At 39.6% G+C, this 1,153,433-nt stretch overlaps 2 protein-coding genes and 1 long non-coding RNA gene across 9 annotated transcripts; 1 reads left to right on the forward strand and 2 right to left on the reverse strand.

Annotated features, from left to right (window-relative positions):
- Positions 1-16,871: 16,871 nt before the first annotated feature.
- Positions 16,872-73,692, reverse strand: LOC115353071 (death associated protein). The gene is made up of 4 exons (XM_030042034.1): positions 73,478-73,692; positions 66,948-67,044; positions 22,913-22,955; positions 16,872-19,734 (listed from the first exon to the last, which is right to left on the reverse strand). The coding sequence occupies exons 1-4, from the start codon at positions 73,530-73,532 to the stop codon at positions 19,615-19,617; spliced, it is 315 nt and encodes a 104-aa protein (XP_029897894.1). The 5' UTR covers positions 73,533-73,692; the 3' UTR covers positions 16,872-19,614.
- A 79,490-nt stretch (positions 73,693-153,182) lies between these two features.
- LOC121232424 lies at positions 153,183-200,995 on the forward strand. The gene is made up of 3 exons (XR_005930816.1): positions 153,183-153,201; positions 154,923-154,929; positions 200,979-200,995. It is a non-coding gene; the product is annotated as an uncharacterized LOC121232424 (long non-coding RNA).
- CTNND2 (catenin delta 2) lies at positions 159,839-847,947 on the reverse strand. Of its 7 annotated transcripts, XM_030041721.1 has the most exons (24): positions 847,887-847,947; positions 847,481-847,534; positions 720,725-720,858; positions 584,334-584,446; positions 487,888-487,922; positions 487,286-487,402; positions 465,482-465,654; positions 456,301-456,919; positions 434,677-434,871; positions 415,563-415,881; positions 341,656-341,788; positions 316,697-316,910; positions 300,416-300,599; positions 266,863-266,980; positions 263,168-263,353; positions 252,589-252,762; positions 239,798-239,948; positions 204,300-204,510; positions 200,844-200,928; positions 194,289-194,414; positions 180,373-180,499; positions 173,700-173,831; positions 166,384-166,457; positions 159,839-163,425 (listed from the first exon to the last, which is right to left on the reverse strand). In XM_030041721.1, the coding sequence occupies exons 2-24, from the start codon at positions 847,497-847,499 to the stop codon at positions 163,165-163,167; spliced, it is 3,900 nt and encodes a 1,299-aa protein (XP_029897581.1). In that variant the 5' UTR covers positions 847,500-847,534; positions 847,887-847,947; the 3' UTR covers positions 159,839-163,164. The 7 variants fall into 7 exon arrangements, with proteins under 7 accessions (XP_029897581.1, XP_029897586.1, XP_029897582.1 ...); XM_030041726.1 differs by lacking the exons at positions 847,481-847,534; positions 847,887-847,947 and adding an exon at positions 846,441-846,942 and having other exon boundaries at positions 456,301-456,433; XM_030041722.1 differs by lacking the exons at positions 847,481-847,534; positions 847,887-847,947 and adding an exon at positions 846,441-846,942 and having other exon boundaries at positions 415,563-415,815.
- Between the last annotated feature and the right edge of the window lie 305,486 nt (positions 847,948-1,153,433).

Raw genomic sequence — 1,153,433 nt, forward strand, 5'->3', positions numbered from 1 at the left:
AGGGAAGGGGCGAGACGTCGTCGCGCGGAGCCAGCGCTCGCCCCAGGCTGTGCCCGAAGCGGCGAGGAAGATCTCCCCGCCGCAGGCTGGGCCGCTCCAGAAAACATCCCGCTGTGTGACACGCAGAGGGGACACGCTCTTCGTTCGTTATCTCTTCCGAGCCCCGAGGAAAGGGGCTTGGACTGGTTTGCAGATGGTGAGGAAAATTACAGCTTATAAGTAGGGCAGAAAGATTTGTAGGAAATGGGAATTATCCTCCCATTTTTCTTCCCTTTAAATTATCACAGGTAGAATTACAAACCCGTATGGCCATTTGGTTCATTTAAAGAGCCGCTTCATTACTTAGATAATTACTCACCCAGGGAGTGTATTCAGCAGAGAGAGCAGCTGAGCGGCCAGGCCACCATCTTCTCGAGGCAGGCGAAAACTGGACTGACAGTTCCGCACACTCTCCATATACAGTAAATTTTGCAACTAAATCTTTGAATTCCAAGTCACTGAAAACTGCTAAACTAGCGTTATCAGAGATAACAGCGGGCAGAGATAATCCCTGGAAGAGTGGACAAGAGGTAATGGAGGTAGTGAGGGGGAAAGAAAATATGTCAATGTCTACAGTGTGACTCTGATTTAAAACAAGATTGGCTTTTTGACCTAATTTGTTCTGACTGTTGTGTAGACAAGAGTTAAAAGCAGCCACAAAAGCTGCTCTGGTCTGCTAAGGAATATATTATTTAAAAAGAAAGTGATTCAATGTGAGCCTCCTTCAGCATCTCCTCCGTTTTTGGTGAGTTACCTTGCACTCAGGAAGTGCAAAGGTGTTGAAAACGGGTGCTTAAAGCGACGAGGAAAGCCAGTTTCCCAGCATTCTCTTTTGACGCTTTTTACTCAGCAATGACTTTGGACAGAGTTGTAAAGGACTTGCTCTGAGGTTGGGGAAAATGCCTCCAACAGCATCTTGAAAATACAAAAGTCAGACAAACCTGTCACCCAGCAGGCTGGCCACCCGGGACCCTCTCTAGCCAGTAGAGTAACCCGTCTACCAACACGTTATGAGTCAAGGTGAGTACAAAAATCAAAATAATAACCAATAACGGGGAACATCATTTAGGTCCTTCCCTGCGTACCTGTGCTAAATATGTTCCAGGTGCCCAGGCCTGCCCTTCGGAGAAGCAACGCTGGCCGGGGGAGCTGAAGACCAGAGGCAGAGCGGTGGCAGGCTGTCTGTAGGATACACACAGATCAAACAGCGAAAACCCGAAATCCGCTCGTTCAGAGTAGGAAACGTCGAGCAATCGTTCTCATTATGGACATATTCCCTAAGTGAGTCCCAAGATTGCTCCTCTCTGTTAATAGGGAGGCCAAGAGGTCATTTCTAGGGTGGTAAACACAAACCAGGGCTTCAAATATGCTGTGAGGCAAAGGCTTCCTCAGGAATAAACCTCAGAAATAAAACTCCTCAGCTGCATAACTAACTCACACAGGGATAGTCCTGTATCAGCTCAGTTTGACTGGATCCCCCCCAGGAGCTGTAAAGGTTGTCTACCTGATGGTCCTGGAGAAACCCTTTCTTGAGGATCTCCCCCCAGCCCAAATGAAAAAAAAAAAAAAAAAAGCAAAAGTGCTCCTCATGCCCAGGTCCCGTGTCTCTCACACCACCTCTGCTTGTGGAAGGTCAAGGCGGGGTTATTTCCAGGGAAAGCCAGTTTGGAAAGTCCACCAAGGAACACGACAGGGAAATTGTAGTCATAGTGTTTGAAGTGTTTCTGACCACAGCTCTCAAGTCATCTAAGTAAACAAAAAATATAATGTATTCATAGATACCTCCAAAGGTATTACAGGCTGTCACAGTATTACAAAGGAGGCCTGGCGAATGCCACGTGGCAAACGAGAAGGGCCAACTCCTCTTGCTTTGGAGAACAGGAATTTTCTTCTGCCTGGAGAATTCTGATGTACAGCTAAATACAGCATTAAGGAAAAAACCTCATAAACTCTGGACCCTTTTTACTTTGGCTGTGGAGCTGCTGACCACTGAGAAGCATAAATGATGTCAGTCAGCGCTATGCTTAGACCAAGATGTGTTTTATAGTGCTAAATACACTAAATAAGAACATCCCAAACTGGGCAAACTGAATGCCCCAAATCAGTTCCCTACCTATAAAATACCTATATAATTAAGTTATATTAATTATACATGATACTAAATTAAACGACACCCACAAAACCACCTATTGGTAACATACATATATGTCATTCATAGATAAAGTAATAGATACTATATGTATATAACATCTATATATATTCATATATGTTTAGAAATTTTAAAAATATATACATATAAAAAGCCTCTCACCTCCCAGTGATAATGTGAAGCACTCAAATACGTTAACGATGGCCGTCTCTAAGAAAGCTAGCGTTAAATAATTGTTCTGTAAGAGGAACAAATCATTCAGGGTATAACATGGAGGCTACAAAGAGAAAACAGACCAGCTGCCTTTTCACTGAACACTATGGAGCGCTTTCATAGGAAGAGGCAGGGGATTCTGTGAAAAATTGTACTTCATTGGGTAATTAAAGTTATTATGCATATTAATTTTGCCTAGTCAGGTTTAAATCTGGCACTTCTCTCGGCACATTTGAATTTACAATGTTCGTAGCATTCTTTTATGGCTGTAATACTGTGCAGAGGTTTGTGGATAATTAGTGGGTCAAATGCTGCTGTTTCTGTCCACTCCTGGGAAAACAGAAGAGGCTGGGAAAATGGGTTCAGGTGGTTCCTTTTCCCCTTTCCGTCATAGCGGCTTCCCACATGAATGATAGTCTGCTACTTTGCCCAAGCCCTTCCTCCCAAACAAATGAAAAAATAAACAGGAAACCCTCAAGAGGCAGATGTGAAAAATCCTGGATGCATTCAGTGATTTCTCATAAGGCACTGATCAAACAGCGAGCTCTTGTAAATGTGGATCAAGAAAGGGGCACAGGAACTGCTGGAACGTCTCTGCTCCATGTGCGTGCCTATGGCATTCTTACTTTTGGTGCCACAGCAACCGAAATCTGCTCAGGGCAGCGTTCACCACCAAAGGTGCTTTCTGAATCTCGCTACGCAGCCTTCTACTGACAGAGCTGATAAAATATTTACTTTCCGACTGCATCCGGCAACGGGAGCTAAGTTTTCCTCGTGCTTGCTGCCATCAAACTGGAGGCAGCTTCTTGCGGGAGCTGGTAGCGTGGGGATGCTCTGCATTCTTGTGTGACTGTTAATGGGACACAATCAATAAACGATGCTGTGAAGTAAAGGCCCCACTAAAAGTTCTGTTCCAAAACAAGGTGAAACAGCATTTCAAAAGAATACACAAACGTAGCTGTATTGAAAGCAGGCGTGCTGTATTATCAGCTTGGCTGCTTTCCCAGGGAAGCGTAGCAGAATAGTTGTCACTCAGGATTCACCCAGTTTCCGTGCAAGGGATATGTGGTCTTTGACCACCCGGTATCCTTCTCCAAAAGCTGCAGTCACAGCCTCCTGAAGTGTATCACTGTAAGTGAAATAAACCAATATTTGTTTGGTAAGCAATAGAATGGAACAGACCAGGCATGTTAAACCAAATTTTGCTTTGTTTTGCTCTCGAAAATTTGTTTAGCAAACTCAAATCTGACTAACGTGCTCAGTTAAAAAAATACTTTGTGGATGTTTTACACAGTCACTTTTTCACCTGCGGTTTGTGAAAACCATGGGTTTTATTCTTCATATGATTGACTGTATTAGCCTTTTTTTTACGTTCGTGGGCACAATGAGCAGTGTTTGCCTGTGGTTTCCCAGCCACCACTTGCAGAAGCAAGAGCCTTTTTAGGCTTATGTAGGGTTTTCTGCACCAGCACTCCTGAGAGTCTGCATCTGCTCTTTGCTAGAAGAAACTGCGTCAGCTGGCGAGCCACCAGAACCAGACTTTGTCGTGGGACAGCGGTCGTCTCAGTCACGGTGACTGATGGGCACTAGTTTTTCTTGTACGCTCAAACTGCGTTCTCCACGTTCTTGGGTAATCACTTGCCCAACAACTTGCCCATTTATGAACCTTAAATACCCTGAACTGCCTTAGGGTTTCCGTGACTGATAAGCTATTGTGCTCGAGAAAGCCAAGGATAAAGCGCTGGACTTAAACTGCATGTCAGCTGTCCAAAGAAGAAATAGCCACGTATCATGGCGAGGTCTTGTCAAAAACAGTTGAACTGGTCTAACTGAAAAGTTAAGCTGAACAAATGTGCGCAGGCTCTCTTGGGTTGGCTTTAATCAGGCCAGTATTCACTTGACTTGATCAGTCAGAACCAGCTTGAGGTTAAAGCGATGTAAATCATCCATCCTGAAATCGGAGTTTCCACCCAGAGCGCTGTGGCAGTTTAACTAACCAGTTTTCAGCGGGGAGTGCTGCCCTGCCGCTGGGCCCTATCCTGCACCCGGGGGAAGGCTCTGCCCTGAGCTCTCTGCCGACCCATTCTGGTTTCCTTGCACCTTTCATTTTCCCAACAGGACAGTTTGGTACTTCTTTCTCTTCTCCAGCTCGTCGTTAACGAGCTCTCGCATACACAGCAGAGCCAATGGCACCTCCTGGGGCAGTTCAGTGCCTCTTGCTCACCTTCGGCTAATTACCAGTCTCACTTTCATTAACGTGGCTCACAACCGCCGGAGACCCTTCCCCTCGCACGGTCCCAGCACCACGCTGCAGCTTCGCTCCACCGTTCAGATTTGGGAAACTTTAAAGCCCTGCACGCGGTGCTGGGTGAGAACCGCATCGTCACCGACCTCCGCAGAGAACTGCTCTCTTCCCGTCAAGTAAAACACTGGCTTAATCTTTAATTCAGGGCTGTCTTTTGAGGATCACAGCCCCAGCTCAGGAACAAAGTGAGCCTGACAACCGTCGGAGGCAGAAGATGAAATATTAATCCATGCTTTCGTGACATCCAGGCTGGATTATAGTAATTCCCTGTCTGCAGGTCTTCCCAAGGCCGCCTCCTACAAAACACAGCTTGTACAGAAGCCAGCCATGAGATTTAACATGTACTGCAGCAAACAGCCCACCTCCCAGACACCAAGCTTGGGGCTTGCTTAGAGACCTCTGTTCCTTCTTTATCTCCAGGTGTGCTCTTCAACTGCCAGGTGTAGAGCACATCCATCATAACTGTAGCTATTTTTAGTCGCTAAAAAAAGTCTCAGCTTCAGGATGTGTCTACCTGCTCAAGAAAGAAAAAAAAACCCGCAGAAAATCTATAAACATGGTAAGCAAAATCTACAAACATGGTAGGCAAGCTCTGGCTCTTTCCCTCCTAAGCCCATCATCCCAGGATACAGGACATGTGCTATACTGGTCGCCCTTCTTCTTTCAGGGGATTGAGTGGTATTTCCTCAGGGCAAAAATTAGTTAAATTGAAAAAGCAACAAAATCAGGCTGTTGTGAAGAGCTGTGCTGTACACCAGTCAGCTAGGATATGACCAAAGTAAAGAGAATGTGAGGTTGGATGAGAGAAAGGAAACCAACACCACAGGGGGAGACGGCTGAAGAAAACACTGAGGGAAGAAAACAGATTAAAGGCAACATCACCATCCGGGTATTTCCTGACGCATCAAAGCTGTGGCTGTTCTGTGCTGGCACATGCTGGATCGAGGGCAGGGCTTGTTCCAGCCAGACTTGCTTGTCTCTCTGTGCCTCAGTTTCCCCATCAATTAAACAGAAATATTTTCCTAAATCCCAAGTTAACTCATAAGGTCAGCTCTTGGTAATCAGGTAATGAGGGAAAAGGACAGGGGGGAAACCCCACAGAAACAAAACCACATAATGAAGACTATGTCAAGCGAATGGAGCACGTCATCTATTGGCTTTGGCAAACCACGTGAAGTTCTTTACAGACGGTAGAGGCAGTTTGGACGGCAGGGGCCGGAGAGGAGCCTGGGACGATCCCGATGGTAGTCTGCAGATGTCAAATGATGGCGAGGCCGGACACATCCAGAACGTAGATCATCTGCTGCTCACGGCTGGAGCTGAACCCGTACAGCTTCTGAAGGCAAAGAAATGCGAGCGTGCTCACGCATTCCCCACGGTATAGATATATACCACTAAAGGTATCACCCTTCAAAACCCATGGAAAAAAGTAAGTACTTCCCTCGGAGTAACAGGAAGCCGACAGTCTCTTTGGCCTGTTTTTCCCACCAAGTGCTTTCCTTATGTAAAGGAGTATTTGCTGTATGGCAAAAAGTGGACTGAAAGCTTTGCCTAGAAATGCAAGAGTAAAAAAGTTTTGCGTCATATACCACCATCACGCCCTACTTTTCTGAAGACTTCCAGCTTTTGGAGATTCCAGTGGGCTACTTAACAGATTTATGAAGTTATGAAGGAGAAAGCCAGGTCCATGCAGTCTAAACGCCATTAAATCCCTGTGTTGCCATTTCCCATTAGCTGGGCTTTTCTGAAAGCCTCATGCCAGCCGAGCAGACACATCAGGGAATGACACTTAGAAGGAATTTAAATGAACCCAGGGCAGGAGAGGAGAGGAGGCAGAGGCAGCAGCAGCAACCCGGCAGCAGCAGCAAGCCAAACAAAGCCAGTTTCTAATTTAACAGTGATAATCCCCCACCAGAGTTATTTAAAAATCACATTAATGTATGGACATGAATCTTCTCATACAGTTGTGGGTTTGCACCCACCCGAAATAGCCTTTGGATTTCTAGGCTCAGGGAAGAGCAGAAGAAAGCAGAATTTCCTTCGCTCATGGCCTGAAGGTCTCTCCCCCGTGCCAGAGCAGGCATGCCAGTCACGTCAGTTATCAAACCCAACCGAACCATGTGATAATAAAGCTTATGAAATGAGTATGAGATGCTCTGAGCACGCATTGATAAATGCTTTTGGAGAATAGCAGCTATTTCACTACTTCTAGTCTGGGCAAGATTGCTTTTCAAACAGGCTGTGCAGTATTCAAGCATCAGCTTGTCTCAGTTCCTTTGAACTTGTCCTTAAACGTAGCTGAGGCAGCTGATGTTTGGATGGGATTGTAAAAACTTCCCCGGCACCGAGAGAGAGTCACAAGTGAGCGTGAAGCAGAAGGTGGTAAACCAGGTACTGGGGACACCACAGCCGGCTGAGCCCAAACCCTGTCCCAGGCTGGAGGAAACGCAGCGCTTTCTCATCCGATTCATACCAAGTTATTGGACTAAATATAAAAATAAATACTATGGTCAGTACAGTAGTCAGACATCTTATTTTGATATGAACTCGATTGTGTTTTACCCTGCTTTCAGCTTCAGTTTTAATGATACTGCTAATTGCCAACTTTGGGTTTCGGAGCCAGCAATCCCATTAAGACGCACGAAGAGTCCTTTTTTCTTAGAGAGAGTTTCAGGCAGCCTGCAAACCTGTGTATTGATGCACTGGTTACACTGCTCACATTTTCAAGATAGCATCAAGAAAACGGTAGCGGTGGGAAGGAGCAGAAGTGGGAATTCTTGAGCACCCAGACCCCCGCAGCAAGGTCTACACCTGTGAAATACTTTGGGAGCCGCTCATACCTTTCCTAGGATTCCTTGCAAATGGTTTCTGCTAATTTCAATTATATCGGCATCTTTCCTTCCAGATAATATCTGCCGAGTTAGGCGGTGAATGCTGGGATGCTGGCAGGGCATGTAGCTATTTAAAGGCTTTTTCACATCTGTTTTCACAGGCAAGCCCTATTAAATTGTAACAATAACCGCATGCATTTTACTGATAAGCAATCAATTTCCATGAAAGATAACAAAAGCTTCCACTGAAATGGGCTAGAAATCCAGGTCCCTTCGAATCTGAGTCCATATTCTAAACACCACGCTCTTGGCATCGCTGTAAACTCTGCTTATCGAGGGACCCAACGTGTCCCGTCGCTGGGTTCCCCGTAAGCATCCGCGTGTGGTGTGTCACCCCACCTGTCTTCTGTCTGCTGCAAACTGGAAACACCCGCCGTGGTCCAGAACCAAACGCTCTTGTTCCCCCCTCTCCCGCCAGCTCCTCGCCAGCAACAAGCCCCCGGACTGCCCCGCAGAACGGTGCCCGATGGCTGGATGCCGCGGCTCGCCAGCACCGCCCCGCGTGGGGGGCTCCCCGAGCTGCCCGACCCCCCCAAGACCACGCACGGCAATGGCTCTCCGAACTCCTGCATCAGTAACACTCGGGTGTAAACCTCGGAGACCCCCACCGAGGAAGGGCGCGGAGATCAGAGTCTGGTCTTCCGTGCCGGTCTCTGGCCAAGAGCCGGGGCTGCCCACCGCATCATCCGTACCGCGGGCTGGGACGGAACAACACAGGGAGACTCACCTCCGACACGAAAGGCCGTCGAGAGCACTCAAAAACGCTTTCTGATACTTCACGGCCTCTTCTAGGCTTTGTCGGTGCTCAAAGGCAGCCTTGAAAACTTTGAGTAACTCTGGTTTTTAACCTGATGTACAGATCTCTGTCGTGCCCAGACTCTCCCAACTCAGCCGACGCCAGGGGAAATTTCTGAGCAAGCCAAAGGCACCTTGTCGGCGTTACTGTTTCTCCCCTTGCCGAGAGGCTGTCTGTCCGGGATGTCGGCAGCAGCGATGCGCAGCCAGGAGCGTGCCCAGCTCCCTCCAGGAGCGCAGCTCCAGCCGTCAGAAGTTTCAGGGAAGCGGGACGGGGGAGTTTGAGAGAGCGGTCACCAGAAGACTGTGCAAGACAGCGTGGTGACCTCTTCTGAGAGACCTTAAGGGAAGGGCGAAGATGGGACCTGTGCTTACGGAAAGGATGAGGCCAGGCAAGCGAAAGCCGCTAGGCACTCACGCGTGTATTTCTCCCTGTCGCAGCCGTTGCAGCCACAAAAATACATGCTCGTGATTTGCTTACTCCCAGCACCTTAGACAACGTCGTCTTGCATAATTACGTGAGCTGTATTCACTTCTGAATGGCACCTTCCTTAAGAGGTTTCATTTCTGCTCCTTCCAGCCCCAACTTCAACCTTCCCAGGGTGCGTTTCCAAGAAGGCTGTAGCACTTCCCTCCCAAAATATCAAGGTTAGATCCGCCCAGCCGCTACCATGATCTTTTGCTACTATCTTCCCCAAATTCTGTTCGCCTGCCAAACCAGCCCTCAGCGAACCCACAGAAAACGCCTGCGTGACCCTCCGCATTCAGTGGCGGTTTTAGGGAGCGAAAAGCCGCACGTCCAGCTTGAGGGCTCTCCCCTGGGCGCTTCTGGTCACCTCCCCACACCCGGACAAGCTCTCACCTCTAAGAAGCCTAGCCCACCACAAAACAGCACCAGTCGCTCCACCAAATTTCACCCGTGAGCTTGCAAGGCACGCGCAGGAGCCCGGCCACGGCGCGGCGTGACGGCCTGTCCTCGCGAGTGGCGGCACTGGCAGCGAGGTGCCCCCAGGTGGGACAGACCCCCGCGTTACACGCGGCTGCCCCTCAGCGACTCCGGGTCCCGCAGGTTTTTCTTACAAGTCCGGTCCCTCCTCCTACCCCTCAGCTGATGTTCTTGCAGAACCTTTCCGTCCCTCTTTCTTTTCTCCCTTGTTGCTGCTGATGGGAAGGGCTGTGGAGCCAGAAGAAGTCCCACCCAAATCTGCACGGACCACCTGAAGCGATGCCCCGGCCAACGCCAGCAGACGCTGTCAGCAAGCTGCGCTGGGATCAAAGATTTGTTCGTAAGAAGCATTTCTGTTAAGTTTGCAGAGCGAAAACAAGTTCACCTCTCCTTTTACACTTGAAGAGCTTTTGCTGCACGGGTGATGGAAAGCAAAGTCTTCAGCTGTATTGTTATTAATGCCAGCAAACATGGCTGAAAATACACAGGGCTGATATTTATTGCTTGTAGCTTATATTACCCATTAGAACTATAATGCCATCAAAGTAATATTCTCCATTTACATCAGCTCTAGCATTTTACCTTGAGTACATATTATAAGCTATCAAAATGCAGTGGCCCATAATGAACACAGAGGTGCCATCTTTATTTAGACACCTTTCAGGGTAGTAGTGCTAGGTCACTAATGCTATTTAGAATTGCTTCTCAGGGTAATTGGTACATCTCTTCTTCCTGAAGTGCTGCGCTTTAATCTTTTCACACTATAATCTCAGCTCCTTACAAACAGCCACAGAGATATTTGTATTTTCAGAACATAAAGGACAATAAATCAAGAGTGAAGTTCCTGCTTGATTCTGACTATTAAAAGCATTTCACTAGTACCTCCAGGCTGAGCAGATATCTTGCCAATTGCTTTGCAGTCTTGCTTGATTATAGGCAAAGCACCACGTAAGTAAAGGACAAACTGCAGAGCAGTAACCCTGGGACTGCTTTTGTAAATTAACATGGGGTTTACATCATTCCTCAAAGAATGGCTGTGGTAGGGCTTATGTTTGTTTCTGCTGAAACGTACTGTACACTCGTTTATCAGGAATTGCAAAATTAGGATATTTTCCCCTAGTTATTAAAATCAGGTAATACTGAATTATACAACATATATGTGTAAAGATGTACGTGTACACCTGTTACAATAGTGATTTTTTTTCCCCTTCCTATCTAGGAAGCTAATTGACTCTGAAGCATTTTGCTCAATTGTTTTCAAAATAACTCAGGTTTTCACTCATACCATCTTTTCTTCTAAACTTGCTATTCCAGCAAGGAACACTGCACAGACAGGTGCTCCCTCTTCTGAGGAGCAATGTTGAATTCCAGTCCCCTACTTTTGAAACCACGGGGCCTACACAACGACAGGCTGGGCTCGTATTTTGCATGATAAATTTCATTTCACTCCCTGAAGCCAAGGCTTTACAACACATTTGTGAGTAAGCAAAAAGCCCAGAAATCAACGTTAAAAAAGCCGCAGAACTGAAGATGGGACACAGTCATCTAACAAACACACATTCCTCTGCAGAGCTCCACAAACACAACTTGCATAATGAAAAGCAAAGTCTTTTCCTCCACCATCTTTCCGGCTGGTACGCCTTGCAGTGTTTGAGAAGAGAGACATTTGGAGGTCCCTACCTTATGTAAAATATCTAGTTTGACACTCCAGTCTTGCAAAATAAATCTGAAGTTACCTTAATTTCTTGGAGACTATCACTGAATTTAACGGGACTCCGTAAACACAAAGGAGGAGAAATCCTCTCTGAGAGATTGGTGGCCTGCATGGGATGGGAAAATAACCTGCCTTGAAGGAACCTACATCTGTAGGAATCCTAAATCTCCCAGGAGAGGTCTGCTTAGATGCCATTGGTAGCATTTTCTATACCTTTTAAGGTATAGATTCTGCCTTTTAACCTGCTCCCTCTGAACAAAGTCATACCTGTTGCAAAGGACTGTGCACGCAAACAGCCAGGAAAAAAAACTGTCTGTAAACAAACTGAACAGACGAACCTAGGAGAGAGGAATATTATGAATCATGATAAATAATCGGATCACGCTCTATACTCTCTATAAATATTTATCTGAGCAACAACTGGCTAACAGTGAACCAGCTATTAGCATGCAAAGTAGAGCGCTCATACTATGAAGTATAGGTTTCCAGCGTGTAGATTGTAGGAGCTATTTGGCATGGTGAAAAGCGAGGCCGTGTGTTTAACGAACGTCCTCATAATAAGCTCAGTTGAAAGGCTTATTTAAGGCTTCAGCCTTTCATTCCAGACCCCTCCAGCTGTCACAATTTTCACATCGGCAGCGGGCTAATGTTTATTCTGTTCTGGGTGATAAATCAGGCCCTAAAAGAGAATTCTTGCATTTGCTATTCATTATCTTTTATCCAGAGAGTAGGAATTAGGTAAGGAATCAGCTTCTAATGTAGGGGTTTTTATTAGCAACTCAGATTTAACACAGTGAAGAGGTGTTCACCCAAACTGTGTGTTCCAAGGAATCTGATCTCACGTTGCTTAATGCCTCTGGGATGAATAAAATATTACATCTTAGTTTCTAAAATTGACTGTTCTCTCTCTTTGTAGGTACACACACACCAGAATATTAATTAGGTCTCAGTTCAGTTAGAATACGTCTCAATTCCACATCCTACATGCGCATACACCCAGTGCTGGCTTTCGCAGAGAAGAGAGATAATACATATTTCTTTATGCTAAACCTTGTAGGTTAAAAGAACCAGAAGTTTGTTAAAATGTTTGCATTTGCAGATTTTCCTCATCCCAAGGTCTCTCCCATGCAAAAAGATTCAAGGACATGTAGATTTACAAATCAATGAATTGTACTTTCAGTATATAATTAGGCAGTGGAAATTGAGGTCACTGAGCAGCATAAGAAATGGTCAGTACCCAGTTCTGAAACGAGACGATAGCTCAGTTTCTTTTCTCTCATCGTCTTCTAACAACAGTTTCACAGAACACAACTGAATCCAGTTCTGTGCTGATCCACTTACTATTCTAGTTTTAATACTTGAGGGTTTACCGCTTTAGTCACAGCTCCTGTTCACTGCAGATTTAAACACATCAAGAAAAGATAAACGAACCGCGCAACATTCCACCAAGCACGTGCCCCAGCCCGCTGGTCTTCAAGAGACAAAGCTACGAGACCTTTCGCTTCCTCCGAGTTCCCCACCGCGCCGTTACAAACCCAGCCGACCACCCTGCCCCGCGGACAGACCGGCTCGGAGCTGCCCCTCGGAGCGGAGAACCGGAGCTCCGCTCAGCCCGTGCGTCTGCCGTGCTTGGGTAACGCGTGCCAGGACAACAGTGGGAGGCGAGGACCACCAGCTCCCTACGTCTGCCCTGTCCTGCTGCCTCAGGGCTTCTGTCCCCGTGTCGTGGTTTAACCCCAGCCGGCAACTCAGCACCACGCAGCCGCTCACTCGCTCCCCCCCACCCAGTGGGACGGGGGAGAGAATCGGGGAAAAAAGCCCCCAAACTCCTGGGTTAAGATAAGAACGGTTTAATAGAACAGAAAAGAAGAAACTAACAATGATGATAACACTAATAAAATGACAATAGTAATAATAAAAGCATTGGAATATACAAGTGATGCACGATGCAATTGCTCACCACTCGCCAACCAATGCCCAGTTAGTTCCCGAGCAGCGATCCCCGCAGGCCAACTCCCCCCAGTTTATATACTGGGCATGACGTCACACGGTATGGAATACCCCTCTGGCCAGTTTGGGTCAGCTGTCCTGGCTGTGTCCCCTCCCAACTCCTTGTGCCCCTCCAGCCTTCTCGCTGGCTGGGCACGAGAAACTGAAAAACCCTTGACTTGGTATAAACACCACTTGGTGACAACTGAAAACATCAGTGTGTTATCAACATTCTTCTCATACTGAACCCAAAACATAACACTATACCAGCTACTAGGAAGAAAATTAACTCTATCCCAGCCCAAACCAGGACACCCTACCCCTGTCCCCCACCTTCTGGGTCCTCCCTGGCAGCTGAAGGCTCGTCTCCCTCCCTCCTGAACCGCTTCTGCAGGCTCTGCCTTCACGCCTTGACCTCCATCAGCATTAGGAGTCCCTCAGCAGGAGCCCGCTGTCCATGGCTCCCGTTTGTGACAATCGGCTCTGAATTCACAGAAACAATCATGGATTAAAGCAGCTTTTTAAAGAAATGAACCACGAGGTCACAGCAGAACTCAAACAAGTGGAAGGTTAATCCTCACTGCAGTGACACATCACTTGAAAAATGAAATGAAGCCTAAGATTAGGTGTACATGACTTTAGAAATAAAGCTTTTTTTTTTAAATACTAAGCAGAGTTTTCAGATTTACAGTTTCAGTTTACAGTAAGCGTAAAACAGGGCGTAAACTGATGCCTCTTCCTTCAGACCCAAACCCTGGCACGCTGGCACAGTTTTACTCAGAAAGGCATCGAACGTATCTGTGGTTTCAGTCACGTCTGAAATGTGACGAGACTGTAGTTATTTCAGCTGCTGGCAGCATGCAGAGATTAGCAGTTAACTTTTGCTTTTCATTTGAACTAAATCCGCTGTTCTGCATTTAAGAGATGCTTCTGGTTTAAGAGGGAAGCCAGGTTAGTCGCTGTGCTCTCCAGTGCACTTGCTCCGTGCATACCATACGGAGGTATGTAAGAAAGTGATGTCATTATCCTTCTCAACACGGTATCAGACACCCGTTACACCCAAGACAGCCTACCAAAAATGGCTTGTAAGATGTTATTTTACATACCATCATAACCTGCCACTTGTTTGCCAGCCAGAAAGAAGATAAAAAACATTTTGTTGAACCTGCTTTAGTTACAACAATGTGAGAATATACCAAAGGTAATACGTGTCCTTACCGTTGGCTATAGAGAGCTTGCAGCTCATTAACAGCTAAACAATTTTTATAATCCTTAAAATCACTGTGGATTACAAATGCTTTTCTTTTTCTAAAGCTGTGAGTGACCTACAGAATGCCAGCCACTCGAGTTTTCTAAAAATACCTCCAATGCAAGCTGGGCAGCACAGATTATATTACAGAGCTTCTTTCAAGGTCACTTGCAAGATCTATGTTTGCAATAGCTTTACTATCTGTGTTTCAGTTTTGTCCCTGGCAGCGTTGGGAGTGTTTTGCAAAAAATCAGCAGCAACCATGCATGCCCGTCAGCTCCAAGCAGCAATAAATTACATTTTCAGAAAAAGGCATTGTATTCTTTTTCTCACCTCCGATCAGCATCCTGAAGGGAAGGGAAACAGTCTTTGCAGCAGAACTGACTGTTCGTGGAGTGCTTTGTCAAACACAACCCATTCCACCTCTCCTCTCAGGCTTCCTATCTAAATACTAGTGCTACCATTTTATGAAAAGACTCAAAAAATAGTATACACTAGATGCAGTCTCTTCTCTGATGGGGGATGAGGAAAACCAATAAATACACGTTCTTGAAGGAGACCCAAGAACACAGCGACAAGCAAAATACAAACCTCCACCTTCCTCAGAAAAAAGTATGCATGCCAGAGGCATGATAGAGAAATTTTGAGGAAAAAAAGAATTCTTTAGGAAAGACAATCAGGTACTTAGTAATTACCTTTACTAATTTTACATAATACAATCATGCATAGCATTTACCAAAGGCTATAACTACAATGCAGATCTATTTCACCCATCTGCTGAAAAAATCTGATGACTTACCGCTGTAGACTTGACTCGGTTTCTTCTCATTGAGGCTCCTCCACTCACTATGATCTGCATTCCTCTTACTAACAGAGCAGATAATGGTAGCTGTAACCAGTTATATTCAAGTGTCTTTATCTTGTGAGGAAGATGTTTGTGTGCAAAGAAGTTCAACTAAAACAGAGTTTTGTCTTCTTAATTCTTTACATCATTGCAACATCTGACCAGCAACATCTCTTCCTGCTGCAAAAGTAACCCTTATTGTACCCTTATTGTACCCTGTACCCTTATTGACACCCTCACATTTTCTAAAATGCAATTAACATAACTTAACCCTATAACTAAAGGCATTGGCCTAAACTTAAATCTCATTTTAAACTTGATATACCCAAATCTGAAGGGGACATGAGACGTGGTTTATAAACATCCCCCCCCCCCCCCGCCATGAAGATGGCAAGTATTCAGAAAAACGTTATTCCAAAGGCACAAAAACATATGTCCAATCTATCCCCTTCACCTTTGTATGAAACAGATTGCTGTGAGTATTTTCATTTAACAGCCAGGAGCATGTGATGATCATACCACCACGGATAAAAGTACAAGACTTATGTTTCAAGACATCCAATTACAAAAAGGGTAAACCATACTGTTGAAACTAGAAGTAAAAAATTTCTAATTACTAATAACATTTGCAATACTGCTGACTGCTATCATGGAACTTGGAATTATTATGGACAACTCAATCAACAGCATGCCAGACACAGTGCACATGTATTTTCCCCAAAAAGACAACATTTTTTTGAATAATTTAGCACGTAAAGGAGGCTGATGTGAGACCTTATCGCTCTCTGCAACTACCTGAAAGGAGGTTGTAGTGAGGTGGGGTTGGTCTCTTCTATCGAGTAATAAGCAACAGGACAAGAGGAAACGGCCTCAAGTTGCACCAGGGGAGGTTTAGGTTGGATATTAGGAAAAATTTCTTCACCGAAAGGGTTATCAGGCACTGGAACAGGCTGCCCAGGGAAGTGGTTGAGTCACCATCCCTGGAGGGATTTAAAAGATGTGTAGATGTGGCGTTTAGGGACATGGTTTAGTGGTGGACTTGGCAGTGTTAGGTTCACGGTTGGACTTGATGATCTTAAGGGTCTTTTCCAACCTAAATGACTCTATGATTCTGTGAGTGCACAGTCTAAGGATGTAACATTGCAATAGTCCCAGGGCACTAAATCTATCATATCTGCACCATACCACACGTATTTGTTGTATTATTTACACACTACACATGTGCTAAATATAGGATGCCCAAAGTATCAGAAAGCTTCCAGAAATGCGGCAGTCATTTCTCCAAACTCTTTTGTGAATCACTTGTGTTATGGCATGCCCTATGTAATGTTAACTGCAGTTTGAGAAGCTTGCCACCTCTTCTGATTACAATACTTCCTTTTTCTGAAAGAAGATTAGAACCTGAAAAGCAATGGAAAATGTTAAATTTCATTTCCTTTACCGTACTGATTTATTACCAGGCTCAGATTCTATAGCTTCGCAAAGATAGAGTGAGGATCTTCAATTTCATAGTGGAAAACAGCAACTCCCTTTCTAGCTGGTAGCATCTATTTTTTATTTTAAATGAGACTGGACTATCCAAAACAGCTCATCCACTGCGTCATAAAACTTCCTAATAAATTTCACTATCTATAAAATGTTGATTAGTCATGCAGCATACTGTAATAAGATCCCATAAACCCAACAAAACCGCACCCTGCTGATTTACTTTGTGCTTACAGAAAAAAGAGGCCAATATACAACTTCATGCTTTATTGTTGCATTATTGCCACATTGACAATTACAGAAAATTTCTTTTGCAATCATTTCAAGGTAACATCTGAAGAGCTCCTGTGCTTGTATGTTATCGTAACATATTTTAAAAGCATCAATAACCATCAGTAGGCAATCCAGATCACCAGTTATGATTCTTTATTTTGGGCAAGGTAATGCTTTGGTAAGGACACCTATGTATAAACATGGATACCTCCCAACAATATACAATATGCTTTCATACAGAGACGTTTTCTAACCGTATAGGAATTCCTGCGCTCTAAAAGCCACTAAAGCTATCTTGAGAGTCATACTCCATTGTATAAAGTTACATATCCATCTAACTAATCAAAGACAAAATTCAGGTATTGTCTATATGTGCTGTATATATTGCATTAACAACCAGGAGCAGTAGTTCGTAATTCAAAAGCATCCATGTTCCTAACTTTTAGTATTAGAATGGAAACGTGGTGTTGCTTTCAGAAGCATTTCTACCAGCTACTACTAGAGACAGCGTAGAGGTACCCAGCCCCACCAAATTGTGTGCTTCTACACTGATGTATGTTTAGTTTTCCAATGTAGTCAATGGAGTCGAGAGTTGTCCAGCTCATCTTGAAAGACACTTCCATTTGGTCAAAGACGCCGTACCTAAACTCTGCCAACTGTCTTGACTACATCACCATTGACTACAGCTGGAGTCTAGACACTACTTCAGACGGAGGCACAAGACCAGGAGAGCTCAGCCCCATCCAGCTCACGCTCCAGCCAGCAGCTACCAGTACCAAGGGACTGTGATGATCTGCTTCACTGCTGACGCAGCACACTGACAGCTACTGGCTGCACCGTCAAGGAGATGCCACCGCTTTCTGTCCTGAATCTGCAAACGTTCCTGCCAACAAATTACCTCATGCAGATGTTCCACGAGGCTCAACGATGCTACCCTTATGAATGAGTTACTCATGTGTGAATCACTTGTACGCTCATGAGCGGCTACAAACAAGGCCTCAGACGTACCGACATCAGAAACAGAAAGCCTATTTTAAAAATTATGCATATTCTAATACAGAATAATTCTTATAAACAATGCTTATTCCTTAAGGCAAGTACGGTTATCTAATTAAACTGACAATAAGGACTGCATACAAAGGTTGTACATCCTTCCTTGGGTGTAGAATAAATATCTCCATGCATATCTTTTGCAAAACATCATTTCCATTTCAAGCCTATGAAGAGATGGAAATGCCAGGACCCTCTCACCCCCATGAAGTGAGTTCTTCCATTTGTGAAATGGGCCATATTTCACATGAGTTTGTTGTTTTAAATCAGCTACTCAGGAAATGATTATTTCATCTGCAGAAATTTAAAAAAATACTATTTTTAAAACTCTCCTCACTGGTTTTCTATACTATTTGATTTCAAACATAAATGAACTAGTAAAGCCCCAAGTAACCCTGAACTTTCACTGATTTGCCAGGGGAATGTTTGCAGCACTAGCTCCGGTACCCACTTTTTTGACGTTATTAGAAGTTTTATAAACCTAGAGAGTACTCAAGGCCATACCGTATTTATAGTCAGTTAAAAACAGAAGTACCCTCGGAAAATGTAGGTGGAATGTTTCAAAAATTATTTTCCTGGGTTTTACAGAGATGAGTTGCAGGAGGAAAATGGTAGAGCTAAGTGACTTTGAACTGTGCAATCAAAAGATTTAATTATGTGGCCAAAACTAATCCAATTGCTCTATTTGAAAAGTTACTTTTTTATTCACTCATATCACTACTGTCCTTATTCACAGTAAGGCCACTAGGAAAAAATATGGTGTGCAACAGAGGTTGGGTCATAAAGTTAAACACATTTATTAATGGTATTTCTTAGTTTCAAACAGTGATCTCAAACTGTAAGTTAAAAAAGAAAACAGATTTTTCGCCAGTTTATTTTAAGTTCAATTCTGGAGGGTCCTGAGCTCCTTCAGCTTGTTATTGGAATTGAGAGATCATCACCTCATAAAAATACAGCCCACAGTGAGACCCATGAGATCACAAACCAGCTGCCTAAAGCAGCAGTGTTCTTGTAACCCCGATTTCTTTCCCCTCTCCATACCCACAGATCTCCAAATGGAAGAACATCAACAAGACTGTGTGAGTGCAAAAGGGTGTAAAGAAGATTTAGTTGGATCTCTGCCCACTTGAGAATGTTTTTGGGCCCTTTTATGATCTCACTAGTTGAAATCAGAGGGCACGGTCACTGGGGTGTAACACTGTAGCATACTGAAGGCTGCAAGGGTTCTACATAATCAGGACAACCACTGACTTCTGCCTCAACACACACAACAAACTCCCTCCAGATAGTAAAGGTACCAGTACAAAAGGGCTAGTCTTCCTTACCGGCTTAGCATAAAAACTACATTAACTATCTGCTATTGCGATGCCACAACTTAAAGTACAAGTTTTAAGCTCATTAATCATATCATTCATACTAAAGTTTTATCTTGGCAATAAGAAAATCTTATAAAAACCCACTCCTGATCAGCAAATACTTAATAGAGAATTTTCCATCTGGGGTAACAACTGAACAATGTCTTCGTTCTTATTAACCTTTGAGAATTGAAGGAACAGCATATTATTTTAGAGGTCAACTTTACTGATTCGACAGTGTGAATCCTAAAGGGTTTTCACCTTCTCTTGAAAACTTATTCACTGATGGCAGTTTGGCTGAGATTTTGATGGAGAGCTCACTTGCGAGGCTGGTGGATGTGCTGTTTGACGTGTTGCGGGTGAGGAAGCTTTTCCACGGAAGGATGTGGTTTCTGATGAGCCACCTGAGCTGCAGCTGGAGGGAAGTCCTTATCACCCTGTTCAAAGAACACACCAGGAAAAATTTAAGAGATCTTAAAAGTGTACTTTCCCATCCAAGTGGATGTAAGTTTTTAGAAATGTGAAAAGCAGATGGAAAACAGTGTTGCACGTTACTCTGGTACGCATCCTATCTCGCCATTCTTTTAGCCAACTTCAAAATTTCTCATACACAAGTTTCACTTCTTCCAAATTACACGCACCATCCGAGAACACAGTATCTTAAAGGGATCCAAGGGGAAAAAAAAACCCCAAACATTCCTATCTTCAGTGCTTAAAAGCTCCTCGTGCTAAGCCACTTTCACTGGCTCTGTATGGTCAGATCTCCTTGACCTGTTTGGTTTTCACAAAGCAACCAGAAAGAGGAGACTATTTTACAAATAAGGTAAGGCAGTGTGAAAAACTACCTGCACAAAAAACTCTACTGTAGGAATGCCAGTTCTGTAGGAAGAAAGGCAGGATCTAAAACTACTTTGGACTGAAATCTTAAGGGTGGCTGGCTTTTAAGTTTAACATGCTCTTTTAACCAGGTCTGCTAGTGTTAGTTCTCACGTGCTGCTGTTGGGCAGGCTCAGTTCAGGTGTAACCCTTAGGCCACCAATTTACAACTGTCGTTTCTAGGGTCAGTCCCATGAGGTTTTCAAAAAGCAATGGGGAACAACTACTGCCAGTGCTCAGTGACAGAGGGGAGAACAGCACCACAACTTCCCTCTTTAGAAACTGGGACAAACATATCATAAGCCAGAAACTCCCTGCATTCCATCGGCTCATGGGGCGACAACCTTACACAGAGGTATTTTGTACAAAGCTGACGTCTCAGATGGCCTGTTCCACACCTGACCCCATTTCGATCTACTCCAAATTCTTCCTTTTCTGTTCTAACTTTTTTTTTTTTAATCTTGATCACTAGGTTAACTTTTTATGTTTTTTCACTTTTTCCTCTATTCCAAGTTGCTTCCAATTTTCAAAGATCTCCTCTTCTCAGACTTGACATTTCCTACTTTCTTTGGCCCTGATGCTGCTGTTTGTGTTTTCCATACTTCTCTGACCCTCACATCTCGTTGTCCCAATCGGGTGACGTGAATGCAGCTCTTCTATGACTTGTGAGTACTGTAATGGTTGAGCAGATGACAGAGTCAGTCTGTAAACGTTAGCAGGAAATGCCGATCTTTGAATCGACGTATCGTAGAATAATTCAGGTTGGAAAGGACCTCAGGATGTCTCTAGCCCAACCTCCTGCTCAAAGCAGAGCTAGCTGTGAGATCAGACCAACTTACTCAAGGTTTATTATCCAGTCTGGTCTTGAAAACCTCTAAGGACAGAGACTGAATAGCCCCTCCAGGCAACCTGCTCCACTGCCTGAATGTCCTCACAGTGAAAAAGTTTATTTTTTTATGTCTAGTTAGGCCCTTCCATTTCAATTTGTGTTTGTTTCTTGTCTGCCTGCCATGCACCACTCCAAACAGCCTGGCTCCATCTTCTTGATAACTTCCTTGTAGATGTGGGAAGGCTGCTGTTAGGTCCTCCCAAAACCATCTCTCCTCCATGGTAAACAAGACCTGTTCCCTCAGCCCCTCCTCCAGCTCCCTGAGCATCTTAGTGGCCCTCCAGTGAACTCGCTCTGGTTTATCGACACCTTTCATACACCGAGGTGTCCAAAACTGGACGAACTATTCCTTATGTGGTCTAAAGCCTGCTGAGCAGAGGGGGAGAATCCCTTCCTTCGATCTACCAGCTACTTCCCAGTTAATGTTGGCTTTCTTGCTGTCTTCCATGCAGCTGGCTCGTGTCCAACTGCTGCCTGCCATTCTTCCAGCCCGTCCAGGTCCCTCCAAGCAGCAGCCCTGCCCTCAAATTTATTACCTGTTCCTCTCAGTTTGGTGCCACCCACACACCTGATGAGGAGCCTTCTGTCTGATAAAGACATTAAACAGGATAGGTCACAGTATATAAAGCTCTGCCTGACACTGATGAGAACTATTAAATACCAGGAATCTTGAAAATATAATTGAAAAATTATTCTGGGTTCAGAAAGGCATTGCTAGGTGTTGTTTATTACGTAGAGAAGAAATTTTGATACATGTTTGGGAGCTATAAAGTCTCAGAAAATCATAGAACGATTTTGCTCTTCACAGGTTAATAAACAAACCTGTAGCTGACAGCTTACTGAAGATAAGTATAGTACCCTATCAAGTAATTGATTAGCTAAAGAAGAGCTGAGTTACAAAATTAAGACAATAGTTTATATCCATTTTGAATCTTTTGCACGCCTACTGAACTGGGGGCCTGTGTTTTTTATGTCTGAGATTTCCTAAGTCACTCATAAAAAAAATATCACTACTCTACAACTGTTAAAGTGCTATCAACATTACTAAACATTAACGCAGTAATTCGTCAGAAGTAATCAGGCATCTAAATGCCTAAATAGGTATCCACCCCGGTGCAGACGGAGGTCCAGGAAATACAGCAGTGCCTGTCTACTACCCTTACGGGCTAGGGAAAATGGCATCAGCTCGCTCTTCCCACCTACGTGACCTGACACAACCACAGCATCTTAGAGTAAACCACATTACACACCCCAATGATCTAAGGCCATCAAGGTAAAGGTACCCATCATGTAAAGCCACGATAAAAACCCTGTCACAACGCAGAAGGTATGAATTACTGATCATACGATTAATGGCTAGTTAATGCTAATGATTTAGGTTATGGATTTGCAGGTCCTGCCTGCTGTTAAAATCCAGGAAGTAACACCTTGAATCCCAAGTACCTCAAGGCACATACAGCAGCTGAAACACGTATCTTCAAACATGTCTCCTTACAGGCAGGAGTGTCGCTCCTCCTCACAGATCAAGCTATAGCAGCAGACTTAACATGCAACCGCTTTCAAAGGAAATGAATGCTGTAATATCTAGCTTAGATATGAAAAGAAGATCCAATAAACTTAAAGTGCTAAAATTCAAAGTAAAACGATGGAAGTAATTTCAATAAATAATTTCAATTTCACACAAAACCAAAAAGAATGCTCAAAGGGACTTAACACAAATATACAAAACACAAAGCCTCTTCTCATAAAAGAGGAAGGGGAATGAAAAAGATTAATTTTGCTCTGATCAGTGATAATTCTGAAAAGCCATAATTTTTCTATGATTGAAAGAAATTTAATGATAATCTTACCCTAGCAATGACACCAGAGATGAACACCGTTGGTTTAGGTGGGCTGAAAAAAATAAGAGGGATTATTTGTACAAATTATTTAGAAGGTAAAAATGAAAAAATACATCACACATACAATGCAAAAAAAAGTGGCATTTCTGGCAATTAATGAATATTTCAAATAGACAAGACAAATTTCCTCTTCAAATGACTATTGCCTTACTAGTACTTACTGCAGCCAAAAACAGACCTGTAGGTTTTGGCTGCTATTACTTCACATTAATTGTGACAGCAGTAAAAGGCTAGTCCAACAACACTCTGTTCCTTACTTAAGGCTGAGAGTCTTTGTTTGTTTGCATTGGTTTCTTAATCCTCAAATTTTATATATAAGCTGCCAGCAGTACTTTAGGCTTAGTATATTTGTATTGCAACAATGAAAACTGTAGTTGGACTAAACTTACTGCTGTGATGGAGAATAAAATAAAATTCAAGTTTATATCTGTCAATCAAATGGATTAAGATTCTGAGCCTCAGAAAAAACAACACCCAGTACTTTAAATCATAGATTTTCAAGCAGATACTTATCCACTCTATTACATAGGAGAATCATGTCTGCAATAAAACAAATGTTAAAAAACATAAAGCAAAGCCTGCCTTGCTTTTTCACTTGCAGCCCTCCCTCCATGCCAACAGGAACAGAGTCTCCACAGGTAGAATTTGACTCTGAAGCTTGGTCAGCACGAGCAACCAGTTTCCCTGGGCCACCCATCTACTGAGCTGACCACCTCTACACGGAGACCAAAGCGCAGCCACGGCTAACAGCTCATCCCTGGTGGTGGGCATTGCCACAGTGTCTAAATTATGAATAGTCAGCCACTTCAGTGGTCTCCTGGGCAAGGAAAACCACAAATCTGCACAGAGTCTGCAGAAGGATGGAGACCAGGAGCTGCAGAAAATCTCCACAACAGAGATAATACTTCTGTGAGAAAACCATGTAATCTGGGGCATTGCAAAGGGAAGGAGAGCGCGGAGGTGAAGTTGTGCCTCCCTCTGAGCGTGTCCATAACCAAGGACTGGGAGCAGCTGGGTCATCACCTTGGACCACAAGAAGGGTCCCTACCCTGTGAGATTATGGCTGATGAGGTTGGAACAACACAAAGCAAACACAAATCAAGTAATTTATTAGAGGAATGATACTGATTATTATGATGCATTTTACAACTACACAGCTTGTAAAGATTTATTAATATGATTATATGAAGTTAAGGTAACAAGCATCACAGTATTACAACTTGATATAATGGTCTAATAAATATTGCCTAAGCCCTGTTTAAGTCACGGTATTGCTACAGAGTCTCTGAACACCCTAGTTATTTAACAAGCCTTATCATCCCTTCTAGAAATTTTTAAAAAGTCAGAAAGAGAAAGACAGGATTAGAAAAAAGGGAGAAAGGAAGGAAGTTCTGCTCTAAAATACCTCCATTTAAGAGTACCAGTGATATTTCCTGCAGTAAGAAAGAATATTTTGATAACTATATTAGACTTCTTCAATCTAATTTTCTGTTAGTATAAACTAGTAGCAAGCAAAGATCAATAGCAAAACACTTTCATTTTATCCTAATTGTACTAAGCCAATTAGTATGTTACAACCTCCACGAGATTTCCTGGATGCCGAGTAACAAAGAAGTAAGTCTGACACAACACAGATGTACTGCAGTGGCTCAAGGTACCATTCATAAACTAACACCATGACATTATAAAGGAAATAAACAGTAAATGGAAAAAAAATGTGTGGCAAGTTACTCTTCAACTATACATGGAATCTGGCTTTAGTCACACTCAGAGAAACAATTATTTGTTTGACATTGTATTATTAACAATATTGGAGAGTGAGAAATTCAAATCAGATGGATTTTTTTCCTTATATTCTTACCATGACCTTTCAGTGTTCACTATTCTTGGATGATGCATGAAATTCAGATCAACATTTCCCAAAAAGAGCATGTATTTACCGAACATGCTATGGCTTGTCTGCCCACCCCTACGCTGTATTATCTGCTGTGTGTTTCATACTTCTTGCTTTAAAAACAAGTGAAATGCTCCATCGTTTTGGCCAAAAATGACAACCGGAAGGAATCTCTTGCATAACGGTTGTTTCAAACACAGCTTTTTCTGCTGCAAATTGCAAAATCTTCTCAGAAACCCTGGTCTCTTGTTTGAAATGTCATGCTATTAATATTCAAAGGACCCAAACTTGCAAGTGCTAAGTTCCCCAGGTACACAATAGAGCTGGACAGAGTTAGAATATTTGGTACATTTCTGTACTTATTTTTACTTAGTTGTATGTTCTTTTGTCTAAGGAATTAGGCTGAAGATCCTATAAAGATCATTTTCATATTCAGTTGAGCTAAAATCCAGCCTGAGGTTTATGTTTCAGGTAGTACCGCAGAAGCAGCTAGCATATCTTTATAAAGAAGACACAAATCAGCAATACCACCTTCCTGGTAAAAACTATATCCTTCAGATATAAAGCATTTACCTTGAACTCTGTCATGAAATAACATATTTACCCTTGTTTATATGCAATCGTTCTGTGACTGTCTTCTTTAGCTGCACTGTCTTAGAAACAGGACACGAATTAGGACTATCCCACGGGTACGTGGTAGGCACCAAAACACCTCACACTAACTGGCCTAGGGTTCACGTGGAACATTGGAGGATAGCACAGGGCAATTCACTGACACATACGGAGCAACCTAATGGGAAATCAGAGTTGCAAGAATATATCTACACCCAGATGCAGCTGGAACAGATTTGTCCTTGACTTCCACCCTTCTTTGTCATTTCCGTGGATTTTTGACCGGACTCTTCTCACTTTACTCTAGATTTCCAACTTTTAAAACGGAAGAACTGATGGGAATGCTGACCTGGCTTCCAGCTCAAGCACCTCTACCTTCCAGACACAAAGATCTTTTACAGAAATCCTGGCATTCATTTCTGGCTGACCAGAGTTCCCACACTCAGCTGTGGGCACACACTGTAATGAGGCTTCACCTCTCTACTTAACTGATTACAAAGGCAAAATGCTTCACTCCTACGGAAGACACACCAGCCTATTAGGAAGCTCATTTTCATGCATTAATTATTCCCCAGCAGGGAAAAAGACAGAAAAAGCTGGCCAGAAATGCGAATGATTGAGTGTGTCTATATTTATGTTCTATGTTAAAGCCACTGGCTTTCCCCCCATTTTTACCAGATTACATTGTCCCAGAAAATATCTTTAAAAATTTAATATTATCAGTTATCTTTGATGATCTATAGAACCAGAATCAGGCCAGAGCATATATAATCACACATCTATACTAATGAAGAATTCAACAGATCAGAGAAAGGCCTGGATAATCAGTCACTGATTCACGCTTTAATTTCATTCTTAATGAGAGATGTCTTTCTACAGATGAATTTCTTCACAATAAATTCAGTCTCTACTGCCAGACTCCCAAACCATTGGCTTTTGTGGACCCAGATTAGCTGCCAGGACCATAACTCCGTAATTGCGCTCTGGGACATCTACTGGGACTGCAGTGTTGCAACATCACTCATTATCTTTCCCAAGAACCTACCGAAAATAGAAACAAAAATGGGAGAATATGCGCAGGCTATCATCACTACATTTGTAAAACACTTTCAAGTGCTTTAAATTCTATTGGTGTTTCACGCAAAGCACAACCTACATTTCCAGTATTTTGTAAGCTGTGATGGTTGCTTTGAGGATATACTTAATCTGATAGAAATCAGCTTGACAGATGTTGTTTTGAAGATGCAGCATTCCTTTGTCTAGCCGTTGGTAAACAAGAAAGCAAAAAAATTACTTTCTGACAAAAACTGATTTGTTTATACATGTATGTGCTTTACCGCTACTTAATGCACACATTTATTTAAAGTTAAATGATAGCCACAGCCAATATTGTGTAAGGAATACAATGGCATGCTTGCCAAGACTGCCTAGTGTGTGTGTCAGTACTTCCACAGCAAATCCTTATTTTATTATAACATATGGAGAAAAAGAACACATCTGTTAAGGTCTGAGTGTTCAAAGAACTTACCCTGATTTCACACGTGCAATGCTGCTAAGAACTGCACCTGTTTAACATCAGAGTCTCTACTGGATTCATTTATCCCAATTGTAATCAAATAAAATAAAGATTTCTATTATTTCCTAATACTTAGCTTAAATAAGATCTTTATCTGACATTGCAAGTAAATCACAAAGAAGATGGAATACTTGAAAAGATTGTTAACTAGATGAAATGAGGCATTAATAATACTAAAATCTTATGCCTTCACCTTAGAGGGATTGGTTGAACTGAAGTCTGACAGACATACTGTAAAGACCAACACAGTGACACTGGAATTACTGTGAAATTTCCTACAGGCCACAGAACATACATATGGCAGATGAGTATTTATCCAACCACATTTAAAACAGAGAAACTGAATAAATTAGTTTTCTAAGTTAACACGGAATTTTATAGCTATTAACTATCTATATATGCAGTCTACGTGCACACACACGTGCAGAGGCTATGCATGTATACATATATAGATTACACAGATTCACAGCTGTTTAAGAGCGGTCCCAAATGCAGGAAAGAGTGCAGCACGTTCCTGCAGGCGTGCGGGGGATGAACGCCTGCAGCCACTCTCCTGTTTGCAGCATCTGAATTGCCTACCGCACCATTACCTGGTGGGATGGATCTGAATCCGATGCCGATGTCCAATGGCAGGTTGAATGGCAGATCCAATCTGGAGGAAGGACTATGAGCATCACTCACCGTGCGATCCAAAACAAAAGCTTACGTTTAGAGTTGACAAACCAGGAAATAGAACGACGCATATGCATCATTCCTTTCCACGTGAACTATAAAAGCTCCTGAAAAGGGAAATGGGTCTTCCTGCAGCCAGCCAGTATAGAAGGCTAGTGCTCCATGTTCACTGGTGGTCAGAAAAATCAAAACAACACGCTAAGACAAATAAAGAATGAGAAAAAGCAATGGTAAAAATAGTACCTCACTGTATACCTCATTTAAAATACTGTATTCAGTCCAGGAACACCATAAGTAAAGAATTAGAGCAGAAACAAAGGTAGAAAAAATAGCCGAGAGAGCATGAAGAACCTTCTGTATGAGGCAAGAGCTAAGAACTATTTGCATGCAGTATACAAAAGAGGGGAGAATACTGTTCCCATTTACTTTCTCTATAGTGTAAGTAGAAAGTGACACTTGAAGAAAGCAGAAGACATACATTTAAAACTAATAATAGCAGATACCTATAAAATACCAGAGAATTAAATGCAGAACCTCCTGAAAATAAGGCAACATCAAGATCAAGACTTTAGTGAGATTCAGAACCAGAATTAGACATTTATATGACACAAACCCATTCACATCAGTTAGGATAGAAATGTGTAAAAGTTATATGAATGCTGATGTTCCAGGGCTCCAGTTATCCTTGAACTGATCAGGACCACAAAGAAATCTCTTCTGTGCAGAGGTTAAACTTTGATATGTCATTACCCTTTCTGCCTTCAATTAGATATCATACGGGATTATTTTCCCGATACATCTGATTCATTCAAAATTCATCTACATACTATAAATCAGGGTATGAGCACAGTCTCAAGATTCCCATTATGCCAACATTTAAAACGGGTTAGCCTACTTTAGAAAGGAAAGAACTGCACAGATGCAAGGCTTTTGTTAGGCTAGAAGATTTTTTTGTCAAAATAGGTAAAAAAAGTTAACATTATGGGAATGATTCATATTTGTCTTTTCCTACTCGTGGGAATTAACGATGTATCTTAGTGCTGGTGATCACCTCTTGCTGTTTAAGTGGGTCTGGCAAACAGACACATGAAATATATAAATAACAGCATGACGTGTTTTTCAAAGACTTAGGAACCACAAATCATGTCATAATTTTTAACTACCAAAGGGTAACAGTGGAGTTTGTAATTCAGTGTTTCCTTCCTTTAATCGAATAATGCAGTGGCGTGTACTGCAACTCTTAGTTGGCCTCTAGCTGTGGAAAGCAAAGGAGAAATATCCACAACAGGCTGTGAACCAAAGAGGTGCCTACACAGAACGTGGAGCTGCGCCCAACTCCCCGAACCACCAGGCAAAGGCAGCGTGCAGACAGCACGCCCCACGCCCCTCCAGCACCCCGAAACAGCAGGGACTTGAAAAATGAGCAGAACCTTCTACTGAGCAGCTTTCCCTTTATTTCCTTGCTCATTTCCAATAAACATATCATTTAGTCTCATTAACAAGTTGCTTAGGCAAGCAAAATGAAAAATATATATGAAATAGTATGATCTGCAGTTACCCATTGATCCCCAACCTGTTCCCTAATTAGAGCAAGTTTTGCTATTTTCTGCCTTGTCCTGGAATGATATTCACTCCATGAACAGAAAGTTCTCCAAATATTCTGAGCAGAATTTCATCTTCAGTCAACAAAACATCAGACTTTAATCCTACCCTTATCTTTCTGGAATTAAAAGCATTTTGGCCAGTTGTTCAAACCATCCAGCTTAATCTTCAAGGTTGCTTGGGAATTCATGTTTTCTGGTTATGAAACATGAAAGCTAGCTAGTCTTGGTTTCAGTCTAATGCCTCCTTAAAGATGTCCAGATACTTCTTTATAGGGGTGCTTATCTGCATTTACATAGTTGCCTTTGATTTTGGCATTGTCTGTGAAAATACATTCCAAGATGATTAGAAACACACCGAGATGATTAAAACCACATTTCTCAGCAACAGAGTAAATAAAACTAACAAGCACACCGCTCATCAGCTTGCCTGAAATACTTTCCCATTGGTTATAGTACTTCTGGTTATTAATTTTCTGGACAGAAAAGTAATAATTAGTCTGACTGACTACCAGAGGGAAATAGTCTAGCCGATTGCATGGGGACATACAGTATCTGACATTCTATGATAATTTATCCTGTTGAGGTCATTTATTTATCTGCCATAGCTTTCCAACCTTTAAGATCACCCACAGGATGGCACTGTTGAACCTGTATCGTGTACAGTAAGTAGGGAACAACCTCAAAGAAATCCAGGTGCTGCAGCAAATACTAAAACAAGTAAAAAGCAATACTTCCCCTTGATGCCAAATCTTGACAAAATGCAGTATGTATATACACACACGCACACAAATTCATACACAAACCTACAGACATTACTTTTGGAAAACAATTTTTATGTCACCATGTATTAGTCTGTGCCCCGATATACCCATGAGATAGCTTCCACTCTGCTAAATTGTTTCTCTTCCTATGAAGGCAAAATTAATGCAAGTTTGAAGGAAGAACTCAATGCCCTATCAGGAAATTTTAATGACTATTTGTTTTGCTATTCACATACAAGCAAATTGGGCGTCCTGATCTTTTAATGAGGTGGTAAATCACTGGCCATTATATTTAATAGCAACTGATTGACATTCATTGTTCTTACACTCACTGTCAAGGTATTGCAGCATATGGCCTGATTAATCTCACCGGCCTCTCATTCATCTTTGTTTTTAGTACATGTGTTAGCCATAAAAGAAAATTATTTAAGAAAGATATCCACCATCTCTTATCTATATTGTTGTACATGACACTGCTATCGGAGAATAAATTTCTCTTTCATGCCTTCTTCTGATCACAAAATGAAGATTTATGTATTTCACCTTTTCTGTAGACTCAGAGGATTTAGAAATAGTCTGCAATTCTCCAACTGCTGGTTCATTTATTAGGGTTCAACCCTGTTATTGCAGTATCTACATTAGCTCTTAGTGAACATCAATGACAAACTTCTCACAGGCAGTGACTGCAGCGTTAGCCCACTTAATATCCGTAGCAACTTAACTGTGGAAAAATGAGAGCTACGAAAACCGACATAAAGCAAGCAGTACTTAAATGGTGACACAACTCAAAGGAAACTCTAAAATATGGAATGAAGTAGGACAGACTTTAAGCATTTGCAAAACGGCCAGCAAAGACCATGGCGCAAAGGGGGGAGAGTCCAAGTGCTGAAGTATATCCCTGTGCCTGTTCCCGTGACAGTAACACACTTCCATACTGAGACTATCATGACCATGGGCCTGCACTGCAGTGTCTCAGCTACAGAGACACATCAGCCAGTTGCAGCACTGCTGTAGCTCCTCCATCTCCCAGCAGATGAAAGATGGAGTGGAACTGGAAAACCAGTACAACACTGTACTAGGAATACATGATGTCAGTGCAATGAAGGAGACACAGAAGGTAGAAGCTAATGAGAAGCTGAAAATCTTTTTACTCATGCCCGGGTGAATCTGTGTTTGTCTCGCAGACACACAGCAGTGGCCCAGAATTTCCCAACCTTTCCTGTTAGAGTTCGTACCTGGATCTTGCTTTCTGATGTCTCAAGCCATTAATCATTCAGTAGATGCGCACCTTTCACTCTCCTACTGCTTTGAACAATTGCGATATTGTTTCTTGTTACCCCAAACTACACTGCAGACACAAAGTCAAATGTGCACGCATGTGTCTGCACGTGCACAAATACCACATCATCTTCCACAGCCACAACACTATTGTGAGGAGTCTTCTCAACCCAATTTTAAATCATGCATTCTGCATGGTTTCCATTCTGCAGTCACACCCTACTGTTACGTGACACTCTCCAAAGCAAATGCAGGCTGAAATCAGCCTTTTTTCCACTTCTGTGGCTGTTCACAGCTCCACCCACAGCAGAACAGACCATGATGAAGTTCTTGCCCATTTCAACAGGCCATTCCTGGGAAGGCTCTGAGGACGATAAAGGGTGTTCTGGAAGGTCATGAAGACACTCTGATAGTATCAGATCCTATGCTGAAGATTGTGTGAACTGGCTGCATTGGCCAGGAACTTGCTTTAGTTCAAACCCTGCCAAAGTTACCAACAATTCTCCCTGTTCTCTGGTGGCAAGTGGCATTTCTAGAGGCATAAATCTTGTCATAGGAGTAAGAGATGAGTAAATCCTGGAACCTGGAATTCTTCTTAATTCAGACATAGAAAACAAAGAAAACATTCTTTCAGTATGCAATCTTGTTATTTAGAAGTCATAAAGGAGGACCAGAAGACAGAATTAAAACATGTTTTCAACTTAACAGTTTACTTCTAATAGTAAGAAACCCCTTAATCCCTAATAAATTCAGCCCAGCTAGGTTTTTAATGTGACAAAAGACAAGGAACAAAGTTCTCTAAAAGGGATTCAGACACAGGTGTGTCTGTTTAAATGAACTTGGAGAAATTTAATTTCTCCACAGAGAAACTGACCTCCGTTGACCTGAGAGGAAGCAACCACTTCATTCCTCTACTACCATTACTACACCTGCTGCTGAGCTGTGGCGGTCAGAAAGGCAGCATCTTCATTTTCCATCTAGAAACATCCAGTCACCTGAACAGTCAGAAGAGGCTGTTTCTTCCTTCCAGATTTACCTTAAGGGTTTCATCTAGAAGGTCAACATCAGGTATTACGACAATCAGCTGCAAAACTTCCACTGTCAATGGGACTGGCACTTGGTACCAAGAAAATACACAGAAAATGTCCTTGAAGAAATCAATAGCAATGGGATTGAAAGCATTACAATCTGAAGGAGTTCAAGAAGAGTTCTTAGATGGTAAGCTTTCACTCCGTGTGAAATAAACGTCTAGCTTTTTAAAGTGATAATAAATGCCATGACAATGCAAATGGGTAACAGATCGATGTGCTGTTAAATCTGAATATAGTTCTATAGTAGTACCCGTTCAACTACAAACTCCTGAATGTCAATACCACTAGTGATTTTTCTGTTAATCTAACAAAAAGACTGCTAATTTCCTAGTTCAGTCTGTTAGATCTCTCACATCCTGGTGCTCCATTTGTTTGAACGGCTTTTAATTGCTTTAATAACAGCTAAAGCAGTTCATTTCCTTAAAGTACTATAGCACCTGCAAGATGGCAGCTAACCGCTTGGCAACATTACCTTCTACCATACAGAACAGGGTTAGATTACATTTTTTCTGTTTGTGATGCACATGTAGCTTTGCTTCTTCACTTTGCTTCTACAGGAAAACTAGATCAGTCTCTCTGAAGAATGAAAACAAAACAAGCATGCACAGTCTCAGCTGAGTTTACATTTCTTAAACAGCAGCAATGCTGTTGGTACTTTATACTGGTAGTTTGTACTAGTATTTTATGCTGGTCATTTCCATACTGAGCAAAACAGAGAAGAAAAAGACACTAAAAATGACTCATTTTACTTTATCCACTACCTGGTGGCACACTTGAGGCTAGAGTGCTGTCTAAAGTTATGTTTCTGTAGTTCTAGCTGAAGGGTGTCCTCAGCAAGAACACAGTTTTTCCAAACAACTGTCGAGTGGTAGTACCTCTGGCCACTGTCTGGATGTTATAACAAGTGACAATATAATAATAGGAGTTGACTTAAGAAATCATTAGCCTACTCACCTCTGAAATCAGGGACAATGGGCGTAAGTAAAATGTACTACTTATTTCAAAAATAAAGTGTACCTATCTAAGTATCAATTTAGGTTGGATTAACAAAAAAGAATTTTTTTCTAAAGATTCCTTGATTCCTCTGTATGCTTCAAAAAGCCATTTCTGTCATCCTGTGTGTACTTCGAGATATAAACATTTTAATTAATAGCTTTTTATTTGCTAATGAACCAGGATATATCTTTTGTAGAAGTCTATTAACATGCAAATGCAGAGATCTCTTCTGATTAAGAAGGTCATTTTTACTCTATGTAGTTCAACAGAGTAATGGAGTCCCAGAACGTCAGTGTGAAAATTAATGAAAATGTAAGACACCGCAATCAGTTTTTCAAACAACTAAAAAGTGGAAATACTAATAAGTGCACCTTCTACCATAAACACAACCAAGTGTGCACATTTGTAAATGCTATACTGCATATCTTTTCATAATGTGGTATGACTTACTGAGAGTTTATTCTTTTCAAATTTCCACATTTTGAAGAAACATTTTGTAAATATGAGACACTTCCACTACAAAAATGTATTTCCCATTATTTATCTCTTGGTTCCATTATATTTTCTTATTTCCCTTCCCACCATTAAGACTCCCCGATCTGCTGGGACGTACAGCTAAATATCTGTGTAACACTGACTCTTTATTTTAAGAATTCAGTATAAAACACATCCCCATTTAGCTTTCATTACAAAAGCAAGCAGTTAGAGGGAGCTCAAGACCTGCAGGAGCAGGAACCAGAGGAAATTTTATAATGGTACTTTTTGGCAGAGGATACAGGGGAGGTAATGATCCTGTCCTCCTCTCCATCCTCTCCACCTCTAGCTACCTCTAACAGCCTCTAAGCCCCCAGGGGCTAATTCCCAAACCAAGTTTTTTCATTTGTTTTTAATAACAACACGTTAACTGTGCACAATGGCAAGTTCATCACCAAATTGTTTATTTTCTAAGGAGTGATGACTTTGGATAACATATCTCCAAAGCCGTGCTTTCCGGAGAAAACATCTCTGTCATTTACAGCATAATCACTTCACATGTAAATAGAGAAGATCAGGAATTTGGAACCTGTAGCAACCAAATTTTGCTGCAGGCTGGAGTGTAAGATAATGCACTGCCTGATTCAGCTGAACTCTTCTGAATTCACATGATCTTAGAAGCAGCTGAAAACCTCTGCAACAAGAAGTCTCATAAATACTTTAGAGGAACTGCACCATTTGGGATCTTAACTTTCTCCTTTTTTATCAAAGACTTCGGGAGACAATTAAAGATGTACTGGCCTGAGATTGCTAAGTCAAAGAACACCAAGAAAGGATTCAAATGGTTAACCTGTTCACATCAGGAAAACATACCATGAAAGGGTGTGAACAGTGAGAGACAGAGACAGTAGAAATCATACTGATAGAAATACATGTATCGGAGAAAGGTCCCACACTCCATTAAGGCTCTAAATTCTGGTTTGATAACTTACAATACAGATAAATCTTAAAAATTGGGCACCGAAAAAAAATCCAAGTTTTGATTTAACTGAAAATTAGAGATATTTGAATTTTTTATTCAGATGAGACAAAATTCTTAAAGATAAAATAGCAAAGGTCAACGGAAAGCAACAAAGCTAGATGTAACGATAATGTATTTTGGGAAATGGTGTCTATCTGTGGTTACTTCTCCTCAGTCTCACGGTGATTCCCAGAGCACATACCACATGGTAGGTGCTAATCAAGCGGTGAGGCCGGACTATAATTCAGGCTGCTCCCAGACACATAAAGCTATGGTCCAATGAATAGCTAGTCTCTGATAGGGGCTCAAAAAAACAATCACATGGATTACTACCGGGTTTTGCTCACAACCAGATAGTTATGCTTAAGAACTTAAAATAAGAACACAAGAAGCCAAATTAATGCCTGATACATTTACCGCTTGTACTTGTTTTCACTTACAATCCTCCTTATGTCCCGAGATCAAATTTTATAAACTGATATGTGTGAACTTTTGACCAGCAAGCAAGTTTACACACTCTTTTCATGTCAAATACCTACCCATTCATTCTGAGTTTATCACCATGAAAAAAGCAAAAAGAGCAGGTGTAAAGAGAACGTCCTTAATTTATCAAAAGGCCAAACCATTTTCTAATTTTCATCCTCTATATTTATGGCAAAACTTTGTATTAACCAATATGGCATTCCTATTATTAACCCGCACTTTCAAGAGAGAAGACAGACCTCTTGTGTATACTTGCTCTGAATACTTGTTGCTATGACATTAAAATTGACAGAAGGGTATTGGGCTCCTGTCATATTTATTTAAAATCTTTATACAGAAGAAGTCCATGGAGACATACCCTAGGCACCCAGATGACAGCAATGCTATTGCTGCAACATAATGGCCAGCTGCAAACTGAAATTTAATTTCATTTTTGCCTATCAGAGGGATCTCTTCGAGCTACTTTCCGTTGCAAAGACAGACAAATTTCCACAAATTTTACAGCAGCAATCCTCATTCATAACTAACACATCAAGAGGAGTAGAAAGTAAAAAAGTATACAGGAGCTTTAAACAAGAAAAGCAAGCTTTGTTGTGAAGCTCTGCTGTGAAGAATGGTAGCGTTTCCTGATGCAACATGGAGAGGATAATAGCACAATCCACAGTTCAGAAAAAACACGGTGCAATCATGATACTTGATCTGCGAGTGGAAGTAAGAATAGAAGGGCCCATTCTTTCCAAGGACAGATAGTTCAAGAATTTTGTGAGTACTGGGCAGAAGTACAGTAGGAGAGGAAACTGTAGAGGAAAGGGGAGGGAACGGATGGGGAAAGGGGAGGGAAAAAAAAGGAAGAAAAAATGGGGATCCTCTCCTTTGGCAGTACTGCTGAACAAGTATGAGGAAAAATTTCCCAAAACACAGTGGAGGTGTAAGCTCCTGTGACAGGCAGAACAGACATCCAGGGACACACTTCATGTTACAAGAACTAGGTATCTTGTTTTGTAGACAATAGTAATACTAGAGAAAGCACATGAAAAGACAATGCAAAAATGCCATTGATTTGCCCATGAAGTGCTTTGATGTAGATACCGCAGGGTATCAGTAACAGGCACGATGCCATGGGCTTACCGCCTCACGCAGACAAAGAGCTCAGCTATGACCTTGTTAAGTGTACAAAGGGAGACAACACTGGTGCACAGATATTCTCTCTCCTCCCCCCTTTCTCTGTGGGTGGGATAACTACAGTCGCATGTATGCAATTCCCCCCGACTCATTTTATTGATGTCACATGGAGAAATGATCCAAGAGTCTTGTAGCCTATGCAGAGACAAAGGAGTACTCTCATTCTCTTGAAAGAGCACCAAAAGACAGATTTGCAACTCCTACGAAAAGCACTGATAAGACATCAGCAGTAATGAACCACCAGGCATCTACATACGAGTTCTGGTACCTCTGCTATTTCCAGAACCCTAGCTTCCATATAGACCGGTGGAGATCCTCAATCTTGTATGAATCAAAAGGTTATGACTTAAGCATTTTAAATAGGAAGCCCACAGTTGTCCACAGCAGAAGAAAAACACATGGGAAATTGCCCACTGACTGTATCTGCTCTGTGCTGGCATGGTACAACCATGATGTGCGATAGAAATGATATACCCAGCATTGTGTCAAAGGGGGAGCTACGATGCTCCATGGAAGTAACAGAAGTCATGCTGATTTTAGTCTGCATTCGCTCTGCAGAGCTTCAAGCAACAGTAGGGTGTTAATGCAGAATGGAAATGCTACAGAAAACATGAGCTAAGCCAATTCACCATTAAAAAAGTCCACCCTGAAGTAATTCCTGGCTGTCTTCCTATAGGTCTCACAGACTGGCAAGCAGCCTCTCGGAACTTTCTCATCAACCAATCACTGTTCAGAAAGTCTCATTTTGATTTCACTTAGCGTTATCTCTGTCACTCTGGGCATACGAAGCAATTTGATCAGCTGTTACCCTTTCTTTTAGGTATGGTAATTTGAGGAACAAATTAATTAAAAACTTAAACCAGGCTGACAGGTGTGACTATTCAGTGGTGGTTTTTTAATGGAAATGCATATTTAGAACTTCAGGAAGGCTTGTAATTATTTCAGGTAGGTCAGGTTTTGGATCAGATCAAAATATTAACATAGCAATGTGAAGGTATAATTTGGTGGTGGTTTTGTCCTTGGAAAACCTAAGGAAAACCTATTCAGTATCTCAGCTATTGTGCACATAATGCAACAGTTTCAAAAGCAGTTTGTAAACTTGAAGTCTGGGTATTTTCATTAATATACAGTGCTGCAATTTCCAAAGGGATTAGGCATTCACAATTTCACTTGATTTAAACAGGAACACTGTACCTCTGAACACTGAGTGAAGAGTATCAAGTGAGAAACCACTTCTGAATTTTCAGTAGAATGTGTCACTTAGCCTGCATAACCACTGTCAAAGCAGCACGACAAAAGGCAAACATCTGATATAATCCTTGGGGAAAATGTGAAAAGAATTTGAGCATGAATGCACAAATTAAACAGGACAGAGCAGAAAAGCTGGTTGTCCACCACCTCACATGTGATCTTGGTTTTTAGTCTATATAGTCTAGTTTTCAATAGCTAACCGGTATTTTTCTATAAACAATTTGGTTGTAATGATAAGGAAATACAATATTGTGCAAAATGCGGACTTGGCAGCCCAGAAGATCATAGTCCTTTTAAGTACAGAACAGGCGATGCAAGCAGAGGCCAACTCAAACACCACTGACAACGTGACCTTGTCCCTGGACCTGCACTTCAGTATCTTCCCTCGTAGTTTATCTGACCGCAGCTTAGGCTCTGTTAGCAGTGCCCGTAAACAGATGCCAGGCCACACGTAACACACTCATCACTACAGTGATGCACTGGTTCAGTGCTTAGGGCAGGCTATCTCTGGAGGTTCAAATGCCCATGGCAGTTGTTTCACTCTGAAGATCACTGGCTTTTTCTTCCTTTGTGGAGCATGTCACTGCGTATATATATTTTTTGCACACCAAACGCACTCATCTAACACTGGCAGTCTGTTGATCAGAACTCAGATCAGACAGTTTGGACCAGTAAAGTTGTAGAGATAACCAAGAGGTGGTTCCCCATTGTCCCATCAACCCAATTTGTAACATCTGGGGATGCCTGCATAAGGCGTCACTCTGAAAAGGCGAGGTGGCTCTCCTGGATCATCCAGTCTCCAGCACATGCTGCTTGGGTGCCTTCTCCCGGGCAGTGGCGCGAAGGACAAGTGCTTCCTCTAAGACCACTCTTACTAAAGGTCTGCCACTACACTTTAGATCGATTTAAAATTGCTGTCTGGGATTATATCACTCCTTTAATCTAAGACTCTTAAGTCTGCTCAGAGCATTGGAAACACTCATTCCTAACCTATTCCCTGAACATACTATTTACAGAGTTCATAAAACAAAACTCTCTTCAATGATTGTGTGCATTTTGAGAACTAGAAGAGCCAAGCCTAAAAGACAAACAACACTGAAAGAACTAATAAAACAAAGAACTGTAATTACAGAGCAGTCCACAACAGAACCACAGAAGGGTTGAGGTTGGCAGGAACCTCTAGAGATCATCTGGTCCTGCCCCCCTGCTCAAGCTGGGCCACCCAGAGCCAGTTGCCCACGACCATGTCCAAGCAGCTTTTGAGTACCTCCAAGGATCGAGACTCCACAACCTCCCCAGGCAACCTGTGCCAGTGCTCCGTCACTCTCACAGTAAAAAAAAAAAAGTGTTTCTTGACAGGGAACCTCCTGTGGTTCAGTTTGTGCTCATTGCCTCTGGTCCTGTCACTGGGCACCACTGAAAAGAGCCTGGCTCCCTCTTCTTTGCACCCTCCTTTCAGCTATTTATACACATTGATAAGCTCTCCCTGAGCCTTCTCTTCTCCAGGCCAAACAGTCCCAGCTCTTTCAACCTCTCTTCATAGGAGAGATGCTCCAGTCTCTGAATCATCTTTGTGGCCCTTCGCTGACTGGATTCTATCCAGTAGTTCCAACTCTCTCCTGTACTGAGGAGCCCAGAACTGGACACCATCCTCTGGCGTACCAGCCACTCCTCCCAGTTTGGTGTCATCTGCAACCTTGCTTTGGGTACGCTCTGCCCCACCACCCAGACCGTTAATGAAGATGTTGAACAGGACTGGACCAGACCCAGTACTGACCCCAGGGGAACACGGTAATTACTGGCCTCCAACTAGATTTCATGCCATCGATCACCACTCTTTGGGCCCGGCCATTCAGCCAGTTTTCAACTGACCTCGCTTCTGCTCATCCAGCCCATACTTCCATCATATCCTCTCTGTGAAGATCTTATGGTAGACAGCATTGAAAGCCTTACCAAAGTCTAGGCAGACAATATCCAAGGCTCTCCACTCATCTACCAATCCGCTATTTTCATCACAGAATTTTATCAAGTTTGTCAAGCATGACTTCCCTTTAGTGAATCCATGCTGACTATTCCTATCACCTTTTTGTCCTTAGTGCCTGGAAATGGTTTCCAGGATTAGCTGCCCTATCACCTTCCCAGGGACTGAGGTGAGGCTGACTAGCCTGTAGCTCCCTGGCTCCTCCTGACTGCCTTTGCTGAAGTGCTTATAAACACTGGGAATTTTCTTCTTTCCTTTGTTGAAAGAAATACAATTCTTACTCTAGTAGTTTCTCTTAAGTGCCTCAAGAAAACAAAAAAGCTACTGTAAGGGTGGGACTGAAATGTAAAAATTATGAATAAGGTATGTTCTTCTTCAAAAGATTTTATTTTCATTTATCTTTTAACTAACCTGAATCTTTTTAAGTGTCAAATACAGTTCTATATAGAGCAATCAAAACTTTTTAAGTTGAGACGTATACATTGGATTATGCAGTGATTATTCTGCAATAAATACCAAAGATAATTACAGAACTATGAACTCATGAAGTGATCATGATATCCACATTTACTCTTTTATGGTTTAGAATTAACTATGTGCATGTACATTCCTTTATGAAAAGCAGCAGAACAGTGAATTTCAGCAGTATTACATTTGCCCCTCTAAAGAAACTTTTGATGTAGATAATAACTTTTAAGACCTTATCTATAAAAATAGTTTTTATGTAGTGTTATTTGCACAATAGAATTCGATTTCCTCCTTCCTTGCATTTATGAACTCAACTTCTGTGTAAAACAACTGAATGATTCTAATATCCTCATCTAACAGATGAGAGACTTCTGGGGTATGGAAACTTCAGGGATTATTATATGGAGACATATTTGAAGTAAGGGGTACATGTAACACTAAAAAAGTACTGTATCGCTGATATAAGGTCTAGATAAACCTTGAGCTCCTTAAACGTCCTGGGGAAGATTTGTGTAAAATTCCTGGAAGGTAAACAAATTGGGAAACATGGGCATCTACAGTCAACACTGTTCATCTTCACAGAAACTGTGTGGATTAAGAGACATTAAACACTTAACAGAAGACTGGTAAACTTGTGACTCAGCAGCATCTTGGTCAAGTCCTGTGAAAATTAACCTGTAAGCTGATTATTTTTTTTTCATTAGCATTTTCACCCCAAAATAAGGTACAAAGCTGCCCAAGGGTTGGCTGATTGCTGTTTAACTCCACTCCGTGGGAGACCAGAGTCATGACAGGAAGCGAAGTCTCTCTCAGAGTTACCACAGTAAATTACAAATACGAAGACTTCAAAAATTCAGTTCTGAGAGCAGAGAATAGGGCACCACTGATAAAAGTGACACCATAAAAATAATTCTAAAACTGCAATAAATACACATAGCCAAACAAATTAAATTAGTGCCTAGGAACTGCCTTTTATTTTAGTGGGCCTGAGATGCTTCACCCTGTTTCTAGCTTGGACACAGGAACATGCAACATCCCCTTAAAAAGGTATACATAATACCCTTCACATCAAAGCTTACTCCGGCTGAGATGATTTCCATAGCCAGGAAAAAAAATGCACATTTCCTAAGTTAGACCAATATCAACACTTCAAATAACAAGTTTCTCTTACTATAAGACACAGGGCCAACTTTTTCCTGTTGAAAACAAAGCTTTGAATCAAAATTTCCATCCATGACAAGTTATGCTCATGTTTACAGAAATCCCAGATCTTTAGACCTTACTATCTGATGAAAAAACACACTAAGGTAACTGCAGGCCTTCTATTTTTCTGTGTACTCAGGTCTATTAATCCAATGCAAAAAAAAAAAAAAAAAAAAAAAAAAAAAATCCAATGCATAGCTGGACGGCTATGCCTGTGCTGTACTTTGGCAACATTAGTTCATGCACTGCAAATAACCTTCTTGAACTATGAGAGCTTCATCCAAGATAATGTCAGACTTGGTGAGAATGAATCCCTTATCCATGGCAAGAAGTGCTCTCTGAGATGCTGAACTGTTTGGTTGCAACAGACGGATGATAATCTCATGTTCTATATTACTATCGTCTGAATTCCAAAAAACCCAAGAAAAATTACCTCTCTTTCTCCCAGATACCTTAAGATCAGTGGACTGATTAGCTAGGATTTGTTTTCTGGGATCAACTGGTTCTTGGAGTTCATCAGCTAAGGGAAGATAAATGCAAAAAAGATAAAGACTTTGAAGAGATGTACAACAGAAGTCATGGGGTGGGACTTAAATGACATTACTCACTGGAACACCTCTAGCTATACAGAAGTCAGAGTATATTACCTCTTAACTTTTTAAAAATTCATCCTGATACTTCTTGAAATATTCATGCATGACTGACAGCAGAGCCGAGACAGTTCCCAGCAGGACTTGACTTCCTCCACAGCAACAAGGTTGCCTACCCTCTGCAGGTCAAAGAAATCTCTACCACAAAAAGTGATGATCCTCTGGAAAACAGGGATGTAGCCCAGTGGTTTGAATAACTAGTTTCAAAGGAAGGTAAGTTCTTCTGCCATACTGAGAGTGGAAGCAACTTTAAGAAGCAGTAGCATTGCCACAGCTTATAGGAGAGTCTCAACTGCCACTTCTTTGTCAAGAACATTCCCTCCGGCATTTTGTATGTGGCAAAAAAACGTGAGGTCTCGAGGTGACAGCATTGTTCCCATGCTGGCCTAAGGACACGGGCAAGGCGAGATGTGTAGGCATCTTCAGGTGTGAAACAGAAGTCTGAATATTTCAAATACATAAAGGTACACAAGACCAAAACTCGTCTAAATTTCCAGCTATGTTAGAAGGCCTAATGAGATACACCATCTGTGCTTGTAGATAAAGCATTTCTGCTTGCACGTATCTGCTACACACGTGCTAAGGCAGAGCAAATACTGCTCACCCTGTACAAGATTCCTCAAAGCTTCATGGGCCAAATAGGACTGTCCTACAATTTTGGCAGACAGCAATATCCCAAAAAACAACACATAAAATGCCAGCTATGCTCTATCATCATTGCTTCTATGTGTTGTCCCTATTTTACACTGTTACAGAGGAAAATCCCAGGAGATCTGAGTGCAGAAAATACAAGCTTCACAGGCAAGGCAGGAACAGATGAAGACAAAAAAGACAAAAGATTGGGATTTGTGAAAGATAGGTAAAGACACCTGAAGCTAAAGCAGAGAGAAACCTAACACAGAGTGCTGAGTGATAAAATACAGGCTACAGATGATGAGGCTGAAGAAGAGATCAGACTAAGTTTTACAACAATACACCTCATTTCTCTCCTGGAGCCCTGGTGAACAGCAAGCTGAACATGAGCCAGCAGTCTTCCCTGGCAGCATTTAAAGCCGGCAGTATTTTGTGCTGGAGATTATCCCCCTCTGCTAAGCACTCACTAGACCACAGCTGGATTACTGCATCCAGTTCTGGATCCCCAACATAAGACATCAATAAAGCGGAGTGAGCTCAGTGAGGGCCAGCAGGATGCTCGGGGTGTTGGACCACTTACCCTGTGAGGAAAGGCTCAGGGAACTGGGTTTGTTCAGCCTGCAGGAATGAAGGCTTTGGGGAAATCTAACAGCAGCCTGCCAACGTCTATAAGGAGGTTATCAAGAAGACAGAGCCAGGCTCTGAACAGTGGTGCGTGGTTGCAGGATGAGAGACAAGGAGGGTAAGCTGAAAAAAGGGAGGTTCAGATTGACTGTAAGGAGAAACTTACCATGAGGACAGTCAAGTAGTAGAACAGGTTGCTCATAGGGATTGTGTAGCCTCTATCTTTGAAGGTTTTCAAGACCTGGCTGAATAAAGCCTTGAGTATTCATTCCGGTCTGACTTCATAGTTAACCCTGCTATGAGCCTAGACTAGAGATCTCTTGAGGTCCTCTCCAACCTGAATTATCCTACGATCCAGAGCCCGGACTGTGTTCATAAGATGCTGTGGTTTATAAGAAGCTTGGAAGTATACTACTTTAAACCAAGCAATCTGCACCTGGCAATTTGTTTCTAACAGTGACCATTAGCAAACCTTTAGCGAAAGTGCTAATGACTAAAGAAAGGATACAGCGATTGTTTCCCTGCTGTTCATCTCAACAACAGCTCTATGTCTTTGTCTATTCCCATCCAGCCTGGCAATCAGTTGAGAGATTTCTGAAGTCTCACCATTGCCTTTGCTGTCAGCATACATTGGAAATCATCTCCAAAATTAACTTACGCTCCCATCCAGCTTGCATCCAGGTAGAAAACAAAATTCTGCTAATGGTATGGACATTTTTTAAAATGAAAGAGGCTGTGAAACTGAGAGAAGAGTAGGATGAAGGTGTGTATGAACTGGATGTCAGTTAATGGAATTTAGGTGATTCTACTCAGTTTGTCTACTAATAAACAGCTAATAAACAGAATTCACAAACTCCATTGAATGCTCAACACATTTCTTTTATACTTTACCCTCATATAACCCTGTCTTGCTTCAGCGAACAGAACAGACCTCTGGTGATGAATGAGGATTATGCAGAAGGAGATCCCCTTGCTGTAACAGTTGGAAAGGGTTTAGCAAATAAGCTAGGGAATGCTCAAGAGAGAAAACATATAGGGCTGAGTCCAGTGATGTCCCAGAGGATGTGCCAAAGCTATACTTAGCCAATCACACAACCAAACTTTTCACAGACTATACTTTTTTTTTTTTTTTATGGCATCCAACTTGACATCCTCGATTCAAAGAAGGGGTGGCCAACACAAATAAAGGCAAGAGGAGCTATGGTTGGAAGATACAAAAAGTTACATGCACGCTCAGTATTCTAATATGACAGGGTCTTAGGGTCAAGCTGGCCAGTCAATTAATTGCACTGTCTGCACTTCAACATTAAACTCAGCCTCTTCATACCTTAAGAATGTTTTAAAAATAAACTGATGCTGGAAGCACCACTTATAAGCACCATGAAAAAGCCCATAAGGAAATTATTCAGAGACTGCTGTGAAAAAAGATTTTTAAAGTGTAATAAATAGGAACTAGAGCCACAGGAAATTCAATAGGGATTATAAAAGGTTGAGTGAGTAGCTGCTTAATGGCATAAATTCTGTGAAATAAAGCAAGTTCCGAAGAAAACTTGGAGAGCTGATCATGCAACTGAAGTCTGTCAGTGAATATATAGATGGAAACAGATTTAACCCTAATTCTTAGGTTTGGATTTTTTTGTAGGTTTTTTGTTTGTTTGAAGTCTTACTGTTACTTTAAGACAACTTTTGCACATATGAAGCTTCTGACTGGTATCATTTAAGTGTGATGGTCTAATAATTAAGAGAGAGTTAAGTCTGAAACACTTGTTATTAAATTCACAAACGTGTCTGAAAGAACAGACAGGTTTTCCACAGCTCCTGCTGCTATTAGAAGCACCAAACCAAAGCTCAATGAAGGTTAAGTAGATTTTTTTTTAAGCTTAGTTGCATCTAGTAATATTACTCAGGCTATCTGAAATCTTTCTTGCACCAGGGTAAAGAAAAGGAAGATAGCTTTTTTTTGTTCTTCTGAAGATCACCTTCACAAGGGGTGCATGGTTGCACGTAGCTCATTGGACGGTAAGCCTGCATGGGATGAAATCTTCTGCAAGTTTGCTTTTAGAAGGCAAAGTGGGAAAACAGATTTCATCACACAGCATCATACTGACCATCACACTGATGAAGATTTGTAGATTGTTATATTCACTGAGAATATTAGTTACTTAAGCCAGAAGGGTAAGTGACAGCAGTAATGAGCTGTCATCCTCTGCACTGGCCAGCACTGCATGAGGTAAGGACACTCTGCTAATATTTTGTGTTTAGTTCCTGGCCACAAAGGAGCAGCAGAATTAGAAGCAAATATGCTTTTCTGCACTCCATTCTGCTTCTCAAGTTTAATCCCTTCTGCCGTTCCACTTTGAATCTTGATTTTGATCTCCTCCTTCCTCTCCCCCTTTCTACCTATCTCCCTATTAATTTCAGCAGGCCTCTCACTCAGTTTTCTGCCCTACCTAGTGCAGTCCAGGTGTCTCTCTCACACTTAGATAACTCCACCTTCCCATTATATTTTCAGACAATTACAATCTTTTCTTCCAAGAGCCGCCTCCTACTCCCTGAACCTCCCTTCTTTGTCCTAGAAAGATATTCATCCCCTCAGGATCTTTAATTCTTCCCCTTATTATCTAGCTCTGATAAATTACTGCTTGGAGATGTTAGTCCCTGGATATTTCTACAGTCAGGATCCTCTGCTGATTTACTTCTTGTTGCAGGGTCAAAAAGGAACTTCAGGAAGCTGCCCTGCTGCTGCTAACCAGTACCACTCCGGAGCTGACAGCAGATTGCAAAAAGAGAGAGAAAAAAGCAATTCTTCAGGAAAGAAAAAAAATGCCAAGATGTATTTAAGTGTCAACTTAACTTGAAAGTTCTGCTAAAAATCTTTCTGGTACTGTTGTGCAGTTTTGGCCACTGTCACAAGGCAAGAGCTGACAAATGTTATGTCACTTCTTCAGAAAATCTAAACAACTGCTAGAACAAAGCAAAGATAAGAAACTGGTGGCAGCAGTAAAGACAGCTGCCTACAAAGACAGCACTTAATCCAGATTGGTGCCTGAAGTCTTACCTTCCTGAGAAACCATTGTCTTTTCTATTTCAAAGCCAGTCTCACAGCAGTGTTTGGCAAGCTTAATTTTGGAGAGAACTGACTGCATTCTGTGACTGCCTAAAAGGTAATGTCTAATTACACTAGTTTGAAGCGATAACAATAAAACTTTGATGATTCATACAATTGGTTCCAAGTTTATTTATGCCAGTTGCCAAGCAGTTCTTTTCAGTCTTCGCTTTGATCAGAGAAAGTGACCTTTCTGTCCTTTTAATACCAACTGTAACATAAGCTTGCAATTAGTTCTTTAAAGTTCAAGTGATTCTAATGAAATCTCTTATGACCAAAAATGCAAATTAATGCTTTAGTTCTACATCTTGATAGTTTAGGGAATTCGGATTGCTCTCTGTCCCAGATACACTAGAGTAGGGAAGAAAATACTAACAGGACCAAAAGCATCAGGATAAACATACTAACATGTCACCAGAACTAGCAATATTTTTATGCCTATGTTAATTAGCAAAGATTATGAAACAGGAGTACAACAGTTTTTTAAAGCATTTGCTGAAAAGAGCACAAAAACTTGCATTATTTCTACATAAGCAAAATTTATAGGCAGTTGTTCCTAAAAACATGCATGTTGCAGCTCTTCCTTTCTCATTAAGTCAAACAACAGTTAGGTAATAGAGCTGAAAACAATTTTGGTACCAACGTATTTATCGCGTTTCCCAGCACATCAAGCTGTCAGACTAACAATTAGTTTCATTTTGAATTAAAACTGACAGACAGTCCCTTGGTGAAAGAACATGTGTTAATTTAACTAAAACACATACCTTTTCTCTTTCAAAACACCTACTCCATCAAGCATACAGCTTTTGCTAGGTGGTACTGCTCTTCCTGTCATTCCACAAATTCTTACTGTGAACACAGCAAACCTCTAACTTACCCTCAGGTGGTACACAAAACAAAGATTTTCTCCCGTCCCTAAAAAAGCAGACATGAAATCTGGACTTAGGTGTTCCTGTCATTCACTAGCATAGCTGCTAATACTGTATAAAAACAGAATGGGAGAGAGAACTTCTCCTATGTTAGCCTGTTAATTGAGGATGACAACATCCTCTGAGGAACTGACAGTTAATCCTCAGACAGATTATTCATCTATCCGTGCCCTTACCCTTTTGCAACTGAGGTCTACAAAGTGGCTCCAGGATTGAGTAACAAAAACCCAAGTAACACGGTAAAGATGCTTGATGCTTAGCTACCAGAAACCAAGGACACTTGGATAGCTGAAGGACAGCTATCTTCCCATACCCAAGCAAAAAGAAACACTCAAAGAAATGCCAGCAAAATTAGCCTTGAAGACTTGGTATTTTTAATTCAGTATCAGCCAGTGTTCCTTCCCATTCACAGGCTCATCTTGCCTTAGGAAGGGGTGTCAGATACACAACAGTAAGCAAACCACACAAGAATCTGATTATAAGGAAACTTCTTCCTGCTGTATCACAGGGAGGCTGGCATTTTTTGAGGAAGATAGTTTATACATAAATGAGTCTATTAACATGGCTACTGTAAGTTTTTCTTTTTAAACCCTCCAAAGCTCTTGTTTGCAATGACATCAAGTTTTTAGGTCAAATGTGCTTCAGCTAAACATTCTTTTTTTGGTTGGACTTCTAAAAACACAGTTATAAGCTATCCAATGGTCTGAAATTTCACCCTACAAAATAGAAAACAACATCAGTAAAGTATTACCTGTAGACATAGAATCACAGAATGGTTTGGGTTGGAAGGGACCTTTAAAGCTTATGTAGGCCAACCTCCCCCACCGTGGGCAGGGACATCTTTAAGGTTGCTTTGATCAGGTCGCTCAGAGCCCCGTCCAACCTGATTCTGAACACTTCCAACGATGAGGCATCCACAGCTTCTCTGGGCAACCTGTTCCAGTGCCTCACCACCCTCATTGTAAAAAAATTCTTCCTTGTATCTAATCTAAAGCTACCCTCTTTCAGCTTAAAACCATGCCCCTTGTCCTGTCACTACAGGCCCTATTAAAAAGTCTGTCCCCATCTTTCTTATAAGCCCCCTTTAAGTACTGAAAGGCCGCAATAAGGTCTCCCCGGAGCCTTCTCTTCTCCAGGCTGAACAACCCCAACTCTCTCAGCCTTTCCTCTTAGGAGAGGCGTTCCAGCCCTCAGATCATCTTCGTGGCCCTCCTCTGGACCCGCTCCAACAGGTCCATGTCTCTCCTGTGCTGAGGACCCCAGAGCTGGACGCAGGAAAAGAAGTGTTCAAAGCTAGCACCTCCAAACCTCTGCTTACCCTAAGAGTGTAACAGCAACCCAACTGCCTTGCAGGGCTCCTCAATAATACCTCATCTCACCTGTGCTGAGTCGAGGCCAGCTTGCTGTCCTTAAAACATGCCCGAGTCCCTGAAGAATTTGTTCATGTATTACCCAGAGCAGGAGACACTGCAGATACCCGTGGATAAAATCTAAACTGGCCCCTGGGTCAAAAGAACAATTGCCTGCAATTCCTCTTGGATGATCACAGACAGATGGGAACACAATCCGACAGTATTTCTCAACCCATTTTTTTCAGAGGCTGCTTATAGAAGTAAACATTTATGCTGCTTTTAATTTATGATCTCGTCATAGTAAACAACACAGTTGTAGTTTCTAACTCACAATTGGGCTCGTATAAACAGAATTATTCACCTCTGCAGAAACATGATGGGAGTGTCAGCTTTGTCCCCCCACGTGGCTCTTAATTCTTTTCTCCTCGAGAAGGTATCTCAAGTTGGAGTTAGAGGGTTAGCAGTATAGTCTGCAAGTCCAAAAGCACTACAAGCTGGTTCCTGGCTGGCCTGGAGAGTAAACACAGGGCTCAAACTCTGTCTGTCAATAACCTCAGGCCACAAATTCCTCCTAGCTGGTGGAAGTGAGGGAAGGAGGTTAATTCACATTCTGGCTGCAGCCTAGACTTCTGTCATTTGATCTGTTAACCAGCCAGGGCTCCACGGTGAAGCTTGCAACAGAGGCAGAGCTACCGCTACAGGAGAGAGATTTAACTGTTTTACCAGTTGTCTGACTCCACTGACAGCACACTGTCTCTACCTCCACCTTTCCTTCTCTCCTCACTGCCATGCCAGAGACAGGAATCTAGATGGCAAGGTACCACATGAATATTTCAGACAGTAACCAGACTGCCAGCCGCTCAGAAGCGTTTCAGTGTGCAAGGCGAGGCAGAGACTACAGTGCAACTGAAGGTTTCTTCATCGGTTTCTCATGTTGCTGTGTTATTCGATCATAAAAAAAACCTCTCCACATACACACGAACCAGTCAGTTTGCTGGAAGATCTACCAACAAAACTTCAGTGATATCTTTGTAGTTCAACTGAGAAAGGCCACATGATAAATATTTCCTTTTATTACCTTCTATTTTCACTGGATGTTCCAGTCTTGGGTTATGGAAGAGGGTAAATAGAAGCATCCCACACTACCTCTCTACATGATTTACTGATAATTCTATTAGATCCTTCTTATTTCATAGTACTACGGAATAATCTAAATTGGAAGGACTTTGTAAGTGACCAGTCCAACCTCCTGCTCAAAGTGGGGCAACCTTGCTGTCCCTTGACCTGTCAACTTTTGAGTACCTCCAAGGATGAGGATTCCAAAACTCTCCAGGCACCTTTTTCAGTGGGTGACCACCATCATCACTATGGTGGGTTTTTTCCTCCTTGTGTCAAGTCAGAATTTCCCTTGCTGCCATTTGCAGCTGTTGACTTTTACCCTTTCATTGTGGACTTCGGGGAAAAGTCCACTTCCATCTTCTCTGTAACTGCTACATTAAGTAGTTTATTTACCAGATAATGTGGTGATCAGGTTCCCTAAAACGGCTTACTTCTCCTTGCCTGTTTCAAATGCATTTTGAACACACTGGTACAAGACACCAGTTCCTTTGACCAACTTCTGTTTCGCTGAAGTGCTAAGGTACGCTAGTAGGCAAGAATAGCTTGACTTTCGCTTTCTTAAACTACTCTTTTATGTCATTTTATCGCTGGTGTACCTGTGCCCAGCCTTGCCACCCGCTGTCCCAGCTCAGTGACCCCTCTCCCCAGGCAGGCTCTAGCCCTGTCTCGCTGCCTTGCCTGCTTCGGCGATGGCAGCTGCCCCGGGGACCAGCCATCCCTGCCGGGGGGCTGTGGGGCTGCGCGTTTTCTCCAGCAGCCGCTCCTGCCACAACTGCTACTTCACTTGCAGTATCTTTCACGTGAAGAGAGTACGACTAGCATAAAGGTGCCACTAGTATTTTTCGACTAAAGAAGTTGTTGGATTCCCTGCAAAGGCTTTTATTACCATAGCTGGTTTCCAGTTTACGGCCAGTCCAAAAGATCTCTTGCTTTTGACACATGCTATCCTCCTAAAGAGGCTTTGATTTAAGAGAATAATCAAGAGTAATTTTCCCGCCTGAAAACCTACCCAGTGTCATGTAACAAAAAGCGAACTCCCACATGGATTAACAGAAATACGGCTCACTACTCGTCAGGCTTACCTTTATGTTGCAATAGTAGCCACCAGTTTTGCCTCTCCCTCCCCTAGCCATCAACTCCTCCCTTGGTTAAGACTGGGGAAGATTAGGAAAACCAAAATAATGGAGGTTCTCTCTTATCGTGCATCCTTACAGGGGAGAGCTCCGAACCGTGGTGGTGTGAGGACTGAAGTGAGCAGCCAGGTCCTTCTGAGGTCAGCTTCGGGTCGGGTTTGCACTTTGAGCCCGGTGGTCCTGATGGTGTTCCCAGAACGCAGTACCACCCACAGCCCAAGCACCAGTCCACAGCGCTCACCAGCCTTGCTGACACCCCCTCAGTTAAATGCCCTACCAATGGCGAGGAACTCCAGAAGGACATCACTAAACTCTGCAAAAAGAAGTTCTGGACTACAAAAGCCCCTGGAAAATTCATGGAAAATAGTTTGTTGAGGGCTACTAAACACAAGGACACAAGAGGCCACATGTTTTCACAAGACTCTTCTTGCCTCAGGAAATGCTGCTATTGCTCTAGCTTAAAGAGATTTACTTTTTAACACTGTTGAAGAAGCGCCTCTGGTCCCAACTACTGCGTGGGCACGTGACAGACATCACTTCTGATTGTTTCAGGATTGTTTGTAATTACCAGCTGACGAGCGCTACCACAGAAGTCAATATTTATGCTGCCAATACTACTTCTACCAAATGTGAACTCTTCCAGGACATTGTCTCCAAAACATCACTTCCAAATTATTTCAAGATGCCTAGCAGCAGATGGACCGCAGACTTGCATCCTAAATGAAAATTATCACACCAGGAGTGCAGGGGGCTGAAGAGAAGCTCATTACTGAGTACGAAAAGTCACGAACATCAAGTACTACACACTGAATTAAAGCAACTCTACTCTGCATAAAGATTTTCCAGGCTTCATCCCATACAGCCATATTTCACCTCTTCCAACAGTTTACTTTAGGGAAGTGAAAGTATGAGACGGATGTACAGAACCAAATTAAACTTTTAGATCAAAACCATCCATGTCTTGACATCTATCCAAAGACTGACTAGTCTCACTAGAATTTATTTGCAGAGACTATGCTGCTTAGACTAACATGTGGCACTTAAATTTTTCATCTATATTTACCAGGTTGTTTTCTCAATTTTCAACTGGAAAAACACAGACATTTCTCCACAAAATCTCTACCAGGTTTGTGGTAAAATTCTTTTTTTCAGACAACTCTTACATTTCCTTCCTTTTCCATATTTTGAAAGCTAAAACATGTTTTTTAGGTGGGGGGTTTTCCCCCCTTTTTAGTGTAACTGATTTTGGCAGACCATGAATCATCAACTAACACTGCAACTCTTATCTCCTTTCATCTTAAGAAAGAGGAAATCAAACTGAAAAATGTACAAATCAAGGCTCTTCTCCTCTCTTTGTTTTTCATTCTTTTCTTGTATCTGCTAGAAAAGCTCAGTCTATATTTATGCCCATGACTATAGCCTGAAGAAACCAGGAAACAATTAATCATATCTAATTTATGCCACATATTAGAGATAATGGATACAAATCTAAGCAAAGCCTAGGAGAGTTAAGGTGCTAACTCATACACTGCTATGCCAAAACTGAACTCCTGGAAGCATTCCTTGGCAATCAAATCTTAAAAAACAAACCAAACCAAACTTATATGTATGTCTTGAATTCTACCACCCCCGGACTAATTCTCAGAATCTAGCTAGACAAGATTTCCTGAGGTACTGTAAACTGTATCAGGGTTATGTCTGAGCAATTAGATTTACATTTTCTCTAGCCCTTTTGCCTAGGGAATCTTGCAAGATTAAAGGTATTAATAATATCATGTGCAACAGCAGTGAATCCAGAGAATAACACTGCTTTTGAGGTGTTGCCTGAATTTGCTAGAGAGCCTACAGATATGCTACAGTCTAAACAGGCATAGGATACAGAGACCAGATCCTCATCTAAGGCTACAGCGGCAGGCCTGTCGACATCAGCTGAGAGTCTAGCCTACTCATGCTGCTTACAACAGGGTTAAGAAAAGCAGCAATTTGCTAGAATAATTTAGAATTCAGTTTTAAAATGACTTCCTAGAAGGTGCTCTGATGCAGGCTTCCAATTTTTCAAGTCCCTAAAAATCAATCACAAATGTTCTGCAAACTACTGCAGCAGTACTACTGGATTGCCTCCATAATCAACTAATGCCACCATGGCCACTGAGAAGCCAAATTCCCAAGTACTTCTTTTACTCAGGTTCAATACATCAATCTTTCATGAGATCACCATTTCCTCCCAACACACATATGTCTCCCCTGAAATGGCAACTGATCTTAACTTCAAGTCAGTCTACAATTAGCTGTACAGTGTTAGACCACATATTCACCTTGCTGACTCTCAGCGCGCAGCAGTGAACACATGGGGAAGGAGATGGAGCATGCAGAAGAGAGCACTCTCCAGAAATCAGCCGCCCAGGAACTTCCCAAGCCAGAGGCTGTCTCCTTGTATTTAGTAGCCCTCAACAAACGATCTTCTATGAATTTTCCAGTGGCTTTTGCAATCCAAAACTACTTGCAGAGTTTAGTGATGTCCTTCTGGAGTTCCTCACCATTGGTAGGGCATTTAACTAAGCAAAACAGCTCTGTATCACCTGCAGACTTGAAGATTTCACTGTTTACTTCCTTGTTAAGGTCACTCACAACAATCAGTGCTTTCACTGTTTGCATATATGAAGTCATATGTCTACCATTTCCATGAATTTAGCTTTTGTTTATTCATTCAAATCCTAACACATGAATATTTCCCCAGAAGCTTGGCCCAACACTGCGTTCTCTACTGAAAGGTGAGATGGGCTATGGAATCTCATGGCAGTAAACACTCGTGGAAATTATGGCATGCTAAACAAACTGTGAAGACTCAATAACTCCAATGTTAGCACACATCAGCATAAAGGCTGTGAAAATCTGAGATGACTTCTGACAGAAAGTTCTTTGTACAGACACTTTGTCCCATTTGATCATCTTCTTTTTCACCACATTGTGTAGTAACATAATTAAGTTCAAATAAAAACAAATAAATGCCACTTATCTCACAGAAGCTATTTACTTGCCAAGGTTCTCCCTTAAATATGTACAAAGAAATAACTTAGAAAAGGAAATATTACAAACAAGCAAATAAAGAGTTAATTTGTTTCAGCAATGTGAATGCTGAATTAGATTCAAGATATGATCTATTACTTAATTCCTTTGTTTGCATATTTTTGCATGCCACCTAGTGAGTGTAATAGTGTTAGAAAACTTGGGCCCAGCATTTTCTAGAAAAAAAATGTATGGGTTTTCAAGGTAAAGTTACCCCAAAATAGAGGTTATTATGTTGGCTAAATTTTTGATGCAAGTGGTATTAAAATCTGAACAAATGATCAAGTCAAGAAGAAACCTTCAGGCTATTTGGTATGCACAGAATTCAAAAAAAATGCAAACAAGGCTCCTCATTAAATAAACTGAGTTACCATGGGATATGGCAGAAGAAACTCTCGAGGATCAGAAACTGGAAATAAAGCATAGCAATAAATCAAATATCATTATGATGGAGGTTAACGGTGAGTTCCTGCAAGAATCTTGAAAAGAGATCTAAATAGCGAGATGACAATATATGCTAATGTTAGTGAATTATTCAGGACAAAAAAAACCCATAATGTATACAGTTACAAGGGATCTCAGACGAACGATGGAACAATAAAGTGAAAGATGGCACCTTGATAAATGCAGAATATACACACTGGGAAAAACAATCCTAACTGTATGTACATAATGATGGGCTCTAGAACAGTTATTAAACTGAAAAACAAATGTCGGAATCACTGTGAAAAGATCTTTGAAATCAGCAGCTTAATACCCTAAAGGCAGTTAAAAAGACAACTGGAACACAAGAACTATTAAGAGAAGGAAAAGAAATAGAAAAATCGAACTACGCCAGTGTGTAAGCCTGCAGTATGCTTTTACCTGCCACACTGCAATTCTAATTATCCCACCACAAAAACAAACAAAAAGATAAAAGAGAACTCGAGGAAAAATAAACAGTAGAGAGGAGAAGGTAAAACAAATACAGTTATTCACTATTTCTTAGTATGTAAGACTTGGAGAGCACAGGAAAAAGTTACCAGACAAGTAAAAAGAAAACACTTTCTGCAGCATACACTACTTAGACTGTGGTGCTACCTCCACAGGAAGACAATTATCAAGGTGAGAAATGTATGTATGCTCAAAAGAGGGCTTCAGAAATAGGAACTAGGTCCAATGGCAGTAATTTAATATGATTAGCAAGTTTCTAAGCAGTAATTTGGATTGCTAGATGCTGCATTTGTTCATTGGGCTCATTCTACACCAGCCCTTCTTGTACACTGTCCCCAAGTACCGTCTGCTGAGGAGTGCTGCACAGGCAGGCAAGAACAGAGCGAGCTTCGTGCTGGCCCTGCGTAGCCATTCATATTCTTTAAAACAGAAGAGGAAGGAAGAGGTTATAATGAGGTTATAACTCCCCCTTTCCTTCATTGTATTAATGTTCTTTATTGTTCTAGAAGACATGGCAACAGGCAGGGACAAGTATGAACTATACAGCGTCTTAAAAAGCCATTAGCTAATAACCCTACATAAATTTTAAAAAAGTGCCAGAGAGGAAGACAAAATCTGGTGCATTAACTGCGAGCAGTTATCTTCCCTTTCCTCCTCCTATTGGCAGGGGAAAACAGTGTACATCAACTTAGTGAATTTCCTCTTCCCAGTAAAAGGTATTAAAACCTGAAAGAATCATCAAAGCAATAACCCCCCCCCCCCAATCTTCTAGCCTATTTTGTATGCACAGATTTTAAAAAAATTCCAGCAAGATCCCTCATTAAACTGAGTTACCATGGGATACAGCAGGAGACAATCTTGAAGATCAGAAACTGGAATAGCCAAACAGAAAAATGACATATCACTGCTTTAAAACAGATACAACTATTACAGATCTACTTCTGTTAGAACTATGCAGCTCATAACCACCGTTTTTATTTACTTCTCAGTCTGACACAGAAAATATAAGAGAGCCAAGTCCTGATCATCAGACCAGCCAAGTTGTTAGTCAGCTCTACATAGGAGGAGGAACACGTACACAGAGGTCTCTCAACATTAGATCTCTTTTCAGGAAAAAAAAAAAAAAAAAAAAAGAAGTGTTTTGAGGAAAATACAACAGCAAGAGGACAACTGGCAATCACTAACTAATACAGAAATAATTCCAAGGGTAAGACACAGCATGAAATAAGAACATGAAGACTGGGAAACAAGGTGTCATAAAGGGAGATCCCTCCAAAGGGCAGCAGCAGAAATAAAGAATACATTATCAGCAGAACTGCCAGTTTTCTGTAATTGTGCTTGCTTACAAGCTATGAAGGAAAAATGTAGTATTAGCTTCAAAGCCATCTAGAGGTCATCCAAACCATCCCGATACAGAGAAGGAACCAGAACAGCCGGTGTTATCAGCCAGAAGGCCTATGTTTAGAGAAAACAGCAGAACGTGAAGCTCCACTCCTTAGAAGCTTTTGCGTTTCTGGCATTTTTTTTTCCCATTGTAAACTGGAACGAGAATAAAATCTTTCAAACACACCAGCAGAAACAGAACTGTGTAATGTCTGGAAACAGGAAATTAATTCTACAGCAGTTTTCAAAGCAGTAAATAAGAATGCTAAATTTCATTTAGTCAAAAGCTTTCTAAATAGCCTTATGTGGAAGAATTTGTGGTAATGTTATTAGTGTCATTGTTGATATAAAACAGCATACACATAGCTACATACACTTTTCCTCTACAATCACAAGTTAGTGTGATCCCAGAAATAAAAGAAGAATCACAGAAGTATAAAAATACCCAGTTCAGTTACTGAAATTTCATTCTACCACCTCCAATACAAAAGCAACATTTTAACAAACAAGCCAAATGGGGTTGTGCGTTAACTGGTCAGTTAATTCATTAGTGCCCCACAAAGTCAAAAGTCTAATACATTGCATGCAAATAAGTTGCTTATTAGCAATAATAACATGTTGCTTATTAGCAAATATGCTAATATGTTGCATGCAAGAATAAAAGATTTTAAAAAAATAAAAATTATCTAGCGATGGCAGCTTTCGTAAGTAAAGCAATGCAGAGTACTCTTGATCATCCTAATAACCACCAAACAGTAAACAGAGTTTATCAATGCAGGTTCTAAACGCTAATATGAGGTTACAGTCTCTGGAGATTGGCTATCAGGACTGGAGGACAATCAAGCTCAGTATCAATGTTTAAGGTGTACAAGGATACGCACACGGAGTAATGAAATTTTGCTTACTGAATTATTTTGAAGACTTTCAGTAGTTCCAAATACTCTCAAAAGAAACACTACAACTTAAGCTGTTCTAGCAAAAAATTGCCTAGCTCTTCCATTTTAATACCTAGAGCTCTGCTTTTTTTTTTTTTTTTATCAAAAAGAAGGGTTTAGAGTAGGCTTTGGGAAGCAGTGACAAACGTTCAGCACTGCAAAGTACCAAAAAAAAAAAAAAAAAAAAAAAAAAAGGCAAGCATCTGTCTTAAATAAAGTCCTCTGTCATTTTCCCAGAGTGAAATTTATAATTTGAAGACACTGAACCCAGTCATACCCTCAGCATATCATCATTCACAATCTTAATGCTACCTCCCCCCCGGCCCGGACAGGACCCCAAGGCAAGCACCAGGAACGCAGTCTGAACGAAAGCCTCGAGACTCGGGGATGGCAGAGTCCACCTGCTGCAAAAGACACCGCTCGGACTCTAGGACTGCCTGATTCAGTACTGCAGTCTGGGGTGTTAGACGAAGCACGCCATAGGTCTCTCCATAATTGAGAGCTAGCCTAGTATTTAATTATGGCTCTAACAACCTGTACAAAAAAAAAAAAGTTAGATTTCAAGATCATTAGGGAAAAGAACAAACCACTTTGGTTGCACCCCACAGCAACAAAACCAACTCCTCTTTGAACGCATTAACAACCCCAGGCTCACCGTGTTATATATATTCTAAGGAATGAGTCCCAGAGAAACTGAAACTCATCAGAACTAAGATTTGTGTAAATGTTGCTGAAGTGTTTTTTACTAATTGCCATTGATTTAACAGGATACCTGTGACCAAGATGCAATCATTGAAATGTTACAATAAAATCAGAAGGCACCAAGCCTATTGCAGCGAACACTTTCCCATCAAGTAATGGGCTGCAATGAACAGCTCCATCAACTGCTATGGCAGACTAAATAAAACTCTGATGATAATACAACAATGTTTTCAGCATTGTCTTTAATTACCTCTTGTGTACCTCCTGCATCTAGTACCAGTGTCCTGGGAGCAGCCAAGTGGAATTCCCTCCTGTTTGGCCCAGTAACAGTTAACAAATGATAATTCTAAGTTTATTTTAATATTAAACTGCTTCAAAGTTCAGTGCCTGATGCAGCTGAGGCAGAAGAAACTTAAGGGAAAGGAAGGTGCTACTTGAAAAACTAGATCCCCCTCCTTGGCACACATGGTGTCAATCTCACACACCTCCTACTCATTTTCAGCTCATGGTGACTTCACTTCAAACATAGGTTTTTTATTCTAAATAAACGAGTAGCATCTGGTCCTCTGGCACCTTTTTCTAGTAGAAATTCATACCTTTAGCTTTAGAAATACTCTCAGTGTTGCCAAACACTTAAATAATAGAGATTTGGGCTTAGCTGGCATAACAAAAAGGATCTGGTTATACTTTGGGGGTTGGAAATTTTTGTGCTTTATAATGCCTATGTAATATCTGTTTCTTTGTCTGTGCCTTTAAACTGGCATGGTGACCTTCATCCCATGCATTCCAATACTTCAGATGGATACCAAGAGAAAAGCACAAAGCAAAATGGCACCACTCAAGCTATTAGCTTAAGATATTTTACTTTTCCGTACAGACGTGGAATGCCGTGCTAACTAAGCTGTGCCACTCACAAGATACTACTTCCCATCCGTTTTTTCTCTCGCATATGAGTAAGCTTTTCTCACTTTCCTCATCACACAGAATACAAATTATAGACTTTCATTCTTTTAAAATCTTTTTCTTACACCAGCTTGGCTGACAATTCAACTCAGCTTTCCAGCTAATTTCATAAGACAGCATATGTTTCTTTGGGACCAAACCCAGCTCTCGCTGAGCTGGATGGCATATCTTCTGTTCACTTTGAGGGGGGGAAATATCAGATCTTTTTTAGTTCTTTCACACATGCACAAAGTACTTCAGGAATATGAAAAGAGCTATCCCTATAATGTCATAACTAGCACTTACACTGATGGATTTATCAACTTACTGCTTCAATCATCAAGAAATACTGGAAGCATGAAACAGTCTTTCAGAAGACTCACATCTTCCTGTATGAGAATGCTTCATTCATAATCTTGTCTAGCTTTTTCTCCATTCCCTACATTCACAGATATTTTCACTTCTTAAATGGAGATATTCGCAGCCTCTCTTCTTGCCTTACAGTAGTTCTGCATTTAAAAATCAGTATTACATATTCTATTCTCTGTACTTATAGTTAAATCTATAACCGTATATGCATTTGATAAGGTTCAACACAGGCCATAGCAATTACTTTGCTACTTCTCCAAGTAACTGGTCATCTGCAGAAGGTATTGTCCTGAAAATCACATGAAAATTGCTAATATTGGTTTTGGGTTTTATAATTAAACAAATTATGCACATATAAACTTTAGTAGACTTGAGCATCTGCTAATCATAAAAACTCTGTGCAAAAGATTAAGACATGAAGATGAATAATGAGGTGGGAAAATGCATTGAAGGCAATATCACTTATGAAAAGGAGAAGAGCATGACACTATTAAGAAGCTATTCCCTTAACTGTGAAGTGAATTTAAGTCCAAAATAATAAAGATAAGAAAGAGGAAGGAAAAAAAAAAAAAAAAAAGGCACTATGCACAGAATTTGTTGGGAAAATAAAGATGTTTTGGAAAAGGTAGGAAGCTATTTCCCTCATTGCGCTATGTTCTGTATTCTGCTTAATAATATTACAAAATTACAGTTGCAAATTTTTTACAGCTCTTTTGCCAGCAGAACTTCCTTTTCGCCTTTGGAGTATTTCATTAAGTAAAGAAAAAGTTACAGTCACACCAAACTCTGGTATGACAATGGGATAACGCCCAGCGTTTTCATCTTTCCCAGAAACTGCAAGCATGGTGTTCACAGCCGGGTTGCTTTTTCATTGCATTTCCCCCAGACATTTCACCCTCTAAGGCCAACTGCCTCCACCTCTGAGTAATGAGAGCCCAAAGGCCAAAGACATGAATAAAAGCCCTCAAAAGTCATATCCATTATATTTAATCAAGCTTCAGCTTTTATATGGTCTAGCATAAAATGGCAATATACAGTCTGTGAACATAATCTTTGTGTAAAGGCACCTCAGCTCACAGAGGTAACAGAATCAGGCCCCAAAAAGAGGGGAAAAAAAGAGGTGGTTAGAGAACTGGTGGAAGAAACGTGAATTCTGTCAAAGCAAAGGATCTGGATGTTGATGACAGATGCTTGTACGTGGTATCAGCTCACTCCTTCAGACCTGCCTCCGCTGACACAATAGCCCAAGAGACCTTTTAAGCCAACACCTAAGTGGCCCTGCTGCCAGAAAGGGAGACTCAGTCAGTCCTCTACCCACCAAAGTTGCACATTTCCTCTCCAAAAACTTAAGCAGAAGATGTAGCAGCCTATCTGTCCTGACCTGTCTCATTCTTTTAACCTTAAATATTCACCATGCCAAGTCAATGCCTGCTTGCTTTCCCAGTATTTTAGTTTTATAGATGCATGAACACAGGTAAAGATGTCTTTATCTTGGTGAACTACACAGGACAAACACTAATGGGCTATTCACTCTGAATATGTATGGAAGTACAAAGCTACCTGTTCATGGGGGTTTGATTTCTGTGTTTAACAAGCTGTAAAGTATCTTACTTTTTTTTTTTTTTTGCTTAGAACTCCCAAGATTTCCCTTTGTCAAACACCTGTTGACTCTACAACAGACAACACTAGAACTAACTGGACTGAAACATCTTCATCCATGACAGAAACTACAGGACTTGTGTGCAAGCCAACCGAACACTGGACATCATTTCCCAGGTCTTAGCTGTGCTGAAGTGCAGCTATTCCCAAGTTAAAGGGTCAGGATTTTGACTCTACAGTTTCTGCCCCAGCTAAATAACCAGAAAAACAGGGTGAAATACAAGGAGTAGAAATAGTTACAAGCATTTCCATATTTGTGGTGTAAACAAACATGCAAACCTGCTCTAATGGCTTAGTTGTATAATCTACTTTCTATTTTTTAAATTCTGTCAGAAGTTTGGACAACAAGGGTCATTACAAGGCAAAAATTAAATATATTTCAATGACAGCAGAATCTTCAGTGGCAATTGAAAAATGGAAATAATGCCTGTGGCTTATTTCTTGTCAGTTGCAACAGAGCAAAGTGAGGGAAAGGAAAAACAAATTTACTCTTGAATGAAAGTATATACCCACAGCCTAAGTTTTTGAGATTTCCACCATGCTTCTAAAAGAAAAAAAGCAGGTGCAGTTTAACTAGCATATTCAGACTTAACAAGTAACACAGAGATACCCAAAGGATAACAGGAGCCTTTGACAACTCCGCTCTCACCATGTAACTGAGCACGTACCAAGACGGGCTCTTTGACATACGGACACCCATACGCTCATTAGCATGATTTTGCTTTTGAATCGCCACATTCTAAATTACCTTCTTAATTTTTTTTTTTTTCTTTTGCCCAATGAATACAGCTAAGGCCAATATGCACATCCTAAACTGAATTAAAATCCAGGCTGTATGATTTATTCTTTCTAGAGCTAATGGGAAAGCCAGACATAATGCTAGATTCACAAGCTCCAGGTAAGTTTAAGATAGAAAACACATACCTTTTACATATGCGTACTGAGAAACCACTCTACTGTATTTATATTCAGTAATTAAATCACTGTAATTACCCACTTTGTTTCAGAAATATAACAAAAGAGAAGGAAAGAGTCTTTAGACACGAAAGCTGTTGCAGTTTACCCTGTTTGTTAAAAGACAAAATGAGCCAGATATTTGCTTTAAATATTCTTTTTTTAAATCCAGATGCTGATATATAATTATAGTTTCTTCTTCTGGAGGTCCCAGAGTGACAATTAACGAAGCTCTCGTGCAAAACTGAACAAGCAGTTCTCACTTCAAATTATCTGTCTTTCAGGAGTATTTACTATGGCTAGAGTCAGATGCTGGTACAGGACCATGCATGATATTGCAAATCTCAGTTAAACATGCATTAGTGGGCTTCTAATAAAGCCCAGGACTATGAGCAGCCTACTTATTCCAAATACCTTCTATGACAACACACGGTCCTGAAAAATGATGTTTCTATTCATAACCCTACTTCTAATTATATGTTTCACCTTCATCTAGCATCACAAAAAAAACCTTCCAGCAGCAATCAGTATGACTGTCAATCAACCAAAACTGCAACCATATCCAAAAAACAGATCAACACAAGTCTTAAGCAATTACAGAAACATAAGAAAATCAGTAAGAGATCAGACCAGAAGTTCATCCAGCCAGTATCCTATCTCCAACCAGGCTGATCAAAATCACTCTTGTCTTGAAGAACACGTGGGCCGAGGACCCCACCTCATACCCAAGTTTACCACTGATGTCTTGAGCACATTGGTGTCACTGGCTTTGGATGCCACACACAGTTTTTTAGTTCACCTAAGCCAAATGATGCAAGCCCTCCCTTCTTTCACTGAGTCTCCTCCATATAATCACCTCCAGTCATTCCTCTTTAAGTAAAACTGTACTTATACCAGACATATAAAATTATTTCCATACTGCTCAAGGCTGAGAACTGCCTTGTAGGAAAAGTTTAAATTTGTATAAAATCATCTTACCACATATTGTTTTAAGGGATCACAAATCACTATTATGACAAGTCAGGCTACCATTTCACAAAATGGTAGGTTGTCATAACAAATTTATTTTAGGAAACAGAACTGAATAAAATGCAGAGTAAATTACAGTAACTGGATTGCAAGTTGCTAAACAAATGAGAAAAAGAAATGTCAAAGAAGATATACCTGGTGAATGTTACTTTAAAGTCACCTTTATCACAGCACAGTTAGCTACTTCAGGGGTGTTTACCTCTATCAGCTTTGTTTACATTAAGACTAGAAACACTGACCCAATGTCTTTTTCTGCAAGCATGCTGCAAAACAATGCCAGCTGTCTCCAAAGCCACAAATACTACCATGAACTCTAGCTGAAAGCTTTCCTGCTGAGCAGCTGCTCAGATCTGTGCCATCGTGGCGAGGACATGTGCTATTGGAGCTCCCAGGGAACTCTGGGAGAGCTTGAAATCTTCTGCCTCCATTTACTGCCAATTCCACTAATGTGTCCTCAACTAAGAGGACAATGAGATTAAAATAATCACTCAATCATCCTAGCCTCCCTCTTGACACACACACACACACACACAAAAATTACTCTTCTCTGTTTTATTATTTTCTCTCACATCACTGTCAGCTGCCCCTATCACCTGATAGGAATTGCCTGAAGGGCTGTTTGCTTCTTTTGACTTTGAATGCAATAGGGAGTAGAGATTGCATCATATCAACGATACTACCTTAAAATGGCAAGGACTGAAAACATGAGAGTAGAAAGTTAAAAAACCAGATGTCTCTGCATCTGCTTAGCAAAGGGACATAAAATATCAGCTAGCAAAGACCAAAAAGTACATATATATTGGTGCCAGAGAAAGCAGAACAGAATGCTGGAGGCCTCTTCTCCTCCTCCTGATAAACCCATCCCCATCTCCTGATAAACCTCTGTCTGCAGGCAACAGAAATCCAAGTGTTCTAGCAGGGCACTGTGAATCACCAGGAGCCAACACAGAGACTCCAGGGGACTGCACCTTCCAACAAAAAAGCAGCTGACACGCTGCAAACATAATTTAATTTTGACAAACAACAACTTTACATACTATGGCCTGTGGAGTTTGCTTATTCTGTCTATGGCTAAGTAACTTCTTGCTCGCACTACAGCTTGTATTGCCATCGGAGCTGTACAAGTATTCTCACAGGGGCCTACAACAGGCACATTAAACCCTTCCCCTCGCAGACACAAAGGTTCCCCCAGTTCTACCAGGAAACAACTTCTCTCAGACTTGTAAAGCAACTTAACAGTTTTGTTTTATAATTCATGCTGGTTCCCATCTAACTATGCTTGCTCCTTCTGTCCCTCCTGCCACTATCCTTCTCAAGAGGATTAAATCAAAGAAAGAAAAGTTCAGACCGATGCTTTTTGTGTTAATACACAGGCTCAAGAATAACTGTATGCACAAGTGCCTAATACAGACCAATAATGTATCCTCTAAAAGAAAACTAAAGCAAAGAGCACATTGTAAGTGCACATTTTGACAATAAACTGATGAGGTGGCCGAGGGAATGGATTTTACGAGGTGCAACAGCTAACTATTCCCTAGTTAGTAAGGTAGCTCCAGAGGTGATTAAACTTTCTCCTCTGCCTTTAAAGCATAAAAATCGCTCACGGACCTGCTTTACAATATTAATATACAGTGCATATTTATTAGCATCTTAAGATCAGAAGCGCACTCCCCTCCGAATCGTTCTGTTGGCCAGGCTTTGTTTTGCACTGTGGATTGGTGTCAGGGCACCTGACCTGGACTCCCTGCAGATGACGCTAAACTGGAACACGCAGTCCAAGGAGACACCTAACACACGCCAGCTGGGCTTGGTCTTTCAGTCCAGGAGACCAGACTGAGTAGTCTCCAAAACACACGCAGCATGAACATGAAGGCCTCAGCACTGACTGTTTCCCCCTGCAGACCTGCTTCTATTGTGCCACAGCACCTGCTAAAGCAGACAGAGCCACAAATATCAAGGTTAAATTTTAACTTTTCCCTACACTATTTGAGTGAAAGGGGACAATTATAATCTTGTTTGAAGAAAGGAATAAAGCAGGTAGCTATATTGTAACAGAGATCCATGAACAGGCCTAAGAAGTCTTCTCACTTGGATACTAATGCGATTCCCTCACCATGAGGTTGGCATGCCAAGGAAATATAAGAATAAGCAGGTATATAACACTGTACTGAGTCTGGCTGAGATGGAGTTAATTTTCCCCATAGCAGCCCTCATAGTGCTGTGCTGTGCATTGGTAGCTAGAATGGTGTTGATAACACACCGGCGTTTCAGCTGCTGCTGAGCAGTGCTTGCACAGCGTCAAGGCTGTCTCTCCGACATTCTCCCCTCACCAGTAGGCTGGGGGTGGGCAGGATCTCAGGAAGGGACACAGCCAGGACAGCTGACCCAAACTGACCAAAGGGGTATTCCATACCGTATGACATCTGCTCAGCAATAAAAGCTAAGAGAAAGGAGGAGGAGGGGAGGCATTCGTTATTACGACGTTTTTCTTCCAGAGCAACTGCTATGTGTACTGAAGCCCTGCTTCCCAGAAAGTGGCTGGACATCACCTGCTGATGTGGAGAATAAATCTGTTGTTTTCCTTTGCTTCCACGCACGGCCTTTGCTTTTGCTTTATTAAACTGCCTTTATCTTGACCCTCCAGTTTTTTCCATTTTATTTTCTCCCCCCGCCCCAAGCCCAGCTGAGGAAGGGAGTGATACAGCAGCTTGGTGGGCACCTGGCATCCAACCAGGATCAACCCACCACAAACACACCTTAAATAAAAGGACATATTCCCAAGCAAAGTTTAAATTAACCACAGGATACGATTCCTTCATTTGGACAAAACTGGACTGCAGTACAGACTCTGTTCCAACTCACATGCCACTGAACAGAAATACAAGATGACCAACGTGGTTAATGAAGAAATGGCATAAAGTTTTATTTTCCTCCCTCTGATTTGAATATATTAATTAAAACTACTTTTCCCTTCTCATAAACATGTTTCCTATTCAAGTTGTGATTTAGTAAACAAACACATTTGCTCTTGTTTATACAGACATTTTCACAATACTTATTTATTACCATTGTTTTAAATGTAAAATAAACATCATGTGAGTCAGTCTACTTACCAAAGCACAAGAATGGTGCTCTGTTTTTGGGTTTTTTTTGCCATGAGCAAATAGCAAGGACAAACCCATGCAGTAAGCTAGTACATAAAGATTTCAGGTAAATATAGTCTTGGCTACAAAGAAGAACAGCTAGCCAAGGAAAGCAGCACAAAACCAGGTGGTGTTTGTACGAACAGAATTACAGCAACAGTCCATTGAACCTCCCTGCTTTCACTTCTACACAGCAGTTATCTGATAAATCTAGTTAAAACTGCTAAGTAACTGCTGTCTATCTTGGTATCCTCCACCACTAAAACTGCTAGATTCCCACCTAAAATAAAAGCAGATAATATTCATAGCATTTATTTTTACTTGTCTTTTAAAAAGCACCATATTGTCAAATACCTCACGGAGAAAGGAGTATGGGCCAAAGGGTAGAAGGAATCACCCAGCACACAGCAAGACCACCTCATACACAGATTGACAGCCTAATGCCTGTGTCCAAATGTGCCTAGCCTCTATGTTTCTGCACAGTCTGAAATAATGTTCAGAGATTTTAGGAAAGCTGGTGTTTTACTTTAACTGTACCTTTTGATCTAACCTTCTCTTACCTGACAGGATCATTTAAAGGAGGCTCAGCAAGGTAAAAACTCCCAAACCCCCCAATTCTCCTGAAGGAGTGTGTAACTTGCTACCACTTTAAATTAATTTTATGATACAAACCCAACTGTATCGTTGGTTTGCTATCCGCAAGGAAAACAAACTGGTGATAAAGTTCAAGGTCATGGAAATTCACTGTAGCACTTGCACCAAATCAAAGGGCTCACCTGCTGGTTTCCCAGTCTTGGTCATCCTTATCTTTTTCTTCTTTGGCATCAGAATTGTGTGGGTGTTTCTGTACAATCCGCATCCCACCAGCTTTCACTGGAACGAAAATTAGAGACACACAACAAACCTCAGTCAAACCAGCATAAGTGAAGAACATTTTAAAGATGACCCTCTCCCTCTTCCCCCCTACTATTTTGCAGAGTAGTTTAATAGTAATCACATTTTGAAAACGGGGCCCAAAATGTTTAAAAGTGGCGAGCCTGAGAAACAGCTACTTCAGGACCGCATCTGCCATTCTCCTTCACATCATGCCATCTTTGCTCATCCTGAGAAGTTGCAGCTCATTTTACCACCTGCTTCAAATACCATTTTAGAAAACTCAACTATGTTTTAACTCTCCCCCCACCCCTACCAACTTGCAGCAGTCAGAAGAAATGGAGGCAATGGCTTGCGTAACACTACACAAAAGGCCACAAACACAAACGTTAAATACTCCCATAAAACAAGAAGGGCTGAAGAACCTTACTTGTCATTTCAAGTTAAAACCTACAGCCGTAATAACAGTATTTATACGAAGTACTACTTCACGAACTGTGTAATAAAAAGCAAAGTTAGGAGGACTGTTAACTTGCATTTAGAACAGAGCTTTTTGTTTTGCAAAACATAAGCATTTACCACATTTCAAATCCTTGTCATGATTTAGTTTTAGAAATGACGCAAACGTGAAAACATCCCTTTGAAACACAAAACAAGAAGTGAAAGCAAATCCACTTCTGTTCATGATTTATCCCCTCCAGAGTGAAATATAAAATAGGAACCAAGCCAGGCCTAACACTGCAGCTACTAAGCAGAGAAACAGGCAGGCTGCTCTTGATCTGCTTTCTGTTTTGATATTGTACTTTTTTTTTTTTTTTTTTTGCTTCAACCGTTGCTATACACGCTTAGAGGACAGCACAGGATAAAACAATGCATCTTGTTAGCTAATTCAACGGGTTACATTGCCCTTAGTAACCACATCAGAAAACTACTGTAGCAGTCAGGAGTCAATAAAACCACCTACAGATGCGTTGGTTTGTGTTTCACATTGCCGCGACGCGGTAAGTCTGTGGACAGCCTCGGCAGAGATGTCACAGCCCGAGCAAGCGGGATGCCAGAGCAGCACTGAGGAGGAGCCGAAGCGGCGTGCCAGGGCGGCTCGGGGAAGCTGTACTTCTGACAGCCCTCCCGGGTCCAGTCACTGAGGGATTAAGGCACCTCACAGCAGTTCAGTGCTAACCCCTGAAACCTAGGAACAGCTTTAGTTCTCAGCTCCTAACCAGGACAGCAAGGGGAAGGACACTCCTGTGCACGAATTTTACAGCCTGTGTGAAGGCAAGCAGTAAAGAGAAAGTGACCTGCCTTAGGAGAAAGTGACAGCTCTTGGGCCCTGGGATTTTTTATATAGATTTCAAACTTTGTGTAATATTTGAAAGATAAACTTCTGATTCAGTAAAGGACATTAACTAAAGGCAGGCAATCAATAGACAAAACCAAAGAAATCCCTTTTAAAACCTATCAAAACTGTGTTTCCTTATCATGCATTAAAAAAAACCAAACCAAACCAAACCAAACAACCCCACACTAACCGTTTTGGGTTCTCTCTCCAGCATAAAACTTACAATACTTAAATTGGAAAGAAGTGTTCCACATGGGACAAGAAAAGACAGAAAAGTTAGGCGACAAAGAAATGTACTTTAAAAAATGAAACAAAAATTAAAATTCCTATTAATTTTTCTTGATGCAAACTCCGTAGAAATTTAAGATTGTTTGCGAAAGCAAGCACTCTGAGTTCTGTCAAGTGCTGTCTTGTTCTAACATCTCAGTTAATCAAACTGATTGGTATGTTTTATTTACATTAATTCATAAATTTAACACCACTGCACAATCAGTTCTTATTAGTTTCCTTTCAAATTACTTTTTGTGGAAGATGCTGTCTCCACAGCAACATCTGCCAGGTTACAAACAGCAGATCTGGACAATGCACACACGCTTTCACACTCTTCACCATCTAACAGAAAACTAAAGAAAACAATACCCGAAGGTTCAGTGCTAATTTAGCTGATATAAAATCTCTCTCCTCTCATATTGTATATCATCAGGCCACCAGCCACTTGTTTTCTCTTTATCTGTCACTGGCAAAGATATGCAGCTAACATGTTCAGATTTGTCTGTAGAATTAACAGGGATTAAAAAGCAAATAACCAGACAATTAAAAGGCATAATAGTGACTGCCCAATGCAGTAACTTAATAATTTTAATAATCTGATTTTTTGCACCAATATCAACAGGCAAAGAAACTATAGGCAGCTAAAAGTACATTGGTGCATAACTGAATAATCTTTAGTAATTCAGGGTTACTGTGCAGAGCTGGAAAACCAAACGAAGAATCCAGCAAACAACTGCAGTAATAATGTGTATTTCTGAGGCCAGAACTGAAATAATTAGATCAGCAACCTGTACATACAGCTGACTTAGATCTCTGCCACCCATGACACAGCATGCTCATACCCAATCTAGTTTCAAGAGACTTAGCTTAAGAAGTGAAATACCCTTGCAACATAATTCACCTTCCTTTTCAGAAGGTTTCAACCAAGCTACACCTCAGGGTTAGACAGAGAGAAGAAACGATGATTACATCCACCAAGCTAAAGAAAAACCCACTCCATTTGTGAGATTTTCTTGGGACTTATGAGGATTCATCTATTTCTTACTTGCCTAGCATTTACTACATAATTTGACAGATGCTTACCAAGGTGATTTTGTCACTTAAAAGTCATCGGGGATCGCCTGCCAGCATGCTCCAAGAAGAGCAACTGCGCAAGTCTGTTTGCCTCACTGCTGGGTAAGAGCTGAGTTTTGGATTTTAATTATTACCTGGCATGTTTCCTTCCCAGCCCCCCAAGAGGCAGACAGGACTGTCTTGTTTGTCTTGTGAACGCCAGCCTGCGTTCCTCTTAAGGGTATGACTACTCCTTTTGGAAATGCATTAAACAACCGTGTTAATCAATTACTACTCAAGACGATCTGGAGTCGGTAAACATTCTCAGTCTATTTACCTTTTTTTTTTCCCCCCACTGCTGTGCTGCTTCGGGACTGCTCCATTTCTGAGACTGAACTCTGAGATAAACCCCACCGAGTCGCACCAAGTACCTAGAGAAGCACCGCAGCTCAGCTACAGCTCTGGCCCCAGCTCGCTCAGGCTGCAGACCCGAGGCAGTCCTTCCTGGGGAAACCTTCCAGCTCAACCCAAATTGCCCGCTGGTCACAGCAACCGGACAGGAACTTTGAGAAATCCAAAGTATAACCAAGAGCTTTAGCAGCTTCCCATTTTCCTTGAGTATAGTATTAAATATTAAGAAAAAATCTGTTTCTCATGAACTGTATAATAACAGACTGCATTACATCAATAAGATGTATGAAAAGCCAGGACTGAGGGAAACGCAAAATAGGCCGTTCTGCAAACTTAAGGGAGTGGAGCATACATTAGTGTCTGACAAAACAGGAACAGAAGTGAGAGTTATTATATACCTTCATTTCACAGAAATCTTGGCTCAGAGCTATATTTTTTTAATGTAGGAAAAAGCACATAACTATTTTCACAAACCTATTGTAAAGCTTCATAAATAAACTATTAACACAATCACCTTGCTTTATTCCTCCACAGTATCTACCAGAAGAAATGAACAGCTAAAAGCATAATTATGCAGACCTCTCTAGAGGGGCTGCAAGCTGTACAAACCTAATCAGCAATGTATTAGATACATTGATCTCACTGGTAGACGGATATTTAATAAAGCTTAAGCTGGGGCCCTCTTAAGTTTCAGAAAGGAGTTCAAAGTTGCTTCATGCATCCTGTTACCAGCCTGAGGTCTTGAGGCTTCTTTCCATTTCATTATCCTTTGTCTTTTCAAGTGCTTTTCTTGTCTTCCCCCCCCATATGAAAGATCAATGCAGAGAGGAAGCGAACAGACTGCACGCAGTCAGTAAGCAAGGGCTAACAGTGCATATGAAAAACAATGGATTTGTCAATTCTGCTTTAATTTGACAATCCAAATCCTTCCTAACCTTTATGTGTCCAATTCATACTCAGTGGGGTAAGACACATCCGTAATTACAGGCAGGGCTTGTTACACAACATACACAGCAAAACCAGAGCTTTTAACCCATTAGTCAAAAAAGATCCCCTATTCACATCTTTCCCCTGCTAGGAACTTGCCTGGGTATTTATGAACATGATTCCACCTGTATTTATGTAGTCATCTTTTATTTATTTTTTTAAGAATTTTTGACTTTCATTTTATTAAAACTTGGTTGCAAACTGCCCTATTGAATTATATTATTATCCAAGAATCTAAACTGGCTTGAGATAGAGGATTAAAACCTAGCTTCAGTCCCCAGAGTAAATATAAAGTATCTCTAGTCAGCACATTTATTGTGGGTTTTCAAAGTATTAAAAGACCACAGGGCAACTTTCCTCTGCCAACCAGCTCAGAACCATCTTCCTTCAGAAACGACCTGAAGATACTGTAAAGCATTAGTTTTTTTCTGGCCTCAAAGACAGACTTGGTGATTGCCTTCCTTCTGAAGCTGAATTGGTGCATACTCCCAAAAACCCCTCAGGGATGCTAATGATCTTAAAAGGCACGCAGCTGAAAAAGTTCTTCAGTTCATATGTGGATGCACGTTTTACAAAGAAAAAAAATAATAATACTGAAACACTCTGACAGCAAGGGAAACCTGTACCGTACTCCAGTTGTGCTTTTGTACTGTGCGTCGCTAGTTTCTCACATGGCCTACAGAGGCTCACTTCAGGTCTTTAAAAAATTCCACCTCTTTGAAAAGACAGGTTTTGAAGCAAAACTCTCAAACATGCAACAACATCCGAAAGTACAGTTACAAAGCATCTAAATGAAAATATCTGCCATTTATCCTTTGTTCCCTTTCCACTGATGGTGCAGCAGGAAGACACAGCTAAACCAACCTACGGTCTTAACCATCCCTTCACACCGAAGCCGAAGTTTACCTGACCTGAAGGTGAGCCAGCTTGAGGAGCTATGGCAGCAAAAGCTGTCAACACTGGGAAAGGTGCTTTGGTTTGGTTCCCTGAACCAGCTAACCAGGAGGTCTGGTAAGAGCTAATACCATGACACGGGAGGCTGCAGAACTGGGACGACTCTGCTCAGCCAAGAGATCAGCTTAACTGTACTGCTGAACTGTATTTGCCATGCAAAGCCAAGCCATTATTTCTCACTTCTATTCTCTATTTAAAGGAATTTCAGGTCCTCTTTAGGAGAAGAGCAGAATTCAATTAGGGTTCAAAAATTGTTTCCAAACGTAGCTTTAAATCTCATCGATTGATCTGAATATAAAACCGACACCCTGCGAATTAAGAATTTCACGATTTTTTTGACTGAAACACTTAAAAAAAGAAAAAAGGCAACTATTCCAGCGGGACACGCCGCAAGACACATGAAAAGTTGCCGGTGCAGGGACCAAAGTCCCCTTTTTTAAGAAAACTGTAACGAAGAATAAGAAAAACGAACTAACGGCACGTGAAAGAACAAGACAACGTGGATACCGCGAGTCACCGAACCCCAGCTGCGTACGGAGAGGAGCCGACACAGACCGGTGTCCCGCCGAAGCAGCTCCTACCCCGACCGCCCGCTGCTCTGCCCACCCGTGACCACCCAGCCGCGGGTGGAAGGTGACGGAGCTCCTTGGCCGGGCAGCTAAGCAAGCCGCTTGACTCGTTTCCCACCCTGCCAGCCTCCAGAATTAAAGCTAGGTACCTGCAGCCTGCTCCAGCCCTCGCACCATAACGCCCACAGGCAAAATGGAGGCACGGAGTACTACTCATCTGCCGTTCGCAGGGCAGCTCGCCCCGCGGCCGTGAGGTGGCCGAGACCGCTCCTTTCCCCTTCCCGCCCTTCCCCAGCCCCAGGCGGCGGTTCCCCGGGCCTCCACCGCCTTTCGAGGCCGGGATGCCCTCACGGGGGAGGGCAACGCTATCCCCCTCACAAGCCGGCAACGCCGAAGGGTTTGTCCGCAACCGGGGAGCTCCTCCGGGGCGAGCGGGGCAGGGAGACTCGCCGCCCCCCCCCCCCCCCCCGGTCACTGGCGAAGGCTGCCGGAGGGCAGTGAGGGGGGAAAGAGGGAGAGCGGCAGAGCAGAGATCCCGAGGGGACCCTCGCACCCCTCCCGCTGCCGGAGAGCCGGATCAGACGTTGCTTTGGAGCGGGGAAATGCGGGGAAATATGGGGACCCCCCCCCCGGGTCTCTCACACACACCCGCCGCCGGCGGCAGCAGCGGCGGCGGGACCCGGCCGAGCCCGCCCTCACCCTCCTCACCCCGGCGCCCGCAAGACTTCGCGGGGAACCGGGCTCTCCCGGAGGGGCTCGGCCCCCCCCACCGCTACCTTCCCCCCGACCCCGTCCCTTCCCCGGGGAGTGAGAAGAGAAAGAGCGGAGAGACGGGAACCGGCGGCCGTACCAGCAGGAGGGTGTCCGGCCCGCGTCTCTGCTTTCTCTTTGGGAGGCGAAGACATTTTTTACTGTGGCAGCGGCCCCGCCACCGGCCACCCGCACCCCGACGCCGAGCGACGGCCGAGCGACCAGCCCGGCCTGCCCTCCCCTCCTTCCCTTCTTCCCTTCCCTGCGCGGCGCGGCCCCGCTCCCGCCCTGTCAACGTGGCCGCCGGGCGCCGCCGCCATGGACGCGCCCACCGAGGGCGTTCCCGCCCTTGCGCCTTCTTCTCCGCCTTCTCCGCCGAGGTGCCGCCGCCACAGAGCGGGGCGGGCGGCGGCTGCGGGGAGCCGGGGAATGGCCGGTGCGGGGCCCTGCGGCTGCCGCCCCCGGGACCCTCCGCCGCGGCCTGCGGCCGTGACAGGGCCGGGGCGACACGGGCGGTCCCTGTCACAGCGCCCGCTTGCTTGCTGCTTCGGTCCGGTTTCCAGCCCCCCTCTCTCTGTTTATTTCTCTACTTGTTTACCTGCTTGGTTTTTTTTTTTTTTTAATTTCTCGTCATCCTGTGTGCCACCGCTCAGTGTGAAGTCAGTGTTGCGAAACTGCCGCCTGCCTTTCCTTTTTTAATTATTTTTTTCTACCCCCCCCCCGAGCAATATGAATTCATCTTACTTCACGTAACCGGCTCCTGCAGCAGACTGCCTTCAAATCCCCTTCGGAGAGCATGTGGAATTTTAGAGGGTAGCGGCACCTTGTTATTTAATTGCTCCGAGGAGGCGGCACAGGCAGTGAACAGCCTGAATTACGTCCTCGTACACTTCAAATACTACTTTTCATTAGTGACTAATTGGCAGTTCACCTCTTCCACTTTAGTTAGTTCTGCCAAACCAGGTGTGTGTGACGTGGCTCGTATGGCACTCATCTCACCTGCGCCTCAGGTCTTCTTACCTTTTTCTTTGAAATCACAGTGCTGATTCGCACCGGTTTTAAGAAATTTTTCAAACGCTTCAGTTACATTTTCCGAGTGATGTGGAAAGATGCAGAGCGTGATCTCTAAATTAATTATATTGGCAGCGAAGTGTAAACCATACAGGCTGTTCTGGTTTTCTTTTATAATTTGACATCAGGAAAGCGAGTCCCCCAAAAGATGAATGGGTGGTGGTTGGAAGTTGAACCCCCCAAAAATGCTGTAGTAATACTGCATCCCAGGTATGTTATGGGGAAATTAATGTAGTAGTATTTTAGTTATTTGCTATCCCTCTTTGTTACAATTGTATTACCACCGTCAAAACATAAGTGATGGGTAAATATATGGGGTTTTTTTGGCAACAGTCCAAAATATAATCACTTCATAGTATCCTTAACAGCCTGCATGAACAAATGTTATAAAAATGCTGTAACTAAGTTCTTGCATTTTGCTGCTGGGTAATTTCAATTTCTTACACATATGGCACTTTAGAGTCTCAGATTATATTTTCAGCTCTGTCACCTTCTGTGTAGCCTAACACAAATGACTCCAATTCCCTTTCCAGTCTCTGTCAAAGTCTATTCAGATTAGAATTTTTTCTAGGGCAGAATTATCTCCTAAATGGAGATTTTAATGCTTGTTTGTCTACTGTCCTCTGGATTTGAATTCAAACATTATATTGTCGGTTATTCTTGGTTTTCCCAGGTATGTTTGGTTTGATTTTCCTGTGCTGGTTACCGGAGATGGTATAAATTTTTGCTGTTGCAGGTTTAATCTAGACCAGCTGTTACAGAATTGAAATTAAAGATGTGCTTTATGACATTGAAACCCCCAGAAGTTAATGGGTTTTCTCTAAGAATCAGTAATAATTTAATCTTTCCATGCAAAGATTTGGTATTTGGAGGTGCACTGCGAGGAAGAATTACATCAAAGATGTGTTTTAGCTGTTTTTGCGAAAGCTGGTAACATTTCTTAACGTTACAAGACTTTGCATATCACTATTAACACAAGTACTTGTGTGAAGGCTCACTGTGGCTTCACAGCTAAAATATGACATCTGTCCTGAGTATGTCTCAGAAACGCAGGGCTGAAACGGGGTATTTCCTGCAAATGCAGCTCTGGATCGGGTTTGGAAGTTGGGATCCCGAGGCAAACCGTTCTGGCGCAGGAGGAGCAAGGACTGGAAGAGGGGAAGAGAGATGGAAACAGGAAAAAAACAAGGCGCAGGAGGACTTGTCCTGAGCGGACAAGGAGATGAGGACAAGAAGTTGAGTAGGGGGTGGTGGAGAGGTGACGTGAGAATTGCAGAAGCAGAGCGAGTGCCACGGTGGGAGATAAGAAACATCTTTCTCAAGCAATGAAGTGGAAGGCAGGGCTGGCTGGGTGAGACGAGGATGAGAAGCCCAGGGGGAGGGAGGAAAAACTGAAGGTAGGTCAGGCAGGAGCGAGCGCGTAGAAGATCAGGCTTGCAGGAGGGAGAGGGAAGGATCTTCGCTGCCTTCCAGAGCCTGGAGGTTCTCAGACCTGGCTATATTTGTCAGTACATGTAATTACTCATTTCCTCAAGCAACAGGGGCCTGTGCAAATGCTAAGTTTCTGTGCTTGCAGAAGAATTATATAGGTGTCAGTATGATACCATAGGATAGAATTTCGTGTCCAGTTATTTATTCCATTATTGTTTTTAAAATGTTGCAAGAAAAGCAAAACGGAGACAAAAATCCCAAATTAAAAAAAAAAAAAAAAAAGAGAGAGATTTGTAAAATCAAGCACCTAAATGAGGAGATGCCGTAAAGGTTGTCAGTGAGATTTCACTTTTGTGAAACAGTGATGGTTTCTTTGGCAGATCTAAGGCAACATGCATTTCTCTGGCTAGCGGCGGTGCTGTAATATTAGTAGCAATGTCCTTCCCGATTGTGCCAATGCACAAGAAATACAGGGTTATTCTCAATTAATGACAGGCATTAAAATGCCAGGAGTTGTCAGTCACTTTGTTGTTTCCAGCAGTCTGTACCAGCATGCACAAATGGGAGCAACTGTGGGAAACTTCAGCGGAAAACAGGCAGAGATTTTACAAAAAGTTGGCCGTGGAGTCACTTCCTTTGCCAAATCAGCCCCGCCTGGTGCTGACACCCCTTTCCCAGAGACTGGAGCAAAGGCGAGTCTCTACTGGAAAAGCAGTGAACGACAGCACCACAAGACAGGGCACTGAAATGCAGGAGCACCGTGAGGGAAGAGTAAATAAATCAGGCTGCTTAGAATATTTTTATTTCATGTTTAAACGTGTTTTGAAGACCGGTGGATGTTTTAGAATAAGAGCATTTTTATGAAGCATTCCACAGCACAGGTCTTCACTTAGCAGGTAAGAGCTCATAATAGACATCTCAAATATCTGTGACATTACCCAGCACAACCAAGAAACAGTAGTCTCCAGCTACTACTAATTTGAACTAAAATAGCAAGCAGAAAGAAGCTACGTCTTTTGTGGTGACAGTGCAGGCGAGAACCCAGCTCCTGCATTAAAAAAAAACAACCAAAAATAGGAAAAAAGCCCTTTACAGATCCTAAAGGCTAAGTTAAAAAAAAAACACGCAAAGAGTTTAGATAGGAAAGTATGCAAAAGCGTGCATAGAAAAACTATTTTCAGTGGCAGTTGGCCCTTCACAGCACTTTTGACAGTAATACTAGGTTCTTATTTTTGTGCTTTATAGCCCAAAGTATGTTCAGTAAGCAGTCTGTTTTAAAAATAGGCAGTCTGTTGAACTATGGTTAGGACAGCATTTATGTCTATTTTGAAAATACTTCCCAGTACTTAACAGATGGCTGCAATTTTGGAGCTTTCACTTGGGGCCTGCAGCAAAGCTTTGTGTTCTTTCTGAAAATACTGAAACACATAGAAAAGACGTTTCTGGGTTCAAGTCAGGGGGAAATTATATTGGTGCAACCTAGGGTCACTCAATGCTTAAAAGGCAGCTAAATGTTTTGCCACTAGACTTCAGCTGTCCTTTCCAGCACACATATGCACATGTATGCTGTAAATCCCGGGAAGCATGATAAACTGCTCTGTAGTTAGCTATAGGGTGAGCAAAACTCTCTCAGTGAATAGGTTTTTGCCAAATTTATAGATAAGCATCAAGTCAATGAAAACTACTTTTATTTTTATAATGTATCCAAAATAGTTTTGCCTGAAAACAGTTAGTTGTTTTGAAAGTTGGGCTATTTTGTTTCAACAACATGTTTTAAGATTCTGCTATTTTTGAAGATTAAAAACAACTGAGAAACTAAATGATTTTCCTCCCCCCCCCCGGCCCCTGCCAGTTAATAAAAATATCGGTTCTCCACATAGTTCTAATCCTTTGTGACATTTTTAGGGTAGCATGGTAGTTTCTGAGAAATAGTAAACCAAAGGGTTTGCTTTGGATTTTGATCCTTCACTTTTTGACTTTGCAGATTTTTACTTGTATACGTTGCTACCCACTATTTGAAATAATGGGTTTACAGTCTGGTACAGTCACAAGATGGGAAAGTTCCCTGCTTTTCTACTTCCATTGAAATATGTAAAGCTTTTAGCAAAAGTAAGATAATGGTTGTTTCAGTTCTGTCCACTGCTACTCCAGATTAAGAAAAGTGTGCCAGTTTTAAGACTATGGTTTGCTTGGAAATCTTCAGAGATTGTGCGGGCTGCCATCCACCAAAAAGGTGATTTTGTTATAATGTGCGGATCTGGGAAAACAGTTTGTGTGAGAAAATAAGCAAACAAATCTGGGGCAAGGAGTAATACGTGCTTTAGTAACAATTTTCCACCCTTCCCTTACTGACTGTTGTTGCGTTGATTCATTAAAGTCACTTGGGTTGCCAGTGTTTGCTGGTTTCTCCGTATCTTGACAATCTGATTGATTCCATCTTGTAACTCTGACTGCACTGTTACTCTGACAAGGAACACAAATTTATTTGCTCACTGGATTTACTAATTCAGTTTTCCAGGAAAACCCATATAATTCATTTTTTTCTTTAGAATTAGAGTAAGTTCCCACTGGGGCAAAGATATAAATCTGTGGAGTGTTAAAAGTTACTGAATTGGATTGTAATGTAACTGTAAAACTCAAACGCTCTTTTATCTTAGTGCTTTGTTAAATTTCCTTGGAAATGTTTCTGCTAAAAAGTGGACAACAGGTCTATCTCATCAGAAAGGTGGAATGATGTTTTCATAAAGAAGTGTTGCAACCTTACCTTGCCACTCTTACATTTTATTGTCATAAAGTTCAGACTTCTAAGCTGTTACCAAACATTAAATCAGCACAAAAAGCAATTTCTCAGTATGATGAATTACTGCTGAGATGTGAATCAAATTCAGGAGGTTTGTAGCAAATTAAGAAGTTGCCCTGTGTGCCTTTTTCACAAAAGCATTCTGTTTTTCTGTGAATAATTATCTTAGATGCAATTACTACTTTTTATGTTTGCTTCTCCCCACTGTTTACAGTATTATTTTAGCTGTTAAGTTTTAGACATGGTGCATGCTAGAGTGACATAATTTGTAGGAGGTTTCTTTTCTTTCAAGAACAGTTACAGGTTGTTATTTGCCATACAGCTGAAGTAGAAATTTATATTTACTTCATGGGAGAAATCTGCCTTTAAGGAAAACCCAGATGGAAACCACTATCACAATATGGCCTCACATTAAGCTAAAATTTAGTGCTTTTCATTAAAATGTTTATAAACATCTCTACCACTATATACTAAAAGGAAAATAAAACAAAATAAAGTGAATAAACCCCTGGAGTTTCCAGAGACCTTGCTCTACAAAATACCGCTCTTCGTTCTTCCTCCAATTCAGCGCAACTCAGTTCTGCCTTAGGACACTACTCACAGTGAGAATACTATAGAAGTATTCTGATATGGAAGATTAATAAAGCAATTTATAGATTCAAATGAAGGAAGGGAGGAAGGTGGGAGGAGGACAGAGGGAAGAAGAGAGAGAGAAAGAGAAAGAAAGAAGGAAAGTAAGAAGGGAAGGAGAGAGGGAGGAAGGAAGATGTCTAGTGCAACAGGGAAAATAAGAGCCATCCTTTGGAGTTTTTTTCATCCAGAGATCTCAACATTCTGTATAAAGGCCATCATTTTCCTTATCCCCTGCCTTACAGTGGGTAAATGGAAGTACAGAGAGGTAAAAAGAAGTTGCCAAAGCCAAACTAGCAGCAGAGATGAAAACAGAAGCCAGGCCTCTTTAGGCACAGTTCTCTCTCCATTAAGCCTCATTAGTCTGGGACTTACTAAAGAAATTGCGTATTTTATCATTATAGATAATGGGCACATTACTGCTGCCCAGTTAGAGAGGGTCTTACTCTTCTAGCTCGGTAGATGACAAGGCTTCCCTCCACATGAGTGTGAGCGTGCAACAGCAAACAGGGTTTTTGGAGTCACAGGGCAGCTTCAGTGTCAGTGGGAACGGGGACTGCGAGTGCTCCTGGGAGCTACGGGCACAGCTCCCAGATGAGGCTCAAGAGAATTAGGTGGTGTACTCAGCTTTGGGGCTTACCACTTCTCTGTTCCTCCGTTTCTCATCCCATTCTGTCTTTGAGATTGCAACCGATTTGGACCTGTGCAAGCTGTGCTATTTCAATAAAGGCAAGAATTAATATTGGTTCAAAAGTGACAATGAAAAAAAGTCAAGCTAATTTAAATTATTAGTGTTGCCAAGCACATTGGATTTGGTGTGGGGTTTTTTTCTACATTTTATTTCTAAAAACAGTTAACATCAGACTGTGGGGGTTTTTGTGGTTGTGATGGGAACAGAGAACCTGGCTGACTGCAAGCCTTGCAGTAGGCACTCATTACAGAATTGATGGTTGCTTAGTGTCCATATTTTGTATTTAGGGTCAGATACCACATCCGTGGTAAATAACACCAAACTTCACTGATTTCAATATCTTCAGGTTCCTTCTATTCTTTCATAGACACTCTTCCTGGCTTCAGAGGGAGTTTTGCATGTACCCAAGTATGGACAGTTGGCCCTAACTTCTAGGAAATAATCTTTTAAGACTGTAGGGTTGACTGTTACAAGTGCTGAACAGCTGCTATTAACACAAGCTCATCATAGGTAAGCACTTTTCAGTACCTGACAGGGTGGCTGTCTTGGAGCTTAGGCACAAGCAGCCACTTCTAAGAGACGAGTGAAGTCGGTACTCAGCTTCCCACAGTAACAGTGCCTGACACGGGCTTTACCTGATCCTGCTTTAGCCTCCCAAGAGATAGCCAGACCTATTCTAAAAACCACTTTTTCTTCTGGAAGAGCCTTAGTGCGTTAGTTTCAGACCTTTGGTAGTTGACCTAAGATTTCTGTTAACTTTGCAGCAAATGTATCAATTGCAAAGTTCAGGTCTTTACCCTATGCATTATTTATTTATGTTCCTTCCAGAGAACATTAAGTAATAGGCAACAAGAAATTATATATTGTGGTGTATATTTAGTCCAAATGTGTCGTTGTCTAGAGTAATGTAGTCGGTTTTTAATCTTTGAACTGATCTTAACACATAGCTCGGTTGTAAATCTAGCCGATAATTTTCCTTTAGAAACACTACTTTATGTTACAGAGGGAACTAATTGCTAAACAGCAAAAATCCCTTTTCAATTGAATTCTAGATGCCAGATTTCCAACTATAATTCTTCTTCATTCTTATTAGAAGGAGTCTGAGTATGTCAACATTCTTATTGATGTTTTCTGCTGAATGCTTTGTTATAAACTGAACATAATTAAATGTAAGTAGACTGGTATTTCATCACAGCTCAAGGGTATAAGGCTAACACATTCTTTCTGCTGTTATCTCTCCAGTCCTCTTTCTTCTTACATGAAAAGAATGCAAAGTATCAGCATTCTTTAGGGTTGGGAAGTCTTACGACCTCTCCTTAGGAAACTGCAGCCTTTGAGCAATGGTGGAAGGGTTGTTTTGCTTCTCAGTTGTGTTCCAGAATTATGTCAGTTTTAATGAGTATATTTTCAAAATACTTGCTGGCTGAGAGCTAAAGGTTATAGGATGTTATTAAAGTATGCATCTATATTTTATTTTTCTTTACACAAAGATTCAGTTTGTTTACCAGTTTTAAATTTTTTCCACTTGTCCAGACTACATAATTTAAATTAATTTATTTTAGTTGCTAGTATTACAATTTTTATACTTTTCACAGAAGCCTAGTTTTACATTCAACAATTATCCCGTGTTAAGTGTTTATCAACATATCATTAGAAGGTTTTTCATGCTTGCACTGGGTCTGGCTGGGATGGAGGTGATTCTCGTCATAGCAGCCCTTATGGTGTTGTGTTTTGGATTTGTGACCAAACCAGTGTTGATAACACAGCAGTGTTTTGGCTATTGCTGAGCAGTGCTTACACAGCATCAAGGCTTTTTCTTTCTCCCACTCTGTGCCCCCCAGTGAGTGGCAGAAAGGAAGGGAGCGAGCGGCTGTGTGGGTGCTTGGCTGTTGGCCCAGGTCAGTCCACCACAATGCTGTACTGTGGGAAGCTGAGTACCGACTTCACTCGTCTCTTAGGAGTGGCTGCTTGTGCCTAAGCTCCAAGACAGCCACCCTGTCAGGTACGGAAAGGTGCTGACCTATGACGAGCTCGTGTTAATGGCAGCTGTTCAGCACCTGCAGCAGTCAACCCTACAGCCCTAAATGGCTTCCAGGAAAATTTGTTCCCCAACTTTTCCATGCATGGCTGACTGCCCTGTAGTTCTCCAGATCTTCCTTCTTGCCCCTCTTGAAGAGGGATGTAACATTTGCCTTCCCCAGTCTTCAGAAACCTACTTGTGATTGCCATGACCTTTCAAAAGTGATAGAGATCTTGCAGTGCCAGCAGCCAGCTCTCCCAGCACTGTTGGATGCACCCCATCCAGTCTCATATGTCCAGCTGGCTTAAGTGATCCCTAACTCTGCTAGTTTCCCTCTACCATGAGTAATGCTCCGTTCCACTGACTGTTACTAGGTTCCTGGTACACCTGAGGGAAGAACATACCAGTAAAAACTGAGGCAAAAAAAGCACTGAGTGCCTCACCTTCTCCATGTCCTTTGTCACTAGGTCCCCGAGGTAGGGGACCTACAGCAGATCTAAGTTTTCCCTATTCTTCCTTTTGCTGCCAATGTACTTACAGAAGTCCTTCTTAACAGACCTTACTAGCCATACTAGTTTCTCATTCAACTAAGCTTCAGCTTTACTAACTCCTTCCCTGCACATAGTATAATATATTACAGTGTTTAAAGGTGTAGGTAGTATGTATATACACATACACAGCTATATCTAATAAAATACAACAGAAGTACTATACAAGGTGAAGAGCTAAATACAGAGTGGATATGTCATTAAACTGTGTGTAAAAGAATTTTTTTATATTTAAAAAAATTAGAAGACGTAGAGGTATATTTGTTGCATTTATAGTAGGTATGTATAGACCAGTTGGACTGTCATATCAGGAATCACTTCAGTTTCTTCTCAAAACTCCAAAAGAACAATAAGATACACTTTAGTATGTGTCACGTGCTACATAACTAACAAACAGCCATGTGTGAAGGCAAAGCTTTGTCTAGCCTAACGAGTGAAGCTCTGTAACTGCCCCTAAGTATGATGCCTGCATTCTCTCCACATGTTTCCAAGAACTCCAGGTCTGACCATCCCTCAGTCCCAGCTTGTGAGCTGGGACTCCTACGCTGTTCCATAGAATCCATCAGCCCTGTACTCGCAGCGATGGCTATGGACTGACCTTCTCTAGTGGATGTTGCCAGGCCCTGCTCGAGGAGGAAATCCGTATTGTGCTACATATGCGTTGTACAGGTCATTTTCCTCCGGAATTACCTTCCCTGAGAACCTCAAAAGCTCCTCAGAATGTGCTTTTATAGGGTCTCCATATCTTTGGTGCAAAATAGGCTTGCATCCCTTGACTTGACCCTTACTGAGGATCCGTAGGTGCAAAGGTGTTGCCCTGAGCAATCCGCTGGCTGAGGAGCTAGTTTCCCAAACCAGCCTGAAACTGAACTGAATTGTCTCAGATAGATGCATTTACTCAGGCCTCCTATGTCCTTATTTGGACTAAGGTGTAATACCATCAGCACTGAACCACAGACTCCTTACAAGTTTGTGTTATGGTGAATCATGTTGCTCGTTAACAGATAAGCCTCTTTTGTATATGACCATCAAATTTTGCAGTGGTTAGTGCACTGTGCCTTTGTGCAATCGCTACAACTACGTGTACCAGATCCAAGTGTCCCCCAGCAGCACCTGCAATTGCTTGAATCATCCTTTTTGGCCCCCTTGCCCTTCTAATTTCTGTCCGCTCCTCCTGTGGCACCATGGGCTGCACCTATGTCGGCGTCTACCTTGTTTACCTTCCCAAGGCAGCTTCTGCACAGAAACCCGCCGTCCTCTTATGTGGCCATAGGGACTTCTTACCTCCCTGCTACCACAGTCCGCTACCACATCGTTGCCTACGCCTCTCCTTTCTTCCCTTTCCAGCAAAGTCCTGAGGACAGTAAGCTACCAGAGGCTTTCCACTTCCCATTTCACTGCCTGTACTGCATTTTGATGAATTACCAGAAGCTGTACTGGCCACCGAGCAACCTATTGACATTGCTTTCTTGCAGAAATACTGTCCCTGGATCTTGAATCCCAGCAAATTGAAATCATGATGGTGAGCTGGTAATAGCTGAAATACCAATTTGGTGTTACAATTTGCAAGCCGTGTTACAAGGCCGTGGGGAAGAATGACTGATACTGCTAGGTCAAGGAAAATGTGTATCAAAGAACTAATCGAGGGTCACCACCATCATTTATGGACACTGTGAGGGTAGGAGGGGGGCTGAATGGATCGTTCGGAATTCATCACATCCTTTTGTCAATATCTGTCCTAGAGGAGTAAAGGGACCCATAATCCTCTTTGCAGCCACTTCATTTATTATTTTTTTATAGGCCATTTCTTTCCAACCCTTTACTGATTTTAAATTCTTGGCTGTTACAGTACTCCTGGTTCCCCCTCAAGGACAACTCTGCTAGAAATATTGTCTCTTATGGTCATCCTGAAACGCAGCCTCAATTTCGTTCAGATTAACTGGGAAAGTTCTGGCTCCCCAAGCTACCTCATACTTCTGGCCAAGGATTAGTGCTCCTTCCTTGCCCTTTTCATCTACTCCTTATCATCCTGCTTGCCCTTTTTCATAGCAAAAACTTAATCTTAGTTTCCAAACCTGCACAGCAGTATGAAAGTTTATAAGCTGCCTAAAAGACAGTGCTCTACATTGAAACTGAACTTCACTTCTGCTGTCATTATCAACGGCCACAAGTCACACTTCGCTCCACTGTCCCCTGTCCATCAGTTAATTCTTGTCTAAATTCAATCACAGGCTAAAAGTGCATCCTTCAAAAGATTCTATAGGGCCTGCCTCTGCTTCTGTAATGCTTGTTGCTAGCTCTGGCTTCTCCTTTCTCTGCCCTATTGCTACCTTTTCCCAATGCGGCAGTGAAAATAGTTCCATATGGTCCTGTTCCAAATGTCTTCCCAGAAGATTAGCCAGTCCTCCGTATTGCTACCAACTCTGAACACCTGATGGCAATCCCTCCACCAACAGATTGTTCAGGAAGAAATGCCCTGTTTCTTTGCTCTGCTCAGTCCCATACGTTAGTTAAATACCTGTTGTTTTGCCTGCCTCCTGTTCCCATAATCTTGTTTGTCCTTTGGAGACAATCCTGGAATAAAGTTCTGCTGCATCAAACTCACCCTCAGCAAATGAAATATATATGAAAACGATCTAGCTGCTTTTTAGTCTCATGGGCACTTCTCATATCTCATGAATCCCAAGTCTGTAGGGAAAAAACAAAATGAAAAATCCCAAACAAAAAATCTCACACAATGCTCGAGTGCTTCCACTCCATCTGTTGGAGTGGGTTTTGTGGTCGGTCGCCCACACTCCTTGTCCCCCCTGGGCATCTCTGCTGTCCCCTCAGCTATGAGGGGCTTTACCCTGGACATCTGCCCAGCAAATGCTGGGACTCCAGCAAAGGTAGCCTGTGCCTGGAGGACTCGTCTCTTCCTGCGGTGGCCTTGGGGTGCTGCTGCAACGTCCGAGAAGTGCTGCGTGAGAGCCTGCGTGCTGCACTGACCCCAGCTCACTGCATCATGGACCGAAAGTGAATCAAACCCCGTGCTACGAATGTAGCTGTCAGCTGGGGATGCTCTTCAGACATCCCGTGCCTGGCTTACCCTGCGGGGTAGAGCTCACTTGCCTCTGGTCCCGTGGTCATATCTGATAGACAGCTATGGCGTAGTCCCTTGTTATGTTTGTACAAAACATGAGTGAAGCCTTACGTGAAATAAAACCTTCTGATTAAAGATAATACACACTGACCTTCAGAAGTATTTTTGGTTTTGATCAGGGAGGAAGAGAATTGTATCGGTGATAAACTGATTAACAGTTTGCTAATGCTCAAGCCTAGGTGGCTATGTCTGGTTTGCCAAAAAGAAAGCAGCATTTTCAAAGAGGCAAGGGCAATTAATAGTCAAGAAAAAGATCCAAAGTGAAGGATCACCTTTCACTTCAGAAGTGAAGGTGCAGAATTTTGTGGGAAGAGAAACTTGATTTTGAACACATCCTTAAAATGTCTTTAAAGGAATGCATTATGAAAGGTAACATTCCTCCCTGAGCCAAGATCCCCTTTCACGACCCCAGCCTGAGAACGTAGTTATTTCAAGGCTGGATCCTCAGTCAAGAGGATGTGAATTTCTAACAGTCTCGCAGCTGCCTCATAATGGGTGAGAAGAAACCTTAGACCCAATATAAATAATGACCAAAGATCTGCATGCGTTTTCCATTTCCTTTTGGCACTTTGACTTCAGAAAATTTTGCAACCACCTATTTAAATTCTGTAGGCAAACATTTTTCTTCTCTATTACTTTAGGCTGGCTTGAATTACAGATGATTTCATGGTAAATAGCTAATGACTTAATCCCATAGGTGCAGCTAACCTTAGAACCAGTTTACTGGAATATTCTCGCAATGCCCAGCATCCCAATGCATTTTTTTTTCCTTTCTGGAGCTTGTCAAATAGGGGGTTAAGTGGAAGAAGCATTTTCTGGTGACTGGTGCTAGTCAGGGAAGCAGCAGAATAGTGGACGAGAATGCTTAACCCAAGAATTCTGCCAGTTTGGATGTCAAAGTATTTCCTAACACTGAATGAAAGGATTTTTTAAATGTCGAGTTTCATAAAGTGAAAGGTATGCAGCACTGTGAGAAGCAGTAGGAAAATGATCTGTTATAAATATTTGAACTCTTGCTGAGGTATCTTTTCTCCTTTGTCCTCCCTGGAATAGCTAAAACTAACATCTCTATTGAGCTTAAAGAACCGGGTCAATCAACTATTGAACACAGAGCATTTGTCGCCTAGAGGAATAAATAATTAATGTAGCCTCACTCATCTGATATCAAAGGGAAGGGAATGTAATAGCAAATATGCCTATGCATAAGGGGAAAAAAAGACAATAGTAACATCCTATCAGGTCTGCTTAAGTGGTTCACACACACAAACCAGAGCTGAGGGTGCAAACTGAAATGCCTAGTGAAAATAGGCTGACTGAGAAACCAGAAGAATTTCTTTTGCTGGGAAGAGAAGTGTGATGAAGGCAGAAAAGATTTCTGAGCTTGTTCAAAAGGAAGCAAGGAAAGTATTTCCAGCTGAAGATTTTGGACTTAGAGATGAAATCACTGCTGCTAAGCTTGGCTGTTCTCTAAGGTAATGAAAAGATTCAGGCTTGTTGTATTTCTGTAACTTCTTCAGTATATCCTGCCTCTGAATATAACTTAGGCAAATCTAGAGGTAGAAATCCATTTCATTTTCTACTCACTGTCAGAATATTTCTTTTTAATGGTTCTTTCTCTATTAAAAGGCAAGAATGTGTTGGGGGGAAAAAAATATATATTCTGAAGATATTCCTAGAAGCTTGGTTACATTTTTGAAGGGAGATGCTGTAATCTAAATGTTGAAAAGTGCTCTAGAGCCAGTACAATCCACAGAGACAGTGTGGAAAAAGAAGGGTAAAAAGGGAAACAGGAACTGGTGAATAGGAAGTGTAAGCACAAGAACATTTTTGGAGATCATTGAGGTCCCCAGAAGCTGCAGAGAAATTTATGCAAATTTCTGTTTTGGGAAACAACTAAAAAACTGCTTGCAGTCAGAGACAGGAGTGTGGAAAAGATGGGGAACTGACAGTATAGAGGAAAAAATACTCTAGGGGACTGTATATACTTTTTTCTTATCTTACTGTGTACAGTTTAAAGCCTTTTCTCCATGAGAAAGTTGCGCCAGTCTGTTTAGGTATGCAGTTTTAAATAAATACGACAGACATTTCTGTTTGAGCTTAAACCAATTTCTTTTATTTTTAATTCAGGACAATGAAAAATTTGCATATGCTATACCAAGTAAGGAGGTCTACATGAGAATTTACATTAGTTAAACTAGATTGGTTTAAAACCTGGTTTAAATTGAATCAGTGTATCTTTCTGTTGTGAAGAAGGCTTTCAGCATGTGCACTGTCCACATCAGAGTCAAAGCTGATAAAAGTATTTCACTGCTGAGAAGGTACAACTGAGGATTCACCATTTTTCAGAGTATTACTTTGAAAAAGAAGCTATAATTAAGAAAAGTTGACTGCCTTATAGAAACCCCACCACCACCACAAACAAATAGGAACTTCCACATATACAGCATGAAATCAGCCCACAAAATCAGGTATTAAAGACATTGAAAGACAGAAGGGCCTGTTCAACAAGCAGCATTAAGGAAAGCCAAGATCATTGATACAGGCAGAGAAACATCACATTTAGCTTGGTGAAGAAACCAGTTGACAAATTCAGAGAATTTAAAGCATGTCATGTTTAACACTCTGAAAGACGAAGGAAGGTTCAGCAACATGTCTTTGTTTTTAAGGGATTGAAGCAAAGTCGGAAAGGCTGCCGGGTTCGCGTGTCGTAGGCAAAGAAGAGCAGACACAAAGTCACGTTCATCCCTGCTCTGTTCAGCACATAAGAGGACTGCAATCTGGATTTCAAAAAAATCAATGTCGCATTCTGCTGCGAGGTGGGTGGATCATTGAAAATCTGTTGTGGGAGAAGGAAACAGAACTCCTTTCTCAATAGGCTGACATAGAGATTTTCTCTTCTCCGGCAGTTCATGTATCTTTGTAAAAATATAGTAATCAGCAGAAGGGAGTCTGGGTAGAAGGCAGACTGTACAGATCTAGGAAATAATGCAAAGTACAGAATCTGAGAAGAAATAAAGGGCAAATTTTGCAATAATTTTACTGAAAAATTTCCTCCTTTTTCAACCATTTGTATGTTGTAATGAGGTGACCATGAGAGAAATATGAAAAGGTAAAGCATATAGGATTCTTTCAGTAACAAAGAATGGCAGTGAAGGGAAAAAAGCAACTCTGGTAATAAATGTAAGCTAGGAAAAGGAAGAAGGCATAGCTGAGAAATAAGAGAATCCATGGACTAAAAATACCTAGTGGTAGTAGTAGGAGACCATTACATGGCTGACTGCAGACTAATTGCATTTGTTCAGTCATTGTGAAAATGGATACAGATGGGATGCACAAGTTTGGAAATACCCTACTGTTAAAGAGAAAATAAAGCAAATGTTACGTGATAAGCCATTACCTAAGATGATGTTGTTGGAGAGAACTCAGAAGATCATATGTCTAAAATACTCTTTTCTGCTTTAGCAGCCCTTTTAATTAATTTTTACTGATTTTTTTTACATCAAAAAGAAATGTAGGATGGTGATTGGGGGAAAAAAGGAGGCAGCAGACCTTAGTGAGATAGGTTTTCTTAGTCAGCCACTGACTGAAGTAACGTGACACTTCCTTGCTTGAAACAGAACTTAGTTTTGTGAAAATCTGTTAAGAGTTGGTTGCAGAGCTTCAGTGGCTCAATGAGTATTTTGCATTTTCTTCACTGCTGTGGTATTGCAAGTTCTTACTGGGATGCCTTTGAAGGCACAGTCCAGATTTTACAAGCTTTTTCTAAGTAGAAGCAGCTGTGGAAACAGCTGATATCAAAGTTAACAATTCCTCAGAGGTCTGAATACATTCCAGATTAAAAGGGAGAAAAAGAAAAGCCCAGACCAGTCTTTTGTATCTGGTTTTCATATACTGATAGTACACCTAGTGGCAACTGGGACTCACAGCTGTTATTCCCAACTGCTCTGATTTTATTACGTGGTTCCTGGAAAGTTACATCGGGTCCCAGCAAACCTTGTATTGGTCAGAGGGAAAGCATAAAGCAATAAAAACTCTGTTTCCAGCTGGGTAAACAACACAGCAAAGTCCTACTTAGTTCTCAAAATAGTAGGAGATGGCTGATGTGTGCCAGCGAGGAAATCTTCCTCGCCAGTTAGTGTCCATCATTTCCCACAGTTCAGACAGATTTACCAGTCGGAGACACTGGACAGCCTTTGGGCCAGATGGCTGGCACGTCATCCTCCGCAGCTGAAGAAGGATGCGTGTTACCTTTCGTTAGAGAAATCCTAAGATGCACTTGGCAGCGCCTTCTTCTGAGCAGGGCGACTGTGACATTTCGTGTGGGTCTATTAGAGAGCTACTACACTTTCCATCTCCACATCCCAGGTAAATCAGCTTCACCGCATGCACTTTTGTGTTTATTTGTCTCTTAGAAACACCCTGACAAAACTAGTACAGTTTCTTGCAAAACCCTTTGAGGCTGCTGGATAAAAGCGGAAGGAAAATGCAAAAGACGTTTTGTGGATAGATTTAAGTCTGAAGATTAAAATACTACTGCATGGTGAGCAACAGTGAGGCATTTATGGTACTTCTTTAGGCTCTGTCAGTTACCCAAATAAAAAGTTGGAAGTGCAGGCCCCTGAGCTCTAGTAATTTAACACAAATTTTCATTAATTTTGCCTAAATTGCTACAAACTTAGGCAAGCCACATTAATTAGATAAGCCTGGGGAACTCTCTGTATTACAACAGGAAGAACCTGTAAGAAAGGACCTTATGGCCTTTGAAGAAAATTCTAGAAAACCACAGGAAAGGTTAAACTCGTACCGCAGAAACTCAGAAAATTGAATTGTCAGGGGAAAAAAGAGCTTGGGAGGAAAGGAACAATAGGGAGAGGGAGACAGAGCCAGTGATAATAGTTTCAATATCATTTAGAAGAAGGAAGAGGTGAGGCGGAGCAGTATACACCAGAGAATTGTGTCTGAAGCTTCACAAGTCAGAAGGAAAAGCTCACACACTTGCTACCAGCAATCCATGGTTCTCACATTTAGCTGAGAGCAACAGCGGAGACGGAAAAAAGCACTCCTGTGGGTACATAACTAAGAAAGTTTGGAGAGCATTACTATTCACTCTGTGAAAGACAGATATTAAATATTTAAATCAATTTAAATGCAACTGTTCTGTTCTAAGTCAGAGAAAATCCGCAAGCGCATCAAAGACGCGTGAGGATTTTGGTAGCAGGCTTTCCAAGGAAAGGACCCAAAAAGCAATTACCTGAGATGTAATATCTAAGCATCTGTCAGCCATGTCTGAAAACCAGGTGCTTAAGCTGGTATGACAAAGCCATTGCCCAAACGTGTGGGCTGTGGCTGCAAAGGAGAGGCTCTAATTAGTATTCACTGATGTGTGTCCTGTGCACTCCCAACCTCGGAGGCCTTCATGTGTTCTCCCGTCTGAGCCTACAGCAGACTAAGCAGAGGTGCCTAAACCAGGCTACGTTTCTCACGGTGTCACTAAAACCATGGCTTGTCTGGCCGAGCGAGAGCCGAGGTTCCCGGCAGGATGGCTGGAAGGTGGAAGTTGCTCGGCAAGTACAAGAACAGCACGTTATGGAAGTGTTGCACAAGCAGTCACCGTTAATGCTATAATCTTACCTAGTGTTTTATCGTTTATTGGAAGTCCTTGCGTCAAGATTTGCACGTTTACAGGAGCCTCTTACTTGTTTCATTTTACCGTATTTAGCTGCCTGTATATTTTATTGTGTCTTTTTTTGCCCTGGAACAATGTGGTGGTGTGTTGGTCAGCCGTGTCCAACTTAACAGCTGGCTATTCCCTTGTGTTCGGATTAATTATTGCCTTTCATCAATGCACGGCCCAAAGTTACTAGCTGCTGGCTGGGCTGGGGCTGCCGGTTTCCCTGCTCCTCTGCTGGTGACCAGGCTTGAATGATGGCACCCACGGGTTCGTTACCTGCCTGAAAGCCCCTCTGCAAGTGATTGATAGGTGGTGACTGCCCGCCTGAGCTGGGAGGACCAGCTCTGCTCTCCCGCTGTCTCCATCGGCGCGGTTAGGTTGTCCTCGCTGCCTCACTAGCTGACCCGGGATGGCCGGAGATGCGGCGAGCCATCGCTCTTCTCCCTCACGGTATTCAATGGTTGATTCTGCGATGTTTCTTTCGCCACGTGCTGCATATATGTTCAGAGCAAACCAAACTGCCGTTCAAGGCTCTGAACGTTTCGATGAGTGAACCATCCCCTTGGGTATCATGTAATCTTCTCGTGAGTTAAGTTTATTGGTTGGGGGATGTCGTTGGGAAGAAGATCCAGAGCAGCAGGATTCACCGTGTGACTGAAATAATGTCTGGGCAGAAGCTGCCCGGAAGCTTGACATGATAGCAGCTTTAACTTTCATCCGGGGAGGTGAAATACAAGCCTGACACTGTATTCTTGCCTGAGTCCAAAAGTTTATTTGGACATGGAGCCATGCTGACGATGGCTTCTGGCAGTCATGATAAATGGTAGCTTGTGGTCAGGCTGAGATGCCTCCCTGCTGCGCATAGCTTCATCGGTTTGTGGTATTTACTAAAAATTCGCTCTTCGTGGTAAAATTTCATTTGTATCTTTTCTCATTACGCCTTTGATATTTGATTTATTTAGAGTTTCTGTACTTGAATATTTCATTGTTGTGCTTAATCACCCCTCAATAACTAACATTTACAGATCTTCAGGGACTTCCCTATCTTCAGAGAAAGCATTGACCAGCTGCATTTTTTAACATAGTACCACAATCTCACAGAAGTTAATTAAATACCCAATTAATTTAAATTGTGAAAATATAAATGGGCCTTTTGCTCTCAAATTACTCTGCTAAGTAGTTATTATCTAGCAAAGTAGTTATTTAGTTAGTACATTTTATTTCAGAAAATTCTTTACAGTAATTGCCCTATCACATTTCAAGATGTAGTAAATACTCTTAGTCTTCATATCTTGCCAAACATTTTTCTTGCTTCCATGACATTTCCTACTATATATATGTCTTGATAGTTGGGTCATATGTCTGGTAAATTGAGCAGAAGCTTCGAGTGGCATGACTTACTTTTTCATGGCACCAGTCCTTAGGTCATACAAATAATGTGTCTTTCACTGGTTAAAAAAAGAATTGCAAGGGTGGCAGGTTTTAGGAGGGGGTCCTGAGACCATTATTCCTATTGTAAAGCACTGACTTTTAGTAAGACAGACTCTCCAGACTTTATGGAAAATTAATGAGTGAGAAATAGAACTGAATAGAAGTTGAGTATTAGTTTGATATGCACTGCATGGCAAATTCCAGCAGGTTAGAAAGAAGAGCAGCTGGGTGGATGGCATATGTACCTACGAGTCTGCTTTAGTTCTCTGCACCATGATATCTGAGGTGGCCTTAAGCAAGTCACTTAAGAATAATTCTTTGGAGAGAATCAGTTATGTCCCATATTGCCTGATGTCATAGCTCTTAAGTTTGAGGTACGCAGTCACCTCTCACTAGGAGACAGAAATCAAAGATCCCACTTCCTCCGGTGCTTGAGGAAGGTTCAAATCCACATCAGTGGTTTTCTAGGAGAATATTCCCAACGCTGAGCAGTTCGTTATTGTAATGGAAGGGAGCAGGAGAGACCGTTCCTTCTGGGACATGCCTCTTGGCTGTACTGGCTGGAGCACACTTAACTTAAGGATCCATATTATAGTGAGAGACAATTGCTCAGCCGCAGTGACATCTCTACCAATACACTAAACAGGGCTAAAGAGTATTCTGTGGCCCTGAACTTTGTAGACCTGGCCTGGATGGCCTGAGTGTATCCATGACATAGCAACTAGCCTTAAGGCTCCTCCATGGGGTGCTTCTGTGGCTCCGGGATGTAAATATTATGTTTCTGCCTATCTTTTAGCTCATAGTGTCTGAAACAGTGAGTGCTGTAACAGAGCCTGTCATTGCTGAAATAGCAGGTATGTGTTGCATGCATGATGGTGTGGCGTGACAGCGTATAAAAATGTTTGAGATTGCACAGTCGCCTGCAATTGCACGGAAGGACAGTGAAGGCCAGACAAATGTGGCACAGTCTTGTCCGCGCTGCCTAGTGCTCTCGGTCTCCGGTTTAGCTGTCTCCGAGGCTGCGGGTAGGCATGGGCAGCCCCATGCTAGGGATGCGCTAGCAATGAGGCAGTAGGAACAGAATAAGGCAGCCACAGAGTGCTTGAACATGCCTCTAAATCCTGTTCTAGTAAGGTGCACAAGCATAGCCAAAAAACGATCAGTCCATGTACAAGAGCAAAACTTTAAGCATCTGAGTAGCATGACTGCTGGAAACAAAAATGCTCATTGGAGTAGAAAGGAGCTTTTAAGAATTAGGTGCTTAAATTGATTTCTGGCCTTCCTGTGCCTCAGCTTATCAGCACTGAGGGTAATCACATGCCCCTCTACTCAGTGTTGTGAGGATGAATAACATAATGATTTTACAGGATTCAGGAAAAAAAAAAAAAAAAAAAAGAGGGCCAAACAAGGACTTCGAGGACTTTGACCATGAGAACAGTAATGCAGTTTGACTGCAGTAATATCCTGCAGTGTTATAGACTATCTCAGCTCTGTCAACCACAATTAACTGCAGTATTGTAAATTGACCATAGTGTTGTGTTGAAATTTTCCAATTCTGGATACCTCTGTAGCCATTTGGATGGTCACTGAAGCAGTAGTACGTGCCTAAACCTGGTTCCTCTGATACGACTGTTGATGAGGATACCAACAACTGATATACGTCATTATCCTTGCCCTCCCTCCTTTCAGCCGAATCTCCCACATTACTCACCAAAGTCCTCAAAGTACAGCATGTTAGCCTCCGAGGTGCACTGACGTCCCAGCTGGGCCAGGCTCTCTGCTCCACGCTCTAAGCTACACGACAACACTATGAAGTGGAACCCCCTTCAGCCTCCCAAAACTGGAGGTTCGTTGCAGAGTAATGTGTTCACCCCTTCCCAGGCTAGGCTTAGTTCATCTCATTGTATGCTGGATAGCAATCTGTCTGATGCCAGCATTTGAGTGCTGTTAAGTGCTGGCAGAAATCCCAATTAGTTGTTTTTTCCCTCCGTAGACCAGAGAAAATACTTTAGATGTCCTCTAGTGTGTTGCTTTTGGAGTGCCTTTAAATCTTCTGAGCTTTATGGAGCCCCTCTCCTTCAGGCTTTGGTGCTGTTTGTGTAACATATTACTGCTTCCAACGACCATTCCCTTTGAAGGACACACCATAGAAGAACTTGGTCTTTTGCCCAAGCACATAACATCGTGTTGTGGTTTAACCCGGCAGACAGCTAAACATCACGCAGCTGTTTGCTCTCTCCCCCCCAGTGGGATGGGGGAGAGAATCAGAAAAAAGGTAAAACTCGTGGGTTGAGATAAAGACAGTTTAATAGGACAGAAAAGGAAGGGGGAAATAATAATAATAATAATAATAATAATAATAATAATAATAATAATAATAATAATAATAGAATATACAAAACAAGTGATGCACAGTGCAATTCCTCACCACCCACTGACTGATGCCCAGCCAGTCCCCCCTGGCCAACTCCCCCCAGTTTTATTGTTCAGCATGACGTCCCATGGTATGGAATACCCCTTTGGCCAGTTTTGGGTCAGCTGCCCTGGCTGTGTCCCCTCCCAGTTTCTTGTGCACCCCCAGCCTCTGCTGCCTGGGCAGTATGAGAAGCTGAAAAATCCTTGGCTTAGTGCACACACTGCTCAGCAACAACTAAACCATCAGTGTGTTATCAACATTCTTCTCATCCTAAATCCAAAATGCAGCACTATACCAGCTACTAGGAAGAGAATTAACTCTATCCCAGCCGAAAACAGGGCACACAGCAACACTTTAGTTTAGACAGATGAAGGCCTTTTCTTGGGGTCACTGGCAAATTTGTGAAGTAGCAAAAGCGTTAATAACTTCAGTGTTTGAACTGGAGGATGTGGACTGTGTTGCAGGGAAATGGGATCTCTGGTTTTGGGACCTACGTGCTCATTTCCAAGGTGATGTACATCTGTGAAAGTACTCTGTACTGTTCCTCACAGGAGCAAAAGCTACTAATGCTGGACCAGCAGACTTGGAGTAAGACCCTGGGCATGGTCTGAGACCTTTCCTCCCCTCCCCTGATGGAAGGCAGCTCCGCTTAAAGCTCCCTCAAATTTAAGCACCCCGGCAGCGTTGCAGCTTCACGGAGAAACGCTGCAAAGTCTGAGCCCTGCTAGGAGCCTCGCACTGCCACCACCCAGAGCTCCTTGGGACGTCCAACCCTTCCGTCTTTTGGGGAGGAATTGTTCAGTTGTATGCATGCCAGTCGTGCCAGGACGTCGGCCCTCGGGGCCGGAGCAGAGGGGATCTGGGTGACGATGGGGTTCGGGAATGAGAAAGAGTCATTACTGCGCCGTGGTGGGCAGTGTGCTGACCCTGTAGTGAGGGCTGCGTCTGTCCTTCATCTCACCTGCTCTCACTCTGGCCCCCAAGTACAAGACAGAGTTGAAAAGGACCTTACCAGTTGACTTCCAGACAGGGAATGGCCTGGCAGCAGGGAAGAGTGCCTTCTAGCCCAAATCATGCTTCGAGGAGCCAGCCTCCCTGCCGTGTCCCCCCTGCTCCTCTCCCAACCTCTATGCCCATGTAATGCAGCCCCAGGACGTGACCCGACACGTAGCAGAGAGCAGGGACCCAAAAATCTGTAGCAGTGGGAAGATTCATCGCAGTTACAGGCTGGATTACCTTCTTGGAAACTTGCCCCTGCAAACTGAGCTTCAACAGCCATCATTTCTGAGGTTAACTTTTCAATGCTGTGATTTCCCGCCTCTCCTGAAGTTGAAGGACTAGCTTCGGATTGGCTTTCTGCTTTAAAAGAGAAAGTTTCTGTATAGCAGCTCTGGACCGACTTTCTGCAAATGGGGGTTGTTTGGCGGCGTGACTGTCTTTGTGAAGGGAATTTTTTAAACTGTCATTGCTCCAGTAGAGAGATCTGGAGTGTAAATTGTTTAGCAATTGGTTGGTTGATCATCAGCTGGTATGCTTTTCAATTCTGCTCCCATTGTAATATTTGGCAGCTTCGCAGTTTAAATGGCCTCTGCTAGATTTCTAAACTATGCTTTAATAGAGCACGAAGTCTAGTCGTGGCCGCAGCAGTGCGGATTAGGCAGCTGTGGTTAGATAACTGGTGCTTAGGTCTCGGTGGAGTAAGTCTATCAGAAGTCAAAGCTATCCGACACCAAGTTCAGTTTTATTGCTTTTTTTTCAAATGTGTGCAAAACTTCTTTGTACTCGGAGGCAGTTTTATCAAATTTTTAGTCCCTCACTGCACAAAAAAACTCCCTCTGGCTGAAAAAAAAAAGAAAAAACATTCCGTAGTAGTTTTTTCTCTGAGATTTAAGATTAACAGTTCTACTACAGGAACCGTACCAGTTGCTACTTTTCTACCATTAAACTGGGTGACATGGCTTTTACAGTTCAAAGGCAATTTTGGTATAATGGAGATAATTCCCCATAAATTTAATGCAAATTTAAATTTTTAATTAGCAGTATTTTATATTTTATATATCATTATTCTAGACAACTTCAGGAAAACCAAGTAAAATATAAGCATATAAGTATCTTTATTTTTGCAGATAATATTATCAGAATGATAATAGGGTATGTGGATCACAATAATGCATTGGTGTTATAATGTCTGTGGCCATTTCAGATGTAGAGTTTCAGGTTTTTACTAAGTTGACCTGAAGATCTTTTTAAGCCAGAGAAAGCTGTGTATTAAACATACAGTGCTAACTTAAGGATATAAAATGGAGTTACAGTCTTGCCAGAAGCAAAATTCTACTGCAGTGACAAGAGGCTTTTACTACTGTACATGTCCTACATTTTGTAAACAGTGAGAAAGATTACTATAATGATACTTGGTAAACTTGGCATTAGTATACAAATGAAAATTTAAAAGATAATGTATTGTTCTCTACAACTCTATGCAGTCTAATATATGCACTTTAGCTTTCCCTTTTGAATCTGTCTGGTGACTAACTCATCAATCCTCTGAAAATTATTGCAAGAATTGTCCCTCAAATGATGATAAACGCCTGTTATGCGTGGATGTTATTTTCAGTGTTTTCAATGAAAATGCAAGATGTTCTCCTAAGGATTCTGCAAGCAGTAATTCAGCTAAAAATCTGTTAAACACCGTGAATTGTTTAAATTTTAAGATGCTGTAATATGACAAATATTAGATCTTACAGAATCTTTTTGTAAGTAAAGACTGAGTCTTTATGGAATAGTTAGCAATGTTTGATAGAAGTTGTCAAAACCCCTAGACTCTTGATTTTGTTTTCATCAGGTACTACTGAATCATGTGTCTGCTTTTAGAAGTCTTTTGAAATAAGCTTAGCTTTTACAAACTTGGTTTACTTCAGCTTTAGTAAGGCTTCTGGCAGTGTATCCCGTAACACCCTCATAGACGAGCTGATGAAGTACAAGTCAGACGAGTAGACAGTGAGGTGGATTGAAAACTGGCTGAACTGCTGAGCTGAAAGGGTTGTGATCCGTGGCACGAAGTCCACCAGGAGACCAGTCACTAGCGGTGGGTCCCAGGGTCAAGAGTGGGTCCGATACTGTTTAACCTCTTCATTACTGACCTGGATGATGGGACTGAGTGCACACTTGTCAGGCTTGCAGATAACACAAAATTGGGAGGAGTGGTTAATAGTACGCAGGCTTGCACGTCGTAGAAGCAGCTTGTCAGGAACCTCGAGAGGAACCTCCTGGAGTCCAACAAAGGAAAATGCCATGTCCTACACCTGGGGAGGAATAACCCCATGCACTAGTACAGGCTAGGGGCCAACCATCTGGAAGGCAGCTTGGCAGAGAAGGACCTGGAGGTCCTGGTGGACAAGAAGTTGAGCACAAAGCGGGAGTGTGCCTTTGAAGCAAACAAAACCAACAGCACCTTGGGCTGCATTAGGAAGACCATTGCCAGCAGGTTGATGGAGATGATCCTTTCCCTCTGCTCAGCACTGGTGAGGCCACATCTGGAGTGCTGGGTTCACTTCTGGGCTCCCCAGTACAAGAAAGACACGGACTTACTGGAGCAAGACTGAAGAGCCACAAAGGTGATTAAGGGACTGGAGCATCTCTCACATGAGGAGAAGGTGAGAGAGCTGGGACTGTTCAGCCTGAAGAAGAGGTGGTTCGGGGGGGATCTCATCAATGTATATAAACACCTGAAAGGAGGATGTAGACATGATGGAGCCAGACTTTTCTCTAGTGCCCAGTGACAGGACAAAGGGCAATGGGCACAACCTGACACACAGGAAATTCTACTTAAACCTAAGAAAAACACTTTTTTACTGTGAGGCTGAGTGAGCACTGGAACAGGTAGTCCAGAGAGGTTGTGGAATCTCCGTCCACGGAGATATCAAAAGCTGACTGGACACAATCCTGAGCAACCTGCTGTAGGTGACTCTGTTTTGAGCTGGGGGTTTGGACTAAAGAATATTTAGAGGTCTTTCCAGACTCGGTGCTTGTCTGATTCTGTGATTCTGAATTATCTCAGTTTCCAAGGTGTGTTATTGTATCTTGCAGGGACACTACAAGAGATGATGAAGGCTGTGAGGTGCTTAAACACCTATGCAGTAATAGTATAAGAACTTACCTATAAAGCCTAGTTTTGAAAATATAGTTTTCCCTGTAGTGTATTGAACAAAGAAGAGGCTGTTGATGTCCTCCTTCATGCTTAAATACATTGCTCACTGAACCCTGTGCAGTTTCAGGTGTTTTAAGTACAGTCATTTGCGATTTGCTCAGTAATGGAGATACGGTTCAGGCTGTCCAGGCACATTTAAGAGCTGTATCAGGAACTTAAAATGACATGGAGTCAGTACAGTGAGTGCTATACTAAGAGTTTTCCATCTTTGTTTTCTGTCATGTTTTAGCAATCATTTCGTAGACTGCACTGCCAAAATTCAATTCTGGTACAAATGGAATCCATTTATTTATTTATTTGTTGTAAGAGAAAATTGACTTTGGTATATAGTCTAAGTAACACAATAGAAAAATTCCACAATTTGAAATCCTAATGTTAAGTTGCATTGTGTTATTGTTTTCCTGTCACAGCATATCTCATCATTGCCAAGCAGGGTACATTTCTGTAATGCCATGGCAGATTCTCAGTGGAATGGAGTTTTTATCTATCCATGTTAATGAATGGTTTAATAATACAGTAAGAAAGACTACTCTCATAAAATGCTTTAATGATGGATGTCAGAACAGTTTCTGGAATGGATTTGTTTTAACAAAGGCAAATGTGCTTCCTCAGGCATCTGTGGGATTGCTGCTAATAAAAGGAATGAACATCATTAAATTGGTAACATCATGTGCCTACGCTTTTATTATCCTTACTTTTTCTTTTATTACGTTTTACTAGATGTTTTTGAAACATGAATTGTAAAATACTCTTTGTCACATTTATCAGTAGAGTTGAAGAACCCGTGCTCGTTGCAGTGTTCCCCACAGTGTGTTCCCCTTGTAGCATGTATTTAAATGTATCTCAGCCACACACACACAGAGGTTAGAAGATGGACACTGCCTATTAGACTGGTGTTCCCTGGGAATTATCAATAGCAAATGATGATGCTATAAAAAAATGCAATCAGTGTTCTGTATTTGAGAGAGAGTGTCATAAGCTTTTTTTTTTTAAAATTGTTTGACTGGTAAGTCATGGCTGCATTTTGAACCCAAGCTGGAATAAAAGCTCTACCAGGCAATTTAGATTATTATCCTAAAGTACTAAGGACCAGACCTTTCTTCTTAGTGTTTCAATAAAGATATAATTAGAAAAGCTATGTGTATTTTTTTCTGATACCACACACAGAAACAAGACAGGTGAGGAAAGGAGAAGTCCTGAGTAAAAGTAGAAAAAGGAGAACAGATTTAAGGACAGTACAGATTTTGTTACAATACTGAAACTCTTTAGGATTATAAAATAGCAACTTTTGTTGAATGTTTCCTGCTGTAATGTTACACTAGTCCCTAAAATCATTTACAAAACAATTTTAATTAGCAGTCAATACCTGCAAAATATCTAGCCTTTCATTTGCTTGCTGAAGTAGAAAAAAAGTTGTGAATTACATTTATCTTGTATAAAAACATATTTATGTTACGTATGTCCTGTGTACATCATAGGTGATGCACTTGGGAGCCAGTCTTTCCTCCATGCATGAAACTCTCATTTATTTGAGCATAGTAAACCTCAGATTAAATTATTTATTCAGTCTCCCATTACTGTGTTTTTGCTGCGTAGGAACCAAGCAGTTGCAAGATTATATGAAATATATTTCAGTTCAAGTCTGAAATCCTACCTCTGGCAGTGGCCAGCACCTGGTGCATCAGAGGAGGGCAGCAAATGAACAAAACAAAATCTAGTTCAGCTATCTGATTGTGTACTACTAAACATCTAGGGGAGAAATTTCATCTTCATTCTTGCTAAGATCATTATTAGACCTGGAGCAAGAGACATGAATGCCCCTGTTTCTAACATTTATGTCCTAATTTTGTCCAAAATGAATTTTTGGAAACCTACTGCTGGTAAAAGAAGGATCTAATGTAATATCTACATATAATATATGTACATATGTATGCATATCAATTAAAAAAAATATAGGTAGGTATATCAAGTAAAACACAAGCAGAATACTATATAATTTTAGTCAGGCATAAGATATTTATTCTGAGAAATCTTCCACATTGTTAGTTTCATTGATGAAAATAACATTTAAAGGTCAATTGCAAATTGTTTTTAAAGTATTCCATTTCTGCAGTTTTTTGCCTTGACAGCTGTACTCTAAAGCTTTGACGAGTTTCCAGGGGAACTAATGGCTACAAATGTGACTGATAATTGAATAACACAATTTTATTTCCTAATGGTACTACTAAATCTAATTGGCACAATGCACTTCCTGAAATCTTCGTGTCTTTAAAAAGGGACTCTTCTTTCTTCACTTCTATAAGAAACACATAATTAGTCCTCATTATTACACAGAAGTATGATTTATCCTTTCTCCTACCACTCTAGAAGGCTGGAAAAAGATGTTTACAAGCAGACCCACATAACTACTTGGACAGGATTTAGATATCTAAGACCAGTCCTCAAAAAGCTGTGCTCTGCTCACGCCTAACTCCCTCAAAGTTACCTTTTTTTTTTTTTTTTTTTTTTTTAATATTCATATTATGCATGGACTTCTGCTTGTGAGCAAACTTAGAACTGTCTCAGTCCTGACAGGGCAGAGCCTCTCGAAACCTATTCATGCATAAACTGGTTAGCAGCCGTTAGACAGGTACTTGGCCACTATTTTGCCAGAGGGACGCTGTGAACAGGCACTGCCTAAGTGCGTTTAACGGCTGGTTATCTGCTCGGAGGACAGCGGTGGCTGCTGTTTTCCTCCACTTCCACTCGCTTCTCCTCAGCGTCTCTACGGTCAGTGCATTGGCTCAGGCAATTTGAATTTAAGTCCCTGCTTTTGCTTTGCAGAAGCTGGTTTTTAGAAGCCAGCTTTGGTGAGAAATACGTTATACAATTTGTGCCTTTTCTGTATTTAAAGCTTCTCAAAAGTGTCCTGTAATTGATTGAATAAATTGAGCACTTCATCTTGGAAAATTTTTAACAGATTTTATGATTTCCTCTGGTATTTCATGTATCCAGAAACTCTAAGGCTTCTGTCATCCAAACAGGTTCCCCGAAAGCAGGAGTTATTCCCACTTTACCATGCTAATCTACCAATGCTGTTTTTCTTGGGAAGGTCATTTTCCATGACATCTTAAGCCTTGAGCTCCCAGCTAAAAATAGCAACAGGGATCTCAGACGTGCCAGTCATTTTTGCAAGGGAGCTTTTTAATAACAGACCAGCTGCAGGAGGCGCAGATATCTGCAGAGCAAACCCTCCTGCATCTTCTAGGGAAGGACGGGAAGGGAAGCCGAGAGGGCTGTGCCAGGCGTGAGGAGGCACCAAGGTCCTAAAAGAGGCCCGTATGGGAGACATGGTATAAACCAAAAGCCCTGGAGATAGGGGAAAGGAGGTCGGCTGGTGGCAGACAAAGAAGGAACCACCAGAAGGTAAAGAGGCATCAGACAAAGCGAGCTGGTGGCAAGTTCACAACAAACACGTGGAGCTAATTTCTCATCCATCATGTAGCTCACCTTCCAAACACCTTTCCGTCAGATGGTGTGAATGTTGGAAGTTTCTCTGAGTTAAGAGTCAACTGGACAATTCTGGGGGGGAGAAAATTAATAAACTGAAAGTTATCGAGTATCAAGTCACCACATCTGGCTCAGGTGGTCCCTAAGTCATAAGCTGTGGAATGCTGGGAGAGAATTTGGGGAAACAGCATGTTGTTGCAATCAACATCTCGTTATAGGCATATATGTGGAACCAAGAATTTATTGTTAGCCCGGTTAATGTTTTAACAGTCTGTTTGTAAAAATTATGTAGTTAATATAAGAAAGCCTCATTAATAATGCCGTTAAAATTGTTATACAAGAAAACTTATTGATACCTACCCCTTTTCTCTGGTGTTGTGTTCACCCTTCTGATGTCCCTCCGGGTGCCAAAATAAAGACTTGAGCCTTCCTCCAGATGAATGGTGTGGGTCAGGACAAGTCATCAGCATCCTCAGGTCTCAGCTGGGCGCGGTGCGATGTCCGTGACGGGGGTGTCCCTCTCTCCTCAGTCTTGGGGTCTCCTCTGGGCTATTTGCATAACTTTTCCTATCACAGCCTGCCTCCTTCTCCCTGCTTCCCAGGCAAAGTTTGGGAGCCGCACGCTGCCCTCCCCAGCCCGTGATCCCAGAGGGACTGGGTTTTTTTCCAGGAGGGACTAGGTGGGGATGCCAGCCCCCTGCCCCGGCCATTCCCAGAGCGAAGCCAGCGCAGGGAGGGCACAGGCACGGGGCCACCAGGCAACTGCTGCCGCGGCTAAAACCAGCTCCTGCCAAGGCTGGGCCAGACACGTCCTGAGACCCCGGTGCTGGCAGGTCAGCACCAAGCCTCTGGCCTTCTGCTAGCCCTGGCAAAACCCATATTTACTGGGTTGCAATATGCTTGCTCTGTTTTCTCCTCTGCCCTAAGTGTTGGTCAATTTTTCCTAGTTTTGGTCATTCTCACAAATAAGATACAGATTGTTGGACTTTTGGATCAACCTAGTACAACTGCCCTTATTTGCCAACGCAAGGCTCCTTCTCCTGTTTATGGCTGATTAGCTGAGGGAAGGCGTCATGAAGGGGGAATCAGATCTCCAAAAATTCACACTGGATCTTTCTGTTCCTTCATCCCTAGTCAACAGATATTCTACAGAGCAGCTGGAAAGCTGCCCGGCAGAAAAAGACCTGGAGAAGTGCTGGTCGACAGCCGGCTGAACATGAGCCAGCAGTGTGCCCAGGTGGCCGAGAAGGCCAACGGCATCCTGGCCTCTATCAGGAAGAGCGTGGCCAGCAGGAGCAGGGCAGTGATCGTCCCCTGTACTCGGCACCGGTGAGGTGACACCTCGAGTACCGTGTTTGGTTTTGGGCCCCTCACAACGGGAAAGACATGGAGGGGCTGGAGCGTGTCCAGAGAAGGGCAACGAAGCTGGTGAGGGGCCTGGAGCACAAGTCTTATGAGGAGCGGCTGAGGGAACTGGGGCTGTTCAGCCTGGAGAAAAGGAGGCTGAGGGGAGACCTGATCGCTCTCTACAACCACCTGAAAGGAGGGTGTAGTGAGGCGGGGTCGGTCTCTTCTATCGAGTAACTACTGATAGGATGAGAGGAAACGGCCTCAGTTGCACCAGGGGAGGTTTAGGTTGGATATTAGGAAAAATTTCTTCACCGAAAGGGCTGTCAAGCACTGGAACAAGCACTGCTTAGGGAAGTGGTTGAGTCACCATCCCTGGAGGGATTTAAAAGACATGTAGATGTGGCGCTTAGGGACATGGTTTAGTGGTGGACTTGGCAGTGTGAGGTTAATGGTTGGACTCGATGATCTTAAAGGTCTTTTCCAACCTAAATGGTTCTATGATTCTCTGATTCTACTTCTGCAAAGCTTTGAGCCAGCTCTGCCTCAGGTTAGAAATGTGGGATTCATATCACATCTTTATTCAAGCATCATCATCTATTTTACTCAAGCAAATTCCCTCAGAAATCAATGAAGTAAAAGCTTTGGAGTTTGCAATAGTTGCAATAAAAATACCAGTTAATAAATAAGCCTTCAGGATGTCCACAGTGCTTTCAAAAAAGATGAGTCTTTCCTCTTTATACTAAACTTGCAGAAATATTTTCCTTACTACAGAAGGCCATGTGTCAAAACAAGACTACAGCCTGCTACTAAACCAAGGCACACAACTTCATGAGTAAAACTTTCAGAACACACAATTTTGATTGTGCAAGAATTGACAAAAGTAGAGAAGATAGGGAAGGGACATCAGCCTCCTCTGATGTACAGGGCAAGTCACCAGATCATGGTGAAAGATACTCCTGCCAGGCTTCCTTCAGCATTGGCAGTGCTCCGATTTTGCTCCAATTTTAGTGTCCTTTGTCTTTTTGTCTTTGCTTAATCAGCACAGTATGTCAAACCCTCCAGGTGTGGAGAGGTCTGTGGCCACATGTACACTCCTCTTCCAGGAGAGCTCCTGGCTTCTGAGCCATAAACCCACCATGATTCTGCTTTGATAATAAGCTTTAGCCTCAGTAGTTTGCTACATTTTTCTCCATTCTTTGCTACTCTTCTTTAAAATCAAATTTAAATTAAAAGCAAGGAAAAGGAAAGACTGAATTTTTTTAGTTATTCCTGGACTGGTTGGCTAGAGTTATGCTGTCAAACCCAGATCAATAATCACATCTGACAACTTCAAGTGAAGGTTTATGCTTGACTAAGGGGAAATAAAATAAAAGTTAGTATAGAAGGAATTTATTTGCAGAATGATCATTTTTCTCCATTACCTTACATAGAGGTGTCACAGAGATAGACTGCATACAAGACACTGAAGAGTACTAAAAAGGCCACAAAGTGTTTATTTATAGACAGCTGAAATATTTCCCAGAGGCCTAACTTGACTGCAGTACCCTTTTTATCCCAGTGTAAATGGACTCTGATTTTAAAGGCAGAAGCTAGCCCCTAATATACATTTAAGTGATCTTCATCACTTCTCACATCAGAAAATTCCTCCTTTTTTTTTTTTCAACAGCACGCAAATATCTTTCCATTTCAGCAGAGAGCAGAGGCAGAAAAAAGGCTCAGGGGCAGGTGTGTGCCTGGCAGAAAGGACAGAGAATTGCTTTAGTGATTGAAATTTTGCCCTATATTTAACAGCACTGAGAGAGGCTCAGCAGTGAATTTCCTTAAGAGCAAAACCCCTCACTCTGTCTAGATAACTTCCCAGCCTGTAAAGGCTGTAGAGCAATTAAAGTACAATTCCAAGTGGTCTTTAGATGTTTTTTTCTTACAGTTAGTATGTAAACTTTGCACAATAGCACTCCAACAAGTCCTGCATCTCACTAACTACAAGACATGGGAATACTACTGTTACTATTGCTACTACTATTCCGAGTGCTTTAACTGTTGACAAATTAAAATAGTAATCCCATTGAGTTAGTTTTGCACTGAAGTGTAGTGTTCAGGTTAAGATGATGCTTGATACATCTATCTGGAATCAGCGTCTTCCTTAATGTTTTGAAACGACAAACCCAGATGCATTTCTTTTAGATGATCTTTGTGCTTGCTGAAGGCTGTATATCTTCTTATTTTTGTTAAAAGACATTTCAAGGTTTTCCAGTAATTATTTGTTGATGATATAAACCTTAATGTTCAAAATCCGCTCCTCATTTCCAATGCGTCTGCATACAACATTTTTAGAGCAAGTCCATAAATTTGTGAAATTTCTTCCTCTGCCCATTCAACATGGTGGGAACCAGCTACTTTTACCAGGCACTCTGCTTGGTAACTGAGAAAAGCAGTTCCTACATTGAGAAGCAGGCAAGAATTCTTTCTTCTTTTGAGATTATTTATAAAATCATTTACTTTTCAACCCCATGCAGACACTCAGGGTAGAGTGAGGTTCTACTTTGTGGGAAGGTTTATGAAGCAAAAATACATCCTATATCCTAAAAATATTTCTAGTCCAATGCTCCAGCCACATTGGTATTTATGTTTCTACTTTGGCGGGGCCCTAATGTCAAGCACATGCAGGAGTGCTTGAAGGACCGGACCAAGCTAAGGTAAGAGCCAAGAATAAGCATAAAGGTCAACAGAGAGGTGGGGAAGACAGGCAGAACAAAAATATAAGCATGTGGTAAGAGAAAACATCTGTGAGAAGTAAGATGGTTGGGTTTTATCTTTGATTTAATTGAAAAATACCAGATGTAACCTATGGAAAATGTTACAACTAGGGAAAATAAAAAATTATTAATGAAAGGCATATTTCTGCTATGAGTTTCATCAAAAGTTGCTACAAATACTTGGCCTTCCTCTAACATAATTCATATTTTTATTTTCTAGGGTCTTGGCAGATACGTGAAGCAAATCACAACCACACTGAAGCTTTACTCATTCAGGCGACCTTTTGCAAAACAGATGACATTGGAGATGCCCCAGATAAAAGAAATCCAATTCAATAAATGCAGCATGCTCCATTACTTGATGTAGTCCAACTTGAAATAAATGAGGTCCTGATTCTCTATCATTAAAAAAATAGTAATCCCAGAACACTTCCAGCAGGAGAAGAAGCTTGTGTTGATAATGTCTCACTTCTGCTTACCTATGTCAGAGAAAAATGAATTCAAGCTGGAACGGATGCTGGAAAGAAGGTCTATTAGAATTATGAGAAAAAGAAAGGGTAACAGACAGAAGACTATTCAAAGGGCCTTGTTAGGAAAAGGAGTATGAATGTTCTCTAAAAAAACGTCAGGGTGCAGGGTATGATATCAGGAGGGAAGAACTACTTAAAATATTGGACAAGTAGGAGAGGTATTCACTGGAGCACTTGACCAGGATTCAAAAGACTCAGCTTCAGCTGCATCCCCATTGAAATGTGGATAGTGACCTGCAGTTTCTTTCTGCCCAAGCAGGTAGCCAAATCAGTAGGTGAGAGGCATGTTTATTCTCTCTCCAGTAGTTTCACATGAAGTGGAACTAGTGTAAGAGAAGAAACAAAGTGTGCCCCACAGTCTTTTACACCAGAATGCTGCAGCCTCATGGCTTCCCAGTTATTGCACCCCCCCAAAATATGAATGCTCCAGCTTCTTCCCAAGAAGAAGGTGAGAAATGGTTGCTTTAGCAAAATATATCCTTTTACAGAGCCTTTATCTCCAATGCAATATAACACACTCCGCTTTGGTAAGGCTTGTATTTCTTTGGGGATTTCTGGAGCTGGATGGTCAAAACATTTTCCTTCATAAGAGGTATAACAAGAGAGAACTGAACCAGAAGCTCCCGGTTCAGTAACTGAGTTGTCACATACAATCTATTTCTGTCTTCTTTTTTCTGTGAGATACTGCCTTCAGCACCTGACCCTGGGAGAGGATGCAGGAGCCTGAAGGGAGCCAGGCACCTTCCTCTTCATTAGGGTAAGGCATCCAGGCTCTAAAGAGGGCAAAATGTAAGACGTTTGCTTTTTGGTTAGGTAAGCTAGCTGCCTGGCAGAGGCAGCCAGCTGGCTTGTGTGGATCCCTTTGGCACGTATCCCTCTGTCTCCATGGATTATACAGAGAACCTAAGCCTGAAAAAAACTTCTGTATTCTACCTTGTTGATGGCTTCATGACACCAGTATGCAAGATTTAAGAGTATGAGAAGAAAAAGTTGTGACAGATGTTAGTCAAGTTGCTTCACGCTCTACTGGAAGGTCCTCAGATGACAAAGAGTGTAGCCTAGTTTAAAAATTTCTGGATGCTGATGGTAGAGATCATATAAGGCCGTGGTTTAGTGGAGGTTCTTGCTTACATAAATCTAGCCGTAAATCTTGCAGTCCAGTTGAGGTTATTGTACAGAACACATCTTTATTCTATTTTACAATCTATCTTATACTTTCAGTATGTATATACATAGCCTGTAAATTCAATACATAGAATCATAGAATCATAGAATCATTTAGTGGGAAAAGACCTTCAAGATCATCGAGTCCAACCATCAATGATGCCCACTAAACCATGTCCTGAAGTACCCCATGTACTCGCTTTTTGAATACCTCCAGGGATGGTGACTCAACCACTTCCCTGGGCAGCCTATTCCAATGTCTGACAACCCTCTCAGTAAAAAAATTTTCCCTAATATCTAACCTAAATCTCCCTTGCCTCAACTTGAGGCCATTTCCTCTCGTCCTATCTCCAGCCACCTGACAGAAGAGACCAGCATGATTTTTAGTGCATCAGCGTTCAGATGACTAGAGGCCAAGATGTTCTGATCTCAGTATAAACTTTTCATTGTTTTGTCACAACAAACTTGTTAGTCCAAAAAGCAGACACTGAACACAGTGCCACTAGCTTTGCCTTGATGCTTTTTTTCTCACGTCCCATTTTCCCAAAACACACAGCAAAGTTATAAAAAATTGAAAAGTAGAACTATTAATGAGTCTCAGCCAACATGACAGTTTTTTCTTTTTTTTTCTGCGCATCAAAGAACCATGCTTTTTTTTTTTTTCAGTGTAGCACAGTTCCTTGAGGCATCTAATCATAGAAATGTTGGCTCCAGTCAAGGAAAGAGAGTGAAGTGTTTAGCCCAACCTAAGTCAAAACCTATAGAAAAATCCCTGTCAAGAACATAGTCTAACGCCGCATTCCTTGACCACGCTTTCTTTCTGAGCAGTCTGCCTGTAGTGTTGTAATTTGCAACCAGATCTCAGAATTCCCAGAAGATGGCTGCCAGAACTGGTGAGCAGCTAAAAAGAGCATCAAAGGTAAAATTACTAACACTATAGTTGAAATGATGTGTGAAAAACTGGAATAAAAAAAGGTCATTAACTTTGAGACTGTTGCCAGAGCAAAGGCAGTGTAACGAGCACTACAGATGATTCAAAATTGGGGGGTTTAGTTTTGTTCCTAAAATAGTATGCAGATTACCTTTTGAATGTCGTCTTTTTACAGTCTTGTTTGTGAGTAATCCCGTGAGCAGCTGTTTAGCCCAACACTTTGAGCAAAGAGCCCAAATGACCGACCTGATGTAACCTCTTTCCAGCTACTACCCCTCGTCTAGACTGTGGTCAGAGACCGACACTACTCTACAATGGCTGGAGTTAATGAATAGATTATTTTCTCTCCCTGTTTTTAGGACTTCACTGAAAAAATACCGGTGAATAGCCAAGCTGTAGGTGAAAGTAATAAAGACCTTACTACATAAAAGGACAGACAGGAAGTAATTCATTATGCCTGAGATATGCAAGGCTGCATTGCAAATTAAACACAAAGGCTTTTACTACATGATATTTCACATCTGTTTGATTCTTTCATACACCCTTAAAACCTTTGGATGTTCCAATTTTTTCCTTACAGATAAGCCCATCTTCTGAATGTTGGATTGTTTTAGGACATGGGCAGTTTGTAGCTGGAAGTGGACCTTCCAGCCTGCACCATTACACAGACAACTCTCTAAATTAGACTTGGGCATGGTTTCTACGAGTGGTTTCTAGGAAAAGGAGAACACTGCCTAATTTGAATTTTGTTTTCCATGAGTTGACATTCTTTTGTATTATTACAGCTGAGGCTTCACAAATGTAGAAAGCACAATTTTGCTTCAGCATGTCAGAACACAGCCTCATGTTTGGGTCCTCTTGTGCACTGCTGCTTGATTGCCAAATCTGTAGTAACCCTTCTTTGCTATAGTCAGTATATGCCTTACTACTATGCACTAATGACAGTTACAATTAATTAGGTTCTAGTGTTTCTGAGGGAAAGTAGACATTTTTTTATCTCATTCGAATCTTGAAGTATTCAGGGTTGTGAGACACTGGAGCAGGTTGCCCAGAGAAGCTGTGGCTGCCCCATCCCTGGCAGTGTTCAAGGCCAGGTTGGACGGGGCTTGGAGCAACCTGGTCTGGTGGAAGGTGTCCCTGCCCATGGCAGGGGGGTTGGAACTAGATGATCTTTAAGGGCCCTTCCAACCCAAACCATTCCGTGATACTGTGATTCTATGAAAAGGCTTACGGGACACTCTGGAAGGAAACTTTTCTTTTTTGTGGAGCCTCATGTGGAAATCAACATCTATCTTAGTCAATGTGTTTTGGTGGTGCATTTTGGATCACAAAGGCAGTCTAAGAGAACGGTTTGGTGCAGTTTTGGACCAAATCCCATTTCCATTTACCAGCTTTTGGTAATTTCTTGGTATGGCTTAGGTGCACAGAAAATAGATCTACTTGGAGAAAACTCAACTGGAAGCTCTTCTTCAAAAATCACTCTAACACTTAAATGGGGGAATTAAGTTCTGAACTACTGGGTGGGATGCGTCCAGTTTCCCAGCATAACAATTTTTCTTTAGAAAGTTTTGAACCACACATATAGTAAAAGCACTTGGGCCAGGGGATGAGGCTAAGTTTAATCTGAATTAAATTTCCTGTGAAGGAACAGCAAGAGCAGACCGCTCCACAAGGGAAGGCAAGCTGAGGATGATGGTGGGCAGGCAGGGGCAGCATCCTCAAGGATAAGAGGGGCAGAGCAATACACCTGAACAAGAAGAGCAGAGCAGTAACGAGGTTCAGCTGACAACAATCACCAAAACCATCTGTAGTGATGAAGCAGACCTGAGGTCAAGGCAGGAGGTCACATCAGCAAGGCAGGATCAGGATCAGGATCAGGATCAGGATCAGGATCAGGATCAGGATCAGGATCAGGATCAGGATCAGGAGGATACATGGCTGGGCACAGGTGTACCTACCATGTAGCTCAGGCAAGGAGCAAGGGCCTGAGCTGAAACGCAGCTCCTGAGCATGCGGTGCAGCCCCAGATGAGGCTTCTCACAGCTCTTTCTCACAGTATAGCTGTTTTCACAGCAGAATAATGCAAGGTTTCAACTGCCGCACCGTATCAGAGGTGATCCTGACCAGAAGATGCTAAACCCTGCTCAGCGAGGGAAGATGTTACAGATCTTGTTGGTGCACGCATGGGCAATTTAACCCAGGACTTGCAGGTTCTTCCAAACAGGAGGAGGCTCTATGAGCTTTACAAACCAAGCAGGCGCTGAGGTTAGTGAACTGTGAGATAGCGATGCAAAGAAGATTTGTAGGTAATTTTATATTCTGTCCCTCATTCTCCTGTCACATTTGAGGACTCTCTGCTGACTCTCTTGTCTCTTCCTCTCTGTTGCTGTTTTGTTCTCTGATCACCCAGATATTTGTTTCGTCTTGCCAGAAACTGATAAGCATTTCATTAAACAGGTCGTGTCTGGGGTTTTACCTCTTCTCACGTGGAGAAAGACCCCACGTAAGTTCAGGGGGCTTTTCCCAAGCAGTCTAGCTAGCTGCTCTGGGCCAGCAGGAGTGAAGGCTTTCCAAAGAAATGAGGGGACATGCTCTTTTTTGTCTGCAGAAAGAAAGAGAGCCCTTGCTGAGTTTTCTGTGCCATGAAGAGTTTCTGCCTCAGCCAAGATTTGCCTGAGCATCAGCCTGAGATTAGCTGAGGCTCAAGTTAACTTTGTTCAAAACTTGGCCTGTCCCACGGAAATTGAGCCTTTGTTTCCCAGAATCTTTTACGGGACTTAGGCCCACATTAAATACTCCCACAACAGTCTTGGGACCAGACAAATTTTCCCTTATTCCTTATTTTGTTGTGAAGTATCATGTAATTCCAGCCCAAGCAGTGTGCTTATGCTAATAAACTGAAACTTAGATGTGTTTTTTCCTTTTTAAACCGTCACGTAGGTGTGAGAGACTGACAGAGTTAATGTCTCAAACATTGTGGTGGGGCAAGTTCTGCTTAAGGACTAACTGCAGAATAACAAACTCTGCCTAGGAAGGAGCCCCAGGTGAAAAGCAGCCCATGAGCAGCAGGAGGGGAGGGTGTGCAGGAGGGTGCACAGCTCCCTGGTCTGTTGTGCTGTTCTGATGTGCTGAGCAGGGCAGCTCACCATGGATGGGGAAAGATCACGTCTGTAGGGAAGGGGAAGCTACTCCCCAAACGATCCCCAAGCCCATGGCCCAAAGGCTACCTAATTAGCCTAATGAGTTTGAGTGCCCACCCGAAGGAGGGGCAAGGATGATAAAAGGACACCAACTGAAGCCCCAGGTGTGCAAGACCACTGGAACTGGACCCGTTGGCTGACTGCACCAATGCCAGATCCAGGACTGGTGAAACCTTTCTCTTCTCTCTCTCTCTCTTTCCCTTTTCCATAATCCCTACATGTCATCCCTTTAGACATAAACCTTTGACCGAGTCTGGGACTAGGAGCGGATCCAGCCGCCCCGGGCTCCACGCTGAGAAGGAGTCTAGAAAGCGAGGGGGTCTGCTCTGAACGTCGTGACTCAATGGGAGGGCTCGCCTTATTGACTTCCCTGAACTGATTCCCAAATAAGCAAGGCCTGTAGTATATGTGTGGTGATGTATGCTTAGCATGTTACACAGTTTATTGACATAGTTTTATGCCAGTTTTTGTTGTGAGCATACCAGTTTTGGTGGTGAGCATGCCAATTCTTGTTGTGAGCAAAGAAAAATCGAGTTTTGTGAGTTAAAGGATTCCTGGTGTCGTTTCACCTTAATCCTGACATGGGAATCAGCAAACCTGAGTCATCGTCCTGAGAAACTGAGATGTGACAGTAGGATCATGAAATCATTAGAATGTAAGATCATCTTGCTGTCAGTATGTCATCTGCATTTGGGCTGGTTTGCTCTTTTCCCATCCACCATGGTAAGGTTGGCATTTGAGGTGCATGCCACCACACTCTTCTGACAAAATGCCAGAGAAGTAATTCCAGAGCAACTCCACTGACTCCAGTGGAAGTAGGAAGTGTCCAGTGCCTTTGAAAATCAAGCTCCTTATTTAAAGACTTAACTCCGGGCATGCAAGTCTCAGTAAAGCTTACCCTTCAGTGATGAAATCAGAGGATGATAAAGGGGTACGGGAGAGAAGCGCGGGAGAATGATACAGTGCAGAGACCTGGAAGCTGTTAGGCACACAAAGAAAAAAGAGGAAAGAACTGTGAAACTGGCTTTGAAAGAGGTTTGGGGGAATGATTTGAAAGTCACAGCCCCTCTTTCAGGCAAGTTGTCCCAGCTGGATTTCAAAATTTGATACAGATACCCTAAATTCTTAAGGTTTGAAGTCCTTGTTATAGACCTACTGGTAGAAAAATTTCAGGAAGTGTTCCCAGTATTCCCAGCTAATCTAACTGTCTTGGGCAAGAGAGTGCCAGGCAATGTAGATTTCCAGTTCTCACTTAGAGTGAAGACAATTGTACAAAACCCAGCAGTGACAGAGGTGTTTAAATGAGGTAATCTGATGAACAAGAATAGAAAATCTTTTATTATGGGTGGAACTTTCAGCCTAAAGACTGCAGTGTATATACGTGGGAAGGAACAGAGAAGATGATAAATAAGAGCAGAATTAATTCTGGTTTTACTGTCCAAGTCAAGCTGGTGAATTTGAGAGCTGTTCTACTGTTTGTATTATTACCACATGCCATGATTAGATTCATTGATGACAGGATGTCACAACAAATTCAGGCCTCTAAAACAAAGCAAGTTTTACTTTTAGTCTATTTATGATACAGGTAAGGGCCTTTGAAGTGTGCCATTTTCTGCCACAAAGGTAAACAGGGTATAAATATATACACAGAGACAGACATTCCCTGGTAAGCAGACCTTTTTGAGGTGGATCTGCCAACTGTTGATCATCTTAGCGGTGGAAGGTGTCTGTGGTCGCTCAATAGGCTTCAACAATTATTTTGTAAAGTGACAGCTCCTTCAGAATCCCCCTCACCTTCTGCGTGTGTTTGTACTCAGCTCTGAGTCATTGCTGCATGATCTGGTTTTTATATCTGGGAAGTCAGTCCACTTCTATCCCATGACAGGCGTAGTCTGCCAATAGTGTAGTGTGATTTCCCCTGACGTGCAAAGGCCGACACGCCAATGACATCCCGCTTATTAATGCTGCAAGGACTGGGAAATAATTATTCTGGGTTTGCAGCTATTCGACCTTCTGCCCTACTCTTCTCTTCTGCAAGTGTGTGTACATGTGTTTGAGTGTGCGTGTGATTTTAAGGAACTTGGAAACAGCTCCATTTGTGCTGAAGACCTGATCCGTGAAACAGGTTTCTGAATTAGCCCAGGCTAAGAAAGAGTAGATGAAAGATGAGCGGATGGAACAGCACAGTTGTGAAATCTTCCTTTTCCTCCGTTGACTTAGTGACAGGTAATGACTTCCCAGTCTGTTCCTCAGCCATTTGGTAGAGCTAATATGATGGCATATTTTTAGTTAATCAGTAATTATTATATTAACTGCAGTTTGTGAAATGTAGTGAAAAAGCTCAATGTGTCAATGTGTTAAACAAAGGTGCTAAAGCACTCCATGAGTTTGAAGCTTCAATTATTTCCTTATTTACTAGGCATTGTACTCTCAGGTTAGGCCTGAAAAACAAAAATAGTAGCATAGACTGATGTGGCTCACGCAGGGTAGCAATGCCCATGAAATAACCAAGTCCTCACACTAAATACACAATGTCCTAGTAACATCTATGATTAGTGTGGAAAAAAAAAAAAAAAGGTGTCTTACCAGGGAAGGAACTACAGGCTAATTACTAAATTGTTTTGTCTCCAGAGTCTAAATGGTTTTTATTTTCAGTCTTGCTTGGTTATTAAGAAATCCAAGTAGATGTTTGATAATTCATTATTACTCGAATTATATTATTTTGCAACATATCATTAGTTTAGATATTTAATACATTGTACATGCATGAGGTTGAAGGCAAAGACACATTTATGCTAGGAGAACAAATCGGATATTAAGTTTCTAGAGTCATTCCCATGCATCAAAATCATAAAAGGGCAAAGTTGAAGTGCTCTGTAAGCTAAAAGAATTTATTTCATAGCTAAAGTAACACTTTAAAGCTAAAAGTTTTATTTCATAGTGACAAATTTTTCTCTCCTGCTAAGAATTCTTTTGTGTGAATAGTTTGACGTAGGAGATAACGGCCAGTTCAACAGCACCGGTGCTGACCCCGCTTCCCTTATTTGAGATGAAATAAGTCACTGAGGCCTGACCAAGCCTGCCTGCACTCTCAGGACTCCAAAGGATGAAATATGCTATTTGGCTGGAGTAGCCCCTGGCATTTACAGTTTTTGCAATCAACAAAGGCTGCTGCTGCCAAAAAGATTACTTTCCATAGCCTCGCTAATGCTTGGGAGCCTGTGTAGAACAATCTGCATCCTGCAGTACACACACGAGTCATGGCCACAATAACCCAGAGAAACTCTCTAGCACTCATGACTTAGTGAAATCTTGTTTCAAGCTAATCTGCAACCAGAATGCGATCATCATCTTCACTCTCAGCTGCCCTGTCTCTGATAGAGAGTGCCAGGGACCCGAAGTGCACATCTGAGGCAGCTTCAGGCCAACGTGCAAAATTCTCTCCTACAGAAAATCCCTCTAATGAGAACTTAGTGACTTGCTGAACTTTCTGCTTGGAGGGATATTATCCATGTTTCCTCTTGAAAGAATTAAATCCTCCCTTTTGAAACTCTAAAGCCTCTATAATGCAGTAATCATCACAGCTGTAAGTGATAGTGACAGATGGTCTCAGATGCTATGACCCTAAAAAGTAATAAATTCAAGGGTATCAGTGAGCCGGTCTTCTTAAATGTAAGGCTTAAAAAGTGGTAATTTGCCATTGACTTTGCTGTAGTTTCCAGAGGTTTCAAAATGGAAATTCCTGTTTAAAAATGCCTTCTTAAACAGTAAATTCTACCTGGTCATAATTGAAGAATTGCCTTGTGATTCCAGAAGCTACAGTATCTGAGGAGGCTCTGCATGGCACAGAGTCTTCTGAGCATATCAGTTTGCAGGATCGAAGCTTTTCTGAGCTACCACTGAAGGGAAAGATTTGAACAGCCGTGCAAATAACATCCGAAAGATCTGGTGTGCTTTGCTAAGGCACTGAGGTTTTAATGGTGTGCTCATTGCTTAGGGGCCACATTTTTAGGTGCTCACTGAGCTGCCTGGATGTTGCCTTGCTACACAAATCTTTGCTCACAGACTCATGGGAGTCCTCTTGGAGAAAAGTCCTGCCCAGCAAAGAGCCATCAGACTTGTTGCAATTTAGCAGTGACTTTGTGTCCTTGTGGCTACAGTTTTATTTAGGATATATTCATATCTAAAGATCTCGAAGTAGCTTAAAAGTAAAAAAAAAAAAAAACCACACTAAGAGAACACGTGAGGACCATCAAATCAGAGAAACCCTGTGAAAGAAAAGGAAATATTTTTAACCCTTCTGCTGCTGAAGTCCCCCCCTTTTTTAATGTGTCAAGCACAGAAAAGCTTTACATGTGGACTTTGCCATCTTCCTAACCCTTACCCTAACTTCTCAAAATCAACAGGGCAGAAGATAAGCGAGTATATGGCACCTGTGTCCCTAACACACCCTTTTGGGGTATGACAGGCTCCGTAAAGACGCTGTAAAATCAGCCATAACTAGACAAAGTCCCGTGGTGGGTACGGCCCTAGGCAAAGTAGCCATCTGCCTTCTGGTTAAAGCCACGGGGAAGCAAAATGGTCACGGGGGAGGAGAAGGAGGAGTCTGCCTATTTGCCTGCGCTCAGTCCTAAAATGCCGGGCTGGGGGCTGCTACCCCAGAGGTACCCGTCTCTCTCCGTGGGATGGGGACCCTGGGTCCCCCCAGCAGTCGTGGTTGCCACCTCCCTCCATTCCTGCTCCCAGGCAGCCCTACGAGTAGCAAGCCCAACTCTGCAGGACTCTTCTTTTTAATGATGAGCTGTTGGTGCTGGTCTGTTGTCCTTGAGGGAGAAAAATTTGATTTTTGTGTATATTTCCTACGCCTTGAGCCAGCTCTGCTTACACGTGTCATGGCTGGAGCCTGATGATAGAGATCATTTAGAACTTGGAAGATACCTAGTTCATAAATAAAATATCGGCTATACGAATCGATGTAACGCTTCTCTATGAAGTAGTTTAGATTGCCTGAGAGAAGCTCAAAGGAAATTAAGTTGTTACGTCACCTGTAGCGCATGCCATAGTCTCCCACAACCACAGAAGTGCGTCTCCCCGTGATCAGAGTTTTCTGGAGGAAACTTCAGCTTGCTGAGGGTTGTGAGCCTTCCAGAGCGTCCTTAACCAAACTCCCTGCGCTTCATACTCATATGCCAACTGCCACTAACGGTGGTGTCGTGAAATGGAAAAATCAGGCAGGGGACATCAGGCGTCCCCTGACGCTTCCCCTAGCCGTGCTCAGCGGCTCCTGGGGGAAGGACAATCTTCTGCTCCATCCAGCGGCTCCTCCCGACTCCGACTGCAGCAGGCTGCGGAATAAGGTAATGCACATTGTGTAGTAAACCACAAACACGGCAGATGTCAACTGCCAAAGCTACTCACTTCCTTCAGTTGTCTCTCTGCTGTTTTCCTGGGTCTGCGTGCAAGAAATGGCATGCATTAATACTGACAGTGTCTGTTAGAAATACTGATTCTAAGAACAAAGGCCATAATAAACACCTGTGCTAACACACAGGTAACAAAGAGACTTCACTCACCGAAAAAGGGCAGGACAAATAATCAAGCAAACTGTACAGAAGCACCTAGAAGATAGTGACGCGAGGTGGCATGTCTAACATGGACTTCCAGTCTGTTTTTATTTTATGCCAGAATTACAGGTCTTGAGTATACGGAGGAAGCGTCAGATTTCATATTTCTTGACTTTAGAGAGATATTGCCTTCCATTACAGCCTATAAGTAAGTTAAAGAAACATGGACTACTACATGAATTAATTTTATACAAGGGAAAAACTGTCTAGGAAATGAGACACTGGCATAACAACAATTCACTGTCAAAATGGGAGAAAATATGTCAAGCAGCCTCCCACTAAGGGTTGATCTGTATCCAGTGTTTTTTAACATTTTCATGAACGGTCTGGATCAGGAAGTTTGGGAACAGAAAGTGGCACAGTGGAAGCAATGGAAGGGAAAGTATGACTACTGAATCTGCAGATGGTGTCAAACTAGGAATGATGTTAGAGGACAAGTTTAGGATTCCAAATAATTTTGTAGAAGTGGAGAAATATTCTGCAAAGACAGGGTACCATTCAGTAATGAGAAGTAATACACTTAGGCAGGAACAATCCTTTATGTAAACAGAGGAGGAGCAAGAACTGGCAAGAAATCATTCTGCAGGAAAAAAAAGTTTTATAGTGAAGAACATAAGTCAGCAGTGTCATGTTATTGCTAAAAAAAAAAAAAAAAAGGCACTAAAGCCACTATACTGAAAGGTATTTTCTATTTTTATATCTCTATATATAGGTAGAGAAAGAAAGGATTATAGCTTAAAAGACTGAATTCCACTGTAGTCAGCATTGCCAGGGTCTCAGCAGGAGTACTATGTCCACTTTTGGTGACATGCTTTAAAAAGGATGTGTAAAAAAGCATTGCAGAGAGAACAATGAAAGCACTGGAAAACATCACCTACAGGGAAAAGTTAAGTCAGTTGAGGCTATTTAATCTAGAGAGGAAAATGTCAAGGAGAGGCGTAATAACAGTCTTCGGATGTGTAAAGATGTTGCTGCAAAAAGCAAGTAACTAAGCTCCTCTCTATGTCTGTAATAGGCAGGGGATAAAGTAATAGGTTTAAACTCAGGAGGGAAGATTCAGGTTAGACATCTGGATATCAGGCATACTACATGTTCCCACAGAAAGAAGAAAATTTAAGTCAATCGAGGTTGATTTATCTCAGCAAGGGGACTGCACATAATGGGGACTCAGGGAATGATCAAAACTTTCCTGACAATTACTGAAATTGATGCTACTCTACTGATGCCAAGGAATGAGACAAATGGAGGAAATAATACAAGTTGTGATGTGGAGAGAGGAAGGGTGTGGAGTACAGTGTAAATAACATTGCAGAAGAAAGATTAAAGAGAAGTAGGAGTCAGTAGGTGAGAGGAAGCAATGGGGAATAAATTAAGGTGGTGAGGGGAAAGTGAGGATGCACGCAGAAGATAAAAAGGTGAGGATGGGGTTGAGAAAGAGAGGACCTGGCACAGAATCCAATCCTAGTTGGATCCCTTTAGAGGTCTGGGGTATAGACACAGAGAGATGATCAGAAAGATTTATTGCCTCCCAGACTTTGCCAGACCACACTGCTTTCCAGACACTTCCCCAAAGTCCTCTGTTTGCGTTCTTCTGCGTTCGGCGATGACCATGAAACCGACGGGCAAAGAGTTGCATCGCTTTCTTCTTCCTCGTTTTCTCACAGCAGTTCATTGCACAGCCCCAGGACTTCTCAGTCACTGTTCTCAGAGATCAACATTTCAGCAAACCTGGCCCTTTCTGTGCTTGGTTTTGGGTACCAAGGAACTAATTACTCTGGGAAGTTTAATAATGAGCATCACGTAGGAATTCTCCAGCAGGAGGTTGGGGGATAAAGTACATTTCTCCATGGCACCATTCCACCGGCTCATGCTTTCTTTTTACTGCTGCAGGCCCCTTCTTTACCCACCCCATACTTCCCAAAAGCTGCAACATGGAAATTAAGGGTGCTAGGAAAGAGCGTAGTTTGTTGGTTGGTGCCTCGTCCATCTGCACACAGCCTGCTCGCGCTTCGGGCACTGCACAGCCACCAAGGCCCAGGAGTTGGACATCCCAGTAATACTTCTGAGGGTCTGGCAGTACCACGCTAGTATCTTTTACTGCTACTGTAGTATAAATATAAAATAATCAGCATAAACTTGCAGGGTACAGTTATTATACTTGAAGAAAGGATATATAGGGAAGTCGTGGTTTAATCGCTGCCGATAACTAAGCACCATGCAGCCGCTCGCTCACTTCCCCCCCACCCAGTGAGAGGGAGGAGAGAATTGAGGGGGAAAAAAAAGTAAAATCAGGGGGAAAGAAGTAAAACTCGTGGGTTGAGATAAAGACAGTTTAATAGGACAGAAAGGAAGAAAATAATAATGATAATAATAGAAGAATTGGAATATACAAAACAAGTGATGCACAATGCAATTGCTCACCACTTGGCAATCAATGCCAAGTTAGTTCCCCAGCAGCGATCCCCCCAGACCAACTCCTCCCAGTTTATATACTGGACATGACGTCACAAGGTATGGAATACCCGTTTGGGTCAGGTGCCCTGGCTGTGTCCCCTCCCAACTCCTTGTGCCCCTCCAGCCTTCTCGCTGTCTGGGCATGAGAAGCTGAAAACCCCTTGACTTGGTATAAACACTACTTAGCAACAACTGAAAACATCAGTGTGTTATCCACATTCTCCTCATCCTAAATCCAAACCATAACACTATACCAGCTGTTAGAACAAAAATTAACTATATTCCAGCTGAAACCAGGACAAGGAAGTATAAATAGCACAGAGATGGTTGCCCCTTTTATGCAGGTAGTTATGTGCTCCCACTTTTTTTGTGGGAGTGGAGAAGGATCACCAGCCATGATGATTTCTTTGTGCAATGCTAGTGTCAGTGGCAAAATGACAAGGAGGAGACCCGTCAAACAGCATGCAAGAGGGAAAAATGTCTGAGCAATTTGCTTCCCGTGGCACAAAGTGTAGTGTTGCATCTTTGGACTGCCAAATATTTTAACTGCTAAGATGACACAGAGGAGGCATTTAGAGTTTGTTGCAAAAACCACAAGTTCTTAAAAAATATGTTTCCCCATTAATGTTTTCAGCCACATGTCTGTTATTCATTTATCAGCTAATTCTCTGCAGGTGCATTGTCTTGGAACTACAACTTCTCTCCCCCCGACCCCTCAGCAACACTGCTTAATGTGATGAACAATGTTGTCATGATGAGTTTCAGTAATTTTCCTCTAGCCAATAATTCATTGAATTACAGCCAGACTAGAGGAACTTTATGGAATTAGAAAGAGCCCCCAACAAATCCTGCTGTGAGAGAAGGAACCGAGCACTCTGGTGCTTTACTGCCCAGGAAAGGGGTAGGATGACTGTGACACCAATTTAAAGAAGTCACAAGCCCAGACTTTCTAAGGTCATTGGGGGCTGGGGAGATGTTACTATAAGCCAACGTTTTTCATCATCTTACGAAAAAAATTATACATGAAAAATACAGAAGCCTCCAGTTTTTATGAAGCTCTGTTCCTCATGCCTTTTTTTCCTTTAGGGAATGCTTTCTAGCTGGATTATCATTAACATCAGTATACTTTTTCAATGCAGGTTGTTTAGCTTAGTAGCAAAATTCAGAGAAAAAAATCCTTGTAATGGACATTAAGGTCTGTCAGGCTGAAGAGGGAGTCATGAACACAAGCAAAACAAGGTAAAAAGGGCAAACTAATAGCCAACAAATAGCCTCCAAATCTTGTGTGGACTAAAGCTCTCAGAGGCTGAACCCAAAGCCCTACTTCTGTCATTCTGCCCTTTTGGGCCTGTTGTATCCTCACATTTAAGACTATTTCCTAACCACAAGGGAAGGAAAAATGAAACTGGAAAACCCTGAGGTCCCAGCAACCATACAGTGCCTCTCCCCACATCCTGGACTGACACGGAAGAGCATCCCTAGTCTACAAAGAAAATGTGCTAATGAGCTTATTTCCCCCACCCCCCCCCCCCCCCCCCCAGAGATAAAAGATAGCTTTCCTGAAAGGGAGTTGCTGTTAGAAGCTGCCATTGAAGTAAAGCAGCAGCAAGCAGCAGGTTGCCATCATTTCTGGATTTCACTGAGACCGGAGGAAATAATTTTCTTGTTGTGAACAGCAGATAAAGTTCTGCATTTGAAAACAAAATTCAGAAGTCTTACAATATAAATGTAGCCCTCTGCTTTCACTTCATTAAACAAGTTCTCTCCCCTTTCTTTTCCCCGCTAGCAAGAATGCGCTGCTTTGCTAATACTTCCTCACACAGGGATTATGAACTCTCAGCTCTCAGCCTTCCTCCACTTTTTCAGCAGTAATTTTCAAAAAAGATGAAAGCACTTGAAAGCATTTGTTAGATGTCCCAGGGTATTTCCTCCATATCGGAAATGGGAGAGGTTCCAGTGAGCACAAAATAGATCTTGGTTTCAACAGGGTCTTTGTTAACAGGAAGGCTATCTAACACTACCTTTTTTTTTTTTAATTTAATTTTTGTCTTAGTGATGGTTTGTGTTTACTTTACACAGACTCAGCAATCCTTAAAAAGAAAGTTATGTTGCCCTTCCCAGGAATGGAGAACCATGTTTCGCGACTGGAAAAAAACCAAGCTACTCAAGGCTCATTGCACATAGCTAGAAAGAGCAGTTTTTAATATCCCCCAACACACTACTTGTCATTGAGTTAGACAGATTTTTAGAAAGAAGATGGTACATGAAGGAATAAATATGAAATAACAGTACAGCAGGCAGAGTATTCTCGCAAGGATGGCTCAAGTGAGCTACCCTGCATAACTAGCTATTCAAAGACGGAAGGCTGCGCAGCGTTGCAGGGTTGGTACTGGACAAGAAAGCCCAATGCTTCTACGTGTCAATGTGACGAGAAAAGCAGGGGATGGATAGAGTGACCTGGGGTGCTGTGTCCTGCCGTTCGCCTTGGCGGTGCGGTACAGCCAGTTCCCTGGGCGAACAACTTCCAAGGACCCCACGCCTTCATTTCTCCTGGCTGTACGACAAGCTGGTGGCAAGGATGCGCCCTCAGTCTACCTTCACCATCCCCGCGGAGCCGCCGGAGCCTGCGGATCCCGTGACTGCATCAAGGTGTTTGAAATTATGTACTTGCAGTCGATGACAAAGAGCTTTCTGAAGCATGAAGGTATTGCCTTGGAGCAGTAGGCCAGCTTGTGCTCTACACGCTCCGCTTTAAGGATGAAAATACTGCAGAGACAGCAGACCTTGTGCTCCGGTTTGCCAAAGAGTCCAGCCTAAAGTACGTGACGTTACTCTGGTAGGTGAGCTTGTGCTGAGCAGAAGTAGAACCAGTGCCTGCTGCAGATGGAAGGAGGTGTATCGTTAAGGTATATCAGGACAGCTCGAGACACTAAATCAACGTTGGAATTGACTCAGTCATTTCTGCACATATTTGAATCCGTTATCTCACCGTTCTTTTGGAGTTTATCACATTTTTAACCTACATTATGTGGTTGGTTGCCTGCATGCAAATATGTCTTTTGATACGTATTATGTAGATGTGGAATACTGTATAATACATAGCGGTACTGCTGTGCCAGGCAGAGATTTGCTTGTTGCACTTAATATGCAAATAGCAATTGATGCACTGTTTCAATACTACCAAACCCATTAAAATGCAAACTGCAATTTCAGTTATTACAGGAGACAGTACTGTGAAGGTGTTTGGTTGTGCAGAGTTTGCTCAAAAAATTAAAGTTCAACATAATGTTGCTTTCATATGAAAAAAAAAAAAAAACCCTCTGATTTTGTGTGAGGGAGGTTATTCCACAAAAGCTTAAGAAACTCACTCAAGTTGTTTTTTGGTTGGTTAGATTTTTTTGTTTGTTTATTTGTTTCCCACCCAGGTTTCACTTGGAGGTCTTTTCATTAATTTAGGAAAATCAAATAAAGCTGTGGTTCTGACAGCCATTCACCATCCAGTATGGTCAGGGGCATACAGTTAGAGGGAGTTGGGCTTGTGTAGTCTGGAGGAGAGGAAAATAAGGGGCTATGTAATAGCTGCCCACAGCTACTTCAGAGAAAGTCACAAAGATGGGGGACCCGAATTGTGCATAGCAGTCGCAGATGGTACAGCGAGGTGCAAAGGACACCCCTTGTGGCTTGGGATGTTCAGATGGACTTGAGGAAAAACTTCTTCACTAAGAGGTCAGTGCAGCACAGAAACAGCTTACCTGGGAATGTGGGAAACCCTGAAGATTTTCAAGAACTGGCCTGGCAAAGCCATGGCTGACCTGATATTATATTGATGGTACTTTTGCTTTGAGTGGCACGTTGGACTAGACAGCCTTTAGAGGTCCCTTCCCACCAACATGACTATGATTCTTTCATCTGCTTGCCAACTTCTAGTACAAATGAAGGTTTTTGTACCATCAGCAATCACAAAGCCATTCTAGATCATCTATCCACACAGACTATAAGCACAATATTAATTTCCCAGAAGAACTGTATTACATTTTTCCTGATTAGGATTATTCCAACAGTTCATTTTTCAATTTTACCTTCTCTTTTAGGCTCTTGAGGCACAGCATGTCCAAAATAAGGGTGCTTTCCTGAAACAATTTCTGCCTTCCTCAAAAAGAAAAGTTAATATAGGCCTTCTGATGATTGTTGTTATATTGAACAAGGGTGACTAAATGCTGTTGGTTTTTTGCATAATGAGAACATTTAGCAGTGCCAAAACATCTTTCACTACTGTGTCCGTTGCTACCCATAGTAAGAGCAAGTCATTGCCTTAATGAATGGGCAGCCTAAGGCAGACAAAGAATGGAAGAAAGGGAGTATATATAGTGGAAAACTGAGATAGGGAGAGATGCCATGATTCACAGAAGTTTGCTTAGAATGGGGAAAGATGAGCTATTAGATAAATGCTGTTCTCCAAAGGTCTAGCTCAGTACTACTACAACATAGCTATCTTCCAATAATTGTTAAAACTGGTGGGTTGGTGGCTTGGTTGGTTTTTTTTTTTTTTCCCCAATAATGAATAGAGTGGAGTTTTCAGAAAATCATATTCTTCAGCCTCCGAGGGAAAATAGACACTTTCATAATGCTTTTGATGAAGTGTCCTGGGTCTCTGCCCCCGCTGCCTGCTGCACAGGCAGAGAAACTCCCACAGATTGTTTCATAAAGAACTGCAGACAAGTTTTGGTGACAGCTTTATTTCATTCACTGCCTTGGAGAGTGTATCCACATCGCCCAGGGCACAGGCACAACTCAGTGGCAAATAACTGAACTCACAGTTCATGGTTGGATATTCTAACAGTGGAGTCATGCCTGACTCATTTATAAGTGGGGAGAAACAGTATCGTCAGCAAAAAAACTGTGGATGTAAAGCTATGGCTTGCAGTGTATAAACGCAGGAAAGAGTCCCCAGTGAGTCCTGAGCTGGTTTGTTTCTCCGGTTTAGCTGATCTGACAGATTTTTCTTGCGCAGTTCTGTAGTTGCTGTAAGCCAAGAGTGAACACCAAGGCCAGACATCTCACACGTTGTTTCCTCCTTTAGGGATTCTGTTCAAAGCCCACCTCTTTGCTTCTGCATATTGAGGTGAAGTGCTGCCTACAAGGTGCTTAAGTGCACCAGTAGTAGGTACATTACAAAACCAAAATCAACTATTCCACGTGGCTGGAGAACAGCATAGATAAAACTTTTTGGACAAGAGGAAGATGTTGTTGTGGGTACTGTAATAATATGCACAGTCATATGTTATCACACATCCTCACAGTTATGGAGAAGTTTCTGCAAAGCTTAATGAGAATATGGCAATTTCTATTTTTCTGTAATGTAAAGCAGAGCAGGTTTACGAAATCCACGTGCCCCAAAGCCCTTGTTCAGCTCACTAGTTCCTGTGAGAGAATATATGATGTATGACTAACCTTGCAAGAGGAGTGACCTGCATGGGTTTAAAAAGTGACTGGACAAAATCATGGTAGAAACAACCCATTCACAGCTACTGACTCTGGAGACACCAGTTGTGCTTCAGGAAGTCCCTAGATGGATGCCGATTTACTGGAAGATGTTTACACTCAGAATCTATTTACACTCAAACCCTTGTTATTGGCAAAAAGGGAACACAGTTTAGCTTCAGCCCTATTCATGTTTTAGCAGTCTAATAGTACAAATTACTAGTGCATTTACAATAATATGCACTCTGAGTCCAAATTTAATATAGACAATCCTCATTGGTAATACAGTTAAAATTGTTTTACAGGAAGATTTATTGATATCGCCTCCTTTTCTCTGATGGTCTGAAGGACCTTCCAAGGTCCCTCTAGGTGCTAAGGTCAAGGACCTGAGCGTCCCTCATGAAAAATGGGGTGGGGTTGCAGCAAGCCATCAGTGTCCTGAGGTCTTTGCTGGGAGCAGCGCGATGACTGCGGCAGGGTTCCCCTTCTCCTCCGTGAATACAGACGGAGCCAAGAGCCAGCGTCCTGTCAGCTCTACATGATGCCAGTGCCTCTTGTCCTTCTGCATTTATAGAACAACCACCTAAAAAGCACATTTTTAGCAGGGAAGCATGCTGGTTTGTGCTTCCTTTTGTCTGAGGGTCTGATGGAACACAGGCTAGTGGTGGACCTGAAGGAAGACGGGCAGCGTTAGTGAGATGTGTGAGAGAGTTTGCAGAGCTGAGGGCATTTTGTGGCAGGGTGAGGAGCATGACATGCTGCTGAACACGTGGTGGGAGGCCAGGGAGGGTGAGGTTAGCGTAGGAGTGATGGGTAGGCAATGTGGGAGAGCTGAGATGGTGATGATTCCTCCTGTAAACATCACCCTATATCAAGAGGAGATCCATTACAGATTTTAGTAAAGTCTTTAATGTATGCCTGATCGACTCATCATAGAGCTCTTGTGAGGGTATCCAACAGGAGTTTACATCTCTCAGCTGAAGACTGATGAATGCAAACCCTAAATTACGTAATAAAAATTATAACCTGAAAAAATAGGTTACATTGTATCCCGACTGAGTCTTTTTTTTGTGCCTGCTGAAACATGAAGGTTTTTATATAGCAGCATGAATCATTCCAATGTGGACATAAAAGTGACAGCTTTTCTTCATTACTTTTGCCTTTCCTCTACTAATTGTAGTGCACTTTTAAAGCGTACATTTTAGAAGGCGATGACAGTGCTTGCTGGGAAACCCAAATCCTCTTAGCCTCTGTCTCCTTTCTCTTCCTGTGACAACGTTACAGTAGTGGCAGCATGTCTTTGTCCCGCTCCTCGAACAAGTGCAATCCCTTCCTTATGGAGTTAGGGCACTGACAGATTCTTACTTATGACTTTGCTTGTCAAGACTTTTCTCCACAGAGACTGATTTACATGTTGCAGAGTACTTCTCTTATTCTACAATGCATTCGCATGTCTAGGGTTACATCCATCATGGGAATGAAGCAGAGTAGCTCCAGTGACATCAGTGATTCAGATTTTGTAAATCAGTATTAATCTGACCCATCCTGACTTTTTGATACATTGTGTATTAAAAATGTATATCAAATCCAAATATTTATTTTCACAGATCGGAATGGTAAGAAACTTCTGTCTGAATGCTTATTTTGGAATATGCTTTTTTGGAACACTTGTTGAAGCTATTGATCCAAAAAGAGTAGGGTGATAGGTCTGCATTTTTATATACTGCATGTTACCTTCATAAGCCAATTGATCTAAACAATCTGCTACACGCTGAAGCATGACTCTTTCAGTGTTAACTGTTACTTTACGTCTGTTATTAAATTACTTTCTAAATGAGATATGTCTGATTAAATAATTTTAAAGACCAAACAAACAGCTCCAAATTTGATTAATTTGCTATTCATGAGTCACACTGAAGTCAGAAGAGGCTTTGTTTAGCAGCAAATTGATATTAAACAATGCAAGTTCATGTTCATACAGTATCACTGAGAACCCAGTAGAGAATATGCCTGCCTTAGTTTCTGACTGATAAAGAATAAATCATCACGTTTGCCAGTTTCTTCTTGCCTGTACTGTAAAAAAGTTAGGAATATTTACACTGAATTCAGTGTGGTTGCTGAGATGCAAAACTTGTAATCAACAGAAGAAAAAGGTCCATACTCCTTGTAATGTAAACTGTCCCCTCATTTTTTTTGCAGAAAGATGAAGATGACTACAGTGGAATTACACTGATGTGTATTATCATGAGAGAAGGGTCAGGCCTTGACATTCCTGAGATTAATGAAAGGCGGCAGTTAAGGCTGCCATCCGTCACATTATTGTGTTTTTTCCTTGCCTTTTTTCCCCTCGGAAGTCTTACTTTTAAAGCCTCAGCTCCTGGAATCATGAGACTATACTAAGCTTTTGCCTTTCTTTTTAAGACAATTTTTAAAGTCTAGGAGACCGCTGGACATCAAGGGTTGCCTGTGGTGTCACTCATGTTTGTAGTTAACACCACAAACAATGACCCCACAAACACAACGTCTTGACCCTTCCAGTTGGAGGAAAGGAAAACCAGCTCACAGGGCTGCCTCCACTCAGTGATGCTTTCCAAGCTCACTTGAATGCCTTCTTGTTTGCCAGGTGTTTGCCATTATCTTGTCCTTTTCTTCCCATGTGAATTTAGCAACATTTGTGTTTTAAATGTCTATATCTAGCATAAGTATTGTCCTTTATTTTATTAATCCTGGGTGAGATGGAAGGCCATGACTAGCGACTGTACTGACACTGGATATCACTAAACATAATCATGGAATTTCTGCTTTATTGTCCGAAAAGACAGATCCTTGGTTTAAGGACGGTCATGTAAGCTCCCTTCATAGTTAACAGAAGAGAAAATAGGCACCTCCAGAAGTCAATTCATCCAATACTAAGACGAATCCCTCTTTATTACATAGGAAGCCTAAATAACTAACTTAAACTAGATGCCTCATAAATGGCTGCAGTTTGATGGGATGTGTCTCACCCCTGTGTCTGAGGAAGAAAAAGAGCTGCAACCCCTACAGACTGAAATTCAACATGGTGCATAATATTCTTAATGGGGAATACTTGAAAATTCATCACTGATAACTCATCCAGAATTGCAACAACAGGTCACTGAATTGCTATTTATAGCGAAGCTTATTATCATTTATCCTACTCAGGTTGAGTGACCTTGGAATTTTTGCTCATCAGACCCTTGAAATTTCATTTATTGCCTAGTCTCTGGCAAGGGAAGGAGTCCAGCTACATGCTCTGATTGCTAATGCGAGCAGTAGAAGCACTATTCGCTCCAGCGCTCCAGCTCTTCATTTTGGCTTTTTACCATTGCCCAATGTCGATAGAGAGGCGTTACTGACAGTCCCGCTTTCTAAAGAATGGAGGAGCTACTGAGCTTCAACCTAGCACAGCTGCTGCTGTCTAAAGTTTCTTCTGTCCTTCCCCCCTCCTTTTAATTCTCTTTGTCTCTTTCCATCAGGGGCACCATGAACAAAGCTTTCAAGACAGGGTGTCACAGCCCAGAATATAGATATGAAGACACAGCTATAGAAAACATAAAACCGTGTACCATTCAGAGAACTCCCTTCATTCTGATCAAATAAGCGTAACCTCCCCCTCTACTCCAGGGAGACCAACTTTTGTTGTTGTTTTCTATCCAGTGCAGAGGACTTTTTTTTTGGTAAAATGATGTGATTTCCCACATAGTGGAAAATTGGGTTCCCAGGCAGTTGCACATGTAGTAGATAAATGCGCAGACACAGTGGTACAAGCTAAGGTGACAGGGCATTCTGGCTCTTGCTGACTTAGATGGGCATGACCTTGCAGCTACAATAACACCCTTCCTGTGAATGCATTTTGTGCACAACTGGCTATAGCTTATAAAATGCAAACATAAACATAAGAAAACCAACATGAGTAGTCCTGCCAGTGAACCACTGGTAGCATCAGGGGGCTAGAACTTTTTTATCCTGAAGCTTCCCTATTTTGAGGCAATTTTTTAACTGAAGACATTTTTAAGCATTCTTTAGTCATACATGGCTATATTTTCAACACCTCAGTGCACAAAGTTCTTGAAGTTAATTTTGGTTTATATCTGATCTCCAAGTGGTCATATCACTTTTCTCCAGGACCGCAGCGTGCAACTGCAGAATGTCCCATTTGTTCATTTTGGGGCTGCAAAGGCTTCATTGCAGGGGCCACGCGATGTGCCAGCTTAGCTCTTTCAGCCGCAGCCTTGGATGGAAGTGCGTGTTGAGACAAACTTCATGGAGGTATTCAAGTCTTTTTTGTGTGTAAACAACAGTAACTGATTATTCAAGCCAGGATTCCTTTTGGAAGTTAGGCAAGGCTATCAAGACAGCAAGAACATAGCTGCTCCATACTCACGTATTAAATCCTCCAGTCTGTCCCAAATCTTCTTTCCAATTTTCTGCAAATTGGCTTTACCTGCTGGTTGTCTGCAATAATTGATGCCTTTTACTGGAGAAGGAAAAATATCTAAGAGGAAAAATTTTCTTTAAATGCTTCTAGGTATGTCAGGATGAAACGCAGTCAAGCAGACCTGAAGATTATCCCATAAAACTTTTCCAGTTTATTCAGTTGCCACAGCTTGCAATGACACTGAGCGGGGAGATGTAGAAGGATTTTATTGCCACAGCCCCCAAGAAAGGTATGAGTGCTTTGTGATTAAAACTGAGCCCTGAAAGCCAGACTTTACATACAAAGCAGCAGCCTAGGTTCCCAGAAGGGACTGCTCTTCTCAGCAGCATGTGAAGCTTCCTTGAGGAAGCACTAAAAGAGCAGGACACAGAAAAAAGCCTTCCTTCCACACCACTAGTATTCCTGGGAAGTGCTCTCCTCTCTACTCGTCACACAAAATATACAGGTTAGCACACCAAAGGCTTACAAATAATACTGAGATTTTAATTTTACAAGGGCATTTACTCTTTCATTTCACACACTACTCAGTTATTTAATTCCTCAAAATTTTCACTTTGCTTCTTCCCTCTTCTGCAATCTGGAATAGGTAGTATAAAAGAAAAATAGGTTCCTGTTATTTTCAGAACAGCTCTCTACGCTTTCCTTCGTTGTTTTAAATGGTATCCATTTCTTTGTCTTATGCACTGTGTAATATGCAGTCTCTGTGGACTCCGCAAATCATTTTCTGTAATGTCTACTGAAAGGTAAACTACTCAAAGTGCGCCATAATCTTTCCAAGCCTGACTCCTTCATTTTTAAAAAGCATATATAAAGATAACTAAATGGTATGCCGCATGGGGCCTATTCATAACCTAATCAGGCAGTTTCAAATTTGAAACACATTATTCCAACAGCAGCTTATGCAGGTAGCTGCTCATCATTAAGAAAACAGATATTCCAGTTGTTGCTGGATATTATGCCATCCACATTCTCTCTGCTTTGTGGATCAGTGGAGAATTCCTGACTCCAGGCACTTCTTTCCTGTCCCATACAGTTTAAGCAGGTCAGCTGCTTGTAGGCTGTGTTCAGAGAATCTCATCTTCAGATGTTTGAGCTGCTGTGTGTTCAGAGGGAGGTCCTCCTGCTGACCACCTCTGAGGAGACCCGCCCAGGGCCTGGGTAGGTTACTTCATACGTACGAGTGGAATCAGCCAGATAACAAAGTTTTCTGTATCTCTGGATGCTCTTCAGGTATTTTTTTATTTCATTCCTTTGATCATTATTTTGAAGACTCAGATTGTTTCCAAACACCCTGCAGTTACGCTCTTCTGCATTTGCAAATAACGTTTCATAACAACTTCAAATACCCAGTCATGTTGGGAAGAAACTGTGACCCTACAATGCTCTCTGCTTTTCAACGTACTATATTGAATGGCAGCTTTTAATTTTTCAGTGAGAGCCCAGATCCTTCATCTTTAAAGAGTCAGGACTCATGATTTGAGATGAAAGAAAATCACTATTATAGCTTGGCTTTATAAACCTCCTAGGCCATTTATATTCTGCCTACATGTGCACAGTGTATCCTTGTCCCTCTTGCGTGACAGCAAACATGCACCAAATTACGTAAATACATAAATATATAAATACATAAATAATACATAAAAACATTTCTTCACTTTTTCCCTCACTCCTTTCAATCTACACTTTGCATGTACTATCTGTACACAGCTCCTAGTAAATCACTCTAATCCGAAAAGGCCCATGCATCATTTGGTGTTCACCAGCCCAGCGTGATATTAGAGTCGTAAACATATAAACACATGCAGCTTCATGCCTGCTGCTGCTGCATGTAAAAGCCACTTCGCAGCAGCAGCGGGAGACAGAGACAGATCCTTTTTTGCAAATGCACAGGACTCTGCCACCTGGACATAACAGGAATAACCTTTAGATTTACAGCAGTACGTAACTTATTGTGGCTCCATGGCACAGATGCATATGCACATGAGACAGTACATTACAGCATTTTTTAGATCCTGTCTAATTTCCCTTTCTCACTAGCCAGGTTATTTGCTTGGTCATTGTAGCTATAGAACAGTATATGCTTATAGTTTTGAATTCAATCTCCAAACAAGATGATCCTGCTACAAGCAGATATGGAAGACAATATCCCAGATAAAAAAAATAAAGTATATAAAATGAATCCTGAGAGATGGGACTAGTGTTTGGTGTTTTTTTTTTTTAATTGACTGCCCTGCTCTGTTCATTTCTACTTTGCATTAATGGTAAAAGATAGGTTTTTTTTCTTGCAAAACTGAGGTTATCTAGAAAGAGTTTGATGTTACACATTTGGTTTAACTGTATGTTTGGCACTATTAACAGCTGGATGTTTACTGCTTGATATATGGTGCTAAAATTTACTATGAAGAACAGCGTAAGCGCAAGTCAAACTTTAACAAGCAAAAGGGCACGCGCTTGAGACCCATATTAGTCACATCTCGGCGTCCTGGAAGCTACATTGCCAAATCTTGTTCTTGGCTTTGGTCTCCTTCACAGCATTATGGGGCTAAATACTATTTGCACTGCTGAAAGCCATTTTTTTATTTTTTATTCATTTATTTTTCTCAGGAGCACAGAAAGGTGACATCTTTCTAACAAGTAGGCCTACAACCACAGAGCACTTTAAAGAGAAAAATATGCTAAACATCACCCAGGCTTAGCAGTAATGACATTAGCTTACCAGCAGCCCGCAAAAACATTCTCATATAACAATGTGTCCAGAGATCACAAATCAACGACACTTCACTTGAAAGCAGACCTGAAACTGTACCCTTTCAACTGAAAATATGTTAAACATTGTTCAGGAAGACCGATTAGACTTAATGTCAGTAAACTTACGGACTAACTTAACCAGCTTCCCTGTCCACCAATGCGTTGCTCCATATGTCCGAACCTAGAGCAGAGAAGTGTCTTGAGAGACACCAACACCAACACGTTTTGTGCTCCGAGGCATCCGCCATGGCCGGGGCTGGGCTCTGCCTCCTGAAACGCTTGCACCAGTGCCTGCAAATCCGTTCCCATCCAAACGAGCCTGCCTACCAGAGTCATTCAACCACTCCAGCTGGCAGCAAAACGTGGACTGGTAGTCTGAGGTCTTACAAATTGCAAGCCTTCCCTTGAAGCCAGTCGGTCGCCAGACAGATGATGGAAGGTGCGCAGCTGAGACAAGCTATTAGAGAGCATCTAATGGTACAGGAGCGGTAGCACTGTCAACAAACATCATATGCAATGACTTGGTTTATTCTCTACGAATGAAGACTTGATAAATGTGTAGAAGAGCACTGAGACGCAGCAGTGCCGTTTGCCTCGCTTTTCCATGGCACTGAATGAAAGCCTAGGCAAGCGAGTTCCTTGGAAGTGAATGGGAGATGCAGTTACACGCATTCACATAGCTGCCAAGAGCGTTGATTTGTGCGTCTGTTTGGTCCATGGCTAAAAGGCTTGTACTTGACTGAAATACCGATCATGCTTTGCTGTTTCCCCAGAAAACAGATTTAAAAAAAAGCTTCCTAAAATCACCTAAAATATAGATGAAACCACTTTTTGTCCCTGTAACAGGGCAGGCAGTCTTTCTTCTTTAAGAGATAGTGGCGCTTAAGGCCAATCCCCAGTATGCTCCATGATGTGACCCCTTTAATGCAACAGATGTTTAAAGGTGCCATAGGCAAGACGGGGAAGGAAAGCCAACCGTTAATCAAAGAGCAGCCCCAGATCAAAAGAAAAGTCTAGCTGGCAACTCATTTCAGAGGGGGTTTTTTTGGCAGTTGCAAGGCTATCTGTATTGCCTCTGCTCAGAGACTCCTTCTTCATGCAAAAGAGCAGCTGATGAGTGGAAGTCAAGTTTGGGGAAAAATCTCGTGATGTGGAAAGACTAGCAGAGAAAGGATTTTCCTCAGCAGGGTTTGTAGGATGACTTAGAGTAGAAAGTTATATTGATATTCTGGATGCTGTTTCAGTATTAGCAAGAAATGGGAGCCTGCAAGAGTATGAAGTTGGACAATAGTCCCAGAACTGAACAGTATCTTCAGGACTGTGTTTGCCTAATTTGATGTGTGGGACATGAACCTGATCCTCTTGACTAAAATGGCCTTTGGTCTCTTGATCTGTGTACTTGGTTGAACTGCCCTCCTCATAACTTTTTCTCCTGAAGTAGATAGAAAAATCTCTCTTGCTTAGCACCTCCTGCAAGACTGTGATCTAAAGGAAAACTTTGAATATTTGTTAATATTTTATGAAATATATATTATGAATATATAATTAGGAAATATTGGATATTTGAATGTTGAGTTGTAATTATGTAAATACGTAATATACAAGTATGTGATATACTGTATATATATATGATAAGAAATTACAAAGCTTTACAAAGAACAAAAAAACCCAGCGAAAACTCAGGCACCTTTGATTTGCTTTTCAGGTTATCTTTTATCAGTGCTTTTATTGCTTTCAACCTTCCTTGGAAAACAGTTCACTGCAGACCATGATTTCTAAGACTCAAATGAATTCTTTTGAATGCTTTTGTAACCCCTTTTTACTTCCATCTTCCAAAACCCGCTGTGGCTCCCTAGCCTTTAAAAATGTTTCTTGCTTGTTTAGATAAAAAATTGTTTCTAGGCACACTTTTCATTCTTTTTTGATTCACTTTTGCATATTCCTACTCTCTCTTTGATATACACAGTGCAGCTGGGCCAGGCAGGGGCTTCTTTGGGGCAATATTTATTAAACCTACTCATAGCCTTCATGCACCTGTTCCAGCACCTGAGTATTTGAAAGGATAAGTGCTGTGATAAGTGGTATAGTGTTTGCAAGAAGCCCTAGCATGTATGAAAACACTTCTACAGATAAAGAACAAGGTAGAAATACATGGACATGTATGCAGCTCGTCCCCATAGACCTGGTTGAGATTTTGATTGGTTTGGAAGAGGAATGGAAATGAGCACAATATATCGCTCCATATTTTAGAAATGCTTGTGAAGAACTCAAAACTCTAGTTTGGTAACTCCGAAAGAATACAATACCCCATTGTTTCTGGATATTCTGAAATGTCATCAAAAACTGGGAGTCATTTTTAATGACAGAATGAAGCAGCTACTTCAGGCATACTTTGTATGTCAAGCCCCACATAGTTTCTATATGAAATAAAAATTTCTGATTGGGAAGTTAGACTATACAAAGAAAAAGACAAGAGTGCAATATAAAAAATATTTCAGAAATGCCACAAGTCTTGCTCTCCTTGCCTTGAGGAGCCCAATCAGACTTTATTACTTTGTTTCTAAAAGAACATAAGTGAAATAGGAGCAGTTGGCTTGTGAAGGGCAACAGGAGATCAGTGAGCTGGAGCTGCTGCCTGTGTGAAGGGAATTAGAAATGACCATGGCTATTACTGGAAAGAGCATTAAGAGAAGATATGACAAGGGAACATATGAAATATTTTTGCATCTCAGGACAGACAGCTACAACTCAGGAAAGGTATCTTGGAGCCTTTGCCGACTGTTTTCCAAAATCATTGACCTGCTGTGCATCAGCAGCCAGAAAAGCCAGCACAACTCTGGGCATCATCAGGAAAAGTATGGGGAACGCCACGTTTCGAGAAGGACGTGGTGGGTTTAGAGAAGGTACGGAGAAGAGAAACAGCAGCGATCAGAGGGATGCAGGGGTTGCTTCATGAGGCGAGACTAAAGAGGCTGCGGCTCTTCGGTGAGTAGAGGAGACGAAGAGGGAATACGACTGAGGTTTACAAAATGGGCACAAAGGCACCAGATGAGGCAAATGCAGGCTGTTAACCAGATCCTATGAAGTGCTGGCACTGGGGATGCTTGAGGAAACTAGTAGGAGACTGGTTTAAAACAGAGAAATGGAAGTACCTCTCTGGGCGGTGGGCCTTGGGCACCGGGGTGTGCTGCTGCGGGATGCTGTGGGGGCAGACACTGCCAGCAGGTCCAAAGGGGAGAGCGGAATCGTCAAATTCAGGGTCTGCAGGTGCGCGCACACGTGTTAAAGGGAACAAACGAGGCTCTGTACCCTCTAACACCTCTTACACGCAGTCCCGAATGCTGGAGGGGTGCAAGGAGGGTGGACGGCAGAAAGTGGCAGTCGTGCGCCACTTCTAAGAGGTGGACTGGTATTCTGAACCCATCGGGCATTTTGTACATTCTTAATACATAATATAGTAAAGGGTAATTGGGAGATCTCATTACCACCGTTCTATAAAATGTAAGCAAGGAGACACTTTATTTATTCCATTATCAGCAAAATATAAACAAAAAATAGACATTGTTTTGCATATTCCAGATTCATGGGAATAATCGTGAACGACATGGAGTTAAGTAGGTCATCCAGCCCAGACATGAGCCTATCCACCAATTAGGGTAACATCAAGAGCAGTATTTGTCAGCTAATCCCTGAAGACAGGAAGAAATTCTTTCTGTGTATAATTTGTTAATCACAGTATGACTTGGGTTGGTTTGTTTGTTTTCTGGCACAGTTATTCTCTTGCCCATGTGGAAGAAGGGAATTAATTCACAGCGTATTGTTGTCACTTTCTACAAGGGCAAAGACTTTAAAGGGCAGGCGGTGGAAGCTAACTTCCATAAATGCAAATGCATTTACTTCTGCTTCCTTAACTGTGGCAATTAGGAATTCAGGGAAGGTTGCTGTGTTCAGTTCCTTCAATGCACAGATTTTGGCTCACAAAAGAAAGCTGATGGACTTCATTAAGCAGGTATATTTGTAAGCTTCCTTCATGTAAACATTTTCTTGAGTCTGTATCATCTCCCCAATGGTCACGTCTGTCAACTTTTGCTGTTTCTTATTATTATCTGCCACTGTATGGAGTCATTTCTCTTTTGCTTTTATATTAGAGCAGCTTGAGGACCCGTACTGCCAGAGCTGAGCTCCGTGCTACTGAGAGACAATGAACCATGACCAGTAAAATCTCAAGTAGCACAAGTGAAGTCCTCAATCTAATGGTTGGAAAACATTTTAGAATTGCAAAACAGGAATGAAACACCAGCTTGTGACAAGCTGGTTTTGTATGAATACACTAATTTTTACAACTTTTTACCCTGATAGAAAACCCAGGTTTTCAACAGCCAAATTAATAGAAGTTATAGGGGGTTATGGCTATTTTCTAATTCTAGATTGCATCCACTCTTGTATTTAACAAGATCAGGTAAGTTCTAAGGTGGCACTTCTAGCCACTTCTTCATGAAAGAGACTTTTTAAAAAAACTTTCAGTTTCTAGTTTAATAAAGCCTTGAAGATTTAGACCTGTTTTGCTGTTCTATTTTTCCTCCTCTCCATGACCCTCTTATTTAACATGGATATTGTACTATGAGAGCCTCTTGATGTGGGGCTTTAGAAGTTACTGTGCAGTAATGTTGCCAAGAGCTATTCCTAGCGCTGAATCTCTAAATTAAAAGGGAATGACTGAAATCTCACCTACCATATTACCTCCATGTCAAGTCACAACTGTAAGAAATGTTTTGCTGCAACTTTGATTTTGAGATACTTTAATTGCTACTGATGTTTCTGGAAGACATGTGATTGTTTCCCCTGTAGCCTCAACAAACTAGTACTGGGGCAGGGGAGGGGAGACAACCAAAAAAACCCCCCAAAAAAACCTACCTAGAGAAACAACATGGAAAGCGTGAAGAAGCACTTAAAATCTCCAGGAAAGCTGAGTCTCTCCAGAAGCCTGGAGGACACCAGGGAGACTGAAAGCAGCCTCTTGCTCTGGGTCTGCAAAGAGCAGCTGCCAACACGAATGACACAGAGGGTGCCTTCAGTTTTCAATTCTGACGTTTTTACTGGTTTTCAGTTAACTGCAGATCTGTGTTACAGACATGTGAATGGTATTGCCTGTGTTTACACAAAACAGGTATTGCCTGTGTATTACAAACAAAATAATTTGCGACTGACTTAAGGCTAAGGAACATATTCTGCAATGTTGGCAGTAAAACCAAACAGCAAAAAAAGAAGTTTATCTTGGCATCCTAGTTACTGTCATCACCCAAGAAAAGCAAGAGAACATACAGGTAGCAGAAGCGTTGTAGGGGTTCAGCCCACGTGCAGGTGAGAGTCACGTCAGACAAATCCATTCTGCAAAGTCACAAGCAATGTCACCTCCAAATTCCAGAAAAAGGGGAGCAAAGGTGGCTGGGTTTGCCTGACGGGACCTTAGCAACAGCTGTAGTTTTGAAAGTAGGAGTCCCAGATGCACTGATGTCGGAGCAGAGACCGTGCAGTTTGTAAGAGGCTACTGCACAGATTAGCCATCAGGCTCCAGGTAATGCAAACTATGTAAGGACTCCAATTTTACAGCGTGACGATTTTTTATTCTTCACTGCTGCTGTTAGATTCGTTTGTGAGAGAGAAGGGGAAGGTTTTTGTCGCGAGCCAGCGGTTACAGGTCGCTGAGTTTTGGGGATGCTCACGATCTGGGTGCAGTGCTGTGAAAGAGAGCCAGCGCACTCCTTGGTTACCCTTCAACGGGAGCACAAGGCTGGGGACAGGGGATGGGCTGAATGTTCCCAAAAGAAAGGCTGGAGCCCTCCAGATACGTTTCTTGGAAGCGGTGCTGCCCAGAGACATTACAGAGCAAGGACATGTAAATTGAAGTCTAATGGGACCAAGGCCCTTCAGCGTTTACCACCTTATGCTCAAAACCGCATGTGACAGGACTCCAGATGGTGTACAAATGTGAGGAGGATTTGCCTGGACCCTTTCCTGCGGTGAATTCCCCAAGCAGCTTTTAAACTCAGAAAAGCCCGGGTTTGTTACAATACAAAACTCCACTGCTTACGTTTGTGAATGGAGACGGCCCAAAAGTACTGATGGGGTTGCATCACCAGAAAGGGGACAGCCAAGGAGAAGGGTAAAGATGTGGCAGGAATAGTGAGTATTCAATCAAATTTGTGTTGTTTTTTTTCAAGTACCTGTAAGATTTCAGCTGTCATTAAATTGAGTTGGTGTTGGAAATATTCCCCCAACTCCTTCTCAATGTCTAAATATTAGGGTTTTTTTTTTTTTAGAGAAAACTTTCTGGTTTTAATTAAGCTCAAAATGTTGGCTTCAGGGCTGGTTTTCAACTCCTGCCTTCCTTCCATAACTGCCCTTCTAAAGAGATTTTCCTATAAGTAGCCTCACAATGTCGTCATCTCCATGTTGTAAGACTGTGGTAATTAGTTGAAGCTTTGCTGAGTTTGTGGAAATCTTGTGAGTGAAGTCATTATAATAGAGTTAGTGTTTCAGCCCCTTGCTTCCATTTGCAAGATTATTGGCTTGATAAAAGAAACAGATTTTAACAATGTAATGGCTGTAGATACTTGAAAAACTGCCTCCAAGTTGTTTTCTTAGTTAAGTGTACAGTAAATTGTGGAGCACAGTGACATTGTGGGTAGGAAGTCCAGGGATATTGTGATAAGTAGGTACCCTTCAGCTTACGTGATAAAGCACACACTGTCATCAATTTAGTTACCAGGCCCCAGCTGTGGCTAAATTCATCTATTTGCATCTTGTTACCACTTTTTGTGGGTTCAAATTTGCTTTTAGTTTTTTTAACAAAAGGATCTGCCTTCTCTATTCTATTCAGTAGTGATTCAGACGAGGTAAAGTAAGTTGTGAATTTCAGACCCAAAGAAATTCAGTGTTATTAATAAAAGCACAAACTTAAGGATCTTTAGAAACAATGTCTTCAGTTTTCTCCTATGAAAAGTGCAATCTCAGAAAGATAAATCCATCCCAGGCAAATTGGGCATCTGCCAATGCAGCTGTCTGAGTAGACTGTTTCAAGTAAAATGCTTTGATAGAGTAGGTAATAAACTGGTGCTGGAAGGGGCACAATGAGAACAAAAGAAAAGGTGGATGTGTTTGCAATAAAAGCCAGATGATGGGGAAGCCAAACAAGTATTGAGTGAGTCAGAGCCTGGCTGAGAGGTATACCAGGTGTTAATGGGCTCCAGTGACTGAAGTGACTTCTGAACCAAAAGGTATGAAAAAGTCAGGCCAGGGTAGGGATGGCTGCCTGCTTAACTTCCCCCGTAAGCACTGGATGATGGGAAAAGACAGACAATTAAAGATTAGCTTGGGTTCAGTATTGGAACAGGAATTCAAAATTAATATGTTTTAATTTCCAGTAATGATATCCAAGGATATGTAATGGTGTTTAAATAAGAGAGTCTGTAGACCAGCCTTGTTCATCTGTCTTGATAAGAGAGTTAATGGTGGGAGCCAAAGACAATTTATCTGCGTATCTGCTAAAACCTGTTTATTTCGTGTAGCAATTGATTTCAGACTTGAAAGTCTCAGAGCCCTTATGGCTAAATAAAATAACTCAGTGCAAAAGGTGAAGTATGCAAATGATTCTGTGACAATTGTAGCTCTTTTTCTGTTAGCAAATTATTTGCCAACAGGCTATGAATTTTGAATTTGTTCCAAAACCAATTTCAACATAATCTTTGCATAATTTTTGTCAGCTTGCCATGATGAGTATTCATTGTTTATTTGTGCCATATGAATATTCATTCAAATTTGCAATGATTCTCTCTACTGATTTGGCAAGTCATATAAGCAAATAATTCATTGAATACGTGTGATTTTTACATACATCTTTGGTCTGAGGTCTACCAAGAGCATTGCAGCACTGAGAAAGTTTTTCATCCAGACACTCTTAGAAGTATTTGTGTAAGTGCCTCTGATGTTTGGCTTTTCATAAAACTTCATTAATCCATTATCCTCAACTTGCCACCTCGGTGCTACAGCACAGGGTCCATCACAGCTTTGCATAGCTGCTGAAGCTTGAACTACTGATTTAATAGTTTATTCATAGACTGAATAGCCTATAATATACATAATTTAAGATTTGGTAAACCATCTTGTGTTGCCTATAGGCATGGCTGTGTTAAGAGGAGTTACACGCTCATGCAAGATGCGAGCTTTCAGCTAAAGCTCTTAAAGGCAACTAGCAGGTTAGCAAGGAGACGCCAAGATAATATAGTATAGCATAATGAGGATTATGTGCTGATTATGTTTAATGCTGATGATTTTGATTTAATTATCCAATTTCCTGACAGAAAAAAATAAAAATGAAAATGGATATTCAAATGGAAATGGATTTCAGAAACAAGAACTTTTCAGTTTTCCATTGCCTCCTGTCTTCTTACTGTACTTACACATTTCATTTTGTATTTTAAAACAAGGGAGAAACTAGCTAAAAGTACATGTCTGTGTAATACTTCCTCTGCTGCCTTCACAATTTTTTTTTATGTCTGCCAAGACCACAAAGAAATCATAAGGTAATTGTGAGGCTTTTCTTCTGACTTCTTTGAATTGATAATGACACACAGATACTCAGTCTCATGGTAGCCTTTTCAAGAACATTTTCCATCTGAAAAAAGTGTTGATAAAAAGGTAGTAAAAGAGATCCACAGATATTGCAATGGGCTAGTGAGGTTCAAGCATTTCTTTGACAAAATTTTCAGGCAGCATATTGCGAAATTCTCTGCAATGATTCATTCTAGAGCTATTTTCCAGTTTACAGTTTCCACGACAGTTTGAGTAGAATAAAACCCGGGAACAAAATAAAAAATAAAGGGATGATAAAACTTCTTCACCTTGGGTTATACTTAGTGTTTGGCAGACTGAGAAATTTATCGTGCAACTGGAATGACGAGTTTCTATTTTCATAATCGTCTGTGTGTGATAAGGTATTTAAAAAATAGAACATGCTGGATGCAAAACAAATGCATTAGAATTACTGGTTTATATGTCTTCGGTTCACTTTGTTGGCCATTTGGTATAAGGAAAAATCATTAAGCCTTATGGCCAGGTTCATTGCTATAGTCTGCAGGTAAAAAGGGAAAATAAGCATGGCTTGACTAACTGTTTAACATGATTTACCTTTTACTTGGATTAATGGAGCATATTGCTTAATTTCCTGCTCAATATCCTGCTTTATTCTTAAAGCAGGTAGGAACTGGTACTCAAAGCATGCAGGGGGTCTGGAACTGGCAATCAGACACCTGCTATGTGTAGGACTGAATGTGTGTGTGTCTGTATATATAGACAAACATAAATATACAAACATATATAAAAATGTGTATGCATATGTGCATGTGTCGGTGTGCACACGCGTGTAGAAGCAAATATGCATGCATATTCCAGATCTTCAAAATAAAACCCCAAATTAACCAGCTAATACATTCCGCTTAAGAGTTTTCTCTGATTTCACTGCTAATATTTCCATGTGGGTTTTTTTGTTTTGAAAATAAGCGAGCAATTTCCCGTCTGAACCTCCCCCAGTCACGTTATCTTGCCAGACAAGACAAAATTTCTCTTCTTTATTTTCCATTTCATGTTCTTTCTCAAAGAATCATCCCCGTCTCCTTCTCCAAAATCATAGGGCTCTGACAGCTGTCTACTTTGAACTGATTTTTTTTTTTTTTTTTCTGGAAATACAGCATTCCTGGCAGTCCAACACCCTGTACTGTGGTTGCTTTGTAGTTTTTAAATTCTTCTCCATCCTCCACACCCATTAGTCACATTCTCTTCCCTGTGGTGGATCTCTCTAAGTTTGTCTTGGTCACCATGATGAATTTACCCTGTGCCGGTTAATGATGTACTCACAGAGTCAATTCATAAAACTAAGTTAGGTATTTATTAAGAGCCATGATGGAGAGGTGCAATTGCACCTGCCTTCTAGCAGTGTGTACACAGACTTCAAATCATGCCCTCCTCAGACTTGGATTCTCCAATTCCCATGCAGCTCAGTTGCTGATTTGAAAAATAGCTTGTAAGGGCTTGGATTTCTCACAGTTCTTCTCCTATCAGTATATCACTGTCATATCTGGATGGCACCACTATAAAGCCACCTGTGAAGCAATATGTATTTAATATTTTGCAGTGGGGCAACTGGCCTTAAGACAGCATCTCCAAAGCTTTCTATTGACCTGCGCAATTAGCGTGGTGTTTGCAATATAATCATCTAGTTAATTAGCTTTGCTAGAAATCCCATAGATGCTCCTCCTTCCAATAAAGAAGAATGCCTTGGAGGGAAGTCTTTCATCTGCTTTCCAACAGAATTAGTGAACATTCAAGCAATATTTTATGTATTGTTGTATGTGAAAGAAACGTGTCTTGGAGAAATTAATTGTAAAATCTGAGTAAAACCTGCCCAAACCTGTGGCCTCCCACTTCTTTACTGACAGGTACAGGCTCAATAAGCAAAAGCACAACTATACTCCTGAAAATATAGCTAAGAATGGTTGGGCTTGTGCATGGAGCAATAGCAAGACCCAAACTCTTCCCTTCTCCAAAGAGAGAAGGAAAAGCCCATCCATTTCAAGCGATCTGAGGCAATTCTCCAAGGGTGGGCAGCGAGTGACTTCTCCCAGTTCTCCCACATGATTGCACCAAAAGAGGCAGCAAGCTGACAGCCAGCTCGGATGGATCTTTCAATTAAAAACCATGGCTTTTTTTCTGAAAATATAAATTGTTCTCTTTTAGACAGTAGTTAAGTCTTCAAAGCATGTGTTCAGAGAGGTTAGTAAAATCTATTTCTGTGCGAATGATGTGAGACTTTCGCAAAGTGCTGAAAAAATATTTAACTACAAAAGAAAGCTGAGGGCTCTGTCTTCTCACAATTATACCAGAGTCTCCAGAAGTTCATTGACTTAATTACTGTCAAGAACTGTTTGAACAGTTTTGAGCGTAGGGTCAAAGCTACAGACGATAATTGCTCTCGTTTGAGTGTGATACCTTGCCACAATCAGGATTTTTTAAATTATGGAGTATAAGTGAGCAAGAGAAACTGAGGCTGTTTGTCAAGCAAAGGCATTTCCCAGCGTGTCCTGCTTCCCAGCTCTTCTTATTGCTCCCAGCAGGGGGTTGTTCAAAAACTCATCGCAGATTTCCTTTGCGTACCCGTCTTGTTTCGCCAGGGCACCAGGACGTTGAAGCATCTTTCTGCTATGAAAGAGGGACGTGACCCCGGGGAGCAGGACGGGGGCATGCTGCAGGGTTGGCAGGCTAGACTGAGTGCTGTGACCATCATTTTCTCATTCTAGTATTGATCTTTGCAATCTTGACGGTCCAAATTTCTGTCTGTGATGTTTTTATGTATCTGTAGATAACATGCATTAAGATCTAATTGGGTTGGATTATTAACAACATCAGAATTATGTTAAGACAGCTGCTGAAATAAATACTTATGTACCTAATACACACACACACACACACACACACACACACACACGAACTATGAATATATATATATATATATAATACATACATATACGAATGACAATGCATAAATCTTTAATAGCACTCTTTAAACACTTTTTAAAAGTTCTGTACTTAATTTTATTTTCACTTTATCTCTGAACATCAGCTTTAACCTTGGCTTTCAATGTTTTGCCTTTTCTTATTTCAAAAAACCTACAACTTTGTTGTAATGTTAACGGAGTTGGTTGTTGGTTGGGTTTTTTTTCATTAGAAGGGGAACTTTGCTTTGAAAATGAGGTTATTATTTATAGATTCCAAGCCAGGTGCTGTAAATAGACATCAGCTTGATATGATATAAAATGGAAATAAAATTTGAGAGAGCAGGAGCTCTGTTCTCAGAGAACTAGAAACTAAATCTTTTAAATATTTCAAAGTTTTTATTTTTTTTTGTGAGTAACAGTAAACAAAGTTATATACTTGCATGTTGGTCATATAGTCAAGTTTAGGACTGACTTTACGAGGAACCTGCGTATTGGTTTGAAATGTAAAAGCCTAATAATTAAAAGTCAGCATTTCTGATGTTTGTGTTCGTATTATAACAAAAAGCATTAGGTTTAAGTCATCATTTATCCCTTATGAAACTCTGAAATGATTAAGCGTCACCCAGTCAGGAGTCAAGCGCAGCGAACCCTCCAGCTCTACGAGAGAGCAGACCACAACCTCTCCTTTCATGGAACGTGTTGAATGGTGCTAATTACACAAGACTTACCCAAATCTTAGCGGGAAACAACCATCTTTGGGTGGCTGGGGAGAATCAGTTTCCTTTCCTGCAAGTTCCTTATGGCTTTGATTTAGGTGGTTGCCGGGGTTTTCAAGTTTTTGGTTGGGAAAGAAACGGTTTCCCGTCCTGGCCAGCAAGAGCAACACCCAGACCCTGTCCCTGCTTTATGTGTCTGCAACTTCTCTGCAAGTGTTTTCAGCACTGACGGTCCTTCTGACCTGGGCTGTCACTCAGGACAGTTGGACCAAGGGTCAGACCTATGCAAAGCGCGTGTCCTGTAGGAGACGTAGGTACAACACCGCTCCTCCGTGACGACACAAGAACTGAAGGCTCGCTCAGATGGATCTTCCCTGGCAGCCTGAAAACAGTGACAGTTTCTAGACCCAGAAGGGGCCATTTCCCTGGAAATGGGGGTCTTAGCAGCATGCACTGCATGCTTCTCTCAAAGCCAAATGCCATTTGATTATCAAAAAGCAAAAAAGAAAAGCTGGAAATGGAGACCAGTCTACAATGCAGCGTTTCCATACTGAAATAGCATCCTCCACGAGAGACGTCGCTTGCCATGTCAGATGTTTTATGACTGAGGTGCTAACCTCTGACTGCAGGTTCTGTTGGAAAAGTCAGCAGACCCTTACCTACAGCCGAGCAAGGTCACTTCTATAATATGTAGAAAAAAGGAATGTCCCTTGGCCCAAACTGGATGAGACTCATAAATATTGAATAACTTGAAGCAAAACATTTTCTTAAGCTCAATATAAAAAAATTCCCATCCTGTGGTCAAAAACGTGAGAAGTTCAAAATTTCAGACAAGTACTTGCGCCCAGAGGATGTTATCTGTTGTCAGTATAATATACGTCAGATGTCAGAGAAAGGACTGCTTGGTGAGCCTGAAAGCTATAAAAGTCTCAACGGAGAAATTACAAGCCGCTTTACTGAGCAGTGTCTAATATTACAACTGAGGTAACACAAAAGCAACACAGGAAAACCCCACCGCATCGATATGCACCCAGCTGAGCTGCAGTGCCCTGCATTGTTCCACACCAGATTTCCATCGTCCCATCTCTCGCTCCCGCTCGCTACCAGTCAGAACAACATTATGAAACAGGAATGTCATACAAATTTTTTGAGGTTTTAAATATCATGTCTGGCATTTGGGCTCAAGGGAGTGAACATAATCAGGTCAACTTTAGGGAAAAAAAGTAGGTTTAAGCAGAAATTCCACTGATGTACCTGGAAGTGATGGAGAAAAGGAAACTGTGGGCTGTGTTCACCTTCAGGGTCCAGAGGCACATTTTGCACCTTAAAAACTGAGCCAGGAGTTAGGACTCTGATCCTAGAAATAGTGCACAGCCCTGTGCAGCTTAACACCTACCAATGGTCCCACTGAGCCTTGGTATCTTCACGTAGGCAGTGGTACTCACATGCAGAATTATCTGCAGGATCAAGCCCAAATGATCAGTGGCAGTCCCAGACATGGCATCCGTAATTCCCATTTCTCAGGCCTAGTTCTAACCACCAGAAAGCCAGAAAATGAGCAAGCCTGCTGTCCTAATTATACAGTGAATTGTGCTCTTAATCACTGTAAAATTGTTTAAATCATAATAAAAATTAAAACAGATTTACACAGCTTCCCGGGCCCCGAAATGTGTCTTATTTCATTTTTTCCTCACTGACCCTGAAAGCTGTTTCATCTTCATGTTTTTCCAGGCCCCCACATGCATTTGGAGAGAAATAAGTGTTCTCAAATTGGGAAAGCTTGGTCAGTTCCTATTTGCTGATTAAAACCAAAAAAGTTTAGCCTTGACTTTGGTCCTTTAAAAATTAAGCTCTTATGCATGAATGTTGTTGTTGCTGTTGTTGTTAAAATATTCTAAGTATGCCTCCGAAAATCTCCTAAAAGTGAAACTAACATCTGGTGCAGGAACTTCCATGCCAACATTTAGCCTCATGGCAATGCATATTTTAGCCTGAATTTCACCTCAAAATGAAAAGGCAGAGGGGACAGCAGTGATTCAAGACCTGTCAGGTTATGCTTACCTGTCAGGTTTCTTTCTATCATCTGCCAACTAATTAAGGTAACCTTGTCAAAGAATTAAATTAACACTCAAATGAAATGACAGAGCTTTAGATGTTCTGGCTAGAGGTTATCCCATTTCTCTCTTCTTGGCTGCAAGTGGCTGTTGCACACATGCTTTCTGCTGCCCCACTGAAATTATTTTCCGTTGCAACACTGAGACATTGCAAAGATGATTAATCTTTCCTCTTCTTCAGAAAGCCAATTTTTTTCTCTGCTTTCTTGTTGAGTTTTATGCACCGTAGCCAGACAAAACAAGGGTTGCACAGTGGAAGGGTTTTGGGTAGTAAAAACACAACATAGTGAGTCAGGATATGGTGCCCAGTTTCTCTGGCTTTACTACAAACATACTGTGCAGCCCTCAGCTCTTTGGTAGGAGTTGTATTTCATGAAAAAAGATCAGGGACCAATTTGTCAAAAGGAACTCATGTTTGCTAATGAGATCTTCTGAAAAATATATCTGTCCATGAAAATTATATTTGAAGCTTTAAAGTGCTGAGCATTCTACAAAATTTGTTAAATGCTTGTTAGGCTTACCTGTGTGCTCTGCATTACCTTGGTTCTTCATCCATGTAACAGTGTCTTGCCACTTACAGACATTTGGGGGAAAGGAATTCATTGCTATCTATCTAGAATACCATCGCAACCTCAGAAAAATCACTAAGACAAACCCATTGGGTGGGCAAAGATGTATCTTATTGTGTACATGTAACCCCCATTTTCCAGGCATTCTTAACACCACCTCTGAGATCTGTGATCTGTTAAATACAATTAAGGTAAATGGTACAGGCTAGGAACTATAGGTAAGTTTTCTGCAGAAAGTCCCCAGTACTAATACTGGAGCTGAATTGGATAATAAAGTAGGCTTGTTTATGAAAAACTCAAGTAAAAGTGTCTGTTGAGTTGAAAAGACGGGGACAATCCCTTGAACAGTGAAAATATGACAAGCAAAAAAGGAAGCCAAAGCAGCAGTGTCAGCTAAAAGTGGAGTTAGCAGTGAATTTTGCAGCTCTCCAGGGAGGGGAAGGCTCAAGACATAGAAAAAAAATCATTTGCAGGCTCATCCAGGCAAGAGAACAAATGATAAGGGATATGAACACACTTGCTTATGTTAGAGGTAAATAAGGTATATTGGAAATGAATGCTGAATTAATTAGCAATGCTTGGAGTGATTATTTTGCAAGAGTAGCACATGAAGAGAATGCAGGAGTGGAATTAAATCATGTAAATCCAACTGGGATGAGGTTGGCTGTATTTAGAAGGAGCAAGTCATAAAAGCAGGTAGGAATATGAAAGTGAGGAAAGTCTCCTGATGAAGTGCCAATACATTTGCTGAAGTGACTTGTTATGGAAGGCATGTTTGATTGCTTTCCTAAGTCTGAGAAAGTACTAAACCAATGTTGTAAAGCTTTGCAGAGTATACATTTAAATGTAGAGGAGTATTAAGCTCAGCACAAATTATCCAAGTGAAATGGTGCTGCAGAATATGAAGTCTTGGCATAGATTACTGGAAGCATCTGTGGAGAGACTGAAATTTAGATGTGTTAGACAGTTTCATGGTAGGAAGGAGTGGAAAGCTTGCTGTATGTATTTTCTTGGAAATTTAGAGAAAAGAGGCAGCTACTGGAATGGTCTTTGTAAAAATGGGAACGGGACACGCTCATGTAATGAGAACAAGCAAGCTGGTTTGTAGAACTTTGTATGTACCACCTCCACCAAAAAAAGGTGCTCAAAAGTGAGGAAATATGATGAGCACTACCACAGAACATGCTATTACTTAGTGAGATGCAAAAGCTTGTGACGGCATATTAGCTAATGTTAACGAAGGCAACACTTTCTTACGTAGATGTGAGTTAGAGCGAGTGTTGGTAAGACTGAAGCCTTGATAGGTGGTGGAAGGCATCCTCTACAAATGAGAGCAAAGGACAAGACCTTAAAGGAAGCAGTACTAATACCTCTTTCTGATCTCTTTCATTGCACCTTAGCTCTGTGGTGTAAGTAAGTGCAGCTCAGATTGACTGTTCTTTAAAGATAGCCTCAGCCTGGGAAATCAGTATACTTCAATTTCTGGAAAGAATGCTATATCTAGTTGATCAAATGGTTGGCTGCTCTGTGAAAGGAAAAAGGAAGAAATAGGGGATTTTAGTTCAGGTTGTTCCAGTCAAAGACAAGCAGGGGGATAAGAAAAAAAGGCTGAACTTTGTTTGGGTGGCATATATGCACCTCAGGACAGTATTAGTAGGACAGGCCTAAAACGACAGTGAAAGAAATAATGGTAGGAGAGGCCATAGACCTCACATTCAGACAGGATTTAGCAGCAAGTAAATTTGTAGGAGATAGTTGGCTACAGATACGTTAGAGAAACCTGCAAATGTTGCTAACTTCAACCAAGGAAAACTGTACGACAGAAGAACTGTCATGATTTTTGCCTCTTCTCTAAAATGTCTGTCATTATCAAGAAGTACTGTACCCTTCCGGAATACAAAACAGGAGGAAATGTATTTGGCTCCTCCAACACAGGGAAATAACCTGTATTATAGACATTTTCAGTTTCCTTGTCTTTTTATAGGAAAAATGCAGTCTGTACGTATGCAAAGCATATTTATAGACAGACAGTAGAGCGTCTCTTTGGTTCTCCCACCTGCCTTTTGAAGCGTTCAAAGAGCTTTGTTCCAACACCTTCGACACTCAAGTTTACGACCACATCAATCTGATTATGACCATCAGTCAGGCTGCATGTTAAATCCTGCAGAAGATAGATGTCACATTGTCCACTTTTTAGCACTTTTACTGCTAGGGAAAAGGGGCTGAAAGCTGGGTCTAAAAGCTGGATTTTTCAAATGAAGAGTTCACAGCATTTAGCGTACCCTTGATTTGTTCTGCATACTGCCACCAAATATTGGCTTTGGGATGCTTGGGTTTTTGTGATGTGGTTTTGTGTGTGGGTAATCCATGCCCTCCCAGGTCAGCTCAATAGATACAGCATGGTATTTAAGTATTAGGTATTCTCATGACGATTTTCTTTTACAGACATCTACTGGAAGATAAAAGCCTTTGAAACAGAGCTCGCTCTTCAAGCTGTTAACCCTGTGACTAGCTACTGCCTTGTTAGTTCTCTAATAAGTTACATATTATTTTGGTCTCTGTAATTATTTTCTCTAACACTAATCTAGCTTACAGTTGGCATCAAAAGCCATGGATTTCACTCACACTGTTTTTCTACGAGAAGAAACAAGTCTTTAATATGCAAATTGAAGCAGCAAAGTTGGATGAACTTAGTCAGTGTGTCCTTGAAAGAAAGAAAGGCTTTTATGAAAAACTCAAGGTTACAGCTATGTTCCTAAGCACGATGAAAAAGCTACTTAACCCTTTAGAACAGATAAGGGGGAAGATCATTTCCTCATGAAAAAGAAATCATTCTTGTGTAGGATATTAACAAAAAATGGGAGCTAAATTAGTGGGAGGGATGATATGCAGAAACTGAACTGTAATTTTGACAAATGCTGCAGCCTTATCTTTCTTATTTTGTTGGACAAAATGCACAATCAACCTCTAGTCAAGATGGTAAAAGAAGCTGTCCTCATAGACACATTGCAGGAATCCATCTGGAAAATATCTTGACAAAAGAAGTCTTTCTATGCTAACAGGTGTTTGTTAGAATCAGCAAATACAATTGACTTCAGGTACATGGCTGTAAAACAATAGTGGCCCATAAGCTTTGAAGCCTGACATGGGATACTGCCATACAGATTCTTCAGAGTTTGCAATGCAGTCCCAGGCAAGGAAGATTTTCCTAATGAGTGTGGTTTCCTTTCAGGACTGAAGAGCAATACTGACTTACTGAAATTTATAAAAACTCTCTTTAACAAGTCCCTGCACGTGTGCGTTTCAAAAAACACGTATCTAGCCAAAAAGCTCAATTAAAATGGAAGTTTGCCCTAATTCAGAACTTATTCCTCCAGCCTATATCACATCTGGGGAATCCAAAACAAGAGATGCTCCCTGCAACACGAAATGTTTATTGACCATGATCGACTGGATGAGCGAGTGAATTCTGGAACCAAGCTTTACCCAGGATGAAGAGCTCTAGGCACTTTCTGATGTCAATCCAGTGTTAGGATCTCATCTTTACTTTTATGAAGATAACTAAGACAGTCTTATAAAGAACAGAGCTCCACTGTCTATTGAACTTTATGAATTGATCTTTGATGCTTCCTGAAAGCAATAGCAAGCTAGTTATGCATTATTTGATTATCACTGGAAAGCAAAAATATCTTTAGCGAATTAATAGAATTTGCAGACAAAGATTTTTTTTTTCCAGAAAGATCAATATAATCCATATTGCACTACTTTTAGCTCTATCAACATTAAGGAAATTAAATAAGTAAATAATGCAAATCAATTATCAAACACATAAAAGTAACATTCATCATCCTTTCAAGAGACAATAACAGCATGAAGAGCACAAATAAGAAAAAACAGTATTTGATCTCATCTACCTACACTGAATTCTGTCTCTATTTTAAAGCATCTGTCCTAATCAGTCAGCTTTAGCAGGCCATAGGGTGCTCTCATTCTGCTTTTAGAAAACTGAGATCAAGAAGAAAGGCTGAATATAGCGAAATCCCCCGCCGATCAATTATGATACTGTCATTGTCCCCTGAAGATCACCTCAGCTGGACCTAGCCTTCAACAGGGCTTTTGCTCCACAGGCTGCTGAGTCCTTTCCCATCATATTCCAGCACGAAGGAATGCTATGTGGCATTTTCCTCTCCTGAAAGCCTTTGATTTGACTGAAGTTTGACTCTGCATTAACAGATGTGCCCAAGGAATTTTTCATTTCCAGCAAAAAGTAAAAGCCAAACCCAAAGTTGAGCAGCTGTGTGACTTTGACAGCTAAGAACCGACTGAAGCAATATCTTATTAAAATAATCTTTGAGGTCCTTGCCTATAAATTCACAGCCATAGGTGTGCTGGGGAGAAGCAACTCCCCTTCTGGTGAGTTTTCATTCTGGAACGAGCACAGACGCTACGCTGTTTTACAGCTCTTGGGTACTGTCTGTGCTGCACAACAACCACTTGACGGTACTTCCCGATTCTTGATGTAATTTCAGCAAGATCTTACACCTGTGAAGAACAGCCACACGTTCAGAGCTAAGCTAATTTTCCTTCCTTTAGCTCGCCAGGCCTGATGAATGTCAGACAGGAGCTCCTTCCGTCCAGAGCATCCTCTTCTGGTATCCCTCCCGTGGGGGAAAAAAGCAGTATATCATCTCCCTCACGTACCTGCTGTTAACCAGGTTAACATCCAGCCCCTGTTCCTGCCCCTCAGGTTGCCTGGCTCGTGGGCACATCCCTGCTCGTAACGCGTACCAGCGTGGCCTTGGACGCAGCTCATGTCCTCCTTGCCTCACTTACCACATGCCTTAATCTACAACTGTTTAATTGGTTACACTTTATCCCTCCTATATTTGGATGAGTATTTTTGCTCATGCTGGCTGCTGACACCACACAGTTGCGCAAGGCTCAGCAAAACCTCAGCTAAGACGTATAAATACTGACGGCCAAAGAAAGATGGATAACAGAGTTGCTGTTACAAAAGTTTCTAGGATGATTTTTGCAAATATTGCTAAGGTTGGTTCAAGACCAGACAAATCCAGACAAGGCCTGAGGCTTAATACATTCTCCTATTGTTACAAAGCTTAAAACTCACTATTAATACAAATGCATCATTTCCTTTAATATTATTACTGCTTGACAGCCTCGCTGACCTTGGCGTATCTCTGTCCCGGTGTCTGAACTCCGTGAAGTCTTGGTTCCCCCGCGGCTCTCCTTGTCTCCCGCGCCTCTGCCACGGCCACCCGCGCACGGGACGAGCCACGTTTCTGCCCTGCCACCACCCAGACGTGGCCACTGGCCGGGACCGTGCCGGAGGACAAACTGCAAACCCCGTGTCAGTCCCGTCTCCTCCGGGACAGTCGGAGCGGCCGGTGCCTCCCGTCCTGAGCAAAGGCACTGGAAAACACAGCAAACCGCCCGTATTTCTTATCTTGCTGATTGACCCAGGTACAATAACCAGACAAGTCTGCAAGGACTTCATTGGCACTAACTGGAGCAGCAGATACATTGAAAGGGGTTGCTAATAAAACACTAGCTTCAGCACCCTTCAGAGGCATGGGGAAAAGATTTAAACTGAAAACTTTTTTTGCAACCGATAAGCTAAATCTCCTTCTTTGTCATGGTGCACCCATTGCCTTCAAATATTTTATTGAAAGGGAGAAAAATGGGGACCTAACAAGGAGATGAACACAGCAACTAATTGTGCCCCACGCTGTTCCTTGCTTTGCCAGCTACTCCAGCCAGCTCTGCTAGCTGTTTCTGTTATTTCACCTTGCCACAAAACTGATATATCACTTAGGACCCGTGAAGTCCTTTTGCATAGAGGACACTCCTGGAATAGCTTCTTCACTTTACAGTTGACTCCATAAGCAAAAAAATACTGTGTTTGATACTTTTCCTTTTTTTTAGAGTGTAGCTTTTGCATCCCAGGACTGGCTGCTGTTGTTTTATCTTAGAGCAATTACTCACCCCAGGCACCTAACTGGCCTGGCCACCCACACACCTGCAGCTACAAACCCTTCTCTGCTTTACCACGTGCTTTTTCAGCAGAAATGCCTCCCAAGCACAGTGGTATGACAAGTGCCAGCTATCCCTGGTCCAGACCAGCCCCACTGGTCACTCCACTTACCTCTCCTCTCTACCACGTCTTCATAGACTACTTTTCCCTTTTTTAAATCCTTTTCCCCTCTGGAATAATTGTGCAGGTAGGATTGCTTGCTTTTAGGCATCTGCCAGTAGATCCATCCAGATAGCACAGAAGAGCAAGGAGCACCAGGTACATTGTAGTTAATAGTGTCTGAATTACCCCATGTTTCCAGTGGGTTTGTCTAAGTTAAAATTGCCTCAAAGTGTTCCTGCTGTAAAAAAATTTCCTCTTCTATTGCCTTTTTAGCCAAAACAACATAAGGAAACTATATTGGAGCCCCCAGACTGAAAAAACTCGAGCAAAGATGTCATGAAACAGTTTTAGATGCTCTTAGTTCCAGGTGGTGATTTATTTCAAATAGCGGGTTGGGATGGTCACGTCCCCTTTCTGCTTTTCCAGCCCTGCGTGGGGGGATGAAGGTCTTGGAGGAAGGATTGGGGGTTCGGTTGTGGCAAGACACAGACCTGCTGTTTTGCTTCCCAAACACATACCTCTTTGCTGAGATTTCATGAAAATATTGTTGGCCATGCTGTGGGGCTCCATCGGTGCCTTGATGGATGGCCTTGTGAAAGGCGGTAAGTGCCGTCAGCAAGGCACAGAGTAAATCCCTGGAAGTAAAAGAGTCCCAGTCTTTCTGGGATAATTCATGATTTCTGGACATGGTATTGGAAACACAGTAAAAGATCATATAGTTAATTTCCCACTTTTTACATCCCTTAGTTCAGTGGGTCAGGCTTAGCTGTGACTGAAGTTGTTCTGGTTTATAAAACTGCTTTTATTTTTAAAATCAAAGTTAATACAGCAGACAAACATCACATTTAAGCTGTGGCATGGCAGAGACAAGACGAATGACAATCATCATTTGTCACTTTCGGAAGCAGCTCCAAAATCCTCCTGTCTTTTAACACCTGTTTAACCTTAATTTTGCTGATTTGCACAGTCATTAATTAACTACATATAGTATACACAGCTACCCTGATAGATCTGGAATTTCACAGTCTATTAGAGTACATAATTTGCTTTACATCACAGTGTTGTTAAACCAAATCATTATCTTAACCTACACAAACACATCAAATTTTAGGAAGTCAAAACAACTTGTCGCCAACTGTTTTTCAATTATACATATTAAAATCACATTTCTTTTTACTTTGTCAAAACACATTCCACAGACAGTTAACATCAAAAATGTTATTGCCTTAAGCCCTAATTATGGAAAGTAAAAAGAAACAAGCCAAAAAAAGCCCAAACCACAGACCGTAGCTGTGGGAAGGGTAGCTCGCACTTTTCCCTATGTTAACAACTGTGGCTTTAATTCTGCCGGTCTCTGGCTTCCAACTTTACATTCCCTTCCTACTAAATGAAAAGACATTACTGATGCCCTCCCTGCTCGGGCAGGCTGCAACCTCCTGCGCAAACACCTTCTCGCTGTTTGCCCAGAGCTGAGCCCAGCTCAGGGCCACGAGCTGCTGCCCACGCTTTAATGCGCTGGCAAAGCAGACCTATTTCAAGTTTCCAGTGGTTTTTATTTTAAAATTTGAGCAAAATGCAAATTTTGTTCAGGACACATAATTATTAATTTTTACTGAGGGTTATTTTTTTCTCCATCACAGATAAGCTCTGACGGCAAGAGCAGAATGAGTTGCTGACATGCAAGCATTGGCTCTGCACCTGGGTTTTGGTAGTCAGAGTGGATCATAACAACTGTTACGTTATTAAAATGTGCCCTGGTTTCGCCTGGGATAGAGTTAATTTTCTTTCTAGTAGCTGGTACTGTGTTATGTTTTGGATTCGGTATGAGAAGAATGTTGATAACACACTGATGTTTTCAGTTGTTGCCAAGTAGTGTTTAGACCAAGTCAAGGGTTTTTCAGCTTCTCATGCCCAGCCAGCGAGAAGGCTGGAGGGGCACAAGGAGTTGGGAGGGGACACAGCCAGGACAGCTGACCCAAACTGGCCAAAGGGGTATTCCATACCGTGTGACGTCATGCCCAGTATATAAACTGGGGGGAGTTGCCCTGGGGGGATCACTGCTCGGGAACTAACTGGCATCAGTTGTCGAGTGGTGAGCAATTGCATTGTGCATCACTTGTTTTGTACATTCCAATTCTTTTATTATTATTATTGTCATTTTATTATCATTATTATTATCATTATTAGTTTCTTCCTTTCTGTTCTATTAGACTGTTCTTATCTCAACCCACGAGTTTTGTTTTGGTTTTTTTTTTCCCCAATCCCACTGGGTGGAGGGGGGAGTGAGTGAGCAGCTGCGTGGGGCTTAATTGCCAGCTGGGGTTAAACCACAACAAAAAAGAAACCAGAGGAAAAAAAAAAAAAAGAAAACCAAAACAGGTGACCTCTTAAACTATTCTAACTGAGGGTAAATCAAACACCTGACGGGGAAGGCGCAGGCTGAGCTGCAGCAGGAAGGCAAAGCCGCGGTGCCCGGTCGACGCCGAGCCCCCCGAAGCTGCGGCGCCCGCCAGCGCTCGCTCCTCGCCTCCGGCACTTGGGTCCCGCCAAGGACTAAGATGCCTCTGCCCGATTTTGCCCCCCGTTGCCGTCCCTCGGTCCCCAGCCTGTGGTGGCCCCACAGGCAGCGTGGCTGGCCCACGGGCAGCCACTTTTTTTTTGTTTTTTTTTTTGTTTCCCACGCTGGCCATAACGGTAATAATAAGGTAATAACGGACTGTGTCTGTACACAGTAGCCTGAATTCTCTGCCACACATTTTTCTCTTCAGCCTTGATGTGTTTAGCTATCGTTGTGACGTGTTTAGTCATCAACATTTTCTGCCTTTATAACATTCATGTAAAAGAAGTAAATTATGTAAAAAAGCAAGCCCCATAGCCACTGGGCTATGTATAAATGGAAAGGCTTATGTGAATTAATATTTTAATTGACTTTGTGAAAAATAGTGAATCAGCAAACCACTGCTATTTTGCTGTCCTAGCTTTAGTGGCAAGCTTCAGTTTTTTGCCTGTCTGGAAAAGCAAGGTATTTCTGTGTCTGAAACTACTCATCTGGCTACTGAAATTAACTGCAACAGTCAGTCACTGCAAGTGCTTTTTATCTATGTCACTCTCTTAAAGCAGTGAAAATAAAATTACAGAGAGCCAAAGGCTCTACAGTAAATTTTGACAGACAGGTACTAGCAAATAACTTGCCTTTTTTCTCCTTTTAGCTATTAGAAGGTCGGAGCCTTTGGCGTGCTGGCAAAAGCAGCCTCGATGTGCTCATCCTTTGAGAAGTTTGTGCCAGTTCTTCACCTGTTTTCACTTTGGGCCTGATCCATGGCTTGGTGAAGCTGATGGAAGTTTTTCCAGGGACTTCTGTGGGCTTTAAAATTAGTTGTAACCGAAAGGTTTACACCTTGCCAGAGTTTAGTGTGCGCTTTCTTGTGGCAAAGCAAACCCAATGCTCACAGAGGAAGGAAACTGCTTTTAAAATTGAATTAAAAATACTAAAGTGAGTTTGATTGGGACTTAGGTTGAAGAATAATGCATTGGCACGGTGTCTGGCTGGAGCACTGTGCCTGGCTACCACCAGTATCCATGCATGTGCCTTGCGGAGGACTGTGGCGTGCCGGCCTTTTGAAGGACGTGGCCCAGTCGAGATGGTGCAAAACCCGGGGCGGGGGAGAAAAACTGGAATTGCTTGCGTTAGATGGAGTTGTTTGGCTTGGTCCTCGGAGGAGTGGAGCAAGAGTTAGGAGCAAGTGCTCCTTCAATCCCTTTGCCTGGGGATGAAACTCAAATCTCCCACTTTCAGCCTAAATGTCTGAAACTGGCTTTAGGCCGCTATTTAAAGACTGGCTCGTCCCCTGGAGAAGAGCCGGCACTGCACGGCCCTTCAGCAGATGTTGGTGCACATCTGGCCTCCAGGCAAAACGCTGCCCTTCAAGTGGCTGGAGCCGCTCCTGAGCAAACCCAGCCCCAGCACCGGCAGCGTTCGGCCGCTCGGACACACGCCTGTACCGGGTATTGCCCAGCTGACAGGAACAGGCCTTTGGAAGTTGGGTCCTTGATGGGATTGTCCCTCGTGCGCACTGTGTCCGTGTACCTTCCGGGGGAGACCACGCTCTGCCCTTGAGGCTGGTGGGCCAAGGGGGGAGGTTTGCAAAAATTTGCCTCTGTTTTAGCTGCCTAATGACTTTTTGACCTAGTCTTAAAGTGTTGGACCAAGTCTTTGATCAAGAGTCTCATCCCTCGCTCCTTCCCAGCAGTAAGCAGCCGCTGCCCTCGTGCCCGACATCTGCTGCTGGCTGGAGCTGGGAGTGCCCGACGGTGACCCGGGATTTCCCTCTGCTGCTCCTTCCCACTTTCCTAGCATAAAGCTTTATGTGCAGCGTGTTGCTGCTATTCAATGTTCAGTACATCAGCTTGTTAGTAATATTTGATAATCTCAGTGCATAAATCTCCCGTTGGGTCCATTCCACCGTTAGTAATTATGGGCGTGTATCTGTCTTCACGCACAAGCTCCGAGTTTCTGTGTTTTTAGTCCCCTTGTTTGTCCCCCCGCCCCGCTTTGGGTTGCTGTCTCCATCCCTCCCACTCCTCTCGCCGCCCCCCGTGATACAGGCGGCAACTCTCAACTCCGAGCTCGCTCTGCCTGCTGGCAGGGGAGGATGAGTAACAGGGGCGGAGGGGCTGAGAAAGCCTCCCTTGCAGAGCCTGTGCGTGCCAAGGTATAAAAAATTAAGTCGGCACTTCTGATTGGAGTTGCAGGTCTCCCTGGCGAGACGCTTTTACGGCGTGTTCCTGTCCAGTGGCACCAGCCTTGGAACTTTTTAGTCTTTTCTACAGGTGTAGATAAACACTCTCTCTCTGTAAGCGGTGGGAGCTGAGCTCTTGCAGCCATAATTAGGGGTGAATTGGGCGTTCTCAAAAATACCTCTCCCTTTTGCTTGCCATTGTGCTCATAAACTCGGTGGAGAGGGAGAGGGGAGCGAATGACTTGAGAGCTGAAAGTTAGCTATCCGATCCATATTTAAAATAAACACATGGCAAGGGTTTGTTGGCTGTGTGAAGCTAGGCATCAATCGATGGAGTCAGCTTCTGAGTTTAAACATATTGCACTATGACCAGCGATTCTCCACAATACAGTAGGATTTATTAATAGAAAATATGTCAATATGAGTTTGTCTTTGTACATGTTAGCAACATGTACAGTGAAACACATTTTTTTTTTCTCAATCTATATTGTTATAGTTCTTTTGTGTTATCTGACATAACCATTTATATTTTGGGCTTAAATATGTTATTTGTCAAAATGTACTTTCAGTGTTAATATACCTTTAAAATCATAGTTTATCTTTTAAATAGTGAATTCATTTTTTTTTTTCAAATCAATATTGCTCATGTTAGTGCAAATTTGTTAATCTTGAGATAGGTTAACCATTCCTTCCAGACCATAAACAGCATTTAATAAAACAGTGAGATTTATATAGCTCTACACAGCTGAACAAGATTCTAATACGAAGCTTGTTAAAAAAAAAAAATCCGACATTTTACAGTACATCAATTGCATTTTATACATTTTTTTTTGGAACAGTTGTTTGTTTCTTCTCTATTTCTGTGTGTGATCTAGTACAAGAATGAAGGGAACAGCAATAGGTAATGATAATTTCCTCAATATTAAAAAGAATGCATCATATATATCTTGCTCGGTATGGCAGCAGTGTTGGATTTCCAAGCCTGGAAAGGAAGCCGGGTAATTCAACACCTTCTCAAAACTCAGTACAGCAAGAGTGAACGTTACCAGTCGGAGCACTTGCCACTACAGAAGAATGGAAACAAAACAACACAAAAGTATAGACAAAAGGTATTTTATGCCACTTCATCGATCCAGAATCTCTCACTTGAGCAATGGTCAACATTTGACTCCAAGTAATTCCTAAGAGCTGAAAGGGGGCAACGTGGGCACTTCATTAGTTTGAAGAACGGAAATAAATCCAACTTACAATAACCTCCTGTCCTAAGAACTTCAAACAGAATGACGGATCCCCTCGGCCTGTTGGCAATCCCGCGCCTGGAGAACTGCACCAGCCTGGTGGTTATCAGGCAGTCAAGAAGAACTTCAAGTTGCGAGTGACATTCTTTATTAAAAAAAAGTTTTTATACTGAAAAGGTGCTTTGTTCAAAAGAGCACTGCAAATGTCACTTATCTTATTAAAATCAATGTAATAAATAAAATATAAACAACTTGTGTCCAAAACTATGAATAATATTTGTATCTACCTCACTATACATCTGGCCCACTGTGCCCCTCCCCCCCACCCTTTCTTAAATTTTTTAAAAATTTTTTTGCATGCGATTTTTTTCCCCCTGTTTACTACAAAGAGCAGATAAGGTTACATATCGTACACTGGGAAAAGCTGCCAAAAAGATTAAACTATAGTCCTAGATTACCGATAAACCAATTCTACGTCACAATACCCGCCTGCGTGAACTACTCGGGCTGCATCCTATAGAGCAGGCGATGACTTGCGAGAGACTTCTCCCCCTGCGCACAGCCAGAAGTGTGCGAGGTGATGTTAAGACTATTACAATGACTAATCACAGAAATGTTTGCAACCTAAAACAAATTCCTTAACTGTCATTTAAGCAATTTACAACTACTCCGTTTGTGGTGGGTCTTAGGCTGTGAAAACTGTACGCTGAACTGTTGCCTGAATCAAAGAAATGCTAGATTCTTTCTTTTTTACTGCCAGAATCCCAAGAGCTAAGATGAATATGCCAGCTCTTCTGGCCTCCTAGCCTACCTTCCTTTTTCTTTTTTTTTTTTAAATTAAAAAAAATTCTCTGTCCCTTACATTTTTTTATTTTTTAGGGTTTTACTTTAAATGCACAGAAATGGTCAGTATCTTTCATATTTGAGGAATGCGTTCGGGGTGTTGGGTTTTCTTTTTGGTATGGGTTAAAATAAATGATTGTCCTAATGGTTCAGCAGTTGGACCCTTCTGTAGCCTGAATAGTTTGGAGACTCCAGACTTAAGTCTGTTGGGTCTTTGTTTTCCATTCCCTCAGGGAGATGGCAAGATCAAACTCTGCCTTCCTCGAGCACTTGCTGGTTGGTGGCTGAAGAGTAATGAAATTTCCTCGAGAGAAGATCAAGAGATGCTATTTTAAAGAAAATGGCATCTAAGGGTGAAGGAGTCAGTGGAAAATATCCGATAACCCCTTCCTTTGTGAGTATGTGGCCTAACAAGTTCGAATTGCTATCAATGGTTAAGAAAGTGAGTAAGAGAAAGCACATACTGGAGTTTCCACTGTTTAAAAAAACTGAAAATCAAACAAAAATTGAAGCTGGAACAAGGAAAACATTGGATGAAAAGAAGTCTTACGCCACACAAACACACACACTCAAACACACACACGCACACAGAATACTATGCATACGTGGACACACACAAGTAAGAATGTGTATTTGTATGGTAGGTTCTTGGAAATAGACATTCTTAGCAAATATGGATGACAGATCAATTGTAATTTATTTTCTTTTAACACTGTATCATCATAAAGAAAACTGGTATAAATGAAAAAAATCTATTTCAAATATCTACATCTAAAATTTTAGGCAGTGAAAAAGCACTTCGTTGACAAGGAGTGTGGAATGATGAATGTTAATTGTCAGAAACTGCTGAATGCCTTTTTTTTTTTTTAGTTGCCACAAACAAATTCACATATCAGAACAAACAATACTGCTAAATATTCCTTTTTGTTTTTTTGATTTTTTTTGATTTTTTTTTTTTTGTTAAAACGCACCGGGGAAAAGAAAACAAAAAACTGGAAATTCATACATCTTTCAAAATTTGAAATTGAAGCAATATTTAGAACCATAGATGAAGAAACACTGTGGCATTGGTGTAATATACACAATGCACTTGTTTTTTTTTTTATCTGTAATGTACATCAAATACTTTACAACAATGCATTAACAAAAGGCAAGAAACATCTTGCTGTACAGAGGAAACCCCAAATGCAACTTGAAGCCTAGATTCACAATGAATGAGGATATTAAACAAAGTGTGAGAAGCTGTTCCCCATAAAGTATGTACGCTGCTCAGTTACTTGTGCTTAACTCTTGACCCACATCCACTGTCATGTTCTCCCTCCTTCCTTCAGCCACATTCAATATACAGCACCGAACTTTAGACTCTACAGGCCAACGGTAAAGTTGCCCCACACTGTAAAATATATATATATATCTGCATATATATATTTCTTTCTAATGACTCCCAGGTTTAGCTTTCGTATCTTTTAGCCCTCTAAAAAAATCTCTTAATTTTTTCCATACTGGCTATCTGGGCCTTCCTATGGAACAGGCTTTAACAAACTAAATTTGCAGGAAAAAAAATGTCTTGTGGTATGCATGCACATGCACAGTTCCTGGAGCTTTTGTATCTGCCCAAGTCTCAAACCCAGGAGTCGGGAGAGGCTGGATAGTGGCTTGTTTCATAGTTAAGTTCACTATAGGGACGAGCAGCTGAATAGAAGTCGACGTAGTTGCCAGTTGACTTTAGTCCCAGGTGCATGTTGTATTCGCTTGCAGGTGGACGATGATGCACTTGGTCCTCAAAGAAGGACTCATCATAGTTTCTCGTTGAATTCTGAAACGGCTGATATGGTTCATAATCTTTTCTGCTGGGCTCCTGTGGAACTGGCTGTGTTGAAACCTGAAAGACAGTGATACCCACAGCTTGTTAGATACAACTTATTGTGGGCAACCGGATGGAAGAAGGAGTAAATCTCACGTTTATCATGCTGGAAAAATCAAAGTTGTGCATTATCTTAACATCTGCTCAAGGTATTGCTTGGTAGGGCATTAATTCCAGACCTTTGCCTTGTCATTCTCTTTATTTACCTTTATTTATTTAATATTGTTATCAAATACATTTATTATTTAATATTATTGCTGCTAAAGATGCTGATTTACTTCAGAAGTAGTTCAAGCAGCGTAGCTTACAGTTACTTTCATAACTATAATCTGTGTATAACTTTCTGACTATTTTGCAGCTATATAATGCAAACATTGGTGGCCAAAACTCAGCCTTGAAGAATCTGAATGGAAGTGATATACACTCCAAAGATGCTAAACATTTTGCAGCTGCCTCTGCCAGAAGGAAGATTTAGGGTGACACTGTATCTTTAAGAACCATCTATAGTCTTCAGGGCACTGACACGAGAAAATTTCAAGCTAAGTGCCCTGAAATGTGTTCTTCTGCTACTGTTAAGCAGAACCCTCTTCTTACCACCTCCTCAACGCTTCCTGCCGGCAGTCTTGGGTTGCTGCTACATTCCAGCAAGTTGCCCTGAAGCTGAAATATTTATGATATGCAGAAAAAAAAACATCAGGCGGTCCCCTAACCTAAGTTTGTCACGAAGTTTTTTTTCAGACAGCCCTAGCGAGAGTCTGTTTTTATAGCTGGGACTTAAAAAATCTGAAATGTATAAGCGCATGCTAAGGGTTTTGGTGGAACGCTACCTTTCGCTCTATGCCACCTCTATATATTTGGGCAGACTTTGTGACTGCAAAATGATACAGCCTTTCAATCCTCAAATGGTCATCACTGGGAATATTGGTGCTCAGACGCTGGTGTCAGAAGACTTTGCAGATTCTGCTGACTCTGCAAGAGTTAGTAATGCTCCTTCAAGAAGAGAGGAACAGTTGCACTGCTATGTCCCAAACTTTGCGATATTCTTTCAAAACATGTCTGTATTGGACTCTACGCGTGATCTTACGAGACTGGGCCCAATACTAGAACTGCACAAGGGAGCATAACTCCTCTAGTTTCTATTTCTAGTACTGCTATCAAGGTGTACAGGACTTTCAGCCCCTCATTTCATTTTACATATTCAAACACAGGTGTTTAATTTTGGACACAGGAGAAAAATTCTATTCGAAGCAACCTATTTATATGCCAAAAAGGTAGAGATGGTCGATTTTTGAGTAGAAAACAGGGGACTGAAGTAGTATTTCTGGGTTCTTTTTAGCTAAAATCAGTCTTTCGATATGCCAATCATAAATCTGACATTTCATTGAGAAAGCAAGTAGGAAAAGGTGGAAAATTGATTTTGGTTTTGAGGGTATTTTTTGGTTTGTTTTCACTTAAACCCTCACCCACAAAATCAAATTAGTTGATTCATGACTGCAGTTAGAATGCACCTGCTGTTACAAAACCTCAAACACTTATATTCTCTAAAAACTGTATTAACTAGAAGGGCTTCATCTCTTTAAATGCAATAAAAGCAGAAACACCTTCATGCACTGAACTGGCTCACAAAAAGAAAGAATATTGTGCACCACAGGAAATACTGGCTAATTAAAAAAAAAAAATAAAGAGAAATGGGGACACAGAATAGCAGAAACTCTCTTCACCTTAAGTTTGTGGATTAAAACTGAAATACCAGTCTCTTAAATTGAAATTTCAGGTAACCCAGTAAAAATTTTCACAGAAAAATCTTTTTTTATAAATTTTACTAAATATTCATCTAGCTGCCTAATACTAGTAACAATTTTCAGTGCTTTTCTTAAATGTTTTTGGCCTCATTTCTCTAGTTGAAAAATGCTGTAACCTTTGCATGTTACACAGGGAAGTTATGAAAATATTAAGGAGTTGTAGTAACTAAGGATAAAGTAGCATTACATATAATCATTAAACAAAAGTCTATGGCTGCAGAAAATTGTCTGTTTCCCGGGGACTGAAGGAAATACTGTACTGGAAATACCAGCCATATGGACGCCATACATGTCAGTACTGCAACAGCCCTTTTTCTGTGAGTGCATTAGCTTGGCACCCATGCTGCCAATTACATTTTTGCAATGCCCACCTTATCCAGATGCACTTATTGCTTTCTGGTTTTCAGGAACAGGACATTGTAAAAGAGTCCCAACGCTCTAGACTGAATGGCTTGGATGTATATATGTGGGAAAGTGCCCTTGCCAATGAAATGCTAGTTTTTCCCTTGCTCATACCCCAATGCATACATTAAAAAACAAACAAAAAGCCTTGTTGCAGTCATGCTAAATGGCAAATCTGAGGGCTGTACACGTAAGTACAGTGCGCATGCCCCTGCAAGAGATACAGGGGTTCTTTCTCCAGGTCTGTTCAATACTTGCGTTTTTACAAGGATGCCTTAGCACATGAGCTGTGCAGTGTCAGCAGTGGTGTTGAATTTTAGGATGGCTATACTCAAGTAACGAGATGTGGCCAAACTTCACCAAATTCACTGACATGGGACATCATGAGGTACCAGAGCCAGTAAAAGTGCCCACTAACATTAGCTTGGCTTTTGTAGCCTGCGTCACACATATCCAGAACTTTAGAGGCATTCAGGTCCCAAGCCCCTCTTGACTTCATTATAAGTTACAGTCTTAAACAGCTTGGATAATTTTTACGCATATGCTGTCATAACTTGTTGGACATTTTTGAAACTTGGGCTGAAATTACCCATTAGCATAAAGAACATAGCTTGTTTGAAGCCAGTGGAATTGCTAGCATTTGTGCAAGCAGGTGACTCAGTTCCTCTAATCTAGATTTATCAATCTTTCTGATATTTTTCTTCATGTCCATATAAGATGTTACACCGGTCTTTTGCCATCTGAACAGTAACATTTTAGTCTCCATACTTACCTGGTTATGTTTGATATCTTCAGCAGGCGCACCATACGAATTCCTGTACAAAGTTGAGATTCCAGTGTTCTGAGCTGGAGAGAGAAAAAATGAAGGAAAAAGCAGGTTTACCAAACATACCTTTTTGGTCTCAAAGTGAATTCTTAAGGCTCCATTAAATACAATGCCTGTTCCCACCCCCCCCAAATCTTTAAAAGCATCTGCAGACTTCTATTTTCTCTTCCTCCCAATAAACGGTCATAATCTTTGCTTTGGTGTACATGCATGTACGTGGGATACATTTATTAATGGTAACAGGCGCTATGTCATGTTCATACCAATCTCGTGCACTTCACATATAAATCAACAAAACAAGTTCATGTACAGCTAGCATTCAGTAATATATTTCAGGTTATATATGGGATTTTATATCACACACACACTGAACAGGTAACAGTTGTAAATATTGAGACTAAGAAACATTTCAGTCCTTTCACTTCAGTTGGAAGATGTGGATTATTTATCCTACAGTGCTTTTGCTATATTGTGAAATTATTCAAAGAAAAAGTGATTAAGTGCAACTGAAAAATGAGTTATGCAAAAAAGTAGTATGTAGTTATGCTGAAGAGGTCTGGCCATGGTCTCAAATCCATGAACTGCTGTCACTTTCTTCTCAGATGTCCTACTACTAAAAGACACGGACAAAACTGAGCCATGAGTTTGAAATCAGAAGTAATTCTAAAGACAAGCATAATATCATACAGTTTTGCAAAAATTTATCTCCTTCCCACCCTGCCCCCAAAAACCACATAAAAAGCTAAGGATTTTCCCTGCAAAGCTGACTTCACTGATCACTTTGATTTGGCTATCTAGCTGAAGCTTAGTTTGCTGGTAGAACTAGAAAGATTGTAGTTATTTCTCATATTTGAAAGAATATGAGGGTAGCATTTTGTGTGGCTGCTGTGCACTGTTCTTACTGGGCATGCGTTCTTAACTTTCCAGACATTACAACCAATGATTTGATGCTGTCGTGAGGACTGTCATTATAAAAGCACGTGCCTGAAAGTAAAAATTGAGCAGCTGTGAATCAGTCCTCAGTGGAATTGAAACACGTTGCTCACGCGACTTCTCTCAGGTCTCTGTGCCGTGATACAAAATCGGGAGGCACCAAGAGTTGCTTTTAATACCTTCACAACTGAAAAACTTTGAGGGTGAGGATGGAGCATCAGAGGTGAAAGCTGGGTATGGGATCCATGCTAGTCACATCACTAGAAGAACCACAGTTACTGAAGAAGTAACCACTCTTTCTTCCTTCGGCAACCTGCTAGCATGGACCCCAGCATGTACAGCTGCCTCTATCCTTCCCCCGCCACCGCACGCTCTCTGGAGAAGGGAATGGCACGGTCTTCGGTCAAAGTTGACTGTAATATGCCAATTCTGATCTTCACATCTGCCACAGGTTCCATGCTGAGGGTATAATTCTTGTCAGAGTTTGGTGCACTGCTCCATGTTGCTGCTCTACAGATCTCTGATAGTGTTCTTAAAGATCTCCAGCGTGTTCCTGAAGCAGGATAGACAGGGCTTGTATGGTGGGGTGATGAGCCCTAACAGCTGGGAAAAGAGATTTTTCACTTCATAACCATTAACTAATAGGGGTGAAAAAACCTCCTGTTTCTTGAAGAGCTGGATGCAGTTACTGAGACAGTGCATAGTCCTGCATAGGAAATGGAGAAGAGCTCTGGAGGTCTCCAAGGATTGCAGCAGGATCCTTTCTTTGAAGGTGGGAAGAATACGAACTCTAGTAACAGATGCTGGTTGGTCTTTTCCAGTGGTAGGTACTCTTAATCCCACCTGTGTGCTAATAGGTGGTAACAGATGGGAATGATGACTGCTTGAGTAGTTTGTCTTTGGTCATGGATGTTAGTGCCGAAGGGTCGATCTGCAGAGGTTCTGTTCAGGCTGCACTTTGTCACCTAACTTGAGTGATGTATGAGACTTGACTGTTATTTCAGTGTTTTTTTATATTCCAGCTGCATCCTCTGCTTAGTGTTTGAAAATCTCCCTCCTGATGACAGTCTTTGGTATTAGAGGAGTCTGCATCAGCATTGCTATTTATGGTGCATCTCACAACAGCATGACTCTCAGTAGTACAACTGCCAGATCTTTCCTTGATAGCATTTTTTTTATGTTGTTTTTCTGAGTTTTTTGCTTGTCCCATGAACTGCTGGAAAAAGTTGGGTTATACAAATTCCTCTTCTCAAGACCTGAAGATACTCAGAGTTAGTGTTTCAGCTACCCATTTTGTGAAGTGCTACTTTTTGAAAAAAATGCAAGTGACATTCAGTGTGTTGGACTCTCATAAACAGAGGAAGAACTTGTAAGCATTTTGTTTTCACCTATATAAATGGCAAGATAAGTGGGGTTGAAGTTTCATGCATGCAAGTTTTTAGTCAGGCATGACTGAACATATTCAGTCTAGACAGGACTTAACGGTTGTTTGATGTCAAGACTAAAAGGCTGGTATAAGGTAAAACGTCTGAGGGTTTTATGAAGAATCTGATGAAAAACAGCAAACTGGACACATACTCAGTTATATGTTGTTCCTATAGGCAATCAGAGAGACTTTAAGGAGGGTCATGGCCTTTCCATCTTTTTACAGGTATATAAAAAGGCATATGGTACATATGTGCCGCTAATAGCCATGACTAATAGTCCAGAGTTGGTGCATAGCTGTCCAACGCACTACTGTGACATTTGCACTGATGTGCTCAGAATCATCACATGCCAGATTGAAGACTTACAGTCTCCCAGATCACATATTCTGTGATGGAAAATGGATAGTATCAGCTTATGAAAAAAGCTGCAAGGTCTGCGTTGCTGATTTCACTGCAGTGGTGTGGATACAAATTCCTAAGTTTAAAATGCAAAAAAAAAAAAAAAAGTAGTATTCTTTTCTTAGTGTAATAAAAACAAAGACACATCAAATGGTTGGAAATGAATGCCAAGAGTTCAAGAACAAGAAATCTTGGCTTAGTCTCGGTGGGAAGCTGAGATAATTCTGTCTCTGGAGGAAATGTAAGTCAAGCAATGTAGCTGCTAGCGACGCATGCAGCCCCGCTCCAGTACCTGCTTCTGAACATGCAGGCGGCATCCCTGGGAACTCCATTCCCGCTCTGCCATGCTTCAGTGAGCAGTTGACTCTTGCTGTCCAAAAGCAGAGGGCAAATACAAAAGAAAGAAGGGAGAAAATGAGCTAGATGGATGGACAGATATTGTGTGGTTAGTATCTGATTTTTGCTGTTAATATCGTATATGTACCATCATGGTAAAATTATCAAACAGAGAGGAAGAGAGGTTAAGGAAATAATATTCTTTTTTAAAACATGGCAAGAGAAGGGAAAGGGGTACAAGGAGTAAGAGATGGAGATTTCCAGCAGCCACCCTTCCTTACAGAGACGTGAGAATTGTAGCTGCAGATGAAATGATTTGAGGAGTGACGGCTGCGGGTGTGTATGTGTGTATTTGATGCAGTATCTAACCATCAGTACATGTCAGCACTGAAGAGGTATTTTTTACTAGGGAAAATTGTGAAGGTTCTAAAATGAGTACTATGATCAACCTGTAGTACTTTGTGGTTGCACTGCATAAAGAACATTATAGAAAAATACCTTCCTTTTTTCCTCATTCAGTTTTCAAGGTGGTATTAGTTAAAAAAAAGAAAAAATCACATAGCTCCCCACAGCAGTTTTCTGCAAAGCTGACAACAGCTTTGAAAATTATGTCACTCAGTGGTTTATGTGACAAAGATATCACTGACTGAAGCCGTCCCCCCACTTGATTCATAGTTTAACATTCAGCTTTCAGTTCCTGTAAGTACTTATTCTGAACACGTTTACAGGCACTTTGAAATAACAAGGTGCTAGCCTTTTGCCCTCAGAAACACAGACTGACAGTAAGAAAGGAAAGCTCAGCTGGACAGGTAGTCATCCTCATCTGGTATTGCGTAACCCACTTGTTCTGCTATAAGCAGCAGGACCCCATTTTCTAAAATTCAGTTCAAGACAGTAAAGGAAAATGCTTCTGTGCCTCACCAATCTCAGCTAAGAGAGATCATTACTTGTCACTACCACTGCCACCTTCCTGCATGGTGAAAGATGAGGTAAGGGCATGAGAAAAGATTACAGTGTATTATGGTTTCTTAAAGTAATAATAAGTTCCAAGTAGCCCGAGCATCCGTAGCTACTGTAAGATGATGGTGGTTGTTTGTGTTCTGAATGTGCAGGGACTTGCAAGTAAGTTTAAATAACAAAAGTAAAGATGATTGATTCTTGACAACCAAAAGAAAATAAATTAATCAGAAGGTGTTTTTGCTGGTAGAAGTGAAGATAGAGGGTGCAGACTGTGATGCACATACTAGTTCAGTGAGGGAACTAACAAAGTAGAAGAAACATTAGAGTAGGAGTCCCATGATAGGATACAGTAAGCTTATCTTCCCTGTTCTGAAGGAAAACACCATGGCATAAATAACATTATCACATGCACTTATAGTTCCTGGTTTTTTAAAAGGAATATAATAGTTTTTTGTCTTAAAAATATACTTTAGGTGATAAAATTTTATTATTGGTTATTATTTTCTACAGAGAAGAGAAGATGGATAGTAAATATACAAGGCATCATAAACCTGCAAAGGGAAGAGGGCAATGAGAACTTTGATATTGTTCCTCTATTTTTTAGCTGTCCTTGTGAAATCAATAGAAGTTATCATCTTCAGCCAAACTGTTTACTTCACAGATTCTCCATTTTTCCCAGAGGTTTCCTGACAACTCCCCACAATGGCAAGAAGCCAACATTTCTACTACGAAAATCCATCAAAAAACATTCATTCCAGTCCCAGCTAAGAGGTCATAAAACTTTTGAACTATAAACTGAGAAGAGCTTTGGAGAAGAGCATGGAGACAGTCATTGATAAATTGGGACTAGAGCTGTGGCTCTACGTTCTGTGTAAATCCGTGAGTCAAGGAAAGCTTTGTGTAATACATCAGCTTGGCACAAAATACAGGAGCAGCTCAAAATATGTATATGCCAGGTGGAACCTGAAAAAACATTTATCTAAGTCCCATAGGCTCTGTGGATGTATTAGCTGCAATGCACTGTCTGATGCACAAAATGAAATACAGGCATTGCAATGAACTTGCTACACGAATTTATATTAGACCAGCCAAGTAAAGCCAAAATGTCTCACAATTAAAATCACAAATACCGACTTTATATTGTTCTTTAATGAAATATTTATTATTTAATGAGCTACAAATATGTTACACAAATTTCATGTTGAACGTTGATGAGCAATACTCCTGTCATTTTCTTCTGTTCTTAAAATGGTGCTTAATTTCAGCTCAGACCAAATGAGCAGAGATTTGGAGATCTGAAAGAGAGAGAAAGTGATTTGTTAATTCCATATTAATTTGTGCAATGGTCACATAAGATTGTGAAATATTATTACACTTTGATTTTGGTTTTGTTTTTCTCACTGAGCTCAGTAGCTGGAAAAACAGTCAATAGCTGAGCATGATGCTGAGAGTTTCAAGTTTCCTTACTAAAAGACCACCCAAAAGATCAATAAGAACAGACAAAATACAAGCAGATGTTAAAGGAAAACACGATGCAAAAATCAAAGTGGAGCAAAGGTTGCTGGGGAAGCACAAACCTCACATTCAGAAAATTATATTGAAAGAGAAAGGAAACAAGGGGAACAGGAATGGGAGAAGAAAAACTGCAGTAAAAGACAAAATGAAAAGGAGTGGGGAAAAAGAAAACCCCAATTTTTTTAATGCATGGAGAGAGACAGGACTATCTACAAAGAAACACAGTTTTTTCCACATGGAAACACTTTTTTTCGGTGACCCTTCTGATATAATCTGGTAGTCTAAATTTGCAGATACAGCTAGAACAAAATACTAATGTTTCTGCCTTTTCAGCCTGCTGCTCTTACTCCTGAGATTGCCTCTTCATGGATCCTTGAGAAAGTGCTGAATAAACGGCAGTCCTGTCCTTCACAATCACACACGTAAGGACCGCTGAAGTGTTTTAGAGAACCACCTTGTGCAGCGACTATGAAACACTCAAAATATTACAGATACATAAAATGCAGTACCTTGACTAAATCTGCTGCAATCTCACGTAGTACCCTGCAGATGTTGTTCAGGACACTCGTCATTTCTGTGGTTTCCAAACGCTCTCCACTGTCATTCCTCTTCTTCAGATTTTCACTTTCATGGTAATTAATGTTCCGTATTGCATCTTCACACAAATTCAAAGGCTGGCCTTTAGGTTTTGATTACACAATAGCGTGTAACGCAGTAGATGCAGTATGAGTATCATCATATCCTGAATCCGGTCTTGAAAGCTGGTAGGGATGGGTTGACGCTGAGCCAGCATGTTCCCAGTGTCCCCAGTGAGCTGAGGAACACAAAGACAACCCATTCTGGCATCCTCTGAGCAAGACCTCGACAGAGGGCATGGGAGAAGGTAACAGGCACTCAGAAAGTGCAGACTGACTCCTCACTGTGATTTTTCACTTGCCTGGAGGGAGCATTTGGAGAAGAGGACACCATGCTGCTTGGCACTATATAAATCCAACAAAATGTTCAATAGAGGTTATGTAAGCCTGTGCAATGGTGATGGAGACCAACATGTATTTTGCAAGAGAATTAATGAAGAGGTGCAGTACTGGGCAAAGCACTCAAAATCTTGTAATTACTGAAATGCTAACAGGTTAATGAGCTCACCAGGGGAGAGAGGCCTTCAGTGAAACCTGCAATAGATGCCATAACATACACAGAGAAAATTGTTGCATTTAAATCAGCCCAGCTGAGAAAGTAACACGGATAGACTTTATAAACAGCTACCAAATTTCCTAGGAATGAACGATGTGCAAAATAAGCTAACCGGACCCGGAAAGCCATTCCCTGCAAAAGACAGATGTTAGGGATCACTGCACGTGCTCAACCACTGTCAAGCTTGCAGAAACACTAGTTAATTCAAAGTGATGTACCAACTTCCTTCTGAGATGAAAACAAATGTAAAATTAAAAAGAAATGTAAAATTGGTTTAGAGCCTTTCTTCTGTGAAGAAACATGGTCTTCACAAATCATTTTCACATAGTATTGTATTCATTAACATCAAATATCTCTTCAGCTGTTTTTCTTAAGGTGGCTACAACTTTGGAATCAACCAAAGTTGACTCTTTTCTATAGTACAGTAAACCCAGCCAAACCTATAAAATCAGCAGTCTATCACAGCTGATTTTTACGTATGCTATGCAAGCATAATCTCACCTGTCATGGTGTCTTTCCTAGAAGTGTGTTCTCCCTTATTTCCATGGTAAGTGGCGTTTGTTCCAGTTGATTCATAGTCTGTTTTTCTTTCTTTTAGGCTGATCATTTCCCGAGGTGAGGCTGGGGCACTTGCTAGATCACAAAAATGGATTTATTTTTTCTTGCCACATATGACTGAATGTAGTGTTTAACTCTAGAGTAAACATTTCAGTAAAGTTTATATTTGTTAGCATACTAACAATAAGCTGTTTGAAGAAACACTACCACATTACGGAGGAAAAGAAAAGGTGGTGTTACTTCAAGTACATGACAAATGTATTCATGAGACAATCAACTCCAACATAATTTTCTCTTTGAATGTTCTACTTTCTTCACTTACACCCAACGTCTAAGATGATGATTATGAAAATAGTACAACAATAATAATTTTTTTTCCTTTAGCTTTTTTAATTGCTTTAACTTGTCAAAATTTTCTGGTATAGGTACTTCCATTTTTTTCTCAAAATGGTTAATTTATTTCTGTTGAAAAGACTGTTAACTTTCAACTGTGTGGAAAAACCCTTATAAAATGGTTTCTTCCCTTCTCTGTTGAAAATAAACAAACCAACTAAATGATTTTAATGGAGACGGGAAGAAAAGAAAGGTGTTTTTCATAGAAAACATATAGCAAAGAATGCCTAACACTTAACGGTAACTCAAATAATTTCTCTGTCTTTAAATATCTATGTATGAACAATTGCCATTAAAACAACAACTGCTACTTTAAGGTAATATTAAAACTAAATCCTTCATCAACTCATAGTATGGCTGAAAGGAGGAAAGTACGAGGTGACTAGGAGGAGAACTGGGTTTGTACTTGATTCTCACGCACTGCAGAATTAAAATTGGGGATTCCTTTTAAATTGTTTGTCAATAGTGATGTAATTCTAAAGCTGATAATCCAGCAGATATAAAGAAACATGACATTAAATTACCAAATCAGCTAATGGCAACTTGAGTCTAACAGGGACCAAAACAGAATGCAAACCTTGAAAAAGTTGCTAACGGATGCATTTTGTTTCACATACTCTGGTAATGCTTTTAAGCACTCTGGTGTTTTGAACAAAGTTGATTGATAAAGACAAAACCATCTTTCTCTGTTCCCTGTGGGAATTATCTCTCTCCTCCCATGTGAGAGCAACTGCTTTCTGGCAAGTGTTAAAATCCAGAAGCGCCCTCTTTCAGAGTTTTTACTAGAAGCAGACATAAAACCATTGGTTGACATTAGACTGAAAAGTGGTATCAAGTTTTTCTGCCCTTATTCTTAAAGGACACAGAAAGGAAGACAGAGCTCTCTATGCTAGCTTAAGCATCTTATCACCAAGTCCTAGGGATGGATGGTACATCGTGAGTTCATTTACTTCAACTCTTTACCCCAAGGTAGGATCCAGTATACCAAAATAATTCTTGACAGATTTTCATCTAAAACTAAAGATCTCTAATGACAGAGATCACATAACTGCTGCAAGCAGTCTGTTCCAGTGCTTTGTTTCCCTACTGTTAGGAAATGTTCCCTGATGTCTAGCCTGACTCCTTGCTGCTCATTATTTCCATTTGTCTGCTATGAAAGTAGAGAAAGTTCATGTTGTTCCTCTTCACAGCTGGCTGTTACGTGCTTGAGTACTTGGTGCGTACCTCTTCCCGCTGCCCCCATCTTGTGTCTCTCTTATTTGAGTTAAACAATTGCAGTCCATTCAGTGTGTCCTCATATCCTGATTTCTCAATCTCCCAACTCGTGTGCAACTGACAAAAATCCCTAAATCGTTTCTAAATAACTTTTGTCTAGCCAGATATTCTCCTTAGAATTTATTTGTAAAGGATTGGGTCTTTTTTTCCCTTTCGACAGTATCTCAAATTTCTCAGGATCACTCTGAATTCCAATAATGTCCTTCAAGGTATATGAGTTTCTCCCAGGTTTATGTCACCAGCAGAGGTAATAGGCATCCTTTGTATATTATCTGGGTCATTAATGAAACCACTGAAGAGTACTGGGCCCAAGGCAAATCTCCAAGCAAAGCATTCTTCCATTTTGGCAATAAGCAATACCCATTCTTTGTGAATGGCTTTCAGTCAGTTTTGTATTTACCACACATGACATTTTCTCGACTGTTTGCTAGCTTGCCCTAGCTTGCCTATAAAAATCTTGTGGGAAAGAGTCTTACTGATTACAGTAGATTTCATTTACTGACTATTTTTTCCACAAAGCGTTTTAACTATGTTGTAGCAGGAGTTCAGGTGGATTTTGTAAGAACAAGTTGTATCGAACCAATGTCTGGATTTGACACGGATACTACCAGACAGACAGTAACTTATACTACTATGTAGAAATAGATACTCCTAGAGTTAAGCAGTATCTTATGTTCTTACTATCTTTGAGGTGCTCAGACTGTGATTATTTGTTCCAGCAATTTTCTAGAATGAAGTTCAGCTGACTGGTCTGTAATTACATGGGCTCCTCTTCCTTCAGAAACAGCCACTATATTTGTCCTTTTCCAGTCGTAGGATAACTGATGATGGCAGTAAGTTTTCATCTAAAATTTAAGTATGTTCATAGAGTCATAGAATCATATGGGTTTGTGTTGGAAGGGACCTTAAAGATCATCTAGTTCCAACCCCCCTGCCATGGGCAGGGACACCTTCCACCAGACCAGGTTGCTCAGAGCCCCGTCCAACCTGGCCTTCAACACTGCCAGGGATGGGGCAGCCACAGCCTCTCTGGGCAACCTGGGCCAGTGCCTCACCACCCTCACAGGGAGGAACTTCTTCCTTACATCTACTCTAAATCTACCCTCTTTCAGTTTAAAGCCATCACCCCTTGTCCTATCACTACATACCCTTGCAAAAAGTCCCTCTCCAGCTTTCCTGTAGGCCCCCGTTAGGTACTGGCAGGCTGCTACAAGGTCTCCCCGGAGCCTTCTCTTCTCCAGGCTGAACAACCCAACTCTCTCAGTCTGTCTTAAATATGATGGATAGTGGCTTAGCCACTTCATCCACCAGTTCCCTCAGGACCTGCAGATGCAAATCCTCATCAGGCCCCATGGACTTGTGCACCTTCATGATCATTAGATGGTCTTGAACCTGATCTCCTACAGTGGGTGGTTCTTCATTCTCCCAGTCCCTGCCTTTGCCTTCTGCAACTTAAGCGGTGTGGCTGGAGCACTTGCCAGTGAAGACTGAGGCAAAAAAAGTTGTTGAGTAACTCAGCCTTCTCCATGTCCCAGGTAACCAGGTCTCCAGTTTCCTTCTGGAGAGGGCCCATGTTTTCCCTAGTCTTCCTTTTATCACCGACCTACCTATAGAAACTTTTCTTGTTGCCCTTGACATCCCTGGCCAGATTTAATTCTATCAGGGCTTTAGCTTTCCTAACCTAATCCCTGGCTGCTCAGACAATTTCTCTGTATTCCTCCCAGGCTACCTGTCCTTGCTTCCACCCTCTCTAGGCTTCTTTTTTGTGTTTGAGTTTGTCCAGGAGCTCCTTGTTCATCCACGCAGGCATCCTAGTGTTTTTGCCTGACTTCTTCTTTGTTGGGATGCATCGCTCCTGAGCTTGGAGGAAGTGATCCTTGAATATTAATCAGCTTTCTTGGGCCCCTCTTCGCTCCAGGGCTGTATCCCATGGTGCTCTGCCAAGCAGATCCCTGAAGAGGCCAAACTCTGCTCTCCTGAAGTCCCAGGCTGTGAACTTGCTGTGCGCCCTCCTCGCTGCCCTAAGGATCTTGAACTCCACCATTTCATGGTCACTGCAGCCAAGGCTGCTCTTGAGCTTCACATTCCCCACCAGCCCCTCCTTGGTGGTGAGAACAAAGTCCAGCATAGCACCTCTCCTCATTGGCTCCTCTATCACTTGGAGAAGGAAGTTGTCATCAACGCATTCCAGGAACCTCTCGGATTGCTTATGCCCTGCTGTGTTGTCCCTCCAACAGATATCGGGGTGGTTGAAGTCCCCCATGAGGACCAGGGCTTGTGAATGTGAGGCTGCTCCTGTCTGTCTATAGAGGGCCTCATCTGCTTGGTCTTCCTGGTCAGTTGGCCTGTAGCAGACCCCCACCATAATGACACCTGTCCCTGCCCTCCCTTTCATCCTGACCCATAAGCTCTCGGCTGGCTCCTCATCCATCCCCAGGCAGAGCTCCAGGCACTCCAGTTGGTCATTGACATAGAGGGTGATCCTCCCTCCTTGTCTTCCCTGCCTGTCCTTTCTAAAGAGCCTATATCCTTCCATTCCAACATTCCAGTCATAGGAACCATCCCACCACATCTCCATGATGCTAATAAGATCATAGCCCTGCAGGCATGCACACATCTCTAACTCTTCTTGTTTATTCCCCATGCTATGTGTGTTTGCACAGAGGCATTTGAGCTGGGCCTCCGATGAAGCTGCCTTACTGGCTGGAGGGGCTGGAATTCCTTTGTGCTGCTCTTCAGGTGCTCTCCCGCTGACCTGTGATCCCTCTCCAGGCTCTGGGCATCTATTGCTGGCATTGGCATCAAACTGGTAGGAGTGGGATGGATCGAGTTTCCCCTCCCCCTGCAAATTTAGTTTAAAGACCTCTTCACCAGCTTGGCAAGCCTATAACCAAAGATGCTTTTCCCCTTGTCCGACAGATGGACCCCATCAGCCTCCAGTAGACTGGATTTCTCAAAGCGAGTCCCGTGGTCCAAGTAGCCGAACCCCTGGCTGTGGCACCAGTCCTGTAACCATTTTTTGATTTGCTTCGACTGGCCCTTTTGAACCCCTTCCCTTTGACTGGGAGGATTGATGAAAAAACTACCTGTGCTCCAGAGCCCCTTACTGCCACTCCCAGGGCTCTGTAATCCTTCCCGATCCTCCTCAGACTGCTCCCGCCTATGTCACTGGTGCCCATGCGAAACAACAGCAGCCGAAAATAGTCAGTGGACTGTAGGAGGCTTGGTAGTCTCTCGGTGACATCCCTGACAGGAGCCCCCGGTGAGCAGCACGCCTCTCTGCAGAGCGCGTCAGGTCGGCAGACGGGTGCTGCCGTACCTCTCGGGAGAGAATCGCCTACCGCTGTCGCCCGCTGCCTTTTTTCAGTTGTGCTGGCTGTCACTCGCGGAGCGGATGGGGCTGCCTCGCTCCGCTCCGGCGTCTCTCCTGATGTGCCGGCTCTTTCCTCTTCCGTCTGCAGAGCGGCGAAGCGGTTCTGCGAGGGCACCTCAGGCTTCGGGGGAAGTCTCTTCCCCCTGCTGCTCCTCGCCGTTGCAAGCTTCCATTCTTCCGCGTTATTGGCCCCGCTCCCTTCCGTGTGTGCCGGTGGGGGGGGCTTTTGGCTATTTGGCCGTGGGTCCAGTGCAGACCGCGCTTGGGACCAGCTAGCTGACTCCTCCTCAGCCTCCCCGACGTTACACAGCCTTCCCACCACCTCCTGCAGCTCACCCTCCTGCTGCAGGGGGTTCTCCGCCTGGGCAAACCCCCCCGATCACCACGATCCCCCGCTCCGCTGCGGAATGTGCCCGTGCCGGAGTCGGTCGCCTCGGCCGGTCTTCTTTAAGCAACAGAGTTCTTTAAGCAATAGAGTCACAGAAGCGAGGAGGCAGTCCTGGCAAGAGACAGAACGCCTTGCCAACGCCTTGCACTTACAGTCAAAATCAGATTTTGGAGAAGGAAAAAAGGAACAAGAACCCTTCATGGACTTGTGCAATGACAGATTTTTGAAAACTGAATAGCAGCTCTCACTGTACTTCTGGCTACAATTTCAAATTTCCTCGGTGGTTATCCTGCAGGACTAAGATGCAGCTTTTAGACAATTAACAAAACAATTTTCTTAAAAACAAAACTATGGCACAATGCTGATGGCAATAATCAGTTTGGCCAGTTTTAATCCCAAACTCTTGGTACACCTATGGAATGACAACATTTGACTGAACAAGTAGTAAAAAGCCCATTGAAAGGCTGACTGTTTCACTCTGTTTATCTTCGAAGATTTTCACTGGAATGTTTTTATCTAACCAAGGTATGTTCTACCTTAGAATAAGCTGAGGGGAAAATGCCCAGATTTCTGAACAGAAAAATTAATTAACACTGAGGCATAAGTTGAGATACTTACATTAATTCATTGTATGGATCATACAGAATTAATGATAGCTGGTGTAAATATGCCATCTACGTTACATGAAGACCCGTCATTAACCTTTTGTGAAACTTCTACATGCATGTGTATGCACACCTATATACACATACACATACAATCAGAATAAAAGCTGACAAAAAAAATCATGTGGCTCCTTCAACTCCTGCTAAGTGTGCAGAGTGGTCATAAGCAACATAGCAGTTTTCATGACTAGCAAAGTGAGTAACAGAATTTCCTCACGCTGCTAGTGGACACCACTGCCCTGAGATCTAGTCAGGTAATCCCAATCAGGAAGACACTGCATAAGAATTCATAACACAAAGTTATGGAATATTCTTTTTTCTGTAAAACTTTACAAGGTGTAAACAACAACAACAAAAATTCCTGTTTTGAACAGATAATTTAGGTAAGAGTAAAGAATATATTTTGTGCCCTTCCACCGTTGCTAACAACAAATCTGGATGCCAGTGACATTGCTTAAAGAAGGAAAATGACAGTGATGGATTACCTCCGTCTTTACTTCAGTCCTGAAAGCCTGGTCTTACCTGAGCGGTTGTTAGGAGACATGCGCACGGGAGAGATGGAGGGCGTGCGTGATGAAGAGTACGGTCTTTGCCGATCCCTTTCTATTGTTGAAGATGAGGCTACAAAGTGATACTGTGACCATCCGTCCTGCAACATCAAACATTGCGACAGCAGTCAAAGAAAACGCCATGCAGTTCCCCATTTTATGTACAGAGTATTTTCCTCTAATGTTTTCACTATGTATATACAAGTAGGCTACTATCTTTTTCCTGCCACTGGGTGGCAAATATTCTTAGCGGTGCAGGATAAAATGTGCCTACTGTACTGACACACCAGAAGAAAAATTAAAATGCAGAAAGTTCTATAAAATAACACATTTGAGAAAGCCTCAAATTATGAAAGCACTGAACAACTTTTTAGTCTACTTGTTTAATAGTTCTGTCTTTTTCCATGCCTCTATTTTCAAATTGCAAATGGCATTCTGGCTATACAACAATCCAAATCACAAGACTGCTTGTTTTCATGGTGAAAATCAGTTTTTGCTTTAAATCACTTCTATCTTACGAGGAAATTTTGGAGTAAGTAGATGGGGAAGCTCCAGGATTGTCAAAATTAGTGCAACTATTTGGGTATCTATAGTCTAGTTACATTAACTGCCCATTTGTTCACATGTGAGGGAAAAAGAATCAATGCATTTTCTTTGTTGCATTTTTCTCCAAGATGTACTGAAAGAAATACTATTCCTTCTATTTAAAACTGTGGTAATGGGGATGTATTTAAAAAAAAGAGACAAAGTAATACAAACACTAGAAACAGCTGGTTCAGAAATGAAAAAGGAGAGTTTAAATCATTCATGTTTTGTTCCTGTACCATAATTTAATGTAATAATCCAAAATAATGTACCTCACATTTTTAAAAGGATATTAAAAATAGTTTGAAAGTATCATGAGACAATAAATTGACTTTTGCTAGTGCTCTTATTAAATGACAGTATTTTAAATGTCTTAAAGTATTGATAGGTTTTAATTGTCTTTATCACTGCTTAATGTTAAATCTGAATCAGTACCACAGTTTTCCCAGTCTTGCACTGAAGGCATAAGCCTTTTAAAAATGCCTACTTTCTGTTGGGCTCAGTGGCAATTGAATCAAGTACTTGGCATGGAGCTAAACAAAATTTTTGCAATGAAATGCTGAATAGAAATAAACACAATAAAATATTACCAAAACCCAGTTGGAATTTTTCTCTTGCTTAAAGAAGAATAATTCTCCATTGAGGTAGTAAAGTCTATTCCCACCCCCTACCTCAGGCTACTCCAGACATCCAACGCTGAATCCCACCCGCTCCCATCCTCTGCCTTTGCCCAAGGCATCTCGCTGACTTTGTTCTCTCCGCAGAAACCACAGGCACCTGGCTCGTGGAATTGCACGAGAAAATGGCTTGAAAATCCCCCTTCCACTAAACTTTTAGGAAAGAGAACTCAGCAAGAGTGTGACAAAGGAGCAGGAAAGAAGATAGTCATACTTGATGTAGAGGGAAATGTTATAAGTAAATTAGGAGAGAGAGGTGACACCTAACTACAGATTCTGAATATCTATACTCCTTACATAACGCATTTGTATCAACATGTGTGTATCTCAGTCGTAATTTCAAAGGAAAAAAAAAGGAAGAGTGAAGTCTGGGCCATGGCTTTCACAGTAGGGTCAGGACTTTCCCTAGAGTTGATAGTGAGCAATTGTCCACGGAGGTCACTCATGTTTAGGACACTTCACTGAACTGCACCTCATATTTCGTGACAGTCATAGAAGAAAATATAAGGAAGAAAACCCATTAATTAATAAAAAATAGTAAGAGTAACTTGAAAAAAGAAATAGTTAATCTTTAATACTACTTGCTTAAACCAAAATTTTTTATATCCAGTCTTTCATTTCCAACAAGCAGCTTCTACACAAGCCATGTCCTCCAACCTAGAGGGAGGATCAATGAGAATGCAAACAAAAACATCTGTAAAGCCCTAACTTCTTAATGTTAAATCAAACTGGAAATTATTAGAAACTTTTCCATACATATATATAGTATGTATATATAATATATATATATTTTTAAGAAGAACTAATAGTTTATAGCTATCGTTATAATGAATAGTTTAAGTCCAATAAACTTATCCAAGCATTAAGACTGTAAATAACATAGTTAGCATTATTTTTACATATCCTGTTAATAATAACTGGCACGGTGATTTCTCTACTATAAAAATGAAGTAGCAAACATGTGACAAGCCCATGCCTTTATCCTGATGAAGAAAAATGGTTCCCTTCTTCCTTCTTCTCTGGGGTCAGAAGTTCTTACCAGAAAGGTGACTCTCTATAATTCACCCTGTTAGTTTTCTGATAGTTTATTTTCTTTTAAACAGACTGCTGAAGAGGAAGATACCAAGAGGACAGCCTCTAGATCTGATAAAAGGAGATGGAATGGACTATTTATTACTGTCTGCCTGAAAAAGGATTCATCAGCCATGCTTACATAGTGCAAGTCAGAAATACTTCCAGCTTTGTGGATCTGGATACGTGCATGGCCAGGTACACTCTCCTTTTGCACCCTTGCTCCCCTCAAATAAATCCCTGGCATGCGGGTCAGAAAAAAAGTGACCTGAACCTTCCCCTAAGCCTTTCTTCCTGTTGTCTAATCCATCTGTATTGTTTACATTAATACCTGGACCCTGGTTCTGATGGGAAGTGGATGAAATAAATCCCCGTTATCTGCACGGTCCCACGGACTCTACAGGAATAGCACATGGCATCAGTTTTGGTCTGCAGAATATCCACAGGTACTCTGTCAACGTTGCTTCCTCAGAAACAGCACTGCAAGGTGCCTCAACAGCGAGGGAGAAAAATCCAGCTGTAGTTGGGATGCTGGCAATAGCATTCTTCTGTGCAGCAGATGTTTTTCCTTCTCCTCCCTGCAAATTTTCGTTTTCTCTCTGACAAGAGTGGCCCCCATAACAAGGTCTTCAAATAAAATCTGCTACAAACTTTCAAGTTTGCAAGCCTGATCAGCTCAATAAAAGAAGTCAGGCAAACAATAAACTCTAACACAAGTATTGCGGTGAATTGGCATTGCTTTGGACTAAACAAGGCATATTGCTATCACTGTGCGACAACCTCCGCGCTGTTTTTCAACAGCATTACAGGCAGCTCCCAGACCTCACAGTATTTCAAAACCCTAATACTTTTAAGTCATCTATCTTTAGCTCTCTTCTGCCGCAAGGAACAAGCTTCTTTCCTTGGAAAGGTAAACAGTTTGTAACAAATTCATTAAAACTATCCCCATCAACAATTCCAAAAGCTATTAGTGTTAAATATTGAAACTAATTTTTAAGAGCCTAAATGGAGTATTTTCAATTTAATGCCAAGATAAATACCACCTGACATGATGGCTGCTTTCATTAGTTTTTTTCAGCTCTAGTGCCTGTAATGAAATTTAATTAAATTGATTTGGGTACTTAAAGGTACAGTATATAGCAGTGTCCTGCAGAGAAGAAAGCTAACTCAAAAGCAAAGTGTGTGAGGCTGCATTTCAGAAACCAATTTACCAGCCACAAACATGATCTAGGAGAGGAAGAGTAAGACAAAAAGATCTGACAAATTGGCAAGAAATTCAATGCAATTCTGTTACAGAATGGATGCATTTGTTACTGGCAGCAATTAATTAATTAATTAATAGGTGGCAACTGCACACTACAGGAGGGCACAGAACCACCAGAGTACAGAAATACCATTATTCATCCTTATTGTCTCTTCCAAGGTACCTTCTACTGGGCATTTCTCTATATTTTGACTATAATGAATATATATATTCTCCCTCAGTTATACTCCATAAAGTCCAAATGTTAAAGCTTGATTGGCAGTGGCATGTTTCTGATGATATGTTCTTGGGAAAGCTGCAGGGATTAGATTTGGGGCAGGGGTTGGATAACCACTGTAGAAAACAAAAGTGATATTGTAGTGTCACTGATCACCTTTTACTGGACTTAAGGAGTCAACAGGTCCTTTGTCCTCCTGCTCAACTTTAAGTCATTTTGAAAATAAATAATTTTCTTCAAGTCCGTGGGAAATAATTATTTTGCCAGGGTGACTAAACTTACTGTGCCAAACACCTATTGCATAGGTATCTTATGAAAATATAATTTGGGTTTTCCACATTATTCTTTTTGTGTTTAAAATACAGGGGAAAAGAGGAAGCAGTTTTCTATTGTGTTTGCAAGAATTTCAAATTTTCAGACCTCCCTGGTAGCAGAGTCCTTGACCTGAGGAGATGATTTACAGAGGTAGGTGATATCAGATAAACCACTGTCTCACTGGCAGTACAGCAATGCTATGAGGACTGAATGAAATTAAGCCCTGACGGGAACCGACACCATGATGACACAACAGGGAACCAGAGCTCCTGCCTGAAGAATTCACAGACCAGAGAGGAAAGAGAGGGGACCAGATACACTGAGGTGTCCAGGGAACGGGTGCCAGCGTCGGGGACGGAGCGCCGACATTGCCAGCCTCGGTGCGGTGCCCGGCCTGGGTGACCTCGCGGCATCCACTCAGAAAGAAACCCCACATCAGCTCGTGTGCTAATAGCCATACGGCAAAAATAAAAAAAAGCCCTACCCTCTGACTGGTTATGCTGGCCAGCTGCTAAGAAGACACTGACTTAAAAAGCACTAAGTGGTTTAGAAAAACTATGGTGGCTGCATGCACATCAGTATCTTTCAAGGCTGAAGAGCGTGGTCTGCGCTGACTCCTGGCCACTGATGTCCTAACATTGTCAGAAAGAAAGAGGGCAACTTCTTGGAAGCAGAGAAATCCCACTAGGGAAAAGAAACAAAAATGATGCAACAGATCCAATAATGAAACAGCTAAAACCTGAGAAACTACAGAGAATGTTGTGTCCTGCCTCCCCCAAGTTTACAAACTCTCCAGCATGCTACTTCTTGCTTCAGGCCTGATCCTCTTGGGACTTGATTTAATAGACTTTTTTCTGAATGACGTGAAGCATACAGGTCCAGACTTGTTTTGGCATCCTACTTCCTTATCTGTAAGCCAGCACTTTACTGGTTCCAGGATATTAATTGTAATAACAACTGCTCCTGTAATGGCAATAAGCTGTAGAAATGTGAAATTTTGATAGGCAACCACTTGCAGGAATCGGTAACTAGACCCACCATGGAGTTAGAAGTAGGTGACACAGCAACAAGGCAAAGTGCCTGTAAGTACGTAATGTAGGATCTACTCGCTTTGAAACTCGGCCAGACATTACTCCGAGTTGCTGGTGTTGCTTCTTTCGCAAGCTGAAGCGCTGCTGTCAGGTTAAATGAAACATCCTCACTGGTGTGCACCAGTGTGACACTGTCTAGAGTAAAAGATAAATCTGATGTGAATTAAGTCAAGGCTCATCAGACTTACACAGGTCTGGGCAATTCTTCACTGGGAATTTGTTGTCACGACGCTAATAAGACATAACAGAAATTAGAATTGGATCAAATTATCTACATACATTGGCATATGAAAGTTATGTGCATGACTTGACTGCAGTGAGAAATCTAAAATGGTAACAAGGGTGGGGTGATCCACACATGTATCTCACGGACCTTTTAAAAGCGATTTTTGAAAAATGTGGTTTAAATGTCCACCAACCACCAGACTTATCATTAGGCTTTACAACCTGGGATCATATTATTTTCTTTTCATATCAGAGGAAGAATAAATACATTTCCCAGTGCTTCTCAACAGAGATACCAAGCCTGACTTCTCTGCCTGTGCCAGCCCCATGGCAGCGGAGGCTAACCACCCCCACCAACACACCTGAGCACGGAGTGTGCTAGCAGGACTGCTCCCGGCGTGCCACCGAAGTAGCTGACAAGGAAATGTCGGCTGCTGAAGAAGAGACGGAGAGACGGCTGTTCTCTAAAAAAAGCCCCCGCCTTTGTACTTGAAGTGTGTTTATTTTGGAAGAGGGATTTCAACTAAATTCTTATAACTTCAACAACTCTAGAAACACTCTTGAAAAACAAACCAACTTGTTTTAGGTAAACTATCTAATTTAAAAATGCTGCTCTTTCATTTTTTCTTTGAATTTACACTGCCAAATCCTATTATCAGTAAATGATTCCTGAAAGGATTGTCCTTTCTGGATTTGCTTGCGTTGTTTCCAGGAAAACTCAAAACCAGTAGAGAATTCCTGGGCATTGATCTGCTTTATGGTGATACTACTTCCCTGATGTTTTTTTACTGTCATCAGCTAAGCTACAAACAATTATTAGCAGTATATTGACATTTTTACCTCTAGGATTTTGTCTTTTGCTTCCAAAGTGGTAACTCAAGATATGTCATTGAAGAGAGGAGTAGGGATTGAGCCCAAAAGATCCTGGTGTTCTCCCAGCTTACACATCAGCAGTTGCTGTTTGGGTTAAATCCTTCAAACCAATTCTGCATTAAGTCTGCAAGTGGAAATCTGGAGTATTTTCAGTGGCTTCAAAAGACAAAGGTCTGCTGACCCCAATTGTCCTGCTTCCCCCCCCTCCCAAAGAGTTACGAGCCAGGCCCTCAAAATCAACAGATACAAAGTGAAGACACGGATCATTGAAGCTCATCTTAATTTGAGGATTTTAGTAGTTATGTTTATAGTCTTATTTCCACAGCTTGTGAACATCAGAAAATTACCTAAACCAGAGAAATTATTCAAGTTTGGGGGATTTAAAAATATCGTAATAATTTGGATAAAAGCGCAGGAATTGCTCACGGTACGACCACTTAGCCGAAGTGATTAAAGGAACACAGTGCCATCGCCCGAGCCAAGGCGAAGAGCAGCCGTCTCTCCCGGGGGCTCTGGTCCCCCCGCCCCAGCGCCCGACGCTGGGGGGCTGCCTCGCCGCTCCCTCAAATACACGCACAGGCACCGCTTCAGTCTCCTTTCTTACGGTGCGCGGCGGGCTTGACCCTTTTTGACTCTGAATTTCAATGTACAAATGGCTTTTACTTATAAGTGACCGCTTCTGCATCCAAGACACAGCAGAAGTTCAATTGCTTAAGAAGCTGAAAGAGAAATACGTATCTAGGGCAGCGGGAGGCTTAAAGAAGGGCTCCTAGTCAGAGAGTCATTAACCACAGCAAAACTGTCTGGCGCTGGATGAGGATTATTAAGTTTTCTGTAGGCTCTTTAAAACGACATTTTCAGAACCAGTGGTTAAACTCATTCTTTTCAAAACGAGACATGTACCTCCCAGCCTCCATCTCAGCTTCTCTGAAAGCAAAGCCATTCTCCTATTGTCCGCGTTCCACCCCAAAATCATTTGGAATATTTTCTCTCCCTGTTTTTTCTTTGTCATCGCAGAGCCTGAGGTACTATATACTTCTGAGAGTATCACCCAATTTTTTTCTTTCAAAATCGCACAGATGGCCTTGGCCAGTTTTCTCTTTTTTGGATGCTTTTTTTTGTGTGCAGCGTTATCATCTTCTAATCACGTATCTTCTACCATAATTTTACATCTCATCCCTTGATTTTAGCTATGAAGAGACACATGATAAGGGAGAGATATGTTAATTACTTGTCAAATCTATCCAAGTGAGAAACAGCTAGGTAACTATCCCTGGTTGTTTTATATAGTGCAACTCTAGGATGTTTCAGGAAATCACTGAGGCATTGCTTTACCTATCTATAATTAATTATTGATTTCCTGTTGTGCAAGTTGTGAAGATGACAAGACCTAATCTGATGAATAAAATAGCTATAAGAAAAGGGAATCGTATGTGAGGCAAAGCATGAAGGACAAGACTTCAGATACGGCACAGTTCATTATTCATTTTGCTGAGGTTATATGCAGGTAAATAATAAACCTTTCAAAACACTGCAATAAAATGAAATAAATTCATTTTTCAAAGCATCACTTTGCCTCTTAAACAGAAATAAAACTGTTTTAATATATTTTAGAGGAAATGAAGGCAGTATTTGGCCCTTCAGCTAGAATTCCTGTTCTTCTCCTATTTTCCCCTGCATAAGGTGTATAAGCTGTAATTTGTTAGAATCACAAAGAACTAGTTTTGCTTGTATCTTGTATGCACAAAAAAATTTGCATCCAAGAAAGTGTTTACAATAATTTTTGACTTGCATTGTCATTTTCATTCCAGTAATGCCATTTCACCTATCGTCACATGTTTATGCCCTAGAAACGCAAGCTCCGGCTCCTGCCCACAAAATCTCAGGGGCAGGACAAATACTACTTTATGCTCAGGGTCAGTTTCTTAAGCCTAATGTCCTTACAAAGTCTAGAAACTAATCACCACCTCTTACTCTTACTTTTCATGCATTAAACCATAAAATCAGCCAATTACAACTCTTCCATTATACCTGTGAACATAAAACATGAAAAAAAAATCATTATCAGAATAAAATTTGCACTGTTGTCTCTTATGGTGAAGAATGTGGTGGGACTGATGATACTGACTGTGACCGAGAGCCACTAGGACTTTGCGCTTCCTGAAGAGCGGCACTGTGGCTGAAAATCGGGGATCATTTTATTCAAACGTGTAGCTGCCTGACAAACAAGGAATCAGCACCCCTTTGGAAAAATCACTAGATAAACTCATGCTAAAATTTCTTGCATAAATACACTTAAATGAGGGAGTTAGAGATCTGAGTTTGCTAAGCTGTATGAACTTTAAGGATATGCTGCTTTGAACATCTAGTTTACCAACGCACTTAGACATTAATAATGAGAAATGCCTATTCTTTTTTACTGAAATACCTTTAAGAGTTTTTGATTTGGTAAATAAGAGCTTTAGTATTGTTAACTCAAACAGGAACAAACTATTGGACCAAAGCCTACAACTCTCATTTTAGAGGAACAACAACTTTCTCTAAAAGCACTTTGTAAAATTAAAAGTAATAAAATCAATTTAGAAACTGCCAGGGAAACTTTTAATTTCTACTTTCTGCAGGAAGAAGAAGCTATAGATCTTTTATCAAGACAAACTGTATTGGCTAGTAAATGAAGTAAAAAAACTCAGAACAAAGCACACATACTACAAAAGAGACTCATTTCAAAACACAAGGTTTCTTTCTTCGAGTCTGAAATGGCAGATATATTTAGGCCATTTTTGAGTTCTGTTAGCAGTTTTAGGAAGAGAGGAGGCTAGAAACGATAAGGACTTCCCAGCAGTTTTTTCCCCACCCATTATTAGATCACGGAGAACATCAAAGTACCGAAAGTAGGATATTGATGCACCAGCTTAATATTTCATTAAACTTTGATTGAATTTACATGTACTGTCCATGTTAAACACTTTTAACCTCCTTATAGGACCCAGAAGAATGAGGATGACGATAGCATAAGTACAGCAACACAGAGGAGCATCAGCAAAAAGGTGCCCAGTGTTATGCATCAGACCATCACAGCTAGACTATTTACCTCTGAAAAGAAAATATGCTTTGATTGCCATAGTAATAAATTTAATTAGACTTCCATCCCCTCTGTGCTGCTTGCATATGCTATTACTACTAGTAAAAGTTCTACTGATCTGATTAATTTGCAAAACCATAAGCAGCCGTCCAACACACCCATTCAAGTTTGCTGGCAGAAACTGAGTTTCTCGCCCATACTCTTTACTACACATGTGCTTTTATCTGTGTCTGAACCTACATATGCAAACATCAAGCATACAAGTTAATTAAAAATGCTATTTTGTTCTGAATGGTAGAAACCATGTTCCTTGAACGAATTTTGGAGAAAAAGATAGACATGAATTAAAAATGGTTTCTCTTGGCATGTATCTTTAAAAGACATTTGAAAGTCTTTAGAAGGACTTTCGGATTCTTTTCAGTATTGTAGCTCTGAATCCAGCTAAACTTTGCTTGCCATTAATTAATGTTATTTATATTTGTTTTAAAATATTTAATGCATTATTTAAGTGGACTAAAAATGTTCCCAGTCCCAAAAGACATGCAGATAATCTTCTTAGGTATCTACTTTGTATTGAAGTATTAAAATCCAATCTTATTCTGAGGAACCGTACTTCTGAGAAGAAAAATTCTGTAGACGTGACCTTCCACCTATGCATAACCCTCCGGATTCTGGATGCCTACTCGTACCTCTACCCTAAGGATATTTCAGAAACTTCAGTTATACAATTCCCTTCAGAAAGAAGGCTCCAAGTCAAAGATATTGACTCTTGGGCTGCATTTTAAATTTTCTTTTCTTCAGAGAAGTTCAAAGGGTGGAGTACTTTAGAGACAGACTTTACAGAACTATGAGATTAAATTTCTCTCTTCTAAATCTGTACTTAGTAACCTTAAAATGGACTTGGGTTTTCGAGTGAAAAACACCCAGTCGTTCCCACATCAGTAAACTAGACCTTACCACAAGACTCACTACCAATGCTGAGGATGCTTTAGCGTCACATAAATGTATGGCTCATCCCAGAGAACTGGTTGGACAAACTTTGATTCTTTTTGTATTTGTTTAGCATTTCTTGAGTCTAGTAGGTTTTGGATGAGAATGGTGTCAGCTTCCATGCACTTCTTACTGATAATTTAGAAGAATTACTGCTAAGTTTGGTTGTTGAATTACCGCTTGCTACAATGCTCAATGTTAAAGGAAAGCACTATCATGCCTTTAAGGCCCTCATGGGAAAAGCAACAGTCAAGCATAGCTGCAGATACTTTCTAAGCTCATACCTCACACCATGAAGGTTTATTCCTTTATGTATTCTCAAATTCCCTTTGTTCAGACATCATGCTTAAAGGCAGCATCTTCTACATCCACGCTGTGTTGTAAGTTTTACATACACCCTCCCCATTTGCATATACATATACACACATATTGGTATTTTACCAGCAAAAATGCAGAGACGTCGTCACACAGACATACAAGTATTTGCAAGAAGTGCAAAAAACCACCATTAGTTTGGCTTTAATTGTGCTTAGTCATCATATGTGGTTTTTTCAGATACCATTCAGGAAAAAAGCCCGCACCAAAATAGTGTAAGGATGGGTAAGGACTGGCTGCAGATACACAGCACTCTTTTCAAGAAAATACTATCACCAGTATTGAATCTTCAGTTCAGCACGGACTGTATCTTAGATTACTACTACTATTTTAAATACCATAGTAAACATGGAAAATGTTTTAGAAAGAAACATATAAATACTGAAACAACTGAGACATGCCTAAAGGAATGGTAGGTGATACTGCATAGTACATAAACCTTTGTTGAGAGTATCACAAATAATTTAACTATGTAAAATGCAAAATGATTGAAATAAGTGATGGAATTCAGAAGCATAAAATGTTTGAAAATATCTCCCTCTAACAATTGATGCAGAAACACAAGTTTTGATACTCCATCATGTGTTGTCATTGTCCTAAAGGTAAGAACATCAGTATTTTGGATTCCTAAAGATTTTCTACCCTCTTTAGGCCAAGTAAAATATAAAAAAAAATTGTAATAACAGAATGGCAATCCCTTCTCTTTCTAGTATTGTCTGATACTGTTAATAAACTCAAAGTGGGTTAGAAGGAATGAGGAAAAATATTACTTGATATGATGGATAAGCTAGGAAAGTCAGAACATGATCTACTTGACTGCACAAGTGAAACGATAACTATTTGCATTAAAATAAAATTGAAATAACATTCAGTTTGACTTAGCATTTTGTAATATTTTAGATATAAATTTTGTCTTTTTTTCTAAATAGTTTTAAAAACTAGTCAAGTGATTTAGAATGAATATACAGCTAGGTGAAGGCACTTAATATATTGGTGTTATGCCAAACGCTGAGAACCCCTTTCCTCCTCTGCCCTTTTCTGTTTAAAAATTCAAGCACAGTTTATACACCATTTTAACCATGTGTGAATACTTCTGAATACTTCTGCATATGCCAAAGTTTTTACCTGTATAGCTCAGTTCAATTTATTTGCACAATTTCCACTTTAGGCTTCATGCTATGTAAATTTCTATTGCATAGACAAACACGATATTATTTAAGCAGGCAACTGGCAATGACAAAGCCATAAATGTTAAAATTTACTTGACAAAGTTTTGAATGATTCTTAAAAAAACATCCCCTTGGAAGGCCTATGCAGTCAAAAGGGGAAGTAAGTTAAATGATAAGTTTATACTATACAGTGATGCTGCCTAGTGCTAATGATGTTGAAAAAAGTAACATCAAGGTAAAGAGAAAAACAAAATTCCAGATGAATGTATCATTCCTCAGTGAAGAGGTTTTGTGTCTCTAAGAAAGAATGTGAAAAGATTAACAGATTATTCTTTGGTCTGCAGCTACTACCTGTTATTTCCTGCAGAACAGAAAATACACCTTTGCTTTCATGAAGAAATACTTCATATTTGCATGTGCATTGGGAAAGGCAAACCTATCTTACATGAACACTGGAAACTAATATACAGCATAAAATGTAGAATTAATAATAATTCAACACATACACATGAAAATACTAACTTTTTCTCCAGTACTGAAAGCAATGATGATTTCATGATTGAGTATTTAACAAGATTGCTATTTGATAAAAAGCTGCATTTAAAATGCTCACTTAAATGTGAATAACATGTTTTTAGGCAAGGAAGACTGAAACAGAAAGAAAAAAAGAAAGTATATATTTGAGGACTATGATTTTTTTTGCTATGTTGGTTATAGAATCTCTTATCTTCTAAAATTACTCAGATGATGCTTTAAAAAGGCTTGAATATGTTAATTCCACAGAAAATGTCCACATTTCCTTTATTTCAAATCAATTTAGGAATTTGCTTAATTCCTGATTAACAAAAGAAAGTAATGTCATATATAAGATGATGAAATGCTGGGCGTTTTAAATATCACATTCCTGTTAGCTAAAGATTAAAAGGATTTACCCTAACCTTGAAAGATATTTATGTCTAAAGTACTTAAATGAGATCTTCTCTGATGTCTTCTCTCTTCCAGGCAAACTGAGTAGAAAAAAAAAGCCCTGAAAGAAAGAGCATTACTACTGTGTCCTGTGTGACCAGCAAAACCATGTAAATTCCTATTTTCTCTAAATATTTTATCAGAAATAATGCACACACACACATAGATAAAGGTTTCTCCATGGATTTACTTGAATGTTGTGCATAGGTAGAAGGTATTTTGTTTTTGCAATAATGCCACAGAGTGACGTTGTATTATGAAAAAAATATTAGGACGAAAACAAAAGACCACACTTGGTTAAGGAAAAGGAATTTTAGTACCTAAAATGAAATAGTGCCTATAATAAAAAAATGCCCAGTCGTGCTAATTCTTATCAACTGTACTTATGTTTGAAGGAAATCTCCATTGTTCTTATTAATAGAGATTTTTGAAAATTAGCATTTTGAGAATTTAATTGACTCCAGGACACACTGATTTTTCTATAGATATCCTAGTTTACCTGGGATCCTCTTACTGAAATATGCAGCTAGTGCTTTTGTCTTAGAGATGCCACTGGGCCAGAAAAGAAAGCAAAATGCTTGATAAATTCAATCTGCTATTGCGACATAGTGCTTATCAATAACTGCCTTTCTATTTGAAAGGTTCAGACAATCAAAACCGAGATTACAGAAATGCTAGAAAGCTTGTCAGGGAACCGAATGTAATGCACGTGTCCCCCTCTCTGGTATATGCTGTCCTGAGAGAGCAAAAGTCTGCACCCCTTCCTCACGCGGCTGAAATGAAGGGGACTGCTCTCCCGAGTGCGGCGAGACGCTTTCCATCTAGAACCTACAGCCTTCAGTACATTAAACTGTATAATTTAAAAATATAATCTCTAGTAAAGCTTTGTTACTTTTGATTCCAACGTCTCCTGTAGAACTCTTTTGGGTACAAATCTCAGTATGCACGAAACACAACAATTCAACACTGGTCAGCTGACAGCCAGAATACCTGGGTTGGGGAATAGATTCTGGTTTCTTGGCTCTGGGAGAGCGTATGCTGAGCGTGCCATGACCCAGAGTGGTGGGTTGGTGAAAATCCTCTGTCATCAGCCACACTGAAGCTTGGGGCCGCCCACTGCCATAAATCAATCAATCAGTCAATCATTTATTAATCAGGTACTTGCATTTTCATAGTTAATATAAAAATGGGCTCTAGACAATGCCTTCTCTATGATGATAATCTAGCTTTATATTACAGTGGGGGTTTACCTTAAATTAATCCATCCTTTTTCTGAAAGGGTGACATATTCATCTGAAAAAGGCCTTGCCAATTGTACAGAAATAAATTAAGCCCCGCTGAAAGATCAGCACCGCAAAATAGATATGCTCATGAACAATTTGAGCACATGAATAGTTCCTTCAAGTCAAGCCACTTTTTTTGAGGAACTATTATGTTCCGGATTTGGAATTTAGATCCTTAGTGTAGGGTTTAAGTTCTGCATAGACCTTTTCACTAGATAAATTTGACCTAAAACAGCATCTTTTTGGGGGATGTCTGACTGACGATAACCTTACCGGGAGAAAATCCAAACGATGTGTTCCAAATCTACACAATAGCATGATGTAATTTACATTTTTAAAGGGTGAGTAGGTATATTTTCCTTAAGAAAGGACTTTAGATGCTAAAACTCCCTGACTAGGGTTTTGAAGTTTATTGCTGGCAATTTTCATGGAACATTTAGCCATAAAGGACCTTCTCATAGAGTCATCATTTTATTATTCTGAAAGTCACATGAAAAGAGAGTCCTCTTCTGGATCTGGACTGGCTTAACTGCTTCTAAAGCTTCGGGCAATTCCAAATATCTTTTCCAGCCAATGACAGACAAGGCCATCTTCAGAGTGACTACTCTGACTTCATTAACTGCCTATCACAATAGTTTCCCTGTTGTAGATGGCACACTACACGCTGAAGGACGACCGCCTTTAACAGCCTCCCTGGTTTCAAATAATTGGTTGTATTTTTATTCATATGGCAGGTGAATAGGACAAACATTTCTATTAGTCCATGCAGAACAGAAACCTACGATAAAAAATGGGAAAGAAAAATAATTTCTACAAATCCATTGTGATCTCTACTTATATACTGGAAGACAGAATAAGTGTTAACATAATGATAGAATGTAAACATATTTTGTTGGAGCCTAAGTGGTTAGGCAAAGCAAACCAATTAATAGAAAACATATTCTTCCTGACAGTTCCTCCAGCTCTTTAATATTACACACATTTAATGCTAATTGAAGCTTGCTTTTAGCTAATAAACTTTCTTTCATGTTAAGCTCATTTAGCACAACCCTTTTGCTCAAATTTCCTCATGTAATTTAACAAGCTATCTGTGTTTAAGAGTAGTTGGTTATTTTCTTGAATATTGAGACAGATAAGAGTTTACCAGCTAATGGAAATCTGCTCTTTTACAGTCACACCTGTATTTTCAAAGGTGTCCCCAAATCTTCAACCAGCTAAAACCCTAGAGACTGGAGCAGGGTCCAGTGTTCCTGACTTGGAAATGGGTGTCTTCAAAGAATCACCGTAGTAGCTCCTTTCACCTTGCTTAGGTGGCTGAACATAAACGGGACAGCACCTCTCTCCAGAGACTGTAAGCAGCACTTGATTCTCCTGCTGACTGCAGAGGTTGCCAAGATGCTTGAAGAAGAGGGCTGTACCATGAGTCTGAAGCACAGGGACAAGCAGGATAGATCCTCTACCTGGTGTTTCGTGAGTGCTGAGCGACTGACCCATCCGTGGGGCTATGGCCCATGTGACTGTTAAGCACTTTTGAAAATCAGATTTTAAGTATTTTGGAACAGACTCACGAAAACAGAGGCAGATAAATGATCACTTATGAAAATATGTCTTGCTTGTAGAAAACAAAGAAGTTTTAAAATGACATGACATTAAAGTCACTCTTTGGGAGACAGTATTTCATCCACTGATGAAAAATGTTGATGATCACCTCTTTTGTACTTGTGAAGCTTTAGCAGTATTTAGAAATGAATCACACTAAATAATCTAAACACTGTTTATATGGGACTGAACCCGAACCTTGTTTTCCTCTTGGTGGGACTCTTTTTCAGATTAGATTTCTGTTTCAGCTATTGCTCAGCAAACAGAGCAGCATATCCTGCGAACTCTTCCATGATGAAGGACCTGCAACTTAAACTTCTGGGATGGCTTGGCAACTCCCTTACTTCAGGACTAAATTCGTTGCTTCCTCTTGGTCTGTCAAATTTTTTTTTCTATAATTTTAGGACCAGAAACATTTCTGCATTTTGCAACTTTTTCTTGTTGGACTATGTTAGGATAGTGCCCAAGTAACCATACCAGGGAGTGAAATCTTCTTTTTTCCCTAAAGCACAAGCTTACAAAGCTTTGTTTACTACAAAGTCAACACTGTCACCTCACTCACAGATCTGAACGCTGACTATTTACTTTCTGTGCCTTTTCCATGCCAGTCCAGCCTAACAAGTCTATGTGTCCCACTAAAGCCACGACACAGCTATGAACTGGAAATCCTGGTACATGGGATAGAACGTGTCAGTGGCGGGTACAGGGTGCGAGATAGCTCTGCAAACACAGAGCATAAGGTATTGTGGACTTACAGAGCTTTCCAAGTGGAAACTGAGACAATAAAGGCAATGCCTCTTCCACCTTGAACTTGCAGCTCAGGCTGTGAGAACTTAGAAGTCTACCCATCATTCTCCTGAGCCAGAAAAGCTACAGTCTCCACCTAAGCATGCTCTTCAGAGAATAAAAACCTATCTGAGAAGAGAGACCAACAGTTCAAACAGTGCAACTCCTCTTGCATTAGCTGTTAATAAATGGGCACTATGTTCCTGCTCCATCAAACCGAATGAAAGCAACGCACAAACCTTCAGTCTTATTTTTTATAGGATCTTGGGAATCCCAGGACACGCTGGATGCTGCAGATTAGTGAGCCTGTCTCCCCAGTAATGTTCCAGCTCTTGTTTTGGGGGCCTTACAGAAAGGACCTATGAAATCTATAGGGCCTTCTCATTGCCTTCATTGGGAGCAGGACCAGCCCACTGCAGAGACGTTCCTGGGTACCAGAACTCAGAACTCCGGGCTGTTGGAGCTCTGTTGCTTGCAGGGTTTGTACTGTCCTCCTGCTCTGCCCTTCTGTTTAAACACAGCATATGGGCTAGCCTGAAACTCTTTTTCCAGAAACACTTTTATCTGTAGCTTAATGTGGCTTACTAGATTTAATTTTCTATGCCTCTCATCTCACTGACTTGTGGAATAATTTTGCATTTTTCAGGATAAAAAAGATGGATAGGACCTTAAAATTTTGTGTTGTTAAAAGATACTGTTTGCATTCGTAGCCAGATAGACTACGACCCTGAGACAGGGTATATCGCTTGATTTGGCCAATGAAGTTAACTGAGCTGTTGCAGTTGCTGCTGCAGTTTTTGGCTTTGAATGGCCCAGAGGAACAGGCAATGTCTCTCAGACACCGAGTGGCACAGTGAAATTTGTGCGCACTACGATTCTTCTTAAGTACCATAGCTGAAGCTGGCACCCTGAAATCTGTTAAATTTGGGCTGTTTTTTATGCAACAGCCGATTCTGACAGTGTCCTTAGAGGCTGCTTCACTTAGGTTTCACTACATAGGCATATTAACGTTACAGCCTTGGTTAAAGCTGAAGAGCTTGCTCACCCGTGCTGGGACTGGAGCTTGCAAGAAGCATTGCACATACCCTGCTTAGGGCAGCCCCGCTGCTGGCAGCGGGTGGGGGACTGGTTTCGGACTCCCCCGCTTCTTTCCACTTCGCGGCCAGCAGCTTATCGGGGAGTGCTGCAAGTGGGAAATTGGTGCCTATGCACTTCTTGGCTTTTGGTCCTTCAGAGGTGTGGCAAGTCATTAGGTGACCACACCAATCCCCAACTCTGGATGGACTTTGTCAGTGCAGTTTATATTCTGCCAGCTACGGGATGATTCCTGTAACGTTGAGCAAAATTAGAAAAGTGAAAGAGGTTTCCATTTCGTTGCTGATGCCGTCATATTTGGACTAAATATACTGACTGTTACTGTATCAGCAGTAAACATACATTGCCTTCTTTCCACGTTGATACGAAGGATAATCCTTCTATTCTTTTTACCTCTCCTTACTTACTCTACTGTAAACATGTCGCTCTAAAATACACTGCAATTCAAAATATTTCGTTACACTGTTTCTCAAACAGTAAGGTAAGTGCCGCTGCTTTTTCTTAAATGTGATGTGATGCCTGCAATTTCCTTGTATTACAGCACAAAACTGTGCCTCTCTGTAGGCCACCAATTCTTTGAAAGTAATTGTATATATACATCAGTACATAGGAAGAAATTGCTGATGGTTATGCAATAGGATTTACCTGCACTTCAAAAAAGGCTGTGCAAGTGCAAGATACTGCCGAGTGCTGATCATATTATACTGTCAGCTGCATGTTCACTCGTTTTTACTAGCATATGTATCTTAATGGGACAAAATAAAGATTGCATTGACACAGTATCTTTATATTACATAACTAGCTGACTGTCAGTATAATGCAAACTTTTCTCATTTTCCTATCATAAAAACATTATTTTCCCAACAGTGGTGAAACTCAGCCAGCCAGCATAAGTCAGCCTACTATAGGCAAGTTTAATAAATATGATGACTTTATAAAATTACTGTATGTCTTTTAACAAACAGGAGTATTTTAAATTAACTATCTGAACATTTTGATTAAAAGAAACCATATTTATACAAGGCTTAGCAGCATGTATAATGGCATGTAATGAGTACACAAATGTGTAGCAGAGAGTGACCTTCATTTTAAGATTTTGTGAAGCCTGTAGGAATTAGCCAATATAGAGAGTAATAAAATGCTTTCTGACAATATAGACAATCTGTCTGCTACAAATATCCTGGAAGCTACCTCAAAGGCTAGCCTGCCCTATTTTCCATACCACAAGCATGTATTTGTGGCCACAGAAAATGTTCTTTTAAGCATGCAAGGTACTTAGTACCCAAGCATGCTTAGTACGTATGTACATTACCAGGCATTCACATTGGCAGCTAACAGAATGTCCTTTAGGTAGCAGTATACTCAGAAGCCATACAGCATATAGATTCCCTCATGCACGGAGCAACCCTAGAAACTGCTTTTCCGTCACAGCATATATATACAGACAGAAGGTTGGAAATGAGCCAGACATTGTAAGAACCTCTAAGAGACTACGGTGCAATAAAGTTCAGCCTCTCCGGTGCAGCCACCCACATGCACAGAAGTCAGGCTATGCACACTTCCAGTGTGTTACTGCCTTGCGTCAGGAAAAGCCTACTCCAGCTCATGTTTGTTCCCACCTCTTAATGGGACAGTTGAGTACCAGCTCGTTACTTGGAACGTCTTCGCATATGGTATCCCTAGGGCTGCCAAGGATGACAGAAAATACTGGAAGTGAACAATGGGAGAGACTCAATAATCATCTTCCTTACTCCTCAGACTTGACACAAGCAGGGCTGAGGCATGCAAAAGAACAGCATTTCAAACAGAAGGTCAGCTTCTGCCAGTCTGAGATCTGGTGCATACATTTCATGTAACTAAGTTCTTTTCTTGTGCAAAATACATACAACACAGACTACGCCACCGCGAACCTTCCCTACTTCACCATTCTTATGCCTCAGCCTTAACTAGGACCTGAGCTTCTGTGCCACACAAAGTCTTAGCTCTCTGCTGAGATTACAAATACAGATATCAATTAGATAAGCTGTGAAATTCCATGTAGCAAGAAGACCTTTGAGAACTAAATCTGCAGGCTGATACTCCCATGGAATGTAATTTAGTTTGGAAATACTCAGCAAGAATTACTTTAAATGTTGTCATTTACTAAGTAGACACTTATGTTTTAAAAGCTATATAGGATGTTGTTTCACAGAATCATATTACTGTATTGCAATTCATTTTTAAGAGGTTAGCAGGCCTGTGGGAATGGGATGGTACTACAGACTCCATAGGCTGTCTGAAAACCAAGTATATGATGCTACTGTCTGCCAGCTGATTTGAAGTGAAGCTCTCAAGTTTCAGCCCAGCACCACATGTAACTGGTCCCTAAGCACCCCTCCTTCAGATACTCTTGTTTACAATCTCATGAGGAAATTTGGGAGCTGAAGGGCTGGAAATCTGGTAATCTTGCCAGGACAGGGTGGGGAGGTGTAAGAAGGAAAGGTACAGTAGGAGAGCTTGCATAGGTTTGTTCGCTCTCCAGGGCTGTCAGATCCGGCATTTTTTTGTATGAATTGTTTTGAAAATCAAATTCACATCCCCTTTTCACCACCACACATATTTTTGAAAGGTATTTCTATGTTAAAAGTAGAAATGAGAGAAAAACTCATAGCTCCAAGTATCTGAAATTTTAAACTCGAGGTGAGTTTCCAGTCACATAAATGTTTTGGTCTAAAGTCTCTCAGCCCCCAAATTTGGGTAACCATACAAAAGATAACAAAACTAGAAAAAACCCAAGCCTTACCTTCTTGTAGAGACTTCTCAGGTCTCTGTACTGCCACATACTATTGAGGACCTGAGATGCTGCTTTCACCACTTTTGGCGAATGCCTGTTACACACATATATTAAAAAGGGAGAGAGAAAGAAAGAAAGAGTGAGAAAGAGACTGTTAAGTACAAGACTCCATTCACCCCAATTTTCAAATGCATCGCTATGGATTTAAACCCACAATTAAAGTGTTTCAAATGTACCATAAGATCTTTGGTTGACACCTTGGAGACCAATGTGTTTTTAAGCAAGGGCAATACATGTTATTTCTATAGTACTAATTATTCAGTGAGGAGCAAAACGTGTGCTCCTCCGACCACTGAGAACAAGGATTCATGCTGAGAGCATAGTAAGAGGAATGGGAGAGGTAGCAATTGGCAAAATTGTTGAGGAGCCAAGTGGTATTATGTACATCTAAGAAGACGTCCTGGCTACAACTTTTGGCATAAAGGACAAGAAGTTAGAGCCAGAGTTTCTTTCTCTATAAGCTGCCAAACTTCAACTCTTGACAGTGTGCTCAATGCATTAAGCGCCTCTTAGCAGTGGCCAGAAGAAACACTCTAGATGGGTGATGAGCACTGCTTTTGAAGTGCAGAGCCAAGATGCAGAAATACAACTGATTACAAAAAGTCATAAGAAATTTCATTAGGAATCCAAATTAGGACTTGCATCTTGCTCACACCATTACCCTTTAATGACGACAATACAATGTCATGTTGAAAACCATATATAACTTCACAGGGACTTCAGAAAGGTTTTGACAGAAGCTCTAAACTATTGTTACAGTCAGTTGGAGTCATATATTCCTCTCGGGATAGGTAACTTTAAAAAAACTCTAAAAAAATAATATCAGAGAGTATTCAGCTCAGTGAAGAAGGGTCAAATAGAAAAGGGCGGGGAAGATAACCCAGCCCACTGAGGAAGCACACACTGTGCTGTACCAAGAATACACATAAAGCAGTAGAGCGCTAGAAAACCTTGCAAAGGCCAAAGTCTGGAGTGAGGCTTGATGGAGTTCAGGGCGGTCATTTAGGCACTTCATGGTTTACTCAGAAAAGGCACATGGATTGCAAAACCAGAGAGAAACCAGAAAACCGGCAGCGTATGTTACTGGTTTGGGTGGGAAGTCTTCTCAGGGGTCAGGCTCTGGTGCATCCTGTGATCTCTGAGAAGGACCACTGGTAGGCTGACACGCTGGTAAAGCAATGGTCATGACACAACGGATTCAATTACCTTCTACAGTATTTTCCCAGTAATTTATCTGGTGCTTTTTTTCCCCTTTTCTTCCATTTCTCGCCCAGAGTACAGCAGTAGGTGGGTAATTGGTGCATAAACAGGAATCTGATGAACGCTTTCAAGCATAATTGTTTTTATTATACTCCCAGCTGTACTGGCTAGTGGGGTGCTGGTAGCACGGAGTAACCAGGAAAATAACTGCGCCGACCATATTGTGAGCGCTGAGGAGAAACAGGAACTATGCGAAGCCAATATGGGCTTGGCCAATGTGACCTTACGAACACCAGTTCTCTCGTGCTGTCCTACAGGGAGAGCGCTCGAGCCCTGGGCATGTTCCAAAGGCTCGCAGGGGCCAGCCCCACACTCCTGGCACCGATACACACCAGGATGCATGGCCAGGCTAGTATCCTGCACTTGTAGAAGCAGAGGCTTCATACTGGACAAGATAAATTCATACTGAAGTGTTTTACTGCATTAAAGCGAGCATGCCAGAATTTCCTGTCAGTCCAATGACCGGGAATTCTGATTTGTGAACAATGGATTACCTATAAGAAACCAAACCAAAGCAATAGTGCACAATACTAACAACTCTGAAAGCTGAAAAATGGAACTTTCACTTAAGATGGGCATTTGTAGCACTGTGAGTTGACAGGTTTTCTTCTTCTACAACTGTGTAACCTGTAATTACACAGGACCGCAACTCAAAGTACTTGAGAGGAGGGATACGTATCATGATTTGGGAGGGCGTTTTGGAATTACTCAACGGTACCTGGGCTAAATACCTTCACTCAACATAGATATGTCTTTCACAGTTATGAGGGATACTTACACAGGGAATTATACCCTTGGATCCTCCTAAAACTGCCCATGATACTCTGAAAATTCCAGACTCAAGAGGTATTAATAATCTCTGCCAGATAACGAACAGGTAGACAAATGCATTATTCTGAGGAAAGACACATTCAACTTAAGAGAAATGGATATGAACCTGCTTGCAATATCAGTACATTTGATCTAGAAAATATAAATCAAAATTTTAAATAGATTTAATAATAATAAAAATGCAAATGTAAATAAATTGGCAGAGCATGGGGAGCTCCCACAACTGGAATCACACACTTTGTTACGCTACTACTTTTTACCCCTTACAATTAGAACGTGAGAATGTTTCAATAATGAATTTGGTATGAAAAGAAAAGGGTGACAATAGAGGAAAAGAAATGTGATTAAATTATATTGGCAATGCTCCGATCACATAGGCGAGCATAAGTTCTCATACCAAATGTAGGGTGCATAAATCTTTCCTTCAGGTTGTGGCCTGGCTTTGTGGGGCTCTTTTAGAGCTCTGATGCTGCAGTAGGCTGTGTGATGACAGCTTCGAGTAGGTGGACTGATGGGTTTTGTGCACTACAGTGAAGGCTTTTTGTTTTCAAACTGCCATAGTCCCATTGCACTATACTTCTGCAGGTTGACAAATATGAGAACCAGGCTATCTGTTTTAGGCAAAAGAAGGATAAAGAGTGAACTCTTCATGAAGAGTGCGTACATAGGAAAACAGACAAGATGAAACCATAGCTGCTCTGAAAATGGCACAGTCGTGTGTAAGATTTTTGCATGTTTTGGTGCCTCACAAAGTAGCCTGCAGGTATCCTAACGCTCCCTCAGAAGCAAGGTGCTAGGAAAATCCATGGATCCATTTTTCTACTCTGCCCCACCTCACCAGCAAGCTGGTGGCAGGGAAAAGGGTGCTGTGAAGAGGGACAATGACTTTACATTCTTCACTCCCAGAGCAAGAGGAGCAGTTACAGAACTGCGGTGAGGTCCCTTCCTCTCACAGGATCCCTCCACCTGCATGTCACCCCTTCTGCAGGGTGCAATCCAGCAGCTCTGGTCCCTAATGTTTATCAGGATCTTCTGGAAGTGCTTAGAGGTTGTGCTTACTGTAGGTAATTACTCTTCCTTAAACTGCACACGCGGTGCACTCCATGCACTGCAGATGGTACATCAAAAATAAACCACAGCAGAGACTTTTGCCATTGGTATTGTCTGTTTCTTGTCACCTCTCACACTGGGCATATGATTTCTGATGAAACTAAAGAATTCAACTCACGATTGCACAGAGGAGGCAAACACATTCAGGACTAGCAATAACTACTGGAGATGTTAAAAAGGTGCAAGGTGATTTGCAAAACATACTTGTCTCCTTTACTCTTAGATATGCCAACCAGTTTCTCAATGCCGCCTGCGTCTCGTAAGGCCTTGGCATTCTCCATGTTTTTAGTGATGACTTCATGCAGAGTGCAGCAAATGGCAGTAACGGTGTCATCAGACATGGCCTTGCTTGCTGAGCTGTTGCTGTTGTTAGCGCCTGGCAGTCGGTGGACCAGATCCCTCATGGCATACTTGCCTTTGTTGAAAGAAAACGAAGGGAGAATTCAGAAGATACAGCAATAAAGGGTGACGGAGAAGAAGTACAGGGAAAACACGCAAGACTATTAGCACCATTTGCATCATTGCATGTAATCTAATTGGCTACTGATACTACTTTGGAGCAAGCCACATTTATACGATTGCATGTTCAAGCATTTCACACATTAGGGACTCTGTTAATATTTCCATACTACATCAGTTGGAGACTTTGGATATGGCTACATCATGCCCTTAGGAGGATGAAACGATGATAGTAAAAGCCAAGTATATGTACAAAAATAACCTGAATACCCCAACTTACAGAACTTGGCAAGTCCTCATCTCCCACCACACAACTTGTAACTTGTTACTATCAGTAAAATGTGCATCAGTTCTTAAAAACACTACAGTGAATGCAAAGCCAATGACGTTATTTGTGAAAAAGTCTTCTCTGAAGGAGCAGTTTCACTGTACAAGGTTAATTCTCTACTGCGTGCAGTAATTTAACTGGGTTCATTAGTGTTTCTTAGACTTTATTGCTCAGAGTGGACACCATCTTTTCCACACATCCTTAGTTGTATGGATGGTACTGACCAGAAAGGGAGCCTTTCTGACATCTATTCCCGTCTGATATTTAGTAAGGAGTTTATATAACACCAACATCCAGAACTTAAAATATCCTAAAATGAAAGGTGTAACGAATTTTTAAAATGCTTACACTGAACTGAAGACACGAAAAAGAAATTCTGTTGATTATGATTGGACTCAATGATCTTAAAGGTCTTTTCCAACCTAAATGATTCTATGATTATTATAACTTTTTTCACGTTTAAATGAACAAAGGGTTTTTTTGCAAAACTTGTGCCTGAAAGAAATGTAGTGCTTGTGAAAAGAACACAAGAACAGCCTCTGAGAATTTTTTTATATATATCTATAGTATAAATGTAAATATATATAAATGTAGGGTAGGGTTAGCACTGCCACAGATATATGAGAAGCCTCACACCAGTTCTAGAGGGTCACTATTATGGTAAAATGGCTGCTCAGTCCTTCAGTGTGATGAAGACAAGATCAGAGAGGGTGAGGGCCTGGTGAAGTTGTTGCTGAGGTCAGTGAAACAACTCCGAATCACCTTCAGTGCAGCTGTGCTAGGAATTTGCATACAGCAATCATCATGAGTGTATCATGCAGGATGAAAAGGACAGGAAAGCTGGGAAAAATAAATATAATTAGTAATCTAATCTACATCACATTTTATGAATGAAATAATCAGGTATGATTATTGTATATAATATGATAATTTAATCAGATTTGTTGATAAATTGAAAAAGTTCTGATCAATTAGTATTTATGAGTACTTATTAAAAATCTTATTTCTGAATTCATAAACTGAGTTGCGTGCATCCATATTTGAAAGCTGAGGTAAGAGGAAAATCACATCTTTTAACTATGAAGTGTAAAACTATTTTTATTTCTCACAATTTTGCCTGCTGTGGTGGAAATACAGCCAGTCATTTGGAACAGAATATTCATAATACAGATAAAAACTAAAATTTCTGTACTGAAATGATAAACTTAAAGGCTATCAAATAGATTCAGTGGTAATGTGAGATCTTAGAAACTACTCACTCTATATCACGTAAAAACATTCCTGATTATAAAAAGCATAACATTACCCACAAAATGTGTGCAGTAGGATTTGAATCTTACTGGTGTGCTGCAATACAAATACAAATCTTGTCCTCAAACATTTTTATTTCTTTGCACTTAATATTTAATTGGCCATTTGCATCATTAGCTTTTCAGCAGTATTATTACTATCAGATGTTGTACAGATGTTAACACCACTTTCTCTTTCAGAAATGGTTTGTCTGAGCAAACTGAAAATCTTTTTTTCCCCTACACATATATGAAACACTGTTCGAGAACAGCCTGAAATGCTATTTACATCTGCATCTGTTTGATCTATGTGACATGAACACATTAATAGTTGCTCATCACTTACAGTGATTACTTCAGTCTGTAGCATATAGGACATTAAGCTTGTGTATCAAAAAAATAAAATAAACCATGATTTGCTGTAGCTTTTACTCTTCTAATGCAGTGCCTGCCACTGGTTAGGAGTACGTACAAGTAGATAAACCAGATCAGTGAGACTTTCTGCTTTACTCTGTACACACATCCAGAACAGACCAATGTTCCTTTTTCCTTTTGTACCTCACTTGAAGTGCAATGGAGTGTCTCACCACCTCAGTCCTCTGATGGAACCAGAAGACAGTGATCATTCCATCAGGAGCCAAAGACTGTGTCCCTTAGCACTGGGAGTAAGGAAATCCGGACGGCTGCCCCGAGCAGATTTTCTTCCTGGAACTGACCTAGTATTCCAGGCAATAGTAGTCATACCAGCACACATGCCTAGACACACAAGATGCTTCTTACAATAAACGAAAGCTTTGGAGCTATCAGGAAAAGCTCAGTAGGAAAATGAAAAAAAACCCCACCCCACAATCAAGCATGGTATAAGCATTCCGGACATGTTAATGCTCAACGGTTCTAACATTTCTGCTGCGCACACCCTTAAGTTAGGCATGGGAAGATCAGATCAGTATTAGATACTTCAAAACAATAAACCAGGCTTTTATAGATAATGCGTAACAGTGGGACAGTACAGCATCCCTTACTCTGAGCGGCTGTAGTAATTCCAGCTCAATACTACTATTCAATTCTTAATCGGTTGCATATTCAAACTGAAATATATTCCAAGTGGGTTTTTTTGTTTTTGTCGCGCCCCCCGCCCCCAAGAATTGCACCAAATTTAGTCTTTGGCTAGAAAGTGCCAGAAGCCTCACAGCGCACATTTTGTCGACCGAAAACCTAGTCAGCGTATTGCAGCTGCGGCAGCTGTGCCAGCTGGCGTCCAGTGCGGAGACGTCCCCGTCAGACCCCGTAACGACAACGCCGGGGCCCCGGTCCTGCCCGGGGGGGACGGGGTTCCTCCTCCCCGCCCTGTCCCCGCGGCGCAGCGAAAGCCAGAACCGCCGCCTCCCGACAAAGCTGCTCGCACGTGCGGGGAAAGCAGCCGGCCGCACGGACAGGCGTCCCGGCTCAACGTGCCCTTCCAGAGGCTCACCAGAAAAAGGTGGCACGCCAGGCCCCCAGAAGAGGCGAGTGGCTGGGCTATAGCCATGACCTAAGCCGCTGTTTACATGGTCTTAAAATCTATTAACAAGTGTAACTGTTAACGTATCTGCTGTGGGTTTAGGACTTCAAACGCTTTGTTAGCTACTCGAGAATACATTTGGGACGAGAAAAACCCCTGCCTTAGCCATAAAAAACGTGTCTTTAATTCAAAACATAGGAACTTATATTGAAAAAGACGTAAATTTACTTTAACATAGAGTTGACTGATGAAAGTTAAAAGTTAAGGACTATTCTTTATAATGCTGAAAACCTTCCACAGTAACTTGCTTGCATTCTAAATGTGTTTTCTAAAACTATACATATAGTTAGTTAATAAATTACTGTACTACATTCACAAAAAAAAAAAAGAGTGATCACTTAACTTCTCTTACCTCAGTTATGTTCCTGCTGCTTTACAATAGACATGAAGGAGAGAAGAGTCATGTTTTCTAGCATTAGCAATAGAAGAAACCCTGCTCTAGTTTAGAGTGGTGTAAATGTTGAGTAATGCTAATGAAAGAACAGCTCCTGCTACATCAGCCCAAGACAGCTGACAACACAGGCGATCCTTGACTTTGCATTAGCCCATGTTGAAATCTGCAGAGCGTTTGCATTTCAAATTATTTTTTCGACATTAAGAAGCTCTTCTGAAAGCAGAGTGAAACGTATGATGGAAACTAGTCTTGTAATGTCAGCAAAGTTTTATCTAGCACTACTAGTAGGAAGGCTGGGGAATTCAACTTGCAGCTCAGGAAGCCTCCCTGAGCTGAAAGAAGAACTGATGAGGGTCCTGGGAAGAGAGGAGCACGTGTGTGAGAATGATATTAAAAATAAATAGCATTGTTAATTTTCATTAGGGTTCATACAGAACTGCTTTGATCTACAAATAAATTGATTTTTTATTTGAGCAACATTACACATTATAAGACCCAAAACTGATTTGATGCTTTTAAAGAGGATTTACATAATATGATTAAACATAACCACCAGCTTGACAAGGAAAAAAGAAATCATATTTATTTGCTCAATTACGCTCATAAGGGAGTGAATTTCACTTTCATAACGGAAGGAAGAAAGGCATTACACAGCCATAATTTGGGGGCAGCGTCACAGGAAAGGGGTGGTCCTGGAGGTGTTTGGGACAGCATTTTTCTGACACTATACATTTACAAGTTATTCTTCTAAGGTAAGACTTCCATCACCTTTATACTGAGAGCAGGATTCGTCTATCACTATACACTAAGTCTTTGACTGTAAGATGATAACGTTTGCTTACTAAACATTTCAACAATGCAGATTTAACATCTTTTCCTTTGCATGATAAAGTCTCATTAGCACCTTAGTACATGCCTCCATTACTTAATTCAGGAAACTTTTTCCTTCATAGGATCAAACTGATAGCTGTCCTAAGAAAGATTCTGCCTTCGGAGGAAAACAATAGAGCAAACTATTCTTCTGGTAGATTTAACAGGAGTAAAATCATCACAGGTAAGGTTCCACTTCCGGAAATATTTCCCTACTATTGCCTTGAGACAAAATCACTGCTGATGTAACCCCATTGACTTCATTTCCATTTTCACTCGTCTCTGAAAAATGACTTTGACACATTGGCACATTTATTAAATAGTGGTGACATGGTTCCTAGTTTGAGAGAACAAGACTAGGAAAATTAACCTACTGAAAACACAAGAAACCTCAAACAGATATTAATTCAAACTAAGAACCCTGTCCTTGAGGTAGAGCTTGCTCTAATAAAAGTAATACTTCACCATTTTTTTCCATTCAAAGATGCTCATTAATTCACATTGTGTAGCTAGATAATATAAAAATAGCAAAATGCCACCATATTTTGTTGTAATGCTACAGATATCCTATTCCAGAACTACTGGGGTCTGTATGTCATAATATATGTGAATTTTGTTCTCTTTGTTCTAACACGTGCACTCCACTTAAATTTCCAGACATATGTGTTTTTGTGCAGTTTCATCATCCTTGTGTTTTTAATGCCATCCAACTTCAATATTTCACAGTCTTTATGGAAAGAATATTACTGGGAGAGCTTTTATTATTACTTTCAATCATTACTTAATAAATGTGCCAAAACTGTCTACTTAATTCCGATGGAACAAATTTTGATCGTGAGTCAGTATATTCAACTGATAGTCTAATAAATTAGAGCATATTTATCACATGATAGCAGTGGCAGACATACCACTACTGTATTTGATAAACAGTTCATTTGTGCACCATGCTTTCTCTTGTCAGACACTGTTGTTTTAAGGTGTAATTATTGATAATCACTATTGGCACTAGTGTAGCACCCCAAAGTGCCCCTCAGGGTCCAGCTGTCGCTGTTCCAGAGGAACCCCGTCCCTTCTCTGAACACTGCAAATCTTCTAGTACATACTGAGGTGCAAGACGGGGTGTAAGAGCCCCTCCAGAAGTGATTAGGCTTAGTATGATATGGAGCAAACTCTGGAGTTGAACTGCCTAGACAGTATGAAGTATTTTGTAGGCATCAGGGCAGCTGTGAATCCCATGGGATGTAAGAGGGTACAGGTTTGTTAGTTTTCACAGGGAGATTTTCTTCTGCCACTGAAAAACTCGAGGGGAAAAAACTACCCTGAATTTTAAAGGCAAAATAGGTTAAGAGGTAAGAAATGCTGTCAGACTGGGTCTTGGAGCCAAACGCTTGTAGTTTTTTGTGGAGGAAGCAAACCCGAGGAGATGAAGCAGGGTAATGCCAGAGCTGTTGGGCCAGCAGCAAAGGCAGCAGGTGGAAGGAGACAAAGTTGTATTTTTGAAAGCGAGAAAGGCTGCAGTACTGAAGTTGGGAGACACTCGTCCCTGAGTAGATGATTACTCCTCAGACTTTGGGGAGCACCAGGAAAGGTGTAGGTCAGTCAAGAACAAGAAATAATCTACCTGACGTGGCAATGTTGGTTTATAAAGGAGAAGACAGAGCAGCACAAACTGAAGTAAGGGTAATTAGCCACCACAAAGTTTAATGCCCCCTCGCTCAGCACTGAATGACCTGACTGTTTCCACACAGGCTTTCCACTGCAACCACCGAGCCAGTGACTTTGCTACCCAGCCCACTCCTTAACATATAGTCTCTAGCGCTGCCGACTGCAGCGTACATCGCATGTGAAGGAACTGTAAGTCACAACAGTTTGTACACAGCAACTCTCTCCTCCCTTTGTCTGGCCACTTCTGCTCTGACACCATTTCAGCTGCTGACAGAGCAGATTTATGAAACTCAAAGGCTGTGGCTGCTGTCAAACCCGCGTGGTCTGACCAGTGCTAGCTAACGGTCTGCGGTGTTGCTCACCACAACAGATCGGTTTCCTGTTCCTAAGACCACCGTGCATGAAGTAGTATTGGAAGAGGAAAGTGCAAAAAAAACTTGAGCAGTGAGACTGAAAAGCATGCGCCCAAAAAGCATGGGCCCCATCACTTCTACCAAGCATCAGAGAACAGAAGATTTTGGATCAGTTTGGGATTTAGGTGTAAAAGGAAAGATAAAAGCATTTTTAGGCATGTAGGGGGCAATTCATGTGCCCAAACACAGGGGGCTAACGCGGTTTCAAATTCCCTTGGATACCTGAGATACTTGCACAGCTAGTAGACCTATGGAAGATGCACAGCCTTCTGGAAAAGCAGATGGAGACAAGGTAGGACACACTATCATCTTTAATGTTTAATGCTTATCTTTAGGCACCTGAATCTCATTCTCAACGTTCGGCCAAAAAAGTTATTTAGGTACCCAAGTCCTTTTAATTCTTATGTTAGGGATGTGCACAAACATTTGTGATCTCTGCAACTTCAGAGTAAATGCACATGAGGACATTTCACTACATAATGTTAACTGACTACAGTCCTGCAATTATCCCTATCCAAAAAATTATCATCTCAGCTCAATCACTTGTAAGGGAATGAGTGATGAGTTAACTTAGACTGGTTTGAGTAAGCATCTCAAAACTCATGGGCTGGAGCCACTGCTTTAGCTGCTTCACATTAAGCCTAGTCTGCCAATTAAGCTGGGATAATGAGTGCTTTGAGCTGGAGAACAATGCCGGGTTTCACCTCCTTGCAGGTTTATTTGAACTTAAATTTGAAGACTCTGTGGAGATAAATTATTTTTGGAGAAGACAGAAAGAATAAAACCCGTTACACACATATACCCTCCTGTGCCCCCAAGCACCCAGGTGCACTTTGCTCAAGGCTGCTGAGACAGAACAAAAGATCAGGTGGAGGTCTCAGATTCCCTCTTCCCCTCAGAAAAATGATACACACTTTTCACTTTTCCACCACCTCTGATGAGAGGCAGCGAGATTTCAAGATATATGATTGGTATTTGGTATGGAGCACGACAAAGAGGAACAATATCTTCCCTGATGCATTGTATGTGATGTGCCATTCATTGGGTTTCTTTTTTTCAAATCTTTTTTATCAAGAATAAATTCAGCCATAGGTAGTGTAGCATATAAAGCCCTACAGGGAGCAGGAATAGTCATCTTTTACAGTTTCAGGGAAGAAACCCTCAAACTTTCATAGAGAGATGAAAGTACATGAACTACCAATATCTGTGTTGGCAATGTGAATTGAGATTTGCTTGTAAAAGAATCAAATATCTAAAAGGGTAACCAGTATAGGAGCTTTTATCTTTTTAAAAAGATTAAGGATGCTAGTTCTATATTTTGCAAGAGAAAGGTATGGCATGAGAAGAACCAGGAATGACAAAGGGCACAGCCATAACAGGGATGGAAGAGCAGTATGTATAGAAGCTAGAAGCATTGGACAAACACAAAAGAGAAGCATTTTGCTATTTTCACCCTGAACATGCCATTGGAAATCACAACTGGGTGCAATGCAATCACCGCTTTTCAGCAGATTGCTTTCTTACATCCACGATCCTTCACAGATTTTCTTTCCTGCAGCAGCATTTTAACCTACCCACCTTCCTCCTTCAGCTTGTCTGCTTCCAGAAATGTAACTTTTCCATTTCATGTATTTCCTGCTTCCCTGTGGCTGATCATTTTTCTTGCTTTCAACTCACCTTCTCAGGGCTGCCCCCCCTCCCCTGTATTACATGACTGATATTTTTTCTTCCTCGAGCTGTAGCTCCTCAGCCCTTTGGGTCTTAACCACTAAGCTTTCATGTTCCTTCTCCATCTCTTGCATATCCAATATTTAAGTGTATATGTCTGCATCTGCCTTGTCTGCCCAGCTTTTCCATTCTCTCCTCATACTGGTTTAAACACTTTCAGTTTGATGCTCAGCTAGATCCTGTTTTTGCAACTCCCCTGCATGCCCATGACCCCCCCTCCAGGCTCCTGCTCTTTAATGTTCTGAACTAAAGGAAATTTTAGCTAGCTTACAAGCATAGATTTTAGACTTGAAAATCCAGTCTGTTTAAAAGGTATTGCTCTTGTACTACTCTTGTTGTCTCTCTTGTATAACTCAATTCCGTAGACAACTATCTATTTAATCTACTGTTGCTCCTAATACTGATTTTACTCCTCTCTCAACGGAACACTTTCATATTCTGTGTTTCTCTCACATAGCAAGACTGCAGATATTCAGGCTTTATATTAGCAGTTGTCTTAAAACCTAGAGATTAACGAACTTTCAGGGCTCTTTAACTGGCCGTAAACTGCTAATTCATACAGCATATCCGTCCCAACACGTGCTATAAAGGCTAGATCCGTGTCTACACTTGGCATGCAGAAGCACTTCAGCTGGCTCCATCGGAGCTAATGCCAAAACTAGAGCAGTGTATTGAGACCCTGCTGTACATCTCTGCCTCTTTCATCTTTGCTGCTGTCTTTTTGGCAATTGTCATAGGATGCATGCTGCCACAGAGAAGTGGATTCCTGGACAAACTAGCTCTCCTTTGGGGGGAGTAGATGTTTGCAGCAGAAGAGCCAGAAAACTAGTACATAAATATATTTATGGGTACCATGGCCAAATGGAATTTCTGTTTCTTAATGGCACCTGTCACACAGCATAGTGGATGGCTTCTATTTTAAATGTTAATCCATATATCAGCTGAGCAACCTCTATCCCCTCTCTCTCATGCTGGAGAGGCAAACCAACCATCAAACACAGACAGCCCAGCTCAGGGTGCATTCTCTGACTTGCAACCTGGTTTTGGAAGATGAATTTGGGAAGAGGTATAAGCGTTAATTTGTTGACTGTCTCACCCACACTGGCACTACAAAAATGAGTCAGTTCAAGCCCAGCTTGACCTGGCAGGTCTGTTGACCTGATAGGCCAAACAACTACTGGGTCCACAGAAGGAGAAAATTCTCCACCAATAAGCTTCTATTTGTCACCCTCAGCAGCGAAGGAAGCAGCATTTTTTAAGGTAAACTGTCACAAACCCACTGCTCTTTTGTTGTTCCCCCTCTGCTGGCCAGAAAAAAGGATTTGGGTGGTGGCTTTGGCTGTCCCCCTTGCAGTCTTAGCTTTGGTAGGTTGGCTGAGAACACAAATGACAGACCCAGGCTTTATTGTTCTTGGATCCAAGGAATCTGATCTCGCATGCTTGGGTTTTATATCCAGAATGGATGGAGGCCATGTGGGCAATCACTCAAATAATTTCCTTTTTAATTCACTTTGTTTACATTTCCTGCCAGATATGCAAACTGGAAAAGGCATGGAAAGGAGTTGTTAGCCTACCTATTGACCCAGGTAGTGCAAATTTATCTAATTAATCAGCTCCTTTACACACCACCAGATTTATTTCTCATTTAGACTGCACTGTCATCTTTCCTTTCATCTTTCCACTGGCCCAAGGTAAAAAAGATTCTGCAAAGGGAAGTGGTTCCTCAGTTTAATTGCTGCAGGCTAAGTTTTCTGATTACTGGAGCTGGTTTTAGTCCCTTGCTATCCTCTTCCCTGCTCCCTGCAGAGAATAGAGCTTTGGAAGGCTGAATTTTAAAAAATGTAGTCATTTAATTAATGTTATGATTAATCAGTGTTTCTAAAGTGCTTTGAAGAGGAAAAGTGCTATGTGAGTGTTGAGTGGAATTTTAGTTTTATCTGTATTATTTTCTGAGATAGGATAATATTTTGTTAATAGTCTGATTCAAGGGACTTTAAATTAGGCCATAATGAAGAAATAAGAATGTAATCTCTTTTTGGAAAAATAAGTTTAGGCTTCAAGATCTATGCCCTGATCCAACACCCATTGAAATTAATGAGCCTGTCTACCAATGTCAAAAGGTATTAAACTGGATTCATAAAGAAGCAGCTTTTCTTTTCTACTTTGGTTTTTACTTCGTGTCCAAAACAGAACAAGATTCTGACAGGAGACTGCTGTAGCCAGAGTGAATTGCAGCTAGACGTTATCCTGCTTTAACTGTCCATGAAGCCATTACTCTTTATTTGCTACTATTTTTCTTCTTCTTCACATGTGCTATAATATTGCCTGAAACTCATGAGCATATTTGTCCCCATTGTATGGTCTGAAAGACTGATTATTTTTGCATGCTTTTATACACAGTTATGACAACATCATGGTGAAATGTACAAAAATGTTTAGAGATGTACATTAAAATATTAAGAGAAATAAAACCAAAATGGATCCTCTTGATATATTCTGTTATTAAAGGTTAAATAAAATGCATAGATGTAAATGTATTAGCTCAATAAACATAAATCTTGGTAAAGCGATAGAGTCATCTGAAAAGAACTTTTCCAACAAATATCAAACCCACTCCAGGTCATACTGCACTGTTCATATATTCCTTAATTACTGCAATGTTCAAACATTTCTTAAGTCATCACCATGAAAACTCTACATGGAGAAGTTAAGATAATTAATCTGTGCATGATGGCAAAACAACAATACTGAGGATACATATCAGTATTTCACATTGCTTTATTGTGCACCATACAATAAAATAATTTATATTTAATAACAAAATCCTGGTTAGTATCTAAGGCTTAGTGAAACCATACACTAACTTCACAGATGTCAATGTCTGGGAGAAGGACAGAAGGGAAAAGAAAAAGTATAGCAACAGAAAAAGTGCTAACTGTTTAAAAAATATTTTTAAAATTTTCAAAGACAATTTATCCATGAAAAAGTAAGAGTACAGTACAGTATTTGCTTTTCTCCTGCAATCTGGAATTGTTAGCAAAGACCTCATGAAGACACAGTGTCCATCTATTGAACTGCTAAATGCATGAGTGTAACTAAACCAGACCATACAAAGGTCTGCCGTAGTAATGAAGCTATAGGTGCATTTATTAGAAGTAGGGTCTCTCACACTGGTCATGCAGTTAAGTGGGCAGGTAGTCAGTTTTACTAGGTATTTTTTAGAGGTCAATTAATTTTGCAGGTAGTACTAATGTTCTGACTCAGTTTAATTCCTGCTCTCAACAGAGTGCTTTGTGTTCTTAGCAACACAGTCACTGGAAAAGAGCAAATTATATTGTAGTTTTATATTCTAATTCACCTGAAGCTGCTACAATTTAAAGCCTGAATACAGTAGGTATGTAAGCAAGGATATGGTGCAGAATGAAAATAAGCTTTGTGTTCTCATGAGAAGGGCAAACATGCATCTGACAACCTTCCTTAACTAATGCATATTATTTTTTGTTTCGACTACAACATGACTAGTTTTTACATTTCTCATAAAAAACTTCCTCAGGTCTTCTTAGTTGTACAGCTCATTATTACCTATGTTTCAAGAAGTTGTGACAAATGAACCCTAATCCCGACTCCTCCATCAGAGTACAGATCCACTAGAGCACAGTTCTGTTTGTGCTTCCTCAAGAGGTGGGAGTCAAAGGGTTCACAATGTGACTTGGTTTTGGGTTGTGCTACTGTTGTTCCTTTCAAGGTAACAGCTCCAGGTGGCATCTTCAGGCTAGTAGCTGATCAAGTCTTTTCTCTAGTGGCCCTCAAAGAAACCTTGCCTGCAGACATCCATTTGAACTTGCTCAGTGTCAATAAATTATTGCTTTTTTAACGTGAGTCACAGCTGCTCACCTACATCTGAGTAACACACGGAGGGAGGATTCTCAGGACTGTGCACTCACCGAATTTCCTCCTTCTCTTACCTCCATGGGGACACAATTGCCCACATGGCAAGAGTCAGAGAGTCCACATGTTAGACTTGATATGTTAGACTCGATCTCTTTCTTGGAGATCGAGTTGGACGGAGGAGATCTGCTTAAGGCAAAGCCCATAACCTCTTACCCTTCAAGTTCATCTCTCTCAGACCTCTGCAACGTTGGCTGATCTCTGCTACTCCCAAAGAGAAGGGGAGAATTGCACAAGTCTTCCAAAAGCCTTCTCCTCTCTTCAGACTTGGGGAAACGAAGAATCTGCCAGGGAGCAGCTGGCTCCCTGGCTCCACGTGCCTTATTCTAAATGATCAGTGCGCTCTGGAAGACTAGAGTGGAGCCAGAGTGAAAGTTTTACATGTACTCAGCAGCCTTGCTACTTCCCTGCAACGTGGCAGAACATAAACTACACTCTGCATTGCAGGGGAAGGATGGGAGATCAGGGTTGAAGTGCTAGTAAAAGGTTTGACTTAACAACAAGAAAAAAGCAAAGCTGAAAAATAAATGCTCTCGGTCAAACAGAACAGGCATGAGGTCAGATACAATGATGACCTCCTAACCACAGGAAATTCAGAGGACAATATTCCCAAAGGTAAACTATTTCTTGATAGACTGCTCCGCTGCAAATGATAAATTAAATTTGCAGAATAACCTGTTCCCTTTGCGAGAGCAACGGTTGTTGTCTGTGTCACCTTGAAAAATTTTGCACACAAATAAATATATGACTTTGCATATACTCATGCTAATAGAACCATTTTCCTCTAATTAAAATTAGCACTCTGATTATTTGCTAGAATAATCCTGAGTTATGAAATCCAAATAATGTATAAAACATATCACTTTAAGAGCACCCTGAGTAGCACACAATCGAAGAGATCCTGTAACTTTTCTCCTGAGAGGAGTAAGTAATGAGGCAATTTATTTTCCTCATGTTGCACATTAGATCTACCAAACAGCAGGTGAACTCTGAACACCACCACTGCACATTCTTTTGGTACACAGAGCTGAATTACTGCCTTATGCTGCAAAATCTGTAAACTTGGGCTAGGAGCTTTTTTATCTTTCTTAAGGTTGCAGAGGACTTCTCAGGACTTTGAGAAGAAAAGGAAATTCAGAGCCTGTATATTGAATAAAATGCAAGGACAGCCATAAACTAACAGGGTCAATCACTGATTAATTAAAAGACTAAGTTCCCTATGTTAGAAAGATAAGCCCACCTCTGCTCCTGTTCCCCAAAGGGCTAAGTGTATAAAACCAAGGTGCAACCATGCATGAATGAGGTCCCTAGCTTACTCATGGTTGACCACGGACCTTGATACTTCTGGTAGCAAAAATGAAACAAAAATTGATGCAAATAATTTCCTTATAAATCATAGAACGCTTGGGGTTGTCAGGATCCTCTAGAGATTATCTAAACCAACCCTTCTGCTCCAAGTAGGGTCAGCTTAGTGTTTTCTTATATTCCGATGGAATTTCCTGCATTTCAATTTGTGCTAATGACCCCTTGTCCTGACACTGGGCATCACCAAGAAGAGTGTGGCTCTGTCCTCTCTACACCCTCCCACCAGGCATTTAGGCACAGGGATAAGATCCCCCTGCGCCTCCTCTTCTCCAGGCTGAACGGTCCCTGACCTCTCAGCCGCTCCGCACAGGAGAGATGCTCCAGTCCCTTCATCATCCTTGAGGCCCTTCCCTGGACTTTCTCCACTATGCCCATGTCTCTCCCGTACTGGGGAGCCCAGAACTGGACGCAGCACTCCAGATGCAGCCTCACCAGTGCTGAGCAGAGGGGGATGATCACCTCCCTCGACCTGCTGGTAACGCTACTCACGCAGCCCAGGAGGCTGTTGGCCCATTTTGCTGCTGGGGCACGCTGCTTACTCATGGATTTTTTCAGATTTTTCTTGGCAATTAAAGCGATGGCGATATAGTCGGTACAGTGAACGCGAGACCACGTTTTTTAAGCCCTTACCCTAACCCCAAGCCCTCGTAACCCTTACCCCAGCACCCTCCTCTAATCCCCAACACCAAGCCCTACCGCAAAGCCGAAGACCAAACCCTTTCCCTTATCCCCGCCCTAACCCCTTGCCCTGCTCGCTAGCCTTAAACTGCCGTCCCCAGCCCTAACCCTAGCTCTCACTACTCCCGAATCCCCCAACCTACACCCTAACTGCTCACCGCGGCCCCTTCGCAGAACCCCCAACCCTCACCCGAAGCCCTTCTCCGACTCCACAGCCTAATCCCTCTCCCCGAAAGGCAAGCTCTCCCCGCGCAGAGGCTCACAGCCGGAGCCCGAGCCGTTCTCCTTGTCCCTGCGCCTTCACCCCCTCGCCCGCCCCCGGCCCTCAGGCGCCCGTGCCCGGGAGGTGGGCAGAGGCGCCGGGGGGGAGAGCCGCGCCGTCGAGGCGGAGATGGGGACGGGCGACCTTGTGGCTGCAAGGAATCAGGTGAAGGGACGTCGATCGTGGGACCACGTTCGTTAAACCTTTACAATAACTCTGACCACTAACCCTAAGCCTGACTCCTAACTCCCACCTCGACCCCCACCCCAATCCCAAAATCTAATTCCCGGCCCCGGTACCACAAAGTCCGAGCCCGTAACAAAAACCAATAATGAACAATCTGGTAAAAGAAGAAAATAAATTGCCACAACAAGTATTTATAACTGTCGAAAAAGAAACCGCAGTTTTTTTAGCGTGATCTTGCTCTCATAAAGCTGAGCCAGAGCAGTGAGGTGAGGCTTCATTTATCACTGTCTCCAGCAAACATTAGTCTTCGCTATGCGAGAAAATGAAAGATTTTGCTCCCGTTAGCCATGGTGCTTCTGCAGCACAAGCTGGTTCCCAGCTTATTTGACTTAGCAGAAACACCCAATTAAAATTCCTGCCTATGAATCAAATCCAGTTTAAAGCAGCTGGAGGATAGTGATGGATCTGATGCAATGCACTAGCAAATGGCACTGGTCCTCCCTTCGACAATTATGCTAAATACTCTATTTAAATGGCATCACTAAACTCAATGGATCTTAAGTATCATAGCCCTACTCTTCAAAAAAATTCCACTCAGATAAATGAAACTTCTGAGAAAAATATGAGGGAAGGAGAGAGAATATTAGTATTGGCATATCAGCTTTTGAATGAGATGCAGTTAGCAGCAATATCATGCAGCCACGCGTTTCTTTAAACATGAGCTCCTTATCTAATATAATCAGCAATACAAAAATATCTAGTCATGTTGTATGAAATTTATAGCGGACAAACCATACTGAAAAGATTCTTTAAAAATCATTAATATAAAGCACACTCCTACCACTTATGTGATATTCTATTGGATATTTCTTAGTTTTCAGATTTATTGACATGCATATTCTTATCTTTGAAAATGTCTGGAATATATCCTCAGTACATATTTATTTCAAATATTAAAAGTAAACATCCTGGAGAATATCTTGGAACCTGACTGACTTCTGAGCTATGAAATCCTCTTCTGAAAACAAATTAAAGTAGATAAATCTGTCATTTATGTTCAAGTTCTCTTTGTCCTGGAATTATTTTTCCTTTCAGAGACTGAGTCAGATAATGCTCTCCTTATAATTCATAGAAGTATTTGGGTTTAGATACACATGAAAGAATGTTTGTATTAGTATCAAGTAAATTTCATAATTACAACTAGAATCAGAATAACCGATATTGGAAAGGACATCTGCAGTTTGTCTAGTTCAACTTCCCTGCCCAAAGCAAATGCAAAACCAACGCAATGCAAAAACATCACAAGAGACAACTGCATTATCAGTAGGAGAAGACTGTTTAAAAAATACATGTATTATACCTGAAATAGTTGACATAATAGACTGGATGGCACATATAGTCCCTTTGCTGCTCTCCTCCTAAAAAGGCTAGCATACATAACAAAATAAATATTTAAATATCATGCATGTGTCTCTTCATGTATGTACATGCATGCTTAGTCTCCTCTCCCAGCACAATTTTTAAACAGAATTTTGCCTACATAAAGACCACAATGGACTGCATTCCTTCTGATATGAATATATTCTGGGATATGAGGGCAGCCAGAGCATGCAAGTGGAAAGATTAGCTAATACAGAGCAGAAAATATGTAGTTATTGACAGAACAGGAATAGAAATTAACATGGTTTCTCTGTATTGGTACACGCACGTAATACTACGCAGCTGCAGATACCCTTAAAACCCAAATCTATCTTCAACACACACCACTAGCACATTAAGTTTTTAAATTAATCCATGTTTTAGCTGTCTTAAAAACCTATGCTTCTTTTCTTTTGTCATGGCAGTTGAAACTTGATGCTACTTTTCAAACATTTTGTAATTTGGGAGAAAAGTGGGCATGAGAGTATGTCCCTGGAAGGAATACACTGCTAGAGCAGCTGCAGTTTACTCTCACGATGTTAGTCTTTATCCCTGCAGACACGAAGAACAATACAGAAAGAAATGAAGAGCGGGCTATGCAAAATCGTGCCAGCAGTAACATGGGGTCCCTTATAAGGTTTCAAGAGGGTTTTTTGGGGGGTATTCTATTAGTAGTTTGCACTATTAAAATGCAAATGCAGCAGTAAAATTTGGTATATTTGTGCGTTTTGTGGTTAAAAGAAAATATCCTGTTGCAGAAGGTCCCGTGGAGGAAAGCTTACTTGTCATGACATCCTTGAGAGTAGTCTCACATAACGCTCTCATGAGAAAGCTAACAAGAACTGCTGCAAATAGGATGAAAAATGTTTGGATGGTGCAATTCAGAACAGTTACCAAGGTTTCGTCATTGAAATAGAAGCATGTATCAAACGCATTCTGTAGAAAATGTATGAAGTAAGTTCTGTGGACAATCTTCTACCCTGGGTCTATATCCATCCAGTGTCACAGTCAGTGGTATGGATGGTGAAAGAGAGAAGGACAGGGGCTGAAAAATGTTTGAAGACTGGTTTAGAATTCAGTTCTCTTGATTTAAGAAGATGGAATTCATCAAAGGCAAATGGTTAATATCATGCACTGGCAGGAGATGATTATCTGCAGAAATACAGAATGAAGAACAACCCACTGAGTAATAATTCTGCAGAAAAGGATCAGGAAGCCTGAGAGGATGATGAGATAGGCATGTGTTACAAGACGGGCTGCTGTGAGAAAGACAGCTATACAGGAGTGTATTAACAATTATTCCTGGCAGAACATACAGAGAATATGTTCCTCTCTGCAAAGCTTATGGAGGAATACCACAAGCAGTCTGAATTCTGAACTTCAGGAAAGATAAGGACCAACTAGATTGAGTTCAAATGAAAGTAGCAAGAATAGCTAGGAAGACAGACCAAACTGACTGCTATCTCAACTTCAATAATATATTCAACTACTCTCACTATACCTCTTCAATCTGCAAACAAGGTATAATGCCGTCTTCTTTGTGGTACCGTACTGCAGTGGCATCATTCTTACTGATTGTCTTCATGAATGACTAGATATATGGCAGAGAAAGCTTCTATTGGAGGCTGCAGATGATAAAGACAAGAGAGAAAAAGCAGGGTTCCTGAACATGTGGCCCCACTGCATGTTCAGGATGAGGTCTTCATATGGCCTACTTAAAGAAGTGGAAGAAAGAAAATTGTGAGTCAAGTGTCCAAAATCAGAAGATTTTAAAGAAATGGTTCAGCTGGTATTTTTTGTGGTTTCTGAATTTACACTTGCAAGCTTCTCTTTCTGGCCTTGAAATAGAGTGGTTCAGTTTGTGTGTAAGGTCCATCTCAGTTTCACATTATTTACTCAGTCAGCTAACTTAATATTTAGAAGTGGTCAATTAGGACTGAGACACAATTTGCTCCAACAAGGGTCCCCAGGAAGAGACTTGTTCTGCCAGGTTTTAGGGTCACAATGTGGCAGGCACAGCTCCACTGGCTTCAGGAATTTTAGTCCATGAGGCCCACACATTACCAAGCGGCTAAGAAGCGTTTCACCTTTCTCTTTGTCCAAAAATGGAAGTATACTGTTGCCTCTGCAGACTTTGAAACTGATTTCTTGCTCTATTCTCTCTGGAATGGCTCCTTGTGGTATAAAAATACTAACTCCAGTCTCTATGGATCTCAATACACCACCACTGCTGTTAAATACACCTCTTGCTGTGGCTGCAGCAGAGTTTCCGTCGTCTTCCTTCTCATCCTTGAATGCTGAAGGGCTTACAGGAATGGCTTTAGGCACAGCATTAACATTATTTGGTTGATATTTAGGCTTGTCAAACCTGTACAGTGAAGGTATCCATTCCACTGTTGAACTCAGGAGGCTGCTATGAGCTGTGTGCTTTCCAAATTGGTTGATGAGAATCGGGAGATTTTGATGGGAACTCTGATTTATGTTGTGCTTCATTTGTCAAAAGATTATGTTTTGGTTTAGGACTTTCAAACTTGCGCTCAAAGGGCCTTGCAGCACTAGTGTAAGGTTTTATTGTAAAGCAGTTGTAAGAAGGAGTGACTGTTTTCTGAATGTTAGTTCCTTTAACGGGGCCTTTGTCGGTGAAGCTTTTCTGAGGATAAAAAGTGGACTGCACAGTGTCCTCTCTAGAGGATCTGAAAATTGCTGGGTTATTCTGAGGTGGAAGAGGGTCAGACACAGAGTTAACTTCAGAAAGTGCAGTGTGAGGTGCTGGGAGAGACAGACCAGGACTACAAATTGAATGAGGTTGTGTACTGAAAGAGTAGGAACAGGAGGCATTGGTTCATAGCGCTTTTCACCAACAGGCCTATCCATTGATTCAGCAGCAGTAGGCTTCCCCTTAGAATAATTCATGAAATTCCATTGATTTTGCAAATGTATTGGATCAGTGGGCTCAGAATGATGGCTGGCAGGAACCTGCGCAGGCAGCTTATTTTCAGAACTCCTGCAATCAAAGTGTGAGAGCTGCTTTCGATAATACTCTTCATTTTCTTCAGGATCATAATGATTTGAGACCTTCACTTGAGGTCTCTGTGGTTCAGGGGCCCTGTAAATATACTTCTTAGATGAAGTACCCTTTTAGCTTGTGAATGAGTGTGATACACTGGTTGGAAGATAAGGTAACATGATCTTGCAAAAGGGATGAACCACTTAACTTTCTGGTATTGGGAAGAAAGGAGAAAAAGAGGTAGGTCCAAGAAAAGAAGTGAGAGAAATGGCAGATTCAGCAACCTGGGTCACCAGATCCAGGACTCTGAATCTGTTTTCTTTGTATTTTCAAACCGCACAATTCCCCAAGTTCATTTGACCACCATCCTTCTTTTCTTACTCTCCCTGTTGTCTGCTCCCTTTCTTTCAGGATCAGGAGAAACAGAAAGCAGAGACATCTTATCTCCTTCCACTCCTCTTCATAATCCAGGGAATATTCTTTCTCTTTGTTCACAGCCTTCAGGTGACTTGGCAATCCTACCCCAGCCGAAACCAAGACACCTGGCTTCTGGGTCAGCTGCTGCCATTGCCAGATGGAGCAAGTGCCTGCTCTTACTCACCTATCCTGCAAGGGTTATGCACACACCGAAGGGCCAGAACTCAAGAGCACTGCTCTTTCTAGCAAGATTACTGTGTGAACAGCTCATCTTGAATGCTTTCTCTTGGGTTGCTGCTGCAATCTAATCTAGGCTGTGCCCCAGGACTGGTAATAAAGAAAGCTCATGTCACCCTAACTTTCAAATTAGTACCACTGCTTCTGAAAGTACTTCCATCAATTTTGTAATAATGATGCGCTTTTTATAATGCCTTTTAGCTGATGATGTCTAGGCATTTTCTGCACATTAATTGTCCCTGACAATGACAAAGAGACATGTGATTATTCATTCACAGTTCTGGAAACCAAGGCAAGACAGGCCAATGACCAACTCAAGAAGCCATGTAAGACTTCATGGTTTTCCTCCTCAGGAATAACTGAACAAACCTAGAGAACAAGTTAACTCTTCCAACTTCTAGATGTGATTTTATTGTGTTTGCTTTCTAAACCATTTAATTCTCTTACTTTGTTTACTTCAGTGGCAATTCTACAACAAATCTCCAGTCACAGAGCTCCTAATTGCAGTGTCTTATTAATACTGCCAGGCTAATAGGTACCGATCTCTTAAGTTTTAAGTAGATTTTAGAATAAAAAGGGTAATGAGAGAGACAACATTTGATTTCCGTAAGAATGTGGAAATGGTTGCAACAAAGCTAATCTCTGAGTCTTAATCAATTTTTGTCTTGTTTGAAGCTTGAACTAAAGGTGCAGTTCTCTTTCTCTTTTTAATAACTTTGCCTCAGCTTTGAAGTTTCTGTAAGCTGAGGATAGCTTATCAGAAAAGTCCCAGTGAATGAAAGATGCTTAAATAGGGCTACAAGTGAATGAGATGAATTTCAGTCTCCCTAGGAAGAGGCTGAGCTCTTCAGTATAAGGCATATACATATTCGATCCCAAGGCAGAAGAATGGATTTAACTACAGCAGATAATGCACAAAAATCCACCCTCAGAACCCCCATCTCAAAGGCTTTGCTCGTGATGTACTCGGTATCTTGGATTGTTAGTGCCTCACAAGAGAGAAGGAGACATGCCCTTTTCTTTTGGGCTTGATTTAGACATTGTAGTACAGTATTGTACAACAGAGGATAACACCTTTAACTGCTGAAGATTTAATACCTATATAGGGAAATTATACACGCTGGCTTGCCAGCTTATCTGATATCATCATATTCTGAAGGAGCCTGCTTTTGTCTGGCTGAGGAACGCAGCTTATCTGTTTTGTTATTCTAATTTTCCAGTAAAGACATGAAGGACCTACCAAAACTGTTTTTTTTGGGGGGGTGGTGGGGGGGGGGTGGGGAAGGAGGGTTCATGGTAACGTAACAGTTTACAATGGTGCAATAATACTACGCTAGGACTCATGGTGGCTGGATTCTAACAAAATAAAACAACTGTCAGGGTGTGGGCAGACATCCAGTACGCAAGTGTGAAAATTTATCAGATAATGACCACATTTTGAGCCTCACAAGCACTACTGGGCCAAGTCAGAGCTTTCCACCCCTCAGGTTGGCTGCTCACGCGACTTGTTTGAGTTCGTTCTGTTTAACAAAAGTTTGTCTGTAAAAGGAAAAAGTAATTTTTTGCTCACCCAGCTCATTTTGACCGATAAGTCAGGCAGTGCTGACTCACACAAGTGGTGTGACTGTAGACACCATGTGTTAATGGTGGGGAGAGGCTGGGGGGAGCCTAGGAGCAGGAATATCTTCTGCCACTGACTGCCTCAGGGTGAGTTACCATATCTTAGGTGAGGGAACTCTAGTTTCCTAAACATGCTAACTCAATCAACTGAGAACCTATAATTTTAGAGTGAAAATAGAAATTCCACTATTAAAAAAAGGAACTGTTTTATAGAATATGTTTAACATGAATTTATTTCTATTAAATACACATAGTGGGGAAAGTGCAACACTTTCAAAGGATGAAAGTGACTTAACTGGCATCCAACTCCATTTTTCTGAATAAACTATTAGTCCCTTTAAAACAGTCTGCTTAGAGCCTATGTCATGACTGAAAATAGAAATTCAGGTCTTTAAGTCACCATTAAGCACCTAAAAATTTTACCCAGATGTTATTAACATGGTAAAAACCAGTTGTACTTTCACTTTCCCTGCTCTCATACTTAACTAATCGATTTAAAATAGACCTCACCATTGACATTGTTATGATGATTAGCACCTATGAAGCCTACTCACTCTACCTTAAGAATGCTGCTTTGTTACTCTGAGTTGAATCCTGCTTCTCAGGAATTTGATGGAAAAATTCCTCTTAGCTTTCATGAGAGTAAGATTAAGCTGACAGCTAGAAGATTTTATTCTGGTTGTTGCAATTGTATGCCATAATATGTGTTTTTTAAATGAATGGAGTACATTTCTATATGCATGTGGACTCCCCAACACAGCTTCCCTTCCTCTTTGGTGCAGGTAAAAGGTTGGATTAAAACCTACCTACCTACATACATACAAACACACACATATATATTTTGTGTGTATATATTCATATATATAAAGATTAAGTTGAAGACACTCTATGTCAATTTAATATGGGGATAATTTTGCAGATGATATACAGAGGTGAAGTTGAAGAAAGTTACATTAAAGGAGAGAATGAAAATGCCTTTGGACATTACAGTGTTTTGTGCTACATTTCTGACAATGACCAATTTTTTCCATGTATCTGCAATAATTTAAAATTCATGTTACTGCCATATAATTAGTCTACATGTATTACTAACACTAGTTTAATAATGGGCATCACTACTGAACACTAGGGAAACTACATTTATTTCCACTGATTTTAAAGTAACCAATTCCAAAGACAAAGTTAAAGACATTCCACAGTATTCCCCTTTTAAAATCTGCCAGTACAATGCCTTACTAAAAATGCAACATTTTGAGCTATTATTATAATTCCCTCTCTGGTAAATAAAGCAAACTTCTGTGTCTGAGTGAATTTAGTGGCAATTGCCCTATTTTGGCCTTGATTCCACAACAAGATGATTTGACTGCTCCTTATACATTGACACACTGAAATTGTGGTTTAAGATTTGGTGAAACTTGTCCTGAAGTAACTTAAGTATATGCAATGATGTCACTGAGGTTAAACACATTTAAATCATGTTTATCCACTTTTAATTTAGGAATTACAGAGTTTACTCTGCAAGGCTTGAAATAACGAACATGTCAGCTTATCCATTTCTTGCTCACTATAGCATCCTTACTGAGATTTTGAACAGATAAGTGGATGATATGGTGGGTGGAAAACTGGCTTGACCGCTGGGCTCAAAAGGTGGTGATTGCCAGTACGAAATCCAACCGGCAGATGGTTACTAGTGGTGTCCCACAGGTGGTGATACTGGGGGCAATATTAACATCTTCATTAACAACCTGAATGATAGGATAGAAAGCATTCTCAGGCAGACTGTGGACAATATGATGTTGGGACGAGTAGTCAATATACTGGAGGGCAGGACTGCTATTCAGATGGACAGCTGGACAGGAACCTCAAAGCTCAACAAAGGCAAATGTAAAGTCCTGCACTCCAGATAAAATAATCCCCTGCACCAGCACAGGCTGGGGGTCAACTAGTTGGAAAGCAGGTTTTTAAAAAAACCGCGAAACCGAGGGATGCTGGTGGACAAGTTGAGCATGAGTCCACAATGTGCCCCTGCAGCAAAAGGCGGCCAACCACATCCCAGGCTGTATTAGATGGAGTCTAGCCAACCAATCACAGAAACGATTCTTTCTCTAGACTCAAATGATTTTGCCTCTAGACTGCATCAAGAGTATCGCATCCAGTTTTGGTTTCCCCAGTACAAGAAAGACATTGCAATATTGGAACAAGTCCAGCGGAGCACTGCAAAGACAGTTAGGAGGCTGGAACACATGGCATACAAGAACTGCATTTTCTGGGCCTTAAGAGAAGGTTAAGGAGAGATCTTACTGTTGGCTACAACTACTTAATGGGATGGTGTAGAGAAGATGGAGTCAGGCTCATCTGAGAATTCCACAGTCTAAGAAAAAGAAGCAAAAGACACAAGTTGGAACACAGGAAATTCCAACTGATAAAAGGAAGAGATTTTTTACTGTGAGGGTGGTCAAACAATGCAACAGGTTGCCCAGAGAGGTTGAGGAATCTCCATCCCTTCACCAACTGGACAAGGTCCTGAGCAACCTGCTCCCACTGGACCCTCCCTTGCCCAGGAGGTTGGACTAGCTGAGCTCTCGAGGTCCCTTCCAAGCCCAATGGATTCAGTAAGACCAGATTCTGTCTTTTGTTGCACTGGCAGACTAAAGTCTTCCCTACAGATGGAGACAGTGAGTTTATTTTTTAAATGCGTTTTCTTAAGTTACCCAGTTAACTTACTTTTCTAGGCTTACATGGACTAAAAGGAGGCAAACTGGCACACGATCATCTAGTACCCACATGAATTTCAAAGTATATGTATCCTAGACTGTTAGCAATTACTTAACAGTTAAGACTGCCCAGAAAGACAAGTAACTTTTGAATTTTATTGGTGATTCCTTCCCTGTACATTCATCAGGGTTTATAAAGCACCTGCAACAAGGTAGATTTTATTTTCATTTCTTTCTGTAGGGCAGGGCTCCACAATCTACTGAAAATTCTCAAAGCGATCTCTTTGGAGGTGGTTCTCTGATTAAGTTTCTTCAAAATCTTCATTCTGGAGTATAGGAGGGATCATATCTAAAATATTCAATTATCTAGTTTCTTTTAAAAAAGAAATGCCTTCAATTCTAAGTTTTAACAAAGTGCTGTATTCTTTTGTCTTAACCTGATCTTTCAATTTGCACTACAGATATTACACTTCTACACAAAAAGCATGGGTTTAAGCAGTAATGCATATAAATGCTTTCTTAGATCAATTCCTGAAGTGTGATCTACCATTATAAAGTACTTCCAACCCAAACTGTTCTATGATTCTACATTATACATACATAAAATTGCTAACTCTAGGGGGTAGTCATTGTATCTTTTTCATGTTCGCACAATCCCTTGCATAATGCAGCCACAAGAGGAAGCAAAGGGAAAATGAAAAACATAATAATACTGAAGATTGTATCAGTAATACCAGATTTCAAATAATTTCATAGAGATGCCACGGAGACATCAATGGGGCTTTGAAGCTGATTCTAAGGGTTCTCTTTAGGCTTTCCTTGGGAGGAAAACTACATTTCTTTATTTTTGTTTAATTGAGCCCATCGAGATATTAAGTACCAGAATCACAGTCTTACCTTACGGAATTATGATAATAAGGCCCCTCAGCAAATTGATTATTTCCTCACTTATCTCAGATGATGAGAATTTGTTACCCTTTTAATATTTTGTGACTGCATATTACAAAACTGCTGCTATTCAGTCCCATCAGTTATAAGCATGAAACAGCAGATTTGGATTTTTTTAAAAATTGCTTGTTAGGTAGGGGTGCAAGCTGATTTAGTCTGAGACCTATTCAACTAGTATCCAAAAGAACCCCAGAAGCGAGCAGAAAGCTAACACGTAGTGACAGTGCTTCCAGCCAGTCTCGGACAGTGCCTTTTTAGAGATACTACATGCATGTAAAGGTACAATGTTCATGAGGAAATGCAAGAATTCATCTGTAAAGGCTGCAGCAAAAGACCATTATTCTGCTTCCTGTAATCAAAGGATATTTGAAGTTTTAATAATGTCATCTGAAACAGGAGCCTTTAACACTAAAACCCATAATAAATGATGGAAACAACTAGTGTATGACAGTTCTTACAAGCAAGCAAATCCTACATCAAAGTACTTCATGAAGAACAATTATTCTGTAAGAAAACAGCGGCATCTGAAGATGCCATGCAGAAAGCAACAAGTATGAGACTGAGTTCCCTTTTTATAACTGTCAAAGACTAAAATAACACTAGGATCACCCATATTTTGGCACAGAATGCATATAACCCAACAAAGAAACGCAGTCACCTTCTGGGTATACTGGGGCAACTGCTAACAACCAAGAATGCTGTGTAAGCACCTAATGGTCAGGAAGAGAAAGAAAAACTAAATTCAATTTAACTGTGTTGAGATTTAGTTACAATGCCAATTGTAAGAATCCAGACATCCGTGCTGTTTCCTAATCTTGCATGCTTTGAACACCGACTCTCTGATATCTTTTACCTTTGTCATATTTTTATCTTGGGAAAACGAGACATTTTACAGTGCAAATATTTCTCTAATGGATTATAACAAACATCTGTGTTGCATATCCACAGGTATTTCACTTCTGTGTTAGCCTGCATCGTGTCAGCATAGCCCTGTGCAGGGGCACAGAAATCTTTTAGGTCTCTGCAATCCGAGTTTGCTACCAGTGTCACCTTTGTGAAGGGTGCTTGGGTTTTGTCCTTAACATTCTTCCTTTTTAAGCAACCACCACTCTGAAACATGCAGAAGACAAGTTTGGGGACACTGAAATAGAAGTCTGAGTGTCTCAAAAGCCACATGTGGGGAGAGGGACATTGTGTACCACCACTTCAGCTGTCAACATCTAACTAGGGAACTAGGATTGTATGAGATTTTGCAAGAACTACTGCATTAATTTAGAAAGTGCAAGGATGTAGATGCACAGAGAAAATTACAATTAATATGACTGGAAGCAATCTCTATATAGCTTAAATTTAATAGACACACATTCACACCCCCCTTTTTTTAAGATTTTTTGCATTTCTCAGCTTCATCTCCAACATCCTTTGGAACTACAGTGCCCCAGTCCTATTCCCAGGGTGTTCACATGCGAGAAGGAAAGGATGATACTTTCCTCTATCAAATGCTAATTCACCTGCCATGTTCTACTCTCTTTCAATGACATTTGTCATGAATAGGACAGGAGTTCTAGTTTCTTCAAAGAAAAGTGCTGTCAGTAAAAAACGCCATATATGTAATTTCTATCATTTGAAAATCACTTAAGTTGATAAGGATTTCAGGAGAAGAGGTTATTTTGCATCTTACATAGAATAAAACTAGCTCACTGTTCCATGAATCAAAGCTGATACAGAACAGACTGGAAACATCTGTTTTGATACACTTATCTGTTAATGTAAGGCTGTCACAAAACTTGGATTTTGAAAACCGCTTTGCAGATTTAGGATAATTCCTCATGGATTTAAAAGTACTTTTAAAATTACTTTGGCAGTTTGTGACATTTGTATTTCTACCTTTGCATGTTTTATGGAATATGCGACTGAATTATATGCACTTTTTAGATCGGAACTCTGAATTTTCAAAAGATAAGTAGCACTTCTCAGCATGAACATACTGAGAAACAGAGATGAAAATTAATATTGAATTGTTTGAAATGTCAATCTTCTGAGTGAGAAAAGTGGATACAGTTACAGTTTAATTGCTTTCTACCTTGTGCAGAAGAACAGAACCAAACAGAAATTGCTTATCTCAAAATGTAAGGTGCAGGTTGGGGCACTTTCTTATGTGTGAAATGCACATCAATGAAGTGAAAAGGCACATCTGTTGGCTGCTGCTTGTTTTCTGGTGGCGGTGTTTTAGGCAGCCACACTGAATCTAGGCTTTCCTGGGCCACCTCCATAAGATTTTGCAACTTTTATGACTTGCACTCAGCATTTAACCTTAAGTAATACTGAATGTGAATACAAACTTATAAAAACTATACTAAAGGCTTTAAGGTTTATAAACCTTATAACATTATATGGCATCATTTAAAATTACCACTATCATCTAGATAAGCTGTCATGGTGCAATACTGAAGATGATTCTCTTGAGACTCTGGCATTTAAAATAGAAACACGGGCATTTTCCAGGCATTTCCCCACAGGTTATTCTACTATGACGAATAACTGACCTAGGGCTGGGTTGTGGTTAGTATTTGTGAGGCATCTTGATCTTATTTTATGGAGATGAAATGCTGTGTGATTCAATGAGTTGGCATTACAATGAAAAACAGATCTGTGAAAGCGGTATTCTTCGTTATCCTAGATCTGAGCCTCTATACAGTTATTTCTGTTGTTTTGAGTGACAATGAAAAATTGTAGTGTTTTTTCACTAATTGCCCTTGCAAAATCTACCGAGCTAATTAAAGGGGAGCAGGACAGAACTTGTTCTGCATTATCAGAACACCTTCTGATGGGGTGCTACTTGCTTATATTCAGTCACCCAAAAGTTAGCCATCGAGTCTGTGGCTACTCCTCTAGGTTCTCATACAGGACCCATTCCACCACAAGATCCAAGACTTTAGCTGATAGAGGTAAGTGGGATGAACACGTAGAGGTGCCATTTTCTCTCTGCTGTCCACAGCAGAAGCCTACCTGACTAGCTGAAACACCAGTTTTTTTAGATGGTACACAGTAGAGAAAAATCCCCCCAAATCCAGACAGCCATACTTAGGCAATAGAGAAGTTCAGATGTAAAAGACTTAATCTAGCCTTGAAAATGCTTGATCTTGACTTTGATACTAAAAATGAGAATTCAGTTTTACCAATCCTGTTTTTCCCCCTAAATCCCTTCACTTGAGAATGTTACTTAGAAAGAAATGACTGAGGAAGGAAAACTTTCCTAACCTCTATAACCACCAGGTCTGCTTGTCAGAAATATATTTGAGATAAACGGGAGCAAAAGGCAAAGCACAAGTGGCTAAAGGCACATGGAAAGTCAAAATCTCCTTGACACAAGGCTTTTACACTGTAATGGAAAAAATATTTAACATTTGAACTTTTATCAGTTTAAATTCTCAGCTAACTTTATGTATACAACACTAGAAAACAGGGAGTCTGGACTTTGCCATATAGGTGTTATAAAACATCAAAGCTTAATTACGCATTTACCACCTTAACTAACATGTTTCTCTTCATTGATACAGAGTAAGGAGCACCAGCTCTTGCTGAGTGACCATATCTTCCATTTCCTAAATCAACTTCTTGATGACAGCCTCTTCTTATTCAGGTATCTGTTTATTGTAATATAGGTTTTGCACAGCTCAACTATTAAACACAACAAATGAAGTGCAATAAAAACTGTCACAAATTAAACAAATTGCAGCATATATTCTGTCTTCACCTTCTTCTGAAGAAATGTCTACAACTCCTGCTTAATGCTTTCTGGCATCTTGTGCATTGCAAATTTATGCCAATTTAACATTTCAGTGACTAAGATACTTTATAAGTCAATTAAAAACTCAACAAAAAAATTCGTCTCTTTCAGATCCTTGAGATCTGTGTGTGAGAAATTCAGAAGTGCTCACATTTAAAAAGGAGAGAAAACTGCATGTAGACACTCTAAGTGGGATGAAAGCTGCATACTTGATTTAATCATCTCCCAACCCATCCCCATATTCTCTATCAATGTACATTACTAGGACTTAGAATTTCTTACAGCTGCTGTTCTTATAACTACAAAACTGAACACTGTTTTCACTTGGATTACTAATACTGAAACAAACTTACAGTCTTAAAATGAGGCCATGTTCTAAGATAGGAGATCCCCATGTAGTTATTTATGCTCCAGAAGTTATGTTCTGCTGTGAGAATGCAAATACTTGTTTCTGACATGTTTTCAGCCTAACAGCTGAAAGCAAATCTTTCCAAATGTGAATCAATATCACACTTTGAAATAACATACCTGACCCTGCTTTGAGTGCAAGGCTGGGCAAGATGACCTCCTGAGGTTCCTTCCAACCTGAATTATTCTGTGAGTCTAACAATTCATTAGAGGTGTGAACTCCTGATATGTATTTCAATCAAACTTTCTCAAGTTTAGCAATAAAACTTTGAAACAAACACCAGTTATTTCAGGCACCCAAATAGATCCACATTGCTCATGAGATGAAAAGGCACACACTCAGCAGCAATTTACGCGTTCCCTAGAATTTTTTCATCAGTCAACAATGGTGAGACAGTAATACAGGGTGAGATCCATTTTATCGCATGTTAGATAAAATAAATCACTTTCTGGGAGTCTCTCCCTCTCAGTCAACTATAAGGGAGTCTAATACAGGTACCTTATATTGGACATGAACTTTTAGACACCTAGCAAGATTAAGCAGGTTTCAACACACATTAAGTAACAATTTAATTGATATGCTATCGTTGAATTTTGTGTATATCTTATAACTGCATTACCAACAGATGAGTAGTGAATTGAGAATAATTCAGTACTGACATCTTGTAGCCCCCAACTCAGGAACAATTATTAAAAAATGACCCCTGCTACAGGCCCTGTTTCAGGACTTAATTCAAAACCTTCTGAAGGCAGCAGAAATTGTACCACTAACATAACTATCTGAATCATGCTTTTACAGCAATAGCCACAAAAAGGATGTCTTAAGTATTGCAACACTTCAATTTATCTCATCAAACTCCCTAGAATCTAGAGCCCTAAACAGACACACAGATTCTCTACACATTTTAAGGGAAGAGATACATAACGACATATCTTCTACACAGGACAAGAAGTCAACAAAAACCTTTAAGTGGAATTGTCCTTTTTATTCAAGGGTGAGTGATCAAAATACCTCCAGTCTCTAAAAACATCTTTTATTTAACCACGAAAATACAGGCCAAGAGGCCAAGAGAAAGAATGGTGCTCTTGAATTACTAGTACAATACTTCTCTCAATCAACAATGACCCAAAATAGCACTAGAAACCACTGTCATGATAAGAGAAAACTGATAGAAAGACCTGAAGCACAAAACTGTGTATTGAAGTTTTATAAATTTTACCTCCAGGTCTGCATTCACCCCAAAGCCCGTACCCTGTGGACTTATATTAGTATTGCATTTCATACTGTTTAGTGATAAGTTCCAAATTGTACTTCAAGAGGGCAAATCCTATATTGTACATATTCTGCTGTATATGAATAGCGACAAATTTCTCATCTGGGGCAGCTTGAAAAATCAGCTTAACTCTTCTGAAAGACCACCTGCTGCACTTTAAAATGCCACAGTAATTGTAATTTAAAATCAAAGGTAAATGCTGTGCATATACAAGAACAACACAAATGAAAATTTTGGGGACAGAGATTCATCCTTGAAAAATTTCACTGACAGGGACAGTCTGTACCTGCTTTTGTAGGTAGAATAACAAGTCACATAGTTTTCAATTAACTGTAGATTTCATATTCTCTTTTGTTAAAGAGGTCATGGATGGCAGCAGAGAGGAAAACTGCTGGCTGTGTTTCAGATAAAAGAAAAGATGAAGCTGGCTCGTTCCTCGGGATCAAATGGGGAATCTCGGTTCGGAATGCCTTCTCCCATGCAGAGTGAGGAGAGGGAATAGCAAGAAGGGAGGTTGCTGCACCAGTGCTGGCTGGGAGACTCTACGGAGGAAAAGAGATTTTATCTAAAGTAGGACACAGGTCTACAGTGCAGGCTCAGATGATCCACAGAAAGTTTCCTAGAAGCCCAGAGGACTGTGTGGAGGGTGTCTGAATCAGAAAGCCACTGAAGATTGCTGGAGCAGGCTGCAAGGAAACAATTCATCCTGCAAAGATGCTGTTTACAGAAGACGGCTTTATTTTTAAGCCTTTCTGCTCTGCCCAGCTGATCCAAGTTTCCTCTATTTAAAGAAAAAAATCTTATACTAAGTTAGCAATTTTTTGACATCATTCCAAGAAAGTGTGGCTTTAGAGAATAAAAGTCTGTAGGTGCGCTTACTGTAGAGAAGATGGTGGCACTGCTCCGGTGCGAGGTGCTGGCCTGCCGTGGCACTGCCAGAAGCAGCAGGTCTGCAGGTATTCCTCAAGTTAAAAACGACATTCCTGGGGGAGGGAAAATAATGCCATATCCTCAAATTAAGGCACCTATATAGTGCTGAGGGACACAGAAGGGTAGGTTTGTTATTCTACTTTCCCGTCCTCCCCCCTTTTTTTGAGAGAGAGAGGGAAACATGAAGGAAGAAGGAAGGAACATGGGGATGACATAAGTGCACAGAGGTCATCAACAAAGCTCTTGGAGGACCTGTGGGATAAAAGTGATTTTCTTCTATCTAAATGACTAATCAAAAGCAAAAAAACGTCGGTTTTGGCCAACTTGGAGGCATCTAGTGGGGCTGGGGGGAGAAGTTAATTGCCCCCTGGAGAAGCTTAGCAGGGACAGAACCTGCTTTGAGGAAAGAAAACAAGCCTTCCAAAAAGCTTACAGAGCATGTGAGAAGAAGCAGGAAGATGCTGGGGTACCAGAGGGACAGAGGGGCACTGTGCAGCCTAGACCTCGGAGACCAAAGAAGAACAAACCAGGCGCTATCAGTAGTGGGTCATTTCAAGACCCACAGCACCTCTTCCCTCCGCTGTGGCACTGCTGGGAGACAGAGGCGGCTGATAAACCTTCCCAGGGGGTGCACTCTTGGGCAGCAACATAGAGTGGGTACTATTTCATGCAGACGAGGGTCCTGAAAGGCAAGTGGAAAATGAACGTGGTCTGACTGGGACCAGGAACGCACACGGGGTGCTGGATTATCTAGTGCCAGTACTAAGTAGGCCAGGTTTGCCATGTCTTTGAGTGCAGTTTAACTTTGGGAAGGAGAAAAATGAATCTGCCTGCTGTCTCTGCCTAGAGACACATGGGATAATGCAAAAGCGATGGAGAAGGAGAAAAAAGAGGGTCCTTTTAAGGACATGGAGCGTGCCTGAAATGAAACCCAGGAAGAAGACCTCACTATGAACAAAGAAAATGCTGTTACGGGGATGGCTCAGATAAATTACAAGAGAAGCCCGACACCAACCTGTAGCAATATAACAACACACTTGATAGATCTGTGTGAAAAACAGACTGGTCAGTTCAATGAAGTCTAGAAAGAAACTTCTGGCCATTTAAAAGAAGTGTCTTTTTGTTTGTTTTGTAGTTCGGTACAGGTGAGTCTGGATTTCAGCAAGCTTTCTGATGTATTTGCCAGGTGCCTCAACACTGATTTATGGGCTGCTTGGCAGCAGCAGAAAGAAATATTTCATTCTCTGGCACATTTCAGTAAAAATTTGTCAGCTGGGAATGGAGCCACAGCACAACTGAAAAGAAAGCTTTATAGATGCATTAAAAAACCCCAACCAACTCAATTCTACTTATGTAATTTTACTATATATACAGTTGGAAAATTCACCTTTAAAAAAGGTTATCTTAAGGGGCAAATTCCAGTTTGTGAAGCAGAGTTTGTCACCACAAGATTATGATGCATAAACAAAAACTGCAAAGGGGAAAGATAAGCAGGAGGTCGATTCTGCTTAGGCAGAAAGATGGTGGAGCGACTAACCTGAAGAAGCCCCTTCTGAGTCCTCCTTTCCATAACAACAGCTAAGGCACTGTAGAATATGTGGAACTGTAATCACAAAAAATGGACCGCCTGCAACCTGAGTTGAAATCCTTGACCATTCCAGGTGTTCAGCATTTCTGAAAATCAGCACTATGATAGATCCTATTTGCTAAAGTATATTCAGGAACAAGAGAAATAATGACCGTTATTACTGTTTCTTTGAAGTTCAGTGATGACAGCCAAAGAAATGAACATATAAAGATCACAGCTGAAATGGTTCAGGAATTACAGTCATAAGTTTGCTGTCATATGGGCGTGTTTAAACTGCAGGAAATTTGTATTGCAGTTATGAAGTACAATTCCCCAGAACCACCCCACGAATAACTTAAATCTGAGCAGCACTGTACAGCCATTACAAGTTGGCTACATAAATAAATTTATTAGGTAATTATTTTCAACAGACTTCTTCCACCTTTTTAAAATTCATCTTTGTTTATGTCACATGTTCTTCAAGAATTTAATAAAATATTAAAATGTTGAGGTTGTGCAAGCTTGCTATCCATAATTTATCCAGTATTTTGAATGGCACATCATATTAAGACAGCTGAATTTCACATGTATAGCCTTACTTTCCTAAATGAAATTTTCAGATTTGGGAAGGAAATAAAACTTTCAATTAAAAAATAATAATCAGAGCACAGAAAAGGCAACCATATATAGTCTAACTCATGGCATTAGAAACCACGTTTATACTCTGTAAATTCAACTGTAAAGAGTTTTTTGTGCTGTCAATAAGTAGGGATAAGAGATTATAGAAGATAACTCAGTATGAATGTGGTTTGTGAACCCTGTAGAGGAAGTCCCACAAATAAAGGAATAAGATGTTAAATAATAGAGACTATGACATGCTGTAGACTGAATGTGGAGGTGGGATCATGAGAGAAAAAAAAAAGGGCCGTTATTAATCCAGATTAGATGGCCTGTTATACTTGCTTCAGCAGTAATTTCTACTTCAAAATTCCTAGAAAACAACAAAAACCCACTAAGAACACATATGCAGCATCCTGCTTCCCAAAAGCTGAACACAATACATAGAACAAATCTAATTTCATGCCAATTTTATCAGCTATAATATGAGCAAAAGCTGAACAAGCAGGCTGGTCTTGAAGGTAAAGCATCAGTCTTGAGTTCAATCCCTGGGCAATCACAGCACATTTACACTACTCACCAACCTCTACCTCTATTTGCTTTACAACATTTTGTCAGTCTTTAGTTCGTACAATACGTGAGAAGAGTGATTGCCTTGTTTTAACAACTTGCAGAGCACTGCTGTCATGCAGCACTAACCCTGAGATAGCACTGGATATAAATAATAAAATATTATGATCAAAGTATCTATTTGTGGAATTCTGTAATTAAAAGCAGAGGAGGAGTAGCATGCTGTCATGATAACAAATTAACAAGTGAGCAAAAATGAATAAAAAATATGCTCTTAATGTACAGAAGAAGTAGAAATCATTTTGTCATGACTGTTGAAATAGTTCAAAATCAAGGAAGTGATTATTTTTCAAAGACAGAACATGAAATAAAAATGCAACGATCCACAGTGTTTGGATGAATTTCAGCTAAAAAACACCCCCAAAACCCCAAACAAGATAAAAAAAACTCCAAACCCCCAAGATATTTGCTCACCATACCATCAGAATTCAAGGGCAACAATGATTTATGTAAATTATTGTCCTCTTCCTTAACTGCATATGTGTTTGTGAATCAAGCATCTCCCACTTCTCTTGCTGGAGCTACTAATCTTGCTGGACTACTAATCTCCTGGAACCATCTTAAAATCTTTATGATTTGTCACTTCATGACCCCAAAATTACTTGTGGCAGATAATCTGAGGATCAGGAGTGGCTGCTCTGCTTAGATCCTTGATCTGGAAGATGCAAGTGCTACTGCCAGCCTAGGAATGAAGTGCTAAAGCAGAACAAAGCCATTGCTTTTCTTCTGGAGATTACAGTATGACAGATCATGAAACATTGCATGATGTTTAATTAATTTAACAATTCCTTGCAATATAGCACTAAGCTGTCACATAAAATCTGAATATGACACATCAGAGAAAGAATTAAAGAAACTGTGCTAGAAATGTGAGAATAATTGTTTTCATTGTGCTCATTCTACTGCAAACTTGAAAAAAAAAACCGAACAAAAAAACCAAACCCACGGAATATATAGATTGTTTGGAAAGAACATACCTATTAACTCCTTATTTCTGACATCTAAGGCCATGTTTCGTAAAGCTGTAGCAACTGCACATACCACCCGGTCATTGTCTATTCGAAGCAGCTCCACCAGGATGGGCAATCCTTTTTCTTTGCGGACAGCGGCGCGGATGTACACTGACCACTGTGAAGATACATGGGAGAGCGTCAAGAAGACAGTGAGAAACCCATTACAGAAAGCAAGGCATCTGAGTTTCTAACAGATACAGAGTAAGGGGTAACAGAAACATGTGGATTTAAACTCAAAAGACAGGAAATAATTGCATTTATGATGCCAGGCAACCACTTGATTTGGAAGTCTGCACTGATTTTTTATGGTGGCAGAGAAATTAAATGATGAATTGACTTTACTCCTAGCACACCTGGTTACATTTTTACAGCCCAAGCCTGCAGGCCTCTTGCTTTGCATCAGCATTTCCTATGCAACATCGAATGATGCTTGTTCACTGCTAAAACAACAAAATTTATATTACAAAATATATATTACAAAACACGTTCAAGAGGTTTCTTTGTTATTAGTATAAGGACTACACGGTCTAAACCCATGAAAATGCTGTTGTAATTTCTCTTGTGATTGTCAACTTGTTCAGAAGGAAAAATGAGGACAACTATATGTCTGGTTTTGGCACCTGTAGTGGTCCTAACCGGGAGACTAATGTACATCGCGGAGTTAGAGATTCACGGTAAGAGTTGCCCCGAGGGAGGCGCAGGCCTGTGCTGTGCCGTCCTGCATGTACACATGGCTGCGGGATAAACCCCGCGGCTGATCGTGTCGGAGGAGCCTGCTGGCATCTCCCACCTGGCAGCTGGTCATGACACCGCTGGCATGCCCTTGTCTTTATCTCAAAGCGAAGCAGCACGTTCTCAGTATTGTTTGACAGTAGAAATGATGAATAGAGCTGTTTAAGAACATCCTCTAAGAGCTCTGAAGGCTATCATGCCAGCGAACCTCTCCATGGGTGGGATCTGTGCAGCGTGCCGTGACTAGGAGGTCCACCCAATGCTGTACAACTTGGGGTTCCCAGCACCTGAAGGGATGAAAGACTAACTATGCTATCCTCTTTTTCATTCCACTGTTGGGTCCAGGAGTTGGAAAAAATGTAAACAAGACCAAAACTGTGACCTTGTGGTTTTAAAATCTACGGGTATTGCCAAATTTGAGATGTTTGGACACCTGCAGGAGGCGCAGGTCTTCTCAGCAGAGCCCGCTTCAAAACAAGCCATCTGCTAGGCATATATTCCTACCCACATCCTGAACTGCTCTCTGGAATTTTCATAAACTTCACATTCATGCCCCTTGTACCGATAGTTGAAAGGAATTTACTGAAGCAGAGCTTCTCCCTCCTTTTAGTGCTATGGCATGGATGCTTATCCTGCCATCGTATCTGGAAGGTGAAGACAAAATTCTGGAAGCCCTTAGCCTTTGAAATATTGCAAATATTTCAGAAACTAGGATGATAAGGCTTAGGATTTTCAGATCATGATGACCCTTCTCTTTTGACAAACCTTCCTTAAAGAACAGTTAGATCACACCTTAAAGAACAGTTACATCGCAACAGTGTTCCTCCATAAACAGAAAGGGTAAAAACAAATTCCAGGAAATAGAGCATTAGAAAAAGGTAAGCACTCTCACTGTCAGCAGACCATGCTTAACCTCGGCATACGGCCTCTACTTACCACAGCTGAAGTGCTCACTTTAAATGCTAGCATCTGTTTATACTATAGACAGGTGCCCTGAATAGCAAAAGCCAGAATATATTTTATGATAAGAAAAGGAAATACGGAGACAGACAAGGGCTGCAGTGTTGCACTATCTGGAGTACAAATTCATTTCAGGTGATGTCATTCAGGGAAAATTGGGAAAAAGGAAAAGAAACCATCATTTAAAGAATATTATTTTATTATTTCTCCTCTGTAGTAACTATGCATAACAAAAGCCAGCTGGCTGGACTTTGCTGTAGATAAAAGTGATAATGGTTACGATAAGCTTTCAAGTCAGGTAAATGGGACATGGGGTTCTCGGCATCACTGAGCACAGTAATGTAATACGTCTAAAACGTAAACGTGCCATCATTTTCTGCAGCGAAGCAAATAGCTCTTAGGTGAGAGAAGTGGTAGCAGCATTCTTGATTGATCTTATTCTGTGCTTTCTGCCCCAGTCTCTTCTCTAGAACCAGTGTATCGGATAATCATCAGAAAAAAACTCAAACACATCTTAAGGATCAGTGAGTTTAACAGAAAGTATCTGCTGAAAAATAATTTCTTTCCTATACCTTGATTTTAATGGGGTATTAAATATAAGGGATGTTATGAAAACACCAAATTAATCTTTCTAAGCTTCCTGTTTTAATAAACACATATTTACCTGCCAGTTAAACACACTCTCACCCGCAGCTGGGAGTACCCAAAGCAATAGCTCTTTGCACTGAAAAACTCCCATCGCTGTATTTTCCACGCCTCTCCCAGGGGAGGCCTCCGCCGTGTCTGCTGTGATTACGAGGTGACTGCCGGCGTGAGCGTCCCTGGTAGCAGTGAGACTATTCTGAGAGAGGAGTGAGCCTGTCTGGTTGAGTAAGAGTTCAAGCTAGCAGACAGTGCACTGAAAGGTGCTGTCGTTCATTGCGAAAGGACATCACGGATGTAGCACCTCCAATACGGATTACATGGGGAATCACTCGGGGTGTCTGTTGCTTTAAAAAAACTTATTTGTGTCTATTCAATACCAGAGAGAATCTAAAATGATCTTACAGATTATTCACTATATTATAAAAACCTCCATATTAAACCCCTCAGTAAACAGTTTTCCTTTGATTTTTTTTAGTCAGCTAGCAAGGGAAAACACAAGCACTTGTTTTATGAAACCCAGGTTTACAATGGACTTCTTGGGTTGTAGTCTTTTCATCATCCATTCCAAAACAAAAGTTTAAAAGAAACAAATGAAGAAAGTTTTTTTAACTCTAGGGAGAGTAGAAGACATTGTAGGAGAAACACTGAAATAACTTAGTATGAAAAAAAGAGAAAATATAAACCTCCTTACTGAAAAAATAACATGCAAGCCTTCAGCATCTGTAATGAACCAATTAATTTGATCACAATAGTAAAAAATACAGCTCCAAAGTTTTCATAGGGGAAAAAAACAGATATAATGTCTCACAGACGCACATATGCATACACATACATAAACCAATGGGAGAAAGAGAGGAAAGTATGTACGAAACCTCTCCTCTCCCCTGCGCATTCCTCTCCCCCCAGCTCTCTTTTTTCCAGAGGATGTCATCCGCTTGGGGAGAAGTTCACAGACTCCTCAATGTGTGATTTGCTATCATTTCATCTGCGTTTTCAAGTCATGCACCTTAGGCAGAAAGACAGAAATGTCTATTAATTGTTTCAACAGTCTCTGGAGAACTTCCCATGTGGAAAGTGGTAAGAACTGTCTGTATCTCTTTCCTTAAGCTGCCAATTAGGACAAGTCTCTGCAAGCAATCACGTTGTGCTGTGCGGATTTCAGGAACGCTCAAATTGAGATGCCTCAAAACAGCTATTATATTCTCGCAGAGAATGGAAAAATTGATTTGCTCTTGCGTATACTGATGATCCTTTTGTTTGCCTAAAGCCGTCGTGAAATGCGCCCGCATTTCCACAGTGCAGGTCAATTGCTAATATGAGCTCAGTGAAGTACAAAAGAGAAGAGACGAAAAATCATAAAAAAGAAGTGACAAAGGGTTTGTTGCCTTTCAGTAGGTAAATGAGGCATTCTGCCAATATACTTAATCATCCTGTTATTCCACAAATCAGTGGCAGTGTCAATGATCAAATAGCTGTTCAGTTTGTAAAGAGAAAGGGCTCCTATGGGAACAGCAAACACTTTAGAGGGAACAAGGAGCCAAAAAATAAAATAAAATCATTATTGTTGCATCAGATTGTGGCTAAATTATCAGAGACAAGCACGGGAGCCACAATCTGTGCATGAATACTCTTAACAGGTAACTGAATTCGGGGGGCATAACTACTATACATCACTTTGAAGGTACCTCGTGCATCTCTATGTCCACTCTCATTAGTAGTTCCCTTTTTATTTTTGTCATAGTAATTAAGTAGAAAAAGACAGCAGGAAAATTATTTTTTAGTTTGTCACAGTTATTATAAAGGACCCTTTCCAGAGCTGAATGCCTCTAGGGATTAAGATTACATTAGGCTGAAACTCAACAGAGCAGTAATTAATCTAGATAAGACTTACTTTTTTTTTTTCAGAAAAATTAAAAAGCATGTAGGCAGTTAACTCCTCTTAGTGTTTCATATGGTTTTCTTTATTCTCCTATGAATCACCACCACAGGAGACCAAACCAAAAATGAAGACATTTCCAGCACAAAATGAAAATGAAAAAACCCCACCAAAATAAACCCACAACCCCTCCGCCAAGGAATACCAACAATTGTATATGTTTGATATTTTTAATGGATTCATTTTCCTGCCACTGACATCAGTGTTACCGGAGTACCTCCAGAATATTTCACCATCACATACTTCAGTTTTGACCAGAATTTGCATTGCTTTGGTACGGTTCAACAATGTGACTCAAAGACTATTGAGATACCAAACATTAAAGGGAATTGCTGAGGCATAAACTGCAAAATGAAAGCCAAATCAGGGCAGCAAGCATGACAAAGCAAACTAAATTACCAACAGAACCAGGAAGATTAGAGAGACTCAGAATTTGCTAGGAGAGGCTTAGAAAGGGGCTGTCTGCTAACAGTGGAACAATAGGCCATGGAAGAGAACTGCATGTTGAATAATCAAAGATCAGTGAGTAATCAAAGATCAGTATTCCTCTTTGTCTGATCATACTTAATGTAATACATGCATCAGGAAAAAAAAAGGTAATATTTTTACATTTTTACATTCCACTTAGAAAATTACAGATCTACTTTACTCAAATAACTCTACTGGGATCCCTGAGAAGTCACACCACCTGACAGAGAGCAAGGGTCTGAAATCTTGGTTATCTTTTTGCAATTTCTGAAGAGAGCAAGCACTTCCCAGGGACTTTCTGCTCCCTGACTGCAGTGTTCTGTTCTCAGAAATGATCCCGTCTGGTAGGCCACCAGTAAGTTCTCTACATCTTTGCACTGGGACAAGAGAAAAGTATTAACTGGTTACTGTCGTCTTGCTCCATGACCTTAGTCAAGTTTAAAGAGAAAGGAAAAAATCTGGTGGGTAAAGGTATACAGTTAAATAAATAAATTAGAGAAAACGAAAATGGTGTTAACAGAAGATATCTTAAGTGTTTGAGAAAGGTAAAGTTCGGAAGGAACTGCCCTCGCACGTCATCATTCTTGGTTCTGCAGTACAAGTAGGTACTGTGTATTCAAAATGATCTGAGAGCCATTACAATGACTTTTCCAAACACTGTACCTAATATCATTAAAAAAGAAAGGCTTTGAGACAAATGTGACACATCTCATGGGATGCAAACTGACTGAATGTAGTAAGGGGTTACTTTGAGCATGAATTGACCATGAGCTACTGTGTTCCTGCTCCACAAACTAACATCCATGTTGATCTCCTCATGATGTCTGTGATAGGGGTGTTTGCAGCAGCAGGTCTTGCTTCTTGAATATTGTCCTGTCCCTTGAATCTTGTCTTCCTTCCTATAGAGCCAATACATTTCCCTGTATTAATTGATACTGCCTCATCTACGGGGGAGGATTCCACCCAGGTAAGAATTCCTGACAGAATAAAGCATTGGTTATTTAAAAAGTTTGCCTTTGTTGACTATATGATGTGTTATAAGCCGTCTTCTTCCTCCTATCACATAAGGATTCATAATATTAGTATTTTCGAGAAAATGAATGCAAGCCTTTTCACTATAATCCAAAAAACTTTCTTCTGGAATAGCCTGATGAAACTCCAAAGGGTTAATATGCAAATAACTAGAGTCATCAGAAAAGTCTGGCAAGGAACCCACAATATGTCCTTGCCTGATAAGAGGAAGATTGATAACCCAGATGTCTGCTATTTTAGACAATAATTACTCATTATCTGCAAGTGTCTGGATGGTAAGGAGCTTGAAACTCTTTTCATACTACTCTTTGAAGTAGCTGCGCTGACCTTGTGACTGAATCAGTCCCTTTTATGTTTTCAGTTTCCTTATCTAATAATTTACTTAATGGAGCTCTTGCTCCCATGAGAGTCAGATTTCTCTAGGATGGAATTAAGAAAATAAATGCAGTTGCTTGCCTAAGGAACAAAGACCGAGATCGCATCTAGCTATCTCAAGAGATCAGGCCAATGACCCATAAACCCCATTCACATGGGTATTGTACCTGTTGGGGATCAAAGGCAGGGACATTCAGTTGTCTAACCAAAGAGCTTTATCATTCCCTGCTGAGTATGATCAAACATGGAAGTGAAAGGAAAGGAGGTAGAAAAAACTAGCTAAGGAATCCTATGGCCTCACACGACCGCAAGACTGAAATAGAGCAGCACTTGTTTCTGATGTTAAGGAGCCCAAGGAGAAGTAAGAAGGGGGGTCAGCAGAACTGCCACCTTGGACTTCTGGAGGGCAGGCTGGCCAGTTTGGGACACCCATTGACAGAGTCCCTTGGGAGGCAGTCCTGAAGGGCGAAGGAGTCCAGGAAGGCTGGACATTCTTCAAAAAGGAAATCTTAAAGGTGTAGGAACAGGCTGTCCCCATGTGCTGAAAGACGAACTGGTGGGGAAGATGACTGGCCTGACTGAGCAGAGAGCTTTGGCTGGAACTCAGGAAAAAAAAGAGTTTATGACCTTTGGAAGAAGGGGCAGGCAACTCAGGAGCAGACGACACCAAGTTGGGCGGGAGTGTTGATCTGCTTGAGAGTAGGAAGGTTCTACAGAAGGGTCTGGAAAGATGGGCCAAGGCCAGTCGTATGAGGTTCAACGAGGCTCAGTGCCAGGTCCTGCACCTGGGTCACAACAACCCCACGCAGCGCTACGGGCTTGGGGAAGAGTGGCTGGAAAGCTGCCCGGCAGAAAAGGACCTGGGGGTGATGGTCGACAGCCGGCTGCATATGAGCCAGCAGTGTGCCCAGGTGGCCGAGAAGGCCAACGGCATCCTGGCCTCTGTCAGGAAGAGCGTGGCCAGCAGGAGCAGGGCAGTGATCGTCCCCTGTACTCGGCACCGGTGAGGTGACACCTCGAGTACCGTGTTCGGTTTTGGGCCCCTCACTACAAGAAAGACATTGAGGTGTTGGAGCGTGTCCAGAGAAGGGCAACGAAGCTGGCGAGGGGCCTGGAGCACAAGTCTTACGAGGAGCGGCTGAGGGAACTGGGGTTGTTCAGCCTGGAGAAAAGGAGGCTGAGGGGAGACCTGATCGCTCTCTACAACCGCCTGAAAGGAGGGTGTAGTGAGGTGGGGTCGGTCTCTTCTGTCAAGTAACAAGCGATAGGACAAGAAGAAACAGCCTCAAGTTGCACCAGGGGAAGTTTAGGTTCGATATTAGGAAAAAATTTCTTCACTGAAAGGGTTGTCAAGCATCGGAACGGGCTGCCCAGGGAAGTGGTTGAGTCACCATCCCTGGAGGGATTTAAAAGACATACAGACGTGATGCTTAGGGACATGGTTTAGCGGAGGATTTGGCAGTGCTGGGTTAACGCCTGGACTCGATGATCTTAAAGGTCTCTTCCAACCTAAATGATTCTATTGTTCTATGAACAGACACTCAGGAAAACAAAGCTGGTCATACTGTCATTAAAGCAGATGAGGAAAATTTGTAAAGCCTGCAAAGTAACTGGGACAGAAGACTGGGCACACAGAAGGGACTAACCAAGGCCCAGAGGAGGTGTGCTACCTGTTCTAATGTAAGCCATTACATTGCCAACAGAAACATAGCAGATCTTGTTTTCTGTTTTCAAAAGGTATGTATTACCTATATACGTTATGATAACATTTTAGAAACAAACCAGGATCATATGAATGAAGAAATTATTTTTAACGGTTTGACAAAACTAAGGAAATCCTACTTGTGGTGACATCTCTGTGTTTGTAACTGCATGTAATAGAAAAGATAATATTGTAGGACCAGAAGCAATGGGAACAAACTGAAACACAGGAGGTTTGCACCAGGAAATGCTTTTTCACTGTGAGGGTGACTGAGCACTGGCACAGGTTGCCCAGAGAGGTTGTGAAGTCTCCAGCCTTGGAGACAGTCAAAAAACTGTCTAGACAAGGTCCGAGGCAACCAGCTCTAGGTGACCCTGCTTGAGCACAGGGTTGGACCAGACGACCTCCCGAGGTCCCTGCCAACCTCACCCATTCTGTGATTCTATGAGTTCACAGCAGCAGGTATTGCAGAAATATCTCTCGCAGATAAACTGACATCAGCCTAAATTTAGCTGTCAGATACATATAGACAGACATAGTAATATACAGATATCCTAGTGTCTCCTTTCTTCCTGAGAGGGAGATTTTGTTCAGAAGGGACATAACCTTGGATTCCTGACATCGTTAACTCTAGGACATTTTGCATATAACTTTTTACATGCTCAGTAGATTTAATGTATTAATAGCCTATTGACCAAGGTGAAAACTAAAAAGAACTTTCCACTTTTATTCCCACCATCTAAGGAAAAATACTGATGCCAGACTACATATAAAAAGATCTATGGAGATTTCCTTTTATGGGATGAGTCTTGTAATTTTATACCTTGTAATTTTTTTAATCCAAGGTATTAAAATAAATAATGATATGAGGTTGCAGAAAGGACTTCAGGTTTGAAGTGTTACAGTGAGAGAAATTTCTTAATAAGCAGGCAAGTATTTTCAGAATACAGCTGAGTGAGTCAGCAAACCTCCTATTTTTATTTGTGTGTTTTTGCACAAACTTGGTTAAACCCAAATTAAGTGGCAAAGAAAACTAACAGAGCTCCCAATGAAAGTCGATACCTAATGGGAAGTAAAGAGTCTCCACTGCTTCCAAAGGCGTGTCTCAAGCCTTACTCGCTCAGGGAAAACTCCAGCTAAGCTTGACGAGGAATGTGTTTGCCTAGATTTTTCATTCATATTACTAAGCAGCTTTAAAATACAAGTTCATATTAAGTATAATTAGAAAAAGTCTACTTCTGGAAAAAAAAAGTATCTCGGAGTGGCGATGAAAGCAAGCAAAACCAAAAGCAATGGCCGGCCTTTTTATGTGTTGCTCCTTCTACCTGTAGGAAGTTTAAGATACAGTGAAATTACCTCAGTTATGATTTGATGGGAGAAAATATCTTGGGAAACAATGACTCCCCTCAAACAGAAACCCACCCAGCCCCAAGGAGCAGCTGACTTCTGCAGAAGCGGGTAGGTGTCTGCACGTAGAGCGCTGACAACCTGACCGTAGGTTGGATGTGTCCTTCCTTGGAGTGCCTACTGCTCGTGGCCATCGAGCCCGTCCAGAGGGGGACGTGCAGTGACCAACTGCCAGTATCACAGACCACTGCGCAAAGCAGTAGTCAGACCTTAAACAAAGTGGTATCCTGGCAGCGATGTGGAAAACTAATTTGTCAAATCTCCCCCAAAGGCTTACATATTTGGCTGTCTCCATATATATTATTCCAGAAGGGCCATTCGTATTTTGCATAGATGCATCAAGTAAGCACATGAATAAAAAAAGAGAGATCTGTGAGGATACGCGTATACTTTTCCGTGAAAGAAATGGGTTTGGTTCCTTCAGATTCCAATACTGGTGTCCTCCCTATATAATGACATCTTGGTGCAGAGGAGCGAGATGAACGAATTTCCACATTCACTTGAAACAGCCTCTTCCAAAATGAGTTCTGCTTTGTGTATAAGCTGTCAATCTCTTCTTCAGAATATACATCAAAATCAAGATACACAGAGGTGATCTATCCCAGGTTAAATTCTCACATTGAAAATATCCTTCCTCACACCTCAGATCAGTACCCTGTTTTAATGGTAAACTTTCATTTGGACCTGTTAATGTATTTGTCACCTATACGCTCCTTTTTTGATTTGTTATAAATTGTCTTGGTTCTAACAATAATTGCACAGATAAAATATTGTCCTAGCCATTGTAAAAAAACCAAGCTTACTTTGCAGATGGGTAATATATGGCAAGACTTTGGTCCAGAGCTTGACATAGAAAAACTATATGCAAATATATGTATGTCACACTTTTTTCTTTTTTAGTTTTTGGCTTTAGAAGGAATTCCTGCAACTGAAACAGTGCTAAAAATGTCCTACAGATTAAGATTTATTATGTGCATGTGTTGATTTTATGTGTGTGTATCAATGAGAAACTATTTTCCTTGAAATAATGAAAACTTTCAGCCTCTCTCAGCTATTAATCCTTAAAGCTACGTACTGCTGCTTTCTTTTTGTGTTTGAAATTTTTGAAAGCAGCCTAGGGGATGTAGAGACATATCATCTGTTAATTCTAATGGCAGACATTTATCTAAATCCCCTACACAATTTTTTATTTTTTAAAAATTATTCAAGCTTCCTTTTATCTGCTCACTTTCCCTTCATAATGGCATTGGCTAAGCTCTGCCTGTGGTAAAAGCGTTACCTCTGGGTCACTGAAGATGATTAGACAGCTTTATACCAGAGGAACCAAAAGGGTGAAACAGCTAGGAAAGAATTATGCAAGTGTATCAACTGCACTGTATTTTTTTCCAGAAGAGACCGTATCTTCGGAAGTGTGGGAGCATGCCTGGTGCACTGGCTGCCTCATATATTCTGGGATTCTTCTGGCATTAAAATAATGCTAATTGGAAAAAACCCACAATTGCCATTGCTATTAATATTAATAGCAACGTTATTTATTTACATGCAGTTTGCTCTTTTTCTCTCTTTCAGCCCATCACAAAGTTCTTCTTGAAAGATTTCAAGTTAAAAAAAAAAAATCTTTTCCCATTCTTTATACAATTACAATTTCTTGGAGGAACTAAAAAAATGAAAATCTCCCTTTGGAATAACCTCTTCCTTTAAGAGTTTTCTGTCTTTTATTTCAGTCATTTTCTATCCAGAAGACTGCAGGAGTGGAAAAGAGAGGTCAAAAGGTGGAAACATCAATGCTTATGTAATCCCCAAAGAGGATTATTCCCCTCACAAAAATGGCTAGTATGACATGTGAAATTAAGGATATTCATTCTGTGTCTGCACATCACTTGTAATGGAATTGGTGAATCTTTAGAAAAATAGAGCAACATGAGAACAACTGAGCTTTTCCCATGGTATCAGTGCAGATAGTATTAAAGTTCAAATCAGTTTTTCTAACCCGGCACCTGCCAAAGAGCTCTGTGGAGCTTTCCTTCCTCTCCCTGTACACTTCTGCCAACTAAAAGATGACAGGTACACAATTTATTAGAAATGGGAGAAGGGGCACCACTTGGATTTTAGCACTCCTATTAGTCCCGGCAAATATGTATGCATTGTTTTCTCATTTGGACCAGGACTACACCCATTCCCAGATGGATAAAACACATTTATCCTGTTTCTGTGCCAGGATTACACAATCTGATGTGGTCTACAATACGAGAATAATAAAAGTGTAATGATTTTCAGGCGCAGTGTATATGTAGCATTTCGCAGGACAAAAATCACTGGACAGATAATTTCTTACTCATTTCATGTCACTGAAAGCAATAGTCAAAGGCATTTTATAAGTTTGGTGGAACACAGTGTTCAAAAAAAAAAAAAAAAAAAAATCACACGCCGCTGAAGATCTACTGAATGTGCCAAATCAACTTCCAATAAAACTTTATGGGAAAAAAAAGCAATTTATTAGCATCAGGACTAACATTTCAAAATGAATGCCTAATTAAAATGGTATTTACATATCGCATACTAATGCCCAACTGCTTAAAGTCAAACAGGATACCTTCTGAGACATAACTTTGATAACTGCGTTTCCCCATACATGCGTGTTTTCATAGTAAATGAGAAAAATTCCCACTGAGAGTTAACTTAAAATCAATGCATTATATTTATACAATTCACCCAATCAAACCAGTTTACCATCAGGAAAGCAATGAAAGAATTGCCCTAAAAAGAAAACCTGGCTCAACTGTTATCTTGAATTGTATTGATTTGTTCTAAATTTAGAGTATTTTCAAAACCTAATAAATGAGTTCTTAAATTTTTTTCTCAATTCACTGCAAATAATACAGGAGAGAAAAATGGATCTTTTGAATATAATTGAAAAGTAGGATTAGCTGGAATAAAGTGCCTTGATTGAGCATTTCCTTGCTCATTGTACATATTTAATCATATTGTCCATGTATTTTAATAATGTCTCATATTTTAAAAAAGTAGATGGTAAGATTACTTGTGCTGGTGTCACATCATTTATATTTTGCTCTCCTCTCGCCTGGTTTCTCTTAAGAGAGAGAATGTCAACCAGTTTCTGCAGTGACAAAACAATACGGTTTCATTTGATTGTCACTGGTGATATTTTTGGCTCATTTTTCATGGCTCTGCCACCCAGATTCATAAAGAAGTTGCTGCTCCTCATTTGGATATTGGTTTTCAGCGGCAATTTTTCATACTTGACTTGACCAATATGATTTTCACTGCTGTCTGCTGACTTCTGTTATGACATGACTATCTGTATCGATTCAGAGGACTTAAAATACTATCTCAAATTTGACTGCAGATAGTTCTGTGAAAACAGAAGGTTACTCCACTACCAGGAGCATTCAGATACATATTTATCACCAATTTGCTGTTATCTGTACGGGTTTTTCCGAATTGAAAAAGAAATATGTATCAGGTTAACATTCCTACCTTCCAACTCCCAGCAGCCAAGTTCTGCAGTGCCCCTGCTGCCCCCTCCAGCGTGTCTGGATTTGAGCACTCAGAAAGAAGTGTGAGGTAGGGTTTGACTATTGAAGGGTGCCACAGCATCTGGATTCCTTTGGGTGGTTCTGCACAGTCTGGGAGAGGTCCTACGCCATCCCACTGTTGGAAAGTAGAAATCAGACTGTCAGCAAGGAACGGCGAAATACTCGAGAATTGCCTCAGTTGAGGCTGAACCTCTATGTGTGCGTGCGTGAAGGCATCTGCCTGCAAGCAGCCGTTCTCAACTTCAGCATATCATGTGGTTCTTCATAGAGAAACCAAACTTCCTACTCAACGCTCCTTACAGAAGAGCTATAGCACTGGCAGAAATCACAGTGTTTTAGCTAGCTGACATAACAAAACCACTTTTCACTGCATGTATTTTTTTGGGTGGGAACACAAGCCCAATGAACGTGAATGTATCTTAAGAGTCAAATCTAGAACTTGCATGGGAAGAAGAGATTTTCCTTTTCCACATCCTGCTCAGTTCTCCGCATCCTCTCTCTTCTCCTGAGGGGAAAAACAACACAAACCACTACTGTGGAAAACTAAATCATTCAAGGCCATGAGCCCTCCTCTCCATCCCCTGACAGATCCAAGTGAGACAGGTCTTCCTCAACTGCGTAACTTCTGGCTTCTCACCGTGCGAGTGCCGGAGGCATTCGACCATACAGCCAGCCAGCTGTATGGTCTGAGGTTCCGATGTAGTCAGCAGAACCTCTCACAAAACAGACTTTCCATCTCATCACATAGTTTTGCAATGAAAATAGTCTGATATCCAAAATGGGCAATATTAAAACCTGGACACCAAGCAGGTTATTGCACGAAGCCCACTCTTAGCAGAAAGAGAAACTTTATTTCAGGAGAACAGTGACTCACTTCTCCAGTGGAATGCACAATACTTGCACCTAAGCATGAAACATCTTAAAAGAAGGAAATTTAAGGACTTTTTTTTTTGTTTTTTAAACAAAAGTAAGGTGTGGAATGGACTTTTAATGAAATTTTAAATGTGATTTCTATCTATATATGTAAAGTATATTTTGCTTTGCTTTGTACAGGTAAAGGGATTTAGAAAATTCATAGCCTTAATACCACTGTTAGGAACAAGCCTCGACTTTTTAATAATTTATTTTCTAACACCTCTGACATGTCCAGATTGTACGATACAATACAAAATAAACTTTTTAATGCCTTGGGTTAGAGCTTACTGTGATTATGTAGATAAAAACCATGTATCATAACATTAAACATCTACTAGACATACAAAGACAGCACAAGCCAAATTAATTCCTTGTTTAGATCTGCAACAGTTAATTTAATTAGTTATGAGTCAAACAACACAACAATACTTGTACTAGGAAAGACCTAGAATCTTTCATTTTCAGGAAGTATCAATCATAATTTTGTTTAAGCTAACTTTAAAAATCTACATATAGTTTAAGGGACAATGAATCAAGTCTTATCTAATAACAACTAACATAACTTAATTTTAACAAGGTCTTAGTAGATTACTACCATTGAGAATGAAAACCACTATTTTTTTCTAAATTACAGCAGAACAAACACCAAAGCGGAAAGCTAGTGGGTCCATTTAGTACACAGGAGCAGAAAACCAGAAAGCTGCTCAGTTATGAAACTCACTGCACTGGACAAAAGTTACCATAGTTTAAAAGAACTGGCACAGAAATACTCAGTGGTGGTTGAGAAACTACAGGAAAATTGCCTTCTGGAGAAACAATCCCTTTAAATGACACTATCATAGGGCTGTGCCTTTGAATTTTTTAATACATTTCTGCCTTTAAACCAATAGGTTGATTTCACTGCATGTGACTGTTCTCCTCTTTTCTCCATATAAATCACCATCCTTGCCAGAAATGACTTCTCGTCAGCTCATAAAAAATACATTAAAACCTGCTTCTTATTTTAACTCTCGGAATTCAACCATTTGCACTGTCAGAATTTCTTGGAAAACAAATGAGAAACATATCTTACAGGTCAAACCTGACCTCACACCAGATTTAGACTTTGTACCTTAGTAAGTCCACTAATGAATGACTTGGGATATCCAAGGGCACACATTCAGGTCTTCGTCCATCTCATTCCAATCCATTGCACGAATTATGGACACGTTATGCAACTGAGCAGTGTTTGCACAGGGTATTTACTATATTATTTCAGGGAAAAAAGTACATATAATGCACCAAATGTATCAGATCTTTTGTGCATATGTGGGGATGTAACTTTTTTTTAAACTTGGGTATTTACACTCTTATAATCACAAGGACTGCTGAAAATCAGCTGATACAAATAGAGCTGTAAATATGTTCATGCTGTGCTGGTACATATAAAACACTGGAAATTATACTTGCAGATAAATTAATATTTAATGTGGTTTTGCCATTCTGCCCAGTAATGAGAAAACATTTAAAAAAAAAAAAAAAAGTGAGACAGATTACTCTATTTCCCTGCCCTTCTTGTGACTCACTTTTAGCACAACTGCATTAATTTATCACCAACTGCGGAGGAATACCTTTTCCTCAAGACACTGTGACGCCTCTCAGTCCCTGTAGGGGTGATGGAAGGCTTTGGTACCGCACATGCACGTGCAGCGATGACGGAGTAAATCCAGCGGCACCGGAGAGTGTCCCGCGCTATTCTTCGGACATGGCGTGCGTGCCCTGAGCAGCGTGCGCAGGGCCGGTGTCGCTGCCGACCACGCAGAACGTACGTGCTGCCCCTACGGCAGCCTCCTCGAGGTTGTGCGGTAAAGGGTGACAGCACTGTAGAGGGCACAAGCAACTGCGACCCGTCACGTACTGCCTGTCTCCGTGTCTGAGCTCCTCTCCGCTCCTGCGTGTGTGGACTTGGCTAACTCTTCACTGAAGGGCTGAAGGGCTTCTGGCATCTTCCGTGCTGAGACCAGTGCCTGCAGCCGTACAGCCCGACTGTTGCAGGGCGTGCAGGACTCATACAGGTCAGAAAAGAAGCTATTGCAAAGGAGGTTTACCTGATCTTCACCCATTTATTTCGTATTTCATAAATATAAGCATCAATTGACTCAGTGAAAAAAATATTACGAAACGGTATTACAGTCCATTTTCTCCAATGGTGGCTAAGGCATGGCAGAAGTTGCTTTGTAGTTCACATTGCTCAATATTAATGAACCGAGGCAGCGTGCTAAACAACTCTACCCAGTGAATTACTGGAACAGTTACTGTATTGTTGCAGACCATCAGGAATGATCAGTAAGGTCTATTTGAGGTAGGCTGTGGATGTAATTACTCTTCCTAGCTTATGCTAAGGAAGAAAAAAAGTCATAAACAAATATTCCTTCCAGGCTTCCCTCCTTCAGCCGAAATTACCCACATATATTGTGGTAGAAGCTGACAAACTGTTTGTTATGTGGGTGAGATACAAATCTCTCATTTCCTGGTGCAAAGAAAAGATGAAAGTCAAGAAGAATAAAAAGCCAAATATAAAGATCTTAAAGAACAACAGACTTTTGAGAGTAAGAGTACTCTAATAAAGTTTCCAAAGTTTTCACATTACTATGGAACTTCGAGAGGAGAAAAACATCACTCATCAAGACGCTCCTCCATGCCGCACAACAGATTATCTACCACCTTCTTTCTCATTTTAATAAAAGCAAATCTATGTTTATAGTGTAATTGTACTGAATACCAGGGAAGGCTTCAACTCAGTAAGAGAAGTGCACTCTCTGTATTTTGTTTTTTGTACTAACAACCTCAAGTTGGTGGGGTTTGTCATTAAGGAGTATCACACAACAAGACACTTTCCTCTGATAACAAAACAACAGTGTTTTATTTTCATTTTTAAAATACGAGTACTTTTCCCCAGCCTGTGCAAAATACCACTACTTAAAAAAAGAAAGTCTAGGAAAAAACTCAAAAAAATCCCAGCAATGCCTAAAACCATCTTTGTCTCTGTTCAATGATCTAGACATTTGAGATAGTCTGATAAGCCGTAGCTATGCTCTTTGTAGCAGCAGTGACAAGATTTATATCAGCAATTAAACAGTGCTCACCAAAAGCATTTTTGAAATGCCAAAGACTTTTAAACTACCAGGCCCCCTAAGAGGACAATGATTTCTCACCCTGCAGATCTTAGTGGCTGTGGCAGTGTATGCCAGCTGTCCTTAGGCATATCAGTCCAACAACCTCTTTTGGAAACCCTTGTCCAAGAGATGCGTTGGCCAATGCTGTCAAGAGCAGAAATCTAAAGTTAAGCAACAAAAATTCATCAAAATCATAGAGCTTGCTTTCAGGGGTGATGGGAATCCATGCAGCTGATACAAAAGGAGGCAGAAATGCCACTACTTAAAGCAAGTCAAATTTCAGTTTAGACATCCAGGCCTAAAGAAAGGTGGTGAATATAAATGAAGGTGTCGACTGACAGAGAGACTACAGGAGTAGGGCGGGAGAGGGCAGAGCTGCTGTGGTGCAGCAAGATGTAGTCCCAATAAAACTGGGCAATTTTTGGATACGGTTTATTGCATAAATAACAGTAACCTCCCCAAGCTGATGTAACCACAGTTACAATTTTGGGAAAGGTGTTTGGAATGCGTTCAAAACATTCCAATGTTTTGAATCTTTATTATTAATCTGAGATAAGAATAAATCCAAATTATACTTCAGATTATATATTACATTCTTAAAATAATTGTCGATGCCTTTATTCAACTTTTTTTTATATTATCACACTTAGCTAAGAAAAATAATTTTATTCAATTTGTGCATTTTGTCTTCGCTTAAAACCAGACCCCTCCCAAATAAACCAGGATGGAGTTCAATCCAGGGACAACAGTCCTTGGCATCTCACTACATCTCCTTCTCCTCACTCCTCTCCTCTCCATACAAAGCTCAAGCTAATGGGCTTTGTGCTGTATTCCACAAATTGACAAATAGAAATTATATTTAATAACCCTGTAGTTTTGACTTTGAAAACAACTTGGTCATACATGATACTGAGAGATTCCCAGGGTATATGAGATTTTTCTGTGTAGGCAAGCAAGAATTTAGAAATGGTCACTAAGAAGCTCTGTAAGGAGCTGCTTGAGATAGTTGATTTCTTGCTAATCAACACTTGGCATAGCCACCTTGGGCAAGACAAGGAAGCAACAAGGGGAAATAACATCCTTCCTGAGCAGAACATACTGGCAACACAGCCTTTCGTCCCTAATCTCAGTTTAGATAATTAGCTAAAGCCAGATTGAAATATGCTTGGTAAAATAGTGGTCTCACCACATGAAAAGGTACATCTGACAGCTTTATTTTTTATTCTTTTTGAAATATTATTGCCTTAAACCTGCTATTTCACCTGGATAGAAGAATTTACAGCCCATTTAGCAAGCATGCTGAAGAGGTGTGCCAGTCAATTCATAATGATATATAACTTGAAATGTTGCTGTTATACCTTAAGGCTCCTGACAGAAGGTGAAAGAGAAGGTCAGGTTCATTTCAAAAGTGTCACTTCCAATCAAAAATCAGATTTCGGGCTAGATTCTGGGTTGACAAGAATGATCACAGATGGGGAACTCAAGAGGAGCATGAAGCTAAGAAGTCAGCCTGTTTCTTCTTAGTGAAGAAAGGAAAAGAAATAACATAGGGCCACATGTGTATATAATGGGCTGCATAATAAGAAATAAAGTAAGGATTAATGGCAACTCCCTGGTTCTTTTACTGAAATTGGACCACACACCTTATTTTCCCTAACTGCTTTTCGTCATAATCCTTGTTTCTCATACAGCTCGAAGAATAAACCTGTTGGCAGCAGCGAGCGTACCAACAGGAGCGACAAAATTTTCAGCAGTGGAAAAATTAGTTTCCATCTGAAGAGTGACATGATACATGGCAGAGAGGTCAATGTCTACAATGTCCTAGTTGGAGATGAAGGCCTCTACAGCTGGAGAGCTTTGAGGGGTGAGGGCTCAGTAACAGCTGACCGCAGGTAAACAGCAGAGAGAATATACTGAACAACAGCAACAGCAGGGAATTACAGTCCTTGGGGTCTGAGACAGGAATAAATCAGTGAGTCTCACTTATTTTTCCTGAGGCCTTTACAGAAGTTTTGCTTTCTGTTTTTCCATAGGTAATACCAACACTCTACCTGGCTTTTATTGCAAATCTTTAGAAGGTCTGGGTCTCTTTCAGCTTTAAACTTGCGTGACAAAGCTTACGCCTCAGGAACCTGTCTGAGGTCTGGTAAACCGCCAAAGAGAGGAATGATTGTGGGCTCTTTTAACACCACCCACCTTTAGTTTGAAATGAGGAGAACACTTGTTTCCCGTGATCCTAAGGGAACTCCTTAAGTAAAGTCATTTGAAAGGTGGCACTAGACTTAACTATGACCCGAACAAAGAAACATCTCTTATTTGATTTCAAGATGTAGAAAAGTTGCCATTGGTATAGACAACTGATGTCATTAATGAAAAATATATTCCAATTTGTTCAGTTCTATTCTTCTCAAGTAACTTATGTGCGACTACAACTGAAATATAACCTAGAGAAATAGGGATAATTGTTTCCTAAATCATAAACCAAAGAAATAAACTTCTACTTTCTTTACAGAGAAAACAAATGAGAAAGTGACTTTAATGTTACAGAAAGTTTCTCCTGTTTTATGGTTTAAGAAACAAACTCCCTAGCTGTGTATGTTTTGGTTTTTTTTTTTTTAAGTATAGAAAACTGCAACTGCATCCACAGCTGCTGTCTAAAATGGATACATCTGGTTTTACTGTCCAATTACAGTGGTTTTGCTACTAGTAGCTTTTAGTCAAGTTGAACACTTATTTAAAAATTGACCACCCCGTCTATACCCATATCAGTCACTTCAGAAGGAGTTCAAGAAAATACACACTTGAGAGCTAAGTGAAGGACTGAAGAAGTATACTGTAAAAGGAAAAATTCAAAATTGCATTCACTAAAATCTGAACATTTTTCCCCATGCTATTTTGTAAACCTTATCTTCTAAGGAAGACTGAAACAGTCAATTTTATTATACGAGAACCCCACACGCTGCCAAAAAAAGAACGATACCTATACCCTCAACACATATTTTCTGGGGACAAAGTGTAGCAGGCTGCAGAACTGGAAACTACTCCCCTGTACTGAGGTGTCACAACTCTTAGAGATGTGTCTGTGCCCTGTGCTTCGCCTGACGGGAAAGGCAAAACTCTCAAGTATTAAAGGAATCACACAGGTAAATGACTGGAGTTTTAATACTGGGCTGAACTCCACTTTGTGTATCTGTCAGCGACAACAATAGTAAGCCCAAAGAAAGATTTGTTTTTATGTTTGTGAAGAACTTTTCTGCCAGGTAACTAGGTTTGTATTGTCTAGCGTGCACGATGTATTAAAAGTAGCCTGAAGCTCGATGCCTCCTCTTCACAGGGCACCCGGTAACTGACTACTTTTAATATACTTATCATCTTCCATTTCTTTGAGGTTTCCTTCCACAGGTTCCAAATCCATGGTGGTGTACAGCGCTTTCAGTGTTTCAGATGTTGTGGATCATTGCATCCTATGAAGATTCCATAGGTATGCCTTTGTTATTTACATGTAAAGCACTGTCTATCATTAGCATCATCTTCAGAACTATATTATATTTCAGAGCATAAAAGCTTCCCTGCTGAGGCACTTAAAGGAATGAGCACCCTAAAAATAGCATCCCGAGGAGAGCACGAGATCTGTTCTGAGGGACAGAACAAGCAGCAGGTAGCAGCTTAAGCACTGCAATTGAAAAGAGATTATGAAAGGCATTACCTGGAAAAATTTAGAAGTCTTGCAGAAAAAGATGAGATTACTGTAAAAGAGTATGTACACATGCAATACACAGGGCAGCAGTCAGCACATAGGGAGACAACGCATGGTGAAAGGACACGTGAAAATGTTCTCCTGCAAAAAGTGTTGATGAACTTAAGTTCAGATGGGTGAATTCTGACTAACCTGAGGAATGCAAGATGATCCTGTTGTTAGAGACTCTTGTCTGGAAAAAAACAATCCCAACAGAACACCCAAGAATACTGATTTTTCTTGACACACACAGAAACAGTAACCAGAGTATTCCCGACTGTGACACAGTCCAGAAGAAGAAAATGATCTGGGTTTCCAGTTACTCCTACTTTTCAGTGGCATGTATCTACTGGGGTCCCGAAAAACTGCAAGATAATTACAGAGCCAAAGAAGCAGAAAGAACTTTTTTTTTTTTCTTTTTTACATAATCGGAGTGGGTAGTTTCCAGAAAGAAAGCCAACTTAATATACTTGTGTACTCATTTTTGAAAAAATAAATGGACAAAAAAATTACCTTTACCCTTACCCCAGTTTGAGTAGGAGGTCAAGCTCTACACTATTAATATAAAGGCACAGTTACATGAAAAACATTCTTCTGTTTTTCTTTTCCATTTACGAGGGTAACTTGGGAGAGCTGTTTCCGGCACGGTGATCTTGCCGATAGACCTCAGTCACATTTGTTTTTAGCAACATTCTAGTTAACTCGGTTAACACTTTAAAATATGTTTGTTATGGTCAACAACAGCCAAGGATCATGGGGTGAGAATAACACACTCTGCAGAAGGCTCACAAGGCTCCCTTAAACTCCTGAACTGAATAATAGCCACAGGTGAGAACTGGTATATAGCAAGATGGGGTAGGCTGTCCAGATTTAAAGGAAATGAGATGAAAGGAGAAAAATAATTAGAAAAATATTTCTAGTGTTTGTAAGGCAAAGTGGTCCTGTGCACCACATAATTAGTTCTGGGAATAGTTAATTTATTTCCTTGCCGCAGAAAAGCCTAGTGAACATAAACTGGAAAATATGTGCACAGTTTCACTTTTCTTTGGATTTTAAAAATTATATTAAACCCTTCCATTAGACAAACACAAGCAGATCTGAAGAGACCTTTACCATGCTGCATGCTGATAATGAACACTCATAGAAACAGACTAAAGATATCTAAGAGCAGGCAGAAGCACATATATTGTAAAGGAAATGAGCCAAAAGAGATTAGTTCTTTAGCCTGGAGGAGGAGAAAGATCTTTTATAGGGAACCTTTAAAGTACAGAGAAGCCTGACAGGAACATTGAAACAGGTGTACAGAGTTACAAGTATGAGCCCGAGATCCAGAAATCACAGAAGGAATATAAAAGGAAGAGTTAAAAAAGACTTTATATAGCGTGTGTGTGCACGCGCGCGTTGGTAAACAGAGCATCAAAGGAGAAAGGCGAGTTGCAGCGTGACCCATTCATATCCAGACATGCTATTTTTTGTTCCCGCACTGCAAGTGTAGTGGGTGGGAACTGTTAATTCAGGAACAGGGATGATGACCGTTTTATGGGGTAAAATTAGTTTGCTTTGGCGCTTTTTATCTCACTGTAGCCTAATACAGGAATCACAACAAAAGGCCATAATAAATTCCAGTTATCTGATGACTGCAGTGTTTAACTAGAAGAGTAGGTGAAATTAAAGTCTTACTAGTCATGAGTGCCATGTTTTTCAGTTCCTGAATCTTAGCTTGTTAACAATCCTATAACTTTTCCACATTAACACAATTTGCCTTTATGAACTCAGGAATGTTTTCATTACTGGTTTACATCATTTGTTCAAATACCCTGTGCACCTAATTGCTTACTCAAATTAATATTTTCTTTGAGCAATCTGAAACAGAAATAAATGGCAATGGAAAAGACTAAGTCTAGGAAGAGATGGAGAACTACCTGTTGCCAGCACAAGCCATTTGAAAAAAGTTCATATATCAGTAGCCATTCTCATTGCTGTTTAGCATGTGTACTGATACAACAATGTCCTCCTCCATAATACCACTGTCAGCATTCCCTGAATTTTAAGTTGTTAATGGGAAAACAAGGAGATAAACACACTTTGAAAGCCAACGCACCTAAAATAAAAACCCGCAGCACCTCAAATAACTTGAGGAAACAATCAAGACTGTACTTTTCAATCTTTGTTTGGTAACGACACTAAATATGTCAAAATATGCATGCTTTTTTAACACTCGTATTGCTTGATTCGGTCCTGTACAGTTTTCTTTCAACATGTAGAGACAGAGTACAAGACTAACTTTGAAGCACGGAAGTACACAAATATAAGGTCAATTTTTGCTTGCATTAAGGCCTCTCTACACACGTGTGGCTGTGTGGAAGTACAGTGTAAAGTATATGCAGATTACATCTGAATGTTAAGACTTACGCCTTTCATTATAAATGGCTTCCTTTAATAGACTGAGCATTCTGCAGCATTTATGGGGTTCACAGTGTACCCATGACTACAGTTTCCAGGTGCCACCACGTAATGTGCAACTTTCGCAAGCAAACATATTTTGTTAATCCAGAGCCATACTCTGCTTTAAGCTCTCAGCTAATTAACAAAGGTAATGGTTTTGTATATTACACATCATGCACTTTATTTCTAATACAGTGCATTAATTATTTATATTTTAAATGATGGGCACTTCAACTACTCACAATGCAGCTGCAAGTAACTCTCATTACCTGATCTTGTGATTTCTTTTTCTTCTTCTTCTTCCCCCAGCACCCTGAACTCTCTGCGTCTTTTCCATTGGCATCACCACAGAGTAATCCATCAAGTTCATCTGTTCCCATCTGCTGTCCCTGAGATGTTTCTGCAGCTAGCCTGTATGAGAGGTTCCTCAAAATGCACACACAGTTTTCAACGGTCTGAAAAGTGTGACAAAAACCAAACAAAACAGAAAACAAAACCAGAAAGAAGTTAAAATCCTCCCCTTGCTCACTCTGTATACAAAGCAGAAGAAATATCATCGGTCTTTGCACATACATTCTCCCAGCACAATTTTTATCTGCTCATTTCCAAGTGCTCCCCAGGTAACCACAGCTTAAGAGATTTAGTCATTTGTATGGAAAGAAACCCGTAGTCTGGACAATATTTTTCTGGGATTTTTTTTTACTGTCACTCTGAATTCCACACTGGAGCCCTGTGTGAAACAAGCTGGGGTAAAAAGTGATCAAGAGAACCTGAACACCCACACACAGAACGTCAGCAAATTCCCACCTCAGTGAACAGAAAATGCTACAAACAGAAAATGGCAATAGGTTCTCGGTTTGGTTTGTTTTTTCTTTTTTTAAACCAGAAATAACCTTTTTTTCTGGCATAAATTCTATGTAAATTACCAGAAAAAATGGGACCCCGAATTCCGTTTCACAAGTACTTGTAGCATGAACAGATGCTGTTTCTCGAGTCCAAGAAGTAAGACTAGAAATCTCAGAGTCGTGCTGCTTTTACTGCTTCCAGCCAGGCTGCAGATACCTCGTGGGCAGCCTTCCCCTTTCATCCCTTTGCCCCCCAATAGGCTGTGCTGTGCCTTCTGTAGAAGATGCTGGCAGGAATCCAGACAGGGAGCGAGAGACCCAGTGGAGGAAAATTCACTGATAATTCAACATAATTTCTGCAAGCCTAAAAGAAGGTCAGTTTAGGCTTACTTGAAGTCTACTCATTTAGTTGGTTCAATTGGTTTGACTATTCCTAATATGAAGGATATGAGCTTAATTTTCTGGAGGCAGGGAAAAGCATGGTTAAAAAAGCCAGTCTGTACCTACCTATATTTATTTCAACTGTTCCTAATGCTCCACAGAGATAAAAGCGATAGTCACTACATCCCAGCTCTGTTGCTCCATTAACCCAGAACGGAATGACTGAGGCTTTTGGCTCTGTCTTACTCTGCCATGTTCACTAGTGAGGCAAACGCATGGGGCTCCATTTACTTTCATATACTGTAGGAGCTTATGCCAGGTATGCATTTAGCACATAGGTTTTGCGATGACTTTAAGTTCCAGAGATGATATTGAACTCAGACTCATGTATGCAGGAGTATTTATTTATTAACATAGATGAAATCTCACGTTACACTTGTAACTAATTTGAAATCTCCAGCCAAATATATAAATATATATAGAAATATATATATATATGTGTGTGTGTGGAAAGTGTGCACCTTTCATACTTGAAAGCTTTGCAGACCTCATAGTGACCATACATTTTTTAAAAAGTTTGCTCCTCTTTTACTTTTCTTTAACATTTCCATGTGAATTTTATTCACTCTTGCTAATATTTACTTCTGCACAGCCACAGCATGCTGAAGTTGAAGCTTTGCATTTGTTGATTAGGGTTCTAAATTTGAATTCCCCTTTCTACAAATAATAGTTTTTGCACTTAAAATTCACATTATGTCAAAACCAAATAAAGCTGAATCCACTGTGAGGACAATGTTACCTCAAACTAAAAACTGATAAGCAAACTTCCGAGGCTCAAATGCAACTGACACCTTCTTCACTCCTTCTTGACCTGTAGCTTTGAACTTTCAAGGGTCCTTCTATTCCTCATTCCTTTTTCAGTTTCATCATAAGGGGACTAAATATGAATTCAGTAGTCTTTCTACTTTAATAGATCAAATTAAAACTATGAACAGTAACTTTGTCAGGTAAACATGTCTAAGTCACTCACTCTCAACACTTTTAACTTGAATTAGCATAGCTTTTTCTTCTTACACATTTATAAGAAACACTGCCGCTAAGATGCTCATAAGCAGCCAAGATTTACGCACTCTTAACTTTAACAACAACTCCGCATGCGCTTGCAAGTCCCCCATCGTCTGTCAGAGCCTGCAAGAGCAGGGACCTGTTTTTCGGCGTTTCAGTTTTTAGTCACTAACAGTACTATAAAATTATCTAATAAGGCAATTGTTGCTTTCCAGATGCCATGATGTTTGTAACTTCATTTTAAAGTTCAATTTTTTGTTATAATAGCACTATTTTTGAAACTAGATTAAAAAGTGATTTAGAGTCAGTTATTTAAATATTTATTTAATTATAATTACATCCTAGTTTAGGATAAAGATATAAGGTAAGAGGCTACACTGTGGTGTTTTGTATTTAGCTGCACAACTGCTTTACGTCATACAGTTAGAAACCTGTTAGACAGGAGGTTAAAACTACTAAGGCAGGGAAAATACTTTTTCTCTCATTTCTTCCTCCGTATATGACTTTGCCTGCAGTTTTTCCAAGTCATACCAGCTACAAATGAGAGTACAAACAGAACAGTCTATACCAACAAGATGAGGCAAACCAGGGAGCTTACTGTGCTCCTCATTTAGCCCTTTTAACAGTAAAACAATCTTGAAATCAGTTGGGTCACCTACAATGAAACTGCTGCAAAAGCAGAAGCTGAGCTGTGAGATGAGGCATAAACTGACTTCCTCCCCTCCTCCTCCTCCTCCTCCTCCTCCTCCTCCTCCTCCTCCAGCGAAGCCCCTCTAACTTCTCCGTTCTGACAGGCAAGCCGAACCGGGGAGCTTTGAAACAGTCCCCGGTCCAGCTCAGCCCACGGACCACTATCTGTGAAGGATCGTTTGGAAGTACAAACCCAGCAGGCTTTGAAGCTTTGCTGTGTAAAAGGCTGCGCTCCTGCGATTTGTAGGGGTTTGCAAATGGACCAAGGTTGCCCTAGAGCAGCAACAGTAATTAATTTAGCACCAGATACTGAAAGCAGAAGATATTTGAAACTAGCCTTTTTCTCCTTCTCTGGAATACTTTAATGTATTGAAAATCTTCAATTTGTAAATGCTAGAAGTCTTTTTAATTAGGCCATGCCTTTCACCTTTGGAGAAGCACGTTCATATCCAGGTACTCTCAGAGAAGTAAAGTTGACATAAAAATGCATCTTAAAACAGTTGTTATTGAAAGCATTCACTGATTCTCTTCAAAGTAGAAATAATATTGGTTGTACTGCAAAACTGCCTATTAATTGCCCCCCCCCCCCCTTTTTTTTTTGGTTTGTTTGCCTTATAAGCCTAGCTTACTGTTACTAGATCTGTCTCATACTGGGTACTGAAAATCAATTTTAAGGCAAACTTGGCAGAGCAACGTAAGGAACTTTACTGGGAATATGATGTATTTGCTCTTCTTAAACCAGTATTGTATTTGCTCCTTTAATAATCCACGTGAGAGGATGACCGTGCACACTACACAAGTAGACACAAATCCAATACCTGGCACACAGAAATACACAGCTCAACAGAAGGAAAAGATGGACTGAGTTACGCTTTGCTAAGGCACCCCTCACAATGCATTTTTTAAAAACCCTGTCACTTTATATTCCTGATGTACCCTGTGTACCTGGATTTCTTGCTCCTGAAAAGACAAAGATGACAAACCTTACTATCAATTTCACTGCTCCCCAGAGCAGACTGGATCACGTACAGCAATGCGTCCGTCAGGCCGTCACACTCCCTCATCCTTCTGCGGGCCTCCTCTCCAGCAGAGCTGACATTCCTGCAAGGCAACAGCAAGGGTCACCACTCCCCCCCGAAACCGCCTCGCAATCAGCGTACAGATAAAACACTTGTTTTATTTTCTCCTTTCATCGGTTCAGAGCTGTGAATAATGAAGACAGCTGCGAATGAGCTCAGGAAATGTAACGCAGAGGGGGACAAATGGAAGTCGTCAGGTCCTCCACAAGAAGGGGCTGAGCGGCCAAGCAGCATGCGCCCACCTCAGCCGGGAGACTCATGGCCTGCTAAAATTTGGAGAAGGGCTGATCGTTTTTCTTCCGTGTTCGTTTTTTTTTTTTTTTTTTAAATAGGTTTTCCAGTAGTGAGCTGTTTTGAAAAGGTGCATATGTACATATAAATCAGGCTTTAAAAAGTCTAGAGGTTTTGCCAAAGAAATCTCCTAGGATCTGAAGAGCCCAGTAGTCAGGGCTCTTAACCTGAGAGAAAAATATTATCAAAGCATAACAAAAAACACCTGGTGTTGCTTGCTTCTCATTTTACATAAGTGTTTCCTTTTCTTTCTCATTTTGAGAGAACATTAATGCCTCAATCTTCTCTTTATGTAGTTATTCACAACTTGTTTTACATTGCAAAATTTAAAACCTCAGCTTATTATAATAATTGTGTTCCTCAGACAGGGCTAGAGGGCCTTCTGGACACATTTATAAATACACAATTAAAACAAAATTTACCGTATAACATAATATGTCATAAAGTTCAAAATATTGATACCTAAAGAAACAAATATGTATCAATGAGCATATATAAACAGAATCTATGCTTGCTAACATCAAGTCTCCCTGAGAAAAACTGCATTCAAATTTGCACAGTGGTTTTGATTTGGAAAGGGGTGAATTAGCCATCTCAGGAACGGGGTAAAACTTTTCACAGTCTCCTTCGGCAGGGGAAGACAACCCTCTGCTGAGGTGGTTCATCTGCAGCTCCTCTCTCCCCTCTACCGAAGTTGATACAAAGGAAGAACAGAAACGAGCACACCAGCCCTACGTACTTAATGCCAATGTATGGAAGCGGAAGGGAGGAGGGCATCGGCCCTTTGATTTGGGAAGAAGGCAAGGCACTTTCTTCCTCTTACACCATTTTCAATTGCCTTTGCATTAAAGATGGAAAAGGGACGAGAATCCTGGGAGGGGGGAATGAATTTTAGATGGAGGAAGGTGAGAGGACTTAAGGATAGGTTTCCTTTCAATTCTTTCTTTGCTCTACCTGCTTCATCCTGTTCTGCCTCCCTATCACGTAAAAAAAAAAAAAACCATTTCTGTTCCCCCAAAGCACCAAAGAGTTTTCCTAATCAAATAATCTTATAACTGGACAATCCCCCAGCCCCTCCAATGCAGGTTCCTAATTGATTCTGCTCCCTAAACACACATGATTTTCCATCTATACTTGCATCCCCACACAGCCCTCATTAGTTCTGCTCTCCCACACACCAGTTGCCCCAATTAACTCAATACTGTTCCCTTCACCTCTGCAGACAGCTCGACAAAATCCATACAGCCCAGGAGCACTAGAATGAATTCCTTTGTCTCCCTAGCACACAAATTCATGCTTTCCATTCTCCTTGAGACTCCCCAGTTCACCCCACATTACACATCAGAAGTGTGCCCTTCAGAACGGCTTGCAAGTTTTGTGTTGTCTTGTTCTTCTGGTCTCTGACCTCCATACCTCTTCCCCTCTCTCTCTGCTGCTGTAAGAGCAACAAAAGACAGGTTTTCCTCCAGCTCATGGGGAAACCCTCTTCTGTCATCCAGCAACTGGGGTCTGGAGAGCATCAACTGGAAAAAGTCTTCCACTGGCTCTCCCTTTGAAGTGATGGAAACCTTTTGACTTCCCTTTGGGTGACAAAAATCAGAAGGGAAAATTATAGAGCATGGTTTTCCCCAAACAGTGCCCACGCCCTATATTTGCAGGGCTGGGGACTCTGCCTCAAGAGTAGTCTGAGTAGACTGTCCCCTTATTAAAGGCAACAGCTCCACCTGAAATTCCAGAAGGGCAGCACATGTGGGAAAAGCAGCATCATGGATCTGAAAAGTGCATTGCGGGGTGGGCAGTGAGGAAAAGAGGGATTAGTGGACTTCTTTTATCTGAAATTCTACTCTCCCACCCTCCAGAAAGATGAAGATAAAGATAGAGGAAGAAAGTGGTATCCAGCCCTGAAAGAATAACTGCACAAATTACAATAGGATGCTGAGGAAGTGTTCTCAGCACACTACCTTTCCTTGCACCACTATCAAGAAAAAAAAAAAAAAAAAAAAAGCTGAAATACTACTGGATCCTTTCAAACAGAACTAGATGTAACAGTCTGTACTAACATCATGTGTCCAACTTCTTCATTTTCTGCAGTTACATATACTGAGTGCAAGCTTTCAAAATATATAGACTTAGACAGTGGTAGAAGCAGAGATACATTCTCCACGATCTTTTCACTGAGGTGATTTCTCCTTCTCTCCAGCATGGCCAAACACATGTCACCTTGACTCTCCAGAGCCTGCAGAGACTGGCAGCCTCTCGGCTCCTCTCCGAGTTCACCAGAAACTCCTCACCGAGACAGCAACGCAGACAACCTTATAGTCCCTGAGCTGTGAGCTGCCTGCCTCATTCATTTCCAGCCAAACAAAGAACAGAGGCCTCTCTGCCAAGTTACACAGACACACCAGGCGCTCATCTTGCACAGACAACGCGTTCCTTTGCCCTGCGTGGAGGAGCTGTCGAGCTCAGTTCCTCTGTTTGTCATCCTTCCCCATCAGGCTCCAGTTGCATCTGTAATCAGGAGATGGATATACCGAATTCCCATGACTGCTTTTCCTTTTCTTTTAAAAGTCTCTGTCTAGTTTCTGCACTGACTCATAGCTACTACAGCCCTCCACAGATTTGGCTTGTTTATTTACTCAGGAAACAGCTTAAAAAACAAGACAAATCCAAACCTTGCATCAACTTTTTGGCAGAAATAATCATTTGGTTATTTAAAAAGAAAAACATCCCATTATCTAGCTATTCCCATTTCAGCTCTATTGAAGGAATTGTTAATTGAGATCTTTCACAGAAGTTCTCTAATACCACCACATTCAGGCTATGTCATTCTGAGAAAGAGAAGCAAGTTCCAGATTACGTGAGCTGTCCAAGAAAACACGCTGCCATCTTAATTTTCTTATTTCTCATTGTTAACTAGAACACGCTGTAGCTGTCAGTGTGACAGGGAGTAAAACATGGTATGTCATTTGTGAATTTACAGGTCACGGTGCAAACCTTAAACTGGAGCATTAGTAGTATCTACTGTTGGTAAAATGTCCCACTAAGTAAGCACGTATTTCGCCAGTGTCGGTCTGAAACCATGTTTTCTGGATTTTTTAAAGAGATGTGGAGATACAGTTCACAGGTTTTCAGGAAAAAAAATATTTGTCTATCGTAAAGGCAGCCCAGCAAAACCTTGACTGCCTGGTAAATTTTGATTCTTTGTGGAAACTCTACTCACAGTGTGTATGTGAGTTGTGGGACGACATTTTGAATCTAACAGGACGAGGAGTCCTTTAGACCTCCATAAACCAGTAAAATTAATTTCAGATGGAATCCAGTCACACAGGAATACCAAGAATACAGAGTGCTGAAGAATAACTCTCAATTTGGTCAGAAGGTCCCACTCAGACCTCCAAAAACCAGCTAACGTAAACAGCTTCTTCTCAGGAGAGGAACACCAGGAACAGGTAGTCAGAACAAGAGCTCAGACCCACGGCTCATCAAACTGCTGTTTTCTGCACAAATGGCAGACTGATTTTGCTAATAATCTAGGAATGGAAAGAGAACTACAATAATCCAGCTTCAGTTTTATGGGCAGATGTGTCACAGCTATCATGTCATCACCTGATAACTACCAGCAGGCATGATCCTCCAAACACACCTAAGGGGTGTCAATCCAATGCTCTAGGGATATGACGTGGTATAAAGGAATGCAACACATACCCGATCCCTGTCGGCCCTGGCACTTACCTCAGTTATTCAATTTAATTGGTGGGATCTGAGGTAGGGGAAGGTGGGAGGTGCCAATGAATTTCTTTGTCCTTTAGGGTCATTTTCCATATGCGCATACAGACTGTGGGAGGTTACGAGCAATATCCTTATGACTCCAGGATAACTGAGTTCACCTGCCTTATCCAGGGGAGGGACACAGAATTCTACGGGAAGATCATCCAGAAAGCCAGTGTGCTGAGAGACGTGCCCTCTGGATACGGAAATATTTAGCAAGCTGTTGACATTACTCCCAGTGGCAGCTCTAGAAATCTGAAAGACAGAATTAAACTATCTACAGAAACAACTGCCCTCCTTAAGCATGCTCAGGTCACATCAAGTAGTATGACTCCCAGCTGTTTCTGTGAGCGTTCAGGCTCTTTGCTGCAAGGGTCTAATATAGTAACACAGGCAGCAAAAAGCAGCAACCAGCACCATGCACATATCCAGCAAGTGTGCTCACAGTCATCAGCAGTCCCTTGACAGCTATACAATTTTAAGGGCTTTATATAAAGGAGTAGACCTTGAGTCACATTGGCTTATCTGCAAGTATTCAGTGCAGCCTTTGGACATAGAGTAAATAGATAAGCTGTAGTAGTTACGGTTACTACTCTAACTTTTAGACAAATTCAAATTTTTTTATCATTATTTGTACACTAGGACTTTTAAAAATCATCCTTTACTGCTGAAAACTAAACTAGCTGATAAGAGTAGCTATTTCTCAGACAATATACAAATTTAAACAAGGCAGTGAGACAAAAAGTAAGAAAACACAAGATGGTTCATCTTCATTATGAAGAGTTTCTTAGCGTTAGGCTTTTAGTTACTACAAAATCAGCTTTTTTTTTGGAAGTAATAATAAATTAAAATCGATTTTTCAGTCACTGCCACAGATCTTCCTTGCAATTTTGCCTGGCTTGAATGACAGTTCAATGCAGTATTAGCAAGATTAGCAAGATTTCTTCTTGCTAAATGTTCTCAGTACCAGTCATAGCCTTCTTTATCTATAAGTTGGTCTTCAGAGGAGTAATAATTTATCAGTCCTGCATGTGGATTAACACAGGTTTGGGGGCAAATTCTCTCTTATTAATTAGAATAGCTCAACTGTAATTAAAGAAGGATGACCACTTTATATCAAGAAGGAATTTGGCCCCAGATCTTTCTCTCTTAGGTATTAATTTCACTTTAAGAGCATACTTTGCAACTAGACAAACACCTGACAGTCCAAGGTGGATACAGTCTTGGTTATTAACCTTTCTATCAAATGCTGTGACAATGTGATTTAGCTTTGATTATTCAGCCATACCTTTCGTTTTCAAAACATGAGAGCAATTAGCCTACCAAGTCAAGCACTCAACAGGTAGCTTTTACTGCTGCGCTTCTGGATGTCCAATCCTTAGGCTAAACGCGCTGTTTTTCACGACCGCTCTGTGTGATCTGTGAAGCAATTGACTTCTAACATAATTTTTGGCTATTTTGCTGTGTTTTGAAGAGATACGTGGCGGAAAAGAACATGAACTGCTATAAACATCTTAAAAGAAATTGTCTCCCTAAAACCAAACCAACAAAATTTTATGGCCTAAAATATTTTTGGGAAGGGTTCATGGTCCAATCAACCACAGCCTCACCTGAAAGAAACAAAAAATATTTCCAGCTCCCCCTCTCCCCGTTCGCTTTGTGGTTTCGCTTGAAGCGCAACTTCGATTGAAACGCGTCGCGCAGAATTACGCGCGGCGTACTCGGGAAACGTTGGAAACGACGGTGTAACAAGCTCCCACCTGCAGCAGAGTTCCGATTTGACGTTCCACTTCCCTGGAAGCCACTGCCCTCGCGAACGCCGGGCTGCTCGAGCCGGCGCGGCGCCCGGCGCAGGGCCCGCGGGCGGCGGCCGCCCCTCGGGGCTGGCGGGAGCCGAGGTGCCGTGGCGGGAGCGGTCTGCGGGGCCCGTCTGCCGGCGTTCCTCTGCGCTCGGGGCCGCGGCATCGCCCGGCGCGGCTCCGGGCGCGTCGGGCTCCTACGGCGCGCCAGCGCGGGGTGGGGTGGGCTGGGGTGTGCGGTGCGGTGCGGTGTGTCGGGTGGCGTGTGGGGTGTGATGTGATGTGGTGCGGCGCGGTGAGGTGGTGTGTGGTGCGGTGTGTGGTGCGGTGTGTGGTGTGTAGTGGTGTCATGTGGTGTGTGGTGCGTGGTATGTGGTGTGGTGTGTAGTGTGGTGTGGTGTGTGGTGTGGTGCGGTGCGGTGTGGTGCGGTGTGTAGCGTGGTGCAGTGTGGTGCGGTGTGGTGCGTGGTGCGGTGCAGTGCGGTGTGTGCTGTGGTGTGGTGCAGTGCAGTGTGGTGCAGCGTGGTGTGTGGTGCGGTGTGTGTGGTGCGTGGTGTGGTGCAGTGCGTGGTGCAGTGCAGTGTGTGGTGTGGTGCGGTGTAGTGCGGTGTAGCGTGGTGCAGTGTGGTGCGGCGTAGTGCGGTGTGGTGCGGTGCTTGGTGTGGTGCGGTGTGTGGGTGGTGTGGTGTGTGGTGGTGTGGTGGTGGTGTGTGGTGCAGTGCGGTGTGTGCTGTGGTGTGGTGCGGTGCAGTGCGGTGCAGCGTGGTGTGTGGTGCGGTGTGGTGCGTGGTGTGGTGCAGTGCGTGGTGCAGTGCAGTGTGTGGTGTGGTGCGGTGTAGTGCGGTGTAGCGTGGTGCAGTGTGGTGCGGCGTAGTGCGGTGTGGTGCGGTGCTTGGTGTGGTGCGGTGTGTGGTGTGGTGCGGTGTGGTGCGTGGTGTGGTGCGTGGTGTGGTGCAGTGCGGTGTGTGCTGTGGTGTGGTGCGGTGCAGTGCGGTGCAGCGTGGTGTGTGGTGTGGTGCGGTGTGGTGCGTGGTGTGGTGCAGTGCGTGGTGCAGTGCAGTGTGTGGTGTGGTGCGGTGTGTAGTGCGGTGTAGCGTGGTGCAGTGTGGTGCGGCGTGTGGGTGGTGGGTGTGGTGTGGTGCGGTGCGGTGTGGTGCGGTGTGTGGCGTGGTGTGGTGTAGTGTGGTGCGGTGTGGTGCGTGGTGTGGTGTGGTGCAGTGTAGTGCGGTGCGGTGCAGTGTGGTGCGGTGTGGTGTGTGGTGCAGTGCGGTGTCTGGTGCAGTGCGGTGCGTGGTGCGGTGTGTGGCGTGGTGTGGTGCAGTGTGGTGCATGGTGCGGCGTGGTGTGGTGCGGTGCGTGGTGCGGTGTGTGGCGTGGTGTGGTGCGGTGCAGTGCGGTGCGGTGTGTGGCGTGGTGCGGTGCGGTGCGCGGTGCAGTGCACAGTGCAGTGCGCGGTGCGGTGTGGTGCGGTGCAGTGCGCGGTGCGGTGCGCGGTGCGGTGCAGTGCACAGTGCAGTGCGCGGTGCGGTGTGGTGCGGTGCAGTGCGCGGTGCGGTGCGGTGCGCGGCGTCCCCGCCCACGGGCCCAGCGCCCGGAGCTGCTCGCGGACGGCCAGAGCCCGCCGCCAACCCAGCGGCGAGGAAGAGCGGACTCCGCTCGCAGCTGAGCCTCTCCTTTTCCCGCTCTCCGGAGGGAGCGCGACGCACTGGCCAGCCCTCAGACGTTCCAACGGCTGCCTTCTCCGCTGAAAAGCACCAGGTTGCTCCAATTTAAACGAGAAGGTGTCCGGTCTGATTCAACCACCGCTTCTGCCTCAGCACAGACCGTAGCCGGGCAGTAGCGCCTCGCAGACCTTGGGAGGCCGGGATCCGAATATCTAACGGTAGCGTCCGACCTGCGCTGTCGTCTAACTGTGCCACAACCACGGTGTACAGCCTCTCAGCCCAAACCGCTCTGGTACCTCAGGACCAGAAGAATGTAAATACAACGGCATGCCGAAAAATGCTATAAACTATAGCAAACCGTAACAAGATGCAGAACTAGTGGACGTAGGAATAAAGAAGATATGCTGGGGGGAGTCAAAAGGGCTGATTCACAATCCTACGTTTGCACTCTGAAGATGAAATGCATAAGCAATAAGCACGTTGGATAAGGGACAGGTTGATTGATAGCATTTATTTCACTTTTCAAAAGACTTTTGACAAGATGTCTAACAAACGCACTTTAACGAGAATAAGCAACCGTGGGAAGATGGATAGATAATTGTTAATATAGGAAATAAATGGTCAGTTCTCACAGTGGAGGGTGGTCACCAGCGGAGTGATTGATTCCTAAACCTATCAGAAACAGGAGATGAACAATGAAATGAAAGTTTGCTGAAGATACTAAGTTATTCAGAGCAATAAGCTAAGTGCTAACAGGGAAGTACTGCAGGACTTTAAAATTAATGCACATAAATGTAAAGTGATGTACGTGAGAAAAAAATGCCATATATTCCTGATTTTACTTACAATATATTGGGCTCAGAACTGAGCACTGAAACCTCGGAATTATAACAGACATCCATGAAGAGATAGCTCAATACTCAACAGCAGCCAAATGAGCAATACTGGATGGTAAGGCATATAAGGCAAGCAACATAAACTAAACCAGAGTATACCACTGTATGCACCGTCCTTATTGTGGTGTGCAGTTCTGATCCTCTCATCTCAAAAATGATTCGGCAGAACTGGAAAAGATTCAGAACCACATGAGGAAGAATTTAGTAAACCAGAACCCAGCAGGTTGAAACAGTGACAGATAACGGGATCTGGAGAATATAATACAAATTCATGAAGTCATTATGGTCACGGAGAAGGTAGATAGAAATCAACTTTTAATTTCAGTTGAAAACTGGGTGTCACCAGATGGAACCAGCCAAGGAAGGCTCAAAACAAAAAAGGGACGGTAGTTGAGTGAAGTTGAGCTGTTGTTGTGCCCAAAAGAAGCTGTGGCTGACAAAAGTGTATATGGGCTCAAAGGGAGGCAAGTTCACAGAAGAGAAATTTATGAAGAGTTATTAAATCCAAAAAAATCACGTCTGTTTCAGGAAGACTGGGAGCCAGCAAGAAGTTGGTAGAGCAAAGGGGATAAGCGAACCCGAAAAGGCACCAGCCTCACGAATTCAGAATCTTGGCTTTAACCCTGAAAACTGCTTTGGGTCTCTTCTCTTGATCTGATGTACAAATGAAACACCGAGGTGTCGCTCAGTTTCCCAGCGAGAACAGGCACTCTGACTAGCTGTCCGACAGCTGGAGAAGAAAGAGGAGATTTCAGCGTTTCAGCAATGGCTTCCGAGTCGGTACTCAGAGCTGATGGTCTGAGACACACAGACTTCCTAACTTGTGTTACACGATATTACTTTGTACAGCAATAAACACAGCTGGCTGTGGAAGAAGAAAGGATGTGGACAGTCCGGAGGGGTTTCTGGTCCCCCGCTGCTCGTACTGGAAGAAATGGAGGTGCGGCTGGAAGGCACAGGAGAGCAGCCGGTGAAGACACAGAAGGTAGCTCTGAAGGACCTACAAGAGCTGGCTCTCACCACCTTCTCCTCGACTGCCTCTCCTCGTGGCTGACCAACTCCGCACAGACGCCGGTCCAGCCGCGTTGCTCCTCGCACCCGAATTAAGTGTTCCAGCGTCCGCTCGGGCACTCCTGTCCTACAGAACCGCTTGCCAGAGGACGCTGCAGCTTTTAACGTCTGCGTGGACCCAAGAGCAACAGGACAAATCCGTGGAGGAGGGTGCCACCGAGGCTGTTAAATGCAGGCGTCCCCCCCCCCCATTGCCAGCACCCACAGAAACACCTACGTGGCTGGTGGGAGCGTACCCTGAGGAAGTATTACTGGCCTAATTTCTTCTTCCCTCGTTATCTACTCCGGTCACTGTGAAAACTCAAAAATATTGTGTCAGATGCTTCAGCATTGTAAAGTAGTCTCTCCTGATTTTTCATTTTCCTGCTCAGCTTGTTATCTTATTCAGAACAAAACCATTGATCAGACATAAATGGCCTTCAATTAACCTCATTCTACCTATTATTTATCAGATTATTTTCTTCAAATGCTTACAAATTGGTCTGTTTTGATGTTCTTAATTGCCTTCCTCTACATTAACTGCTCAAGCAATTTCTAAAGTATTAAAATTCAGGTTATTTGTTCATCATTTCTATGTCTATTTTTCTCCTCCACTAAAACATGAAGACTGTATTTGTCCTGTGTAGTCCTGTGAGAAAGTCTCTGTCTTGCATGACCTGCACTAGCAAAAATACTTCCACACGAAGAAAAATATTCCTCTTCTTATTTTTTGCAGGCCATATTCTCAGGAAAAGCTTGGCATTACAACTGCATTCATAACAACAATTGAAAAGAAGCAGGCAAAATGCTTTAGAGTTCAGAATAAGCATCAAAGAAATATACTATCTGTAAAACACAGTAATTTACTAAGTGTTTGAAAATATTATTCCGACTGTATTTATCAGCATGTTTTACACTGCTGAGATCACTTTATAAAATCCTTTGAATGTTACTTCTCTAATATAATTTTGATTTTGTAAAGAAAAATCACTCTCCTTCAGCCAAAATTTTAACATATACAACAGCTGGGGAAAAGGATTTTCTTTCATACCTGAAACTTGTGAAAAGGAAGTTAGTCAACTTCACATACTGTGTGAAATTTCTTGCCATTCTCTGAGGTATTTGACTTTGGTTTAGCTTGAGAACAACTAGTGCTAACAAATGGAAACAAAACCCTCTTGGTTTTGACAGTTCTTTCCCCTTGACTTATTCCCAGCATAGCTCGTGTGCTTTTCAGGGATACACGCGAGTCCCTTTTCTATACACTCAGAAATATTTTGAATGCCTGAGTTGATTATGATAAAAGTGCAACTTCAGAATCCAACGTGGGGCCAAAATGCATTCCTGACCTGCTTCCAGGTTTTACCTGAAAATGTTTAGTGCTAGCAGGCACGTCCTAGCTACTGAAGATATATTTGTCTCCAAAGTAGTACGAAAGGACCAGACCATCACATAAAATTAACAGTTAAAAACAAGCACGATGCTTTTCCAAGTGGAGCAGTTTGCTTATTTAATAAAACTCCCAAATCAAAAAATCTGTGAAAAAGTTTCACAAGTATAGTTTTTGGAATCAGAAAAAAACAGCAGAAAACAGACTTTGTGTTATGGTTTCTGAAGTTTGTTTGTTAACTATCTTGCTTTCTTAAAGGACTAGTTTGTGCATCCTTTCTTCCTTCTGTCGAGAAATCATGAACCCAGGAAGTCCTGAGAGTTTACACTCTCTGGAGTCATCCTCTGCTCCATTTTAATAAGGCACTCAGAATCGCATCTCCCCCATGCTCAGAAGAAGGCTTCACTGAAAGGATATGGCTGTGCTACCCCACAGAAGCAAAAAGGAAAGTGATTTGAAGCCTAATATCTGCATTTAGACTTTCTCAGTCATTTGGCTGTCTTGGATTCTGGTAAGTCTCAATTGTTGTCCATGCATTCTCTTAATCGTCCATTATACAAGCAAAAAGTATTTTAATTAGTAAAGTATAGGTCCCTATCTTGCTGATGTTATTACCTGGGTCTGCTTTTTGGTTCGTACGTACAAATGAAACACCAAGGAGTCAGTCAGCCTCCCAGAGAAAACAGGCAGTTTAAATATCCAATGAATAGCCTGTTACGTGGAAGAAAGTCCATACGCCAAACAGACCCATTGGCCATATATCTGAAGGACCTCCTGAAGTTTTAGACACACAAATTCAGCTGAGGGCAACCAAACTTGTGCCGTAAAAAGCCCTGTGCCACAACTGTCAAATTCCTTCTACAAGAGGACGCAAAAGGGACGAATCTCTAATTCAGGTATAAACCCAGTAATTTTACAGTCAACTGGGCAGGCAATTACATTCCCAAATAAGTAGACACTTTGAATTGGCGGCAAGGTAAAATGAGATCTCCTAGTTCAATGATATACAGACGTGAGTGCATGTCTATGTAAATACAAAAGCTGTATCTTTAAAAAAAAAAAAAAAAAAAAAAAAAAAAAGCTTATTTCATACATGTTAACTCATAATAGCATCTGTATGAGGGCAAACTACTTTAAATCTTGGGACAGGATCTCATGACACTGTCACTTTGGTTTCTCACTCTGTGTTAGACAAGCATTCTACTTGGGCCAGATGACAACTCAGATGTGACTTTCTAGTTGTACAAATTCAAAAATAAATAATGCCATTACAGATGCATTCTGGGTTCCATTTTGACATGAGATTCCATTTTTTATGTTGTAATTTTCACTTTTCCATTTGTTATGCTGATTTTTAAATTGACCCTGTTGTCACTGAACCAAACCAAGGAGTTTTGGATCAGGTATTACAACATACTGCATATTTGTCTCGTATACTTTGGTAGGCACCTAAGGTCAGTAAGTCTGTTTGCACGTGCACTTGAGTTTGAGATATTCAAAAGCATTATTAGTAATGCGCTTCTTCTCAGGCCTTATAAATCAAAATATTGGTAAGTTATACAGTTCTTTTGCTTTGGTTTTAGAATCAAGTGAAAAAGGTAATCACCAAAATCAGACCATAAACAATGTAAATAGTTATATTTAGCAGAGTTACCAGTCTGAAAATCCTATGAGTAAAGATGAGATTTACCAGAAAAAAATATATGACTCGCAATAAGCAATCCTATCAACCTTAAGGAACAAACAAATAGCATCGTGATTGCTTAAGTAAGATGATTCCCCTAACCTACAAAGCAGTCTCCCTGTCACATCTGAGTTTCAAGTGCCTTCCTGCATCTATTTTACAGTCTTGAAAAAACATTATCAGTGCAGAGCCTTGAGAAGAAAGGATGGTAAATCAGCTTTGGTTGTTGACTAATCAGATGAGCACAATTAATTACAGCACCAATCAGTTCATTAGATTATTGGGTTCATCTCTTTCTGATCAGCTACTTAGAAATTTTAATACAGAGGATAAGAAGTCACAAAGCAGAACACTCATTAGAATATTAGAAAGTATGAAACGCTACTCTGTATGAAACACATTAAGTTATGGCATAGCATAGAAAAGTAGAAGTCAAGTGCTTTTCAACTGTGTGTACAGTGATACTCTCAGTGAATTGACTGCTATGGACATTTCTCTGGCTGGAGTCTCTCTCCAAACTTGAGGGGTGTCTTTCTCCTCTACCAAACTAAAAATCCTTAGAAATGCTGTCTTCTATCATTTTCTGCCCATCCCTAGTCTAGGCTACTTACTAGTGTAATAGTTCCACCTGTTTTACTGTCATTATCCACGTGCTCTATATTACCAGCACTCACATCACAATTTTCACTTAAGCATCTCAATATTCATTTATTATTTGCTCACGTTATTTCTTTCTAGTCACATAATTCATTATATGATACTGTTCCTGTGAAATTGCATTTTATTATTTCTAGAACAATCTCTACCCTCAATTTTCTTATTTTTATGCTTTAACTCCATTAAAAACATCAAGGTATCTATGCTGCTTCCCACTAATAACATCTCGCAGTTTTATGATTTTTTTAAGCTAAATACCTGTAAAAAATCTCATTATCATAAATTGCCTAATTGTTAAAGAAAATATAATGTGATGCGAACTAAATTATAATTATTCTGCTTTGGCTAAATGTGCCTTCAGCATAAGAAATAAATATGTATGTTCATGTCCTATTTTCATGACAGTTAACCTGAAATTGCCAGAGTGTGTATCCTACCTCAGATTATGTCACTTCATCATATCTCCAAACGGCTTTATGGGCATACTGAGAGATGATGAAAGAACTGACCCTCTAGGGTGCCCTTCAGCCTAATGAGTCATTGTGCATCATTGCTGCTTGAAATAACCTGTAAAAAAAGAAGGGAATCACTCTACCACAACCCTACTTATCCCCACCTAGTCCATGCCATATAAAACGACGAACAAGCACTCTCTGCTACTAGCACTGTTGTCAATGCTCTCTACCCCTTTGGCTTATACCGCAGGGATGGTGTCTGACAATTTGGCTCTTCTGCCGAAACCAACCTCTTGCAAAACCCTACGCTGCCCTGACGCTGTTGTATGTCACAGTAACTGCTCAGGGGGCAGAGATGACTTATTGGCAGAGATTTCATTTTTCCCTTTTCATTTTAACACATACCCTTTGAGTCAATTCACTTGTTCAACTAAAAACCAAATTCAAACTTCCCATTGGTGCCTGAAGATGCTTGTAAAACTCTCGCATGAATAGCAGGCTCTCTTCTTCCACTTTGTCATTTGCTTTGCCATGAAACGTACTGTTATGCTTGCCTTCAGATATTCCCATCTGCAAATGTATACATTTAGCATGTTACTGTATTTGCTTCATCCTGATTTGTCCTACAAATTGAACCAAAACACTTGTATGCGGTGCAAGAAGAGGACCCCCCCCCCAACCCTTCTCCCCCCAAAACGGACTTTGCAGGAGCTGTGTGTATCTGCCTGAGTAAAGGCTTCTGCAGAATCATTGTGTTCGTTATCTTGTGATCACTTCCGTGCATCCTCTTTCCATCAAGTCTCACCTTACACAGGGGCTTTACTATACATTTTTTGGGCCAAGGGGCGGAGTGTATTGGTGGTCTAAAAACCCACGACTGACCACCAACATAAAAAGACTGGGGGGAGAATTATACAAACTGAAAAACCAGACAAAGTTGAGAGCCGGTTTCAAGTACAAAGTTACTGATGCTGTAGCAAACTTCAGCCCCAATCTCACGATAATTATTCCCACACTAAGGGATTTCTGCAGTTGTGACTACTCTTTAGTTGACAGATAAGCACTCCCTGAGTGACAGATACTCAGCACCGTCAGACTTGCTCCCGTGTGACCTCCTTTTACAACATACCCAGTGTACAAACCTCACCTCTAACACAGTGCTTCGACTGTAGTGGTGTTATGCCTGGGAAGAGTTTCATCCTTTGCATGCTTTGTGTGCCAGTCAGAGACCAAATTAGCAAAAAGGTAATTACAGCTTATAAAGGTGTCTGTTCTTTTATGAATAAACACTCATTCTAATTTTGTAATTATTATTTTACTATTCTCCGTTAATTGTCAGTTACTCAACAACATAGCTTCCTCTGGTACAGTGCAAACACAATTCCCAGAATTACAGTAAAATTTGCTATATTAGGTATAAAAGAGTGCAAATTATTTAATACAACTTTAGGAAGCTCAGTGCTTATTCCCCAGCTCTGAGCTGATTTCCATTGCCAAATCTTGCTGCAATAAATATGCTAATACCAAATACTAGTGGATATTTTTTTCCCTTCCTGAACAGGTGGCTCTGGTAAAACGACACTCCATCAAGACGGTAACTGCATGAATCAAGTATCGCAATGTTCCAGTTCCTTGTGCTTGAGTTATCTTTCTGCCCAGAGCAGGAGGGATGCAGAAGGCCCATGTGATCGTAACTGATAAACTACCTGTCTGTTTTGTGCGAGATGATTCATGTACGGACACTGCACTGAGAAAGGCAAAATTACCCTGCAATTTATTAATTATGATTAAAGTCATTCCTACCACTTCTGTATTACTTGATTTACCTCATTTTTTTACATACCTACCTACTCACCTGCCAGCTTTACATACCAGTGCCCATGGCCCAGGACCCCCCTGCAGCCGAGCCCGGACCCCAGTCCCTGTGCCAGCGATGCTGCAGCAGTGCTGGTCCCCAGCCCTGTTTCTGGCTCGCTGTTTGGATCTCCTGCCTCGACCTCGGACCTGGCTTGATCCCCCGCCATTGCCCGATGCTCCCTGGAGCGCCAACAGGACCCACTGCTGTCCCCCCAACTCTGCTCCCCGGGCTGAGCCCACTGGTGAGGGCATTGCCTGTCCGTGTCGCAGCCACACTCAGCTCCCCGCTCACCCACCCTGGGGAGCAGCCCTGCTCCTGCTGCTCCCTGACACAATTCAATAGGCAGCTGACTCTCAATTTGGCTATACTGGTCTTGATATTCCTTCTCTTTCCGCTGCTAAAGCCACTGAAGACGGAGCAGTGCTTTTGGTTCAATGTCTGTTATTCTGAATGCCCTAAGACCTGCATACTTAACTGCACCAGGCTGAAATTCACTGGCCTCTGCGAGTGCAAAGTGTATGGTCTCCGCCTGAGATCCCCTGAATCTCAGCTCCTCAATAAACCAAAAGCTGTCGTGTTTAAAATCAGCTGTTCGTATAATTGTATGTATGCATAGACTGGAAGGTGACGTCACTCCCCTATTTTCCTCTCCATCCTGCAGATTTTGTTCTACGGGATGTTATGCTGCTGAGGGCCCCTCACCTTCCCGTACCACACGGGGTACAGGTATTGGAGGGGCCTCAGCCGAGGCTCAGCCTCTCTTCCCCACCGTAATCAGGATCAGACGGCGACTTGGGCTTTGCTGGGTACAAACGCCTCTCCCTGCATCTCTGGGTGCCGGCAGCAGGTACGTGTCCCTCTGAGCACAGCTCTGAGAACAGGCTCCTTAGCTGTATGAAACCACACCGGCGTTTAGATAAAGGGAAGAGCTGTACACCCCCATCCAGAAACACCCACGGGCACCGACGGGTGCCACCGAACACACCAGGAACATGCAGGCACTGTACGGACTCTTCTGCTGGAGGAAGCTTATGGAAAAGTTATCTGAATTTCATACGCAGTATTTATCCCGCACTAACTTCCTCCGGGGACACACGGTCTACCGTGACAGTATTCACAGGGAGAATTACTGAGAAACAACTATTCTGCAGTTCTTTGCTTTCTGCTCTTCCACTGTGTAGACAAGTCCCTAAGACAAAACTCTTGGTTACAACACCCAAGCTGTAACCCATACTCGGCTTCAATTTAATTTTTAAGCCTACTTCCCACCAACCCTATCTGCACTCTTGGCTGATCATTTCACCTAAAATGTTGCCCTCAGCATCATGGTAGTAAGCCACCACTGTCATGAGTGTCATCCGCTCTCTGAGAATCTCCATGGAAAGCAGCACCCCGGCAGACAGAAAACACGAGCCTCAGTGTTTGCCCACAACTTCTGCGGCTGTGCCGGGCTGCTCCGACTGCTGCCTCTGCCGCCAGTGGTACTGCCGAGATGGCTGCAGCCAGTCACCCGAAATCACGTAGGTGAATGCTGGAATTTCAATCCACACAGTGGAATCTTTTCTCAGAACATGCCTAATTACACTGAGCTGTTTATAATTCAGACAGCAAAATCTCGTACATCTGCCTCTGCTATTTGCTATAGCTTCTTACAGCAATCGTTTCATGACATTCAGTATGCCTCCCTCCCCCTTTCCCCAAATAAAAGTGCTTTAGACCACTTAGGTCTTCAATTTACATATTTATAACCCAAACTCCACTTGAGGAGTGGCACTACAACCTGCCCCAGAAGATTCAGGCAGCCTGTCATACCGTAAACTTGCTTTAGAAATCTACCCCATTAACTGAACGAAGCATGACAGCCAAAAAAAGCTGCGGTGCCAGAGAAGTTGATTGCTACTATTAATACCCAGAAAGAACAGCAGTAACAAGCATAAACTCTGAAACTACTTCAGAGATCAAGTGCAACCATCTTTGTTTATTTAGCCGAATGATGAAGTCAATCTGAAATAAACAGCAAGGAGTTCGGGAAATAGTTCAGTATACAAGTTCAGAGAACTCCAGAAAAATATGGAAGTATCAATGAGATCGAAAAATGACACTTAAATGTTCCAAAGTTATACTAGTTAGGAAAAATAATTAATGAAAAATCCACTGGGTTTCCCCTATCTCCATTCTCTCAAAAAATGTAATATTAATATTTTGCATAGAATTTTGAAGTTTGATCCCAATTTTGAGGGGATTTAATTGATTTGAGAGACTTGCAAATGGCACTTTAGACACAGTGCATGTAATGGTCAATACTTTTTTCTGACTGCAATTTCATCTTGATGAAAAAATTATGAACAGCAGCTTGTAACTGCAATTCTGAGATTGTCTATTTAAATAAACTTCTTATTACATATGTCCAATGCCATAAGTACGCATTTCAATTTAAAATCCCATCAAAATACCACTTACTAATTCACAGAACTTTATTTACTTCATAAACTATTCTATGATTTAAGATTAGTCCTAACAAAAATGAAGAGAAACCAAATGAACACTCGTTAACCTACACTACTGTAATTGAAAAACGACATTTCAAATACAAATCTTTCTCTAGCTGTTTGGTTGACGTTTGAAAGTAATCATACTTGCAATTGCTAATCAGTTCATCATTATGAATTATAAAATACTCTACAGAACAGTACGGTTAGAAAGTCAAGCACTGGAAACGTAATACTCCAATGAAGCAGGCCTCTGCAACGGTAACTCAACCCCCTTTTACGGAACGATCGCGATACATTGTCTACGCCGTCACTTTTCACCCCCACAAGACTCATGCCACATCCACCGCACAGGATGGACTTTTTTGAGGTGAATCAGAGTTACGCTGTAGAAGGGGCTGGTTTCTGTTAGCCTGCTCGCCTCTGTCAGCAAGTTCTCCGTGACCAACGCAAGGGGAGAGAAGTAATGGCCCTGAGAAGGGAAAGGAGAGACGGGAATTTTGTTCTCTTCCAGATTTTGTTTCAGAGCTTCCAATTCCTATATTCCTCCTTTTCCACGGGCTTGACTTGAAACTCTGGAGTCACTCACAGCATCTCAGAAATGCTGGTTGGCAGGAATGGGTGGGGAGTCATCCAAGTCCAGCCTGCTACCCGAGGAAGGACTATCATCAACACAAGACAAGGTCAGTGGTTTTGTTAGAGAGCCTTGAAGACATCAAAGGATGGACACCCCACCACCTCTCTGTTCCAGTGTTGCACTACCTTGTTGGTAAAGCAAAATGTCCACTTTGAACCTTCCAAGCTGAAACTTGTGACCTCTTCCCTGCACCCTCTCCAGTTTCCGAACATCTCTGTTGAACTGGGTGGGCCCAAAGCTGGACACAGTATTGCAGAGGTGGCCACACCAGTACCCAGTAAAGGGGGAAAACCTTGCAGGGACCTGCTGACCACCGATATACCCCACTCTGCCATGTGCATGATGAGAACACATTGTTGGCTCATATTCGGTTTGGTGTCCTCTATAAAGCCCAGTTCCTTTTTAAAAGGGGTGCTGCTCAGCCACAGGGTTTCCAGCCTATACTGATGAAACACTTAACAAAGTGATAATAGATTGCATCAGTTCTCTCCCTTCATCCACGTGGCCAGACACTTTATCGCAGAAGGCAATAGCACTCATTAACCATGATTTGCCACTGGCAAATCCATGCTGACTGTTCCCCTTCACATGTTTGGAAATGGATTCCAAAACCCCATGGTTTCTCCAGGGTTTGAAGTAATGGTGGTCCCCAGACTGTCCTTTTTGTCCTCCTCAAAGACAGATAAATTTTTAGCCTTTCTCTAGTCCTCAGACACCTCTGCCAAACACCAGCGCGATAGGTGCCTCACAACCGTATGGACCAGCTTCTCCTGCAGCACCTTTGGGTGAATCCCATCCAGTTTCATGGATTGGAATATATCTTTTTTTCTCCAAACAGTCCTTAACCTGTTGCTTGCCCATTGCTGGCTTCTCTTTCTCCTTCCTAAACCACGATGAAATGTATGGGAGTCTAAGAGCAGGACTTGCTTGATAAGACTGAGGCACAAAAGGTGGTGAGTTCTTCAGTCTTTTCCCTTTTGTCCATCACTAATTAGTCTTCCCCACGCATCAATGGACTCGCATGCCCCTCAACTTCCTTCTGCTTTCAGGATACATATGCCTGTAAAATCCCCTGCTGTGATCCTTTATGTCCCCAGTTAGCTCCAGCTGGGCTTTGATCTTCCTCATTTCAACCCCAAGGGCAGAACCAAGGCTTTTCATACTCCTTTGTTGTTCTGCTTTCCACTCCTTGGTTTCTTCTTGTGCTTCAGGAAGCTTTCTGTTTACCCAAGTGAGCCTTCTGCCATAATTCCCAGTCTTCCTGCACAACAGGGTGGTTTGTTCCCAAGTTCTCACTGAGGTGGCTTTTTTTCTTTTAAATTCTGTGAGCACCCTTCTCCTATGAAGCAGCTCCACAGAGGCTTCAAAAACCATTGAATCTGTGACTGCCACGGATACGTTGGTGCTGCTGTCAGGAGGAATGATCAAAGCACAGGCAGGTATGGTTAACAACCAAAGTTAAAACGGAAAGTTTGCCACTACCGTTGAGAATAACAATCTAAATGTACAGTCCAGGCCCACAGGAGGTTTACACCTAACGCAACAGCCTTGCTCCCTGCCTGGATACCCAGGACCGACGACAGCAGCGTTGCTTTGAGTGAGACAGTAGCAGCAATTGTGCTGAGGCCACTAAACTCATTTCACACGAACTATGAAAAGAGCAGAGCAAACTCCAAACTGGCACCTGCTGGCCACTGTTCTGTTTCTCACTGCAGATTCTGAGCACGAACAAATATTTATTATTGATAAGATAGGTTAATCATTTATTTTTTACTGAACACATGAACTACACAAAGTAAACAGCACAAGGACAGACCTCCAACAGAGAGGAGTAAATGTGAAATGATTAAGCAGGAAAGGAATGAATAAGCTTAGATGCCTGCCAAGAGTCACATTCCCAAAATCACTGCATGTCTGCACCAAGGAAAACTCCAGCTATTCAGATGGCATTGTAAACACGATCAATCTCCTCCTTTCTTGCTTTCTATAAGAATGAGAAAGAAGGAAAGAAGGAAAGAAAAGGTACTATTGGTATTATTCGTAACCAAGAAGAAAACTGGTGGATAGTGTCACTATTACCCTCATGATAATACATTCCTGCACTTGATTTAAGAATAGGAGCCATTAGGTTAGCTTGGCTTATAAGGAGCAATGGAAGTCAATTACTTTTGCTGTGTGGCAGCTACCTCCAAGGTTTTTGATAGATGAAGGCCAGTACATGACAGCTATCAAAGTATTAAATATATTCCAGTTCCTGCATATTTGTTTTTACCTTTTATGTCTGATAATACCAGATGTGGTTTGAATTAGCATCCCCCAAACTCTCTGTGTACTAACTAGAAAATAATTTGAGTACCCTTATACAGAGTGAGATATATTTACTTTGCTAAAGCATGATCAATTAAAGTCCTCATGTACTTGTAGGAGAGGAAACAAAAATCATATCTAGGGACTATGATACTTTCACTTTGTAAACTCTAAATCTTTAGAGTTTACAGTATAAAGATCATTTACAATAATGATCTACCCAAGCCCTTGAAGAATGGCTGACTATATAACACATCCACTAGCAATAAAACATAATGATAGGGCTCATGCTACAAAAACCTAATGTTTGTTTACATAAATTAGCCCCCATTTAGTAATTACACTGTATGTCTGCCATTAGGTCAAGCAAAATGTAACCCTGGCAGAAGCAATACTGCATACATTATAGTCTAGACAGAGATATGTTGGAGAATTATGGGGGATAATTAATCAGTTAATGATTTCCATGTGTTTCATGATGTGTGGAGCCATGATTCTAGAATAAAATTTTTGTGCTAATGCAGTCACTTTCCACTTTCTTAAAAGAAATACTGTCAACTGCTGTTATTCAGGCCACGGACTACAGTAAAAAGAAAGTATATAGCTATATAAACACATACAAACCCCCACACAGATGCACATATGTCTGTCTTTCTGGTTTATTAGGAAGTAATGATATATTTTCATTATAGATAAAAATAATATCAAAGTATTTAAAGTACCTATACATTTGGAAGAGCAAATGGTAAAACAAACTGATTATTTACAGGTCATCTGTGTATACACAAATGTGACGTATAGTGGTAGCATGCCTCTAAACAACCAGTACTTCATTCAGGTGCCTTGTTAAGCAAGCCACCTAAAACAAGTCATAAATTGCTTTTGTAATCAAGGGAAGGTGATAGATTTTCTCGAACTCCTCCAAGGTGGAGATGCTGCCTACTTAACTTTGGGTACCTCAGTTTTCTGAATTAAAACCCAAATGAAGAAAAACCTCAATCAAAAAAAAAAAAAGAAAAAAGGGTTCTGGGAAATGTGGGATTAATTCAGTGCCCAAAGACTGGTTTAGTTCACTTTTCTACAATCTAACTGAAGGCAAAACCAAAATTACCGGTCCTCTCAGAAGTAAAGCCAAAACAAAACAAAAAAAAGCAAGCACATTTTTCCTGTAAAGCCAATTAAAAATCCCCACATTGTTCCTGTCGATCGTGTAAAATCTCAGTTCAGAAGAACGCATCATTCACGTGAATTTCCCTCTCCCCCGTTTCAGCGCTGGTGATCCCGGTGGCAGCCACGCTCCAGCTGATTTTGCTGGTGGATCCTGCGCCCGCGTGCGGATCCGCCGTCCTCAGTGAGCCCCGCAACCTAGTGACAGGGAAGGGTGACACGATTGCGCCAAGGAGCGGGCTAAGGATGACTACGCTTGTTTTCAAGACAGATTATGAGATCTCCCTTGTTTTTGTGGGGTTACGAAACTTAAATACTTCTGAGGTGACCAGCTGTGCCCAAGGCCATTGAGTGCCAGTGCTCTCCTGCGCAGCCCGGAGCGCAGCCAGACCGCGAGCACAAGCAGCTAACCGTAACACGTAAGTAACTACCAAGAGTACAGACGACATTGTGTATTCTCTCGTATTTGCATAGATTAGAAGACATTGCTTCTTAGCGTGAAGGCTGGCAACCAAAGACAGCAAGCAAAATCAATCAATTTGACCACTCTACTGAAAAACAATGTCCTCAACACAAATTAATTACATAAAGTGAACCCAGGGAATTAAACGAATATTTTTTTGGCAAATAAATTTTTATTTTCTGTTTTATTATGTATTTTTACTTCATTAGGGGATTAAAAAAAACCCAAACCGCCCACATTTGTATATGCACAATACTTACGTTGTGCCCTTTCACGACTATCGCTTTTGAAACACTTTCCAAGTATTGTACTTCCGTGCATAGTAAATCAGATATAAAGATGGATGAATGACAGCAGGGGAAGAGGAGGAGGTATTTCACAATGCTACTGTCCTTCAAGAGAAAATGCTAAAGCTGTAACCAACTAACTGTAATAAATGAGTACCTGACAAAAAGAAATGAGCTGTGAAAGTAAAAAAGCTACACTAGGATGAATATTTCAGAAGTACTTTGTTACGGAAATCCTCTGTATGTAGTGTGCAATCCTTGCTAAAAATACAATCAGGCAGATGTTAAATATTTTCATATAGTACATGCAGATGCAGTTAAAAGACAGGATTATTATTTTTTTTTTTAAAAAAAAGAATGTGCTCTTCCCAAAGGAAACTTTCTCAACGGTAGTAAAGAACTTGAAAATACAACATGAAGCTAATTTAGGGAAGGCAATAGGAAAAAACCCCTAAACCCCACAAACCTCTAATATCTTCGTTTCACTCATTTTGATAGAAGGAAGTCTTCCACCCTCCCTGCCGTATTAGACAGAAACTTAGCACAGACTTTGCTGGCAGAAGACAGGAGAACTCTCGTCCTGCTCTGTAGTTGCCTTTCTGAGGCAGCGTCCGCAAGGCTGTGTGCGCTATCAGTGAGCTGTAGCTGGAAATCAGCATCACCTCGCCCCAGCTTTGCACCCTCTCACTCCACGTGTGTGTTAGTTTTTTATCATGCCCAGAGAAATATTCAAATTGGATAAAACTGATGAAACTGAATTAGCGACGGGGATCACATGCTTTTTACTTCAGCCTCTATAAAAGTCTCAGTTCACCCCCAAATTAACTGTCCACTTTGCTAATCCTCTCAGAAAGGGGGAAATCCGTTTGATTGCAAGTAATGGACTTCCTCATTCTTTCTCAAAGTCTCCTTAGTAGATTGTCCTCTCTGCTCACGGAATAATCTTACAAAGTGCTAAAGCTCCTCTATGGAGATGACAATAAGAACACCAGCCCAACACTCGCCGGGCAAAGTTTCCCAAAAGATGACATCCAGAAATGATCTGCTCCTTTTCAGTCTTCAGCTCAGACATGGTGAGTGCACTGTAAACTAAGCAGGCTCGGCAGTCTGCAGCCTATTTCATCGCAGCCCCCAAGAGCTGTATTTCTATTTATTTACTTCATCAGGAGGCTTCCTGAGAAAATACTTCCAAACCAGACAAAAGTAATGAAGTTTGTAAGTGTGGTTAGTGGGGACGGCGGGTCTGAGGGGTTCAGTGCTAAGGATAGTACCGGCGAGCGTTTCTCACGAGCTCTCAGTAGCTCACCAACTTGTGGAAACGTGGAATGCCATCAAAGCCTTCTCGCAGGAAAAGACTTGAGTGCTGGCTCAACTCGAGCTGCTGGCATTAATTACTCTTGCGCTTGAAGTGAGGCAGTTCACATGCCCAAAACATTCTGAAAGGGGGTGATAAAATGTTTACCCTGTGATGCTGGCTGGCTTATCCAGAAGCACGAAGCAAGCTCAGCGTACTTCAAACAGGTATCTCTACTGAAAATCCTCAGACTGGGCAAAGAGACCAAATGATCTTCTCACTCCTGGGGGAAGTTTCTTCAGATTTGAAGCGGTCTGTCGTAAGATAACGAGGGAAAGCTGCGGAATTACACCCTGCCTTTCCTTCACTATGCAGAGCCGTGTGTTTTCACATGTTCCTTTTTCATACTGCCTAGTAATGCAAACAGTTTTAAGAGGAGAACAGCTACTTAATATTCAAATCAAGCGATGAGCACCGAAGAACCTGAACCTGACCCAATATTATTTCATTATCTGTGGTGGAATTGAGTGGGCATACAAACTCTGGATGATTGTGTTTCTCATCTTCCTTGGGGAAATAAACCATCATCCTCTATCATCAGTCACCATGACCATGAGTGGTGCTACAGAATTGTCACCATCAGTTTTTCTCTCATGCTGAGACAAATAATAATTTCTGTGGAGCCAGACTGTAGCAGTTTTTCAAAGCCCCCATTCGAAAAGGACTATCCAGGATTTTGGACAGTCAGCAAAGCAACAACAGAGGTACACTGGGGTTCCCATGACACCTGTGGCCCTTGTGATTCCTTCTTTCCAATGGGCCCAGAGAGAACTGGCTCCGTCTCTTCAGCTTCCCACGCAGTAACTGCACGGACACGCCGACACGTTCTAAAATACACGCGGTGCCACGCCGGCTTGGGGACTCTTCCCAAACAGAAAACAGCTGTGCTGCTGTGATACTCAGCTCTGCAGCTGGCCAGCGAGAAAGAGGCTCGTTATAGTCGGCTGGGCTTGGAGTCAGCTCAAATCAAGTCAGCAGGCCACCAAGATTCAGACCGCACTTTACTACAGCGTCTGCCAAGCTTAACGCTCACTGCTGCATAAACGAAAACTCTTCTGAAATGACCCCCCTCCCCCAGAATCTAAGCCCTTTCACAAAACAACTTCATTTTCTTCAGAGGATTCACATCCACACAGCTGAAACCTCCGACAGAAGGAAATGTAAATTAACACTACCTAACCATGCAAATGTGAGGGGACATTTGATTTTCACATTGGGCACTAGTTAACAGCAAGCATTCAACCTGAAAGGAATTAAAACCACCAAAAGCTGGGAAAATAGTCATTCAAAACATACTTGAAATAGTCAACACATCTCTAATCCAAGGCTAGGGTCCACCATAAGCCATTCAGCCTAAGAGGCAGCAGTTGACGGTTTTGTCATCGTCACTGAGCCTAAGAATATCATAAGATGAAAGCAAAGGTACTGAGGCACATCCATTCTTTACATACGTGTGTGTATAACTTCCAGCAACAGTAAATTAGTAAATTACAGGAAGAACACACTCCTGCCATAGCAACAAGTAAGTATTTATAACTGTATGCCACCCAGTTAAGTTGTCTTTTTTTCCCCTAAAAAACCCACATGCATTCACGTTAAAGAGAATAAAAGATCGTAGTTGAACAATAGGAACTAAATTTCAGCTAGGTCCGAAATTATCAGACTCTGACATACAGGTCCAATATTTCTAAGTTGTATCCAAACATGAAGCCACGTTGAAATCTGAATGAGTTTCCCTGTTTGCCCACGGATCACATAAATAATATTTTGAAGATGGATGTTGACAGATCACTTATCTCAGTGCAAAATCAATACACCGGGAGTTCCTTCTGCATTTGAAGGCAGATTTAGGCAGAGCAGCCCAGCATCTCTTTTATCAGATATAAAGATGAAGGAAGGAGGTATGCCGTCGAAACTTGTTAATGTGTTTTTCAGTATGGGAGAGCAAAAAGCATCTGGAATTATGCTGTACTATTTTTCAGACCAAAGGAGATTACAAAAGGCATTCCATAGCATCAGTTTAAAAACAAAATTTCTGGCTGAGATTTTGATCAACTTGAGCCCAGAATGAACTTCCAAAGATATGTGGAATCTGTAGCATCAGTTTGATAGGTTGAAATAATGCTTTTACCAGAAATGCTGAAAAAGCATTAAACTTCAGAGTGCTATTTGAATACCACTGCTATAATTAATACAGTACGACCTTGTATAAACCTTATAAATTTGTTCATGAATATGCAGAGTGGGAGTAAGTGCACTGTGAAGAAAAAGTGGGGTGCTTAAGTATCTGACACAGCTACACATTTAATTCTGTTGGTACCTTTCCCTCGAGTATCTTCTGAATAAAAATATTACAGCAGCAATCAGAGGACACTGATCTATTCATACTAAAATCTCCCTCCCCCCCCGAATCTTAACATTAGATTTTTATTTCAGCTACACTTCTTCTGAACGATCCCAGCATTCAGTAAGGAACAATCTCTCTCATACCTTGCAGAAATTCACCTCCAAAACTTTATGCTGAACTGGGATGCAATCATTGTAGCCCCTCAGACTGGTTTGTGACTTTTTTCTAGATTGGACCTTTCAGCTTCTTTGAAAAGGTGAAATACATTTTCCACTGCAGACTGGCTCTTACTCATCTGTGATTCTTCCCATTTTGGTTTGTGGTTGAAAGACTAGGAATATGGCCATGAACATTTACACCTGAGCTAGTGAAAGTTTTAGCCTTTTTAAAAATACATTTTGCATAGTTCATGCCCATGAAAGCAGCCTGTCTGAAAGTTTTGAATTAGGGTGCCTGAAATTTGACATTTAAACTCATTATCAACAACATCAAAACTACAAATGACTCAAAATCCCCTAAAAACCAGGCTCCTATATAGACACCTACTCCTTGATTAAAATGCCTGCCATTAGGTAGATGCTACTTAGACGTTACTCCTTTCTATCTTGTTTTAAAAGACAAGAAACTGCAGTGTAGCTCATTTTCCCTCCTGTGAATTATGTTCCCGTATGGTACTCTGGGTGGCATTATCAAACTTACTAAAGACAGTTTTTCAAAATTCATTGTGTACAAGTAATATAGAACTTCTGAGCTAATGCATTTAAAAGTAAGCAATATGTTATTCAGCTTTAACCTGGAAAGAGAAGATGTAGAAGCTGTGATCAAGATACCTTCATTTATATTAAATTGGAAATTATCTGGGAGTCATTTGTACAGTACATGTCACGAATCCTTTTCGGTTTCTTCAAAATAATGGAGAGTTGACATTAGCCCTCAGTTCCACCACAGCTTGTCGTTGCTGGGACCAAGAAGCATAAATGATATAATTTTAATAAGAATTTAAGTTTTAGTGAAAAGGGATTGAACTTCACAAAATGAGACATTAAAGCTAAGCTTTTCCTTAGCTTCTTGACAAGGCTTTCCTCTGCACTTACTTCCAACTCCAGGTCCTGGAGAAATTCCCAAGCTGAAAAGAGCTCTCAGCAGAGCGTGGGTTTGTTTAACAATGGACACACCAGTATAGCCAGTATAACTCTGGAGTTTAAGAACACTCTAACTTGATTCAACATCCTAGTTGTGGCCAAGTGAGGTTTAACACATGGTATGCAACTCTGTAGACTATGTAAAATATAACATGTGTTTCACCACAACACGGTCATAGAATGTAGCTAGATAATTGGCATCAAATCTGCTGATCTGATGGTCCTCGGATGTTAATTACACCAGCTTTGTAATTTTAATAGCTCAAAATGCTTTAAAAAGACAAGAACAGTGGTGATCACCCCTTTCTCCAGCATAAGACTGTATCTGAAGAGGCTAAGAGGAGGAAAAATTGCAGGCTTGGATTTGGGCAGCTTCCCCTCTACAGATGGAGACCCCTGCCCCAGTATCCCTCCAGGTAGTTGTGTCTCTCCCATGGCTCCTGCTTGCTGGACTGCTTGTAGTAAAAGTCCGTCCCTTGAGCAGGCTGCCGGGGGAAATGCACAGTTAATGTGAATTTTGTCCTAACTTTGGATTCTGACAAGCCTCTTAATGGAGCGTGGGCTTTCTGTTACCTGATGCACAAGACTGCCAGGTCAGCCTGAGGAGAGCTCCTGGGCTCTGGAAAAAGCAAGAGAAATACTGAGATGGGTTGGCAAGTCCAACATCTCTGTATCCACTACAGCATACACAGGGATGGACAAAATGTGACTGTTCTCTTGATAGGAGGAGAATCCTAAAATCAGCAGCAAAGGTCCTGGACCTACTGTAAGAAGCTGGCTCCATATATACCCCGCTGAAGATATTCAGAGCTTGCACCAGTCAGTAGAGACAGAAACATATTTTAGCTTCAATAATCAGCCCTTTTATATCTGTATATATACACACACATAAACACACACATACACATACATACATGTATCAGTTCAGTTTCTTAAGAAACATGTTTCACACATATATAAGAAAGTTTCTTCATATATATGCATGTTTTTTTAGAAACTAAACAGATGATGAATAATACAGTCTGTGCTATTTATTTTATACTGCTCCCACATCTTCTTTTGCCAGTATGCAGCAGAACATTATATTCAAAACTGATTACAGAAGTTCCTAAGAATAGGAATCAATAGATGTTGGCTGCTTAGAAGAGAACTGGAGGAGAAATAAGATGGTGGAATAAATGCATTAGCTGTAAATGTCTGTGAAGCAGATCATTCATCCACAAAACAGTTAAAAACACTTGATATTCAGGCTTCACAGTTAACACAAATTGTTTTAACAAGGTAATTTTGTCCTTCCACAAGTTGATCTATCCAGAAAAAAACTACCGGGTCAGTTACATTCAGTTCATGTTTTAAAAGCACTTTTCCCCTTTGCTTTTCTACTCTTAGAGCTTCCTACATATTTTTTTCAATTGAAAAATAATTCATGGTGTTTTGTGAAAGGTTTGACAAGCACGAAAGTATGAAGTATGAAAATTTGAAAGGTATGGGGCTTTATAAACAAAATCTACTTGAATTACTCTCCCATACAATTTCTAATCAACTAATGGGGGGGGATATAAATATTTTAATAGATCTTGGATTTTCACAATTTCCCCTGTACCCTCAGTTTACGGTGAAAAATTAAATGGAACATGGAGGAAAGAAAAAGACAGCATTTTTATGATTGTGCATCTAAAACCAGATCAGAATCTTAAAACAGTAAATTCTTAAAATTCTTTTAAGTCCTCAGATGAGATTCTATTAACTTAAATTCATCGAAGAAACCCCAAGGTTCTAGACTGTACACCAGGACAAAAACTCTTGAAAAGATTTTTGTCTGGGATTCTTTCAGACAGTCTTTGTCCTGGACAGAGATCTACTTTTGTGTTAAGTAAGCTTGACGCTTCAGGTTAAGACAACATTATGCAATGTGTCTCCTGGTGATTTTTAAATTCCAGATTAGGGATTGTAAACACTCCCTATAAACAACTGGGATTCCAAATTCAGTTTTCACCTGACTTTCCCTAGTAAGTCTAAATGAATCAGAAACTATAAACCAAAGATACGGTATTTCTCTAACCCAAATAAAGCAGTCACAGCTGAAATCTGAAAGGAAGAAAGAAGTCAAACTTTCACAGAACCTACTGAGGTAAGGTACTAGTATCTCAGTGGGGAGGAAAGTAAATTGGGTGATTACTCTTAACACATGTCACACTGAGGTCTGGCAATTTATGAAAGATTAAGATTAAATTTATAAGTGATAGGTATAACAATGTATTTAGAGCTTTGAAATATCTAAACCATTTCAAAGTATTCAAGTTATGTAAAATTAATTAGTACAATATTGTATTAAAGCTATTTTCTTTTTTCAAATCACAAAAGTATGCAAAGTGCATTTTGTAAATAATGTCTTTAAGGAAAAAAGAAAACAGGAAAAGAAGGTCTGATGTTGCTGCTGTCTTTAATATGATTTCATACTGATTTCAGCTGGATTACTGTGTGACTGGAGTTGCAGACTTAAGAACTTGGTTAAGAATGATAACGAATAAGCAGATAAGAGTACTAAAAATTGTAGTTAACAAGCAACTTTTTAATTGAAAAAGCGTAAGAAACTCTCATCAAGAAACTGAGAAAAGGGAAGATCAGCAGAAAGAATAATAATTCAAATACTATAGTGAAAAAACCCAAAGATCTGACTATTCCTATATAATGGCCATTGCAAACTACTTAATAGTATTGTATATGGGATGGATTCTACTACAGCACCTCTCAGATATTATTTAAAGTTTTCAGCAGTGAATGCATCAGAAAAGCACAGGCATGGAAGACTGACCGCCCTCCCACCCCAAATCCCCTTGGCATATTTGCTAGCATTAAACCTTATATAACACAACCTGATGTCCCTAAATCTGTCAACATTACAGATTCAGAAACATTTGTCAAGTATTCTGAACTACTTTTCCTGTGATACTGAGCATCATCACTGATAATCCTGACACAAATGAATTTTAACCAGTGTCCCTTCAAAAACCAGCTCTCGCAAAAGGTGAAAAAGAAAACAGCAGAGGACAACCAAACCAAAGTCTTAGAAGAAATTCTCCCATGGAAGATGACAACGGACTTTCCGTTTACCAGATGAACACAGCACTACCTTAGCCAGCAACCACATCACATCTTGATTTACATCACCTCCCTTGTCAGTGAGATCTTGAAATGGAAATACGGGGCTTGTAACTAGTCACAAGTGGCAAGTGTTGAGAGCTGTTCAGTTTATTGGGGGTGGTGGGTATTTAAGGAACGCTGGCTAAGGTACTACCTGCACAGAGCATGCGCTACTCCGGTCATCTCCACTCTCCAAGCTCTTCTCTCTGATATTCGCCGGTTCCTCCAGCCTACAGACCCATCACCTTACATGAATTCAACACAAGAATCCAGTTACCATCTCAGAGGTCAACTTACACTTTTCTCTCTTGCACAAACACAAACTTGACGTTTTGTTCAGAGAGAGAGATTTTCAACAGCGACTGGGGAAAGGTAAACAAGCAAGTTCCCGCCGGTGTGAAGCAAAAGTAAGTTCAACCCTCTCCAAATGTTCTGGCTCTGCCAAAGAGCATCCACACAGACTAAGTGGGATGAAATTAGCTACAGAAGATGGATGAAGGCCAAATAAATACCTAAAGCTGTTAGAGAGGACAGAAAGATGCATCTGGGAAATAGGGAGGGTTTGATATCAGAAAGATATTAAAAAGCCATACTATGGTTGAAGGGCCTGGGTTTAGAAGGAAGACCAACCTGCTCAGGATACAGCTACCTGGGAACGATTCAAGAGTTACAATATGCACAGTCTTTTGCAGGCAGATATGAGCTTATTTTGCACGAGCTGACCAGAAGCCATTCTGAAATGACAGCATACCATCAAGCACTCGGTAGTAAGCCTTGCTGCAAAGCAGTGTGTGTTAGATCAGGCAACGTACCATTCTCATGTGGCCCCAAGTCCTCAGGCTGACCCAGAGTGCAGGCTGCAGTAAGCTCACATCAGTTTGCAAATGGGCATGCACAAACCCTCACACACAAAAAAAAAAAAAAAGAAAAAAAAAGAAAAGAAAAAAAAAAGAAAGATTTCAAGACCAATGTGCAACAAATCCATCAACTATGAGGTAGGAAGAACTGAGGTTTGCAGGATCAGGGATGGACATCAGTCCCTGAGAAGCAGCTGGGAAAAACTAACAGGCAGACAGAGCTTATGGAGTGGGGAGACAAACACTGGACATGCCCGTTCAGAGGAGGGGCACCGTGAAGCCCCATATTTATAATGGACAGCAGCACTTTAATTGAGACAGGTTAAACATCGGAAGTGTGAGACATATAACATGGTACAGGTCTTTAAGGAATGACTTCTGTCACAGTGATTTGAGTAACTTTTTTTCTAGCCATTTGAACACAATGCAACACAATTATACTACCAAACTCTTTTCAAAATCAATACAACTCAGGTACAAATGCCTAGCTTCAGTCACATATCCCAACACAGCTGGTATTCACATATACATACCTGCATTTAAGCCCAATCCAAGTATACTTGCAACATGGATGTAATTACCTTCTATCTTTCATTCTCTTCCGATTACATATAAACAGCCAATAATAATTACAACTTTTTCCCTTAAACTTTTCAAATATTACTTCTGAAAGGGAGACATTTCATTTGATGAAACAGCACAAAGACAAAAAGGGGCTTGCTATAGATATGTAAACAATACTGCTATTTTACTGTGCTTCCTATCAATGTTTTTCTATTTAGCTCGTTGATGGATATCTGCTTTGGATGCAGCATACAACACAGATTGTATTACCGATACATACTATTCACCTAACAATTTTCCTGTGATGTATGTAAAAATATAACTAATCAATTTTCATGTCTCTGAGATAGATTACAGATTCTCCCATATATAAGGAGAAAAAAAAAAAATCAATGCTTAAAAGAACTTGCCTAATATGTTAAAGTATTTCAACAAAATGATATGGATTGGCATTCAGAAATTGCTATGACTCAATCCTTTTGTAAGGTTTTGTCAGAACTGAAACTCCTCTTACTCATCCTATTTTCATTCTCACATCTACAGTGATTTTTACAGATCATATTGCACATATTTGTATAAGTACACCTTGGTGTTGCATATACAAGTTTGGCACACAAATATAAACATAAATAAGTATTATACTTGCTGAGGATCTATTTAAGTATTCTAGTTGCACAATGTTAAATTGGTTGGTCCCTTATTGAAATCCATTTCTCATCTTCACAGAGCAGAAAAAATCTACTTTATATATTTATTGTAACTCCAGCAATGGCATCTGCAACCCGTAAGGCACGTTACTTTTTGTGAGCATCTTCATTCCTTTTTGTGCTGATTAAATTGGGTATAATAGTGAGAATATATTGACTTCATTTAAGCAACTAGGGAAATAGGACAAATCTACAAGGAGAAAAACATCTGTAATATACAAGCTTGAATGAGAAGACTGGTCAAAGCTGCTAAGAAAAGAAAAATAGAAAACCCACAGCAGCGCTTGTAGAGATTGTTTTTTGAATGGCCTGAGGCTTGTTTTCTAATTAATTTCCAACTTTAAGTTTACAGCACTGAAAGTCATCGTCTTTGCTGACACACAAACTAATTATTTACTTTACAGATGCCTAAGCATAAGAAATACCAATTCAAGCCAAAGCGAGATGACTGAGGAAAAGCAAAGGTTTTGCAGTACTCACCTTAGGCACCCAGTGGCATTGCGCAGCACCTGCGATGAATGGAGTTGTATTTTATGATCATCCTGGAGCGGAGAGTTTTCCCATCCAGAGTGAGGGATGATCACTGCATTGGTCAACACTGCGAGGGCATCCTGGATGATTGGCATTTTCAGTGCATCACAGGAGGATAGATTCCAGAGAACTCCTACAAAAAAAGCAAATTACTAATAATTAACACTTCTGCAAAAACGATTGAAGAGCTTCTGTTTTTAAAAAAAACACCACCACACTTCATAGCATTGGTGTGCTTAATAAGGCTGTTTCTGTCAAGGAAAAAAAGACTACATTGAGAATGGACCTGAATGATACCTGCACATTTTTGCAGTGAGAATACAGCTTTGGATACACAACAAGTAATCACAGCAACATTGGAAATTTCTCAGAGCTAACCCTAAAAACTGAGCAGGTGGTTATCATCTAGGCCTATTTAAGCTGTGAACCACATGTGGAATGAAAGAGTATTACATGTCTTTTTTTAGGGCTTGGACTTCAGATTTCTTCCTTCTAAATAAAATTAATAAAAACCAAGGGCAAAAAATAGGTTCTTATTTACACTAAGACTACCACTCTTGATGGATATGCATTGAGAAAACAAAGTCCCAACCCCGTGATCTTCAATGTAATGAAAGTAACTGTCTAGGCTAGTTGGTACTATAAGCAAAAAGACTTCCTTCACAACCTGATACAGTAGTATGGTATTATCCCGGCCTTCAACAAGTCATTTTTTATTTTGTAAATATTTTACCATACAAAGTGACAGAATACTACCGATTTTGCACAGAAACAACAAGCTTAATGGTGCAACTCACAAGGACATTTACTGGAATTTAAAAAAAAACCGCCTTCTGTTAAAATTCACAATGTGCCAAAGAAAGGAAGAGCAATCAAGAGCCAAGCTTTCGGAGCACGGCCGCAAGGATCAGGGCCACTGCAGATGTCCCACACAGAAAGCCGGCAAGCAGCTGCTGGGGGCAGAACAGACCCTGCTTTTCGTCCCCTTGTATATTGGCTGGAGAAGCGCGTTTGATTTTTGTGCCGCGCCGAGAGCCTGCTGCTGCTGGGCAGCTACTAGTGCTGGGGGTAGCCGGAGGGCAATGCGCTGCTCTGAAGGAGCAGTGGGCTTTATTTTAGCCCAGCGTCCTCCCAGGAGCAGCTGGAAGAGCCAGCCTGCCTCTTCCTCCCCCTCTCCTTGCCAACATACGTCCTCTTCTCCGGAGCCCAACCCTACTCCTTCGTCCTTTCCTTCCTGCAGCGACAGCAGCCTGGCCCCCCACCCAACTTTGCGCGGCAGAATTGAGTTTCGCCTTTATGGCTATCGAGTCTTGAACCAACACAGAGAAAGATTATCATCATCGTATAGACGAGGTTACAAACAGGAACATGACACTATGAAAACCCAAAGCGAGTGGTGGTGGGAGGAAACTGCTAAAGACCCTACGAACGTCTACTCAGACATTTATAAATATAAGCAGCAAGAACACCACTTGCTCACGGCTTTCTTTAGCATTCTGTGTTTTGAAGGAGAGGTGTAATTAACAGGAATCAACCTACATCTTTAGGTTTCCCTTTCAAGTTAATTACCTCTATGGGGAGACTGTTTCAGTTATACAATTTCATGTTTTAATTATTTTATACGGAACTGTATGCAATGACAGTTATGCAGCTTAATGTAAAAAGTTTGCTTAGCATACTAATACCCGCCCCCCCCCAAACTTAAAATAATCTGTTATGTGGTAAACAGGAGAAACTGTCAGACTTTAGCTACAGACTGAAAACCAAAACAAAACAAAAAAGCAGAAATAACAATACCGTTCATTTTTTAATTTAAGAATTGCTGCTTTAAAGGGAAAAGAGTCTTTGTCTGAATTCTGTTCTCAATGCCTTTCTGAAAAGTAATACCATATTTAAAGGAATAAAGATATTCATACTTGCTTTTCTATGACCTGTTCTTGGTAAGCTTTATTGGCACATCTACTATTCCTGAAATACCTAGCATTTTGCTGGTTTTAGTCAGTACAAAGAACAATGTGGTTGCCTTTTTTTTACTTTATCTAGACAGGTGTAAATGATGTGCATGGTATAGAAGTAGAGAATCAGAATGCAAATCTTTCCCCCTTCAAGGTCCAATATAGTTCTTAGGCAGGACAATGTGTTGCCTCTTTGTGAAGAAGTCCTATTTTGGAAGTGAAGCAGAAAAGAGTGCTTTGATGGCAACAAAGCAGTGCTTTGGGCTGCAAGAACTAGTCATAAACTGGAAAAGCAGAAAAAAAAAATACAAAAGAAGCAAACATAAGAGCCCTGTCTAGCAAAATGCTTAAATATGTGTATGTCTATGCTATTTTCTATTCACTCTAGGTTCTTGCTAATTAAAAGTAAACTCATGTAAACATGATGATAAGTTGGTATTCAGCAATAGTTGAGATGCCCGGAACTACTCCTTAAGCCCTTTTTCTCTATTTAAAATCCACTTGACACTGCACACGAGCTTTTGCTCCATAAACTACCACAGTAACAGGCGAGCTCCAAATCCAAATAAAAACCTACATATTCACCCAAGAGCCAAAAAGTGGGGTCTGGTTTCACTAACTGGAAATTAAACCTTCACAGTAAGAGGATGAAGGGCTCACCAGACTAAATTAGCTGTCCTGCCTTCTCCTAAAATGATTGTAAGTCAAGGCAGAATCAAGCAAAACAGCACTGCCCGGTAAGCCTGACACCGTCTTCAAAGTTTGTGCACCACACACACTGTTTTAAGGAGTATGATAATCTTCTTCTACCCTAGGAACAATGTGTTTTATCTAGTTTTAAGTCTTTGAATACTACCAACCACATTAATGAAAAAAACAATTTTATTCTGACAAGTTATAATTTATTCTCAGAAGCAGTAGAGTCTGCTACTTGCTGAGGTTGGCATTTTAAGTGCCTCCTTGTACCCTTCCTTAATTAAAGATTTGCAATTACGAAAGGGCACTGGCAATTCTCTTCCCATTACTTTTGCTGAGGATGACCTGGAGCTAGATTTATGTCGGGTCTAAGAAGATGATCCATTGCCTTGACTTTGCAAGGGAAAGTGATAAAAAAATAAATCTTTTACCTGAGGCACCTTCCATTATGGAGTTACCTCTTCTCCATATGACTCTGAACATATTTTTTAAGCACGTATGCATTACGTGCCCTTTAAGACTATAGTAAGGAGTGGGTCACTGAGATCATTTGCCACCTTACTCTGAAAGCCCTGACTGAATTGGGTTTCCGAGCACAATAAGCAAGTCTGGAATAGCCTGAGAGGTGCCTCACCTGCCTCCCAAATCTTTTGTGTGTCATCAGCTGCCCACAGGAAGGGAAGGGACCGGACTCGGTGTACCAGTGGTTCCTCACGAATAGTGGGACCCATCCTGCTGTGTATGTATTGGAAGAGAGCTGTTAATCCAACAACTCAATAGTCCAACTCAAGAGTTTAGCATCTGTAGACTGACTCTTGGGAGAGAAGGGGAAATAAGGAACTAATCAGATCAGTGTTGAACAACTCAGTCACTTGCGTTCATAGTATCTTATCTCCTCGCTTTTAAGGTCGTGAGGCATTCAGAGTAGGCATTTTGTCTCCCCATTTGCAGATCACTTTAGGTTATGTTGGATGCTTCTCAGAAAAAGAAAAATAGCTACACCAGACTGATCATGTCTATTTGCAGGTTGAAGTTTTTCACCCTTACATATAACAAACTGAAGTGCGTGGAAAAACTATCTTGCAATCTCATTTTGAGTTTAAAACTAAGGAAAAACTGGTATTGAAAGCATTCAGCTGGTTCCAGTTGGAAGATGGATTTTGGGTCTGAGTACCAATTACCAGATCTGCAGACACCAGATGACGGACTCTTAGAGCTCAGTCTATGGGAATGCTCGCTGTGGAGATCTTGCTGTACCAAGTTACATCTTCTTGAGTAGCTCACCAGAGGTCATCCATCTACTACGTTCAACAGGTTATTTAACGCACTAAGTAGAAATCATCTTTTCTAAGAAGACGTTTCACAGATAAAGACAATCAAATTTAAAAACTGGTTATAAATTTTGAAAAAATTTATAATCAACCTTTTCAAAGACATAACTGTATGGATATGTACAGTTCATAAGGAAAACTACACATAGATCTTAGTTAAGGCAATTTAAGTTTGTAACCACTGGAAGAGGGAACTGAGAAAACCTTCATTTATCTTTCTTTTAGCCAAAGTCCAGAAGATTAAAGACAAGACCAACCCTTTTAGAAGCGTAGTCCAGGCTGATGAGACTACTGCTGTTACTACCGCTTAGCACACAGCGCTTATCCACCGTGCTTTCAGCTTAGAAACAGCAGTCCTTTTTACATAAATTAATTTAAGCTATTGCAATAGATACCCATCACTTACCCTAAAGACAGAAAGCGAAATATTTTCAAAATCTGAAGTCACTCAATTTAATGGAGCAGTCTGAGCCAAAACACCATCATCTCTGACTCAGGCTAGAGGTCAAACTCATCCGATTAAACTCTTCAATGCATTTTTTAACCAGTGTTTTACTTAGAACTGGTGCTCATGGATGCGTATCTATGGTCAGATATAGTCAGATATAACTGAAGACCTGATGAGCCACATGTTGTCACAGAATGATATAATGGTTTGGGTTGAAAAGGACCTTAAAGATCATCTGGTTCCAACCCCCCTGCCATGGGCAGGGACACCTTCCACCAGACCAGGTTGCTCAGAGCCCCATCCAACCTGGCCTTCAACACTGCCAGGGAGGGGGCAGCCACAGCCTCTCTGGGCAACCTGGGCCAGTGCCTCACCACCCTCACAGGGAGGAACTTCCTTACATCTACTCTAAATCTACCCTCTTTCAGTTTAAACCCCTTGTCCTATCACTACATGCCCTTGGTAAAAGTATCCTTATTCCATTCAAAGTTAAGAGAATAGAGATCATATACTTCCATGCAAAAAATATTACCCTAGCAAGACAGCATTTGTAAAATCAGCAAAGTCTAAATGATTATTCAGTGTATGATTTAATGCTACCTCAAATTATGACTTTTATATATATAAACAAGCCTCTTAGAACAACTTAAGACTACAAACATAAATGGAAACCAAGAAACTGGAAAAGTCAGCTTTTCCAAAGAGCATTGCCCCTGCCACACTGCCACTACGTATTATATTTTTTTATTGTGCTGCAAAAGATGTACTTTGCCAAATAAATTATAGGGTAAAAGGACTGTAAGAAAATAAATATTACTGGGAGAAACAAGACGTTGATTCTTCTCAATTTGGTATGTTTAAGTCAACCTTAAATTTATACTAAGATTTTGCTTATTTAATTTTCTTTGTAAAAATAAAAATCTGAAAGTCTTCCAACTCGTCTAGGTTTTTCTCTTCCATCTTAATAGTTTGGTCATGGACTGATGCAGAATGCCATTTGGTAGTGCTGGGAAGTGCACCCCAGGAAGAGCAAACACGGCGTTGGCAGGCTTTTTTGTTTATACGCTGAAGGCACACGGGTACTACAGGGAGTTTCCCTCTTGAACATGACAATTAAGATTGAAATCTGAGAGCTAAATACCCTGCACAGAAGCCAAGCACAAGGGATCTTTTGCCAGAGTCCTCAGGAAAAGCATCTTCTACCCCCAGCTCTCAAGTGCCAGAAAAGTCATTTGCTGGCTCTCACGGCAGCTCTGGCACTCGGAGCCCCTGGAATTGCAACGCTGCTCCGCAGAGCCGGATCCGCTCCCGGGCGGCAGGGTGCGGGCTCCCGATGTATCCCAGCACTTCGCCGCAAAGATGCTGAATACCAACCACACCACTGCTTAATACAAAGTGCAGTAAGACTTCACACCCAGCTCAGCCGTCAAGGTGAGGAATTGGTCTCGGTAACAGACTTTCTGCAGGAGAGAAAAAGTGGCTGATTTGGATTCTGGCACCTGAACAATTCACAGCTCGTAAGACAGCTCCTTAAAAGCACACTATAAAAATAAGTTTAAAATTGGCATAAGAGAGGAGGAAATTTCACCAGTTTTCTTGAAATAATTTTTTATCTGGTTACTGAATGAATACCTATGCGTACTTTCCTGCAATTCACTTATTTACATGCACAGAGGTGGTTTTCTATCTGTGTGTGAGATGACCCATGAAAAGTGCAAATCGTGAAAGAATGGGTTTCAGTAAAAGTCATAAGCAGGCAGGAGTTTAAGGAACAGTAAGCGAAGCTACAGCCAGATGAATTTTTTTCCCTTTGCAGCCACTCATAGCCTTACAAAACAAAAACTTCCACAGAGAATAAAGTTTATTGTTTGTTTTTTTTTTTTTAATTACGAACAAACACAGCTTGATCTTGATTACATATAAGTACATGACTACATAAAATCTAAGTAATATAAGCATTTTTTCTGAAAAGCTAACTCTTTTCTTTCTCAATTGCTGCTCTTTTCATTCCAATATTACATCTAGGATTTTATTAAAAGAAAGAGGAGGGACCAACTTTAATAGTGCTTGCAAACAAATTCTGTCCAAATGCTATTGCATTAAATGAAAAAGTCTGTATTCTTCTCACGGGACTGAATTTTGACCTAATGCTGCTCTCTTTCTGCTGTACACTTTAAAATAACGTATAACTGTGGAAGGGAAGAACTGTAAGACAAGAATGTTAGACAGTTATTAGCTTTACTGTTAGACAATAGAGGAATTACTAGAAGAGTTGACTTAAGTTACTGTGGAATGACCAGTGGTTCCTCCTTAACTTGTTTTCCTAACTGATGAAATTAAACTGGTCCCATAAAACATAGAAGCTAAACTGAAAGCAATTAATTCTAAGTGACAGAAACACGGGAAAAAAAGAAATCAACTGTGTTCAAACAAAATTTCACCCTAAGACATGACTAATGGCAATATCATTCCCAATTAAATACTTTATCAGAAAAATCTAATATCTAAAATCAAAAATCTACATGCAAAATGAGAGGCTCAGTGGATGGTTGCTAAAAAAAAAATAAAAAAAAATAAAAAGAGGAAACTCTTATTGACTAGCCAAATCTTAAAATTGTTATCTAAGATAAAGACAGCACTGAAATAAGATCTGGGAGGGAAGAAGGGAGGTTGGCCTCTGAACCTAAAAATAAAAAAATAAAATTAGTGGCCACAGTGAAAAAATTAATTTCATCACTAAATGAAAATGTTTCAGCACCTCCCGCAACGTTCATTTTGTAAACTAAAAAGTGAAATATTCAGATCTGTTTCTAAACAAAAACTATTTTCAAACTAAAATTTAAGTATTCTGTGTTGCAAATGGCAAACTTTTCAAACTACAGAGTGGTTTTAAACTGCAAGTGTTTTAATACTCCATCATTCGGGCAGGGGCATCAAAATTATATGCCCAGCTGAATTTTTCCAAAGGTTTACTACTTGCTGAAAAAGTTCAATGCAGCTGTTATGTCAAGCCATATGCTGCAACAGATGTCATCTATTTATCACTCCAGATTACTGTGTTTGATATTTCCTCTTAAACTTCGATTTGACCAAAGTAAAAAAAAAAAAAAAAAAGAAAAAATGAAAATCATTGATGTAGTATATTAAACGAGCAAATTGTGAAATCGGTTTCATTGCCATACGAATCAAAACAACTTGAATGAATTTTCCACAGAAGACGCATCTCACTGATCATACAAAGGAAAAATAGTTATTTCCCATTTAGACGTGGAAGTTGAAGGGGTTCATACATGGGAGTGATCCCAGTGCCAGAGAGAAAAGGAGAGCAAAACCAGAGACCACCATGGGTTTTGTGCTGGGACTGGGTGTGGTAAATTCAGGACAAATGAATGGGAATTTGCCTGGGAAGCAGGCAGAAGCGATGGGAAAACTGCTGAAACCATCACGCTGCCCCCAGCCGAGACCCCGGCACCCGGGGACTTGTTCTGGCTCTCCCCCTTCAGGCACTGCAGGGTTTGGATCGCTGTTTTATCGGCACCTTCCCTTCTACCTCTAACAGTACGCTGAATGTAACACCCTACACAATAAATCAGTGCCTCAGCCTGTTGCTAAGAAAGCAGGGCAGAAGATTTTAGAAAGCATCTATTTTAAAACCTCTCCGGATTTAACTGGGGGCAGCAGGGGCTGAAGTAGTTAATCTGATAATTCGGAAAAAGTTGAGAATGACTCTTCATGAATACAAGAAATCCTATCAGTGGGGTTTCCCATTTTCACAGCCAAAATAGTGACTGCATATTGAGAAAGGGGGCAAAGATTGTTTCATAATTAGACAGTAAATTGTAATAGATGTACTAAATGATTCAGTTGAACTGTCAATATTGTTTGCATAAGTGTTATTTGATAAGACAGCATCACTTCTGAAGCAAAATTACACAATTTACTAAATTACTTTTAGATTTGCTGTTACATGTGAGCTATAAATAGGATGTGTTTTGAATGGCTCTGGAATTTCTTGAAGATGTCGTAGCCTACAGGTTGGAAATCAGCTTCCCAACAAACTCTGGGTGTAAGCTGTACAGCCTTTTACCTTCCTGGTTCGCAAGGAAAATGGCTACGAAAATTTGGTGTCTCAGTAAATGACTGCACAATGGGTTCATAGGAAGACTTTAGAAAATGCCAGTTAATTCCTGCTCTGAATTTGCTTGGAAATCACTTCCACATTTCCAGAAATGACAACAATGTTTTCTGTAGGTGATGCTAAAATCTAAAACGTAATCTTTGCCAGACTGTAGAACTGTACCGTAAAGTACAACGGTGTTCCTCCTAACACGGCTGTGCCTTGTTATAACACATGCACTGACTGTGAAATGTCAGCTTATTAGCCTGGAGAGGTGCAAATAGGTATTTAAAGTATTTTCTAAAAATTATGAAGATGCAATAGTGATTTTTGAAGACTCTCTGTAAAACCTTAAAGTGACTGATTACTGGGGTGGAAAAGCAGAGTAGCCCCGTAGCCCACTACCCATGCCGTCGCCGTGGCTAGTAAGAGGCCAGAGGGTTTGTACTACCTCGGGGAGACCCCCGAGGTTGAGTTGCTTGAAGTTGTGTTGGGGCACTTGGACCTTTAGCTTGATTAGCGACCGCTTCTGCAGACCAAGTGGCTTCCTTTGTTTTGCTTTTGCTTAGCTTTGCATAACGGTGTGGCATAAGCTTAATTTTATCAAGGTAGCAGTAAACAAGTAGCTCTTCTGCATTCAACAAATCCTTGGTTTCCTTTTTACCTTATAACAAGATTTTAAATGTAACAGCAAGGAACCATAAGCTGTTCTGTGCAAAGTTTGAGCCGTGAGATGAAAAGTATGTTTTTACTGCAGTCTGAGACTTGCAGATTTGACGGAGCTTGGCATTTTATATGAAATTCTCACTGGCTCACAAAACTCAGGGCAGAGGTTGAAGCATTCCCTGATTAAAAGTATCTCGAGCAATGGGAGGGAGTAAAACTATTATGTAACCTTTGGGAACTGAAAAGGCTTTTCTACTTGAAGAAAGAAATACTGAAGAAACTATAATACGTAATTCCTCCTTCAGCCTTTGGCTTCAATCCAGAGTAGAGATACGAATTTTCAGCACACACAGAATTTTGTTCATGTTGAAAACAACTGTTATTTAAAACACCTAATTAGAAATAAATTAGTACAAAAGATTTAATCAACTTTAAAAATTGATTGTGGTAGGATATTGTACTTACAATTATATCCACTTCAAGAAAGAGTAGGAAAGATTTATTAGAGCTACTGCCCTTCAAATCTCCCTTTTGAATGAAAAGCATTTAAAACATACAAGTAAATTTTAGTGCCTAAGGGAGTTGATTTGAAAATTGTGAATCTTATCCTAAATCTATTATTTAAAAAATAATTAAGTTTAATGTCTGTAAGTCACCCGCCTCTGTGCTTGGTAAGTTCCTCGAAGCACTTGTTTAAAGTTCTCAGAGAATTTGCTTATCTGCAGAGAAGAAACTAAGCAAGAAATGAATGAACATCTTTTCTTGCCAAAATCAAAACAAGCACTTCTGAAAGCTGTGTTTTGTGCTAGCAGTTATCTATCTCCACGCTTCACCTTCCTAATTTCCTTGACTTGACAGGACACAGTGATTGGATGTTGGAGGCGGAGGAGAGGTTAATTCACAGAGCTGCATCTTAAGAGGCATTTGTATACCTTCTGCATTTATCCCATGTCTCCATTTTCTTTAACTACATAGATTTATGAGCCCCAAATGATATTTGGCAGTCTTATTCTCTCAGCTAAGCATATATTGAGCCAGATTTACGTCAACCTTGTAGCAGCAGTATTGCCATGGTTACGCCATCACGACAATTTAAGCACATAGATGGCTTTTCATGTTGTCTGTTTGAAAAGTTTGCGATATCCAGGATACGTTACCTGAAACTAAACCTATTATACCTTTATAATCTAATTTTCAGTGAATGTAATGCTGAAATCCTCTCTTTGGTTCCAAAAGCAACCCGCTTTACACATTTATCTTCCTACCTATCTTTTTATACTAAATATCAAAAGCTGCTAATTAATTAGGCCTTTCACTGGCCAGGCTTCCTTATACTTGCATTGCTCCATTACGAAACTTGAATATAATTAAGAAATGGGATATTTAATATGATCAACACTGGAACGACATCTAATACAAACCCGCCAAAAAAAGGGATATAATAGAGATTTTAAGAATTACATCAAGGTGAAATACTGTAAGAATGCAACTCATGGAAGAGCTTAATTCTTCTTTACTTAAGTCTGTGGGAAAGTCACCTCAGAGTGGGATAAAACAGCCTTCGCTCATTTTCAAATCAAATTTCAAAGAGCAACAGGGTTACAAATAGTTGCCACCTCTAAATGAATGTTTATATCACAATAAAATTTCACATCTGTGTTTACACACTCCAGTAACTAAGCTAATGTCAAGGGCACTTTTGCAGAAAATTATTAAATTGATAAACTGCTTCAAGATCCTAAGTACTAAATAGTCAGCCCTTCGCCATAATATTGTTAAATATGATTTACTATACAAAAAATCACAAGTGTAATACCCTACGAAGTCCAATTAGAAAATAACATCACAAATAGGAAACAACTGCAGGTGTGTGATTTTGACTTTGGGACCCCCCAACAGAAGAATTGCCATTGTACTAGGAAGTTAAAAATTTTAAATAACTGGCCAGAATTACCTAAAAAAAAAACCAAAAAAACAAACCATAATAAATCTTCCACTGAAGTAAGCCAAAAGGTCCATTTAAATAGAATACTCCCTTAAACCTGCTTTACACATCACTGCAGGCTCACTAACTTGCAATTACACTGATTAGCAAAGACACATGCAAGGCTCAAAGGGACCTTCTGGAGTGTCTTGACCAACTTGCCAACAATTTATGCACATACTAATAAACAGCATGCAATCAAAAAAAGGTTTAAACTGCAGCGGTTAGCTCAAACCAGATAGATATAAGGAGGACAACAAATAATTGCTTTCAGTAATGCTGGCAGACTATCAATAAGGTTATAAATACCTCATTAGAAACATGTGGCATCTACTAAAAATGGAACAGAAATGTAAAGCAACTACGTAATAACATTGCACAACATGGGTGACAACAGAGGACTAATCAAGCCAAAACACAAACTGGCCACAGCTGAAATTAAAGACAACACTAATGAATATCAGAATCCAAAATGTGGGAAGTAAATGAAAAATTTTTCCTGTCCAACCCGACCATGGGCCAAATACACTCGGACAACTAGTGCTTCTTTGAAAGGAACATTATGTACAAAACATCTTATAATTTTTTGCAGGAATGGAATATATACTTTTTGATTCAGCGAATAAAAATGTGAATGAAGTATACAGAGTCTACGTCTGTCTATCTATCTACGTATAATATGTATGTATAGCGTTAGATAGTTTATGCTTTTTTAAGATTTTTTTTGGTCAATGTGATAATTTTCATAATTCATATATTTTCAGTAGACAATAGTTAAATCTCTGACACCTTAATGTCAATGAAAATAAGCAGCAGGCTGGCTGCCAGCACAGGAAAAAACAATTTCCCCTGTCATTATTTATAGCTATATTTCTTTATCATCATGTGCTTTCTAAAAGTGGATCATCCACTTTTACTTTTCAATCAAATACCGTATATACAGTTTGAAAACCGGTGATACAGTCATATAAGGGGCCTCTTTAAACAGAGTTGTTTCTAATTCGGCTAGCTTATTGTTCATAGGCAGAAAGTGTTTCTAGTTGTGATGGATTTTGTTTGTCAAAATGAGAAGAATAGCAGTTTAAATCATTTTGTCTGAGACAGGTACCCAGTTGTCAGAAGGAGCTGATGGAATGAGGAGCAAGCAGAGGTTGAATCTAGCAACAGCTGCTTGACCTCACCTTCTCCCCAAAGCATCAACGGGATTCCTGTGTTATCCTTGCTAACACTTCACATTTTTCACTTTTTTCTTTTTTTTTTTGTTATAGTAAAACAAATAGAAAGAATACTAAAATAGAACTTTGTGGAAGGGTTCATAATTAACTTGGGAAAGGCAAGAGAATCAGAAATCAGCTACTCATTGTCATCATTAACAAGTGAAAACATTTTTTTCTACCATCTGCAGGATCTGTGCTAATTTTGTACTGTGTTCTCGTCTATTTATATTTATTAGGAAAATGTTAACATTTAATTATTTTAAAATAGAAGGCTTTTCTTTTTTTCCCATTAACAGGAGCTACTGTGGGAACCATTAGCACAGAGCTGGGGTGAAAAGATGGCTAAATTAAGTACGGGGCATCCAGCTTATACCGATTTCTTTTCATTTACAGACAAACATGAAACAAGATATTGTAATGCAGGTTCTCCTTGAGTCTCTGGAAATTACCAGAGGCTGTAGGACATGCTTAAATCTCTAGCTCTATCAGAGTATTTCACTGCTGCATAAATGTATATATTCATTGGTATACCTCAGTTTATCCAGGTTCTTCTAGTAAAAAACAGTGACTGTGGAAGTGTTTCTGGAAGAGTAATCTTTCTGTATCTTAGGAAGTATTGCCTGGGCATTACCACCGCTTAATTTCCTAACAGCCAGGCAGCACACTTCCCTCGTGGCTTCTACATGGGAGCCTGCACCGAAACCGTTTGCTCCACGTGAGAAAGCCTTGAAGCTCTATCACTTTGCAATAAGGTTCAGTTTGTGCCATCCAAAAATTTGAGCATGGTAAGGTTTTCCAATATTAGCCTGAGACCTCTGCTGCTGAGGAGGAGAAAGACGAGATAAAGGAAAAAGTGAAAAACTCCGTTTCGGAGAGATTATGGCAGAAAGAAATCTCTGGAAAAGAGGAAAAGCCACAAATGGTGCCGAAGGCAATCCTGACAAGCAAGGAGCTACTGGGATGGAAAGCTGGTCTGCAGGTTTAAATACCCTTCCAAAACCAGTCTGGAGATAGCTGGAAATTGAAATTATAATCTCCTTAGAGAAAAGCAACAAGAAGGAAGAAAATGGGCATGTTTGAGGAAGGAACTAAGAACTTTCGCTCTGGCGGGCGCGTGCGTCACGGTACGTGGGGCAGGCGATGAATGCTCCGCTACTGTTCAGACAAATTGAGCTGCTAAAACCCTCTCCTGCCCTTATTTCTTCCCTCGCAGCTAAGTGCCTACTCAGAGCGGTTCACACCTTCGTCTTGCCAGATTTCTGGACAGGTCATTTAGACTTGATAGGCTCAGTTCCCCATCTGTACAACCGAGATAATGACACTTCCCCAGCTAAGAGAAGCGCTCTGGGGACAAATGCTGGAGGAGTATTTCGGGGCGGCGACGACAGAGCCTGTATGAATTCCTGAGGCAGGAACTTTGTGCCCTCTCTAAAAGTAACAAGAAGAGCTTTTATGTAGACAGGATGCACAATGAACACGAGATGGAAAGGCTCAAGGTATTATGTTTACTCCTAAAACACCATTTGCTATTATTTTCTCTTCAGGCTATGGTGGCACTACTGAAATAATTATCTTCCTGCCACCTGAACTCAGGAAAGCTGACGGGAAGCAGAAGGAACTTCTTTTATTTTCCCTTGTACCCATGACCAAGCCAATTTTTTTCATTACTGAGGCAGCTGCTGCAGGAGCTATCTTTCCTTCCCCAGAAAGGAGAGAGGGAAGGAATTTAACTGGGGTAGCTGTCACACTACAACACTTTACACAAAAGCAAACGAGAACTGATTCAGATGTGCGATTGCAGCCTGTTTCCTAAGAGATGGCAAGCTGGGAGGTGCAGCTGCGAGCCTTGCTTTGGAAAGGAGCTTTGAAAGCACTACCGCTACCAGGTTTGCATTTTCAAAGCAAGGGCCAGCGATTTGCATTGTTGAAAGGCACAAACCTCGGCCAGGGCAAGCAGCGGCCTTCTGGGATGTACTGACTACTAAAACCAAGGAAACGATACAAAACCAGGCCCAGGAGTAAAATCTTGAACTACCACTGACTTGATTCCATTCCTCGGGGTCACCACCTTGCTCTGCTCCCCTCTCACAGACGTCCAGCACTCTGGATGCTCACCATCCCCGGGAGCTGCATCTACCCGTGGACAGGCTGGTTACTGCCTACCACTGACGGTCAGAACCTCCTCTTCTCGGCAGTAACAGTTTGAGGGCATGCTAGCACACACATCCCTTCTTTCTATGGGAATTCAGGGAAATTTAACCACATACTGTGCAGTAAAAGGAATGTAAACTGTAGCCTGGAATCTTTTCTTTAAACGACCTAATGACACGACATGTTCCATCTACAGACAGCATGGGAAGTGCCACTGCGACTGCTGAGGTGTACTGCTGATGTTCATTAGCAGTTTGCCACTTACTACTCAGAATAAATAGGCAGAATGTTCCCTGGAGCCAGGACACAGACAACATAACCAAGAGACAAACAAGTATGTTGAATCCGAAGCGGTGGTTACACTTTATTAGATCTGTCAGTAATTCTGTCACTCTGCAGGAGGCACCATCCGAGCTTGTGTAACCCAGTAGCTCTGCCTCATTAATCCCGCCTAACAAGTACAAGGTGATAGTTGTTGTAACTAAGAAGCAAAATTAAATATAAAAATCTACATTTAATAAACGCCATGCAGTTTATTCAGACACCCTCAAAGAAGGAATCTGGAGTCAACCAAAGGACGATAATCTTATCAGCTCTATCTTAAATGAGGCCTGACCCACAAGGGTAAGTAATTTCTGCAGAAGCATAGATGATAGCATGTACTCTGATGCTTCTACGACAGAAATGAGAACTTCTCGTACATATTTTAGTCGGAAAATCATAATGGAAATACAGGCATTGTAAAATAGGATAATGAAAAGATTTTAAGATGTTTTATTTGTAGCATTAAATTAATCACAGCATTGATATTAGCAATCACATAGAATGAAATCACAAAGTGAAAAATCAAAAATACCATCTAGCTTCTCTTTCGCATTTTAAATAGGATAGCTCAGGGGCAAGGGGAAACAATCTCCAAACATTTCAGATCAGTGCTGTTTGCCAGCATTTCTGTGTTTCTGGGGAAAAAAAACAACAAAAAAAACCCCAACACCCAAACACAAAACACCACCCTGAATTTCATAAGGGAAGAAGTCCGAACAACCTTAAGAAGATCAGATTCTACTATATCAAGAAAAGAAACAGACTCTACCACTACCTGCACGCCCTGTGTCTAACATACATCACATAGCATGCTACCAAATTTCAGAAAAAAAGGCTCCAGAAGATGACGCTGTCCATCTCTCCAACATGCTTTTCCATTTTCTCATCAGAACCACAAGAAAGGTAACAAAACCCCAAACAAATCCTCCTTCTCACTATATAGGATATGAAAGAAATGAATAACAGCTTCTAAGAAAATTCAGTAAAATCTGACTTCTGCATGTCCAGCCCTACACCAGAGAAGAGGGAGAGCAGAGGATTCCCACCACAACACATCTGTGTACGGAGCACATCTCCTGCAAAAGCATTCACGGCTGACCAAAACCAAAGTGACCAGCAACTGTAAGCATAAACCATGCCTACGTCTGTAAATTGTCTGCGTGATACTGAATAACACTGTTCATACATTACATATATCCAAAGGGCTTGAAAGTGTTTTGTTACGGCACAGAAGATGGTAATAACGTAAAAAGTTACTGATGGAGCAAGTGGCACACAGCGCAGAACTGTGCTTGCAGGGCCTATATAGAGTTTGAATAAAAAGTATTGAAAGATTCAAACCTGTGACCAGTTCTCTGATTTCCAAATCTGTAGTCTTGCGGAGTAACCGTACTAATGCTGGGATACCACCACAGTTTTTCAGAGCAATTTTGTTGTCATCATTTGCCTTCCCATAAACCAAGTTTCTCAAAGCTCCACAGGCACTACGGTGGACTTCTGTCATCCGATGGTCCAATAGGTCCACCAGTAATTGTATTCCGCCTTGTCTTCTTATCTGAAACAGGCCAAAGTGATAATCATAAAATTAGGGAGTGAACACTGGTATTATAGATGCTACCCAATGTAATTAAGCGGTGGTTTATGCAGGCTATGCGCCAGCAAAGGTATGCTGGTAGCCCCGCAAAGCTGCTACGTCACACTGCTTTGATTCCTCGTTTTATTTTTTCAGTGGCAACATAATTGTACAATGACAAACCTGAACCTCTGTAAAAGCAGCCAAAAGTTAGTCAAGGGTGTCACCTCATCAAGATTTCTCAAAGTTCAGCAAGATTTGCCTTGGCAAGGGTTTCTCCTGTGCTGGAGAAACATCATCTGCTTCGGAGTGTAACACATCACAAGCTAGAGGAAAAACCACAAGACTATGGCAAACAAAAAAAAAAAGCACTTACTGTAATAAAGTTTTTAGGAGTCCCTCCTTTTACATTTAATTACTGGGAATGTGAGCAGCTACTGCAGTCTCTGTAAGGATGTTATATCAACAGAACTGAGAAAAGCAAAGATGAAAGGAAAAGGAGGAAGTTTGCACAAAGACGAGGATGATGGATAAATCATGGGAAGCTTGTTCTATTACGATTGAGGGAGACCCTTGAGTGATGCAGGAACAGAAGTCTTATTCACTCCTAAGGTTGCCTACAAAAGAAATTTCTAATGCAATATCTTATATAAAATATCATTCTAGAAAAAGCACAAAAATGATTGAGGCAAATGATCAAGAAGGTCAAGAATACCTAGAAGAATTTATTATAAAATCTGTTTGCAACAAATCTATCTTTATTGCTCTCTGGCACTATTTGCTCCTCAAACAGTAACCAGTCTTGGATCTAATTTTAAGAAACTAGATTGATTCGCAACTAACATCCAAGGAGTACAATGCTTTAGCTTCAGGTAATTTATATAGACATCTCTGTCAAAAAGTTTCTCCATCTGTGGTGTTGGCTAAGCTGCAAAGCAAGCCAGGCACTTCAGCTGGCCATTTTACCACCTTTAGTAATATTTTGCCTAAGACAGTAAAACAAAGACAATTAGAGAGTGTTTGCAAAACCATAGGAAAATGTGAAACATTAATTTTAGAATCAAAGTTTATGATGAAAAAGTTTTGAAATCTTTGTGAAGTTGTTCTTGCATGGGGCTCTCCGCAGGGGGGAGGCTTGGGAGTAGGAAATGGTTAAACAAAGCATGCTAAAATTTATTAGAAATTCATGTTCTATCAACTAACTTCAAAATATTTAAGTACAATCGATATATGGCGTTTCATGAATCTAACACATGCTTCAACAAGGCCGAGTGCCGGGTCCTGCACTTGGGTCACAACAACCCCACGCAGCGCTACGGGCTTGGGGAAGAGTGGCTGGAAAGCTGCCCGGCAGAAAAGGACCTGGGGGTGATGGTTGACAACCAGCTGCATATGAGCCAGCAGTGTGCCCAGGTGGCCGAGAAGGCCAACGGCATCCTGGCCTCTATCAGGAAGAGCGTGGCCAGCAGGAGCAGGGCAGGGATCGTCCCCTGTACTGGGCACCGGTGAGGTGACACCTCGAGTACCATGTTTGGTTTTGGGCCCCTCACTACGGGAAAGACATGGAGGGGCTGGAGCGTGTCCAGAGAAGGGCAACGAAGCTGGCGAGGGGCCTGGAGCACAAGTCTTATGAGGAGCGGCTGAGGGAACTGGGGCTGTTCAGCCTGGAGAAAAGGAGGCTGAGGGGAGACCTGATCGCTCTCTACAACCGCCTGAAAGGAGGGTGTAGTGAGGTGGGGTCGGTCTCTTCTATCGAGTAACTAGAGATAGGATGAGAGGAAACGGCCTCAAGTTGCGCCAAGGGAGGTTTAGATTGGATATTGGGAAAAATTTCTTCACTGAAAGGGTTGTCAGGCATTGGAACAGGCTGTCCAGGGAAGTGGTTGAGTCACCATCCCCGGAGGGATTTAAAAGACATAGATGTGGCGCTTAGGGACATGGTTTAGTGGTGGACTTGGCAGTGCTAGGTTTATGATTGGACTCGATGATCTTAAAGGTCTTTTCCAACCTAAATGATTCTATGATTCACTGCAAATGAAGACTGAAAAATGATTCAGCCTTTGAGGTTCCAAAATCGAGCTATGCAAAATTACTCACTGATAAAACAGAAGTTCTCTCTTTCTTCGACCAGCTTATCTGGCATATTCCTGCTTTTGTAATAACAGCAAGACCCAGTAATAAAGCAGTTTTGTAGTTTAAAAGTGTATATACTGAGATATTACAGTATTAAATTAGATTGTTTTAATGTATATACAGTTACAACACAGCTTTCAGCTAAATGCTGAAGTGATAGTGTTTAAACTAAGATATTTTCCCTTAAATAGGCATTATATCAGTATATCATGTCCAACATTGAGCAATACGCAGGTCACCTGGAATACTACAGCAGCTGGCACTACATGGAGAGTGCAGAGATGTAAATGGACATCGATAAAATATATCAAATTCAGGTAGAAAAGTTCATAAATCTTTTTGAGAGTCCATGCTTTTACTGCTCAGAGAAACCATGACATCCTTCAGTTCAGAAAACAGAAATGCAGATCAAAGAGAAAAGGTGTTGCAATACATCTCACTGGTCAAAACTTTACCCATGTGAACAGGATGACTCGCAATGAAATCATTTGCCCTTTCCAAGTCAGGAACAATTTACCAAGTTTATCTAGGAGGGGTAGGGAGTGAGGCTTGTTTGTTTGCTTGTTTTTACAATCCATCACCATTTAATCTTCAGATTAAAATACATTTGCTTCCCCTACTAAGGAGATTTTCAAAACCAAGCATACTACATGAAGAGCCTCCTACATGACAAAATAGATGACATTTACTGAAACAGACTAGGAACAAAAAATTATGCATCAGTTCTACAAAAGGTGATTCAACCACTGAGCTTCACACTTCAACCTCTGAAAAGAAACAAGATCTGATAGAAGAAAGAACACGGCTAAAAAATACACGAGTTGTTCTGGTGTGATGAGTAATAACAGGAACGACAGAATGAAAACATGCCTGCTGATCTTTGTGAATTATATTTTTAAAGCACAATATGCTGAATGAATATTTTAATTGCTTCACTGCTAAAAAAAAAGATTAAGAATGAGAAAAAGTATTAACATTGTAGCAAAAATCATTCTGTATACTACAGTTCAGCTGAAGACTCAAAGGGCTCTGCCTCTGTTCGGAGGCACGCTGTGCCTCGGCTGTTTTCCCCACTCTCCCTCTTGGACACAGCCAAGTGGCATCTCATGCGCCTCAGCAGTTTCTCTTGTGGATGCTCTCAGGTGACAGGTTTTGCTACCTTCTGCTCATTTCTAAGGGAAAATGTGTGGTTCTGCCACGTTCCGCCGGTATTCCTGAGCTGCACCTTCCCTTTTCAGTCACAGTATCTGACAGCACACTAGTATTCAGCTCACGCAGCTCCTCCTCTCCCAGGAACATGAAGTCAGCAGCAGACTGAAGTGATTCAAAACTACTTTCTTAAAAGCAAGGGCATTAAATATTCATCTAAAATGCATTTCTGTCAGAAAAAAAAACAGGGTAATACAACAGAAATGAAATAGAAGTTACATAACACTTTACCTAACTTGACAAAATTTCTTGAATTCTACTGAAGAACGAACCTATTCCTGCCTGGGAAAGACAAGACTTATTTTGCAAACTTCCTTTGCATTTCCAGGCTCAGAGACTTGGCAAAGTAGCTGCGTCATGCAGGCAGAGATGAAGCCGATGCTTCACAACAGGGAGCTCAGTTCCTGATGCTGTTCTGTATCTGGACTACTGTCTTGCTTTGGTTTTGTTTTTTCCAGCATCCCATCGCTCACCAGAAGTCTCACGCCATCTTTGTGTTTCCATCACGTATCCACATAGCTGTTTAATTCTATATTCTCCAGGAGGTTTAACTATGCGTGACAAATTGTGAGACTGTGATAGATCTTACTACAATCTATTTACATTTATGGAAACTGAGGCAAAGGAGATGAAATTATTTATTCAAGTCCTTTATGGAGTTAAGAGCTGCAGCCTGGAGGACAATTCTGACCTAGCATGTCTCTTGGGGCAGATCTGAACCAAGCTAAGTTGTCACAGCTCCAGTGAGTTCAGCAGCGCTACTGCCAAACATCTTTGCCAAGGATACTGGGATGCGTGGAGAAGCAGCAATTTGCACCAATGGGGCACCAAATCCCACTCCCCCAGAGGACTTCCGATAGATACTTCTGTCTCTCTCCTGACTTTATAGGAAGAGAACATTTCTTAAGGTGATATTTATTGACATATCAGTGGGTGCTGCCTTGCTACATCTAGGAGAAAGAGAAAATAGAATATGCCGCAATCTGCTTGCCTACTACAATCAAATAAACAGCATAGTACCAAGTTGTCAGGAGATACAGGGGACCAACTCTGTTCTCACACAGATCAATTCCAGAGTAGCCACTTGTCCTGGTTTTGGCTGGGATAGAGTTAATTTTCTTTCTAGTAGCTGGTATAGTGTTATGTTTTGGGTTCAGTATGAGAAGAATGTTGATAACACACTGCTGTTTTCAGTTGTTGCCAAGTAGCGTTTAGACCAAGGGTTTTTCAGCTTCTCATGCCCAGCCAGCGAGAAGGCTGGAGGGGCACAAGGAGTTGGGAGGGGACACAGCCAGGACAGCTGACCCAAACTGGCCAAAGGGATATTCCACACTGTGTGACGTCATGCCCAGTATATAAACTGGGGGGAGTTGGCCTGGAGGGATCACTGCTTGGGAACTAACTGGGCATTGGTCAGCGAGTGGTGAGCAATTGCATTGTGCATCACTTGTTTTGTATATTCCAATTCTTTTATTATTGTTATTGTCAGTTTATTATTATTATTATCATTATTATTTTCTTCCTTTCTGTCCTATTAAACTGTGTTTATCTCAGCCCATGAGTTTTACCTTTTTCCTTCCGATTCTCTCCCCCAGCCCACTGGGTGGGGGGAAGTCAGTGAGCAGCTGTGTGGTGCTGACTTGCTGGCTGGGGTTAAACCATGACACCACTTCTGAAGTCAAAAGAATGACCTTCAACTCTGCAGCACAACTGAGTTCGTCCAGTCATATCACAAATTTATTCTTCCCATCTTGAATATATTGTCCCTTTTTTATGCCGTCTCTTCTCAAAATAAAAAAAAAATAAAAAAAAGGAACAGACTAGAAGTATTAAAAATGTTGGGTGAATCTGTTGCAGTGTTTCTCATGACTCTCTTAATCCATGGACACTGTTAATTTCTGAATGTTCTTCCTTTTTTTTTCTCACTAGAAATATTTTGTCTTTGGAAGATGCAGTTAGAGAGATGTTAAATAAACAAAACAGGCTGTGTTCTTTCACACATGGCATTATGGAGTGTATGGCAAATCCTATCAGGCCCAGGAATCCCAGCATGCATAAGCCTGAATTCATTCTGTTGAGCTTTCCTAATAAATTAGGCATCTACACTGTGCAGTGTAAACCTATGCTGATCAAACTGAAAACTGAAAGAAGAGATACATGAATTTTGCCACAGAAAATTTTCCATGGAAGAATGCACAGAGCTGCTTTTGTTCGATGAATCGCGTATTTTCTTTTTCCAGGAAATTTTTTAACTTTCCTTTTAAAGTTGGCCCTCCACCATTAATGTTACTGTCTGCTTGCCGGTCGGAAGCACTTGCTCTGGTCAAGTCCCACGATGCCACGACACAGACAGACAGGACAGGAAAAGGTGCCAGGCTCTCTGGTCCACAGACCAGGTGTCAGCTTGATACCAGAGTCTTCTCCTCTGGCATCCTATGAAGTTTGTTTTTGCATTGCATCTGAGAACATATTTGCATCCACACTATGCAGATACAAAGGCAATTTGGACTTGAGAAAGGGTTCAGACCAGTGCTGGAGGCAGTGAAGATGTTAATTACGTTCCTAGTAACGAGAGCGTGGATGTCTCATGCCAAGAGCCTTTGAGAAACGTAATTTATCAGTTTCGAGGCTGACCTTTGATTCAATGGTGTTTACCACAACAAATTTTCCATGACAGTGGACTGTTAGATATTTAATCTACCAGGAGTTACACATGACCAGCCTGAAGCATATGCATTGGTAAAACAAGTCAATAATACACTGATGATATGTCTGAAACAATACAGATATACTCGATTACTGTATGATTTTAGCATATAAATTCTTTGACAGCTTGCTTTTCTAATTCAATACAAGAGATTGGATGGATGTGTGGAAAGAAAAGTAGGATGTGAAGGGTATGAAGATACCTGGAATGTAAGGAGAGCTGTTTTGTGAGGACATCTGGTCACTGGCTGTCCAGCATATAAACAGAGACGAGACAGGAAAAGTAATAAACCACACTTAGGCACGCAAACCCTACCGAACAAGAGACAACACCAAAGACCAGGTCTGCGAGGTCGCTGGTTGACGGGCTGCTGAAGCAACCGCTCCAAGGCTCGCGGAGGTTCAGCCTGGGCTTTGTTAGGTGGTAAGGGGGTGTGGGGCACGCAGGGAGGAATGAATGAGAAGGTCATCACGGGTCCTGCGGGAAAGAGCGTGCTCATGGGATGCTTTCAAGGGATTGTGGCAACGTGCAAAACTTACGGGATGTTTAGCAGAAGGGCAAAGGTAGGAAAAGGGAGACATCCAAACGCCTCGGGGAGGAACGGGATGAGAAAATACACACAAGGGTGTGATGAAAGGGGCTGGTCACGTATAAACAAGTTGCACTTCAGTATGTTTGTCCAGCCAAACCCTGTGCCTGATCACTGCAGCCTGGGTTGTGTCTTCTTCTTAAACCTCATTCCTAGCAATTTTCCTTGATGAGGACGGTCTACGTTCTGGATTGGCGTAATGCTAGTGAACCTCGAGCTGATGAGCAGGACAGGAGACGTGGGGAAGAGCTATCAGAGACACCGTGGATCCAGGGGACAGATACCGGCGAGACCAGGGTCTGAGGATGTGCTACTAGGCAGACCGAAGGTCTGAGCCAGCTACCAGAGAGAGCTCTGTGCCTGCCTGTGTGTGAGATGAGACCTGCCAGCAAGCTTTGAGCCTGATTAGCTGGATATTGAGCACCACGTATTATCGTTTGTGCTTGCGTGAGCGCTGCTTTGTGTGCATGGGGTGCCTGTGCAGGCACTGTTCTCCTGTTTGTGTTGGTCTGTTGTGTGATCTAAGCTTCTTTAATATATGTACCTAACAAAATTAATAGGGAGGCTTTTATTTCTAGGATGACCTGTATCTGATTAATTCCTCGTTCATTTATTGTACTGGTTTTGTAGATATGTAATCTAGGTTAGTATATACTACACTATACTTGAAATTTTAACTGGGTTACATGTTCAGCCTTATAACATGTTTACTGAAGAATACAGAACAAGAGAAACCACCAGCTGGCTTGTTAAGCTAGGCTAACGGAGAAGTGCCCTCCTTCTGATGCAATGCCATAACACGTCCTGCTCCGTTTCCAAGCAGCAGTTAAGAGTTTGGTCCCGATCACTCTGAAGACTACCAACACTAATCCCACAGATGGGAGGAGATGGTTCACACAGCATTCAAGCACTACTCTTATACAAAGGATATGTTGGAGCCAGAGGATCAAATACAGAGCTCAATTAAAAAAAAATCCAGAGACCTCTCCCGAGGTATATTTAGCTCCCTTTGGGAAAGATGTCTGGATCTACAGCTCTCAACATATTCTCCCTGCTTTGTATTACACTGGTTAAATATAACCTTTACTATTTTTGAGACTGCTCTGGTCAAAGGATACTTTGCTCTAAAAAGAACTGACAGAAGGACGATTTATGAACATGGGACCTCTCAGGAAAAATAAGTAAAATATTAAAGTGTAAGTATTGTAAGAAATATTGCGGCCGCCTTAATTTACTTTTCATGACAAATGCATGCCAAAGCTTGCACAAATCGTAACACAGCTTGAAACTGAATTATTGTCAGATGTAAGCAGTAACAGCATTACAGTCCATGACCTTAATTGACAAAACATGCTACCTGTCACCGATTCAGCACAGAAGCCACGCTGTTCCTCCAGGCTCTGTTTAAAGTCTAACAATCAGATGTGAAAACCCGACTGGCTTGCTTCCCTGGGGATGGGGAAGGTTTGCCTGAAAAGTGAGGATAACCAGGACTGTCAGACTGAGCAGAATTCATGCTTTGACTTACAATCAAACATATTATTTTCTCACATTTAGAAGGACAGATAACTTCTCAAATGTGAACAAAATATAGGTGGGTGACCTTTCTTCGTATCAAGGTATGAAAAAACTGGCTGTGGAATCCGGCTGTTCCTTATGGCTTTGCAACAGCAGAAGCAAAGTCAAAGCAGATACACATTAGCTGTTTTGACTATTACTATGGTTTTGAACTCTATTTTGAAATAAAAATTATTCTATTCCTCCCAGCAGCGAAGAGAAGCAAACCCCTTTCTTTCAATCACTGCATAATGGAAATTGCCTCTCCTATCCCTTGGAAGGCTGCAAAAATCAGAGCTAGAGATACAAAAAGGAAGAAAAGTGAAGCTTCAAGTTTTAAACAGTTTAGCCAAAGACTGTTAGATAACGAAGTATTCCAACACAGCCTAAAAATACTGCTGTGATAGAAACCAAAACACCCTTCCTCTTCTATTTATACTCAGCAAGTGGGTATCTGAGATATTGTTCAAATTTTGCGAGTAGGTATAACTGGAACATCCTCTTCTGCATTTAATTCTGACTACCCTGCCTTACAAAGTAAAATATAATGGAAACAGAAGAGAATTAAGAATAGCTGACAAAAATTGTTAGACTGACAGAGTGATAAAGTATGTTTCTAAAATAACACAATCTTCTCTTCCCAATAAGACATTAAGCGTTCCACTATTAACAGCTCCACAGTCCTAATTCAAAGATTAATTCATGGTTAAATGCTTACTTGCCACAGTTTTCTTAATAATCACTTTTGAGTAACTCTTCATCCAAAGGAGGTGACAGAAATCTAACAACAATCAAGCCTTTTTAGACATCATGGATATTAATTGCCAGCTCAATTGACATAATGCACTGCATCATCCACCCCTTATTCTGTGACATTCCCACTATTAAGAAAGCATGTTTCAATATATCAAAATACAAGAGTTTAAACCCATGGAATTACTTTTAACGCCACTGTGTTACATATGGAACAGAACTAAAAAACAACTGCTGCTCGCACAGGTGACGGTATATATCCAACAAACCCCAAATTAAAAGGACAATTCAATTTAAGTCTGCTTCTGGAAATTTTTAGTAACAGTTGGTTTTAATGTTCTTAGATGCCAGTTTTCTAACTAGCAGAGTAAGTGCTTATTATTTCACAGGCAAATGAATTCCCATCAATTTTGTTCCACGGGTGCGGGAAGGAGAAGCTCCAAGTGGGCAGAACCAGATGTCAAAAGCATTCTGAAGCAGTGGCGGGCAGAGCAGGGTTCCCGAGACACTCTTGGACCACCCCGCTGCCCTCAGGCTCAGCAGCCCGCTGCGCCCACGCAGAGCAGGGCACTGCAGAAAGCCCGAGAGCCCACTGCCCACACAGCGACTTGACCGCGCTGACCCGTTAGACACAGCACCCATGAAATGAGTGCATTTCTAGATTCCTTTACTGCAATTCCAAATCCTCTCCAGGAGACCTCTCTGTTACTTATCTTTGCCTTCTTTACGCTACTCAAATGCCTTTCATCTAAGAGGAAAAAACCACTATTTTTCAGAGAAGGGTTTGGAAGATGGGCAGCCTCATTGCTAGCTGGTTTCAGAGGGCTGATTCCTAAAACTTAAAATGGATGTGAAGGGAATAAAACGAATCTCCATCAAAACAGAATATGGGAATAGTAGTTAGCGCAATATGTCTCTTAAGATAAATGTACTGGTTCAAACTTTAAATCCTCTCCACTTTTTCTTCTGCTGTGCCTACGGAACAGCAGGTAGGCAATAGAAAATCTGTACATTGCAAACACACAAGACGTATTACAGACAAATTTACCTGTAACATCATAGGGTAATTTAGTCTCATTAGCAAAGTAATTTGCTACAAGTTTAAAAAAGTGCTGAGCAATTTTAGCTTAAAATAGAGTGGAATGTTATGCGTTAGCTCCGAAGCCTAATTTGTTTCAGGAATCTACATCAGGGTTTGGATCTAGGTCCCATTTAAGAATGGTTTTGTCATTATGGAGTGTTAGATCAGACACAAAAGGCAACATAAAGCTGTGAACAGGCGTTAACTTAAATAAATTCAACCACTGGTACATATACAATGTTCTGCTTTAAGTTAAATAAGAATTGTTCCCTGCGTGCTGAACTGCAGCACGTGGAGAAGGACAAGGATCTTTTTTCTGCGTCCATAGAAATCAGGTAGGTGTTTGGAGGAATGGTTGCGAGACACATGAGGACACACAGCAGAGGGTCAATACTCAGAAGCTTTTCTTCTGGGAGTGGATATTCTATTTCTGTTACCCAGTACACATTTGTTTTTCCCTGTGTCTCTTAAGTGACCTTCTTTAGATCCTGGGATGTATGTGTGGGGTTAACAGAGACTCGAAAACATGTTCTGAACAGGAGGAGACTCGAAATCATGTTCTAAAATTGCCCTGAAAAGGTATGAATAAACGTGCTGCTTTCTCAGTCAGTAAACCTTAATGTATTCTGCACCGTGATACATTTTGTTTTTCATGCTTGGTAGGAAGGCTATGCCTATTATAAATCAAGGTTTCAGCATGATTTTATTTTTTACTAAAAAAATCTCCGGCTAGGTGGAAGTTACCTACAATAGTAAAGCTGTTTACCCTAATACTCTTAAAAACCATTAAATTTGTAGGCTGACACAAGCATCCTATTCTAAATCTAAACATCAAGCATTAATGGGATCACGCAACTAACACTCCTAACTGTAGGTGCAGAGATGACCTAAAGTGCTTGTCTGACTGTGAAGGTATCAGAAAAGCAATTTTCAATCCCACTGTTGAAAGCAGTATCTCCTAAAATGAACAGATCGGCATTGTCCTGCTCTTACCAAGCTTCTCAGCTTCTGAATCACCGGGGGTATAAACTAACACCGAGGAACACACACTTACTTGATTTTGATTTGGGATCTTTGATTTTCAAAACACTCAAAGAAGGCACAATACTAAAGAAGGTTCAGCAGTATGCACTTTCTAGATAATGCAACAGTAATATTAATTCAGGATGCAAAAGACACTGGCATTACTCAAGCACTGATCTAGTACTGTCTGAAGTTAAATGAAAAATGATGATTAATGCCAAGGGTTTGGATCATTTACTTCCTGGTATTTAAAAAGAATTAAGTATCTATTTGAGGATGAAGGATTACATCTATTATTGGGGAAAAAAATCAACATACATGCTTCACCTAAGAACATCCTGGTATTCCTATAGCCAGATTCCTAGTGAAGTTAAACAAGATACAGAAAAAGTCAACAATTTTTTTATGTAAAGAAGAAATAATCTTTTTAGACAAACGCAGTAGGTCAGTACTTCAAATATTCTAACAGTAACAGAGGACATCAACTTAGTGTTAGAAAAAAATTTCTGAAGCTGTAGTTAACTATATTCAGTTAAGTGTATTATTAGTGGGATTTAGTCAGTGTGAACATCAAATACCATCTTGGAACAAGGCAGTCACCGAGAAGACCACAGAAAATTCCCTTTTTTCAGTCATTTAAGCCCAAACAAGAGAACAACTCTATCTGACGTTTCAAAATTCAAAAAGACTGGAAATTCAAAAAGATCCTTCTCTGACGGTTGTTGTAGCTATCTCAGACAGCTATCTCTGCCTCCCAGAATAAACAACAGGCCACTTCTCAGATTAAAAATACATTTACGGTTTTTTAGATCAAGCACCATGCTGCCCGCCGACGACCTCTGCTCCCCTGACATTCTCTACTGCGATTTAAACAAGAGGTGTTCTCTCCTTATAACTGATGTATTATCTTCCAACGAATCTCCCAGTCACATGAGGATTTTCTGTCTTAAAGCTGAGGTATTTGGGGGGCCAGTTACAGCCTCAGAAGCTAATGAATGCATTTGCACAACATCTCTCTTTGGTAGGATTTTTTGCTAACAGAAACTCAGGCATATAAAATTAAATTATTTGCCTAAGGTCACAAAGGCAGGTTGTGGCACAGCTACAACTACGACCTGTAATTTAAGAGTTCCAGTGCAAAGTTGCACTGCAGAATCTTTCCTCCGTCTCCCCATTTACATGAGTATGATAAATGGAGTAAAAGTCAGCCTCATACCTAATGTGCTTTGTAATACCCACAGTTCAATATGCAAAATTATCTCTATACGTTTAAAAGTATGTATTGTAATAAATATGTGTGTATACATACATATATATATTTGCATTGGTTTGAATATTATTTTTTTGCCCTTCATCTAGCTCAGTTTCTCTTTGCCTTCTAAAATCCACAACTTTCTTCTGTTTTTTTTCTAAATCTCCTATACTCTTTGAAATAGGGGAGGACCACAACTTCACGCAGTGTCCAGGACCTGTGTAACACAGACTTGCAGAAGGCTCCAGCAATGTTCTCCGTTTCGCTCTCTATTGCTTTCCTGACACTTAATCTTCCATTTGCTTGCTGGACTGCCAATAAGCTTCAGATGATGCTTTCCAAAAGCTGTCCAGCATAACTCAAGACCTCTCTTTTTCAATCACCAGAATACAGAAAAAGCATACAGAAATGAAAAATAACCATCAAAAGTAGTGCCACCTCACTGCCAATGGACTAACTCTGCTTAAGACTCTATACAGCTTGTGAGTTGCAGCAATTTTTCAGTTGTTCCTGGACATAAAAATAGCAAAGTAGCGCCCAAACCCCTGCAATACTTCTGTGTGTGGAGTAAGGAGCGCGTCCCTTTCTGCAGGACCTCGCTTGGTTAACCCCGCGCCTGCAGCAGTGGAGCGAACGGCAGCATTCCCACCCCTCTTCGGCAACTGTGGGAGCAGCAACAGCTCACATAGAAGGGTCTGATTCGGACCTACCGTGTCATTTACCGTTTTGCATGAACTACTTTATATATGTTAAATGAGCCTTACAGAGGGCATTACAATCCCGACTTTTTATACAGATGAGTATGCAGGAAGAAATCTAATCTCTCTGTGAAACTAAAACCCGTTATTATATTCCAAATAACTTTTCAAGCCATATCTCACAGATCTAATGCATTTCCATATCTGCCTGAACCAAGGTCCTACGAGATACCAACCTTAGAAATGTCAGCCATTTATCAGTGAGTTGTACTTTTCTGGGACAAGGAGAAGAAGAGAATCTGGCCCACAACCAGTAGAAAATGTACAAATCTTCAGAATTTCAAAATAGATAATTTTTTATATCTTGTTTTTAATGGTCTTTTTTTTTTTTTTTTTTTATTCCTTATGTGGTATGAGTCATACTCTGAGTTATACTGGTGTAAACCCTAGAAGAGCAGGATTGACTTCAGCAGCATTGCTCTAAGTTTACTCTGAGATTACATTAAGGACTCTCTGTTTCAAGCGACATCAAATAGTTTTTTGCAGTGGCTGGATAGACAGGTAGGCATTTTAATTTTAGAGCCTTAGGTGTCCTCATGCCTCTACAAACCTGTGCCTTCTGCTGCAACCACTCTTGGTAGCTTAGTAACAGCCATCTCTCTGTATTTTTAAACTAATTTTGGAGATCATCTGATGGTCTTTACCTTAGAAGTTTCATTTGGCACAGCATTTTTATCAGGACTACAATTCACCTTATTGAAATCATTCTGCTGCCAACCTTTTTAGTACAGATATGTTGAGAAAGCATCAAATTACAGATATTGATATCGATCTAGGTTATTTTATTTCTATATATAGTGTGCAAAGTCTTACTGTGGCTTGCTGGATGACGAGAACAGTAATAAAAAAAAATATGCTCTACAACAGGAAAGTAATCCTTTGCACTCACACATCAGCCTAATAAATCAGAGAAGCAATTGGCAGAAGAGTTATGAATAGAAAGAAATCCACGGCACATATAGTAGAACATTATACTGCTTGAAAAAGTTGCAAATATATTTACTGCCCATTCAAAATGTGTGAACATCATATCACTTATGTCAAATGACACTGTCTTTCAGTGCGTATTACCTGTCCTTCCCTACCACCTAATATTTTCAAATACAAAAGACACAGCTTTTACAAATGTTTTAATACGACCGGGACATTTTCTCTTCAGACCAGTGGAGAGAGATTCACGACACAGTGCAATGTTCTTCCTGCATCTGCTGCATGCTATAGAAAGCAGCACAAAGGCATTCATCTTGCGCACATAATACCCTTTTTTTCCCCTTTCCCTCTAACTGCGTGAAAAGCATTATCACCAGATGTTCACTTCTGAATTTTCTGGCTAATTGAATTTATGGCCTAAAATTCTCCTCTATGTGGCTACTCATTCAGAGGCAAACTCTGGCTGTCCAGAGCTGCAGAAACTAGAAACCTTTAGCCAGTATTCTCACCTCCTGCGAGGCAGGCACTGCAGGAGCGAGTGCTAAACCCAGACAAACAGGAGATCTAGGCAGGTTTTGTTCAAGACCTCGCTCACTCCCTTCCACCCACAAGAAGATCAGTGCCAGGCCCCTAACCGGCCGCAAAACAGAGGTCAAACTCCAGATCCCAAAAATGTTTGCAGTGTAGCGCATAAACAGGATAGTCCAGGCAACAACAGCAAGCTGCAATTACCGGTATGCAGCGTGGACAGTCATCAATAATTACAAAAAATTATTTTGGCTTGCTTTGGCTCTAAATAATCGTTGCTGGCTATTTATTAGTATTATAGGAAAACGTATCTTAAAGAGGAACTTCTGGGAAGAGTGGGCAAAACTTCGTCCATTTGGCTGTTCCCTGGAGAGGGAATAACTGGGCAGTGGGGGGAGGAGGAACACGAAAGCAGTGTAAAGTAGTGTGTGGGGTAAAAATACCGATCCATATTCTCAATATGAAGCCCTGCCTTTTCTAAACTAATAATGTTTTCAGTCACTTTGTAAATTCATTCGATTCAGCCTCTGTGAGATGAGAGAGAATGATGTCATGTTACAAAACGACTGAAAAGAGGAAGGCAGCAAGCAAAATGTCTTTAAGTTTTGCTTATCTAGCATTAATTCAGAAAAAAACAACCACAACTAGATGTTCCACTACATTTATGAAATAATATACTCTTGCTTATTTATTTTTAAAACGTCACTTTACAGGACTAATACTTTATTCCCAGTTGAGGCTATTTTTCAAAAGGAATAATTTTGAAATGTGAATGCAATAAACCCAAAGCATTAATCAAGATCCTTAGCAGAGCAGAGGAGTAAAAGACAAGAACTGGCTCTCGCAATCTGCCACTGCTTTGCTGTGCAGGCTTCAGTTAAACATCCTAACTCTTCAATTTCCTCTTTTAACCAAATGTTCCTCCTGTGGGGCTTGTCATTAATTCATTTATTGAACAACTGTAATATTCTCCCAATCTTAAATCAAGTGAAATATATGCCAGGTGCACAGTAAATCATTATTATAATTCAGGCACAGTATCCTGATGATGAAATCAAGAATAACCATGGTTAAATGACCCCAGAGGGATCCCAGAGTACAAAATGCCACTCCTTCTGTGCTACAGAAAGCGGAGATTGTGGAGCCATAGCACAGCACTCTGTGACATCCATTAATACTCAGTCTTAATAAATGTAAAGACTGTGCACAAAACAAAGACATGCACTCTATCATCAGAAGAGATAAATGTCATAAAATGAGAGTGCATAAATTAGATGGTGGAACTGAACGGAGAAATGCATGCAGAAATGCTGCTGAAAGCAAGACTATCAGTTTAAGATTTAATTCCCTGATAGAAGGTGGGCTTTTATGCCTTTTTTTTTTTTTTAAAGTGAACAGGCCTATCATTTTATAGATAACCACGTTTCTGGAATGTATTAGCAAAGTAAAGAGAATTTATTAGCAACAAAAAACCAGACTGATATATTCTGCTAAATATTATTTAGTAACTCAGTGTTGGAATCTAGATTGTGAGAGAAACGGAATTACAATACTTTAATGCTAGTGAATAAAAGCGTGGGTTTTATTAGCATTATTCTAAATAATAATGTTTTAAGACCATTAAGAGTGTAAGTGGACTTAACAACAGTGTTAACATAGACTGCTGTGTCAAGACCAATGCAGCCATTTCTGCCTCATCTGTTATAGTTAATATTAAAGAGGAAAAATGTTCAGCCACAGGCTTGTATGACAGGCGATGAGTTGGTGCTTCTTTGATTCACACAAGTCAAACTAAAAGAGGAGAGAGGGTATCATGGAGATAGCATAAAGGGACATCGGAAGCAGAGATATTAGACACTTCAAACTAGCACTGTAGTTACTGAAATGCTATCGAATATACTCTCTTGGACACCTATCAATAGAGAATGGCTTGAAGTGCAGAAATCATTGTTTTACTCAGGAGAAACAGACCATACATCTGCTTTCCTTAACACAGAAATCCATCTCAAGCCGCTGGCTGCTGGAATAAATAAAACGGAAAGGAGCAAAGAGATTACGAGAGGTTGCATAGGTCCGAAGATGGGATCAAAGGGGGCTGATGATTTAAAAAACATAAAAAGCAAGCAGCAATAGCAGAAAGCAAAGGTTGCTTTCCAAAAATCTTCTCCTATGGAAAGAAGGTGAGACAAGCCATAGTTAGCATATTGGAGCGATGAGATCTTGATCATGGGATAAAAAGGGGCTTTGTTTCTATAAATCTAACAAAGTAGAGGATTCATCCTTCATCTGGTTCCAGGTTTGTGTTTTATGAATCTTCCAATAGGACAGGGGAAAAGATGCCTTCAGCCCCTACATCCCACTCCAAATTAACGTGACTGCAAGAATGCCGCAAGATGCACGGTGCCAGGCAAACCGGAGACAGAAAGACCACTGGGACACAGCCTCGCACCCTCCCCTCTCAACCCGAGGGATGGGAGAAAGCGGTGATTTAGGACACCGTGTAAGAGCCTGCCACCGGCGAGGATCCCGCATCGTGTGTCCAGCCCCGTGGAGCGTGAACCACCGCTGTCTCCTTCGGGCAGCTTTCCACCTCCTGAAGCAGCCGCTGGTGAAACAAGAAGTACCCGAGAGCCCTACAACAGACGACCGGGACAATCCTCTTCCACCCTTGCTGCTCCACCAGGGCACACCTCGGCTTTCACGTGCATCCACGTCAAAGAGCAGGATTTGGCATTTTTGGCACTGAGTACATCATAAAAGCACCCAGAATGAAAGCAAAGACGGACAGCCCTCACAAACGTTTTCAACCCGAAACGGCACAGGCGTTCATATTGATGGGTTGTTGCCAACTTATCACCCTTGAGAAGAATAAAAAGGAAATAATCAAAGTAGAGTAAAATTCTCATCCACGTTTTACAGGGTCATGCAGGACTAAAAATGGACCTAGGGCTTGAAACTTAGTCAAGTGCTTTCAGGATAAACCCATTTTATTTCAGGTATATTCAGGTATACAGCTTTCACTTAATCTGTTCATCATTTATGACATCTTCACATATTTACCCCATCTTTCTCTTCTCTCTCTGGCTACAATGAAACATAAATAGGTAATTTTTTCCATCGCAGCATCATAGAGTGGATTTGAGCCATAGGTATGCTAGAGAAAGGTAAAATAACAGATACTCAAATTGATCAAATTAGCTGTTCTTGTGTACAGTTTGGGTTTGTAATTATTATCATTCCCCCAGTTGACCAAGTCTCCTTTGACAATTACAGGTCAGTTATTTTACACTTTGCAGTTACTTCTCATGTAAGCTACATGCAGTACACCACAAATACTGTAACAGTGTAGCCTCTGTTGGTTGAAATACATTCTTCAAGTGCCACCAGTTCAAAAGCTCTTTGCAAAAATAACATTAAAAACATAAATAAGCCTTGAGGAGGAATGAAAAACGGCATTCCTCATGCTAAAGAAAAAAAAAAAATCTTGAACGAAATGGGATAAGAAGCAATCATAAAGTTGTTTGTGTACTTTGTCTTACTGTGAAGAGTAAGACTCTGCGGTGCTGTTGATGGTTATGCATGGAAGTTACAGCTAACTTTCTTTCAGTGTGAAATCACATCCTTGAATGACAGGGTGCAAGGAGTGGAATGTCTTGTCGGAGAAACTATTCCAATAATGCAAACTAAGACAATTTACAAAAGACAAATTAAAGGGTCATTTCCAAAAATACTTTGAGAGTAAAATAGTAAAAAAAACCCCAACCAAATAGCATTTTGTATATGAATAACTGGCAGTAAAAACCCCCAACCTATACTGCAAAACAACACAGCATCTGTTGATTGACTTCTTAGAAAACAGACTAGAGGTCAGTAAGAACCTGGAGGTTAGGTCCTGTAAAATCATCATTCATGCGGCTTTATAAAATAAAAAAATTAAATTGTCCCATAAAGACTGTTTCTGGGCACATCACTGGGTGCTGCTTTACTTCATTAGAGTAACTTCTAGCAGTAAAAGCTACACAAAAAGTGTATTTGAAAGGGACTGTTTGACATTTACTTGCACAGGTGAGTACAATTGCCCAGGGTGATGGGGAGATAGACCCAAGCTGTCCTGCATGCAGTAATCTCAACATAGGTAAGGAAAAGCACGAACATCTCAGTGCTCATTTTGGGCATCAGGTGCAGGCATGCACCGCTACATATAAACTATCATCGTTAAAACAGTAAATTCCTTGTGAAGCCATTTAGGGAAATATTTCTCACACTGTGAGATTTTACCCGTACAGATGTTTAACATATGAAAATTATGGTTATCAAAGTACTAATAAAATGTTTATAACTGAACAGGGAAGTATACTTTCTCCAAAAGTATGCAGTTATTGTCTGCACTAAAATGCACTCTCAACATATGTTTTAGAGCCTCCCTGCAATTTTTACGTTACTTTTCAGTATTGCCTATGAGATACTTCTTTCATTTAAATTAAACACCATGTCTATATCATCTTGCATGCAGAGATTAAAGGAGTTTACCTAAAGTCTTTAATGGAAAACTGACAGTATCATCACTGGACAAGCCGAATTCCAGCCTTTAACTGAAGTAATTTCAGAGGAAAAAGAAAGAGAGAAGAGGAGGGCTATGGGAAGGTGAATGCAAAACAATGATTCTTCTTCAAACGCATAGGAAAAGAAAGGTACTTTGTTTTCTCTGGGACCCCTTACGGAAACAGAGGGGAGTCTTGCAGAACACTGTAGAAACAAAATCAAGATATCCTTCAAGGACGAGGAGAGCACCTCCAACCCCCCTTCTGGATCCTTCAAACGTTACGGAGTGAAGAATTCTGTTGGTGTTAGCCAGCAGGTCTAAAAGCAACATCACGGACTGTTTCTCCATCACGCCACACTAAGTGTAAGTAATCCTTGGGAGAAAGCCATGCTAGAAACAGGCACGTATGTATCCTTGCCCATCACGGACCTAGCAGTACTATGCATGACACTGAAGTTACTACAACACTGCAATTATGTGAATTATAATGAAGATAAACAAGAGGTTAATACAGTCTATGCCCGCTGCCTGACATGTGAAAGAGCGGTGGTACTGTGTTGAAAGAGTTCTGGGCACACTCTGAAGAACTCACAAAAGAAGATGCAGAAACACCTTAAGTTTAATGACAAAAATTAATGTGAATGATGGTTTTGAGCAAGTTGGGAAAATAACTGCTTTCAGCGTGCAATCACTGAGTTTTTAGAACTCCATGCAATAACGTCTGGACTGATACTTTTCTTCTGAAGGGAGTGTATGGGAATGCTCTTCAAGATAAAGAGGAAACTGTCTGATCCAGTGATGTTTATTAAGGATGCAAGGGAAGGCTTCAGGCAGGACAGTTCAGCAGTTACTGTTCTTTTATTTGGCATCCCTGCACGATTTTCCTGAGACAAGAACCTCAAGTGTTGTGGCTTTGATGGCAAAAATTAATTTCTTGGCTTGCGGAAAGAAGTCATCGGTGCCAAAACCCCCGAGGGACCTGTTACACCTTTGCAGCTGATGGCAGGCTGCCATCTTCCAGGAGGGCAAAACGGTGATGGCGTGTGAAACTGCACAACTCAATCCTTTGATATGGTGACCTCATACAAAGGAGTAAGATGTCATTATAGGAAGAAAAAATGCTGTGGAAGAATGAATCCTGTGTTTAATAGAACGTGCTCTTTCAAAGAAATGTTCTCTGCTGAGTATTTTAAAACGCTTCTCTTTTCCTATATCCCCTGTCTGTTCCTCCTTGGCATCCAGGACCTGCTACTCCGGCTCTGCGCACAATCCCACCGTTGTTGGTGTGTGTAAGAGCCCTCTCCTAAGGGGAAAATACCATCTGAAAGGGCCTTCTTGTGCTCTTCTGCCTCAGCAACTTTTCATTTGCCTTCAAACATCTGATCAAAACTTCTTCCCTCCTTTCCTTTTGCCTTTTAGTTGCACTCTTCACTGGCATCAGTGAAAGAACAATTTGTATAATGAATTGCTAAAGTATTCTGAGATTCTGAATTTCAGAATCATTATGCCTAACTGTAATGGGCTGCCTGGCAATTTTTACAACCTTTAGCCTTCTGCCTCCCTATGTCCCTTTTCACATAGGTGAGACCTTCAGCGAGGATTGGTCACTGCTCGACAGGAGATGAAAAATCCAACTATTGGACATTAGCAGAAATAATCCCATTTCTTCAACTCCATTCTAGCGTCTGCTGCACCACCTAACCAACAAGCACCGGGAGTAAAGGTAGAGAATGAGAAGCGCTACTGACAGCAGATGTAGTGCCTGCCTTGCAGTCAGCAATGCTTAAGGAGACTCAGAAGTAGCACTTGCCGAAAACTTTCGGGTAAGAGCAGCAGTTACAATCATACTTTAAATAAAGACTAGCACTGAACGGTTTTGAACAGCATAGAAGTGGCAGCATCTGCAAGAAATCACAACACCCTCTCCATCAATGGTCAGTGTTTGTCGCATTTACCTGTCGCTGTACTGGCATGTTCAGGGCTGGAAGGGGAAAAATAAAAATTCTACTAGAAATACAAAACCTAATTCACTCCAGAAGTTTTTTTGTGAAAAAGTAAATGACTTCTGTCACCTTAGTAGCCAACTTGAAGCATCTTTACATAAACAGTTAACAACTTTGTTTGAAAGTCCTTTACGTTAGAAAAGGGCACTTGCAGACCTCATTGCTACGTAAAAGACTGAGCAGGGCATTTACACTCATGTAGCGATAAAGGTACATTTAGAGTAATGTAATCAAATTCAGAAGTACACCTGTGATCAACATGTGTTTTAGAAATAATGCCTAGCATAAAGAACATAGTCATGAAGGGAAAAAGATCTCTTGTTTCCCTAGCCATACTTCAAACATTTTTGACTGAATTTCTTTTTCATAGTTGTCTTCTACAGAGTATTTCCACTTCTTTTTCTTGGGGGGGACAGAGGAAGCAAGGGGTAGTGTTCCACACTTCAGTCACAGAAATTAAAATATTTTAGAAGAGAAAAACATAATGGTAAAACCATAAGAGGTGTTAGGAATCTCAGAAATGCATATAGTCATAGCTGCTATTTTCTATTTCTGTCTGAATTTTAGTTGATACTGTTCTACTCAAAAGGATATAAAGGCTTTTGTCCTACCGAGTACACGAGGAGAAATTTTGTACAAATCCCACTAAACTATTAGGAGAGTAGGACAACTTTACCACTACACAAAAACAAAACTGGAAGATGGAAAGAATGGTCAGGTTCAGAGGACAGATCATTAATCACCCTTTTGGTAGGCAACAGTATAAATCATGCTTAAAATAATCAAAAAAAGTATTTCAGGAGACTTATTTCCAGAAACTCTGGATAAAATAGCCATTAATTGCAGTGTGACAATTCGATGCTCACCAGTGATAAAGGTAAATGAATGTTATTTTTTTTCTGTCAGATAACTCCAGAGTTGAAACTTTAACAACTGCATTACATTTCAAATTCAATGCAACCAGTAAATAAAGTTGTTGCATAATGTTACTTATTCTGTGTGTGCGTACGTTCAAGTGCATGTTACACATTAACACTTAACAAGTTATTTAGTGAATTCAGTTTACTCTTTCTTCAGTGGCTGTCAGGAGTATGAAATACCAGCAGTTTTCTGAACTTACACGTTCCTACGTTTGTCCTTTCTCCAGGGTTGGAAAGACCACCAAGACAGTTTTCTCTCTTTAGTCCGAGTCATTTGCTATGCTGAAGCTAGGCATTTGGTAAAAGAGCAGTTTTCTGCGCTTCGAAAGAATCGGAATTTTTCAGCTTTGTAAATCGCAAACTTACACCTGAACTTCCAAAATTTGTGATTACTAATTTGACAAGAGGTTGCAAAGAAAATAAAAATTAGGACGTGTAAAATTACCGCGTGCGGCAGGACACGCGTGCTGCTTTTCGTGAAGAAGGAATTGGATATTACACGTGGTCATTCTCAGACAGGGGAGAACTGGCCACGACACACAACTGCGACACAAATGCTTTGCAGAAGAGTGAACTTTGATAGCAGTTCTTATTATTTAGGTGTTAGTTCAACTCATAATCCAGACACATCCTTAACAGCTAGCACAGCAGTTGTCCCAGGCAGGTTTAACAGCACCACTTGAGTTCCTCTGGCTGGGCATAAGCCTAATAAGAATCTGGGATATCTGCTGTGATATCCCCTTATCGAAAGGATTTTGATTGAACTCCTCACACAAAAGGTTCCTCGAGAAATTCTTATTCAGTGGAGAGCTCAAGCAGACCCTAAGCACACTGCCGAGCCCTCTGGGTAGATCCTGATTCCAATAAACAAACAGAAACCGTGTAAGCACTCTGCTGAATCATGGCCTAAACACAACAGGACTTATCGTTAAATACTATAGGTTGGTAGACAGATAGATACAGATAGAGATAAAATAGTTTGCTAAAGTTGGAAGCTGTAGTCTAAAAATCTTCACAAAGCACTAGAAAAGTATACAATACATCTCATTTTTTGTCATCTTAGAGAAATCCACATACCAGAAGTTTGAAAGCATGTTCTCAGGTGGACTGTTAAAAAAAAAAAGTATTTTCACTTGTTTCCAAAGACAGTTTACATATTATTAAGTGAGGAATATATCAAAGCCCTGAATAGTAACAAATGAACGGGGGGAAATCCTCGTTTTATCTGTTAACCTCTTTCAGAGAAGAAGCTCAGAGAGCTGTCTGCTGCTCCACTGTTTTATATACTTACCTTCACCCTCCCAGCTCCTGAGCCCGAAGCTTACAAAGGCTGATGTCCTAGTGGGATGGGTTAGATCAACAACAATCAGTCTTCTTTTTCCGTAAGTGGTTAGCAACAAAAATCAAACCATCTTCTCCCCTCAAATGTGCTAGCTACCTAAGGGCTCTTAATCTATGGCTAACAGAAGGAAGCACAGATTGTACAGTGAATAAATTGCTCTAATCATTTAACTGCCTTTCTCAGAGATTAATCAATTCTTTTACTGAAAAACCAATTTGTAAATAAGGATGAGAAAAGAGTATGGGGAAAGTGTGTAGTTAAAATTTTCAGCAATTCCTGTAATAGACTTCTCTTTTCCAGCGCACAAACATACTTCATTTTTACATTCATGTAAATATTTTTTTAATTATTATTTCTAAGATGTCTGAGGTGATGTACGCAACCAGTGCAGCTCTGCCAGTGCCAGCAGACCCCATATTTACTTGCTCACTTGGGAATTTCCTCAGCATGAAAAAGCCTAGAAGGGAAAACTGCTGTAGCCGGATAGATCCAGAGTGGTACGTGCTGAGGGTGAGGATAACGAAGCACTAGCACGCCAGCATCACTGCTCAGTTCTGGCAAATAAGCAATAGCGGATCTTGATCTCGGTTTACCTTTACATGCCAGGCTAAGAGATGCCAGTACAGGCACAGATTTATGTGCATGCCACATGTCCCTGATTAGCAGTATCTCTGAGAGGGCCAGGGGAGGCAGCTGGGGCTGGTAACAGCTTCACTCATTCAATTTTAATTGACTCCTGTGTGTTTGTCAGATCCTTCAGAGCTGCCTTCCTTCTGTTTCAACTTGTGCCAAAAGCTGAACTGGTCCCATTAACCACAGGGAACAAGCAAGCAAGAAGTACCGACCAGCGACAGGTACAGAACAAAGTCTATATTGCTGTTTGAATTACATTTTAGATACAATCTGCACTGAATTTCAAGATCACAGACCAACGATCACAGTTCAAGCTGCAAACCCAGTGAAATTAAACTCTATTCACACAATCATACATTAAAGCAGGCTTTGATTCAGAATCCTTTTGCTTAATTTTCATCTTCTGTGTATGTATTTAGTGTCCAAATCTCTCTCTCTCAAAATCCTAAGGAAATGCCCATATGCTTCAGTAAGATCAAGACTATACCACTAGCTGTTTACTGAACAACTACTGATACAGTGTTTAAATGGTATGCAATCAATCAAAATATTCAAAACCAAACAAAAAAAATGAGTGACAATAATATTTTATGCATTTTTTACTTTCTCTAATGGTAACAAATTACTTAAGTGAAAGCTTGAGTAGAATGGGTCCAGACATATACACACGATTTCTCTTGTAACTCTCTTTAAAGTACATATAAATAATTGGTGATGGTAACTGGCAGACAGCATCACTGCTGAAAAAAGGGTTTATAAATCTTACCTCTGCTTTTATTTTATTGTCTCCAAAACAGAGGTGTTGTAAGTAGGCTGCAGCATTGGACTGTACTGAGGGAAACTGATGCTGTAACATCTGTATAACTTCTGGAAGCTCTGGATCTCGCCATCCGAACTCTCTGTGTGAAAACAAACAAGAATGATTCATCAAAAATTCTGCTATTAGTGGATAAATGTGGCAACAGTTGGGTCAACAAAGAAGACAGACACATCTAAGTAAAATCTTGATTTTTTTTTTCCCATTATTTTAAAGCAAACATTAAATCAAATTAGAAGCTATTTTTCATTTTAAAGTGTACTTGTCTGCAAAAAAAAAAAAAAGGTTACATAAAGTTTAATTAGAGTAAATAACTTTATGGAGTTAGGTCTCTAGCTGCTAAAGTTTCCTAAATAAAAATGGCTATATGAAATCTTAATATAAGAAAAGAAAGAAAATACATGCTCATACCATTATACTTTCCTCTATTAAAATGTGGAGGCTGGAATCAGAACCACAAATGATTTTCTAAGAAATGCTAGTTTGTCAAAAAGTTCTTTTTACGTACTGCAATCTTTGTTTGATGTATCTTACATAGCAAGCAATGACCGATTTTGTCTTTTGGTTTATTTTTTCCAGATACAGTCCATGCTCAATGTAAAACTATTATACAGTTCTGGCTGTGCTTGAGCAGGCGGTTGGACCAGATGACCTCCAGAGGTCCCTGCCAACCTCAGCCCTTCTGTGATTCTCTAATTTTACAATTGTACAAAACACACTTATACATCAGATTACTTTTAAAACTTCATTCATTCTACTCAATCTAAAGCAGCTAGGCAAATATAAAGACTCGGTCTTTGTACTTTTCTTTAATCCTACAAAGCATGAAACACCATTAGCATCAAATGAAACAACTGAATCCAAGTGTGTTGAACAAGTCCCAGCAGGTATTCTGCAGCTTCCAGAACTGAACTTAAAATCAATCTGTCACTTCAGGTAAATTTCCCCCCTCTGTGTTTAAGGGTAAAAGCATTCATGGACTTTGTGTTCCAAGAGCCAGAGATGCATGCAGCCACTCTGCGTAAGATACTTAATTTTCACACGCCTTTTCCCTAAGAGCTATTTTCTTGTGCGATAGAAATATTTTGACCATCTTCCATCTAATGCTACACATACAAGGTAATAGACGGAAATTAGGGGAAAAAAGTGACGTGTGAAAAAGTTTGTAGGTTCTCTGTTGCAGTTACCGTGATCACCTGGGAGTTCATTGCCAAAAAACCCACAAGAGCTGTTGCAGAGTGAACTATAACATTTGAAAAAATACTCCTGATTATTAGTTACCTTCCCAAATTATAGGGATTCTGCTGCACTGAGGCCAAGCATACATCACTGGGGGAATTGACAGTAGCTCTGCAGTCTGTCTCAAGTAAAATCAGGCATCTCACACTTTAAGCACAACAGTTCTCCAAGACATTTCATTGAAACAAGGCTCATTTTACAATAATAATGAATTACTACAGAACAGAGGTATTGTCTGTTCTCTTCTCATACGGGTTGTTTGCCAAATTAAGAATTGTCATTATAATTGCATCTTTATGAAGATCCAGAATATAAATAGGAGATATAAAAAAATACACTCAGAATTTCATCAGCTATTTCTCTTCCGACATAACAGATGTTAACTCATGAATATTAAATTTCACATTAAATGTTTAATACAAAGAAACCATGCAGATGTAATAATAAATCACATACGGACTATTCCAGTGAGTCTTTAGATGATACAGACTGTTGGGAAGCTTCTACAAGAGACCTTTTGCATATGTCAGAAAGATCTTAACATTGAATTGGTATTTTGAAAAGTCAGACAACATTGTAAAAGGTATCAGGGAAGGCTAGAAACTTCGGCAGCCGAAGATGGCAAACACCCCATTTTCTGCGTATACCAGCTTACTATGACTCTGTTAACAGGTGAAAAGGAAGTGATTCTTTGGTTGAGCACTTATTGCTGTTTAAGAATGGGTAGTACAAACCCATAAACAAATCATAAATTGAGAGAGGTGATAGAAACAACGTTATTTGATGTGTTAGCTTCCTCTTGTATTTGCTTTCTTACTGTTAACCATGTTAACACTCGTTAATAGGTTCTTCAAACATATTAGACCTGCTGCATATATACATGGCTCTCAGCCAACCAAAGACACCTTCCAGATTATTTTTTAAAATAAAAATAAAAAATGAAAACCCAAAACCCACCAACCTTACTGAGGACAAATTAATTATCATACCTCCACTTCTAATTTATTCTCATTTTCAATCCCAGATGCCAAGTGCAGGTGTTGGTATTTTGGAGATGATACAAAATAACTGAAGAAAACAGCTTGTATGACAAGACAACGAGGAAGAACATTTGAAATGAGTTGTTTTACACCAAATAACTATACTGGAAAGTGTTGGAACTTCTATCACCAAATTCTCTTCCAAAGGAATTTTCCTCCTTCATAGTATGTGTATTACTTGAACAGAAAACAACCAACCCAGAAGCCCGTTACCTGCAGCAGCACAGCACGGACCCTGACAACCAGCTCTTCTGCCTCTTCTCCTGGAATCCAGGCCAGAACAGGCAATGAGGGGGCAAAAAGGAAAAGGTCCCTTCGTCAAAGCTACAGTTAATTGCTCTGATGAACCTCCAGTCTTAACATGGTACTTACATATGAAAACAAGGCTGTGCCTACTCTTCCCCTCTGATCTCCCAGAAGAAAAGTTAGCAAATAAGTGATGTATGAATACTTGTTGAAAATGATTGCGTGCACATTGCACGTAAGTAGAAAATTAATTCACAAAAGTAACCCTTAGCAATGAATACTGAGTTTGTCATGTAACCGGTTTTAGGAGAGATAATGAACAAAGCAGGAAAAAAAGTTTAAAAATTTAGCCCCAGTATGCACTGTCATTTCAAGCAGATGGTCTCTAAGATGATTATATTTTTAGCAGTTTCTAAATGAAATACGGTAGCTATATAATACAAACAAAAACTTCTGTCAACAGTTAAGGCTGCTTGAATAATTGTGATAATTTTAGAAGCCTTCAGGGCAAGAAGGACTAGTTTCCAGGGGTTTAAATTTTTCATTTGTTTTATACAAGTCTCTTATAGCTGGAAAAAAAAGTGAGCTAGAAAAACAAGAGGTTTTTTTTTTTTTTTTTTTTTTTTTAAGGACAGCAAGCTTGTGGCACTATTAACAACATTTACTTGAAAAACTGAAATACTGATTTTTTTTTTTTTTTTAAGTTGGCTTATTTTTGGAAAGTTAGGAAGGCTACTTAATGAAGTCAATTGGCAGAGGTCTTGAGAAGGGAGGAAGACCGGAATTTCTTGAAGACAAAGGTACAAAACTATCTGGAACATTTTGCATACATGTGGGGGAACTTTTAGGCCATGGCTCCAAGCATACCTATATGACAAAAAATACATATTAAAATAGAGAGTCAAACAAAAAGTAAGATGAAAAAACTAGTAGGGAAGGGAGGTGTGTTATAGAAGTCAAGAGCGGGAATAAACTGGGTTGCACCCTGAAAAAGTAATTGAAATTAGATGGCAAAATATCTTTACTGCCTACCAACAAAAAGCAGTAGTAGGGTCAGTACTTGATCAAGATAAGGGTCAGATTAAAGGAAGGGAGAAGGATAATGAAAATCAAATCTACCTCCAATTCTGAGGAACATCTGATATTGTGCCACATGGAAATTAGTTAAACTGGCAACATACGAGGATCCAATCCCTAGCAAAATTATAAAGTAGAATTAAGCAAAATTTGAAACTGTAGTGAATATCCTAAATAAACACTAGCTGAGCCTGTGTCCTTTATTAACATCCCCACGCTTACAAAATCTGAGTGAGGCGATCCACACGGATGGTGAAACAAGCCAGAAGGCTGGAGTAAATCAGAGGAGGTGCATGGCAGGCAATTTCTGAGAATGCTAACAAAGTGTCTGTGTAGTTGATCCAAAAATGAAGAGTAAGCTAGCATCTGTACATGCAAGACCTTCTGCTATTGCCTACGTTTCCCTTGGAATACCAATGCCAAAGCCGTTCAGGTCAGCTAAAGGCTTCTGGTGGTGGTGTGGGTTTTCCACAAGAGAGTCACAGCTGTGCCACAACTTCAGCATTTGCCGTATGCTCCAAATATTTCGGCAGGTTGTAAAAGTGCATTATTTCTAGGAAGCATCCTCATCTGAGGAGACTGACCAAAGCATGCTAAGGTGTTCCACCTTCTTTCTTTGATGGAAACTGTGCTCTAGGAATGTAGGATTGGTCTCGTTTTGAATCCTGCAGAAGGTTTTAGCTTGAAGTGGTGACTAATGCATTCCATGGATTACAGCAGGCTGCTGTTCCAGGGCTGGAAGAGGACCCAAAGGGGAACACGGAGTTATATGTAAGCTGGCAATATGTATGCCTAGAGTATCACAATAGGCTACATTTTATCTGTGAACAACTGAAGAGAATCAACGAGGAGCTGGACGTGAGACACAACTACTCCGAAAATGAGCAGCAGAAGCGGTAGCACCAAGAAATCCAGGCTGACTTGGGTACAGCAAGTATTGCATCAAAACCAATTCCTCCTCCTGCCGTCATATCACATGCACAAGTCAGAAAGTAAAGCAGATGCAGACTTAAAAGAGATTGTTAGTAACACAGGTGAGTGCACTGGCTATGTGGATCACTTAAAGGTGCTGCTGAATACAGAGTATGTACTGCATCTGAATATTTGCTTGAATTATGCCAAAATTTTCTTCTTCTGCTACGGCAAATGCTGATGACACACAGAAAAGCAAAGCCAAAACTCCTGCTACATCTATACCTGCACTGATTTTAAAAAGGCTACAAAATAAGTTTTAAAAGCATAGGTCTCCAACTGGTAACTAAGGCTTCTACGCAGCATTGGAGAAGCAGGTGTGATGGCTCTGTCCACTCTGCATCCATTGGTCACAGTGAATCTCACGAGAGCTTGGGTTCTTATTTCTGATTTACATTATTAGAGCAGAACATTCACATCTAATCAAGCAGTTGGCACAGGCAAGCACTGACACCCAGAGCTATTCCCGTCTCAGCAGCATTCCCCAAAGGCAGCGCCGTGAAGACGCCTGCTATAAAGAACCATATGCTTGACAAAGGCTGAACTACCACCAAGCATTTATCAAAGAAAGAGAACGCTCAGTTTTTAGTTATATTTATTACAAAACTGTATGTTTAAACCAGACTGGTCAGTATGTGCCCGCCTGCCTTAATACGCATGCGTATACGTGAGACAGTCTTAGACTGGTGAAGGAGAGATTTTCATATATGGAGTGCTGCTCCAAGGCAAAGACATTACAATCTGATTGGAAGGATACTCTTCCTAGATTTCTAACTCGTATACATTGTGGCATTGCTAATGCCAGTCTTCAAAACTTTCTGCTGAACTTCTGCCTACACAGATGTACCCTTCTGTTTGCTTCACTCCACCCCAAATTCAATAAAAAAAAGCCTGAAAAACTCTTTTGCCTCATTTCTGAAAGGAGAGCTGCGAGAATGGTTTTCTGGTAGTACTAGGAAAAAAACAAACTACATGTAGTTCAGGATCAAACACGAGGAGAACTAATCAAAAGCCAAGAGGAGATCAAAGAAAGAACTATCTCCCATGTTTAAAGGGAGAAATTTACTTCTATTAAAAATATTTGGAAGGGAATATACCAATACTACAGGAATCTCTCTCTAAGGAGTTTATCTTAGTACATTGAAAAAGAGCAAAGACAAGATGTTAAATTTAACTGGTAAAAAAAAATAAAAAAATACTTAAACGTAATCCACAGACAAGGACTATGATATAAAGAGGAAGAAGCCATCTAACAGCTCGTTCCCTCATTTTCTTTCTGTGATTCTATGACAGCTGGTCAAACAAAAGTGAACACGTACTTATTACAGTTAATTTATTGGGAGTTAAATGTGAAGTATTTCCTTAAAGTATTTTCCCTTTTCAAACATACTTTACCATATGCAAGCACATACATAAACACAGATCGTCAGCCCTGTCTGAATGATCTGCTACAGTTCAAGAGGAGGCAGAACTACTATATTTGCTTTGAAAATGTAACACATGAACACTGGGTACCTTTAGCACACAATTTTAGGAAATAAAATACAGAGATGTCAATCTCTGTTCCACTCACGTTGGAAAACCCTCAAAACCCTTCACCATACTGTCTTCTCTAGTCAAACCTGGCCAAAGAAGTGTACAACAAGCAACAACAGCAGGTTTGGGCTTAATACAAACCCCTTAGGGCAGCAATGAACCCTCCTCAGCAGAGAGCTCCCTGTACTTCTCTTTTGTCCTTTCAAGAAAGATAAACCAAACCCAGACTACTGGAAAAGTTAGGAACAAAATAATCTGACATAGTTTAGGCTAAATTTGGAAGCACCAGAAGTAAGGACAGAGAAGAGGCACCGCAGATGTATCTTCTATGAATAAAAATGTAAGTTCTAATGAAACAAAGAAGTCCATCTGTGCTGTTGTTTATTCCAACCTGAAAACCGCAGCCTGTGTGGGGTGCTCCGTATGACTGACGCAAATGCATCCAGTGTCACAGGATCAGAGTAAACGTAAACATCTCGCCCAACCTGCAATTCTTGAATCTCACCAATCTTCACCATTTGTTTCTTCCTCTAATGGAGTTCTTGACACTTTCTGAAGAGCTGCTGGTGCTAGAGCAGCATGCTTGCCAAATGGCTTTGTAACATTAAAAAACAATCGCAATAACCTCTTCATTGCTGCATTGCTTATTATTTTTTTTAATACATGCACAACTGTAAATTTGATTTGCAGGCAAAAAATTGTATGAATGGTACAAATGGAATAAGAAAGAGCAGGAAGCATTTCACTACAGATTCTACTGATGCTTGAGGTATGGGAAACATTTATTTCAGAGCTTGTCAGCATTGAGCAGGCAAACATTAGAGAGATACGCTTGGCCCAACAGTTACTGATTTTCATTTGAGTAACACACCGGAGCTACTTACCCAGGCAGACTGTGACCTGTTAGTATGCGCAGTGTTAGAATATTATCTGCCATACCTGGCCACACTTTACTCGATCAATAATTTCACTGATGCAAATGGGCAACACTTTGCATTCTGGCAATGTACTATTTAAATATTTAAGTGTATAATACATGAGCAGTCAACAACATTTGACTGCACTTCAATATAGACTTTATTTTTAGCTAAGCATGTAGCTTACATCTTCCCTAGATTTCAAACTTAGCACAGCTGAATGTAAAACAGCTGTACAAATGTTTGGCAATCCTGCAGAAAACCTGGGTGCTGCTCTTGGATTATGACATTTTCCTTGGTTTACGCTTCTATGTGGCTTAAACTAGAACCACCATGCAGTAGTGCTTACACAGATTCATCACAAATGTGGTTTTTACAATGTATTTGTGTCTGCTAACGAGGTGCAGAGGAGGCTGTGCTGTGGCAGGCGCACAGGATTCCTGCCCAGCGCTGCCAAGCAGCGATGGAGATGCTCAGCGTGTCCCAGGTCTTCACCAGAACCATAAACCTGAGGGCTCAGGGCTAATCCAGCACTTCAAAAAAATCACCTCTCCGATACAGCAATGGGCTAAAACTGACTTGTACAACGGCAAATATACCCTCCTGCAGTTCTGCCTTTGTGTCCTTTATATGTTCTCCAATAAGGCATCACTTTTCTGTTTTGACATTACTACCTGTGATTTAGATTTTAAAATAAGAAAACCATAAGAAACGAGCTTGCGAAGAGGCAAGATGAGAACTGCTTCAACATAACAAAAATGGTCTGGAGCTGAACTGTCCGTAGATTTCTTGAACATTTTCACCTTAAGAGGAAAAGATTTTGAAGATGATACAGTTGAGTAAAGATTACCTGACGCTGGCCCACGTGGTACTATTTACAGCTCTAGGTTACTGCCTCCAATTCAACATGATTACATTCAGAGGTACAAGCATTATCTGCTCAAGGTTACCCCGATTTCTTTTACAAATGTCTTTTTAATTGAAATGTATTTATGAACCTTTATGAAATAATCTTTCACGCTATCAGTACTGATCTATAAATATTTAATTCCCTCACTCCCAGTGAAAAAAGAGTTGCCTGTGTCCTGAGGTAGCCATAACCTGCTGTAGCTGGTATAATTTTATCTCTCCTCTAGACTGTGGGGTTGAGAGCAGAGAAAAATTAGGCACTTTGGTGCTTTAGGACATCTTTAATTTTGCCATTTTTACTATTTGGTTTGTTTAGTGTTTTGTTTGTTTGTTTGCTTGTTTTTTGTTAGAAAGTGGCATTTGTATTTTGGGGCTGCTGAGCTGAAACAGTCTTGAAAATCTTGTTTATCTCTTCCTCTGCAGGCATTTGCATATACAGGGACTGCTTCTGCAAAGGCGAGTAAGAGGCGAATTAGATAAGCTATCATGAAGTCTTTAAGCTGCCTAATTTATCCCCTTTCTCCCTGCAATGCCTAACATTTTTCTGACCCCCTACTACAGATGGGCCTTACAGTAGCTTAATACATTGCAGCTGTGAAAATATGCCAAGTTAACCCTTCCCTGAGAGACCAGCTTACACTTGCTCCTCTCCATCTACAGGAGTTCACACTTCACAGAGAAGATTTCAGAAGATTGTGAAATGTTGTTCACTGGCAGAACAGCTGCTACAGATGTGGATATGTTTTCCTCATAGATCAGAAAGGTGGAAACGTAGACAGGAGATTAAAGCAGTAGACAGACCTGAGGGATTCCACAGCCTTGACTCTGTCATTGACTTACTTTGTCAGACACAGTCATTTACTTTAATGCCTTTCTCTGAGGTTTGATAGATTCTCTGTCTCTGGAGACCTGTAAATCAAAATTGTCTCCTTTTCTAGAACTAGTGTTCCCATTCAGAGGCTCTTAAACCTTTCTGTATTTCCACAACAAAAGAAAAAAGCTTTTGAGGTCCTGCTTCCATCTGGCCATATAGAAACGTATGCCTTCTAAAGAACAAACATTACTCCACAGAACCCTGAATTTCCTAGGAAAATGGGAGGAGCACTTTAGAAAGGAAGATACTTATTTTATTTCCCTACATGCATCATAACACCTAACCATTGCAGCTATAAAAAAAGAGAGCAAAAAGCAGCAGGAACACTTTAGCATTAGCCTAACAGCACCAGTGTTAACAATTCAAACCACGCTCATCTGCAGGAGAGGAAGCTGGCACACAAAATACTCCCTGAAAGTCTCAGAGCATCCATGGTATTTTTTGAAATAACCAGCACCATGAGAGCTCCTAAAAGGTTTTGGTGCACTCCACCTCTCTCGAGTCAAAGCTTTTAATGCCACATTATTAAGCATAATGAGTGTCACAATAACCAACGTGACAACACATGGATCATCTCTCCGCGTTGCTCTCTTTGCCTGATCAAGCTTCTGGCCCCAGCAGATCTCCCGAGTTGCGTGGCGGTGACAGAAGAACTGCTTCTATGCTTTTCCAGCAGGGACGACTGAAAATCAAGCCTTTTCAGGCTTGGCAAAATAAAAAAGCAATGAAACTGCATGTTTCCCTCCTATCTGCAAATAAAAAGCTTGGGCAGATCGCCATCTGGGTAACCTGCAGACTGCCATGGGAAAGCAGGGACCGCTACCACCAGAACCCGGGTATTTTCTGTGTATGCAAACAGCAGACAACGGGAAATGCCAACCGTGCATACGGTTTAGCACAAGCTGCAGAAGTACTTTTTACAGCCGGGGTGGGGGCAAGAAAAGGGTGTCCATCTGAAGTATTAAAAAGTATTAATCCTAAATATCTCATGCTATCTCATTCCTTAGTGATCACTCCATCGAGTACACTACTGGCTTCCTTTGTTGCTGCGAAGCAGCAACTCTCACCTTATCTCCACACATAGATGCCCAGGCATCGTTCTTATCTATGTAACACTTTGCAGCACTCCCTGTCTTCCCCAGCGCAGTAAACTCTTCAGAGAAGACATTCTTTTGATGCTTAAATAATGAATATTAAACGATAAAACTTAAAGGTGACTCAAAATATCATACAAATTGATAAGCCCCAGAATTTGCCAAGAAACACCAAGTCTGGAAAGCCAAGAGAAAAAGACGCATAAATTTCTAATATTGAATTAAAAAAACCACAAACAACAAACCATTCTCATCTTCTTTTCTTACAACTAGACTCCTATTCAATCTTTTGGAGAAACAGAGGAACTAATTCTGTTCATTAAAGTTGCAAGCTGTACAGTTCTATAAATGCACTTGAATTTGATCTTGTCAAAGGGAAATACAGACTAATGGCTTTTCCTTGCTGCCTTTATTTCAGTTTTCATTAAGCATGAAAAAACTGACCTCCAGCACGCTAGCATGATGTATCTCAATGTACAACCACCAAAACAATGTAATAATGCAAGATACACTTGACACTCAGGAGACAGAAAGTTCATGGGATCAATAACGAGAGTCAAATTGTTAAAAAATTGCTCAAATGGAAAGCTGTTGGATGGAAGGAAAAATATCCACCAGTAATGAGTAGTGACAGTCAAATATTGCTACTTCCCATCACATACTTTTCATCTACTTCAAAGCACTGTAGAAATTCTAGGGAACTCTCCTAATGCAGATATCATCATCTTCATGTCAGGCATGGGTAAAGAGAGACAGCGCTTACATGCCTCTCTCACAGGGGAAGAATAAAAAAAATTGGCAAAAGTTCGAAGAGCCACTATTAAATCCTCAGCCCTAGTTTTCAACTCTCTGAACCAAATACACCGATTCACTGTTAGCTGACTGCAAAAGGTTTTCAAGAATATAAAAATGCAGAGGATCTGGTCAGGATTTCAGGGGAGCGCAGGACAAGAAGAGACCTTCTGGGCCATCAAAGCCAATTTCTGACTGCCAAGTCACCTGCTACTTGGCACGTATGCTGCAGCATACATTGCTCAAGCTAAAGATGGCCTCGTGTAGGGAAATTTTAATCAACCTCAGATTTTGTTGACCCTAATAACAGTTCCAGTTTGTAAATGGAAAAAAAAAAAAAAAAAAAAAAAAAAAAGTTGTCACACATATCCATTCAGAAGGAGTGCTTTTTTATTGCTGTTGTTTCTAACAGGGTATTTCAATCTTGTCCTATTCTACTCAAAGCACCAACAAACATAATACATATCCCACTTTCCAAAGTACTAAATCAGAAAACAAGGCTGTATTTCTGCACTTGCAGGGGGAAGTAAATGGAGAAAGGATGGTTTCGAGCTGGGTATCTAGCACGGTAACATCTCTGTTCAGGCCACAGGATAACCCAGCGACTCTCCACAATGACCCAAAAGCCAGCAGAAGAGTGACGAGCTCATCAACGGACAGATATGATTAACAGAAAGTACTACCAGTGCTCTACAACACCAGGGAAATCCACAACCCTCAACTGCTGTGTCAGCGGCAAAACCAGACCAAGAATACCGTGTCTTACCTAAAAAAACAATGCAAATGCTAAACCAGAGAAAAAATACTTTACATGGACAATACTCAGAGTTTAGCACAGAAGTAGGCTGTAGATTTTAAATAAACGTAAAATAGACATCTCATGTATATTTGATAGTTTTACATCAGTAAAATACAACTCACAGAAAAACACCCTTTGAATGGGGAAAACCAGCTCCTCCCTTAGCTGACATCCTATCAGGTTACAACTGGGACATGACTTTTCTATCCTTGACAAAAAGAATGCGGCTGCAGACTGTTCTGCACAGCACTTCTACAGAAATGTTTCCAGCTGAACTGTGAAACACTGTATATATCTAATAAATCCACTGCAGAAAATAATCACGCTATTGATTCTGGGCAATTGCCCTTATTAAAAAATGAGAGAAATACTGCCAAGGATCTGTCATTTAGAAATCAGAATCAATATCTTAAAGAGGGTTTTGAAACTTGAATATATTAAGGGAAAGTATGTGCCTCAATCTATCAAAAATCTTTCCTCAGCCTGTGGAAGTACAGCTACATACAGAAGAAGGACGGTACTCGTATGGTACTTACTTGTATGGTACTTATTTCCATGCAACACGTTCTGGGTGGGATTTTTCATCTCATACACTGAATTCCAGTGCCTGTTTCCTTCACCGATCCAAGAATTTAGCTGGTGTGTGATACTCTGCAATATATTCTGCCAACCGCAAGAAGTACAGACTGTGAATTGCACCGTTCCCTTCTTCACCTCAGAGCTAATTCCCTTCCAGACTTTGGGTAACCTTGTCCCCCTAAATTTCCTTATTTAAGCTGAAAGGACGACACCACTGCCTCCGACTTTGAAACCGTCCTCTATGTGCTCAGCTGACAGCATCGACTCCAGCTACAAAACCCTCCAGTATTTACAGCTCTAACATGAATGATCGCCTCAGCCATCAGCGACCGACCTCAGATCATGGTTACATACAACTAAGCAACTGATACCCCAGTTGTTTATAAAATAGACTTCTGGTGAGTTTAGAATTAAAAGTAGTTTAAACTGTGGTTAAAGACTTGAGTATTGATTCTGCAGTATGCGCAAGTCATGTAGCATATGTACCCTATATGAATCTATTCACTTTTGAGTAGATTATCACTTAAGAAATTAGATTTTGCTCTAAAACGCTCCCAAAAATGAACAGTGGGTTCATTTGCTAGACTGATGAAAACTATAATGAGAGGTGGTTCCAGTCATCTCTATCAACCCTCACTCAGAGACACTGAACCCATTCCGATAACCGTTTATTTCCTTCCCTCTCCTCCCCTGAGACAGACTCGGATCAGGGGCCGGACAGCGTAACCTGCGTTACAGAAGACGCGAGCATGCTTGCACAGAACAGACACAAGGACTCTCTGTCTAGGCTGGCAATCAACTCCCTGTCAAACACGATACAGAAGCAGCCTTTGATTTTTTTTTTTCTCCCCTTCCCTTTCCTTTTTTAATAGCCACTGATGTCTGCAGGCAGAAAAAATATGTTTCTTACACATGCTTAATTTTACATTTCTGGTCATTTTAAGACAAATCTGTATGATCTTGAAATTCATATTTCAAATTGCTGCTGCAAATTTCAAAGTCAAGTTCAAACACAACAAAGTCCACAGATTTTCAGCTGTGTTGTCTGCACAAGGGGAGCCTGGGAGTGGGAAAAGTCTGAGATATTTTTAGGTCCGTGTCAATACTTGCCGTTCATAAGTTTTCTTCTAATGGCAAATACGAATTCACATAGGAGCCGGTGTTCTTGATATAATTTGATAAAAATGAAACTGATATCTATTTTCATTAAAACTCAGTGTGGAAAAGCTGTGGAACTGTTCTGCAACAGAGGATATTATATCTGGTGTTATTTATTTATTAGTGGAGAAATCACTATATAGGCTATTGAAATGATTTTTCTCCATTTCATAAAAGTATCTCCCTCTTCTAGGTTTTTTCATTTGAGCAGAAAGGAAGGTGATCATACAGCAAAGCTCTGTAGGCCACATTGCAGACAAAGTTCAGAGCACATCACACTTCAGTTTGAGATTGCACTTTTTAACCACTACTTTAATTTATCCTGAAGTCTCTTTCACTCCTAAGTCAATGAAAGAAATATTATGCTCAGAGGTGGCCTATAAAGAATTTCTATATATGAATTTACATGCACAAATCAAATGACTATATTAGATTTTCCCAGAAGCTGATGCTAATTTACATAAAGGAGAATGTTCTGCAGCCTTCTTTCACACTCGGGAATGTCTGAGACGTACAGCAAACATGGGTATTTTTGGAAGACACAAAATTACATGTTTGTTGGCACACTCCTCAGGGCTTTCAGTCTTCCAGATAGAGGTCAAGTAATTCTGCGTTCTTTGGTTTTCAGTACTTTATCGCAACTATGCACCTGCAATATTCTAAGTGGTATTTAGTGTGTAGAGTGTCCAGCGTGTAAGTGCTTAGCTCTTTCCCCCCTTAAAACATACTAAACACAAATTTCAGCTTGCTGATGAACACAAAAAATAGCTATGCACAGCAAATAAAGTCTCTACCTTCATTTGCTAGGTAATGAGATCCAAAATATTTTACCTTTTGTGGAGAGCACAAGACACCCTGATGTTGTAATCACTTTAGCATGAATTACAGATACGTTAACTGTCAACCATACATTTTACTTGTACAATGTATATTTTAAGTAGAAATAAAGTTAAGTGTGTTAATTAGCTACTTGTGCCCTTTGTAATTTCAGAATAGGAAAACTCAGAAAAATTCCAGCAAAACAATAATTAAAGAGAGAGATTCAGAGTACACATCCTATTGGCTTTACAATAGATCCATTTCTCAAGCTTTTGTATAACTGATTACATCTTTTTTTTTTAACTTCTGTGAGTAAACAGCAAAACTAATTAGCTGCACACTATTAAGTTAATGCACATTTATCTACAACAATTCAATTCTGACTGTGAAATAATCTTTCTAGCCCATAATTACACTCCAGCTTAATTAGCATAATTTCCGCAGCACATTCTTCAATAAAGAAGCTGACATAAGGGTGAGTCTTAAATACCAAGGATATTCTAGACAAGCAGAAAAAAGGAGACAGGCAGAGCTGCATTAAACACCTACTACATCATCAAGATAGTACACTTAGAACACGAATTCAATACTACCATGAGCTATCACAAGCATCTGAAGATGCTTTCGCAGAAGATAAGCAAAACACTAAAGGGCTTGAGAAGTCCCTCAGCCGCTTCACTAGAAGCGGTCCCACGTCCTTCGCAGCTCCTTCATCCCGTCACTGCAGCTCATCCCCCTCACCGAGGGCAGCCCGCGGATTACTCGTCGTCATCCCATCCAGTGTACCAGCTCCCTTCAAAATGAAAACGCACGTGGTCTTGCATCTCTTACGCTAATTTCGGCGCGGGCCGTCAATTCCCACTGAAGAGGGTCGCTGGAGGTGAAAAGGCAGATGGGTCTCCAGGCTCGTTGAGTCTTCGGTTTGCTGGTGAGGATTCAGCAACGAGAATCCCAGTTAGTAGCAACCGGGTCTCTTATGGACGCTTTATTCCCTGGTACTCGGGCTGACGGCACCGAACGAGTTTTCTATGGGCCAATGTGGACAACGCGTACGCGGAGGTACGCGGACAACCCGAGAACTGCTGTGCTTGATGTGGAGACGAAGTTTTGGAGGAAGGGCCCTGCCTCCCCGCAGCGACCCTCAGACTCATCTTGTTCTTCTCGCGCTTAAGCCCGCAGCGCGCTGGCTGTCAGCGTACGTCAGATTTATACGTCTGGGCTATGAAATGTAACCTCGACCGTAACACAAACAGCCGCGAGCCTCTCCTGACAGTCAAGAACTAAAATGAGAAAAACACCTGCTTGTGTCTTCATCTAACTGTTTCTAAATAACGGTAGTTTAAAATGAACTGTTATCTGAAGGGCTCTTGGGTTCTGTGAAGGATTTTGACTAAATATATGCTGTTGATGATGATGTCCTTGCACTCTTCCACAGTTACGAATGGTATAAAGATAATTTCACCTGTGAAGGATTACCATTTATTGTGTGAGACGATGAAAGACACTGAGTAAGATTTTCAAAATCACCAAGGTGATTTAAAGCCGAAGTCCTATTTTTGTGTAACCTCATAAAGGATTTTAAATTAATCAGGTTTCCAAAATGCCTAAGACTCTCCTGAAAATGTAGACTTCAGCTTTTAAATCACACAGGCACTTTTAATAACTTTACTCACTCTAATTAACTTTTTATTTTGAGGTTAGTACTATTAAGCAAGACCAGGACCAAAACGATCTCTGCATACTAATCAGTCACCGACTCCTGCTGCTGAAATGTAACATGTGTGGAGATGTCCTAAAAATTCACCACAAATTCAGAGCAACGGAAACCAATAAATCAGCTCTTGGAGAAAAGCGAATCGGCAATACCTATTTCAACTTACTGCTTTCTTAGGAATCAGTACAACTACAAACTCTGCTTGATTAGAATTTAAGGTAAGGAAATACATCACAAACGAGGTTATAAAATAACTTTTGTTTTTATTCAGATGTATAAATGATGCATCAACTACTGCCTCCAGACTATATAAACGCACCCAGTTCAAGAGGTGTCAAAAGCACACGGAAAACTGAAGATGCTCCAGAAGCTGCTCTGCTGCTCGTTCTGCCTTCCCCCCCCGGGAGCGATGCAATCTGATTTTGAAGCAGCCCCCCCTCTTTGGCCGAAGCGGGGGGAGCGGCAGCGAGGAGGCCACGGCAAACCAGTTCTGCACCTGCAAAACCCGCCTGGCCTTCGAGCCCAGGGCTGCTTAGGAGGACGCACCAGGCAGGTCTGCTTAGGGCCACGGCTCTGCAGCTCCCACCGGTTTGCAAGACAAAGCCAACAGCGGCTGAGCCGTTTGTCTAAAGCCACCCCTTCAAACTGGAGACTAAAAGCTAGCTTGTCAGAAGCCAAGTAATAACCTTTTCTAGAAGGTTAACTTTTCTTGTTATAGTTAAGACCAGAATACACAAGTGGTAAAAATAGTCCTAATCTTCAACAGACTTTAATTACCTTTGCTAATAAAATTTCGCTTTAGCTATCTGTTTAAAATCAGGTTATCTAAAAACATACTAAGGTAGCCGAGATTATCAAAAGATGCCAATGATTTTGGCCGCCAAACTACAGGGGCCTGGCTCTAAGTGAGTCTTTGTCAAATTGTACACCCCAAATTAGCACACCTAAAATTACTAGCCAATTTTGAAAATCTTGGTCTGCTATGTTTGTCGTCTTCTTTCTCCTTGACAATTATTTAGCTCTGCCAATTTCTCCTTCCAGAGCATCAGAGCACTGAGAAGAGAAGAAAGAAATTCAGCTTCAGCCTTCAGTCCTGCCGCTTTGAGTCAGGAGATAGAGTTATGGCTTGAAGACATGAGATAAAAGCAAAGCAATATACTCACAGCCACAAACTCAATGAATTAAACTAAGAAAAAAACCCCTGTAGGTCAGGCAGAGATCATGCAGAGTAAGCACAGCAAGAGACAAGGAAATGGGAGGCATAAATGCATTGTTATCTTTTCCATGTCATTTCATCTCTCTATACGTCTGGTTTGCTACCTATATAAAAAGGTCCTTCTGAAAGGCTCTTCTGAAAGATTTCTGAGAGCTTGCTATAAAAATCACTAACTCCAGGGCAAAATGTTATTACCAGTGCTGCCATAGAGGTGCAGAGTATCACCGAGACTTGGATGGTTTTAAAGAGGGTAAAGATCTAAGACAAAAAGAACCATCAGGAGTACAATTTGTTAAGCAAGCACTGTGCAAAAAGAAAATGAGAGAAGCTTAGTAAGAGGCAATTTGTTTCACATGCCCAAAGAGGTTCTGTTTTTCATTTATGTTGTCAGGTGTTCTCCTCTTGCCCTAAAAATTGAATTTCCTTGAATAGGTTCCTCATATCCCTGTATTGAGAAATGATGCTGATTGGAGAATATATACACAATACACATCTAGAGAGGCTTAAAAAAAATTCCCCAGCTTATTATAAAATAATCCCCGTGCATGCAGCTGCAAGAATGGTCAATCACAAATACTCACTGAGGATAGCACTTAATAAAATGACACCTTAAGTCAGCATTTTACCTGTTCTGTTACCAAGTTGTCAATAAAATACGTGAATGCCTCTCACAGCTGAACTCTTGGGGAAGTTTCATGACTTTCAGCAAGTTAGACTTGCTCTTGGTTTTTAATGTGATAATGGAATGACTCCTCGACGCCGAGATGTGAAAAGGAAGACCCATCTGCCTGAAAAGTTGGATTTTACTTTACATACTCTCAATGGCAATTTTATGACAGATCTTGAACGGGTCTGGGATGTGCAAACAGTATAGCCGAGTATTTATCTGATACCACTCACCAGACTCACCGATACCTATCAGTCTTTATTGCCATCTATTCAGCTGTCTCATTTGTTTACCAGCTGGTATACATGTAAATACTATTCCCACCATCTTCCACAAAAACACTTTCACCATCCACTATAACCAGGTAAGAAGCTTACGTTTCTGGAGAATGCTGCTAGCCTTGGCAGTGATCTCCTTCTGGGTCGACAAGGGATAATAACATTTTGAACTGTCAAAATTTTAGTTATCAACATGATTGCTCAGCACTAGACTTATTTTTCAGACATTTGAATTTTTATGTATTGAAGCCATATACTTACATGGCATGTTTTATTCTAAGTGATAACAAAATTAAATTATCAAAAGAGTTTCTTTTTTAATTGAAATTCATTGCCGAGTATTTTATTAATTGCAATTTATGTGTTAGAGATTGATACTGCATTTTGTCCAATGTACTTTTTTTCATAAATGGTATCTACAAGCGTACAAGGCACAGCATCAGACTCTCAGGGGCCTGCTTCATGGGGAAAGTACAATGTCAGTGAGGGAGAACCAGAAACGCGATATGTACTTTTCCGTTATCCTGGAGAAGACTTTTGAGAGTTGGAGATCAAATACGCTGCGTGCCTATTTCATGAGTAATTAACCAATCCTGGAAGGAGGACACAAGTTAGAAGCGCTCTGGGGTATCGATCAAGAAGTACCACTAAACCAGGAAATAGGTAACTGAACTAATCGAGCCATTTTCAATCTTCTTTTATTGACAGTTCTGGTGAGTAATTGTTAAGAACGCATTTATTACCACATTAAACCTGCTCCTGTGTCTTTCCAAAACTATCTTCAGTTGACTGTAAAACTCATGAGCCAAACAAAGTTTCCCTAACTTTAAGAGTAAATTGACAAACTGCAGGCCTACCTTCTTCCTCCCTTCTGCACATTTCAGAGTAAGGATTTTAAGGAAAAAACTGCTCAAAAAGGCACGCTGTGAGGTAGAGTTATGAGCCTTGCACATTTAAAACATACCCACTGCCTGTTCCTTTGGTGGGTTGCCAAATGCCTGTCACCTCCAGGTATAACTGACCTGATTGACAGGCAGTTCCCTACACATCGAAGTGTTAAATCCCAGAACTATACCATAGCTTGCTGTGATGATTCAGCATAATCTAACCAGTCCAAAGCCCCATTTGAACTCAGGAGAAGGCAACACTCGGACAAATTACCCTCCATGACCACCTCATGCCGTGGGAACTGCAGAGGAGAGGAGAAGTCAGCCGGGAGCCTGCCCAAGCTGCGGAATGTTCCTCCAGAAGGAAACCTGCATCTGCCCACCCAAACCACGACTGGATCAGAGAGGCACTGACTGAAGTAGCTGCTGAAAAGATCAGAGCAGTTTCAGCAAATCCCACTTTGTAGAGATAACAGCTCATGAAATTTTAAAGAGCAATGAAATTGCTCTTTAAAATAAAAGAAAAAAAAAGGCATGGCACCCACCGCTATGTAACACCAAAGCTGCAGAATGTCACATCTCGCCCTCTATTCTAAAACCTTCAGAGGTTTTCTAGAGTCATGTAAAAATCTTGAGGTGTTTTTAATGTTTGTAATGAAGTCCCAGAAGTTAAAAATCCGTGAGAATTCAAACACTTTCTAGAGCTGTAACGGAGGTAGAGTACTAAGCAATAATGATGAATATTTTCATGTTGTCTGTTTTGAACCACACTGCATAATGATGTCTTAAGGCTCACCGTTGCGGACACTCAGATGGGGTGTCAGAAGCGAGTAAGACCATCCAGCACACAACTGAGTGACAATGACAGTGATACACCTTATAAAACCTTATGGCTCTCTGTGAGATTCATTTGGCAGTGCTGGAAGCTAAGGACTAGCCAAAGAACTATACAGAAAAATTAAATAATGACTTGCTTTCTGTAAAGACTTGGTTTAAGGCCTTCAAGTATCTGTTGATACCCAAATTCCCATTTCAAAGGTAAGCAAAGAGACGGTAAGCAGACAAAAAACCCCCAGCTATTCTCCCTTCCCCAAAAGACAACAAAAACCCTATATAAGGACCTGCTCTAAGAATGTTGTCCTACCATTGGTAGATGAAAGGACCTGGAAAAGATGACAATACATTTATGCAGAGCAGGGAGTTACCAGATTTTAACTCCGTAAGATCCAGTGAGAGAAGCAGTGATTAGCTGCAGAACGGTGCAGTCCTGGGACAGCTTTCTGAGCCACGCAGGCAGAGGGTGCCAAGGCTGCACCAGCAGCTCCTGAGAAAGCGGTGCCAGAAAACATCCCCAAGGAGCACTGAAACGTGCAGTCAGCCTGGAAAATGCGTGCTGCATGAAGTTTTCTTCAGTTAATCACTAGGATTTCTGCATTTCCCTATGACCTTCTACTCTAGCTTTTAGTCTTTAAACAGAGTATTTGCTTTCCATATAGTAGTTCTGCTACTGTTTTTATTTCAGTAAAGGATGTGAAAGTAGCAGAGATCCGTTTTCTTCTCCTTTAAATACTGATCGATCTTAGGTACAGATACAGAAAACCTTAGAAGTTACAGACACTTCATTCTTTCTTTCTAAAATCTTTCCACGCACATTGAAACCGACAATTAGTAGTGGAAATTTTGTGGAAATATCAGTATACTAGAAGACAATGAGGTCCAACTGTCTAGTCAGGCACAGAAATAGGGGGAAAAAAAATACAGCATCACCAGCTTTACCATCAATTAGCTTTAAAAAAGCAGAAACCTGTACACTGGAGGTTAAGTATAAGAAGAACAAAACCAAAAGATGTCTTTCTGCACCGTTCAACTGGACCCTGCAGATCTAAAGTTTTTCTAACATATATTTAACATGCCTTTTCTATTTTATGAGAAAAATAGATGTAAAAACATTTATTTTAGTTTATATATGACACGGATATTCAAACACTTTTCATATTTTTAAGCTAACTCAAGAACAGAGAGTCCTCTGAAGTGGATGAAAAACCAGCATCTAATACATACAACACGGCAGTTAAAAAAAAATATCTTTGCAAGAGGAAGGAGGTCAAGCTGATACTACCATTGCACAGAAGAGCCATGTCCGTACAAAGCATTCTAACACGGGCTGTTGACACTCAGGAACAAAAGAGCTGTGTCCTGCTTCACAAAACAACTGAGTTAAGGACAGCCAGTTTTTGGAAGGATGCCACAGCTTTGCATATGCAATATTTATTAGAGAGTATTCTGAATTTGGAATTATTTCAACTGTCTGTTGTTGATACAGCACGTGCTTATATAAGTTTTCTTTTTTCAATGAGAAAACAAGAGGAATGGTATATGCCATTAACACCTCTATATCAAAATTTTTCTTTCAAACTGTACGTTTGTGGCTGTGACCATGAATTCAAATCAGGTTTGAGAGACTTGCATAGGGAGCTATTTAGCTCTTACATGTTTCTTAGCCCTGGCTATATACAAAGCATAAATGCAAGTATTTACAGTTCTTGGTAATAAAATGAAAAGTCTGCCCATTAAATTTTTTGTTTCTTTCTCACTGTAATAAAATAATATAGAAAACTGATATAATTAATACTTTAGTTTTTAAGAAAAAAATAGTAAGATTTTTAAAAACATTATCATTAAGTATAGCACAGAAGATATCAACGCGTTTTTATTTGAATCAGTGCAATATAGATAGCATCAGTCAGTCACAGTATGGTAACCACTGAACTCGGCAGATTTTAAGCTTCTGACAGCTTACCAGGTATTTTTCTTAATGGAACTTCAGTTCAGTTCAAGTGTTTGGCCGCACAGCTCTTTCGCCACCCAGCGCCGAGGAAAATTTGGGATCAGCGTATCACGCTAAAACCCGCAGTGGGGTAGCTGCTGGAGTTTCGCCTCAGTGGGGCAACGCGTGTATTTTAACTCCCAGAGCTACTCAACGCTGAGCACACGCCATTTGTGTGCAATGACATTCTGTTAGCAAACTGCACTACTGAGCAATCCCAACTTTATTAGATTCTTAAATCCTAATTTGTTTCAGGTTGACATGACATAGTATGTTTCGGCTCCTGCTGTTAGTGATATTGTTGCAATGAAGAAAAAAACCCCATCTGTATCTTCCCACACAGTCAATGACTGTGAGAATCTGTGTGCTAATGGATTTTTTTGCTGCTGTGGAGTGTGAAGACATTAAAATTTCTCTCTACCACAAACAGCATGAATGAGTATTTAGATTTTCTAGTAGGGGTTGGGGTTTTTTTGGTAGTGTTTTCATTGTACAAGCTTACATTTTATCTAGACAATTATGTTTTTCTAAAATCTTCAGTCTTATCCTACATTTTTAAATGTCAAACGCTGCTGTGGATCACGTAGCTGGGTCATTGTACTTGTTTATAAATCCAAATGTTTTAAGTTAGACTGGCACTGTTGGGACAGTATGGGAAATGGCCGTTGGGTCATGGAGAACCACAGGTGTGATCTGAAAGGCTATTTGGGGCACACTTGTTAACATCATTTAGGGCTCTTAAAGCAAAAACTCAGATGACAGATGTAAGGACTAACACTTCCATGGAAGAAAGGACACCATGTGGTAAATCTGGATAATTGAATTTAATAAAAAAGGTCTAGCTTTATGAGTGGAAAGACTCTTTAGTAAGAAAATATGGCTTAGTGGCAGGTTAGATTTTAAGAAGACTTTGTGAAGTCTGCATATGGACTAAAACCTTTTGCTCCACCAGAAACTAAGGCCCATAGTTTTGACAATAGCAGTAGCAGAAGAACGGGCACTCTCTGATTCTCTTGATGCATGACATAACAACACCTTTTGCCTCTAAAATTAATATGAAATATATAAATTAATCCACTGCTTATTTTACTCGCATATGGTAATATTAACCCACATTATGTTCAGAATGATGAAATGGTTGTCATCAAGGTTTTTGGCTTGAAGATCTCGGTTACTTCAACAAAACCAAGATCTCTGCCTATTCTTTGGAAGTTTTCAGTAGGAAGGTCTGATGAAGAGAAAGAGACCTGCAACAGGCGGATATTGTTGGCAAATTCAGGACGCAATTCAGGACTTACTATCTGAAATGCTAAGGAACTTGCTAAGCTAAATCAAAGCTGTCAAAAGCGCCATGCTGAGTTATATGTTACAAAGTAGGAAAAACCATTCTTGGTCAGGCTAATGGTTCATCTCAGCCACCCCTTCCAAGCACCACCTCCTTTTTATTGTTATTGGCCACTGAACAGCCATTTCAATGGAGCGACCCATTACCACCACAAGATCCTTGTTCGTGCCTGGTATCGGGTTAAAACGCACCACTGTGTATGTGAAGTCATGACTTTTTCAACATACATCACTTCATATTTACCCCAAATTAATTTCATCTGATTTTGGTGTGGCACCACAATTTTTTTTCTTTAAAAAGCATATTTACTTTCTCACACCACTTCATACTAATAGGTGAGCTCATCACTCCTGTTCTTGATTGCCACTTCTATTAGTTTGATGCAAACGTGATACAGATCTGAGCTGCCTAGACCTACTTTGAAGCCCGTTTAGAAAACAGGCATCCCATGAGACATTTTCTGGGGGCTACAAGAGCAACACCATAGCCTTCAGTTTGGCTGTTTTGTTTCTGAGTGCTCTTACTACTCTTGAATGAACATTATCTAGTCCTGGCAATTTGTTATGCCTAATTTGGTATTTGCTCCCCAAGTTTTGTCACTGATACCACATTTTGAGATAGGCCCTAGGATAAGCTCTTTTCTCCCTCCCTTAAAAAGGACAAGGAGGGAAAGTGAAAACTTTTCACTTGCTCTTCAGATGTTTTGACGGAAATTGCTGTGCTGGCAGGGAAATTCAGGAAGAAATAAATGTTCCCCTAGTGTAACAAACACTGTGATTCACAGGTTGAATTGACTATTGGCAAAAGTCTGCACAAGCAATCCAATAGTAAGAGCATTTTCACTGAACTGCTTTATTACATTTCTAAGCTTTGCCCACCTTGATTTCAGGATGTCAGACTCCAAAAACTTGTATCATTTCAACTGATTGCAAGCGGTATTTTCCCAGTTAAAGAGCTGGCCATGGATTGGGAACTGGTATATACGTCTATGCCATTAAGAACTGGGGGAATCTGATCCGAGGCAGTGTGGGCTAAGGCAGCAATTAAGTCAACAGCTAGCAATTACAGTGCTTACTGTTTCTCACAGCTACACGACCAAATGGCCGATCATCTCTTAAGCAGCAAAGGAAACCTGGAAATTTTCTTTGTAAATCCGAGCATATATGAGAAGGGGAAACCTGGAAGCCTTAAAGACCAAGATTACCCTCTCAATTATTGTCACGAGAGAAGGAGTAAACCAAGAGATTGAGATGGATGCTTGGAAATGTTTATCCTGTATTACAGATGATATGATGTAAAACCCCATACCAGACTCACTGCATCTAGCAGACTTAGTGCATCATGTTGTGGACAATCCCCAAAACCTGTTTGTTTTTTTTTTAAAAAAGTATTTTAGTAAAGGTTAGGACTTGCTATTATGTCAGAATTTCAAGTTAGTTTTCACAAAAATGCATTTATTATGAATTTTAAAATTTAACAAATAAAAATTCTCATTTCTTATTACGTTCTATCTCCTCCACAAGTGACAAACCACTTTGACATATGAATCAGTCTCACATCTATTCACTATGCAGATTCACTTTGTGATTAATGATGTTTAAATGTCGCATTCACATTCTTCCTACTTCTAAAAATTGCCTAATTATTACAGTTGTAGAAAATCTTTTAAGAAAAATCAAAATCAGAGAAGACATCTCTGATTTGGAATTTCATTGATAATTTTAGAAATACTGTGTATCCACTGGACAATGGGCTGGGATTAGGGAACCAGTTTCCAGATTTGAGAACACTGGTTTCATTTATGACTCAGTGCATATCAAGGAAAAAAAGATCAAATTTAAAAGATTTTTGAATGCAAAATTTGAAACAAAATTCAAGGTTAATGGCTGGACAATGAAAAACACTTTAATTCTAAATACTGTGAATCAGAACATCTTACTAGTCCTGTCTTGTGCTTCTTCACATAAAATTTGTAAATAATATAGGAGAGAGGTAAAAAAATGTCTAAGTCGGATTGAGGCACTTGGAGCATTCCAAGTTCTTCTGTCTCCTCAAGGAATTATGCAGACGCAGATCATGTTCAGCACACAAGTCTTGGCAAACCTTGCTGTCTTAGTAAGAAGCAGATTCTTTCCTGACAGGAGGTATAATGCGGATTAACAACATGATGAAAAAAGAGCTAGCTAAAAGAACACAAGCACAAGACTAAACATTATGGTAGTTTCTGGAACAATGTATTAAAAGAAAGAAGAAAAGAATCTGATTTTTGGAGGAGCTATGCTCTCCGTATTGAGCTGTGCAAGCATATGGCACTTCTGGAGTGTAATTCCCTTCTAATGTATTGTTCATCTCTTCACTAATAGCTCACTTCTCATACGTTGAACTTTGGCTTTGTTTTTCCTGCTTTGGTCTTTTCATTGAAAAATGTCATGAACTGGATTGTGAGAAGTCAAATTATAAAAGTAATCCCAATTACATATTTTAATACTCATTTTAAGTTAATGAGAAACTTCATAAATTTCTTTTTGAACAGCAACAAAGGTTTATGTGATCTGCTTCTCCATTATTTTCAGTTTTGCAATTTGCTTCTTCAATGAAGAGTAAAAATTTGATTTAGATAAACACAATTATTTACATTCTTTCAGCAAATGTTTCTCAGATGAGCTGGAAAACAATTACACTCTGGAGACGCAAAGGAATAGCAAAATTCTTCCAAACAGCAATCCATACAGAAAATTTTAATTAGCTTTTGCTTTACTGCGTTAAAGTTAATGCAGAGAGGGTGCCTGTCCATCTTCTGACTAATTCTGAAGAATATTTTCTTGCATGTTATCCTGTTTAGCTTTCAAGTAATACATTTTTTTGCACGACCATAGAAAAGAGTCTTGCAAACTACTGTAGCTCAAATATCATACCTCCAAAATATCTGATTTGCTGTCCACTACCATTCGTCACCATTACTTTTTCACATTCTTTTTCAAACACATTATCAATTTGTATGTAAATATGAGTATTTTACTTATTGACTCTTCTAGTTCTTTTATATTTCTCTTTTATTCTCCTGAGGTACTGCAAGGAAGGCTTCCAGACAAGAATCGTGCATGGCTTTCATTGCTATGCTTCCTCACTCCCTCTTCCACTTTGTTAATAAGGACATCTCATTTAGAATGATCAGATACAGATATTCTTTTCAAAAAAAAGTATTTTTCCACAACCTAAACCACAAGCTTTAATAATCATGCCTAGTTTAAAGCCTTTCAACAAGCTCTCGGAATAGATGACAACACTCGAACTGAGAATATGTGAATTAATTTAAGTCACATTTCATGAGGCACAGTATGAAATGCAAAACTAAATCCTAACAGATTTCATATAAATATATAAACCCCCCAACATACTACTAAAATATTAAAATTGCCAGACTGAGGATTTGGAGACTAAGAAACACCAAAATTAGAGATCTGTATTCAGTTTTCTGTAGTACAAACAAACATCAAGACAATCATAATGAAACAATGGTCACAGAAGATTTATGATTGCTGGAAAGTTATAATTAAAGTCTGAAACAGTCTTTTAGGAAAACATCCAGGCTATGAATTAATAAATATAGCAAGTTAGACCAGGGATAAGTAAATGAATCGATGTTTTAAGTCTTGTATATTGGAAAAACTCATGTCATTTACACATCTATATGTCAAAGTCTGTTCTGTTGGAACACTGCTGAATCATTCAGTGTTCAGCAGCTACATATCCTTCCTTACGCAAAACTCATTCTGACACAAGATATCTTTGAAAACACAAGTCATCTATTCTGAGCAGAAGAAAACAGAATAATGCACTATTATACTGCAACCAAGCACAGGTATGTAGCCACAGTAATGGAAAACAAAACATGGCAGTGAAAGCTCAGGTAGACTTTCTGTGAAATACCTGAAGGACCACAAGAGCTACTCACAGCTTAGGATGCTTCAAGCCAATTGCAGAATTGACCCACAGAACTGCCTTTAGTTAAACTGAGAGTTTCTTGGTGTAACAGGGTAAGAGCGTGCACACACTTTCCTTATTTATGTCGAGGACGATGGAATTTTGCTCCAGCGGTCTTAAGTGGTTAAAGCTATCCAGTCCAGTGAGGCTGAGGTCACAGTTTCTGGTAGCAATAAACTGTCCACACAAAGAGCTAATATGGGATGGATGCATGTTGGCATGGTCCAGTCAACAACCCGGTGCTCTTGCTAACAACTTCTTTAAGAATCCTTGTCTCAGAGTTCAGGGAAGATCAGGGAAATGCCTAGGGAGCAAATTTGGAGATGCCCCAAAGAAGGTGGACCCACCCAAGCCTTGCCAACTCCAAGAATACCCTCAAAAATGGGGAGACTGTAGATCAACACGCATGTTAGGGATACGGGCGGCAAGACAACCTCAAGCTGTGACCTGACTCTCCCTTAAGTGTGACTGATTCCTGATCAGAGGCCGTAGCAGGCTTTGGTCTGATTTCCTTAAACTAGGGGAGTTGTGATCTATTTGGGTGTTTGTATTTTGTGTATTTTATAGCTGATGCTTAAAGACAAGAAAGTCCCTAATAAATTTCTCCCCGGCATACTGCTTGCTTAAATTGAAATCAAGACGGTCAGAAATTCTGTTTTACCATGGCATATTGTTTAATGCTCTTTCTATTTTCAAAAAAACAGAATCTAGATTTTTTTCCCAGTAATTTAAAACACGTTATGTGAATCTATTACTTTGTGCAACGTAAAATATTTACATGTTTTTCTTTTGTCCTTCTTGCACTGACAAAAAAAATCAATCTTATTTCTGAATTTCGTGAGTAAGATCAAGGACAGAAACTCACTCCGGAAAGCACTGGGGGTGGCAGGAAGGAGGGAGGGAAGGAAGATGCAGCTGAAAATCCGAAACTAGAAGCAGGGCAAGAAGCCCTTGCTGGAGGCAAGGCAAGTCCCAGCATAGAGTGCGCAGAGCTGTTGGAAACATAAATGGAAGCGAGCTGAGAAGGTTAAGTGGAAGTTTGGATCCAGGGGGAATTTGGCAATGTCTGGCAATTTGCCACTCAGGTGAACCACTGCGATACAGAAACCATCTTAAAGGACCACTGTTACACATCCAGATCGAAAAATAAAGGTAGAGCTCCAGCAAGAAGGTGTCTGTTACGCGTCACGGACAAACACCCGCCCTAGGAAAGCAGCCTGGATGCACCGTGATGCAGACAGTGTCTTTGGGAGCTTTTTTGAGGGGGCTGGACTGAAGGAACTCAGAGAAACACAGTCCATGGGTCATGGGTATCACCTGCAGAGACACTGAGCAGTCTGGTCTCCAAACACAGAAACCAAGTCCCCTGAGAAAGAGGATGATCAGACTGGTAGAGAAGACTTTCAGGAACATCCTAAAACAAGATCAAGTCCAGACTAACACCCACAACATCATGTGGCAGGAGGGCATGGTGTTAGACCACTGATGGGGAAATGACTTCAGTGCTGAGGCCTTTCTATCCAAAGATGGCCACGCAGCCTTCTGTTCTGGAACCAGGGATCCATGATGAAGGGAAGAGGTGGGTTGTTACAGTGGGATTGGCACCTAGGAACTAGGGGTCAGGTGAGGTTGGAAGACCAGATAGCACCACGCGGTCACTTGCTTGCTAGATGCGAAGGTCATATGAAAGGCGCGAAGGTTCTGGATCACCAAGTAAGAAGCACTGGGTTGCAGAAACCTGCACTTCTGCTCTCCATGGGTAGCAGTAGCACAGGGAAAAGGCAAGAGAAAGGTTTCAGAGAGGATATCTAGGACCCTGCAAGGGAAGCTGAAGACAAGGTCTTCCATGTAGTAATGTACTCATATACCACACATGACTTTAAACAGACAGAAATGCAAAGATGCTTGGCTAAAAAGTGAGGTTTCATATTCATTATGGAGTGGAGACTCTTCTGTATGAGGCATTAGGTGCTGGGAACAAGAAGCCTGTACTGGAGGGATGGAGCTCCTTTGAACCTTAAGGGAATCAACCTGCTAGCACTTCAAATCCAGAAGGTCATGAGCGAGCTCCTTCCTGATAAATGCGGGCTGGGGGAGGAAGGGTGGATGGTGGCTGCAGAATAGCACATGGTGTAGGGAGAGTCTTCTACTATTAATGAAGACCAAGAAATGGTAGAACTCCTGCTTAAGGAGTCCATAACAGAAGGTGCAACTGTTGATTCTGATGGCATGCAAGCTCTTGTTTGAACTCTTAGAAGTGAAGACCCATTCCGTAAGTGACCAGCACGTACTTCGGTTCAACACCCCTATGTAAAAAAGGAAGGCCAGAATATCCTCCATATTCTCACTCAACTTCAGAGAAGGGAACTACAGAAGAACAAAAAGACTGTCGTAATAAAAAGGGTAGCTACGATACTTAACGCAGTATGAATGCTCCCTTAGGACACCATAAGGAAAGCAATATGGTAGGGCAAATCACCTATCAAAAGGAGACTGACAAAAGGTAAAAAGGAGCTAAAAAGATGAGGAAAGTTAATTTTCAAGAAGTGTTTCCGAGGTCTTTGAAATCTGTTCATCTAAAAAGCACACAAGCTAGTGAAGCTGGAGAATGAAGGAGAATTCAAGAGGGGGCTTAGATTATCAGCTTGAGATAAGCATAGTGAAATGATGTGATTCTACCTACAGGCAGATAAAACAGCAAAACCTGTCCCAAGTGTGGTGTAGTGAAGGGGAATTCAGAAGGCATCTGAAGCACTGATTGCATCACATCCATGAGATGACTCAGTAATGGAAGTACCATTTGCATAGAGGTGAAGGATAACAGCAATGTAGTATTTAAATTGTTTTGCGACATGCCAAGTCAATAAGAATCTATGAATGGAGAGCTTTAGGAATTTTTGTGCATTTCTCATTTTGTTCCAAGAGCTGAAAACACTTTATAAACATCAATTTACTGAGATGGATAAAAAGGTATGGCTTAAGAATGAAGTCAACATCTGAACTAGGACTCAACAGTTACCTAACACAGTTTCCAAATGCTCAGAAGAGCACATCATTATTTCAGTGTAAGGCTAGAACAACTTTGGAGCTAGCTAATAATCTCACAGAAGGAACAAATAAAGCCAGAGACTGTTAATGATTAAAAAGAGTCAGGGCTTTGGGTTTTCTCTCTCTCTGCTGCCCCTCCCCTACCATCACTCTGGGCTCAGAAGCTGACTCAAAAGGCAAAGGTACCCTCACCCATTGCGTTCCCAGCACCATTCTTAGAAAGGCTGCACCTGAACATGCATCTGGCACATGCCTGCAAAAATGATAAAATCTGAAGAGATGGAAGCACGAGCTGGTAGGAGGAGAAAGCAATACTACAAGTTAAAGTGAGAGTCACATTAAGAACTCTTTGCTGAACTAATCACCATTTTCTAATCTCTGTTATTCTAACTAGTGACTGCATGCGGTAAAATGAGATCACTAGCATACATTAATCAGTGAATATAATTTAGAAAAAGGCATGCTGAAATAAATGTCTACTGATCATCATGAACGACTATTAACAATCACAGTACTTTAACTACTTTTTCAACCCTCTAGTAACTACTTTTTATTGAAATCATAACCACGTACTTTGTGAAACTCAAACGTATGCTTCCAAAATACACTCAGATTATACTTTAATCCCAGCTTAACACCCTTTCCATACCTCGTATTCAAAAAAGGCCCCAAATCCTCTTTGTTACTGAATAAGTCATCAAACTTCTATGATAACAACTGGGCAACCAGTTGAAATGCCAGGCAAATTACTGAGCCATTTTTGTGGATTTCTGGCACTGATGCTACCTCTGTTCACCGACATCAATTCAGAGTGAGAGAAAAGATACCAAGATCATTACGTGCCATCTTGAAACACTAAATTGCCTGTACTGCGGCTGAGTTAACTTGGATAATACCTGGAACCCTCAGTACAGAGCTAGCACACGTTTCTGAAGTACGTAAGCATCTCTGATTTAAATGATTTTGACCTGTTTGATATGGTCGCATTCGATCTTCTGTATTTAGTCTACTTTAGTGAAGTACGTGGAAATAAACTACGCATATGTAAACAACTAAATCCAAGCTCTATTTTCATAAAGACTTCCTATATATATTGTATGTTAATACATTTTTATTTTTACCCCAAGTAAATCACAACACATAGAAATCTGGAAAGCAATTCTAACTTGGGTCATTGCTTGAACTCTCATTATTTCTTTCCTGTTGAATCAGGCTGATGTGATCTTATGTCCAACAACTGCAAATGTGGAGAGGACACTCTTGGTTACTCCAGGGAAAATACCAAGACACAAAAATTCACCCATAACAATACTAGAGAGAACACTGGGTCCCTGATATTCTTTCAACTGTCTGGGATTTTTCATCCTAAGAGGCAAAGATCTTACTGATACTTTAACATTTTCATACTGACTGAGCAGTTTTGGCTTGAGGAATCATCGCATTTTGAACGACAACCAAAGAGATTATAGAAAAAGTAAAAATATGAAACTGAAAACCAGCACATATCAGGTAAGTTTCTTAATCTGACTGGAGAAAAGGAATTTTTTAAAGCTAACCTCAAAAACTGTAAAACCAACTAAGAGAAATCTCCAGATTATCTGGATTATATTTCAAAATACAGAGGATTACCCTCGTTAATAAATGCACATGAAGCTTGCCTTTTCAATAATTATTTGCCTATTGTTATACCAGCTGATCAATTTCTTTCACTTAATTACTATGGTGCTAGATTTTTTAAGTACATTTTTCAACTTCTTCACGTATTACCCCCACTTAGATACAATCACAGCGAGATGTTTTAAGATGCCGCGCAACAGCTCCTCAAACAGCAGCTCCATGATTTCAAGCAATACAAAGGTCATGTGCAATAGAAATGAAACCACATCAGAAATTTATTATTAAATCTGTAATCCGAAGGTGTTTTCCTAGATATACACTCCTGAATCTGTAACTGTATTATTATTGTGAATTAAAATAATTTCTTAAGTGCATGACTATTATTCTAGAGCAAACCCTACAGGAAGTAACTCATAGAAATGTTATGTTACATATGCTATGTAAAAAGCTGTCCAGCTTACTGTGCAATGACTGTTTCTTTAAAAAAAAAAAAATCTTCTTGAGAAATTGTAACAGGAACACAGCATGCAATGGCTGTTGAACTTTCCTGTAGGATTCATTTAAAACAGAAAAACAATTTGGTATCAACAACAGCATTATATCTTCATTTTCTGAATTGGTATTTATTATCATTAATTTAACATTTAACGAATTCGTACTTATTAAATCTTAAGCTAACATTAGTTGCTAAATGCTAAGAAGTGCTTGTTCAATACATATTATAGAAGCAAAGTTTTAAGATGCTATAGGGAATAAAACCAGCAAGACATAACAGCAAATATCAAGCAAATGTCAAGTATAACCCCAAACGCAGCAGAGAGGTTGTTATTTAATTGTTCTCTTTTTTTTATATCTACTGACTGTTTGAACAAAAGTTTTAAAAGAAATAGATGAAAACACATGTGAGGAAAGTAGATCACAGAGTTTAAGCTCTGAAACTATTCTATTGGGCCACTGATGTATTTTTCTTTTTATTTTTTAGAAAGATAAAACCCAAATCACTCTTCCGCACAGAATGGAAGTACTAAGGAAGAAAGGCATATTATTAGGCACAAAGATACGTGTTGCTGAAACACAGCACTTCCCAGACAGCAGACATAAGGGAAATTCTGGTCTCTGTCTATCCCCCAGATTCATTCACCACAGTGTTGGCAGGCAAGTACTTGATGCCTGAAAGAATATCAGTGCAAGAAACACACTTGGCATTCTGAGCCGCTGTAAAACCGCTCCAGTTACACTGCTAGCTAGCCTCGTGCTGATGAACTGCTGCGTGACTTATCTTTCTGTTTTCCTGTTAACTGCTGTTCACATTTTTAAACGTGTTCAGATGCCATTTTCACATTGCAAAATGGCCAAATGCAACGGCTGCCTGTAGCCTCTGTTCTGCTTAATACTCCAGATTACTTTAACCGTGCTCCTAACTTTCCAGAAAGTCCTTACAGCAGTGGCAGATTAAGCGATACGCCGGTTTTCTTTTTTCCCTGTGCAGTTTTAACACAGCCCTTGAACTTTGATTTGTTTAAGCGCAGAGCAACTGATTACTGACATTACAAATCACTACAAGCAGAAAGTCTATGTTCGCTCAAAACTGTCCCAGGGCCTCGTAGTCTTCCTTAAATCCCAGTTTGACCTGCTTCCCCCCTCCGCAAAACAGCAACGCGTCTCTGCGGCGAAGGGCAGCTCCTTCTCCCCTCATCCATGAGCGGACGGCTCTGGAAGGCAGATCTCTGTGCTCCCATCCTGCAGCCAGCGAGAAGGAATCCCAAGGGTCTCTTCTAGTACCATTATTTCCTACATGACTTTCTCTGTCTTTAAATAAATAAATTTGGCTCATTTCCCCTTAATTACATTAGTTTGTAATTTCCAAGTCAAATACTATTTTGCCTTTTTTTTTTTTAAATAAAAAAAAATAATTGTGCCAAATCACATTGTCCTCTGCCCTGACTGGTAACTACAAGATTCTTCAATTTATAAGATTTCATCTATGCAAAACAAAGCACAAAATTAAAGTTAGCATATGTTTGCGTTCTTTCCGAATTAATAATGAAGGCAGAGAGTGGGACTGTTCCCAGCATCAAGCTCCTGGCACCATATGCTTTGCTGTCTATCCCTACATCGCTGTCTTATCTTTTATTCTTTAAACAGTGTTTAGGGGTTTTTTTTGGTCCTATGAGATCAAATTTTTATTTCAGCTACTGTGAATTCATGACAGACAGCATCAAATGCTACACAGACACACAAAAGCTACATCTCCTCTATCTATTCCAGACAGGCCATATTTTTTTCATTTTTCTCAGGTCTGAAGAGTATCATTGAAAGAGTCTTCAATTTTTCAGTACGTGAATGTTACAGGCATGAATTTTACACAAAGAAACAAAGCACAAATGAGATTCAGTTATCACTGGAAACCTGGTTCAAGCTCCTCAGAAATTTCAGACATATGTCCTTATTAATACTGATCTACTTGTAAAACTAATAAACAAGGAGAATTAAGGCTAATCAACTGATTTATTGTTGGCATTTTATCCTCAGCTTTTGTCACAGGACAACAGCTGCAACAACCAGAAAAAAACCTCAAGTTTTAATACTGAACGGACAACAAGCCAAGATTACTTATGTTAATGTAACAAGTAAAAAGCTTGAGGAACTCACCACTGAGCTCCAGCGTAACAAGGACGGGTACACGAGATGGAAGTGAGGACAGGCTATGGAAGGAGGAATGCAGAAATACTGCCTGGGCATGCATGGGTGCCTTTAGGAAAGCTAAAGATGAGCTTGAGTTGAGATGTGCAAGCACCGTCAACGGCAATGAGAACAGCTCCTGTTGCTACATTAACAGTAAAAGGATGAACGAGGAAAATGCAAGCTCGTTGCTAAATCAGTATTCACAGGCACAGACAAGGTCAAGGTACCCGATGGCTTCTTTGTCTTAGGCTTCACCAACAAGGTGAAGGGTCCTATGGGTTCCCAGGGTTCTATGTCTGGAGCAAGGGTTCAAGGAGGAGAGAAACTATCAGCAGCAGAGGAGGATCAGTTCAGGGATTACTTGACAAATTTAAACCCATCCAAGCCCATGGGACTAGAGAAGATGCATGTGATGGTGCTGAGAGAGCTTGCTGATGACACTGGAAGGCTGCTTTTTGTTGTGGCATGGAGATTGGCTAAGGTTCTCAATAACTGGAAAAAAAGAAAATATTACACTGGTATTTAAAAAGTGGCAAGATGACAAACCAGGGTACTACAGGCTAGTAAGCCTTTCTTTGCACCTGGAAAAATCATGGAGTAAGTTGTCTTGAAAGACACTTCTAAGAACATGAATTAGTAGTGCTTTATCCGGAATAGCAAGCCAAGGGTAATCATGTTTGACAACATTACCTTCTGTAATGAACTAACTAGATCTGTGGATTAAGAGAGCCGTGAATATCATCCACCTTGATTTTAGCAAGGCCTTAACATGGTGTCCCACAGCATCCTTGTATCTAAGCTGGGATGCTATCCGGTTAAGCGGAAATAATTTGTACTCAACCCGAAAGCTTGTTACAAGTTGGAGCTTCTCAGGGATCTATTCTGGGACCTATCCTCTTTAATCTTTATTAAAGACGTAGAGGAGAACACAAACCGCACTCCCATCAAGTTTGTGGACAATATCAAATTGAAGAACAGTAGTCATAGAAACACAGAAAACTTTAAGTTGGAGGGAAACTCGATAAGTCATTTAGTCCACGCCCCACTCAACGCAGGTCTAGTTAGACCAGGCTCCGCAGGACCTTATCCAGCTGAGTCCTGGGTATCTCCAAAGGATGGAGATTTCACAAATGCTGTGGATGTGTTCCAATATTTGAACTGCATGACAGAAACATAAGTCTTTGTATCTGTGTTCCAACTAGCGCCTGCTGTCTCTTATCCTACCTGGGTGCAACCTTGAGAGCTGCATGGACAAACGTGAGGGCAGGTGTGCCATCCAGAGGGACCTGGACAGACTGGAGGAATGGGCCAGCAAGAACCTTATGACATACAAGATGGACAAATGCAAAGTCCTGCTTCTAGGAATAAACACCTGCAACGGTACAGGCTGGGAAATAGGTTGCCTAGGGAGGCTGCAGAATCCCTGGCTTGGAGCTTTTCAAGGCACACCTGGACAAAGCCCTGAGCAACCTCGTCGAAATTTGGTGCTGAGCTTGTACTGAGAAGACAGTTGGATTAGGACCTCCCGAGGGATTCCAAGGGGAAAAATTCTACAATTCTAACTAGCTCTTTTCAAGAAAGCACTAAGCTGGTAATTGGAACAACAACAAAAAATACACAACAACAACAAAAATGCTAGTGGGATAGCCATCTTCTATTTGGCCGATATAAAGTTTTTCTAGATAGAATTAACATTGCATTATCAAGCAGTTTTAGTACTCATATACTGCAGAGTTATTAAAACAGTACTAAGTTGTTTCTGCTTTAATGATTCAAGGATTTAACAGTGTTTACTCCATGAGATATAAAGCATTGATTTCTTTCTATCATGGCACATAATTTCTATAGCAACACGGAAGCAACAAACTCAGCTCTTCATCCTTTAGTAGCAGACATGGTGAGAATATGCCATTTTTCTGCTTAATAGAACAGATAAAAAAGGACTTGAAATTTTGTTATTCTTCCTTTTTTTGAGAGAGAACGGAAGATTTTCTTAACGTAGATGGCCAATCTAACCATATCACATGTATGCTTCTAGTTTCTTGGACAGCACTAGTACAGAAATAAAACTCATCAAATGTGTTTCATTTACCTTTAATTTCAGAGAAATACATGCACCAATTCCAAAAACCTCATTAACATTAATGAGTCTTTGCAGAAGCAAGTCTCTTGAACTGATAATGACTAGTTGTGTAAGAAAGGACTATTCACAAGAGAAAGGAACACCAAATACTTTCCATCTCAAATGTTTCACCTTAAGAAGTATGTTTGTGTCATCTAATGATGATTGAACAGGCAAAGATTTAATTTGAATGTCTTTTTATAATTAAGCAACAGGCTAAGCAATACAAAATTCATACTAAAAATATTTTAACAACCCAATTATATTACATGAACCACTAAAGCTACTCAGAAGCTCTGTGTAATTGCAGCTACTCATAGCACTAACGTGACTTGCTCAATGGGATTAGAGGGGCAAATGAAAACATTAAGTAGTTTAAAACATCTTTTTGTCATACCAAGCACTTCTCTCTCAAGGATTCCCTGGCCTATTGAAAAAAAATAATTTCAGCAGTGATTAATATTTGCCTATTCCCATACAAATAGGAAGAAAAACAAGACGTAAAAGATGCTTAAGTCTCTCTTATTAAGAATATTTAACTTCTGAAGTATTTATAAAACAACACGTTTATGATGTTTAAGAAAAAAAAAAAGAAAAAAATACCAAAGTGAAAATTTTATTCCAGTTTATGGCAAAATTTCTATTAAATTCTTTCTTTGACCAGTACCAGCATGAAGACACAGGACAAAAAAATTATAAACCCAATTACCTTTCCATAAGTAATTACTGCAAGTAGTTGATTTTAGAAACTCGTAATGTACATTAAATAGTATATCACATAAACTATGTAAACTGATTACTATTTGTAATTTTTTTTTTTTTTTCATATAAGTGGAAGGTTATTCAGAGGTTTCACACAACAGAGCTACAGGTTTTCAGCCCCTGAGGCTAAAACATGGGCTTTAGGGATAGAGATATACCCAATACTCCAAATTCAAATTTGTATTTAGTAGTGATCATCCTTAAATTGCCTTTTGAAATGGAAGACTGTCAGTTTTTTTTTAAAGCACACTTACCATTTAACTACTAATTCCCTTATAAAATACTGAGATGCTTTATACATTAGACATTTCTACATTAATGGAAGTTACCAAAGTGCTTTGAACATGTAAACTATGATGAAATATGACAATAGTACACTTCAACTTAATCTTGACCTTTTTCTCTCTGGCCTTTGTCCCACGTTGTGCCAGTAAGAAAGAATCCAACGTGGTTTTCCTAAAGCATGGACAAATTTTTCTGTCAGAACTCTGTGTTGCACTTCACCATAATCTACTGTGGTAGTGCAATAAGATGTGAATTATTGTCCTGGCTTTGGCTGGAATAAAGTTAATTTTCTTCCTAGTAGCTGGTATGGTGCTGCATTTTGGATTTAGGATGAGAAGAATGTTGATAACACACTGATGTTTTCAGTTGTTGCTGAGCACTGCGTGCACTAAGTCAAGGATTTTTCAGCTTCTCGTGCCCAGCCAGCGAGAAGGCTGGAGGGGCACAAGGAGCTGGGAGGGGACACAGCCAGGACAGCTGACCCAAACTGGCCAAGGATATTCCATACCATAGGATGTCATGCCCAGTATATAAACTGGGGGGAGTTGGCCTGGGGGGGCTCCGTGGCTCGGGGACTGGCTGAGCATCAGTCAGCAGTTGGTGAGCAATTGCACTGTGCATCACTTGTTTTGTATATTCTCTTATTACTATCATTATTATTTTCCCTTCCTTGTCTGTCCTATTAAACTATTTTTATCTCAACCCCTGAGTTTTACTTTTTTTTTTTCCACCTGATTCTCTCCCTCATCCCACTGCGGGGGGCAGTGAGCAAATGGCCACATGGTGCTTAATTGCCAGCTGGGGTCAAACCACAACAATTATGAAATGACACTATCTGACAAACAGGTCTGGAGCTGTCAGCTAGCTACAATAACAAGTACTTTTCAACATCTGCCTCATACGTGTTTCCTGGTTTGCTCCTTAGAGATAAAAAAAGATTATCAAGGATTTGCAGTTCTGTACATTTAGTTGCCAAAAGTCTATTTTAAAGAAAATTTGGCTGTCTTTGTTCTATTAATTCCTAAACACTATTGGTATTTCAGAACCAACAATTGGAAATGGTAAAGCAGAACATCAATGAAAGGACAGCAGTACCACGAGCTCTTTGCCAAGTGTGAATACTAATTTCACAGCATCAGTCCCTCTGGGAAAAAACATATATTATATATAGTGTATATAAGTTAGATATAGAAATACATATACTGTAAGTATATTAAAATATATGTATACAACTATACATATATATGCATGTATGTATATGTACAAACGTAACTATATACAACTTCCTGCAGTAGTATGTATTAAGAGGAGTAGAGTCATCAAACTCTATGGTATTTATGCATCTGTTTACTCTGTTAATATGTGAAAACTTATCCTGGGTGCTGGATTTGATCCCTTCCTTTAACATGCCATTAGGATTCATACACCAAATTCATTCTGCAGTGTTCTTATAAATACAAGATGTGTAACAGGTGATTATCGTCTACCAAAATCCACAAGTAGCAGGGAAAAAGCCCAAGCCCTCTATGAGGAAAGAAATGCATTTTGATACTGAGTCCATAGCATAAACCTGCCTTTGAAACTTGCTATGATTTGGGCCAACAATCAGACTAAGCTTGCATTGTAGTCAATCAATTTTAAATAGAATTAAAAGCCCTGTTACTAAGGAAAACCACATACTGTGATCCTAGAGGAAGGTAATACATCTCTAGCTGAAACGGCAGAAAGGTTTACTGTATCTTTGTTTGAAGTGCTGATCACAGCTGCTGGGACTTGTCTCGCATCAAACACACAAGAGTCATTTAGGTTGGATGACAAAAACCTATTGGGTTACTTCTACAAGATTAAACACTGCAGCAAGTAGTTATCAATGCTGGCAGAAATGTTTTGCTTGTTATTTTGTTCAGAGGGGACCAGGGAACCTCAGATTCATCATTATTTGTTCCATAGTCACGTTCTTTGTATTCAAGGAAAACTGTGAGTAACATATCCAGACTGAACACATTCTTTCGTAGATGTTAAATTAAACTCCTAATAAGTTTTAAAAATGAAATTAGAAGATGTAATTACTCTTAAGTTAATACTATGTTGTGAAATAACTATCATATAAACTATTAGGTACACACTCAGAATGGGCCCTCAAATAGATTGGTCATGGGTGCATACGAGACTGACAAATCCTGATGAAAACTGCAGTGAAATAAAGACATCCGTAACAGTGCATTAAACCTCAGATAACCTTAATTCTGTGGAATCTTAATGAAGATTTTGCTTTTTTGCCTGATGTTAATGCCTGCACAGAATGGAATTTACCTTTCATGCTCACAGTGACAGCTGATTCTCCACCCCTTTTGGTCACCCTGTGGTCCTGGTGAGAGATGTTAGAGCAGCAGGCTGCATGGTGAAGTTCTTGCTAAGATTCAGGGGAAAAAGCTGTCTCTGGTCTCCCATACGTGATCTGGAGGAACCAAGCCTATGGGTTGGAGGGCAGCTCAGAAACCAGATCCAGTCACATCTTGCACGTTTTCCCGTTCATTACCCAAAGCACGCTGCAATACCGTGTCTGAAGCACACTGCGATATCGTGTCTGGAACTGAACACCTCTTCTAGGCTCCTAGTATTACTTGACCACCTAGAAAGCAGCTGTGATTCTTGACATTAAACAGCACCCTCCACATCCTAGCCAGCAAGTGAGCATAGACCGTAACTCTGCTGCTGTCAAGTACCCATCAGCTCAAGTGCTCGAGCACAGGCAATTCCCGTCAAGGGACATTATGACTCCCTGTGACAGAAGCCCTCCCCTCCCCTTGCCAACGTTGAAGATAAGCCTTTTAAAAAGATAATACCAAAAATTATTTCACTGAAAAGCATGCCGCAGCCTGTATGCAAACAAGCAGATGGAGAAAGGAGGCAACCTTCATTTGCATAACAACTTTAACTTGAAATGCTTTGCAAAGACAGCATTAACAGCATGTAATATATCATTGTTACTATAGTGGCATCCCCAAATAGCACCGATGGGATCTAGGCCTTGTTATAAGATGTACTCTATAAATGTATATGCAGACGCATAAACCACACTTCAAAAAACCTTTCACCTATTACAGAATATCATCTACCCCAACTGACTGCAACATAAGCAAAGAGAACAGATGGCAACTGTAAACAAATTTTACAGATAGCTAAACGGCTCCTAATTATATCAGTTTTGAGATCTCCTGTCACACCTTCCCAATTTATAGTATGCAGACCCCTTAACCTCCCTGTAAAAATATCTATAGACTCCCTGCTCTTAGTCCAATGCTTCCTCTATCAACTGGAGTTTTTCCTTGCTCCCTCTATTCTTCCAGAAGGTATGGAAAAGGGTTTCCCTTAGCTACCACCTGAACTGGGAAAAGACTGGACAAAATAGCAGCTCAGGTAAAATTCACAGTAGCAGTAAGGTAATGTTTCTCTGCAGTCTTGCCTTAATATTGCCTCCTTGTGCAGCAGTACCTGATTAAGTCTCGACTAGCCTCTCAAAGAGCCAAGGAACTGGGGCCTCAGGTGGTCGCTGACTCAAGGCTCCTGCCATGGGTAAAGGTGGCAGGACAGCACCCGAGTGTTGCCGTCTCCCTGCCTCCTCATCTGGTACTGCTGCTCCCTACTACTCCCCCCCCCCAGTTCTAACGGACAATTAGTGATCAGTTATGACAGACTACTTAAGCTCTTATGATTTTCATTGTTTGTCTTTACAGAAGAAAGTCTAAAGTTAACTATTATCTTGTAGAGAAAAAAAAAATGGATCTTCTGTTACCTACAAGGGACGTTCCAGGTGGTGACCGTGAGTAAAGTCCTGAAAAGCACCATCCTAATTTAAGAGCTTGAGTCTTAGCTTTCAGAAAACTGAATGTCTAAGAACTGCACCATATACCATTATTACAATTGGGGGTTCTATGCTCTTTTCCCCCAGAAAAAAGGAACATGCACGTTAACAGGAACGACATAGACGGATCCAGGTTGGAAACACACTCCTTTCTGTTCACAAAGCGAGCGAGTACATACACCTCTTCCTTGCGCCACGACACAAAGCATCAGTTACATGCAGAAAGAGAAAGAGCGCGCACACCTTAGGTCCAGTGCTGTCCTGAAACAAGATTACGCTGAGCTCATTCACTGTCATACCTATGCGAAGCCTGCAGCTGGGTTTGGTTACTAATCTTCAGTCTAGTTCAAGAATGGAAGTTTTCCTTTTATCTGTCATTGTGAAAGTGTACATAATTTGAATCATACTCTTCATTCTGAAACGTTTCACAAAGCAAGAGTTTGTTTGCATTAAGTCCAAGTTATTATCATAATACCTTTCATCTCATTATCAGTGCTGTGTTCTAGCAATAGTTTTAAACTGAGATGTTACGCTGATGGATGTATTCCACACTGATTACTTGTGAGACACAGAAACACAAGAAACCCAGCCTAAATGAAACACACACATTAGGGAAAAAATGCTCAACAACCTTTAAGCAAGCAGAACAAAAAAATGCTGTTCATATACACCAGCACTTGTGTTATGCTTACTTCCTTTCTTAGCAGGTATATTAGGAATGCTACGTGCCTGAATTGAGTTTAAAACCTAGTAAATCTTATCAAATTCCACCAAAGCCTTAGTAACTGAGGGAAACATTATTCTTCCATGGGAAGCATTGAAAAGTATCAGATCTGAGTCTAGTTCAGGGACTCTCTGTCTTCCCATGCCAGCCTTCCTATCCAAGGACAATGAGAAACAATAATGAGTTGGGTTCAGATTGTAGCAAGGTGAACATGAAATCATCTGAAATTTAAACTGGTTTAAGCTGCAGCTAATTAGAAAACCAATGGATATAAATAGGGAATACAGAAAGTATTTAAAGAGTACTGGAAGATGATGGATGATGATCCAGCAAGGAACAGAATGCTTTCATGAAGAATAAAGACAGAACAAACAACTGTGCAGGGACAAAAGGACAGCAATCAACGATCAAAGTCCGAGCTCTTGGCACATGTGCCCACTGCTTGATACTGTGTTAGTTCCTTGCTTCCCACCTTGTTCTCCTTTTAAAGAAAGTTTACCCTGCCTTTGAGCACTCCATGTAAGAATATAAAGTATAGCAAAGAGGCCTTTGGTCATGGAACAGTAAGTTAGTAACTATTCTCTAGCAATGGACTGTAATACCCACAACTAACTACTCTGTATTTCACATCATCAACACCACTTTCTCTCCTAGACTCTAAAAAACTTTGATTAATATATCTCAAATTCTTCAAATACATATGTGTGTGTATATACACACACACACAGAGACACGTAAACCTGTAATTTTTTCTGAAATATATCAGTCCAGTCAAACAGCTGACAAGGATGATTGGAGTCACCCTTGGATGAGTGTGTAAGCAAACTCATCAGAAAATTAAGGTTGGAAGTGACATCAGAAGATCATCTAGGCCTACCTCTTGTTCAAAGCAGGGTGAGCTTCAGAGCAGGTTGCCCAGGCCTTAAACTTGACATGTCTTGAAAATCTCCAAGGATGGGAACTGCAGCACCTCTCTGGGCAACCTCTTCCACTGCTGGAGTCTCCTTGTCATAAAAAAGTTTTTCCTATATCAGGTCTGCACCTCTCCCGTTTCAACCTTTGCCTCCCTCTTGTCCTTCTAACACGCACCACTGTGAAAACTCTTCTCGGTAACACCCTCTTAGGCACTGGAAAGCCATCCTTAGGTCCCCCCAAAGCCTCCTCAGTGAGCCCCGTTCTCTCAAGTTGTCTTCATCGGACACATGTTTTAGCCCCCTGCCCATTTTCGGTGCCCCCTCCGCTGGACTCGCTCCAGTTTGTTGATGTCTCTCCTGTATCGGGGGGGTTGTGTGGGCAAAACTGGGCGCAGTAATTTACATGTGGCCAAACAAGTCCTGGCTGGAGGGGGATAATCACTTCCCCGATGTCCTGGCTGTGCCCCTGTTAACGCAGCCCAGGGCACTGCCGGCCGTCCCCACAGCCAGGTGCGGGACTTGGCATCTGTCCTCCTTGAATTTCCTAAAGTTCCGCCGCTGGGCCATTCCTACAGCCTGTCTAGGTCTCTTTGGACAGCAGCCCTACCCTCAAGGCTATCAACTCATCACCCTAATTAGGTGTCACCTGCAAATTTGAGCAAAGCATTCTCTGTTACTTCCACCAGGTTACTGACAAAGACATTAAGCAGGACAGGTCCCAGGATATTTCACTTGCTACTGCTCTTCAGGTATAGTATGTCCTTTAATCACTGCCTTCTGAGCCTGATCATAAAACCAGCTTTCTACCTACCTGGTCCCATCCAGACCATAGTGTCCTAACACAGATAAAAGAATACTGTTGGAGACAGTGTTGAAAGCTTTGCTGAAGTCAGAGTAAATGACATGCACTGCTATTCTCCCATCCTCTAATCTAGTCAGTTTATCAGGGAAGCCAAGTGGGCTGGTCAGGTGTGATTTCCCCCAAGTAAATCCATGGTGACTGCTTCCAATCTTCTTTTCCTTCACATGCCCGTAACTTATACTGGAAAGGCCCACTACATGAGACAGGTCACTTCACAGTCCCGTTTCATTAACTCCATGGGCACATAATTTTAAAAACACCTAATCTACAAAAAAAAAAAAAAAAAAAAAAAAAAAAAAAAAAAAAATTAGTAATTCTGATGTCAATGGATGTTCTGTGTGGGGAATACTCCCCCCAAACCAATCCACTGTCACTAATTAACTTATCTCTCAAGTTTCTAAAGGCTTTTAAGAAACAGAAAATTGTTCTATAAAAAGGCAGGCAATATAAGAATGTATTCTACAGACATAGAAAATAGGCCCTAAAAGTTCTAAAAATTTATTCAAAAGCCAAGTAAATGTAACGTATGGAAAGAAAGTACTTGTCCTCTGTTTATTTACAGAAGGTAAACACAATATAATATTCCCCACATCTCACATGAACAATCCAAAAAAGTTATATAGGCTGGAATTCTCAGCCTCTGATTTTTGTTAGTCTTTTGTTTCTAAATATATATTTATCAAATAGATCTCAGTAATGGAAATACTAAGACATGCCATTTCTTTTGTCTTTCCATGTGACTCAGTGTTAACATTAAGTAATATTGATCTTTGAAATCAGTACATAATTTAAAATATCAAAAAGATTTAAATAGCTTCCAGATAAGCCCCTTCCCTATCATGCCCAGATAAACAGCGTAGCTCTATTCATCCGCTGAAGACAGGTTAGACTCAGACCAACTTGAACTATGTCAGGCAGTGACGTACAGCCACAGGAACCGAAACTCCAAGCCCAGACAGGGTGGGTGCACTGTTAGGACTACACCACCAGTCACCAGCCAGAAGGGCGACAGAAACTGTGACAAGCACAGGAAAAACAGAAATCCTGAGGAGGCAAACCCCACACTCCTAACAAGCTGTACATCTAGACCACTGAAAGGGGGAAGGTGGTACTAACATTAATTTTTGGACATCGGCAAAGTTATCGCATGGAAGGGCCAGTCTTTGCTAATCCACGTAGGGAGTGTAATGTCTGTGTTGGTCCTCACTTCTGCAAAGGTCTAGTCCACAATATCACAGTCAATAAACCATCTACCAAGAAATCAAGAAGTATACACAGATCAAATATCTTTGCAGAAGCAAAACCCCAAGAAAATCACTACAGTTCTGTTTGATTTCAAGGAGAGGAATCACATTAGAATGAAGCAGCTTGCTAAAAAGAGGTTAAGAAGAGCAGCTAATGGTCTCTCTACCATCTGTCAAGATTTAGCACTGTTTAGTACACTATACTGAAGTTTGAGATAAGTTAATATAAACTAAAAAGAAGTTATCATGGCTAAACAGCAGAGAAAAGGGCATAATTAGAGACGAAGAAAGCAGTCTTCAGAAAATGTGGAGTTGTATTTAAATGAGGAAAAGAAAATATCAGGAACTAACAGGTCAAATATAGAAAATGAGGCAGGTCAAAAGAGCGGCCAAAACAGTAGCTCCAGAACAACTTTCAGAAGCTATAAAAGTCAATGATAAATCCTTTTTCAAGCACACACCAAGAGTAGAAAACACTCCTGAGGAGTATGTGTCCAAAATGCAAGGTATAAAAATAACATTTGTGAAGAGGAAGGCAAAAGGAGAGGAACTGCACATGTTATTTCTACGTTCAATGTAAGAAAATTCGACAAGCTCTTTCGAAGGAACTTGCTAAGAAAATGGTTTCAAACTCAATGCCACAGAAAATGGAATGGAACAGGTGGATGAAACACAGAACAACAGAAGTGCCAGGTCCAGCTGCTGAAGGAGTTAGTCGAGAGGACCACCTGGGAAACTGCCCTCAGGGACGAGGCAGCAGAACAGAGCTGGCAGATCTTTAAGGATGCTTTCCATACAACACAAGAGCTCTCGATCCCCAGGTGTAAGAAGTCAGGAAAGGAAGGCAAGAGACCGGCATTGGTGAGTCGAGACCTGCTGGTCAAACAAAGGGGCAAGAAGGAAATGCACAGGCTGTGGAAGCAGGGACAGGTATCCTGTGAAGAGTATAGGATTGATGTCCAGTTGTGTAAGGATGGGGTCAGGAAGGCCAAGGTGGAGCTGCAGCTGAACTTGGGAAGGGATACAAAGAATAATAAGAAGGGCTTCTACAGGTATGTCAGCCAGAAAAGGAAGGTCAAAGAAAGCGTACCCCTCCGATGAACACAACTGGCAAACTGGTAACAACAGATGAGGAGAAAGCTGAGGTACTCAACAACTTTTTTGCCTCAGTCTTCACTGGCAACCTCTCTTCCCACACCTCTCGAGTGGATGGACTGCAAGATGGGGACTGGGGGAGCAAAGTCCCTCCCACTGCAAGAGAAGATCTGGTCTGGGACCACCTGAACATACACAAGTCTATGGGACCTGACAAGATGCATCCTAGAGTTCTGAAGGAATTGGCTCATGTAGTTGCCAAGCCACTCTCCATGATATTTGAAAAGTCATGGCAGCCAGGTGAAGTCCCCGGTGACTAGAAAAAGGGAAACATTGGACCCATTTTCAAAAAAAGGCAGAAAGGAGCACCCTTGGAACTACCGACCTATCAGCCTCACCTCTGTGCCTGGGAAGATCATGGAACAGATCCTCCTAGAAGCTATGCTAAGGCACAGGGAGGACAAGGAGGCGATTCGAGACAGCCAGCATGGCTTCACCAACGGCAACCCTTGCCTGACCAACCAAGTGGCCTTCTATGCTGGAATGACTACATCAGTGGACAAGGGAAGAGCTACACATGTCATCTATCTGAACTTCTATAAGGCCTTTCACATGGTGCCCCACAACACCCTTCTCTCTAAATTGGAGAGATATGGATTTGACAGACAGATTGTTCAGAGGATGAGGAAATGGCTGGATGGTCGTATCCAGAGGGTAGTGGTCAACAGCTCAATGTCCAGATGGAGATCAGTGACCAGTGGTGTCCCTCAGGGGTCTGTATTGGGACCAGTACTGTTTAACATCTTCATCAATGACATAGACAGCGGGATTGAGAGCGCCATCCGCAAGTCTGCAGACAACACCAAGCTGAGCGGTGTGGTTGACACACCTCAGGGATGGGATGACATCCAGAGGAACCTGGACAAGCCTGAGAAGTGAGCCCATGTGAGCTTCATGATGTTCAACAAGGCCAAGTGCAAGGTCCTGTACAGGGGTCGGGACAAGCCCAGGTATCAATACAGGCTGGGGGATGAAGGTATCGAGAGCAGCCCGGCAGAGAAGGACTTGGGGGTACTGGTGGATGAAAAGCTGGACACGAGCCGGCAATGTGCGCTCGCAGCCCAGAAAGCCAACCCTATCCTGGGCCGCATCCCAAGCCGCGTGGCCAGCAGGTCGAGGGAGGGGATTGTGCCCCTCTGCTCTGGTGAGACCCACCTGCAGTACTGCGTCCAGCTCTGGGGTCCTCAGCACGGGAGAGACATGGACCTGTTGGAGCGGGTCCAGAGGAGGGACATGAAAATGATCCAAGGGCTGGAGCCCCTCTCCTATGAGGAAAGGCTGAGAGAGTTGGGGTTGTTCAGCCTGGAGAAGAGAAGGCTCCGGGGAGACCTTAGAGCAGCCTTTCAGTACTTAAAGGTGGCCTGTAAGAAAGATCAGGACAGACTTTTTAATAGGGCCTGTAGTAACAGGGCAAGGGGTAATGGTTTTAAACTAAAAGAGGTAGATTTAGACTAGGTATAAGGAAGAAATTTTTTACAATGTGGGTGGTGAAACTCTACCAGAGAGGTGGTAGATGCCCCATCCCTGGAAACATTCCAGGTCAGGCTGAACAGGGCTCTGAGCAACCTGATCTAGTTGAAGATGTCCCTGCTCATTGCAGGGGGTTGGATTAAATGACCTTTAAAGGTCCCTTCCAACCCAAACTGTTCTGTGATTCTAAGATGGCATGTGCCCCAACACAACAAAAGAATGCAAGAATGAAATAAGGGAACTGCTAGCTGGAATGTGCAACCTCCTGCTTAAAATATATGTGTATTAAGTAACTGGGAGGCGGATAAAGTTATGCTAATTAAAAAAGAACAATGTCGCAGGGGATATGTGGGGAACCATAGGCCTGTAAAACCCTGGCCAAATTTTTAGAAACTATTCTAAAAAACTGAATTAATAAGCACATGCAACCACACGAGCCACAGGAATTTTGTGGAGAAGCCAAGGAGTGCATTATTACTCAGAAAAGAGCAAAAACCATGGATTATAACAGAGTTCTAAGAAAGTATCAGCTCAATATTCTGAAACATCTGTGAAATCAATAGGAATGTGAATTATTAGGAAAACAATATAAGACAAAGGAGTCATCATCATTATGTTAACATACATATCTATGGTACACCTGTATCTTGAATGCTGTGCATGGTTCCAATCTCCTTCTCACAAAAATAATGAAGTAAACCTTAATAACAATAGAGAAGGCTGGCAGGGAGCACTAGAAGTTAAGGAACAGCTTCTATAGCGTACACTGCTGAAAACACAGGGAATGCCTCAACCTGGAAAAGCAGTGAGTTACGGGACGTGTGGCAGAGATCTACACAATTGAGTGATGTGGAAAAGGGGAATATGGATCTATTTTTTATAGCTATGTTCAGTATAAGAAATAAGGGACATCAAATGAAACTCAGGTGGAAGTTTCCAAAGAAATCTTTACACGAGGTGCATATAAACTGAAAAACTCCTTGCCACATGATGGATGTTAAAGTTTACATGTGTTCAGAGAGAGATTAGGCACGTTCAGGAATGACAGGTCCATAAAGGAGCACTAAGTGTAAAGCTGCCAGGTTGCTGGCTTATCGTACTTGGTGGGGACGGCAAAAACATTCTGCATAACAACAGCAGGCTTGCTCTGTCCTCTTCCCCAGGCACCTTAGTGTTGGCCTCTGTCAGAGGGGATACAGGGCTCAACAGACCTTTGATCGAACTTGGAACTGTAATTCTGATGGTAGGTTGCTTTCTCTTCAAGAACGCTACAATTGTACAGACCCCATTTAAAATTTCAGATAGAAGTCAACAGCAATTTGAGAGGAGGGGAAAAAAAAAATCTCTCTTGCACACTTAATAGTGGTATAAAAAGCATAATGTAAGCAGCCACGGTGTAACAGATGGATATATATCCACTTTAACAATACTGCTTTGGGTACTGTTATTTCACACCAGTTCTTATAACCTCAGCTGCCCTTGCACCCTATGACAAAGGCAAATCATGCAGTACATGCACATTTAAAACCTAATGAAGACAATCTCATTAAATAAAAAAGGATGCATAAAAGATCTACACTGGAAAACAATTAGGGAAGTTAGCACAATATTTAATTGTGCACTTTTTAGATGTAGTTTGATTAGCAGTACCTTGTCTTAAAAAGGGTCTGTAAGTCATCTTCTCTCTCAGCTCTTACATGGCAACTGATTTTACCAACATCAGCATTAGTGAATTCAAAGCCTTGGAGAGCATGATGATGCTCTTCCTTGGCTACACTTATAACTTTGGCCAGTCAAAACAAATGCCGGTAGGAAGACATTCCTGGTGAAAGGTGAAGAAAGAATAAGAAAATAGCATCCACCCTTTTTTAAAGCATAAGTTATTAATGGAAATTTTTATGTGGTTTAAAAATTATTATTCAAAATAAATGGCCTCCATCAAACCAAATGCTATTTTTTAAAAGTGTCCACGGTACCTGATTACATCCACTCCAAACACCGATCACAGTAAGTGTTCAAGGTTCTCACTTTCAGTCCTCCTCCACAGTCCTTGCAAACACCTCAGACAATTCAGTCTTATTCTTAGGACCACAGAGCTGGGTCACACCCTCTTTATCTTCTCCCTCCAAGAAGGCCTAAACCAGTTAGTTTCCCTTCTTCTCCTTTCACTAAGGGACTGGTCTACAGCACACATACCTCAAGCAAACTTCACAACCAGACACAGCATACACACATCCAGCATGGTGATGCACGTCAGCAAAGCCTTCTGAAGAGAAACAAGCTTAGTACCTCAAGAATAGCCCCCTCCATACAAGCTTATGCTGCTTTCAGGATTGCTTCTTCCTTATTTACCTTTCTATGACTAGCGTCATGCCCATAAGTGTAAATAAGCTGTAAATGCTGCTTTTGCATCTAGCTGTGTAGGTACCATTAGTGTATAGAGTAATATTCCATCCTGAAGTGATTGGTCCTTCAGAGAAGGACTTTCCAGGAAGATGTTGTGTTCTTCGCCACTTTATTACTGCCTACATATGAATTTTGGCTAGGAGTCTCTTTTTTTGCTGAAAAGTGTGAGGTACTTGAAAAGATGTTTTGACTCTGGCCTGAGAAAATGTCTGGTGAGTGATGGCCCTGCTTCACTAAGCTCCAAGCTGAAACACGCTGACTTGACTCACTCTACAGCAGCTATCGTGGGAGATTTATACAGCAGTGAAGTAATGACGAACCCTCAACATCATCTTCCCTGAGCAGAATGAGGGTAGACAAGCTGAGGAGCGATTGTAGCAAAGCTGTTCTACTTCAGGTTCTGAATCTGCACAGAGCAGCTCTTCTGACTGATCCATTAACATTCTTTAAAGCCGCTGGCCGAGCAGGAAAGAGAAGTTGTCCTAGAACAGGAGGTCTCAGTGTCGCAGTAGCTCACCTTGAGGCAACCACACAGCCACACTTGTTCTTTCTCAGTGAAGAACAACCTTTGTAAAAAGTCAGAGAGATACTATGCCACCTGGTTTCCACGTTACGCACCCAAATTCAAGTCTAGAGATCCGATAATTACGCCGGTCGAAGCTGAGCGACAGGCAGCGTAGCAGGCATGTATTTCAATTGTGACCAAGAGAGTGCAACCCTGCCAGTGTAGCTCGGAGCCCTGAGGTCATTCGGACCTTACTGGGTCCCCGTGCAAACCAACCAGGTGGTGCTGACTGACAGGCAGCTTCACTTGCACCAGGGCTGAACTCCCTCTGCTCATTTTGCCAGGAGTAACGCTTCAGTCGGTAGCGCTGGACCTATTTCCTCTCCCTACAGAACAGCTTCTGGGGCCAGGATCTTTTAGATCAGTCACATTGCCTGTTTTGATTGCGTCATTTAATAACAATCTAGAGATAAAACTCAGTGAAGAATAATTACTATAGTTTTTCTAGTACATCTTAAAAAGCATTCCCTAGTAACATCTTGTAATAAACAGACAGGAGGCCACATAGCTAAAAAGCTTCCTAAGTATTATCAGCCTAAAAACCTTGAAGATTTATTTATTTCCATGTTGTGTATAATATAATAAAAATAATTAACATTTTAGAAGCTTATAAACTACTTTAACCTATATAAGGTAAGAAATGCTCAGAATCGACACAAGCCATTTTCCCTTTTGGGTTTTATATAAGCAAAGTCTGTAAGCAGGGCACAAAAAAATACTGTGGTGGGAGGGTGTAAAAGAGACAGATGATGGGGAAGCCCCCTTAGGGAAGCTGATTTTAATACAGATCTTGCACTGTACTCCAGAATACCACAGTGTTAGAAAAAAACAAGTACATTGTTTTATCATCTAAAAGCCCAGATGGCCACCAAGGAACAGTTGTTCAAGATAAACTCTAGTATCCCACAGGATTTTCAGTTTAATAATAAGCAGCCAATTATAAATCTGAAAAAGTAAGCCAACTTTTTTCGATCTGAAGTCTAGTTCATCTTTTTCAGTGTATGGAGAGAGAGAGATAGGTATCAGAAGAAATTAGCACACTACAACTCTCATGGATAATTTTCAATGTGCTGTATGACAAACATGAAAGTGTCGTGGTGGCTACTTTTCAAATGAGATGATATTCCCATCCTGTATGGCAATCGCTCTTAAACACCAGAACCTGTAACAGGAACACAATTAAAACTGCTGGGTTTGTTGGGTTTTGTTTTGTTTTTTAATTCAAATGACAGTGTTCAGCTTTTTCACCCTTAGATTTTTTTTTTTTTTTTTAAGGAGCAATAGCCTACCTGCATGTCTGCATTTAAGCTGTGGCCAAAATGATAGGTATATAGCATGAACCCAATAGGTTTTTTGTGGAAGCCGTGCAACAAGATTTCATGTGCAGTACAGTTGCTTTTTCGCCACATGATCTTACAATCATGCATGGCTGAACAATGCAACTACTTGGAAGCTACTCACAATTCATTTGTACAAAAGACAGTATCGCTATTCCCACACCTCTGTGGAGACATAAAGCAGATATTTAACCACCATAAAGCCAAGCAGACACAGTTTATAATCAAACTCTGTCAAGCAATCTAAAAAATAAGAACACACACACACACAAAAACCCAAGCAAAAACCTTTAAGAAGGCACTTTCAACCAGTGAAAATAAATCCCAAACAAAATATTCCAGGTCAACCCCTTATCCCACTTTGAAAAACACTATCAACAATTACAGGATGAGTTAATCCTGAGGCATCTCTCTAGTAAAGTCCTGTATGTGAACTAGAAATATGAGGTAATATGACTTCCTGCCTGTTCCAATGAGTTAAGATAATATTACCTCAAGAAATTTCCAAGGAATTTTCCAATTAGCACATAAGGGGATTAAGGACAATAGGTAAATGTCACTGGGCCTGAAGCAATGGGTGACAATAAAACCAACATGGATCATGGCTTTGCAAGCATGGCTGTAGAATAACTAGCAAGAGCACATGAAAGGGACGATGTAAAAAAATATGACTTATCTCAAAGTACTGGAAATAAAACTTCAATCTGTATCAAAAATTAGTGTTTATAACAATCAGAAAAGCAGCGTTTTGTTTCATGGGTAAGGTTGAAACAGGAAAACACCTAAACAAAAACTATTACGTACTAAATCATGACTGTTTTTTACAAGCCAAACTGGATCAATATATGCTGGGGCTGCACAGCAGCATGACGGCCATCCCGTGACATGACACAGGATGAGTTCTGTAACAGACAGTACAAACGAAAGATGAGGGGTGCCACGTGCCTTTTTTAGCCCCCCTTTTCCTTCTCTGTAGTTCCCTTCCATCACATCCTTTCTTGGACTTCTAAGTTAAGCCTGTTTCTGCGATACACACACACGGACATACATACCCACACGCATACGTGTATCGCTTCCCTGAGTACCATCAGTCTTCTGCTGAAGACAACAGCGGAAAGTAAGGTTCATAGAATTTGCAGAATCAGAACCAACACACGCTAGAAATAATATACTCTGTAAACGCAGTTGTGCATTCAAATACTGTCCTCTGGAAGTCCCAGAGACAGGTATCTTTCTTTCTTTCACATACAGCAAATAGATTTTCTTGACAATCTATGACAACTTTTGTTGGAGAATTCAGTAATTTCAGACCGTGCACAAGCTAGAGTTTTAGCTCACAATTCAAACTAGCTTTCAGCTATAGCTGCCTCACCTACCCACTGAGACAGCAATTGATAGCTGCATTGTTCGGATTGCTCTGCAGAACAATCTTGGTTCTGCATATTGTTATCAAAATCCAGGCTGACTGGCTCAGGTTTGTATTATATTATTCATGCTGCCTGCAGAACAGTTACCTGTAATGTACGCTTACCTTTAGTGAAAAGTGGCATCATCTTCAACACTAGGAACTTAAAGAGGGGTTGAAAACAATTTCCATTCTGTTTTACGTCTGTGGACCAGTAAATTTTAGAGCGTTTCTTGTGAATCAGGCACTATACCTTCCGTTGCAGGTGAATTATGATCAAGTGTTCAAACACAAAAGGTAAATTTTGTAAATAAAATGGAGACCTCTTCTCACAAGATCTGTGAAACACTCAGGCATTTATACAATCTAACCTCCTTTAAAAAAGCTGGGTAAATTAAATTCATTTAAATATGCTGGTATGAACCAGTTTAAATCAGTAAATGATTACAGTTAATTAATAAAGTCATTAATTTTCAAGCAATACAGGTTGCTCTGATAGGGACTTACTGGCAAGAGCTACACCTCAGCAATATGTAAACCAAAAAGTAACTCTGATTTTACTTATGTAGCTTATTCTTAGCTCTGCTATCCTAAGTACTCATGACACTCACAAAACCTTTACATCAGTATGATCAACTTGATATCAAAAGAATTACTCATGTAAGTGACTGCAAGCCGGGATTAACCTTTCCTTCAAAGACATCTCAGACGTGGTTTGTTACTGCATCACTTTTCCCTCCCACCCCAATCAGGTTCCATGGAAATGAACATCTGATTGCCAGAAACTGCAAGGATTTGGAGGTTTGCCCCAGCTTTGCCTATTATGTCTTATTTACTACACCAGAAACAAAACTTTGGCAAACAGTCAGTGGATGAAATTTCTTGTCAAGTTAGTAGCTCCTACTTCACAGAAAAGTGTAAACTGTCATCAAAACAAACAGCAAAGTTGAAAATATACAGTAAATCAGCTTGCAAAGAAGAAAGCCATCGTATATGAAAGTATTGAGAAACCTCCTCATCTCAGCATTTTATACTCTAGATACTCCTTAGATACTCTCTGTGCTCAAATTCTATTAAACAAAAGCTTTATTCATGTATTTGAAAGCACCGCTTAATATTTTAGAATGCAAAAATTGAAATGCAATTATATGACTCCTCCTTTAGTCGTAAAAAGCTGTAGAAGGGCACATTCCTTACTGAATGCATCTATGTGCTTCTTCGACCATATAAAAATAAAAAGACAAAACATAGAACAAATTGAAATTTGTTTGAAATAATTTAGAATACGGAAATTGTTTTGTAAATTCAGAATGGAGACGCAAAGACAATTCATCTCAGAACAGATTAAAATAACTTTAAACCAGCAAACATTCAGGAATGCCATATTTTAATAATTCATGGGTTTGTATTATTTTCAACTTTACTAATCTGTTGCAACGAGAACTCTTACACCCCTCAGTGAGTACCCTTCCATGGGGAAAGGCAGACTTCATCTCTTGTTCTTGTTTTTTTTTTTGAAGTGTAGAATTCTTCTGCAGGATTTCCAAAGTTACTGAGACCGTCAGCTTGATATAACCTAAAGCAAGTAACTGTAACGGCAAGTCATTGCTTTCAGGTCAGCGTTAATTCTGAAAATCTTCATTAGTTTTCCATGACAGAAGATTCCCGATTCCTGCTTTTTTTTTTTTTTTTCTTTTCCATATGGCATTCCATATGGCATACCATAAATTACACATCTCTTCAATTCTGCTCCAGCCTTATTACAATTTGTGGCATAGACGGGGGAGGGAGGAAGGCAAAAAAAGGCATCCTAAGCACCCCCAGCTAGCTCAAAGACCAAGTAACCTAATGTGAAAAAAATTATTTCCTACCTATAAAATAAACACCAACCATGTTTTGATCAGGTTTTGTGTGCCTTTTAGTTGTCAATATAATATGCCTACACTCACTAAACTCTAAGGTGAAGTGAGGATAAGTTTTTTAATTATATAATATACATCCAGTAACTTTGATAAATTAAATCCAGACATCGTTTCCAGTGTTGTTTCCCAGAAGTCTGATACACCCAAGGGCTTCTACCATTAACTAATCCATAAATAATTTCTCAACAGCAGCTTACTGTCAACACTCACAGCTTCTTCTACCAATTCCAACATGGTTCTCCCTGTTAGACCTCCTCCTGAAAACTTCAGGCTCTTCCAGCTAGAAAAATGCCAGTAAGAAAAACTCAAATAATAAGTCAGGGACCAAAGTGTGATATAACATAGGCATACTGCGTGTAGTATAGCAAGGAACATGCCCCCAGCGAGTATGTGCCTCTCTTCCACTACCAAATTTAAGTTGTAATTTGCCTTGTGAGTTATTCTGAATGATGAGGCATTAAAGTCTTACACTTCACAGCCGAAGTACCATCACACTGCCTCTTCCACCCTTCCTTGCATGTAAGCAAATAAGAGTTCAGCTTCACTCTCCTAGCTCCTCACAGCACTTTACGTAGCCATAATGAAATTCTGTTCTGAATTCCTCCTCTTTCATCAGAGGAGTTAGTATTTATACCAAGAAAAAATAATTTTGCATCCTGCTTTGTGAGGGGGGGAAAAAAAACAAAAAAAAAAGGTACACACACAAAACAAAGGGATGGAATTCCCACTCGAAGCAGAGAACGCTTTAGAGTCAAAAACCATGGCTGACAAGATGGCCACGCGCCCTGGCACACCGCACATTACTAGAGGCTCTATAAATGATAAGAAAGGGGAAATAAAGGCAGACACCAATTGCCATTCCAAGGAAGCGTTATTTGACAGGACACATGCATGCTACAATTCCCCCAAACGTTAGACAGAAATTTCCATGTCCTGCAGGTCATGCTTCAAATTTGAAGAGTTCAGAAGCCTAGGAGACAGAAATACCTCTTAGGATGAATACAGCAGGAAGCAAATTTACAACTAGAAAAATTGCTCTTGGAGGTCACATGCAAGTCTACTTTACTGTAGATCTTAAGCATTTTTCTGCTTTTCCCTTTGACAAATTTATAAGAAACATTTCCATGTCAATCTTCTGACCATTTTAATTCATACTAGTTTTATATCTGTCACTCTCCTACATATTTTTAGTTACTTGTTAGAGATCACTCAACGACGTCTAGTTAAAGTGTCAAACAAGAGAACATGACAGGAAGAAAATATCTATTCTAAGGACTTCAGAGACTAAAGTCTTTGGTTTGCAGGTGAGGTAACACACAAGCAGGATTCTTCACTTGACTCTTATTAGGTTTGTATTATGACACATTTTTTGAGATTCCCCAGCATTACCCAAAAAACCCACGGAAAATTTTGCTTTTATTACTTGCCCTAATTTCTTGAGCTTTCATGGAGAGTAGTCTTCTCTAATAGGTTGTAAAACATAATTCTCCATTAAGCATGTTGGGAGTTTGCTTCCTACCCAAAAGAAGGAAGCATCTTCTTATGTAATACAACATGCAATCATTTTAAGTTATTCCACAACTCCTCAGCAAAAGTGATTTTAGCCCTAAAAAGTAAAATTAAAACCCTAGTCAGGAATAATTGTCTTTAACCCCCCCTCCCTCCCTAGTTCTGCTCAATTCAAACATAAAAACAAAGCCAAAATGAAACAGTACCATGTCAGCCAACAATTAAATGTCATTTGAAAAATAGTAACTTTGCGGTCCTATATGGCAAACTGCTGTTTTCACAAGGAAAGATCTGGTCACATATATGTGAAATTGTATTAAATACATATATGTATTTAATACAAAGAGTATTATTACTCTTTTAAGAGTAATATATGTTAGAGTATTAATACTCATAAAAGTTTAGGCAAGTTCAGGTCTTATTCATAGGCCTTCCAAGATGAGCAACATCTCCTAGCAAGCTAGGACTAAACCAAAACCTATTTACTCCCTTACCTCTTTTGAACTGGAAAGCTACTTTCTTTTTTATCATAAACTCAGTCATGAAACAAAGACAGAGAACTTCAATCTTACACATTGGCTCTACTGGGGTAGAGCTTCCAAATATCACACCCCTAGTAAGATGCCAGGCTTTCTTAGACATACGAAGATAAACCAAGTCAGAAGAGTCCTTGTCACTTCAGAATTACACTTGCTTATCACATATTTTAGTTCTTCATATAATATGCATGCAGAAGTAATTTGGCGCAGCATGTGTCGGTCTGGTTGATCACCGAACCAGATTTGTGTTAGTGTACGCAGTGTCTGAAGTAAAGTGTTGAGCTACAACAACTCAGTGAAGTGGAAGCAGGGCAATAAAAACGATTCTTTTTTAAATACGCAAGATTACTTTTATTTGTTTTAAACAAAGCATCCATACACTGTATTTGAAACCATGGAAAAGACATGAAATTGTCTGTGACTTACCTGTTACTAAAATACTGAAAACAAACACATCTGTTCATAGAAATGTCTGTCAGTGAAAGGTATCACAAATACAACCGAACCAAAACGATACTGCTGTTTCCACTTTATAATCAAGCAAATCCCAAAGGCATCAATAAAATTAACTGCTGCAATTGAATTTGGGTATGTCAAATTTGCAGCTCCTGAGCTCATAATTCCAAAGCAGACAGAGAAGGTACTTTGGACTGACCAGTACAAGTATACGGGCAATGACTCTACCTGAAGTAAACACTAATAACAACCACATATCCTTTCTGAAGATGACACTGGACAGACCGTGTCCTTTGAACATGACGCTGCTGTGTGAAAAGTGCTGGAGAAGCTGGGGTCTACATCAGGCCAAGCGCTTACCGACATTTACACAATGAATTTCAGCAGCAGCCAACTGTATCGGCAAGGAGATTCCACTCAACGCTGTACCTGTAATACTGTTTCTTATAAAACAAAGTAATCTGACATGCCTTGGAACAAAAATCACGCCCTGCTCCTGTGCCCCATATCCCCACCTACACACACAAGCTTCATGCCATACAGCATACAGCACTATGCCATGTATACGTGGATTATGGATTCTATATATGTATACATAGTATATATAATTTTTTTTGTGTATATATGTGTATTTATACTATATACACAAAGACTGAAGTTCCTACAAACTGCATAAAGCTTGTAGGCTGGGTAGAGGCAGGCGGTCTTCCAGTGTCCTGGCACTGTGGAAAATCCTGTGCTCTGCGTTTCTGCTTTCCAAGGCATTCCACAGCCAGCAGGTGCTCAAGCTAAAAGCCCTACTTAATACTATATACATACTTATATACACAAACATATATTTTTATGTATATATAGTAAGCTAAGCTTAGAAAATGCTAAGTGTGGAGTGGTAAAGAGAACAGATCCCCCCCCCCCCCCCCCCCCCCCGAGTTAGTTAACTAGACTTAATACTTCACCATTTAGATTGTTAGCCCATTTGAAAGATGTGGGTTTTTTGTTATTCTAACAACCAAGCTTTAACAGACGTTTTGATTTTTACAAGATGACAGCATGAGCTTGTTGAGTATAGTTGGCTACACTTTACACACAGTTTTCATTGATGCCCAAGGTCCTTCGGAGTTCTGCCTTCTGCTGCACTCTCTGCAATGCTCTTTTAACACCTACCTTGAGCACGTATTTGTCCACATCTTCCAAAAAGACTTTTGCAATTTTCATACAGCATCCTTCCTACAGGCTTTCACAGTTGACCTATCCAGAAATAAACTACCACTTTTCCTAATCCTTGTGTTTTCTACTGAGACACACTTACCAGAATAACAGTGAAATGTGACTGCATTAAAAGCAGTCCGGGGATACCAATAATTATTTGTTGTGCAGAATAAAAGCTTTCAACTGATTCAGAGGAGTAAACCATAGAATCATAGAATGGTTTAGGTTGAAAGGGACCTTAAAGATCATCTAGTTCCAACCCCCCTGCCATGGGCAGGGACACCTTCCACCAGACCAGGTTGCTCCAAGCCCCGTCCAACCTGGCCTTCAACACTGCCAGGGATGGGGCAGCCACAGCCTCTCTGGGCAACCTGGGCCAGTGCCTCACCACCCTCACAGGGAAGAACTTCCTTACATCTACTCTAAATCTACCCTCTTTCAGTTTAAAGCCATCACCCCTTGTCCTATCACTACATACCCTTGCAAAAAGTCCCTCTCCAGCTTTCCTGTAGGCCCCCGTTAGGTACTGGCAGGCTGCTCTAAGGTCTCCCCGGAGCCTTCTCTTCTCCAGGCTGAACAACCCAACTCTCTCAGCCTTTTCTCATAGGAGAGGGGCTCCAGCCCTCTGATCATCTTGGCAGCCTCCTCCGGACTCCCTCCAACACAACCACGTCCTTCTTATGTAAATCTATTGCCATAATTAAACAATTTATTAACCCTGCCTTCCTTTCTACTTTCTCTTGTTCTTCATCAGTCCACCTTTCTGCATTTCATTTCAAATTGAACACAAGTTTTTTGGAAGAAAGATGTGCAATTTTATGTAACCGTAGCATGTACAGCAAAATGAAACCACTGGACCATTTAAATACGAGCAAGATGTGCAGAAACAGCAGCAGAAATTGATGTTTTTACCTCTGTTTTACATACTAAAAAGTAACGCAGGCCAGTAATTCACCAAGCACTTTTCATAGCCTCCATTCCGAGTTGTACCTTCTCACGGGAGTTGCATCGTTATCGCTATCACATGCATATATTGAAAGAAATACATAAATCTTCACACCAGTCTCCTTTTCAATGGGATCCTGAGAGAATTCAGTATTACAAAGCCTAAATTTTACATGGGTTTGGGGAGAACAAGGAAGCAAATGTTCTTTCCCAAAATGTTCTTTCCCGGAGGTAAACGAAACGAAGTCAGAGATCATACTTTTTACAATGCTACAACACTCAGCTGAAAGCAGCCATCTCTCTTCCCTCTGAGCGTTCTGAACACTCAGTCGGTCTTTGAATTCCCAGAAAACTCAAAAGCTACATTTACTCTGTTTAGTTTCCATTCTTTTTTCTGGCTTTTATTTCAAAAGAGCATTATTATTCTTCTGAAGTTACTAACCAAACCCAAATGCCAGCATATGAAAACTACTACTTGCTCTACTCTCTACTAAAAGTTTATTTGCTTTTCTTTTTTACTACTCTGAAATGAGTTCAAACTTCAGTTCTCCTAGAAAAATCTAAAACATGTTTCTCTATAGGTTTAATTAAAATTTTGAAGCTGGATCCATGATGTCCAGATTGAAATAAAATCCTTACTCTACAGAGATGTTGGCAGTAAAAAATACTTCTCTTGTTACATTGACATCTTCACATTTGAGGGAGAATTTACTTTAATAGACAGTTATTATGCAAGAAATGTTATTTTCTTGTTTGAATAAAGCAGTTTTACCTGTTTGAAAGGAGAAAAAAAAAAACAAAAAACCCAGAACTGCTTCTAGCTGTTGTGAATAGGCTGAGACTCGGCTGTTGCATTTAACAGCGGTACAGGGAAACTACAGGAGCATTTTAGAGGAAACAGGCCGAGAAAGTTTTCTCTGTGTATTTCTCATTGCACATATTTCTTGAACTTGACAACAGTGCCTTTTAAACATTTTCCCCCTACATATGTGGTTTCACAAAGTGGAGAAAAATATATTGGTAAAACCCCAGTCTCTGCCTCTACTGAGAACAAATGAACAACCCTCAAACTACCATCACTGAATTCTGAAATTCACCAGTTTTCATCTTAATCTAATAAAATGTCATTTGAAAGTTTTATCACCATAATTTTCTTATGAAAACTAACAGGGCTTCAAAAATCAAAATTTGCCTCAACCATCATTGATCAAGACTCAGTGTCAAATTTCCATTTAGAAATTTCTTTGCATTGTTGCATTTACTCCAAAGTTACATTACAAAGTAAATGGAATTTCCTCTCTGAAAAGACTGCAAGATTTAGCTTATATTGCTTATATTCAGCACAGCTGAGACCGCCATGAGCTCAGCTTTCCCAAGAAGCCTGCGATACCACGGAACTAAATCAATACCACGTGCAGAGAATTCCATTTTCCAAAGAAGTTTAAAATGTTAGAGAAGTGAGCTCATAAATAGTTTATTTTAAAATGTTTCTGAAACTATTTTGTGCATTTCATTATCCTTCAGGCTACACTGAAATTGTCAACACAAGCGTGACGGGCTACCTTCACTATTCTGCACATCTCAGCTGTCACCTACCAGCTTTATCATTCCTCTGCCATCCATTCTAGTCTTAATTGTATGGAGGCAATATAAATAATGCCCTGAAATAAATTTTAGAGAGATTGATGCATACATTGTTTTCCTGATTTTTTTTCCCCATAAACACTCCTCTGAAGGAAAACAGCTCCATCAGTTCTTCCCCTCACCCTTCCAAAACACTATTTTTTCCTTTTAGCAATGAAGTGCAGACTTTTCCTCCTCACAGATTTTTGAAAAACAGCTGAGAAGCTGATGACGCCTATCCCATTCTTACTGCTAATTAAAAAAAAAAACAAACGCCAAAACCAACAAAAAATAACCCCCAAAAACCACAACACAAACAGATCACTGAAACGGAGTGAAAATTAGCCATGTTTAACATGACTAAAAAGCAAAATCTAAACCAAATTCTGATTTTAAAATAACAAAAGGAAAGAAGATATAAGTTCTACCAGACAGCTTTATGTCAATGAATATGTAACAGAACAAGAATAAGGCTTCTGCATTCACATTTCAAGATATTCTGAGAAGCTGTTCACTTTATTATTATGACGCAAATCTGGCTTAGTAATAAACCTGCTGGGGATTAGGAACTATTAGGCTCGGTTTCACTGTACCCGTGTGTACAACCAATATGATTACAGGCATGTATGGGGTGACAAACAGGTTCCTCACGGAAAGTATTTCCACCTAGCTGACTTGAAAACTGAATCAGCGAGAACTCGTAACTGGAAAGGAAAAGGTGGAGAGGTGTTCAGTGTGCTTTTTGAGACATCAGCTTTTGAATTTCTCTGTGAAAGTCACATGCGCACATTTGCCGACGAGGAAATTTCATTTAGGAAGTTCCCCCTGCGAAAAGGCAGCCCCCCTTCTTCCTATACAGCATAACCAAACTGCTCGAAAGTCTCTCTTATCAGACCCAAGAAGTGGACCCCCATTTTTACTGAAATAACTTATATAATCTTACATATTTCAGAAGGAAGCTTGGTGCAGCACTTCCCTCTTGTGTGTTTTTGGTTGGTTGGTTGGTGTGGTTTTTGGTTTTTTTTTTTTTTTTTTGGGTTTTGGTTTTTGTTTGTTTGTTTTTCCTTTTTTTTTTTTTTTTTTTTTTTTTCCCAGGAGGGGAGTAAATTGTGCAGAAACAGGAAGGTAACAGATTGTTGCTGGAGCCGTGCCACAGAAAATGCAGCGGCTGACAGGATCTGTTATCCCTTAGCTGCTGCGGATAAAACCTTTACACAGTTTAGGATAAAATTTCATTAAAAAAAACGTAGCTGCTGACAAATGAAAAAAACATCCAGTAGAGACGACTATGCAAAGAAGATTTCATCCTGCAGAGAAGACTTTACATATTTAAAGGAATTTCTACATACATGAGAGGAAAAGCTTTGCCTAAACAGAGGTTCTGCAATTTGGCTACCCATGGCAAACTCCGTTCTCAGGTAGGATGGTAAAGCCAAAGGAGACATCACACCCCCTTCTCCCGCTTTTTTCGTGAAAAAGCTATCTAACATAAAAACATCTAATGGATCCTCTGTGCGCCAATCTGCGTGCAGCCAGAGCTTTACAAGACATTTGGCAACTACTCCGACGCAGAAAAATGTCAAGACTTCCCTGTTAAAAGCTACTGGAAGGAATCACAGAACTATATAGAAAACTCCAAAGGCATAAAAAAGGTAACCCCTTACAAAAGCCAACTTCTTGCAGGGAAAAAAACCCCAAACGTTGCCATCCAGCCTCTCTGCGCTGCTGGCGAGGCAGACCGTCCCCACCGCCGCCGGCGACCCCCGGCCCCGCGGCCGGCACCGCTCTGCCCGGGCTAACACACGGGGCGCGGGATCAGCAGGTCTCCGGAGGGCCAGCGCCGCCTCCCCACGCGCTCGCTTCCACGGGCACGTCCCCCGCGAGGAGCGCGCCAGCGGGCACCGCGGTCGCGGCCCGTCCCCACGTCACCTTGTGGACGAGGAAAAGCAGCGCGGCCGTTTTCCACCCGCCTCGGCGCCTCGCTAGTGGGAAAATCCCAGGTCACGGACGTTACACCCAACGTCTTACACGTCCGACCCAGGTGACGTAAGGTCAGTTCTTTGCCAGAAATTGTTTGATACGTGAAGGTCACGCGATATTCTGTGCTTCAACCATCTATAAACCAAGAACAGGAGAACTCCATACTGCAAAACTGTTGTGGGAATGACCTTCCTGATTTTTGGAGGCATAGAGAAGTCCCGGGTAGAAATCATATTGGTGTTTCCCGCAAGGAGATAGCCAGGACTGTGGAACTGCAAACACTGCGGTAGTTTGCAGTGGTTTGAAAGAAGTTGTTGAGCCTGAACATTTCAAGGACAATGAAATTACATAAAAAGCAGCTATAGGAAATTCAGTTTGTGAATCTTTCCAGGGCTCACAGGGAGTCAAGAAGAGGGACCGCTTTTCATACCAGTAAGAAGAGCTGGAACAAGGGAGGCTGACTGATCAGCACAGCTTCTGAGAGAGGGTAACACAGAAACGCGACACGATCCCGACTAACAGGAAGGTAAGAGAGTTGCACGTACTAAGAAAATGCGTTACGCCTCTGTTGTCATTATTCATTCCTCCCACCTCCACCAATACACACACACACGATTGCTTTTCTTTAGCCTCATCAGCTATCAGGGCCAAACTTTCAAACTAAGTTTTTTCATCAAACAGCACAAACCCCAAAATCAGCCCTCCTCTTTGAAATGCAGTATATGAACCAAATACATCATGTCCCAGTATGGAACAAAAAAGCTAACTTCGAATGATTTTTAAAGAGTAAAAAACTAAATCAAAATACTTTATTCTTTAAACTTGTGTACCTTTTGCTCATTTCCTGAAGTAAATTACTTGTTTTACCTTGGGACAGAGTTTGCACAGCTCCTCCTTTCCCCACACATGCCTTCCTCCTCCATATTTTTATCTTTGGTATATTCAAGAAACCTAGAGACCTCACTGTCCTCCTTTGGGCTAAGAAAACCTTCCCATTTCTTTCCAGGTCTTCAGCTATCCAGATCCCTCCACTTCATTGCATAGTAAGGATAAATGTGACCCCCAAATTATTAGAGGTGGGTGGAAAGCTGAACAACAAGTGATCCCACTGTTGCTGCAGTGGCTTAAAGAAATAAGCAACTAACCAAAAGAAAACCAAACCAACGAGTAAAACGAACAAATATTTCACAGTAAGTCTAGAGACTAGGAGTCTCCTTGGCAACAATGGCTGTAGGATTTCTATGGGATCAGTGGTGGCTTTTGCTTCCTAGGAAACCACTTGCTTAATGCTAAGAACTGTGATGCACCTCTGAACCTCACTTGTTCATCGAGCTCCGGGAGTGGGGCAGTGGAGCGGGGTGAGGAAGAAAGATCAAAGTGAAGGTGGTGGAGATCGCCAGAGGAACGGCGATGCACCGGAGAAAGAAAGGCTAGGGGCTGGACTTCACGTCAGGCTCTGATCCCGAGTGAGCTGGCAGAGATCGGTCTATTCCCATCTAACATATTTAATCTACACAGACCGAGGGTTCTTAAAGTCAGGTTCTTAATATATAAAAGCTATAAAGTTCTGTTAGAAACTCATAAAAGTTGTTGATCATTCTTTCTCTTCATTTTTAGCTCAACTCTACACTGGAAACATTAGTTCGGCAAACTCTTGGCGTTACTCTCTTACAGAAATCTCCTCCACTCTCAATGATGCATTTTGTACAACAGCTACAAAATTAGCTGGCTTTTGTTTCCTGCTTATAAAACAGTTGTGCAACACCACACAGAGGTCCAGCTTCAGAAACTAACAACCTCTGCATAGCAATTTATATCTCAGTGTTGAGTATGATTTTTCCATTACTTTTTTAAATGAGAACATTTGAGACTGTGTGTCCTGGTTTTAGCAAGATTCTTCAAAATTTTCCCCATTCATCTTCTGCACCTAGCACATTTCCCTCCCCTCCCTCCTATCACGTTTCCCATGGAAGTAAGAGCAAGATTATCCTTTGAATTTCAAAGCACCTTACAAATTTAACTTATTCTCAACATCCCTGTAAACAGTAAGATCATTATTACCCATTTGGCTGATGAGATGTCCAAGAGCTACTACTGAGAAGCTTCTTACGCGGTTTATCTTGCCAGGAGATCGTAACAGCTTACATGAGCCCACTAAAGCCTGAAAGTATGGTTCTTCCCCATGTTTTTAATGTCTGGTTGGAAAATATACTTACAACATTTTCTGGCTCTTACAGTCTGTCATCACAGAAAGGCACCACGCAGATTTTGCATCTGTCAAAGTTTGCAAATGAGCCACAGGATACTGAGCAAAATGTGTGGCAAACAAAGGCAGAAACTGCATTGAGATGTATATTCACCATTAGAAGCTCCGTTATGCCATTCAAGCAGCAGAAGCGAGCTATGGACAGTATGAGGATGAGGTACACTGTCCACCTGCTTCTTCCTGGGTGAATGAAGCCATTAAAATATGCAACAGATTAAGAAAGAAACAGTGGAAAGGGCTTTGTTGCTATTCTTCAAGTGACAGACCAGCATTATTGGAGGGGTGGGGGATAAATAATAAAATTTTCTACTTTTTGGACATCGGTCTCATCCCCCCCAGTTATTAGATGTGCACTTACCAACACTACGTGGAACTCCTGCCACTGTCCTCCTGAATGCTCTGCATCATTGACAAGTACCTAAGTGGCCTTTCACTTCTCTCCCTCCACAAAGGAAAGGAATTACCTTCTGGTGGAGGGAGAGGATTGCAAGAGCTAAACTTCCAGATCGAAACAAGAGACGAGGCATCATCTCTCCCAAAATCATACCCTGTATACCACATAAATAACCTACCAAATAAAATGGCTACATATAACCTGTTCTACTCTGCTGATGGTTTCGGAACTGTAAGCACTTCTGGACTGACTCATTAATCAAACTACATAGACCAGTACCGCCCGTGTTACTGTGACATATGGAAATTGTGATGTTCTGTGATTAAAGTAGGGCAGGTTTGTTAATGATAGGATCAGATTTCTTTAAAGATAGGATGGCAACAAAATGGAGTGGCCTCCTGCACTGTCAGTAAAATGCCATAGAGGAGAGAAAGTGGGTACTAGCGCTTCATGAGTGTCCTAGTTTCAGCTGGGATAGAGTTAACTGTCTCCCTAGTAGCTGGTACGGTGCTATGTTTTGAGTTCAGTATGTGAAGAATGTTGATAACACTGATGTTTTCAGTTGCTGCTAGTAGTGTTTAGACTAATGTCAAGGATTTTTCAGCTTCTCATGCCCAGCCAGCGAGAAAGCTGGAGGGGCACAAGAAGTTGGCACAGGACACAGCCAGGGCACCTGACCCAAACTGGCCCACAGGGTATTCCATACCATATGACGTCCCATCTAGTATAGGAACTGGGAAGTGGGGGCGGGGAATCGCCGCTCGGGGGACTAGCTGGGTGCCGGTCGGCGGGTGGTGAGCAATTGCACTGCGCATCATTTGTACATTCCAATCCTTTCATTATTGCTGTTGTCATTTTATTAGTGTTATCGTTATCATTATTAGTTTCTTCTTTTCTGTTCTATTAAACTGTTCTTATCTCAACCCGTGGGTTTTGCTTCTTTTTCCCGATTTTCTCCCCCATCCCACTGGGTGGGGGGGGAGTGAGTGAGCGGCTGCGTGGTGCTTAGTTGCTGGCTGGGGTTAAACCACGACAATGAGCTAAAAGCACAGACACTTTATTCCTGTACAGTACGCTGCTTTTTTTGTTTGTTTGTTTTTTGTTTTGTTGTGGGTGTGTGTTTGTTTGTTTTTTCCAAGCACTTCTCTCAGAGAAAGGAGGTTGATAAACAACATGGGGCAAATTCTAGAGAGAAAAAAAATAGCAAATACAGGTGGATGCTTGTGTGCATACTGAATTGTATTTGCTGCACCATGAAATAACTCCACCTATGTCCAGTGCCTCCCCAGCCATTTATAAACCACCTCAGTGTAAAGAGTGGAAAGACAGAAACTGTTGGCATATACAGCAATGTGCTCAAATACACACAAAAATAAGTTTTCCAAGTTCAGGGTACCACTCTTCTACTTTACCACAAGTTGACACTTGTGCGGACCAGCTAGCTCCTCGTTTATTTTGCCAAAAATGCTCAAGCCAGAACTAAATATTCTCTAGGAAAGTCTTTTCCAGCCAAGGTTTCCAGCTCAGTAAGTCTCCTGAAGTCCCAAATCCCAATTAGCAGATTGTAGGATAGCCTATAGATTCCCACCTCACCTACTATAAGGAATCAGGCTTCATCCTTAGTTACCTACATCAGAAAGGGGAAACAGATTGCTGTTTATTTTATCATACCTGCTACATTTTCTCAAAACTGTTTTGTGCACTAAGTAAAAATTCAGGCTTTCTATGTAGAAAGGATCTGTATGAGGAATTGCAATTTGCTCCAGACTTGCTATTCTTGAAATGGGTGTATGTTTGCGCTGTTTAGACGCTCCAATTTCCTTTTCTTTTAGGGTCAGTCTTTCATACTTAGAGGAGTATACATTAAAGCCTGAGAGACTGAACAATTTTTATGTAAGGAAAATAAGCCAGGTATTTCCTTGCTGAATAAAAGATATACTGAAACACAGAGCTACAAAATGAGCACTCTCAAACACCTTCCACTTGGTTCTACCAATACAAGGGGCCTGGCCCATGTAAATTTGATGCAAAACATTCTTAGCAGGGCGTTAGTAGGACCTAGGAAGGTGAATCATTTACTTCTGGAGGTAAGCCTATATTGCCGAACATTTACATGCTCCGATACACTAGAAGTATGTTTCCCATGGCTTCCCCACCACCTTTGGAGAATCACCTCCCCCTTTACTTTACCCTTCATTTCAGATAAGGGTAAGAGGGAACTCTGAAAACTCTTGAGTGAAAAGGAGAGCTGCCTATCACGCATTGTGTCATGTAAAAGCAGGGAGGTACATCTGCAAGCCCTGCTCTGTCTCATCCAGACCAGGAATATGAACTTCAAACTTCTACCTCCTGGGTTAGAGAGTTGTGCCAGAGACCCACCAACACCACCAAGGGCCCTCCGGATTCTGAAAACCCAAGGCCACATCTCAGGACTGACCACAGCAGTGCTGCACAGCACTGCCTCCAGCCGCACTGTAGTCCCAGCAAGGCCTTCTACCCCGCCAGAAGTTTCTTTCTGAAGGTGACAACCCTTCCCAAAGAAGTTTCCAGACACATTCCCACCAAGATGTCCAACCTCCCGCACATGCCGGTTTACACTACTATTTGCTTACCTCGTTACACTGTTCGAGTGCCCGGTTGCTGTTCAGATTTACAGTAGACTAACTCTGTTAACACTGAGACAATCCTTGGAACAAAGTGAGATTAAATATATGGTGAAGACTCCTGCAGAAACATTTATCTTTTAACAGGCCGTGTTCCAAACTCTGTGTGCTAATCTCATAAGCAGTTTTACCAGAGCACAGAAATTTATCTAGAATTTATTTTACTTCTATCTATTTTCCTACAGAAAAAGAAAGATCTCTAGCTTGTATTTTGCAAATGGAGCATATTGGGGGTGTGGGGGTGTGTGGGGGGGGAGAAGATGAGTTTTGAAACTTGTAGTTCATACAAAATGTTCTGATCTAATTTATTTCCTTTCATAAGTGGAAAGAAAGCCAATTTAAAAGTTTAGAAGATAGACAGCACATCATCTTCTGCTTAGGAGGAAATTAAGGCCAGCAGAGGTAATGAAATGGAAAGTTGACTGTGAAAGCGCAGAACAGAGCAGAAACATCTCAGGGTATTACAGTTAAATCATGCAATACGTGGAAAACTCTGTCTGTATGCTGACCAATACCCAGACAGTCCTAAAGGTGAGAACCACTACAAGATAGCTGGTTTTAAATTATTATTTTTTCTTGTAAAGTTGCAACATGATTCTACTGCTAGTGGGTTCTTGGGGGTTGTTTTTTTGTTTTGTTTGTTTGTTCTTTTAGAACAAGAGCCCAATCATTATTTCAGTCTGCTCTATAATGAAGAATGAACCCTTTACAGTTTCATTCACCAAGTCACCCCATTTCTTCTGAATAAGTAGTTTAAAGGGTTCTGAAACACATATCTTGGGAAAGGGGATGCCATAAAGGAAAATTGTAAGTGTGGATCAATATAATTCAATGCAATATGAAAATGGACATTTGAACTCTGAAATTCATTTTGGTAGCCTAAATGGAGTGTATTCCACATAATTCTTGCTGTTAACTTGGCTTCTTGCCAGCTTCTTTGCAGAAGATGTGTGCATACCGGCGTGTAAATAAAAGCAGGTAAGAAGAGAAAGTCACAAAACAATGAAGGAAATGTGTTGACTCAACCCATCAAACCAGACACAGTGAGTCCATAAAGAAGCAAAACCACTGTTCCCACAAAACTTCATTGGCATGTACTGAACTGAAGGACGTGAAAATTATGTATTTTTCATCTATTATGCAGCAAGTGTGATTTATCAGCAGTGGTACATGTACATAGTTTCTTAGTAGGTTAAAACTCAAAAAATAAGTAATTTACACACATTTAGAGTAAAAATTGGAAGGCATACAGACTGACAAATGGATTCCAACATTTCCGTTTTTAGGGCTCACCAGTTCCCCTGAAGTCTAGGAATAGACAATCCTTAGATAATTTGTTGGTGCCAAGAGACAGATTAATCTTTTTAAAGTGAAAGTAGGCTGGAAAATATCACATATATTTCCAATACTTTAAAATACTCATGACTTCTCTCATTCACAGTTCATTAGCAACCAAAAGCAAGACAATAATTAGAAAATAAATATTGTAGTCTTTTCCTCCCTATGCCACTTTTTCATGTAAGAGATTATGGCATGAAACAGTTTATATCACAGCCCTACTGCACATTTCTCCTCCTCCTTTGACATGAAGTAAATGTAAAAGATTGCTCTGAAGAACCAATCTGTAAATTATCTTTGATATTCAACTTTTCCATTTTCCATATGCAATACTTAAGTTTCATTTCTGACCAGTGATAAGGGGCTTATTTCCTTTTGAAATAATAAAGCCTCAGACTCTCTGCCAGCATAGATGTATATAGTTTTTACTACCTGTTATATAAGCTCATATCAGCTAACAGTCTACCTGCATAAATTAAAAATTAGCCCCTACCACAAACTTGATAATAAATATCTTGATACTTTTTAAAAATAGCTTTTGTCCTAAACTTTAAGTTAATGAACGTTAAACTGCATTTTATGACAGCTGGATGATGCAGAACAGATGTTGAGCTAAAATTTCATTTGCCAAATGTCGGCTCAGAACACGTATGTAAAACTGGAGTATTAGTAATCCAAACTACATGGTAAAAACAATGGAAAAAATTGTCAACTACATCTGGGACTTCAGATGGAAATTCTGCCCGAACCAAAGATTCCAGAAAATAATGTTCAGTTTTAGGAGCTCTAATTGCTTATTAGGATGAGTACGTTCTCTTCTGGGTATCTATTTCTCATCTTGAGCTGACTGACATATAGCAAACGCTAATCAAAAGCCTGCAATTAGTCTGTGTTTGTCTTGCAGGTTTTCCTCTGCCAGTGAGCCTTTGTTTGGACCTCTGGTTGGACGAGTAGGCTCAGTGTCTGAAAATGATGCCTGCCATCCCCTTCCACGATTCATGTCAGTCACAAAAAACCCCAACCAAGCAGCCAACCAAAGCAGCAATACGTCTGCAAGGAAACTCAAAACTTAACAGTTGACAAAGTCCATCTGCTGACCAACATAATTTTTTTTTTTTCTTGCTGTGTAAGGTATAAATGATAACCCTTTGAGGAATACAATGCAACGTAACACAGCCATTGGAAGTTTTGTATTTGAGCCATGTCTTCCTTTTCCTAATTAAAGCCAGTACTTCTAATTATACCTCCCATGTGCTATCCTAAATAATTTCTGTCCTTCCGTAATATTTTTTCAAGCATCTGGAAAGTCTTCTGTCCTCTCCTTTCCACACATGTCATTTATCCACATTTTTGCAATCTATCCATAGAAATCACCATGTTAAAAGTCTCCTGATTGCTTTTGTTGCTTTTCTCCAAACTCCTTCCAATTTTTCAATGTCTTTCCAACAGCTGAATGATCAGCAACTGCTGGAGGCCACAGATAGTTTCACAAGCCAGTCTGCCTAGGTGGACTATAGCTTCTGGGGACTACAGCATAACATAAGCAGGTGTGCTTCTGACATTTCTTTATAAGAATTATTCAAACCAACAAGTCAAGGCAGCAATACTAAGCAAGAGACACCACGCACAGTCCGTGAATCAAATGAACGAGATGAAGAGTAATGCAAACCTCTTTTACAGAAGTTATTTTGTGCAAAAATCCAATCCATCTAACAGTAATTAGTAATAATATTTAATGATCCCCTCTAAAGAGTTTATGAAGTTCAATTTATACCTGGATGCCTGCTTGCTCCTATGTTACCTACCAAAATCAATACTCATGAATGCACAAATGGTATCAGAAGACAAGAAAGAACCAAAAAGCAAGCAAATGAAAAAATTTGCAAGAGAAAATCTTCTTTTACAAGCACATACCCTAAACATTAACTGACTAACAGTTGTGAAGTGATAGCAGATAACCTTTTCTTAAAAAGATATGATGTCTAGGACCTGTCGAGGTACTGGAAATATGTCTTTCCTGTCTACAGGGAATAGTGCCTTCAACATCATCATGCTTTTCTCCCAAGAACATTACATATAGATTACAGTCATTTCTCCTCTGGTTTAGTGCACTTCTAATATAATTTTCTTTAAGTTTGAACACAAGACCATTATAAAGCAAAGCTCTTTTTCCTCCACAGGCTTTTATATTCTGGAACACAAATATATCAAAATACCAAGGTTTCCGAAAGAGACTGTTTCCCTCTGGTTACCAATGTTTGCTCTGGGACAGGGGGAAGAAGGGGAGGAATTCAATTTATATTTTGTCAGATTTCTGGAGGAAAAGCTAAGGAAAAAAAAAGGTTGAAGACAGAAGTTTTCTCAACAAGTAAAAGTGCAATGGCAGAAGTAGCTGCAAGCAGTGATATTTCTGATGTAACATAAAATTTAGCTGCAGTTGTATTCCCAGTTTGAGAGACAGAGAGAACTGCTATAATGCTCAACTGGTAGAGAGATCACGTTGTGAATATTTGGGTTTTAATGGAGGGAAAGAAGTCTTTTCAAATTGTTGCTTAAACACCTCCAGCATTTTTGCTGGAGGCAAATTTTATCATTAAATTACACATAGCAAAAATAAATAAATAAGTCATACCATCTGCCATAGAAAAACCTTGTATAAATTAACACTTTCAACAAGTTTAAACTTAAGTTACAAAAGAGACTTGCTTTCTTTTCCATCAGAAAACTGAACAAAATCACCAAGTGCATTGAGGATTACAGTTAGCATTTCCATTGCTGTTATCATGGAAGTCAAATTATTTGCCAGAAAACCCTCTCTCTCTAATTCGTCTGCCTGCTCGGGGTATGTATGGCTATAAAGTTTCCTCCTTGCACCTTCCCTAGGTATACGAGGATGGTCGTGCCTTGCAGCAACATTAAAAGTTGTGCTATATATTTAAAAAGCATGCACAGTAACAACCATTTCTGCAAAGCTGTAACACATACATTCTTATTACCACATACTGGCATCGCAAGCCTGCACAATACACAATACAGCACAAGCCTGGTTACGTGTTGCTTCCACATTGCTCAGTCTCATTGCCCAATACCATGATATCTTTTCTACAGCTTTTATGAATATTAACTGCAGACAAACCAAGAACTGTAACAACTTCTGCTCAAGAAGCAACTTGAAAATTCAATCCACAACGGTCACAAAGCCAAAACAGTCATTCCACTCCTCCCATTTTCAGAGAGAATTACTTTTCATAAGCTTTTGAGGGGTGGCACTACTGAAAGCGGGCTAAACGCACACGTTCAAGACCACACCTATCATTTTGTTTCACAGAAGAGCTCATGAGAGCCTTCCAAGGTAAAGCATTAGGACAAAGCGGTTATGCATACAAAATCTTTCATGTACAATCACGGGGTTTTGTTGGTTTTTGTTTGGTATTTTTTTTTGTTTGTTTGTTTTTTTTTTTTGTTTTTTTTTTTTTTTTTTTTTTTTTAATATTCAACAGCAGAAACATTCAAAGCAAACCGCAATTACAAACCTCTGCACAAGCAAGAAATAGTAGACAATGAAGGTTTCACCCACCTGGGATCTTTCTGAATGCTATCAATGGAAGGTGACCTAGCCAAGGTCCCTTCAGGTGGGATGGCTGGCCCAGATTTGCTGTATGGTGATTCAACAGAAGGACAATACTGCAGCTGTCGGTAGGGGTCTGCGTAATTGGAGGCTGGGCCGGCCGCATAGCTGGCCCTCTGGAAGGTCGCTGTTGCGTTCTGTGTGCCGTGTTGACTGCCTGTGCGCTGTAAGGGTACGGAGTCGACACCAGGGGAAGATGGGGCTACGACAGGAAAGTAGGGACAAAGTAAAAAATTGAGGACCTGTTCACAGAAATGGTTAACCAGGTCTAGGCAGAGGAAAAAAAAAACAAAACAAAACACACACATATAAAACAGGGGTTCAAAAAGAATGAGAAAAAAACAAACAAACAACATTGTCATTTTCAAAACCATTGAAGTAAATAACTGTCAAACGAATTTCTAAATGACATGCCACTTCTGGACTAGAAGACCTTTACACCAGTTAGACTGTAGCAGTGCTTTTCGCTTGGGGTTTTAACTGCACTAACCTGAAATGAAAAAAGTGCAGAAAAAACATGGCAATAGTCAAGCTAAGATTCACAACCACCACCGAGTGAGGCTTTTGCAGTCCTTACAGGGGTGGAAGTCAGTCAGATCCACCAGTAGAAGGAGGGTCAAACCAGGCTGAAGAGTCCAAATTGAGATGGATGGCTCTATGGCAGAAGAAGCAGATAGCCATAGCCATCCCAAATTTGTAGTCCTGGTATCCATAAAGCAGGTAAAACCAGGCACCTGCTACTGAGAGTTGCTGCGTACGCTTTGTTAACTCATCTTCTGCATATTTCACCCTAAGTAAGACTTAGGGTGCTGCTAACTCAAGTCTGAAAAAGAGCTAAGCACAAGGTGATCACGTAGATGTCTTAATGCACGCCTGCAACGGCTGTGCTCACACTCCGCAGCTCAAGATTAATGCATTACCGGTTTTGAGCGGCTTAACCAATAGATTTAAACTGACTTAATGCTTTTGCGACTCAAAAATCTTATTAATCTCTCTTGTAGCCCATTATCTTTCTGTTGCAGCACCATGTACTGGAGATCCAGTCTGCTTTCTGATTCTTATTAAACATGCAATGTTTTTGAACCAAAGTCCAGTTAATGGCAAGTGGATTATCACTGTAAAGGTCAGAGGACCAATATCCACATGATCTTTGGCCTGGAAACAAATACAAATTAAATGCTGGCTCTGCTCCGAAGGAAATTCAGACTGTTTGAAGTGGCACGTGAACTCGTGGTGCCTCCCATTTCCCCCTGTCCCAAGACAACAAGAATACTTTCACCAACAGGAGTGGGCCCAGGTCCGGGACTATTTGTAGCTGCGTCAAACTCATATGCTAAATTGTAGGCAAAACCACATATTCAAGAGACAGGTTTTTCATAATAGATTTCCCAATCATTTTTCATTAACATGCATATAAAAAAAAATTTAATATATTATAGGTCCATGAAAGGGACTTTAAACATTTTATCTCAAAGTGTCAGCAAATGAAATACAGTGAGCTTTAAACACAATCACAGCAGTTTTGTCTGACCTAGTACTTGTCAAAGTTACAAAACCTGAAAACTTAAAATTTGTATCAAATCTTTGCCTTATTTTTAATTTTTTCTTATGGTTCTGAAATATATAATTTTACTGTAACAAGTATCTTCTTACAACTTTGTTACAAACATAGATAAGTGGGATCACCCTCTTATCTACTGCCCCATCCCCGGCAGTGTTGAAGGCCAGGTTGGATGGGGCTCTGAGCAACCTGGTCTGGTGGAAGGTGTCCCTGCCCATGGCAGGAGGGTTGGAGCGAGATGATCTTTAAGGGCCATTCCAACCCAAACCATTCTATGGTTCTATGATTATGTTAACTTACGTATATACCAACGTTTTACAAGTATTGCTTTTGTTTAATTGCCAGTAAACATTTCCTTAAGAAATGAGCAGTAAGACACATACAGAACTTTTCACAAAACTGCATCAGTTAAAATGCAATAACAGTATTAGCACATCGAAACATCCCATGCACAAATCATGCTAAATTCAGTGTTAGGAAGATACAAGGAAAACATCACATTTTAACAGAAAATACACACAGTTCAAAACCAAAATTTGGTGCCTTGTGAGAAAAAGAGTAAAAAAACAAGTTAGAGAAAACACTGGAAATATTTTCAAGTGAAAAAGCAAAAATGTAATTGTATACTGACATAGCATACTCTTATGTACTGTCACTCTGCAGAATATGCTGCTAGCTTTTGACACATTATATGGGAAATTGCAAAAAACCCTACAACACTAATACGGCTGAAAAAAAGAACTTCATTGTAATGTAGATTGCTTTGCAAAATATTCCACTGTATTTCCCTCCCCCTCCTTTACAAGCCAGTTCAATGGAAATAGTGGGGTTTTTTTAAATTATTCGAAAACTTTTTTTCTATCTTCTCCTTTGTCTTGTTATCAAAATAGGTATTTATATGAACTGAAACTAGCTGTCACCCTAACACTTACATGCTTTTTGAGTCACTCTGACTCATTTCTCAAATTATCTTCCTAGCAGACTGTTACTTCCTTTTGAATTTTATCACAATGAACACAGAAGTGCTATAGTCAGAATATAAGAATGAGATAAATCTATGACTTAGTTAAACATCCACAAATAAGCTTTTTTGGCTAGTGTTACCCAGGTCAATTAAAAGACAAACAATAAAACCCAAAGAACTAACACCTCAGAGTAACTTCTACATCTAACTTGACTACAGCCACCTTCATGGACTGTAAAATGGTTAAGCTTTAGCAGACATTTTTACATGAATAATTTCACGTAAAACTAAAGCAAAGCCATCTACTACCAATACATTACTCTTGCTTAAACAAATCCTTTTGGCAGCCACACTTACTGACTGAAGTGTGGTTCTTTAGGCTATGGCAAACTTTCCGGCTATCGAGATCTCCCTTCTCTTTAGCTATTAAAACAGCTGTAGTGATTATGTCCATTAAAATAAATAAATTCAGAAGTCCATTTGCCTCACCCAGCAACAGTAAATCTTCAGTGAGCACAGGGGCATCCAGAAGGCACACACTCGGAGTGGACCAGAAAGCGTTCACGTACCAGCTACATTTGCAGATGGTCACGCAACCTTTTCACGTGGTTTTAAATGGAAGACACCCCTTTCTCTAACTTCCACATTTGACTCTCCTCTCAAATCCAAGCCAGCTACACCTTGCCCAGAATCAGCTCAGCCTGGGTAAGACGCAACGCTGCTTTGACTAGGATCAGGGGTTTGCCTCAGCAAGGGAAGAGAGGGGTGGGAAGGAGTTTTAACAGAAGTGCTGTTTCTGGAGAAATGGGCTGCTGTCCCTTCTCCCAGCACCAGCCACCAGCCCAGCCTTCCTGGGGTCTGGCCTGGTTGAAGCAGAACCATGGCCAAGTCATGTTCTTGCCCTGGGTCTACGGCAGAACCTATTCTGCCTCTGCATAAAGGTAAAACCAGAAGTCATAACCAGACTGTGAAGAAGAAGGTCGAGTTTTGTGGACACCTTGACACCTCATTGATTTAACAAGAGGCTTGGAGGTCAAGGCGTCCACAAAACTAGACCTGCTTCTGGTCTTCAAAAGTCCCAAAACTGATAAGGAGATCAAGATTAAAATCAAAGAAACAAAGGGCCTCAAAAGCTTACTTACCCTGTATCTTGCTTTACCTAAGTGACCACCCATGAAAGCATTGTTTTTAATAGTGACTGCTGCCCCCACTTTTTAAAACCTACACGGAAATTCAGTGGGTGATGCCAGATAAGTAGGTCTGTGGAGTTCTGCTCTGCTCTTTGCAGTGGGCAGCCTACCTGCGGCTCCTTCCCGGGACTGCTCTGCCTTGCAGAGGCACGGGGAGCGGGCGACTGCCATCCAGCCGCCCCTTCCAAGCGCCCACTCCGCACGGACGAGGGGGGCTTGGAGGGACCGCAACCTGCGACCCTGAGGGGGCTCACACTGGCAGCAGGGTCACAGCACCCGCTCTCTGCTGCGGCGAGCTGATACCGAGCGGAGCAAATAACATGCTCAGTAGTAGGCCAATAAACCTCTATACGTTCATGAAATTTTAAACTTCAATGTAAGAACCATGCTTGAAGAGGAGAATTTTAATTTTGGGTTGAGGAAAGGGTTTCCTTGAGAATTTCCAAAGTGAACATTTCACACTGTGCAAACCAAGAACTATAGTCTCAGTGAAGAGATTTCGGTTTGTCACCTAAAGATTTAAGATCTTGTTTTAATTTGCAATATCATTAATACCTTAAAAATACCGTATCGTCTTCAACCCTTCACTATTGCAGCACCAAAAACACATCCCCAGGAAACGGAGCATCTGAGGTACCACACAGACATTTAGCATGTTCTTACAAACCTTTGCCAAAGAGAAAGAAAAACCCGTTAACTACAATGAAAACCCTCCAAAGACCTGATGCGTGCCCCGATTATGGTTCTCTTGATTGCAGAAATAGCATATAGAAAAGCCAGCCTTTATAATTTTCTATGGCTTTTGCATAGTATTAACAAAGATACAGCAACTTTTATATTACTGCTGAAAATTTAGGAGTACCACTAAATACGCTCACAGGCTCACAATGAGATATTCAACTTAAAAAGAAAATCTGAAAGTGATTTTCTATCTTTGTATCTTCTTTTTAAATCTGTGACATCTCTAGAAACAACTAACAAAACCCCAAAAGAAAGAACACATCAAGGTAGGCAGGGATACTACAGCACCATACCCAAGTTTCTTAGGGAGACCAAATTCACATAAAAACTGCTTAAAAGTTCAGACTTTCTAGGAGTCAGAGGGCATTTTGCCCAGTTAACATATATAGGATCAGATCTTCAGAAAGGATAAACTCATTTATGAGACTTATCTTGCTACACCTTCTTGCTGAAAATTACTCGGCTGATGCTGCTGTTTGATTTGTGGGTATTACCTTGTAAAATTTTCCTCTTATTATTCTATATTAGACATTCAGCTCCTGTGTTAACCTTCTCCTTGGGCCTTTCATGCAGATTTTACAATTCTTTACTTTTTTTTCTTCACTGATTTGCACCTGCAGTTGATTCTTACTGTCATGTGAAAAGTTGAAAATTGAATCCCAGTAAGATATCCCTTCAGTGCAAGGTGTGTCCACTATCCCTCCATGAGTTCATAAATGATACAAATGCAGTGCATTCTGTTGGTAGCAAATATATAGGAAGATTTATAGAAAAGATAATTTTCCCATCTAATACACCATAAAAATAACAGTGCATTCTCTGGCAATTAGAAAACAGGATTCATCAAGTTTGGGGGATACAAACACTTTTTATCTCTAAGTGTTAAGTGAGTGTTTTAGAGCATGCACCAGCTCTTTTGCAATAGAAGTTTAACAAAATAGATTATGATCAAGCTAAGAGCAAATCAGCAATCCAAAGTAAAGAGCAGAAGCAGTGAAGTTTAACACTGTTCAAGATGTATGATAATACATATATAATAATAGTAAATTTGCTTAGCAGTTACTTTTAGCAGCACTTTCACACATTGGAAGTGTAAGATTTTAGAGAAATATATGGTTGGGGGAACCTGAAAATATTTACCAAAATAAAAAAAAAAATTAAAAAAAAAAAAAAAGGAAAAAATGTTGGTATTAGCAACCACCTCCAAGGTATTTAAGATTTTATGAAGGCACTATCATATCCTCTGTTCAAAGTACAAATGCACACAGAATTTCATACTTTAAACATGCAAACTGAGAGCAGAACAAACAAAAAAACCACTAAAGGATTTCAACATACAAGGCTCCAATTCAGATTTAAAATACTCAGGACCTTACACAAATATCAACACCACAGAAGTCCTATGTAGCTTGGCAACTTTGCCTCAACTTCTCCTAGTTGAAACAGGAAAAACAGTCAAAACTACCGCAACTCTCTATTCCTCGTTTTTCATTTTCTCCCCCCTCACTTCTCCGCACACTTTATTTTGTCCTATTTAGCTGGAGCTTTGATTGCAAGATCAGCAACCTCCAAATTCTCAGCCAGAGAGAAATAAGAAGAACCTGTAAGCAAATCTTCCCTTGCGTCCTCACAGGACAGTCTCTTCTCCATCCAGCCAGCCTTTGCTCCAACACATCAACCTTTTGGGCTTCCAGGATTGCGTCGAACTCCTCACGGTCAACTGGAAAAGCCTCTTTTCACTCTATTAGCTCCATGTCCTCTCCCTCTCTCAGGGATTTCTAGTTATGCTTCAAAGACTCAGCTAGCCTTGTTCCCCCTAATTTTCTGCTGGCTCCAGCTTTCTCCAGATGCTCATATTTTGTGTATATCAGGGGAAATACAGCCTCCTTCCCTCCAGTCAGTTCCACCATGCTCAGCTCAGCGCCTTCAACAGCCGGGCATGGCAAATAGCCAGTCTCCCTTCTGTCCCAGGTATAGCTTTTTAAGGGAACATAACACGCCGTACAGGGCAAATGCAAGGAAACAAAAGAAATAGATACTCAACAGCATGGTACTTAGCAAAAAAGGTCTCTTTTCCACCCACAAACATGTCAGTCACGATTTCCTCAGGTACTGGTTGTACCTGGCTGTCACACCTACTTGTGTGTCTACACTCTGTTGCAAACACGTATTCAGTAATACTTTTATCATCAGGTGTTTCCATGACATGGTAAGACGGAAGCTTTTTGTCATGGCAACATCCCTGTTTCTTCCAGATGGCATCACAGGAGGTTTACGTTGTTCATACTACCCTATCCCATCTTCAAAACCAGGGGTAGCTGTTTAGCTGCTATGCTATTATTTCTATGGGAAATACTCAGCGCCTCTCTGAATTAGTTAACAGGTTCCTTCCCACTGCTGGCAGCTGCAGAGCACCAAGCCTAATGAAGATCATAAACATACTCAAAGTGATTGTACGCCCCAGTAATGAATTATTACCCATTCGCTATTTGATTCTTTCAAAAATCTTAAAATCATCTCCTGACCACCGCTGTATTTACACGCCACTGTTTTGTGGGAGAACAACTCCTTGCTTCACAGAAACCAAGGAAACATCACTCGTGCTCTGCATATTATCATGTTCAATAAATCCTCTTCCAATGCAAAACCTGACAATCTTTGAAGACTGAAGAACTGAAGTTGCTACTGCACTGATGTATCCTTTCATTTCGATTTTCTAAGAGCGTTCTTTAGATCTGACACTAATTGTTACAATAAGGCTGAACATTCCTTTGCTTAGAAACTGATGTTTTTCCGTAATGCAGAAGGAATTAATTGGTGAAAGAAAATACTTCTTCCTCAGTTTCTGAGCTATTCCTCTGTTTACGGAACAGCTGGTATCTGGTTACTTTGAAGGCTCTTTTTGTCTGTATTGTTCCACTTCAGTTTGCACATTCTCACATTGTCTGTGTCTTAGCTTCCTTTTCATGCTTATTTTTTGTTAGAAATACATACCTTTTTCTCCTTTTATTGAACAGTTCCATTGGGGGAAGATGTATAACTGCCATTATCTAGCCCTTAGCATATGGAATAATTTTCTTAATCACCAATTTAGACTTGACATTTCTTTACTAGTAATTATTTTATTTATGGGTTCAAGTACGTGATTAGCTGGTATCAATCTGCAATCACCTAGTTCCATTAGGGTCAGCAATGGAAGCAAATACATACCTTATGAATAGTCATCTATAAGGATTTTTGTAGCTCTAAAGCAAATTTTAATGAAGAAATAGGTAGATGAGTAATTCAGTGAGCAGCAACGGTGACAGTTTGTATCTTAGAAATTTGTATTCCAGTTCAATAGATATGGTGCCTGAGATGAATGAGTTCCAATCCAAGTTTATTTGCAGCTGTGTTTGATGCGCCTTCAGTGAAACCTGAAGTCAAAACTTCCACTAATATATGCAACTTCCATTCTCAGACTCAGCTTCTGGCATGTTTCAGTGACGCTGCTCTGCACAAGAAGAGTGGTGCATTCACATAATGTGATAATCGGATGCCAACTTTGGCTGCCAAAGGTGTTATGCCAAGATCTTTTCTCAGATTGTCTCTTGTCTCTCTGAGTTGCATCCCTCAATTTGGGGAGAACATGCAGTTTAATTCATTTGTTATGTGAGCCTTTAAACAGAGAAAGTAACCGTCAAGGCCCTTAAAAGCAACTGCCCTTCCAGAATTTGAGATGCTAAAATTCACCATGCTAGTTTTCTCACTGGAGTCAAAATTCAACCCTGAGCAATGGCACTATACAAAGACATACACATCACTTTCCTCCTCTTTGTAGTACTACATGGTTTCACATTGCGCGTGTGGGACGTAATGACCGTAACGATTATAAAACCTGATCACAGCAAAACCACACAGACCATACCACTGCGCACAGACTAGCCCTACTGCAACTAATTTTCTGGTTTCACTCCAAATTCACCTTCTCTTGAAATCCCTCTGTTAAAAGTTTCCTGTCCAGCTGGCCAACATAAAACAGAACACATTGAGGAAAGTCACAATTATTATTTAAAAAAATGTATAAATATTATGAGACAATAACAGATTAACAGCCTGCACTGCATCATGCTACAGCCATCAAGCACACGGATGTCTTCTCCTTCAGATTTTGACTTCTCCCTATTTAGTACACTATAATCCTAAGTAATAAAATGGCTACTAACTGGTATTTTTTAGAACACCTTACTGAGCTTCAGCTATTTTAATTAATAGTTTCCATTCTGGAGTAGAGAGTTATTTTACTATTAAGTTAACCACATTCATATGCCAGTGCCAGACCACGTGATATGTACACCTTAAACATGAACGTAACATCTGCAAATGATAGTTTGAAAGTTGCTGGACCCATTATAGTAAAAAATAACATCTTTGAATACTTGCTGTACTCGTAGAAACTCCAAACCTGCATGTAAACTGCTAAAATTATGATAGAGGAAGAGACTACCTCTAAAAGTAGACAGACTTATATATTTAAAAAAAAAAAAAAAAGATTACAGCTTAAGTTAAAAAAAAAATGAAAATAATGGGCTGGTGATTTTTAAAAGAGTGCCTTTAAATAAAATGCCGCAGAAAGAATGATCCTCTCACAAAAGCATTAGTTGTCTTGAAGGCATTACTGAGTAGTTACCTCAGGCACAGCATTGTGTTTTTGTTCAGCAAAGATTTACAAGAAGGAGATTTATGAAAGGTGTTTGAATTGCTTCTTATTTCATGAATGACAACCTTGGTTTTTTCTACACAACACTGAAGTAAATAAAAGAGAATGGACATAGTCCTGCATTAGTGAAGTCTAATGTGACCAGGCTTTAACCTGAGACTACACCTGTACAGTAAATAGATGATAAATACACAGGCAGTTCTGGCACAGAGCAGACACTGTATTTTCTTGAGAGTGGCAGATGAGATTTACAGGGTATGTACTTCCCTGACCAAGATTTTACAATCACACTTCTCCCTCGATAGGTGGCAAAAGTCAAAGGACATCCAAGAAGCATTCAGACAAGCTCTAAGCTGTCCTTCTATCAAAAAAGAAGAATTAGAAAATACACGGGACAAACCAGAAGCCTCTGGAGGTATCCTGTCCATGGACAGAGGAAGGAGGCTGCAGATACTGACCATCTTAAAAGGTTTCTATTCTGAGCAGTGGTGAAATCTGGGCTGCCTTCAGATGGGTACAACTCCTCTATGGAACCCAACCACGGGCTCAATACTTTGAAGCTACAAATATCTTAGAGTGGAGAAGCATTTCTCCAAGTAAGGGGGACATTGCTTACAGATTACAAAGGTGGTTCTGCAGGGTTTGCACCTCCTGCCACTTCCCTCCTTCTCACATTGCTCTTGTCCACCGCTTTACAGCGACCACTAGGTACCACTGAAGATGATAACAATGTCTGTTATTATACTCCTGCCGAAATTTTAACAGGAAGGGAATCAAAAAAAAAAAAAAAAAAATTTCTTCTTTCTCAGATAAGATGCCACTGTACCTGGAAAAAGAATCACCTAAACACACATATGCAATAATATAACACAGATAAGGCTATACCAGACACCCTGGATCCATTGAATGAAACGGGATTATGACTGCGCATTGCTTTGAGGTAATTTGTTATTCACTATGCAGACCACTAAGGTATTTTGTGCTCAATTTACTTTGTACTGAAGATTTGTTCCCTGCTTGTTTCCTATAATTCTGTCTCCCAAAGCAATGTTATCAAGTAGATGTCAGCTAGGAATACAGGGCTATTATCACAACATTACCAAACTAATAGAGATGCAGTGGTAGGAATAATTTTTCTTTTTAATTTCCCTGAAAACATTATGTCCTATAGCCGGAACTCCATGCTGTGTGATTTACCAGCATGATCCTCAATTAATCTGCAGCTGTGGCATCACAGTATGCCCCTGCACAGCATATCACCCTGTGACAAAACAAAAAACAAACCAAACCAACCTGTCCCCCAACCAGAAAAAACAAAAAAAAAACCCAAAAACCAAAACCAAAAAAAACCCCCCAAAAAACAACAACAAAACAACCTAAGCAAAAAGAAGCTATGTTTGGTATTTATAACCTAACTATTGCACTTTATAACTGAACAAAAACTAAATAAAGATTTGAGAAGCAGTGTAATGGACAAAGGCTTTAATCCAAATGGGGCAAGTCAAAGCTGATTTTTCTGTTACTCCTCCTTTCTGTCTGAAGTGACAACTTTGAAGCCAAATAAAGAAAAATATATTTGAAACCAAGGTTGCCTTTTTACTTTTAAATGAAGTATTTGTAATACAGGAACTAGCACATAACAGGTAGCTTTTTATTAATAGCTAGATGATGCTCTGAAACCGAAGTAAAACTATACCAACATGCTCATTGCTGCTCACTGTAAGAATCTGAAAATACCTAACTGCATGTATATGGGAAAATTTTTTTTTTTTCCTCTAACCTCCTTAAAATTCCTTTTAAGCATTAATCTGAAGCCTAGGGAATTACAAGCGATATATCTGGTTAACTAAACTCCAGTCCCATGCCGAGAAACAATACTAACACAACCTGAGAAAGGATGAGATAGTTGTGGGGCAACCAGGATATGAAGTGCCCTGCAGAACCTCTCCCTGGTGATGTGCCAAGGCTCAAACTCAACTTCAGCTCTGGGAGTCAGAGTCTATGTTTGCACGCCTTGCAGGTGTACAAAGCTGTGAACCAAGCCCTCTATATAGGATGCATCATGACATTAAAATTGGGAGTCCCACAAAGTCATTTCTACAACGTCTCATTTCAACATAAGAATGCTGTGTTAATTTGCTAAATTTTTTCAGCATGTTTAAGTCATAGACAACTTCAGTGATTTGACATAGCTAAAGAAAACAACTTACCAAGGGACCGCTTCCTATAAGGTATTGTAAATGACTATCAAAAAGATCTCTCAAAGTTAAAAAAAAAAAAAACCAACCAATTCTCATATTTGTTGAGATGTCATCTGAATACTGAATACCAAGGGCAAGGTCCTGCGCATGGGTCGGGGCAAGCCCAGGTATCAATACACGCTGGGGGATGAAGGTATCGAGAGCAGCCCGGCAGAGGAGGACTTGGGGGTACTGGTGGATGAAAAGCTGGACACGAGCCGGCAATGTGCGCTCGCAGCCCGGAAAGCCAACCCTATCCTGGGCCGAATCCCAAGCCGCGTGGCCAGCAGGTCGAGGGAGGGGATTCTGCCCCTCTGCTCTGCTCTGGTGAGACCCACCTGCAGTACTGTGTCCAGCTCTGGGGTCCTCAGCACGGGAGAGACATGGACCTGTTGGAGCGGGTCCAGAGGAGGGACACGAAGATGATCAGGGGGCTGGAGCCCCTCTCCTATGAGGAAAGGCTCCAGGTTGTTCAGCCTGGAGAAGAGAAGGCTCCGGGGAGACCTTATTGCGGTCTGCCAGTGCTTAAAGGGGGCTTGTAAGATGGGGACAGACTTTTTAAGTAGGGCCTGTTGCGATAGGACAAGGAGTAATGGTTTTAAACTAAAAGAAGATAGATTCAGACTAGATATAAGGAAGAAATATTTTATGATAAGGATGGTGAAACACTGGAACAGTTTGCCCGGAGAGGTGGTAGATGCCCCATCCCTGGAAACATTCCAGGTCAGATTGGACCGGGGTCTGAGCAACCTGATCCAGTTGAAGATGTCCCTGCTTATGGCAGGGGGGTCGGAGTAGGTGGTCTTTGGAGTTCCCCTTCCAACCCAAACTATTCTGTGATTCTATGGTACTGTTATAAACTGCTTCATAACCACTAAAAAAGAAAAACCTTAAAAGGCTAGAAGTTTAAGGTTAAAAACAGTTAAAAAACAGTTCATCTATAAAAGCAGATACCGAAAAACACTATCAGTTTGTGGTGCCACACAACTGCAATAAAGCAGGTTTAATTCTTGAAAGAAGAGTAAATCACTATAGGATACAGACGTCTAACTTTTTTCACATAGCCAATTTTTCAAGTATTAGAAAATTGCTTCACAATATGAAAAAGTCTTCACCTTGAAATAATGACTCCTAAAAATATCAAACATATCCAATACTTTATTACATATGAAAATAAATATTTACAGTCTTGTGAAGATGATGTACTTTTGCTCAATTCACCCATCCTTTGTAGCCTCGTGCTCCTTTTGTAACGGACAACAAAAGAGCTAAGAGACATGACAAAATGTTAAGAATCAAAGAAAGCCTAAGCTGGACCAACACAAAAACCACTCAGGAAATGAAGTGCTTGGGTAATTGGAAGCAGCATTAAGCAGCCCATGCAACACCCTTCTCCATCCTTGCTGCAAAAATTTCAACTGGGAAAAAAAATTGACTTGCACCTACCCAGCAGTTACTGTTCCCACAGCCCGCTGGCTCCCTCGGTGGCAAGGCAGAGCCGTCCGGCAGCGGGGCAGCACTCCCTCCCGGGGCAAGGCAAGGGTCTGCCGGCAGCAGAAGGCAGGCAGGGCACAGGCAAGGAGCTGGCAGCTGGTGCAGCTTTCCAGCAGCAGCTCCACAACGCCAGACTTCGGTCTACCGGGTCAACGGGATGGAAGTTCAAATGGGTTGAGCGTGCGGGTGCCTTTCCTACAGGGAGGGAGACCCCGGGGAGTGGGGGCAATCGGCATGTGAACCTGGCACTGAGAAGAGGAGGCGATCGGACACCGAAGAGCTGGGACTGCCCTGCTTCGCTTGTGCCACACAAACGAGGAGAGGAGGAGGAGGTCAGAGCCATTTGAGCACCCACAAGCAACAAAACTAGCAACCTCCCCTCCCTGCAAAAAAACAAACCCAAACAAACGAACAGTGCAATCAATTTTGTATGGGCTTTTCTTGTCTGGGGTGGCAGAAAAAGGGGGTTTTGCTTCTCCCTCTCCTGCTTCTCCTTTTAGGTCCTGAATAGAGACCTGATCCTCACCACAGGCACCTCATAAGATGGAACAAGGAGGCAGAAGAGAGAAACAGCGCAGCCGTGTTTTGAGAAAGCCACCAGCTCAGTGACAAGAGAAGGAATGCCAATTTTCCTTGTAAATCTTCCCCTCAGACACTGCTTAACCTCCAGGACAGCAAAAGCCCAGGCCAAGTGCAGCAGAGGCGAAGCAGCAAGCACCAGCATGGCCACCTGGGTCCCCTTCCCATCCCTGCATCACAGCACATCTGATCTCTGAAGGAGGACTGGACTCCAGGAGCAACGGCTGCCCCTACCCCACTGAAGCAAGACACACTTTTACAGGAGAAAGACAACATTACAATAACCAGGCACAGTTCTTGAAATAAGGCACCCCTTGGTGCAGACTCCTTTCCTTCAGCAAATGAAGAACCAGGCAGGAGCAGGAAGGCAGGCAGAGAAGAGGAGGACACTATCTATCCAGAAACACAACAGTAATTCTCACCTTCAGCACTTTTTCCCAAGCCACATCACAGGACAATGAGATACAGTTTTTCCCTGCCGCTGGTAAGTGCTCAAACAGAAACCGTGGCCAGGAGCAACGGTTAACTTCCCTCTGAAAACTCTTCCCTCCCTCTTCACTCTCCACGGCTCTCCTGACAGCTCTCTCCCTCTGCACAGAAACCCAGCCTGCAAAAAGCCACGTTTCTCGTTTGCACCTGCCATCACGAATTTCACAGGCCTCTTCTCTTCGATCAGCACTCTCCACCACGGCACCCAGGAGGCAGCACAGCCTGCGGCAGCACAGCTTTTGCTAACAGACAGCTCAGAGACGGCGATGCACTGGTGGAACCACCCAAGCATCAGTGGGAGGAACCTTGGGGAGACCTGGCCTGAAGAAGAGGAGGCCAACAGAGAAGCTGGAGGCCAGCCGGGCAACCGCCTGCACACGCAGGGACATCAGGCAGCTTCGGAGGTAGCAGGAGAAGTGCTGCAGGAGTGCCCCTGCCCCAGGCATGCTCCCCGATGGATAACCCATTGCAAAAGCATGCTTGGTAAACCCTTCAAGTCCTGCACTAAGCCACTCTTCAGAGGCAATGCAACCTTTGACTGCTTGTCTTTTCACTATTCAACCTCCTTTCAATAAATCTTCCATTTCAAGGTGCTATTTAATTTCAGCAGTATCAACCACAGACTCTACTCATCCTTTTCCTAACCCTTTCCCCCTCTCTCTGGGAAGCACAGGAGAGTCCTCACAGTGCCTTGCGTGCCCTGTCTTCATCAAGGAGGCACTTCAGCTCTGCACACCCAGCTCTCAAAACTAAAGCCAACTGGCTGCCTAAGCACACAACGCTGCCGGACTTCCCACGGTCGGGCTGCGTCACGAAGGGGCAGTGACCTTCAGGGGCCAGAAGCAGAGACTGTCCTCAGGCCGTGCATCCCTCGGCAAACCTCGAGCTTTCTTCAAGGCCGTCAAGGGTGCTCTGGTGCCAACGAGATGCGGACGTCCTTCCTTCGCAGAGCTGAGGAGGACAGGTTCGCTCCTCCGGTGTAACTGCTGGTTCATCCTTCCCCCTTGTGTGAGGTTAGGGACAAAGATACTCACTCGCAGTCCCCGAAACCAGTCAGTGCTCTTAAAGCGCGAGCACTCTACAGGTTTTGAGGTCTAAATGTCCACAGCTCACCAGTGGCACCAGTGCTTTTAAGCAGCAGCACTTACTTCATCTGATAAGCCCCAGTAGGGAGTTCAGAACAAGCACAGACCTCCCATTCACCACCCCTCCCTCCCAGACCACTGGGGACAGCACTCTTTCAAGGCTTTTAATAACTTTATCTGGAAATCACAACCTTTTTACAGAAGAGGGCTCATCTCTTTCACTGAGGGATCACAACGAAAGCAAGCGTCATTACGAGCTTCCAGACAGAGCGCTGGCAGCCTCCAGAGCGCGACAGCAACCAGTCCCGCAGACCGCACCGCCGCCGGAGCCGTGCTCGCCTGCTGCAGGTCAGCACCGACAGCCCAGAACCCGAGCCGCAAAGCCGCTTTCTCCTCAAGGCAGCTACGGAAATCCCAGGCTTGCAAAATAGTGACTTTTTGCCTGCTTGGACTTGTTTCATGTTTAACGTGAATTAAATGCCAGTAACTAAGGACTAAATCCCTAGTCCAAACTTCTAATTCTGCGAACAAGCGAACGATCGCCGATTCTGTGTCCCGCTCTGGCTGAAAGGCAAACCTTCCCCCATCTTAAGTAATAGCCCTCTTCAAATTCCAGCGGTGTCCGTGTAAACATCCCATCAAATAAGGTTATCTCTACTCTTATTAACTTAGGATTCAAATTAATAATGCAAGGCCTTTAGGTTTATAAGGAAAATAAGTAACGCACCTGCCTGGACAAATATTATTAGTGTTATTTAGTTGGGTTACAAAGACAAGTTGTAAGGTGCTATTCAGTAAGTAAATTAATTCATTATTTATATTATGTCGGATTACTCCCTCCAAGCACGTCTTTTGTGGATCCCCATTTCAAAAGGAGAATTTCATGTTTCTCGCTACTTTTAGTGCAAAAGTTTGGGCTGGTACTTTTTAATATGAGAGAAGGCATTACCCTTTGAAGGCCAAAAGGGATTGTTAAGTAATGGTTACCGACCAAAAAAGCCTATGCAGCTACTGCTGTCAAGTTTGAAGGATTATTTTTAGCTTAGACAGCATGACAGCAACACACCCGGTCATAATTTAAACCACAAAGTGATGAAGAATTCATCCTGCCCCTATCTAAAGTTATGCTAGTAAGGGAGATGTTCAGTAAGCTCCTACTATTTTGTACCTTCTGCAATATGTAGCCCTTACTGCAGAACTATCATCATGCACTTCATTCACGAGTGAAATAGAGCAAAATACAAAAGCTAAAAAAACAACAACAACAAAAAAACCCACCACCACCCAAAAAACACTGACTAAATAGAACAAAGTTAATTTAGTTTACCCCGTGGAGAAATTTTAGCTTATTGAATTCTGCTCACTGAATGTTGATTCACCTAGAGGATGAAAAACTCTGAGTGGGCTTTATCCTTAGTTGTGTAAACATTCCTGAATGTAATAAGTATTTAAGAGCTCACAAAAGAGAAAGATGTGATGTTTATATTAAAAAATAAAAAGTTTCCATTCTGTGAATCACTTAATCTTCCACATTAAGTGAAATTTTCAAATTCAGGAAGAATGTTCTCTTAAAAAAAAAAATAAAAACCACAAAATAGTTTGCAAGTATAACTACCGTAATTTTTTTTTTTCCTAATGGTCAACGTTAGCTGCAGAGAAAAAAAATTGCAGGTTTTGGACAAAGTCCTTAGACTAAGTTTGCCTTCCCTTTTTTTTTTCCCCCATCAGGTGGGGAAAACCATGCACCATCTTCATGATTAAAGGTACTGTGGTAATAGACAAAAGAATGTCAACTATTGTCTACAAAGGAGCACGCTGAAGTCTTAAAGCTCCCCACGACCCCCTCCCACCCCTGTGCAACTCACACACACAGAAGACACAGGCTATGAACCCTTGGCACACGCCTTCAGGGAGTACACGGCAATCTACATCCCTCATAGCTTAGATCAAATAGTCAAGACAAATAGCTATTCAGCCCTACAATAAAAAAAAAACCAAAAAACACTTAACCCAATGAAGAAATAAAAAGTTCTGTGTGCCAAACTTCAGCTGAACTCCTTCCCCACCTTTCTGCTAATCGCAGAAGAATTGTATGGTCTCCACCAGAAGAGGTATGTTCCTATGGGCCTCTGTGGTAGAGGCAGGAGGACACCAAGAGCTGATCCGATCCAGCCCAAAATTCCCCGAGCGCTGACAGCTCTTCAGCCTGGCTGTGTGAAAGGCTGACAGTATTTGCAGCTAACAGCTATTGACGGAGCAACGGAATAATTGGCCTGGCACTCATCCACCTGCTTTTGTTTCCCCCGACCCTGATGACAGGGGTGGAGGGGGAAGGCGAGGGAGGATCAGCCCGACACAAAGCTGGACTGAGGGGGTCGTTCTTCAGAACGAGCCTGGAGCAACGTTCAAACCCACATCCCAAACAGCAAAACAAAATTCACCTTCACAGGGCACGTTTCTGCTACCCAAATCAGCATTATTTTTTTAGCTTTTCCTCTTCCCTTCTGAAAACCCATGTTCAGGTATTACCCGCTAACATCCCGCATCCCAGTTTCATTCACTGTAATTGTGATCTACGCTGACAAGATTTTCCTTCCCTATGGAGGTGTTGTGAAGATAACAGTCACAAGACCGGTCGCCTGCTACCTCAGCACAGAGAACCAAGGGATATTTTGCAAGCAAAACAAGAAACCCTCTTCAGGGCATGACTGGGAAAGAGAGCACCATATAGCAAATACGAGGCAGCCACATGTGAAACACAAGGCTTAAAAGTTCAATATCAATAGTTGCTTCAGTCACTATCACTGCCTCCACTGCTCAGTGATTTAGGCAGAGGTCTTGTCCCCTTCATGCAAAGAATAGCAATCTTTTCTCATATACACATATGACTCTACACAAAACATATACTATGGCAGTTTCTTTAACAGGAAGGAAATTGTGTAATGGTGTTCTTCAAAAAGTATAAAGTTGTTACAGGTATTTAACTAAAGAATTCTGTGGAAAAACTTCTTTTTAAGGATTTTCTCCTGTACCTTTAACACCCAGAACTTGTGTAAAGCAACAGAAATTTTTGGACGTGCAAAAACTGCCAGCTTTGCCCTTGGAGAAACGGTTTTAAAAATAAAAAAAATAAAGTTTTAAAAGAAAGCAAAGTATCTTGCTCCAAAAAGTACACTTAACTTTTTCTTGATGAAAAAAGGGAGTGACCTGAGGATGGACATAATCTTCCCTCTTTGATCAACACAGCAAAGATAAAACACCAGAAATACTTACAATTCCTAGTGCAAGTTCTTTCTACATCTGCTTTAGGCTATTTTGGCTGTAGCATTTATGTACTCTAATTATTTTGTGCATTAAATACCATAAATATCCTTGTTGATTTGTGATCTATTTGTGGGTTCCAACATACAGCTGTATTTCATTTGGTTGAGAGGACATTCTGCAAGTAGGACTTGTACACCAATGCGTTTCATGGACAATCATTATTATTTATGGGTAAACCAGTGATGCTAACAGCTTATCTCTATGCCATCGTTCAATTTTATGTCTGTGTACCTATACCTAAGTGTTCCTCTGTAGGAGAGGGGAAGAACATTTACTTATGATTCACTTCGCAAGCAAGTGAACAATCCTTTAGCTTCATGTGGAAGGAACTTGGCAGTCCCTTTGCAACACACAAAATACCTTTGCAAGCAAAAAACCCCTGGCAATTTCTTCAGAGGCAACAGATTTTTCTCAAAGACAACACACAAGATTAATAAAAATATTCTCTCTCTCCTTATGAGTAAGCCCCCTCCCCAAATTAGCTTAACCTACCGTACATACTGCACAACATTAAGTAGTTCTCCATTTTGCATGCCTTTGGGGTTCTACTGATAGCTGTCATCTGCACGAGGTATTTTGTTTGACTGGCATGCACGTAATACATTTCATTTAGGACATCGGAAAGAGAAGAAGAATTAGTACTGAAGATTGAGGTATATTTCACAAAGAGACAATCATGCAAGTTACATCCACCTACCTGTACTAGTGCGATATGTGCCTGTGTGTGCTGGTTGCAGAGGGTCCCCCTGGCTCTGGCTGAGACTCCTCATAGGGGGCTTCTGATAAACTCTGTCTTCGTAAATAGGATCTATATGGTGTTCTGGAGACTGCAGTGCCCTTAACTCGGAGCCAAGGTGGCTGTGCTGGCTGCTGTAAGATGCCCGAGACCCAGCTGCAAACAGATTTATGAGAGATATTTAAGAGAGAGAAAAAAAAGTGACAAATACAGGATCTGACTTTATTAAAAGTTTACTTGAAAGTAGCACTTAAACACAAACCCCAAACAAAAGAAAGAAATAAATATTTTCAAAATACAAATAGAAACAGCATGCAAGGGCAGCAACAGCTCCAGTTAATCACTTTAGTTGCATCATCCAGCTGCCTGCCTCTACTCCAAAACCTCATTTCTTCCAAGGAAACTACATATTTTGAAGAGATAGATATCATGATATCATCTCTTCTTAAACAGAGACCAAAAAAACCCAATGCAAAAAAATTTTAAAAAACCCAACTAAACAAAAAAACCCACTGCACAATCCAGGAATGCCCAAGAGCAAAGGGGTCCACAGAAGAAGGGGGGAGAAGAAAGGAGCAGCAGTCAGAACTAGTTACACATGTTATCCCCATATCTTAAGACCTACAAATGAAATAAGCTAAAGCTCATGAATAGATGTAGTTACATGAAGGCTGATCTTTTTGCTGCTTCACTATAGTACAATGGAACGGTCATGCCTTATCAACATTTTGCTGTAAACAGTTTAAAAAAAATCATATTGTTAAGACTTTCTACAACTTAAATATCCTTGAGGATGAATAAATTAAATGTGCCTTCTGGAAAATGTATTTTAAGGATACAGGTTTGGGTTTTTTTTATTTTTTTGGTAAATAACAAGATTAACTGGGATTGTATTAAAACTTTTTCTTATTCTACTATTAAAAATATTATTTTCTATCATGATCTTTTATAAAAAGAGATTTGTATATTTCCAGCTATGGTTACTTTTGTCACTTGAATCCCTCTGTCACTTAGGTACTTCAGTTCTGTGGTCCATTAGCAAGGTTCCCAAGGAGAGGCACAGGGAAGCCATACAATAATTACACATTTTGAAGGCAAGAATCAAGCAAGTACGCAAGCGACACCTGACAAAGGGTAGGTCTATACCACAAAGTGGTAACACGCTATTTAAATGTTTGGAAAAACAATCAAAGATAACCTACACCTCTTACTGATACTCGCGTGAGGTTAAAATCCTGGATGTGGGTGATGTTCTGCTAGCTTAGTTTGTACTGCTCAGACCATCAGTGTAGCCATTCCTACCTCTTCATTGTGTCAGCAGTGGTTTTGTTGCATAAACAAACACTAAATATTTTTAAAATGCAAAGCACAGATATAAAGTAATGTGCAATAGCAACATAGGATAGAAATGAGAAAGATACACAGACATAACGTTACTTAAACTTTAATACAAATTGTCTGGAGGAAAAGAGTAATTTATTCCATTTCTTTCTTTCTAATCAGCTTGTGCCATATACGTGTTTTCTTCTGAATTTTTCAACGTACGTGCGTGTTTTCACTGCAATACCCTATTTGCATATTTTTCCCTTCAAACATTTTTCAGACTGACTTGCCATTAGCACACCACTGAAAGTAATTCTGTTGTTCCCCTTACTAGAAAGTCTGCCAAGAATCCCAAAGACATATTTTATCTATAACTACTGCAATTACCCAGGAAGTTGATATTACTATTACAGAATTAAATTCTTCATGGTCTGCATTTTCAAAGTGCTCTTTAACCCTGCATCTCTGAGAGTGAGTCTCAGAACAGCTGAACAGCTCCACCAAAGTCTAGTATCCTTCAGAGTGGCCTAAAATACAGCCTGTTATGATTATGTCCAAATTTCACTGTGCACTTGGTTCAATCTGTATTCAGAGAAAAAAATATGGAAGAATTGAGGGCAACATTTCAGAAGTTCGACAGCACATCAGTAAACCAGACTTGCTACAGAATAAAGAATTATACCCCCTTCTATAAGTATGACAATTCTTTTGTCCATTTACAAATTAATAATGCTCTTTGGAACAATAGATTTTTCTTAATCCTGCTTCCAGTGAACCGGAAGATTTTTCCCACTGAATTTAGTGGCAATATAACCCAAATATTAAAATGTTCTCAAACAGTTATGCTAGTCTTCTGGTGAGGTGGGGTTAATTCAGTCTCCTTCATACTCTACCAATAGTTCTGAATCTGCAATTGCTAATACCAGTCTAATACTAAATGGAAACTTAGTATTAGCTTATTATGCTAATATTAAACAGAGGTTTATTTGCATACTGCACATGTAACCATAACACTACTGTACTAAACAATAAACATATGTATAACCAGAGAAACTTCTTGACGAAAACACATTAACGTTCAAGCAAACAAGGCAAGGAAGATGTGACAAACAATAAAAGAAAACCAGCATAACTTGCCCCAGAACAGCTAAATGGCAATCTAGAAATAACCTGAAACCACCTGAACAACAAGATTAATGGGTAAACACCCCCAAAAAAGTTTGGGAGTTAAAACTCTATCAGTGAGTAACTGCCACTATTCCTCTAACATTTCAAGAAAACAAAGATTTCAACAGGTAACTAAAATATTTTCATGTTAAAAACATAGACGCTCCCAAATCTCAGAGATTAAGGCCATCAGAACATGAATATACTTGTTAAATCACGTCTCAAACACCTTTAGTTTCAAGCAAAAGTGATGCTTCTCTACAGACCACAGTATGCAATTTTACTACACTACTTCCAAATTATCAGATATCAATATTAACACAAAACACTAGCACCCTTTAAAGGTCTTAAATCTAGTTTAAAAAAAAATACAAAACCCAGAAAATTTATAAAAAGATGGAACACTACCATCATTTTTAATGTTTCTATTAAGTTGGTATTTCAAAAACTGGAATAGCACATTCTGTTTTCAATTAAAATCTCTGTTCCATTGCTCTTAAAATTTTTACGTGTATTAATTTATTCAAGTCTCAACTTAGGAGCAACAGGTTTTTATTGCACGTTTTATTTAAATATTAAAATCAACTAACCAATAGCTATTATACCAAGTCATCTTTGTTGCTGTGCTGTATCATATCCAGTAAAGCTCACACAGATAACTTTAAGAAAAACTAACACACTATTACAGCTGAAGTCAAGAAAAGAGTTGTAGATTTTTATATCAATAAAAAAAGGCCAGGGGGGGCAGGGGGGTGGGGGGATGATGGGTTTCAGACAACTGCATCCTACCTCACGTACACACTCAGCTCCTCCACCATATTCTGCTGCTACTTTGGAAGACACTGGGAAGACCGGTAAGATAATCGATCAAAACAAAGACTGTGAACTCAAAGAATTGATGCCACTGAGAAAGCGAGAGGTATAACATGCCTCCTGCCTGCATCTTGGCTTAGCAGCAAACAGCTACATCCTTTACGACCTGAAGCTGCAAGCTGATCTGTATCACCTGCTTCAAAAAAACCTGTATTAATACAGTCTAAAGCTCACAGAGGTCGGAAAAGCAACAAGGTCAGAACGGAAAAGCAGTAATCAATATACTACCAGGAAGCAATAAAACATCGGATTACCAAGGCCCGTTAGCGTTCTCCAGTTCAAGGAGGCTCATCGCCCTCAGAAGTGGTTTCTTGAAGGCACGAACACATGCCATGAACACATGGCTGGCCCCAACCTGCACGTGTCCAAACCCTGTTCTCAACCAGCCCTTGGTCCCCCCTTCACCCCGCTAATCGCGCTGCACCGCTCCGCGCTGCTGGAAACCGAAGCCGCGGTGTGCATCAGGGCCACACACAACTCCCACGTATTCTGGAATTGGACTCGCCTCCCCTCCCTGGCCAACCTGTCGCTAGCAGCAATGCTATTTTTTCCCTTGGGGAAGCATAAGGCATCAAGCCCATTTCAAAGACAAGCCTACGTACAAGTTCAAAGACAACTCATTATTAAATTTACAGTTCTGCAAGCCATTAGTTACAGATGATGTATTTAGCATCAGAGTAGACACAGAACTCTTATGATAATGGTTGTGAAAGGAGTAGGTTTTTTTCTCCCATCTAGATTAAAAAAACAAAACCCCAAAACACTGAGAAGAGTTAAACCATCACTTACAGACTGAAGAAACCACTTGAAAATTAATTCCTCAAATAGCCCAATCGGTAGTTTGACAAAAGGCCAAGAAATTATTTGATTGCAATTCCAGAGATGCATCACAGCAGAAAGTATAGAGAAGACTAAAAGGCTCTAAAATAGCTATGAGAGGCATCAAAAGTGAAGCAGACAAAGGAAAAAAAAAAAAAAAAATCCCCCAAACCAAAATAGGGTACATTTATTTTTATAAACAGAAACTGATTAACTATAAGAACAAAGCATACAGAAGAGAGTCTTCTCTGTCTTCTGAAGTCTCCAAGACTACAACCTGATAGAAAGTGGAATGCCCCTTCTCCTGCGTCTCTGTGGAGCGTGTAAAAGCGGACTGTGGTCAGGCTGCAGCATGGGTGTCTTGTGAGCCCCCAGCCAGGTGAACCAGATTAGGGCAATGATGATAACCTACAGCTGGCCAGTTTTACCAGATGAAGATACCACATTCCTACAACCTTTGCTCTCCTCCCACATTCTTGAGGGGCAATAGAAAGAACCCAGAAGACTGCAGTCCTACCTAATTGGATCAAAAAGACAATCTCCACCTTTTACACTTAAAAAAACCCCACCCTACTACATGAAGGTTTCCAAATTATTCAGATCTGTTCCTTGGTAGTATAGGGAAATGGTTGTTTCCTAGGAGAATGTTCTTTTTTGACAAAGTCTCACTTTCCACAGGAAGAAAAATACTGTAATCAGAAAAGTGTAACGTGAGAGAAATACAAAAAATAATCCCTAATTGCTTTTCAGACCTTGTGCGGGCTGTCATGGAAATAAATGCAACAGACACATCTGAAAGACACTGCTAATCTGACACTTTAGGTCAATAAAGTAAACCACTATATTGACAGCATTTTTCATTTCAGGAAACCAAAGACATTAAAACTATTCAAATGAATGGATACACAGGCATTTGCATATGCTTTAATAAAGCCTGAACAGTTTTATTTGTGCCCCTTGTGAAAGCCTTTCCAACCAGTCACCCTATCTTGCTGCAGCCCTAAGAAGGAGCCCCACAAACTCATGATACTCTCTGAGCATCTCTCACAGCAAAAGCATACAGTAGTGCCCTCACTGGAAACACAAAACATGGAAGTGATCATCTCAACATGAAGAAAAACATCCAGATTTGACCACACAAACCATTGAGCCCTCATTTAGCAATCCTCCATCACAAAATTTATCCATCAAGAGTCCTGTTAAGCAGTCCCCTTATGTCTATGACACACAAACATCATTAATGAGGTATGAGCTGAGAATGAAGCTCAATGACCATTCTATTACCATTTACCAGTAAGATGTTTACACCACTTAACTTGGTTAAAACCCCACACATTTCAACACACAGTAGATCTCTGGCTACTCGAGGCTCTAAGTATCAAGCTCTGATTCTGAACACACTACAACACATTGCACTCAGGAGATTTGATTTTCTAACAAAGAGGATTGACCATCCACAACTGGCTGTATAGATTTCTTAATTTCAAATATAATGACAACATTGCTCATGTACTTGGTACCGAGTTTTCCTTAGATCACAAGTTTTTGAAAAAAACAAACCAAACCAAAGAAACAACAACAAAAACCAACCCCACATGATGGTAAAATTGTAATCAGCCCATCAGTGAGATAAGAGACTGCAGGCACAGAAACTAAGAGAGAATCACAGCAATTTTGTAGCTTTGGTATGTTGCATGCTTTTCAGAGGACTGAAAGAACTTTTTGATTTAAATGGCACATCAGGGCTGAAAACCCGTTTTGGCATTAATTTCTTAGATGCTTGCCCTGAAATGCTACTGTCCTTATAAGAAAAGTATAAATTATACAGTACCTCAGGTCATAGCTTCACTGCAATTCTGAAAAAGCAGCACATGAGAAAGAGGATATGAACAGTAGGATTTTTACTCTGAACTTGTATGTAATAAAACCTATTTTACAGGCACTAACCTGGTTTACTTTACGTAGTAAAGAAGTTGATGTGAACCCAAGTGCAGAATTAGAAGTGAACACGGCGGAGAAGGAGAAAGAAGTCAAACATTGATAGCTAGAGTTTTGATATTGACCTTTTTTTGCCAGTAATTTTTGCAAAAACATCTCCAAAATGATTGTCTGAATACATGCATCTTCTACTCACAACGTTGGAAAAGGACAGTATGATCTACAACAAATGTTACTATAAATAAAACTAATAAAACTCAGATAATGGGAATACACCGGCACTGCGTGATGAAAAGTTCAGTACCGAAAAGAAAACATATCTAACCCAAGTACTGAAAGCAAATACAAATTGTTAAGACATGACAGATGGTTAAATTAACCAGTAAGACATGACGGGCCATATGGCAGTACCAGCTAATGCACACCTTGGGTATGTCAGCTTGTGCCCCTACCATACCAACGATCTGCATTCACCAGAACCAAAACACAATCTGGAGTGAATTCCTTTTAATTGGGTTTAGATTTGTCTTCAACACAGGTTTCTCACCTGTTCAGATTCTACACACACACACACACAAAAAGTATCAATTTGGGTCTGAAGTTTTTCTTTCCCCAAATATTGAAATTAAAGATTAACTAATGAAAGTGCAGAATTAAACTTATTTTTGTCTTTATACTCTTTTTCCATTCTCACTACACTATTCTGTCCGTGACTCAGGACTATTTGTAGAAGTAAAGAAGGAAACAAAACCATCACAGAATGGACTGATTACACATGGTGCCTTTCAACTTAATCAGACTCTGGACACCCAGAAAAAATATGGATGTGCTACTTCGGCATCCCCGGTCCACACTACAGGACATCACCACAAACCAAGTATATGCTACAACATACAAGCCCCCAAAACTGAAAGAACAGACTTGCCTCACCTGTCAGTATCTTAGACTGTTTTTCTTCAGTTTTTCTACTTAAAATATTGAAGTGTAATATGACGCGTGGCCTGGAGTGTTTCTTGTAAACTATCATTGCACTGGCAAACCTATGAGCAGTTTCACTGTCAGGATACCGTCACGTTCAGCTGTACGGCTCGCACTGTGCCGTTTCCCAGACATAATTTGTCCATTAACCAGATTAAGTATCTTAGGAAACTCTCCTCAAAACAGATTGGCTTTGGCTGCTTAAGGGACAGTGCAAAACCAGCCTCTGACCTAGGGTTAGCACTTTTCACATCAGTGCTAAAAATAAAGAAGGGGGGAGGGGGTGGGGCGCAGGCGCGAAGGATTACACTTTAAGTGTAATAAACAGGCCCAAAATAAACTTTAAAAATCAGTTGATAAAGCTTACTATGGCTTCTAAGAACTATCTAGATAATTTTTATTCCATTTAAACTAGTTTTTAACCAAATATTGAAATTAATTATACTCTTAAGTATATTTAAAAGAGAAATAAAGCTGAAAATATTTTCTTAAGCTGTCCATGTTTACTTTTTAGACATGCAATGTGACTGCAAAGTACTGTATCATTTATTTTAATTCTACAAGTCTAGGAAAGAACGAAAAAAAAACCCAACCATATCATAAATTTATGTTTCCTCACAAGCATTTTCTTTTTCCTGCTCCTGTCCTTATTCTGTTGAAAAGCATGCACCTGCTTAAAACATTTTATCAAAAAATAAATTGTTAGTGGAAGAAGAGAAGTGTGACTGGGAGCAAAGAGATAAGAGGCAAAGATAGCCAGGAAGAAACAGCAGATTAAATGTGACAGACAAGTTCAGGGAGATAATTCCCATTTCATTTCTGATCTAGGGAACTGTCACTGAAGAAAGAACAAAAACCAAGAACTCCCCCAAACCAATCCCTACCACACAACAACAACTTGCCTTCAGCAAGGCAGAAAAATGATAATTTTTTTTTTTTACTTTTTTTTTTTTTTTTTAATTCTTAACTGAATGGTCACATTTGGTGCTTTCCCCCGCCCCCCTCTTCTCTTAAGCTCTGCCTGTTCCCTTCCCCTCAACCCTGCAAATTTTACAAAAAAGGGGAAAGAAATCCCATGCACGAATGGGAACAGATACTGCTATCCAGTGCTACAAATCACTGTTCCTACCTTTCCTGCTCACTAACTGCTTCAAGGACTGTGGGTTGAGTGCCTCAGCAGTAGGATGATGTTATCACGCGACAATGCCAAGCAGCCGCGCATAGGCTGTTTGGATAGCTCAACACAGCTTCACGGCAATTGAATATAATATCAAGCCTTTGTAGCAGAAGAGATCTTCTTTGAAGTTTTGCTAAACATCTTCACCTTAGAAAAGATAAAAGTTTATTGTTTCAAATTTTGAACTGTAAAAGCTTGTGTTGCACCATGGGCTCTATGCTAAAGCAGGTGTTGTGGCAAAACTTTCAGCTCAGCAAGTAAAGGAACAGAAATATCAGTGTACCTGGTGAGACATGCCCCAACAGTAAATATCCGGAAAAAAAAAAAAAAAACCCAACAACTTCCACAGGATATTTTGCGAAACCCTACAGTTAACACTTCTCTGACAAGGATTGCAAATCAAAAGGAAGAACAGCGCGTCTGAAATTCCCCACAGCTGGGTCCTCCTTCCTCCCCGAGGCACAACGCTGTTACCCAGGCAGACGCGGGGGCCCAACTTCTGCCTGCTAAGCAGCAGCGTAGACCGAACATCCAAAACCCCGTAGGTCTTTGCAGGGCTAGACACCGCTTCCAGCAGCATCGGTGATTTGCTAAAAAGCATTGCTGCCTCCAGCAAAACGAATCAGGCACTATTCCGCTGATGCCCGCCAGTGAAAACTTACACTTTCTGATCGTGTTTAACATCGTGGAAAAGCACAGCATCCAAAAAACCCAGCAACTCGCAACCCTTCCCCCACACCGAGCATCAGCTCAGTCAACCTTAAACGGAGCAAGTTCTCACAGCAGCTCTGGTGCAGCGGGAAGGGGAAAGACTTTGTTCCGCGTGCAGGGAGGAGTCGGTGCGGAAAGAATATCTAGAGCTTAAATCCAGCTAGAAGTGAAAGTCTCAAGATCGGCACAGAAAATTCGTTAAGGAGCGTGCTTTGTGGGACAGTGGTTCCCGAAGGGCAAACGGTCGCTGTGTAACACCGTGGCAGGGGTAACACCAGAAAACAAAAATCACTTGGGTAATGAAGCGTCAAGTCCGTTCAACTACAGTATTCCTCAACTGGCTTTTGCTGGGCAACCTGAATTTTTGATCTAATTGTACTGTCACTCCTGGGAGTTCACAGTTCCAACAGGTGGTATTCCTGCTAACAGGGAAAATGCAAATAGATAGCTCCAATGAATCCTGACCATGAATGCATCTTTTTTGAAAGTATTAATTTATGATGAATATTGCACATACTTCTTTTGCAAACCTATGTTCCAGTCTCTGATACATGCAGTTGAAATCCAAGGCACCACATCTGGGGTTTGCTCACAGAAGAGTGTTTGCAACTTAGCTTTTGTAATTCCTTTTACAATGAGATTGCATATTATTAGACATGTGAACAATATTAACTTCTGGAGATTTTTATCTGTAACACTTTGTACTCAAACTTGCATTTCACTGAGAGAATGGAGAAAAGCATCAGATAGCATTTGTTCTTTTATGTAAAGTCATCTTTGACAGAATATTAAACACTTTCTGCTCCCAGCGGCTTTCTCCTCCTCAGTGAGCATTTGCTTGCAATCCCCAGTTTCTAGAATTCACCAAGACCCGAGGTATGAGTCTGTGACATTCCAGGGGAAAAAAAAAAACCAAAACAGTGTTGTCTTTCTCTCAATGCCACATTCAAGAAAGGGAAGATCTCTTTGGATATTCTGTAACACACTATATTACTCATCAAGCTTTCATTACCCATTTGAGACTCATTGCATTTAAAATACGAGAGTGAAAACATCGAGCTTTTATTAAATGTATACATTATCAATCTGAATACAATCTAACTAAAGAATTTAGTTATGCCTGTAAAAAAGTTTAGACCGGCAATTATCCACTTTTACAATTATGTTCAATAGATTATCATAGCACTATTCAAGCTGGTTTTAGGTTGTTCCCTTTACGTATACATCGAGACCTCTGCTAAAACACTTAAAATAATCTCCTACTATTAAAATCATTATAACCTAAAGCAATTCTAACAGGCTTGCTCTAAATAAAAGAAATAAAAGAAATGCTGAATGTAGAGACAAAGAAAAGAACACTGTTAACACTATGATCATGAGGAGCTTAAGGACTTAAGCAAAGTTTATACTGGAGTAGTCATCATATCCCTCAAAATAAAGTTTTCTCTTTCAATATCACACAACAGTAAGCATTTAGCATCCAACTTCCAAAAACTCAGAAAAATATCTTACGTAAATCCTTCCACAATAAGCAGCAAGCGAAAAAGAAAATGGATGGCTATGGATTTTTTTCCAGGAACTTATTTAAGGGGGGGGGGGGGGGGGAAGAGACAAGAAAAGAAAAGAAACAAAACCAGCACAACAGACTTCACGATGTGCCATTAATCTCACAAATTCAGATTATCCCTGAAAAGCATGGCAAGGAAAGGACCATAAGCTGAAAGAGTCCTGTCACTCAAGCAGAGAGTCCATGCTAAAAAGAAATGGCCATGACAAATGCCGCACGAGACAAATGGTGACAGAAGGTCGCCAGCAAAAGGAAAGCAGACCTAAGATAAGAAACATACGAAATGTGTTCACAGCAGTTTGCAATAAACTACTGGGAAGGTTCAGCTTCAAGAAGGGATTTAAGAGTACTTTCAATTAGAAGGATGATACGCACATTACTCCAAAGGTGACAAACACTTGAGGGCTTCTGAACTGTCCCACAATTAGTTCCTGGTTATTCATAAATGCAAATTGACATCATTTGCATGTCAAACGGATGTCTCACCTGTGAAGCCAACACTTTCAGGATCATATGGCTGGCTGAAGACATTTGCATCAAGCTTTGCCTGATTTTACAAAAGCAGTCTGAAACCTACTGCAGACCGAGAAAAGCAGTGATGTGCAATCCACCACAATCTTGGTAAACTTCAGAGAAGAAGAGATTCTCAGTTAAGGCAGTTAATTCTTGAATTCCCAGACTCACGAGATAGGATCTTAAGCAGGGCAGGGCACAAATTAGATCACTTTGGAGAAGACTGCTCAGTTATGGTCAGCGGTAGCTTCAGAGCTTGCCAAAAGCAGCTCAAGGTGCAACACAGACAAGGATGACACGAGCTAGACAGGAACTCCAACTTCAGACTGAAAGAAATGCAAAATTTTGATGAATAAGTCTTGAAAACTTTGAAGCTTGGTCAGAGACCAGACAAAGTGCAATCATGGCTCAGGGGTCACCCTATCTTCAAGAAGGCTACCAGTTTTAATTCTTCGAGGGAAAACTGAAGAGCATTAGTTCACAAAGATCCTCCAGCCAAACACATCACAGCTGGTTAGTCAAAGCCCTAAAAGCAAAGCCTGCTGGTGAGAACAAGCCACATATATGATACCTTTTGTCCTCAGTCCCTCCTTAGTCTGGTGCTACTATCCTAAAAGCTGCCAGGGACTTGGCTGATCTTGTCTTTGGAAAAAAGGCTAGCAAATCCTTCAACAAATTACTTATTCTTACCAGGATTCAGAGTCTTGATGTATAACCTCCATTTACTAATGGCAACTACGTAAGCTAGCAGCCTTTGCTCTGTTAAGTAAAGAGGGAAAAACACCAAGTCAGGTCTGTGTACAACAGGCTTCTTCATTTCTTGACTGTCCAGGCAGATCAGTTCAGAAGAGAAGAGGGCTGGAAAGAGTTCCTCTTGCCCACAGAGGGTCACAGTTATGGTGTGCAGTTCCCCAGATGAACTCCTAACTGTACATAACACTCCCAATTTTGCTTGTTGTGTGATTAGGCCATGAAATATTCTATTAAGTTCCTAATATAGGTGGCTGAGACGTACTGTAGTCAAGGTCACCCAGGTCTTTTCCTACTCTTGTTTTTAGCCAAAGATCCCTAATTTGTAACTAGCTATTAGGTGCATTATTAGCTCAGCTCCAATTCTGTTCTTTCCCTCTGATCTGCAAAACTCTTTCTACGCAAGATTTATCTTCCTTTCTTCAGAAAATGCCTCCTAATATTCCGCTATCAAAAAGTTTCCTTGGCATATTTCAGGGTTTTGTGCTGAGATAATAAAATAAAAAAGTATTTTTCAAGTGCCCGAAAGAGTTCTCCTTGGGGGACTTTATTAGTAGCATCCTTCCTTTCCATTAATTTGATTTTCAAAATGACAAAGTGACAATGCTCCTTTGCCCAGGACCTTGCCCACCTACACTCTTGCAAGAAAATCCATCTTCTCCAGCTTAACTAAACATTTCCCAAGTGGCACTACAGAGAATGTGTGCTCAGAGCCCTGAAAGGATATAGAAAGACATCAGATACAGTCTAAGAAAAGGTCAGTAAGGAGGTTATTCCAGTACAATCTGGTTTTGGTGAACTCATGTTGCAAATTATCCCATTAACCATTTACCACCTTCATGTCTTGTATTATCCTTTCTATCAGTTTTTGTTGTAATGTCCAACAAAGCACCACGACTAACTGCTCTGCAATTGTTCTTTTACTCAGTCCTCCCTTTCTTCAGGGGGTATTAAGCCCAAACATGCAAAGGAAGGGCTGTCGTCTCATCTCCCACCACCTTCTCTCCCTCCCTGCCCCAAAATACCTGAAAGAGTCCAACTCACCCGCTGTGGCAGATCATGCTCCCAGCACTTTCAGACAAATCCTTTGAAGAGCTTATGGCACCTTTTGGTGAGCAAATATAAACACAATCGCAGGGATGCTCAGGGAAGGTACGGGTGGGGGAAGGACCCCATGGAGAGGAGTCCTTTTGCTCTCCAGTCGCAGGAAAGCTGTCCCAGTATCAGAGGGCCACATTGCTCCTTCTCCACCCTTGCTTTCCTCCCAGGCAACACTCTTTAAACCCAGAGAGAGCTTTAGTCCTATGATCAAAAGGTTTTACTGCCCGAGAGCAGCACAGCTGGCTGTCTGATAAAAAGGGATGGTTTGCACCTGGGTTGGAGGGGGAGGGTAAGAGGCCGTAAGGCAAGATGCAGACACACACTATGGAAGAGATAAATACAGAAAAGCGTATGCAAAAATTTCCTCAGAAAAGCGAGGGTTGCCTGAGATTTAAGACCACTTACATTCAAACTAATACGGCACTTTTTTTCTATTCTTCACTCATACGCTACAAGTTGCAACTTGATGTACTTATTAAAAACCTATGTCATCCAACTGGCGCTTCATATGCCATGCCTTATAATTGTAAGATTAGTCATCACTTGGTCCTTCTCATTTCAGCATATTAAATTCTGACTTTTGCTTCTACCCACTTATGATAATACACAGTTCCATGAATTCATTATCATTAGACAATATCTCTCTGCCCTCCGTAATACCATTTTTTATAAAAACAGAAAGTAACCTGTCTCTTCTGGGTCCATACCTAGGTGATCTTCAAGTTTGACCCTACAATTACAGAAAAATTGCCTCATTTATCTCCCATGATTGCTCACAGAGTGAATTTGGACCAGTGACGTTTCTGGCAGCCACCACTGATGGTTAATGTATTTCACCTGTGAGCACTCTGCACCTCAGCATGGGCAGCTACAGGCACCTCCCCACCCAGTTTTTGGCCTTCCTCAACTGCCCCCTTTGCAATCTTCTTTCTGCCATAGTTAATCACTTTTGATCAGAGGCACCTGCACTGCTTTAAAGCTGGTGTGTGCACACAACCACCAAAAGCCTATTAGATATCCCAAGAAATGAACGCTTACCTTACTGACGGGCTGTGTACTGACTTTCTAGATCTCAGCTACTCCATCTACTGCCAACAGTTTGTGTGCCACAGCGAGTGGAAAGGATGAAGTTCTCCACCACAGTAAAAATGAAGGGCAGGTTCCCACTTCTATTAAATACCTGAAGACCATGAGGCACTAAAGATTTGCGTCACTATTTATTGAGACTTTAGTGACAAATGTTTCCAGGCTATTGGATAAGGCCTTGCAATGGGGTTTCAGATCCCGAGGGAGCTACAACTTCCACATGTGCCTTCTCTGCCCAGTGCACAAGCCGGACAAACGTAAACATCCCAAATTAGATCATACAGGACAAGCAGGTATTTTCACCACAAAGGCCTGAGCGTCAGAAATTTGAGTTGAAGGGGACCTTCCCCTTGCCTAATACTCCCTGTCCCATACAACAGCACTCCCTTCCGCTCTGAACGAGCGAGTTCAAGGCCAAAGACATTTGGGAGGACCCAGAATCACGCTCCTGGCAACTGAAGAGAAAAACAGGTACGGGAGGACACTGTTCAGACCTGAGGGCAAAAGGGGAGGTAACAGGCACAGACAAGACTCGGCCTCACTAGCATGCCCTCAAGACCCAAAATTTGGGCATATCATACATAGTTCATGAGGCCCCAGCCTCCTCCTGTAATCTCACATACTAAAAATAATACAAATCAACATAAGAAAGACACGGCTATATGAACCGGGAGTGCCAACACTGGCTATTGTATTTCCATTGCTCTGGACAAAAGTTCCAAAAAGTTAGGTTCCCAAAACACTGCTCTTTGACTTCATATATTTCATTGGATTTCAGTAGCCAAGAAAAATTGACCAAAGAATTCCAGCCCCTTGGATTAACCATCTTTCTGCTACAGACACTGACTCTTCTCTGCTATTTGCCAACTTCAACTCCTTCTTGTGCTTCTTTTCAGCAGGTATATAAGCACAGACTTCTTACACTCTGCTCTGATGCTTAAGAAATTCTTTCCGGTGGCTTGCAGGCTTCCATTTGAATCCTGTACCTTCTTAGGTACACTGCTAAAGTTCAGGACCAGAGGCCAGAAACTGCATGCCAGGTTGTGCAGTTACAAGCAACAGCACAGGCTTCAGTAGTGACCAGAAGCATATTGGATGTTACATTCACCTAAAAGCCCAGAAACAGCCACTGCCGCTCAGTTTCCCACAGTCATTCAGTTAAAATACTTGCAGCTTCATACCAGTTGAATTTATTTTCAGCAATGCTGCAGGCTGGTCGTCTTTGCCTAAAAGCTTGTTATTTTGCAATGTTATTTGATTTTACACCCCTCGGAAAGACCATCGGGAGGATCAGTCAAACGATTTCCCCTATCAAGAACAGGAAGCAAAGGGAAAGGTTATCCTCAGTACAAGAACAGGACCCGTTCGTAGCGTTTGCTCACGCGGGAAGTCAAAGCTCAAGTTCATTAGCTCAAAAATATATCCACGTACATGGGGCCTCCGTATTTGGAAAAATCATGGCAATAGTATGATATTTCAAAGACATCCATCTTATTCCTTCTGCTTTGGATTTTTTGACTGTCCATTTTGGATACCTTGCCCAAGTTGGAATTGAGCACTATTGTAAATGTTTCAGTTGTAACAATTAATGACATAATTATCGCTGAGGGAATAGGTAGAAGTAGAACTAGCGGCAAAGAAAAGCAAAGTGAACATCCAGTTGTGTATTTGTATCAGCTCCAAGACCAACATCAGCACTTCTAACCTCCAGGTTACAACACGGAAACAAATAACTTAGTATCAGAAAGATACCAAGTTATAAGTCTCCGATTAATATCTGAAATATTACTGGATGCCTCAAAATCATCTGTTTTGTTTTCTTGTCTGGAGGAAAGAGTCTCAAAACAAACAAGGAGTAGAAGGAGAAAAAAAATCCTAGGACTGCACTGTCTGTCCCAGAACAAAAGGGCATTAACAACGTTCTCATGTGCAAAGGTTCTGACAGCAGATAAAGGAATTTTCTAGCTAATAAAAACCAAAAAAAAACTTGGAAAAAAATCTATAGAAAACTATTTTGGTTAAAATTAACAAAGCAATTTTGTTCACCCTATAAAAGAAATACTCACAGGATTCTGTAAAAAACCAAGAAAAATAATGAAGAGAAACAACTGAGTGTCCTTTTTGTTATCATCAATCACATTGATAGTCCAAGTCCCAGAGCTTATCTTAAAGCCAAAAAATCCAAAGATTTTCCTCCCTTACCTGTCCAAAGAAGTACAATTGCACATCACACCTAGACTTTTTTATTAGCTCAGCCCTGTGTGTCAGGTGGGGATTTTAAGGCATAGAGAACTTTTAATTCCGGGGTGACTTAGATCCTCTTTGGTGTGGGTTAACACTTTGCTTGTATCTTCCTTACCTATAGTGCCCTGCCCAAAAGCTGAATGATGATGTACGTGATGAAGTCTTGTCTGCATTTGTGAACGTTGGTGGGAATTCGGGTTTGGTGCAGTCTAAAAAGGAAATTTTACTTTCATACAGTTTAAATCCCTCAAAGAGGCTAATTTTGACTGAAGTTAGCACTAACATTGATTTTAATACTACCTAACTCTGCTAAGAGTTATTTCTCCCCCATGGAGAGGTATGAAAGAAGGGGGTGGATGCATGTAATGCTCATAAGCAGTAATGCAGCCATTCTAGCACAAATATACAGTACAGCGTGATTTACTGGAGAATTGTGACACTCAACCAGATAATTTTTTTGTGAAGACGTCAATGAACCAGTGATATATAGATGATCCAATATTTTCATGCAGTTGAAAGGAAATCTAAATCCATGCTAGTGGTAATGTATATCAGTTATCCCATACACAGTTGCATAAGCTGGTGTGTTCTGTGCCTGTATGATTGCACACTGAAATGCTAAAACATGTCAACACTCACCATCAAATAGCAGTCCTGCCATAAACCTCAACAGGAAACCAGGGTTCAACATGTCATATGTAATCAAAAGCGTACAGAAGGAGAAAGGGCAAAGGAAGGTCCCCAGCAAAGAGGGAGAAGAGTGAGACAAGACAGATGAAGGAGCAGAAGGAACCGGTTAAGACTCTGATAAACTTAGAACCCTTTCCTCAATAAAGCGCGGAAAGCATATTTTATATATTAACCCATGCCACATTTTTATAAACCAGTGCTATTTTAGTATTAATACTACACATGCACACAGTCTACCTCAGAAAGGACAAACTCCTTTTGATTGCACAGGGGCCTGAAAGAATATTCTGTTTGCAAACACGAGGTTGAGCACTGAAGTTTTCAGCAGCGGCACAGGGCTGTCTGAGGGATGCTGCAGCTCTTATTCCAGTGGAACATGTCACTGCTACATGAAGAATAGCTGTGTGATACCCTTTCCTACCATTACACAAAGTGATTCACACCAACACTCATTTCTTAAACCTAACCTTTTAGTACAGCTGACGGAGCATGATGCACTCTTCAAACATACTTATTTTCTTTCTAGTCTCCTGTAATAAAGCGATGTATAAAATTACCTGCCATTGCCTTAGGTGTCCCCAGTCTTCCCTAAGCCAGGATGAAGAGGCAGGAGCGGCTCTGCAACACCAGGGCGGCTCCCCTGTCGCATAACCTGCGGCACAAACTACCTCACCAACACCCTTTCACCGCCTCCTCCGCCTTTGCTCCTAAGCAAGCCCTCTACTCCTTTAGTCCCGTCTGTCTGACTCTGGGCAGCAGGAGATGGTTCGGAGGACCGTGAAGAGCGGGCACCTGTGCGATGACCTGCCTCCTGAAAGGGTTTTCCCACGTTTCTGCCGCTTGCTGTCCTACACGCTCCTCCTTCCAGGCAAAACGGGCTGCTTTGGTGAGTTTGGCTCCCGGCAGCGCTCCGCAGCTCGGTCCAGGTCTGGAAGCTGCAAGTAGGCATTTACAAACTGTGCTTTCTGGATTCAGATTCCTGCTTGAACAGACAGTCGAGTACGCTTTGGAGCAGCGCGGATTGGAAAACTACTTCCAAAACTGTAACTGCAGCTCATAGCAATGAAACAGCTAGACTAAGAATAAACACGGCAAGTGTACGCTCACAAGAACCACTATATACACACGTACACACATACCCCTAGACGCACGCGCCTGGCAATGGTAACAGCTCAAGTATAACTAGACTAAAACCCGTTTCTGAAGACGTTTCTAAGGTTACTCGGTTAAAACTGAGTCACTGCATGCTGTTGCATGTCTTACTTTAAATTCAGGATGCAGTCTAAGAATTGCCATTTTCATAATTTCAAGTTGTTTCATAATTGAGTTTGTAGGAAATTAATATAAATAATGCCATCTCATCAATAAGTCTTACACTGATTCAGTTTTGGGCAATCTCTGTTGCTAGTGTACATTTTCAGGTACAATTTTTTTTTAAAATTGATCATATCTGAAGGTCTTCTCTTTTAAACATCTAACCCTAGTACGGCTATCGTTCAGTTTGTTTAGCACACTGAGACCCAGTAGTATTCATGAACTAGATAGCTCCAGTACAAGTTTCTAATATCATGCAAAAAAATTAAAACAAATGCATTATTTGTATTACAAATAATTATTTTTGCTTCCCAGAGACAGAATAAGATTACTTTAAGTAACATTATCCCTATGATGACACATACATACCAATGCAACTTCACATTAATCACAGCAGGCAAACCATCAATCAGTGCTGTGTGACAACTATTCTCCACTCCTCCTCCAAACAACCCATCTTTGGATGTTGTGAACAAGAAGCAAAAATCTCATTTATTGAACATTACCTTTTCAACATACAATTGCTCGCTCTCCTTCTCATTTGGGCTTGATTTCTAACACAATGACTGGAAAGCTCCTGCGATAACATCATAAATACTTACAGCTAAAATACCAAACCTGTTATGAGCAAAAATGCCTATAGAAAAAAAAAAATTCAGAGTGCCTTAGTAGTATCCGTAACATCTGATCCTGGCTAACTCTGAAGTATACATCAATTTTAAGCCTCTGTGTAGTGCACTGACTTCGGTGAATCCAGTGAAAGTCTGGAAGATTAGTCAGGCACTTCACACTGCTAGCAAATGTGTAACTCCGGGAGGGCGGGAGGCCAGGAGGAACATGCTACAGAATGGCAATGGAAAATAAGGGGTGGGAGCACACAATAGGGAACTTTTGCAAAAGAATGGGTCATGTGATAGAGCTCCTTTCAAGGACTAGTTGAAAGGCATGTCACCACTGTGGAAAAAAAATGGTTGTTTTTTTTTTTTTTTTTTAAAGTAGCAATACTATCTCTGCATGTCTGTCACCTAATACTCACGTTACAGGACTTCCCGTTTGCTATGAAATAAGACACCGAGATTTTTTTGCATATCTTAAAAGCAAATCCCTATGAGATACAGTAACTCAGAAGCTCGTTATGCTTGTTCTGACTGGCAAAACACTTGGAAAAGTTAGTGTAGCTTTACCAATTTTTACAAACTTAACAGCAGGTTCAAATGATCAATCACTATTCCCCTCCCATACTAACATCCACACAAAAATACACCAGTCATTTCCTAAATGCATGTATCTATAAGCTTTTCTTTCACCTGGGCCGTGATCAGTGACAAGCAACTCCTCGCAGCGGGTCCTAAAAAGGGGCCTTACGAAAGATGCAGAAGCCTTATCAAAAGCTTTTATTTAAAAGGAATCCAAGAAAATGAATGCCAGTTTCTTAAACTTTTATTCAAATCAAAGTAGAAAACCCCATTAGGAACGCCTGTACAACCATTATTGGCCAAAAAGCCCCCAAAAGCCCAAATCCACACTGCAACTTGGGTCTAGCGTAGGACAAACAGCTTCTCTAACACTGTAGCACTTCAGAGTCATTCCGATGGGCCTTAAGCCCTACAGAACAAGTTTTGACTCAGCTGTCATGACAGCTTTAATGCTGCAATGCTATAAAAGATGCCTTCTTTGAAAAAACAAAAACCAAAACCCCAGCACAATACAAATTCCAATGCTAAAAACTACACAAAGAGAAACATGGACTGTGCCTGTTTGTTAGAAACTTCCCGAAGCAAAGACTTCCACCCTGGAACAAAGGTAAAGAAAAATCAGGAAAATCACTGGTAGTTCATACCCACAGGTATGCAAGTTTGAAATTGAATTATCCTCTGTTCCTTTGACGCTGACAGTTCCCTCCATGCCTATTTAGGCTCAAACAACTCTTGCTACAGGATGAAGTTGCAAAACCCCCTCAAACACAAAGTCTGTGTCAATTCTACATTTCCGCTTTACTCTACAAAGGCAGTGTTTAATACCTGTGGCCAACAGTGTGCTGGGCCACAGCGGGGAGAAGTTATACTAATATAATTGTTAAATAAACCACTTTGTAATTTGAGACGGAATAATTGACAGCAGGCTTGATACAAGTGCCCCGAGACCTCGATTTTGGCACCATTTAGCGATACTATCTCTTTACACATGCCGAACTTCAAAAATAGTGTTAGATAAACAAACAAACAAACAAAAAGTTTTCAAATCCCTGCCCTTTAAATAGGAAACAAAACCCCATCAAATAATTCTTACAAGGAGATACGTTAATACTATATTTTATTATCAGTTAATTTAATCTGTATGTTTAGACACACTGGAATTATATAGGATGCCAACAACTGCTGGAGCGGGGGGGGGGCGGGGGGGAAGATGGGTGAGAGGAGAAAGGGGGGATGAGAAGAGGTTTTAACTCCGGTGCGAAACTTGTGTACCTGCCTGATCAACACAGCCAAACCTCCTTATGTATCCTATTTATCTTCAAATCTATTTATGTCACGCAAGAGAACATATGAGCATAGCAGCTGTTACTATAGCAATGAAACTGGAAATTTTGAGAACACAAAAAAACCCACCCCTGAAGGATGCTCAGTTTAGCAGAGGGATGGTTTAGGGAGCAGCGCACCAGTATCTCACTTCCAGGGTCTCTTCAAAGTCTGCGGTTACAGGGACGTTAAATCAGCCGTAACAGCCTATTCCCTCCAGAGCACTCGGAGACAAATAACCGCTGCCTATTACTCGGCACAACTTGGAACACCGGGAGCTCCTGCTAAGTAACCCCAAACTTGTCCAGCACCCCAGAACCGCCCGTAAATGCGGGGACGAGCGGTTCTCTGCCAAAGGCTCACGGTTTTTGATCGCGGCGGCCGAGGGATTCACCATAGTAACATACAACTCCCCCCCCCCCCCCGAACCGTGGGCCGGAGCTCGGCGCCCGGCGCCGCCAGCCCCGCACCCTCCCGACACCAGGGCAGGGCCAGCCCGGTACGGGCAGGCGGGACGAGCCGCCACAAGTCGGGGACTTTCTCAGGGAAGCAGGCGGCCGGCCGGCCTCTCCCCACTTACCGCTGCCGGCATCACAACCACCTTCGTCGTGTCCGTCCCCCCCCCCCCAAAAAAAAACCCGCTTTCTCTGGCAACCCCCTCCCCGCTCCTCCGCCTCCTCGCCCCGGGAAGGGGCCGCCTTCCCCCCCTCCAGCCTCCCCTCCGCGGCGGCACCGCGCATCCCTCCCTCCCTCCCTCCGCATCCCCCGCTGCGCTCCGCGGGCGCGGAGCCGAGGCGCTGCCGGCCGCCGCTTACCTGCGAGGGAGCCGGGTCTCTGCAGGGTGGCGGTGGCGTACAGCTCCTGGGAGTGCTTGCTGTACTGCTCGGCAGCGTGAACCAGCCGCTTGGTAGGCGACAGGGTGGCGTAAGTGCCGATGGTGGAGCTTAACTGGTGGATAGGAGAGGAGGAAAGGTTAGACTGGGCGGCGGGCGGGGAGGTCACTCGGATGGGGGACGGCGACAGCCCCGCCGAGGAGACGACGATGTTGATGGGCGAGCTGGTGCTGTAGGACTTGGCCAGGCGGCTGGGGGACTGCTTCGGGGAGGAGGAGAGGCGCTGCGCGCCGGCGTAGGCGGCTCCCTCGGCGGCGGAGCCGGCCCGCGGCAGCTTGGTGGTGGGGGAGCCGCCGGGCTGGGCGGGCAGCGGGGAGCTCACCCGCTGCGCCGGCAGCGTGGAGCTGGCGTAGTAGAGCGCGGCGGCGTGCTGGGGTTCGGGCAGGTGGAAGGCGCTGCCGTGGCTGGGCGCGAAGGGTTCCCGCGCTTGCGGGGCGGAGGAGGAGGCGGCGGCGGCGGCGGCGGGCGGCAACGGCAACGGCGGCGGCGGCGGCGGAGGCTCCGGACCGCCCGGGTGGGCGCCGCGGCCCCCCGGGCCCTGCTGCGGGAAGGAAAGGAGAAGGCAGAGGCGTCAGCTGCGGGGGGGGTGCGTGTGTGTGTGTGCGTGTGAGGGGTGGGGGGGGTCGCTCAGCGGAGGACCCCGTCCCCGCGCAGCCCCCTCTTCAGGCGGGCCGGCGCCCCGGGGGGGTTCAGGGACCCGTTCGTCTGCTAAAAGCGGCCCCGGCCTCGGAGGGGAAAAAAGCGGCGTCAGGACTCCGCCTCACGGCGGACGGCGCCGGGGAGGGGGGGGGCTCGTCCTGGGGAAAGGCGCTCGCGTCCCTTCCCCTAACCCAGGCACAGATCGGCCCGCCTTTAAGCAAATAAAAAGGTAATAAATAGATACGCTCCCCCCCCCCCCCCCCCCCCCCCCGCCGAGTTCCACTCTGCGCACGGCAGAGGAGAGCCGCTGAAGCCACGGAAAGGGCTCCGGCCGGGTAACTTTCCTCGCAGAAAAGCCACCCGTGTCCCTACCAGGGGAGGCCCCGTCCCGGCGGGAGGGAGCCGGGGGGGCGGCGGCAGCTCGGCGGGGGGGTCGCCTGGTCCTGCCCCCGGCCGCAGCCCCGGCGGGATGCGGAGCGCACCGCGCCAAGGTCCCCTGAAGAGCGGTCATCGGGGGCGGCGGGCAGCGAAAAATGTGTTAGGAATTGCGGTTCGGTGCCTGAGCCGCTTCTGGAGCGGCAGAGGACGGTGCTCGCCCTCCCAGGCAGGCGGCTCCCCCCTTCTGAGGGGGGATCTTCGGCTCAAGAGATCGGCTGCGAATCCGGCAACATTAAAATCCTCTAGGAAGCGCACCGCGCGGTGAGCGAGGGCTCAGCGCTCTGTTGGAAGACGCGCTCCTGTTTCGGATACTCTTTTTCTTTTGGTTCGTTTGTTTCTGGTTACGCAGGGGATTTACTTGACACCTCAAAGCGCTCCGGCTCCCGGGAGCGGACGGTGCAGTTCCAGTCGGTCTGACCGGTGCTTCGCCCAAACACACACCTCTCGGCTACTGATCTCCTTCGCCAGAAAAGCCTTGAAAATGCGAGTAATGAATTTTGTGACTCCGTTCAGAGAGGTGTGGTGAATGCCGACAGCAGCGCTGTTTCACATTTAAAGAGCAATGTGGTTTCTTAGTAGCATCCTACAGGCAAAAAACAAGTAAACAAAAGCACCATGTTCCTGGTAGGAAACTTGATTCACTTTCACTGGGATACCCAATGAAGGATTTGGTCAGGAACTGAGGACAAGGTAAGACGACTAATCGGAGCAAAGAATAAATGAGGTTCAAAAGGCCAGAACCCTGTACTTCTCCCTATGTATGCCCACCGGAAATTCTTCCGTCCTTTTCTTTTTTTTTTTACTTTTGAAGCCCCGCCCCTCATCTTAAATGCTTTGCATCGGGGGGAAGAACATATATTTTTCTAGAGACGGACAAGAAGCAAGGCTTTGGAGGAGCTGCTCCTGGTGCTTTGCTGCCTGTTGTTAGTAGCGTGGAAGCTACCAGCACTCACAGCGTTCGGGCATCTCGAAGGGAGCGCTGCCAGACCCAAACCTTGCTGGCTGCAGGAGGTTTTGCACCCCAAAGAGCAGCGGCCTGGCAGAGAAATGTCACGTAAGCTGTTCCCTCCAGCTGTTCTGTATAGTAGGTCCCCGGCGGGCCAGGGGATCACAGACGTAAGGAAGTAGCCTGCTTGCTCTTGAGTTCGACTGTCCTGATTGCGGCCGCGAGTTACAAACACCACAGCATCAAGTACGAGCCTTGAAATTTTCATATATGGCCACCGAGCTCAAGTTGCTGATTTGAAAGACTCCTAACAAAAACCAGGAAGGCAAACTGTGGGAACGTCAATGAACTTTTAAAAGCTACTTTGGTGCTGAGCTACTTACCCTCTCTGCTTTAAACTGGAAAGAAGGGCTAATCTGCAACTGACTGTCCAATAATGTATTTGACAGGACTACAGTTTTCATTTTCCGGGTTTAACAAACTGTAACATGGTAACAACTTTTATAAAACATAAACAGGCTGGCAAGATTTAAGACAACATGGACAGAGCAAGTTTTGCACACGACGGAAGGTCGTTTGAACCAGCTACCTTATCAATTGATACTTGTTAATAAATTTTACTTTTTGGACTGTTAAGTGGCATAATAATGTATTTTGTAATATTCAGCATTGTTCCAAAATACAGTCTTCTGCAACGTTACCAGTGTCTTCTGCAACATTGCTAACGCACTGGAAGCTTAGACAGTTTGTCATTGATCATAAGGATTTTAGGCAAGCACTGTCACCATGTATACAAAATTTCTTTTTCTAATCTACTTCTACGCTGCTTGATGTGTCAAGGATTTAGAGTAATTGATTTCAAGTAAACCCGTATTATCCCATATTCCTAATAAACCTCTATAAATCTGCAGGCATTCTGCAAGTACTAATTCAAAACCCCCAAAAATCCCACTTCACAATTGTCCATTATAGGGCAGAAGGTGTAGTGGCGGGACACAAGAATTAAATGCTTAATTAAAAATGCAGTGTATAGCACTTCCTAAAAAGCTAAGCGTTTGCGTGAAGGAGAGAACTTTTGGATGAACAGATTGCAATGAAAACATTAGCATGCAGTATTTTCTAGGATGTGACTAATCTCAGACCCATCTTAAATTTACTGTGAGGTTCTTCTGTTTTTTCAAAGGGCCAAGTGTACAGTCACATTCCCCACTCGTGTTTTCAGAGGCAAAATGTGTTTTAGTTTCTCCCTGTGTTTCTCCATGTCTGTTGCTTAAGACAACCACACAGACCTGTCATGGTTCATCCTGCAATGTGGCATTATACTTCATGAGGAAGAATGAAATGGTACAATGGTATTTTTCCCTTGTTTTTCCATTTATCCATTATTGTTGTCAACCTGATAATGAAGCTGTGTTTAAAGTAATAAACCAAGAGCAAATTTGCTTCCCATTTGTTATATCCTCCTGCATCAATCTATTTTGTAGATGTGAACAAAAATCAAAAACTTTCTTACTACAGCTCTATACATATCTATCCTAAGACTCAGAGGTTTAATTTTCGCAAAGAAAAGGAGCCCGATTTGCTTATTTGGATTCAATATATGGATGCTGATATATACTTTTTAACAGCGGAAATGTGTGAAGGAACATGAGAACATTAATAGAGCTATGAAAATATTTTCTTTCCCATTTAATCTTACTAGAAAGATCATTCTCTACTGATATGGACAAAACAAGTTCTGCAGAGCTCTGTACAGAAAATTACTGAGGGTGTCCCGTTAGGTTATAGAAGACTAGAGAACAGTCAAACTGTTGTTTGCCTGCCATAATTCATGCATTTAATGTGCTACATTTCAGGACATCAGCTTTTTTTTTTTTTTTCCTTCTTTTTACAATTCCAATTGAACACTTAAATCAGGACTTTAACTGGAAAAGATTAAATGAAAGACTGCAATACAAGATTTCTGCTTTATGAAGTGGAATTGAGAGGGGCAAATGACGGTGTTGAATTATTTATTCTGCCGAAAATTTTTTCACGGATAAGGAATTACGAAATCCTAGATGGCTAGACAGCTTAAGCAAAACTTTGGGGCCAGCTGCTGATTACTGAGACATCAGCATGTTGATTCTTGGAGATTGGTCCCAGAGGGAAAAACGGTGTGTAAGACCAGCAAAACCTGAATGGCAAAAGTCTTAGAGAACAAGATAACTGCTATGAATATGTTAGCAGGTGCAGCAGATCTGTTCGGTGTATCATCCAAAATCCCTTCAAACTATTTTATTCTTGGGCATGCCAAAACACAAAACCAAAACCTCGTAGGTTTTGTGCATCTATGCTTCATAATTCACAGGTGCTAAGGAACACAACTTCTGTCAGTGGAACCGCCTGAGTCTTAGAAACAGAACTCAGAACAGAGAAGGCTTCAGAGTCGTTTCTTGGGAATGAGATAATGATACAGTTTCCAGAAAAATGCTGGAAAATTTGAATCACGGTACCAGTTACCCTTAAGAAATGCCAATTTGCCCTCAACGTCCTGTATACTTCTCTGACAGATAACAGAAGAAACTGAAAATTTATGTTACATTTGAGTAAGTCTGCATGCCCATCTTAGGTCTGGATGAACTTGTATTCACAAGCATTTTTAGTTCAGCATTAAATGCCAGCACGAGTTTTTAGCTCATTTTGCTCGCTGGAACTTTCAGGGATCGTTTGGCCCTTAAAATCTCAAACCAGGTCATCTGTGATGAATATGAACATAGTCATATGCAGTACACTGTTGCCCGTAAGAAGACCCTTTCTCTTGGTTCTAGGGAGGATTTTCCAATTGGATGCTGAAGTTGTGTGGAGGACATCCCTCCAGGCTGCTTTGGCTTCTTGAATATTGGCAGGTGTTGCTAGCCCTAAGCAGCAAACTTGATCATCCTTTCTAGGGTTTTTCGAGAGACACAGGTGGTCTTCTAAGGGTGCAGCTCTATTTCACAAGCTCAGTGATGCTCTGTACTCTTTCAGTGACTGCAAGACTTGCCAGTCTATTGAGGGCTATTTTTTTTCTGTCAGCCCAAAGAACCTTCCATATGGCTTCACTCAAGGTACCACTCTGCTCTGGTCCAATGCCTCTATCAACACGCTTCTACAAAGGGCAGAAGGGGGTATGGAAAATGCTTAACATTCTCTAGTCTTCAGGATGCAGACATCAGTCCTTGGGCAGCACCTGTGGAAGGGTCTTTCTTCTGCAGGACGGCTTTGCTGTCATTTATAAGTTCCTGACCTAACTAGGATGATGCTACCTATGTTCAAATGCACTTTTATGGTAATAGATGCCAGACTATACCTCTGGATCGCTCAAATGTGGCCTATTCCATCTGTTTCTCCTGTTTTTATCACAAAGGTCACGGCTACACTGTGTTTGCAAAATACACCCTAACACGGCTATGTAAACTTGTCAGCCTACCTGATCCTAGTTTCAAAGGGCATACGTATAGATTAAGGTAGGTAATACCATTGTAGTCTTCTACATCCACAAACAGAATTGTGTGAGACCCTTTCAGAGTGTCCAGAGATGGTCAACCTCTGGTTTTAAAGCAGCAATGAAAGCTGCAATCATTACCTACTGTAGGATCAAACCAGTATTACGCAGATCAGTTCTCTACCACAGCCTCTACTAGTGAATTGTTCTCTGTGAGTGTCATAATAAGAGCGATCCGTCTAAGATTTCATCTGCTTCCTTTGATGACAGAAAAATTCTCATGTTTGTATTTGGAATCCAGTTTTAAACACATCATCATCTGCCACGTCCTACCAGAAGTGAAGTCCTTAGTTTAGATTTTGTCTGGGTAGATGATCAAGCAGCCTATCACCTTGTGGCACAGATGACTGATGGTGGGAAGAGCCATGAGTCTAACTGAAAAAGGCCAGTATACAGTTTTTGCTTGACAACTGAACATGTTCTTGTACTCATCTATTAATATTCTAAAGAGCGCTCGTGAGGTGTGGTGGTCTGATGAATGACAAACTTATGACTTGTTTATAGGAAAAAGGAGACAAATTAGAAAATTAACTGTTAAATGATCTTTCAAGGCTTTTTTTTTTTTAATTACTTTTTTTTTTCACCTACTTTTTGTTTTTAAGGGTTTTCAAATTCTGTGCGAGCTTGTTCAGCCCAGAAGCTTCAGGAGCATTGGATAATATGGCGTAGGGATTTACCTCTGTTGCTGCCTCAGCCTCTGAAAAGACTGTAGCATCACCAGAAGCTTTAAAAGTCCTCATCCAGAAACGTAAACTAGTTTCACTTCCTTTCCCTTCCCCTTGCAAATACAGGGCAGAGCATGTGGAAAACCACTATTTGTAGTACATGCTATGCTTTGTATTCCTACGATATCTACAACATAAGCTGACCATTCTCAAGATGACAGCAGACCCAATCAATCAGTTGTTCCCAAATGACATTGTCCAAACAGAAGATTCACTTTTGACCAACTCATCTGCAAAATCTGCTACTTTTTGTAATAAAAGCCACAACTGACTCTTCACAAATAACCTTAATCGATTAATACAGGATATATCAGGGTCTGGACACCAAGTTTGAAAAGTTGTTTTCAGTGGGGAAACAGTAATTCCGTGCCAGAGGAGCAGTTGTTGCTAAGAAATCCTATTCCAGTAGCATTCAGAAGACAAAAGTTTTGTGTTCTAAAGTACTCAAAGCAGTGGAAAAACTCTATGATCTATAATGAAGTCCTCCAAGTTGACAAAAATGTTAGATTGCACTTTGCAGCACTATACAGGAAGTCCCAAGACTAATTAGTTTCTCTTTTTTATACAATTGCATTTTCAGAAATTGTTCTTGCTGTCACAGCTGGCCTTGGGACTATTTACATATTTTTTCCATGCATTTGGGCTATCATTCATGTTCAGAGATAGCTATATTCCTTGCACACAAATACCAAAGGAAATTATCACAATCTGAGCAGTTTTGACTCCTGAGGCTTATTTTAATTATAATAGGCATAGCAAAACAATTCTAAGGATTGACTTTTTTTTTCCTTAATTGTGGGATCAGCAATGGTCATATTCAGAACTTTTTAATTTTAACTTTTGACTCTTCCTCTTGTTTACCTCTTTAAAAACTTCCTTTGTATGCTTTTTATGGTATTAATTCATAGTTCATATGACAGTTTGTTAATATTTCCAAGATATATTTTAATTGACCTGAAGTTGTCAAGCATCCTTTGCAGGATGGTGGTGTGAAAAATTATGATGTTCTGTGAGTTATTTTCCTGTAGGAACATGTACCATACAATCTGGAGGAACACAGGAAGAAAACTTATTTTCTGCCGTCTCATGCCAAGAAAAAAAAAGGATAGGAAAGGTTGCCTCATATACTTACTAGTTACCTTTCTGAAGGTAACCAGTTCTTGGTGAAGTAGATAGTTCATGAGAGCTTTTCAGATCTAAGCAATGGCTGTTCAGTGTAACTTCAATGAAAGAAATCTAGATCATTAATTTTTTTCCCCTCTCCATAAATCCATCCTTTTCTATCAATGAGTACGATAAAATTTATATTAAGAGTATCACTACTTCTAACCCCTAGACAATTGCACACTGTGCTCCCTTCCTGACTTTTTTTTCTTTTTTTTTTAGATTCTTTCTCCTTCCCCTCTCATTTCTTCTTCTTTTTTTTTTTTTTTGTTTGTTTCTGATGCTCTGTTGCTCTCATAACCTGTTCCTTTTCCATTGTCTTACTTTTTCTAGCCTCCTTGAAGAATGCATCACACCCTTTCAGGCTAACCCCCAGGGTACCATGCTTTTCACAAAGCACAAGTCCTGATGACATCTGCCCAGGCTGCAACTGGATATTATAGCCTCCTTTTTTCTTTCTAGCTGGAATCTTGCTCTCCTGCTGGCCCCAATCCCAAAGAACATCAGGGAGGTCCTCTTTGGTAAACACAGAAAAACCCTGAGGCCTTACCACTATATGCAGGCTCATTTTAAACCCTTTATAGAAGAAAAAAGGTACATACTCAATTTGAAATGAAATTTAACTGTGCTTTATCTCATTTTTCAGTCTTAGAGGACAGGGAGCTTTTCTGAGCAAATTGAGAGAATAGAATATTGTATGTCTCTCGGTATCCCACAAGCTGTGCAATGACTATATAATACTCAAAATCTCTTTGCAATTTACGGCTTTGAAAAATTCAAATAGTGCTCACTTCTACACAATCCTGAGATACAAAGTGTCCCAGCGTCACACTGAGATGGTCTGCTTTGGTGGGGTGGTTAACATCTAAACAGAGAAAATAACCTGAGCTGACCAACGAAACCCAGTCGGACTTTGTTTACGTACAGAAGCGTGAACGCTTCTAGAAATTTTTGTCTAAACTGAAGCTTAACTTCCCAGTGAGAGGCTTTGATGTTGCAGTGAAAAGCACAGAAGGTGAGAGGGTTACGTGTCAGAGCCAGGAGGGATCGTTTAGACAGGAAGAGAGATTGATAAAGTTTTCATGAGTATCTGAAACAATCTTTCAAAATGTTTGAAACCTACAGGCGCTGTCTGGTTAAGTTGCTTGTCTTACAATAAGGGGGGAAAAAAAGGCAAAAAACCTGGTTATTACCCTTGGGATTAGGCCACGGCACCAGGCGATGCATGGTATCCCAAGCAGGTTTCACATCTGGTGTCAGCCTGGCTGTGTTTTTGTTTGCTGCCACTTACTGCTTTCAGTAATATCCCGATACCAACGCAGGGAGGTCCTAGACCCCAGTTAGGGCTCCTAATCAGCAGTCACAGAAATTTTTGAACTTAAATGCCTAAACATGCTATCACCAAAATAGATGTGCAAGCAAATAAGTAAAACTGGCATGTAAATCTCCTTTTTAATCAGGATCATTTTATTACCATGCAAAGCAACCCGCTTCAGACTTATGAAAATCAAGGTGGTAACTCCACCCCGCTGCAGATGCGTTGAACAAGACAGAAAGTAAAGGCAGACATTCACGCGCCGGCGGGCACCGAGCAGCTCTGTTTAAACTGGGAGCCAGCCCACACCATTTCGGGTGCGAGAGACCCTGCCTGCTGAGGACACGTACCTGGCTGTAGCTCTGGATGGCACCTCTGGCCTGACCGCCGCGGGCCGGGAGCTGGGCGGCTGCTGTTTCGCCCAGGGCGAGGGTCTGGTTGCTGTGGTAGCTGGCCGAGTACTGGAAGGATCCTTCGGGTTTGGAATTGAGCTGGAGCGTGCTCTGGGAGAGGAGGCTGGGCCCTGCGGGGACAGGATTTGAGAGCAGTCAGAAAGTCTCAGTGAAGGAGCATACCTGTATTATCTGTTGAGTGAGCCTCAAAATTTTCAGATGTATGTGGCTTCAGCTTTTCAGTTTGGCTTTTCAGTAATACAATTCACATACATGAAATTGTTTCTTTACCACTCAGTCATCATTATTATTGTGTTCAAGTTACAGACCACATTGCTTGCTTTGCAAAAAACGTATGGTTTTGACCAGTTGTGCTGGTTTTGGCTGGGATAGAGTTAATGTTCTTCACAGTAGCTGGTATGGGGCTGTGTTTTGGGTTTGTGCTGAAAACAGTGTTGGTAACCCAGGGATGTTTCCCTTACTGCTGGGCAGCGCCTGCCCAGAGCCAAGGGCTGTTCTGCTTCTCCCCCCACCCCACCAGCGAGGAGGCTGGGGGGGCACAAGGAGTCGGGGGGGACACAGCCGGGACAGCTGACCCCGACTGACCCCAGGGATATCCCAGACCGTAGGACGTCATGCTCGGCAGATAAAGCTGGGGAAGGAGAAGGAAGGGGGACGTTGGGAGTGATGGCGTTTGTCTCCCAAGTCACCGTTCCTCAGCGTGCTGGAGCCCGGCTTTCCTGGAGGTGGCTGAACACCTGCCTGCCCATGGGGAGTAGTGAACGAATCCCTGGGTTTGCTTTGCTCGTGTGCGCGGCTTCTGATTTCCCTGTTAAACTGTCTTTATCTCAACCCACGAGTTTTCTTACTTTTACCCTTCCGATTCTCTCCCCCATCCCGCTGTGAGGGAGGTGAGTGAGAGGCTGTGTGGGGCTTAGTTGTCAGCTGGGGTTAAACCACGACACCGGTGAAGAAATTCTAACCCTAAACAATCCCAACCATACTATTTGATAAAGAAGTCTTGTTTTCAGCTCAGAATAGTTGATGAGTTTTCTTTTTTCCTAAGGATAAGCCTTGTTTATTTCACTTAATTATATCCAGTCATGGGAAATGCTAACTTGTCCCTCCCTGGGCCCCTGGCACATTAGATCTATTGATTACTGCCACTCCGTCCTGTACACACGGTGACGTAATACTTTGGTGCCTGCAGGGATGGATGGCAGCCTTTAAAATATTAATAGCTCCTCTCATCATGTAGGACTCACCCGGATCTCAGTGAATCTTTGATGACTGTTTTCTCAGCCTATCCTACCTTCCCCATCACAGCACTGCGCGGCAGGAGAGCCAAGCGCAGGCAGTGAGCTTAAATTGGGGCTGCCAGACTGAAGGGCATGTCGGGAGTGTGAACAGTAACACTTTCCACAGCTACTTCGTTGTTCTGTGAAAGTAAAACATGTTCTAATATTCATTAGGTTCACGTACAAGTGATTTAGCTGGTGATGTGAGCGTGTATCAGAGAGGGAAAGGCTCTTCCCGCAGCGCACTCTCGTGCGGTTTAGACATGACCTCCCACAACCGCTTTAAATGGTGAACTCATTCCATCTCCCTATACGAAGAGCTACATTAAAGAATACCCACCTAATCCATCCCTATGCCTTCACTGATCTCAGCCTCTTCTGATTTTAAATAAACTAGCTTACTGTTCCATGGTGTCCGGGCCCAGCAAGTGAAATACAAGAGGCGAGGAAAGAAGAGGGTTATGCCTTGGCCACTGCATGAGTTACAGAGAAGTCCACCTTCAACCCAACAGCTATAATTACAGCATACTCAGCGGCTCCACGGGGATGGGAGGTTCATCTTCTGGTCAGCACTTTGAAGCTCACGAGAGCATAGAAGGTGACACAAACCTTAAGGGATGCGAAATGATTATGTTGATTTTGCTCCTACAGAACAGTTCAGTTTTAAAAAGACTCACAATGGCAAAATTCCAATGAATTTTACCAGAAATAACTCCCAGTAGATTCCTGATAAAAAGGCCAAATTTTATGACCTTTAAGTCTTTGCTACGAGGATGTACAGCTGCTGCGAAAAGATTTCCAGTTAGAAAACATGCAAACAACCCCACCCCCAAATTAACACAGAGAGTATTTTTTCCCCTAGCCTGTTTCTCAGAAATGGCAGAACCATTATAACTGGTATTTTCCAAAATCCAACCCGAACCGCTTGAATTATAAACAAGTCGTAGTAGGCTATGTGATGTGGAAGTGTTCGCATCTAAGTGTAGTCTGGGATTATGACACTATTTTACATATCAACACAATTTATACTGCAAAATCAATTGCATTCATCAGAATATTCCAGATATAGGACCAATTTAGAAAGTAAGTTCTGGTCCTTGTATTTTCCTTACAAGTACAGAAGGAGGCAGGGCTCCATGCATGCTGTGAGGTTATTAAAAATGTATCACAGCCATAGGAGAGCTGAATTTAATCCTGCATGGGTGCTTATAAATCCAACATTTGGTAGCTTTCCATTCCCTGACTCTGCAAATAGGGTTTACTAAGCATTTTCCATTTAACTGGTTTTGTTGCAAATTTTGTTCTTTAATGAAAGAAATATTTTCACAGATTTTTTTAAAGAGCATAAAGAAAATACAGGCTTAGTTTTAAAATATATCTGAAGACTTTATTTTAATCTTTTGGATTTTGAATTTTCACTGAGAATTTGCCTCTGATCAAGTGACATGATTAAGTTCAGAAAATTCACAAAAGCGTAACTTTCCCAGGAGGGGCAAAACTTGCAGCAGGAAAGCAATTTTTGTGCATGAAAGTGTTTGTACTCATTCTGAAAGCAATTATGCTGTGACATTTCTAAAGCTTAAATAATGATTAAACTATCACATGCTATGAACCCAATATGTTTAAATTTTCATTGCATCTGGCTTTCAAGTGTTCCTTTCATATTAACTATGGCTCACTAGGGGATTTACGTAGCCAGCTAGAATCACATACATGGGTTCCCTGCACCATTTAGCCTAAACACTTCCATGCACTTTAAGAAACTTATCCAAACCATAGAAGAAAATTCTTAGTAAAAAGTTTGGAGCACATGGTTTTTCAGTTCACTAACTACTGCATAGCAATTTTTATTTTGTACCTTAACAAGCAGTAATGAACAATTAAAACGTACATACATTTCAATAAAGTAATAACAAAGTCATCTGAGAGAGAGAGAGAGAGATTTAAATTTTAAATAAGCCCACATTTCTCAAGCAAACGTAGAACAGAGCTGTGGCTGCTCACCTATAAATAACTCAGTTTAAGCCAAGTGTACAAACGACAAGATACATTTGAGGTCAATCAGCGTGATCTTGAAAAAGCACAAGTTCCTTTTTCAGGATTTAGGGACTACAAGCAGTCCCATCTTGTCTGATAGGGAAAAGATGGATTGCTTTTCTCATTAACATTCTTGAGATTTCAATCTGAAGGCAAAACCAAACCTTCTGAAGAGCTCGCAGCTCACCCAGAAGAGATGTGGTTTGTCTGTGTACTTCTATACACTGATGGCTCTTGACAACAAACTGCTGTTTCTTCCTGGCAAAAATTTAAACTCTGTTGAGTTGATGTAAGAAAGTGTCCATGCAACTATTTTTCCTTTGTTTTCAGAAGAGTTAAGGCAGCTGGAAATTCTTTATTTTCAGTTAGGGACTGGAAATCACTAGTTAACTACTAGAACAATTCAGTCTTCTTTGTTCCCTTAATGCTACATAATTAACTACCAATCTTCAATTTAAAATAAGCTTGAAAACAAACACTTCCAGCTTCATAAGGTTTAGTTTAGCAGATACCAAGGATTTGTAGTATTGCTTTAAAAATTCGTACTACATTTTGTTTCTATTTGGGGCACGGGGAAGACATAACTACCTGTTTTCGCCTATGTTTTTTCACCACCACGTAAAAAAAATCTATTTGCCTTGTGAAAGAATATTAGTGTTGGATTATTCATAGTGGACAGTACCGAATTTTCACTGATTCAGTCAGGGCCACTTTTCTCCTGTATTAAAATAGTACAGATATGAGTACAAATTCAGGAGACTAAGTCAGAGCCATCGTACTGCAAGAGACGCCACTGTGGACTAACTTCAAAAGATGGAGCAGGGTATAGTAATTAACTCTTTAATTTCCCTCCAGTTTGGTGGACACGTACTGCAGACAAAACCTTCCTCTTCCTCTTAACCTCGAGCAGAGCAGTGTGCAAGGCTCCCCGTCTTCCTCACCGTGGCTGCGGTAACCCGGCTCAGTAAGGAGCTCGAAGGGGAGGGAGAGGGAGCGCCTCTCGCTTGGGACGCAGACAAAGTGCACTTACGCTGGGGAGAGCTGCTGGAGCACAGAGAAGACCAGGCAAGGAGAGAAGAGCAGAGGACGAGGGACATGCCTACATCAGGGAGCCAACCCGCAACGAAACCTCAGGGGTGACGGGAAGCAGAGGACTTTTCTAGGAATCAGAGAAGGGAAAGAGGAGTTTCCTTTGCGGTCTGGACACCCAGGTGCTGGCAGGTACGGCAGAGTTAGAGGAAAGGAGTCACCGTTCAGACAGCGAGGGGAGGAGGCAGGCTTCTTGTGAAACCCTTTTAATTAGTTTATACTACCCAGCCCTCTTACTGGCAGTTATGTTGGCTATTACACGGCTATTATTTCTCTCTTTCAAAAGCCTAATAATATAACGGATTTGGAGCACCTGAGAGTACCTGGCACACTGACTTCAAGCAAAACAGGGAAGCGGAGCAGATGCAGCCCAGGACCCAGGACTCGGCCCTAGCACTAAAGGGAGCCGCACCGACGCCCACGCCTGCTGCCTTCCTGCCACGCCGCGTTCCACAAAATAACCAGAGCCCGGCATTACGCCGAACGGGCCGCGTTGCATACGGCCGTAAAGGTCAAGTGGTGAGTTACGGGCCCCATCACGAGCCGTCGGAGGAGCAGAGCTTCCGCAGCGTCTTCCTGCTCCTCTCAAGGGGGGGTCAGGGATGCGGGAGGCAAAGGCTGCGGAACGAGCCCCACCGCGCGCAGCGGGGGCTGCTCCGGGGCCCTCACCTGGCAGGGACAGGATTTCTTCACGGCCCGCTGTTCTCCTGTCTGAATAGCGATACAACGTGCAATGCCGCAGTAAGGTGCAGTGTAGCTATTTAAAAACCAAACCAAGGAAGGGAGTGGTCTTCAACGATGAGCTTATTATTAATTCAAGGACATCACAGTAACAGTTGATTACGGGAAACCAAAGGGACACAAAGAATCCAGGTTACTACTATCATCCATGGCTGGGTCAAAAATGGGATAAAAATTGAAATCATGAAAACATTTTTCCTTTTATTTTAAAGAGCAATATTTTCTTTGGAAATAAAATCTTTTGCCTGTTGTTTCTGCTCTCTTCAGACCACCTCCTCTTCCTTCTTCCATCATTCAGTGTAAACCCCAAACCAACCAAGCAAAAAAAAAAAAGATCACAACCTAAAACTTTCATTTTGAATATTTTTTTAAAATAAATTATTCTTGAACAGCAAGTGTTTGCATGCAGAAATACTTTATATGGCTGTTTCAGAACAGCAGAATACTAGGATGCTTCTCAGTACCTGCATGTACTACTGTTCTAGCTCTACCAATGCTTGCTTAGGCAATGAAAAATCAGTTACAAGTATAGAACAAATACACGTAAACTTCTAATTACTCTACTTCATGCAAGCATTGACAAGATATTACAGACCAGTAAGTAAAAAAAAAAAAAAAAAACCAAGAAAGAAGAATGGTAATACAACAATAAGATTCCACCACTATAATTATTTTACCTTATTCCTCTATTTAGGCCATCCCTTAGATATCCCTTTTTTCAAACCACACTTCGCAGCATACTTAAAACAAGATAAAAGAACCTTTCCAATGTGTGAAAAAAGTGTATTTTACTTTTAAATAATATCCTGTTCCTCCACATAAAAATTTATATTCACTTGTGCAACTGACTTTATACCTACATTTCATCAGAACAATCCAACGTACACATTGCAGAAAGGTCCAAATGGACCAAAAGGTCCATTTTTGTATGCTCAGAAACTGCCAAGTGCTAAGGCTACTATATTCAAATCCATTGGAATATGCTTGCCTATTTCAGTAGGAGTCAAATCAGCTTTTAAGATATTCCAAGTGTATTGAAGTGGTGCATGCTAACAGAGAAAATGTACCAACTGAACGTACAGTATAAAATCAATTTTTAACAAACACAATGCCGGTAAAAGAGTAGCTATATTATTAGAAAAGTTTGGCAGACCAACTACGTCAGCAGCACTGCTCCAAATTTTGAAAGCATGTTTCTTTCTGCTCGTCCTCCTGCGGCAAGAGGGGATTCAACGCTCCCTGGCATTGCCAGACTCCAAGAGTACAGCACGTAGCTTTCCTCACTCGCTTGGAAGCAAACCCCAAGAGAAAGAAGCTGGGTGCTCAGCTGCCCACCGCGATCCACAGCCCCGGGCGGCGTGATGCCCAAATTAAGCAGAGAAAGGATTACATTGAAAAATGAAAAAAAAAAAAAAAGGCAAGAAACAAAGACCAAAGTGCATTGGCACAGTACTGCATTTTGGTTCAACAAATGGTTAATGCCGACTGGAGCTTCAGTGAGAGATTACAAAAAATAGGCATCAGCACTGACAGTCGTAGAAAAGCCAAGGAACCTGGTCAGGAATCAGAGCCGGCGAGTCATCACATGTTTTCTTCCCTTCCCCCAGAGGGGAGGTAGGGCTTGTCTGGTGAGCACGCAAGGAGCAGAGCTCACCCGAATCGTATCCCATAGCGGTCATAAGCAGAAGAGTATCTCACGTAAGAAACTCAGTAGGAACTTGGGCTCTAAGGAGCTTACCAGTGTTGGAAGTTAAGCAGTTTTCTAAGTGCTGAGAGACTGGTCCAGTACCCTTACCCCAATTAGAGATGGGGGGGCAAAGAAGAACATCCTATTAAATTTCACTATTTGTAATATTACTAGATTATGAGTGAGGATTTAAAAACAAACACACGATGTAAAGTCTGATAATATTTAAGTACAATCAGTATTTGTGATATGTATTTTTACCTACAGGACAGCAAGTTAAGGTAGTAGGATTAACTCCATTATGTGGATGGAGTTATATGGATTATATCCATAACTGTGGATTAACTCCATTATGAACTCGGAGAACTTTGTATTTTTTCTGTCTTATACTGCACTGCCATTGCTGGGTCACAGAGCTAAATAGCCAGATGAATGTGAGATTCTTGTAAAGGAGGAACTCGCAAAAAGAAACCAAAGGAATTGTTCCCTGTGGGGATATCAATGGCAGGCTATCCCTAGTGTCTGCCAGTCAAACAGCTGAAAAGTTACTCCCGTTTCCTAAGCCTTAGACTGCAGTATCTCACAGAATGCCTCACAAATCGTAGCTTCGTAGTATGTAGTAATTAAACATTATACTTAGCAATAGTATGGTCAATCTTCAAAACAACAACAAAAAAGGTTGCATTATGAAACAGGACTAATATATCACATTACAGAGCAGAATTTATCGAGGAACAAGTATTCAATAATACATTATCTGCTAGTGGTACAATTATAAAATAATTACCATATAATGACAAGTTACATACAGTACTATATTATTACAAGATAAGGGCATGATTAATTCAGTATTCTGAATCTATGCAATAATTATTTCTGAATTGGCTAAAATAATTACACTACAAACTACAGAAACATATACCTAGTCAGCCTCCATGAGATAATTGCATGCTTGTTACTTGGTTTGTCATGTTAACTTCCCAACACAAATATCATGCAAGTGAAAGGGGAAGGATTTTTTTCTCTCCTTAAGATTTGAAGTCAGTTGGCTTACTGGGGCACATTTCCTTCTCCAAGTAAGTAGTAAAGTGGAACACTACTATTGTGTTACACATTTCCATTTGGTCAGTCATCTATTGCGATGCCAGATCTAATTGACAAAGGAGATAGACCAAAACGTGCTCGAACGAATATTTAATTAGCTCCTGTACCAATTATAAACAACACTTCACTCACCTTCGATCAACTGACAGAAGTAGTAATGATAAATTATAGAGTAAGTATAAATAAAGTGGGTTTAATTAGTGTAATTAATCACTTCACACATTCTTCAACCTGCTTTGCTCATTTGGGTAACAGTTGAAAGAAAGCACGAGCAAAACTCCTTTAATGTCCTTTAAACATTCATTTACAGAGTTAATAGGTTGAGGTGCCTCACATCCCAGCGAGAGGAACCATCTCCTAACTGTTAGTATATGCCTAATTAAGGATTTCAGATACCAAGAAGTCATCACTTACTGTTTCTTCTGCCTCTCAGGTCACTTCATTTGAGCGTGAAATATTGATTCCTATCCTACAACCTACTTTTTTATTAGTTCATTTAAGTGTGTGTACTCACGGTAAGTAGTTGCTAACCGCTCCTAAAGCTGGGTTGTATTTGTTGCCCAGTTTTACAAAGGAATGGATGACTAAAAAAGATGTAATACAATAAAAGATCACGTCAGGTGTCTGTAAAGTGGTCAGTCAGTTTCTGAGTGTTCAGCTGTATTTGGGATGCTCGCGGAATCCTGGAACTAGACTGAAAGAACAATAAAACCGGGGATAGCTCCCGATGGTAACCTGCCAGCGTCCTTCCACAGTATTTGACAGTAAAGAAGAGGGGTTGATGGTTAAAGACAAGGTGGACGGACCCGTTCCTAGTGATACTAAATTCTTTGGCATCTCACTGGTATATCCTGTTTTCCAATTCCTGCTCCCAGAATTAAGCTGCATATCTGGCTGGGACCCAGAGTAAACTTTCCCTCCAAATCGGAAGGGTAAAGAACGTACGTTTGTTTGTTTTAAACCCCTCCGTTGCAGTCTGGCCTATTTTTGAGGTCATCTGAAACATTCTTTGAAGACGGTCTCTCTTGCTGAGATGATTTAGGATGGTTTTAGAAAGCGGAGGAATTGAGTGAGGGGAAGGGAAGCCCTACAAGTGCCCAGGGGCGGCAAGGAGCAGCCACCTTGCCGCTGAAGTACAGATCTCTCTCCCCTCTTCCCCATTTTCTAGTCTCCGGGGAAGTTGCAAAAAATGCAGGCGGAAGCAGCGGAGGTAGGGGGCAATTGTGGGGGAAAACCCTGGGAACTAGGTGAGAGACCTTTGTGGCTATCATAAAAAGAAAACCCTTTCTTAATTACAGGCAGAAAAAAGGACAGGTTAAACTAAAGCAAAACTTAAGGTCTGCAGATGAAAACAAATCCTGTCAGCGACGTCTGGTCAAACAGATTCTGTAGGAAAAGGACTTCCAAGCCAAATGTAAGTCAGATCTCAAACAGAAGATAACAAATAGCTATAATAGAACAATAGTAATAAGCATTGCCCCCATTCTCCCTCCAAATCTAGAATAGTACTAGGAAAATATTTCAAGATCTACCTTCTAGGAGATATTAAATATTAAAGATATCAGTACCTTTATATTACAAGAAAAAATGCCAAGGCTGCAATATAACAAAGGTATTCCATACCATAAAATTAAGAGAGTTAGAAAAAAAAAGGGGGGGGGGGGGGGAACAAATGCATACTTAAAATGAAGAAATAAATGATAATACTTCATATGCTAAATGACAAGCAGCTCCCTTGTTACAAAACAAACACATCTCTTTAGATGAGAGGCAGCAATTCTTAAATGAGTACACTGAAAACAAACTTGTTTTACAAAAACCGCAAGTAATTTGTATGCAATACCATGCTCTACCAGCATTAAGAGGGCTATGTTCTACCTACAAATACAGAAAAGGGCTTTAGTGTTGCTATAGAACCTATTCTTAGGTACTGGAAAATAGGATTTGGTGGAATGCATTCAGAAATGTAGAATAAGTTCATTTCTATCCAAGAATTCTGTATATGATATATATCTGGAGAAATGATGCAAAAACTGGGCTGATACCATTATGTAAGGGAACAATACAAGGATATCCCTTCTAACTCTCTTTCCGACCTAATTACTATTGGAATGAAAGATGAACCCTTTATTTCAAGAGTAAGTGAACTGGGAATAGAAAATAGTTTCATTAGATGCTGATTATCTTCTGCTTTTTACACAAGATACAGATTCTGCCATTATTGTAAGAGGAAAACAGAGGTGTTGGCTAGGATTTGAAATAACATCACCACTCCAAGGGATAGCAAAGCACCACAAATGTCCACAAGAAGTAGTAGAAAAACATAAGACGTGAAGTGCATAGAAAAAAATAAGGCCTGCATCCCACCCCGAGAATAAATGGTTCTTTTCTGATTACTGAAAGATTTTTTTTTTTTTTTGATGGTCATATTGAAATCCCAGAGTCAGGACAGGGGGATAGCACCAATGTCTAATTCAGAGAGGACGCCTGACACTACCATGTTTCCAACTACTGCATAACACTAATTAAGTGCCTCCAAATAAGAGGAATCCCTGTGCAATTAAATGAGGACTACAGATAGGAAACGTGATCTCCTTTTAGTGTTTGGCAGAATCATGTTTCAAAACTTTGGCACTCGCTAAATATTACCCGGTGGTTAAATAAGTAGCTCTTCAATAGCTGAGCTTAGTAAGGAAGTACTTAACGGGGAAGAATTCCTTTAGGGATAGATAACTTTCATGGCAAAAATTTGTAGGCAATATATTATAAAGCTAATAGAATTTCCAGTGAGTTTACATAAAAGTCTTCTGGAGGTTAGGAAACGTTGCAAATATGAAATACTAGCAGACTTATGGAACAAGGTAACACAGCAAAGCCTAAGCAATCCTGACATAACAGGGTAACTTCAGTGTTATTTACTCAGATAGTGTATGTTTTGTTTTCTATACGGTACCACACATCGCATTACCCCAGATGTTTGTATGAAATATAATACAGCCAGATCTTCTTTCATAAGCAATACTTGGTAATGTTTGACAGTAGGAAAAAAACTGGAGTTCTGTTACTAATGAGATAAATTACTGAAGATGCTAGAGAACAAGCCCTAAAGACATGCTTTGAGTAAGAATAGGTTTATACATATTTAAGCTCAGAATACAGAAGTTGCGCTTGTCTTTGTTTTTTTTTTAATAGAAAAAGCTGATTAAAACCAAGGATAACCTACTACTGCAAATTTTAAATGACCCCAGGATTAAACAACTTCTTTTGCAGAAGATTAATCATATTTTATGAAATCGCTTGCTAAACTCAGCAGAGATACCGAAATCAGATAGTGTCTGAAAGAGATAATTCATCATTGGCCATTAGGATGATGCGCTTTACAGGAGCAATAGATAGAAACAACGCAGGAACAAGATGGGCAGCAAGGATAATAACTAAATTACATTTCTGCACTACGGAGGACACAAAGAGGAAAAATAATATCCTTCAGCCTTCCACCTAGGGATATCTAAGGATGATCTGGAGCTCTTTTGGCAGTAAAATTCCTGCTGGCACTTGTTACACCTCCGTGAGAAGCCTCTGCCAACAAAACCCTGTCAGTGGCCTAAGGTAGACGCAACGTGAATTGCATGAAGAATATAAATCACTTCTTTCCACAAATGGCGTGATTTGCTGATGGTGACGATGTTACTTCTGTGAAACTCTGCAGGTGGTATGCAATACTAGGAGTGCCAGAAGTCACACAATACTTCACAGTAACAGAAGTTTGCTATCTATTAAAAGATCAGACTGTGGAACCACAGGAGAACAGTACCTGAACGGGGCTTCTGGATGGGATTAGATACATTTCTGAATGTGACCGCAAGAAGAAACTTGCATGCAGGAGGAGGCATTGCATGCAGCGACACAGACGGCAAGCTCCAACTCAGAAGGAACTGTCATGTCTCCATTTGGGAAACGCTGAATTGTGGCTTAAATAATTCTTATTTTTTAATTTCTGTTTTCATTATCAGTCTCCCATTTTGCAAAGAATAACTACATTTAAAATGGAATGTGTGCTTTGTTTACAGAAAAAAAAGCCAAGTAAATTAAGAACATATTTTGCATGATTAAATCCTAATCTTTTGGAAGTATTTTATACCTTTGAAGACCAGCTGTGAATGTCAAGTATTCCTAGTCACCCTCTGTGCCTAGCAGAGCCTTAAGCTGTTATTGATAGTATTAAACTAATGTTTTCCCTTTTTATTTCTAGCAAATAAAATCAGATGGTTATAGACATCATGCAAACAGGACTCACATGGAAGCTGAATGCATTATCAGAAATTAGAAAAATTAGACAAATCTCTTTGGACAGACCTAAATTAGACTGTTGAAAAATAGCAATAATAATTAAAAAAAGCGCCTACCAGCTTCTCACTGTAAAGCATATAAAACTACTCATAGATATATGGATCTAACATAAAAGGTATCAGTAGAGCTATTATGCTACTTTGTTGTTCTATGAACTTAACTACTAGCACAAAACAGATTTCCTCTTCTCGTGCAAAGTAGAACTCCATTTTTTGCTGACCTTTGACAGGCTTAAGTGTTGAATCTTTTCTGTCCACAAAGGAAAATGGCTATTTGGTCTCTGAGGCGAGCCAGTTCAGAATGTGTTTAGCGCTGCCTCAGAAGTCAATTAAAAATTGAGTCAAAAAGGTCAAAATTTTATGGCAAATCTTCTTCATCTGCCAAAACCTCCTCTGCCATAAAACAGAAAGTACACCCTTTTGCTTCTGCTTTCTCTTTCTATGTCCACAAATGTGCACTACTCTCTGCTCTCGTGCTGTACTCAGAAAATGCATTTCTCTATTTAAAAGGCCAGAATGGAAAAAACAGAGGAAACTCCCTACTCTGCGTTACAGAAGCCACAAAAATCCTACTTTACTGAGAGCTACGTAAACTGCACGTAGCACAAAAGAAATCAAACCCAAACCCATACCTGCCAAAATTTTCTGTTCCGTATACCTCGTTTTACACAGGCTAACAAGCCAACTACCTCTTTTCCAAGGCTGCATCTACACACCGCTTATGCTCACGAGCTGGCATCGGCAGGTCCCAGAACGACGCGGCTCCTGGCACTCCTGACCGTGCCGAGCGCGCGGGCGCTGGCATGCCACTACGGCAGGGGCAGGGTGAGCGGTTTATCAGTCTGTCGTGAGGATGTGGGTGCTTTTGTTTCCTGGCCCGTAGTACAGGCACAATATTTACTGATGTTCTTTTGCGTTGTAGGTTTGGATGCCAAAAGTCTTTCTTTGTTCTGCTCCTACAGATGCTACCATAAGTCACTGTCATTTTCTAATGAGTTTCAGTAACTGCTTCCTGCGGTGGATGAGGGAACACCTGGTTGCCTGTGCAGGATTTGTGTTTGCCACAGGCTAAGCATTACAAGCTGATTGCTACCTCCTCTCCATCTTTGATGTTGCTACTAATTGTTCCTGCTTTCCTGGTCTCGACTCTCACCTTTCCATTTCCACCCTCCATGTATGTTTTACCTGCTGTTACCGCTCCTGTGTTAATCTGACATTCACATTTTGTACTACAGTGATAAAGCTACATTGTGAGGGGCTGTTTTCTTTAGGCAAGGATTTTAAGTCAGTTGCGCAGCACGAAATGACACCGGGTTTCAAAGTCGGATTCATCTCAGGACAAGCAAGCTCAGAGATATGAAGTAATATTGTGATATCAGTATGGAATTTATATATAAAAGCACATTTCATCATGTAGACATAACCAGAAAGAAGGAAACTCCAAGAAACATGCTGCAGGTGAAAGGACATTGAAACAAAAAAATCAGCCTATAGGCTGCTGTACGGAAATGGAGGGAAATCAGAAATGACTTAATAGCAACGTTGTCATAGTGTTACCTCTGGACTCCCAACGTGACACACCAATAAGCAATGTGGATTCGCTTGAAGGAATGTAAGCATGTAAAAAGTGAGGCTAGCAAGGCCACTCTTACACAGAAAATTACGCTTGGGTTTTGGGAGGTTTTTTGCCTCTGAGGATGATTCATCATCTGTTTTAGGGACAAGACACTGAGGCTTTATTTCATGATGTGTGAGGACAGAAAAGATAAAGGAACCGGAAAAAGAAAAGACGGAATTGAAGCAAGAAGGGAAGCAACAGACATAAGGATGCGGTAAGACAGTAATGGGTGGTTTAGGGAAAGATGGGACAGCAAGAAAAGGCGAGAGGGCGCAGGAGAGGAGAGGCCTCGGGAGAGAGACTAAGATGGTGTGAGCGTCCCTGGCTGGAGGTTCCTTCCTGAGGAGAGGAAATTGCAAGAGGCAGCCTGGAGCAGTTTAGGTCCAACGGCAGGGGCACGTACGGGACCGTCACATTTTGGGCAGTACTTCTGCCAGCGGCTTCTAGCGCTTTCTCCCTGAGAAGCCTACCAGCCGCCCCAGACACCCTACCAATCTGCAGGAGGGCCACAGAAGAATCGAGGCGACTGAAGCTCTGCACAGGAGGGTGCCCGCAGCTGCCACCCCTGAGGAACGAGGGAAAGCAGAGGCTGCTTCCCCGAAGGCTGATGGTTCCTTCAGCCTTCACCGGGCCTCCTGCTTGCGAACAACCATGCGTGAACTTGAAGGCAGGCAGCAAACCAAAGCAGAACGAGATCAGCCGGACCTGAGCCACAGACCCGAACACTCCATGTCAGAAGCCCACGGTGGACCATGGCTGGTGAAGCGGATACCAAAGCCTGCCAGGAATCCCGTGGTGAGAGCCCATCCTGGGGCTCCGCACCTAAGGTTGACTCTTTGCAGTGGTCTCCTGCCTGCATAAGGGAAGAGACCGAAAAGGAAAACTTCACTCACGCTCTTAAAGCGAGAAGACCAACATGATTTTAACAGGAATGCGATATGTCAGCAACAAAAACGTGGCTGTTTTACCTGGCCCTTACCATCCTGATACCCATGGTAAGAGCAGAAGTGATAGAGTACTGAATGACAGTGCTTAGCTACATCTTTTCATCCGATGCTATTGTCAATACCTTTGAACTCTGCCTCTGACAGAGGATGAAAACAATAAAGTCCAAGCGCAGGATGCTCAGAATTGATGGAGCATTTCCTGAGGCAACGCTGTAAACACTGATGCTGAGATGTAAGAGCTGGCGCTCGGGTCAAATCAACTCTTAATGTCTTATCGGGGTTAGCGATGAATATACAGAAACTTTACATATGTCAGCTATTTTGTAAAGACATTAATCTCCTGCTGAGGACCACTCCTGGAAGCAGGTCTCGGTGTTTGCTACCAGCCAGTGGCTATTACAATGTTAAATGACATGATAATTATTTCATGCTCACACTTAGGGTGACTAGGGCCAGAAAGGGGAGGTGGACGAAGGAAACAACATCTTATCCCCATTTCTGAGAAATCGAAGTATTTAACAACTACTTCAAAAGACTGAACTCGACCCACAGTTGAGACAATTTCTGTACAACTTTCTCTGTGAGAATATACAATGAATAACGGTGAAACCAGCCTTTAACAAAGGGTGTTCACCTTTCAGAAGATTTACCCCATTACAAATTGGGCAAAGATGACTTTGAAACCCCAAAGTTTTGAAGCCAAGATACTGAAAAGGCTTGTATTAGAAGAGATGGATGGAATAGAGAGAGGCATCCAAAATGTCCAACCATAAATACTTACCCTGAATATATTACAATACTGACAGAAGTTTCATCAATAAATCAAAATTTCCTCAGACCTCATAGTCCGAGAGATTTATCTGGAGCTAAGATCTGCTGAGTCAGACAACTGCCAGGTTTGCATTAATGCAGCAGAAAGAAAGGTGCTGTGACCCGTGTTATGCACTTCTGCCACTCCTACTCCAAAGACTCCAGTCCTAAAATGAAAGAGGGGCATGCACATTTCCTAGGTGTTCTTCAGTTCTGAAACGTACTCAAAGAGCACATGATTTTATTAGTGTGTATTGCCAGTACTCCAGACAATACTCCAACAAGTAGTGTTTACCAGGAGATCCCATGAGAATACCTCCTTTGTGTGCCCCAAGAATGACTCAGCTGGATCGCCCGGGCTCTCAGAGCGGATAATGAAATGGAAATAACTCCATCTATCAACAAATTGTGAGGTCCGCTGATGCCAAATTTCATCTCATTGAGCATGTCAGCCATCTGACAGGTGGCAATTTCACAAAGCAAGGGCTATGGGATGGGAAACACATAAACACACATCCTTTTACACATTCATTGTGTAAATAGTGCCTTTTTGTTTCAATCCATTTTCAATATCTGAATAAAGCAGCTGATAAAGGATGAAAATCGGAAAGGTTGAACAAGGAGTGCTCTTTCAAACGGGGACATCTGCTTTCACACTGAGTAAGGAGGATCTCTTATTGTAAAAAATTGCTGAAACAAAACTGAAATAAGAGAATAAAATAAGAGCTTAGCCCATTTTTTTAGCCTCAGAATTAGACAGGTTATTTAAGTGAAAACCACATCTGTCTAATGAAACAGCTATATATAATTTCATGTGATAAAAATAATCTGTTCTTGTAACATAAGTCATTCTTCAGATGAAAAAAAATCAACATCTAAATGGTACTACCACCCATTTGTGCTGCATTTTGGGCAAATAGTTTCAAGTGACTAAGAGAGTTAATATGTTGTGGGATTGAGTCCTTAGTGGTGAGCCATGCTTTTTTCTTCCCCAGAAGGACTGAGACATCCTTAGCTGCCTGCACTTCTGTCAACATGTAGCCTCAGTTAAGTGCACTCTGAAATGGTGTTAGCTGAGAAGACAGTGTTACTTAATCTACATTGCATTTATTCCCTTATCAGTGCGCTGAATTCTGTAATTAATCTGGAGAACCAGGACAATAGGGTCACAGATATAAATAAAAATACATTCAGAAATTTAGGGGGAAAAAATTGTCTGGAGTACTGGCAATGTCAGGTGGGAAAAACTTCAATTTCAATATAAACCACTTATTTTTAAATTGAAATTTAAAATGTAGCATTTTAAAAATATCAGACAATTGGAAGACTGATTCAAGAGGTTTTCTGATCCATGTCAACAAGAACTCTGTGGCTGCAGCCTGCAGTATTGATTTAGAGAGCAAAGAAGGACGGTTGCCACATGAAGTGATTAAGCAAGTGAAAAATAGTGAAACGATTCCGTTTCAGTTAGAAACTTAAACACCAAAAGCTCCATAAATCTGCCCCATAATCCTTTTAAGACCGGTCTTATGCTCATTTTGTGGAGACTGAAGCAAAGGAAATAGCATGAAAGATTTAAGTATAGATACCTTAAATTAAAATTAGAGACTTCTGGATTAGGACACATTTGAGCCTGTGGTTTAAGTTAGGAAGACAGTGCCAATGGATTTGCTCAGTAATCTCAGCAGTCCGTCTAACCCTCATTTTGCTAATGCTGTGACAGAGGGAGTAACCATTGCCTCTCTCCACTGCTGTAGCCTGTAAGGATTCAGTGTAGTCTGTAAGGATTCAATGGGCTTCAGCTAATTATCTCAGAAATAGTTTTGATGCTGGTATCACGGCAGTCCTCTGCTGTGCCATGCTAATGACCCACAGGGATAGGGGTACAGGGGAACTAGTAGGAGGGAAAGAAATACAGGACCAATATATTCCTCTCGTTCCACATTTATCTCACTTGTACACTAGCCATCTGTAAAATGCAAATTTACAAACATTGGCAGGAAAAGGCAGTTTGGTCCTTAACGATTGCTCAGAGGCCTCCAGTTTCTCTGTGTGGAAAAGGATGGAGGTCTGTCTGGGGGCCTTGGGCAGTTCATCAGGACCTTTCCCACTTATCTGCAGGCCAGACTGTGACCTTATCAAGCCTTAATGACAAATCTCCTCAGCAATCCTTCTTCTTCACTCAGAGAGTTGTGTATCTGTGTTTACTCTCCTTCCTTCCATGAAGCTTTTCAATTGTTCTTACATGTAATGGGGAAAAAAAAGAAGAAAACAAAACAAACAAACAAAACAGGAGGTGTACTGACTAGGTAGTAAAAGGAATGAATCCGAAGTAGTTGTGTGTTTTTGAGACAGGGGTGATGGGAAGGGGACGAAAAAAGTGTCTTGTTTCCTTCATTCCCCATCTTTCCAAGCTCTCTAATGTGAAATATTAATTTTTGGTCTCCACAATACGTACTCAGCCCTCGCAAAATGGTTTTTTTCTCCATGTCTTTCCCCACTAAATTAACCAATTCTGCCATGAAAATACCTTTCCTGAGGTACAGGCACTATTCAGTACTACTGTGTCTTATGTCTGTCTGAAACTTCCCTAGTATTATCTCTGTCCTGAACTAAATTTCGCTCCCCTGCACGTTTCCTTCCCCAGTGATTTCAGGACCTACACTTACTGCGCATTCCTGTCTCTCTCCTGTGGCTCATCTCCGGTGTCTTATATTGTGATTAGCTTGGCTCCCACATGTCCAGTCTTTCCCCGATCCTATTTAAAGTGACAGTTATTTATCTTCATTTGTGCAAAAGCAGTATTTTTGAGTTCCCATTAGAAAAAGATAACGGTAGAGGGAAGAAATAGTTTCAGGGAGGAGCCGCCAGCTCTGCAGTCAGCTCCAGGCTGCCACGTACAGTGATGTACAGCAGGGAGGAGGATGGATCGGATTGAGTGCCCTCACAGTGACACGGAGGGACCAGGCTGGTCCCTAGGACACACCGTAGCTAATGGCTACTGCCGCTAGCAGCAGCCCGTACCTGCCCACCCTCAGGGACCAAAGGTACGCGTGGACCGCCGTCGTTCTGCTGGTGACATCCCCGCAAACACTTAGGACAAGCTGAAGTTCCCTCTGAGTCCACAAAAACTATGCCAGGTCATGTTTGATGTAAACTGGAGTGATGCAGTTGTGACAGATCTATAGGACCGTAAAGATAAAGAGAAATCACGGCAGCACAGGGAACTGGACTACGGAGATGCAGGTTCAGGTGTTAACTCAGCTGCAGCTTCTTGTGTAATTCTAGAAGTTTCCTTGCTTTTTGTGTGTTTGCTTGTAACTGGAAACACATGGTTTTGGGAAGCCAATTTATACTGAGTTGGGACAGAAGAAAGAGATGGGCAACAGTGCAGGAGTTCCCCTCAGATGCATATGACCTTGTCCCAGGGTCAGCACAACCACAGAAAACTTGCATGAGAGCATGCAGCAGTTATGAGTCTGCCCGTCTTTGTCTGATAATAATTACTTTAAAAACAGTGATTCCTCTGCTTGCATTTTGCCAAATTAATAAAAGCTTTATATATTTATATTTCTTTTATTTGCTGATTCACACTCAGTAAAGATAATTAGCGAGCATCTCTATTAGCGATACAGAACCCCTCCTGTGTAAGCCCCTTTCATGTGACTTGTCCCATTAGCCTTTTTTCATGGCTTTTATTTGCTACTAAAGGAATAGCACATGTGAAGTGATGTTTGGGATTTAGAGTATTATAAAAGCCGCCTGCTATGTCATGACTTTTGAAAACTAATTCTGAGAAAATCAGAGTGCATGAAACCAAATCGTAAGGATTCTGACTACAGACACACTAATCCTCTACAAAGGCAGAGCTACCGATAGATTAACTCATTAGACTAGATGCACACCGTTCAGAAAAATAAGCTGTGGACACATCCCTGGGCAGGCTTTCATATGATGGTTTAAAAGTCTGCCTCAACCAGACTAGAATTGCCACGGCAGGCTGGAAACGCTCTCCTCAGAGTCTGCCTTGTTACTTAAAATACAGCTATGCAGTCAAACTGCAGAAGTAAACATAACTAAAATTGTAAAATTAAGAGCTCAAAAGTTAGGAAATGCCAGACTAAGTTGCCTTTTCTGAATCATCGCTCTTCCCCTCCTTCCTTGTCTTACAGCCAGTGCACACAATACAAAACAAAACTATTCAGTGTTTTGTAGTTGCCTCATTTTTTACTGCATGACCTCAGACCTTCATTGAAAAATGTCCAATACAAAGAAAAAAAAAAAAATAACAGCACCCTGCTCGATTATTCTATGACACTCAACATTTACTTCAAATACATCCAAATAATGATTTTTAGAATACCTGTAAAGTGAGACATTTACATAGATCTCATTTCCGATTTGGAGATTGAAGGAATTAGGACCTAAAGTGTCTATGAAGTACAAATGCTGTGTGTGAGGCACTTCAGAGTGAGTTTTAAACTTCCTTTCATATCACGCTTCATGTATCTGAGACTGGTTCCAGTGTCCAGTTACAGCCGTTTGTTCTCAGCACACCTGCGAACTAGCAGGGAACACCTAAAACTAAGCGTCAGTAGAAGATACTTTGAATGATTTCACAACTATAACATCAGAACTTCAGGACGCGAAGGAAGGATACAATTAAATTTTAAGTGCAGAGCTGACCTGTCAAATATGAGATTTTTGTCTGCATTTAGTATGTGTGTTCTACTCATTGCTTAGAGAAGTCAGAAGCACTCCAGATGAAATCCCCCTCTAGTCTGCTGTGCAATCTGAGCCTTAGCTTTGGGGTAAATGAGGCATGGACAAAAAATGTACAAAACAGGGTGTGATAATAATTGTGTTACAATGCAGTCATAAGAAATTTGTATTACGTTATACAGACAGCCTTGGCTTTGGTACTTTTGACATTGCAAACACAGTAACATTTTAACTGTCTGATGTGTTTGTGATATTTTACTCTAAATTGAAAAAAGATCCCCAAACCAAAAAGAAAATCCAGTATATGACACCCTAATTGCATTTATGAGTGATTAGCAGAACTGCAAGTGTTAGCTTTGGCATGTATATCTGATTCTTAATTAAAACCATAAATGGCAAATAGCAATCTAGTTTCATTACGAGGTGGGCCTGGAGCAGAAGAGTATGGGGCGCTGCGACAAAAGGCTTCACAGATATTTCCTGACAATGAAGCAGATCAAGCTTGCGGCTCTGTGGGGGAGCCTGCTCCCTTGTGAGCACGCGCACCTGCCTGTTCTCTCCAAACCTATGTTTCTTAGGGACAGCTATTGCCCTGTCCATAAGTCTATCACTATTTCCTTTCTCGAATGTCGTTCTCATCAGCCTGTTGTTCCCTCTCTTTGCACTTAACTCCTGATGCCATGAACAAACCATCCAACCAAGCAAATTCAGCTTTCAACTTTCTGACTGGACCTCCTGCCTCAACAAATCTCATTTCCTTCCCTGCTGGTCCCCCACACAATGCATCTCTACTGCTCCTCTTCTCCATCACTCTTTTCCATTTGCCCACGTTCCTTATTCTTCCCATCTATATACATTCCTATTTGTGTCTTATCTTTTTGTGATACTCCCCAGAATTTGCTTTAGTACTAGTTTTCTTCATGTACCCAGACTTCTCTCCATCTACCATCTTCACCTTTCCCTAACATTTTTTCTTAGTTTCCATCTTTTCAGCCAGTTCCTGCCAGTTTCCCATCCAAGCTAGCCCCTCCCTGGGCTTTTGTAGTGGTGATGCTGAAGTCTTGTGACATGACTTTATAGTATAGTACAGCAATACTGCAATTATAAAATATTTTCCTTAAAATATATGCCATGTTTGGTTTTTTAGCCCACAAACTAGCAGTGAGATTCTCTCCATTACAAACAAAACCAAAAGTTAACTTGCAAAGGTGAGGAGGCAATTCACTGCTCGCAACCACTTTTTCTCCTGCCGATACCAGAAAATAATCAAGAAAAACATTGTAAGATATGCATTCAGTTTTAAAGCATGACATGTTACAAATATGTCTGGGTTCTGAAAAACACATTTCTAGCAACTTACTTTCACTGGCTGAATAGTCCTGTGGGTCGAGTATCCCTGATTCCTGCAGTGATCTAATACAGGAATCCACCAGCTCCAGACCAGTGGTGAGTTCATCTTCTATATCCTTCTGACCATCTGTAATAAAATTAACAACATAAAATGTAGAAGAAAGGCAAAAGGTGAAATCAGTTACAAGACAAAAGGTAAAACCAGTTACATGTGACTAAGCATTCACAGCTGATGAAGGAATGGAGAGCACACCAAGATCACATATTCAGAGGACACTAAGCATATTGAAAATTACACCATCCTTTGCAAGCGTGGCCTTGGGTTAATAAAAGCAAAATTAGAAACTTCAGGTCTAGTCTTAAAAAAAGTTAGAGACACATTTAGGAATGCCCCCTCTCAAAACTCTACATTAGTCTTGGTGTTCTTTTTGTCAACCTTAACAACTTTTGCAAAATTTTGCCAGTTTTTAAGTAGGGTTTTCACACACTAGCAATGAAAAAAAAAAAACAACCTGCATAAATAAATGTTGTTTTCTCCTCCATCTTCGTTAGGAAATATGATCATTCTGGGAGAGAATAAATGTAACACGTATATGTAGATAAGTACATTACCCTGTGTTTGCCAGTGAAACTGCTCTTCTGTTGAACTGAAAAGAGAAAAAAAAAAGTGTTAATTTCATATGAAATGATTCAGTAGTATGCCATCAATATTCAGATCTAAGTCTGTTCTGAAGGAACTGATTTAAGAATAAAGGAACTGACTTAAGAATAAATAACATAGTTAAAATATATCAAGTATGATTTTACATATTTTTTTAATGAATGACTTGCATAGCATTCATTCAGCAGGAGGGAAGCATCTTCACTTCTTAATTAAGTAATTTAGAACATGCATATAGAAAATGCCCTCTTAGTCTTGATATACAAATTAAATTATTTCAAAGCAAAAACATTAACATTTTGCAACTTTTTTTGATCCTTCTATTTGTCTGATTTTCTATTTTTATAGAGAAAGTTATAAATTGCTTTCTCAAGTGAACAGTTACATGTGATTTCTAAAAGAAATTACGAGTATGACTCCTGGTTCTACTGATCATTATGTGCATTTTTATATTATTCAAATGTGCAGCTAAGTTAATTCAATTGGCCTACACAAGAGAGTAAATTTAGATGTGTTTGTGCTTCTATGTACAAGCACTTAAGCAATGGAAGGTCTTAATTTTAAAATAATGAGCATGCACACCAGAGGATGGGTTAGGTAGGGGTTTGTGCTATAAAATGAACGATATAGTCAAAGGAAAGATAAAATGAATAATATATTCAATTAGGCAATGAGTACACTTTCTTCCGAGGCATGATCTGTTTATGCTCCAGTATAGGTCTTTCTCACATGCCAAGAATACAAAACAGATTGAAGTTACTCAGTAATAATCATTCTTTTGACAACAGTGAACTGATTATTATAGTCATAATTAAAACATTTTTCTGTACATTTTTACAATATATTTATAGGGGAGAACAAAATCACCTGTTACATCGGTAAAAAAACCGAAGACAAATTATTTTAACTTTTCAAGCTATAATTGTATTTCTTTCTGATGTTGAGAATAAATGCTCTTTGTAATGAGTAAATGGATTTTAAATCTTGTTTTCCCTTTTCCCAACAGATGCTGGATCTCTTATGAATATGTGAGTATAGCTCCTAGTATCTATGCTCTGAACAAGAATAATGATTCTTTTTGGAGGTCTCTTCTTATAGGAAAAGAACTTGGGTGAAATATTTATCAGATTTGATAAGTGTTAAAAAGAGGATAATTGCCCAATTGGCATATAAATAGTTCTAAAAGGACACCTTTTAATTTGTAGCTGGTAGCAAAAGTGTTAACCTGACAAATTCAAATCTATACATCATTATCAATTTCCAAATATATACCATCTGTGGTTTATATTGACTCACTGTAGTGGGATTTCATAGATTAAGAACCGAGCCCTTTGATGAGATACTCAACTAAAATGCTTGCATTCAAGTCCACTGAAGTTAATAATATTGAAGATAAACACAGCCAGAGTCCTCTGGCAAATAATAACGGCAAAGTGCTAAACTGGAAGAATTACTTTAATTTAAATTACCTTTTCAAATGGAGCCCTAGTGGGTGGTGACTAGGGACGGTGGCTCTTTTTGAAATATTACTTCTTCCAATTTGAAATTCCTTTTGCCTGATTTTCAAAATCATTAAACAACTGCAGCTTCAGCTGACACACTGGGACTTGAGAGCGATCTTCCTTTCTGGGATTCACATCATCTATAATAAGCAATATATTACTTTCCGCTATACAGTCCCTCTTCCAGTATCCAGATTTCTATGTGATAGATACCACCTCAAAAGAAGAAAAAAATGTAGCATCTCAGGTGGCATTCTTGCTAGCAGAATGAATTACTAAATGTTGCTGGCAAGAACATACTGATGTAAAAGACTGTGCCACCTCTTCAAAATCAGTGAGAAAGGAAAATCAAGTCTCTGCATAAAGAGTGAATTATCATTTCCAGGAATTCCAGCTTAGCCCTTCTTAAGCAGTAAATTTGTATAAAATGTAGAAGTTCATTACTGGCATAGTACAGACAGTATTAAATGAATCACTAGTGGCTGATGAGTAGCGATCCCTAATATCACTAGTCTGACTTCCATAGAAACAGTTTAATGTATTCACCTTAACAAATCTTAGATGGGAAGGTCTAAAAAAGGATTGCAATTAATTTTGACTATATTTTGGCTTTTCCAGTTTAGTCAGGCTTCTCCTCACATCTGCTGTAATGGTCTTTTAATAAATCCTGTAACTTTCATAGTCAAGGTAACCGATTCACCATCAAAATTTTTATCCTAAAGCTACCTTCTTATTCAACATGTGGAATATGGAACAGGCTGCCCAGGGAGGTGGTGGAGTCACCATCCCTGGAGGGATTTAAAAGATGTGTAGATGTGGCACTTAGGGACACGGTTTAGTGGTGGATTTGCCAGTCTTAGGTTTATGGTTGGACTCAATGATCTTAAAGGTCTTTTCCAAACTAAACGATTCTACGAGTCTATAATAAAAGTGTATTTGCTCCTACAAGATATCAATATATTCTGGTATGAAAAGAGTGCTGGTTTCCCTAGTTAACTTCACGCTTCTTAGCTTTTGAACCGTCTGATGTAGTTGCCCATTACAGTTCCCATTTCTTGGTTACAAATCGATGCCTCAGTCTTGCAGACAAACACGTAAAGGGTTTCCCTAGAAAAATCTTATTAGATTTGACATAGTTTAAATTTAGATATGCTGCTTTTTTTTTTTACTTTTTTTTTTAAAATCATAACTTTTTTTTAAAAAATGAGCTTTTCCTGCTTTTGGCCTGAAAAGGATTCCTGACTGAAGCAACCTGACGTGTCTGTGCAGGAAGCCTTTAGGCTGTCACACAACTGTGCCAAATCTGCTTAAGAGAATAAAAGTGCTTTTTTTTTGTGCTTTTCCAGCTTCACAAGAGATCAGTACAAATGACTGTATACTCACATCAAATACATGAAAAGACCAAAAAAAAAAATTAACTGAAGTATTCCCCCTAATAAATTTTTCAGCACGTTCAGCAAAATAAAGCTTTCTGCTTTATAGTTTTTCTAAAGAAAAGGTTTTAAATTCATTATCAACCGCTTTTCTGCACATTCCTATGCCTCATTATGTAAGTTTGCAAAGTCTACCAACTTCGACTGAGGAAGCTGAGCAATAAAATACTTTATTGAGAAGTTGTGAATTATGGAAACCTGTACCAACCTTAGAGTTTGAGGAGGGAGGAGAGAGTTTTTAACCGGAATTACATTAGTATAGTATTAGAAAATGATAGCATAGAATATAAATGAGCTGAGAACTCAGGCAGGTATAATTATTACCTCCCTTAACCCAAAACCAGGAGAATAATTATGATTTATTTGCTGTATTCTTCTCTCATTATTGATAGTCGTTGCATCCCATATCTACTTCAAATGTTCTAGTACAAGTAAGACGACCATTCTACTTAATTCTATTTGAGTGATATAAAGAATCCTGCATCACCATTCAACTATACAAAACTTTGATTCTTCTATACTGATATTGTCTTTGGAAAATAGGATTTATTGAAGGAAAATCCCAGGGAAGCAGAATAACTTAAGAATGAGAAGCTAATGCTAAAAAACAAACAAACAAACAAAAAACCCAACCAAGCAACCAAAACAAGAATGTTGTCATATGTTTAGTTCTGGATGTTCATCTCGAAGCTAATGAACCTATCTTCTGTAAGGATGCACCTTTAATAACCACTTATGCAAGGAAATATTCCAGTAAAAGTCGTTTTATCTCCCTTGGCAAGGATAAGCAAAGTAAATATCCACAGAGTGGTCATCTTGATTCCAGCTGAACTCACATGTTCCCTTTTCTGCACGCATATAATAAAAGCACTGAAGTAGCAAGAAGCCTTCTACGTGTGACCTTGCATGCTAGGAGGACGGAAGGCAAATGAGCACAGCACGCTGCAGGGAGCTTGTTTTGGGGAACGTCACATGAAGAGAGCGCTCGGGGAGCTCTACCTGCCTCTGCACAATGTGGAAAGATCAGAAGCACAAAGCGTTGCAAAAATGCAGAGTTTCTACGGCCAGCAAAGGATGTCTGACTGTTACCAGCAATCTGGTTACATCAAGTTTATCCCTTTTCAGGCATGGATAAAAAAATCCCAGTCTGAGCTACAGTATGTCTATCAACAAGCAAGAAATCGGGCCTTTGGGAGCAAGGACAACTTGATAGGAACCCAGCATGGCAAGATGGGCTCTGTGGAGACAACGGTACTGTCCCACAACAGCCAGCACCAGCAGAACAAGGTGAGCTATGTATGACCATCCAAGGCCTCTCCCCACAATTTACGTGAGTCAAAAGCAGGTTTGGTGGCATACAGGTGAATGCTCAAAGTGACACCAAAATACCGCTTTCCTGGACCATGCTCACGAGCCACGTTTCTGCAAAAGTAACCAGAACCCTCAGGGGAGGTAACTCAGAGGTGCGGAAGGCTGTTGAGCACTTTGGGAGGAGAAAAACTGCCTGAGACATGCTCAGACAGCGTTGCCATAGGGCTTGTACAAACACCCAAGGATTTGCTTTCAAAGCAGGTGCCAGGGAGCAGCAAGGGCACCTTGGACTCCGCTGAACTCCGGGAAGTCGGGATGTGCCCGTGGCCCTGGCAGCAGGGACAACGGTGGGGCAAAGGCAACTTACATCAAACCCCCAGCCCAACACGCACATTTTGCACACTACCTGGTCACAGCGGTACCTGCAGAATCGCTTGGGTTTAGTTTTAGACAACACGTGGCCTAATGTGAGATCTGACTCCCTTCGGACGAATGCCTCTTGATAGCTTCTGAACCATCCAGGGCAAGACGGAGGTGCACTGCGCTGTACACACTTCTCCTAGCATAGTATTTATTATGCAGCCTGCGGAAATTCATTTTTCTTATCCTGTGCACCAATGTACATCAGTGAACGTGCACATCAGGCTATATGATTTGGTTATTCAAGTCCTGTGCCTTACTGCTGCTCGGAAGAGCAAAGACCATAGGAAAGAAACTCCGTTCCTGCTGGGAAGGGATGTAGGTCTTCTTTCATTCACTCTTTCTGGCACACCTCTTGATTTATCATGGACCCTGCATACAGGCTGCCATGGCAAACTCATACTTTTGTATTCCTTTACTTATCCAAGAAATGTTTGTGTGCCTCTTCTTTTTGTGAAGTCATTCAGTTTACAGTTGTGACTCATTTTTGGAGAAAGTGCTATAGCTATCTGCTACACAAAAATATTTCTCTTTATTGTTTTCTAAAACAATTCATGAAATTATATCTAACACCACTATAGAACAGCTATGAAAGGATTTTTACAAGAAGTTGTATCAGCACATGATCTTTTCAATTATTTCTCCAATGGAGCCACACAAACATCACTGTATATAATTACAGGCAGATACTGTCTCACTGATTTTTAAATTGCTATTCTGTTTGTGGAACATGGAAGAATAAAGATTCAGAAGCATTTCACAAAAAGCAACGAGGTTGAGAAACTAATATTCCATCTAAAGCAAAAGAGAAGCAGATTTTAAATCAGCAGTACACTTCAGCTTATCTGCAAAATAGTAAACAATCCTTAGTATCAACTACTGCGGGGGGGGGGGGGGAAGACTTAAGAATTAATTTTACATGAAATAATCCCATGAAAAAGTACCAACCCCTCAATAAATTGCCATAGAAAAGATCAACCCCCAAGTGCAATTTTTTTTTGTTGCCCAATTTAAAATTACATCAAAATCTCTGACTTCAGTAGTCACCTCTATAGATGTGACACAGTAACCTCTCTCAAATATTTAATCACACTCTATTAGTCAGCTGTGGTATCAGCTCGGCTACCGTATCAAGAAGTCCTTTTGATGTTCCAACAAACCTCATCTAATCCCCTACAATGATCCTGGAAAATGTAAAAAAACCCAACAAACCTAAATAAAGAAACAACTACCTCCACAAATCCACACATATTTTACTGATGGCTGCTCTTCTGTACCCTGTGAATTTTAAACTGACTTTTTAAATTATTACAAACCACTTCTTAGCTGTAGATGCCAGAAAACCATTCAGGTGGTTAATTCCCACCTTTATTAGAAAGGCCTTGCTACAAGTTCCTACAGGGAAAGAGAATTGTCTATTTTTTCCCCCAGACAAATCGTTGTTACTCTCTAGGTTTTAAAAAATCAATAGCAGAACTTTATGTCTGTGGTATGAATGTTTTGTGCTTCTTTCCAATGAAGCAGGGAAATATTCGCAGCCAAATTTTCAAAGAGGTCCCAAAATCAATGCCTTCCTCTTCATTTAATACTTGCAGAAGTTTGCAGACATGATTTTCCTTTAAAAGCAACTTTTTAACTGCTCTAGGCCTATATATCCAATTTTCCTATACTGATTGTGCTTAATAATAACTGTTCTATTTCTTCTTATTTAAACGTGGTTTAAAGTTCAGTGGGCTACACTGCTAAGAGCACTATTTAAGTACAGAGCATGCACAGAAAGCCAGCAGCAGTCCTGCGTTCCACACAGCGCGCTGCTTATGTGCTCACAAAGCGGGCAGCAAAGGCTGCTATTTAATGGAGAGAGCATAATAGAGTCTGTTTCCCTGTAGTTTTTGACCGTCACTCCTGAAACGGTCAACAAGTGTATCAATTATAGCAATTATTTTTTTTTGACTGAATTAATTTCACACATACCAACCCCCCAAAAACGTTTACTGAAGTCTTGATTGAACTTAGCCAGCTAGAAACAAACCCCTTGCTACTTAGCTTGCAATACCAGCCAGTTTCCTTTAGTTTCAGTTCTGCAGATAGTTACTGGTGTGACAGTGAAGACAGAGAATCCTTTCACAGCGGAAGCCTGCGAAGCTCTGCTATTCCAAGGAAAAGAATTTGCAGGACAACACAGGCGAGTACTTGTTATATTTAATTTAACTTTAAACTTGGGAGCAATGACAGCGTTAGGGAAACAAGTATTATAGGATTACCCTATTCTCACTCTTCCCTCTGTGTCCATTTCTGTCCCTGATGTATCCCAGACAGGATACTGGGCTAGACAGACCCTAACTCTGAATCAATACAACCATTCTTTAATTCTTATTTAGAGAAGCTAAAATCAAATCAAATTTCTTCATTTTGTAATTTCCCTTGATTAACTAATTAAGAAAAAGGATAGTGGTTTACAAAAAGAATGAATTAGCTCTGGGCTGGATTTCTGCTAAGGTAATAATGTTAGTTCTTCCTGTTTGCTTCAAACCTATTTTTATTTGAGAAAGAAGCTCACTTCCAAAACTGAACTACTTCAACAGCACCAGATTTAGAATAGAATAGAATAGAATAGAATAGAATAGAATAGAATATTTCAGTTGGAAGGGACCTACAACGCCCATCTAGTCCAACTGCCTGACCAATTCAGGGCTGACCAAGTTAAAGGATGTTGTTAAGGGCATTGTCCAAATGCCTCTTAAACACTGACAGGCTTGGGGCATCCACCACCTCTCCAGGAAGCCTGTTCCAGTGTTTGACCACTCTCTCTGTAAAGAAATGCTTCCCAAGGTCTAGTCTAAACCTCCCCTGGTGCAGCTTTGAACCATTCCCACGCGTCCTATCACTGGATCCCAGGGAGAAGAGCTCAGCACCTCCCTCTCCCCTTCCCCTCCTCAGGAAGCTGGAGAGAGCAATGAGGTCACCCCTCAGCCTCCTTTAAATTTTAAATTTTGCCACTCCTCCAAAGTATAGCAGTTTAGATAGTAGTGTGCTATCATATTTCTTCAGCCCCAGTGGTGATATTTGGATCTGATCCAAACCACACGAGCATCTAAAATTATATTTGGAAGGAACTTAAGTGCTGAAGAAATAAATCAGAAATTGCAAATTAGAGAAAGGCAATAGTGGAAAGGTAGAATCATCTCTGCCTTGAGGCAACTGAGCAGTTTGGTGACTAAATCACAACATATCAGTACCCATAAAATGTACTCTTCAAGCATGCCTTACAGACAGCATTGCACAGAAAATATGGTAATGGTTGTCATGCTTTAAAGAAAACAACACAACATCCTGAAAGATCAAATGAGGTCTAGCTTCTTCTCTCCCTCTTCCCTCTTCCCCCAATACTTCAGTTATTAAAGCACTTGTGCACAATGTGATAGAACTAGATACAATCCTGTTTTATTCACTTGCGAGAAATCAAAGCAATATCTAAGTTGAGTGTGACCATCAGGCTATTCCCTATCTTTCCTATGAATCCTCAATCCTGTATAGAAAACAACACACTATTTTAGTGAAGGAACTCCATTATAAAAGCTGTCACTGCTGCTACCTTCTCTTTGCACCAAGTTTTGAAAGATGGCTTCAGAGAAAGGGTGCAAGGCAGTAATACCCACAAAAGGAAAGACAGTTTCCCAGTGGAGCAGAAAAAGGTGCTGAAGATCCAGAGATGAGACTGAATTTCATGTAAGGTACCTTAAAGATCCTGCCCAGTGTTTTGACCTAGGGTAAGAAATACTCAGTGAATTGAGATCAATTCTGTTCTGAGTCACACAGTTCCCTGTGCATTGTATGAGCACTACAGGAACTCAAGCCCAACGATGGATGCACGCAGACAATCACCTAAAAATAAGCATTACAACACACTTTTTCAGTACCTTTTTGGTTCTGGCTTTTGGTACCAGAACATTCATTTCTAAAGAAATATGCTGCAATATAAATAAAATTCCTTTACGGAAACCGACTTCTGTACCTGAAGATACTGCAATATTTCTTCCTGGGATAGCTAACTGCTAGAGCAGGTAAAACCCCAGCAGTAACATGAAGCTCCTCATCTTCTCATTACAAACTGCACAAGGACACCCCTTCTGCACAAGACTTAATCCTTAACATGCAGATCAAGCCGAGCGCCTCATGCTGACCATTGTTTTAGGTAAATTATTTTAAGTATGGCCACGCTTTTATATGACTATTTCAGCTACAATATTTATTCTGTGTTGTCCTTGATAACTAATAAGAAAGTGATTTTCTCTAGATTTTGAGGGATGATTCATTTCGAGTTCAGCACTTCCTTAGGGAAATGATGCAGACAGAAGCCAGCCGGCCTCTACCTTGAAGAAAGCGCATTCCACGCAGGAAACCCCCAACACGCACATAGCCTGTCACTGTGTGAAATCGCACATCACAGCCCTTACCAGTTCCTCTCCCCTACAGCCTCTTCATATTAGCTTCACTCAGCTCCTTCCAAGAAACCCCTTCAGGGCTCTTCACCTTCGCCTCTTTCCATGTAAACAACTCTCTCCTTTTCTTTCCATTCCTTCTCCCCTCCTACAGAACAAAACACTGAGCCAGGATGTTTCTTCTTTACTTAGCTGATGATTTTGCTATTCCCTTTCCTGCAGCTTATGCCTGTTTGGGCCAGGAGCAAACTTCTACTGTGCTGATGTAGTAGCGGGAAGTCCCCTGTAACTAACAAAGAATATTCTTAATGTTAATATTACAGTCTGAATTTTGACACTGAACAGACTGCATGGTAGTCGCCTCTACCTTACATGTTGTCTTTTATTTCTGTATTCTCCACCAGATGTGCGGACATGAAACATTGCCATGAACCAGAAGATGACTCTGCAGGGAGCAGGAAAGATTTTGTTGATCCTTTTTAAGGGAAGATTAAGTAAACAATTTGAGGTGTCCATTTAAAAAGCCAAGTTTAATAGATGTGTTGAACAAATTATCTTCTGTTGAGATGAGGGAGGAATAATCATAGCATAACTTAGGTTGGAATGACCTCTGGGCATCATTTGGTCCAGTCCCCACTTAAAGCTGGGCTAACTTCAGAGTACTTTCCTGCACATAATGTTGTAGCAAGGCATGCGAGAGACTCCTTCAGTATTGTGCTGTTCAGAATTTGTTTAGTTATTTCTCATTTTTTAAGAGAGAACAGAAAAACTGATAAAAGATGGAAGTTAAAGAGTTTGGTGAGCTCTTAGATGAGACAACTGAAGTCTGAAAAGGCAGCACAACTGTCTTTTATAATGTAGCAAGGCTAAAACACAGGAGAAAAAGAAGTAATCGGAGGAAGCATACAGGTGGGACAAGAACAAACAGGTTTCAACTGGTTGTTGAAATTTTTGCTAGAAATTTAAAAAAGGTACTAAAACATCATGGAAGCAGCCATCCCCGCCCAATTTGAGCTGAGGTGGCAAAACCATTTGTGCTCTTAGAAGGCTGTTTGGTAAGTTCATTAGAAAGAGCTGATGTTAGTTTCAGCTTCGAGGAACTGGACGACATCCCAGGATGGTCCCTCCAGTTCTGTATTTGAAATAATCTTAATCTGCGATGCTGGCAACTTGGTGATTGCTACATAAAGTACACAACTGCATAAATTAATGCCTCGTACCACCAGAAACAATGGAGAAACACAGTTGTTCTAGAAGCAGGCAGTACCAAAAATCACATACTCAAAAAAAGATGAGTCTTCATTTTACATTTCAGTGGATGAATGTAGAGGCAGCAGAGAACTACTTTCTAACCTAAAATGTTGGATGAATGTAAAAGTAATTTGGCCTATTAGGTGGGTGATAAGCAGCTGGGTCAACCCCTGAACAATTGCTATTGATTTATGATTTTAACTATGGGAGTGAAAATTCTTATTTGTAAACTGTCTGTTTGTATACAGAGTTGACAAATTATCCAAGTAACTAAAATGGCACATGGTAATAACAGCTATTTAGCTATATGGATAACCTTTAATCACACATTCATTATGGAAAATGACTAAAATTATATTAATGCAAGCTGACGAAAAATAAATGTAACCTTTAGACAGATTTGGAGCTTTGCTGTAAGCACATAGTCTTTTTATTGTGGCGTTTTCCACTGCTAAGGCTCAGAGGGGAAAACAAGAATCAGTTCCCTAAGAAAATAGTATTTGTTCCATTATTCATTGCCTACCAGTGACTAAAGAAATACAACACAGGAGACACCATGCATGTAAAACCAGGCTCATAAGTCAGACATTTGGTAAAGACAGATGTAAGAAATATATTATAATTCTATTTTTAAAAAGAGTATGTAGGCATTAAAGAGAATATTCCTAAAGAGTAAAAGGATACCTTTGCAGAAGCTTGAAGAAAATGATCTTCCAGATATCATACTAGTAACGCTGAGAGCAGTAATATTTTGAATCACCTTTATTCTTAGCAGAATATTACAATATAAATGTTGCGCAAGTTACTTGAAACAGTCCTTTGAAATTTTGTTTTGTTAACAAAAGGATGAAATCACCTTTCTACTTAAATATACTTTACATCCAGAACATGAAGTTTCACAAGATAGTTAAATATTGAATCTTTTAATCTTGGTATATGTACATAATCTACACATTTCAATACTGAGATAAAACTTTGCAAGAGAACTTTGGCAATGTGATTTCCTGATCCTGTGTGCACTGATGTGTACTTTAAGGTCTGCCAGCCAGGTAAACTATGAAGGGCTGTATAGTAGTAAGAGTTAGACTGAAAATCAGCTAAAATCAAAAGACAAGTGCTTGGAAGTTCTACTCACGACTTCTTTCTTCTGTTTGGCTTTTGCATAACCTACCTATTGCTCACTGTCTGCATATCGAAACAAGTACCAAATTCCTTGTCTGCACCTATTATCATGCAGCTGATTTTGCTACAGCTGAGTGGCACATTTGTTTCCTAAACCTTGTTGTACTTCAGCTCTCTCACTCCTCTTGTGCGCAATCCCACTAATATTAATGAAAAACAAAAGCATACCCCTGAATTTCCATGTTGTTGTTCCTTTAAGCTGCCCAAAAGACCATCTTTGTCTCCACAAATTGGGGAGACCAAAGTGGAGAGGAAATTGGACCAGTAGTGAAAGCTACTTGTTACTTAATTATTGCAAAATTTTCCAATGCAAATCTGGCCCTAATATAGTAGAAGAGCGACTTCACAAATATTACAGGTTCTCATGTTGCGTTCAAAAAAAAAGACAGGAGGCTTAGCTATATGCTTTTATCACTTGTAAAAATTTCAGAGACCAGTTAGTCTATCACTTAGGGTAGCACTGAGGTCAGATCTCAGAACCTCTCAATAGAAGAATTCAACTGCTGAGATGGCTTGCTTGAAAAAAACAAATTCTACCTACTGCAGTCCTTAAAGCATTTCAAATTAGAAAAGTTGTAACACTTTAAAGTGTTAAGGTAGGGCACTGATCTTCATTCTGCTCAAGGGGCCATCTAGTACTTTCTGGAAAGTCTATAATTATGCAGAAAAATGTTAAACTGTATCAGGTTAAATAAAAGCACTAATTTTCTCTGCTGACTCTGCTGAAAAAGCAGACAAGGGAAATGAAACACAGATCTCAAGTAACTAGCTGAGCTTTACATTGGCAGATAGAATTTTTTAAAAGCCCTTTGTTTTGGTGAAAAGGTTCCTGAACCATAGAAAAATTAAGCTCTTGGCCACCTATGAAAATCCCTCTCTAGGATACCTCAACACCACTTGTTCAAAACAACTCATTAAAATTCTTTCTTCCCCATGGCTGATAGATCCAGAATCCAGTTAGTTTTAACTAGAGCTCTTGCCACCCAGTAATACTTTTCCCTCTGTGCCCATCCTAATCACATGTTCCATCATCAGAAAAATTACATATACATAATGTAACAGTTACCAGCTTTGCATTTATTTTAGTTTTCTTTTCTCTGATTACACTAAATCAAATTTTGAGGGGTTCTGTCCTGGTTTCGGCTGGGATAGAGTTAATTTTCTGCTTAGTGTCTGGTACAGTGTGTTTTGGAGTTAGCCTGAGAAGAATGTTGATAACACACTGATGTTTTCGTTGTTGCTAAGTAGCGTTTATCCTAAATTAAGGATTTTTCAGTTTCCCGTGCTCTGCCAGCAGCAGGTGCACAAGGAGCTGGGAGGGAGCACGTCCAGGAGAGCTGACCCGAACCAGCCAAAGGGATATTCCATACCACGGACCCTCATGTTCAGTATAGAACTGGGGGGAGTTGGCCGGGAGGGGCGGATCGCTGCTCCCGCATCGCTCGCGGGTGGTGAGCATTGCATTGTGCATCACTTGTCTTTTCTTGGGGTTTCTTTCTCTCTCTTTTTGTTATCTTCTATAATTATTATTATTATTATTATTATTATTATTATTATTATTATTATTATTATTATTATTATTACATTTTTATTTCAGTTATTAAACTGTTCTTATCTCAACCCGTGAGTTTTACTTTTTTTTTCCAGTTCTCCTCCCCACCCCCCCAGGGGTGGGGAGGGAGTGAGCAGCTGCGTGGTGCTTAGTTACTGGCTGGGGTTAAACCACGACAGGTTCTCAACTGAGATATCCCATCATTTCCCTAACTCTGCAACTTCTTTATCTTCAAATATCTTAATCTAGGTTTAAAAGCTGATTGTAAAATTGACAATTTTACAGTACTTGTTCAGTAAATCTCAGAAATAGCCTAATGAAAAAGCTAAATCTGTTTTCATTGGCAAAACAGAGCTAATATGAAAAGTGAGGAGACTGAATTTTTTTTTTCTCCCTGAATATGAATCACACAAAATCTGTTCTGGACTTGACAAAATTAATTTCTCACAGTATAGAAATGCTAAAGATCATAGGTGAAAACAATTAAGAAAGCAATGTGGTTTGTGGCCATTTTGAGGAAGAACAGTATTTGCAAGTTAGCTTAAGGGCAGTCAGTGCCAAAAGCAGAGACAGATTTTTACTCCCAATCATGTAGTTCAAACCTCTGCTCAAAGCAGGGTCGATGAGCACTGGTTGGGAGGTATTAGCAGTCTTCAACTGTTAAAAATTGTGTCCAGATCTTAATGTTTTTCCATTTTAAAGAACATAACGAGTAAGGAAAAAGTCTATAAAGAAAACATGAAAAGACCCACTGAAAAAGAAAATTTTAAGAATCCCTAGTGGTCAAACAATTTCAACAAATTTTTGTGTTGAACAATATAGTTCAACACAAAACTGTACAGGACAACTGTAGAGTTTTGACTGCAATACAGGACAACTTTGCAGTTAGGATGGGACTGGAATAAAAGTGACCTCTAGAGAGCCAAAAATTGTATCTGGCCTGTTTTCAGTAAGAACGATGTTCTGCTGAGGGATCATAGTAAGGAGAATTCAAAGAATACAGTATACTCTACATCTCATGATGAACTATGTAATCTCCAGTCCAAAATTGAAATAACTATGATAATCATGGATTTTATTAATCTATCAAGCTGGGGATGGCACTTTCCAAATAGACATTACAAAGTATTGTACTTTTTTAAGACAGGGGGAAAGAAACTAAACCAACCAGAACTCAAGACTAGGCTAACTTCCAAAGTTAAAAATGTGCTAATAATTCAAATTGCAATGGTCAACAGGAAAAGAAATAAATGCACTTGATTTTATTAAGGTTTCACACAGCACATGAAATGGTAAATTTCTCTCGAAGAGTAAAAAAAAGGAAATGTAGATCTAATATATCTGGAATTCCATCAGGCATTTAACCCATTATCAGATGACATTGCAAAGTTAATAGCTTAAAAAATAAAGTGTGAAACAGTACAAGATTTGAACAGTGGGCATAAAAAAGGCCAGGCAAGAGACAACCGGTGGTGTTAAACTGAAGTTGAGCGAGGGAAATGACGCAGAAGTACTCAAAAATCAGTCCTGGGGGAATATACTTTTCCACAGGAATGTGTAAGACAAATTCAGCCAGTTTGAAGAGGAGGCAAGATCAGTACCTGAAATGTATTAAAGCAGTCTTCTGATAACAGGTAAGACTGGACTTTTTGTTCCTTAAGTTAATTCCAGCCTCATCTTACCATGACTTGGATTTAATTTTTTCAGGAAATTAAGACTGAAAATTGTCTTCCTTCTCCTTGGAGAAGTACTTTTTCTTTTTTTGCTCCATAATGAAAAAAAAGGAAATGTTTTATGAGCAGGTTGTTGAAAGAATGCAGGAATTCTGAAAATACTTTATGGTCATCTATGAAATAGAACTTATAATAGCAATACAATTTCTACTACTCATAAATAGGTCTTTAATAAACTACTCAAAAATGTACTGCCAATAATATGGATAGTCAAATGGAGAGGCATTGAGGAAACCCAGCTTTACTACAATTACCACTACATGCATAAAACAGTAAGTTAAAACTTTCGTTGGTCCAGTATATTTATTAATTTTTTTATTCAATATGGAAACATTGCAATTGAAAGAGAAAAAACCCATAGGACAGCAAAGAATAGGCACAAAGCTATATTAGAAGCATAGCTATTTGTTTCCATAAGCACCGTATTATACGCACGTCCCATCTGCACATTGCAGCATATTTTCATCCTCCAGGATGACAAATACAAGTTAGTTTTAATTCCAGATTCCAAGCTTTAAGGAAAATAAATGCCTCTAGTCTCAGAGAACGCAGTTCTTCATCTATGTATATATATGTGTGTACAAACATATAGGTACATAGGCATAGTATTGACCCATTCGAGTACTTGAGAATTATACGTCTTTGTATGAATCTTTATATTAAATCTAATGGTTTTATATATATATATATATATATATTTAAGTGCCTGAAACAAAATTTAGCAATTATAAACATTCAAATGATTCCCTAACATACTCATTTACAAAAGCCAACATTTTAATTATCATGATGTCAATATCTTGTAGCTATTTATAAAGACTTGTATCTAAAAATAAATACTATTAGACAAATTGCATGTGAAGTTTAGGTGATGCACACTAATAGTGGGTAGAAGTTTTCTGTCCTATTTTTCCGTAAGTCATTGTTTTCACCACTGACAGATTAAATTTGAAAACATGTTCTTCTGCAGCACTGTGAGCCCAAAACACCTTTAATGTTTCCATACTACAAGGAAAAACTGTCTCCTCAAAGACTCACGTACACTACGAAGCCTGCTTTGAAATAGCAGAAGCGCTTTGAAGAATTAATGCACAATTAAAAAAAAAAAAAAAAAAAAGAGAGTAGTCCGCACAAGACTACAGGTACCGCTCCATCACAGCCTGACTCCGCTGTGTGCCCGGTGAGTGCCAGGCAGCTGCAGAGCTGGAGACACTGGGAAGAGATGGGCTCAGCACGACTGCCGGCATCCTCGCCTGCCTTGTGAACGGGGCAAGCTGACCCGGCGCTGGGGGAACCCAGGAACACCCAAGCACATGAGTGAGTGTAGCATCAGTACTACAAAAGGAGTATCAGGGGAGAAGGATCAAGGACTTCCCAGTAAATCTACAGGAGGAAAACTCTCCTACAGCAGACGGTGTTTGTAGAAATGGTGGCTTGACTGCCTAGTTCATTCCTGTCCACCCCAACCCAACCCAACCCAACAGGGTCTTCTGACAGAACTGCAATTCTGCTGGTAACTGCACCTCTACTAGAAGTGCTATCTTTCTGAAAAGCTTTAACATGAGTTGTTTCAGGGTTTTTTAGATCTTTTGTGTTTCCTTTTTTTTTAGAACTATTATCTCCTCCTCCCATCTTCTGCCTATTACAAAAAGCATTAATGGAACCTGTGACAAGACCGAGCACACTGGCATCCCAAACACTATTTATCCAGTGGATAAATACATTTATCTCAAACAATTCATGGATTGTTTCATTTCTTCCTAAGCAGTTCAGATTTTATTCAAATCAGTAGGAGCTGGAGAGGGCAGGGTACTATGCAAGTGAGGTTGCCCATAAAACATGACATTAAAAATGGTGATTAAGTAACTTGACTCCAAATACATGAATCAGCTATGTTTTGAGCATGTCAGTACTTACATTAGACACATAAATTTAACTTCTGTAAACTTAGAGCCAAAGCAGCTTGGAAAAAAACAGGTGGCTTGCTCTGGCTTGTACAGTGTGCTCAGCATCACTGCTGGTGTCCTCCTAACCAGAACACTGTGGGTAAGAAGCCTGGCTGCATTTAAAATCCAGTCTGAAGTTGCGTTTCAGACAGGAAAAAGAGAAGCAAAGTGTAACCCCTATTTCTACTTCTAAACTGTGAAAATATAACCTGGAATCACTGGGAAGCAGAAGCAGCAGCCCATGATACCATCTTCTCAGGGTTCAAGTACATTTTCGGCAAAATATTTGAAAGGAAAGGATTGTTTCAATATCCTCTTCAGCAGAGGGCAACAAGACATACAAGGCATCGCCTGAAAAGCAACTGAAACTCGACAGCAAGCCTTCCTTCACTGCAGTTCACTCTTCAGAGCTCTGACACAAGGTATGCATGTGACAGATAGGGCAACCTTTCTCACGGCTACAGAAGAAAAAACCTGCCCAGAACAAATGGGGCACTATCTAAAGTGTAGGGCTATCTGACAGAAGATGGCCGCCTTCCCCTTTTTCCTTCAAGACATTTATAAGTTTATATTAGAGCAAAGAATAACCTAAGACTTCTGTAAAAAAACAAACAAACAAACAAAAAAACCATTCCTTGTCAGTCTATGACTTGCTACAGGGCACTTGACATAGTTACCGTGTGTGGCAAATTCAACTGCACGGGGACTGCTGACCACACGCTTATTCTGTAGTTTTCACTTCCGTCCAAAGGGCTCAAGCTAATCTGTTTACACAAATGAATTCGTGACACCTGCCCTATTATTTTATGAAAGCATTGACCACTTGAAAACGAGTCCATAGAAAGCCATGCCCTACCATGACGTGGATTATACCGGCCCTCAATTCATCCTTCCTTCTCTCCATATCCCCGATTGCCCCGGCCCTGCTTTGCATCTTACCTGCCCCTGGGAGGAGCCCCCCAGTTCCCACTGTCAGATTCCATATTGCTCCACTGCAGTGTACATTACTTGGGTGAGCAGCTTAACTTACTGTATCAGAACAAAAGCAAAATCATACATTATGCAAACAACTTTCAAAGGAAAGATCCTTTTTGCAGCGTGAACTGCTACTTGTCATCTAACCACCTCTGTTTTATGTGGGAAAAGAGTCACTACACAGCAGAGGGAAGTAATTACGATATGGCTTTATTGCATGGCCTTGCTGACAGCATTTTGTAGAGACACATGGAAGTATGTGACTAATTTGGATTTATACCTATGTCTACTACACCGGAAAGTAAGTTTGAATCAAACAAAGGCAGAACTGTGGACAAGACCCAGGAGAACTGTTTTGACGCTCTCATAATGATGTGCTTCTGGGGAGTATGAAGATCTAACAAGTCGCCATCGGGGAAATGGAGAGGTCCCTGTTCCCCACCAGCAGCCCAGCAGAAAAAAGCGTCATAGCTTTTCTGTGGCAGCATTTCGTCCCAGCTCGCCGAAGAGAGCTGTGCCAGAGAACTGCGACGGCGGGCTTCTCCGTCAGCCAAGGGGAGCCATCGGCCACGGGTGACCACAGCGCAGACACTGCACTACTGCAAATACTTTTCTGAGCCTATTGCACTTAATTCAATGCATTTCCATTTCCTTCTCGTTCAGTGACAAACTGAATGTGGGTAAAATGCTCTCCACTGGAGTGCCAAATAATAGTGCCTTCCTTACCAGCACAAACTCCTCTCAACTTCTCAGGCAAATACACTGGCAAGGGCCAGCACACCTTGCTGGTCCCACTCATGCCGTATGTACCAGCAGCTAGTCTGCTTCACAGCCATACTCTCTGGCTATGGAAGTCTCGGGCTGCTAAACCTAACACAAAACTATTTGCCCTTCAAACTGGCCAAATCTATGTAGCAAGTTCTATGCATACTTACAGCAGGAAAAATATTTGAATAATTCTGTAAGACTAGAATACGGCCCAATCAGTAGCTAAGAGGGTTTTTTTATTGTTTTTTTTTTAAATTTATTTCTGAAGCTACCATTACTCCACACATCACAGTGTGAATCATATTTAAAATTAATTTAACCTTATAAATATTCCAGTCATAAACATTTTTTCTCTCTTTCCATTTTAAATTCTAGTCTACCATTTTATCAATTTCCAGCTTTAAGGTTGTGAGTAATACTTTGATTTTTATACAAATGGATTACTGGATCCACAGCTGTCAGCACAATTATGGCCAAGACCTTTGTAGCCTGAACCAAACTACAGAAACATTTAAATAGAGCCTACTTAAACAAATAACTAATAGATGAATATTCTTGACAAAAATAACATATCTCCAAGAAGATGGTTATTTAATAGGCTTTTATTGTCCATTAAGTATGAACTCTGAAATTGTGAACTATTATGTATAGACATATGTAGGATACAGTTTAAGCACAGCAGCAGTAATTTCAAGATGTATGTCCTAAACTTTCTCTAAAGCAATGCATATAAAAAACATTTAAACAGAATGAGCTACACACTTCACTTCAGAATCAAATACAGATACTAGTAAATTTAAGAGAGGTTATGTGTGTGAGGTAGAAGGTGCATATAGTGAAAACCAGAAACACATGCTAGAGGTTATTTCCTTTTCAGTGAGCCAGACCCAAACCTAATAAATTTGGTGCTCAAAATGAAGTCACAATGAGGCCTTGCATCTGGAAACCCTACATTTATATATGTATTCATAACTAGTCTCACCTAAGTTTCCAAGTCCAATATCCTTTACATTCAAACTGCTGTTCTGGACCCCCGTGTCAGTCTGTGGGAAATTAAGAAGCGCTCTTCAGTTGTTTGTGTGCAGCACATCTATCCCCTCTCTTCATCAATTCAAGGGAAAGGCAGCTGGGTGAAAATACCACATGGATTAGCACCAGTGTGGAGACGAGCATTTTGACCATCAAAATTTAATTATGTAGATGATAGGACGGAGTGCAGCCTCAGCAAGTTTACAGATGACGCAAAATTGTGTTTGGGAGACCAGAGGCTTGTGCTGCCATTCAGAGGGACCTCGACAGACTGAAGAAACGGGCTGACAGAAACCTCACGAAGTTCAACAAGGGGTGTGCCATGTCCAACCCTTGGAGAGGAACAACCCCACGCACGAGCACAGGCTGGGGTCTAACCAGCTAGAAAGCAGCTTTGCAGAGAAGGACCTGGCGGTCCTGTTGGACAGTAAGCGGAACACAAGCCAGCAGCGTGCCCTTGCAGGAAAAGGTGGCCAACAGCATTAGGAAAACCATCAGGACTGGGCTGAGGGAGGGGATCGTTGCCCTCTGCTCAGCACTGGTGAGGCCACAGCTGGCACACTGTGTCCAGTTCTGGGCTCCCCAGGACCTAAGAGACAGACACATACTGGAGTGGGTCCAGTGAAGGGCCACAAAGATGACAAAAATTGCAGTGGAGCCTCTGCCATACAAGGAAAGGCTGAGAGAGGTGGGAAGGCTTCAAGAAGGGAAGGCTTAGGGGGATCTTATCGATGTGTGTGAATACCTGATGGGAGGGAGCCAAGAAGATGGAGCCAGGCCTCTCAGTGGTAGCAAGTGAGAGGACAAAAGGCAATGAGCACAAATTAAAATAGAAGGAAATCCACTTAAATGTGAGGAAAAACTTTTTTACAGTTAGTACATTAGAACAGGCTGGTCAGAAGCGTTGTGGAGCCTCCATCTTCCAACCCAACTGGACACAACCTTGAGCAATCTGCTCTAGTTGACCCCGCTTCGAGCTGTGAGGTTGGAGCAGAAACCTCCAGAGGTGCCTTGTGACCTCAACCATTCGGTGATTTTACATCAGAATTCCAAAAAGATGGAGCATATTGGGATCTCTATGTGATTTTGCAAATACCTGATTTTGTAAAGGAACAGAGAGAAAGTGAAAACAGTTTCTAGATTGCCTGATTACATGAAAACAATGTTACCAAGACCAGATAAATTCTGAAACAGAATTTAAACCTAGGTATGGGGAAAACTGCAAAACAAAAGCAAATAAATAAACAAAACCCCAGAAGATCATCATCTTCAACCTCTACATGCAACCTTGTGCCCAGGTGCAACACAAAGAAAGTAAGAAACTTTACACTCTGCACTTAATCACTGCAGCTATTGTAGAAAAGCTGAGCTCACCTAGCTGGCTTCTTATTAGGCACAATGAAAACTAAAAATCAGACATCAAGAATGTCTTGTCCTTTCTGTAAATTTCACTGCTTCAGCTTTCCTCCCGAGGCACTGAAAGTAAAAGCTGAAGTGGAGCTGAAAGAGACCGGAGTCACAGCTACACTCACCCTCAGCGAGCGTCCCCGGCAGCAGCGGTCTGTGACCCTCCAGCCCGGGCCCGGTTCAGTTCTCGGTTCCCCAGCACGTGTCCCTCAGCACGCAGCGAAGAAGCGTGGTTCCCCATTACTCGTTCGAGCAGTCTGCAAATTCTACCTGTCCCGTTTTCCCCTGGCTGAAGCTGAAGTGCTATTTGTCCTTGCCGACATACATATGTAGCTATACATCATAAGGAGTTAATGCACAAAACTGCGCTTGCCATTAGAATATGGGGATGTTACCGGCAGGTACGGCACTCTCTGACTACTTAAGGACATATGGCTTCGTTTTCATCTAGTACTGAGGTTCCATACAAGGAAGAAAATGTCATGTAAGTTATCCTTATAAACTTTTCTGAAATAAGACTCTAACTTTGCTATAAGTACAATGGCATATCTTCATTTAAAATAATATTAATATCATTAATAAACTATAGTAATAATTGTTAATCACTTATTAATAAGTATACAGTTTTGTAACTATGTATTTTATTCATCTGTCAATAACCTGCTCATATCTAAACTTGTCTTATTTATGCAAGGCTACATGTTCAAAGAACCACAAATTTTCTTATTTTCCATCTTAGCTACTATATTTTTCCACAATAAAGTCCCATCCCTTCTGCCTGCTCTCTTGCTGTTTGCTATCACAATCAGAGACCTAATTAAGGAGACTTTGTATCATTAGTTTTCAAATTAAAAATATTTGGAAGACAACATAGAGACATTTTTCAGAAGACAGAAAGTGATGTTCACAGTTGCAAAATAAAATCCAACCCCAAGCAAGTCTTAGAAAAGAAGCTGAACAGAACCACACTGTGCTGGAACTCGGGTTCTTCTGAGTTCCAGAACTCAAAAGGGTGATTGCCCCATTGTCTAATGGTAAACTGGAAGGAAGAAAGGGAGATTTGACTTCAAACTAAGATGACATCCTGAAAATAAGAGATGCTTGCAGCTCCCAAAAAACCTTGCCAGCATATATCAACTTAGCTGGATCATAAGCAAGCATCGGAAATACCATTTCTATTTTCAGAACATCATGCATCCAGGATGAAAGCTGGGTTCCTCCCACATCTAAATTGCTCAGTAAATCTTATATTTCAAGAACAGTCTTATGATAAATGTCAATTTTGTGCTAACTGCATTCTGCAAATATTTAAATTGAGACATGTACAAAAAACAGATAAGGAAGATTTTTTTTAAACTGAGGATGCACCTTGGCCAAGCAAGAAAAACATTTAAGCCATGAGCTACAGGTTAACATTCAGTCCAGACTCAGTTGGGAAAAGATATTTTTGCATACCTTTGAGATGTGTCAAAAAAAAATATTTCATACAAGTGGAATGCTTAAACATGAAGCTATGTGATACTACAAAATAATTACAGTTGGAACTTGGGGAAAAAATTAATAGACAGATGGTCTCCACTTTCTACTCTGAAAAGTAAAAAAAAAAAAAAAAAAAAAAAAAAAAAAAAAAAAAAAAAAAAAGATGATTCTAATCCCTACACAGGAAACTATTTTTAAATTACAGATTTTTCTGATGTATTAAAAAATAATCTGTTCAAATCAGATATACACAGAAAACAAAAACCTTGTAGAAATTTTCTGCAAATGTTGATTTAAGTTAAAATAATCATTATCTGACACTTGTGCTATTAGAAATCTTTTCTTTCATGAAAAGCACGGTGCCAGCACTCCCTTCTAGTCAGAACAGCAGTTGCTACTAAATAGCATCTTTTGTATCATCTGAGTTATGTCAGTATAGAAAAAAAAAAATTTACAAGTCTGAGACAAACTTGCCTATCATTTAAAACAATCACAACATTCTATTATTAGGTTCTAAACCTCAGAACTGAATAAATACCTACCATGATTACTCCTTCCCTAAAACTGCCTGATTTTTTATGGCTATGTTCTTCTAGTGCACTCAGCAGGGCACAGGCATATGATAGGATAAGGATCTCATTTTATTGTCTAAATTGGAATCCAAATTGGAAAGACTGCCTCCTCAGCTAGCTGGTCTGTGGATTAGAATTGAGTGGGTAGTTTCAGATCAATTTCTCCACAGACAAAAATAATAGTAAGTAAAGAAAGATACCTTGTTTATCAGTCTTAGTTCAGCACATGGCAGGCCTGGAGATGTTCTCTGTCTCTATTACAAGACATCCCAGAGTATATTCTTGAAAATAATCATGCTTACCAAATCGTACCTGAATATTCAGAGCATTTTCATCTTTCCTATACTTTATGTCCTCTTTATGAAGTCAATATATTTCTGTTGTTTCTGGATATTCGTGATGTATTAAGGTAAATCAGAGGCAATTAAAGCAAATACTATATATGGAAATTTCCAGTTTTGTAGCTGAATCAAGTAACAAAGGCCAAAATCGGAGTGGTACATAATAAGTATTGCTGGTGGAAAGGCATCTATCAGAAGTCAGGAGAAAGCTACCGAAGACGCAAATACTGAGTTTCTCTCGCTTGCAAAATATTGTCAAATCAGTATGACAGTGCATGCACAGCTGTACATAAATGTTTAGTAATGATGCTGGCAACATTGCAAGTAAAAAAACAGTAAGGATGGAATAAGTGCCTCCAGAGTTAACTTGACAGAAAAAAAGGATTTTTCTGCAGACATCCATAGATATTAAATATTACAATTGGTTATTGAATTTTAATTTTTTTAAAGTATCTGAAGGCATTTTACAGCATAATGATTATGAGGAGGCCAAAGAGAATTTTGGCTAAAAAATTCAAACTGCATAATCGGGTTGAGAATAAATATAAACTGTTTGAAGGGTGTTTTTTTAATGAAAAAAATTAAGGGAATATTTTTTGGAGAACATTACTTACTACCCAGTGTTTCTTAAGCTCCAACTGCAAATATCTATAACATATTCAAAAGATGAAACCATCACATTTTATTTGCTCCACAGAATGCATGTCTCTCCTTGGGTGTCATTTGCTGGATTAAAAGATTAAGGTAAGAAATTTATATTTGAACTAAATGTTTCAACAGGCAACTTTGGACAGGGTGGGAATCTTGAACTCCTCTATCGGCTAGAGAGAATAAACTCCTAAGAGAAGTAACGAGCATTACTCTGTGGTGGATCAAAATTTTGAAGGGAAGAAGCCAAGCTCTGCCAGTGTTCACAAGTGTTTCCTTAAAGCTAAGGAATGGTGAGATACATCATCACTGTATGTCTTATTCACAAAAGTCAGAAAACTGGCTTTTACAAGTAACCCCATCCTGTTTTACAAAGGCAAAAGACCATTTATTGAACAGTTACCAGCAAGGACATACTGAAAGGTAGAAGCTATGCTGTTCAGATGAAAAGCCTGTTTTCTCCTGCTCGTATCTCTGAATATTATATATTTTTAAGTTACTTATTGTGAGTACCATATAACTTAATCAGGCTAATCACCATTGAGTATCGCAAAGTGCTGTGATGCTGTATTGTTTTTTCCTTATGAGCACATTCACCAGGAAAAATAAAAGTGATTATATGTAGAGTTCCCACCAATGTGAACTATATGCATACACAAATACTTTAATTGTCATATTTTATTTTTGCTAGATCTGTAACATTGACATTAGCATTATCTACCTGTTGCCAGTTCCTTAAGTATTTTGGACAATTTCACATAAACAAAAAGTATGGTACCTCATCCTGTTAAATTAGCAAAATTGTGCTTTTTTTCGATGATGGAAGAAAGAATTTCATTGAAAAAGAAAAAACAAAAAGGTCTTGGCTTTATTATAAATGACTCTAACAACTGTTCCTCTCAATGTCAAATACAATATCACTTACCAGACTTGGCAAAAATATGCAAATCTTTGTATTTACAGTTTGGGGGGGATCATGACCCTATCAGGAGCCTTCCAGAGAAGTCCCTGTACCCTTTCATCTCTAGATTTTATACCGTGTGTTAATCCAAGCCATATGGCTCCTACCTACATCTCCTTAGCTGAACTCCTGAACTGGGCTGTCAAGTAAGGAGAGCCTGCTTAGATGTGTGACCCCTCCACAACAGATCCTCAAGTGTAACTCAGTCAAGCAGTAAATATATTACAGGCTGTAGGAATTGCAGAACTTACTGCTGTGTCCCTTTGTCAAGCACGGTATAGGAACTATGGTCTCCTAATATGGTGGTTAAAAATAAAAAAGGAAACTGGCCTCCTTTCCCCTCAGAACTGGATACTGACACCAACATTTTGGACATCGTGCACTCCTGCAGGCGTATTACAAGCTACAGAAACAGGTTTGTCTCAACTGAAAAGCAATCATGACACTGCTCTGATTCGAATGAGAGAATCTAATATATTATACAGTCCAAACTATTTGATAGTTTGAATAACGAAAAAGAGAAGATTGGATTTTTTAATGGAAACAGGAAAATTTAATACAGAAAACCCTTTATTCAATTAACAGGTTAATTTATTCCAGGATCTTTTAAAAAGAATGGTGAATTATTTACAATGGATAGACAATGCAACATCTTACAAAGCTACAGTATGTGAAGGGCAGTTACAGTAATTCCATTCCTGGTTCATTTGCTCGTGATCACAAAAGCTGATTACAAAACCCTGCTGTCTCAATGAATTTCAAAAAAGCTCAAGGTTAATCTCTTACACAATTTACACTTTGAAAATGTTAAGAGTCACAATGAATTTTAAACCATACAGTCTAATTAGTAACTTATATTTAAGTTTTATATATATATATATATATGTATCCTGGTAAAACACTTAACAATTGTAAACCTAATGACTGCATGTTTACTTAGCACATAATATTCTACAAAATACAACCTCAACAAAAATTACATCCCAACTCATGTTTCATCCATGTGTACTTGGAATCTTAAATGAAGAACAAGTTACTGGTACAACTCAACAAAGTACCCTTAAGCTTCCCCCTGCCTCATCAGGCTTTAGACCCTGTAGCTACTTTGTTCACATCACTTGTAGTCTAGTTATTAGACCATCTCTTGGTTCAAACTGCAAACTGGTCTAGCAAATACTGGCAAAAAAAGGTATATTATTCTAAGCATAAATTCTGACATAAATGATGCCCAATTAACAGCTGTTGAAGCTCAAATTCTGTTGTGGGGTTATATACAAGAGCCAGGAGAAACAACAGCAGACTAAGATATCTGTGCTCTCCTCACATTGGGAAGACAGATCAAATCTGGATGAAAGATTTTTACAATTTTTGCTTTAGTCTACCTTATTATTCTTCCATTTGCTGAAACTATTGATGGGTCTATTAAGATATTTTCCGTTTGCATTGACCAAGCTAGAGCTGGTCCCGAATGTCAGTCAATATGACTTTACTGAGAATAGGTATTATCAAACCAATTTGATTGCCTTAGATCTAAAGTTCCGATTTTTAAAAGTAACGGTAGATACGGTTTCCACAATGCCACTTTGATTAATATTTTCAGTTAAGAAATAGGACTGGGCAGAATCAGAGCATATGTAGAGAAATGGCCGACATCTTCAGTAGCAAATGACGACAGTTTTGGGATAGCTAACATTATTTTCATTGATGAGCTGGAACTAAGCATTATAATGACTTTATAAAGCTTGCTGATGACTGGAATTGGCAAAATTGTTAGATACAACGGGAACAAGTAGAAAGACTGATTGTGATTACTTTCCTAGGTATAAATGTGTTTTATTACAGCCAAAAGAAGAATAATTCATTAAACAATAATGAATTCTGGTCTTTCTTGCAGAATGGAGAATGCATCTTGGAAAACCAGTGACAGAGGATTTTAGGTGTCACAGTTAAACATCTAGCTAGTTGAGAGTGATATGCTGTGGCAGAAAGAGCTAATATAAAAACCTTGGATGTAAAAAGAGAATACAAAATACTGGATAAAATTCTATTTTGGTAGAAGGCTTTCAGAAATATACTTGGTATTTAAATATTGCTTATAGAGATCAAATTCAAAAGGGGTCATTGAAAGGACTGGAGAAGAAAGTGAAGAATAATACAAATTAAACTGACGAAAATGCCTCCGTATGACCTGTATGATTAAAAGGCTTAGTTTGATCAGTTAATCAAGAAGATTGAGAGGTTGTCTGATTACAATATATATGAAACTGTTTCTCCCAGTCAGGGCACTAGGGTTTTCTTCTAGCACAGAAAGCGTAACAGGAGAGCATTACAATAGCAAACTCTTCTTTTGAAAATCTGACATAAATATTCATGAAGATAGCTAACTACTAGAGCTACAAACTACCAAGGGCACTAACAGACTCTCCATCCCTTAATGCCTATAAACCAGGAGTTTGCATTTCTCTGAAAATTATGTTAAGGTAAACATGTGTTACTCAAATACATATAGGCTGACTGAAATTAAATGACTTAAGGTAAGTGAGAGGTCAGGTCCGAACACTTAAAGGGTCATTTCTGTCCATGAAACTTTTAAAGACTGCACCCAATGCATATCTGCATATCAGGGAAAATGGTCTATCTGTGCACAGAATTTAGTGATTATGCTGAAAACCAGAAAACCAAAGTCAAAGGTTAGATACAATTTTAGCCATTGATACTTAGTAAGTAGATTCTTGAACTTCAGCAGCATCTATAATGTTTCGATGGACATGGCCTAGACTTCACATTCAACTTCTCTCCTGCGTCTCCTCCACCCCACCAGAATTCTGCCCCACCTGAAAATCCGACAGCCTGAAACTCGGTCTTTGGGACCCACTAATTGCATAAGAAAGGCAATTAGTTTGTACAGTATAGTACCCAAGTAAACCTAATTTATAAAAAAAGCTCAGTTTCTGCTCTATAAAGTATCAAAATGATATGACAATGGATGAAGGAGGAGGGAAGACGTGAGAAAGGAAGGAAAAGGGGCACCATGAAGTGGCTTTTCTTATGCTGCCTAGACTGTCTTCCAGTTCTCTGTGACAGTCTTCCAGTTCTCATTATCAACCTTTTCTCTAACGATCAGAGAATGCTTTCAGTTCTATACAGTGACCATAACAGAGTACAAGGAAGTCACCATAACAGAGTACAAGGAAGTCATCTAATTTTTGCAGCCCCCACACAAATACAGCAGATATCTGAGCTGACAACTAGATAAGCTGAAAATTAGACTCTGGACCTTAGCAAACAGCTTGTCCTATCACTCCACGTAGAGTCTTATACAAACATTTTTAAAGGACAAAAGTGCAACAACGCATATGTTGGAATCATTTAAGTCTTGTACGCACTTGCGTAAGAGGTTTAGACTATTTACATCAAGTTTTCTTAATTCTCAGCTAGATACAGAATGAATAAATGTTTTTAGCTGCCATATGCAATTATGCATTAATGGGAAATCAGGAAATAATGATCAAATAAGGTCCTAAAATTCATACTGCAGATTAAGTGTCTATTCTTTATTTCTGATTTCACTTAAAGCATTATTATAATCACAAACACATACGTATGCTCTTCCATGTAGCTCATGAAATTGGCTGGATGATTACAAAGACTTAAAGATGAAGTGCACTACAACGGATTATTCTAACACTTGATTGGTTTCAGATAGCTGCAGGGCTTTGACAGCTGATACTTGGCAGATGTGCTTCCATTTTAATACTGTTTATCTCCAAGTGATCTACTTCAAGGCATTTGGTCTTTTATTTGGAATGTGTGATTGTCTTCTGTAGGATCAGGCTAACCCTATGTAACCACTAGACTGAATGCACTGAACTAGAACTGTTAACTGTACAAAACCTGTAGACTTAGCTTGTAAAACCTTAAAAACAGGATTCATAAGGATAATTAATCTTATGGCATCTGGCTCGAATGCTAATGCTTAATATTTTGCAGGCTTTGATTTTCTTTTTCATGCTAGAGATTTGTGTGCTGTCACATGAGCATTCTTCTCTGTGATGTTCTTTCTGTGAGAATAACTACTAACTTTTTGGTTTGTCCTCTTCTCATTTTAGAAAAAGCTGGGGGTAGAAGGAAATTACCATTCCTCCTCATAAGCCTTATACTCACTCCAGTCTGCTGTCTTGAGCAACTAAAGTAATTTCTTGGTTAATTTATTCTTACAGCCCATGCAAAGCTAGGTATACTTGTGGGTAATGGGCACAGCTCACTGCTGTCCTGGACTTCAGTAAAAGACGTGTTTGTCTAAGTCACAATTACCTTTTTTTTTCCCCAAGGGCCACAAATGCTACTTGAAGAATATTCTTAAAACAGGAATACTCAAGTCTGACATTTGTGTGTTGCCACCAGCACACTAGCAGTGATGTGTAAGAAAGACCACACCCACAGGTCCGTGGCTGATGATTAAAAGAAAAAACACAAACCTTCTCAACAGAAAGCCTGTTACTTTAAAAAAATCACCACATTTGATAGATAAAAAGTGGTTAAAATCCTAACTGCTATTTTAGGATATGAATATTTTGCACAGTAAAACTGCTTCAAATTCTGTAAGAGCTGAGTTGAGAAAACTCCCTTTACTTGAAGGCACCCTGGATAGAGGCTAGAAACTTTCACCTCACCAGGCCACTTTTACTGAACAATCCTCAGAGAGACAGTAACCTCTAACAACAATTTCAGTTACACAAACCGTATTCTCATCTTCCCACAACAAAAGACCCACTGTTTTCTTTTACCTAGAATCAGACCAATGACAATTAAGACATCTTTCCATTTATATTAATATATTTGTTTACCCAAATAAAATTTCACTTTTAGCAAACATGGGGTTGGCCATAAGGGCAGGGGGGGAGCTTTACATATTAAATGTTGATGTCTCAGTCCTTGAAACCACAGTACAGAAACAGTCCTGGAAGCACAGATGGGAATACAGGTACCTCCCCAGCTGTCAGAATAATGTTCCTTGACCTCTTTCCACTCTAATGAATCTTCAGTTCTGTGTAGAGTAGAACAGCCATCACAGGAAGTATAAAAATAAATCTCAGTGAAAATAATTTATATGTCTGGCCATTAGAAAATTTTCCTAGCAGATTGGGGAAATGAATTGAACTTGGCTCATACATTTTCTGCCTCAAGCACCAAACACCTTTTCTGGTGGCCTTTTGGAGATGTGTGGAAGGTATCTGGTACATTTTTTAATAGACAGGAAAAGATTTAGGCCAGTGTGCCTCAGGCGGACAGAATTGACCTCCTGAAGCTTGCCATGATGGTCCTAAAATGTGACTAGATGTGTACAGCTGCGTTCTAATATGCTGTGAATTCAGGTGATGCCCCATTCAGTATGCTGACTGTTTCAGATCACACTGAGAAGCACTTAACCTCATGTGGTTTAGCTCACAGCCACAGTAAATTAAAGACAAGTTATGTCCATAGTAACCAGCACTTACACTCTCTGGGGCTCAGTGCACTCAAGAAAAACTCCAGACGTAACCAAGGACACTCAGCAGACGCCTGAGAGAGACATCCGCTAACTCCACTGCTCTACGCATCTGTCCAAACCACAGATGCCAAGATGAGCTTACAGACCCTTATGCACACGAAATTAAAGGTATCAACATAAACATGAGTTGCAATCAAATGTAAACACACTAAAAGCTGTGAAACTTTCTATAGTTGTCCAAAGGTTATCATCATCATTATTATTATTATTGCCTTAAAAATATTTGGCTATGTAGCCTCAGTATAACAACTTATCCTGAGTTGGACTTACACTATTTTTCTGGACATTGAGAATTACAAAGAATCTGTTTTTAATACCCTTCAAGCATTTCATGACAAATCTTGAAGCCAAAACTGCATTTTTACTGAGCTAAAATTCCACTCATCCTCAAAGATTTTATCAAAGCTGGAGGATTTGACCCTCAGCTAATAGATGCCAGAAGAGGTATGTGCACAAATTTTCAACACAGGAAAACAAGACAGGTAAGTCCATGATGGCTAGGCAGAAAAAAATGAACAGATCATCCCTTAGAGTTATTTTGAAAAGCAAAATGGAAAAAGAACCAAAATTTTTGTTTTGCTTTATACTACAAGTTATTCAACATTACACTTAACTTCATGACCACTATACAATCAGGAACTATAGATTTTGTCTCAAACTGGTGTGTTCTACCACTGTGACACAGGTTCTTGCATCAGCTGCTTATTGTTTTTAAGGTTCTGTGTGAATGCAGTGTTTAGACATCAGAAGAAGACTGGTCATCCTATCTATGTTAAAGGAAACTTTGGGGAGAGCCAGTGCATTTGCGTTGATTGTTCCAAAACAGTAATTTGGTATTACTAGGTACGTTTTAGATAACACATTCCTTTTCTATCTAAAATTTCTTTACCGGTGGACCCTCTAGCACTTTTACTTGATTTTCTACTGTGGTAGCAACGTTACTTGAATTTAAAACATTAGAAACTTTGGCAACCTTATGAAGACTAAAGAATTTTTTTCTTTCTAAAGCATAAATGCATAAATAAGATGTGCTGCGATTTTAGCCTTCAGTACACAGATATCCAAAGGTCCTGCACTTGAAACATGGGATTTAAAAGTGCTCTGAACTTTCAAATCTCCTGTTGAATGCATTTGTGATTACAGACAGTTGAATGCATATAATGAATACTTGATTCCTCTTTACTGCTTTATACTCTGCACTAACCTGTGCTTAGTTATATTATTTCTGCCAAAAGGATGCTTCATGATATTACCCCAGTCTGAAGTAATTCAAACCTTAAAGCAATTACTAATGCTGCTGTCACTTCTATAATGTTTGTTATAAAAATTAACAGTTGCTATATATGTGTTCTCTCAGATAAACAGGTGGGAATGTTAAGATTATGAACCTAGTAAGTATTAAAATGAACGTATACTAAGACTTAGTTGCTCTGGTTAAAGATGGCACTTTTTTAAAAAAAGAGATAGGAGAAAACACATTAGAATACATCGATAACTTCCAAGTGACTTGGCAGAGGAAATGGTTTTTTGTTTTCGTAATGAGAAAAATCACCCAGCTGTATTTTAGGCCTATTTTTAACTAACTGCAGACAACAACAACTTCACTTCAAAGGATCCATTTTATGTCTTTTCGTATGTAAGTTCTGGGGAAAAAAAATTGGACCTGTGATGTAAAGAGCAAAAAATACCCATAAGCATATTACCCTCTCTCCCCTAGCTGAACTTGAGATTTACTTTCCAACAAACTTTCTTACATCCTTCCCTATCTCGAAAGTCTTAGACCTCAGTCATAGTCCTACATTTATAATTCATTTAAAACTGCTGTAGCAAATCTTTTGGGAATTAAGAACCACAACGCCAATACAGTCATTTCAGTAGTTTTCCTTGTATTTAAAAATTTTAATTGCAACGGGATATAATTGTACTATTCCTGCTTCTCACCTATTTACAGAACAGACTGATGTAAGACAACGGTCTGATATAGTACTTTACGTAGAAGATAGGACTTCTTCCACCATTTTCAACATCTGAAAAATGCACCTTCTTACACAATAAATGAATAAGAAAATATTTTAGGCGATTTTAAAGTTAAAATTAAATATTATATTGAATTGAGAAACAAGCATTTTTTGTTCCAATAATTTCTATGTTTTCGATACAGCTGTATTTATAGGACCATGGAGCAGGATTGTTGAAACTGGCTTACGTTAATATTCAAATGATGCCGATTTGATTCACCTCACTAAATAAGCTCCCATCTTACCACACTACAAAAGAGAAGGGGTGCTGTGGTTTAACCCCAGCCAGCAACTAAGCACCACGCAGCCGCTCACTCACTCCCCCCCTCCAATGAGATGGGGGAAGAGAATTGGGAAAAAAGTAAAACTTGTGGGTTGAGATAAGAACAGTTCAATAGGACAGAAAGGAAGAAACTAATAATGATAATAACAATAATAAAATGACAATAATAATAAAACAATTGGAATATACAAAACAAGTGATGCACAATGCAATTGCTCACCACTCGCTGATCGATGCCCAGTTATCTCCCAAGCAGCGATCCCCACCAGCCAACTCCCCCCAGTTTATATACTGGGCATGACGTCCCATGGTATGGAATGTCCCTTTGGCCAGTTTGGGTCAGCTGTCCTGGCTGTGTCCCCTCCCAACTCCTTGTGCCCCTCCAGCCTTCTCGCTGGCTGGGCACGAGAAGCCGAAAAACCCTTGACTTGGTATAAACACCACTTGGCAACAACTGAAAACAGCAGTGTGTTATCAACATTCTCCTCATCCTAAATCCAAAACAGCACTATACCAGGTACTAGAACAAAAGTTAACTCTATCCCAGCCGAAAACAGGACAAGGGGTTAAAAAAAAAAAAAAAAAAGTTTCTAACTATCATTTCTCTCAGAAAGAAAGACCACAGAGGGAAAGTTTGATTGCTATTTATCAGCAGGGCTTCTGTTCCTGTCCCTTCTAACAGGACAGTGACTGAGCATTCTTGCACCTTCTTCTCCTGGAAAGTCACTGTTCCCCCCAGAATACTTCAAGCATTTATTCAGTCATCACCTGCTCTTCTTGGACTTAAAAAGTAGAAAATTAGACCTGATAGGATATCTCTTTTGGCTCTAAAGGGATAGCATCCAGACACAGCAGACCTAAATCTCTAGTTTCTTGGCTCATTTGAAGACATTCCCTTGAAGAGGTGACAACTGTACCTTAAGCACAGCGCAACATTTTTATTAGAGAAGCAAAGTAATTTTTAAGGTATTACTCAGATGAATACTGTGTTCTGCTACTTGAGAGTCCTGCTAACTGTACAGCTAAGCTGGAAGAGTATTGGGTCTAAGAAGAAAATGATTTATGGCAATACCTTACTGTTATTATGTACCAAAAGTGACTGAGTATGCCTTGCAGTCATTTCTTAGGGTATGTAAGAGACATGAAGATTCACATTGAAGACCAGCAGGAGACCAGCTTTTATGACAATCTTTGATCTAAACCTCACCCTCTAAACCATTCAGATCCTAGTACAATGTCTATTTTTCTGCATTCAAGCAAGGCATGTTTTGAGAGGAGAGGTAATTTATTAGAACAGCCATTGCAGATGGCACAAAAGCCCCGTCTTCGAGTCCTACACCACCACCTCCACTTTTTCTTCACAGAACCTTTCATGTTCCTGGTAGTACTCCCGGTAAATGAAGTTAAAATTGCCAAGAGAACTTCAGCTGCTGACTGGGTGACTTCACTGAGAGCTTTCAGATCAGAACAGAAGTATACCAGAGATCTTAGATGGTCTTCACATTATTTGACATTTCAGCCCTCAGAATAGGATTTAAATAGTAAAATTCTAAGGAAAATAATTCAGAGAAAGGTCTCAAATCTCTCATTAGCTTTCTTAGATGGAACAGAAAACTGTTTAAAGTAAATGCAGATTAGGAACGCGGGAGTTTCCGTGCTAATTGATTTGGAAGAGGTACTAATGCTAGTCAGAAAATCAAGATTTAAGACTACATCACACTTGTGTATGTAAAAGCCAATGAAAAACCCAAGAACAAACTTACCGCAAATTGTTCAAGACCCAGAACTAATTTTAAAGTAGGTGGAGGATGAAATGCGTTAATCTTGAGGGAAGCTAGGGGGGGTAAATGCACTCCACTTGTTTACTGAAATAAGAATACTTGTCTGTAATTTTCTGACACAGTAACATTTTATTTTGGGAACTAAGTACATCACTAACCATGATTACAATTACTGATCATCAGTGATTGATACATCACTGATCATGATTGCAACTATTATAAACTGTGATATATTTGCCAGAAGGGAAAAAGTATTTGAACAGCAAGTCCATGTATGATTTTTTTCACCTATGGCAAATAACTTCCTGAATAAAAAGAGAAGGAGCATTTGTTGCTCAGTTTACAAATAGATTTGAGACACTGGAATACAATACTCTGAGGAAGTGACAAGTAATCATACAGTATCAGGTCATCTGGTAAGCAGCTTTACTAGTACTAAATCGATTAAGGTTAATAATTATTTCACTCAAATCAACACATTGTATTATTTGTACCAGCAACTATTACAATTAGTAGGATTTCCCACACATGCCATCCCTTTAAAAAAGTTACTTTAAAAGGTTTCTTTCACTGTTCGCATATAAATTATAGGAAGGAGAGGACATCTCTTTTCACTGTGTAATAATTTGTGGATATTGAAACTTGCAGGATATCCTGATATTTTTATTGCAGAGGCAATGAAACTGACTTTCTGAATTCTAGTTAATTATTTCAGATCTTACAGTTCTCTCAATGATTTTAAAGCATTTCTATGCATCTCTCCCCTTTCTGTAAACCTACTTTTACCTCTATGTTTATTTTACATAAATTTCTTGCTCTGAAATTAATAAATGTATTTTATTTTTTTTATTTTACCAACCTTCTAACCCTAGGACTAATCAGTCTTTCAGGTAGCATTCATACCTGTGGCCAGATACAGGATTTGAAGCCAGTGTCCTCAGTTAAGGACACTGTCCTTTAGACAGTCACCAATGAACTTTCCTTAGTAAAGGTAAATTGGATTATGGATTATCCAATCTCATTTGGGAGTAGCCCATTTTATTTCCATAGTGAACAGATCAACAATGCCTCCCTAAGCCCCACTCCTCCAGTTCAATTACGTCAAATTAGAAAGTGGAAATCACACCATCAGACAGTTTGTCACCTAAAGTAATACGGGATCAAGAAGAAATTTCCTTTTGAGACACTAAAACCACCTATGTGAGATTTGTTTGGTTTTGTCTTCCCTTTCTGTCCTTTTTTAAGAGCAGCAAGAGGATGGAAACTGTGCAGCGAGACAAGCAGCATTATACATTGCACTAGCTCTTTTGGTCAGATGGCCTAAGGAAGCTCTCAGAGGAAAGCGTGGTTACAGGCTGCAACCTTCGAAGCTTTGGGAAAATGTGCAGAGACCTTCACACCCAGCTGAGGCCTCAACTCTTTGACCAGCTCATTCCCTAGACGGATGGTAGCATTTCAGTACTTGTCTTCAGTCTGCCCTAGACACGGCTTACATCTTTATATGGACATACTGTGTTACAAATAAATCTGCAGCCGATCAGTTACTCCTATAAGACTCTTCATTTCTGCCTTGGATCGCATCTCTGTTCCAGGCTCTCCCCTCAGAACCTTCCTGTTACACCAAAACACAAACATAACTTACTGAACCAACACAACCTTATGCAGGTCAGCATTTCCTGCATCCCTCAGTGAAACTGAAGATGAATGCAGTGCAGGAGAAGCCCTGGCAGCTGCTTTGTCAATTTGAAAGCCAAGTGAGGAGAAAAAATAGCTTAGGAGTTTCAGATTAAGAAATAACACAGTATTTTTGCAGAATTAGTTGGATGTGGATTAATTTCTTACACAGCGGTCTACATTTTTTTCTTACAGTAAGGAGATGAATTGTATGTGATGACTATATATATGAATATCTCTTTTATATTATACAACTGAGATCTACATAACCTGATGCTGACTGCTACATCTTAGTAATATATGTGCACGTGAGTGTGTAACTGTGTTTTCAAGGCCTATCATAAATCTACAAGTCACATTCAGTGACAAACACGCCAGGAAAACACTGCTAGGTACACCACCAAGAACCTACATTCAATTAATCCTTCTCTTTGCTAAGGCTTCACAGCTGAATCAGAGTAGATGTAAGACATCACACACCACACAGACGTAATTCAAAGCTGTTGAGACAAAGCCTTTGTAAGCTAGGAAGAAGTAGACAGACCTACATAAAAGCCTTGACTTGGCGGAGATGTGCTTCCTCCTGTTAACTTTTCCTTTTCCTAACAAGGGTGTACGGGACACACTGTAATAGCGGACACAGCTATCGAGTCCTGCCTTAGGATCCAGCTTGCCCACTTCAAAGGTCGGCGCTTATGGTTGTAGTGAGCGACAGCAACACTTATTCAAGTATTGCTACTGGCGAATCCAAGAAAGCGTGCACCCAACCAACTTTACCCACTTTAAGATCCAGAAAGAAGCCGGTGTAAGACCAGGGCCCTAAATGCATCTTTCACGATGTAAGACCTTAGCCCCTGAACCCAGCGTGCATCAGCTCAGTACTAGAGACCTCAACTTTCTTTCATTGAAGTCAATGACAAAACTTTTCAAAATATGCAACAGTCTACCTAAAGATAAGAAAATCATAGCACATCTTTTTCTTTTGCATTCTGTTTAGACTTTGTGACTTCCCATATTTTTCTCTCAATTCTTTCCCTTTAATCGTGGCAGCTATTTAACTCAGATAAATAGATTTTGTATCTGTGATTCCAGATTAGCAGTATCTAATTTTTATGTGGTTATTTGCTATGAAATTCAAACATTAACCATTTATGGGACAGCCCTGAGGAGAGTGACTGTATACATATTCCAGAAAACAAAATGATTCACATGTATGGACTCAAATATATACTTCTCTATTTCATATCATATATAATTTTCTCTTCATAGTCCTAGTATAATTCACATTTAAAGTCTTAACTTTGTTCTGCAAAGAAGCCCTAGAGCTGCAAGAGAGAGGATGGTGACTTCTTCCAACTACAGCAACAAATTAAATTGCCTAAAACCCAAAGGTATACTCCAGGAGTAAAAGGCTGCCTGCAAGAAAAGTGAACAAGATCACACATACAGAGTTCTTTCCATTCACTTATTGAGACTGGACTACTAAGATTTATGTTTTGTAATTAAATTGCACAAGAGCTATTAGAGATTCTGGGTAAGTAGCTCCAAAGAGTTTAAACAACTGATGAAATCTTTCCAACTTATTATGATTCCTCATAAAGGTGACAGACTTTTTTCTGAACTTTCACTGAGGGAAGATGAACCAGAAATCACACTGATGACGTAGAAGACATTTGAGAACTTGACTTCTCTAAAAAGAGAGTGTGCACTATGGTTGATTTAACACGTAAGATTGTGTTTAGAGATGTTGCTATGGGGTTTATATTTATTTATTTCTTTTTAGACTATGCCCAGCCAAAAATTGCAGAGTGCCCGAGAGACAGAAGGGAAGTGTGGCTATTCCATAGGCATCCATTAAGCTTTTTCCTCTCAAATGGCATAGTCCTGCTGGAGTGAAGAATACAGCGTAACTGGATTAATAAAATTTTAATATGCCTTACAATTAAATAGCTTGTATTGAAGCTACATTGTGGATAAATGTATTTTCCACTGACTTCAGCATTAGTTTATGCTGAAGTTTCTTTAGCCTAGTGACATTTGAAAGCAGCAAGTTTTATTTCCGAGAGAAATTGCCTGAGCTTACTCTATTATGATTTGACATTTACATCGCAGCCATAGCCTGCAGCTCCAGCCAAGATCAAATCCCCACTGTTCATGCACATCTAAATGTATGGTCCCTGCTCCAGAGAATTTAAATCTGAGGTCACCTGCTAAGCCAGCTACACAAAACCAGAGAATCTAAATAACAAATTATCAACATAGCCATTTAGACAACTACAACCCCGAGGTTGTTTGTGCTGGTTTTGGCTGGGATAGAGTTAATTTTCTTCATAGTAGCTAGTACTGACACAGAAAAGCCTGAAGGAGGATTTTTGCTCCCCACAGTGAAACTACTTTTTGTATGCAGCCCACATAATCTGGGTAAATATGCTTTCTAAGATGGAAACCAAACAACATAGATTTGTTGTGTGGCCTAATATTTGAATATAGTAGTTTTTCTTGTGCATAAACGTCATGCATGATTCAGACCACTGAGAAAGGGTCATTAATTTAGAATTCAATTTATTTTACTTGTACATGAAAGGTTTGCATTACCGATTTTGCTGAAGTTTTATTATATTTGCTTTGATGAAGGCATACTTCTTAGAAAGATAGGTTTTCATTTTCCATTTTAAAAATGCAGGACTTGTTGAAGTCTGGACTCATGCCTGTCTTTTGATTGTGAAATATACCTTAACTTGATTCTTATTTCACCAAGACTGTACAAATTTTGAAAGGCTGTCTGCAAGCCAAAGACCTTGATATTTTTCTTAATGCCAAGGCAACTAAACAGTGAACTGTTCAGCTCTGCTTCTGTATTTGTTGCTTTTAGCCCCTTCTAAGATCCCTTTCTCATCTCCTACCCTACAATATGCTCACATATATTCAAAAATTAAATTCAAATATGTAGCAAAAAATACGTATCAAACACGCAGCTGTCAATACTTAATCCTTTAAGTTATTGTACCTTGCCTAAAGTCTACTGCTTAATGCAATTGTGCTGCCTGCCAGAGAGTTGTGAGCACTCAGCATCCAAAATTCAACTGTATCCTACTTGGGAAGCTCACACAGTGGGATGCTGATGAGGTTTCACAACTCTCCTGCATTCTGTCTCCCATGCATAGGTGTTCTTTGGAAGAAATTCTCTGGTGTCAGGTAAACACCTCCAGGCACCAACAGCATTACAGAAGCAGTACTTTCTCGATCAGTGTAGCAGCAATTGCTGGTGACCCAACCTGTTCTAACTCTGCACCAACTAAAGTAAGACCCATTCTTTCTTACACAAGATTTCCTAAAGCATGTTAATGAAAGATCTTGCCATCCGAAACACTTTTTGAAACAAAATCTATTGCATCTATTGCTTCATTCTTTGGAAGCATATCGCATATAGAGGTTCTCTACAGTATGTATTTTCAACTGTTTTCTTCAAGACTGTTAGACTGCCACTATATACAGTATTCTCTTCTGTACTCAGCTTGTTGTTTACACGTGGAAAGACAGTGAGGCTTTTTTGTAATTGTATTAATATTTTGTAATTTATTTGCAAACTACTTCTCTGAACACTTAGGAAAATCTAAAGACTTGTTTTTTAAGGCTGGAGAGTTTTCACTTTAACTCTCTCCTTTTGCTTTCATATGCTGCATTTGACATTCCTTCATCACTTCATATCAGGAAAAGGAAAATGAAAAAGGTGGATATTTTGCTCAAATATAATTTTGTAGAGGTTTGTATTTTTTTTTTATTTTTTTTTGGGGGGGTGTATAAATGTTAGAGTTTAATCCTACTATCTATAAAGAAGCTAAAAAGTTTAGCCTAAAAGCCAAAAAACTTTACATTCCAGTATTTATAATGTGAATTTACTTATTAGAATTTCCTTTTCCTTCCTCTGCAATTAAGTTTGCATATTTTCTGTTAAAAGAATGCTTTCTTATTAATCCAAATCTGAGTTAAATTCTTGAGTTAACTTTTACTGTTACACTTGGAATACCTTTTGCAATGCTATTTAAATTCCTTTAGTGCCTGACTGCACATCTCTGTTGTGAAGGACTTTATTGGTTTGTTGGATATACTTCAAGTCCCATTAAAGATTATTCAGGATTTTGTTTCACTAGTTATTCTTCCACCAGTGAACACAAACTATTTTGTTGTACCTTTCACCGATCTTGATTTGATCAATTTTATGCTTTCAGGTCTTTGTTTCAAGTCATTTGCCAATTAAGTTGCTCAAATACCTCCTTATTTATTAAAAGTGGCTGCATTTTCTGCTTAGTTAGCAATAGTGGATGAACCTATTATGAATACATAATGAATTAAAATAATGACTGAGTCCTTAACTATTATTATCATTTACTCTGATTTGGTTTATATCAAGACCCTTATTACTCACAGTAGAATCCTTTGAACTCTGAAGGTTATGGAGAAACTGAGATGCCACTTTCAAGTTAGTGAAGCTCTGGAAGGCTTTTAGGCTTCGTGGTGAATTTAAAATCCAGTACTACTGTCCCAAAGCTCTTGTTACTATACGGTCTGAATACATTTCAAGCACAGCCACTAACAGAATTGATGTCTCTGTCCCTGGCCTGGCCTGCAGACAGGCCTGTTAACCGTTGTTCAGGTAAACACCTTCCAAGCGTTCTCCCACTTGTCTTCAACTGTGAAAGCGTGTTGGACTCTGAAGTCCTTCAAAAGGTTCAAATTCTCCTGCGGCTTCTACTTCATTAACGACAGCACCCTCCCACTCACAAAAAAGGGAAGGGAAACGTCAAGAGGAAACTAAAGGAAAAGACAGCATCTCTTCAGCCCAATTGCAAACAATTCTTTTTTGCAAATTTTGGCCTTTTCGAATGCAGAAAACTCAGGTGGGGGTCACTAAGGAAAGAAGAGTTGCTCATTGCAGTTGGCCTCCCTACTGTCATCCCTGTGATTTTACTCCACACATACCCACAGCAGTGTTAAGCCATGGTGACCCTTCTTTAGCGTTGCTACTTAACGAATATTGATTGCATAACAAGGCTTTTTGCTTCATTTTCTGCTTCGTTTTTTGAAAATGTATCTAAGGTGTACAAACCTCTTATTATAATGCCTGTAATATCTACTTGCAGCTGGGATTTTTTTCAGCTAGATGCTGCTAATAAAGTCTTCTGTTAGCATGGTTGGTCAATTTATGAGCTGCCCAGACATGTCAGGACCACAAGAGGACTTGCTGCCCCTGACCAGTCTCCCCTGGGGTTCCCCCCACCTGCCCGGCCATGGGCCCTGCCGAGACGGGCCCACTCATGGACCCACGTCCCAGCCCGGCCGTGGGCCAACACCCCAGCCCACTCATGAACCCACGTCCCAGCCCGGCCGTGGCCCGTCCCCATCCCCAGGGAGGTGCCTGGTGCCTCGGGGTGGGGTTGCCCCCCCCCGCCCCCTAACCGCCCTGCCTGATCGAGCAACTTGTGAGTTTGATACCAGCCCTAATCCACCGCCTTTTTGCTGTCATCGGTGCAAAGCCAAGCCTGCAACAAGAAGCTCACAGGCAATAGGCCCCCTCATAATTTGTGCCAATGAAAATAGCAATAATGCGGTAAGGCACAGATGCTACGGTTCTTTAAAAAACAACTCCAAACTTATCAATTCAGCCGTTTTGCCTTGGGTATCACTCCAGCACATTATCTCCTAACTACCTTAGCTTTGTGCAGAAGACTTCCTGGCGAGACCATTTCTGCATCTGAAGAAACGGTTTTCACTGACGATTTAAAATTATCAGTGTGCAGTTTGGCAAATTTGACCGTAGGAGCTGCCTGGTGACAGCCACATCCACAGCAGTTGCAAAGAGAAATGTAGAAATAGCATGAGTCTAATTCTGAATACGGCTAATCATTTTCTGTGTAAGAAAAAACCTAAGTGCTTATTTTAAAATAATGACAGTCTATTCCACTCAGCAGCACTGCTGTAAGACCAAGTCAGGTGAGTACTGAAAGACCAGTAATGCCAGAAATAGGCATGTTTTCTCATGACATTACTGATTTCTTAGCATAGATGTGGTAAGGTATTTTGTCAAATAATGCTAAAAAAAAGTTCAGGCCCACGAACTTTCACCTTTTTTTCTGAATGTTTAGGCGTACACAGATATGTGATTCTCATAATGTCACTCAGAATGATAAGTTTTTTGTAATCTATCTTGGCAAGAGTGAAGGTGCTAAAAAATTAATTGCAACCCCTGAAACTCAAAGATCAAGCAGCATTTTGGTTATTTATTTTTCTTGCAAAATGACAGCAAGAGGTGATCTGAAAGTCAGTTTGCTAGAAATGGATGTTAATTCTAGGAGGGTCAAGCTAAATTTTCTTGCTTTTCAACATGACCAAATCTGGAATGAGAAATTTTCACACTGTAGCCATATGCATATTATTGACTTCTTTAAATATAAACCAAAAAATGCTCACATTTATACACTGAATATCAAACCTCACACTGTATCACAACCTGTTTCATTTATTATTCAAATACTTAATTTGTAGTTTGAATTTTTACTCTGTCATCCTTTGCAGATGTCTACTACTTGCTAAAAAAATCACTTAAAAATACAGTATGGAAAGAAAATTTGTTAATTAAAAATTTTTGAGTCTCTGTATATGCACAGTGATATAACATTACAATTACAGTGTAAGAAACAAAGTTATTTTATACAGCCTATGGACAATTACTAAAACTGCTAACAATCTCTCGACAATGTTAATAATTCTTTGATGGCTATGTCCCCTTGGGGTTTTCTTTGGATTAAACTGAAGTGATTAATGTTCATTTCAGAGAGGTAGAAGGCATTTAAAAGCACTGGTAAAGAAACCACTAGACATGGACAGTTCAGTGTCCTATATTCTAAAACACCTTGCCTGGTGAGGAAAAAAATGTTTTCTGGAGTAAAAATGGAATAGAAATAATTGCAGGGCAGCAAAGCAAATAATGAAGCGAGATTGCTCAGTCACACTGATCAAAGCAGCCCTGTGGCATTTAAATATTCACTGGCGTTCCTCTGTCTGCTAGGCTTTTCCTGCTGCAGAGATGACACAGCATTATGCAAATTTGCAGTGGTAAAAGACAATTTGCATTAGCAGCAAGGCTGCTAACTTTAATAGGTCTCTTGTGAAGAAAGACCTATTCAGTGAATGGTGAAAGTGCGTACCAGGTATGATGGGAAAAGTTCAATACTGTTATTGACAGATGTACCACTTAGTGCAGATTGTGCACACAGAATATTAAAAGCAGTGCTGCCATCTCTTGGTTGTTTTTGGCTGTAGTAAACATGTACTTATTCGCCACATATTGAAAAAAAACCAGCCTGCAGAAATGAATGCCACACGACACTGGTCAGCAATGTCCAAACTACAGGACATGAAAGGGTAACATTCGCACAGTTCAGTAAATGGGGTTATCCCCACAGATTAAGCTCGTGCCTCCCTATTGGCCATACAGGAGCTATTTATACAGTGGTGGCGTTTTTCTCCTCTCTTCCTGCCTCTGGGGTAATTTTACTTCCTAAAAAAAGATCACATTTGGAGTAGACAGAAAGGAAACATCTCAGAGAACATTTAGGATGTTATCTGTTAAATTATAAGCCTAAAAGCATATGAGTCCTGCAGGGAAGATATCTGATGGGATTCAGGTTTTTTTACACAGGAGAATATGTAAGTGTTTTGCATTTATATTTAAAATATATACAAATTTATTTACAGATACAAGAATGTATAAGAAATATAGTGGCCCTGTTACATTGGAGGAATAAAAATCAATTTGATCAATACTGCACAGACATTGGGTCCCGCCCTTCTGGCAGAATCTGAAAGGCAAAATTTGCCAATGAACTGCCAGAATCAGAGCCCTGTAGTCTCTTTCCTTCTAGATTTCAACCCCCCTGATACTCAAACAAGGGTTGTGTTGTATTTCCTTTCATAGGAAAAATATAATAAATCACGGTGCAACAGAAACCTGCATACTGGCTCTCTTACAAATTAACACTCCTAATATTCTTAAAATAGATGCTTACTGCTGTGGCCCTATTCACCCAAGCTTTTGCTTGGATATAAAGTTTTGAGACCCCTAAAATCTTTCAGTCTAAATTACTTTTTAAGACACTCCAGAGAAACAGAACTTGTGTATATGTAATACTTGTGTTGAGCATTTTATTCCTACAACTCAGGCCTCTCATATGTCCTTAGTTGTAAATCTAAACCTTGAGTCAGCCACTGGTCATCCTAAAAACCTGGTTAAAATGTTTTCAAGAGCAAATTCAGTAGGCATACAAATAGTGTAAGTCACAAAATTCAAAAGCACTTTCTGAAAAATGTATCTCATTTAGGTTTGATTTCTTCATTTAGATTGAAAATGATATACACAAAAGAAAAAAAAAACAACATCTGTTATTCTTACTTCAGTAATGAAATGAAGGTGGGTCATTAGCTACTTTGTTACCTTTGCAGGGCTTGCCTTTGCTTATCATGAAACTATAAAGAAATTAAGGTTGGAAAGGACCTCTGGAGATCATTTAGCCCAACTCTCTGCTCGGAGCAGGTCCAACTAGGTCAGGTTACTCAGGGTTCCGTTTGGGTGAGGATTCAATATCTCTGACGATGGAGATCCCACAACCAAACTGTGCACTGTTCCCAAACCTTACCACTCTTGTGGTGAAAATAAAAAAAGTCATAATATCTAATCAGAATTGGTCATGTTGCAGTTTGTGCCCATTGCCTTTCATTCTGTCACTGGTGGCTCACATCTCACATGCTGTCCACCAGGTCCCCCAAGCTGCTTTCTATCCAGGCAGCCCCATCCCGTACTGTTGGATGGGGTTATTCCATTTCAGATGCAGGACTTAAACTGCGTGCAAAATGGAGAAAATCACAGGACATAAAGGACAATTGTCACAAGTGATTGAATGGAGTACAGGGTGGAAGGGTAATAATGAAACATAGTCCTTCCATTGAATACCCACATTTTTACAGCAGCTATTCGGCAGCTCAGTTCTTTGTAACCTAGGGTGCAGATGCAGGATGGGAGAGGCATCAGATTATCACTTATCTGATGTAGCATGACACCTGAGTAACGAATCACAATTTATAATACAACTCTGTCACAGCTTACTCCTGCTTTGTTTCTGCATGGGTAACTCACGACTCCTCAGCTGCCTTTAGATTTGGATATATGTGATGCAGGTAAGCACTCTGTGGTACTGGAGCGCCTCTGTATGTAGTAAGGGAAAGAGAAGCCAAAACACCAAAGGGGAAAACCCCCCCCATGATTAACAGAATTTAAAATCTACCATTGATCAAACTAAGACATTCTGCCTATAGCTGCAAAAGTAGGCTAGCAATTAATATGTCAGGTACCATAGAGTAGAAGAGAAATGCTCTGGTACTGAGCTGTATGGAAACAAAGCCAAAAACTTTGGTACACTGTCCAAACTTAACTGATTAAAACTCTTTATCTCAATATCAGGAACTCCTGTATTATATATCAATATTGATACAATCAAGCAATTCAACTGGTGCACAAAGTCAGTAATTTATTTTTTTTCTTTCAAGATTCTAGATTTTTTATCTATGCGGATGTAAGCAAAGATTGCCTTTACGTGAAGAAACTCATACCTAAGGCTGAATGGAAACACCCACCTACTCAGCTGAGGTTTTGACCTGACATGAGCAAAATAAAAAAGGATCCTTAAGTCCAAAGTTTGCTTAACTATTTAAAACCTGAGAAGTTGCAATGGAATCAAGAAAGAGAGGGATATACCATTCTGAACCTACTTTCCGAATATTATTACACCAAATATTCAATAATAAAAATGGTAAGTGGTCCTTGATCAGATTATATTGACTAGTCACAAACATGACAAGAGAAACAGATAAGCTGTGGAAGATGTATTATTACATTATGTTACATACAAATTTTACTTCTAGGTGACCATTAGGAAGAATACATAATCAGCTTTTCTAGTCAAATAAATAATGTTGGTTAGGAGAACTGTTTAAAATAATTTAAAAAGAAACCATGAGTAATGCTTTTTAAGATATTATATGCTTGTTGCAATATTTTACTATATAATTCAAGCACCATTTGCTCTGCAAATTAGTGTTTCAAGTTAACAAGTGGCACCCAAAGGGCATAGCCTTGTAGTAAGGAAGTCACCAGATATAAGAGCTGTAACTGTTCAGCCTGGAGAAGAGAAGGCTTAGGGACGATCTTATCAATGTATATCAATGCCTGAAGGGAGGGTACAAAGAAGAGGGAGCCAGGCTCTTTCCAGTGGTGCCCAGTGACAGGACCGGAGGCAACGGGCACAAACTGAAACACAGGAGGTGCTGTATGAACATCAGGAAACACTTTTTTTGCTATGAGGGTGACCGAGCACTGGCACAGGTTGCCCAGAGAGGTTGCAGCATCTCCATCCTTGGAGACATTCAAGAGCCATCTGGACATGGTTATAGGCAAGTGGCTCTAGGTGGGCCTGCTTGAGAGGTCCCTTCCAACCTCAACCATCCCATAATACCATGTAGGCAGAGGATAACTTGCACATAATATGGCAGTGGTGTCACAGTACCAAAAGCAAGCATACTGTACTAACCCCAGGGAGCTGATGACAATATGTAACCATCAAAATATTTGAAGACATTCTCCAAGCTATAAAGCATCATTTCTGTATGACAGTTACTTCTGTAGGTTTCCAGGGCATTATGTTCACTAGTTTCAATAACATTTGGGTCATAAATTAATCAATTCTCTGGAGACGGACACTAGAATTGCCATTAACAAGAATGGTAATTACTACAGTGTTTTATGTACTATTGACATTCCACAAGTATGTACTTTATCTAACTATGAATTTTTATAATAGTATCAGTCTCTGACAATGCTTTTGTCTTGCATCACTTTAGTTACAATATCTAACCCTGGTAGTTTATCTGATGGAACCAACAATAACCTGGAACTAAGTTTTCTACTTACTTTTTGATGAAACACCTCTACTCTCACCAGTGCAGCGACATACTGTCAGGATTGTGACTGATGGTCATAATATGGAATTATCAGTGTCCTGTCACTCTGTCACTTCCTTTACAAAACACGCCAGACAGCAGAATTTGCCCAGTTGCTCACCACCCATACAATGTTTGATAGATAATAATCATGATCCTCTAAAGACATCTTTCTTGTCACTGAGACACTAGAAAGGAAAACTTTCCAACAAAACCAGTCCAGAAATGTATGCAGGTAGAAATATATAATGCTCTAATGATGTGTTTCTGATAACAGGTTCTCCTTCCCTGAAAACCAATGGAGACAATACTGAAAACGTGCCCTAGAACTCCTCAGAAAAGATTTCTCAAAGCTTCGCTCATGGAGGCCCATTTTATGGGGGGGACAGTGTGCCAAAGGGTAATGCAGTATTCACCTGTAATTTAATATTGACGATTTTTCCTATTTTTATTTAGAAAAATGGGGACATCCCCTAATTCAAGGGACATTTTCAGAAATTACACACACACATTTATTTATGTAAGAGAAACATCAAAATACAGGTTGAGGGCAGAACTGCTAAACGGGAGAATAAAATGGAGTATCTCTGTTACCGCTCTTTTATTCACAACAGGTACTATCTCACTGCTCTTCGCTAATATACATTCATGGTTTTCTCATCTTGTACTTAAACTAAGACTGCCTTGCACAATGTATAAAGTTCCATTAATGATGGTTTTGTCCTATATAAGCTCGGAGGGAATATTGCTCTTCCTAAATAAAGATGTCAATAGTTTTGAGTTTAAAAGGTTTAAACACAGCAGTACTTTTATCATTCATGAAGTGTCCAATAATAATGGCTTAGCTATTGAAATGATTAACACGTGAGAGAAGACAGAGAATGTTACCCTCATGAAAACTTCCTTAGTGCAGCCCATTTCTCACCTTAAATTCACAAAATGTCCTATTTTAGAAACGCAGCATGGCTTCCAGGATTCAAGGTAGCTCTTGGCTGTGCTGTAAACCCTATGTCCACATGCAGGCTCTGGAGTCTCTGCATCCTCCAGTGTCATGACTCCAATGAATCCAGGCAGTATCAGTTCTTTCTGTCTGTCTGTTAACTGCAAGAGTTTCCTTAAAAAGAAACTGGTTGGTATGGAGACATCTACAGAAAAGGAAAATCCATCAAAATTTTGTCTCTTTCTTTCACATCACCATTATAAGGCTAATAGAGAGTGGTACATTTCGTACTATTTATCCCTATCCCCTTGTCTGCACTTCTCACAAGTGAGTTCCCCAGCTATAACGAAGATGAAAAATAAGATGTGGTCCTAGAAATTCCAAGATGAAAGAGTCTGTTAGAAAAAAGATGAAATTTTCTTTAATTTCCAGTGTTAACCCATTGTAATATACTATTTGAGGTCAATTCACTTTCCTAGAACATCTGGGAGGCATGTTCCACAGCTAAGGAACCTTTTACAGACAAGTTTCCACAGGCTCACCACCCTTAGGGATGAGCTTTAAGCTTAAGAGCTTATGTTATCCACAGCTGCGATAAGGATAAAAGCAATCTTTCTAACAGCTAGGTACCAGTCCTCTTTGATACTGGCCCCATGGTACATTTTCTCCTAGGGCCCCATTTGAAAAAAGATCTGAACCTGTCTCAGGCAAGGTTGCTAACTGGAAGACAGAGAAGAAAACCTGCAAGGAGGGAAGTGAAAACATTTTCAGGAACGTGAATGCGGCCCATTTTACTGCAACAAGTGCCTCCATCCTCCAGGACAGAAAGAAGTGTTTGCCGTGGATGTGGCAATGATTTTAACATATCTATGTATTTTCAATGTTTTTGCTCTACAGCCGTCTTATCCTACTTCACTACAGTGCTAATGTACAATGTGCATTTTCAGGAAAATACATGTGTCCAGATCTACGGAGCTTAAATTGTAACTGTGAATCAAAGAGGAAATTATAATTGTGTTGTGGCTGGGTATCAGGGCTCTGTCTGTGTGCACACCCAGGACTTTAGTCGTCAGTTCCCTGGGATGACCAGGAGCTGCCAGACTTGGGCAAACACAACTGAGACCCTGGGCTGATTTAAGCCAGTGGACTGACTGATCTCCAAGCTGGCTGTTTTTTAATGAATGTCCTGTCCATGAGTATCTGTGCAACAAGTGTATCCAGCTGATCAGATACTCTGGAATCAGGAAGGAACATTTCTCAATTAGGGTGAAAATTGCTAAAGGCTGTTTTCTCTTCCCTGCCCCACCTCCCTGGAGAACAGAAAGACATTTAGATTACTTAACAGAGATGTATTAGTATTTTCAACCAAAATGGCTTGTCTCAACTTACTGCTACACCCTGTACAGAAAACAACTATTTCTCAGATGAAAAGACTGCCCAGAGTATTGCTGAGAGAGCCCTCTGACTATCCAGGAAGACCTCAAAGCATCACATGGGGGTGACCTTTTCACTTACCAGAAGGAAAGAGGACAATTAAAAGACACATCACAATCACGTGAACTGGCTGATTTTGACAAAATCACAGCGCACTGCTTAAAACCTCTGTTAGTATCTAAGACTTCAACTCTAAGTTCAATGCAGACTCACATCCTTAAATGTAAATTGGGAGTCAAGGTAGCACGAAGAACAGCTGATTTTTGCTGAGGAACTGGAAAGTCAGCTGGTCACTTCAGGTACAAGAAACCCATACCAAGAGGCTGTCTGTCCAAGCAGAAGCTAAGGATCTAATTGAAGAGTCTGAAGCTATCATTTCTTCAAAAGAGATTGTTCCATCAAGGCAATACTAGGTGAAAGATGAGACCTAAACCAATATGTAATTCAAACCACAGCAAATAATAGATTTACACAATTAGTCCAGAAGGAGTAGTTGAACTAAGGCTGCTTGACAAATCAGATCTATCATCGGACTGACCACATAATCAATGGAGAAATAAAATCCTGAAATAACCATTAACCAGAAAGGGTTAAAAGAATCTCCAGACCAGTATGCCTACTTAGATGCAACTAAAGCTGTGTTTGTAACATTATTAGTTACTAACCTATGCAGAGGAAAGGTCTCAATAGATCCTCATTTATATCATCCTCCACTGGGCTAGGAGCTATTACATCTTGCACGTCTTTAATAGGCCTTGTAATCACATAAATCTTCATTTTTTTCTAAAACTCTAAAGGGCACATATATAATTATCTATAGTGGACCTATAATGAAACAGCATTCTTTAAAAAACACTTCCAGTTCAATTTCTAATAAACCATTTTTCTTACGAAATTCATGAGTAGCAACTTCACCCTTTACTACGTACACATCATCCTGGATCGTGTGAGATGATTCTACTGTTTATTAGACATCAATTGACCTTGGGATAACACCCTCCTCAGAAATAATTTCAGTGAATGAAATTATGTTTAGCAATACATGAAAGACCTAGACAGTTCTGATGAGAGTGAGTCTACAGCTTAATAGAGGTCCAAGTTTGGGGAATTGCATTACCACTTGCATCAGCCTAAATGATCCTACAACAGCCGTCTCACACTGACTCAGCTTGCAGATTTATGCACTCTATAGCAAAGAGCCAGTCTTATCACAGCTCATCCACTATCAAGTGTTTGGAAAAGATAAGAATGCATTTGCATTTTTAATGATGGTTCAATGTCTTGACTTCTTTGGAGATGCTGCACTGACAAATACAAATTATAGCTGCAAACATTCACTTCCTCTAGGCTTACTACATATATTTTGTGGATATATTTCTTCAATAAAGATCAAGTACTTGTATGGCACCAATTGACACAGGTGAGTAATTACACGGTATTTAAAGTTATATTCGTTCTTTGATGGACTATTTTAATATATCCTACAACCTCCTTGGTCAAAGGATTACAAGCTTTATTTGCATTCCAACTCCACCCTTTCGGTAAAAGAGATCACTAAAAAGGGTTGTCAACTGATATCCACAACATAGAAATTAATTTTCTCCACCCCTTCTTTTCCTCCTTGTTCTGCCCTCAGCAGGAAAATATGCGTGGAAGACTGAAATAGTCCACATTCATTTGCTAAATTACCTAGTTATTACTGGTAACCATTGGGCACACTTTTATAGGGCTATCTGCTTTGTGTGGTTTTAACAGATACCCACCATTTGACCAAATGTCCTTGTTCAAAAAACTGTAATAAAATGAATATATGACAGCCTGATACAAAAACATTCACAAAAAGTTGATCTAAGATACTGTGAATGACCTATGCACTACATATTTGCCTTTAATTTGCCATATATAAATATCAGAATACTACTTTCTTACCACAAAGGTATCTTAAAAAGTGATACAAATCTCCTGAGAAACTAAGCTGAGATGAAGAAGAATTAGCAAACATAAGGGACTTTCAAGGTGTTTTATGTTAATTAAGCATTTAGTTCTGATACATTTCCAGGAATGTACACTGAGTTTATGTGATTTCTTAAGTCTGTACGCATAGTTGTATATATCCTGAATTAAACACTAGTCACTCACTTTAAAGATGTCAACTTCTTATACTGTGTGACTATGGAACATTAACCACCCCTGCTCAAATCTCAATTGATTAACAAGGCACCACATCTTTTGAAGGATTTGTTAAGGCATGGTAGATAAAGGCATTTATCTAAATTCCATGCTGACATGCACAATACACAACTTCACTGAAGGATTTGTATTTAAATCAGCTGAAACATCTTGTATCATCACATGTGTTTTACAGCAGCTATTTCAGAAGCGCAACAGCAAATTCCTGGAGGAGCTTCCATAGAAAACAACAGCAGCAGAAGAAAGAGGTTGTGCAGCACTCCTTGCACATGGTTAACTTATTTACAGTTCCATTATACACTATAGTATGTTCCACTATACTGACAGCTATATGTAATTCTCATTCACACTAATGCTTTGGTTTTATACCAAAGATACAAAAAGTGGAAGTAATTCACTGTTGACAGAATATACTGTAGGAGACTAGACTATGTTTTGCTGTAACAGTGATGGACGAACAGTTCAGTGGATAAGGAATTGGCTGGATGGTCGTATCCAGAGGGTAGTGGTCAACAGCTCAATGTCCAGATGGAGATCAGTGACCAGTGGTGTCCCTCAGGGGTCTGTATTGGGACCAGTACTGTTTAACATCTTCATCAATGACATAGACAGTGGGATTGAGCACACCCTCCGCAAGTCTGCAGACAACACCAAGCTGAGCGGTGTGGTTGACACACCTGAGGGATGGGATGCCATCCAGAGGAACCTGGACAAGCCTGAGAAGTGAGCCCATGTGAGCTTCATGATGTTCAACAAGGCTAAGTGCAACGTCCTGTACAGGGGTCGGGACAAGCCCAGGTATCAATACACGCTGGGGGATGAAGGTATCGAGAGCAGCCCGGCAGAGAAGGACTTGGGGGTACTGGTGGATGAAAAGCTGGACACGAGCCGGCAATGTGCGCTCGCAGCCCGGAAAGCCAACCCTATCCTAGGCTGCATCCCAAGCCATGTGGCCAGCAGGTCGAGGGAGGGGATTCTGCCCCTCTGCTCCGCTCTGGTGAGACCCACCTGCAGTTCTGCGTCCAGCTCTGGGGTCCTCAGCACAGGAGAGACATGGACCTGTTGGAGCGGGTCCAGAGGAGGGACATGAAAATGATCAGAGGGCTGGAGCCCCTCTCCTATGAGGAAAGGCTGAGAGAGTTGGGTTGTTCAGCCTCGAGAAGAGAAGGCTCCAGGGAGACCTTGTAGCAGCCTGCCAGTACCTAACAGGGGCCTACAGGAAAGCTGGAGAGGGACTTTTTGCAAGGGTATGTAGTGATAGGACAAGGGGTAATGGCTTTAAACTGAAAGAGGGTAGATTTAGAGTAGATGTAAGGAAAAAGTTCTTCCCTGTGAGGGTGGTGAGGCACTGGCCCAGGTTGCCCAGAGAGGCTGTGGCTGCCCCATCCCTGGCAGTGTTGAAGGCCAGGTTGGATGGGGCTCTGAGCAACCTGGTCTGGTGGAAGGTGTCCCTGCCCATGGCAGGGGGGTTGGAACCAGATGATCTTTAAGGGCCATTCCAACCCAAACCATTCTGTGATTCTATGATTCTATGATAATGAAAACTAACAGCTGAATGTGACTTGTGAAGTTTAAGAAACTTTCACAAGATATGTCTGAAAATACAGGCATACATCAGGATGCAGCATTTTATTACAGTATAAAACTTGCCCCAGTATTACCTACTCTATTATTAAACACAATACTTAAAGCAGTAAAACAGTGCTATCTCACAAACCTGTATCTAAATGGAAAACTTGGTAATACCCAGTTAGGCTAATTAATGTGTGTTCATCAAGAGTGGATTAAAAAAAATACGTATTTGTTGTGATGTATATTTAGTATTTGCTAACAGCATATTTGTTAGCAAACAATGTACTTGTTTCCTTAGACTTCTATTTCTTAATTTCTAGGTTTTTCTTCAGAACTGAAACCTTTTTCTTCAGTTTTATATCCTCTCCCCCTACCATATAATTTTATTTATCATTTATTATTATTTTATTTGCATTCTCAGACATTCATATCTTACATTAAAAACTTCATATTTCTACAACTATATTTGTTTTCTCATGAGAGACTCATTTGCATCTAAGATGATACATCAAATTCTCTAGCTTCGAAAGAGGCTTAAAGTAATTAGGCCTGTAACTCTTCCTTAAAACCAACAGGAATTGATAAACTTATCAAGACTTCTTTGAAAATGTTAATCAGAAGATTAATTTATTAATTTTAAAAATTTTTCTTCATTTACCTAATGTACTTTGTATGTCCAATTTTAGTTCTTGATCACATTAGCCATAATCTTTTTCTCCCATACTTTTACAACTCTTTTTTCTATTTTACGTCATTTTCTCTTTGTGCTTCCTCATATTTTTTTACATTCGCTCTACATTTCCATTTCATTTATGCACAAGACACAATGGCAAGTGTATGCCTGTGTATGTGGCACATGTGTGTGCCTGTGTGAGGCAGAGAATATGCTCATGCCTTTTAGGATAACTGAGAAAACCATTTCTCTGGCTCAGTGCTCTCAGCTCCACACAAAACGATATCACAAACTAAGTCTCTATTCTTCTACATCTTTCCAGCAATGATTAGACAGATATCTTATTGCTGTACTGAAAAATGGTTCATCCACAGACATCCCTCCCCACCCTGCAAAGAAAAGAAAGAAAGAAGAAAGTACAGACTTGGAATTGCAAAACTGAAGTTAAATTGCTCAGTTCATTCCAACTTGTGAAATCAGTGAAGCAAAACCAGATGATTTAAGCATTTTCTTCAGTTCTACACTGAGCCCCCCCACCCTTTAGACCTTTGTGCTGCTAGTAGATCTATTCTTGGTTGCTTTTTATCACCAATGCATTTAATTTTTTTTTTTTTAATTTATTGATTTTTTTCTCTATTGGTAGCTTTTGCATTCCTCCAGACTGATGTCAAATAAAGATGACAGGCAATGTCCACAGTATAGTACACATTACTGTATGTATCAGAAATTTTTATCTGTAAGGTAAACTATTCACAATACACTAGAGACCGTGTAAACTTAATCTGAGTCACTGTGGCAATAATACCTCCTTATTTTGGTCAAAATATTTCAGTGTAACATTTGAACTATTTCAAAAATGCAATCAAAGAAGTCTCAGTGGTTGCTGTCAATGTCTTCTGCTTTTAGTAAAATATAGATGGAGTCATTCATATCCGATTATCTGACTTGAAAGACAACAAAATTACGCATAGCTCTGGTGTCCCAATACCCCTTCAGGGCGGTAAGGAATGTTGCCTTCTTTCTGAGGCAACCAGAACAGTGCTGCTGAAAGCCTCTGCCTCCACCGCTTAGTTAACTAATAGGTTTAAATAGCATTGGTCCCTGCACTCAGGAGTTTTTTGAATTAATTCAATTTCCTCCCTTTGACCTCTACGAGGGAACATTAGTAAGTCTGCAGGGGGTGAAACAAGGCATTAGTATTGTTCTTCGACTGTTTTTAATTTTTAAGCAGATTTTAGACAGCCAACCTTAAGACTGTAGTAGCACATCTTTCTGCATTCAAATGCAAGTATTGTACCCAAGCACTAACTAAATACATTGATAAAACAGGATAAAATTTGACGTTTGGGAAAGTAAGAATTGCTACTAAATAAAATTTTTAGAGTGGCATAAAATTCTGACTTTAATAGAAAGAATAAATCAACCAGTGTATATTTTGATGTTTAATTGTGCGCCCTGCAGCACAGCATCTGCGTACAAACTAGAATTTTACTAGAAAACAAGAAAACACTTTCAGTAAACACAAGCAGTTAAGAAATATGAAAATCACTTATGGAGAAAGGAATTATATACATTCTGGAACCAATAAAAAGCTGGTAGAAATGAAGTTTCCCAAGCAGTTCTTAACAGTTGTCTTGATCAAGAGAGTTTGAGTTCGGCATACCCAGTAGCAGATGTATGGAAGGCAACTCTCTCTCTCAGACAAACAGGAGTCATGAACAGAGGTTTAAGTTTCCAAGAATTTAAAATTCCTTGAAACCATTTCATGATTTTTCTTGTCATAGTATCTTCCTCTATCCTGATATAATATTTCAGTATTTTAGAACTTCAACTGAGATATAAAATAGATATCTACTGTTCACTTATGTTTCACTCATTTAGGTCCTCTAGAAGAGCAAAATTTTTACTGAGATACTGACAATACAATGGAAAGGACAAATAAATGAAGTAACAGGAAAATAAACAGCTTCAACCATTTCCCTTGTGTGTTCTTTACAGTGTTTAAAAATTTGAGATAGCTTAAGGGTCCACATCAGATAACCAGTTTTGCATGTTACTGGTGGGGTGTCCTTCAGATCCTCAAAAGGAACATGTTATGCTGCAAAGTGTGTTTTTCAAATAAAAATGCTGCCAGTCTGGCGCTTCATGTTGAGCATACACACATCAGTGATGAAGTTTCGATTAACTGATCCAGGACAGAGCTCCTAAGGAGGTCAAGATAACTCCCTGTCTGATGGATTTACTTGAAGGCTATAGACTCAATGGCCACCAACACATTCAATGTCAGTATTTCAGTGTTTTGGAAGTGTTCCAAATTCACTGCTGTCAGACACAGCTATAACTTCAGTGAAATCCACAAACTTCCATGCAATTTTCAGTGGTTAATTTGTTACCTTGACAGACAAGAGTGCCTGTTGAAACATGACTGAGTTTTGTAATGTCCACCACTAATATGACATTTACAAGGCAGCAAAACCACAAATGGGATTACACAGTAAATAACATCACAAAAACTAAATATTGCTCATGGCAGTGGAACCTCTGTGTACAGAGAATAATGACAAACTGAAGTCAAACAGTCATGCATGAAATTTACTACAGCTAATTTCTCAGAAATGTAAGGTTTTCTGTTTTCTCCTCAATACAAACCCATCGCTCCAATTACGGTCCACACTCACAATTTACACTTCCTCTCTCTTGAGAACCCACAGTCAGAAAGTGTTCTTGAATTAGTTTATTATCTTGAAAAATGGATTTTAAAAAATCCTCTTTCTTAAAGCCATGACACTTCTGGAAGTCACTACTGGCAAATAAATCAGCTATTCCCCTTGAGGCATGTGGGCTGAAGAGCAAGATTTTGAGTTGTCAGCTGTAGCCTCAAGAGTGATAACTAAAAGAGTTTCGACTTCTGTTTGATTGTAACTGCAGGGTTAAACCAGGAAAATTCCAGTGCAGAAACGGCACTTGAAGATACACTTAACTTGAAACAAATGCTATTAGTTCTTATCTTGAATCAAGGCCTTACTGTTTCTCTCCTGAATTACAGAAAGGATTACATTCAAGTCCCTTTGTTGCATCCATCACTGGGTGTAAAAGTAAAATGAACAGCAGTTAATCTTTAAAGAAAGAAAAGTTTCTCAAAACTAAAGGCATTCTCCATACATACTCATTCCTATTTCTCTTTCTTCTTTGTAGAATCACCTCAAGTTGTGTGACTTTAGAAGTTATTCAAACTCATTTTATCATATCACTGTCATGCTGAAATAGACAGTTACAAGAAGCATAATTTTATATTTTTTCTGTTGTTACATTGTAGCCATTCTCCGCTTTTCTCCTGCCGACCCCCAACATATAACCAGAGCAGTCATCAACAAATATTATAGCTATTTCTTCAAACATGAAATACAGACATACACTACTATCCCAACACTTGTTCTTTTGAACTAGACATTTTTAGTAAACTCCTTTTTTTCTCCTCTCAAGTCAGAAAAATTACTACAAGCAATAAGCATAATCTACAATATGCATAATTGCATCCCATGTCATCTGTCAAGCTGCTATTCAGTCAAAGGTATTTTCCTAATGTCACAGGATCATAGAATGGTTTGGGTTGGGAGGGACCTTTAAAAATCATCTCTTTTCAACTAGGTGACAATGAGATGGACTAGATGTCCAGACTGATGACAATTACTACTGGAAAAATTTAACAGATGGATATTTACAGAGACTTAAAGGGACAAGAAATTAAAAAAAATAATAAAATTAGGAATATTTTAAAAATGAAAATTCTTTAAAAGCTGAACAATTTCTATCATCTTTTCCTTGTAATTTTGCCTGCTCATCTCTTTATCTAGAAAAAAATTATTTTTTTCTCTTCTCCTTTTGAGTTTTCATCTTCATGCTTTATTCTTTTTCTGCATATGTAAGTTCCAATCCTGCTGCAAAACCAAGATTTATCGACATACATGACAATATGAAGTGGTCATCTTGTGCAGGTATGGTCAAACACGAGCCAAGCTGATTAAAAATAATTCTCCACTCTTCATAAAGGTGAAATGCTGCAAATTATATGCCTGAGAGCCTCCCTGAACCTCTACTGGCATGGAAGAAAACATCAGCACTGGAATTAAAATGGGAAGTCATACCTTCTGAACTATTGCCATGGGGTGCCAAAATACTCACACATTAGTTACTTTTAATGGGCCTCTTTTTTTTTTCTACATGTCTGTAAGCACTGATACCCTTTCCTCTGAAAGACGGTTAAGAGTCCCGGTGTAAGATGATGAATCTAACTGATTTCCTGGATGTTTACAGTAGCTGGTTGCTCAAAAAAAATTCTAATGTTTCCCAAGAGCTTTGGACCCATTGCATGTTCAGAGTGCTTTTGAAAAGCTTTGGCCCTACTACCCATGTGCAGGTACAGACTAGTCTTCATGTACTGTGGATATCGTGTGTGACTACCTCTTGATGAAAAGAACAATAATGCTAAATATAGGCTCAGTCACTGAAGCACAAAAACAACTAAAATGTGCATTTTGTAAGGAACAGCATTATCACATGTCCACCGTTTCCCAAATAAATGTGGAATTCCTTTTAATCATCAAGTCAAAGAGGGTATGCAAAGAAAGTGAAGGTAAAAAGTGTTGCAAAAAGAGTAGCACATTTGAACGCTTCAAGCCTATCATTCAAACACTTGGCGAAACATTTTTTCTCTCCTTCAAATTGCACTATACCCTTTTGCTTTCATTTCCATACTGCACTTTAATATCTTTGAAACTTAAGTGAGTCTGCAACCTAATACAGGGTTAACAATGAGTATTTAAGAGACATTATCATGGATAACCATTTGTTCAAATAAAAGCAGCATCAAATATGTTTGTTGCACCTTTCCAAATTTGGTCCCTAAAGTGCAAACATTCAAATCAAGAACTATTTGCCAGTGGACTTTAATCTCTTCCAGAGGATGCTGTCACCTTAGAAGACAAAGTGGACGTTTTTGAAAAAGAAAAGACCTGCTTTGTTAATAAAGCAGGACAAGGAGAGAAAACTGAGTAGAAGTGCCCTAGAAATCCAAGCTATTAAGTTCAAAGCCCAAGGGCTTCAAAACTGATGTGTACAGTGGGGGAAAGGTTAATTTCTTCTGTATATTTTGTATCCCACTTTCTCCTGGTCTAGTTTCAGAAATCACTTCACAAAATCTGAGCTCATATTTTTAAAATACAATTGATGTCTTCAGAGAGTAGACTGGCATCTTAGTTTCTATCTGACCACTTTGAAAGATCTAGATATGGCATAAATTTTATAGTTAATTGTTAATTAACAATATCAAAGAGCTGTTTAAAAAAAAAGAAACAAAAAACCTTTCAACATATAATTTCTAGAGTCATTTCAATTATGTAGCTATGTGGGATTTCTCTCCAACTGAAGAAACCCTTTCTCTTGTTTCTTGGTTTTGAATGAGCTGGCATCACCTTGTCTTCAGCAAGGCAGCGTAAACTAAATGTAAAAAGAGGCCATTGATTTTTACTCTGTTTTTATAGTATACTCTTTTGCTCAAGATTTTACACATGCAATGCCTTACTTTAGCAAAGGAACAAAAAACATTTCTGGAAATTTTGAAGATAAATTTTGAGACACATTTTTGTTACAGTTTTCTACTTGGCTTTGCTCCCCTTTCGTTGCCCATTCTTCTGTACTTACAGAGTTCAGCTGAACCTTCTTTTTTATGGAAAATTAAGCCCATGCAATTCTGCTTTTTGCTTTGTCTCCTAGTGTTATCACAACTAATGGCAACTATGTAGCCCTGAAGATTTTATAGTTTAAACATCACTGATGGAAATCGCAAAATATTTTGTTAAGAGTTTAGGAAAAATAAACAAGAGAAGTGTTTTCTTTAAACATCAACCTGAAATAGGGCACTGAATCACTTATTAGTTTGAATAGCTAAATAATACCTTTTTCAGAATATATATGAAACTGATCAAATGGTTCAATTACTATCAGGATCTAGACACACAGTCTGTAAGTAAGAACACAAACAAAGAAACATGCAGGGAGTCCAGGTGTCCAGTGAGGTTTTAAAAACAGATGCTTAAAATTAATACTGTGGTAAATATTAAATTTTTGCTTCAACAGTTTACCAATGCTTAATTTCTTTTGTATGCAATAACATTTAAACTGTATCATGTATCAGAATTCAAAAGACTCTTTTAAGCACTTTAAGTTCTGTTTTCCAAACATTTGCGGGGTGGAGGGTATTGGCAAGGAGCATGATAGTGGAAAAAACTTAGGATTAAAGGGCTTGTATTTTACCTTTTAAAAAGTCTATTCTATGAAGTTTGTTAGCAACGGGTAATAATTTTCTCTATTTATTTAAGGACTTCTGAAGTTAAAAGAACACTGCCAAACTAACAATTTGAAAATGTGCAGACAAAATGAGGGTACTAACAGACACTTTGCTCACAGCCAAACTGCAAAGTAATAGAGGAAAAAAAAAAAAACAGTCAAGCTAAAAAGGTAGGCAACTTGAAGTATTTCTACCAATTATTTACTGGATAGATATTTGACAAATTCATCTTACGCTAGTTGTGAAGATGTACAAAAGATTCAAAACATAACGTCGGTGTCAGCTTTTTAGTAAAAAACCCATCAAGCCGCAGTCCCGACAGCCACTCAAGCCGCTTCTGCCTCGGCTGGTGAGACACTCCAAAAAGTCGCTCCAGCAACCCTTTAGCACAGGGCACCTTTTCTCGTTTCCCCGCACTAGCAAGTTCCTGTATCACACAGACCCTTATTAGCAGATGTGGCGTAACACCGTGCAGAGGGCAGCCACTGAGAAAAGCTGTCGGAGTTGCTTTGAGCCACTGAGGAAAACCTCCCCTAATCCTGTGCTCAGAATTAGGAATTTTCCTCCCCCATTTATTCTCTCCAGAGAAGCAGTGTGAAATTACACAAAAAACTAGGGTAGCTTGCTCAAATGAAGAAATAGCAGCTTTATGAAGTGCCAGTTACCAGCAAACCCATATCACGAGTAGTATTAAAGTGTTCTTCTCTCTGATTGTCTAGTGCTAACAGTAGGCCTTTAAATTCAAGAATAATTAAGGCTGCAGCCTGTTATTCCTGAAGTCAAGGGCAGCTTTGTTCTGCCTCGGCCTGAACTGTGATTTAGCAATTGCTGGAAAGCAACAAGCAGCTGCACGCTAAGTAATTCAGCGGCTGTTGGGGAAAACTATCATCATGTACCTCCGCGAGGCTTCAGCTCGGGGGGTACGCCGGGCTCGCTGAAGGGGCCGGGCTGGCCAGGTAGCGGGGCTGCAGCTGAGGGCTGGAGGCTCTGCCTCCCCGCCGGGACACCCAGCCACGCTGCTGAAAGACGGATCACGGCGGGACGCGAGCTGCGGGGGCAAGGGACCCTGGGGCAGCCCCGCGTCGGGGGTGAACAGGGGGGAAATGCAGCAAGCCATGGCGTAGGGGGGAATGTTCACAGTTCCCTGCAACGCAAGGTCACCGCCTGGCTTAAAGCAAGCCCAGGAGGACTAATTCACTGTACCATGACACAGTGGGAACCACTTCCATTTCTATGCTGTTTTTCCCAGTCACTTGGAATTTTCTCTATGTATTTGAAAGATAAGTATTCTAGCTTCCCCACCCCCCTGCATTTAAAAGCCTTTTTGGTCTTCTTTGGGGAGCTCATTTTAAGGAAGAAGACTAGGCTTATTCGTGTCACTCGAGATCTCGTCACAACCTCCTACAATGCGCATCTTCCAACGGCAAGATAACTTCCGTAAAACCAAGGTTCTGTTCTGATGCGTGGTTTTCAAAACAGCTACCACATGATTTTTGGCTTAATGTCTTTTCCTCCAGGAAGCTACAAATGCAAAGATGGGGTGGTGGGTTCTTATAAAACAGGAGTTGGAGTACTGGAATGGTATCATCTCATTGTCAGAAAGACTTTATCCTGTATATGCATTTCAGGACCCTTATCCTTGACAATAAGCTACTACTTCTACGAATCATTTGGGTGTCTTAACACTTCCAGATTTTGCAGAATTTTTTCCAAAAATAATTGAGGCTGCATATCCCTTAACAACTCTTAAACTGCTAAAACACCGTGTTCACAAATTAAAGTCAACAAAATGTTCTGTATTAACTGTAATAATCCTGGAATTTGGCAGCATTGCTTGAATGCGCTCACCATTTAAAAATAAAACTTTCCAAGTGTACTTAAGTGGAACAGTTAAAAAACCACACACGCAGCAAAAATGCTTTAACTTGGCATGCAAATCATGCACCTCTCAGAACAAGTACCTAGACAACAATTTTACAGCTACAAATAGGTTTTCTTCATGCCCTGTTTTGCCTTTGGAAAAAAAAAAAAAGTCCAACTTTTATTCCTGACAAGTATGTATTAACCTAAGTATCAAAGTAAATTGTACTATATAAATATCTTGAAATTATTTTCCTTACTATGAAATAACCTCCTGTTTTTCCTACTCACTCCTTTCCAGTGCATCATTAATGTAGTCAGAAAAATAAATAAATAAAAATGAGTGAACAAAAATGACTGAGACATCCATTGTAGATCTCCACTGAACATACAGTTTTTATTTAAAGGAGTTTCTGTTTTTACTGAACTGCTTTGTGCTGTGTCATTCGTCTGTGCTGCTTTTGGCTGTTTCTTGTTACCTTTCTGCATGACGGAAGGGCTGCTGTTACAGTAAATAGATCTCAACACCTGCCAGAGTTCATGTTGATCACAAAAGTTCAACATTGTCCCAAGACATTATCAGAATAACTGGAAATCTCTCATTAAGGTAATTATTGAATTGCAGAGGAACAACAGCAGAGAAAATAAGAAAAAACCTGCGCCTTAACAGCAGCCGGTGCCTTTAGCTGGGGTGAACGCCAAAGAAACTTTGAAGCGGAAAAATACCCCAGCAGTTCCCTGCAGACTCCCTGCCGAATGTCCCCATTATGTACAGAAAGCTTTGCACAGGCCTTACATAAAACACTGTCTTGATTTGAGTAATGAAGTCCACAAAAACATGACACTAAATATCTATTCTGTTACGTCCTGGAGGCAAGTCACACTTTTCAGCAAGTGCCAGAAGAGGTATCATTGCACCTCCGAAAGTCTGCCCGCTGAAGTATGCCCAGGCCCCAAAAATCTTCAGGTCCCAGAGCTGAGAGCATAAGCCCATCAGGGCAGATGAGCCCGCTCCAGCAGACAAAAACTAGCCCATGCTTCCCAGCTGTAGAAACGGGAAGCCCTTCCCAATGCTAGTGTGCAGAAGGAATGGCACGGGAGGTGCAGCTTGCCCACAGCAGTGCAAGGCATCGCAGTCAACCTGCTCTGCTCTAAATGCCCACAAAACACTTCCTTGAAAAATCTTCCTCCAGCATTTTTGCTGCTCCACAAAATTTACTACTAAGGTGTTGGACTTGGAGGGCTAGTCCTAAAAAATGAAGATGTAGGGAGCCTTCATTTATCCCTTTGGTATTTTGTTTCAGACCACATGAATGGACGATGTCACTTCTGCTAATCCTAAGGTCAGCATCTGTGCCAGATCCGGTAAATTCAATATTCGAGGTCTCGTTAATGGTTTACGGAAGCTTTTTTGCTGGAGGTATGTGGAGTGTAAATAAGGAGAGGGGAGGAGTCCCTGTCCTAACCTGAGCTTTCATGGGTTGCCTTGACCTGCATCAGTCAGGAAAGTGATTAACAGAGGCACCCCACAGAGACCACCAGGCTTGCCTTCTACAATTCCCTACCTACTGCCTTCCCCGTGGCAGAAGAGGGAGGGGTGGTCTATGGACAGTGATTTTCTGTAAGAAGAAAAGATAACAGTTTTGCTGATAAAAGCACATCCAGGGGCCTGAAGATCTTAAAAATATTTCCTTTACATTTGCTCTGTGGCAGGAATAAGCTACTCTGCCTACAGGTACTTCAAAGAAAATGACAGTCTCTGGAACACAGTTTCATGTCTGCCTTGTCACTAATTGACACGTACAGTCTGCCTCTGAGTTCATACAGAGCAGAGATTAAATGTCATAGATCTGTGGATAAACAGTATGGACAAGCAGGAATATACTTGTCCTATATTGTTGTTTTAAATTTTTTAATAGTTCTTGCTCATTTCACATGCTACAGAAGATATCCCAGTAGATTGTCTTTGGAGGTGTATCAGGAATGTTCTTACTTGGTTAATAATTAGTAAAAAGAGCATATTTTCTCATCGCCATTATATAGGACAGAGAGACCAGGCTTCCCAGTGACTGCTGGGACTGCCACGCGCTCTAGTCCAGCTTTGTGCGGCAAAGGCCAGCCCTGAGACGCCTTGGCCAGCCTTGAAGAGCTTTTCAAGAGAAAGCTGGAAGAAGACTCAGCGGCTGCCCTACCCTTTGCGCAGGAACGGCTCTTGAGCTGAGGTTGTCAAGCTTGACCCTCACCTGAGCTACGCTGCAGCTGCACTGCACGTGCCTCTGCCTGGCCAGGTACCCCACTGGCCCAGACCCAGACTAACCTCCCAGTTTGACCCGGGAACCGCCTCATCACTGGGAACTTGCCTGGTGATCACTGGACTCCGGCTGACCCGCGTTACTGTCTCTGGGCTTACCGTGACCGCGACTCGCTGACTTGCGTTCCCAGCTTCACCTCAGACCTGCCTCATCACCACAAACCCGTCCGACCTCTTCACTGAACCTTCTGTGATCTCTACTCTCCTCTGAACCTCCTTCCTGCCTCCAGACCTGCCCTGCTTGGGTCCCGTGGGATCGGGCCCCGGCTGGCGAGCCCCCTGCTCCGCCGGGCTCGTTAGCACGCTTTGCCCCCGGCCCCCCACCCCCGAGGGCCAGCCGTCCCTCGCCGGGGCTGACGGTAATGCTGGAACTGGGAGTACAGACCGGATACCCACAAAATAAGGGTCTGGCAGCGTGTTAGAGCCCTGCTGAGTTGGAAAGAGAATCCAAGAGCATCCTGTTAAGTGGTAAGAAATACTATTTTGTACTCAAACACTGTAGCCTTTGTAAGGGATGCTGGCAGAGCAGCAAAGTAAAACCTCTCGAACAGTCATTTCAAAAGCAGAATTTATACTCCTTCAGCTTGACATTGAGCAAAAAAGAACCTCGGCTCCCCGCAACTGTTTGTGGTGTGGGATGATCCCACACGACAGGAACAGACTGCCAATGTGCTGATTAGCCTCATCACAAAGGAAGTCTTCTGGGGATCAAATTTTAGTACCGGGCCAGTTAAACAGCAATTGAACATAACCACTGAATTACAGTATCACCATCTGAATGACATCAAAAGCAAAGTCACATAAACTGTACAATATTCCCTCCACCTTGAGCAAAACTTAACATTAACGAGAAAATACAATAATTTTGACAAAGAAACAAGTGATACGCTGTAGCACACAATACAGAGATGAAGACAGCCTCCAAAATCCTGTTCCAGTCAATCAAAATATTCAGAGCACTTTAAATTCTTAATAGAGAAACAGTTTTGTCAGATAAAGAGTCATCTAGAGGCAGCGTGGTCCTGAGCATCGACTGCGAACACTCAGTGCCACGCAGTAACTAACATTTACTGTAGATTATAACACCTATCCTGACACTGGCATTTGACAAGTGAACAATTTGACAAATTTGCATTTTCTGATTCTGAGTTGCCAATTTTAAAGTTGCCCCATACAAGATAACAGAATATGTTCTTCCCTTCCTTCTGTTAGTTCACAACTTAAAATAACACCATACATCAAATCCTGGTACTTGACGTAGGCATCAAAACTTTTATCTCCCACAGTGATGGTAGGAATGCACAAGTTCTTAGAACCATGGCTTGACAAAAGAAGGGAGAAATCGGAGAAAATATGGGCCAGCTAATTGTCCTTCATGCTTTTCCACTGCAACACATTTGAGCTCATTAGATGCATCTCTTAGCCTACTCTGCATACACAAAACCAGAGCCACAGGTACAGAGCCCTGGAGAGAGCTGCTGAGCTGGCTTTGTGAACCTGTTCTAGCACTGTCCTCACAGAACAGCCTGTGGCTCCTCCGCTACCACTGTACGTGACAGCAAGTACAGCCAAACATAGCGCAGAGAAGCCCAACCTCACTGAGAGTGGTGTTTCTATGGTCAGGGAAGAAATGAGAAAGCTCAGCTAGCTCAAAACAAAGGCACAGCAGCCACCGAGGAAAGGGGGGCCCTTGGCCCCCAGAATGCAAGCAATTCAAGTGCTTGGGCAGCAGGTCAGCAACAGGGAATGCCTTCAAACATTGCCACAATAGATTCTGAGTTATAATTTAAACTTTCTCCCTCCCCTTTACCTTTCTTGGTCCCTTCCCCCAATCTCGGCATTTCAATTACAGCTCAATAGGAACATCTTTTCAGCAATTTCAGAGCTGAATTAGCCTGGCTGTGCTTTCCATGCCCAGAGCAAAAAGACCTAGACAAGGGAAGAGCCAGTATGTGCAAGGTACGTGTCCTCTTTGGAGAGTTAAGTATTGAGTTTGAGCAGTCGTCCCTGAATCACTTACTCTGCCACAATAAGCATCCTTGACATTAATCAAACCATCAAAAGAAAGCTGGATATGCACTAGGATTTTTCCGAAAAGGCACAGCAGTGACCTTTTCCTAAAAAAAAAAAAAAAAAAAAAAAAAATTTAACAAAGCCTCTCCATCAGTGACACTTATATTACTTGGTATTTTCACACAGAACCTAAAATATGTGTGGGTATTAAGTCATATTTTTTGAGCTCAATTTACCAATAAGTTAAAGTGATGACTGGGATGAGAAATTAATCTTTTCTGAAAGATAATCAAAATGCATCTAAGTTAAGTACTTGCTTTACTGTACCAAAATCAAACAAAATTATTATTACTTTTACCAGCCATTTAATACAGTGGAATCAAAATCCCTGCACTGTAGCCTCAATGCAAAACTTGTTTCTCTCATTTTGAATACATGTTTTGGCTCATCTGTTATTTTTGCTGATAAATTCTTCAACTCCTAGAAAGGAAACAGCAGGAGGCTACGGTCACAGACTGAATACCAAATTCAACTGTCTTCTCTTAAGTATATCCAAAATATAACAAATGCACAGGTGAAATATCACTTTTCATTATGTTGTAGCTTACAGGTGCCTTGATGTGACATAACAAAATCTATTACTGTAAGTGAGCAGGAGTGGAGAGGTCTGTATGCTTTCAGAGACATACACATAACATGATTAGGAACTTCTTTTTGAGAATATCTAGCATAATACAATCCATTTATTTATTTTTATATTTAATTTCTTAATACTTTAAACTGCATAATAATTTTGAACCATTCTTAGAGCTGATCCATCCTGTTTACAGAATGACACAAACGTATGTAGAAAAATACCACCTGACCATGTTATTAAGGATTGTGACTTATAAAGTATAAAATACTGTTACCTTGGGTAACCTATAACACAGATGCACAACTGACTCCATAAATATGGCATCAGGCTGAGATCCATGCAGATCAACAGTCTGATGGGGCTCTCTAAATCAGCTCTGCAATCTTCTGAATTAATAGAGTAGTTGACAGATTTGAAGGCTGGTACGCTCTGCCTGTCTCAAGACTGGACATACTTTCCCAAGAGACACTTGCTGACAGCAAGGAATGGGAACGTGCAGGATCAATCCTGGACTCCACCCCACTCTCTGGAAGGATATTTGTTCCTACTCCACAAAGCTCCTCTGCCTTTTCTCCAAGCCTGACCTCCTCTGCTTTATAGTGCCAAGCTGTTTCTCTCAGTCCTACCTCCTCCCCAGCTCTGACTTCTTAATCCACAAGTACTCCATACACTTAACTGACTCTGGTATTCATTTCTTGGGGTGGGGAGTGTCAGACCCCATCTCCCTGCACAGCAACATGTAGGTTCGCTTCTGAGCATTTTCCTCCAGTTTGATTATAACTCCAGCATCTTTGTCTTTTCCTTCAGACTTTCTCCCATAGCTATGTAAATATGATTTTTTGCATCACTAGCAGAAGGCCAGAGGCTTGGTGCTGACCTGCCAGCACCGGGGTCTCAGGACGTGTCTGGCCCAGCCTTGGCAGGAGCTGGTTTTAGCTGCGGCAGCAATTGCCTGGTGGCCACATGTCGGTTGCCCTCCCTGCGCTGGCTTCGCTCTGGGAATGCCCGGGGCAGGGGGCTGGCATCCCTACCTAGTCCCTCCTGGAAAAAAACCCAGTCCCTCCAGGGTGACGGGGCTTGGGACGGCAGTGTGCGGCTCCTAAAGTTTGCCTGGGAAGCAGGGAGAAGGAGGCAGGCTGTGGTAAGACGTTGCATAAAAATATCCCCAAAGAGAGCCAAGACTGAGGAGAAAGGGACCCCCACCATGAACCTCCCCCAGCAAAGACCTCAGGCTGCTGAAAACTCATTCTAATTGTCCCCTCTTTCCTCTTCAGAAAGACTGACACTGTCAGCCCCAGGACCCAGAGGAACATTGGAAGAATGCACATAGCAGCACAGTGAAGGGGCAGCTACTTGAAAGCTTCTCTTGTATACAAATTTAAAAGATATTTTAAATTCGTTTTTTTCTTATCTAGTTAATTTGGACTTTTAGACCATTGAAATATTTATATGGCCAACAAGAAGTTCCTGTTTGTACATATATGGTGTTTTCCCTTTTGGTGATAGCAAGATTTTGAGTCTAACATTCATCATTTTGTGCTGAAACACGTTTTCCCCATCTTTAATCTCATCTGTCTACCCACTTCCTTTGGCTCCCATCCACCTATCCCAGTTCCTTTTATAATCTCAGGTTACTTTTTTCTTAAGTTTTGGTACACCATTGGCTTCCTGTGTTTGCTCAACCAGTCCTACCGCACCCTCTCCTGCTCCTAACTTACTCTCCTTACCCTGCTGCTGCATTCCTGAGCCTCACACTGCTGAACATCCCTTTACCTTTCTCTGCCTCCTCCTCATTCCTAGTTTTGCTCTATTCAGTTCCTAGTTTCCCCTTTTCTCATAAAATAGTAACAAAACACAAGGAGAGCCAAATGAAGACAAGTAGGAGAGGTCTGGAGGCCTGTGATTTCCACACAGAGCAGACCCTTCTGAATGTCAGAAAAAGGGTCAGGGGCTGCATCCACCCTCCCCACGTTCATCAAGGGGATGCAAAGGGAAGGGGGGCTCTCCTGCCGCCTTGGAGAGGCTGTAGCTATTAGTGTGAAGGATCAAGAGCCTAGGAAAAACAGATTGACTTGTTTGCTCAGGTGAGAAAGAGAAAGGACTTGGGAACAAGGAATTCATTAATTCTGTCTCATAAGTTTTTGAAAGATGATATTTACCTATATTTAAAACCAGGTTTTCCCACAGTATCTGCTCTTCCTATTTGAACTGTAATTGATCCACATGCCTTTTTCTCACCTAAGCCAGATGCTACACTTACCCGTGCCGCAGTCCCAAGCCCGTGACATCCAAAGGGTTTAGGTTTGAGAGAGTGGCAGTTTTGCTTTTTTCAAATTTGAAGAAAAAAAAAAAAAATCATGGCAGAGAAAGAAAACATATATATATCAGGAGCAAATAGTGTTCAGTGAAAAAAAGATGTAGAATTGGACTTGGAACCCTCCAAGCAATTCTGCTCTGCCTTCAAGAACAGAGAAGGCTGTCATTAAACTACTCCACTGAAACTGATTTATACTGGCCATTATAGTAAAAGACCAGGATGCAGCCTTGCAGCTCTACACCCACACTTCCTCTTATTTCTGTTTGGAAAAGGTTTGCAGAGCCGTAACAGCTCGACATAACTGTCCCTTTCTTCCCTGTTCCTTTAGGACCCTCCAAGGGGCCTGAGATTCAGTGCCCATTGGTGCACATCAGGTGTTAGCGCATCGGTCTTCTGGAGGAAAAAAACCAAGCCAGACACTGCACTGAGCAGCTAACGCAGTTGAGAGCACAGTTTCAGACGAAGTTGTTCTGCGTTTGGAAACTCTTCTTTGAAAGGTAACCCTGAGAGATAGGACAATGTGTGGAAGTTTTTGAAAATGTGTGTCTAGAAGTCATGAAAAACAAGAATAGGACACCTGGACTGTAGGCCCTCATCACAGGTCCCACAAGACGGTTGGGCGTTCGGCCTATTTAGTTCATCATTAGAGGATTTCCACCATACTGTATGGTCGAGAACTGGCTTAGGAACTTTTCCTCAGAGCTGGCTCCTACACCTGTAGGAATGGCCATGCCCCTGCTGTCTCCCCTGTAACGGGTACATCAGCCAAACCGAATACATCACGGAAGAACCATCACTTCCCACCGTATCCGCTCCTTTTACATAGCACTTACCTCTTCAATGATGTCAGTCCTCTGACATGCCGTACTATTTTGCTGCAATTTTAGCTAAAGTATGATGAGAAATATGAACTGTCAGGGTTTGAACGCGCCTATTGTTTTTTTTTACTGAAGCAACAGTCTCAGCATTATTTAATTACAAGTTTTGTTTGGTTGTACCATCAACATATATTCTGGAATATACCCACATTTACTGACAATGTAGTTGTTTTCATTCATGTCATGATAAAATGGCTTCAATAAAAATAATTAGGTAGCTATGGCACTTATATGCACAACATTAACATTTACATATACACATTCAGATGTGATGTTTTCTACAATGAAGCAAGAAATCCTGGGATCTTATAACTGCTTCAGATTGAGGGGCAGCCAAAGCTCATACCAAAACAACTGGAGAGAAGCAGGTTTAAAGCACTGAAATTGCCTACCTAAGGATAATGTTAATGGTGATAATGATTTATACTGTACTGCAGGGACATGTATATTTCTATGCTGACTAAAATAAGAAAAGAAAAATTGTAGTTGGCTCAATTTTAATTTTTCAGACTTAGCTCTTTTTTTTCATCTGGTTTAGGAAAAAAATTGTTAATATGCAGGAGAGAGACTCCAAAGCAAGCTGCAGAAAGGTGTGTAGTAGCTTTGGGATTGAAGCAGGGAGCAGCCTTGGGTCAAAAACGATTCTCTGTGAATAGTGTATACATACACACGCAAAGGCAGGAAAAAAGACAAATCATCCACACAGGTTCAGAGGCCCAGCTATGCTTTCCATTGCCCTGATTCTGGAAAATGGGAAAGCAGCCGCGGGGTGGTCACTGCCTGGTCGGTGCCAGCAGCTGGGTTCCAGTGCCCACTCACAACAGGGGATAAAGGCGCAGAGAGGTGCCTTGGGTTAGTTTCTTCTTGGACTATTCCTGAATTCTTCTGCCATGCTTACGCTGCTTTTTCAGTTAGATGAAACTCAGAAGTGCAGCCAGAAGAGGCCCTTAGAGTGGTGTCACCCGACACTGTGGGGACAGAACGGTTTTTCGGGGATCCTAGGCAGAATGATGATGGCACCAGGGGTCAGGAGCAGGGGGGACCAGTCACAAATAAATGTAGGTCCTCCTTGAAGTCTGCAAAATTTAGCCTGTGCTAAAATGCGATGTATGCAAATTCTCTGTAAATGATGACCACATAAGGGGAATGTTTTTTGTAATCCAAATATATGATGACTCCAAAACTTGTTCTAGCACAATCCTTAAGCACTTTTCAGAGGTACTGCCTTGGTAATTCCTGTGTAAAGCTCCATCACACAAACTAATATACTTCGATATAACCTGTCACAACCTTGCTGGACATACCCACACGGATATTTTCCCCTGGAGAAAAATCATTTTGGTTTCATGAATGGTAACCATGGAAATATCAGACCAGGCAAGGTTTCAAAAGCCAGATTTGTTTATCAGATTTCACTTTCCTAAAGCATGTTTAATATAACGGATGTAACAAACATCAAGTACATTAAATTGTCCAAGCATTTAGTTATAGTCATTTGACAAAAACCTGAACTGTCCTAGCTACAAGCTCTCAACAAGTGCAGGATATAACTAAGGCCAAAGGATCTTCCTCGGTATCTGCTTCTTTCCTGAATGCTCTATCAGTGTGTTGGATGCATTGTACTGTTGAACACAATGCATAAACATTATCTGCTATTTTCGCTAAAAGTGTGTGTGGTTAGCTATCTTGCCTGGCTGCTGCACTCAGATTTAGAGCAATTATACGGAGGGAGGAGGAAGGGCTTCCAGGGTGAGGCAGAGAGGGAGAAATGCACAGAGGGGAAAGGCTCTGCTCAGAGCAGAAAGCAGACCTCAGCCATACTGCAGAGAAATCCCTGGGAAAAAAAAAGAAAAACCCAAACCCTTAGGAGCCTAGAGGGATTGTATGGTATCTATTCAACCCAGAAAAACCGCTGAAAGCTGCTAGTGTACAAGCAGAAAGAAACAACTTACAGTACATGAATACAAAGGGCAGACTTGATTTTAGAACTTTTGACTTTAACCTGCCTATACACCAGCACTGAGACTTCCCAATTTCGAGAACTAACATACTCTAATTAGATAACCTTATTTCTAAACAAAATGTATATTTAGGGAATAGAATACTTTCCTGCCTTTTGGTATGTTTATTGTAAAGTAAGGTGAGAGTAGTTCCAGCAGGAGGCTCAGATTCAATCACAGACCGAGCAGTGTTTTTATATGGTATTTTAAGTAGGGTTTTTTCCCTTAGAAAAAGACAATTGCATTGGGAAGAAAGCAGAGAATGTGAGTTTTGTGAAGAACAGGTAGAAAAATACAATGTACAATTTCTATTTTTATCATCTTTATCAACTACAGACAGACAAAACCAAAATTGGTAAGAGAATTGACTTCATACTAAAACTGATCTAAAGATTTTGGAAAGACCAATAAAAGAAGCATAACCTTAGTGGTGCATTTGCTACTTTATCTGCCTGTGAATATCATACTGATATATAACAGTTTGCTATTACTTTCTGAAATTCCTCCATTCTTCCGAGAAGGTCAACAAATAAAATGAGGACAGCCAAATACACAGCCAGTGTTTGTCCATTTGTCAGGAAAGACCACCACAAGACACCTGAAAACATTTATTATCACTGCAAAAAACCCTGAATGATTTGGGGAATTCCACCACATTTTTTAAACAGTGAATCCTCAGCTGTGTGAATTCTCAACCAGCAGCAACAGTGATAATCTTCTCTGAATAAACTTACATGCTTCTCCTTCAGGGTGTAGTTTCATATTATACTTAATTCAATATAACAGCAGGCAGAGGCCGGAGGGGGTGGACCTGCTTTCTCCCTGCTTTTCTGCCTCTTCCCTTCTGTTAAATTTAGCAATTGTGCAACTCTATAGTGACTCCCGTCAGCTTGCTGATCTGAGGGAAAACTCGCAGGTTTTCATGAGTTAGCTTTCCCTCCAAGCAGGGAAGATTTACCGTGACAAGTCAAACTCAGAAAAGGAAGCAGAAGGAGCACACAAAAAGTGATGTGAGCACGAGAGGACTATTGCTCCTTTCAGCGGCAGTCGTTAGACCAAACTAAGCATAATACGAACTCATGTCCTAAGGCTGCATCTATGTTACTCTTTCAGTCTGAAGCAGTAGTATGATTTGGAAGTGAATAATCCATGAAGTAATGGCCCTACTGAATGTTGGTTCAGTTTGCATAATAGCTACAGTGCACGTGAACTAGATTCTTTCAGGAGGAAACTTAGCTGAAAACATTGTTCCAGAGGTACACCAAATACTTGCTAAACATTCATATGCCATACAAAAGGCTCTTGAAAGGTTTAGGAGCTCGAGGCTACTACTCTGTAGTGCTTCTCATACTGCACTGCAATGTGTGAGCTGACCAGGTGCTGCATTCTATTCATGAAGATGAAGGTCCTCGTCTTTAAAGACCCTAAACAACCACCAGACTTTGGGGGTTGCAAAACAGACATGTCTCTGTTACAGAGATCCTGAGCTCATTTTCATGTGGGAACAAAGCACTGAGCTTTCCAATCATTTGGATACCCACACCCTCAGCCCCAAGATCACCACATGGGAGGGTCCTCAAGGAGAGTGAACTTCCCAGCCTTGCTGAACCCCACAGAAGACCCTTGTGAAGAAACATTCAGGGACACATCTTCGGTCTGCTCTGTGCCCCACATTGCACTGTGCCAAGGCTCCTCAATTCAGCCAAGGACCCGAAAAGAGCAGGGTGGTGGTAACAGAGTCTATCAACAGTTCCCAAAACAGTGAAGTAATCAATCAGGTCCAGGATCCATCTAGGGGTTTCAGCCACGAGCATCAGGAGATAGGACTGAAGACAAGCTATAGTGCATGTCCAAGAGGTCCATCCAGGAGACAAGCTACCTATACCATGTGTCCACGGTCCACCCAGGTGACAGGGCCATACACAGGACTGGAGACAAGGCTACCTGCAATGGGCATTCAGTGTTCATCCAGGAGACAGGACTGGAAACAGGTACACCTACAAAATGGCTCTATGCCCTCAGGACACTGACATTCGGTCTGAGTGTCATACATTTTCCAGCTGAACGCTAGTCCACAGGACAGACATGGCAAGTTTCCTAGAAACCTGCATATTACTAGTGCAGCATTCTGCAAATTTATTGTGCAGGTGGGGGCAAGGATAACCACCCTCTTCATTTATTACCATTGGCCCCTGAATGCCTTGCCAATACTATGTTGACAGCAGACAAAGAACACTATCATAGGTAACTTAAATTGCTCTGGATAGGGTAATGAAATGGAAATGACATTAAAGATACTACTGTATAGCAATGTAATGTTAACACATTCATTTCAAGCACAGCCTACCTATACATTTATAGAGTATCATAAGCAAACTGAAAAGCAAGTTCTGTGTCACTGTCACTATCACAGCCAGTCTGCAAGTGCAGTCACCTCATTCAAAGCTCACAGAGAACAAATACATTGTCACTTGGCTGCAATACTTGGTAAAAACTGACAATGCCATCTATCAGGGAAGCAGTATACATTTTCTGCAGGTAAAGCACTGGAATACATTCAGAAAGGCTTTTCAGGTCTAATTATTTCAGAGAACACTTAAATAGTCACCATTAAATAATTCCTGGCCTTTTGATTTTATACAGTTCTTCTCCTTTAAATGTACTCTCTAAAAATGTCTGTCAAAGCCTCATATTTACAGTCAGTAGCTTCCATTGAAAAGTGATCTTTCCTTAACACCAATTACATTTTATTATACAGTTATCCTACATACAAGGGAGCAATGATTGGTGCCTTGCTACAGTACAGTAACTGTCCCTGATATTTCTTTATCATTATACAAGAACAACCATAACTTAAAAGTTTCAAGTGCAAAACGCAGATTAAAACAATGAAAAATTTGTAACTGAAGTAGGAACCAAAAAGAACAGTTGGTGTTCTTAGCAGAGTTTGAAGTTAGGAGAGATTTTTGTACTTTTGGGATGATAAACACCACTTCAACACTTAAGAACAGTTGCAGAGGCCCACAAAACCACAGAAACGAGGGGTATATCAGAGCCTGTGGACCCAGGAGTGTTGCCTAACTGTTGAGACTGACTGCAACCAGACTGCTGGTTACAATGAGATGGGAACGCGCGCTATGAGCCCGCACACCTTGGCTTCCACTTCAAAGAAACTTGGTTAAATGAACAGTGATAGAACTACAACCAGACACCCAGAACTCCATGCCTGGACAACTGGTGGACAAGTGCAATGAGACACAGTGACCCTGCAGGGTAAATACAGCCAGTCACTACAGAAACCTTTAAGTGGCTGACCACTCTATTCCCCAAAACAGAGTTATCTATCAGCATGCAGCCTGCAGTTAGTCTCAGTGTGTTCAGACTCTGCAGGGCTGAAACTCAATTTTCTCCCTAAACTGCCATATGAACTAGGTGTTCAATAACAAGACTATTCTAAAAGTACGCATTCAAAATATTAGTAATTAAAAACAATGAGTTCCACATGGAAGATACTTTATTATAATCCCTTAAATAAATAAAAAAAAAATTAGTTTGCATTTTTTAATCAAGAAGACAGCTTAAATATAATAATGTAAATTTCGTAAGTGGAGCAATTCACAGTATCCAAAATATCGTAACTTTGAATGTAATGAGCACTATTTTTAATAGTTATGAATTATTTGGAACACTTGAGCTTTTAGCTTTATTTAGTTACTACATGTTCAACATCTCAGAGGAAATCTGGAAATCACTGAAGGACTCACAATACCCTTTTAAAGAAACACCTGATATTATTTTCATTAATTAAAAGCATGATTTTAATTCTGGGAAACAGAAAAGGAGCAGCTATTTATGTAAAATATATTTCCTGTAGTAAATATTCTATAGCTTATGAACTTAGCTGAAATATTAAAAAAACCATATGCTGCCACACTGAAACAAATTTAATTTGAGCAGTATGACATTTCTCTTCTTTTAGTAATACTCTGAAATCCCTACGGTTGCTATAACTTCTAATAATGTAGTGACTTTGTTTTAAACTTGATTTTCCCTGTATTTCTTTTTTTAAACATCAGCACTATTTAAAAAATCCAATGCAGTTGAAACTGGCATTTGAAGGCATTGAACTGAGTTAAAAAAGTAAGCAATGCCATCTTAGATGCTCTATTTTCCATAAGAGTCTGTTTGTCCTCATGTATTTGAATCTTTTTTTCTTAATGTTAATAGTTTGCCCCCTGATACTACCAAAAGGCCATCAAGATGACAGTGGAAGAGATAAGAAAAGTTACACTGACTGTGCATAATGTCCTGTCAAATATGTAAAGGAACTTAATTCCACGTTCACTGCTCCTTCCCCCCTTCCCCATTTCTTTCATTGCAAGCTTTCTTCTCGAAGAGAATAGGCCAAGCTTTTCTGAGCAGTAGTTGATGGTGAAGCTTTCCCATCAGGCTTCATGCTATCATATTGCAAACCCATAGACCTAAAAGATCCTAGTTTTAGAAAGTCTCCAACTTAAAAATAAAGGAGGTATCATAGTGTGACAATCTTGGCAGAGCATTGATGCCACAGAAGAGAATGGATGCCTTGGCAGAACTGAATGCTTCATTCAGCCCCTGAAATCTTCCCTTCCTCCATGCAAATAAAGCTTTTTTTTTTCTTTTTTTTTCTCCCATTACACTGCATGCGAGACCATCTAACGAAAGAACTGAAAGAAGGAAATCAACTTGTCTCCATGGGGTATGACATCTAAGTCCCATCCTTTTAAGAAGCATGACAATTCAACAGAGAAGTAAAACTTCAGTATCTATCTCTGTACAAACTGTGTTATAAAAAGCAATTAAGATTTCACCTTTCTGATATAAAAATGGTCCAATAGAAAATTACCTTGAATTTCTGTCTCAAAACTATTCAAAATCTTATTCCTACAGATTTGCAAGGGGCTGAAGTTCCACAAAAGAGAACTTGCAATCTAATGCAGATCGTTTAAATTTAGCTGTGATTGCATTGGCCTTTTCAAAGCATCTGCATTCTTTTGCAATTCCATCTTATGAGAAGGACCAATGTCAAACCAATGCTCTAAGGTGGGTTTTTTTAAGATTAACGTCGAACCATGGCATAGTAAGTCAAAGCAGATACTGCCAAGCTTGTGAAAATCAATATAGAAGCAAATCTACAGAATGTACTTTTAACCACACATTTAGTATCTTTATTTTTACTTCCATAGTTCTTTTCCATAAGGATGATGCAACAGCTCCACTAGCAATTTCAATAGGCAAAATCAAAGGTCATTTTCTAAGTTCTTTACCCAAGCAATACCTTTGAAATTAATGAGAGTTCACTGAATTAAAGACCAGCTGCAGGATTTGTATCTTCCATTAAAAGGCCTCCTGCCTGCTTACAAGTCACATTGCACAGTATTCCTCTTTGAGATGTGGCTGCAGTAAAATTAAACATCACTCAAAATGGATTTAATGATTTAATTTTTTTAACAAATTACTTGCAAACTTTAGCGATGTTGGTGCAATACTTTCAGACTGAGCAATTCAAAGGAGCCTAAGGGAGGAAGGCAAGCACATTTCATTGAAACGGATAAATGTCAGCTGTAATAAGAGCATGTGTTTGCATATAATATTCTATTATCAAGAAATATAGCATGCAATATTTCTGACAGACCTTCACGGAAGTACTTTATTCACTCAGATTGCAAGCATCTATGAAAGCGTTATCATCTTTTCCAAACTTTACTACCTCTAGTCTTGCAGCCCCAGATTCTGACCTGGGAACCATTATTGAATGGAATATGTTAGCAGAACACAGAGGAGACTATGTACATATTTTTCATCGTCATGAAGTGATGATAAAGCTTAAGGACACAAAGTGATTGATTATTCCTGCAGAAGCAAAGAATGAGACACCTCCAGAAGCCAAAAGAGAAAGACAGAAGGGGATTCTGATTTAACTGAAGACAACAGATTGGAAAGTCCCCTATCTATTCCTAAATCAGCTGAGAACCAGAGATGATCAACAGAGAAAAAAAAATCTCTGTCCTTTTAGACACATCTTATTTTTCAGAGAGGGTTAACTGGTAAGGAATTACAGTTATTAAGACTTCAGGGCCCTTGGGTCTTGAAACTCATGAATATGACATCACTCTAGTAAAATAAATTATTTACCTCATCAGACATTCCAGGGTGGCAAAACCATTGAATCGTACAGAACAGATCACTGCTCATCAAAAGACCTACACCTTTCCAGTATCAATAAAAGAGAGAAGGAGGGAGAGAAGGAACCGCTATAAATATGACAAGAAGCTAAATCAGAACTGAAATGTTAAGAAAAATATGGAAGTAGTAGAAAATATTAGATTGCAAGAAGGCCATAAAATGATATTAAGAATATCAAGTCATGTTTTATACCCCCAAAAAAGTAAATAGCAGATTAATTATAATTCCTCCTTGTTTTCACCATCAGCCATGTTGAATAAGAAACAAAACAGCAGCTCAGAACTAAAGCACAAGGATGCCTGCTGGGGGTTTGTAATGCAAGAATAGGTCAATATGACCAGCTGATGCAGCACTGGAGCAGGAAGGTCCTGCTCGACCCAAGGTGATTTCAGTTACTATCTGTCTTGGCGCAACCAGTCCTGATCCAACCACCAATCTGATCTGTGTTAGACTTCATCCTACATCACGCACTAAACAGGAAATACTTCTCGAAGTTTCTCTGATGAAAGATACCTACAGTTATATTTTGCAAGCTAAATTCAAGCCACTTGAACTCTGAACAGCAGAACAGTAACATCAAAACAACTTATTCCTGTGTACAATTTGAACAAAAAAGCAAAATAAACCTTTAAAATCCTATCTTAATCATTGGATTAGATTAAGACGATTTAGCATTATTACTGCTTAGCATCACTTAATATAGCTTTAAATTTTAACAGCATGAAGTAAAAAAAAAATAGTAGATCCAAAACCCTATACCCCAGGCGGGTTGCACTCTTAATTAATGATGTGCTACTATTAAAATACTCAGATAAATGTACTACTGTTTTTCACTAAAGTCAGCATTAATGCAGAAAGCTGTACATTAACCATAGTATCTTTCTAAATGACTAGCCACAATTATATCTCTTCACTGTGTATATACTGCATTATTTTAAACAAAACAAAAGTCATCTATAGCCTATATTTTTAGCAAATGCTTTCAATAATCAAAACCTGACAATGGTTATATTATGCATGGTAACAGGGCTATCTTTAACTTTTACTCATCGAGGAATGAAAATCATGCTTATTTAAACATAGTTGATGTTAGGAGGTCCATGTCACAGATTCTCCTAACATGAACAAGGGCATTTACTGTAACTACATCAACATCCCTTTCTGATGTTAGGTCTTTTTTTTAAGCTGAATATAAATTGTCTTCTAAATTCATTGCAAAGGAATAAAGCAACGTATTATCAGTGCCTCACTGCAGAAACAGAGATTAATCTTGAATCAGCTGTGTATGTAAATAATGTAAATAAATAAATTTAGAGGCATTAACGGACTTTATTGTATTTTTATTTTGTTGCTTTCTCTGCAATATGGATAAGTAAAGACAAAAGCTAAGTGATTTAGGTGGAAACCTCTGTAAAAATTAAAGCAGAAGGCATGGAAAAGATTTTTAGTTAATTCTCCATTTCATAGGTGCTAAGAATAAAGTTTTATTAGTAAAGTCGGCCGTAGCAAAGTTTACATGGATTTAAAACACAGTTCAGAATCAGAACAAAACTGAGTTGTAGTACAGTAAGGTTCTTATAGTGGTAAGGAGGGTAACACAACCTTTTGCTATTTCTATAACTTCTGATTAGAGGCAACAATAAAGACTCAAGGAAGGTGAAGGCCTTGAAAAGTCTTTAACTTCAAATGTAAATGCTACTGCCTTCTTAATTACAGCACTAACTGAAAACACTGCGGGAAGGGAAGTCGAGAGGAAAAGAAGGGAGGAGGAAAGAAGGGAGAAGAGGTGGAGGAGAGAAGAACACCCAATAATAAAAGTACCTACTTTTATTACTATTCTTCCAACATCTAACGTCAAGTATTTTTTAAAATCAGAGAAAAAATCTGGGAAACTTAAATCATAGAACCACAGAATGGTTTGGGTTAGAAGGGACCTTAAAGATCATCTACTTCCAACCCCCCTGCCATGGGCAGGGACACCTTCCACCAGACCAGGTTGCTCCAAGCCCCGTCCAACCTGGCCTTCAACACTGCCAGGGAGGGGGCAGCCACAACCTCTCTGGGCAACCTGGGCCAGTGCCTCACCACCCTCACAGGGAAGAACTTTTTCCTTACATCTAATCTAAATCTACCCTCTTTCAGTTTAAAGCCATTACCCCTTGTCCTATCACTACATACCCTTGCAAAAAGTCCCTCTCCAGCTTTCCTGTAGGCCCCCGTTAGGTACTGGCAGGCTGCTCTAAGGTCTCCCCGGAGCCTTCTCTTCTCGAGGCTGAACAACCCAACTCTCTCAGCCTTTCCTCATAGGAGAGGGGCTCCAGCCCTCTGATCATTTTCATGTCCCTCCTCTGGACTCGCTCCAACAGGTCCATGTCTCTCCCGTGCTGAGGACCCCAGAGCTGGACGCAGTACTGCAGGTGGGTCTCACCAGAGCGGAGCAGAGGGGCAGAATCCCCTCCCTCGACCTGCTGGCCACACTGCTTGGGGTGCAGCCCAGGATACGGTTGGCTTTTTGGGCTGCGAGCGCACATTGCTGGGTCATGTTGAGCTTCTCGTCAACCAACACCCCCAAGTCCTCCTCCTCAGGGCTGCTCTCAATCCACTTACTGCCCAGCCTGTATTTATGGTTGGGATTGCCCTGACCCATGTGCAGGACCTTGCACTTGGCCTTGTTGAACCTCATAAGGTTCGCACAGGCCCACGTCTCAAGCCTGTCAAGATCCCTCTGGATGGCATCCCTTCCCTCCAGCGTGTCGACCGCACCACACAGCTTGGTGTCGTCGGCAAACTTGCTGAGGGTGCACTCAATCCTACTGTCCATGTCACCGACAAAGATGTCAAACAGTGCCAGTCCCAATGCCCACCCCTGAGGAACACCACTCATCGCTGGTCTCCACTTGCAAATCAAGTGCAATCATCCAGCCAAGTCCTTATCCACCGAGTGGTCCATCTGTCAAACCCATGTCTCTGTTTCAGACTCAGTTCTGTAATTTACTGCATAAGCTACACCTCCCTTTTCAAGAGCAGATTTATAAACACCATTATGTGTGGATAAGCTATATCTCTTTTGCTCATTTATTCAACAGGATTAACATGGACTGGACAGAGAAAATTAGAAAGATTTTTGCAAAAGCTTTTCATATATGAAGTCACTTATGCCCTGACGTTTACCTGTCCCTAGGAAGGAAAATGTAATAAACTGTGATGTAATATATTTAGCAGACTAGGATAGAAAGTGGAGGTGATGATTACTTTGAATTATTAATAGGGTCTTCTGTTCTCATCAGCAACTTGCAATGATTATTTCCTCCTAACGGCTACATTTATCAATTTACATCCAATACATTTCATTGACAAATTATTTGGCCATGAACTTCCAAAGATCTGCCAGAGCTTTCTGTTAATCAACTAGAAGGGGAAAATTGGATAGTTGAACTACAAAGCACTGATTATAATTGGATCAGTCATATAAGTGCAATGAAGAAAATTCTTGTAATGTTCTATATCTACTAGTCTAGCATTTTGTCTAAAAGTGACTCTATATAGACTAACTCTTCCAGATCAATGTTGTTGAAATGCTGTTATTGTATTAGGTTGAAGTGGTTGAAATGGGTTTAGATTAAAATACTACTTAGAAACTGGTTTTTAGAATAAACAAATTTCATGATGAGTAATATAAAAGTAAAAAGGAATGATTAACTGCATTATACCATCCCAACTACATATGCCTCAGCTTACAGAAGGGAAGGTATTCCAGCACAGGCAACTACTTGCCTTTGGAGGGCAAGATCACGTAAGTACTAGGAGTTAAATCCCAGGTGCAACACTAACTTACTGCGAAGATAACTGTGCACGTATTATTCAGTAAACCCATAAACCTGAGCCAAAAATTAAGGATTAACAATGTCTCTCTTTTACACTGGGAGACTGGGGATAAAAAGGCAGTAACAGAAGGGGGAAAAGAAGAAAACTACAACTTTGGTGTGGCTGTTGCTGCTGCATTCTCTGTACAGTGCCCAATACTGTGAAAGGAAGACTGCAGCCTTCAGATGGCCTAGATGAGGGCGAAACTCCCATCCGCCCCATTATCCTTCCCTCACGGCCCTAGAGCTTCGTTGCTGTCAGCCAGCAAAGGTATCTTGCCAACGCTGCTGTCTTTGACTCCTTTCTTGCAGGGCCTGACCTAAAGCAGGGTTGCTTCTACCAGGTTTCAATCAGACACCTCAGTGGGAAAGTTATTACCACTGTGAGATTAGTAGTCCTCCATCCCAGTGGTCTCCAAAGTGGGGTGCGCACATGCCAGGCATTGTACAAGACAAGTCACTGGAATACAGGAAGCAAATATTTTTGTACCATAAATACATAAAAGAAAATAACAAATAGTGTTTATTTCATTTTTCTCATCCCTTTTTAATTTCTGGTTTTGTTTATGTTTTATAAGGTTGATAATATATTAGTACAGTTGTACATGTATATACATAATCTATAAATACCTATATATTGCGGGTACATCCTCAAAAATGTTTTACTGATGGGGTGCACGATCAAAAACATTTGGAGAGCACTGCTGTAACCCAGCAGGGAGGCTGGTGCAGAAACACTGGCCAGAATCCACAGAACCTGCTACCAAGTTAGTCCTCTTGAAACTGGTATCTGATTTCGGGGGGGAGGAATGCCATTGCTGTAAAGCTAGCTGAAGCCCCCACTGAAGCTAGAACATTTCTACCAAATATTGGAGACCTATAATTTTTTTTCTTTTTTCTGATAAGCTTTGAAGAAAGTATTTTTATCATCTAAGCTAAAGACATTCCTTTCATGCGAGTCACTGGCTCCTGTTAGCCATTCATGAATATAGTCACAAACATCAGTAGCTATATTGGAAACCTTTAAGGTAACTTTCACAGGATATTTGAAATTAGACAAACTTCACACTGTACTCAGTTTGATGCTAATCCTATTGCAACTATATTCACAGCCATCTGTGTGATAACATTTATGGTGAAGACTTTCAAAATAAAATGCAGAAGGAAGATTTAAACAAAAACAAAACACAACTATTTAATCTTGATCTAGTTTTTTCAAGGTAACAGTGCAGATATAAATGTAAAAGTTGTACTGTATCTTCCTTCTCTTTACCTGGGAAGTTGGAGGATATTGCTCTATAGAGAGTGAAGAAGTAGAGAGCTTGTGTGCAAGAGTCTTTTTTAAATCTTTCTTTGTGCAAACGAGCAGTGTGGAGGAACAAGGTGAAAACAAAAGGGGTAGAGGAAAGCCAGAAGGAGGCAGAATATTTATTCACAATTAGCAGTAACTGAGACTACATCTACTATGAGCTGAAAGCATGAGGTATTTATAAGACCCTTTCAGTTTAACGTATTAAAATCTATAAAATCTTCCTTAACTGCTGAAATGGCAACATGCCTAGAGAGCATGTAACATTAGCCATTCAAAGTACGTTGCTATCCAATTGTGAGACGGCTGTGGAAACAGAACTGTGTTCATTCATGCCATTCCTGGAATTCAGCTAAATATATTAGTACTACTTCCTGTGCACTTTTGATATTCAATATGCTCAAGTATCAAGGAATGTATAGCACAGTTTCTGCTACAGAGCGATCACAGTCATAGCAGCACCATTAAGATGTTTATGTCAGTCTCTCAGAAGAAGCATACAGACAACACAAGGAAAATCAGACCAATTCATGTGCAAATTATAACATATGAGCAAGGAGAAATTACCTAATAATTAAGAGTAATAGCACTGTTAATTTCTAAAGTAAGGGAAAAAAGACCAGAAAAAAACTGAACCCCAATCTTTTCAAAGTGAACTGGTAGATCTTAAATTTCCTGTATGAAACACTACAGCTGAATACAACAAAATGATTTTTTTTAATCAAGACAGATCGTGGCAAGACACAGGATCCACTTTCAATGTGACAGAAGAAATTACTACTGTTGAGAGGAGTATATTTTTGAAAGCTGTGACTGACGGGAAGTCTATAACTTCCACCAATGCGTTTTTATTGAAAATCCTCAGTTTCTTAAAAGATTGCATCAGAAAACAACTATGCTTTTATTAAAACCAAGAACCCAAACAAAGCCAGCTTAATGCAAAAGTAATTTAGTCATTTGCTAGGGACAGATAAACTAGCCTGGATGACGCCTGGGCAGGAAGCATTAGTAACTGTTCCCGTATCTGCACTTGGTGAAAGGTGATCAGGACTTGCCAAAGCAAGGAAGGTGCCGAGAGCAGGAGGTAAGGGCTTTATTTTGGAAAAATGCAGTGTTTAGTGAGTTAGGTGGAATATAAACTTAGGCAATGGAGAAGCAGAAAGGTATCAAAAGAGAGGATGCTCAAGACAGAAGTCAAGGTCACCTACACAAGCTCAGATGGTGAGAAGCAGAAGGTAGGGGTGGTGAAGGGAGAGAAAATAGTATGCCTGACTGCAATATTTCTTTGAAACGCAACACAAAATTGAATTTGTTTCCTCAAGAACAGCAACAAGATAGGCTTTGTCTTCATCTGTGGAACGAAAAAAAATTGGTTTGTCTGGAGTTCTGGGAAGCCTTCAGCTGGCTGCATTTTGACTTACTCCTTGTACAAATGCATTGTTACACAACTTCAGTTTCATTTCTAAACTGCTCTGGGGATAAATCATGTTTGTGTGGAGGGACGCTGTTGTCTACAGGACCAATGGAGTTTTATAACTTGCAAAATGTGCATCAGAAAAGAACTAGCTATCTGCTTATAATAGCTGAAGGCAATCCAGTGGAATTGTATCAACTTCTGCTGCCTAATTCTGTTGTTGTAAAGATTTGTTTGAATCCCTGTCAGGTATTGTCTGCTTCTCATTTCTCTGTACAGCCCTCCAGATATGCAGGGATCCTAATAACCAGATCACGAACTGACATACAGGTGTGATGACTACTCATAGCAGCAAATGAAGCCAGTAAGATCGCTTCAGCAATTAGTCCTAGATTTCTCAGATTGAGTAGCCAGGATAAATGGGTACTTTCAGCTTTCATCTTTGGCCCTCCAGCTGTAAGCAGGGCATAAATATGATTCCCTGACTCCTCTACCTTATCCTCCTGTCCTGCTCTTCTCTAGACTCTGTCCCTGTTTCATTTTCCTCACCCTGTCCTTCATCCCAGTCTTCATTTCTCAGACCCTCTGGTTCTGGTGTGTGACCATTAAATACAAATCTTCAATTTTTAGACTGAATCTGGGTTCTTCCAGATGCCTCATCCACGTTTTGAATATAAGTTCCTCCCTCCCAACTTTTCCCCCGATACACGCCTGTAACTGGGATGCTAAATGCACCTGGAGGTCTGCTTCTTGACCTCTTGCCATTGGACTCGGAAGGACCCCTCCTTACCCTGACAACACGGAGGGAAGGATGGGATAATGCTGGAGAGTCTTCCATCCCAGCTCCAGTATTCTGCCCCATCATACACCAAGTAAGGTAGACGGCAACAAGCATTGCAGGAAAATAGGGATTTATCTCTGTAACTATGTGCAAAGGTGTGTTTAGTTCCTCTATTAATAGCAAAGCCTTTTGGTATAAATCTATAACAACAACAACAACGATGATGATCAGTTGAAATCCCTTCAAAACCTCAGTACGTGCATCTTGAGAAGGAAATACTCAACCTGGAAGGTGCAGCTGGGCAAAATAAGGAACAACTGAAATCTTGGTTTAATAAAAACCAGCAGGCAACATTAATGACAGACACTACTACAGTCTCTGTCCACGATTCCTCAGGACTGACTCCTTGAAGCACCTTGGATACCTTACTTCTGTTTCAGTGTGTGATGTCAACTGCCCGTGGCCATTAAAAACTGTCACCATGTTACATAATTTGTTCTCAGCCGTGAACTGGCTACTTCTAAGATACCACAAAAATGGTATCTAGTACCTTTGACCCACAAGCTGCAAGGACTAAAACCGAACTTTCCTGGACAAGTTTTATCAAACTTTCCTACAAACACTCTAAATTCAAGAACTTTATAATAGCAAGGCACTTTCCCTCAGCATTATCCTCAATCTTGTTTTCCTCCAAACATATCCAAAACCATTTCAACATCTCATAAATAAGGATGGCGACAAAAAGAATACTGTCAAATTATTAAAGTAGAGCCCAGCAAGGTATCATAAAAAGGAGAGCTAGAAGGGCTGTAGAGAAATAGTCTTGCCATTCATGTCCCATTGTTGGTAGATATTCTACATGTCCTTAAGCTTCAAATGATAGTTTTTATGGTCTCCTTAGGCAATCTATTACAGTGCTTATCCGTCCCTAATGGTAAACTGTATTGCTCTAATTTTTCAACAAATGGCTTGTCAAAAGTAGTCTGAACACAGAACCTCGGTCTGTAAGACATAACCAAGTTTTACATTAACAACAACGTATTTCCCAAGATCAGTACTTCCATGTTTATTTCAAATCAGTGCAATAGTCAAGCGTCAGGCTTGCAATAACGCATTTAAATTGTGAATGCAATAATTGGGAAGAGTTTTCAGGTATCTTAGTATCATGCCAGAAGTGCACTAAGGTAGAGAATACACTATTAAGTACAGTCTTCATTGGCTTACATATCAGTAAATGTTGGTATGTAAAGTATCTGCTGTTTTTTCTGTTGTCATCATTCTGCTTTTTTGTGACTTTGTTTTTTCTTTTTCCTGATATTAGTGAAACAGAAGAAATAATGAAAGACTTGAGCTAATTCAGAGAGAATCTAAGTGACATCTGAATCTGGCAGCTCCAGATAAGGCTTTCAGTCTATATGACCTTTTCTTAGGCCACTAGAGAGAAAAATATCTATATCCTTATTGTCATAGCTTCTCTGCAGTAACTTTGATGAGATTAAAACAAAATCTGATACCTTAATTTCATAAACATGCCAGTGTTAGGAGTTTGGCAACGCTGAATATTACTGTGTTACTGCTCTCATAGAGGTGATATCTCAGGAGGGTGCTTGGCAAGCAGAAGAAGAGGGAGAGCATCTGTGGAGGGGGTGTTTTAAAAGTCTTGTTGGAGTTGGTGCCTTCAGAGACATATCTCTCTGGGAATGATATGACCCACAACACTATTGTAAAAGATATGGATGTACAGTAAAAAAAGAAAATTACACCAAACCTGATTGCTTGGACATTTCCTGGAAATTTGCCTTTCAGCAACAGAAGCTTATCTGCTGCGAAACTGTGAAACTCGTTAGTTCCCTGTAGAGGATCAACAGGACTAATCTGTTTTCTTGATGTGCCTTATTGTGGAGAACCAGCACAAAGCCCCCACAAATGTTATATTAATGGAAATACAAAAAAGTTGTACAGCCTTTTACTTTATCTCATTTTCTTGCTTTCTTCTCACAGTATTTTTTTTTTTTAACCATTTCCCTAAATACTGGACTTTCATACAGTGAGTACAGACAGGCTCAAACTTAATCTTCTATCAGGTTGGTCTGAATGACCAGTTCACAAATCTGATATTTTAATCCAATAAACTGTCAATCTGCGCAATATAATTAACTAATCACATTATTAATATGAATTGTACCAACTGTTCCAACCACAATTTATTTTCTTCAAATCTTCCTTTTTTGGTAGTGGTCTCAAACTAATTTATTGACCAAGTCTAAAAGGATACAGAGTTCATCACCTTTCAGGTCTCTACATCTCATACCCAAAAGATCAAGAGATAGCAAGTACAAGGTGAAACAGAAGTATTGAAAATATTAACCTCAGTATTTCCCTGAGCACTTTCTCTTAATTCTAAAACATATTCTTTGACCTGGACACTCTTACATGTGGTGGTACGCATGAAGCTAGCAACATCAACTATTGATGTCAAACTGGCATAGGAAATTAGGCTTGGTACATTGTAATAGTATCACAACAAGCACAATCTGTCCATTCCATTTCTTGACAACTTACTGTATTTCACAAAACTCTTACTTCTAAGTAAAGATTTCAGAAGTGTCTAACTGCTGTGCTTAGGCATGTAAATCAGTAGTCTGGTTCTCAGAAGTGCTGGGTTCCAGCTATGACCTAGCGGACACGCATTAGCACAGCGACTATCACCTATCAGCTAGCAACCCAACACCTAGAAAGTCACCAACGATTCTTGTGGTAGGTAAGGAGATTGTTGGAGAAGATGAATGGTATGGGAGAGAATCCCTAAATGACTTAGCTAAGCTATAGACTGAAAACTGACATGGGAGAAAAAGGTCACTGTAATAAAGTGGCCAAGCATTCAAACCACATTGTTCATTCTTAGTTGTGGTCTGACAAAGGCTGCTTCAGTTTCTTTTCTTCTAAGATTATCCAAATGAACTCCTTAAGGATTTTGAATGTAACAAAATTACCATCTCTTCAACTTCTAAGAAAAACTGGCTGTTGTTTATACCCCACTCTTCTTTAGCCCATGTGTCTTCATAGCTGGGTCCTTTCTTTGTCACTTGGTCTTAGCCAACTGAAGAATATTTTGAGTTGATGCAAGTCTAGACAGTCGCATTTGGCCCTTAGAAATTTCATTCCATGACTCTGAGGTTTGGCTGGCTGCTCCTTCAAGTTCACTGCAGACTGTGTACAAACTCATGTATCTTGCTAGTCTGCATACAAACTGGAGATTTCCAATTTTTGATTGCAATTCCTTTGCCTGCTGTACCCTGAATTCTCTGACACCTTCCCTTCTTGATTAAGTGTAGTTGCTCTTCAGGAGTGGAGCAATCTGCATCTTTCTAAAGGGTTCCACCTGACCTGGTCACTTCCAGCAACATACAATTGTTGTGAGATAATTGGGGGAGGGGGGGAACACCAAACAACAAAACCCGCCACAAAATGCTGTCTTACCACAGCTAAATATATTCAGACTTGTAGAAGTTGTGAGGCACATTTTCAGAAATTCACATTTTCAAAACCTCCCTGCTTTTATTGCCATTTTTTCTTTATTTCAGATAAACTTTTTTATTAATTCAGTTGACAAAAGTTCATCCAAGCATGACTTGTTAAGCTTTACACAATCCACAGTGAAGATGAGCAACAGTGTGTGACAAAACTTTAAGTTTATTCAGCTTCTGAACTACTGAGCAAACACACATTCCAGAATGAGATTAATTTTGGAGCTACAGCATTTGCTGTCAAAAGCTTAGTCAAAATCTTCTCTGTCCACTGGTGAAATGCCAATCTTCTTAAAGAACATCACTTTTAAAAATCTGACTACATTTCTTGAATGTAGTGACTATTAATATCATGCTATTGGCTTATGTTTAAAAAAGCAAGTACAAAAATTACACTTGGCATTTTCATAAGTAATGATAAATTACGGATCCCTTTTATTTCTGATCTGAAATAACCGTTGTGCATTTTTTTCTTTTTAAAAGTTAACTTTCTAATTTACATTTAATTAAAAGGGGGGTTTAATCTTTGTTTTAAATTTAGAAGCTTCCCAGTAGCCCTTGGAGACATCACTGTAAGCAAAGTAATGTGAAAAAGTTTAACACGTTTAACTGATAACATGTTGAGTTGATGAAGAACCACAACGCAGGCAAAACAGTTTCTGATATGATGGTGTATAAATTTTACTTGAAAGCTGCATTATTTTCTAAATGTGACTGTTGATCAAACTCTTTGCATGCAAACAACTGTTCTGCTTTCATAATATAACAGAAACATATCTTTTTCTTTTGGCTCATATTTTGCTCTAGAGTCCACACTAACCATGTATTTTTCAGCTTTGGTCTTTTAATACTTACATTCACTCACAGGGAAAAGCAAACCATGCATTCATTAGTTTAGATTAGAGAGAGGTTTTTTTCTGAAACACTTGAAGAATTTGATGTAAAAAAAAAAAAGAGAATTCTAATACAACTATTTTGCTAGTATTTATAATAAATAATAATAAAAAGCACAGACAAACTTAGGTGGGAAGAGGAAGTCATGTTTTCAGTATCTCCAAGGATGGAAACTCTAGAACCTCTCAGTGCAGCCTGTTCCAGTGTTTAACAAAACTCATGGTGAAAAATGTTTTCCTTATGTCTGGTCAGACATTTTCCGTGTTCCAACTTGTGTCTGTCACCTCTCACTCTACCACAATGCACCTCTGAGAACAGTCCCACGCTGTATTCTCTATGTCCTCCCATTACCTGGCTGTAGACAGAAGAAAGACCCCTACTGACCCTTCTCTTACGGCTAAACCCCCTTGTTCCCTCAGCCTCTTCTCACACACCATGTGCTCTCTAGCCTCCAACCTTCTTGGCAGCCCTGCACTGAACTTGCTCGAGCATGCTAATGTCTTTCTCATACTGGGGAGCCCAAAACTGGATACGGTACTCAAGATGTAGCCTCATGAGTTTCAAACAGAAGAGAGGAATCACTTGCCTTGGTTTGCTGGCTACACTTTTGCTACTGCAGCCCAGGATGCAGCTGGCTGCCTTTGCTGCAAGGACACACTGCTGACTCATGTTCCATTTGTTGAAGATGTCCTGCAAGTCTTTTTCTGTAAAGCTGTTTTCTATCTATACAGCCCCTGGCTATGTTGTGACATGGAGTTATTGCATCCTAGATGCAGGAATTTGCATTTGCTTTCATTTATACATTTTAACTTCATAAGGTTCCACTCAGCTCATTTCTCCAGCCTGTGCGGCCTCACCTCGACTGGGCTACTGGATTTGTCAATCCCTAATATTAAATATCTACAAAGACTATTATATATACTTCTACCATAAGTAGCCTAAATTAGATCCAACACCTGCAGCTGGAAAACTTTAAAGGAAAACTTTATAACTGCAATTTTATTTACTTGACCAACACAGTGGAAATTGTCTACCTATGCCACAGTGCATTCCATCTATCTCTTCAATGTTCTTGAAATGAAGGGTCATACAGGTTTATCAGTTAGACTTGCTGGGCATTTTTACAAGGAATTTGCAAAAATTGTATCCTCCTAAGTAAAACACCGGTTTCCCCAGTACTAAAGTGTGAATAATATATGCATCTCCAAGAGAGAACTCCATTGAAGAAAGCATATACAAAGCAGGTAATGCAATTCAGTAAATCAGATTATATTTTTGCTACCTGTAAAATACAGAAACTTTAGCATGTTGCTTAGGACACTCATACGCAAATACCAGTCTTTTCAGGAGACTTTTAATAGCAAATGGCAAATCACTTCTACTAATTTTGGAGCGGGGGGGCAGTTGAAATTCAGTTGAGAAAAATTCTATTGCCTGACCAATTTGCAAACTATATGTTCAAAGAAAAAGAGTAGGCTATGGTTGAGCTACATTCCTGACTTCAAACAGTAAAGCTCCATCAAAAAATAAGTAAACAAACATAAAACAGTGACAAAGAACGTGAAACAGAAACTTATTTTAAAGTTTTAAGGATTTACTAACAAGTAAGTACAGTTCTTCAATGAAGTCCAAAGAATATTTGTTTGTGTAAAGACACAGATTCCATATATGTTACATGTATATGCATGCAATCTATTTTCTTGCTTGTTCAGTCTTTCCAATCTGTGGCACTATTTTGTCTGAATTTTTTCAAAAGAAAACATGAAAACATGTAGCTGAGTCTTCAAAGTGCCTCAGAGATTTTGTTTTCATCTCTGGAAGGCAAAAAAAACCCATGCTGACTTTCATCAGCTTCTGTTTTGAGGAACTACATGATGTGGTCATGGGAAATCCAGAAATTTGAAATATATTAATATGTGCTTAAAATTATCAGAGACCGAAGACCTCAAAGATATGCAGGCATCTAATTGCCTTCCGTAAAAAAGGGAGTGACAGACTGATGGATCTGGCCCAGAAGGAATAAGCACCTCAGCCAGAGGGATGGAGCAGTGTAGAACATGACTTGGCTCCTTATGCAATGTGTGATGAAATTTTAATATTCAGCAGGCTGAGTAATGAACTGCTCAGGGTTTGCCAACTGGGAAACACTGTGGCATGGAAGAGTTCCCTAAGTTTTGTCCTACTTCATGGTCTAAGCGTTTTATTCAGCTTTATCAGAAGCCATTAATTCTCCCTTTGATTCACAGCCAAGAACCTGTTCCTGAAGAGAAGGCACTCAAGTTCTTTTGGTACAATTCCTAGTGACTATATTCCCCTAACCCTCTAAAAAATGACTACCGAGCAAGGATATGACAAATAAAATTTACTTTGGGTATTGTGATGGGGCCCAGCTGTGAGATCAGTAGGCACAGAAATGATGAACACTATTAGAGCTGTAGTGTTTCCTTACATGCCCAAAATCAATTCAAGGTTAGCAAATGGTCCTGTGGAAGAACTGAGCATTTGTGTCCCTTCAGTTGAGCAAGACTTGTCGCAATCAGAGCTTTGGATAGAGCAGTCAGTTCTGGCTAATCCAATCTCTTCCAAACAAACCGGCACATCTACAGGCAAACTACAGTACAGAGAGAGCACGTTGGATCACAGAACTCCAAATGCCAGATTCCTTCCTGGCTACTTAGACCTGCCTCTCACCAGGCTTGATCTATCTGAGCTATGGAGCTATACCAGTGTGAGATACAGTGATTCCCGTTATGGATCTAGGCTGCATAATTCTGTGCAGAGTTGCATTGTGCTCTGCAAATTCACCTCACATTACTTTCTGGATCCTGATTTCTGTGACAAGAAAAGGTTATATAGCAGGTCCTTAAGGACTGAAAATTGAGCCACATGGAGCTTCACGGTACAGCTGGATACACAAGTCCTTATGGGCCAAGCGTCAAATATGTGAGATGAGTACAGAAAGCAAAATTGAAGCCAGAAGTAACAGCACTTTAGCATGTTCCTAAAAAGCTGGTTTCAAGGGCACAATCTTAAGACATACAGGAAGACTCCATGAAAACTACTATCCCAAGGAGGTGAAGCTGAGATCGGTTTTCCTGATATCTCCACAATGAAGGGCACTATAAGTACTTGTTCTGTATATCTGCAGTTGTTTTAAGATGTTAGATCAAGATATGGCAGAAAACACCACTGTAAGCTGTTTTAGCCCAACTAAAATTGCAAATATGAATAGCTGCTCCATGTACTAGTTTTAGATACTTGGGTACTAACAGACGTAGGTAACAAATATTAACAAGAAAAATTCCTTTTAGATATTTTGAGTGAATTATTTTACAGCAGAAAAAAAAAATCTGATTTCCCAATATTAAAATATGCTGATTACAATCAGTCCAGTTTGATTATTCCTTGATAAGGAAATGCATCTGAATAATAAACCTAGGTGCCATCAGACAACAGTGACATCACTGAAGGATGTATATTCACTTCAACTGGAGACCTACAGGTAGGACTTAACTTTGAATAATGACAGTATTTAAAATAAATGCAATTGATTCAAAGATTGTTTTAAAAAGCTCTTTATCAGTAAAAGCTTAGTAATAACAGCTGTAAGTTTTGATTTTAGTTTGTGTTCCACCACAAAAGCATGCTTAAAACAGTTAGTTAATTATTCAGTAGCTGAATAAAGATGGCAAAATCTTTGAATTACCCTGCATCAGTAATAAACTTATTTTTAAAGGATTTACTATTTGCCACGAAATTATTCGCCTTGTTTTAAAGCAGGTATGTCTAAAAAGCTTAGTTTCACAGGGGGTCATATCTATGAAAAAAAAAAAATTTTAAGCAAGCCTCTTCTGCCCCCACAGACTCCAAAACACTTTAAGAAGTTAGATACTTTCTTCTTAACACATATTATCACACTACATAAATCTTCCAAGTCTTTGTCTCACTATACTAGACCAAAGGAACATTCTCAAATCTGGATGAGCACTGGAAAGCCAGCACAGCAGCCAGACTGATTGATATTTGACTTCACTTAATATTTGTGTTAGTTCTACCCTCTCCCATAATGATTTAGTATTTTTAAAACTAACAGAAAATTAAAGCTCATTTAATATGTATGGGAGAAACAAAGACCCAACACAAACAATATTGGATTATTACTGATTTCCTTTTTAAATTACTTGTGAAGTCTAAGAACAGCTACCTAATTGTAAGCTTTCGATGTTATCTTCTGGACAACAGTATTTCAAGTATTTCTTAAAATGTTTTTAGTTGAAATGCTACAAATTTTAAACTCTCATATGCAAAACATTTCAGAGGCGAATTACAGGCATCGAAAATTCGCATGAAATCTCCTCAGTTATTCCAGGTACTAGTTTATTCCAGAGTGAAATTAGCAGTCAAAATACTAAACTCCTCAAATAACTGGAGTCTCTTAAGAAACAGCTGAATGACGTTGATATGACTGGTGACTCAAAAGTATAACTTTACCAATAGGAAAGAAGTTCCCCAAGAGAACGTTTCCTTCCAAACAAGAAACTTCCCAACCTCCATATCACTGGCTGGAAGAATCCTAAGATAATAGTATTATTCAAACATAGTTCAGATAGCTTTTTTGAAATGCAGAAATCAAAAGTGCTGGGGGAGTCCACTTAAGGTGCAAATACAGTACTGTAATGCATTGCCAAATATTACTTACCCTGTGCTTAAATAATTCTAAGTAATATACTTTCTCTAATGTTAATATAAGTCTAGTTGGTGGGGAAGATTACATAGAATAAAGTAAAATTTTTATTTTAGGGAGTTAATTATCACTTGATTTATTAAGAATGTTTATATTTAAGTCAACTTCATGTACAGCTTCTGCTGAATTAGTGAAAGATTCTTCTGACTTCTGCCATTTTAATTGAACTGTGACATTCAGTATTTTTGTTGCATATTTCGCATTCTACTGAATAATTATTTCCTACTTATCATGAAAAATAATCATTTATTTGATTGAAGTGTAGTCTGAATTGCTTAAACTGAGGAGGAGTTTCTTCCAGTAGTGATAGATACTTTCTGTAGTTTTTCTACTAGTATCACACAGAACTTGGCACTAAGCTTGGCATATCATACTTAATCTTATGTATTCAATCAATATCACACTTAATGTTTCCACTCATAAAAACAGAAGATGTGTCTATACAACATATTTTTTTCTTGATCCTTGAAACTCAAGTATTATCATCTTTCATTTATTAGGTTTACCTGAGAAAACAATTAAACTAGTATTGAGAAGCTCAAAACAACAAAGTCTTTACTTGCACCAAACTGACCAAGAGATCAGCTTCCTTTTGTTACAATTTCTTAAATAATCTCACCATCATCCAAACAATGTACCAGGACAATTTCTTAAATTGAAGAAAGCCAATGTTTAAAAAAAGAGAGTGACTCATATCTTATCATTACATTTTTATGTCAGGTCAGCAGCTTTAAGTAATTATCTCTAAAGCTTTGAATACCTTGAACGATGAAATTATGATAAAACAGGTTCACAAAACTTATCAATACATCTCTGCAAATATGAAGTTAAAAAGCTCTGGGCAAAAATGACAGCTGTATTGGTAGTGGAAACAGGAGTTTTGCTGTCAATCCATTCAGACTACAGCAAATCAGTGAATTCCAAATGTGACTACTATTTTGTTACTGGACAAACCAGACACCAAATTGTGTGAAATTAAGCCTCTTGAAATTTTCTTTTTAAAAAGCAGATCAAAATGCAAATTTTCAAACTCTACTAAAATCTCATGCTCCCTGGTGTACAATTTTTTTACAAGAAGATGATCAATCTTGTTCTCAGTGACAATTTCTAACAGCAACAAAATTCATTACATTACAAGGAAATTAACAATTCGTACATTACCTAATGCTGCTCATGCTTCCAGTTTCTGATCCAAGCTTACATCTCTCCAGCTGGCTAGCTACAATCTGACGTTCAGCCTCAAGCTCCCGAGTCAGTCTCTCGAACTGCAGTTCCTGAAAAAATAAATGAAACCATTTGTTTTGACTTCTCTTGAGATTAAGAAGGAATTTCAGTACATAAAATTATAATTTGTGCAAGAACTCTTAGTATAATATCTTCTAGGAAAGCCTTTTTTTTTTTTTTTTTAAAACACATTCACAGTTCAAATTTTTGTGGTAACACCTACTCATTCCTTCATTCACTGTAATGATACATGTCCTAGAATGAGGCGGTTTATCAGGAATGGAATTTCCAAATACATTAAACAATTTAGGCCTACATCAAAATCATTCGTAGTTCATATAGACCTCTTAGTAGCATACAAATGTGTTCTTAACAAGCTGATCTAAGTATGATCACAATGAGAACAATTTGTGTTACTGAAAAAAAGATGTGAAGTTCTGCAGATGATCATGTGGTGACAAAAGCTTTTGTGCTCAAAAAGACACCATCACAGTACACACTAGTGACATAAACTAAATTGAAGGTGTGTTGTGATGGACCGAACAGAGTTTAATTTCTGCATTTAATGATGCGCAGAAGGGAAACTCAAGTAGTTTTCAACAAAAGCCGTGTTATAAAGCCTACCACTAATTGAATGTATTTCCTTTTATTCTGTCAAGGAAGCCAAACTGGTCCCACCAGATAAGATTTATCCACAGAGCTTATAAATGTACTTCTAAAGAGTTTTTGTTTTTATACACGAGAGAATATTTTTTTAATTAAAAGAAAAAAAAAAAAAGAAGCAAAACCAATAGAAGTATAATCTCCACTATTCCTTAAGGAGCTACGTTTCCCACGTATGGTAGCAGTAGTTTTATCAAATACAAAATTGAAGCACTTTTAGGGAATTATGTTTGTGGTAAATTTGCCAAAAGTTGTTGCCCTTTCATTAAGTCATTTTCACAGGTAAACAGAAACAGCTCTTGCTGAGAAGAGAAGGGAAGAACTATCTGCTACCTAAAACCTCTGACCAAGAAGCCAAGGGTAAATGGAGGCACTAAACTTTTCAGATCTCTGAAATGAGGCAAACCATAACTGAAATGGAAGAAGGAAATGGCTGGTGGTTGTTCTACCTAATTCAGCTGGATCAGTCCTCTTTGTTTCTCTTGTTATTGGCATGGAATAACTTCTGTCCTGCACTATGAGTAAGGGGGGAAGTCCACACAGTATATTATGTACAGCACGAAATAGCCAGTGTATACTTAAATGGCCACTGACTATTTGACAAAGCCTACTTAATTCTGTATTCATTATTCCAAGCAAGACTATCCAGAGTACAAGAATACCATCAAGAGTCAAATTGATGTAAAGAGCAAAACATCACTGCTCACTGAATGTGAACAGTACATTAGTAATCATAGTTAATAATATTCTCTGCACGTTCTTCTAGTACTCAGAAATGTCTTTTTCATTGTTGTTTGTAGATAGGACTATTAAAAAATCACCTAATAATAAGCACCTAATTCAGATATGCCTACTTCAGAGAGAGCATTTGTCTCTCACCTAGTAGAATCAATTGTCTGAAAAGCTGAAGAGACCATTGATCAACTTTCCAAGAGTTATTATTCAAATCCTGGCCTTGTTTGCATAAAATCCCTTACTGCAGAAGGGATTATAACAGAAATATTACTAAAGTTTTGAAGAACATAAAATCAGAGTGGTATAGTATTTGCTATGCTAGCATGCTTATATCAAAGCATGTAAGCACTGAGAAATGTTGATAGTATAAAACACTGAACAAAACCAAACAAAGCATAAGTTAACTTTCAAAATAAAAGCAAAAGCTTTAACAGCTATTCTGTTCCACTGCATTTTTTGAGGTACTTGATTCTATCATGACAATGACATCAGTGCACATTTTGACACTTAGCATACGTTTTCATCCAGCCAGCTTCACCTCCCGCCATCCCCGGTGAGGCACGTCAGACATGTTCTTTGCCATGGCCTAGCAGAGGGCACTTTTTTTACCTGCCTAGTGAGAAGTTGCAGTCCTCGTAACATTACTAAGGGAACGTAAGAATCAAGGACTCGGGAACTAATGCTCCTGACCGTCCGTGCTGTCATTTGCCTTTTCCCAAACAGACAAGTGTAGCTCATTGTGCCCTTTTACTCAAGTAGGTGTGCAAACAACCTCTCTCCAGCTCCCTCTTGTCCATGCTAACCCAAGTCAACTAAATATAGACATGCCCACAAACCTATTTTATTGAAATACTTTAAAAGTAAATATTTTGCCTTTTTCTTTTCTTCTGCTATCTGGATTGTATATCTTCTCATGTATTTTCTACGCTTTGTATTCCTTCAGTTAATCACTCTGGTTGACTACTTTCCAGACACTTCTGCATTTTCCAAACTAACACCCTTATGTCATGATTACTTTGTCTACAGAACATTTTCTGCACATGATTCTAGTCTCCAAAATATACTTTTCTACTCTTGACTGTGTCATTTCTCTTTCTTTCTTACTTGCACCTTTCTCTTCTCTTCTGTATTCCATCTCTCTTTCATTTCCCAGCATACTTCATGACTCATCCTCCACTAATCTCTTTCAGTCCTACTATACAAATTGCCACTCTACCAAATGCCCTAAAATGATCAGTTTAAGCAGCCTCTCTCTCTCAATAATTGGTTCCTTATTGAGGGAACTCTGCTTTTCTATAAGATGTAGAAATTAATGTTTCTGGTTTCACTGCCCACATTAAGTCCAGCCCTGCAGAGATGACTGGAAAAGGACAGTTCTGTGTATGTTCCTCCTCAAGCAGGAAGCAGAGATGTGGCGTATCACTTAAGAAAAAAATAATCTTGGGTTTCTAATGCATGAAAATGGCTAGAATAAGTTAAAAGTAACTTCATTACTAGCTTGATTTAATTGCTGTTATTTCTCACTTAATTGTCTTCTGTCAGGTGCCATCAGAAGTTAGGGATGGAAGGAAGGAGATGAAAACTGGAGGGCGTGAGGGGTAGGATATGTGAAGGGGCAGAGCCAAACAATTATTACCTCAGAATTATCCTCTACATTAAATTTAACAAACTGTGTTAGGTATTTCCTCACATGATGACAAGGGTGCAGGTCCACAAGGTTGCCTTCGGAATGAAAGAAAAGAAGAATTCAAGTATGAGTCGGGAGAGTCTGCTATCCCTCCATATTAAGAATCCCTGGCAGAAAACAAATAAGCTTCCTTCTCTTTCTTTGGGAAGCAGAGTGACTTATATTTGAATAAAACCATATGTTTAGATTTCAAGCAGCTGTAACAGTGCAAGAAGACAGAAACTAGAAATAGTATTTGCTTACATTTTATAAAAATAACTACTGAACCTGACTCCATCATTTGTCTTATTCGTTCTGTTTACAATCATTTTCACCAGTTCATGCCATGTTGTGTTATCTTCACCACCTTCTATTATCTATCTGAATCAAGCTGATCGGCACATCAAAATTAAAAACAAATTCCTACCCACTGATTATGCAAATCTGTTGTCAAGACAATTGCAGAATGAAGAACTGCAGAAACTACACTGCAACATCAAAATTAATTTAAGTAATGCCACATCAAGGGCAGCTTCATGGACTGTGCTACAAAGGGCAATGATGCCAAAGCAAGCACGCACGCAAAGGCACTGCAAAGTGAAATGATCGGTCTGGCAGTCTTTAGCCCTTCGCACCATAAAGGGTATGGGACTGGGAAGCCAGCAAAAATATTAGAGATAATGATGAGAGTAATCCAGAGAAATCACTCAAGAGAGCAGCTTGGAAAGGGAGGAACTTCATGATAACTTTATCAAATTGTTTTGAAGTGATAAAAAGAGTAGGTATCTGCTAGGGCCTGAAGCAATTTCTGTTTAAAAGTGGTATTTGTCCACTACCATGAGTTTTTTTGTTAAAAATATTCATTATTCCATAGACAGCAATTGGATGTATTTGCCTTTTCAGTATGAGATTTGTGTTTTATCTAACCTCTGCAGCCACCAAAACTTCAAGCATTAAGACTTGAGTCAGGTCATACATTTCACAGTGGTCCCAAAACTGAATGAGCCTGATGCAAATCTTCACAGCCTTCGGACAGACTATGAACTCCTGAGATCAGGGCACATCAAGTAAGAGGGTATTTGGTTATTTTTATGCTTTGTATCTGCTGGGTGGTCTGTATTCACCCATTTGAGTGTTGGGAGGGGTAAAACAGGTCAAAAGAAATTTGGCTGATATTCAGAGCTGATCTCACTTTACTCTGTCCTTTACAATCTTAAAGTAATCCTTCAACCCTTTCACAGAGAGATGTGTATTGATGCTGAGCAAAGACACAGCAAAATCAGTAGAGACAGTAAAAAGCAGCTGATACAAAAAAAGAATATATCTAAATTCAGGCTGAAGAGCCTTGCGGATTTATTGAATTCCCAAGAATCTTAAGGTCGTAACATTAAAAGAGGAAAAGCGTTTAGCTTTTGACTGTAAATATGCTATAGAAAGCCAAATTGGTGCACTGATGATCATTTGAATCTTCAAATACAGACAAATAACAGCACTGAGGTAAGGCTGGGAATCCCTGGTGAGATGAATAGAGAAAGCCTGATTACAGCTACACAAACAAATAAATCGTCTCCTGGATTGAAGTCTTTCACAGGTGTATTTTAGAAACCACAGAACTTCCTAAAGTACATAAACTGTAGAAATGTACAACATTGGCTCTATCTTGTTGTAACCTATTAAACAAGAAAAACCGTACCTCAGTTAACATCACAAATAGTATGTGTATATCGCCATGCACATCCTATGGCATCACGCATAATTCCATATACTGCACATCTATAAACTCCAAGTAAATGCCATTACTTAGAGTGGTGCTGGCAACAACTTTTCTTAACCTACTGTACCAGACACACATGACCAGCTAAAATTGGGGCACATACTTCCTGAGGAAAACAGCAAAAGCTAGGGCAGTTTAAGTTGGTGGAAATCTAGGGACAGCATCAGACACAAACCAGACCTGACAGTCCATCCTATAACTAGAAGGAAAACAGAATGTCTTGATGCTTTCAAACAGGATAGAAGCGTCGCTAGCAATGCCCCTATCCATCTGACACTGAATGTTGTTGAGAAGCTTCAAAACTTGGCTTTAGAATGTACCATTCGATTCTTCCAGCTTCTCTTCTTTCTCCATTGTTGGACTTTGTTTTCACTTGTACTGTTCTTATCCTTTTTCACTGGATTGTTTCATTCTTCCCTTTCACTGAATAACATGGGGGCAAGGGAAAAAGCTCACAACATAATAATCAGATGACCATAGATGTGCCAAATTCAGAAGCTCCGTGGTGGATATGTTGTTGCAGGATCTTAATGGAGGCCAAAAAATAATTAAGATTAAAAAAAAAAAAAAAAAAAAAAGACTTGTTAATAGCTATGACTGCACCTATATGCAACTGCAAGTTTGCAGGTAACATCAACCTGAAGGAAGCAATTCATACATTGGAGGGCAGGACTACCATTCAGAGGAACCTTAACAAGTTGGAGGCACAGCCCAACGATAGTATCATGAAGTTCAAGAAAGAAAAAAGAAAAGTCCTGCACAGAGGAATCCCATGTAACAGTACAGCATCTCCAAAGAAAGGACCTTGGGGCCTGGTGGACAACAAGTTGCGACTCAGCAGTGCAATGTGCATTCCTGTGGTGATGGTGGCCAACCACTTATTTCACTGCACTAGCAAGAGAGCCGCTAGCAGAACAAGGAAGTAATTACTCCCTTTTATCTGGTACTCCCAATGCTGTATCTTGAGTACAGCGACTGGTTTTGGACCACCATGACAAGAGGCACGACGACATTTTGAAGCGAGACCACCAGAGGACCACAAAGATGGCTAGAAGATTGAAGCACACATTGTACAAGAAGCAGCTGAAGGAATTTGGTATGTTTAGCATGGAGAAGAGAAGGTCTACGGAAGATGTAATTGGAAACTTTTACTTCTTAATGGGGGATTATAGTGAAGACATCAGCAGGTTCTTGTCAGAGGTATACAACAAATAGACAAAAGCAACAGTCACAAGCTGCAATGAGGTAAATTCTGATTGGATATAAGGAAAAAACCCACAAACAAACATAAAAACCCCCAAACCTCAAAACCAAACAACACAGCAAGGGTGGTTAAACACTGGAACAGGTTGCCTGGTAGGTTGTAGCATCTCCATTCTTGGAGATTTTGAAAGTCAGCTGCACATCTGATCTAACATTGAAGTTAGACCAGCTTGGAGTAGACCTCTGGAGGTCTCTTTTAACCTAGTTTTCCCATGATCCTGGAACTGATAAATTCTAGAAATTTTTCCAAGGCTTTATGCCAATCTGTATTACGGATATCAGTGGCTATCAAAATCTCTGATCATCATCATGCTTACATAAAGACACATTTGACTTGATGCAAGTGCTAGTATTTTATCAGCCTGAACCTGTTATTTCTCTAGCTTATTCCCTCACCTGATTTGAGGGTTTTAGCAATCCCATGCTTCTTTACAAGAGATTAGCATGGCATCTGGGCTATCATGCATATGGATTATTTATGGGGTAAAGAACTAGTTTGGTTGATTGTGGTGTTTAAAAATAAACTATTCCTTCTTTTTCATGTAAGATTACTTCAAAGAAGTCCCTTTCAAGCCTTTAACAACTTTTGTAGAGAAATCAGACCCTATTTTATTTTCTATTTTTAGGACCCCCAATACAAATGAAGTCACAATTGCATTCAGTTGCATGTTTCAGCTCTCCAGGCACACTGCCCTGTTCCTCTGTGAGTTACAGGCAAGCCTTGCTCTCTGAAGGCATACTGCCCAATTGCCTGGTCTTCTGTTCCTAGGGAAATTGTATTATTTCTTCTCCAGCACAATCACCAAAGTTATTCAAATTATCTCCATTTTTCTGTTACAAATTGCCTGGGCCTTTTTTATCCCATTTTTTCTTCTCTCTGTTTTGTATTCAGCTTTAGTCTTTTAGCTTACTCCTTTCTTCTCCTTCTCACTAGTTTTTGCATCCCTTGCCAACACTCCCAATGGTTTATCACCCAACATGATTGCTGTGCTATTCCACTTCCTGCCATGCAAACTACTTCAGTCGTCAAAGTAATAAAGTGTAAGTAAAAGCCTTGGACTGTTAGGACAGGATTAGAACTACTAAGATTTTTCTAATCTCCTACTTTTGCTTCTCCACCCTCTGCAGCAGCAACTTAAGGAGGATGTAAGATAAACTTTCTAACTCACTAGCGTTGACTTGCTTTAGGGCTTATTGTTATTAATTGTAAAGTTCAATGTGGGAGCAAAACAAAACCTCTGAGATGGTGGATCTTCTCCAAGGAGAGTGAGAGAAACAGAGCTGGAGTTTAGTAACAGACCCTAACTCTTCAGTGTTACACTGGCCCAAGCTTGTAATTCTCGTTTACTTCTCAGTTGTCCAGGCACAAAGACTTACTTCGTCTAAGTGAAAAAGAAAAGGGTAATTCCATTTACAGTAGCAGTTTTTGGAGCCTGACTTTGCATGTTCAGCAAATCTAATATATAAGACAGAACTGTGGACTGATGCCATTTACCTGCATTTTCCAATACGTTTCTGTAGGGTAATTTTGTTCTGAAAAGAGCAACACAGTCCTGTTGCAGCTGCAAGATGCTTTATTATGATGTAAAAAATGTTTGTATGGTTTAAAGACATGTGAAAAGCTAAGAAAGTGAAACAACGTGGTTTCAAAAAGTGAAACTTCTGAAAACGTTCTAGACATTGAAGCACTTAAAAACCTTTTCTGATTGTGGCAACGTACTCAGCTTCTAGTCTCCCTTTCTTCTCTGATCTGTGGTCTGATGGGCACTATGCCAAGATGCTAGCAATCACTACAGAGGTGTCAGTATAAACACCAACATATGTGAATATCAGTAACATGCAAGACTATTTGTGCACTCCATCTACATGTTTAGAGACCAAAAGTTTTCTCCAGCATTTTATTCATGGGGTTCTCCAGTTCCCTATTTATACATCTCTAAACTAGTTCTTCCTTCCTGAGTTTTGAAGATACACGTCATCCTAGGCATTGCGTACAGATGGACAGCCAGTGTTATAAATCATTAGCTTTACACTTGTTCAGAATGGTAATAAGAGAGCAGAGACATCATCTAGTCCCTTCCTCTTCTCCTGTTTCCATTGGAGAAATTAGTCTGGTGAACAATCTTCTCCTTTGATTTTCCTTGCCTTGTAAGAGAGACTGATTTCTCAATCCATACATAGACTGTCAGTGCAGCATATCCAAGAACAGACTCGATAATTTGCAATTATCCTTTAATCTCTGAGTTAATTAGGATACTATATCTGAATATTGCCATGAGTAGCTATTAAAGAGCTAGTCATTAGCATGTCAGTAAGGGATTCAAAAGTTATCTGACGAAGCAATATGGACTTATTTTTTTTTTAGGACAACATACTGCAGGCAAATTAATACCTATAGGATTTTGTTTTTTCTTGTCTTACAGCTAACACCATAGAAGCTTGATTTTCTGCATACTTGCAAGACTTAGTTTGCTACACTAACTGAATGTGGATGGACTTTCAAGTAAATAGATTACAACGAAAATGTAAGAAAATTCAGCACAAATACGGCAATGTTCGTAAACAAAAAAATTCTGGTATTCTAGGAGCCAGCACATTGATTAGTCAAATAATAGTAGTAGAAATAAGTGAATTAAGTATTAAGAAAAAAAACCCAGGCTTTCAAACAGCATGGGCTAAAAAATATGAACTGAAGGACTGCAAACCCTTGAGATTTGCACATTTTCTCTCACAGATGATTCTGTGCCAGTAGCACTTAACTTTAATAGCCCAAACTATGCTTTTGAATCTTTCCTCTTTTATTACATCTTTTATTACAAAGAAGAGAACTAGTAAAATAATTAGGCAATTCATTCCTTTTCTGGCTACCCTGCAGAAATACCACAGATTCAGGAAATTCCCAACAGATTCATATTGTTCCTTATGAAAGAGAAAAGCAATTAGTAATGAAAATGTTAGTTTTAAGAAGTATCATTATGATCTTATTCTCCTAATTTCTGGTATGAATAGCTTATCTTTTGAACAAAGTAAAAAGGTTTTCATAATGAAATTACAGTCTAAAAATTACCTGTTTGAAAACAGATAGATAAGGAACATGCAGTTCAGGCAAAGATAGAAAAAGAGCTTAGAATCAAATTAAATAAACAATCTCATTGAATAAAAAGAACTTATATAACTTGACATATGGGTTGACACAGTATGGAGTTGGCAGCACTGGCTGTCCATCAAGACAGAGACATATTTTGAAAGAAGGTTGCAATATGAGATAGTTCTGGGTGTCTTCAATTACCCCTGTAGTTTGTACAGTCAAAAAAAAAAAAAAAAAAGGCAACAGAAAGACATGGCACACAGACTGAATTTTGGATACTATCATAGACAGCCGCTTAGGGTGCCCACAAGAAAAGATGCAATTCTTGACTTGGTCTCGGGTAATGCACAAAAGATGGTTTGACATCTTGCAGCTGAGAAGCCGCTCTTTAAGTGATCATTCCATGCTCAGATCCAACATCCCTACAGAAGGCAGAAAATCTGGCAGTTATGAGCCACATAAAAAGAGAAAATATGTAACAAAAAATCAAGAAGTTCGTTTAAAGCTAAGAGTTAAGTCCTCATAGGCAGCATGGAGACTACTTGATGCCGCCATATTGGAAGCACAGAGTCAATGCAGTGTGTCAAGAAAAGCTTAAGACGTAACAAAAAGAAGTTAGCACAGTTAAACAGGAGGGCAAAGGAAGCTGTTAGAAACAAAAATGCTTTTTTTTGAAAGCTGAAATCATCTTCAAATGAAGAAAATAAAGGACCATAAATGTTGACAGATTAAATATGAAAACATAAGACAGCACAATATGGTTCTAAGGGACAAATAGCCAAAGGTATCAAAGCAAACAACAAATCTTTCTTCAAATGCAACAGAAGCAAGAAGTTGCCTGGAGAGTCTGTAGAGCCACTGAGTGATCAAGATATAAAAAGGTTCATTGAAGAGAAACTAAATTAATCCTTCAGAAAGGTTTCTACTATTTCATGGGAAATTCCCATGCTAAGACCTCACTGAGGGAGTCTTATCAGAAGATCTGCCTGAAATTGAAGTGACTGTAGAATAGGTCATGAAACAAACCGACAAAACAAACAGTAACAAATTGGAAGATCAGATTGTATTCTGAAGGAACTAAAAAATACATAGCTTAACAGATGTAGTAGCTGAGAACTGAAAGACATCAAATGCAATGACAGTTTCCAGGGAGATCTATAAGACCACAGAGCAACAAGCCAGTCGTATCAGGCAAATCAGTGGAGTCTATAACATGGAACAGAATTAGTGGACACTGACATAAACATGAACTACTTATCCAAAAGGTTTCTGTATGGATAAGTACTTTCTTCAATATGAAGTCAAGATTAGAGACAAGTGGTAAATTCTCACAGCTGGAGGTGTCTACCAGTGAAGTTCCAGTTCAGTGTTCCACACTGTTCAATACATATATAAATCACTTGAAAGAAAGAGTGAATAACAGGGTAACCAAGTTTGGCAACAATGTAAAATTATGCAGGACAGTAAGGCTGAAAGGTGACAACAGAGAATTTTAGAAGGATGTTTTCAGAGCCTGAAAAAGCAGGACACAAAGTGGGAGATGAAATTCCCTGTAGATAAGCAGAAGGTGATCCTCGTGGAGCAAAACTGATCCTAACTTCACATGCCCTTCAGCTGCCTGGAAATGCTTCCATGAGTTGTATACTTTCTCCCAGAAACATAAGGCTGACTGGTCTGTAGTTTCCTGGATCTACCTTTCTGCCTTTTTTGTAGATGGCTGTAATACTTGTTCTTTTCCAGATATATGGGATTTCCCCTTATTTCCATGACCCTTCAAAGGTGCTAAGGAGTAGTTTTGTGATGGTATCAGCCTACTCTCTCAGCACCCTTGGTTGCGTCCCATCAGGTCACACAGGAGTTGTACCTGTCCAATTTTTGAAATGTGGATCTCTTCACTCGGTAGATCATAGTCCCTTGATTATGGAAGGGGGAAGACTGTCAGTGACACCAGCTACACAGTTAGCTGTTGACCTAAATGATATGCCTGCTTCTGCCTGCACCCTTCCCTGGCAAGACTGAGGAGAAAACAAACCTGAGCACCTGTCTGCTTTACTTTAACCCCAGCGACTCTGCAGTCCTGGTTAATTTTTTCCAGATCACACTTTGCAGTATCATTGGGGCCCACACAGGAGAGTAGCAAGTCCTTGGACTTGATGAGTCTTGGCTGTTTATCTGTGCAGGATTTCAGCTATATTTTGACTCCAGGCAAGCAGCAAACTTCTGCACATGACTTCGTCTCATGTCAGCAGATGAGTACCCTCAGTTTACTACAACAGGGAGACTCCTGCTGTTAATACTCAGTGCTTCTTTTCCCTGACAAGTTCGACCTGTTGAGCTGTTGGCCTGGTCTCTTCCCAGGTAATGGGTTCATCCTTCCAGTCTATTCCCAGGACTCCATATCTGTTCTTCAGCTGATTTTTTTCCAGATGAGGGGAGAGCTGCTGCCTTGCTGCCGCAGGTCACAAGCTTCCAGGGTGCCTTGTTCTGTGCATTGCTATTCCTTCCCTGCTGAAGCTTGCTTCTGGTCTTCTCTTGTCTGAACACCGAGGCCTTGGCCCTTGCCCCTGCAGCACCGCTGCCTGGCATCCTGTTAGCTTCCTGCTCACTCCCCCTGCTGCAGCACAGCCTGCTGAGTTCTGCCTGCAGGTCCTATGCCTGCCAGCTTTGTGGTCCATCAGGCAACAAGTCCCATAAGGTGAGGTCCCCACCCTGCTCAGCCCAGCGAGGAGTACCAGGTCCTCCCCAGTGTCCCTCACCCAAATGGCCACATTCCCACCCCCCAGGAGTTCTGGCTGGTCAATGCCTCTGTCATCCTAGGAACATCCCCATGGGCCACCACAGGAGTGTCCTGTCACTACCACCCCATCACCAGCTTTCCTACCAAGACACAAGCACCAACGGTCTTATGCTACTGAATAAATCCACGGTGTGCTAGCATCTTGAAAATTGTGTGAAGTTCTGCTCTTCCCATGTCTGAAAGGATGTGGCAGAAATGAAAAGATAGAAGAAAGGGCTACAAGGATAATTAAAGGTATGAAATGGATTCTGCACAAAGTTAGGAACCTTCAGTCTGGAAAACAGCTTAGGGATAACATGGCAGAGGTCTACAAAATCCCACGCAGCATATTCACTAGCTCTTCCAAAACAAGAAGTAGGACATACCAAATGAAGCACCTAAGAGCCAGACTTGAAAACGGATGAAAGGAGATGGTTCTTTATGTAACAGGTATGCTTTTGACGGTTACTAAGCACATCATAACTTCACTGGGTTGTGAAAATCTGAAAACAGGTGGCTTTTGAGTATTAGGAGATGGTATCATATATTCTTGCCCTGTTCTTACTCTTCCTTCAGCATATAGTTATGGTTATAAGTGGAGACAAGTTGTCCAACCAACAACAGCCATTCTCATTAGTGAAACATACATTTATTGCCACAAAACAGAAACCAGAAAACATAATGAATCTTTATATATATATAAAAAACAGATTTTCATCTATAAAACATCCAGATTTGGAATCTGGCCCATTCTTCCAATAAAACACAAAACAGTTTTGCTATTGAGTCCTCAAGTAAACAAACAAAAAGACTCCCAGATCTGCACTACTCATTCTAAGTAAAACAGTGAATGGAACAAAAGAATTAAATATACTGGACTGTATTTGTGGTTATTACTCTGGGAGATCAAACACACAATCAACACTTGCTGCACTCCAGAATTACCAAGCCTCACTAAAATAATGGTGCTGCTTCCACAATTACAGGACAGATTTCAGTTCAAAGATGGAAACCAAAATGCTGTTCAGGAAACTGTCAGTAGATTAAGATGGACAGAAGCATCTCTACAGGGATGTTCCTTACAGGAAGGATATCAGAGTTACTGCTGTGATAAAATAAGACAGCCATAGGAAACATTGTTACTTTAATTGAATCAGGGGAAAGCAAAAAGAGGCGGGGGAAAGAAAATGAGCAAAAATAATGAATGAATTAGCTTGTTCCATAACTGCAATCAGGATATTTCATTGACATTACTGTGGAAGTCACCTGAAATTCAAGTCTTTATTACAGCAAAACACAGCGATCAAAACCATATCTATCCCCATGTGATGAACACAGGAATCTTCTAGCGGTGTTGATAACCCCAACGATTTTGTCCAAGACCTAGCCCATACAATGCACATCACTAAAGCCCCCCACCCTGCGTGCAGAACGAACAGGTAGGAGTTCCAACTCCCTTTTCAGAACATACCGGTTCATGACATCACAGTATTGAAAAGGAAAGGCAAAGTCAATAAAAACAAGCCAGCACATACTGAATTTTAAATTTAGTGCTTTAAGCGAATTTAATGGCAGAAAGGGGGTTCAAATTGATTTCCAGCCATGATTTCTGAGCTGCTGTTTAGAGTCATATCTGTTCTCTCCCCTGCCCCCCATTTAAATCTGACATCTCTCCCCTCAGTGGGAACTTGGACTGGGTAAAATGCAGGCTCTCTCCTCCCCACACCTGGCAGCGGCTGAATGCCACACACATTCCCTCTTCTGCAGACTGCAGGCACCGTTTCCATGGCAGCACCAGGAAAACCACTCCAAACTGGTCAGGGAGGGAGGCAAGGAGAACCGCTGGCCCCAGCAAAGCTCCCTTTCACCTCCCTGGACAAGGCACTCTGAGAAATCAGGGGCAGGAGCGATGCTGACGGTGCAGACAGGGAGGCCTGGGAGGGATGGAGGGCAAAGGCAGCACCACACAGCGTGGAAACCTCCCTTCGTGTCTGATGAGAGTTGGTTCAAACTCGCGTCATACGACAGTTGGAGCGCCCAGTTGTGCAGGTAAGTGGAAGGAGATCTGTGACAGCCAGAAAGCACTCGGCTCTCCTCCCCTCCCAGGTCCTCTGAGAGTACATTGCCTGCAATTCTGTAGCAGATGTATTTATTTCTAGCCGCTCCCTGTTTAAGGAGAAGTAGAGATGTGCACCTCCCATGAATCGAAACAGCACGAGGGGACCTCATTTTCACTTCACAAATCACCAACACCAAACCCGTGGCACCAAAGTCTTCACTGGATTTTTCAGCATCTCAGGACCGTTTATGTGTTGGGACTATTTTGTCAAAGCCATATGATTTGCACAGCCCAATGTCTCAGAGATAGAAATGAGATGAAATGTGACACTTCGGAATGATCTCGGCTAGCTTGAAATAATGAGAATACAGAATTGCAATCTATGCTTGCACAACATATGAAAGATGCAAGATTACTGTGGCCACTTCCAAACGCCAGCCTGCTCACAAACCACGATGCAATGTATCAGCACCAGACACAAGCCCTAACCATGCATAGCAGGCATCTTCACAGGATCACAGAAGGGCTGACATTGGCAAGGACCTCTGGAGGTCATCTGGTCCAACCTTCTGCTCAAGCAGGGCCACCTGGAACCAGTTGCCCAGGACCATGTCCGGGCAGCTTTTGAATATCTCCAAGGATGGAGACCGCACAACCTCTCTGGGCAACCTGTGCCAGTCCTCGGTCATCCTCACAGTGAAAAGGGGTTTCTTGATGTTCAGATGGAGCCTCCTGTGTTTCAATTTGTGCCCGTTGCCCCTAGGCCTCTCACTGGGCACCACTGAAAAGAGCCTGGCTCCATCTTCTCTGTACCCTCCCTTCAGGCATTTATCTACATTGATGAGATCTCCCCTCAGCCTTCTCTTTTCCAGGCTGAACAGTCCCAGCTCTCTCAGCCCTTCCTCCTAGGAAAGATGCTCCAGTCCCTTCATCATCTTAGTGGCCCTTCGCTGGACACCCTCCAGTACGTCCACATCTGTCTCGAACTGAGAACTGGGAAGCCCAGAACTGGACCCAGTGCTACTCCAGGTGCAGCCTCAGCAGAGGGGAAGCATCACTTCCCTTGACCTGCTGGTAACACTCCCCCTAAGGCAGCCCGTGATAATGGTGGCCGCCTTTGCCACAAGGGCATGTTGCTGGCTCACGTTCAACTTGGTGTCCACCAGCACCCCCAGGTCCTTTTCTGCAAAGCTGCTTTCCAGCTGGGTGGCCCCCATCATGTACTGGTGCCTGGGGTTAAGGGGCATACCCCTGTCTGCAACTAGCATTACCAAGGTTATCGAGGCAAACACATCACTCCAGAAGCAGAAAAATTTGACTAGACAGCTGCCATGCACAGTAGTAGGTAACCTTCTGCGCCATTAAAATTAGTCTCCCCCCCAGAACACCTCTGCAGTACAAGAGAATTTCTATGACTTTTCCCATTCTGACCAGTGTGAGATGTATAACTTCTTCCTTTTGTGCCTGAGGGCTAGGAATGGATAGGATGTCTAATTATATGAAAAGTGATATGGGACAGTATTATTTTATTTTCTGAATTGATCATGGATAGTCCATCTCATCTTATCTTGCAAGGTTCATTCCTCTCTGTTCACAGACACTCTCCAATTTCAATAATAGTCTGTACCATGCAAAACACTGACTACTCCTACTCTACCTGAGAACTACACTGGATATAGTCCCGAGAAGACTCTCTGCTGAATAAGTCTGGCTCCTTTGATTCAGACCCTTTCAAGGGGAGTCTCAGCAGTCTGGAATACACAAGTACCAGCAACATTTGCAACGCTAAACAGTAAGAACAGAAGAAAGACTACTCAATTTTCTGGGCCTGATCTGTTATCTATTCCTTGCATATTTTAGATTATCCAACCACGTGACAAGCAAAATGTGACATCAAACTGATTACTTAGCAAGTGATGGAAATTTATAAAGTAATTTCCTCTTTGGCTTAAAAAGGAAGAGTACATATTTAGTGTACCAAAGTCAGGATTTTAAGCCAAATTTCACCTCTACTGAAGCTTTCTTATTATTGTGTTACTTTCCCATTTCTAAAGCTTGATTTCTATTTGGTGAAGACTGATTTTTCCTATTACATGGCTGGCAAAGTGTGTATAATTTCCAAAAGCAAAGTCACTGGAATTAGAATGAAAGAAATAATTTAATGGGATGCACTGACTGTAGTCACTCTACCCTACTTCATTTCCTCAAACAAGAGACTGCATTGACCGAGAGAGACATGTCTCTGGCTCATGTCCACTGCAGCGCAAAGTCAGAAAGAGAAGGGCAGAAAGAAAGAAATACAGCATGCCCTCCCTTGCATACATTCATGAAAAGCGGGCAGAGACCTTGCGACAATGTTTGGGATGTCTTTGACAGCATCATCGGAATATAAAGTGTTTCTAACCACTTTCCACGTTTTTTGGGGGACGAGCAAACCCCTCCACAACAGTGTAATACCACTTAGAGAGAAGGATTCTGAAAATTTAACCCTTACCAATCAGCTCCCTTCCCTTTAAGCAGCTTCGTGTCTCCACACTGCAAACAGTTTCTACCTTTTGTTCTTCCAGTTCGTGTTCAACACAGAAGAGTAGGAGAGAGCCCTTTCAGATTCAATACTACCATAAGCATAAGGTACAGTCTCTACAGCAAGAGGCAGCCTGGAAAACCAACCCTAATTCTGCTATGAAGTTTGGCAGCTTGATTATTGTCAGGACTGGACAGAGGGAAGCATAACCTCCTGGAGGTGTGCTGAAGTGGATACTGACTTTTTTTTTCAGGATTTTAGTTTCCTTTCCTAAATTCACAGTGCACATCTCTCAATCCAGTGAAACAGGCTTTGTGCCTGCTAGGGAGTTTAGAGACAGTTTTATGCGCACCACTAATTTGAGCGTGTTTGGTACCATGCTCATCTGTCTATTACTTGGAAAGAGAGGATGACAGGTATCTCCGTAGCAACTGAGTACGCATGGCTATCGATACAGGACTTCAGGCAAATAGCTCACAACTATGTTTTACCTAAAAAAATACCCTACAGTTAAAATCCCACTAAAATGGAGACTACAAAATTATTTACAGGGAAAGAAACTTGAGCCTGAGAAGCAGTCATGTGAGAAATAACGCTGAAAACAATGGTTAGCATGACGAGAATTATGTGACCTAATTTATAACTTTAAATATTTAGAAATGGGAAAGCTTTGGATAACTCAGATACCATGACTTTGTAAATACTGAAAATGCTAACTCTTTAATGACAACCGCTGTATGCAAGTGATCTAATTACAAACATCAACACACAATGCCTTGTTGAAAAACAGGGGGAAACGTTTCAAGCAGCTTAGGAAGAAGAAAAAATTACACTTCCAAAATATTACTATGTATATGGAATAATGAGGCCTCATAATAGATGCTGGATCTTATTTACTAAAATTTTGCTGTTTGATTCAGGTGTTAATTTCATGCTGCATTAAATGAATAACAGATAAACCCCCTTTTCTTTAAATGCTCACATCAGCTTCAGAATTACATTTTGGTACATTTTTTAATTAATCTTACAAAGCACTGAATCTAAATTTGCAAGCAGCAATTATTTAGAATTTTAAAGAGTTCTAGTAGTGGGAATGAAAAGACTGGAGCACATCACAGACATGGGATGCTCTATCCATATCTGCATACTGACAACAGGACCTTCTGAGTACAGGTTAGCTGGATTCACCACCACTTTCATTTATACATAAATGGACCTGAAGAACAATGACTCATAATTTAACAATCTGACTAAACATTTTTTGAATAATTATTGACGCATTTTAATATTCTATTGATCAAGTTTAGTCAACGTTCTATTTCAGTAATTTCAGAATTGACTCTACTCCTGGCACACACAGTAGAAAACCAAAACCAAAAGTAAAAATCATTCAGTTAGATAAACCCAGAGGCTTTTTATTTTTATTTTTTTTTAAGGGTGAAGTTCGAAAAGTGTGTAATTTATCTTCTTTCTGTCTGTGAAGGTCTGAGGTATCCAATCTCACTGCAAGAATAACCTGCTATATGTCAAAACCACAAAGCAATTCATCCCACTGTAGACAAACCTAACACTCAAATATGTTTGGAAAGAAAGATTGAAGGGAAAAAAAAAAAAAAAGGTCAAAAAATCTACAGCTAAGACACTGCAAAATATGGCTGCTGCAACAGGTGAACTGTTTTGTAAGATTAGCAGCCTACCATAAAATCCTTCTCTGTGACAGAGCAAACCACAATGTGACAGTACATAAACTCCATTAGAGTGAATTTAAGTACATGTAACCATGTAGACAGAATAAGCCAAACATCTGCCCATGTTTTTTTCTATACTTTGTTGATGTTGCTATCATCTGGACACATTATCCACATGTCCCCTGAAACCATGTATTGCAATTTCCATCAACTGGTATTACACCTGCTGAAGAGGGCAGAACTGATCGACTATAGCTTCTCCTGCTGTTGAGCTCAGCCAACAAGCTGTTCATGAATCCTGCAGATGTTTTGGTAAACTGGGCCAAACTGATTTTTTTTAAATCAGTTTTCAACCTAATTGAAAAAAAAAAAAGGGAAAAAGAAAAATACTGTTTTTCACAGTTATACTGCGCCTTACTTGTATGTGTTTCAAAACTTCAACAGAGATCAGCATGAGGTGAATGACAACAATTGTAATGAACATTAATTCCGTAATATATAAAAAATATTATGTCATGACAGAGAAGTGTCCTGAAGCAATAAGGACAGTGCTGGCAAACAATAACGACTGGGCTCCCATCCCCAGAAACACTTTAAATCCCTTCACAACATACAGATTTCATTTTTCCAATTTCCCTTCCAAGATATATTGATTTTTAGATGGAATAGCATGTTTGTTTGTTTTTTAAATAAACCTATTCTGTCATTCAGAAAAATCAATCACAAAATGCAAAGTCCCTATGCTGACTGTCTCAAATCTGCATCTGATTTCTCCCCCCAGATAACCAAATGGCTAATTATTCTTTTAAAGCATTCCATGAACATTAAAAATGACAAACTCGCACAAGTAGGTTGTGTGAGAGGTTGGAGAATGTGCCTATGTCCAAATAGGAATTCCACTGGATTTTACGAACAGCATTTCTGTTTTTCCAAGAGCCAATATTAATTAAAACTTAGGTTCAGTCTGTTTCCCATCATAGACATGTAAAGATAGGGCCAGGAGGCCCAGGCAGGACAAAAGGTTTAACCATCAAGCCTTTTAGAGTTTGTCCAAACAGATAACCAGCATCTATCTGGAGGTCACAGCCAACCAGCCAGTTTATTTGTCTGCTCTATCTTGCAGCCACGCCACAGCCATCCCTATCGTATGACTTACTAACAGAAGGAAGTTATTTCCAGAAACAAGTGTCTGGACACCTTGCCTTTTGTATTGGTTTTGTGTGGCAAGGTTTCGGTAGTGGGGGGGGTTACAGGGGTGGCTTCTGTAAGAAGTTGCTGGAAGCTTCCCCTGTGTTCGAGAGAGAGCCAATACCAGCCGGCTCTAAGACGGACCCGCCGCCGGCCAAGGCCGAGCCAATCTGCGATAGTGGTAACACCTCTGTGATAACATTAAGAAGGAAAAAGTTGGGACAGGCAGGATTCGGCAGCCGGAGAGAGGAGTGAGAACATGTAAGAGAAACAACCCTGCGGACACCAAGGTCAGTGCAGAAGGAGGGGAGGAGATGCTCCAGGCGCCGGAGCAGAGATTCCCCTGCAGCCCGTGGTGATGAAGACCCTGGTGAGGCAGGCTGTCCCCCTGCAGCCCAGGGAGGTCCACGGTGGAGCAGATCTCCACCTGCAGCCCGGGGAGGACCCCACGCCGGAGCAGGGGGATGCCCGAAGGAGGCTGTGACCCCGTGGGAAGCCCACGCTGGAGCAGGCTCCTGGCAGGACCTGCGGATCTGTGGAGAGAGGAGCCCACGGAGCAGGTTTTCTGGCAGGACTTGTGACCCCGTGGGGGACCCACGCTGGAGCAGTGTGCTCCTGAAGGACTGCACACCGTGGAAAGGACCCATGCTGGAGCAGTTTGTGAAGAACTGCAGCCCGTGGGAAGGGCCCACGTTGGAGAAGTTCGTGGAGGACTGTCTCCCACAGGTGGGACCCCACGCTGGAGCAGGGAAGAGCATGATGAGTCCTCCCCCTGAGGACGATGAAGCGGCAGAAAACAACGTGTGATGAACTGACCGTAAACCCCATTCCCCGTCCCCCTGTGCCGCTGGGGGGGGTGGTAGAGAAGCCGGGAGTAAAGTTGTGCCTGGGAAGAAGGGAGGGGTGGAGGGAAGGTGTTCTGAGATTCGGTTTTCTTTCTCATTACCCTACTCTGGTTGATTTGTAATAAAGTGAGTTAAATTTCCCCAAGTTTGAGTCTGTTTTGCCCGTGACGGTAAGTGGTTAGTGATCTCTCTCCTGCCCTTATCTCGACCCACAAGCTCTTTGTTATATTTTCTCTCCCCTGTCCAGCTGAGGAGGGGGAGTGATAGAACGGCTTTGGTGGGCACCTGACAACCAGCCAGGGTCAACCCATCACACCTTTACATTTGTCCAAGGTCACTTCCATTTTGAGGCAGTATAACACTGATGCCAAAGAACTGAAAGTAAGAATAGGAAACAAAATTATTGCTGCCAGACTTTCCAAGTTGTTGCCGTGCAGTACCCCCATGATTTCTGAACACACTACAGAAAGAAATAGGCTAAAGGCATACCGACAGTCAAATAATGTCATAAGAGATTTTAAGCATTCAAAATACTGATTGGTAGCAGCCCGCTAACTAATAGTGCGATTCAATAGTATCTGAAATGATAAATAAACAACATTTGTTTGAAAAGAGTTAGCAAATCAGGAATATACAAAACCTACTTTAATCTGCATGCATATACAGACAAAACAAAGCCTCACTCACTTAGGCGAGCACAGGTACTAATGTGTACTAATGCACAGGTCTGTGCATTTCTGTTTAGGAGCAAATGAGTCCTCTCACGCATTTACCACAGCCATGTATGCAATTTCTAAGCACTTCAAGAACTAAAAAAGAACTTGGAATTTAGTTAGAAAATAACTTCTGCTTTTAGATGGGCTCATGCAATTCCTAATGACAAACATACCGCATGGTTTAATACATAATATCAGATAAGAGAATGACACCCCTGAGTCAGAGTAGCCTTTGAGAACTCAGCAAGTCTTGTCCACAACAGGACAGGATGGCAGGAGTGAACACAGAGCAAAGGTTTAAGAGAAGGAAGAAAGCAGTGCAGCACTGCCTGAATCATTGCCACACTTGGTTACTCCCAATGCAACAAGCTTTATTCCTGGTAAAAAGCCAAAGCGACAGTAACATCAAAGAAAATGTTATGTTTCTGAAAGTTGTGTAAGCCACTGAAGACAACTCTTAAGAGTCAGCAGACCCAATGGAAGTCAGGCCACCCTGCAGCCTGCCAGAACAAACACCCTCCCAACTGCTTGAGACTTCCTCAATGGTCTGATCAACCATGGAAACACTTTAAATTCAAGAACACTTAAACAACCCCAATATGATTTTGACAGCCGCCCTAAGGATAGGTTTGTGCTTGCATGGTATATTGGACACATACCCCTTACTCAGCTTGCTGTTGTTTGCTATGGATTATGGTAACAACTGACTGTTTCCTTGTCAGTCCTGTATTTTTAAACCAAAACATGGGCTGCATATACCCAAACTGCTTGAGAACAAATGCAAAAATTCATACAGCATCCTCTTCAGCATGCCCTCCTGGTATCCTTAAAACGCTTTTACTGACTCATAACTTAGATATGCTATGCTGGAGGCAGTCAGTCAGCACTCCAAGGACTAGATCTAGCCTGCGAGGTAATCCCACCTGGCTTCCAGAAATGCTGGCTGCTTAGCAGACTACCCGAACCTGTCAAGTTGCTTCTGGATTTGTACTTTCTTGGAAACTGTAGAAGTGCGAACTCCGGTCAGGGCTGTCAAGATTCTTTACCTCAGATGCTGCACCGTACAAACAAACTTACTAGCCTGGTACCTGACCATCCAGGTGGGAACAGAAATGGCCTTCAGTTGCACTGTAAGCTGACCATAGCTGTCCTCTGCTGTTGTGAGCACTTGCAAGTGATGGGTGGCTGGTTTGCAATTTACTTGTCTACATACGGTAACAATGGGTTACAGTCACGTAGAATGTAGAATTTTGTTACTATTTAAAACAGTAAGCATCTTATCTTACTAAATACTACCACTTGTGTCTTAATGCCTGCACCTGCAGGAAAATGGTTGACAAAGGAGCCATAGCCAAAGTCATTCCCCCTGTTTTTTCTCAAACATCACCAAGTATATCACCAAGCACATTCACAAGGCTGAGATGCCTTGTGTCCTTCCAGATGGCAAGGGTATAAATACACATACTTAGTAGACTATTGGTGTTTCCAGGATATTAGTACAGGTGACATTTTCTGCAAAGAGAGAAATTCACATGCGTAATACATGTCCTCTGAAGCAATGCTATTGTATTTGTATGAAAGTCATCACTGACACATGAATAAACTGACAAATTTTTAAAAAATCCTGCCATGATAGGCTAAAGACGACAGCCTAAAGATACAAGTTTCAGGAAGGTGTGTTATCACAAGAGCTTATCCATGAAAGGAAATCCTGTGACTTTTAAGAAATGTTTTCAGGTAATCCTCCAAATAGTGTATTGCCATGGCCCTGAGGAAAAAAAACTTTTCCCCAGTCTGTTGACCCATTTCATTTCAGTGGAACCTACTATTGAGAAGCATACAAGGACACTGGAATGGTGCTTTGGGTCTCATTCAACATGCGATGGATCTGTAACCCTTCCTGATTTGATCTTTGCTTGAGACTGTCTATGTATTTTTACTGTTCTGTTAAAATAAGAACAGCCTTTTCCTTTGGTTGGAAGGACCGATATCTCTCCTAGATGTCCAAGTGAAAAATGTACCCCCAGCACCTTTAAAAATTTGTACATTTTTTCCCCTCTTTCCCTTCCCTCCCTCCCTGAAGTCGTGACTTAGCTTTAGATCTCCAGCATAAAGCTACAGCTACAAGGCAAATGAAGTTCTGGCCTACTCGGTCAACTGAAAGGGACAGTTTGGCTCCTCAGAACAAATGAATGCATGTCTGATTTACAGCAAGTCCTCAGTGTACCAAATTTTTTTACAATATATGCCAGTCAGCTCCTACAACATTAGAAACAACTTATTTATGAAGTGCTACACGGGTTCATTATGATAATTTAATACTAAAGACATACTTTAAATTAGTATTAAATGCAGTGAAAATAACACAGAGTGTCCAAGTAAAAGGTACTGTGAAACTAACACTTTGTTAGGAATACTGTTGTGCAAAACATCATTCTTCAAAGACAGGCAACTTGTGCAATGAACACTGGGATAGTATATAGATGCATGCTGCAGATAAAGATCCTATCTAAATGCAGAGCTAATTTTGACATGGCTAATTTTGATATCATGTTTATGTAATTCTGCACTGTATGTATATATACACGGGCTTTTAAACAACTGCAGAAGCTTACTTAAGAGGGACAGTGGCACTTGAAAAACCCACTTACAAGTGCACTAAAAATAAAAGTAAACTTTTTTTGGTGGTAAATATTTATTAGAAATAAAAGTACATAGGGTACCTAGAGCAATAGCAAAATTACAGCTGAAAAGCTAACAAAGTAGTAGTGATTTCACCTATGAAACAAAATTAGAGCAATGGTCTCAAGACAAAAAACATGGATTTCCAGCACATCAGTGAATACAGCTGTCTGTAGTAATGGGAGATTGGAGGTATATCTAGATCTCCTCTAAAAATGGATGTGAGAAATATCTAAAGCCTAAGTCCTATGACAAAAATGAATGAGAAATCTATGTACCCCATTATGTTATTGCTGAAGAAAATTCCCCGCCTCTGTAACTACAATTTCACTACATTTCATATTTTGGTAGTGAATACATAGTCTCTCTTACAGAAGCACTATTATTTCAAATGAAAATTACATAGCATTGCTGTACCAGAGCATATAGGCTTGAAGTGAACTGAGGCAGAAAAAAATTATGAAGAAGGAAATACAATTAATGCAGGGGTTACTCAATACGTATATGTAGTATTCATCTTGTATGAGAACAATTATATTAAAATAAAACTGCTCTAAATTCTTTTCTGTATGTTTGTTCAATTAATAGTTTGGGGAACACAAGCTATTCATCTAATCCTAGCACCACCATATCATTTACTGGGACTGACTTTTTAGGCATCTGGTAAAAATTAAACCAAAAATATTTCAGTGTTTGAAGCTTTATGAATGTCGAGCACATGCCTTTCCCGTGCAATGTCTAACCTTATGACTGTTTAGAAGGGAACAAACACGATCAGGATGCTGTAAATTTATTTACGAAAGCTGAAGGGCGTTCGCAGTTTATATATTAATTTTTTTTCCTCTTTTAATCACATCATTCCAAGTGAACGATTTCCAACACAATTTACATAGATAAAGCTGCTGACGTTTCACCTCCTGCATAGAACATACCAATATGTGGTTTAGTTTACTATGCCTTAAGTTACTTAAAGCAGTTGCATAACAGTTTCAGCAAAAGCACAACAAAACCTATGAGTTCTGGAAGCTCAGGAAGTCTCTTCCACAGCTACAAGGGTACCATAAAGCAACCCAACACAGACTTACCTCCTCTAAGTCAGCCAAGTTCTACTAATTTCAGCAGACCTTGATACCTCATTTTAAACCATCTGAGAACTTGTTCCAGCTTTCACTGCATATCATTGATTTGATTAGAAAAAAAAGAAAATACTAGAGACAAATCACCAAAAATATTTCCTCTGATGCAGCAGCCACAACCTTTCCTCCCTAGTGGCACTGAATTTCATACAAGAACCAAGGACCGGTTCTCTCCTCGGCTAATGGCAGAGACTAGGCTGACAGTAGCTTTTTTGAAGGACTCAGGAGTAAATTTTTACCCATGTGACTAAATACCAGTTAGGTAGGAAAATTATTTAAAGAGTCATAGCCTACGAGTACAGGGCTGTGCACAGATAATGGCTTTGAATACCAGAGAAAGACAGACAATGAAAAATAACTGAGCCACTGTGCAGTGGAGCTGGAGAAAAGAAACACAGCCCAAACCCAAAGATGAAAACTTGCTCCTCATAGAAAGCTGACATCGAGCCATTTCTATGCTTGACTCAATCTGAAATTTGGCTATTAAATTTTTAGCACATCCGAAGAGAGTTGGGAGAGTCAGCTGTGGAGCCAAAAGAAATCTGATCTGAAATCAGGGCAGGGCAGACACATAACACTGCAAACTTAAAGAAAAGAAAAACAAGAAAAAAAAAAAGCCAAAGTGTTTGTTGGGTTTTTGTTGTTTGCTTGTTTAAAATCGCTGCTAGCAGAAGTTTTTCTTTCAATTCTTTGTCTTTATTTATTGACAATTAATCATCTCTTGCAGGAGAAGAATTTTCAAGGTTTTTTAAGTTAGAGGTTTCTAGCAACAGGCTGACTTTTCTATTGCTTGAAGGCCAGCCTGTGAGAACTAACAGCTTCGACCGTCTAAAAGATAAAAGCATTAGAAGGTTCGTGCTAGACTGGCCCCAGTGATAAAATATTGACCCTTCTGAAGATAAGCCATTAAAATAACAGCAAAAAGCCACAAGGGTGTGTAATATCACCTCTTCACTTTTATGTTGTGCTGTTGACTAAAATGTAGATAACCCCTCTGACACTATTGATGACGGATTAATCTTAATCCTCTACGCAAAAGAATTTGTATCAGGTTTTGGCATGTCCCTTTCGCACATTCATAAACTCTGGCACTTAAGAAAAGTTGAAAGAGTTGGAAACACAGGAAAGCAAACTCAGTACTGGACCAAGTCAGGTCAGGTAAGAAATCAAAATAGAACTGCCTGTTACCGTTGAAATAAGGTTACCAATAACTTCACTCAAAAAAAAAAAAAAAAAAAAAAAAAAAAAAAGTGAAAAGTAGGACGTAATGAACATGCTGTTCCTTCCTATATAGTCTGCTGGGCCATCCTGCAGGCTGGACAAGCAGTCTACCTTTTTCTCACCGCGGCAGCCAACATCATCTTCGAGCCACTGTTTGTGCAAGTCTAACAAGGAATGGGTACGTGTTTCAGCTGAAATAGCCCCGTGCATATGCCAGAATGAGAACCTGTACGTACTGGAAAACAAAGGCATCTGCCCTCAGTTTCCAAATGAACCATTTGCTACCACTCCAGATGTAGATATCCTTAAACAACACTTGTACAACCCTAAGGGAACGGTAATAATTAGTATTAATTTCTTTATTACACAATCAAAATATCTTAACATGTGATGCACACATGCTCAGTGATACTACTATTTGGAAGAATGCAAGTTTTCCTTTAAACAAAAATTATCAGTATTCATCACTACCAGGAAAACTGAGGCCACAACTAGAAAAAAAACCCCAACACGATGACATCTGTCTGAGTGCCTGTTGATCACCAACTGATTTAAAGTTATAACTCAACAGTTCAAACAGATACTATTTCTCTGCCTATAGTTTCTCTGCCCATAGTTTTAGCAGAAACCATCAATGAATGCTTATTGCAGTCTCAAAAGACTTTTACAGCCTTTCCTAGCACAGAAGGGAGAGGTGTTCCAACCCTTAGCCTCTCTGACAACTTCTAAAGCTGTGAAAGTTATTTGGCTTCAACGTGTTTCAGTCCACTGAGAATAAAACTTTTAGAACTGGTCTAAATACAAATTACACACAACTGTGATAATTCCCAGCCAATATACTAAATGTATAGACATTTTTCTTATTGACTCCCAAGTTCCAATTTGCTCCACCACACTGCCACAAAATCAAGGACCTTTGCTGAATAACTCGGCCATACACACTGTCATTAGAAAAAGTTAGACACAAGGGCGTGTTAAGGACAGCCTTACTTCGATTGACATGTAGCTGTGTTTCCAACTACTTTTTCTTCCAGATCCTTAAAACTGCACAGTTTTGTAGCACTCAAGATTGACAGAGATGTGTTGCATGTGTTCATGGCTGGGAGGATGAATTTCCTGCTTTAATTGTCAGGTTAGCTTTTTCAAATGCCAATTAATGGAATGAACATCCCAAGAATGTCATACAAAGGTCTTGACCTCTGGCAGAAACTATCTGTAACAGTGTGAACCCCATGCTAAGAGTTTTCTGAAAGGATCTCTTTGGATCTCAAAAGGAAATATTTTAAATTTCTCATTAAAATTATCCCAATTATTTCCTACAACATCAATCTCTACTAAAACAAATAAATAAAATAAAATTAAAAAAACACCAAAAAACAATAACCGCTTTCATACACCAGACTTGAATGCAGGGACAGTAGCTTCCATCACATGTATTATCTACTCTGCCATCTGAACGGCCTGCCCAGCATCAGCATTTTAAATCTAGTGCATGCTGTTAGATCAGGGTTTACCATTTTTTGTTACCTCTGCCTCTCCTCATAGGTTAAAAGCAAATCCCTAATATATTTTAAGTACAGATATATATACAGTTTGTATACATATGCATTTGTATACATGCGCACAAACACAAATGTAGCATGTGTTAGTGTCACAGACCCATTGTATGGAAAGTTGCTTAAAACACAGAGAGAGTTTCTATTTTTAAGCATCATGCTACAAAAAAGTGTGTCAAGACCTTTTACTTTAGTAGGTTGTTAGGATGAATTTTTACCAATGACAGAAAGCTGTTTTATCGTATCTCTCTGTCAGTCACTTTAGGATTCAGCAACTAGAACACTAAACACGTTGGTTTTGGGGTTTGGTTTTTTTGTTTGTTTGTTTTTTCTTCAGAAAAAGGAGAATAAAAAAATAAATTATACCTTCTGCTTACAATTATTTTAATGAAAGAATGCCTAAGCTACTGAACATCATTAGTTAGTACATAAACAACTATTACCTGTATAACAAACTCACTGAAGTAATTCCAACTTTGCCTTGAACTTCCAAAAATCAAGATGTACACGTATGGTTGAATTAGTTGAGTAACTCAGAAATCAGTGGAGTAATACCAAAGATAGATTTGGCCCATTACCTACCTGCACAGCACAAATGAATAATGCAAATGTGTATGCAAAGGACCATGAAGTATCTCAGCTTAGCAGTGCATTTAAAATGTATCACTAACTTTCAGCTTCTTGAAATATTTATCAACCACAGGAGGTTCCACCGAGGGCACGCTCTATTAGGGACTTCACTGAATTTTTATTTCTACACATGACTCAGAGGACTTTAGAAAAGGAGACTGGAATTAACTGCTAAAACAACTTCAGGTACTGCTCTGTCACCACCGGCTCCAGGAGTCCCTGCATAATTGGTTCTGAGTCACTTTAGTGTTCTTCCCGCAGCCAAGACTAACTGGGATCTTTATGCAGTGCATCTTAAAGGGAAGAGGAGGAAGGTAACAAGTTTCTGGACACTTGGCTTCAGAAGCCACTAAAATTAAACCGTATGCAATTAGAAAGCTACTGAAAGAATCCACAGTAATGAGCATGCTTTAAGACACCACAGTCAACCCAGAAGCTGCACATAACAAGTTAAGCAGTCTTATTAAAATCAGTCTAGTGGTGCAAACTAGTTAAATTGACTACTTGGATCAACTAGGAACAAGCTTGGATCAATCGCATACAGCATTTAAACTACTCAGTGCCAGTCAAACATTGAATTAGTTTTACTAAACTTTTTCTGAAATAAAATTAGTTCCTGATCTTGAAGTCATTAAAGTAGTTTCATTGGTCTATTAAAGATCCAAACATCTGAAGTAGCATTTTTTTCATGCTGAATACTCTGGAATCCACGTTTTTTTAAAAAAAACCAACACCCAGCCCTTAGCTCCTTAGCTTAAGACTGAGCAGTTAAACTAGTCTGATCTAGAAAATCTTTTGTTTCCAATTTTAACTAATAAAAACTAACAGTTATGGTTATATCAGAAGAAATTTCCCTCAAAGTCATACGTTTTATTCATTATGGGCTTTGGGAAGGTACATGTTTATTAATTTAATCTGACAAATGCAATTGCCTATTAAACAATATTACTCCACCATAACATATTCCTGCAGTGCCTTGAGTCAGGAATAATATGCAAAAACCAATCTGCTCCAAAGCCCCCTACCTTCCCCCCCCCCCCCTTTTTTTTTTTTTTTTTTTGCTTAGGAAGCACTTACCATGGGAAGGGGGGGATTGTTTGTTTTTACATTTTTGTTTGTGTTTACATTTTAGATATTTCACTCGATTTCAGCCAAAAGATCAAACTAGTAAATAAACTGTTACCTTAACAACTATCCGGATCTGTGTCAGAAAAGACTGTTGGGACTTTTTCACATAACTGACTTCCACATGAAACTCATTTATTTAATCTCTTGAACAGTCAGTCACATTTCCCTGGAATTTGAGCAGCACCAGACGAAACTAGGAGGTCATAACTATGCATTATTTTCACTAATCTTCTGTAACGAATTTCAAATTAGCTGACCCATCTACACAAAAAAAAAATCTACCTGGAAAGCTTACTAAAGACTTAAAGGGTAAACATAAGAGATGCAAATCCCATTCTCACCGATTTAAGACTATAACCTGCAAAAAAGATATCGCTACAGTTGAGTACATGGTATTTATTTGGAACAGTTTCTAGGGTAAAAGTATGAAGCAACAGGTCTGTAAGCTCAAAGCATGCACCTACAAAAATACATTTTTGCACAAGAAAGATTAGCCTGTTAAATTATTTTATCTCGGTGGAATTACCGATCTTCCTAAATCTTTGCTTTAGACAAGTAGAAACAAGAAATGACCACAGTCAGATACAGTGTTGCTGAATAAGGACATGAAGCGTTTTCGGGAAACAAGACACTTCCACTGAAGAGTAACATTTACTTTGTTGCCTTTAATGCACTTTCAAGTACCCATTTCTCTCTTTTTTTTTTTTGAGCCAAGAACTCGGTTTTTTTAAAAAAGGAAAAAAAAAAAAAAAAACCAAAACGATCAAAATCTACCAGGTTAGAGAGCATTTCACGTGGACTTTAAAAATCTAGCAATTCCGGTACCTATATGCCCTTGCGTAACGAGATTTAAAGCATTCTGAGGTCCAAAAATACTTCTAAGCCATTGAGAAGCGACGTCTCAAACAAGTTACACACCTTTTCGCGAAATCTCTCATTTCCTCTCAAACAAACCAACTACAAAGCAGCCCCAAAGAAGCGATTCCCCCCCCACCACCCCCCGTTACCTTTGTCGCCCGCTTGTAAATTAAGCTCCTTAACCACTTCAGCATTCGCTCCGGGAAGCCCCCCCTCAAAGCTGAGCTGAGTTTCCCTCCTCTCCCGAGCAGCAGCTCAAGCGAGTCTAGTCATATTTTTTTTTTTTTAATTTTTAATTTTCCCTTCCTTTTACCACTTCAGAAAAAAGAAACTCGACCAAAACCACGCGCCGGCGCAGGCTGCCGGCCATCCCGACGGCTGCGGACGAGGGCGGCCGGCCCTTCTCCTCAGCTCCCCGCCAAGGCCCGGCCCGGGCGGGCGGGCGGTTGCCGCCGGCCCCGCGCGGGCAGCGCGAGCTGGGGGGGGCGGGCCGCGGCGGGCACAAAGGTCTCCATGGCAACCGCCCGGCCCGTGTGCAACACCTCCTCACGGCAGGCCCCGCCCCTCGCGGCCCCGGCCCTGCCCGCGCCCCCCCCCCCCCCCCCGCCAAAAACCCGCAGCCATCGCGACACGGCGCCGCGACATCCCTCGCCCGCGCGCGGCCGGGAACCCGCCGCCAAGCAGAAGCGGGCGCGGCAGTTGAAAGGCGGGCTGGTGATGGGCGAAAGCGCGGAGCCGGGCAGACGGGGCTGGCCCGCCCCTGCCCCGGGCTCGCAGCCTCTCCTTTTGTTTTCCCCCCTCCCCGCCCGAGTGCGGATCAATCTTCGCACGTGTGTGTATTTATTTAAGTTTTCTGACGGAGAGCTGAAGTCCATAGGCTACTACAGAATCCCCGCGTTAGCATAACTTCACCCTGAAATCAATGAAAACCCGCGTTCTTTAGCTCATCAGCCTCTTACAACGCGAAACACTGCATTTTGGGGCACAGCTTTTTGTCTTTTTCCTAACTTCTGCTTTGCAGACTGTGCGACCTTTTGCCTCAAATACGCAGGCATCCAGAAAACAAAACTTGCTTACCCTCAAACCGCTGGAAGCGCGTAACGGCCATCGCCGGCAAGGCTAAAGGCCGAGGGCCGAACGCCCGGCCCGCGGCACGCACAGCTCCAAGGCCCCGGCGCGCCTCACGCCAACGGCGGGACGGACGGACGGACGGACACCGCAGGGCTCTCCGTACGCCCTGGAGTCCGCACAGGGCTCTCCGTACGCCCTGGAGTCCGAGACACCTCGGGTCAAGGATCGCCGGGATGCCGAAGGTGGAAAGGAGGCTGGAGCAATACTCACGACAAATTCCTACGACCTCGCGCAAGACCTCCGTAGATGTAATTATGCCTGTGAAAGATCACTGCTGTTCTTCGGCGCGGCGCAAATGTTTAAGTAATTCAATTATTCTGCTGAAGTCACAAAGGCTTAACTTGCTTCTGAGGACTTAGCGCTGAAGCGCCTTGTTCATTCTGCTCGTTTCAGTTGGCCAACACCCGCGTGATCTGAACACCGGAGGAACGCAACTGTTTGATTACTTGGTGTACAAAGATCCTGTCGGGGAAAAATCGCCTTCCCTTTGACATAAATACGAGCTTCATATTCAAATATGTCATGTGGATAAACTATCAGCTTAGACTCCAAAACGAGCTCTTCCCTTCCCGATGTTTTTAATGAAATGAAATGTGATTATTATACCCGTTTTAATTTAAAAAAAAGTCATAGCACACAGCCTTCATTATTTGCTGCCAATGTATCGGTAAAAGGCTGAAGGATTGCACTAGAGGCTTGCGTTTTAGCCTTTTCTTTAAATTCCATATTCGATCCAGATCTTAAAGAAACGGCTCCTTTCTACCTACAAAGACCTGCCCCCCTTTTCTGAACCACAACGACCAGGTGCCTAACATCTGCTACCATTAATATTTACCATTACTGACTGGGAGTTGTAAAATTTCAGTGCACATTTCAGTAGTTCTTCTCTCGAAATGTCACAGTGAAGCTGAGGTCAGTTTTGCTTGATTTGATAGGACACAGTACAAGCACTGAGGAAGGAAGAGTGACATTTCAGGGTCCGAAGGGAAAAAACGCTGACTCGGCTTTTACCAACCTTCCCTGGGTTTATCCGCACTCCCTGGGGGAGCCCTAAGTAAAGGGGTTGCCCTCAACTCCCCCCCAAAAGTGGACAGAGAGAAGAAACAGAAAGTAGCTAAGCAGGTGCAGAGGTTTAGCATTAGAAACTCCTTTTAAACACCTGCTGAGGCCAACACAATAATAATAATAATAATAATAATAATAAGGACGCAGTTGGCTGCTTCTCCCAGAAACTTTTGGAAGGGGAAAACCCAACAGTTAACTGTATTTCTAAAATTTCAAGGAGGTAAAATGTTGCTGGGGGCACTGGATGGAAAATCACGTTGCAAAGCCCTTTATTCTAGCTCCTGAATGGCAAACCTACTAGCTTCCGTGTAACTCTGCCAAGCTGTAAGTGTCATTTAAGGAGAGCAATGCAACAATTTCTTGTTGTTCTCCATTGCTGCCTAGGAAGTAGAAAGAAGACTGTTTATGATAAATTAAAGGTCACAAATAAATGGCAATTTAATAGAAGAAAATCTACTCCACATGAAATAATATCTCCAAGGGGTAATTAATTACACAGCAGTCTGAGCATGTTCTCTTTCATTGCAATATTGTGAACGACCATTCTGTTTCATTTCAGTGTGCTAACATGCATCACCATCTCAGGAAAGCTCTGCTGAAAAAATAATAAAACAGGTACTACAAAGTCATTGCAACTATTGCAGCAGTGCACAACACACACGCAATTTTGCAGTATATTTGATAGAGAAATTTAACCTAACAATAAAATTCAAAGGGATTTCACTCTCATTGCCAAGACCAATGATTGGTATTAAAATGGATTGCCACATATTCATGAAAGAGTTGTTCAATAATCTGACATTTGTTCAGATTGCCACCTTTATATAAAGGGATCCTATCTCATAAAACTGATTGATGGAAGTTGAAGAAAACTATTTTCATTCCAAAGCCATACACCCTTCCTGTCATTAGAATATGTACTTTTTCTGAATCACAAAAATTTCTATCCACTTAAAATTGATCAAATCCTTAAGTGCTCTGTAGATGTTTGACTTATTGTATGCTGAAGCTGTGCAAATTTTGAGAGTTTGGACAGGAAGAAGTAGAAGGAAATCCCATAATGTATTTTAGGCTTTTCAGTAATACTTAGCCAAGGAAAATTGCCTTTAAGTTGGTATACTGAGAAAGGAGGTTAAGTGCAGGATTCTTCTATTGCTTTTGCAGCAAATGAACCGTTACCTCTGAACCACAATTCAGAGTTTTTATGCTAACATCCACAACCTCACTTTAACCTACACAAATGCATATTCGCATCCTTTTCACACTGGTTCCTCAAGAATTGTTTAAAACATCTCCAAACATCAAGAGTGTAGCAACTAGGTGGATTCTTTATAATTTGAATGAAAAACATCAATACTCAAATCTATGTTTTTCAGAAGAGATAAAGCTGTAAACATTTCAAGGCAGTCGTACTAAGGCCAGAGTTAAGGGTTAGCTTGTGCTCTCCTTAATGTGTCTAGTGAGCCAGCAGGATGCATGCACAGGCTAAATTGCTGTACAAAGCAGAAATAAGATTATTTCATTTAAAATCACACAAATATTTACTGGATTAATTTGGTAGTGGTTTCTATACTGGGTTGTGTGTGTTTGTTTTTTTACTAAATCCTTTCTAGGGCACATTATCTGTTCCTCTGCTTGACAATCTATGCGTATGCAGACAGAGGTTACTGCAGAATCTTTCCCTTTTCTCTACTAACATTTTCTGGTTTGTGACATTAAAGTTACCATGAAATTGCGCTGCAAGTACTGCAAAACCTCAGATGTTTTGCAGAAGCTCGTGCCTGTGTCACAATCTCTTATTGTGTTTTACTCATGTTTTTCTCTCGATTTGGTAACCCCGTGGGGAAGACCACTCTAAGAACAAGTAAGGGTTTTGTGTGATACTGTGCGCAGTGGCTCTGCAGATCCCTGCAATTTCTCTTCCATGATATACTCAGCTCAGGCAAATAATGTAAACAGGGAATTTTGTTCTTGCGTAATAAATGAGAAAGCCCTTCTCGGGCTCTGAACAGAGTCGTATATAGCACTTATTTCCATCAACTTCTGCTCTTTATGTTCTGCAACACTAATGAGTAGCAGAATTCTTTTTAAAAAATATTACAGGCCACAAGAGTCTTTAAGACTTACTCTGTTTCACTGTCTGTGGGAACAACCAATTCAGTAACATTAAGAAAGAACGTGCCTAAGCACTTGAAGATTTGCTAACCAACTTTGTTAGAAGAGCTACCAAGACATTTCCTACCATTTTGTATCAGCTTTGTAAGTATTCCTGAAAGTTTTTCAACACCCAGCAAGAATTTTGCAGAATATGAGCCACTTTTAAGTCAGACAGTAGAAAACAAAACAATTTGAGAAGGGTTGGACACTTCCGTGACTTCCTGGAAACCAGAAGTACAACTCACTCTGATTCCAGTAGGCACAGATTTAGGTCAACTAGAATTACCATGGAGGGCTAACGCTTATAGAAGTACTATACTTAAATCCCAACTAATTGGGTTACTGGTGGTTTCTCTGAGTTACAAAAGGATTTTCTGGATACCTTGTTCAGAAAATTTTTGAAAATGAAGATCTGTAATTTAAAAAGTTCATTGGAAGTTTCTTACCAGATTTCTAATAGCTACACAGTTTAACTAATTGTATGTCATGTTTACTGTTTTAAAAGTAAGGTTATCCTTCCCGACAATCAAATCTGAAGTGTGATCTGCTGGGGCAGCATGATAAAGTCAAACATTGAAAATACAGCTGAATTCTGAAAAAAGAAGGAGGATTTTGCCTTTTGCCAAAATTTACATTTATCCATGTAACAGTTTTTCTCCTTTCAGCTGTTCTCATATTGTGGAGCCTGTGCTTGTGATACCGGAGAATTCTTTTCTATTTCGTTTTTGTGCTGATTGTTTTAAAAACAGTATGAAACATCTTATGATTATGCTATCAGTTAGGTATGCTAACGTGTCCATTTCCAATATGAAAACACTTCCCCTACTAGCTTCAGCCAGCTTCATTTCCAGAATTGGTAATCCGGAGACAATATGTTTTACCATTCCTAGACTGGCAAGCAGTCCCTTTTATAGGGTTCATAAATACCACTCACAATGATGCGAATGACCAGCAAACCCTTAAAGGGGGTTTATATGTAGGGGAAATGGCAAGCACTTGCCACAACGAAACCTGCAGGTGTCCGACAATGACAGAGCTATGGGTAGACTGGTAAATGCACAGGCGTTAGAAGCACTTCATTATTACACATACAATTTTAGCTTTATTCTTGGTAATTGACTTGGCTGCCACCTAATTTCTGACTACCCGTGATTTTTAGATCGTACAGAGTAGTTACTTCTGCTGCTGTCTGTATTTTGAAGTATTAATAGAAAGTAAATGGGGTTATATTTTGTCCCCCCAGCCTTGGGGACCTGAATCTCCTATTTTTCTTTCCTATCTGAAGTTAGAATTACTCTTTTATAACTCCCACTTTCCCTAGTCCCTGTCCAAAAGGGACCATTCATGCACCCACCTTCTCATCCTTCTATAAATGCTAACAAAATAGAAGCAAATCCATCTTGGATAAACTCTGACAATGTCACTGGAAACTGTACTGAAACAGGCACGCTGAAGATAATCCCAGATTCATGGAGAGAACATGGATGTCTGTAACATCATCTGGCCTATGCAGAGCCTAGTTACAGAAAGCTGCTCTGAGCCCTGTATTAAATAGGGAGAGGTGGGATGAGTAAAAAAAGGGCAAAAAAGTAGGCGATTCCAAACAGTATAGTCTCCATATTTTTTTCTGTAGTTGATTTAGTCACCATCAGAACCATGGGGCCTGATAGATAAACTTAATCTCAAGAAACCCATACCACCTGCCTCTCCTAGGCAAAGCTCAATGGTCAATGCTATTCTATACTATTTAGCACTCTATACTATTTAAAGGCTTTAATGCAAGCATGAAAAGGGGGCACAGAAGCCATGATGCTAGGGAAATTTTTTCCCCTCATTTTCAAATCTTGGTTGTTGACCTATGCAGTGAAAATAGGAGAAATTGGAGAAATTCCCCCCGCAAAAGAATATTCTATTTCTACAGTCTATGTGCATTTATGGCTGTATTGCTATAAGCACAAATGAGACTAGTTTACAGTCTGTAAGCTGTTAACGATACTTCATCTTGAACTGCTGTAGTTAAACCAGAAGAAAATCAGTGCCCTGATATGCATGACAGCTGGTTAAGTCTTCCAGAATAAATCAGTTGCCTGTTCACTGCATCAGAAGAATCCACCAGATGCCCAGCAATGCTGAATGCAATGCATTAGGCTAAGAAGGAAGACTACCAACTCACTTCCCTTTCACATCAAAAAGTTGCTCATAAAGATTTCCTGATCAACCAAAATTTTATCGTCCGTGCCAATTCAGAGCTCAAAGTCTCACTTCACATCCTTCTGACACATAATGCTAGCTCAAAATATGAGAGGAACAAAAAAAGAAACATCACATCGTACGCAGTGAAAGACTTTTTTTTCCTAACTAGCAATATTATGCTAAAGAACTGATGAAGAAGGGGTGCATGGTACTCACATGAGGAACGATCTTTCTGCATTAGCAGAGGAAACCCCATTGTTAGATCTGCTGTTCTAGGAGACCAGTATTTTGCACAACAGTAAGGAATGAAAGGAGGGTAGGTGCTTCTGCCACAAGTGCATTTCTATTACATCTCACCTCAATAGCTTGCCTGTCACACTGGCAATAGAGAACCATGGAAAACCAAATTAACGAGAGGATATGCTCGGTTGTATCAAATCTTGGAGGACTAGGTAATGCATGCTATTTTCCCTTCAAATATAGGATTTTTTTAGTTAAAAGTTATTCTTCGAATAAAGGAACCTCAAAGTTGCTTTATTTAATAGCAATGTAAGTCCAAGGGAAAAAATGGTGTATCAGAAAAAGATTAAATCAATATCGGAACTAACAAACGGAATGTGAAAATGTGTTATTACAGCTGTGTACTCCATTGCTGGTGTGGTGATCAGTGACAGAAATAATTCATCACCACAACACAAAACAATGTCTGTAACCCAATTTCACTTGCTACATCTTGTATGATGTATACAAACATCAGGTAAAGTTCAACATCTGTGGTGCTGAAGCTTTGTAATTCAAAAAAGTCAAACATTATGATGGGGATTCTGTCAAACTAAAAAGAGTTCAAGAACCAAAGGGGTACTTTGAATCTGCAGAACAAGCACACAGCAGCGTTGTGTGTCATAGACAGTCTTACACAGTGTCACTTCTTCAGCCTCCGAGTCACTTTGAACAAGTAGAAGGCTTTTTAAGTCTGACTTTGTGTCACAAGGCACAGAAGAAATATATCCTTTCATCTGGGAATTCATCTCTGACCAGGAATAAAGACTTGCTGCTCACAACAGGTTATTTTTCTCCTCTTTCTCAAAACATAAAAGTACTCCACTGGTCTGGTAACATAAGGCTGCTATCTGCTCCCAAAAAGATCTTGAAAATGAAATTATGCCTTTCACCAAAGAGCATGGAGCGATACAGAAGAGGAGAGCAAATGGGATATTTTGTACGGAGAACAAAGACTTGAGGCTTCGAGTGAACAAGAATATAAACAGGTCAGGAGCTAATAATCAAAATAAAAACATAACAGAAATCCATAGAAGGAGTAGGGAATATTGAAAAACACGCTTTTCATTAGAAAAGACTTTTTGTGTCAATTTTTGAATTAAGAAAATCAATCAGAAGTGAAGATATACCAAGAGCAGCACTAGGAAGCAGCAGAAGCTAAGTTCAACAGAGAGAAGCTCCGCAATAAATTTGACCTTTTGTCAGACACTTTACCAACTCTGCAGAAATGGGATATTAAGCAAATAGCCATAAAATAGGTTGAATTATTTAGCAAGTGTGGGACTTCTAAATCATCCTAGGCTATGACCTACCTGTGTCAGCGAATCCGGCTGCACTGGAAAACAGAGTCTCCCAGGATGCAGCCATGGTTTGATGAGAGGGCAAGAATAAGGAGGAGCTCTTCAGGAAAGCCAAAGTCTGTGTTTAATTCAGTTAGCAAGCAGATGTAACTAAAATTTTAGAGGGAAAAAGAAAGTGGTTTTAAAGTCAAAGATACGGAGGGAAAAATTGGGGGAGGGTGTGAGGGGTTAAAAAAGCTCTTTCAGGCTTCTCTTTTGATAGTTTCAAAACTCCACTTTTTGAAAATGGCTGTATGCTGCTGATTTTTTTTTCCACTTATATTTAAAATGGACATTATGAAATTATTGGGCACAGACATAATGTTAACAACTTCTCTTTTTTCATGCAAAATTTCTTTGACAGCTTGGCATATAGTTAATCACTTTTTGAAACTGAATGCACCCCAACACAGTGGACCTAATTTTTCAATCTGTCAGCCAGAATTTGTCATTAACAAACTTTACAAAACAGATTAAATACTTCACTTTTTCCTCAGGCTTGTGACTTGGCAATGGGCTGAAGAAAATGTGTACTTCCAGCAAGATTAATGAGTAATTATTAGTTGAGATTAACCTGTTATATAGATTTAATAGATTTCTGTATTGGCTGTGGAAGTTCTCAGAACAAATTGATGAATGATTGCCACAAATGAAAACAGGTTAACCTGATCAGAAGGAGTCATGGAAGCTGAGGGAGAGGAGGAGAACAGATAAAAAGCAGGGAGCGAATCTGACTGATGTTCAGAAAGTTATTTGAGCCATTGATACTAACAGAAAAGAGAGGGGCACTCATTAGTGCATCCACTGTTCCTTTTGGGGTGACAGGCACATTAACCTTCACTTGCTGCAGCAATCGTATCAGGTACAAAATAAATCTATTTCAGAGAATTCTTTCAGACAATCATGACTGCTTGTCTACTGGGATTTTAGTTTAGGCTTTTAATCACATAAAGATAGAGGTGTTTGGGGTTTGTTTTCTCCAAAAAGCACACAGTGCACCTGTTTCATGTATTTTATTAAGGATATAATGATTTTGTAGAACAGGAAGATACGGAAGTATGCTCACATACTATCATAGCAAATATTCAAGGCCTCAAATTCTATCTGTAGAACATTTACCTAAAAATATTTGCTGCAAAACCTAAGAAACACTGTTATGCACGCCTGAGAGAAAGCACCTTGGCCAGTGATTAACAGACCAATTAAGTGACTTAAACTTCTGCTAACTTTCTCCAGTCAGTCATGCATTCCTTCTAATAACTTACTTACCAGTGCTACATTTAGGTAACATCCCTTCCACACTGTGTCTTCACTCTGCAGCTCCATCTTTTTTCTCCTCTCTCCCCAGTCTCTCCCTTTACCTTTTCCTTCCCTTTCACTTTTCTCACACCTCCCTCTCTTTAGGATAAGTCCAGATCCCTTAAGAAACAACATAGAAATGCCAGCAACCCTCTGCAAGCACACTATTCTCTCTGCTGGCATGTTATCTCTCTGCCTGTCCCTCAAACAAACCCAACAATATTTTGGGGAGAAAAAACACCTACTGCCCTTTCAATAGGCACTATTGGAGACTATATTTCTAGCTGCTCATAGTGTAGTAAGCATGAACAGCAGGAGTCTATGTTTTTTTAATCCAACTTGCTTTCTAATTGCCTCTTTACACTTCAAAATATGGCACAGGGCGATTAGCACCCCAAAGCCCCCATGCCCCCAAAGCATCCAACCACCTCAATTCAGCCTGGAAGCCAGACCTACCATTTCCCATGCAAGACCAACAGTGCCAGACCTTCACTGCCCACCGGGGACCCTCACCCGCACCCCTGCCCATGGGTCCCGGGGCTCCATTTCGGCTCTGCCTGGGGCACCCAGTGCTGGCCCCAGCGACGATCAGGGAGCAGCAGGCCTGGGGCTGCACCGGGAGGAGGGAGAGGGTGCCCACAGCATCGGCAAGGCAGCGTCCTCCCCGAGCGGGGTGCAGTCCTACAGCATCTCTTTTATTTTTGAAAGGTGACAATATGTATCACTGTCTACAGTATCCTTTTCCCCACCTTTACCTGCCCCGTCAGCCATGAGTAACTTTGACCTAGTGGATATTTATTTTTCTGTGCACAGAGTGATCCACCACGCTATCTTCTTCTCCCCAATCCTAAATTTCAAGAGATTTTGGTCATTGCCTCTTCCCATGCAGAGATGCAAATTTATTATCTTTCTTTTTTTGGCAACACATTTTGCAAGAGTTTCTGCTTGTGCCCTGACCCATGCTGAGCTGTCTGTCAGCCTTTACACCTTGCCTGCGGGTGTTAAATTCAAAATCTGTTCCCAAGCTTTTCGAGTAGCTGCACTCGTGCGATATGTTTATAGCTACCAGTAAATCAAGCTGATATACTGTGTAGAAAACATTAGTGGAAACTACTGAATGATCACTAAAAGACTGTTTGGTCTAAGAATTTATTTTGATATTTGAGACCACATTATCTCTATAAACTGGAACATGCAAAGTTACTTTATGTTGGCCCACATAAGAGCTCAAACTGACCTACATTCAAAATATCTGCTGGAAGTGGGCAAGGAAAGGTAGCAATGCATTTCCCAGGATCTCTTAACCAGAGTAAGCAAGCTAACCCTCCTAATGAGAACCTTTTCTGGCTGTATAGATTGATAAAAAGAATGGCTAAAATCTTCCCTAACTCATGCCTCCTGAAACATCTTTAAAGTACCTGACAACAGCCATATCTCAGGGAAGACTTGTCTCCTTCCCTCGGCCTCCAGAGGAGAAGGGTTGGCTTTTAGGTGCATCCACAAAATGGTCAACAGGGCATAATTACCACAAATGAAGCTGCCTTCTACGCTTTGCTAGTGGCAGACAGAATTTCTCTCAACTAGGAAGTTATGGACACTCCGACTGAGGGTATGACAGAGAACAGGGGCTTGCTGCATGAAGAAAAGCAATTATATTTTCCTAAAAGAATCTTGAGACATATTCTGCATGCATTTGGGGATATGACTTTTTAAATTTCCTTCATGATGAGGAAGGAGATGTCTACTGCACGTTTTTCAATTAAACAAAGCCTAAACTGGCACATGCTGTTTTTCTGCCACTTACGGAGTGGGTTGCGTTCCCCATGACCTAGGGAGACCAATTCTGCTCTCACTGACGTGCAGGCATATCCCATACATGTCAGCTGGAGCTGCTTTGGAGAACAAAAGAAGAACTGATTCTAATAGACCCCACATGGCTTAGACAGCATGCAACTTGGCCTTTACTTATTTTACCAATAAAAATCAATGCAAATAAACTTTTAAACTCAGAATAAATGATCATGGCAAGAAGTCAGATTTGCACATTTTGAAAGGTCTGAAACAGGTAAATGTTTATGCAATACTGGTATGCACGCACAGCTGCCATACACATCCCAGGAGTAAATATACAAGCAGAAAGTGTTGCCCCCATTTAAATTACCTTTTCCATACGTGAAAAGAAATCTTTATGCAAAGGATACCTAGAGATTAATCCAGCTTAGAACTTAGAGAATATTATACTACTTATAGCTGGAGGTAGTACAGCTTTCTAGCAGGTAACATATGACAACCACCCCAAAATACCACGTTCTTAGAGATTGCATTAATAGAGCAAGATGTACCAAAAGAATTACCAAAAAGTGGTGGGGTTTTAATGAAAAGATTTATTCTCATACTGAGTAAAACAAGCAGATTTCTCAAGCATCTAGAATTTCAAGCAGATGTAAATAAGTGATAATCATAATTGATAATTATGTCCACGTTTCTGCTCCTTCATGTTACTGAAGACAGAAAATGAGGAATGCTTCAGTTAAAAGAAAAGTCTTTTGCCAGCTGTTTAACAGTAAGTACTGGAATAAAGTCAGTCTGGAGATTAATTCACACTACTTCATGAGCCTAAAACAAATTACTTAGCCTATGGGAACGTAATTGAAAGCAGTGAGTAAGAAGAGCGTAGAGCCCAGCAAGGCTATTTCCCCAGCTCCCACAGCCTGTGGGATATTCGCTGTTGGCGTTACTGCAGGAAATCACGAGCAAGTGCTCGTGGAGGTGCGCTTGTTGCCTTGCACGTGCGTAGTCCTTCACTGAACAGGACGACGACTTGGAAACACCGTCTTAGATGTCAGCTATGTTCCCTAAACTGTTCACCAATTCACAAGCAACATCCTTTTTTGGGGTCCATCATGAGCTTTGAAACATTTTGGGAACCTGACACCAAAGATTGTGGAAAATCATGGAGAAGAACATGAATGAGTAAATCTCAGTCATTCAGGAGGGGCAAGGCCTTCTCTGGGGTTTTTGTCTCTTGATGACAGCTGGTACTGTTAATGAACCAAAGAGGTGGGAAAAGAGGCAGGCAGCGTTTGCTACTGAACGTGAGGTTAGCTGCAGAAAACGTTTGCTTGCTTTGTTTTTCCTGACTCTCTGAGACCTAACATTTTGAAGCTATTTTTCTTATTCTGCCTTTTCCAGTTTCTTTCCCCGTCTCTCACAGCTTTTGCTGTTTCTATTGGTGTCCCTCTAATTATTTTCCTGCATGCTGAAATAAGGGCAACTATGCTTTTCCTTCTCTCAGATCTAAAATTGTATAAAGTTCACATGGAAGACGAGAGAGCTACGACGCAGTATTTCTTCTTTTTAATTAAGATAACTACTTCACAATTAAATTCTATTGCACCTAAAAATGCCAGGTAGTTTTTCAATTCGGGATTTTGCATAAAACAAAGAACCCCCAAGCATACTGCTGAGTACCTAATTAAGGAAAAATTGCTATGGCATAGAAGATTCAAAGAATTTTTTTTTGTGGCCCATACATTTTGTTGTCTGCTGCTATATCACTGGAGATAGAAGCCTTGAATACCTTCATAATTTCTTCTATAACAAAGATGTTTTGATTTAGCCAAGTCAAGCATCCAAGAGAAAAAAAAAAATCATAGAAAATACTGTGTGCCATATGTGAGACAAGTCATACTTTTCTCAATGTGAAGATATTTTTAATTTAATAAACTATGATTAAACTCATAAAGTAGATGCTGGCCATATCGAGCAATTAAGTGTCAGTAAGGAGCTCTGTTTAAAAGTTGAGAGTATTACATGGCCTTATAGTATGCATGCAATTGTAGATTTAGAGACAATGTCTGAGTATTGGTTATCTGACTATAGATCAAAATACACTGATTCTTTTCTGGAAAAATACACTTTAGAAACAGGAATAAGTTCATACGTCCAGACCATCCCTATACATTAAAAAAATAATACTTTTCAATTGAAAACTGAAACAGGCAAGAGTCACACTTCTGAGCTAAAGAAAATACTCTAATATAAAAACTTAAAATTATATGAAGATAAAAGTAACAATAACAAGAACTGTGTATCAGCTTGGAGCATATTTAAAAAGAATACACAGAATGTACAGAAGAAATTTTAAAGTACAAGGCTAAACAATGACATTTCCTTTCAATTCTCCCATTAATTCATATATTTATAACTAAATATGTGCAAAATATAGACGCAGTATACAGTACTTTATGTAAGACTGTTGCAGTATGAGAGAAGTTAGGACTAAACTGTTGTGTAGAAGATAAGGAGAATTCACTTTTTGCTCTTTTACCCAGAATAATTCTTTACTCTCCAAACACAGAATGCTCATGGTGCCAATGCCTAGTATAGGTACCAGGAGGTTAACATAAAGTTTCATCGTTTCAGTGCTCCAGTTGATATGACTAGAGCCAGTCACATGTATCTGTACAGTTCAACAGTTAGATATCATGGCTAGAAAGAGTTACACGTCCCCTTACAGTTACATTAAAACAATTAAAACTTTCATTCTTTCAATGAGAAGGAATTTGGAATGAAATTATAAAATGTCAGTTAACAAAAATAAAGGCAATAATACCATTGAAGTAGCAGACTGTGTTTTCAACTTCATTAAACACTACCAAAATAATTACGGCACAGTACATTTATTATTTTCAAAATGGCTGAGATACAAAGAATAGTACTATGAGAGTACGACACACGCCATGTCAGGCTGTGATTGCTTGGAGACAAACCATTTAATTTAAAAAAAAAAAAAAAAGTTACGTGGCTTTAGCACTGTAATAGCCTTATGTATTGTAGGTTTTGCATCAGCACTCAAGCAAAATAGCACTGCCACGCGCTGCACTTTGAAGTTATTTTATGGAAGGTTTTTAAAAACAACAAGCCAGAAAATCTGCTGTTTGATAAAAGAACAAAGCTCTCCTAGAGTACTAAACCCCCCAGTGGTAGGTATTTGAGACTTAGCCTTGGAGAGAAGAATGGCAAAGAGTTAAAAACCACTTGTGTATCTCTCTCTTGCATAGAAAACTTTGTTGCTTGAAGTCCAATCATATGAAATAAATAGTAAGAAAGGAAAGTTTATCTGTGTGATGAAAACAGTATTCAAGCCAACATCAAAAGAGAAATGTACTCTGAAGGCAATATTTCCTGAAAAAAATGAAGCTTTCCTTTCTTCCCTCCTTTCCCTCTCATGGCCTGACCTCAACAACTGTGAGCACTCTCTCACTCTCTCAAAAACAAACACTAAAATACAGTTTCTCTATATTTACAGGATAAATGCTGCTAGAAGAGATGAAGTGCTTGGAAAAACTACAGTAGACGTGCAATGCCAAAAATTTGCCATGCACAAAATAAATTTAAATATTTGTACCTCAACCTTGTCCTCTTTTTTATTTCGGAACCTCTGGTGTGCAATCTATACACACAAATCTGTTTGAGAAGGTGAGCTCCAGGTACCAGGGCTTTGGCACATGGCCATTCAACATCTTAGATGCTTTGCACAATGTTTTCTGTTCAAGTTATGAATGAAAGTAAAGACTGAGATCATAGTAAAGGACTAAGGAAACTGCAAAAATCTAAGAAGTTCTGTGAATTATTGTCACAACCACATACTTCTAAATTCTCCATATAGTAAAAATAATTTTCCTAAGAATGAGTGAAGCAGTGATAATTCCTATGCTGAATCGGGGCCTCTGGCCCTTAACAGCTTGTATCACAACAAACAACATTATTAGCAACCTAATCCCCCTGGGGAAAAAAAAAATAGAGGGACATAATTTCATTATTATGTACCTCTTGCATCATTCACTTAGCATGGTGCTACACATGGGTTAGCAATACCAACAATTGCAAAGGAAAAACAGCTTCCTTCACACCTTTTAAAAGAAGGTGTGGAAAGATAACTTTAAGAATATACTTGTAACTTCAGATCAAGCAGATCTTTTCATTTTTATGAAGGCTTCCAACAGCACTGTGCAAAATTTTTCAGTCTTTTTTCATCCATTCATTTTTTACTGTCATACTGTGCTTATTATTTCACAGCTCAATATTTAAAGATAAATTTAAAAATTAAAGTAGTCACCAGCTACCTTGCAGGATTTTAGTTCTTATTATTTCACACATTATATTGCCTTAATACTGCTGTTGTCCACCTTACCTGAGACATAACAGGAAAACTTGTAACATGGGCTTTCCATCTCTGTACTCATCTCCAGAGTCCTGCTCTAGTCTCAGCCTGACTTCTCTTTACATGGACTGTGATGTCATGTTACTTTGACTTATGAAGGTGAATAATGCTGGGACAGACTCCTCTGTGCAGTTTCTACTGACAGTTTTTTTCTTGGTTATCATGTTTGGAGTTGAAGATGGAAAGTAACATAACATTATTAATGATGCTCATGTTTCCAATTGGCACTGCAAGCTTTATGACTGGGGATGTTGAGTCAATTTGGACAAAAACACTGACAGCAAAAATACAGTGATGCATGTACTAATCACAGACACCAAGGGCCACGCTGCCTCAGAGGCTGATGCTGCTTCCCAGCACGTCTCAGAGCATTTCATTGCATAGAAGAGGGGTAAGAAAGCCGTAAGGAAACATTACAGTGCCAGGACCACCCCTGACGTAACTCAGCACCCCTTTGTTTTCCCCCAGAAAGGTTTTGCTAGCATACCAGGAGAACCAGGGTGCAGCTGGGGTAAGGAAGAACATCTAGGACAAAGTTATAGCCCTGCATCTTCTGCAGCCGTATATATAGAATTTGAGAGCTTTGAGATGTTGTTTCTCACTGCTGGGAGAAGGTACGCTCTCCAGAACTGTCAAAAGACCACGCTAGAAAGCCTGGCTAGAAAGCAGGCTAGAAAGACAAAAATTAAACCAAAGGCCATTTAGGCCAAATATCTCTTGAATGCAGTCCCCAATTGCTATATTCAGCTGAGGTCAGATGAAAGATTTCAATTATTTCCATTAAGAACTAATAAAAACACTGTAACACTGTAAAAATATTCAGAAAGTCATTGAGTGCTGCTTCTGTACAATCATAAATAAGCTGGATGCTAAAGCTATGACTTTTCCTGTGCAGCTCCTGTAATATTTACTCTTGGTGCCATCTATAGGTAGTCCGTACTGTAAAATGTTAGTTCAGTAAGACAGTGAAAGGTGTTATGATCACTGATACATTTTTTTTCTACTACAGATGCTGTTGGGCTCTTATTAAGCAGAATTAAAATTGCAGTTGTTTTTAAATTATGTCTAAGTATGACTTACGTAAACTCAAGACTCCAATACATTTTCATTTCTTCCCATTTTTATAATTCACTCAAATGGCCATTGAAAGGGTTAAAATTGAAATTGTAATGAGAGCAGAAAGTGAAGACACAAGACCCAATCTAAAATAGCTATAAAAGTTGAAAAACAATTTCTTCAGTCAGCATACTGTAAAGATGCACTATTTTGTGCAGGCTCTGTTAGGCTGATATGAATAAATACATATTTTGAAGTTGTACCTAGAAGAACAGCAAACCAAAACCCTCTAATCCCCCCTTCCAAAACTCCTATACAGAAAAAAATCATCCTCCTCTGCCCCAGCAAAATGAAAAGGAAAGGGAAAAGACATGCTGTATTAACAGGCCATGCAGAAAGAAGCACGTCAAAGAACTTTAATATATGCATCATTGCACACTTGTACCATCATGATAACTTAGCTGTTATACGATGGAGAAGAAATCTATTCTTGAAGTCTAAATGCAAAACCTGTATTTGCCATAACCTAAACAGGAAAAAAAAAAAAAAGATTTATGTGCATGTGGTGTGTACCAGATTCCAATTTGGTTTATGAAATCTAAAAGCCTTAAAGGTAAAAGTAATAACCAAATCCATGACGCTTCCCCATATTCAGTTCAGGATCATGGTTGGCTTTGGTCTCTCAGCTGAACTAGAATACTTTTTACAAACCACTAGCATTTCCCAAACAATTCTTCTGAGTTGTAAACTTTAGGAATTACCTACTTTAAATTAGTACTTGGAAGAAATAGTATGAAGTGCTTTAGCTATGGTATATAAATAGAGTCTACATGAGAAGGAAAAGCTCTTTAGTTGACAGTTCATCTACGCTCAGCTGAAAGAAAGCAAAACAAATCGAGAAATAAGAAGTAAGCCTTTAACAATAAAGGAAATAAAATATTACAATAACTTCCCAGCATTGTACTGGATTACGCATCACTTCCTATTTTCAGATTGACTGTCCTTCTAAAATGATTCAATAGATCAGCCACAACTTTTGAGACAAATACTAGGATTGTTGGCTGAAATCTTATGGCCTACAAAACGCATCATGGATTATTGGAACGGCCCTCTTTATCCTTTCAATCTATTAACTCAAAATCTGAATGGATGGCAGCAGAGACATCATATGAAGACAGTTGTTTATAATCATAAATGCAAGTGGGTAGGAGGAAAAAAAAAAAGGAAAAAAAAGTATTTTAATATTACCACAAAGAAAATCTTAACTGATGTGCTCTTTTACATCATAGCCAACAATAAATACTTCTAATGTCTCATTATTGGAGTTGTAATGTATTTGCCAAAGATAGGCAAAGTTATAAGACATTCTGTTTCCACCTGTGGTATAGTGTACCCACTGAATTGTTACAGTTTACACAGTGAATTGTATGATGAGCCTCTACCAACATTTTCATGGCTTCATAAAGCCCTGTCAAGTACCCTCCTCTGGTATCCTTCCTACCTACCATCTATTCCCTGTTTTATATCTACCCCGGAGTCCAGATTATTTAATTAGCCAATAAACTCTAGCAGGGAAAGGTTTGCCTATTGCTCCTTTTGACTGTTCAACTGCATGTTACAAACTGATTTACTTGTTGCCCAGTGATGCAAACTGATTACTTGATTTAAAGCCCTTAATTAAGTAGCCATTCATTAAACACACAGTTAAATAGAACACGTGGTATTTTGTAATTAAAACAAATTGTTGTACACAATATCTTTTAATTCAATAGATTTATATGGCCTGTTAACAGTACATTAAGCCTGAATACAAAAGAAGCACTGTGACCGAAGTGAAAAAAGGATATACCATACACTTCGAATGGGAAATAACTACATAGCAACCAATAGCAAGTTATTATTTATAATAGCTATTACCATTTTGTATCACTTTTAAACTACCTCACAATTATCCCACTCACTGGGCCCAGTTTTTAATACCTGGATGTATACCATGTGTTTTCCATGAGGTGATTGCTGCTCTCTAAACAGAGTCTTTGAGTGGGGCTGCCACCTACTATTATTAGAGTAAAACAATTCAGGTTCTCCTTGTCAGGATATAAATAAGCACAAAATCATTCCAATTCAACATGAAAGTATTTGAAGTTGTTTCCCTTCCCTGGTAAATCAGTTTCCTTCCTAGCCTTTTCCCAACGTCACCATTCGCTTTTTCAGCTCCAGCGCTGCTTCCTTTCTCTCTCCTCCCGACGAGGAGCCCAGAGCTTTCTGGTTTCATCCTTGTCACTCGGCCACTGCAATCCTCCTTCCCGAACTACTCCGCTCCCTTACCCTTAGCCATCTGAGGCTAGTCAGGTCACACTGCTTTTCAGAAAGGAAGCTATTTCTTTTTCATCCTCCCAGGACAGTACACGGACCACTGGGACTAGACAGAAGATAAGAGATGGGAGGGAAGTCATTTTTATCAAAGCAGGGTAAAAGGTAAGATAAGAACTGCTTATGCAACTCAGTGCAACAGAAAGAATACCACTATGAAATACCTGGTTGCCTTTGCCCAAGATACATATGAAAAACAACGGCCTTTTTTCAAGGGAAAAAAAAAAAAGTTATCTTTAAATCACGAGGCTTTTGCTGGTTTATTCTTCAATAGCCCCTTCACTGCCCTATTGCACATAGGTAGATTTTCACCCTCTTACGGGATAAATCTGGATCAGCAGTGTGAATTCTGACAGTTTTCACAGATGAAGCAGGAAAGAAAAAGAAGGAAGAAAGTATAACACCTTTCCTCTTCACACTCAAAATCCTCGTATTATTGAGAATAATGACCCAAGAAATTCAAGTGAAGTATGTTTCAGGTGATTTTTTTATTAGAGGGCCCAGGAAAAAAAAAAAATTGAATACAGTTTGCCTAGCATACTCTCTGTATAATACAAAGTACTTGGGTTTTTTATATTCAAAGTAGACAAATAATTTCCTGGTTGGAAGCTTCAGAATAATGGTGCTTTCCTCTATTTTGAGTTCCTCTAATTTTTTTTCTTCTGTCAATTAAAAATAACTTGATAAAAATAACTTTATAAAGAATAACTTCATAAAATGCTTATAGTTTAATCCTCTAATGAGAATTAGCACAGAGAACCAATTTTATTCAAGTGCATTTAAAAACCTTACCTACTTGCTGCTAAAAATTGAGTTATCTGCAAGTCAAGTCAATGTCAAATTAAATCTTGCTTTTATCTTGCAACAGAAGGCTCATGAAGATCCAAAGAGCTGCAAGATTAAGGCAGCATAACTAATAACTGATATAAAAGAAAAATCACATTGGATTTTACTTTCGGGGTACAGCACTCTATGCGCACTATGGAATTGGACTTGCACCTTAACCAAAATTTTCAAGCTCCATTAGCACAGCTGCCTATGCTAGGGCTAGAGCCATGATCATGAAATACACATCTTAGTAAAGCTGCAACTCATATTTGTTACATGACAGCACGGATGAAATTTTTTTACTCACTTCTGTAAAACTGAAGGCAATTCTCAGACAAATAGTCGTAAAGAAAGAGTTACGGTCAAGAACATGGTCTTTTAAAATAATATTAATAGAATATACTATTCACAATCCATCCTGACTACTGATAACTGCTATTAAGTTGCAGGCACAGTACAACTCCAAACTTAATCAGTCATCATGAAACCTACCCTTTTCTCACCTTTAACTACAAACATCAGCTGAAAGGCCTTGCTACTTGCCTTTTATTTACAATATTCCCAAGCAACCTTTCAACCCTACTGGATTACTTATCAAGGAGATACAAATCTGCAGCGACAAGAAATTTGTCTGCGTAGGCATCCGACTCTATGAGAAGTGAGAAGATTTGCACTGATTTCAGGGGTCTGTGTATCTGTTTCTAAGCTACAATATTTATTTCCACACAAGAAGTAGTTCTGAGAATATCCCAATTCTGCTGGTAATGGCATATATTATTTAATAGTCCTGAAATTGTGGCCTGTGCTAAAAAAAAAAAAAGACAGCATTTCTCAAGTGAATTTATTCCTGTGTAAGTGCTGTGTTAAAAAATGATTATTTTCCATTAGATAAAAATATAGTCCAGTAACAATCACTAGAGTTCTTGTAACTCCCTCCCCTCTTTTTCCCCAGTGAAAACTGCACGAAAAAACAAGCCAAATGGTAAGTGGAGTAGCCAGACCAGACCTGCCCTGACTCCCTCTTCCTTCACTGTACCCTACACTTTTATCACCCTCTGGTTTTCCTTTCTATCATCATCCCTCTCCCTCTCAGTGTTTGTCTCCATTGAACTACTTCCCCAGTCAAATAAAATAGGATTATGGAACTTCCACAATTTTTCTTCTATTACTCTTGTTTGGTGCACCCCCTCATGCTACATATGCTTTAACTGTGTGGCCAGTAAACTGCTCAGGAAAGGACGGGAACTCTTTCCTACTTTCTGTCTGCCCAGTACCTAGCATGACAATGTTCATCCTTGATTGCCTAATCAATGTAACGAGTAAGTTTAGGATTATGATTTATGTGGGGTTAAATGATCTCTGTTACAGTAATATGTGAATATCTAACAACTTTTTATGTATTTCTCCTTACATACCCCGTTAAGTAGGGAAGTGTGGGGAACTGGGGAACAGAGAAATTGTCCTAACAGCAATAACACACCAAGAAAAAAAAAAAAAAAATCACATAAGCATCTAGTACCTACTGCCTTGTCAATTGTGTCTCAGCACCAACATCCATGAGAATCATTACCTCTTCTCTCAGGATGAAATTCAACCTCTGTATCACCAATATCCTTTTAAGTGCTCCCATTGGTCTTGCTTTTGATGCCATAGCATCTAAAACGCTAAATACAGTATAGTGTATCAGTAACCACTCCACGCCTCCAGCCATTTCAGTAACTGTCACAATGAATATGGAGAGCAGCTGAACTGACCTACATCACTACTCACTAATACAGTTAAGTTATTTTTACAGCATTGGCATAATGGGTTTGTTTGCTATATTTTAAACCTTTATTTTGTTGAAATAATGACAATCTTTGCATTGTATTTTCACTTATATGCATGCGAAAAAAAATCAAAGGCCTTTGTTATCAACAAACGTTTTTAAAAATCTGCAGTGCATTCAGTTTCCATTCTCAGAGTCTGAAATATGAGTTGCTATTCACATCTGGAATCTCTCTCTCATTGGGTGCAAGTGAAAAACCGCTAATATTTCAATGTATTAATACAGTGGATTAAATTATTCATTAGGAAAATATAGTAACCACCTAAAACTAACTTAAGTTGACATAAATTTGCCAGCATAAAGGAATGAATGGAGTATTTTCATAATATATTAAGAAAAAATTGCTTAAAGCATGAAAAAGAATCATAAACACCTTAAATGAGAACATTGATCCACTTTCTTCTGGGCACCTGATTTTGAGACATACAAGGCCTGAAGTCCAAGACTACAAGCTAGAGCAGGGCTTCTTGTTAAGGTAAAAAATGAAATAGTATTATTTCAGTAGCATAATTATTCAGTAAAAAATTGTCCAATGTATTTTTAGAAAACAGCTTATATTAAAGCCATGGATTTTGCTTTCCAGAATCTGACCTTTCAGAATCCAGTATGGACCAGAAACATGACAGCAATACAGATTACGAGATACTTCTTTCAGAGATGATAAACTGCATTTGTGATTAAGTTTCAGTTACATTCTACCTAAATTACAATTAAGTATATTGATATGACTAGCACATGAACACCGGCAGAATTTTTTCATGGTCCAGAAAATGTGAGTTCCTGTAATGGGAATTGATAATGTATTTTGCTACTTGAGAAGGAGTGCCACTGTCTTCCCCACTAGATGAACTTGCAATGGAAAGCAGCTGAGAGACACAACAGAAGTCAAGAATGACTTAAAAACTACTCTCCCCATCTGCACATATAGGTCCTCAGAAAATGCCTTCTTTGCACATCAAAAAACAAAGTTGTTCAAAGCTCTTAAATAAAATTACTCAATGAGAGATTGTTTGAGTCCTTTTCTTTGCCTCCATTCACAGAAACAGAGGAAACAAATTGTTATAGATGTACTGCTGAACCCTACTAACCCATCCTTTGCAAAAAAGATTGGCTTTTGCGTGGTAAGCAAAGTGTGTAAATTTGTGTCCTTGAATAGCTGAGCCTTTTGGCTCACATGATGACAGCGGGTTATGATGGAGTGAAAGACTTGACCAAGCAGACCTGCATTTTGACAATCTGCTGACCATCACCTAAGCTTGTTATATTGTTCAGGGATTTCCTACGTAACACAGTCTAACAGATGAGCAATTGGCAAGAACTGACTGGAGTCGATTTAGCAAACAATTAAAATAACAGAATTTTTAAAATGCTCCCAATAAAATTCATTTATCGATCCTGTGTGAGTCTCACCTATAGCAGAAGCTACAGAACTCTAAGAGAGATGTTGATATTAAAAGTACGAGGACACCCTAGGAACGGGTATCTGCCCAAGCCAGCACATTCTAGCATGGCTGCAAAGGATGACAACACCAATTAAAGGGATCACTCTGTGCACTCTATTAGATAATTATCTAGATAAGGTCAAGGCTCACATTCTCCTCAAGTGCTTTGATAATGGTTTATTACAGCAGCCCATTTCAAGTTACATTAGGCTGACAGCTGGTGTATGGAATACATTTCGGCACAGCTGCAACGAAACAATCTGGAGGTTAATGGGGGGGCCCGGCAGTCAGAAAGGCAGGCTTCTCCTCTCCCCACTTCCCCCACACGGGCTGGGAAAGTGGCACATAAGGCTGCATTTTCTGTGCAATCCCAACAGGATACGCACCCCAGTGTGCATCGCTTCTGTAGTCACAGGAGACCCGGGCATTAACAGACAGCTTCTGCATCCATGGGGTTTCTGCTGATGGACTTCGAAGACAAAAAGTCTCCTGCGGCATTAGAGTCCACCCCTGGGATTCTTGTTATCTGCACAAGCCTTGCATAGATACCATAGTCAAGCCCTACATACTAAAGCTATTTAATCGTTCTAATGAAGTCCTCTTTTCATCTATACTTTATTTATAAACCTGACTTTTCAGAAGCATATTGTAATGATTAAAAAGTACTTTAATGTTGTTATTTAATTTTAAAATTAATCAATGCATATATGCACTTGTAAAGCTCTAGCTAAAATAGAGAACTTAATAAAAAGAGATACTTTTTTCTTCCACCGATTTCAATGATCTTTGAATTATGCCTATTGGTGCCACTCTTTGCCTTTCAAACACTTGCTGTAGCTGCAGACTCTATTCATTTGATATTAAGTCCTGCTTACAAGAGTTTATTTATGGATGAAGTCTTCAGAGAAGGCACATTATGACTTCCCTATATAATGAAAGCCCTTCTTAAATTTTTTAATATTCTACAAAGCCAAGATAACCAAAGTTAGCTTCTCAAATCCATACTTGAAGCAGCTGCTTAAGTGACCTCATTTAAAACAAAAAAAACCCCAAACCAAAAAACTTTGCACATTTCCTCTTGACTTTAGTGAGAGCTGCTGAGTACTCAGAACAGAAAATCAAGTCACATATTCAGCTGCCTCACTTCGATTTAATTCATCATGCCACAGTTCAGAAATCACGGTCAGATAGATTTTAAATCAAATTTTCAAATGCAAGCTGTAGAGGTTTTTCACCTCCCAGTAATTCACTTCCTAGATTAGAAAAGGAATTTGGCTCTCTGACGTCAGTGAGATTGCTCAGATAAAAACCAAATAGATTGTGCTCTCTCATGTCTTAGATTTTACACTATCCTATTAACTCCCCTCTCCGAAACTCTTTCTAAATGTCAACTAATTAATCCTTACAACATGGTGGGAAGAAAATACTCCATTTTACAACTGGGAGAAGAGAAGCAACAGCCACACCTGCAAAAAGAAGTGTGTAACAGCAGGCATGAAAGCTCAGAAGTTCTGTCCTCAATCCACATCACTAGATCTGGGCGCCCTGCTGCACTGTGCACACTGGCCTGGTAGGCTGTCCTGCTCAATTGTTCATCAAGAGCATAAAGTAAGTGGTGGCAGTGCACATGCATCAACAGTCTTGCTGTTACTGCATAATCTTTTGATTACAGCACTCTGTCAAGTGACTAAAATAGCTATCTTGAGACAGCATGCTATCTGGCAGAACACCTTTTGAGGTCTCGTAGTAATTCCCTTTGTAACAAGAAAATTACTCTCTACCTCCAGCGAAAGGACACTACCAGAACAGGTGGGCCAAAGAAAGGGCTGGCTTCAAATACTTTCATCAGCCAGCCTTTTTTTTCTTGTTGGGAATTCATGACAGATCATGACTGTTTGTTAGTTCACAGTATGCTTTATGATTTTGCTCGTGTGCCTAGAATGTCAGCTGCCTAAACTGTGCTCATCGTAAAAAAGGAGTAAATATTTAGCCCAGTGCAAGAAGCTAAGATGCCTGGACACACCAGACACAGGCCCTAACCATGCACGACAGGCATCTTCACAGGATCACAGAAGGGTTGAGGTTGGCAGGGACCTCTGGGGATCATCTGGTCCAACCCCTCTGCTCAAGCTGGGTCACCTAGAGCTGGCTGCTGAGAACCATGTCCAGGCAGCTTTTGAATTTCTCCAAGGATGGAGACCGCACAACCTCTCTGGGCAACCTGTGCCGGTGCTCGGTCACCCTCTCAGTAAATAAAAAGTGTTTTCTGATGGTCAGAGGGAACCTCCTGCGTTTCAGTTTGTGCCCATTCCCTCTGGCCCTGTCACTGGGCACCACTGAAAAGAGCCTGACTCCATCTTCTTTGCATCCTCCCTTCAGGTATTTATACACACAGATGAGATTCCCACTGAGCCTTCTCTTCTCCAGGCTGAACGGTCCCAGCTCTCCCAACCTCTACCCATAGGAGAGATGCTCCAGCTCCTTAATTGCCTTGGTGGCCCTTCTCTGGACTCTCTCCAGTATGTCCATGTCTGTCTTCTACTGAGGAGCCCAGAACTGGACACAGTGCTCCAGATGTGGCCTCACCAGAGCTGAGCAGAGGGGAATGATCACCTCGCTCGACCTGCTGGCAACACTTTGCCTGATGCAGCCCAGTCTACCATTTGCTTTTTTTGCCAAAAGGGCACATTGCTGGCTCGTGGTCAACTTGGTGTCCACCAGGACCCCCAGGTCCTTTATTTGGCACGGTACTAGTGCATTTGAGAAATAACAGTGATACACCACAGCAAAATTCTGTCCAGCCTGTAATGATGATGGATATTCAGAAAAATATGTGAAAAGCTCTCATCAGACAAGCTAAACTGCAGTAAGCACTTGTTGAGGCTTATCTCTATTGAGACATTTCAATGGCTTAATTTTTTCTTAACAACTTGTTTCCCCAAAACTGCATAACTGTCTGTAGAAGGTATTTTCCAGTATTTTCAGTCAAGTGAAATTTGAGTTAATTTGTGAGCGTAGAAAGCATTACTAGGACATTTAAGTCTAGCAAAGACATACTATGTGTTCCATCCTTTGTCATGCAATACTCCAGCCAGTACCAGTACACAAAAGTAGAGGTTTAATGTATATACTTTTAGAGTGAATGCAGCATGAAGAGAGGTTGCCGCATGCATATATATCAAGCAGCAACATTTTTTCTTGAAGCTTAAGACACCTCGCCCATAGCAGGTTTTCACTTTTTTTTAAATGAGTTTCTCCCTTTATATTTGTGACTGTTAAGCAATAATTCACTATATAATTTAACAACAGTCTGATTTTGAATTTGAAAGCAAGAATACAAAGTTAAGTCCTTCAAGTGTTGAGTAATAAATCCAGCAGCTGTTCCCATGAGGCACCATTTTGAAGATTTGACTGTACCAAAAGTGCAAAGTATGCTATCCATGAATGAAACTTTTTGAAAATATTTAGATGACAACTGTCTGGGATCTTATATGTGAAATATTTTGTCCTTACAATGGTGAAAGAGCGTGAAAGCCAGTGTTAAGAATAATCCAAACCAAAAACTTTTGAAGTACCTTTCACACCAAAGTACTTCTGCTCTGCAGGGTCTCCCTCCTCACTCTTCTCAGCATGTCAAGCCTGACACATTCACATTACAGACATTCTCCTTATAAATCATGCCTGCCCACCCACCAAATTTGCACAAGATGAAACGCCTGTAAGTGCAGCTGCTCCCTACTCCAGCCAAGACCCTTTAAAAAGAATGGTGTACAGCAAGCCAGCTTGCCTTTTAGACTTCTTCGATCTTACTTTATATCTCACTCTCATATCTTACTCTATTTCTACAAAGATTTCTTACAAAGAAACTGTTATTCAGCTTCCTTCCACTTCTTTGGGGGGAAAATAGTACAATTTTATTTTTTTTCTCACACTAAATTAGCTTAACACAACAGACCTTTATCCTGAGGAATTCAACATATTACAAAGTGTTGGAGATGATCCAAGTTTTGATCTGTAAAACGTTCACAGTAACGATCAACACTATACACATAAAAAATTTAGTGAGAAACAAAGCCTAAATTTATGTTGTACTGTAAAGATAGGGTTGAAAATCCTGTGAAAACTGCTGGTATTTCACTGTTAAAGTAAAAATTACAGAAAAATACATTATCCAGTATACTTAAAACAGCATGATTATTTTTGACTCTCATAAATCTCACTCCAAATGTTTTGTAAGACTTAAGACTCATCAGGACACAGTCACATAATGGCATCTGCTGAAATTGTCAACAAATCAATTAAACAAACAAATGAAAGAATGAAACAGAATTAGGCTAGGACAAGAGTGAAGCTTAGCTTCCATTCTTTTGGATGGGCAAAATATAACTTGAAGACACTGTTGCTAGGAAATGGAAGGATGGAAGGGTAATGTAATTTCTCTTATCTGTCTTCTGGTAAGGACCAATTGTTTATTTGCTTGTATTTTAGCAGACAGAATTTCAGGCATTCAGTGTTACGGGGACAGAAGATGAGAGAAGAATAAAGTTGTTTATAATTATTAACAGAACAAATCTATTTCATATTGAAATAAATTATCTAATATTACAGAAAACATTATGTTCAGTACCACTGCTGATTATGATATCCCTGTATTATGTGGTTATGTCGGCAAGATTGAGGTTTACATTTCTCTTCTTATTGATTATTCCTTGGCTGAAATAGTTGTTATTGTAGCACACAATAAACCTACCTTTGTCTTGGGAGGGTCTTACGTACAACAAATTCCCTATTTACATCACTAAAAAGGTCAATGCGTATCTTACTTCACAACAGTGGCATACTGCATGATAAATAAAATCTGGTTATAAAGCTAGACTGTAAGACTGATTTTTAGACAGGAGTCCTGCATGATTGCAGAGAGAAGGTCAACTTAACAACAAATACCAGTCAGTATCTATAGTGACTGATCTGGCTGCTAAAAACAAGCAATCAAACAAACAAACAAACAAAAAATACTAAATGCTAGAACTGACTTTTCTCCCATCTGACTCTTCCACCAAAGTGGAGGCCTCACCAGCTTACATGGGAATTGGAGGAAGAAAGAAGTAGCAGAGACTACTCTTACAGGAGTTTTGATCCTACCTCAGAAAGGAGTAAAATCTATTGAAGTCAAGGAAATTTTTGACAATGAAGGCAGTTAAACGTACAGGAAATGAGTTACTTAAAAGAAAATTAGCTACAAAAATATTGTGAATTATTTTTGTCATACTAAAATATAAAAAGCATGTCCTATTTATCAGGTACATTTTAATTCAAGGAAAAATTTTGCATCCAAGTAGATGACCCTAGGTGAAAATGTACTAACAAATAATTTTTCATCTCTATAGCTGCTTACAGTTCAAACATGCTGTAAGAGTTAACACTATTATCAGTACCTATGGCATTTCCTCACTGTAAATGCACAAAATAGAGAATATCGGTTGAAGTGGTAATAATTATAAATTTGAATGAACTTTTAAAGTGGATCCATTGCATAGACTGTTGAAATGTTAAAGCAATTAGAACATCTTTTTTCAGCAGATTAATTCAGGAAAAATTCCAAGCATCGGTGAAGTAGCTCTTGGGAAATAATTACTAAAATAGTCAATGGAGTTCATAATCAACAAAGATGCTAACTTAATGAAGCACCGTTTCCTCCTGAATAGATGACATATCATGTCACCCTAACCAACCTATGATACAGGTCACCTGAAATCGTATCTCGAGAAAAGAAAACAAACTGCTACAGAACACTGGCATACAGATCCCATTCCCGCTGGAACTGCTTTAATTTAGAGAAGCTGCAGCTACTCATCACTGCAATTTACCCTCAAGACAACAAAAGATGTAGAGATAAAAGGAAGGAAGGGGAGGAAGAGTTCTAGTCATGATAGTATCATGATAGCTGTGAGAGAAATTACTTCAATAACTAGTTCCATCAATTTAAAGCAGCTCAAATGTTCTTCTAAATAAATGCTCAGGCAAACTTTAAACAGTAAAAATTTGGGCCTGTTGTGTAGGCTAAAGCTAGGAGAGATACATGGCAGATCACATTTGCTATCTATGAGAAAAACTAGAATTTTTGGATCAATTTCATGGTATATTTAAAATCTATTTTGTTACAAAACAACAAATTGCCATATTGTCTAAAATCTGTAGTGGAATTTTTTGTTACCATCCAAATACAGCTTGGATGCTGCCACTCAGCATATTGCTGAGAGTTTTGAATCTCTCAACATATCCAAAAAAAGGGGAACCCAAAGTGCCAAGGCAAAACCACCACATCCGAAAGCTAGGCTGCAGTATTTGATTTGATACAACTGGGAGGACTGAGGGGTGTCGACCAGCCTGAAAGTTCATCCCTCTCCAGTTGAGAGGCGTCCTGACAGACAAAACCAGGTTGCATTAGGAATCTGCTCTAGTGCCAGCCCTTCTCTATCTCAGCTGGATGTCACCATCTATGTCCGGAGCTGCTGTAGTGCTGTATGTGCTACAGTGGGGGAGTTACACTCAAAATGCTATTAGTCCATTTAATATTATAACGGTCTAACAAAAACCCACTGCTTTTCTCTGGGGCTGTGCTCACCCTTTCGATGTTCCTCTGCATCCTAAGATTGACAGTTTTGGTCTTCTTCTTCAAGAATGGGGGGAGAGACACACAAGTTATGGGCATCCCAAGGTACTTGCTGAGAGCAGTACAATGTTCACAGCGGGGGTCTCTTCTTCCTAAGTCTTGGGGTCTGCTTGGGGTTATTATAAGTTTTCCTATCACAGCCTGCCTCCTTCTCCCTGCTTCCCAGGCAAAGTTTGGGAGCCGCACGCTGCCCTCCCCAGCCCGTGATCCCAGAGGGACTGGGTTTTTTTCCAGGAGGGACTAGGTGGGGATGCCAGCCCCCTGCCCCGGCCATTCCCAGAGCGAAGCCAGCGCAGGGAGGGCACAGGCACGGGGCCACCAGGCAACTGCTGCCGCGGCTAAAACCAGCTCCTGCCAAGGCTGGGCCAGACACGTCCTGAGACCCCGGTGCTGGCAGGTCAGCACCAAGCCTCTGGCCTTTACTGCTAATGCCAAAATCATATTTACTGGATTACAGGGTGGGAGTGATGATGGAGAATTCAGCTCCAGCTCCTGCGGAGTTTGCTTTTGGCCTGTTTAGCCAAAACAAGACTTTAAATCTTGTGCAATACAGGATCAGTCAAAGGCAGGAAAAACATCAGTCTGATTAGTGTTTTTAATTTGAGGAGAATGGCTGGCAGAAAGGGAAAGACTGGTCCCACAGCACCTTGGCTGTTGAGCCAAGTTCTCAACAGGGACAAGGTTTCAGCTGCTGATTACAACCTCTGATGGGGAATATTTTCTGAGGAGAAGCCTAGTGGACTGCCTAGGAAAACTGCCTAATGGGACTTGCAGAATCCAGAGCTAAGTGCGGATAATGGGGTGGGCACTGGGTTGGCGTTTTTCCTGGCCAGAGGCATAGGACCACAAGGCACATATCTGCATGGGCAGCTCCTCAGCGGCAGCTCTGTCAACATCCCTGCTCAGTGGAGTCAACAACAGATGCTCGGATGGAGACTGCAGCTGCTGCAGGGAGGCTCCAGCACGTAGAGGCCACCTCGGCCCTGGCAGACGACTCTCAAGACAAGGGTCACAAAGAACATGCTCTATTATACCAGACAGCACACAGGTTGGCCAACAGTGACAGATCCCAGACACCCAATCTGCGGTTTTGGGGGGCTGCACCCACATCCTGCAGCGTAGTTGCTCAGGGGGCCAAAATCAGTTACACCAGCTACTTACTGCTGGGGATGGAGTTCAGAGTGGTTTGGTTGCTAGATACAATCAGCTTCACTAGCCTTGACAGTGGTACAAAAGAAGATGCTTCAGGTCAATATGTTCTCCGTAACTCCCTGGCACAGTAAAAACACAGTGATATTCAGTTTATGAGACCCATTTCAGGGGGTGTCAAGCCCAGCTTGGCTGGCTGGTGACCTTACACAAACTACCCAACATACGCTCTTTCGAAAACAGTCCTGGTTTATGCTCTTTTAAGAACAGCTGAATTTAGTCCACTCTAACCCAGGCAAGAAGTTCTCTGCTTAAGGCACTCTATCTCCCTCTTCTGAGCTGAAGAGTAATTGCTTTTAAAGTATTTTTTTTTCTCCTGCTTCTAGCAGACATTAGTGCCAACTCTGAACTCAAAATGAGTAAGGGAATCCATGGCAAAGGATAGTGAGTTGCCTTAAAAAAGCTCATTGGCTTCCAGATGTCAGTGCCCTGAGGGCACTAATAGGGCTTAACGGCCCTGAGCAGCCTCACCTGGGGTCTTCACCCACACCCTCTGTCCAGGGCTCCGTTTAAGCTCAAGCTGTGGCCTTCAGACCTCAGTCCATAGTCCCGCCTGGACTACCAGTAGGACCTGTTGCTGGGCTCCAGCACCACGGGGTCGCGTGCTGGGCGAGGGCACTGCTCGTGCAGTGCTGCAGTCACCCTTGGCTTGCCAACCCTCGGGGAGCAGCTCTGCTCCCCGACACCACAGCCCAGGCGTGACAGACAGCCTTAGGCCAAGTAAAGAACTGCCGCTCTGGCCTTGGTGCTATCTGAGAGAAAGTTTCAGGTCTGGGCCAGTCTTGTGATCCAAAATAGGCTACAGCTTTTGGAGGTCTCTGTGGCTAATGCATTGAAGCCTACCCCAGGCAAAGAACTGTGGTGAGAATTGTTCCTTCAGGGACTTTCTGGTGAAATACAATGGCTTAAAAAAAAAGTAACAGCTGATGTTGGGAATAAATGGATGCATTTTCCCTTTCAGTTAGTACAGAAACAGTAAAAGAAAAGAAGAAAGAGCAGTATGTGACAGTACAGTATTGACAGAGACCACTATGGGTCTTTGTAACTGCGTCACTGCCTTCTGTATCTATTCATCTATGTAACTCGTCAAGCTACCCAAGCCGGCCAGTTCATGTTTGGGGACCATGAGGATATTTTAAATTCTTTTGGACATACAGCTGGATTAAGATATGATTGAAAACAAGTAAGCTTGACCTACTGATGCAGGAGGCAGGAGTTTTTCTACTCAAAACTAAATTTGACTGTGATGTCTCCATTGTTTTGCTTCTTTATTTACTGATGCTCACCCAAAGTCCTTGCAGACAGGAGTGTAGGGCAGCACATTCAAAGACAGAACAGGATGGGAGAGAAGGGGCTCATAAACGGGATCCAGGTGACAAGGGAGGTTGGTATGGGAAGCATACAGCTCCAGTACGAAGGAAGATCTTTTCAAGGCTCACACAGAAGAAATGGATATTACTGAAAATTTCACATATACATATGCATATTTTTTCCTGTGTTTAAACATCAGGTGTCAGGTTACCTACAAATTTGAAATCTGACGAGGAAGTTAAGACATGAATTCATACGGAAAATGAAGGAGGACTTCCACAGCGAAGGTTTTAGGTTCTTTTAAGATTTAGGTATTCGGGACTCCCATAAAGTTGTTAGCCCTCATGGCAGTAAGCTCACCCATCCTGGCCTTGCTTCTGTGACATGGACTGTTACCCTGAGCTCACTCCAGGCCAGGCTGGTGGCAACTGACTGACTGTTTATAATCCACGTAGTATCAACCCAAGTGGCTACGGCAGGTTGCCCACTAGTTTGTGACGCTGTCGTCTTCCTGGGCATGGCCAATTTTGCCGAGGTGCTCAGTGCAGACGGTATAGCCAAAGCGCAGTCAATGCCTAGCAGTAAATTTCAGATTTGTGCCCAGCAGATCTTAAGATTAAAGAGAAACAGGTTAAAGTCTTAAGGAACTTGGCAAAACTCTTTCCCCTACATGGTTTCTGTGAGATTGGGGAATGATGTTTCCCAACCATGGCAGGAAATCTGTACCTATGCAGTAATTATGACTGGATTTTTTATATTGCAAGCTGTACCTTAGACGTTGCTTTCTTGTTTTCATGACATCCTTTTGCAGAACCTTGGGATCTGTATGAGTCAGCCACAGATTCAGTTAACAATCATTTAGTAATTTTTTATTATTATTTATTTTTCTTTTTAGAAATTGTTCCAGTATGAATTTGGCCAACTGAATTCTGGCAAGACAATCCTGTTATCTAAAGACAATATATTATGATATGGAGGAGAGATACAATAGTTTGTGAAACGCTGGGAAATTCGGTTCATTTATTCTTTGTCATAGTGCAGACCTACAAAAATGTGAGGGGTTAAACCTTGCCATTTAATCTTTTTCTTTCCTTTATGAGAAAACCAGAAATAAAAAATACCATACAGTTGGAAAAATAAGTGCTTTGCTTTGGATCCTCCTCTCCATAATAGGAAGATCTTCATTAAAAGTTAAATCAAGAGATGAATCAATGAAAGACAGTGAAAATAACTTGATTAATAGGATATGAAAGTCTTGACAGATTTTGCCAAACCAGAAATGGATACACATAAAGCACCACTTCACCTAGCATGTAACCTATTGTGGATTTACCTAGTTTCTTTCACTGTTTCAAACATGGATATTACTTTTGGTTGGAACAAAATGTCTGCACTGAAAAGTATCCAAAAAAGTCCTGCTGATTTCATGAAACTTTAATTGCAACAGTAATTGCAAAGGCTTATCTTATTTGAAAAGACTATTTTACTGATCCGTTCATGCAAAAATTAGAAAGTTCATCCTAAATTGTTGTAATACCTATTACTTACCTATGAATTAAATCCAGGAATAAAGAGCAAGAAATATGAAAATAACTGTAGCTTAATCCAGCCCTTTGAAATGGTGAATGAAAAGGGTTTTCTTTTTAACAAACTTATGCCAGGATAAGACGACACCTGTATGTTCAGCTTTCTGAACTACTGGAAGGATTATTCATGTTTATTTAAGAACAGACTGTCATCTTCATTTATAAAGGTAATTGCTTTTCTAGGCAAGTAGTCCAAGTCTTTCTGCTAGAGCTTTAATGTGGAATAAAGTATAAGACACTGTGAATAAAGATGGTAGGAATTGGCACAAAGTCAGCATTTTCATTTCCTTTTGTGAGGACCCAGATCTCATTTACCATATAAATTATCAACCACCTTTTTAATATGGTTATAAATTCATCACAGTTATTTTTTTCTTTAAAAAGCAATTGCAACTGAATGTTAACAATTGCAATAAAACTAATTTTAATTTAAGAGGAAAGGAACTTTGTTGACACTTCTCAGTAAATCCTTTACAAAAACACAGTTCTACTGCAGAATACGTGTTCTGTGAAACCTAATGACCTTCTAACATAATAAGAAATGAACACAATATGCATAAATCTGGGATCAAGTTTCAGCACAGAATTCTTTCTCATTGTTCTAACTGAAGTTTTTCAAAGATATAATCTAACGATCAAACACATTGCATGATCTAAATTCATTAGAAGTTTTCATTAATATTCATTCATTACATTTGAAGCACTCAGGTAGAGAACTGCAAGGACACTCAACTTGCAAGTGATCAGAAAGCAAAGAAGTTTTATTTGTGCCATATTTCAACCAGATCAGATAGTCTTAAATTGCATCAAATACATTACCTCAAATTAACCCCTGCTGCTGCAGGAAATCATATCAGCCCCTCAGGAGATGGCATCCCTACGCTTACCGAAGTGAGCTGCTACCAGACTGATGGCTTCCAACTGGAGGCCAAGATAGAGACTGCAACCGAGGGGACCAAAAAAAAAAAAAAAAAAAAAGGCATAATTACAAATAATTACTGCTCTTTTAGCATTATTTTCAAAGCTGAGAGGGAAAAGTTGGAACCTTAGTTCAATTTCAGCACTGGCAAAATATTTTTCACTAAATGTCTTCTACTTCATTCTCCTTCAGAAAAGACAGTTGATATTCACTACTTCTGATGTGCAATCAATCATATACAAGGGATCCTGTTTAAAAGGCTTATAATTCAGTGTTAGGTTGCAGTTTGGGATATTGAAACTCTTAAATCATGGAAATACTTCACCACATATTAGGTGAGAAAGATTAATTTTGCCATTTTCTTGTTAGGTAACAAGACCTAAATAACTCAGGAAATGCTGAATCCTAGCCTGGTGTATTAGCTTCCCAGCTTATATATTAGCTTGTGTATTATTTCAATCTTTCCACCAAAGAAAGGAGGCAATAGTACATGTTTACACATGTACAAAAATGAATTCACCGTGTCAGTTGCAAAAGCTGAAGCACTGCAATTTATCAAAAACTGAAATAAGACCCCCCCTACACAGATTTTATTCCCCCTAGCTATGGTCAGTTCACTTATTAGCTCGTGCATCTGCCCTGCTCCACAAAAATCCAGAAAGTCGACGGACTGTACGGATGCATTATCACTGAAGGGAAAAACTTGCTTGGACCAGCAATACTTTGTCCATTTCTTGCACCAGAAAAGTGATCAGCTATCCTTGCTAGAAGATGCCAAGAAGTGCGGTATATATTTATTAGAACAAACCCACAAGCTGCTAGCAGGGAAACCAGCCTCCATGTTCTACAGTAATAGGGAAATAAAGGGAAATATATGCTGGTCACTTTTGAACTCGGGTTTGTATTGCTGAACCTCGTAGTGGAACTGAAGAGAAGGGAAGAATTCAAGTTGCTTTTGCAATGCTTTGTTCAGACCAGAGAAACTTTACAGGCCTTCAGACAGCCTGCCGCTGTTCCTTTAGTCTTCCTTGCAGCAAAGCATTTAAACACATAGTTAGTTTCAATTGGCTTTATTGGGATTTAAGGGTATGTTAAAGTGCTTCTAATTGTATTCTGAATGGGCATCTCAATGATTAACAGACCAAGAATATTGTCTGTTGCCATTACTGGGAACCCAAAGGGACTTCAGACAATAGAGTGCCCTGTCAGGAGATGAGAAACTGCTTCACAACAGACTGGAAGACATTCCAAGCATGACATTTTTAACTTCATTGCTTTAAAACTAGATCCTATGCACTAGGAAATCAACACACATGGCAGTATTTCCACAGGCTTCTGAAATACCTTTTATGATATAATTATTTTTTAAATTCAAATTAGAAAAGGTGATATTGAAAACACCATTAACTAATTTTATCCCCCTCCAAGTTAATTACAGCCATGCTCCTGCAATTTACAAGATCCTGTGTAAGAGAAAAATCACTAGATTTGTGTTTGAAAAATACATATTTTATAATTACAAGTAACAGCTGAGGTAATTCTAACTGAAAGAGATCTGTGAAAGACTTCTTACATGAAGATGTGAAGGGACTTCACATCTTGCAGCTTTCTCTTACCAGGAAGGAAACAGTCCTCCCACCCCACATTGAAACCTTTTTAGGTAAACAGAGAAAGAAAAATAGGAATTATCTGATTTTTTTTTAATTTAAAAAAATTAAACTATAACCATGAGGGAATACTATTTCAAGTAAGAACCAGTCAAGTCTATGGTTTGACGACAGCTAACAGTATGAAACTTAAGATTGCTATTATGTAACACTAAAGGTGTTTAAAAAGGCATTTAAGGAAGAAATTTCCCTATTCCAGGTTTACAAGATACTCCAATTAAATAAATTCCCAAGGAAAAGAAATACTATTACATAATATTTTAAGTGAATTCTTACTGACCAGGAAAAAAATTCTTTGTAAATGACAGGTAACTGATGCATTACAAAAGTAGTCAGGCCATTCATAACCTGAGAAGTGTCATAGAAATGTTACATTACAGTCCAAGACTACTAAATTTTAAGACCCTCGCAGTGACTTTTCATGTGAGATTACCCAGCATTGCAGTGGCTGGTCCAAAGCAGCCCTGTCTTTGCACCTTATTCCTGTAACAGATGTGGCTTATTTATAATAACATTAACTTATTTTTAGACATTATTGCAACCTCCACCTGCAACACTAGCTCCTGCAGGTGTAAAATTAGAATCCGTATTTCCAGGGTCAGCATGTAAGGCTCAGATTCAAGAAAGCACTTAAGTAAATGTTTTACTTCTAGCATGAGCTCAAAAGCTTTCCTGCAATTGTTAATGGGCTCTGGAGCAGATTTTAAAAATATCCTCTTTACTAAACGAAAAAAAGCCTACCATGTGGACATTAGCTAGCAGAAAATGAAGCGCCCCTGTGGAGTGAGAACTGCTCTTATATTAAGCTCAGCAGGGAAACTCTCAAGTTCCCTGGCTTGCTGGTACATTTCTCACTTTTTGCCAATAAACTCCATACACTTGAAAAACCTGATAAAAATAGATCACCATTCTTAAAATAAAACATATTAATCTGATTCCCATCACACAAGCCCTATGACAAGGCAAGCAGTTAGGTAAATTTTGACAAACTTTTGGAATACTGGCCTTGGTCGCAAGAACAACCCTATGCATGGAAAATTACTGCAACAAACTATTTCTTCCTGACTACTGAAAAAAAATCACTGATTCCAGTCATCTCAATATCTTACAGCTGACAAAGTTTTCCCATGTAAATAAAACTTAGTTATTTAAATATCTACACAGGTTGGAGTAAAGAGAAAACTTTCCTTACTTAAATGTTGGCAGTGTTCTTGCGTAACACATTTCCAATAAAAAGTGAAAGTTTTGAAAAGAAGGTTACACGGATATAATTTTATTCAATGTACTTCTCTTCATTGCTCAAATAACGATGGGTTGCAATGACATGGAACTAAACACGGCTTATCTGTAGGGAAAGCTGTCCGGGGCCTCTGCTAAGGCACTGGTGTGCAATTACAAGCCGGAGTCTTTAGCTCAGTTGAAGCAATAATACAAAAAGGTGAAATACACGCAATTCAGGGGCTTATCTTCATTCACGCTTACAACTTTTATTCAGTTGACTACCAGGGTCATGCAACCTTGTAATACTGGTTTTGCTTCTTACTTCTGAATGACTTCTTGCACATTTGAATTGTGCGTCAATGTCCACTAACTTTAACAACCACTCATGTCCAGGACCGTTCCACTCTCTCGAGCCACAGTCACCCTACTGCCTCCTACTTAGCCCAGAGGTCCACTTCCACTTCAATACATAAAAGAGGCTTATAAGAAAGACAGAGAGAAACTTTTACTGAGGCCTGTAGTGACAGGACAAGGCGCAAAGGTTTTAAATTGAAAGAGGGTAGATTTAGATTAGATATAAGGAAGAATTTTTTTACTATGAGTGTGGTGAAATACTGGAACACGTTGCCCAGAGAAGTTGTGGATGCCCCATCCCTGGAAGTGTCCAAGGTCAGGCCGGACAGGACTTTGAGCAACCTGATCTAGTGAAAGATGTCCCTGCTCACAGCTGGGCAGTTGGACTAGATGATCTTTAAGGGTCCCTTCCAACCCAAACCAGTCTATGATTCTGTGATTCCAATTCTGTCTCCAAGGTATATGACTGTGGGTCCCACACAAATGAAGGTTTTGACAGCCAGTTCATCAGGTGAGGAAGTATAGTCATTTTGGCCTTGAAATGTTTTATTTTCTATTAATGGTACAAAAGAGAATATTGTACTTTTGCCCATTGTTCTGTTTTTCTTTTAATTGACTTTTAGATCTGGTCAGTCTTTCCCATTTCTGTGTCTATCATGAAATGACACTGAAGCCAACTGAGTATTGTCTCATCATCACCCTTTTTATTTCTTCAGGTTTTTTAAGCATGGGGTCAGTATCAGTTGTACCTGTTCATACCAACCTTAGTTTTGGTTCTCCTTTTGCAGGGAAAGTAGTAAAATTCAATCAAACTCTTTCCTAACAAACATATTTGGAACTAAATATTGTAATTGCACTTTTCTGGAATACAGCAAAATAATTTGGTTTCCTGCCTCAGGCAGTTATTGAGCTAATAATTTTCTAAAATCAAAATTGGGACTGCTGAAAAAGTCAGCTCCCTTTCTAATATTGCTAAAGACCTTCTCTATTAAAAAATAAAAAATCCTCTTATTTTCCAAAGGCTCCCTAGAGGCAAATTGTCTTCTAAACTTCAAGAAGAGTTTCTTTTATAATACAAAGATGACATACTCAATAAAGTCTTCCTTCTACACTCTCAGTTTTTATTTAAACAGACATATTCCATCAAGCAGCCTCCAAAAATTGACTGGAGAAGAAGGCCCTCTCACCTGACTGAAGTTTTCCAGCTCACCAATTTCATTGCTAAAACTCATCAAGTCTAACCATTTTCCTTATTTATAAAGAAAGAAAAAATCCCCTCACTTTTTACTGCTTCATCCTTGAAGAGAGCTTTACTGTTTAAGCTTTAGTGTCTCAGCCCCATGGGCTGCCATCATCAACCCATGTAGAAAACAACAATAAAAGGAAATCACCCATAGAGGTCATTCCTTTTGTCCTGTGATAATATGAAGAACCAGAGGACTAGCAATGAATTCCAGAACTTTAACAACCTGAATAAATTGTGAAGTACAAACCAGAATGAATATAGGATGTGACATTCATTTCACACAGAGGTGCAGTCTGAAACCTGCAAAGATATCTTCCTGCTTTTACTAAGAAAAAATGACAAAGGAAGGGGATGATTGTTTTTTATATACATCTTTTTCAGTAAAAAGGCAAAATCAGTTTTTTAAGATCTGAAAACAGTGTTTTGAAAGACTAAATTAAATACCATCTGAATGAGAGCGCTCCAAAATTGTAACTGAAGACCAGTGGCCGGCCGAAGGCTTCCGATTGTTCCATTTCTTCCCTCCTTCCCTCCCTCCCTTCCTACCTCTTTCTTTTCATTTCATTTCTTTCGCTCTCTCCTTCCGTGCTTCCCTTCTTTCCCTTTCCCTGCCTTGTCCATTTTGTGAAAACCAAAACCAGCAAGCCAAGCCAAATCCCCAAACCCATACTCTAAAACTTGTTACACAGCTAATTCTTAAAATAGACTTGCAATGACTCAAGCTGGATGATTACAACACAAATACGTATTTAACAGCACTATCTTTTGATTGGAAAAAAGCTTCAGTCAAGCCCAACTCATCAAAACAGTGATGTGACTGACAATTTTCATTCATAAGAGTTTATCACTATAACTTAAGATAAATACTAGCATTATTGATGAGATAGCACAGAACTCAACATTAAAAAAACATACAAATGCTCAAAGTGTCCAAGCCCTCAGGATGATCTCTTAATGACTCAACTTCAAGGACCCAAGCATGACTGTCACTCACTTTAAGCTTCTTAGATGAATATAAAGAAGTAAACACAACAGATTTTGTGGATGCCATAACTACAGCATCTTCAAGGCTTTCAAGTTGCTAATGCTTCCTCACAACATGACCCCACATCTGTTTTTCTTTTTTTCAAACACCTACAATTGACACCTTTGATTCATGTCTATTGTAGAAATGCACATTGTCTCTCTGTCTGAGCATTCTGTTGCCAATTTGTAATTTAAAGAATGTTAAACCTGAGTTGCCCCAGGGAAAATTCCATAGCAAATATGCCTCGAAGCAAGGGAACACAGTACATAAACAGTCATAATACTAACATATTTCTGAGTAGCTGTTTGTTTTATACACAATCTTTTTTTTTTCCAGAAAATAATGTTTTATGGCTTTTGATTCATTTGTTTATTTATTAATTCAGTTCCTGCATTAAATAAACCAGGAGATATATATGCCACAGAAGTGTAAAAAATCATGCCCTGTTTAGCCTGTTACATATTGCAGTAAAATAATATTTTTCAGGTAATAATGTCTCTCATGACAGAACTCATTCAAAGACAGAAACACAATTTAAGTTGGACAGATAAAGATTTTACAACAAAAGATACGAATTAGATGATAGTCAAGGAACAGGTATCCATGACTTAGTATCTTAAGCTTGAAGGAGAAGTGATCTCTTTATACTGCTAAAACCAATGTTAACTACAACCGACAATTTGATGAAATCAAGCTTCTAAAAAACCAAAAAACCTCCCTTTGGTTTACATGTTTGTATCTCCTGCTCATCCTGTGCTGCCATAATAACACCATTTTTATTATATAAGTTCGAAGGGGCTTTAATTAATATCAGAGTTCGAGTTTGCCAGATTCAATTTAAAGATATGAAAGAAAGTCTTTTTCTTTCAGATGCTGCACTCCAAGGACACAAAGTCTACAGACTTACTGGGTGGGACAATGACAACATTTCAATAGAGTTAAGCAGAACGGTTATTAACCAGGATAATGCTAAAAATACTTTCTTCCAGCCAGACCTGGAATTCAGAGTGGAAGAAGATGATGATGCAATATCCAACAGTTTTTCTTTGTAAATAACAAACAGTAGCATTTTCTTGTTGTAGAAACTGAAAGCGGTTACATCACATTACCATGGGGCCACTTATGCAAAGTATGCAGGAATAACAGGAGAAATAGTAATCAGAAAATGTGTCACTGTCTTTGTGAAAACGAAAGCTACCATTTCCTCTCTCCTCAACATGCAAAAAAGCAAGTTCTCAGCAGCGATTGTATGGCTCTTTCTAACTTCAGAGATTTTAACACCATGCACTTTTAAAAATGTTCCATATTATCTTCTGGAACAGAAGTGTTACATTTCAGAAATCAGCAGTAGCTGAACTGATTTTCCTGCCTTTCTACAGAATCACAGAAGGGCTGAGGTTGGCAGGGACCTCTGGAGGTCATCTGGTCCAGCCCCCTGATCAAGCTGGGCCACCTAGAGCCAGTTACCCAGGACCACAACTTTTTAATATTTCCAGGGTGGGAGACTCCACAACCTCTCTGAGCCAGTGCTCGGTCACCCTCACAACACAAAAGTGTTTTCCCCCTACAAAATAATAGTGTTAGATACAAATTAAGCATGATAGGTATCAGATTCGAGGAACATTTTCAAAAAAATCTGACGAGAGAAAAGGTCTGGAAATACTCCTCCTTACGAGTTTCAGCATCTACTACTGTTACAGTTAACAATGCTACTTTAAAGGGGAATTTTCCGGAAAGAAAGAAAGAAATCCTGTGCTTTTCACCTAAATTTTTATGTCTCCACAAGATACCTATATGAATAAATCAAGTTTTTTGAGAAAATTTTTACATATCTCTTCATCAGCTACGTTTGAGAACGAACCAAAATTATCACAGAAAACTCTGAAGTGCTTAGAGCAGAGTAGTGTTCTTCCATCTTCCTCTCTTGACAGCCTTTCTTACTCAAGTGGACTACACTGACACCAAGGGCAATTTGCATGATTCTTCCACACTAGTTATTCCCTCTTCTGGCAGGGAAAAGAGAAGACTACTTGCTGTCTTTCCTAATTCTACCTTCCTGTCTTGTTTAAGCTTCCCTTGGGCCATTCCGATGAAAAAAACCTCTTATACTCCCTCATATATAACATACATGCGTCTAGGAAAGTGAAGGAGAAAGAAACCAAAGCCCAGCTCCCCATGCCAAACAAGTAGGTAGCTTCATGAAAAGCTCAACTTCAGTAAGTTCTATAAAAGAAAGACATCACACACTACAAAAAAACCCTTCTGAAAGAAACAAAATGGTTCCTTTTATGTTTGTCAGATCTAAGTATGAGAATCCCTCTAAACAATCTGTACAGATTTTTTTCTTCAGACTTCAGTTTAGGAAAACCAGGAAGCTTGAAAATTGTTTTAAAGGGAAGGCTACTACATAAATGACATTAGTCAGAACTGCAGTAATAGAAGCTTTATTCCCAACACTTCAACTGGTAACCCAAATAAGCTCTATTATTTGGAATTTCTAATGAACAAAGATGGTGACCGATACTAGGAAGGAGAAATACATCAGCAAGAGACATCGGCAAAGACCTAATACATCATCTTGTATTCTGTCTTGTATAAACTACTGATGGTAAGCCATAAGGCTGTGCAAAGAGAAAAGATGTGCTGCATCTCATTCAGCAGCTCACAGCATCAGAAAGAGGCATCTTGTCCAGCTTATGAACTGGCCCTGCCTACTCCCAGAAGATAACAGTTCTCTGGCACAGCAAAACATCATGTTTATGTGGTTTGTGCCTGCGCACACTAATCACATAATCCCATGTAGGTCTTGGAAGACCCTATACACTCCTGAACATCACCAGTATTTCATCCATCTGCCAGAAAATACCCAAGAAATACCTATGTCCTCAGTGTTAATCTATCCATAGAACTGCAGTTGCCATCAGTTGCCTCCTTAGCTTCGGTAAGAGAAGCCTGTGCAGGGGATGGGACGGTTCCAGCTCTATAGGTGTCAGCAGGTTGCCCCATACTGAAAGGTACTTTCTCATTTACCTTTGGAAAACTTTCCCATCTATAAATGGACAAAAGATACATCAAAATGCTATTATCAAGACTGCAAAGCAACTCATTCAAAATTCGGAATTATCACCAAAAAACGCTCAATGAGTTATAATAGTTCTTTTTTTTAACAAGGGAAATCTGCCTATTTCACAGCATGGGTTGGGCATATCCTGGGGATATATCAGTTCTGCAGTCACTGAGGTTATTTGTTGAGGAAATTATAATTTACAGTCCTTTCCTTTAGTTTTAACACATGAATAGACAGGATAGCTAGAGAGTTCAGGCAGTCAAATGCTGTACTAGACTAATTTAAATTTAAAGCTTTTCAGAGGGAGTCACCACAAGTTTTGTGTTCCTCACTTACTGCTTCATCCTAAGTAAACAGAAGTTGTGCTTTGAATATATAAAATGCTGTATAAATTAAGGTCATGTTCTAGGAACCTCAGACTGATAATACAAAATAAGTAGACACCTTTGACTGTAATTGCTCAGTGTCTCCATTCCTCACCACTGAAAGACAGAACTTATATTCCTCCATTGTAGTACAGTGTGTGCTATTGGAAACCGTCATGGAAAAGCCGATGAGGAAATTAAAAAATCTATCTCAAACCACAAGTCAAGTGGTAATAATTAATAGGACCTGAGGCTGAATGAAGGTAAAGCAAATTACCAAATAGCCAAGTGAATACTAAACACTTCATACATTAAAGAGGGCAAATGCTGTGGAAAACTGTGGTGTGATCACATAACAGGAGATTATCTGAGTGTGAATATAAATAGGTTCCTGACAAATCTTAATCCCAATGACTCAAGTTTTGAGCAACTGATTTAATAACCCTGAGTTACTTCTGCTCTCTTTCTTCAACCATTTTAAAAATTAATAATATAATATTTGGTCCTATTGTCCAAGTTTCATGAAACAGAATGACCAGGGGAATGCCATTCAACTTCTCTAAACTTCACAAAGTTCCAATTTCCTCGCTTTCAGATAATTTTCTACCAGCATCTTCATTTACCTCCTACTCCAGAGTTCTTTCCGTAGGCATTTATCTCTAATGTGAAAGCCTGTCAAATTCTTTTTGAAATGTAAGGATGCTACATCCTCTAAATTCTCCTTATCTATTTTACCACTAATATCTTCAAAGAACTCAAACAGATTAGTTCAGCATGACCTCTTCTGCCTGAATTCACGCTGGATATCCTTTATCAAACTGTTTTACTAGGTGTTATTCTGCCACATCTTTAAAATAGATTTCCAAAAATTTTCTCAAAATACGGGCTTTGGGATATTGTTTCTTCCTTTTTCTCTCCCTTCAGATAACTATTGTGCCATCTAAGAAACCTCAAGCATTGTATCAAATATTTAATTAATCTTCAAAACATCGAGTGAGAGTCGAGCAGGGTTTTTTTCAACACTAGATACTTTGCAGATTACGTGTATATTTAATTAAAGCTATATCTATTCTCACTGTACTGCATCTCAGGTTTCTGCACAGAATTTCTGTACTTATTTCTTGCATCCTTTGCTAGCACCATATAGTTTCAGGTAGTAAGATGGCCCACATTCTCAACAGATACCCAAGCCCTCTAGCACATTTTCTCCACATGCAATTTTTAAGCAGCCAAGGGTATTTGAGTTAGTGTTAGAATGGAAAAGAAAATGAGAGGCACCCATACTCAGATCACCTCTCAGTGCCTGAGATTTTTGCAACTCTTCTCCTGAGTTGCGTCTCACTACAATTATACAGGACTGCCAGCAATTTTGAGCTCTTTCTAGCAATAATTTCAGGGCAAGAAACCTACCTTGACATACATTCCACCAGACGGAGGAGCACACTAGCATTAAAATGCACAGAAGCAGAGAAGGCAGGGTTAGCAGGAGCATGGACAGCTGACAGGACCAAGACTACTGATCTTACAGAGAAGAGAGACAGAGCTTGTATGGAAAGTCAAACCACAGCAACAGATTTGGTCACTATTATGAACTACTATAGTTCTCGTTCTTCTCTTAAATTGTGTGATTGTTTATGTGACTTTAGCCCCTCGCCTCTCAAAACCAATATTTAACTTGCAATAAATCTGTCTTTATCCTCTATAAATAACAAACCACCTCACACCACATCTTCAGCCTTAATAATACACATTTAGGCCTCTTTAGGTGGTGACTAGCTTTTTTTCTTGGCCTCTCCTTCCAATTAGAAAATCTACCTCTCATGGTTGCTGTGATCAGTTTACTGGTTCTCTGTTCCATTCTTTATGTGTATTCTACAACATTAATACTAAATAATAGTGTTCAGCCACTTTCCTTATTTCTTTGCATTTTAATGTTCTCAGTGTGTTCTTAATTCTACTAAGCCACAATTATTTCTGTTCCTTTCTCAAATATTTTAGGTTTTCAATATGACTTCCAAGTATGGATTACTTAACACTTTCAAATATTTCTTTACCTTCCAATACAGATCTTTCAGATGTTACTGAGTTTTCCTCACCTCATTCCATATTCTTTCAGAGTCTGTTTTTCTGAAGTCAAGTATTTTCCTACTACTGCTTACAGAACCCATTTTCGGTTTATTAAATTCTAGGTGCTCTCACAGATGAACTGTATTTATCATACTTGACTCACAGCCAGTAATTTTTTAAGTCCAGTGTAGCTTTTGACTTTATTGATCGTTCAGCATTCTGCGTCTGAGACTGAAACTGCATTTGTAGCTTAGGTTATACTGTCATGATGTCCGGTTCCCATTTCTGAGAGGGAATTTCCCTGCAGAAGAGGAAGCCGCTTCTGGCCTTTTTTGCTCCCCTGTATCTGCCTCTGCCAGAGAATTCTGCCAGCTTTGATTAGTACCCAGTCAGGACAGGACATTCACTGGCATCACTGGAGGCGAGTCCCAGACCAAATGGCAAAGCTTGCTTATTCTCCCCTCACACATTACTCGCTTCTCTCATTACTCTCACTTGCTTTTCATCGCACCGTTCCCTTCGCACGCTCCTGTTAACTTTCTCCTTCCTTTTTCTCTATTTAAAAACAAGAAAACACTCTTTCCAGCTGTCATTCTGCTCAGGAGGATGCCACCCAGCATCCAACACCGCAGCAGGCTGTAGCTCGGAGTCCCATCTTGGGGTTCACTCGGGACATCTTGCAGCGAAGCAGAAGATGCTGGCGGTGCCCTCGCACGGCCTCTTGAGCGGCACATTCTCGGTACCAGCTAGACCCCGCTGCGTGTACCGAGAAGCTCCTGCTAAGCTGTTGTGCTTATGAGACCATTCGTGGGAACATGGTGAACAAGAGTTGCTTGTCTTTGTCCTTATTCTGTGTTTAGCTCTCACAAACAGGTTTTTTGTGCCAACTGTTCAGTGTTTGAAGCCACTGTTCTTTTTTCTAATTTTGCTTCCTGCCAGATTTTCCTATTACTCTTATAATTATCTATGTGAATGAAATTTTTACTACCAAGGTATAATGGACCGGTTTAAATTACTAAGTCATCACACAATCCAAAGATCGAACGGGTTAAAGGTTGATTTTATAATACCTATAGCTATATTTGTTGATGATTATACACGTATTTTATAATATGAAAAAAGAACTACAAAAACCTCATCACAGTATCTAATCCTTAAGCATGGAAGTATTATATTATTTTCCAATCAACTTTAAACACCTAAATGAAATGAATCTATCCTGGGCAGCTAGCCTGAATATAATGAAGTGTGACACCTGCAGGAAGAATAGGCCTTTTGGTATTATTCTTTATCCCCCTGTTTGGAAAGCAACTATAATAGCAATGCATTCTCTCCATTGCTTGTGTTTTTTCAGGGACAAACTCATATATATGTAGATCTAGCGTTACCTTCCACACACACACACACGATATACCCTCTTTACCAATTTTATATGATGGCACAGGCTTAATATCATCAGCACAGGGTTTTCTTCAAACAGTTCTCTTACTGTTCTTTCTGGGTTGGTATGTTGCAAAGAAACAGCTGAGCTCACCAAATTTATGATCTAGGGCAAAACCCCAAATCAGATCTCCACCAAGGACGGCCTGATTAAAGGAACAATCTTGCACTCTGATTTCAATGGCAACCATCAGTTCCCAATTCAGTATAAGTGTCAGAAGTGTTAAAAACCCAACCTCCCTATCTGAAGTGTAGATTACATTCCATTCCTTGTTTTATTTTGTCTTTTATTGAGTAATTTTAAACACCTGAATTCCCAAAGAAACAAAAAAAAAACCAAATCCACAATTAAATATGTTAATAAAGATGAAAAAATCTTGTCCAGAATCTATTACATTTTATTTTTTTGGTAATCATATGAGGGGTAAGATTACAAAAAGATAGCACATCTTTTTAAAAAGGGGAAAAATACATCCTTGATTTGCCTTCTTTTTAAAGCTTCGCAATCTTTTTGTATGGACAGAAACACCCTGGCAATCAGACAAATTTTGTGTAAAAATCAGAGTTAAAATGTCATTCTTAATCAGTTTTATTGTTCCTCTTGTAATTTATCACATTCAAAATGTAAACTTCCTAATGTACTCACTGGGTCAAAAATAAACAGTGTTTATTTATTTATTTGCCTTGTACAGGCATGTTTGGATCTGGTTGAATGCCCATAGCAGTTTGTGAAATATGCATGTAAAAAGCAAAAAATCCCTGCACCGAGTATCCACACATCCACTCACATACAAAAAAACCAAACCAAAAAACCCTACACATCAGGCTTATCATTTCTCTACCATTTGCTGTGGAATAAATAGATAAAATTTTCACTTCTGTCTCAGCCAAGATTGCCAATTCAGCTTGTAAAATCTAAAAACAAACTCGTGTCTATTTGAAGTTCTAAAAAATTATTTAAATTGCCCTTTTTTATGTTCCCTCTTAGGCATTCTACATCTTTCAAACACCTTTATGCATAAATATCAATTGTGGTATACAAAGGACTCTTGTTCTTCTTGTTCATGGTTCTTTGATTTAAATCAAAATTAAGTCACTAAGTTTTAAAACTCTTTTTCTATGGTTTTTTTTATATCCTTCAAAAGCGTTTACTTCCTTTGGTCGGTAACCATTAAGACATATTTCATTTTCACTTTAAAATAGCTAAATATGGATACAACTACTACATACAGAAATGAAAAAGGAAGGTTTTACATAGTGAGGTTGGGGACAAAATTAAAGGCAATCGATATATGGCTTAAAAACTAAATGAGTAATTCACTCCATTTTTAGTAAGGACAACTGTTTAGGAAGGAATGAAAGGAGGATGTCAAGTGGAATGAGGATACAGAAACAAATAGTGATGTCCAAATTGGAAAAAATATACATTAAAGAAAAAATCATAGAGCTTACCAGGCTCAAACCTAGAGATGGTATAACCTCATGACTGAATACCAATCCAGCTAATATAACGTTATTCAACGACAAGTAGCAGCAAGTGACTGTAAAACGTCATAACTAGGCTTCAGAAGGGGAAAAACATCTTACAGACAACTAGAGATACATTAACTACATCCGTTTATGACAAAGACCAAGAGGTATTTTCACAGTGCTTTTGGTGCCTCGCCTTTTGTATGGCTAAGAGCCCTTTAGCTGTGGCTCTGTATCCCTTTATCCAAGCTGCCAGGGGAGTGTTTTCTAGAGCCTCTGTGGCAGCGATTTCCCTGCTGTTCTCACGCAATTGCTCTCATGCTGTTATTCCCATGGCCTTGCACCTGCAAACCCCAACAGTGTTGTTACGGTGGTTCTCAAGGGAAGCGACTGCCACTGGTCGCTCCTTCCTTCCCCTCTTTTCCTAGCCCTTCATTGTAGCTCTTGGTTTTACATTTGGGCAAGCAATATATGCATGCAGAGAGCTTAACAGCCAAACAGCGTGCGGCACCTTCTGCTGATCTAAGCGTCCTCCAGTCAGCATTAACAGCATCATACGCAGGAACGACCAGCTGGGACTCTGAGTGGGTCCTGAAGAAAACAACATAGTTACTGTCGGAAAAATACTATGGGGGAAAACACCTGCTGCACTAGAGGACACGCAGGGAAGGATGCTCGCCTGGGGTCCCCGGGCACTTCTCCTCCCAGTTGCCCACTGAGGGAGTTTGCCCTCTCTCTCTCTCGTTCTCTCTCCTCTCCTTTCCATTTTTCCCCAAAAGTAACCTTCACCTTTAGAGTCAATATGTGCCATCAGCCGCAGATCCCTGCTAGTAAATCTTCACACATGTGCACTTATCTCAACATTTTTTGTGTAACAGCCTGGTTATCTGCCCCAGCAGAAGACTGGCGCTTCGAACTCTGAGAGACTCTGCCACTCTCGTGTCCCTGCTAATAAAGTTTCAAGGTGACGAAAACCCTTCTTTGCTAGTGTTCTTCACTTTCCATTTTCTTAACCACCCACAGAAATAATTTTGTCAAGAAAAGTGTTTGAACCAAAAGCCAAGTAGACCCAAACAGGATTTTGCTAAAATACAGATATGAGACTTACAATACACTCTTTGATGCATTCAGTGTATTTTGTACTTATCCTGTAATTTCAACACATATTCCCTTATTTTTTATACCTAAAATTCACAAGACAATTTAGAAGCCCAGTTTGAACCATTACAAAACCATTGTGGTAGATGGTAAGTGCTCATTTCCTTTCTAATCTGAATGTGAGAAACCTTATGAGTTGTCCTAGTTAGGTAAAAATTAGTAACGGAGTGCTTCTCTCATACAACCACGTACACTGGCAAAGATGACAAATGACAGAAAACAGTATCCATGCTTTCAACATGCAACTTTTTTCCTCCTAACATCCAAATCAAAAGTCTTTTGCTGATATTTGCTTTTATTAACATTCCTTTGGTCATCCATCATCACAGTGATTTCAGCAACATCATTGCATTGGGTAAGAATTTAGCTTAGATTATTGAAATATGCAATGAAAATAAAATTCTATGAAATCTTCCTTGTCATAATTGTCTGTTGTCATCATAGAATGCATCAAAACTTGTTTTCTGAGATTCTGGGCCTTCAGCTGTTTTGAGAAATTACTGTGGCTGCAAAAGTCTATTTTCTCTGTAAGAGGAAGATCTCGCTCCCTAGGAGTATTTCTTCAGCTGTGATACAAGCTTGAGGTCATTACAACTTTTCAGAAAATATTTCAAAGAGGATGATCAAGTTTTTTCTCACTGGCAAGCAGTCAGGAAACTCAACTGGTCATCTTGATTACTATTCAGACCTGGTCCCCTCTTCTTTCAAAAGATGAGACACCATAACATCAGATAAGTAATAGGAAACTCAAAAATGTAGAACTATTTGAAGAGCAAGTAAGGAAGACAGAAAAATACAATGTTTAAAAAGGAAATATGACTGCAGAAGAGTAAATAAGGAATTTCTCTTCCAGTACAGGACCAAGAGATCATCAAATGAAGAGTTGTGGCTGATTCAAAATAAGGTGGTGGTCCTTCTGACAAGACATAGTGAAGCTGTGGAAGACTTTAGGATATAGTAGCTGATAAAAATGTACATGAGTTTAAGGGGAGAAACATTCGATATGCACCACTTCTGGCCCAGGAAGTAAAAAGCATCCTGGGGAAGTATCAGTACATATTTACTCTCTTGTATTCCTTTTTCTAGATGCATGCTTTTAACTGTTTTTGAAGACAAGATACTGAGGTAGGTGGATCTTTGTGCTAGCTTGGTGTAACATTGCTTATATTAAGTACAAACTGCACTGCTGTAAATCAGTGAACCTAATCCTTCTGTATTATGAAGGATTACTGTGTAATAAAAATTACTTTGAACAGTGACATTTGAGATTTTATTAATATTACTTCTCAAGTTTGTTGGACTGAAGAAAATATATTGTAACAAGTAACTATATCCACTTTGGCTTCCAAAATAAAAGAACTTACAATGATCTCTGAACTAAGCACTTTCATTTTTAAATACAGTACACATAGTAGAATAATCTATATATATGTGATATATATGTGATAATTTTTACAACAGTTTACTAAAACTTTTTTACCTTTACCATTAAGAATTTGTTACCTGAGTCTGAACTTTCGTAGCTTCAATTTCCAGAGTTTGGGCAATTTACTTCTGGTGGACTGCAGATTAACCCTGTTACCAGATATCTTTTTCCATAGGCAGGTACCTTTAATCACCCCCTTGATAAGCTCATCAGATCAGGTTTCTTGAATCTTTCACCACACAGAAAGTTTTCTAGACCTTTGGTCATTCTCATTTTCTAAATACTCTTAAGTTTATCAGCATCTTTCTTGAACTATTGACACATAAGAACTAGTTAGCATACTCTTATAGGAGTTGAATTAAAAACAAAGACCCTGTTAAAATAACCACTCCACTCCATCTAAATAATCTCTCTTGGCTTCAGAGTCACACTAGGAACTGTCCCATCATGACTTCCAATCATTTCCACAACAAAGCTGACTGTTTTTAAGTACGGTCTGAAATCTTTGTATACACAATATACAAAGATGTATCTATATATCAATATAGATATATATGACGTATGGCTTGTTCTTTGTCCCTTCTGAGATAATACTGATTAACCTGTCTTTAAATTTACTAGTCAAGACTGCTCCTTTACCAACAATAAGCCCTTTTCAATTGTAGTATTCATCCTTAAGGTACCTGCAAATATCTAAAGCAAGACGTTTATTTTGTCACCTGGGACACTACCAAAAAAAACTTACAAAAAGAAGAGCCAAAGTTTTTTGCTGTCCACTAGACATTAATGCATTTGATAGCTTTTCCCTAATAATTTTGAAATTCATCAAGAATCTGGTTTTTAATTTATTTAATGCATGCCATTTTGATTTCTCAGTACAGAGGTAATATCAAATTAAGTGTATCAGGAAAGCCTGTTCTACCATTGCTGTTACCTTTATCGATGCAATTTGAATTTCACACACACACACAAAAAAAAAAAAAAAAAAAAAGTACAGTCATCTTGCTTCTAAAATTCTGGATTACATAGCAGTGATTCTATTTCCCCTTTGAACTGTGGTGTAGTAGTAGTAATAACAACAATAAAAAAACCCATGTAATTGAAGTCACTTTTTGACTGTGAAAATGCTGTGTAATACCAACTCCTATTATCCTTCAAAAACCACTTTTTTGTTGCCTTAACTTAGCTACACTTCTGTTTATAGTTCTTACCACCTATTAAGTTTTCTAAATTTCTCAGGTTCCTTCTGGTTGTATTTACATCCAATAGCTTGAACTGTTTATCTATTTGGATGTGTATACATAGACACACAAACATTTACATATTTTTAAACTGCCTTCAGATTGCATTTTTCTTGCTGTTCTTTTCTATCCTATTTAATTTCTAACCAGCATTATTTCCTAGCTATCCTGAAAATTAATTGCTTCCCAATTATTATTTCCTTTTCTTGTTTAAATATTTTCTTCCAGATAATGTGCCTTAGAACGGTTTTCACTGCTATGAAATCAGCTATTTAGAAACAGCACCTATCATTCCTATTGACTTAGATTTTAATCCATTTCAATGCAATAATTAATAATCCAATATTTTATACAGATCACTTCCTTAACCTTTATCTAACAGGTCAGATGCAGAAAGGATCTCTGAATCACCAACTCAAGCTTAAAAAGTAACCTCTCCACGCTTATGACCTAAGAGCTCTGGACATACTCTCTCTTCCTTTTGCCAGTCAGTATTTGCTGTGGCAGGAGGGTTTTTTTACCTGTGATTTTCTGAGCTAGTTGTAACTCTAGCAGATGATCATAGATGAAAGAAACCTTAAAACCTATCTCCCTCACTGATATTTCAAGTCTTTGCATTTCTTTTTTGTTCCTCACTCATCTTGATAGGCCTTTCTTATTTTTGCTCTTAGCCAGCTTCACAAGATGCTGTTCTTTTTTGTGCCATGGAAATCTCATGTATCCCATCATGCAGGTAAGCAGGTTTTTATTATTCCAAATTATTCACAAGAATAAGTATCAGAAAAAGAATGACACAAGTGAGAATTTCCATTTTAATAAACATAGTTGATACAACACACATCCCTATTCCAATGGGAATCTGCCATTAAAAGTAAAATTAATCCAGCTTCAAGTTAATTACTTTGACAAGTAATATGTGGGGTCACAAATAAGAAATGTAGAACAGATATTGGAAAATGAGTTGTCTAAAACATCAATATGGTATACGTATCACAGAGAAGAGATTTTAGAAGTTCTGCAGTCAATGGCAAATCACCTGCACAACTCTATGAAAAAGAACCCCATGAAACTGAGTTAAAATATTTTTAAAAAGGAAAATAAGCATTAAACAAGCTTATAGTCTTGCTGAGAACACCATGATGCATATTATGAAGCTGACATTTTAAGGAGTACTCCAATAAGAAAAATAAAAAATAAATTATGACAGAAGAGATGAAAATATTCCTTAGAAATTTATTTCTGCTGTAGGGTGTTGCAGCCAAAATATAGAACTGACCAGTTATTCCTGATGTAACAAATAAAAATTATTAAGACTATTTCACTTCACTTTTACCACTGAAGAAAAGAAAACACCTGAGGTGGTTTTTGTGCTCTTCTCAAACATACTGATAAAATATCGCAATTCTGGTGTATTACACTTCAATTGATTAGGGTCTTCATTCTGTAAGCTGTACGGCCCTGGAATAAGTGTGCTTATTCTGAATTTCTGTAGCCAAAACACAGTAAAAATCTTCCAATTCTGTGCCTAGCTTGAGAAAAGGAGGGGGAAGCTAAAATATCTTTGAGTGATTTTAGGTTTATTCCTGTCTTCTGAAGGCATTTGAGATGAAAACCAGTTAGAAAACACAGAGTGGGATGAAAGAAGATCAATGAAGGCTGAAAAAGCATTTAATTGATTGTCATTATGAGCTGCAGTAAAATAGAGGTCAATTAAATGAGTGAATTGCAAATAAATATACTTGTAATAATAATATTAAGCATTTATTTAACACTTATCTGAAAAGTGCTTTGCAAACAATTAATTAGTCTGTACAAAGAAAAAGTATCAAACAAATTACATTGACTGAGGGAGAGCAAAGTTATGAAGGCCAGAAAGTTGATTTAATTCCATTTTTTCTTCAGTCTTTATTTTAGACCAGCATTTGTTCTATTGTTATACAAAACGAGTTACCTCAGAATAGGAAGCCAAGAAGACAAGGAGTGAGAATTGGCCATGGCTCAACAATTTTGAACTACTGCCTCATTTTAAAGCACTCTTTTTGTCTCTTGATGACTAGCTTATACACAGCTGACACTGTTTTCTTAAACAAATGGAGAAATTCAAATGTCAGAACAAAGATGTCAGATATAAATGAAGTAACCTTTTAAGCTTGCAAAGAAGTATTTCATGTTTGTACAGTAAACTGTAAAGAAAAAAAAGACAAATTTATGTAAATGTAGATTTTTAGTCATGCATATTATGATCTGAGCCTGTGATTCAAATGCAGTTTAAAGCTGTGTAAACCCATTAAACAGCTTAGATTGCCGGAAACAATATGGTGAATGCAAGAGTAAAGGAAATAAAAGCAAAGCAAGGGTGTTGGAAGTCAAACACTTGAACGTGTATTTAAGAAAAATAATATCTGGAAAGCTTAAACAAACAGAGATGTTTCATGTGTGTTTGTTGGGGTTTTTTTATTATTTACAACAAATGGTAACTTGTCCATTCTGTTGGTAGAATATAAGCAGACAAGCAAAATATGCTTTTTTGCCCCTTTGTGTTTTGGGGTGGTTTTTTTTGGTTTTTTTTTTTTTTTAAAAGAGGCTGTGAATACATTAGCAATCCCATTTGGACAAATACTGCAGTCTCAAACCAAATTCTCTGATTCACTTCACTGCATTTCCTATGTGCTTGCTCAGTTCTCCGAGCAGTTTTGTGAACAGTTTAGGTTTTAGAAAACTAAACTAGAAGTACTGCACCAAAGTGCTCTACAGCTCCGATAGGGATCATTAGGTCCAGACTCAAATAGAACTGACACCACCACGTGCGACTTCAGCACCACTAAAAGTTCTTAAACCATAGCAAACATGAGGAGGTTCCTCCACCATATAAACTGACTGCCAATGACTGAAAATCCTCAACTAGTTCTTCAACTCCGCTGTTTCTTCTTCAGTCACACACATTTCTGGTCTGAAATCCTTTCTTTTCTTTACCTGCCCTTTCTTCTACTGCAATCACCCCTTGCTAAACTTCATTTTTGCTACTATAACTTATTATCCCTTTTTACTTTCAACTCTCTTCCATCCTATCAGTCAATGGCTACCTCTTCCCACTCTTGGAAAAGCAGAGGTGTGACTTGGTGCCCCAACAATATGACACTATTTATGAATCTTAACCTCTCTGAGAGGGCTGCAAGTGTCTTGGGCAGTAGCTCAGCTTGGTGACAGCACCAGCAAGTTTCTAACTTATGACTGCAGTCTAGTACAAGAGGAATGCTTCACTGAACCAAAACAGATGATGCCAGGTTTCTTGAAAAACAGGAACAATAATCATACTTCGAGGTTGCCGAGGCAGGCTTTAATCTATAAAAAAAGGGCTTCAGATAGGAGCACATCACTGCACCCTCCAGCTTATTTGGAGCACATCCCTGAGCTCTGCAGCTTGTTCGAACTCAAACTGCCAGGCTTGCCATGTGGGAGAATGTGAAAAGGCCACACCATCCATCACTGAAATATTACTCCTACACACCTTCCTTACATGTTTATCCCTGGGGGTGTGGGGACGATGTGGGGCAAGTGGCTGACACAGAAAGCACAGACCAAAATATGTCAATGGATCATCATGAATTGGGAAGGGCACGGTCACTCAATAACTCCCTTTAGTCTCTGCATAGTGCTAGGTGCACCAGGGCACTTGGCCACTAACTGCTTTGTGTGCAGAAATAATTTCTAGAACAGAAGTTGTTCTTCTGTGAGGACTCTTCAGACCACAACGATGACCCTTTGTATGCTGATGATCCATCATAAGGTGGGAGAAGCATAGCCACTCATAGGAGAGACAGGTGTATCCTGAGTGTTGGATACAGTGTGGAAAGTAGGATGGAAGCTCTTCTCCCACTGGGAAGAAGGGCAGAAAAGACTTCTTTGTGGAGAGGGTTCTCTTCCATAGGCCTGATTAGCTGGTTCTGCCCTTGGTTTTAACCCTTACTAAGAAGTTGCGCTCTCTCTCCCAAGCCGTGGCCACTACTTTCACATCCTTTTTCAAGTCTCCTACTTTCCATTCTCTCTCACAGCACCTACTTGCAGATCTGCTAGCAAGCAAAGCCTCTCCCCCTTACTCCTGAACAGTGACTGCTGCTCTCACAGTTCCTTAGGTCCCTTTCCACTCCCTTCTCCTTTCCCACGATAGCGACTTGCAGAGCTCCCAGTTAGCTAGACCACCTACTGCTACATTAAAAGTCTAAACAAAGAAAACATGAGACTGTCATTGAACGAGGTTGGTAATTAAGTGCCAGTGGACACTGCTGAGGCTCCTGGGCCTCTGTGCTGAGAGGCAGGGTTCAAGGAGGACAGGAATTACCAGCAGTGAATGATGCTCAGGTAAGGGATTACTTGTGAGAACTCTACTTATCAAGTCTGTAGGACCTGTTGCACACTATCCAAGGCTGCTGAAAGAGCTAGCCAATGTCACAGCAAAGCTAGTCAGCCTCACTTCAGCCCAAGGGAAAATCATGGAGCAAGTCCTCTCTGATCAAGTTTCTGGGATGCCTGTTTGAGTAGGAGGTCTGAGTAAAGTCCTCCTGAGCTGCCTTCCCACCTGAGTATCATCTGGAAAATTTACAGACTTATGCCAACAACAGTGTTTTCTATATAGGAAAGTAAAAAGGCATTGAAACAAGTGTGCAGATAATGGAAGCATGACAAAGAATAAACTAATATTACAGAAAAATCTAAGTACAGAAGACATACGGAGTGCACCAATGACTACAATTTTTATAAGAAATGCCAAGTGTAACCTCATTTTCTGAAATCTTATTAGCAATCTGCACAAACTAAATCACAACTAGAAAGAGCATTGTATCAGGAGGGGCACTGCACATCTACATGTATAATCTTGGCAGGTAGTATATACATATTGTGAAGTAATGTAAAGCTTAAGATTAAAAAAAAAAAAAACAAACCACACCAAAACTTATAGGGCTTTTTTATTCTTATAAATATTACCAATACTGAATATTGTTCTTCATAAACATAAAGGAGCCTTTTCAAATTGAAATTTTCATTATTAGAAATGATAAGCACTGAAAATTCTACATAGATGAGAACAGACTACAGTAATATAGAAACACTGAGCACTTGCATAAAGCTGATATAAAGAAGCCTTAAGACTTCTGTAGACAGTGATATGACAGTATGCCACTACTAATGTGTGTACAGACAGCTGAAGTACAGTAACAGCAGTCTCTAGGATTAGATTTTGCACCACTGACACTGGATGTCTGAAACCAAATGTGATTAATGAAGGAAGGCAAAACGTGGGGGGACAGAAATCCAGGAAACGCTAAACCCCTTTTTATGATATCCAAGAGAATAACATCCTACGTGTTAGTAGGCTTCCCACTAACACTTTCACATGACATTTGAAGTGTGATTACATAAAGATACAACTGAAAACAAGACTGAGCAGCTCTTTATTGTCCTTTCACCAACAGTGCTACTAACTCTTCCTTCATCTTTTTGGGTTCTCCCTGATACTACAACCTAAGACAAGACAAAAACTGTTCTACTTTTCAGGGAGATTCCTTCTTGAATTGACTCACAAACTCACTGCCTAAGAAGTGCATACACTATGTTCAGCAGCCCCACTCATAAGCTTCTTATACTGTTACTAATAACAACCTTTTTGAAAATATGAACACTTCAAGATGCCAAAACAAGCTTCCTTCTACATTTCTTCTCTCATTTGATCTGACATTCTCCTGGTCATATATTTTTCCATGTATAACAAGCTTCATATTTTCCTTCTTGGTTTTTTTTCATTGGGCTTTTTGGTTGGTTTTTTTTTTTGGGGGGGGGGGGGGTTAGTTGGGGGGTTTTTTGGTACCTATTATCATGCCTCCCATTCTCTCTTTCTGAGAGCACTGTTTTTTAAAAAATCAATTATCTTAAAAATACTGCCTTTTTCTCCTTGGCAACAACCCCTCCTTTTTTTCCTTCCTTCAGTTGCTAAATTCAGAATTGTTTTGTTTGCCTTGACTAAGACTGCAAAATCTGGGGGCCCACCAAGGTATGGGTTTTTTTTAGGATTTTATGAAGTGCTGGGAACAGAGTGCCAGTGAAACAATGGTTATTATAAGCAATTATGACTACATAATTATATTATTATTGTTATTATTATTGTTCTTATTATTATTATTATAGCAGAGCTAAAAGGCTTAGGCTTGGCTAAGTATTAAAAATATAATGCTCATATGAATTCTGTGCCCCCCTAATAATTTACTGGAAGATAGAAAGAGACAGGATGAATACATCTCTATCACTCACTGTATTAGTTGGAAACACAGCTGAGGCAGAATAACTTAAAACTGCAGTACTGCTGATATTGTTACATATGAGAAAGAACATGCAAATTGGTCACGATCGAGCTAATCAAACATTTGTGGCAGGGGAAGTTTGAATTGAAAAGTGACATTTTACTTAATGGCAATAATAATTTAGTTGTAGAGTTACTTCTGCCTTTGGACTCTAGGGATGAATGAGATGACCTCATAGGTCTCCTCTAGCTCAATTTTTTAATGATTCTATGAAACAAACCAAATGAAACAATGTGAAATGACAGATTATATTAATCTTTAAATGAACAATAGAAACAGTATCCAATACTGTATGGAATTATGTTAATACAGAAAAAGACATACAAACTAAATACACCGTGAAAGCTTATAATATTAAATCTTTGCCAACAGCAGCCTCCCTCTTACTGAAAGGAGCTGCCGGCATTATTGATAACAGGTCTGGCTCTAGAATTCCTACATGAAGGGTTAAAGAAAAAATAATGACCTTCTTTTGAGAGCAAGCTATCATACTGCATCGTCTTACTTGGATATTGCAAATGAGTGTTGATGTTGGGTTCCCTAAAGCAATTCAACAGAAATAATCAAGCCTAATGCTGTGGAAATGCAAGACAAAAAAAGTCTGAAAAAAAAGACTGTAACCATCTGCAGCAGCTTGGGGGGAGCATTTCGACTATGAGAAAAAAAGTGAGAAGAATATGCTAAATTTTACATCAGTCATTTTCCACCATTTTAAAAAGCTTCTTCCATTTAAAGTCATTAGCCACAGCTAACATGCCATCCAATTGATCACCCTCTCCAAGTCTTCATGCCTCAAACTGTGATTTTTCAGACAATAAAGTAAAACAAAAGGCTTTAATCTACAGTAAAATATTAGTCACTGTGGTTCCAATGAAATAAAATACATAAGTACATACTATATGCATCTGTTTGGCTCAACATCCTACGCACAAAGTGGAATTCGGGGCATGTGCTTAATATTAAATTCATACTTAAACTATGAAATCAAACATGTGATTGAATGACATTTCTAAGCAAAGAATAGAAAGAATATGAGCAGTCTTGTACCGTCAGATGTTGTTTACAAAAAGAGTTTCAAAACACAATGAATTATTTAAAGAGAGAAAATTTGGGTGCACCTGTTAACATTGCACAGGACTGCGTAATTCTGCCACTTGAGCAAACTCGAGGGAATCCGAGACCAAATTCCTCCACCAAGAGAGACAGAACTGCACAAGCAGTCAGTCAATAAAAACTACTGAGTGATCAGGCTTTCTGCTGTTTTCTAACACAGAAGACATCCTGAAAAGCGCCTTGGGGAGTTTGTTCTCCCACAGACATTTTTCAAACAGGTAGTCAGACTGCCAAAAAGAAAACGAGTTTGTGTAATTCATTTCTACTTAAATTTTGAGATAAAAAGGATTAAAATTATAAGACACAGTCATCAAAATACATTTAAAATGATGTGACAGACCATCTTTCCAGCTAATTGCTTAGATGTTACCTTTTATCAAAAATAGTTCTTTTCCTACTCAATTGTAAATTGGGTACAAATAATTATACTTTCTGTTGTAATACCTATCATTGCTACATACTTGTTTCATCCTTCTTATGATCGTTTTGTGAAGTGCGTATCTCTACTGCAGTTAGATTAGAAATACAAAAGCACACTACGTGAGAATGTATCAAAAATTATAAAAAGGACAAAAATGTATTTGGCCTGTTAGATACTGAGGTAGCAAAGCATGTGTTTCACTTTTTTTTCCACATAACACAGCTCACATCGTATGCTGAGATGCTACATACATGGTTATGATCTTTTGTGCATGTTAGCTTTGACTGTAACTATTTACATACTGTCTGGAATCCTTGGTATATAAGTAGAAATTTGGAGCATGCCCTTAATGGGCTCTCAGTCTATGCTAACCATCCTGAAAGGGGCTTCTTTTTCACAGTTGCCTCCCGATTAACAGTAAGCGAACAAAAAAAAGATGTTTAGTGTGCAAAACAGTAAGGCTGCCTCACACTGAACTAGCTCTGAACAGCTTGCTGGCCTCTGTGCAGGTAAATACCATAATTATTGTCCCTGCCTTCCCACTGTTACTTTGTAATTCAATAATAGACCATCTGTAGCTCACTGCTGGTGAATCATCTTGCATCTTAATGCATAGTTTGAATTATCTTCAAACTATGTAGTAGACTGACGTAAACACTATAAGCAAAATATTTAAGCAAGCTAGCTGGGTATCTGAGTAGCTGCTCCTTACGCTACTAAAGGAAGGTTTATAAAATAATCTAAATCAATCCTATTTAGCAGAAGTACAGCTTACCAGAGAATGCTTCTACATAGCCATACATACTATTTGCTATTAATAAACTGATAGCAATGAGATGATATTGCACTTCCCCTATATCACCAAGAATTTCAGAGATGTCCTTACAAGGGAAATATAAACCAGCAAACAGACAACTAGCTAAGTTCTCAAAGCAGCCCATTGCCCTGATACCTCTATCAGATGCCAAACTTAAACCACCCAGTTAAAAGTACCAGAACAGTGTACTATTTCTCTAGATACCATCTCTGGGGGAAGAAGCGGGGAGGAAACAAACAAAAAAAAAAGCCCCACATAAAAAGCACAGCAACAAATAAAGTACAGAATCCAAAATTTCCTTTCACAGACCTAAGCTAATAGAAACACAATTTATAACAGCCATTTCCAAATATTGGTAATGTTCTCAAGAAAATGTAAATGCACTACAGAAAGCTGAATTTGTCTGGGCCTGCAGCTTGCTTTCCATAGCTGCTTGCAATTTTGATCTGGACTTTTATTTCACCCTAGTTTTATACCCATATTTTCCACTCACCTCAGCTACCCTCCCTGCCCCGATACGCATTAGTGTAAAATGGTAATCTTGCCCTCTGGTCTCTTCTTTCAGGCATTTCTTTCCTTCAGAGAATTGTTTAAGAAATTGAGGGGAACAGCCAACAGCTGTTGTTCATACGATAAAGAGCAACCATGAAAAAACAATAAATCAGAACCCCTCCAGTTAAAAAAAAAAAAAAAAATATATATATTCCTCAGCAAATGCTGAGTGAAAATAAACCTTAACCTCAGCAGCGGCCAGCAATAAGAGGCTAATAAGGCTAAGGTTGGAGTATTTAATTTCCTCCCTATTTCAAATCTATCAGGACAGCTTTCTGGCACACGCATTTCTTCACCCTGTTTTGTTGTCGGGCTTTAGGTTATTTGGGGGGTTTGTTTGTTTGTTCTTTTTTTCAACAGTCCACATAAATAGGTTGAAAGCTGCAGAATAATATAAGCAGAAAGAGCACTGCATCCTCTTCCCCTAATGATAATATATATTGTTATACCAGGGAAACACAGAAGTCCAGTGCACCTGCAGTACTTTGGAGAAACAACATCTGTGGAATATAACCTGGGAAGAGAGTAAGAGAAAGGATTATTTTGCTAGAGGCTCAAAACATTCAATGTGTCTCAACTCTATCTTGCCAAACTCAGGGAACAGCTTTATATTCATACAGGGCACCAGCCTCCTCTTTCCTTAACTTCTGCTTTATCATTCTGGCCCTTCCTGGAGTCACAATTCCTGTGTGATTCAGCAGATCCAAAAAAGTGTCCAGATGCTGTTAATTACTCTGAACACTCAGTCTTGTATTCCATGTATCATTTGCACTTCCTCACCTGTCCCGTGTACTATAGCTATCGGCAAAAGAATGCACGTCTGCCTGCCTCAGTTGCTCTTCTTCTCTCCCCCAGAACAGAAAGCCTCTGGCCATTCATTGGCGACCTCAAACAAGTAACCTAAACATTTCCAGAAGCCACTAGCCAGGGAACAGATCCAAGTGTAAAACCCCAGGGAACACATGTGGAGAAGGCAATAGAAGGCTAGTGCCACTGCCTCCTCATGTATCTGGCAATAAACACCAGCTTTTTGTAATCCACAAAGGTGGTAACAGGTAACAGAAGGCCAAAGGGGAAGAGGAAGGCTGCATAATGGTAATGACGCTGCAGAGCAACTCCTGAAACAGAAGCAGTAAACGAAAGGACACCAGGCTCTGGAGAAGTCCATGTGACATCAGGAAATAAAGTGACTTCAAATCTTCTTGTAGAGGCCGTAGTAAACACTCATGGGGACACTGAAGCTTCCAAGAGCGGAAAGTCCGGTCACCAGCTGCCAGTTTCAAAACAGTCCTCAGCTGGCAGAAGTCAATGGAACACAAAAGTTCCCACAATCACCTTCAGCTCAAGCAACCTTCCCACCCAAGCTGTGTATGCTGTACGCTTCTGCAGAGCAGCTCAGCTGAAGAATGTGGGTGACACTAACTCCCAGAGACAGGGCTCAGGCCCAGCAGAAAGGAAAAAAAAAAAGTGATTCACCCTGAAGTAGCGGTCACCTCATATACCGCCAAGGCCAGATTTCCTGCTTGGGCGATGCAGCTCGGTGTCACACTTGGTACCAGGACTGAACCTCCCTGCCTCTCTCAGAAACTGCTGCAAAATTAGATGACAAACTAACACCTTTTGCATTACAAGCTTTTGTAGCACAGTCTTTCCCTGAAATGATACTTAGGAGGAGTTGACATCAGCTATTTGAAGTCACAAAACAGCAAACTGGGAAGCAAGGGCATCTGTGGACATCCTTGAGTTAGCTTACCCAACAGTACTGATTATTTTTTTTTTATTATATAAATCAATTTCCAGTTTTAAAATTGGTACTGAACCACATTCTTTGAGACTTAAAAATCAAAGTTTGTACTTCAACAGATTAAAAGATATTTGCATCATAACAAAAGTAAAGCAATTTTCTTTTGTGATTTGGCCACAGAATTAAAATATAGGGTCTTGAATTTACTGCTTATTCTCAGAGTGAAATTGGGAAAAAAACCACCACCCTTATCCCTATTGACTTATTATTGCATTGAGTCATGAAAGGGAAAGAAGCTTCCCATCAATTCTGCAAAGATCTAAAAAGTGATATTTCTTTTAACACAAAAAGACCCTTCAGCAGGAGTTACCACTCAACAGTGTGCAGGACACAACCAGACATGTTTTGTTTTTAATTTGGCATAGTGAACATACAAACTAGCTACTCCTGGCTTACGCCAGCTCTTTTCTTAACTATAAGACTCGATCGGTAGCAGTTTCTAGAAGCCCAGCGAAGATGAGACCAAAAATTGACAGTTATTTTAATGCAGAATTTCTGAAAGCTTTAATAAATTTTACCACATCTAAGCCTCTTTATGATTACACATATGGGGCTTGAAATCAGGCTTTGTTGGGTTTTTTTTAAGTCATTTTATCAAGCCCTTCTCTTCTAAAGCTGAAATTTAGGCCACCTGTAAAGTCACCCACCAAATCTTTGTATTTGCATATTTAGAGAATTAAAATTTTCAAAATTACGTAATATAAGTAGATTTTAATAAATCTGTGATCCTGAGATATTTTGCCTCCTACTTTGATTTGACATCTTGCTTAGAGCTGATCTGAAAAGGTATGATTTTCTCTATTCTGAAGCATTCTTATTAACTTGTTCTATCAGTCTACTTTATCATTTGCCATTGTATTCAGGACTCTCCTGAATGTGTTAACACTCTTAGATGACACATGTTCCTTGTATCTTTATTAAAATTAACACACCCCATTTCTCACCTTGCTTCTGTGTCAGTTTTTGCAATACCTTTGCACATAAAAGGCTTTGGTAACTTCTCACAATGTCCCTATTTATGATTTCCATTGTAGTTTATAGGCCAAATGTGAACAGGTTGACTTCAATGTGTATAATCTGCATTTGATTTGAAGCACTTACACTTGCAAGGAGCAACTATATATTAAATATTATCTAAGTGTTTAGGAGGATAATTAGTACCTAAGGCAATTACTTCAGGCAAATTATGTGAGCCTAACACAGGAACAGGAATCGCAACACCTTGAACAACTGTGTCAACTCGTACTCAGAAAAGTTAAGGGTAACATTTAACAATGAAGTTTGATCGAGTGACACTCAGGAAGACATGCTGAGGTTGAGGCATGCAAAAAGTGTAAGAAAAATGTGTAAAATACGAGGGACCTAAGCCAAGTTCAAAGAGTACTAACTCACCTGATCAGAAGTAATAGTGTTGAAAGATGGAGGAAAACAATGACCAGCAGACCTAGATTTGACAATAAATTCTATCAAACATCTCCAAGACCTAAACTGGTTGATGCTTATAAAAGACCAGAAGAGAACCAAAGGCTATGAAAAACAGAACAAAAAACCAAGAGTGCTATGGCAAGCTACCTAAAGAAGAGCGAGATAAGAAACACTTCTGACAAAATAAAAGATTTTTTATTTTCAACAAATCTCAGCAAATTCTACCTACATGAGGCTTGGGGAAAAAAAAATAAATGTTACACCATGTAAAAACATAGTACTTCGCATTTTTGAGAACAGAATGCTATGATCTCTCTAAGAAGAAAATGTTGTAAGGATAACATCAGATCATTTGAGTGTCAGAATTACAACACATCTTTCAAAAGAAAAGAGGCAAAAAACAATGGTCCCTAAAAAACTCACTCACTGTTTCTTCACACTAAATGTTTTATTTTAAACGGAACAGATGAAGCAGACTTCCAAGGTTGTTGTTTTTTCCACACTTTTACAGGCTCCAGTCCTACAGTTATGTAAAATCTGTACCCATTATAGTATAAAATAAGCTTAAGGGAGATACAAATGTTGTATTTTTCTTTATAATTAATTGCTAAGTTATTAACTCCAAAGTCTATGGATGAGTGTTGCCACTTAGGTTTCCATTCTCCTTTAGCTCCATGTTACGAACAAAATCAATCTATGTTCCATAATACCTCAGCACAACGCCATTTATATGGGTTACAAAATAGGAGGACTGCAGCAATCTACTCTAATGGGAAGACTTCAGGTATGTCCAACAGACCTCTCTTCTTTATTATAGGGGTTAAACATAACTTTGACTTTCACAAAGTGTTTCACTAGACTACTACCGGGCAGTAACTGATAAATATATAGAGCCCTACACAATCAACAGTTCTATCCACACCCTGCGTAGCTAGAGCAACTTTTTTTGTTCATTTGCTGGCTGGTCTTTTTTAAGACACAGAATGGTCAAAAGCAATCCCTTCTTCTAACAGGAGAAATGTACTGTGGTTACGCTAAACATGGGCACCTATAACTCAACCAAGTGTCCCACTCTCCAGAAGCTTCCTCTGAACTTCTGTTTGAAGCTTGTCAGCTGCCTTCCAGCATGGTCAGATAAAAGGGAAGTTTACCTGTGGGAAGCAGCTATGCAGTAAGAATGGGATGCTCTCTTTTAAGTAGTTCTGGAACCAAAAATAGTACCATTAAAAATTTAAAGCTATTTGGATTATTACTATAGAAGTCATGACAAAGAGAGAGATAGTGAAGAAATCTAGTTGAAATCAGTCTTAAGCAAGATGCAGAGAGCTGGCAACATGGGAAACATCACTAAGCATAAAAATAACAGAGAAAAATCTCAGTTTACTCTCTTGTTCTTCTTTAACTACTTAATTTGTTTTCCCTGTAAAACAGAACACCATTTTAATTCTAGCTAAGAAATCTTAGACAAGGTTTGCATAGTCAAGCAAAAAAAATTCAATTTCTATTCCTTCTTCTCTGTTGTGTGATCTTAGACATGCAACTTTAGAAGGCTGTTTCCCATCCCCTAAGAAACACTGAGCAGTTGGATTTCCTTCATAGATAGTTGTTCTTACATACAGACAAAAAATTCTACAATAAGGGCTAGCTATACCTCAAAAAAATGCATGAGTAGCTTCAATTACGTGAGGAAGCAAGAAAATTTAAGGAACTAAAGTATGGATTCAAGAAATTGACAATATTTTTAACTTGAAAAAGATCACCTATTCCAATGACCTTGACTTGTTCTTGTCATGACAACTTGAAACACTGTAACTAAACAAGGGGGGATTTCTTTTAGAATAAATGCACATTCTCCCATACAATCCTGGAAATGAATAGAATAGACTTTCCTGAAGTCTATACTACACATAATGAATCCCTGAAAGTCAATCAAAATCAGACACAAGTCCTACAGGTTGTGGGTGTTGTTTTTTTTTTTTTTTCCTGGATCCTTCTTCCTTCATGAATTTAGTATCATCGAGTGAGAATAAAGTGTTAGTTTATTAAGCATAATTTTGACACTGAGAATTAACATGTAGATTACTTTAGTTCATTAGTTTACAAGGTACACAAAGTATGGGGATGTACATCGTATGTCTTAGTTATTCAAGTAGAAAGAAAATTGTATTTCCTTCCTGAAACAGGTTTCAAAATTTATTTTATTTATTATGCTGTGCCTTAGGATATTAGCCTTTTTAATTCACAACTGATTTGACAAGGACAGAGTTCAAGTGATAATTAGATTCTCTTTTATTGATTTTTGGCTGGCAAGTAAGCAACCTAATCTTGTTACATTCTGCCCTAACTTTGAGCCCTTCCATGATTAACTACTCTGGACACATATTTGAATTGTGTAGTGGCAGAAGTAAATGGGACTCATATTCTGGCACGTAAATTAGTATAACAATTTAGTCAGTCCAACACGTATGCTGAAACAGTTGCTTTTAGTGTGTATACCTTTTGCTGGTACGCAGGAAAGGGGACCTGTATTGAAGAGCATTCGGGAAGCTTTTGGGACAAAACCATTTTTTCTTTCCATTGCCTTTTAGTATGTTCTTTTTAAGAGAAGATTCAGATTACACACAAACTCTTAGGATACCCACATAGTCCAAAAGCAGAAAGAAAAATTTACCCAGATTATTTGTTGAAATATTTGGTAATATACGCAGCTTACACAGTTAAGATTGGCCTCTTCCTACCTCAGATGTGTAATTGTACTCTTTAAATGTCAGGTAGAAGGAGAGGAAAGATAAGCCACTGACAGCTACTGAACTCTGTTGCATGGGATTCAAACTGATAGATTAAAGGAACAAAAACCCATACCTGTTTTCTGCATCCATCCCACATGGAAGGATGCAGCTTCAGTTTATATGAGGGGATGGTTGCGCACACGTGTGACTCTGCCACATGATGCAAGAGCATCTGCTGTACCAACCAGTGTTAACAAAAGGCAAAATCACCTTAGTCCATGTGGTAAACCTGTATCTGTCTCACACCTGCCATGCCATGCTCATGGGCCTGAGACCCCCAGTCCTTATTTAGAAAATGTTTACTATTTTTTTTCTTGGGCTGATACTGCAATTTAAGTTCAGCAAATTATGTTAGCTTATCATGAAATATGAATCTATCATAATCTTAAATCATCAAAAGTTATAAAAATAAAGGAAGAGGCAACAAGTTTCTGAAATCACAGAGATATTTTCTGAATCTGCTCAAGAAGCCAAAAAGCTGAAGTCTCTGGCATGCTTCCTTAAATTAAAAAGCCTCTCAGGAAAACAGAATTCACCATGATACACCATCAGAGGCAAACAACAACAACAACAACAACAACAACAAAACCCCACAACAGATAAAACCAGAAGAATTAAGAAAGACACTCCTATGCAAATTCTCAAAGTTAGAAAAGTTGTGTCTTTTCAAACCTAGGGCATTGAGAAACCATTTCTAATGTAAGTGAACAAAGCAATGGAAATTACTTTTTCCGTCAAGCTTCAAAACTATTTGTACTACAGCTTACTGGCAGAAATTCTGAATCGTTAGAAAAATAGTAAGGATATAACTTTAACTAAGGAGAACTGATAAAAAAATTTCTGATCAATTTGAGATGTACAAATAATTTAGAAATCATTCCTAGGCAGCAAAATAAACAGAAATGTTCAGCTACAATAAACCTTAAATAGCTAGATACTTTGAGGCCAGAACATGATATAATATCAACTGTAGTGTGGTCTTAAGTACAGCATTACTAACCTTAGTTGATAAAATGGAATCTAAAGAATATTGAGTGGGTATTCAGTGTAGCTTCTAAACAAATTCATTAACAAAGCAACAAGATTACAAGACTAACCAAAATAAAAAGAAGACAATACAGATACATGATTGCAGTTCTGGAGTCAGTCAAACACAGGTCCTTTATAAATAAAAACCCCTAAATAACCCTGGTGTTTTCATTACAGCCAAGATGCATATAAAAACTTCCAGAAACCAGATAACATGAAACTATTTTAAATCTTTAACATAAAGACAGATAAGACAACTCTCTTAAAAATATCCCCTACAAAAATATCTAGCATTATCACCACCACTGGACATACTATTATATCTACACACGTATTGTATGTACCGTTTACCTCACATAACCTCCATTTTGAACCTCTTTATATGAAGGAAATTTATCACGTGCAAACAAAGGAAGAGAATGAGCATTCTACCTCTCAGCATCCTTAGGTATTGATGTCTCAGCCTTTAAAGACAGTATGTTTTAGGAATAACACAGATGCAAGGGTCATTTAAACTTTCCAGCTGAGAATACAGGTCTCCCTTTTTGGCCACAAAACTAAGTCCTCTTTGGTGGAAGGAGTTAACTAGTGAGTTAAATTAATCCATATTAAAATAAAAAATCAAAAATCTTGACCATTGAGGAAAAACACGATATAGGAGAATAACTTTTTCACTTCATTACCCCTTATCTTGTTTCCCCACACTATGATGCCTGTCAGTCAGTGCTATAGAGGTAGGATTTACTCTCTAATCCCATTTTATTCCAAACAATGACTCAATGCCACTCTGTGACACATATTTTATATCCCTTCTTCCCACAGAGTGTCGAAACATAGTTGCTAACATCCAAGATCTAGCTATCATCCACAGTAAGGCAGCAGGAGCATTTACTTAGTATATTCCATGAACAACTATATTATATCTTTTACAGAAGTGTAAAGATAGTGTTCTTTGCCAGATTTAAATGACTGGATCAAGACATGAAATTTAACACCTTGTACACAAAATTTTATGTTACGTCTTTTTAACAACAAATTCACTCCTCTATCAATACTTTCAAAAATACCTCCTGGTATTATGTAGTTTAATCCTGCTCTAATTTGCAACATATTCCAATGTATTGCTATGGAGGTACCGTTGCTGGCTGGGATCAAACCACGACAGATACTTTGATAACTGGAATTTGTATGTAATTACTGTCAAAATAACAAATTGCATGGGTGTTTTTATTGTAAATCAATCACATGTTTTTGTTAGTTTTTACCACCCTTCAATATGTAAACTAGAAAATCGATATATAAAGTATAGTTATAGCCCCTTTCAGTAACAGCTGACTTCCTTTATCAGAAGACTCAACAACAGGACAGCGTATCAGAAACTAGAAGAGGAGCTAGGAAATATCCTGCAAGAGGTGCTCATTTGACTAGTGAATCTGAAAGGAGCAGACGTCAGTGTGGAATTTGAAGAATATGTTTTATCAGAACATGCCTGTAGCTACACAACAAGCACAACAAATGAAAAGAATCTATATTATCTGCACCCAGAATTTTCAGAGCTTGATACCTCAATTTAGGCTTATAGATCCTTACTCATTCCCCAAGTATAAAGGTTGATTTTAAAATATGGAGCACTCGAAGTATCCACCAACATCAATACGATCAGAGGGTTCACTAACCAAAACCAATACCTTTTTCTGGATTCAAATATTTCAGTACCTACACAAAGGCTCAGGACTTTAGAAATCAAGTTTGAAAATTCCATGTTTTCCTTCAGTTTTTGCAAAACAGTATGTTCTCAGTTACATGAATATTTCATTTCGCTTTTATTCACGTAGTTACATTATTTTGTATATCCAAGCTATTTCTGACTCTTACGGATAACAGTTGTGTTTCCTCATTATCAAAGCATATGAAGAAAACTTGCAAAATAAAAGCAAATAACCCCTCATCCAAGCCTCGCCTGTATGTAGACTAAACAACAAGTTTTAGCAAAAATATGTAAAACCAAATCTAAATATGAATGTGGGTGTGTTAAGAGAGAAGTGCCAAATCTACAAGCCAACATTATACATCATGTATTGGAAATTGAAAAAGAAATGTCGTGAGGCCAGACCTGCACTCTGCATTCTCACAATGTAATGATTACCAATAGCCATGAATAAACTTTAAAATCTATCAGGAGAAGAAATCTTGCATCTTTTTTGACTTCAAAAACAGCAGTAGTTTCCTCAGCCTTTTTAATGGCATAGAGCTTGACAGCAGAGAACTGAAGTGGTCTCGTTCTTCCACAATATGACAGAGTTCAGATGAATCAATTATCAACTGAATTTAAGGTATTCTATGGCTGACATATAGCTGATACCTGCACTTCAAGAATATCGGCATATGCACTGCAGTTCTAATATTAATACGAGTAAATCCTAAGGGAATATCGATACCAAGGATCTATCTACACACCGACTTGCTTTTAAGCCCACTCCCCCAAGACACCTCTGTAGAAAACACTTACTGTGTGTGTTTATATCTGCTCACCTATACTGGTCTATGGATGAGGTTACCAGGTTTTATTTATAAAAATAGACTGTGACATTCACTTGGCTGCTCAGCAGTGTAGCTGCTCAGGGGTATCAGCAGTGACATGCAGGATTTTGGAACCATTCGGTACCATGCTGCTGCTCTTCAGGTATTCCTGTTACTTAACACCTGTGTGGCATTCGAGAGGCACACCTGGACAAGCTCTTTGCCCTTTATTTGACAATGTCTATTCTATCGCTGCAGTACTCCGGTCCTGTGTCCCAAACAGTGCTGGAAGGCATCACCCCATCACACTGCTGTCTAGACAGGACATAGCATCAGAGCTTCTAGTCAACGTATAGGATGATTTCGGCATAAATGGGCCTGTAATGTTTTAAGCTAAATTCTTCACTAACTTTCTGTGAGCTAAGGTTGATTTAGCACACTGAGTTGGTGCTTCGATATCCAATTACCAGTAACTGCATTCTCAAATACCTACCCCTGCTATCTGTAGATTAAAAACTGCAGTCAGGTTTCAAAATCTGTCTTTAAAAGCACAAAGCAGAGTACCTTTTAAGATCTGTGGATGATGGTGACTTACCAAAATGTTTTCAGTTATATAACAACCAACTTGTAAGTCTGACATAAGCTTTGCTATACGAAAATAGAATTATTCCTACGTTCAAATATATTCTGCCTTGAAGATTTCAGTGAAATGGAAGCGTGCATTCAGAAAGCAGCTGTGATAAAGCAGTTAGGGTTGTGTGGGCGTTGGTGATAGGGCTGTTAAGGTTACATGGGTGCCCTAAGTGTACATTTTCATCACAATATGGCTGACCTAATTTTAGAAAAGACAGGAATAGCTGAAACTTCATGTATCTAAATAAGGCACATATCTTGCCATATGTAATGGGCTTGATTTGATTCACTGAATAGCTCTTCTAAATTACTACATTACTACATAACTCCCCTACAACTATGAATTCTGGAATATTCAGTATCACTTATTGTCATCTGTATTTCATAACAAATAAACAACATACTGGCTCTGTTGTGAGTGGGTAGTAACAAGACACTATTAAAAGAAAACATTTGATCGTCGTGTGGATTATAATTATGATCATATTGAATACCACAAGATAGTAATTGAACATCAATTAGATTATTATAATAAATATTTGGAATAGAATAACTGGCAATTCTTTAAGACAAATGTGTTACTACAATGGTAGGTAGAGACACAGTAGATATGAGAAGTTACTATAGAAAACAACTACAAATGAACATAACTGATATTGTTCTATGTTTTTCCTTTTCAGTATAGTCTATATTTAAGATTCAATGATCATACAATATATAAAAGACTTGTGAGGTAGTTGCAAATGTTAAAAAAAAAGATGTCTTTCAACATTTTCTACATAGGTTTTCCAGTTTGCTAATGTAGCTCTCTTTCTGAAATATGTTTATTTTATGTAACATTTCCAAATCTATGTCAATACCTAAAACACTTTAGTCCATGAGATTTTTAACTGAAAAAATTATATTTTAAAAATTCATTTGCCCTCAAGAACTCAACTTCGCTGTCCATCAACACAAAACACATATATAGGACTTTTGAAAACAGAATGCAAAGAAAGCCATATTTTTCTCCAAGATAATTATCAGTAGTAAGTTGCAGAAAGAATGGAACTGATTCTGAATAATTTTATTACTGACTGGAATGCTAAAAGCACTAGTCAAATGCAGCTTTCTTGTACCCCGTCTATAAATAAACTGGCCTAAATTAGTCACTCCAGTGATGCTGAGGGCAAATTATAACAGAAAGCAAACATTTCACATTGCACACATCTCATCCTTCATATAGAAGCATTTAATACTGGTTTTTCACGTAGTAACTGTTACGTAGAAACTGATGAGGGAAAGCCCATCTAAAAGTCTCCTTTGCACATGTGAAAGCACAAGCTGGAACTGCTTCTAGTTTATATGCAGTTCTGCAGTTTTCACACACATGCAGCGAGCATTCACATAACTAAAGCTAAATATTTGTGGAATAAAACTCCCTCCTCTGTCAGGAGATGGAAGCAGAGACAAGCTACAAAAGGAGGAGTTGGAAAACACTGCTGGGCATGCAGGGATGGCATTAGGAAAGGCCACAGCTGAACTAGAGACAAGATTTCCAACAGAAGTTGAATACAACAAAAAGACCACTACATTACTAGTAAAAAGTGGAACAAGGAAAATGTGGGACCATAGTGGAATAGGGTGGGTGGTCTAAGGACAGCAGATACACATTGAGGTCCCTGACGCCTTCTCTGCCTCAGCCTGAAGGTGGACCAACAAGGTCTCCCAGGGCTCTGTGCCTCAGCCGGGTTTGGAAAGGAGAGGAAACACTAGCAGTGAAGGAGGACCAGTGATTACATGAGAGAGAGATCTCCACCCACACGTGGGACATGATGGGCTTCACCCAAGCACGCTGAGAGCTGTCTGATGTCCAGATCCAGAAGGATAGCTGGATAGTGGATCGCAAGTTAACGGGAAACATAAAGGGTGGGTACAATCCTTGGGTTTGTGCTCATCAGGGCATGGGGGGTGTCTCAGCCCAATCAGCGTGTCTGAGCCCTTTCCATTCCTGCTTCAAGGGACTTGGATCTGATAGCCCTGTCCTCCCAAGGCTTAGGTTCCTTGTCAGTGTACTGGGAAGGTGAGCTCCTCCCCTTGTCCTTCCACATTTGAGGGAACACAGCCCCGTCCCACTGTGGATGCGAGCGGTCCTGAGATCCAGCCCTGCTCCTCTGTGAGCAGAGCTTGAGAAGCCTACTGAGGGGCGCTCCGGGTGGAGACTGGGATGAAGCGTGGAAAACAGGCATGACCGGTACCTGAGAGAGGTGTCCCCAGCACTGGGAAACGAGATGTACAGTCACGGAGCTGAATAAGCCTTTGCACCTTCCAGATCTCTAGGTAAAGCATTCTCATCCACCTAAGAACCCTTTGTGCCTCTGTCTTTAGTAGAACCAAGATTAAAACTAAGAGGAATTTATAAGTCTTCTGAAATTTGCATGCTTACTAATATTCAGAAGGGTGTGTCAGTGATCCAAATTTGGGAGGTGGGTGGTGAAGGGAGGGAAGGCGGGGGGAGGAGGAGGAAGGGAGGAAGAAAGACTGTTAAGAAATGATCGATTTTCTATTGTTTGGGGGTTTTTTACTTGTTTATTCGTTTGTTTATTGGGTTTGGAGGGTTGTGTTGTTTTGTTTTGCTTGAAGGCTTAAGCAAAGGCTCTTACCGTGTTCTAATTATTAGATACATATTAAAGACACTAACATGATTCAGGTACTATAAGGAATGAGCATTCAACAAAGAAATATGGCCTACAAACCAGTGGGATGTAACTGTATTCGGATTTGCTCTACTCCCTGACTTCCTATGTGACTAAGACTTCAATGTCTTCCTTTCCCTTTTTTCACTTCATTGCCATATGACAATCATAATCCTCCGTGGACTTACTAAAGTGCAAGAAATGGTCAGAGAGATGAATAAATCCTATATTTAGGCTGTGAGTGAACAGCTGACGACATGGTAAATGGGAGAGCATAATTTAACATATAAGCTGAGCTAAATGACGAATTAGTTTTTGCTGTCCGCATAATACACTGTTGTGATATACATACACAGCAAAAAAGAGGCAAAAAAGAGAAAAAGGACAATGTTTCAAGCATTATCAGCTTCTAAAACGACTTAAAAATGTTGTGGGTGAGGGAGAAGTTAAAAGTGATGGCCTATATGTTGAAAGGGATGAGAGATTAGGGAGTAGAGCAGTGTAGTTAATCAGCTTAAACTTTAGAGTTATATGCTTAAAATTACTTTTCCCCACAGATGTCTAAGCTGTTAAGGCTGAAACCAAAACTGTGATTTCATTCACGAGTCTCATTAAGTAGTTAGGCTGAAAAGTTCCAGCTTCAGCCACTCCCACAGCAGTGCAGAGAAGTGAAGAGCCCTTTGTAATTGCATATTGTGCTTGATTAAACCACGGTGAGAGCACTGCCACAACCCCTGGCTGCAATCCTCATATCTGCCCTATGTGCTCATGGCCTCCTGAAAGAAATACTTGCATTACATCTTATATTAATGACAAGATACATGGTTAAAGCATACTTAAATTTGGTCAATGCTATCTATTGTCTTTGCAAACCATATTCAATTACTTATATACTCAGAAATCTGGCATTCAAGTTACCTGTCTGATAGCCAGCACTATTCCCTTTCTCCAAGACTGCTTCCAAACCTACACATTTTTACTAGAAAGCTGCACTGACTTAATGACTGAAACACACAGCTTACTATATATAAAGAAAATAATCTGCTTACGCTTACACTGTTTTCAGCCCACACATTCCCTCCCATCATATACATGATGCCATCCACCACAGTATTTGTACTTATCCAGCATGACACTTAAGGACCGCATTTAACTTTCACCTCACTGCTAATGATCTCTAAGGAAAAGGCCACCTATGTCTGAATTGTAAAAAAAAAAGAATTTGAGAAAAAAATTCTGGGTACATTTCTTTGTTGTGTTTTTGCTTTATTCTGACTTCAGAAAAAATAAAGGTACTATCCATACAGCATTCACCTAGCCAAAAAAAAAAAAAAAAAAAGTAATGAAATATTGTTTAAAATGAAGTAAACTTGAGTAAGCGAAAGAGTCTAACTCTTCTAGATTTAACCCAAAATGTGAGAGTCTATGGGTTGTGGTTTAAATCCTTGAAAGAGGTAAGTGCTGAGATTACTTTATTCCATTCAGAAAACCTTCTCATACATAGGATACTATATAATTATGATGGGGCAATTTTATATGGCAATCTTTCAACAGTCTAGAAGAGACAACTTTGTAAATATTCAGTGAATACAATTTTACTAATAATCGTAAGTTTTTCCTTTCTACCATGCGTTTCTAGAAAACTGAGTATCAATGAGTAAATTAAATTTGTATCCATTACAAGTCTAACTAGTTGAGCATAACTTCTTTTATAACAAAGTACTTGTGAATGAAACAGGTCAAACTTTATGGAACCGCAACTCATAGTTCAATTTTGTACTGGTATTTTAGGTTCACCTGCTTTTCACAAAAACTATTTCAGTAATCTTTCCTTTACATACAAATCAATGTAATAGTTATAGAGTTAATATCTCATAAAATACAGTGTTTAACAAGGAAAAGCCCAGAGTTATTGCACCAGTTTTCTTTATGTGATGATTACTATTCAAAGGTCTAAACAGTTTATGAAATAAGGAAGGATTAAACAAAAGCTTTATCTTTTTAGTGCTGTAATTAAAAAAAAAAAAGCATCTCTTCTGTAATTTGAAATGAAGAGGTTTGGTGGTCTTTTGTTTTTTGTTTTTTCCTTTTAAAAAAAGCTTAAAAATTAATGACCTCAAGTTGAAACAGAGCCTGGAATAATTTCAGCCCCCTGAAAAGCACTTGAGGAAGTTACAAGCATTTAAAAATCTATGAGCTATGTAATGAAAACTGCATTTCAACATGACATTTCCTTATTAGCACTGTCTTCCACAGTCTTTCAAAAACTGTTTAAGCACCGTCTGAGATTTGTATCTATAAGCTACAGACATGCAAATCTTGCTCTGCTTCCCAGCGATACATCATGAACAACTAGACACACAGGTGAGATTTGCAGCTGTATTCTTTTTCCAGGTATGAACATGCTTAATTGTGAAAATTGCGAAGAGAGTAAGCATCATACTGACTAATCTGTTTTCTATAGGCAGGTTTAACTGTGTCCATCAGCACACAGCACTAAGATAAACAGCTCATAACAGAGATGGCCGAGAACCAGGAACAAGGTGTCAACTTTCTGGAGGGCCCATCTACAAAGGCTAGCTCTGCTCCAGTATGGTCAACGCTGAAACGGAGCCAACAAGGTGGCTTACAGCCAAGCTGAGCCTTAATTAACAAGTTAGGTATTTGAACCATGAAGCCAAAGTTCGTGTCCATGGAGATTTATCAGAACAGTCTTGTTGCATGTACAGGTGACCTATTAAGTTGAAAAGCCACGTGCGAGCAAATAAACTTTTCTGGTTCCCAGAGCACTGTAGAGCTTAACACACAGAAGTTATGTAGGAGTCACCTTAGAATTAGCCATTTATGCTGTCTTATTCAACATAGACCGTGCTATACATGGGCTATTCTACTCCTGTGCAGTCACCAGGATGTGTGTGGATGCTTAAATTCCCTGGTGTCTATTTCTACAGGCGTTCCAGGGGACAGCTGCATTTCCAAGGGTACCCTGACACAGGATAGTCCCATTGCATCTCAGGTAACAGGAAGCTGACTGTGTTACAGAAAACTGCATGCTCCAAAATATGTTTACTAAAGAGGGGGTATAAAAGCAGAAAAAGCAGAGAATGCACCTAGGTTAAAATACATTGGTCTTTACTGCCAGAGTAAAGAACGAATTTTTTTTCATGAGTTACAGTAACCGAGAACAACTACAAGTGTTGGAAGACACTGATTTGGCTTTTGTATGTGCAAGTGGCTATTTCCTTGAGTTAATACAGTCATTTGAAAAACATTCTCATGAATAAGAGCATCTGAAAAACGTGAAGCCTACCCATACAATAAGTAGGCTATACAATGAAGATCCAGCTTATATAAAGTACATTTTATCTGAAATATAGTATGACATGGATTTTCAGACAGGAATGAATTAAGTGGAAAACTGCATTAAACATCTGTTGTGAACTTTCAGTGTTTCCTCTACAGGGGTTAGTACACACAGGATCAACGCATTAATTAGAATGAGGTGATAGTGAGTATTTCACATTTCCTGAGCCTCAGGTTAACTGCAGAGATGGCTGCGGCTAAGGAAACCAAAATTGCAAATTGAATCATCCATCAAATCAAAATATCAACTTGCTTGTATAATGTGAGTTGTATTACAGGAAAACAACTCTCTATAACCAGTTCTAACTATGACATGACTATAGACTTCAGCTGGAAGTAGTTTTCACCTTACTCCCTATCACGCCATCAGAAATAGCATGTGGCAAAAGCATGGTATTAAATTGTTCATTCGTAAACACACAGTGTCTCTAGCAGACATGGTTTTGGTGCTTAAAGGAACTTAAGACAGAGTCCTATATAACTCGATGCATTTTCCTAACTCTCAGAAGGAGCTAACAGTAAGCCTTAAAATTTCAGAATTTTGGATGGGAAAGAAAAAAAAAAAAACCAAACAAACAAAAAAAAACCCCACCCACACCACAAATACTTATGACATTTTTTACAATAAGAAAGACTACATTTTCCATCTCCGTTTTCACAAATTCATTTCTCCTTTCTCAGAAATTTTGTATTCAGTTATTTTTGTAATGACTTCTTTAAGCAAAGGAAGTCTTTATGCCTCAATGTAAATTTTACTCTTACTGACTGTGATGACATGATGGATCAAATCCTGAACTACTTTACCACATCATCAAGGCTCCTTGATGTTTTCACACAATTTAACAGGTATCAGTTCAGATCACAATGGGTATCCACTCAGTTTTCAAAGTAACTTAATGCTGCAACTAGGGTCTCTCAAAGTTAGTTGTAGACGCCCCTTTAGAGGACTATTTTAGTAGTTAAGGAGTACTGCACCACAGGGTGTATTTCTGCTGACAGCTCTTTTATTCATCTACTAGCACAAAGCTGGAATATGTTTAAACACAACTGGAATAGTCCGTACCACTTGGACACTCCCCTACCTCAGCAAGAATCTTATACTACCTGCTACTACTACCAAGCACCACCCTCCCAGGTGCTTGGATCACTGGGGTAAAACACCATCTAAGGCAACACAAATTGCTTTTAAGCTGAATCAAGCTGAATTTGATTTTTACAAGAATTCAAATACTTTCATTTCAGTGACACTCAAGAAGCCTCCCACTCTTTATTGTGCTTCTTGAAGTTGGACAGGTTGAGGTCTATCATTTCCCCATAAAACATTAGCAAAATGGTATTGGCAGAAACTATTGGTACCCATTTTCAGCTTGCTTAATTATTTTCTAGCCTATCCTGAGCAGGTGTCATGCTATTTTTATTTTTATTTTCTCCCAGGTAAAATTCTGCCATTTGTGCCGCTGGATTCAGGTTTTGAGACTTCTGCACAAGCACAGCAGCATCCAGAAAAGTAGATTAAAAACTGTACCTGTGCTGGCCTGTCAGCATTTCTAATAAGACTGTTATTTAAATTTAGCTTTGACAGCAAGTTAAATATTAGTTTAATTGCATATTACACTCTAAATCAAATTTTCTAGTAGGGGCAATGAATGTTTGCTATTGAGTGATGGTTTAATTTATTTCTAACAGGGGCTTAAAAGACTTCTCTTGCAATTGTAACTGGAAACAAAGTGGAACAGACTGAATGAAAAAAGAAATCCTCTGAAGATATAAGTTTAAAGGGAATTTTGGGCATTATAAAAATGCCAACTTAAAATCTTATAGAGACTCAATAGGTTGTGAAATGCAATGACCAGAACCTTTTGAACTTTCTAAACCACTAAAGGAAAGAAAACAAAGTGATTGAGCAGAAACAACATTCGAGAGATTGCCTTTATATTTTGTTTTAAATAACTCCCTGAATATTGTAAAAAATTTCTGTGAGTCACTTAAGAGTTTGAGGCCAATCCTCTCTGCTGCCACATGCTGTTACTACAACTATTAAAAAAGACTAGATTCCCCAAAACATTCAAATATGAACTGACTTTTAGTGATTGCTAGATGCTTAATATGGCCAGTTTCAAGATGTCCCACCACTGTTGGATATTAGATCATTTATTTACACACTCAAACATGAATTTAGTAGGCCAATATTAAGTTTAAAAAACAAAAAAAAACCCAACACACACACACACAACTTGCCCCCCCCCCCCCCCCAAAGGAGTACTACTAAAATTAATGGACTCTATAATAAAGGGAGTGGAAGCAATAACACCTCATTCTTCTGCTTCTTGAAAGCCAAGTCCAACTTTCATGTACACACCATGGCTCACTGCTTCTGGGTGCAAAACTGTTCATCACAGATTCTGCACTTCAAGAATTTACCAGATGGGGATATCAATTTGACTACCTGGCATATGGAGTGTTATTTACTGCCTTTTTTAAGCAGTGGTGCCACTGCCACTCTTCTGATGATACAAAGATTTAGGTCAATGATAAAAGGGGGCAGGGGGGAAATATTCTTTCGCCCACTACACTGAAGATCATGTTTATTAAAAGCACTACAAAGTAACAGAGAAGACTTGAAAACAACTTAAAAAAACCCAGTGGTTCCAGTGGCTGTTTCATCTTTCTTTCCCTGAACATTCCAAGAAAACTTCCACAAGCAATCACAGTAATTTTGCCTTATTTTATTTTTCCATCAAAATAAGTGGAATTCAAAAAATATGTAGTATCCATAGAAATGCCTAATTCTTTAACTGAGATAAGGGTTTGGTTAGACATATTTGAAACTAAACTAGGAATTGTTTCTCATTCTGAGCCTAATTATTTTATTGTGAAAGTACTTCACAAACAGGGGAAAGTAAGTGTTATTTCTGACAAAGATTTAATAATGTTTTATCATTTACTACTCATACTGTTAACTGAAATAAATGCTAGTTTTATCCTTTGTGTTTAATCTAGAGAAATCAAACTTTTTCCTGTATTTACATTTGTACAATCTATCTGTATTGTGGCTCTTAAATGAACCCAAAAGTGGTTTACTTATACTTCAACCATACTCAACCTTTACTTCAAAGAAATAATTTTAATAAAGTTAAACACACACATTAAATAAACTAAATATATAGTACCTGCTTATTTGGTATACAAATAATCATAAATACAATGGTTATTCTGTATTAGGAATTCTAATATTTCAGAAAAATTAGCTAAGCTCAGACATTACAGGCTATTTCTTAGTTTAAGATTCTGTAATGAACCCCAAAGAGTTACTTCCCCTGTAAATCAGAATTCTTTTTGAAGAATTCTCAAGAATATTAAGAAATCCTACTGTTATTGTTCCTAAAGGGACGCAGCAAACTTTTCCACATACTTTGTCCCTATCTACTACAAGAGGTAGGTAAAAATGGAAGCCTTCAGTCATTTTGTGTCACATTTCCTGAAAGCTCTACCTTTGCCCTCTGGTAGTTGCAAGAAAATCCCATTATTCATCAAAAAAGACATGCCTATGTTTATGTGGAAGCATGAAAATGCAAATTCCTAAGTTCAAAATCCGAAAGATTAAATAAAATCCATCCAAAGTAAAATACAAGGATTTTTGTTGGCCTGTCTAGGAATAGTCACGTGTTTGGTACTGAAAATCCTGTCTGGGGGAAGCTGACTGTCTCCCACATGATACAAAAAAAGAAGTCCTTACGGTCTTGTTTCTGTAGGTACCGCTATGGTGACACAAGGCAAGAGGCTGTCTTGCTTCCCTTTCCTACATTGAACAGCTTGTAGGAGTCAGAAGCAGAAGTTTCTCTCCTTATGAGCTACTATATAACCTATCAATGCCATTGAAAACACTGCCATTTTTCCAATTAAGTGTAAAGAAATACTGTAGAGTTCCAATTTTCACATTCTTTATATCACATTTTGCTGTATGTAATATAATAGTGATATAAAAGTGTTTCTTGCAACAAATTATTAAATTAGTTGTTTCCACACATGAATCACGACAGAAAATATACTAGCTTCAGTGTATGCACAAAACTAGCATGTGTGAACTTTGAAACAAGCCATGCAGACCCTTTAAGGATCCAAAGGCATATTTTAACGCTTACTAATACCAAGAAGTTCAAGTCAAAACATTTCAGTACTCCTTATCCTCCAGAAAGCCACCTGCATATTGATCTCCCCAGACATATTATGGTTGCTCCTTACAGGTTAGCCAAAGAAGAGATGGTGCTATACATTATATTGCAAAAAGAGAAAACGCAATACTTAGTGTAACACCAAGTCAGCAGCACGTGTGCACTGTCGTGCTTCCTCCTCCCAGGTAGCTTGTAATAGGCAGTCAAGTATGTGCTGTTCTCAGTGTTAAACCATTTACTGTCATACAGTGTATCAGCAACAGCCAGAGATAATGGGTTTAGCTAGCAGGATTGAGGACTGTACTGGGTATTCAAACAGGAATTGAAGCATCAACCTTATCTTACTCAAAGACTTGAAACAAAGAGTAAAATTCCAAATTAAAAAGAAAAAAGGACACAGCATTATTTTTTCCCCTCTTGAGACAAAAGCACATTGTCTGTGTAAACTTCCATTTTTATTTATATATCCATGTAGGAATAAAGTTACCCTACTCTCCAAGCAAGTGAATACAACCACCTTTTTCCTACAGTGGAATAATTTCTTATTCTAACAAAACAAACAAACAAGGATTGATTTCAGCAACAGAAAGCTTTCACCCTATTAAAGTTTGACAGGTAGGAGGAAAGCATTTTTAAAAACTGTTGACAGGTTTACCTGGAGGGTACACAGGCACATCAGGCAAGAACATAAAAAAATGACAATGAAATCAGGAAAATATAATTTGAATTCTCATGTTTTACTAAGAGCAAAGTTAAAATATTTAGATGTTATTTCAAAATGCCTCATGTTTGTTTATCACTATATTTGATTGTTTCACTGAAATTGATACAAGGCAGATGAAATACAAATACATACGAAACCAAAATAATCCATAACAAAATACTGGAAAGATTTGGATGGGAGACATTGTTCCTTCAATCCTCCTCTTTAGTTTCAAAACCCACCGTTAACAGAAGCTAGAAAGGGATAGAATAAAGAGCTGCTCAAATTGTTGTTTGGGGTTTTTTTAAAGTACTAAAGTAACAAAACATTAATTGCATTACCTTGGGAATTAAAGACCAAAAAGCAAATAATAAATTGTTACAGATTCTTTTCTTTACAAATTGATTCGATCCGTAGTAGCGTTCTGGGGAATCTAAAGGCAAATATGCAAAATATATGTTCAAAAACTGTATTATATTTCTGCTTTGTCCAAAATCTATAGAAATGCTGTTGACAGAAGGAAGCCACAGGGACTGAACTCAATTCTTTTGCTTGCTAATGCCTGTTCCTGGTACTGTTACCATGGTTCACATAATAACTTCATGTGTATGCCCATAAAAATTGCCTTCCTGATTTTTAGTTTTATCAGATTAAAACAAGCACATTTGTTCTAATGAATGTACGACTGGAAGAGAGGCCTATTAGGTAGAAGTACCACCAGTGCATTATTAATGCATTATTTTACTGTCCTTAAAGGTGTGTTATACTCTCATAGCCCAACAAGAGTGGTTTGAATAGTTATATTAAAAAAAATATATACATAGTGTGTATATATATATAGTACAAGAAAACCCATAGCTAAGGAAGAAAATTCTTAAAATTTACAAATACAATTTAAATACTTTTAAGACTAAATATTGCTTAATACCCTACAGACACAACATCCCAGGAAATGTTGAAAGTATGAATTTTATCTTTTAAAGACTTCACAATGTCTTTCTGACAGACAAAAACCTGTTTATAAAACTTTAAAACTTTTTGGAATGAAGGCAAAATATGATGTATGGTTCTGAACAGCACGTCCCTTCAGCTGTTCTACTGCTAAATAGTCTTTTGTTACCTTCAGCCTAGGATGGCTCTGCACTAAAAGTACCTGATGTCCTTTTGTGCCTAACACAGACTATACAGTCCTTCCTGGCTATATAAGCTGAAGGTAACCGTACTTAATGGCAGATACCCAGCCCCAGGACTTCCTTTAATGTACTTGCCGTTTCATGTCTCTATCAGCTATTTGCAAAGCCTAACCTACACTGTGATTTTGTGACGCCGTTGGAGTAACAAGACTGGTACACAACTCAGTACAGACATGCTGCACATGTGAAAGCATACATTGTCTTTTGAGCTCTTACAAGTAGTTCCATCCTCAAAAGACATACCACTGCCACGTGTTTACAACACTACCTTGACCTGTGCTGCTTAAGTCAACCTGCACCCCTGCTAAAAAACTCAGGGCAAATCAGCTTGAAATCTTCAGGCATAGTGTGTGTGAACCTGTGAAGCAGGAACACCAGAAAAATTATTTATTAAACAAACACACAGAAGAGTCTCAGATGGATAGATTTCTTTTTCTAAAAGAAAAAGTTAGCAGTCGCCTGCACTAAATATGAATTACAAGTAGCAGTTGAACAGGTACAACCCCAGTGGAGAGATGTCTTTTCACTCCACTCTTTATGCCTGCTGTAATACTGTGGAATTACTTAACTGCAGAGTACAAAAGGGCTCATTCTGGAAGTTTAAATTATATACTTCTACGTACACAAAACTAAATGGTTTTATTGTGATAGCCAGTATCAATTTTCAGCCACAGGTATTTCTGCCACAATTACACAAGCTCAACTAGAGTGCATTAAGATACACTTCTGTTACAGTAAGATAACTTAAATATCAACAAAGCTTTCTGCATACTGGTCCAATTTTTACAAGGCAGTGGGAGCCTACACTTCTCATTGACTTCAGATGACAAGGAATGCTCAGCATCTGTGAAAAAAGAGACTATCTTTTCTTTATTTTTTTCAGGTTTTCCTTTTAAGATTTCTAGTGCAAAACGGTTCAGTTTTGAGGAAAGCAGTTGTACATTAGTTCTGGCAAAGTTCCTGAGATGTATAATCAAGCCCATTTTTTTTCTGTTTGCATATTACTGCAAGTAAGGATGATGATGCAGTTCAGCCTAGTATCATTGCAGCTGTGCAACTCCTTTTATTTCGTTTGGCTTGCAGTGACAACTAATAAAATTCAATGAGCTTGTAAAAGAGAAAGTGGAGACAGAACACAAACATTCAGAACCCAGAGAAAAGTCAGACAGCAGATTCATGAGAACAAAAGAGAATTTGCTCACTTTTCCACAACACTACTACGCTACCAGGGCTAAAACAACCTTGCAGTTTTCACTAAATGCATCAAATTTTGAAACGCATTTAATGAGTAAGATCCTTGAAAAAAATTTTATTTTCATGTTAAAGGAATAACCGTAGCTCTTATATGAGTAGGTTGGTAATATTTATGATCCTTACTGTGTATATTACGCTTGCTTATCATACTGGAATTGGGTTGTGTAAGTGGTCTAGAATTGCTTTTGCAAAGTGATTAGATAACATTTAAATCTCAGCTCTATTCATCATTAGCCTCATTTGAAAATATTCCACTGAAATATTTTCTTCTTGGGAAATGCTGATTAGTCAGGAGCAAGATGTTACCTTGAAAGACAAGGGTCACAGCTGAGGGGGGAGAGGAAGGAGGGAGAAGTATTTCAATAATACCAAAACATTTGATCTTGAGCATTTTTGGAAAATAAAAGTACTACTTTGGTTTTGGAAAAAAAACCCACAAAAAAACAAAAAAAACCCCAGGTTTTTGCACAATTCTATTTGGAGCCTTGCATTATAGAGCACAAGATTACCCAGAGTTTAATTCTATTTTACTATATCATAAAACAGGAAAACTAAACTTGTAACTCAGTGACAAGTAATTCTCAAAACATTAGCTGAGCCGACACATCACACCACTTTCTCTTAAGTCATCAGTTGTACACTAACTTTCTATTGATACACAGATATTTTAATAATAATCTCCTAAAGTAGAATAAATTTATAACATATTTCCATTTTAAAATTATTAATTTGGATACTTAACTAATCATTTGCTTTCAGACATTTCTCTGTAGTTTTCAGATATTTCTTTCTAGCCATTAGAAAAAAAAACAAACAAACCACGCTTAAGAAACACAAAACAAAAACCTTGAAAGACAAAACCAAAACTACTTTTTACCAAGAGCAAAATAACAAGTGCTCTCATTCTCAAAACTCTGTTGAGGCATCAATTAATTTCTCAGTTTAGGTTTTTTTTTTCAGCAGCAGATCAGCCTTCTCACATTCTACTGGCTTTTTAGTCTTTTAAAACATATAAAGAATAGTTCTAAATTCTCTGCAAGCCTAACAGATACAGGTGTCTTACCTATGAAACTCATCTTAAGTATGAAATATGTGAAAAACTAGACAAAAACCCTCTGAAAGCCAAACAACATACTACATACTTAAAGGTATATAACATGAGTTATGAGTATAAATTATTTACGGACAAGTTATTTGCTGTATTTAAAATCATGTAAATGCAATGGCCTACTTCCTTTTCATACGGGAAAGTAAGTTCCAGCAGTATTAAAAAAAGAAAGGTGGTGTAGAAACTCATAGGATTTGGATATTACATCATTTACATTTGGAAATTTATATGTTAAAATTGCTTTTATACTTTCATATAAGGACTCATTTTTTATAATTAACTTTTAACATCATTTGAATCCCAGTCTTCAAAGCCAACTCTCCAGAATTAAAATCAGGATTCAACTCATATCTGTAAGCCCTCTGACTTGCACATAACTCATATGAATAACTTAATTAGTTGTAATATGATACTCAGGTGAGTATAGTTAGTCATGGTCAAGGATCTGCAGGATTAGACCCCTTTCACAATCTTATTTACACAGAAAGAGGTTGGAAATTTAACTTTTAGCTATTCAAGTGAATACAACTGTTTACTCAACAGTTACATTAGTCTGTCTGTTCTCTACATCCTCTGTGATACGGAAGTACCTGAGAAAGGACTTCCCAGATACACAGGTATAGCAAGGGTATGACAGGGAGCTCAGACAAAGAACCAAATAACTCTTTCCTGCCCAAAAGGTAAGATCATTTTGTAGTTGCCATAACCAGACTATGACCTACTTTCACACCACTTCTTTTTTGTCCCATTTCGTTTTCTAACATCCCTGTAGCTGGAAACCTTTAGTACCCTGCACAACTCAGAAGGCTGAATACAGCTGGGTCCAACAAAGGCACCATAGCAACTTTGGAGCATGGAGAAAAGGTAGGTTTTAGGGAATTGAATCCCAGGAGACAGAAATATAACAAGACAAAGTCTTGCACCTGAGGTACTGTGAAAAGATGAGAGGTCAAGAAGAGACAGTTCAGACAGACTGGATTTTATTCATTCAGGTACAGCACCAAGCTTCTGTAAGCCATTCAACACCTGCTGGGTTGTAGAAGCAATTAATTTCATTTCTTTCATTTCTTCACTTTTGAAACTGCAAGCACTCAAAAACATGGTGAATTCATCTGATCACATGAAGCCAGCTCAGGTCTTACTTGGCATATTAGCACAAGCTCAGTATTAGCCTTCCCAGACACTGACTGGCTGCCAAGCCACCAAGAAAGAGCTACACCTGTATTATCTGTGTTGTTCCATTACACAGGGTACGCAGATAAAGAAATCTTGTCTAGGACAACTTACTTCTAGACTTTGTATTAACTTACTATGAAAGTGTCAAAGGTACTGAAGATTACGTTATTCTAATTCAAAAATTGCATGACAGCATCCAGAGGTCCCAGTAGTAAGAAAGCATTTTACTGTGTTGGGCAAAAAAATGCTAATAGAGAAAAGTGAGGTTTTTATACAATACACGATCCTTCTACAATAAAATAAATCTCACTTAAGAAACAAAATTAAGACACAGACGTGGTAACTGGGTGGCAATTCTTGCGCTGCAGAACTATGGCTTCATTAGGCCTAAAATTAACAAGTGCAGCAATTACCAATACATCGTAAGTAACAAGCTTTAAAAACCTAACCCTGATACAAAATCCTTCAACAAGCTCCAAGTCTTTATTCAACTATTTTAAAATGTGTTCAGAATAGCACAACCTAGTGAAAAAGTAACATCAGATGACATCTGTAATCCAAATCTAGGCAGCATCTAGGACAGAAAGCTTATTCATTTGTGTCGTAACCAAGAAAACTATTGCAGAACTACTTTAAACAGCCAAAATTACATAAACTCACTGAAGATGATACGGCTTTACAAGGATATGAAAATGCAGAACATACTTCAGTTTTACTGATAGTGATGCAACAGAAGGAATTGGAGAAAGTAAACTTTAACTGTAAACAGACTGCTGTAGAAAACGCTGGTACATAGTACATTAGACAATATAAGCTGCAGCAGGTTTTGTAGAAAACTTCATTATTATTACATCCCCCTTCTGGGAACTGCTTAAATACACTGAAGTCAATAGGGTACAGCACAAAACTGAAAGAAAATATCCATTAGAAGTAGCACAAAAACTAAAACAGTACTGTTCAATGTTGTCTCACTAAACTACAAGATGCCCACCAAAAGCTGTTAAAGTACGGATTTTCTTTAAAGCACCACACATTTCTTAGGATTTAACCTGGAAGGAAGGAGGAAGGGAACAGGTATTGGTAAATGGCTACTGTATAAACAGTCAGATAATGTAGACAGAAACAAGCCACAATCCCACTTATGTTGCACGAAATCCGCATCTGGTATTTGACACTGGTATCCCCTCTAAATAACCCTGAAAAGAACAAGAACTGTCTCTGACTTGAACAATCATTTATTTTCATGGCAACCACTTCAGTATTATCGAGATAACAATCAACGTACTATATCCTAAAATCCATTATTGCAACTATTACATAGTATTTCTCCCTCAGCTCTAGAGAGAGCTGAACAAACACCAGGAAATACCTTGCTGAATCTGAGGATTAACCCAAAGAAAAGTCTCCTGCAGACCTGATCACGCATTCAAAAAGTGTTGACTGTTCTCTGTGCCACTGAGATCAAGCAGTCAAAGACAGACAGCTTATTGCAGCAGCACGAAGTTACTCCGTTTCCTTTACAGGGAATACCTTGCCCTGATTTCCGGTCTATTTACTTATATGCTATGCACAGACTATGAGGTGATTAATTTTCCTGCTGAAGGCATAATTAACTTGCCTGGCCTTATTTTATATGACCTGAGGTCCAAGTCACATGGGGAGATGCAGAGTGTCTATGAATGAGCTCTGAATCCTCTGAAGGGAAGGTTCAGCCCTCATGAGATAGGAATCTTCCCCATATTCAAGCATGTAACATAGTGTTTGTACCTATTTTACTCTTCTCCAGCTATTCAATCTGATACAAACAACTGTCAGGAGAAAAAGCACCCTACGTCCCTTAAGGGACCTATACTAGCTCTCTTCATGTACATATACACGCAACCTGTCCAAAATTTAGGTAAATGTTACTATTCCCAATTCAATAAAATAGGAAGCTAAAGGATTCTGAAGAGAATGGATCAGTCATATAAAGTTTGACAAAAAGGATATCAAATCTAAATGTGAGGCTTTATATTATTAACATCAAGAAGACATTATTTATGAATTTATTTATTTATTTACTTATTTATTTCCACATTTTGCTCTCTTGCAAATATTAAGGTCTGGTAGAGTTTCAGAAGTAATAGCTTGGTCTCTAAAACCTGCTTAGAAATCTTTATGTAAAAATAAAGATAACCTCTATCTCCAGGGGGGAAAAACTAAATCTTACCAAAATCTTCCAAAATCCCATTCTGCGTTAGCTAGTTTTCCCCTTCATCCACCAATCCTGTTGGCTGATCTGTTATTTCAGTCCTTACCACTTAATATAAGCGTTGAAAAGTAATAAGATTATTCTTCAATAATCAGCTATCCTCAGTTTCTAATCTTATTTTTTAAAGCATTAAAAGCTAAGTAATCAAATTGTGGGAATTTTTAAGCCACACTACCCTCCCTCAAAATATATTTTCCACAGTCTACATACAAAGGTGTAAATTATAATTTGAGTGAAATTGTGCATTATCATTGAATTACTACAGAATCATTATAGAACCACAGAAATTCTGGCTGGAAGTCACTCAGTCTCACCTCCCACTAAAAATATGATCATTTCCAACATGAGATTAGGATTTGTGTAGTTGACTGGGAAAGATCAAACTCACAGCCTTTCTGGTCACCTCTTCCATTACTGCAATGTCCTCTTCGTGAAAAAGTTTTCCTGTGTCCAGTCTGAATTCCCCAAGCTGCGATTTATGGTTATTGCCCCTTGCTAAACTGTATGCCACTACCGAGAAAAGTTTGGTGCCATCACCTTTGTCACTCCCTTTTAAGTTATTGTGGGCTAACCTAAGATCACCCCCTTAGCCTGCCCTTCACCAGACTCAGCTCCCTACAAATCTCAGCTCCCTAACCTCTCCCATCACATCATGTGGTCTAGGCCTTTGACCAGTTTAGTAACCCCCCCACTGGAGTATTTCCAGTTTCTCAACATCCGCTCTGTATTGGGGGTTACCAAAATGACACACAGTTGTCCAGGAAGCAGCTGTACCAGCTCCAAGTAGGGGTGGTAACAGCTTCCTTCAGTCTGCTAGTCATGCCTCTCCTTCCTTCTAACGCACCCCAGTACACGGTTAGTTTTGTCTGAAAGCACACCACTGCCTCATATTCAGCTTGACGTTCTTAAAAGATCGCAGGTCCTTTTCAGCGGGGCTGTGACTCATCCGGGTGCTTCCCAGTCTGGACTGATGCATGATGTTATTCCACCTCATATGTGGAATTTCAGTCCGCTCTTTTTTACACACATGAGTTTCCTGTTGGCTCAGTCCTCAGTTTGTTCAAGGTCTCAAGATGCTTTAAGACTGAAGCTCTACTTTGGGTTTCCAAGCATCACCTTAATTTAGTATCATTCACAAATTTGCTGAGGGTGCATTCTGTTCAATTCTGTCTTCCAAATCACTGAAGAATTGAACAGCACGAGTACCAGAATCAACCCTTGAGGTATTCCGCTTCTTACTGTCTGCTAACTGGTCAAGCTATTGATTACTACCCTTTCAGTACAGTAGTCCAGCCAATTTTCAGCCCACTCAATACCCAGCCCATGCTTCCTCAGCTTACTGTTGACAACAGTGTGGGAGAAGGTGTCAGAAGTCTTAATAAAGTTACAATTGTACCGTATCACATGTGCGTCCCTCATTCACATTGTTAGACATTTAATCCTAGAAGGCAATCAGATTAGCAAAACACTAACTGCACTTCAGAAATCTGTGTTGACTCTTCCTATTTACCCTCTTGCCCTTCACATATCTAGAAGCAAGTGCCAAGACAATGTGTTCCATGACCTTTCCGGGGACTGACACTGACCTGACAGAGCCATTGGACAGCCATTGGTCCAGGGATTGGACCGTTCTCCTTATCTTTCGTAAAGACTGGTATAAGGTTAGCCTCCTTCTAGTTCTCAGGACTTTCCTCAATTACCATGTTTTTTCCTGGATGACAGCTGCCTTGCAATCCTACCACCTGAATGAGCTCTTGCCAATCTTGGCACAGAGCCCCAAGAAGCTTTCTCTAAACAGTCCACTTTCCCTAAACAGTCCTTAACTTGCGACTTCTCCATGTTACTGTCCCTTGTCTGGGGACAGTTAAGAAAACATGGGAAATTTCTGCCTTTTCTCTGTCGTCCACCATTAGATTCCCTCCAGCATTCATCCATGGACCCTTAGGGAAATATTTGCAGAATCCTTTCCTGTTACTTCATGCTCCCAATTTCAGCTCCAAACAGGCTTTATCTTTCCTGATTTCAGTTTGCCTTCTCCAGAAATAATGAAGGAGAAATTAAAGTTACCATATGAAGCACTACAGCAGAATTACATTAAACTTCTAGATCAGAATATGCATAAGGTTAGAAATCAAATTCTATATTCTTCGAAGGAATGGTGTAGGCTTTTTCTTCACTGTCATAAGGCATTGCACGTTGAAACTTTCATCCAGCAGGGAATGCAGATGACAAATTTCTGAAAAGTCTCAGGAAGCTTTGCAGCAAAAGAAACAAAACCAGATGAGTTTTTCCCTACTAGAAAATAACTAATATGCCATAATAAAAAGAATGCAGCTGATGATGATCTTTTTAATTCACTTATTAAAGTGAATGGAATTGAAGTAAGCTTTCTCGTACTATGCTTTTCAGTAATGAATAGAAACGCTTTGAAATTTGCACGGTATTGTATTATCTAAACCAATTAATCTTGAACTCCAGGGAAAAAAGGCAGTATTAGACCACAACTGCAAGGACACATTGGCTCCATAATTTGATGACTCTTTCAAGCACATACTGAGAAAACAAATGCTAAGAATAAACACACTCAACTAGGAAGGAATATGTCAAGTATATTCAAATTAAAATCAGAATTATTTTAAGTAACTTGTGCATCTTTGTCAATGTTAATACAATCCTTTTCAACGTTAACCTGAAGATCCACACTTTTCTTAAGTCAGTCCATTCATCCCTCACCACAATCACTGATGAGAGGAAGAACCCCTATGCCTATTTCTCCCTTTTCAAGTAATGCTGATTCTTAATGCGTATTAAGGATCAAAAAAGACAACTGAAAAAAACATTTGCACTTAAGTTGGACTAAATAGAAATCTTCACAAATATCTAAAATACTGAACAGAAGAAATACAAATTAATATGCTTTTATTAAAAGACTTTACACCTCTGTATGCATACATGTGCGCTGCTATACGAAAAGGAGCCATTGATTGTATTCATACAAGCATGAACTATGCAAACAATGCAGGTACAGCCCGTGTATATTAACAACACAAGATTCATGAAACAACAACACTTTCTTTTTTTTAAAATATTCTACCACATGAACCAGAAAAACATTAACACCTATTATCATATGACATCTTCACATCAGGGAAGGCTTGTAATGAGAAGGAGTATATGCTATTAGAACAACTAATGGTGAAAAAATTAAAAGGGCAAAGATTCAGGTGCATAAGTTAGATTCACAGAAAAGCTTGCATATTTTTTCCCTTTAACAGTTGGCCTCATAAAAGATATTAACTATGCCTATAAATCTTGCATTATAACTATAGACTAACAGGCTACCTTGTTAAATCAAAGGCAACAAAAAAAAAATCATCAAGGGACGCTATATGCCATTCAAATTTACAGTAAGAAACCATAAAGTAGCTCTTTGTGTGACTACAGATAAACTGAGAGGGAGCAGATACAGTTGTCAACACAAGAAAATCAGAAGCTAAACTGTATGTGGTGGGGAACATGGAGAAGAGTAAGCTTCACACATATCTCATCACAGATGAAAAGGGGAGGGAACACACTGGTTTCTGTTCAGACTAAACTGATAACAACCAGACAAATTTCTTCCAATCCTTTTACTCCCAATGCATAAGGAAACACAACTACGTAGGGTCTTCACAAACCGAAGCACGCTAAAACTACCCGACAGTGGCAATGCTCCCTCTCTCCCTCACACACTGAAACAATCTAGCAAGGTTTTAAGTATTGGACAATTTGTCACGCCAAATAAGGGCATACAGCTGCATATCACCCACACACCACTCTTGCAGAAAGTACTTTCTCATTTATATTTATGCTTTTACGCATTCATGGAATAAACTGTATTTCACTCTCTAAAATTAAATTAAAAGCGCTTAGTGGACTTATCATCAGCCTTGAAATATTCACCTATTACTAAAGAAACAACTGTATTTATTGGAGTCATTAACGTAGCTTAGCTCTTCCGCATTTTAGTAGGCATCACTATGGCATACGCTATCCATGAATTTATATTTCTGTGTCTGACAGTGAATCTGGCACGTAAAAGTACAGCACCAGTAGCAATGCTGATTCAATATCAGCAAACAGGCACTGAGTCAAACCTCAGTTTGAGTGGCTATCAAATTTATTACGGACAACTGTCCATTTTCTACAGTCCATCACCCAACCTCAGCATGAAAAACCTCTAAAGGGGATGCTGGTGCTGCACATAAGCTGTGGGGTGCTTACAAATCTTTATAGACTGCAGTGGGGAGAAGTCACTGTTATGTACACCGTTTACAATGCTTTTCAATCCCAGTATGCATCACAGTGGCACATACAGTCCTACTTTCAGAGACAGAGGCACTTATGCAGTGTTATACCTGGTTTTGTAATACATTTGTTGTGCACGCAGAAAGGGCATAGGATGAAACTACGTTGTTAATCTAATCTCAAGAATTTATTCACTATTCAAATAAGGCTTTAAAGCCTACTAGTGAAACAGGAACAAAATGTTGGTTATTGTAGAGATGCAGCAGCATACATAGCGGTCAAAGGTTTCGGAAAGGTGCCCACGCACATGTTGCAGCCAGACCTGCACCTAACTCCCTTCCTGCTTGTGTAGCCGTACAGACAACACAATCTATCACAGGTTTTTCCATGCCTGAAAATCTTTAGCTGGTAGAACACCATCTTGGAGCTGTACCAGAAGGCTGCCTTACACTGTGGCAAGAACGCATACCATTTGGTTGGTCCCTGCCACAACTTGTGGTAAACAAACAAAAACCTAATCCAAAGAATCATCTATTTTCGCAGCACATGTTACTGAAAACATATAGTAAGAGGAACAGCATCCTCCATCTTCTGTGACCTCAACAAACAGAACAACATAAACTGTGTTGGAACAGGTTTTCATGTGCAAGCACTGCTTTGTGAAATAAAAATAGAAGTTGTTTTGTTTTGTTTTAAGAAAATAGGTAGTTTAAAGGGTCCATTGATCCCCTCCAAACAAAATCAGTAATCCTGTGTTAATTCAAAATTATTCAATTCTGGAATGTCAAAGTTTTTATGCTACTGGTTGGCAGGAGAATGCAGTAAATCTTCCATTTCATCAAACCTAGTACAAAACTGAGAATTTTCAAATGAATCTGCTGACTTGCTATGAAGAATCAAGCCTATTTATAGTATCAGATGCACTTACCCTCAAGTGCTCTGTCAACAAAAGCTTCCAATAATGACCTAGATTGACAACAAAGTGAACAAAGACGGGTATAACTACATACAGGAAAGATAGTAGTAAGGGAAAAAGAAAAAAATCTTCAACTACTTTGAAAAGGGAAAATAATATTTTCCAGGGGTACCAGTTGTAACACCTGAAGCACAGATGTACTTCAGTAAATAGCTATACACTAAAAATATAAACAGAATTTTACCAAGATGTGTTGCTATGCTGGAATCAGACAGGGGGTTAAAAAAAACATTTACCAGTTTCAAGGCAGCATGCAGTACAATTCTTAAATATACCTATCCACATCAAGACTCTATATATAGAAGTGAACAGATAAAGTCAGGAAATTTTTCCATTCTGTCTTTTTTTTTGTTTTTCACTGAAAAGTTTTGTTGAAAAATGCTTAGCAATATGAACATAATCTAAAAGACCTCCTAGATGAAGAGGCTGGTAACGGCATACAAAAGGCTCTATTTAGAGCTTAATTACACAGCCAGGCATATAATTGCACTGTGTTACTGTTGGGGTAGATGGATAACCGTGACCATGGGATAACACTGCAACATGAATTGCAGGTTAGAGTGATAGAATACCACACTAACCAGCAAAATGTCATTCCAGATTAATCAGATCATTATATTGGAGGGTGCTGGATACCCAAGGAAGGAAAGCTCAACACAGACAGGTACTAGTTATGCCTAAGAGATGGGACTGTCTGAAAAATATAAGAATAATGTTTTACGAGGACTCAAGGAAAAACAAATGTGGCAACTGAAGAAACAGAGATGAAATTTGAGAAGTACAGCTCACATTTTGAAACAACTAAGTAAACAGACTACAAGCAGCTATTTGCTGTATGACAATGCAGACAGAAGAAATTGAGTGAATATTAATAGAAATAGAAATATTACTTTGTATGCTGCCAAGTAGATAATCAGTGGCGGTTTTTCACTTACAAAAGCTGGTGTCACAAGTTATTATTACCCAACAAGGTAAATTTCTGCACATGAGAAAACAAGATTTCATACCACATTATGTAAAATAAGGGGACAAAGGGCTGTGACTGATCAAAGACACCCCCGCCCCATGCAGACCCCCCCCACACTCACTTACACACAATGAAGGAATGCTCTGAAGAGATAAATAGAGGCTACATGACCTGAAGGCTCAGCAAAGAATAATGACATGATTGATCACAACTGTTGAAAAGGAAGCCAAACTCAGCTCAATGCCAAAGGAAACCCAAGGGTGCCTTTGTTTTAGACAAACTGACTGTATCAGCAAAGTATTTCAACCGTTTGCATAACGGCCTGTCCCTGAATGAAAGGAATGCAGACCCAGAGCAAAACAAAACTAGGTTTAGGGGTGCTTCTGGTTAAAATAACATAACTTCTATACGTATTGGATCTGCTTATAAATTATGATCCTGTAACTCTAATCAAGAGTATCTTTTACTCATATAACTGTAATAGGTATTTAGCTTACTATTTTACGCTTTTCTGCAGAGCCCAGTCATTCCCTCAGCAAGCGACTTTTTGCCTGCTGTGATTCCACCTACAATTACTGACTGATGAACTCGCAATGCAACAGCACAGACTCCAGGCAGGTGGGCTGAGCTGGGATACACCTGCGAGAGGAGCCTCACTCCCCAGAGGTTGCTGGCCTGGAGCTCCAGGCGCGTAGGACAGCTCTCTGTTGGACTCAGTGATGGAGGAAGGAATATGTTCCCCATCGTGGAGCTTGCTGCATAGCTTTGTATGAATTATACGGAGTACTTAATGAACCAAGTAATGGCTCGGCTTTGTACCAAGTTTGCAAGACCTCAGAACTGAGCCTGGCCAGGCTTTCTCTGTCTGAACTCTTCTCCATCTGCTTGTAGCTTTATTTTACTTGGTTTAGCTGTAACAGCAATTTTTATAATCAAGCAGGTGCCTATGGCTAATTTGTTATGACCACAGTTTATGCAGATAGAAGTATCAAGCAGTCATTCTGTGTACAGCGAGGTATTTAATACCACTAACATGATGAGATGCAGGCCTCTCATAACAGCAGTGGCCTTCAGAAGTGAAGGCAGAGTAGCATAGTACAGGCACGAAGGGAAAAGAGATAGGCCACCAACTTGGCACGGGAGACCCCAAGGCTACAAACAACTCAGCCAGACCAGCATGGGGATTGTATATGTGGTAAAGCCCGATATAAAAAACAAACAACAAACAGAAGAACTCTGAAGAGAGCTGTGGGCTTCAGCTGACTTCAACACATTGGTTTCTGATCGCTGGAGAATGCCCAGCGTCATGATGGTGAGCATATTCTAGATAATGAGATTCACATTTATATTGTGTCACTTGTATAGTACAACTGCTATTCTCCACCAACTGTAATTTCTAATTAAATTGTGATTTGAGTGCATTCTTGTCACTGTGCTAAAACAAAATACTCTGTAACTGCAAGTACCATCAAATTAATTAAACTTTGTACTGTACATTAAGTCCCCTGCATGTGGAATATCTCAAAGAACATGGTCAAAGAGTATTGCACTATGACAAGGTCTCAACAACAAAAAAACATTACATCCTAGAAAAGATATTTCAAAATTTAAGCTGCTATCATCATATCTACCCCTTAACATTAAAAAAACCATCCAAACAAAAAAAAACAACAAACAAAACCCAACCAAACCAATCAAACAAAAAAAACTTCCAATGAAATCTTTTAAAAAATAAAAAGGAGAAAAAACTCTTTGGGCCTCAGGACTTGGATTTGCTGTTTGCATAGAAAAGGAAAATGTATGTATAAAGAGTAGCAGCAAACCCATACAAGAAGTCTGGCTCCACCATTAAACATGTTACTGGTTATACATGTAAAGCCTCCCTCTAAAACAAAGTGACTGATGTTCTACCAAAAATGCAATGTTAGCCTTGAGGGAAAGAATTATGAATTAAGCAATTAATTTGTCTAGAACTTTACTATGAATCTTCAAATCTTTTTTAAAGATCAATGTCTTATGCTAGCCTTTTATCCCTTCACACTAGAAAGGTCCTCATCAGAGGCAACTATAGGTTTCTGTCACCAAAAATTTCAGAGCTAAATACTTCATTTTCACTACAGAGGAGGAAAAAAAGAGAAGTACATGCTATACATTGCTAAAATCAATTTATTGTGTGATTCTAAACTGTTTTAGTGTTATCATAACTACATAACTCACAGCCAAAGTTAAGCTTATGTCGGTAGTAATGTACTTTAACTCTCAGGTGTAGACTTCAGTTAAACTTAGCGTAGCATTTGCTGGGTTCTAGTGTTCTTGTTTGGGGATAAACAGAATTGTAACATATTTTATGAAATTGTAACTTGCATAGCATTCAACTACCCGTTCAGTAGCTTTTTCTACAAATACAAAAGATTTAAATTACCCACAGAAAGATACAGTTCCATTTAGCAGTAAATGCATCAGGAGTAGAAAATGCCATCATGTGAGAAAACACACAGAAACAGATGGGAAAATAGAATAGGAGTATTCAAGTTTTCAAAATGACATGAAAGGAATAAAAATTGCTAAAACAATGACAAAAATTAAATCTCCTTCAAAAATCCCTTTCAAAACTGAAGTTGTAAGAGCAAGCTGCATGAAAAGTACTGGCAAGGCAAGTTAAAGGAGAAGGGTCACTGTGGAATCTGGAGAGTGCTTTTAGCGGTTTTCTTTCATTTCCAGAAAAAAGACGACAGAAGAAATAAAAAAAAAAAAAAAAAAAATCACTAACTGAAGTGTTCACAGTTTGGTCTTTTAACAGCACTTTCTTTTCTCTGTAGAAGAGGTATGCTGGTTTTGAAAGCCATGGGCCTCACAGCTTCATATATTTTCTATGCAAATGAAAATTACTGTTGGAAGATATTGCTTAATTCAAGCACAGAAAGAGAAAAATATGGAAAATAGGTAGGATAGCTAAGTCTCAGGAACATAAAGTATACAGAAACATGCTTGTGACTTCCTTTTAGACAAGGAAGTGGGGCAAAGTTGGGGGAGACACACCCAAACCCTCCACTCCCCTGTATATTTAAATAGGGATGTTATGTTGGACTGCCTGAATCATTCCAAATACTACAAAAGACTTGACAAAACCCATGGCTTGAAGCATATTTTCACAGCAGCTGTGCTAAAAAGCCCAATCCTTGAAAACAAGTTGGCAAATTGATCCAACCACCCTTTGCCAAAAAAGAAAACAACACACTCAACCTTCCATAACACAAAGCTGCCTTCTTATCTTTTCGGATGGTTATTTTCAACTCACTCAGCTCCCCAGCAGCATTCCCCACGTGGCTGCGTAAGTCCACATTTGTCAGTACAACGGAGGGAGCTGCATCACTACAGGAAAAAGCACAACTTGACTAGCCACTTCTATTTTAAGTTCATTTAGATCTCCCTCTCAAGTGACTTTAAGGCGAAATCGAGAATCTATTCCACTATGCTGATTAAAAGACTTGGGTTTAGGTGTGAAAATATTTTACAATTAAAAAAGCCCCAGTGAATGATACTGGTGAAAAAGAAATCAATGCTGTTAAAACGCCTCAACATGTTAAAATGTTAGAAATATAATACACTAAAATTTAAATGCTATTGAAATTGAGATCAATTTTATTACTTTCTTAGGGTATCTTATTCCAAGTTTGAAATTCTTCCACTAATGGCAAAAAAACCAAGTTAAGGCAGAAGTGCCTGTGGATCAGCAAAAGTGTGTTCATACACTAGCTGCATGATAAGAAAGGATATTTTGCCTTTCTTTCTGATGACCTTTAATAGCGCTTTAAATTAGCATTAGACTGAGCTGTCACTAAGTGGCATTCTACCCAGCTTCTCTGAAATTATTGGCTTTGAACTACTAATTTTTCAACATTACCTTAAGTCAAAATAGCATCATATTTAACTCTAATTTTATTCTGGTAACTGGCATTTTCTTCCCTCTTTTCAAAGATGGTTTTGCTGGGAGGATATATTCTCTCAATACTCTTCTATCAGACTAAATCTTCACAGAAGCCTTTCCACTCCAACTCATTTCAAACAATCCCAAAAATACATATTTTGGATTATCACCACATCCTTTTATCAGTGAAGTAATTCTTAGTTTCTTCATACTGCATCTACTATGGCTACTGCCTTTTTGGCATGACTTGCGGGATATATGGTTCTGAATAGGAATTACTTGTCTAGGTCTCCATTCTTGTAAACTGCCGTTTCCTGAGAAGCACAACATGAATACACTCACAGCTGCTCCAAAGAGCTATGTGAAACCAGTTCCAGACTAAATCAAGAACTTGAGAATCCTACAGAGCAGGGCGTATAGTAGGCATAATAAATTATTTCCTTCTTTACCAGCCACTGTGATGACACTCTTCAAAACTTCTCCACTCAACTCCCCATTTCCAGTAGTGGAATCATACATCTCAAAAGCATTCCCCATCAACTTGAGGATGTACCTGGGAAGAACTAGCTGTACTCACAAAGCTTCTTATTTCAATAATATGTTGGTCCATCCAGCAACTTAGAAGTATGGTATCCATTGTATAGACTGGTGCTATTCAAAACCTATCATATAGCCAAGTCTAGTTCTTATCTAAAATCAATGTATTAATGAAAATAAAAGATGGCAAAAAGGAAGAGGAATATCCCTCTGGAATATTTTAAAACCTCATTGGAAACAAGGGAGTTCTATAACTAAGGAAGTGAATATACTGACATGCTACTTAGAGAGATGATAAAAGAAATATGTATTGATTGAATATAATTAGCATGGGTCTGAAATAGAGTGGCTAAAACTTTTAAAGGCAGAGATAGAGCCTGATGTTTGAGGGCAAGCAAGACATGAATATATCACAACTGAACCTATTTAGAAAAGCTACATAATACTTAAGGTTCCTGGAGTAATTACTGGTTCCTGTAAGGCAAGAATGAGATTTTATTTTGGTGAATATCATGTATTGTAACAGCATGCATTATCTTAGGGAAAACAGCTGCAGAAGTCATTTTGTGATCAGACTTGGGGCTCAATACTTGCATAACTGTATGAAATGTCATGACCTGCTGGTCAGACTAGATGATTTCACAAGTCTCTTCTGGCCTTAAAACCTTAAAAAATAGTCTGAATTGAAACATCCATTTTGTTCTAAAACTTCAATCATGATATAAAGACATGGGAAAAACAATCTGGCAGAGCCAAGAAAAGAAATTAAGTCTTTCAACTTCTACAGCCATTTCTATCTGCAGCCTTACTTACATATACATATATATGATGTGCATGACATACATAACACTGTTTCCAAAGAGTACTAACATGTAACATACAAGTTCACTTAAGTCATGTATATTATCCCTATTTAATACTGACATGCATTACAACACTTGGTCATTATTAGCCTGTGTTTTTTACTCTAGTTTTTACCACAACTTCTTGACAAACAAGTAGCTTTTTAATTGGAAAATTGGTAAATATTTAAAGTCAACAGGAGTTACTTTAGGAAAAAATGTAAGTTTTATAAAGCCAGGATGTTTTTAACCCTACAGATGACATGCTCATTCTTGTTTTAACAAAAAAAACCCAACAACAACAAAAAAGCAAGCTCTCAGCAACCATCTCAAAGCCAGACTTCTGTTTTCTCTGGAATCAGCACTATGATTTAAAGAACAAATTAATCAACCATTTATTTAAACAGTGTGAGAAATATTCCAAAAGTCTTAGAGCCTAAGCTTTTTCTGGAGAGAGGGGGAAATGAGGACAGGCATCTGGAAACAAGCATCTTTATTTGAAATAGGTAGGTTTAAAAAGGACTCAAAAGAAATATTAAACATTACACAACTCATACTTTGCATAAGTTTTCTGAAAGGGAAAGAGCTGTTCTCTGAAACAGGTTACTACTAAGATGGTAAAGGAAACTAGAGTCACAAAGAAACTAAAATGAACATATGATACTATTTCTGAGTTGAATATAGTTGTCAGTGCTTCAAGGTGGATCTCACTTCTAGGAAATTATTTTATCTCATGTTCTCCAAGTGTTTTTATTTAAAAAATCTGCCAAAACAAGCTTCTGCTAGGTCATTGTCACTACATTCCTCTTCAGCTTCCAAGGGAGCAGTTTCTGTGTGCCAAGAACCAAAGTACTGTGAACGTCTGGAGACATCCAGGGAAAGCATCAGCTTTACTACGTATTTACTCAAAAGGTTCTCCAGCAGCTCTTCCTACCTTCAAAGCAGCATTATCAATAGCTCTCTTCCCAGGAATTTTTTAACACCGAGAAGTCACTTGCACAGGTGGAAATTCCCAGTCAGAAACATATCATGCTTTTTGCAGAAGAAATAGTTGTATATGTCACATATGTTCTCACTAATCATTGAGTCCTGATATTTCACTCTGTTGAAGAATTCTTCCCATATTTACAGACATGAAAGCAAATGACAAAGCAGAAACAGAAATGGCCTTATGTTTTCTAAAACCAATGAAGCATTGGGCCAAATGTGTTTGCCAGTATATCATAAGAAAGAAAAAATCCTTCTTCATACACAGATATTTAACCACATTTTATACAGCATGGAAAACTGAAACTCTTTGTCTAGGTGTTAACACTACTTGATGATTTCTCTTTAAGAACTTGATTCTGACTGTCTAAAAACAAACAAACAAACAAAAAAACCACCAAAAAAACCCAACAGCTTTCACTTTCACAGAAGTTATTAACCCTTCCTCTTCATGAGGGCAGACTGAAAACACCTAAGCCAAAGCTCACTGCCTGGCATCTCACGATTTCTTAGACATATGATGTATGATCCTGACCTCCCCTCCAGCAGTGCCTGCTGACCTTAAGAAAGTTAGCAGCAAGGGGAAAAAAAATGGATTCATATTCCTTATCCATCACATCTTCTCAATTGTATCTCAGAGGTCTGAAACCCGAAAGCAATTCAGCACGCTTGTCCAGAGGTAAAACACAAATAAAATGGCTTATACGTTAAGGCAAGGAGTTCAGGATTTGAATTTCCTAAAATCAACCTAACACCTCAGCAACAAAATACAGACTTTAATTTCTATTTTGACAGAAATCCCCACCGTGAAAAGCACGTGGCTAAATCTTCTGATCCAGTCATGACCAGCATGAATGCCACTTTACATTTGACATATCAAGCACAATTTTTTAGACCCAATAAATCTGCTCCTCAAAATAGGACAGCATAGGGCTATGTGTTCTTCAAACTAAGCACAGCAAAGCTTCAGATTTTCTGAATAAATCATTTATGTTTCACATAGGAAATGTAAGTAGAGCAAATAAAGATAACATCTAAGACTTCTTCTCTGTCCCTTCTTTCACATAACCTGCCCTCTTCAAAGACTGCAAACACCCATTACAGTCATCAATACCATAAATCCCGCAGTTTACTCTGTTGCAGTCACTTAGAGACACTGTTCTAGTTATTTCATGAGAAGTAACATATGAAGTTGCCACAAGTGTTCCAAGAGAATTAAAAAAGTATGGAAACTTTTTAAAGTTAAGCATTGCCACAGATAAAAAAAAAATTAACCTATTTGATTTATTAAAACATACCTTAGTTATGAACTCAATCATCTTTTTCTTTATTAGCAGTAATTTTGAATAATTGTCTGTGTTTCTAAAACGCTAGGTATATTTTCAGGTACAGTCAAAGGGCACATAAAGCAAAATCACATACCAGGCAGTAAAGTCAGTCATTCCTTCTTCTAAAAAGCAGAGGGCTACCCATCTGAACAGTCAATTAGAAACATACTTCATATACTCCCCCTAATGCAGAATCAGCATAACGCATTGCACCTGCCTGAAGCACAGGATGGTGGCCTTATCTAGAATTCTTCCAACAGAACACTAAATAATGGAAGTCTGTCAAAACACACAGTAATGTGGGGAATAGAAAAAGCCCAAAAGCAGGTTTGGTTTTTTTGTTTTGGTTTGGTTTTTGTCTTTCAAAGCTTTACTACAAAATAAAAAAAGAATATTGGAGTTACGTGGCTTTCTCAGTAGTGAGTGTGGCTGAACATAAATGTGTGCCATTAAGCCACATTTACTGAAGTCACCATATACTCTGAGGAATGCATTCAGATCCAAAAAAGAATCAGTCTCGTTTCTGAGCTTAGTACAGTCTTCCAGCTTCAAGACAGGTCTGACTAGAGATCACCTGTCAAGAAAGAAGCTTACTTAAGAGAATACGTGTGAAATTTTGGTACCCTGTACTGCAGTAATTCAATTCAAGAGATTATCTTGTTAGTCAACAGTACCTTAAGGTTACCTGGCTAGGCTGTTCTTGGTGATAAGTGAATGCAAAACTCCTTTATTACAGGCTCCTTTTTGCTGTGGTTCACAGGAATCACAAATAGCTTTGCTAATATTTTACCACTTAAAATCCTTTTCAGCTAGTGGATTCAGCACTGATTCCCTCTAGTACTCCATTCACTGATATATGGGGGTGGGAGGTTCAGTTGCAAAACACATGACCAGGTATAAACTAGCAGTCTCATCACAAAACCCAACAACAGAGAAGGACTTCTCACTATTCAATACTGTGTTTCACATCCTAACAGGCACATGCAGCATATCTTCTACCTATGTAACTTCCCTGTACATTTTTTCCAACATCAGAGAGTCAAAAGCTAAGGCAGGTATTTTTCTTCAAAATAATACAGCAACACAGTCTGAAACACTGGTACAGACCCAAGTAATGCTATTGTCCTGGAAGGGAATAGGCATACAAACATCTAAACCATGGATAATTCCAATACAACAATGTGCCATAAGTCTTAAGACAAAACTCCACGTTACGACCTTTCTTTCTTGCACTCCTCTTCTCAGAACCAGAAAATATGACTAACCTTTAACACCCAAATGAGAGAACTAGTACATATCAAAGAGAAAAAATGAAGAGCAAGGTCACAATTTTTATAAAAGCCCAATGACTCAACAGCTATTACTCCAATGGTGTTAGATATCATAAGCTGAATTCATGCATTAATTTTAGTAAAGAAGCAGTGAATGTCTTAGGCAGGGAAAGATCACTGCTTTATAATCACAGAACCAATTTAGACACCTTTAGCAAGGAGAAAGCTGACTAAAAGCAGCTATCTTTTAATGTCTCTCTTTGGGATACCTGTTGCTGCTGTTGAGCCAAATGAGGTAGCAACAGAGACCAGGTGTTTTCATAAACGAATATTAACCATCTCCGGATGTACAAAGAGGCACTAAGCAAAATCTCAGACACTCTGCCCACAAAAATTTACGTTAAAATGTCCAAACCTGTCTTATTAGAATCAAGCAGAGAATCACAGTAAAGACCTTGCCTCCAAAAATTTCTAATACTTTTGGTTTTAATCACCCAAGGCTGAAAGCCTCTGTCCCTACCCAATGTTGCCCTAAAATAATCTCATATCAAGTTCGACACACAAAAAAAACCCCAAACCAAAACACATATATGTTAAATGTTAAAATCCTAGGATTCTTATAAATCTTTTCAATTAAAAATTCTAGGATAACACATCTTCTCCATAACTACTCATTTGTCTATAGTTTATATATGCCATGCCTATATGCTGTAACTCCACATGCAGATTGCCAACAAGAAAAGGAGAGGTCTCTGAAAACCACCATTCACAGTACAGAGTGAAAGTGGAGAATAAAATGAACAAATCCATTAAAATTTATTAAACTTATTGTAAGACAGCAAATGGAAGTATACTAAGACATGAAGAAATATTTAACATTCTTTGCAATATGCATTTGCGAACAAAATTATTCAGATACCACCTATGAAACCTTTGCAAAAAAACACTAAATGATATTACTGTTTTCTAGCCTGCGGATGCAACACTTGCATACCTGTTCTTTAACTGAAGCTAGAATGGCAGAGGTTGTCTCAGTTTCAGAGCCATCGCCATTGGATGTGTTCAACACAGGACTAAGAGAACTTGTCTTGTCAGAAGACGAGGGCTGGTCTGGAACAGGCATAGTTTCTGCAGTTTATGGAAAAACAAAAAAAAGACTTTGTTATTTGAAACATGATATATATCAGAAATCATAGGCATATAAGAATAATACTACTAATGTAAGGAAAAAACTGTAGAATGTGCTTCTATTCTGTAATCTAGAATTAATGTATCACTTATTTAAAACTAAAACTAGTTCTAAATTAATTATAAAACAAAATATTAAATGATCTCCCAGTCTTACTCCAAAATACTCACCACAGTACATTTGGACAGGATTCAAATCATTTACAGCTGTGAGTTTTGTATAGTATTCCAGTGGCAGCATCCAACATGAAATTACAATATCATGAAAGTAATGAATCATGAAACACTTTGCAAACAGAAAACCAACAAATGATACATGAGAGAAATATAAAACATCTAGTGCTGACTTTCTAATGTGCATGATTAGTTAATATATATTATATTTTAGAGCCTAGGTAATTAACTTTGCCTTTCTTCTAGTCTAGAAGGTGATTTTGACAACGTTTTATCAGACTATTTTTGAGAAAAACAACACGCTGCCAGTTGTGAAAGCCATTTTTGAGACCTGTTACAAAAAAAAGATTCTTAGCACTTGAAGGAATTTCTAGTATTGTTTTTTAGAGAGCAAAATGGTGGTGGTGACTGTGGAAAGATTTATCTTTCTGAAGGCTAAGCTATAGTGTAGCATCTATGTTTAAATGTCACTACCAGCACATCTCTGCAGGCAAGTTGTGCCACATTCCAGAAGTATAGGAGCAGAGAGGCAGCTTGCATGGTTATGCGCAGGCGAGTTAGGATAAGATCACATTCATGTGGGAGCTGGCCAGAATTATTCTGTGGCAGAGAACTGGCCCACAGGCTGCCAGCTGGACAGGCCTCCTAAAAAACAGTGGGGATATTCAGAGGGATGTCATCAGAGGGGTCATATGTGAACAGCGCTTGCCATTGACATCAATGGCAAACCTCCTGCCTTGGCTCCATTCTGCTTTTCAAAGCCCATGTTTTTATAAAAGAGAACTTTTTCTGGAAGAAATAAGAAGTCTGAAAAGAGTGGGAAAGGGCAGTTGGTAAAAGCAAATATAAATTCAATACCCAGAGCAAGCATCCCCGCACCAGTTTGCCATGGAAATTAGGGCTCTAAAAGAAGGGGAGATGACATTCTATAAAGCTTTGGCTCTGAAGCCACAGCGCTGCCCAAGAGCACTAATTCAGCCCAGCTGGGTAGCCTTTTCCAAAAGCTTCCTGAAGGTCAGGACACTGGCATACATACGTAAGACAAAAGCATGAAAATACAGATTATTCATAAAAAAAGCCAATTATTTCTCATATGAGAAATCTCCCTAAATCTCAGGCTAGATTAGTTTATATATTGATAAATAAGATTATATATCATTTTAATTAAAGAAGCTACACATTTTCCTACGGCTCACTTTTTGTAAGCAAATCACTGAAAGTGGTAAATACTGAATCTTTGGCTCTGCTAATGTCCTTGCTCCAGATACATACACTACTTGAAGTTAATCTTTAAAAACTCAGGTGATATACCTGTCTTCTCCTATCACAAGTACACTGTACAAAACTTCTATATGATTCCAGTACATTAATCTAAAAGGACTTTTGAATTATATTTTCTCATTTTGTGCAACAAAGGAACCGGCTTCTATTATAACAAGTTACCTCGTTTGTGGCATACAATTAAAGTTGCTGTTCTCTTGTAAAATACCACAGAAAAGACACGTCCACACATACATGTACACACTTATTCTATTACCTTACTTTCAAACCATCTAATTATTTTCTTTTTTTACTAAATTATTAATTGCAGTATCATAATGGAAAGAAAAGTAATTTTCTTTTTGGTATTGCGATTTACCGGAAAACAATACAAAAGGCCTAACGGTTCGTTTTGTAGCCTAATAGTTCATTTTGTAGAGCTGTATTTGCAGAAAACACTGGAGCGCAACACTGCTTGCTGTCAACTCCATAGCTTGTAAAGTCCAGCTGAAAATTGTGCGCAGGAACTGAGACCCCAGGATTCAGGGGGATGAGTCAGGCCACGTGAAGCGGTCCGACCGCCCTCGCAGACGCTCACTCTGGGCGGTGGGGATCCATGCTTCCCGCTCCGGGCGGCTCACCAGGGAGACACATGGAACTACAACAGCACGAGGCACAAAAAACTGCCTCCCCAGGACTGCACTGGGGCGGGAAGAAACAGCGGGGCTGTGAATGAGGAGCTGGCTAAATAATTTCAGACACATTGGCTGACAGTCGCTCCCCTGCTGCAGGATTGCTTTCTCCGCAGTTGCGAAGAAGCTTCCAGGAAAAAGCCCCTGGGTCTGTTTAGCTGGTCCTCGTGCTCCTCCAGGGCTGCCTGACCCCTGGCAGGGAGACTCCGCTGAATCGGCTGTTTCATAAACACTAGCCCGAGGAGGTAAAACCCAGCACAACTAAACCAGACTAGGAGTCAAGAACTCCTTGGTCCTGCTCCCAGCTCTGCAAGTAATTGTCACTTGAGGTCCATTTAAATTCTCCTCTTCACCTGACAAATTAAGATGACTTACCTTCTCCCCCCAGTAATTTAAAGTTTACGTTAATTGGCAATATATCTAATTAAGTGAAATTCCCTCACTCAAAGACTGATTTGGGCCTGTGACGCTCCCTAAGAGCAAATCCAAACGAAGCCCACTGAGTATTGGTGGTGTTCTGTTGATGTTAGGTTTTCAGGAGGATGGGGGGAAATGAGCCTGCCTGAGTTGCTGGAAAAAAATTATCTGCTACACAAAATGCTTGCCCTGACACAAACACTCCAAAATACTTCAAGTGCATTTGAGAGGAAGAGCAAGGCCATGCAGTCAAAAGGAAAGCCGCTTTGTGACTGAAAAGACGCTACTGATAAGACGACACCAGTTTCTGCGTGTTCAAAACGTTTACATCGGTGTGATACAAGCAGCAGCTGCCTGCTGCTATTCTGAACTTGTTTTGGGACTGTATTCAAGTTCAGTAAATTTAAATTTTTAGGATGTAAGTTTTTGTAAACACTCTGTTTCCACCAAAGACCACTTCAAAAACTGCTTTAGTAATTTACAATTTTGCAAGTATCAGTTTACGGGGGGGGGGGGGGGGGGGGGGGGGGGGAATTACACAACCAACTGCTGCAATAAACTGTCCTTGCTTCAAATAGGCTCAATTCTGGACAGAACAGTACTTAATATTCTAGAACGACTGCATGTTTCCAGGATTTGGGTTTTTTTTAAAACACAGATCTTAAAAAAATAAGGGGGGTGGGGGGGGGGGTGGGCAGGATGATAACATTAAAAAAGGCACACTGTATGTCCTTTTCATCTAGAAACAGAAATCACAAGAAATGTCTCTGGCATTAAAAGTAATGTTTTGTACACCTATTGAAGTACTTCTTCTGGACAGAGAATATAATTTCTAACATCTATCTCATTAGTTCAGTTTATTACTACAGTTGTTCAAGGGGGAAAGATTGCAGCCAATTGCACTTTGTAAGGTAGTATCATTGAATCCACAGCACAATGTCATGCAGCTGAGCTGTTAACATTATATACTTTCACATTTTTTCATTACACAAATTGATACGAGAAATACCATATAGAAAGGAAGCACCGAATGAGTTCTCAAAAGCAAGAGAAGCTACTATACTGAAGGCAGTTATATTAAAAAAAAACATACGTGAATCAGCAATAGCGTTTCAACAGCAAACACCAACGTAGCAAAGGTCCGCATTTGCACTAGTCCATCTGCTCGGAGATGGACTTTTAGTTTAGCTCAGTCTTCAGTGTAAGAAATTGGATATTCTCAGGTTTCGATGGGACTTAAAACTGCCAGTACTGTAGAAGTACAGAAAATAAGGCTGAAATGGGCCTCCAAGCCCCTAGACCACTACCAAATCTCCGGACAAGGCAGATTTTTTTCCTAAGTCATCCTGGATATTTAATGCACATAACCAGTCCTTCACAGCTTCCCTCACTGTAGCTTCCCTTGGCGGCCTCCCTTTGTTCAGGGCTCCTCCGGCCTCAACAGTAGAAAAATTGCTTCAGTGTTTAAATAATACATTTAAGCTTAGTGTTTCCTGTACTATCCAGCATGGACACAAACCCCTGATTATTCCATCAGTCACTCTTCAAAAAAGCATTACCCCACATGACGATGACCACAGTATCTTTCTTTCTGCTCTGGCTTCTCTTCTCTAGAAAAGCTACCCCAATTTTTTTAATTTTTCCTCATAAAATAAGCTGGCTGATAAGTGGCCTTTTAACCCACACTCCTGGGAGATTAGCACTAAAAACAAAAGGAAAATTAGAGCAAGTATGAGAAGAAAAATAAAAATTAAGCAGCTTAACAGAGTACACCATAGCTGAGTAACTACAACACAAAAGTAAATCGGCTGCATTTAATTTCCACAACAGCCACAGTATCTCCTATCAGTGTCGCAAAAATACAAATGAGATTCTGTAAGTCAGAGCATACACATGCTCCTGAGAGAATCAAATTAAAATCTTAGACGATCATAGATAGATGAACTGGAAAAATACTACCAGCCTTTTGGGAACATACTGGGAAGTCAGACATAAATAATTCATGGCTTCCCGTACTCCACAGCACGGGCAAAATTCTATCTGGAGTTTGACACACACACACCTTTTTTTTTTTGTTGTTGTTGTTATCTTTCTAAGAGCATCTAAAAACTTTACATCGCTTCAGTGAAAAAGAACCCCAACCCTATAAATCCAAACAAAACCACCCTCTCCCCAGCTACCGGGCGCCCGGGCGCCGCTCCTGTGAGGAGAGACGAGGGGCTGCCCCGGGGCCGGACACAGCCGGTTCCCGCCGGTTCCAGCCGGTTCCCGCCGATCCCCTCAGCCTCGGGGAAAGCCCGGGGAAGAAAGGGCAAAAGGCCCGAGGGAAACGGGGTGAGAAACAGCCCTGCCAGCCCCGGGGGGAGAGCGGGAGGAGGGCAGGAGGGGCTCCCCTCCCCGGCAGAGACGGCCCGGAGAGGAGCCGTGCCGTGGCGGGGACCAGCGTGAGGAGCCGGGAGGGGCGGACCGCAGCCCCCCATTCCCCGTCCCCCTCGGCCGGGAGGAGGTGGGAATGACGGAGCGAAGCTGAGCCTGGGAAGAACGGGGGCTTGTCTGGGGGAAAGTGGTTTAGGTTTGCCTTTGTTTCTCGTGGTCCAACTCTGCTTTTAACCGGCGAAATTACGTGAATTTTCCCCAAGTTGTGTCTGATTTGCCCGTGATGGTAAGAGGTCAGTGATCTCTGCCTTCATCTCGACCCAGGAGCTTTTGCATCGTATTTTCTCCCCTCTGCTGTTGAGGCGGGGCAGTGGGAGAGCGGCTGGGTGGGGTCTGGCACCCAGAGCAGGTCAACCCATCGCACCCCACAAACTGGTTGTGACTTTAACAAGAAAGGTAGACAGAAATGGCTTGGGGTTTTGTCTTGTTTTTTTTTTTATCTTGGGACAACATGGATTCCTGAATAGATAGATACAATCTACAGCAGTGTACACTATACCACTCTAATCTACAGCTGACAACTACCATGGTTACCATCTCATGAGCCAATGAAAGCCATATAAAACCTCATCAGATGATGATTCCTGTTAAATCGCTATTAAGTACAGTGGTGGAAGTATTTTAAAAAATTGATTGGACAAAATAAGAAACAGAAGAAGAAAACAACAACAATCTACATAGCTATGGAAAGTCAGTATGATAAACATCATAAAAATAAAGCCAAACTATGTAACTGAATTCCAGTTTCTTGCCTGGAATACAGATGGGCAACCGCTGCTCAGTGAGGAACTGATTCAAAAGAAACTCAAGAGTTTACATGGGTACACCGGTTACTTTAACTCCCCATCAAAATAACTTCAGCAACACTTATTTATTCTTTGCTATTGACTTACTCTAGTTCCATAATCCATAACCAACTGCCAGGCATCCATCTCATTCTGTATAGCAACTGATTTCAACAAAAATTGTTTTTCTTGTTTCACTTTTTGTTGTTGGTTTTGTTTTTAAACTTCTTTGTTTTTATCACTTTGTAAAATTTGAATAAAATCAGTCAACAGTATTAAAAATTACTTAACAACATCAAGAAAGCCACTACAGAAACCTTTCGAAAAGCAGGTTAAAAATTACTTTTGTCATGTAACTACTTATCAAAAACTTAAAATCTGACCTGAGTCCTACTAGAAGCATTATTCCTAAGGTAAACAGGACAGAGAGGGTCAGTGGATTGGTTCTTGAGTCAGAAGGTAAGTAAAAAATAAGCTACTTGTGAGACAGTTAAGCCCCACTTGTCTCCGAACTCAAGATGTGGCTCTTGCAGTTCAAATACAGATATTTGTACCTCATCTTGTTAAGGCACCTTCTTGATGGAAAGGCACACATTTCCATTCCAGCACAAAAAGTACCCTGTATTAATACTTATAAAAGCCCCAAAAGTATCACTATGAAAAATTCACAGAATTCCAATGAAAAAGTTGTTTCTAAACAAACATTTTTGCGATGCCTGGAACCTTACCATGATAAGGTTGTAACTCTCAGAGAGATTGACCATCAGTAAAAACGAGACTACATTATTTTCATTTTTCTAGCTAAGGAGTTAAAAAACAGCACAGAAAAAAAACCAAAAACCCACCCAATAAAAAGGATAGATTATTTCATGATGGTCTTTTTCAGAGAGCTGAAATAGAAATACCGCATATTCAAAGTAACTGCACTTTTTCAAATTACTTGCCGATTTTCACTGTGAAATTACATCTATGGTACCTGCTCATAAAACTTAAGGGGGAAAGGAAGAAAAGGGAACAGGAGGAGAACCTCTTTTTTAAAGCTGCCTTAGAATCCTAGAATCACAGAATATCTCAAGTTGGAAGGGACCCATAAGGATCATTGAGTCCAACTCCCCGCTCCTCGCAGAACTACCTAAAACTAAACCATATGACTAAGAGCGTCGTCCAGACGCTCCTTGAACTCCGACGGGCTTGGTCCCATGACCATTTCCCTGGGGAGCCTGTTCCAGTGACCGACCACCCTCTTGGTGAAGAACCTTTTCCTAATGTCCAGTCTGAACTTCCCCTGACGCAGCCTCGTGCCATTCCCTCGTGTCCTACCGCTGGTCACCAGAGAGAGGAGATCGGCACCTCCGCCTCCGCTGCCCGCCTTGAGGAAGGTGTAGACTGCGAGGAGGTCACCCCTCAGCCTTCTCTTCTCCAAGCTGAACAGACCAAGTCACCTCAGCCGCTCCTCCTAAGTCTTGCCCTCTACTCACACTAAAAAAATAAGAGGTTTCACTAACTTTCAAATGCTTACTCAAACTAAGCACTCAATATAAATTTCAAAATTATTTTTTAATTTCTTTTGAATTTCTTTTGAACAGCTGCAACTTTTTCGAGTGAGTTCTTGGGACTCTTCTGGGATATGGCACTTGGGCTGGTAGCTCTTTCTTAGTCCCTGAAATTCTATTCAAATGTAAATGAATTATGAGGTGGTTTATATATCTAATTCCTTTCTTACAGATGCATCATGGACATTTTAGCAACATGTAAAAAAAAATTGGTTATAAATTTTTATGACTAGATCCCACAAATGTCTAGCAACAGTAGTAACATAACATTCAGAACTGGGAAATAAAAGATTGCAAGACGACATTCCTTCTGCAACTCTTGGGATGGCAGTGGATGCTGGATGGCAGACACCCTTCCTCATAGCAGGACTTCATGCCTTCTCTGAGGTAATACAACCAGCTTGGCTAGTTCCAAGGTCCAACTGCAAAAGTGTGTTCAGGCTGAACTCAGGCACAGAGTTACGTACACAGTAAACAGAGGTACATTCTACACCATACATAAATCCTTAGGTAAAACAAAATACTTATATGATTTACAAATGCACATGAAAATGGCAATGTCAGATGCTGTGGTTTCACTTGAAAATTTAATTTTGCACACACACTTTTATATAGATTTTAATCATACTGGGAAGGGTTTTACTAAGTAGGGAACTAATGAGGTATAGCCATGAAGACATCACTGGTAAAAGCATTTTGGTGGCATAGTTCACCAATGACATGTTGCCACTCCTTCTCAGGTGGGGTGGCTGCATCTGCCTTTCAACAGTCTTACTCTCCTCCTCCTCCTCCACATCAGAAATACTATGCGTCATTCACTGCATCCATGTAGAACACTGAAAAAAACCTCTAGAACTGAAAAAGCAGCAGCGTCGACTGTAAACTGAGCATTTAATTCCTTTCCCAACTTAAGCTGCATTGTTTTAATAGGTTCTTCTATAACCTGTGCTTAAAGAAAAAAGGAATATTGCTTAAAGAGGCAGACTTTCATTTTTAAATATTAGATTGATATTCCTTTAAAAGTCACTTTGTTAATGCTGTTTACATAGTCTAATGTTACATCACCCTTTCATGAGTAGAAAGTGTAGATAGGTTGGGGAAAAAAAAAAAAAACCCTAAACAAACAAACAAACAAACAAGCTCCACAATGGCTGGAAATCTATGGTAAAGCCAAGTTATCCACTACACTGGCAACTGCATCACATCAGTGGAATCAGAAAATCCAAATATATTTCTTTAATAAAAAGATACTGCAGTAAGGAATATGTACTCCCCAGTGGGTTTTCCCTGTACAATGAACCATTAATCAGCGAGAGCATTCATTATAAAAGTGTAAGTCATGCTGTCTTACTGCATAGCAATCAGCTTTGGCTTGTTACTGAGCTAAACTGGAGAACCATGAATGACACTGAAGTAGACTTGGATAAGAACCAATCACTTAAAACAATCCAATATGCAATTATGCATCTAGAAATATTTTTTTGCTTCCTCTCCTCTACCTTAGATATGCTGTATAGAGATTACAGTATGACTACCATTTAATAATATGCATTTCTATTGTTCCTATTAAAGTTGCTCTTACTTTTTTTGCTATTGTTTCAAAATTATGGGGACTTACTGTAAAATTAAAAATACTTGAATCCTTTTTTTTTTTTACCTAAAACTGCATGTTTATGGATACACTTGAATTTACTGTTTATGATTTCAGTAACTCATGTCAAGATTGCAAAAGCAAGGACTAATGCTGACCCTGTTTCTAGCTGTTTTTAATTAAAAAATAAATACATAAAATACTCTAGTGTTCATCATTATAATAATTGCATGATTGCCATAGGGAACCTCTATTTCTCCTTGCATATATGAACAACGGTTGTTATTTGAAAGCCTAGAGTTGTGAACAGCTCCAACACACTGGCTTCTAACAACTGTGGTAAGCAAAAAAAAAGAAATAGGTTTGGCATGGTATCTATGAACATGAAAACCACCAGCTTTCATACTGTTCACCAGGTCATTCTGATAAGCTAAGAATTCAGTGGGTGTAAGTTAGAAGCCACAACAATATAGAATACTATAGCCCTGGCCATTCTTGCAAATTATTACCTATATCACAAGTCATATTTGGTGCAGATATGGAGGGAAAAAATACCCGAAATAATAATTCTCACTATTACATATTGTAAAGCCAATTCAAACATTATCAGATTCACGTGACTATTAGACTAACCAAAGTGTTTACAGTAGGTTTTTGGAATAAAATGCCAACTGGAAGAAGTAGAAATTGGCACTGCCTGAGAATTTAGACAGGCAAGGAATCAGCTTCAGCAGAAAGACAACTTATTGTATTCCTTCAGGAATGTCAAACTATGGAGGTGATTGAAGGCTGAGACAGCACTGGCTCTAGGCAGCAGGATACGTATCTACTAGTGTTGCATTAAACTTTTCTGCAATGAAGCTGAATCCTTCAGCTGTGCGACAGTGAAACAGGATGGGAAGGAAGTCTGTAAAGATGGACCTTCCCTTCTGCACACATAACCATTGAAACTGTAGATTTCCTTTATTGTCCTGTCTTTGCTGACAGTTTGGTACAATTTCTGGCTGGGTGAGTATTCTTCAAAATAGGTTGATAATCTCTTGAGTCAAGAGAAAAAAATCTGCCAGACCCTGCCAGATACCTCAAAGAGGAAAATGTCTTCTGATTGCCTAAGTAGTTATCACAACATCCTAAAGCATGTATCTCCTATGTTGAAATTACTAGATGGGAAAACAGATTAATTAAAGGAGACATGATATCTTAAAGACCTTTGCAAAGGCTTAAGCTCAACTAGGGATCAGGGATACAGGGGATCAAGTCAGCACTCTTCTTATTCTAGCTAACCCATCATGGGGCTTTCCAAAGTGCAAGGGCTCTGTTTTCTTTCTCGGACTGTTCTTTGTTCATAGACCATCCAGTTCCCTGTTCACTAAAACAGGCGAGCTTGTCTCTTGCCTTCTTTTGTGACTTCAACTGTTGCATTCTCAGTTATTTCAACCATACAATTTAGGTATTTAGAGCCTTTAAGTGGATGAAAAAGAATCCTCTGGTTTTAAATTTTAGGCAAAGTTGAGGGTCAGGTTCAGTAAACCATAAAATTTCCCTTTTTTTTTCTCCCGCTCTTTGCAGAAGTGTGGTAGAAGATACAAAAGATCCCAACTGTCACAGTAAAGGATAAAGACAACCATATTCTAAAACCTGTCTGAGGAGAAGCTGTATTGGCAAACTTCCACCAACACTTTCCTTGACTTATCCTACCCTAAAGTCCTACAGATAAACATATAATAATTGAAGTGGAAACCACAATTGTTGGCATATACGCAGCCAGTATATATGAAACTTTCTATTCCCTTCTCTTCCATAGATGCCTGACTCAAAAAGGCATTTCCTGAAACAATCCAAAGAGTACAGCTCAACAGGAAAAAAGTTTCTTCCTCGGGGACTCTCTACTCCTGCCCTGAGTCTGATTAAAACATCTCCATTTTCCTACTCTCCAAAAAGGAAACAAAATGAAGGGTCTTATGCACGCAGTAGCCAGTACGAGGTCTCTGCAGGCTGCATCGAATATTTTCCTACCGCTATCTACATTAACCAGAGTCAGAACGCTGGAAGCCATATGAAACCTGAAGTCTTGCCTAGAGCTTAAGCCACCTGCAACGCTTCCAAACTTTTTAGTTCAACGTGATCCTGCTAAGTACTATTTTGCTGATGTAATATGTTATAAAACAAGGCAGTTTTGCTTTTTCCTATATTTAAAATTTCAAGTACTTTGAATTACTATACAGCCTTCCTCCTTAAAATCAAACAAAAAAATTCTGAAAACATTCCCATTGATTTTAGCAGGATAACTCAGAAGTACTTATGAGAGAAAAGCCACAGCATTTGGCCCAAAGGCCTTTGAAAAAAAGGCAAGAGAAAGATGGCCCAATTATAAATCCCTTGGGGGTTTTTTGTCTCGAACTTGAGTCAGCACCACTGCTGGGTGCACGAAGATTTAAAGATCAGACCCAAACCACAAAGACAGAGCTGTGTCAGTTAACTGCCCCCCAGCCCCCTTCTCTGTCAATATATTATAGCAACTGAGTAAGTGATTAATCAGGACAGATAAACTACATGCTGGCTTGAAACATGTTACTACTTCATTGGTACTGAAACCACCTACCTAATCTGTAAGAATTTACCCTAACCAGCTAGCATGCACCATCTGAGAACTGAGCAACCTCCTAAAATGCTCATGAAAATATTTCACAGTTGGAGTCAGCAACACAATCACAAAGAGAAACCAGCATAAAAATTCATACTCCTGTCAATATTTTAGAGATCTCAGCATGAGCATTTACAATAATTGATTTCAGTTTTGCAGAAAAGTCTATTCATAAATCAAGCAAAATTGTTCCATTCATGGAATCCAATAAGAGAATATTGTTTGCCGGTGTTACCGAGGGAACGGGAGTTCTTATTTCAGTGACAATGCCAATATCCTCAAGCATACAGAGCAAAATGCACATCTACAAACAAAAGCCAGAAACACTCCTACAGTGAATTCTTAAAATCTTGTATGACCTAGATACCATAGGAGTAGGTGATACTAGCATAGTATGGGGTGTTCCTTTCTGAGGGTTTTTTTTCGTTCACTGGTCATTTATTGACTGGGAGTGACTTGAACATTTAAGTGACGTCATGTTCTGGGTCTGGTTGGGATGGAGTTATTTTTCTTTATAGAAGGCTCATACGGTGGTGCTGTGGTTTAGATTTGTGATCAAAACAGTGTTTCAGCTAGTGCTGAACAGTGCTTGCACAGCATCGAGGCCCTCCCTGTTTCTCACTCTGCCCCTCAGTGAGGCTGGGAGAGAACACGGCTGGGACAGCTGACCCCAGCTGACCAAGAGGATACTCCATACCATATAACGTCATGTTCAGCAATAAAACTGGGGGGCAGTTTCTCCAAAGTGGCTGCTGCGTGGGGACTGGCTGGGTATCAGTCTGCTGGTGGTGAGTGAGTGCTTTTGCATCATTTGTTACTTTTTCTTTCACTTATTAAATTGTCTTTATCTTGACTCACTAGAGTTTGTTTCCTCACTTTTGCTGGTCCAATTCTCTCCCCCATCCTGCTGGGGGGGGGGTGGGGTGGTGGTTAACAAGCATGTGGGTGGGCGCCTTGCTGCTGGCCAGGGTCAACCCACCCCACCCCATGACTCAGTAATTCCCCCTAACATCGCCAACAGTAATAAGAGAAAAAAAAGTTTGTAATGCAAGAGATGGGGTCAATGGCAGCAACACCTAAGGACACTTGTTCATTACAAAGAACAGAAATAGCGAGGCAAAAGCACAGCCCTTTGAGTCTGAGACAAGTAATCCACTAAGGTTCTGTGCCAAAATAGACTGTTTATTACTACTACTTTAAATTTAAATTGCAGGCTGATTCATGCTGACTACTCTTAATGTTTCCCATGGCTCTGAACCTGAAGGAGGATAGACAGTTCTGGTATTGGTGTAATCTCAAGACTAATCTACTTCCTCACTAATTCCTACAGTTAAGGAGCTTACTTATATATATCATACTGAATTGCACAGATCCTCTTTGCCTCACGTCTCACTCTTTTATTAGAGCCAGACAGCAGAATGCGTACTTCCAAGCCCCATACAACACCATGCAATGCACCTCCAGACTAACCTTCAGAGACACAAACAATGTCTAGCAGTTAGGGCTGCATGAGGCAACCAAGACTAGGGAACCAAGTCACTCTGGGACTCCTTTCATGGCTGTATCCCTTAAACGGAGAGCTGGTAGAAGACCACAAAGTCTCCTCACTTGTTCGCTACGTGCTGAAGTAGGGACCTCCTGGGGTACGGATGTCTTCTCTTTTAAATGGCTGGATCCACCTCCCCCAGCCCGAGATGAGCATGACAATCAAACATTTCTTTAGCATTTTCCTGAAGAGCCGAGGTGTGTCTGCCGGTAGAGTGACTGCCATGCTTTTCTCTCTCTCCACATACAGCATCCTGCTGGTGTGATATTGGCAGAGCTGTCTGGTGGATGGGCAGCGTACTGAGCAGTACTCCTAATGGGAACTGTGGCCACTTGTCTCCTCACTCCTTTTGATATGGGCTCATGAATACAGCCCAAGCCCTACAAAAAGTACCAAATCCTACATCAGATTACTGTGTGGTAAAATGAGCTCAGAATCCATCCTTTTATAGGTGAAGTTGGGATGTTGTACTCTCCTCTGTAAGCGCATCATTTTACATTTATCCACGTGAATTTTTATCATCCGTTACTTTGGTTTTTTGGCTTCATAAACTCTTTACGGTATTTTGAGACCCTAAGGCAAGCCCGCAAAGAATGTTGCGGTATGGGAAGCTCCCTGAACATCCTTCATGGTCAAGAAATATGAAAAAACCCCCACAGTTTTTTCTTCACTCTCTGTAGCAGTTAGTGTGAGTTATGCCCAGACAGGATGGCCGTTAGCATGAGCCAGTAAACGTTAACCAACTATTTACTGTGGCAAAAGCAAATGAAATATAGCCAACCACTTGTCCTGAAGAATAGAATAGTTTTTGTGTGCTAAAGAAAACAGATAGCCAAGCTAAGCAAACAGCCTGTTGATCATCAAAAGTGCAAACATGTCCAGAAATATCTGGAACAAGCAGACTGAGAGTGGCAACAGCAGCAACCGCGAATCAGAAAAGATCACCATCTGAAAGGACGAATCACCAACACGGTATTCCCTGCCCAATCCTGTAACTCAGGGTACTTAATATTGTGGGAAACCAGAGTACAAAAGAGAGAGGTGAGAACCTCATGACCCTGCACAAGGATTTGGGACCATCTCACCAACACTCAGAGGACCCGAGAGCACCAGAGAGCACCCAGGAGACCCCATGACCCCGCACCAGGACCGCACAGAGCCCAGCTGGAAACACCGGGCTGACCCACCTGACTTCTCTCCTGGACTTCGCTCTCTCTCCCCCATGGAAAAGGAAAGGTGTGTGAGGAACCACTGCACTAACCTGCACAGTTTTTCTCCTGGACCAAGACATCTATCCCATGGAACAGCGAAATCATGTAATTCTTAAAACCGCATATATGTGCGATGAAGGCGTTTTGGTATCCAAATCCATTTAGCTTCCATATTGTCCTTTGGTCTTAAATGGCAACAATCTCTAACTGTCCCTATTCACTACTAGCCCTACAGACTCACTGCCAAGCTTCTTGCTCGAGATATGAAAAAGTTTTCATTAACTTTTTATGCCTTTTCTTGTTTCTTAAGCTTTTTCTCATCTGCTTATTATGTTTTTACATTTATCCTGCCAAAGTGCAAAATCCTTTCTGTTTCTTGCATGGGAACTCCACCTCAGCACTTGATTGTGCTGGATACCCGTACCGGCTTTCTTGTGGTACTCAGTTGTTCACCACTTCAGAGTAATGTCCTTCAAGTAATCTCTGTGCCTCCTTCAAAGAATTAGTCTTGTTACTGACCACTTTTAGCTTCCTTGAGAAATGTTCTTTCCACATGACCTTATAGAGCTGAGCTCAGTATGGTAGGTATTTTGACTCTGCCAATTTCATAAGCAGTGGAAAAATTAGATTACAACAAGTGGGCTAGTACCTGCTTTCCTGACAATAGGTTTTCATCGTATATACTTTTAAAACTGAGGCGTTTACTGCTCCCAATATACTGCTTCTGAAGTCATATCTGTACAGCTCTTTGCTTTTTCTGTGCTTGTATAGTAAGTCCAGTTCACTTTCTCTCTCCTTCTCTCACCGAATCAGCAGGTTAATAAATAGTCACAGTTGAGCAGTGGTAAGTGAAGATGTTTTAGTTAATGTCTATAAGAAAAATAAATTTTCAGTTTGTATAAATAAATATAAATGTAAATAAAACAAACTTTTTTTATAAGAAAAATATACAGCTTTTAGATCAGAAGACACATGAAATGTTCATATGAAAGCAATGCTAAGTATAATGCTATGAAGTCTGAGAGAAGACAAAGTAACATGTTACCCACACAGTTCTGCTTTAGGATATACATGGATTTACTACCAATGCCATGGTTTTCTTTGTGTGCATGACTGCTCATAAAACTGTAACTCCTAAAATACTGACAAGGGAAGGGAAATGTACAGCTGAAATTACAAGTTTACAGAAGCACAAAGGATAAAATAAAAACTTCTCAGCTAAGTAAACATGAAAAATAAACTACTTCTGCTACCAAACCCAAAACAAACAAAAAGTTAAACCATTCGTATGAGATGGCACATTTGTAAGGAACTGCCTGGTTTTTCCACAAAATTCAACAGCATTCCTGACACGGTGTGCCCCTGAGATGCCAGAAAACTTTCTCTGTGTAAGTAATTTATTTGCCCTACCACGTTATCTTAAAGTGGGGGTATAAAGAGTGTTACTGTATCAGCCAGCCCAGCACTCTAGAGAAAAGAAAATCCTACTGTTCCCTTTTTACAGAGTGCAGAGGCACAAAGAGGCAAAGTATCTCACCTAAGATACAACAGAAATCTAAAGCAGATCACAGTTGAATCCAGCTCTCCCAAGAGTCAAACTTTTTTGATCTATATGACAGTATGTACAATTTAATGGAGAAAAAAAACCCAAGAAATTCCATCAGTATAATCCTACCTATTTTTCTAAACTGCATACAGAGCATACATTTTATGTGCTCCTGAGCATGGAATCTGGATTTTCATAGAAATAAACACTGAAATAAATTTCTGCTGACACATCCAACTAATAAAGTGCATTAGAAACACAATCATAAGAAAAGCCAGCAGAGTAGAGACCCATCTCTGGATCTCTGCCTGCCAGAAAGCAGAGGCAGTAGTCCTTACATTAATGCATAATTTTTTACAAAGTATACCTTACATACACAAACCAAGTTTGAAAGTTTGGATTTAACTGGTATACACTTAAATCGACAATGGCAATCATTATGAGAATATGATGACAACTCTTCTAAATCTGTTTGGTTGAAAACCTATAGCCATATGTTGTGGAATTAACTGAGCAATTTACAGTAAAGTACATAAAATAAGAGATTATATGTCTACTTGTATGTTGTGTCTTGTGACTTAGAAAGAACAGTCATTTGCATTTTCTTTTCAGTTAGTCTGAGAGTTTAGAAATTACTGATCCCCTCACATAGTTGTTCAACTGAACCCAGTGTCCCTACATAGTACATATCTTCTATCTTAGTTTCCTTCTACCCAAAATAATATTATCCAGGAGATAGCTAATTGACAGAAAAGAATAAAAATATGTGTGTTTAAGATGTATAAGACTGTAATTAATCTAATAGTTTCAGTCTTCACTCTGTCACACTAAAAGGGTATCAATTTACAGTGTTATCTTTATACCCATATGTTGAGCACATTCTTAAAATATATCGGATAGGAACACATCACTTGCAAGACTTATAATAGACTGGCTATATTAAATCTTTCTTCTTCTTCTTTCTGTTTTCAATACATCAAGGTGGATAACCTGTTAAATGATAGCAAAAATTGCTGGGGGAAAAATACAGACAAACCTTGCATAACTCCCTCAGAGCCAACTGTTTTAAGGGTCATTTAAGTATTCCCGCCCACCTTCACCACCAGCTTGGAACTTCTCACCCTTTGATCCTTCCAGATAGGGGACTTTGAAATTTTGTTTCAGGAAACTAATTGATCTGGAATGTACAAAATAAAATCTAATGAATTTCCTAATACTTCGAAAGACTACAAAGCGTACGTAAGACCAAAGAGCGCAACACAACATAGAGCATCTTAAACATCAACAGGAACACTCAGATTAGCGTACAAAAATAGCAGAGAGAAGTTAGTAACTGTAAGTGGTAGTCACAATGTGCAAGGTAGGAAGCGCAGAAAATGTTCACTTAAATATTTTTGCTGCTAAATGATAAAAGATGGGAAACAGTCTAACATAAGGATTCTGCTGTTGCTTAAGAAGAAAACATACAACAGTTCTGCAAGCACAAGCTGAATAGACTTAAGTGTGAGGGAGACTCAGACTGATGCCTTGAACTGTGTTTGTGAAGAATGTACATCATGTCTTGCTTATCCACAGCCATTTTGCCTACAAGACCACAAGTGAAAAGTAACCTCACCTGGCATCAACAGACTACTCAAGTGATTCTTATAGCAGTGAAGTACCATAGTAACTCACCTAAGGAAATGATCCCACAGCACTATCTGAAGCTCAATCAAATTTATTTCAATGTCAGGAATGTGTTGACTGAAGAGCCACAAACTTTCCTAGAAAGGAGATACTAGACCCTTTTTACAGTGAGGATAAAGAGCTGAACTAACATAGCAACATTACATTGGCCTTTAATTATGATTACTTTTTTATTGCACCTACAAGTATTCCAGACAAGCGAAGTTGCAATTATTTTCTTTAAAAGCCTAAAACTAGGGCCTTCTTTTACAATACTAGAATATCACCGTTTTTTCTTAGGGGCCTGTTTACTTTGACAGGACTTACCAAGAACATATGCCAGAACACAATTTGATTACTAAACAACAGGCCCATTATTAAAGGGTATGCTAAGGTATCAGAAACAATAATGAAGTTGTAGTGGCAACTAGGCATAAGAAGCAGGTCAGCTCTCCCCTCAATAACTTGGCTTTAAACTAGCTAGTTGCATAGAACTGAAAATTACCTGTGACTTGTCTGTGCTAGAATTTTATTATACACTGTGTAACTCTATTTTCCTAAATCAAAGTTACTAGCAGTAACAGAAAAGAAATTAATACATTCGATTCAGTACATATCCTCCAGTATCTACTTCTTCCATTTACTGCAGCCCCACAAAGATACACTACCTTTTTCTTTTTTTTTTTTTTTTTTTAAAAAAAACCTCTGTCATGGATTGACTACTTCCGTAGCATTCTATCCCAGTCTCCATGCAGATGGACTCCTTTTAACCATTCCTTCTTTTCAGATTATTATTTTCAAACAAGAACTATTGTCCAAGTCTTCAACAGAATTAATGCCAAACTACTGCAATATGCAAGTCCTTAAAATTGCCTCACTGGGTAAACTGGAGCGGTGCAACAGCTGCTGTCCCCCATTTTCATTGTGAGGTGGACTGAAGACACCGCTGAATTTCTTTGCACTGTCAAGTGGCTGCAGCAGCAGCAACGTCCACTCAAAGCAGATACATTTCACTGCATATGCAAAGATGTGCACACTATTGCTTAAAGTTATACACGTTTTTCAATGTCTGTTTTGGCTGTCTACATTACCTAGTTTTAACTACCTACATACACACTATATAAATGTATTTACAGGATGCTCTAATCTACTTGTATCTACAGAATCTAAATTCTATTTATGATTTTATTTACAAGCTCATCCTGTCAATTTACACATCATAACAGAAAATCCACTTTCTTTATCCTAAAAAAGTTTGCTCAAGTTAAGCAAACTTGGCATTCAGGGATGTGCTGCCAGAGATACACCCAATGATTCCGGGGAGGAGGCCAAGGACGTGGGCATGGACCCAGGAAGGTCAGTGCCGCTCCTCCCTGGGCCTCCTCTTCCTCTCCCACCCTCGACCAAGGCGAGAGGTGCTGCCAGTGCGGAGGGGGAAGGTGCGCGGCACGGACCCGAGACATCCCAGCGTCTAGGAAAGCGGTCAGCAAAAGCAGGGTGACAAGTTTGCTGGAAGCCAAAAAACTGCTCTGGTGGAATTCACTTATTTCACAACATAAAGCTGGTGAGAAAGTTTCACAATTTCCTTTCCAACTTCCTCTTTTAGTTACAGGCAGAGCTAGCAGTGCTTAGCACTTCTCATTTTAAGATCCTATTTTGAGACACTTACACTTTTCACAAGCTCACTGTTTGGGCTGAAATACTCCATCCAAGCAGCTGTCCCTTAATTAGGCACACACACTCCCCCCACCCCCCAGTCTTAAACAGTTTGGGCATTTCCAAGAACTGTATTTCTGGAAAGTATCTTTTTCTGTTTGCATTATAAAAAAAGTCTCTCAGAAAAGTGGAATCTCTGGAAGTGTTTATGTTCTACAGAGCAAAATTACTACTTGTATTTTAGGAGCATCTAGATCCTTCAACTGCAGCTGAGGATCCACTGGCCTACGGACTGTACAAATTAAGGCAAAAATATCATAAAAACAAAACACAGATCTCTACTGAATTCAATATGCTCAATCAAACGAGCACAGAATTTAACATATGCAATTATTTTGTGACTACAAAATAAATTATTCAAAAGCATTATTCAGAAGTTATTTGATACTGTTATTTGATAAGAGACTTGGGGCTTAGTCCAAACATGCACAGGAAGGAGAAATTCAGCTGGAAGTTTACTAGCCTGCAAAAAAGCCAGCTAGGAGGAGCAGTGGATATTCACAGTTCTGAAGCCCCCCTCATACACTTTACAGTGATTTACAAACTGAAGCAGTTCGAACTTCATGATCTCTTTATGGCCACTTATTAACAAAGATTGTTTTCCTCCTCACCCATCACTTAAAAAAAAATAAATAAACAAACAAAAAAAGAACCCTCCACAACTCTTTAAAATCATTAAAGAAGCACTTAAAATAATTTAAAATGTTAATGTTCTATGATCTGCAAACATCTGCAAGATTTACCAAATGAAAATACTAGACACAAAGACTGTACAAGGCTAGAAACAGATAATCATTTGCTGTACTCGTGATTATCCATTTCCTTTATTAGTGATGTTAGAATTTGCTAGACATGTTTGAATATACAACCCCAAAAGAACAGTTATTCTAATTAATCCTCTTGACTTAACACTTAGTACGCTGCCCACCAAAGACAAATCTTAACAACACAGATGGCTGTTTCCTGTCCTATACCTTAAATCATCAGATACATTCAATATATTGAGCTGATCCGGTATTGCTTTCATTGTCCAGCTACAGGCAGTCTTTGAACACTAAGCATTATTACTATCACCTTTAGCCCAGGAGTTCAAGTTGGGCTTTTAGAGGTACCCATGAATTACATGAGTTTTCTACAAAGTACGCTCAATTCCACTGCTAGAAGAAAGAACTTGCTTTCAATTACTTTCTGAAAGAAAAGAAAGAAGTAATACTTCAGATTTCATCTGACTTAATCTGAAGTGGATACAAAGTCATATATATCTGACCTGTCCTGAAGAGGACTCGCATATTGCCAAGGGAAAAGGAGAGGCACGTATCCAACATCAATCTGTTGGGTCTAGATAGTAATCAAGAAAAAGAAGCAAAAGAAAAGGAAATTCCAGAACACGTTTGGAGATTTATCTCGCACACATCACTTCTACAGTTTCCACAGAGTCTCCCAATGATACCTACCCTGCTTAAATATATCTCTGGCCCATGAAGTAGAAATATTGCATGCAGATGAGCCTATGTTTCTTACCATTGATTAGAAAACAAAAGACAGAAGTAAGCTTAACAGAAGTATGAGCACTTCCTGCATTAATTTAGCCCTTAGTATATTGGAAGAATCCTGTGGCCCAAGACGAAACATGTCTTTTGTTGACAACTCTGAGGTTGCCACTAGACTCCAGCGCTGAAATAAGAAGGGAAGTAATGTCTCCTGCGAGATATCCAGAGAAGGGGAAGATCAAAAAAAACCCCCCACACACACACAAAACCCCCAACCCCAAGACCAAGCACCCCCACTCCACCACCCCTGCAAACAACCCACTCTGTGTATCTAGAAAAAGAGAGACACTTATGTTACCGGCTTCACGTTTGCAACGAATCATCACGTCGGGTACGTATCTGCGCTTCGGGCTCCAGCTGGGATACATTCCAAAATGCTATGCAGAAATGCAGATTTGCATCAGCTACCAACAGCCCTGAGATGGATTTAAGGAATTTAAGATAATTTTTTTTTTATTTTTTATTTGGGCTCACTTCTATGCTTCCAAAGTTTTTAAGTGATGTTTGGGAAGGGAAACGCAATACAGAATGAGTCTGGTTATAGAGATTTGCAAAATAAGCATATAAAACTAGTTGTCCAGTAAGAGCGAGCTGCCTATATTCTCCTCCTAGTTAGCAGGGTAAAACAGGTGCTTCTGCAGAGTGATTAATTCTATCACAAGACAAGCCTCAAAGGCAGACAGGATGACTCATGTTTGGGGAGAGGAGGAATCATCTCTATTACCTGTAGCGGGTGCCTAGGCAACTATTTTAAACTCAACGACTACCTTTTCAGGTAGCTAAAATTAGGTAAGATGAATTGCATCTGAGATATAGAATAAATATACCAACAAACAAGCTCATCAGGGAAATGCTATATAATCAAAAGGTTATTCAAAACGTCTTCTGGAAAGATGGGTATAAATATCCAGTAGTAGAAATTGTCCCTGACATGAAAACATCCAAGCTTTTCCTATGCCTTTTCTGTTTCATACACAGAATAAAGTATCATCGGAGATTTTTTCATACCTTATTTTCAGCAGAAATATATGTGCATGCAAATTCAGTACAAAAATAATTATGCAAAGTATGCAGCATATATGATAGAGTTGATTGTTTTTTTCCTTTTGAAAAGGAGACGATATAATACTCCTCCAGTGCAGGGGAGGAAAATTTATTCCAAACTAGAATCCCTTACAAATATGACATTATTTTTACCTGTTCTTTAGTTATGTCTGTGTATTAAAATCTAAGAATTCAATCGAGTGCTGAACGACAGTATGAACAAATCTATTCTCCATAATTTTTTTTTAAAAACATGATTTTTTTTTTTTAGCTGAGAGTTGGATATTAATAAACATGCAAGTAAGAAGGTGGATATTAATAAAAATGCAAGTATAAAATGAACAATGATCATACAGAATTAATTACTCAGGTCAGAAGGGACCTCAGCAGGTTTTCTTATCCAACATCCTGATCAAAGCAGATGATCAGGATGATCTGCTTCAGCTAGATGATCAACCTTCAAGACCAGGTTGTTCAGGGCTTTGTCCAGCCGGCTCTTGAAATACCCAAGAATGAAGATGCTACAGCAATCTCTTTCACTGCTTAATTACACTTATAACGAACTTTTTTTCCCTTTAAGACAAATCAAAATATCTCCTCTCAATTAATGAGTCAACCTCCAGCCATGCACCTCAGCGAAAGAGCCTGCCTCGGTCTTCTTAGTAATTTCCTCACAGATACAAGCAGGTGGCTCCCGGGTGCCCCTAAGCCACCTCTTCTCCAGGCTGAACAAGCCCCATTTCTCAGCCTCTGCTCACAAAGCAAGCGCTCCTGCCACTGACCAGCCTGGGGTTCTTCTGCTGAGTGAAATGAATAAACTTTTCCCTCGACCTACTGGCTGTGCTCCTATTAACGCCTGCCAGGACGCTGTTGGCTGCCAAGGCACCCTGCCGGCTCGCGCGCAGGTTGCTGTCTACCACGACCTTCAGGTGTGTTTCAGCAGAGCTGCTCCCCAGCCGGCGAGCGCCCAGGACGTACCGATGGCGGGAGTTTGTCCATCCCAGGCTCAAGAGTAAGTTCTTTGCCTCGTTTCACAAGGTCGCTGTCAGCCCTTCTCCTCAAGCCTGTGTAGGCTTTTCTGACTAGTAGCCAGGCCTCCGAGTGCTTTGACTGCACCTCACAATTTGTCGTCATCCACAGACTTGACGAGAGTGCCTTGCATCTCCTCCTCCATGTCACTGATGAATTAAGGGTGCTGGATACACCCCTGGTCTGACGACCCAGCCAGTTTTTCAGCCATCTAGCAGACCACTCATCTGGGATGTAATGTCCCAACCTGGATACAAGGATGCTGGGACAGCCTGTGCCAAAGCCTTTCTAAAGTCCTTCATTGAAAGTTTTTAGGCAAGCTAGAGAGATATTACATAGAACGGAAGGTCCATTTGTGAAGTGACTAATCACATAAGAGAGAACAAAAAAAAAAAGTAGAGAGAGTAAGCTCTTCCTATAGAAACCACTGACAGATTCCCGGAGATAGCTGGGTTGTGAGCTGGGGTGTTGAACATATTCATACTGCTCATTCCCTTTTCTGGATCGCAGGTGATGATGAAAGTTGATGATGATACTAAATTGAAAGTATTACAGAAAATGATCAGTTAGGGAGAACTGCAGAGGACCTTACAAGACTGAATGACCGGGCAACAAGACTGAATGACCGGGCAATAAACAGCAATACTTCTCCTGCATCTTGAATATTGTGAGCAGCCCTCGTTCCCCTTCGTTAAAAGGATACAGCAGAATTGGAAAGGCAGGGAAGGGCAACAGAGACAACCAGAGGCAAAGAATGGCCCCCACATAGGGAACAAGGATGCATGCCAGAACTCTTTGGTCCAGTCAGACAGGACTGAGGGGGTGAATGAGAAAACTCTCTAAAATCCTGGGTAGCAGAGGCAGGGTGAATTAGAACAAACTGGGACAGCAGATGAAGTGAGCGAGCGGCAAGTTCCACGCAGACAAAAGGAAAGGGCTCTTTGTACATAACTGAGCTGTTGAAGTCCTTGTGAAATGATCCTGCAGTTGCTCAACATGTACATGGTTTCAGGTGAGAAACATGCACCGAGATTACTAAATAAACACACCGAACCACACTGTGTCTGAAAAGTCCCTGAGGCTAAAAAGATAGGTAATGTGCACTTGCCTTGTTCAGATCTTCCTTTGTGATCATTCGTCTCTGGCAATTGTTAGGGGCAGGACAGTCAGATCCAATACAGCAGTTCTTCATTTTTTATGTTGACTTCTCACAATACTCAATTCAAAAATAACTACACTAAAGGTAACCATGGGTGTCTACTGCCATTTGAGAGGCCTTTGGGTAATCCTCCCTGGACTCCAGGTGGCACTCCAGGAGAAGTCTCTTGTAGGTCCTGTATCCGATCTGGAACTGCAAAAACTAGGGCTGTCTCAAATGGCATTAGGCATCTATGTCGAGGTAACTGAATTGAGCCCTCCGTTCCTAGAACACAGTGAAACAAGAGAAAAATGCCATATAAAGAGCTTAATATCAGCAAAATTTACATATTTTTTCATGGAAAACCATTGTTTTCACAGTGCACGCTGAAATCAGAGAAAATTTATTACAGCAGAGCTTGCTACGGAAACAAGACATTTATTTTTACTCCATGCTGTGGAGATACAGAATGGACTTGGTGCATAACCAAAGGAGCACTGCAACCCCTCAGTCGTTGCAAGTTTAAATGAGATTTAAGCAATGAACTATGGAAAGCTGCAAAGGCTCAAAACCAAATCTTATTAACCAAATGGACAAAAGCCCCATGAGCTCATGAACAGAAGTCAAATTGAGCAATGTGAATATGAAAAAATATAAAAAGTAACCTTGATACTGGCAAGCATGTTGACTTAACTTCAGGACTCTGCCAGTGACAAACTCATCTATTGTGAGCAAGCAGACAAAATGATTTCTATGAAAGTAAATTCAGACTTCTACCCCTCCTTTTTTAAAGGGTCTGACAGGGAATATGAATATAATTTTGGAATGATCCCACACAGTTATACACTTTGTTAGATTAATAATTTAGAATTACTTTTTATACAAACCATGTTGCTTAAACAAAACAAGAATATCTGTAAATTCAAGTATACTTGGAAAAATACTATTTCAAAATTGTGCTTCATTTCCTAAGTTATTTTACAAACCTCTGCAATTTAAAAAGAATCATGTAAGACTTTCTCATTTTGTTAAAACAAATTTGTTTCTCCCTTTCCTATTTAGGCATGCAATTTAGCCAGCATATAGAAGCGGATCCTTGACCTGCTAACAAATGCTAGGTGTTGCAAGTACACAAAAAGGAAGCAAAAAATATTCCCAAACACTCCATGCCCCAAGAATGTCAGAAGTGGCCAGCAAAATACTCAGAATTACTGGCAGGAAGCAACGGAGTGTGGCCAGAGCACACACTGAGTGAATCAAAGTTGTCTTCTTCAGAAGGGCTGGCGTTCAGGAGTTACAAGGCAAAACGCCATTAGTCTGTCACATTAGACAAGCACACCAACTGGAACAATCGCACATTATTAAGCTCTATTTGAGCTGGTGGATGGGAACTGAACTCTTTCTGTACAACAAATCCTTGACATAACTTTCTGTTCAATATTTTATTTTTGTGTTCAGGTGCGATTGCTTTTGAGACACATATTGCAGGACGATGTATATAATTACAAAAAAAACCCAAATCAGGATAATTTCTGAAATTAGGATTGGATACCTTGAAACTAAGGTCCAAAACAAGAAATCTGCAGCAAAAAGACATGTAAATAATATTCATAATACTTAAAATTCTACTTTTACATCACACATTCAGGGTAAGTGAAGTTATACGTACACAGAGTACAACTAACAAACCGATTATACTATGTTATTGAGAATACAGATTTAAGTTGATAGTTGTAATGCCAAAGGTTTCCTCAGAAGTGAGGTTTTGCTTGACCACTTACATGAAGAATTTTTATACTGAAAATAATAATTCTCTGAGCACGAAGGTAATTGAGCATACATAACTTACACAACAGACTGTAGAAAACCAGACTCCTCATCATTTCTTTTTAAAACTCTTAGCTGCTTTACAAAGCTTCTGCCTATCTGAGATAGCCCATACACCTGCTACGAAGGTAGGCGCTGTGTTCACTGAGCAAGAAAACAGTTCTGTCTACAGTCAGTGAACCTGTGGCCTCTTGAAAAAGACTGTGAGAGGTGCATCAGGATCAACAGTGGTACACAATCTGCTGCCTGCTCTGTACTGTCCTGCACATACATTCATCAACATCTGCCAACTGATAAACGATGGTCAGCTAGATCCAAAGTGCTGGACCGAAAATAAAAGAGCACTCCATTATCAGAGCTTTGAATCATTCCATTTAATATGAAATTCTCCTCCTGCACGTCAGACATCTCAGTACAAGGATAAAAAAAAAAACATTATCAAAGAGAGGTGATACTGCAATGATTTACACAGCTATGGAATTGGTACCATATGAATTCTCTCTTCTGGAACTAAATTTCTCACTCGTGAACAGTTTGAAGTATGAAAACAGGTACACTAAAAGACGCATACCAAAGATGATGTGTAACAAAGATGACTAGATGCCATGAAGGCTTATTATAAAGCTAAGCTTTACAAATGCCTATGTAAATGTTTTGTAATGCATTGAGACATGCAGTATTTTTTTTTTCTTAATTGAATACAATTTGCAATGCGACACCACAATGTGTTGCTTCAAAACACCTTCCTTTTTTTTGTTGTTTTTTGCAACTTCGTTAAGAAAAGAGAAGACAAAACCCAGTCTTTTTACCATGCTTATTATTTGCTTATTGGCATTGACAGTGTTTCATTATCCCTTACAACTACAAGCCTTGAGATCAGCTGGTTGGGCAGACTACATTGAATAGAAAAGAGAATTTCAGCAAAGCAGACATAAAAATTGGTATACTGGAAAAAAGAGTGATTTTGGAATGTCTTCTCTGATACTGACCTCCAAAAGCAACAAGAAGCAGTTATCTTAGAAAAATATAAACACCACAAAGTACTGCAAATTGTGCAAAAGTCTTCTAAAGAAAGATTCTTCCCCAGATATCAGATTTTACTGTAAAAATTATTATACATTTTTATTTTACACAGTGAATTCTGTGTTTCTGTGAACTGACAAAAGCACCACACAAGTTTAGAAACCCTTCATATACATTTTAAAAAAACCACCCTTTGTCAGTAAATGTGTACCTGTATGGAGCAGTTTTTCCAGTCCAGGCAGAGAAAGGTTCTGTTATGTGCAGAGTTAAGATTTGTACAAATATTATCTGAACTTCAAACCTCATATTTCTGCCCTGATTCTAAACTGTGCATTATATTTAATAGCACATAATGATCTGGAAAACATTGGTGTTCACAGCCATAAGAATAAAGCTTATCTCCAGCATGAATAACAGCAACTACATCTGAGGGAAACATGTCAGGAAATCAGTGTTATTAGAGATCAAGAAAAATAATACACTTGAAAAGAACTAACTAATATCCAATTAGCAAAGATCAGGAGAATATCTAATGAAGTCTAGGGTGTCAACAGTTATAATCTAATTTCTTCATCAGATATTAACACAAAAACATTACTGGACAGAAATCCATATCCTTCTGTATGCCAAAACTGTACTTCAGGAACCTAAAGGAAGTGCTTACAAAGTCAATTTTTGGTGAAAATCCATCAGTCCAGAGATTGTAGAACTGTAAAGGAGTCCACCTGGGAAGTTTGTCAAGTCTGCTTGGAAACCATACACCAAATAAACCATTTACTGAAGTAATGCAGCACTTATTACCGCCGTGAGGTGACTTGCACCTAGTGTGCTCAACAGATTGTCACAAGACAGAGAGAAATAATGAAATTACTAGTGACAGCAGCCAGTCATTTTGAAAGTTGCTAACGAGACCAGGCAGAGAGCAGGACTGATCAGACCAATAAAGAATGCACGATTTCCACCAGAGCTGACACAGAGGCCTGGAAAAGCACCTTCCTACGGAAGAGAGAGCTGAAGCAGGATGCTGTTGAGGAATACAGCATCTGAAAACCATTTCTAGACTGTTAACCAAGAGACTGAAAGACAAATCAGAGAAGGAACAAGAAGCCATAGAAGATGACCGTGGCACATTGGCTCATACCCTTTCCGGGCAAAGGATCCGCAGACATTAATGTGGGAGAAGACCACTGAAGAACAGGGATTTGTCTGTGTCCCTCCAACAGTGAATAAGACTCACTTTCACAAAAGCTTTGGGTTCTACTTTGATTCCCAAATGTTCACTAGGCCGAGTATTTTCTCAGGGAGACGTTGAGCTGCGGTATATTGGGTAGACATCCACCGTTATCATTCACTATGCAGCGAGAACCTCATTTACCTTTACTAAAAGGATGCTAGTTTTCATGCATTCATCTTCAAGGAATATTTAATCTCTAAGTATCTTCTCAATGAAAAGAATTAACAACAGCAACGTCTACTGCTTCGATTTAACATTTTTGAAACATTTAGCACTTTCACACAGTTGCAAGGCAGATCTGCTGAAATACAGTATATAACAACAATGCTATTTCAGCTATCTATAGGAAATCACTTTCCTGGCTTGTTTAGTGCAATGCTAGTATTTCCCTTTATCACTAAGACTGAGATAAAGAAATAATTTTCTTTCTCCACCCTCTTTCACAGCCTGGGGATATAGATGAGTCATGTAATTCGCACAAAAATCCATTTTCCAAGGTACCTTGTACAGACCTTACCAGTAAAGAAGCTTGGCTGGGAAAGAAATATTTTCTGCTTTTTTGGTTTTTAATTACCACAAAATTATACTTCTGTCCCATAGCTGGAATGAAATGAGATTCACTGATTATTTATTTTACACTTTACAAAAAATAATTTCCTCTTTTTAGAAAGGCTTCTCTATTACTAATTCATGGTTTGTATTTATAGACCTTGTCCGGCTTTTGTTTGGTTTTTTGATTTGTTTCTCCTTCCTCCTTTTCTTCATACAAGTGCAATCCTTTCTGCTTTTGATCATTAATTCCTTATTCCACGGTGATCCCATGTTCTGTCTGTTACAAACCTGTGTTTGTGAACCGCAGCCATATTTTTTACTTTCTCATGATTTAGCTGTACCGATGCCAACAGGTAATTTGCTTCACGAAGAAGTCCATTATCACCTTGTAGGCTAATAGTCCCTAATTAGTTGCATGATGCCCTTTTGTGATCTCCCTTGCCTTGGCTGTCAGCTCCTGCACTGTGCCTTGCCCTCAAATCTGAGAAATTTTCCTCCTCAGCTAAGACTACACAAATACTTGAAGTACAGAGTTGTCCTGTAATTAGGCATTTGTCAGATGCTTCACAACCGCCTCACACTCAACCCAGAGAACAAGGAAGATCCTCAAAAGCTTTCATCTAAGACTTCCTTTTAAGTTTTTCACCGCTGGGGATGTCCCAGCCTGTTTAGACCCTCACCACAGCAAGTTCAGCTACCCCGTGCCAAGCCCCTGCAAGCGCAGGGAGCTGGGGCTGCCTTTCAGATCTGCTCCACAGCATCACCATAACCTGGTGTTTGCTCTTTATTTCAACAAGAGAGCTTAAACATAGATCTGCCTGTCGTATCTTCCTTTTTCCAGATCTAATGTTTACCCTTCTCATCCTCCTATATTTATTTCAGAATAATTCTGAAGTATCGAGGACGTGCATCCCCTTTTTAAATGCCTTAAGCTACTTCTTTATGCCTCTCTCAAATTCAGTTTTTCTTTGCCTTTTTCAAAGGCCCATGTACATTTGCCCTTCCTATATACCCTCCCACAGAATTCTCATCATATTTTCTTCCGCAAGTAATGCCTCTCCCTTCCCTTTGTACCTTCTTCTACATCCTCTATGCATAAGCTCATCTAACACCTGTAAGATCATCTAACATCCATAAGCAAAGTCACATCCAGTGACAGCAAGACATAAAAATTATTTCTAAAAAAAGAAAAGATTCACACATTTTGTACTTATCCCAAGAAATAAGTTTCAGCGTGATTAGAATTAATTCAGAGAGCCTGTCTCCTTTTTCTCCTATGATACTCAAAGGCAAGTATCAAACAGTTCATTTGGTTAGGAATGGCACGAGCAAAGTTACACAATCATTTCTAGTTTGACTTGAAGAAATTTTTCTAAAACATTTCCCTGATGTTACATGTAATACTATGACCGTTCTTTGCCTGTGGGTGGCTTTAAAGTTTCTTTGGCACTACCCTCTTATCCTTTGTCTATAAGTGGGTATGAGAATATATGCTACTCACGTTTTATACAACTATAGACCCTTCTTACAGGCTAACAGCTTATTTCCCTTAGCATAAACTTTATCCATGAGCTGTGTTTCAAGAAAAATAGGGATGGAATCCTATTTATCTTAAAATCCACTTGAGCACTGCTTATGGGTGCAAGCATAAACAAACATTTCAGGAAGGTAAAAATGCACTAAAAAACAAACTTCAAAAATCGATCAGTGATGTGGATCTCAAGATACCCAGTACTATCACTGATACTTAAAGGGCTGTGTCTCATACAATGGATAGCAATGCTCTCTTTCAGAGGCATATACAAAAAGGGAGAGGGGAGGGAAAGAAAAAGAAAAAAATAATCTTTCTTTGGACATGATCTCAATAGAAGTAGAACAAGTCAGAGATTTTGCCTTCATTTTCTAGTCTGTGTAACTCCAAGTCTCTTTACTGCCCTTGTCCAAACTCTAATGAACATTATGTTTTGACTTCTGCATAATTTCTTATTTCTATGCAAATTCTCAAATAATCAGATACATAATTTGGTTCTCTGATGTACAAGATGTTCTGTTTCCAGCAAAACCCCAAAATTTGCTTCACTAAGCTAGTTTGAATAAATTTATAGTTCAGCTTTTACAAAACCGTCTATGGATTCATTCCATGAGATTAGAAGGCCTGTACTCAGTGCATAACAGCCTATACCAGTTCCGCTCGAGGATAAAAATCTTGCAAAATTACAGGTAAAAGATCAAAATGTTAGCACATGATAATGCTACATATAGAATTGCTTTCTTAATAATGCTGAATTTAAGACCCTGCCCAAGTAATCTGCGCCACGTGTTTTGAGCACAAACACTTGCAATTTAATTTTTTTTACAAATTAAAACAATAAATCCCTAACCTCTGCTGAAGGGTACACAATCTACTCTGCTGTTCTCCTTCTGCACTTCTGCTTACTTCACATGCTTCTGAGGAGGAGGTACTGGCAGCATTTCCTCCTCTCTTTTTGAAGTTCCCCTGCTCTCCTCCTGCCCCCAGCCCCGTCCCTGTTGCGACGGGCCAGCCGCCGCGCCAGCAGGAACGCGGCACCCGGCTGACGGCGCAGAGCCGGGGTGATGCGCTGCAGGCACACGTTCTCGCTCACAACAGAGCAGGCACCTATCGTATCAACCTCCATCTTTAAGGGTGGCTTGGACTGCTGATTTAATGCGGTGACGATTACAATGCTGTAACTCCAAGCACGGCGAGGCAGGCATCTGACAAGCTGAAGTATGCTGGCGTCAAGAGAATTACTTGAGCGGTGGTTAAGCTTTGACGTCTGCAAGGCCGTGGTGAGGATCACCTCGAAACAACACCAGGTTATGACGCTTCGGGCAGATAAAAGTAATAATTTCCTTAAGCTGATGTGAAAACAGCGCTTACACTAGGCACTGATGTTTACCATTCGCTTGCAGAATAAACTTTACCACAGTTTTTCTGCAACAGTTCTGCGTAGATGGAATTGTACTTGTAGAAATCATATAAAAAAAGAATGCTGAAAGCTACATTATGAAGCAAAAATGAAGAAAAATATTCTTGAATACTCCTGCCCTAAGTTCAAAAGAAACCACTGAAAATCCTGTATCCAAACAGAATACATCTCAAAACTGGGGCAATGGGGAAACAGAGAAAAAAAAAAAAAAAGGCAAAAAAAATTTTGAAACTTCAAAAGATCAGTCCTATCTATTGCGTCCAAGTGAGGCAAACGATGAACCCAAAACTTACACATGAATTATTAGCACAACGTCTCTTTTCTGGAAATCAAAAATACACCTTAAGGTCTTGCACAGAATTCTAACAAACAAAAAGCAAACTTCATCATATTTTAGTATATCTTAAGAATAATTTGCTTTATGTAAATTCCTGCACCAGTGCGAGGAGAGATACAGCAACAAACGCTGGACCAAAATCATTCTCACCACAAGAGTAGCCAAACTGGGTTCTTTAAGCTGTCTGTCACTTGGATACTACACACACGTGCAAGACATAGCCACGTCTTCTCCAGGGAAATTTGCAACAACACAAACTAGCACCAGAGCAGCATTTAAAAACAAAACAAAAAAAACCCCAGAAATCAGGTTTCCTTTCTCATGAAAGCAATTTTTCGTCTCTGTACCACTGTGCCAGCTGGTAACATCTGCCATCAGAGCCCATAGAAGGTACACAGCCGATAGGTTGTTAAACTATAGTGAATGCAATGGACTCCATGGACGGTGTTACAGAGGCATCTCATTCCAGTGGCATTAAAATGTCAGTGGACATACTGAAAATTTACCTCCAGTTTACCTTTGTCCAGTTTATCTTCTTTCAACAGATAGGCTCAACACAGATGAAGAAATTAATCTCCGTGCTGACATAAAGTAGAAGGAAGGGTGATGTAGATGTTCCAGGAGGATGGCTATCAGTAATTGGAGAGGGGAAAACACATCTATAATCTAAATAAAGTGATTAATGGAAGGCATTGCTAGCAATATTTTTTCAACTAACTCTAGGTAGGTGAGTCCATAAGGACCCTAACTGATATGGCTACTTTGCATCAATTTCTGACTGGTAATATAACAAAAGCAGTACTCCGTGACAGGGGATGTTGAGTTAAAATCGTCAGTTCTAATCAAGAAGCTCCAGATTTACAACAGCACTACCAAAGGCTGAACAACAGAATTTAAAATCCAGATCTTGAATTCAAAAGCTCAGTCCTGAACCAGAAGTGTGTACAGAAGGGCACATTCACATTCATCCCTTTCGAAAGGGGGAAAAAAAGAAAAAAGAGAAAAAAAAAATAGAGTATTGAGTAACAGTCTTTAAATTTCATATATTCTATTGGTTTAAATATCATCATATCTTTTTCAAGCTTGCACAAAAAGAATAACTGTTGTCGGACATGCACTTCAATGCAAAATAAATGGAGGCATCTTAGGAAACTGCCTCTCAAAGACAATTCTTTTGAAAAAGAGAACCATGATTTTGGCTTTTCACCTAGCATATATTTACAGAACATCAAAACATAAACAAACTGGGCAGATGCAGTTTCCTTTGTCTCCCTTTAGCCAGGATACAGTGGCATAAAGCAGTGAACCAAAACATACTGTTCCCCTGACTTTACCACCTAAGCTGACCTTTACAGTAGTCATATGCAGTAGTAATAAAAGAATCACACGTGCATCATTAATTCATAAAAGCATCACTGCAGGAAAAAAAAAAGAGTGGAAAAAGGAGGGAAATTGTTTCAGAGCAGTTTATGATCCCAGTCTGATTAGAATTTGGCAGTGATCCCCGTCCTCCAATTCTACTTCAGTTACACGGTAAATCCGCAGAATTTCAACCAACCAAGTCAGTGTGACAACAAACAGATGTCCCTCTTTGTCATTACTTCCACAGAGTTTGAGTAACTTTGGGGGAAAAAAATATTTTGAAAGTTGGGGCACCTACTGATAACAACTGTTTGGGAAGAAAAAGAAAACCTCAAACACTTTTTTCTTCTGTGTTGACCAGAGGGAGAACTTCTCAGCTATATAAATGCTGGTACAGCAAGAGCCTAGTGCAAAGCCCAGCATGGCCACGATCCACAGTGTGCGACGGGCTTTGCTTAGTGTTCAGGCTTCACTTGGCTTTCTATTATTTTCTTACATCACTTTGTCTGCTAACGTTCATTCTTCAACTACCAAACTCCATGGTTACATTCAGCAATACCACCAGGATGGCTTGTTAAGAGGAAGAGATTTTATTATGACTTAGAGCATAATGTTTTGACCCTGTTTCACTTTTCCACCAGCAAGAGTAATTCACATCATCAGATTTCATTCTGATCATGGCCATAGCTACTGTACTTCATATCAGGAATAAAGGAGAAGTCATTGGCTTATATACTTTAAAGAAAAAAAAAGTTTACAGTATACTATAAAGTATTTGTTTTCTCGTTCCAGGCTTTTCTTTTAACAATATAAATTAAAAAGTTAAATTAGCTCTGCAGTTCTTTACAAATATGTACTTACTTCAAATAATTAGTTTTTTAAAAAAAGATCTCCCACTGATATTACTCCAATTTATCATTTGGCAAATATATTTTTATTTTTAAAAATATAAAAATCCTTTAATTTAAACAAATGTATAATTAAATTATGTATGATTGTAGATTTTATAGCTAGAATTATTGTTAAGAGGAGCTTAAACTTGGTACAGTTGATCAGCCTATTTCATTCACTATTTGAGGAAAAAAAGCATTCTCCAGAATCATTGTGCATGCCAAATTTGTCAAACATTGTTATAATGAACACTTCCCTAAGGAAGAAAGACTGAGGGAGTTGGGGTTGTTCAGCCTGGAGAAAAAAAGGCTCCAGCAAGACCTTATTGCGGCCTTTCATATATATAAGGAGGGCTTATAATAAAGAGGGAGAGAGACTTTTTACCAGAAAGAGGGTAGATTTAGAGTAGATGTAAGGAAGAAGTTCCTCCCTGTGAGGGTGGTGAGGCACTGGCACTGGTTGCCCAGAGAGGCTGTGGCTGCCCCATCCCTGGCAGTGTTGAAGGCCAGGTTGGATGGGGCTTGGAGCAACCTGGTCTGGTGGAAGGTGTCCCTGCCCATGGCAGGGGGGTTGGACTAGATGATCTTTAAGGGCCCTTCCAACTCAAACCATTCTATGATTCTTTGACAACATGACCCTGTTCATTCTCTGAGCTATGACCCTGGCAGTGCAAGAAACCCAAATTATGGACTTGCAGCTTTTCACAGGGGCTAGTATTTTCCCTAGTTTTGTATTTCATGTGTGTGTGTATATATATATATATAAGTATGAATAAATGAATGAATGTATAAACACACACACACACTCCCAACTGCAGACGAATTCTGACAACCTAATTAGTCCTGACTTTAGCTCTCCAACCTTTGGCTCTGAGAGCCCTCTAAGAGAAGAAGATCCCCCTGAGCCTTGCCTTCTTTTTCCTACTATCCCTCAGGAGGAAGGAAAAAAAAAAAAAAAAGAGTGACAAAATCCTGGACATATACCCCTCAACCCACAACAATTTCTGGGTTGGATCAATAACTTTAGGTAGCAGATCAGCACTCCAACCTTTGTCCCCTCTAGTCATTTTTTCCTAAATTGGAAATGAAACAGTCCATGCTTTGGAAACAGAACTTTCTGAAACTGTCATTCTTGCTCCTGTGGTTTAGTTGAGACAAGGTATGGAAAGAAAGCAGCTGTTCCTGCTCTTCTTGGCATCCTTGTAGCAAATGAGTAAGATTTTCACCATCTTACAAAGCTAACGATAGCTGGTGATGGCTCTCTGCCACCTCCCATTATTCGGTCTTTCCAGGACTCCAATGGAAGAACTTTACATTCTGAATAAGCTGAATTTAGAATGCAGTCTTTTAGGACTAGCTACAACTATCTCAAACCAAACACAAAATGAATGCCATACTAAGGCATATGGTCACAGAACAGTACTAAGAAAGCATCAACAGAAGAACATACTTTTCTAATCTGATGCATATACAAGCCCTTGATTTGCCAAGGAAAAAGAAAAAAGAAATATATATATAAATAGGTAACAAAGAAAGGGAAACAGGAGAAGAACATCTATTGCTTTCCAAAACACAAAGGAGACAAGAGGATGCAGTATATCTATATGGACTACTCTGGGTCTGAGGGTTTCTTGTGATGCTGGTACTAAGTCTGGGGGCATGTGAGGGAAGCCAGCTTCAGGCATTTCAGATTTAAAAAGAAAGATACTGGGGTTTTTCAGCCTTTTTTTGCTTTTTTAAACAGAACTGTGATTTCCAAACTGAATGGGATTTGTGAGTTTTATTTATTTGCCTTTCCAGGAAACAGATCCCTGACAAGGTCTAGTGTTTCTCCCATGGATAGTCTAAAACGCAGTCAGCTTAGTGACATGGGATTCTACAGGACAGCTCACATTGCTACAGCCTATGAAACATGTAGGGATGATGACATCAACAGTACATCAAACCTCATTCTCTCTGCATCACAGGGAATGCAATGGCAATGCAAAAATAACTATCAAGTATGACAGAACTACTAAAGATAGGAAAATAAACAAAAAACATTGACAATGGACTGAAGAAATAAATACTCTTCACCAGCCCAGCACATCGCTTCACATTCTGCCACCTAAAGAACACTACCATCTGCAGCCCAAGAACTTTTGGAGACATCAGTGATGGAAAAGATAAGCAAACAAAATTTTAAAAAATTAATCAATGCGTAACAACAAGCCACCTATTATGTAAGTTGCCTCAAAGAACTGACTGGACAGACAGAAAAATTATAGAGAATAAGGACAGAAAAAGGACTATTCAGTATCACCCCTAAGAAATATCAGACAGCAAGAATAGTTTTCCTTCTGAGATGCCTTATATGAGGGGGAAGCAAATGAAGATGCAGAAGAGAAATAGGAAGGAGTATTAGCAGTAGTTCAGCAGCTAGCATTTCACAACAGAATTATGCTTGAAAATATACTATAGTACATCTCTTCAGCCTATATGGGAGGAAAAGGAGGCATTCAGAGCTGAATCATATGCGGAAGAACACTGAATTTTGCCAGCCCTTTTCAAGACAGTCAATTAAGAGAACAGAAGGATTTTTTCCCCTTAGGAAAACCATCATCCTTTTCCCAGTCTGGAAACAAGCAGTTCTCCATGTATGAGACTGCTGAATGCTTTAGATGCACTTTATATATATTCTTTTATATATATATATATATAAAAACATTAATTGAACAGCTCAAATACAGGATGCCAGTTGATCATGCTCAATAATATTTTAATATCTTAGCAAAGAAGAAAGTTCTCACAAGTAGTTTTGTCAGTGGTGCTCTTAAAAGTAAACTCAGTAATAAACTTATTGATCACCTTCATGCAAAGGTAGCAGGTATAAAAAAAGTCTTACAGCAGATGAGATTCTCTCTAAAAACACATTTTCCCAAAGAAAAAAGTGCAAACAGAAGTCCTTATAATACAAAAGTTACAGAAATTTGTACCACAATTCCAAAAGTGGAGTGAGGAGTCTCACTTCTACTTCTGTCTAAAGGTCAGACGTTTTGCTCCAGCAAGACTTTCCCCGCGTTTAAGGCACGCTGAAAATACTCACTATTCCAGATGCCTTTCTAAGCTTGCCACTCCTCTACTCAAAAGTCCTTTACTTTTCTCAGAGCGTTACTACTACACAAGCCATTCTGATTGTTGATTTATACTGCACTACTTCTTTCAAAAGAGGTAACAGTATTGGGGGGGGCAGGGCTGACCATGAGGCTATGCGTGTTTTAATTCTAACATCTATGTCATTTAGACTTCGGCTATGATTCTGAAATCAACATCCAGCACAAATGAACTGCATATTATATAGACCTTACTCAAGACCAGTTAATTTTTGTACTGTTTTGTCTTCATTTTCTCTATTTGTTCATAATTTCTTTTACATACCAGTAAGTTTAAGGCCATTTTAACACAGGCTCTAAAAATAATACTGAGTATGGATACATACTGAAGCACTTCATGGCAAATTATTCCAAGCACACATTAATCAAAAGCAAAAGCAAAGGTTGTTCAAATATATTCTTTGTTCGGTGACTACCCTTGTCCCAAAAGTGAAAGATCAATAAAAAGAAAGTCAAGACCTTGACCACAAAAAAATCCACATCCTAACACTAAATCAACAGTCATTCAACCCACCTTGCATACATTCATTTATTCAAAATCATGCCTGCGTAACTTTATGACTTTATGGTTTTGGTATCTTCCTTTACACTTGCTTGGGAGAACATCAGTCCATATTATAGCAACCCTGCCAAACTAAACACTGAGGTTACGCCCTAGACTGGGACTTAGAGGAACGGGAACACAACGGATGATGACTTTGAAGGCATAAGCAAGGGGAGCAAGAGCAAGGCATGGGGTTTTGGAAAACAGAGTCTAAGCTTAAGTGGGCCAGGAGTTGCAAGGAGTGCCTTGATGAGGGCTGTTCTGCCAGGCAATCTTGAGGGGCAAAGAAAACAAGCAGACAAGGCAAAAGAAAGCAACTTACTCTGGCTTGTCTGAGACAAATCTCAAAGCAAGAAAATTCACATTGTACCTGCTTTTTCTCATGAGGCCTAGGGCTCTTTTCTTCTTACCATCTAGGCAACACCCTGCAAGGCGGCACCCCAGTTTCCAGGGGACCAAATCTTGTAGGCTCTGCAGAAGCAAAAGCTTTTCCTCTCTCAACAGCACCAGTATCTTCCGTCGAGGATGTAACGCTTTTATCTAAATAAGACCTACCCAGCTCCACACAGAAGCACTAATAATCAACAGAGGGAAGTTTGCAAGTTTTCCCAAAAGAAGGGTAGGGCACTGTGTAACAAAACAACCACCAAAAAAATTCACAAGCCAATCTAAGTTGAACATAGGATAAAGTTCAGATACCTAATTCAAATGTGTCCTGTTTACTGGAAGAGCACAACAATGATAATGATCTTTGAATATTTTTATCTTAATGTCAAGGAATTTAAGTTCTGCTTATCATGCACTATTCACAGCCTCCTTAACTACAGGAGCGACGGATTTGTTGTTTTTTAATCTAAATGATATCTGCCACCTAATAAATAACTCAGGTGCTGTTCAGGAAGATAACATTTCTATGACAACTGAAGAAATAGCAATACTATTTAAAGTCAACATAGCAAAGCAGTTATCACTGCCAAATAGAATACCAGTTTTGTTACTAGAGTATTTAAGGAAAAGTAGTCCAAACTCATATCCACATATTATATTAAAGTCTAAAATTTTACCTTTAGAAATGTTCTATAAAGCATTTTGAATATTGAGAAAATACAGCCAAATTTACAATAAAAAGCACTGCCCAAACATAACGAAAGCTTAGGAAATATCAAGATATTGGTTCACTGCTTTTGAAAGCTTCCATGTACTGCTTTTACACCTGACATTTTTTGCCCTGCTTGCTAAAGCTGAATCTGTCTCCTCTACTTTGGGAAGGCAGGCAGAAGACAAAAAAATCAAGCATCACTCCATCCTTGGTGAGTACTCTTCGAGGGCCCTGAACTTCACAGCATTCATTATTGATAAGAATGTCTGACAGAGGTTTGTTGTTTGGAGTGATAAAATGTTGACAGGAAAATGAATTTGTTCAGCCTAGATCTATACATATTTTTTTTTAAATGACAAAATTTGAAAAGACTGCACGATTATCTCTACGTCGGGGATGGGGTTTTTTTGTTTGGTTGGCTTTTTAGCACACACAAAAGCCACTGAAATGTGACTTCTGATGTTCTAGCCTAGGACTTTGCCGTAAAAACCGTATCATGCTATCTATTACACGCAATGCATGGGAGGTAAAAATACAACACGTTTTATGCTGTGCTGCTGCTCTGTGACAGCTGCAATTCGTGTTTTATGTGAAATACCCAGTACCGGGCAGTCAATACAATCTCAAATCACCTGGATGCAATGTTTTGTCAAAGACCGACTACCCTTCCCTATCCCGGCCACCCAAAGCGTTTGAAGGGTTCCAAGCATTGTATTTTCCACAGCCAGGAGGAGGGAATTCTTGGCAGATGATACATATCTCTGGGATCTGCTGCTAGCAGAAACGAATTCAAGAGCAAACTTGGCTATAATCGGAACAAATTATAAGACTTCTCTTCACCGGGTTTCCTTCTGACTACAGGCTATGACATCCTGCAGCTACGTTCACTGGCCAGATGCTATTCTTGTCCTGATCCTTCAAGTTGTAGGCAATGTGGGCAGTATCTTGTTTTTTCCTTCTAACAGGAAACATTAACACCTAAAATTTACACTACTGAGAGGTATGCACAAATAGTGTGGTGATTGTCATTTTCTAAACATATTCAATACGCATCACCTTATGAAATACTAAGTCTTATGAAACGTCTCCCAAAGATCCAATTATCTACTTATATTTTATGTCATAAACTGAAAGGGGTTAGAAGCATGGCCCCTTTCAGAAAACTAGTTTGCCTAAATTAAATATTGCTTCCAAGGAAAAACATAATGATTTTGTAAGACTACAATACCACTATTAAAAAAAAACAAAAAAAAAACCCCCACCAAACCAAACCAAAAACAAAACAGCAAAAAACCCACAACCAAACCAAACAAAAACCTGAACACTTCCCCACCCCCGCAAAATCCTACACCAATGACAAAAATAACTAAATTGGATGCTAAACTAGTTTTATCTTTTCCTTGTTTTCAATAAACCAAGATGATTAAAGCAGTTATTTGTGACTTTTGTTTAAAAGGAGACAAAGAGATTTAAAAAACAAATTTGGGGTACCCTTCAAAACTTAATTTTATAGCAACATCATCCAACAAAACCTCATGGAAATCAAACATCTACTGTACCTTGTCAATCATAATTCTTTTGAAACAGAGATCAATGATGCTGCAAACGAGGATCCTGTAAAATAATTCATACATACATCATTCTTACATAGTGGCCTGGAAAACTCTTTAACATTTTTTTTTTTTTTTTTGAAGTTTACTTGAAACTGTGTGAAGGAGATCTCTGAAAACACTTACGTGAACTAATAGGAAATAAAGCTGTTTTGCTAGGAGACAATCCTTGCCTAAAAATGTCATGTATAGATATATATAGATATAGATATATATAAAAAACACAGACAGGGCCTTAAAAGTATTTAAGTCTCATTATGAAGAAAGCTTCTCTCCACCTTAACTCAAATTTATCAGATTATGAAATTACCAGAATTAATCCAATACTTTTTTTTTCAACTAAGACTGTCAGTTCTGTACCACTATTATTTCAATCAGTACTTTGTAATGCATATTAAACATGAAATATTGCCACAGAGGTATATAAACCACAAGCTACCAGCTTTTAATCAGACCTCAGACCCTCATGAAAACTGCCAATCCTGCACCACCACCCATTTTCTTCCCAGCTCAGCTGTCAGCTGAGGATGTAATTTCTTAAGGAAGACACATACTTTTACGATAGGTACGTCTTTTGCTACATTTACACTGCATTTTGAGCATGACTCTGAGCCTACATACATATCCAAAGTCTCCCATCATGTGTGTCTTGTCAACATAAGGTTGCGCTGCAAGGAGACACGAATGGGCACTGCTGGGTCTGGCAACCACACAACCTCAGTCCGTGCTCTTTAATCATGAAGGCAAAACGAGAAATTAACTGTCCTAAGGAACCATCATCTTAAAGTGCTTACCCTTACTGCAAAAATAAGCACCTTCCACACCCATGAAGAGATAATTCATTGGATCAATATGCACATCAGCTGAGGCCTGACATTTGTTTTTGAAAAATGTCTCATACTCTAACGACATTTATCTGGCAGCATCATTATCTATAGTAGCATCTTTATCAAGCAGAAATCATTATGTTGCTACAACTTTCACTGGCCAGCATTTTAATGAAAAAAAATTAGCAGGTTAGAAGTCACAAAGAGTACATCATACTCATTTTATATACTTGGAATTTAAGTGTTTTTCAAGGGGTTGTTTTAATTTAGATGGAGATGGATACAAGACTGCAATAGCTAAAATGACATCAGAACTTAGCTGAGACGACCCTCACAAGAAAAAAGAATGGGAGAAGAGATGTTATGGCAGCCAAAACCAGATGTTTCTTTTTTTACAGGACTCTGATTTACAGGACTCTCTGTAACGTCATTACAAGGAGGATTCTGCCCAAAGATGACAGAGACATAACCCATAAGGTAAAGAATGTTACACCAATCTCCAAACTGGTGTCAATTTTATTTATTTATTTTTGTCCAGGGACTACCATGTGGATTATACCAATTGTACTTCACAAAACCAAAGTATGCATTTCTTTGCTACTCCTGAAGGAAGAAGAACAGGAAAAGGACAAGAAGAATATACCTGTGAGATATGAATAATTGTCCACTTATATGCTTTATAGAAAACAAAACGAAAGCAAATTAAGCACATCGAGATAAACAAGATAACCAGTGTAAAATATCTAACCACTCCAATAATCAGAAGATACTTCATTTAGCAAAGGGCTTTAAGTGTCAGGAATGCTTTACCTGATTTTCTCAAAATCCAGCAAGTAAGAGCACTGCAGCAACCAGCAAGCACAGCTTGGGGACTCATTACTAAACGCACCCCAAAGTTTAACTTTTGCAGAGCCTATTCCCTTAGACACGTGCTTATTATTATCATCAATGCCTCCTTCTCAGTTTCACACCCACTTACAAAATCTGAATCCAGTTTGAACAGCAACAGAGATTGAATTCATCTAAACCGGCTTCTTTTTCTATTCTTGGAAAACTGTTTCTTGCCTCTATTCCGGTATCAGCAGTCACTCAACCTCAAACATAACAGCTATTACAAGCTCTGAGAGTAACACTTGTCTCACCTGGGCAAAGTATAAATGGGCACGTTCACCACATCATCTAGCAAGACACATTATTCAGAAAGCATTTTCATTTGCTCTTGCAATGATTTGCAGGACTTTGCACGATTACACACTTAGTTAGCTATACACTTAATTGGAACTCCTGAGTATGGAAAGTGCTTTATCATAACACAGCTCTGAAGTAAAAAAATAGAAGACTGGTTTTTTTTTTTCCTCCTCCATAAACACAAATCTCCCAAGAAGGTCTCCAAGAATTGCCTACTTGACATCCATGGTGATGTCAGGAGCTCAGAAAATTCCCAATTAAATATGAAGATAAAAAGTAGACTAAATGCAAAACCACAATAAATCTATGATTACTTCTATTAAGAAAAGCTTGTGTTATTTAATGCTCTGCCATGGAAACAACAAATATTTTCTGTTCTTTATGCTGGTCTCGGAGCAAACGCAGCTAATTAATGCATTAAAAGCACTATTGTTGAAGGTACCAACAGACTTCGTAATTTCATTTTCCTCATTTAATTACGTAACAATAAGGTGTCATATCCACAGATTTACAGATCACAAATTTGCTACAAGCTGCCATTACTGTTTTTCAACATTATGACACACACTTAGACTGCATCTGCAATAAGATGTCATTATAGTACATACAAAATGGTAGGGCTTTTAAAATTTACCTAAAGAAACCTAACAGGCTCATATATCAACAGAGAAAGACTCAGCAACTCAAGTAGATCTTAGTGATCAGACTTTGAATCAAGTATCAAATTATCATCAAGTGACTTTTTCTTTGGGGCCTGTTTCAAACCACATTAGCTTTTACTTATTATATTTTAAAAATAGATCAAATTTATTACAGGAACAAAAGGAAAAAAATGAAGTGCTGGAAAAAAAAAATAAATTGGAAAAGCTACTGAAAGAAATCAAAGGTAACTGCTGCCAGATTTCAAATGAGCATTTTTAGGAAGTCTGGGCAGGGAAGAGGAAGAGCTTGGCAGGTAGACAAAGGCCATTTTTCTCCCCAGCTTTCAAATGAGCAATAAACTAAAAGCTATTCACTTCCATCTCTCACTTAACATAGCCACAGTCAAAGCAATGATTTCTTTGCTCAGATGAAGTGCCCCTTAAGCATGCCCTAGATTTGCAATGAATTCAGTGTGATTTTAGCTATACAGCTTCCACCAACTTAAATGGAAAATGCATGACAAAAAGACTGAGCAATTTTATATAGAACTTCTTGAAATGATCGCTATGCTCGTAAGTCAGGCTTTGGAGACCTTAAGGCATCTTTTTTTCCAGTTCATACCACCAACAAATTATAACACATGGCATTTTAATTTAAGTACATGCACATAAAGAATTACAGTAACTGTACTTCGACTACAATAAAATACACCCATTTAGATGATTAAATAAGATGGGATATTTCCATTCACTAGCCAATTACTTTGCTCAATTTATTACATAATATTAGACCTGGAACAAAATTAGCATCCCCTTTTATATTTAATTATCTAGAAACATACAATAAAAATAAAGTATACATAACACAGCAGTTGTTTCTTGCATAGATCCCAAGAGAGCAGCTTTCAAATCCAGCTTTTAAATCCAGCTTGAACAGCTAATATCATATTGATGAAATGCTTCTGTATTAGTTTCTTTATCTGTTTATGCTTTTTGGAAAAAGGGACTGTGACTACTTCAGCAAAACTATGGAAGTTTTAAATAAAGGTAAAGGAAAAAAAAGTGGGGTTTTGTTTGTTTTTTTTTTTAAATGACACATGTAGGCAAAAGCTTCTAAATAAATAATACCATCAGTTTGGTGCTGTTCAGCTAAAATTGCAGAGGACTTAGTCGGATGAGAAGCACCAACGGAGTCAATCAAACTACATGCATGAATGAGGGCAGTGTAATCAGTCAGCTAAAGCAGATCCTTTATTATAATTTTTATACTTTTTTGCATAAGGTCAAATACTAACTTAGAATATTTAATAATTGAAGAAATAGTCACATTAAATACTAAATTTATTTCCAAAGTCATTGCATCAGTGGAAGACATTTGATAACAAGTCTTTGTTCACTGCTGAAGCATTAAGAAATCTTAAAACTTTTCCTAAGTTGCTTATTTTTTTTACAAAGTTTCCCATCAGAAATGGAAATACTTTAAGACAGAGAAAAAACTTAACCAGAGATGAAGAATAATTTTCATAACTATTACATATACTTAGGCATCCAATATTATTTTGTCTAGCTTCTGTTAAAAGAGTTTGACTGAAAATAACTACAGGGGAAATCAATGGTAAATGAAACAATAGAAAACGTCTGCAGGTCAGCAGCTCAGTCTTGCTGGCATGGCTATCACTCTTACCTTTGAATTTCTGATGGCAGAAAATCCCAAGGGAAATGTACACCTAATGTATAAGAAGGAAGCAATGGGAATGTTACTTTCATCTGGATGAAGACAGAACAACGTAATAAGAAATATTCCTTCTTTTCATTGCTTCAGTTTTGTGGTTACAATATACAGCTTGTTCCTGGAAATAGTAGCAAGTGTAAAAATAAAATCACTAAGACAGAAAATGGATGACTAAAGAAAGGGAAGCATATGTATTCACCACGCAAGAAGGTTTTAAGTTTAAAAAACCTGCACATATATATGTAAATACACCCTACATATTACATACATGTTTATATGCACATATATATGCATACGTGTGTGCATATTTACTTTAAAACCCTCATTACATAGCAATCCCTACCCTGTGACCCTTAGATGACACAGACTCTTGGGAGTCCTTCGTTGCAGGCTGCTTCTCTCTGTGGAGTGGACAAATTCAAACAGGTATATATTAATGAAGTGCAAAGATCTTTGAATTTCACCCTTCCCCAGCAAGGAGGCGGCTGCCAGAAAGGACTACCAGGAGCGTCCCTCACTTATGGATCAGCGAGCCACCTCGTCTGAGCAACTACGGGTTCAGAAGATCGTGGTTTGGGAAACTGCAGTATTGGCGTCCCAGATCTCGCAGGCGCCTTGACGGGCGGCGGTTTGTTCTTGAGAAGCTGCAGGACCACACTTGAACTCCTCAGGAAGAAAAGCAGGTCCCCAGGAAGACAGCTGGGAGGGAATGGTTCTTGGAGGCTACTTCCCTTCTTGAACGAACACGCTAGCAGGTTTACTTTCCTCTTGCATTTGCTTTCAGGATCAAAACGTTATGAAAAGCTCAGAGATACTGGCCTTAAAAATAAGACCTGTGCAAGTTTTCAAAAGGCATCGGGGCACAGGTTCTCTGCTAGAACCAAAAAGGTGGGGAGAACGCTGCAACTGTGCTTTTCTCAGCACAGCAATAGAAAAGAAATGGCTTTCAGTAGCAAAATACCAGTGAATTAGAGAGTTAAGACCCGTGCCTGTTAAGTCTTTCTCTTGCAGCATGCCTTTTCTCTGGATGCTAAACCCACCTGGATAAATAAACTGCATGTTCTTTGGAAGAAACCTTTTAGACAAAAGAGAGCTGGCATCCCAGGCTTTCATACAATGAATATCCTGTGGCAGACTGGGTCACTCTAAGTTTACACCTCATTCTCTCACCATACCGTAGCCCGGTTTTCAGCCTACAACTAGGACTTCAGGTTTCTTCCTAGAGAGCAGTGAAGCTGATGAAATCTCTTCCTAAAGGGATCAGCTCAAGTGAAAGTAAATGGAAGCCTACAGAAGAGCTCACCCTTCACCTGCATTAGTAACTCCCTATAGTCAGTCTGTGTGAACCTGTTAATGTGAATCTGCTTCATGCAGAATACCGAGTCCGAATAAGCCTCAATTCTGAAAAACACGGAGAGAGTCTGAAGAAGCTTTTCCACTTTTTAAACTACACAGATTTCTAATTTTTGCACAGTTTCTGACCAGGACAAGAGAGCCCTGTGGCTCCATCCAGGAACCACAGTGCAGGTTGTATGTGAAACACCGCTGACCTCGGCTCGAAACACGGCTGATGCTCACAACGCAAACAGAGCACAGTGTGTCATTGTTGGGAGGGTTAAATCGTTGCATCCAGCGTTTTGTATCACTTCATTAGGTTTTACTGTGTATAGAACAAATGCATATCCTATCTTTAGAGTGAATAATGAAATAAAGAGGAGTAAGATGCTGCTTAAATACAGCCAGCTTGCAAATTCAGAAAGCAGAGAGGGAAAATGCCAAGACAACAAAGAACAGTGAAGGGGAAGAAAAGAAGATGCAGTTCCTTAAGCCAGCTCTTCCTGAAGCACAGCGCTGAAGCAAATGTTAGAAAAAGTGGTTTGGGTTGGGGTTTTTTTGTTTGTTTTTCTTTTTTAAAATCAACATACGGTTTATCACAACCATGCTTGGATTTAAACTGCTAGCCCTTCCTTAGTCCCCGGCTCAATTTAGTGGTGCTGGAAACTAACACGGCCAATTGCTTAGACCCCAGATTACCAAAGACATAAAAGAAATGCCTCAAAAGAAGAGCTCTGCAGATAGCGCAAGCGGTGAGCAGAAGCAGATGAAAGGTGTTTTATCCCCCTCTAGGAAGAAGGAAGGAACTGGCCAGGGATAAGGCATATTGGTGTGACTGCCTAACAGAGGTAACACTGGCCGTGCTCCATCTCCGGAGAAAAACAAACCCAACCAAAGAAACAAACCAATGCACTTCCACGACACATCTGCTGTCCTCTGCCTCTCAGATTATTAACGTCAGCTGGAAAAGTAATTTCAAAAGAAATTAAGGAGACAGCTTTAACTTTAGTTCCTTCATAAATTTCGCAGGGACTGCAGGCAATCTGAAATATATGAACTTTAGGGCAAAAGGCCTGCTTAGTGCGCACCTTGCTGTTACTTCCTAGAGCTTGTAGTTTTCCATTACCACTACTTTAAAAGAAAAAAGTCATGGTGCTGGAGCGCAGCTCCTGCTCCTGCGAGTGTTGTGAAAACCTAGTGGACATCAATTAGTCATCCCAACACACAAACATATGCTACAAATTTTAAAACACTGTGTAATTAAAAAGACTACTTTAAAATGCTCACATATGGTGCTGCAGATTCACTTCTAAGAAAAAGTCAACAGTTTTCAACCGCTTGGTTCCAAACAGCCTCCCAACATTACATTTTCTCCTCTTCTTCCTTTAAAAGACCCACCCCCCCAGAGTCATACAATTCTCCGAACTGCCTTTAGACCACTGCTTGTGGATGAAAGCCTGAAACTAGAAACTTTATTATGTTTAAACAAAACAAACAAACAAACAAAAAAAAGAACCCAAACCAAAGCACAATATCACATAAAGCCAAATCTGTTACTTGAGTATTTCAGGATGATAATAACAATATTTTAGCATCAAAAGAGAGCATCTGAAAGCTTACTATTTTCTAATTGTCCCAAATGGTAGCTTCCATCTAGCTACACTTCAGTCACAACATGTATGATTTTTCCAAGCTATCAAGTACTGTATTTAAGCCATTTTTTCCCCACAATTAAAACTGTTTTGTTGTTTTCAGACCCCAAAAATGTTTAAGGGAAGACTAGTCATTCAACTGGAGATTTTTTTGTTTGTTTGTTTGTTTTAATTTGGAAATCTCCTTTAGAACACGAGTAGCATTTTTATGTTTCAGAAGGGTTCAATAGAAACCAGTGTCCTTAACAATTAAATAAACTGGAATATGAAATTACATTATGGTTTATAAACAGAATTTAAGGTCCTGCTGAAAGAACTCTTGACATCCTTTTCTCATCTCCCTAGCTTCTTAATGATACCTTAATGAAGCTTAGAGATAGGACTAGTTCTATTTAATTAAAACTAACACTGCTTGAAATGGAATTTGATTAAGAATCAGGAAGGTCATATGACTGGGACTACAGAGACCTGGGTCCTATCACTGCCCTTCTTAATTCACCTTGGGTGAATACTTTTTCTCTTCTCCTCTTCATTCCCCTATCTGTAAACCTGGGAATTAAAGCGAAGGAAGAAAAAAAGATACAGACCTCTGTCACAAAGTCTCTAAATACTAAAAATACCTTTTTTTTAAAAAAAATTATAAAGGCACAGACATTTCAGATAACAGGGGTCAGAATGGTTTTTAGATACGTCAATTTGCACATCCAACTACTTACATACACATTAACATATAAACATTTCAATCAATGTTAGCAACAAGCAAGGTTGAGTGCACTTCAGCGTAAGTCCAAAGTCATTCCAACAATTTTAAAGGCGCTCCCCTCATTTCTAGCAGGGATCATGTTCTGTGCCGCAACCGGTGCTATGCATACCAGTCAAAAGCAACTTCTTTCCTCTGCAAAGAATTTTTCTTCAGTAAAAATACTTTTTTTAATTGGAAGCGCACATGACATTTTCCAGAACCCAGGGGAATAAAAACAACTAGCTTTCTATTCTCTTTTTAATGAGTAGACTGAAGTCCCCTGAGAATAGTCCTTTGTTTACAGTGACAACAATAAACATTGCAAGAAAATACAGACAGATAAATGCAATAAGATATATCAACTTTATTGTAATGTAAAAAAAATCCTCTAATTAGAAAGTAAGCTGCATTAAAATAGACAGTAAACTATTCTACTGAAGTCATCTAGGGAGGACTTCCAAATCCCGCTTTTTTTAATTAAAAAAATGAAGATACAAGGGAGAATTTAAATTATAAATATCATAAACAAACTTAAATTTTTAAAATATGTGCATTCTTATATATATATATATATGTATATATATGTATATATGTATATTCTTAATGAAGAAGCCAAAACAGTCTGGAGTGTTAAACCTAATCATTAAAACCACTACAGTGCTGAAAACTATCATCTTCCAGACAATGCATTCTGCTGTCCTTGCTGTATACAACCACCACAAATCTTGAGTCAGCTGTGAAAAGGGTGCTTTTGGCAGGAACCTAAGCTTTGCACCGTATGAAATTCTGACAATCAAAGTTTGTTTTTAAGCTCTGGGAATCTTACCAACTATTTAACCATAATAATTTGAATATCATACTTTAAAATAGCATTTCACTGTCCACTAAGATCTAGTAAGTCCACTGATATCTTCACAGTACTGAATGATGGTATAGGCAAAACACTTACATTAGCAAGTCCTGTAAATGATACTATGTAACTTTATTGTATTTATTCACTCATTCAAAACCCATGTCTGAGTGTATACAATGCATCTTTGCCACTAATTCAGATGAAAAAGCCCATTTCATTTAAGGGAGATGTTACACAGGCAATTCTGAGCTTCATGTCACAAGAATTACAGCAGGAGAGTATTGAAATCTTAAACTTAAAAGCCTTTACACTTACTCTTTAAGGTCACCTTCACAAAAATAGCACAGTGGACTTGGTTCAGTCCATATCATTTTTCTGTTAAGATTCTGAATTGGTTCCATAATCATATAAAAGCAAGCTCAATACACAATTAGAGCTAACTGTTGCCCTTGCCACTGAAATGCACAAAGCAATTTGTGAAGAAAAAATAATTTTTGTTCTGAGGTTCACTGCTTAAAAAGGTATTTTCCATAGTAAGTGACATTTCTCAGCATAATTCTGAGAACTAATCAGATCAGTTTCAAGAAAATGTCAAACCATTGCCCCAGGCAATGTTCTGAAAATTAAACTTACATTGCATTCAAATCAAAAGAAATTAATTACTTTTTTCTAATGAATGCTTTTCTGTATATTCAAAAAGAGCATATTTGCTCTTTAATATAAATATGCTTTCAATTACAATCAGCTTTACTGTCTTGAATATCTTCAATGTGATAACCAGTAACTTTGATTCTAATGTTCTACATAACAGGCGAGCAACAAACGTATTTCTGATAATGTTGCATTTTAAGAAAACTGGTCTTTTACTTGACAGTTTGCCTGAACTAATTTTCATATGAATGTGTATCTTTTCTGCAAATTCTGCACTGCACTTCTGAAGGACGGGACAAAACCATGTATTTCGAGCTCACTAAATGAGCTAGAGACCTCAAGCGGCAATATTTTGGAGCAGAGAAGATAACAGCAACCCAAAAAGATTTTTGATTTTCCCCTTAGAAATCAACATGGCTGTAAGCGTAGTGAAAGAGGCCCCTGCATTATCTGAACAAAATCAAAGTGATCCCTCTACCATCTCACATCATCATAAAATAAGTTAGAGAAAGATGGTCTAGATAAATTAAAAAAGGCAAATATAAAATTGTTCAGAAAACAATACTGAGAATAGTTGTCAGGGTAACTATCACAAGAGAAGGGTAGTTTGAGCATAATTCCCATCAGTCTGCTCTGCTATTACTCCCAGCACCTAGATGATCGACTGTGGTTATTAAACTTGCAGCTTGTGTTCTCCTGGACCCGACTCCGTCGGGCGCTCCGCACGCACACACACCCGGCTCCCAACGCACTTAACCTTCTCGCCGGCTAGAGCCACCTCGGAACGCCCTTCCCTTGCAACCCAGAACGTGCTCCATACCCCTGGGCAGTGACCCCCCCAGCCACACTCCGAGGGGTGCTCCCGAGAGCCGGTCCCACCCACTCACAGCGATGGGAGACAGCCCGAGGCCGTGGGGCTGATGGGGCAGCCCTGGGATGGGCTCGGGCAGGGGTTCCTTCCTCTGAGATCCTGGGGCTCCCCGCCTGCGTCGCACCTCTCTGTTCCTTCGCGCGTGCAGAGACCTGTCCTTTGTCATGGAACTTCATCTCTTGAAAGGCAGAGTCATCAGAGAAAAAAGCGTAAGCAATGCATACGAAAAAGTGAAGCACGGAATAACAAGGAAATAACCTGAGAACGTTGAAATAAGTAACATGTAAATAATTCAGTTAGAAACACAAGAGTATAGAGAGAGGAGAGTTTAGTGACAAAACCCACTAACTCATACTTTGAAAGATATTTAAAAGTCTTTAATTCACCAGCATGAATTATTCAACATTTAGAACCAAGCAGGTGGTAAAAAAAAGCAGTTGCACTTTATTCTGTGTTTAACAGTTTATAAATATCTAATCTGTTGTTTCTTCCAGCGAGTCAGTCTACTGAGCTAGGATCAAAATGTTGTTTTCAAGGTTTCCAAGCTCAGATTTGCCAGGTACCAAAGATATTTCATCCCCCCCTCAGTTCCCAGCCCACTCCATTCCAGACTAAGGTATTGGTTGCTCCCATGTACTTGCTTTTTGTTGAGGCTTTTTGGTTGATTTTTTGTTTTCGTTTTTTAAAGAAAAAAAAAGAAAAAAGAGAGAGAGTGTGCATTGACCAGAGGCATGTGTGTTACTCCAACAGCATCTTCACTTGCTTGCTTTTTCAGGGGCTCTAAATCACGGGTCCATAATATTTACAAAGACAAATGAGAATGGAAAAAAGAAGGATGAGGTGGCCACTAAGCTGTAGCTTCCCACCTTTGCATGTCAGGGCCGCATTCACTACCCACAAGGAATTGTTGCAATGGAATGAAGAAGACTGCAAGTATTTTTATGCCACTATCCAGCACCTACCCGCAGAAGCAGCCAATTAATTTCCAAACATAGACCTTACCCGTTCACCCTCCCCAAGCACCTAGACTCAAAGATTCTGCCCATTTGGTTTTAAACACCTGAAGTTTTGAAAAAGTTAAAATACTTATCAACTCACCAAAAATAATGCTCATTACACGACTTGGAATTCCACCAACTGAAAGTCCATCTCTCTCATTAATGTGCTTTAAAAAAAAATATTTTAAAAATCATTCTCCTGTTTTGCAAGAAACTTGAAAGTCTTTTCCCACAACTGCTAGGGAAGTCCAGCCAAGGCTTCTGAGAAGCACAGTACTATATCGAAAGATTCATTTTTTTGGAACAGATGTAGGCACCGTTCTTATTTTCAAACCAGTGGCATGTTAACTCTTTTTAATATGCAATAGAAAACTATCAAACGTAAGTATTTTCTCAACTGATCAGTGAAAACACTTTATTCAAATTGCAAATTTTAAGACGTTATGTTTTCTCTTCTCTTGTAAAGGACAGCGTATTAGAGATCATACCAGACATTTCTAACAAATTGACAAGACAGCTCATTACCTTGAGAAGCTAAGTGTAACACACAGTTGCTAACTTATCTTAGCCTACTTGATTGATCTTGCTGTTTCAGGTAGCAAAATATTCTGAAAAGCCTCTGGCAGCTATATATTGTGCTAAAAATATGAAGGCCCTTAAGAAGTATAGACACAGACTAATACTAAGTGGCAAAAGTGACGCCTGAGCAAAGACTCGGACTAGATGTCAAGATGTCTGTAGCACATTTTATTTATCCTCTAATAACTTCTATGGTATTTTCATCTATTCAGAAATACGAAGCAGCCTGCTGGCAAACACAGAAGTACCTCTACATTCACAAAGCGTACGAGCACCAGAGTTACAGGACGGAGTAAGTCAAGGGGCTGCGCACCACCCCGTGCACAGCAGTAGCTGGCATCTCCCAAACCATCAGGCACAAAAAAACCAGACAGCTCTTTCAGGTTATGGGGATTCCTTCCGAGGCCACCCTCCTGCTCACAAAATTCTCCCAGTGCCCCCAGCAGTTGTCAGGGGCGGGGGGGGAAATCAATGTGTCCTTTTTCCTTCCTCTCACTCTTTGTAACCTACTAGACCAGGGCTACCACAGACACTCTAATAAGAGTAGTAACAACTGCACTAAAAATAAGTCAACAGTGATCAACAAAAACAAAAAGCAAAAACCCGCAACCAAACCCCTGGGAGCTCTTCATCGCCTGTGCAGATGGCCTTAGACATTTAAATAAAAGAATGTGAAAAACGTTTCTTTTAAAGAACTCTTTATGCATATTGCCATTCTTGCCAAGGGAAATTAAGTAAAGTTTTACACTATTCTAAATATTCTATAGCCTGGGCTCCAACTGCTCTCCTGTTTACAAGAAAAATACTTAGTGCTAGACTGGGTGGCTAATAAAAGTAAACTGTGAACACTGCACATGAGCAAAACTAAATAAGAATTGCTAAAAACGGAATTTAAAGATCTCAGAAAGTAACTCCATGCATATCAAGTAAAGAGCGAGTTTATTGATTTTCCAGGCCCTTCCTCCTCTCTGGGTTTTCTGGACAGCATTCTGCAGCAAGCTCTTTTAGCTCAGTACATCTGTTCTTAATATCTAGAAATCTATCACCTTCCTCCAGATATATCTCAATTCCTATTTGTTTCAAGTACAGCACACACTTTTTCACCAGAGGACTGCAAAGACACACCTTGACCTCTGACCGGTTAACCCATCCTTTCACAAACTGGGAATCAATAAACTCCCTTTATTTGCCTGATGAACAGCAACATTTTGGGGCCACCAAACTTTCCTGACATCAGAAGACAAACTGGAAAAATCTGAACATTCAGGGCTGAAAGGTTTCCTGCACCAAGCACTACATCTTGTTTCTTCCGCTCTCCCACGTTCCTCTTTCTTGTGTCCTACTCCCACTTCAGTGATCTTTGTAGAAGGTACAGCTGATTAAGAGAGCTGCATGTGCTACAACACAATTACTTCATTTTCAGTAGCAGCAGGTGACCTCATCTGAATTTCAGAGACTCAAAGGCTAAATGAGGTTGGAAGGGGCCTCAGAAAGTCATCCAAGGCAACCTCCTGCTCAAAGCAGGGTCTGCTATGAAATCAGACCAGGCTGCTCAGGGCTTTATCCATCTGGGTCTTGAAAAGCCCCAGGGATGGAGGCTACCCAACCTCTCTGGGCAACCCGATCCACTGCCTGGCTGCTCTCATGGTAAATTTCTTTTTCACCAGAAACAAAATTCTCCTAAACTGTGTAAATGATGCTGGATTCATTATTTGTGGCGACGGTTGTATGATGATGGTTGAATCTGTAAGTTAATCTATATAAAAGTTCTTTGGAATGATTTATTTTAGTTGGTTTCAAACAGTATTCGCTTTAACCTTTGGTATTTAAGCTACTCATCTTTCGGTGACCAAAAATAATGCCATGTTTAGAAGCTCTTGTTGAAAAAACTAATCTGTCACTATCACAGGATGATTTTATAGAAAATTTTAAAAATGCCAAATGTAAAGGAAGTTGGAAAACAGAGATACATTTTAATAATGCTTAACCACATGGATTCCACTGTGCCAGCTACCATCATACAAACGAGCCTGAAAAACAGCGTTTAGTGTACAGCTCACCAAGAACCTCCAACAGCAGCCTAAACCGACCGAAGGCTGGAAAGTAATCAGTTAAAGCTGAAATTACTACAGCTGCGGAGACAGGGGAAACACTTGGAAAACATCATTTTAAAAAGTTGCGTCTCACACTTGGAACCATCTGGACTGATAATACCCGATAGCAAAAATCTCCTACGGGAGAAAGGAAACACTGCAAAATTATGCATGCAGTTTGAGAAGGGGACAGCCCTTTAACTAACACAGGCCTGAGTTATCTGAACACTTCACTGCTGCCAGCCATATACGAAAACAAAATCACGTGTCTCAAACAGGATCTGAATAATCCAAAATATGCTAGCTCATCTACTTTGCTAAAAATACTCACTTAAGTGGCCATCTACTAAATTGTGCATCTCAATGAAAAGTGAAACAAACAAAAAATTAAGACCACACCTGACGAGCTACATCCTCCTTTTTAAAAAAAGGGTTTCATTAGGTTATCTATGGCAACTAGTAAAAAATAAAAATCTGAAAGTATTAGATCATCTACTTCGAGTAATCTATTCACAAGGACAAACAAAACACTTGTCTACAAAATGACTAGAATAAACATTTTAAAAAATCCCATCATTATGAAAACATTTGTTACTGCATTTATTACTCTCTTCCTCCTTTCTAGCAAGGTCAAATGTCACTATCAGGCTGTGGTAGTGATCTCCTCGCATTAACTAATTTCTGAGAATGTTTCTACTGCCATAACAAAACAAAACAAAACAAAACAAGATAATCAGGGAATTATCAATGCCTGAAAAAACTTACACATTCATTAGGAAAAAAAAAAAAAAGTGAAGGATAAAAGGCATTCCTGGATTGTTTGGGAGATGCAGAGATTTCAGTTTACACTATAAATTAGCAACAACATGATTAAAGTCATCTGATTTCAGACACAACATTTAAGGGACTAAGGTAAGGGGAATACATACTGTCACCATTTTCTCTATAAAGTGTATAGGAAAATATATGCTCAAAATACATGCTTTAACCATAGCTTTGGCTAGCCATTAAAATGGAATATGCAGTAAAATTCCCTGAGACCTTAATACCATCTCTTTCTGCTGTGAACATTTGTCAAAATGAGGGTTCCATTGATTTAAAAAGGTTGTTCAGGAAAGCTAAGATACATCCAGAAATATGATTCAAAACTGATGACTTGGAATGAGAACATACATATATGACAGTCTGCAAATGCTCTGAAGAAAAAAATTATTTGAAATTTCATTATTTGAAATTACATTATGCATCCAGTTATGAATAGGTATAGGCCCTGATCTGTGGAAATAGATTGTCCTTCAGAATTATATAATGATTATTTTATCTGTCTCATTTATAACTACATAAAATGGGAAATGTAAAATGTAGGGGGGTTTTTTTGTTGGTTTTTTTTTTTTTTTTTTACACAGCAGTTCAGGATATAGATTGGGACCTGGTTTTGGAACTCTGTCAGTTTAAATTACTGGATTAAGGTTTACAGCCACAATTTTATTTCAGTGATTTCAGTGTTGTCTAGTATTTGAACATCCTCCAGAGTACTGATACATGGACTTTAGACAACAATTTTATTACACTTAGACCTAAACCCCTTACAAAGAGGGGATTACTTTTCAAACTTTTAAAATGTGAATAGTGATAACTTCTATTTGTGTAGCAGTCCCAGTTTACAAATGAAACACAATACAAAATTTAGGTGTTACTACTTTTACTAAAAATTGTATTGACTTAAACCTTATAATGTAAGCAGCCAACGTAAATATGTGCAGGACTAAGCTACATTAAAGGCAGGAGGGAGTGTGCCAGATTTACAGAAGCACTTATATACCTAAAATTACTAGCATAGGAAGAATGATGTATAAATTCAGTCCCTCCAAAGACAGAACAGATAGTCCCACATATTCTTATAGTAAAGGCTGCCTGCCTTCACACCCTGAGGTAATCCTGAATGCAGATCTAAATCCCAACCTGCAATTGTAATGCAAAGCAATCTCAGTGCAGCGTAACTGTTCTATAGAACAGATCAATCAATAAAAACCAAAAATAGCTGTATAAATTGATATGCACAAGTTAAAATGCCACTTAGAATTTTTCCCTGAATAGCAGATTTGATTTTACTGTGCAAGTGAAATTACTGATAACTGTTCTTAAGATACTAAGTAGGCTGAATAAAAAGAATACTCCTGTAAATGCTCTATTGATAAAATAATTAGAGTAATTATGTGTCTATCAAGATAACATTTTATATGAAATAAGGAACAGAATACAGAAGGACAATTTTCCTCAGCTGAAAGCAGCAGTAATGTTGTTGTTCTTCTCTAAGGACACATGCCTTCATGTCCATTGAAATGTTACAAAAATGGACCTAGAAGTCACCATGGTACACACTAAATGGACATAAAGCTACCAGGTATATACAGATGTGAAATTTTCTGTTTAATGGGAAAGCACACAGATAACACACATGAACTAAAATGACAGTGAAAAGACAGCTAATAAACCCAAACACATGGTGAATGTGTTAAGCTCTGATATCCATAGTACAAAGAAGGTGCACTGAAAGAGAGCCCCAGGAACACTTCTAGACTGAAAAAAAGCCTTAATTTTTAAATCATTTATCAATAACCTAGTAGGTTACAGAAAATGTTGATCTCCATAAATATATGGGAACAGATAAACAAGACAGAAACACTGTCTTTATCTGCTAGATTAAGAGGTGGACCTCAAGAATAGCTAGACTGATATTCTGAATCCATTTTAAGCTTTTAACAAAGATGCTAATCATCCACAGCAGCAGTTTATCAAGGATGTTTATTCCCCAGTGGACATCTTGCTTTAAAGATATAATAATGTCTAAATCAGAATTTTTCTGAATGTTTCAGGGAAAGACAACTACATGAACTGGGTTGAGCTCCCTGTTTCCTGAAAGTGTCTCCTGCAAAAGGTTTTTCCAGTTTTCTCATTCCGTTGCTGTACTTCAAAAAAGAAAGGCAGTTAAAAAAAATAAATAAGAAAAAAAGAAGGAAAAAAAAAAAATCTAGGCTACAGAATGTCCCAAACTTTCTGCTTCATTTACAGATTTTTAGAATAAGTTACATTCTGGACCACGTGGGGCTATGCCCAAAGCTACAAGAATTTGGGTGTCTGCAGTGCCCTTCGAGTAATTAGAACGTAAGTATCCAACTCTTCTTGACCAGGACTCTCAATTCTTGGGTAAAATAAATGAATCTTAGTAAAGGATGACACTATTACTCAGGCTCAAGTTATTTTTCCCCCCAAGACATATCAAATAACTTTTGGTTTGATAAAAAACATTGTTAACAAAGTTCCCTCTTTTGTAGTGAGCATTAATATCAGAATTACAATATTTCAGATTATTTTGGTTATAGCTTAGCAATAAAACTGAAAATAAAGTTTCATATAGCCTTAAAAAAATCAACAAGAGAAATTAAAGTTAAATGATTCCATTTAAGTCTATTTTATTCTATCTCTACATATGCAATATGCTGTGCAATCCCACGAAGGCACAGTCTTGGAGGAGATCCGAACTGCTGATTAGATGAGATTAAGGATAAATGAGAGGCTAAAACGTAGGCATTTTGGAGGTTTTTGGTTCAGGGGCTTTCTTGTTGCTGCTTTTGAGCTTGTTTGTTTTTTAAAGCAAACATACATCATATAGCAAAATCTGCACTAGTCTCATCCTTACCTCCCACTTGAATGAACAGAATGATCCATTACCCTAAGAACAAGTATTTGGGGATTATTTACCCATGCAAACATACATTAAAATAATTTCCGCACCACAGAAAGCAGATTATGGAAAAGCATTATATTCTGTCATCAAACAGAACGGATTTGTGCAACCAGTATTGGGTCTTTTTTAAGCAGAGATCCCTGAATCAGTGCAGGTGTTTCAGATATTTACTGATTTAGAACGCACTCTTCGAATAGTAATGCAATTCACATTTTCTTCTGCACAATTACACTTATCTACTCTGTTTAGCTGAATTCAAGTTCACCAAGTGCAACAACAAACAAGAAATGTCTGTCTCAAAGAGACTGAGGAAAATATCTGACTGGTTGGTTTAAGGAAAAAAGGGGTGCCTAGTAACATTTTTGTTTCTTTCAACCATAAATTCCAAGTAAAACCATCTGCAAGGTGCCAGGCAACATCCCAAGGAATTCCCTAAAGTACAAATGATTGTATTGATCTTGTACCTGTTGAGTCATGGGCAATTCTGAACATTTGGAACAGATAACATCAAGACCAAAATATCTGTGCTTGTGGTCTAGTCTGTTCCTTAATTTTAACCAGTAAGTGGAAAAGTCTTAGGTCATCCCCATGAACATTTAACTTCTGAGATTCTGTCAGAGCATGGGTAGATGGCTGAAAGCATCACACAAGTCAACTGGGATCTTCCATAAAATGTTCAACATGCAAAAAGACAAACAAGAATCTCCAACATCCCACACGCTTCTTCAAGTATCTCCCTCCAGGAGGGCTGTGACAACATCCAAAAATCAGGTTTGCCTGCTCCCTTTCCCCCACTCTTTACCTCAAGACAGACTCTCTGCTGGGTGAACCCTGACATCATTTATTTTCTGTTGACAATCTTTATACTTTTTTTCCCCCTGTAAATGCCAGCTAATTACAACTAAGAGGTTTTCACATTGTGTTAAGTCTCAGGTAAGGATAAAAAAGTTCCAGATGCCTTGTTCTGATGCTTCTAGTACTCTGTATCATCCTTTCACTGCTAATGTAACACTTTGATTTTTCACATTCAGTGCATCCAGTCTTAAAAAAGAAAACACAAAACCGATACACCCACTATCTGGAATAAAGACTGTCTTGTTTTATAGATCATTATGCTGCTGACACAGTGAAAACACAGATACTCCCTGAAATACATATCCAACATCTATGTGTACATACCTATAACAATTAAGAATGAATAATTTTTCTAACTTAAAATTCTTCTGTATTTTTAGAGTTGAAAACACAATTGGTTTCAGCTGGGGAGTGAAGTAGGGGAGAAGGGGAAAAAAAAAAATCCACCTCCTTTCCTATGAATGTTTGAGTACATCATCCTGGAATTAAAACTAGACTAAGCGTGAATAGTATTCATCCCACTATTGCAAACAATTGATGGAAGCAGTGATTCAAGACATGGAATACAGCATTTTGCCCTCAAAAACAGGTGTCTGATTTAACATTCATTTTATTGGAACTTATCAGCAATGGGGATGGGAAGTAAAGTTTTGAAACTAAGTCCACAGTGCAACAGGAGAAGAAATAAGAAGAGAAGAAAATTGTACAACATGATGTTTGCTATATCAGCAACCCACACTTTGAATTTGAATCTTCCTCACATAAAAGCAAAGTCTGGAGAGTTTTATCTTTAATACAGATTCATTCCTGTCATCTTGTAATTATCCTCCAAGCTGCCTTTATGCTTCCAAGTTCCTTGAATTGACATTAGATAGAAATAAAGAATGAAATTATCTCCATCATCCCCATCCCCAATTCTTTTAACATCCTTTGCTCCCTCTTTCAATGAGAGTTCTGAAAACATTGAAGCATTGTCCTGAAAACAGTCATAATGAAAGACTTGTGAAGTCATCCTTCTAAAAATGGGAGTCCCTATCCCTTTTTTCTAGAGCTAGAAAGCCTTCAACACTGCATTGTCTAACATCCTCTTCTTTCCCTTTTGTTTTTCATTACTGATTTGACTGATATTGCAAGATCTTGCCCCTTTTGGTCTTGATTTGTTTGGTCTGGACCCTCCTTTTCATAAAGGAAATTCTACTTTTGTTGCATCATGGCAATGCTGCAACAGAACACCGTTTTCTTCTGGTACTGAGAGTGGTAATTTTATTATTTTTGTTACCATAGTAAAGTTCTGAAATGACAGATTTTAAGGAAATTAATGAAGAAGTAGTCATGCCACTAATTCATTCAGTCAGCTCTTCTCAAAAAAAAACACCAAATTAATGTTCAGGTGAACTTTTAGGTACTCAGAAGCATGATTAGCAGGGACACAGAATCACAGAAGGGCTGAGGTTGGCAGGGCCCTCGGGAGGTCGTCTGGTCCAACCCCATTGCTCAAGCAGGGTCACCTAGAGCTGGCTGCCTAGGACTGTATCCAGATGGCTTTTGGATTTCTCCAAGGATGGAGACTGCACAACCTCTCAGGGCAACCTGTGCCGGTGCTCGGTCACCCTCACAGTGAAAAAGTGTTTCCTGGTGTTCAGAGAGAACCTCCTGTGTTTCAGTTTGTGCCCATTCCCTCTGGTCCTGTCACTGGGCACCACTGAAAAGAGGCTGGCTCCCTCTTCTTTGCATCTTCCCTTCAGGTATTTATCTACATTGATGAGATCTCCCCTGAGCCTTCTCTTCTCCAGGCTGAACAGTCCCAGCTCTCTCAGCCTTTCTTTACAGGAGAGATGCTCCAGTCCCTTCATCATCTTCGTGGCCCTTCGCTGGACTCTCTCCAGTATGTCTATGTACCTCTTGAACTGGGGAGCCCAGAACTGGATGCAGCACTCCAGATGTGGCCTCACCAGAGCTGAGCAGAGAAGAAGGATCACCTCCCTCGACCTGCTGGCAACACTCCTAAGGCAGCCCAGGATACCGTTCGCTGTCCTTGCGTCACAGCCACATTGCTGGCTCACACTGAGCTTGGTGTCCACCAGAACCCCAGGTCCTTTTCTGCAAAGCTGCTTTCCAGCTGGGTGGCCCCCAGCACGTACCAGTGCCTGGGGTTGCCTTTCCCACTTGTGAGTTATGTAGCCAGGAGACATCTGTAATCTCACAGGACAGCCTTTTCAAAACATAACAGGAGTTAACTGGAATAGTTTTCAGGCAATAGCTGTGGAGTGGTGAAGCAGAGCTTAAGTTCATTGTACTTGCTTAACTCCTCAGCTTCTGTTATAGTTCAGGCAGTCCTGCTTCATTTTCACCTAATAAACAGGCAGCCAACTTGGTAGCCCTGCCTATGCATTCCTCATCTGTTTGTATCTCTGTTTCTCCTTGCCCTTGCTGCTTTCCTTCTAAGTACTTCCATCCTTCTAGCTGCATTCATGCTGACACATAAGGTAACGTAAAACTGGAAGAATTTTTCTAGACCAACAGTTGGAGAGGCAAATGTTACTACTATGAAGCAGGATGTAGGAAAATAGACATGCCACTAAACCCACACACACAATCTGTGGAGAACGCATCAGTGTTCAAAGCAGAGCAGCTTTCCGCTTCCCCAAAAGAACTCGCAAGATTTGTCATAGCAGATCACATTGCTGCTCTGTGAACCTGGCATGCAGCCTCCAGCACCGGCCAATACCTGATGCTACACAGAAAAGTGAGTAGCAGCATATTGCACCTGGCTGATCTTGAGAGATTTGCTCTTTAATTGCTAAGCAGAGCAGAAAAGAAACGCACTGAAGTTCCTCTTGGGCTATGTAAGTCATTTTGCTTATGTTTAAATTTAGCAATATAGACACCTTCAGGTGACAGTGCATTAAATGCAGTCAATTAGAATTAGCTTCTTGCATTTAGTTGATAGAGCCAATTTAGATAAAAGTTCAAGTAGCTACAAATAATATAGCCACGTCTCCCATAAAAGCTAAGTTACTGATGCGACATCCTTTGTCACTACATAAACAGGTAACACTAAGGGGTTTGTTTCATTTTTTTTCCCCGTAGGCAACAGGAAGGGTGCATTCCACAGGCACACAGGACTGCTAAAATTGTGGTCTGGACTTGTATAAAATTACTGTCCTTAACAGTAAGGAGGTTAGTCTCTTTTCGAAACTCTGGAATATCCCTATGGAACAGAGTGCACCAAACAACAACAACAACAAAAAAAAATCATTAAGGTTATCACATCTGGTTCTGCAAAATTTTTCTCACCTGTTTATTGTTGCCCTCCCTCCCCCTGCATCCCCAGCTTGCCCCCAGTCCTTCTTATCTCCTGTTTCTGGCTCTCCCAGAGAAAACTCACAACAGATAAATTTCCACAGAAAATATCACTCGTTGTAGCCTGAAATAATACTCAGGCAGTGCTAAGAAACAATGAGGACAGAGGAGCCACATTTTTGTAGTGAATGGTTACAACAACTATCTTTGACAACACGATATGAAAGTCATTTATTCAACCCTACACCAACATAATGATTTCATGGAAAAAAATGAGAACCCTTCATAAATTACTTCTTATGACTAAATTATGCCACATTCAGCTCACATTTTTCTCAAGTTATCTCATTTGCTTTACAGATTGATGATGGTCTTCATGCCCAAGCCTCCATATTCTACAGGATAAACATTTTCAACCTACTCATCAATCTGTCACATTCCTCACGTTTTATGACCCTCTTCAATTTAGTCAAACTACTTTTGTTGGCAGAGCAGGATACAGTGCAATTGGATTTCTCGCCATTTGAGATAAACAAGATGGACTTCATCCCTCCTTTCTCAATTCCTTCAAGCAGCTTTGTACAGATATGATACTGTATATGGTCTTGGTAGGCTGCAGGTTTTTTATAAGACTAATTTTGGTAATTTTTAAATGGACAAAGATTGAATTTGAAACTAGAAGGAAACAACTAAACTTTAACACATATTCAGGTCACTCCCACTAAGTATTTCCTGTCACAGGTAACCTTTCACTCTAAACAAATCCATCGTGGACAACTTCAGCTTACCAACTGAGATCCTTGGACTCAGGAAAACAAAATTCAAAGGTCTTCTAATTCCAATAACTGACTTTAGTTTTCTGAAATTGGCATCAGAAAAGGCTACTAGCAAGGAAAAGACTGAGAATGCCTACTAGCTTAGAGCAGTGTTATCTCACTGTGATTTTCCCCAGCGAGGTAGTGGGAGTTAGTATGTGTCCAAATAAAGAGGGATTACTATTTAGCATCGGTGGTTTTATTCTCATTGCTGCTAACATTTTCTTAGTTGTCAAACTACTGCCTACTTTTTCCATCATGTATTTTGGAAAAAGCCATTTATGATTTGGTGTATTAGTCATGTAGTAAACACACACTATCCAACTCTTTCAGATGTTTGTCATCAACAGAGAACTTGATATCCAGCCCATTACAGAAACAAGAGCTATTTCCAGTTCGGCACTTCTCCCTTCCCATCTCTGCTACCTATTTTGTTTACAAAAGTTCTCATTTGTAAATGCTTTTATCTACTAAATGTTGTACTAAGAGATAACAAGTTACTTGACTTGACAGAGAAAAACTGAATAAGTTGCCAGGAACCTCTCACTCATCCTCTCTGATATGTGGAATTTGAAAGGAAAATATGGTCCTCCAAATATGGAGGATATGGTCCACCAAATCAGAACATTTTCAATAATCTGGAACATCTTTAGCTGGGCCATAAATATGGTTCTGGGATATTTTAACCTTTAAGTGAGGAAGTTTAAAAGTTTCATGTTCACTACATCTAGTGAAATATGAATTACACGTAAAAATTAAGCCAAACTAAGTTGGAAATTACAATGCAATTAGTAAAAGCTAATCCTCACATCGTCACAGATGTGAAGATTTCTTCACAGAAATACTACACTCTGTATTCTTCAGCTTGATACATTAGTGAGTAGCAGTGCCAGACATAGATACTAGATAACTAACTAGCCTTTCCAAGTTCATGTCCACCCAACTTAATTTGAATATGTTTAAATGTACAGGACTAGAAACTCAGTAGAACAGCCTAATGTCTAAATGTCTACCTGTGTTTGCATTACTTTTTTTGGCTGATGCAAATTACAGAATCACAGAACATCTTGAGTTGGAAGGGACCCATAAGGATCATTAAGTCCAACTCCCCGCTCCTCGCAGGACCACCTAAAACTAAACCATATGACTAAGAGCGTCGTCCAGACGCTCCTTGACCTCTGACGCGCTTGGTGCCTTGACCACTTCCCTGGGGAGCCTGTTCCAGTGACCGACCACCCTCTTGGTGAAGAACCTTTTCCTAATGTCCAATCTGAACTTCCCCTGACGCAGCTCAGATATTATAAGCTGATATGAGTAGACAAATTCTTACGCCTGTGTAAAATCCCCAAGCCTGGTCAGAAAGCTCAGCCCTACACAGTCTTGTGTCATCAGGTAGAAATGTACAGACTTTATCTGTCAGAAGTCTATAAAACATCATAGTTGTTCTACTGACAATTAAAAACTCCAAAACACTAATGATTCAATACGGTGCTCAGCACGGCTTGGTCTGTCTTCAACAGGATCAGGAAAATTACAGCTATACACTGCTGAATTTCCCCTTCTCCTACACTCCTCCTGACCCCCCAAAAAAGAAAGACATCCCCATTTCAACACTTCCAGCAATCTTCAAGTCCCATCATCATTGTTCTGCTTCCATTTTCCTTTACAGCCATCCCCATCTCCTCAAACTGCTGTTGTCACTTCGGCTGTCAGCGCCGATCACTTCAAATATCCTCCTAGAAACGGGTGCATTCAAAAAGGATGAAAAAAATAACATTACAAGGTGAGATACTGAGAGGAAAGGACTGTATTATGTTTATCTTCTAGGAAACAGAATCCTGAGGGTAAACATTCAAAAACTGCTTCTGGAGCTCTAGTGACCCAGACCTGAAGTAACCCTTGTTTGGAAGCAAGAGGGGATCACATTTTGTGTGGCATCACTTGATCTGAAGTAGGATCAGCACTGATAACCAGATGGGAAGCAATAGCTATCTTGCCTCTGCAGTGGAAAGCCACCAAAGTACAGCACTTTTGAAGAGATGTTCACTTTTCAGATTAAAAAGTTACTTGAGCCCTGAGGCTAATTTCTTTAGCACTTGGGGGGCATAGTGGAGAGAATCAAACACAGGCAGCAGTGTTGTTTACAGGCTGGACTTCAGTAGCCAGGTTTCATTAAGCTGTCGGAGCCAGGTGACCGATCCAAGACTTACCCCTCTTTTAGAGAGCAAACCTGTACCAGTTTCAGAGGACTATGCTATTTATACATTAAGACTGCAGCACAAATAAGACAGCATTACATTTTGCAGCAAAGTGTAATTCATCATGACATATTCCAAGAAAAATTTAGAAACACAAAATTCAGTGAAAAATCCCACATTGCATTTCTTAACCAAACCTGGAGACAAAAGAAAAACCTGATCATAGTTATACAAAAGAAGATAAACTTTTTTTATAGATCAATTATTTTCCCCATTCTACTGAACTACATATTTGAAATTGTATAGACTCCTACACAGCTATCATTAAGTTTATTTACTTTCCAGTTGCATACTTAGTCCTAGTCATTTCTTCATATATAAGGACAAAGAACAGTGACAGAGATCCAAAAAAATGGTCTCCATCCTAACTGCTCCTGCCATCAGAAGAGACGAGTATGCCATACTCGAGCAGCTCTGCAATTGCACAGCTATCAAGGAACTGTCACCGCCGCAAGGCCGCTCTAAATTGAGCCAAGGACTGAAGAGGTCTGCGATACAGATGAGTAACAAAATGACGCTGTAGTTTCCGTATTGCTCCTCATCACCCTTCTGGAGTTCTCAACCTTGGGGCCACTCATGTTCAGGGTAAGAAACCGCTAGCCTTCCTCTCCTCCCGTTGGGCTGCAAAAGTAACTGGGGTACATTTTGAGTGAACAGGATTCAACACCGTGCACAGGCAGCTTCTCAGACAAGTGCTTCTTAATTTTGCTACCTAGTTCAAACCATCAGTCTTGACCTTCGCCTTTCACTTTGAAGCTCCCACCCTGTTTCACTCCTCTTGCATCTGTTACCATTACAGAAGAATTTATAACTTTCCATGTCAGTGTTATTCAGCAATTCAATAGCTCCTTAAAAAGCTAATTTAGGATTAAATACCCCTTCTGTCAAATGTTACATAACTTTTCCTATTTAAAGGCAGTATCAGTGCAAAGTAATTTATGATTTCAGATTATGAACTCTTCAAAAAAATGTTTTTATCATTAAATTCCACACTCATAAGCTTTCATGATCTCCTTAACAGACTTGCTGCAGATAACCTGGAGTTCTCCTCTGCGTGGTAGTGGAAGAGAATCTGTTTTCCTCATCTTATATGCACTGCTTTACGTAACCTTTTAGAAGTGGTCCCCACATCAGTACTGATGGCACCAAAACATTTGAAATTTGACTGTATAGGGTCTGACGACAGTGCTGCTATTCATGAAACAGAGTCCAGTGGCCAAACTGTAACAGGGAAAATGTAACCATTTTTATTACTCTTTTTGGGTAAACAAAACTCAAATACCTTGAGTGAGGTTTCCGTGAAAGCATACTTGAATAGGTCAATGCTCTGCCATCAGCTTCCATGCTAATCTCAGATGACTATCTTGCCAGATAAACATCACAGTAGCAGACCATATGCATCAAGTTCTTTCCCCCAAACCAAATCCTGTTTCACTACCATGACATATGTGGACAGCTCCTAAATCAAATCAGAGCATGTTCATGCTAACGTCTCTTACCACCACAGTTATTTCCACTGGCTGACAGAACCAAAACAACAAACTCCCCCCACCGTAGCAGCAGTTACGCAGGCAGAGTTGCCCATTTGCCAGCATAAGTCATTCCACAAAGGAATACAAAATTGAATTTCAGTCTACAGTAGACTCGCCAGCAATGTTTCACTGCTACAGTCACATCACAAAGCATCTTCAGTTTAGGCATGTCCTTAGGACCTTTTTAGCAGAAAAGTCACAATATATGCCTTAGAAATAGGTGTCGATAGTTATACTCAATCCCCTTAGAAACTCTATACTAAAAAGAGCCATCTTCTAATGGTAGCAGTACACACATCTTGTTCAATGTCTCTCTGTATAAGCCATTTCAGTAGAGCTAGCACGCTGACCCTTGCGATATAAATATGCAAAGTGATCCATCTACCTGCTGAGAAGTCTTAAGGAAGGTTGATAAGAACTACTAATTTCAATAAGCTCCCCCTGAAAGGAAGGTCATGCCTAAGGCTAAGTGCTATCTTCTGATACATATGCTCAAACTTAATAGTGTCTTCCACAAATGTTTGTGCTGCAAGCCTACACTGAAATATTTTGAGTTTGTCTCATCCCAAAAATAAATCACTGATTCTACTCTATGTAAAAATAAATGAATAAATAATTACATACAGAATATCTTTTGTGCCAGGAATATATTTGTTCCTGTCTTCTCTTTCTCTTTTCTTCCTTCTAGGATCAGAGCACTGACTTTTGAAACTCAGTTTGGGGCAGGGGGGGGGGAGCGTTTGGCTGGGGTTTTTGTTTGTTTTTAATAGTGTCTAATTTTGCAAATAGCAGAGACAATCCATTGTCACATAGCAGAAATTATTTACTTGATGATGGATAACTGGTTCCAGCCTCATGCTTGGGGTGTGGTGGGGAGCTGCAGGGGAAGAAGAAAGGAAAGGAAGAAGATTGAAAAGTTGACTGAAAAGTAGGCTGTACCAATAACACCAATAATTTAGGAATAAGCAGTATCACATGTTTTGATAAAACTATGTTTACATTCAGTTATGGGTTTGGAATTCTGAGGAGTTTCTGATACTATACGGAAACAAGCTGAAAAAAAAATTATTCACATAAGACTAACCTGTCAAGTGCAAGTTTTATGCATAATAAAGGCATATGCAAAGTAGGCAAAGACTCAAGAGTTTCTTAAAATACTGTATTTTAAAGGCATTTAAAAGAGTCATTCTGATAACAAGTGTGAGGTTCTGACTGGGAAAGAAGTTTCCAACTCATTTACAGATGTTCATTAACTCTCACAATTAACACATCATTTAATTAAAAAGTTTTGGTTGTTTGGGTTTGGGGTTTTTTTCTTTTAATTGAAGCATTTAAGCCCCAGTCCCTATGTCCACCCCCAATACTATCCATTGCCTTAATCAGTTCTGGGTTTTAACCTCTGAAAAATAATTATCATTTCTAGCCTTCTCTTACTGACCCTTAATTTTTCTTCCCTTGACTAAGTGGCTGGTTGCAAATACATGTTCTATAGCTACAGTTATATACACAGTGAAAAAAACTTCTAAGATACAGCAAGTTTGTTTTTGGTTTTTTTTTTTAACTTGATGTTTACAAGCTTTACAAAGGTATGGTATTAGAATAAACTGACCAGGAGGATGCAGACCCCCTTGGAAGAGTTAGGGTAATCTCAATTTTTCAAGATTCTTGGCAAAGAGCAGGAAAATGGACTTGATTCTTCTGTCTGCGTGCTACATAATCACAAAATGATAGAATGGTTTGGGTTGGAATGGCCCTTAAAGATCATCTGGTTCCAACCCCCCTGCCATGGGCAGGGACACCTTCCACCAGACCAGGTTGCTCCAAGCCCCGTCCAACCTGGCCTTCAACACTGCCAGGGATGGGGCAGCCACAGCCTCTCTGGGCAACCTGGGCCAGTGCCTCACCACCCTCACAGGGAAGAACTTCCTTACATCTACTCTAAATCTACCCTCTTTCAGTTTAAAGCCATCACCCCTTGTCCTATCACTACATACCCTTGCAAAAAGTCCCTCTCCAGCTTTCCTGTAGGCCCCCGTTAGCTACTGGCAGGCTGCTACAAGGTCTCCCCGGAGCCTTCTCTTCTCCAGGCTGAACAACCCCAACTCTCTCAGCCTTTCCTCACAGGAGAGGGGCTCCAGCCCTCTGATCATTTTCATGTCCCTCCTCTGGACTCACTCCAACAGGTCCATGTCCTTATGCTGAGGACCCCAGAGCTGGACACAGAACTGCAGGTGGGTCTCACCAGAGCGGAGCAGAGGGGCAGAATCCCCTCCCTCGACCTGCTGGCCACGCTGCTTGGGATGCAGCCTAGGATAGGGTTGGCTTTCTGGGCTGCAAGCGCACATTGCCGGGTCATGTTGAGCTTCTCGTCAACCAACACCCCCCCCAGTCCTCCTCCTCAGGGCTGCTCTCAATCCACTTACTGCCCACCCTGTATTTATGGTTGGGATTGCCCCAACCCATGTGCAGGACCTTGCACTTGGCCTTGTTGAACCTCATAAGGTTCGCACAGGCCCACGTCTCAAGCCTGTCAAGATCCCTCTGGATGGCATCCCTTCCCTCCAGCGTGTCGACCGCACCACACAGCTTGGTGTCGTCGGCAAACTTGCTGAGGGTGCGCTCAATCCCACTGTCCATGTCGCCAACAAAGATGTTAAACAACACCGGTCCCAATACTGACCCCTGAAGAACACCACTCGTCACTGGTCTCCACCTGGACATCGAGCCGTTGACCGCAGCTCTTTGAGTGTGACCATCCAGCCAATTCCTTATCCACCAAGTGGTCCATCCATCAAATCCATGTATCTCCGATTTAGAGACAAGGATGTCATGCAGGACAGTGTCAAATGGTTTGCACAAGTCCAGGTAGCTGACGTCAGTTGCTCTTCCCCTATTCACCAATGCTGTCACCCCATTGTAGAAGGCCACCAAGTTTGTCAGGCACAATTTGCCTTTAGTGAGGCCATTTTTACATACCTTGGGGGTGAGGAGTAGATATAAAGAATTTTGAAGATTTCAATTAAGACCCTGAGATCTTAATTTTGAGATTTAAAGAATATTTAAGATTTTCTCACTCTGCCTTTTCTGTTTCTTTAAACAGATTTATCTAAACTTAAAATCTGTTGAGTGCTAGTTAGCTAAAGTAATTATTCCACCTGCATAAAGTAATGCAAATACTTATTAGGTAAGTCTAATTTGGAACATAAACTTGAAAGTTATTCATCTACAAATTTACTGTCTAATTTGTGGTTAAATGGTGAACCAATTAAATAAAGATCCCTTGCCCTGTTTTCAAAGGGCAGTACTTCCAAGTCAGAATGATAAAGCAATCTGGGATGGGAGCTAATTAGGTTCAGCATCTTAATAACGCTTGAGTTACTTCCAAAGGAGAAAGTCCAGCTGTTTTCTTGGCCAGAAAATAGGTCGGAAATCTATAGGCCATACATACTATATGTCTGCTGTGATGTATTGGAGCTTTTTACACTTTAATAACTATAAAGCTGCATGGCAAAAGATACCCAGGTATTGGCTGTCAAACCTGTTGCCTAGTCCAAATAAACAGCTGAAGCAAGCCAAACTCCATGCAGGGTTTTCTGTATTTAAGCTTCAACCACACGTAAATCTTTCCAACATGTAGAAGACATGGCCCGAGCTTGCATTGGTCACTTATGACTAACAACTCCATAGCTGCTGCAACATGTGCCTGGAGCACCACTTAGATAAGCAAGCTTCAGGAGACCTTGCTGTAGGCTGGTACAGTTAACTGGTAGTCTAGCTATTATCAACATAGGCTTCAGTGATCTACTTCTCTACTTTATGACTGTAAGTGTCAACATACACTGACTGTGATGTCCTGAGATGTATCCCACCTCACAGACAAAATTCTACCACCAAAAGCCACTTCACCGCTGTGCACACCAAGTGACACATCAATAGATGTCTCATTATCAATAAAATCCTGCATTTCCTTGAGAAACGTCACATCAACTATATGTCCACCTCACAATTGAGCATATCTTCCAAAAGGATTTGTAAAGGCTGCTTAAATGGATTAAAAATGGCAACACAACTTTATAGGTCTCAGGCCTGGAACCAGTAGTCCAGTCTGATCACTGTTTGTGCTCAAGAGTCCCCAAAATGGACCCTGGGCTTACAGCTGAGAAAGATAACCCTTGTCCCAAAAAGGTAGCACAGTCACTTACTTGAAAACTCTGAAATTAAGAAACAACATAGTTTTGCAGGGAAAACAGAGCCATAGGAGCAATAGCAGAACAACCACCTCATTATACAAGGATTAGCGATTATACAACACTGAGTAGTGCTTACGTTAATCAGCCAGAGATGTATCACTGTACCAGGCAGCTCTGCAGCAACATACCATGACAACTCTCAATCTCTCATTTTCACAGGCTTGTTGAAAGGGAGGGGGGAAATGTCTCCAACTGGGCCCTTTCCAAATAAAATCTGAAAATGAACGGAATATAGCTGATACAGAGACTTATGCAGGCTTTTTAAAGACAGCTTGTGTAAGAGTTATCAGGCAAAAACTGCTTCAAGTATTTCAATGAGATATGGAGACTGAAAGAAAGATCACTGTAGCATTGGGGGCGGGGGGGGAAATCAATACAGTCTGCTTAGAGTAACCTTTATTTAAGACATGTTTGATTAAGGACACTGTCTCATTTTCATACTTCAACCAGGCAGACTTTTTTTCCCCCGAACAGTGGAACTGATGGGGGGGCAGAAAGCTTTAACAGGGTTTTCACAAGGCTTGAAAATTTCTTAAAGTATATTATTCTAACACTTTAGAGCTCTAAAGTGTTGAATCAAGTTTGCTATACAAGGTTCAGTTGACAGATATTTGAAAAAAAAAATCTGTTAATGCCTGAACTACACTTGGTTAGGGAAATAAAGCTTAGATCCAGATTTGGTTTTACTTCCTTTAAAAAATTAAGAATGAAGTTCTTCATATATTTCTCTCATAGAAGAAGTATAGTCAATATTAAGTCATAGCACTAAGAAACCCACAAGATTTTTCCTCTATCACATTTGTACAGAGCTGCAATTAAAGACTTATTTAAGCAAAAGATCTTATTAATGGGTTGTTACTCTCTATAAAATCTATTTCAGTTCAGTAGCCCTGATTAAGTCCCAATTTATAAGACTGGAAAGAGGCCAAAATAGGAAATCAGTATAACTCCTTAACAACATAGTTGGGTTTTTTTGGTTTGGTGTTGTGGTTTTTTTTGGTTTTTTTTTTTTTTTTAAGAGAGCAGTTCTGAAACAGATTACAAAGCCTTCTAATGAAAATCAATGGCATTTTAAAGTTAAACGCTCAAAGCGCAATCAAAGATTTAAAATGCCAAAAATAACAACGTGTGCCTCAAACTTTGATTTTCTCTTGTGTGCCCAAATTGGCCTGGTCGGTTCATAAGGTTAAGGCAAAAAAAGTGACTTTTTGAACTGCTACTACCTAGCCCAGGCTAACGAATGGTCATCGTAAACCCCCATGCGGAGTGCTAGGTAATGTCTTCTGATAGACTATCCATCGCTGGTGCGAAGTCTCGTTTTCTTTGCGCTCGCCCTCGGCATCCTCTCCCCGAGCACCTCCTCTCCTCGGCTTGCACGGTGCTCGCACCGTGCCCCCCGTGCGGACCCTTCCTCCTTGCTGCCGATGCCCACGGGCAGCTTCGCGGCTCCGGCCCGGGGCTCCACCAGGGAATGCTTTAAACGGTCATGGGTCTGCTTTAGCTATAACTGCAAACATTGATAAGGGTCAGGGGGGTTATTTCCTATAGCTGGGCACTGACTCTGCAATGACCTATTTTCGACAGCTTAACAGGAGCTTCCTTTGCCACAACTTAATGCAGACTCTGCCATGATGTGCTTTAACCATCTTGGGATAAAGGTCTAAGGGAAATAAGCAGTCCTTGTGCAACTACCCTGTGAGGCATTTAGAAAAGAAAGAGTGGCTGAACAGACTGCAAATATGTAAAACCTGCCCCAGGCAGACCCGAGACCAAGGGGGGAGCTTCCCCCTCACACAGACGGTATGACACCACCCCAGAGAAGAGCCAAGGGTGCCAACACTGCCCTGCCCCACCGTCCTCAAGGAAGGACCCAGGGGAATGTTTCACGGTTGAGCATGACACAAAAGGGCTTGATGCAAGGATGTTTATGAACAACTTTAAGCGTATTGTTGATGCGTTTTTTTGAGTCCAAGATAAGCTGGTATTATTAGTCCAATTAAAATGACACTTCTTGATTAGACTGCTACAACTTCAATTAGACTAGCAATAAATTCTTGGCTTTTCATGTAAGGTGTGCTTCTCTGACCTACAAACTAGATGAGGTGTAGTCCAACACTGTACACTTCTAACCATGATTGCTTAGCTTCTGCTTTCCAAATTCTTGAAGACCACACAGCCCTGTACTTTCCCAGCAGTGCTCCCCTTTCCTGCTCTCTCTTCAAAGTAGCATCAGTGTCCTCCCTCTGCCTCCTCTCTGTCTGTTGGCCAGAAAAACCACCAAAAAACCAAAAACCACACACCACCTCCATGACCCCCCATTTTTCCACCTGCAGCTAGCACAAGCACTGATCCCGAGGTGCTGCCCAGCACAACTTTACCGGGGAAAGAAGGGAAGCACACTGCATCGATGCAGCCAAATGTAACATAGGGGTGCGGTGTGTGAAAACAGTACAGCTGCTTTTTGCAGGCATTCACTGCACTGAAAATATATGTGCTTGCCTGCTCTGGATAGACATCCTAACTTCATAACATGACTTCTCATAACTCTGAATGAACAAACACTGAAGTGAACACCAAAGACTAAGAACATATAGAAAATTAACTTTCCGGAATCACCTTTACCTCAATATCAGGAACTTTATGCAGAGTGCAGTATCTAGCACCCTTTGGAGTTCCCTTTACAGAATTACAAATTTAAGAGATCAAGTAAACTGTGTTAGCTTAGGAACACTATTCCTTCCTGTATTGTAGGAAATTGGTAACATTAGTGTATCAGCCTGACACATAAGTAGTTTTTAATCTCTATCAAATCTCCCACCTGCAGAAACAATTAACATTTTTGACCTTCGTATCACGGATTGAATTCATATGAATTCAGACTGACCCTTCTCTGCTTGAACTCATAATTTCCTTTACTCTTAACTATTTAATGTATAAAAATGTTATTTTAAACACAATGTATGTATCCATTACCAAATAATACCATTGAAGTAAGTTAAATTTACTTTGCTTGTTCAACCTGTTCATGTACACACACTTAAAACTACTCTGGCCTTAAGTACAAACAGAAAACAAGAGTGGCAAATATTAACATCCCAGGTCTTCCTTGATCCACTTTCCATCAAATACAACAATAAAGAGAGGTTTCAAAAATTTCCTAGTAAAAGTATTTTTGCTGATCAATTGTGAAGGTAGAGGGCTGTTCTGCAAAACATGCACATTCTCAGGTAATTTACACCACTGTGTCATCAAAGAGAAAGTTCAATTTTCAGCTGTGAAAGACAAGTGTGTTGGCTTCCCTTCCCCCCAATTCTATACACAGCAGCAACACCCAGACAAATTCAAAATTAGTATTTGTTTAGGGAAATATTTGCACGGCATCAAGTAGCACCCCAAAAAGTAATTTGTCACAGAATTTTAGAAATAATCTAAATTTTAATGTGTTTTAACCCATCAGAGAGCTGTCTCCCTACACACTTCCAGTTCTTATTATTTGTAACCGAAGATGTATCCATTGTTTTCACTCCCTGCAACAGAAGGCCCACTGTGAGAACAGACAGTTCTTCCAAACTCACTAAAAAGACAGATGTTATCCTATAAATACTCTTCAGCCAAATCATACCAATGCTATAGAGTACACTACATGAAATTTCACCCTCCCAAGATAATCATTTGTATGTCCATAAAATATTGTAAGTAGGCACTCATGAAAGAGGTGACAAATAAAATCCTGAAGCACTTTCAAAATAAAGACCACAAACACCCCTACACCAAGTTCAAATCATCAAGGCAATTCCCAGGAGAGCTTGCAGTAGCACCAGCAGTACCTGAGCACCTTCTCCACTAAAAGGGGTAGAACAGAAAGGAAATAAAAGGAACAAGACACAGTCAATGGACTCCTAGATATGGGTCAAATGTTTCACCCCTAGTTCTTCTCTCTTTATCCCCCAACCCCACTTTTCATCCCCCGGTATCTTCCCAAGCGCAGCAGAAGTACTATCAATTTTAAACAGTACAGGAAATAGTCATACAGAAGTTGAGGAAACTGCAATACTGCTCCCCCCCCCAACCTCTTAAATAGTATTATCTAAAACCTATAGTTTCTCCCCATTTAATTTACAAGCTTTATCTTTATCTGTTGCAACTGATTAAAAAGCCTGCATGTGAGAACAAGAAAACGATATGAAGATAATCATATACTATTGCATATAATGAAACTAACTGAAGCCCAGGCTGCTTAGATTTCTGTTTAAATACATTTTTTCCTTAAGGAGCAACAAATAGCCTTTTCCTTAGACGTAATTTGAGGCAGATTGGAACCTCCTTGTTTTATTTTCAGATGACACCCTAAATACAAATTATCATTCTTTAACATCAATCCATCACTACAGTGCGGACCTAGCAGCCGCCTTAATGCCATTGCTGCAAAAACAGCTACCGGAGACAAGTCTCTGCATCGGCTGTCCCCCAGGCTGCTCTCACTCCCTGAACTGCTCAGAGAGAGCAGTAGTGACAGCCCTCTCTGTTGATATCATTCCTGGAAGAAAGGGTTGAAGAGAATAACATAAATAGTGACAACAGTTGTCTCCTGGTCATGCTGCTGAATCTCCAAGGGGAAAGGGCAAGCTTGAAAACTTAGGGACTATTTGCATTCCCAATGCTCCTTTGTATTTTTATTTCTGGCAATAGACGTGCACAACACATTCATATATTTAATGAAGGAATAGCATGAAAACAGTGATACATATCGTGGTGACCTTAAAAAGTTGTGAACTTCAGCAGAGTTTGGTTTTGTCTTCTCATCCCCAGCTCTGTCTCTTTCTTAAACCCAGCTGTAACAAGGTAAGAATTCTTACTCTCAAATTTACCCAGGCAATAATTACTGGGGATGCTACATTGAATAATTTAATTGAAGAGAGGGAGGAAGAGAGGGAGGAAGGGAGGGAGGAAGGGAGGCAGGAAGGAAGGAAGGAAGGAAGGCTTTTAAAAAAATAAAATAAAATATTGTCTATTTCACCAAACAGAGTGATGAGGGGAAAAAAACCCTGATCCCATTGAAAATCATCCGGAGATATTTATGCATTTAAAGCAAGCAGAAAACATAACGAGGCCTGTAGTGTATTATAGCTTGATCCTGCTCAAACTACTTCAATAGATCTCTTCCCTTAGGGCACGCAGTGAGGGACAGCCGTACAGAGGCACTGGCATTCCGGCACCGTGCTCCAGAACCCCTTGACTGTTCTGAACCCTGAATCTCTCCATTAACAGGTTTTGCTTCAATTGTTTGAGTTTTTTCTTCCTTACAACAGGAAAAGAAGTGGATACTTAAAGTAGCAAAAGAAAGACAGAAATTATGTATTTTAATCTCTCTAATGAGAGTTGCAATAGTATCTTACTAAAAAAAATAAATGGAACGTATCCATACAAAACCAGCATATTCATGTAGAAGATAACCCTTCATTTTTCCTACAGAGAAAGTAAATACATCTATCTAAAACTCTGGAGCTCACATTCCATATAATATGGTCTTAACCACAAAGCTGAGCAATTTCAGTGTTGTATATCTGTTTTCAGAATAGATAAAGGTAGAAAAGTACCATCTGTTTACTTCTCATGACAGATCAACCTATAGTTTCTCAGTTTTGATGTGCCTCCATGCATAAAACTGACATTTACAAAAATTATTCTAAAACCAAACGTTTACCCCTTTTGCTCTCCATTTCATTCCCCTAGCACGTGCCGACTCCTACCCTCACCTCTAGCACTATTGCCAGCCAGAAGAAATGTGCCAAGCACCATTTGAATGGTCTGTCTCACAAAAAAACACACAGACAGCCTCTGCCTGCACATCTCTTCTGTGTTCCTTGGTTCTGGGAAATACTCTTCTCCAGAAAAATGGGATGCTCCTAGGGCATTTTTTCCCAAAAAATTACTCCACCAGTTAGAATGACACAAAGCCATCATGCATATTTGCATTTTCTCAGAAATGTAACCTACTTTAGGCTGAGGAAAAAGCAAAACATTCAGGAAACTTAATTTTATTGGACTAAAATATTTTATAATTAATAGTTCAGGATTCTTTTTCTCTTGTGTCTCTTTATTAGCAATATCCCTCTTGCTCACCAAATAGGTTACTAAATTAAATGGAAATTTCTCATAAATGCTCAACCTGCCAGTTCTGCAGCACTGCTTCTTCTCCACAATTACTTTTCACAGAGAAAACGCTTTGTTTTACCATCTAATTTCTATTAAGTGGCAACGAGGAAATATTAATTATATATTCACGTTGCAACTATGAAATTTGAGCTCTTCTATTTTTTCACAGACAAATGGTCTCTCTTCTAGGTGGAGAAAACACTTTTGAACTGTTTTACAATCTGGTATTACTAGAATAAATGGCTCTGTAATGGCTTTAAAAGAAGAAAAGCAACAGTTCCAGACATTGTGCAGCTTTCCTTGGGCGCTGGGAAGTTTGAGTCAGCCTATTAAAAAAAAAAAAAAAAAAAAAGTAATTACTGGCAGATTCCTGACTAGGTGTTTGCTTGGAAAGGTGGTAACTTTTTTGCTAACTATACAATCTCTTCCTATCTGTCAAACAGACTAAAAAAAACCTGCTAAAGCACAGAACACTTTTTTTTACCTGTGCGGTAACTGGCAGCTCCGACTAGCAATTTGTGATTAAGGCACAAGTCCCACGGCAGTATATGTTACATATATAAAAATGCAAGACATAAGGAAATACCTCACAATCATTATTCAGGTACTAGAAACAACTGAAGAACAGAAGTAAGTGCTGACAAAAGAACAAGAATTTTGCCAAATGTTTAGCGAGGGAAAGCAGACAACAAGAAAAAGTGAATTAGGTTCTGCATATGAATTTCCAAGATATTTCTCTATAGTACTATTTAAAGGACTGTTCCTGCAACCTGTTTCTCATGCCAGCAATCCCACTGATTCTTTTTAATGTCCCAGTTAATAAAACCAATTCCTCAAACTTGGTTTAACAAAGTAGGAAACAAAGAAACATCAGAAAGAAACACCAAGAGAAACAAAGATAGGAAGAGGGAAACCAATTGTATACAAACTACAGGAAAATGAAGGAAACTAATAAATGTAACAATATGTATATTGTTCCTCGATACTAGAAACTAAAGATTCTTGTGCAGTATAGCTAGAGAGCTATGCTGATGCCACTGCTTAGCAGTGGTTAGTTCTATGAGGATGTGCCTTATCACTATAACAGAAAAGCTGCCGTCAGGATCAAGAAAAGAGTTACAGAGTTTAATTTCCAGTTCCCCCGTTACAAGTTGAGGATTGTCCGGTCTTGAAGTATTCCTTTAACGATGTTTCTGCAATAGCCCCTATAAGTCACTGTTTTCACAGTCATATTTGACATCAAGGAGCAAGCTGAAAAATAAATTGAAGTGCTGATACGACAGCAGCTTCTGTATGAGGTCAAGCATGAATATTCTCACGTGCACGGCTCTGAAGTGTCAGAAAGTTACAGAATGAGATATGAACATGTTTAGCACTAAATATTTTTTTTTAATAATTTTTTTTCAGCTGATGGCTGTACATATCCTAAACTGCACTTGAAGGGGCAAAGGAAGTGAAAGAATCTGACCTATGAATGTTCTGACCTGAAGAATGTTCAACCACCACCACCTTCATTTGCAAATCTTTCAGAGTTCCTTGTCCAAAACACCACTAAACACACCCAGCAACCCGTAGAAGTTCTGATGGAGGCATGCGAGTAGCACACAGGGTCTTCCTCTCCTTGTGACTGACATAGCCACTATGTTACAAAAAATCCAACCCACAACACCAAAGGCCTTCAAAACATCTCTGCTTTGCTTTGCCCTGCACAAAGCCTCAGAGAACCAGTTCTCAGCATCCTACAATTATAATTGCAGATCCCTGTAAAATGGACACAACCAGTCAGCTGCAAGCATTATGATAATCTTACAAATTAGTAAATTAGTTCTGAACACAAGAAGATTTTCTCAGTCCTCTAGCAACTAATTTCTACAAGCAAAACTAAAAGTATTTAATGAGTGCCCCAGTACCTACTACTTATCTTCTCTCATTGACACCTTTCCAGAAACCAGTGTTAAAAAAAAAAGTGTCACAGCCTTCCAAATATGAACATTTTCTTCCAGCATAATTGTGACTTTGGCTATGTTATTGAAACTTGTCACATTTTTGACAATCAGCATATACAGAATTATTACACTAACTTACTAACATCTCCCATAAGCAATTGCTTCACTGTGCCTTTCCCCGCAATCTAGAGTGGCACTTGCGGCGTTTAGGGCTCCTGTAACATAATTTAATAGACACTGACAACACTACCACATTTGCTTCAGTTACAAGTCATCTTCCTGTGAACAGTGATGTCATTTTTGATCCTCACTAATAAATTATAGTGAAGATATTTCAGTGGCAGATACATTCAGATGTCTCCTGTTGTCTAAATCAACCTGTTAACGTACCAGCACCACTCAAGAGTTGGGTAGCTATTTTGCCATTTAGCACATGTACATAATATGAACTGGTTCATAAGAATTATGTCACTAAGCACATCCTCATCTGACATTAGCTGTCTGTCAAACTTCTCATCAACTCCATCACTGACACTATTTCATTATCCCCAGAAGTATTTTAAAACAAGCATTTGATCATTCAACAGGAACAGATTTCGTATGTGAAAGATGACGTTGCTCAGAATACTTCATTTTCTTTCTCCAAATGGTTTCAGAGTATTACCACAAATTCCCATTACACCATTTCAGGCTATTTATTAAATTCTTATTTTTGCTGTTTGGTGGTTTTGTGTGTGTGGTGTTTTGTTTTGTTTTTAATGAAAGCAATTCTAATTAATGCATACAAATAAAATAATGACCCTCTGAGTTGAACCAGATATCATCACATGTGGATGTTAGGGACCACCAAGAATCATTTAGTGCACAGAAATTGACTCTGAAACAGAAAACTACATATGGTATGGAGACCTCCAATACAGAGACAGATAAAAGTCATCTAAAGTCTTTAACACATTTTCTATATAATACAATTGCATAAAGGATGCTAAAATTAGGAATGAGTAGAGTGTTTGCCAGTTGATTATTCACAGCTGAACACAAACCTCTGAGCTTACAGCTTTGGGAAACAACATGTTGATACAAATTTCTTTTATTTACAAAAAAAAAAAAAAAAAAAAAAAAAGCTAGTACAATGTACCTTATACATTCCAGCCTTTCATTTCACTGCACGTGTTTTCAAGTAGAAAGTGTGAAGTGAACACAATGGAATAACTGTATTTAGGTGCTCTTAAGTCGATATAAAAATCAAATTTTATCAGTTATGAACCTCTGTGATCCAGTAATAGACATAATCCTTTGTCATTGACTAGATTTATGGGTTTTTTTAATGGATGATTAAGTATGTAAGACCAAAACCAGCTGAACAAGGGAGTGTATTTGCTTAACTGCATCGCATCTTTGGTTTTACAGTACACATGCATAGGCACTTGTTTCTTCCAAGTATTACTTCTTTTGCTTAAAACACAATGTAACATTGCTTTTTGTCATGCCATGTAAAGACTGTACTAAAAAAAGCTTTGAGGATAGTTTAAAACTTCTATATTTATTTGTCAGCCAATGCCAATGCTGAAATCTGGAAATCCTTTTGTCTGTTTTCTAGGGATAGGAACCTTGGTAAGACTTCCAAGCTTTCTAAAACATGGTCTCTGAGTGTTTAAGTGGATAAAGACCACCAACAGGTAAAGCCAAGCCATCAATTAAATAGCTGAAAAATCCTCGACATTAGTCTAAACACTACGTAGCAACAACTGAAAACATCAGTGTTATCATCATTCTTCACATACTGAACTCAAAACATAGCACCGTACCAGCTACTAGGAAGACAGTTAACTCTATCCCAGCTGAAACTAGGACATAGGCATATATGCATACGCTTTCTGGCTTCTCCCTATATAGATCAATGCAAAGGATGCAGCATGTGGGAGACAACCATCTTCCAGCCGCAGGCATAATACGGTGACTACTAACATTTGTTTCAGCACTGAAGGGAAAGATGAGAACCGTGTGTCAAACACCAACAAAGAGCATGCCAAAACACAGCCTAAATTCACTTGGAAAACTTCTTATGGAATATAGTCATATGGTATGGAATATCCCCTTGGCGAGTTCAGGTCAGCTGTCCTGGCTGTGCCCCCTCCCAGGTCCCTGTGAAAATTAAAAAATTAACTCTATCCCAGCCAAATCCAGGACAGACCTGTTTCAAGTTTTCATTGTATAAAAAATACTCCTAGCAGATGTAGTCAGGCCCATACTTCCCTTTCACTGGCCTCTGCATCCCATCCGCACGCTTTCCAAAGGCGGCTGCTGGATGCTATACCCACAGAGCAGATTTAATATACATCGCACCAGAAGTGGAAAAAAGTGCATAAAGCTCTGGAAGTTCATTAGTATTTCTGGAGTTCTGCTCCTACATCTCAGGCAGTCATCACATATTTGCTATTAACATAAATTTATTCAAATACGAAGAAGCTGTCGTAGCAGTTCTCTATCCACAGTTCTTGAAACATGTTGTGATGATTAAAAATCCCACACACATTGAGAAAAAGTTACAGTGAATAAATTTGTTACAATACCCTCATACCCTATGTTCATTTGCAGCATTCAAAGCTCATTATGTTAAATTACATCCCCTTGATTCTGTACTGGATATTTTCCATCAACTATTACGTACTGCCACCAACCACATCGGACTAAAATTTGCTAATTTAAAAAGCTCACTTTCTTAGCACTTGGACTTCAGTTGCCTACTCAGATTGTCCAGTAAGACACTGGATCTTAAATATTATTGAATCTGATTAAACACTGAGTACTTTGTATGCAGACATTCATTCATGCTTGATGTGTTGTCCAAATGATAAAGTAGTCCAGGTATAATTTTTTGCACTCTGAAATAAAGATTCCTTCTGACCTTATTACATCAAAATATCATAAAGTTACTGAGCTAAATACTGCTACATATATGATAAGCCTATTGACATCTTCAAAGGACTTTTTTTTTTTTCTTACCCAGAGAAAAATAAGCTTACAACAGGATGCAAATTCTGTGGAAAAGATCCAATGATAAAACATTTTTTTGCCAGAAGGAACGCTGAAATACTGTTGAAAGTCAACAAAACCAGCAGCAAGGTGGAAATTGCCACTGTGCCCTCTTCCAGTAAAAAATGTCGTTTTAATTTCATGCCTTTATGATAATTCCAGGCTCTCAGATCATAGGTAGATATATTTAGGTAATAGACTATTCCTTGAACAAGGACATGGCAGTTCTAATAGTCAGGTAGAGTGTCCTCTCCTGTCTCCAGCACTAGGCAAAACCAGGTGTTTTCTCTTATATACTCTTCCAAGTCTATGGCAGATTCCTGTCTAACAGCATTCAACTGATTATTTTTTTTCTTCCATTATTTTTTCCAATTTTTTTTTTTTAACAAGTGAGGATTATTTTTTTATTTATTTTTAAATTGACAGCTGCAGCAAGCAGTTCCACCTAACTACCTTTATTAGTGGAGAACCATTTTCTTATGTTTTCAACCTGTTTCTTGGTTACTGCATTTGATGATCACATTTGCCTACTAGTGGAAGAGAGATTAAGAGCTCCCAGTTCATATCTTCCATGCTCCCTGGGATTTATTTTAGAGATATTCAGCTATCCCTTCTCTAGGTTGTAGATCCCGACCAGCCACCATGCCTCACAGGGAAGCTGTCCCATATTCAAATAATTATTTCCATTTTCTGTACTTTCTTCATCACCGCCATACTTTTGGATCGCTGCATAATTCTGGTGGTCAGGGGGATGAATCTCTCCGAAACCTGATATGTGGCCTCTTGAAAACTATTTGACATCTTGTTCTTGATCATCTACAAGGAAGTAGGCCTATCTTCTATAAACCATGATCTTTGACAGTAAACATTCTGCTTCCCAGGATCTTCCTTGGTTCATAGAATCATTGTATAAATCATGTTGGAAAGGACTTAGGTGGTCATCTACTCCAATCTGCAGAAAGCAGAGTCAACTCTGAATTCAGACCAGGTTGATTTCAGCACTTGAAAACCTGTAGGACAGAGATTCCACAACCTTGCTAGGCAACCTCTTCCAGTGCTTAAATATCCTCACAATGAATGGGTATTTCTCCTTATGTCTGAGCCTCTTATCTTGATTTACGTACATTGTTTCTCATCTTCTGGCCAAGCACCTCAGTGAAAAGCCTAGCTCCATTTTCTTGATTGCATCCCTGTCTGTATTGGAAGGCTGCCATTAGGTTCTCCCCTGTCCTTGAAGCATCTTCTCCAGGCTGAACAAGCTCCATTCCTTCCGCTTCTCCTCAAAGGACATACACTTCAGCATTCAGCTGTTTTGGTGGCCCTCCAATCTATTCCAGTCAATCAATGTCTGTCTTGGACTGGGCTGGGGGGAGTTGGGGAGGTGGTGTCCAAACCTCGCCAATATTCTAGGTGCGCTCTGATGAGTGCCGACAAAAAGGGGAATTAAACACTTCCATCAGCGTGCTGTCTAACATAGCCCAGGATGCTGTTAGCTTTCCGGGGATGCTGCCAGAGAACGCTGCAAGACCCTGTTTTAGCCTACTGAACCTGAAACAAGTTTTCTCATCTCATGCCCACCTCTGATGAGAAGTTTGACACAGTTCCCTGGAGACAGGCTGCACTTTTTCTGATGCGTTTGTAACACTGTCCTTGACCAGACTTTCTTGGTGCTACTGCAAAATCAATTGCTATTGCAAAAAAATGAATTGAAATTCTTCCTTATCTTTATGGCTTAACAACATTTAAATACAGCAGGGAAACATGCAAGTCACTTTCTCAGCTCAGCGTCCATAACCATGCCTGAAGCAGTGGAGAACAGCTTAACTTGATGATTAGGGACAGAGAGAGAAATCACAGACATAAAAAAAGCCCTGCCTCACCACGGAGCCACCCTCCTTGTTTTTCCTACAGTGATGGAGGAGTAATTCTACTGTTCATGAGACTGAGGAAAATGAGATTGTAGAAATTTGATTTTGGCTCTGACAGGTATTTGATTGGGGAGATTATAGGCTCTAAAATGTTTGGAATAGAGATTGTACTTGAACATTGCCTATGTTTAGGGAATACATTTGCCAGACAGACAGTAAACAGTGCAGAAGAAGAAAATCTCAGCTAAATAGAATAATAATTTAAACAGCAGAGATGCTTGTCTTAAATTTTGTCAAAAATGCAATTGCTCGCTGTAGTCTGACACGTTAGAGGCTAGGTTCTTTTGCTTGAACTGTTCTTGACAGATTTTAATGTTAATTGGTCTGGGGAAGATGCCAGGCAACCTAAAACATTTGCCGCAAAACAAATGTGAAGGAAATATGGCTCAGGGTGGGGAGTCTCACAATTCACTTACAACTGCAGAGAACAAGCACCATTCTCTACAGAGAATGACAGAGCGAGCTGAAGAAAAAAAATCATTTTAAGAAGTGGCAAGTAACAAGCAACTCTGCCCCAGAATTTACTTCCTGTACATTAAGCAGCAATAAAACATTAATTTCACTATAGTAAAAACGCTGACTAGAAACTCCAGCAAGATCTCAGCAGAAATACAAAGCAGTTGCAGTCAGCAGGATCTTTTCTGTACACAAATTACCATTTATGGCTAGCCGAAAAAAAATACTCCAGAAGGCAAAAGCCATGGAACCCGAGCTATGAAGGAGTCCCTCAGAGAAAAGGCGACAAAGGTCGGTCATCTCATCCCACATACTTAAAGCACTCATCTCGACTGCTCATTCCCCACGCCACGGCTGCAAACACTGAGCTAGAACAACTGAACCACGGACCCCCGGCTTTCGCGTTGGGATCTAGCAATGTCGTTGTACCCTGGCACATTCAACAGACCTACAGTAACTACAGAATTTTGGCCAAGTCAGGGCCACCATTTCTGAAGGAAGAGACCTTTGAACAACATCGGCACGCAGCACAGCTTGCGTTGCTTGTGAAGCCAGCGGCACTTCAGACTCCTCAGGGCACGCTCAACCAACAGCTCTGCAACTCCAGCAAAACCCCTTCTCACGCGATACAAGCATGTCTTACGCTTCGCGAAAGGACTCAGCATCACAGTATGAAATGGAGGGTGGGGACTTTGAATCACCCAGTATGCTGAATGCCCAGTTCTCATTCATTTTCATTAGAACCGTGTGCACTTGGCTGTTTAACAGACTCACAAACTGATGAAAAGTTGAAAAAACGTATTTGAGTAAAGCTGCACAGACATGGAGGTTAGATGGTCAAGGAAATCTTCTGTCTGGACAGGGACTTGCCTCCCAGACCTGTTAAGGACACACGAGCACAAGCTGTCTGCTGCGCATTCTTTATGCAATGCAAAATTTTAGTTTCGCACAGTCTTTCCATTTGCTCTTCTGTCTGCTCCTAAAGACCAGCAAGAATGCACCCGTCTCTTCCTTCACAATGAAGCGGTAAAATATTTCTGTAGTCATAACGGGTGCCAAAAAAAAAAAAAAAAAAAAAAGGAAGGGAGTGGAGGAGAATGAGAGTCTTCATCTTGGACTTTTGAGTAACAGCTAAACCAAATCTGTTTCTCCAATGAGGAAGCAATATATCAACTTTAAGAGGACTCTGGTCAAAAGGAGAATCTCATTTGTGCCACGTGCAGGAGCATGGAGAAAAAGTCGGCCCAAGTGTTCTAACTCTTCTGAAAGAAGCAGTGAAACACAGACACAACCAACTGCAAAATACCATCCTTCTCTTTAAGAACAGCACATAAGCTACACAGACTATCAGTCTCTCTACCATTTACAAAATAAATCAGCTATTTATCCAAACACAAAGGCTCAAATGTTAACACAACCCACTGTTCAGCTGACAGAGGAAACAGAGAGGTGACAGAAAAGGAACAAGACTTTTGTAATAGCAGAGAATGAAAACAGAAGTGAAAGGCCTCATTTCTCTTAAATACAACAACTTAGCACACACAGATAAACAAGGAAATTCTTCCATATACCCAAAAGTTTAAAAAAAGACCAAACAAAAAATCTTTACGTCTAAATCTTCCAGTATAAATAGCTTATAGTAATAAATTACTGAATTAATTATTTGTGTCTACAATTCTTACATTTCTTTGAAAGCTAAAATTCATAATTAAAATATTACCCATTTTGTATCCTCTGAAGTTATTCCCATCTTCAAAATCAGGGTAATTTTTAAACCATGAGATTATATTTAAACATAAGTATTAAGTTTAAAAAAAATAATTAGCAATTAAAGAGTTTTACATAGAACCTTTGACATCATGCCACCTGTATTTAAAAAAAAAATGTGTACTTAAGAAATTGTACTGATGACTTTCTAAAGTCTGTTACAGGACGTTCTTCTGTAATTTATTCTTTATATAGTACCAATTAAGCATTAATACTTGCCACTATAATGAAATTGTGTCTAAGTGTTGTAAAAGGATCATCTTTATCACAGAAAAAAGTCTAAAACACAGCTTACTTCCTGAGACTGCTACTAATGCACTATTACGAACTACTGTGAATTCATTAATGCTATTAATTCCCCCTGCCCCTCAATACAGTAGCACAGAGACACACCTGACCTTCTTTCCAGAACCATATCCTAAGAAAAGGCATCTTCCCTTTTACAGGGAACTACTCCAATGGCCAAATCAAGAAGACACCCTCTCACTCAGCCAACACGCTCTTCCAAAACCAATCTCCACTCCACTGCCACCCATTTCAGGCTGGCTTGCAGGAATTGCTTTGAAATGTTAAGCAAGCTTACCTGTGTGATCCAACTACTAAATACAGTGGTTATTTAGCTCTGCACTTTCTTTAAAAGAGTATTTCAAAGAAAACAATATTGAACCCAACAAATCATGTCCTCTAGTGGAGATGTAAACAGGATCCATTCTGCTCAAGATTTGTCAGTAGAGAGACTGGAAAATACAGACATCAGTTTCTTCATTTTCTCCTTTCTGGATGCAGTTGTTACACAGCTGCTACAGAAGCTTGTAAAAGGGTTAACAAGTCTCATATACTTGAAGATATACACACCTATTGCATTACAAGAACATATACCTCTCTGCTCTGCCAAATGAGACTGAACAACTGGGCTCGCCCACGTGTTGCCAATATGGCAAATGTTTTACAAAATCATGCTACAAAACCACAGAGCAGCATTTCATGAATTACCTGGGAGACAGCTTTTTCAGACAGGTCTCCCTGACCAGGTTGGGAACTCGAGCCATTGCCCACAACATTCTTAATGCTCAGGTTAGCGTGCAAGCCATGAAACCCCAGTCATTCTTTAACCTATATGGGCGTACCTCTGAACTAGAGAGATGCAAGCCTAAAAGAAAGGAGGCTGCCTCTGGAAAGGCAGGTGGGCAGCCGCGGTTTCATCTTCCCATATGCAGAGTCTGCAGACCAAGAGAGAATCACTCTCCGCCCTCAGCAAAGTGACCCTGATACCTTTCGGGGCTTTTCAAGGAGCCATTGTAAGAAATATAGCACCATACTTCAGACTGCTATAACAGACCTGACAAAACAAAGATTAATACAACCAGCACCCTAAAGAGAAAAGCTCTATCCATGTTAAAGAAATATTCATTGAACAATTTGTAAAACCAAGTCTTTCAGCAGGTAAAATTTGACTATGATACTAAAATTCACAGAAGTCTCCTAATCTAGGAGAAATACAAACTCAATACTTGATCATTCAAGTATTGACAAACACAATTTTATAAAACAAAGATTTTACGCTGTCAATTCAATGCAGGCTGGTTTTTTTTTTTCCTCACTTTTTTATGGTCACTTATTTTCCAAGAAATTAGAACATACCATACTAAACTTTATGTGTCCCATCCCCCCCCGAATTAGCAGCACAAGAACCCTCTTAGTATTCATATACTTGCACAATGAAAATATGAACTTAATGTTTCTATCCACGATTCAAGTCCAGAGATGCTCTTCTCAGCCAGCTAGTCAAGTCTGCCAAGGCTAAGCAATTTCTGTCAGCCTTGGTTTTCACCAAGGCAAATATTTTTTCCAAGTACAGTTGGTCTGCACCATTCTCTACGATTGAGTTTGACTGCCACATGGGGACAGGCATGCCCTACACGACAGTGGTATTATACATCCTTCTAGAAAGTCTGTACTTGAAGCAACAGAACACCAGTACAATGTCGACAGCAATTAATAGCATGCATACTACATCCTCTTACTCCATCCTAAATTCAGACACTCACCAAGAAGAGTAACATTTCCATTAGCAGCCTCGGTGTGGTAACAGCAGACTCCCCACTTAGCATCCACGAAGCTCAAGGAGATATTTGGCTTCCAAGACAGTACAGCTCCTAGTATGTCCCTTGTATAGGGCAAATCAATGCTTCGCTGAGCATCGGTTGGGTAGGGGTTGGTTTAGGGTGTTGGTGGGGGGGTTGGGGTTTTTTTTTTGTTGTTTTTTGGGTGTGATCATGGTTTTGTTTCTTTTTAAACTTCAGAGTTGCTCAAGTAGGGACCTAACACAGCTGCAGCTGCTACTTCTCCATCTCCACTAGTGCTGACTGGTCCATGGATTTAAATCCTGTTATTTGGAATATGACCATGTCTACATTAATCTCTTGTGCCTTATCTCTCAGATTCCCCGCCTTGGATAGAGGCTCTGTAATTGATCAGTGGGGAATTCAAGAACAGAGTAAGTTTCAAACAATCACCTCACAAGAAATATTACTGCAATAGGACTACTGTATAGGATAGATTTTTGTTAGGGCTCTAAAGTTCATTATTTAATGAACCATGCTGATATACCATACGTCAGCATCTGAGTAATTGGGACACCCTGCCCAGTTACGAACAAGTTCAAAGCCCCATTGAAGCCAGGCTCAATGATTCTAATTAGTGTGCATGAAATAAGTCAGCAATGCTGAATAGCATGAAAGCTATACCGCTTCAAGTAACATGTATCATTCCTAGAGACAGCCATGCCTTTCCATTCAATGGTATCACACCATTTTTTAAATATCAGAATGGTGTAGACTTAAAACCTTGATAAATTACATTTTATCAATTTTTTCAAAACAGCCAAATACAGGAATTAGAAGATTCTTAGCATTTGTTGTTTATTTTGGACAGTAAAAGGAAAAAATAATTGCTCTTTTTTTTTTTGAATACCAACTGTGTTTCAAGCAATTTACAAATATTTGGATTGTTTTAAAACAAAATGACCTAAAATTTGCCAGATTTCCAGTGTCAGAAAAAAAGATTATGTGCAAAAAGGTTTGAGGGATTATTAAAGCTCATGACATTCATAGCATTAAAACAGCCCAAACAGAGCTCAGTGTTCTGCAACACAGCATTAAGAACAAATGGAAAACAATTGATACCACGTAGTAACAGAGACACTACTACAGCTTTCCACCTCTGCAAGCACATCAGATATTCCGAGCTTCACAACACTGCTTAACAAAACAGGTAGTCTACAAGAAAGGTAAACCACTAAGAAAGAAAAATGACAAGTTTCGCAAAAACTGTGAGAACAATTCAACTCCCAGAGTCACCTGGTACACCCAAACTCAGCAGCCAAGAGCCCAGCAGATGAATAAAAGCTCTGGATCCAGAAAACAGCATTAGCAAGGCACTATCTGTGCAACATACGGCTACTGCTCAGTCTTCAGCAGTAACTACCTAGACCGTAGAAAATAAAGATAATGTATGGAAGAATCACAAGCAAGAGTTAAGATATCAATGCATCTGTCTGTGAACATGCAAGTGTTATGAACAGATAGGATTTATACATTCTAAACATCAAAAAGACAGGATTAATTTTAAGTAGTATTTGACATACGACTCTGCCCCAATTAAAATGGCCAAAGCTGTTCTTGTCTGGCCAAAGCAAGGCCAAGAACTATATTCCTGTTTGTGGAGGAGTATTCTCCAAAATCCAAAATTATTTTATGATTGTCAACATTTTGATGTATCTGGGCTTACATGTTAACACCTCTAGCAAAAGTAATTACAATAAAGAAAACAAAAACGTTTAGTTTAACTAGATTAACTAAATTCAAAACTTAACACGCTGTCAGCCATATCAAGTAGAAAGCTGAAGTCTGGCTGCACAGGATGTTTTCCACAAGATCTGGAACTCATGTTGCACATAATTTGTTAAGCATCACCACACAGTAAGCCATTTTTCTCATCTTCGGGTCCTTCTCAGTGTCATTCAGGGCAGAGCGCCAGACATTTGCTTACAGAGAAGTTTCCCCATTCTGTATTGAATACAGCTCCACATTCTCCTCAGCACTTCCTTCACCATCTAAGGCCATTTGTTTCCACCACACCTCCTCTCCCCCAGATAAAATAACGTTGTGCCATCTATACAGACTGGGAGCTTAAAGTTAGTCAGGTTTAGTTGCATTAAATGAACCACAGTCTAAATGCATACACTCGTCTTTTCAGGGGGAGCAAGCAGAATCGTGAAACTCTTGAGTCAGTAACTTTCTGAACTAAGTTCTGTAGTACATAGTAGTTTTCGAAAGGAAAATAAAGTACTTGTATAAGCACCTACTTGGACAATGTTTTTTTCTACCTAAACTGTAGAGTTTCTCAACTGCTGAAAATTAAAAAGCTTTTAATTTTGCTTTCAAAGTAAAAACTTGCCTTTTTTCTAAACCTGTGAGGAAGCAAGCCTTTGTCACTGCTAAAATGTGGGGAAAAGATAATATTTCATCAGTAGCTGTGGGTTATAAAGCATAAATCAATACTGTTTCAATACCATATGCATGTTAAATGGTTTTTCTATTGACAGTCATATTTTATAATTATTTGATGGCCATATTTTATTGTTATTTGTATATTATTTCAAGACTAGTTTGTGAATTTATAATTCCTGCTCTGTAAGCATTTCAGGAGAAAAACTGTGCTCACGAAGCAAGACAGGACTCCCTATTCTTTGTACTAGTATCCACGGCACTACTTTGGATCTTCACTATCAAATTCATTTATTAAACCTACTTATATTACGGAAAGATCAAGTTTTTCAGAGATAAAAATATAAAAAAAGCTTAGCCTCTTTATCCTGCAATAGAGTCTCCAAAGAAAAACAGAAACAGGATTCACAAGCAGCAAAATCTTTATCTTGAATTCTTATGGAAATGTTTTTGCAGTAATTATATTAAAAGAATATTCCAGTCCTTGGAAGTGCAAAATATTGATTTGTTCTAAAGAAAGCTCACTTTTCAGCAGGAGATACTAAAGATGCAGGAAGTGACAAAAAAAAATTTCAACATTTTCACCATGCAAAAAAGACTTAGGAGGGACACTGTTCTTATTTGCCTAGTAGTGACAAGTATGTCATTGGTGTGGTCATCAACAAAAAACACTTAGTCAATGGGATCAAGCTTTTCTGGTATATTTTGAAATAAACACATTTCAGCCTTTACAGCAACAAAGAAATAGATTGGTAATTCTGTGCCATCCCTGAATGTCACCAGCAGATAGGCCAGTCTCCTAGAAAAGCTTTCGGTGAATAAAAGCAAGTCAAAAAAAAAACCAAGCCAACGAACAGCGGTAAATGCAACCAATAGGGAGGGTATATGTTTTGTTTCCAGGGTATAGTTTTAAATATGATCTCATTTATTAATACTCCTACAGGTTCACCAGAGCTGACTAGCCATTCACTTAATTCATTTATTTAAAGTTAGTTTAACTCTGCAACGTGAGTCCTCTTAGTATAGGAACAACTGGCAGGAAACCAGCTGAACAGTAAACTTTTCTGTTCAAGTGCAAAAACAATAGATCAACTTAACACTAGTTCTGCTCTGTGCCCCCCATCCTCCTTCAGGATCTAACTGAAATAACACACAACTTCTTTCAGAATCCTTGTATAATAATGAATAACTATCCTGATAGAGTAACTTTCTTGAATGTTGTAGGAAATGGTGTCTTAAAAGAATTTATTGAAAAGATCATGTCAATTTGTGGCAAAAAAATAGGAATACCTGAAAGAACAAACAATGAAAGTATGTAAAAGCTTAGACTTCATAAGGTTGCCAGTGTGCTAATTATCAATTTACCTTGTAATTTTTACATCTGCATAATAAATGTATTATTGGATGGATTATCCATAGATTCTTTCAGACAACTGAATTCATTCAGCATCGTTAGGATGTACTTCCAATAAAATCACTTAAAAAGATCTCACTCCTACTGAAGAAAATTTCAAGTCTACGCCCCTGCAGCTAAAAGAACAGATGACTAGACTCAGACTAATAAATGATCAGTTTACTGCTGGTGAAAATACATTTAACACTTTCAGGGAATTATCTGGAATCAAATTTTCAAGTTAATTTCCTTACATTAAATCAACATCAATTGATGTAAACAACAGAAAATTTTTCTACTGCCTATTTGCTTCAGTAAATTCTACTCATCCAGGCTGATCTACGATGCCAAACAATATTCTGCATCTTGCTTCTAATACTGTTGCTGTGTTACAGTGTCCAATCTATCAGATTTCTTCACTATGCCAACATGCACATCCACGGGACACACTTCAGCAGTCTTGGGGAACAGTGCATATATCAGACCTTTCACCTCTGAGCTCCCACAATAGAAAGGAATGTATAATTCCTCATGCTAGGGCTGTAAAGTCTTTACAACTGCTTAAGGAAAAAAACCGCAGGTAGAACCATGGCATTGTCACGACCCCTGTGCAGACCTGGGAAACTTCTGCTACACGTGTCTATGGTATAAACAACGAACTACATCTTGTTTTGACAGAACAAAGCATCTTCACATGTGCTGGAGCATGGATGTGAGAGAACCTGATGAGTGCCCAGGTTAAGGGATAATTAAAAAAAAATTAAAAAAAAAAAGTAAAAAGACTTCCCAGAGCCCAACAGGGATCAGTTACAGAGGCAAGGATTCTCCACACATGAAAAGTAACTTGTTTTACAGAGAGTACCATGGAAAGGGGATGCAAGTCAAACCACTGAATATTTTTTTCCTATTAATTCACCCAACCCCATGGCAGGAGATGGAAACAACAGAGCAAGAAATTAACACACTCTCAGTAGACCATAGATGACTGCGAAATACACAAGACTGTGTATCATTTACCTCCAGCTTTAATTTTTAAAGAAGCATGTAGCCATTCAAACAAAAAGAATGGAGTCCTGTAAAGCCCACAAGCCACCCAAAGCTTTTTTCAAAACATACGAGGACGATATAGCAAAACCTTCTCCTTTCTTCATTTAAAACAAAACCACGAACAACTTTTGTTATTGCTCTGACCTGATACTTACTGTACAAGGGTCTCCTGCAGGACGACCCACACCAATAAGACCCCCTAGCCCCTCGCACCCCAGCCAAGCCCACCAAGCAGCACCACCCACACAAGCAGCGCTCCGGGACCAAAGCACTGAAGAAGCGTAACAACATCTTGGTGATTGAGTTTCTCTGTCTGGGGTTTTTTTGTTTTGTTTGGTTTGGATTTTTAAGTGTTTTTCCAGTACTTAACTGCTCACAGATGGGATATTTGCGGAGAACGTATACAACACCCCACAGAGACCCCATAAGACTCCCATAAGCTTTAGTTATGTCAGGAGAAATGCATGCAATGCTTCACTGGCGAGCAGATGCCGATTGCTGTCTGTATGTAGGACGTGTTGCTGCATTATCGCAGTGTTACTGTGGCAAGCCTTACACGAGAGTAAGGTGATTTTGTTTTAAAACAAAGCCGTCTTCACTCACGCTCTCACTTTCGCACCCAAATATTGCCCAACACGTAGGTGTGCGCAGCCTGCCCAGCAGCGAGGCTGCAGGGTCAGTGTGGCATCCATCCAGGACCCCCACGATGATTTGGGAACCAAGGGGCTCCCAGGATGAGCCCTCCTCCTCCTGCCGGGATGGCAGCCACAGCCTGCTCTGGGTGGGCTTTTTGCAGCCTTCAGGAGCTGGCAGCAATCTGTCTTTCCATCCTGAGGGTCATCAGGACTTAATCACCGTCTTTTGCCTCCTGAGCCCGGTCTCGGGAAAAGCTGTATTTAGACCTCTTCGTTCCTATAGCCCCTTGCCTGTAATTTATTCCTCCTGGTGTTTCCGCACCCATACATTGCTAACCAGATCACCTTCAAGACTGCTACTGCAATCCTCTACACACGCAATAGGAGAGATCAAATCCCACTGATTTATTCTAGCCACATCTGAGTCCATGGCTAGTACAGGAAACTATGGGAGGATATCTTCTGAAAAACAAAACCATTCTGGGTGAGCATGCAACAAATAGCCTTTTACAGAATTTTCTTCCTAATCCCTTTGTACTTAGCAGACACCCTAAAGTCTAAGGACGTATTTTCTGTTTTAATCCCATCTAAGGAAACATTTTCTTGTACTTACAGTTTTTAAGGCCTGGTAATCTTTTTGCCCTCCAAATCTAATTTTTTACACAGGTTTATCACCAGTTACTTATGCCTCATATAAATAAGTTAATCAGCCTTTTTTATAAGAAGAGATAGGACTTAACAACATTCTAATGTCCATTATTTTGTTCCAGAAAGATATCAGCCAGGCACTAGAGAGCAAAGACTTCCACAAAGCTGACTCCTACTGCATTCACTGCTTGCAGCCTACTTACTGTGCTGCTTTTGCTTCTCATCTCACATTAGGGGAGAGGGCCAAATGCAGGACAGCGCATTACACTGGAGGAAGCAGCAGCTTTATGTTAAAAGTTTTACCACCATCTGCAAATTTACAGTTCCTAGCTATGTAGGTATTTTGGTTTGCTTGATTCTTTTCCAAGCGTTCCTTGATATAAGTCAGAATCAGCCTTCCAGCTGAACTGGTTTCTTGTGCAGCTAGCTGATGCATTTATTCATTAGCTTTAGCGAAGCCCTAGGCACAGTGACAGCATGAATAATATAAAAAGTAAAGCTCAACATGCTCAATAGTTTATTGAGGAAAGTAAATAAGTTGGGGGGGAGGGTTGGGTGGGCTTTCCCCCCCCCCTTTTTTTTTTTTTAAGAAACGTGCAATCTTGATAGACAGGATAAGCAAGCTCCTTATTTTTCCCTAGATGTGTGCATATTTGGCCATAAATCAACTTAAATATGCATGGCATGTTCTATTCCAATGCTCCCATAAAACTACATACAGTTCTATTAGTTTAGATTTAGAGAAATAAAATGCCTGAATTTCAGTTCTAAAGTTTATTCATTCTCTGTGATCTCCAATAATTTTGCTCATAACTCATAAAGGGGAGAGGAGGTCACACAAACCCTGTCAAAACATAATTGAAAGCAACAGCCTGAATTCATTAGCCTTATAAAATCTGAATTTAATACTACAATGCAACATAAGCAGTAACAAGTATTCTTATCAATCTTAAACATCTCTATATTTTTCAGCCAACTACCTTTTATGTGTAGCGTGGCTTACCCTCTAGACTAGATAAGAAGAATCCTGACCCAGAATACCTTCTCTACCCCCTCCTCTGCCTCATAAAGAACATTTTATCCAATATTTTTCAGCAAAGTTCAGGTGGTATGGTCATTCCAGCAGTACTCATTTGGTGAGTTCAGGCGTAGGGTTTTTTTGGGGGGTGGGAGGAGGGATTTCTAGTGTACTACCATTTAATACTCATTTAAAGGGGAAAAAAAAAAAAAAAAGCTGTCAGCCTGTTTCATCTTCTCACTAATGTCTCCAAAATAAAAATCAAAATAGACACAGTCCTTCACTATAAACTAAAACCATATATAAAAGGTTCTGGACAGCTATAAAGAAATACACAGTTTCTTTTTTCCTTTTGTTTTTTTCTTAATTACTAAAGAGAAAGGAGAAAATATTTTGTACACAGATCATGTTAACATACCAACTAATTCACAGGATTTCATATTTGCTTTATGACTTACGTTCATTGTAAAATTACCCTTAAAAGACCACAACATAATTTTTGCTAATTATATTGTGGTATTCCTTTAGTCATAGCTGCGTAAATTTCAATTTAAGAAGTGCACAGTGGAGTTACGTACACAGCAAAAAAGTTAAGAGTCTTGATGACCCCTGTATCACAGTGTTCCACAGGTTTATGTACCACAAGATCCCACTGGACACAGAAATCACTGACAAATAAGCAGTATTTTTTCTGAAGTTTACAATGGAAACATCGTACAATCGATGCACATACTGGCTGATGAAGCTGGTCATTGAATCAGCCATTTCAAAAGATATTTTAGTATTTTTATACTAGTTCTTAAACATCTGAACATTATATGACCATCTCAATATATAGACCGCTTTTTCCCCATAATGTATAATGTGATTTTTCTGATTTTTTTTACTATTTACAGAGTAAATAGCAACAACCACAATTAAACTGAAGTGCCTGAGATCATTAGGCAGTATGTACACAGTCACTCCTCCATTAGCTCTCTCTTTCACTTGAACAATGAAAGATTATTTACAGATGCTAAGAACCATCAGCAGCCACTCTTTACTTACTATAAATTGCTACCATAAAAAGAAATGTACAACTGCAAACAGAAAAAAGGAAGAGGGAAAGACAGACAAAACATTGAAGAAGCTGGAAAGAATGCAGCAAAGAAAACAAACAAACAAACAAACAAACAAACAAAAAGCACCCCACACAACTAAAACACCCACTAAGAACAAAATTGTATGTATCATTTTACAATAGATTAAAAAGCTTGTTCCTTACTTAGCCTCCTAATATATTGTCTCAGCTAATCCAGCACTACCAGTAAACATTTAGTAATGACCTACCAGTCATTACTACCCTATACTGAAGGTCCTTATGACAAACAGTATTTCTTCCGGGGTTGTAAAACGGAAAAAACTTCCCCAAAATCAGATGGGACTGTTGCAGTTTGCTGCCACAACAGCTAAGCCCAGCAATAAGGGCTCTCCCTGCCAGGACACACTCCGACAAAAAAGTGACGTGCAGTCCTCCTCTTTTATTCCTGCCTTACGCCCATCACTTTGCTTTTTTAACCACGGAAGTGTCTTTCCTCCTAGTAAAACTTGATGCCTTCTTCACATAAAAGTGATCCAGGCTTCTCTGGGGACCTCCTAAGAGGGAAGGGTCTCGGGAGATGTACATCAAAAGCTCTGGGCACCTCAGAGCTACATGGTCAAGGCAGTCACATTCCTTTACCTCCACGCATTCTCCTTTCATCCTACATGCACAAACAGTGAGCCAAATGCATCTGGGTTCACTGTAGGTAGCAGCATACTCACAGCAGGTCGGATTTACTTTGGGTGTGCCAGAATTGCAGGATTACACGCAGAGACAACTTCCACCATCAGCAAGAACCTTCCAAAATGCTTCCATCTTACACTTGAGCACCACTTGCAGTGGAACAGGACATGCAAGGGGAAAGCCGGTCAGAGAAGCCAGAGTACTTCCAAAACCTGGCAGTAATCGAATACACCAGATGGGTAATTCACAAGATGAGACCACCAGCTCGGAGAAAAACTCACTTTATCACATCCTGAAGAAAGCAAAGGCCACTGGGACTTACCGGGGGAAGAAGAGAAAAGGCACATTCAAAACACATTGCTATTTCGTTTGCAACACGATAAAAATACAAAGAACCCAGTTTATACCGAGTATCTACATCCTTTAACATGACATAAAAAAAAATTATTAATACAATGACACCTTTCATACAGTGAAATACACCTCAGCCAACAGGCCCGGCAGAGAGCCGGCGCTTCACATAAGCCCTTGTAAAGCCTTCAAAATATTAGCAAGTTAGGATTCATACGATCCATAGACTTTCTGCTGAACATATGAAAAGGGCATATTTCATGGCTACAGCAGAAACCCAAGTTCCTCACATCAGCAAAAAGCCCAGCAAAACACAGAAACGCAGAGCTGGCCTTTGCTTGCTGACTCCAGCTAAGGCTCCTGACTGCATTGATGGACCATGTAATAGGCTTGCTGCTTTGATGAATATTCACCCTCACCGTCCTTTGCTTCACCTTCTCAAAAAGTTTCCAAAAATACCATAAGAAGTTATTTGCAGCACAGTTCCTCTGCTTGGTCAAGAATTATTTGCTAGAACACTAAAGCGGGATTTAATTTTTAGAGTGGGGGAAAATCTGGATCTCAGTGAAATGTCATGTTGAAAAGAAAAGCACAGAATAAAACAATGTTTCAAAAGGATTTGTTCCCCGTGTTAAAAATCATATAATACACAAAATGCATTGTCTCTGCTATTGAAACAAAACGTTTCATTTAACTCAACTTTTCTATTTTATCAAAATTTCAGAAACTCCACATCTCAGAAGTTTGCCTCTAAAACAAATTTCCATTCCTTTTCAGCACCTGTGATACTTAAGCTTACTAAAATATAAGTTAATATCTGGTAAAGGTCATTTCAATTGAAAAAAGGTTGAAAGTTGAGAATGAGTGAATTTATTTAATGGTATACTTGAAAATTTGTATTGACATTTGAACGCAAATTTACCACGTGCACACCAAAATAGCTTGGCTCTGTCACCTAGACACCTGAGAAATCACACACTTCTAAATAACAGCAAGCAGATGGAGTAATTTCTATTTTCCAAAAATTAGCTGCAGAAGCTTATTAAAGCTGTGCAGTAACGTGCAACTTCACGTTCTTAAACTTCAAGATAAATATGACATTAAATGAAAGAACACATTTAAATTTAACATTTAGGAACTAATTCTGACTAATTTTAACTGACTTCTGAACAGTGTCTGAACTGGATGCAAATGACAAATAGTTGGCGTTTATCTGCAAGTGTTGTTCCTGTATCACAGATACTCTCATCTGAGACTGGAAAAAATACACTCCATCTCTTCATAAAGTGGAAGCAGCTGCAACGACAACCGATTTTTGGCAACTTCAGTCCCTATCTACTTGTAGGTACCAGAAGCAGCCTCAATCACATATTACAACTAATTAACAAACCCAATAAACTACACCATAGCAAATACAAATGCCAGCTTCATCAGCAAGAGCAAATATCTAACTCTTACATTGCATTTCCACAGCAATCCTGAAAGCATTTTATGGAAGGAGGTAAGCAGATCTGTCTGTACATCTCAGATCTTCACATGGATCTTTCACTCAATCTTTTTCATTTCATTACAAAGGCAGGTAATGCGGGCTCTGGACATTAGACTACAGTATTAAAATAAAACAGAACTAATTATTGCAGGAGCATCACAGCTCAGCAGATCTCACAGTATTGAAAACAAGATTCCATCTTTATGCAGTGCTGCAGAATAGGAGATTTATGCATTTTCTTCCATAACATCATCCTAAGGAGAATTTTCTGCTTTCACGACAGGAGAGCACGCTGTGATCGAGCCCCCAGAACGGGGGCAGAAAGAGTGAAGTGCTGTAATGGCAGCATTACCAGTACGACGCAGGCCACAGAGGGAAACAAATCCTTTTCATGAGACTTTCTTGCCCTCTATAGTTGAGGTATTCGAGAAGAAGGTTGAATAGATCCTGGTTCATGAAGGATAAAAAACTAAGTATCTTCTTCAGAGGGTCTGAAACAGACCACATCTTGAAATATCTGAAGATGACGATTTTTGGTCAATCAGCACAGAGCACTTCAAAAGCACGTTCAAAATGAGACAGCCGCTGTAAAGCGAGACATCCACTAACAGCAGCAAAAATCCTCCTGAGACTTTTTCTTTTGTGCCCTTTCTCCCACTGAGGAGGGAAATATGCTGCAAGACAGAGCTGTGAGATCAGGACATGGATGCAGCAAGTCTTGAAACCTTAGAAAAAGTGTGAGAAGCTGGAAAAAGACGACCTTTTCTAAACCAGGGGCAGCAGTTCTGGTGATCCCCTAGAGGAGAGACCACAGAGGCTGCCCAGGGCAGAGAAGCAACTGCTGGAGTTTCTACAGGCAGAGAAAAGAGGCTGCACCCTTTCTCAGTAACATACTTGAGAAGGGCAGCAACTAGTTTTCCTTTCCTGTGGACTAGCGGCAGCACACATACCCTCGCTACTTACAAAAGCAACATCCATAGGAATGTTTAAATTAAGCAAATGTGGCTCATTTGCAGGGCTAGCTTTTTCTTAACTCAAGCCCTACTCAGTTTGGGATTATCACTAGCATCACCACCAGAAGCAGTCATTCTCCCGGTAGGAATCGGGCAAAACTCTTCCACTGATCAGACTACACAGCACAAAGAGGTTCCTAAATTTATATTTTACTTTGCTAATTATCATGAGGTAGAGCCTCCCAAAGCAAGCCAAGCAGCCTGACAGCTTTCCTGTGCCAAATTACTCCTTAAAAATAATAATAAAAATAAATCCTGCTACATCATATAATAGTCAACCTAAGCTTCCTAATGCAAAGTGCTGTAATGCTGTCCCAAGTCAGCAGACGGAAAGCTGAATTAATCTCCACCGATACACACGGGCTTGTTAAATCGCAGCAGAGCGAAAACAAAAAGACCATGTTATTATCACTCGGCACTGCCACTGAGAGCCCCGTGGGGAGCCACGACACCTCGCGTGAACCACACTCATTTCACAGTGCTGCTCTTGGCAAGACCCTGCGAAGAGCATCCGAAACAAGCGGTGCAGTTATTCATGAGCTAAATGGATGCCAGAAACGCCACATAGAGGATAAAGGGATAGCAGAAGAAATTTGCACTTCTCTTTTCCTCTGACAGGACTGTAAAATTGGGCTTGAAAACAGAGAAGAACCCTCTCACTGCCTGGAGAGAAAGGGAGCTAAGGACTTTTCCTGCACTTCCACGGATCAATACCTATATCCTCTAAACACCAAAAACCAGAAGCAGCATAAAATGGAGCAAAGCCATTTTACAGGAGATGATAACCTTACAGCATACACATAGTGAAGAGACTTTCTATAACAATGACCTAGACAGATATTAAACCACCAGGTGTTTAACATACATCTATCTGGGAGACAGACAAAGCACTATTAATCTCAAAGAAATATAATGCAGCGCGATAAAGTGACATCTGGCCATGCACAATAGAAACACTGTAAAACACTTATTCTTCCCTATTTGCTAAGCAAGCAATGACTCTTTTAATTGTCCACATCAAAACCAGGTTCAAAAGGTGACAATGAAAACGGTTGAAACATCTGGGAGAGACTGTATTTTATGCTTAGTGAAAAAGGATGTTCGTGCTTGTGGACCTGATTCTGTCCATGTTTATCAAGTTTCCTCCTTGAAGTCAATGGCTATCTGTGCACAGGAGAGAGCACATTTGTATAAGCAGGATTCTAAAAGTGAAAATAAAGTTCTACCAATGTCATTTCAAATCATGTTTTAATCTAGCTTTGTTCCTTTGTTCTCCTCTTGAGCATTTGTGTAGCCTTTTTGTGAGTTATTTGCCTGTTCTTAATCCATTCGAAGAGATGATCTTAACACATCTTTAAAAAAAAAAAAAAAAACAAACAAAAAAAAAACCAAACCATAAGATGCAATGACTCTTTGCAACTGCACACAGCAAGTGCCTATGAGGAATTAGGTGTCTTTGGGCACCAAGAACATAAACATTAATTATTCTGAAGACAGAAGCAGTTTATCTTAGACTAAGCTAGAAAAACAAACAGCCAAAACCAAACAAAAACAAACCCCCCACAAAAAACACCCCAAAACCCCCACCCTAATAAAGCTAAAATGCCTTTCTGAACTAGTCTGAACTCCACTGATAGCCAAACACGTTATATTAATGGGTGTTTATTTAGAACTAACAATTAGGATGTTTATACAGCCTTGAACAGAACTCAAATTATTTTTATAGTGTCTAATGTGCTTCCAGCTGAACTTTCTACTATATTTCTGAATGCTGACAAAATACTGCGTAATGTTTTCCATAGATCAATAAATTTCACCAGTTTAAAAATTTAAAAAATAAATAAAATTTAAAAAAAAAACAAAAACCCTCACAAGGATATTTTTGGAAGATGCATATTTTATTTGTATGAAATTATTAGACATACCTTTTCACTCTGAGGTAAAGCTAGTCTGATAACACTAGCAGTTAATCGCTAAGTCCACTACCTCCTCTGTTAAAGTCAGAGTGAATTTTGATAGATTTACCATAAGGAAGGATGCAGAAAGCAAACTGTCAGCAAACTGGACTGAATCTTGTCCTGATTACTTCAGCTTGGGGATGTTTCAAGACCCCTTACATAATGCTCTTTTATTTCACCTGACATTGCAATTGCTCTTTCAAGCACGATTTGTACAAATCGAGAAAGCATCTTCAGTTCCCCTTTCTGAAAGCCTTATCTTCAACACAGCAGTTTCCCCCCAAAAGTGACAGTTCTAGACCCAGACCATGGTGCAAAGCTGGTCCTTGCACCTTTCAGAAGACACAACTCACCCAGACCACACAGCCCAACATCAGCATAAAAACCACGTCTCTCTTGACGAAGCCCAAAATGGCTCAAGCAAAGCTACACACCATTTAAATGACTTCACGATTTACCCACTGCTTAAGAGAGAAGCTTTGATGCTTTAGCCAAAGCCCTCAGAGAATAGCTCAAGAGGCAACAGAGAGAACAAGAGCTTGACTTTTTGACTAGCAGGTAGTTGCTCAAGGTCCACCAGCACAGAGCCCTTCAGAAACCGGTGGAAATTACTTTAAGACTTCAAGACTCCACTTCTGCCTGGAGCAAGGAAGAGACCACAGCCATAGTAATTCTCTGACACAAATATTTGGGCGCATATATTGCTACCAAAAAAATAATAATCCGGAGATAAAGAGTCAATTTTGAGAGGCCAACAGGTTGACAATCCAAATAGAGTGATTACAGAACCGTGTTAGCAGCCCCTGAAAAAAGGGAATAAAAGCGCTTGAGTAACCAAAATACAACTGAAGGCAATGCCACATCTCTCCAGGCAAATACGGAGCACTCATGCACCAAAACACTGTTTGCAACATGGAAGTAGTAGTCCAGGGAGCAAATCAACTCAGAACTTTATTCTTGTGATAAACAACCCAACGTACTTTTTAAAACCCCAGAAGCAATACTGCCTTTAAGCCAGGCTTCTAATTAGCCACACATAATTGAAATATGCAGCTGTTAAAACACCGAGTATAAAAATAAGCACAAGAATCATTTTCTACTTGCACGTGCACTTCTCTCTCAATTAGTTATGAGATGCTCTATTTCTGAACTCCAAGTTCACTAAAGAGCTGTCACTACTATAATTGAGGGAAAAATACTGAAGCCTCATTATTATCTGATCCATTTCAATTTACAAGTGTAAATGATTAAAAAAAACAGAAAAAAGTGACAGTTTTGGTCATTATGCTCTTACAAGAACTACCTTGTTCCAAACTACATGTCATCATATAACAAATCATTTCTGCATCATTTAAAGGTGCTTAGGTTACATCGGTCATTACTCTTCAGAGAAAACATAATCATGAATTGCCATTATATTTGGGGGGAAACCAGGATTTAAAAGACTAATGCGTGCTGTCTTGGAACGAGCTGGGCGCAGGCACTCAAAGGGCCCACGCGTTTCCTTTGTTTAGGAAGCAATAAAATGCAACACTACAAGTTACAAAATTATGCTGTTTGACTAGCTTCCCATTATTCATAACGAGTACTATAATTTCCCAAGAAACATTTCTAACCACTGAAATTTTACTACATTCCCACAAATGTTTCCTTTGACAAGCTATTTACTAAAGTAAATCACAAGAAGTTACCTTGTCAAAGGAAACATTTGTGGGGAATGTAGTAAAATTAAAATGTCTCCACCTTAAGTGTGATAAGACACTTATATATATTTTATTATACTATAAACATCTTACTGTCATATTACTAATAAAATATACTAATAAAATTAGTATAAACTGAGTTCACTACTACAGTCATAATTCAAGTTCTTCAATTTCAATCCCAATGTCAAAACTCTTAAAAAAACAAACAAACCAACCAAACAAATAAACAAACAAAAAACCCCACCACCACAAAAGCCACACAAGTATTTTACACACACACACACACCCCCAATTAAGAGTTTATAATTCCAGCACCTTCTTCACTACCTTGGAGATTTAGATTGTTCTTCCTCACACACAGGTAAATGACATCAGGCTGCAGTTATCTGATGGTAGGACCAGGTGTTTAAGTACCCCCCTCCCTGTCAATAAAAAAAATAGTAACAAGACTCACTCTTGACAAGCCACAAAATAATCACAGCTGGATATTAACACTGGGAAATGGACTAGAAGGTAGATACAAAATATTACCTATTAATCAGCACTACCAAGAGTAGAATGCCAGGATATAAGGATTTAACACTAGACTGATATGGCAGAAATTCATGATGAAGAGAGAGCTATCACTTTCTATTGCTAATAAATCTATTTCCATGCATCAAAATTGATACAAATTACCCTAAATATAATTCTCTATCCTCAAGAAATAAAAATCCAGTGGTATAATATATGAGACACATCAAGGCTTGGAAAAGAAACATTAAATCCCAAGAATGAAAGTCTAACTTTCTAGTCTAGACTCGGTTGTTAAAAACCAAAAGTTACTCACTAGTCTGTAACAGCTAGATTTTATAAAAGTTGTCTGTAGTTTTTACTGCAATCTTAGGCAGTGATCTTTAAGTAATGTTTTTGGAGAAGAACAAACTAGAAATATCAATCCTTCCCCCCCGCCCCCTCCTTAAAACATAAACAAAAGCTTTTTTGCTCTTCATAACATGGTTAAGACATTTAAAATTAATAAAGTTTAATTAGCACAGCTGAGAATACTAAATCAAGTTTCAGAAATGCCAGTCAGGTAAGTAATCATAGCTGCAGAAGAGACATGCTTACTCTTAAATTGCAAAACTAAGTATCACCACACTTCAAGGCTGTTCAAAACCCGTGTTCTACACAGTTGTCTGAGCCTATGCTGTACTGATGCATGGAGGAGCTTAAGCCTTAACACCAGTTGTTGATATTATTATTAAGAAATTAAGTGACATGTATCACTAAGTATTTGGCAATACCTGAATATCCAAGTACCAAAATACTTCCTAAGCCTGTATTGATTGTAGAGTCAGGTTTAGGTACAAGTTCGGAAGTTACCACGACTGGAAAGCATTACATAGAGTAATCCTTACACTAAGGTGCAGAGGCGCTTGTGCCAGTATCTGAACAGAATGGCATCATTTTAAGGCTACCTCACTGAAGTAGCTGAATTATTTTAGAAAAAGATCAAACATTTATTACAAGAAACCCACAGAATTTGACACCAAGCTCTGTCTTCCTACGTTCCTCAGTCTTATTTGGTGACATCATACACACACCATGAAGAAATTCAGCTCGGTAGCTTAGCGAACAACTGTAGCAGAGACAAAACTAACTTCAGCTTCAGCAAATTTTGTTACCAGTTACACTTCTTTAGTTTTCCTTCTAAAAACACTCTTACTACATTCATTATGCAGTAAGTCAATCAGCCAAAATTTGGAACAGACATTTATGACCATTAGTAATCAGCATTCAAAGACAGATTTCAAAACAAATTGACAAACAAACAGAAGACCAAACCAGGGCATCATCAAAAGCATGCTTCCAGTACCTTTTACCGTACATTAGCAAGGATCCTATTTAAGCCAAACTCTCTCTTATACTCTTAAGAAGTGGATAGAAGTAAAAACCTAGAAACAACCAGAAAAGGCAATCAAATTCTATGATTTGCATTCTGGTGCTAGTTTGAGGAATATTTAGACAGCAAGATGGAATTCCAGTAGTTCATGAATTTCAGATAGAGAAAGAACCAGGTCCTTTGGGCTGCACATGAGATTTTGTTCATGATTTTGAATATGATAAGATTCTTACATTCCAGCATCATGAAATGAAAAAAAATTGAACCAGGGTTTACTGTACCTATAAATATATGATTCTCTTGGAATCATCCCAGAACAAGCGGTAATATAAGTAATACCATCAGTAACATAACCAGTGGTATTACCATTGGTAATGTAAGTAGAAGTAAATGAGCTTCAAGTTTTTTTTTCAAAAAGAAGGACAGAATATTCAACTAGTACACTAAACACTAGTGAGCAACTGAGAACAATTTAAATAATAACCTCTGAAATGCATTAGTTCAGTAATGAATTCATTAGTAAGGCCAGAAAATACTACCATTTGATCTGATATCCACAATAGAATAGCTTACCAATCTATGTATGTATTTTAAATATAAATATAGCATTCAATAAATATATTAAGACTACTGTCATTTGACAGTTTTATCTCCATGATGAACTACAACCAGTATTAAAAGACTAAACTAATTTCTAAAATCAATTTGTTTAGTATTCACCTCCAACTCTCTTTGTTCTATTTGCTACAAAATTAAAAAGCCCTTCAACAGAAATCACTTCCCTGTGGGGTACTAGCAGACTGCAATCAATTTACTCCCTTCAGCTGGCAAAAGAAGATAGCTTAAGCTTCTTTATCATCTTCTGCAGGTGTGTTTTCTAGATCATGATCCACTCCAGTAAGACCCTTTTCAATATACTTGCAGTGTCCCAGCTGATTGCACTTAAGGGTAAGAATCCTTAAACTCTTTTTTTTTTTTTTTTTTTTTTTGAGATCATTCAACTAATTTTTAATCAAATGCATGTCATGTGATTTTGTTTGGGACAGATTCATCCCTCCCCCCTTTTCCTTAATCCCCAAGTTCTGCTCTTTCCTAGAAATGACATCAGATTTTCTCCGCTCTCTCATGAGTAGCTTCCTAAATAAAACTATCTTAACTTTTTGGTAAAACCAATTGATTCCATCAGTTGTATCCATTAGTCTTGCCATTCTAACAAGTCTCTATGTTACTGGGACAATCTTTTCTCTTTAGCTAGCCTTCTCTCACCATTTTCACCATGTTTCCCCAGCACCCTATTCAAAATCAGCATCTCCACTTAAGAATATATGCTGACTTTTTTTATGACAAGTTTTTTCAGGTGCTTAATTTTGCAATGTTCTTAAAGTCCTCTTTAGGCAGGTCACGTAATTAATTTATACACAGTACAATTTCTGTAGACTAAATATTAAACTTGATCATGAACCACTATAAATGCTCCGTTAATACACATAAATTATCAAATTCATTAGCAGATTATATAATTTGGGGCAAATCCCATTGGTTTCACTCATGTAAATAGTCCCACTGATGTCAACAGAATTTTGAGAGTAAATATGAGCAGGATTTGATCGTGTTGACCAGAATACAAATATTTCTCATATCTTGAAGGGTGGGGGAAACAGTCCTATGTCATATACAAAACCCCAATCAATCATATCTTATAGCAGAAGCTTCCAGATACCTACAAAACCCCTAAGAACCTTCTTCCCCAATTTTTAATCTGTGTTAATGACTCCAACTTTGATATACCATCTTATTTTTAAAGACACACATCGTTACTGTCTACAACCCCTTCAAGACTGTTGAGGTTGTACGCAAGGCTGCAGCTGAGAATAATCCCTAGGAATATTTTGAACTAAAATACGTGAACATATCCACATTTTTTTGGCACACCTATACAGAGAGAGACAAGAAACAAAGCAAATTTCATGTCTCTGACAAAGTGCAGAAGGAGCAATTACTAGCCTACTGCTTCTGATAGTGTCCTCTTCACCACTAGCTGCAGCTGATTGGCAGTGACACTGTTTTATATATATTTATATATATATAGTCCAGCTGGCAATATTTTGTCATGCTGTGCATGCTTAACTGGTATTAAACAGTGTTTCTTAAAAAAATCTGGTCTAGTTTCTCTGAAAATGTGTTTACATGTCAGCAAGTCAATTAGGAGTAACTATTTAGAGAACCTGTTCCTGGAGCTTCTACCCTGTACCTGTCTCCACTATTGAACACCTCCCCTGTGTCCCTCCCTCCCTTTTTTTTTTTTTGTTTTCTTTTAAACAAAGCTATCTGGGGCTTTTGAAAACCTGGCAACAGTGAAGGGCACAACGATGGTCAAAATTAAAAAGTTACAAAGGAATGGGAAAATCTATAGTTTGATATCTAGATTCTGCTGTTACAGGAAGCCTTGGTCAAAGAAACAATATTTAGCTCAGTGTATGCTCTGTGTGACATTAGAAACTTTATGTATTCTTCCCGTTTGGAGAAATTATGAATAAAGATTAAGTATGTTTTAAAAAAAAAAAAAAATCCAAAACCAGTCCTGTCAATCATACAGTTAGTGCCTAGTATAAAAAAAACTACAAAAAAGGACTATCATAACAGAGTAGAAAGACTTCAGAACCAAAATTAAAGGAGAAGGCATTTTTAAGGCACCTGAATTACCGAGAGTGGGAAGAGCTTTCAGGAACTGAACTTTGCACTTCTGCACTGCAGGCATTAGCAGTACTGGACCTAACAGCTTTTTTAACCAAAACCAGTTTTTGGCACCCTCTAGAGGTTTTGCTCCCACAGAGAAACAACTCATAAGATAGGTAATTATAATTGTCATAAAATTTGGGAGAGCTTACAATCCAGAACTCAAGCCTGTAACCAGTGCAGGCCAGTACAAAAAGGTTTACGCGAGAATGCGAAACCAATACATTAGAGGATCAATACTGGTTTCATTCTGTGTGATCAGATTGCTCATCTCATTCAAGTAGCCCAGGACTTCTGGGTCTGTAGGAGCAAAAACTAGAAACACATCACAATTAATACTCCCCTGTTAAAAGACAGGGAAATCTAGTTTCCACCACATAACTCTGGAGCCTTATAAAATTTAATGTTTCACTTAGTTTTCGAGAAAATAAACCAAACCCAAAGACAGCTAGCAAATAATTGATCACCCATCTATGCAACACTGTAAAACGATATTCCAAACCTTTAGTGTCACATAGATTTTTTTATTATAAAGAAGTGGCATTTAAATTTTATTCATGTTCTCTGAATAAAAGCAGTATTAATCATCCAATTTGCCATCATTTGCCCACCCACTTCTCCCTTCCCATCAAACCCTGTCCATACGAAATATGGAGGGAAAAGGACCTTCTATTACAAAACTGCCTTCTGACTTTTGGATCAAGTTGGTATTAGGATGCAACTTCCTAGAGTATGTAATGAGGAACCACCTGTTCAGATCTCAGTAGATCATGCTCTCCAGGTCCAAGACAAAAGTGCTCAAAATATTAAGCATTAATTTTCTGCTGTCATCACCCCGTAAGTCTGAAAATACAGGGTGTTCCAAGCAGTTGTGCAGATTTAAGCAACTTCCTCAAAACAAAGAAGAAAACAATAGTTCATTTTAGAGGCTTCATTCTTAAAGAAAAAAAATGAAAAAACATTATACAATCTGAATATTAAAGAGGCATTTCCTATCATCAATGATACCATAGAAATGTAAATTCCACCCATGAAGTGTTTACTTTTAGGACAGTTTGAAATTGCAAGCCATTCATCCACAGCTTTCCAACTCAGAGACCACTGGTCTTCTGCAGCAAACATCTCTCCTTGTATTGTTGAGAAAACAAATACATAAAAAACCATGGATCAGGGTGTCCAGGGTATCCCAGGAGCAATAGAAAAAAGGGAGCACACTACATATACTTCTCCAGTTCCAGTATCAGACTAATTTGAGACATACACATCACTTTATTCCAAGTAGACTGCCGTATCCGTGACTGGTGAAATGAAAGAAAGACCAATTGCTAACAAAGTCATACAGCGTCTGCTTCAGAGAAAACTGTAGTGAGACTCTTGAAATATCCTGACGATGGCTCCTCAGGGATCCAGCTCTAGCTACTGTGAATTTTGAATTTCAGGAGACTAGCTCTTGAGCGTAGACGAGTTGGTCTCAGGCAAGGCTGAATGGTGCTACACAGACACCCTCACTGCAGGTGTACCGGCCCTACTAGAAACCGTGCAAAGCTTTGAGCTCCTTTACATCTTTATGTCTATGTTTTCAGGCAGCATCAGAACATTCATTTGCCATCTGCCTGCCAAGAAACTTCTGCACACACATCCTTGGGATGATCAGTGCATCCAATGCTCAATCTGAAGACTGCACACAGACTACCATTTGCAGAGAAACCAGTTGCCTACTGTGTCAAAAGCAAGTGTCAGTGGGGACACATCAGGCCCATGCCCAAGACTCTTCCCTGGTCCCGAACAGCTTCCCTTCCCAGCTTAAAGCCTTGCTCCTCATTCGATGTTAAGTAACAGTTGAACTGATACTAAAGCCCAATAATATCTGAATTTCTTTGAGACAATGCAGATGCCAAAGCAGAAGCCAAAGAACAGCTGTGAATGGCCTAGAAATGCAGCAGAACTGTGCACAGCTCTCCAGATGTGGCCTCGTCAGTGCTGCCTAGAAGGGAAAAGTCTCTTCCCTCCACTTCATGGTGATGCTTCTCCTAATGCAGCCCAGGAAGCTGTTGGGTCCGCTCTGCCATGAGAGCACACTGCTGGCTCACGTTCCACTTCCCCACCAAGAATCCCAGATCCTTCTCTGCAAAGCTCCTTTCCAGCCAGCTGTCCCCAGCAAGTACCGGTGCAAGAGGTTATTCCAACCCAGGTGCAGAACCTGGCATTTTGCCCTCATTCCATTTCACAAGGTTCCTGTCAGCTCGTTTCTCCAACCGATTAACATGTCTCTGAATGGCAGCACAATCCTCTGGCATATCATCCACTCCTCCAAGTCTTGTATCATCTGCAAACTTGCCAAGTGTAATTCTGTCCCATCACTCAGATTGCGAACAAAGATGCTAAACAATACCGGACACAGTATCGACCCCGAGGTACACCATTAGTGCCTGGCCTCCAGCTGGACTTCATGCTGCTGACCACAACCCTTGGAGCCCAGCAGTTCAGCCACTTTTCAGTCTATGTCACTGTCCATTTTTCTAATCCATACTTCAAGAGCTTGTCTATGAGTATGTTATGGGAGACTGTCAAAAGTCTCCCATAAAGTCGTAATAAATGACACTCACTGCTCCCCCTTCACCCACCATAGTCATCTCCTCGTAGAAGGCTATCAGGCTAGTAAAGCATGTCTTCTCCTTCATAAATCGATGCTGACTACTCCCAATCACCTTCTTCTCCTTCATATGTTTGGAAATTATTTCAAGGAGGATTTGCTCCGTCACCTTCCCAGGGGCTGAGGTGAGGCTCACTGGCGTGTAATTCCCCAGATCATCCTTCTTGAAGGCAGGAATGATGTTCGCTTTCCTCCAGTCCTCAGGAAACTCCCCTGATCGCCATGACCTTTCAAAGATAATTATTAGAGACTTTAAATCTCCTACAACTAGTACAAAGCAGAATTTTTAATGTGGGTGATGGGCAGATGCCATAATCGAGTGGATCAGTACAAACTCCTCCACTCTTCAGTGAGCAAAAGTGCCATTGCCTACAAGCTAATTCTGACCCCCAAGTCAGCTGTTTATTAGCATTTCATCAGATACAGTCTTGTATCTGTAACAGGGTCCACACCAAAATAAAAGGAAAAGCCCTGCTGGAACCATCCTGAGACAGCTTGATAGTCACAGGCCAATAATGAGATGCCACAGAATTTCATGTTACCACGGTCATGAGGAGTGAGCTCTGGTTCTCTGTCACTAACAACAGCCTGTGCCCTAACTCAGGAAAAAGCAGTATCCAAAACAAGTCAGCTAGTGGCTGAAAAAACAGGTAATGAAGCCTAGAGCAAAGCTCATGAGAGCAGGAGACTGAGTGATGTCAGGGAAGAGTGCTCAACTGTGGAACAGTCTATTGGAAGGAGCAGCAAAAAAACAGAAAATAAACAAAGATTCAAAATCCAACCATCCTCTGAGCACAAAAAAAAATTATCTCTACCATGGATAAAGGAGATAATGTACTCTGCTATATCCACACATACCGGTAAACAAACTTATCTCTTAGAAACTATGGTTTTTAAACTGAAATTTCTCTTCAGATTATATCTGTAGGAAATACCATTGTCATTCATGTTGTATTTACCCTTCTGAGGTGTAAGTGGTTTGTTAACTCCACAAGTCTTGCTGATTGTAATCTGACAACCAGAAGAACAATGGATAAGAAAAACAAAGACATGCTTTGAGCAGCTCCTAGAATGGAAAAGTATAAAAACATAAGGAGTAATCGCCTTATGTACATGCAGTTAGGATAGTGATATTTAGAATAATTAGAGGGCAGATGTTCTAAAATTCACTGTACATTTCAATAGACCATAATATCTAGGCTGACTACAAGCATATAAATGGATCAGTTGTGAAAATTAGATTTTTCCAATAAATTAAATTAATTTTGCTCAGCAAACCTCTTTTTTAATTATTATTTTAACTGAAATAGCAGCAGCTACAAAAGCTACAATTAATGTTTCATGGAATTTTTTAAGTTTAACAAATTTTATTTTTCAAATTAATATTGCATTAAATGTATTTTTGATTGTGCATTATATTACTACCTGTAAATTATTCCAAAACAATAAATACAATCCATAACATGGACAAAACCATCATTATACATTCTTGCCACCAAAGTCATTACCTGTATTTTTTGAGTTATTTTACTTCATTTTAAACACACCAAGTGATAAAGGCAACTTCTGCCTGATATACAAAGTGGAAAGAAAAGGCTATGGTGACTTTCTGATCCACTGAGTCAAAGCCTAGGGTGCTCAGCCACCTTGGCCCCTTCCCCTTTTGTTTCCTTTTTGTTTCTTTTGTGTTTTGTTTGTTTGTTACTTTCTCCTTACAAAATGAATGTCAAGAAAAACGATGTCCGAAAAGACCACTTTTGAGAAATCATCTTACAAGCTCTGAGATATTTTTAAGACAAGCAAAAAGTGGACAAGTATTTAATGTTTTGTGAAAGCGAGAGAAAATTGCTGAGAGATTGTCCAAATATTCTAGGGCTTACCTATGCTAATTATTTTGCTGAAAGCATCTTTAATTACTTCAACATCAACTTGACCCCTATTTGAAGAAGACAACCTACGGATACAGGAAATTCAAACATTTGTCCCTCATCTTCCTGCTCTAACTGAGTCTATTTGCTTCTTTTTGCTTGAAACAAAGAAGTAAAGGATTGGAAAGAAATAATTACCAGTACCACAACAAGGCTTGAACAGAAGCTGTCTGTCCATTTCCCTCTCTTAGTACATGATGAAACAACAGCAACAGACTCTTGCTCACAAATTAGTTTAATACCATTCCTTATATACTCAGTGTTAATACAGTAGTATTAATGCTGTAGTAAGGGACCAGCAGCAGAGTATTTGCTGATACTTCTTGTACAGCTTCATTATTCTTGCAAAAGCAAGTTCTGGTTTTGTTCTTTAAACTCATGGAGAAGGGACCTAGTACAGTTTACCTTCCCCCCCTCCTTCTTTTTCCCCCTCCAAATCACTCCCTTTTTACTTATTTTCATTTTTTTTAAAGAAGGGACAAAAGCTCAGTAACGACATTTTCTGTTTTGGAAAAAAGCCTCTTCCATCACATAAAACATGTTGTTACCTGCTTGGGAAAATGTCGTATGAACTCAAGCAAAAGTTAGTTTTATGCCACCCATGCACTGAGAACAGTATAACAAGAGAGAAGTATTTGCTTAAGCAACACAGAAAGGGCTACATGAGCTAGGAGACAGAGCACATAAGCAACCAGGATCCTATTTTCATGCTTGTACCTGACCTGTTTGCAACCTCTCTAGACTTGTTTTCCCTTCAGCAGTTGTGTTAGCTAGGTTTTTGAACCTTTCAGCACAAGGACCATCTGTGAGTATGTTTTGGACAGCACAGGTTTAACAGGGTTGTGATCTAAGTTCAGTTGTCAAAACACCAATGTAGTACAAAATAAAGAGCCACCACTATGTTTGATTGCTTAGATGATTGATAAATTAACATTACAGTCTGTTACTCCATCTGCATTCTTGCATATGGTCTGTCATATACGGTACAGTTAACGAATCTACAGTACATGATTTTCTAAACACGCCCCGGGAGGGAATTGGAATGCCACTCCGCATAGGCAGAGTGCTGAAGTGTAGTCCTGACTGTGGTTCTTGTGTTTGTTATTGCTTGTAAAAGGTCACGGATTAACTCAGAGGTGTTGAGCTTACTCCATATTTCAAGGTAGGAAACAGTGGGATGTTTACACCTAGCTTCAAGGTCCTCTGGTAACCTAGGTCTGAGGTCCAGTTTCATAACAAAATTAACCTACTGAAATTCAGTATCAGTAAGAAGTGAATACGCTTCCACTTCAAACATTGAGAAGTTTGGTTGCATGTGAGTCGAACAATAAGAAAGTTTGAAACGGGACCTGCAAACAGGATGACTGAAGGAGTTTCCTGGGGCTCCCACCACAAGCTAGCCAGCACCTGGAGACAGCAGCTTCAGCCCCTTGACAACACCTTTTTACACCATAAAATTATTTCAGCTATAGTGTCATGAACTGTAGAGGGATGAAATATATAACACATGCACACTTGTTAACAAGTGATAGCACTCACATCCTGTCAGAGAGCAGGAGAGATCCCAGATGTTTAAAGTAATTTAAAAAAAAATAGGCAACAACAGAATTCAGGAGTACACAGAAACTTCCATGATATTCTATTTAAGCCATTAATGACTGTTTCAAGACAACCGAACAAAAACTCTTTACAAAAGAGGAAGCCTGCCTGACAGAAATAATTAAGAGCGAGGCAGTACTGCTTTATATGTCTGTTATGTTTTGGGTAATATCTGAATCTCATATTTAGGTATTATTAAAAACTCTGCATATATCTTCAAACTCCAGAAGTTTTGGATGTACAAATGCTCAGACCTTAAATTGCAAGTCCCTTTTTATTCTTCTCTTCTACACGTATATGAAAAAGGTGAAGATTAAAACATCAGAAACACTACACAATGTTCTATAAATTCATTCAGCAGGGTAAGTCACCTTTTTGAAGAAGCTCTAAAATGATTCATGTGCAAAGAAGAAAAAGCTTTGTGCTGGCCTTCCTTTCTCCAACTGTTCCTGTGAAATGCAGATGTATCGCTGTGCTTCAGAAATACACTTTATATCTAAAACCTGGTATTGTGAAATAAATCACAAGTCTCTAACCCTTTCACATAAACTACTATAAGTTGCACATTGACGGGAATGGAATACAAAACAAAAATTATTTTAGCTATCCTCAAACTCTGTTGAAGTAGTAGAGGATTTATCGCAGTGATGTTGCCTCCTTTAGCTGATCCAAAATCAAACATAGGTCTCAACTCATACCCTTCCAACAGGCAAGGTGCTTAATGAATTACACAGGCAATCCAAGGTGCTGTATCTACCACTGACTGCTGAGGTTGATTTCCCTTCTGAATGGGAGCAGCCACTTTTCCTGGCCAACTCAGCTTTTTCATACCAACCACTCACTCTCTAGGACTATATTGCATAATACTACAAATTAGACACTCCTAAATAAGACCATGTGACAAAATAGCTTAAATTTTGGCCACCTGCCAATACTATGTAGTTATTAAATCCAAAGTAGAACCAAAAGACCATATTTAAATAAAGATTTATTAGAAAAGTATTTGAAAAACATGGGATACTTAAATGCTATGATGAGAATATTAAGCCCTTCAAAAATCAGGAGTCCTTGCTTCTTTATTACAGTCCTGGTATTTTACCAGAGGCATGCTAAATATATTATGAGTAAGTGAATTTATAAACAGCGGAAGAGGAACAAATAATTGCTTCATTCCAAAGAACACATATTTCCATAAACTTAGTTACTTGTTTTAGAGGTCTATACAACTTCCTAGTAAGCAATACCATTTCTTGACAAGCATACTACAGTATCAGGTAAACAAACCTTATACTTCCAGAACTATACTGTTCTACAGGTCAGGAAGGATATGTCTGTAAGATAAGGTAGCTAAACAAACTAGCGTTCTGATTTTTCCCTTCTCTTTCCCACTCCTCCACCATTTTTTCCCCCCACCTGGAACTCATATATTGATCAAATCTGGAAAATAATAAATTAACCCGGTATGGCAAAACTTATGACTTCTGAAGTATAAAAATTATAAACTACTACTGAGATTACTTATTCTGCCTGTTTTACGATAACACTGTAATACCTGCAATTTTCTTAAAAAAAAAAAAAAACAAAACAAAACAACCAAACCACAACTGTGTCATGACAAACATTAGATTGTGGAATTATTGAAGAGTCCAGTGAAAGAAGGTTGAATAAAGAGATAAAAATATTTTTACTAATATTTTTACTATTTTACATCTTGTAAAGCACAGGTCTCCTGTTGAATCAGTCGGACTTCTGTTACCAAATTCAACAAGAATACAATTGAGTTTTGCCTGGGGGAAAATAAAAAATTACATTGCTTTTGAGGCTAATATGCAAGTTATGTAACACACACACAAAAGAGGAATTTTAACATTTGACACAGGTGCAACTAATTCTATACCTGCTTATAGCATAGAACATATGCGTGTTTTGCTGCTTGTATCTGTGCAAGATGTCCTGTGAGAACTGATATGCTTTTGTAAACAAAGCACTCCTGAAAATGTATTTCTAAAAGTATTTGCTAGAAATCATCAGACTGGCTCAACTACCTATGTTAAAAGATTGAATTAGCATCTTTCCTATTCATTGACAATACAGCAACTGTGCCTTCCAGCCCATCTCCCTGTCCCCACCTTCCTCCCCTAGTCTTTTTTGGTTTGCTATTAACAGTATCTCAGATCTCTCTCTCTGCTTTGGACACTAGATACACAGTTAAAAAAAAAAAAAAAGCAAAAGCAATTTATATTGCTGAGTCTTTGGCTCCTTGACAAACATTGTTGCTCCAAGTCTGTTCTGTCAATAGATCACCAGCAATCTGTCATTTGGGGACCTGAAATATTGTCATCACCACTGATCAAAAGCCAAGTAGCTCCTCGCTGGATATTTTTAGAGGGGAGACCATGCTGAGAGTCTCAGACAGAGCGATCCATCAGCGATGTCAGCCTGAGTACTCCGATGGGCTGAGCAATGTCATAGAGGAAACCCCTGCTCCCCCTCGCCAGCCAGTTCTGGTACGAGTAAATATATATAAGGATTTCACACACAAACAGGAAAATCAGGTTCTTTGAAGTGACTTTGCCCAGCAGGCTTTCCAATGAAATGACACCAGCATGTTCAGGAGGTCAGAGATGCCAGATCTCAAAAATCCAAGATGTCCTAAAAGTAGGTCAAGTCTATGTGGCACTTAGCTGGCATTAAGCATCACATATAGCATATTCCTCAAATACTAAAGTTGCACTTGCTAAAAAAAAAAAAAAAAAAAAAAAAAACAACTTATTTTGGAAGTCAAACTAAATTGCTTTACTTAATCTAACTGTGCAAAGTTTTAGCCATTCTAAGCTAAATTGAAGCCATAAAACATGATCAACGTCTAGAATTTTGGTTTTACCACTCAAAACCAGGTGTATTCTCTGCTCAGTTTAAGTCTTTTTATACTAATACACATGAAATAGAAGAAATACTTATTACTTACTACCAAAAATTCACACCTCTTCAAACAGACTGGGGAAAAAAAAAAGACAGCAAGACCTATACATGCACTGTACCTCCTAGACTTATAGAGATAGAAAAGTAAGAATTACAAAGCTGATTAATCTTGGCTACTTTTCATTAAAAGGTATTTAGAGAGGGAACATTTAAGACAACTGATCAAAACTCAACCTCAAAAAGGCAAAAATGAGATGTAAAGGTTAACTGTTACACCATACCTCTGCATTTCACCCACATAAAGTAACTGCTGCACAGACCTATGCTACATAAGGTGACACAGAATACAAGAAAATGTTTGTTCCTCTCTGAAAGGAGGAGTATTATCCGTCCTTTGGGTGCTCATTGTGACAGTCAGCATTGAGAATTAAATGTGCAGGATCCAAGTGGAAACACTCAGGGGCTAACAAACTTCCCTAATTTGAACAGAAATGCATGCTTTGGAATTTGTTTTTATTGAAAAAAAACATGTAATGACACATATTAAAAAGACCTATTTACCTAAGAGTATTAAACAATTGCTTAACAGAATAGTGCCTTAGGCTTCTCAGATATACTATGGCTTCTGTTCAATGCTCCCATTTATATGAAAAAGTTTCCTGGGTATCATGACTCTGTTTCTAACACCAGTTCTTAAAACTTGCGATTCTAAATTTACCCTTTGATTAGACATGCATGTTCCTAATTAAACTCAACCTGTCCATCCTTCTTTGAAGAGATTAAAGTCAGAGTCCCCCAACACCCTTGAGGCTTTGTGTGATACTTTACTTGTTCTTGGTAAAGACAATAGAAGTCAGAAGTGGAAAATAAGTGCAATAAGCTGCCAAGCTTGTCAGAAACGCTTTCAACCAGAAATACGTACTTGTGATCCTATAAAATCTTTAAGGGACCATCATATTTATACAGGAGAAAAAGAGGAAAGGGTGTTGCGCAATCTCATACACATTCAACTATAGGATGCTGTATGTCATCAGCAAAATAAAAGCATGTGTAGTAGTTAATCCTTAATGAGGTCTGTGCCAGATTACAAATGCTATTTTTCCCAGAGCGAAACAAACTTTACCTTCTGAAAATCACGTAGACATAGCTGAGAAGCATTTGGGAATTAACTTGGTGATCTCTAAGCAGGACTTCCAACCCTGTTACTCAAAATCCTTCTGTTGGGCATTAATGCTATGAACGTGGTTCAATGACAGAAATAAACAAAACAGAAGCCAGCTGTCTTCCGTTGTTCTAATTGTAATGATAATTTTGAGAATGCATTAGGCCTTCTATATTATTGACAGTTACAAAGAAGAGAGGTGCTATCATGCTTCCAAGTTTTCCCCTGTACCACCAGATGACATACATCAGCACTGCAGTGGAAATCCACATATAAAGTCACATTGTCACATTATTCTTGTAACTCAAGCTTCAAAACCATTTGCAGTAAGAATAGAAGGAATTATGCGATTCATCAATTACTGTCAACCTCCTTCATTAAAGCACAAACTTTTTTAAAATTCCCAAAGCTTTTTTGTTCTATTCACTGCATTTCTAAGCACTCTAGGTCAAAGAAGGTTAGGCACTGAACTGAAGGTTCAGCTTACCATCATGTGGTGATCAAGGATACAGGTACTTCATCAGAAATGTTCAAAAAGTGTCAAATATCACTACTCATTTTGTTAAAATTTGTCAAAATGGTCATAGACTGACCTAGATTTTGATTTGTAAGAATTCACTAGATTATCCACTCTGTATTTAGCATCTACACCGTTTAGGAGCCCAACTCCCACTTTCCGTGAGAATTCGGCTTCTAGATCTCACAGAATCTCACTCTCAGAGGTATCACACCATTGAGAAATGAGATGATGCCATTAGGCATGTTCAAAAGCTGTCCTGAAGTTGAGTTGTTGTAAGAAATATAAGTGAGAAAGAGATGGTGTTAGGAATGCCTTCAGGTATCTGCTTATTTAAAGAACTCAATTTCTCTAAAAATTCTGGCATACAAGAGAACAACAAGGTTTGCCCAGGGACTGGGCTTTCCGTGTCTAACCTTGAACCATTTCCATTGTTGACAACCTTTAAGCTGTTGTCTCCTTAGATAACCCGTTCTCTGACCTAGCCTTCTGCCTTCTCACTCTGCTTTTCACTGAATATGAACCTCTATATCGAAAGCAATGCCATTTTTCATGACAAAAAAATGAGCGTGAAAAGGCTTTTGCCTTCCCATATGCCAAACAGGTAAAGCAACAGTTAACCTCTTGGCAAGAAGAATTATTATTTTTAAACAAGCAAATTTGACTGGGACAACAACAACCTGCTTTCAAAGAAACCTGATTACTACCCAGCCAAGTACAACATTAGCAGAAAATATCAGAATGGCAGGACTTAATTCATATAATTGTGTACATCATCTTCAGAGAAGTCAGACTCTTCACACAGAGAAATCTAAAATAATGTAAATATTTAAAAAAATAAAACAACCCACCTGTAGATCAGCTAGCACACCAGAAATACACACACTCATGAGTTTCAATATTTTGGTGGAAAACTATAAACAAAAATTGTAAGGTTCACATGTTCTGTTTTCAACATCTAGTGCATATTTTCTCGCTTTTCAGATACCCAACTTCAAAAATTGTAGATGTACTTTCTTGGGAAGCAGGAATTAAAATACAATACATTCCTTGAAATTCATTGTATGAAGGGAGCCTTGAGTTACCTCCGAGACCTTTGCCAGTCACCCTTCCAAACCGCTTGCTGGTTGTGATGGAAGGCGTATAACTTTACAGGATGCAAATTACAAGGTTTAGTAATTCTAGTGGTGATAAAAGGTACAGCAATTTTCTACCACCACACTGAAACTTATTTCTAATTAATTCCTCAAACATCTTCGTAATTTAAAAGAAATTAATCCTATATGAATGAATATGTAAGAGTTAAGTCTCATCCAGTGGGTTTAAAACAATTAAGAACCCCATCCGAATCCCTATTTACGCTACCTGCCTAATTTCATTTGGCTCCCTTCAAAAAGTCAGCCTTAAAGGGATATGTTGGTGTTACCTAATTGAACAATGATTGACTGTGTTAGGACAGAAGAACGTACCTATGGCTGAAAAAAGAATATGTTTACGTTACACTAAACAGACAAATATAAGTTTTACTGTCAGTTTCCAAAAGTAATTTTCCTGACCAAAAGGAAACTGCTGTACTGTGAAGATTTTTGGGAGCTGAAGAAATCAACTGCAAACTTGGCAAGAGAAAGAAGGGGGGGGGGGGGGCAGGTAAAGGGGGGGGTGTAGACGAAACAGGGGAAAAATGCAAAATCTTCCCCTAGAGAACCTTTTATGAAAAGCCCCTTTGGCTCTCAGATGTTCTTGATTTTGGATGTTACTACTCAAAGTGGAGTCTGCATATTTGTGGCTTCCCAAAATGAATGAAAACAAATGGAAAATAATGGTTTGTTTTACAGTAGAACTATTATGGCTAATGCAATAAACCATAATAAAATGTAACATCAAACATGGATATTTTATATATGAATTAAAAAAAGCTACCACCTTTTTGGTAGGTCTGAGAAGTACAAAGTTTTAAAGTTTCATTAGAAGCCCGTTTTTTTTCCGGAAACGTCAATAAAATAGGCAGTGGCCAAAAGGACAAGCTCTTCCATGCTTTATGTCTCTTGAAGCTATTGCTTATTAGTATAATTGAATTTTGTAAAGTAGAATAGGCAGATTAAGAGCCAGTAGGATGCACTAGAAGTTAGCATGCCAAGAGCAATTTAAACAAATATTAAATACTTGCTCTCACAGATAATGTTTCTCCGTTTCTTAGTTTTACACTAAACTAGCAACTAATACAAGAAAAAAAATGTATCTATTAACATGGCTATCAGTTTACATATAAACAGATACAGTATTTCCTTTTCAGTTTTATTGAACTTAAATTTTGTCCAGCATACTGCCAGAGAATCTGGTCAGGCAATCTGCTTTTACAACCCATTCATGACACCAAGTTAGCACATCCCAAGGGGATAGAAGAAATTGTTTCAATGTGTCATGCTGAATTCAGACTTCTTTTCAAGTGAGACTAACTACAGAAGAGCCATTAGCCAAAGGGTCATGTGGTCCTGCACTGCCTGAGCAGAGGATCGCATACCTGTCTTGCATGGAGACTTCCTACTGACGTAAGAGAAATAACTTTTCCCATCGTGCCCCCATCCCCCCCCCCCCCCAAAAAAAGAAAAAAAAGGTCAGAAAAATAATGTTTTTGCAGGTGTAATGACTTTTGTCAGGAAAAAATCAATCTCTTATTTAGAAGCAAATGTGGTTTAGTCCTATTTGAGAGTCATTCTGTGATTTAAAAAATAAATGCACCATATTTAAAAATGCTGCCTCCATTAAGGTTTATTGTTTACTTGTATGTTATTAATAATTAGACTACTAAATTTAATATTGTGCAGTTAAATAAGCATCCAAAACTCATCCTGTAATGAGATCTTACTGAGACCTTCAAAGGGGAGAAACAATCAATTTCATTTTTGTCAAACCTCAGCTGTAACCTGAAATATCAAACTCTTCATGACTTACAAGCACAATCAATAAGCATCAAAACCACAGGTCCTTATTTAAGTAAAGAGTATTGTAATAATGTATTTTCCTTATCTTGCTGATACTCCTGAAAACAGTTGCTTCTAGGAATTGTTGAAATGTATGTTTGAAATCCTAACAAAGATATCCTGGAAATTCCACAAGTGATAAGCTCTAAAAATTGTATCACACTGAACCATGAAATAGAAAATGTATCTGAAATTTAGTGCAAAATTTAATACTCATGAGTTCTGCTGATTCTGTTACCTGCTCCATTTACAGCCCTACCTAAAAATGCATTTCTTAAAACCCTTAAAATAAGCTGCTGCGGCACTTCCTTTGTAGCATAAGTTGATTTTACACATGTCTTGAGAAACAAATACTTAACACCGAAACACAGCCATTAAATTGATACCATCCATCAGCAAAGGTAAATTATGCAAAACAGAATTATGCAAACACCTCTTTTTTTTTTTAGTTGCTACTATTTCCGTTTCGTGCAGCTGTCTGCCAGAGTTCATTATGTGAGGATGAAATTATTTTAGTAGCATTATTCAAAAAAACACAGCAAAAGTCACAAGCTTGTGTCACTGATGAGCTATTTATTGCTTTTAACGTCCGTTAAGGCACCTGACAAACAGAACTCGAGCACGGTAGCTGGAGTTCCCTCCCAAAAGCATCTTTCTCGCAATTCACAAAAAGTCATGCAACTGACATTCAGAAATAAATACTTTGCTTGCTACCAGCAGCTCTGAGGGGTATTTCCTTTGGTATGTACACACAACACAGCCCGCTCCTCTTTTTTTTTTTCAAGCCTCTCTTACATAACAGACTGCAAAAACCATCTCTGAACAACGTGATCAAGATGCGATCTCCTCTTTCAGTACTACAACATTCAACATAATCACATTCAACGCAGTCCCGAGCCATTAATCAACTTCTTACTAATGAGGATGATCTATCGCAAGTTCTCTGCAGTTTTGCAGGATGCAGACCGATAGCCAATCAAGGCTCCCAAAGGGTCAAGTCACTTACAGACTGAAAAGAGACAGCTTTACGAACTTGGCTCACAATTAGTCTTACAAGGCTATTTGATCATCGTAGAACGTCCGAGTTTTGCTTATATAGCACAGTCTTCCTAGGTGGTTTGGGTTTAGGGTTGGGGCTCCTCCCCAGATAACCTGTGTAAAGGTACATAGGCTCTCAGAACCCCTAAAGCCGCTGGAGTCTCAGAGGCCCACAAGTAGGATGTGCAGCAGCTTTCCCTGGAGACCTGCACCTAACTCCCTCACGCCATGTCATTTATACACTGACCAACTAACTAGGCTGTTTGAGAAATATCAACCCAGCCTACGTGAGTTAGACTATCAGTTCACTTTTAAGACAGGATGAATACACCTTTAAATACAGGATGACGAAGATATTTCTCCCTCTCTTGATTTTGCAAAAGCCCACAACAGACTTACATAAACTCCATATAATTCTGGGTAGTCCTCTCACTGTCTTGAGGTACGTAAGTCTTGACGTACCCTATGGAGAGGTTTGCTACGAACCACAGCTCGGGCCGATTCACTGTTTTCCCTTTACATACAGACTACCTATACAGACTGTGAAAATAAACCTGCAGTGTGAAGTTTCTACTTTATCTTGTTATTGCCAATAAAATGGCATACGTGTTTTAAGGGGCATGAGTATCAGTTACTACAGCCGACGAAGTTAACAGCTGGGTGTTTAATAAAGGGGCTTATTCATTTCTAAATATTTTCTGCAAGTTTTGGATATTTTACTATAATGCGTAGGGTTAATCACGACACCCTGAATCAGAACAAAGCACACCCTAACACTTAAAGTGTGAGAAAGAAAATGCCTCTGCACAAGATGCTGTATTCCAGTCTTTAATGGAATTCCAGTCTTTCATTTGCAGGGGAAATTTAACATGGTTTCTAAAATGATCCCTCTTCAGGGTTTTTTTATTTTCCTCCAAGATCCCCGGCCAGATGAATTTGTGTATTACACGTACTGCCTGTGCTGCTGCACCTCCTCTGTGGCGACTGGATTCAGCTGAAGCTACGCTTTGACCGATCGATGCAAGCACATTACACACCAGAATAAGAGTAAGGTAAGGGTAAAGGGAAGAAAAGCATCTTTCCTTTCAGCCATTAAACATAGATCAACGAAACATCACAGTGCACATCCCGGCTCGCCCCCCCCCCCCCCCGCCCGCTCCTCGAGCGCAGGATTTCGCAGACGGTGGCTTCAAAGGAAGAAACACACACACACATACACACACCCCGCCGCACACACAGACACACAGACAGACAGACAGACACACACACACGGAGGCAGCAGCCGCCGCTCGGAGCCGCCCCAGGGCCCGGGCCATCGCGCAGGGCCGGGCGCTGCCCCCGCCCGCGGGTCCCCCGGCCCCTTCTTCTTTCTCCTCCTTCTCCTCCTCCTCTTTCTTCCTCCTCCTCCTCCTCCCCGGCCCACGACTTCGCTGCCGTAACGAGCACATTAGTGCAGGGCGCCGGGAGACACGGTGCCGCGGCTGCCCTACATAAGCAACGACTAACGTAGAAAGAAAGGGAGGAAAGAGATGGGGGGGGGGGGGGGGCGCGGGAGGAAGACACAAGGGAAAATAACGCACTTTTTGTTACCTCTCCGCTGAAGGCACAACCCCAGCTCCCGGCAGCCCAGCCCAGCCCGGCTGCCTCGCCGAGGGGAGCGGTGCAGGAGCCCGCACCAAGAAGAAATATCACGCAAGCGGGAAGGGTGTGTGTGTGTGTGTGTGGCGGGCGGAGGGGGGGGGGGATAACCTGGCACCATTACGGCGCCTGTCGTACTCACCGATCGGCGCCGATTCAGCCTCCTTTCTCCCAAACATATACCAAAACCCAACAGCAAATCCTCAGTCCGCTAGGCAAGGGTTGAAGGGGTGGGGGGGGGGGAGCGGGCGAGCTACGGCCCCGGGCTTCACCGCAAGGTCCTGACCTTGCCCAGCTGCAGCATCTTCGGCTTGCCGCCCCCCCCCCCCCGCCCCGCCGCGGGGCGGGCGTGTGTGCCCGCGTCTCCCCGCGTCCGTGCGAGCCCGCTGCTCCGGCTCCGAGGGGGCTCCTCCGCAGGACTAACTGCCCGCCGGCTGCCGGGGCGAGGCGGGCTCCGCATCCACCGCCCCGCCGCTTCGGGCGAGGTGCGGGGCCGCTGCGGCGGCGGCGGCTTGGGGCAGGCTGCTCGGCGGCGGCCGCCGCCGTAGCGCAGCGCGCCTGACGGGCGCACCGGCCGCGGGATGTGGCCGAAGGAGAGACAGCCGCCGCCGCCGCAGCATCTGCCGCTGCCTCCCCGCTCCCTCCCTCCCTCCCTTCCCGCCCGCCCTGCCTCCCCGCCCGCCTCCGCCCCTCCCTCCGTCCCCTCCCCGGCAGGAGCGCGGCCGAGCAACCGGCGCCGGGCGGGGCCAGGCCGGGCCGGCTCCCCCCGGCCTCGCACCGCACGGAGCCGCGGCCTCGCCGCAGAGGGGCGCGGCCCGGTGTGTGCCCCCCCGCCGCTCCCGGGGATGGGGTCTCTGGTGTACCGGGGCGAGGGGAACAGCCCCCTTCCACCCACCCCCCCTCCCCGTCAGTGACAGCGGCTCCCGCCGCCTTGGGTCGGGTGACTGGAACTTGGGGTCTGCCAGCCCGAACGGTAAAAAGCAAGAGGGAAAGGCGGGAGCCGCGTCCCCTGCTCGCTTCTCCCTCCCCGGCCTCGGGAAGCCGAGGTGGAAAAACCTCCCGCCTCTTCGGAAGACTTCTTGCCGGCAACGAGGGTAAGGAATATGGAAGTCGCGTTGACTCCCGTGCACGCTTAACCCTTTTGCGGAGAAACTTGTGTAAAACGCAGTTGCCAGCACTCACCTGAAAGTTGCCATTCCATCGGTCCTCCTAACTCGCCGCGCGGAGTTTCGGCACCTGAGGGAAAAACACCCGCTTTTCCCGCCGCCGCCTGGGGTGACTGCCGCCCATTCCCGCTCGCAGCGAGCCGACTTACCAGCGCAGCGACCGGGAAAAGCCCCTTCACCCTCGGCCGAGGCGGCGGGGCGACGCCCCCCCCCCCCCCCGCTCCGCCACCCGCCTGCCCGCACCCAGGGCCCGGACCCCCGCGAAGGGGGGGACGGCAGCCGCTTCCCGGCAGCCGCTTCCCGCCCACCCCCCCACACGCCTCCCCGCGGGGGCCTCAGCGCCGGCCGCCCCCCCCCTCAGGAAAAGGCGCGGGTGCGAGCCCGGCCTGCGGGCGCCCGTCCTCCTCCTCCGGTCGCCTCACCTGGCGCGTTTCCCCGCTAGCGAACGGCGGCGGAGCTGACTGAAGAAATCATGGCAGGCGGGCGGTTTCGCAGCCTGCGGGCTTCGTGAAAGGCGTCGGTCGGTTGCCGGCGGGCTGAGGCGGCTCGCTGGCGGTGAGGGGTGGCCGCCGCCGCCGCTCGCAGAGCGACTCGCTGCTGCCACCTCTCGCTTGACCTGATGGCAGCTTCCCCGAAGGCGGCGGGTGAGCGGGAACTTCGCCTCAGGCAGGGCCGGGGTGGTCGCCCCGCCGCCGCGGGAGGAGGCCGGGGGCCGCGTCTTCCCTTCCGCGCTGTCCTCCTGCTGTGTCCAGCGCCGCAAAGGCTTACTTTCTGCCCGTGGCCTCTCCTTGTTTGGTTTAATTTCCCTACGTAACTTGTCTTCGTTCTACCTCTGCCGTTTACCTGGGGAAGGATTAAACGCAGAACTTTCTGCGCGCTGCCTCGAGGCCAGCTCGCTTGTCGGCTATCTCTAGCCTCGCGATAAGCACGCTCGTCGTCGTCATCTACTCGAAGACGCACCGCAGGAACAGAAGAGAAAATTAGTGTTGGGAGGAGCCTACTTAAGCGATTCAAGAAGCCGTAACGGTAAATAGTTAAACAAATCTGTAGTAGTTAAGAGTTTGTCCATCCGAGTCTTTTCCGCATCTAACGCAAGAAGCAAAAGTTGATTCCCCCGTCTTTGTCCAAACTTGTAACGGCGGTATCAGGCCTGCCCTGGCCATCTGAGGCTGGAAAAATCAGCAGCTGGAGGGCATAAAAGCTGCCGCTGTAGTAGCCTAGCCCAGTGTTTGATGACTTGACTTGATGATCTTAGAGGTCTTTTCCAAACTTAATGATTCTATTCCATTCTATACAGATTTTTTGGAGACTATTTTGTTCTTACCGTTTCCCTCTTCAAAGTACACTACAACAGCACTTAGGGACATCGTTTAGTGGTGGACTTGGCAGTGTTAGATTTATGATTGGAGTCGATGATCTTCAAGGTCTTTTCCAACCTAAATGATTCTATGATTCTATGACTAGGGCCCTTTGCAGGGAAGCAGACTGGTCTTCCAGTCTGAAACTCCTCATCGGACACGTAACCCAGCTCTCCCATTTCTTGACCGATGTTCTAACTTCCAAAGTATTGCAGAGTAAGGAGACACCCACCGGCAGCTACCCTTTCACAGGGCGAGAGAGAGAGGAAAGAAAAAAGCAACTCATCATCTGCATTTGGAGGAAGAACGTCATGTCTGTTAAGTGCAAGACATTGGGTGTGTGATTCCCAGCCTGAGATAGGCATCTAATTCTGGACTGAAAGTAGTGTATTACCCAGTAGATACCTAGAGTCACTATCTTACTGTTAAACCCCACGATGTACTTGATAATAAAATTACTGGGTGTCATAGCATCTTAGATCCGCCACAGCATCATATGATCCACCTTCTGCAGCCCAACCTCTTCTCTTCTTCAGAGCTGAAAGGTCTTTCTGACAATAAAGGGAGAGGAGACAGAAGGGCTAGAAACAGGCTGTGTCCTTCTTTCCTTCCCGCTGAAATGCAGCCATGTAATAGGGGCACTTCATGGCCCTGCACATTGTACACATCTGGCCTCATTGTAGGCTGGGCAGAGTGCGCTAGTGAAGGATGCACCTAAGACACCTGATTCTCCCCACACTGTAAAGGTTACTCAGGAGCCTGTACCGATGTGTAAGTACTAGTCTGGCAGCTGCTGGTCTGGAAGTTAAATACAGTAGTGATAAAGGTATATAGCAATGAGGACCCCCTGTAGGGGAAGTGAGGGTTGGAGGCAGAAGGGTTTGGGAGGAATCTGGGAGGTGTCTGAAGACATCTGCTTTTCTCTCACAAAATTTCCTCCTTTGCCATCACTATCTTGCATGACAAGGCATTCGTCTTAAGACATCGCAGGATTCACAGAGCCACTCCTTCTCCTGCTGCTTATCTCCCCTGATTCTCCCTGCATCACCTTTTCAATGTTCCCTGACACCAGGGGAGGTCAGAGAAGGGGCCAGGACTGAGCCCTGCTTATGGAGATGGAGAAGGAGTGGGACAAGAGAACTAAACCAGATCTCCAGAAATGGCTTTTTGCTCCCATTGCTGCTGTCTCGGAGGAAGCGTAAGGGAGAGCAGTGAGGGGTAAGAAGGTAAGAAGGAGTGGGACTGACTTCTGGAAGGGGTTGCCCTTCCAGGGACTGTCTGCCTACTTCTTTCTCAGTTACTAAGCCTCTTGTTTGGCAAGCCAAAAGCATAGATAGGTGGAGGCTGTTCACTTTTTTGGTCGGTCCCAGCCTTCTCAGATATAGGCAGTCTGTTATCTTAGGCTTACCTGGTCCATGCCTAGGAGCGGTGTATCTACCCTAATCCTCGGTTAACTTCTTTAAAGGTTTGCTTGGGTTTTTTTTTCTTGAAAAAGATGGATAAAGAAAAGGAAATTATTATAATATCAAGGGAAATATTTTCAAGTACAGGAGCTGTAAAAACATCTTTGCCATTTATATTTGGCTGTAAGATTTACAAAGGTTCTTGAGGACTTAAGTTTCTATTTGGTCAAAATAATGACAAGTAAAAATTTTAGAAAATAAAAAATAACATGAATAGATTTAAATCCAGTAATAGAATTTCCAGATAATTTGTCTTCTAAATGACTGTATTATAAAGGACAACAACAACAAAAAATTTTTTAAGCTTAGGCTCAAGAGTTGCATGTTACTATAGTTAGTGGCCAGTGATTCTTTTCCCATCCTGTTAACTAGAAATATAGCTTTTCTTTCTGGCAAGTTTCATCTTCAGGTAAAGGATGAAGCTAGCAGTGGAGGAACACAGAGAAAAGTCCATTGGTCAGCAGTTAGACAAGGTATCTAAAATATGGGATACCTAGACACAAGCACTAGTTGTGTCTGTATGTTCTGTCTCAGCGTAAACCATATTTAATCTTGGTTTAATCCTTCTTGGAACAGAGCTTGGGGCTTTGTTTTCTGAATTTTTGGACAGACAGGAAAGCATTTCTTGGCTGGTTTGGCTTGTTTACTTTTAGATCATGTTTAAAATTAAATGTATACTTTATATGAAGATTACTGAGATCCTCTGTCATGGTCAGGGTCCAGCAGCCTCCTTTGTCATGCTGAAGTCAGTGGGAACTGTCCGTGCTAAGAATGTAACTGAAGTAAAACTAGGTCTATGAAACAGGTTAATGTTTCAGGCAATCTTTAGCAAGTCTGGAATAAAATCAGGAAAACATGCTTTTTGCTCTTTTTAATAAACTGAAAAATCATCTAAGCATAATTAGTTTTTCAAGTTTAGAGCAATACTTTAAAGAAGTTATTGAAATTATTGTCTTATCACTTTCTAAGAATTATTTAAAGATGGAATTACTAAAAGAAGTTGACAACATCCATTGAAATGTATTTCAGATAAGAAAGAGTATGTTTCTGGAGACACACACTATGGTGTCTTAATGAAACCAAAGTGGGAATGAATTTAAATAACTGATTCAAATTCCTTCTCTCTTATTTGACTATGATATTATCTTCAATAAGTCAAGTCAACATTGAATTACAGTAATATGATTTGTGTTTTCCATTTTTCCTAAATTGTTACACAATATTATATACAAAGTTGCTTACCTAACAGCAAAGTACATGTAAATCCTGGGATGAGGATGGCTTTCTATGCAACAAAAATAAAACGGCAAGAGAAGGTTTGCACAGTTGTATTTGCATAAGCTCGTGTCCTGAGCTCATGGAAATACTGTTTTAGCAGTAGTCTCCTGAAGAAATATATGGTATTTTCTATTCTGAGGCACAGCTGGTTTTGACTCAGTCTGGTTATGAGTAAATTACTGTTGAAGTACTAAGCTTGACTGGCAATAGGAGGATACAACTGAATTTGCAGTACCTGCAGATTTTGTAAATGAATCTATATTTGCGTTGGGAGAGTTGGATTGTAGGTACTGAAGACAACTCTCAGTTCCCTAGGACCTAACTGGGATTTTCTTCTTTCCAGCTTCATCTGGAGGTAATCAGATAGGCAGTTATGAGCAAAATCTGTCTGAAACAGCTGGGTTAAAATCTTTTTTGGACCTGCTCAACTTTTAAAAAGTCATTTTAAGAATTATTATTTAGCTAATAGCTGCCATTAGTTTCCTAAGCAATTTGGCATTTTCCACATTTTGGATTTTCATGTAAAATTATGTAAAAAGGTAAAAATTCAGTTGAATTCAATTGTCTATCTCAGTCACAAACAATCAGCACTCTTATTCAAGGTAGAGTCAGGGGACTGCATTATTTAATAAAAAAAAATCTTTATCTAAGTGTTCCTGATTAATGATCCCATTGGAATTTTACTCAACTCCAAGGAAAAACATAATGAAAATACTAAAGGGGTGAGAAAGAATGTGCCTGATTATTCCTATCAGTTAAACACATCTGAATTAAAGAGGGTTTGGGGTTTTTTATGTGGTGTTTTGGTTTCTTTAACTTTGTCTTTCGGAAGAGGGAAGGCCAGAAGTTGAAACAAAATTTAGTGTAATGTAAAAATTGTTCTTTCCAGCATCCAGTAAAAGAAAGTTTGCTGTTATAGATTCATATCCTATACATGCACAGGCTATACAAAGAGCTGAACATTCTGAAACATTTTCTAAACCCTAATCCCATGAAAGAAAGTAATCTCAATCTATCTTCATGTGACCCAGTCTTATGAGCTGTACGATGTCAACTCAGCTGAAAATTACAATCTAGTTTTAATAGTTCAAAACTCGTTTATCCCTATTAGTGTCAGTTGAAATGCCAAACCATTCTCAGAATGTATCTCTTAATACATTTAGAGCTGCAAAAGCATTTAGGATTAAGGTATAACACTTACAAAACTGTATCGTACCTATTGGATTCTTTTCCCTTTCCACTGTATTTGTATACACTGTGCGTTGAGTAAGGCCATCTCAACGATAAAGACCATCCTGGAAAAGGCCAAGTAGAAATCTTGCCACAGATTCAGGAAATTATGCTCTTTGAATAACAGGTAGTGAAACATCGTTATACTGATTATCCTTTTCTTTAATCCAATTATGTGTGAGTTTTACTTCATATTTTTCCACAGTGTGAAAGACTGTTAGAGCTCAAGGAACCAGTAGATTCAGCATCTACTTAGACCTCGGTGAAGACTGAGATATTACTTACCCCAAAAGCAAAGTGAATGACTTGGCGTATCTTGCAATTACGGAGTGCTGGCTCATTTTCTAATCTAGTCTCTATTATATTTAGTCAGTAGCAGGAAGGATGAAGCTAAATTTACTTGGCCATTAACTCCATGAACATTGCACTCCAAAAGTCACATGCTTGTGCTTTGTCCATCCAGCATGGCTTTAAGTTCCTGGAGACTGTTAATCTGTTTGTTTTCCCAGTGCTGAGGAGACTAGGGTCTCATCTGACACCTATTCAGATCCTTTTTCTCAGTTTCATTTCATAGTTACACTAGCAACTGTTGTGAAAACCCAAACCATTGAAGCTCTATGTATATAACAGTTAGCAAGGACTCCTTGCAAGAATTTTCCTGCTCTTCAAAGCTTTTTCTTAGTCTTCTTATGTCACATGTACATTAATGTTTTAGTGTACAGGAGGACACTTTGTAATATTCCTCGCATCCATACCTGGAGTTTCTGGAGTATGCTCCTGGTGCATTCAAAGTGGTTCCCCCACCAGTGGCACCAACGCTGAAGTCACAGATGGGCGCCGTCTAGAGAGCACTGTTTGCAACGTGGACCTAAGGTCCTCCAGCATGCCCTGTACGTACTGAGGCCCTGCAACAACTGTGAACTTTAGTGCTGATATAGATGTCACATGAACACGGAGTCCTGTAACCTTAATAGATATCAGCAAACTGAGCCGCAGTTTTCCCCTCTTTGCACTGTACCAGTGAGTAATGTAGATACTCCCTGTTGGAACAAAGGCATTCAGCCATGTGGGCCAAGAAACCATTTCATTTCTTTTTTCAGCTGAACCCTTCTGTACCTCATAGCTGTGAAGCAGATGCCTGATTGTCTCACGCTTTGACCTGATAATTCCCTCTGTCACACCCCAGAATTAATTTGTCTAAAAAAATGTTGGACTGTGTCAGATCATCTGGTTCATGTGTGTTAACCAGTCTTACCACTTTTTCCTACAGGCTATCCTGCATAATTGGATTATCTCTAGTCCTATACGTGATTTGTACTAGAGAGGGATATGTTTGTCATCTTCCCATGGAGTTTTCACTAGTCATCTTACTTCTATGAACTAACTTATTTAGAAAGAATAATTTTCAGCAATTAAGGAACATAAATTGCTGCAGTTTAAATGGCCATTCACCTAGGAGTAAAATGGATGAGTGTGCAATGGATAGGTACAATGCTGAATTTTTCTTATGAAAGTTTTCCATATCACGGTTTTCTACCTGGGAAATTAGATTTTCACAATGATGTTGTAAAAATGGAAATAATGAAAAAATGAGTGAAACAACCTTTAAACAATTATAAATTGTCCAGCTTGGTACCTTTGTCGAAGGCTGTCGCTATCCTTCTATGTTCTTTGTGATAGTTTTCAGCATGGCTTTTAATTGCATCAAGAAAATATGTGGAGCACATGGGGCAGGATGTATTTTCCCTCACTTCCCGTTCTACTCCTGCTCCTTTGGTTTCAGGGTAACAGCTGTTGAAGGAAAACTTGAGTTTCTTACCCTATGCTTTTTCAGCAGAAAAAGTAACTGCTTATTTTCGTCTAATCCTGTTATTGAAATCTCTGTATTACTGCACACCTGACCTCCCTTGTCTTATTTTTAACTTAGCGGAAAACAGAAAGATATGTTTTATCAGCACCACCTGCTTAAATTAAAAAGGAAAAGATAACTGAGTTTAGTATTCTCTTACCTTTCATGCAAGAAGAAAAAAAAATGGAAGTAATAAGCTGTAAAGTAGTACAAAGTACTAAGAGGGAAATAAGAAGATGTTTCTAAATCCTAATGTAAAGATTTCCTTTTTTTAATCAAGAACTTATTAAAAATGTATTTATATTGAATTTATTTAGGCAGTGATTTTGCCTGGATTTTGGAATTCCCACATCTACTGTGGCCGTACACCATGAGAACAGGTGTAGGTGTTCAGAAGTAGCATAGTTAGTCCCAGCATCAGTCCTTTTGGAGAGATGTTAAAAGTATACTGTGACAGCTCTGATGATAAACTCAACAGCAAGAATACTTTTAAAGTGGTAAAATCTTTTAACTGAGTTACAAAAAATCTTTGACATTTCCCATGTCAACTGTGTCCCTAAAAAAAAGCTACTATTGTCACATACAGAGTTCAGATGGCAAATCTTTTCCTTTTTTACTCTAGGATATCAATTTAGAAAATCGTATTAGATTCAGTGACCTTTGGTTACGTTTATGTTATTTTGTGATGCCTGGGAGATTTTTCAGCTGTTATAAAGCAGCAGAGAATAGTACTGTGCTTTTGGAAGTTTGAACATATTCTGTAGAAAAATACTGGTGAGCAACTATCCATCTTTGGATTCTGGTTTCCTGTTGTTTATTCCAATGAGTGACTGACAAGGCAGTTGCCAATTTAACCTAATACTGCGTCAAGGAATTGTGTGTGACACAGTGTAGACTCTGATCTTCATGCCCTTAATATGAATTTTAAGTTTAGAATGGACTTTCACTTTGTAGAGCTGGCTCTCTGTTTCTTGTAAAAAAATCTATTAAGCCACAAGACCAAAATGTGAGGGATCTCATCTTGCTGCCGTGTCATTTTAGTAGTCCACAGTGGCTAAAAAAAATACTTTTTAAAAGCTACAGGTTTTGGTTTTGTACACAGAGCTCGGAAGACTAATGCCTCTTTATAGAATGCAGTGTGTGTTTGTAAGTATTAAAATGGCAAGCATTAATTTGAACAATATGTACATTTTATCCTTCACTTAGGTTTCATGTGTAGAAGTAATGGTCAGTGTATTACGGTGAAGAAAAATACTTTGATATGTAAAGGATATTTCATCAGCGGTTGTTTAGTGACTTGTTCTTCGGGTATAATACTGCATTAGTCTATTATAAGAAATGTGATCTGGAACTTTAATATATCTAATAACAATCTCAAGATTGTTACAGTGGTAGGGATAGCAGACCATTAGTATGTTGTGTTTAATATATATATGAAACAGTCATTAGAACAGATGATTGAGGGTCAGGAAGCTCTGTTATGACTCTTCACTGAGTCAGGACATGTCCGTAACTTCCATACAACTGGTTTCTACTTTTTCACTTATAAAATGGGGATGTCACACACACTAATGAACTAGACTGAGGTCTTTGCATGAGGGACAACCTATAAGCAAGGTACAAAAATCCTTGAAGATAGCCGGTATGCTCCAGATCGGGCAAGTACAAACAGCGACCACAACACGAACTGCAGTGAAAGGCAGACTGCACTGACTATGGCAGTTATGGTGGTAGGCTTCTCTTCTTCCACTGGTTTGTCAGGTGGTCTCAGCTTTCCCTCTTATGAGTATCATCAGCAAAGAAACATGATGTTACTGGAAGAGGTGAGGTTGCCAACCATATACTGCAAATTCCTATGTTTTGTTGTGGAGAATGGCCAAAACAACGTACTCCTGACCACTATGGTGACAGCCCTGACTATTCTTTCAGACCAACGCAGACGGTGGAGCTTCATTAGCCTTCCAGAGCAATGGTGAATACTCTTTCACAGATATCACAGGTGCCTCCTTTGCTCTTGATTTCCTGTCTCTGTAGATCCATCATCACCTGATTTCTTTTCACTGTTGTTGTCTACCACAGCCAGCTTTGTCATCCTTCAAACTTCTTTCCTTTGTGCTACTGAGCTCTGTACAGACCTGTTGCTACTTTCAGGTCAAATTTCATTTCCAGTACCCTATTGACTCTAAGCTATACTCCTTTATCCTAAGAGGCTATAGGGACTTTCATGCTTATTCTTAGGGTCCCTGTTTTTGTTTTCTGTCCATCATCACATTCCTATTTTTCTTAAGAAGATGTAAGAAACTATGACTACTTAGCAATACATTTAGACTTAGCTCTCTGCTTTCCCTGAAGCATTTAGTCCATTGTCTGTACCTAATCTTCGGTGGCTTAATGGCAAGATGGTGTATAATTAAAAGGCGAGAATACAAGAAGATTATACACCTGGCAATTCAGAACTGCTGCCTCTTCCCCCTCCTCCCCATCATTCTTGAACACAAGTTACAATATAGCTATTACTTGAGGAATTTCAGGGTATGTATGAAGGGTTGCCAAATCCAGTGGAGTTTAAAGCCCAAGAGATTTCTCCTACCACGTCTGTTTTCTGGTGTTCTTGTTAGTGGGATCATTTGTTAGCAAGGCTTAGCACGCATTCCCAATAGATGCACAGGCACAGTATGCGCACACAGCGGGCCACACAGATGGACAAAGCGTGCACCCACACAGCACCAACACCACTCATACAGAAATGAACAACACAGTGCAGTCCCGTCCCCCCTCTCCACAGTTTACTTGTGGGCTTTCATACACCTTCACTCTTCATTCACAGTCGCTCCTAAATTCATGGGTCCCTAGAACCCATGACAGGTCTGCCCAGGATCCATGTCCAAACCCATGGCCCCATTTAACCCATCTCCAGGTCTGACCTTGTATCTTTCCAGATTCTGGTCTCTTCCAACTTGCCAACTAGTCCAGCTTAAAATGTGCTAGTGAGTCATCTGCACACACCTCCACACAGAAAGCAAGGTCACACAGACAAGGGTGAGAAACAGGGTTCAAGGAGATAGGACAGACTGCAGCACTCGGGTGTGGAACTCAGCTGGACAAGAGTATTGACCCTTTCCCTGCCTTTGGTTCTTTCCCCTAAACATCCTGTAATAAGTTTCACCCATTCCCATAAGCCCCTTAAAGACTCTGAGAATAAGTTTGTTTTTTCCTGTGAGTCCCATGATACTCTTGTTCCCCCTCTGGACCCCTTCTTATCAGTTACAAAAAGCTGGTGGAACCTCTCCAAGGCTTTAAGTGATTCATTCAGTTGTGTTCCCTCAGTCTGTGACCTGAGAGATCTGGTCTTTGATACTGTCTCTGTTATCTCTTGTTCCTTAGGGTCTGTGTATCTAGGTGGGGTTTATTACTTTTTCTGTCTCTTCTTTTTGTTTTTCAACAATATTCTCAAGAACTGTCCTTACATTACAGGTATCTACATACCCTTTACATTTCATGCAGCTTTTACCTTCCACATATCCTTACAGTACTTATTAATATTCTGCCATGTCTGAGCAACTAGAGCTCATCTGCTTGAGAAAACTGATCTACAACCAAAAAATAAGCCAATCCTCTTTGTCAGAGTCATTTATTAACAAGATTCTGAGGATAACATCACCCAATGTTCTCCTAAGCAATAAAATACGTTTTTTGCAGACTCTGAAGAGAGCAACAGCTACAGAAAATTACTTTGATTTTTACACGATATATTACTGGTAGAAGAAATACGCTGATATTAAAAGAAAAACACCTCTGGTAACAACAAATAACTAGCCACTTGGATTATATCATAATTTAACATGAAGACTCAAGAACGACTCCAGTCCTGTGGGCTTTTAAAATACCCAGTAATCTTCAGATCTTTTACTGCTGCCTTGACAGCTTTTCCACAACAGCAACTGAGAGAGTCTGCGTATTCTGCACAGAACTCCTAGTATTCAGCAAAAAAATGGAAAGCCACAATATTTTAGCTGCAACACTCTACATTTCCCAGAGTATCTTGTTGAGCTGTTTCTTGGCAATTTCAGTGCTGTAGTGCCTTATGTGAGAAGAAGTTGCACATGAGACTTCATTTCATATGATGTTCTTCAGCTGCAAATCTGAAATTACTGAAAAGCTCAGTTTTCAATGATTGTTTTCTCCTACAGAAAGAGGATACTTGATGAACACAAACTGTTATGTTGTCATGGTTTAACCCCAGCCGACAACTAAGCCCCACACAGCCGCTCACTCACCTCCCTCACAGCGGGATGGCGGAGAGAATCAGAAGGGTAAAAGTGAGAAAAGTCGTGGGCTGAGATAAAGACAGTTTAATAGGTAAAGCAAAAGCCGGGCACGCAAGCAAAGCAAAACCAGGGATTCATTCACTACTCCCCATGGGCAGGCAGGTGTTCAGCCACCTCCAGGAAAGCCGGGCTCCAGCACGCTGAGGAACGGTGACTTGGGAGACAAACGCCATCACTCCCAACGTCCCCCTTCCTTCTCCTTCCCCAGCTTTATCTTCTGAGCATGACGTGCTACGGTCTGGGATATCCCTGGGCTCAGTCGGGGTCAGCTGTCCCGGCTGTGTCCCCTCCCGACTCCTTGTGCCCCCCCAGCCTCCTCGCTGGTGGGGTGGGGGGAGAAGCAGAACAGCCCTTGGCTCTGGGCAAGCACTGCCCAGCAATAACAAAAACATCTCTGAACTATATCAACACTGTTTTCTGCACAAATCCAAAACATAGCCCCATACTAGCTACTGTGAAGAAAATTAACTCTATCCCAGCCAAAACCAGCACATATGTGAAGGAAAAAAACCAAAGCAACTGAACAATTTTGTCTCAATTTTGATTGATTAAAAAATTTTTACCTGCTGTAGAAAGCCTGTCAAGATATTCCATAGATCCCAACATCTTCCCAGAGGCAGCTTACCCTTCCCTGTTGTGTCTCCGTGTGACACAAGCCAGATCTGTTCCCTCACCTTGAGTCAATCAGAATTTTGAATGAACTATGGATTTGAGGGACTTCTTCCATCTAGAGCTCAAAGCAGTCAAAGAGACGGGAGGTGGGATTTAAAGCTGTTTTGTCCTTTCCAAGAATTACATCAGAAAAGCAGAAACTTTCCTATATAAGGAAAATACACAGATTAATAAAAATGGTTTCTGAATGTAATGGCATAGACTTTTACAGCCTACAAACTTTAAAAACTCCTGTGGAAAGGACCAGTATCGCATCTTACATAGAACACAAAAAAGAACGTATCTTCCTAGGACTGGTGACAATTTTGTTCATTGCAGATTCCTAAGAGGTATAGATTAAGGTAACTTCCCTCTAAAGTCCATCCCCACATGGCGAGACAGCCAGCCAATCTAGAGGTCAAGATATCCACCAGGTCTACTGCAGCTCCACATTGAAAAACCCAGGGAAGGGATGGTTGCTTCTGGAGACAATATTTTAAAGGATATGTATCTCTTGCTCAGGCTCAAAATCCTAATAAAGAAGCATTATTGTCCAGATAACTATTGTTTTCTGGCATTATTTTTCCATAGAGTAGATCTTATCCTTTTCCCAAGTGTATCTAAAGCCATTAAATACTCCAAATTAGATCTTACCTTGCCTAAAATATTCAGTATACATAGTTGATACTAAATTTTCTTCTCCTTTCCTGCTATATGGAGAACAGGACTCGATAACAGGTGCACAATGTGGACATATGGGTGTCTCAGAAGAGTGCCATCTTTCAAAAATGATCCTCTGAGAGTAACTTTTTTGTGCTCACATTTTTTATCTCTTCCCATAGGACTGATTTCCAACAGGTTGCTTTTCACCTTTTACTTGCATAACAGCACACTGCATTTCTCACTGCTGAATTTCTTGTTTTGTTGGATCATTTCTGCAATTTGTCAAAGTCATTTTGAATTCTAATGTTATGTTTCAACATACTTGCAGCCTCACCTGGTTTTCCATCATCTGTGCATTTAATAAGCTTGCTTTTTACTTTAGTATCAATTCATTAATGACAAGACTTAAGTAAAATCAGATTCTGAGCAGACCTCTTCTACTGTGGGCGGTAATTCATTGATAGCTACCATTCTGATTACAGTTTTCCAACAAGATTTGCATCCACGCTGTTCCAGATTTTATCCAGATTGTCCTGTAATAAATTTTGTCTAGATCGTGTCTCCCTGACCTATTTATCAGAGTATCATGCAGGACATCATTGGAAGTTTTATTATTGTCATGATAGGAAATATGTTTCTATGTTTCTGTGTTTCCATTCTATCCACAAGTCTCATTACCCCGCTGCAGAATAAAATTATATTGATTTGACACATTTAATTTTTTACAAATCCACATTAGCTGCTATTAATCCTGTAATCTTTCAGTCTCTTCTCTACTTGCAAATGGTTTAGTTACTTGTATCAAGGTTACTCAGGGTCCACAATGAAGCTGAAAAATCTGTAAAATCCCCATGAAATCCTCCAGCTTGCTTCCTTTTACCATTCTTAGGGTTAACCTGCATTAGGCTGCTTCTTGTCCCTATGAATTTTCAAAAATAACTACTAGTGAATGTGTTTATTTCAGCCAGTTCCATAAATATTTTAGAATGAAATTTATCAGGGCCAAACAGTTATCTTACCTAAATGTATTCATACCAGTTTTCCTCTTGCTCTAGGCTGAGATCTTATCCCACTGGTGTGAAGTAATCAATTGTGGAAGCCAGTGCTGACAGATGGGGGATTTTGGGGAGGCGAGATTCAGAAAGGGCACGAAATACATGGGTTTTCGTAGCCATTAGTAGTTTCCTTCTCTGTTGGGTAATGAGCCAGGATTTTTTTATACTCTTCTACTAGAATGCTGTGCGTTTGTAATTGTGATATGTCTTGTTGGTTTCATGGGGTTTATGCCTTGGTCTTTTGTTTCCACATGCTTGCCTATGTTATTTTGTATTCATCCATAGCAGTCTGATGTAGTCTTCACTTCCTGAATTCTTCTTTTGGTTGAAGTAACTGAAGAATTCATTAGTTAAATCAATCGCTTCTTATCCTTCCCCTTCACTGCACTGTAAGATTGTATGAAAATATGACTCTGGCTTAAAAGTCATGTGTAACGTGACATTCTTTCAGAATAGGTGATGCCTACATAGAAGTAGATGAGATGGATACAAACTTAACAGAGGTAGATATATAGCTAATAAAATAGAGTTAGTTAGCTTTTTCTAAATCAGCTGTATATCTTGTTTACATAGCATGCAGTCATTGGAATTGTTGGAGTTTATCAATGAAATATTTTAAGATTAATGCAATAACCTTGTCTAAGAGAGCATTAATGCCTATTTTGTCTCTCACCTTTTTTATAAAGTCTGTTTTATAACCCTAGAACTAGTTCATTAATGCTGTTTTGCAAACAGTGCTAATACTAGTCAATTATACTAGCTAGCATTTGACAAGACCTAGGAACACCTTACAGATTACCAACTGAGTGACTACATGAGCAGGAATTTATAGATACAAACAATGCTGGCATTTCCATTTATAAGTGTTTCTGACTGTTTTTGTTTTGATTACTTACACACACATGCACATAAGCGAGACTCATCAGCTCATTGTAGCTTGAAACTTGACTCAGTCTGGCAACTGATGCATCTACAGCAGATCAGCTATTCCTTCGTTAAAAGCTGTCACTACGGCCTGTAAGAATTATTATAATTAACATTGCAGAATTCAGTACTGCTGGACAAGGGTGGGTCCCCTTATGCTGAAAGCATTGAATAGCCTCAGTGTTTACATAATAAATGACATCTGGCAAGCCACAGTATCTTGGTCCTTTGTAATTAGTAACTTTTTCTATTAATTTTGGAGAAAAGATGACCATTCACTCTACAAAAAAAAATTATCTAACAAATAATATGCAAGAAAAATAAAAGAACTTAAGTTTGCGCTGTCATACATGCAAACGCTGAGCACCAAGGGAATGTCTGTATTACATACCTCAGACTGTGAAATATCACCATGTTTTATCTGAAAAGAAAGGCTTCGAGGGTCCATCTGACCTCCCATTCTTCTTCTGTGATTTGGTCAGAAGAGAGAATTCATCAAAACTCCTTGTCCTGTGATCCACAGTGAAACTCCCATAGCACTACAGCACCTGCTTGTAGCCAACAAGTTTTTTTACAGTATCTAGAGTCTCAAGACCTTTTGTAGCCTTCTTTTTATATTGGATTCGCCTCTGATGTGCCTGATTTAGAGGTGCAGTTGCTCTTGTGCAGAGAAATTCCTTACCATTTCAGGAGAACATGCCATTGCACGAAACAGCTCTCTATCAAACTCCAGCCCCTGCTTCACAAAGCTTTCCCCATGCCGAGAAGAACATGAGGAACCTTTATATTACTGACAGTTGAATATGTATTTCAAATTCACAGAGCTTAGCTTTATAGAGCGGAATGCTCCCACAGGCACTGACTGAGAGTAAAATGGACTAGGTTTAATTCCTAGTGTTAGTTTCTTACTGATACGCTGAAAGAATATGCAGGGGAAACTAGTGACTAGCTAGTCACCGCTCTGCAGGCACAGCAGAGGGGGTGCTCCCAGCTGCTGTTTGTAGTGGTTTTGTTGTCTGCTCCTCTTCTGCTCCGCCGGAAGCTATCGCTATCGCAAGGCAGGAGAAGGGTTAGCCAAGGAAGGGTGGAAATTGTCCATTCAGCTTAGCGGGTATGTGTGCATTTTAGAAACCTCTTCTGTCCTATTGGTGATGAAGGTCTCTTAAAACCATGGGGGCCAAAACTGTTTCTTCCTGCCACATGCCCCTGCCCACGCAAGCACGCACACATGTGCACCTACATGTAACATGCCAGGAAGGAAGACATAGGGAAGCATGGGGGATAGCATTCTATTTTTTCAATGGCAAGATAGGGAGCTGGAAATTCTTCACCCCGCACCTGTGTATGAAAAGGGAAGGAGCGACATGGTTCTAAAAATGCACCTCAGTTAGTTAGGCAGGTTAAAAGTTTCTGAACCCCCCCCCAAAGGTCCCGGAAAGTACGTCTTCTCCTCCAGTTTTGGAGCCAGGGCTGCCCAGTCTCTTCTATTGGCAGACAGTAACAGTGGCCAAGAAGAAAAGCAGGGAGCAAGGAGCAGGGCTCAAAGCAGGGGACAGAGCACCCCAAAACAACTGGGGAGTGTCCAGCACGCTAAACAGCAGGTCAGTGTCCCCCACGTCACAAAGACCTGGACCACCCACGTCGTGTGGGTGCTCTGGCTGTACCTGGAAGAAGGTAAATGAGCTAGGAGAGGGCAGCAGAGGGGCTGGGGTGGAGGTATGGGCCATATGTGCTCTGGCCGTAGGCAAACGGTGGGGAGTATGCAGCCTGCACGAGAGCTGCTATCACCTCTGCTGTAGGGCCTGTTTCCCCTCCTGTCCGCCTGATGTTCGATGCAGTGGCAGCGCTTGCTTCTGATTGCATTAGAACAGGTATTTTTGTGTTGTAAGATATAGTCAGGTATCATTTTGGACACCATTTGGCAGCTCCTAGGAAACAAATAAGGGTTTTAAATCTAGACACCAAATGAAGCTAGTGTTATTTTCAAAGGGAAAAATGCTGACAGGTTTTTCATTTTATGTTTGAAAACCATCTTATCAGAATGTGCCAGTGGTTAATTTTCCTAACATTTTATGTGTGTAACACAAAGGGACAATAAAAAATTGGGAAAGGTAAAAACAATCATAGATTGTTAGATAGACCATATGGTGAGGGCAGACCTTGAAGAACAATAAAGTCATCATCTTCTGGCCTTTAATGTTCATTTGTTTTCCTGTTTGTTTGTAATGTGCCCTGTGGCAGCATTATAAATCTTCTTCCTGTGTAATAACTCTTACTACTTCTTTTCTTGCAATTACAAAAGGTGTTTTATGTTTATCAGCCATTCCAGATAACACAAATCCTATCTAATGTATATCTGGAGCAGTAAAAAGATTGAGTGTATCAGTGCCTCATATAGTGTGATACATAAAATCAAACATTAATAAAGGCTTCTGACAATCTCCATCTGTTTGATCTTCACACTTCTCCCTCTGCTTTTTTAAGAGATAAAGTCTTGAAATATTTCAGTATTTCCTCTAACTCGTCTAGTCTGCCAATTTTTGTGTAGATCAGAAGATCTCGATTCATGAGTTACTTAGTCCTATGACCAGAGCAGAGAACAGTGTTTTTGTTGGGGTCATGGGTGTTACTTTTGTGTCTCTGGAAAACGTACAGAAAATATCTTGGGGCACTTCTGAATCTGAGGATAAGTTGCTGCAAAGAGTTGACTGTAGGGTCATGGAAAGCCATGGAAAGTGTGATTACATATACTGAGATGTAGGAGGAAAAAAGATTGAGAAGCTCTTGAATAGAATATCCAGTTACAAGGCTCCACTTGAGCTGAAAATAGAATTACCATTTCACTGTTACAAGCATAAAGTATCGGTGCATTTTTTCATGATGTGGTTTGTTGATTGTCCATCTCAGCAGCTAAAGCACAGGAACTGCAGAGCTTGATCACAAGAATTCTCTCTTCACAAGTGTAACCTTCTCTGACATAAATTAGATCAAGAAAATGTAAAAGTAAAGTATCTAAATCGATATTTATGTCTCTATATTTAGACCCCTGACTTAGCAACTACATTTCATAATTATTCTGTCCCCCAGTTCAAAACTAAATTCAGAGTTTACCAGGTTTAAAAAAACCCAGAAAATAGGAAGTATGAATCCATAGGCTCAAAATGATCAGGTTTTCCTCAGTTCTGTTCTTGCTTGTCTTCCACACATTACTTGCTGCTTTCCTGTAAGCACAAGCATTAGGCTACAGTTTCATGCTCTCACTGAGTTTAATGTAGAGGAAATAGATCTAAGATTCTTACAGGAGAAAAAATATTAAAACTGTATAGTTTGATATGTGAGGAAATGGCCTTGCAATTAAACACATCTCAAGAATTTTCATGTAAAACGATGAAATCCTTGAAACAATTCAACCTTTGCCTTGTTCTCTTTTATATAAGTAATTATTTTCTTCCATTTGCTAAAAATGGTGTTAATCTTATTTTTGAAAAGATGAAAAATGATGAAAAAACAGTAATGGGAACTTGTTCACATCATGGTATGAGTAACAATTTAGTGGTATTATGAACTGCCTTAGCCTAGGTCAAACTTTTATTCTTCAGGAAGATGTAATCTCATGTCCCACAGAGATGAAAAATCACTTAAATGATTGTACTCTACTGTGCTTTTCTAGGTGATGCCATATATGTCACAAAGAAAGTTTTCTTACCAATTTTAATTTTTTAATAGATCCTAATTCTGACATATGTTAGCAAGGGGGAATGTATTTTGAGAAGAAATAATAGAAAGTAACTCTATCTGTGTAATAAATGTATTATGAATTCCTTTTCATTTAATCAGATTGTTTCCTGTATTTTCACAATGTAACACAGCACTTCTTAAGAGCATCAAAGCCAAGTAGTACCAAAACAAGCATCTGTCTGCTGTTTATGAATGAAGATCAAACAGACAATGTTTTTTGTTAATTTCCTTAAGGAAGAACTGCTTCCCTGAAACTGTAGCCAATGGTTACGTCAACAAAACAACTTAGCAAAATACTTACCAATTGACTACGGGTTGATGTCACTGCAGGAAGCATGTTTTGCTAAAATAGAAGCTATAGGTATTTCTATAATTCCAAAAAGGAGCCCCGCTAAAGACTGTAGAGATCAAAGAACCGTGATAGGTGTCCGACAGAATGTTTCTCCCACCCCACCAGTGTGTTCAACACTGGTTCATAAACAAATACAGACAAATAGGACCAGGTAACCTATTCACATTTCATTGACCGGAAAAGTCTCATTGCAGTTCTGCTACAGTGATATCCCCTGGAAAATTCCTGAGGAACTTCCTTGCTGAACTAGCTCTAGGGTAATCTTTTTCTGAATCAATCCAGAAGGAAATGTCCAAAGAGTTCTCACAGCACTTTTACTGGTGTTCATATCACAGATGTCTCAGATAGCTTTAAGGAGGTTTTCAAGACCTGGCTGGACAAAGCCCAGAGCAGCCTGGTCTGTATTGAACATTGACCCAGCTTTGAGAAGGAGTAGGCGGTCTCCCAAGGTCCTTTCCTAACTGGGTAAACCTATCACTCTGTGACCTCAATCTGATTTTTAAAATGTTTATTTACAGCCAAAAACCTAAGCAAAAGTGTGATAAAGTATTCCATTACTTATGAATCAAAATCCATTTCGGAAGCCTGCAGCATTATCTACTTTTGACATTTCAGCATAGTTCAAAACTGGCTTCTGGACCAGATGTGGCTTACGGGATGCCTCTGGCTGACTGCCGCTCACCTAGAGAAGAGGGAGTAACAATCAGTGCCACCTAAACATCCAAATACCTCCATAAGTATTTGGTCTCTCCTTCCTCTGTATAGCAGTCTGTCTCTCTTTTTTATATGATCTACTAAAATGTCTTTTGTTCTCAAGCGAAGCTTCCATATATTCTGCTAGGTCAAATTTCATTTCCACATTCTTTTACTTTATGATCGTTGAAATTCTTTTATTCTTTAATGAATGAAAAGAAATTGGGTAATTGTCATTCTATCTTAGAAACTGCATTAAACTAAATTTTCTTTAAATTCTAGATCTGCATATCTTCTCCAATATCTATTAAGACAAAGATTTTACAGTAAAATGATGGTTGAAAAAAAAGGTGGAACCATGTGTTCTCATAATTCAGAAAAAAAAATAATGTTCAAACTCAGATTTTTCTTCTTTTTATGCACAACTTTGATATCATTGTTAAAAAATGTAGATTGGAGGCGGCAGGGGGGAGGAAGGGGGAAGTTAAAATTCAAGGTTATTTAATGAAGCAATGTGCTAAACCATCAGGTAGTATTCTGCTGTTGAAGCTGCCATACATACACTGGGGATGATCAAACTGTAATTTTTTCTTGTTGAGTAATTAATGTGTACTAGCACCTTTATTAAGCCACGAGGAATTCTCATGGTAACAAGATCATTTCTCCAAAAGACATATGCACTTTACTCTCCCCACTGCTTTTGTCCATCATCCACCTGGATATTCCTCACTAATGAAAAGAGGTAAAGACAGACCTTCTTGTGCTGTCTGGGCAGGCTCTTCAGTGAGAGTAGATGCACGTGACAGCACACCAAAGGGTCACTTCTTCTATCATCCTTGACACTTCTACCATCATGCTTTAGTATAGGGCTCACAAGTGGACTTTACCTGGCCAATCTACTTATTATTATTATTATTATTTCCTTCTCATCTCTTTAGATCTTATATTCCATGACCTCAAAAAAGGCCTCATACCCACATTCTTCCTCCCAGGGCTTTCCCAACAGATGGCACAGGATAACCCTGGTTGTTTTCCTTAGCCTCCTTCAGACTAAGCAAAGAGCCTCTCCAATGCTTTCCTCCCATTTTCTTGTAATCCCTAACTCCAGTGTTTGTCAGAGGGTCCTATTTGTACTACCAGTCCTAAAAGTGCTTAGAATATGAGTACTCCTGATTTATCTGAAATCTATCTGAAATTATTCATAAACTGATAGGCATAAACAGATGTGTGTGTACGTGGCTGTGCATGCATGCATATGTCTGTGTATTAGAGGTATAAACAAAGGAGAGATTCTTATAGGAACAGCAGTGCTTCTAAGTTCCTGAAAATGGAGAAAACTGAAATATCAACAACTTTCCTGAGCAAAATAAAAATTTGCTTTTTATTTATGAATGCTACTTTTTGCCTAGAAGCCTTACATGTAACAAGACAGCCCGTCTCCTGCTAACTGCAAATCTCCTCTTTCTTGTTTTTAAAACCAAAACAAAGACTAAGAAAAAAAACAGTAACTATCACAGAAGAGTTTTTCTAGGTGAATGGTTTCTGTCAGCTCCCTCTGTACTCTTCCAGTCTAAGATGGCCTTTGTAGCAACTTCCTGAAAGCATAATCTGAATTGTGTTACAACCACTGCATAAATCCCTTCTGTGTTTAATCAGTTGGTTGCCGCTTTACCTTTTTTCTGAACCATGATGTTTGGTCCATTATAACATTCATTTCAGCCAGGTGGATAAAAGTCTGAGGATCCCTACCCATGAATGAGTATATTCCTATAGCACCATCATGTGAGTGCACTGCTGAATCAAAGATCAGAATTCTTGTGGAAAATCAATATGTTGTTTCATTCGAACTGAAATATCACCTTAGCTTCCATTTATGTAAACCTCAATGCTCTTTGGAGGTTACTTTGCACAACCTTTTTTTCAGAATATAATGAAAAATTAATTCAAATTGGCTAAGCATTGTTAGGAACCAAAATCTGGTTGAAGAATTTTATATACAGGAGATAATACTGACAATAAACTTCAGGTATGAGAGTGGCTGGTCATACTGCAGGGAAAGATTTTACCTTATTTTCAGTCTACTTAAGTCATTTAACTCTATCATAACTTGCAAGTATCAGGTACAGAAGAACAATAGGTTGAAAATAATAAATTCAGAGCTAATATAAAGCATTTAATAAGGAGTCTAGTTCTTGAAACTAAAGAATATCATACATTTTGAACATTAGAGGCTGAAAAGTGAAATCATTTCAGTTGAACAACTTTCAGAATGATTTAAAAACATTAAGAAATGAATGACTCATAGCCAGTTAGTACTTACATTTTACAGTAATACATACTTTCAGGAATATGAAACCAAGCTGCCTCATAACATTAGTTTCAGAATACAAATGTACTAGCAACTAAATATATCATAGTGTCAGCTGATAAATAAATACTGCGTATCCAGCTTGTTGAAGGTTCAATAATCAGTAAATATCAGTGCTATTTTACTGTGATGAATGACAGCTGAACAACAGGCCAGCTGAACCCCCTTCAACCATAAAGCAAGCTATCATAAAGCAGATATGTTTATTTAAATCCTTGTTAATACAGGATTTAAATAGTTGTGTCATCTAAGGAGGAGACAAGCGATGTATTCATATAATAAAGAGAACTGTGTATTAATATAAACTGATACGTGATATTATACTGGGTGATGTAAAAATTACCCAGTGATGCATCTGACTCAAAACTCTTAAACTTTACCTGCTAAAATGTACTTAAATTCTTAAGTTGAATCATATGCCCTGGAATGAATTCTATCTAAAATAAAACATAAGAATAAATGGTTGAATGAGGTAAGAAATAAGACTGTGGCAAGACTCTGGGAAGTGCATGATAATGCAAAAGGAAGGTGAAATAACCTGAATCACGTATTCAGTAGGCAGTGGGGAACATGTCTGAAGAAGAGAGATTTGTAAATAATTCATGGAGAAATTACCTAAGCATTAACAAGATCATACGATTTCAGAATAATTTCACTTTGGGTTCTATTTGTGCTGCAATCCCGCTACATATGAAAGGAAGAGGCATTTTTCATATACCGTTTCATATACCTTTTACAGTGAAAAATTGGAAATCTCCTTTAACCCATAGAAATTATTATTCAGACACGATCAGTAAGACCCTCACTGTTTTGCACTATTCATATGAAGATAGGTATACAATGCATAGCTCTCCATAAGCCCTGCACCCATTTATCAAATTAAAATACATTTTAAGCTATCCTAGGGCTATTTAAAGAGAACTTGTATTTCAGTTACATTCTCCATCAGTAGTCAGGGGGTAAGCACAGTGTCTGTGGTTCACTTACAGCAAAATGTGGTTATTCTGAGCAGCATTCATTAGTCAGCAGCAGCTGTATTCTGGCAAGCAAAGCAAGGGCAAAAACTTTTCCAGGAATGGACAAATGTAGATTGGACAACAGCTGCTGCAGTGTGAACAGTGTCCTTTGTCTCCGTGGTCTGATGTCCTCTTATATCTCAGCCAAGTCTCTGCTAGCTCCTCAGACCTTCTGCCACAGCCCATGAAGGGTGGTTTGTTCAGTGGCATGATTTAGCAGATCTGGAGTCACATTGGATTGCTCAGTTATACTTGAGCTTCTATACAGCTGCCTTTATTCTGAAAGGATAAATAAGCCTAGTGAATTATCAATATTCATATGGCAATTCCATTGTAGCGGTGTGTCAGATGGTAAATAGGTTTTAAGTAGAGATACTTGTACTTAGTTACCATTTCACAGAAACTAGGAAATACATGTTAAAATAAGACATAATGATTTAAAAAAATAAAAGAAAAAAAATCAAACCTGATTACAAAACTGAAAACTATAGCCAAAAAGCATCAGAGATCTTTTTTATGTAACAATGTACTAGTTAACATCTGATGTGTTGTCATAGGGACATATATCATATGGAAAAAAAGGCTATTTCTGTGTTTCAGTTCTTTGAAAGATGGTAATTTTCCTTTTTTTTTTTTTTTTTAAGAAAACAAACACATATGGGGAAAGTGAAAGCTGGTAATGGACGAGAAATGGGGGGGGGCGGGGGGTGTTCATGATTTTTAGCATCCAAGGCTGGAGCTCAGTCACAGTAGATTCTATCACCAAAGTCCTTCCCCTGGATCCTGAGAAGATAACAGAGAAGGAAGGCCTCACATTAATCAGGAAGGGGTTTTTCCTAACTTTATAATGAACTAATCTGGTAACAACTTTAAGGAGGGGAGTTCAGGGCTCACAAACAAAGACCAAGGTCTCTGGAGTGAAAAAAATAGTTATTGGGCTTCCTAATGGTTGGATTCTGTTTCCACCTGTTCCTTTCAAACTGTCTTGTTAAAGACCATTAAAAAGGCAGTGATTAAGGGCAGGTGTTGAACAGACTATGTTCCCAACACACCACTTTTGGTTCATTCATTTCCACGCTGCTTTTTTTTTACCAAAGGTAGCTTCGGTGCCGTCCTTTTGTGGTATCCACAGGCTGATACAATTTGTTCTTAGATTATTTATTTCTTCTTGCTTTTCTCTCTCTTTTGTACCTTTCCCCCTCAGTATATGTTATTAACAGTAATCGGAACATTTTATAAACTTTCATTGACTTTGCAGCACTTGAGCTCACAACTGGGATAGACCTCATGAGCCTCAGTTATTACAGTCGTCAGAAATAGATCCGTTATTTTCTCAGTGTAAAGCTGATTCAATACTGCAGTTAACAAAATTGAAAAAACTTAAAGCACTTGCCGCTGCATCGCTGGGCTTGACATTTCTAAATAATCTTAGAGGTTCCCTTGTCATTTCCACTGTTGCTCAAAGGTCCAGGCTCTGGGAAGTTTAGTCAGGAAATTACTCAATTGTGCAGGAGACTACATAGAGTGAGTAAGAAGGGGCAAATCTGGACCAAAAGGAACTTCTCATAAAAAGTGAAGATCATTGGTTATCTTTGTGGAATTGCATAAATATAAAACTTCATATTATATCTCATGAACCTAAGCTACTATGTTTGCTGATGACTAAACTCTTGAGTTATAAGTAAGAGTTTAGTGAAACTCTGAAGTAATGCCTGACACTGGAAGTTTGCTGGGACTTAGCTAAACAATGGCCTTGTCCCTTTTGGAAACAGAACTGATTCAGTAATGTACTCAGCACATTGCTTCTGTAGGGAACCCTAGAGCACAAACAAGTTGTTTAAAAATGCTTGTTACAGTTGGTGTGGGAATCAGTCAAGATACAAAAGAGAGGGAACCCAGCTATTATTTCTCTAGTACTTGATCTTGAAGTCTAGAAAGGAAAAACTTGGAGAAAAGTCACTTTAAAAACTCAGCAGGAGCCTTGCCTAAGGCCTGCATTGTTAGGCCCATAATTGCATAAACTGTTAATTAAATAAGACAACTAATGACAACTGACTGACAGGAGCTAAGCAGAAGTAAAGAGCAGCTGCTTTTTGGGACTCTGCCATATGTAGTCTTCATCCCGCTCCAGTGGCAACTTCCCATATTTCCTTCTCTTCACTGCTGGATGCAGGCTCAAACCAATAGCTCACGATTCTTCCCTGGTCTGGCTTGGCTAATTCCTGAGATAAAGAAAAACAAGTCTCTTTGTTCCCTGAGGAAAAAGCTTTGCTCTGCTGGAGAAGTAAAAAGAGAGTCAGGTAGGAGACGGGGTGACAAGGACAAGGAGAAAGAAGACTCTTTCCAGCAGAGGAGAGGAAGAAGAAAATGGAGGCAGACAGGGGCAGGAATCCCCCCCAAAAAGGTGAATGATCTCAAAGTGACTGTAAGAGAAAACTGAAAGGGAAATACTTGGGAAATACGTTGCAAACGTCACAAACCTGTGTACGTTTTTGGTAGTGGGGACTGCTGTTCAAGAACTGACAGTCCTGAAGCCAAAGCAGAATCAGAGAATGGAAAAATGAATTGCCTGCCAGACAGAATAAGAAAGGTGGATATAAAGTGAAAAAAAAGGAGAAAAAAAGGGAGTCTGGTGGAAACAAAGAAAAATCTACTAATTGCTATTATCGAGGATAAATTTTCCCACTGAAATGGTTCAAGCCTGACTGAGCTAGATATTAAAAGGAGCAGAGACCCTGAATTAATATATTAGTCAAATTAATTTTGGGGAAGGATTGCAAAAAATTAGTACCACTGCAACAACATAAAAATATTCTATGGATTCCAAGAATTTAAATCTGTGGTTCATCATATTATAAATACTACAAGTATTTATATTTGTGTACTTACCAGATTTTTAATTTCCTAGATATGGATAGCAGAAAAAATTATTAGTAAGAACAGCACTGTCATTTCTGTTTGGAATAGCTAAGAGATTTTGTCAGTGATACAATGTCAAGAAATAAAGCTATTCCAGAAGGCTGATAAGTACTAAGTACACGATCCGATACCTTGCACTTGTTCATCTTAAATTAAAAGGAAGGATAAACAAACAGACTGCTAAATAATGTTTTCTAGTTCAAAATCATGGATTTGAGGTATATAAAGGAATTCAGAGAGGTCAGACTGAAAAGATTTGTGTGTCAGTGATGTGAAGGAAACATACACTGAGTACTTGGAATTTGTTGCCAAGCACAAGGGAAATTCTGTAGGGGAGAGCTCTAGGTTTAGCTGGATAACTACACAGCTGAAACAGGATAGTAAGAAAAAAATGGAAACCTGTAAGGATGAAAAAAAGAGAAAAGATTGATCACCAAGGAATCTTATCAGGGAGATCAGAAAGTTAAGAAAGATGATAATTAACCAAAGTCGAGCTCATCCTGATCAGTGATGAAGGGGTCAAAATAACTACAGGTGTGGCTCCAACCTAAATTAGCACTCTGCTTCTGTTTGCAGAAATGGGACATTGCTGAATATGTAGCAGGAGTAAAATGGCTATGAGAATGATGGTATGGAAGTGGAAACTGAGACATAGGAAATTACAGGAAAAATTGAGGTCAATACCTTCTCATCAGGTACTTCCTCAGTGTAATGAGTGAACTACCTGGTGGGATGGATTACCTCCAGTTTTTGACTTCTGACTACAGAAACATAGGAAAGTACACAAATGAGTCTGGTAGCAATGATTTTTACTAAAAGTCCGATGCTGTATGGCATCAAAAATAGTTCATGAAGTAACTTCTCAGAAGGAAAAAGTTATCTAGGCAGCTGCAGATAAATTACTTTGACCTCTGCAGCATGCAAAACTTGGAATATATTGTCAAAGAAAAAGCAATTAAGACTAGAGAGGCAAATAGATATTGGTATAAAATGCAAGAACAAGAAGGTCTTGCTAGTAAGGACTGATAAAAGAATTTTCTTCTATAAACAAAAGGTTCATGAAAAGGAAATGACAGTGGAGGAGAAAAGTTTGAGTTCATCAAGATGGGTTATAAGTTATCAGTGTGATGCGGCCCAGAGAAAGGAAGTGCAATTAAGCATATCAGAAGAATTTGCAGGAGAGTAAGAAGTATTAATGCAGGGCCCTAGAAAATTATTGTGACGAATACTGCATATATTGTGATCATCCACGTTCAAGAAAACGGAATTTGTATTAAAAGGAGTACAGAGACTGCTCAGAGAAAGGGCAGAATTTTCTGCAAACAGTGACTAACAGAATATGGTTTAATAGTCTCACTAAACAAAGACTGAATGACACACACTTGATCCCTCTGTGGGAGACCTTCACTTCCCTCCCTACTTTTCTAGAGCAAAAACTGTGGAGGAGTTTCTAAAGCCAAAAGATAATATTGGTACAAGAAAAAACAAACAAAAAAAACCCCAAACAGCTGTATGCTATGCACATGGAACTAAGAAGATATTCTTTAACAAAATGAGACTTTGAACCATCTTTCCAGTAGGAAGTGGGGTGAGACAACTCAAGTTTTCAGAATGAAATGTGGTTGCTTTATGAAACTGTTCAACCCAGCTGCTTGGCATAGTTCAAGACTAATGATTTTTTCCTCTTGATATTTTTATGACCTGCTTTTTATTGTACCAACAAATCATTTGTTTGGATTGCCATTCAATTGAAATGGCCAAATATGATCAGGTATTTTTCTCAATATTCATCCTTTTCATCTTACCACTAGCATTCATTTATTTATCCCTAGCAGAGATGTAAAGTTTATATCGGAAAGATGTGACATTGGCCACTGCTAGATCTAGAGTGCTGGTTGGTCTAGATAAATTTGAAATGGTTATTCCCATGCTTCTCTACTCTTATTTGTAACAGAAAACATTTGTTTGAACAAGGGAAGAAGAACATAAGCCTTCTGATTGTCACAATTATTAGATCCTCCACAAATTGATTGATAAAAATCTTCAAATACCTATTTTTATTCCAGTTGTCAAATGTAGTGAAAATGCACTGAAATGTTCATTGCCCACATAAGATTAAATAGATCCCTGTTATATTTTAGTAAGTGAATTGAGAAAGTATAGAAAAAGTTGAATTCTTATAGGTCATAATTTAGTGACAAGAAGTAAATAACAAAACACCTCCAGCAATATATGTGTATTAAACTGACTACCATATACCTATATATAAATAGACTGATTGATATATGCATGTAGGCTAGTTCTTTTGCTGAAGCTTGCCATCAGGAGTTACACATGTATCTCAAAGATCTTGACAGTCATAGAAAGATGTGTCCAAGTGGCAACTAGATTCTTATGAAGCCTTTTCCTAAGCAGAAATAAGGACTGACTTTTGTGTCAGTGGCAGCATGAGAAAGATGCATTCCTTGCTTAAAAAATGAAATGAAATATACTAAAGCCGTGCTTAGTACCTTCCATTCCCCAGAAGACACTTTTAGTCATTTCAACAAATCCCAGTGATGCTGTATCCTATCAAATAGTGAAGATGAGTTCATAAGCCAAGCCTGACATAATGCACTTCTTATTGCAGCATGTGTACATGGTGGAGAGAAGTATTTTAGATGCAGTCTGTCTTTCTGTTTTTTCTTTTGACAGCCAAGCATTTGGAGCCTCAGCATCGGATGGCTGATCTTCTGTCTTGGCCCTCAAAGGTCATTAGAACGAGATGGCCAGGTCCGTAAAAGACACCAGCGCTAACAGGTTAGTGACTGCTAAGTGCGTGCTAAGCAAGTAGGCCCCAGGAGCCATATCTGTTGCTCAGTGGTAAGCATATATACACACAATATTTATGTATGTCCATGTATATATATGGACTGCATACCTACATATACATATATACCTACACACACATGCATACTGCATATGTCATTCAGGCAGAGATGAAGGATCGTGTAAAGGTGATCCAAAACACCAGAACACCAACTGAAAAAATGCTTTCAGACAATTCTGATGTCACCCAGGGTCTGAAGCAGCCACCTCTTTACTTGGAGCAGTTTCTGAAGCATGTGAACGCATTGGGCCACACTAGCTATTTTTTCAGCGTGCCTGCAGAAGCCTTATGTCCTGCTTCTTTCTTTCTGAGTTTTTGTTTGCTCAGACCAAGACATGAGTCATAGGTCTAAATGTTTAGCCAGGCAGGATTAGCTATATGCATTTCTGGAGAACTTTCAAGTTAAAAAAAAAGAAAGCTCTAGCAAGCTTTGTTTGCTCCAAGGCTATCTGGTCACCTAGGTGTCAGAATATGCCTACCCCTGCTGCAGATATTTACAGGGTAAATTAAAATCTGAATTAAATTATGATAAAGAAGAATATTGCTTTAAAAATTAGTGCAAATGTATACCTCTTTTCCCTTTTTTTCCTTGTAATTGATTTAGATCCATCATGAGGACAACTTTATTACAGAAATTGTGCATTTTATTTCTGTTCCTGATCAGTGAAACAAGCTTTAAAGAAAACTAAGCCAAAATTCGTTGAAAATTAGTAGCAATTTTAAGTAGACTTCTGAAAAGTAAACGGACTGTGCTGTTCTTTGAATAATTTGGTTTGATAGGTACTTCTTTCCTTCACACCTAGTTTATTATTTATTTCATGTACTTGAGTTAGTAAGAAGTATCACCCACTGTTTAGTAGAACAAAACAGGCCTCGTGAATAGAGATATTCTTAGATCTGAAAGAAGTTAAAAGTCAGCTGAGACTTACACTGTGCTTTTAACACAGTACACATTGAATCTCATATCTGTAGTTGCTCCAGGACATGAATTCATGTAATGACAAACTTCAGGAAAACTTTCAAGTCTTTCAAGAAGACTGATGCTGAGTACCATTAGAAACCTCCTGGTCTACAGTGCGGAGATACATGGAAAAATGCTCTACTGTAAACAGGCAGAAGCATTTGTAGCAACTATAAACTACAGCAGCTTTTGCACCGCTCAAGCGCTAGCTTATTTTTATTTGTGCTTTTGTGTGACTGTGTCCCTATCTGGCTTCGGTGGCTGGCTAAGATATGTGTGTGTTACACCTCTTTTAGGGGAAAAGGTATCTTTCAGTGCCTTCACTAGCCTCTCTCTACCATCTCCACAGGTGTGCCTTAATGATACAGTCTGGCCTGGAGTACTACAGCTTTCAAGACCTCCATTTTGACATAATAGTTGTTGAAATTAGAATGGGCTCTGTGCTACATTAAATCCTCTTACATTCTACTGCTTCTCGTTTTTTACTGTATCGCTTATTGGGGTGGCTAATTTTAATTTAACACATTTATCCAAAACAAAGTATGGCATAAATAAAAGCACAAAACAGAGAGACATATTTATAAACAAATTAGATAATGTTTGCAAAGTACTTGAAATGTGGCTTGCTAAATCAGCAGGACATATTATCAACCTGAAATAATTAAATCATAAATAACTAGGATTTCTTGTAATTCTGCTTCACATTATGTAGCCTGGCAAATTGTCAAGAACCATGACTGATTCCAGCTCTTCACCAAAGCATGGCATTTACCATGCAGCAGGAAATTAAGTTACTTCTGTTTTTCACCAACAGGTGGTACTCTGAATTTCTATATTCCTTTAAATACTGATATTGCAATATGGATTTTACTTAATGTGGAACTTACTCTTAGGGAAACTACTTAGGAATTCAATATTTTTGTTAGAAACTTTAAATAAATCTGTACTTTGTAGTGGAAAAAAAAAATAAAATGCCTACATACATATAATGGTTCTGCAAATTTTTCTGGCTTGCTGACATTTTCATGGGTCCTCCAAAATATTTTTGCATACCATAAAGCACAGCTAGATACTTCATCAACAGCTAGCCATGATTAGCTGCTAGTGTATAATCTTTAACGTCCCCTCTTTTCCTCGGGCAAGCATATTCTGTATTTTGTGCCAGATTCATATAAATTCTCAGCCCTCCCTACTTAGTTCAGTTACAAAGTACCTACTGCCTGAAAATATCAGGATATGAAGAATTAAAAGATTAAATTATAGTCCAATTCAAAACTCACAATTTATGCTCATTAAGTACAACATACAGTGGGAAATAACACATAAGAAAGTAGAAACCAGAATGTGAAGTAAAAGGTAGAAGTAAGAATATGCAGAATTTTAGTTTTGATTTAAATTGACAGTAGACAGCAAAACATTCTGAATGATGATTCTCCTGAAAGTGTTCCAAGTTTTATGTTACAAATTTGGGAGAATTTGAAAACGCTAACTGTAGTAAAATTATGCATGTAACAATTGTTTTATACTGACAGATCACTCATGAGGAAAAAATAGCTTAAATGGACCTTGTCCAAAATAAAATTCTTACAATTCAGGACAGGGACTCATATTGTTCATCACACTTACATTGAGAAGTTAGTATACTCCCCTGGTTCCATAGATTTCAGGGTTAGATAGTTAGGAAGATGTGTGCATTCAGATGAGCTTTTTACTGATTTTTGCTTCCACAAATTCGGGAAGTGCAGGTTCAGACAATCATTCATAGGCACAGAATGGTGAAGCACACAATATTTTTGCAGTTCTTCAGGCCCCAGAGCAGCTTTCGGCTGAAACTACCTTATATTCTGGAATTGAAAAGAGCAGGCTGAAAATAAATTAAGGAAAAAATAAATCATACTTCTCCTAGCATTACACTTTTGATTTATTGCTACATTTAAAGACCATACCATGTCTTATAAGTCATCACATCACTGAGTAAACTATAGAAAGTGATTCTCAATAGTTTGGTGTTTACAAGACTTTATCTTTTATTTCAGAGAGTCACGTGGTAATTTATGTATTCTATCATTAACTTTAATGTACAAAATGTATTTGTGCGAGAAATTTCTTTTTAAGAATATGATGGTCATTGCACTTCTGTTCTGCAATGCAGTAATTAAGGTACATGACACAGCTTTCACACAACAACTTTCGAGTATGGGAGCTATAAGTGTATGAGTCTTTGAATCTAAAGACCATGGGTTCTGTTTTCAGTGTACGTGTACTCACTGGCAGTTGAATGCTTGTGGATAAGGTTACATTGCCATAGTGTAATTTTAATACATCCTGTCTAATTGTCTATATTTGTTGCAGGAGGAGAATCTAGTTCATGCTAGATCTACATGAACCTTTCAGAGATAAAACTCGGAGGTAGTTAAGTGTTCTGTGTTTTGGGATTTCACTAAGAGTTATGGAATCAGGCTAGACTTGCTATACTCTTAAGTATTAAAGAACCTACCTTAAGTTTGGGGCAACCTGGGGCAATCATCTTCTTCATTTCTGATGCATGCATCATCACCTGAAATGTTAGACACATTCAACACCCAAAGCATCTTACCACAATGCAGTTTAGAAACGTGCACTGTCTTGAAAAAGTAGTGGCTTTAAAAAGTTTTTTTCTTGTATCGTGGAATCATTCTTATTCTTGTTTGATTTTTTTGGCATGTGTTTTCCATGGGATAGCAATTTGTATCTCTAAAAACCAATGAGGAAACAGTAAGATCTGCACAAATATACACTAGTTTATCTGCAGCTGATCCATGATATCACACAACATGGTTACTTCAATGAGCAGGGGAAATTCGGTCCACATTCTTTCTTTTTCTATCCTTTTATTTCCTCTGTCCAAAATGTATTTTTCTTAAGGTATGTTATGGAGTTAAAAAAAATAACAGGTAGGTGTAGCCTGTCTCATTGATCTGAAGACATACAGGAAGATGAAATTACTAGGTTTGTGTGCCTCCCTGATGACCACTTGTAGCCATACAAGATACTTAACCTACCTCAAATTGGATGACTGTTTAGAAACCTTTGGGTTCTTTTCAGCACATCTACTATATGCTTTCTGCTAACATGTATGCATTTTTCAGACTTTTACCTGCTGTATGCAGCATATCACAGACTATCTGCTTGAAAATCACGTGGTTAGCTGAGTTCTCACCCTGTTTCCAGTCTCCTGTTGCTATCTGCATTGCCAGGTTTCATGAGGATGCTGTGATTTTCAAACTATTACTTCATTTCTGATCTCTCAGTCTAAGCTGGCAGGCATCTGATTTAGCCGATGTTTCATAGAGGGAGATTTTCCGAGAGAAATAGTACCTGAGAATCAAGATTCCCTGCAATGACTAAGACATCATATGTAGTTTCATGAGGATGATGTGGAGAATGAAAAGGAAAAGGACACTTCAACAGGGTGGTGGCATCTAAATCTCTCAGGCCCTGAATGTCAGTACTGGACAACAGAGGGTAAATTATCTCAGGGAAAGCACTGCTCTGATTTTCCTGTGTTAATTCCAGTACTCAAAGTAATTCGGGTATCTGTGTCTGTATTCCATTATATCCTGGAGTATGACATTTGATAGGTATGACCAAGGAGAGCAAAGCTTTGTTGGTTTGGGGTTTTTTCTTTTTTCTGTAGAGGCTTGTCAAATGCCTTGACTACCCAGGTAGGTTTTTTCGAAGGGTCTTTGAAATTCTCTTCCCTTTAAAATAAACAGGCATTTTGCCACTGCTTTTAGTAGATACAGGTATCTGCAGCCAACTAATGATGGCTTGTGAAAATAGCAATGAACTTTTATTTTCACTTCTCTTTCTCTTTCTTTGAATGTGAACTTTGCTGAAAAAGTAATAGTAAGGCTATTATTCTCATCAGTTTTCTTAGTTGCTCTCGGTTCCTCTTTCTTCCAATTTAAAATATCCTTGACAATGCAGTAGCTTTTTTAGCAAACTTTTGTGTTTCTTTTTAAGAAAAGATCTTCTGAGAAGCTCATTTTTACTTTAGATTCAGGTGGACTCTCTCTATGCAATTGTAGTCCGTACAGTCAAAAGCAAGCGTAGATGAATCCTCTTGCATTCCCCAACAATATTTGTGTGAACATTAGCCTTAAAATTGGCTAACCAAAAAATATGCAGGAACTAAGAGCTAATAAAATCTTTAATCCCTGAACATGCAGACTATATCAGTGCTGTTCTGTAATAAATACCATTTTTATAAGCTCAGCATATGACCAGGTTTTCTTGAACTCTTTTTATCAAGTGGATTAAAGAAGCAAAAACAATCTTGGTTGTGGGTTGGGGTTTTTTTTCCATGGAAGAAAATATGTCTATTTCAGAACTTGTTGCTGAAGTTGTTTAGCAGCTTTTTACAGAAAATGTGGAAAATTATTCACCAACAATCTCCCTGATAGTATACCTCAGTATTGGACATTGTCTTAGAAAAGATCTTGAAGGAAAAAGTGAGTAGGGACAAAGAGGGAAATGCAGTTATCCCAGTTACCGGCATGTTTTTAGTAAAGGTAGATCATGACAGACCATCTCTTTTCTTTGGGTTTTTTTTCTGGTTTGTTTTTTTTTTTTTTAATTATCTCCAATTTCTCAGAGATGGGATCAAATCCAGAGAACGTCACTGATCTAGGTTTACGTTAAGCATGTGCTACATGCCTCCTGTACAATTATAAAGTGAGGTGTGGATGACAGAAATTGCTAATGAATTGTGAGGCAGGTAAAAAAACGGCAAAAGGGAGAGTTTAACAGTTGTCGGAAAGGAAGGGGACCGTCTTTTGACAACACTGTTGGGACTGATCCTGTTTAATAGATGCAGTAGCAGCCACCAGGTAAGGAATAGGCATGGGTTCATTTAATTGTGGAAACAAGAAAGCTGGAGAGTATTGTTGCTATTGTGATCTACTGTTCTAAGAGATGTTTGGCAAAGCAGGGAAGCAGAGAGTTTGGACAGAAAACTTTGTCATCTGAGAGAGATGTAGAATTATCAGAACTTTTCTTTGAGACATTGGCAGAACCTCCTCTAGAATATCATATAAAGCTTAGGTTAGCCTTTTTCCAGAAACAAAAATTTGATCTGAAGGCAGCCTGTGGTTTACTAGATCAATTAAAGGAGAGGAGTATCTATCTAAAGAAGCGTGATTAAAAGTAGTTGGCTTGTTTACCTTCGCAGAACAGAGTCTGAGCAGGACGTTGACTGTTTAATAAATATAAAGATATATTTCAGGAGAGGAAGACAGCCACAGAAATGCAAATTTTGACATAAGATTAAATTTAAAACATTTTTATTATTATTATCCATAGGTTTATGCTCGAAAATAATCTTCTAAAACAGCATAGTAAGAACAAATAATGTTAATTGTTTTAAGATAGAGGATGACAAGTTTATGGAAAAGATGGCAGAACATGAGAATTTTTGAAGTTTGAAATGGAATCTGCCTATCTGATGTACTGATATCTTCAAAGAGATTTCAAAGGAGACAGATTGTTCTTTGTATATGCTATATGTGGATTGTTGTATTAACATGCTTCAGGAATTTTGCCTGTTGCCAAATGAAGCTAGTTTTTTTTTTCCCTTCCATGCATAATTTGGTTTGGTTTTTTTTTTTTCTTTCCTAAAGTTTTTTTCTTAATTGAACACAGTGGGAGACTGGAGACTAGTCTTCACTAGTACTCTCAGCAGCATCGATTTATCAGGTGCCTTGCTATTGAGCCTTGCTCACATGCTCAGGGTTAGAGTGATGACCATACTTGAAATCAGGAAGACTTTTTTTCTTACAGATCAAATCACAGGGAGCATTCCCTTTCTTTTTAGTTGTTTTGCCTTCTTTTGTGCAATGCTGTGAGTTTTGCTTTTTTGACTAGTTTGAAATTCTGTTTAAATAATCATTCGCTAATGCAAGAACCTGAGCCTTGACAGTTCTCAGTCTTTTCCAATCGTTTCCTGTGGCCATTATAGTTATGGATATTGATTAGAGATCTTGAGATTATTATAAGATTTTTCATAGGTTTCTGTAGACTGCTGTTTTCTGTGTAACTTGCGGAAATTAATTATTTCATTGCATGGCTGCTGTGGTACTAGAGGGGGACTGATTACTGAAGTCGTTCTTTCCAATTCTGCTTAAATTCTCAGGCAGGGCTTAGGTAGGTGCCAAAGTTTTACACAGGTCACAGATTTGTTGTCATTCATGAGTCACACTTGTAAAACTGCACAGCTTTATTTTATAACTGCAAAAGAACCAGTGCTCTTATAAATGTTTCATTGGTAACAGTGGGGAATCATTAGAAATATTTATTTTAATTGGCTTTTCAGTATCTTGTCAGAAAAGTTATATGCCTAATACTCCAAAGTTTTCCAGTATTACAGTTTTATGATATCATATAAATATGAAATTCTTTAATTGTACAATGTAGATCACTTCTCTAGTACAAAGTATAACACTAGAAAAAAATAACCAAGTCACTGAAAAATTTGAGCAACAATTTCTAGAATAAATGCGTAGTCTCACAAAAAGGTGGTGGTGGTGGTTAAAACCGTTTCCCCTATTCTGTAGTGTTCAGATATTTATACCTGTGGTTTCACATGTCAACCTTCCAGCCCCTCCTTTTGTTATCCTGAGCAATCTAGGTATTTTTTCCGTGCTATATATTGTTGTTTCCATTATTCTGTCCTCACTTTTCTTACTTGATTCCATTATCATCTTTTAATATTTGGCTGTACTTCATTATTTTTATCCTTAATCTCATGCCAGTCTGCAGTACACTGGTTCTACCGTTTCTGTTCACTTCTCGCTTTATGGCTAAAGAAAACATTAGTGTCATGTTTTCATTTTCTTTGCAACATCTAGGTCCGCAGTAGGTTGTTGGTCTTTTCTACATCTTTAAACTGCCAAGATGTAGAAAACTGCTACATTCCTATTTCCATGTTTGCATGCTCTGTTCTTACTCTTCATCTTTGTAAAAACTTCTTAATCATCCTAGGAAGTCTGTAGCCCTGTCAGGGTTTTGGTTTGTTGTGGGTTTGTTTCCTGAAATTCAAGCACCAAGTGATGCTAGTACTTTGGACACAACAGGATTCTGCATCCTCTTCAAGTTCAAATTCTTGAAGTCATCATTCTAGGCAATCTTGCTAGAAAATTTCCAGTATTTCTCAAAGTTTGTTTTTCTAAAATTCCAAACGAATTGAACTCCTGATTTACTAAGCTGAAGTTTCCTATTACTTTTGTAAGATTTTCTCTCACTAAAATAAGACTAGCTTCATATTTTGTCGTTATGACTTCACTATTTGATAAAGGAATGTTTTTTAATCATATCAAGGAATGCGATATCTGCCACTACAGGAGTATTCATTTTTCTAGGTCTAGGCTTGGGAAATTAAAATTACATATTATCCTTCCATTTTCACTGTTACTTATTTGTCTTATAATCTGATAAAAATTCCTATCCATCCCAAGACTCAGTCCTCTTTAGCAAACCCCGCACACTAACTTTTGGGACATTTTTACCATATCTCATAAAAAAAGACTTGTTTTGTTCAAGCCTTAAATTCTATACAATCAACCATTTAAATAAAATGTTCCTTTGACTCTACTTTCATTTATGTCTTTCCATAAATATCGTATAGGTATAGGTTTTTGTTACACAGATCACAGATCTGCTTCCTGTCTTGGCTTGTTGAAGAACTATTTTTATTTGTCAACATTATTTCTTTAGGACATTGTACATGCATTTAGGACATTGATGTGCATTGTACTGCAATGTACAAGAGCATGAAATAGACTATCCAGTATAAATTGTGATCTCAGGCTAAAAATAAGGTTTAAACAAAACATTAAAAATTACATTTTTGTTTTCATATTTTGCTTTCCATTTTTTACTTAGTTGAGTCTGTTTACCTCTATGTTTATTAAAACTCAGTCTCAAATACTTACAAAATCCTGGTTTTGCAATGGCCAGAGGTACCTAATTTTAGCTACTGAAAATAACATTAAAGTAGTTAGACTCAGTATGCACTCATTAATCTATCTAATCTGTCAGCCCTAACACTGTACTCAGGTCTCTTTCTTCCTACATTTTCATTTCCTTTGCCAGTGCTTCACTCCTAAAATTTCCCTTCTGCTGCCTTCTGATTCCTCCAACTCCTTTCTCTTCCTGCTGCTCTGTTTTTACTCATATAAATCCATTGACTTATTTGACCCCTGCTTTGTTCCACTGTCTCCAAGATAGTCCCAACATGTTTTGCTCTTCCCTCACAAACTCTCTGAATTCATCAGTTTTCCGTCTGCATCCAACGTGAACCTAGTGCTTGCAACAAACATATCTGAAAGCATTAGAATAGAAGGAACGCTTCATTATTTTGCCACTCTTCAAGTAAAAAAAGCCTAGCAGTGTTTTCATCACTGAAGTTTTATAATTGACTCATCTGAAGTATTAGAGGCAGAATGGTAATGTTGTTCTCCTTTAGGATGCACATTTTATGGTACATTAATCTTGTGGGTCCTTGAGAACTCCAGCCTGTACCTAAGGAAGGGTAAAAGTTAATTATCCAGTAACCTAAAAAATATTTTTACGAGAACTGAAGGATATGAAAGGAAATTTTATGTAATTCATTATAGCTTTCTTTAACAAGCAAGATCTTACCTCTAATGGATAGTCAGAGAGAATTCAACTGACAAAAATCTACCACCATATAGTAATTCATATAACTAATAAATAAGTGTATGACTAAATGAAGATACAATAGAATACAGAAGACTACAATATATTGCAAAATATTGTATTCTAAGTAAAATGTACATGAAAAGTAAAGCACCTAGCATGCATACAGTGAAAACAGGGACCTAATAAAATCATTTTACATAATGCTATTATAAAACAGGGAGTGAAATTGATCGTATGATTAAAAGAAAACTATGCCAGGCAGAGAAGAAAAGAGATGAGATAGGAAATAAATTTTTCAACTTGCTTGGAATATGATATAGAGGCAGAGGAATTGTGTATTTTGTTTTTCAGCTTTTTCAATTTTCAGTTGTGTTTTTCAGTTTTCAAAACAAGGTGTTCAAATCAGTTCAGTTTGTCAAAGATATTTTAATATTCTTAAGCTTAATGGAGTTTTCATGAACAAAACAAGAACCATGTTTATCTCCTTTAAATGTCGTATTCTATGTGTGTATACCTGCATAGTCGTTGATAACATGTATTGTATAATGCTTTTATATATAAAGTTTGTCAATGAATCTGTAGTTATTCCTGGATAACTCCAGTATTTGAAAAGTAGAATGAATTAAAAATAAGTTCTACATTGGGAAGGGAGTAAATTTTCTCTTCCTTTTTCTTTTTAAAAATAATCTTTGGCACGAATTCTGCTACGTTGAGCTGGGAGTGCCATAAATCACATGCATGTCACTCTGGATGCTCATCTACCAGCTTGCATAAGATAGCTGTATAAATGAGAATATCAACCTTGCCATTCAACCTAGCAGTCTGAAGCCTTTCATTCTGCATATGTTTGCCTAGTCCTTGTCTAATACATCCAAATGAAAAAGATGCAAAAGCCACTATGTACTGAAAGCTGTGGGTCCTGCTTCCCTGCTGTGTCTGTAAGTCACCTCTTGCTTTTGCATTTCACAACGCTCCTCCCCTGAGCACTTAAGGATAGGGCCCATTTAAAGAATTAAACAATATTTTCTTCTCTCTGCTCTTTCCAAAGAGGGAACAGGGTTCCTGAAATAGAATAAAGGCAGAAGGAAGAATGAGCAGTACAGATAAAAATAGGTGAAAAATTAAGGTAAAAAAATCAGGGTGAGGAAGTGTAGAAAAAAGTGTGGTTAATCACTGTGCATGACTGGTCATAAATAACCTGCAAGCAGTTTAGAAAGAATCTGTTATCTTATGCAGGTGGTGTCCAACCGTCTCATGCGACAGGAGAGGCTAACCTGTTGAAATATGGAACGTCCTTTCAGACAAAATTACAAATGACAAGCTAGTCTCTGTCCTTTCCATGAACGGTTTTTCGTTGGACCTTGAAGCCAGAATCCTCGCCATCACCTTGATATACACCTCGTGGTGAGGAGGACGGAGGGGAATGGGGGAGGAGGGAGCTGAGGCTGACAAGCAGATGAACAGGCGAGAGCGATGTGGGAGTGATGGAATGAAAATCAGCGGCAGCCCAGTCCTCTCCAGGGCATTTGGGCATTACACACTCCCTTCCCTCCCTCCCCACACCCCGACACCCACAGCCACCCCTGGCCGAGCAAAGGCACGCGTTGTGCATTTCAGGGGCCAGGCTGGATGGCTCTGCTGTGAAGCAAGGAGGGCACTGCATATGTTTTATAATCTCAGTACTGGTGCCACATTAAATCCTTAATGACTTTCTTTTTAAAGGTTCAGAATAATCACTTGGCATGTGATCAGTGCTAGTGCTCGCAGCCAAAAGTTTTATAACTGGTAGTAGATGCATTTGGGTTTGTTGAACAGATTTTTTTTGCTCCTGTTTTCTCCCATAAGCAATAGGGAGTTAGTTATTCAGGTACCTGAAGGTAGGTTCGTGGGCCATTTTAGCACAGGGTATCCTGGTTAGCTTCCATTTGCCACTCCAGAAGGAAAACAGGCCCTGTGCTTATACCTGTCTGTCTCATATATATTTCTCAGATGCCTCTGGGCACATAAAAGGGGCTAGATCACTATGTTTAAGCACCTAAATAGCCACTCATTACCTATGTCTAGGATAGGCCAAGATCATTTGTCAAATCCCATGATCCTTTGTCAAACAAAATGTGGATTTATTCAATGTTAATTTGGCTTGTTTCAAGAATCAGATCTCCTACCAAAATGTTTGGTACTACAGCTCCTTCACAAAACCATATATATACCTACGTATACCCATTTCACCCTGAGGTGACATCCAACATGGTTAGTCTACTGTGAAATAAGGAAGACCAATATCATTTACAGGTCATGTAAATGTCAGACTCAGCAGTTCCTTCCATAATGAAATATGCTGGGCTAGATTTACTGCTCCAGTGGGATACCTCTGCAATGCTCCGCTGGTGCAAAATAATCTACTACCAACTGGTATATCTGCAGATAAGCTGGAATGGGAGATCCTCAGCTTGCCCAGTACCACGAACTGCAGGCTGCTTTCCCACTTCCCTGTTGTAACCTTCATTTAAGAATACCTTAGGGTTTATGGAATTAAACAAACCTTTTGGCTGTCTCCTCTAGGGCACTGTCCCTTGTGCATCTGCCACACGGTGCAGTGTGAAGCTGGAAGTGGAGATCTGTCTCCTCAGTTTCCTTCCTCTGCTGGGTAAGTCCCAAGTGATGCAGAGTGTGTGTCCACAGGCTTTTTGACTGTTCAGGGCATGCTATTCAAAGCAAGCCAGTCCTCTGATCCAGCTAAAGACACAACATGGATAAGATGAGCAACCTGGCTTACAGTTTTCTTTTGCTGCCAGCCTTCATTTCTTAATGAGGTTTTCATTTTCCAAAGAGTTTGGTTTGCTTTCTCACTCATATCTTTTCCTGTTCAGAAAAGGAAGCTTTTCCCTTCAACAGTTGTGTTTTTTGTGAATCTCTCTGCTTCTTTATTCTATAGATGCTGCCAAATTTGGCTTTCAAGACGTTGATCAATGAAATAATTCAACAAAATTTTGTCATGTCAGCACTTGCTTACCAATATTTCATAATTTCTTCATTCAGAAAGTCACAATCTAATCAGTGTGTTCGCTGTGCAGAAGTAATAAAAATGTCTGTCTTTTCAATTTTATTCTTGAAGGTACTGACTCAAAGTTGTTACCTTTTCCAAGTTATAATGCTTAGTTGAGTACAACCAATTTAAAAGCATTAACAGAGAAGAAGAATACACATCTGATGGAATTACTAGTTGGTGGTAAGTAACAGACAGGAACAAATCTATAGGCAATACATATCCATTTATATTGTGAAATGAGAAATATCCATGAGAGGGGGTTTCTAATCTCATTACATTTGTTCAGCTCAAAAACTGCAATGAGGCGATTTACTGTGAAATCAGGCTCATGCTTTCCAGATCATAGGATTTTAGTTTCTGAAGCTTATTAATGCTAATGCAACATTTTTCATTTACTTAGTGGGCTTTCAATGAACCCAGAAACATCAGTTCAACAAATCACTCCGGCACATGCTTCATTCTGATCAGACCCAAGGAACGTGGCTTCCCCCATGTTGTAGGGCTATGAGGAGAATAAGCCCATGCTTCCAAGTTTTGCTACTTGAGAGTTAAGATATATTCAGCTGGTCTCCATTTCTGGTCACCTAGCAAAGCTGCTTTTCCTTTGGGAGCTACACAAACATGGGTTCTCCTCGATGCTGGGCAGAAAATGTGCAGAGGTTGTTAATGCCGCTCAGAGACATTATTTGCACCCTAGGAAGTTTTCACCTGAGATGTACTATACAGCAGCTCATCTTTCAGCTTCAGTCCTTTCCTATCCTGTTGTAATTCCTGCAGACCAGCTAAAAAGCTTGACACAGCTGCAAGCTGGTTGTGAGACTCTGTGGTTTCAGAGAATGAAACACAGAGTTGCTGTTGCTTCCCTTCCACATACTCCTGCCAAATTTCACCAGCTTTAGCTTTTCTTTGCCAAAAATAAAAAAAAAAGGAAGAACTTCATTCTCTGTTTGTAAAATAGAGCTAAATACAGCATTGGCAAAACAACTTGAAAACATGTACTTTTTAAAAGACCTTTTCTTCATTAGGCAACACTCATGCCATTTAGAACATGCTTTTGACGCAGCACCTAAAGATAAGCAGACCACAGGACATGACTGAAAAGCTCATCCCTGCATCTGCTAGTTCAGGAAAATACTGCACATAAAAAGATAATGGGCATTGGAAGGTTTGGTGCAAACCTGAATGGCTGTTAAAGAAATTGTTTGATTTCACAAGTATTTTTGTAAAGATCCCAAGCAGTATTATTATATGAATCAAACACTTAAAGAGGAAAACTCCATAATATGGTGCCATAAGGAGTGCTTGCAGGGTAGAACGAACAAACAAACAAACAAACAAAAAATTCTTCTGAGACATTTGTTCTATGTCAAATTGTCACTAACTGATTACTAAAATTAGTTATGCCCAAAAGACAATCTTTGCAGAGAGGTTTTTTGATTTCTGAGTACAACAATATATTATAGAACAATATTTTAGATACTAGACATTAAAATAACAGTACAGGTAGAATACAGGTAACAGTACGGGCACAGCTGACAGAATGTTATTGCAAGCTGACAAGCTCCTATGGACCTTGATGTAGAGCTGATTCAATCATGTTTCAGAAAGAACAGTTAAAGAAAAAGGACAAGCTAATTTTCCTCTTCCATTTGCTAATCACTAAGGTTGTGATTTACATAATTTCCTCACTATTTCTTTGAATGCTTTGGTTTGCTGTTATTTGTAAATATTCAATATTATAATTTTAAGATGGATGGGTTTTCCGTACCTTTGTCTAATTCTGTACTTCTGTTTCCTGCATGGACACCTAACTTTTAAAAATTTTCTTGTGGCAACACTTACATAACTGAAAATTTACTTTTCCAAAGTAAGTTGAGATACACTATTAAAATCAGTACTTGGAGGTATTCCTAGGAAAATAATAATTTGCTAAATGGTTCTAAAGAATGAACATAGTGTGATGTGAAAGAAGTCAAAGTTATCATCAAAAAAGATGCTCCAAAGAACAATAAAAAATGGGGATGAGACAGTTATCTCTTCCTGACCTTACTACAGGGATAGAAAATGAAGTTTTGAAAGGTGTCATCTCCAGAGACCAAAAAAACCTGTTATCCTAGAGATCTTTGCTAATTTTAAAAGTATAGGCTTTTCTCCATTGCCTAGAACTTCTCCTGAAAATCTATGCTCCTGATCTTTGTGAAAATCGTAATACATTATCCATACTTACTTATTTTATGCTTAGCACGTTAAAGGGATGTAATTAGTGCCTTTCATTAGACTCATTCCTTGTGATTATAAATCTGAAATTAATTCTATTTTATTCAGTTTGGACAAGTACAACATAATTGTGATCCTGCACATTACTTTTAATCTGTTACTGTAATTCCTTTGAGATATCACCCTTATTTGTTCTGCATACAGATAGAAGAAGGAGAAGGAATTTGCTAGTTGAGAAAAAAAGAAGATGAAAAGGGCTCGTAATGGATGTGTTAATGCACAAGAACACACAGACTTTTTGCTCTGGAACCAGTGATGCTATTACGCTCTAAAAAAGTCTTATTATGCAGACAAATATATTAGAATAAGGCTTTCTACAATGTCATGTGGGGGTAGCCATTTGATGTAACACCTCTTCCACCAGAGATTCTCCTACTTCCTCATGTTAATCTGAAACTCCACAATGTTGATCCAGGGCTAGAAACCCTACACCTGGGTTTTAAAATGAACCAAGAATCTCATGGAGGAAGAAGGAATGTAAAAATCTGTGAAAGGCCTAAAGACCAAAGTTGATAAAGTTGATAGTAGCAGTTAAGAGTACTAGGCTTGCATGTCAGTGAGTAATCAATAGCATGTATTATTTGACTTGATTTTAAAATGCCTAGAATCATAAAAACTCTACTCAGTCTGGTCCATGAAGTTTCCTTTCTTTGCTTCCAGAAGCCAAACAACACCCGTGCATTTCCAACAGAGAGGAGAAAAAGCAATTTCCCATTCAATGCATTTAAAGACATGGGAATACAAAGAAGGAAAAAAAGACACCTGGTTACTTTGGAGTAATCAGACAAAAAAAGAGTCATAGACAAAGGATCGTAGGAGCTCTACTTTTATGAAAAAAGCAAAACAACAATAGAAAACACCTAAAAGGATCTCAGCTTCTATCAGCTAGAAAGAAACCTGGATTACAAGAAAAAAGTAAACAGTTTTTCTCATAGCTTCTCAAATGGAAGGCTTTGAGGATTCCCCAGTTATCAGAAGATTATATATCAGTTCAAAATTTTTTGTTTCCCTCTTCATTTTTGTGGGGTTCATTTTTTCAATTGTAAAAATGTGATTTTTTTTCTTATTTCTGCATTCTTCATGCCCTTGTTTTGTAAACACACAAAGGATCTACCTCAGTGGAAATATTATTCACAGTTCTGCAGCTGGGCAGGGCACCTTTCCTTCTGTCCCTATTTATCTGTCTTCTTTGTGTTTTATTGTTTTGTAAGGAGAATGTGTTTTGTCACATTCATGAATTGCAGATCAGTTTCTCATGAACTGGCAGGACTGATAGCAGTAGTTTTTCTTCTCAGCAGTCTATAATTCCACTTCTTTCTCATTGCTTGTCTTTTATGTTTCCCCCTTATCTATTTCTTTCTCCCCATAGATGGGCAAAGCTGCCTGGAATACTAGATGGCAATTACATTCTGCAGATGATTTCTGTAAATTGGTCTACTTTTCAAGCACTTATAAACAAAATTATTTTTGCTGAGAGGACATCTACGTAAGAAAAGGAAGGAGAAATGTATGCGTCATTTACATGGTTGAATATACAGGGTCCAGATTAGAAAGTGTCAATACTATTTACATATGATAGATAATGTTCATCGGCTTTATTCCTTAAAACTATTTTTTAACATTCCTGTTATTTCAAAGCATATTTTTCTAGCTGGTGCTTTTTTTTTTTTTTTTTTTAATCTAGTTGTCCTCTGCATGTTTGGTATGCATTTAGCTATCTTATTTTTCTTCATTTTTAGCTGCAATAAAATATGACAAGCAGATTTTTAGAAATGCTCAGTGTAAATTAGTCATTGATAAATCTGAGAAAGATTATACAAAAGTGAGCATTCGGGGAAATGTCATTATTTACAATGCTACTGTGTGTTTCATCCTAAAGAACCAAAAATTTGTTGTATTACAAACTAATACAATCATCACTTTATGGATCATGGAATCATAGAATCATGGAATGGTTTGGGTTGGAAGGGACCTCTAAAGATCATCCAGTCTAAATGCCATGGGCAGGAACATCTTCTGTTAGATGAGGTTGCTCAAAGCCCTGTCCAACCTGACCTTGAACACTTCCAATGATGAGGCATCCACAGCTTCTCTGGGCAACCTCTTCCAATGTCTCATCACTGTTATTGTAAAGAAATTCTTCCTTATGTCCTCTTTCAATTTAAAGCCTTTGCCTGTTGTCCTATCACTACAGGCCTTCATAAAAAGTCTCTCTCCATCTTTCTTATAAGCCCCATTTATTTACTGAAAGGCTGCAATAAGAACTTCCCTGAGCCTTCTCTTCTCCAGGCTGAACAGCCCCAACTCTCTCAGCCTTTCTTCACAGGAGAGGTGTTCCAGCCCTTGGACCATTTTTGTGGCCCTCCTCTGGACCAGCTCTAACAGGTCCATGTCTTTGTTGTACTGGGGACCCCAGAGCTGAACACAGTACTGCAGGTGGGGTCTCATGAGAGCAGAGTAGAGGGGGACAATCACCTTCCCTGACCTGCTGACCACGCTTCTTTTTGTGCAGCCCAGGATACAGTTGGCTTTCTGGGCTGCAAGTGCACATTGCTGGCTCATATCCAATTTTTCATCCACCGGTATCCTAAAGTCCTTCTCCGCAGGGCTGCTCTCAATCCATTCAACCCCCAGACTGTACTGATGTTGGGGATTGCCCTGACTCAGGTGCAGGGCCTTGCACTTGGACTTGAACTTCATAAGGTTCACATGGGCCCACTTCTCAAGCTTGTCAAGGTCCATCTGGCTGGCATCCCTTCCCTGAAGCACGTCAACTGCACCACTTAGCTTGGTGTCATCTCCAAACTTGCTGAGAGTATATTCAATCCCACTATCTATGTCATTGATGAAGATATTAAATAGTATTGGTCCCAGTACAGACCCTTGAGGGACACCACTCGTTACTGGTTTCCGCTTGGACATTGAGCTGATGACTGTGACTCTTTGGACATGGCCATCCAGCCAATTCCTTATCCATCTAACAGTACATCAAACCCATCTCTCTCCAATTTAGCAACAAGAATGTTTTGGGGGACCATATCAAAGGCCTTACAGACATCCAGGTAGACGACATCCGTAGCTCTTCCCTTGTCCACTGAGTCAATCACTCCATCATAGAAGGCCACTAGATTAGTCAGCTAATTCCCTCAAGACCCTGGGATGCATCTCGTCAGGTCACATGGACTTATCTATGTTCAGGTGGTCTCGAACCTGATCTCCCACGATGGGAGGCACTTCATTCCCCCAGTCCCTGCCTTGAGGTTCAGGGGCTTGAGAGACATGGGAAGAGAGATTGCCATTGAAAACTGAGGGAAAAAAATTGTTGAGTACCTCAGACTTCTCCATGTTGGTTGTCCCCAGTTCTCCTGTCTTATTTTTCAGAACGGGTACAGTTTCTTTAATCTTCCTTTTGTGGCCAATGTATGTACAGAAGTCCTTCTTATTATTCTTCGCATCCCTTGCCAAATTTATCTCCAACTGTGCCATATCTTTCCTGATCCCATCCCTACACATCCGGGCCGCATCCCTATAGTCTTCTCAGGAAACCTGTAATTGGTTCCACTGGCTGTGCATGTCCTTCTTACACGTCAGTTTGACCAGGAGGTCCTTACTCAGCCATGCTGGCCTCCTGCCTTCCTTTCCTGATTTCTTACACATGGGAATTGAGAGCTTTTGTGCTCCAAGAAAAATATTCTCAACAATCTGCCAGCTCTGTTCAGCTCCTTTATCCCCGAGGGCAGTTTCCCAGGGGGTCCCATCCACTAACTCCTTAAACAACTGAAAGTTTGCTCTCCTAAAATTCAGGGTCCGAACTCTACTCTTCAGCTGGCCCATATCCTTCCAGATTGTGAATTCCACCAGGGCATGATCAGTGCAGCCGAGGCTGACACCAGTCTTGACCTCTCTAATTAGTTCATCAATATTCGGATGTGTTTGTTACTTACAATGCCTAAAATAATCATGAGGCAATTATAAGAAATATACTTCTAGAGGCTCTGAGCAACTTAAATATGCATGTACTTGGAAGATTTTGCCAATAACAGTAGTCAACTGAAATAACAGTATATACATATTAGAAGAATTAATGTTTGACATCATTGAAATTCTAAATCAGCAAAAGTACTCGGGCATCCTTTGTTTCTAAAGCCATCAAGTAACTTAATAATTTTCTTTAATACCTGAGACCGATTCAAAAGTTGTCCAATATGTACTAACTTGTTTGGAGGGAATGAAATTAGGTGCCTTAAAATGAACAATATTGCAGTTCTATAGTTTAAAATTCTCTTTTAAAATTTCCAGTGTTTTCCCTAGCTCAGGCTTTTTTTCATGGTGTCTTCTGAATTTGACAGATAGTCTGATTTAAGTGTCATTCCTGAAACTGACAAACTCATCAAACTGAAAGACATTTAAAAAAAAAAAGCTGATTATGTTGCGAATAATAAAGCCTGATGGCCTCTAGTTTTTTTACACTACATTTCAGGAAATTCCTCTAAAGTAAATATTGATAGTTTAATTCAAGTGTTGCAAAGCTATAACTGATGTATTTTTTAAGTGAAGAGAGAGACAGAGAGAGAGGAAGAGATAACAGAGATAAAATTATTATTTTCAGTTATTTTTGTTGTCATATATTTATTGTGTTGTCTTAAGTGAACTTCTCAAGTGTCATCTTTCATAATTACAAATTTTGTAAAGGCTTCAATTGAAATTATTCAAATAGGATAAGGCCAGTGAAAGGCTGCAGTACTAACATTTCATCATATTACATGCAAGGCAACTAACTTCATTTTTTAAAGCTGCAATACCTTAAAACTCTGTGATACAAACTTGATAAGGTATCTGGAGCACTGGCATGACAGTCAGACACTGTTATGGTCCCAAAAATCTTCAAGAGATGCATAAATCTTGTTAATTTTAGTGGAAATTAAAGATGCTCAGCATTTTGAACTACGTGCATGCGTATCTCTGCTACAGAAGAGGAACCAGAGTGTATTCTTACATTTAGAAAAAATTATTGAGGAGGCAATTAGCAATTGCTTGAATTATACCTGCATCACTGAAGAAAGAGGCAAGAAAAATTAAAAAAGGAACTAGAGAGCACCAAAAAAATCTTGCTACTACAGCTACCTTGCTACCTGAAACAGCAAAAATACCTGCAACCAATCACATAGATAATGTAGATAAAATATTGAAAGGGTATAATAAAATAGGAAATTCCCAAATTCTCAGTATAAGGAGAGGATCTCTTTGCTCTTTCAGTCCCCTAAATAAAAAACATGATGACCTGACGGAAAAAGGGGAAACAATGTTAATCTGAGGATGTTTCCTCATCAGACTTTGCTCTCGTGCCATTGTCTTCTTTCTGTACACTGCCCAGCCTTGACGGAGTTGTGACAACAGCTTGGGTGCTGGATGTGGCCCCGTGCCTGGAGAGGCTCTGCTGGCATCGCTTTTGCTGCAGATACATGCATTCCTCACGCTTGTGTGATTTGTCTGTGACCTGCAGCTTCTTCAGTTGACCTAGACAGGTAGGCATCTTTTCTCTTTTTTTCCTTCTTTTTCTCCTTTTTTGTCATAAAGGAATTTGCACATAATCCTGCCTAGCTGTTCACAACTGCCTGCATTGTCCCTACTCAGAGGTTAAGCAGTGCAGAAGGCTTTCTGCAAATTCTCTGAACTAAAGCTATTCAGAAAGAATTTACCAAACTTATTTTTTTTAGGCAGAAAAATATGCATAAACAACAGTTTCCATGAACTCATATTGACTGAAGTGAAGTGCCCTGGGGGGGACAAATATAGAGAAAAGTTTCTCACGTTTAGTTTTAGGAGATTTTTGGCTTTAGGTTGTATTCATTATTTTATGATACGTATTAGGTACTCTTACTGTTGGCTTGGCTTCATAAAACAGTTCCAATATATTTCCTTTAAAAGATCATTACAAGTTGCAGCAGCTTAATGATGATTGAGACATTGTTTCTGGATCTTTACATTGGAAAGAGATATCAAATGGTTTATCCACATTTAAAATAAAAATTAAATTATAACATTACATCAGAAGTTTCCATCGCTAGATTTGATTTAATAGAACAGAAATCAGATGTTTCAGTCTAGTCCGTTCTGTCCAATACCTGAAAATCAATAGAAGCATATTTGCAGATACTGATTTTGAACTGAAACAGTATTTTGGAGAGTTTTCTAAGGGTTCCATATTGTTTCCGAAATGGGTTGATGACTTTAATTTTGTATTTAACCTCTATAAAATTCATTTATCAAAAGACTAATTAAAGCACACTTAAGGTAATAAAGCGGACTCTGCTTTCTCCTGTACGTTCATCCACCATTTTGTCCCCTAGTCAGTCACTACTATGAAGTGCTTTTGCATTTTTCACAGCCATTGCTGATATGTATTGTCCCAAATAACTTATTAACTTTGACAGACTTTTCCACCTCACTGCTCAGCTTCTTTTCAAGATCATTAATGACTAAATTAAAAATTATGGAGTCAAGTGCAAATCTCTGAGGAATTCTTCTGATAATCTTCCTCCTCTGTGAAAACTAACTATTTCTGCCACTTGTTTTCTATCTCTTAATGAGTAATCTCTATCCATTTTAGTCCCCTTCTCACAGTCATCTTCATCTCTCTAAGAGCCTTTGGTAGAAGACATTGTTCAACGCCTTTTCAAAGTCAAGGTGCACTGTATCAGCCTGCTTGCTCCAGTCTGGAACCTCGCTGACTGCTCTAGAGAGCTGTATATTTCTGAGAAGTGCTATTCCTTTGCAAAAGCCATGTTGCTCTTCCCTAATCGTTCATATTTATGAACAATAATAGTTCATATTTATTCAGGTGCACATTAATTCTATTTTTCAGCCAGTTTCAACTAATTAACCTGGTGGACATGATGAGCTACTGGTCAGTCCTTGGATTCCCCTACAGCCTTCTGAAATAATTGGTGTCACGTGTGTCAGTCCTCTGCCTCCACACTGTTTCTGAGAGAGAGGTTTGTGATTTACTTGTTTCATCTTCGAGATGAGCCCTAGAGCCCAAAGGTAAATATCAATCAGTCTTACAAATTTTTTACTCTTAATTTTATCTATTCCTTCAATAACTTCTGCTGACAGTTGGGCATATCCTTTAATGTGTCTATAGCTGAAAAAAAGGTTCAGCTCAGAAATCTCCCTGAACTTATCCATGTTAAGCAGGGATGTAAACAAGTAATTTTTCTTCTCTGCTATGGCCTCCTTTCCTCTGTGTGCTCTTTTCATCTTTGATTCATTTCCTCGTGCTACAAACTACCTAGAAGGCTTCTCCCTCATCTGTTTGAAAATGGATTTATTCTTTGGTTTTGTGATATCTGCAGATAGTTTCTCAAACACTTTTTTTGGTGCTGCCATTTTGTGTTTTTACATATAACTGACCTCTTAGTGATTATTATTCCTTCTATATCCAAATTTCAATACAGTTTAAGGTTTTTAAAGGATTTCCCTTTCTAATGATACACCCTAGCCTGTTGGATTTTCTCAAGTCTTTGCTAGTAAGTTGTATTCCTTTACTTTGAGAAGCCATATGGTGGTATTAGATAGTCACTGTGCCACTGGGAATGATTAATCTCTTTAACCTTTTTCTAACAACTTTTCTCATTTATATGTGATTTCTTTTTTTTAAAGTCAATCAGCAGTAGACCTTTTGTTTTAGTAGCTTCAGGATTTTTGAATCCAAATGTCCTACGGTTATTCATTACACAGTGACTTCTAATGATATCCCTTGATATCCTGCACATTGGTCTGGGCCAAACCTAAAAAAATGTCATTGACAGTGTCTAGATATTTAATCTCAAAATCATACACAGATGTGATGTTCACCCAGGATACCAGAGAGCACTTTACTCTCTTGCCTGTTGCATTTCCTTTCAGGTTCCAAACTCTCTTTTAGTACTGTGAAGCCACTGTCAACATCTTTGTCAGGTGAAATAATATATTCCCAAGAGTTTTTTTTCCTAAAATGGTCCTGGAATATTTCACCAGATGGATTTTGCATTCAGTACAGAGAATGCAGAGTTTGACTAGTTCAGTTCTGTGCAACTTTGCAAATTACAAATACAAGAAAAACATACAATAATAAAACAGATAGTCCTGTGATTATGGCTTCCTCTTCTGTACGCACTGATGCGTGATAGTTTGTAGTCAGTTTTCGGCTGGTATACTACTGTGCGTACATACCTCTTGGTATTTTAAAATCACTTAGCTCTCTTAGAGCAAGCACTATCCATGTGGACATTTCCAATATTCCAGTCACTTGCATCTCTGAATCGCACACCAGTGACATACAGGAAGGTTTGTAGCATGATAAATTTATGAGAAAAAACTGTAATGGTTTGCTTTAGTGTGGTACTTGGTATATTCCAAGATATCCCACTTTCCTGACCACATAAATCTTTGCAGTAGTTTTTCTGGGCTGTATTCAAGTGAGAGTTATACTGGTTTAATTGATATCAAACTCTTTCAAGTCAGTATCAGTGCAATATAGAATTGAATTGGGGTTAATGTTTTAAACATATCCTAGAATCCCCTTGAATCCTTTCGAAACAATCCTCAACGAAAGAAAACTGTAGAAGGTTCTTGCTCAGGCTTAGACAAGTGTGGTGCCGTAAGTACTAATAAAAGTTCTTTAAAACTGTGAAATACCAAGCATAAAACCAGGTTTATTTCCAAGGTGTATAACATGAAGCATTATATTTATATGTATTATATGTTGAAAGAGTTCTAAAGTGAAAAGCAAACTGCTGGGTGAATCTATGATAAATATGCGCTATTTTTAAATGCCTATATTTATATTGACCTAATATCCTGAGAGTCCTAATTTAGTAAAGCTCTCTGGCCTCTTCCCCTCTTCCCCTAACTTGCATCTTGAGAGCTGTAGTCCTCCAGGCAGATCATCCACACAGGAAAAAGAAGATGAGGCTGACTTTCATGCTGGATGCCTGTAGTACCTTGACTGACCCCTTCAACCTGAAGCACTCCCAGAAGTGAAAACCCTACTACGTTGTGGGTCCAGAGGGGCCAGTCCCTCTGCTCTTGGTAGGCTGCGCAACACAGCTACCACCTCACACAGCAGGGAATAAGATTTTTTTGTCTCATTAACTGCCCAAGAGGTTATTCATCAGAGAAAAGCCTGCTTCACATTTGCTGATTTCATATGTGAACATTCTCCGTACTGGTGGGATATGGCAGACTATTTAAATGCCTGCTGCAGTGTAGGTGTCTGTCATTGGAGAAGACAGTGAGAGCTGTGCTAGGAAGTGGCTATAGGTTTTTAAAATGTGAAGACCACGTTCAGTAAAGCTCTCAGGTCTCTCCTTCACTAAGGCAGAGTCACAAGATTATTTTCCAAACACCTCCCTGATTGTTACGTTATGTTAAACCTAAAACCTTGCACCATGCAGTGCTCTTTTGGGTGACAATAAATATAGACAATCACATCTTGTCTTCCTGAGTGAGGATTCAGATGACTACAGACTGCTATTAAAATCTAGCTTAGTGAAGCTGTTGTAGATTAATGAATCATAGAATCATTTAGGTTGGAAAAGACCTTTAAGATCATCGACCCAACCAATCAGTTAGGCTATATGGTTGAAGTGTACTAAATTTATGATTTCTAGTTCTGAAAATAAGCAAAGGTATTGCAAATTTGAAGTTTACTTCAGTTATGATCACTATATTGGAGTTGGTAAGTCTGAGTTTATGAGTTGAAGTAAGAACAGGTGGTGAAATAAAAGGAAATTAGATCATTATAAGCAGGTTTGTTTAGTCCAAATCTAATAGTCTATTAACATATATCGGGGACTAAACATTCATTATAATGACAGAACTCTGCCAATTTATTCTAGTACTTCATGACTTGTATAGTTCCTGTACTTCACATCTTCCCATTTTCATAGCATCCGTGCTCCAAAACCTTTCTAAAGGGTGGGTCATGACTTTATTAAACACAGACTGATACGAGATATAACCATTTCAAGCTCTTTTTCTTTAAAATTATTCTGCTGTTACTTTGCGCTTTCTTAAATAAATCTGTGTTTCAAGTGCCGTACTTGATTTTCACAAGTATTTTCAAAGCATTCCGATGATCCTTACACCTTTTTTTACACAGTGGAAGGTAGTGTGACCATGCATATTCTAGAAAACTCTTCCAGACACCTTTTTAAAGTAAATATCATTCAGGCCTATGTGTTAGTACTGGTTGTCTCTAATCCGAAGGAAGTTACAGTCACTTCATTAATTTGAAAATATGTTCAGACACTCACTTGGATGACACTGAAGATTTCTGGCTTAATGAACAAAGTAATGCACGAAGACATTATTCATACATCTGTAGGAAGAAAGGCATTGTTGAGTTACTTTAAAATATTTACCACACATGGTAAATCAGTGTTTTCCCTTCATCTATCTTTCACATAAAATTGCACTTAAATCTGAGGTTTCCTTTTGTTCAAGCAAAACCTGGTTTGTTTTTTTTTTTATTTTGCTGTTATCCATGTCACTCCATCTCCTCCTTAATAACAAAAGGGCTAAAACAAGCCTAGTAAAACAAAACAGAAACAAACAATCTTGGAATGAGGAGTGTCTAGTTTTTGTACCATTTTACAGGAAATATCCCCAAGGGTTTAAGCCTCAGGTTTCCATTGTATCAAAACTAGTTGTGTTTACTAATTTAGGTCCCTGCAAAACTTTCAGCTGCCCCACCTCCCTTACCTTTTGTTGTGCAGTGCGCAAGTAGAAATACAGTATTGACAGCATCTGTTATCTTCCTCTTGAAGAGTTAATAAATTCATTGCTGTTGCAGAGTGAACACTTTTCTTTTTTACTTTTCCAGCTCTGTTTTTCTTCACTAGTTTCAGATGAATAATCTTTCAGCTTTTCTTTCTGTGAAGTTTACAGGGAATTTAAAATTCCCAAAGGACGGCTGTTAAAACAATATCAGATATCCTATTACAATCCTTTTCTCTTTCTTCCTAACTTTTAAGGTATACATTTTGTACCTGAGTTAGCTGCTTTTTTTTTTTTTTTTTCATTTCACCACTTGATGCTGATTGCTTCAGGGCCCAGAGGGAGTCAAGCTACTTTGTGTGAGATGAACTCCTTGGCAGTTTCTCTGACTTTGCTTTTAAAGTGAAGACAATGATGGCTGAGATGGGGCACTGCACTGACAGGCACAGCCTCTCTGGAGTTGCATGAAGCCACAGAGCCTCAGCAGAGAGCTGCAAACTCCTTCAACAAGTGGTTAAAAGCACATGTGTCTACTCTGGGCTATAATTAGAAGAATAAAGTAGAGTAGCAGCATTTAATGTGATCTCCATAGGCATTTCATGCAGGCAATGCTTATTATTATTTCTTGGTATTTGTTCACAAGGCCAGCTACTCTTGTAGGGGAACAAAACAAAAGATTTTGATGGGAGTGGCTAAGAAAATAGAAATTCATTGCAGAGGCAAGAAAGATTTTTTTTCTTCTTTTGAATTATGTTTTATTTTTCCTCCCCTTTACCTCTGAAGCATCAAATATTGGCCATCTATGAATGCAGGGAACCCCAGAGAAGACAGCACCAGTGTTCAGATGGCATTGAGTGAATTTGATGGCCCAAAAAGTTGGCTGTGCTATTCTTGCTCTTACACTGCCCTGGAGGGAATCAGAATCGGAGGGACATGAGAACAGAACCACACCACTCAGTGGCACATGAAGTTAATTTTATTAAATAATCTTTAGAAGGTGACTAATAAGTTCTTTTCTAAGCGTTATGTTCCCTAGCACTCACAGACTTCTCACCCACAATAATCAAGGCCCTCCAGTCGAGCTCTGACCAGCACCACAGATCTAGGGGAGCATGACACCAGTCTAACTTCTCAACATGTCCAAGTCTGCTGGCAGCCTGACCCCTGGGCATACTGGTTCCACCTTGGACTCAGTCTTCTTCACGGGGTCAGACATCTATGTACAGAGTTCCCCTCGCCTCCCCAGAGGCTATTGTTTTCACTCTTTATTGCTTTCTAAAATAGATTCTATAAGCTGCTAATCATGTAAATCAAGCTAATTTCTTTAGGTTTCCCTATACTGAAGGCCAGTTAGCATCTTCTACCTGGATTTCTATCACACTCTAGTCTCCTGCCCCCAAATAAGTTACAAGGGTGTGAATTTGGCAACAGTACTATAAGGAAGTTTTTCTGTCCTTTTTTATTTTCCAGGGTAGACTGGATTGATATAGTCAGTCAGATCTGTGAAGATAGTAAAGATCTCATTTACCTGAGCAGTGCTTTCAGGTAAGCTTTATTTTTCCCCATGAGACAGACTCTGTGGAACGTCAGTTGCTGGGTTTAGAGTGAGGAAGGACTTGTCTTCCAGACCAGACTGGCTGAGACATTGGGCTTTTTTTCATGTTCCTCTGCAGTACTGAGCAATGATTGTTGCCTAAGACCAGCACCTAAGCTTGTTTCTCTAAACGCTTTCTGCCGGAGCATCAGACAAGAGTGTCCTCTTGCTTTCCCTCCTCCTAACCTCTGGAAACCGCTTTGGTTTGTGACATGGTTGTCTGCACTGCTTAGACTAGGGAAAGAACTGGGATTTTTTCATATTTTTGAAAGAAGTTTAGCTTAGAGCATCCCAAAGAGACAGAGGATATGGAGCAAAAAGTTGCCAGGACCCTGGGGTAGGAAAGTTTGGCCTATAGTTCAGGAAAGTATACTAATCCCTCAGTGTGCTTATTTGCTTATCCAACTGAAAATAGTTAATTAGAAAAAAAAAATCGCTTTTGCAAAGATGACAACTCCTCTGATGGTAAAATATGGCAAATACTCTGGTAAAAATCAATATGGCCAAGCTATTAAACCCCAAACGATATTTCTTATTTAAGGGGTTTTTTTATTATTGAAGCCTTCTCCCTTGACTATACTGTCACTTAAAATATCACTGTAATACAGGAAAAATATGGTTTTTCTATACTATTGATTGTGCTCTGCATGAGTATAAATGGTGTCACGAGATGGAAGGCAGATCAATAGGTCAGAACTTACTGATGATATAAAAATTCCTCCAGGTTTCAAGATAAATACATCAAGTCTTTCAACTATGGTTATAAAAAACTGCCCATTTCCTTTTTACAAGTTGTCTTAAAGAACTAGAAAACAGTTACTTACCTTGCAGTCTATTCTGCTATGGCAGTTTTATTGTCTTCTTTCTGGCACGCGATGGAAAGGGTATATATTTTCAGCATGGAATGGTTTAAGATATGAAAACACTAAGCTCTGAATAGCCCTTCATCAAAAAGAAAATCTCACATCCAAGGTCTTTTAAGAGAAGCAAAACACTGAGATGCCATTGGAGCAAATGGATGCATACAAGGAAGAGATGAAATATATATATAAAAAAAGACACACAACCCTCCCCGCCCCCGGCCCTGTCATGAAAAATGACTCTACCTCAACTTTGGCATCTCCTCTCTTATTTGGACTGAGTAGCAAACTCATTCAAAAACTCTAGCTGAACTGAGTTAGGTGCAGGAATACATGTCATGCCTCTGTAATCAGGAAAGCCAATGTAATGATGAGTATTAAGGACTGGCTTCAGATATAAGGTAAGCTGAGCTATATTGCATCATTTTTAGATTTTGCCCAGAGAGGATCATTATGGTACAATAAGCCTTCTCCAGTGATGTAAAAAAACTTTGTTCAGTATTCCAGCTTGCTGCTTGTTATGAGACAGACTAAAGCACCACAAGGTGATAAGGGCAGAACATTTGAATTCTCCATTATTCTAGGGTACAGTTGCAATGCAATTATACCAGGCTCTTCATCAGCAGATAGAGAATTTTCTTTTGAACTAATGGCCACGCACCGGGAATAGAGAGACAAAAAAAAATGACAAAGAAAATCAATAGGTAAGAATAGCCAACGTTATTTTAACTAAATGGAGAACTTCATTAACTAAAATATTCCTTTTTTTTCCCCCACTGCTGTCCTCACAGCTCAGCTGTTCTGTGCATGACAATTGCAATACAAAACAGGTCATAAAACTCAAGCATGTACAACTTCTATCGATGACAATAGAAGTCTTTCCATAAGCATAAAGAACAACAAGATCTGACCCTTTTGTAGCTTATGGCCATGCTACTGAAAAATATGAGATAGAAAACTCAAATATCATTACTCAGTATTTAATCAGAATGATTTTGTTCAGGGTTAAGCTGCAGGGATGTTGACCCAAATTGTACCCAAACTGTAATGTTAATGCCAGCAATGGAGTCTGCATCACCTCACCTTACCTTCAAACTTCCAGCAGGGGCTTCTGTTCCCTGACAAAAACAAACACTAGGCAAATCCATGTTTGGGTGAGTTGTCACAGGCCTTTCTTTTCACATAGTAAATAGTTTAATTGGACCAAGCATTTGGAAATTTCCAGAGAGGTAACTTGCTTTTGTTGAATGCTGCATACATTATAACTTTGCTAATTTCATTGGAATGGGTTGTTTTTACAGGCAAACATTCTTCTTCCTCTAGAAAAGTGCCAATCTGTTTACTGAAAATAATAATTGGAATGCAGCAAAGGCGAATTTTAAAATTTGAAGTCATTGAAGTAAGCCACTTCAGAATATGAATAAATACTCATTTGAGGAGCATAGTTTAATGGCTTTTTGTATTCTATTAAATGACCAAAAAGGCCTCAGCTTTTCCTGGGGTACTTCAGAATCAAGTATTTGTTTGATTCTCAAAAGGTGGCTTCATAAAATAATTAGAAGTGACTTGTAATTGAAGAACAACAAAGCTGGTGAAGGGTCTAAAGAACAAGTCCCGTGAGGAGCGGCTGAGGGAACTGGGGTTGTTCAGCCTGGAGAAAAGGAGGCTGAGGGGAGACCTGATCGCTCTCTACAACCACCTGAAAGGAGGGTGTAGTGAGGTGGGGTCGGTCTCTTCTATCGAGTAACTAGTGATAGGATGAGAGGAAACGGCCTCAAGTTGCACCAGGGGAGGTTTAGGTTGGATATTAGGAAAAATTTCTTCACCGAAAGGGTTGTCAAGCACTGGAACAGGCTGCCCAGGGAAGTGGTTGAGTCACCATCCCTGGAGGGATTTGAAAGACGTGGAGATGTGGCACTTAGGGACATGGTTTAGTGGTGGACTTGGCAGTGTTAGATTTACGGTTGGACTTGGTGATCTTAAAGGTCTTTTCCAACCTAAATGGTTCTATGATTCTATGACTGTCCTATGAGAGCTTTCCTGTAAGAATTCAGTTCTTTTGGATTGAACTTTAACTATGTAGCTTATAAAGGCTCATCATGTTCCAGCTGAATTAATAGCTGTTGTTTATGGACCTCGGTGAAGACAACCCTAGATGAATATTGAGATTTTTGTTTTGTCTTACCTTTTGTTTTTTCCAGCTACAGTCAGTTGGTAGCACATATTCAACACTAATAATTGTTAAACAGCCATTAGGAATGAGTGACATGCAGCAATTTTACAGGTAGTCAGACAAGAATAACAGTTATAACCATTATATACCTTCAAACAGCCTTAGGAGTATAGTACTGTAATTATGGAAGCTTTCTTAGCAGCTCTGAAAGTCTACTGGGTGTTACAATAATGTGAGTTTATTTTTATCCTGGTTTCCTAAGAAGAAAAGTTTTATGCAATCATGTTGTCCATGTTCATTTATCTGTCTGTCTGTCAGTCAGTCTCGCCAACTTTCGAACCCGGTATCCAATTTCAACCAAATTTGAAAGTGCAGCTGAGGACTCAAAGCTATTAAGTTCCTACAAGCTTCATGAAAATAAACTATTGCATAGAAGTTGAAGGTTCAAATTAGTGTTCCCTTGAGTGAAAGATCACATTCTGAGTACAAGAGGTTTGTCTGACAACTGGCCAGTTAGTGTGTTCATACAAATCAGCTGTAAAGCCTGTTACAGCACTTGCTGGCCAGATCAAATTATTTCAGTGAGGGAAAGAGAATACAGAGCCATCTGACACCAATCCACAAACCACCCTCCGCCCCCCCTCAAAAAAAAGAAAAGAATCTGCTTCCTTTCCTTTGTCCTTGTTCTGGATTCTAACACATAATTCCTATTGCTTTCCTTGGAAATTTGTTTTATGGATTGTTATTGTGCTATTGATGAGTTTGCAGCAGTATTTTGTCCATTCAAAACTCCTTTAAAAAAAATATTGCTTTTTGCAGTGAGCTTTTTGTGCACTAATTAATTCCCACAGTATACTTATGAGACAGCTACATGTTATTATCTCTGTTTCTCAGAAACTGAATTCCAGTACAACGTCAGGCTGAATCTATGTTTAGGAGGAAAGTCAGACCAGTGTTGTTCTGATCTTTGTTGAAAAAAAAAAAAAAAAACACTTCACAAACTTACTATCCCCCACACAGCTATGCTTGACAGTTCTAGTATGTCATTTATATCAGCATTTTTCAAATTTTTAAATAAATTAGCATATTTTTTTCCATGGTAAAACTTGGTCAAAAATTACAACTCATGGATTTTTCTTCTTTGCTCATTTGTTGCAGATTAATTTAAGATGTAATTACAGTATCATAGGGATTGTTGTGATCTGAGATCGTCATAGAAATAAAGGAGTTAAGAAATCAGAGAAATGGTTGGAGACCATTATTAATTAATTATACTGCTAACCATAATGTAGTAATGCTGTGTTTAATATCTGACAGTGTGAAATAATCGAGAAGAAAGAGCCTGGAAAAACTGGCACATGATAGAAACACCTTTGGTCATTTGGTCCTGAAAAGTCAGTTTACAAACTTTTCTGCTTTAAATTCTGCCTAGAATTTAACTACAGAAGTACTCACCAAGCATGTAAGCATCAAATTCCCTTCCACTTTCAACCTAAAACTTTCTCCTGGTGGTGTTTTGTGGCAAGGAGTTATTTCAGTGAATCACACACAGTAGCACCAGATTAGCTGCCCCTTTTTGTCTCCTAAAAGAAATGGCAAAGGGATTTACCATTTTCTGCCTTTTCTTCTCTCTGGTATTCATTGTTTTGTTTGATAGTATAATGCATTTTTAGTCTTCACTAAAATAAACAGATATATTTCAGAAAAGCTTCTTTTGTGCTTTTTCACTGCTTCTGCTGATTCATATTGACTCTTACCGAGCCTGCTCCTCATGTGCTGTTTCCCTTTTTAATTAAGGTGACCAGAACTGAACACTCCTGCAGCTGAGCTGCGTAACTGGTACCCAGTTCTTTTTCCTGAATAGCTGCGCCTAAGCAATGGCACGTACCCCACAGTATGTACAAGCAGTTCATCTTAACCCTTGTGGTATGCGTTGCTTTGTACTTGTTAACATTATCTTCCCATGGCAAATACTGCACAATCTGTTAAAGGTTTACCTAGCTACCCTGAAAACCTTTACAACGTATTCTACTGCTGCAGGTCCAAAACCTTTTTAATCATTTGAGATCTGACTCTTTCCTGCTTATATTCTGTTCTAAATCATTAATTACTGCACTGAATTCTTCTAGTGCTGGCTCGAAAACTTGTGCCTTTCCACAGATAGAAAATATTATAAATGTTTAATATTTCTTTTCTTTTTTTCCACACTGAATTTATGCACCTAGTTATTTGATAATAAGAGCTAATCATGCAAATTAGATCTCACAAAATTACATTAAATCAACATTACATTTAGGGGCAAGGCTGTAGCTGTGAGATGGAACAATGGACAACTCTGCAGCTGTATCCAGGCCTTCACTGCCACTGCAAGGCTCCATTTCTATCCTGTGCAGTAGGCAAAAGAAGCTATCGCAGTACTTTACTGACAGCATCTACCACCTGAGACTCACAGCCATTGCCGCTGTAGCCTTTACTCCTGTTCAGCTGCACCTTGATGGGAGCAGTGGGAGTACCCTGAAGGTCCTGTTCCTGCATGCTTAAACTCATGACCTTGTAATTTGCTTTGAAGCATAAGGATGTGGTGTGAGCTCTTCTTTCTCCTACTGTGCTTAATCACAATTCAATTATTTGAGTTTATATTGATAAAACTTGGGCTAAGTTACCATAGCAACCATAATGATCAGAACATTGTAATGTGGTATACAAACACTGTTCGGTTTTGTAACTTAAAATGTGATGAAGCCAAGTAAGGAGCATAGAATCAGTGGCTGACGTTCGCTAATTTAGAGTTGGATACACCTTGCTGACCTTTACTTCAGCACCAAGTCTTCCTGGTGCTTAAGACTACCTTTACATTTCATGGGGAGAAGGAGGACACTTCAAACAATGATTCATTTCTCTCTAAAGTAGCTTAGATCTAATATATGAAGTTAGGTAAGACCCATCCTCAAAAATTCTTCATCCCATTTATAAATATCCTCAGTTTTTACACTGCCACATCCTTTGACCTCTGAATGATAATGCTACCTTACATCTACTTCCTTGCTTTTGGACTTTGGTTCTAAGATCCATGGCTAATACCATGCAAAGAAATATCAGTTTTTCCATCTACTCAATTACCACAAAGTTAAAAGCAGGAAAATAATGTGAGGAAGAGGATAACTGCTATATTTGAGGGCAGAGCGACGTAGGATGCCAGGGGGATCCTATATGAGAATAATCATCCCAAATGTTAAGTGATTATATTAACATAACTTATATAAATATTAAAATTTACATTTTTAAGATGTGTTCTTCTTTAGCTTTTGCCATCTCAGTTTCCCATGCAAGTGGCTTAGACTGGAGGAATTTGTCAAAGCCATAGTGACTTTATCTAATTTTAGGATGCAAGCCCTTCTGTTAGTTGCTCTTTTCAACCCATCTTAGTTAAAACAGTTAGAGAACTACATTTATGGTTTCTTGTAGCATAAATACAGTCAAGAGAAATGACATTCACAGTTTTATGTGCAATTCCCCATCTTTTTGTGTCAACTGAAATTTATCCCATGTTGTTCTTCTCTTTCCATGGACTCTGTATTCATATTTCTGAATGTATGCCCTTTTATCAACAACTCCTATATTTACACATAGACTTTTTATTACCAGTATTGTACTATACTCCTTAGAAACTTTTATTCGCTTTAAACATAAACATGTATAAAAAGCACCTGGCATCTCCTTCAAAATGCCTGTGGATGGTCAAATTGAAGACTTGTGAATTAAGATGCAATTAATAATAAACTTACACCTTTCTCTGTATTTTCTACATTAGTTATATTTATAACCAGTAAAAAGTCAGAACTTTCTTGACTTCAGTTGAAAAGTGGAAGGTTTTGTTAAAAGTAATTGACACATAATTTTTGAAAGAATTATTTTTCCCTTGGCTGTCCCTTCCTTTCTTATTTTTTTCAGGAATGCTTAATGTGAGCATTATTTCTGATGGCAAAACAAGGGATGCTTCAGGATTCTTTGCATAGAACTTGTGAGTTCTGAGATGTTAGTTAGTGTCACTGTTCTGGAGATTAGACTTCATAGACATATTTGCTCAGAGCTAGCTTGATTTATCAAAGAGGAGAAAGAAAAATGTGGAAACTTACAGATTGACATAGTTCATCATAAAACTTTGTATCAATGAATTGAGAATTCAAAGGAGATGACAAAATAATTAAAGGGATTAGAAGAGATGAATTATGAAAATTTTGAAGAAATTAATTCAGTATATACATGATGGGAAAAAGTTCTATTCTAGTTGTCTAATACATTTGAAAACCTAATGACAATAGGTTTGAAAAATCTATTGACAACAGTGGAAAAGAATGGGAATGCTAATTGGCAACAGCATGCTGTGTGAAAAAGTTGAGGCATCAAGCTTTTTTTTCTTTTTTTCTGAAGTAACCTTTTTTCTGACTCATTGTTCCATGTGATACAGAGAAAGTACTCTCTAGATCTTCTAATATTCCCTTGTTAAAGTTCTCCTAGGAAATCTTAAGGAGAGGTTCAGCTGGGATAATTTCTTGACTCCAACAGGGCACATAGTTGCTTTAGATAGTTCTAAATCATCCTGATTAGGAAAGATTAACTTCTGGAGACTATTTACATGGAGGAAAGTACCAAACAATACAAACTATCAGCAATAAAAGAAAATGTCTTGAAATTCTACACCCCTATTCAGAAACAATCCCCAGTGAAGAGTTATGCCAGTTGAATGCTCTTCTATGCTCGCTTTAGTCAAACGCAAATTAATACACTCTGTAGACTTTTACTGTGCCTCTTTATATCATACATTTCCATGCAGGAGAACATTTTTGTTATAATTCTTGTTAATTCTGCTGATGGCACATCTTTGCCTTGCAATAATTTTTAATTTTGAAAGACTGGTAAATGAGATAACATATATAGGAATGGTTATGGAAGAGGAAGATAAAACTGTGGTTTACAGTTTGTTCACTGAGACAGCCAAAGAACACTTGAAAAAACAGATTTACATGTATATGTGTTTAGATTTCCAGCAGAAAAAGAGGAGTTGGCACATCAGTCCTGGAAGAGTGTCTGACATAAGTTTTTCCTTTGAAAAGATGACATAAATATGTTTCTTAAAAATAAGCTAAGGAAAAAAAAAGAAAAAAGGCAATCCATTCCTCAGCAAGCAGCCAAACAAAACCAAGAAAAAAATGATAAGCATAATTGAAGTTTTTATCTAGCTCTAAGGACTGCTATGTGGGTATTTTGCACCTGTGTTCCAAGTAAAGAAAGTCTTTACAAAGGAAAGATATGGAATTTGCATTTTACTTTCCTATAAGGCTTAACTGTTGTTGCATTATAAAAAAGGTTCTTGTTATGAGGGCCTAGAAACATGAGGAAGTGTTGAAGCAGATTGATTACTACTGTGAATGACTGCATTCTGATTCAGGCAGCAATACTGAAAATATATGCACGTCCCTTGGTCATGCAGTTAGAACAGCATTTGTAAATGTTTCAGCTTTTGCATGTGGTGGAGGTAGCACAATCGGTTTCAGCGTGTTCTGCTTTATTATTTCCTGCTGTTCCAAAGAAACCCTGTTAAAATACACCGGATGCATAGGAAGAGTTTTCTAAGCTTCTCATGCTAAACCTTATGTAAATGTGTAGGGGTGAAAAAGTAAATGTAAAAGAATAGGTGCAAATAAATGTTTTCATGCATTAGCTGAATCTCTGTGATAGTCTTTTCCAACATATGCAGCAAAGGCATCAACCAATATTTGACAGAATTGTCTGTGTATTACGTGCAGTGTTTATGTTGTGTACTCATGCACATTCTACTGGATGTATTCTGTGAAGATAAATCCAATATTATTTAAACTCTTAGTACATGTGGGATGGCAGAGGAAAAAGCCATACAGGGTATATATGAATAGTCTTTGAAGCACAGCTAACTGCAGGAAAACATGCATAATGTTAGCTAAAGTCAGTTTGCTTGGGCAGAAATTAAATAATTGCTCAGAGAATTATACCTTATTTCCAAACTTAATTAATTGATAGTGTGTTATCGAGATCATCGTGAGACTGAATGACACTGCTGAAAACTGAATGTATTCATTTCATATGCAGGCAACCATAAAGGACTCCGTGGAAGAGGTACTTAGTGTCAGCATTGAAAGCCAGGGTATTACGTTTAAGTAAAAATATTCCTCACTTCAGAAATCATGTCATGTCCCTGTCCCTGATGTTGCTACCCTGAGAACAGATTATTGCATTTTACCTTCACCTGTTCACAAAATGTTTTGCTGTTTTGACATCTGGCCCTGGAGAAGGACAGCCGTGCTCCACTGACCTCAGGCTAGACACCGGCTACGTTAGCCCTGCTTATGTCTAACTGTGTTACTTACAGTGGTTTCGGAGTAGTCGGATCAAAAGAAGCCAAGCTGCATTTGGCCATTACGCTGGAAAAACACACTTAAAAATCTGATTTACCTTGATGTTTGCTTTCATTAGTGGACAGGTGAGACAATAATTTTAAGTGTTTGCCTAGATGGTAGTTTAGAGGACTGAACTTTTTATAAACTTTAGAATTTGTAAGCTTGTATTTTCAACACACTTCCATAAGACTAGTTCTTGTTTGTTTTAACTTCATCTTCAAATTTCTGGTTAAGGTATTTTAATGATTAAAAAATTATTTCCCCTCTAAAATGCCTTTTTTGGTGTGCTGCCATGTATCTTCTCTGGTCACCCAGACCAGCTTGGTATTTGGAAAAACCTTTAGCAGACTATCAAGGGAGAAATGCTTCATGACCTTTCCTCTTAATACTTCCATTAGGCAGAAGAAGAGGAGTCTGCATGGAATATGAAATATTAGATTTAATCTTCAAATCCATGGATCTGCTCAATGCGTAGACTACCGTAAAATCAACCAGCGTTTCCAAGGAGCCTTCCTGAAAGTAAGGCATCAGTGCAAATGTCCTGACTGGTCCACCTAGATAGCCCCAACCACATCCTCCGCTGCTTCTTCCTTTTTACCACCATCCCCTACCAAATAAACAACCTGTCCCTAATTACTTTTCACCCCATTAGTCCCTGTTCTGGTATGTCTGTACCCTAATTTGGTATTTCTGATACTGTTAACCGGGTGATCTCAGCCACATATGGTCTTGCTGACATGATTTCCTAGGTTTCCTATTGCCTTGCAAGATTCCCCTCCCCAAAGGTTCCCCATACTCACCTCCCGTGAAGTTTGGCTCTTTCTTGCATATCTACTCCTGAACCACCAGTGAAATCCAGCCATCCCCTCATGGCACTTCCGTAACTTTCGTTAGAACCCCGTACATCCATCTCATTACACCCAGGAGTTTCTCGTGTTCCGTACCTTTCCATGCCCATTCAGCTAGCTTAACCCCAGGCCAAGACCTAGGCAGCCGTCAGCCTGCAGCCCCGGCAGAGTGGGGATAGCCCGAATGACAAAAATAATCAGCAGAAGAGGATATCTTTTCACATACACAGAACGTCAGACTGAGTTGCAGAAAAATTGCTTAAGAAGGATGTAAATACCTGTTTTAACAAGAAGTATGGCAAATTCTTTTAGATCCTAGTCTTGTTTAAAAGAATAAGTAAGAATTTCATTTGTACTATGCTCACGAGAACAATCCCCACTGATGGGATAAACAGCCTACAGAGGAATGATGCAGATGTCCTTGCTTACTGAAAGGAGAGGATAAAAGCAATGTGTTCCATTGCCTTATTCATGATGCATCACTGCCTTCACGAATAATAGCCTATGTGATTTAGTAATTAGATATCCGTTACTACTTCCCACCTTATGTAATCACATTTAGTTTTAGGACTATAGCACTCAGGAAGACCTCCTGACCCATCAAATCCACCCAGCTGTGATTACAGCCAGCCATTTAATAAATATCTCATCTAGAAGGGGCCATACTGACATACCCTGCATCGCAAAGCGCTCCCGGTGCCTTAGAAATTAAGATCTTTAGTGTAAAAGATCACAAAAGAAGAGGAGGGCAGGAACAATCAAGTGTATCAGCAATCCCCATGCCAGTAGAATGGCAGATAACTTTTTTTAGGTGAATATGCTCTGATGAGCCTGGGAAAGATGACACATGATGATACAGAAGAAGATAAAAATAACTTGGTCAACACAGCAGCAAAAAATACAACCTCATCAGAATGATGAGCTTTTCCATCAATTTTGTATCCATGTAGGTGACTACACAAAGGTATAATAATACTGTGGAAAATTATAGCATGTGCCTTAAAGTGCAGAAGTAAAATTGTGTGAGGATTTTTAACTTACAATTTCTTTTCATTTTTACTACATGACCTTTTTACTGTTTCTTTCAGGTTTTACTTTTTCTTAAAAGTTATGATGTTTGACTTTCTGTTGAAAGACATTAGACTGCTTAGTCCTCAGTAAGGGTATATTTATAAAGATGAACACTATTTTAGAAATCCTAATTCTTGTAGGGAAACTTTAAGCATTGCAAGCATTATTTGACAATATATTTGTGTTTTTAAAAGAAATTCAGCAGTTAGTTTTTTGCAGTGCTTTTGAAGCGCATATACAATAGGGACACCAGCTAAACTATAAAAATAATATATATTATTTTTTTCTAAATCTCTCTGACCTTTTATAAAGGCAATTTTTATTGGAAGTAAAAATCATCTTGTAATTATGCTTATACAACAGTTGGCTTTGCATCAGCATGTCAGGCATGTAGTGGAAGACAGTAAATGGTAACATCACAAAAAGAGCATGAGAAAGGGATATAGCCTTCTAAGATATATGTTCTTTTTGCATTTCATTTCAGTGATACTTTGTTGCATGCACATATCAGTTCAGTTTATAAAGCAGTTGCTTTGCTGTAGATTGTATAATTTAAATGCAAAAAGCAACAATTCATTATTAATAATTACTGTAAATAATTAAATATAACTTGTTGGTTTCAGTAATGTTTGTTGAAGTAATGAAAAACTTTTCCAAATATTTATAAATATCAGATCATTTCTTATCACAAAAGAAATATGATACCTCTAAGTGGATTCTTAGGACCAGAAACTTTTCAATACTTAAAAGCCATGAAGTTTCTTAATATTTTTGCAATACATAGATAATAAATGTTAACTGTAAGGAATAGGATCATGGTATATTCATGTAGAATGGTATTCTATGCTGTGTATTGTTTAATGATCCTTCAAGTAGATGCTTGTCTGGGCATTTCAAAGACTATCTTGCCACATCTCACGTTAATGATACATTTTAATTACTCTGAAGTGTTTTCAATTAAATATATTTTGTGTGAAAAATTATTCAGCTCCCGGTTTTCTCGTATAAGTAATCTGCAATTGTTATCACCATTGTTTATGTTTATCTTGCAAATATTTACTTAGGCATGGGACCAACTGTGCAGTATATGTTTCCTGAGTTTGTTGCTGAGGGTTTTTTCCATTTCCTAATCAACTTTCAATGCTTCATTTGCGATTTAACTTTTTAAATCACTCATTTAAGAATTATAGATCAATATTTTATTTATCTTTGAAATTCTGTAATGGAAAAATATGAAAATATTGTACAGAATTACTTGTAGCATTACTTGGTTGACATCACTTTAATTTGAAGTGTAGACCTATCAGCTGTCTTTAGGAAGAGGAAAATCAGATGCTGGGCATCTGTGAGTTCCTAGAATATATCCAAGTTGCCAATCACAAGTTTTTTGCAAAATATCTTAAGCAGCAAAATAAGAAGCATTCCACTGTACAGGTTTCTTCTCTGCCCAAAAGGTCAGGTGGGTTGAAGTATCTGCAAATCCATGCAGTCACAACTGTTAAATTTGTAAAGAAAAAATCTGAAGAATAAGCTAAAGAAATCTTAGTTATGAATCTGAAGGTCAAGCTCATTACATCTGACGTAGCTTTAGAAACATGCCAAACCTGCCCATCTTGTTCAATCACAGTCTTCCTAATAATTAATAATGAGAGCGTGTAAAAGTCACCAAACATTATATTCAGAAGTGTCTGTGCTCTCTAAATCATAATAGTTATCTTGCAGCCACAACAAAGTTTCTTGTAGGCAAGGAGTCACACCTTAAGCATGATGCTCTGAGAATAATGACACGAGAATGTGGATAAGAGATTATTTCTATGTAGGCATACTGGAAACTGGTAGTAAAAACTGGCAATTGTAGCAAGGAGTGACAAATTTTCACATGGTCAGAAATTGGATAGTGAAGCTTTCCTGCACATTGTGACTGTATCAAGGGTTAGCATATCACTCCCAGCACAAGTTATTAGATGCAGAACAAGCATTTAGATTCCAGAGAACTATTTAGCTTTATTCCATCTTTTGAGATACGCTGTTCAAGAACATTACATCTTTGATGGTTTAGGAAAATCTACAGCCATATGCAGGGAAGGACTATATAGATACAGATACATTACTTAGTTCTTTTGATTTATGCAAGAAAAGAAAGACAACATTATTTGGTAGCAATCAAACTTCTACTAAAAATTCTAAAAAACTAAAAAGATTCAACAAAAAAGATTCAGTCAGTGAATATTTGTATTTTTCTAAAAATGAGGCTAAGTCTCTGTGAATTATGAAGAGTAATCAGGGATGCATTTGAAATCTCATTTACTTTTAGGTTTTTTGGCTACCTATATTTACTTGCAATTAATAGTTTGATAACAAAATGTAAGCATAAGACATCGCAGTAGAAAGAAAAACTGGACAATTATACCTTGCTAAAGCATCTGTTCTCTCTGATCAGATGAGACAGTTTCATTTCAATTGTAGAACTGGCCAGCTCTGAATGGTTATGGTTAGAACAACAACCCAGACGTTTCCACAACAAGTTTTATTATTTTATTATGTCATTATTATATTATTTATTTTATTATGTGAAAATGCTGCAACTTGTTCTTTCTAAATCCTTTTCATTCAAATCACCAATGTTTTGGGGAAGCAGACCAAGAAGCCAGGGATCACAGAACTGTCCATCATCTAATGTTAGAGAAACAAATAAACAAACTCACTACAGTCACTGTATATAGTTTGTATTACTATATGCTCTTGGTTCTTGATGCTGTGAGGGTGTCTCTACAGACCTCTGCAACTATGGAATCCCAGTCATAACAGTCTATAGAGCATCAATTCATTTTTAAGGTGTTATTTAATTTGACTCTGATAATTCTCTATGGCATCATATTAGCAAGATCTTTCTTAGTGTGAAGAAAGAAACATGAATTATTTCCTTCTCCCATCAAACCTATTTCTCCCTCTGCCCACATATGAAACATTTCCAATATATCTTTTTTTTGGCCAAAATTCCATTTAGGTCAACAGAAGCTTTGGGAAAGTATGAAGCCATATAAAGCGATGGTCTATTTTCTCTTTTCATATAGAAAGTTGTTTCTTAGCAGCAGTGAGCAAAAAGAAAGGATGAGAAGGTAATAAACATGAGTATGAATGAGAAAGCCCAAACAGAAAAGACTATATTGACTTCCCGTTTTTCAACAAAAGGGATTCTCTCAGAGGTGTATTGTAACTCGGCTATACAATGCCTTGAGAGCCAGAAAGCAGCAGACCAACACATACAATTCAGGCATCAACAGACACTAAACTGCCCACAGAAAGGTGTCATTTAGAATACAAAGTGAGATGAGTGCTGTCTCACTTAGTGAGTCTGGTTTAGGTCCAAAATAGTATGTGTGTGCATAGCACTTTTGCTCAGAATCAGTAAATAGTTGGGAATTTTAACTTCACTAAAAATGTCAGGCTGTAATCTATACTTGGTTATATTACCAAGTACGTTAAAAAACAGACCAGAGAGAGGCATGACGAAAACCCTCCTAGCTAATGATATGAAAAGCTGCTGGTGATATGATTGTAGGATAACTCAGCTTGGAAAGGACCTTGGAAGGTTTCCAGTCCACCCCCCTGCTCAAAGCAGGGTCAGCTGTGATATCAGACCAAGCTACTCACAGATTTTCCAGTTAGTTCTTGAAAGGATTCAGCAGTGGAGACTGCAGAGCCTCTCTGGGCAACCCGTTCCAGTCCTTGAAATCTGTTTTCTTCTATCAGGCTGGACCTTCTCTAGTTTGTGGCTGAGTCTGTGGTCTTGTGTTCTCCCACCGTGCACCACTGGAAACTGCCCGACTCAGAGGTGTCTGGGAGAATGAGCAGAAAACAGTGCATTGCCAAAAAAAGATCCGTGATGCTTTCATGCTATATCTTGGCTAACAACTGAAAGATATTTTCTGTTTCTTGGTAGTCTACACTTACTTTGAAACTGTCTGTTCAGGACTAAGCAGAGAAGCCATTACCCACATGTAGACTCAAAAGAAAACTTCTGCACAAAAGCAGTTACTTTAAGAGGTCTCTATACTCTTTCTGCTCATCTCAGAAGAGGAGTTGTGAGTTGTCCAGGGCTAGAAAGTTAAAAAGCTAAGTTATTTTCCTTCATAAAATGCACTGGCTTTATTAAGCAGTATATCAAAGCTATATTAATTCTAATTTTTTGTTAGAAAGGACTTGATTAAAAGGCACAGATAGTGTTCTAAAGCTCTTCAGGCTGATGCTCTGCAGCGGCTTCAGCTTTTTCTTTTTTTCCTCTGACATTTATAAGTTTGCAAGAAATGTTGTACCAAGCAAAACACGATGGAGATTAAGCTAATTCTTTTAATTGGAAGGAGAGGAGCACCATTCATTGGATCCGGTGAGGAGCTCGCCTTTCTTGACCCTACCCAGTACCATCAGACCCTGACCTAATTATTCTTTTTGGATTTCACTCTCCTGTCCAATTGGGATCTCCCAAGTCCTCATAACTTGTACTGCATTTAGCTTTGGCATGTTTTCGGTGCTGTGGAGAGTGGACATGGTCTGAGGACGGATTCCACTTGAGATGACCCCTGCACTGACCGTCGGGCAGCAGCCAGCGTGAGGCTGAGGTTGCTCTGCGAGGAAAGACAAAGGCGACGGCAGAGCAGGCAGAGGCAGACAGCTCACGAACAAGGGGTACGGTCCCACAGTACCTGAGCATGGCCAGCAGAGCCGCTCTGATGATAGCAACCGGTTTCAGCCACAGTCCAGCCACCAGCAGGCACGCCTGTAGTGACAAGGCAGGTCCAAAGTCAAGCCAGAAGATAAAGGCGGCAGGTGTCAGAGCGCGGTGTTCGGGCGCTGGAGATCGGGCAGGGACGGAGGCAGAGGGTCAGACCGGACAGGCGCTGGGTGCGAGTACCTGGACGGAGTCCCCAGGTGAGGCCGTCATGGTACTTGCAGCCTGTACGTATACTTATGGCCCAGCCATAACAAACGTTTGATAATTACTTTGCAATTTTTGCTATTAGTAGTTCATACGCTTCATAACAGATTCTTCTAAAATGTATTTTCCTAGTTTGCTTATAGGAATTTCATGCCATATGGTCCCATCAAAATATTACTGAAATGAAGTTATATTTGTCATTCCTTCCATTCAGTAAGCCAGTTATTCTGGCAAAGAAGGACACTGAGTCTCAGCAAATTCATGCCTGACATTTGTTATACTCTCATCTTTTACATATGCACACCCCAATTACTTAATTAGTGTTAGTATCTTTCAAAGTTTGAAGCCTAACAGTCTCATATTTCCATTTTCATTTCCCTTTTTGAAATATAGGTGCTGTGTTGTAGCTCCCCTGCCTCCGAGATCCGGCCTATTTTCCTGTAACTCCTGAAGTTAAACAGCAAAACCATTTCTTTGACTGATTCTTAAACACCTTACAGTAAACCCTGAAATCCAGCCCATTATCTAACTGCTTATTAACCTATTCTTTCCCTGTTCTGTCATTGTTTCTATTCCCTTGTCACTACTGATCGTTTAAAATATTGGGTTGTGAATATCCTTCCTTATGTGAACATTGAAGAAAAAAAAGGCGTTAAACTTTTTAAGAAAAAAAGCATTGGCCCGTATCATTATAGAAAAACCGCGATACCTCATTGCTCTAATGAAAAGCTATCTATAATTCTGACTGATAGCTTCCGACAAAGGTTCTTAAATTAGAAACAATTCCCTCCTGGTCCAAAGTAACACCACATGAAGCATTAAAGAATGAGCTTTTAGCTTACTACATTAATGAATTCAACAGGTGTATCAAATTTTAAATAAGTAACTTGTACTGGTTTGAAGGTGCATAGGTATAGTACAGATGAATCAAAAATAGCACCTGATATATTTTCAATATACTATTAATTTTTTCAATGTTTCCAGAAAGACATAATTCCTCCTGCTTTTTTTGAAATATGTAAATCAGATGCAGGGATCTGATCTTTTAAAGAACGTCAAAGTGATTGAAACAAAATGGCTTTGTAATGAGCTCTGAAATAAAACTGAAAATGGGTCCTCATCCCTGGGAAGTGTGAATGGAAGAAAGTAGAAATCGAAACATGATTAACTGGGACCAAAGGATAGCATGTATACAATCTGCATGCAAGTTAACACTGACAACACAGAACGAGATTTCTCTAGAGCAACGCAGAAGTGTTTGCAAAGAGCCCTACATAGACATGAGTAAAATCATATCCTGTTTCACTATAATATTAAGGGTTAATCAACTTATTTAGCAATAATCTACTGTATACAGCTTGTATTAAAACAGAAGAGTAATGTTCCATGTAAAACAAACTATCAAAATGGTACATAAAACTAATTTTATTACTTTCCGCTTATTTCTATGCGTCAGCTAGTTAAATATAAATATTAAGGAAAATGGCATAGTTAATAAGACATCTACGGGAAACAAACAAAATGCATTCCACTCTGTGAATAATATTTAAAAGGATATCAGTTTCATAATATGACCATTAACAGAATAAGGGTCAAAAAGCAACATTTGGATGATACCAGGATTATCATGGCTTAGACCTTCCAAAGTTATCTTTCAGTGCTTGCTTCAATAGAAGTGCACACTGCAAATTAATTTGCAGCCTTTTGAAAAAGGGCAGAAGCAGAGAAAGAAGAGAAGAAAACCATTCTATTCTGAAACACCCTCTGCAAATACATCCCGTTTTCTGACTGTGCTGCTGTACACCGACAAGGGTGTGGCGAAATTTAGGTGCTCTGGATCCACTCTCCTCCACATCTTTCATGGCTGGTATAACAATGGATAGTCGCCAAGATAATGTAACTTTCATAGAGATTTCTAGTCTGACTTCCTTCTTTCTTTTTCATCATAGGAAAATATAATCACAGAAAGAATATAAACCAGACTTCTTTATCTTAGAGTAGATCCTGTTATCTAAGCATATGTGATTTTTTGAAAAAGTATGTAAAATAAACACACTTTCAATTTATAGGAGAACACAATTTCCTTTCTCTTAGTGGAAGACAGCACATCCGATCCACCCTCTTACATATGACAATTTTTATTCCTTTTATTTTTCTAGTCAAGACCTAATTTACTGGGCCCTGGAGCTATAGATGCCTCTGAAGCCCTCTCTATTTTGTTGGAGAGGCTGTGAACAAAGAATTCTTTTGTATGTGATTCTCTAATATAATTTGAACTAAAATAGCTTCAAGACTCAGCAAGCAAGCAAACTAACTGTCTGAATAGAAAACCAAGTCCATAATTCTAACATAAACAATTGCAGAGTTGAATAAATAGACATGTAAGCAGTTATCAGAGCACTCCCAATAATGCATTTTTAATACTCTAAGAAATGAGTGCAGAAAGGAATCAACATAGTCCCTCAGGCTATAAAGAGCTTCAAGTGGCTTTTATCTTACATCCTGTTAGATTATTAAAAGTTTGTAATTATAACTATATTAATATTTCAAGGCTTCTCACCTTACACAAACCCTCGAACAAGTAGAAATATAAGGAAAACATAGTAATCATAAAGAAGAGTGAAAATGTTAAATTCTGTTTATGACTTTCTGATCATATATTTTTGTAGTCTATTTTAAAATGGGGGAATAGTTATGATTTTATAGTTTTATGTGCAGTGTTTAAGTGTGGAAGACAAAATGTAAAATCTGTTGCTGTGAATTTAGTGCAGACATTAGCAAGATAGGTAGGCATTTAAAAATTATCAGCATTGCTGGAATGGTTTTATGTGAAATCATTTTGGAAGTATCAATGGAGAGATGAGGTAACATGACAAATATGCTGTTCTTAATTCTGTGCAAGGGTGTGACAAATTGGATAACAAGATGAGCCACACTTAAAACCTGATATTCTGTCTGTGACATCAATAATTTTGAAGTCTTGTACATATCAAGCCGTCATTGTCACTGCTCAAAGTTTCTTGCCTGTAGTGAATGCTGCGGTACACAACAAGCTATGCAGACAAGTAATTCTTCATTGTCACTAATGTCTTAACACTCTCCTAGAATGTCAGAAATGAATAGGAATCCAGTGTCAGCTAAAATTAGTGTCTCTTGATGGCTCAGAGGACAGGGAAACTGGAAAAGATTAGTCCTGTCTCTGCGAATGGAATGAAAATCTGATGTTAAGTCTCAAGTGCTGGAGCTGAATTCCCTTCATTCAGAAGAAACTGAGATTCTGTTTGACTGTAGTAAAATCCAAAGTCAGGCCTGTCTTTAGTTCTGAACCCCAAGAAAAAGTACTTGCATATATGAACCAGATTTTTTAAATGGTTGAGGTTTTATTTACGTATCCAAATGAATGGTCAGATTGCAGAATAGACTAGTACGTCAGGTCCTAAGTTATTCTGAAAAATCTGACATGACTGTCTTAGTGGGTGCTGAGTACTAGAAAAATTGACTGTATTTAATTGTCTGAAAGTTTTGCTGAGCTTTTCGAAAGTCAGCTTCAGCTGTGAGCCTTCAACACTCTGGAAACAAAGCACGGCTTGAGCCATATTGCACTTTGTCCCAGAATTAAAAATGTAACAAATGTGTGTATAAAAGCATATGCTGCTCACACCCACCTCTTCCTAAGAAAAAACACTTGCATATATCAAGAGTTAAGCATTGAAGACACGAGCTATTCTTTTTTTGTGGTATGCCTCTCTTACCCCAAGAGTTAGCTGAGTACGCTGCCTAGAAGCTGACGTGCAGTGTGCTATACGTAGTAATGAGATTCAATACTTCTGCTGCAGCTTCTGGAGATGGATTCCTCCTGCTGATTTCTGACGAACACCACATTAATGGGAAACTAGATAAAATATTGAATTGTATGTAGCTGGTATTTTTTTCTGGCAAAAGAAAAATTATTTACCCCTCTTTTAAAAATGTTTTAAAATACAAATGAGGTTCTAAGTCCTGTTTAGTACCTTGCATAGAGCAAATAGAGAAAATTGCTTACTGTAAAATAAATGTGAAACCCAAATAAATGCAAAATAAATGTGAAAAATCAAACATTTTAAAGTCCCACAAGAACTTATGACATTGAATTCGGAGTCCGCCTCATACCTTACAGTTGTGTACAGGAATAAAAGAGAATTCCATTCACTTTTAATCATGTGGAAGATGTGAGAACCACAGTGTAAGGTATGGCTAAAATGACTCTGCAATTTTTTAAAAATGAAGTGAAAATCTAGTATATTGGGAGTCATGGTCATACCTCAAGGCAAATCAGAGCAGCGACACCGTTATTAGTATCACCAAACACTAAGATAAGCTAGAATATGCCCCTGGCAACACTGAATTCTAGTCATTTTTATAGTTCTTGGCTATCCAAACCTCTTGCTGGTTTCATTGAGAATTTTAAGTTTGTAAAGAGCATCAGTCTTTATCCAATTTTTAATGGTATTAAATTTTTAGTTTGCTGGCATACCAAAGAGAAAATAAGGTAGCATATTGATATTTACTGTTAAAATACGTTAGAAAATAAGCTTTTTATCAAAGGTGCACACAAAACAAGCCATACATTTTTTCCTTGCGAGTTTATTAACACATTAATTGTTTATTATGCGAAACAGTAGCATAAACCTGTGTGACAAAAAATCTGTATAGAAAGAGAGGAAATTAAAGATCAAACACTGAATTTCTTCACAAAGTGTTTTCCAGAATTAATGAAGTTAGGAATAAAACTTTGTGTTGTGTAATCCTGTATGTAATCTCTGAGTTAAAGAAGGAGAAACAAGGTGGCCCTCTTTTCTTCTGGCTGAGCAAATTTAAACCGATAACCTCCTGATAATGGTAGCATTGCTGCTGCAATGACAATATAAGGATACAGGCCAGACAAGTTTACAAGCGGCAGTAACACTTCTTTTATTACATCCACTGCCATAGCTAGAGAAAATCAGATGAGGTTTCAGAAAAAAAATCCTTCTTCAGGTCAGTGAACAGAAGAAACAAACTTAAAAACTAAAAGCGAATTTGGAAGAACCGATTGGAATTTAATTAGATATGTATCAGTTAGACTATTTCTGAAAGATAAGGCAGCTGGTACCTGTGAAGTGGAAAAGATTTGGGGGGGGGGTGACCTCTATTTCTCAAAAAAATCCATTTCTGAGAGCTGATAAGGTATCAATCTCCTAAGGGAAGGAGAGAGACAAGTAGTTTATGGTCTTTACAATGTAGAGAAGTGAGGGGAGGGGGAAGAGATTGCAACATGCCATAAAACTAATATCTATAATGAATCTGTAGTTTTAGATATTAAGTAAAACTATGGAACTTAGTACTTGAGGGACAAGTTTGTACAGCAGGAGGCTGCCAACTATATGTTCCTAATTATTGATATTTTTTAATGACTTGTTGCTGCTCTTAAATCCTGGCCTACTTTCTCATTTCATAATGTGACTACTAATTGTAGGACATTCCATATTAGGTGCCTGTAATGCAGATAGTCCTTGAGTCTTAGTTCAAAGGACTTTCAGAAAAAAGCATTGACAAAATCCTTCATAAAAGACTTTTAAAGAAAATAAATATGTGGAAGGAGTGAGACAAAAGGTACCAGCATGTCCAACAAATATTTATAGGGTAGAAAACAGGAAATTAAATGAAATATTCAGCCCTCAGAATGGAGAGTGGTCAGCAGTGGAATTCTGCAGGGAACTGTGCTGTTAGTATAATCCCAAATACCCATGAAGAGAACAAGCAGTGAGGTACGAAAATCTGCTAATGATATCAGGTTAGTCAGGACATGAAATGTGAGGGTTGCTTGTAAAATTGCAGGAGGGAAATTGAGAGGCAATACAATGTCAGCTGAAACTCAGTGTCAATGAATGCAAAGGAAAGCGCATGAGGAAAGTGGTGTGAAAGTGTAACTGGGAAGTTGAAATGCTGGGCTGTAGGCTGATTGCTCACTGAACGGCCATATGCCTCCTTCCCAAGGCAGAGGCATGTCCTCAGTGAAGTTTTGTCATTGGGAGTCCCAGTGAATGACCTCGGACAGTCTATCTCCAAGAGGGAGACGGAATCCTAGGCTCTGCCAGAATGGCCATGCCGAGGAGTCAGTGGGGTGATTGATTTGGGGGAAGTGTCCCCACAATGTCAGATGCATGTCTTTTTTAGTAATTGTATGGGTTCATTCAGGTGCATATTGGTTGCCCAGTTTCACTAGCTATTATGATGGCACGTAGCACACCAGATGAAGCATATTATGTGACTTGTTTTACTCCTAAATTGCCCAGTAATATCATTTGAAGTGGGGAGAAAAGAATAATGGAAAAAAGGAAACAATAAAGTGCCATTAAAAGTTACTAAGAAAGACCCTGATTTTAAAGTTCCTTTGGGGTAAAAACCTAGACAGAAATTCTTGTGATTGGCAATATATCTTCTGATACTTCTGTCAGTGTGGTGGGTTGACCCTGCCCAGCAGCTGAGCACCGACTCAGTTTTTGGCTCACTCCCTGCTCAGTGGAAGAGAATTGGAAGAGCAAAAGCGAGAAAACTTGTGGATCAAGATAAAAACAGTTTAATAGGTGAAGCAAAGCTCACATGCAAGCAAAGCAAAACCAGGAATCCGTTCCCCACTCCCCATGGGCAGGCAGGTGTTCAGCCACCTCCAGGAAAGCCGGGCTCCAGCACAGGTGATAATTACTTGGGAAGAAAACCACCATGACTCCAAAGTCCCTCGCTCCTCGTTCTTTCTCCCAGCTGTTATTGCTGAGCAGGATATCATGTGGTGTGGAGTACCCCTTTGGTCAGTGTGGGGCAGCTGTCCCAGCCGTGTCACCTCCCAGTATTTTTGCACACCCCCAGCCCACTGACTAGGGTTGTAGAGTGGGAAAAAGAGGAATCCGCGATGCTCTGTAAGCACTGCTCAGCAACAGGCAAAACGCTGCTGTGTTACCAACACTGGTTTAGTTACAAATCCGAAACACGCTGTGAATGAATCCAATTAACTCCATCCCAACCAGACCTAGTACAGTCACTAAAAACAAAATAATGAATAATAACCAGCAGCCTATTTTTAAAGATACTTTTACTAAGATACTATAAAGCAAACAAAATTAACATACTGAGAAAAGGTTTCCCAACTGAGAATTTTCAAAACTGACTTGAGTAAAAAAGTGTCATGGGATAAACTTCTTTGTGTTACAGTTTGGAAGGTAACAAAGGGACCTAACGGTAAAATTCTAATCTTCATGAACTCCTTTCCATTTTCTTTTCTGGTTCTGCACACAGTGAGGGGTTTTGAATGTTCTTTGTTGCCACACAGAAGAAGGAAATAAAGTGTCCCCCGGTTTCACTGTAAAGAAAATGTAGAAAATAGTATGGACCTTTAATTGCAGGATGAAATAGGAATTCTGTTAGACATAAAGAAAACTCTAAAGTTAAGTGTACTTAGACATCGGTAAATTGTCTGAGAAAGGTGTGGAATGACTATCATTGGGAATTTTTAAGGGATTGACAAGCATCTGTTAAGAAGAGATGGGTTTGATTGTGCTGGCCCTAGGTCATTTGCTCTTTTCTCTACCCTCTTAGTTTCACTTCTTTTGTTATTGTTCATGATTTTACTACTAGTGCTTTACAGGACTGCTTCTCCCCATAGTTCAGATGCAACAACTGTCAGTCAGGAGGTAAAAACCAAGACGCACACACACAAAAAGCTTTCCATTATCTTTGAAGTACGTACTTAAAAAATAGAATAACTAACCCAAACACAAAGCTGCATAAATTTGACACGTGTTCGTACACTGTATTTCATGCTGTTTGCTTTTAGGTTTTCATTCCTACATTTCATGTTCCACATTACTTCAAATAACTGTCATTTCCCTTTCGTGCCTTATTTCAAAGGTCTATCAGTGGTTTAATTTATCCATTGAGAGGGTAACAGGTGTGCTTTGTCAGATTGCAACAGTAATGTAAACATGCTTTCTTGACTTTCAAATAGATGTTTGATTTGCAAGTGTCAAGAAAAAGGGTAAAAAGATCACAAACAGTGTAATCCCTGCAATGAGAGCTCATGAACATTGTGTTCAATAAATCAATACAAACACATTTGTGAGTAATTAAGGTCTGGAACCTTGGTTTCCTTAGTCTGTTTTCCAGTGCTATGTTGACAGATGTAAAGTTGAGCGTAACAATGACATGGATGTGTAAATTGGTCCATTCTACTAAGGTTCATAAAGAATTTCAAAGGCGTCTACTCACATCAAAACAGAAACTGCTAAAATAGTGAAATTAGCTGCAACACTGTAGTATATGGTATATTTTTTAGGTACAAGGTTAAAGACCTTAGGTGGAATGACTGAGAAGTGTTAATGGATTATTACTTCACTTATCACCTTTTTAATTTCTCTTGTCCTGTGTTGAAATCCTCTTCTTCTAACCCATACTCTTGACATATGTTTCCTCTTTGCTGCCAGGTCCAGATACTATCTCTACATCCAAGAAGCAAGGGCAAAACAGAATACAGAGCAGCAGAGGAGAGGACACAATTGCCACTGTTCCAGCTTTTTGAGCACACCAGAGATACAGCAGTTGTCGTGGCACAGCAGGGGTGCAGAAGGACTCCGAAAATCCACTCAAGACTGTGTGAGGCTGTTTGAAAACTGTCCAACAATGGTTTCAGCATGCTGAGGGTACACTCTTTGGTACTGACTGGTACAAATGCCATTGATGCTTTGGAGGCCTCCTTCCCGACAGAGTTCCATTGGAGGGATACCAGTGTCCAGATGTGGGGCTGCACAGAATGCTTGGTGCTGGGGACCTCTCATGTGGGACGTGCTTTGACTGAGGCACTGAGTCACCTGGTGAAGGAGCTGAAGGTGAGCAGGCTGTGTGTCATCAGGGAGGATGAAGAGCACGTTGACTGGGTCTTCACAGAAAATTGGCAGAGACAACAGCCTGAGCCATACGAAGCAAGAAAGGAGGGGCAGCCAGAGGCCATGGTCAAACAGGCAGTGGAGGTGCACTCTCAAGATGGAGAAAGCTGGAAGCTTATGACTTCTGGTTCCTGCTTCACCTGCAGATCTGCAACTTAAGAACAGGTACTGGTAAGGACAAATAAGACCCATCAGCAGATGTGTCAGAGCCAACTGAGCCAGCCTAGTGTCCATATGAAGAGGAAAAGGTGAATGATATCTACAGGAGACTCCCTGCTCTGGTGGATGGAAGGACCTATCTGCTGACCTGACCTGAGAGCTCAGGAGGTTTGTTGCTTGCTGGAGCCAGGATTTGGAATTGCCTACCTTTGGACTCTTTCCCCTTGCTTCTCTTCCACGTGGGCAACAATGATGGTGCAAGGGGTAAGTTGAAGCATACCGAGAGTGATTACAGAGCTCGGGGGTGAGGTGAAGGGGTGGTGAAGGGGAGCCGGGTGGTGTCTTCTCAGTCATGCCAGTGAGGAGGAAAGGCTTGAGCAGAAGTGGGATCATCAGATCAAGACCTTGCTGAATGGTAAGACTTTGGCTTGTTGTGAGGATGGCACCCTGTTTGAAGAGTGAGGACTGCTGAGCTGGGATGGGGTAGATCTGATCAAGGAGGGGCAAGAGTATTTTTGCAAATAAACAGGCTCGCTAACCTAGTGAGGAGGGCTTTAATGTAGATTTGTTGGGGGAGGGTCACCACAACTTGAACAGAAGTGAGGACACAAGGGGCAGAGCAGATATGTCCAGGGGACAGCATGACAGAGGAGGCTCTCACACTCCCACTGTGAAAGCAGCATGACCTGAGGCTCATCATAAATTCCTCTGCACAGCATGGGGAACAAACAAGAGGAAGTAGAAGTGTGTGCAGTGTTGCAGAGTTTGACTTCATTGGGATTATAGAGGCATGGTGGGATAGCTCTCATGATTGGCGTACTACAATAGGGGAATACAGGTTCTTCAGGCAAGATAGGGTGGGAAGGCAAGGCAGAGGTGGTGTGCTCTATGCAAAGGAGTGACTTGCATGCACTGAACTTGTATTGGGACAAGTGAAGAACAAGTACAGAGCTTGTGGGTAAAGAGCAGAGAACAGACCAGGAAAGTTATGCTGTAGTAAGTATCTGCTACAGACCTCCTGATCAAGCAGAGAAGGTAGGTGAAGCCTTTTTTAATTAGGTGGAGAAAGCCTCACAATCACAGGTCTTGATACTCATGAGTCAGTTTAACCACCCCAATGTCTTCTGGAAGACCAATACAGCAGGGTGCAAGAGATCTAGGGGATTTCTGGAATGTATAGAAGACAGTTCTTGATGTAGGTGATCAGTGAACCAACAAACACAAATGCTTTGTTGGACCAGTTAGTCCCAAACAAGGAATAACAGGCTGAAGACATTAGCGCTGAGGACAGCCTTGGCTGCAGTGACTGCAAGACTATGAAGTTTAAGATCCTGAGAGAAGTAAGCAACACATACAGCTGAATTACAACCTTGGTCTTGAGAAGAGCAGATGTTCACTTCTTCATGGACCTGCTTGGCAAGATCCCCTGGGAAACTCGCCTGGAGGTCAAAGGGCCCGGGAAAGCTGGGACAGCCCCCTCAGAGGAGGCTTCAGAGGAGGCTTCGATGACAGCCTCCTCAGAGTGCACGAATGGTCCATTCCAATGTGCAGAAAGTTGAGCAACCACAGCAGGCGGCCAGCATGGAAGAATATGAAACATCTGACTGACCTCAGAGACAAAAAGGAAATATACAGAAGGTGGAAGCAGAGACAGTTTGCTTAAAAGGGAATAAAAAGGTATTGCCTGCATGTGTAGTAATGCAGCTAGGAAAGTCGAAGGTCAGCTGGAGTTGAAAGCAGTGAGGGAGGTGAAGAACAACAGGAAAGGATTTTGTAAGTACATCGGTAGTTTAAGGGAAGGCTAAGAAGTGGGTCCGTTGTTCAGTGGGGCAGGGGACCTAGTGACTAAGGATATGGAATATGCCTTCTTTGCCTCAGCTTTCACTGGTAATATTTACCAGTGAAATATTTACCGTATTTACTCAGGCATCCCAGGTCCCTGAGCGCACTAGCAGAGTCTATAGGAGTGAAGCAGAACCCACAGTAGAGGAAGAGTCCGGGATCACTTAAGCCAATTAGAAATTGCATTGTCAGAGTCCTTGGAACCTGATGGAATGCCTCCCACAGTGATGAAAGAGCTGGCTGATGGCATTGCAACGGTGCTCTCTATCATCTTCTAATGGTCATGACAGTTGGGAGAAGTTCTTAATGACTGAAAAAAGGCAAGTGTCATACCCATCTTAAAGATAGGCAAGAAGGAGGATCCTGTTAGCAGGCTGATAAGCCTCCCCTCAGTCCCTGGGAAGATTATGGAACAAGTTCTCTTAGAAGCCATTTCCAAATACATGAAGGACAAGAACGTGACTAGCAGCAGCAAGCACAGATTTACAAAGGGCAAATCATGCTTTAATAACTTAATTTACTTTGACTTTAGTTAGCAAAGCCTTTGACACAGTCTCCCATAGTGTCCTTGTCACCAAATTGGTGAGATATGGGCTGGCTGGTGAGGTGGGTGGAAAACTGGCTGGGCTGCCAGTCTCAAAGAGTTGTGATCATTGCCAAGTCCATCTGATAGCCAGTAACTAGTGGCATCATCAGGGATCAGTACTGGAACCAACATTGTTTAATGCCTCTGTTAGAGCCTGAATGATGGGACAGAGTGCACTCTCGGCAAATGTGTGGATGACACCAAACCGTGGGCAGTGGTCAATACGTTGGAGGACACAGAGACCTGGGCAGGCTGGGGAAATGGCCTGATAGAAATCTCATGAAGTTCAGTGAAAGCAAATGCACTCTTGCATCCAGAGTGGATAATCCTATGCAACAGTACAAGCTGGGGACCGACTAGCAAGCAGCTCTGCAGAAAAGGATCTGGGGGCTGTGATGGATAACAAGTTGAACATGAGTCAGCAGTGTACCCTTGCAGCAAAAAGACCAGCTGCATCCTGAGCTGTTTTAGTAAGAGTGTAGCCAGCAGGACCAGGAAAGTGATCCCTCCACTGTATTCAGCACTTACCAGACTATATCTGGAGTTCTGTGTCCAGTTTGGGGCTCACCAGTACAAGGAAGATACTGGCATCCTAAAGTGAATCCAGTGGGGCCCACAAAGAAGGTTAGGGGGCTGGAGCACATGGTGCATGAGGACAGGCTGAGAGAATAGTGTTTGTTCAGCCTGGAGAAGAGAAGGCTAAGGGGAGACCTTATTGCTGTCTAAAGCTACCTGTGAGGATACAGAGAAAATGAAGCCAGACTCTTCTCAGACAGTGACAGGGCAGGAGGAAACAGGCACATGTTGGAACATGGAAAATTCTGATTAGATATGAGGATTATTTTTTGTTTTCCACAAGGTGGGGTAGAATGAAGGAACAGGTTGTCCAGGGAGATTGCAGAAACTGTCCTTGGAGTTGTTCAAGACTCGAGTAGACACAGCCCTGAGCGACATGATCTAATGAGACTTGCTTTGCGCGGTGAGTTGGATGGGACTGCCCTCCGGGGCTCCCTTCCAACCTGGATAATTGCACGATTCTACAATTCTACAGTCCTATGAAAAACAGATGCAAGCAAGAAACCCTATTCAGTTGCCTTTTATAGGGGAGGAAGTAGCACATAACAAAAGCACAAAAAGAAGAGAATGGGACAGCAAAAGTGAAAGAGGCAGTAAAGTTTGTACCAGTTGGGAGTTGTTAACCGATGGTCTTCCCGTACTTTGCAGTTGCAACATATGCACGTGATGGAAATAACTTAAGGTACTTGGAGCTACAGGAAAATATTTAAGCCGCGGGCTGGTTTCTTGCAAAACGGCAATATAAAGCAGGATTTAACATTCCAGATGACTGGGAGGTGATTACATGCTACTTCTTAAATATAACTGCACTGCAGAAAGAGCTCTGTGGGAAAATGAGAGAAGGTAAATACCTGTTAGGTATCCCAATTCTAACTTTTCATCCTTGTTTATGCTTAAATGCTATCCTGATTTGGCTTTTGGTTTCAAGTAATTTTTGTTGCTTCATTGTTTTTGCTTTGCTTGTATTTTTCTCATGCCTTTGTATTTTAAACAAGGAACAAATATAAAATTCAATTACAAAATTGGCATCCTAAGTCTTCGGTTCCAATTATCTGGAGTTAGAGCTTCTTTTTTAGTAAGGAACAACATTTTTCCTTAACTTCTGCTCTGCAAGTTCATTCTGGAACCTCAAGATCAAGTCCTACCTTTCCTTGAATCTTAAACCTTGCCAGTGATTTAAAGGAGAAGCTGCTCCTCGGTTTACTCTGTGACTACTGAATGCATGTGCAGAATAAGTGATTGAGTCCATTACTGGAATTTACTAAGACATTCCCCTGATGCAAAGAGGGAGCTGAATTCCTCTCACGACCTCTCAGCCTCAAGGGCTAAGAAGAGTCAACAGATAGAAGTACGTAGAGGTAAATCTGTCAGTCTGGCTAGGCATTCATTTTACGCATAATTTTTCACATTGTGCTACAGTAGTGAGAAGCATGCATCAGGGCTAATGCAAGCAAACAGCCAACAGTGAGAATCTTAAAAAATAGATAAGAGTAGCTATCCCAGGTCAGACCAAGCATTTGTCCAGCCAAATAGTCTGTCTCTATTGGTCATTAAGAACAGATGACAAGGAAAAAAAAACTAAAACCAAGATAAGCACATAGTACAACTTCCCCTCAGAGCAGAAATTGCTGAAGACTGAGTGTGTGAGTCAGGCACTTCCTGAGATAAAACTAGTACTTGAATAGGTAAGCTTTGGCAAGGAAGAAAGAATATTAAAAACCTATCCTGCTTTGGTCACAGGACTTCGAGAGACCTGGTGCAGTCATCCTTTACATCACAGCCTGCTTAGTCAGACAGACAACTACACTGTAATTAAGGTGAAGCTGAACACCTGACTAATTTGTTTAGTGCTGAAACTTTGGTGAGACTTGTTTGAATGGAGGAGCCTAAATAGACAATCCCTTCCATTTAATTACAGAGAATTATGACTTTTCTACCATTAAGCTTTCTACTTAATGAAGGCCTCTTTCTCATTTGCTTTCTTCCTTTAAAAGTCTTTCTGTCTCAGTTTTGCTTTGACTTTTCTTCCCTTCTCCTATATTGTGGTTATTTAGAAACAGAATAAAAATAAATTTTGTAACGGAATAAAAATAAATTCTGTAGGGTGTTTACAAACACAGAGCAAATCTGAGCAACGTGCTACAAGTTGGCAAATGCAAACTGACTGCCAGCCAAGGAAAATTTCAAACACTTCAACAGCGCGAGTCAAATTGCTCAGATTGTTCTGATAATGCTGCCAGTTGTTTTTCTTTTACATTTTAAGTCTGAGTGTAACTGCTACTTTGTGGTACCTTCTACTGAATGATTGAAGGTTACTACAAGGCTCTCGTTTTTGTCTTTATGTAAGATTTTTGTTCTACAATGCTGTGCTACTAAAAATCTTAATTTACTCATGCTATCATTACAGGTTATTTTGCCCATCTGGAAGATGAAATCAGTTCTTTAGGCTTAAGTGGCTCAGTGCCAGTTGCTCACCAAGCCAGTCTTCCCTTGCTCTAGGATTTAAGGGGAAGGAAAAAAAGGGAAGAGATCCCAAAGTTAACTGTGGGAGGCAAGTTTGTTTTCAGACTGGTAGTGTAACTTCCCTGTTGTTTCTAATCACTGCACTGTCACCAAAATTGTCTATTCTAATCGTCTTAGTCAAAACGATGTATACACGCTTCCCTGACTTTACTCCATCATCCTCTCTTGACTTCCCCTCACCTTCGTGTATGCAACCACTGAATACATTGGTTTGGACTGCTGCTTTGTTCCAGCTGGACAGGTTTCTAAAAGTTGAAACTAGTTTTGGAAGGTGTCTATGTCAGTATTACCCCTTCTTCTTCCTCCCATACATTTACATTGGTAAAATGTACTCCATATTGACTTTGTTCTATAAATTGTATGTGTTAATGTTCCTTTTTTAGACTTTGGACCAACTTGTCTTGTGTTGCCACTAGGTTAAAAGGAAAAAAAGTATTTTACTCAGTTTTGATTTAGACATCATTAATTTAAACGTATGATTTAGCTAACATATGTAATAGCTTTATAAGTCTGGAAATATATTTATATATATACAATAGATTTACTAATCCTACATCATACTTTATAATCCTCCCCTAGGCTTATAAATCCTACCTGCTATATGTAATTCCTATGATTAATTTACAAATCATTCCAATAAATCCTAAATTAAAATGAGTAGATTTGTAAATCCTTTCTTTGCATTTGAAGTACAGAACAAGTAGATGATTTGTAAGTGAGGTCTTCAAAGCTTGACAGTTACAATTAAATCTATATCCACTCATTCCTCTTCCTTCTCTGCCTTCCCAACTTTGCCTGTAAATCCTGATCATCTGCTTCTTTCATGAAATTAAGCTTTATTTAAACAAGACGGAAATTCTGTAACCTTTCACATGCTTCAATTGACTGAACCACAGGTAATCACACCAGCGTCACGCCCTCCCAGCCTGAACTGTACTGGAGAAAATGGATTGAACCAGATACCCAAGAGAGCACGCAGGATGTGTCAGGAAGGGGTGCTGGAAATTCAGTTGAAAGCATTTTCTTCTGAAAAACAGCAACTGCAGCATGCTCCATCATGATGTTTGATTATTCTATGACATTCTAGGATTCTTTTTAATGGCTCCCCAGAGTGTTATTCCTCAAAAACTTAACAGCTTTTGTGCCAGCAATTCTGGCTTTACAGACAGTTAAAACTTACTTCATTTATAAACTCAAAAGCAAGAGTGTCTTACTTCTGCTGTGAGTCACAGAGTAGCTGAGAAACAGGGAAGACAGTCTCTGTTCATGTTTCTGAAAGCCTCAAATGTATTATCCAAATCCCTTTCATTTCAGGTTCTTTGGGTCCACACACTTGTATAATATTGCCTGCGCACCTATACAATCCCCCAGTATGCAACTAACAGACCTGCAAAGCTCCAAACTGAATGAAAGAACAAACTTTACCTGAAAATGCTGGGGTTTTTAGATACATATTACGTAAGTGGCAAAGACCCCTTTGTTATTTTGTCAACATTTTTGAAGTCAAGGTTGTGTTTGAGTCTTTCAGCTTGACATGCTGGCAGTGGGGAACATTTAATATTTCAGTGGTTCTGTGAAATCCAACCAATGCGGTTGCTAAACACCTTCTCCCAAGAAGAAGGGTCGTCCATTACCTTTTTCTCTACAAGCGCATAGTATTATTAAGCATGTTAAGCATTTCATTCAACCCTTACTCTCCACAAAATTCAAGCAATACCCTGCCCATCCCACATCCAAGTCTTGCTTTCACCTTTTGTAACCAGCTCCCAGTGGTACCACTGCCTGACTGCAGGGAGCAGGCTGAAATTCCACTTTTTCTTCTTGCAAGGCCACATACCCCTACAGCCTGCCCGACACAGATCCCTATATATCCCCCCACACCCCCAGGGTTTTCTTGCCTGCATCCCTGATTTCCAAGACTGTGTGAGAAGCAGTTCCAGGAGTTCAGGGAGGCAGGGTAATGGCCAGCAGGCTTGAGAAAAAGAACTTAGTGGGTTGAGGACTTCCCTAGCAGAAATGAGAGACTGCGAGAAAGGTGGAACTCCTGTTTTTAAACTTTTTTGGGGGAGGGGTAATTTTCAATTCAGAAATGCTTATGTTTGTGCTTATATGGGATTTCATATGTAGGAAGTATGGCAGGGAAGCTTGTAGAGTACCTTCACCTGAAGAACCTCCCCAGTCTGAAGTCCATTGCCTATTTGAGACAAATTAATTTTTAAATGCTTGACGGTAATCATTTGACTAAAAACTGTTCTAGAAACTTCAGCTGGCTACAGAAGGATGAGGAAGTCTAAACACCAATCTTGAACATTAAGCATACAAAAGAATTATTTCACTGCTGCTTTAACTAACAGGTAACTTTGACTATGAAGTCTCCTAGGTATCTCCATAAATCCTAAATTCTGAATAGTGAGCAGTAGAAACCTTAATTTTTAGACTGACAACTCAGTTAAAGCAAATGGAGATCTCTAAACTGGTACTGCAAGGAGAGTCTGGCACTTGGGGAAAAGGAACAGTTGAAGGTTGCTCCCTTCTCCTTCCCCTTCTACACTTAGATGTAGTCAATTCTGTTCCAGCAACAAGCTGTTGGTATACCAGAGGCAGATCATGCACAAAGTATCAATCAGAATAGTGTTTCAGGCAGGTGATGTCCTCAGCTATTCTGATACCTGGCAATTCAAAATAACTCTGTTGCTAGCTATACTTTCAAAGGCAAAAATGTGTGTATTTCTTTACATATATGCAAAACGCATGTTACAAGTACACATATAATATTATATATTTATGTTAGTATAGGGTTTTGTGTGTATGTATGTTTGTTTATATATGTACGCTAACCATATATACTGTAGTAATAGTATAGATTATATTATACTTTACTAATATATGTACTAATATATGCATCTATATGACTATATATATATAAACTCATACCTACATACACATAGTATCGCATACTGAAACTTAATTCTCCCCCAGCGTTAGAGGGAAGCTGTTATCTATTCATTGGTAATACTGGCTACTGTTAACAGCTCATCAGGGAGATAGTATTTTCTCTGGGCCTTTGTATGTTGAATACAAATAAGGAGGGGAATAGCCAGACAATATGTTTTACCCAAATTGTACTGCTCTGTATTCTCCCTTGCCTTTCCTAATCAGTTTCTAATCTCCTATATGACTTCTTAATTATACAGCTACACATTTATATCCTCTCTCACACCTTTCCTTCCTCTTCTTGCTAAGCCATCTTCACAGACACTTGTGATGGGGGTGTTCTTTGTAAGGAGGTCTGTCTCTTTGCAATCTATAAGTAGGGATGGAGTGAAGCTTTAGTAATAAGCTAGCTTCTCTGCAAAGGGGTTGGCAAAACCATGTCCAAAAAAGTAAATAGGAAATGAAATCCTAGAGGTACAACATAAGATTAAATCCATTTAAATGTTTTTGAATGATAGAAGAAGCAGCTAAAATAGAAGCCAAGAACTAGGTTTAAAAGCTTGCCTGGAATTTCGGTTAAAAAGGCTGTATTGGCCACAGGGAGAGTGTTTCAGGCTGAAAGAAGAGTAATGGGTTCAAAGAAAAAGAACACTTTGTTTCTTTGTACGTAAAACAGAGAGGAAATGATTTTATAGTCCAATTTTCCTGACAAAGCCAAAGAAAAGTTACAAGAATATATAAATGGAAGTATCATGTACAAAGACATATTAACTTTTCAATAGTTAATTACTTATATGACACAGACTATCATCCACTGATGGCTACCTTAGCATCTTGGTCGTAGATAAGGGACGATATTTGTATTTCAGTATAATTATAGCTCCAGACTAAATACAAGAAATGGTAGATTTCCTACAGCACAATTCTCCCATCTCTTTTTTCTATAGGTTTGTTTAACACATTTCCAACTAGAAAAGCCTAAAAGCCCAATTCTGGCCTGAACAAAGATGGCACCTTTATCATTGTGTCTGAAATTTTGTGGTAACAGTTTACCAGATCTTTTGGGTACCATTACATTTACAAATGAAGCCCTAATTGAATGCTGAAAAGCTACATTCATTTGAATCCAATGAAGTATCCTATTTATAATACTGCCTGTCCTTCACCAAAGCATCCCAACCTAAAGAAGAAAGAACCTCTGTCCCCCAGAGCTGCCAAAGCCACAGTCATTGGCCCAGCTCAATTTTATAATGAAATCGCTGTTACTACAATCACAACTCATAGTTTATTTTAAGGCTCTACGTCCCTGCCCTTGTTACTGAGCTTCATAATAGTTGTAATTGTTTCAATTCAGGCTGTAATATTAATGGTGAAGTGGGAGAGCATAATTTCTCATATTATAATGGTTTTGTATCTGCTTTGACTATGGACAGGTATGCACTTTGCTAAGAGAAAAGGTAATACATAAAACCCCCGGTCTGTTATGGGAAAGAATACTTCTGACAGATAAAAGGGGATTTTTACAATACAATTGGAAATCCAGCCTTCTTCCTCCACCTTGCACCTGTCAATATTATTCTTTTATACAAAATCAGGATTTAAAGATTCTAGAGGCTGTAAAAATACCATATCAACCATCCCAAACATTTTTTTTATTTTCAGTCTGGCAAGTATTAGTGTAGCAGAAGTAAGCTCAGCATTAAGGATTACAGAAAATAACATTTGAAAACATTCCAAGGAGATGAAAGACATTCATTAGCCTATACAATTTATAGACACAAGTTCAAAAGTTCATTGTAAACAGTAGCAAACAAAGAGAAGTAGTTAAACAAGCACTGGCAGAAAAAGATTTTGAAATTAAAATGGCTGAAAAGTAAGCAGAAAATAATTAACTGCTAGAAACAGAAAGCAGGCTGGAATTCTTCGCTGTTTCTTAAGGAGAGTGGCAGCTCCAGCAGCAGCAGTAGGAACTTGCTGACATTACTTGGATGCAGCGAGGCACTGGGCAGAGGCAGTGCAGCTCAGAGGCAGTGCAGCTGAGGGCTGACCCCTTCCCCATCATCTCCGTGGGGAGAGCTTTTCCAGCCCCATCTCCCTTCCCTCACGCTCCTGCCCTGTTCCCAGTGTTCCCAGGCAGGTGCCCGGTGCAGTGGCCCCGACCTACCCTGGTCCCTGACGGGGGTGGTGGGACCAGGGAGCCCCTGGCCCCTACAACACCCTGACATGCTCTTCTTCTGGGGTACCGTCATTGCCTGACCCTTCCTCGGGCAAAACTGCTGCACGGTTTAAAGGGGAGAGAGGTTAAAACTGAAAGGAACCAAAGGTTATGTCTTCACACCAACCACTGGTGCATGTGGAGGAATTTCCGTCTTTTGCAGCAATCATTCGAAACATGATTTCCTCAGTTAAATGTATATCCTCATTAGAGTTCCAGACATTAGCTTCCCCAAAACGAATAAACTGCTTAGTACCTCTATACAGGCAAAATTCAGGTCTTTGCAAAAAAGATTCGCTTGCAGATACCATTGTCCGTTCCTGGGATGCTTGATCAGAAACGTGCTGGAGGAACCGAGAGTGAGATCTGTCCGACTGGAGAGAGACTCAACACAACCAGAAACAAAGCACTGAAGTCTTCCCTGAAACTTGGAATGAGGCTGTGCTCTTCCCGAGCCATTCGGTTTCTCCCGCGCTCTTTTTAACATCTGAATACTTGTATGAAGAAAGGGAAAGTGCACTGGGAACCATATGGAGCCTACATTTCCCCAGCCATTTTCACCTCAGTTAGGCCCTTTATCTGCTTAGTCATTTTGTATCTCATTAGTCTCAATCCATTCCGAAATTAGCTTCCAGCCTGCTCACTTCTAGAGCAGTTTTACCACTTTTCTGTTGACTACTCTGGATACTCTCTGTAAATACTTTTGCATTTTCTATTCTCCACCTTCATTGTTGGATTGTTTTCCATATGTACTAGTGTCGGTGGAGCAAAAAGAAAGGTGTTTAAAGCAGCAAACTGAAATGGTAGTTCCCTGTTGCTTTCCTCAGAAGCCAAAATATTCTGCTTGTCTTACTGAGCATCAGGGGAGGCCGGACATATTTTCAGATGGAAAACCTTTGACAGCAAAGCAAAGGTGTCACACTGTATTTATAGCGATTTACGTACACTGAAGTGAAAGCTGTCATTTCGTCGTGCCACAAAACACTAACACTGTCTTTATGAACCCTTCTATCACAGGCAAGTGTTTGCATTACTTCAGAATATTATTAATAAATTCAAATATAAACTGCCCAGTAATAAATCACAATTCTTAAAAGTCTCAGGAGTATTTGCAATTATCTTTCAAATCAAGCAGGCCTTCTTTACGTTACTGCTTAGCTTACAAAATTGAGTGTCACATAAAAAATATAGCACTTCAGCATTTCATTCAACTGTGAATCCGTGAGACACAATTGTAGTGTGTATTTATATTCTCATATAAAAATAAAATGAAGAATCCATTCAGTGCTTTAATGCCCCAGTCACAAATGAATAAAAGAGAAATAGAAGTAACTAGAGAGCAGAACACTAAATTCACCTCATTTTCTGAGGAAGGCAAAAAGTTTCCTAAAAAATGGAAATATATAGATAAACAAGAATGATCACTCTCACACCCACAGCTATACTGGACATCACCTACCAGTCTCTTCCTATCTAGGAAGTTAAGAAGTCCTGGCACTAGCCAAGGAATTGTGGTTGGAATTACTTGGCGAGTATTAAACCACAAAAGCCAAACGCGTGGAAAGGCTTAATTTGATTCCATTCTTACTGCTGAGCTGGCAGCAAGACATGAAGCAACCTGACTGTCTGAGCATAAGCTTTTGTTATTATAAATAGAAAAGTACTTGGGTCACGTCCTGATTGTCTCCTTTTAATATATCCAGAGATGGCCCTTTACTTTCCTGTGGTAATAGAAAGGAGTCCAAATTTTTGAAATCTGAAACCTTAGGTTTTACTTTACCAATCTGAAACATTTTAAGGGCTAACTGTTGGGCTCTTCTGATGAGTGAGATGTGTTCAAATTTACTAAGAGAGAGGTTTAGTTTGAATCGGAGCTAAAACTGCAGTATTGGTTGTCAAAACTGTGGAAACCATGATTCCACTCAGGCTGCTTACTCTGAAACCCAAGGAATAACCTGATGAGGTGGGTCTTATGCCTCAGACGACATGGGAATAACACAACTGGAACCTTGCCACTCACTTCTATCAGTGGGTGGCAACGCTAGGCATATCCTGCATCAAGAATTTAGGTATGGAATTCATGAGTGGAGGAAACACAGATGGCTACAGACTTTAAGGTTTAGAACCAACACAAAGGGCTCAAAACAGGCCAGGGTCAGTTCTATGGCTCTGGACTCAGGAGGCAGGTCCACAATGCTGCACTCCCTGGGAAGCCATACACAAAATGCCAGCTGGGAAGAGTTCTTCGTCCATACCATCCCTTGAACTGTGCATTGGCGTGGACAATACTAGCTGGCACAGGCCAAAATTGTGCCAAGGAATGTGCTAGAAATTAAATGGTAAAGGTTATTTCATGCCACTCTTTCACTTTTGCCCTGGCGATTACTGGTATAAATATAGATGGGGGACTAGAGGTGGGATTCTGCAAGGTCTAGACATGCCCCAGCTTAGAAAGCCAGGGACAAGAACTTCTTATCAGGGTAGACCCACGACACGTCCATTCTTTCAAAGAGCAAAGCAGGTCTCCTGTTTTACACTACTGGTTACTAATGCCATCTAATGTTACTAATGCCATCTAATGTTACTAAGGCCACTCGTGGCTGCAGACGATTTAGTTCTTTCCCTTAAGTGAGAGATTACAAACCTACATGTCCTATTTCCTACAAGAGTGCTGTAAGTACATCATATTCTGGTTGTCTGGTTCTGGAGACATTTTCCCGCAATCTTATGGGAGGTGTGCCATTGCGTAGATAATCCAAGGTCTATTTGGTCAGAGACCGATCACAAATGAATCGTTAACTCAAGTGTTATGCTCTTACTTAGAAGAGGGAATCATTGGCACTGTTTTCTGCTTCAGAAACTACATGTCTTTTACATATTTACCCTTTTGCACTTAGTCATTCTTTCATACTTAAATGTAATATAGATCCTGAGTTGTTCAGCCGTGTCCTCCTGAGGTGTTTCACTACACATGCAGTGAAGTTCATAAACAATGGAACCTACTGTGAGAAAAGGTTTCAGAACTGTCAAATAAACCTGGGAATTATTAATGCAGGCAGACATGCAGAAAGGACTTTCTTGTTCCCATGATTTGCAACAATTCAACAGGGGCTTGAAAAAAATCGAAATTTTGGACTTGCATATTAACAACTTTGGACAGCTAAATTATTTTGTGATCTGAATAACCATAGAGTCTTTTTCTGTGCTAATGTTCTCAGCTGGTGATGTTCCTCATGTACCTACCCCAGCCCTGTTGGACTGCTATTGTCTAATTCCTGTTATTTCTTAAAAAAACAGGAAACGGGTCTTTTTGTCACAAAAAACCCAACACACATTCATCCCTGTTCCTACTGTTGCTGGCAATTATGTGGACAAAACACAAATCTGTACACTGAACTGGGCTGTGGCATGCCACTATAGTAATGAATGTGATGTATGTAAGAGTATTTTATCCTTCAATTTCATTTGTAGTAAAAACGCTTCTAAGAAATAATTAAGGGAGACATAAATGAACATGATTCTAACCTAAGCCTATTAAAATAATTCTAATCAGCTTAAAAAAAAAAAAAATCCTTATCAGCCAACCTGTTTGTTAAATTCATTTGTTAGGTTGTGTACCTTGGTGAATTACTGATGGATTCCTCAGAAAAGCTCTGTTTATTCTTCTGGTTTATCTCATCCAGAACTATTAAAAGAAGGAAAAAAACACCCAGCAGACAAAGAGACCTTATGGAAAGTTTAGAGTTCTTCAGACAGCAAAGATGCTAAACAGCTACTGTAGTCGAGAGTCTTGTTAGCTACCAGACCTAGATGTTCACTTGAGCTTTTGCTTTATATAGCCAACACTATTAGAAGAATAAAACCTAAGACTATCTTAATCATGTCACATACAGTTGCTTGGTTTGCATTTGTTTTTGCTTCCATCTGAACATTAATTACTCCAGGGAAAACATTGCTTCCAGCATAAGGTAGAACAGTTCAATTATTTAATTGCATCGCTGATACTGACACAAGGGCCCACAGATATAATCGTTTTTTATTTCTTTAAATTATTACCTAACCTTGATAGAACTCTGTGTATTAGAGTTCAAACTGGGAATAAATTTTGATTACCAAGTGCATTTAATTTGAATCTTGGTTTGAAGCTCAGATTTATTATTTTTTTTCTTGGATTTTCGGTGAGTACAGGAGAAAAGTTTGTGATGGAGAGAGGGAAGGAGGGGCTTTTCAATTTATTTTTGAAGTTTGGTTATATTATATTTTCAGGGGCCTAGCAAGACATTTCCATGGTTATCTTGAATAATGCCTTACTATGACTAGAACAAACGTTGCTTTTAAAATATAATTCTATTAAAGCCTATGAAGCTTCTGAATACTCAGTACCCCTGTTTTCAGGGAAATTAACACAATTAGTTGTCAAGTAATTAACAATAATTATGTAATAAAACTTTCATATTTTATAAATTGGACAAGAACAATTATTGAATAGTGGATACTGTTGACATTCAGGTCATTTATAGCTGTAACCATGAAAAAAGAGAGAAACTCACAGGATTAAGCTGTCTTGTCAACACAGCACCAGGATGATTTTTTTAACACAGCATATATTGCAGAATCATGGAAGGGTTAAGGTCGGCAGGGACCTTGGGAAGTCAACTGGTCCAACCCCATTGCTTGAGGAGGGTCACCTAGAGCTGGCTCTCTCTTGTACTGGGGAGCCCAGAACTGGCCACACTGTTGTTCAGACTGCTTCATAGAAAGCATAGAAAAAAATTAAGTTGAAAGGGATCACTCAAGTTTGCAATGCAGGACTAGCTTCAATGCTAGATTCATTTGCTCAGGACCTTGTCCAATCTAGTTTCGAAAATCTCTAAGGACAGAGATTTCACAGCCTCTGTGGTCCACCTGTTCCAGCACTTGAGCACTACATTTGTTTGTTAAGAAATTTTTTCTTGTGTCCAACTGGAATTTCTTTGTTGCAGCCTATGAACATGGCCTCTCATCCTTTCCTTTTATTGTGCAGCTCTGAGATTATTTTGGGTCCCTCTTTTGCATACCCCCCTCCCCCTTAATGCAATGGATGGCTGCAGTTAGATCCCCCTGAGTCTTATCCATGTTAAATAAACCCAATTCCCTCAGTCAGTATATCTGGTACTAGCCATTTCAGTGATACTTCAATGGACTCTTTCCAGTCTGTTATTTAATACTTTAATTAGTTCAGTATGGCATTATGTTGCCTTAGGGCTGAGCTTGAATTTTCTCTGGATAAATTCTACCAGTGCTTTCTTCTTGGGTTTTTCACCAGCTTGAGAAATGTCAGTCTCCAAGCAAGGAAAAATTTGGCATGGGTTGAGGACTGGCCTGAACTCAAAACTTGAACCTTACAAGCAGTATGAGTGTTACCAGCTCACACAGTCTGGCCTAGAACCCGTGTCTGTGCAGAGCTAACAAATCACTGCAGGTTTAGTAAGACCAGCTGTGGGGACCATCCTTCGAGATTCTGGGTGTAAAGGGAAACCCAAAAATAGTACATGAGATCACTCCCATTATCACTCCTTTTATTTTTATGTATTTGCTTTCATTAAATTGCTGAAATTTCTGCAGCTAAGCAAGGAAATATGCCATTCTATAGCAGTCATTTCTGAGAAGAAAAGTATGCTATCCTCAGCTGTTCCGTTAACAAACTGAACCTTTGTCTTGGGTCTCATGGTGCTCCAAGAAATGTTATCAAGTTGTAGGACTCTTGCAAGACTTAGTTTCCTCACATTTAGAAGAGCTTCTTTAGCATTTGGCAGCTAAATTTTTCCGCAACCCCATCTGCAATGGGAATGTGCTCTATGCCTTTCTAACTAGTATTGATGACAAGGTGTTATTTAAACTTCCAGGCTTTCACTGAAAAGAGTTAATATATATTAAAAAAGACTCACTCAGGACAAAAGGGCTGAACAAGTGATTCAGTCTTTTGATCTGTTTTGAGTTCTGTAAATACAGGACAAACTTTTCCTTCTGATAAAAAAAATGTGATATTTCCTGCAGGGTCTACTGGGACTTAAGTCTTTCCATCGGTATTTGCTTAGCAGTTGTAGCTATCCTTTCTGAAAGAAATGACTCACCATATTTACCATATTTTGCATAGTTACAGTACAGCCAGAAACTTCTATCAGCTGATTATCTTCCTCAGATAAAGTAGATGTTCTTTGTGTTCATTTGCCTTGAATGGAAAAAAAGAAATCATTGATAAAGAACATTGGAGCTTCTGCCTAATTTTTAAAAAACAATATAAGATATTCACCTCAAGTTTGGGACTAATCATTGGACAGAAACAGACTGCTAAAATGTAGTCTTGAAGTAAAATTTCAGATGTTCTAAGATGATAATAAAGTGTTGCTTAAAGATAAGAAGTAGGCATTTTTTTTTTTATAAATTCAAAAGGAAAATTCATTACCATACCAGCTACTACTGCTGGATTTCAAATCTCACATGGCCTAGTCAACGCTTCACTAGGTTGTGGCATTTTGCTCCTTAACCCATACAAAACCAAACCCACAAAACAAAACAGAATAAAATTAATCATAATAAAAATATGCAGATTTAGGTCCACCTCCCATTAAGGATAATCCCCCAAATTAAATCGGATTCAGTATTTTCTAGACTGAAACAAACAGATAGCTTGAGAAGCATACCTTTCTAGCATACCTCCTTCAACTTCCACAACACATCATATTTCTGTAAACCGAGCCAATAAAGTCTGGGGGCTTGATGAGGTTTTGCCACCTCACTATCTGAAAAACCTTTCCATTACTCCTTTACAAGTAACGGTCTGAAAAATGATGGATATTACCTAGTCAAATGGAGATGGAATCGTAAATTTCTATGATATTTCCTGCAGGGTCTACTGGGACTTAAGTCTTTCCATCGGTATTTGCTTAGCAGTTGTAGCTATCCTTTCTGAAAGAAATGACTCACCATATTTACCATATTTTGCATAGTTACAGTACAGCCAGAAACTTCTATCAGCTGATTATCTTCCTCAGATAAAGTAGATGTTCTTTGTGTTCATTTGCCTTGAATGGAAAAAAAGAAATCATTGATAAAGAACATTGGAGCTTCTGCCTAATTTTTAAAAAACAATATAAGATATTCACCTCAAGTTTGGGACTAATCATTGGACAGAAACAGACTGCTAAAATGTAGTCTTGAAGTAAAATTTCAGATGTTCTAAGATGATAATAAAGTGTTGCTTAAAGATAAGAAGTAGGCATTTTTTTTTTTATAAATTCAAAAGGAAAATTCATTACCATACCAGCTACTACTGCTGGATTTCAAATCTCACATGGCCTAGTCAACGCTTCACTAGGTTGTGGCATTTTGCTCCTTAACCCATACAAAACCAAACCCACAAAACAAAACAGAATAAAATTAATCATAATAAAAATATGCAGATTTAGGTCCACCTCCCATTAAGGATAATCCCCCAAATTAAATCGGATTCAGTATTTTCTAGACTGAAACAAACAGATAGCTTGAGAAGCATACCTTTCTAGCATACCTCCTTCAACTTCCACAACACATCATATTTCTGTAAACCGAGCCAATAAAGTCTGGGGGCTTGATGAGGTTTTGCCACCTCACTATCTGAAAAACCTTTCCATTACTCCTTTACAAGTAACGGTCTGAAAAATGATGGATATTACCTAGTCAAATGGAGATGGAATCGTAAATTTCTATGATATTTCCTGCAGGGTCTACTGGGACTTAAGTCTTTCCATCGGTATTTGCTTAGCAGTTGTAGCTATCCTTTCTGAAAGAAATGACTCACCATATTTACCATATTTTGCATAGTTACAGTACAGCCAGAAACTTCTATCAGCTGATTATCTTCCTCAGATAAAGTAGATGTTCTTTGTGTTCATTTGCCTTGAATGGAAAAAAAGAAATCATTGATAAAGAACATTGGAGCTTCTGCCTAATTTTTAAAAAACAATATAAGATATTCACCTCAAGTTTGGGACTAATCATTGGACAGAAACAGACTGCTAAAATGTAGTCTTGAAGTAAAATTTCAGATGTTCTAAGATGATAATAAAGTGTTGCTTAAAGATAAGAAGTAGGCATTTTTTTTTTTATAAATTCAAAAGGAAAATTCATTACCATACCAGCTACTACTGCTGGATTTCAAATCTCACATGGCCTAGTCAACGCTTCACTAGGTTGTGGCATTTTGCTCCTTAACCCATACAAAACCAAACCCACAAAACAAAACAGAATAAAATTAATCATAATAAAAATATGCAGATTTAGGTCCACCTCCCATTAAGGATAATCCCCCAAATTAAATCGGATTCAGTATTTTCTAGACTGAAACAAACAGATAGCTTGAGAAGCATACCTTTCTAGCATACCTCCTTCAACTTCCACAACACATCATATTTCTGTAAACCGAGCCAATAAAGTCTGGGGGCTTGATGAGGTTTTGCCACCTCACTATCTGAAAAACCTTTCCATTACTCCTTTACAAGTAACGGTCTGAAAAATGATGGATATTACCTAGTCAAATGGAGATGGAATCGTAAATTTCTATGGTTTGATAAAAGGAATTAATAGTCTGATCAACTATTAAGGTCCAAATAAGTAGGTGATCCTGTTTCTGATAGCATTATTCACAGCACTGGTACCAGAAAAAACCCACTTTTTAAGCTTACCTTAAATTATAAAAGCACAATCAAATGAAAGTTAGCTATTGTTTCTACTTTATATAGTGAAAGAAAGCTTATTCCTTAGCCACAAAATAATCATTCTATTTGGATCTGGTTCCAATTTGCCATATGACACGGTGGATTTGTCTCCTGTTAAAGTGTGTAATACTTTACAGGATTCTTGTGGCTGAATTCAGAGTCATTTTTAGATCTCTTAGGGATCCTCAGTAGAGTGCAATATGTGCTATTATCAATTTTAATTTGTTATCACAGTACTGAAATAGCATTGAATAAGCATTTGAAAGCAACATTTTCTAGTTTTAGCTGAGATTTACATTTATTGCCTAAATAAAACTCTAATCCCCATATACAGAACAGAAACCAACTCCTAGTTCAGAAATGACTTGCAAGAAATGCTGTTTTTCTGTTAAATTGCAAGGGGTGATTTTACTTATAAATCGAGGAATTCAGAAAGTTAACATTAACAAAAACTAGCAAAATGAAACTTGTAAGAGGGGGTGGATGGCATACTGTAATACAGAAGCTCTGTTTACTTGTGATTTATTTAAATGCAGAATAATTGAGTTGGTACAGCTTACAGAAAACCTGAATTAAATTCTCACTTTTCAATATTCCTGGATTTGAGTGATCAATACCCAATGTGACAAATGCTATACAATCATAGAATAGCAAAAGGCTACTGCGTTAGGTCTATAAATGATATACAGGTAGCCAGGAAGCCAGTCAGCAGCAAGCCCAAAAGGAAGCCGGTGAACTAAAGGATGCTCCTCAAGAGTCTGGAAAGTGTTAGGAGCCAGTAAGACCACATCCTTATGGTGAAACCATGCAAGTGAAAAGTCTTCTGAAGTGTCACTCTCTAAATCTGCTCCCCACTAGAAGGAATACTTGAAATAGTTAGACCTAGTCAGAGGGACCGAAGAGGAAGTAAGACTTAAAACTTACAAAATTGGCAGTCCTGGCCTGAATAAATAGATACTGTTTGCAAATGGCTAGCTTGGGACTGTAGCATGTACAACAAGCAAAGTGTCATGGTCCATTTGAATCTCTCAAATTTGCAGGACAATATAAATTAAACTTTACTTTATGAACTCATTAGGAAGGAAAACAAACACATCAAACATGGGCCCCATCTGCTTTGTACAGGCTAGTCTAATGTGAATTCACTCATTCATCACTTGAGTAATTCACGACTCACAAGTTCTCTAACTTGTAACTCACGCGCCAACGAGCAAAACCCATACCTTGCAAAGGGTGGGAGTGCTCATTCTTCCTTCTCCCTCACAGCCCGGGTCCCCCCGCTATCACGTGGGGAAGCTCGAAATCCTCAGCAGTCCAGCTGCTGTTGGATCCGCTTCAAAATCCTTTTGGGTGAGCTGCTGTATTTATACCTCCCAGCTTGGAAGTTTGGCCTATGCCATTTCCATAAATTAATGGATACTGAAGAAACTTTGGGTAATTAATATGCGAGGAACAGTGGCTGCAGGAGACAGCAAGCAGCGGGTGATAACCGCTGTGTAATGACCTTTATCCCTCCCTGTCCATCCTGTCCTGCCTACACGTTGCTCTCGCGTTGACCTAATGGCGCTGCTCCCAGCATACGTCACGCCGTAGTGTGAGCTGTGTGTTAGGCCAAAACCTGGGCAGGAGTTGAGTGAACAGTCACAGGGAAGACATTTAGAACTGTATTTCCTTTGGGATATGAATAGACCACTCCTAAGCAAGACAGGGACTTACATCTCATTTTCATTTTCATTGTAATGCTGCTGTCCTGAGTAAACAGCGCTTTTCTTGGTGAGGGCTCGCTGATCGTTAATTGAACTTATCACTCTTCTCACAAAGGAAGAGTGCAAATACTGATCTGAAGTCACATTTGTTGAGATGTTTACAGCATACTGCAAGAAGAAAATAAGCCATGCAATTCCTCCTTTTATCAGCGTAAGGCTGACCCCAGCTATACAGCAAAAGATAACTCCAGCTCAAAATCAGAAAGCTCATTATAACCTTATTTCTTCATATTTCTGTGATATTGCATCACAATGCTCTGGGCATTTCTGCCCTCTGATGAAAGCATGCAGTCATCAGCCTTTCTGGCTGTCAAAACTCCACGGAGCTACCCAGGGCGTCCCTGCTCCACACCGGCACCCCAAAGACTGTGTTTCAATGTGTGGAGCTTGGTTTGAAGAAATGAGACGTTGGGTTTTTGTTTTGTTTTGTTTTGTTTTGTTTTTTTTCCACAAGGCAGACTTTGAATTTGTGCACTTTGACCACAGCTTTCAAACTTGGAAAGTATTTGACTAATTACAAAAGCAACCAGATATTCCTGCCGTGAGAAAGATCCTGCAGCCAGGTGAGGTATCTATGGCCAAGCAGGCCCACCTGTGCAGACACAGAGAGTCTAAGCAACAGCAGATTAAAAGAGACCTCATCCAGTAAACATTAATTGCTATGTTATCTGCTGTGTTTTGCTATTGTGATTGGTTTTGCTATATTACAGACTATTTTATAGTACCAACAGTGCCTGTCCTTAATTTTGAGGCTTGATGGCATGACAAATGAGGTCTCAACACTTTCTGGCTGCTGGTTGAATAATGGAGCATTAACTTCTAGTATGTCCTTAACCCACATTCTAGTTCTTTCATCCAAACTTCAGTGAAATGCTTTCTCTGGGCAGTCCCATTTTTTTCTTTAACCAATTGTCTGGAACATGTAAAATTTTCCTTACTTGCATTACTTAATTTTAAAGCTGTTTAGTCATAGCAATGGTAATACTGTGCAGTATACTGGTACTCTATAGTACCCTTCAGTCACCACACTTGTTACTTTTTGAGTTTTCAAAATTTTTAAATACGATTACATTTCAATTGTGCAGACCCTGTGGGCACTAGGGACTTGTAGTATCTGTCTTTCTAAAAATTTCCTCTCCTGTTATAGTAAATCTTTAAGTATATATGTTACACTGTGTTAGTTTTTGTCATACTAACTGGTCCTACAAGTCAGTTCACCTTGACTAGGTCCAAACTGAATACAACTCTATCAACTGAAGATGTTCTAATAAAATTCCAGACATAGATAATTCATGACTACTTTCCTCACGCTAACCGAATGACTGTGCTGGTGATCTTTTGTCTCCTAAAAAGCCACCTACACACATTCAGAAGTGATTCCTGCATGTTGTTTAACAACTGATTTTAACATTTATATGAAATTAGAAATTTGATAGTGGTAGGCGTTTGAGGAAAAAAATATGGAATGTTGTGGAAAGAATAGTCCTGTATTTTAGAAATCCAAAAGGTTTCTCACAAAGTACCATGATAGTCCACCCTGTCATGAGCCTAGTAATCATTCCAGAATGTGATAATACGACTAAATAAAAAACGAGAAAAAAGTGACAAAGGGGGTGGGGAGAATTAGTTATGCTCTTGCTGGTTTTATTATAATAAAATAGTTGTTTAAAACAGCCTTCTGTAGACAAAGTCTTAAAAAAAAATCCAGTCCATGCAATCCACCCAACGGTATCGCTGCTAGTGGAACATTAGAAAGTAAGACACACTAAAATTAAAGCTTCACATTTTTGGCAGTACATGCTACTTGTAGGTAGCAAAGGTTATTTTGGTGTCTGATGTGGTGAGGAAACCAGCTGACTCAAAGAAATTTGAACTTGGGAGCAAGAAGAAAAGATTTGGGTAGAAGAGGAAATAAGACAGGACAGGACACAAGAAGGGGCTAAGAAGAATTTTGAGAAGAAACTGAGTGGAAAATTGTAAATTTTGGAGGAAGACATAGATATGCAAAAGATATGGAAGAAAAGTGTTACTATGTAGAGTGGTGCTGAAGATAAGAGGCTGGGATTGGGGTGGCTTGATCTTGCTCCTTCCTGTTCCATTGTTGAGTTTTTGTTCATTCAGGCTCTGCATGTGATCAATATAAATATTCTAGGCCTCATACATAACTCATCTACTTGATAAAACCACTGGCTATGTACTCTTCCACAGTAATCTTTTGTGGTGCAGTTTGAGAAGGAAGAAGAGATGCCTTTGGATACCGCAGTGCTCAGTAGCAGAATGCCAGGCCATGAAGAGAAAGCACAAGATAGAAAAAGGGAGTTGATGCAGAAAAAAAAAAAAAAAGAGGAGCAGAAAAGAGAGCACTAAAAAGAAAAAGAACATTGGCAAGTGTCCTAGTTTCAGCTGGGATAGAGTTAACTGTCTTCCTAGTAGCTGGTACGGTGCTATGTTTTGAGTTCAGTATGAGAAGAATGTTGATAACACTGATGTTTTCAGTTGTTGCCAAGTAGTGTTTAGACTAATGTCAAGGATTTTTCAGCTTCTCATGCCCAGCCAGCGAGAAAGCTGGAGGGGCACAAGAAGTTGGCACAGGACACAGCCAGGGCAGCTGACCCAAACTGGCCAACAGGGTATTCCATACCATGGGACGTCCCATCTAGTATAGGAACTGGGAAGTGGGGGCGGGGAATCGCCGCTCGGGGGACTAGCTGGGTGCCGGTCGGTGGGTGGTGAGCAATTGCACTGCGCATCATTTGTACATTCCAATCCTTTCATTATTGCTGTTGTCATTTTATTAGTGTTATCATTATCATTATCCGTTTCTTCTTTTCTGTTCTATTAAACTGTTCTTATCTCAACCCGTGGGTTTTGCTTCTTTTTCCCGATTTTCTCCCCCATCCCACTGGGTGGGGGGGGAGTGAGTGAGCGGCTGCGTGGTGCTTAGTTGCTGGCTGGGGTTAAACCACGACAGCAAGCAAAGTTATTAAGATGAAATATTAAAGATAAGAAATACTGTAAATACTCCTCCACTAATGATCAGCTTCCAGGAAGTCAACAAAAGGTGTTGACTGTTGTGAACAGTTAAAGGCTGTTATAAAACATTTGCATTTGTGAGGTGAAGGAGGTGTCATTGCCAAAGCAGTGCTTTTGTCATCTACCAATATACAGAGCACTCCTCTAGACAGAAAAGCCAGACCAAGAAAAAGTTTGAATTTCATGTGCAGGCAGGATGCAGAACAGGATTTGCACATAACCCCTGAGTCTCCTTTGCTTTGGCATAAGCACAGAATTTGTGCCAGCTTATCCTAAGCTTTTTGTTATGCCAATTAAATACACGTCTTGTTTAATTGTTGAGTTTAGTTATTAGAGAATTTAAACAGGATAGCTGAAAGAAAGTTAAGCTAACTGCATCTAAGTTGTCTCACAGGAATAGCAGATCCTTATTCAGAAGCAGATGTATATGGTAGGTATATAGGCAACATTAGGGTCAGATCTATTTATTTAAGTCTCTCACTAAGATAGCCTTGTGAAATAAACATTTTGACCAGATCCTCTGTTGGTAGGAAAAGAATGTGTTTCAGAAAAATACCTTGATTTTTATGAACTAAGCAAAGAGGTCATCCTTTTCCTTTAGGGATCCTGAAGAACAGTAGTTACACAATACCACAACCTATATTTGTATGGAACAAACCAAATTAGCCTTATCCGTTCAGCTTCTGGAAGACAAAGTAAGTAGTTCCCATTAAAAGTAATTTAAAATTATAAAACTTTAAAATATGTTTAAGTGCCTATAGATGCACAGACAGCTCTCACACAAATTTTATTTATAAAGACCATTGCGTAAAGACTTAGAAACTGTCACAGCCAGGCAGTTTAAGGAGAGAAGCCACCATGTGATGACCCTAACCCCCTGTCTTTTCTCTGCCCCTGTCCTTGCTAAAGGGATTGAAGGTAAACTGTGGTGGTAACAGGTCTGGGAGGAGAGGAACCAAGAGTGAAGGAGGGAAGTTGAGCCTGGGAAAGGGGGAAGGAAAGGTGTTTAAGTGTTTGTCTTTTTGTTTCCCAGTACTCAAATTAGGAATTAAATATTTACTTAATTTTCCCCAGGTTAACTCTGTTTTGCCCACAATGCAATTGGTAAGCAATCTTCCAGTCTTTAGCATCTTGGTAACAATATGCTCTTTCTCATCCTGGTCACTGAATTATGGGACACATGATGCAGTGTTTCATGTCTTTGTGTCTAGAGTAATCTGTCTTTTTTTAGGGGACACTGTGAAGGACAGTGCTTTGACAAATACACCTGTGCCAGTGATATTCCAAATTAAAATTGGAGGCACACAGCAGATCTCTCTGCTACCCTACCTTGCCCAACAGACCCATTTGCCTGGATCCCCTGAGCTTCTCATCGCTGCCGGGCTGTGGGCAACGTTGGGTGCTGAAGGACGGGCAGAGCACCCAGGCTGCTCCTGCGGTACGTGCTGCAACGCAGCCTGGAGGGACGACTGGCTCGGAAGCCTGGGGCTATGTGACAACAACGCAAAAGACCTGACCAGTCAACACCAGTTGGACCTGGCCCCGCTTCCCTTGGTGTGCGAGCATAGCGGAGACCTTGCAGAGAAGGAGGTCAGCGGTACTATCGATTCAGCTCATTAGCTCTCCACTCCTGCAGTAATGAAAAGCTTCCATCTGCAATAATCCTAACAGGCTGCTCGCTTTATTCCTGGAAGGGTTTAATTCTTGTGTTTTACTGCATTGTACAAAAAGCTTCAGGCAGCACAACTGAGAAATAATTTTTGCTTCAATATTCTTACAGGTGGCTTTTAGTAAGCAGTGGCACTCAGCTATTAAGAACTCTTGCTAGCTTTCAGTTATATAGATTACAGTTATTCAAGCAGGAAAGGAAGGAAAGATGTGCTCCGTACTTGATTTTCTCTTCACTTTGCAAAACACTTAATGGGTGCAGGAAACCCCAGTTGTTGCAATAACAAGATACAGCTTCTACACTGGCTCACAAACTTTTTGGCTCTAAGGCTTTTAAGTCTGAGTGCCCACTATTCTGTACTGCATTGTATCTTTCCTGCCTCTACAAAACAGGTTTCAAATGGGAAAAAAAAAAATTTAAAAAAAAAATCAGATTTTTCCCTATACCTATCTTGCATTTGCTGAGACAGACATTTGCCTCCACACCACACAATACACTGAGTCCTGCAAAGGCAGGACTTACTAGTTCTCAGGGCTTTCCGTTTTCAGGATGGTTCATCTCTCTTCCCAAACTTACCATATCCTCCTTTTCAACAGCAAAGCATTGCTCTGTGGCAGCTTTCCTATGGCTGATGCTTTATGAAATGAATGGGCTAGAAGTGCAATGGAGACAGTTCACACCCCAGGACCTGGACTGGTTCCTTCGGTTTCAACTGAGAACGCAAGTTTCAAGCTGGTGGCCACGCAGGCTAACCAGCCATTGAAGGTCTATTATCTAGGGAGCTATAACTGTTAGCAGGCCAAACAGGCTTCACTGAATTTAACTTCTGGGTTTAGAGCGCATTTTTATGTATTAAATACGTACATTGTAAAGGTATTCCATGTCTGAGAGCAGGTATGTTTTAGTCCCTTTTTTCTCAGATGTGGATCTGAAGCTCAATTTTCACATGGGATATAATTAAAGGCTGACTTCTAGCATCCAATTAGCTAAAAAGGAGAGGACATTCTTCCTTTGGAATTTTCTTGCAAAGCATAATAAAGTTGCTGATTGGCTTTATGCTATGAAAAAATGTATCTCTATGAAAAATAGAAGCACAAGGGACTATGGCACCCATGAATGTGTAGAATCCTAAGAAAATATATGAATAAAGTGTAAGAAAATATCAAATTCAATCACCAAATACTCATCATGTACATTGACATTACATAACATGAAAAACAAAACAGTTTTTGTTGTTTTGACCACAGACAGCTGAAGAAGTCAGAAGGTAGAGTAATAATCTATTAATTCAAAGAGAAGAGTTCAGAGATGAATATCAAATCTATGAAGAGTAAACTTTTAGTATGGGGCAATAAAAACCTAATGTATGAATACAGGTAAAATGTAGATGTACACTCTTGTAAAAATGAAATTTGATGGAAAGCAATAAGGCATTTACAGCAGCTGGGAAAACAGAAGAACATCCTCTCATCTTTAGAAAAAAATAAGTGAGACACTGAGGATTTTCAAGATGTCAGAGTGATTGATTTCACTCCAGATGAAGTCAGCTGAAGTTGCTCCATTTCAATACAGCGTTAGGTTGTCTGCTTATACAAGTCTTTTTAACTGCAGCCTGATATTTTCAAATTTTCTGGCAAATAAAAAATAACAGGAGAAGATGGAATGTATACTATTGAGTGGTGGAAAATAAAGCAAGGAGAAAAAAAAAAGAAAATTTTACAAGAAATGGGGAAGTAATAAACTCACTGAGTAAATAAAAGCAGACAGAAAATCAGCAAAAACTAATTAAATATGCCTACAGTTAAGCTGTAGCCAATTTGAAAAAAACAAAAAAAAATCAAAGGATTTAATCAGATTTAACTATTTAAATATAAAAAGAAAACAGCAAGACTATTTAGTGTTAAAGCTTGTTTCTCCCACATCTTGACTTCTCCAACAGTACTTGCTGAAAGTAGAGTTTATGACTCTGTCCTGTGCTTTTTAGAAAGAAATGAAGAGGTGTACAGATAAAAATCACATTCTGATGGATGTATTATGTGCTGAGAGAATGTGATGACTTATGCTTGTACCTGTCATTATCTTGATGTATTGCATCTTTAGTAGTGAGAAAACTGTTCTTTACTATGAAATCAAATGTATTCCTAGGAAAATAATGAAGTCAGAGAGGCAGAAATTGAAAATAGAGTCTAACTTGCACGTATTATGTAAAACATGAACTAATAGCTAAGCTATACTCAAATACAAATGTTTTCAGCAGCTGTGATTTTCAGATCTTTAAGGGGCATGCTCAGAATGAAGTTCAGTCTTCAGCTTTTGTCCTAGGCCAACAGAACAAGTTTCTGATTTGAAACTCATCTTAAGCTCTACCCACAAAATCTAATATTGTCTTCACATGCATCTATATAAAATATTAAGGTTTAAAAAACCGTCATTGTATTAAAAAGAGCAAAGAACACTTCACACTATCAAGCACTACCTCTCATTTTCATTACATTCCTTTCTGTAGGAGTTCATTACAGAATAAAACTGTCCCTTTCACAGTAAATCTTGAGGAGTTCAAAGCTATGCTGCTCCGTAATTATTGCGATTAGGCCTCTAACTGCAGCCTGACTTCAGCAATTAGGAATTGATGGCTAAAAGTTAAGACGACTTCTTGCCTTGCATTTAACATATAGTGAATCCTAACAAGTAATAAACCCAAGAGTTCACTGAATGGAACAAAAAAATTAGCCGCTCTGTGTATTATTAAAGATAAGCTCATTTTCTTAAGTACCTGGAAGTGGCTATGAGCACACTGAAGATAAGACACCTCATTGTAACTCAGAACATATATCTAGGCACCTCATATTTTACACAACTCTGCACAAAGGCCTTCTGTCATCACTGAAGTGAAAATTTATTTCCAGAATAGGTCTGTTCTCCAAAAATATCATTGTATCTATTCAATGCTTTGCTATTTAGACATTGTTCATTTCCTACAGGGTGGAGTAAATATTGATTTTACAGGGCATCGAGTCGAGGCTGCCTTATCCCAAAACACAAGTGATGGTGAGCAGAGAGAGTAATCAATCATGTAAGGGTGAAATGAGATATTTTTATGAACTTTTAGAGGTAATTGCTACAGTAAGACTATCATTTATAGAGAAGAGGTTTCTCCATTGCTTGTGGTTAATTGTCACAATGCCAGCAAAGTGTATCACTAAGCCAGCTACAGAACAGCTTCTAACGACTGTGGGGCTTTTCCCCCACCCTGCTGCTAGGAGTACCACCTAAAACTGAGCAACAGAAGCAACAAAAGTCGATCAAGTTAATCAAGATATATCAAAGGACTCTTAATAAAATAATAAATTAAATTATCACTGAAGATTTACCTAAAGCTAATCTATAACATCTTGGTAAGACAATGTATTAACTTCTCTTTCATTTGAGAAGAACAAAGACTTAAATGAAAATGGCATGTTTTTCTCTGTGGCAAATGTTGCCACAATCCATGGAAATACTGTTGCATTTCTGACAGTTGCTCATTATTACACCGTTGGAAAAAGGAATGAACTATTTCCTGTTTGATTGCTTTATGGACAGAAATTAAACTCCGTTAAGAATATTTGGCAATAAAAGATATGCCATGATCAAGTTGTATATTTGTCTTTATCTCCTAATAATTCAAAGTTAACTTTCAGAGGTGTCTGTAATGAGCGACTGAAAAGTGAAAATAGCCATATGTTTCCAACTATCTTTTTGTGCAAAATAGAGAACTAAATTCCAGACAAGTCATGATTCAGAGGTTCATTTAATGATCACTAGAAAGGGTTGGAAGTTGAGAGAGCTTTTCTGTTATTCCTTCATTTCCACCAGTCTCCAAATATATTTTCAAAAATTCTGGAGATTCTGCCTGTGTCTGCCTGATCACAATGGCATTTTGAAGCACATGCCCTACCAAGTGTTATCTCAATACACTGAACTGTAAAGGCCTTTGAAATCGTTTCCAACCTCTGGAGGCTAGTTTTATATTGTAACCCCAAACTAACAAACTCAGCTGCATTTTCTAAATGCTGCATATTGTACAGGTCATGAGGAAAAGATATTGTTGGCAAATGAAAATATGGCTATTTTTTCACAGTGCCAATGTTTTTCCATATTCTAGTTTTAAAATCCTATCCAATACATGTCTGCATGTTGAAGTTCATGATGAAATACATGAAGTGGCGCAAACTTTGTAACTCACTTTTTAAAAGCAGGTTGAAATGGTGGAGAAAAAAAAATAATCATCAACAGCAAAAGTATAAATATTGACTGAGATATCCAAATCATCATTCCAGTTCAGTTACTTCCTCTGGAGGAAGGTGCTGACCTTTCAGGAAAATGCAAATCCAGTTTAAAATTTGCAATTCAAGAACAACAAAAGTGTACAAAAATTGTCTGAGTGCAGAATAGTATGTACTTACAGGTTTGGCAGCATGAGCATGCCGTTTTAGAAACCTTGTATGGTTTAATTTTTTCCTAATCATATCTGAGTTCTTTTGCCTCTATTTATTGTACAAAGTTTTATACCAATTCCTATTTTAAATACAAGGCAGACAAGAATGGTTTCTTTGGTCAAGGAGATTTGTGCAGTGCTGAGAATTTTTATATAACAACTGTTTTAAGACTGAGTTCACAAAACCTGAAATGTTTATCTGTGGAAAATGGAGACATACATTTAAGAGAAGAATAAATGCTCCACTAAAAGAAAATAGTATTGCTTTCAGAAATGCTGAAAATGAACCCAGACCCTTGAGCTTTATTTTTTTATTATCTTTTGTTTCCTCCAGGAAAGACGGTTATCCTGAATCATTATCACTGTTCTCTTTAGCTTTATCTTACAGACATCCTTCTGTGAGGACAAAAGATTGAAAGGCTGTGTGTGAAGATGCATGTAACTACTGAGGTCAGGAGCCGATTTTGCTGTCTGGGTAAGAGCACTTTGAGAGGAAGTCCCATTAGAAAGACAAATGAATATACAGAGTTTGTTGCGAGGAGCCCTCCCCTCGTGCAGACCTTCTGTGATTCATGCATGACTTCACTCATCTGTTTTTATTCAGTCTATTCTAATTTTGTAAGCAAGCGAGGTGGCCAGCTAAGCTCGGCAGCCCAGGACAGGAGGGCTTACAAGACACTCTGCTAATGATGTCTTCCAAGCCTGGCTCAGCTTTCCCTCTTTCCCAGACTTTCGCTATGCTTATTCCAGCAGAAAAGGGCAATCATGTCCAAAGCAATTCTCCCCAAATTAAGTAGTTCTGTGTAACTAAACAATCACTAGAAAATGACAAGGAATGATCTATGTATCAGTAGTTAAAATTAGTTAGTATTTTTGAGGTTTAAACGTAGCTTCTGGCTGCTAGAAATTATCATCAGTTCAGATTCTGTGTAGAGAAATATTTTAATCCAAACAATAGAAATGCTTGGATAGATACAATGTTTTAGGAGACCATGAAAATAATAACAAAGGATAAAAATGATTGTCCTTGCTATTGACTCTCCATTTAAAAAGAAAGATTAGAAAGATATACCAGAAACAAAAATTAACTTCAAAGGTTACTTGTATGAAACGGATGTCTGATATAGTGTGATACCTTGTGTAGAAAAAAAAAATCTATCTATTCAGAGGAAATAACATGCTGAGTCTATTGAAAATGAACAAAGCCAATCTTAAAAAAAAGGGAAATGAAAAGAATCTATCTTCCTCATATTAAAAGGCAGAAAGACAGAATCTATGCTGTTGTTGATTTGGGGATAGTAAAATCAGGGAATGACTGCAAGAAACTGTTAAGAACTGCTTTGTCTGAGGATATTTTTTGGCCTTGCAAACAACCTTAAAACATCTCTAAATCTAGATTTTCAATGTTACAATCTGCATGCTCCTGCACTACTAGAGAGTCCCAAGAGTTAACTTTAAAACAAGTTATTTCATGATGATCTGGCTGTAGAACAACGTAGGGTTTTCACACAGGCTGAGAAGAAAGAAGAAATCTAAAAGAATTTGAATCACATTTGCCTCAAAAGGACCTCAGGAAGTCCATTCAGTCGGTCCTATATGAAGGAAAATAAATATACCTGAACCCATATCCTGAAAGCTGTTTGGCTACCTCCTTTTTACAAAAATCTGCAGTGAAAAAAATTTATAAACTCCCCAAGAAAACTTTTCTCCTGTTTATAGTTAGCCTTGCATGCAGAAAACTTTTCTTAATAACTGATCACCTACGATAATTTTATTTTACCAATCCTCTCTCTAAACCAACCAACCAAAAAACAAACATAGAGAACAACTGTCTGACTGTTTTTAGTAAGCTTGTCTTCTAGGGAAACTTGTGTCCTCTTTTAGTGTCTTTTTTTCTGGACTTAATAAAACTCGATCGTTTGACTCAGTTCTTACAGGACAGTATACCAAATAGCTTACATGGCTTGTTAGGCTCTTTTTAATTCCCTCTGCTGTCAGTCTCTACATTCTTACCAACCTAGACACAGTATTTTGGCAAGGTTTCAGTACTGGCAAATAGAGCAAACCAATTATTCCACACTGTAAAAACGATTCTGTTAATACTTTCTAGAAGTCCAGGTGCAATTTTTTTCCCCATATTTTCTTCTCATGTTAATCTAACGCTTGGGTATATGGGGCAGTGCAGCCTGCACATTGCCCAGTTTCATCTCAGCAGAGTCCCAAGCATCTAACAAGATCTTGAAGAAGATGTGAAGAAGGATAAATAATTGATGTGTTTGTGGATAAAATATCTTTTAAAGTTCCAGTTACTTTTCTCCTTTGAATGCTTGTCCATGTATGGATTCACAGTGTAGGTGATTTTTTTCCCTTTTTCTTTTTTCATTTTTTATTTTAAGGAGCATTCTTTGGAAAAGACGTTAACAGAGATATCACTCAGCAAGGCACCTGCAATAATACTAGCTCTGGTGGAACATACTGTATCAATGAAGGAAGATCCACTTGGGCATAAGATATTTTAACACAGCCCCTGATCCACTTTCTGTTTGTGCAGAGATCTCTAACTATTGATCCAAACAGCCACTGAGGTTTTCAGAACAGTCAGCTCCTTTGCAGTAAAAAGTAATTCCTGCTATTTAATACCTGTAATCGGGCGTAAAGCCTTTGCTGACAAAGGAAGAGTAGACTACAGACTGTTTGCCAAAGCAGAGGTTTATATATATAAAAAAAAAAAATCCAGGAGATCTGTGCAGTCAACAGGCTGTAGCTTATTGCCTACATCAGATGGCTAACCTGTCTTTGAATGGTTGGGCTTTACAGGTTTCTTTTCTTGCACCCTCTTCTTGCTGCATTTCAGGCAAATCTCAAGAATTTTTCTTGTGCTCCTTAATTGAAAAACTTTCCTGCATGGCAGGTACATGCACTGATCCTCTTTAACAAGCTATGTTCTGCCCTGTTGACCTTATCTGCTAAATTTGTGGAATATGCTATTGGACATAAATTTTAATCTAATCACTCAGTCCAAACAGCATAAGGAAAAACTCAGTGTCTTATTTCTGTCCTGAATAAAACAATATCTATGTTACTTTCTGACTTCGCACAAGTGCAATTTTGGTACAAGCCTTTTCAGTACCAGACACTCAAAAAAAAAAGCTAGAAATTTATTGCAATGAGACTGAAGATTGAGCCTATGCAGAAAAAGCAATGACCTAAGCTCAGAAATTTAAAACTAGGAAAATAATAATAATAAAAAAAATTAGTATCCGGATTCCATCAGACTTGGATTAGTACCCAGTCAGTTATTTCACCTTAGGTAGAACCTGGGATAAGTTGTGACAGAGATCTTATTCACAAAGGAAACAATGTAAGAGGGATTGATTACCACCATGTGAATCTCCTACTTCCTAGCAGAAGAAATAGCCTCCAGAAAAACTGTCTTCACAGACAGAAAGAGTAATGAACAATTTCCAACTGTGTAGAGCATCAAGTTTAATTCTGTGGAGAAATAAGGTTTCTTGTTAGCAGCAATAGCTTCACAAATCTCTAATAATCCAGTGAGAATAGCTATGAAATGAAATGAGGAGGAAAGAAAGGAAAAAGAAATGGCTGACACAGGAAAAAGAATTTAAGGCTCTCACCCTAACCTTAATTTTAGCACCTGAAGACAGAGGTCTGTGGCAATCAGCGGGCCATACCAGCTAATAGGTATTAATAAAAGCAGTGGTGATGATCTTCCCTCTAGCTGGTCCAGGGGCCAGCTATTGCAGTTGGGATTTAGAGGATCTAAATCGGTATTATGGCCTGTTTGATGGTACCAAGGGCAGAACCTCTGGAAACCGTGGTGGTGTGTTATCATTAACAGAGCGAAGAACTGAATCAAATCTGCAGTTACACAGCTCTACTCCTGAGCCAAATTGACCATTTTCTTTGGCAGCCAAGATCCTCGCAACAAAAAAAAACCCCTGCGCTCTGTAACAGTTGTTGCAATTGTAAGAAACTGCACTTGCTCCATTTATTGTCTTTTCAGAAAGACACAGACAACTAACCACTACGTTACGGTGTTCTCTCTTCAGTGCGGAGCAGACACTAAAATCAAACAGGAGCATCTGTATAACTGATGTCACTACAATATTTATAGCTAACCACTAATTTGGATCTTACTTTGCAGTGGTTGAGAAGGATCTCATACCCAGAAGACTCCAGTCTTCCAGGGCCTTTCTCCAGCCTCTCACTGCCATACGGCCATTTTATTTACCCGTGCCATTACGAAAGCGGTAAAGGCCAGGCGTAAAAAGAAACATACATTATGCCTGCAAAAGGTGTCACACTTTCTGCTCACTCTTCCTGCTATTGTGGGAGTCTGGGTTTGTTAGATGCTGAATGCTAGGCTCTTAACCACTTAGTTAATGAAGAGGATTGCTTTATCTCCAGTAAAAAAAGTGAAGGATCGCTGTCTGAGTGACAGGCTCTGTAACTTACTCCCTTTCCTAAGGTTGGAGTTGTCTTTGACTCATTTTGCAAAGCTTGGAACTGTTTCTTTCCAGATAAGGGGCACTGACTTTTCAGCCTTGAGCAACCATGTGTGGTGGTGTTAAACAACACAAGCAGTCCCTTTTTAGGGGAAACGTGTGAAAGCTGGAAACTTATCAAATGGTATCCACATGTTTCTGGTTTCCATTCAACAGTTATACTCAGAGTTAGAGATCAGAGCCCAAAAGTGGCTCCATCGAGACAGTGGAATGTTATTTTTTGGCATGAACCTGTCTCAGCCAAACAGCATTTTGCCTTGAAATCTGCCTTCCTCAAGGTCTCAAACAATAGGAGCAAATACACCTTGCCTTTGCAGAGAAAGAGGAACTTTAATAGAATCTAAAGGCAGCCTTCTTGCTAGAGCCAGCCCTGGAAAAGGAGAGTGAGCTTTTACAACTCAGAAAGACATAGCAGGAGCCAATGAACTTAATGGTGCCTTGTGCTGGAGGGATGAGCTTTTGATAGCTCGGAATCAAGAAGAAGGAAAGAAGATTTTCATTTAGACTTCCTGCCTTTGATTTTTCTAAGGGAGTCCCCATTGCTGCAGTTGGGGTTGGCATGGGGTCATCCCCCTCGTTGGCAGGGATGTGTTCTTGTTGTTTGCATTCACGGCGGTCCCCAAGTGCAGAAATCCACAGAGCTCCCTGTCTGCTGCAGAGCAGACATTTCTCTCTCTGATGGATTATCCGATGTCTCCTTTCTAGCAAAGTACTTGTTGCTTTTTATTTATTTTGACTTTGTGATTATCAGATGCCTTTTGAATTCTCATCTTGTTCTTTGAACTAGACTCCGCTTAGACTGGCATTTTCTGCAAATGTTACAAACATATTCTTGATTCTTTCTTTCAAGCTATTAATGAAAATATTGATTAGAACTTGGCCCAAGCCAGATCTCTACAGGTATCTGTTGAAATATCTTCTCTGCTCATCAGTGAACCATTACTATCTACTTTAAGAGTACACAGTAAGTTGGGAATTTGGCTTGTGCCCGTAGTATCTAAACTGATCTTCCTAACGTTACAAATGTCATGTGGGCTAGTACCAGAAAGCTTACTGAGGTAAAAGATTCATCCTTATCTTCTAAGCCAGTTATATTGTCAAAAAGGAATTGCAATGATCAGAAACAGTATATGTTCTTTCTTGTTGTCATTCGGTTGCTTATAAATTGATTACTCAATGATTTGAAAAGGGAAGTGGAAGCAATAAATCTATAATTCATCATCTATACTTTTTTCCATTGATACAGTTTCCTTTGGGAGGGTAAACTTCCTGAAAAATCACACCCTAACTATTTCTTCCAGAATACTTGTGAGATGGTCTCAATTACTTATCAGGTACTCCAGGGTGAATGTTATCATTCTCTGCACATTTGAACCTCTCTAACTTAGCCTATCCAAAGTCACCCTCCATACATTTTGTAGGACTGTGCCCTACATACTTTTTTCCAGTAAATAATCAGGTACTTAGTTCCACATTGCTGCATCCTTTGGTTGCTGCTTTGGTTGCCTGATCAAAAATTTCATCTACAGCTTCTTTTTGATAAGGACATTTCTTTTGTTCTTTCTCCTTTTATCTTCACCCAGAGAAATGCAACAAATTTGCCTCTCACCTCTCTCCCAACTTCAGAGAGTGACTTCAAAGCATTCTTGATCTACAGTGTAATATTGGTTTTCTTTTTTCCTCCTTGTGCTTCCTGAATAAACTATTTCTATTTTACCAGCCTTCCAATTCTATTGATTTGTTTCACCAGCTTCCTGTGATGTTGATTAACCAAGTTTTTTGGTTGTAAAGCAACAGTTCAGATCCTTTCTCTCCAGTTCCTGTGCTGTTTTGAGTTCATGTGTAAGATATGTGTTCAAACTGACTCTTCTTGGTTTAAAGAAGGCAGAAGAAAACATCTTTATACCTCAATACAAGATCAGTGTCATGGAATAAGCCATACCTCCTCCATGAGGCTGCACGATCACTAATACTGAGATGCAACATTAGGAAACTTGGCATGACCAAGCTATCTTTCTTGGAGGTTCACACTAAGAAGGAAGCCACCTTCTCCTCAGGGATGGTATTTCAGGCTGGCAGATGGTTGTCTTCTCTTCTAACAGGGTAATTATGAAAGCATTTAGATGGTGATTTTGAATGCCTTAGTGTGGTGGGCTGACCCTGGCTGGACACCAGGTGCCCACCAAAGCCACTCTCTCACTCCCCTCCTCAGCTGGACTTGGGGGGGGGAGAGAAAATATAATGAAAGGCTCGTGGGTTGAGATAAGGCCAAGGAGAGATCACTCACCAATTACTGTCATGGGCAAAACAGACTCAACTTGGGGAAATCAGGTTCATTTAATACCAATCAAATAAGAGTAAGATAATGAGAAATAAAAACCAAATCTTAAAAAACCTTCCCCCCACCCCTCCCTTCTTCCCGGGCACAGCTTCACTCCCCATTTTCTCTACCTTCCCCCTGCCCCAAGCAACACAGGGGGATGGGGAATGAGGGGTTGGGGTCAGTTCATCACACGTTGTCTCTGCTGCTCCTTCCTCCTCAGGGGGAGGACTCCTCACTCTTCCCCTGCTCCAGCGTGGGGTCCCTCTCACAGGAGACAGTCCTCCATGAACCTCTCCAATGTGAGGCCCTTCCATGGGCTGCAGTCCTTCAGGCACAGACTGCTCCAGCGTGGGTCCTCTGCGGGGTCACAAGTCCTGCCAGCAAACCTGCTCCAGCGTGGGCTCCTCTCTCCACGGGACCGCAGGTGCTGCCAGGAGCCTGCTCCAGCGCGGGCTTCCCACAGGATCACAGCCTCCTTCGGGCATCCCCCTGCTCCGGCGTGGGGTCCTCCCTGGGCTGCAGGTGGAGATCTGCTCCACCGTGGACCTCCCTGGGCTGCAGGGGGACAGCCTGCCTCACCAGGGTCTTCATCACCACGGGCTGCAGGGGAATCTCTGCTCCGGCGCCTGGAGCATCTCCTCCCCTCCTTCTGCACTGACCTGGGGTCTGCAGGGCTGGGGCTCTCACATCTTCTCACTCGTCTCTACCACTGCAGTTGCGCAGGTTTTTTTTCCTCCCTTCTTAAATACATTATCCCAGAGGCGCTGCCACCATCACTGTCGGGCTCGGCCTTGGCCAGCAGTGGGTCTGTCTTGGAGCCGGCTGGCATCGGCTCTGTCGGACATGGGGGAAGCTTCTAGCAGCTTCTTGTAGAGGCCACCCCTGTAGCCTCCCTGCCAACAAAACCCAATATGCTTAGCTTTAGGGAAATCTCTTTATTAGGTACTCCTTTATTTTGCAGACCCAGAATGATGTGATAATTTTGAGGCACCAGGGAGAGAAGATTATGAGGCAAGTACTAGTACAGCTGATTGATAGTTTCACCATAGTACTCTCCGGCCACCTGATCTCTACCATCTTGGTCCATCATTTCTGCCCATTTATTGAGTCCTATCATTTTTCTCAGTGAAATGATCTACTCAGTTTAGTCCAGCTTCCTGAGAGAATCCTAGTGCAAACCTTTTTTAAATGTCCAGTATGTCCTACCTGAATTTCTTCTGTTGGTTCGTTCACCAAAATCTGATTTATAAGTCCCTTAAATCCTGAAGGTTTGGCACCAGAATACAACTATCATCACAGGTGAAACTCTGTGTCTAAATGTCCAAGCCTGCAACTGTGATGCTAGTATTACACTTGTTTCAAACATATTAGAAGTCAGGACATTCTGCCATCATTGTGGAAACCTGGATCCCAATTTGAAATTCTCTGTACTGTACATAGCAATTTTAAGAACTGCTTTGACCTCTCAAATTCTTGTAACATACTTTATTAAATCTAATAATCTAATTAAAGTGATATAATTCTTTTTAGGCCTAAATGCAACATAGCTTAAAAACATTGCAGTGGCAATCTTTGCTGCCAGAATAGAAACAGAAAACCTAGCATGCCTCAACCAGATGGAGATATCCATCAAATGGTTTAAATATTTATACTGAAATACATGTAAAATCTATGTATATTTTAGAAAACAGTAGTTAGGCAATGCAGTCTCATTTAAGAGCTAAGGCAGAAGTTCAGTTTTATGATTGCTCCTTGACTAATGAGTTGTTTTCATATCGTGCTGCTTTTCTAGGTTGCATACTCTTAAAAAAAACCTTAAAAGATTGATTTACCTCTATAAATAATCTCATTCACTTCAAGCTGATTCTCTTCTGGTCTCACTTTCAAGAAGTTTTACTCAGGTAAATAGCACTTAAGCTTATGCCTAACTATCTGCAAGATCAAGGATTCATAAAACTGTGTGTAAATCCTAGCCTACCCTGTGGCAAAGGCACACATCCCTCTTTCTCTAGAGCAAAAGCAAGTTAAAAAAATCATCTTAGAGGGACTTAAGAAACCCACATATAATCCAGGGTTTAAATAAGATACCCAAACCCACCACTCCCCAAGTTTGCATCTGCTTGCCTTGGAAGTTCGCTGTATTGGTTTTTCTCATTCTGCACGCTGCCCTACTTAGAATGGTTTGCCACCTCGTCTCCTTTCTCAACCACACGGGAAAGCAGATGGAGGTCCAGTGAGGACCTGGACCATGAGTAGAACCAGAGCAGATTTGGCACAAGCCCACGTGCAGATTTCCCACTAAATGTCATTGCTACAACTCCTGTTAAAAATGCTGGAAGAAAATACCACCGTGGCTATAGCACTTGCCCAAGGGCTTATGCTCACCTGAGTTGGAAAGAGTTTGAGCTACACTTCCCAAGATAAGCTCCTGTGGTTCTGGAGAGCTCTGAATGGTCAGGCTGCTTCACAATAGACTGTTCAAGCTTCATGGCGTCAGGCAGAATAATGGTCATGAGAGCCTGCATCTGTAATCTAGTAATGAAGCAACTTGATTTTGCAATTTGCTTTAAGTAGTTCCTGAATAAAAATGAAAGTAAATTAGGGAACGTTCCTAAGGTACATGAGATATCTGGTTTGAATCCTGTGTGGCTCAGAAGGGGGAGTGTTCTATTTCTAACACTGGTAAGAAGGATAGGCAGAGGTAATCAGGCCTTCTTTGGATGCTCTTTAAGAAAAAATTGTTAATACTGTTCAGTTACGTTTTCCAGGTTAGGAGTTGTAACACCATTGTGGTTTAAACTCCACCCTAGGATTTAAGCATAAGGTGTTAGGACTCCTAGCTTGGAAGAATGTGGAAGTTCTTCTTTGCAAATGATGCTATGTTTACACCAAATATTACCAAACAGCTCTGTGTCTTATGCGTAAATTATCTTACTATGGAAAAATGGCACAATACCCTATTGCTACTCAACTTATGTGTATGTAAGTATTTTATATATGTGTATGTATGTGATATATATATGTATCAGCTAGAGAAACATCATGATGTAACTGTTTAGAAGAGTGGCAAATCAGGCCAGCTCTAGACTGTAAAAATAAACTTGTACTCAATTTGTTCATTAGTAACACATTTGTTAATGGTCAGATTTTAATATTGATCATCACCAATACATATGCAAAACGGTTTGTCTTTTGACAGTCACATTCTAAATTAACTGCGAGTAGGTAATACCATGGAGCAGATGCCATATAGTTAGTGCTGATGGGTACAGTCTTTAGTGGTTCTTAGTTGCAGAGGTCCCACTGATCAGGCCTGAGAGTTAGTCAGCAAAAGTCAGAACTGAAGTGAGCTTGTCTTCCCTCGGTTCCTCCAGTGCTCCTCACTTGCGCTTGATGTGTTTACACTAGTGTCCTCCCATCAAAAGAGGATGGGGGTCCTCCTTTGCCCCCATACTGTTTATCCTGTTCTCTTTGTCTTGCCAGTCATCCTTGTGTATTTGGAAGGATGTCCCCTTGTGCTTATCTTGTTCTTGGGCAGCTTTTGTTGTCTGGATGCCTTTTATGTGCAACTAGACCTAGCTTGCTTTGTCTCTTTGACAAAGAGACAGTGATTATGTTACTCACACATTTAAGTAAAGTTGTGTCTGGCTATGCCATCACAGTGTTATAAATACATACTACTGTTAATTACAGCATTTAATAGTTAAGTATAGCTAATGTTAATTATATCCTGATTAGTCCATTTATAATTTATCAGTGTCACAGGCCTCTGCATTGGCTACAATCTCCTTATTTGTCTTGAGTTAATTATTTTCACTTAAATTTTTTTTCAGTCTACTGTGAAAAAACGTGGCATAAATCTTTTGAAAAGAGAGCGCTCTTATGCGGGAAGACCTCTGCGTTCTGACTGTCTGCAGAGATGACTCAGCCTCTTTTACCCAGTGAGCTGGCCATGGCAAAACAACTTTGCTTTTGCCGTCATTAGTTACGGCGTGACACCTGAAGACAAAGATGCCATTTCCCATCTACTAAGTGATTGTATCACTGTCTGTATGGAAGGAAGTATTAAGTTCCCACCAGGACCAGCATGTTGGATATTAATGCCTCTAATGCTGAAGTGGTTTACTTCTTTCTTTAATCAAACAGCCAAGAGAAAACATAATTATATAGTACAAGTCTGAATGGCAAATTAATCAAACCTCTTTAAAGTTCTTATTTTGCAGCTGGAATGTTGCCTGCTCTAGCTTAAAAACATTTTGCCAAGTACTTAAGGTGCTCAAATTTGCAAACCAGGAAGGATGTGCATTTTCTTGGCAAATGTCCTCTGGATCTACTTCAGCTATGCTTCTCTTAACTGTCACTCCAAAGTAACAGTGCTTTGATAGTTCTCAAAGTACATATTTTGCTACCAGAGAAGAAATACGGTCAGTTATTTCTCAGTCCAGATGTATTTCCTACTGACGTGTTCTGAGTTGTTAAATTGTAGTGAATAGTGAAGCTTACCCTAAGCAAGGACTTGGTAAAAACTGAGGAGTAAATCAAAGTTTGCTTCAGTTTTATAAACGGTTATTAAGTGAGAACCAGGGAAGAAATCTTTTTCGTAAATATTATCTAGTTGGTCAGGCACAGCTTCCTCACACCCCCCTGTGATCACGGCACACAAACTGCCTAAAGAACAAGCTCTTGCAGAGCCATTGATCATGTGTACTTTATGATAACTCTAAAGCATTTATTTGGACTTTACCTAGTTTACTTCAACAGAAGTTCTACCTTGGGAAAGAATGAGTGGCTCTGAGGAGACTCTTATAGACACCAGCCTTGAGTGGCATTTTTACTAAAGCAAACCAAGTGAATGTCAACAAAGTATTCAGTCTGGGAACAGCCCACCATCCAGTTCTTCCCTGACCCACCTCCTGTGTTAAGGTGGGAAAGTGAGTGTGTCTGCCCCAGAGAGGAGAATTAGCCCACACTGGGGTTGCTGAGGCCACAGTTTTAAACTCTCAGTAGCTAAAACCTGGTGTGGACATCTCCCCATCGCTGCCTGCAGAGCGAGGCAGCAGGTGTCTACTCTCTTCTCCTCTCCCTCTGCTCCTCATTACCTTCAGTGTTCGGGCTAAAAGAGAGAATCTATTAACTACAAAACTTTTCCCATGTCTTGCTACAATCAACCCCTTCTTCATTTTGGTATTGCTTTTTTCCTTGGTTTGTCTGTCTGTACGCAAGGGCAGACAAATGAAATTAATAGTAAATGCAACCTAATTTAATATTAATTTGAATGAAATAAATGTTATTCCTGCTTTCACTATACTGTAAGAAAATAATATAAATTGAGAATTTGAAATCTGTTATGTAAAGCAGTTTTAGTCAGACATTACACAGCTACCTCAGATTTTTTTCTGCTTTTAGGTCTTTCTGTGCAGGAAAAATGACAGAAAATGCATGGAAAGGATGCATTACCCATTTTATTTGATTAAAAACATATATCATTTATCAGAGGTCAGCAACTTGCAAAGGCTAACACCGAAGTACTGAAAAATCAGAGTGATTAGTAGACTAATACTATTAAAATGAAAATTTAGATGAAAAATATCCTTAACATTCATCTGTAAAACAAGATTTGGACAATATAATCTCTATTAGTCTCAAGCAAAAAGTTTCTGAAAATGAGTATTTTAGATAAATGAGCTTCATACAAATGCATGAGGTTAGATTGAACTCGACAGGTACCCTATTGCATTACAAATCTCGTATTTCATGCTGGGTTGGCAAGAAAAGATGGGACATGGACAACATACATTAACTTTTTCCAGAAAAATAGAACCTTCCCCAGTTATTTCAAGAAAAAAAGTCAACAAGGAGAGACATCCATAAAATTCCCAAGTAACTAGATGGTCCATAGTTACTCACCATAGAGCTCGGGGGCAAAGTGGGGAGAGGGGCCAAATGGAAGTATCACCTGCACATAAATATTGTCAACTATTTGAAGACAGAGTGTTTCCTTAGTTTTGGCAATTAAAAAAAAAAAAAAAAAAAAGACAAGAAAACCTAGCAACCCCCCTAGTTCAAATGACATCTGTACTATCCAGTTTCAACCCTTATCAGTTCTGCAAAAAACCAATGATAACAGAAATGATGTTATATTTCCAGTAATACATTCACAGGGGCATTGGTATCTGTGCCTACTGTACCTTTGATAACCAAACCTCAAACACTAGTTTTTCACAGCTAATCTTCAGCACACATGCACAGCCAGTCGTGCACTACGAGGGTTCTTCTGATTTGAGGTAGATACAAAACACAAATACCACATGACCGCCACGTGCTAATAAAAACATCGTTTCATTCATGTGATGGTGAGAATCTAATGACCAGCGCAGACTATCTGGAAACTCACGGAAACACAACAATTACAGAAATAATTCAAAGAATATAGCAGTCTAGAAAGTGGTCAGAAACTCAAAGAGAAAAGCACACACGTTATTATTTCAGAACAGTGCTGGCCCTTTTGAAAGAAAGTGGCACATTGGAAGAAATCAAGAAATCGTACTTTCTGCTGCATTAGCAACAAAGCCTAAACCAACCGAGATACGAACTGGAATCAACTCTTATCACTGGTGTCCAGCTTCACAAAAATTGGCATTATGTGCTATGGAAAGTGACTTGCAGGAGAAACAGTATCTGTGGACATTAAGAGAAAGCTGAACTTCGAAAGGTTAATAGATAGCAGAGCTTACTTGTTCCAAATATTTGTCTATTTTTTTCAGCACAGGAAATTCTGAAGTTCTCCTGAAATGAAACATTATTTATAAATAATTTTATGATCTGAGCGACTAGTGACTGAATGAAAAGATGGTTATATTCTATCAGGGCTCCAAAATGGTAATCATCCCTGCTGGTAAGATAGCAAGAATGGGAAGGAAACCAGGTTCACCTCTGCAGCCATGTGAACTATGGAGAATTCCTTCACAGAGCTCAGGGACCTATCCCCGTTTTATCAGGGATAAGAAACAGCATTAAAACCTGTGAGACTGAGCAAAAATTCAGAATCTCTTTTTAGTTGGGTTGTGCCATATCCTACTGTCATAGGTGCAGTAAAACGCAAGATCCAGATGTGAGAAGAGTTCTGTAAAGAAAACATGTGCCTTAACCTTTCCTCATTTTGTGATCCCCTTTTAGGACATCTCAGTGGGAAATGGCAATACGTATACTCTCTCTGCTAGCCTGCTTAATTGTGTACTCATTTCAGTGAGACTGCTATGCTTCACAGACTTGCTGCGGTTCTACAACAAAGAAAATAAGTCACTTTAAACTTTGCTCTTTAACCTCCCTTTTTTTCTACTCAACTATAACATTCAGTGTTAGGCAAAAATAATTTTGCCTGGAGTGAAAACTGATGGAACAGGACAAGAAACCTTTTGTGCAGTGCTTGCAAATCTGGCACAATGCCTAGCTTTGCTTTCTACACTACATTTGTCACTGCAAAAACATATTATACTACCGAGGTGAAACAAAACTAGCTCTCCATATCACCTTTTGCAATCTCATTGAAATAAACACAATGCCTTCTTCCACAAAAATTAGATTAATTCTTTTAGTCGGGCAGCACAGTGTAATATTCATGTAATGAAAACTATCTTAGTCTACTCATCAAAACCTAACTGCGGTAGGGAAATAGACTTTTCATTATTTACATAACACTGAAGACATTAATTTGTGTCTTTCATTTATCTATTATACTCTACTAATGAACAAACGACTAAATTGAATACCTCATTCTCTAACTGCAATTAAAAAAAAGGAAGTCATCACTCAGGGATACTACCAGAATTAACCTTCTTCTGTGGTTAATTTAAACATAGGCAGTACAAATAATCTTACTTGAAGCAGCTGGACAGCTCAGAAACATTCATTCCATTTACCAGAAAAGCTTTTGAGTTACAAATATGCGAATGTACACATTTATCTCAGGTTCTGCTGCAGTTAAATTGGGAACTTGTAGGTCTCAATTTTACTGTTACGTTTCTTTTCTATTTCTTCAATCAACAACAAAGGGTAATAAATACACTGACCTCACACACTCACACACAGACACACAAAATTGGCTTTAACCTAAAAGAGAAATTTATTTTTAAATAAAAAAAAAAAAAATCTATTTGGGCTAAAGTATTATTAAAATGACAGAAGCAAAAGTAGGGTTTTTTTTGTAGGGACATCATGTTTCAGATTGTATTCCAACCCCTACACACTTCACCTTGTTCTTAGTCTAGCTCATTACACAGTAAAGGTCCTGGGACTCTTGGTCTGGATTTATGTTCAAAGCAAAAGCTCTAATGGCTGAAACTAAGAATAAACCAAGGGACTGCTACTAGCCGCCTTCTATATCAAATCCGTTTGTGAAGAGAAATTTCTTGGGCCCAAGTAAGATGACAGGAAGGCCCATGGCAAGCGCTAATTTAAACCCCTGGATCAATTATAAAAAGCGCTGGGAGTAGGGAGCAGGGCTGAGGCTCTCTCTCCGAGTAAACGCGTTAATAAGTCAGACACGGTAACGTAGGGTTTTGCCTTTCCTGAGCACGAACTCCTCATCCCTCGTCTGGCCCGACGAGAGAGATTCTCCACCGCGGAAGAGCAGAGCGGCAGCAGGCGGGGAGGAATTCCCCAGCCCCGCACCCCCTCCCCAGCAAAGGCGACGGGGAGGCACGCTGCCCAAACCGGAGGAGGGAAGCCGCTGAGACCCCCCGGTAGCCCGGCGGGCTTCAAGGGCTCACGGAACTATCGCGCGGGATGTCAAAACGGTTTTACAGGGCTGGAGTTCCTGCCATCTGCTCGCTATGTTTTGACATGCCTATCCTAGTCAAAATACAGTTTCCCAAGGTACACATATTCCGTGTTGGTTTTTTCTTTTTTTTTTCAAGTGATCTGCTTTGTTTTATTTGGTTGCTTTTCAGTTTTGACATATTTTTTATTTGTTTCTTTTTAACTGCCACTGCACCAGTAGACTGTTTATTGTTTGAAGTAAAGCACTTGATAATATACTTAACAAATTTAACCTACTTGGCAACGTATCTTCCTGTATCCACTACTGCATCTTTCAAAATTCAAAGATGAACAATGAGTGGAGCTTTAATCCCCCAGAAATCATTTTTTTTATCATCAAGCATAATGCATTTAAGACTGAGGCAGCATCCTAAAGCAAGAAAGCTTCTCAAAATTTCATTCTTTTCCTACTAGCAAGTATCTTGAATTCTGTCATGTTTTCTCTATACCACAACCTCCACATAGCATATATTGAATTTGCATTCAGGGCATGTTTCAGGTTGGAATATGGACTGGCATCAAGTTAGTATAAACAAATTACGGTTTCAGTGGACTCAGGATTTCTCCAAGGGAATGCAAAGATCGATGCCGATATACAGCAACCTAGTATTTGTCCCCACATCTTACAGATTAGATCTTTATTCTGACAAATATGTAGCATAATGTCCACCGATGTCCAGATGAACAAGTTTTCTAACTCTCAGTGAAGCTTTTAAACTTTCATTCAAGATAAAAAACAAGTATTTTTTAATTCTGAACTCTAATTCTGGAGTTTTTGACTGCAGACTTTGTAAGAAAAATTTGCAAATAACAAATTGCATAGCACTCCTTTAGTAGTCCTTACAGACAGCGAGGAAAATAGAGCTATTTATGATCCACCAAAGGTAGAGCACAACCCAGCGCTTAATGATGACAGCAAGAGCTTTAATCTTTCCATTTTGTGTTTCTCTAGCACCTGCTGTCTGCTTGAGCACAAAATTACATACATGACATATAACATTAACAGGAATAAGTGACAAAAGTAATTTGAAAGAAAAAAAATGCTGTGATAATCTCAATATTAGCATTTTAATACTAGATTGTTTAAAGAATATAGCTAAACCATTACTGTAACCTACTTTTCACCAATGGGCTTCATCACATTTGATTGCTCCAGTGCTAAAATCTAACCTAATATCTCTAACCTGCAAAGAGTGCATTCTTTATCAGCAAAAATATGACAATATTTTTACAGGCCTGTATCTTACATGCATATTACAGTTTGAAGAATATATTATATGATGAGAGAACAACTTCTTTGAACAAATGATTTCTCACTCTCAGTCAGCCAGGGTCTATATTTATTATCTGGAAAATACTTAATTTTGTTTCTTTTTTAGCATCTCTGGCTATGCCATGATCTTTTTTAACTGCACTTTAAACAGGGAATATGGAATAAATCCACAACATTTGAAGCTGTGCAGGAACAGAGAATAAAGTCAGCGCTGCACTGAATAGTGAAATGAGATTTACTGTATGGTCAGAATGATATATTTCAGACCCAGTTCTGATTTTCATCACACCTTTAGATTGTGGCATAATCTGTATTTTAGAATGAGGGCATTCCTTTGTTTTGAGGAATAGGCATGTTAGTGAGCAAACAAGAATGAAATCCATCAAACCAAAATTACTCTTTCAGTGGATGTGGTTTCTCCACAGTGACTACGTCTCTTCTTACAGAAGCAGCCTGATGGGAGCCTTGTGTCGTCTAAGAACTAATATGTCTGAGACTAAGAAATTCCTTTCCTCAGTTTATATCTTTTTCTGTTTAATTTGTCAATTTGTTCTTTAAGAATCTAAGTAAGCAGGGAACCTTGGGAAGGGGGTAATAGTGGCAGGGAAGGAAGATAATTATACTTCTAAACAACTAGAATATCAGAAGGGCAGTAGAACTGGTTTGGGTGTCTATCACACCCAGACTTTATGTCCCACGGACCAAAAAAGGTACTTGAAACAGTCTGCATTGGTAGATCATGGACTTAAAGAGCAGTGAGATGTCCTTGCACCCTAACATAGGAAGACTGGAGTCAAATCAGAATCAACAGCAAGGGCTGTAGCTGTAGGACGGGTGTCCCATCAAGGCGCAAAGGCAAGCTGGACCAAGCTCTTTGTTCTGCTTCACGGGGTTTTTGGGAACTCCCAGAACAAAAAAAAAGGCAAATAGTGTAATTCCAATTTCATTTTGTAAGAGCAGGGACTGCTACAGCATCCTCTGTTAGACTGCGAGATCACCTGAAACGTATGCCCAATCCCCTGAGCACAAACGTGACACCGGGACCTTTCCAATTCCCTGTTGTACGTGTTCAAAGCTAAGCCTTCCAGCGTGCTGTTACAGTACTTTTAAAAGTCCTTTGGTTCAAAAGTATCCCTGATATATACCATTCAGAGGAGTTTAATAGAGCTTGCTGCGACTTAAAACACATCTAAAGGTAAAAGGCACCTTTAAAGATATTCAGGTTTTCTGTCTGCCTACATAAATTATCTTAAGTAATATAAAGGGTCACACGTGATCAGTATGTCCTGGAAAGACGTCGGTGCTGGTCTGTTGTCAAAGCTGAAGTTTGCATTTCGTCTTGGAATTCAATCACAAAATATTCTCTCTAAAATTAAACCTCTTACGGTGTGTACACAAAATACTTATTAATTAAGATTAATTTGAATTTCACAGTGACTTTCAGCCATATTTTAATTAGGCCCTTTAAGAAATATACGGCCTGTTGTTGGAACACTTTTTTGTGAAGATAGTAACCGGATGCTAGAGACGTGTCAAACTTGTTACACAGAGCAGTGTAATTAAGCAATTACAAAAAAACCCCAGTTCAATGAAAAGAGGAAAGAGAACAAATACTTTATTGGGATAAATTCAATATATTTTTTTTTAAATATGTTTTTTTCTGGTAAGAAAGAATTCTGAAAATGGTTGGGGGTTTTTTTGCATTTTTGTTAAACTGTTCTGAATAACTATAAACAACAGAACAATGATGTAAGTTAATACACAGACTTACGTTAACATGCAGTAAGAAGTTTAAGTTAGTGAGTAACTGTTCTAAAGCGCTTAGCTAGTTAAGATGGCATAATAAACAGTTCAGGATGAAATTTTTAAATTTTAAAGCATTTCACAATGGACTTTTACCTATTTTTATTGCACTTTCCTGCCAAATCCATTCAAAAAGAACATGGAAAATGTTTGGCTGACTTGAATATGTATCTCTCAGTGACAATTTTTTGACTAAAAAACCTTTTCACTCCTATCCATGTAAATTTAATTCACTTCTCATGTGCTAGCTACAGCTGACAGCTTGCTTTTTTTGATTTGTTTTTTTTTTTTTTTTTTGAAAGGAGTAGTGGGTATATAGGTTTATTTTTTAAAAACAGTGAACAGTAATTTTTTAATACATGATAAGGGACTAAACTTGGTCCCTTTGTTTTAGCTTATATTTTCATTTTAATGTAGAAAATGTCATAAAGACAAGAAAAGTCTCTTCAAAAGTTGATGTGTAAAGTCTCAAGGCAAAACTGCCTGGCAGTTTACAGCAATCAAAGTTATGACTAGTGTAGTGTTGCTCTCAGTCTTTCCTCTTTCCTCCCGCTATGTTGCCATTCCCTCGCCTATATATTGCCTTTCCCTCCATTATACTAATACTTGTACTTGTAAGATCAAAGTAGTGTAGGGATTTTGTTTTATGAAAAAAGACTTTTGGGTTGGTTTTTTTGCAGGTAGTTTTGGCTGGATGGCTTCAACTGGTTCATCTCCTGAACACATGGCAGAGAGGACAGGATTTTATGCCACATTTCTGAGAATACCTTTTTATCTGCTGTGAAACAGCATCCTAAATTTAGTCAGCTGCAACAATTTTTTGAGCACAATATGTTGAATTTCTCTTAGCAGTGCACATATACCAGCTCAAAATTACACAGGAAGCTTGCTGCACATAAACTTTGGCTGATAAATGTAGTCCAGTGTAAATTCCATTCAATGTTCATGCACTTATAAGAGTCGTGGATGATATCACCAGCATATATGTCCCTTCCATGCAGTTTCTGAAAACAAAGAAAGAAGAATGTGTATTCTTACACTCGTTCTGTATAGCAAGGTTCATGCATTCTAATGTTACAGTATGAGAAGCTGTAGAAGTATGAGAAGCTTTTAAACTTGATTCATATTTAAAACTTTCGCAACAGTATTGAGTGTTCTGTAAATGATGTTTTTTAAAACTAGATTCTGATGGCAATTTTTCTTAGCTGTTATACCAAAATAGTTTTAATCTACTTTCTTTTGTATAATGAACATTTTAGAGTTAATATTAGCTAAATGAATGTTTAATAATCAATACATACATACGTACAATTTGTAAATGCATACATATAAGATTAATATATCCATTAAAATTCAAATTTTCCTGACTTATGTCTCACCTCAACATATATTTTTATTGTTTTAAATAAGCAGTTCAAAGCTTAAGTCCCTTCAAAAAGAGAGTGTTCTGCTAGCACAAAATTATTTCTTTTGGAAATTCTAGAATATGTGCATTGGTAATTGCTTTAATTTCAGAAATCCCTTTAGCATTCTCCACCACAAAAATTTAGACCCTGAGAGACCCAAAAAAAGTACAAGCCTCATTCTTATGGAATATTTTACCAGCTACATTTTTTCCTATCTATTCCTCACCAAGCTATGCTTGCATTATTTCTTATAACAGGAATACCTAAACAATACTTGTAAAGGAAGCTTGTAAAAAACACCCATGGATAAAAAAATTCCGTGTTATGAAAATCTGCAAATTTTTTTTTTTCTAGTGCAAACAAACATAGTGATAGTATTCTTATCTTTTATTGTTTGATTTCGCACTCAACATTTTTCATGAAATAATAAAATAAAATAGAAAAAACAACAAATAGTTTTATTATATATCTAATTGAAAAAAAAGTACAAAGTAGTTAGAAACATGAAAAATAAAAATAATTTTAAATGTAATGTTTCAACACTGTTTGAACTTGTTCTTCATTTTTCTTTTGAAATTCAATTACAAGAAAATTAATCTGGAGGGAGGAAGGTAGGATAGATAGATTGAGCAATCTCCAACAGGACTTTATCAAAGTATCATCTTCACCCATCTTTTGTATTTCTTTTGGCACAGTTCAGCTGCATTACTCACCTCCTCCTGAATCCCCATGTAAAGAAACAAGTTAATCCTTGGCTAACCTTCCTCCTCGGCAGGTTTTCCATGCTTTTAACTTTACTGCATTTTCCCTGCCCCTTTCTATCAAAATAAACTGGATCATGTGCTGCCAGCAGACAAGATGGCACTCATCTTCTTTACTCCATAGTCGCTTATGAATTTCATATTGGAAAGGTGAAATGAATTAAGTGGTGACTTTGATAAAGACAGTGCCTCCAGGAATAAGCCTGAATTCAGCTAGACCATCATCTTTGAACAACACTGAGGAAAACCATGAAGTCATGGGGGGGGGGGGTGTGTGTACACAGGACTTTAGCAGCTTCCTGGTTATTTCAATCATATTATACATATTAATTGATAGCAATGTTATACTTTATTTTTAAAGTTTTTTCATTTCTTCCAAATTTGATGCAACCCTAAAAACAACATCTCTGTAACCAATATTTAGATTTTTTTTTTTGTAACTGTCATTTGCCTAATAACTCCAGTTTCCTGTTCTTCTCACCGCCACCCCCCTTAAAATTAGTGGCATGTCTGATATCTCAGACTGGTATGTCTAACAACATATAATAAGACATGTCTGTCTTTCCCAGTAAGATCAGCTGAGCTAATAAAAGGTACTAAATTTCTCCACAAATTTTGTTGTATTCCTCTATGATTAAAACACGTAGCTGCAGAGGAAGAAACACTTGCATTGATTTTTTTTAACATATGTATATGTATTTATAACATTCTTCTGACTACTATACTTAAAATTAACTGTTTTGTGCAGTAACAGTTACATAATTCAAATGCTCAGGTGACTCTGTTTCTTAACAACCACCGTCTGAGGTCTGTAGTATTACGGAAATCCATGCAGTTAATGTTTTTAAAGGTGCACTGGATTTAAAATAATCTTCATTAATAGCCTAGTTTCATTCCAACTGCCTTTCATGTTTTGCAAGTATGATTAATATTTCTACCCACTAGAAAGACTTCTCATAACCATTCATTGCAATAAATTTGAAATGCAAAAGTTCAGTTATACAGGAAGACAAGATGAATAATTTCACCATACTGGTAAATACTCTCAAATCATGGATTTTGAATATTGGCCTTTCTATATTCCATATAGACCAGTTTGGACTGTGGAACATGTTATGTTGTTTCCCTGCAGAACTGGTTATTCAGTTGTAATGACTCCTGCTTCTTGCAACCAAACCACTTTGGAAAAATACATCAATGAGGGTAGTGCATAAAGCCATCTACTACAACATCACCTGCTATAAGGAGAAACCTGAGGGCTGCCCAGCCTATGGCATGTAGTGTTGTGAGTAGCTTTACTGGGTTTTGGAGCTTTAAAACATACGAGGAAAACCTTTTCGTTTAATAGAGGATCTTGTGGCTGTTCTTCTTCCAGAAGAAGTAAGCTTGAGTAAAAGCAAATAAGGTCTGTGGAAAATCCTGCATATCTGGCACTTAAGGAATCCTACTTTCTTGTTTCAAAGTTTAAAAAAGAAAACCAAACCAAAACAGTGTAAGATATTTTATTTTCCTTTTACATAGGTGTATGTACTAGAGTTCCTCTCACTTTTGTCCTACACTTACTTATTTTGTGGTGTGAAGGAAACACAGGCTTTAGATGAATTTGTCTCAAACATTTCCACTTAAGTGTTAAGATATTTCTAACTTTACAGTAATTTTACTATTACTTACGTTAGATGAGTTTTCTGAAGTCTATGGTCATCCTCCCAATAAAAAACATCTACTATGTCACTGAAACTGGAAATTGCAATCCTCTTAGTCTTAACTGCAGGTATTATGAGATAAGACAGCCACTTGCCAACCATTGTCAGGCTAAGTCTCTATTTTTACAGAAACTTCAAAGCAGGTATTTGCTACTGGCAAAGTACTGGGTTTGCCTCCTAACAAATATTCAGGGCCTTACATCAAGTACAGCAGAGTACTATAAAAGGTAATTCTGTCGCTGTGTTTTACTGATAACCCAGCTGCCATGGTTTCTGGATGAGTATCAAAACTCTTCAAAATTCTGCATTGTTTTGTCATTGTTTTGGCTTGACAGCTGGGATAGTGCCCGTACCGGGTTGAAACAGCCCCCTTTCCAGAATTTCAAATATATTCTGCGCTCTTATCTGAAAGGAAGCTGCTTCTCTGCCGTATGGATATGAAACGGTTCCGATGGGAACGCTCGGGGAATGTGGGAGGCTCAGGGGAGTCATGACTCCTTAAGAGGTATTTCTCCACACGCCTTCACGCAGACATTACACATGCAGAAGGCTGAACGTTGTCAAAACAGGTAGTGCCAAATCTGCTCGACACCACTGCCAGCGCCTCCTGCCAGCACTGGCGTTTTCAGTACATCTCTGTGCTCTGGCCTGTTTAGAGCAAGGTTTGAAAACTGGTACAATATTTCCTGGTTCTAAAGAGTTTCGAAACACTTCGGCTTAAAAGGCATGATAGCTTCAAATAACTTCTTAATTTTTTATAGCAGCTGGCCCCTTATAACAGCTGTGGGTACAGAGGGCTCTGTTCAGCTAAATAAAACCAGCACAATAAAAACCACTGAGACAATTTTCTTTTTTTTTTTTTTTAACCCCATTTCAGTCCTATCACTCTCACATTTTGTAGAAGCCCCAAGAACACGCTCAGCTCGCAATTCTTTCGGGGGCCATTGCTTTGTATTACACCATTAGACATCTGCTGAGAGTTTGATTTCATGGAGACATCATAGATCACCTAGTCAAACTTAAACCCACACATCAGTGTCTCCACTGTGTTGTCCAATTACTTTTGTCATTGAAGAGTTGTAGCAACCTTTCTTTTCCAGCAGAAAGGCTACTCCCCCATACTGTTTCCACAGACTGCTACATGAATCATTCTTTGAAACAGACAGTTAAATATCAGTGATTCTGCCTAAATCCTTTAAGTAGAAATCTCCGTGAATGCTGTTTTCACTAAATACAATTTTGTTTAGACAATCCTCTTAGCCAATTGCATTTCCTCATTTTACTGTTTTATAAAAATCCCAGTAATATTTTAACAGTATGTCATGGTATGGGAAACCTGCCATTTACCATAAATTACAGTTTCAAGTTTTATTGCAATACTTCTGTAAAATTTTTGAGAAATCCTGATGGTTCTCTTTGAAATCTCTGTATCTCTGAAAAATACACCTTCACTTATTAAAATGATCTGCTCTGGAGTCTATTGTGCTTTATTGTTGATAATTTTATTTCACATCTTTGATTCTCCTGTATCTTTTGTGTGATTTTACAATCTTGGTTATCTGGATTAGCATTTTCCAACTTCAACTGGGACATTGGAACGTGTACCAAGCAATGGTACCTGAGTTATTTAGCATATCTTATTACCTGATGACCAATATTGCATGTGTCACATGCTAGGGAAGAAAGTTGCACAAACCCCCACTTTCTGGTCACATTAAAAAAAAAATCATGTTTGAGAGGATACCCTGATTTACGTACCACTCTCCACAGAATATAATGGACCAACAGACTGCAAACTCCAGTCCTCCTTTGCTACCTGAGCCCTGCAACGTTTTCTTCCAAATTTTCTTTTAACCTAGTGAGCCCAAGGCTTCAAAAAGCTATAAAAACTCAGGTCTTGCATGCTGGGAAACAACTGTTTCAGTATTTGGTCCTGCAGTGCATTTTGTCACTCCTTACAGCTGCTACTCAGGAAGAGAAAATGCTGTAATCCCAGTCCTAGGAGCACAGAAGGATAACCTGGGGACTGGAATAAATTGAATTTTTGGTCTGATTATGCTAGAAGAAGAGTTGCTGCCTGGAGAGTTTCCCAGTAGGAACACATGGAGAAACATGGCTGAGTAACTTCTGACAGAAACATAGAATACTGCTGTTTCAGGAAAAATGAAAGCTAGTTGAATGAAGGTCAAGGACAACAACCAGTGGCCAGAAAAAGTTTGTCTAATGTACTAATATTGTAATGAGGTCACCCAAAACTTCATCTGGACAGACATCAGCGTACAATACATTGTCCTCAAACACATTGTCCACAAATGAAGACAGTCTGCACTCTGGGGCAACACTGAAATCTGGGGTCAAACACAATAAAGTGGATGAGGGACCACATTCCAGGGACAGTGCATTAATTTTTCACAACTCCCGTCCCTGGCTGCTTGACAGTGCTTGACAGAGCAACCTAACGTATCACAACTTGTTCCTTACTAGCTCAGAGGAAACCTGACAAAAAAAATTCTATGACTGCTTCTGGAGAAAATGAACAAAAAGTGGCTCTTAGAAGAAATCTGTGCCCAGCCATGGATGCACACACCCAGCACTCTTATCATTACCGGCATCTTACAGACCTCATGGTGCTACAACCAAAAAAAGCCACGTAGAGTGCACGGTGCTGCCACAGGGAGCGACACGCCAGAAGGACAGATCCCACCTCTCCCACACACTACAGAGAGCAATGCAATTGTCAGAGTTAATCTCTCAGGTGTAAAATTTCCATTTCACCACGCAGAGATTTGTGTCAGCCACAGGCCATGCCATGGACCTCGTACTGCGTAGGGCGTACCAGCTGCCCACCTGGTTAGCATCCCATGGGCAGGCAAGCGCCTGCCCTCCAGCCATAATAGCAGCGGGATATTTATAGCCAGGCTTGTCTGGTGCTCTCTCTGAGGAGACTCCTGTGGTTTGCACAGCAAGAACAGAAGCGATGACGTAAGATGCAATGGGCAAAATCATCTCAGAAGACATGGTAACAGCAGTAAGAGAAGTTTCCAGACTATCCATTTTCTATAATAATTGCTGGTGTAATGACATAATAAGGTATACAAATGGACAACTGTAGAACAATGTACAGAGACTTCCATTATGTGGTTGCAATGGCCATCATCATTAACTTGGGTGGAAGTGTATGCAATTTAGCAATGACTAATTCAGCCTACTGGCTTGGTTTAAAACCCAAAGGAATACTGAAGTGTAAAACATATCCTACAGGAATCATAGTCTATTTCTTATCCTAATTTCCAGTGGCTGTTAGCAACTTCAAAAGATGTTGTGAGCAACAGCATCTCCAAGCCAAAGGTCAGGAACCACTAGTCTAGATTTTCAGTTGTAAATTTCCTTAATTTTGTGCATTTCTTGAAATACTCCCTGTAGAAGACATTTCACACAATTAGCACTATATATGTCTCTTTTACACTTTATCTAAAAATAAATGAAGAAATAAAGAAATCACTCAGGACACAATTCATTTCTCCAATATATTCCCAGCTAGGATTCCAAATGGTATTTTGCTCTTGGCTCTATAGGAGCATATTCCTATAATATCTACCACTGGAGACCGAGCAGGTACTTCAGAAATGGTCAGGGTGCGGTGGGGAGAAAGAATGCATTTTTAAGTGGATTTTCACTCAAGCCAAAATATTTCCTTCTAATTCTAACATTGTATTGTGAAAGGAATATTTTCTGCTAATCACCACTGCACCACAGGCTGAGATCATACTTATTTTCTCCAGGCCTTGACTTGCCAAGGACCTGCTGTCCTTGTGTCAACCTCTCTACACCTCCGACTTTCCATGGGTCTAGACATATAGCTGGAACAGAAGCAAGGAGTCCTTGGGGAGTGAGAACATTATAGACCTGGAGGAGGGGTAGAGGCAGAGAGCTCCATCCGCTGGAGCACCACTGGATTTTTCAGGACAGTAACTGACAGGAGAAAATAACCTTGTATATTTAAAACTCAGTGTAAGTCAGGTGGTAGCGTCAAAAAGTCACCATCAAGGAACCAGTTGATCTTTCAGCTGATGTCTAAATCACTACTTCTCTATAGTACACTCAGAAATGTTACTGTTTAGTGGAATGGAAAAGCATAAAGAAGATCTTAACTGCTAATTGCTGTCATCTCTGGAATTGGGTAGTGGAGGGTGGGGGGAAGAAAGAAAGAAAACAAAAGTTCGTTATCAAACATCTACCTCATTTACTTATGATTGCATGAACAGATGTTTACTCCAAGAATTGTTTACTCAACAGAAGATGAAGTTTACCTCATGACTTGTACTAATTATCACTGTAGGGAAATGAAATAATCTGGTAATGTACACAATACTAAAACCAGTGCTTAGGTCAGGAGAAATGGTCTCCATGCATGCCATTTAATAAAAATTATTGTAAGGTAAGGTAGTGAAGCAGTGTCATCTGCAAACTTGCTGAGGGTGCACTCTGCCCCATCATCCATATCATTAATGAAGACATTGAACAGGATTGGACCCAGTGTTAACTGCTGGGTAACACCACTAGTCACTGGCCTCCAACTAGAGTTTGTTCCACTGATTATCACCCTCTGGGCCCAGCAATGCAGCCAGTCTTCAATCCACATCACTGTCTACTTCTCTGGCCCATGCTTCATCAGCTTATATATGTTAAGTTTGCTTAAGTATTCGCTGACCTGATCTTCCACCAAGGGTAGGTCCTCTTTGTTTCAGTCTTTCCCCCTGGTTTCCAGGGGAAAGTCCTATCCTTCTCTTTGTTATTTAGAAAATTTATATAGGAAAAGAGAGAACTGCCATGCGTTTTGAACTCAAAGGTTTGTGTGGCTATGGTTTTATGCATTTCAGATGAAGTGACCCATATATCACTCCTTTGGTCACACACAATGCAAATGCTAATATTCAGGTAGATGTAATTAGAAGTGCTGCAGTTATTCTGGTAAGAGAGATTGAAATAATGTCTCATTTTAATAAATAAGCAAGGACTGTGTGAATTAATCAGATTATTTCACAAGGATGTATACGTGTTGTTCTGAACTTATATATACATTAGGCAAAGACATTCTGTACTGGGTTGGCAATATACATATAAACCAGGAAAAGTTAAAAGCAACATGTGAGTTACTTTTAAGATGTCATATGCTTAAAGGTTGTTATTTCAGCAAAGTGGGACAGAACTTACAGAGGGCACAGACAATGCAGAACAAAGTGGAAATAACTATTGATGAGTACTGTCTCAGTTTGCGAAATATGTCTGGAACTGCCGCTGGCTACCCGAGGGAAGAGTAGCAGCACAAAACTTTACTGGCTTGCAACATCACTGCTATGTCAGTACATCACTGAGCTCTGAGACAAATTGTGCTGCTGCCAAATAGCCTCACTGCAAAATAATGTGCTTTGCAGACAGCTTCAGTGTGGGCAAACTCATAGGGAGCCTAGTGACATACAAGGCCACTGGTGCACTAATATTCTCATAGCTTAAGGCTCCATTTCCACAATCCCTCTTTACCTATCTTGTAAATTAATACTAAAAAAATTTCCCATAGTTCATCAATCTTTTTTTTTTTTTTTATGCTGTCATTTTGCTGTCAAAACCCCATGGATCCTACACAGATCCATCAAATGCTTATCTCAGCCTTTACAGAGATGTTCCACAGAGACCATAATAGAAGAGGTAAGGAAATAGGTTAGCTCTGAGATTTTTTTAATTCTCTTCTTTTCTCCTATGCTTTCAACCTCTGCTTCAGCTAAATTCTTGCATTGTTCCCACTGTCTCCCTCTGGAAGCTTTCCTGTGTTTAACTTGGCAATGTAGCTTGTACTACCCTTTCTCACCAGAGTTTGAGGAGGTCTTTAACTTCTTTCATAGTCTAGGCATTATGATGAAATTTAGCTTTTTTTCCCAGAAGCTCCTAGTGACCCTGCTGGACTTTGAGGGTGGATGGAGAGGGAAGGGAGACAAAGAAGTTCAGAATAGGGTCAGGTTTAGCTTATAGTCTAACTAGAAGGAGCAAGCCTATGAAAAGAAGTCAGAGAAGCTCTAGAAAATACTCAGCAGCTGTCCCTTCCCTTTTGAAGACTATACAATATATTAACAAATGAGAAGTTGTGCAATATGATAGATTATGAAATGAATGTTTGAAAAAAAATTAGTTGCACAGCGTTATTTATGTACATCTAAGTTAATTTTGGTTTTCACTAGGCTCTGGAATTTTTGACTGTGCTTTAGGAAGTTACGTGTACAGATAAGTGCACAGTAGAGAAAGAAATTATTTTCCATGTTACTCTAAACTCATTTATTTTTAATGTGGGTAATTTCCTTTTTTTCTGAGTACATTTTTCATATTATTTCTAGGAATTAAAAAGCATGTCATAGTTCAAAAGAAATTCTTCCTTTATCCAAAGAAAACATTAATGAATCTTTAAAAATGAGCAGTTAGGAGAATTTTCAAACATTGGAGATCACTGGGCACAAAAACGAAGGTGTGTAATAACATTATCGTTTACCGTCTAGTGAATAAGCATCAGGTTTCATCAAACAAGAACCTAGATACCCAAGAAACTTCCCAAAAGACAGGAACATCCTGTGGCTTTCTTCAGCAAGAAATAACCAGCTGATTCTACACTTTAAAAAGTTGCCATTAAACATGACAATAGTTCAGATGCTATTGAAGAAAATAAAGTAGACAACTTTAATTTGTGACTTTTCCTGAAACGGGTGTGGAACTCTCGAAAGGCCAAGAACAACATCGAAACCCCAACACAGGATTTAGGTCAAACAGTCCTCACAATGCAAGTAGTTTGGTTCGCAGCCTTACTCTATGACTTTCATAAGCAGAAGGTTGGAATGTATGACATCCTGAAGTCCCTTCCAGCATGAATTATTCTGTGTTTTCAACCCTTACCTTTGAGAAGGTGCTAATTCAGAAAAAGCTGGTTGTTCCAGCTCCAGTGAGAGACCCCATGTGCTAAAGATTAAGCACATACCTACAGTTTCACTGAATCAACAAAGAATTACAGAAAAAAATCAAACATTGGGGATTTCTCTGAACTGATGCAGAATTCAGATAGTGTTAAATTCAAAGTTAAAGAGGATTGGTGCTTGTAATGACATAGTTCATAGCTGCATCTTTGTTAACTTCTGTAAAAGTATCAGAAAATAGTAGAACTTCCATAGAACTTGAGGATGAACCAGGTACAAGAATCTCAAAACACTTTCTTCCCAAAAGTATTGAAGAGCCACAAAAGTTATAGCAGTGAAAAAGAGAAAACTATTCTTTTTTTTTGTTACCTCTCCAAGGAAAAGTTGGAGGAAATCAAGTCTGATCAAAGAGGAAAAAGTTGGTCTTTGCTGTGTAACAAATGTTCATATCTGTGAGCTGGATAAAAGCCATTCTTACCTTATGATATGTTCTTTTCAGATAGAAAATCTGTGTCCTGACTGGGCAACTTCTATGCACATCATTTTCTTGCCATGCAGGATAATACTAGTTTCTTAGTTGAATTTCTCTTTATTTACCAGATGTTTCTTTTGCGCCTCTAAATTGTCATAGCTCTAGCACGTAATGAATATAAAATGTGACTTTCATTTTGGCAGGAAATGCACTGAAATTAAAACTGTCAATAAAGGAAACTAGAAACAACAAAGGGGGCATATGTTACGCATTACGGTAAAACAAGAAATCACAGCATGTATTTGTCAGGTTGCTCTTTCCTGAGATATGGTATAGAAGAGGCTGACTTAGTACTGGCAAGATACGAGAACAACTCTGCACTGAGCTGTTCCTGATCATCCAAAAGCCACCTAAGACTCTCAGAATGAAAACACAAAAAGTACAATATAAAAAAACTTTGATCATACACCAGTGCTGGAGTCCAAGCTTATATTCAGTTAATGTTTTCCTTTAATTCAGTGTTGCACAACATCAAGAAGATGTTGAATTTCCATCAAACATCTCTTGATCAGGCTGTTCACTGTTGTAATTTCCTAGCTCTTGCCATTACTGGAGAGCTTCATGTAGCTGATGGTGGTATCTGATCTATAAAATTATTGATGTACAGTAACTGATCTTTAAAAAAGATCTCTGACTAGAGCAAGCAAGCTCTTCAAAGACAGTAATGCCTTCTATTTTTCTTCTTATACATTATTCATGAATAATCTGAGTGTATTAATTGGCTTATTACTTGAAATAATCAGAGACTTTATATGGACTTGTAGGCCACTGAGATCTTCAGATCATTGATATTTATAATTAGTGAAAGGACTTAGTTTTTCTTCTGACTTGTGATCAGTCCTTGAGCACTGTGGTGGGTTGACCCTGGCTGGATGCCAGGTGCCCACCAAAGTTGCTCTCTCACTCCCCTCCTCAGCTGGACTTGGCAGGGAAGAAAACATAATGAAAGGCTCGTGGGTCGAGATAAGGACAGGGAGAGATCACTCACCAATTGCCATCACAGTCAAAACAGACTCAACTTGGGGAAATTACGTTCATTTATTACTAATCAAATAAGAGTAGGATAATGAGAAATAAAAACCAAATCTTAAAAAACCTTCCACCCACCCCTCCCTTCTTCCCGGGCACAGCTTCACTCCCAAATTCTCACTTACCCCCCCCAAGCAGCGCAGGGGGACAGGGAATGGGGGTCGGGGTCAGTTCATCACACGTTGTCTCTGCCGCTCCTTCCTCCTCAGGGGGAGGACTCCTCACTCCTCCCCTGCTCCAGCGTGGGGTCCCTCTCACAGGAGACAGTCCTCCACGAACCTCTCCAACATGAGGCCCTTCCCCGGGCTGCAGTCCTTCAGGCACAGACTGCTCCAGCGTGGGTCCCCCGCGGGGTCACAAGTCCTGCCAGCAAACCTGCTCCAGCGTGGGCTCCTCTCTCCACAGATCCGCAGGTCCTGCCAGGACCCTGCTTCAGCGTGGGCTTCCCACAGGATCACAGCCTCCTTCGGGCATCCCCCTGCTCCGGCGTGGGGTCCTCCCTGGGCTGCAGGTGGAGATCTGCTCCACCGTGGACCTCCCTGGGCTGCAGGGGGACAGCCTGCCTCACCGTGGTCTTCATCACCACGGGCTGCAGGGGAATCTCTGCTCCGGCGCCTGGAGCATCTCCTCCCCTCCTTCTGCACTGACCTGGGGTCTGCAGGGCTGGGGCTCTCACATGTTCTCGCTCCTCTCTCCGGCTGCAGTTGCGCAAGTTTTTTTTTTTCCTCCCTTCTTAAATACATTATCCCAGAGGCACTACCACCGTCGCTGACGGGCTCAGCCTTGGCCAGCGGCGGGTCTGTCTTGGAGCCGGCTGGCATTGGCTCTGTTGGACATGGGGGAAACTTCTAGCAGCTTCTCACAGAGGCCACTCCTCTAGCCCCCCCCACTACCAAAACCTAGCCACGCAAACACAATACAAGGATTTAGACAGTATTTCAACACATCTGCTCTGAAAGAATGAATGAAACATTGGAGGGAGGACTCTCATGAGGGTGATTTTTTTCACTGCAAGCTTCATAACCTTGTTATCCACCCTCTTTATCAAGCACTTAAGAGTATCTTAACTGCACCGTTTCCTCCTGCTCCCTCACTGTTATTGTCCCTCCAAGAGGCAACCTTCCCTGCTTAGCCAGTGCAACCTAGTTTCTAAAGAGAAGAGTAAATATTAACTGCACTACTGAAGGCCCATGGGATTATTCCTTGAAAACTGTGAATTACTTGCTCGAAAACTGTGAATTACTTGCTCAGAGGCACTCTGATAAGACAATGAAATATCTACCTTATCAAGGCTACAGATTTTGGCCTGCACTTCCTTAAGACTGTAAGAAATTCTTCTGCATACATCACTATTCCAAATATGCAAGGTATAACATTTTTACGAAACAATTTATTTTTTTCAGAACCTGCTCTTTAACCATTCTCAGAAAAATATAGATAATATTACACTTTTTGGATACACTGGTTATGTAGATAGTCATCAAAAGAAATACAACAGTTTTTTTCACTTGTGTCTTAGAAGGTTCCCTAACACATTTACCATCAGAATATGAAAATAAACTAATAGAATTAAAATATAGAACTTAAGCACATATGGAAATGAAGGAAATGCTCTACTGATGTTAACTTGGTACCTAAATCTGCCAGACTAACTATGGTTGCAATATATGAAACATCTAAAGTAAAAACATTCAGTTACTCATCTATTGGACTATGATCTATGCAGGGAAAGGATGCGAGTTAACAGCTCCACTTCTTACAAAATTGTCTCTGTCAGTTTAAACCCCGCACTCTGAAATTCACTGAATACCAGCCAGTCTCCAGGAATCTCTCTTCAAAGGAAACCTTAGGGCTTTCTTTAAATCCAAAGAAAACCCCAGAAGATTGCTACATTTCTTTTCCAGGTAGAACCAAAGAATTGCAAGAAGAATCTGTTTATACTGCAGAATCTCTTTATACAGCAGAAAAAGCTCCACATTTATTTGAAAGAATAAATATTAATAGTAGCATATTCTGAGATACTTAATAAGCTTATTACTATATCATGCTGTTACAAATAATGTTGTGTTGTATCCCTAGGTTCAACTGAGTAGCATTCAGTGGAGGACTCAAAAAATCTTTTCCTCTTTCTTTCCCTCCTCTCCTTAATCCCAGGGATGAACTTGACCACAAAATGCAGTGTTTGGCCTACAGTCAGGCAGAATTACTTTAAAGAAAATGAGGCTTTCCACAGATTCAGGAACCTTTCACATCCAGGTCAGTTCTGCATCAGAACATTTTCCTGACTATGTTGCACATAATTTACATCAGTGTTTTAGCAAAGAAAAGATTTCCATTCCCATTGCCAATTCCCAAAGCCAGATACTCTTTTTGTCTTCTCTGGTATGCCCTTTGTCTGAATTTCCATAGCAAAATTACTGTATTAATAATTTACGTAGAATAAATCAAGAAGTAAAAAAATTAAATGGAGGGAACACCTAGCAAGAATGATGAATTCAAAAGATAATATGAAATACAGCAAACTGAAGTTCAGATATTTCAAATTTGAATGCCTGACAGAATAATTTGGACTCCACATGAATGGCACATACTTTGGTGACTCATACTTTAAGGGAATAATACAGTTACGGTAATTTGGCTCATGGTGAGAATCCATGAGTTCGAGCTGTTAATCCAAAAAAATACACTTCAGAAGTCTTAAAGAACAAGTACTTACAAGTGAATTTCTAAAGACAAGCTACCAAATTAACTGAAGAATACTACATGGAGCTGTCTAGGTACCTACAAAAAACCCTGGTCAGTTACTATGTCTTTAAACCCAGTTATTTAAGGAGCAAAAGAAGCACAAAGAAACACAGTGATATTTTACACTAGATAATTAATCTCAGGGGCCTTTCTGTGTGTCAGAGCAACAATGCCAACTCTAAGAGCTCAGCATTCTAATTGTAAATTTTTTTTTTCTCATTGCTGTTTTAGGAAATATCTGTCAGAGGAAATTTTATTTTCCAAAAGAAATCCTATAATGTCTTTCTAGCTTCAAAGATATTTTTTCTATCAAAATATATTCATTCATATCTAACAGATGACTGGGACTAACAGGCATAACTGAACATGTATATGATTTAGTGAAATCTGTTCGGGAATATTTTTAGAGCTTTACTGAATCACAGTCTGAAAAGTCCAAACTGTTGAATTAGTTGGAAAAAAAAAAATCTCATGTTAGTAGCATGTTAAAAAAACAGTGTATATCCTACCCTTGGGACAGAATGGTAGTATGAAAGATAAAAGCAAGCTTCTGAATTGTTCATCTAAATGCATCCATTTTCAAGTGCTTATGTAGATAAAAAAATGACATCACACAGCACATATTGTCTTTGACTGAATCTCCAGGAATGGTGAAATACCATTCCACTTGTAAATCACCTGAATTAATTGCCCTGTAAAAGTCAATGGGGGAGGTTAAAATTCCTTTTGGTTATCTGCATTCTGAACAGGCAGCTACTCATATAATCTCAGGTGCTGTAGCACTGTCGTGTGACATGACGATAAAATTAGTCAATCTGCCCTCTTTGCCAAGAAGAAAATATGCCCATTGTGCAAGTGACTTTCAGTTCTAATTGTCAGTCAGAGTAAAGATCTACAGATATGTTCTTCTGTATACTAAGAGAATAAAGGGCAAAAGTGCAGAGTTAAAAACTGGAGTGGATTTTTTTTTTAAAGTCATGAAAAATGAGCACCTTTAAAATTTTTTATTTGAACTAGAACTGGAAGTATTGCATGAAGATCTTCTGTTACTTCTATCTCACCTAAAGTTAGAAGACATTGAAATTTTGTGAGAAAAGTTTGATCGTGAGCTATTGGCAGGCTGAATGCTTCAAAAGGAATTTGAGTATTTTCTGATTTTCTCCTCACTCTGCAATAATTCCTGGCTACACATTTATTCTTGTTTTCTCAAGTCCACCATGCTCCAGGAAGAAATTTTTTTTCCTTCCTGTAAACAGGACTTCTGATTCCTGGACGTATCAGAATCACCTCAGAAATGCCAGTACTTTGAATTAGTCTCTTTTGGAAAAGAATTAATCACATCCAAAATCTGTCTGGAATCACCAGCAATGCTATTTCAGTGGACAAAAGATGACCATGATACTCAATGAAATTTGTACATGGGGCCCTGGAGACAATAATTGAAAACTGCTGGTGATAAAATATAGCCATTAATTCATCAATCTGCATCATTAGGCACTCTCTTAAACAGCAAATTTGGGGAATGGCGCCTATGACAGTGTTCAAATGGGATGATCCCTCTAGTTTTGGTGACCAGGACTGCTTTCAGTAAATTTAACCTTTCATCCGTAAGAAGTCTGGATTGTTTGAGCCAAGGTCATTGGTAAATGCTTAATAAATTACTTCATTCAGTGCATACGGAATTCACAGTGTCTATGATTTCCAGTGGAACAATTCACAGCTCTGATTCCAACTGGAATAGACACTTCAGGACAACCTTTGTCAACAAAATGCTCTCTTGCTTGTACTGGTGAGCAGAGTACTACATTTCTAAAATTTCATCGGGTCTCTTTGTCTTTACAGATTAACTATTTCCTACTAGCATTTTTTTTTCACTGGAATGACAATAAGCATGCTTTTTCCAAGACATTCTATGTCCTTCCATACAAGCGCACCAAACACAACCAATACCCTTTGACAAATTTGCTTATCCCAAGAAATAATGATGTAAGTTTATTTAGCATTTAATTTAGCAACATAAATAATTAGGGCAGTAAAAGTTCTATTTAAGGAAACAAATACTTGACACTTTCTTTTTCCTAGTACTTATGAAAGCACAAACTGAAAATAACTATGGTAGGGCTTAATAGAAGGTAAGCGTTTGTTGTCCCACAAAGGGGTTCATTTACCTGGTGTGCAAGCCAATAACACACAGAGTCAAGGTATTTTTAAACTAATTTCATTGATGCGCATGAATGGGTGCCTGTCTCAAGACAGCACACCTTTGTCTCAGAAATTCCCACATTTATATACTTAAGTAATACATATTCATTATTATTTTCCTTAATGATTGGTTCTTTCTTCTTTGCCTCTCATGTAAATTAGTGCACAGACTCTGTCTTTTTCCTCCATTGTCTTCTTTTAGGTAGGAGGTTTTATTTGAGTAAGTGGTCAATGAGTAGGTGCTCAATGAGTCGGTGGTCGCCATCTCCCCTGTAGGAATTACCTTTTACCTTCTTCTTCCCTAATCTCAGCAGTTCCAAGTGGTTCTTCAAGGTTTGTTGATCAGACCACAATCCATTACCTTTTCTGACATAAACATCCTTCTTATTTACAAAGCCCCATTGTCTAGTAGTTAGTTCCCAAACCCTAAATCATGTCTAGTTGCTGTTTCCCTATTTTAAATATTAACAGATGGGGGGGGGAGGGGGGGCTGTACACAGGACTTTAGCACCTCCGTGGTTATTTCAATCATATTACACATTTTAATTGATAACACATTGACACATTTCTTAAAAAACCCAAAGAGACAAGAAACACTGAACTTGTTGGTCTACTGTACCAATGTTTGCACTGGATTACACATGTGTAACATGCCCAGAGAAATATTCAATTATATCTCTAAGATTTGTGATCAGTTAATCATAAATCCTGGCAAAAATTACAGCACCCCAAACTGAAATGTTAAAATAAATGTAATAATTTTTAAAATTCAATAATTTGGTTCCTTGACGTTTTCCTCTGGCTCCAAAATAAACAAAATGTAGCTTTTCATAAACTGTTTTAATTCATTTCCAGTCACTGGAGCCTGAGTAACTGCTCCCACAATTAGCGCTGAATGAATTTACAACAGAAATTACTTGTTCTAAATCTAGAGAATGACTGCTAAACTTCCACTCTTTAATGCTCACAGCAATCACTTGTAACGCCTGTTTACCACTTTGAGTCCTAAATCAGTGTGCATTTAAACAAAGGTTAATAGTTTTCTCACAGGGGCTAACCCTGATGGGTTTATTTTCTGCTGATCTTACTGAGTCAGAAAATCTTGTTGATTAAATCCTGAACTACCACAAAATAAGGTTGACTCTTATTCAAGGTAACTTCTTTGACTTTTAAATTATTTGTAATTCTGTTAATGGCTTTATTTTGAACATATTGGTGTCGTGTGGGTGGGCTCAAGAAACGGAACGTTGCCAGTAAAAGCTTGAAAGTTTTGCAGAGACTTAGTAGTTTCTTAGCAGAACTACCTTTGCAGTCCCCAGTTTAAGCTGACCAGAAACTTCTGAGCTGACTGGCATTTATACATTGCGGTGGTAACACGGCTGCAATGTGCGTTAGCCACTTGCAGGCTTCTTGGAAAGTATCCGCTTGTGAGCATGGAACATTACTCAAAAACCAGTCCTACTCAACAACAGAAATACCTGCAGAAGGATTCCATAGGATGCTCAGAAGCCTCAGCTATAAGATGGTAAAGGGGCAAAGAAAATGACAAAAAGAGAATTATACCTCTATGACAATCTAGCGAAGCAAGTACCAAACCACTGGTTTTACATATGGGAGCTGCAAGCTCATCCCATTATGAAGGGATCATTCCTACTTACGTGTGTCAGTGTGTGTGTGGGCAGGGGTGGTAAGACGGAGGGAGGGGAGGAGAGGAGGGAGGGAGAAAGCTGTCTAATAAACCTCACGAGCTAGGTTCCTAGCTCCCAAATTTGGATAAGTCTAAGAATGCCACGTGGAAAATGGTGACAAACTTGGGGCTGAAGGGAAATCCCAGACCTAAGTCTCTGGCAGTGGCATAGTCACGAGTGTAGTAGGTTTTATCGTCTCTGTAAAAAATGAGCGGAAGGGAAGGGAGAGCGGGAGGTGTGGGTACGATATGCTTGAGCAGTGGGGTTAGTTCGTACATGACACTCAGATGCTGTGGTGGTGCGGCCCCCTCCCCTGGGCCACACTGCGATGTCAGGACCAGCCAACACCGTGTTCTTGTGCAGTGAGTGGGGACAATCTGGTCCTTTCTTATCCTGGCTACGGTACAGTGAGTTAGAATGATTAGGCACTCCCTAACCCTACTGAAACTCCTGCTACCTGGATCATGGCCCACCTTGGAGGGTGCCAGAATTACCTGACAAGAATTATGGCCAGAATGGAAATACGCTGACCAAAGCCAATCATCTTGTGAACCTATAAACAGCGGTCCCAAGTGAAGCCCTTCAAGCTCTCCTGGACCGCAGCAGGCTCTGATGCCTCTCAGAGCTCACGAACTCTCCAGTTTGTGAAGTTTGGAGGACTGTCACCAAAAGCTGATGACGGGACTGAGGCTGAAACCCTTCACTCCTTGAGGCTCAACCATCGCCCGCTAAGAAATGCCAAGACATTTGAAGTGAATATTTCACTGAACTTGAGGGCAACTTTTAACATGTATACCTTTGTTTGTATAGATAGATATATATATATATATATCTTTGTGTCTGTGTGTGTGTGTGTGTGAATTGTCCGAGGTATCTGATAGCAGGTATAGTATAAATGTGGCCATTTTGAATCTATAATTAAGTTACTGTTGTGATTGTAGTAAATTCTATTTGTAAATGTTAAATTAGTCAATGATTAAGTGCTGCTAAATCTTGTGATCCACCTTAAACTGTGAATGAACCTTAGACTGCTGCTACACACATATAATCCCTTAAGACATCAACCGTTGACCAAGTCTGGGACTAGGAGTGGATCCAGCGACAACCTAAGCTCCATCAGGAGTTTAGAAAGCAAAGGGGTCTTCTCTGAACCTCATGACTTAACGGGAGGGTCTCCCTTACCCTTTTGCATCTTTGACCTCTGTATGAATCATTCCAGTTTGATTCTAACTTGGTTTTCCTTTGTACACTTCATCCATGTATTAAGTAATAGAGTGAACCTTGCCATCAAACTTTATGAAGTTGCACTTTTATAAACTCCTATTAAATCACTTTTGCTAATACCCTTGACGGTAATTCTTTAAGCATCCCAAACCACTCATTCACAACAGATGCCTATCCTGGAATGTCAAATTATTGTAGAGTTATCTCAATTCAGCTTTTTTGTTTTGATCTTTTTTTTTTCTTCTCCAAAGCAGAATGCATCTTTCTTTCCAAGATAATCCATTTGTTTCACACACATTCATAGCCTTTCTCAGAAGTGCATAATCAAGAAACAAATCATAATTTAAGTGAAGCAAAATATCAGCTTACTGGCATACAAAATTGGAAAACCGGTAACTTATGTTCTGCTTTATCCTTGAAGGAACAGAAGTTATGGTGATTCACATACTTAATTTTTGACCAATTAACATTGAAGAGCTTTCTATTCTACTGATTCTCACCTGCTGCAGCCATATTCTCTGTGCAAAGTGATGAATTGATGTTAATGGTGAAAAATGTGGCTGAAGTGGCAAAAATAGAGAAGGTAGATCATATTAATGGCTCAGTAAAATTGCATGCATTCTGAAAATGCCTTGTAGTTCATGTTCTCTCTCCCTGGCCTTTGTCTTGCAATCCTGACTCGGTTAAAATTTTTGTCAGTATATGTATCTCCTGTTAACCGATTCTCTGCCTTTATTTCTTGAAAATCTCATAGCTTTTTCCTGATTTTCTTGTGAAGGGCAGAGATTTAGCTACTGTAATCTAAATTTCATTTATTCTGAATTACAGAGTCCAAATAAGAAATGAAGTGAAAGGAAATTACACTGTGAAGTTTAGCTGGGTTTTTTTGTGTAGCAGGCATCCTGATCTTGAAGTTCTGTCCAGTCTGATTGCTTTTGCTGCCACTTTCTGAATGGCTATATTCTAAAAAAAAAAGAAATCTCATCAGATTTCCTCTATTAATCATTTCTTTTAATTGCTTGATGTGAACTGAGAATTTGAAGAGGTTCAACTACATGTCCTAAATTGTTTGGGGCCCAAAGACCATTATCAGAGCATGTCACATAAAAACCTAGATTATGATTTTAAAAATATATACGTATTTGATATCCAAGACAATATCTGTGTCTCCAGTCCTATGTGGATATGATACTACTTCAGAAATTGCTGTGATAATAAATTTCTGATAAGACTGGTAAGACACTTTCATTTCAATCCAAAGTGCCACAGGTAACACTGATTTACCAGTTATAAACTTTCTTTCAAGAGGGTACCAACAAAAATGTATGATAATGACTTGAATGTTACTAATCATATTACTATTTTTAAAATTATAAAAGTTAGGAAATTGTACTCTGCAGGACTCTGATATTTAAACATAAACAGAGAGAGGATATATATGTGTATATATACACGTACGTTATACTTACATCATACAAGACATATCCATAGCATATATGTAAGATATATACTATACCTGTGTACACATATAACACATACACATATCATATTGAACATATGTTATACATAACACATATGATATGTATAAATTAAATACTATTTGTAAAACTGTTTTTCTTCTGAATTCAAAAAAAGCATTAGGATTTCAAGTTTTTTATAAAATGAAAAAATACATACATGTAAAAACATTTACCTATTTTACGTGTTTTCCAATCTTGTTTGGTTCTTTTTCCCCTAATTACTCAATATAGGATTGTTGTATGCTTAATCTTTTTTTCCTAAAAGACATATATATCTTTTAAAGTAGAATTATTTACGACTAGAACTTTAGTTTGTAACTGCTAATTATTTTGGTAATCAGAATAATAGATACTATAAAAAATGTAAATGTTATTTGAAAGTCAATATTACGATTGATATTCTTATTGCTTTGCTATCTGGCAGCTTGTTTTCTCACTAGTTATTCTGACTGAATATTTATGATAGCTACTGTAAAAGAATTGCAATTAAAAAAATTAATGCAAATAAAAGGGCAATTCAAAACAATTTTCCATGCCAATGAATATTATTATATATGAATATATATTGCATGTAGAATATGTATATAGAGATATTTAGCATTATTTCCTCTCCTCACTTGCAGAAGATGTGAGAAACTGTTTAAAGGGATGTAAGATCCTCCACATTATTCAGACTTTCTGCGTAGAACATTTCAAAGAAAATTATGGAAAAAAATATTAAAGGAAAGCCACGGCTCATTCCTTGTGATGACTCTCACACCCATCAGTGAGACTGAGTGCTGGACCCTCCGTTTCGGGAGAATGCCCGGCTAGGCAGGTCAAGGCCCTTGAACGCCCTTGGGAACCTGACCTAAGCTGCCCTGCTCTGGGCGCTGAGAGGGACCAGATGATGTCCAGGTGTCCCTGGCAACCCAAACTCACCCAGGATTCTATTCTGGGGCTCTCAGGAGAGGCAGCAGGGCTCCTTGCTGAGCTGGAGACCGAGCAAAGCCTAGCAAATACAGAAAATCTTCTCAACTAATAACATAAACTACTCAGGATGATGAGAGGCAAGTCTCCATAAAGGACCCGTCTTTGTCAGTGCTACACTGACAAAATACAAGTGTCTGGTCTTCAGCATATAGCTGTACTCAAAAGAAAAGACTCTGCTACATAGTGATAACACAACGTCAACTCTTTTGCTTTAAGAATAGCAGTTGATGTGCCAGACTCTCACAGGACCATTTTTTCTCAACAGGAAGCAAGTTCACGCTGTACGTTAGCAATAAATAGTGAATATTCACTGGGACACAAAAGTGCAAGGCGAGGAGCGCAATCCAAACCTCCTCATACGCAGGCTGTGAGCTCTGGCTTTGCAGTGCGAGCAGCTGAGGTACAGGTGGATGAGGGGATGGGTGCACTCTTCTGTGTTTCCAGATATTGATCAGGAAGAGCAAGACCTTTTTATGTCTCCTCCCAAACACATCCAAAGAAAAGTCACCAGCATCAGCCACTTGCAGACTAAAAACCCCACCTTGTGTAACACCCTGTGTACTGGAGAGAAAGGGAAGGAAGGGGAGAAGCTTTTACAGGAGAGTGGAGTTCATCTACTGGGACTGAGGCCATTGCCAGGAGCATGTGCAGGAAGAGCACTGAGCTGAAGGATAGGATTCTTCTAGTGTAGCTCTTCCTGAAGTAAGAAGGAATTTGGGACTGACATCTTCTGTGGTAGGTGTTTGCCCCATCACCCTTTTCCAGAACCTTCTGCATTTGCAACACTTGCGGTGGAAATATGCCCAAGGTAAGTAAAAACCTCCTCTTGCCTCGCTACTGGTAAAGGTTACTGTGCTGAGAAGGCTGTACTGGAGCTCACCTCCCCAGGGCTACAGTCGCCATGGGCAAGAGCAGAAATGTGGCCAGAGTCTGGAAAAGTGGTGTCTGTACCTTTGTTGTTGATAAATTTTGTTTTGATGATTTGAATAATTTTATAAGGAAAGGGTGTTGTGTTGTCCTTGATCCTTTTTTTTTTCTTTTAACAAGTAGAATCTGAAATTGATGAATGTTTCATTAAACTCAGTATATGGTACTGCAGTTCATCAGTCCCAGTGTTAATATTTGGGGTTGAGAAGGCAGGCAGGGCTCAATCCCAACTCCAAAAGGCACTCTAAGTGAAAAGTGGTGTCTACGGTAGCTTTGACTCTTCCTCTTAGGAAAGGAATTCATGGTTTGTTCCAGGCTCCTGGCCTCTGCAGAGTACGTACCCTGAGATAAAGGCCAAAATTCAGGAAACAACATGACACTGGGAGGAGCGTGAAAAAAAAGGCATGTGGTCTGCCAGAAGACTGGATGGAGGAGAGAAAGAGAGCAAGTAGTAGTCTAACACGCTTTCCAAGCAAGAAGAGAAAAGTAGGAAGTAAAGCAGATTTATTAGTTTTATTTTTTGGGGCCAGACAGCGGTTGAGATGGCTCTGCCGAGGCGGGCATGTGGCATGCTGTGAGCCATGGAGGATGCGAGAGTGGAGCCAGCCTGGAGAGCCCGCTCCTGCAGGGAAAGCTGCAGCAGCTTCCATGCACAGGTCGTACAAGGTCTTGAAGGATGCAGTGCTTTTTCAGTACACTGGCATGTGGCAAGTCCTGCAGGCTTCTCCGTCTCATAGCCAGCTGGCCCAGTGCAGTCGTGACTTTGCACGATTTCGGTGCTAAAGCAAGGGGACATGCCAGTTATCAGAGTGTAAGTGTTGTCTCCAACACTACTGAGCTGCAGTTGGCTCCGTCCTTTGCGGGAGCGGGAAGGGGGATGCCACCAAACCTTGGTAGCACCTGGTAGAGTTACGGACAGTGAAGCACACATTTATTTCTTCTGCATACTCACGCTTATGTGGGATGGACACTCCCTATAGAGCAACGAAGTTTTCCATCCAGTGGAAAAATGACTTGGATTCATCACAGATCCCAGAAACACAACTCGGACAGCGATAACGCTTCTCAGTTGCAGAAGCAGCAGAAGCAACAGCACCTTATCATCTCAACAAGAGCTAAACAGAGGCTGCAGCCAGAAAATGACAGTACAAAAAGTATTTCTTTTATCCACTTAGATCATGGTAACATATTTCATGGACTTCATATCATCTCACTCTTTAAGTTCTCCCTAGATAGGTTCAAACAAAAAATGCAGGGAGAGGAAATGGATGGATTAATCTCTTACTTCAAGAATGGTGAACTTCAATCCTTTGGTTTCATTACAAATAGATGTCAGTTTGATGCTTTCATCCCTGTCCCTTTTGCATCTTTTCAGTTTATAAGGACAAATTGATGTATGCTTTTAAATTAAGGCAGTTGGCTACTGCAGTGCTGAACTGAAATGTAAATCAGAGCTGTGGAGGTGCATCTGTCACCATACCTACATCAGTTGCAATAACAAATACACAGCAGCTGAATTCCACTTGAAAACTTTAACCTTTGCATCATCCTTAACAGTGTGGCTGAGAGGTCAGTCATGATTTTTTAAGTATGGACCATTGCTCATCTTGATCATGACAAGGCTTCATCGCTATGTAGAAAGGAATATCCAGGTACCAAATGATTAGCAGATTTCCTTTTTCTAGCAGACAATGAAAAAAACCCTGTAAAAATCAGAGGAATCAGTTTCTAGCCTTATGGTTGAATCAGTTTCATAGAGATAGGAAGGGTTTGGGAATATCCAGAGAAAACAATTTTCAAAAAAAGTGCCTAGGAAAAAAGTCTTAAAGGAAATAGTAATCACACATAATTAATTTTTTTCTTCCTGTACATTTTGGAAGGCTTATTAGCATGTTCTAAGTTAGAGACTCTGGCTTGAATAAAATATTTTTTATACTGAAAGATAGATGGCATTTTTTCTCTAATTGACCAGCTGGCTCTTCTCAAAGTTTTCAGTAAATAGCATGATATATTGCTATTTTCATGTAGCATGATTACTTTGAAGCAAGTACTGGAAAGTTGTACAAAATATTTGCATTCAGTAATAGCTAAAATAGGACTTTCTTTGTTATTATAGTAAAAACACAGGTAAAATTCCAGTGTATTATTGCAGCAGGGGCTTCTTTTCAATTTATTACGATGCAATTTATTCTTAGAATGCAGTACAGTGCAATTTCTTGGAGATAAGTTGAAGAACTAGAAAGTCAGGTGGAAAAAGGGATGTCTTTGTTAAGGTGAGAACAGATGATACAGATAATTTTCAGGATTAGCAGTTCTGAGGAAATTGTGTCAGAAAAAAGATACTAATATTGAATGAATTTAAGATGTTTAAGATCTTGAAGATGTATTAAGATCTGTGCTGCTTCATACATTAAAGGTATGTAATTATACCTCAACCTCATTTCATAGAAATATTCCAAGACACAAGACACTGTCAGAGAAATGTCAAGTTATCAGGTAAATGAGCTCCCATCTAGGAAGCAGCAAATAGAGATTAAGCAACTCAATGAAACATAATTAGCAGATGTTTATAAAAAAGCTCTGAATGAACTTGTAATTCTCACCCCGTTAAAGTGAATAGAACTTTGCCATTGACCTTCCTATGTGTTATTTTTTCCCTAAAAGTGAGTCACAGAAATTATTTAGGAACCTCATTTAAAGATCTATTGAGGAAAAAAGTTTATAATTTGCTAGTAGACCATTTAAAAAAAATCTATTTATTTATTAAGGAAATAATTTATTGCATCTTATTTGCATTTCAAATTTAGGCTGCCTTTTTAAAAGTTTCACCTTTGTTAGCTGAAATTTTCTTTCAAAGATCTCTCTTTCATACTGTCTGTCATCAAGGTACTTGCCACATATTTCAGATCTCAAGAATCCTGTAGACACAGAATTGGTTTTAAGGCCCAGATCTCATTTCCACATTACATTGCATCTGTGCAGCATGCTGAGAGGAGGGAAGTGACATTTTCATGTAGCTTAAAGGAAAACTGCTCTCATTTCATGAAGTCCAGCTTTCTAAAAGTTCACACATTAAGAATCATTTGTCATCTGAGATATAGAATGATATTAAAAAAAAAAGTGTTTAATAGCAGTTGGCATTGCTGAATGGCCATTTTGTAGGGAAGTAATCTGCAATATATCTCAGTGCAAGAAACTACACAAAATTTTCCAGCATTATTTTCCTTATGGCTTTAACAGGAAAAAAAAAAAGATGTAACCCCACTAAGTGTTTTTTCCTAGGAAGGTGAATTGCATCATAATTGGCTGTGAAGTTTCTGCGTGTTCCTCCGAAGCAGTGCTGTAGACAACGTACTGGACAGCTGCTTGATGCCATTTAGACTCTCCTCATATGTCTGTACGTGAGCAGTGAAGAGTCCTCTAAACTTTCTTAGGAAAAGGTCAGGAACAAACCCACAACATTACACCCCCCCATTTTTTATGCTGCATAAATAAGTGAGCTACCACTACAGAAAATCTGTGGCAAATATTTTTTGAGTGGGGATGATGTAATGAAGTTTTTGAAAAAGTTAAGGTTTGAGTGATTTAGCTGCAATTTAATTTGCAGGTAGATTAATTTCGTCTATCCTCAGAGTAAGCTTAAATTGTGAAGTATTCTGAAGTCTGATTTTATATGATCTTTAGATGTGGCTTTACACCATATTTGTAACCATGGTCCCTTTTCAGTTCTGATGCATGAGCCGTACAAGCGTTTAGATTCATCTGATTTAAAGCAAGGTAAAAACAATACAGAAAAACTGAAAAAAGACACCCCACTTGACAGGTAGAATTTCCCCCCAGAAAACTATGATATACATATGTGGAGTTTTATTTTGGAGCATTACTACTACTGAGAATATTGAAGACAGATTAACTGGAAAAAATAAAGTGATTTCACAGGGGCATGTACAGATTTATGGCTCTCTTTAATCTGTCTGGTGAACAAGCATAGCTTTTAAAATATGCATTTAGATACACATTAAAGTTCTGTGGTTTAAAAACTTTGACCTTAATTAATTAATTTATTTTTGTCCAGGAGCATAAATTCAGGAGACATAGGAAGGAATTCTAGAAAGAAGGATTAACAAGATAATGTCTTTGAGAGGAAAAGAAAGGTTATTAGCAGGATGAAGAGGCTGGGAAAGGAACTGGCTTAATATAATGGAAATCCATGAAAGTGGAGTGTTACAGATACAAGTGTGATCTGTGGTATGTTGATGTGGGTGAAAGAAGCAAAAGCATCAGCACTGAATGGCAAGATGCAGATAGAACAAATACCAGATTAGAAATTAGGTAGGAAACAGGACCCAGAAGAACTTTCACCTGGAACACAAAGGGATAACAGAGGAGTTCTGGCATGTTATAATTTACCCCTGAACTCTACAAATCTATTCTGCCCAGTGAAGACTGATTTCATTCTTCTACATCTGTGAACAAACATTCAAAAATATTTGGCAAAACATTCCAAACATTTCTGTTTGTAAATATCTGATGAAACAATTTTTTTCATTTAATTCAGTGATAATGCTTTTTGCCCTCTTCTCAAATAGCTCATGAACCTCCTTCCACATTTTTATGGAAGGCTGCACTATGTTAGAATGTGTTACTGCTTTGAGCACCACTCTGCTTTATCAGCCATGGTCAGCATTTTCAGAAATTAGTATCTCTAGAAAGTATCCTAAGTTGATATTTAGCCTGGAGGTTTTCCAAAAAAATACTGAATCCCTGGCAACAGTCTTCAATGACAAGCCCCCTGCAAAGCAAAAAAATAGAGAGTGGCACAATTTTGCAAGATGTAAGATTCATTTAGATATCAGGAACTTAAATACTATTTTTAGAATTGCTCTTTGAAAATAACATTTTATATGCATATAGACACACACACATTTATATGCATACATCCATGTTATGTTCTCAGTTAGCGTGCTCGATAATTGCCACAAAGGTGTAAGTTCTATTTGTATACTTAAATACCAGTGGAGATATATGAGAAACAGGTGGTAATTATCTGATGATCTGATTTTTCTTGTTAATAGGAATAATACTTAAACTGAAAATGAATATATTTTTTTCACCCATGTTTTGGGCACCCCCACTCATCTCAAGTGCTGCTATCACATCTGCGCAACCGCTGCCCATAAAGTTAATGAACTAGTTTCAAGGCATGGTGCTTTATAGACATGAATTGGAAACGTTTAAGTAGGTCAGACAGAAACCACTGTGATTTGACAAATAAACTACCTGACAGAAGCCTGCAGACTGAGGGGTTAACGCTAAGGGCCCAGGCTGCAGATGAGTCAGCCAATACTGTGGAGTGACAGGGCATTACTGGTGGATCAGAAATGCAGAGTGGCTCAGAGAGAGCAACTAATGCTTTAGCGATACTATTTTGAATTCAAATATAATTTAATGGAATTTAAGCGGTACTGGAAAGATATAATGATAGCTGGTGGAGTTGAGAGCAACTGATTCCTGTTGTGTGGTATATGGTCAGTGTCTTCTGTCCACTCAGAATTACCAGACAAAATGCAGTTTCTTGAAAGTATTATGCTGTTTACTTTTGGTAGGGGAGCTTTAAATGGGCTTTTACCTTTGCACTTCTCAGAAACTATTAATAGTGGTGTATTTCAGTCAGTTATCTGTATTCTCTCTGCTGAAGTTTCGGAACATGCCTCAACTATTTTACAAAAGCAAGATTTTGAGGGCTGAAGCATTCCTATGCTATTTGACTGAGCTCAGGCACTAAGCTGTACGGAAGAGCTGAAAATATATCTATCTGACAGATTTCATCTTCAGATCTGATATCTGCATCAACAGTATGTTTGGCCTCTGGAATCTCTGTTTCCTTGGTATTCTGCAGCATGCTGAACAGAAAGAAAGACACAACAGAAGGCTGACCTCCCCCTACTCCTGTTCTGGTGCTGAGTATGTGAGAGGCCTAGGATACTCAATTTAAACCAGATATATTCAGTGCATTCGCTAATGCAACTCTCTAAACAATTCTGAAGATAATTGTTGCACGGATTATGATATTCACTTCAAAACTGAGTGAATTAATCTGCATTTCTCTTCCAAAAGTGGTTTTTATTAGTTGATGAACAAAGTGTACTGGAAATTATTCAAAATCAAAATCTTAACACTATTTGTTAAACATATGGATCCTTCCTACTCATTTACTTGCCACTTTACTGACAATTTGATTATGCAATGCAAAATTGTTGGCGATAGAGGAGACCTTGCAAGTACATCTCAAATCTCACATGGTTTGTCTTTTAGTATACAGATTTAAACCAGCAGCTACTTACTACAGAAGGACAGAATATCCAAAATATAATCCTTATTTCAGTATAAAATGATGGATACCTGTCACTACTGGAAATGCATTAATTTTTTCACAAACCTGCCCTTTGGCTGCGGCTTGGTTATGCATCTTCTGGATTTCAATACGCAATGAATTTGAGATTAAAACTGAGCATAGCATTGTTCTTCAAAAATGGTAATCTGCGTGTCCGCTTGAGGAAATTCCACACCTCTCTGAAAATTTTATATTCTTCCCCTTAGTTCAGCATATGGGCAGAAGGGAACAAAAACCTGCAGGAACAAGTGGTGGTAAACTGGCACATCTTATAAGGTACAACTAGAATGAGAGCTTAAAAAAAATGTTGATCATTGAAAGCAAGTGAAAGGTATTCTTAGGTTTCTTCAGAGTCAAAACCAGCACAAAATACATCAGTTGTAAGTAAAAGAGGATCATTCAAAATCAGAGTAGCTCAAAGAGAATCATTCAAAATATCATATTGAAACTGACAGTTATTTTAGCATTTTTTTTTCCTAAGAGCTTCCCTTATGATGTGTTCCAAGACAGTAATCATACCCCTTTTCAACCTTTATTTTGCTCATACAAACAAGCTCTGTTCTTCTACCAGAATCCTCTGCAAGTACAGGCTCTCCATTCCCCTGATGTTCCTTGTTGCCTTTCTGTGTACCTCTTCCCATTTTGGTAATTTTTTCTCGAATACGGCTGACTAGAACTTTACAGTTTTCCAGATGAGTTCAGAGTGGGACCTTATATAATGGCAATAATGCTTCCTTACTTCACTTGGAAATGCTTTGCCTGGAGCATCTTAGGATTGGATTTGCCTTCTTCACAGATGCATCACGTTGTTTCGGGAATTTGATTCCACTGAAAGGAACAATTAAATTAAAATGACATTGAAATAAGCTCATTCCCACCCTGTCGCTGTGTTGACTCAGTAAACAGAGTACATTTTTTGCAGACATCTTTCCTTCGTTGTGTATCAGATTCCATCTTTTCGTCATAAAAATAGACTTTTCGGTTTAACAGTTTTATTTTCCCCAATAGATCTAACATGATGATCCTCCATATGTGAAATTCAAATGTGGTTTAAACAAAAATGTTTAGAAAGCATGGAATAAATTTTTATGTAGCCATTTCAGTCTGTTCCAAAGCATTACATAGGATATGTCACCTCTCTGGCAAGTACAGTTTTCAGAAACATATTGCAAATTACTTTAGGTAGATAAGAACATATTGAAAAACCAAGGGAGTTTTCCATTGATCAACATTATTGTAAGAAACAAGGAGCTGAGTACCTCCTTTGCAAGTACATAAATAAGTAAATATCCTATATACATTTTTAAGTTATATTAAAAATATGAAAAAAAACATTGAACTATATTAACGCTTCAAAGCACATACCTATCAAAATCCAGTAAAACACCACTAAGTGTGGAAAAGAAACAGTACCGAAATGACTCCTCATAATAAAACTGAAGGACAAAAAAGTCATTTTCTTCTCCATGTTCATTGTAAAAAGCACCCAAAACAAAAGAAAAAAACCCCACCACTTTTTTCCACAGATTGTAGAAGAAATTCCTAGAAAATAATACAATTAAAATAGGACAAGGGGTATGGTTTTATTAAAATGCCAAACAAATACATTGGCTTGTATAAGAATATTGGTGACAGAGGAATCTGAAGGTATACTAGGACTGGAGACCAAATGAGAGGGGAAAGTAACTGTTGCATCACTCTTTACCAAAAGAAAGACTGCTTTTAGTGGTTAGTGTGTCCTCCTCCTGAAATGTTCTGGTTTCTGATAATTTTATTATGACATTTTATGACTAAAAGGCTTCTTATGAAAATGGTCATGGCAATAAAATTAAGTATAATTGATTCGAGAGAATCAGGACAAAGGGAAGAAATTTAAGTAAATGCACAGTTTTATAAATTAATTGATGGGTAAATAATTTCTCCTTCAACAGATTACAGAAGACAGTACCAAATTAATGCAATGCATCAGACTATTCAAATTTTATTGAAACGTTAGAAAATATCACCTCACCAATGACCAATTTGTGTCATTGTATCATGAAAATACAGAAATCTTGTTGACAGTTCAATACAAAGTGTAATAGTATAGAACAGTGGACTGAGATGGAAAACTCTCTAACAGGGGCTGAATGGATTATTTTTTCATTCTGGGCTTACCAAATAAATAAAATACAATAGGACCCAGAAAGGTTTCAATTATGGTTAAAATTAATAAAACAAGAGAACTAGTCATAAGGAGAAAGAAAATGGTAGGAAACATGCTTGGGGCCAGATAGTAATACTGAAAAAACCCAAGAGGTAGGCAATGGCCAGGGAGTGAAGTACATAATAAATTTAAACTGAAATCTCTCAGCAACATATTCTGATTGAATGATAGGAGGAATGTAGAAAATGGAAAAAAGAAACTGGAAATCAACAGGTGATATTTGAATTTGCGTTTATTTATGGTCATTGTGGGACACCTCAACTCATAGTAACTGGTGTAAAACCTGTAAGCACCAGTTAAGATGGATTAAAGTCTGCAACAGAAGGGAAGTTCACCCTTCCCACACATAGTAAGAAGAAATCACAGCCCCTAAAAAACCTACACTGATTGTGGTGCAAAGTTTGATTACATATGCACACAGTGTTTTAGATTTAGTACATTGCCATTTTATTCTACTTTAAAATTCTACTTTAAATTCTTCCAGCAACTCTCTCTACATTCTGCTCCTTGACAGTAAATATAAATCTGGTGCTTGATCCAAAGCCAAATGCTCAGTGGTTCCAACAGTGCAGAATCAAGCTCCCAGGTCTATCATCTGTAATTGTTACTTTCAACCCTGCTTATGAACTTGTTCAAGTGAGCTGATTGTACCTTATCTGCAGTTCCTTTCAAGTTAGACACTAATAAAAACAGAATAGAAGGCAGGACTGCATTTTAAAGTATCGTTGTACATTAATTAAAATAAAAATTAATATGATTGTAAATTATGTAATTCCTGAATGAAGTGACTAGTCCAAATGCTAACTATTATTAGCTAGATTTTGAGATTGAAGAAATCCTTACACAGCTTTTTCTGTAGAATGGTGGAAGGCCCATTACTTGAAGAAACTCAAGCAAGACCAATACATTAGAAAATATTGTGTGGAATAATCCTATAGTGGGGAAAAAAGACAAGCTAAAGATATTGCTGGATGAAATCCCAGCTGCAGGGAGTCAGTGACAAAGTTCTTTCACTGCCGTCTTCATGAACACCTTTCAGAAAATTTCCAATATTCTATAAACAAGTGCTAAATCTGCCCCCCCCCCCCCCAACAACTCAACCAAATCAACCTACTCTTGCTAGGTATGCGTAGAAGCTGAGCCAATAGCAGAGATCTACAAGATTGTTTTAATACAATTTTGAAATTAATGTTGTTGAAAATTTCCAGACAAAAAGTTTTGGTATGGTTATTAACTCTGATTTTTTTGAATAAATGTTAGTTGAGTTTTTATTCTGTACACCTTATTATTGTGCAAGAATTTGTTTCAGTGTAGTTCTTTAGTAATTCTTTTGATTCTTCAACTGCAGGTTCATTTGATCCCAATGTCAAAAGAATGTCAAGATCAATATGGAAAAAAAGAAAAAAGCTCAATTACTTCCTATTAATTAACTGGGTGTCCTATTTCACCTGAATCATGGAAGAACAGTATTTGGACCCTGCTCCTGAGCTAGATATGGTATGTTTAGCATTTGCACCCCTGTTATATGCAACAGCATGTGCCTGTGTAACTGAAATTAAATGTTTTTTTTCTTGTAGCTGACAACACAAGAAACAGAGATGAAGAAAGTGAACAGAATGACTACTGAAAATAGATTAAGTTTGAAGATTTTGTACTACAAAACATCCCATCCCTACTAGTAAAGCAGCTAAGCTTGCAATGTTTTCAATCCTGAGTGTCTCATTATTATAGTCCCTTGCAAGTATATAAGCTTTCTGGTATCGAATAAAGACTTATTTTAGAAAAAAAAAAAAAAAAAAAAAAAAAGAGAAACCAAGAAAAGTAATGTTAAAAAAAACCACCTAATTTGTGACAAACTGACCTCCTTATTGCATGTGTGTTCAGCAAGTGAAACAAATCCATGAGAATATCTTTACTGTCTGTTTTAAGATAAAAAAGTGTCATCTTTAAAAAAAGGACAGTTTGTAGCTACCTAATGATATTGTAAAATCGAAGATCGCAAAGATGTAAATTAAAGTAAGGCTTATTAACACCAGTGGAATATCTGGCTACATCCTTTTTTTACTGTCTTGGATATTTCACACATTCTTCACTGAAATAAGTTCAAATGAACTGACCTCTCTGAGTCACTGAAAAACTTCTACTTACTGTTCTGTAAAAAACCCAAACGATCAAAACAAGCCCAAAGCTATGTGGCCAGGCATATCAACCACTTGTAGCGGGTTTCTGGATAACCATGGGAAACATCTTCACATCTAGCTTACCTTCAGAGTTCTGTACGTCATTAATCTCTTTTCTAAGAAAGAAGATCCTGTTCTGGCACGGACAACTCAAATGGCCTTTCTCGTCATTGCCCATTCAGCCTGCAGCCCCACTGCCCAATCTGTCAACACACGCACTTTGTCTTTGTCAGTGCAAGTGCTCTCCCACTGGGGACTACTTTGAGTTACACACAGGTAACAGGCAGTGCTGAACAATATAAACACAACACACTTCATCAGAGTACACAGAAATGGGCCAGACCAACGATTCATCCACCTCAGAATCTTTCAGAGCAGCCCTGAGGAGAAGGACTTGGGGATGTTGGTTGAGGAGAAGCCCAACATAAGAAGGACATGGACCTGTTGGAGCGAGTCCAGGGGAGGGCTGCCAAGATGATCAGGGGGCTGGAGCCCCTCTCCTATGAGGAACGGCTGAGAGAGCTGGGGTTGTTCAGCCTGGAGAAGAGAAGGCTCCGGGGAGACCTTAGAGCAGCCTGCCAGTACCTAAAGGGGGCCTACAGGAAAGCTGGAGAGGGACTTTTTGCAAGGGTATGTAGTGATAGGACAAGGGGTAATGGCTTTAAACTGAAAGAGGGTAGATTTAGAGTAGATGTAAGGAAGAAGTTCCTCCCTGTGAGGGTGGTGAGGCACTGGCCCAGGTTGCCCAGAGAGGCTGTGGCTGCCCCATCCCTGGCAGTGTTGAAGGCCAGGCTGGACGGGGCTTGGAGCAACCTGGTCTGGTGGAAGGTGTCCCTGCCCATGGCAGGGGGGTTGGACTAGATGATCTTTAAGGTCCCTTCCAACCCAAACCATTCTATGATCTTCCTTCCAGCTGTGCCCATCAGCCAGCTCCTCAGACTCTTTTCAGGGAGCAGGGGGTGCTGCTGGGAGTGTGTCTGTTTTTCAAGTTATCTTTTGGGTTCCTCATTCTTCCACTTTTGAGCCTTTGATCTTCAGTCCATTCTGTGCCTCCCATTGCTCCCTCCCTCCTAGATTTGTTTTCTTGAACACTTCTTCCCCCCCCCCTTGATATCTTTTATTAACCTCATTCTCAGGGATGCCTCTGGGGATATATTAGAGATGTATCTTCTTTCCATCTGCAGGAGAAAACAAATAAGCAGAGTAGGCATGTACTAATAGTTAGGAAAGAGTAAAAACAGGGCAAGAATACAAGATAGTTCCACTAAATTTTGTCTTATTAAATGGACTATTAATTCTCATAAAATGCAATGAAAAGTGGAAATGAGGAAGTGCTTGGCATGTATTAAATACTTTCTATAGCCACACACACATACCCTCATGCACACACACATAATGGTCTACTTTGACTGATATTTCCATTCTTGCTGTCTTTTGCCAACAGTCAACAAAAAGATTATCCTATTTCAGAACAGACAGCTAACTGTGGAGCTCATGAAGGTTAATAACAGCACAGAACAAAAATGTAGGTGGAAGTAGTTCTGACCAAGGACTGTATTTTTAACTCTCTTTACCGACATACTTGTATCTAAGGACTCTCTTTCATCTTAAACTTAAGAAGGGAAAAGACCATGTCAGAACACAGGTGAATATGTGACACTGTAGTGGTTTTGAATGAATGCATGGCAGCTAAAATAAAATTCTCAGGTTGGTGTAATGTTTTCACCTGAGCAATGCATTTGGTGTCAATGTCTTACATCATCAGTTTCCATGTTGCTTTAAAAATAGGTATGGAAAGTTATCCCTAAAGTAATTTATTTCAGAAATTGCACAGTCCATGCATAATGCTACTACTCTAATTTTATACCTGATGGTCATTCCTGTCTCCCTCTCTCCCATGGCATTTTGCTTCTGCAGCCTTTTCACAGAGTTTGTGTTCCAATCAGTAAAGCAAAATAATTTGACAGTGTATTCTCTCTGCTTTTAACCACACCACACAGCAATTAAGAGCTTCCATATATGAAAAGCAAGTAATTTAGCCCTGTCTCTCATTTTACTCTCCACTTCAGATCTAAAGAAGAAAAAAAAAAGAAAAATCTTTCAGAGGTTTGCATTTTGACCATCCTAAAAATATACTGATCCTGGTTAGATCCTAGCACAGTCACAATAAAGTGAGTCATGTTTGCAACTGCCATGAGTGAAGGACTGGGAGGAAAAGACCAAATCACCCACAAGTTTTCACAGGCAGGCTTTGGTCTAAGTGCTTGTTCCTCCTTTAAGGTTTGTTCTTTTCCTACCACGTGAATAGGGACCAGGTCCAGTACATTTATTGTACAGCTGTTTCAAGATAGCTGCAGTCCATATACGGAGTATGAAATTTGAGAATCTGGGAGGTGATTTTCTAACCTATGCTGCATTCTTCCTGCTGCAGGATAGGATTCGGATCTTGGAAGGAAAGTAGTTCAGGGAAAGGTTTTGACTTAACTTACAGTTGTCTACAGTGCCTTTTGGCTGTCAGTTCAGCTCCCAGTCGTTCACTTTCTGCAGTTTTTCACAGCTGGACATCATCTTTACTGCCCTGAATAGCTTAACCGAATCAGCATTCATTTCAGTATTCACCCCCCTTTTCCAGAATGCATGTGAGTATGTTGAGCACCAAAGAACCCGACATAGATATCTACAGAGCTTCTGCAGTGAACTGTCTTCCACTGCAAGGACAGTTCTCCATTTACTGCTGTCTTCTCTTTCCTATTTTTTGATTAGCCTTTACCCTTAAAAAGACTTTCCCTGTTTAGTTTTCTTAAAAACCTTTGATGAGATACATGAGTGAAAGCACTCTGCAAATCCAAAGGAATAGTAGTCAGACCTCCTTTATCTAAATGCATGTTATTCTTTTCAAAGAACTCCAGTAGGCTTGTGACATCTCATACTTATCCATATGTCCCTTAATTCCGGTCTTTATTCATCCGTAGTTCCCCTGGAGCTCTTTTTTAAAAATTGGCATTGTTTTAACCACTTTCCAGTCCTCTGACACTGAGTCAGTTTTCTACACACCACAGTTTGTAGTTTGGCTATTTCACACTCGAGTTCCCTCAGAACTCTGGGGCAGAAGCCATCTGTTCCTGGTGATTTGTTATTGCTCACATCGTCTCCTTGATCCATAACCTTTTCTGCCAATACTTCAATTTTAGACAAAGCCTCTGACACATACTCTGAAAAGAAGGGTCCCTGTTTCTACACTTCAAACTCCTCCATAGTTAATATAGATGGAAAAAAAAGAAAAATCAGTGTCATAACCTTTGTCTACTTAGGACATTCTTTCTATATTTCAGTTGTTCTATAATCTCTGCAGATTCTCTGGAAAGCTTCCTCTTTCTGTTGTATACGAAAAAAATGTGTGGTATCAGTTTTTGAACCTTTCCAAGTTGTTCTTGAGATATTTTTGTGATCCATCTTGCCGTGCTTTTCCACTGTGCCTGTTGGAGTTTATGATATTTTCTTGGACACAAATTAATTTTTTTGAAAAGTGCCGTCTGAATTTAGTAGCTTCCTTTACGTTGCTGTTTAGCTATTTCTCTTTCTCACTTCTCAAGTCTTTATTGACAGGTTGTATGCTTTTGCTCTATACCTCCAACATGGTTTCCATGCTGCTTTCAAATATTTTTCTTTTTTGGCTGCTCCTGCTAGTTTCCTCATTTTCTTGTGGTTTCCCTTTTGAAAACTGTGTACAGCTATGCTGGATTTCTCCTTTTGTTAACTTCATGAAGGGTCATGATGTGTATCTAAAACTTCAGCCTTAGCATCATGCTTGTGTCACCTTTCTCCAGTCTGTAGTAGGGTTAAATTAAATCCTTTACTAATACTGTGCTTCCTGTTCTCATTGCCTCTTTGACTTCCTCAGCATGTTATTGGCACTGCTACCATGCTAAGAAATGACACATATTCGTTTTCTATAGATTTTGGGGTGTGTCTGAGGTAGAAAAGGATAGAACTGAATAATCAAGGAACAGGAGTCTTGGCATAGTCTATTCAGTTCAGCTGCACCTCTTTGCATATACCGCATGTTGTTTCTTAATGACACTTACATTTTCACACGTGGACTTACTACTAAAGAAAACCTAGGCCAAATTAATGTCTGTTCTCTCCTCATCCAGCAAATGTCAGCTCTCTCTTCCTGTCTCCTTATCCAGCCATATGCCCCTGCATCCTTCCACATATCGTTCCTCTTCCTCTGCCTCAGTCTCATTTTCTTTCCAGCTTTATTGCAGGTGTTGTGCAACTCTAAATTCAACATAAAGAGGTAGTTAGATGCTATGGTTGTAATTTGCTGTTGTTCAAACCAATGTGCATAGATGTAAATGATTAAATAAGTGCAAAGCCCTTGTGCTAAAATAAATAAGAAGACTTCGTAGTCCTGAGTCAATGAGTTAATATTTATCACTGCAATATTATACTGCAATATTATACTGATAGGTCATATTGCACAGTTGCCTTCCATTTTTAATGCTCTTCTTCAGTGTTCAGAGACTTTCATATAATCTCTTTGTTCATGAAAAACTAAGTAGCTATGAATATATGGTCCTTTATAACTGCAAGATGTAATATGTAAAATAAAACAATTTATTGCACATATATCCCCCTCACATTTTTCCAAAATACATGGTCCAAATTAAAGCAATCTGAATCTTTTCCTCTTCTCATTTATTTATAATTACTCCATACTCAGCAGCATACTCAAACACTATTTCCAAGTATGTCCTTTCAAGTTGATAGTATTGTACACAATATAAACCTTCAGTCTGTAGTGCCTAGGCAAGTATTAACTATCAAAAAGAATGATAACCTGCGCTCCAGACCTAAACCAGCTCCTAGTGTAAATGACAGATGTTGTCCATCTGTCCTGGGAAGACTGCCACCTCCAAACCTCACTTACATTCATTCAACTTTAGAAACGGAATGAAACTCGGGGATTGTCAAATCCACTCTCAACTGTTGCAAGCAACAGTGGTGTAGAAGTTTACTTCATGGGAACATGAAAGCCAGCTGCATACAACCTAGGCTGCTGAAGGCTTCTTATTACCTTACAACACATTTAAGAACTACAGCGATAAGTCATAACCCACAACCATACTGGCCACAAGAAGAGGAAAGTACAGATCAAGATCCTCATCAATATCCTTCATTCCTTTGGCTTGCTAAATTAGGCTGCAGTTTCATTTTTTTCAACAGAAAAAGCACAAAAAAAATTCATCTGTCCTTACAGTTCTAAGAATATGAAGGAGACACAAATCTAGGAAGAGGTGAAGGCTGAGGACAGTTTTAGTAAAGGCTGTTAGACAATGCAGAAAAGCAGACTACTTGCTACAGCGATGAAAAAAATCCTTTCTGGTCATCCTGTCAGTCTGACCTAGGCCAAAAATCCCCTCCTGATGTCTAATCGGGATTTGTAGTACGGCAGCTACTTTATAAAATCACAGCACCAAAATCGTAGGGAATCATTACTTCCCATGCTACAGCAAACATTGAAAATTACCCTTGCAAACTCCACCGCTCCAGATCTACCATCTTTCAAAGGGAATGGCATCAGTTCTCCCCAGCCTCAACCACCAAGAGCCAGGAAAAATCAGAGGTGGTGCCACGTGTCTGGGAATAACTGGCTGGAGAAGACTCTGGGAGTTGGGCAGTGTGGTGCTGGAAGAAACATGGTATGAAACTGTAGTCTCTGTCAGCAGAGGAAGACAGTGAAGGGTTTTACTGGCAATTGGATTGTGTTTTGATGGCAAAACACCAAATTTGAGTAGAACCTCTGGATGACCCTGAGAAGAAGCCAGAAATAGTTTGCAAAACCAGCATGCTTCAGCAATGAATGCTATTATCTGAGGTGCACAGCCTGCAGTGCCAGGCATTTGTGAAAAGAAAATCCCTGTGAATCAAGAAAGAGACATTCTAAACATAATTTTGGCTTAAAGTGAATAAAGAGCCTTTTATTTTTAAATTGCCTCACTTTCATCTTAATGTATATTTCTAAATTTGATGATTATTTTGGATGTGGTGAATTAATACCTTGACTTACATTTTACCTTATCTCACTTGATTTAAGGGTGATTTTCAAGATTACTAGTTAATATCAAGCCATTTGTCACACAGGGATATGTTAAGGAAACCTGGGGTATTTGACCAGCCTTTCAAGTGCCCCACTGCCCAGCATGCTTTTCTCATGAATCTGAAACCCTATGGTCTAGGATGATTTTTATATCATAGGAATCAGATGAAGTATATTCTGGTGACCACCAACACCCATGTAGGAAGGGAACATGCAGTAGAGTTGATGGGACCCCAACCGTTTTAGCAAGAGACATTAAAAAAATACTTGAAAGATATTAATTTCCTTAGGGTCCTAGGCAATCACCTAACTGCCCAACTTTATACCACATTTCTAGTACTTCCAAATCAAGAGATAAAAATGCAAAAATCAAGTTATGCATCAAGGGAGAGAAAGAATTCTTGTCTGGTCTCAAAAGACAAGTCATTGCCTGTGGTTGCAATATTTATTCATTTTTTAATTAATTTTATGACTTCTGTGCTTTTCTTCCAGAAATCCTCAATCAGCTTTGCCAGTCTGAATCCTTAAAGTCCTGGGAGCTTGAGTTTTCTCAGAATAACTTTGAAATCCTTAGAGATAGTGCAACGTTAACACACAATAGAAAAATATAATTTTTTCCTTTTTTTTTCCCCTTCTTTTTTTAATAAGAAGGAGGTGTTATTCTTTCTTTCTGACAGATGGCCAATGATTAGCATGCTGTGGATATGTCTCCAGAATGGCCACATTAACTGTCTCTCCTGATAGGCCAAGCCACAAGTTCTTATATTTTCCACCCTTTTAGTCTAAGGGTTAAGTTCATACTGAGCTTCCATTAGTGCATACAATTTTCTTCCTGCAAGCAATATTTTTATTAAAAATGGTTCCTCTAGCTTAAATTTCTTTTCCTTATGAAAGCATTTTAATAGTTGGCTTTCTGAATTCACTTGCCCTTTATTATTGCTTTCCAAACATCCCCAAGTCCCTTTTCAGTATATCAACCTCATGACTGCTATTAAATTTCAAATTCATTTCCCCAAGATCTGGCCTTCAGCTAATGAATTTACAGCTTCTAGCTTTTGACAGCAAAAGGCAGGAGGTAAGCAGGAACAGAAATTGCTGTAGCAGAATTGGCCTATACCCCAACTCTTCTACAATCTTTTCTGTTGTGGTGGGCACTAGTTAAGAGTGGAAAAAATGGAGACAAACAGCTAACAGTCCAGTATTTTGGTTACAAAACAACTTTCCTTATCTGACTTGGTGATGACTTCTTCATGTAATGTGACTGGGTGTTTAAACATAGATTTACAAGAGTAGTGCAACCAGCACCAAATATTTAAAACAAACTTCTATTTACTTGCTCTGTTTCTGTGTCTTAATAGGCAACTGGTATTTGTTTTAAACACTACTCTCTTCGGAGAAAATATCCTTAAAAGGATTTATCACCTAGAAAAACTACGCAGTTTTTCCTTTTGTCTAATGTAAGTTACCTTCTGTTCATGTGAACAAACTTTGAAAAGAAAATCTGCATTTCTGTGGGAACTGTGAGCAAATCATCAATAATTACTGGGAAGGAGGAAGGCAACTCCTTAGGTTAACTTTCAGTCCCAGTTTACTGCCTCTCAAGGTGTTTAGAGATGTTTGGCAAGCAGAATGAAAAGTCCAGTTTAGCAGTCTAGTGCTGCTCTTACAAGCTGAGAAAAGGGGACTGTAAGGAGCCGAGCTGCTCTCCCATTCTCTCCACTCGCTTCCACCCTGAGGAGATGCTTCTCCTGCTCTCCCTGCGGTGCAGAGGCTTGGGGAAGGGAAGGGGGACATTGCTTCTCTGTCCTTCTGGTCCCTCCAGAGTGAGTGGAGAACAGTAGGAGGAGAGGAAAAAGGTCTGGAGCGGCAGAATGTATCACCCCGGGGTTGTGGGGCAGACGTGGAATGAAACCCAGGAAAGGACTGAGACAGGTATGAGGCAACAGAGCCAATTCTTCAGCAGAGAATAGCTGGGTGTGGGAGTGTGAGCTGTTATAGAACCAAAGTTTCAAATCTTCTCAGGTAAGATGGAAATAATAGTGATTATCAAACACCCAGATTAATGTTTGGGTGGGAATGGAGAGTACTAAATGAAAAATGAAGATGACTGAAACCCAGAACATAAACTATACAAGTATTTGCAATATTTCAATCCAGTGATCAGGAGATTGATTAATTTTTCATCTCTTAAGAAGGGGCTTCTTCTGTCCTACCTGCTGCATTATTGAAGCTTGCAAACCTGTAACTAATGAAAATAATTTATAAGTTTTAATGGAAAGAGTAAGGATTTGTGAATGAAACAAACCCATACCAAAATAAATATTATTCTGAAACAGTCTTGTAAAAGACTGAAAAGATGCAACATAACCCTTTTCCAGCATAACCAGATCTTCAGAAAGAAGTACCAATATGAACACAGCAAATGCAAAATACAAGCTAGACACACACTTCAAGGTATGCAATAATTATTCACCTCTCTTCTCTTGTGTAAATCTGTGATGGCTTAACCTTGGCTCTCTGCCAGATGCCCACCGAGCTGCTCTCTCAACCGCCTTCTCAGCAGGACAGGGAGAGAAAATAAATGAAAAAGCTCACGGGTTAAGATAAGGACAGAGGGTTCACTCACCAATTACTGTCATGGGCTAAACAGACTGGACTTGGGGAAGATTATTGCCAATTAATGAGTAGGATAGTGAAAAACAAAACCAAAACTAAAAACACCTTCCCCCCAAACCCATCTTTCCAAGCTTAGCTCCACTCCTGACACTTCTACCCCCTTTTCCCCCTCCCTGAGGTGGTTGCCCTGCTCCAGCATGAGGTCCCCTCCCATGGGATACACTCCTTCACGAACTCCAGCGTGGGTCCTTCCCACGGGCTGCACTTCTTCATGAACTGCTGCAGCGTGGGTCCTTTCCGTGGGGTGCCGTCCTTCCAGAATGGCCTGCTGCAGCATGGGTCCCCCACGGGCCACAGTTCCTGCCTGAAAACCTGCCTCTGTGTGGGCTCCTCTCCATGGGCTGCAGTTTCCTTCAGGGCATATCCATCTGCTCCAGCGTGGTCTCTCCACTGGATGCAGTTGGTATCTTCTTCGATGTCGTCTCTCTACGAGCTGCAGGGAAATACCTGTTCCACCTTGGGCTCTCCAGGAGCTGCAGGGGAATCTCTGCTCGGGTGCCTGGAGCACCTCGTCTCCCTCCTCCTTTTCTCACCTTGGTGTCTTCAGGGCTGTTTCTCTCACATTTTTCTCATTCCTCTCTCTCACAGCTGCTGTGCAGTATTTTTTACCTTTTCTTCAATATGTTTGATCAGAGAGGCTCCACCAGAGTTGCTGTTGGGCTCAGCTTTTGCCCAGTGGTAGGTCTGTTTCAGGGTCAGCTGGAGTTTGCTGTTTCTGACATGGGGGCAGCCCCTGGTCTCTTCTCACAGAAGCCAACCCTGCACCACCACCCCCACCACCTTGCTATATAAACCCAGTACAGAATCTGAACCCCAGTTCTAGTTTATTGGTTTTAGTCTGAGTGAAATGCAGCTAGTCCAGACACCAGCCACTCACTCTTAATTTGCTTTTCTTTCTCAATCAAAGTGAAGAACAAAATGTTTTAAGAAAAACCAGAAGAGTTCTATTTACTCAATTTACTATTTACTTAGCATAATACAATTCTATAGAAGCCTGTGCATGCAAAAGCGGAAGGTACAAGAGGCTAAATGGGGGTCCCTTTAAAAAAACCTCAACCAACCAACCAAAAAGTTGAAACCAAAGAATCCTGTGTCTTCCAGTAATCATTCACTGGACTCCAGTGAGTGGATTTTGGTGAATCCATTCTTTATCTATAACAGCTGGAACGTTCAAAAGGAGGTCAAGAAAGTTTGCATTTATTGGAATTTCTCTGTCTCTTGTTCTCAAACTTCGCTGGAAAAAAATCAGTCATAAAATCGTAGAATTGTAGAATGCTTTGGGTTGGAAGGAACCTTTAAAGATCATCTAGTCCAAGCCCCCTGCCATGGGCAGGGTCGTCTTCTGTAAGACCGGGTTGCTCAAAGCCCCATCCAACCTGGCCTTGAAAGCTGCCAGGGGTGAGGCATCTGCAACGTATTCCAGTGCCTCACCACCCTCATGGTAAAGAATTTTTTCCTTACATCCAATCTAAATCTACATTCTTTCAGTTTAAAACTACTGGCCCTTGTCCTGTCACTACAGGTCCTTATAAAAAGTCTCTCTACACCTTTCTTATAAGCCCCCTTTATATATAGAAAGCCCACAATAAGTTCTTCCCAGAGCCTTCTCTTCACCAGACTGAAGAACCCCAACTCTCTCAGCCTTTCTTCATAGGACAGGTGTTCCAGCCCTCGGATCACTTTCGTGGCCATTTGTCAAGTCCTAATGAAAGTAACAAATACAACAAAGTATGTTTAGCTTGTGGATTAAAAAATGTAATTATAATAAGTCCTCGAACATATTAAAAGGTTGTTTGGGTTTGTTGGTTGGTTTTTTCCCCTGAAAATTAAGTTCTGATCCTTTTTCTTTCTCTCTTTCTAAAAGACTTTATAAACTTCTAATGTAGTTTTATCATTCTGAGTTTACAGGATGCTAGAATGTAAATGCCAGGACACCTTTACTACCCAGAGTCTTATCTGTTTATTTTTGCTTAACTGTGGAATTATCTATTACTCCTCTTCATCTTCTAAATTATTGCAACTAAGCTTCTAAACTCACTTTTTAAATTTGTTTACAAGTATTTTAAAATTTATAGTCCATCCTAAAAAAGAAGCTAGAGGAGATGATTGTCACATATCAAAAGCAGAAAGCTCTTCCACTGTACCATTTCTTGGCCATATCTGCTGTATCTTTTACACTGATTTGTTCTGTTTGTTAATGGGAGAGCTTAAACCAAATACGGCTGAAGCAGTTTTTGTTTTGCTTTGTGGGGAGTGCTTTAATAGAATTGGTTCTACAATATATTGTCAATTTTGGTTTGAAGTGATATTCACTAAAGAGAGTTTTTTAGGATTGTAACAAGAATGTAGAGCTGAAAAATATAACAGCCAGGTTCTACTCTTCTGCTCAGATAAGTAGAAGCTTTGTTTTCCCTGGGGTACTTTACTGTTAGGAGAAGAAAAATCATAAACCCTGTTTAATTTTTGCATTACAAATAGGTCTAACTGGACTTGAAATAAGGAATACTGAACAAAATTGCAGGTTGTTATTCTGATGAGAATCAGGGAGGAAAAGTTAAACTTTTAATATGTGTTTTAGGAATATGCCTCTAAAAAGGTGTGCAAGGAGATCTTTTCTATATAAACTAAATAGTTTATATATCCCAACGTTTTCAATATTGAAACTGATGTTTCTGAACAACAGTTTTCTGAACTGGCACAAAATCCATATAAAATCTTTCCAGAAAAAAATTTTCAGTCAACGTGAATTTTAATTGATTGTTTTTTGGTTTTGTTTTTTTTTTGTCTGGGTTTTTTTGTTTTTCTTGATAATAATGAGAAGAAAAAAGATATATGCAAATTCCAGCTGGTGGAAATATCATAGTTACTTGGATTCACATTTCTGCCTTACCCCATACAGCTGATTGCCTCTTTTCTTAGACACAGGAAAATGGTCTAATTTGTAACCTATATCTTAAGTTCTGTTTGCATTAGGATCTAAGGCTGCTTAATACCTGGTAGTGGAAAACTTACATAAAGTATTAAAAATATGCTTTCTACAGATAAAAACCCTGTAGTTCCTTGCTGAATCAGATAATAATAATAATAATAATAATAATAATAATAATAATAATAATAATAAAAATAAAAGAATATTTTTCTTGATGTTTTCACAGCAGAGAGGAAATTATTGAACAGCTTTCAAAACAAGGAGAGACAGCTAGAACTGCTTACTCTCTGGTTATTGGTGTAACCTGCAGTATGGCTCTATTTTTTGATAGACTCCTTGGAATCAGTTTGACTACCGTGAGAAATAACAAGCTAAAAAGGACCCTGAAGTCAAAGTATAGATAGAAGATCCTGCTTTTGCAATCAGATTTATTTATGATGCGTCATAATTGCAATTTTGCACGAGATGTGTTTGCTGTGTGTCTTCAGGATATACTACTGTGGTAACTGTGGAGGACTACCTTGATGAAGTTCTAGCAAATAAAAGAAAAGGCAAAATATCTGAAAGTAGAAATTTGTAAGTATTTTTATTTATTTTACCTCTGTCATTTTAGCTAAGATTAGAGGTTATTTCATTACTTCTTTGTAAGGGGAATGTTTATTAGCAGCCTTCAGCTACTTGAGTTATGTGAGAGACAGGTTTTGTAAACAGAACAAAAAAGCTAGAAAGAAGAAAATACAAACAAAAAAATTGGTGGTTACAAAGATGAACTTGACAAATTAAATATAAAAAAACTCAGTGAAACATACAAATCTGCTGAAAAGATACTCTTTGTTCTTCAGGAGAAAATGTCAATACTTTAGTCAAAAACTTAACATCACCTGAGGCACCCAGTTATAGTATACAGGTCTCTGAGGAAATCCCAAGTGTGCCATAGAATAGTATCTTTCATGCAGACAGCTATTTGCATTAAACATTTTTTCCTCATTTGAAAAAGATAAAGCATCATTATTAGAGGAGCAGATGATACATTTCAAGTCTTTCTCTCCTGTGGATTCAGCTAGATCTGGCATGGAAAGAAAAATCTTTTAAACCATCGGCACAATATCTCCCCCTCCAAAAAGCAAGTAGCTGATCTAGTAATAATGCTTAGATACTTCAACATTGCTACGGTATAGGCCAGCAAATCTTAAGTGGAATTTAGTAGGGACTAGGAGCACTGTGATATTTACATAATAAATTGCTCCATGCCAAAAGAGCGCAGTATTCTTTCTTAACCAGAATACAAACAGCAAAACTGTCTTCCCACAACTATTACTGAGGCAGCCGTGATTTTAGCAAAAGATATGTATTGGTTCATTTATCCTATTTGATAAAATGCCTGTTCGAATGCAAAATATTTAGTATTGTTTGTGTATTAATTATGCTAATAGGCTACAGTAATTTGCTCCTCACTTAGAACTCCAGCTAATCGCAGCCACAACGCACATGGAAAATTTCCTAGATGCTCTTTTCCCAGTGGATGATCTATTGCTTGAAATGACATTAAGAGAATGAAGAAAAAGATCACAGGCGTAATGCCTCCTCTGCTCTCTTGTCAGCTCTTGCATCACTACAGGTGCATGAACGCCATCAGGTATTTACCCAATCCTCACACCGGTGGCCCGAGTAAAGAGACATTACCCCGCGCTGGGAAGCTACTCCTTCCTGCTCGGTCCACTTACTGTCAGCCTACACTCCGACAGGATTTTGAACAGGTATTTTTGGTTCCTTGGATGCAAGGGGCTGTTGCAGAAATGACTGGAATTGCAACCGAGATGTGGTGGGAAGAGAAGCACTTTATTCCTGTAGCCAGTGCCCGCTCTGCTCCCCGGGGCAGTTGCAGACCTTACCTACCTTGGGGTTACGCGACCCCTTCTTCACCAAAACGGTGTCAGGTACGCAGGATACGGTACATAACAACAGCCATTTAAGTCTTTCCCATACTGAGGCTCCAGACAATGCATCCTTTTACAAATAATCCACTCCTTTGTTAGTTAAATTGTGCTGACTGACAGACCATTAGCTGCAAATGTTTATCAACTAGGAAGGCCTGCAAAGGTCTAACTAACTAACTAACCAGCTAACTAACACTAACTGCTTTGCTTCCACAGGACACGTGCTGGAAATGACAAGGAGAAGCACACCCCAAAAATGTGTATTCAGTGGAAGGAACCAGGCTAATGTGCGTCACTATCTGGGGTTTGGTATACTCTCTTTTCATTGATTAAATGCCAAACATTTAGACAGGAAAATCATCAGTGATGGTTCTATGATTTCATTTTATTGTACAATTAATTGATGTGTTAGGCCATCAATATTCTCAGATACATGACTAGTTACAATCTTCTGTCAAAATCCCCAATGAATTCATGACTAACACTCATGCACAAATCCTGTTTTTCTCTCTCTCTCTATGCAAGCACACGATTCACATTGATATACTGTTGAGACTCAGGAAGAACAGAAATTTAGAAGAAAAGGGACAGTTTACCATAGAATATGTAAGGATGTTCTTTATTCTTCCTCTTTTATTTCTAGCCTTAGAAAAGCAACAGATAGAGAAGATGGAAATAAATTACAGAAAGCAGCCTTCACCTGCAGTCCAGGAGCAGACGACATTAGTCCATGCCTAGGAACTTAAGAAAATAGTGGAAATAAACAACCCAGTTCACCTTCCTTACCAAAGCAAAATACAATCAGTGCATGAAAAGTTCGTGTCCTTTGGATGTAAAGATGTTATTTCTAAACTTCTAATTCTCGTAGCAGTTCATCTCTGCACTGTCAAGGAACAAAAGACTGGAGAAGAAAATGAGAACCAGTGGTTAAATCAGGAATAATTTATATATATATATATAAACTCCATTATATAATTTAAAATGTACAGTGATCTCAATGTAAACTGTTTTCTCAGAGAGATAAAGAAAGATCACCGCTTACCAAAGAGTATCCTTGATTCCAGCAGAGGAGCAATAAATCTTTTATTTTGTCACTGATTTTTAAAGCAGTAATACAAACTGGCCAAACTAATTGACAGATTTCATCACATATTTATGACCACTTCTTGTAGGTTTTTTGAAGGGAAAGAACATATAGAGGAATTGTTTGGCTGACTTGCTTTTTAAAAGGTAGGTTTATTTCCCTAAGGTTGCCGTTTTGAGAGTAAATTCTTTGAATTAAGAAATGAATGCAAAGTGTTTTCTTCAATTAGTATTTTAAAATACTACACTAGGAATGTTTATACAGCATTAAATATATTATTTCATGTTATTTTTCAAATATATTTAAAGTTTCTCTTTGGGGACAAAGAAAAGTGCTGAAATATTTGAAGTCCCCTAGGTAGCCTGTAATCTAAATATGGGAGCAAAACATATGATGAAGCATGGTTCAGGGCTGTTCAAGTGTTATCCAAAGAATGTGAACACATAACACTTTTTTTTTTTTTTAATTAAAAACCAACAGCAACCAAAATGGCTTTCCTTTAAAGAAAGGCACTAGCAATGAGGCCTGTAACATTTCTGGGCAGCTTTCAATTCAGGGTCAAATTTCCATTCAGATGAGAAAGACATTTCTGAAGTAAATCTCATTGTCTCCCTTTGCTGTACTTTGGTCTCAAGTGAGCAAACTCTCACTTTTTGCAACCTTTTGGTGGCAACAAGCATTGGAAGATGTGCTCCAGGAGCACACCAACTCTTTTGCTGCATGCATCCACTCTTTTGCACGACATGATTTGCTAAACTAAACATAATTTGAGAGTCCCACGGCTCTGAAAACAGGAAGGATTTATACAAAGTCATGCACCAATCCTTTCCCTGACAGTGTTGCCAAGGTACAGAAGTATTGCACCTCTGCACCACGTAGCAGAACACTTCCTCCCACTTGTCTTGTTTCTCACCTCTGCAGGTTTTGTTCAATAGTTTTGATGAGGATTTTGGGTGGGTTGGGGATGGTAAGGGAAATTTGGCTATGCACTTAATGGTGGTCAAGGAACGGATAGAAAATTTGTATTCTTTTATTCCCCTCTAATTTTCCAAAAGATACTACATACAATAACATGATCATGATGTTTGGAGAAGGAGATTTAGGTAAATACTTGGCAAGCAGAAAACTTTATGGTTTTTTTACTGTGCTTGGCAAGCATTTGGGAACAATTTGACAAAAGAATTTGCTAACCCAACGCAAAAGTGCTAGCTGAGCTTATTTCACATTAATAAATTGTGCATGAGAGCTCACAGCTACATCTTGGTATGAGGCATTGATGACCCCAAAATTAAGCAGAATGAGCTTTTCTGTCCACCTTCCCTTCAGATACAAACTGTAACTAAATAAGCTTAAAAAGAGATGTTTGGTACATGCCGTGTGAGAAAGGCTGAGCCGTGGCTGTGTGCCTCCAACAGCTGAATCGGAGTTCTTCCACAGGCAGACGTGTCGTCAGGAAATTCTCTCTTTTCAGAACATGGATGTGGGTTGTAAATCACAGCTCAACCTTTGTTCTTAAAAAGAAAGGAAAAAAAAAAAAGGGGAGGATTTCTGTGACAGTGTTTGTTAAGGCACTCTCCCCCTCATTTAATAACTACTCACAACTTGCCCCACTCTTTCTGCTCGGGCCTGTTTGCCCCTAGGCCTAGGAAGAAGAATTAAGTGTTATTTTACACCAGAAATTAACCCTTCCGTATGCCCTTCTCCACGCGTACGAGGTAATGCCACTCAAAGGCGTAAACGCTAGCTAGCGTGTCTGCGCGTACACAAAAGGGTGCAGGGGCAGCCCCTGGGGGAACGTATTTTCTACAGCGACGGGCACTTACATAGGCACAAAATTGGTTAAGCGTGTTAATAACACAACTTGGAATATACTGTGAAACAAAAGATGTCTCTGTGAACTGACTGGAAAAAAACAGCGGAGCAGCGCAGACCTGTAATCATCGCAGCTCACGCCACACACCGCTGATCGTTGCCGTGGCAACAGACGGTGTTTCATGACATCACCGAAATCAAGGGGGGATAAGCAACAAGGGCGAAGAGATACCAAACAATTCCTGGAAGGGAGAAATTTGTATATATATATATATACATTGAGCTAGCTACAATGTCATGCAAACCAAAGGGTAAAGGAAGCAGGAAAAAAGAGCGCAAGATGCATGTACAGAAATTCCGGTGAATAAACCAGCTTCCTTGTAACCTTACAATTTTACCCGGGAAATTGCATTTGCGTGAAACACCTTCATTCTGATATTTTTCAGAAATGTGATACAGGACGATCTGTAAAACAAGCTATCCAGGGCAGCTGAAAAAAGAGCAAGGCCTTTTATGATTTTGCTCCAGATTACACTATTTACTTTTTTTTTCACATGAGGAATGTCTACAGCATCACCAAAGGGATGAAAAAACAAGCGTGAGTTACGTTTTTACAGTGGGAGACATATCTTATGTGAATAGAGAACAAGAAAAGAAGCAGTGTGGGGAAATGGAGCCAAAATACTGATAATGAGACTGTGAGAGTCAGCTAGCATGACAGCTCGCTACAATCCAAGTGATGAGCACGATGGTCTTACAGAACTTAGCTTCATTGAAGTCTAAGTCTTTTCATTGATTTCCAATGGTCTTGTACCTTCCTAAAAAAGTGAGTACTTTGGCCTCCAAGATATGCAAGAAACAAAACTTGGGAACTGATCCAAAACTCAGATTTCCCACGTTACTGGTATCTTTCTGCTGTGCTGTAGGTCTAAAATATGCGTGTGAGCCTAGAAATCTAATTTAAGGGCATTCTTCTTTTCAAGTTTGTTTCCCAAACCAACTTCTTTATTGCAGATTGCTTTTTGGTAGCTTTTTTTCATTTATTGGTAGATTTTTACCTTGCTGTTTGCTGTCACATTTTTGCATGGTCTTGCACATTTTATGAAAGGAGTGATCATTTATCAATAAAAAGAAGAGTCAAAAGGAAAAAGAACAAGTCCTTGAAACAAAAAAGTGTAACATACCATAGGATGCTGATCATGAAAGGATTAACTACAGTCACCAGTATTCCCTTGGAGGATGAAGTAGTGTTAGTTCAGACATAAAGGTGAATATTACCTCATACAGATTTACTTGAATTTGGCCATGTATTATTTGCCCTATCGTGATTGCTTCTGCATCTTCTCCCATAATACAAAAGCCGGGGGGGCAATTAAGCTATGGCAAAAATTAGTCAAATGAAAAGGAATATAAAAGGTGATTAAGAGGTTTGAAAATGTGCTTGGGTATTTAAATGAAAAAAAAAATTATTCAGTAGTTATGGGTACACAAAAATTTCAAAATGTGTCAGTTGTGGAATTTACTGAAGAAAACTGTACACTTTTTCAACAGGTACTCAGGTTCCTAAGTTTTTTTTTTAACACCTACTTGGATATATATGATCTAAATTTAATTTTTATCACTGGTACAGGAAGAGTCCTAACTGTAAGCAGAAAAATCACAGAATATATGAGGTGTAAGAATAAAGAACTAATGGTCAGCCTTTTAAATTAAGCTTCCTTAGGAAAGCAGGATCGGCATTACCGGGGGAGTAGATTTGAATCAGGCTGACAACATTACCCTGTGGTGACATGCTAATATGATGACATTCTTTTTTCATAGCTAGCTGAAGTGATCATTTTTCCCCAAAATAATACAGTGATTAAAAAAAAAATAATTCAAGGTATTAATTTTACTGTTTCATATTTTTAAAAGGAATTAAACTGTGGCATTAAGATGGAGTAATTCGCTCTGTTCGTAAAAAAAAAAAAGAGAAGTTCTGGTTAAGCTTAAAATAGTTACAATATGAATTTGCTTATGACTATTGGTCAAGCTTGAAAAGGTTTACGTATTATAAATATTCACAAATCATGTAATAGAGAGATAATCTATTTTAATAATACCATTTAAGATTGATATTGTGCTTTCACTTCAGAGCACTCACAAAATTGACCAATTAAATACAGTTTAGTTCATGCATTAGACTTTTTTTTATGGAGCTGACAAAGCCTTTTTGATTCAATTGGCATGTGAAACCGTTTTCTCCATGTGTCTCAACTTTAGTTCCAGAGACCAGTTCTTTGCTGACAGAAGAAGCTATAAAGCTGAAAATACAAAAGTATGTTATAAATGGTGTTCCAAAATCATCTTAAATACCATCATCACAACAGACACTCAAGGAGCCTTATTTTCTTTATTTTAAGGGAGAAAAAAATCAAAGGTTGTGCAATTTCAGTGTCAAGTCTGTTCAAGAGTAAAATAATGTATTTCCTTGGTGTTTGTTCTGATTACTCCATTCCAGTATGCCAGCAGGAAGAGTTTTGTTCCTGCTCCTTTACAGCAGTTTCTGACTCTCTGCATATATCAGTAAGCTATAGGCAACATTTCTAGAGAAACCTTAAAAAGTAAACCTAATACGCCTAGTTATGTACAAATACATAAGTACAAAGCAGAGAATAGTAAAAACCATAGCAATGGACTTTAATTAGGATTTCCATAATAGCAGCTGCTTATCTAGAAGAAATTACTACTATTACAGGAGAGAGGAGGTGAAGCACAGCTACTGTTTTACTGGTACATTGGGAGACCCTAGAACAGCGCAGAGCTCTCTCAAAGTGCCACGCACATACTAATCTTGCACCAAATGGTCCTGCTGACTAGAGTGTCACAGTTCCCATGGCTCACACTTAGAAGGAATTCATCTCGACTCTGGGAAAACCTTGTAGGGGCAGCTCCTGAACATTCAGTCCGTATCTCCACGGCGCTCACAGTGATGCCTACACAGTGCTGAACTGCACCGAAATGAATGGAAACAAAGTTGTTTAGCAGCTTGTGGTAGTGGCCTATTCATTTTGCTGTAGACTTTATATGCTTTGGCTTCTAAAGAAAAAAGAAAAATAAATGGAAAAGGTGTTAAAAGTTATACATTTGGAACCAGTTCCTTAAAGTATCATGAAATTTCATTTTATTTGCTTTCTTTTTCCAAAATTTTGTGTTTCCATAAAAGGAAAAGCTGTAATTATTAAATTAAGGAGCTAAAAATCCCTTTCTTTTAGAAGAACCTTACAATGAAATTACCTGTAAAGAGGATCAGTTCTTAGTTTTGGCTGGTTTTTTTTTTAAATGTGTCTTGAGTTCCAAGTATATAAATCAAGATATTGCATAATAACCCTAGCCTTTTTTTTTTTTTTTAAATTTATTGATTTAAAAAATAGCCTGGTCTGCTGGTCAGAGCCCTTAAAAATTGCAAGTGTCCTTTTTTTTATAAAACTGCAATATAGAAAGAACAGTAAATTTTCAGCAATGTGACTTAAATATTATATTTTTTTCCTTTGAGATTCCTTACACAACAGCGTTTCAAAAAGACAAACAATAGTCTCCATAAAGCCAATTGATTCTATTTGGCTAGCATGAAAATATTGTTTACTAGAAGGCAGAGTACTTAACAGGATTCCAGCCACTCTTAAGTTGAGCAGTTTTATTCCTTCACATAAGAGATGGTTAATTATCAGTTAGAACACAAAAGGCAACTAGATAAGTCTGTTGTAAAATGTCCTGATGCCCACTATTGTTTTCCTGCTCTTCGGCTTTTAATATTGCTTTTTAAATATCTCATCTGTCCTGAGAATTTATAACAGAATCTTTTAGGATCCAAACTGAGATACACAAGCCAATCTGATGCTCATTTTTTAAATATGAAAATACATGAGGGTTAGGACTTCTGGGTCAGACAAGCAATGAGAAAGCTCCTAAAAATTTGGGGAGGGGTTTTCTAGAAGACAAAAAGATGACCTGTTTGTTTGTTTGTTTTTGTTTATTTCATATTAATCATATTTGGTCCAAATTAATCTTAAATTTCAAGTGCAATCAGTGATGCTCCTAAGCCAGGCGAACTGAAATGAATTTAACTGTCATTAAACCCAAGGTATACTGAATCCTAGCAGGATTTTGAAAACAGATCTTTAAACATAGGATTAGATTGATAAAGACCCAAAGGAGCCTCCTAGAAGACCTCTCTTCAAGTGCTCTTCAAGTTTTATAAAAAGATTTTGAAAAAGGCAGTGATTTAATGATATATATATATTTACAGAAATGAATTCAGCGTGAACAGAAGAGAAACAGAAAAATACATTTTTCTTAGACTGCTCAGAATGGAAAGCATAGTTTGATCACTAATCTGGCGTAGCTAGCCTTAGGAATAAGATGAATTATCATTACCAATAGAGATTACCAAGTAGACTACAACTTAATATACTTACAAAGATAAGATTATGCATTAATTGTATTACAGCTGTGCGTTTTTCATGATTTAAGACAAATGCCTGCAACTATTTCACATCAGTCAGATGTTTGTGGGATGGCACTGAAAATCTTGTCTTGCAGTTTTTTCTGGTGTTCAAGCATCTATGTCGATGTTTTATCCACAACACAAGCGATACAGAAAGAATGTTCCATCTGATTAAATAAATAGTAAGGGTATTTCTATGTAAGAAGAGTTGACAATTTCAGTCAGAGCTTTAGTTCCCTAAGGCAGTTACTTGGAGAGGTGAGAATACTGTTGGTTTTGCATGTGAAAAGGATACATTTCGGTGGCAACTGGGCTGAGATCACAAACTGATTCAATCATGGTCACTACCCACACAAGAGACTGAGGAGTGATCAGGCCTGGGCTTGCCAAAATAACACTTAGTCAGAAAACCTGTACTTGTTATCAATATAGCGCATTTTTAATCTCTGTGAACAGGAAACCCTACCTGAAAGAAGAAAAGCATCTTGGAAGAAGCTCCTGGGGAAAAAAAAATAGTAGTTTGGTCATAAGAGAAGATCTTAGAAGTGGTTTTTAGAAGTAGACTGATCGCTTTTGAAGAATATGCACAAGTCTAGCATCTGGTGCCTCTGACAGCGTTTCCCTAGTGGTGTGGATGCTTTTATTTTTTTTAGATTAATTTAGAGCAGTTTAAACACTTTAAAGAGCCAAATCTGAATCTAATGTAAAACAGAATTCTTACTATTTCAAGTCACAAAAACCCCCAAACAAAACCAAACACCCCCCACAAGATAAACTTGTTTTCCTGTTGTGATTATGCTAAAACTAAAGTTTTATTCCTTCTGAAAAGGGTTGCAAAATCTTGTGTTTATGCCCATTATGAACAGGAGAGATATTTGTACTTACAAATTTCTCTGCGTAGTAGCACACAGTGTGCTGCAGACTGACAACATCTAAGCAGAGTAAGTTGAGACTTCAGTAATGGCATAGTAATTTGCTTGCTTTTACTGCTACCTCATTCTTGCCAACCCATGCTGTGTTTTCACATTTTACACGCACTCATTCTACGAGAGATAGTCTTTTATGGTATGTCTGTAGAGTGGCCAAGAAAATTAGATTCTGACAGGCACCTCTGGATACAATCCCCATGCAAGTTATAAGGAATCATGTCCACTAATCTGAAAGCACAAGTTTATTTGATCAATGTACTAAAAACATTTCTAAATGGTGATTTCCACATTGGAAGTGTCAGGCAAGGGATATACAGTAGCCATATCAAAGCTTTTGGCATGGCATAACAAGGTTTTGCAGGTTCTGTACATGGAAAATGATGACACGAAAAGAGATTGTCTTATGAGGAGAGAGCTGCAGAGGACCCTCCAAGGGACGACTGCAGTTTCATAAGACAAATTCAGAAAGGGTACCTCTGTCTGTAAGTACCCTGGAGGGCTCGGATTCCTGGGTAGGTCCGTATGAAGATGAGACCTTCCTCCTTCCTCCCTTCCTTTCCGCAGAAGGACATGGAGGAGGGAGGAGGACCACAGTCCAGCGAGACTGCTTCTTGGCTTCTTCATGACGCTGAGACCCACCGTTGTGTTCATTCACAGGTCAAGTTAAGCCCAGTGTGCAGGATTAGGTGCATCTAATGAACCAAAAATGCTGAGTTTCTGTACAACAGCAACCAGCTAGGAACTATGCCTTTAGGGCTGAACGGTGCACTTTAAAGAGAGAAAAGCAAACCCTGGGGAAGTAGAAATTAGTTTCCTGTATAAGACACCTTGCATTTGAACCTACTCTGTGTCTCACACTAGCTCATGACTAATTTATCCCACATTCTGTTGGTAGCATATTTTAATTGTATTGAAATGTGCTTGGCAAATGGGACCATTAGTGTATCTAATGAAGTGTCCACATTCACATCTGCAGGTGCAAGCTACCTTCATTTTTGTTTCAGGGTAAGAAAGTAAGAAAGCTTAACAGTATGTAGAAGATTGATGTGTTTCACTAGACAAAGAATGGCCTCTCAGGCTTATGAAATCTTTCAAAACCTGATTTAGAATAAGAAAGGAATAACTGTTCTTGAACGGGCCTAATCAGAATCAGTACCAAGCGTTTAGCTGTTAACTCCAAAATCCTGTGTTTGATGAGCTATCAGACAGAAAGCTGAATCAATTTTTACCATTGTCTGTGTATTAATGGCTTCCCTACTGATTTTTAACTTAATATTTCCTCATCTGTCTGCATAAACCTAAATTCTTGAAATGCACATTTTCTTTGTAAAAACAAGTAGCTGTACGAGCTACTAATCCACCTTCTGTGACTTCTCCTGCCTTGTTTAAGAGCCATATGTTCCACAGAACCCAATGCAAAGCAGGCATAAAAATACCTTCCCTTCTCCAAAAGCGCGAGTTGTTTTATGTTTGGTGACAATAACCTACTTTTGAAGGAGTGTTTCACTGGAGGTCCTAACTAAGTTTAACTATGTAAGTATAGTAACATACTACACAAAGGTATAGTTAGTACATACATACATAGAATAGCTATGTAACACAATAATGTTTAAGTAAGTCTAGTGTTCCCCTTTCCCTCCGACAAGGCGACATTGCTTTACATACTACTTTATGAAATCATGAGCTTTCTGTATCCTCTATTTCTGTCCGGAAACCCCAGAAGATCACATCAGGTAAGCGAAGTTAAAGAACATAGGAAATACGGGTCTAGGGCTGGACCCTGAAATTCCCACTCATCTACCATGTAGTTTTTGCCATAGGCAAAACCACAAGCAAATCCTTGCACAGTTCAGTATTTAGGCTTTGGTGAAAATATATACATATGCATCGCCATGGGCTACATTATCTTGGTGTATTTATGTCTGAGTCTATTTGCTTAACTTAGAAGAAGTGTGCTTCTACTGCATGCGTGGAATAGTCATGCTTTGGTCACAGAACACAGTCATAAATACATAACTTTCCAAAGCAGTGTATTATAATAATAACATAATATGGGACAAAACCCTTCTGTTTTCTTAATCTTGAATGTGTGAGTTTGGGAAAAAAATCATACACAAATGCATAATGAAAGCTGCAATGTGAATTGCCTGAAAATTTACCTGAATGCTAAAAATGTACTTGGCCAAAAGATATTCTGTTATTTCTTTCTAGATTGGGAAAAATGGTTTATTATTTTTACTTTTATTGTATTGAAATTGGAGTTTTAATCCAATGGTTATGTGAAAACTAATATCAGGAAAAGCAATTCATTTAGGAAACTAAAAATTAAGACTAATATTTACTGACATTGTCAAAAAAAAAAGCCTTAAACAATGTTATGGCTTATTTTGGAAGCTAAAGGTGGTTTTAGGCACCTAATTTAGGCACCGGGATCTGAAACATGTCAACTTCAAAAATATTTTATTATAGAGAGAATGCAGGTTGCTAAATTACACTACAAAGTCAAGGCGTATTCAGGGTATGTGATCCATCCATCAGTCCATTAAAAACGTATGAACTTCTCCTCACTAGCACTCTCACTTAGTTTAACCAGAAGCAGCAGCAAAGTCATGGCTAAAAGGGTGGGAAATGTGCAGATCACCTTGGGAGACTGCACCTTCTCTTGCAATTGAGCATGTTCACACAAAAGACAAAATATATTTCCTGTGTGCCAAGTAGGGGAGCCCAGGAATGAGTGTTCAGCAAGCTGTGTGTCTGGAGCGCAACAGAGACTGCTGAGAGAAGCAGGCAGCCAGAAACACAGCCAAATTATAGAGGTGATGAAAAAAAAAAAAAAAAGAAACTTTACCTGGAGACTTAGAGGAGACTTTAAAGATTTTGTTGCAATCCAAAAAAATCTGCAGATGTTCTTGACTAAGAGCAAGCCTGAAAGAAAATAACTTATTCCTGTTCCAATTCATTCTGGTTAGTCTATTTGCAAAACTTTGGGGTTTTTTTAGCTTATGTTCAAATACAAATTGATTTTACAGCTTTTGGTCCAAAGATAAGAGTCTACTCAGACCCATCTAAAACTTAGGCCAACTCAGGGTCTTGTCACATGGAGACAGCAGTGAAAGTTACCGTGCAACAGAGCCAAGTTCGATCAGTCTGTTTGGGTGGCTGCAAATAAATAAAATCAAACAAGTGACCTCTTCCCTTTCCCTCTTCCAAAACAAATGTCAAAACACAAAATCAGTATTCCCACTAAAATCTCTTTTGGCATCCAGTGAGCATGACAAATTATATCCTATGACCTATAAACGCAAATTGCCAGACATTCTGGAGATGTAACGAAACCTTCTCAATCTTTCTAATTACTAGCATGACAATACGTACAATTAATTTTCCATTTCATTGACAGCCTTTAACACTCAAAGTGCTCATTGTGATCTAGATTAATCTAGTCTCCTCTTCCTCCGCAGGGAACAGGACTTCATCTGTTAATTTTATTGTCAAATCCTTAATTTCTGATTTAGTTCCAACAAATGTTTCAGAAAAAATACCTTGACTGAAAACAAGGAAACAACTACTATGTTGCTGGGTCATTTGTTTCTATGTTTAATCTCTCTCACTGTTACACTTTACAATTTAGAATGAAGGGAGGCAAGAATTAGCGTACTAGCAGAGGGAAAATTCACATAGCAATTTTCATCCTTCATTACATACAAATGTATTGCTCCACCATGTGTGGTCTACGTCTTGCATAAATCAGATAACAAGATGAAAAGTATGTAGCTGAAGTCCAAAACACTAAAAAAAAAGATTTAACTGTTAGGAGAAGTTCACAGAGTTCATAGTCATGATACAGTGCCATTAGCTGGAGACCACCCAAAGTTATTCGTCACCTCACTGAAGGAGAGCTTTGCAAAGAAGAACCCAGAAGTCGTTTCTGTCCATAAGCTGACAGGGGACCTAATATAGCTTACTTCCAAAGGTGAAGAGATTTAAATATTACTAAATTTATACTGAAAGGAGATGAAATTATGGGCAATTATGAGCAGTTAGTACGTAGGTTATTTACACTGCTTGACAAATTTGCCTTATTCTTATGTAATGTCAGAAACAACATGGATGACTCACAAAATCCATCTATATCAGTGAAATACACTCCTAATTAAAAGTGTACGCCTCCAGCCCTGACTGTGCCCTCCCGTAGAGATGTCCTGGTGTGCCAGCCGCCACATGGCACTCGGTGGGGGAGAGAAGTGGCAGGACAGAGAACCCAGCTCTGGTCAGAAACGGCTGACCTCCCTTTCTTCATCGCATCCCTGTTCTTTCACCAAGTAGGAAAGTCCTCAGGCTGGAGACCATGACCGTTGGAGGTCCTGGATCATTCTGCCACATTTCAAAGTTAATAGTCTGTCTTGGTACAATTTAGCCCATGTTATTTTCCTCTGCTCTTGGCCTTGCCACAGCTGAAAAAAACCAAAATAAAAAATGGCACTTGCATTACTGATACAAAAGCAGACTCAGCTGTTGCTTCACCTTCCCAAATATTTCTGTCTTTCCCCACATCTTCCTCCAGAAGTGAAAATTCTGCATGTCATTTTTGAAAAATTATGAGCCATCCCTCTTTGTCCCTTCTTCCCGCCCCCACCACAAAAAAAAAAAAAAAAAAAAAAAAAAAAGAGCAGCAAACCAAAACTGTAACACTGAGAAGGAATGGCTTCACTCCCTGCTAACTGCAGCTCACTCCCCAGAGTGGAGAGAAGCACTTGCTGCCTCTGGGCCATTCTCACAGCAACACCTATTGCTGGCCAGGCCACTGCCCTTACTATTAAGTGTTTACTGTCGTGCTAGTGAGCTGCATTGTACAAGGCTTTGTAAATATAGGCAAACGTTTAAGAGAACATGATTCAGCTTTTTTAATGGTAACAACTGCACAGTAACTATAATAGAACAGACTTTGTTAATAGTATCGATGCACAGATCCTCACTGCCTGGAACAAGACACTCGGTACTTGCCCGTTACACAAATATACACAGCCTTCAAACTTCTGCGTGGATACATGGTGAGCAGGAGACTATTGAAAATTTATTGGTATGTGTGTAGACAATGCTGTATTTGAATTAAACCAGAATGCACTTCTTCAGAATTAGCTATGTTATTATTCCTTTGCCAACAAGCAACCCATTTATTTGCAAGCTAAATTCTGAAAGATATCCTGCCCTTCTTTTCAAAGACTTTTGTGGGAGTTAAAATTCAGTGGGAGTTATAATTCACCCATGGGAGAGGAGGGAATCTGCAAGCCAAGGTAAACAAATCTTCTCCAAGTCACGTGTACAGTATTTCTGAATTTTGTTTTCATGTCATCCAAACACAGGATTAGGGATGAAACAAGAACAAACAGCTAAAACGATGCAGGAAATACATTTACCATCACCGGGTCAGACTCTTTTTATGTGTAAATCAGGTTAGTGCCAAACAGTCAAAGAAGCGGTACCAATTTGCAAGGAATGAATGGCTCACTTTATTCTAGGTTAGGAGCAAGGTCATTAATACCTTTTCAGGTTTATATCTGAAATCAGACAGATATTTTAAAAAGCTTATTATCCGTGAAAACCCTGGTGACATCTTTCTGTACATGCTGTACTATTAATGCACAATTCCAACAGGTTGTCTGTGCATTGGGATGAGTGATAATCAAAGGCAGATGTCAGTAAGGGACAACTCACCCTTTCCAAGAGTAAAAGACAGAATATAAAACCAAAATGTTCTTTTCTTTCCTAAAAACGTACAATGCTTTTATGATCACGTCTTGCATAGCCGTTAAATAACAAAAGCAAATCAAACTTTTACAGCTGCATTTCTAAAAGCAAGAGCAGGAATGCTGATATGGTTCCTTTTGATCCTGAGTATCATAGAAGGGAGGGGTACAGAACTTCTGCATCGTCAGTTAGCACAGTGTCTTTCCTTGAATTCTTGCATTTAAATATATCTAGCAATCTGACCCAATCTGCTGCTCACTTTTCTCCACAGAAGAGGTCAGTGCTGAAAAATCCCAAACTGAGAAAGACTGTATTTAATATCTATTACAATGGTATTTCACAGATCTTCCACAGCAATTAAGCACCTAACTACCCTTAAACATCTGCCGTTGAAAAGCTTGAGAAAAATGTAACCAGAAAAAGACTGAAGTAATCACATAATGGCAGGAACAAACCACAGGCTGAAGGTATTCACATATTCATGAATATGAATAAATTACTCCAGCACAATCCAGTGCAGAGCACATAATGGCGCTCTCCTTCATAGCTGGAAGCCTGGCAAGAAAGAAACGGCTTCACTAATTTATGTCCTTCAGACGCCTTCTCTGTACTAGGTGAATTCAACACAGTACAATTTCTTGAAACACAGAACTAAAATACACAAAAGTCATATGCAACCAGTTGTAAGCTAGCTAGTAAATTGCTAATAGGACCCATCTCGTAGAGGTGCTCTGCCCATACATACAGTTCCTCCTCAGGTCTAGGCTGCCCTTTTAACAGGTACCTAAAGCATGTCGATAGTGTGTGCCCTATCATTCAAGTGCTAATAATACCCTCGTGAGACTAAAACTCTTGGTCCGTGCAGTTGGATGCTGCACCTCAGCTCTCAAACATCATCTAAGCAGCTCTTCATGGTCTTCTCTTCAGCCGTGTAACACACCAGACAGTATTTAATTGTAAGCTGCACAATTCATGCCTCACTTCTCCTGCTCTGCTACCGCTCACTTTTAGTGTTTACCACCAGAACTTACTCTCTTTTCTGTAGCTATCTACTGCCTTTGGTCTTTTCTATATCTTACTGATGCAATTCTCTGTTCCAGTGAACTTCCACTCTGCTTTTCAGGGCCACCTGTTACGCTCTAGATCTTCCTGTTTTTCTATTACCCAAACAATTTATTTTTTTTTAAGTGGAATCAGTTCTTTCTATTCTCACTCAATCTATTGATCTGCTACTCTGTCCTTCTGTCCTTGTCTTCTAAAGTTTTGTTCCTACATTTAAATTATAATTATTTTTTTAGCTTTGTTTTACTCTGACCCAACAATTTGGGGTACATAGGCTCTTATAAGAGCTCAGACATTGCTATAGGGCAATAATACACAGTTGTCACCAGGACAATTTGTGCTCATGCAATTCTCAGTAATATTTTTAGGGGGTGTCAAAATTAGAATGAGGGCAGGCAGAAATAGAGCATTTTTATTTCATGATGATAGAACAAAGCATATGCTGATTCTTCTTTCCTTTGAATCTATTATCTTCATTGAGAAGAACACACAGACTAGTATGCCTGAGTTTCAAAAATACCTCTTCTGCCTTATGGAGGAGGATATTCTCATCTTAGTGAGGTAAGCTGATGGCTGTAATTTCCAATTCAAGTTTCAGCAAATTGCATACAAAATTCTCACTGCACTGTGTTGAGAGCACCCTTCTCAGTATGCCCCATATAAGGCTCATACCTCTATTGCCAAAGAGCAGATGGGTAGTAAACTGAAGCACAAAGCATCTGTGCTCTGGGCAGCTTATTCAGTTCTAAATAAAGTTTTTATTTTATCATAATGTTAGGAAATGAATATGAAAAGGTTAACCTGTATGCTGCTGTTTTATTAGTAGCTGTGTCTTACAGCTATCAATAAAAAGATTACTAAAGCTGAAACTCAAGCCAACATATTTAATGTAGTTAACGTTGGAATACTTAAGATGATTATATGATTGAAATAGAAAAGATGCCATTTTTTCTCAAACAGTACTAAATTAATGACTGTTGCATTGTATATCCTAATATCAGTGTAGTAAATACACTGAGTCTTATCACAATAGCAAAAGTTAGTAATTCATGATGCACATGGGAAAGAGTAAATTTTAGAAAATGTTTTTGTTTTGGACAAGTGCATTACTATTTAGCATGTGAGAAAATAATTTAATAGAGGAGAGAACAGAGGTAACTTTTTATTTCTCTGTTAAATCATGTTAGCAGTTATTTACAGTAAAATAAATCCTGGAATACTGTACCAAGAGATTTGCAACTTGCCTATTAGACACAATAAAAGAACATTATTTGTCCTTCAAGCTAGAAAATAAATCTGGTAATGGGGGCATCTCAGACTGAACCGTAGTCACCTGCTTTCATCATGAACTTCTTTTTCTGAAGAAATAAATAATAAACATTTTAAATTTTTTTTTTATATTGTTACTTTAGTTCCCTACCAGAATCATTCAGAAATCATTTGAGAATAGAGTAGTAGAAGTGATAAAATCTGATTTAAGATAAATGACATTCATCTCTTTGACTGCTGATTGAACAGACTGAGGTCTTATTCGGGTTGGGGGTAGAGATGATACCACTCTCCCCTAAATTTCCTGGAGAACATAAAAGTGAACAGTCAGTCAAAACTCTGTAAATCAAGTGACCTCAGGTGTGTATGCAGTGATTAAGCTGGACAGAGAAATGATGCAACCCTTAAATGTTAACTGATGCCTAGGGAATCCGGTATGTTTCTAGCTTGAAAAATGCCCAACAGTTAATACTGTTAGGGTTGCTTTAACACTGCAGCGGGGCAGTACTGACATTATTACATGGGATTTTGTTGATGTTACCTCATGATCTCAGAATAAGAATCATCTTTCTTGTTCTGGCAATTAAAATTCTATTTATAGTGTAATTAAGCATAAAGATTAGAGTGGGTACTTTTCTTGCTGCATTAGATGAAACATTCAAACATTAAACACTGCAAGTAGCAATGATTGACTTCCACCTCGTCCGTAGCCTCAAGTGTTAAATGTTAAATGCTGGCATCAAGGGGAAACAAACCAAACAACAAACAAACCAGCTTTAGGTACTATTGTAAATCGCAATGTTATAATAGCAAAGAACAGATGGGCTGCATTTCCAGGGCTGCAGCAGGAGAAAGGCGGAGAAGGAGAGAATAAGATATAGGCTGAAGTGGTACATTGAGATTACCGGAACTGATTCAGGAGATAATTCAGATAAAAGCGACTTCATGTACTTTTGTATCAGAACTGTTAACTGGACATATATTGATTAGGTCAAACAACACAAAGTTACAGACTTACTAGAAGGAAATTTCACTGAGGCTGTCAAGAAAGTCATCTGAAATGACACGATATCAATGTGAAAGTCTGAGTTGAGTTACAATGAAGATTTCAGTGTCCTAGTTGGTTACGGAGAAATAAAGATATAAACAAAACCGCCTTGACTTCCCCTCACGTTGGAGCCAAACACATCATTCTGACTTATGCGGAGCGACAGAAAATGGTACAGATTGCGTATACTCCTTTCCTGTGCACTGAACGCTATGTGTTGCTTAAACGAGATCTCAGAGGTGCTTAAGCTGCTTAGACTAACTTCACGGGGAGTGCTCAAGGGAAATACCATGGGGCTGGACATAAGCGGCAGCGCAGTCCAGCGTGTGAAGTCCTCGGCAGCAGCTAAGGGACAGTTGCTTGGTGCCATCAAGGCAGGTCCTGAGTGTGTCCAGTTATACATATGCATAGCATCATCTAAAGGAACTTTCCTGATGATGCTTCGAGTTTGTTTCTGAAATGCAGTCCAGCATCATAAAACAGACCCGTATTTACTTACACAGCGCAGGGCTGCATAGAGAAAGGAGCTCAGTCCAAAAGTAGAATAGTTAAATCAAGTCAGTCCAAGCTGATGAAGCTGTACTGCTTCCAAGCCCAGAGCTAGCTTTTTGGTGCTTGCTTCAGGATCTCTGATCTGCATCGTGCTGTACAATAAAAGCATGGTCCTGACTGTCTAGGAAAATTAGCTGGCCGGGAAGAAGAGGGCTTGAGAAGTTATGTTTTCAACTTGGTGCTCATCTCTATTTACGGATCTAGTCAAGTGAACAGATTTTTGCCTGACATGATATGTATTGTCCCAAAGTGCTCACAAATTTGAAAATCACTCAATATTTCGTGTACTCTTTCCATTTCTTCAGGTGACAGAAAATGTAAAGGCTGATTGCTACCCTTGTTTTGACGGTACTTTCACTATCATTAAAAATAAAGATGCTTTCTCTTCTGCAATACACTCTTTTAGCAGCCAGCAACAAAAAGAATAAGGCCCAGGAATACTATTCCCTCTCAGACTGCCTCTCTCACACCCACCTATCTGGGCGATTTTCCACTGCTGTAATCAATTACAGAGAAAGGCTTGTTCAAACAAACACTATTGCACGAACGTGATTGATTCAAAGCAATGTCTTTGGACCTGGTGCCTTAGTGGGAATCCCTGTTCATGGGATTTTGACAAAATCAGGGAAGTAGTAGCTTACCCAGAAAATCAAATTGCTATTTTAAAAGAAGGCAAGTCCTAGTTTGATGTCATAAGAGTTCCCATTTCCATGTGAACTGAACTGTATGATAAAACACATAGAAGCTAATATGTTTAATATGTTTAAGCATTCTGAACAAAGCACTGAACAAAACTCTGAAGTTAATGTCCAATGTATGTAACAGGAAATCATCATGCATTTATTCACATTTTGATTCACAAGAGGTGCTGAAGAAAAAGAAATGCTTAGGAACAGTAAGAAATGGCAAACACACGGTTAACTAATATAGTTGATTTTAAGTATAAAGAAAAATGATGTATATCTGACTAGTTCTTTTCCTCCTAGGCTCACTACCATTCCTGATCTCAATGGGATTATTTGAAAGGTCATTCTTTAAAGGTCTTTCTTTAAAGGTAAAGATACATGCATATTTTTATAGGATATGCGCGTAAAATAATAAGCTCCTAAAAGAAAGAATTAGGTAACCTCTCTTGTCTAGAGTATGGACACTTACTAAGGTCAACATAAATCCATATGTATTAAATGACTTCATATTTTCTTAAGTATATAAAATGTAAGAAGTTTAGGATTAAATAAAGAACGGTTCACAGGGTATGTAACATCATACTGATAATTTTTGTAAGTATCCATCAAATGAATCAAAAGGTGTGGTTCATTAAAGAGCTCACCAGACTTAGCTAGAGCAGGCTTACTACACCTAGCAACAAGTGTGGCAACAATAATTTCCAATGGCAGCTTCCTGTGCAAAAGCCTACCATTTCGAAATCAATTAAAACAAACAGAACTGACCTGCTGACTCTGCACTTTGTGAGTAGACAACAGGCTTTCTAGAGGATGATCTGAAAGAACCTTTGAATGCTGTAGTATTACAGCTCAGGAGTTGTTTGCTTTCTAAACTTGGTAAGAGTGGTTTTGTTTTGTGAAGTTTTCATTTCTTGCTATGCCTAGCAAAGTTTTATTGTTTATTTAAAAAAAGAGGAGAATATTTGTTAAACTTAAAACTTCCAAATCTCTGCTAAATGCTTCAGACATTTTGCTGATCAAAAGAACACAACAGTGAAAAAGCTCTTTGAAATAATAGGAGGGGTTTTTTTGTTGTTTTGTTTTGCTTTTTAATTTTAAATTTTCTGACATTTATATTTCTTTGTAACTGGTAGCTGGGGAATATGGCTCAGGTGACATCAGGTAGGCTATCGGAGTCTACGTGACAGAAAGGTTAACACACGTTTAGCACTTCTAACAATATGGAAACCAAGCAATCTCTAACAGTACAGTGACAGAAATAATAAGAAACCTGTTAGCGATTCTTAACCTTGATATAGACCTTGCTAGGCACTAGGACCTTCTCACACTCCTCAACAATTTCTTTAAGTGACAGTCTAGCAAGTCTCCCAAGTTCATGCACAATTTAAGTCTTCTGAAGAGGCCAGTGGATGTCAATATGACCAGTTACCTACTTAAATCTATAGATGTAATTTTACATATTGCTGGCATTATTGGAGTAATTGTTTTGTATCAGTGCTACACCTCTTCAATAGATGTTGTTCTCAAAATTGTCATAGCTGTCAAAGCCATGCTTGCCAAAATACTAAAACTTTGAGGAAAGACTAGAAAAATGTTTCTAAAAATTCACAGCAGTGACTGTCTATTTTTTATGAAATAGAGCTCTGCAGGAAAATTGTGGAAAGATCCAAATAGTCATCAAAGGGTTATGATCGAAGGACAAAGTACTGCAGGCAGATTAGATCACACTTTATGGAAAGATCTTTGTCACAGTTAGTTTCATGTGAAGTAAAGAAAAGCTTTCCATTGAAGCTCCATTGAGGTTTCCATTAAAGAAAGGGTGTCTCTTCAGGCAGTAATTCAGTCCTAATGTTAAAAGCACCCATACAAGTTCCTCTGCAGGAACTTGAAAACTTATATAATAAATCAACTGTAAAACATTTTACCCTATGAATATTTGAAACAGTGTCACTACTTTTTAAAATTTTCTAGTATGGCAAAAAGAAGAGAGAACACAAAGCCCTGAAATGTTAACTTCAGGATTTTATTTTTTTTTCATTGCTAGGAAACTTACTGCACCCTCATATACAGAGAGAATTTCTATCAGCCCAAGGAGTGCACCCCATCTTTTTTTTTTTAATTTGCAGTGCATTTATTTACATTTAATATGTCAGTTTTAATTGTTTTCTTCCCCATTGCTAAAAAAAATGAAATAAGGAGATCTTGAAAATCACAGAAAAACAAAACCCCAAACAATTTAACAGATTAATAGATTACACTAATGGAGAATGTCCTGAAGCAGAAAGGTTAAAAAAAAAAATACTGAGACTTTGACTTCAAACAGATGAAATATATCATTAGAAAAACTGTCTACCTTACAAACAGCTCACATAACTGCTCCAGATCTGTAGATCAGGCTGGGGCCAGGAAAGCTGCTCAGCGTACCTAGAAATCCTGATAAGAGATTCAGCCTTTGCGCATGACGTGGGGAACCTGCTCTTCACAGAGAGCGTATTTAACGGTTCTCCACTACTGAACAAAACCGCGCAGAGAGGTCTGTGCCCACTCCCGGCTTACATTAGGGCACGCATGGCAGAGTACGGGGGGGATAAGATGTTTTGTCAATATCGTGAGACATAATAGCGCAATTTTTTAAATATACATCAACTTAAAACCGAAACTATATTGCGGCAGTTACAAGGCCGCTGCAGAGAATACATTTCAGAAAGTACAGCCAGTTGAGTGAAAATTTATGAGACGGCAATAACTGCCTCAACAGCAAAGCTGTACTTTTATGAGCATGCTTGAACTATTCTGCTTTAAATGCTAAGTGAGGCTGATTAGTGTAGATAAACAAAAATGAGTGTGTTCAATACACTGATCCACAGCACAGTAAAACTTTTCAGAGGGCATAGCCATGACAACATGAACGCTGCTAAAACTGAGAGAACTTTAACTGTTTTCTGGAAGCTGAGCTTCCCCAACTGTGACAAGGATACAGTAGCAGCACTTATTTTATCCCAGCCTTCTGACTGTACTGCTTTTTTTCCTACTTAAAAGGAAACATGAGGCTGTGGATTGCCTTGGTCTTTTCCTGAGTACAATCCAGTAGCCTGCTACAGTTTCAGTTTCCTACTAAAAATGGGTCTGTGCAAACTGCGAATCATCTATGCTGCATGACCAAAAAATATTAGTGGAGATAATGGCATCTTTATCTTCATTTGGCGACTTTTCCACATCTAACCAACAACACCTTAAGGTGTCAGGAATTAAGTTTTGCTCCCTTGCCTCTTATCTAAACCTCAGATACACATTGAAATAAGGGTGGCAGTTTGCATGGATTGCTAAAATAGAGGTCGATGAAGGACTATATTGTCATCCTTTTACAAACTTTTTAGCCCATGTCTATTTCTAACTTTTTATGTGTAAATATGCATCATGACATGAAATAAAGTCAAACCCTGAGGAACAGAAAATGAGAAAGCCTTCCAATACTATCAAACGCACACAATATTTGTCCTCTGGCACCTCTGCAGAGTGTCCCACGAGAAAGGCATGTGGGATGTTCTGTTTGCACAGCTCCAGATCCTCCAGGTTAGGACTGCAATCCTCATACTCAGATTAGCTATCAGTAGTCAGCAGGGCAAATTTACTTCAGGAGTTTTACCTCGATTTAACTCATAGTTAACCAAATTTAACTTAAAATTGTAGACTTCAGAAAACATGTATAGGTTTTCCTCCTTGGTTAACCCACTGTTTTGAAAGATAGGGATGAGGTAATGGCTCAGCTCCTCAATCCCCAGGGTCGACAGCCGGCTGACTTTGAGCCAGCAGTGTGCCCAGGTGGCCGAGAAGGCCAACGGCATCCTGGCCTCTATCAGAAATAGTGCGGCCAGCAGGAGCAGGGCAGTGATCGTCCCCTGTACTGGGCACTGGTGAGGCTGCACCTCGAGTACCGTGTTCGGTTTTGGGCCCCTCGCTACGGGAAAGACATGGAGGGGCTGGAGCGTGTCCAGAGAAGGGCAACGAAGCTGGTGATGTGTCTGGAGCACAAGTCTTATGAGGAGCGGCTGAGGGAACTGGGGTTGCTCAGCCTGGAGAAAAGGAGGCTGAGGGGAGACCTGATCGCTCTCTACAACCGCCTGAAAGGAGGGTGTAGCCAGGTGGGGTCAGTCTCTTCTATCGAGTAACTAGAGATAGGATGAGAGGAAACGGCCTCAGTTGCACCAGGGGAGGTTTAGGTTGGATATTGGGAAAAATTTCTTCACTGAAAGGGTTGTCAGGCATTGGAACAGGCTGCCCAGGGAAGTGGTTGAGTCACCATCCCTGGAGGGATTTAAAAGACATATAGATGTGGTGCTTAGGGACATGGTTTAGTGGTGGACTTGGCAGTGCTAGGTTTATGATTGGACTCGATGATCTTAAAGGTCTTTTCCAACCTAAATGATTTTATGATTCTAAATCTAGTGCGTTGCTAAAGGAAACACTCTGACCTGACTGTGGCCAGACTCCACCGGCGAGCACACAAATCAAGGGCAGTCTTTGGCCTTTCCCAGCTCATGTGCACTTATAAAAAGCCTGACAGCTGACTGACTATATTTTTCACTCAAGGACACAATGATGGCAGAGTTTTCACAGAGGTGTTTGTGTCATTAAGTACTTTCATTCTTCTCTCTTCAATGTTTTGTTAACACTGTGGACTTGACCCTACGACCCTTGCTCACTCAAAACTCCCACTAGCTTTAATCAAAGAGTCTAGTGACTAGAAGATGGGGCCGTATAGTAGTAAAATCTGTTCACAGTTCTGCCATTTTTAAGCATCCTTGAAAAATATCCAGCTCACTTGAACTTGGCATGTGAAAAAGTGTCTGATAAATGTCAAGGACCTCACTATGGTCTTTTTTTTTGCCCAAGGTAAAGAAAGCCATGCAATATGTCCTGTACTATTTTAATACTCTGTCTTAGGAAATCCTCAGCTTTTCCAAGAGGCACCTGGAATATACATTTTATACATCGCAAGACAAACAGATGCAAGTCCAAACAATAAGTGGAACAGTAACATTTGCCATGATTATTACTACTAAATATTCAAAGGAGAATTACCTCTTGGCAGTTTTTAATTCAGAGCACCACATGACACTGAAGAGAAGTTTACCAAGGTTTCTAAGTGCTTTCTAAGTGATTTTGAGACAGTTTTTATCAGAAGAATACCAAGAAAGGACAGTAAGAAACCAGCTGACTAATTAAAAAAAACCCACAAAACCTCCTAAAGAAATTAGCTGAATTTCCAAAACAAAAACCCACATATTCTGTGGAAATTTAGCTGAGGCACAAGTGGGAAAAAAAAATCTTGCTAGTCATTAATATGACATTTTTTCAAAAGGAGTTAATATGAAAAGTATGGGTGCAGATTAAGGGATGGATATAGTCTTTGTGGGAAAATATTAAAAAACCCAACCTGTGACATCTAGGAAAAACAGATTAGCCTGAAACAACTTTAGAAACATCTCAAATAGAAGGCTGGAGGAAACAAAACAAACACCCTCTGAAACTGCTGCCAAAACTGCTATTTTCACTCCCTTTTATGAAACAGGTTTAGACACCCAGATTCGTAATCCCAAATCAAACTTTGCAAGATAGTATAAATGAGTATGGTCATTATTTCCATATATATATAATCTGCTACCTGTGTTGCCCTTTTAGGCAGAGGGTTAAAGGCACCTGTATGGAAATAAGCTAGATTTTATTTCATACACTCAGCCTAATGACGAAATCAACTGACATCAACAAGAGTTCTTTCATTCATCCTAGGCAAAGTTTATTTTAACTAAAATGGGTCTTTAGAAGAGAATCAAAGTCACTGCTCCTGTAATTAAACACAGAAAGACACAAAAACTGCCAGCAGTGTAAATCCTGCTCGTTAGTCACCATTTCTCTTTGTTTCTGTAAGGCTGGAATAACAGCAAGAGCTTTTCCCACAAAAGTGAGGGTAAATATCAATCGACTCTACAGTGCTTTGAAAATGTAACTATAGGTAAGTAAACTGAAAGAAACGGATTATTTTACTCCATTGCCCAGGGAATTACCCCTTCCCCCTGAAACCCCCCCAAATGAAAAAATAACACAGATCCTTTTCACTAGGCAGTTGCACGTGCATTCAGCATCTACTGGGTAAATGTGGAGACAGAGGGAGAAGAAGAATTTGGGGAATTTGGGGAAGTTGGGTGAATAAAGTATTCCACAAATATAACCCTTTTATTTTCCTCCGTGGCTGATGGCAGAGCTGTTTTACCTGGTAAGAATTGTTATTCCTTCCTGTAGTCAAGTTTCTTATTGCCCAGAACACAATCAAGATGGAGATTTTATAGACTGAAAAAGTAATAAGAAATTTCTTGGGGAGCATAAACCGAAAGTTATGAAGAAAGAGAAAATATGTAAGGTAGATCCTACACAATAACAGACTAAAGAAATAATCAGATGCATAATGTCTCAGGGAAAAAAAAATAATTAAAGCTTTCTGAAATGAATCTGAAGTCCAAGGTTAGTGAAACCTTTCACTACAGTGAAACCATGCACCCTGAGAAAGAGATTTCTGATGGAACCTGTTTCTTCCCTTAAAATGTATTTAAAATTCAAACTTGATTCTTTATTCCAACAAAAGATTTTATGGAGAATCTTTTCATCACTTCATGGTTTCTGTATTGCCATCTTGCTTTTCCGATCTCAAGAAATTCCCTTTTATATACAATGAAAATTATCCTGTTCAAGCAGAAATCATAAGGACTGGTATTGTCAAACATGTCAAACAAACTTAACTGCTTTTCTTCTCACAGTGTATTCTACCCAGCATTTCTTGCACACTACTGGGATGTTGATTTTTTCTTCCACTTCAGCAAAGCAGAACCTTTACTGCCAATTTAACAATTTTCTTTCGAAGACGTACCCTTGCTTTTGCTGACATTCTGTTCCTGGGTTTGTGGCAAGTTCTTTGTAAACACATAAATACATGGACAACCAATTTGGCATCCACAGTGAAAACCCTTCTTAAAACTCACTTTTGCTACAGAAATACTCCACAGAGGTACACAGCTGGTGTCTCATGATCGCTCATTCTTAGAGCATTCATGAATGTCTTTGTTGCTTTATGTTTTCTGTTTTTCTTTTTAAACTATATATAGTTTAAAGTAAAGAAAAAAACCATCTTTTTTATGTCCAGCATAGCTGCAAACAACTTGTTATGAGGGCTCCTACAGCAGTAACAAATACTAAATAATATCCTTGAATCCAAACATCAATATACAAGCAGCGTTTATTTATTTCATGCCTGTAAGGTAGATACTTGCGGTTCCTTGGACAGCGCTTGCTGGAAAATTCTTAAATAATAATAATAATAATTATAATTTTAAAAAAATGTTGAACAGCACAGGGTTTCACTTGTATATAGTTTCTTTTGCTATCCTTGCCACAGGCCAATTCAGAAGAAACTCCTTTCCAGTGATGCACTGAATAATGCGCAAAGTGCTCTGAGATGAAAGGTGTTATATAAATTCAAAAGCATTATGAAGGACTAATGCCACACTTTTTAAAAGCCAAATGCTGTTACCTCTCATCACTTGGCGCATGCCATTCAAATTAACCCAGCTTTTAGCTTTTTATGTTGCTTCTGGTCTGCTGTTGGAAAATCTGTATTACAGTTCCTGAGAGCTGACTGTTTGTTGAAACACTGTAAATGAGGTCTTGTATTTCATTTCCTTACCCTAAAGCAGGGTCAGGTGTACCTACAAAATTCCTGACAGATACTGCTATACAACCTCTTCCCAAAGGTCTTGAATGATGGAGAATTCGCAGTCACTGCAGACATGGCTTTATTTTCTATTCCATTCTATTTCCTCTTCTATTTCCTATTACATAAACTGAACTCTGCTTGCTGCAATATCAAGCCATGCTTTGTGCTCCTAATGAAGTCTGTTAAGTAGCCACAAATACGAAGTGGACAACTTGTATGATACCACTATATTTCTTTCCCTAGCTTGCTGCTATTAAGAGTACCTGAAAGTGTTCAGCAAAGGAATTAAATACTCCGGGGTCCTGTCTTCTAAATTAAGGTCCATTTTAAAGGTTATCAAACCCCTGTATAAATAACAACACCGGATTTTCAGACTCTGGAGATCTCTCTCTTTGTGATTGTTGTTTGCCAAAAGTGAAGACTGCCTTTTTATTGCTTGTTGGAACAAGTGGTAACATTTGTTGGTTTACGGAGTTGCCACACGCAAGAGAAATACCATATTGTTCACAAATTACTTTAAATCACAACCGGCACTCCTCGGTGAAGAATATATCTGGACGAAACATGCTTTACTAATGCATGAAGAACATAGGCAGTGAAAAAAAAATCCAAACCGGTGGAGCTTATGGCTGGTTCCTGATGAGCCTAGGCATACCTATGACAACTAGCAACTGGTGGTGAATGACCACCAACTTCTTCTTCCTAGCCATCCCACGGGAGCCCATTGCCTGGTCCTGCCCAGCCGTGAGCCCAGCTTCCCCTCGCTTGCCCACGCAGCTGAGATGTTCTGCTCCGCGCTGAGGTGCCGGTCGGGGCTCCGGGGATCTTCCCGGGGCTGCTTCTTCCCCGCACACGTCCAGGGCTGTCAGGGTCTTGTCCCTAGCTCCATTCAAATCCAGAACTGGTTGCCCTTCAGCAATAGCAAGCCAAAGGTGTTAGGAAGGGGTGGTGTGGGGGGGAGATGGGGAGGGAAGGAAAGAGCCCACGTGCCTTTTGGTGGCAAGTTTGTGGATGTCGGAAGATCTCAGAAAGATTCACAAGCTTCAGATGGTACATTAGGGACAAATACATCTATTTTTTCTATTTTTATTCAGAAGAATGCTTTCTTATTTGTAATATGATACCATGTGTTGCAGAAAATGCTGAAGGGTTAAGTGTAGAGAATATTCTTCCCTTCTAGTTATTTTTAAATATCAATAAATATTTTATGTCCCATGTAAGTTAGTCAGTAGCACTTTTCAAACCACTTTGAAATTACCGGGCATTTAAGTTACTCAGTTGCAGTTTTTTTACCCCAATTTAATGTAAGCTTTCCTTTTGGCAGTGGATAAACTCCCTGAATTAAAAGACTTGGATTGGGAAGGTTACATTTTCTTTAATCAGTAAGGCTAAAAAAAAAAAAAAATCCCAAAATTGAGATAATACTTCTATCAGAGAAATTAAACCTCAAAGAGGAAAAACAATGATCCAGGTGACAACATTGAAAAGTTACCAAATTTTATGTTGTAGATGACCAGCTTGTGAAGATGAATGTAGACAGTGAGAAAGCAGAAAAGAAAAAAAAATTCTGGCAGCAGTGCTTTGATTCCTTAAAATGTCATCTTGACAGATCATGAAGAAAAATAGTAAAGTACGTGGCTTACGTTTAATTAGCATTTTTAATTTATAGAGTTAGTTATATAGCACATATATGTGTGTGTGTATGCATAAAAAAATACTCAGTTATGTCCTTACTATTTACACTATTACTGATGTAACTAAAATTTAAACAATCACAAATGGAACATAAACAGAGAGAAGTGAACCGCTTAATGGGCAGGAAATCCATGTGTCAGAGTCCAAGAGTCTCTGACCAGGTTCTTTTAGATATTCCATGAGTGGAGGGTGTAATGTTTAATATCACAATAACTTGTTTGAAGGCAGTTGATGTTATGTGGGATTTCTGATTTAGCAGTGATACAAAATATACTGAAAACATAATACAAAAGTAAGTTACACTTAGCAAAAAATAGCAATTGCAATACACGGTTCAATCACAATACCAGTGTGATCCCCATTACCGGTCTGTATAATATGCTCACCATCACGGTGCTGGGTGTCCCAGTTGCCGGGAAGGAAAACATGGGTTGAAGCCAGCTCATGCCCATTGCTCTTTTTGGAATACTTTTGTTAGTTGTTCAGTTTTTATACTCTGTGTTGGGCTGAGCCATGTACTCACTTCACCCATGCTGGTCTGGGTAACTCAGGGAGACATACACAGTCCTTTAATGAACTCAGGGACAAACATTTACACCTCCAGTTGACCCCCTGAACTGCTGATAGCTGTTTATCTAAAACAAAGGCCTCCCTCCAATCCCCATTGCGTTGAGATAAGAGTCAGCTTCTGTGCAATGGCAAATTCAGTCACACCCGGCGTTACTCCCTGAGCTTCACGGGCACGTCCTCCTCACCCATCTCCTCTGAGCCGTCTTCCATTGAAGGGGTTTGTTGGTCAGTGACACAGCGACATAAAGAATCCTATTTACTAATAATATTTTTGACTCCGCAAATCAAACATCCCAAGTCTCTCAATATGTATTCTTGCTTCTGAACTTAATATTTTGGGCTTACAAAAAAGGAAGGAGTTGATCAAATGGTTCAGGTTAAAAATTAGAAAGACTTTGAGGACAGAAGATAGACATCACATGAACTGCCTTGTCATATTTTCATTAAAATCTTATTTAAATGATGAGCTGGTCTAGAACTTTACCTTTATTTTATCTATTAGTTCCAGGAAAGATTTTTTCCGCTACTGTTTACATAACAGCCAGTCATGTTACTAAGAGCCAAATCCTAAGGTTTTCATCTACTTTTTGAAAAGGATTGGCTAAGAAATCTCTATAAAAGCTGAGACACATCTTGCTTTCTGTGAATGGTAACTTATCCATTAGAAGTATCACCAGTACAGTTAAAAGTACATCGAAAATTCACAAAGGGTGGATTTTACCCTTGTACAGAAAGTCAGTATTAGAAACAACGTGCTACTGCAAGCCTGTTTAATTCCAAGGCTCTGAGGATAACGTCTAGACAACTGTTGTAGAATATCAAAGGTCAACTCAGTCTAATATTCCCTTTATGAAAGAGGTTTCCCTTTTCTCATTCACCACCCACAGATTTTTCAAACAATGTTTTGTCTTTTTTGTTCCTTAGCCTACCTTACGTATTCATCCCGTAAATCCTAACAGTCAGAAATCAATGCTCATGTCTCAGTTTTGAAACTGGAGCTTTCATGTTCAGGACGTGGACAAATAATGTGTTGCATTGTTTACATCATCCGAAACTGGCCTAAATACAGATGCACATAAATATAGGCGCATAAAACACATGTAAGTATTGATTAGAAGTACATTAGGAGTGAAAAACTTACAGACAAGTTCAGTCTGGAGAGTGTAATTTCTCAACACTTAGGTAGTGCCAGAACTGACCTATGCTTAAATACCTTTTTAGCTGTAGCTGCTGTTCTTTAACCTTGCACTTGATAAATATCCAGTCAATGCATGAATAAGTTCTGTCCAGATATAATTAAAATATATTTAAAATACATTAAATAAATTCACTTTATTTCTTTTATTCCCACAGTTCAGCAGTTGCTTTGATCCATATCTCCTTATCCCCGCCCCCCAAATTCATGTCACTGTGTCAGATCTGAGACAAAGAAAGCGAGAAGCCTATCTAAATACATGGATGTCAAGGGAGTGATTTACCTAGCAACAGTAACTATGTGAAAGTTTTTTCAGAAATGTCTCCCTGTGCATGTGATGGTACCTTAATGGCTTGGATTTTAGAGGACTGAAGAAATGGCTGGGAGGATTCTAGCCAAGCAAAGCACCAAACGACATGCAATGCACATACATTCTGGGAAATATAATGCCACCAGTGCACAAGGGAATTTATGCACATCCCTTCCATTAATAACGTAAAGATTTTTGCTCATAAATCCATAGGTAGAAAAACATTATTTTACCCTGTGCTACATTAGATATAACAAATATGTGAACAGAAGAAACATGTTGGGATAAATGTTTCTGAGTTGTAATAGCCATCATTTTTTAAAAGCAAACCACCACATAAGGAATTATCTGCAGTGTTACAACAAGAACCCTGAGACCAAGGAGAGGCAAAAAGCTGAGATGGCACCATGATATATAACTATTTACTGCTGTGTCAGTAACGGATACGGCTGACAGATGACCCAGGGGATCAAACCCCGATGTACACAGTGAACAGCTTTGTCTTAGGCAACTACATTTGGCAGATACTACTGAAAGAAAACTGTGGTCACATCAATTCAGCATAGTAACAGGTGAGCATAGGTTAAAATAATGTAAATCCAGAATAATCCAGCTGAGGACTTAATCAAAGTCACCGTACATAAGCATCCACACTATTGAATTCAATGTATGATCAGAATCTCCAGGTGAGATCATAGCTCTCAAAAACACATACATTTTGTATTCCACCCTGTTATTTCCCCTCTTTCCACAGACATTTGCCTTCCATTCCTGTAAATTCAGTGTCTTTCAAAAAGATACTATAATCTGAGTCATCAGACCTTTGACGTAGATACCCTGTAGTGAGACCCCAATGAAGACTAAAAAGGTTAAACTCAGAAAAATCTGCTTTTATTTAAGAAAAGTAATTAACTTTTTAAATAGAGAAAGTTCAAATTAGATCAGACAACAGAAATAAAGAAGGGTTTACAGATAACCCTGTCCATGATGTCTTTGCTTCCAGGTGTAGTTTTAGGCAACTTAATCATTTTCCAAACCGTAGCGAACTCGGCATGTTCCAGATTGGACCTTCAGTCATCCCTGAGGGCTGTCAGGCTACTTGCTGCTCCTCTGAGGAGGATCCTCCTTCTCTCCTTTCCCTGCTGCATGCTGCAGGCCCTAAAACTTTTGCTCCCAATGAACAAACTCAATTGCTTCCCAGGGATTGTCCATGTCCTTCAGGAGTCTCCCTCTGACCCAGTCTTCCAGAAACTTATAGCTGAGAACAGCACAGAACACAGAGTTCATCACATGAGTGATCATAACAATGTTTTCTTTGCTCCTTCTAAGATACCATTTCTTCTTCTCAATATTTCTTCTGTCTTTTCCTCTTCTATAGCTCTGAGGTATTCTTCAACCTGGCTTACCAAAACCGTTCCTATGTCTCTGCCTTTCCCACAGTGTGTTTCTTGAGTCTTTTGCACACAGTTTCACTCCCCCTCTTCCCTAACAATGATTCTGACTACTCGTCTTTCCCCTTCCCAACTTTTCATGTCTGAAAAGGTATTGCCAATGCCGTTCCTCTACCTCAACCAGTTTCTTCTTTCAGACAGTCTGGTATCAGCAGTCACTTCCTCTTTCTTTTCAGACTCCTCCACTGATCTTCAAAAGGACAGAGCATTGTAACATTAAAAGGATGGTATCAGGATGGACAGATATGACTCCACTCTTAATAATTTACAAGTGATGGGAGAATGTGGCTTTCTCACAATTTTCAAATGTATTCACTACAGATTAAGAGAATCTCAGGGAAAGAGATCAACACCATATAGTAGAAAGCACTACCAACCAAATGAATCCTGAACACTGAAACAAAAGCATTTTACCTAAATTCAAATGAAGTCATGCAGTCAGCAAAATTCTACTGACAGATCCAGTAGCCTTGCTATTCTGTCCAATTCTTGTTGAAGAAACAGTTCCAACTATGTGTTTTAAAGCACTGCAGGTTTTTACTTTCCAGAGAATTGGTAACTTTTAAAATTCTACTTTACAAACTGTAGCTAAGGTGGTGTGACTTCTCTTATTTGGACATTGACTTCTCTTCTTTCCTTGTCCCCTCCCAAACATTTTACTTATTTAGTTCCAGTATATATGTGGCTGCTTCTAGCCACATACTTGCTGCCATCATTTGTTTCATTGGTAAGAAGCAGTAAGTGGCCATAAATGAGGTCCGTCTTACATGCTAAGAGATCTGTGATTGAATAGTCTCGGTGTAGTCTAGCCTTAGCACTCCCAAGCTGTACTCTCTTTTTGCTTTTCCTGCTATCATAATCTGTACTATGATTTAAGTACATGGTATTTAAGTACATGGTTCTTACTCTATAGCACGCAGACCACATGCACCCACTTTGTTTGTCTGTATAGTTCATCTCATCTGACCAGCTGCAGAGGTTAAGTACTTGTTTGGCGTGGGTGTTGGGCTGGTATCTGCATAACACCTCCTTCTCTTCTGTTTCTGACACCAGACTAATTAAATCCTGGCTTTGCTCTATAACTAAACCAAGAAAATCACACATCATCTTAACTGCTGTTCCTTTAACTGACAAGTGCCTTTACTGTAGGTCAATGAGGTCTCATCATGTTCTAGAAAAAAGGGTAGAAACAAGAAAGTCCATGAAAAAATTTTCAAAAATGTACCACCTTCAGAGTTAGCTAGTACTGCTTTCCCTGCTAGCAAAGGATTCACCTGTTAGTAAATACTGATCTTTCGGGAAAGTACAATACACACACATAATGCCTACTTTCCTTATAGCGAGGAAGGCAGAAGGAGAGGCGGCTGCTGTTGCAAAGACCTTGGTTCTTCCACTGTTTAGACAAGAGTCGTGCCAGAACAGAGAATTATCTGCTCTGGTTGAGAAAGATTCTAATTTCAAACTGCTGCCAGCGCAGAAAAAAATAGCCACTGATGACATGCATCTTCACTGAACTGTGTGTTCATGGGCAGCATGAAGAGTCAGTTTTCATGAAGTCCCAGATCTTGAAAGGCATGGTACATGAGTTTTGCAAAGGCTAATGGGAAAACCATTTATGCAGTACTATTCCTGGACTACAGTTAGAGACCATGAATAAGGGTATTCTGTATTCTCCATGGACTTCCTTATAATGGTACGAATGTTAGTTAAAAAAAAAATAAAAAATTGTGAAGTCGTTAGTTAAAAAACCAACTACAGCACTGTAATTCTTCAAAGATTTATTTTCTTCATTATGAGTGTATGCTAGCTGTGCATTTCATTTTACTTTAATTTTTTGTCAGATATTGGAAAGAACTGTAGATTGTTATATTCCCTTTCATGTACCCATCACTCAATTTATAATAAAAATTCCAGTGCACATCAAAAAATACAACTTGTTATAGAAATTTGTTGTGACAGATTTAAACTGTATAAAATTCTACAGTATTTGTAAAACTCTTAAAGTCATGTATTTCATTTCCAGTAAAACAACTTCTTTCCAAAGTACAGTGAGCATACTATACATCCCATCAATACTGTTCAGGGTATGTTTACAAAAGTGTCTGGGCAAACAATAGAGCATACCCTCTTATAAAAAGGACATTTTTTAAACTGGCATAGCATTTATGATGCAAATTCATTGCATTGCTAAATGGCTCTTTTCATGATTGGTTACCGGTTTTATATATGCATTTGTGTGATTTAGTAGGGTTTAATGTTTGTTGGTAGCTTTTAGTGGTTATACTTTCCAAGAAAAATTATTTTGGTTCAGTGATTAAAATGAGGCCTACATGTATTTTCTATTAAATCCAGTATGCAAGTTTATCTTTTAAAAATATATTATAGACATGCTCTCTGGTTGAGATCTACTTCACATTCCCAGGTTAGAGACCACAAAACCCAGCAGAGGGGGTTAAGATCTGCCCACTACTGCACAGTAAAAACAACTCTTCACTAAGATTTAATTGCTGCAATAGGAGTCAGCTATGATTTCAGCATTAGTAATTGATGCAGTTTGAGAAGCTACTCCCTCCTGTGAGAGGAATTATGGTGAGGATATTTTGCTTATAGTGGGTTGTTGTGTTGTAATGTAATGAGTAACAACATAGTTCTTTTATATAAGTATCAGTCCTTTTTATTAGCATGATACAGCTGGTTTAATAAGCCTTTGTATATTACTTCTAAGAATGAAGTTTACGGCTATACATATGGAAAGGGCTGAATGGCAACATTTGACCTCATTCTTACATGGACTGGTAAACCTAATTACAAGAATTTCTCTCTTATCACGGTGTATGCATTCCTCTGTGGGGCTTACAATTCTCCAACAGTCCTATTTATATTAAAGCTTTCATATAGTCAGCCTCATTACAGAAGATTCTTTTAACATTCAAATACTTTGGATGATACTTACAGGTATTATTCTGGAAATTCATTTAATAAAAACAAATGTCTATGGATATAACTTCATGACATTCTGACAATTACTTAATTGGAACAATTTTTTTCCCCAACATGATGTGCCATTTAAATGATTTTACTGAATTAAATTGTGAATAACGGGGGAGTGGGCAGAGTACCCTCTGTACCTCCATCTTCAAATTTCTGAATGAGGAGTAATAATGTTCAAACCTGCATGAAATGTATTGCACAGTATGTGAAACTGACAGATACATTTTTCTATCTTCCCTAATGGATTATGAAGTAGTTGACTTTTTGCCAGAATATTTCCTCATTACTTGTTCAGCTCAGAAAAAACCCTCATCATCCACCCAGTGGCTCTGCATGAATTGTCAATAGAGAAATCATCAACTAAGCTGAATATGAGGCATGGAAATTAGAGTTCTGTAAAGTCTACAAAACACTAGCTAAGTAGCGAAAAGTCCTACTCTTTTCACTGAAATTAAAGGAAAAAACATTCTCCTTGATAACATAGGACTGGCATCCCCTGTGTTTCAGCCGTGAGATGACAGTTTCAGGGCAAAGGGTTAATAAGCCTGACTGACAGTGCAGCAGAGGGAAGCCCTTGAAGCTGGCACAGCCAACTATTGGATGCTTGGTGTTGGAGCACGACTTGGATAAATGGAGTTGAAGAACAAAAAAAAAAAAAATCACTTTGTTTATCAGCTCATCATTGCCAGTCTGACCTGCTGCAAATGACACGAAAACAAACCTGTGAAAGGTTGCTTCCTGTGAGCAGCTCAGGCATTGCAGCTCCTCTGGCAGCTAATAAGAAAAGTGTTTCTCTCCAAAAATACTCTCATTTTGTATGATTTGTTGTAATACTCTGGAAAGTGGTGCACCTAAGATATACAGGGACAAAAATCATTTGAGATTACAAAGTGCAAATCTAACTGAGAAAACTACAAAAATTGAGAGTTTTGGCTGCAAAGCAAGAAAGAAATGTTTCCTGCTTGTGTATTTCAAGTAAGAGATAGTGCTGGGTACTGCACGCAGCTATAAGAAAACACACAGCACTGATTCTTCTAAAGTGTCATGTTCTTCCAGAAAAGTCTGAGATCTAAAGCCAAAGCTAGCTAGGAAAGTCTGGACCTTCAGGAGGTGCTCAGTACCTAGAATGGTTATGGTTGGTGTGCTCAGAAGAGAGAGCAATGGTAGCTACAGGCAAAATACTGTAAATTTGCTGTATATGTGATATTAGACTACAAATAAGTCAGCTAGATTCTTGTGTATGTTGACATTCTGGCAATTATCACCTGCAATGATTGCTGTCCAAACCTGTAAATTTGATAATTAAAACCAAACAAACCAAAAATGGTATTTCACTCAAACGTCCTGTTTAAAAGATCACTATACTGTATTTTTTTTCAGTTAAAGAAGAGCATCTTGAAGCATTTTAAGCACCTTTAGTTTCTTGTGCTATGACCATTTATCAAGTGAACTACAAACTCAAGGTACTTTGCGTTCATGTGGAGCCCTTTAAATTATGGCATTAAGACAGTATGCCTTTGCAGTGAGTTAATCAGTATACTAAAAAGATTCTTTGCCACATTCTGCAGGAAGCTTGCAGAAGTTGGTAGCCGCTGCTGTGTCTTCAGGGCAATGCTGGAGTAAGGGACAATATAAAGACACTACCTTAAGCAATGAACAGCTTTATTCTTCATGCAGTTTAACTGGTGAGGATTGTGATTAAAAAAAAAAAATCTTAATATCTGTAATGTTTAGCAGTTGAACTACACTGTCTTATAAACTTTATGTCACAGCTAGCGTGTTCACATAAGAGCTAGGAAGCATAAACGCTGGCTGTAGTTCCTGCTTGTAGTCACTACTTTAAAGAATATGCAGAATTTCAACGTCATTAGTATTATGATTTGTTTTGATCTGGTGAGATTCCTATCATTGGAGAAAGGAATAAGTTACTTAATACACTTTAATGTTACCTTGCTGGTCTTGCCGATAGACGGATCTTCAAAGCATTCCTTCTTTGGGCTGCAGTACATTCGGGCTCCTGAAGTGAAGCAGAACTATGAGTTGGTGTTTGATCTTTAATGAAAAACTTTGATGTCTTGGTCTTCTGCTCTCCCAGTGAATTTCACAGGAGATGTCTGAGGTCCGGTTCATATACAAAGCACTTTGTTATTATGAGGAAGAAAAGCATCATCTGCTCACGTGGGTTACGTGTTGAATGTGTTTCAACTACCTTACTCTCTTCTGGTAACAGTCTGGGTTGCACCTGTATGCTATATTACTCTTGAATTTCATTACTTCTTAAAGTCCATCTCCTTCCAAATCAATCACTACAGAACTGTATCTTTACTGGGAATTTCTGGAAAACAGGCTTCCATCTGTATGGTCCCCAAAGAAAACAATGTAGCAGGAATCTTGCATGGATGTTACAAGATCTGGTCCTCTTAATATCGTGGATATATCTTATATTACACTGACATTGGCAGGTCTTGCATGATCCACAAAGTTGCAGAACTCCCAGCAAATGGACTCCATATAGAGAAGTTTCTGAAAATTCACAGAATGCATTAGCAAAGTTGTTTCTCTTTGTCCTTCATCTGTTCTGGTCCATCTGGTCAATTCCACATGTTTCCATCTCCACCCATGCAAAACAACATCTTGATAGATAATTTGGCTGATATTTCAAAGTGCTAAATTCTCTTTAACTGTTGTAAAGTCTTTCTCTCCATTTCATTGACTAAGCAAATTGCACGAAAAGCTTCCTTACAGCCACAATATTAATTGGTGCATCGCAGTGCAGCAAGATAGTTTGGACAATCACTTCTTTTTCAAAAAAATAACAGTGCAACTTATTGAAGTTCAGTAGAAGTACCTCTTGCACACCGCAGTTATGAAACTACTAACTCTTTTTAAAAAGGAGAGCAGGGTGGAGTCCCAAGCATTCACTAAGTTCATGTCTCCTTGGACTTAAGGGTTGGTTTAAATTTCTGTCTTCCAAAGCATTCAGAACAAAACACACTAATATATCAGTATTAGGGTTCCATCATTCAGTCAACAACCTGGACAATGCAAAGATAGAGTTGCTATGGAGCCGCAATCTTTTTCTTTCTGGACATGCAATAAAATTCTGTTTCTCAAGCAGAATAAAGGAGATAATTTTTGTAATGACTATCTTGAGAAGTTGTTCCCTCCTGGCTCCAGGTTTTGTAACAACCTGGTGGATATTTTTTTAGAGAAAACCCAAAGTATTTCTATTAGAGTCCCCAAAATAGATCGTCTTTGTGGGGACATGTGTCTACAAACACATGATGACTATGTGTTTATTTTCAGACCGGGGATGAGCAGTCCACAGTATGTGCTACAACTCTTTTGCAGGTAGAGTCAGAGAGCAGCCAGAACCAGCTACTCCAGAAGAGAAGGCCAGCCGATAGCTGAGTGACAGCAGGGCAGGAGGCGCAGCACCCTCAAAGATAAAGGGCATAATCCCACGGGACTCAAGAAAAAAGAGCAGGTCCAGTGATCGGGTTCAGCTGACAGTTCAGATCACCAGGATAGCCCATAGCCACAAGGCAGGTCCAAGGTCAAGCTGGAAAGCCAAGTCCACAGGTCAGGAGCAGCAAGACACAGGGGTGACCACAGGCGAAGCTGTAAGAGAGCTCTGGCAAAGACAAGGCTAAGCATCTTGGCTTAAAAGCACCTCTTGTGCAAAGAGGAGCAGGATGCCAAAAAGGCTTCTCACAGCCTTTTCTCTCCGAGCTCTTTGCCCAGCACTCTGACCCCGGGTCCCACTGCTGCTCCAGATCAGAGCTGGCCTTGAGCACAGGCAGCCAGACCCCAGCGGGGAAGCGGGGGAAAACTCAGGGCTCTGGCATGTAATTAGCAATGCTAATTTTTGCAACTGCGTGCTCTACCTGGTGTGAACAGTTACCACTGGCTTTCATAAATTGAATAAATCAATAACAACTCCACAGCATATATCTGAAGACCTCAAAGCAATTTAGAACAATTAATGAATTAAGCCTCTTCCCATCCCTTTGATGTGTAGAATTAGTTTTATCTCCAGCATGCAGATGCAGAAGTTGGACACTGCAAAAGAAATCCTAAACTCAACAGCAGTTTGACCTCAATGAGCGAGGCCAGGATTTCATCCACAGAAGTCAAATGTGTTTCCTAAGATCACAAAAGGGGCTTCGAGTCCCTCTTTTTTGTACAGAAGGAATTCTCATGACAGCTAATAGGCTTGCATTACTTTTTTTTTTTTTTAAGAGCTCAGTTTACATTTGTAGCAAAAACAAGGGTAAGAACTACAAGTTATTTAGGATAGAAACAAAATGCTGGTTTTAATATTTTTAATTTATTTTTTTGTAATCCATAGTTGGCATATCATTTTGTGTTGTCAGAGACATAAAACACTTTCCTGTGCCCATAGGGTTGGTTGTTCTGTTTATTTTTTCCTGGAAGTAAATAAGGCAAAATGTTATTTGGAAATGAAGTATGTTAAGATCAGGAAAATGAAAACATAGACATAAGCATACCTGGTAAAGGACTTCACAGAAATCACTGAGAAACAACTGAATTTGCTAGCATGCAGATCAAACAAGGTAAGAAACCTTGATAAGAAGAGAATAAAATTAATATTAAACTAGCTCTTTATTTGGCCATATAGTGTAACATTATGGATTAAAATTGAGTGTCAAAAAATTAAATATACTGTACTATGTTCTTGATGATTTTGGGGGGTCATGTGACAGTAATTCAGCAGCTCTCCATGGTGCACACCTCCAAACTCCTCACCAAAATAAAATGGAAAGGATTAGATAATCCCATTATCATTAATGGCCTGGAGAAGGTTATAAAGGGAAAAAGATAAAAGAAGGCCAACTGTCTACACTGCAAATCAGAATCACCTCAAAACCAGGTTAAGACACAGCAGCACTTTAATCAAATTCTGTACAGTTTGTGTTTGTAGTATTGACAAATCCTAATTATAATGAAATACTATTTGTTCCCTGGTGTCGAATGTTTCTGTTGTAATGACTGTAGTGATTTGAGCAAACTGAGCTTATAATTCATTTCTTGGCTAAGACTGAAAAGTTAAAAGTGAAAGCAATAGAAGAGAGGTGGGAAAGAGGGTAAGTATAGGCGGGGTGCAAAGAAAGATGTTGAAAAGTCCTTTAAATCTTTTCTCTACTTCTAGCAGAGCCTATCAGTTCAGATTGTTATCCAAAGGCACTTTTAAAACTGTAATGCAAACTAAAAATGGCACATTGCTGATCTCGTTACTATCTCTTGGAAACCACTAATATTCATTAATATTAATATCATTAATATTCACAGGTTTTTATGTAGTCACTGCAAACTTTCTTGGATCACTGCAAAAATGTGTATCTTGTCTATTTCTTTGACTCTTGGACACTAGTATGAACTCTGGTTATTTGAACTGGGGAGGTGATTTTAATAGTCACTTCATCATCACTATGATATTTCAGCAGCAGTGCTGGAAAAACTAGTCAGTAACATCATTCAGTGTCTTTTTAAAGCGGGTTACATGATAAAAAGGGAAAAAAATACAATAGTGTTGTTGAGCACAAAAGAGTCAAATCTTTCCTGAATCTTCATAAAGATGGTTTCCTATGCACACAAGTATAATCTTATAATTTATGTTTGACTTTCAACAGGAATTTTTTTCTCAATTTCATGTACTTTCTCAAGAACCCTCTCCTAGATTTTTGCTGCTTCACAGATTGTTATCTGAATCATAAAAGCTAGTAAAATTAAACAATTTTATAAGGTTACAATGTCAGTTTCTACATGTTCTGAGCTTCAGCAGCCTCCTGAAAAAAAACCCAAAAGAGTATTGCCTACATAATGGCAGCCAGGTTAATGGCAAAGGTATGGGATGAACTACCAGGAAATGGTAGGTTGTGGTCTAATCTTTCATTGACTTATTAAGGGCCTAGAAAACTTAATTTTTTCACATCATGCCACCAATCCTATCTAAAGCAAGAATGACCTATTTGGCCCATCACCTTCAAATTACCTGCCTAAAATGAAATTTAATATATTTTGAACAATCAACGTTAAGTGCAATCATCAAGTACCTTACAACCTGATTGGATCTTCGTGATGTCAGCAACTATTTGCAGTGCATAGCGCCAAGTTTCTCAGTCAAATAGAGCTGAAATAAAGTGGAAGCCTAATGCTTTAAAACTGACGTAACTACTCTCCAACCTTTACATTAGAAATATTTATAGTATGTTTGAAATCTATTATTACTTTAAGACAATTTGAATATTTTTAGATTATGTAATTCAGCATATAACATCTATAACACAGGAAAAGTCAGATTACAGTCAATGCATATTTAGCTGTTCCTACATCAGATACTACAATTTTCCATCAGTGAGTAGTGTGCAAGATCAGCAGTGACAATAAACAACAGCCAACACTTTATGATTGTATGAAAACATCTTTCTGTGTTTCCTGGGCCTGTGAAATACCTAAATGAATATAGAAAATAATACCACTTACAACTTTTTTTTTCTCATTTTGGCCTTTTTTATAAATAAAACTTAATGTGAACTGTTAAAACATTACAACTTCTTTTATCCAGAAAAATTTCCCTGTTAAAAATGAGTTGTGTATCTTGGTGAGGAAGCCAAATTTATGAAAATATTCTCCTTCTTGGTTCAAAAAGTCACCATTCAATATTTTTAATTTTTAAAATTTTGTTTCATGTGCAAACATGCTGCATTTAACATAGGTCAGATGAAAAAGATGAAAAAAATTGTGTTTTGGTGTTTGTGCTTTATTTTCCCTCTTTTCTTTTTTTCATTCTTTTCTTCCTCTATTTCCCATTTGTAAAGAAGGAAGCTGGGGAAGAAATCTGGAAAGCAAGGGAAAACTCAAAACTGGAAAAGAACTCTTCTTTTGTGCTGCCTTACATTCCTTAGTGACATTCACATTCTAAGTGATATAGGAAAAGAAAGGGAGAAGTAAAAAAAACGAACAGAAAAAACAAATCCAAAAGCAAATAGAAAGGGCAAGAGGAGTAAACCTTAATCACTGAACTGTGAGTTACCCGACCGCTACTGATTATTTCTTCTGAAGTTCCACCTCAGCAAACTATTTTAAAACAATAAAAAAAGAAAAATGAAAGTAGGTGTTTACTATATGGCAATGACAAAGGATCAAGGAAGAATTACTTGCTTCTAAAAGTGAACAAGTTTTATGACAACAAATGTAACAGTCATGCCCCTCTCTGCTTCCCTATAACATTTTTAATAAGATCTTTTTCCAGTTCCTTCCCGCCTGACTTTTTGCCACAGTTCTAGAATGTGAAGGTACATTTTTAAGAAAAACAAAACCAGGGAAACAATATCTTGCCAAGCCACAGTAAAGGTTACAGAAAAAAGATTGATTAAAAAAAAAAAAAAAAGTTTTCAGAGAAAAATTTCAACTCTGTTCTCTGAGTTTTGGATACAAATTGAAAGATGTCAAGGGAGATTGCATTATCCTTGTTCAGGGTGGGGATCATGTGAGAAAAGAAAAATAATGATACAATAAAACAAAAACCATAACTATACCTAAATAACATAAAGAATTGATTATAAATTTCAATAAAATAATTATAAATAAAATTAATTATAAATTTCAATACTGGAAACACTGAAGAAAGAAAGAATCAAGAACAGAAGAATAAGAAGTTTGAGGCAGGTGGAAATAAAAAAGCAACAAAACTACACAAGAATTAAAAAAGAAAAAAGCTCCCAAGAGTAAAGAAATAGGAGCATGTCCCGTAAAAGCATAAGGCCAAGCCTGGAGTTTCGAAACATGGGAAAGCACAGAGATGGAAAAAAAAGACCAACCAACCAACTAAAAAAACCTTGATTTACAGCTGTAGAGCTTTTCTTTATATTTTGCACATACAGTAGCTCTAAAATTAAAAATTTCTCCCCGTAATAGGATTTGGACCCAAAGCGCATAGGTATAGTCTCTGGACAGTACCCAGGGCTTTCACTACCCTTAAGAGCATGGACAAGTTTTCTCACGCAGTTCATGAAATCACTCTTTGGAATGTACATTTTACTATCAGAAAGAAATCACACTCAGCAACATTGATTTACGGCACCAGTCTCACAGTTCTTTCTTATAGTCAGGTATAAAGTCCTGACAGAGACAGCCATTTAAATTTTCCTTTGAAGATAGGTTATCATCTGCATACCTTCTGGTACTACTTTGTCTAAATTTAGAGAGGTGCTATATACTTGTGTGAAATTTCATGGATTTACACCTGTGTGGCTGAATAAAAAAAGTAAAGATTGTGGTTTCCTTTGCTTAATAATTTTTACACATAAAAAAGTTTCAGATTATCGTGTTAACAACTGACTTTGTGTATTATTCCTCCCCCACCCTGTACTGTCTCTGGAGGAATAAGATACTCTTTTATAATACCTCATAGTCGCAAAGTCAAAAGAAAGAACTATGCTGTCATGTAGTCAAGGGAATAAGTATGTTGTTGTGTAGTTCAGGGAGGTCCACACTTGGCGTAGCAGCAGTGTCTTGAATTCTCCAGAGATTTTCTGTATGCATATACAGGAGAAAGTTTGTTTCTATCTACCTTGTTCCTACCATATGATCACAATCTTAACCCTTGGCCCTGTGAAGGCATCAGAGCAAAAAAGAGCTACGAGAGCAGTTACTCCTCAACTCCTTAGAGAAAATATGACAAAAGCTGCTGGATTTTGTGTAGCAGTCAACATTTGGAACATTTCACTGCAATCTGGACTCAAGTGTAAGATGAATCTTTTTATACTGTTTTTGCTCTTTAACCTGAACAAACATGGGAAAAACATAAATGAGTAATTCTGAGTGACAGCTATTCACAAAGGAGATAGTGAACAAGCTGACATTATATTCTCTCTTTGGGTCATCACCCTGAAATTCTCTTGTGATCTGTAAAACAACATTTAAGCTGTGAACATGCACATTATGACCCATGACACGATTTTATTTTTTAATGATGAATTGTTCTGACCTAAAAGCAAGGCAAGTTTGAGACTCACAGAAGAGTTACTCACGAGTATGAATCCCGAAGGCTCAACACCAAGAAAGATTTTGAATCCAACATTAATATATTGAAAATTCTCTATTATTTTTAGCTGATGTTATGACTTGATGCGCGGAACAACCAGCATGATTTCTGGATGCCTGGTGCTAGCACTGCTGTATTATCTCTTGCATGTCATTACCTGTCTAACCAGGCAGATCTTTAGGTGAAGTCGGGCCTGGCACAAAGCTAAGTCTCTGCTCTCTTATTTTTTAGTATATATGTCTTATGTATGTCTTCTTTCCCACTTCTGTAGGGAAGTTTGTGTGGTGGTTAAGCAGAATCCAATTCTAAATCTCTACTTTATACTAGCACTTAGTATTGATAAGATCTGTTTCAGGGCCCCTCACATTTCCCCACTAATTGGGAATAGTCTGTGTATGATTCAGGCAGCTGTATTTTACACTGCTGTTTAAACAGCACACTGTGTGGGCAGAAGTGAGGAAAAAGTTACATAAAAGAAGGCAAGAACTGAATTCTGTCTGAAATTTGTTCTAGCCACCCTAAGTGGCCAGCTGGGCACAGCAGACTGGGCGGTGACTGACTCTCAAGGGTTCCTTGTTCAAACAATTTCCATTGTGTTGAAACTGGGAATTGGCTGTTATCTTCTCTCAGCAGCTTCACAAATTTGCACTAAGTCTTCACTTTGAGATACTTTAAAAGATTTCAGAATAACTATTTTTCTTTCGTCCTTTGTTTCTCTGCCCTGCCTCTTCTATGTTTATTTCATTCTCCTGGCTTCCAGATCAGGCAATCTTGCAACAGCATGGATCCCATTTGAAATAAGGGAATGTATTTCAGCTGTAGCCCCTGCAGAGAAGAAATACATGGCTGCTGACTTGTCACTGAATTGGCCTGAAAAAGTAGAGCTCTGATGAAGTAGTTAAAAATCTGCTGCAAGTTGAGGGTCCACACTCTACCAGCAGCTCAGTGAAGCATGTTTCTGTTGCACTTACTGCAGCCGTTTCTAACATTTTCATTATTACTACATGGGTTCTCTAGATGGGTGAGAGTGAATAGCAAGGTGGAAACCAAGGCTTTTCCCTGTTTTCAAACTGTCTCCTCATCTCTTCTGAGAAGTCATCCAATATAACACAACTGGAGCAACAGCCAGGAAAGCTTCCAACCTTAACTACCATCAGATGGGAAAGAAATGTTCCTCCTGCCTTACACAGTTCATAATCTTAGTGTAGCCTTAAAGGTTAAATATTTGCCCACTGTTTTGTGGTTTAGGTGGTCTGTGAATGGTAAAAATTAAGATAAGAATACAAACTTGACTTTACCATAGAAAGATATTCTGGATAAAAATGAAGACTTCTGTAGGCTTTTTTTCCAACAGCATCAGGACAAAAATCTATCTCCAATATGATGTCATAGCTATAGTGTAAACAAGATGGGAGATATTTTAATTCCTTTTTTTTTTTTTTTTAAAGGGGGAAGCAGACACCACTGAAAATTGAAAGCAGAGTTATGCTTGGATGTAACAGCTTGAATACCTCTGTAACTTTAGCATGCCTGAAAAGTTAATTCTTCAGCTTCAGCAATAAGTTAAAAACGTCCTTGAATGGTAACAGCAATGAGTCTGCAACCAGGACAGTCTGCAACATGCATCACTTGAATCTTTTATTATATTGGCTCTAGCCTTTGAGAGCACCATGATATTGGTGAGCTGTTACTGCAGAAACAGGTACAGAAACGCTTTTGGATTGTTGGTTTTTCTTCAGTTCCTTTTGCAAACCTTGGGGTGCTGCTGTAGCCAGCTCGTGTGAACTTCTGGTGGACTTCGCTTTACTTGCCAGAAAAGCCTGCAAGCTGTAGTTCAGTCTTTGCAAACCCACAGTACATAGGCTGAGTTTAGTGAGTTTTTCTCACTAAAGTTGCATCCTGATGTCAAGCCTTTCTTTGAACTCAGGGAAAGACATTGCTAGTACCAGCATGGTAGAGGGTTGAACTTCAGGCAGGCATTTCTCTGTGCTTCCCTAATCACACAGTCCCCATCCACAATGGGCTGATTTTCAGCAGCCATCAGCTAGCCTCAGCCACCACAGCATGCAATGGGGGTCTCTTTCTCTCTGCAGAACTCTTTTTTTTCTACAGACTTTTCTGGGCTCCACTCTTGTAACAGAACTCAGGGTAGCACATATTCATGGACCCTATCTTGCTGTATATGAACTTGGGTGATTTTTGTTACTTTGTGTTGAAAAGAGACATACATTTATTACTATCAAGCTTCAGAGACTTCCAAATCTTAAAGGACAAAACACTCCTCCCCTTCCCTTGACACTCAAAGTGAATGTCCTTAAAACACTGATGTTAAGTCTTTCTCACCCTTGTGGGAGTTCATTGAAACAATGAAGTTGCACATTTGTTGTCCTATTAGACATATAGTTGTCTTTCACAAGAAGACAGAGGCCAAAGCCATGAAAAAGCTTCAGACTGATGAATGAAACCAGGAGAAGCATGCTGTCAGTCTTCCAGGCTGAGATAATATGCTTCTAGAATAAAAGCGATGCTATCAGAGAAATGTATCTTTGTCAGATAAATAAAAAATAAGTCTCTCCATTTTCTCTATACTTCGTCTTATGGATGACAGTCTATCATCATATGGTACAGAGGAAAGTATATATAATTAAATGGCTGGAGTCTGGACAGTGTTGATTTGCGGAACATTCTTTTGTGATGTTTCTTATCAAAGCAAATGGGTTTTAGAGTTGGCAACAATAAGATAAAATGACAAAAAAATACTGTCTTAGAGTGACATAACCACGTGTTAACTCAGTGCTCTTAACAAAAAATACCATAGACCTTCAAAGCAAATGTCTTTGAACAAGGAGTACACTGTAAGAAAACAAGATTGTAGACTTATTCTTTCAGAAACAGCACCATTCTGTAGATATTTCTGAATTTGTGGCTCACTATACACTGAACTACGTAGTATAAAAATACCATACAGTCGTCTTTTTTTCAAGATGGATGAAGTTTGAATTTTTTTTTTGTTTTAGCTCCCATCCTGCACAAAATACAGCACTGGGAGTCAGAGCCAAAGTTTTTAATGTGTAAAACCTGGAAATCCAGGAGTGGTTTTCAGCTTTAGTATCCAAATAAGTATAGCCACCAAAGTTTGTAACGTTTGTCAGTGGTTAGCACCGATGCTCTAATTTGGTTTAGTACACTGGACCATGTCAAGCACAATCAGCAATGTTACCAGAGTGCTAGTATCACTAACAGTTCCAAGCATACATCTAAATTCATTACATATACTGTAAGCACTAATTTGATATGTATGGTCAGAGTCTGCCCTTGTTGCCCCAACAAAAATATTCTACTTTCTTGGGTCTGGGACAAAAGCTTTCCAAGCTCACTACTCCGGTAGGTTAATCTTTACCATTTCAATGAAAAAATAATACACTGTTGATGAGTTCTAACTACCAACCACTAGTGACACCACTTTAGTATGGATTATGCTGCACTTGAGTTACAGTACAGGCTTATAAATGTTCTACAACCTAATGCAGGTCTGAGAGTTTTTTCACTAGGAAAGAGTTAAACCTTTGTGTATTCTAGAGAATTATTTTACCATTTCTTATATAATTTTAAAGTTCACTACTTTAAAACAAAAGGTTCTATAGATGAGTGTGATTGATTTTTCCAAGAAGGCTTGACCAATAAACAGACAAATTAATTTTAACCTATTAATTCAGTGTTGTGAACTGGTGGGGCTTTGAACAAATAAAATGCCACCTCCTCCCCGCCTCCCCTTTATGGATAGGAAATCATATTGAATTCAAAGTCTTGAAACACAGGGTGGCAGGGAAGGTTGCTGTAACAAAAAAAGACAAAAAAGGTAGAAAAGGACTTTTCACTCTGTTCAGAAGGAGACTTGCTGAGACCAACAGGTTTACCTGTCCAACTGCCTTCTATTTCTCAAGTGGGCATATACACCAGATGGCAGAGAACAGATTATCAGTAATTACACAAGGTCTTTCTGCATGATAGAAGAAGGCATGATCCTTTTTCCTTAATATTTTTACCATTATCTGACTTCTCTCTTCAAGTTTAGTCCCTTGCTGTGGTTTTGTTCCCTTAATAACATCTGTCCCCATAGCCAAATGCTGAGGTGCTCCTTTCCTACTATAAAAAGCTGATCTTTTTACAAAATCAATTGGTGGACATTGCTGCTTGCCTTTCTTCACCAAACTAAGGTATCTGATAACTGCATTTTCACTTTTGCCATTAGTATATAAAAAAGCCTTCTTCAGTTGAGCCATTGCAGCTTCTCAGGGAGGTATTAGAATTTCTGGTAGTTCTCAGTCCGTGTCATGACCAGGACTGATTTTTTTGAGACCTGCCAGAACTTACATGTCCCTAACAGTTGTAGACTGGTTAAATACTTGGAATCATTATTTCATCCCATACAAAGCATAGCTCAGTTGCATTCATCTTATCTGAAATTGGATTCTTGATCTGATTCTAGGAATACACAAGTGTCACAAGAAATATTACATGTTTTTATTGGTATACTGTGGACATTTATTTGATGGGACTTAAGACTGTCAGTTTTCTCAAGCTGAGTCTCAAATCGTTTTGTGAAAGTTGTGACTGCTACTGGTAGAAGTTAACTTCTTTTAAATCTGGTAGGCAGCTGTCTAGTTTAATCTGAACTTAGTCATAGGGCTCAGGTGCCCTTTGAAATTTGAAGTTTCAAAAGGTAGCTTTGATCCTTCTTTGTCTACATGTTTTGCAACACACTGCAAGATGTTACCAGTCTGTCCACACCAGGTGGAACAATTGAGATGATTTTATTTCGGGTAATGTTACAATTTCTCTCTCCTTCTTCCTCTCCCTTTCCTTCTCAACTTGTAGTTTATGGAAGTTTCCATAACAGAAACTAAGGTACTTTGTTTGCTTGTTCCATGCAACACCTGGTGGTTTTCCCAATTCTTCTTCATCCTTTCAACTGGAGAAGGTAGACCAGCTATCTCAGTGTAACTCAGTACCAGGAATGTGTTACCATCAAACAAGTGGGGTTGAGCCATGTGCATCCAATTCCGTTAGCCCCTCCATTGAAATTTGTGCTGATTCACTGACAGTCAAATTTAAGCATACACCTTTTTCATAGCAAATGTTTCCAAGGAAACCACATTATTTGCAATTCTAGATACTGAAGATAGCATTGTGTGGAATACTAGTGACAGTGTATTGACTTAGACAACACAACCCCAATGTGAGCCTTGCAGGATCATGGTAGAAGAAGGAATGTAGACATTTGTATTGGAGTCCATGTCAATTTTCCCACCACTGCAGATTATCTCTGACAATAGCAATTTCTAAGGATCCCTTGTAAAAGCTGACACAAAAGTAGTTCCTACTTTCTACAAGACCCTCTGCACACTTCACTGGCTTATGAGTGGCTTCTACAAATCCATCAAAGTTCACCTGTATGTGCTGGCATTTGACCTGATTAGTCTCTAATAAAGGAGGTCAAAACTATAGTAACAGACGTATGGAACAACACGGTAATGTCATTGAAATGATGAGAAAGATGATCCTGGGTTTACTGCTGGGGTACTGGTAAATGAAAATTTCCAACACCAGAGAGGTGACTTAAATCTCTCTTGTTCATCGCAAGCAGAGAATCCCAACTTTCACAGACTTATGCTCTCAGAGAGCTCCTTATATGAAACTATAGACAGCAGGAACTTTCCAATTTAATTTCCAACAGTCTATTGTGAGAGTCTGAGTTCCATTAGGTTTTCAGATGGACCATTTATTCTTACTGATATTGAAAAAACCCAGATTTGACTCTTAAGGAAATCCAATGTTTAAGCCAGCTACCTCCTCTTTTTTGCTTTTTCAGTGGTGGATCTTTCCCTTATTTTTTGTTGGTTTGTTTAGTTTTTTATTATTTTCTACACTCCTTTTTGCAACCTGGGAACCCTACTTGCAGCCTTCATAGACTCTAGGAGCGTCTGTGGTTGCCCAGATCTAGTAAATTTCTTATTAAGTAATTTTGGGGTTGGAATTAGATTTTAGCCTTGTTCTTCCTGTGAGGTGATATAGGCTCTCTTGGGAGGGGGAGCGTAAAGGAAGAGAGTGCAAAAGAAGAGAGGAGGGGAGTAAAAGTATTTCCTGCCAGCCAGGTCCCTTTTTTTCTTTTCTTCCCCAAACAAGCTGAAAACAGAGACAATTCATTACAGTTAAGAACAAAAGCAATAACCTGCCTTTGCTCTGTTCTTTTCTGTTTCTTCATCAACTTCTATGAGATCGAGTCTCCTAGGATCATTCCCACCAAAGAGTAAAACTTCTTATCTTCTCTTCTCCTTCCACCTAGAAGCTTGTTTAAATCAGACAGATGAGAATTACGGCCCTGGCCTGAGACTCAGCATTTGTGCCTAGTTTTCTTGTAAACTCAAGTAAACCATTCCTTTGAATTCTTTGGAAGGGCCCATATACCCCTTTATTTTATGACCAATACATCTAGATATTTTGTGATTTCTATCAAATCACGCTGTCAGTTTTTACTTTCAGTATGTTGACTGATGCTCATGTACTTACTAATACTTTCTATTTGCTAAATGCTGATAATTGTCTCAGCATAACTGATTTCAGAAAGTATGAGTAAACCTGCTTAGGCCTTACTGGACTTCAGTCTAAAGAAGACGGATTGGTCTCCAAACTCCCGTGTCCTCTACTCCCCTTCTTTATCTCTATTTACAAAGTCAATATTTAGCTTCCCAGAAGTCATGAGCTCATGCATGGCCAGCCTTAGTAGCTATTTCCCACGTTGCATCCCTTCTTACGTCCACATAACTTTTGAGCTCTTTTCAGACTACAGTGACACTTTCCAACCTTTTGTCTTTTTTTAATGCCTTATGTGGGCTTTAGTCATCCTGCAATGGATTCTAATTTTCTTCTGGGTTTCTTGTCTCACTTAGCAGAGCTTTTCAGCTGTGCATTATGGTTATGCTTGGCAGCTTATATATCATTTACAAGTACTGCTGCCATCAATAACGAAAGGAACTTTACCCCTCAGACCAAGAATAAGGCAAGTAATTACCTTTGTTTATATGTTAAATGATAACAATTAGATAAATTGATCAAAACCATCTGATTGTAATTATTCTAACACCAAAACTCATAAACCAGTGGACTTTCACTGTGCCTGTGTTTTATGTTTATAACTGTAGGGCACCGGCAGTTCTCTCCTTGAAGTGACACAGGTGAATTCCTTTAAACTGTGCTCATTTCAAGTTTCCCATCCATAGGCTTCTGAATGCTTTCAAAGAGAATGACTTCGAAAGGTAATAGAGGTTCCACAGGCTGAACAATAGCTCAAATCTGTTTTGACATGAGTGAAGGGATTATGGTCTCAGCAAGCTTTTCCTTCTCATTCACCAGCTTGACCCTCCCCAGCTGCAAGCTTCTATCTGACCTCTGATGACAAGGCTCACTGGTCTGAGACAGGCATTGCCTGCTCTGGATTAACATCTGCACAATGACACTCCTAATCATAATGTGGAAGAAGACATAAAATTCACATTTGTTTTCAGCATCCTCTTTTTTTTCATTTTACAGGCATTAGTTCCTACTATCAATCCTCAAAGGAAGGAAGGTACATTTATGCCCTGCAACAGTCCATACATTTCATGATGTAATTTACCACCCAAACTGTCTCTAAAAGGTTGGCCTTACCTTTATGTAACAAAGACCTTGACAGAAAAGGTCACAGGCTACAGCTGGAGCAGGTAAGGGACTTTAATACTTGGTAGGAAGTCCTGAAAAGAAGATAGCAGGCACGAACAGGCCTTCTCTGGAAATGACTACAATACCTCCAAATTTCTTGGTGCTATCTTATATTGTGTCAGCTATGTCTTTGCCTTATTAATGTCCCATTCTTACTAAGTTTCCACTAACATAAAATAACAAGACATTACATGCATCTAGACTATTCCCTCTACACAAAGGCACGTGTACTAGCATATTTCATCTAAATATAGTCAAGCCTTCTGAGCAGTTGCAAAATCTTCACCGACTAGCAGGCATGGTTGCTGCAAACCACGGTTTCTTCTTTTGCCCGGCTCTTCACAATATCAGTCATGGTAGTTAGTACAGGAAATACTCTACAAAATACTGACAATTAAGCAAGCAAGCCTCAAACTCAGTAACCAGCAATGTTGCTCGAGTCTTAGGGGCATCTAATGAGGTGCAGCCTGGACAGGAGCCTTCCAGACTCTCTGGTTCTGCCAGGAGGAATAACCATAGAATCCACTTTAAAGTTGAACAGAGTATTCGTTTTGCGGAGGGACGAAAGAGTTTGCTCACCTCTGCTCCTGTATTGAAGATCCTCATTTTTGCTGTAAGGCCACCTCTGTGACATTCGCAGTAAATTGATTGGTTGTGTCATTTCTTACAGTGTGTCCTCTGTGTCACGTCTCTGAGAAAAGTTGTCTCAGTCAGCACTGTTTCTTATCGTCTGTGCAACGTGCAGTAACACATATCTCATGGGAGAGCAGTAACAAGCAGCTAGTCCTTTTGAATAGAAGCCTGGCTGCCGAAAAATGAGCTCTTGAGTTTTCCTTCATTGAGCCTTTCTGGGCGTCCGTTACCTTCCTAGTGTCTAAGTTCATATGCAGGTATTAGAGCTGCCTGGGAATTTTCAAATGGAAAACGTGGTTGCACTTCTAGTTTTCATTTCAAAAAGGGATTAATTGCAAAACTTTGGCTTCTTCTGTGAAGTGGAAAATCCACTGCTCATCAGCTCTGATTGCTAGACTGCCTCTCCAAATATCCCTAGAGGAGGTGTGAGTGGGTGATGTATGTCTCATGCTCTTTCTCATTTTTCTACACAAAGGGATTAGAAACTCTTTCCTCTCAGGAATTTTTGATCACTGGACTTGCACGGAACTGTCAGTCTTTGAAAGAAAACTGTATTTTCTGTTTACCAAACTCAGTTGCTGATAATATATAAACAAAGTATTATGAGGAAACAAGCAGTCTCACTGCTGTATTATTTATACTGTAAAAGGATTTATATTATATTGTACTTATTTCCAAACAAAAATTCAGTTCACGCTTTTATCTTTCAGTGTAATTTGCCATGGGATCCCCATGGTTTGCCATACACGTAGGTCAGAATTTAGTCTCCATTGACAACCAATTTAAGAGCATGTTTAAGAAAACATGTGTCTTGAGCTACTGCACAGTGTGGTTGCAGGAAAGGGCACTTTTGGTATCTCTAGCCTTTGTAGGAACCAAACACTTTCTTGGTGTATAGCTCAGACATCTACTGCTCTCTGGTGTCTTCTTATCACATTGGATGGACACGTGAAGTCGTTATGCCTACTGGGACACTGTTGGAGGCAGTGGGAGAATGATGATGTTGAAGTGGCATAGTGCCATCTATAGCAGCCAACAGGAATGCTCCCCAGAATGTGGACAACAGACTGGATGTGCAGTCAATACACTCAGATGGGCCTACACAGGATAAAAGAATGACCCGATGAGAACCTTTTGAAATTGAAGATGGACAAATGCAGAGTCCTACACTAGGAACAGACATCCTCCCTGCATTGGTACAGTGCAGTGATGGACTGACTGGGGTTCAGATCCACTAAAAAGGTTCTAGTTGTCCTGGTGGGCAGCAGGCAAAACACGATTCTGCAGCGTGCTTGGCAAAGAAGGCCAACAGCATCCTGTGTTGTATTACTGGGAAGTAATGTCACTGGGAAGTAATCACTCCCCTTTACTTAACTCTTACAAGACCATGTCCTAAGCACTGCACCTAGTTTTGAGCAAGTACAAGAATACATTGATAAACTTGTGTGTGTGTCCATTGGAGGGCCCTCAAGAAGGCCAGGGACTGGAGAATGTGCCCTGTAAGGAAAAGCTGAGGGAACTGGGCTTATACAGCCTGGAGGAGAGATGGTTTAGAGGGGACCTGCCAGTAGCCTTCCATCTCCCACAAGGAAGTTGTTGCAAAGACAGAGCCAAGCTCTTTACTGAGGTGCATGGCTGGAGGACAAGAGACAATGGTCTTAAATTATGACAGGGCAGGTTCCAAGTAGGTACAAGGGAAGAATTGCTCAGTATAATCAAGAACTGGAGCTGGTTGCCCCAAGAGATTGTATAGCTCAAGACCCAGCTGGACAAAACCCTAAGTAATCTGACCTGTGTTGCATGTTGAACCCGTTTTGAGCATGAGGTTGGACTAGGTGGTTTCACAACATCTCTTTTGTGGGGTGTTTTCACAGTCTACCCTTGGCAAATGGCCTGGATAACAGCATCTGTTAGGATAAGAACATGAGACTATTTAATGTGTGTGCCCAGTCGAATATTCAAAACTAGAGAGCATTTGCCCACAGCTCATTGTGCTAAATAGAAAGACAACTATCACCCCCCAACTGATCCTGTAAAAGGGAAAGACAGACATCAGCTGGAAAAGGAATAACAGGGTGGGGTGGTACTTGTAACCCACTTGGGCTGTTAGGGAGGGGTTGTGTGCGTAACACTGTGTGTATGATTGTGATTAGAACTCCTTGGGATGACTTACAGAGACATGTTTAGAAATCTGTATGGATTTATTAACATTTTGTAAATGTGTTCTGCTTTATCTGCTATATTAACAATATTCATCCTGCATGTATAGTTCATTGATTGCTGGTTAATTACACGTCATTAGCAAACTAATAAACCATTTCAAACCTGCTCTTGCTTTAAACTATGCAAAATTAATAGTTTTTCTCTGTGACACCTTCCAACATGAATGATTCTCTGATTTTATCCTGTGATAGCATTTTAATTGTCAAAGTGTGCTTGGGAACTCTTTGGGAGGGCAGTAGTTAGCACAGGCCAATTTCATGCCCACAGACATTTCTCTGTGTGCTTGAATTCACCAGTACAGAGATAGCTAGTCTCTTGCTCCATACACCCAGCATCACGCCCTAATACTAACATCCAAGTTTCAAGGGAACCAGACTTTCCAGAGCCAAGTCCTGTATACATTTCAGAGCGCAGTACTCAGTGCATTGATTTTTTTTGGAACACCCCTCATCTGCAAGCATCAAATACAGGGAACAATCTGACCTCTTAAACCTTTCTGAATATTTAACCCAGTTTGCTTAGACACTGGAATTGTGTAATCTTCTAGCTGGCTTAGGATAACTGAAGAAGCAGAAGGAAACAAAGATGGAATTGCAGCCTCAGAGCATTCCGACCGATCCTAAAAATTCTTAGAAACAAGTCTACCATTATTCCTTAAGGAACCTTGCTGTTATGTTTCTCTTTCCTGTTTTTCAAGACACAGTCTAGCCCTTATATACAGTCAAATTGAGATTATGTTCTCACCCCCTCATGAGCATGTGCATGTCTTTTGGCCGTAAGAGCAGATATTGCGGTGAATAGCTGAAAATGCCCAGTCTTGCATAAGGGCTGCTGTGCTCATTTGTCTTTATGTGGGAAAAAGAGAAGTGTTGGGTTAAAATCTGAATTCACAAAGCTCAAACTCCAGATCACGCTGTTGTTCAAACATCATTCCACTTCTCATCTTTATATAGACTGCAAGAGGCTATATTTTAGACCTGTCAACAGGGCTAAGAATCAGAGCCAACACAGGAAAAGGTTTAAATTCCTGGCAGTATTAGATGTTGCTGGAGCCAAATGATTAATGGAGAAATAAGATTAAGTAATGGACTTTTTGGAAAAAAAGAGATGAAAGTTTGGGTCAGGACAAAGGTACAAAAGTAAAATGAAAGAAGCATTTAGGAAAGAAATTGCCCTGTACATTATAGGGGGAACTCATCTTTACACAGACCGGGTGTCCGCAAGCCCTTATAGCTAGTGTTTCTAGTTTTCTTTGTTGTGAATTCTTCCTCTTTCTTCTCTTTGACCTTCTGTTCTCTTACAGCACCATATAAATAAATGCTCAGTGTTAAAGCTAATCCCCATAGAAGAGATGTGAAAGTCTCTTAAGTGAACAAACCAATGAAAAAGAAAAGATTGGCTGAGGCAGAAATATGAGTATTATTTTAGTATCACTGGTACATTTTATCAGCTAGCACAACAGTAAAGATAATCTGACTAGATCTAGTACTTAAAAAAGTGTATGCATTAAAAGAAAAAATCAGTCTCGCACCAGGGACTACGGGAATCAAAAGTAAATATGGAAAGCCAAACTACAGGTCTGTACAGCGTTAACTCCCGCATCTTCAAACCACTGAGACTGCTGGACAGTCTGGACAGTATCACTGGAAAGTAAAGAACGTGAAGAACACTGATAAGCCAAAGTAAAGTGGAAAGTTACTAAGGAGAAGACTGTAGACAGTTGTTTAATACTTGCTTCAGGATTCTAAGCAATGCTTTGGAAGGTCAGTGCAATCAGGCTGCAAGAAAAGAAATGCAACATAAGCAGAAGAATCTGTTGCTGTATCATAGTTCACAAGCATAGAAGTCCAAATACCTTGCCAAAGTTACCTTGCCATTTTGCATTTAAAAAAGAGGATGGAGCTTCAGAGCCAACTATGTGAAAAATTCAAGAACTGCTTCTGTCTGAAAATTGGTTTGAGCGAACCTCTATTTTTACTGCCAAAAAACGGTTTACTTTTCAGAGTCCATCCCTGAAATTTCCTCCTCTTTCTTCTGTTTGTACTAAAATATCTTTATGATTCTGAATATAGATGCTTCTAGTTCTGGCAGATATTTCTTTAATAAGTTTCACTAGGCATGGCTTGCTGTGTCCTTTGTGGGACATAGTTATCTGGTTACATTTCTAAGATTTATTTTTTCAAATGACAGGCTGCTCACCTATACTGATAGATCAGTGAAATGCTTTCCCTCTTGTTCTTATCAACTTGCCCATCAAAACTGAATGACTGTTCCTGGAATTAAAACCTTCAGGGAAACAGTTCTTGCGGTGAATGGACCATAAAATGTCATTCTGCTGCTGGGACTAAAAAACATCTGACTTTTTTTCTTTCAGTGCAATTAAAAAAAAAATTGCATCAGAAGAATTTTCATTGATAAATCACAGTCTCCATTTTAAGAATATCATTTTGCAAAGATGACTTCTGAGAGAGAAGAATCTAGACTATTTCTTTATAGATTCAATTTATTAACATTGAATGCTGTTAGCAGCTATTTCACTACATCAGGCAAATCCATAGTGATCTTGCAGAATGCCTGGATATCACCAAATCTGATTCCTTTCCAAGAAAAAAAATATCTGCAGAAGTGTTTCGCTGAATTCCTCCCACAATCATAAAGTGGAGTCTCCAGACAGTAATTTAAAAGTTAAAATATTAAGTTTGTTTTCAGTTTTACATTCTTAAAGGAGTGTTTTTTATTAACTGGGAATGACCAATTTCAATTTTATTGTTTAAATATCTCACAACAGGTGAGACAGCAATATTGTTTGTGGCCATGCTAAGATGTTAGTCAGCCACATGTCTTTTATTTTTACAGGAATCTGTTTATATATAAAGGATCTTCTAATCATGAGAAAAAAATTCTGGATCTGGCTCTGCAAGAGCCTGATTGATTTATGTACAACTAAAGATAGAGGAAAGGCTCTTGCTGCTTTGTATGTGTAGGAACATCACTCATTTCAATCACCACATTGTCACCTTTAAAGACCAATTTGTTATCCTTTCACTTGTATTGTTAAAATTACTGGCATCAGGGAAAAAATCATTTTATAGAGACTGCTATCTAGAATAAGTAACTACTCTAAAGCTCACCTTTAGACTCACATTTCTTTATGTTTTCTGCATGGATAATTCCATATTCCTGTTATACATTATATCATCGTTTTTGGCATTGACAGCTCCAAAGTATAGATTTAAAGAGAAGTTGGATGAGATTTTTAGGGAACTTATATACTTCTCTTCACATTCCTTACTCACTTTTTGCTACCATAAGAACAGAGGAAATACCCTAAGGAATGGCAGACTCTTTGAACAAATGCATGTAACAAGCATAAACATTACAGCATATGCCATGTTCTTTTATAATAGTATGCATAAACTACTTCAATTTTGACTACAGGCAGTGATGTATTGACAGTGAAAGGCCAAATTAATCCTGTCTGCTCTTCATAAAAAGCAGGTACTTCGAATATGCGTATGAAACTGAAGCAACAGTTGAACCTAACTTCCAGTGTTAGAACCTTACAGTCTTTGAAGAAGTGTGCCTCCAGATCTAAGTTTTATGAGTTTGCCCATGTCCCTGGCATAGGTCTCCGGATTACACTATCGAAGAAAAAAATTCCACATTGGTTGATTTGGTTTTTTTCTGAGTGCAAAAATAAACTTTAAAATATCATGATCGTACCTGGAGAGCTTAAACTGCATATTACTATCGTGTTTGTCAATAATATAATCTATCTTCTGTCCTTTTATCTCTGACTAATCTTTTCCTACTAAGGACTTTTTATAAAAACAAACAGGGCACATTTTTTTGTTTTCCTTTGCAACATTTGAAAGAACAAAAAATAAAACAATGTGGACTGATCATCAATATTTCCAGGTAAGGCACAGATTATTTCATGAAGTTTACTGTGTATGGTCTGCTGTCCATAAAGATTTTATACGCATCTATATTTTTCTACCTGTCCACCTCCAATAACAGCAAACAGAGTCCATGAGGGTGATTCAAGTAGTAAAAAATGAGTAATGTGGATCAAAAGCCTGAACACCACTATACAAAATTATCTGTAAGCATGTGTGTGGCTCTCCACAGTTGCAGAATTTCAGTCAGAATTCCAACTGCAGAGAGCATTTCAGGGATCTGAAAGTAAAAGAATTAATTTTTCTTTATATTTGCTTCCTTCTTTCCTTGGCAAGCATTCTTATTCACAGAAGACAGCTCCTTCTTAAGGCAAATTAAGTAACAGCAGCTGACAACGTATGATTCATGAGACCTGGGGTCTTTCAGCGGTTCTGAGAGGCTCTGTCTACCTGAACAGAGCAATGCTTTTGGGTGGAAGGTGTATTGGCACACGGTCCTTATCACATATTAAGACCATCACTGTTGGCAAACAATATTCTCATATTAATAAATCCAGTAACCTTCTCCTTTCTATCTCTACAGCAGCCTGACAGTAGCCTACTGTTAAATATTACTGATGGTCTTTTAAGAACAGAAGGCATCAAACATACTGAAAGTACATGAAAAGTAATCAAATTATTGAAGAAATGAAAACCTTTGAAGTCTACATTTATAAAAGGAAGGTAAGACTACATGTTTGATGCAAAGGAACAATGATTACCAATTATTAAGAAAATAAATGACTCTTACTGCCGGGATTTATGAAAGGGAGATTGTTGTAAACAACAGTTCTTCTATGGCATATCAGACATAAATAAGGATATTTTATGAAGAAATAAGGAAAGAGTTTTTTCAGTGAATTTTACTGTCAGTGCCATTATAGCATATAGGATGTTTTCTTCATCATAAACTGTACAATGTAAGCTGTTTTATGCAATATATTGTTCTACAGAGGCAGTTATGTTTCCACATCTGTGGTTGACTTGGAAAGTGTCCTGGTTTCAGCTGGGATAGAGTTAACTGTCTCCCTAGTAGCTGGTACGGTGCTATGTTTTGAGTTCAGTATGTGAAGAATGTTGATAACACTGATGTTTTCAGTTGTTGCTAAGTAGTGTTTAGACTAAAGTCAAGGATTTTTCAGCTTCTCATGCCCAGCCAGTGAGAAGGCTGGAGGGGCACAAGAAGTTGGCACAGGACACAGCCAGGGCACCTGACCCAAACTGGCCCACGGGGTATTCCATACCATGGGACGTCCCATCCAGTATAGGAACTGGGGAGTGGGGGCGGGGAATCGCCGCTCGGGAGACTAGCTGGGTGCCGGTCGGCGGGTAGTGAGCAATTGCACTGCGCATCATTTGTACATTCCAATCCTTTTATTATTGCTGTTGTCATTTTATTAGTGTTATCATTATCATTATTAGTTTCTTCTTTTCTGTTCTATTAAACCGTTCTTATCTCAACCCACGAGTTTTACTTCTTTTCCCAATTTTCTCCCCCATCCCACTGGGTGGGGGCGGAGTGAGTGAGTGGCTGCGTGGTGCTTAGTTGCTGGCTGGGGTTAAACCATGACAGAAAGCTAGAAACTGTTGGAATAGCTTCAGGAATATTTTCCTGAAGATGCATTTTAGAGTATTTTCTTAAAACATTTTTTTTTATTCCAGCGTGAATCCCATCATACACACAGTATGTAAAGATAAAAGTCAAAGTACAAATGTAGAAGAGCTTACCTTACCTCTAAGTTCCTTATCTGAAGTTCAATGGATTTTAAATGAGGTATCTGTGCCTTTGAAAATCTTTTGCTGTTAAATTCACTTTACTCACAACAGAATAGGAGGCAATCTTTCTATAAAGAGATTAAAAGGCCTGACATTAAATCATAAATGTATGTTGATAAATCATAATGTTACTGTTGAAGTAGTGGTGGTCTAACAATACCATGAAGGCAAAATTTATGGGCAAGGTATCACCTCATCAACTATAGCATTTCTTCTCAGGCATGGGATTTGCCTGTTTATTCACAAGTCGTCATCATGCATACTTACATGAACAATCCAAATAGCAGTCACTTTAAAGATAGTTATCAAACACACAAATAAAGTGTTAATGCTGGGAAACAGCGGGCTAGTCACAGATATTGCAGAAGCTGAGGGAGAAGCCCCGTGAATTATTTGCTGAGCTCTATTTCTGGGCAGCAGTGAATCAACTTGACTACCACAGGGTGGCATTGTCAAAGAGGAGTTACATTAACATCTAGTTTATGACTTAAGCCAAACTGTTAAGTCAAAATTCCTCCTTCCTTCCCCTGAGGAAAGAAGGATGGTAAATTTCTGATAGTTTACAGCTGCAGTAAATCAGGATAATCCTTGCATTTACTCAGTGGTACTGACCAAGAAGATGGAAAGTCAGGCCATAACTATGCCCAGTGCCAGCACCTTGCCAGAGATCCCATCTAAAGTGTGAGTAGCAGGCAGAAAGAGCAACTTATTCATGTGTCCTTGAACAACAAAAATGTAATAGGGCTTTCTTAGTTACCTGACCAGTTGCCAAACCAAATTCGTCTACTCCTTATCATTGAGCCCTTTTTGGCGCTTTGTCACTGGCAAAATGAGTTACAGTCCCTACCATGAGCTTGCAGTAAGATAAGCTTTATTTTAAAAATCACTAAATAAATGTTTCCATCCCATAGCTGCCGGAGTTTTTAAGCAGTTTGTAAAAACTGGGTTGCAAATACAGTTTCATTTTCTTTTATTCAAAAGATAATTTTATGCCTTCTTATTTTATACATGAATCTTTGCAGTTGGTGTACTCTTCTGCATTCTAACCAGATGGATCCCAAAGGGATATACATGAAGAAAATGTTTCTTAAAACTGAAAAAGAAAGAGCACATTTTTTTTCTGGTCAGCAAAATTATGGTTTGATATGAACATGAAAAAAGCAAGAGTCCTTTTAAGAAAACATGTACTACTATTTGCTGACATTTTGTCAGGTACATAGTAAATGTTATCTTGAGAAAACCAGATGAAATCTACAAACATTTCAAGAGAGAGCACTGTAAGTATAAAAACCAACAATGGACTAACAAAACCCTAATTATCATGATGGCAAACATACTGTATAGAAGTAAGAGGATAGCTGTCAATATCCCTAAAGCGGAAAGGTCACTTTACAATTACAATAGCTTCACTTATCTTTCTTTTGTCTGAAGCTGTCAGCAGAAGATAAATGCCTACATCCACCCTAATCACAACTTGAGTTTTATCATGTGATGACATGCTTGCCAAAAACACTCATTTAAGCCTTGCCTAGGCAGAGACACTGAAGAAAAATGACCTGGCTTAACTTTTATATGACTTAAGCAACAACAAACCCTTGCATAGAAACAATAATTTAGGACCAAAATGTCTGTAATTTTGTTTAATTTATTCTTATTTCCAGTCTAGAGGAAACTGAATCATGCCACTGAATGAAGTTATGCAAACATACACATTTATCTAGTTTGCTTTGAAGCTACACCTTGAGTCAACTTGGATTCAGTGTGCCTCTAATAAACAAGCTTAGTTACTTTAATTAGAGTAAATACCACAAAGTACCAGCACTGTTAACATACAGCAGGCCTAATTCTACTCCCATGCCACTGAATGGCAGAGCTTCAGTGAAGTGTAATAGGAATATTAGTTCCAAATATTAGTTCCATTTCCAAAGTCAAAGTGACAGATATCTCTCGTGTCATGGAAGCAAAAGACACTAGCTGAAACCAGAAAGGGATGTATCACAAGCTTTTGTAAAAAGATGCTCTCAGACTTCAGATTTTTGCAACACTGCAGGCCAAGATAGATCATTAGGAATGGCATCTATGAAGTTCCCATGCACCTGGACTAGTTCATAGAATCACAGAATGGTTTGAGTTGGAATGGCCCTTAAAGATCATCTGGTTCCAACCCCCCTGCCATGGGCAGGGACACCTTCCACCAGACCAGGTTGCTCAGAGCCCCATCCAACCTGGCCTTCAACACTGCCAGGGATGGGGCAGCCATAGCCTCTGTGGGCAACCTGGGCCAGTGCCTCACCATGCTCATAGTAAAGAATTTCTTCCTTATATCTAATCTAAATCTACCTTCTGTTACAAATGAATTAATTTTTTTTTTCTTCATGGCCTACCAGAAGTCCAGAATGAAAGCCACCACGCTTTTTAACATGCTGTGCCTTCTCCAAAATTATGAGAACCTAGATGGCTTGTGTGAAGCCCCAGGTTGATATGTTTAAATGGCTTCTACTGGTGGAGCTGGCAGCTACCTTTGCCTGATGGGCCAAGTTAAAGTCAGTTTAATAAAGAAAAGCAAAGGCCAAATGCGGAAGAAAAGAAAAGCAGAAAGTTTTATTCCCTACTTCCCATTAGGAGGTGATGTCCAGCCACTTCCTGGGAAGTAGGCCCTCAATACAAATAGTGGTTGTTTTGGAAGACAGATGCCTTAATAACGAATACCCCCCCTCTTCCTTCTTTCTCTTGGCTTTTATTGCTGAGCATGATGTCATATGGTATGGAATATCCCTTTGGTCAGTTGGGGTCAGCTGTCCTGGCTACATTCCCTCCCAAGCTCTTGCCCACCATGAGCCTACTGGCCTTTTGGGGAGCGAGGGGTGTTGGAGAGCCAGCCTTGATGCTGTGGGAGCACTGCCCAGCAGTACCAAAAACATTGCTGTGTTATCAACACCATTCTAGCTACAAATAGAAAGCACAGCACTATGAGGGCTGCTATGGGAAGTTATCTCCATCCCAGCCAGACCCAATACAGAGGAATAGCTGCTAATTTCTCTCTCTGCCTAAAGACTATGAAGTCCTTGGCTCAGCCAAACCAGAACAATGGTCAGTGGGAACATAAAGGTGTTAGTAAGTTGTTCCTCCCCTTTGCACACCAAGAGCAGCATGACAGTATGAAAGGAAAGAAGATTCAAACTAGGGTGAATCTTATGAAGCCACAAAGTTACGAGATGCTAAGAGATTGTGCATAAGAATATGAAACAGAGTATGGTTTTCCCTGCTAGGGAACTGAAGAACAGAATAGTCAGCAACTTCTAAAAAAGTTTCATACAGTTTCGAAGACTCCAGAAGAAAAGCAAGATATTATGCCCTCACCAAATCCAAATAGACCCAACTATTATGAGCACATGGGAGTGTGGTTGGCACTGAAGGAAATTCCAAAGAAAACATAGAAGTTTGTAGGAAATAAGTTTTCTCCGTAGCAACATTTCAATTTAAAAACATTCCCCTCTGTGTCTCTAAAATTGTTGAAATTACCCAGTATGAGCTGTCCAAGACTGTACATAATATTGCATTAATGTTTCTTTTTAAAGGACGTTACCTTGATGATCCATCTCACACACAGTGAAAAATTCTTGTGAAAAATGTATCCATGCCACATAAAAAAAAAAAAGCTTTCTGAATAGTAAGCTCCATAGCTCTCATTCTACTGAATGTCTGAATATCTGGGCCTGTTTGCATCTTGAGGTAAGAACAACACCTGGCAAGCCTTTGGCATCCTGGGAATATTTTCTTCATGTAGGTTCCCTCCATCTGAGGTAACTTCTACTATCAAATCAACTTTTACAAAATAAAGAGTGTGTTACATTAACTCTGAGGCAGAGAGGAACTGCTACTTTCTACCACTACAGAGCAGAGCAAGTGTTGTTTAACGACAAGAAACCACGAGCCTTTTAATTTCCATTTCTCTCGCTTCTGGGTAATCTGATTTTCCTTCTGGATAGGTGAGATCTGTGGATTCCATTATTCAATAAAAGAATATTCACAGCTAGATGCTGCTATATTTTCCTGCATTTTGTACAGTACATTTTTTAGTAGCACCATGTTAGTGGAAGTTTTAGCATTGAGAATAAAAATGAAATCCTCCTTTATATGTGAATCTCTGTAACAATGTTGATTACCTACGTTATTTCAGCCATCTTGCTTATTATTTTCTCTATATTATTTCCTCTACCTTTCTTTGGATTCTGAAGTATGGAGAAGACTCGTGCCAGAAACAAAGCAATATGTCATTTCTTAAAAATAATTGATGAGAATTTCAAAGCAAAGGGCTGCCTAGTAGATTTCCATGTGATCACCATAGCTATACTGTCAGCATTCTTCAGATTTTCCTGTTGTTCTTTCTTGATAGAGGAATTCTTTCTTAGCTTTCAAATAATTGTGAGAATTATGTGCTAATATTGGAAGTACAAAAGAGCAAATAAATAAAGATTATCCTTCCTTCAAGTGAAGATTCACCTGATTAGATCTACATTTCCAAGGCCTGTTTTAATTACTGATACCAGATGGAAACTTTTAGTACAGTATATCTCTCCCTTACCATTCTGAGAACTCTACTATTGAGATTTACTTTTTTTTTTTTTCCTCTAGACTGTAATTTACATACCTGTAATAAACATACTGTGGAAGAATTCAAAGCATGTTTCACCCATTTGACAAGGTATTTAAATTACAGACTTTATATTAGCTTACAAAGTAAGCTTATTTGCTCTTTTGGGGCTCAGAAAACAATAATTGCTTCATTTAGATTTTCATTTTAAATCCAGGTGGAGCATTGATTTTTTAATGCAAACGGTTAGAGAAATATCCAAATCTACCATGAGAGTTATAGTTTCCTATTCAGGAAGTGCTATGCAGTATTCAAATTGCTGTTTCACATCTACTTTTTCAGTGTCATGAAAAGCACTGAAAAGATGTTAAAATATATTGTATGGGAAAGAAATTACACATCCCCCATTTGGCTTATTCTGCTTTTCTGTCCATTCGCTGTGAGATTCAAGAACACATTTTATTTTAATTCTTTGTCAAAAGAAGAGAGGGAAAGATGTAGAAGCCATAGGCAGGACTACCCAAAAGGTGTTGAAAATATGCCTGTGTTTAAGAGTAAGATCTATAAGAATAATCTGGGGTTTGTTTGTTTTAAATAAAACTTATTTTTCACTTAGATAGCAGTTGGTTTTGCTCTTAAACTTTAACCATTATTTTGTACTTTAGTACAATATTGCTGTACTTTAGTTAGGAGCAAAATTTAGTAATGAACTCAGGTATCTCAGATGTGATCACAATTATTTATAAGCAATGGAAAGTGGGATCTGAATAACAGAGAAATCAAAAGAGGTGTGGGTTTTTTTTCTCTTGCTTCTCAGGGCTCTGCACAAAGTAGGTCCTCAAACCCTTTCACTGCTCCTCAGGCACTCTGGAACATACCTGGTTGAAGGCTTTTGACAAAAGCTGTGCATTCACTTTTTTTGTCCATAAGCAGAAGTAATTTGGTCCAGGCTGATGAGTGCATGTGGCAAGGGAGTATATGGGTAGAAAACAGCAGCTTAATTTACACAGAGTATTTTGACAGACCTGCAGACACCAAGTTACTGGATCTGTGCTGGTTTAGCTCATTCCTCAACGCATTCCTTCTTTATCAAGGATCTGTCATGTGACACACAGAGAGAAATGATAAGAGTATTTTGGATCCTTGTTGTCAGAGGCACATAGCCTTAAAAAACGTGGTCTCCTGGCTTTACAGCCAATTCTTTTTCAATCCTAATTGACTCTTTTTGGCTTGTGGAAGGAGGTCTTCACTATCCTGTCTCTGTTGGAGGGAACAGAGGGGCTTGCAGAGGTGGTAAAGCTCCTAATGGAGACAAGGTCACAGCTGGTGGAAGAGGCCGTGGGGCAGGTGGAGAGGACACAGTCCACTCATTTTGAGTGTAACTGAGTCTTTCAGGGCACAACCTGACAGAATACATCAGAATGAGTGTCCAAGTTGAAGACGGTCTCCTCCAAAACTAAATACAGCTTTTAGAACATGGCTGGAAATTAAATGGGACCATTTAAGGTCCTCAGAAAATCTCTTGCCAGAGGGAAACCAACTGCTGCTGAGGGAAATGTAATTCCCTCCATTTTTTTCCTGTACCCTTGCTGGCTGCCAGAGACTGATAAATCTGGATCCATGCACAAAATGCAGGGAAACTGAAGCAGACATGGAAATGTATCTAAGGACCTCAGCAGGGCAAGGTAGGGCCTTTTTTCAGCCACACTTTTCCACAAGCTGTATCTAATTTGCTATTCACAGTCACCCTTAAAGGAGGTTTTGAATGTTAGCTTTTCTTCCCTTCCTCTGAGTGTGTATAGCTCAGATTAGTCAGATTGCTATTTCTTCCTTCAATGCCCAGTATGGTCAGTCTTTTTATTCAGATAAAATCTTAACCTTTAATTCCTGGTGATGTGAAGAGAGGCAAGATTTTATTTTTTATTTTTAAGACGAGTAATAAAAATGTTATTTTAATCATGATTAATTATAAAATCAGCTCTTCCCTCTCCCTTTAATAAAGGAGAAACAACAAAGACGCTTCAATCAGAAATATACAGGCTCTTTGATCTCCTGGTGCACTTAGGTTCTTTCCTCATAAGGACAAGTCAATAGCTCTCCAATCTTGGCTATCTAATCTAGACAGCGCTCTAAATAAAAACAAGAACTATAAATACTGTATCTCAAAATCTGTCCTTCTGTAGCAAACCACAGCTGAAGTAAGCTGATGCCTGCTCTTTAGAAGTCAGAAGAAGAGGAGCAACACATTATTATGTAAAGCATGTTGTATTTAAAGCCATTACTTAAAAATCTGGCATAATGCTAATAGAGATGCTGTTATACATTGTCTAGCACCCCTTATATCAGAGGCAGGATGCACTATCATCTCTATCAATCCTGAAATCACTTATCCGGAAAAGAAGAGTTGTTTCTTGTTTTGTTTTAGCTGAGAGATTGTCTAATGCAACAGATAAATAATGAAGAAAGAGTGCATGTGTGTGCATGAGAAAGATCTTAATGGAAAAGAAACAGAAAAAAAAATTACCAATCAGGTTGACAAATATGCATGTAGAAAAAATAAAGATTATTTCTACTAAAGCAAAGAATTTACTGGATTTTGAAAATCCTTCATTATCTGGTGTGCTGGCACTGGCACCAAACATTCCTGATATTCCTAAAAATAAATTAAGTGTTCTGGAAAATACAGAGTAGTAAAAATCATGCTGGTAGTATGCTTAACTCCTTAATGTACAACAATGAACATAACAATGTACCACTATACACTATCTCCCATATGAAGCTGGCTAGCTAGCTAGCTGAAACAGTAAAAAAAGAATCTTTGTTTCCCATTTCAAGCACATTGATCTATCATGAATGGAATAAAACTTTGCAAAGAAAATAAGTTGGTTAAAAAACAGTTATTGTACACTTCTTTTGTAATAGGCAGAATAACCTTTACAGCATCCTATGATTCATTAGTGAATATGTCAAGAACCTGTAAATAACACTTGAAGCTTGCTTTTTGGTCTCTTAATTAAACTAACAGTGAAAGTCTTATCTCTTGAGGCATACGCTGCTGCTCTGAATATTTTAAGCAATATTTCATTTCTTGCAGTTGTTTTCACTCTAAACATGAAAGTGAATTAAACAAGTAATAATGTTCTGTCCAAACTCAAAATTACCAGATTAAACATCTTTAATATAACTAATTTGCTTGATTCACACCCAAGGATCAGGCCTTTCTGATTTTTATAGGGTTGTTTTATAGGTTGTTTTATAGTAATGGATACATGCAGTCCCATCTACAGCTGTTTAGTAGCTCCAGTCATACAGTAAAATGAACTTTTGGCCCTTTTTGAAATAATGAAGCTGCAGTTAACATTTTGATCTAAATTTCAACATCTCTTTTCCCCTAAAGAGAGGCTTATATGACTCAATGATTTAAGAGAAGTCCTTAGTTTTCTGTTTCTCTTACACCCCTTGAGAGACCCCTATTTCACCACCTGCTGAAGGTGGTGAAACCTCTTCAGCCATTGTATAAACCAAAATTCATTTTGTAAACGTCTTCTGTGTTTCAGAAACATATCCATCAAGGCTTAGAGAGCAGCAACAAAAGTTTCCATTGCCTTTAGGCTCTCTTCCCTGTTTTGATTGTATAATGTAGTCAGGAGATGCCAAAGGTAAGGCATAAGTGGAAAAATAAACACTGTGCTTTCACATCGCTTGGCTTCAAACACATGACAAATACGGCAACAGTATTTTCGAGCAGCAGGTGCCATTAGCACCAACTGGACTGTTCTTCCAGCAGCGTCCAGCAGCCACTATTTACTTACTTTGCTTTCAGTTGCAACATACTCTTCCGTCTAGGATGAAGTTCCACTCTACTTTTCTGTTTGCATAGCAAAGGATTACCATACTCTTGGCTAAATTCTTTTGTTACCTTTGAGTCAAATATTGGACGTTACCCATCCCTCCGTGACATCTCATGCAGCTTCACATAAAAATCTCATATAGTCATCTTAGGATGACTTTCATTGCTGTTCTGTATTTCAAAAGTCAGAGATGTAATACTATTAACTGTTCTTCATGTGACTAATCATCATACGTGATACAAACATGGTTATTAGTATGCAGGATTCCTCCTTCCATTCCTCCATTTACTTCCTCCTTCCGTTCTTGATTCCAACATGTTGTCCCTCATCTATGGATCAAGAATTTCAAAACTCCAATATTCAAATGTTTAGTCTATACAGAAGGTGGGAAGGGAAGCTAAGGAAGGTTTTCCAAACTGAATTTATCTCCCATCTCCTTACAAACAGAGTTATTACCTGGATTACCTATTCTTTTTTTTAACTGACTTGAAAATTCCAACCTGAGCACTTTGACTGTAATCAAAAGCTCATCTGAGGAAATAGGAAGACATCAAATGGGGATCAGGACCTTGGATCACACCCTTGGCAGGTGGTAATCTTATTTTTTTCTCAGTAACAAACTCAGTTGTGCCTATCCACAAACTTTAAACCTGAGCCAGTGAGTACTCTGCTAAAGGGATCAGATCATGACTTAAATCCCTAACCTGCCCCATCTGTACACAGATCACTTCACTGTCGCCATAAGAAAGTGCGAAGCTACTTTTAAACTCATAGCTTCCCTGCAATGGCCACAGTCTGCTCCATGGTGGTCAGGAAGCAATCAAACCACTTCTGCAAATAAACATTTAGGGTCAGATTTTGCTGTGCCCTGCTTAAAGGTGCAATGTCTTCCTTATACCCTCACCGTACAAGCAGAAATATGGTTCCTTTTTCCAAATTTGTCCTCATTTAATCATAACAGTAGCAATACTCTTTCCTCTAATGTTTCCTGGAAGAAAGAAGTTTTTTCACTTTTGCCTTTCTTTTTCACATCTACCGTGTGTTAACTCAGCTACCCAGTTTGTCACGGAAAGACAATAAAATATGAGAGAAGCTTCAAAATATTTAGTTTGAGTTCAGACAAACAGCTACCGTCAACACATAATAATAATAATAGACTTAAAGGGAAGGTCAAAGCAGCAAAAAGATTAAAAGGCATACAAGAGTCTATAATGTGAAAATTTTGAAGTCACAGCTTTTCATAAAAGAGGGACAGAATATCATGATAGACATTACTAAGACATTTTTGAAGAGTGGAAGGTCATTGCATGCTGTGAAATCATCTGTCCTGAGCATACAGCTAAGCTATCTATTGTTACTCAGCAAATTGCAAGAGGCAGGACAGTAGGCAATATTTGTTTGCCAGAATTTGAAATCTTAATTTCTTCTAATTTGTGAAATGTTTATAAATTCTAATTGGAAAAAGTTTTGTCTCGTGAAGACCAAAGAATCATACATCTATTTGATTGATTGTGTTGGACATTTTCATGGTACCTGTGTTTTGTAAGCATTAAAGAGTTCATTTTCACAGTGCTTCTGCAAAGTGAAAAAGCCTTATTTCAGTTTTACAGGTTGAAGATAGAGCCTAGAACGCTCAAGCTGAAGGACTTGAGTTTTGGAAATTTGTCTCATACCGTCCAATGGGGAAGACAAGACTTGGAGTTTTAGCACTTGTTAGCTAGAAAATCCAATTCCATTTACCCTGGAAAAGCAAAGGTCCGAACTGACACTAACTGATGACTTGAAACTCACGGTGCAGAAAACACAGTTTTAAAGATGTTATGCTTTTTTAAAGACATTATGGCTTTTTTTGCACCTGCTCAGGGAACAATCCGGTAGGCACCAGTGCCAATAGTTGATTCACACAGAAGTGAATCCCTATTTCTCCCTTCCAAGGTGTGAAAGAAGTCTCCAACAGTGCAGTTTCTAGATGCTGGAGACCTGTGAAATGCTGCATGTAGCATCATGTCTCTGTATTTGAGATATATATGGGAGTAATACTTGGGACTCCAAGTATTATTGAACAGTTTTTCTGCAGGACAGTATGGAAGCAGAAGTCAGGAAACTGAAATTCTAGAGTCTCAGTCAGTGAATTTACTATGGAAATTTGGAGAAGTCATCTAATAAATCAGTCCCTATTTCCTTAGCAGTAAGGATACGTATCCACTTTGTAAAAATGAAAGAAAACAAAACCAAACAAAACTCCCTCTCTGATAAAAAGCAATTGACACAGAAAAACTATGTAGTGTAGCCCATATGCACAACCACAGGCAAAGGGCAACCAAGAAAGCATGTCCTCATTTACCTAAATATAGAAGATGCAGCCAAAGTGTCCTGTGTCCCAAAGAGCCTTAAAAAACCCAAACGCAATACCAAAACCCCCAAAGCTCCCACCCAACCTCAGAAAAATGTTCCTGTTCACCAGTAAGCTCCTCTAGCTTCTTCTGAGTTCTTTATAAAAAAGGTACAATCTACAATTGTATTTACATACTGCAAGAACAGACTGAAAAATAAGTTCCATAGGAAAAGAGTGACTTTTCCTGGTTTCTATATGTATGTAGTAGAAGAGTAAGAAAATTAAATCTGAAATACATTCAGCTTAAACCCTATTGTCACTTAAGTTACCGTTTGTGTTCACCATCACAAGACCTGCACAAGCTTGTGTGGGCATCAGTACCAAAAATTATAACACACATTTTCTTTATAATTTACATTACACATTATAATTTTTATTTATATTCTGATTTTCAGTGACTTAAGTGAACCCTATTATTTGCATTTTGACTTCTTTATGGGTACATTCTATGCATTTATTTTACATCTATAATGTTATTTAGGTTTTCATTGCCTTTAATTCATTAACCTTGTGCATCTTGTCTCTCTGAAATCATACTGATTGGAACTATGTCTCTTTTTTCCATTTTTAATACTGCCATCGGTGAATATCAGTAGTGAAAAAACCCACAAATGAATGTGTGTATCTTTTGATCTATATATAGAATGATAGATACGTACATTGCTGTCTCAGAGACGGGAAATGTGATGCATTCCCTGCGGTCATTAGCCTTCTCGTGACAGCTGTTAAACAGTGGTAAGCTTCTGGAGCAGCAGAAAAGCTTTGGATGCTTCTGAAACCCTGGTTATCCCGCAGTAGGTATCCATTCATCCTTTGCTGATGATACTGACCCCCTGCCTGGCAAAGATGAAGCCCGTTGTTTTTTTGGGAAATGTTTAGGCTTCTCTTTAGCACTGAGCCATTGGCTCATGCTGTTTCTCTTGCTGCCTGGCTGATCTTGAGCCTGGGATAATTGGTAGAGAGGTCACAGACTTGCAGAGGAAAATAAAACCTCTATCTTTATGGTCCTAGATAAGCATTATTTGATGGCGAAAGAGCTACTAAGCTGATGTATGACATGCTGCACCTAAACAGATATTACCATTACTGTATCATTTTAATACAGCAGTCTGTACAGCAGAGGAGGCGAAGAATGAGCTATAAAACATTTAAAGAACTTCCACTTGATGAAAGCAGGAGTATATCTGGCAATGACCGTATTTCGTCTCTAGACACCTACATCTATCAAGGACAAGACAAGTTATAGGACAAGGATGCAAAAGAAAGTGAAGCAAGTGAAGCAAACCTAATTAGCAGTAATAGGATATTAAATCTATGCTATATCACTGACTCCTTGTATCCATCTAAAGGTGATAACCAGGGATTACTCCAGTCGTATCATGTAATGTCTAGCCTATAGAACCTTTCTAAATCTGCAGTATAATGAAGTACTTTTTATTAATGTTAATTAGGTATTAAATGTATCACCTGATGTAACAAATGCTGCAGAGTTACTTGGAAAAAAGGAAATACAGACAGATAAACTTTTCAGATAAAAATCTCACTTTTGTCCTTGTTTCCTTGAATGACAGAAGTCAAAAGGACTGTTTCCTGTGTTTATGCATGAAAGTTTATGATACCTTCAGACGCTACAGCTGCAAGTCTGTATTACTTTTAAAACATGCTGCAAATGATGATTAAAATACACATTTTTAAAAGACAGTAGTGATTTTTTTTTCTAGCTGCATTATTCTAGTAGCCTAAAACCATTATCAGCTGAGTATTTGTGAGTACAGCTAAGGATACAGCTAGAAAGACATAACGCATGACATGAAATTCAAATGGGGTGGCTATGGTTCTCTGTAATTGTCCACTTTCTGAAAATTAGAAAGCCATAACAAACTGCTGACTTTTTAAAATGAAAAATAAGAATAGTCGGTACACTTCTCAGTGCTGTGCTATGCTGAAATCCTATGGCATCTAACAACAGAAATACATAGAGCATGAGACAAAAAAGCAAAGCAAGCCCCTAAGGATGAGAACTTAGACATTAAATCCCAGAAAACAGGCATACCTCAAGAACTACTTTTGTGCAATAATGAATCCAAGAACATGGTGAAATTAATTTTTACAGATTTTTTTTTTTTTTAAACTTTAAGGAAACAGGAACATACAAAAAAGTGAAATGATCTAAAAAGTAGAATTTGGTCTTGGAAAAAATACTGTATTTTGTCATGGTGCAGTAGAAAAATGTAGACCAAGTTAGTGTTCTTGGCATAAACTTATGGCTTTATTGTCAATTTATTTTCATATCTGAAAGTGGAAGAAACCTATTTGTCATCCCCATGATGACAGGTAAGCACTTGAACCGGTTGCCCAGAGATGTTGTGCAGTGTCCAGGAGGTTTTTAAGACCTGACTGGATAAATCTCTGAGCAACTTGGCCTGACCTCCTAGCTGACCCTGCTTCGAGTAAGAGGTCAGACTGTATGACCTCCTGAGATGTCTTCCAAGCTTGAACTACCCTGTGATTGTGCGAATCGTGGTATGCATCTGTAATCTCTTACCATGACGAGCTTCGCTATCTGTGGCAGCTGACAATCGTCATTCTTATTTACTGCATAAAGCAGTTGTAAAAGGGACGTCTCTGTCCTTCTCATATGCAGACTGCTTCTGCTTAGTGCAGGATCACGGAAAACAAGTAGCAAGCAGTTTTTATAATCATTATGAAGGACATGGAAGAGGGCATCACCTCTTAGAGCTAGGAGTTCGATCTCTGGAAAACCAGTATGAGCATAGCAGTAGTGTCCCCAAGCACTGACTGCTGACACCAAAAGCACTCACCACAGTCCAACTCCTTTTCCTCTTCCCTTATTAAGGTACATGCCTCAATAAATCCACACTCAGTGTCGCTTCTTATTCGAACTTTGACCCCTCGTATTTTAAAGCAACTTTTCTTATATCCCCGTTCCAATTCACACTGTGATGACCTTCTGAGTGTTATTCACTGCCATGCAAAAGAAAAAAGTACAGGATCATCTCTAATGTTTGGGTGCTGGTTTTGGATAACAATATAAAATCAAAGATTCCCCTGGGTCATGGATACGGACAACGTGTCTCAAAGAGCCACAATATTGTGAAGTAAGCAATCTTCTTTTGCTTAGTTGTATAAAATTCCACCTTTTGTGACTCAGAGGCAGTAACCTGGATCACAGAATGCTATGCACATATCTGTGGAAGGGCTGTAAATCAGGTTGAAGATCTTGCAGTTTGACACCTTAAGTAAAAGCAAATAACATGATTTTTCTGTAAATAAAGCATGTTGGCACCAACAAGAGAAGATAATAGTTTAATTATCAAGAAACAGAAATGAAGTATGAATTCCTGATTCCATAAAATCTCTTGATGTCTGTGTGACACTCTTTGTAAAGCTCAGAATGTTTTCTAAACAAAAATGTTGGATTCATAATTTTATAAGATTAATCTTAACAGTTAATGTGACAGAAAAAAATATTGCTGTATTAGGCATGTTACAATGAGAAAACTGAATTTGATTTATCAAAATACAATATTTAATATATAAAATTAAATATAAACAGTAAATATAAACTGTATTTCTTCCAGGTGTCATTAGTTCATATAGTTTATGCCTTATTTTCTCTTTTTGGTTACGTAGATTTTTATAATACATTGTTTTACCTTGTGCTTGGTAGATTATGGAAAATACCATCCTCAAAGAAGAAAGATATTAGCTGATTGAACCATAATTGGCTGCAGCAGTCTAGGTGGATGCAATTCCATGTCAAACTCTATAAAAACATGTCTCCACATTTCAAAATGCGTATTTCAAACTTTGTTCTACAAAACGACCCTCAGCCTTTCAATCAATAGGTTTGTACAAATTAGGTAGGCATTTAGAATTTTATTCATTTCTATTTAAAGTGTGTAGTAGTTCCAAAGTTCCAAACAATTCCATATCTTTCAATTGGCAGGGGGAAAATAAAACCAAACCTAACCCTAAACCATGCCATCGTTTTACACTGTAGATCAGCATGGGATCTCACCTCTCCTTTTTGTCCTCCCCCTCCCCTCCCGCTAAGGAAGAGCGTTTCATTCCTCAGCTGGTCCAGCCTGTTGTTTCACCATTCCTTATGTGCCTCAGCCTTCTGTATTGCTAAGGGCCTTCACTTTTCCCACTCTGCAACCTGCCAGCTCTGTACCTCTTCACCCAAGCTGTTGTGACAGAGTTTTCCCTCTCATGTTGTTGTTTTGGTGCTGTTATTTCCACGGCCTCGCTCCCACAAACTCCGTAGTGTTGCTACTGCTGCTTCTCATGGGAAGCAGTTGCCATCAGGGTAAGAACAACCCTTCTTGTCCCCTGTTCTCCCTGCCCACCCAAGCTACCCCTTGGTTACAGCAGTGGGGACAATAACATGCATCCAGAGAGGTTAACGGCCAACCACTACCTGCCCTGGATCTAGTCAGCTCTGACAGCTTCATAAGCAGGAACAACCGGCTGGGAGGTTGAGCAGGTCCTGATGGAAACCGTGTAGTCACTATAGGAAAAGTATTGCAGGGGGAATCCCCGGCTGCCTCAGAGAAGACACACCGGGAAGGATGTTTGTCTGGGCATCCCTGCTGCTTCTTTTCATGAGTGGCCACAGGCAAGTTTTCCCTTTCCTTTCTTTCTTTCTCTTTTCCTCTTTCTCTCGTTTTGTTGTTTTGGGTTTTTTTATGCCCCAAAGCAGCTTTCATCATTAGAACGGCTGTTTGCCGTCAGCTACAGACTGCTCTAATAAATCTTTGTGCGTTTGAACCTGTCCCAACATCCTCTGTGCAGCACTGTGTACCTCTGGAGCATGTGCAGTAACTAACTTCTCTGACAGCTTTGCTTCAATGTTAGAAGAACGTCAAAACCAACTTGTATTGCATCTGGTTAGGAGGTTGTTAATTTTCTTTATAGTACCTTGTACGGTGCTGTGTTTTGGATTTTGAGCGGCTGTGTGGGGCTTAGCTGCCTACCGGGATTAGACCACAACACTGATAAAAGTTTTAGGTGGGAAGCATGTTATTATGCTTTAAAGTAAGTCCTGACATAAACATTTATAACTTCAATCACCACAGTGAGAAAACTGAGAAAGAACTGAGGCACAGTTATCTGCAGATGCTAAATACACCCCCCCCCCCCCAAAAAAAAACCCCAAAACCAAAAACCAAAGAAAAAAGACAGAGGATTGAACTGAGAAGAAATGAAAGAAAAACTAGATTTCATGCTGAGTTCTATAAATCTACCAGGAGCTCCAGGCAAAATAAAGCATTCTTATGATATTAGTATGGTATTAGAAGGCTTGACAGTAAACTCACACAATCTATGAAGTTTCTATGCATAATGTAGTCACAATATTTCAAACTTTGTTGAACAATTTTCCAGAAAAAAACCCTTCTTCCAGTAAGTATCAGCTCCAAAGCAAAACTACAACATATTTTCATATAAAATCAAGGGCTGTAAATGAGAAAGCACTATCTCTTCAAAAACCTTTCAGAGAAGATTAAATTGGAGAAGGAAAAATAATTAATAGACTCCTGCTAACCTTAAGAACTTTTCTTCATCTGAGGAATAGTTTCTGTTTAGTTAATCTACGAAGAGATATTTCTATAAAACAAGGAATTGGTTTTGTTATACAGGATAGCAGAGGTAATTTTTAAAAAGCAATTGAGCTGGAAGAATATCCTAGAAATAAGATTTTTGGACATGAATACAAAACAATCCTAAGCCCTGTTAGAGCACAGCAGAAACTGTGTTTATGCATGTCTTCTTATATGTATCTGAAATGACCCTGGAGAAATACTTCAGGGCTAATAAAACAACACCCTACTTTATTAATATCAAATATTTGGGGGTTCAGATCTCCCACTCTCATTTTGCCGTTCTAAGGCCAGACCAAAACTTTGTAATGTGACTACACAAAATAGGAAGGGAAAGCAAAGTGCCCTCTTACTGTCTCGTGTGATGTGCCTTGTTGTAGTTGTTACAGGTGCTGTAAATAGGAAAGGGCGCTGTGGAGGAAAGGGGAGAAAGTATTTCTTCTTTATGGCAGTACACAGATTTATTGGAGATATATATATATTTCTCTAATCTTTGCTGTGTTTGTTTCATACAAATAAGGATTTTTGTACCCTAAGTTGTACTAACTCTGTAAATAGACTGAGGGATTTTTTCCGGAGCAAAATATAACCCGAGTGAAGAAATTCTCAGAAAAGAGGGAAAGTAAAACTTTTAGTTTTACCATTTAATATATAATCTGCTTTGAGATATTCACAGTAAAGGAAGACTTCATTCACTATTCTCGTCTGAGCTTCCTTTTAAGTCAGAGCAGTACAGATCAAATAACTCTGTGTCTAAAAGGTATGGAGTTTTTCTAAATTTTTTTTCTATAATTTTTCTGATTTTTTTTTCTAAAATTTTCTAAATAATTTTGCTTCATTTAAGAGCAATTTCTAAATGTCCATCCATAGTTGCAACAGTTCTGCATCAGTCTATAGAGGATCTGGTCTGTTCTGCTTGGACTGGATTACTTTAAATCACCCTTGATCTGCTGCCAAGTAAGTAGGAAAAAAAAAGACTAAAAGTTTGTATTAACTGCTTGAAAATACCATCTCTGTACAAATCTAATTATGGATTAGATTTTATTCCTCTACAGTCACAGATCAGCAGGATCAATGCATATCTACTGCATTTATTGTATTTTGGACGTAACTTGGAACATTTATAACAGTTTTATAAGGATAACATCTTAATGTACTGCAATATCTAAATGTATCACCCTTCACAGTGTAGGTTTAGTCTTTCTATTGTAAGTGAGAATCATTCAGAGAGTCAACTATATCACCAGCAAACTCAGGCAGGAAATCTCTACTGCATTTCCCACTCCCAATGGTTTGAGAACTGCAAAACTAAAAAGAAAATAACCCACAAAATCTTCAGTTGTTGAAATAAATTATGTGTATGAACACAAACTGTTGTCACTCACATATTTAAGAACAATAACCTGAGAGATTGATTCAATGTGTAAAAACAAGGGGTATGTGTATGTGACTGTATTATGAACAGACACTTATGGCTTTGTTCGGAGGATAAGAAATTATTTTTCTTTCAAAGTATGTTATATATTTTAATATAATTTCCATAATTCTCAACAATTTTGTCCATATTCCAAAACCTCCTGCTGCTGCTTAAGATAAAGGTAAGCTTCCAGCTATCTTTTTCCTTTATTTAAATAAAACACAAAACAAAACCAGCCTCCTCTGGGAGGGAGGACAGAAAATGAATCCCTCCTTTCTAGTCAGCTGCCTTCTGCTGTAATTTGGCATTCTAATTCAAATTAATTGAACTTGCTTGTTTTCCACAAGCCAAGGAAATCTATTTATGTACATTTCCTAATGTGTGACATAAAATTGTGTTCTCTCTTGTAAGTGTAACTTCAGAGAACTTCTATTCCACTCTTTTTATTATGTTGCATTGTATTTGCTCCTATAAGAGATCACGAAACTTCTGTTGTGATTTGCAAGTTCCCTAGTGTTTGTTTAAATATGCATCTAGGTGAAAACTTACCTGCTGTATTGGAGGTTCTTAGAACCTCGAAATCTGACCGGTTTTAGAAAGTGTTTTCTAACCTGCAGGATGAAGTCTCTGAACACTTATTATGTTAAAAAAGGCTCTGTCAGAGCATTCTAGGTTCCTCTCCTGGAGTAGCATTCAAATTCTTATTTTACTTCAAAAGCTTACCTTCAGTTTCTGTCAGTTGCAGCCAAGTTACTGAGATAAGATGAATACTGATTGCATATAATTTTGGTGTATCAGAAAAAGAGGCTCTGGTAAGAACCGGATAACGTCAGTCTCAAAGAATAGAAAGTAGCCTAAGATGATAGATCGTGGGATACAATCATTAGCCACTAAGCTATTGAATCATCTGTCTGATATCCTACCTCGGGCTAAACGACCGAACTTGAGCAATTGAGACATGAATCAAGCCAACAGATTCCCAGGTTATAAAGACCATAAAAGAACTTACATTTCTTTTCAGGTGTTTAAATAAACAATGTAATATTCAGGTATGATCAGGATGATGCTGCTTTTTTAGAAGAATTTGGAAAACTAATTGTATGTAGGGCAATACACCAGAAACATGAAACATCTTTTGGTGAACAACAAGCTGCTGTCTGCTACAATTTGAAGAAACATCTAAAATGAGCCTGAAATTTCTCTTCACAGGCAAATGTGCTTTTGGTGAAACTTAACCTGGAAACTGCTAATGGTACTAGTAGGAACAGTCGTCTGACTGTTTTGAATTTGTGTAGATGCTTACTTCTCTCAGAAACAAAACTGCTCTGAGTAAGGGTTATTGATAACAAACCAAAACCCCACCCCAGGATGCACTCAGTTTAGTTTTGATAGATATAATGGCAAGGAATTTTAAAAGAATACAATCGCAGTTATGTTATGGAAAGTAAAAAAGCTAAGAATTTACGCTACCAGCCTTGATCAGTAGCTTATTTTTTATGTAAGAGTTTCCTCTCATCTCACTTAAACAGTAAACAATTGCTAGCTTGAAGGAAATAAATAATAAAAAAAATTGTATGTTTTTTTCACTGTCAAAGCAAGAATGGCAACTGTTTTTATATTTCATGACAATCTGTCTTTCTCCTCCTGAAAGGGCAAAAAATCAAATAATCAGTCTCATCTTTATTTAAAAGTGAGCTTTGACATTATGTACAAGCCAGCTGTGTACTCACACCTGTGACACTGAGATTACACAGAAGAAAAATGAAACCTAACAAAAGAAAAAAAATTTTTTTTTTTGAGGTTACCCCTTCGTGTCTTGTGGGCTTGCATTTATCCAATTGCCATAGCTCTGTGGGGTATATCTTTGAGTATTAACTAAGCCTTGGATGCAACAAACCTCCTAATCTGTATTTATATCTGGGTAACTAGCTGTACCTTCCTGGGTTAATCTTGTTCAACTCCAGGTGTAGCTCAAAACAAAGAAATTCTTATGCAGCTGTAATATTCATGTCCTGGAGGAAAGCAGAGATTTTTCTATTAACATTACCAATAAAACAAAAATTACTGCATATTGGACTTTGCATTGAAATTGAGTGGTTACACTTTCCATCAGTCTCTGTAATCTCTAACTAGTGACATGTGTACTCCTACTCTTTTTCATCACACACTCAAATGAGTTCACCTATATTGTGTTTTGTCAATAACCTGATTTTGTACTGGAAGGGAAGCAGTAGCCTGATATGATCACTTACAGTCAAAAGGAATTTCATTTGTTCCTCATCACCTCTCAGCTAGTAAATTGAGCTTGATAGCTGATATCTTGGTTTGGCTCATGACTGTTATCATCCAGAAATCTATACTGTATTTCGAAAAAAGTTTCAGTTTGGCTTCTGGGGGACATTCCAGACTTGATTGGAAGACACAGTGTAGATACAGCCAGGACAACTGGCACTTTGGTTGACTCTTAGGGTTCAGTGACGGAAAGAAGAATCAACTCTGTGAACACAGTGGTGGAAATTTGGGAAGAACAGCAACATCTAGTGAAGTTATTTCCAACTTTGGAGTATAAAGCGCTATCCAGGCATATGCTTGCATTCATATGTAGTGTCAAATCATATTTTAACGGAGCGTATTTTGTTAGTAAAAGAAAATATTCACTGGCGATTTCCTTAGAGTCTTTTCATGTGAAAAGAAGAATATACCTTTTCTAAGTTTTTCATTTTTCCTTTCACTGAAAATTTCACAGTAGAGTAGGATATCAGATTTTTCTTTTTACTACTTCTCACCATAAGGCTTCACTAAATCATTCTAAGCAAGTCTTGAATCTACAAATGCCTTTATTTTACTCCAAATAAATTTTGCTGGGAAGCAATAGCCAGATTGGTGTTTTAATGTGTTCACCTTGTTAGAGGCTTCCTGCTGTTGACTGTAACTTCCTTCTCTAGTTGTAAGACAGTCTTCCTTGAGAGCTAATAAATCACACTAAGAAGTGAACTGATCATGATAGGCATAGTTTGACAGTGTGCCTTCTGCAAGTTCTTTTCAATACATTTTAATTACATGTTTAAGCTAACATTTATATGATTTAACGTAAAACTAAGTTAGTGGTGATTTGCATCCAGTGCAAGAAAAGTATTTTTCTGCAGACTGATTTTACCCTTTGTTATTTATTGAGAATTGACCTTGACAAGGAGGCTTGGATAGGTCTGATATCATCTTGAATGAGAATTGCTGCCAGGCAACCCATCATTCCTCTCCAGGGTGAGTGAGATTCTACAATATTATGAGTGCTCTGCTGACTGCTGTGAACAGGCTAGAACTAAATATATCCATTGGATAATGATAGGTAGCATTTGGGACCTTCAAGGAATAAAAAACAAAGCATGGCGAGATGGGATAGCAAGGGAAAAAAACCTTTGCACTTCTGGGGACTACATTTGGCCCGTTAGCTCCCAAATCTAAGAATTCATGTATGTCTTATGGTAATACATGCATGCAGATTTACCAAGCTATGAGTTATAGTAATAGCAGATGTCATAGTTAAAGCTGAAAAGATGCATTTTTTCAATCCTTAGTTCTAACTTATCGGCATAAAAGCAAACTAATGCTGAATAATGTTAATAATGGTGTCAATTACGAAAAATTGAAAAGTAATATTTGCAATTCAAACAAACCTAACTGGACTTGTAGACAGTGAAAAAATAGCTTAATTGAGAACATTATTTGCAAGCCACATTTGATGTAAACAAATAATAGACCATGTGGCCAATGCATCCTACATATTTCAATTAGTATGAATGAATGTGCTAAGCACACAAGCAATCTATGTAAATAGATTTCTAATTTCAATTAGAAAACCTATAATATAGTGTATTAGTATACAATTTATTTGATGCAGCAGCTAAATGATAACCAGATTGTAGCTTATGATTCACTATGCCAGTATGCAAACTCATCCAGACACAAAATCAACTTAAAATCCCTCTGCCTACTCTGAAAGAAGAAATGGAGAAAGCACTTCAGCAAAAAAACCAGCAGGGATTATTCATTTTATTGCTAGCACCGCCTTCTGAAAAGATAGCATACATATATGTGTAATACAGACCAGCTGTAGTCCTCAGAGGACATTCTAGTTCTTGAGAGCAGAGTAGCTGAACTGGGGAGGTTCACTCACAGTTTAAGAACACCCTTGAGCAGATTATTCTCAAAGCAAACAATCCTCTGTACTGAGAAAAACAGCAGACCTTCATCGAGATTTTCAGGAACATCACATAGCTGAATCAAATTCAAGACAGCAGTCCCATCTTCCGTGAGGAGGACACTGAACTCAAGAAAGGGGAAATAATCTCTCTGGGAGACATCGGTATTCCTTTCTTCATTAAAAGATGGCCATTTAACTTCTTGCACTGAGGACATCTCTTTGGAACCAGAAACCCAAGCTGGAAAGAAGTACTTTAATGGTAGAAGATGCTATTTCAACCAAATTGACAGCCTCTCATCCCACAGAATACTGTATAGTGATCTGGCTGTTGATTATAGAAGTGTCTGATCTCATAAAGAATCTGGATCCACCCTAGAAAGTTCTGGAGAGAAGCCAGCAATCATAGTTTACATGGGTACTGCTGACAGAGAAGAGCAAGAGAAAGAATTTGGAGGCAAATTCAGACCCTTCAAAGAAAGATGACAGGCAGTACACCTCTGTTAGTGAAATGTTCCTAATCTGCAGGACTGAAGGAGATGAAGAACCTTAGTGTCTGCCTTTGAAGGTGCAAGGAGTAAGAACTTGGATTCATCAGAAACCAGGGACACAGTGGATTAAAGAGCACCTATACAGAAGAAAGGGATGTTAGCTCAGTGATAGGAGAACCAGGTTTCTCATGCCTGAAATAAATAACAAAAAGCTGAGTTATGGAAGAAGACATGCACACTCAGTACTTAAGCAGAGGAATTAGGAATGACAGAGTGCTTTTCATACAGGATGCAAAGACAAGAACCAAACAGCAGTACTTAAGCTTCTGCATTAAAGTTGGAAGTTTAAGAAATTGTGTGGGTGATCTACTTAGTCTAGCACTAAATAAAGTTACGTATAATAGGATGCTGAATATTTGTCCCATCAGTGGGAGACTGAAATTGGGTTACAGAATATACAGGACTAATGCTGAAGTTCAGTATATATGAAAAACTGCTTACCTCAGAGTGTAACAGAATCTCAATAGATTGAAATTCCAGATCTCAGATAGGAAGAGTATATTTTTTGATCTATTTTCCTGATATCACAGGATGGTGATTGTGATCTGCTTACAGAGATTAGAGGCAGGAAATACAGCAGTCAGGGGAGACTTGACTCCATCGAGACTAGACAAATGTCATATCAGACAGAGACCACATTTTTATGCACTATCAATGACTAGCAACTGGCTGGAGGCTTCACAAGAAAACAGGCAGTCTTCCAGTTGGCCCCAAGTAGAATGTAGGATGTACTTCGATATGTTAGAGCACCTCCTCAACTCTGACCGCAATTGTAATATATGCAAATGAGGTCTATCTCAAAAAAGGCACACTGCATAAAAATGACGAAATTGTCAAAGAGCTGCAAGGGCCAGCTAAGACACTTAAATGTCTGCAGGTAGAAAGGCTTAACAGGATGAAAGGAACATGAAAAGGCTAAGCAATAGGGTAAGGGAAGTTATTGGAAGCAAGGAGACATCCTTCAAAAACCTGAAATTGCTTCCAAATGAAAAAAATAGAAAAGCTCAAGTCTTGCAGAAAGGGCATAATAAACAAATAAATGAAGGTTAAAAGTTTGAGCAGTGTCTAAACAAAAGGAATGAAAAATAACAGACCCTCCTCCAAACACATCAAAGATCAGAAAGGCTGCCAGAGAGTCTGCAGGAAGAATGGATAATGAGGATACAAAAAAAGCATTGCAGAGAAGCTAAATCCTTTCTTAGCAATGATGTCCACTGTGGAAAAAGCGGTGGAGATTCTAGCACCAAAGGCAGTTCATAGGATCTATCTAAACTTGAAATGATTGCTTGGGACAAGTTAGGAAGTAAAGAGAGAAAAAAGGAAGAAATACACGGCTGGTACTGAGTGGTATTCATCCAAGAATTTAAAGGAACAATTTGGGTGAAATAGCCAAATTACTAATGAAGAATGTAACATCTTACTTAAAACTGCCTTGGAGTGAGGCAAATATGATGCTATCTTTTAAATGGATTCCAAGGAAAATCTTGCAACTACACGCTTGTAAGCCTGTATTGGACAAATAAGTAGAAAACATAAGAAAAAGAAATAATGGACATCTAGATAAAACCAACCTACCGGGAGGGAGGAAGAGTGGGCATGGCATTGGCAAAAAGAAGTCCTGCTCCACAAACCTATGGGACTTCTGTGAGGGGGAGAGGAAGTCCATGAGAAAGGGTGTTCTGGCTGTTATAGTCTTGTATTTCCAATCCAAAGAGAAATCCAGGCTCTTTGGAGCCAAAGGTTCTTACGAAAAATCAGTAGCTATGGAATAAAGAGGAAGATCTTGCAGAGATTAAAAAAGTGATTAAATGGTAAGATGTTGAATAATAATAAAGAATCAGTAGTCAGTGGAGGGAAGTCATCAGTGGAATCCTGAAAGGAGTTTTCCTAATTTTCCTTGAAATCCTGATGAGATTTTCAGAAAGCAAATCAAGCCACCCCTTGTATCCTCCTGAGTAAGTGGAACAGTTTCAAGAATAGTGAGAACATTTCTGGACTTTATTTATCACATGCAGCTAAGACCTATGATAGGTGATTAAAGTAAGCATTTAGATAATCACCTGGCTTTGGATCTGTCTGTTTTGGCATGACCTCTGTCAGCAGTGCTTGTATTTTTGTTTGGCAAATAAAAATGACACATCACATGTATTGATTAAAGAAATATAGCTGAATTATGAAAACTTGCTGTTCATTTTGCCAATGACCAAGGTAATAGCCCCAAATCACTATTTGTGTATTGCAAGTTGTGATCTGAGGGGTGTTTTTTTCTATTCATTTTCATATTAGTTTGATATATCTGGTAAACCTCACTTACCTTTGAATGCCAATCACCAAGCATGTACTGGTTGTACAGCCATCATGAAGCTGATGTTTTCGATACAACTTTAACTGCTTTAACTGAAAGAGTACTGCTTTGATGGTGGCAATAGCATACTGCTGCATGTTCTGATACCATTAGAGCATTACAGATACAGAAAATCATATACAGTTCGTTAAAAAGCTGAATTATTTAGGAGGCCTGTTATGTTACTGGAGAATAACTGTATCTGTAACCACTTCATGCAGAAGCTCTCACATTTTATTGGGATCAGTAATGTAGTAAGGAGGAAAATAAGTTTTATCTGGACAGGGGTATCACAAAGACAATTTCTTTCAGGCTTTCATTTAGCTAGTGGAAGAATTTGACTTAAACTCTGGGACAGCCCTTTGCCCTGCCCCATTTCCATACTTCCCAGGTGAGGATGCCAATCCAGTATTCATCTCACTGTACTGCCAGAACCCACATTTTCAACAGCTTTTCCCTACCTTCCATTTCACATCTTTAGGTAAATCCTGCAGGTTCTGGCTCTTATGAAATCTTTCATGCAATATAGACACTGATGTCCATCACAGAAAAAAGTTACTGTTAATGATTTACTTTTTGTGTCTGTGCAGGACAGTATCAGAATACTTATAGCAGAAGTATTTCTGACAGTATCAGAAATATCATAAAGTCAAATATTTTAATGGGTAAATCAATACGTTAATAAAAGAAAATAAACATCTTTGAACACATACTTCAGGTAGGTATTTTCTATTTCTTCAGTGTGTACAGGTGCTATGAAATGCTTATTATATAGCTAATGCCTGTTTTGATTTGAGGAAAAATATTACCCCTTACTAAAATGCAACTTACATTCATTATGGAACAAAAAGTCTGTTTTACTTTGCCTACTTTATCCCAGTACTGTTGGTATTCCTTTGTCATCTTAAGGTAATTACATACAAAATCACCTTGTTTTTGGAATGCTAGAACTATTATGTTCTCCTATCTACAATAAGTATTATGTCTCCCTGGCAGAGACCTTTTCCAAAGGATTTGAGTGAACAATGTGCATATTTGTTTTGTTTCATATCTAGCTTTTGTTAGACTCACTTATGCAACACACTGACCTGCACACATCAGGACAAAAGTATTTCCATTATTCCTTGCTCTTAAACCGCTTGATCTCATTCACCTGCAGGGCTATCAAGATTTGTCCAGTTTTACCTTTCCTCATCACTGATCCCCAATTTTCAGGTCTGCCCAAAGTTGCTATCATCTTTTAACCACTTTGTTTCTAAATCAACATGGAAATCATGATGTCCAGCGTCCTCAACTTACACGTCACCAAAAGGTTCTTGTAGCTGTAAATTGCAAAGCATATACCTCAGGGAGCTGAGCAGAGGGGGAACTCTAGGCTTAGTTACCAGGCATGAGAGACTGATATAAAGCTATGTGCGGATGATAGCACACTACTCCAGGTGTGCAACCGATTTCCAGGTTGCTTCAGTCATACTGCTTTACCCCATAATCCTGGGACAAATACAGCTCTAGCACTGGTTGTGCAGCATCACTGTGAGAGTTGCTCTCAAACCAAGTGGGCTGCATGCACCTCTAACCAGTCGTTCTGATCCCTAGTATATTGCTGTTGTCTTGCTCTATTTACAGACAGTACCTATCAACTATTCAAGATATTCCTCTTGTCAAATTGCAAACATACTGTTATAGTAGTATATGGTCTATTTTTGTTTGTTTGTTTAGATAACTGAATCTTCTTTTGGAAGCTTATTTATGGAAGTAAAATTGTAGTTTATGATCATCCAAACATTTCTGATCACAGGAATCCACAGTAGTATATGGCAATATAGTTAATGGATCTAGTCCAAATGAAAACCAGGAATGTAACTTCCACCTTAGTTTAATTTGCTGTATAGTCACCAAGTACTACTTCACACAATGCATAAGAAAAACCAAAGGGTTTCATAACTAAAGCTAGTTGCCTAAGCTCACTACTGATAAATATTTCTTTGCCCTTTTAAAATGCTATTGGGTAAGAAAGTGAATTCAAATATTTTTGAGAAATGTCACTAATTTTATACTAATTGACAATTCTGTTCTACACAGATCTGATTATTCCTTGATTCTGTATGAAGTCTATGTACATCAGCAATAGAAAGCAATGTAGCTGAACAATTACAGATATGCTGGCAGACTGGACTCCAATGATTAACCAATGAGAATATACGCTTAGTGTAGATATAATTACATGGAAGAGATAGTCTCATGTGAAATTTTTGCCATTTCTTTTTTACACAATATTTACTCCTTTCTGTATCCCACAACACAGACATTGTCAAACATCTAAGTTCTTCTCCCTTCTTTTAGAAAAAAAATAGACCGGGCAGTAACTGTTAAGACTATGATGAGCTAGTACCTCAACTTTATATAAATCTTTTAAAAATGTACTTTCAGCAGATGCTTTTTCACTTCTTTCATTTTTCACATGAGGTTTATATGTGCCTGCTACTAGAAGTAGCTTTTGCTTGTACAGTTTTCAAGACTATGAAAAATACATGTCTTGGTTCCTTGTTTTCTTATATTTCTGTGTGAACAACATGGTTTAGGCCATTTTCTTGTCATGATGGCTTTGTGCCTTGTTCTGTTTCTACAGCTGAAGAAAAGTAGGGTTGAAAATTACTGAGGCTATTTGCGAAGTTGCAGTAATGTGACGTAATGCTAAACTTCACAAAGTTTGAGAAAGATTTGCTTTCTGCTAATAGCAATTTTTCTTCCTGAATGTGCTGGATTAGATGTTTCTAAGTAAGTAGCACATTAAGAGAAAGATTTCTTCAGAAGACTGAGTATCTCATTTAGGTTAAAATTCATTCATGACTACTCTGGGTTATGTAGCATTTACCTAGCTAACTAGTCCCTGCTGACTAAACAGGAAGACAGATTCTGCATACTTATATATTCAGATTATCATATACGTATAATTCACTTTGAAGTAAATAGGTCCTATTAAAAATTATAAATCACTTTAATAAGCTAATGGTTTAATATTAAAAAAGGTTGCAACATTTTTCTTCTCTAAACTTAGCATGAAATCTGGTATATGTTGAAGTCTATCTGGGACACTGTTTTTCTGTAAAACGCAGGTGCTTCTGTTTACGTGCTACAAACAAACTACAGCAAGCCCTCCTTTGTTTATGCCAGATATTACTGTCATGGCCATTAATCCTGATGTATCTTTCTAATTTGAATTTAAAACATCACTCCATAGTGATGTGACAAGCATGATATGAATTCTTTGCATTCTACTATAAGTATTTTGAAGCAATTCCATTCTCGATCAAAGCTGATGTTCCCAACAGACAATTGGCAAATCTACTCAGGACAGTATTAATTTCCTAAGTAAGTGAGGTTCCATACATCAAAGAGAAATGCAAACCCTGGTTGTATGTGTGATATATACATGTTTTATAGAATTTATATGTATTTGACAGTTTAATTCTTTTTGCCACATTCCGATGCCATTTAATAATGCTCTCGGAGTTAATTCTGCCATTAAGAAATGGGGACTTGTACTTTTAGCATAACTAGACTAAGTATACATATTCATAGAATCATATGCATTTTTAAAAAAGTGGTTGTGCGTACTGCATTGATGACTGAATGTGTAAATACCTTTTTGTTTCCGGCTTTTAATCTTAATTCTCTGTAAGAGTATCATTCATTAAATGCGTACAGAAACTTACTTCTGCCATAGAGATTCAATGGCAGAAGAGCCAAATATCATAGTGTGAATAGTATTGTTTTATATTGGTTTAGTAATTTGAAGTCACAGTGCTATTTAACATATGGAGAAGTGATTAGCAGAGCAAAACTTACGCACTTGTTAAATTAATGGTACAGTGAGGAAAATGTGTTTTCCACTTCCATGTTGTCTACTACTAGTGTTGATATAAAAAAATAATATTTTAGTAAAAGTTTAAGTCTGAGTAGGATGTTAATAAGAGAAGTCATCCACGGGACTTTAAAAATTCTTCATTAAAATGAATAGCTCGCATACTCTCACTCTATTCATTTCACATCCAACATCCCCATCCAATTTGTGGAAGTCACAGTCTGAAGTATGCCACTTGAGAACTGAGCTTAATGACTAGCATTCTTTAGCTGAATAAAATGAGAAGAAAAATGTGTATAATCACACTGACAAGTGCCCTTTTTAGAACATTTAAGAAAAAGTCCATCGCACAAAAAAGGCCGACCATGAAGATAGTTTGCATAATATTGGTTCGTTCAGTTTTCTCAGTTTGAAAGTACAAACACAGAGTGATGAAATTTCAGTCATACACACCCCCCATCCTTAGCTTTCAAGAGAATGTTGAGCAACTTTAAAACAGTGACCAGTTATTTTGCATTATTATATTTTTAATTACTGTTTTATGAACTTTGTTCAAAAGCATAGATGCAAATGTCTTAACAGTAGTCACCTTTAAGGCTTCACTACATTGAAGACACAGGCAAAGTAACTAAATTAGAAAAAAAAACTCTACTACAAATCTAAGTATCTAAATAGTAGTGATAATGCTTAGAAATAACTCCTATTTGGTTCATAAAAATAAATTCTACTTCTTATTTAGTCTTCAAGGTTATCCAAATCAAAACCCTATGATGAGCTGGGATACACTACACAGATATTTGTCTCATCTGTTCTGAAAAATCCTCCAGAGACAGCTCACTGTGGTATTTTCCTTTCCCCAGAGGGAAAGGCAGTAGTAGTATCTTAGTATGTGTGCATGTACAGGGATATGCACAAATTGGACAAAACTACTACCATTTTCTTTAAAATAATTTTTCGCATATTGATAGACATGCTTAATCTGTTGTAGATCATATTTGCTAAATCTCTGATCCCTCTTCTTTGGTCCCTTTTCTACTCATTTATCTTGAAGGAATGTATTTTAAAAGAAAATAAAAGGCTGGTAAATTCTGTTCTGTTACTTTCACACAAGGCAAAGTTATCAGTGACAAGTTAGCAACATTTCATAATAGACAATAATGACATCTCCCTCCTTTCCTTTGGTGGCTTTTATCTTCCATTTCACTACATTTCAATCTATGTAATTGTCTCTATGCTCTGTTATACTCTATTAGAGAATGCTGTATTCTATATTTCTATTCCCTTTTTTTATATGCTTCATGCCCCCAAAAGAACAATTTCTTACAATATTCATGATCTGAAGTTGATAAATTTCACTAACAGATGATAAAGACTATACATACCGTACATATCCCAGTTAAAACTTCTGCAATACTCAAGGATAAATATATAACATTTTGTATGAGGAAAACTATATAATGCTGAGCTACTATGAAAAATTTGCTATATTCTAAGCCTAAGCTTGAAAGTATTCTTTCAAATATCTGCACAAAAGGATGAAGACATAATCAGTCTAGATTAGTGACTTAGTGATTAGATCTTAGTTTACAAAGTGCTAAAATATTTAATTAAAATGTAAACTTAAGAATAGTTAAATATAGTCTTTGAGATTTCAACATATTCCCTAAAGTGAGGTTTCTCAAATATTTGAAAAAAATATTAGCATCTCTCCAATTAAGTTTAGAGTAGAATTAATCTTCCAAAACAGTTTTGGTTAATTTTATTTATTTCTCTAAAGTAACATTTTATTAGGCAATTCCAGTGTTATTACTACCCATATAAAAACATAAAAAGTTGTAATGTTGATTAATTTTAAATGTTTGGACTCTAGTGCTTCCAGGAGTACCATATAATAATTTTTATTTTTGACCTATTAATAACAGATTGGTACTACTCTTCATTTAGTTTAAGGTTTTGCTGAATAGAAAACTCCATATAACGTAACACTTACCTTACAATGGACAGAACCAGGGCATTTTCCAATACTGATCTTGCAAAGAATTTTTGTCTAGCTGGTTGACAGCGTAAACATCAGCCTGTCCCCTCACGCTCAAGAGTAGTGAATCCTACTGTGTTTATTTTCCTCCACAAGAAGAGGCATTGTAATGGTCCAATCCTGATGTGAGGGGGGTGTTAAATAAGACTTAAAGTCTTTCCAAACAGAAGTCTTTCCTAGAAACCCCAGCCCTATAGTAAATAGAAACTGTTAGCTACGCCTGTTCCTGTTGTTATATTGCACACTTAAACATCTGGTGGGGTTGAAATTATATAAGTTCAGCTACCCAAGAATATTTTATGCTCTTCAGCAATTTTTTTTCCTGAATATGTTTTTACCATTCTTAGTCCATTTGTTAAATGAATTTTCTGGTGAAGTTGAAAGTTTGGTTCTAGCCACATGGGAGTACAAGCTGCTTTTATCTATTCCGAAAAAGAGCTAAAGAATTTTAGACACACCTAGAATCAGGATAATTTTATTTTGGTGAAAGGTTAGGGAATGAGATGGCAAATATTAACTCTCTGGTGTACCTTACTGATCTTACAATTTCTTTTTTTTTTTTTTCTTATATTGTTTTACTGTTCACTCCCCTCCAGCTCCTATTATCTGCCCTCTCTTCGAATAATCCACATTCTTATTTTTTGATAAACCCACAGAAGTATTAGTTTGAAGGCAATTTTGGAAGTCAGTAAGTCTGACTTAGTAAGTCATAAAAGGACTACACTGCATCAAGTCAGACACGGCTTTGTCTAGCTGACTCTTAAAAACCACCAAGGACAGAATCCACAACTTCTCTGGGTAACCTGTTTTGGTACTGCATTACCCTTCTGGTGAAAAAGATTTCCTGCTGGCTAAACTGAAGGTCTTCTTAAGCTTTCATTACTCTTTACATGATTTTCTTTTGCCAGACAGTACTTCTTCCTCCTAGACTCTACTTTCTTTCACCTATGACAAGATCATCTTTCCTTCTCAGAACTGCCTCTGTTATGCCTCAGTGTATTCCTTTATGGCTGTGGATGTGAAAGTTTTCCACTACTGTTCTGGCATATTTCAGTGATTCTTTTATGATCTAGCCTGAAAGACAAAAAGACAAATTCTGTCTCTAATTCTGCAGATAAAAGTTCTATGAAGTTTCTCCAGTGATGCAGGTCTATGAGGAATTGTCTAAACATTCCCATAAAAGAAAATCCTTAATTTCCCTATCAGTAAGTAAACTGCATTGTTCTAGAAACCCGTATTATCATAGCTTACTTCTGGCAAAGACATTCCCTGTTATAGCATGACAAGGAACGAATTTTTCACAAGTATTTGTGACCTTCTAAAGGCCACTGTTTCATACCTACAAGTACAAGGTACATTTCTGCAAGTGTTTTTCCTCTAGATTAGGTGTATATGAATAGGTGCTTTAGTACACTCGAGATACTTTACTGCATTTATTTCTAGCACAGACCAAGAAAGAAGGTTTCAATGATGCTAGATTTCTTCTTTTTCATCACTCGGGAATGCTATCATGTCTTCTCCAGAACTTTCTTGGCCCTGCTGCCCATACTATTCACAGCTGTAGGCTTCATTTTTTATGTTAGACATTACATGATCAAGGTTTGATCTCCAGCATAAACCTGTCATTTCACTACACAGATGAACAGACTTTTTTAGCTCAGAACTATCCTGTACTCCTTCCTCTATTCAATTGTTTTTTACCATAAAGAGAACCACATTGTCTGTTCATTTGAATCTTTCAGTATTGAGCCGAAAAAGTCAGGAGCTCCATCTCTAGGGCTGATAGTACTTTCTTTTAATGAAGATACTCCTGCATTAATCTCAGAAGGACATCTATTTCCATTCCTTGGCTTCTCCTGTTCCTTTCCTTGTCATTGCAAAATTTCCTGGTTCATTAAAAAAACCATATCTGCTAAAATAAGGAAAGTCCACGTGACAACCATAACCACGATATTAGTGAAACACTGTTCAGAAAGAATCTGCAAATTTAAGACAAAGCCAGAATTGGTGATAACTAGAAGGTGTATGAACCATTGGTGATTGTAATAAAGTAGTGGTATTTGACATTAGACATTGGTATCTTGTTACTAAGACTGTACCTGTAATGCAAATTATGCATGAATGCATAACTTTTAATGAATGCATATTTTAAAATAAAGCTTAGTTTCAGAAACACTTCTGTTTAAAAACATACTATGGTTGAAATATAGGAATATAAGCTGCAACCATAAAACTGCTTAAATGAAAGTGTGTAAGAAAACTTTATTTAAAAACAGTTGTATTCATAAAATGTACACATCAATCTCAAGCACCATCATAGCATCTGAATCTGGAATGTGAACAACTGAAACAACTGTGGGGTCAATACTCTTAAAGTGCATAGAATTCACAGTATGAATACAAACACTTTGGAGACACAGAGAAGATTTAGAAACAAAACCTAAAAAAAATATTTAGGGTCATACACTCCTACAGTTCAATAGGATTTTAACTTCTCTGGAAGTTTTCTCATGCAAATAGGCAAAATATGATCCCTTAATTTGATTAGAGATTTATTCTGCACGCTCTGAAAATCTGAAACAATACTTGATTAAGAAATAGACTTTTTTTCTTAATTTGGAGATTGCCTCTATCGTTGCAGATTTTTGCTTTCTCTTCTTTTAGCAGCTACCTTGAGATCTGGAATTCTTTCCAACACTAATTTACTAAAAAGAAGTATTTCTTAATGTAATAAAGTAAAAAAATTCATCAACAGCAATATTATCATCAACATTGCACTTAACTTTTTCAATAAAAATGGACTTGACACAAGGTTTATAGAAGCATATGATGAATAGGTTTGGAAAGGACCCCTGAAGATAATGTAGCTGAAACTCCCGCTTTAAGCAAGGCTAACTTTAAACTTGATCAGGTTGCTCAGGGCCTTGTCTTGTTTAGTTTTTAGTACGTCAAAGGATGGAGATTTCACAAGCCCATTGGTCCCTTCCAACCTCAACAATCCTGTGATTCTGTAAACTTCAAGTAAACTCAGACATTTTTAATGAAAGTCAAGAGATTAAGTCTATTTTAGGCAAGGAGTCTGCATTTTAGAGAGCGCTTTTCTGCTCTTTTCAAACTGTTGGTGTTACAGACTTGTGAAGTGCTTTTATATTTGGCTATATATATTCATAATCAAATTAAAGGTTATCTAAAATTAATTACTATCTAAAATTATTACTGAATTTTGAATTATATATTTTTAATTATATTTTTATTTATATTTATTAGTGAATTACAGAGATTCTGCTTGTCTGTCTTTAAGGAACTTTTCTCCTGCATTGAGCCATAAGAATTTCATGACAAGGCATTATTGCTCTTCTACAGTATTTTTTAATGTATTGGGTAAGAAAGATCAGCCTTCTCAGCTTTCTCTCTGGTAGTTTTGCTCAAGAAAGGTTTGTAGATCATTAAAGCCTATTCATGTACAAAAGGTTGTCAGTCAGCAGTCTGCTGAGGGCACTAGGCACAACTGATAGACAGACATGACTCTTGCATATTGCGGACAAGAAACAATATGGCCCTTAAATTAGTTCAGCATTTTCATTCAATTGTAAAACATGGCTTTTTAAAATAAGGAAAGTGTAGGCCTAATGTATTCTGCCATGTTCCTGAAAACAACAGCATGTGAACTGTTCAAGCAAATGAAAAAATACAATGACAAAAGTCAGGATCTCTAACAAATTTTTCTCTTGTATCTGAATTGCTGAAACAACTTACTCTTTTATAAAAAGTCTTCCTTATTAAAAAAGAAGTTTCTCACCTCAAGCTAATCTCTGCTGAGAGTTTCAATTAATATATTCTGGTATAGTGGTGTAAATCTAAAATAACTATATACACAGAGCCATGTTTGTCCGGGTAAAATGAAAGGACCAGATGTTACTGTTGTGTTGCTATTTCATTTTATTTGCTTTGGTTCCCATCCAAAATGGGAGGACACACTGTAATAAGCTTTACTCAGAAAGGAAAAGGTTTTGGAGACTTCATCTCCCAAAAAAGCAGATCCTAAAGAATAATCTTCAGAAACTTGGAGCATTTCTTTGAAGTCCCCTTTGGCTTCCTTACACGGACTGTATTATAGCAAAATTTGACTACAGATGCACTGTTAGAGCCAATTCTACCTCAGTGTCAGCATACCCTATCACAACAGCCCACCTCATCAGAAACAACAGCAGGAGCTGAATTTTGTACCATGAAACAAAAGCTTCTACCTAGGAAGAACTCATATTTATATTGAATCCTATCATGAATAAAGGTACCAATACCTTTGCTGACATAATTGTCTAGTTCTAATAGATTTGTAGTGATGGGCAGTATGCCCATTCTGGTAAGGTTTTGGTGAGTGTTGGGGAAGTAAAAGTCCTGATGCCTTTCTATTGCCCACCAAGTGCCACAGAAATAATAGCTCTGCCCTTTGTGGTGTGTCTTGAGAGTATCAAATGTGCACGATTTCTTCTTTCAATAAAAACTCTTAAAAATGCTACAATACCATACTACCCAACAGGCTTGTTACAATATTAAAAATAAAATTATTAAAATTGTAAAAAACCAAGAAACACAGAAAATCATAGATAAGGAAGAAGAGAAAATACATTCTGAAGAGTACCACCATGTGATCTTGCTGTCTCGAGGCAGGGGCAATGTACACTTCAAATTGAGTGTCTGTGTATGTCAAGATTGTACAGCTAGAAGAGGGATTTCATGGGTTTTGAAGATTTGCTTTAGCCAAGTGGCTTTAATGACATTTTCTTGTATATTTAAATATTCAGGTGAATTGGTCTCTAACGGCTTGTGGCTGACCGGGCAGAACACAGACATATGGCACATGTTAGGCATGTAGAATATAAAAAATGAGGAATTCTCCTGGGATCACCTCATCAAAGTAGATTATTGACTTAGTTTTCACCTGATGTCAAAGCAGAAGATTCCCCAAGACAAATGACTCAGTTCATCTAGCTAAATAGATTGACTTCACAGAATACTTATGCAAGTGCTCCAGTTCAGCACCCTTGGGATGACAGCAGGGCAGAAATCTTCATGAAGTTTCTGAGGCAGACGGGAGGAGGCAGAGATCAGATAGATGATTCTGCTTTATTGTTCATAGTCCATTGTTGTTCTAGATAAACGTAGTCCATCTTATTCCATAATGCAAATGTAACTGTGGGAATGCATGACTTTTTGTGCCAAGGGATGTCCTGTTTTTTTCTCAGGGTAACTTTTTGTTCATTTTATAAAGTGTGTTTCCTTGCAAAGTGAAGCTAGGGACAAAAAGGAAGTTCACAGTCTCATTAATTTCTTTAAAGCTTCCTTATCAAGAAGGATCTAATCTAGTCTAACAAAATGTCAAGCTAGCAAATTAAATTCCCTAACTTCAAGGAAAACCACTCATTAAAGATGTAAGATACCAGACTAAAACACTACCAAATTTTTTAATATAAACTTAGCTGAAGAGAGGTTGCACATACAACAGCCTGCCTTGCACAGACAAGCTGAAGAAGCAAATTGTAAACCTTCAGTACCTTGAGCATTATGATCACCATTGTACCTGAAGACTTGACCTGTTACTAACGAACACTGAAAAAGATCCAAGGTCATATAAATCCACAACGATGTAGGGGTTGGCAAAACAGTCAAGAAAGAATCTGGCTGATATGTGGACCCAACCACACATGGGCCACATATATTGCCATAAATATAGCCCTGAAGCAGACCAAACCCATCTTCATCAGGTGAAGATCAGCAATAAAAAGAGGCTGGAACTTAATGAGCTGAAAAGAGATTTTAACATGGAGTGAATGGAGCAACAGCAGGAGAATGAAGTCCAAAAGATTCTCCTTCCCTAACCTGAGAGATGAATTTACCAAGAAAAGATGTCTAAGATGTTAACCTAGTTACCCCAGCCTTGTTTCCCTCTGTTTTCACACCTCTTTATGGGTAGCTAGCCATCTCTACTGGCTACCTAACAAGGTTAAGCAGCTGTTCTCCTGCCTCCTGTCACTGAAGACATTTTCACCAGACTGCTGCTCAGTTATCCACATTACCTTAGGACTCCCTGCGTAGACTCACTCTGGGCTCTTATAGCCCAACTGTCATTAGTGCTTGCCAAGTTTTTCTGCACAATATATAAGCCATGACTTTTTCTCTTCAAATACATAGCTAGAACTTGTTCGGTGTCTCATTTTGCATCTGATTTTCTACAACATGGCCTTGACAACTTCAATCTTTCTCTTCTTCTATTTAGAACATTGCAACAAAATCTGTTTTCCCAGTCAGCTTTAGACTTTTCATCCCTCTCACTGTCCTCTTCGACTGTCTTGCTATTTTGCACTACACTCAAATAAACTGCTTATCTTCACTTTCACTGTCTTTCATCTATCCTATGTCATATATCGTCTCTACTTTTGTATGAAGAGGGTGCCTTTGGACTCCAATTATCCCATGAAGCCAATATTCAAACTCTAGATAGGTTGGGGTTTGTTTGTGGTTGGTTTGTTGGTTTTTTTTTTTAATCTTTATGCCTTTGCTATTATATTCTTGCATCTTTGAGAAATTGTGTTGGGTTCACGTGGCGAGGTCTTGATCGTGAGAGTGGGAGGGCAGCAGGGGCGGCCGCTGTGAGGAGAGACAAGGGGCTGCCCCAGGCCGGACACAGCAAGCTCCAGCCGATCCCCTCAGCCTCGGGGAAAGAAAGCCCGGGGAAGAAAGGGCAAAAGGCCCGAGGGAAACGGTGTGAGAAACAGCCCTGCCAGCCCCGAGGGGAGAGCGGGAGGAGGGCAGGAGGGGCTCCCCTCCCCGGCAGAGACGGCCCGGAGAGGAGCCGTGCCGTGGCGGGGACCAGCGTGAGGAGCCGGGAGGGGCGGACCGCAGCCCCCCATTCCCCGTCCCCCTCGGCCGGGAGGAGGTGGGAATGACGGAGCGAAGCTGAGCCTGGGAAGAACGGGGGCTTGTCTGGGGGAAAGTGGTTTAGGTTTGCCTTTGTTTCTCGTGGTCCAACTCTGCTTTTAACCGGCGAAATTACGTGAATTTTCCCCAAGTTGTGTCTGATTTGCCCGTGATGGTAAGAGGTCAGTGATCTCTGCCTTCATCTCGACCCAGGAGCTTTTGCATCGTATTTTCTCCCCTCTGCTGTTGAGGCGGGGCAGTGGGAGAGCGGCTGGGTGGGGTCTGGCACCCAGAGCAGGTCAACCCATCGCAGAAGTTCCATAGAAATATTTACAGATTTCTCTACCATCCATCTTCCTAAAAACCTTCTCTTCATATGCTACTTTGCTGTGGATTTTTATAAAACCCATGATAATCATTAGTTTGATGATGTGTGAAAGGATTGGTCATGTTGATTATTAAAGTTTTATGTATTATCATGTACCTTTATCTCTTTTGTATCTAGACTATACAGCTTAAAAAGCCCTGGGGGCAGGGATCATTTTGTTGTGTGCAGTTTTACAGCATGCATCAGACCAGAGTACCGATTCATTAATAGGGTCCCTTAAGGATACTTACATAGTTTAATACTTTAGGCAACTAAATGCAACACCCTTTGCTTTACTTCCTCTTATTTTGTATCCCTTCTACTTAAAATGTTAACATTTTAAATACAAATTTAAGACTTTAATTTTTCATTCATTTGTATATTCTACAAAAGTCCCATCTTAAAATTGCCAGAAATTAGTCGGTTATCACTGAAGACTATTTCCATACAACGTAAAATAAACCAGGAGGATGGAGTAGAAGGCCACTGGAGGTCCCTTACAACCCAAATTATTGTATGATCCTAAGGATTAAAAATCCCTCAAATCTTTATTGAAAGGGCATTTTATGCTGTTATGATCAAAATACTTAAAAGAATAAAGACTTTCCAGAATAGGTCAGCAAACTGACTATAATTCCAAACAAAAAACTGAGTATTTGAACATTCACATGTAAGAAATCATTCCTAAATCTCATGTTTTATGGACACATTTTTTCTCCTTCAAGAAAAACACTAGAAACAAATTAATTAATCACACACAGTACTACAGTGATACACAAAGAATAATTATTACCTAGTCTCTGGCTATCCTTCAAATACTGTCCAACTATTTCCAAAGCATACTCATGGACACACACACACGCATTTTGGGAGACTCAATTTTCTTCATTTTTTCCCAATTCTTTACCTGAAAATATCCTAGGAAATAAGCTTACTAAGATAAATGTTCCTAAACCAGCAAATTTTAAAAGGAAGGAAGAAAAAGTAATTATGCACATAAAGACAGCATTTTCACAACAGAATCTAAGTTATCTTCATCCAATCAGGAAGCAGAAGAAATTCCGTGTGATTTATGTTGCCACAGTAAGAATCAAATTATATTGAGTACAAATTCAGTTAACCGCTTTTGAATGCTGTGCAGACCTGCAAGTGACAATACAGTGTATTCTGGAAACTGTCTGAAATAGCAAATAAAACTGAGAAGAGAAAAAATTGTGCATTTAGTCTTATCTGATTTTGATGAATCCTAGGTGGGACAAGCTACAATTTATAGCAACCACCATTCACTTGTTCTTTGACTATGAGGAAACGGTACTGAGTTGCCAGGTTAATGAAACCAAACTGGCAACTGCTGAAAAATGATGACTGTAGCAAGTATCACTGATGTTGAAGAGTACAAGCAGCAGTGGTGACAAATCGGGGGAAAGCACCAAACTAGCCAAACAGCTTGCAAGCTTACTAAGACAGCCAGCCAGCTTGCACCATTTCTTGCAGCAGTTCTACTAATAATGAGTAACTTATCTTGAGAAATGAAATTCTCCTCTGTTACTGTGTTGCACATGGTTTACATAATCATGACTGGTCAAATTTGACTGAAAGGCCCTCTAGCCAAAACTTTAGAGAAGGGGAGGAAGGGAAGACACCAAGGTTTTAACGAAGATGTCCTAACACAGGTATTTACTGCATACTGTGAAAGAAGTCTAATACTGTCTTTTGTGGAAAGATAAAGGGAATATCTAGTCTCCTCATACCTTTAGAAACGAATAAGTATTGTCTATGGGTGTTTGTTCTTAACTCATGATTATTATTCAGCCCTTATCTCTCCACACTGGATAGGCGATACAGAAAGACGCCTAGTATCAGATGTCTGTGGCCATGACCCATACCGTTTAGAGCATCATCAAAGAGACAGTCAGAGGAAGGGTCTGTAGAATAACAAATCCTTCTGTATGGCTTTATGTTTGAAAGCCAAGTACCCTCCTCGAATCTTAGAGAAGGTGAGAAACACATAATTGCTAGATCACATATTAGCAGAGCATTCTGGGGACTCAGTTGTTTTTCACTGTATTGCTTTAGAAAATTATGCCTTTCAGCTACTGAAATGTCGTCTACCTTTCATAATTATTTTTTTAATTAGAAAGTTTCCCGATTTGTCTAGTTAGAGTGGGTGACACCTTAAAATACCAGATCAGGTTTTCCAATAATTAAAACCTATAGGATGATGACAGCTACCAGCACTTAAAAATCTGAACCTAAATTTTATTCTAGCTTCTGTTCTGTGTACATACCACACACACACAGAGAGAGACACAGGCACATATTTTGAAACCACATAGAAATGATGCTTGCATATTTTGTTAGCCTGCAGGGAGAATTGTTCTAGCTTTTATCATTGAGGGTATGAAAAATTCAACATTAAATCATTTCAAATTAATGGGAATTTTTCTCTTAGGGCAGAAATAATTCTGTGTGGTACCTCCTGGAAGCCAAATAAGATGATTTTAGCCTCTTGGGAGGAGATACAACAGCTTCACAGAAGAAGCCTTTCTACTGACTTTCATTGAATTCCCAGTAGGTGTTTCATTTTCTCATAAAGACTTCATCGTTATTTTTCCTTTTTGTTCAGAGCAAACATCCTTCCCTTCAGCTGCAATAAAAAGGATCTAAACTCAAAGAGCTTACTTTTTCATAAAACATATGACATGCATTTTTCCTGTCTAGGAGCAGACTTCTGATTCATCTGAATGATGAACTAACACTGATGAATGAATGGGGAGAATTAAATGTATGTTTCTGCAGGACCCAATGAAAAAGGAAATGCTGAAAGATAAATATAAGGATAAGAAAAAATTCAATTTACAACTTAGCTTATCTGCTGTGACACTTGACACTCCACAGATTAGAGTACCACCTGAAAAAAAATCAGATCTAAAATGAAAGCAGAATAGTTACAGCTTTATCTTTTCAGAATTCAAAAGAATGTAAAGTGGTTCACAGACACACTAATGACATTACGTAGGAAGCAGGAGATGGAAGGGAAGAAGAAACCATCCATGAACTCTACCAGATAGATGCAAGAAGCAGCTTGCAGGAAGAAAGGCAGAGCACAGATCTCACAAATAGACATACTAAAGGAAGATAAAATAAAGATTGGTACATTAAGAAATGCTTCTTTTTTTTTTCTTTAATTCAGAAAGATACTTTTAGTCAGAAAATTGAGATTTACTCAAAATGAAACAGTTTACAAGACAAGTCTCAAATTTTGAAAAAAAAGTATCAAAATGGCTGCAGCATATTATTGACCACTTTGAGAAGAAAACCTTTCATTTTGAAGGTTATTTTGCATTCAAAATTTCAAGGTGGTTTTTTTTTTTCCTAAGAATGAAATTAAACAAGGATTAGAACAGGGATTGGAAAATGACTGTAGCATTTCTTTTAGGTCCCAATTTTCTCTTTGTCCATTTCTAAAGCTTTTCATAACCAATGCTCACTTGAAACTGTTAGGGAAGGTGGCAAACTTAGAAAAACCTATATATTTTTATTTTCCAGAATTTTATCTCTCACACATGTAAAGTATTAACTACAGATGGACTCTATTCCATCTAATGATTGAAATAAAAAGAAAGATAAGAAACTTCAGCAGAATATTCTGAGGAACTAGAACTTTACCAGGAGCTACAAAGGATCTCTCTAGGCATTATTTTCCATCACTTTGCTAGAGCAAATATAAGCATAGACCAATGAATAAGCAATAATGGTTTGCATCAAAGAATTTTAAAGAGAAAATTTCAATAAGCAGAAAATTTCTTAAGTATCACATGAGTTTTAAATGCAAGAGCTGCTGCCTCCAGAGATCTGCAGTTTTTCAGGACCAGAATGTCCATGTGGTGAGAAATACTTTGAGTGCCTATACTGTGGAAACAGTTTCTGGGACAGCTTGACACATAGAGTAAATTGTCATCGATGCTGTGGCTAAAAGGGAAAAGATTTTTCTATTATTTTCAAATCTCATTTTACAATCCGTTAAAGACTCCATAGTGGAGAGAATTCCCACATACTGACTGTGTCATATCAGAAAATCTATACCAGATAGGTCCTGTGAAATTCTTTCTTTGGATATGCAGGTAACTGCTCCCTTCCTCTGGTCATTTATTGAAACCTATCTTGAGAGAGGCAGACTCACTTCTGCAGGTGTTCTAGGGCTGATTATTCGAGGATTATAGGAGAGAGATTTTGTGGGTGTGGAATAGGGAAAATAAATCCCTGAGGTTGGTCATTTAAAGACCACAAAGCTAGCGGTAGGAACCAGAAGGTGTGTGAGCTGGTACTTAGAGGGAAGGACAGAGCTGGGAGAGAAAAGAGAATACTAATCTATTAAGGACAGGTGATGGGAAGCAGTAGCAAGATAGCAGAACACTGAATAGGTACTCACTTAAAGGCACAATGTACATATGTAACGTCTGGGTTTGAAGCTCAGTAATAAATGCTGAAACACAGTCCAACACGGTCTTGCACCAGACACCACGGACCTGATTAAGCAAAGCATTTCATTTTACACCACCTTTAAGTGATCTCTTTGTAATCATTGCATGACTAAAACTATGGTTTGGTACCATAAGTGAATGAAGGAAAAAACAATAAAACCAGAAAAAAAGTGGGGGAGAGAAGGAACAAAGAGTGAAGAATGTGAAATTTACCATAAAAAATAAGCACATTAAATACTCTTTTATCTTTTAAATCATATAGATAATCTCATCCTAACAACTGTTGACTTCAATAAAACAGGAACGGAAGTGAACTGGATAAATCATTCTGTATATAATTTTCATCCTTTTCAAGATGGGCAACTTTATACCCAATAGTAATAATTAGTAGAAAGACTTCTACCACAGAAGTCATTAAACTCTTTTCCAGGATTTTCAATAGCAAGAGATCTAAAAGTATAGAAGATTTTAATTAAAATAAACGAGGTAGAACAACAAATGTACTTCAGGATAGACTTGGAATATTTGCAGAAAATATTGCTGTGGAGGAAAGAATATATATTTTAAGAAAATATTTTATCATTCAAAGAATAAAATTAATATTGGTTTTAAAACAATAGTTTTCTTAAATCACTATCTCAGAAATTCCATCTTTCCCAAATTGTGAATGTGTAAAGTTTCATTCTTTTTCTGTTAGTTGTCCTGTTCATCAGAAGCCTTTATTTTTATCTTCTTTATTTGTTGGTATTTTGAGATTTCCTGTTTTTAGAAGATTTATCTCATGTGATCTGAATCTCAAGTTAAGTATTTAGTCCCTTCTAATATGGCTGCAAATATTTATTGAACACATGTTCACGTTGAGTAAGCACAAATGTTCCCTCAGTTGCTGCATCTGCTTCCTTTCTTGGAGCTATATGTTTTAGGTGGTCTGTAAATCCTTTCCTCTGCTACAATTTGTCTCTTTCAGCAATATTACCCTATTGTCACTGGAAATTAAAAAAGCTATCAATACACATAAAGAAAGAGATACATAAGTATTCAGATATTTATATCCTGTTATTTCCACTGGAAAACTCATTGTTAATTTTAATCACATCTTATTTTCATGCTGTGTAAAATGCATGCTTCTTTTCTCATTGGCTGTTTGTCTGTATTCTGTCTTAGAATTTTATCTCAATGGTTGCAAAATACAGTGGGTCTTTTATTATTTAAGCAATGTTTTTATCATTTCATGAGCTTCAGATTTTGCAAATACTCCTGAACTAAAATGTGATTACCCCCCCCCCAAAAAACCCAAAGGTTTTGTGAATAGATAATTTGAAAATCAAAGTTTAATATGAAGAAAAATGTAATTTTAGCCTTAGAAGTATAAACTGGTATTTTTAAATGTGAAGTTGTTTTGAGTATGGAAGGGAAAGTGTTTCAAGATTGGTGGGTTGTGGGAGACAGGCAGAAAGACACAAACCAACCAAGAGAAAACATATCTTCTAAACTCTTTCCTGAAACCTGTTTCTATCATGCTTAAACTCTGGTTTGTAAAAATATTTCTCTGGATAGTGTGCAAACCAGTTCTACTTTTAAAACAACAAGAAGAGAAAAATACCAATTTAAAATGTGCCATTTCTCTAGAATCTCTTAGAGAAAATAGCTGAGTTTTTAAGATTATGTAAGGTAACCTGCATATATGAAAAGCAACCATCATGAATGTATATTCTCTGTCTATAATTCTTCTTTTGTACAATACTCAGCATTTTGTAGGCAAACACTTTACCTCACTGCAAGTAAATATGAGCTCAATCAAACAGAAAAATCTAGGTAGAAGTGGAGCGGGAGGAAACAATGGGACTGTATGTCATGGACGTGAGTCGGGGAATGTCATTTTACTTAATTTTTTGCCAGCTACCACAAACCTCCAGTCACTGATTTGGGTTGAAAGAAAAACACCAGCACTTAGACAGACATGTCTACCCTACCCTTTTCCCAGTCTCAAGTTCTTGTATCTTAGCTGGAGGTCCCAGTCAGTGGGTCAGGACTTCCCAGGTAAGGTGGAAGGCAGCATGGGAGGTTGAGGTGACCTGCCTTGTGGTTTCTTTCTGCCTCCTGACACTGCATGGTTTCCTGCTGTCCCATTCTATGAGCGGGTCTCTTAGGGGATGTGGTGCCTTTGACAGGTTGCGTACTCCAGTCCAGCATGGAGTGCCTTTTATCTGTTCGCCTGCTGGATCATGACTCCAGCCCCACCAACTGCCAGCGTCTTTCTGAAATTTGTTGGAGCAGGGGTGCTGTGCTCCAGAATTGAGGGCTTCTCTCACTGGAGAAAGTTCAGGTGTGAGACAGCTTTTTTCACAATGATAGAGCTTAATGGTCTGACATAAATCCATTACAGTGTGTTTGTGTGCCCATAGGGGTTAGCCCAACAGCAATCTGATCTGTATTTCAGCTGTCCACGTTTGAGCCAGAACTTACTGATATCAGTGGGAACAGAAGCTGATAAGGCAAAGTGCCTAACACGCAGCCACTCTGCAGGGACAAATTAGTGCTCATGGGCATCTGGTCGGTACTCCAAAATCCTGGGAACTGATGGTAACAATTTCTTGGAGGACCTCTAAACCAGAAATTCACCTTCTCTGCAACAACCCCAGCAGAAGTACATTAGTGAGGTTACCAAATTTCAGATCATCACATTACAAAGTTAAGTTTTGAAAAGAGGTCAGTTGTTTACTTATAGTAGTCCCTAAATCAGGAAGTTTCTGTATGAACATGTAGAGTCATCTTTCATGTCTTCCTCCATGAGCAAAAGCTGCATGATGTACCCTTCCTCTTCTACACCAACCTGTCATACCAAATTTATATCCCATTCTGCATTTCTCAAGAAACAATCTTAACATAATATTTTAGGTTTTCTTGCATTGTGAGAATAATAGCCTATAGAGAAAAGTATTTTTGCATTCTCTGTTTCTTTCTTCCTGGTAGAAGACAAGAAAAATTAATGCAGCTAAGCTGAAGAATAAGAGTGCACGTACTCTAGAACTGCTGTAAATGTTCTCTAGGGACAACGCCTGAGCTGAGCAAAATGCATCCAGATGGAGAAAGGTGGATGCAGGTGTGCAACCAGCAACCAGTTCAGGCTCATGAAAAGTTGTAAAGCAGAACCACAAGGGTGGCAGGGGCCGCTAGGCAATCTGAGCTAAATGGTTAATTATGATACTCATGATGGATATGGCTTAAGAGAGACTGCAAGATTAACTCTCACTATAGCTTTAGGCACTTTTTGAGATCTTCTCCTAAATCACAAGCTCCCTTTGTTTCTTAGGCAAATGGCTTTTCTTGACCTATGGAAAATATCTACAGAGAGCTAACGGCAAGCCATACAACATTATATTGCAAACAGACACCAGACTGTAGAGTTTGGTATGAAACAAACATGCTGCAGAATATCTATTCATCTTATATTGACTTTTCAGAAAAAGAAAAGAAAAAAATGAAAAAAAATGAAAAAAAGAAAAAAAAAGATAAAGTACTGGTTTTGAAAAAGTTACTGAAATACTTGCCAAGTAAAAATATCCTAAGCTTCAAAATGTTTGTGTAGTTTGTTGTTAGCTCTGGAAATTATGATCCCAGCTGCTTCCACTAATAATAGTATTTTGTTGTGTTATTGATATTTGATCAAGTCTAGCTGTTAACCAACTCAGAAAACACCATGATTTGAAATTTTTTCCTGTACATGCTTGAGACAAAGTGTGTAAGTTGAAACTAAAATAAATCATGGTGGTTTGGGATTTTTTTTTTAATTGGGCTTCTGCTTAACATTTTGATGTTAGGCAACTTAACAAGGCATGGAGGATATTGCAACTCAGCTTTCTGCAATTTGATAATCTGTTTTCTAAGTCAAGAATGCTAGCTTCCACAATTTTATTCGCTTTAATAGATTCTAGCATCAGTAAGAAGTGGATGGCTGCACACAGAATTATACAACTGTTAGGCAGTAATTGTCACCAAATTTTAAGAGACAATTTATGACTAAAAGAGGAAGTATTTCCAATCCATCTTTATTTCATGTCTGCAACTTCTGATTAAAGAAAGTACTAACAACATTTTTGCTTTGTATGTTTTAATTTGTTTATAAATTTGTCTACCCTTTGAAGTCGAAGGAAATGAAAGCAAAAACATATTGGTAAAAATTGCCAATTCTTATTCAAAATTAACAAAGCTATCTCCCTCTTCACGTGAAAAAAAAAAAAAAAGGTTTTGAGGAAAACATAATTAGTGATTCTAGCCTGGGGAATATGAAAATCCAGAGTTATCTGTGCCATGATGCATGGGTTAAACTGCTGGTGTCGAGCAAGGATAATCTACCAAACTTTGCCCTTCTACCAGGTAGTTAACTGAAGATCTACTTTTCTTCAAAGAGAAGTTCAGCAAAGAAAAGCCCAGCAGCTCAATCTATCTGAATTGCCTTTCAAGATACTTAATAATTGGAGGAAAGAGTTTTCATCTTTGCCTATTCAATTACTGCCAACTTCTTGCTGTTTGGGAAATACTTGGTTTGTTTATAAATGCCCCAAATGCAGTAATTAACACTTATACAGAAGTTGCATACTATTACATAATAATGATCTATTGTCCTTTCCCTTTCTTCAATATAGATACCATAATATAACAGCATCCAGGTTTAACATGAGCCCCATATAAGCATTTCCTTGTTTCCTTCATCCATTTCCACTTCCCTACACTGAAAATCCTTTTTGTCACAATGCAGCAATCTTCCATAACTTTCTTATTCCACTGAAAGTCTCAGTTCTATCTACAATAATTTCTTACAAATCCATCAAAATGGAGAAACCTCGTTCTCCCCAAATAAGGAATGCAAAGGATTTTTTCAAAAAACCCAAACTATAAGTGTGAGTTACTAGTAAGGAGGAAAAGTCTGTGTCTGAGGTTTTGTATTTTAGAATCTTACTACACAAATCTGTTTCCAGGAAGGATTTAAAAATGAGCATTAGGCATGGCCAGTTTTTAAATTTTAACCAACATAAAAGATGTTAATTAAATAAATCCATGGCTTCTAATTCCTGGTAATAGATATATATACTCAACTGCATCTAGTCTTTCTTTTGCAAGGAACAGTTTCAGAATACATGCAAGACGCTTCTAAGTAGGACAGACAGTCAAAATAATAACCACATATCCCTACTCGTATTAATGGTCATATATCCCTACTAGCCACTAGTAACAGGTTGATTTTATTAGCAGGCAAAAAGTGTTGGGACACCTTCTCCCACTAGAAGAAAGTGAATGGCTTCTGACTTCAATATCACTGAACTGATAAATAACTAAGAGCTTAGACGATTATTTCACACACAACCCCCAAAATTTCAAAGTGTAACTATACAGCATGAACAGGTTATATCATTGGGTACTCATTAGAGAGATACAAGCTAGAATCACTCTACATGGAGTACATTTAAACTACAGAATTCTACTGATTTAAGACTGTTCTATACATATCAAGGAAAATAAATTTTACTTAAATGTTAATTACTGAAAAATTAATTGTTCAATATGTAGGATAATAAATTGCCCTTTTAACAAAATCTCTATAGATGAATATAGTTTAGGCAAATTCCTTCTCCCTAGACAAATGGTAGATACAATAACCCATAAAATGTATCTCTGAGAAATTAGTCCAAGAAAAAGGAAGCTAATTATTTTCCAATAACTTATCACACAGTATACACTGAACTTCCATTACATTTCAAACTATAAACATTTTTAAAAGGAAAAGGAAATATTTTAAGTTGCTAAGCAACAGTGTCTTTGTTTATCATATTGTTTTTGAAATGAAAGCATTGGAAGGGGAAAACAGAACAAACAAACATAGAATATAATCTACTTCACAGTCAACATAAGAAAACAACTTTTGCTTACAGAATATAAATTAATAAATATTCTCGAAAACAACTCCATCTATGGTTCAATGGACTTTTTCTCTATGCATTGCTGTTATTTTGACTTTGCTTTCTAAACATGTCAGTAAAAGGATATAGCTAAGTAAGAAATAAGAAACTACAGAAGAAGTTTATTATTGAACAGAACTTCTGAAAAAGGTTCAAACTAAAAGATCATTCTATATCTGAATTTGGACATAAACTGATAGAAACATATAATATTAATTTATAGTAAAAATACCTAAGCATATAGACTTGATTGTCCAAATGTGCTTATTTAATCTCCCTTTAAAACACATGTTTACTTCTTCTTATAAAACAAATGAAACAGGGACGGGTTCCAAACTGCTCAGGTTACAAAAAGCCAAGTTAGTGACTGTGCATCGAGGGACTGCATAGAGCTCTCCAGCCGTGTGGCAGGGTAGCCTCAATGAAGGTGTAGCTGTTTTCCCACACATGTCCAGGCAATCGCTGAAGCTTAACTATTCCCCCTCTGGAACGCTTTCTTCTTGTGCCAAATCCCTTGCAGCGGGTGGGGAGAAGGGACATGGACCCATACACTCTGTGCAAAGGAGCGTCCCATCCCCGTGATGAGTCTCAGCTGGCGGGGTGCCACCAGAGCCAGTCTTTCTCAGTGCTCAAAAGCTGAACAGGAACTGCTTAATATGTCTGTCCTACCACTAACTGCAATTTTCTTGTTTGTATCATCATTTTGTCTCTTAAAAAGACACGTGGCTCTCTTTCACAGCTTTCAGTTTTTTCTTTGCTGTAAGTAAATGAGGTCAAGACTTTTTGTATTCTGGAAAATGAGACAGATCAGCCAGGAAAGGTGACACTGGCCATCTTCTGAGGTGCCTGACCGCAGTCACTGTGGCTGGCATTTTGTACCTCCAATTGGATATGCTGCTGAAGTGGGTGAGTTCTCAGTCCCCCCAAAAAAAGCACTTCAGCATCAATATATGATCCAAAGTGTCTGTGTTTGACCTTTCATTGCTAACTGAAACGGTATGTTAGCTTTTTTCCAGGGTAATTTAATGAAACCCCTTAATGTGTGGCAAAATTCTTGGCATTTTATGAAGATTTTTTTGCTTTTATTTTTCCTCCTTTTTTCAAATAGAGTTGACTTTTGCCTCAGTTGCTACAAATGTTACCATGTGTATATAAACATAGACATGGGCGGTGGAAATGCTGGTACTTTGTTTTATCTCACATTCCCCAGACACTTTCAGCCCAGATGGCCTGGTGCAGTCCTTCAAGTCTGTCCTGGTTTCAGCTGGGATAGAGTTAATTTTCTTTCTAGTAGCTGGTACAGTGTTATGCTTTGGGTTCAGTGTGAGAAGAATGTTGATAGCAACAACTGAAAACATCAGTGTGTTAAGTAGTATTTATCCTAAGTCAAGGATTTTTCAGCTTCTCATGCCCAGCCAGCAAGAAGGCTGGAGGGGCACAAGGAGTTGGGAGGGGACACAGCCAGGACAGCTGACCCAAACTGGCCAAAGGGACATTCCATACCATGGGACGTCATGCCCAGTATATAAACTGGGGGGAGTTGGCCGGGGTGGGGTGGATCACTGCTCGGGAACTAACTGGGCATCGGTCAGCGAGCGGTGAGCAATTGCGTTGTGCACCACTTGTTTTGTATATTCCAATTCTTTTGTTATTACTATTGTCATTTTATTAGTGTTATCATTATTAGTTTCTTCCTTTCTGTTCTATTAAACTGTTCTTATCTCAACCCACGGGTTTTACCTTTTTCCTTCCGATTCTCTCCCCCATCCCACTGGGTGGGGGGAGTGAGTGAGCATCTGTGTGGTGCTCAGTTGCTGGCTGGGGTTAAACCACGACAAAGTCAAACTTCCAAAATCATCCCAAGCTTTTGGGGTTTATATGTGATGTAAAAACAGCAAACATTGTGATAAGACTTTTTCCCCTTAAAAAAACATATAAAAACCATTTTTTCTCTGCCTTTTATAATGCCTTATATAATTTTTTGAAGAAAAAAGATATCCAAAGAACAATTAATGCTGACATTCCAGTTATCTATAGGTATCCACAACTACTGCTTCTAGTGTTGGTTTGTTGGCTGGTTTTTTTTTCCTGTATGTCAGTAATATGAATGAAAACAGATTTTTGATCAGACAACTGAACTTTCAAATTTACGATTTTGGAGGTATTAATGAGGTATTTTTAAAGTTAACTCTTATTCTGCTAAGATAACAAACCCACACACCTGGCTTTAGGATTTTTTTTTTTTTTTTAATAAAGATTTATCTCTGAATATTTTTTTTAAGAAAATGGGGCTTAGTTGGCTCATATGCTTTTGGGCTTCTGAAATAAATAGTCCATTTTGATGTCGTGGCTGGGTACTGGGAGCAGAGCTCCGCCAGCCCAGCAGATATTTCTGAAGATAATCAGTAACTATAAGAAGAAAATACAACATGCATGCTCAATAAAAGCAAATAAATTTAAAAATGTTTCCTTTAAAGTGGAAAAATACATTTGCAATCTAGTTTTTTGGCTTCCTTATAAAAATGGGGTAAGTATTTGGCAATGGTTTTGAAAATACGGAAGAGAAAGGAATAATTTTAGATTAATCTCCTCTGGCAGGAAGCACAGTGGATCCAAATATGCAAGAATTATAAAATTCTGGTTCTAAGTACAGTACTCATCTGTGAAGAACGAAGTACCTTTAGAGACATAGACTGTCCCAAACTTTGATGAACGTTAATGAATAGCAACATGAGAAGACTTTGTAGAAGCAGGTCCTTAATTTTGAGCTTGGCTGTGTGGGAGATGTATTGAGAAATTTTAAATCCTTGTCTCATAGAATATTAAGAGCATGTTATGTAAACCCACATTTTAAGAACTATAAAGACGATGTGATCCTATAAAGTGCCAGGAGAAACTGCAGATCTGATCTCTTACAGCTCCCACTGGCATTCAGCAACCATTCCTAAAGCTTTACAGGCACAGCTTGGTAAGCACTGTCAGGAAAACATTACAAGTTCCTTATTTTAGTAATGATGTTCAAAATCACTGTTAAAAAAGAGCTAAAAAAAAATATCCACCTGAAGCCTAAAAACAGGAGAATCAAAAAGAAGGGTCTGGTAAAGTTGCACAGTCTGTTTATTTCACAGAACATTTGTATTGGGTTATTAATCAATGAGTTAGGTTATTAACCCATGAGTCAACTACAAATCTGGGGACAGGTAAGCATTAGGAAACAATAAATGGGAAGTGGATTCAAGGCAATCTTGTCTATGGATTAAGGATGTACCAAGTTCTATTTCCATGAACACAGTAAGAAGCTGTCAGTAAGGACACCCATCTTTACTCACAATTAAAAGCATCTTTCCAATTAGTACAGAGCCACTGGTACTATCAGCTAATTTCCCTTTTGTTCTTATACTGGCATTCTTGACTTTTTGCTTATTTTCTATATGTGTTTTTTTGGCATAGAAAAAAAAAAAATCTGTCTCCTCCTCCACCTTGTTAAAAGCCATGATTAGTAAATCACCTCACCCACTCTGTGCAATTTCTCACTCATTCTTGAGCAGTCTGATGTATTACCTGGGCTGGGAAGTAACATGCAGCTTTGTCCCTTTTGCAGGCCCCTTCCATTTCAACTGCAGAAGTCCTTAAAAGTAATAGCAATACCTGCCACTTAATACCATTTTAAAAAGATAGAAAATATTTTATTGAGGGAAAATATTTAAGCCTATCCTTGCTATTCAAAATACTTCCCAAATTCTATTGAAAGGACACAACACGGCTAAACTCAAGGAGTGTGTCACTCCTCACCCAGCACTTTAAGTATCAAACTGTTACGGTGGCATATTGTGACCTGAATAAATTCAGACTTAAAAAGAAATCACATTTATTGGTACCACACAAAGGAATAAAAAGATGTCTGCATACTTTCTCTTCCCTTAGATGAATATCTAAGCTTGAGACCACTTGAGTTCCACACGTTCTGATGTTGCAAAGTACTTAAACTACATCTTTTGTTTAATTTCTGTTCAATTCAAAATCCTGAAGAAGGAAACACAGATTCTGGTATATACTGGTGCTTATAAAAGGATAGTATAGTGCAACTAGCTCAGACCTTTTGAAAAACAGCCATATGCCAGTAGCTTGTCTGCTATCATGTGTTACTCCTCAAAAGCCAGATGAGACACACAAGTGCTAAAACATGTCTTGAAAGTTGCTAGCCAACACCACCATGGACGAAGACAAAAAAGTTTCCTGAACGCTAGGTATTATCACTCTGATATATCAAAGAATTTATTATCAGTGTCTCGCTAACTGCTGTTGTAGCAGTGCAACATGTGTAGACAATTAGCTTCCAAATGCATAAATTGTTTGCATTCAAATCAATAACTTGTTATGAATTCAGTATGATACTGTAAAATTACCATATACTTACTGGATAAATATGACTACAGTTTCAACTCAAATCAATCATTCTTACTACTTTGGTTATAATTTTAATTTACATTTATTTCAGGACTTTCAAACATATCATTTAAATCAGCTCAGACATTGAAGGAAATCAAAGCTGTAGGAACTGTTTCTAAATTTTGAGGAAGAAATCTTAAAAACAGTTTAAAGATAAACATTTTCACAATAAAATGAAGACTAGTAACTTTTAGCATGGTGGGAACATGGAGTATTTACCATCTAGAAATACAGAGAGATTACCATCTTACTAAAGGAGGAAGTTATTTTTCTGTTTTCATATACTTAGATGTACAGTGATCCATAGCTAGGACTCTTAGACATAATAATTACACTAATTATATAATCTATCTTCTTATTAATTATAATAATTAATAGAGCATGAAAGCAGACATTTTATACTTTCCTCCTTCTAGCTTATTTGATATCCCCTTCGTGCCTTCATGGTAAGTAAGACCAGATAATTGATCCATGCTGTCTACCTCAGTCATGATTTCCTAGACCCCTGCATCAGGGAATGTATAGACCCTTCTCAGTTAAGCTGAATGGTTTTATTTAATTCTTCTTTACACACACACCTTCACTCATACCTTTTTAACTTGCCCTGAACCTTCTCCAGTTCTAATATATCCATTTTGAGATGAGTGGACTAGTTAAGAAACTGCATACAGCACCCAAAAAGGCAGGTGGATCACAGATTTGTACAATAATATAGCATTGTTCTTAGTTTTCTTCTCTGTTCCTTTCCTTCTAAATTTTAGAATTTGATTTGCTTTTATAACTATGACTAATTCTCATCAAGTGACCGCAAGTGACATCACTGAGCTGAATTTTCAAGAAACAGTTTGTCATAACATGTCCTGTACAGAAGTGACTGTTAAGTTAGTACCTATTGTTTTATATGTAAAGCTGGGATTGGTATTGCCCACTGTAAGGTCTTTTGCATTTATGTGCAGTAAATTTCACCTGCCACTTCAATGCTCAGTCTTGTAAAGTCTTCCTGCAGTTCTTGACAGTCAGCCTTTCTTTACTATCCTGAATAACTTGGTATTGTCAAAAAAACTTATCATCTCACAATTCAGTCCTTTTTTATGAGCTTTATTGTTTAATGGCACAGGTCCCTACAGATCCTTGTGGGACTTCCTTCATGATGGGAACCGACCTTTGCTTCTTCCTTCTATATCTAATCACTTATTTAAAAATTGCTTGTTTTTTAACCCTTCCCTCTCATGCTCCAGCTGTCAAGTTACCTTGAAAGCCTTTGATGAGAGACATTGTTAAAAAAATTTTGGTAAATTCAAGTAGGCTATATTAAAAAGATTTTTCTTATCCACATGCCTGTTGACTCCCCCAAAGAATTTTAATGTAAATAGTGTTTGGAAAAACATATAATGTTTAGGGAGGTTATCAAGAGTATCACTTTTATATTAAATCACAATTTATAGAGAATTATACAGTTTTTTCAACAGTAACTTTTACTTGTAGCTGCTAGAACATAAATTAAGGTCAGATAAAAAGTAAAGAAGCTCCATTTCATTGGACTTTCGGATTTTTTTTTTTTTTTTTAATTATTTTATTCTTGCTTGTTTGTTTCTGAAGGTCTGACACCTTATTGAGAAAACCAGACTATTCTGAAAGAGGAAAAAAATGAAAAGCTATCCAATCAAAATTTAAAATCAAAAGAGGAACCAATAAAATGAGCCATGTATCCAAGACCCTTGGAAAAAATTCAGCTATCAAAAGTGAAGAACAAGCATATACATTTCCACTAGGTGACAAAGAAAGAAATTCCTATCAGACACTGTTGAGTCATATTGTCATGAGTATGAAGCATGAAGTCTTATATACAAAGTTGCTGCATATTTCCAATATTTTTATCCAAGAACATTCACCTCACATCTAGAGAAGTCCTACCTGTGTAATAAAGAGTACAAGGAACAAGTTCTATCTATGTAATAGAGAATAGAAAGAGCAAGAACACATTCTCTTACTGTTAGTAACAGCTAAAATGATTTCATAAACCGAGTCTTAGGTATATTGTGCCTTCCAAATGGATATGAGGAGACTAAACTTTTAGTACATGTTCCATAGATGATTTTTTGTCTGTTTCTTTTAAAATGTGTTGTAGTGCATTAAAAATCATATTAACTTTTTAATAAAGGAGAACTGCACTATTAAGGAAGTCAAAGCCACACATATCAAGTAAATCAGACTTTGTGTTGAAGAATTTTATATTATAACACATATACAACTTTAAAACCATTCAGAAATGAAAGGGGAAATACAGAAACTATGGAAATATGGGAATCTTTAGTAGTGCTAAACAGCAAAGATTTTTTTCACATTGCTAATAAATTTGACAAAATAAGTATTCAATAACTTATATAGTATTGGTTGCATTGCTTCAACATTAGCAGCAGAGCTAGATGAAAGGGAAAATATTTTTAACTCATGTTTTGATGCAGAAAGTGTTATCATTTTTTTCCTGAGGTTTCAAGTATAAACAGTTTGCTTTTATATGCAATTTGAAGGCAAGAATCTTTGTTTCATAAGGTTTTGAGAAAACAGAGGAGACTTTATGCAGAGATTCATGTTCACAGTTTTTTAAGGTAGAGCCAACTCTGGAAGAAGATGGTTGCTATGTCTGCTAGAAATTATAGGTGAGTGAGAAGCTAGTAGTATATAGAAACCTGTGATAAGCCTGTACAATTAAATACATACTTGTGTGCAAAGAGCAGATATTCAGAGTTTTAAGGAGTAAAGACAAAATTGTCTTACTCTTTCTCCTAACTATTCCTTATCATAGGTTGGGAGGGTAAGGAAAAGGAGCTTAAAATAAAGGAGTCTTGATGATGAATGAAATATTTTAAAGGGGATCTTAGCAGGTTGATGACAGAGGATGAATCTAAAATTTCACAGGAGTGTTCAAATTTCTCTATTATTACATGAAATGATTCACTGACTGTTCTTTGCTTTATGCAGCACTAGTCCAAATGTAGTCAAAGTTAAATCAACCCTATATGATAACTGCACAAATCACCGTTTTTCAGAGCATTCAACACACTTCAATTTATATATTTTTTTAAACCTTTACAAATTTCCTATGTATTTGTGAAAAAATAATCTAAACTTTCTTTCTCCTTAATGTGGTCAAAGTAAACAAGCAGGTCAACCACTTGGCATACTGTATATCGATGACATTTTTTTCCCCCAAGGTTTTTTTCAAGCTATCTCCAAGAGAAACTTTAGTAACAAGCAGTTAACCACAAAGAACTGTGTGCCAACTTATGATTCCTTGCCTTACTCCCAAAGCCTGAGAGAAAAATATTGACATTAGATTCCTTTTCATCACAAACATCACTTCTTAGAAAAATACGTTACCGTTGAATTCCCTACAGTGAGTTTAGCCAGCATATGGAACTGTATAAACTATACTTTCTATTCATGCATTTTGAGCCTCTTTAACCAGCAGTGGTTTTGCTGCCCAACACAATTTATCCCTCATTACCAGGATGAATATAGCATAAAGCAAACAAACTTTTCTACTTTATAATTTTTGTTGGCAGCATTTAACATTTACATACATGGAATATTAGCACAAGGGATACAAAGTCATTATATACTAATGCTTTGCAAAGTGGAAAGACAATATCCTCAGCATCACTCTGCACTGCATTTCAAATGGCACATTTCAGGCGATTTATGCTAATTTCCATCATTTACAGAACATAATGATACAAATCAGTTAGAATTCAGCACAACAGCCTCTAAGTGTTCAGAACTATGGAGAACACGATAATGGTCTCATTAACTGTAAGTTGAGAATTGAATTTCCATTTCTAGGCAAAACTGTTATTGCCCTATTCGTGATCCACAACACTTTTCCCATTTCATAGGTTATAACAGCCACTGGTCAGCTGTGTTTCTTTCCCTTAGTGACCTCACTGAGTCCACCCAAAGCAATAAAGAAAGATCAGTTGTAGTGATCTTACCTAAAGTGACCTTATTGTCTGCTTTCTGGCTTGACAAAGAACAGCGATATCCAACTTCACTTCATATGCTTAGGAGCCTTAAGTATATACAGAGTTCATAGTTTAAGTCTTTGATATATTGAAAGGAGATGGCAATAGCACAGCAAATGTTTGCCTTTCAATTTGACATTACAGTGAGAAGGATAATAAACACTGTGTTATAAGAATAAGTATAGCTAAAGCAAGCAAAAAGCCATCATTTCTGAAGTACATGAATGCGGGGAGGTATTAGGAGAAAAAGGTCAACTGACTGTCCAAAGCCTATTAAAAAGGCTAGTTATATCAAACAGTACAGCTAAGATATGGCCTGGATCAACAGCAGAAATATTTTTCGGTTTTTTCCTCCTTCTCAAATTTTTTTATCGGTAGTTTTGACTAGAAAATTGAAAAGTACAATGATAAGTTGAGTAGACCCAAATCTGTTCCAGGTTATACTTAAGCATATTAGTCCCATCCCATCACACTGACAGGGTGCTATACAGTTACGGATCCGTAACTGCAGATATATCTCAATTATGTAAATCCCCAAACTTTTATTTGCTAAGGGAAGTAATTTACATAATGACTGTACACTTCATACTCAGTAACTATAAAACTATCTTTCAAACCTCTGTCTTCTCAGTAGTTAATATCCTAGGACCACAGGAATTTCTGTTGTGGCTGCTATAAACTTTAAAGCGTAACTTAACCGGCATTAAGCATTGGTATACAATGATTAATCATTATAAATATAGATACCTTTGTATATACCTGCATCAGGACCATAGCAATTACCCAACAGAATTGTATCAATGGTTTATCTGATACATTGTATGATAGCGATCAGCACTGGTGTAATTGTATAGCTAGAAGAGTACCTTCCAAGTTCTCAAGCAAGCAAATTCTTAACTGTTATCTTTATATGAAATAAGAAAATGGAGAAAATGCTTAGGGTATCCAAAGAGGCTAAAAGTAAGAAATTTTAGTAAACATCAAGTACTACCGCACTGTAGAAATTGAAGGCATTGCAGTGTAGCAGAACTGAAATATCCTCCAGCAATTCTATAGCAGATCATTCTCCCTAAGCAGCAGTCAATAACCCACCAAAGGTGCAGTGCCACAAGAGCTTACAGACTTAGCAATGTATAAATGCTGAAAATCTACAGATGTTAAAAAAGTGTATGCACTGGGAGCTATTTAGATACTACCACTATCAAACAGTACTGTTTTACCCAAACTACATTACATTTGGTCATGAGCAGCGTAAACAACGGCCAAACTATGAAAAATGACATAAATAAGAGATGGATGCTTATCTTATTATTAGCCCAAAAAATGCCAGGGAGATACAAGAAAATATATACAGTGTATTATCCCACAACTCTTAGAATGTGCTTTCTTTTTCTTAACTGCTTTTCATTAAATCACTTTTACACAAACAGCTATCCATATGGGACTTCTATCTGCCATGCATACTTCTGGTATTCACAGTGAACTGTGGCAAAGTGTTCTACAGTTTAACTCTGTGTTCTATAAAAAATGTTATTCCTTATTTTGTTTAGAACCTACCATTAGCTACATTCAGATAACATCATCTATTTCTTGTGCTGGAACAGGAAGTGAACAGATTTTCCCTGTTCATGTTCTCCAGCCTCTTATGTTTTTACAGATATCTGTATTGACCCTCTAGCATGACTTCACTGCTAACCACTTTCAACATGAAGACTATTTTCAAATGGTTTCCTGTCTTTTAACTTGTCTAATACGTTGTGTATATATAACCACTAACTCTACAGTTTATTTTCACTTTTACCGATTTGCTCAGTAAATAAACTAGCCTTATTGAGGCATTCACTGTCCAGACAGCACCAGCAATGCGTTGAAAATTAAAGCAAGCTGCCAATACCTGTTTCTATCTTCTTTATCCTAGTTATTATTTTTCTTTACCTAGCAGAAGTGGAGATCTATTTACTTATGGCAATAAAGAGAAATTTCAGGTTGTTTGTCATTCATTATCCATACAAACATATTCTGGGATCATCTTTTTAACAGCTAGGAGAAAGAAACAGAAATATTAAGTCCGTTTACCAACGGTGTAATGAAGGCAGAAAATATTCATGTCTTAATAAGGCCACAAATGAAATAAATCATGCAAAAAGGATAACATATTAGGAAGTCAGGAATGACAGATTCTATAAGTAAATATTTATTCTATATCTGGGGACCTTCCAGCTGATAGTTTTCAAGTCAATCTGCTATGACTTCTTTGCAAATATTTAGTTAAATCCTTCCCATTGACTGTTTATGTAACAGGTTTTCTTGGCTGGCTTTATTTTGCATACTAATTGTTATTTTAGACTATTACCAATCTGGGAAAAGCACTGTTATTAATTGTTTCACATAGTCCACTAAGAATTTTGTATTGCCTTTGATTTATCAGATTCAAATGTATTAATTTGAAGGACAGGAAGAGCTATAAAATAGCAATTAAAATATATTTTTTAGAGGGAAGGATGCAAAATAAGGATTCGGTTTCAAAAGATAACTGCTATTCAAAGCCTTCTTAGTGCATTTATGACTTGCCAGATTTGTAGACACCATACATGGTATCTAGAGTGTTTATGGTTTTTTAAATCTTCAGCAGGTTCTAAACACTGAGATAAATGCAAATGTAAAATTTGTAGGAAAAGCTAATTCACAAAGTAACAATTACAGTATCAGAACTCATACTGCAAAACCAGTATCTTCTGCTGCGTAATAACTTATAGAAACTAAAACCTCACTCTTTTTTGCCTCATCTGAATTGTATGGGTGGGCAAATAATCCAGCAGAAAATGAAGGCTGAATGAGTAGCAAACAAGAAATATTACACTTGGCATGTTTAAAATTTTCATTTTGCCTCAGTTTAAAAATGTAAGAGGATTAAACCTTACTCTTAATAATACAATGAAGGACAAAATGCATTTTATTACTTTCATGAACCCTGTTTTTCTTGTAAACAAGTAACAATCAGGTTAAGAGAACTACACTGATAATCAAACACTTATGTGAACTAACAGGAATAACAGATTTGGAGAGACAGACTTCGGTTGTTCTGGTCATCTACTTTTGGATACAAGTTGCCACCAGCTGAGCCATTTTGGGGCAATAAATGAATTTCTACATATATTTTCAATTTAAACTGAAAAACTGGAAACTTGCATTCAAATGTCAAAATATTATCTGCAGTCTTATAGCTTGATGCCTACACTTCACACCCAAACAGATTGAAAAAGAAAGCACAGGACAAATAACTGCGAACAAGCCTCTCTCTAGAAAGACTAGTATTACTCTTCTGGAGTCTAGACAGTATGAACTACAAAGAGTTCACAGGGCAAAGCACTAGTCTGTGGGAGGAAGAAAACTGCAATCTTTTTTCTTACATCTTTTCTTATTCTAGCCATTTGTACCACAGCTAAGTTTAAGCAAAGAACAAACATGTTAAAAGTAAGAAACTCATGGTGGTAAAAATTTTTTGCATACGTTACTGGTTAAGGTTGGAAGCAGAAGTAACTATGACTGACAGTCACAAAATTCCAAAAATAAAGACTTTCCAAATTTTAATGATATCCCTTTGTGAAATTATTTTGTAAATTAATGTATCAAATATGAATTCAACTGACATCCTTTTCTAGTTTCAGTCTGAGCCAGGCATCATTGCCTATAGAATCAAGGTCTTGTTCTTATCATTCTCAAAAGGATGCCTTAAAACATTCCCTTGATCTGTGTCTAATGGAACAAGTTGATTTATTATGACCTGAAGTAGTTGCCAATGGAAAGCTCATGAGAAAATAAAGGAAAAAATCCATTGCTTTCTAGGCCAGTAAAAAAACCCAACAGCAACAAAAACTCTTTCTAATTTGTCCATAAAGCGTTGCTAAATTTTCCAATTTTATCTTAAGTCAATATTTGGTATTAGTGTTGAAATCTTACTTCTAGTGTCTCCTAATAATGTGAACAATCACACTGCTCTATTAAAACAAAAAAAAGGGAAGCTTGCTCTTAGAGCATGACCCCTCCCTCTGCTCAAGTAATTTCTGAGTTTCTTGCAAGCTGGCTCATTTAATGGCTTGTATTACTATTATAGTTGTGGCTGCAAAAAGATAAGCCAACATGAAAGGTGGATTTCCTTAACCTGGGGCTAGGGGTGGGGAATCAGCATCAGTTGCAGCAGCAAAGATTTGGGGGTTTCTGCCTTCTTCTGAAGCATCTGATCTGGGGAATGGAATGGGACAAGAGTGGGACTGCAAAATCGGACTCCGGGAGACAGCCCCTCTTCTCAGGTGATGAAGGACAGAAAAGGAAGGACAGAGGGGAGTTGGAGGAGGCACGACGACTGATGTGAAAAGAGTGCTATAAAAAGTGCTCCAGCTTAAAAAGATTCCCTTTGCAGCTCTAAAACAAAAATTCAAAAGCATCCTCTGCCTTGCAGAAACAAAGTAATAAAACTCTGTTGAAAACAAACCTAAACAAATGTTAAATTTTAGGTGAGAAAGACCACACCATCTGTTACTATGTACAAACAACAATGTTATTAGATTATAAATAATGTATTGGCACAGAAGATATGGCTGCCTTCAGATTATTAGGTTAGGAGGCCTACAGAAAGACTCTATAAGTAGGAAAAAGAATCAGTTTTACAACTTAAAGTACAACCAGAAAGCAACCTTACTGAGACACGAACGAGAACAAGGCAGGTCTGTGCCACAGAAAGTCATGAGCAACAAGGGAATTAAATACTTAGTTATGATTTAAGAACAACATGTAAAGATAGCAAAACTGTGAAGCTGGTGACTTCAGTCTTCAGTGCATCAGTCAGTGCCCCTTGAGATCCCTACAGTGACTCAGACATAAATGATGGATGTAGTAAATAATTGTCCCTGGAACTACTCTGTCACAGATTCTCCTAAGAACTGTTCATCTTTGGATGTGGTTTTATAAGACAGAGCAAGGAGATTAATCTTAATTGATGCAGCAGGCTTAAAGGATTTAAATATGATTAAATACAAATAAACCTGGCAATCTAAAAATCAGAAAAAAACATGCACCAACTAAAAGAATATATAATTTAATAAACACTAAATGAAAAGACAGCTTATTTTCTGTCACCAGGAGAAAAAAAAAACAACTTTAAAAATACAGTAGAGGAGTAGCAATGCTGTGTTTCTAGAAAAAAAGGCTTCCTGAGCCTGAGTGTGTCTAGTGACAGAAAATATCAGTAGTGTGGGATGTTACTGGTTTGTGTGTGTATGAATGTGTGCATAAGAAAGCTCATTACTCAGTTATTCTAAGCCACATCAAATCTGGCACAGCTAAGAACTGAGGCATTTAGGTAACAGAGAAGTTTGCCATATGTTCTCTGCCCCTTGTGCATGTTTTATATACTTAGATGATATGACATACTCATTTTTGTCTAATACTGTATAATGTGTCATTCAAAGAGAGCTAGCCCTCCTTGGGAAATATGGCTGTAGTCACAGATAGTATTTTGCTTACCTTGTACTGCTGCACAACTGCGAGGTGACTGTGCACCTCCTCTAAGGGTAAAGCTACATATCGTTGTTCTAGTGTAACTAAGCAAAAAGTAGCCCAGCTTCAAAGCTCCCAAACTTGCCGGTTTTGACAAAGCACAGCTGATAACACAAAACTTGGCCTATTTTAACTCTCAGAGGAGACGGACTGACATTTTGAGGGGGATCATGGGGAATTACCAAAGAAATTACCTTATTCAGCTATTCCTGAAACCATGAACATTCACCTGGTGTTTAGCATGTCTCTTCTGAAACCATTTTGTACCAACTAGTTCCAAGTATGACTGGCCCTGCTGCCACCAGCCACGCTTTGAGAGCATGAAATATCTGCATCACTTGAAATTATAAATAAAAATTCATCTGAGAATCAACTGCTAGACTGGGAAACTTGCAGAGCTACAATTTAGGCAAATTTTGTATTTGAAATTAATAGGACCCAAGTTTTCAATAAGAACAACGTGATATGTCACTAGAGAGAGAGAAATTGAACAAGTTTCCATTCCTGCAAAAAATTTATAATTAGCAACTCGATGTGATAGGCTCATTTAACACCAGGCACAAGAAGTTCCTTGGAAGACATAATGAGCTTCAGAGTTTTTTATGCTGTCTCCTTGTTGTTCCATCAATCCAAGCACTTTATTAGGAGAGAAAAGATCATTCTTTTGCCATTGTATAGATCCACATCTCTCTCCCATCTTGAAGACCTTGTAGCATCCTTGTCTTTTCTCCTCAGAAAGCAGGTAATGCTGAAAATGGTTCAGAGAAGGGTATCAAGAATGATTAAAGGCCTAGATTGAATTCCGCATCAAACACTTCTTCTATGCATAGGTGTTGTGGGTTGGTTGGTTTGTTTCTAAACCTTGAAAGAGAGAAAAATAAGAGTGGAAAGAGGAAGAGAATAGAGGTTTGTAAAATCATTAGCAGTATGGAAAAGGCAATTAGGAAATATATTTCACTCTCCTCCAGTACAGGTAATGACAACATCAATTAAAGCTAGGAGGTGACAGGTTCAAAACAATCAGATAGAGGTGGTTTTCCTGGCACATTGTAATTAAGCTGAGGAATTCTTTGCTGCAAGATGCTGTGAGTTCATTAATCAATTAGATAAGTTCATGGAACAAGAGTGCACTGTAAAAACCACTAATATTTACATGAGTAAAACCAAAGATAGTATTTATAATGCATGGAATCTCCAAATCTTTAATCTTTTCAACCTGGAAAATCCTGAGGATGCATCACGGTATGTTCACACTCTTTCATCATTTTCTCTAGGCTTCTAGTTTTGGCCACAAAATAGCGCGCTAGGCAGACTTCTTGCTTTCGTACAGTATATCTGTCCTTATACTCTTGCTTCCTCCTTCCTCTACAGGCTACGAATGTCCCAACTTCCTTCAGGAAGAAAAGTAGTTAAAAACTGAAAATAGAAGGGAGCTTTATTTTACACTATGTTGTTGAGACTGTTGTTGTTTCTTTCAGCTGATACTTGGAAATCCAGGTGTGTCATCATTTCCAAGACTTATGGGGAATGGATAACATCACTCTTAAGAATTTACAAGATTTATTTTTTTTTAAGCTAGATTGCAGTGCAATCCATCTATCTCTCTGTTATATATTATATAGCTTACTTGCATTCAGGGTATTTGAAAAACAGTTTATTTTTATACTGGACAATTTCCATATTGTTGATTTATTGTGCTCAGTAGTGTGTATAATTCCCATTTCTTCTGAAACTTTCAACTTTTATCTTGTGCCTTCAGTGTGTTTACTGAATTTTCAATGAATTTTATATATAGATGTAGATACTGCATGTCAAGATTAACAGGTCCATTTTGTAAGACTGTTTCTTACAGAACAAGAAATCTTTTTGCATATAATGCCATAAAAATAAAGATTACACATTTATATATTCTTGCAATACCTTGCTTTAAAACATTAAAAAAATATCTGAAGGCTCTTTTACCTTTTATGAATTTCTAGATAATGATGCTTTTCTATCAACTTCAAAGAAAACAGGAACATCATTAGGATGTGTTATACCATCATTCTTAAACAAGTCAGGTTCATTTATATCATTACTCATACAAATGCATTTCATTGAACAAAAAGAAAAAAAGTAGTTAAGAAGACTTTATCCCAGGGGATGCTAGTTGGCTTCAGTGGAAGTCCCAATGGTGGCATGCACACTATCGTAGTAGATTTGGTATTCTTTCAGAGCAGAGATATTCATAAACCATACACAAGCATACCTATTCAAATGTACTCAAAGATGTGAACATTTTCAAAACTGAATCTTTTCCTCTGCTTATAAATTATTTGCAGATAGACCTTCTTTCTCTTCTTTGCAATTTTAAGTGCATTTTTACAATAAGTTTTAAGCCCTGGTTCATTTTTCAGCTATAGAATATTTGCTATTTGCTGTTTTAAATGGCTATTAATTATTAAGTATTTTACTGATTTCATTAATTTAATAAAAATCTGTGCTTTAAAAGAATGCTCTTACTCATAACTTTTTTAATATATTGTGTAGATAATAAAAGACTTTCTAAAAATATTTCTAAAACCCATAAAAATGTAATGAATTTGCAAAGAGTCTCTTCATTGTTTCCCCCACAAATACTCTTGTAAATAGCGACTTAGCCAAACATTTATAAACTGAGATATTTAAAAGGTTATTGATATCTGTAAAACATATTACATTTATAAACTGAGATATTAAAAAGGTTATAGATGTCAGTAAAACATATTGGCTTCTTTTTTTCACTGAACTATTTATGAATGTATTTTATTCTTTTTTTCTTCTTGATATTTAACCTGATTTTTCTGTTTTTGCATCATAGTTACTGCAAAGCACATTTTCCAGTAATTTTTGGTTGATAAAGCAAACCTTTTGCTAAGGCTATTACTGTTTTTCTCATACATCTGAAACTTGCCTTGGGAAAAGAAAAAACAAAACCAACTCTGCAACACCACATTGCCAGGGAAAAAAAAAACACTTTTGCTTGTGTTTTCCCACATGCATGAGTTCAATTGTTCCTTCTAGCCATTACTTTTCTGCTAATCCTTTTCTTTTTCCTGTAACCATGATCGCTAATGAAAAACCAATAAATAGAAAAAAAGAATAAATTGTGTTAGACAATTCAATATTGCTATCCATGAAAAACATAACACGAAAAAATGACTAGAAGGAACAGGATTTGGTGAAGTAATGCCCTATGAGAGTGGGTCTTTCTGCAAGTTTCATAGAAAATAAATGCTCTACAAAAAGCGAACACTATGTAACTCATAGGGTAATGTAACCAAAAAGAGGTATCTGAGCAACAATAATAATGTAATCCTGATTCACAAAAATTTCATATGTCCTGCTTAGGGATACTATATTTCAATATAAATAAATGTACAGAGTCAGCAAATGCAAGGACAATGGATTACACAACAGGGAGAACACAGGGTTCTTTTCAGGGCTATGGCTAACAGCAGGTAGTGGGGAGCAGCTAGCACTCATGGTGACCTATAGTGAAATCAGTTTTCATGAGAAACTGCTGAAACAGCATTCTTTTTTGGGAACATCCAGATGAGTTAGCTTCTCAATAAAAATATGAAATTAACAAAAAGGAAAGTTTTTGGATTTGGTAAGAAAAGGACATTTGGAAGCATTTAAAACAACAACAATTTCTTACAAGTTCAAGATTACCCCTAGACTTAAGTTACTTAGCACCTTTGCTGTTATTCCCCAAGTAACATGGCCTAAGTCAGACGTCTCCATTGCCTCATTAGATTCACCATTTTGAATGTCCACTTGTACCTCGGAGAGCCTGTTTGGCTAAAACCAGACTGTTCGGCAACACTACTTCAGTTTAGAAAATTAGTTTCATGGATGTGTTTCGGGGGTTCTCTATCTATTGCAGGGGTTCTCTATCTCTTGCAAGTACAGAAGCAGAAGTTTGACCTCATGCTGAAGGCAAAGAACTGCTTGAACTCTAAGTTCAAAGCGGAAAAAAATGTTGCATTCACAGGTCCCACACTGAGTCCTTTCTTCAACATCAAAGGAAAATATTTTCAAACCATATATTTATATATCATTCATATAATCCCTAAGGCACTGGTCAGAAAGGTGATTTAAACTGGATAGAAACAGTACAAAATCATGCAGGATTCAGCATTTGTACTTAATGTTGAATCATTAAAACCGTTCAGCAGCCAAACTGAAAATCATTCAGCACCAAAGTACAGATTCCTATTTGCAAAATTTTTTCTGTAAATAAGGGAAGAAAAGTATCTCTAGCACCATATACAGAGCAGGAAAACTGTTTAAGCCTGAGCTCAACTTTTCCCCATTGTTACTTAATGCAATTGCACACCTCGTCAACACTGAGGCTTCTAATTCCTGCTATTTACAGTACAGTTAAAAGAATGGTATATTGTATTTTACTCCACCAGTATTTTACTGGTGGAGAAAACAAAGTTTTCTTAGTGTGCTGTTTAAGGTATTAAGAATATTAATCACTCCTATTTACATTAGCAACCATGCTATGGCACATACACAAACTGCTGCATTTTCCTGACAAAAACCCTC

Source organism: Aquila chrysaetos, chromosome 18 (assembly GCF_900496995.4).
Source record: "Aquila chrysaetos chrysaetos chromosome 18, bAquChr1.4, whole genome shotgun sequence".
NCBI classification, from domain to species: Eukaryota; Metazoa; Chordata; class Aves; order Accipitriformes; family Accipitridae; genus Aquila; species Aquila chrysaetos.

Coding starts and splice junctions, on each gene's coding strand:
- LOC115353071 (XM_030042034.1), bottom strand. CDS start 73,532: ATGTCTTCGCCTCCCAAAGAGAAAGCAGAGACGCGGGCCGGACACCCT. Junction 67,045..73,477: donor GGCCGGACACCCTCCTGCTG/GTACGGCCGCCG, acceptor TTTTCGTTCCAG/TGAAAGCTGGTGGGATGCGG. Junction 19,735..22,912: donor TCTCTGGTGTCATTGCTAGG/GTAAGATTATCA, acceptor TTCTTTGAACAG/GGTGATAAGGACTTCCCTCC.
- CTNND2 (XM_030041720.1), bottom strand. CDS start 846,477: ATGTTTGGGAGAAAGGAGGCTGAATCGGCGCCGATCG. Junction 720,859..846,440: donor GGCTGAATCGGCGCCGATCG/GTGAGTACGACA, acceptor CATAAACTGCAG/AAACTATGCCTGTTCCAGAC. Junction 584,447..720,724: donor TAGCTTCAGTTAAAGAACAG/GTATGCAAGTGT, acceptor TTATTTTTTCAG/GAACTGCAGTTCGAGAGACT.